At 36.7% G+C, this 1,153,433-nt stretch overlaps 7 protein-coding genes, 1 long non-coding RNA gene and 2 pseudogenes across 26 annotated transcripts; 5 read left to right on the top strand and 5 right to left on the bottom strand.

Annotated features, from left to right (window-relative positions):
* The first annotated feature begins 113,621 nt into the window (after positions 1-113,621).
* SNAP91 (synaptosome associated protein 91) lies at positions 113,622-245,297 on the top strand. The gene is given in 30 exon segments (XM_079146953.1): positions 113,622-113,832; positions 114,697-114,856; positions 165,521-165,663; positions 166,326-166,401; positions 166,902-167,004; positions 168,667-168,760; positions 170,427-170,538; positions 179,193-179,281; positions 179,283-179,300; positions 183,727-183,768; positions 189,936-190,006; positions 195,339-195,366; positions 198,038-198,147; positions 199,812-199,921; positions 204,878-204,892; positions 205,038-205,205; positions 211,006-211,113; positions 211,745-212,020; positions 212,262-212,339; positions 212,510-212,581; positions 213,101-213,184; positions 214,400-214,483; positions 221,625-221,759; positions 223,373-223,522; positions 228,983-229,013; positions 229,905-230,016; positions 237,147-237,230; positions 238,037-238,141; positions 241,568-241,670; positions 243,699-245,297. Coding segments are annotated over 28 exon segments (2,721 nt in total). The 5' UTR covers positions 113,622-113,832; positions 114,697-114,726; the 3' UTR covers positions 241,661-241,670; positions 243,699-245,297.
* Positions 139,643-211,938, bottom strand: LOC306665440 (heterogeneous nuclear ribonucleoprotein L-like; annotated as a pseudogene). The gene is made up of 2 exons: positions 211,923-211,938; positions 139,643-141,519 (listed from the first exon to the last, which is right to left on the bottom strand). The product of its transcript is annotated as a heterogeneous nuclear ribonucleoprotein L-like (transcript).
* Positions 245,298-262,906: 17,609 nt separating the features above from the next.
* PRSS35 (serine protease 35) lies at positions 262,907-273,796 on the bottom strand. 3 transcript variants are annotated; one of them, XM_079146989.1, is made up of 3 exons: positions 273,745-273,796; positions 273,184-273,348; positions 262,907-265,252 (listed from the first exon to the last, which is right to left on the bottom strand). In XM_079146989.1, exon 3 carries the CDS (start codon positions 265,231-265,233, stop codon positions 263,995-263,997), a length of 1,239 nt encoding a protein of 412 aa, XP_079003115.1. In that variant the 5' UTR covers positions 265,234-265,252; positions 273,184-273,348; positions 273,745-273,796; the 3' UTR covers positions 262,907-263,994. The 3 variants fall into 3 exon arrangements, with proteins under 3 accessions (XP_079003115.1, XP_079003116.1, XP_079003117.1); XM_079146990.1 differs by lacking the exons at positions 273,184-273,348; positions 273,745-273,796 and adding an exon at positions 268,531-268,666; XM_079146991.1 differs by lacking the exons at positions 273,184-273,348; positions 273,745-273,796 and adding an exon at positions 265,788-266,580.
* An 87,380-nt stretch (positions 273,797-361,176) lies between these two features.
* On the top strand, positions 361,177-567,174 carry ME1 (malic enzyme 1). 2 transcript variants are annotated; one of them, XR_013765019.1, is made up of 15 exons: positions 361,177-361,838; positions 379,860-379,993; positions 392,357-392,506; positions 443,054-443,129; positions 453,131-453,292; positions 465,783-465,886; positions 523,797-523,906; positions 537,270-537,367; positions 538,944-539,057; positions 547,639-547,744; positions 551,700-551,842; positions 553,675-553,848; positions 561,962-562,060; positions 565,383-565,616; positions 565,792-567,174. XR_013765019.1 is itself a non-coding variant. In XM_079146979.1 (14 exons), exons 1-14 carry the CDS (start codon positions 361,761-361,763, stop codon positions 565,551-565,553), a joined length of 1,719 nt encoding a protein of 572 aa, XP_079003105.1. In that variant the 5' UTR covers positions 361,178-361,760; the 3' UTR covers positions 565,554-567,174. The 2 variants fall into 2 exon arrangements, 1 of the variants encoding a protein (XP_079003105.1); XM_079146979.1 differs by having other exon boundaries at positions 361,178-361,838; positions 565,383-567,174.
* On the top strand, positions 392,521-416,377 carry LOC306665457. The gene is made up of 2 exons (XR_013765030.1): positions 392,521-393,546; positions 412,108-416,377. It is a non-coding gene; the product is annotated as an uncharacterized lncRNA (long non-coding RNA).
* A 13,331-nt stretch (positions 567,175-580,505) lies between the features above and the next one.
* Positions 580,506-583,666, bottom strand: RWDD2A (RWD domain containing 2A). 5 transcript variants are annotated; one of them, XM_079147008.1, is made up of 5 exons: positions 583,530-583,666; positions 582,600-582,721; positions 582,382-582,503; positions 581,735-581,811; positions 580,506-581,412 (listed from the first exon to the last, which is right to left on the bottom strand). In XM_079147008.1, exons 4-5 carry the CDS (start codon positions 581,771-581,773, stop codon positions 580,735-580,737), a joined length of 717 nt encoding a protein of 238 aa, XP_079003134.1. In that variant the 5' UTR covers positions 581,774-581,811; positions 582,382-582,503; positions 582,600-582,721; positions 583,530-583,666; the 3' UTR covers positions 580,506-580,734. The 5 variants fall into 5 exon arrangements, with proteins under 5 accessions (XP_079003134.1, XP_079003133.1, XP_079003135.1 ...); XM_079147007.1 differs by having other exon boundaries at positions 581,735-581,826; XM_079147009.1 differs by lacking the exons at positions 581,735-581,811; positions 582,382-582,503.
* Positions 583,667-583,686: 20 nt separating this feature from the next.
* Positions 583,687-606,671, top strand: PGM3 (phosphoglucomutase 3). 2 transcript variants are annotated; one of them, XM_079146980.1, is made up of 14 exons: positions 583,687-583,782; positions 584,624-584,749; positions 585,597-585,802; positions 588,156-588,340; positions 590,342-590,409; positions 593,889-594,022; positions 594,921-595,116; positions 597,108-597,265; positions 597,953-598,036; positions 600,852-600,950; positions 602,648-602,761; positions 603,580-603,702; positions 604,702-604,875; positions 606,163-606,671. In XM_079146980.1, the coding sequence occupies exons 3-14, from the start codon at positions 585,599-585,601 to the stop codon at positions 606,250-606,252; spliced, it is 1,629 nt and encodes a 542-aa protein (XP_079003106.1). In that variant the 5' UTR covers positions 583,687-583,782; positions 584,624-584,749; positions 585,597-585,598; the 3' UTR covers positions 606,253-606,671. The 2 variants fall into 2 exon arrangements, with proteins under 2 accessions (XP_079003106.1, XP_079003107.1); XM_079146981.1 differs by lacking the exon at positions 584,624-584,749 and having other exon boundaries at positions 583,688-583,782.
* A 426-nt stretch (positions 606,672-607,097) lies between these two features.
* On the bottom strand, positions 607,098-716,865 carry DOP1A (DOP1 leucine zipper like protein A). 6 transcript variants are annotated; one of them, XM_079146934.1, is made up of 38 exons: positions 716,713-716,865; positions 684,023-684,213; positions 682,831-683,012; positions 678,870-679,040; positions 676,465-676,658; positions 675,238-675,332; positions 666,774-666,873; positions 666,006-666,115; positions 664,910-665,018; positions 663,436-663,556; positions 661,659-661,778; positions 659,811-659,925; positions 658,796-659,029; positions 652,433-653,054; positions 651,656-651,930; positions 650,315-650,467; positions 648,294-648,391; positions 646,757-647,022; positions 643,186-645,175; positions 642,164-642,275; positions 641,873-642,055; positions 640,306-640,431; positions 632,616-632,750; positions 630,644-630,699; positions 629,391-629,495; positions 625,719-625,785; positions 625,325-625,469; positions 625,071-625,150; positions 623,793-623,902; positions 623,401-623,550; positions 623,199-623,260; positions 621,713-621,865; positions 620,466-620,602; positions 619,499-619,554; positions 618,480-618,644; positions 610,898-611,027; positions 609,464-609,523; positions 607,098-607,677 (listed from the first exon to the last, which is right to left on the bottom strand). In XM_079146934.1, exons 2-38 carry the CDS (start codon positions 684,158-684,160, stop codon positions 607,372-607,374), a joined length of 7,431 nt encoding a protein of 2,476 aa, XP_079003060.1. In that variant the 5' UTR covers positions 684,161-684,213; positions 716,713-716,865; the 3' UTR covers positions 607,098-607,371. The 6 variants fall into 6 exon arrangements, with proteins under 6 accessions (XP_079003060.1, XP_079003059.1, XP_079003062.1 ...); XM_079146933.1 differs by having other exon boundaries at positions 643,186-645,178; XM_079146936.1 differs by lacking the exon at positions 609,464-609,523.
* A 1,677-nt stretch (positions 716,866-718,542) lies between these two features.
* Positions 718,543-889,070, top strand: UBE3D (ubiquitin protein ligase E3D). 4 transcript variants are annotated; one of them, XR_013765020.1, is made up of 11 exons: positions 718,544-718,756; positions 726,429-726,625; positions 729,770-729,860; positions 738,732-738,900; positions 744,577-744,646; positions 758,020-758,089; positions 760,434-760,542; positions 762,917-763,077; positions 816,955-817,093; positions 875,563-875,725; positions 888,484-889,070. XR_013765020.1 is itself a non-coding variant. In XM_079146992.1 (10 exons), exons 1-10 carry the CDS (start codon positions 718,680-718,682, stop codon positions 824,080-824,082), a joined length of 1,134 nt encoding a protein of 377 aa, XP_079003118.1. In that variant the 5' UTR covers positions 718,543-718,679; the 3' UTR covers positions 824,083-827,921. The 4 variants fall into 4 exon arrangements, 3 of the variants coding, with proteins under 3 accessions (XP_079003118.1, XP_079003120.1, XP_079003119.1); XM_079146992.1 differs by lacking the exons at positions 875,563-875,725; positions 888,484-889,070 and adding an exon at positions 824,032-827,921 and having other exon boundaries at positions 718,543-718,756; XM_079146993.1 differs by lacking the exon at positions 875,563-875,725 and having other exon boundaries at positions 718,545-718,756.
* An 82,116-nt stretch (positions 889,071-971,186) lies between these two features.
* On the bottom strand, positions 971,187-998,170 carry LOC306666923 (eukaryotic translation initiation factor 2 subunit 2-like; annotated as a pseudogene). The gene is made up of 3 exons: positions 998,014-998,170; positions 997,538-997,542; positions 971,187-972,433 (listed from the first exon to the last, which is right to left on the bottom strand). The product of its transcript is annotated as a eukaryotic translation initiation factor 2 subunit 2-like (transcript).
* Positions 998,171-1,153,433: the final 155,263 nt, after the last annotated feature.

Genomic DNA, 1,153,433 nt, shown 5'->3' on the forward strand with positions numbered 1-1,153,433 from the left:
CCTAATTCATAGGTTTTCTGTATAGATCAATACAGTAGCAACCATATAGCGGTTAGAGGTTCCTGGCACACAGTAAGAAATCAATAGAAGGTAGCTATTACTTTCATTGTGATTACTCGCTAGTTTGGATTTTGTAATATCACTCTCCAGTTCTTTTTAGGAGCATTCTTTCTATTCAGGGGTGGGTCATCCCCTGAGAAAACATGAACAATCTTCTCTTAGGGCAGAACCACGTTTCTGTGAGACCTCGGGGCTTCTCAAATCTTTCATTTTTCCCTCACCTCTGATGGCAGACTGAATCAAGAAATGAAAAACATTCATATTATTGAAGCGCAACAAGAGGTCTTCCTGAAATCAAACACTTTCCTGGCTCACCATAACAGCAGGTTGCTAATGATGAGGACAGAGAATAGTTAATTGAGTCATCTTCCCTCCCCCATGATCTTGTCTTGGAACTCGGCAGTGACATGGCAACTGGGTAATCACCTCAGTCCTCCTCCTTCTCCCCCTTCTGTCCCCTCCTCCTCCCCTCCTCCTCTATCCACGCTGCTTCTCCATTGTTTGAGACCATATTACTCATTATATAATGTGGTGCCTTTCAAACTTGTATTCCCATTATGAGTCATCAGTTGACTTGAGTGTGATTTTTAATTTTATAATTCTTTGGATGGCAAATTTCCCCATCTTAACGAAGGAAGAAACAATAGGAATGTTGTACATGTGCCTTTATCTTCATAAATAAATCTTCATGGTTTTCCCCTTATTTCCCCATGTTTCAAGATTTCCTGAAAGTTTAATAAATTAGGCAAACAAAGATGAACATGATCTATCAGAAGCAGACTATAGAATTTTCCTCAACCTTCTAAAAAGTCTACTTTAATTATTTAAACTGCACATTTCTATTGAGTATATACTATATAACCAGCACCATCTAGAAATTTAAGGAAAAAGAAGGAGGGAGAGAAGGATGAGGAAGAGGAGGAGAAATAAGCTTATAATCTTTTGAGAAAATTCATAATTCAAAATCAATAAGTAATTAGGTAGTGCAAATGGTAGAGTACACATGACGTAAATTTAGGAAGAGTAAATGGGAGGTAGGTTTTGAATATTTGATTTTAAAGTTATGGTGAGCCTCTGAGGACATCTGCCCTTCAACTGGATGGGAAGATGAAAGTGAAGCATGATAAAAGGGGCTGAGGTTTGGAAATCAACCACCGTAGCGGTCACAGCTAGAACCACCAGATCTGAGAGTGCTCTCTGGAGCTCAGGGGGTGATGAGTACAGAGGACGGTGGGGATCACAGCACTGTGATCATCAGCCCGAAATGTGATAAGAAGATCAAGTCGGGTGAGAATTGAGGAAAACTAGTTGAATTTCATCACATTCAAGAGCAATTTCAATGTGATAGAGCTCAAAGTCAACATGTAGAGCACTGGCACAGTGAGAAAATACAAAGAGGTGGCCAATGTTTGAGCAGGAAAGGGAGGGAAAAGATGGAAGAAATCAGAAGCAAAGGTGAATTTTCAGGGAAGCTAAGGAAGTTTAAGTCTCAGAGTCCCTCACTTTGCTTGGAGCCATTGCAAGGCCTGGTGAGGAGCCCTAGCTATACAACCATGTGATCCAGTTTATAATCATCACAGTAGTAAAATGTTTTAACTATAATTGAATATAAGCGCTTTCTCTTTCCTCTTTGAATCCCACCTCCCCCTTACTGTGAGATGCAATTAAGGGGAAGTTGAATTGGAGATACTTTAGTTTGTATTTACTAGGAATCACAGGGTACAAAGTCACGTGTAAGTACATTGCTGGCTGAGTAGTTGCAAAAATAACTTCTCCAAGGACTACTGCCTACTCTATCCAAATCATGACATGAGGACATCAAACCAAAATTGGTCAATTGTTGCTAATTTAAAGGTATGTAAAATTTGTCACTTAAAACTTCAAATTCCCCCAATCTTGCAACTTAGAAAGAAGTTGAAATGTAATATAGAATTTCCTAAAGTGGGCAACAATTCTAAAATTTAACATGCCTCTACCAAAAATAGTTATAAGTATGAAAAAAAATTCCCAAACTACATGTAACAAAAACCAAAGCTTAATCAACCATGCTAGAAGAAAATCTGAATTATTCTTCTTTTATTGATACAGAAAAGTATAATTACAACATTGTCAGATGAAAAGGCAATAAAAAAAGCATGATGCTTCATCTGGATTTTTAAATTAGCTTTTAAAAGGATTTAACTTGTTATAATTTGTTTTTTCCTTCTAAATTTATATTTATCATGTCTCATCCCATTTCTTCTTGCTATGCCTAAATACCACAGATTGGGAATTTATAGATAGGGGTTTATTTAGCTCAAAGTTCTGAAGACCAGGAGTTCAACAGCATGGCGTCAGCACTGGGCAAGACCTTCTTGCTGCATCATGGCATGCAGGAAGGCATTGCACGGAGAGTCAAGAGTAAGCTGAGAAAGTTCACTTTTCAATCAATTCACTCCCTCCATAACCCATTGACCCACTAAACCATTAATGGATTAATCCATTCATGAGGGCAGAGAACCCAATCCAACTGGGTCCCACCTTTCAACATGATGCATTGGGGATCAAGTTTCTAACACATTAAATTTTTTGGACACATCAAAACAATAGCACTTTTTAAACAAATTTGTATTCTTAAATTCTACCCAAAATATGAAGTGCCCAGGTTTTGGTGTTTTCTTGGTTTGTTTGGGTTTTTTTTGTTTTGTTTTGTTTATATTTTTGTTTGTGTGTGTGTGTGTGTGTGTGTGTGTGTTTGATTTTAGTGGAAGGGGGATTTTAAGGGAAATGGCAGTTATTGAACTCCTTCCAAGTGTGACAAATGTTATATCCTAATTTCATCCTCCTAACAGTCAATCTCATTAAACAGTGTTGTACTTGTATAAATGATGGAACAGAGGATCAGATTCCAAGGTTGCTCTGCTGGTGAGTGGGATAGCTAGGTTTGAGGACAGAGCTATCAGATTTCAGAGCCCACACCTTTTCTGTCATACTGTGCAGTCAGCTGGAAATGTGCTGATGACCATAACAAGTAGGGGAAACTTAAGTACACAATACACTAAAAAAAAGAGTATTGTGGGCTAATGATTATTTGCATAAAACTTCAGATTAATTTGTTTCTTTTACTAATCAATCATCCCCATGCACATAGTTTCTCACTGTATTTCAAAAAGCAACAATGGCCAGGTACAGTAGCACACTACTAATCCTAGCTACTTGGGAGGCTGAAGCAGGAGATTCACAAGTTCAAGGCCAGCCTGGTCAAGTTAGGGAGACCCTGTCTCAAGATAAAAAATAAAAAGGGCTGGGAATGTAGCAAAGTAGTAGTGCACTTGCCTAGCACTAGCCCTGTGTCAGATTCCTAGTTCTGGAAAAAAATAAAATAAAAAAGGCAAGAGTATATGCCTGTACAATTGAAATATTCAGTATTTCATATTGCAGTTCATTTTTACTATATAATAAAATGTAACATTGCATTTAAGAAAGCAAGTATACCAATTACTATTAAGAAACCTCAAAGAAGAGGGTAATAAAATGTGTTCAGAAAGTCATAAGGCCTATGTCAAAACTGGAAAACTAGTTGAATATCTTTCATTAAAGCAAAGGTCTTATCTAGATTTAATGTAAAGTATGCCAATTTGGACTTCCTGGCTTGTTTCCACTTTTACTCTGCAAGCATCTGTCAATTCTCTGCGGCAAGATGTCCATTGGCTGACTCCCATGTCCTTATATAACAGGAGGAAAACAGCTCAAGCAAATTTGTGCATTTCTAGAATGAGAACTTCTGTTATATACAAATATATTCCTCCAGGATCTTCCATTCTATTAAATGCTTCCACCTCTATAAAGGTAGTTTTAGCACTCTATGCATTGAATAATAGAATGTTTTATGAATATTCATGTGATTATCCTCTTGAGGTTCTTTAGTGTTTATAGAAAGACCAAGTTAAAAATATGTGATTATATTTCATTAATTTAGGCACAACAAATATCAATCAAGATGCCATAGCATGACATTTCTAACCTTGGATTCATTTATACTATCTGAGCATACCTGGATGACAAGAAATAAACTATGATAGACAAGAACTTTATAGAAGGTAATTGTTATTGGATTGAGACCAATTCTTTTGTGACATGAACTGCATGTGAATTTCTGGGTAACTGAATTCTTTTATAGTATTTCCTGTACTAATCTATATAGTATACATTTTTAGAATGAATTTGCCAAGTTAGGCTATTTTTGAAAACTTACCAAAATGATTCATTTCCATCAATATTTTTACAAGATAGAGATAATAACTGAAGTACTCTGAGAACTAAATATAGTATCTATTTGTAGCTAACTAAATGCAGAAATGTCTTCTGGGTGTCTATATGGAAAATTCAATTGTACTTGTCTTGTGTCTTAATATAGAACTACATTGTAGGTGATTAAAGCTTCTGTAGTAAGTTAGCATCATATGTTGCTATGGTTTGAATGTTCTCTCCAAGACCCATGTTGGAATGTCATTGCCATGATAACAGTATTAAAAGGTAGGACTTTCAGGAGGTGATTAGGTCATAATGGCTCTATCAAGCAGTTGGGTTTGCTCTTGCTAGTGGGTTGTTCTAAGAGTGAGTTTGACAACAGACACCATTGAAATACATAACATAATTAGAAGCTACTTTGCAAATCAATACTCCAACAAAATAGAAAATATCGAAGACATTGACAAAATTTTTAGAGACATATGATCCTCCCAAACTGAATCAGGAAGACGTACACAATCTAAACACAAAAATTTCAAGCACTGAAATAGAAGAAGCAATCAAAAGTCTACCAACCAAGAAAAGCCCAGGACCAAATGGATTCTCAGCCGAATTCTACAAGACCTTTAAAGAAGAACTAATACCAATACTCCTCAAAGTATTCCAGGAAATAGAAAAGGAGGAGGGAACCCTTCCAAATTCATCCTATGGTATTTCTGATACCAAAACCAGACAAAGATACATCAAGGAAAGAAAAATTTTAGACCAATATCCCTGATGAACATAGATGCAAAAATCCTTAACAAAATACTGGCAAATCACATACAAAAATATATTAAAAAGATAGCGCACCATGATCAAGTGGGGTTTATCCCAGGGATGCAAGGTTGGTTCAACATCTGGAAATCAATAAATGTAATTCATCACATCAATAGAATTAAAGCTAAGAATCACATTATTATTTCAATAGATGCTGAGAAAGCATATGATAAAATACGGCACCCCTTCAGGTTTAAAACACTACAAAAAATAGGAATAGTAAGAACATACCTCAACGTTGTAAAGGCTATCTATGCTAAACCCATGGCCAACATCATTCTTAATGGAGAAAAACTGAAAGCATTCCCTCTAAAAACTGGAACAAGACAGGGATGCCCTCTTTCACCACTTCTATTCAACATCATCCTTGAAACACTTGCCACAGCAATTAGACAGACCAAAGAAATTAAAGGAATACAAATAGGAAAAGAAGAACGAATGCTGTCATTATTTGCTGATGACATGATCCTATGTTTGGAAGATCCAAAAACTCCACTAGAAAACTTCTAGAACTAATAAATGAATTCAGCAAAGTAGCAGGATATAAAATCAATACGCATAAATCTAATGCATTTCTATTCATAAGTGATGAATCCTCTGAAAGAGAAATTGGGAAAACCACTCCATTCACAGTAGCCTCAAAACAAATAAAATACTTGGGAATTAATCTAACAAAAGAGGTGAAAGACCTCTACAATGAAAACTACAGAATATTAAAGAAAGAAATTGAAGAAAACCTTTGAAGATGGAAAGATCTCCCATGTTCTTGGATAGGCAGAATTAACATTGTAAAAATGGCCATTCTACCAAAGGCACTATACAGATTCAATGCAACTCCAATTAAAATCCCAATGACATTCCTCATAGAGATAGAGAAAGCAATTATGAACTTCATCTGGAAGAATAAGAGATCTTGAATAGCAAAAACAATCCTGAGCAGGAAAAGTGAAGCAGGAAGTATTACAATACCAGACCTTCAACTATACTACAGAGCAATAGTAACAAAAACAGCATGGTATTGGCACCAAAATAAACAGGCAGACCAATGGTACAGAGTAGAAGACACAGAGAAGAACCCACATAAATACGGTCACCTCATACTAGACAAGTGCCAAAGATATACAATGGAGAAAAGATAGCCTGTTCAACAAATGGTGCTGGCAAAACTGGAAATCCATATGCAGTAAAATGAAAATAAACCTCTATCTCTCACCCTGCACAAAACTCAACTCAAAATGGATCAAGGGCATAGGAATTAGACCAGAGACCCTGCACCTAGCAGAAGACAAAGTAGGCCTGAATCTTCATCATGTTGGCTTAGGATCAGACTTCCTCAACAAGACTCCCAAAGCACAAGAAATTAAATCAATAATCAATAAAAGAGATGGACTCAATCTAAAAAGCTTTTTCTCAGCAAAGGATATAATCAATAATGTGAAAAGAGAGCCTACAGAGTGGGAGAAAATCTTTTCCACACACACTTCAGATAGAGTACTTATCTCCAAAATTTATAAATAACTTACAAAACTTTACACCAAAAATACAAAGAACCCAATCAATAAAACAAAAGAAGACATACAGGCAATTAATAAATATATGAAAAAGTGTTCAACATCTCTAGTAATTAGAGAAATGCAAATTAAAACAACTAAGATTTCATCTTACTTCAATTAGAATGGCTATTATCAAGAACACAAACAATAATAGATGTTGGTGTGGATGTGGGAAAAAAGGCACACTTTTACATTGCTGGTGGAATTTGCAAATTGGTACAGCCACTCTGGAAAGCAGTGTGGAGAATTCTCAGAAAATTTGGAAAGGACCCACCTTTTGACCCACTTATCCCACTCCTTGACCTATACCCAAAGGACTTAAAGTCAGCATACTATAGAGACACAGCCACACCCATGTTTATAGCAGCTCAGTTCACAATAGCTAGATTGTGGAACCAACCTAGATGCCCTTCAACCGATAAATGGATAAAGAAACTGTGGTATAGATACACAATTGAATATTATTCAGCCATAAAGAAGAATAATATTATGGCATTTGCAAATAAATGGATGGAATTGGAGAATATCATGCTAAGGGAAATAAGCCCATCCTAAAAACCCAAAGGCTGAATGTTTTCCTGATAAGTGGAGAATGATATATAATGGGGGTGGGAGGTGGGGAGGGAGAGAAGAATGGGGGAACTTTAGATTATGTAGAAGGAAATGAGAGGGAGGGACATATAAAAAATGGTGGAATGAGACAGACATCATTACATGAATGGTATGAATCTACATTGTGTACAACCATAGAAACAAAAAGATGTGCCCCCTTTGTGTACAATGAATCAAAATGCAGTCAGTAAAAAATTAAAGATTAAAAAAAAAATGTGAAAAAAAAGACTGAGTTTGGCCACATCATGTTTTCTCTGTCCACCTATGATGCCTTCTGCCATGTATGATGTGGCAAAAAGGTCCTCATCAGTTGTGGCGCCCTTGAACTTGGCCTCCCCAACCTTCAGAATCAAAACCAAGTAAACTTGTATTGTTTATTATTTACCATGTTGCGTTATCCTATTACAGCAGCAGGAGGTGGACTAAGACACATATCAACTTCAGTGCTTTCTGATAGCATGAGGGCCAAATACCTTACCAATCTTAGATGAGCAATGTTTGAACATTTTTTCCTGTATTTTTATTGGTGCATTATAGTTGTACATAATGGTGGAATTTGTTGTTACATATCCATGCATGCACACAATATAACAATATAATTTGGCTAATATCATTCTTCAGTGTTTCGCCCTTACCCTCCTGTCCTCCCTCCCCCACCCCTGGTCCTTTTCTTCTCCTTTACTGACCTCTCTTCAATTTTCATGAGACATTCCCTGCCGCTGCCAACCTTTCTTTTCCTTTTCTAAAATTTTTAAACTTATTACTTGTGTTTAGTTATACATGACTGTAGAATAATTTTGATATAATTATACAAGAATGTAATATATCTTATTCTAGTTAGGACCCCATTCTTGTGGATGTACATAATGGTGGGATTCAATATTTGAATATTTTGATGACTTTTAAAATTTTACTTTCTATGTATATGAGAAACCAGTAAAAATTAAATTATACTATAGCCACATACTTTATTTGGTGTGAACCCAGATATAATTTTAATAGGGTTGTTTTCTTAAGGGATTTTGTCCTTGAATTGAGTTTGATTTAAATTTTGAGTACCTGTTGTCATCCACCATGATGACTAGATCAGCTATTTAGTATCAAATAATTAACCACAGAATATATTTTGTTTAGTGTGGGGCATTAATAAAACTGAAAAAATGGCAAGTTTAGGTATTAAATTAATTGCTAGATTGTAACCTTAGCATTCACATACTGCCTAGTGCCTACTAGAAGTCAATTATTATTTAAACTAACGACCAAATGGTGATGCTATTATTCAACTATATCAACTTGATGGCCATAGTAAGGTAAAGGCAAAACAAGACTATCAGTGGAAATATATGTATGGAATGGGAATTAATTTGTAACATAAATTATGTGCCATATGTCATTTAATTTTCATCCTTCAGTAGTATTTTTAAAAATCGCATTCTGGGGAGGAGAGTGGAGTCTGAAGAAACAGAGACAGGAACGTGAGCACTGCTCAAGAGGACTGGGAAACCTATCACCACCTATGCCATTTAAAATCAGATCAGTTTTCTCTTTCTGACCACATAGCATAGGCTTAGCTGTGAACAGGGATGGACTTTATCATTTCTCAAGGAGACTTTCCTGTCTTTATTCTTGCCCTCACTTTGCTTCATGTAGTAGATTTCTTTCTTATTTGACTTTCTTCCCCTCTGGCACTGCAGAGTCAACCCGAGGCTCTCAACCACTGAGTCACATCCCCAACCCTTTAAAAATTTTTTTCTTTAAATTTTGAGACAAGGTCTTGCTAAGTTACTTAGGGCCTTGCTAAGTTGTTGAGGCTGATCTTGAACTTGAATTACCTCTGCCTCAGCCTCCCGAGTTGCTGGGATTACAGGTGTGTACCATCATGCCCAGCTCATCTGACTTTTAAGTATGAATTTGGAAATGCTATTCAGGATCCATATACATTTTAGCATGGCTTCATTAAAAGAATCTTAGGCATACAAAATCTTTATTATGTTATATACTAACATATAAATATCTAATATTAATAATGGAGAAAACCCTGTGAACAACAATTTCCCATGCCCAGCTGAAGCATATAGTGTAAGAACTCTGACAGAATCTATTTGTATATTTGCTTATCAAAAACAAGAACAATCTCTTGTGAAATGAGGCATTCCTTTCTTCTATGATCAAGAGTTCATTGTACTCACAGTATGGTTTATTTCTATAACTCCTGAGTTCTAGTGATTAAAGGCAATCATGAACAAATAGGAATATTTTTCAGTGGCACTTCTTGGCTGGAATGAATTATGCTAACAAGCATCTAGTGTTAACAGGGTTAAGGTAAGGTGCAGACAGGATTTTAATATGGATGTTAAAATATGCTAGATTTTTCGCAGATTTTTCAGGGACTCTAAAAATTGTTTGCTTCTTGGAAATCATACAATTTCATAGGCAACCTCAAGTAAAACCTAACCATGAAGAAATATTTGGCTACTTCTTAATTTTACAAATGAGAAAGGGGATACCCAGACAGTCCATTGGTTTGCCTAGCCTCACAGCTGTCTTGTGAAATAGCACAAACCCAGTCTTCTCTGCTTTTCAACACTGCATAGCTTCACATCTACATTGTCTATTGGATTTTCTTTCTTAAACACACACACACACACACACACACACACACACACACAAATTGCTACATTGAAGGAGAATGAACTAGATATTTCCCGTGATGGGTGTCTCTGGCTCCTGAACATTATTGGCAGAACATGGCTATTTCCCACAAGGTTGTGGTATTGCCTCATTCTGTAAGAGTTCTATATTGGTTTCTCAATTGAAGGTAAAGATATAGTTGTGTGTAGTGGCTTGTCAGTAGTTACACTACATGTAGTAGCCCCAGGGAAAAAAATAACCATAGCATCAAGTAAATTTGCATGCTCTGTAAATATTTGATAAAAGTAATGTCTAATACCTATTTGAAACCTTCTGAAAGTAAACACATACATGTTATACTGCATGATTCACTCCTCTCTTGCAGACACAGGTGTAGGGTAGAAAACTCTCTTCAGGACTGATTGACATAGGTAAAGGGCTTATTAGAAGGAATGAAGGGAGCTGGCTATCCCCATCTCCTTTTTAAACCTGCAATTCTTTTATTTAATAAGCCCTCCATCTTCTAAAATCATGAATGCTGTGCCATATGTATTTTTAGTTAATTCCTATCTCTCCAAGTCATGTTCTACCCTCCCAAAAATGGTGGGAATGAGTTGGGAACATGACTATTTGTAATTCAAGAAGACCCTACTAGAGTGCACCATATGAGTCAAAAAACCAATTTGACAAGTGTTTTAGATCTCAGGATGAAATCATTAATCATAACCCTAATCATCAAAGAACAATTTCTGAACATTAAGCAAATATGTGCATTGAAAAAGATTAGCTTGGAATCTTATTAAGAACAAGACCACAAAATGTATGTTTACTGAATTTATAAGTATTCTGCATCATGTAACTTGGTTCAAGGGAACATTAACATTACATTTTTCAAAGGAAAAAAATATTTTAACATTCCTATCATATTGTAGACAAGCATAGACTATTTGAATGTAACTTACTATAGACTTTATACTAAGGGTTTGATGGGCATCACTTTTATGTTCTGATAGATTGGAGAGGAGAGGATGTGTTCCAAGACAAAGCAAAAACAAAACAAACACCAGAAAACCTGAGCATTGCAATGGGGATCATGGAAAGTTAACTCAGTTGAAGGAATACAGCATGAAAACTCAGTCCCCTGTTATAGAGAGCCTCAAATGAGAAATGCTCCCAGGACCTTTATGGAAAAAGTTGGGAAAATGAGAAACTCAGCTGGACTGACACTACAGGTATTGCAAGGATGGATAGGGCTCAAGAGGAGCAGACAGAATGATGGTCCTAGATCACCATATCATCCTATGAACTCTTAGAAACCTGGTGTGATTCTAAATGCTAACAAAGAGAGGGAGGGAGAGAGACACACACACATAGGGTTGATATAGAGGAACATTTCAGAGCAGGAAAATGAAAGGAGATGGTTGAGCTTTTAAGGGAAGAAAAGAAGTGGCCTACAAATCCAACCAGAGAGGTCCTTACACAGCTCATCCCACTACCAAATCACTGAAATCCTGCTGAGGAGGCAAGTCATGCTTCTGAAAACCACTTCTCAGGAGTAAAGAAGAATCACAAAACTTAAAAAGTTTTAGACAGAACTGCTAAAGATATGTTAAAAATGCTTCTCTAATCATATGGATTCAATTGCTGAATAGACCACGAACAGAAAAAAATTATAAGGATTTACACACAGAATATAAGAACATCAAAAGCATGGACTATTCTAGAAGAAGTTATGTAAAAACAGCACCCATATCCTTCCCCACAAGTTCTAAGTTAATTATTTTTTAAAACTGTCCTTGAATGTCTGAACCACAGAATCCACATGTTCAGAAGTAATGACAACTCATTAGATCTTTTTGGTTATTTATAAACAAGATACATCATTTTACTACAAGGGACCTAGAAGCAGCCACACATACCAGTTTAAGTCCTGTAAAGGCAGTAAAATGATATAACACAACTACTGAAATGTGGTGGATCAACAACAAGAGTCTGAAACCCTTGAAACCAAGATTAAATCATGCGAGGAAAATATTTATTATGTGATAGAAGATATTTCTTGAGACAATGATCGAGACAGGAATTTACACACACTGGCAAAGACAGGGAGTTGTTGATAAAATTGACAGAGGGGGAATAGACCCCAGCCTGACCTTTGTTGTCAACCAGAAAAAAAGAAATATTCCACACTGGGAGGTGGGAAATCTCATGATCCAGGTAGATGTCTCCAGGTAGGGGCGAAAAGCAGCTAGGAAAGTCTTTTGTGTAAGAACATCTGCATAGAACCCTCATAGAGATGGCCCCATACAGTGGGCTTCTCTGTCCTAGAAAGCCCATGAAATTTAGAGTCACAACTAATTCAAGGCCTCATGTGGGAATGCATTGCTAGGACGTGTACCTTCACAGAATGATTGCCTTCTAGACACCTACTGCATGTTTTATCCATAGAAATACAATCATAAGCAGGCTGGGCTTGTGGTTCGGTGGTGGAGCCCTTACCTAGCATGTGTGAGACACTGGATTCATTCTTAGCACTGCTATACTTAAATGAACAAACTAAAGGCCTATCAACACCTAAAAAAATAAAAATAATTAAAAAAAAACAACAAAATACAATTGTAATAAGAATATGTAATCATTTAAGTTGATCAAGAATATCTGCCACAAGAGCTCTGAGACAAATTGGGAATTGGAGTGATTTTTTTTTTTTTTTCATTTAAAAATCAGGAAAAAAACTTCAAGTATGTTAAGTCTTTTCTTTCAAGTCAATACTTCTCTAGCCAGTCTTTTTTTTTTTTTTCTTTTTTTCTTTGCCTGTCTTACAATTTCTCAGTTAAAATTCTTTATAACCAATTGCATTTAGTATGAGATTTTTTAAAGCATACTTTATGAAAAAAACTAGTATTGGATGATCCAAAATTATTGGATGTACAAAATTAGTTGTCTTAGCATTCTGTGAAAGGAAAATGGAAAAAAGAAAAGAACTGTGAAGATGATTCTGTTAAAGATCCATGACATAGATCAAACTGCAAATAGTATGCAGCATAGCATCATATTTTAAAAAGTAGAGATAGATCAAGAGATATATATATTTCATATGTAAATAGTGTATAGAAACACCAAAACTATTTATACTAACAATACTTTATAAACAAGTGGCATATTTGTGAATAATTTTATTTTTACTTGCATTTCCCTAATTTTCTACAACTACCTTGTAGTAATTTTAACAAGAAAATAATTTTTAATGTATTCAAAAATAAAATGTCTTATTTTCATGTAAATGCCCCTGGCATAGTCTGGGATGTCAGAATCGATGAATCAGAAGGGATCTGATTGCTGTATTTTGGGAATTTTTCTTTTTAAGCAAGTCATAGTGGTTAACTAGAATGAAGTAGTGCGCAAGACAAAAGGCAGGCATTCTGCTAGTAAAGCTTAGCACTTTGGGCTCTTTCCTCACCCTACCCACATCCTCAAGGATACACTAAGTCTGTTTAAGGGAGCTTGTTGGTCTGCCTCCCACTAGCACCATTTACTTTGTGCAGATCCTGCTATTCACCCAGGCCTTATTCCAGAGACTTCTGCCTATTCTGCCTTGATCCCAGTTTTGCTTAGGGTCTTCCTTTCTTTATTCTTCTCTCTAGTTTTTGCACTCTATCTCTGTGTCTCAGGTAACAGCTTGTGTCTTTCTGGGTGACTTTGTCATATTATGTTTGGACACTATATCTTATATTCCTTCTTTCTAAAGATTTCTTGAGAGGGCTTTCATCTGGAAAAGGTCTAGGGGTTGTAGCTTCTGGCTTGGCTGACCTATTTGAATAGCTCCATTCAGGATTCAATCACAGTCAACCCTGGGTGGAGAAGTCCCAGCTGTGATGTTATTTCCCATTAGGCTGAAGGAACTGGCAAGATGATGGAAAGCACAGGTGTGTAATATCAGAAATCTTGATAGGGTGGCCAGTGGTTCCTGTCTACAGGATCAAAGCTCTGGCTACTAGGTTGTATTTACAAAATGGTCTTCAATCTTTAAACAAGATGAATGTAAAGTCCTGATATTTGCCTCACTGAACTAGTAAATGAGGAAAGTTAATGGAACCAAAGTCTCAGCCTTGAACCAAGGCAGGTAGATGTTTAATGCTAAGAATTAGAGCTGCAAGAGAATTCAGTCAGGAGCCCCACTCCCAGAATGCAAAAATTAAAAGAGGCAAGTTGCAACTTTAAGACCAGGACAAAAATCTTAAGGATTTAGTAGACCAGAACGAGGCTTGAAGAATGAGGAAGACCAGATATTTCATCGATTACTGTTATCATCTTTATCATCCTTCTGGACTTCTTATAAAATTATATAGTTTTAAGGCTAATTATTCCTAAAGAGAATCTTTCCAAATACCTGGCAATTTATAGATTTACTAAAAAGAAGTAAGCATTTTATGCCCAGGTTGTCTAACCATCATTGGGGCTGTCTTATTATTATTCTTCCTAGAAAACTAATTTGTCATCTTAGCAGAAAAGACCTCATCATGCATGCCATGTTGGATCACCAACAGGGAGATTTTATAAGATTTTTAAAAACATACCAACAGGTTTATAACCTTGGAGTTATGCAAAGACTCAAAAACAATGAAAAAATCAATATGGTTGAAAGCATTTGATATTTTTTTAAAAAGAACTCCTACTTTATTTTTATTTGTTTTTTTTTTAATTGTAAACAAATGGGATACATGTTGTTTCTGTTTGTACATGGAGTAATCATAAATTTACAGAGAGTAATGTTGTTTGATTCATTCTGTTATTTTTTTCCTTCCCCCCCACCCCTCCCACCCCTCTTTTCCCTCTATACAGTCCTTCCTTCCTCCACTCTTGCCACACTCCTTAACCCTAACCCTAAACCTAACTCTAACCATAACACTAACCCCTCCCACCCCCCATTATGTGTCATCATCTGCTTATCAGCGAGAACATTCATCCTTTGGGTTTTTGAGATTGGCTTATCTCAGTACGATATTCTCCAATTTCATCCATTTGCCTGCAAATGCCATAATTTTATCATTCTTTATGGCTGAGTAATATTCCATTGTGTATATATGCCACAGTTTCTTTATCCAGTCATCAATTGAAGGACATCTAGGTTGGTTCCACAATCTGGCTTTTGTAAATGGACCAGCTATGAACATTGATGTGGCTGTATCTCTGTAGTATGCTGATTTTAAGTCCTTTGGGTATAGGCCAAGGAGTGGGATAGCTGGGTCAAATGGTGATTCCATTCCAAGTTTTCTAAGGAATCTCCACACTGCTTTCCAGAGTGGCTGCACTAATTTGCAACCCCACCAGCAATGTATGAGTGTACCTTTTCCCCCACATCCTCTCCAACACCTATTGTTGCCTGTATTCTTGATCATCGCCATTCTAATTGGGGTGAGATGGAATCTTAGGGTAGTGTTGATTTGCATTTCTCTTATTACTAGAGAGGTTGAACATTTTTTCATATATCTGTTGATTGCTTGTACATCTTCTTCTGTGAAGTATCTGTTCATATCCTTAGCCCATTTGTTGACTGTATTATTTGTATTCTTGGTGTAGAGTTTTTTGAGTTCTTTATATATTCTGGAGATTAGTGCTCTATCTGAAGTATGAGTGGCAAAGATTTTCTCCCACTCTGTAGGCTCTCTCTTCAGATTACTGATACTTTCTTTTGCTGAGAGAAAGCTTGTTAGTTTGAATCTATCCCAGTTATTGATTCTTGCTTTTATTTCTTGTGCTATGGGAGTCCTGTTGAGGAAGTCTGATTCTAAGCCGACATGTTGAAGATTTGGACCTACTTTTTCTTCTATAAGATGCAGGGTCTCTGGTCTGTTTCTGAGGTCCTTGATCCATTTTGAGTTGAGTTTTGTGCAGGGTGAGAGATAGGGGTTTAATTTCATTCTGTTGCATATGGATTTCCAGTTTTCCCAGCACCATTTGTTGAAGAGGCTATCTTTTCTCCATTGCATATTTTTGGCCCCTTTGCCTAGTATGAGAAAATTGTATTTATTTGGGTTTGTGTCCATGTCCTCTATTCTGTACCATTGATCTACCTGTCTATTTTGGTACCAATACCATGCCGTTTTTGTTACTATTGCTTTGTAGTAGAGTTGAAGATCTGGTATTGTGATACCCCCTGCTTCGCTCTTTCTGCTAAGGATTGTTTTAGCTATTCTGGGTTTCTTATTCTTCCAGATGAATTTCATAATTGCTTGCTCTATTTCTGTGAGGTACGTCATTGGGATTTTAATTGGAATTGCATTGAATCTGTATAGCACTTTTGGTAGTAGGGCCATTTTGGCAATATTAATTCTGCCTATCCAAGAACATGGGAGATCTTTCCATCTTCTAAGGTTTTCTTTAATTTCTTTCTTTAGTGTTCTGTAGTTCTCATTGTAGAGGTCTTTCACCTCTTTTGTGAGATTGTATCCCAAGTATTTTATTTTTTTTTTTTTTGAGGCTGTTGTGAATGGGGTAGTTTTCCTAACTTCTCTTTCTGAAGATTCATCACATGTATAAAAATGCATTGGATTTATGAGCATTGATCTTGTTACCTGCTACTTTACTGAATTCACTTATGAGTTCTAAAAGTTTTCTGGTGGAATTTCCTGTTCCGCCCAGTGGAACAGGCACGGAGAAAGGAGACACCACCAATCTTTAGTTGACGAGATTTATTGCGTCCTCCCTGTTTTCCTGCCTCCTTTGTTCTGCCACTATCTCCCTTCTTCTACCCTCTCCCTCTCTCCTCCCCAGGCTCCTAGCTTATCAGCCAATTATAGCAAAGCTTTCTCTCATGCAGGAGAGCACGTAGAGGAAATGCCAGCATAGCACTATATGAATCACGAGCTGTCCACGCACGGCATGATATTAGATAGCCAATCCTAGAGCCTGGCGTTAACATGTCATAAGTCTCCAAGAAACTAGTAAGCGAGCAACCTTTTTGGGTACTTCCTTATTTTGGTAGTCAGTGCCCTTTGGCTCACTGCCAGGCACCATCTTGTCCAAGATGGCCCTCAACAGCTCCCCCTTTTTGTTATAAAAAGGACAGTGACTGTGCCTGTCTTAGGTTCCAGAGTCAGACATTATCCTTACCCGTCATTGGGAGTCAAAGAGCTGTTGGCATGCTTTGATCCCTGTCTTAGGTTGGTATAAAGTCCACCCTGTGCTTACCCGTCATTGACTACCAGTCCTGTAATTGGGGGAGTCAAGTCTAAGGATCAGAGCCTTGGTCCGTGGCCATAAGGGCTTGCCGTACCACTAAGGCTTGCCGTCTTTGATGACTCCTTAGAGACAACAGATATCTGAGCAGCAATAATAACAGCAAGAACAACAATCCCATCATAGCAGAACTTCCCATCCATTGTTTACCAAACTGTAAGGCTGACTATAAGAAACTAATGGCTTCTGGCATACCCGGGACCTTGACCTGAGTACTATTTACCACAAATATATAATTTCTTAATAGGGTAGTCAAATTAGTAAACCCTTTAGTCCATGTCCCATTAAGCATGCTACCAAGCCGTTTGGACAGATTGGCAGCAGCAGTAATATTAGAATAGGGTATCGGGGTAATGCATAGTGCTTGGGCATGCACTAGACAGCCCGTCTGTGTGGTAACAGTCAACATGTCCACTTGTTCTTGTAGTAAGTCCACTCTTTGGTTTAGGGTCAGCATTCCCGTAGTGAGATGTGCATTGATGTTTTCCTGGGCTGTCAATGCTTCGGCAGTGGCTTGTGACAGATTGTTGAGCGTGTGAGCAGTAGGTATAGCAGTTCCTAGGGCAAGTACAGCAGCAGTAGCAGCAGCCACAGCAGCCACTGCAGCAACAGCAAAGGCTATAATGACTGAGATAACAAAATCTCTTTTTGCTTTCACGGGTAGGAAATTCCACTCACAATGAATTAAGGTCACTGGGACTGGAATGAATTTTGGAATCCTGGCAATCACAGAGAAAATAGTGAAGCATCACAACAACTAGACACATAACACTCTTAACACATAACACAGTTAAGGACCTCAGTATCATTATCATTGTTATTAGTAATGTTAACATTAAACTTAGAACTGTTAGACAGAATGAACACAAATGGAGACGTGACACATTTGGGATAGGGGGGAAAACCTGATAAAAGGAAGAGTAATTGGCCTCTCACCCTGTATAACTATAAACAGGTGTATTACTTCCCTTTATATAGGTTTGCTTTTGACTGCACCTTTATTGAATGAGAGAGAGATTGCCTCCCTGTATTATGGCAGTTTCTGAGGTGGCTAACCAGAGGAAGCAAAGACCACCTCTTAACTTGAAGTTTAGACTCGTAATAAGTGGCTTTACAGTGGAACCAGCTGGTAGGTAAGGAATACCTAGAAGTTCTGTACTAGGAAATAATTGAGGGAAAACTTGTGTGCCATGAGTGATATATCCCCAAAAGTTTTAGGAAGAGCTAATAACAGCAGCTTACCACCATCACCATCATTTTGTGTTTCAGTACCATTTTCTTTCTTATGGATAATTCCTACCAAGCACTCCGGGACCCAGATAGGTTGTTGTTGGTCCTGAGGAAAAACACAAACAGATCCTCTCTCCCAAATTAATACTGGGTCAGGTCCTTTCCAGGACCCAGTCAAGATGTCTTTCCACATTGCTTGTGGATGGCCACCAGACTTTCCACTAAAATGTCTATCAGCTGCAGTAAAGCCCATAGCATCCAAAGTTAAAAAATTGAGGGTGAATAAATCAAGGTTAAGTCTGTTCTTGGGAGGGGCTAATGCCCCTATTCCCCCTTTTTGTTTAGTTAAGCAGACTTTCAATGTTTGATTAGCCCTTTCCATGATAGCTTGTCCTCATGGATTGTAGGGCAATCCTGTAGAATGATAGATATTAAACTTTGAGCAAAACTGTTGAAATGAAGAAGTATACGCAGGCCCATTATCTGTTTTAAATTATTTTGGCCTTCCCATAGTAGCAAAGGCTTGAAGGCTATGACTGATTACATCTTTTGCCTTTTCCCATATATGGGCAGTAGCAAATATATATACTGAGTAGGTATCTACAGTTACATGTACAAATCTTAAAGTACCAAATTCAGGATATGGGTGACATCCATCTGCCATAAATTATTTGGAAGGAGTCCTCTAGGATTGACTCCAAAATGAGGAACAGATAAATGAGGCACACAGGCAGGACACTATTTTACTATATTTCTGGCTTCTTCTTTTGTAATGTTATATATTATTTTGAGAATATTAGCATTGACATGAAAATCTTTATGGAAATTAATTGCTTCCTGTACAATATTAAACACATGAGGATGATGAGTAGCTGAGTCTGCAGTAGAATTTCCTTGAGCTAAAGGCCCAGGTAAGCCTGAATGTGCTCTGATATGGCCTATATATAAAGGTTCTTTGCAAGCCCACAGATAAAAGAATTGTTGTAAGGTAGATTGAGGACTAATGGGTTTAGCTGTCTCAAGCCGTGGCACAAGCTGGGTAATATAGAGACTGTCAGTGTAAATATTTAAAGGTTCCTCAGGAAATGTTTGTAAGGCAGATATTATTGCTTCTAGTTCAGTTTTTTGAGCAGACTTATGAGAAGTAATAATAGTCTGTACTTTATCAGAAACTACTGTAGCTGTACCGGAGGAGGAGCCATCTGTAAAGATTGTATTTGCTGCTGGGATAGGTTGAGCCTTAACAACCTGAGGGAAAATAGCAGGATGTCTTTTGAAGAAGCTGACAATAGGTGAACTTGGCAAGTGATTATCAAATGTGGCCCTGGTGGAACAATAGACAATTGCCCAATCTTCATTATTGTTAACTAGTACTTCAATCTGTTTTGCCTTGTACAAGACAATACTGTCTGAAGATGAATTCCAAAAACTCGAAGGGCTGTCTTAAGTCCTAATGTATCTAGATTTGCTACCATCACAGGATACAGGGAAACAACATTTTGGGGGGACACTGGCAAATGGATCCATATCAGGAGTCCAGTTTGCCACAATAGACTTGTAGGAGTATATTCAGAATCTAATTCTATGAGATTAAAAGCCAAGGATAGATCAACTCTATCACTATGAGCATTTTCTAAAGCTTGTTCTACTAACCTCAAGGCTTTTCTACCTTCAGGAGTTAAATTTCCAGAGGATGTAGGGTCTGAATCTCCTTGGAGAATATCAAACAGAGGCTTAAGTTGACCAGTGGTTATTCCCAAATTTGGCCTTACCCAATTTATATCACCTAATAATTTTGGGAAATCATTTAGAGTCTTAAGCTTTTCTGTGGCTAATTGAATCTTTTGTGGCCTAACACAGGTATCCAATATTTGATGCCCTAGAAAGGTAATAGGGCTGCGGGTTCAGACCTTTTTTGGGGGCCACGTGTAATCCCCATTTTTCTAGGGTATCAATAATATTGTTAAATAACCTAAATAAAGTCTCCTGTTCCCTGTGAGTCAAAAGAATATCATCCATATAATGGAGACAATAAAGTTCTTTATAATTCTGTCTAATCTGTGATATAGCCTGGCCAACATATATTTGACACATAGTGGGACTATTGGCCATTCCCTGGGGAAGGACCACCCATTGGTATCTAGTATTAGGCCCTTTATTATTTAAAGAAGGAACGTAAAAGGCAAATCGAGGGCTATCCTCAGGATGAACAGGAATGGAAAAGAAACAATCTTTCATATCTATAGAGATGATATGATAATGTTTTGGAACAGCAGCTAATGAGGGGAGACTCAGTTACACCAGGCCCATAATCTGCATACTGGAATTTATGGCTCTCAGATCTTGCAAAAGTTGCCATTTCCCAGACTTCTTTTTTATGACAAAAATGGGTGTATTCCAAGGGGAAGTGGAAGGAATGATATGATTTTCCTTCAATTGTTGATTAACTATTTCCTGGGCCGCCTCTATTTTTTCTTTAGAAAGGGGCCACTGGGGGACCCAGATAGGATTATTGGATTTCCATGTTATCTTTAATGGTTCAGTGGCCCCTCCAGAAAACCCAGCCCCTTAGTCCCTGTTTGTCCTTTGGCTTGAATGGGGTAGGTAATACCTTGTAGATTCTTGCCTAGTCCTTTTCCAGGGATATAACCTTGTCCCACCATGACTGGTAAAACGGAAATATTTTGTTCAACTGAGGAAGAAATGACAATATCCATCTGTGTTAAAATGTCTCTTCCCCAAAAAGTGACAGGCAGGTGAGCTAATACATAAGGTTGGAATGTCCCCCTTTTCCCATCAGATCCTCCCAAGATAATACAACTGAACTTTGTAAAGGGGTTTGGGCAAATCCAAGTCCTCATAAGGTAGTACTGGATGCTGTAACAGGCCATGATTTGTTCCAGTCCTTCTGTCTTATAATAGAGATGTCAGCACCTGTGTCTATTTAGACCCTCTATGGGAGTACCATTAACTTTTAATTTAAGCATGGGTCTATTTTTTGTTGAATGTGCCCAAAAGACACCTGATCCTGTGAATCCAAATCCATTGTTTCCTCCAGTCCTTTGTGAACTGGGAGAAGTCCCATGATGGCTAGGCAATATCAATATTTGTGCTATTTTATCTCCTGGAGAAACAACAGATACCCCTCGATGGGAGGATAACATAATCTTTATTTCCCCAGTATAATCAGGATCAATGACTCCTGGAAATACTTGTAATCCTGACAGAGTTGTGGAACTCCACCCCAACAATAATCCTACTGTGCCCTCAGGGAGTGGTCCATGTATGCCCGTGGGGACCGCTTGTACTCCCATTTCTGGGGTTGAAACAAGTTGGGTGGAGGCACAGAGGTCCAATCTCCCGCTCCCCGATATTCCTCGGGACAACAAGGAGATAGTCGGAAAGGACTGTGAGTGAGTATCTATACTATGGGATTCTGAAAGGCCCTGTATATTTGAGGGCCCCGAGTTGGGCCCCCCTGGCTGTTTTTTGACTGGGCTGGCATAGGATATCTCTCTATATCAAATCTTGATGTACAATATTTCACCCAGTGCCTTCCTTTTCGGCACCGGGGACATAGACCTGGGGCAGGTTGATTTGTCCCTTATTCTCCAGTCTTAGGTGTTCCCCTGGGCTTTAATCCTATGGGTTCTTCAGGGCAGTCTTTTCTGAAGTGCCCTCCTTGCCCACACTTAAAGCATATTATTCCTTTAGCTCCTGATTGCCCCTGATTTGGCCCATGAAGAGCAGCAGCTATTACTTGTCCTGTAATGACTGCATCATTGATATCCCTGCAGACCTTTATATAAGTACTTAAATCTTTATTTTTCCATGGTCTTATAGCTTCTTTACACCATCTATTTGCTTGCTCATAAGCTAATTGTTTTATTAAGGGCATTGCTTGTTCTGAATCCCCAAATACTCTAGCAGCTGTTTAGACTAATCTATCAACAAAATCTGCAAATGGTTCGTTACTTCCCTGAATCACCTTGGACAACTGCTCCTGACCCTTGAATTAACTTCCAGGCTTTAGTGGCAGCAGCAGCAATTTCTGTATACACCCCAGGATCATAAATATTCTGCTCTTGAATACCTTCATAGTTTTCTTCTCCTGTTAGCATTTCTACATTTCTTTGGGGAAAGCCTGCAGCAGCGTTACAGCATGCCATTTCTAATGAGGCTTCCTGCCATGCAGTTTTCTACACTAGGTGCTGCCCCCCTGATAGCTCAGCTTTACATAGCCTTTTCCAATCTTCCGGCACTAGATTTAGCCCCGATACTGTTTCCAACATACTAATTGTAAATGGAGCCTGTGGACCATACATAGCCACTGCCTCCTTAAAATTTTTTACTGTTTTGAAATCCAGAGGTTGGTGGAATCTTTGTCTATTTTGGTCCTCTAGCACAGGGAAGAATTGTGGGACTGCTGAGGTTTCATTAAGGGGGGTTTCTTCTCCCCGTGGTGAAAAACCCATCTGATTTATAGCATGAGCTAACTCCTCCCAAGGGTACCTTGGGGAATATAGGGGGCAGGCTGCTTGGGGGGCAGCTACTGCCTCCAGGAAGGGATTGGTATTCCTTCCCGATATAACTGATGGGGGCGACCGTGTCCTTGATACTCTTTCTAATTCCTCCCCAGTAAACCCCTCCTCCTCTTCTTCCTCTTTATGAGAAGTTATACTTAGTTGTTTCTTTATCTCTTCCAGACACATATTTCCTTTTTTTACTAAAGTTATTATTTTACCTTTTGTCTCGTCCAGCGAGTACAATGAAGACTCGGCTCTCAAATGAAGTTTTAAGGTCTTTATTTTTATGGGAGAGCTTCTGAGCCGAGTGCCTGTTTCTTCCTCCTCCTCCACCGCCGCCGTCTTCTTTTTCTTCTCTTGTCGCGCAGCTCTCTCTCTCCTTCTTCTCTTGTCGTGCAGCTTTCTCTCTCCTTCTTTTCTCTCGTGCAGCTGTCACTTCTCTCTTCTTCCTCTCTCGTCACGCCGCGGCCACCTCTCCTCTTTTTTCGTCCCGCAGCTGCTGCCTGCCCTCCTTGCCTTGCTTGCTCTGCCTTGCTTGCTCTCCCCGCCGCGCAAAATACGCAGCTTTATGGGATATAACAGCCAATCACCTTAATGGGTCAGGCGTTTGGCTCGTGGAGACTTAATGGTGGGTAATGAGGACATGTACTGATCACGAGCTAAGCACGGACGCGGAGGAGATCAGTCAGCCAATAGAAAACACTTGCAGCTGGGCTTCTTGGCACCATAGGGCGAGGCCAGCCACCACTGTGGACCCTACAGGGCAGCAGCCTCCAACAACCTTTTTTAGATGTTAGACATTCCTTAATGAGCTGCCACATGGGAAAAGTACCTCTAGGTAACGGGGATTGCTTTTCTGCTTTAATAAGATCCTCTTTCTCATGTTCCCATTGTGGAATATTTAGGACTCCCTCTTCCAAAAACCAAGGACTAACCTTGGCCAACGTGTTTACATGTGCTGTCACAGTAGATCGTTTTACGGCAGTCTCATTAGCCTTAAATACATCTTGTATGATTCTTATCATTTGATTTCTAGACACTTGTGACCCCATTCTGGAGTTATGAGACTTCCCTTTACCAGGGTTATGTGGCCTCCTTTACCGGGGTAATGTAGACTCCCTTTACCAAGGTATGTGGTCCCCTTCACCGGGACCGTGGGGTCCTTTTCACCAGGACTGTGGGGTCCCTTCACTGGGACTGTGTGATCTCCCCCTTATACACTCTGGCCAGAGATTTCTGGGAGATTATCCTACAGTTTTCCTATAGCTTACTTTAAGTTACTTAGTTTTCCTATAGCTTACCTTAAGTTACTTACCTGGGAGGACACAGAAGGAGAAAGAAGCTCCCCGTACGGGCCACCACTTGTTCTGTCCAGTGGAACCAGTGCGGAGAAAGGAGACACCACCAATCTTTAGTTGACAAGATTTATTGTGTCCTCCCTGTTTTCCTGCCTCCTTTGTTCTGCCACTATCTCCCTTCTTCTACCCTCTCCCTCTGTCCTCCCCCAGGTTCCTAGCTTATCAGCCAATTACAGCAAAGCTTTCTCTCATGCAGGAGAGCATGTAGAGGAAATGTCAGCATAGCACTATATGAATCACGAGCTGTCCACACACAGCATGATATTAGATAGCCAATCCTAGAGCCTGGTGTTAACACATCATAAGTCTCCAAGGAACTAGTAAGCAAGCAACCTTTTTGGGTACTTCCTTATTTTGGTAGTCAGTGCCCTTTGGCTCACTGCCAGGCGCCATCTTGTCCAAGACAGCCCTCAACAATTTCCTGGTTCCTCTAAATATATAATCATGTTATCAGTGAACAGGGATAATTTGAGTTCTTCTTTTCCTATTCGTACCCCTTTAATTTCTTTGTTTTGTCTAATTGCTCTGGCTACAGTTTCAAGGACGATGTTGGATAGAAGTGGTGAAAGAGGGCATCCCTGCCTTGTTCCAGTTTTTAGGGGAATGCTTTCAGTTTTTCACCATTTAGAATGATATTGGCCATGGGCTTCGTGTAGATGGCCTTTACAATGTTAAGGAATGTTCCAACTACCCCAATTTTTTCTAGTGTTTTGAGCATGAAGGGATGCTGTATTTTATTAAATGCTTTTTCTGCATCTATTGAAATAATCATGTGATTCTTAACTTTAAGCCTCTTGATATGGTGAATGACATTTATTGATTTCCGGATATTGAACCAACCTTGCATCCCTGGGATTAAACCACTTGATCGTGGTGCACTATCCTTTTAATATATTTTTGTATGTGATTCACTAAAATTTTGTTGAGAATTTTTGCACCGATGTTCATTAAGGATATTGGTCTGAAATTTTCTTTCCTCGATGTGTCTCTGTCTGGTTTAAGTATCAGGGTGATATTGGCTTCATAGAATGAGTTTGGGAGGGTTCCCCCCTCTTCTATTTTATGGAATACTTTGAGGAGTATTGGAATGAGCTCTTCTTTAAAGGTTTTGTAGAACTCGGCTGAGAACCCATCTGGTCCCGGACTTTTCTTTGTTGGTAGGTTTTTGATGACCTCTTCTATTTCATTGCTTGAAATTGATTTATTTAAGTTGTTTATGTCCTCCTCATTCTGTTTAGGTAATTCATATGTCTCTAGAAACTTGTTGATGTCTTTGAGGTTTTCTGTTTTGTTGGAATATAGATTTTCAAAATAGCTTCTAATTATGTTTTGTATTTCACTCGTGTCTGTTGTGATATTTCTTTGTTCATTCCGAATTTTAGTAATTTGAGTTTTCTCCCTCTTTCTCTTTGTTAGTGTGGCTAAGTGTTTATCAATTTTGTTTATTCTTTCAAAGAACCAACTATTTATTTTGTTAATTTTTCCAATTGTTTCCTTTGTTTCAATTCCATTGATTTCAGCTCTGATTTGAACTATTTCCTGTCTTCTACCACTTTTGGTGTTGGTCTGCTCTTCTTTTTCTAGGGCTTTGAGCTGTAGTGTTAAGTCATTTATTTGTTGATTTCTACTTCTTTTGTTGAATGCACCCCATGAAATAAATCTTCCTCTAAGTACTGCTTTCATAGTGTCCCAGAGATTTTGGTATGATGTTTCTTTGTTCTCGTTTACTTCTAAGAATTTTTTTATTTCCCTCCTGATGTCTTCTGTTCTCCATTCATCATATAATAGCATATTATTTAGTCTCCAGGTATTGGAGAAGTTTCTGTTTTTTATTCTGTCATTTATTGCTAAGTTCAATCCATTATGATCTGATAGAATACAATGTAGTGTCTCTATCTTCTTGTATTTGCTAACAGTAGCTTTGTGGCATAAAATATGGTCTATTTTAGAGAAGGATCCAGGTGCTGCTAAGAAGAAGGTGTATTTGCTCTTGGTTGGATGGTATATTCTATATATGTCCGTTAAGTCCAAATTGTTGATTGTGTTATTGAGATCTAAGGTTTCTTTATTCAATTTTTGTTTGAAAGATCTATCCAGTGGTGAGAGAGGTGTGTTAAAATCGCCTAGTATTATTGTGTTGTGGTTGTGGTCTATTTGATTTCTGGTATTGAGAAGGATTTATTTGATGTACGTGGATGTACATTTGTATACATGAAACAGATCCCTGGCACCATGATACCTGATGACTTGCTTAATTTTTTTGCATGCACATGCACCCCCACCCTAGCCAAGCTAACTTTGAGACTATTTTGTAGTACAATCTTATCGATTGAGTTTAAAGATTTAGTCCTTATAAAGTGCAAATACTTGCTAGAATGGGTAATATGATAAAAACCTTGTCCACCACCAGTAACAAGAAAGAAACATGGAAATACTGGAAAAGCAACAGTGAAGGGAGAACTTAAGCCCAGTCCAAGAGACTGGGGCCTCAAAGATTAAAAAAAAAAAAAAAAAAAAAAAAAGATCATCTTCATGATTTGCCCATGAGCAATACTGCATCCTTGAAATAAGCTTTCTGCATTCTGTAATTCCTTTTGCAAATAAATGTGCAAATAATTCTGTTGGTTTCCCTATAACTTTTAAGGGCTGACCTCAAAATAATTTTCTTTCAAGAGGAAATCAAGCAAATGAAGATAAGCAAAGAGTGAACAGTTTCTTGCTCTATGTAGCTGCTATCACCAGGGTTTCTTGTTTTACAACTCATTTGGGAAGACATTTTCAAAAGTCTAGAAAGTGAGAATAGGAATTTCTTAAGGAGAAAATGATAAAGAATTGAGAAACAGCTGAAATTCAGAAATTTGATATTCAGCTTCATAATAAAAATAAAGGTTTGTATGAGTAAAGATATTGTAGATTCTTCCTTTTATTAATTTCAATATTAAATTAATGCATAATAATTACTGAAAACATACATGTTTATATATAATTTGAAGAGAATTATGGCATTATATATTAGCTTAAATCAAGGAATTAGAGTACCTTTTAGTCAAATGTAATAAACATTAATAGTCATAATGCCAGCAAAGAACCTTGAATGTAAAATATCATGAAATTCAGAAAGAACATCCAACTCTAAAAAGCATTTAGGATTATAGTACAATAAGTAGTAGTGACTATCAGATATAATCGCAGCTGTTTTGTGAAGAAATCCAATTTCCCCAAATACCTGCTCTTATTTGGAAATGACAAAGGATTATATTTTTCACATGTACAAATAATCCAAATTTTATAAGCACAAAAGTGAACATTTATTAATTACTCAATAATAATAGACTTCCTCATGTCTCATCTCTCAGATGTCTTTCCACATACCAGTTTAAAACTCCAGTACATCTTCTGTGAATATTTTCATACAAATAATATGTGCCCTTTAATATAATCTTCAACTTAATAGTTATCACATTTCTCAAACCAGATTCCTCAGGTTTCTTAAGAATTAAAATACAATTAAAAGTACCCACAGAACACTTAAAACATTCATTGAGAGTCAATCATAGGAAGAACTTAATATAAACTCTTGAACCTTATAGGACTATGTTGGTCTTCGCTCTATAACAAACCTCCTCAACTCTCAGTGAGTTTTAACAACTACCATTTATTTAACTCACAGTTTTGAAGGTCAGTAACTTGGACTGAGCTCAACAGTGCAGTTAACCCCGACTGGGCAGTCTAGACTCATGTTTACTGAGGCTCCCTCTTGCATCTGCAACTATCTGCTGAACAAGCTGGGGGATTGTCAGCTATTGGCTACAGTGCCTGGCTTCCTCTCCTCATGGGCTCTCATCCTCCAACAGGCTAACTCAGGTTTCTTCATACAGCTGGTCATACAGTTCCAGCAGCAGCAACTGGAATCATGCCAGTTCTCTCAGGGACAAGCTAAGTATGCACATAATGTTGCTTCTGCCACATTCTATTGGCCAAAGCAAGATCAACCTCTTGGTGGAAGGAGAACAAAGAATTATGGCCTCACTTTTTTCAATCTACCAAAGCTCTCAATTTATTGTCTTTCTTTTTCCTATTATCTAGCAGATGTCTTCACTATCAAATTTGTGAATTAATTTCGAAGTTTATTTTCTATTTTTTCTTTGAAATAGTGCACATTCCTCCAGAGCATATTTCTTTCTTTTCCTAGATGTCTCTCTTTTCTCTGAGCTTTTATTTATGTACTGCTTTGTCAAATACAAAGTGCTTTCACCAAATGTAATTCACTTCATATAATTCTTAAAATCACAGGTAGACAAAGAAAGAATTTTAATTTATAATTCATAATAAGAAAACTTTCAGAGAGGAGAAGATGGTGAACTAGAAGGAAACTGTACTCCTTGTCACTCCATGACTCAGGATTCAAGCAGAGGAAACACTGTTTCTCTGTGAGGCAGTCATCTCTGCCCACCAATTCCTATGGTTTACCCCCAGTTCATCCATGGCACTCCTCTGCCAGCATATTGCCTGCCTTTTGAGTGCAGATCACTCACTGACCACTGCCTATCATCTACCATTTGCCCATTTGCCAGCCTCTTGTCTGCCCATTGCCCACATTTCACCCACCTATTGCCCACCACCCAGTGTCCACCCGCTGATTATTTGCTCTTAGCCTACAGACCACTGGCAGACTGCCAGGGGATCTCCTGCTGCCCACTGTTGCCTGGGAATCCATTGTCACAGTACCAGCTGATTTGGTTACACATGACCGCTGCCATCTTGGGACACCAACCAGAGCCTGCAGGTTTGTTGCCACCAAGGCCATCATCTTGGAGTGTAGTCACCTTGGTCTGGGGGCACAGGCGAGAGCCCGGAGATATATTGGGGTACCTGCATGTCTGGTTGCATCTGATATCTTTCTGCTCCATGTGGTAGTTACCACCATCTGCCTATCTCTTTGCAGGGTCACTCCTTTGTGTGAGTGCATGCCTGGTGGTCTCTCTGCAAGTTGAAACAGTATTGAGATCTTGGGACTACCGCAAGGCAGGACCTGGGGAAGCTGAAGCCCAGTTCCCTCTGATTGCAATTGCAACTGGGTTTGATGGATCAGTCTGGGCTGACAAGCCTGTGAAAAGTCAGACTCTAGGGAGCACAGGTTGAAGAATCTATAGAAAACTGGGTTCTGTTCAGCTCAGTAAGTCCTGAAGTGTGCAGGGACAGAAGGGGCTGGCTACAATGGGTGGGAAGACTTTAAGAGGGTGTGAGGGCATCTTGCTATTGGTTCACCCACCCAGCTGGTCCAGCACCCACTGGACTGGAGCTAGCATCAAACTTCAGACAATCCCACCTATCAGTGGAAAAGGGAAGCTGAGAAAAATTTTGAAAGCCGATGAAAGCAATCATTCAATTTTCCATTGAGACTTTCCTTTTTACTCTTTCTCTCACACCTCTACCATCTTTGAATCCAAATATTTTTCATGAATCAATTTATTGGGGAATGAGATGTCTGAAAAGTATATTACAGTTTTGTTGTGTATACTTATATTTTTACTTTTTTAAAAAAATCAATATATATTTTTTCTCTTACCTGTCTCCCTGAATTCTCTCATTCCTCCCATACTAAAGCCAACCTCTATTAATTCCTCCCTCACTCTTAGTATAAATTTTTACCTTTACCTTCTCTCCTTCTCCCTCCTAAACATCATCTTACACTACTTCTGTTCCCTCATTGTCCATCATTAGAAATGGTAAACACTTTTATCAAACTATTTATATTGTAGACAATGATTGAACACTTCATTTCTGTTTATTGCTAAAAAACTGTAAATACCTTAATAGGAGCCATTTGATTTAAGGTGGTATATTGTATGCATTGAGTGCTGATAATATCGGTCTCCCCCTTAAAGGTGAAGTACTAGAAGCCTTCAGGGACACTATAAGGTAGAAACTACTGCCTCAGACCATACCACTAGATGAGAAGACACAAAAACAACATGAAAAAACAAGGGAACAAAGAATCTCAAACAAACAAAGATATTTCAACAATAGAATCCATAGACAACACAGTAGAAGAAATGTCAGAGAGGAGTTTAGAAAATACATAGTTAGATTAATTTTCAAAATAAAGAATGGTATTGGAGAGAAAACACAGGAATTGAAAGACCACTTGAATAAAGAGGCAGAGATCATAAAAAAGGAGTTGTATTAGTCAGGGTTCTCTAGAGGAAGAGAATCAACAGGAAGTATGATTGTAAAAAAGGGATTTATTAGATAGGCTTACACAACCAAAAAGCTGGATATCCAAAATGGCCATCTGCAGTTGGAGAGCTGGAAGAACCAACAGTTGCACAGTCCAAGACGCAGAAGCCCCAGAACAAGACAGATCAATGGTGCTTCCTGAGTCTGAGACCAAGGCTCCTGGAAACTACCTGGAGAATCACTGACAGAGTCCACTTTGGAAGAGTCAAGAAGTGAGAGTCTAATATCCTATACTATTGAAGCAGCAATCAAGAACCAGTTCAAGAAGAGCCGAGCTTCCATCTGCATCTGCTTCCTTGTTCTTCCAGCTTTTATTCCATCCAAACCACCATCTTATTGGGTGGTGCTGCCCACCCTTAGGGAGGGTCTCCAGTTCAGTTCACTATCCCACATTCCAATCATTCCTAGACACACCCTCATGGTCACACCCAGAGGCCTCTTAATCATTGGCATCTCCTTATCCAGTCAAGTTGACAATTCAAATTAACCATTATAGGAATCAAGCAGAAATTCTCAAAATGAAGGAAACAATAAACCAAATTAAAAATTCAACAGAAAGTATCATCAACAGACTGGACCACATGGAGGACAGGATCTCAGGCAATGATGACAAAATATATACTCTTGAAAATAAAGTTGACTGTACAGAGAAGATGGTAAGAAACCATGAACAGAACTTCCAAGAAATATGGGCTAACATGAAAAGACCAAAATTAAGATTTATCAGAATCAACGAAGGCAGGGAGATACAAACCAAAGGAATGCACAATCTTTTCAGTGACAAAATATCAGAAAACTTCCAAAATCTAAAGAATGCAATGGAAAATCAACTACAAGAGGCTTACAGGACCTCAAATGTACAAAATTACAGCCCACCCACACCAAGTCATGTTATAATGAGAATGACTAACATACAGAATAAGGAGAGAATTTTGAAGACTGAGAGAGAAAAAAATCAAATTATACATGGGGAAAACCAATTTGTATCTCAGTTGATTTCTCAACCCAGACCCTCAATGCCAGGAGGACGTAAAATAACATATATCAAGCTCTGAAAGAAAACGGATGCCAATTGAGAATTTTACATCCAGCAAAATTAAGCTTCAGATTTGAAGATGAAATGAAAACCTTCAACATTCTCAGCAAAATATGCTAAAAGGAGGAAATGAAAAAAAAAATGAAAACCAGCAAAGGGAGGAACTACACTAAAGGAATAGTTAATCAAAGGAAAAACTAAGTCAAGTTAAAAACCAAAAATAAAACAAAATGACTGGGAATATAAATCATATCTCATTAATAACCCTGAATGTTAATAGTCTAAACTCATCAATCAAAAGACACAGACTGGCAGATTGGATTTTAAAAAATAAGACTCAACAATATGATGTCTTCAAGAGATTCACCTCCTAGGAAAAGAACCCACAGAAGGTTGTGAAGGCGAAAGTTGGGAAAAAACATTACTCACATGGACTGCATAAACAAGCCAGGGTTTCCATTCTCATATCAGATAAAGTGGACTTCAAGCCAAAGTTAGTCAGAAGGGATAAAGGAGGACATTTCATATGGTTTAAGGGAATCATACATTAACAAAACATAACAATCATAAATATGTATGCCCCAAACAATAGAGCATCTACATACAACAAACAAACTCTTCTAAATTTCAAAAATCAAATAGAGCACAGCACAATAATAGTGGGTTACTTCAACACACCTCTCTCATCCCTGGATAGATCTTTCAAACAAAAACTAAACAAAGAAACTATAGAACTAAATAATACAATCAATAATTTAGACTACACGGACATATATAAATACTCTATATTTATCCATCATCGAGCAAACACACTTTCTTCTCAGCAGCACATGGATCCTTCTCTAAAATAGACCATATGTTATGCCACAAACCAACTCTTAGCAAATACAAAAAATAAAAATGCTACTCTGCATTCTATCAGATCATAATGGAATGAAACAAGAAACCAATGATAAAATAAAAATAGAAGCTACTCCAACACCTGGAGACTAAATAGCATGCTACTGAATAACAAGTAGATAGCAGAAGAAATCAGGGAGGAAATTAAAAAAGTTCTTAGAGGTAAATGAGACTACTGATACAACATATCAAAATCTCTGGGACATTATGAAGGCAGTGCTAAGAGGAAAGTTCATTGCATTGAGTTCATTCAATAAAGGAATAAAAACTCAACAAATAAATGACCTAACATCACAGCTCAAAGCCCTAGAAAAAGAAGAATAGAACAACATCAAAAACAGAAGACAAGAAATAATTAAATGAGAGCTGAAATCAATGAAATTGAAACAAAAGAAACAATTGAAAAATTGACAAAACAAAAAGTTGGTTCTTTGAAAAAATAAACAAAATTTATAGATCCTTAGCTACACTAACAAAGAGAAAGAGAAAACTCAAATTACTAAAATTAATGAAAAAAGGAAATATCACAATGAACAGTACTAAAATATAGAAGATAATTAGAATCTATTTTGAAAATTTATACTCAAATAAGATAGAAAATCTCAGTGACATCAACAAATTTCTAGAGACATAGGATCTACCCATACTGAATCAGGAGGACATACACAATTTAAACAGATCAATTTCAAGCAATGAAATAGAAGATGCCATCAAAAGCCTACCAACCAAGAATAGCCCAGGACCAGATGGATTCTCAGCTGAGTTCTACAAGACCTTCAAAGAAGAACTAATACCAATACTTCTCAAATTATTCCATGAAATAGAAAAGGTGGGAACCCTCCCAAACTTATTCTATGATGCTAGTATCACTCTGATACCAAAACCAGACAAAGATACATCAAGGAAAGAAAACTTCAGACCGATATCCCCCATGAATATTGATGTAAGAATTCTTAATAAAATTCTGGTAAATCACATATAAAAACATATTAAAAAGATAGTGCACCATGTTCAAGTAAAGTTCATCCCAGGGATGCAAGGTTGTTTCAACATCTGGAAATCAATAAACGTAATGCATCACATCAATAGACTTAAAGGTGAGAATCTTATGATCATCTCAATATTTGCAGAAAAGGCATTTGACAAAATACAGCACCCCTTAATGTTCAAAACACTGAAAAAATGGGGATGGTAGGAACATACCTCAACGTCGTAAAAGCTATGCTAAACCCAAGGTCAACATCACTCTAAATTGATAAAAATTGAAAGAATTCCCTCTAAAAACTGGAACAAGACAGGAATGCCCTCTTTTACCACTTCTACTCAACATTGTCCTTGAAACTCTAGCCAGAGCAATCAGACAGATGAAAGAAATTAAAGGGATATGAATAGGAAAAGAAAAACTCAAACTATCACTCAAATTTGTCAATGGTATGATTCTACATTTAGAGGATCCAAAAAATTCCACCAGAAAACTCCTAGAACTCATAAAATGAATTCATCAAAGTAGCAGGATATAAAACCAACACTCATAAATCAAATGCATTCCTATATATAAGTGATGAATCCACTGAAAGAGAAATTAGGAAAACTACCCCATTCACGATAGACTGAAAAAAAATAAAATACTTGGGAATCGATCTAACAAAATAGGTGAAAGACCTCTATGATGAAAATTACAGAACACAAAGAAAGAAATTAAAGAATATCTTAGAAGGTGGAAAGATCTTTCTTGTTCTCTGATAGGCAGAATTAATATTGTCAAAATGGCCATACTACCGAAAGTGTTATACAGATTCAATGCAATTCCTATTAAAATCCCAATGTCATTCTTAATAAAACTGGAAAATGCAATCATGAAATTCATTTGGAAAAATAAGAGGCCCATAATAGCCAAGGCAATCCTTAGCAAGAAGAGTGAAGCAGGAGGCATCACAATACCAGAACTTAAACTGTACTACAGAGTAATAGTAACAAAAAGGGTATTGGAACCAAAATAGATAAAGTGGACTTCAAACCAAAGTTAGTCAGAGAGGATAAAGAAGGACATTTCATACTGCTTAAGGGAAACATAAATCAACAAGACATAGCAATCATAAATATTTATGCCCCAAACAATGGCACATCCATATACATTAAACAAATACTTCTCAATTCAGGAATCAAATAGACCACAACACAATAATACTGGGTGGCTTTAACACACCTCTCTCACCATTGGACAGATCTTCCAAACAAAAATTGAACAAAGAAACCACAGAACTCAATAACACAATAATTTAGACTTAACAGACATATATAGACTATTTCATCCATCAACGAGCAACTACACTTTCTTCTCAGTAGCACAAGGATCCTTCTCTAAAATAGACCATATGTTATACCACAAAGCTACTCTTAGCAGATATAATACCAGACTTAAACTATACTACAGAGCAATAGTAATAAAAACTGTAGGGAACATTCCTTAAACCTATCTGACAGCAGTCACTGACACCATGGTCTAAGTAAGCCAAACAGTCTGAACAGAGAAACTGAGGTAATGGTAAAGACTCACCATGGAATGAAGGTCTTTGTAGCTGTTGAGGCTGAGTTTGAGCTGAGGGGAGGCCTTGTTCTGTCATGCATCACAGAAAGCTGTGATGTGAGCTGGCCCACGCTGCTTTGCCTCATGCTGTGTGCTGGAGCTTGCTATTCCCCCAGTCCTTTGTCTCAGACTTGTTGCTGGGCAGAATTGCTTAGGCATACTTGGTTTGTTTACACTACCTGGACCCTCAATGTGTATGTCCTGTGCAACCCTAAATAAAATTAGATCCATGCCTTCAGAGCTCCATCTCCGATTTCTGGGTAAGCGCGCTGGGTAAGGCTAAGTAGGGTAGGCATCGTTTGTCCTCACCCTCAGCAAACCCGTTTCAGAACATCTACAAAAAACAGCATGGTATTGGCACCGAAATAGACATGTAGACCAATGGTACAAAATAGAAAACGGAGACAAACCCACATAAATACTGTTATCTTATGCTAGACAAAGGTGTCAAAAACATACATAGGCTCTTCAACAAATGGTTCTGGGAAAACTGGAAATCCAAAATGAAATTAAACCTCTATCTCTCACCATACACAAAACTCAACTCAAAGTGGATCAAGGACCTAGGAATTAGACCAGAGACCGTGTGCCTATTAGAGGAAAAAGTAGGCCCAAATCTTCATCATGTTGGCTTAGGACCTGACTTCCTTAACAATTAGACTCCTAAAGCACAAGATGCAAAATTATGAATCAATAAATGGAAAGGATTCAAACTGAAAGACTTCTTCTCAGCAAAGGGAACAGTCAATAACACGAAGAGAGAGCCTACAGAATGGGACAAAATCTTTACCACATGCATCTCAGATAGAGCACTAATCTCCAGGGAATATACAGAACTCAAAAAACTTAACACCAAAAAAACAAATAACCCAATCAATAAATGGGCTTAGGAACTGAACAGACACTTCACAGAAGAAGAAATTCAATCAATAAACAAATATATGAAAAAATGTTCATCACCTCTTGCAATTAGAGAAATGTAAATCAAAACTAAGATTTTTATCTCACTCCAGTCAGAATGGCAATTATCAAGAATACAAGCAAAGATAAATGTTGTTGAGGATATGGGGGAAAAGATACACTTATACATTGCTGGTGGGACTGCAGATTAGTACCACTATGGAAAGCAGTATGGAGATCCCTTAGAAAACTTGAAATGGAAGGACCATTTGACCCAGTTATCAGACTCCTTGGTTTATACCCAAAAGCTTAAAATCAGCATATGACAGTGATGCATCTACATCGATGTTACAGCAACTCTATTCACAATAGCTAAACTATAGAACCAACCTAGATGCCCTTCAACAGATGAATGGATAAAGAAAATGTGGTACATATACATATGGATTATTACTCAGCCTTAAAGAAGAATGAAATTTGGCATTTGTAGGTAAATGGATGGAACTAGAGAATATCATGCTAAGTGAAATAAACCAGTCCCCAAAAACCAAAGACCAAATGTTTTCTTTGATAAGTGGATGCCGATCCATAGAGGGGGGTGGGTAGGGAAGAATCAAGGAACTTTGGATTATACAGAAGGGAGTGAGGGGAGGGGTGGGGCAGTTGGGATGGGAATGACAGTAGCAAAGACAGACATTATTACCCTGTACACATATATGATTACACTACTGGTGTGACTCAGCACCATGTATAGCCAGTGGAATGAGAAGTTATGCTCCATTTGTATACAATGTGTGAAAATGCATTCTACTGTCATGTATCACTAATTAGAAAAAAAAATTCAAAGCAAAAAAATAAATAAGTAAATAAAGTCTGGTTGAACCAAAAAAAAAAAGATAACTGTCTATCAGAATGGCTGACTTACGTATTGCAATTTATGTGAACAGGCTCTGAGAACCAACCATTAAATTTTTAAAAGTCTTGTGAGCCAGTCGTTAAATATAGCCATTATCAAATATTCAATGCTACATGTTTATAAGAAATTATATTAAAAACATAAAAGATACTCAAAATTCATCACCTCATAATTATTTTACATTTTACAATTACCCGAGTTTATTTGCATCCATTATATCTATTTGGTGGAGATGCTCTATAATAGTGTGCTACTTTCTGTACATTTCCCCAACTCCACATTTAACAACATCGCATTTATATGGCCTGCACTAGCAACATCGCATTTATAGCTTGAAATCAGCAATCATTTCAGATAATTGGAGTTACTTATGCCAGGAAAAATCAAAATTTGATTTATTATTTTGTTGAATGTCCAGACATTTGATGTTAATAAACATTAAACTTAAAATGTGTTATGTATATAGAGTTTACATTGTGAACAGCATAGACAATTGAGGAAATGTTCTTCCAGTATTTAAAATCCCATACTATGATTTAGCAAAGAAGTCTTCTCATTGATGAACAGAAGAAGTTTCAACATGCATTTTCAATGCTTCGCTTTTATCTTACCCAGTAACAATAATGAAAATATTAATCAACTTCATGTTGGAACCACACTCAGAGAACCAGGTACTAATATGTACCAGTCCAAGTTCACATAGCTAATAAATGTCAAAGGGGAGGTTCAAACTCAGAGTCACTCTCCCAGGTTTAGTAATCTTTTTCTTGAACCCCTTGTTCCTTCCTATCAAAGAGATGATGGCAGAGGGATAGGACTACAATTGCTGATGGTAGACATGAGTTTAGTTCCTTTCTTCACATCTTATGGGTTCTCTTTATTTTATAAAGCTTAGTATCAGAGTGGTTTGATTGGATTTTAGATCTTCACTTGTAGGAGATATAAGCCTATTCTTCACATTAGATCTCAAAACTGGTAGGCCAATTCAGTAGTATTTAGTCCGTGGACCTTAGAGTAGGCCAGATGTGCTTCCTGCACATCTCATTAGCTGTGTAACCATATGCTGTCCAAGCCCTTCTTTCCTCAACTTTAGAAGGAGAATAGTAACAATTATGATTATTGCATGAGAGTCTATTCAATTTAAGTGAAATAACTAAACAGTTAAGATAAATATACTTTGTATCATGCTTGGCACATACTGAGCTTTCTAAACCTGTTAGGAATCATTAGCACTACTCTTTCACTAAGTTAAGGATATGGTAGGAGGATATTGATAAGTAGGGCAGATGGTATTGCTTGGTTGACCCAGTCCCATTCATATCCCTTCTCTCTAGTCACCTTCCAATGACCGGTGTGGGGACAACAAGGTAACCTAATTTGGGACAACGAAGTAAAGGAAAGGAAAACACTTGTTTGTTTTTTAAGGAACAAACTTGATTTGACATTCTGTTCCTTCTATTCCAGCTCAAAGGTGGAGCAATTTGCAGCAAAAATAATATAAATAGGTGTTAACATGGTAAAGATGGTGGTCTGTGGAAGACAGAACACATTCAGTCCCATAATGATGCTGAGCTACCTGCTGCCCTATGCTGCCCACCTGTCACTTCTTCATGGACAAGAAAAATGCACTCCTATCTTCCACAGCCTCTGTAGGAGTGTTTTCTATTATTTTTCACTAAAAGTATTTTTAACTAATAAAATGTGTTAAAATTAGAGGTGTAAGGATCAGGGAGGAGGGACATGGAGAGGAGTGGGCAGATAGAGGGACAGAATTGGACAGAAATGCTGAATTCATGAAAAATAATAGTTTAATTTCTTAAGAACAAACACCTTCTAATCATCAATAGTACATATTTCCTCACCCAAAACTGATCACTTGGTGAGGAAGTTAATAAAATATAGAAAATACCAAATAAAAATGTTCTATAACTCAAGAAATTCCCCGTGGAAAAAAAGAAATCCATTTTATTCTAACCCTGAACACATTCAAGAATGAGAAAATTCCTGACAGGAGACAGGAAATTTAATCTGAAGAAAGCTTACCTAACAGAATTAATCATGTAACTGTCAGAAGGAAAAACATTTTTTATGAAGTGTGCTGTCCATACCTTTCATAATAGAGCCACATATTTCTGTTATGTATTTCTGAACTTCTAATGAAGTTCTTATAATGAAGAATTGCCTGGATACAGGAAATACGGGCTGTAAAAGTTGATATAGCTTTGCCAAGAATAGCTCATTTGGAGCAAGTTATCGTTTTTAAAAATGATGCTGAAAATGATAAGCAATATTTACTATAATTAATTAAAACATGTTATTTTATTTCTTTCCTAACTTCCTTGATTTAATTTACAGGGGGGTAGAAATAGCATTTAGCCAGGCAGAACTTCCTCTGTAATTCTCATTTTCTGTGTACAATGTTAGGAAAGAAAAAAACTTTACTTCGTGAGTTTTTAAAGTCTGGTGACTATGAAAATAGTTGCCTGAGGCAATAGCTTCCCTGAGGCCCTGTCATCTGAGTCGGTTCAGGTACTACAACAACATACCATAGTCTGCATGGCTTATTAACAACAGAAATGTATTTCTTATGCTAAAGACTGTGAGATCCAAGATCAAGTCACCTGCAGATTCACTGTCAGGAGAGCACCTGCTTACTGGTTCACAGACAGCATTTTTTCATTATGCCTTCATGGTCGAAGGGGTGAGAGGTCCGTCTTGGGCCTCTCTTATCTTGGGCCTCTCTTAAGAAGCACTAATACCATTTGTGAGGGCAGAGCCCTCAAGACCTAATCACCTCCCCAAAACCCCCTTCCTAATGGCATTGTTTGAGGGCCAGGATATATTTTTTTAATAATTTATTTATTTTGATTCATTGTAAATAAATGGGGTAAAACTTATTTCTCTGGTTGTACATGAAGTAGAGTCATACCATTTGTGTAATCAAACATGTACATAGGGTAATGATATTTGTCTCAATCTGTTATTTTTCCTTCCCTCCCACCCCTCCTACCCTTGAGGGCCAGGATAGTAACATACGAATATGGGGGGGAGGGGGCACAAATATACAGACCATGGCAAGCATCTTAAACAACTCACAGGATAATAAGATTAAAGTCTTTCCCTTTTCTTTTTTATTTGGGAGGGGGATTGGGAATTGAACTCACCATTGAGCCACATCCCCAGCCCTATTTTGTATTTTATTTAGACCCAGTGTCTCACTTAGTTGCTTAGTGCCGCACTGTTGCTGAGCTTGGCTTTGAATTCATGATCCCCTGTCTCAGCCTCCCAAGCCACTGGGATTACAGGCATGTGCCATTGTGCTCAGCAATCTTTCTCTTTTCAAAATATGATTTATTTTATTTTTCCACACAAAGAAATGAAAGTATCTGGAAGATGCTGAGTGGGAGGGGTTTGGGAGAACTGTCCCAGGTGTCTGGCTCTTTCAAGGGCATAAGGTCCTGGGAAGCCCAGAGGCAGCACTGAGTCAGGAGGTCTCAAAGGCCCCAAAACATTTTAGCCTTGGAAAATCCTACTTTACGCCAAGCCTGTCTCATCTGCACTGGCCTTGGCCTGGCTCAAATATTCTTTCAATCTGACTTCCATCTCCTGGTGTCTGTGGCTTCAGCCTTCCCAGTCCCCTTCATTACTCTGCATTTGATTGACATCCTATTTTCCATTCCTGTCCCTTCTCAGAATGATTTTCTCATTCTGTTTTTTGTTTTGTTTTGTTTTTTAATTCCTTTTACTCAGGCTTGTTTAACCAGAATAGTTCTCATACCCCTCAGTCTACCTTGTGCTACTTCCTCCTTCTGTCAGTATTCTGGTGAGCAGTGGCTTATCGAGGGGGTTTCCTAAGTACTCATTGCCATCTATTGAATAATCTGTGCTAGCATTTTACCAGGCATGGAACTCAAGTCCATTAGTCTGCATTTCCAAGATCTACCCTTCGAAATTTGTTTAGAGTCATGGTGTATAAGTCAGCTTTGTGACAACTTAGAAGAGGAACAGTATATCTTGGCTCACAGTTTTAGAAGTTTAGTTCATGGTGGGCTGATTCCATTGCTCTGGGTTCAAGATGAGGCAGATCATCATGGCAGAAGAGCATGGTGGAAGAGCACTCCTTCATTCATGGCAACCTGGAAGCAGAGATAAGGAAGGGGACAGTGGCTGCAGGAGGGAAAATGAACCCTTCCAGGGCACAATCTCCAGTAACCCACCTCATTCAGCCATATCCCACCTGCCTGCAGTTACCACCCACTCAGTCCATTCAAACTCGGATGAACTAATTAGGTTACAGCTCTCACAGTCTAATCGTTTCACCTCTGAATATTCCTGCATTAACACAGGAACTTTGAGGGACCACTTTATACCCAAACCATAACCCATGGTGACATTTTCTACTTCTATACCTGAACTCATGACCATGAACCTGAAAATTAATCCACATAGACTCTGTGATCATATCTCTAAGAATCTTGGAACAACTCATATGAACCCAAGTCTTGAAGATATTTAAAGAAGCAAGTCAATGATTGTCTCACTTAAGCTGGTCTCTCCTGCCCTCTTTACAACATGTACTTCACAAGTTCCAGTTTAAGTAATGTTTTTCTTGATGGAGAAATTAAAGGAAGTTGAGTTCTGTCTTTTCTCGAACGTTTGTTAATATTAGACCATCTGCCTCAGGCCTTGGCCATATCTCTTTTTTGTTCTTGCTCTGAACTTAGCTTAAGAAAAAGATCAGTCAAAACCCTCCAAAACACCACCTAGCATTTCTATAAGATTCAACACAACCTACACTTGAGTATTCCTAATATTATTATTTCAGCTTTCTGTCACTCTCACAAATAGATCTCTGAAATTTTAGCTACCCTGTTATCTATTGTGTGTTCCCCTTGTAAACATCTGTTAATCAGAATGCACAGAGGAAACAGCAGGGAGCAACAAAGAGGATCTGCTCTTCTAATCCTTGATTTACATGCCTGGCAAGTCCCAGAGTTTACCTCTTCAACGTTATAAATAGTATTATTCTCCAGACACTTGTATCACTTCTATTTAACCAACAGTTCTTTGTTATAGATTAGCAATAAATTGTACATTAGAAGTGACTCTTGTTGATATCTTAATGTATATTTACTGAGATATATTAACAGTAACAGAATTATCTGATGTTTTTCTTTATTAGAATGTGACTTTCTAATGGAGTTGTAGTCTCCATTACTATCATTTCTCTGTGTGTGTGTGTGTGTGTGTGTGTGAGAGAGAGAGAGAGAGAGAGAGAGAGAGGTGGAGAGGGAGAGAGAGAGCAGTCTTTTCCATTCAACGACACTTAATGTGAAATACTTAATAAAACTGCTTCTCTTTTCTTTCATTTTCTCTCTCTCTTTTTATTTCAAAGCCCTCTATATTTTCAGCCCTTAGAATCATAGAAACATACTCATATCTATCTGGCCCTTGTACTCCTTTTTCTTCTGAGCTAGGCATGCCCTTTCATGTCTTGATTTTAGCTTCAGATGCCACTTTCCCACATGGGATAACAATTATAAAATCATTTGGATCTTCTAGTGCTAATATTTCAAATTTCTTTTCTCCATTCCTCATCATCACATAAACATGAACATCTAAGCCACATGCCTGGCTCTGATAAAAAATTGAAAAAAAAAAGGAATACAAGGGCCAGACAGAAATATATGCATGTTTCTGTAATTATTCTTCATTCCTCCTCTCCTTCCACTCTCTTCTTTCTCTCTTGCCCTTTCCTTATCAAATATTTGTTGAGTGCTTACTATATATCAAATACACAAGGTATAACCGCGAACAGGAATTTACAGTCTTAGGAGCTTATCAATTTTAATCTCAAGTGGAACTCTGAAAGTATTTAATGTGCTTCTTTCTGCAACTTAGTATTATGTTGAGTTCCTGGCATATACATAGAACCAGGATAGGAGGTAAAATAATCAGAGCATAATGAGTTATTGGTTTAGAGAAACAAAATGGGCTTTGAGACCATGTCCAGATTTAAACTGCTCAAGGACCTCACCATGAGGTTTAGGTATGTCACCCCCAGTCTCCTCATCTATACAGGGTGATTAGCATCTTCCAGAATTTTTATGAGATCTAGAGATGTGTGTGTGACAGTGTGTGTATTACTAGTAGTGTACACATGTAGGTATTGCTCTAATTTGGAAAAAGACTTTGGATATAGTATCCACAGAATTGACCAAAACATATTTTGTATCTTATCTACAAACAAGAAACTCATTGTTTACCCAAATTACCGACCTCTCTTTCAACTGAATCTTCTCCTTAGAATGATATGTCACTTTTAGTTCTACAAATTGATAAATGGGACTCTCAATTTGATACCCCACAGGAGGAGTTGTCAGCTTTAAAATTTTAACTATTGTACCATTGTTCTACTTTTTTCCTAAAAGGATTTTGCATAAAATATTTATTTTTGGAAGTATTTGGAAGTATTTGTCCTTTTAGTTCATGGACAAGAATCATATAGAGCATTAAGTGGTACAATCACAATACCAGATTAAAGAATTTGAAGTTTTTAAAGATCTGTCAGCATCTTTATTAAAATCCCGTAGCATGAATCGGTGTGGGCAGAAAAAGCTCTCTAATATTACTTTGTGTGTGTGTTTCAGCAGGTATAAATGAAGATGTTACTCTAGTCTTTCTTTGTTTTGTTGTTGTTGTTGTTGTTTCCTGGTTTGTTTGTTTGTTTGTTTGTTTGTTTTTCATGTGTGTTTCATAACTGGGTCAGTCTTCAGAAAACAAAGCTGCTTTCCTGGTCAGTCTTGCCTTCACCAGTCTCCACTCTGTAATGGACATACCTCCACTCCACACATCTGCAGGTCCACAGAGATAAGTCATTGTCTTCCAGAGATGGGTATGTCCGTTATTGTGGGTCCTCCTCACTCATTTCCATCTGCTCCTCCTTTGATCTTGTCTGGCCCCTGCCTCAGTTATGTGTGATTGTAGTCTTCACCTTGAAGACTTGTGAGATTCTGGTCAATACCTTGTTCTCCATCAAGGACTCTGGCTTGCATTTATACTAATAGTGCTCTTCAGCTGGGATTTTCTCAATAGCAAAACCAACACCATCTGAGAATTCATTTTATTAATGAATCTTTTTAATTGGCTTATGTGTCAAGCACTATGTCTTAAGATCCAATTCTTGGGCTTGTCCCTTTTCCCCCAAAGAGAGATTTCAGCCCTGTTTCATAGGATTTCAGCCTATGTTTTTCTCAGCTGTGTTACTATGATGGCTTCCACATATAATTCAGTCACAGTCAGCTCTTGAGACAACACTGATCATTAGGAGATGTGGCACTAATGATAGACTGAATCTGTTACTGGTTTTTCTCTTGTGGCTCTGATATCCAGTATACTTGAAATGGATATTTCACATTGTAAGCCTCTCTTACTTACTACTCTATTGTTTAACCCATACAAAAGATCGATGCTACAGTTTTCGCAATTAGAATTCTAGTCTCAGTCCCAGGTCTGGGATGTACCTTAAGTCAATCAACTTTTGAGGACCCTGACTCACCCAGCTCCTGCTGGTGTAGCTCTACCACTACAACCACAAGCAGCTGGCAGCTGTTCTATGTCCAGTCCCTCGCATGGAGTCTCACCCTAAGCCTAATTGGACCATCTGACTAGCTTTGAGCATTGTCTGTTGTTGGTCCCATCTACCAGGTTGGATCTTATACAACATCTTTTAGAACCAAAACAAATAGCTTTTTTTGTTATGTTACGATTTCTTTCTTTCTTTTTAAACGTTTATTACTGCATTATAATTATACTTAATAGTGGAGTTCACTGTGTCATATTCATACTTTATATAACATAATTTGCTCCATTTCATTCCCCAGTACTTTTCTTTTCCTCTCCTCCTCCCCTTCCCTTTTACCCCCTGCCCTCCCCACCACTATTCTACTGGTTTCCCTTCTATTTATTTATTTTTTTAATTAGTACGTTATAATTCTACATAAAAGTGTGATTCATTGTGATATTCACATATTCATATATGCACATAGCATAATTTGATCAATTTCATTCCACAGTACCTCCAGGTGGCTCTCCTCTCCTCTCTCCCCCTTGATCCACTTCCTCCACCTTTCTCCCATGTGTTAGTTTCTTGAGGCCTTTACTCTCCCTTTCATTCCCATCCTGTGGAGATTTTCCTCTTGATCTCCACTTCAGCATAAGGCTCAATCACAGCAGGTGACAAGCCTGCTTGTCTGAGTTATGGTATGTGCCAATACTAAGATAATCAGGTAACTCATCATCCAAACCAGGACAATATTGAAAGTAAAACTGGGTTTTACTAATAACAACACCAGGGCAACATTTGTCAACATGAAATGTCCAAGGCAAATCAGGTGACAAAAATAATGACAAACATTCTATATTTTGCAAGTACACCTGAATTCATGCAAAAAGTACACGTATCTTTCCTGAATTTTACCGTCAAAAATATCTTTGCCAACAAATGAACATAATGATCTTCATGTCCTCAGTAACATGCTTGCTTATCAACTTGATTTTATTAATGATTTTATTAATCAACTGTATTTTATTAATGTTCTTATGGGCTTTGTCACAAGGAAAAGGCCTATTTTAAAGTAATATAGGGTCAATCAAAGAGAAATCATTATGTTTTTTCGTTGCCTGAAACTATCTGTCTTCAGAAATGGTTTGGAAGCAAAATTTATTCTGTATGCAATGAAAAAGCATTGTCCACAGTCTACTATAATCAATTCTGATGTATGTATTTCAGTTGAAAAATCTTCCATTTGCCCTCTGTCACAAAATTCTGTTGTGTTCCATATACAAATAAATGAGTCCACCATGCACTGTCCCATGAATTCTTGTGATGAGGTGGCTGATGTTCTGTCAAGGCAATGAGATGTAGGCCTTGCCTTGTCAAAACTTCTACAATTATTATTATTTTCTTGGCAAAAAAAAAAAAAAACTAGTGAAATTTAGGCCAGTAGTTCTATTTACATTTCTTAAGTGTTTGATATCTATCATCTCACTCACTTTATTGTTAAACAAACCTAGAAACTGTATAATTAGCCTCTACAGAAAAAGAAACTGAAACTCAGAGAGATAAAGCAATTTTGCTGAAGGTCATCCAGATACTGAGTGGTAGAGCTAGGATGTGAACTCCCATGATCTGACTTGCAAGTCTATATTTCAATCCATTGAGCAGAACTAACAGGTGTCATAGAAGAGAAGATCCAGTTCTTGCCTCTTAAAAGCTCACAGAATATAGTTTGCACAGGGTATATAAAAGTCAAGTGGAAAAATCATTGCGATCCAAAATCACATTGCTGCAAGAAAACTATGTAACGCCTACTAGAAAAGCAGTGGAAAGAGGGAATTCCACTCTGTTTAGGAGATTCTACTGCAAATAACATCTGAAGTGGCCACAAGAAATGAATGAGTCTGTCAGATACAGGGAAAGGGAAGAGGCAACCCAGTATTAATAGAGCTATGAGCTGGTAGGCCAGGCAGACACTCAGTAGATAAGGAGAGAGAAGAGGAAGTGTCTGAAAATGTGGCAAGACCTCTGAGCACCTTGGACCTCACTCTCTTTATAATGAGGTGTCTTTGAAGGCTTATAACTAGAGAGTTCTATGACCAGATGTCTATTTTAGGAAGACAATAATTGTGGCAGTATGGAGCACTGGTTGGAAGAGGAAGAAAGGAGAAGTCAAAAGGTCCATTTGAAGTGTACCGTAATTTGCTATAATTTGAGCCACAGATAATGAAAGTCTAAACTAAAATCCTTGAAATGATAATGAGAACTGGAGAGCGGGAAGGTGAAGAAAAGTCTTCATAATTAAGAGGCTCTAGGAGGAGGAAAGGGTGGGATCCTAGCGAGAGGGAATAAAGCAAGGAGATCTGAGGACCAAACTTGATTCTGAGAGAATATTGGCATTTCAGGAGGTCAATGAGAATTATGGAAATAATGGCTCCAGATTGTCTGCAGAGGATGACAAATGAAATACTCATTTATTATTCAAATAAGTTTACCAAGAGTACTACATGTCATTAAGATGTGTGGCAAAACTAAATTCTTATTCCTAGACTAAAAGCATTTTCTTTGATGTAGTGAAGTGCAAATTTATTATTTTCCAAGGAAACAAATAAGGACATGTAAATAAAATGCAACATGGAAGCTAAGTGAGTGCCTCTAAATTCAGTAAATGTTCACTCATCTCAAAAGAAACTAGATTGAGAAATATGGTTTAGGTTTTCCAGGCTATGGTATAGCCCCCCCCCCAACTCTGAACCAATGTCTTTTATTTGAAAAACAACAACAAATACCTAACTACATTTTCTCCTTGTGACAATATTCTGTCATGTTCCAAATAATAAGTGAAATCCATTCATGCACTGTAAGAACCCAGAAACTACTCTGGATGTGGGAACTCACATAAGGGAGTTTATTAAGCACAGAGACAGAGTGTCTCCCTGCAGGGTAAGAGAGAAAATGAGAGGAAAAGAGAAAGGGTGCGCGCGCAGGAGAGGATGAAATGGAGGAGACAGCATGAAAGCAAGGAGGAGAGAGAGACTGAAAGTGAGGAGAAGAGAGAGAGAAAATGGCAGGGAGCTATCCTTAAGCAGTCAAATTCCACGGGTTAATGGGACCAATAACGGAGAAGGATACTTGCAAGATGACTGATGAACCAATAGCTAGCTAGGATGTTCACAGACTGACAGTAGTTGGGAGGCGGGGAAATGACTACAGCATAAAGGGGAGGTGAGCAGCTTTATATTATATTATTTTCCCCTGTTTTTGTCTTTATAAGAAGATCTTTTGTTCTCCAGTTCTCTCCCCACTTATCTCCCCTTCCTGCCTACGTGACTAGGCCTGGTTTTGCAGGTGAGATGTAAAAAGTCCATCCTCCCAGGGGCAGTCTCCAACTTCCAGACTTCCAGAGGCAGATGGCTTTCCTGGACTTCATTTCCTCGATTTGACTGATCCCCTATTTCTACACTAACTGCCTGTCCCCAATTCTGGCTTCATTCCCCCTCTAGTTTTAGGAACTCCTTTACTGCTGTAGGGAAAGGGGGATGATGATCGCTCTGGCTTCTTCGAGCTGGAAGGGGGCAGCGTGGGGCAAGCAGTTTGGAGTTCCCTTTTTAGAAATTGGGTCAATTGAGGGGTCCATGGTAGAAGTCTGATTGGGAAAGAGCAGGTTGTAAAGGCATCTGTGGGTGGGTGCTTCTATGAGAGAAGAACAAAAAGACATGAGTACTGAAATGAGATTAGTACAAGATAAATGCTGCAGAATCTGGAACATGCCAATGAATATCATGAAGATGACAGAAGTCAATAATCCCTCACCAGCGGGTGGAAGAACTGAGAAGTTGTTCCCATAACAAGGTCTAACAAAGGCTGGAGAGGACAAGGCCTTTATTTGTGAACTTTAACATTGTCCAGGTCATCAGGAATGTAAACACAACATTTAGTAGAGACCTCTATATTTCTGTTACTAGCAAACATAGATTAAGCCTACCTGTGTCTGTAGGCCTTAAACTGACTAGAAACTTCTGACTCTGGCAGTTTCTCTAAATAGTTATCAGGCACATTTGATTAAGAATCTCTCTTTTGTAGCTTTTAGTCTTTATTCTAGTGGGCTAACACAAGTGTACATCTTAAGTTACATTTAACTATTGTTTCTTTTAAATGCCCAAGAATGGCTATAGTTTGGCTTTAACTGTTTTGCTAGGTGTCTAAGATCAAGTTGGTCAAAGTGACCTGCTCCTGTCTGTTAAAGAGTCAGCCGAATTCCCACAGGAGTCACTTGTAGAGAACTTAAGGGCAACTTCTTAGCTCTGTTAGTGCTGTCGGTTAGGCAGGGTCTCCTCGATGAGGTGGCTTCCCTTGGAAGAATCAGAGATGTCTCTCTTTTTCCATGACCCTCCTCTGCAGCAGGTGCACTGATTGGCTTTTCATCCTCTAGTGGACTCATTAATCTTCCTGATCGGGAGGTCATGTGACCCAGAGTTGCAAAGCTCCTTAGAGAAGTCCTCTTATTCCCTGAATTCAGGCTGACAGAGGGAAAGACCCAAATACTGGCTTTTCTTGGCCTCTGTATTTAATCTCAATCTCTAAGTTTGACCTTAACCATCCAGCAAGCCAGTCTCACCAGTCATAAAGTAAGAGTACTGGGCTTTAATTTCAATGTCTATGACTTTACAGTTATTTACCCCCTTTTATCTAATTGGGGTCTACATTATCTGTCCTACAGGTGATGGCTTACTATTTATTTCAAGTTAATTTAAGGTGTTTGCTCTTGAAGCAGTACTTCTGCAAAATATTAATCAGGCAACAGTTAGAGTTTACAAGGAAAATACAAAATGGCATCACCAACAGTAAAACATTCAGTTTGTGCAATAGCTATCTTGAATTTTGTTTGAGTTATTCATTATATCCCCTGCTTGAGATCACAGTAATCCTTACAACAAACATCAAACTTTTGAACACAATTTTAAATGAGTTAAAGTCTGGCTTACTTTGGAGCCATTCTAACATGCAGCAGGGTGGGAGGGGAGGCAGAGCCTTATCTCAGGTAAGGCGTGGCTCTTTACAAATCTTAAGTGAAGTGTTCTAATTCTGATGTTGACCTTTACTCCTTTTTAAAATGTCATTTTAAGAAGTTTAAATATATCGATTCCTGAGTCTATATGAACATTAGTTAACACAATTTATCATTATATCTAAAACATGAATTAAAGAAAGGCTGAGAGAGCTTTTAACTTTCCTTTTGTGTGGCAAACTGGCAAAATGCTTTCATGTTTCACGATATTAACCTTTAAATAAATCAGGTTCTCACTAACTTTTAGAAATACATTTACATTTACATTTTTTTATCTTACTGTAAAAAGTAACAAATTTTACATATACTCTATTGATGATGGGTCCTATAATAGAACATTAAATGATAGAAATAAGTCCTCAGTAACATTTACTCTTCTTATAAGTGTAAAATTACCATTACAGACAAGTTTAATTTGGAGAACAGCAGCTTAATAAATTTTCTGCTTTAAAGGCTTGTATACCTGGAAAATATGAACACATTTAATATACAAAGAATTACCATTCCACAATTATTATCAAATTTAGTTTTTAAAGAAAAATTTAGACTCTGTAACGTAGTACAATACTTTAACAGTTCTTGTTTAACCATAATTGTATAAACTCCAATTTTTAAGACTAGTTGTTCTAAAGAATAGAACTTAACAGACATAATATTAACAGTGAATTTTACCAACCTATGAAAACACCAATAATGTTTAAGTATGTTACTCCATGGATTTTAAGGAGTTGAGAGTACTCAATGTTATTTAATAATTAGCATTTTAACTTTGTAAATTAATCACATGTCTCCAGCAAACACATTTGAGTAATCCCATACATGTCAAATCTAATTTACTCATCTTATTGTAAAAAAAACAAGATATCAGACAAGTGCACTAAACAGCATTTGCCATCTATTTCCTGTTGAAGAAAAGTCCTAGAAAAAATTGATGTTAGAAATTTTATAAACATCAACATTTTATGAGTTTGACCACCTAGAGACTTATGAGTTAGTTTTAAAGACATTTTTCTTTTATTAGTTTACCCAATTTAAATACCTTTTTAAATCACGTGAATTAAAATTATTTGGATCCATTTTTTTTAATTTTAATTTTATGCACGCTTATATTTAACACAAAAGCAAAGGCCTTGTAATGTTTATCTCCATTGCAATGTAACAGATGTTCAAAAATAACTCTAGAGTTGTATAAAAAGAACTGACCAAAAATCATTAACCTAGGTATGTAGGATCAAAATTGTGAACTCAAAAAAAATAGCATTTAAGAAACAAGAGTCCTAGAAGAAAAATGATAATGGCCATTAATTATAGCATGAGAGAATGAGAAAGAGAAGGGCAGAGAGAAGAGGTGAGAGGGAGATAAAGTGTTCTGTGTTGCAGCCCAGGAGAAATTTAAAATGGACACTTTTTTTTTTCTTGGGTTTGAGACAGGTCTCCCACTGAGCCTTCTGGCTTCCTCCATTTACATTTCAATGTAAGCCTTGACTGAGATCTGGATCTGAAAGGAGCTGAGATAACAGGTCCTAGCAGAAACTTGATGCCTAGGGCATTTTAACCCTTTTTCCTGGTTAGTAATCAATTCAGGTTTGGATGCAGAAAATTGTGAAACATTATCTCCCACTACTTGTGGGGAATGGGGCTGCTATATCATACTCCTTACTGGGACATGCCACTGACTGTTGGGCTGGTTACTCCCTCCACACCAGCAACCTCCTGTAGGGGGACTAGACTATGTATGTGGGACCTTGGCAGGAGGACTAGGTGGGCTGGGCAGGGGAATGGAAGCAGAAACAGAACGGGGTAAAAAAGATGGAGAGGCAGGGGCCAGAGGGGCCTCTGTCACAGTAGACTGGTATTAGAGTGGTTTGTTGGCTGAGTCGAAGTCAGAGGAGGAGGAGGGATTAAGAGGGGGAGAAGAAGCCAAAAAGAGGCATTTGAGTTTGCAGGAAGAGCGAAGAAGTGCAAGAAAGAAGAGACTTGAAGATAAGGAATCCCTTTCCATTTGCCTACTTGCTCACAGAAACTGTGTGCTATTATGTGGCCATTTTGGATTGATTATCTAAAGGGTACTGTGGCCAAATATTGTTAAGTTTTGATGGCTTTAAGCCAGGAGTCAGGGGAAGGGTTCTAAAGTTGTCTAATCCTGGGGGTGAATCTGCCAGAATGGAGGAGCCAGATCCCATGGTGGAGACTGATACAGCTGAGTCTGTGGCCAGGGCATCCTGAGGCCAGAGTAGTCGGCTGGAGACGAGGAGGCAGCATATTGATGGTATGGTCACACAAGCATCAGTGCAGGCCAGGCAAAGCCAAGAGGTTTGAGGACCTGACGTCAGGGTTTTTGAGAGTGAGTACGAGCATGAAGAGGGGCCTCAACCCTGAGAGAGAATCTCCACCATAAACTCAGGAACCCACCTGGCAGATAAGATTGACTAAGGGAGCCAGGCGTAACTATAAAAGTCGTGGCTGGGGATACCCGCACCCTTCAGCTGCCTCAAGGGCACCGGACACTCAACGGTTGCTTCTCAGGTTGGCAGAGGAGTGTTTAAGTCAGCCTAGGGGAACCCACCCAGGGAACTCACCATTCTGAAGTCCGGTGATGGCTGCAGAGCAGAGCGTCCGGGCGAATGGAAGGTGAGGCTATGTCCAGGGGGCACTGGGGTGTCAGATGGGGTTCCACTTGCTTAAGAAACAGTGGAAGAGCCCATCCAAGTCACGGCACCAATGTAAGAATCCAGAAACTACTCCGGACACAGAAACTCACATAAGGGAGTTTATTAAGCACACAGAGTGTCTCCCTGCAGGGTAAGAGAGAAAATGAGAGAAAAAGAGAAAGGACATGCATGAAGGAGAGAATGAAATGGAGTAGATAACATGAAAGAAAGGAGGAAAGAGAGAAAATGGAAGTGAGGAGAGGAGAGAGAGAATGAATGTAAGGAGAAGAGAGAGAGAAAATGGCGGGGAGCTATCCTTAAGCAGTCAAATTCCACGGGTTAATGGGACCAATAATGGAGAAGGATACTTGCAAACTGACTGATGAACCAATAGCTAGCTAGGATGTTCACAGACTGACAAGAAGTTGGGAGGCAGGGAAATGACTGCAGCATAAAGGGCGGTGAGCAGCTTTATATTATATGCACAACTCCATGAATTCTTGGGATGTGCTAATGTTCTTCTGTCATGTTAAGGAGATGTGCTTTGTTGAGTCATTTACTAAAGAAGCCAGTATGATCAAAGAGAAACGTTTGTCACGTATTATGGTGATTAGTGTCTTTGCTGTAGAAGGGAAGAAATAGCAATGGTGTCAATTAGATCACAACCACCAGAAACTTCCAAACTCAGGTTTTTAAGATACCTATGTAAAAGACATATCATATTAAGTCCACCTAAAGGGAGGAGGCAAAGTTCCCTGCCTGTGGCCATCAATTTGTCCTTTTAAGAAAAGGCCACAACAGATAGTGGAGGATTGGAGAAACTTATATTCTCATAAATGTTGTCATTGCTGTTGTTATCAGAGAAATAAGATACTTCCTGATGTCCATATCTGGACAATATACATAATGCCAGATATATATGCCCTGGAAAATGATGGCCTGTGTTTAAAGGCACATACCACCTACAGAAAAGACATGTAAACTTCAGCAAGTATGTTTCTTAGCATTTCTGGGGCATCAGTTTCACCATCTGTAAACTGATGATAATTGTCCACATCTTAGACAATAGGTGATGGTATCAAGTGAACTAATAGCTATAAAGCACTTTACAGGAGTGCCTGGCATAGCAAATATCTAATAGATATTGGACATTATTAATATCAAATATACCCAACAAAGTGGGCGAAACCCTTGGCATGTGCACTGCCACATCCCATTTGAGAGCACAGTAGTCTAACTTAGACGACTTCTAAAGGAATCCATCTAAACATAGTGTCCCCGCCAGCCACTACCATTTGACTCATGAAACCGACATCTCAGGGAATGAAAATCCTAGAAATGGTGCCAATTCAAGAGCACAGCATGAAAATGCTTTAAGACAGCAGTCCTTAAAGCCAGGTGCATGCCTATAATCCCAGCTACTTTGAGGGTGAGGTAGGAGGATTGCAATTTTGAGGTCAGTCTGGGCAACTTAGCAAGACCCTGTCTCATAATGAAAAAAAAAAAAATTAAAGGGCAGGGAATGTAGCTTAGTGAGAGCGCCCCTGGGTTCAATCCCCAGTACCCATAAAAAAAGAAAAAAGAAGAAAAAGGAGAAAGGAAAAGAAAATAGCACTTAGAGGTATTTGTGATGGTTTTTATGTAGGAAGTGAGTTGCCTGACAGAAATAGAGAAGGCAAGCTCGATTTGGCAGACTCTGACAAGTGTAACTCCCATTTTGTGGGAGCTTCCCGAGTGTACGTTTAAACTTTGACAGTGATATTGTAAAATACCTCCCCTGAATAAGACTGCTGGTGATATTCCACAGAGGTTTTGTATGTCAAATGATCCCTTGCACCTGACATCCTACATCTCACTTCCTTGCACAGAGCTTATTTTAAGTCAGATGTGGCAAAAACAAGTCACCAGGCTTTGTATCTAGGGCCTTAAACAAGTCGACGGGCCTCACGAAAATTAAGCCCTACCAAAAACATTTCAGGTTCAGAGGTTGGTTAAATACATTCATCAGCTGAAATTCCTCTTACACTTACTTTGTATCATAACAGGGCTGCACCTGGGTGATGGAGAAAATGTACAGAGTTGTTCTTATCTTCAAGGAGAATGTGATTTTACACACAAATATTTGCTCATTTTTAAAATACAAAAATTACACATGTTTGTTAAGAAAATTAAAATATAAAAATACACAAACTAAAAAAGTAATCTCAAGCTCTCCTCTCCTCTAGGGGAGGCACAATTGCCAGGCAGGAGACCAAGGCCCAGGCTTTGGGTTCTTCCAAGGCTTTCAGAATTTGCTCGAAGGAAAACCCTGGGCACAAAAAGGCCTTCCTTTTTCTTCACTTTCTCTCAGAACTGTCCTTCTTCATAACCTGTGTCCACAAAGAGCAGAGCCAGGAATTCTCCCTACATCATTTTAGCTCCTCAAACTCTTTGGTGGTCCAGTGTCTATTTTTTAAAAAATTGATACTATTTCTTTTGCAAAAAAGGTCCCAGGTCTTCTGAGTATATTTTTCCAGTTTTTGCTGTTTAAAATAAGACACCAAAGCTTGGTCTCTTTTCAGTTTCTCCTCATCTTCAGAGCTGAGAATTCTTGCCTGCGGTCCTTTCCTGTGTGATAAAGTCATCTCATATGGCAATGTATTTAACACAAATGAAGATTCTCCATCCTTGAATAATTTGAGGAATTCATACTGATACTGAAGACACAGGGTTTTCTCAGATGCATTTTTCTTCAGGCCTACAAAGCCCTCAGCCTAGTGCAGGCTTCAAAGGTAGAATTTGGGAGCCCTGGTGAAAAATCCTGAGCCTTGACAAACCAGCGCAGAGAACTTCAAATTGGGATTTTCCCAGCGGACTTCTCTTGCCAGGGCACCACCCCTGGAGAACATGATTCTGATAGGCAAAAAGAATCCATAGGCAAATAGTAAAAACATGATAGGTTTGGTGTCAGACTAATTTTTGAAGTAATATATAAGCACAAGGAGAAAAGGATAATTAAATGTTCTTCCCAGAATCAGATAAGTGGTTAGTGGCAGAGTTGAGTCTAGAATAAGTATCTCAACAGCACCTAATGATTTAATACCCTGGATCTACCTTTTTATCACCTTACTCTGCATGTAAATCCCTTGCATGTAAATTATCTCACTTTTCATAAAACAACCATGCCTTTCCATTCTGTGGTTTACTGAGTGATGGGTGTGAGCACACAATGCCCATAGGATTGCTTTTCTGAGTCATCCTGCACATCTGTCAGTGTTTCCAGTCAGTGTCAGATGAACGAGCGTCTGGAAGGAGAAACTTAAATGTTAAGAATGGTCCATCAATATACAATTTCTGCCACCTAATGGTTTTTCAAAGTTATTTGCATGCCTGCAAATCCTCTAAATCTAGGCATAAAGAAGACAAGCAGGGGAAGTAAATGAAAGTCCGGGGAAAAGCCTGATAGTTCAGCAGTAGAAGAAATGGTGACAGAAAAAGAATGTTTTAACATTTCATCATAAGTGACAAAAGGAATTTTTATTTTCAGCATGGATTTTTTTTTATTTTTGGTGCAATAGTACACTTTCAAAATGTCAATATTAAATAGAAGCAAGGAATAATTCGATAAAAGAATCAATACATTGCTTGCTTGTACTATACCATAGTGAGTATTAGTTCTGAAATCAAGATTCTTTCTATAGAGGAATTGTCAAGGGAAAAATAAATTAGGATAATTTAGGGGGAACCAGGCAGGAGGAATAAATGTCATGCAGAGAAATTCAAACTATTTTAATAAAATTCAAGGTAGGGAACTTTCAGCCTTGCTTCTGGATAGAAATCTAAAACTATTCTAACAAAAGTTCTCAAATCCTCTTATAAAATGGGGAGTAAATCAATGAAATGAGTAAAGTGAAATTCAAACAACAAAACACATTCTTCTTAACTGGAAAGAGCAGTTATAGTACGAAAGGGACACATTTTCCAGCTCAAATAAGGGGAATAATTTATTCCTTGCTTGTCTCTGGTGAAGATGCCTTCTATGAAAACTGATTTACACACTGATAAAAATACTGTTTCTCTTCCTGAGGACTGCAAACAACTGGTTTTGCTTTATTCCTCTTTTCATAGCATTGACAACTTTGACATATAGATTGCACATAAAATGGTACATAATTCACCAAGTACAGTCATCACTCAAGCCAAACAAATACTGCCTTCATGTTGAGATTTGGGAGGAACAACCAAACAGTATATTATTAAATATTTGTCATATTTCTTCTCTTCTCTTTTACAGGAATTGAATACTACATTGCAATATACTCAAAGTGTAAAGTTGGTGTGTTTTCCCCAATAACACACCTGTTCTTTAAATAGAGCTAGCGTCTATTTTCAGGAGAGGTTAAACTGAAGTCATATCCTGCAATAAATTTCTTGTTTATTTTGCATGGTTTTATAGCGCATTGCTACCTGTAAGCAACTATATCAAATCCAAGCTATATAAACATGCCAAAGAGTTGATACGTTAACTCTTTTTAGTCGAATTAGTAATTCATATTGCTCAAACTTTTACTGATAAAAGCATAAATCTTCAAGCAGTCTCTTCTTTCCCTTTTGAAGCCAACATATTATATTTCGTGAACTCAGAACTTTTAATTCATGAAGTCAGAAAATTGTGTTTGCTTTTAATTAGCTATGAGATCTTGATCAGGTCTAAATTAACTGTCACTCAGTCCCCTAATCTGTAAAATAAGGTGTTTTAAGAGATGGTTCCAAAGACCTTTCCTACTTCTGTCTCACTCAGTTCATGAACACATAATTGAACATATTCTCAGCATTGCATAATCATAGGCAATAATCAAATATATGCAAGTTAGTGATATTTGTTGCTCTTATATGACATATAACTTGACAAGTAAATCATAATTTAAGATTGAGTCTGGATTAAACTATTTAGAGATTGATAAATTTAAGGAGAAAATAAATTTTAACCAGATTCAATGACCTCAACAGTGATGTTCAAAACATTGTCATGATTTGGTTTTCTGAGTAGTTGAATTCCATATGGTCTGGAGTTTTAGGATCACAGCAAATGAAAAGGAAAGTATAGAGTTCCCACGCACCACCCCCGCCACAGACACCATCTTCAACTATCAATATCAGTACCAGGATGGTACATTTGTTATAAAACATGAACAGTGACACATCATTATCACCTAAACTCCATTGTTTAAATTGGGATTCACTTTTTGGTATTTGGGTTTGCACACATGTGTAATGACATATATCCATCATTATAGTATCAAAAAAAAAATAAGCTTCACAGTCCTAAAAATTCTCTGTGCTCTGCCTATTCATCCCTCCCTCCCTCATAACCTCTGGCTACTATGAATATTTTGACTTTCTAATTTGGCCTTTTCCAGAATGTGACATAGTTGGAATCATAGAATGCGTAGTATTTTCAGATTGACTTCTTTCACTTAGCAATATGCATTTAATGTTCTTCCATGCTTTTCATCTTGATAACTCCATTTCTTTTTAGTGCTGACTGATATTCCATTATGACAGGTTTGGATGGTAGGAGTTTATTCATTCATCTATTAAAGGATTTTTTTGGTTGCTTCCAAATTCTAACAGTTATGAATAAAGCTGCTATAAACAACAATGTGTGCAGGTTTTAAGTTTTTGACTAATTTGGGTAAATACCAAGAGTATGAGTGCTGAGGGCTAGATCCTATGGTAAGAGTATCTACATAATTTTGTTTAAAAAAAAAATCTGCCAGACTGTCTTTCAACATGGCTGCACCATTTCACATTTCCACTGACAATGTATGAGCACTTGTGTTGTTCCACATCCTCAAAGAATTTGTTGTTGTCCAGTGTTTTGGATTTGGGCTTTTTTGATTGTTAAGTGTTATCTCATTTCAATTTGTCATTCATTAATGGCATAAGATGCTGAACACCATTCACATGCTTTTCATATGAATACATCTTCTTTGTTGAGATGTCTATTCAGGTCTTTTGCCCATTTTTTAATTGGGTTGCTTATTTTCTTACTTTTAAGTTCTTTGTGTATTTTGGACAACCAACCTGCATTAGGTGTGTCTTTTCCAAATATTTTCTCCAAGGTTGTGGCATGTCTTCTTTTTCTCCTAGTGTTGTTTTTCACAAAGTGGAAATTTCTAATTTTAATGAAGCTCAACTTATCAATTATTTCTTTGATGGATTTATTTAGTTTTGTGTCTAAAAGATCATTGCCATGCACAGGTTATTTAGTTTTTGTTCATATGTTATTTTCTAGGAATTTTATGATTTTGCATTCTTATTTTAGGTCGATGATCTATTTTGAGTTAATTTCTGCAGATGGTATAAAATAGATATCTAGATTCTTTTTTTTTTTTTTTTTTTTTTTTGCATGGGAATGTCCAGTTGTTGCGGCCATTTATGAAATGATGATCTCTGTTTCACTGTAGCACCTTTGCTCGTCTATAAAAAAAAAAATAGTCGACATGGGTATACTTCTGGGCTCCCCATTCTGTTCCATTGTTCCAAATGCTGATTCTTTCACTAGCACCACATTGTCTTTAGTAGTGTCACATTAAAGTAGCTCTTGAAGTTGGGTAGTGTCCATTTTCCAACTTTGCTCTCCTTCAATTTTGAGTTGGCTATTCTGGATCTTTTACTCTCCATATAAACTTTAGAATCAGTTTGTTGATATCCACAAAATTACTTGCTGGAATTTTTGATCAGGATTATATGGAATCTATAAATCAAGTGGGGAAGAACTGACATCTTGATAATACTGGGTATTATTTTCCATGGACATGGAATATATCTCCATTTATTTAGTTCTTTGTTATTTCATCAGAGTTTTGTCATTTTCTTTATACCTTGCATACCTACTTTGTAGCTCTATACCTATTTTTTTTTTTTTTTTTTTTTTGCGGGAGGATGTGCTAACATAAATAATAGTGTATTTGTAATTTTAAATTCTGCTTGTTCATTGCTGGTATATAGGAAAGTAATTTACTTTAATTTTATTTGTTTATTTTTTGGGTGCTGAAAATTAAACACAGAACCTCAGATATGCTAAGCATACAGAGTGATTAGCTTTCGTGTATTTATCTTGTAACCTGAAACCTTTTTTGACTAGTTCCAGGGTGTTGTTTTGATTTGGGTTAGGGTTTCTTGGTTTATTCTTTAAGATTTTTTACATTGATGACCATATTATCTACAAAGACAGTTTCATTTTTTCCTTCCCAATCCGTATACCTTCAATTTCTTTTTCTTTTTTATTGTACTCGCTAAGACTTCCAGTGAAATGTTGAAAAACAATACTGAAAGGGGACATTTTTTTGCCTTGTTCCTGATCTTAGCAGGAATGTTTCAAGTTTCTCACCAAATTTACATGTGTCATAAGTTGGGATTTTTGTAAATGTTCCTTATCAAGTTCAAGATATTTCTCTCTGTTCCTAATATATTGACATTTTTACAATGAATTGGTGGTAAATTTTGTCAAATGCATTTCCTACATATATTGGTATGATAATGTGATTTTTTTCTTCTTTAGCCTATCAATGTGGTGAATTACATTAATTAATTTTCAGATGTTTAACTAACCTTGCATTCCTGGAACAAATCATCATGATAATGATGTATTAGATTTCTACTTGTTGCTTTTTGCTTGTTGGTATTCATTTTGTCTTTTAATTATTATTACTTTGTTTTCTTTTGGTGCTGGGGATTAGACTGATGACCTTGGGCATACTAAGTATGTGCTCTGCTCCTGAACTGCACTTTCAGCCTTGTTGTTGAGTTTGATTTACTGAAATTTTGTATGAATTTTCATATTCACACTCCTGAGGAATACTGGTATGAAGTTTTCTTTTTATATGTTTGGGTTTGGTATTACAGTAATGTCAGTCTCATAGAATGAGTTTGAAAGTGTTCCTTCTGCTTCTGTCTTCTGAAAGATACTGTAGATAATTGTGTAATTTCTCACTTAAAAGTTTGGTATGATTCACCTGTGAACCCATCTGTACCTTGTGCTTTCTACTTTGGAGTGTTGTTATTAATTAAATTTCTCTGATAGATGTAGGCCTTTTTAGATTATCTCTTTCCTCTTATGTGAGTTTTGGTAGATAGTGTCTTTCAAAAGGAATCCGTTCATTTCATTTAGGTTATCAAATTTAAGGGCATGGAGTTGTTCATTATATTTTTTTACTATTCTTTCACTTTCATGGGATCTGCAGTGATGTCTCCTTTGCTAGTTGAGTTTTAAATAAAAAGTTGAACATTTCTGGAAAAAATTATTTCTGACCAAAAAAAAAAATTGTTTATTTTCATTTTTAAATGGATCATAGCTGATTAACATTTAACAATTAGTGGTACTTGACAGAAAAATATAGCTTCATCATTTACACTTTCTATAGGAAGAGTACATATAATCTGACTTTTTATATTAGCCATACCTCAATGAAGAATAGTATAGCTAAAATTCTTCTGTAGGAAAGAACCTATCCCTGCAATGTGTTCCTTTGTAAAATAAAAAATACTGTTTTTGAAATATATGGAATTCCCCCAGAATAATTCAATAGAGTTTATGCTGCACACCCAGCATTCTATTTAGCAGTTTTAGAACTTCTGCTTTTTATAAAGAAAGAATTTAAGACTTAAATGTGAATGTTCCTTTCACTTAACAGGTCAAAAACTACCCTTGGAATTTTTGTTAATTTCCATACATATATACTTTGGAGACATTTTTTTTCTTTTCAAGAAAGTCTTTCTATGATAGCCATCCCACATAGTTAATGAGTTCATGACAACATCTAACACTTTACAATAAATTTTCAATTATTTCATGCAAATTTAAAATTTTAGTTATGCTTCTAAATACAAATTATTTCCCTGACTTATTTTGGAGTCCCACATAAAGGTATTATTAATTCTTATTTACCAAGAGTATCTGAAAACATTTTGAGGGTTCTTATAAAACATTCTTTCAAGATATTCTTTTTGATAAATTCAGGAAACATCAAATAAGGGTTCTATTTCTTGGCATCATAAATCCTTATGTTAATTTGTCTAACAAAATATTGTTTGAACCACACAAGTAATCAATAAAAATTATCAGATACAGAATTAGAAACATAGCAATCTTTGACAGTCACTTATTATTTTACAACTTTCCACTGATAGCACTGATATTTAATCAATGTATATTTAAAAAACATTTAGTAATCAATTTTCAAAAACCAATTATATTTCTCTGACTAAAATTATTTTCAGCTATTAATATTTGGCCTTATTAATCATCTCTGGACTTCAATAGGATATTTAACATGTTTAACTACCTTAATTAATTTTTTCACTTTAGCACCAGGGATTTACATTGTCTCCTCAGACCTCTGTTCATAATTCACAAGGACAATGCAATGGAAAAGTGACCAGGGTGAACCCGTAGGAGAGGTGAAATGATGAATCTCAGATCCTGATGAGACTTCTTCCCTGACCAGGGTTAGTGGAAAGGAAAGGGATTTCTTTATTCCTTTCCAGGAAGGAGAAAATCCCAAAGTAAACAGAGAGGCTTAGGGGAAAGGGAAAGTTGGTCTAAAGTAAGTCTTACTTGACCTTTTATTTTCTTTCCCTGCACTCCTCTCTTCTTCTCTCTGTTCAGTTTAAAATCCTTTAAGACAAGACACAGAAATTCATACAGAGTAGTTCTCATAAAGATTCAATGTAAGACATCTCTCAAAAGCAGAAATTGGGTGACCAGCAGGAAGATGAAAACATACTCATTATCACTAATCTTCAGACCAAAGCAAATTAAAACTCAATAAACATCACTCCACACCTGTCAGAATGGCTGTATCTAAAAAGACTAAAGATAGCAAGTGTTAGCAAGGATTTGCAGAAAAGGCAACACTTGCATGCTCTTGGTGGGAACGTAAATGAGTACAGCCACTATGGAAAAGAGTATGGAGGTTCATTTAAAAACTAAAAATAGAGCTACCATATGATCCAGAAATCTCACTACTGGGTTTATATCCAAAGGAAATGAAATCAGCTATGTTGAAAAGACATCTGCACTTCCATGTTTACCATTAGCACCATTCACGATATGGTAGACATTGAAATCACCTAAGTATCCATCAATGGACAAATGGATTTCTTAAAATGTGGTATATATGCACAATGGAATACTATTCAGCCATGAAAAGAATGAAATCCTGTCATTTGCAACAACATAATGAATCTGAAGGATATCTTGTTCAAGTGAAATAAGCACAGAAGACAAATATCACACGATCTCACTCATATATGGAATCTAAATAGTTGATTTCACAGAGGTGAAGAGTAGAGTGGTGGTGACTGGAGGCTGGAGAGATTTGAGAGCAGGGTTGAAGAGGAACTGGTCAAAGGATTCAAAAGTCCAGTTAGCAGTAAGTCCAAGAAGTCCATTTTACAACCTGATGACTATGATCAATAACATGTTGTAATCCTGAAAACTGAAAAGACAATGGATATGAAGTGTTCTTACCATAAAAATGGTATGTGAGGTAATATATATTGATTAACCAGATTTGGTCATTCCACAATGTATATATACTTCAAAATATTATGCTGTACATAGTAATAATATACAAGTTTATCTGTCAGTGTGAATAATAAAATAAAATATTTAATGTTAAAATACAGAGATTTTGCAGGACTCTATCCAAGAACTGAGACACAGAAAGTAATTAAGAACCACAGAAGACCCTCTCTTCCTCTCTCTGATAATGTGACTTTACTCTCATGACACGTCTGGTTTTATTTATGTACCTACTCCATTTGCATGCCTCTATTGCTGTCTCCTTACTTATAAGGTAGTTTCTGCTTCCCCCATGCTTCTGTGTCCTGACTCTATATCATACCTTCAGCTTCAGTTCCCCTTTGTAAATCACTCAGTTTCTCATTCCCCAATTTCAAAGTCATAAGAAATTAGTCTGACTGACTCCAGTTAATCTTTTCAAGCCAGGGTCTTGATAGTCCCAATCTACTTGGGCTGATAGATAGGCTCACATGGTACAGGAGGGATATGAGCAATAGTCTCCTTCTGTATTTCTCTCATTCTTCAAATAGTTACTGAATTCCTACTATGAACTTATTATTGTTCTAGCCTCAACTAATGAATTGTTCAGAAAAAAAAAAAGCAAGCTAGCAACCACTATTAAGTATCGTCATAACTACTGAGTATTGCTATAAAGGGTCGCTGGCTGAATTAGCCAGAAAGTACAGTCCAAGAGATGGAGATGCCAGGGAGTCTTCTTAGGTAAGATGAGAACTGAGTTAAATCTAAAAGTACAAGTAACTGACTTTCAAGATGGTGGACTAGAGGAGGTCACTTTCCTGACTACTCTATGAAATCAAGAAAGCATAAAGGCAGCCTGTTGGCATAGTGGGTGAACCAAAAAAAAAAAAAAAAAAAAATATGGAGGGGAATTTACTGGGATTTAAAATGGGATATTCAATACAGATTGGGGACTCAGGAGGCTGGACATAATAAAATAAGGAAGAAATCCCCAACAGCACAGCCAGTTGCTGCCTCAGTCATACCAGAAGCACCAGCCAGAGCCATCTCTCTGCAAGCAAAGTAGAGGGATAAGGAATTAAAGGAACCCTCATTTTCAGGAGGCCTGATGCATCTCTGGGTACAGAGTGTTTAGAGATCAAAAGCACATTGCCCTACTAAACTGAAAAGTGCATAGCACAATATCCTTGTGCAGGAAAGAATCCGCCATCTCTCCAGGTGTGGAGGACAAAGGAAGGAACCATTTTGCCGCCATGGCGCAAGGGCCTGCAGCTGAGGGAACCGATTCCTGGCAAACCTGAGTTTGACCAGTAAACAACACTGCACAACAGAGAGTGTGCTTACATGACCAGGAGAAAATGAAATGTGGAGAGAGATTTACACAGGGGACAACTCATCATGGAAACCCACCTGGGGTCATCTCCAATCCAGCTGCTTTTAGGACTGACTGGAAGAGATGTTTCTGGCTAGGAATTCAGAAGGGTGGGGGTAGAAGAGATTGAGTTTGGAGACTGAACACAAGATCAGGAAACATGGGGGCCACAGGTGACCTAGGAGACTAAGAATTGGCTCCTCTACCACATAAGTGGAACCCAGGGGAGATCCCTGGGGCACAGTCTTCCATCTTGGATTGGCAATTACTGGGCCCTGCAGATGCATGGATTTAATATCACCAGATAAATTGGCATTTAGCAAAGTGCCTGGAGCCCACCTAAGCCTGAACTCTGCCTCCAGGAATTTCACTATGGGATTACCTCTCTCACTCTAGCTATCTGGAGGTTGGAGCATTACACACCAGAAAACCTCAACTAAAACTGCTGAGAAGAAAAACAGAAACTTTTGAACTGCAATGGAAAGAATTCTTTGACTTTTCATCAAGATATTTTTTCTTTTTTTTTTTCTTTTCTCCTTTTTTTCCCCCCTGTTCTCTCTTTAATTGTGACCTTAATGGTACATGGTCATTTATACATACTTATATTTGGTTTTTTCCTCCCTTATAGCATTTCTAAAACCAGTTGTTTTTTTTTTTTTTTTTTTTTTTAATGGATCAGTTTTTTTTTAAGACTGGGATGTTTGATTGGTATATTTTAATTTGTTTTGTATTCTTTTATTTTTATTTTTAATTTTTAAAAAATTTTACTACATAATTTTTCCCTTACATGTCTATTTTTCTTGATTCTTTCTCTCTTTTCTTCCACTAACAGGAAATATCTACTGTTTTTTACTCTTCCTTTAAGTTTTTACTCCTATCTTCTCTCATCCTACCTCATAATCATGATTTCCTATATCACTTCTGTTCTCTCCCTGTCCACCATTTGAAATTGTAAACCCTTTGGCAAACTTGCTGTTTTTATTGTAGGCAATAACTGATCATATCATTTCTGTTTGTTGTGTTAATTATCATTGTAGATGTCATAGTAGAAATTATTTGGTTTAATACTATGTATTGTTTGTAGTGGTTATTGTTATTATTCGTCTTCTCCTGAACAGTGAGGTACTGGAAACCTTCAGAGACAGTATAAGTCAACAGGGTAAGAACTCTACTGCCTCAGTTCCATACTGTTAGATGGGTAGACACAAAAAACATGAAAAAGCAAGGGAATGAATTGCCCCAAACAAACCAAGATACTTCAATAAAAAAAATCCATTGACACCAGAGTGGAAGAAATGTCTGAAAAAGGGTTTAGAATGTACATAGTTAAACTGATTTGAGAAGTAAAAGACAGTATAAGGAGTGAAGTCAGAGAGAAACTACAGAAAGTGAAAGATCATTTCAATAAAGAGATAGAGATTCTGAAATAACACCAAGAGAAAAACTCAAAATGAAGGACTCAATGAACCAAATTAAAAATTCAAAGCATTACCAACAGACTGTATCACTTGGAAAACGGAGTTTCAGGCAATAAAGACAAAACATATAATCTTGAAAACAAAGTTGACTGTGGAGAAATTATGTTAAAAGACCATGAACAGAACTTTCAAGAAATGTGGGATAACATGAAAAGACCAAATTTAAGATTGATTGGAATAGATGAAGGCATAGAGATACAAACCAAAGGAATGCACAATCTTTCCAATGAAATAATATGAGAAGGTTTCCCAAACTGAAAGAATGAGATGAAAAATCAAGTACAGGAGGCTTTCAAGGCCCCAAATATACAAAATTACAACAGGCTCACACTAAGGCACATTATCATGAAAATGCCTAATGTACAGAATAAGAATAGAATTTTAAAGGCTGCCAGAGAAAAAAAATGACAGGAAACATTTAGGAAACCATTCAAACCTCAGCTGCTCTCTCAACCTAGACCCTCAAAGCTAGGAATTCTTGGAATGATATATACCAAGCTCTGGAAAGAAATGTGATGCCAGCCAAGAATACCATACCCAGCAAAATCAAGCTTCAGAATTGATGACAAAATAAAAACCTTCCATGATTAACAAAAGAATTCACAACTAGAAAGCCTAAAGCCTACACTACAAAACATACTCAATAAGACATTTCATGAAGAAGAAATGAAAAATAAAAGTGCAAAACAGCAAAGGGAGGAACTACACTAAAATAACAGTGAATCAATGGAGAAATTAATTCAAATTAAAAGCCATAAATAAATCAAAATGACAAGCAATAAAAATCATATCTCAATAATAACATTGAATGTTAATGGCCTAAACTCATCAATCAAAAGACATAGATTGGCAGATTGAATTAAAAAACAAGACCCAAAAATATGCTGTCTCCAAGAGACTCACCTCATAGGCAAAAACATCCACAGACTGAAGGTAAAAGGGTGGGGAAAAAACATATCATTCACATGGATCTTGAAACAAGCAGGATTTCTATCCTTATAAAAGATAAAGTAGACTTCAAGCCAAAGTTAATCAGAAGGGACAAAGAAGGACATTTCATATTGACTAAGAAAATTATACATCAACAAGACATAACAATAGTAAATATTTATGCCCCCAAACAGTGGAGCATCTGCATACATCAAACAAACCCTTCTCAATTTTAAGAAACAAACAGACCACAGCACAATAATACTAGGTGTCTCTAACACCCATAAATCAATTGTGTTCCTATACATCAGTGATGAATCAACTGAAAGAGAAATTAGGGACAGTATCCCATTCACAATAGCCTCAAAGAAAATAAAATATCTGGGAATCAATCTAACGAAAGAAGTGAAAGACCTTTATAATGAAAACTACAGAATGCTAAAGAAAGAATTTGAAGAAGACCTTAGAAGATGAAAGATCTCCCATGTTCTTGGATAGGCAGAATTAATATTGTCAAAATGGCCATACTACCAAAAGCACTATACAGATTTCACGCAATTCCTATTAAGGTTTCAATGACATTCTTCACAGAAATTAAAAAAAAAGCAGTCATAAAATTCATTTGGAAAAATAAGAGGTCCAGAACAGCCAAAATAATCCTCAGTAAGAAAATTGAAGCAGGAGGCATCACAATATCAAACCTCAAATTATATTGCAGAGGTATAGTAATAAAAATAGCATGATATTGACACCAAAACAGACATGAAGCCCAATGGTACAGAATAGAAGACAAGCCCACATAAATATAGTTATCTCATACTAGGCAAAGGCACTGTAAACATACATTGGAGAAAAGATAGCCTTTTTGTCAAATGGTGCTGGGAAAACTGGAAATTCATATGTAGCAAAATGAAATTAAACCCCTATCTCTCACCCTGTACAAAACCCAACTAAAAGTGGATAAAGGTCCTAGGCATTAGACCAGAGACCTGCTCCTACTAAAGAAAAATGTTGGCCCAAATCTCCATCATGTCAGCTTAGGAATCAAATTCCTCACCAAGACTTCTAAAGTGCAAGAAGTAAAATCAAGAACCAATAAATGGGATGGTATCAAACTAAAGAGCTTCTTCATAGCAAAGGAAACAATCAAGAATATAAACAGAGACCCTACAGAATAGGAGGAAATCTTTGCCACCTGTACCTCTGTTGGAGCATTAATCTCTAAGATATATAAAGAACTCAAAAAACTTAACACCAAAAAACAAATAACCCAATCAATAAATGGTCAAAGGAACTGAACAGACACTTCACAGAAGGAAAAATACAAATGGTCCATATATATATATGAAAAAAAAGTTCAACTTCACTAGCAATTAGAGAAATGCAAATTAAAATTACACTGAGATTTCATCTCACTCCAATTAGAATGGCAAATATCAAGAATACAAGTAACAGTAAATTTTGGTAAGGATGTGGGGATAAAGGTACACTCAAACATTGCTGGAAGGAATGCAAATTGGTGCAATTACTCTGGAAAGCACTATGGAGATTCCCAGAAAATTTCCAACAGAACCATCATTTGACTCAGTAATCCCACTCCTTGGCCTACACCCAGAGAACTTAAAATCAGCAAACTGTAGTGTTGCAGCCACATCAATGTTCATAGCAGCTCAATTCACAATAGCTAAGCTACGGATCTAATCTAGGTACCCCGCAATAGATGAATGGATACAGAAAATGTGGTATATATATAATGAAATATTACTCAGCCTTAAAGAAGAATGAAATTATAGCATTTGCCAGTAAATGGACAAAGCTGGGGAACACCATGTTGAGCAAAATAAGTAAATCCCAAAGAACCAAAGGCCAAATGTTCTCTCTGATATGCAGATGCTGGCTCACAATAGGCAGGGGGTTAGGGGAGGAGAGGAGGTTCACCTGTTTGGGATAGGGGAGAATGGGGGGAAGGCAGGGATGATGGGAACAGGAAAAACAGTAGCATGAATCAGACATACATTTCTTATGTTCATATATGAATATATGTCCAGTGAAACCCCACATCATGTACAACCATAAGAATGGAAAGTCATACTCCATGAATGTATGGTATGTCAAAATACATTCTACTGTCATGTATAACTAAAAATAACAACTATAAATAAATAAATAAAAGTACAAGTAGGGATCAGCAGGTGATGAGAGTAGGAGATTGGTGAAGAGGAAGCATGCAGACGACTGCTGGCAGAAGAAGCCGTTTGTGGAAAGACACAGAGGTCAGAACCATACCATCAATTCCTGGGCTGCGAGTGCTTCAGTAGTGCTGGAGACCTGGCGGGAGATAGGCTGAAGAGGTAGACAGGAGTAGATCACCAAGCATCTTATAGGCCCTGTGTTTGGAAGGTAATGGGAGCCCTGAAGAATTTTCAATAAAGCAGCAAGAGTACAATAAAATGGACTTGCATTTTATAATGATCTCCCTGGTAGCAATGTTGAAAATGGATTAAAGGGGTACTATTAGAGGCTGGGAAACATATTAGATCACACTAGGCTTCAAGGTAGGAAATGTGAGAGAGGTTGAATTAGGACTCCATTGGACTTGAGAACTTTTAGATGTTGGCTAGGATGTGGGAAAAAGGCACACTTTTACATTGCTGGTGGGGTTGCACATTGGTGCAGCCATTCTGGAAAGCAGTATGGATATTCCTCAGAAAACTTTAAATGGACCCACCTTTTGACCCAGTTATCCCACTCCTCAGTTTATACCCAAAGGACTTAAAATCAGCATACTATAGTAACACAGCCACATCAATGTTTAAAGCAGCTCAATTCACAATAGCTATATTGTGGAACCAAACTAGATACCCTTCAACAGATGAATGGATAAAGAAACTGTGGTATAGATACACAATGAAATATTATTCAGCAATAAAGAATAATATTATGGCATTTGTGGATAAATGGATGGAATGGAGAATATCATGCTAAGTGAAATGAGTCAATCCCAAAAATCCAAAGGCTGAATGTTTTCCCTGAGTGGATGATGATATATAATGGGGGTGGGAGGGGAGGGGACTGAGAGAAGAATGGAGGAACTTTAGATTATGTAGAAGAAAATGAGAGGGAGGGGATATGAAAATGGTGGAATGAGACAGGCATCATTACCCTATGTACATGTATGATTACATGAATGGTATGAATCTACATCATGCACAACCATAGAAACAAAAAGATGTGACCCATCTGTGTACAATGAATCAAAATGCAGTCTGTAAAAATGAAAAAAAAATTTAAAAAATAAAAAGAAAATAACATCAAGACATACACAAAATAGACCTGAAAGAAGGAGAGACCAGGGCCTGTTGATTTACCTCCTTGAATACTCTCCAAGTCCACCCCCTAGCACATGCCCAAGTCAAATATTTCACCAGTGCCTTACCATTAGCAAACACAAATAAGAATAGGGTCCGACTTCCTCCTTCACATCTAGGGTATGCTGTTTTAAGAATTCCCCAACCTCCCCGAAAAACCTTATCCACTTACATTCCCTCAAACCCCTATGCCGTCAGACCTCCCTGCCTCCTTACCCATTCTTCCAAGCTCTATTTTCCTTCCTTGGTGTTCTGCTCCCCCATTCTCCTTTGACTGATATTGACCAGAAATTCCTAATATTCTCATGCTCATCTATATAGTCAACATTTATTAATTTCCTATCATGGGCAGAGAGGAGAGAGTGTCCAGAGAGCAATCCCTCAATTGCATCAAAATAGAGGAAAGATCAGTAGAGGAGAGGAAGGGGAATGAGAAGAAGGAAGAAGGGATAGGAGAAGGGAAGGACAGTGGGATGAATCTAGCCTAACTCTGGTATGTGCATGATGGATGTGCCACAGTGGGTCACAGAATGGGTGTATCCACAGGACACTACTTTTTTTAAAAAAAAAAAGTAGACTGTAAATGGATTGAAGAGGAATCAGTGCAGTGGAGGTAGAGGAGCAGGGGGTGAGGGGGACTGGATCGGAGTGGATTGTGTTCCACAGTTTTGTGATTGTCAGGATGTATCCTGGTGTTGTATATAACTAAAAGGAACAAATAAAACAAAAATAAAAAATAGAGCAATCCCTCCATGACACCGCAAGCATTTACAATAGCTTGAACATACGAGAGCAGGGTGGGAGCAGGTAGGAGCAGTTAGATTAGCAATAAATGAACCCATCATCAAGGCTTTAATGAACTCAGTGTGCATCTAAACTTTTACTGAACCTTATTCTCCAGGAAACAAAAGAAGGTTGATATAGGTTTCCAGATTTTAAATGGTAAAGACAATTCTTTCTCCTTTTGGAGGACTTGCTGGTTTTTTTTCTACCAGTATGAGCTCCTAAATCTACTTTCACTTTCCAGTGTGTAAGCAATTAAAAAAAAAAACAAAAAAACTCCAGTTACCACAAACCTAGAAAAATGGTTGTTTTCTTCAAGTATAGCTTAATCCTTAGACTTAACCAACTCCTTGCCATCTAATTTCTTATCCCCAGCATGACCATGAGGGACAGGAGAGAGAGGTAGAGAGAGAAAGAAGGGAAAAAGAAAGAGAATGAAAAAGAACAGAAGGAAGGAAGGAAGGAAGGAAGGAAGGAAGGAAGGAAGGAAGGAAGGAAGGAAGGAAGGAAGGAAGGAAGGAAGGAAGGAAGGAAGGCAGGCAGAGAGAGAGAGAAAGAAAGAAAGAAAGAAAGAAAGAGAGAACTGCATGCTGGGAAGAGAATCTTGTTTTGAGGGTTATTCTAGAATGGCCTCAAGGGCCACATTCAACCCTGGCATGAAGCTACATCCGTCTCTCTTCAAAGACACTTCACCTCAAGAGGCAGAGCAGTATTTCTGGCTCACTTCCGAGGGGAAGTAAAGCTATGTGTGAGTTGAGATCACTCAGTGAGGAAGGGCTGTGGGAAGAACAAAAGCAGAGCACATTGGCACCTGCCTCACAGAAACTGGCAAGCAGGCCAGCGCGGGGCATCCGCATGTCTAAGGGTTTGATGAAAACCTTCAAGGGGCCACCGAAGTGCAGCTGGGAACAATTTAACATGATTGGTAACAGCTGGAAAATACTAACATCTGACAGAAAATCCCAGAGAGATGGTATGGAGGCCCAGGGGCTTTCTGTCTGGGCGGAAGCATGCAAAGGCTAAAAGAAGACAGAACTGTAAAAGGTGCCCTTGAGGTCAAGAAAACTGTATGAGGTGACACATGGGATTCTCATGGCCAACCAAGCTGGACTCACTTAGAAACCTGGTTGACGACCTTTGTCTTGCCTGCTATATCACAGCAATACCTGGTAGCCAAGAGCAGTTACAGAAAGGCTTTCTGAAGTTTCACTTAGATACCCTTCTGCCTCTGACATCTAGAAAACCAGGAAGGTTCCCCTGAAGAGGCTGTACCTTTCAGATCATGATCCCGCTGGCTTTCCCATGGTCCTTTCCCTGATTTGTTCAGTCAACTGAACAAATACACACAAAGTCGGTGAATCACAGCTACATGAATTGGTAGCGATCCCTTTTTTTTTTTGGTTGAGGGGGCATAAGTTGACAAATGTGATGGCATTTGGTAGAAATTCGTGGGTCTTCTCCTAATTTGCTTGTACTTCCATCTTCCTTACAAACCAGAGCTATTTCTCTCAGCTTCCTCATTAAGGAGAAAGGAAAACCCCTTCTCTTTGAGCCACAAGTTCATCCCCATTTTCAGGTCATATCTATTTAATTGATTACACTGTGAACTGTAATTTGCTTACGAAATTATCCTCAATTTCATATCCTGTATCAGACGCTTAAAAAGATCCATGCTGTAATCACTTCTTTCTGTTCTAAAACCTTCTCTAGAAGCTAAATTTTCTTACATTTTTACCAATAACTCTTTCCACCTCCTCAGGTTTCCCCAGGGAGAGAAAGGAGATTCTCCAAGGCCTCCATCTGGTCTGTACTTTCTAGACAACAACATCACATGAAGCATCATCATAGTGCCTCTTCAGATAGAGGTCATTGGTTGATTTTCTGTCCACTTGAATTGTTTTGCCATTTACTCTTCATCTGATTTTGGGGGGAGGTGGGGTTTATTTTTGTACCAGGAGTTATACTGTGTCAGTAGGACAGATGGAAGTCAGAGAGGTCCAAGAAGCTGAAACACAATTATAAAAGATCTAAGTTGTGTGTGTGTGTGTGTGTGTGTGTGTGTGTGTGTGTGTGAGAGAGAGAGAGAGAGAGAGAGAGAGAGAGAGAGGAAATTCTCCATAGAAACTGACTGATACTCTGTAGAAAATTCCAAACTGCTGCAGTAGCTGATCCTTTCAAGTCACTGAATATATTGCTGAGTTAATGGAAGCAGTCATTTTCCCCTTCCTCCTGCAGCAGATAGTGGTGATATTTGTTACAAACTTAGACAACCTGTTTTTCTCTCTCCCTTTCCTAAATAGGACCACAGTCATCTCTGTCTGAAACTCTCACAGTTCCACAGAGCCATGACATTACATTTGTTTAATTACAATGCTTATTTTTACCAACACCCAGCAGCCTATTTAGTGAAGGCGCACTTTTAGAAATCCAACAAATAAGCAAATACACCCTTAGATCACAGACACAGCTCTCCTATTTTGTTTTCTACAAAAGGGATAGAACACTTATCACACCTACACACTATTCCTTTTTTCCATTTTCATCCTCTTAAGTGCATTTTCTGGAGAAATGACACATGATTTCTAGTATTTTACAGCAGAGCTAAGATTTCCTTATTGAGAATTAATGTGAAGACCCTCTGAAAATCTTCTGTAATGAAGTTTAATTTCACTTTCATGCTTGAAAATGGATTAATAACTGATAAAATAAGTAAAAGATTAGTATAGGGGCACATGCAGGCTAGAGAATAACTATAAGTCTATAATAGTAACCAGGAGGACTTTGATCTGAGAAACTGCTCAGATGGCTGCCCTGATGAATTCTTCTGAACATATGAGGGAGGAACAATATTAATCTTACACAAACTTCTCATGAGTATAGAAAAACAGGAAAATACCCCCACCTGCTAATGAGGCCAGCAAATAAAACCTGACAAGAACATTATAAGAAAACTAAATTATAACTCAATCTCATGACTACAAAAGCAAAGCAAAAATTTGAATAAATACTTGGATATCCATATGGAAAAATAACTTGACCCTTAATGCACACTAATCTCAAATGAACTATAGATCTAAGTGTGATAGCATTGAAGATAATAAAGCAGTACAAAAAATCTCCAACATATTTAATGGTCATTAATTTCCTAAAAAAGACACCAAAGCATTAATTGTAACAGCAATGATAAATTAAATTTTTTTAAACTAATAGGTTCTCCTTATCAAAAAATAACCTTAAGAAAATGAAAAGTCATAGAGAGGGAACACATTTTTCAATATATGTATCCAAAAAAGAACTTGTACTCAAAATATATTAAAAACCACGGTAGCACAATTAGGAAAAGACAAAAACCTGGAACAGATACTGTTTTTTTTTTTTTTTTTTTTTTTTTTTTTTGGACCAGAGATCAAACCCAGGGATACTTAACCACTAAGCCACATCCCCAGCCCTTTTTTATATATATTTTTTTGAGACAGGGTCTTGCTAAGGTACTTAGGACCTCACTGAGCTCTAAGGCTGACTTTGAACTCACAATCCTCCTGCTTCAGCCTCCCAAGTTGTTGGAATTACAGGCATGTACCACCATGTCTGGCCAGATACTTCTTAAAATAGCATATCCAACTGCTTAATAAGGATAGTGCTGAAGATCAATAGCAAACAGAAAACCTTAAGTTAAGACCATAATGACACCATGACACATTTGCCAGTATGGCTAAAGGGATTTTTTTGTTTGTTTATTTGGGGATTTTGTTCCTTTTTTTGATGATACTGTGATGGTTTGAATAGTAAGTGTCCCCAAAAGCTTACATGTGAGACAGTACAAAATGTTCAGGAGTGGAATGGTTGAATTGTGAGAACTATAACCTAATCAGTGGATGGATCCATTGATATGGATTAAGGGTGTGGTAACTGGGCAGATGGGGTGCAACTGGAGGAGGTAGGTCACTAGAGGCATGACTGTGGGCTTTTGTTTTGTCCCCAGTGAGTGGATCTCTCTCTCTGTTTCCTGGTATCCACGTCCTAAGCTGCTTTCCTTTCCCACATACTTATGCCATGATGTTCTGCTTCACCTTGGGCCCAAATCTTTGGAGTCCGTTAACCACGAACTGACCCTATGAAACCATAAACCAAAATAAATTTATACTCCTCTGTTGTTCTTGTCGGGTATTTTGGTCTCAGCAGTGCAAAAGCTGATTAAAACCAAAACCAGGGAGTCAGAGGCAATATAACACAACTGGAACCTTCATTCAATACTATTTGGCATAACTGCTTTGGAAAATTGATTTGCAATACCAAAATTAAACATGAAAAATTCCTATGATCTAATGATTTTAATTTTAGGAACCTACCTCAAAGAAATGTGTGCACTTTTATACTCTAAAACATGGACCAAAATTATTATAGCATTACTACATATAATATTCCCCCAAAGAAGCACTTCAAGTAACTTTGAACAGAATGAATAAATTATGACATATTTATACAAAGGAATGTTTTACAGCAATAATAAAGGATGAACTACTGGTGTATGCAACAATGATAATTTCATGAAAATGATGTTGAACTTAAAAGTTGCCACAAAAGAGTAATTTGGACCAAGGGCAGTAGTACATGCTATAATACCAGTCATTCAGGAGGCCAAGACAGGAGGTTTACATGTTTGAGGCCAGCCTGGGCAATTTAGCAAAACTCTGTCTCAAAATTAACAATAAAAAGTACTGAGGATGTGGCTCTTTCTTTTTTTTTTTTGATATGGGAATTGAACCCAGGGACACTTAACCACTGAGCCACATTCCCAGCCCTTTTTCGTATTTTATTTAGAGACAGGGTCTCACTAAGTTGCTTAGAGCCTTGCTAATTTGCTGAGGCTGGCTTTGAGCTCGAGATTCTCCTGCCTCAGCCTCCCAAGCCCCTGGGGTTATAGGCATGTGCCACTGTACCCATTGAGATATCTCTTTCATTTAAGAGCAAGCAAATATTTTTCTCTCTTCCTATGAAAACTTTTTTAGATTATTATTTATATTATGTTTAAATAGCAAGTTCATAAGAGTATGCATTAAAAACCTTAAAAGAAGTTAAATATATTTCTCATAGGTATCATTTTCACATCTCTACTTGACATTAACTAAACCAATGTTCTTGATATCCCCAAGGTTCATCTTCCTTTTTTGGAGCAGGTACAAGGGATTTAACCCTGGGGCACTTAACTACTGAGCTGAGCCACATCCCCAGCCCTTTTTGTATTTTATTTAGAGACAGGGTCTCACTGAGTTGCTTAGGCCCTTGCTATATTGCTGAGGCTGGCTTTGAACTCACGATTCTCCTGCCTCAACCTCCCCAGCCACTAGGATTATAGGTATGCACCACTGCGCCTGGCTCATCTTCCAGTTTTTTAATGATTTAAACTTCCTATTTATTTCAAAAAATCCACTTAGAGGACTGGGGGTGTAACTCAGTGGTGTGCACTTGCCTAGCATGTGGAAGATCCTGGGTTCAATGCCCAACACCACCACCACCAAAAAAAAAAAAAAAAAAAAATTCATTTTAGAAAGATCCTGAAAAGATTTGAGAAAAAGAGGGTTTCTCTCCCAATCAGAAGATTGAGAAACAAAGTGTTTGGCCCATTACAAAAATGATTATTATGTTCATTCAGAGCCTTAATTCTATATGACAAGATAATAAAGGCACAAAAGTGCTAACATTTTCTGTTTTGGCATGAGCCATGTGGAATTCATTCAGATCAATAAAATTCAAATCATCTCCAGTATAAACAAAAGAGATGTGTTATCACTTTGCACATGTAGTTATTAGCAATCATGAGAAATAGCTCAATGAAGGAAAGTAATTGAAATATTTGTGTGTGAAAAGAATTTGAAAATTCACAGCTTAAATTCATGAATGTGGGTATTGGTAACCTTTCAAAAACCACAAGGAATGGTAGGGAAGACTACTAAGAAGAGTGACCGAAAATAATCAGCTTCATTTCAACAAGTTATATTGGTAGGGGAGACCTATTTTGTTGTCATGGCTGTTGTTCTGAAATCTTTATGTGCTTCTAAACTACTTCTCCTTTTTAAAAATTTGCCCTTTTGGAGATTTATCACATAAACAAAATGATCTGTGGCCTAGAGATGTTTTCTACTAGTGTTTCTGAATCCCAACTCATTTTCTGTTGGTAGAAGTACTGGTTCTTGACCTGTAGCTTTTATCTTCAAATTTGTCAATGGTACTAAACAACAGCCACCCAGTGGCATTTCTCATACTATTTTCCCAACATGACTGATAAATTACAACCACTAGGGAATTCCTCTCCACAAGTATACTATCCTAATTCAGGTCAGTGTATCTCATAGTAGGAGTGTGAGGTGGAAGAAGCTGCTCACCTTATGGTCACCAAGAAGCAAAAGAGAAAGAGGAAGAGACATGGACCAGGTAGGGGATCTTAATGTGCCCCTCAAGGACACCTCTCCAATGACTTAACTTTCTTCTACTAGGCTCCACTTGTTGGTTGGTTGGTTGGTTGGTTGATTGGTTAGTTGGTTGGTTTTTGGTGTGGTACTTAGTATTGAACCTAGGAGCACTTTATCACTGATTTATACTCTTATTTTTTGAGACAGGATTTCACTAAGTCACCCAGGCTGGCCTCAAACTTGTGATCCTCCTGCCTCAGCCTCTTCAGTTGCTGGGATTACAGGTATGCTCCACCATGCCTGGCTTATGCCCCAATTCTTAAAGGTTTTGTCATTTCCCATTACCACCATGGGCTAGAGAACAAGCCTTTAATATGTGAGTTTGGTGGGGACATTTTAAATCCAAATTACAGCAATAGTCTATAGGGCAGAAAATGGATATTATCTAAGAATACCAGAGCTTTGTATGAACTAATTTGAAATCAGCTTTTATGCATTGGACTTCATAAGGTCACACTGTGCATTTCTGATATTCATTCAATAAAGGTATTTTCAGTAACAGTTTCAACAAGAACACTAAACCATTATTTTTAATCACCTTATCAACTGTAAGGCAAATTCCTGTGTTCCTCTTATGACCAATAATTGAATCAAATATATTTCTTAGAATAAAATCATTTAGTATCATAAACTTAGAACTTGTGTTATATAATAATAATCTGGATATATGATTTGATCCTATCAATAATGTAAAAATGGAATATTATTATTATTGTAAGAGTTCACATTTCATTCCAGAGAGGTAGGGAGGACTGTCAGGGCTAAGTCTTCCTATGAAGATTAATGTTCTCATTTAACCATAAAGGTATTCTTGGAATTCTTCCCTTTATTCAATTAACTTGATTAGAACAATTCAAATGCAATATTTTCTCTTATTAAATTCATACCACCCCAAAATTTCCTCAAACAAAGCAAGGTGAACATTATGTCCTTGGTCAATGAGAGCAAGTGACAATACCCTAATTTTCTTCATTTTCTTATATTGCTCCCTCTACCTCCACAATCAAGTATGAGCTCCTTCAGAGGAGAAAAAAAAAAAATCTAATCTTGTTTTCTATTACCTTCAGTACCTGGCACAAGTCCACTGGATAAACAGTCCTAAAGAGCCCGGAAGAGTGGAACAATTGAATATAATTTTACAATTCGGTGGGATTGAAGCTGTGTCACATGAAGCCTGATTGACCTATTTAATTAGTTCCAGTGAGAAGGCAGAAGAAGGAAGTGGTGTCAGGAAAAGAGAACTCAGCAAGTGCAACGGAGGTCAGCATAGGATTCCTCTCCTCCTCCCCCTCCACAGTCACTGTCTAACCTCGTCCTCCATACTGACACGTCTGTCAGGCATCAGGTCCCACCTCTGCCCTCCAACCAAAAGACTCAAGCTGATAACACTGTGGTAGGGAGATCACAGAGAAGTGGCCGTTGGCAAGATAACCAGCCCAAAGTCCCACATCTCTGTAGGGAATTGCCTTAATGGTAGGGGATAAAAATCACAGACTTCTGAAGCTACTGGAGGCCTCAGAATTCTCTAAAACCCTGCTACTAAAATTGTTATATATAAATGATCTCTATTTAGGTCCTTCCATGTTCTCCCAAAACACAGGATTTCTTTTTCTTTTCTTTTTTTGTTTTAACAGACTGCATTTTGATTCATTGTACACAAATGGGGTACAACTTTTCATTTCTATGGTTGTACACGATGTAGAGCCATACCATTCATGTAATCATACATGTAATACGAGTAATAATGTCTGTAGAGTAATAATGTCTGTCTCATTCCACCATCTTTCATACCCCTGCCCTGTCCCCCCTCTCATTTCTCTCTACGTAATCCAAATTTCCTCCGTTCTTCTCTTAACCCCCCCTCCCACCTCCACATCCTCATTATGTGTCATCATCCACTTATCAGGGAAAACATTTGGTCTTTGGTTTTTTTTGGATTGGCTTATTTCACTTAGCATGATATTCTCCAATTCCTTCCATTTACCTGCAAATTCCATAATTTTATTCTTCTTTATGGCTGAATAACATTAATAATATTATTAATAATAATAAATATTATGTATATATACACAGTTTCTTTATCCTAAATGTTAAAGGACATCTAGGTTGGTTCCACAATATAGCTATTGTGAATTGAGCTGCTATAAACATTAATGTGGCTGCATTACTGTAGTATGCTAATTTTAAGTCCTCTGGGTATAAACCAAGGAGTGGATAACTGGGTCAAAAGGTGGGTCCATTCCAAGTTTTCTGAGGAATCTCCATACTGCTTCATTTTTTTATATAGCTGAAGAGTATTCTATTATGTATATATACCACATTTCCTTATCCATTCATCCACTGATGGGTACTTAGGTTGGTTGATTAGGTTGGTCTTGGTTATTGTAAATAGTGCTGCAATAAACATGATGCTCAGATATCTCCTTGACACACTGAGTTAATTTCCATTGGGTATATACCTACTAGCCTCTAGGATTGCTGGATCATATGGTAGCTCTAATTTGAATTGTTTGATGAGCCTCCATATTGTTTTCTAATAGGCATTTTAATGTACAGAGGGGATTTTTAGAAAGCCTTTATATAGCCAGATCTATCTTTAGCTTACTGAATGTTCTAGTTACCTCTAACTTAGAAAATATTCTTTTATCCAGAGATTTTTCATTTCTGTTATTGACTAGTTGCTTTCTGCATTGACTTTTACATTCAACTGTTTGACCCATCTGGAATTGACATTGGTACACAGAACAAGATGAGAACATAAAGAATTTTATTCAAGTTATGAAAAAAATATTTCACTACAACTTACTGAATAATTTTCTATTCAGTTGTGACACATATATTTACATATACATTAAATTCTATGTATTCTATTGTCTGTTTCTGGTTTATCTATTCTTGAATGAACAACACTATTTTTATTATTTTATTATTTTCATAGAGCTCTGGGCTCTATGGTATGCTAACATACATGATCAGAAACTATTCGCATTCTTTGTCAAACTTTTCCTATATATCTTCATGTATATATGTTTTGACTTTTAAATTACTAGTTTTTAATATTATATTATGACAACAGAATTCCATGGATAGTATACTTTTTGTTTTCTAGAATTTCTACTTGCCTAATACAGGTTGAATTTTTGTAAATTTTCAATACTTCAGCTTAAAAATAATCTCTATTCTCTGATTGAAAGATGCAGGGATCTAAATATATTCATTAAAGCAGTCCTATTATTTCATTGCTAAGTTCTTCTACGTCTGTACTAATTTGGTTTGAACTACAGATTTTTGAAGGCTGTGTTAAATCATACACCATAAGTGTGGACCTGTAATATGCTTATTATTTTCTTAGTTTTGACTTTATATATTTTAAGACTATGTTGTTAAATACTTAGAAGTTGATGATTTATGTTCTCAACAGATGTTCTTTTGATTACAATGCTATTTCTCTTTATCCCTATCAATACCTTTGCCTCAAATTCTCTTTATAACATTATGTGTTTCTCTCTCTCCAGTCTGTGATTTTTTTTTAACTTCTCTACGTGCTTTTGTTTAAATTGTGTCTACTGAAAATAATATGTTGCTGGAATTTTAGAAATTATCTAATAGATAATCTTTTCCTATAATTTATGATTAATGATTTTAATCCATTGATATTTATTTTAATCACTGATATATTTGGATTATTTATACATTTTATTTGAGGGTTTTTTTTATTGTAAACAAATGGGATACATGTTGTTTCTCTGCTTGTACATGGCATAAAGGCATACCATTTGTGTAATCATAAATTTACATAGAGTAATGTTGTTTGATTCATTCTGTTATTTTTTCCCTTCCCCCCACCCCTCCCACCCCTCTTTACCCTCTATACATTACTTCCTTCCTCCATACTTGCCCCCCTCCCTAACCCTAACTCTAACCCTAACACTAACCCTTCCCTCCCCCCCATTATGTGTCATCCTCCACTTATTAGCGATATCATTCGTCCTTTGGCTATTTGAGATTGGCTTATCTCACTTAGCATGATATTCTCCGATTTCATTCATTTGCCTGAAAATGCCATAATTTTATCATTCTTTATGGCTGAGTAATATTCCATTGTATATATATACCACAGTTTCTCATCACACTCATCAATTGAAGGGCATCTAGGTTGGTTCCACAGTCTGGCTACTGTGAATTGAGCAGCTATGAACATTGATGTGGCTGTGTCTCTGTAGTATGCTGATTTTAAGTCCTTTGGGTATAGGCCAAGGAGTGGGATAGCTGGGTCAAATGGAGGGTCCATTCCAAGTTTTCTAAGGAATCTCCACACTGCTTTCCAGAGTGGCTGCACTAATTTGCAGCCCCACCAGCAATGTATGAGTGTACCTTTCTCCCCACATCCTCGCCAACACCTGTTGTTGCTCGTATTCTTGATAATCACCATTCTAATTGGGGTGAGATGGAATCTTACGGTAGTTTTGATTTGCATTTCTCTTATTACTAGAGATGTTGAACATTTTTCCATATGTTTGTTGATTGCCTGTAGATCTTCTTCTGTGAAGTGTCTATTCATTTCCTTAGCCCATTTGTTGATTGGGTTATTTGTATTCTTCGTGTAGAGTTTTTTGAGTTCTTTATAGATGCGGGATATTAGCGCTCTATCTGAAGTATGATTGGCAAAGATATTCTCCCACTCTGTAGGCTCTTTCTTCGCATTGCTGATAGTTTCCTTTGCTGAGAGAAAGCTTTTTAGTTTGAATCCATCCCAGTGGTTGATTCTAGCGTTTATTTCTTGTGCTATGGGAGTCCTGTTAAGGAAGTCTGATCCTAGACCAACAAGGTGAAGATTTGGACCTACTTTTTCTTCTATAATCTGCAGGGTCTCTGGTCTGATTCCGAGGTCCTTAATCCATTTTGAGTTTAGTTTTGTGCATGGTGAGAGATATGGGTTCAGTTTCATTCTGTTGCATATGGATTTCCAATTCTCCCAGCACCATTTGTTGAAGAGGCTATCTTTTCTCCATTGCATATTTTTGGCACCTTTGTCTAGTATGAGAAAATTGTATTTATTTGGGTTTGTGTCCGTGTCCTCTATTCTGTACCATTGATCTACCTTTCTATTTTGGTACCAATACCATGCCGTTTTTGTTACTATTGCTTTGTAGTAGAGTTGAAGATCTGGTATTGCAATACCCCCTGTTTCACTCTTCCTGCTAAGGATTGCTTTAGCTATTCTGGGTTTCTTATTCTTCCAGATGAATTTCATAATTGCTTGCTCTATTTCTGTAAGGTACGTCATTGGGATTTTAATTGGAATTGCATTGAATTTGTATAGCACTTTAGGTAGTATGGCCATTTTGACAATATTAATTCTTCCTATCCAAGAACATGGAAGATCTTTCCATCTTCTAAGGTGTTCTTTAATTTCTTTCTTTAGTGTTGTATAGTTCTCATTGTAGAGGTCTTTCACCTCTTTTGTGAGATTGATTCCCAAGTATTTTATTTTTTTCGAGGCTATTGTGAATGGTGTAGTTTTCCTAATTTCTCTTTCCGAAGATTCATCACTTATGTATAAAAATGCGTTGGATTTATGGGCATTGATCTTGTAACCTGCTACTTTACTGAATTCACTTATGAGTTCTAAGAGTTTTCTGGTGGAATTTCCAGGTTCCTCTAAATATATAATCATGTCATCAGCGAACAGGGATAGTTTGAGTTCTTCTTTTCCAATTCGTATCCTTTAATTTCTTTGGTTTGTCTAATTGCTCTGGCCGGAGTCTCAAGAACGATGTTGAATAGAAGTGGTGAAAGAGGGCATCCCTGCCTTGTTCCAGTTTTTAGGGGGAATGCTTTCAGTTTTTCACCATTTAGAATGATATTAGCCATGGGCTTAGCATAAATGGCCTTTACAATGTTAAGGAATGTTCCCACTATCCCTATTTTTTCTAGTGTTTTGAGCATGAAGGGGTGCTGTATTTTATCAAATGCTTTTTCTGCATCTATTGAAATAATCATGTGATTCTTGACTTTAAGTCTATTAATATGGTGAATGACGTTTATTGATTTCCTGATGTTGAACCAACCTTGCATCCCTGGGATGAAGCCCACTTGATCATGGTGCACTATCTTTTTAATATGTTTTTGTATGCGATTTGCTAAAATTTTGTTGAGAATTTTTGCATCGATGTTCATTAAGGATATTGGTCTGAAATTTTCTTTCCTTGATGAGTCTCTGTCTGGTTTAGGTATCAGTGTGATATTGGCTTCATAGAATGAGTTTGGGAGGGTACCCTCCTCTTCTATTTTATGGAATACTTTGAGAAGTATTGGAATGAGCTCTTCTTTAAAGGTTTTGTAGAACTCGGCTGAGAACCCATCTGTTCCCGGGCTTTTCTTTGTTGGAAGGCTTTTGATGACTTCTTCTATTTCAGTACTTGAAATTGGTCTATTTAAATTGTTTATGTCCTCCTCGTTCAGTTTAGGCAATTCATATGTCTCTAGAAACCTGTTGATGTCTTAGAAATTTTCTATTTTGTTGGAGTATAGATTTTCAAAATAGCTTCTAATTATGTTTTGTATTTCAATCCTGTCTGTTGTGATATTTCCTTGTTCATTCTGAATTTTAGTGATTTGGGTTTTCTCTCGTCTTCTCTTTGTTAGTGTGGCTAAAGGTTTATCAATTTTGTTTATTTTTTCGAAGAACCAACTATTTATTTTGTCAATTTTTTGTATTGTTTCTTTTGTTTCAATTTCATTGATTTCAGCTCTGAGTTTAACTATTTCCTGTCTTCTACTACTTTTGGTGCTGTTCTGTTCTTCTTTTTCTAGGGCTTTGAGCTGTAGTGTTAGGTCGTTTATTTGTTGAGTTTTACTTCTTTTATTAAATGCGCTCCATGAAATAAATTTCCCTCTAAGTACTGCTTTCATAGTGTCCCAGAGATTTTGATATGATGTTTCTTTGTTCTCATTTACCTCTAAGAATGTTTTAATTTCCTTCCTAATATCTTCTGTTATCCATTCATCATATAATAGCATATTGTTTAATCTCCAGGTGTTGGAATAGTTTCTGTGTTTTACTCTTTCATTTATTTCTAACTTCAATCCATTATGATCTGATAGAATACATGCTAGTGTCTCTATCTTCTTGTATTTGCTAACATTAGCTTTGTGGCATAATATATGGTCTATTTTAGAGAAGGATCCATGTGCTGCTGAGAAGAAAGTGTATTCGCTCTTGGTTGGATGGTATATTCTATAAATGTCCGTTAAGTCTAAATTATTGATTGTGTTATTGAGATCTATGGTTTCTTTGTTCAATTTTTGTCTGGAAGATCTGTCCAGTGGTGAGAGAGGCGTGTTAAAATCACCTAGTATTATTGTGTTATGGTCTATTTGGTTTCTGAAATTGAGAAGGATTTGTTTGACATACATGGATGAGCCACTGTTTGGGGCATAGATGTTTATGATTGTTATATCTTGCTGATTCATGCTTCCCTTAAGCAGTATGAAATGACCTTCTTTATCCCTTCTGACTAACTTTGGCTTGAAGTCCACGCTATCGGAAATGAGGATGGATACTCCAGCTTTTTTGCTGAGTCCATGCGCATGGTATGTTTTTCCCCATCCTTTCACCTTTAGTCTATGGGTATCTTTTTCTATGAGGTGAGTCTCTTGCAGGCAACATATTGTTGGATCTTTCTTTTTAATCCAATCTGCCAGTCTATGTCTTTTGATTGATGAATTCAGGCCATTAACATTCAGGGTTATTATAGAGATATGATTTGGTTTCCCGGTCATTTGGTTCATTTTTTAAATTTTATTTATTTATTTGTTTGACACAACTTGTTTCCTCCTTTATTTGACAATTCCTTTAGGATAATTCCTCCCTTTGCTGATTTGCTTCTTTGTTTTTCATCTCTTCCTCATGGAATATTTTGCTGAGAATGTTTTGTAATGCTGGCTTTCTTTTTGTAAATTCTTTTAGCTTTTGTTTATCATGGAAGGATTTTATTTCATCGTCAAATTTGAAGGTAAGTTTTGCTGGGTATAAGATTCTTGGTTGGCATCCATTTTCTTTCAGGGCTTGAAAAATGTTGTTCCAGGCCCTTCTAGCTTTTAGGGTCTGGATTGAAAAGTCTGCTGATATCCGTATTGGTTTCCCCCTGAATGTAATTTGGTTCTTTTCTCTCACAGCCTTTAAAATTCTGTCTTTATTTTGTATGTTAGGTATTTTCATTATAATGTGCCTTGGTGTGGGTCTGTTGTAATTTTGTGTATTTGGAGTCCTATAAGCCTCTTGAACTTGATTTTCCATTTCATTCTTCAGATTTGGGAAATTTTCTGATATTATTTCATTGAATAAATTGTTCATTCCTTTGGCTTGTTTCTCTAGGCCTTCCTCAATCCCAATAATTCTTAAATTTGGCCTTTTCATGATATCCCATAGTTCTTGTAGATTCTGTTCATGATTTCTTACCATCTTCTCTGTTTGTTCAACTTTGTTTTCAAGGTTAAATATTTTGTCTTCAATGTCTGAGGTTCTGTCTTCCAGGTGTTCTATCCTATTGGATATGCTTTCTATGGAGTTCTTAATTTGGTTTATTGTTTCCTTCATGTCAAGGATTTCTGTTTGGTTTTTTTTCAATATCTCTAACTCTTTATTGAAATGGTCTTTTGCTTCCTGTATTTGCTCTTTTAACTGTCGATTGGTGCGATCATTCAATGCTTGCATTTGCTCTTTCATCTCATCGTTTGCTTCTCTGATCATTTTAATTATGTACATTCTGAACTCCTTTTCTGTCATTTCTTCTGCCATGCTGTCATTGGGTTTTATTGATGTAACATCTAGATTTGTTTGCAGCATTTTCTTTCCTTGTTTTCTCATATTGTTCAGGTATCAGTGGACCGCTGAGATATTGCAGATTTCCTCTATTGACTTACAATGTCCCTGAAGATTTCTATATATATTCCCCCTTAGCCTTCAGTAGGCTGAAGTCTTGGAGGAAGTTGATAATGCGGTGCTCCACAAGGAAGCTGCCTCTCTAGGAGTGGTGGCCTTCAGTGGGGTATAATCCCTGCTAGTGGGCAGAGGTGCCTCCACTTGTTAACCAATGGTCATCCAAAGGGGACCTAGGCTGCGGGCTGAGGCAAGGCCTGTTTGGGCCTGAGTCTCTAGTTTTACTGTCCTTGTGGGGAAACCTCACCCGGCAGGGAAGACTCACCCGATGGGGAGGTCTCACTGGTCAGTACCCTCCTAGAGGTTCCCCTCAATTACAGCTACCGCCTGGGCTGGGCTGCCTTCCTCTGCAAAGTTCTCAGGGGCCCGGCCCTACCTCCTGGGCCTGGGAGCCTCACCCTTCGCAGATGAATCTCCTTAGGCTGCCCCTCCTCAGAGAATCTGCCCGCAGGCCTGGAACCTTCGCTCTGCCCTAAGCCTCGAGGTTTTGTTTTTATCAGTCTTTTTATTTACTTTTTCCCCTCCTTTAGTTCCTTTTTTAATAGATTTTTTTTTTAAGATCCATTTTTTTCCCCTCCTCTTTTATTTGGAAGCCATATATTGGTATATTGTATTTCTATTCTTTTGATGATTACTCTTAAATATTTGTGTGTATACATATATTTGTATGTATACAAATATATATTTGTATGTATATATACAAATTTGTTTGTATACAAATATATAGACTGTATTTCTGTCTTCTTCCCAAATACAAGGACTTTCCTGCAATTAATTCAGTCGTTCCACCTACAATCTTATATTACCTATAGTTATTTCCCTATTTTATACAAAAGTTGTTAATTATTTTAAATAGTTTAATAATTTTTTATTTATTTATTTTTTGAGTTTACAATTGTTTCCTGAATTATATACCTCTAGTCTCAATTTGGTGTTCTTAATACTTTCATAATTTAGAAAGGGTAAATATGTTTCTGAGTATGTTTTGTTTCTTCTTTTAGCTTTAGCTCATTTTTGTATAATAGGTTAGCCACCCATATATTTTAATTTGGCAGGTATATCCCTTCAGGCTTTGAAGACATTGCCGTATACTTTTCTAGCATCCCTGGTTCCTGAGGAGAATTTTGTCACCAGTTTCAAAGTTCTTTCTTACACTGTAATTTGCATTTTCTCCTTAGTAGTTTCGATAATTTTATTTTTTTATATTCAGAAATTTTACCATAATAAATTTTGATTTCACTTTAGTCATCCAGCTTAATATTTATTATGTACTTTCAGTATGAGAGCTCATATCTATCTTCAGTTTAACTACTATTTCTTCAAGTATAATTTTTTCTTCCATTCCCTTCTTCTGGCGCTTCCATTAGACATTTCAGAGCTGTTATACTTAGTTTCCATATCTCACTTCTCTTTCATAGATTACAACTTTATGTCACGCTGAGCAAGCTCTTCAGTATCATCTTTCTACTTGCCAATTTTCTCCCTACCTCCAATATAAAGTATATTACATTTTAGAATGTTTAATTTCAATGGTTTAGTTTTTATTTTTAGAGCTGCTAAGTGCTTATTTTTATGTTCGCTTAATTTTATTTATTTTGTCTTTTTATGTCACCATATTTGGTATATTTTCCAATTCCTTAATTTAACTCATTAAGCATTCTACATATGTATTTTTTAAAGTTTTTGTCCAGGTCCATACACCTGTATATATGGAGAGAGAAAAAGAGAGAGATGGACTGATTAGGGGAATTGGTTTACACAATTGCAAATGCTAAAGTTCCACAATCTGCTGCTTGCAATTTGAGAACCAGGAGAGCCAGTGGTGTAATTCATGCTGAGTCTGAAGGCCTGAGAACCAGAAGCACTAATGTCCACAGACTAGAGAAGATAGATGCCCAGTTCTAACAGGTAGAGTAAATTTGTCTTTTCTCCACCTTTTTGTTTTATTCAAGCCCAGAAGAGATTGGTGATGTCCTTGATGTGCTTAGCCCAATCAAGATGACATGAAATTAACAATCATGAATGGCTTTCTAAGAATAAATTTCTTCACTAATTGTGGGCATTGGTCATATATGATGGAATTTTGGTTTGTAGACTCATTTTTAATGAGAGATTTAGTTTTCGGTTTTCATTTTCTTTCTCTTTTACCTATCAATTTGCTTTTTGTATCATATTTTATTAAGATTTTCTAAGTGATCAAAATGAGTGGCATGGGAAGATGAATTTACATGTCTGTCCTATTTCAGCTCTTTGGTCATCCATAGTGATACTGATGTATATTGCTCTGAATGCCATTGAGATTGTGTTCAGATGTGTTAACATTTTCAGTTAATTTGGGAAAAATTGATATCACCATTTAGACTGCTCAACTAGAACATAGACTGTGAATTTCCATTTAATCACGCCCTTTTATCTATCTCTCAGTAAATTTTTGTAAAATAAAACATGGTTCTTGAACAATATTACTGAATTAAAATTCCTAGAATATAGCCAAGATACAGGAACATTCAGTCTTGATGTGATGCTTTTCTTCAGTCCTACAAGGTCTTTTCTATAATTAACACCACTCTGTTTCTTGCCATCAAAGGTTACCCTGAGCAGTGCTTCAGGCCTGTAAGACTTGAGTGCATTTCTCTCCCTGGAGTCGCTTGCTATTTTGATAATTTAGATCTACATCTCCTTGGACCAGTTTCCTTCAGTCATCTGTTTCCTTTTTTAAGGGCACTGCAAGGCCCAAGGCCAGAAACACATGGCCATGGTCCAGGAACAGAAGTGGTCTACAGGGTAGAGCAGCAGCAGTAGCTGATAGAGAGAGTGTGCGCATGCGTGTTTATGTAAATTAGTGCATGGTAAGGACACCTGCTTATCAGTCTTTGGATAAAGGAATTTTTTCTTACAATTGTTAAGCTCTATTTCCCCTACCTTGCATTTTGTCAATTAGAAAGTATTTGTTCTGAATGCTAATTGTTTGAAAAGGGGAACTACAGCAATCTAATGAACAAATATTCCATTATGATCACATTTAATCCATTTAAAACTTATTCCAAATATGAGAATTAAAACTTAATTTGATAAAGGCAGGAACCTGTAGACCTATAACCCAGTTTTATTTGGCTCTGTGTTTATTCAGCAGTGGGAACTTTCAAATGTTTATAGCTATCAGCATGTTATATGCTTGAAACCTAATTAACTCTGTTGATTTTAATTTACGTCTATGTGTTATTTTCAAAGAAATGTCACTTGACCTGCTGATCACCAAGGAAAAATAACATTTAGAATATAAATATTTGTTCTAAGATTGCCAAAAGAAAATGCTTGCAAAATGCAATAATTTCTGAACTGTGTCTTGAAATGATAAGTAACATATAACTACACATAATACATGCATGTACATGGATATATATTTACACGAGCAGGTATTTTTTTCTCAAAACAGAAATCATTAAGTTTAAACTGAATCCAAGTTTCAAGGTCAACAAAATTTCTGATGCTATAATAACTAACACCAAAACAAAATAATACAAAATCTCATTAGGCAGGAAACACATAGCCAAATGCTCTTGAAAGTGTGTACTGAATGGGTCATTTTTTTGGAGCTACAAAATCAATTTGCCACAAGATAAAATATTTTTAGTCAAGCTTTTGAATTAAACTAGTTTTCTATAGCATCCCATTACTCTATTTAAAAACGAAACACGGTACTTATAGATGCTTCTTAACATTAAAAATAGCTGGGCATGGTAGCACACATCTATAATACCAGTGCTCAAGAGGCTGAAGCAGGAGGATCACAAGTTCAAAACCAACCTCAGCAACTTAGTGAGGCCCTAAGCAATTTAGGGAGACCTTGTCTAAAAATAAAAAGGGCCGGGGCTATGGCTTAGTGGGTAAGTGTCCCTGGGTTCAATCAAGGTACAAAAAATTTAAAAAGAAAGAAAATTAAAATCAGATACCAACAATTATTCTTAAATTCTACCTTAAAACAAGAGTCCTAAGGTCGAATAGTTTAAAACAAGTTATTACAAAAAGGAACTTCTGAAATATTAGTCATTCCTCAGCAATCACACTGCAATACTTTAAGTTCACAAGAAGATGAAACAAAGATTCAAATCATCTCTTTGGCTGAATTGGGTCCTTGCAGTTTGCCACAGATCATTCAATTACAACAAAAACTCTTGAACGATTATACTAATAACTTGAGTCTAACTCTCTAGTAATGTTTATACTATTACTCCAAAGAAATGAGTGCTTTCCTGTGTAAATCTTTGGAGCTAGAAGCAATAAATGTGCCATTTATTGGAAACATTGGAGAGACAGTTCTTTTAATAATCACAGAAAATTCCTAGGCTAGAAATTAGCTTTCCACAAATTAAAAAGAATCCATTTTAAAATACATCTTAAGTATATCTTTCAATCTCAAAGTTCAGAAACTATGTGAGCCAAAGCTGTTTCTCCAGGTTCCACAATGTTTCTTTAGCATTCCTTCTGAGGATTTAAATGGATTTAATTTTTATTAGAATTAAATTTAATAAAACTTATTTCAAAATGTCAATGATTGGAATAGTTACTGTAACACAAGCCTTCTGTTCCTCATCCAACTGCTCATTACTAAAGGATTTGATAGTAGCACCTTCTTCAAGTTGTCCCTTGAGATCTTAAATTCTTAAGATTCTTAAATATCAACTTTCTTCATTTCAGCTGTCATTCTAACCTCTAACCCAACTCTGTCATTACTAATCACAGCAGCCCAGTTAATCTAAGCACAATACAAAAGGGAAGTAATGAGTATGTTCTATAGGCTTGAAAAGCATGTGTGCCAAGTCCTGGGTTTCTAGAAAGGACAATTTGTATTACTGAGTTTCTGAATGGGATAGCTGTTAACAGACCTTTGTTCCAAACCCTTACCCACAGCACCAGTATCCCCAACAAATTACATACAGCATCTGGCTGAACTAGTCCAACTTCAAGAAATTCATTATTTTTCATGACAGGCCATTTTGTTTTGAATAGTATTAAAGTGAATTATAAATCACCTTAATTCTATAATCCTAGGTCTGCCTTCATGTAATGTCTACCAACTGGGACTCCCGAATTCACATAAAGAAAATCTCTTCTGTCTCCTCCAAGGTATCGCTTAGAACATTTGAAGATAACTATGATATCTACCCATCCTCATGTTGCCTTTACCTTTCTAAATTAAACTTGGGCACATTCTTCAATTTCATTCCCCTGCCCTTTTCTAAATGTACTTAGATTTGCCTGTATCCCTCTTAAAATGTGGCTTCCAGAACAAAATAAGCTGCAGATGGAGTCTAACCAATGAAAACTGAAAATGGGCTAATGTCTTCCTATTACAAATTTTGTTCTTGTGCTTTTTGTTCCTTAATATGGAATTTGATTTTTTTGTAGTGATGTCAAATTGTTCATAGATGATAAAAGTCCCCAGGCTTTTTTATCTGATATGTCATCAAGCAAATCTCCTTAATCCATTTATCTTTTTTAACTTATATGAAGAAATTTTCTTTGCTTCCTTGTACCCTGAATTTAACTGTCAAAAATAAAATCAGAAAAATACTTAAACTCTACTAAGCTAGGCATGTCAAAACAACTATTAAATTTTTCCCTCAAAGTCTTTCCCACATGCTTAGTAGTAATCATTAGCATAGATGCTATTTCAAATTATTTCATTTCATATTATACGTTTTCATACTTCTACATGGATTCCAAATTTTTCAACCTTTTAAAATCTTAAGCAAAATTTTCCATCAAGTTGATATATCACAGTTTAAGCATTCCTACTTTTTATTATTGTGAATAATCCTCCTTACTTCTTTGTAATTAAACACCCCAGGATTATAAGTTTAAATGAATCTCTTCAGAAATCTTCAGTAATGTTGCCAAAGTTCTTCCAAAATGAAAGGAGGTGCTTCTGCTAAGTTTTGTTTACCTCTTCAGGAATGATGATTCTACACTTAAGGACATCTTTGTTTCCCTAAGGTCAAGGCATGGATTTTACAAATATTGGATTTAATTTCTTACTGTTAGAAAATGAAGAGTAGTTATGATCAATCTCTTCTTTATGCCAAGCATCTAACTAGACTATACAAGCATCTGTTATAATTTGGGCTTGAATTACCTTTCATAGATAATTTCCTCCTACTCTTTTCTTCCAGACAGAATGAATAGCTTCCACCTGTGTGTTCCAATATTCTTCTATATAAGTGCATGAGTAAAAGATCATGGATAAAACAAACAACTCATGAAACATTGTTTTATGATCATTGTCTACAAGTTTGTCCCTCATCTAAACTATGAGGTTTTCAAGGGAAGAATATGATCCTCATTTCTCTACCACCAGTATCTACAAGAGAGAGTTTTATAAAGAAATAAATATACTCATTCTTATCTACAATGGTACTGCTGCGAGTATAATGTTACCTTAATATTTTAAGATGCATTCCATCAAATATTGTTGAGGTTGAAAAGAAGCTATGGGTTAATTGTCAGTCCTAGATATTTGTGGAGGACTGCTACCAGGACTCCCCACAGATACCAAAACCTGCAGATGCTCAAATCTCTTATACAAAATTATGTACTATTTGTATATAACATATGCATTTCATTCCATATACTTTAAATCATCTCTTGATTATGTATGATGCCTAATCCAATGTGATGCTATGTAAATAGTTGTTAAACTGTAATGTTTAGAGAATAATACCAAGAAAAAGTTTCTGCACATGGCCAGTACAGAGGCAACCATTGTAGGCCTAACTGCATAGTTACTGAACAAGACAAGGTGAACACTGCTCAAGCGATCAGTGCTGAAAAGCAACTGAGGATCTGAAATAGAGGGGGACCACAGAAGGATATGCCTACATGTCACTTCATTTGTATGGATTCAGCACAGTGCTTTGCACACAGTAAATTCAAGTTTTGCTTTTTGAAATTTTCTAGCATTTTAAAAAATATATTCAATTCACCATTGATTATATCTGTGGATACAAAAACCATTGATATAGAGGACAAATTATGTAGCCCTTATTATTTTCCACCTGTTGTTTTCAGAACTTTACAAATATTAACTCAATCTTCACAAAATCTCCTTGAGACAAGTGTTCTGCGAGGCAAAAGCAAAGATAGAGTAGCTTTTCTGAAGTCACATAATTAGTAAATATTAGAGCCAAGATAAGAACCTAGAGACTTCAGACTCCATTTCTCCTAATCCCCATTTTATGCCATCCCTATTTTACCCCTTTTAATTTTAATAATATTTGCTATAACAATTAACTAATCTGTTCTTTGTATAATATTTTTATTTTACCATTTAATATTAGTTGTGTTAAATTTTAACATAATTTCAGTGTCTAGAACAATCCAGGTCAAAGATGGATTATGGTCCTCAGAACTCTCCTTCTTCAATAGGTGGTTGTTTTTTATATTGATTAGTTCAACATCTGACTCCTCAAAGTGACCCCAAGCATTCTCGCATTCCGTTACTTCCCAACTCCCCCTGCAATCATGACTGTAAAAATTGTATCTGTTTCCCTTTCTCTGCTAGGACTGAGATTCATTTTATCTAAAGGGATTTCCTCATAGCTTCTGCCAGCCACCACTGTTGGCGAGGGTGCTGCTCTTCCAGCTAGACTCATCTCAGCCAGGGCACATAGACACTGCTAGGCAGACTATACCTTTTCCTGAAAATCCTCCACTGTTTGGCCTCAACTAACATACAGCACCTTTAGCCATAACAAAAAGTTTCTTTTGAACCTGAACTCACCTCACCTTTCAAATGTCATGATCCTAAACTGCAGTTACACCCACAGAGATGGTGATGTCCCTTAGAGTGTTAATATAATCCCCCGCCCTCCAAAGCACAGCATAGATAAAAACCTAAACCCCCAGTTTTGCATCCTCTGTCACTTAGCTTATTTTCCACTAGCCACTGCCTCTCTGTCAGGACCCTAGTCTGCCTTGCAGCACTGAGAACACCTATTGCTCTTTTTTGTGTGTGATTTGTTCTTTTATTTCGAAGTTTAGAAAGTTGTCCAGTTTTTGGAAGACATTGGGACAGGAAGGCAAATGTTACACTCTTCCTTTAAAGTCTAATCTCATTAATTTTGACCCATTAATTCACTTTTCAGGATTTGTTGGAACATGAATTTTGTTCCTCAATATATTCACATCAGCAATTTTATCATCTAAAACTTGAAAAGAATATTTCTTGAAATTTCATTCAATTTACTGACTCAAAATTATTGTCAAATACAATATTGCTAATATTCACTGAGTCCTATTTAAACACTTAGGGATTCATTGAGCTGTACTGTTATCCAATTCACATTTCTCTCTCATCCAATATGGTTCCATAAAGAGACTCTGGAAAATGCATTCCTGAAATCCAGGTGGCTTGTATACACAAGTTGGCCTAATCAAATGATATTTTTTAACTTTAAGGAAGTTAAAAAATGTCCCTAGGGATTTTGTGATATATATTTTTCATTGTTATATTAATTATATTTCTCTCCCATATTCATAAATTATAAATATGATGTATATTCCTAAATGGCTATTGATTTTCATTCCACCATCATAGTCCCTATAGGTTTGAGATATGAATATCTACTATCCAGGTCCCAAGGTTTATAGTGTCTCAAAGTTTGTCTGAGTTGGTCAGTTTTCTCAGGAGAATCATTAATATTTCAGAAGGTAAAATTAACTTATTTTACTTGACTCATCAAAAGTTTCTTGATTACTGGATTTTCAAAAAAATAACATTTCAGTAGAATTATAGTATGTGTATTTCTCTTACAGTCATCAAGAAATACTTGCATTTTTTATTTGTATTTCTTATTTTTAAATCTTTCCATTAGAGCATTATAGTTATACATAAGAGTGGGGTTCATTTTGACATAATCATACATGCATGGAATATAATTTGCTCCATTGGAATTCTTTTGAGAAAAATACAGTGAAGATTTCTTTTCATAACAAACAATTTTGTTGCCTTCAGTCAAGCTATTTGAAGGCTATTTGACTCCTTCCACTCTACTCCAGGGGAATCTCTGCCTTCATATGAAGGACTCACTCTACTTTTCTCCCACAGTTTCATTGACCTGTTCAAAAGCAATTTCAGGTGAAGCTGGAAGCACAAAATTTCAGGTACATTTAACTGAGATTCAGTGGTCTAATCACTTAGAGAATTCAACTTCTGACTCAGACATTGTAGTACAAAATAAATTGCAAAGGTTCAGATTTAACAAAATAGTCTCACAGCCATGATCTTACAACTTAGAATCAAAGTCTTAAAATGATTACAAATTTTTAAAAAATTCCACCCTGTCCAACATTAACTGAAGCAGCAGGGAGCATAACAGAAATGAAACTTTTTCACCGCCCTATGAAATTCTTGACATGTCCCAGTGCTACCGGCATTTCTTAGCTGAACACATACAGATGACTTCAAATTAGTTTTTCCCCCTTAGCAAGTTCTCAGTATATTTTTCTCTAGTGTTCCCTAGCTAAAACTGTTAGTTTAACCCTTCACCACTCAGAAAACAGATACTAATACAGATTTCATTTTAAGTTTATGTGCCTTTAGGGCAATGTTTATCGTATTAGTCTGGTAATCTCTCATTCCTGTGAGCAAGACTGAAAAGAATAAGCACTTTGTAATTAGGAAATTCAGTAACTACCCCCATTGAATACTAGAAAGCATAAAATGAGAACGGTTGCACTGTGTTTGGTTCCTTATGTGCCGTGTTGTTTCAGTGATTCATTGGCAACACCAAGGGAACAACTGTTTACTGGTATGAAAGGCATCCTTTCAGTTTAGCACATCATGAAGAGTAAAATGTATAATACCTACACTCTCAGTTTCAATCATCAAATACTATTTTGTACATGTATTCTTTGAAACCTGGGCCATTTTCCTTTAAAATCTAATTATAAAAATAAACCTGCAACATAAATGACTACCTCTGCAGTCACATACATTCGATTTAAGGTCAATAACACTTATAAATGGGCAATTAACATTTTTGCACACTTAGCTGAAGAGTCAGTTTAATTGTGAGAGTTAACCATCTTTGTGATAATTTATTTTAATGCAGGCATCAAGCAAAGAAATAAAGTGACATAGTAAAAAAATATACTTGCAGACTTTTTAGAAAAGGTTAATCTTTTCACTTAAATATATTTTACAGAGTGGTAAACATAACAGAAAAGGTTAAATCCCCACATTGTAATCAGTAAATTTTTCTGTGTGACAATACAAATAGCCTAATAAAAGAAATTTGCCCTTGGGTGTATGTTAACAGAATTACCACGTGTCCTTATATCACAATTAGTGACACTGCACACTCTCAGGCATCTTAGAGTATAAAAAACACATGGACAGTAGGATATTATCTAATGCATAAACAATTCAAATGCACAGGCGATGAAATGGTCGCCTTTGGTATAGCACGTCTGAAATGAGATCTTCCATATTTCTCAGGAGCAGGTGTTGGATATATAAATACACATCCAGAACTGTACATTTGGCCTGTTTCCCCTCTGTTACTTTTCTTTTTTAAGACCCCAATCTTATTGCTTATTCCAGAACTAGTTACCTGAAGTAACTGTCATGTTCTTTAGATTAGAATAACAAGTGTACATTATCATTTTGTGCTGCTATGAAATCCATCTAGAATACTTCTTTTAATATGGAGAAATTGTCTATTCTAAAAGGTAGCTTTTTCTTTTATAAGAAAGAACTCCATGTTTTTAATTATTTTGGATATAAAATATATTGCCTAGTACAAAATCTTCTGATTAAAAGCTCTATGAAAGACAAATTTCGTGCAGGCTATATTTGACAAGTTACTTATTGACCCCTGAGGCTCATCATCTGCTCTTGAAACAGGATGACTTCATGCTGTTATTTTCTCTAGCCCACTAATAAAAGGCATTATTTATTTTCTAAGATTTGAGAAATGGCATATGCCAGATAATCAGATAGACATGTCCCTCTTATTTCATTTTGAAGAATGGAATATCACTTTACAATCTAGACCTTTATACTACATGCTTAGTGATTGATAGGACTCACTCTGAATATTTAACACTGCACAGAAACTCCTAAATAAATTGTGGTTAGCAAGGTCAGGTTAGGCTGTAAGTGCTACAAGGACAGAAGAATATCTCCTCGTTTAGTATATGTGCAACATCTAGGACAGAGTAAGGTACATAGAAGGGTATCAAGAAAGGCTTTGTGTTTATATCTACTAGAGAAACTGGATGGCATAATCAATTGCAGTAACAATTGGACCATTCAGCTCTGCCATAATTAGAAGCTCCTCCAAGATTCATGAGAATTTTTATTGTCCTATAAAAGGGAAAACTCAAGGGTTCCATCTCAGATTTAACCTCAGAAACTAAAAAAGGTTATTCATGAGCCAAATTCAACAACAATACTATTTTTTCATCATAATGATATTAATAAATAAAATTTTATTTATACAGGAAATACTTTCATTTCAAATAACATGGGAAATTTATAATAGCACATCATCATAACCAACTTGGAATTATTAATACAATGAAAGGAAAGATAGCAGTAGGACCACTGATAGTCTCTGGGTGGTTAAAACTATTGTGGGTATTTTCTCATTTCTTCTTTCCCATACTGTACTTTTTTTTTTTTCTTGGTGTTGGGAATTAATGCAGGATTTCATGCATGCTAAGCACATGCTCAACCACTAAACTACACCTCCGGCCACAACTGTTTTTATAATAAACAGCTACCATTTCTACTCTCCCATATCTTAGGTGTTTAAAAATAATAAATAGCTATTATTTGTGTCATTTTAACACTCTCATGTTTAAATGTTGTAAAATCACTAGTCATTTTTTCACTTATTTCATTTTTGCATAATTGCTCAAATAACTTTTGCAGCTTAAGGTCCATACTTTCACAAGTAACTAAAATTAGAGAATAATTCTGTTTGTATGGTATTTTCAAATATTGGGGCCTATACTTGTCTACACACACACACACACACACACACACACACACACACACACACAGAAATGAATATACACCTAGAACTGTCAGTCTATTTCTCCTTTTTATACTAAAGTCATGCAAATATCTCATCATTTTTGTATGTTTCCCCATGTTAACCTGAATTCATATTGGATATTAACTATAACTAGTGAGAATCCCTGGGAAGAATCATAACAATTGCTTTTATTATAATTTTTAGAAAAGAAACTAGCAGTTGAGGTTGCTAAATGTTTTAGTTCCTGGAGTTGGAAATATTAATTAAGTTTAGAAGAAATTTCCTTTGTTTGGGGAAAATCACCAGGATGGAACTTTTAGTTACACAAAAATACCTACCGTTGTTCCTAGAGAACACTAAAATGTCTCCACAAATCTGAATGTAGTATCTACAGAATAAATCCTTGTTCTGGGAAGTGTAAATGGCTGCATTTTAGGTAGACTGTATCTTGTAGAGTTAGAGAACCGTTTTCCAAGAATATGAATGTATGCCAAATGTCAGTCCCCATCACATATTCCCATGAAATTACCCCAAATTTGGGGAACACACTTTTCCAGGTTGAGATTTTACTATCTGAGTCTTGACTGTCAGCCCATGCCCTGCTTCTTTTGCTGAAGAATCAGGCATTTCCAATATCCTACTATGTCTAATTAGATAGGGTGGGTTAGAATAGGTGGGCCTAGACCTGGGAGAAGAAGGGAATCTTTTTAGGGGTCCTAAAGTGAAAGAACATGGAGATTTCTCCTTGGCTGGAGCAGTGGACTAGCCTCCAGACACAGGGGAATCTTCAGGGAGCTAGACTAGAACCCCAAGAGTGGGATTCAAGAGTCCAGGATAAATCACAGAGGCACTGGGTCTTCCACATATGTAATAAAGCAACATTGCCATTAGTGTTGCTGAGACTGGGGGCGGTGGCGAGAGGGCATGGTAAAGAGAAAGGGGTGTGTCTATTCTGAGAGCAAATCAATCCAGCATAAATGAATAGTGTCAGGTTTCACTAGAAAAGGCCACAGGTGACTTAGAGTCTTGGATTGCAGAGTGGCTACCAGAATGGTTTAGAGGATGTGGAAGATTCCCCAGTGATTTCCAGGAAAATTTGAGGAGAGACATCTTAGAAAAGATATTTCATATTAAACACTCTGGGCAAGTAGGAGTCATCAATCATTATGGTTTAAACCATAAAAGAAGTATGAGCTAAGCTAGAGAAGAGGATCTGGAGCCTACACATGTATAACTTAGCCTTTACAATACAGTCAAACAATTTGAGACAAAGACAATCAGAGGGCCCATTTCCAGTTCTCAGTTTAAGCTGCTAAAATGTGTTTAGAAAGCACTTCATGAATTAAAAAAAAAAAGTCTTCCACAGTGTGCTTTCAACTCTACCTAATTCCTCATACATTTTTTTCTAACTCCACTAAGAGATTACAGTTCCATTCCTGTAAGTCTCATATTGTTATAAAGTTCTTTCTTATACAATCCTCTTCTCCACACTAACCTTCCTCTCCTGTTTTATTATAAGGAAAGAATTGTGCCCTCTGCTTCAAAGAACACATTAAATCTTTTCAAATAGTGAGATAGAATAAATCAACCTTACAGTTCTGATGGGCTGCAGGAGAAGTCCACAAATTATCAAAATCCTATGAATAGACTCAGCATTCTTCTGAGGAGACTGGGAAAGGGGCTTTAACCACTTCTTTCCTCCATTAGCTTTGTGACTCCCACCACAGGACTTCGATGAGATCACCTGCAATCCTAGTTCCCAGCTCTGGGAGAGTCTGGCCCTGAGGTAGAGCCAGAGCTAAATAATGACAAGTGTCTAAGGGCCACTGAGCCAGTGGAAACATCCAGACTCCCTCTTTATGTTGTTTGACCAGATTGGCTTTTCTTCTTAGAGAGTAGAGGCAGGGATCCTTCATAATCCTCCCACAGATCTCTTTAACCCACAGCATTCCTTTTCATCACTTGTCAGATAGGGAACAGTAACAGACCCCATTTCTCTATCTTACCTTCAAACCAAGTAACCTGGAGAACCCTAAAAGTGCTGGTATTATTTTTATTTTGGTTGGGTGTGGGTGGCATACAAGAAAGTTACATTTGTACTTAGGTTTTTCAGGACAAGAGAGGAACCACCTTAGGTCTATAAGAATCTTCTATTCTCCTCTTTACTTTTTAGGCCAGGGATCATAGTCTTCCTCACAAGGGGATATCAAATCCAACCTTTTAAGGTGAAGGTCGGGCTCCCAACTATCAGAGTGGAGGTTCCAGGGCTGGGCAAGTGACACAGAGCCAATGACCTCATAACAGCTCAACATCAGGGGGTTCCTAGTCCAAGCTGAGAGACTGGAAACCAGGTCCTGGATGGTCAATGGAAGAGTGGATGAGAGGAGAGAGGAGAACAGTGAGGGGTAATGGCAAGAGGGCAGATTGTGTGCAAGTGAGTGTGCAAAGCCCCCATGCTTGGATCATTTCACCAGCAAATCTGTGAAACTGCAGGAATGCACTCGACATGAATTATTCCAGTGGGTGGTGGTACCTGGATGTATGAGCCTGTAGGGGCTTTCTGGGTGTCCCCTCTCACCCAGGCACACTGCAGGAAACTAGCACTTTCCCCCGCAGAACACAAAGGTGACTATCTGAGAAACACCTCAACCAAGAATGTACTTCCTATCTCATTCATTCAAGGCTAGGATCTCTGTGTTTTTCAGGATGACAGTTCCCTAACATAAATAAGTCTATATTTTTGGTATTATACAAAGGTAGATGAGTCTCTTCAGAGTACTCTCTCTCTTCTTTTAGGTCTTGTGGATTCATGTCCATCAGTTATCCAGCGTCTTTGCCCTAATTCCAAGGTAAAGTGCAGACCATGAAAACAGCCTCTCTGGGAGGTAACATAAGCAAAAGAGCTTTGAAAAAATTCATTGGATAAAATAAAGTAGTTCACTTATAACGCTGGCTATAAATAAGAAAATGGCCTTTTCATCTTTTGTTGATGATGAAGTTTTTTAAAAAGAAACTATAACTATTCTTTTCAACAGTTTTCAAATATTTAAAACTGATCATTCATTTAATGTTACAGATCCCTTTAAGTTGTTGTTCTTTTTTTTAATTGACAGAGAATTGTCTATATTTATTGTGTGCAACATATTTCATGATATGTATACATTGTATAACAGCTAAACAGATAAATTAATACAGTTTTATAAAATAAGTTTTAAGCCAAAAAAGAATCCTTTTAAAATTGTTAAAATCTTATTAATTACAGAGTGAAAATTTAGTTGCCAAATAATTTTTAAAATATGATTTATATCATTAAGATGATATAATATATAATATTACATATGCCTAATTTTTGTATTACTTTTTCCTTCAGGACAAAAACCAATGTTTTAAAAAAAATTCATCTAAATACAAGCAAGCTAAAATTTGCCCTTAACAAAGGATAGCTGTGCAATAAGAATTGTTGAGACACACTACTTTTGATTACATTGAAAAGGTTGGCCAAAATCTTAGACAACAAAGAAATTAGAAAGCAGTTAAAGTGTTGAGACAGTCTGAGATTATCAAGAGATCCCAGTGAAAGGAACAACCAAGACAACATGTGGAATTCATTCCTCAAGTCTTTACTAAAGGAGAGATTTTCACCAGTACAAAATGACATGAATGAATTGTCGTCCAAGGCAAGAGGAGGTACTAGCTAAGTCTTCAACTGCCTTTGACTCTATAGTCCTTCATTCTTACCTAATTCTCCTATTCATGTGGTCCCCCTGTTTTAAACTACATCATTAACTTACTTCTTTATTTTTCTATAATGCAAAAATATACATTTCTAATTCCCTTTCCAAGCATTGGTCATATTTAAGAACTTTTAAGTCAATAATTTATTCCACTTGGAAAAGGAACACATGGAGGTTTGGCCTCTCTGAATATGGTTCAAGGGCCTTTGATATCTGAAACTGACAGTGTTAGTTGACATTGGTTAATTTTCTCCTTTACAAAATTATTATAAACTCAATGGGACTTAAATGCGTGGATGTATTTTGAACATAACAGTTTATACTTAAATTTTTATTTTGTTCAGGCTCCCATAGAATAAATTCCAGAAGGAAGGCAATATCCATTTGTCAAAAGGATTCATATATAGAAAACATACATAGCAGAGATTAGTCTTTCAAGACTGAAACTGTCTAATACAAGTAAAAAATACAAATATTTGTATCTTTTTAAAGAAAAGGGGGAAAATAAACGAATTAGAGAGCAGAAATATATACCTGTGGTTTCCATATTTGTATAGTGTAAGTCTCCTGTTCATGAGATCAGTTGTGACTCACTGGGATGATGGGGTGATGCCATGGGGTGGGACTACAGTCCTTGCAGTCCGTGTTCTGCTGCCACAGGGCTTACAAGGGGCTGCTATGGAATATGTGAAAAACACCCATAGAGAGACATGAGCAAGATGTGGGAATATGGAGGATGGGCATCCCATGAGCTTATGAAGGGATGGTGCCAGTGACTGAGGGTCACAAATATCCTGCTTGGATGTATCCTCCTGAGGACTTGGATTTAATCCTGAAATTCATGAAAATTCTGTGGAGAGTTTTAAACAAAAGAGTGTGATCAGAGTTCTTTTTTAAGAAAATTCACTTTAGCAACAGTGCAGCAGAAGGATTATTGAAGAGTGGAAGTGGAAACAGGAAGATGAGTTAAGAGGCAATCCAGGAAGAGAAACAGTGAGAGCCCAAGATAAGACAGAGACAGGTGGAAAGTGAAATGGTGCAGAAGGGAAAGTATTCAGGAGGCATTTGGGAGATGGTAGATTGCCTGTGGGGAACATGGGAGGGGGGAAAAGTCCAGAATAGAGTCAGCTGCTCTGCTTTGGACAACTGGCTTCCTTCGGGTCAGTGGGCTTATGGAGACATCCCTTTGGGAGAAGAGACAATGAGTTCAGTGTTCCATTTCAGTATTAGCCACTTGAAAATTTCTTTGTACAACTGAGTCTCAGAACCTCCTCTCTCTGTGTCAGTTAGAATAGATTAAGTTATTCTTCATAAAGAAAGCACCCAAAGTTTCAGGGGCTAAAATGAAGGTTTATTCCTCACTAACTGTATATTCTTCATGAGTGGAAGGAAACTCCATGCCAACACAGCCATGTGATTCCCACTCCATTTGTAGCATGCTTCATTTATTCAATCAAAATTGAGCATCTGCCACGTGCCAGGCACTGGAATATAATAATGAACAAGACAAATATCAGACAACATCTCTATCATCAGGGAGCTTATAGTCTATAAGCAAAAGTAGAAACTAAACAAATAACTACAAAACACATTATTATGATTGTAATAAGGACTGAGAGAGTGACTAGATTGTGCAATGAGAATGGAAGAACAGGGCATGGTGGAGTAATCAGTGAGTTGAGGGTTGGTGAGGTAAAAGTTCAAGGAATGAAGGCAGAGAGAAATGCTTGTGGCAAGATAAAAAGGTGGGAAAAAACCATTGGCACGCAAGTGGGCACTGAAATAAATCCAGTATGACTGACACAGAGTACTCAAGAGAAAGAAATAGAGGGCTGGAGACTGAGTCAGAGGTGAGAGCACAGAGACAGCATACAACAAATTAAGGCATTAACACATTAAGCTAAAAGCTATAGGAAGTCGTTGGAGAGTTTTAGGCAGGGGAATGATGTCATCCACAGGCATATGCATACCGTTCAAAAGGAAATTTACAAAATTAATTCAATGTGTTGCACACAAAGGTGGTTTATTCCTTCACCTACTTCAAGTATTTACTCAAATATCCCTCCTTCATGAGAGCCCACTTTTGATCTCCTTGTCTGAAATGATATCCTCACTTCCCACACCAGCCTCAGATCCCATTTTTGAACATTTTATATCATTTACTTACTTATTTGTTTATTGTCTGTCTTCTCATGCTAGGCAGAATGTAAACTCCACTACAGAAAGGACTTTTTTTCCCTAGAAAGTGCCTGGCTCATGGGTGCTCAACAAATATTTGTTTAATTCAATGCTGTACATTATTATTTAAAGCTTTATTTTAAGATGGTTTATGTGTGATTGTTTATGACTTAATATACTTAGTTTAAAATAATTGTTTCCCAGTCATGTGGGCCTAGACAAAGAATACACTGTGATTTAATTCCAAAATACCAAAATTGCTCCTTACAGCAGAAATTCTACAAAAAAGAAAGCATCTATCTGCTTATTAAAGCTTATGGGAAAATGTTTTTTGTTGATAAAATATCAAAGCTTTGAGCATATTTTGGGAAGAAAAGAAAGTAAAATTTGGTCAGGAATCATGAGTCACAATGACATTGTAGTTTTTTATAGTTGTTACATACCCATCAAAATGCACAACTATGTTAACAAAATTATAGTATTTTCACAAACCAGTAGTGATTGACCCTTTAAGCTTACTTTTGAACAATTATTCCAGACTTACTAGAATGTATTTTAAGAATTCATCTGAAGTTGGCAAATTACAGGTTGAAACAATGTCTAGAATTCCTTGGAGAAAAGCCATTCAATTTGTAAAGGAGATCAAGCCATCTCCTTTTATTTCTCTGTGTATCCAACCTCAGGTAATCAGTGGTTCCGGTTTATTTCAGAAATTAAATTCTCCAGAAAAATGTATTTCCACTGCCAATGTTACTACCCATGGATTCCCATTAAAATCGCTTATTAGGTATCTACTACATTTTAGGTACTGTGCTAGATATTGATCCATTTATTTGTTGGCTCCCTCATCAAACATTTATGTATCTATACTGAAGAGAGGCCCAGATTTTAAGAGTCAATATCTGATCAGATAGTTGCATAGTTAGGAAATTAACTTATCTATTTAAAAAAAATGAAAAGCCTTAAGAAAAAAAATTGATTTAAATAAAAAGAAACATACAAGTAACCCTATTTTTTTCCTACTGGAGAATTACCAAGGGGTGTTTTACCACTGAGCTACATCCCCAATTCTTATTACTTTTTATTTTGAGACAGGGTCTCACTATGTTGCTGAGGGCCTCACTAACTTGCTAAGGCTGACCTCAAATTTGCAATCCTCCTTTTCAGTTTCCTGAGTCTCCAGGTTTATAGGTGTGCACTGACATACCCAGTCCAAGTAGTAATTTTAAAAGTATTTCTGCTGTAAGCAAACAAGAACATGAGATTATGATAGAAAATAATAAATAAATGCATTACACCAAAATTGTCACCAAAGAAGTAATTGTATTACTTTGATTACATGTTTATCACTGTAAGGAAACATGTCTGCATGCTATTAATAGTCCAGTTTCTCAATCATGTAAAGATATCTTACACGTGACACTATAGCATAAGATAACAATTGGGCCAATAAGGCCATGTTCATGCTGACCTTGATTTCCTGCCTCTGCACCCTGACTTATAAATGGGACAACTTCATCAGAACCAAGCCTGATACAGATCAGGTAGTACTTAAGAATGACATTTAATCATAATATTTTTTCCTACTAGGACTCTTATCAAATTTAGAGTCCTACCCATGCCACTAGACTGTTCCCTGGGCTCTGCCTCTTTGTGACAGATGTGCCTGGATAACCAAGTGCTGCCTGCTCGCTCTTCTGCTGCTGTGGCCAATGAATACCCAGTTGGCATGTTTAATATTACCCTTTGTATGCAATTTGAGCTTAGGTAACCTGCATCTTAAACCCTAGATATATGCTGAAGCCCACATCCCCCCCTTTTTTTCCATCTATCAGTGGACCCACCTAAATGAAGTGTCTAAGAACTTGCTTTTAGATGCAGTTTAAGCAATCTATTCTACATAAACTTACTCATAATTATCAGAATAGTCATAGATTATATTATATTATCTTCCACATATGAAAGAAAATCTACTAACCCAAGATATCCTTGTGTTACTTAATTTCTCAATTAATTCTGCTTCTTCACTGTTCTTCTGGAAACTTCCATGTAGGAAAAAAATTGCTTATCATGGAATGAATACATTTCTACTGATCTGATTTCAGATTAACCTCTGTCAGCTAGCCCATCCACAATCAGGGCCTTTCATGTACTCTGTGGGGCAAAAGTCATAAGGCATTGTTTAATGCTAGGCACTTTGGTTTCCTGAATCAAGAAGGCCAAGATGAAGCTGGCAAAGTTAAGAGTCAGTGAGTTATCAAGCTCCAGAGATAAGTGTCTAATCTTCCAGGTGAGAGTGACACTTAGAGCTATGTCACTTAGTATGTCACTTTCAGGCTTTGAGATGGTCACTATGGAGAAAAAGAAAGAGTCAACAGAGACCTTGCAGCAATGAATTACTTCACTGAGACCAGTCCCCTGCTATGAAAATGATTCCTCCCACACATAGCTTATGGAATGAAGCAGATGAGGTTGAGAATATGGAAATGCCTCCATGATAGCCAGCTAAGGCTCAGACAACTGTGACTAGAAAAAGCACAAGAGGTATTTTAAGGGTTTACTGATGTCCAGAAGTGGCAAGGCTGCTGGGAGATTATAACTCCCTGAAACTTGATGCACTCAAGCAGATGTAATCACCATTAAGGTTTTATAAGCAAGAGATAGTGTGGGTTAGGCAGGTCTATGTCACAGGTACCACATAGACCCTTACTATAGTTAGAAATCAATCAACAATATTTATGCACACAGTTCTGAATGAGCTATGACTCCTTAATAGGGAATATGTGATAGTGTCAATCAATAACATCCCAGAATGCAAAGTTCAGCAACCAGCAACAAATCATGCAGTTGCCAAATGATGTTCCTTGTTAAATAATATTAGGTTAAAGGTTAAAATCCCCAACAAAATTTCAAACACACAAACAATCCTATTTGTTAGTACAGATACAGGTGCATCTTCAAAAGTTTGTAGGCTACTAATTAAAAATACTTTGATGTCTCCAGGAGACATTGTTGTTTAAATACTAAATTTATCAATTTGCTTATTTGATCCATATTTCATTACTTTTTCCCAGGAAAGGGAAACTAGGATTTTCTTGGAATACCAGTGTTCATTCTGTCTTATCAACAAAATCTGAGTGAACCTGACAGAGGCTGTTCAATGATGTCAGTAGCAATGGAAGCAAATTGGCTGTCTTTCTACATCTATCAGATGTAAGAGATGAACCATTAACATTAGCACAGGTGTCATTAAACCAAATGCACATCCCTGATAAGGCCCATCTAGAAGCAGCTGATATAAGCTTAATCCATGTGCAGGCATGATGATGCTACAGCATTTCCTGAATTTTGTTGTTTTAATGAATATATTTAAAATCACTCACAATGACAACAGAATGAATAGCTTTATCTTGAAAAGACAAAATTTAAGATTAAGATATCTATTAGTTGAGTCATAAATGAGGAGAAGTACAAAAATCAATTGACTTGTTTTTCTGCAGGCTATCATTGGCACTTAGCACATTTTAACCTATTTTCCTACTTAAAAGGGAAAATGTGAACCTCAGCTGAAAACTTAGTTCTCCAAACTAATATTTTAAAAGAGAGAAAATTATATATTTTGTTTCTTTATGCTACAGGAGGAGTTAATTTGGAGAACTCTGACATGAGACTGGTAGAAGTGTTTGAATAAGCTGTAAACTTAGAGTCTGCTGATATGGAGAACCTCTCCCAACAGTGCTCTGTCCTATGCATGACTTCTGAATGTCTGAAACATAGGACAAAGGAAAGCACTGGAGGCAAGTAGAAAAGAAATTTAATACTGTTACTAGAAAGAGTGAGGCCTTAGTTGTGCCACCCAGTTAGTTCAAACAGTAACACAGCTGTTCATTCTCATCTAGTTATACAGAACATCAAATAGCCTAGGGTTTCCATTTCTCTTTAATATTCTCTTTACTGGAAAACCAAATGGTTGGTGGATAAGAGAGTCCTCTTGCATGAGGACTTTTTGAGCTGACCAGTATGTTCAAGTTACACCATTTGAAGGAGTATGCTCTTCTCCCACCCCACTACTTATGCTGGAGCTGTACAAAGACAAAAGCATGCGTCTTCTGTACTACCTATGCAATGAAGTATCCAGTGGAGTCAGAATCACTTCCTAAGCAACACAGAATGTAAATCAAACAACAGGAAATAGAGGAGAAAGTAAAATAATGAGAGGAAAGCATCAAGAGATACACAATTGAGTGAGACACACCACTTCAGCTCTCACATATTCTCGAGTTAAAAGTTTACTTGGGAACTGGCTTGGAGGGTAGCTCAGTGCTATCGTAGTATGCCTAAGGCCCAGGGTTCAATTCTTAGTACCGGGGGAAGGAAAAAAAAAAAAAAAAACCTGGGAAATATTCTTCAAACATACTGACTATTGATAAGGAAATGATTAATCCTAAAGAAAAACTCATTCCAATAATTCCCTTGCAATCATCTCTTTAAAATAGGAAAAACAAAAAACACTACTGTTCTTAACAGAACTGCTCTCCAATGACCATTTACATGTGTATATACATGCTCTACTCAAGCTTTTGAAAAATTACATCAGATCAATGCTTGGTAGTTAGATCATAAGTAACTTTAGTTTCCACCTAGGTTACCAAAACGTTCCACCTTGGGACCTTTTCTCATGGAAGTCAACCACCATGTAAGAAATGGGACTCCCCTGGACCGCTCCACCATGAACAGCCCAAACGTAAATGGAGGTACTCCTATTTAAACCCCAGCTGAGCTTCCAGGCAATGGCCAATTTAGACTGTCAGATGTGAGAGTAAACAAGCCATTTTACACAGCCCTGCCTCTGAAGACTGCAGCCCCAGCCATCACCTGATTGTTACCACATAAAACACTTTAAAGGAGAACTACCCAACAGAGCCCTGTTAGCACACAGATTTGTGAGAGAAGTAAAGAATCATTGTGTTAAGCCATAAAGTTTGTTATACAACAATAGATACAGAACAGTCACACTGAAGTTAAAACAGGAAAGCAAAATGAAAATATTATATTTGAACTGTTTTCACATTATAATGCATATAAAATGTACATATTCTTTTGAGTATGCCAGTTGTCGTACTGTATTCATTTCTAACCTGCATTTTAGGAAGAACAAGACTTAATGTTTGTCCTGGCTTGGAATATATATACTTCATTAACTTCGATTCTTAAATTACTTGAATAGTTTCATGGATGAAGTGTTATACTTCCATAAGAGGATTTCATTGTTTGAATCTCAATCTTACTGATACTTTATGCAACCTACAATTTTTCTTGCCACACTATTGTTCACCCATTTTCTGGTCTCTTTCATTTATCTCCTTATAAAAGAGAAGAAATTGTTTCCTCTCTATACAATGCCAAGTGCATTCAGCATACCAAATTTTGCTTTTTGTTGTCAACTGCTATTTTGTACCAGTGATTGAAGTCGGGTGCTTAACCATTGAGTCACATTGCGAGTCCTTTTATTTTACTTTTTAAATTTTGAGACAGGGTCTTGCCAAGTTGCTTGGGAACTGAGTTATGAGACTGACCTTGAACTTGCCTCAGCCTCCTGAGTCAGTGGGATTACAGGAGTGTGTCACCATGCTCTAAAGTGTCCATTGCTTTTGAGTTTGGTTAGAGATGTCTTATTTGTGTGGGGGGAGTGAATATATTCCAATATGATTATTTTGGACCTCATACTTTTTCTACTTGAACAGAAAAGCACCCGGATGAAATCATCCTATACTTTTGCTTTAAAAATTATGTAATTTTTGGAGAAGAATATGAATTTTTCAGCTCCATCTAAGGTTGTTGTCTAGGATGAGCAGATTACCTTCAGCTTTATTTCTATTTCTATTTCTATTTCATTTTACAAATAAAGTGAAACAAAGAACTTGACATTTGCCCTCATGTGTTGGTATAAATTATTGGCTCATTTGCATTATTATTGGTTTGATTTTTCTGTATTGAATCAGGTACTCAGAAGAAAACATGTATTAAATCAGAGACAGAAAAATCTGTATGGTGATATATATATATATATATATATATATATATATATATATATATGTTTGCTCAGAAAAACGTGAATATATATATTTATAAAAATTGGGGGTGTCTTTTATAGTTAACCTCTTCTCTGACCAGAGAAATCAAAAGATCTATTGGTTTGTGAAAACATCAAATGTCAATTCTAATTCTTGCTTGAGCATTTATCATGTGCTCTCAGAATATGTTGACTAGGGATGATTTTTCTTTACCTCAATGTATTTCATTTAGTTAATTTTCTTTCAACTTGGTATTTATAGTTGTAACTCTTTTATGACTCTAAGAACCTGGCATCTCTTAATCTTTGCCACTAGAACTATTCTATTTTCAAAGCTCCATAAGACCTTTCAAAACAACATACATTGTAAATGCTGGTGCCACCCTTGACATATTTATTTTGCATATAATGATTCTATAGTTGAGGGATTTTCAATTTTCTGCTAACACCCATGACAGGACATTGTGTGGTGATATTCTCCCATTCATGGCACCATACGCATGCATAGCATATCTATCCTTTGGCTCCACATACTTCCAAGCACCATATAGTGTTTCATACAGTTATAGGACTAACCTTGAAGTTATTTCAATTTATTTTTGAAAAGTAAATCATTCACAGGTTGTATTATTTTAGTCATTATTGGAAACATGTTACTTGCTCAAAACCTAATAGCAACATGTGGCATATCATTGAATTGTTGGAGAGCCACTGTTACAATATATTTTTATTTCACATAAATTGTCTAACTTATTGACATAATGTTGTTCATAACATTTTCTTATCCTTTTAATGTTCACAGCATCTATTCCCCTTTTGTTCCTAACATTGAAAATTTGTCATCTCTTTACTTTTTAATCAGTCTCGCTAGGGGGGTTATTGCCTTTTATTGATCTTTTCAAAAAGAAATGGCTTTTGGTTTCATTGATTTTATTAATTATTTGACTTTCTTTGCTTTCATTGAATTTTAACTTTATTATTTCATTCTTTTTGCTTATGTTGAGTTTAATTCATTCTTTTTCTAGTTTCTTGCGGTTGAAACTTAAACAGCTGTTTTTAGGTCTTTCTTCATTTCTAATCTAAGCATTTTAATGCTACAAATTTCCCTCTAGTCACTGTTTTATCTGCATTCCATAAATTTGTGCATTTCCATTATCGTTTAGATCGAAGCATTTTTAAAATTTTCCTTATGAGAAAATTATATCCATGGTTTATTAGAATGTGTTGTTTAATTGCCAGCTATTTAGATAGTTTCAGATCTCCCTTAATGATTTGTGATTGCAATTGTTCTAAACCTATTGATTCTAGCTTTATGGCTTAGAATAAAATCTATCCTCATGAATGTTCTATGTGCAATTGAATGAAATGTATTCCACTGTTGCTAGGTGGAGTATTTTATAAATGGGATTATGATAAATTGATTCATATAGGCTATTTTAAGTCATCTTACCCTTACTGGGTTTCTGTCCTATCAACTACAGAGAAAAAAGTTCAAATCCTCAGGGATAATTGTGGATTTACCTGTTTCTCCTTTTAATACTTTCATTATCCTATTTCAAAGTTCTGTTCCTAGATATATAAACATGCAAGGTTGCTATATACCATATTGATGAACTTTTACCATTATGAAATGTGACTCTTTATCCCTATTAATATTCTTCATTGTGAAGTTTACTTTCATAGAAATATTGTCAGTTCTTTTTTATTAGTGATATTACGGTATAATTTACAATTTTATGTATATAAGTTGATGAGTCTTGACAAATATATGCAGTTGTGTTCCATCACAGTCATGATATAAAATATTTCATTTCCATCACTTCAAACAATTCCCTTCTGCCACTTTGCAGTCAACCCCTCCCCTGTTCCCAGATACCAGATATGGTTCTTGTTTTGCTTTGTTTTGTTTTGGTACCAGGGATTGAACTCAGGGGCACTCAATCACTGAGCCACATCCCCATCCCTATTTTTTATTTTATATAGACACAGGGTCTCACTGAGTTGCTTAGTTCCTCTTTGTTCCTGAGGATGGCTTTGAACTCTCTATCCTCCTGCCTCAGCATCCGGGCCTCTGGGATTACAGGCATATATCACCGCTCCTGGCACCCTGATATGTTTTCTGTCTCCATAGTTTTGTCTTTTCTAGAATATCATACAGACAGATCAAAACAGTAAATAGTGTTTTGGATCGGGCTTCTTCTAAGTAGTTCCACTGTGTGGAATACCACATTGTTAAAAACCACTTACCAGTAGAATAACATTTGGTTTTCCTCCAGGTGGAGGTCATTAAATGAGCTGCTATAAAATTTGAATAAAAGTGTTTGGAAATGTGTTTTTATTTCCCTTGGGTAAATACCTAATGTGGCATTGCTGGGTCATATAGTAATACTAGTATTGGAAATCTGACAGTGGTGTCTTGGACTGTCTTTCTTTAGTCTTGAAGCTTCTAATTAGTGATTGAATCAATCCCAACAGTTAGGAAATCATGACTGCACCAGGTGAAATAAAGGCCTACACAACAAAATTTTGTCATCTGTAAGTAGACATATACAGCTATGAGGCCGAACAGAGGTCACCTGGAGCAGGAAAATTAACAAATGAAGTTCTAAACTTGATTCTATTGTGAGAATATTTTTAAAAATAGGTTAATATAACGACCTTGGAAAATGTCAACACACATAGTTATTAACAATCCAAACCATTGTTTGGAAATTCATCAATACGATACAAATATGCACACTCAACATTAAAATGACATAAGATGTTCAAACACTGTATTTAATTGGCAGAAATAACTTTTTAAGGGTACAAATGATTACTGTCGAATGTAATCTAGGACTTAATGACTTTCTTAATTATTCGTCCTTGCGGCAGACCTCAGTAACTGTTTAAAACTAAAGTGGTTAGAATTACCAGCCCACCCCCGCTCCCCGTTGTAACTGAGACAAGTCCAGGAGCCCCAAGGACCTTAGGGTGCACAGGTAAGAGCCGCGACAGGCAGGCAGAATCTGACATTTAAAATCGCCCTGCCCATCTGGGCCTCGGCTGTCTTTGACAGGCGGGCGTGTCAGAGACAGAGTGTGGGGGAGAAGGGGCTGGGCTCTGCCAGGCAGCGCGCGACGACGCCCTTGCCTTGGCCTTCACAGAGAACCAGAGCAGACCACTAGCTCCGCTAGGCCAACGCCCGGCGCCGCTCAGAGTGCATCCCGCAGTCGCCTGGCAGGTGCGTGCGGTGTGCTGGCACCGGGTGCGTGCGGGTGCGCAACCACCGCGCGGAGGGGTTGCTGGGTGCCACGCGGAGAGGGTGACTTGGCTGGGTGTGGGCCTCCCTGTCTCCCCACCTTCTCTCCTCGCTCTTGACGGGGATGCTTGTATGCCCCCCCCCCCCCCCCGCCTTTAAGCTCGCGGCCCAGGGGGGCGGCGTGTGTGAGTAGCTGGGAGGGGGCCGTGAGGCACTCCGCAGAGGGCTCGCGCGGGTTTGTCCGCCGCCGTCACCTGACTCGTCGGAGGAACCACAGCTGAGGTGGGGGCGGGGATGGGGACGCAGCGCGGAGCGCTAGAGAGACGCGGCGGCGCTGGCGGAGGAGGCGGCGGCGGGCGGGTACTCATTCCTGGGGCTACCGGCGGCGGGCGCAGGGACCGCGGAGCTAAGGGCGGCGACCGGGCCAGGGCTGGAGGCATCGCGCTCCAGGGCCCCGGGTCCGCTCGCGGCCACACACACCCACCCAGAGTCGCTTTCCTCCGCGGCCCAGGCTCCGCTCATCCTGCGGCGGGCGGCGCCGCTCCAGGGGCGGGGTGAGTACCTATGGCTCCGGCTCGACCCCCTCCCCTTCACCAGGGCTTCGCGGGGATCCGGACAGGATAATCCTAGGGCGCAGAGAAGGGCAGCGGCCGGGTGACAGCTCCACGGCGCGCTCGAGGGCAGGCGGGGGGCTGGGCTGTCACCCCAGCTCTGCTCTAAAGCCAAGAAGAATGAGGTGCTCAGACACTCTGGTGACTCCGCAGAGCCCCCGGGCGGCCCCTGCGGTGGGATATGGGGGCAAGGGAAGGGGGCCCAAGCAAAAGGCCTCGGCGGGGCTTTGGAGGCGGAGGCGAGGGCATAACATGGCGCAACGCTAGGATAATCTCCACCGCGACCGAGGGAGGACGAGCCCATCGCTGCAGCAGCTCGAAGAGGAGGAGGGAGGTGGCCAGGGCTTGGATATTTGATTCATTCTCCGAAGCCTGCGGGCTGTTAGGAGGAAACACTGCGGCGGCTGAGAATGGGATGTGGGCTCCCCGGTGGGCGCAGCGCCCAGGGAATAACCCCGATGCACACCGGGGCTCGTCCCGCACCTGAGGATCAGGTTGCAGGCAAAGTGCTGGTTGAGAGAGGGGCACCAAAGGAGTAAGGCGGGCTTCATTAGCGGGTGGGGAGATTAGGGACGGTGTCACGATGCTGGACTGGAGCCCCGTGCTGGGGTTCCCTAACGGCCCTACTCAAGGCTATCACCTTGTACCGCGTTGGATGAGCAGGGCTTGGCGCGTTGCTGGTCCGGGGAGGTGCTGCCAGGGCGGGGTCGGAGGAGGAGAGAGCCTCTGTGCGGAAGCCAAGGCCTGGGTGCTTGAAGAGTAGGGAGAGTGGGTTAAAGCGGGACCATCTCCCCTTCTTTTCTGCAGAAGAGGGGACTGTAGACACGGCTGGAGAAGATGTCGGGCCAAACGCTTACGGATCGAATCGCCGCCGCTCAGTACAGTGTGACAGGCTCTGCTGTAGCGAGAGCAGTCTGCAAAGCCACCACTCATGAAGTGATGGGCCCCAAGAAAAAGCACCTGGACTGTAAGCATCTCTTTATATAAGTGGGACATGCGCACCGCAGACGCGCCCGGGATTGCCGGCTGCATGACCTGGCTTGCTGTCGGGAATGCTGCAGCCTTGGGACTCCCAGCCGGGTTGCCCCTGAACTGGAAATCTCCAGCTGTGGGGATGTCCCTTTGGATCAACCCTGAAATCTTGTCTTTTGAGCTCTATTCCTCCTGTTGACCTCCAAGGTCTTGAAGGGGAGATATATATGTATATTTGAAGTTGAATTCTTTTCCCCACGAGCTTCCCTTCCCCAGGTGAAGGGAAAACAGAGGTTATATAGTCAAAATAGGGGCGGGGGGAATGAATTCATGGAAACTTTTCCCTCCAGTTGTTTCCTAAACATATTTTGGATAGTTCTAAAGCAGCACTATATTTTTATCTTTTTCAGAGTTGCTACTGAGGTTTTGTGTGTGTGTCATATGTCACCACACCAAACTGAAATAAATTTAAGCTATTAAATGAGGAAAGGACACTTTAGAGATAATCATGATTTCATTTTACACATCCTGACATACTTTGTCCCATTCTCAGAAAATGCTAGGTGGAATGATTATGCTGTGATCACAAAATGGATGTACTTTCTTGGCATTGGAGATGGTGCAATTTTGGATTAAAACACTTAATTCATCATACTTTTTTCATATTGGTTATTTAATGGAAAAAAGGCTTTATTCTGGCTTGAGATCTATATATTTCTGAAAGGTTTCATTTGATTAGAATTGTAAGTCTTTTATTATTGAAGGGTAAATAGGAACACTTTGAAAAATAAGAAAAGCAGTTTCACCTGCTTTGATAGTGAGGTTCCTTCTAAGTAAGGCTACATCAGAATATATTTTGCAGTTTCTATTCAGTCTTTTTGACCTGCTTAGAATGTTCTGTCCATTTAGATGTTTGTTGATAAAGGTTAGTGTTGGCATGAGACATCTAGGTATAGCCTGCACATTTCCCCATCTGGCTTCCTTTGCCCATTTACTAGTTTTCTTTTGCTTCAGACCATCCCCCACTGCTTCTCTCCTGCAGCTGAGAAAATGGCATCAGTGTTAGAACTAACTCTAGTCCTGTCATCTGCAAAATCAAAGCTTGAGGAGACTTAAAACTGGACATTGTAAGAGTTGTGCAGCCTTAAGAACCTGTTGTCTCATAGCACTGAATTTATTTTTCTAGAAGTACTTCTGAAAGGAGAACACCGCTACTCCTTTCCTGAGGGAGTCTTTAACAAAACTTATTGATTACATTATCACCTGTTATACATGAAGTACAGGATAAGAGAGATGCCACCAGGGCTAGGGCACCCAGCAGGAGTGGGAATTATAAATTTATGACCATCTCATTTTGCTGTAGCATGCTGAATCATTTAGCCATTTTTCCATCAGTTTCCCCAACTCTGAAAGGATGACTCATGTCTTATTGGTATATGTCATCTAGAAAATTCTCATAATAAAAAAGTAGAGGTTATGGATTTGCAAGATACTGATCTATCATAAAAATGATCAATTAGTACAATTCAGATAACATACACAGGTTTGAGCATTTTATTAAGACATTATTCAGATAAAGACTGACTCAAATCTAAAAATTTAGTCACATTAGTCTTTTAGGTCTGGAAAAGTTAAATTTTTTGAAAATGGAATGTTTTCCCAGTACCTCCAGCACATATTAGTGAGTAGGGTGATTTCAAAGACATAGAAAATATAGGAAGATTCCATGTTAAAAGAAGGAACTGAAATAGGCACTGGCAGTTGAGTTATTAATATGAATAATCATACAAGCTAAACATTTATTGAGCAGTTACTGTATGCCTGCCACTGAGTTTTACATTACCAATCTGTCACCAATTAAGTTCAGTGAGGGTGATAAACTTCCATGGCTTTTAACCACTGCATTTAACTGCCATCTCTAGTTTATTTAGTAATATTCTCTATTGAGAAAGTGGAAGAGGAACCATATTAGCCTAACTGGTCTAATCTTAAGAACACTTATCCCATTTGCATGTCTCTGTGTAAAATTGAGCATCACAACCAACACATATATTAAAGTCTCTGTGCATGAAAAATTTTAATTGTCACAGAAAAAAAAACACTAAAGAGAATTGGTTTGCGGTTTTTCTTTTTAATGTTTCATTTTTCCAATAAGTCATAAAATAAATTATCTTCCACTTTAAACCAGCCTGTGGGTGAAATTTGGAAAGATAGGTATCATGCTACTAATATGTCCTATTCTAAAGGATCATATGGAAAACCTGAATATATATACATATTATATTGTATTCTAATGCATTTTAAGAGGACATCTTTGCTCAGAATTTCTTGGAAGGTCCTTGACCAACCAATAGACTACCTCAGTAATTAGTGCACAGGTTTTAAGTAACATAACCATTATAAAAGTGAATCCTACATGTGATCACATGTAAAACATGTAAACACATAAGTATGTTTTGTCTGTAAGTATTGAAGCATTCTTAAGTAGTTGGTGTTTTAGTTTTGAAAATAGTAAGTACTGGTTGGGAGGAAAATGGCACAAAATAATAGAGTTTGGGGGTTTGATGTGGGATAAACTCATTAAGAAACCTCAAGAAGTTTAATATAAGAAAAATTTGATCATCAAATTGAGTTTCCATTAAGTTTGGTTTGATGTTAATAGTAATAATTTAACTTATAATTAGTTTGATATGTACATACATTTTAGTTTAGAGCTTAAATTGGGAGATTATAAAAATACAGATTATGGTCCTATGATATTTTTAAATAATTGGATTAGTTAGGCTTAGAATCTTTATGAAATACATACTTAATATTATTTAAAGTACTGGTTCAAAAGATAATCTTTTACACTTTAGGTTGAAAGTTCAAGAAAATGACTGGTAAATTATGGTGATTTATACAATGCTTAATGGCTTATGATTTATATGTTTGAAGAAATTATTTGATAACATCTTGGGGCAGAATTGCTTATGGTGAAGAGGTAGAGGTAAAATGAAACTCTATACAGATAGTCTCACTTTTTTTTTTCTCTTTTTTCAATAATGGTTATGTTTTTTGAAGGTAAAAAAGATTCTTGAAACCATCACCATAGTCAGCAGTTATATATTAAATTTAAAGGATAAACTTAAATGATCTACACAAAGATTTTATGTTTATGGTACTTCGGGATTACATATAACCTTCATTCCAGACTCTACACTGCTGTAATGATGTTGCCCTTTGCACATGAAAACTAAAGACCTAACCAATATTAGTTTGATCTTAGTTTTTCTGGGTCCATATGTATATTTTCACCTTTCTTTCCTTGTAACTTGTGTTTCTTTGATAGCATATAAAACATCAGGGTCTCACCAAGTATTCCCTTCTTGGTTACCACTGTTTTCCATTTCAGTGGGTTTTCTTGCTTTAGTTTATGGTTGATGGTCTAAAGGATAGTTTCAGATAAATAATAAAGTAAAAAGATACACTAGAGTACCCAGGACTACCCAACTATTGTTCTAAGGTTAAAAATAAATAAATAAATGAAAGAGTTGGCTCAGAGTAACACCTGCAGGGTGAAATTTAGAAAGTTTGCAACCATGGAATAAGATTCATTTCAGTTAATAGCGCTTATAATTCCTGTATATGCTACATTGTTAAAGTACACTATTTAATTAAGATAATAATTCAGATTTATGCATCACTATTAACATCAAACCAGATCTAATAGAAAGTCTATTATGGTTAGACTATTATGGTTATCATAATCATATTTTTTCTTCATATTAAACCTTCTAAGAGTTTTTAAATAATGTGTTTATCCCTCATAAAAATCAAGTGGAAGGGCTGGGGTTGTGGCTCAGTGGTAGAGTGCTTGCCTAGAACATGTGAGGCACTGGGTTTGATTCTCAGGACCATATAAATAAATAATTATTTTTCAAAAGTCAAGTGGGATATGAAGTTCTAAAGCTCATGTTTGAGGTACTAAAATTTTACTAATGATTCCTTTCCTGCCAAATTCAAAAAAATAAGATTGTATTTCTTATAATAATATCTGATAAAAGTAGTAAAAGATATGGACATTTTTGATTCAAGGCCATATTGGTTCCTACTGCTTCAATGTTATTCATAAAATATCTGTGAAAAAGAAATTTTGATAGTAAAAAGAATGAAAATTTAAACATGAAAATTAATTTGCCTTACATAAACTTGCCTAGTACATGTAAAATACATTTCAATTTATAGAAATACAATTTGTAAACTAATTCAGTAGATACTATATGTTTATATTTGGAATAATAGGGCTTTTGTGTGCTGAAAGACCAAAAAAGTAAGCAAAGCTTATTGAATAAAATTAAGATGGGCTAGGGAGATAGCTCAGTTGGTAAAGTGCTTGCCTTATGAGCACAGGCCCTGGGTTCCATCCCCAGCGCCGCAAAAAAAAAAAAAAAAAAAAAAAAAAAGGCCAAAATTAAGAAATAATGTATAAAACTTGCTAAAAACTAGGGTAACTTTCAATATGAGAAGTGCACTAACTTCCTGTAAATCTATCTTAATTTGATTCCAGTTCTCATTTAACTGTTTGATATTGTCTAATCACACCCTCTTACTTTCCTCTACCTAGGCACACTCTATTCCTTCTAGGTTTCATCAGAAAACCCAACCTAATTGTGGAGATGGTTTAGAACAGACTATGTTGTTTTTTAGGCAGTCAAGAAGAGATGGAAGTCATGGGTTATACTTTAATGTCTGAAATCTTATAGTAACCCCTTTTGTTTACTGAAATTAGCATTATGTCCTATCTGTCCTGTAGGTGATGGCTTATTATCTCAAACTAACTCAGGTGAGGTTAGAAGCAACAGACAATAGTTATAAAGTTTTACAAGGAAAATACAAAAAATGAAATTACCCAGAGAAACATTATTAGTGATCTGATATATAAACACACCTCATTAATGATAAAGCCTTTATGTACTCCAACAGATGTAAACCAGTTTTAAAATGGATAGTGCATTTTAAAGAGGGGGGGCGGGGAGAGAGAGAGAGAGAGAGAGAGAGAGAGAGAGAGAGAGAGAGGGGAACTAACCCCCGTCAGGTCCCCTCTTGCCCTGCGGGAGGTGGGGATCTGTTTCTATGCGCACTTGAATAAATCCTACTCTTACACTCATTCATCCTGGTCTCTGGATTAAACAAAAGAGAGAGAGATGGGAAAATACACTTCACTTAATCTGATTACCATTTATATTATAAATCCATAAGGAATCAAGTCTGTGTGTTTCTGTGATATTCTTGGATGATGCTCAGCATCCCAGGAGGGAAGAAAAGAGATCACGTGAGAGTCAGAGGTTGGTAGGAGAAGAGAAAGCAGAAGAGTGGCAAAGAGTCCTACATAATAAAAGTAAGCACACTTTAAAAGTGAATTAAAAATAGTTAAACAGGGTGACTGGGCTCCAGTGGTGCACACTAATCCCAGTGACTCAGGAGGTTGAGGAAGGAGGATGGCAAGTTTGAGGCCAGCCTCAGCAATTTAGTGGCAAGACCCTGTCTCAAAATAAAACATAAAAAGGACTGGGGATACAACTCAGTGGTAAAGCACCCCTGGCTTCAGTCCCAAGTACCAAAACAAACAAAAAAGTTAAACAGGGTATCTATCAGCTATTAAGAAAGTAAGGATTTTTTTAATGGATGTTTTTATTTTCTTGTCTTCAGAGAAATCTTTTTTGCTATATAAAGTTAAATAAATTTAATATATTTATGCCAATCTAGATGTTTTTCCTGTTTTGTGATTAATAGGTACTTTTTTAAAACCAGTAGAAAATTAGTAATTCAAGTTTTTTTTTTTTTTTTTTTTTTGGTTACTGGTTTTTGGCCGTGAACCCATGGCCTTATATATGCTAAGCATGCACTCTACTACTGAACTGCACCCAGCTCTGAAACAATTGATTTTTTTTAAATGTTGCTTTAGTGATTTAAAGCAAATGAATGTATGTAAAAATGTGTGTGTGTTGTGTGTGTAATTATGCAGTTAATAAATTCATATCTTATTTGCAATATTCCAGCCTTTTAGATTAAAATTTAGTTTAGTATATTGGCACATTAGTTTTAATGTTTAATAAAATGGCTCCTGAATACTTATTTGTACTTTAATTTAGTGCATTTAGTTGCTATAGCTCTTTCTCTTAGCTTTTCATAAATATCCTTTTAAAAACTTACCTCCTCTCTTAAGTTGGTTGATGCCAAGATAGAGTGTTCTTCTGACCTTATCTTGGTTTCAATAACTTGGTAAGGAAGGTCAGAAGAGACACATGACCCTGTTCCCTGAGGGCTGAGTATGCTTTCCTTAGAGAATTGTGTTTTGGTGACTGAGTGCCTGAGCCAGCATCTACAGGGACTGCCTTCAATATAATCACACTACATTTAAATCATCTTAAAAGTCACATTTATTGCCATTAAAATAATTGCTGTTCAGTTTCTTTTTATTGTAAATTACTCTTTTTAGAGAAATGTATTGTTTGCTTATGAAGGGAAATGCTTATATTTTCTTAGGCATTTATGTAATGTGGCAGTTGCTCTCTTTTTTCTTTTTTTGTATAGAACAGTTGAATGAAATACCCTAGTGTAAATTATATGATGATCTGTAAGAAAACTATCCCATGTACATATATAAATATTCCATGGTGAATTTCATGTTCATGTACATCTACAAAGCATCAATCGAAAAAAAAAAATTCCAGTGATTTTTCAATTACTGGAAGACCAGTTGAGTAGAGGAACAGGAATAGGAGGCAGCGGGGTGGGGAGCACAGAGAGAAGTGCAAGTAATAGGGTATGAAGTGGAGCAAATTAGGCATGATGTCAAAAGGAATCCCAATATTATGTATGACTATCATGCACTAATGAAAAAGAAATTACAGACTTTCCTCAAGGCAGTTAGGTGAATGCACAAACCAGAGAGAATTGTACCTTGAAGCTGAGTCTTTCTTTAGCTGTTTTACTTTTTCTTCATTTGTCCCAGGTGTGTGAGAATCCCCTGGCCCCCGCCCCCCACATTGTGTACAGAAGGTTTCTCTGGTAGGCACCTTTAAGGAGGATCAGATGTGTTCTAAGGAATTTGGTGATGTGTTGTTCCTGGCTACTCAAGAGAGGGAGCAGTTAAATTCAGATCTTTGCCTGCCTTGTGTAGTTTTGGTTTTCATTTGATTTGGTTTTCTCCCCAGGGTTAGCACTTTTATTTTAAATTACAACTCTCCTTTTTTCTACAAAAGTCATTCTGTCATCTGTCTCTTTAACCTCCCGTTCTTTGTCTCATAAGTATTTTCAAGTGTCTCCATTAAGCAAGCAGAACCACCCACACACAATTGTCTCTGACCTCTTCTAGCAACCAACATGTCTTCCCTACTCTTTTTTTTTTTTCTTTTTTAATTTTTCAACCAGACTTCTTAAAACTGATCTCACTGTTTTAAAGAAAACATACATACAGTATCTACACCTCTTTGGATATTCCCTACCTTCGACTGGCTAAATTCATGCTTGAAATATTAGAATTGCTGTTAGGCAGTCATTGCCTAGTGAGTTGACCAAGCCACTGACCCAGGAGCTGTTTCTCAAATCCAGTTCATGATCAATTATTTAAAAAATTCTCTGAAATCTTCTTTAGCTCACTTCTGCCTTGGTTTACATCAGTAATAAACCTCATCTGTAAAATGAAGATTAGTAATAGTACCTATCACACTTTTGGTGAGGAATAAATGGGATAATGCACATAAAATGCCTAGCCCAGAGCTTGACACACAAATATGCAGTATCTGTTATTACCTCTGCTGCTACTGTTAGCCATTTCAGTGGCAATTGCCTGTTTCTACTGTTGCTGCAACTAGTACTGTTATTGCTACTACCACCACTGTAACAATTGCACACATATCCTTAGTGATTGGCCCCTTATCCACTCTTGCTTTTGCCCCTCCTTTTCATTGTATCAGGTTTTTACTTTAATTCCAACTTTCCTCTTCAGTATTTTGGAAGCTATTTGCACTATTTCCATTCTTTTAGTGATTATCCTTGAGAATTTAATATGCATACTTAAGGTAGATCAGCAATTTCTTTTCTCTTTCCAAAGAAGTTTAGAAACTTTTAATGATCCACTTCTGGTTTGTATGCTGTTACTGTCCCATGTTTTGGTGCCACTATAGTATTAACCTCCAAGGCTGATGATTATTCCATAGATAGGCAGTTTTTATTTATGTACATCCACATTGTAACTGAGTTTGCTCACCATTCCTTCCTTATGTCCAAATTTTCTTGAGTTACATCTTTCTGGGGCTTCTTCATTGAGGTCCTTTACTGGTAAACAGTTTTGGTCTTAAAAATCTTTATTCATGATTTTGAAGGATAATGTATCTGGATATACAATTCTAGAATGGCAGTTATTTCTGTTTGAAGATAATATTTCACTCACTTGGCTTCCGTTGTTGCTCTTAAGAATTAATCAGTTGGACTGGGGTTATAGGTCTGATAGAGCGCTTGCCTAGCACGTGTGAAGCACTGGGTTTGATTCTCAGCACCACATATAAACAAATAAATAAACAAAAGGTATTGTATCCATCCACTAAAAAAAATATATATATATATATTAATAAAAAATTAATTGATCCGTCTACCTGCCTTTAGGTAATCCCTTTGTATGACTGCTTCTAAATGTTTCTGTTTGTCTTGTCCTTCTGTAGTGTATATGTATATAAAAGTGCCTTTCCTTTTGTTTATTCTTTTTGGAACTTGTATTTCCTGAATCTGAGAGTTAATGTCATTCATCAGTTCTGGAAAATTTTCTACCTTACAATTACCATTGATTGTCCTGTATACCCACTTCCTTTCTTTTAGTGTCCTTCATATTTAGTGTCCTTATTTTCTTATATCTCTAAATATACCTTTCGTAGGTTCAATGCTTTCTTTTGTATTCTTTATATTTTTTCAGGTTATTAATCTTCCAGCTTACTAATTCTCTCTTTAGCTGTGTTTCCTCTGCTTTTATACATCCTTTGTTTTTAATTTCTTCATTTAGATTTTGAAATTTGAAGTTTTTGAATTTGCTCATTATTTAAATGTTTCTTACCCACACTTTTAAGTTCCTCTCTTATTTCTTGGCCATTTTTAACAAAACCAATTTTATATTCTGTCTCATAGACATGCAGATCTGCTTCTGTAGTTGTTCATGTCTGCCCTTGATCATGTTTCCTACTATATTTTGTAATTTTAGACTCTGAGATCATGTTGGCTAGGATTTTATCAGTGAGAATCCTGGAAAGCCTAGGGTCACTTAGAATTTGTATTTGCTCCAGTGGGAGGACCTGCAGTTGATTTCCACTCTTAGGGCTTCCTATCTAGTCCAGGTTCAGGTCCAAAATCCTTATCAATAATTTGAAAATCATAAAAGCTCAGAAAACCAAAATTCTTGGTGTACATCATTTGGTAGCAAAAGTTGACCTGATATAATGTCTGTGTGCTAGTTAATTGTTCATATGTTAAACTACAGAAATATTGTCATATTATGGTACACTGTGAAAATTATACTGAGATGTCAACATTGTGTATCTACCATAATACCTTCATTGAATCTGAAAAATCATTAATTCTGAAACATATATGGCTCTAATGAGGCTAGATATTATAGTTTGGATCTGTAATATAAATTCAAATCACAAACTTGGGCAAGGGACAAGCTGTGGTTACTGATGCCCCAGAGAGCTGCCCCCCTTCATCCAACTAGAGTGTATGCTTAGTGGGGCATATTTTTCTGTTGACTTCCTTTGCTAGCAGTTATTATTTTTTTATTTGTTTGTTTGTTTGTCCTAATTTTACTAAAGGTATAACCCAGGGAGCATTCCAGTTTTATGTGAAAGATCTTAGCTCCAGCTGGTCATGGTGGTTAATCCTGAAGGCCTTGTCTCCTGTTTGCCATGGGGAGTCATCAAAATCTTAGCCTCTAGGCCACTCAGGTTAACACCTGCCTTTGGGCAGTCTTTCTCTTCCTGATTCCTTTTCCAAAACCTCTTTCTTTTTCAGTCCTGCATATTGCTTTCATTATCTTGTGAGTTCAGCTAAATGGATGGAAAGGTGCCTGCAATATTTATCTAGATTATCAGGTGTCTTTTCCTTGTCAAATGCCCACCTGTATGATAGAAATGGAATCACCCTGACTTCCTGTCTTTTGTTCTTGTCTACACACACAAATACACACACCCTGTAGTTCATTCTTAAGAACTTCTTAATTCATTAGATTTTCTATACTGTGTATTTTTCCGGGATCTTTGCATACGTTGTTTCTGTATTTTAATTTTTTTTGTGAAGTCTCATTTCTAAAACCTAGCTTTAGTCCTTCCTTCTCAGAGCTTAGATGGCTACTGTGCATAGATCCCTCTCATACCACTCATAGAGCTATAGTGGGATTCTGTTTAGTGGTTTTTACTTCCTCTGGTGTGAAGTTTATTTTGGGCCACCTTATTCTTAACACCTAACCGAACAATAGCAGGTTTGGGGGAATATTCACTGAATGATTTTTTAAAATTACGCACTTCATATTTCCCACATTAGACTTTTCTTTCCTCACAGACTTTCTATTTAAAGATTTCACTTTTATCACTAACTCTCAGAAGAGCAAGGAGATAAATTTGATCCATTCTCTCAAAAGACTATAAAAGCAATAGAAGTGGAATACTGGAGAAAAACAAAGAAATAGAACCACTAAATTGCTCACTGTATGTAATTAATCCATATTTCTTGATGGCCTCCCAACATTTGCATTCTTGTGATATGATAAAAATTTAGTTTGGGGAAAATTATAACCTGGATTTGAAAAGTCAGAACAATGAGCAAATTAGTAAATTGGAAAAAATGTTAGATATTTAATAATAATACCTACAGTATTTTAGTTGTGGATTTAGAGCATATGTATACTTCTCTGTGTACTTTATTAGTGATATTTATTAAAATGACTAGGTATTAATATTAGAGAAAGTCCTTTGCCAGCATGTTGTATGTGTATGTGCGTGCACCCATTTTCTTCAGTTTGTTTTCAGTTCGTGAAGGTTGGGTAGCATTGTTTTTCAATATCCATTTATTTATTTATTTTTTAATTTTCTACAGACTGCATTTGATTCATTGTACACAAATGGGGTACATCATTTTGTTTCTATGGTTGTACACAGTGCCATTTTTAATTTATAAGCATATACATATTGTGTGTGGCAAGGATGGTTGTAAAAGAAAACGATTTCAGAAGTGACTACAAACTCTGAATTTGCCCTCCAATGATATTATTCACTACTTAGTGATATTTCTCACTAACATGATATTATTACTATTAACTAGTCAAGGGATAAGGCTGAGGATACAGTTCAATAGTAGAGAGCTTGCCTAGCATGTACGTGTGAAGCCCTGAGTTCCATCTCCAGCATTTCAAAAAGAAAAAGCAAAGCAACAACTTGGGTTTAGAAAAGCATGAGGAAAGGAGGGAACAAGCACCTAAAATGTAGGGTTGTTTTGCTGTAAGGAGAGCAATAAAAGAAGACATATTTAATTTTGTTTTTAATGCTGCATTTGAAGAAATTAGAAATTATTTTCAATGTTGAGGTTTTCAGTAACTCACTTAGAATAATCTCATTATTTATTCATTTAGCAAATATTTGGATATTTCCCAAGTGCCAGAAATTGTTCCAGGAGGCAGGGATGCCATGGTGAACAAGATACGCACAGCCCTTGTATCAGAGAGCTTGCAGCTTTGTAGGGGAGATAGAAAATGAAAGAAACAATGGCAGATGATTCAAAAAGAATTAAGTTTTAACAGGGAAGGTGCAGACCACAATGGAGGTACATTGCAGCGGAAGTCTTAAAGGATGAATGGTAATTATGTTGGTGAGGTGTAGCAAGGGCTGCTGCAGGTTCTCCCTAGGAAGAGGCTCACCAGAAAGCAAGCACATTTTAGTATTAAAGAAGTTGAGGTTGCTGGAAGACTGAGTTTGGGCGTTGGAGAATATTAAGAGATGGCATCTCAGCTGTGAATGGACTTTGCTCTGGAGGGCCTTTGAGGTTGGGGGAAATCTGAAAAGTTGTCCAGCCTCTTAATTTTTACGATAAAGAAGCTGAGTCCTAAAGAGGCCAAGTCACACATTCTGTATTTGTTAATAATGAATAATTCTTACTACTCATCTTGGCAGGTGCCAACGTATCATTATTTTGCTCACCTAGTTCTGATTGCTACATATGTGCCACTGGATTTCACCATAATCTCATTATTAACCAGGTTAGTGTTGAAGTGTAGTGTGCAGTTCACAGCCCTTCCAGTTTCTAGCAAGGTAATTCAATTAGACTATTCCTTAATTTAGTTTTGTTTTGTTCTGCTTTTTTTTTCCCCTTACCCCATCTAGGTTGCAGTGTGTTCATGATTTTCTAGTCTCTTCATCAACTATTTTAACATTTAATATTCTGGTTTGGGTTACTCTTAAATGAACATGAGTGGCAGGTTCCACATGAGGCTAATTGGAGTCTGCACTAATGAGTGAGTTGAACCACCTGTTGAACACCTGCATCTCTTTACTGTTTTGTGGTTCTCAACTTGTTCTTTTTTTTCCACAATAATTCTCATTGTGGTTCCAAAGGAGTAACTTAAGTCTTACCTAAACTCTTGTATTGCATTATGTGAAGAACTGTCTGCTATAATGACATTGACAGGCATATATGTGCATATACATACACACATTTTATATGCATACATGCATAATATATATGCAGTGGATTAGAGATTTTACTTTGGTCCTTATTGTACTAATCATTTCATGGAGTGATGCTGTGAATTAAGAAGTGTTTCTTTAGCATTACATTCTCAGCTAGAAAGAGAGTCTGAGTTAGGTAATCAATTAATGGGAGTGTAAATTGTCATAAATATGCAGGAGGATAGATTTTCAACATCACTCAAAACCCTTAAAAATCCTTATATCTAGCAGTTTGACTTCTGCGAATTTATCTCAGAAAAATGGAGTAAATTATACCTTCAAGAGTGTTTGTTGCATATATGTTTGTGTGTGTATGTATATATATATATATATACAAAAAATTGAATATATCTAAATACTTTATTTTAAAATGATAGTGTCTCCAAACCATAGTATACTAGACAATCTTGAAAAATGAAGTTTTAAAGTATATGTGACATGGAAAGAGAGTTTATGAAGATCAGGTTTTCATTTTTTAAGTGTATATATATGCCTATAATGTGTATTTCCGAAGAATATATGCCAAAATGTTGTCTATGGATTAAAGGACTTTCTTTCTATTCTATTCCCATGTTAATAATAACTGTTTTGTTTGCATGTTATAGGAATATAACTCAAACTATTTTGGGGGTGGGGGAAGATTTTGACCCTGGGAACCAATATGAGGAAGAGGCAGGGATGAAACTGAACTTCTCTGGTTCTTCCCTCACCTCGTATTTCTATTTCACTTAATAGTAGTGAAGCACTGCTTCATTCTTGTGGACTAACTTTCTCAGCGAGTCTGGAAACACAGTAAACTAAAGCTCCCAGGCTCATATCATTATAGCCTCACTGAGAGAAACTGACTCTCTTCCTAGAGCTAGAGTTGCCCAAAATCATAGGGAATCCTTATTTCTTCTCCCAGGTCATGATTGAGCCATGTGTGTAGCATAATACTATGATTGTCAGTGCCAACCAGAGCCATCTTGTTGAGAATTCCAAGAGCCAGTGGCCTGATACAGGTTTTATTTCTTGTTCCTATCATAGCCTGCTGTAGTTGGTTCCTTCCATTTCTTCTAAGAAGTCTCTTACCTGGGACTTGAGTTTTCTTTACTGGAGTCTGAGCATCTGACTGAAGGGGAGGGAATACAGAAAGGAAAAGTATTGCAGGAAATAGAACCAGACCTAGACATCTTTTCTACCTATGTTCCACTGGCAGGAACTCAGTTAATGGTCTCACAGAAATATAGGAGAAGATGGGAGATGAAGTCAGCGAGTTCAGAAGAAGGAAATGGGTTGTGAACACATAGCATAGAATCCACCATGCTCATGGGGAAAAAATGGTTTATAATTTGTTGCCTCTATCTTAAAAATACTTCCTTTATGTCACTGAAATTTATGGAGATTTCACTTCTATGTAGTAGTCATTAAGATCTAGTAATAAACTAGCAACTATTAATATTTTTTTCAGGGATGCCAGATGACTCTGGAAATGGATAACTAATGGCAAGCCAATAGATTCTCTACATATTCCTTCATCTTTGGTAGATTTTGCAGATTAATCCTAGTGATCTTTATTGCAAACCTTTGATTTTGTCTCACATTTCATCCACATACAGTGCTTTGGATTTCCACCATCCCTGGTATTTGACACAGGCTGAAACAAATTTGCCATCCCTAATCTAGGCAATTTCTTCATCCTAGATACTGAGACAGCTGCTCCATGGATTCACATAGATGCCCAGAACTGACATTCAGTATGCACAGCTCCAAGCCAGTATTTCTGCCAATGACTTTGTCTTTATAAACTAGTAATTTAGTGATTTGTGTGTGTAGGCCCTGGAAGGAATTGCTGATATTACTCAGTCACTGTAAAAATTTTAAATGTTCTCCAAGCATCAAGTCCAATATTACTCAATCACCTTAAAATATGAATGATGCAAAGCATATTTGAATTTTAGTACCCAAGAAATTTTCTTTGGGTTGCTTCTGAGGTACCTACATAGATATGGCTTCTTTTTAATCTTAATGTAATACTTGACTTGATTGTTTTATGTAAAATATATTAGCAGTTCCCATTTTCCCATAAGATTTAGGTGAAGAAAATAATCAAGGGGTGAAGGAGGGGTTAACGTATGATCATGTGCCATGCCTGGCATGGACACACAGATTGCTGTCTTCCTCACAGAGCATCTGTGAGGCAAATTCTCCTCTCTTCAGTTTATAGAAGAGGAAGATAAGACTAGAGAACCAGGAGCTCATCCAAGGCCCACCACTAATGAGGGAAGGAGTTGGGATTTCCTCAGGGGTCCTCCTCCAAGGCTCATGTGTGTTTTCACCTTTGCATCTTGTTTTTTGCTCCTCTGTCTCTACTGTCACAAGTAGGGTTAATACAAAAAAAAAAAAAAAAAAGCAGATAAAACACCATATGATTGTTTTCCAAAGAGAAAACAAAGCAATTTATTAACTAATTAGCTACATGGGTTTTACCCAGTGAAGACCCATCTCTAAGTATGGGGGAGTGGGAGCCAGTGACTGTTCCTGAGCCTGTCTCATCCTCATCAGGTATGTCTTTTGGTGATTTGCTTCCAAAGCATTAATTTTACAAATCTTGCTAATTAAGAACCTTGAGAGGTGGTGGAAGGTATAGCAGAAAGAGTACTGGTTTGTCGTCAGAGGCCCCAGTATAATTCTAGGCTCTTTTGCTTTCTAGCTGTGATCTTGGCCAGATCAATTTAATTTCTTTGAACCTCAATCTCCTCTTTTCTAAGGTATCATGGGGTTAGGGTAACAATTAAATGAATATATTTGCTAAAAACAGCAACAGCAAACTTCAACCCCAAATTACTCAACAAATTATTATTATTAGAGGAAAAAGTGTTTTGAGCCCCAACAGTTATTTTCCTGGGTATCTTTTAGGTATTGTATGCAGCAATAAACATGCAGAAAGAGTTCAGTCTCAACTGCTTTGTGCTTATTATCTTTGGCATCTGCTGATAAATGGTGGTTTATTACTAGAAGATATGAAAAGAGAATGGGCCCATTGAACCTTCACTATAGTTTCATAATTTTGGTTTTGTTCATTGACAAATGTTAGTACTACTTATAAAAACAAAGCATTATGTATGTTTAATTAAAATCATCTCCTAAAACACAATTGACTTTGGAATATCTGTTATGGTTTGCCTTTATTATTACAGAGTATTAAGACTTGATGGCATAGTTTTAGACTTGATTTTTTTATTTTAAACTTTTCAAATAGGCTTTTAGTAAAACAGTTATTGATTCTTTAAGAAAAATAGTGGTGTTTGCACACTGAAATGTTTAAAACACAAGGAAAATGAAAAGACTAAAATACATGAAATGATTTTATTACTGGGATTGGACCTTCATGGTTAGCATTTTATACTGCTGTTAGGTTATAATTTAAGACATAAATGGAAATGGAGAGGACACTAAACATAGTTTTGCACTAAGCACTAATAAGTTGCTGTTGAGAAAAATTCAGAAAATATCTGGGAAAAAAAGTTTGCCTAATAGTGAAGTTAATTATAATGATCAAATGATGATCAATAGTTGAAATGAATCTGAGTATTTACACTGTACGTACTTTTAGTGAATATATCTGAAGTCCTTTGATAATTTTTAGTACTAATGGAAAGATGAACAAAACTCAATAGGACTATATAACAAAAATGAGTCGATAAATAACATTAAGAATACTGATGTTCAGCCAGGCAGTTGTAATCCCAGCAGCTTGGAAGGCTGAAGCAGGAGGATTTCGAGTTCAAAGCCAGCCTCAGCAACTTAGCAAGACTCTATCTCTAAATAAAATACAAAAAAGATCTCGGATTGTAGCTCACTCAGTGGTTAAGTTCCTCTGAGTTCAATCCCTGGTATTAAAAAAAAAAAAAAAAAAAAGAATACTGATGTTTATTGTTTGGGTTGAAGACATTTTGAAAAACTTAGTACATAATCAAATCATTTTAAATTTTTCATGTAAGAATTTAGTCCTTATAGTTAATAAACTGGTTAAACTAGTGTAGCTGTGGTTTAAAATATAACATTTAATAAACTACCAGGTACAATATAATTTTAGAGAGGTCAAATTTTTAAAAAGGTCTTGATTATGAGTTCTTTTATTTTTAAACATTTTTGTGTGTTCTTTTTGTTATTTCTTAAAACTGCAACATTTACCCAGCCTCTATTTAAAAATGTGAAAATAGCAAACATCTGTCTTGACTTAAGAGTACTATTTTTTAGTTGAAGTTTTAATTTTAAAAGCACAAGAATTAATTTCAGTAGTAGAGCATTAGAGTTTAAATGCATAAGAAATTGAATGTTGGCATTTTCTACCTCATAGCATGACCTATTTTATCAGATCTTAATTATCTTAAGTAGTATTACATTATAAATAATATATTTTATATTACATGAAAGTTTTTAGAAATATTAATGCCTTTCCCATAATAACTTAATAATTATTTCCAGACTGCTAGTTAATATGAAAATCAAACTAACCCTTCCCATCTCTTTTTTCTTATATGTGCACAGCAGAAGAGGTAAAATTGAAGGATGTTAGAGATGCAGAAATTGCCTGTATAAGACTTACCTATGTCTCTCAAGCTACAGATTCACTATTCCTGTTTCAGAACATACTCCTTTGAAAATGCATATATTTATTGCTGGTGGCCCTCTCCTTCCTTGGAGGTATGTCAGTCAGTATGAATGTAACCAACCAAACAAAACAGTTGTTAAATGAATCTATTGCTTGAGCAGAGAATTGAGTATTTTATTATTAATGTGTAACCGAGCTGCAGTTTGTGTTTTCTTAGACCTACAAACCTGCTTTCAACGAGTGCTTTGTAACTAATTTTGAGATCTCAAAATATGTTCTAGTCTCTTTTGAGATATCTAGCAAAAGAAGGTTAAAGATATCACAGGTTCATTAAAAGGTGTGCTAAAGGAGATGTACTTCAAAAAATGTTACATTTGTCTATATCGAGTTGTTATCCCTCAATAGATGATTCATCCTAGAAATGTTAGGAAGTACTCCTTGAAAATTTTTCAGATACTCAAATTAAGTTATTGCTTTTGTGATCATAATAATTAGGAAAACCTTCAATCTGTGATATTCCCTTTTATCCTTATGTTTAAGGAAACATACCAGAGAAAAATTTTATATTAATCATAAACGCAAAGAAGATTTTAACCGATTGCTTAGAGATGGGATAGAGTAGGAAGAGATCATTAAAATCAGTGAAAATGTTTTAATATGTAAGATAAAAATAAAGTAAATGATGAGAAATAGAAAAAAAGTAAAAGGGAAAATGAAAGCAATTATAATAAACTACTTAAAATAAAATTTTCTATCCCAACAAAAAAAGTGGAGAGCTAACTGTCAAAATGGAATGAGTAATATAGAAAAGTGAGGCAAGTAAAATGAAGAAATGGGAGGACTAGAGACCAATATGTGACATGGACCTATAGCAAATTAAAGATGTGATGATTATATCCATAATTTTTGAGGAGTAATGTCCAAGTTTATTTAATGAATTGTTTTCTAAAGGTGTGACCTCATTCTTTTTCTGTACTGTCTTCTCTTACGACCTTGGTACTTATGTTACAGGGTGAAGGTTGCACTATCAAACTGAAATTAAGTGCATTTTTGCTAAGTTTTGTTTATTTGTGTGTGGAGAGTTTGGGGGATTGAACCTAGAGGTACTTTACCACTGAGCTACATCCCCAACCCTTTTTATTTTTTTAATTTTTTTTTTTTTTATTTTGAAACATGGTCTTGCTAAATTTCTCAGGCTGTCCTGGAACTTGAGATCCTCCTGCCTTTTCCTCCAGAGTCACTGGGTTTACAGGCATGTGCCACTGCACCCAGCTTTAATGAATTTTTCACTACAGGGTATAGTATATGTATTCTACTAGGCATTGGCTTCTTATAAGGCTTTGCTTTTATGGTCTTATAATTTGATAGAAGAGCAAAAACAGAGCATTTAATTTTAAGAGATTAATTGGGTAATTGAAAGATATGCTATCCGTGTCATGTTATTGTCACTATATATATATGTATATAGCTATATATACACACATATGTTATCTGTTACAGTCTCTCATTCATATATATATATATATATATATATAGAGAGAGAGAGAGAGAGAGAGAGAGAGAGAGAGAGATGGCTGACAGTTCACTTACCACAATGATTACTGTGTCATCAAGCTGTTTTGACCTGCCCCCAGTTTCCCTTTCTTTTTTTCTAAATATTTTTTAGATGTTGATAGACCTTTATTTTATTCATTTTATTTATATATGGTGCTGAGAGTCGAGCCCAGTGCCTCACACATGCAAGGCAAGCGCTCTACCACTGAGCCAAACTCCAGCCCCCCAGTTTCCCTTCCTTTGCATGAACCTAAATGTCTTTGTTGCTAATGTTGTAGGAGGGGTAGGAGAATATGTTCTAAGCTTCATGCTGAGCCATGATAGGTGTCACGCCTCAAGGTGAAAGGTCTGGGACTATAGGTATCTTCATTACCTCTGAGAAATACTAAATTTCATCAGTGAGCTCAGTAAGCAGAGAGTCTTCATGAACCTACTACTCAATGAGACATTGCAGGAAAATAGAAAAGACACAGCAGTCTCTGTTCAGAGCTTTATGGGATAGACTTATCCACAAGCCAATAACAATACACCATTACACAGGATGTAATGGAGATATGACTAATGGATTTTGAGAGTACAGAGCAGAGAGTTGACCAGTTTTGCCTAAAATGAGTCAGGAAATGCTTTTCAAAAAGTGGCGATGTTGGCTGAGTATTGGTAAACAAATAGGAGTTTACTAGATAAAGAAGTGTGACTGAACACAGCATATTTAGTGCATAGTAAAAAGAAAAGAGAGATAGGGTGGGGCTATGTAGAATCTTGGAAGCCAGCCCTATTATTGTATACAGGAGTGAGAACCCATGACAGAGTTTTAAACAGGAGAATTCCATTATCAGATTTTTATATTTTTTTTAGGAATGTACATCTGGTTGTGTGGAAAAGAGAAGGGGAATGAGACATATATTGTATATACATTAGTGTGTCAAGTGATAGTAAGAGCCTAAATAAGAACATTGTGAAAGGCATAAAATGGACAGACTGGGTATGAAAGGATATTTGGATACAGGAGCTCTGGTGCCATATGGAAAGTGTAAGAAGGAGAGGTAGAATACCATTGTTACTTAAAATGTTAGAGTTGGCCCACAATGGAGTCAAAGTTCTTGAGTGTGAAAACATTTTTTAGATATCTCACACTCAGCACATCCAAACCTGAACTCTCTTCCTCATCCCTTCCCCTGTTTTATCCCTCTCAGTCATCCACATGTCAATTAGTAGCATTATCATTCATCCACTTGCTCATGGTGAAAACTTTGATGTCTTTCTTGACTCCTTTCTTTCTCTCCTACCCCATTTTCAGTCAGTCGGTAAACCTGTTGACTCTATATCTGTGCAAAATATCTATAGATGTGATCACTTCCACTTTCACTACCAATCCCAGCAACCATCATTTCTTAGTAGGATTTCTGTAATAGCTTCCTATTCTGCTTCTGTCCTTCCTGCTTCCTCAAGTATATTCTCAGTATAGCAGCTCAAGTGATCCTTTTAGGACTTGACCTCTACCCCTGCCACCTCATACTGGGCTTCTGGCACACTGGCCTCTTACTGTTTCTGGGCAGGTCACACATGTCCCCCAACCTTGGCACCAACTTTTCATTACCTCAAACAAACACTCTTTCCCCGGATATCTGAATGGATGGTGGTGTGGGGGATGATGTGATGCATGGTATAGAGGAAGAGCAATAAAACAGGTAGGGAGTAAATTGTATTATTATCTCAAGTTCATACAGGTATAGTTTGAAAGTTCAAGCAAAAATTACATTTTAGCTTAATTTTAAGTGAACTTCATCAAAAACATATGGCCTACTTAGGATATTCTCATCATTTCCTGAAGGATATGAAATAAGGTGCTACTTGTTTTTTTCCTAAAATAGTGTTTTCATTATCACAGTATTAGGTAAAAGCAACTAATTCCATAGAATAAGCACATGTTCGTTTGAAGTGACTGATATTTTACCACAAATCCCCCTAAATGCCTCATTCTGCCTACATTACAAGAACTCACCAACTCCAGTACCAGCTCAGCAAGCTAAGCAGTTCACAGCAAGGTTACATGAGGCATAGAATACCTGGCTAATTGCAATCAAACAAGTCATGTTAAATCCTGCATTATATCCATTCTTTAGGGGTCAAAACTTAATAAACTTGACCTTTATCAAGAAGTTAAGTATTTAATTGAAGTATTTAATTGAAAATTGTTAGCCAAAAAGACAAAAAGTAGTAAACATTGCTTTTTCTTAAAGCACTTAAAATGCCCTTCAATTACAATAAAAAAATGAACTTTCATGCCCATCAACAACAAAAAACCATTATTGTTAATTAGCAAAAGTATGCAGTTCACACACTAATAAGAATGCCTCTTCACCACCCTCATAAGCTCTTTAGAAGTTGCCATTCATTTTATTCTCACTCAGTTGTATTCTCATGGGAAACAGCAGTAAGGAAAAGTTTGATCAGGCTCTGCTAAAATGCTAATTGAAATTGGAACTAGTAAATTTAGTATCATCATTGAACCATTCCATTAATTCAAATGGGTATAGTCATGGGCCTTAAAGATGTTTAAGCTGAAGTATATGACACTTGAAATTTAGCTGAGTTACCTAAAACACAAGGTAGTATAAAAATAACGTACAAAAGTGATTGTATCTCTGTATAACAGCCTGGGCTCAAATTGGGCCCTAAATTTAAGTAATTTGTTAACTGAATTAGTCACCAAAGACCTATAAGCCACAGTTTAAAGCACTAAGCTGTGTCACCGCTTTGAACAAAAAGGACTCTTCTTTAATATTTAAACTCTGATAAAACTCATTACACTCTGTTAGTTGTTAAATACCTCTGTGGCCAGTAACTCAGGAAAAAAACTAAATAGCAAATTTGATGAATTACATAAATATGACCAGTTTATTCAAAAGAGTACTTAATGTCATCAAAGTGTTGCTTAGAGTAGGTAGCCAACTTACATCTCCTGAGAGACTTCATCTAATATCATCTGTTTTGCAAGCTGGTACAAGAAGAACTCAAGTAAAAGATATAAGAAAAAAACTCAGTATTAACAATTGGATGTAAAGGAAGGCTAGAATTGAGGCAACTGCATGCATTCCAGGTTCACAGCAAATGTTTAATGCATTCGCCCTGTTCTTGGGGTGGATACATCAGTGAGCAAATGGATAAAAACACTTTCCTCCTGGAAACACTTTCCTACATTTTCAGTAGGGGTAGGAGAGTCAACAAACAATAAACATAGTTACTAAATTAAGTAATATGTTAAAAGGAAAAAACAGAGCTACACTGAAATTATTTAGAGTAAGGGCACAATTAGTTTGAAGAGATTTTTTGAGAACCTTGATCTGGTCCAAGGTTCTGGAGGGATGGCAAGGTACTTGGTGGTACTCCCAGCAGTCCCCTCACAGATGCTTAAGAATTGGGAGGTGGTGGTTGCAGGGAAATTGTCAAGTAAGGCTAGAGTTGAAGACATGAAGAAGTTCATAACAGTGTGGTGTCAACATAGCTAAAAGGAAAGAGTCAGATGAAAAGTTTCCAAGTCTAGTTTTGTACCACAGAATATTAAGGAAGAAATGAATCAGTGTGCAATAGTCTTGATGCCCCATTTTTTTGTTGGGCCTTGCTTCAATTCTTTTTAATAAAAATGAGTGGATGTTTTCTGACAAGGAAAATCAACATGGTTATGATTTCCTTGATTCTCTCTCTCAGCCTGTGCCAAGCAACACAGTAGGCATCGCTCCTACTGCTTCTGGTCATCTGTCAGAAATAGTGCTCCAATGCAAAAAGAGGCCTGTACCCCCAAGCTGATGGGGGTCACTATCTACAAGTGACATGGAAGGGTTTTTCCAGCGCCTGGAATCCATGTGAACATGGGGTATGTTCTGGCCCTTATAACTTTCTTTGAAGCTAAGTGTGGCATCCAGTCATAACACTTGCCTTGTTTAGACCCCAGGGACAAGCTTTGCTTCTTTTTTTAACAGGAATGCAGAATAGCAAAGGATCATGAATCTTTATAGAGTTTTAACAAGTTCTGTGCAGATACTCCACAGCATCCTCTCTCCCCCCCCTTTTTTTTTTTTTTTTTTTTTTTTTGCCATGTTTGTTAACTTCTGGGAAAGAGGCACAGATCGTGGTGTAATTCACCTTAAGAATAATTGTCATCGTTTTCTCCCTCCATCTGTTCCTTTGAAAAAGAGGAGTCATTTGCCCAGGAGCGGGGTGTGGGGGTGAGGTGTGGTAGATTATAGGCTTTCCTGTAACTGATTACTTTCTATGTGATATTAAATCGTTTCTCATTTTATTAAACAATGGATGGAGCTACAAAAAAATTGAATAACTATTGCAGGTTTTTAAGATAAGAAGGAAAGGAACATTTATTATGGTTCTCTCATTTTTAAGCCAGGCATGGTGGCACATGCCTATAATCCCAGCAACTGAGGAGGATAAGATTGGAGGATTGGAAGTTCAAGACTAACCTCAGCAATTTAGCAAAGTCCTAAACAACTTAGCAAGACCTGGTTTCAAAATAAAAAATTAAAAGGAATGGGTATTCAACTCAGTGGCAAAGCACCCCTGCACTCAATCCCCAGTACCAAAAAAAAAAAAAAAAAAAAAAAAAAAAAAAAAAAAAAAAAGTTTTTTTATTCATATTCACTATATTTCAGGAATTTTGCTGGAAAAGTAGAGCTCATGGTCTAGTAAAGTACACAGATATATGAATAAACCTGCTGGATATTGTAAGATGAGCTCTGAGGGTAGGTAGAGAGTGCCATGTGTTTGACAAGGTCTGAGGAAGCTCAAAGGAAGTATTGTCTAAGCATCCAGAATGAATGGAAGCCTCAGGTAGAAGGGCAGAAGAAGAGAATGTCAGGCCAGGGGAATAGCATGTTCAGAGACACACAGGTATGAAGAGCAAGTGCGGTTCCTGCTAGAGGCAGCTAGGTATGAAGAGCAAGTGCGGTTCCTGCTAGAGGCAGCTAGGTATGAAGAGCAAATGCGGTTCCTGCTAGAGGCAGCTGTATGTGAAAAACTAGCAGGAGGCCTTGTCAGCCTTTCTCAACCCAGTTTCCTCATCTGAACCATAAAACACAGAAAAAGATTTGAGTGACTACTTTCTCAATTTTCTCAGTGATAGTATGTAACTAATACTAGTCCAGATGCATGAAAGAGAAATTAATTGGTTATACATAATGTCTGCTTGAGAGTAGTAGGAACTCAGGTTGAGAAGGACTGGATTATATGAAACTATTCATGACCTCAGTAGAATGACATGATCACATTTGTGTTTAGAACTATACTTTTGGGAGCTGATTAAAAATGGTAAAGAAGTTTTTAAGCAATTGTAAACTAGGTAGAAGATAGTAAAATCATTAAAGTAGATCAGAGAAACAGTTTCAGAGCTATGTAGGAGGCAGGGTCTATATGAGGCTAGTTAACTGAACATGGAGAACAAGAAAGAAGATGAGGATGATGCTGAGCTAAAATGCCAAGGTGCCTTTGTGGACAGCAGTATCATTATTTGAGCTACACAAAGTAGATATGAAGGTCCTGGGATGATTTCCACTTTTGTCTTGCTGATCCATGTGAGATTACTCACCGTCTAGAAGAAGTATAGGCATGAAAGAGATTGCTTCATAAAAATCGACGCAGAAAAGAGGAGGACTGGAGACTGTGGTTGTGGTTCAGTGGTAGAGTACTTGCCTAGCATGTGTGAGATACTGGTTTGATCCTCAGAACTGCATATAAATAAATGAATAAAATAAAGGACTATCAACATCTAAAAAATATTTTTTTGCTATGTTTATATTTCAATTTTATTGAAATGTGCCAAGAGTACATGGACAGCACAAATGTATGAACAGGAAAAAAAATCACATGTACAATAATCTTTAAAAGGGCTGGGGAGATAGCTCAGTTGGTAAAGTGCTTGTCTACAAGCACAGGGCCCTGGGTTCGATCCCCAGCACCACAAAAAAAAAACAACAACAATAATCTTTAAAAAGTGAAGGTTAATCTTAGGAGATATCAGTTCCCCTCTCTTCTCCCACTCCAGACTTCCAGAATTTCCATTATTGTTAAGCTTCTACAAACCTAGCATTAAAAAAAAGGAATACAAGAACTTTTGCAAAAAAAAAAAAAACTGGCATAAAAGAAAGAGAAACGTTTTCCTGCTGGGGTGGGGCTCTTCCTGGGCCCCTAATTAGGAGACTTGCTGAGCGGTGGAGAAGCACAACTTCAAAGTGTAAGGATACGGGCCATTTGGGTTTTTCATCTGGTAATGGTTCAGGAAGCCCAAAGTCTCCACGTTATCACTCTTGGATTCCCACTCTAGCAGTCCAGAGGAACTGTGCTCACTTTTGCCTGAGAATACTTTCACAGAAGTTGGCTGCTTCACTCCCAGCTCATCATAGATCTCAAAGAAGTTCTCCTCAGTCACTTCCAAGGGGGCTTCGAAGAAGTGCAGCACATTACTGGGGTGCTGGATGTAGTTCTTAGCTGCCTGCTCTGGAGTGGAGAAACAGCTGTTTCTTGATTCACTGAAATCTCTGTAACTGCAGGACCCGTCTTCCAGCCCATATGACTGACCAGGCATAATGGCAGGCTGCTTGGAGAGACAGACATTCATCTTCTACCCGAACAAGAAGTTGTCGAGATGAGTAATGGCTTAGTCAACAGCATAGTCATCAGCCATTTCCACCATGGCAGCCCCTGGCTTGCTTTTCTTGAACTTCACCTTCTCCACATTGCCATACAAGAAGAAGACGTTGAAGACTCTGTCACCGTTCATTTTAGATTGATCTAAGCCATAGACTATGAGCACAGGGCTGTCGGTGTGGGGCCACACTCAGGTGTTGGGGGAGGGAGTGTGGGGTGCCCATATTGGGGCCCATAGCGGCTTGGGCCCCAAAGGTGATGCCCCACTGGTGGGCCCATCCTTCTCCCTTCATAGTGAGGTTGGGGTGGGGGGCAGTAGCCCTCATCATGGTAATGGCTGTGGCACCCACCATGGGGCTCTCCATATTCTGCAGGGGGCTCCCTCTGGCATTTGTTGGGGTTACTGCTAGGGTCACCTTGTCCACTGAGGTTGGGGTTTGTGTAGTCCCAAGTATCTTGATCATTTTCAACACATTCAAGCATGTAGGCTCTGCATATTCAATCTTCAGAGTGCAACAGCCAGAAGAGATGTCAGCCCCATTAAGTGAGGCCTTGGCCCGTTGGGCACTTTGCACAGAGTTAAATTCCACCTGGCCTGGACTCTATTCTTCTGGAAAATGAGAATTCTCTGGACAGGGCCACAAGGATTACAGATAGTGTAAAGAACACCCGTGGTTATAAAATAGATGGGATTCAAGATGGTAAAGAGAAGCACACTGTTAACGCTCGGGAGTCATCCAAGTCCCCAGGGTGAGTGAGAAATCTGGCTGGTAGAATAATTGACAAAAGCAAGCTGACCAGCAATATAGATTTGGTTGTCTGCTGCGTAGTTCACTGCATTGCAAACCTCCAATACATCTTCAAATTCTACCAGTGCTTGTCTCTTCTTAGGCATCACCACCACATAGCTGAGGGGTCCAAACTCCTGCAACGCCTCCACAAGGTCAGCTTCCACCACACCGTCAGTCAGGCCCCTGATGTGGACAACTGAGGAGGCAGGGGTTTTGTGGGGGTCATCGTAGTTCTCCCCACAACCGCCGCCACCGCCTCGGTACTGATGGCCGGCGTTGTCAGTCTTCAGCCGTTTTGGAGCCCGGCCACCCCTCACTGCAGCCGGATAGTAGCGGCCACCGCCATCTTCACCATCGCTCCAGACCGCCTCAGCTACTCCTCTGACTGCTGCCTCTGCTCCAGCCTCCGATGCCCTTCTTCCTAAAAAATATTAAAATAAAAAAGAAAAGAGGAGGACTGGGGAGGTCATCTGGGGGACACCCAGTGTTTAAGGGATTGGAAGAAAAATAAGGGTCAGTAATATAGACTAAACGGGAAAGGCAGAGATAAGAGGAACAGAAAAGTCTGGCTTCCAAAACCCAGGAAATATGACTTTAAAAACTAGGTCAACATTTGCTATTTTTTTTTTTTTTTTTTGGTATCCATTCTGACTGGGGTGAGATGGTATCTCATTGTAGTTCTGATTTGCATTTACATGATGGCTAACGATATTGAACCTTTTTTCACATATTTGTTAGTCATTTGTTATTTCTTCTTTTGAGAAGTGTCTGTTCATTTTTCCCAGCACCATTTATTGAGGAGCTGTCCTTTCACCAATGTATGTTTTTGGTGCCTTTATTGTGAATTAGCTGGCTGTAGAAGCATGGATTTATTTCTGGGATTCTTATTCCGTTCTTATTCTTATTCCATGTTTGTTTTTATGCCAATACCATGCTGTTTGGTTGTTTATGGCTCTGTAGTATGTCTTGAAATCAAGTATTGTGATGCTTCCAGCTTTCTTTTTGCTCAAAATTTCTTTGGCTATTTGAGCTTCCATATGAATTTTAGAATTTTCTTTTGTAGTTCTATTTAAAAATCTCAGTGGCATTTCAATGGGGATGTATCTGTAAATTACTTTGGGTAGTATGAACAATATTAATTCTTCCAGTCCTTGAATATGGAAGGTCTAGGTGAGGACTGTCCATTTACACACAAAATGGAGTTGGGTGGAGACCAGAAGTATCCATCAGCCTTGTTAGTTTCAGGGACTCTGATGACCTGGGACAGATGCAGTAGGATGGCAGGGGTGATTTTATAGTGAGTCCCCAAGAAAATGGAGAAAGTGTGAGTTTAGGGAATCTAGAGTGTGACATGTGGTCCAAGAGAAGGATTTTTTGTTTCTTTTCCCTCCAAAAGGGGCTATTTTGAACACATTTTTAGAAGATACAGGGAAAGGGTATTTAAAAAAGAATAAAGAATATAAAAAGAATAAAGAAAAAGAATAAATAGAAAGACCTGGAGGAATCAGAGCCTAAAAGGAGGTATAGGAGGAAGATGAAGACTTTTCCTTTTCCAGGGTTGAGGAGGAAAGAGTGGACTATGATGTCACTAAACTCACGGGTGATCCCAAGGATATGAGGAAAGTGCCAGGGAGCTTATATTACCCTGCAACTTAAAAGAAATTGCTGTGCTTGTTGCTCCCACTTCTGTTACCTGATAATGGAGCTCTGTGACCCACAGATTTTCAAATTTAAACTCTATTATCTCAGCTGCTTTTGAGTCCCAGATTTCTGCCACCACTTCTCATTGTACAATAGATGGGGGGGAATTGGTCATCTTCTGTACAAGATATTGTATCTGGAATTGATTAATGATTGATAGATACCACTCTGATCTCTCAACCCTTATTCTTACCCTTGTGCTAGAGAATTGCTATTCAAAGTCGACTTCCCTTCAGTTACTTGTGTTCTCCATCTCCAACAGATGCAATTCTTTTCCTTTCTCATTTGTTTTTTCTTTGATGTTTTCTAACTTTTTTCTAAGTTGGCCAGTCATCTTTGTCATATTGTAAACTATAGATGAATCTTTTGTATTCTCTTGTATATGCAAAGACCCCATAATTGTTTGGGACATCTAATCAAATTAGAAAAGGGATGCAAATAGAAACATAGGAAATGAGCATCTCTTGTTGGACTGTAGGATCCTAGAAAATCTCTGAGGCTGCACATTGTTCCACAGGCCTGAGGAGATAGAAAGCCTCCTCATAAGGAGGCTGCTCTTGGCAAATGCAGGCCATACTACCTGGGAACCTCAGGAGAAAAGGGGAATAGAAGGAACAGAATCTAATAGGATTTTCTGGGAATCTGCAGTTACTACAGAGAGAAATTATTAGGTTGAATTATGTGAAATTGCTGATGGTATTTAATCATTTTAACTGATGACCATGCTAATTTCATATAGTTCAACCAAATATGTCCCTGATCCTAAATACACTTGTAAAATTTTGGATCATAATCCCTTAAAAAGCTAGAGACTGCTCTCCTTGATTATGTGCAAGTCCCTTTTCTTTAAATTTAATTGTTTACAGCTCTTAAGTGTTATACATGAATATTAGGTTCTTACAGATCATTAGGCATATAGTATGGTCATTTGCCCACACTCAATACTAGATTAAACACTGGTCACAACTTCCATGGTGTCCTACTCCAACCCAGTTTCAGGCCCTGAGATTTCCTAACTTTTACTCTAGATATAAATTCTCATTGTCATATGTTCTCCTAGGGAATATTGACACTGTCTGGAGATGTTTTTGATTGTGTTGACTAGCAGAGGGAGGGCGCTACTGGCCTCTTGTGGTAAATGCCAGAGGTGTTGCTAAATATTCTACAGTGCACAGAACACTCCCCCACAACCAAGACTTATCTGGCCCAAAATGCCAATAGTATCAAGGCTGAGAAACCTGTTCTAGACTGAGCACTGGAGGACTTAAGAAAATACCTTTGTAGTTTTATATCATTCTTCTTAATGGTGAACATGAGAAGTTTATAAGGAGATGGGCAGAGATAAGAATTAAGTTTGGAGGAAATTGAGCATAACTAACTGCTAAAATATCCTATATTTGTGAAACTGTCTTGTGAGCATGCTCAGAGCACTTAGACATGGATAATTTTAAAGGAGTTGGGTCACTGAACAGTTTTTGGTGGAATGTAACATTGCCATTTTTTCTACCATTTTAATAAAGGAAAATTAAAATGAAAAGATCAAAGGTTATGAAATAGGATAAGAGAGAAGTACCTACACAGAAAGTTTGACATTTTAAACCTTATCGTCTCCTTTGAATTGTATAATTGGTGTGTCTACTAATGGGGTTAAAGATACTAATGTGAGGAAAGTTTCCAGCACAGATACTGGTATAGTTATGAATGGGCAAAGGAAAATTGTATAATGATAAACTTTTTGACCCTAAATTTTTAGATTTTTATTGAGAGAAGTTCAACTGTCTCTTTCACAGCTCTGTGTGAGCTAAAATATTTTATAAATATATTTGAGTTGCTCTTAACTCTGGCTGTAAATATATACTGAGATGTCTAATAGAGAGATGATAAAATTGAGTAAATGAAGCATTATCTGTACTGTGAAAATATAGCTATATTTTAATTGAGCTTAACTTTTTGGAAAAAATATAAGTAGACATGGGTGATATATTACTTTATTGTCAATTATGAACACTGAGGCTTTCTCAATCATAGAAAGTGATTTTAAGAACACTGTTCCTCTAGAACAATGTTCTTCTTTTTTCTGCACTGCATTTTTAATTGCATGGGGAGTTTTAGATAAATGAACAAGTATATTCCAGAAGCCACAGTAGCAGGAAAAGAGTCCACGAAGTATTTACATAGTAAATTTCTATCATTTTATAAGACACTCTTGATCTTTTCTTGAACTGTCCATAAGGGGAAAGGAATCCCCTGAGGTAGGTGTTCTCTCTGCTTGCAGAAGCAAACTAAAGGACCTAAACCAGAGGCAAGCCTGGAATACTAGGAAGAGGGAAAAGAAAGGACCAAATACCATTCATAAACTCCATGTCTATTTTGAGATGCTTGTCCAATGACCTTTACAAAAGGGCAGATTCCTGCCTTTAAGGTAAAAGTACAATCTCAAAAGCTATAGTTCTGAATTATAATAATATATCTGGATGCCATGGACCATTGGTGTCAGAAGACAACACTTGGGGTCATCTATGAGATTTAAACAGACAAATATTTTAGTGGAATTCTCTTGACTGTATACTTGCCACTTTGGCTTTTTGAATGACACATGAATAGACTTTTCTGCTAGCCTTCAGGCAGTGCAGTAATCAAGGAAACAACAGTATTGGGAAGCTCTTCAGACACTAATCAGCTGGGGAAAGAGTTCATTGGCAAAAGTATCCTCCAAGACACTTCCCAAGTAGAGAGGATTGTCACTTAAGGGGGAAAGGGAGCCACATATCCAGTCACTGTAAGCATCCAGCAGGCAGGAAGATGGCTTCAGGCAGTGGCTGGATGAAAATAGACTTGAGATTCTCAGCTCTGAAATGTAGTCATCTTCTACTGTTTCTTTCCTCACTGAGAATGAATTCAGGGTGGTCATTCTCTGAGGGAGAGGTGCTTCTTTGATTTTCACTACCACATTAGCTCTGTGTCTCAGAGGGTATTCCTGAGATGAGGAAATTGATATATACATGGTCATAATGGATTCATTAATGATTTAAGCTTGGCTGGAAAAGGCTAGTAAGGATCTGAGTAGACCTTGAGGAACTTCTCCAGGCTAGTACACTCTGGAAAAGGACACTTGAAGAATTCAGACCAAGATGTCCAGGATGCCCCACAGAATATCAGGCTTAGGATCTGAAGAGTCAATGCCATCAGAATCCATGGAGAGATGTTCTGGAGGCGGGCAACTAGGCCTGCAGCTGCTACAAAGGTGCACATAGTCCAAAGGTGAGACACAGACCTGGCCTCACTCCCTTCCCATTGGCCTCCACCTCCACTTTCTCTTCTATATCCAGAGCCTGCATTCCCAAGTGCTATCTTAACCTCTGGTTCTTAGCTACAAGGCCATGAATTTTCTCTCTTAAAAGCTGATTTTCTAGCAAAATACTTTGATTCCCGTCTTCCAAATCTACTACTACTTGTTCCAACTCACTCATTTGAGCTTTCTTTCATCCTCTGGCCATCAGAGCTGCTACTCAGTTTTTTTGGTATCCTCCTGCCAGTGCCTTCCTCTCAGGCTCAGATGCATGCGGTGCTGTTACTTGTGCACCTGGGGTGGCCAGTACTGGCCTTTCTGGCTGGGCACCATGAATAGCAGGGTGTGGCAGTAGTGGTAGAAGCATCCTGACCAGACAGAAGCAGTACTTTGGGGGGGGGGGGGTCCAAGACTGTCTTTAACAATGTTCTGGTTAGTATTTAAGTTCTCCAGATATCTCACCACTGCCTGTATTAATCATAATGTACCTGAAATAGTAAAATAATAATAATAATAGTAATAATTGTTGTTACAGTGTTTTAAGGATTGAAAACAGTGTTGTGTTTGGGGATACCAAAAAGATCTCCCTGCCCCCAAACTATAGAGAAACTAGGAATTTGATTTATTTTTTACCTGTTGGATAAATAAGAGTGGAATGACTTGGTTGGTGGACATTCTCAGCTGAACAGGGCCTCTTTCTATGGAAAGAGATAGGACCTCAGGGGCTGATCTTCTCTTCTTGACTTTTCTGCTGCTACCATCTACCATCTGCTTTGAATTTCTGACCAGGCTTTATTTTTTTTCTCCCACATCATTAAGTGGTCTCAACAACTTCTCTTCAATGTTTCTAATGAAAAATAAAACATTTTCCAGGTTTTTTTTTCTATTTTTTCCTTGTTTCCTGATAATTAAGGGTATAAATGGAGGGAAGTCTGAAATGCTTTTTTTCATTTCATTTCTGTTTCTCCTTTTACTTAAATCTTACAGTAAAGGATAAAGACATATTAAGAACTAAAGCTGTATTTCTTGGTATTTCAGAAAGAAAATAGACTCAGGTCTTTTTTGGATGTTTCCTCCTAGGAAGTAAGATGAGGGTTCTAAAGAATAAAAACAGTAAAGCTTTGGATAAGGTCAAAGAGATGGGATAATGTTGGGAGTTGCTGCCAAAGATTCTCATGTACTTGGGGCAGGGAGGGATGGAAGATGGTAAGTAAGATCCAGTCCTGGGCTGGGTGCAGTGCATAGGCCTGCAATCCCAGCAGCTGGGGAGACTAACATAGGAAGATCTTCAGTCGGTCTCAGCAATTTAGTAAGGCCCTGAGCAACTCATTGAGACGCTGTCTCTAAATAAAATACAGAAAGGTTTGGGGATATGGCTCAGTGGTCAAGCACTCCTAGGTTCAATCTCTGGTACCAAAAAAAAAAAAAAAAAAAAAATCCCATCCTGGATGAGCCTTGGAATGAAGACTGGAAAATAATTCAGGAGACACCTTACAGATTAGGTTACAGAGACAGCAAAGGAGAAAAGTCCCAGATGCTTGCAGCAGCAGTTGCCATTTCTGAATACTATTTATTTTTAGGAAACACAAGTTTCACATATGTGGGTAGGAAGCTTGATTGGAACAGAAAACCAATGCCTTGTTTCTGGTATTTAAGTCCTATCTCTACAGCACTGTCTTTCCTTATGGCTCCAGAGCCCTCTAAGGGAAGTGTTGAACCTAAAGAGTTAACTGAGGATGAAATAGCTATTTTTTTCTGAGGATAGAGTAGGAAGTGATGGGCTATGGTGGGAGCACGGGGGATGTGGGTTAGATATTTTAAAAGGCATGCAGGACTATTCAGTGCTGGGTTATGGCAAATTTATCAACATGGTAAATTCTTCTTTAGAGACTCCCCCCACCCCACCCCCCCGCAAAAAAAAAAATGTTTTGGTGATAATTTAAAGGTAATCTTTTAAAAATATTTAGCTTTTCTTTAGCCCAAGGTTCTGTGAAAAAGAAACCAAACCTTAAGGCCATTGTGTAAATAGGTCATGTGTTAATTTACCTGACACACTTGAAGACTAGACATAGGTAGTTGATCATCCTGTGGCAGTAACAGGAAATCAGAAACCCAAGCTGCATGTATCTTCTAAAATCTCCCTAGCAACAGAGTCAGCAAAGGCCATCCTTCCAGCACTTTCTGCCAGCTTAGAGAACTGGCTTGCAATTCTTTGAGCATTACCCAATACACCAAGATCTTCTGTTTTAGTGGTCTGTTACAAAGGGCCATCTCTTGTCTCTATGGTGCTGTCAACTTCTTAAAATTATAGATATAAATTTTTGTACTGGGGTTTGAACCCATGGGTGCTTTACCACTGAGCTACATCTCTAACTCTTTCTAGATTTTATTTTGAGACAAGTTCTTCCTAAATTGCTCAGGCTGACCTCTAATTTGCAATCTCCCTGCCTCAGCCTCCCAAGTAGCTGGGATTACAGGTGTGCATCATCATGCTTGGCTTTACTTATTGTTTTAAAGTTCTGTTCATATAAATTGTTATTTGCTCCTAAAAGCACAGAATTCTTTTGAAAAACCCACAATAATTTATAAGAAAACACTCAAAAGATAAGATATAAAAGCAATGTAATATTAAGGCTGGTGAGCATATGTAATTAGTTCTATTCCACAATGAAGACCAGGGGCAGAAAGTCCTAAAAGACCTGTTTAGGGTTGCATCGTTAATCCCACAAATAGCTATATATGGATCCTAAAAGGATAAAAATATAATGTTCCAGTTTTATTGGTAATAATTTTCCATAATCCTAGGGATTGGCAGTATTTGGCACATGGACTGCTTTCTTCCCCCCACGCCACTGCCCGACTCCAAAGTCACAGTGGTATGTGGCCCTAGTTTTCTACTCATGAAGGCAATTGGGCTCCTTGGAGTTTTCATGGTGTTCCATTCTAGAAGTATGGTCAGTATCTCCTCTGCTTCAGTTGGTCAAAATAATCACAGTAATGCATGATGTTTATTTTTAGAACTCACTGATACCTGCAACTCAAACTGGACCATGTTTAGAACATCTGGGGGTACAGTTTGCCAGTGGTCCTTAAATAACTGATGTACTCTGAGACTTTGCTTTCATTTATGCTGTCAACAGTAGACGTGCCATTGGACATAGCTCAAACATAATCAGGACAGAGCAAGGAGATGCTTCTCAAGTGAGGTCAAAGAGAGTGACAGTCAGCAGAAGTAATGGAAAGAGAAACAAACTAAGTGCAAGCGCATGCCGTATCTCTGCAGCTTCTCTTTCTTTTTTCCAGAGACCATGCAGGAGGCAATTCAGTTAGTTGTTCAAGTGTCACAAGCTCATCATTCTTAATTCCTCTCAGTATCTTATACCTGTTCCCCCATCTTCCCACCTACCCATCAAAATTATGAGCTATTCCTCTTGTCTCAACCTTTGAAATATTTGCAATCCTACCTTTTGTTTCCAACTTCTATCCTATTGCCACATTGATACAAGCCCACTATCATCTCTTGCCTGAACTGTTGAAATCACTTCCTTTGTTTCTCTAACTCCATTCCCCCCACAGAGTCTGTGCTGCATAGAGTTGCCACAATGATTCTTCAACTTGTAAGTTGGGTTGCATCACTCCTGATCTAAAGGCTCCAGCAGCTCCTCACAATCTTCTGAATGAAGTCCTATGTCTTTCCTGTGACCTGTGACACACTGAGCGATCAGGAAACTGACCAGTTCTCCATCTGCAACTCTTTCCCATGTTTGGTCTCCAGCCACAATGGTTTTCTTGCTTTATTTTAAACCTGTCAGGTGTGTCTTCATCTCAGGGCCTTCACATTTACTGTTTCCTCTGCCTGGAACAGCCCTTCCCACAATGATTGAATGACCCTGCAGTTTGGTCTCTTTGAATGTCATTTCCTCTAAGAGGCCTTTTCTGGTCACCCTATCTGAAACAACACCAGCTCTCTGTATCTGTCTGTCTGTCTGTCTTTGTATCCACTCATCCACCTGCCTCCTTATTTTATTTTTCATCAGGCTTCTCATCTCTCCCTGACATTGTACATCTAGTTTCTCTGGTCTCTGTTAGAACGTGAGCTCCGCGGAGGCAGACCATATCTGTTCAGTTCATTGCTCTCTCTAGCTGATAAAATAGTGCCAAACACATAATAGACCTTCTGCAGTTATTTGTTAATACATGAATTGATTGAATTAATTAACAAGTATACCAAGTCCTTTTCAATATAGGTAGCCAAAGGTGACTAATTTTAATTATATATTTATATATACACACACACAGACACACACATACACACATATATACCCTCCTTATATGAGGCCCTATGCTAGATACTTTGCTTGCCTTATCCAGTTTAGTGAAACAGCTGCCAGTTAGGTGCTCCTATTATCCCCATCCTAATAATGACAAAGTGGAGGCTCAGAGAGGCAACTTTGCTCAAGGTCACATAGTTATTAACTAATAGAAAATAATTAAAGTAGGTCTTCAAAATATTAACTCAATAACTATGCTATGTATTACATCTCCTAATTTTTAATGTACCAAAATCCTTTCAGAAAATAAATAGCATAAGAATGAATCTTTTCCATACATGTTTTTGAGGACTATAAAAATTATAGAACGTATACATTTGTTTTGAGATGAAAGAAGTTACTCAAATACCCTAGAAACTAAGTTCCGTTAAAGATCACACATAGTAATGTAAAAATACAAAGAAATTTATTCAGTTTTATTGAGTAAGTGAGAAATTTTAAAAGCTCCTATTTTATACCTTTCTATTTAAAGAAAGAAAATTGTTATGTTATGCAAATAAAAGCCATCATGTTGGCACATTTACGAGCTGCTCTCCCTTTCCCTCTCTGAGCTCAGTGTCTGTTCTTTTACTTCTCCCCCCTTCCATCCTGTCACCTACACGTCAGGGCCATCTTCTCTTGCTCTAGCTGTCCTTTCTTTTGCTCTCATTTGTGTAGCTCTCAGCACCTCCTCTGCAGGTGTCACTCCCCCCAAACTGTCACTGGATGCTTTCATTTTACCGAGAACCCTCAGCCTTTCCTAGATGTGCCCCAGTTCTCCCAGAACTTCTCCTCACCCTTTTTTCTTTTGAGAAGTGAATGAAAAGTCCAACCACCTTCTTCAGGATCTTGCTCTGATTATTTCCCAGTCTTCTCCATCTTACCTGGAAACTTCTGTATGTAAAATTTACATCACATAAATAATGTCACATTATTAGGTATTCTTTCTACATGAGAAAAAGGTAGTCCTTTACTCTTTCCTAAAATATAATACTTTTTTTCATTGTGCCTTCTATCTAGTTCCTGTCATCAACTCCCATAAAACTAAACTTCTAGGCAAATGGCTCTTATCTCAGAGGCAAGTACTTCCGGGGACTGTGAAACACTGAAAAGACACAGATGCCTGGAGATTTTAAGGAGCAGCAAGATACCCAAAAAATGTTAGAGCTGGAAGATATGAGCCTGAAGTCATGAGCCTAGTTCTTTTGTTGTGTTGTATTTCAGTTTATATCAATTAACATGCATTTGGCTGCAAGCAACAGAGTGTTCAAACTAAGGAGTTAACATGTTTTGCTATCTTAACAAAAAATCTAAAGGTGGGGTGCTTCTAGGGTTTGGTTTCCCCCTGCTACTTCAGCTTCTTGGTGAAGTCTGGCCTCCTGTCTTGAGATGGCCACGATATCACACACATACACAGCTATAACCATTGAGGGAATGGAGATTTATTTCTACTCTGTTTTCATGCATCTCTGTATTACAAAGGGAACATGTTTTCCCAAGTGACTTCAGCAGACTGCTGCTCATACATTTAGCTATGAGGGAAGGCAGGATTGCCCCCATGTGACATGTTGGCCTTTCTGACAGGGAGGGCAGGAACAGGGACAGAATTCTTCTGATGTAGAAGAGGGAAATAAATAACTCTTGGTGAGGCAACATTAATGTCTGTCATTTGTACTAAACTTGACAAGAAAAATTTCTGAATCATCCATATCCTTTTTTTTTTGTATTGTCCAAATTGGAAAAATTTGTTTCTGTTTACAAGTGTTTATGGGTTTGAGCTTCCTGATGTTCTTAACCAGCAAGCAGATAGCCAGGAAGGGAGGGAGGATTGGTATTAGTTTTTGAGGGCAACCATAACAACATAGAAACAGCAGAAATTTATTTCTTATAGTTTTGGAGATTGGAAATCTAACATGGCCAGGCTCTGGTGAGGGTCTTCTGGATCACAGACTGCTGACTTCTCATTGTGTCCCCATATAGCACAAAGAACTAAAAAACTCTCTCAGGTCCATTTTAGAAGGGCACTAATTCCTTTCCTAAGAGCTCCACCCTTGTGACCTTCCAAAGGTCCTAATACTGTCACATTGGGGCTGAGGAGTTCAGTATATGAATTGTGAGTGGGACATAAAAATCATTCTAAAACAAAGGGGAGAGGGAGGAAAAGAGAAAGGGCCTGGAATAATAAATTTAAAATAACTATAGTTCATAATTTTGCATATGTATTAGTTCATGTGACCCGTATTGTGAGCTGCTATTATGTGATAAAATTGTATATTAGTCTGTCATTGTACTTTGTTGGGTAGCTTCTTATTTTCTTTTTGTGAAAGCTCAGATTTAGACCATGATTATATGCTAAAAGAATGGCCAATCTTTGTTCTTCTTTCTGGCATTTAGTCAAAGGAACTTGTCCCAGTTAGAGCTTTACAAATCATATAATTAAACTTAGGAAGGGATTTTTAGATGGAATAGAGGATACCTTTCTAAATTTAGGCTGCTGACAAAAGTATGTATGACAATGAAATAGTAAGTAATCCTAATTTGTTGATTCAGTTGTATCTGGTAAGAGTTATTAAAAGAAATTTGCTTCTGTGGGCTGGGGAGATAGCTCAGTTGGTAGAGTGCTCACCTCGCAAGCACAAGGCCCTGGGTTCAATCCCCAGCACCGCAAAAATATAATAATAATAATAAGTTATGGCAAGATGGAATAACAAGGAGGGTCTCTATATACACTCCTGCCTGGAACAACTGAAAAAACTCCACAAAAATCTATTAAATAACATGATTAGTCATTAGGGAAATGCAAAGAAAAGCCACCATGAGATAGCACAACATACCTGTTAGAATGGCAAAAAGAATTTAAAAGACCATATCAAAACTTGGCAAGGATGTACAGCAACTAGAACACTCATACCCTGCTGGTGGGAATGTAACATGATAGAAATGTTTTGGAAGTATTTCTCAAATTAAATATCAAAAATTACTCAACTAGTCTCCTCCAAGGCAGTTATCCAAGGGAAATGAAAACATATCCATTTATATATGAGTAATTGTATATAAATGCTCATAACAACTTTATGTATGATAGTCAAAAACTGGAATCACCCTCAAATATTCATTAGCAGGTAAATGAGTAAACAATTCTGGTATGTTTGTGTCATGGAATACACCTCAGATATAAAATAGTCTGAGCTGTTGATACAGGCAGCAAGGTGAATGAATCTCCAGATAATTATGCTGATCGCAGGAATCCAGACCTCTTCCCCCAAAAGAAACGAGTTTGATTCTCTTTATATAAAATTTAGAAAATGCAAACTAATTTACATTGAAATTAAATTGGTGGTTGCCAAGGGGCAGTAGGGAAGAGAGTAGAGAGGGGCAATAAAGAATGTTAAAGGGGCATAAAGAAACCATCAGGAGTAACAGCAGGGTTCATTTTCTTAATTTTTTGTGACAGTTTTATGAATGTATTTTCCTAAAACATATCTAATAGTATACTTTATAATATATGTGGGGCTGTTTTTTGTCAACTATATTTCAGAAAAGCTGTTTTTCAAACTACCAAAAAGATACCAGCTATATCTTCTTAAGTTTAAAACTTTGAATACTAAGGACTCAACTATGACAAAGAGCATTTTAAATTCTCTTGGTTTTTAAGAATATTTTTCTCCATGTTTATATCTGTACTTTGTTTTTGTTTAATTTTTTACAATTCTTTAAATGCAAAACTTTTTTATTTTTTATTTGTTCTAATTAGTTATACACGTCAGCAGAATGCATTTTGATTCTATGTACATGAATGGAACACAACTATTCATTTCTCTAGTTGTACATGATGTAGAATCATACCATTCATGCAATCATACAAGTGTCTAGAGTAATGATGTCAATCTCATGCCATCATCTTTCCCACTCCCCTGTCCCCTTCCCTCCACTCACTCCCCTGTGTCCAATCCAAAGTTCCTCCATTCATCCCTCCTCCCCCCATTATGGATGAGCAGCCACAAATTAGAGAAAACATTTGGCCTTCAGTTTTTGGACATTGGCTTATTTTGCTCAACTTGATATTCTCCAACTCCATCTGTTTACCTGCAAATGCCATAATTTTATTCTCATTGAAGGCTGAGTAATATTCCATTGTGTGTATGTACCACAGTTTCTTGATCCATTCAGAATCTGTTGAATGGCATCTAGGTTGGTTACAGCTTAGCTATTGTGAATTGAGCTGCTATAAACTTTGATGCGGCTGTATCACTGTACTATGCAGATTTTAAATCTTTTGGGTATAGACTGAGGAGTGGGATAGCTGGGTCAAACAGTGGTTCCATTCCAAGTTTTCTAAGGAATCTCCACGCTGTTTTCCAGAGTGGTTGCACCAATCTGCATCTCACCAGCAATATATGAGTGTACCTTTTTCCCCAAATCCTCAACAACATTTATTGTTGCTTGTATTCTTGATAATTGCCTTTCTGACTGGAGTGAGATGAGTAGTTTTGATTTTCATTTCTCTAATTGCTAGAAATTTTCAACATTTTTCATATATTTGTTAATTGATTGTATATCTTTTGTGAAATGTCTGTTCAGTTTCTTAGCCTATTAATGATTGGGTCGTTTGGGTTTTTTTGGTGTTAAGTTTTTTGAGTCCTTTATACATTCTAGAGATTAGTGCTGTATCTGAGGTGCATGCACTAAAGATTTTCTCCCACTCTGTAGACTTTCTCTTCATGTTATTGATTGTTTACTTTGCTGAGAAGACTTATAATAAATCCATCCCATTTACTTATTCTTGATTTTATTTCTTGAACTTTAGGAGTCTTGTTAAGGAAGTCAGTCAGGCAGTCAGGTCCTAAGCCAACATGATGAAGATTTGGACCTACTTTTTCTTCTATTAATTGTTGAGTCTCTGGTCTAATTCCTAGATCCTTGATCCACTTTGTGTTAAGTTTTGTGCAGAGTGAGAGAAAGAGACTTAATTTTCTTTTGCTGCAAATGGATTTCCAGTTTTCCTAGCACCATTTGTTGAAGAGGCTATCTTTTCTCCAGTGTATGCTTTTGGTACCTTTGGCTAATATGAGATAACTATATTTATGTGGATTTGTCACTGTATCTTCTGTACCATTGGTCTACCTGTCTATTTTGCTGCCAATACCATGCCATTTTTGTTACTATTGCTGTGTAGTACAGTTTAAGGTTTGTATTGTGATACCTCCTGCTTTGCTCTTCCTGCTAAGGATTGCCTTGGCTATTCTGGGTCTCTTATTTTTCCAAATGAATTTCATAATTGCTTTCTCAATTTTCATGAAGAAAGACATTGGAATTTTAATTGGAATTGCATTGAATTCGTATAATGCTTTTGGTAGTATGGCCATTTTGACAATATTAATTCTGCCTATCCAAGAACATGGGAGATCTTTCCATCTTCTAAGTCTTCTTCAATTTATTTCTTTAGTGTTCTATATTTTTTCATTTAGAGGACTTTCACCTCTTTTGTTAGATTGATTCCCAAGCATTAATTTTTTTGAGGCTATTGTGAAGGGGGTAGTTTTCCTAATTTCTGTTTCAGAGGATTCATCATTTATGTATAGAAATACGTTTGATTTATGGGTATTGATTTTATATTCTGCTATTTTGCTGAACTTGTTTATGAATTCTAGGAGTTTTTTGGTGAAATTTTTTGACTTCTCTAAATATAGAATCATGTCATCAGCAAACAGCGATAATTTAAGTTCTTCTTTTCCTATTCATATTCCTTTAATTTCTTTGGTCTGTCTAATTGCTCTGGCTAGAGTTTCAAGGACTATGTTGAATAGAAGTGGTGAAAGAGGGCATCCCTGTCTTGTTCCAGTTTTTAGAGGGAATGCTTTCACTTTTTCTCCATTTAGAATGATATTGACTTTCCGTTTAACATAGATAGCTTTTATAATGTCGAGGTATGTTCCTACTGTCCCTGTTTTTTCTAGTGTTTTGAACATTAAGGGGTGCTGTGTTTTGTCAAATGCCTTTTTTGTATCTATTGAGATTATCATATGATTCTTATCTTTAAGTCTAATGATGTGATGCATTATGTTTATTGATTTCCATATGTTAAATCAACCTTGCATCCCTGGGATGAACCCTACTTGATCATGGTGCACTATCTTTTTAATATGTTTTTGTATGGTATTTGCCAGAATTTTATTAAGAATTCTTACATCAATATTCATGAAGGATATTGGTCTAAAGTTTTCTTTCCTTGAAGTGTCTTTGTCTGGTTTTGGTATCAGGGTGATAGTTTCATAGAGTTTGGGAGGCTGCCCTCCTTTTCTATTTCACAGAATACTTTGAGGAGTATTGATGTTAATTCTTCTTTGAAGGTCTTGTAGAACTCAGCTGAGAATCCTTCTGGTCCTGGGCTTTTCTTGGTTGTTAGGCTTTTGATGGTTTCTTCTATTTCATTGCTTGAAATTGATCTGTTTAAATGGAGTATGTCCTCCTGTTTCAGTTTGGGTAGTTCATATGTCTCTAGAAATTTGTCAATATCTTCAAGATTTTCTATTTTGTTTGAATACCAATTTTCAAAATAAATTCTAATTATCTTTGTATTTCAATAGTGTCCATTGTGATATTTTCTTTTTCATCATGTATTTTAGTAATTTGAATTTTCTCTCTCCTTCTCTTCATTGGTATGGGTAGGGGTTTATCAATCTTATTTATTTTTTTCAAAGAACCAACTTTTTGTTTTGTCAGTTTTTTCAATTGTTTCTTTTGCTTCAATTTCATTAATTTCAACTCTGATTTTAATTATTTCCTGTCATCTACTACTTTTGGTGTTGATTTGTTCTTTTTCTAGGGCTTTGAGATGTAATGTTAGGCCATTATTTGTTGACTTTTTCTTCTTTTAATGAATGAGCTCAATGCAATGAACTTTCCTCTTAGCACTGCCTTGGTAGTGTGCCAGAGATTTTGATATGTTTTATTAGTATTCTCATTTACCTCTAAGAGTTTTTTAATCTCCTCTCTGATGTCTTCTGTTATCCATGCATCATTCAATGGAATATTATTTAGTCTCCAGATGTTGAAGTAGCTTTTATTTTTTTATTTTATCATTGATTTCTATCTAGTTTCCTTTCTAATTTTAATTTTTTTGTCCTAATTAATTCCATTATGATCTGATAGAATTCAGAGTAGTATCTCTATTTTTTGTATTTGCTGAGAGTTGCTTTGTGGCATAACATATGATCTATTTTAGAGAAGGATCCGTGTGCTGCTGAGAAAAAAGTATATTCACTCGTTGATGGATGGAATATTCTATACATATCTGTTAAGTCTAAGTTATTGACTGCATTATTGAGTTCTATAGTTTCTTTGTTTAGTTTTCATTTAGAAGATCTATCCAATGGTGACAGAGGTGTGTTAAAGTCACCCAGTAGTATTGTGTTGTAGTCTATTTGATTCCTGAAATCAAGAAGAGTTTGTTTAATGTAGGTAGATAGCTCCATTGTTTGGGGCATAAATATTTATGATTGTTATGTTTTGTAGATATATGATTTCCTTCAGCAGTGTGAAGTGTCCTTCCTTCTCTCTTCTAACTTTGGCTTGAAGTCCACTTTATCTGATAGGAGGGAAATCCCTGCTTTTTTATGCAGACCATGAGAGTGATATGTTTTTTCCCAACCTTTCACCTTTAGTCTGTGGATATCTTTTTCTATGAGATGGATCTCTTGAAGGCAGCATATTTTTTTAAACCAATCTGCTAGTCTATGTCTTTTGATTAATGAGTTTAGACCATTAACATTCAAGGTTATTATGATATGATTTGTATTCCCAGTCATTTTGGGTTATTTATTATTTTAACTTGACTTGGTATCTCCTTTGATTGGCTTTTCCTTTAATGTAGTTCTTCCCTTTGCTGTCTTTCATTGTTGTTTTCCATTTTTTCCTCATGGAATATTTTTTTAGTATATTCTGTATTGCAGGTTTTCTAGTTGTAAATTCTTTTAACCTTTGTCATGGAAGATTTTCATCTCATCATCAAATCTGAAACTTAATTTGCTGGATATAAGATTCTTGGTTGGCATCCATTTTCTTTCAGAGCTTGATATATGTTGTTCTAAGATCCCCTAACTTTGAGGGTCTGGATTGAGAAATCTGCAAATTGTTTTCCCTCATATATAATTTGATATTTTTCACTGGCAGCCTTTAACATTTATCTTTATTTTGTATGGTAGGCATTTTTATTATAATGTGCATTGGTGTGAATCTGTTGTAATTTTGTACATTTGGTGTCCTGTAAGCCTCTTGTATTTGATTTTCCAATTCATTCTTCATGTTTGAGAAATTTCCTGATCTTATTTCTTTGAAAAGATTGTGCATTCCTTTGGTTTGTGTCTCTGTGCCTTCCTGTATCCCAATAATTCTTAAATTTGGTCATTTCATATTATCTCATATTTCTTGGAGGTTCTGTTTATGGTTCCTTACCATCTTTACTATGTGGTCAATTTGATTTTCAAGATTATATATTTGTCTTCATTGTCTGAGGTTCTGTCTTCCAAGTGATCTAGTCCATTGGTGATATTTTCTATTGAGTTTTTAATTTGGTTTATTGTTTCCATCATTTCAAGAATTTCTGTTTGTTTTTTTTTTCTTTTGCCTGAATCTCTCTTTATTGAAATAATCTTTTCCTTCCTGCATTTGCTCTCATAACTCTTTATTAAAGTGATCTTTTGTTGCCTGCACTTGCTCTTAAGAGAAAATCATTCTTTACTTTGCAGATCATTTTAATTATGTACATTCTAAATCCCTTTCTGACATTTCTTCCATTATGCTGGCAATGAATTCTTTTATTGTGGCATCTTGGTTTGTTTGGGGTGCTTTCTTACCTTGTTTGTTTCCATGTTGTTCGCATTTCTTCCCCTCTAGCAGTGTGGATTTGAGGTATTAAGGTTTCTACCCTATAGATTTATAATGCTCCTATAGGTTTCCAATACCTCACCTTTAAGGGGGAGATCAATATTAACATTGCTTAATGCAAACAATATGCAACTTCAAATCAGTTAGCCCCTATTAAGACATTTACAGTTTTGTTGCAATAAACAGAACTGATATGTTTGATTACTATCTACAGTACAAACAGTAGGTTTGCAATAGTGTCTACAGTTTCTAATGGACAAAAAGAGAATGGGGTGTACGTGTGATGTTTATGAGGTAGGAGGTGAGAATATAGAGGTATTAGATCATAGGAAGAGTGAAAGAGAAATCAGTAGAAGTTAACTCTTAGCAGGAGAGAAGAGAGACAGGGACTCAGGTGTAACCAAGCCTGTAGGAACCTTGGAAATGGTCTTCCAGGTCCTGGCTATTGACCCTAGATGTAGGTGGCCATGTCCATAGTTGATGGTGGCTGCAGTGGCTATTCTGTAGGGACCTTGATATTGGGCTTCTAGTCTCCAGCTGATGTCCTATGATGGAAGCTGCCCCAACTTAAGATGGCGGTGGCAGCACCAGAGGTAACCCAAGATGGTGGTGGAGGTGACCTAGGATGGAGGTGACTGCTTTCAAATATGGGACTGTGGGGGCAGACCCCGTGGCCTGTTCAGATATGCAGTGCTGCAGTGGGCATTGATGCCACAGGAAATTGCCTCCAGGACCCGTCTGTTGCCCTAAGGTGGGAGCTACCAGATGGGGGAGGCTACGGCAGCAGTTGCAGTATTCCAAGATGGAGGCCTGCCTGTAGACCATGGGGACCATAGCATGGATTCTCCTCTTCTCTGTGTGGTTGGTCAGACTGTCAGGTGCTCTCCTCTACTGCACCAGGCAGGTGGATGGGTGGTCAGTTGGGGGTGCACCAGCAGGTAGGCAGCCAGGGAGCAAATGCTCTCCTCTCCTCCAGGCATCAGCGGACAGGCCCCTTTTTTTTTTTTTTTTTTTTTTTTTTTTTTCTTTAATGTGAGGAAGTGGAGCAGTAGAAACATACATACTCTACTAGTCAGACCATAAATAGATGTGATCACTATGGAAAAACATTTTCAAGTTAAATATGTGCATGTCCCACAACTGAACAGTTCTCTTTCTAGGTACTTGTGAAAAATAGCAGCTCTAAATTGATTTCAAGACTCCTTTATATTCTTAAGTTATTGAGGAACTTTTGTTTATGTATTGAGAGCTTTTGCTTCTGTCAGGCATTTACTTTATTGGAAACTAAAGCTGAGAAAGTTTTAAAACATTCACTTTTAAATGTCAATAATAAACCTATTGACATGTTAACATAGATAACACTTTTAGGAAAAATCATTATTTTCCAAATTTAAAAAATTAGTGAGAAGGGTGATATTGTTTTATAATTACACAAATCTCTTCAATGTCTTTTCCAATAGAAGGCTGATGCTCATATCTATTTCTATATCCAATCTGCTGGAATGTATTGTTTCATTTGAAATGTAGAAATAAAATCTGGCCTCACAAAGTTATTTGGTTGGAAATAGAACTATAGCCTTTTCAGAAAATTATGAATATTCTTCTTTGATAATACACAACTGTCCAAGAGATGGTTTCTTAAATTGCAGTTGCATTGTTGAATCTAAACCACATCTGTGAACATTTTGTATACCAAAAAAAAAAAAAAAAGTCTATTGGTCTCTCTTGTACTTTGAATGGATCTTTTACCCTTGCATTATTTTGTAACATTATTCAGTATCATTTGGAAAAATATTAGTTCGTTAAGTTATTCATGTCTTTCAAACGTTGACACATTTCTTTACATAATTATCAATAAATGAAATTAATGTCACCAATGATATTAAAAGATTTGCTGAAAACAGGAAATCTGTCAAGCTTATGTGGCAGAGTTGTTTAAAATTCTGATGTTCATTTGAAAGATCAAATTTTGTCATTGGCAACCATCACTGTCATTTTCTTTAAAGTCCCAACCTCACTTTTTGTTTTCTTTGAGAAAATATCTACTATTCTATACCAAGTATGGATCATCATAGTCTGAAGTCTCTCAAACTTTCTTTTGAGTTAAAATGGTTGTCCAAAGGAAAAAATGGTTAGTTCACCTCAATTCAATCTGCAGTTGATTGCTGTGAGACAGCTATTGATCCTTGTTATGCACCACAAAAGCTTTACACACACTTCCTGTTTAGTGACTTAGAGCAGGGATAGCAAACATTTTCTATAAAGAGTCAGATATAAGTATTTTGGGCTTGTGGATAACAGGTGAGTTGAAATTGATTTATAACTTTTCAACTATGTCACTGTAGTTTGAAAGCAGTCTCAGACAATATGTAAATAAATGAATATGGCCACATTCCAATAAAACTCTGTGAACACAGGAAGTAGGCAAGATTTTTCCAGCAAGCAAATAGTTTGCCAGTCCCTGATACAAAATATTAAAAAGTTAGCGTAATAGCAGGGGCAGTGGCACACATCTGTAGTCCCAGCTACTCTGAGACTGAGGGAGGAGGATCACCTGTGACTAGGAGTTCAAGACCAACCTGAACAACAGAGAGACCACATCTCAAAAAAAAAAAAAAAAAAAAAAAAAGTGTGTATACACACACACACACACACACACACACACACACACACATATATATTAAAAGATTTAATGAAAATAATAATTTTTACTGCTTCATCAAAGACATTCTTCTCAGGAGAGTATCTGTCATCATTCTTCCTTCTCATTCAGCATCCATTCTCACTGTAGGATTCTCCTTTTTTCCAGACTCACCTGGACACCTGAATCCTGGTTTCTAGAACTCATCTGCCTCTGAAGTTTCCCATAAGTTATCTCTACTCGATTTGCTACCTCACCCCTTTTTGGCTTTTTCTGCTTGGCCTCAAACATGCTTAAGGTCTTCCATATTTAGACAGAAAAAAGCCTTTCCCTGATGCTTTTCCCTCCTGTGCAGTGGGCCCGACTTTAATACCTTCACTGTCACACATGGCAACAGTCTTCCACTATGTACTCTATTCTTACCAGCCAACCAGGACTTTATGTAGTATTGAATCCTAGTGATCCCTAATTATTTCTTGAAATTTGTGAAGTTCTTTTTAATTGGCTCCATGATTTCATTTTTCCGGGCTTCTCTTTACTGTTTTTTTTTGTTGTTGTTGTTGTTGTTGTTTGTTTGCTTGTTTTTAGTTGTCAATGGATCTTTTATTATATTTATATGTGGTGCTGAGTATTGAACGCAGGACCTCACACATGCCAAGCAAGCGCTCTACCACTGAGCCACAACTCCAGCCCCTACTGTTTTTTCTTTTTTTTTAAACTCACTTTTCATTCACATCTTAAACCATGGACTTTCTTAGTTTTGATTCTTATTTATACACATAATCTTCTACTTGCATAGTTTCTCAGCTCCCTTTAATTCCTGATGACTCCCAACTTTGTATCTAGGTCTGATAGTTCTCCTGAGCTTTAGAACATGTTTCAGGCTCCCGTCATTTATCTCAGCTTAGATCCCCAACAACTCTTTCAAGCTTATCATCTCGAAAATAGTTTGTGTCTCCCTTAAAACCAACTTGCTTCCATTTTCAGTAAGTAACATTTACTAGACCACCAACCCAGAAATCTGGACTTGTCCTGTATTCCTTTCCCTTTTTCCTGTAACATTATTTGCCCACTTGCAAACCCAGTTGTTCCTCCTAAATATCTTTCTGCTCTTTTCATTATCTCCTTCCATCTGCACTGCCTTTTCATCAGTTCAGTTTCACCTTTTTCATTCCTGACTCTCAACTGAGCTTTCCAACTAACTGCATTCCTATTTTGTAGTACATCTTTCCATGCAAAGGAGATTGTTCCTTGTCCTATGCCTCCATTATACCTGGCATATAGTATTTAGTAGTCACTAAATAAAATGGTAAAAAATTGTAAAAGCCAATTGGGGTTTTTTGGTATTTTTCTGCTAAAAGACTAAAAGGGCTCCCCTTTGTCCAGAGGATGAAATCCAATTTCTCAAGTGTGGTATATGACATCCTTACTGTCCATTCCCTAACTCCTCAGCTTAAGTGTCTCCCTCCCCATATACCACACATACCAAGCCCACAGATCACTGTCTCTTCAAGGACACACACCTTTTAAGAACTTATACTTTTGTACATTTGTTTAAAAATTTAACCTTCTCACTTTCTCCCATCTCATAGCTTACTTTGGGGACCCACTCAACTTTCCTTCCCCATAGACTCTTTCCTAATACCCCCACTATTTTCTCAAAATGCACTGTGTAGGTATTTTAGTAGGTATTTGGAGTACCTACTCTTTCAGACGTTTTGTAGCTTTTATAATATCATGAAAAGTAGTTATTAGTACCCCCCATTTGAAAGACGAAGACTTGAGTTAAAAAGAGATTAAATAATTTTCCCAGATTACACATTTAGCTGGATCTGAGCTGGGCTCTGGATCTGGGCTTTCTGCTTTATCACTGTTGACTTTCTTTACTCATCTCTTATAGGGAGTTGGCTCTTATACGTGCATGTATTTGTCTCCTCTGTGTTTACAGAGCCCAGTTCAATAAGTAAAATAAACATAAGAATTTGTGACTGGCACCAAATCTCAAGAACAAAGTAGGTCCATGATATAGTCTCAGGAAACAATATTATAGCATAGTGATTTTTCTTCTTCAAAGAGGTATTTGTGATTGGGGGAAGTATGTTTCTTGTATATTTTGCTCAAAAATTGTCTATTGTGCAGAGTTCTCTCAAGCACTGTACAGGAAATAGACATTGGCATGACAGTCGCCATCTTCAAGGAGTTTTGGTGAACATGAAAAAACAACAGGAACAGAGGCATTCACATGTGGGACTGCATTTAAAAAGTACCAGGAAAGCTTTCCTGAAGGATGAGCAGAATTGCAATAAAGGCAAATTTGGGGAAAATATTATGTTGACAGGATAGGAATAAATGATAACTGGAATTTGAAATAAATATAAAGCAAGAAATAAGCCTAATCTGGTCCATTTTTGATTCAAACAATTATTGATATCCTTAAATTTAGGCAGTTAGAGCTGCTTCAGTGATGGAGTGTCACCCAATTTTTTCAAATCTTGTTTATTGCGGAATAGAGATATACATAAAGTAAATGTATAGCTTAAAGATTAGTGGGTGCAGATTTTGAGTAAAATAAAAAGGGTGGATTAGTCTCTACATTTGTTGCATGGGAAGTCCTAGGAATTGGGGTATAACCTGGTTCTCTGCAGGGTGGATGTGGCTTATAATTGAAGTCATACCTGTATCTGCTTTCCTGAAGAAGTCTACCTGTGCTGCTGGAAGCACAGTCCCAGTGTGACTTAGATTCAATTCATTATCACATGACCTTTGTTTGCCCCAGATAACTTTTTGACACTAAGCACATTTTATGAACACTGAACACTCTCTGTTCACCACTATATACTCCCCCCATACCTGGAGTCATATTAACATACAGATATGGACATGAACATATTTTAAAGGTTTTACTCTCTTATAAACTCGGGTCAAATCATAGTAATTTAATAGTAGTCTGAAAGCTTAGGTAAACATAATAGAATTCTTTTCTCTTTTACTATTTGCTTTTTTTCCCCGACACTCACATGACAAGTATGTTAATTAGCACTCTTCAAAATTAATCCGAGTGAAATATGCTTTTAGCTACCATGCTTCAAAAAACACACTTAAGTTTTGCCTTCAAATAGTGTTTAGGATAAGTGTCTACATGTTTGAGACATTGTTATTGGAGCAAAACAATATTAGCATAAGTCTTAGCTCTCCTGAAGTTTGTAATTTAAAAAGGATATCAATCCAAGAAAAACATATAAAATTCAGAAAAGAATACAAAAAGGAATTCAACTATTAAAAAATAAACTCAAGAATAAATAAATACTTTGGGTAAATAATGTACTTAATGTGTCTGTGTGTTAAACTATTATGGTTTAATTTTTTTAATTGACCCTTGTCAGTAATTTCAAAGTCATGGTTTAGTAAAGAGGATTAAATATTTAAAGTCTGAGGTGAATATGGGTATTTAATCATTCACACCATTGATCTGTGTCCTCTATTTTTGTAGATTTGATCCAGGCTACCAACGAGACCAATGTTAATATCCCTCAGATGGCTGACACACTCTTTGAGCGGGCAACAAATAGCAGCTGGGTGGTTGTGTTTAAAGCTTTAGTGACCACACATCATCTCATGGTGCATGGAAATGAGGTAAGCTAAGTAAACTAATTTTTTTTTGGTGGAGGATGAAGGCATTTATGGAAGAATATGATGATGTTAAAAAAGGGTAAGGCCCTTTAAATTTTCATTAATTTGGAGATGAAGAATAAATCATGTTCAAAACCATCTGGAATACAATTTTAGTCTTCTACTTGGTTATTTTTATGAAAATAAAATTTAAGTTAGACCTGGTCTTAGAGATACCAAAGTTATAAACATAACTAGTGCCTATAACATAAATACTATATATGCCTATTAGTGGGAAAACTTATTGTTAGAGTAGAGGAGCAATAAGACTATTTTCCCCATAGAAAATGTTCCTTCCTTCCTTTGAGTGAAAATGACATTCTTAAAATACTTAATTTTGGAAAATATTGATAAAATTACAATTAATCATTTTGTATGGAATGCTTACTGAGCCATGTTAAATTTGCAGTATTCCTGTTATATGCAGAAATGAAAAATCCTGTAATTTAATTCTAATTTAGTGAATGTTAGTCAAAGTTTTTCCCCCCTTATGGAACATTAGAAAAATATAAAACTTATATATCACAATGAAAATTTGTAAAAAAAAAAATATTCCCTTTGGTCAGAAATTTTTTTAAGGTCTAATTTGAGACTACAGATGTTTAATTCTAATTTTTGTGTTTCAGAGATTTATTCAGTATTTGGCCTCTAGAAATACCCTATTCAATCTCAGCAATTTTTTGGACAAAAGTGGATCCCATGGTGAGGATATTTAAATAATTTTTTTGCTAATGCTTTAATTTTAATGGGAGGCTATTAATCCAAAATCACTGTAACTCATACTTCCACTTAAGAAAAAATATAAAAGTAACTATATGAAAGTAATTTTTAAATATTGAATTGTAGACAATTCAGCATATTAATTTTATTTTTTGTCATTTTTGATGTTCACTTTTAAAATTAACTATGGGTACACTTGACCCATAGATTGTTCATGAAGGTGCAGGAGACAGTAAAATGAAAGACGCCATCTAAATTTTTTTAAAAATTATTCCAGTCATAAAGAAATTTTCTTTGTAGATTAATAGAGTTTGAAATGCTCTCATTTGTTCATTCACCATACTTACTGGCTGTCTATATAAGGTGAGCACATCAAGCAGGTAGACTATTACCAGATGGCTACCTGTATTAAATATAAAACAGGTTGTTTTTATTTAAACGGTATTTTATTAATTAATTTTATTTTCTCCTCTCTCCCCCAGGTTATGATATGTCTACCTTCATAAGGCGCTATAGTAGATATTTGAATGAAAAGGCTTTCTCATACAGACAGATGGCATTTGATTTTGCCAGAGTGAAGAAAGGGTATTATTAATTTTCTTTCTCATGTTTATTGTAACAGGATAAGTCCTTGAAGCATACTTGATTTATTTTAACTAAGCTTATGTGCCAATTAATTTTTATCATAAAGACCCAGTTTACAATCACCTGAAAGATGATCAATAAAAAAATAGAAGTTAGCCATGAGGTTGCCATATGCATTGCTTTATTTATGTCTTTATGCAAAGAAAATATTAGTTAGCTGCTCGGAGTTTACATAGTCTAAAATTTTATTTGCTAAAAATAATGCCAAATTCTTAAATACATGATCATCTTTAAATAATTAAGGAGGGAGAGAATTGGCTACATTTATTTGAAAGTAGAGTGGCTATAGATGACAATAGCTATTTCAGTGTGTTTTGAGGTAAAAATTAAAATGTGGGTAGGTGGAATCTGTTTTGAATAAGTAATAGTGTCCTAAGAAATACAAACATCCTATAATCAAATTAATTATTAATATTACCTATTGGTTAGAAAATTTCATTGAAATACTTGAATTTTAATCCATAATTACCATTTACGTACCTCTAATCCAATCAAAAGTGTTCAGCCAAAAGTTTGTACACATTTTTTATTTGTTACTAACTTGAAATAATGGCAATGTATTGAAGAAGTTTTAAAATTTTTTTTTCAAGAATCCACATGAAAAGACATCTCTCTATCTTTGTCATAACTGACCTAAACTTAACTTTGAACTACCTTTTCATCATGGTGGTGAAAAATACAAACTTGCTTGCTCAGAATACATCAGGTTCTTCTAGGTGAATACAAAATTAGGGTTTTTTTTTCCTTTATCCCCTTATCATTAGAGATGATTCTGCATCATACACCATCCTCTGACTTCTGCCACCATTCCTGATGTTTTCAATTCATTATGACCTCTCTGTAATATGTCCATGGCCTTCTTAGAAGACTCTGCACCCCTGTGTGGACCTTTAAGGACTCTCTGGGCTGCTTTCTCCACCACTAGGGAGGGAGAGACTCTGAAGGTGACCATTATCAGCCTGGATATTTCCTTCAGCTATTATGATAGTGCTACTCCTTGACCATTGCTGAATGCAGGGACTCCCTAAGAGATTTGTAGATGTGTACAGGGCACAGTGTCTCTTCTGATGCCTCCTCCAGCACCAGTCTCCAGTCTGGTGTTCTGCTAAACTGCCATCTCCATTTGAGCAACAAGTGCATGCCAACATGCAATTTCCTCACTGGATGGTGTTATCACTTGCAGGCCTACAGGTTTTATAGGCTTCCAAGGCATGTTGTCTTATTATCAAAAAACAAAAAATGGCTTTTTAAGAGAACTTATATTTTTACCACAATTGCTTGTGTTACAGATTTTTAAAAATCTATTCAAAAATTTAACCGACCTCTTTTATTCAGGCCACATTGCTTTTCTGCCCAAGAGCAGTGCAGATAGAAAGAAAGCATCACCTGTGAGGTTGAGGATTGAGAATGCACAAGAGGAAGTAGTATAGAAACAGAAAACAGGCATAGCCTCATAATGCCTCACAATGGCCCCGCAAGATGAAAGAGGACATGGGGAAGGACACAGCTTGGAACTGTGTGAGTGTGTGTGTGTGTGTGTGAGACCTTGGATTTCCCATATGCGAGGAAATTTTACCCTTTTCTTTTTAAAAATTTTTGTAGGGCTGATGGTGTAATGCGGACAATGGCTCCTGAGAAGCTACTAAAGAGTATGCCAATACTACAGGGACAAATTGATGCACTGCTTGAATTTGATGTATGTATCTCACGAGAAAAAATATTCCTTACATAATCAGTATTCTTTCCTTTGAAGGTGGGCTACAGGTAAATCCAGAGATTTCCTCAGGAAGCAGCTTTAGATTTTTTTTCTTCATTTAAATGAATTTGATGAATACTTAGGTCAGATGGTTAAGCACAGTAGAGAAGATTTTGGTTCCCCAGTTTGCAAGCAGCTTGTCAGGTGTTTAAGTCATGGAAAAATATGAGCAATGCATTCTTGGAAACTTCTGTTCTAAGCAGGATGGTGGCCTCCTATTGTGCTTGACAGGATGAAGTATCTACAAGATGCCACCTGCAGGCAGCTAAATTACTGGACCTACCATTGGAAATTATTTTATGGGGATCACTTAAGTGACACTGCACCACAGAGAATCATCTTTGTTTTATCATGGACAGCATTGATTCTTCCCAGCAATCAGTAATTTGTGTCTTAAAACTATACCTGTATTTGACTGTGGTGGCGGCAGCAGCTACACTAACCCACACATATGAGAAAGTCATATAGAGCTAATTACATGCACACTCACAAATGGATACAAGTAAACCAAGGGAAATGGAAATAAGTGTCACGGTCAATATCCTGATCATGATACTATTTTTGACTATAGTTTAAGATGTAACCTTCAGGAGAAACTGGGTAAATGGGATATGAGATCTCCCTATATTACTTCTTTAAACTGCTTGTGAGTTTACAGTTACCTCAGAATATACATTTTTTTCAAAACCTGACTCATGAAAATAAAACATTTTTTTACATGTTGAAAAAATTTTAACTCGCTTCATCAGCTTTTCTGTATTTTGGTAGTTGCCTAAAACAAAGGCTTTCCTCAAATATTAGTAGCTTAAAGTCTCTGTTAAGATTATGTGGTTTAGTCTATAATTGAGCCCTGTCATACCGCCTAACTCCTGTGAAATTTCAGTAAAGTCAGCAAACCATCTTGTTGGCTTTGACAGATTTTACAGATTAACTAAATATCTATGGAATGAATTGCTTCTCTTAATTGTTTTTCTTCTTATCCATTTATTTTCCTTTGCTTTTTTTGCCCTTGATAAGGGTACTGCATTAAAGGGAAAAAGTCATAAAGGCAGTGGGGGGTGGAGGGGACAAAGTCTAAGAATTGTGAACAAAGACTGAGGAGTGGGAGGTAAATATTCTTCTGTGTTGGCAGTGGCATATTTAGTGGATGGGTAAATAACTTTGAGGCTCAGGAAGTGTTTTAGAAGTAGCTGGCTAAGATATAACCCCACCATTCTTCCTCACTGAGGTCACTGCACACTTGAGCCTGAACCTTCATGGTCACACAGACTTTAAGATAGTGGAAATGGAAGAAATGTAATATAACCTTGTAAACGCAATAGAAAATCATGTTTTCAAACATTGGATTTGATTGATCTATGGTTCATTGGTCAACAGAATGTATATATGTCTTTTAACCAGCCTAGTTTCATTGACTTCAGCTAAATTAAAAACTAAATGTAAAACAAGATACAGTTGGTCTTTTGATATTATTAGTGTTACTAAAATTGCCCAACATTTGTAAAATATGAATGAATTTCTTAGTAATTGAGACACTTTAATGTGATTTAGGAAAGATACTGACTTGATGATATGCAGCTGACATTAAATTTTCATCTGTTTCCAGGTGCATCCAAATGAGCTAACAAATGGTGTCATAAATGCTGCATTTATGCTGCTTTTCAAAGATCTTATCAAACTTTTCGCTTGCTACAATGATGGAGTTATTAACTTACTCGGTAGGTGGAACTACAGAAACATGTTGGGCTGATGGGATATGTGGTGAGACTGACAAATTCTGTGGAATGATTCGGTTGTCTTACTCTTCTGCAGTAAAGTGAACCCTTGGCAGGGGCAGTGTTATGTAGGAAACCGTGGTACTGAGAATGTCCACAGATGGTGGCACTGGCAGAGCAATGTGGACAGAGATGAAAATTTATTTTTTGGAAAACTGCCTATTTCAGTGTGGTATCTTCCCAGGTAAAAGGAATTAGTCATCAACCTTTTCCTTGGTAGGGGTCTGTCTCTCGGGACTGTGATGCTATGAGGGCAGCTTAGCATTGATCTCAGGTGTTAACTGGCTGAGGACTCAGCAGTAATAGTAGATGGGTGGGAAGCCTGTGCTATTCAGCCTGTTCACAACCTCCATTTCTGACATCATGGCAACTTCCTGTGGTGTTCCCTTATCTCTCAGATTATTTGAGAGCCTGTTTGTTTTGCATTCACATGGGATGAAAGTAATCTCCTGCTATTTATCCATTCTGAAGGTTCATCCACTACTATGCTTTACACCATGCTTCAATTTAATTTTTCCAAGTCCCTTGTCATCCAGGCCAATTGTTGATTTGATGTAGTTCCATATGTTCTGTTAGCTTTCTTTTGACATAAAGCAGAAAATCGGATAGATATACTGCTGAAAGTTTAATTTACTAGGAAGATTTCTTTCTACTGTCAAGGTCATCCCTTTGTGGAGATGTGATTCATCAGGTCACTTCCAGTTGGTTCCAGCATGAGAAGCCATCTCTAAACCAAACTTGAATTTTTTATTCCTCAGAAGCTGGTCATAAAGAACATCACAGAGGCCATAGGTATGATTTGAGGGAGAAATGAACAAAATAGCAGTATAGAAGAGAGAGTAGGTACCCTGGTAAGATGAAGCTTCTGTTCATACAACCCACCTGCTGATTTATGATCTGCTTAAACTTACCTCTTACTATTACTTCCATTTGATAATGGAGTGTCCTTGCACTTATTTACCTTTATGGTTTTGTACTTTAGATAACACCCACTTTAGGTCTAAGGACCTCTTGAAGTTCTGTCATCAGAATCTCAGACTCTAGATGTAAACCAACAACAATTTTTCCAAAGGAGTTGCTATCTAAAGACGTGACTCTGCTCTAAAGCACTAGAGACCTGTACCGGAGTGTGCCAGAGGCATGCTATGATATTTAAATCTGCTGCAAACAGTTTGAGTACCTTTAGATCTCCTAGAATGAAACCCATGTAACTTCAGGCTGGAGCAATTGTGGAACCTGGGGTAAAGAAGGGTGTTTCACAAGGAAAGAGGGGTTAGTTCTCCAGGAAGAAATAACAGCCCTTATTGCAGATGTACCTAACAACAGAGCATCAAACTCTATGAGGCAAAAACTGACAGGTCTGCAAGGAGAGAGAGATAAATCCACTCGTGCAATTGGAGACTTCATCACTCTCTCAGAAATGGACAGATCTCCCAGGAAGAAAATCAATAAGGGACAGATTTGAACTTAACAACATCAACTAAATATAACGAACATCTATAGATCATTTTATTCAACAGCAGCATACCACACATTTTTCTCAAGCTTGCATGCAAAATTCATCAAAACAGATTACAATCTGGGCCATAAAACACAACTTAACAAATTTAAGAGAATATAAATAATATAATGTCTGCTTCTAGGCCACAAATAGAATTAATCTAGAAATCAGTAGCAACAACAGAAAACTGGAAAATCCCAAAATAGGTAGAGATTAAGCACCATACTTCTAAATAACACATGAGTCAAAGAAGAGGTCTCAAGAGAAATTCAGAGATAGTTTGAATTAAATGAAAATGAAAACACAATCTATCATAAAATGTGGGGTTCAGTAAAAGCAGCATATAGAAGACAAAGTATAGCATTGAATGCATTTACTAGAAAAAAAGAAGGGTCTAGAATTACTCACCTAAGCTTCTACCTTGTGCAATGAGAAAAAGAAGAGCACGTTATCCAAAGTAAGAAGAAATAGTAATTAGAGCACAAGTCAATAAAATTGAAAACAGGAAATCAATAGAGAAAAATAATAAAACCAGAGCTGTTTCTTTGAAAAGATATATAAAAGATCAAGTCTTCTGCCAAGCTAACTAAAAGAGGGGGGGGCGGGAAAGACCACTTTACCAATATCAGAAATAAAGAGGGGACATCCCTACAAATCCCATGAACCTTAACAGGATAATAAAAGAATACTGTGAGCAACTCTCTGCTCACAAATTTAATAAACTACATGAACAATTCCTCAAAAGACACATCTGCCAAAATTTACACAATAAGAAATAGTCTGAATAGACTGGAATGTACAAAAGAAATTGAATCAATAATTAACAACCTTTCAAAATAGAAAACACCAGGCATCAGATGGGTTCACTGATAAATTCTATCGAACATTTAGATTAAAAATTATACCAATTTTCTATAGTCTGCTCCAGAACATAGTAGAGTAGGGGATGTTCATAATGGGAGACTATGTATATGTGGGGTCAGGGCAGATCTGGGAAATCACTGTCCCTTTCCATTTTATTTTGCTAAAACTGTTCTTAAAAAAGACAAAGAAAAAGAAAAAGTTTAAAAAAAAAGAAAAAAGTCTGGGTATGTCCCTTTCTCATATGCACACTCAATCTGATTAAGGTCCCCGTGCAGAATACCTGCTGAACATTAGTGTTCAGCAACTTTCATCAGGATATAAGGGCTTCTGTTAACTCAGATTGCTGGACCTAGCCCAGAATTTCTAAACCAGTAGAACTGAGGTAGTGCCTAAGATTTTGCATTCCTCATAAGGTCCCAAGTAATGCTGTACCTGTTGACTTGAGGACTTCAATCTGGTAACCACTGTATTAGAACTACTACCAAATGCTGGGGTTTGAACCCACACTTTTTGGCATGTTCACCCAAATGGATAATTATTGATTATATTACAAAACTGACATTCTGTTCTTTCCTGCCTAGCAGCTTTAGAATCCTTTCTAATTCTCCAGATTTTTGCTAGTTAAGGTTGCTAGGTTCAGACAAATACTCTCCTTTTGGTTTTTTTCTGAATAAACACCCGAACTTTCACAAGAGAGACCACAGCAAGGCTGTCTGTGGAACTTTTCCACCTATTCAATAATCCAGTAACTCACAAGGTCAGACTCCTGACTTTCCCTGTGGCTGCAAGAGATAAGATTATTTTGGGGCAGGAGTACCTTTGTCTGAACTTGCCTTAAGCCAATAATTTAAAGTGCTGTGTTTTCATTTTCTTTTTTAAGCACTCCAGTGGAGGCAGGAGCAGCTGTCCACTCCATGTTTCCATTTGCCTTGTTCCTATTGTGGTTCCTGTCCCATGGTTTGATAAGCTTCATTCCAAGTGCTCATTTCACAAAAACTTAGATGATAATTTAAGTAATTGCCTTACTCCTGTTTAGAGCATGGACTTCAAGGATCCCATTTTCCAATAGATATAGGTGTTCATCACCTTCATATCTAATTGCATTACATATCTAACACTGGGTTTCCAATTTGAAAGTCTGTTTTCTGCATCCAATTCTGGTAGCAAATACTGTGTCTATTCAAGAAGCAGAAACTGCTCCCCATATTCTAAAAAGAAAGGAATTTAATACAGGGTGTTAGGTGCCTGTATACTTAGTGGAAGCCTGTGAGAAACAGTACTAGTCATTTCCACTGAAAGGACTCCCAGAATTAAGTAGTCACATTGTAGAGGAGATACCACCTCTGAGACCAGTGCTGAAAGTATGCTAAAAGAAGCTGCCATTGCCACCTCAGCTACTTTGCAACACTGGGAAATAGACCCCTGAAGCTGTTATGCAGGGATTGAGGAGTCATATCAAGTGACTGTGGCCTTAATCATTACTCCTCAAAATCCAAGAAGCTGCAGTAGAAAGTAGAATGCTGTTGGAGGATAATTTCCATATCCATGATCTTGCCTGTCACAAGCAATAGCTACCTGAAAAGGCACAAAAAGAGGGTTATCTCCTCAGTTTTAGCTTCCAGATCTCCCACAGATCTGTCTCATTTGTAGTGCTAAATTTGTACCCAGAACCCTGGCTTCATATGAATCCAGAGATAGAATGAAGGTCTGGTGCACCAATCATCAGCATCAAAGTGCTCTTAAAGGTTTTGCCTTTAGTACGGAACAACTCTTGCCCTACCTGCAAAGTTTAAAACCAAATATACCTTTATATCAGATTAGAGACTCTATCAGTAAATCGGAGTAGACTTCCCTATATCTTTTACTGGCGAAACTTACTTTTCCTTCTTGCTCATAAATGAAAGTTTTTGCTAAAATTTACTTCTAGCCATTTACTTATCTGCCTTTTCTGTATATTTTCCATTGGAAAAAAATTATCATTTCCATTTTGATGAACCCCAAATCCATTATTTCAGTTCTTACCTTTCTTCTCCACTTCAGTTTTTCATGTCTTAGTATTTCTGATACTTAAATTTAGATGTTGCGTTCTTACCTAAAACTCTGAATCTCTAAAACTGAACTTTTAAACTTACCCTTCCTAATCTCCTTATTCTGTTTATATATAATTAGTCTTTTAAATGTCAGTTATCTTTGAGTTACTCATCTTCCTGAAATCCACGGCCAGTCAGAAAAAAACCTCTCTCATCTTGTTTTATTCCCACTTTTGCTTCAGGAACATGGGTTTATCGTCTTTGCAATTAAACATGTTCAGCCATGTGACTGCTCTACTGTTGTCCTAAACAGCTACTTCAAGATGTTCTACTTTACCTTCTCTTTACGTAGACTTTAGAGAGAAACAGTATTAAGAATGCAGTTAGTTTCTCTTTGCATTAAAGTAATAACCATTCAAGTGCTGGCAGTGTGGCTTAGTGGTAGAGCATTTGTCTAACATGCTCAAGACCTTAGGTTCAACCTCAGAAATGCCCTCCTCACAAAACAGGAAAAAAATAACCACTCAAGAGTTTTGTTTTCCCCTTTGGTACCAGGGATTGAACGCACAGGCACTTAACCACTGAGCCACATTCCAAGCCCCTTTTATATTTTATTTTGCAGTAGGGTCTCCCTAAGTTGCTAAAGGTCTTGCCAAGGTTCTGAGGTTGGCCTTGAATTTTCTATCCTCCTGCCTTAGCTTCCTGAGTCACTGGAATTACAGGTGTGCACCACCATATCCAACCATTCAAGACATTTTGTTAAATTTAAATTGAAAATGATAGTCTACTGGCTAGATTAGCAGCAGAAAGGGAGGAGAGTTGTGCCTTTCTCTACTAAAGACTTTTCAAAAGTGGTGGAATTGTGTGTTCTTGCCTAATAACATTCTGGTGTGGTGCTGCCTGCATAGCATTGTCAAGCTGCTCTTATTGAAGTAAATCTAGAACATAGATATGCAAGAAAATATCCTAATTGTTTTGAGGCAAATGTGTTTTGTTTACCAGATAGTGCTAGAAACTAAACATAAATATTTTATGGGTTAGTTTTAATCAGGACTTCCTGACCAATACTTTACATGTAACGTAGACTCAGTTTGGGTGCTGCAAATCTTCAAATGTTTTATCACTGTCATGAAACTCTGACTTCCAAGTGAAATGTTCACCTAATTGACTAATGGTCCTTAGTATTAATCCCTATGAAAAATCTAAGCTTGTCTCTCAAGAATGAGATCCCTTTTCATTTGGTTCCTTTCCTAGGTTACCCTTTAAAATTAATATTAATATACAAAGGAGAATTTATCACAACTTTGCAAATATTCATGTTACAAATGTCAAATTCGATTATTTCAAATATTCATGTTACACTATAAGAATCATGTTACAAATGTCATGCTACAAATGTCAAATTTGATTATTTCAAATACTGAACAGCAAGATAGGTTATCTTCAGTATAAAGAAACAGAGTCTCATTTCGGGGTAACCTGTCCCTTCTGTAAAAGAAGTGTTTTCTGTAGACCCACCCCTGGTCTCTGGGAACAAGGGAACCCCATAGCTTTGCATATATCAGTTAATAGTACATATTGTCTTTCTCTATACCATTATTACAGAAACAGCTATGAGATTATAACTTAAAGCGATAGTGATTGAATTGTCTTTTTTGTTTTGTTTTGTTTTGTTTTTTGCTAAATCCTAACTACCATGGAAAATACAGAATTCAGAGGAGACAGAGAAAAAAATTTAATTTTGATGCAATAGTTTCTTTCTTTCTTTCTTTCTTTCTTTCTTTCTTTCTTTCCTTTCTTTCTTTCTTTCTTTCTTTCTGTTCTTCTTTCTTTTTACTGTATTGGGGATCAAAACCAAGGCCTGCATGGTAAGGCACTGAGTTACATCCCTTAACCCCTTAATGCATTAGTTCTAAAGGGACAATCAAGATTTTTCAGTTTGTGTTCATTGTTGAGGATCTGATGCAAACGAAATCAATTTAGCTTATAGTAAGAAAGTTTAAGTTTTAGATATTTGAAATGTTTATGTGAAGATTGTTCTATAAAGACGACGAGAAAATTTTGTTTTTCCATAAGTCCTTATTTTCAAATTTTTTAGATGAAAAAGATTCTTATAGTGTCATGATTCTGTTGATAGCATTAGAAACCAAGATAGTGGAGAAACGAAAGTAACCTCAAGATTTGAACCCTTTATTGAAAACCCACTTCTCTCTCAAATCTTAAGTAGAAAACAGTGAGTGTTTTATTTTCTTGATCTGTTTGGGCTTCCCTTAAATACCCTATGGGGAGGTCTGTGTTAAAGTAAAATTACCCAAAGACTGTCAACAGAAGGTAATGAGTAGCTGCTCTAGATAATTAGTTCTTTGCATAATTATATATTATTAAACTTTTCTTTGAGAAAATTAAAAATACTTTTGAGGTAGTAAAATTACATACTGAATGACATAAAAAAAACTCTCAATTATGAGAGAATATAAAAGTGGCATGTGTTTACCATTTTGCAATTATAAAATATTAACTTATAAAGGAGGTACTGGTCCATCAGTTATAACCCATTCCTCTGCTGTGATGCCATCTACAATGTCAATAATTATTGACTGAACAAGGAAAGTGCTGGTTTTCCTCAAAATATAGATGAGAAAAACACATTTTCATACTGCAGTTATAACAGAACTGTGCTACCTGAATTATTATGAATGCTAGTGTTGGGAGTTCAAAAGAAAACAGTGAAGTAATTCTCTCTTTTTCAGTCTATAAAGCTTGAGGTTGAGAAAGAGGATTACAGGTTGCAAAGTCATAAAGGTTTGGTAAACCAAAAGGGTTTCATAGAACTCCTCTCTTTTGGGAAGATCAATAGAGTAAATGAAGTGGGTGTGTGAAGGAGGAGAAAATGGGGAAGGACAAGGGGAAGAGCAGTTGAATGAATCTGACCAAACTTCAGACTTTCGTAAGTACGTACATGGATACAGCACAGTGAATCCCAGGATCAAGTATATTCACAAAATACTAGTTTTATTTCTTTTGTATTGTTCTTTTAGATATACATGACAGCAGAGTCCTATTTTACATACAATGGAGTACAAACTTCCCATTCTTGAAGTTGTACATGATTACACTGTCATGTAATTCATATATGAACATAGGAAAGTTATGTCCGATTCATTCTACTGACTTTTCTATTAACCATCTCCCCCTTCCCTTCATTCCCTTTATCTAATCCTCTGAACTTCTGTTCTTCCCTCCCCTATCCATTGTGTGTTAGCATCTGCATATCAGAGAGAACATTCAACCTTGGGTTTTAGGGGATTGGCTTATTTCACTTAGCATGTAGTCTCCAGCTCCACTCATTTATCAGCAAAAGTCATTCTTTTTATGACTGAGTAATATCCATTGTGTATATGTACCACATTTTCTTTAACCATTACCCTGTGAAGAGCACCTAGGTTGGTTCTATAGCTTAACTATTGTGAGTTGAGCTTCTATAAACATTGATGTGGGTTTTGCCAAGACACTAATTTTTTAAAGCTATAAATAAATTGCAGAAAGATCAGTAGAGTAGAGAGAAGGGAGTAGGGATGGAGGGGGAGAAGGAAGTGCTGAGGACTGAATTAAAGCAAATTATCTTCTTTGCTTTTATGATTATGTCAAAATGTCTGAATGTAATTATATAACTAAAAGATTCCATAAAAAGGGTGAAAAAAACCTCTATTTTAGAAGACTCATAATGTTTGAAAGAAAAAATTTTTGACCCATAAAAGCAACTATAGAAAATTAAAAGTATTCTTTAATTCAGGAAGATTTACAGATTATCAACCTACAATATATAGATCATTGGTTTATAATTACATTGTAAGAAAATAGGGATGCTGTAGAATGCAGTTAGAAAATTTGAGGCTGTTATTAGGAAGAATTTTCTGTTTTCTAAGACTGAATACTGGGATATATTGATCTTGAATTGGCCCTTTTGAGATAGTTCATGTATTCTACTTTATTTTTTATTATTTAGATCATTTCATACAAGATACATGATTATCTTAGGCCACACACCTTTCTTAAACTACTCAGGTCCCCTTGATAATAATTATAGGTTTTAGTGCCAAGTGTGTTGATTCAAACTTTAAGCTTTAAGTAGTAATCCCAACATAAACTTAGAATAAGACAGAATACTCTTTTCAAATTGCTTATTACTTTATCTCTTGTAGAAAAGTTTTTTGAAATGAAGAAAGGACAATGTAAAGATGCTCTAGAAATTTACAAACGATTTCTAACTAGAATGACACGGGTATCTGAATGTTCTCAAGGTTGCAGAGGTAAGTAATATCAATCTTTTTTGGGAAATGTAATTTTGAAACTACTAGCTCATTTACTTCTAGCGTATAGCAGAATGCAGAATTTGGCAAGATATCTGCCACCAAGTCATAGTGTATTGGGTTAGAAGTGACCTTTGAAGTCATCTCACCCAACCTGTGACTCAGAGCTGTACCCTACATAACCGCCCAATCAGATGATGATCCTACAGTCTTTCTTGGCTAAGAAGATCATTGATGCTTTGCAAGATGGTTATTACTCTATCCCTACCTAATGGCTATTTTTTATTCCTCATTACTGAACCCTAGGTTTGACTTTAGAAAAACTATGTTCATTGTTCTTACAGTAAGTAATAAATTCTGACACCTCCTTACATTGTCAATGATTGAAACACAATGAAAAAGTAAAACAGAAAGCATAATTCATTTTATAAAGTTATCAATTATTTCTTAAGGAGATTATACCTAATCATAATAGCCATAATTATACAGTTGGTGATCCTGAGGCTATCTTTGAGTTGTTATTTTCTTTTTACAAAATCCAATTATTGAATTTCTAATACTGGTTTTGAAAATTTTAACGTTGTTATTGTAGTCTTCTAGAAGGATGATCCGTGGGGTTTTATCTCACATGACAACTGATTGCTAGAGACTAACCAAAGTGGAGTATGAGAGTGAAACTGAGGTTCAATAGCAAAACATACAACACATGGATTGTGGACTTTGATGTCATCCTGTGCTATTATCATTCTGAGAATATAACCTAGGGACACACATTTCAGACATACAACTTAAAAAGTGCTATAAGGCACGCATTATCTTTCAAGCCTCATTTGTTCACAGTAGTAGTAATTGTCTCATTCAAATGAGATCATAATACTACCACAAAATGCAGATTCTTGAACTTCGACATATAACACATAATCAGAATGAAAAACTTTAAATATACTATAAGAAGTAAAAGATAAATATGAGCTTATGTCAGTTACATATACATTAAAGCAGGCATGTTCCTGTGTGTTTGCTCTTGGTCTTACTGATGTCGGTTGCTATTAAGAAAGGATAGGACTGCTTGAAGTTTTTACTTTTGCTGCTACAAAGACTTTATTATCTGTATTTGGTATGACTTTTCCATGGCTTAAACATAATTATCAGTACAAATCTATGGAATTATGCCCAAGCTCTCAGAGCAGATTATTTCATTGTTCCCACTCAGTCCTCGGGCACATGCCTCCCTAGTCTTCCCGTTTGTTACTGGGTATGAGTAAGGAGCTGGACGTGTGGCAGTCTGAGGAATATGCTTCTCTAATCAGCAGAAAAGCTGGGCTCAAGAGCTCCATGAAAAAAGGGCTACTTATTTGTCCACTCTTATTTTACATGTAAAATTTGATTTTATTTATGCCTATTGATACCTTGTGTTAGCACCAACTAAACTTAGGCTACTTAAGAGATATTTAAAAAATCAGATATAGTTTTAAAAGTCGTCTTTAAATAAAGGATAGTAAATAATGCATTTTTATTTGAAACAGTATAAGTAAAATGTTTTTATAATATGGATACTAATTTACAACAGTATTTTTAATTTGTTCTAATTTGTTTTACATGACAGTAGAATGCATTTTGACACATTGTACACAAATGTGGCACAACTCTCATTCTTCTGGGGGTAATGGTGCTGAGTCACACCAGTCGTGTGATCATACATGTATATAGGGTAATAATGTCCGTCTCATTCACCATCCTTCCACAACATTATTTTTAATAGAATAACATTTAGACCACAATGGAATAACCCTAACCATTTTCAGTTTTTTTTTTTATTTGGTTGCATTACTCATAAGTTGAACACTTATTGTTCAAAGGCAATGTTGAGTGGTGGATTATGATTGATAATATAGAAAATTTTCAACCGATGTACAAACTTTTCCTTTCTACCAAAGAGTACTCATGTTGGTATATACATGTATGGGCTCCTACTTCGTAACTATCTCGTAGTACTTTTGCCTGAATAGCCCATAGAAGACTTTTAGAATGTTATTGAAAAACTGTAACAGAGGCTGGAGAGAAGCTCCGTGGTAGAGTGCTGGGCTTAGCACATGCAAGGCCCTGGATTCCATTCCCAGGACCACAAAATAAAATAAAACAAACGATGCACACACACATATCAGATATTCAGAAAATATTAACAGTAAGTTATCCATCGTATAGTAACAATTTTCATGGAATATTCAAATTTTTCCCAGTAAATGCTTGAAGTAGAGAAAGCTATCATGTCTTAGATTCTTCCCACTGAATTTCTTAAGGCAGACAACTGAAACTTTGTGAAATGGTTGTTTTACAGGTGTTAGGCATTTCTGGCTAAACACTTATCCTTTGGTGTAGAACAAAGTTAGTCTTAGTTGCTCGTCCAGGTAAATGTCAGAAAGCATTGGAGTTTTGCCTCCCAGAATGTTTGCAGATTAGAAAGTAATAAAATTTCTGTCATACACCTCACCTCAACCCTCCAATCAAATTGTGATTCCAAAGTTCAGGGCAGTTAAAAAGAGCAACCTTGGCAAAGGATTCCTACATTGTATCTTTTAACAGACTTATCCATTTAATGGAAGAAACATCACCTTTTTCCAAAGTGATTCAGTATTAGATATTCATAATATATTTGTTTTTTAAAATGCTTCCACCATTCATATTAATATTTTTAAATTCACTATATACAGAGGGTGTAGAGTATGGGAATATATGGAATGAAGTTAATTTACTCATTCATAATAATATAAATGACATTAGGGAGCATTAGTGACATCTCTAAATCCAGTGTTAGTCATCGGAAGGTAAATCTGGAATGCTGGATTCCAGCATGATTGGGTCCACAGAGATAGGGACCAGTGCTAGTCTTCCACAACTGGTCACAACAGTGGGTGGTTTTGCTCCCTCTTCTCTTTAGTGGACAATATCTAGAGACATTTTGAGTAGTTACCCTAAACTGACTACTACCAGTCACCCGTAAGGTCACCCTCTATCCTTCTGGCATCCAGAGGATAGAGGCCGGGGTGTTACTAATCATCCCGCAATGCACAGGTCCAGTCACCAAAAAAGAATCATCTTGCCAAAATGCCAATAGTGCCAAGGCCAAGAAACATGGCTCTAGCCATTAAAAAAAAATGCAAAAGAAAGAAGAGGTAGTCAAGATGCAAATGGTTTGGGGGCAGCGTTGTTTGTTCATCTGTTGGGGGCATTGATCCCTGGAACATTCTACCAGTGAGCTACATCCTGGGACCTTTTAAACTTGTTTATTAGGGGGGGCTCACTGAGTTGCCCAGGCCTGACCTCCAACTTGCAATCCTCCTGCCTCAATCTCCCAAGTAGCTGGGATTACTGGCATGAGCACCTCACCCTGCTACAAATGTGTGTTTTAATCTCCTTTTTGCCATATCACCCTCTTAAAAATCCAGTGATTTTACTTTATGCATTTACTATCTATGTTTCCATAGCCTGATCAAGCATTTTATTTTCAACTTTTTCTCACTTTTTATTTTAAAACTTACAAAAGAATTGGTAATTTCAGCCTACAAAAATTGATAGAGTTTGATGAACACATAAACTCTCTTCATTGATTCAGTTTTATTAATAGTTTCCCATATTTGCTTCCCTTCCCCTCCTTTTCCCCACTTACTCCCATGCTGTCCAAATTACCAATTCGCTTATGTTCTCGCCCTGTAATCTCACTTTTGCAAATGTATCCTACAGATACAAAATGGTGTGTGCAATATTGCTTGCAGTAGCAAGAGATTGGAAGCAATTCTAATGTCCATTACTAAATGACTCATTAAATAAACCACAAGACAAGGAAGTTCTATATAACTTTCTAAAAAATGGGGATATTCTGTGCTTTGATATGGATGCATCACTAAAATATATTATTGTATGAAAAATATAAGTTTAATGTATGTGATATGCTATTATTTGTGTAAGAATGGCAAAATAAATATACCTTTTTTCATAAATGATTCTTTCTGTAGGAAAGTAGAAACTACACCCTGAACAAGTTATTAAAATTCTATAAATATTCAGTGTCCAGAGAACTTAGTGAACATAATTATTAAAATTTTATCTAACCAGCTTCTTAGATTTTAGTTGCTATTGACCTTGGAAGATACTTTAAATTTTATGCTTCAATTGATTTTTACTTACTTTTGGATCCCAGTAAAATTCTAAAAATTTGTTATACGTAACTATATTAATGAAATCATTGCTCTGTTAAGTGGAAAACTAAATAAAGAGCATATGTTTAAAATGAGATATATCTATATATGAATTCTTTTATGCCAAGCTTGAGCTGTGGTTTTATCAAATTCTATGGGGTGACCTTTCATTAATTGCAAAAAAAATTGTAAAAATCTGACTAAGTAATTTCTTATTTTTTAATCCACAGCAAGTTGGTATTGATAAAGGTGACATTCCTGACCTCACACAGGTAAGTAACTCTCTCAGTGGAAGATTCAGTATGTGTGAAATTATTACTCTAGATATTGCCACAAATAGGCATGTTTTTCTTTGTTTAGTGGATTTTGAATTTAGGTCAACTTTCTTAGAAATTATTCTATCTTGCTTATTTTTTTCTAGTTATTGACTATATTTCTGGAGGCAATGGGAAAGTTTTCCTGCCCTTAAGATGTAGTTTCTTCTTCAGAGCCAACTGACTTTACTAATTAAGCTCATCTTTTCATTCTTGAACTTGAGTCAGAAGGAAACCTTGAATGATGTTAATAAAAGCTATGGAAAGCATCTATTGGTAGGCAATCAGAACATTTATTGGTAGGGTGCTTTCCTTCCAGCTTGTCCTTCTAGTGTTTCAAGGTCCCTTATATAAAGAAGGCCATGACTGGGGAGAACTCAGACCTCACAGTCCTACTACAGAGTCTGTCTCCCTTGTGAAGAGAAGGAATTCCATATACATAAAAGAAAAGACATTTTTAAATGTAGTGGTGGTAGATCAGTGATTTGTGGAGGGTCCATCTAGTAAGGAACAACAATAGAGAGGCTTCCTTATCAATCCTTTTATTTGTCAAGAGAGTTTAGCATGCAGCTCCTGGGGCAGATCAGGGCATCATTCACAGAAGCAGAATAACTGTACAACCTTTCTCATAACTGGAAGAAGCAGGTTTTGCTTAATCACTCTATAATGGTAAATTTCAGTCCCAAACATGCCCTTTAACTAGAAACAATGTTGTAGAAATGATGGGAAAGAATATAGTTCTGCTATCTTATATGCCAGTAACAAACATTATGAAATTTTTTGTCTATAAATTTTAAAAGTCATTGTAATAGAAGGAAATCATCATAATAAATTACCCACTTTTAAATAGTATCAAAGTGAGTGCATTTAATGATTTGCTATACTTATAATGTCGTAAAATATTTATGTATTTAAAATGTTAATCTTTAAATTTTTATTAAAAATTAGGGACACCCAAAGAAATAGTTTGCTATCTGAGTATAGTTAAAATACCTATCAAATATCAACAATTCTTCATAAATAAAACTTAGCAATTCAGAACATGATAGCATTGTGTTTTTTAGTTTAAAAATTGGAAGATAATTCTTTCTAGGAGGCAGAATATTAGTATAAAATATTCTGCAACTATAAGACAATAGTGTTCTTGGAGAAGGTGTGTACTTGAATAAGACATTGACATCATTTGAGTAGAGATAAAAATTAATGGTACAAAAAAATTAAGGGTGCATAAAATATTATCTAAAAATCTATTAGAGGTAAATTTGTCTTTGTAACTCATTAAGCAAAAATAAGTAGTTTCATTTATTCAGCTATAACAAAAATTTGCATGCATTTATCCAAGATAAATAATATATGTTAACTTTAAAAAGATGCACATTAAAATATTTACCTCATTGATACCTTTTAGAAATGAAAAGTCATCTTTAACACTGTAGATAAACTAGATAAACCTCGCTGTAAGATAAAATGAAAACTAGATATTTTATCAAGGAAAGGAGCTCAGTTAAGAATGGGTCTTTCTTTGTCTCAGTTTGGGCATAGTCTGAATGGACATTAGGAAAGATTTAAGAGAATACTTACATATCTTTTGATTTTTCAAATTGGAAAATGATAAGCCAGGTGCAGTGGTATACACCTATAATCCCAGCTACTTGGGAGGTAGAGACAGGAGAATCACAAGTTCAAGGTCATTTTGGGCAAATTAGCAAGACCCTCAAATAAAAGATAAAAAGGACTGAAAACGTAACTTAGTGGTACAGTGCCAATTGGTTCAATTCCTAGTACCCTAAAAAATAAATAAATAATAAAAGTAAAATGGTAGCCTATCATTGAAAAAAGGGTATACCTGCATTCACATACTTGGGTTTAATTTTTAATGATACCATAATATTTATTATAAGTTATATAATCTCTCAAGGAGTCTAGAGACATGTTGTATTAAATGATACAAGGTGTTTGTTTTCATAATTTGGGGAATAGGCTTCACCTTCACAGAAGCAAAGTCTTCTAATAGAAGCTGTTCTGTAGTAGAGATTCATTAGAATCTGGTAACAACAGTCTGTCCTCTGCTTTTGTAATAATCTTAAGAGCCACATAAACTAGAATGTTAACATTTATTTTTAAATTACCCCCTCACAAAAAATTCGTCTAGTTAAATTTTACAAGAGTATAGTATGCTTCTGAAATGTCTTGTTTTCTTTTGAGATTGTGGGAAACAGAGCTGAATGTCCTCCATAATTCTTATTTAGAAAGCCCCTCCCACAGGGCTGTTGGAAGTCTCTGACTGAGTTAGGGAGTTAGACCAACTATGACACTACAGTAGGTCTGAGCTGAAACATGAGATATTTTGGGTTTAGTCCTTTAGATAGTGTTAGGCTAGGATTAGTTGAGAAATGAGTCATAAATACCAGGTTGTATGGACTCAGTTTAAGTCCTCTGAGACCAGGTTTTACTCTCTGTCAGGCTTCTCCATGGCTACCATGACCACTGAATCTGGCCATAGCAATGGACAAAATACCTAATAGGAGAGGGTTAAAGACATAATGTAGACCAAAGGGACTTCCTATTGACTGCATACAGAAATAGGTACTTGTAATTAAAAAATAAATAAATAAAATTAGAATTCTTCTTGCAGCAAAATGTAAAAGTTTGATGTATATCTTTTAGGTTAGAGAATACACAGTAAGTACCACTGTGGTCATCTATAACCCTTTTTAACTTGTTCATGTAATCATCACTGCATTTAAATAATTCATGATCTGAGCACAGTGGTACATGTCTGTAATCCCACAACTCAGAGAACTGAGGCAGGAAGATCACAATTTTGAAGCCAGCTGAGGCACCTTAGTGAGACCCTTCTTAAAAAATAAAAAGTGCTGAGGATAGAACTCAGTGGTAGAACACCCCTGAGTTCAGTCCCCAGTGTGTGTGTGTGTGTGTGTGTGTGTGTGTGTGTGTATGTGTGTATAAATATAACTATCAGTGAAATTTTCAAAATACATTTAAAAGTAATGTTTCAGGTAAGAAGTAAATATAATGTTGGAACTAAATGTTTTTCCCCTTGCTTTCAAATGGTTTCTTACAGGCTACAAAAAAAATTTTTGAATGATCTTTTGATTGCTCCTTTTACTTTCGGTTTTAATGACGCTTTATGATCTAAATTATCTGAATTGTAGATGGATTATTCCCTCTTGATCCTAGGCATCACATTCAGTTGTTAATTCATTTCAAGAAAATAATTTTTAAATATTATTTCTTTGGCGGGTATTGTGTGTGTGTGTGTGTGTGTGTGTGTGTGTGTGTGTGTGTTTTCCCAATTTAAAATATCTCCATTTATGAAAAATATCTTAGGTTTTGATGTCAGGAATTCTGGTTGATCTGAAAACTACTGGTAAAGAAAAGTCTCCTTTTAAAGACTATACCACTGATGCATCGGTAACCATGGAAATATTTCTGTTATCTATTAGTTTTCATAGTCTGACTTATTCTTTGGGTTGGTGTTTCCATCTGATTTGATTTGACTTTGGCTTTTTTTCAAATGAGAAAATAAATAGGCTGATAATTATACTTTGTTATCTGGAGTTTCTTTTACAACAGCAGAGGCATTCTCAAAGTTTTGCTCCTTGGAAATTTAGACCATTTTCATTTATTGTTTCCTGCAGTCCAGGATGTCCTTGGTGCCATAGACAGTAGAGAAGGCACACATTCATGCACTCCTAGACATTACTATTACATGACTTTCTTTTTTTAACTCCAAAAACATTTTAATAATTTGTTTCTCCTAGATTTTTCATGTCCTTATATAAATATAAATGAGCACTTTTAAAACCTCTAGGATAAAAAGCTCCAAACTTAATATGTGTGCAGTGTATTGCTAAACCCCCCTTAAAGCCAGAGTCAGTTTTACAGTCTTGTATTCCTTTGTCAGATTTTCTGTTTCAAACTATTATGATTTTTGTGACTTCTACTTCATGTTTCAATTTTCTCAGTAAATTTTAAGAAATTCTATAAGAAGAATGAAATTGCAGACTGTCTTCATGGTGATTTGTTTTGCTTAACTAAGGAACTTTAAAGGAGAAAATATGACCCATATATATGGTCTTCTCTATTTCATGACTATAAGCAACATTTGTCTTTAGTAATGGTGTTTTAAATTTAAGTCTAGCAAAGGATCCCACTTCTTTATATTGCATTTAACACTCAGAACTCAATCTTCTGACAAGGTTTCTATGACTCAGAGAATTTTTTCTTACCACATCCCAACAACAACAACAACAACAAAATTGAATGTGAAAAAGTTTAAATTCATATGCACAGGCCTCCTAGTTTCTTCATTATCACCATGATCATCATCATCAACCATTAGCATGATAATTTTGGATTTATCAGATATGAATTCATCTAAAAATTTGAATTTTAAAAATTTTAATTCATTGTACACAAATGATGTACAACTTTGTTTCTCTGGTTGTACACGAAGTAGAGTCACACTGTTTGTGTAATCATACATGTACATATGGTAATAATGTTTTGTCTCATTCTATTATCTTTCCTTCCCCCCACCCTCTCCCCACCCCTCATTTTCCTTTAGTGGATAAAAATTTTGAAATTTTGAAGCCACTTATATATTTTTCTTTATAATTTGCAGTGTATGCTTCTGTATTCAATGAGCACTTCTTTAAGGTTTACAATCAGGTATATAGAGCAAAATTTCCTTTATCTCTCTTAAAAATTAATTTTAAAATTTAAAACTATACCCTTAGCTGCAGCTTACTGGAATTTGTTGATTGAGTCTGTTTTTACCTGAGTTATCTTAATATTCTAATTTTTATAATTTCTAAATTTATTATATCCCCTGATAATTTTTTATTTGATAGTCCAAAGCTTTTGAGATAACACTGATAGAGCTGTCCCTTCCTACCACACCTCTGTCACTTGAATCAAGTTAATATTTTTGTTCACTTAGTAATCTTTACATATTTATGAAAAGTATGTTTTATTTTGCTTAGTATTTACATTTATAATTATAAATTATGTGTATAATCATATGAATTTGAGTTTATAAGTCTATCAATAAAATTTATATGAATATTACATATCCTAAACTTTTAAAATTTAAAAAAAATTTATCAGAATTGTACTTTGTCATTAACATATAATTTAAAATGTAATTATATTGAGTTCTTCAAATTCTGTGAGACAGTTTTGCAGTTAGCATAGTTACTGTAAAGTCCTTCAAAATTAGTTTCACATTAATTTAAAGAACAATTATCAGAATTAAATGTACCTGTAAATGTAGTTTGCTGTTTCATCATGAATGCTTCTCTTTGAATGCCTGTGCTGCTGTTAAGGTCTAGCTTGGTTAAAATTATTTGTGAAAGATGAATTAAATTTCTAATGCTTGGGAAATAGGTTGGGTAAAATATTTGTATGACCCTATTATTTCTCTTCTCTTATACAGTAAAATGCCATCACTTTTTTTTGCCTGAAATTTTATTTATAAAAGGAAACATTCAAGAACTTCTTAATAAAAGTTGAAATATATTATTAATTCTGCCACTGCACAGTGCTTTTTATGTATATAAATTAAATAGCTCAATAATAAAATTTTAAATTATTTTGTCTATTAAATTGTATTATTTCCCCACAACTCTCACTTAGTCCCCTTTTTAAAATATGGTATGAGTTTTTCCTAATATTTCAGTCAAATAAGGAAAGTGAGGTTTTACTGTATTTTCAAACTTCTGTAATTTCTAGTTGGGCACTTTCTGACTTGGATACAAATACCTGTTCTTTTTCTACTGTGGTTTATGGGAAGGTTGTGAACTTGATTTCAATTTACTACATTTAAGTAATATCTTAGCAAAAGTCTGTCCAACATAGCCTCTACACTGAAAACCTGCAGAAAGGTTATTGGTATGCAGGAGAGTTAGTGAAAGATGGGCGTATCTGAGATTCCATGGATCTTAAATATTTAAACACCAGAAGAATCTAAAATGAAATTATCTCACTTTGAATATTGGGCTCCACCATAAACCTCCACCATACAAAGTTAAAGTGATGTTAGAGTGTGTTTACTTTGAAAGAAAGCAATGCAGACATTTATTTTTACTTTCTTATTATAGGCTCCCAGCAGTCTCATGGAGACCCTTGAACAACATCTAAATACATTAGAAGGAAAGAAACCTGGAAACAAGTATGCATTAGTTGTGTATTCTAAATAAGATGAAAAATACTAGAATCGTTCTTTATAAGAATGAGACTTATCATGGTAAACTTATACTACTGTAGTTTCAGGGTATGCTATATTGTAATTTTTCCCCTGCTCTTCCTTGTAACTTGTGTCAGTATAAACTCATGAGTAGGCAATCTACCTGTAGGCTAATGTGGCAGATTAATAGATTATTCCTATGTTGACTGAACTTGCTGATTTACATATTTGCCCTTACAAGAAATCCACAATACAAAGGAATTGCTCATGTTTAAAAATTAAAACTGTTATGGTTGGTCATGAGTAAAAACAAAGCACAATTCTTCAAGCATCCTGAACACTATTGTGTTACCAGCCCCATTGTCAATAAAGCAAAACCCTCAAGTATAGTTTCCAGGACTCTAGTCTCCCCCACTTAGCCATGGCATAGCTACTGACATTTACTCAGGTCTTTTTATGGTGGCAGCAGCAATCAGCAATGATAAGTCCACTTTACTGGATTTTTTTACCTTTGTGTTGGTACTTATAGTTTTGACTCTTTTTCCTTGTTGCATGCAAAAAATGTGTAGGTTCCATTTTTCCATTTTTCCAGCAGGAATAAAACTTGTCTGTTCATAAGACCCAGACCTTTCTGGTATTTGTGCCTTGTTCAGCTATAATTCTGCCAGTCTTGGATGCTTACCCCTGTGCTGCCTGTGTAAAGCTTATGCATACTGGGAGGACTACCTGCAGTCCTAGTTTCTGATGAAGCCTTCCTTAACCATAAACTTCCCTGCATTGTGGCTATTTTTTTCTCACATATGTGGACTTCAGTAGATTTTTGGTTCTGAAGGTCAGGAACTATGTTGTACTTCATTATCTAAACACTTAATGTCAGTGTCCCTATAGAGTCAACTTGAAATCTGTCATTCTTGATGATACCAGCTTTATGCTGTTTTATTTAGCTTGACAGCAGGAGTTAGCAGAGACAACCAGTGAACTGATCATTGCAGGGCTGTAGGCTGATCATAGATTTTACCTATGATAGAGTGGTCAAAATGTCACTTCTTTCTGCTTTCTTTTCTCTGAATATTCTCCCCAAACCTAGGTTTGTGTGTCTTGTTACTTTTTTTGCTGGTTATTTCATTAGCTAAGTGATGTTTTTGTCATCTTTTCCAAATGAATATAGTAATCATCGTTTGTTTTAAATGATAAACAACAGTAAAGAAATATTTCAGGCTACAATGGCAGAGTTACTAGGAATGATGGAGGGCAGAACCTCTCTAGGGCTTTGTCAAGGTCTGCCCCAGTTTAGTATGGCCGTGGATGAACAGGTTTTTAATGTGAGACTGCATTAAATCACAGAAGTCCAGTTATTACTGGGACCCCTCCTCTATTAGGGTATCCAGGAAGCCCAGTGATTTGCTAGGGATTATACAAATGTAGGCAGGAAGCTATATGTCCCTGCCTCTGTGGCAGAATGAGCTCATTAACTAAGGAAATGTACACATTCCCTAGAGTCAATCTCTACCCTGTGCAGCGCTAGACACACCCTGTAAGCCAGCTTCACCTTCACCTTGCTCTTTTCACCTCTGGGTGCCTGTGCTCTGTATAGGCCCACACTTCCCCTTATTTTTTGTTAAAGCTGTCAGCATACTGTAATCACCAGAGAAGCTTCTTTCCCTAGTTTCCATCTCTCCTCAGCCCTGACTTCAAATCTAAATTCGCCCCCTAGTGGCCACAGCAAGCTAATTTTGGAAAAATTAGCCATTGATGTTTAGCATTTCTTAGAGAAGTGGAATGAAACTCAGTAATATTCCATTTGAATTGCCTTTTGCCTAGGATAATTTTTCTCTCGCCTTTAAAAATCACTTTATGCTTGTCATATTTCTTTTCTGAATTGGCTGAGACCACATTTGAATTGTCTTTTATTTATTCCCTATTTTGAAAATAAATGAGCTATAATAGTTAACTATTTTCTTCTTTGTATGTTCGTGCTTACCTGGGAACTTAAGTGAAGGGTGAGTACTACATGGAGTGACTTTTTTGCATTTTGTAATTACTAAAAATGCAAAAACACTCTTAAGATTCCACATTTAGTACTGAAAACTTTAAAATTGATTCATTTTACACATCTGTGTTTTTTTCATTATGCTTTATTTTTGTCATCTGAGGTGACTGGCATAAATGGTTTTACTTTCTTTCGGTCTTCTTGGATCTACACTAACAATCTACTTTAGGTTTATAAATATTTCTCTTCAATTTGAGAAATCAAATAATTTTTATTGTTGAGTAAACAAAAGTTTTCCTCCAGCATATTGCAGAAGTGCCAAAAGACAGTTTTGAAAAAGAAAATTGATTACTCGAAATTGTTTTCTTTGTCATCTAGTAGCAGTATGAAACTATTCCAAATTCTTATCAAGTATAACCATAAAATGAAGCATTTAGAAATCTCTGCTATATAAAATATTTATGTTCTTTATATTTAGTGCCTTGTGTCCACAGAAGTTTACTTTGAAATTGTATGTGATACAGTATAATACACCCTTGTGAATTATCTGTTTCTACTAGTCCACAGGAGAAAAGGGAGAATTTATTTTATCCTAAATGTGTGTTTATTAAATGTGAACAGTACAAGAAACTCAGGATGTCTTTTGTAATTAAGATTATTTGAAAGATGACCATAGATTTTTCACATCTGTCTTTTTCTAACATTTATATGCAAAACTGTATAGGAATTATTGTTGTGAATCAAATAAGAAATAATAAAATTTCCTCTTTTGACAGCTTACATTACCATATTGGTAGGAAACTTTGGCATTTGCTGTGTTCACAGTAAAAACTCATGGATTGATCGTAGCATTGTACAGAATTTAGAGTAGATTACCCTATGGGTCATTCTTTCTTTCTAAAATTATCACAATGCATTAGTTTTCCCACTTCAGTTTACTGTGTACTTGATTTCTCTAGATGAAATTTAAAAAATAAGCATTGCTCTTTAATAAACATTGTTACCTACCTATAAAAGATTATAGTATTTTCCTTCATTAAGGGTAATGAACAATAAAATAGAATATCAAGCAAGGAATAAATAAGAAGCAGCAATTTATGCGTTGTGTAAGAGAGGAACAAATGTGCTGGCTCATTTGTGTTTTCAGTGGGGCACACTGCAAAGAACACCAGCACAGGCTCTGGGCAGCAGACAGACTTGGAGCTGAGCCTTGGATTTACCATTAAAGAATGATGAGTCTCAGGCAGGCTGTTAACATTTCTAAGCCTAGAAACCCTCCAGTTTTATTCAGTGATTAATGATGCTTTTTAAAGTTACAACCCCATGGAAGCGCCTTTGGTCCTCACCTTTTTTTTATTATATCAGAACAAAGGCCAAATCTGCTCAAGGGGAACAGAGGTCATCCATATGGACAACATAGTTTCACAGAAAATAAATTTTTAAGACTTCTGGTTAACTTATTGGTTATAAAACAAATAAATGAATGCATTCTTATTTAAAATTTCAAATAATACAGAAAATGCCAGGTGCTGTGTAGAGTGCTAGGATACAAAACATGGGATGAATTCCTTCCCTTCAAAGAATTAACCTCCAGGGATGAAGACAGATAGCTAAACAGACAGTCAAACTATAATGGGCAAGTGGGATAATAGCTCAACAGACAGTAGAGATTTTCACTTGCTTATCCATGGGATAACTACAAGTACCATTTAGTAATCCTTTCTTGTGGGTGTTTGACAAACTGATTCTTGTGCCAATTATATTTTTCACACTTAGCTTTGATATGATGTTCTTTAACAACAAGTAATACAATTCCATCATTTTTACTTTAACTTTATTCTTACTTAAGGGCATAAGATATGATATCATATTTAATTTATTGGCTGGGGAATGTATTTCAAAAGTTCATGCTTATTCTCAATTCTCTTTTCTGTGTTAATATTTGTCATTGTGTCAGTACTGCAGGGAATTGATTCATGAGGATTTCCTGAGAGAGAAATTAATTTAAATTTATTCTGAGGAAAAAGACCATGTCAGATGACATGGTTTTTTCTTTGTTTTTTGTTTGTTTGTTCGTTTGTTTTTGCAGAGTTAGGCTATTATTTTCTTGGGATTTTATTTAAATTTAACTCACTTTCTTTTCCAATTATATAAAGGAAAAAAGGTGGAAGTGTAGAAATCATCAGCCAAACTCATGAGAGAATTTTCAGTCCTATGCTGTACTAGACTTTTAAGTTCTTAAGTAAGTTTCTGTAGATAAAGAAAATACTATGAATCTCTTTCAGTAGACCCTTTGAAATGAGAAATTATAAATAAATGTATATGAGAAATATATTAATCTGGCATATAAGTTGGTGGAAAAAATCACAATATTGTACAAAATTCCAATTACCTTCTGCTAATTTTTTTACTACTATTATATGTGATATTTTCTCTGTAGATGAGTAGAACATCATCCTTGCCATCCAATAAGACCCTGAATATTCCATTTTATTGAAATATATTTTGTCTTCATTTTGTTTTACTACTCATTTTTCCACCAGTTCATGTGAGTAAAATGTAAGCTGTCTAGGTAATTGTTTCTGGATCATTTTCTATTAATGATGTACAAAAGTCAGTGTACCAGTAATCTAACTTTTAAAGAACATTTAGTCTTTCTGAATGTTCCCTTATTCCCTTAGAAACAAGCATCAAAGTCCCAGGTCTTTTTCAAGGTCCCACTAGTCATAATAGAATGATGGAAGTGTTTTTTTTAGCATTTTCATTGCATTCATGAAAATAAAAACAGACACACTTCGGGCGTGTGAATATGGATGTTGACTCATACTTCAGACTCAGGATACACAGGGATCTTTTTTTTCTAGGGTTTCTGCTTTTATGCATCACAATACGATTAAATGAATAGCAATATACGTTAACCTTAGTGAGTTTTTTAACTTTTTAAAATAATAAGAGGTTTTTAAAAATTATATATAACATGCTTTTTCTCAAGTCTTGGCAAATCTTTTGAAAAACTGCAATTTTGACTGTTTGATTTTGATGGGCCTAGGCAATAATGTTTGGCTCAAAGAACTGAATTACTTGAGATAAGAGAAAATAATTTTTAAATCCAGAATTTCGAGTACTAGTAATTTAGCCAATAGGAAATATTGGAAGAGGATATTATAACTAAGTGAAATATTAAAGAGTATTAAAATAGCTTATCCATTACTTGAAAAAAACTGTATGTAAAGCAATTTAATGCTAGACAAAGTGATATCAAACTTAAATGCTTCTACAAATGTATTCATGTATATTCAGTTTTAATTTTCTTATGTTGCCTTTTAGATCTGGTGCTCCCTCTCCATTAAGTAAGGTAAGTTTGGTTTTGTTTTTAGTGTGGTTTTTATAACCATTCTACCATCTCTGTACAGTTCAGTGACATTAAGTATATTTATATTGCTGTGTAACCATCAGCACATACATTTCCAGAACTTTTTTCATCTTCAAAAATGAAAGTCTGTATTCATTAAACAATAATTTCCATCTATCCTCCATCCAGTCCTTGTCTCTATGAACTTGATTACTCTGGACTATATCTGTCCTCTTGTGACTGGTTTATCACATTTAACATGTCTTCTTACCTCAGCCAAAATATAGTATATGCCAAAATTTCCTTCCTTTTTAAGGTTAAATAATATTCCATTGTATGTATATACCACAGTGTGTGCATCCATTCATCTAACAATGGATAGTTGAGTTGCCTCCATCTCTGGGTTATGACAAATAGTAACTGCTGTGAATGTGTGTAAGGATTATCTGATTCCTACTTTCAATTCTTTGGGGTAGAATTGCAGGGGATGGGATTTAAATTTTTTGAGAAAAGGTAAGTTGTGTTTTAATGTATTCTCCTTTATTTTAGCTTATCAGTTCCATGTAGTATAGTTATATGTAATTTATTGGCACTAGATGTTTGAAGTAGGAGAGATTTTCATTTATTAATGTTACAACTGAAAACAAATGTGTCCATGTAATGTTTACTGGTTTCAGAGCATTTTTCATATATTCTGAATCAGAGCCCTGTGAGATAGGTAATGTACAAGGTATGACACATATTTTAATGGCAGAGAAAAAATTGTAACTAGCCATCTTCCCACAAACCTGTCTTTAGACAGTCTGCTACCATAGTTTTAGTAACTCCTTTACCTCCCCATTCTTTTTTAGCATGCTGAAGGACAGAATTAGGATTACCAGTGGTAAAAGCATTTATTTCCAAAGGTCTGTCGTTAACATTTGCTGTTGTATCTCTCAGGTGAAAGTGTAATAGACTTGCTCATTCCTCTTTGGCAAAATTGCACTATAGAATAGATGTCATTACAGACATTCAAGTATGTCATTTTGACTGTGCTGCTGATTCCCAGACACACTGTACTGTGCCAGTGTCCAGCTGGCTAGCTGCTTAAGGTTCCCTCAGGACCTCAAACAAACAAATTAAACAAGCAAGCAGAAAGTTTTCTGGTTTTTCTGATAGAAATCCAGTTTTAAAACCATCATGTCTATGTGAAAAATTCCAATATATGCCTGCTGAATAGAGTGTGATGAAATTGTGGGATGGTCTGCTTCAAAGTTCCGGCCAAATAAAATTAACGGATGTTTTCTTTTCATAATGTTTATTTTTCCCTTGCTCTCATGTCTGCTCAGAGATGATTATATTACAAGGCATCTTAATGGGCTTTTGTAGACCTTCATTTCTGCATTAATGTTGGGAGGATTTATTTTCTGTCATCAAGGTCCCAGTGTTGTCTTAACATCACTTTCTCTAAGTTCATTTACAAATATTGCCTAAAAATAAAATTGTCTTAGAAGCATTGCTATTGTTTACAATAGATAACATATAATTCATTTTAGTTAGCTTTTCCTATTCTGTTGATCACCTTTTATATTGCATTTGGAAGATTTGTACTTTTGTTGAAGAGAAAAGCTTGAGTTGAATTTTTCTAAAATATAATATCTATACCTCTTACATGTTGTCTCTCTCGATTGGCTGAGTGCTTAGAATTTTTATCTGTTGGATTCTGACCTCTTTGATTAGTTATATTCTTGAATGAATAGATGTTAGACAAATCCTATTCAAGTCGAGTTTATTATAAATTCCTCATCTCCTCCAATCTTCTTCTTAAATTATTATTTTTAAAATTTCCTCTAAATTTGGTTTATTGAAATCAGACACCCAGCTATGGCAGTAACAGATAGACTTTGCTTGATCATGGTCTTTGTATATTTTATTTGCTGTTATATTTCTTTTCTACTTACAGAATTAAGTATCAGTAGGTTGTTTTGAAATGTTCCATCAATATTTCTCTTGTGGATACATGGAAAATTAAATAAACTGGGTAAAATAGAATTAGGATGGCTACTACACACAAATTTTAATTTCTTAATATGTTAGTTGATTATTAACATTAACTCCTCTTCTTTTAAAAAAAATAGTCCAGGAAAACAAGGTTTAGACTTTATTCTACTTTTTATTTTTACCTATTTCATATAGGTAAGATATCCTCAAGCAGTCAGTGGCTTGAATCTTGCTTGTGAATTGTTCCCCAACTCCTGACAACTACTTAGGTGGAATGCCCAGATGTTAAAGTGAGAGGACTTCACATGAAGTCTGTTTAGTATGAGAAGGAAAAAGGATGACCTTGGTTTTATAGCAATTATTATTACTGATAATTTTTGAAATATTTAGCAGCTAGTAAGATCCTACCCAATAATTTTATATTCAAATATATTTAGCTTTGATTTTAAATACATGAAGAGAAGTCATTGCACTGTTTGTCTGAATATTTTATCAAAATTTTAAGTAAATTATATTTAGCTTTTAACATATAAGGCATGATTATTATGATTTTGATTTCAAGTTTTCTTGAGTTTTTTTTTTCCCCTCCCATGAGGAATTATCAAAAAATTGCTGGGAATGTCATATGTCTGCAAAGCTCTGTGTCCTATAGATTCATATTTGATTAGAGTGTATTGTACATCTTCACTTTCAGTCTTCGCCAGCTACAACCGTTACATCTCCTAATTCTACACCAGCTAAAACTATTGACACATCTCCACCGGTTGATTTATTTGCAACTGCATCAGCAGCTGTCCCAGTCAGGTCAGTTGATGAGTATACAGTGAACTGTTTGTTAATATTTTGTTCAGTTTTTGTTTTCTTGTCATGTACAGTACCCAAATGATTTCACCAAATGCAATCTATTTCCAGTAGTGTGATATCTGAGGTTGTTTTTGCTACACAACCTAAGTTCTCTCACACTCTTACAGTAACTTAGGCCTGTACCTCTTTAATGGTTGGAAAGATCTAAGCTATAGATATTACCTTGTTACTTAAACATTTGGGAAAGGAAGAAGAACAATGATGCACATACCTTTAGGTTCGTCTGATATTGGCTGATATGGAAAATGTCTACTAAAATTAATTTCTCCTTGCAGGAAATTTAAAAACTGTTTTAAAATGTTTTAAAAAGAACAGCAACAACAAACTTGGAGTTATAGGCCAATTAGCTGGTGCATACAAGGAATCCAAACTCAGGCAGTAGGGAAAAGCTTTCAGGGTATTTCTAAGCAGCTTTCATAGCACCTGTGTGTCAGAGCCGTAGTGATAAAAGTCTGATTGTGCATTCTGTGAAATCTCAGAGCTGCCATAAGAATCACCAACTCATAGGGGTTTCCTCAAATGAAAATTATGGGTCTAGTCTTGGTTCTTTTGCCTTGAGACCTTGAGAGGATTCTTGTCTCCCATTGTAATACCTATAAATGTGACTCTGAATACCTCGAATTTGGAGACTTGAATTTTATACCCATGTTACCTAGGTGCTTTATTTGTTTGGTTCTGCTTTTTATAATAGCAAGCGTGGTGAAACCAAGTCCTTTCTGCTACTGTATTAAGATAAATTGCCTCTTATAAAATCTCTGATTAAACTCTTAACATCTTATTTTCCTTTTTTTTTTTTTTTTTTTTTTTTTTTTTTTTGATACAGGGGTTTGACCCAGGGCCTCACACATGCTAGGCAAAAACTCCAGCACTCAGCCATACCTCCAGCCCCTCTTAATAATAAATGTTTTCCTTTTCTGCCACTTAGTTCAGGTGTATTTACAAAACGGATATCAAAACTAGGCAATATTTTCAGAGGTCTTAAAAGAGTTTTTGAAAACAGCATAATCCTTTCTTCAAAAGAATATTACTTGGAAACCTAATAGGTAAACAAGATAAAAACAGAACTGCCGTTTTGAGGTAAACTTCATACATTATAATCTAATTTAGGAAAAAGATAAATTTGTGATTAATTATTTACTTTAATGTTCTTTGGTTTATAAATTCTTTATAAGACATGAATTTTTTTCTATACAAAAATTTTAGAAATAGAGGAAAAATAATCTTCAGGTTATGATTTTTAATTGCCCTATAGAATACTACCCATGGATCAAATGCAGCTCGCAGCTTTTGTAAATAAAGTGTTAATTGCAATAAAGACACATCGATTTATTTCTGTATTGCACATGTCTTCTTTGGTGCTACCGGCAGAGCTGAGTAGTGATAGGAACCACCTGTCCCTCAAAGCCTAAAAAAAATCACCTATTTCTTTGCAAAAGTAATCTACCAACCCTTGGTATACGCTATACTGCTATATTTTCCAAAATATTACTCTTTCACTGGATTTAAAATACCAAAATCTTTGATATTTTCTACAAAGGTATTTAGGAACAGCTTGACATGATGAAGTTTCAACATCTGATTTTAAAGTTGTATTTTCCTCTCAGTGCTTCTAAACCATCAAGTGATCTGCTGGACCTCCAGCCAGACTTTGCAGGAGCAGCAGCGGCGGCCCCAGCACCACCACCACCCGCTGGAGGAGCCACTGCATGGGGAGGTGAGTGGAATCAAACAGGCCTGTCATTCTGCAGGCATTACGGAGTTGTTTTTATTCAGGTAAATTGTTATATTTACCTTCCAGTCATCCAAAACACTGATAGAAACTTGGAGAGAAAATGCTAAGAATGGTATCCACTTATAGAAATATATATTGAGAAAGAGATAAAGAATGATACAGTTTAAATGTTCAAGTAGTTAAATACTTTTATTTTTACATACATACTTATATTTTAAAAGTTGTAATACAGGAAGTGTTTTTTCTTTGTAATTCTAAAAATCTGGTTATTTTTAGAAATTCTTCTTTAGAGATTGGTGCTTTAAAGGAATTGAATATTCCCGTGAATTTATATTACTCAAGACAGCATTTCTAATTTGGCTTGATCTGGTGTAGTTCTTGGCTGGCTTTAGGCCTCAACTGGTTTAATTCACATTGTATTTGTCTTCATGAAATTTAAATCTATTACAGATTCTTGTCTGTGTCAGAAAAAAATCCACATTACCTGATCAAGAGTAATCATATCTAAGGACCTAATTCCTGTTTGATTCATGGATCTCAGAAAAATCAGCCTTTTATAAATGTTTAGGTATTTTATACTAATATAAAATTAAAGTAATTGCTATATGATTCTCAAAACTGCAAGGAGTTATTTTTTAATATCATGCTGTATTACATCAAACTATCAGAATAAAATTCTCAAAATATTTAAGACATGACATAACTATAGAAGCAACACAGGTAAAAGACTTGGAAACTCAGTAAGAGGAAACCAATTCGATGGTACAGCTGGTTCAAAGAGTGTTCTGAGGAACTGGGTGTTTATAGAGGCTTGAAAGGAATGTTCGAATAAGATGGTGAGGTTAGACACAGTGCAACAAAAATCATGATCTTGAAACCAGGCAAAAATAATTTGCATCATTAGGCAAGATCTGTAACTTAATAGATCTTTTCAGAATTGGAGTTCTTATTTAATAGTAAATAGCAAAGGCAAATGAAGTTACATTAGCCTAGATAATTAAATAATCCTTGGGTGGGTTTATAACATAGTATGTTAGCAAAGCATCAGAAGTACTTTCTGTAATCTCTTGATCTTAATTCCAAGTTTTTGGTTACAAAAATGACAAAAAGTTAACCACTTCAGAAATAAAATTGCTAATTATAAACATGAACATTTTAAGTGTTGGCTTATTTCCATTTTAAATGTTCAAATGTTTAAATGTTCTTCTATATTGAAATGTTCAACTCCTAAGGCTAGAACTCTCAATTTCTTTAGATTGTTCTTGAAGCTTCATTTCAATATATTAAATTTCAGCTGGAAAAGGAAAATATTGCTGAAAATATTTATGAGGATATTATTCTTGTGTGCCCTTTTTCATTTTGAGATTTCTTTTAGATAGTTACAATTTGCTAACAATTTCTTTTCAGTACAATGTCTTACACAATGTATTGTTTTCCTATTTATTTAAGGATGTTTCAAAATCCATACCCTTAAATCAAATTTTCTCAGCCATAAAATTCATATGTGACTTTAATAAAATTTTACAACTTAAAATTTGGTTTTAATTGTAAATTTGTTGAGTTATACAAAGTTTGTTTCAGTCCTACGTAGATGAGTTATTTTTTTAATTCCTTCAACCATTTAAATAAGATTGTGTTCATTAGATAGATAGATGATAGATAGATAGATAGATAGATAGATAGATAGATAGATAGATAGATAGATAGATAGGTGAAAGAAGAGGTGCTTCTTTTTCTAACCTTTCCCACTAGAGGGAGCACTTTTAATTATCAGTGCAAGTACAGGCTGGCAGAGGCTGGGGTTTAGGCCCTTAGGGCTGAATGCTCACATTTTATTTTAAACTGAAAGGGACTTTTCCACTGAGCTGCATCCCCAGTCCTTTTTATTTTTTATTTTGAGACAACACTCAGTTGTGTAGGCTGATCTCGAACTTGAGATTCCCCTGCCTCAACCTCCCAAGTCTCTGGAATTACTGGTATGGATTACCACACAGGGCTGAATGTTCAACAGTTGATGAATAGACACATTTCTGTCACAACAAAACATCCAGAATTGCAGCATTTCCGAGAGAAAAGCTTACGGTGAAATACTAATAAGTAAATTCTCTAATTTCTAAGCAAAATTTTATAATCCTTAAAAAATTGAAGTAATTATAATATGAAATAGAGAAATAATAGTTACCCTCTCTTTGTATTTATGCTATAAATTCCTAGTGATTGAAAATGATGCTAAATTGTAACAGATGTGTGTGGGGGGTAGTTTATCTTCCATAGTGTTAAACAAATGTGATTATTTTCAGTGTCAAATTTATGTTTCCTAGTATTTTAAATGTCTTCTAGAAATTTTGATTTACTGAGTTCTCACATTGTTTTGAAGACCCTAAAAATATCTCCCTAGTGAATTTCAATAAAATCTCTTCATGATTAAAATAAATTTCCAATGGCATTCATGAATTCAAATATGAGCCCTGAGCTATATCACACAACAGAGAATATAGGAGAATGCCCTGTTCATTGAATGCTTAACCTGAAGTTATTATATAATTTAAAAAACCCTTTATAGTTAGGATGCTAACTATAATTCCACTGCTGAACACTAAGAAAGCCTGAACTTCCTGTCAGCATCGTGACCTCAGAAAGTCTAAAAAGTTTTAATGCCTCATAGTCCCTCTCAATTCATCCTACAGATTCTTCTCACATGTTGTCATACAGTGTTTATAAGTGTGTGGATTATATATCACATTGAAAAACATCAGACAGTGCGAAATCTATGGAAAAAAATGGTTTATGTTACCATTTCCTTTTTCCTAGCACCTAAACTTCCTTTTACTTCTTTGCCTACATACTGGTATGTTCTATTATCTAACCTATAGCTATCATAAAGCTCACACTTATTCTCTGGCATTCCAGGCCAAAATCACACATCAAATAAAGAAGATTAATAAAGTTCAGATAACTATCTTTTCTTCAGAATTGATGTTTATAGTGTAGTGAAATCAGTCAAAGCAGATGAATGATAAATCTGGTAGGAAATACTTGGAGTTTGTCATGGTTGTTCAGGCCAAACTTCAGATAAAGTCTCTTGACTACCCTTGCCCTCCATTTTCTTATTTATTTATTTATTTATTTTGATTCATTTAAACAAATGGGGTACAACTGTTGTTTCTCTGGTTGTACATGAAGTAGAGTCACACCATTTGTGTAATCTACATGTACTTTGGGTAATGATGTTTGTCTCATTCTGTTATTTTTCCTTCCCCCCACCCCCGCCCCACCACTCTTTTCCCTTTATACAATCCATCCTTCCTCCATTCTTGCCTCCCTCCCACCCCCTGTTATGTATCATCATTCGCTTATCAGAGAGATCATTCAGCCTTTGGTTTTTTGGGATTGGCTTATCTCACTTAGCATGATATTCTCCAACTACATCCAGTCACCTGCAAATGCCATAATTTTATTCTTTATGGCTGAGTAATATTCCATTATATATATATATATACACACACACACACACACACACACACACACACACACACACACATATATATATCACAGTTTCTTTATCCATTCATCAATTGAAGGGCATCTAGGTTGGTTCCACAATCTGGCTATTGTGAATTGAGCAGCTGTGAACATTGGTGTGGCTGCATCACTGTAATATGCTGATTTTAAGCCCTTTGGATATAGGCCAAGGAGTGGGATAGCTGGCTCAAATGGTGGTTTCCTTACAAGTTTTCTAAGGAATCTCTACACTGCTTTCCAGAGTGGCTGCACTAATTTGCAGCCCCCAGCAATGTATGAGTGTACCTTTTTCCCCACATCCTCACCAACACCTATTGTTGCATGTATTCTTGATAATTGCCATTCTAATTGGGGTGAGATGGAATCTTAGGGTAGTTTTGATTTGCATTTCTCTTATTGCTAGAGATGTTGAACATTTTTTTCATATATCAGTTGATTGCTTGTAGAGCTTCCTCTGTGAAGTATCTGCTCATTTCCTTAGCCCGTTTATTGACTGGGTTATTTGTATTCTTGGTGTAAAGTTTTGTGAGTTCTTTATAGATAGAGACAGCAATCATGAAATTCATTTGGAAGAATAAGAGACCCAGAATAGCTAAATCAATTCTTAGCAGGAAAAGTGAAGCAGGGGGTATCACAATACCAGACCTTCAACTATACTACAGAGCAATAGTAACAAAAATGGCATGGTATTGGAACCAAAATAGACAGATATATCAGTGGTACAGAATAGAGGACCCAGAGACAAACCCACATAAATACAGTTTTCTCATACTAGACAAAGGTGCCAAAAACAGACAATGGAGAAAAGATAGTCTCTTCAACAAATGGTGCTGGGAAAACTGGAAATCCATATGCAGCAAAATTAAGCTAAACCCTTCTCTCTCACCCTGCCCAAAATTCAACTCAAAATGGATCAAGGACCTTGGAATCAGACCAGAGACCCTATACCTTGTAGAAGAAAAAGTAGGTCTAAATCTTCATCATGTTGACTTAGGACCAGACTTCCTTAACATGATTCCCAGAGCATAAGAAATAAAAGCAGAAATCAATAATTGGGATGGATTCAAACTAAAAAGCTTTTTCTCAGCAAAGGAAACTATCAGCAATGTGAAGAGAGAGCCTACAGAGTGGGAGAAAATCTTTGCCACACATACTTCAGATAGAGCACTAATCTCCATTTTCATATCTATAAAATTGGAAGCTCATCTAGAGGATCCCTAAGGTCCCTTCCAGCTGAAATTTCCATGGTAATAATAGATAATGCACTTATGCTTTAATCACAAATGGTCTGGGAAGTTATGTAAAGCCAACATGTCTTTATTCTGTGCCTCACCCTGCTTGGGTATTAGTATGGTTAAATGTTTCAGCTTGAGCTCTTATTTCTTCATATGCTGCCGCATGTTTGGACATCAATAGACCTTTTGGGAGAGGGTGAGTAAAGTTTTATTTTCGAACTTTTTTTTTGAGAGACTTACGTGTCTTAATAACTGTCCTCATTTTGACTTTTTGGAATCTGGTTTATTTGTCCTTTCCTTTCCTTTGCTTCCATTTGCTCTCTGTCTTTGGTGAAATACAGATTCTTTGGCTGCACTTTCCTCTGTTCCCACTGAAGCACAGATTTCAGACCCGTTTGCACCAGAACCTACCCCTCCCACTACAACTGCTGAAATTGCAACTGCTTCAGCTTCTGCCTCAACTACCACCACTGTGACTGCTGTCACTGCTGACGTGGATCTCTTTGGAGGTTAGTCAGTCACATCTCTACTCTTTAATTTTCCTTTTGGGATGGCTAAAATTACCTGAGAGTTAAGGCATAAGTCTTTTGACATTATGTAACAGCATGGCAGAGTGTGTAGGTGCTTTTTTCAGTGTTTGTTCGTATGTAATCACCTTTGCTAAATTCATCAACTTTGTCCCCTCTTCATTTTGATGCTTTTGTAGCTGAGGTTGCAATAGGTTAAGCTCATTAGATCTCAGTTTAGCATTTAAGTTGCCACAGGAACTCTGAACCCATACGTGCTCCTGCCCTGCAGTATCTCCGTGTGAATGAGACAGACCTCTCTGTCATATTCAGGTTTGATTTTGGGACCAAATTAGAACTATCCCAGAGAATAGCTAAAGAATATGGGAGGTAAAAAAGTTATTTCTTAATATTTAGGATAAAAGTCATGTAAGAATAGTTCAAATTTGAAGTTCTCTAAAAAAAGTTTAGGGATATGCCTAATTTTTGCAACTTTAAGCTTTTTCTGTCCAAGTAAAAAGTTGGTTCATCTTGGATTTGGGAACTTTGAGACATCTGAAGCAGCACTTGACAGGCTGATTGAAAACAGATTTAGATCAGTCTTTGAAATGTCTAGAAATGTGTTTTCCATGCAAATGTAAATTCTGAGCCAGTAAAATGCCCTAGACTCTGCCAGTGTAATATGCTTGGACCTGATGAACCATCTGAAGTCAGCTTATTTATTTATTTCCATTTGAGTGGAGCTGGTGTCCAACCTGGAGAAATGCACACATCAGATACGTAAAATGAGTAGTGTTATAGTCATTATAGTTTTGTATTTCTTCATTACCATATAATATCTTTACCAGAGCATTTTGAGAATGTAGTAAAGAATTTGGAGGGAGCAAATGATAGGCAGGAGAGACTTGGCTGGCTCTGGTGGAATCAGTGCCCTCCCCTGGGAAGACACACTTACACACTGTCACATACCACTCCTCTGCAGCCCTGGCCGAGTCTCTGAGGTTGTCCAGGACAAGTATAGTGCTCAGTTGTGTGTCACAGCATTGCAGTCACTGGTTCACAGGAGATTTTATTCCCCTTTACTCTGATGCCATCCTTATAAGGAGAAGCCTGGTTTTCAAAAAAGCAGAAGAGAGAGCATTACACGCCCTTAAATATTTTATTACAAAGTCACCCAAAAGAGAAAATTAGTTTTTCAGTAATGCCATTTAGCTTTCTTGATCAAACTTTTAAGTTTTAGTTTAAACATATTAAATCAACTTCTTTACCTCCCTCTTCCCACACCTTTATTAGTGTTGGGTTTGGGTGGTTTCCCATAGGTCTGTGTTAAAAGAAAAACTAGAAGGAAAATGGGAAATGTGGAGAGGACAGATAACAATTTTGTGCTGAAATCTTTCTGCAGTTTTTGCAATTTAAATTTTTGCTTTATAATCCACCTGTAAGGAGTTTGATCACCTCTAAGAAATCAGTCAACTCTGTCTTGCGTCTATCATAACCTTCTCAAATAATAAAACCTAAGATATTTCTCTGAAATATTCTTTTAGGCTTTTATGTGGTTGGTGTTTATCATTTGTTACTGCTTTGACTTTTTTTGTCAAACAGAAAAATCTTTATGTTTGAATTTTTTTCATGATGACATTCTTTTTACCTTTAAAAAAATACAAGTTCCAAGGACTAGCCCTTCAGAGAGCCACATAACTTAATGCCAAAGAACAGGGCTGCCCTTGCAATTAGTATTCTTCCTAGCCATCTGGCTGGAAAATAAGCAAAGATGAGTTCATCTGCAGATCTCATCACAACCATTTTATTGATCCGCATAGTTCTGTGAAGTGTCTCCTGGCCTCTGACAGCTGTCATTGCTCTATCCTGTGTCCAGGAGTCTATACGTGTCACCGTTTTGTGGTTTTCAATGGTCTTCCCTATTGTCTTTCATGTGCTTAGTTATAAATGATTATAAAAAAATCATTTAGAAATTTTACTTTAAATAAAGACATAAACTTAAATCTCTTTGAGCATATTGTGTGACCACCTTTAAATATGTTTTCTCTCCAAATTGGGCAAGTGGAAAAACTCTAATAAGGTCACCAGTTATATTTTGTTTACTCAACTTTAAAATATATCTTCTTAAGGTGGCAAGTAATGTTTATGACAAGTAGGTAGATTTCTGTGGAAGTTAATTCAATGGATTTCAATTTCAGAAAAGCTGCTATTTAATTCCATGAATATGAAATCCAAAAATATTAAGTTTTTCTCTTTTAGTACTGTACATGAATTACAGATTTGCAAAATAGAAAATATCTGTTGTTTTTAAAGAAATATTCAGAGGGATATCGACATAGTATTTTAGTCCTATCAATGTAAGTAGTTCATTTAAGTCATTAAAAAATGTCTTTTCAGATACATTTACTAAATGGTTTATTTTTTTAAGGTGAACTTTTAAGAAAAAGAATCTGATTTCTGTGGTCATACAGAACGAAATTATAAAAGTGATGTGCTTAACAATTTAGTAAAATACATAGATAATGATAAAAATGAAAGAATCTTTAAAAACATCCTATTTTTCTTTTATGCAAATTTCCCTAATATAGCACATTGGTTTGTAGCAACCTGGGATATTTTTAAGCACTGGAATCAGTTAGTGTTAATTCCTCAACACACCCACAAGGGGACCCTTTTAGTGAACTTTGTCAATTTGTGAATGAGACTTCATGAGGACAGGTCTGTAAGCATAAAACCAAGCACTTAGAAACCAAAGAACTTAGCTCACAAGTCTAACTCCATTTCTATACATTAATTAGCAAAGTAAGTCAATTGACCTTCCTTAAAACCAATACTTAAACATAGGTACTTACAACTAGATTTTGCTAAGAGTTTTATTATCTAGAAACTCTGGAGTAAAGGGAACCAGAACTGTGTCTTCTAGGCCACTGATACCAATGGTTGCCATTGTCCTGGGTATAGGAGTGATAAATGGCTTGTGTGGCTGAAGTAAACAGATCAGTTCTGACCAGGAGAATCAGTAGTTACTGGAAGTTTTGAGAAAGGTAGTCATGTGATTAAAAGTATTACAGTGCTAAAGGGAAAAAAAAAAAGTAGGTTGCTGCAGAGTAGTTTGCAGCAGTCAGCTCAGTTTGCTGGTGAGGCTCTGGCCTGAGTCCATGATTATGGAGGAGCAGGAGCATGCCTTTCCAGGAAATCTCACTGGTCAAAAAATTGGCAAAACGTAGAAATGAACTGCGAATGACTAACAAGGGAAAAATAACTGGATTGGAGAAAGCTTTGGTTTGCAAAACTGGAAAGATAATGCTGCCACCGATAATGAAAAAAAAAAAAACAACTAGGTATTTAAAGAAGCTTTTCTTGTCTTTTTTTTAACAACATGGAAATTTTATTTTCTCTCACAGTTCTGGGACTGACTGGTCTCAGTGGGGCAGTTCTCACTCAGTGTCCTTCTTGTTGACCATACTTCAACAGTGATGGTGGTGGCATCTGGAGGCTCATTCATACCTTCTTCCTCTGAACTGGGAAGACTCAGACAGCTGGGGACAGGAGTAGATGAGTTAAATTATTAACATTTAGTCTTAACAAGAGCAGCATTAAAAGGAGATGTGGGGCTGGGGATATAGCTCAGTTGGTAAAGTGCTTGCTTTGCATGCACAAGGCTCTGAGTTCAATCCCTGCCACCACACACACACACACACAAAAAAAGGAGATGTGTTGCTGATATGTGGCAGGGGAACCCTATCCTAAGGATGGAGCTATAAATACAGGTTTCACCTACTTAAACCTAAGTGATAAACTAGAGAGCCCATGCATATCTCCTTGACCCCGGCACGAATACATGTATCGTCTTGAAAGGAATAATAGAGGGCTGCACGGTTCATAACAGCACAATACAGTGGAGAAACATACAAACTCCTTCGACAGCTGCAGGCCAAATCCTAACTCTGCTGTTTTGCTGACTGTATGACATTGGTCAAGTCATACGACTTTTTATATTTTTTTTTTAAGTGACAAAATTTATATTGATTGTCGTGTACAATGTGATGTTTTGAAATACATATAGATTGTGAAATGGTTAAATCAAGCCAATTAACATATGTATTAGCTCAATCATTTCCTATAGTGAAAGCATTTAAAATCTTTAGGCCTTGGTTCTCTTATATAAGAATGAAATTACTAGAAGCTACACCACAAGATAGTTGCAAGAATCAGATTTAATAATGTTAAAAATATGACTACTGTTACAGTTTCTACTCTTTCCACTGTTATTGGCCTCCATTCCGGGTCATATCGGAATAAAAAGAAAAACAGACCTGAGTTATAGCAGAAAATATATGGTCGTCTCAACCTCCTCTTACGCTTTTCTTGTGTTTTTCTGCCCTCCTCTTAGGGCTTCATGATGCTTGATGTCTTCTGGTGTCTGGGGATAGTTTTCCCTGTCCCTCCATGTAGTTTTCATTCCCAAAATTATTTATTTGATCTCCAGACATGACATATATTCCCTCATTATAGGTCAGAGAAGCAATCAGATCAAATTATCTGTAAAACACTGTGTTTATAAAGAATTTTTCAAATGAGTCTCAAATTTAGTGCTTTCTTATTCCACTAGTCCTCAGTGTGTTAATAAATATGTTTTGTACTTAAATCTGTTTGGGGCATATAGGGTTAAACTTAAAAACAAGTATCTTGACTGTAGGACTTCCTAGATCTTAATATACCAAATAAATCTCTGAGGAAGGGGATAAGGAATATACTCTGTGGCATTTCCCAACCATATTTAACAAATTCTTTCTTTCATTTTTTTTCTTTGTACTGGGAATTGAACCCAGGGGTGCTTTACCATAATTAACATGGTTTACTGGTAGAAGTACATTGGGAATGCATATATCAGCCATTTTTTAAGTAGGTATTTTAAACTGGTCCTGCCTGGATGTTAGTGACCTTCCTCCTATAAATAATAATGTGCTCATAGTCTTAAAACATGGAAATGTATTTTTAATCTGTCAAAAATAGATCATTTTCCAAAAAAATGGAGAAATATAATATTTTAAAACAATAAATTTAAGTAGAAATGAAGACATTATAGCATCATGCCCTAATTTGCTTATCTTTATTCCTTTAAAATAAGTCCTTGGGAGCTGAAGGAATAGCTCCTTGTGGAGAGCGCTGGCCTAGCATGCGCAAGGACCGTGGTTCGAATCCCCGGCAGCTCAAATGAGAAGAATAAATAAATAAATAAATAAGTCCTTGATGATAATTTTTACTGATAGTAAAGACTTAACATTTATGAAGTTAGTAAACCTTTCATGTTGACAGTGTAATTTTGTACTAGACCATAAAAATTTTAGTACTAGAATTGTTTGTTTACATTGCCATCATCTGTTTAAAATTATTTGCATTAAAGAAGGCATTACAGTAACAGTGAATAAGTATCACCTGGACATGAAAGTTTAATGTCTTAAATTACATAATAAAATTATTTTTGTATTTTAATTTTCACATCCATTTATTTCTAATGATACATAAAACATGCTTCTCAGAGCCCTTATACAATGAGAATCTGGTTGGATCCTAATAGGCCTAGCAGTATCCACACTCCTCCATTTGCATGTTAACTAACATGAAGGTTCACAAAGAATAATTGTTTTGTGATTGCCAAAAGTGCATGGGCCATAAAAGTGCATTTTAAAAAATTCATGTTGTATAAGGGAGCCTTCTTCACAATTTAACTTGGTTCTTTTACTATATTTTCTTCTCTTTTATTCCTTTAATTTCTGTTGTTTTAAAAACTGCGCCCAAGATGCCTTTGCAGCTTCTCCTGGGGAGGCCCCTGCAGCATCCGAAGGGGCCGCCGCACCAGCTACCCCAACCCCCGTAGCGGCAGCACTTGATGCATGCTCAGGAAATGGTGGGTTTACAGTCACGAGCCCGTCTGTTACTTTTCTGTCCTAATGTGAAACCCTTGTAGTTAGATGTGGCCATATGTTTTTCTAATTTTATTTTCTTCTGAGTATAAACTATCATTCATCATAATTGAATAAATAATGCCAGCACATAAAACATTAAGACAATGAAGTGCATACTTATCAAAATTGACAATTTCTCACAATTGACAATTTTTGTCAGTGCAAGTATGCTTTCTTAATGTTTGGTTTTTCTTCTAATGCCATGTTGTACTCTTGTAACAGTGAGTTCAAATATATTGGCATGTTTTAATGAACTTTCAAAGCCACCCGATTGACTAGATTAAGGAAGCGTTTGAAGGGTAACAATCTCGGATCCTAGACTGTAGGCTAATCTCACGGCACTTTACAAAGTGTTTCAGATTCTTATTTTGTGGTACCTACTACATTTTCTTTTATCTTTAGAAAAACATTCTAGTCACTGACCCCTGCTAATAGGATAGTAGTTAAATTCAAGCAGCCTGAGGCCTAGCTAGCGTGTAAATGTGTGTAAGTTGTCTTTTACCTGTACTTACACCACTGTCTCTTGTCTCTTTCCTTGCTGATGCTCTGTGTTTCCACTTTGCTTTCCAAAAGACCCCTTTGCCCCGTCTGAAGGTAGTGCAGAGGCAGCGCCCGAGCTGGACCTCTTTGCAATGAAGCCACCTGAGACCAGCGTTCCTGTAGTTACCCCTACAGCTAGCACAGCCCCTCCAGTTCCCGCAACCGCTCCTTCTCCTGCTCCCGCCACTGCAGCTGCCACTGCTGCCACTACTGCTGCTGTAGCCGCCGCCGCCGCCGCCACCACCACCTCCACCACCTCTGCCGCCGCAGCCTCCACCACCGCTCCTCCTGCTCTAGATATTTTTGGTGGTAATTTTTTTTGTTCTTGTTGTCGAGCTCTTTCCATCTGATGGATTGAATTCTGGTCCTTGAGATGTACTGCACATATAAGTCTTCCTGCATGAATACCCTGTCACTAAATGGTTCGTTAGAAACCATTGGTTAGTTAACTCAGAATCCTGCCGAATGCTTGCTAATCGGAACTGGGGAGTGGTGCTGTTTCAGGCTTGTTTTTCAAGTTGAGTAAAGGCATGTGTGTTCTTGGTCTTAGATCTATTTGAGTCTGCTCCTGAAGTTGCTGCAGCGCCTAAGCCAGATGCTGCTCCTAGCATAGACCTGTTTGGTACAGGTAAAACCAAAGCAACCCTTTTTTTTTTTCTTTCAATTTAGTTTTCTTAGATGTTTTCATGATTAAGCTTTGTACTCACCTGTGATAATGCATTTGTTAGATTTGTGACTTTGATTTCAGCTTTCTGCTACTTACTTCTGCTTGGTTTTGGTTTGTTTCACTTTTGGAAGATGCTTTCTCCTCTCCACCACAAGGGGCCTCTCCTGCACCTGAGAGTACTCTCACTGCTGACCTCTTATCCGGTGAGTGCTTTGCCAAGGCCAAGCCTTCAGAGCTGTCTCATGGGGGTTATGCCTGAAGAGGCCTATGCAACAACTTGAGGGTTTATCTTATGTTCTTTTAAACTCAGAATCCATTTATGAAAAAGGTGTCATTCTTTGTCCCATCACCAACTGATGAGGGTAATATATCCAAGACTGGTAAAAAGAGAAAACTACTCACATTAAACCTCTGACTTCAAGGAGTCAAATTTATTTTGTTTGGGAACATAGGTATTTTAAAATCTACTTTATTTCCTTTTTTTATTATTTCTTTTTAGTTTTGCATGACATTAGAATCCGTTTTGACATAATAATAAAAACATGTCATCTATCATGGTCTAGTTCAGACCCCGGTACCTCTCTACTTGCTTTTCTTAACTGTTAAGACTGTACAATCTTCTGCCTGGAGTTAACCATGAAATCTCAAGGTGCCGTTTGTCAAGGCTCCTGCTTTCATTTTCCTTTGAATGACATGCACTTCGTGTCTGTGCTTCACTGCAGTGGATGCGTTTGCAGCACCATCTCCTGCAACCACTGCCTCTCCAGCAAAGGTGGAGTCTTCAGGCGTGATAGACCTTTTTGGGGGTGCGTATCTCTCCTCCTTGGACACTTACAGAGTCTCTTTTTTTTCCCCCCAGAGTAGTTTCTAGACCTTCTATTTCATTATATTCCAACATTTTTTTTTTTCTTTTGAAGTAAAGTTATTTCTATCTCTTAAATGTAAACTTAGTTTAAGGTCTTTTTTATTTCTTTGCCATCATCTCCTTCATCCTCATCAAATCATCATAATTTTCAATGCATGACCTAACAAAACCAGAGAGGTTTTCATTTGGAGTCTTTGTGGTTTCAACTTTTTGTTCATCCTAATGTGTAATCACCTAATTGCAGTTTCCTCATACTGTTCTTCTGTGATGATTCTGATCCGTTGGCTAAATCAACATCCCTGAGTTCTTAAAAGCACTATAAACATAAACCAGATAATTCAGAATTGAAAACAAGCCAGCCAAAACTGAAAGCTTATATATTATATGTCATATGATTTATTTATATTGAGCTCAATGTTTTAAAATTCTTCCAGAGAATTGCAAAATGTTTCCCAGACTTTAATATATTATCTTCTTCCTTTATATACCTTAAAGCAGGAAGACATATTGAATTAACTCATTTGGATGATAAATCTAAAGTCTTCTGTTAGTAGTAATCTTACAGGAAAAGGGTCTGAAGTGATTTTGTGAAGTGTGGATGGCTCTAGGCTAAAATGCTATCATTTTCAAGTTATGCCCACATTGAACATACTGTACATTGAGGCATCATGGGACATGCCATGATGGGTACAGCAGGGTACAGAGATGTCACAATTTCTGACACTGTGTCTCGAAACTTGGGTCCTGAAGTGCCCAAACACTGAAACTTGATATGTAGGTACAAGTAGAATTGCTACTGCTACAGCTGCATGAATTAAGTTTATTAAAGTTTTAATGAGTTCATGGAGTCTTTAATGGGGGAATTCTGTTTTACCTTTTAGTAAACTTTTTAAAATCTCAATCCTGTCTTCTTAAGTGACAGTATTTAGTCCAAAAGATTTCTTTAAAAAAAATGTATTAATCTTATAAGGAGGTATTAATTCCTAAATATGTTAGAACTCTTTTGAGAGAATAAGCTATTCAGAGCATAATTCATTTCACTCAGTCACCATACAGAATGTCATGTCTATGCATATCTCTGCGTGACATAAAATTACTCACTATACTTACTGTTTACACTCTCTTACCTTTTTGCTGCACAATGGATAATGGATAGATGCATTTGGAAGTAGTGCTTCTGAACCCCAACCTGCACCTCAGGCTGCTTCTAGTTCATCAGCATCGGCAGATCTACTAGCTGGTAATTAATTAAATTAAAATAAATTGGTATTTTGTAGAAATTTGAATATATTTTTATAAGTAACAGATCACATGAATTGCAGGGTATATTTCTTTCTTTTCCTTTCAAGATAGGAAATTGAAAAACATGGTATTATATAATAGAAGTTTGATTATTTTCCAGGATTTAAATCACAGTTGTATACTAGTTTTAAATCACAGTTGTATACAAGCCACCCTGTGACTCCTTGGGTGCTCTACTCTGCCTTACTTTCAGTTAGCACGTTTCTTTTTGTTTACTAAAACAGAAATGTGCTTATGTAGCAATTTTATCTCTTAATGCCTATGCTTACATTTTTTGAAGGAATTGGGGAAATGTACCTTGATGTTTGATATTTGACTTTGGAATGTATAAATCACTCTAGACGAAGCTGTTATATAGATTTCTCCCATTGAAGTGAAGCAGTTGCTACACATATCATTTGGGTGATCCCAGCTCCTCAGGGCTATAGGGTGGCACACATTGACATGATTTACATAGAATCATTGCTTATTGCTAGGATAGTATAGATGGAATAAAAAAAAATAATTCAAAGACTCAAAGATAGTAAAAGCCAAGTATCAGTTACTGATAGTCAGACCTAGAAAACTGCTCGTTGTTAAGACCTCAGTAGGAAGTTTAGGTTCAGATTATGAATGGAACTTGCAAAATGCTGCTGGCTCACGTTGCTCTAATTTTACTTGTATGCACAACAGGAAGCATAGCAGTAGTACCACAGAAGCCTGGAACCCTCAGGTGTAGCTTCCCGTGTCCCTCCTCAGTCCCCACAAAGGTTACATTTTGGTCCTAAGGTTGACAAGGGGTTGATGTGAGTGTGGGTCAAAAAGGGAAGCTACCACATCTAGAGTCTTTCAGCTTAAATACCATGGCAACCATGTGGTCTTGTATAGGGTAAATTCCCATTTTTAAGTGTGGTTGAAGTCTGTAAATTATAAGTAGTATATGAAAAATCCTGACACCAAGTGTAGCAGATGAAGGAACGTTTATTCTTGAACTAGAACTGTTAGTGGCAGATCCTAAGGGATCTTCATCAACCTTCAGAGTGGCAGGAAATCTGGCTTGTCTGGTCTTTCCTTAAGAAGCTGGAGGAGATGGTAACAGCTCAGCTGTTAACTTTTCTTTCCCTCAGTAATTCAGTCTGATTACTTCGGACTGTCCTAGGGGCAGAAGCATTTCTTTTGTATCCTTCCCATCCTTTCCAGACCCCTTAATCAGACATGACACTCTTGTTTGCTAAATCCTCTCATCCCAGTGACAGCCAGATGGTATTCTCCTATCCAATTCAAAGTCAGAGGTTGGTGACAGAGTCCAGAGGTTTAATCCTCAGGGATGAAATTAGGATCTAAAGCATATCTGGAGCAAATACAAAGGTTTTGTCACCAATACCAAGTGAAAGAGCAAGTGCCTGAGGTCCTGGGAGAAGTATTCAAAGTATTGCAGGTTAGATCACTTCACCTAACATAAATCTATTCAACTGACCTATCCATTCTGAAATCATAGTATAAAGGGGTTAGGAAAGAGAAAATTAGTGACAAATATCATATACATAGGTCTTATTTAGTGTGTACTTCCATTTCTTCTTCTGAATGTTCTTATGACTCTTTCAATGATTGGAAAAGTTGTGTGTTGTACCACCTTTCTTATTTCTGGGATTTTTCTATTTAAATCATTTAATATTTAATGCAAATAGGCATATGTAGGTGTTAATGTCTAATTTGCTTTCAAAACAATTAATTTACACATATAGGAGCATCTGATTTACTTGGCACAGGCTGTTCCTCCTTCACCCCATTTCCTGATGTAAGAAATTTTAAATTACTTTTGCTTTTGGTAAGTTTTAATTTGAAGGGCTAGTTTCTCATACTTCCCTCTGTTTTGCTTATAGAAAAATATTAATACTTGTAGAAGTACCAAAACATCAGGAAATTATTTTCTTACTGAAAAAACAAAATCATGGCTTATCAATATAATTCTGTCCTGTGAATGTCCCTAGTCTCCTCCCCAATAAGCCCTGCTAATATACAGAACAAAAAATGACAGTCATGTTCATTTGTACAGTATAGCTGACAATAGCTATTTCTGAGTTTTCACATTGCCCAAACATTTTTGCTTAATGCACATCAGTAAAACAAATATTTGGAGCTCAGCATTATGGCAATTTGCAGTGAAGCATAGTACTTTCTTTTTACTTACATGTTTTTGTGAGCAGGAATCAACCAAGCCCAGAGTCTGGAAATGCAAAGGAACATTAAAAAGCAAATGAACCTAATCATAGATAACAAGCCTACAAATGTGACCAGATTTAAATCTTATTTGAACCAGAGAGAGAGAGTGAGAGGACTTTGTGAAGACTTCTCTAGTCTTATATTATTAGTAGTAAAACCATTTTGTGAAGAATAAAAAAGAAAATAGTACATATATACCATCATGGGAGGTTTAGACTCTCCAAAAGGAACATTGGTCATTGAGCTGAGGATTTTCATCTCATGCCTGATTAAGATTAGAGGTTTTGAAAAAGTATGTTTACATGTTTAAAAAAAAAAGGAAAAAAACAATAAATATATGCATAGGTAAGTGTTAAAATGATTTTAGGAATTCTCTCAATTATTCAGATTATTAGTAGAATAAAGATGTTATTCATATCTCAGATAATAGATAAGGATATTAAAACTGGAGAATTAAGCTTATAATAAATAAAAGTAAATATTTTATAGACTGAAGAGTAGAGCTATCTTTTTGCTCAAGATACCAAAAGTTACAGATTTACCAATTGTAAATATCAATGTTTGAAAGATACAGAGATTCTGGATAACAAAGGTGGAAATGGAATTAAGAGAAATTAAGTGTATCTGAATGATATGCCTCTGAGGTCACCATTAAGGAGGACAACCATGTTCTTTCATGATAGACACAAGTTCAAGGTGATTACACCATAAATCTGTGTTAGTATAGAAATGTGCCCTATCCTATCTTCAATTCCAAAGATAGGGAACAATATGAGCCAACTTTATGAGGCCCTTTGTAGTTTTGCATTCTTTCTCTTAACCACATTTTAGCAGAGCCACAGAATTCCTTGAAGTGAGTTTAAAACACCAAAAGGTTTCATGTGGAATTAAAAATTAACAACTTCCACTAAGGGAAGATATGTGGAGGACTTATTAGTTCTGTCATCCTGCGTAGGAGTAGTAAACAATCTGAAAGCATCAGACAAAAGGCTTTGAGACTACTGCTTCTAGAAAATACTATTTCAGACCCATGTTAGCAGAATGTATTAATAAGTGCATCACTGACAATAATTGAAACAATATCATCTTTATAATAATGGAGGAAATGTTAGGTTTCAGGGCAGTATCGTGGAAGTGTGTTTATTCACCAATTGTTCAAATTTTCACTCTCCTGACCAAGGTGATGTGATGTTTAGGTATATTACGATGCTCAGGTTTGATATATCTGTATTAATAGAATTTCATTAAGTATCTGGGTTCTTTCCTTTTGGAAAGGTACATTTGTAAGCCTAATCATCTTGTGATTAAAAGCGGTGTGTCCGCAGACGGTTAAGGCTCTGAAGATAGCTGTTCAGTTAGCTCAGGACAGTTCACATATGACTATGGGACATCTGGAAGCCCACTTATTATTACCCTATTTTCAATTTCATTCTGTATAACACCTTTCCTAATATAACTTAGAACCATACAGAAAGATGATTTGGGTTTTTCTATTACTTACCTCTATTTCATGGCTCTAAAACTTCAGTTACTTAATAGAAGTTCCCCAAGCTCCTCATTAATTTCTATGATTTTTCCTGTTTAGTACTTTATAGAGTATAGCAATAATGGATTTTTTCTTTAAAATAATCAGTTGGTCATTTTGTATAGCTCTTTACCCAAGATTTGTGTGAGCATATACTTCATAAGAACTGAGTATACTGAAGCCAGCTGTGGTGGTGCACACCTGTAATACCACCTACTTGGGAGACAAAGGTAGGAAGATTGCAAGTTCAAGGCCAGACTAAGCAATTTAGGAAGACCCTATCTCAAAATTTTTAAAAATAAAATAAAAAGGCCTAGGGATGTAGTTCAGTGTAGAGTATGCCTGGGTCCAATCCCCAATGCCAGGGGGAGAGGGGGCTGAATATCAGGTGAAAAAATCATCCCATCAGATCTCTGTTGAGGTTATGGACCCATACAAGGATAAACTCCAGCCTTATTCCTGGGTATGGGAAACAACAGCCCACGTTGTACAATGCCAAGGAGCTGGGCTCTGGAGGATTCTTCAGTGGAATCCTGGATCAGCCATTTGCCATCACCTGACCTTTGATAAATTATTTAACCTGTCTGACTGAGTTTTCTCATCCATTAAACCTTTCGGCATGGTTGTAAGGATTAAATAAGCTAATTTAAATGTATGTTTTAGGTTACATAAAATTTCATATGTATGTTCCATATGAAATTACAGTTTTTGTGAGATCTCAATGATGAAATTTAGGCAATTCGCGTGGTTCAAATGGTTCTACTTTAGAATGCTTAGAACAATGCCTAGTCCTTGGGAAGCCTCATGCCAATTTTGCCTTTACAGTTCACTTCCTTAAAGGAAGCCCTGGTTTTCCTCAGGGAACTTTATCATTTATTGGCCTGTAGATGTGGCGTTAGCTTCAAGTAAAACACATTAGCACAAAGCAGATGAGCCCTGTCAGATGGTGTGCTTTTACTTCTTTCTGATGAATCTTGGCTAAGTGCTTAACTTCTCTTTAGTCACTTCCTCCGCTCATGGAATGATAATGTTTCAAAGATAGATCCTAAGGTATTTTCCAACACTACTTCAGTGTGATTCAGGAATATATTGTTCTTTTCCTTGGCCAAGTTTTAAAAAACTAAATCAAGTGCAGCTATCTCCACCTTGACTATAACAAGAGAAGTACACCATATAACAATTGCCTAAACTGACCACAGCCATATTTAGTTAGAGGTATAGGATAATGTTTTTAAAAATCAGCATTAACAGAGCCGTCCATCTCCCTAAAATCAAAGTAGTTACATCAAAACAACAAATAGTTACTTCCAACCTGTCTTTGTTCCATGTTATTAGTTTTTAGGGATCTAGAGATTATATTTTCCTCAGTAAAGAAATCTATAAGTGATGCTAATGTCACTAAAGTGTGACCACTGTAAACTTTTAAAAGCCCATTTTCTAATAAGTAAAAATTTATCCAAATTTAAGATTTTGTTTGTTTGTTGTGATACTGGGGATTAAACCCAGGGCATCACACATGCTAAACAAATGCTCTTCCACTGAGCTACATCCACTGTGTAGACCTTGTTTCCACACAGGTCTACATAGGTTGCCCAGGGTGGTCTTGAATTTTCAGTCCTCCTGCCTCCTCAGCCTCCTGAGTAACTAGGATTACAGAGGTGTGCTACCACACCCTGATGAATTTTTTTTCCCATTTATGTATATAAGGAAAGCTTAAACCCAAGTCACTGTCAATTTCCAGGAACAACATGATATAAATATTGTTGCTACCTGCTTTAATTAGAGAATTTTAGTGGAAGTTGTTTTTAAAATTATAAATTTGTTTTTTATAAATTGGAATGTAAGTTTAGTGCATTTTTTAATCATTGTTTTTGCAAACTTTGAAGAAGAGATGATATAGCTAGTTTTGAAAGAAATATATGTCAATATTGAGTATAAAAAAGACTTCTAATAGTAATTAATTCTTTTGTTATAGAATATCAATGGAGTCTTAAGAAATCATGGGCTGGGAATGTAGAGCTCTTGCCTACCACGTGCAGAGACCTGGACTTGATCCCCAGCATGGGGGCGGGGGGTACGTGGCCAAGAAGGGAAGGTGCAAGAAAGGAAGAGAAAAACTATTTCCTTCGCAGGTTGCATATTTTCATACAGAAGCAATACAGAGTAACTTCTTCTTTGTTTCTGTTACTCAAAAGAACTCATTTGCTCCCAGCTGTCAAAGATTAAATATTTAATTTGTGGTTTTGTTAATTTTCAGCAATCTGTAATATCTCCTTATCTTCTATACTCAGAAATATTCTTTATTCACCAAACATTAATTCAGTGTTTTAGGCACTGTGCTGAATATTCATGGAAAAGTCAAGAAAAAAAGACACAGCTTCCAACCCCAGAAAACCATCTCTGGGTTTTGGATTAGGATAACATGGGGATAAAGATGTATGATGGGGATCTGGAAATTATATTATATACTCCTTATAAGGAGTACGGTGGATCTACATACCAGGCGCTGAGGACAAAGGTGTGAATATGAGGTGTGGTGATGGGAGTGGATGCAGCTGGCAAGAGTGAGTGGCAGGATAAGGCAAGGAAGTCCTCCCAGAGCAGGCGTGTATCCCAAGGAATGGTGGTGATAGCTGCGCCCAGTTTATAGGGATGATGAGGGGCCAGTGAGCAGAGACAGAAGGGGTGATTGCTCTACAAAGGAATTCACATTAAAGGAATCTGAAAGATTTAAGAAAAGTAACCTTCAACATTTTCTACTTAAAAAGATCATGCTGGCTGTACTGCAGAAGCTGGATGGGAGGAGGTTCACACTAGAGACAGGTGACTTTATAAATCCTGAGAGCTGAGATCAGAGGGACCTCTTCTTGGTAACAACATAACCCTAAAACATACATGAAAAATATTGAGGAGGATTTGATGCTTATTTTTCTAAGCTGTATTTTATTACTATACTGCATCAGTGTGTGCAACTAATACCTGGTATTGATTTGAAGAAATCTAAAATGTCCATGTAATGAAAATAATTATCTGAATTTTAACTCTAGTGATACCTTGTTTGTTTTATGTTCTACTCCGTAATAACAGATTTGGATGCCACCAGTTCTTTTAATAAGGGTATATATTCTTGTGTGCTATCTTGTTCATAATCAAGTTAAGTCTCTTATTAATACATGGCATATCAAGATACTTTGAAAACTTTTTAAAAACGAACTTTCCCAGTTTCACTAATCTACTTGCATTCATTTCCATTTTAGTTTTAACTTTTTTCTGACCATTTTTATAACTTTTACCCACTTCTCACTGTTTTTGCTTTTATTTTTTGGCAACTACTTGTTGTTGTTGTTTTCAGGATTTGGGGGTTCTTTCATGGCCCCTTCTCCATCACCAGTGACTCCAGCTCAGAATAATCTGCTACAACCCAATTTTGAGGCAGCTTTCGGGACAACGCCTTCAACGTCGAGCAGCAGCTCCTTTGATCCGTCAGGTAAGGCAGTGATTTTCAAACACTTCTGTCATTTGTTCTGATGACAAAATGCACCATCTAAGGTTAGTATGTTTTCAGGAAATTTACAAGAGGAAAATATTGAGTGATAACCTGGTGTTAAATCTTCACAAAATCTCTCATTCTATACCTTAAATTAAAATTTCCAATGCTTCTTGGTAGCCTTAAGAATAACTGTGATCCTTTCTGTTTTTTTTTTTTTTAATAGCAGAAATCTAATTTAACATGCACACCATCTATATGCATGAGTGTACATGCACATGATTTAGAGTTGGTAAAGGGAAAACAAGTGCTTTGCATTCAATCTTTGTACAGTCCCTGAATATGAGGACACCCCCCTTGCTGTTGCTTACACCCTCTGAAGCTTGCATGGCCCTCAGTTTTATAAAGTGAGACACAAATAGTTTCTTTGCTGCCTCTAACCTTTCGTCACTGCTGTCACTCTGTTTGTATTCTCTTCCATTCTACTCTTCCCACGCTGGGTCCTTACTACAAATTTTCAATTGGTGAGTTTTTGGCAATTAAATGTGTTTCAGAAACACCCTAAATCTATCCCCTGCCTGACAATTTGGTTGCTTCTATTGCCAGTGCCTACTTGAATGTTGTCCTTCTTTACTTTAGAGTTACTGTGTCGTGTTTATATAGATATGTATAACTTTTTGATAAAATTCAACAACCACAAAGTTTTTGATGTAGCTGTTAGCAATATCTTATGAAAACCCTGAGTCTGTACTTTGTATGGTCTTTCCATAATCTAGGAACTGAATAGTGGTATTTATTATGTGGCGATCAGGAACTACCAATGATGGCATTTGATTTCTAATAACTAAAATACCACTTAATTTAAATAGCCCCTAAAGGTAGAACCAAAATTAATTTCAATAATGAGAGAAAAATCAAAATTATTACTTCTAAAATCAACCGGTTTTCGGATACTTATCACTAGTTGCCAGCCATGAGATCAGGTTTTATTTATATATTAAGTTCATAGAAGACTCAAATCTTCTTTTCTCATTTAAGAATTATTTTAAAAGTAAACATCTTAGGTTTGCAGAGTAAGTCATTTAGGTTTTGTTATAAATCACTGCCATTTTGAACAAAAAGCATTTTAGTGACTGTTTTTAATAATAGCAATGGTTACCACTTATTGAATGCCTACAGCGGGCAAGCATTATAATAAATATATGGGCATATATATTTAACTTAATCTTCACAACAAAGCCATGTATTAGTGGTACTCTCTATGTTTACAGATAAAAATACTAAAAGCTCAGAGAGAAGCTTTCTTAAGGTCTCACAGCTGGTGAGGCATGCAGCTGAATTGTAGCCCCAATCTGTGCTCTTTCCTGTACATTATACAGCTTTTTTCCCATTTTCCCATCTTTGTTCATGTCCATTAGTACTTCCATACTTTCTGCGTAGACATATATAGATATGTTCTTCTTAGTGTTACAGTCATGAAGAGTGAATTACATGCCTTCTTTTATAAGAATGTATATTCACTTGTTTCCATAATTTTTTTAAGACAATATCTCTTTACTTTTGAATATGGCCCATTTTTCAATTATTCTGAACCTGGTTTATTTGATTTCCAGTTTTTGATGGTCTAGGTGATCTTCTGATGCCAACCATGGCACCAACCGGGCAGCCTGCACCTGTCTCAATGGTACCACCCAGTCCTGCAATGGCAGCCAGCAAAGCCCTTGGGAGTGACCTTGATTCATCTCTTGCCAGCTTAGTAGGCAGTGAGTAGTTTAGTTTTCTTTAACTAATTGTTAATTGGTTTTCCTATCTTTTCATGTTTTGTTTCTAGTTTCACTCATGGGTAAGTGTATCAAGGAGTGGATAGAAATACTTAGTGGTTTACACTATACAGTTCCTTGGAAGATAAAAACTTGCTATTACATTGTCTCATAAACCATACCTTTGCCACTTTTAATCTAAATCATTAAAGAGATCATTAAGTGAAACCAAGTGCATTATACATAATAAGTACTTAATTGTCCATCCATTTGAAAATTTGAATACAGTAAATTATATAAAATGCAGAATATTTACAAGTTATGTATCTGAGTTTTAGTCATCATTTAACATATACTTATTCAGTAGCAGGCATTCTTCCAGGCTTTAGAGATAAGTCATGAAGAAAACAGATGATATTTCTATTCTTATGGCCATTGGGAAGGGCAGAGACAAACATTAAATACTTTAAAGTAAGCAAATTCTATAGTATGTTGAATCATAAATGCCACGGAGAGAAACAGAGCAGGCAAAGGGAAAGTGGGAGTGCTCCAGGTGGGAGTTAGAGTGAACCTTACTGAAAAGGTAAAATTTGAGCAAAAATTTGAAGGTAAAGGAGTAAACTATGTAGCTATGTGAAGGACAGAATTTACAGGTCATGGAAGAAGTCAGTGCAAAGACCCTGGAGCACAAGATCACCTGGCAATTTCAAGAAATATGCAGGAGAGTAGATGCTGGAACTGAGTAATGAAGGAGTGAGGCCTAGGAGATGAGGGCAGTTATGACAAAGATTGGCCTTCCCTTCTAACTCTGAATTTGAATTTCCATTAACGTGAATGGGTTTACCATTGCAGATATCTTTCATGACTCCAGACCATATCAAAACCTTAGCAGATCGCTGTTACAGACTTCTTGAATTTATGCAGTGTCCTGTGCGCATGCTTTTTGTTTCTCATTCATTGCCCTTGTTCTGGGCATCTATGAGAATGCTTTCATGACACCCAGGGAGAGAAGATAATTGAATATTTCCTCCAACTCACTGAGAGATTTCATGTGTTGAATACTATAATATTCCACCTAAGTCCCCCTTCAGAAATAACTCATACCCTTATGGTAGCATAAGAGTGCTACCAGCCAGCAGCCCCAGCTTCAACCACCTTTGAGAATTATTTCAGCTGAAAAAAACTAACCCACTAGAGGAATGACTAAACTATCTTGAAAAATAACAAATTTGGAAGATTCACATCTTCTAATTTCAAAACTTCTTCAGAGCTATAGTAGTCAAGACAAATGGTGCTAACATAACAGTAGACATGTAAATCAATCAAATAAAGAGCCCAGAAAGAAACCTTCACATATGTAGACAAATCAATTTTGACAAGAGTGCCTACAGTTGTGCCAGGCTAGCTCAGAGGCAGGTAAGGACCTGAAGTCAAGACCCCCAGACTCCAGGAGTTGGGTGGAAGTAGGCTTGTGGCGAGCAGCCTGCAAACTCGTTTATTGCAGGAATAGCTATACATTTTATAGGCTTCTTGCCCAATCACAGTGTGCCACAGGGGATCAGACCACCAGGTTCCTATACAGTTCCCTAGGTAACACTGAGTCAACTTGGGGCAGTTGTTTACTTTCCTAGGTAGGAGAAGTGGAATGCTCCTCCCTGCAAGTTTACACACTTGAGACATTCACTGCTGCCAGCCAAGAACTAGGATTTCTCCCAACAAGTGCCAAAACCATTCAAAAAGGGAAAAGAGAGTATTTTTAAAATCTTGTGCTGAAACGAGATAGCCTCAGCCAAAGAATGAAATTGAACTTTTTCTTTGTATTACCCACAAAAGCCAATGCAAAAGGAAACAAAGATACAAATATAAACAATGAAACTCTCAGAAGACATCTTAGACATAAATCTGCATGACCTTGGATTATGCAGTGGCTTCTTAGATATAATACCTAAACACAAACAACCAAAGATAAAGAGATTAATAGTAATTCATCAAAATCAAAAAGTTTTGTGCACAGATGATACCATCAAGAATGTAAAAAGGGGGCTAGGGTTGTGGCTCAGTGGGTAGAGATCTTGCCTAGCACATGTGAGGCACTGGGTTCAATCCTCAGCACCACATAAAAATAAATTTTAAAAGGCACTGTGTCCATCTACAACTAAACAAAACTTAAAAATAAATAAATAAGGGCTGGACTGTAGCACAGTGGTAGAGTGCTTGTCTTACACATGCAAGGCACTGGGTTCAATCCTCAGCACCACATAAAAATAAATAAATAAAGATATTGTGCCCACCTACAACTAAAAATTATTTAAAACAAATAATAAATAAGTAAAAAGGCAACCCAGAATGGGGGTTTTATTTCCAAAACACATATTTCCTGAAGGACTTTATGAATGTGTAAGGAATTATTATAATTCAATAATAACCAGATAAATAACAGTTTAAAAATTGACAACAGACTCAAACAGACATTTCTTCATTAAAAAAAAAAAAGATAAGTATTACATATTGATCATTAGCCATCATGGTAGTGCACATCAAGACCACAGTGAAAAAACACTTCACATCCACGGGGATATCTACAATAAAAAAGACAGATAATAACAAGTGTAGATGAGAATGTGGAGAAATTAAAATCCTCCAATATTGCTTATGAGAAGGTAACAAAACTGCTCTGAAAGGAGGTTTAGCAGGTTCTCAAAGAGTTAACATAGAGTTACCAGATGACTCAGCAATCCCACTCTTATGTATATGGAGTAGAAATGAAAATCCATATCTATACAAAATCATGTACACAAGTGCTCACAGCATTATGACTTATAATAGTCAAAAAAGCAGAAACATTCAGTCAATGAATGGGGACACAAAAGCAGTATATGTATAAAATGCATATTATCTAGATTTAAAAACAATGACACTCTGAAACAAGCTGCATCATGGATGTACCATGAAGTTGTTACACTAAATGAAAGAAAGCAGGCACAAAATACCACATATGACATGATTCCATTTATAAGTATACAAAAGGAAAATGGGTAGAGGCAGGAGACAGGGAGGAAGAGGAGTAACTGCCAATGGGCATGGGTTTCCATTTGAGATGGTGTAAATATTCTAAAATCATTTGATGGTTTCACAATTCTGTGAATGCATAAAACTACTGAATCATGAACTTTAAAAGGTGAATTTTGTGATGTGTGAGTTATAACTCAGTAAAGATGTTTTTAAAAACACTTCCCAGTGTTAGTTGAAGCTTCTTTTGAGACTGAATCGCTGTCTCACCCAGTTGCAGTTCCTTTTCTTCTCTTCCATTGCTGCATACTGATCACCCCAGAACCTTCTTCACAGATACCTGCTATAGTAATGCTGGGCCTCAGCTTAGCAGTCCTGTCTGCAACAGAAATGGAGAGGGAATTCAGGTACACACATCTGTAACACATCTGCTTATTTCTGTCTTTTTTGCATGAACAGGCATAAATATTTGGTTTAGCTTTTTAATTGTTTAATACATATAGATTTTGATTTTAGTCTTGTTTTGAAAAATAAATTTTAAAAATGAAATTTCTTTATCTTTTAAAAACAAAAATTACAAACCAAGCCTGTCAGCACATGTAGTCAGTCCTAGCTGCTTGGAAGACTGAGGCAAGAGGATCCCCTGAGCCCAGGAGTTTGAGGCTAGCCTGGGCAACACAGTGAAACCTTGACTCTTAAGGAAAAAAAAAAAAAAAAAAAGACTAAAATTAGGCGCAGTGGTTTCTGTATTTGGTGTTCCGTTAACATGCACCTTATTCTATTTTGTGATGTCAACATTTGGAAGAAATAAATATAAATGTTCTCTAACAAATCAGCTCTGCACTTAATTAGGCCTTTTTTTACTGACTCTTAACTCAACCTAGAAAACTCTTGTAGAAAATGAGGGTCAGTGCATTGAGATCTGGAAGCAACATTTTATTAGTGGTACCACAGCCCAGAGGGATAATCCCCCAAGTCTGAGCCCCAAGCACAGTAGGTCTTTTACTTTTATATCAAGAAAGTTTGGGGTACATCAAGGCAAAGGAGTTGGTGAAATTCTATTGGAGGGTGCATTCTACATTCCTTATATGGGTGGACAAGCTTATCAACAACCTACGGACTCAGCTCATACAGCCTAGGGACTTTTATTGCACTAAGCCCAAAGGGGGATTGTTCTGTCCTCACTACATTATTTCCTGCTTTGCTACTACAGTTATCTGTTACAGGTACCTGTTAGCTGCTGTAAGCCTCTATGGTTAAATGTCAGTCAGCAGAGCCAATGCGTGTCAACATGCAAAACCACAGCTTGTCAGCTCTTAAACTGCTAAAGTTCCCATCCTGTTCTACCACACTCTTGCCCTGATTGCTGCTCAGCTTTGCACAACTCTCCTCTTCTACTCCAGGCCTTCCCCAAGCACCTCATTTAGTACTCTATAGCCCCTCACTCTTATTCTACCCTTCTTTCTTTTCATTTTTCCAAGGATTTCCATATTGCCATCTAGCAACCCATATAATTTACATGTTTTACTCTTTCATTGCTTCTCATTTCCTTCATGCAGTTATAATGCAGATTCCTTCAGGGTTGGGATCTTTGTTTTCTTCACAATATTTCCCAAGTGCCCAGAACAATGTCTGATACAAGTAAGTTCATTAAATCTTTGCTGAATCAATAAATGAATGGAGATTAGAGTAGAATGATGGAGCCACCTGGGTAGGGGTTTCAAGACCACTCCCACATCCACTGATTCGCTAGGACTCATGGGACTCAGCACACAGTTATACTCACAGTTGAGATTTATGATAGCAGCCTAGTTAGGCTGCATAGATTGATCATGAGGAGAAAGAACTGGGAAGAATTTATATGTAGACTTTCTTATTTTCTCTTTCCTTCAAAGAGATGAGCACACTCTTTTCTCAGGAACGAAAACACAGTAATGTGTGTGAGATGGTTCTGCCCAGGGAAGCCCTTCAAAGTCTCAGCACCCAGGGTCCTTACTGGCTGCTGATCATGTGGGCACTCTCTACCTGGCATATACTAAGACTCCAGACCTACAGAAGGAAGGCAGAAATTCAGCATAAGAGTCTAGTTATCACCAGTGAGCCAGTTATCCCCAGTTGTTATCAATTATCATTTAGACTAAGTTTTATCTTATTGTAGAGAATTATTTACTTGTCAAGCCTAAGAGTCCTAAGATAAGAATCTTAAGTCTGCTCTGTCTACTCTTTTCTGGACACCAGTTCATATTAAAATGTGATCCTTAGGTCTAGCATGATGTAAAAGAGAAATCTTAAATTTATAGATACATCTCTTAATAGAGTTACTTTTTGTATAACTGAATGTATGCTTACATTCCTAAGTAAATTTGGACTTTTTCTAAACTTCTGATTCTTTGATTTCTAAATATTATATAAGCTGACCATAGAAGTTTATATTCTTTTTTCTTTTGTCTGTAGATCTTGGAATTTCTGGTACCACATCAAAAAAGTAAGTGTTTTGAAATCATCTGGTTTCCTTTTGACAATGTATTTCTGTTTATTTGAGACTATCAAACATTGCACTCATTGGAGTATACAACTCATTCTGAGCCTACATAATTTCAAAGTTGGTTTATATTTCATTTGGGGTTTTTGTTGTTACTCTGCTGACACCTCCAAACTATTGCACAGCAATGAAAAGGAATGATGTATTTCTGTCTCCAAGATTGTCAGTGTTATATCTAGAGTCCTTGGGGATGTGCTTTGAATATTTTAATAGCCTTAAATTTTAGATTTATTACAGTCTTCCTGGCTAACATTGATTTCAAATAGTCTTTATGGAATATCAGTTTCAAGGAAGGGTAATAAGAATAGTAAACAATGTACCTTATTTTAGATGTGTTTTGTCATTATAGTTGGGCATTTTACAGAAGCTGGCATCTTACAGTCACTGTAAAGTCAGGTTGTAGACATGATATTTTGTGTAAATCTTTATTGAACCCTCTAAAATCCAAAACATGCCATCATTAATGCATCTTAAAATAAACAACATGTAAGTGTTCAGAATTATGGTGAAATTATTTGGAATTTACTATAATGAGTGAGGAATTCAGATGAATTTTCTGGCATACTTTCCTCTTATATGTTTCAGGAAATTTCTACTATCATTTAGGTCCAAACTGTAAATTTTTTTTTTTTTCAAATACTTACAAGATTTCTTAGTTACAATATGGTAAGACTCCTCTGTAAGTTTTAACCTACTCTCTTTATCACCACTTGACTCAAACAGAATATTTCTAAACCCAAATAAGGGAACCTAAGGAGCCATGCACCATTTTTTTCTAATTCTCATTTTTTTTTTTTTTTTTTTTTGTCATTTATATTGCCTGCTTGATTTTAGGGGAGATCTTCAGTGGAATGCTGGAGAGAAAAAGTTGACTGGAGGAGCCAACTGGCAGCCAAAAGTAACTCCAGCCACGTGGTCAGCAGGTGTTCCATCTAGCGCACCTTTGGTACGTGACCCTCAAAGGCCAGGGCAGTGTGGGCAACTGTAGAGAGGGGTGTGTTTTGCTTAACTTGACAACTAACTTTGTACCTCATCTTCCATATTGAAGACATATAAGCAAGATGCAAACTTTACTGAAATTCAAATTTCATTAACTCTAATAATTGACCTATTTTTATTTTAAAATATTTTGAAATAGTAATTATGTTTTCTCTATATTTGTAAAATTATGGAAATGGTTTTTCCAAAGCATTTAATATCATTTAAAAATTACATATTTTATCACATTTCTTGCCAATTTCCTAATTGTCTTAATAAGTAATGAAAACATTTTTATTACTAGGAAGATTGGGCAGTTTTCTATTGTGTAAGTGGCATTTTGTTTTAAAACTCTATTATTTCTGCTTACCACTTTTAAAATTGAAACTATTGACATCATCTTTTCCATAGGGTTTTTAATAGGTTTCATTTTGATGTTTTAATTTCTGTACATGCCTCTATCTAGCAAATCTAGGCAAGTCACTGTTTCTCAAGCTCACTTGCAGATTTCCACCTTTGCTTACCATCCCCACCTTTCTGCATCATACCCAGCTCTAAAGTTCGCTTGGTTCCATCCTCTCCTTGTTGCTGAATTAATTCTTACCACTCACCACTCCTAGCTAAACAACATGCATGGAAATAAATTAATATAAATTAGAATATAAATGTTATGCTAAGTGAGAGAAGTCAGTCACAAAAGGCTACATAGCATAGGATTCTGTTAGGCTGCAGCATCCAGAATAAGCAAGTCATTAAAAAAAAATGGAAGTGAATTCCTGGATGCCACTGGGGAAAGGGGAAATTGGAAGAGACTGTTTCTTTTGGAGGTCTTTGACGTGTTCTGGGATTAAATAATGGTGATGATTTCACAATATTGTAAATATACTAACATTGAATTGTACTACTTAAAACTGTTAAAATTGCAAATTTAACTATTATATAAATTTTAGCTCAGTAAAACATTTTAAAAAGAAAGAAAATATTGATGATTGTATTTCTGATTCACTCTTTACCCATCATTTCAGAGGCTATTTACCAAGCCCTAATTGTAACATTAGGACTTAAAACTATGAAGGAGAAAAATGTTTGATTTATTTTCAAAACAAAATGAACTTATAGAAATTCTTGATTAGTTTAACTTGATTAATTTATTCTTGATTTAACTTTTAAATTGCTTTAAGCTCAAAATAATCCTATGCCAAGTGGCATATTCTGGAGTGACATATTCTACTACCCTACAAAATCCTTCACCTGTTTTATAATTGGATTATTAGTGGAGCCATACATTCTGAATAATAAATGCTTATCGGATATATGATTTGCAAATATTTTATCTAATTTTGTAAGCTTTTTTTTTTTCAGTACCGGGAATTGAACTCAGGGGCACTCGACCACTGAGTCACATCCCCAGTCCTATTTTGTATGTTATTTAGAGAAAGAGTTTCACTGAGTTGCTTGGTGTCTCACTGTTGCTAAGGATGGCTTTGAACTCTCGATCCTCCTGCCTCTGCCTCCTGAGCTGCTGGGCTGCAGGCATGGCCACTGTGCCTGGCCCTCTTTTCATTTTCTCGATAGTGTCTTTTCATGTTCAACATTTTTAATTCTGGTAAACACAGTATACCTAATTTTTTTAAAAAATTTTTTTAGTTGTTGATGGACACAATCCCTTTTTTTCTTTTTATTTATTTTTATGTGGTGCTAAGGATCGAACCCAATGCTTCACACATGCGAGGCAAGCACTCTGCCACTGAGCTACAACTCCAACCCCCAGTATACCTAATTTTTTTTCTATTTATTGTGCTTTTGCTGTCATATTTAAGAAACATTGTTTAATCCAAGGTCTTAGAGATTTTCAGCTGTTTCCAAGAGTTTCACGTGTTATCTTTTACATTAGGACTTGGTCCTATTTTGAGTGTGCGTGCGCGCGCGCGCGCGCGCGTGTGTGTGTGTGTGTGTGTGTGTGTGTGTGTGTGTGTAGGTTCAAAGTAATTGTTTTCACATGTGGAAATCCTGTTGCCTTAGAATCTTGTGTTGAAAAGACTATTGTTTCTCTTTTAATTGTTTTCAGTACCCTTGACAAAAATCAGCTGGACATAGATGTATGGGTTTATTTCCAGACTCATTCTTGTTGTGTTGATCTCTATGTGTATCCTTAATGCCAGTACCATACTAGTTCAATTAATGTAATTTTGTATTAAATTTTAAAACCAGGAAGTTCCAAATTTTTTTTTTCTAGTCTGTTTTGGCTCTTCTTATCCCCTTGCATTTCCATATAAATTTTAAATTCAGTTTGTCAATTGTCAAAAAAAAAGGCAGTTAAAATTTAAATAGGAATTGCCTACTGCCATCTTACCAATATTATGTCTTAATCCACAAACACAGTCCATCTTTCCATTTTTTAATTGTTCCTAATTTCTTTCAATAATGTTTTATAGTTGTCAGTGCACAATTCTTATACTTCCCTAATTAGATTTATTCCTAAATATTTTATTATTTTTGATACTACTATAAATGGAATCATTATCACAATTATATTTTGACTGCTTATTGCTATCATAAAATGAACTGCTACACTGATTTTTATACATTGATCTTATATTCTTATTTATAATTATTATTATAAATAATTTAAGGAAGTTATTTATTAGTTTTGGTACTTTTTTGTTTCAGTTCTGTGAGGTTTTCTATAAATTAGATTGTGTCATCAGTGAATAAAGATAGTTTTATTCTTTCCTTTTTTACTCTATTTCATCCTTTTTTCTGCTAATTTCTAGCTGAAATTTCTGTTGCATCTTATTCTTAGGGAGATGTCTTTCAGTCATTCACCACCAAGTATGATCTTACCTTTGGGGTTTTTTAGATACCCTGTATCAGATTGAGGAATTTCCCTCCTCTCCCTAGTTTGTTGAGTAGTTTTTTTGTCATGAAAGAGTGTTAGTTTAATCAAATGCTTTTTCTGCATCTATTGAGATGATCATTGTCATTTTCTCTAATTTGGTCTTGTTAGGATATGGATATAAGCTAGTCCTGCCCTGATGGGACTTCAGGGAGGTAATTATGAATGTTCACAGTGTCTTTGAAGGATACTTCTTTATCCTTGTAATCAACCTACTGCCTAAGTGTCTGATTCATGACCGAGTATCCCTCTCCTGGGAGGCTGGTACCGTGGGCAAATACCCTTGTGGCTCTTTTCTTACCTATATCCAATTCATTTCCACCAGGAGAGCCTCTCTTTAGAAGAGCCTTGACCTGGAAAGAAGTTAGGTTCAGGTGTGTCAACCAGGTGAGACAAGAATAGTACCACAAAATGATTAAGTAGCAGAAGCAATATTATTACTCACAGACCCAAGAGAGGAGAGGATAGCATAGCACACTCCTCAGTGCGAATGGAAAGGAGGGTGCTGTCCAGTATACACATGATCAACCAGCAAGAGACTGTGGGCAAGAGCTTTTATTAGGGTCTAGGATGTTACCCAAGCAGATTTAATGAGGAAAGTTCTAATTGGTGGGTTTACAGTAAACAGGCATGGGTTCCATGGCAACTATGACTGAGAGGGTCATCGCAGCATATCTGCACAGACCATGCAGGATGAGGGGATCAGGGAGGTGAGTCAAGTAGGTTATATGTAACTCTCCCATAGGAGATGGTCACTAAAAGCTGGTAGTATGAGGCAGATACCTGAATTGATCACACTGAAGAACAGGAAGGATACAGAGATCTGGAAACCGTGTCAAGGATGAATAAACCCTGTTTTTAGTATGAAAAAGTTCAACCTGTATCTAAAATGGGCATCGAGGCAACATAAAATTATAAGAATTCACCACAATTGTGTTTTTTCTTTTATTCTACAAATATAGCATACTGCATAGATTAATTTTCATATGCTAAGCCAACCTTGCATTTCTGAGATAGACTCCAGATAGTCATGATATATAATTATAATATGCCACTGGATTTAATTTGCTGGTATTTTATTGAGGATTTTTGCAACAATGTTTGTAAAGGATTTGGACTGTAGTTTTCTTTTCCTTGTGATATTCTTTGGCATCAAGATAATACAGGCATAAAAGAATAATTAGGAAGTCTATTTCTATTTTTGGACAGCTTGAGAAAAATTGAAACTAATTTCTTTTTATGTATTTAGTAGAATTTATCTGCTTCTGATCTTTCCTTTGATGGAAGTTTTCTTTTTTTATCTTTTCATACTGGGGATTGAACCCAGAGGCGCTTTATCACTGAGCCACATCCCCAGCCCTTTTTTTTTAATTATTATTTTTTAGTTTGAGACAGGGTCTCACTAAGTTATGACCTCGCTAAGTTTCTAAGGCTGACTATGAACTTGTGGTCCTCCTGCCTCAGACTCCTCAGCCACTGGAATTACAGGCATATACCACTGTGCCCAGCAGAAGTTTTCTGATTATGGATTAATTTCTTTACTTACTATACATCTACTCAGATTTTCTTCTTTTATTGAGTCAGTTTTTGTGGTTAGTGTCTTTCTAGGAATTTGACCACTTCATCTAGATTATATGTTTTGGCACATAATTGCTCACAATATTTCTTTATGATGTTTTTATTTCTATAAGGTTGATAGAAATGTCTCCTCTTTCTCTAATCTTGAGTTTCTTTCTTCTTTTCTTGATATGTCAAGCTAAAAGTTTATTTTATCCATCTTTTCAAAGAGTCTGCTTTTTGTTACATTGATCTCTTTTCTTTCTCTGTTCTTCATTTCATTTACCTTCACTCTAATCTTCATTTCCTTCCTCTGCTGACTTTGTGTTTCTTTTGCTCTTCTTATTGTCTAGTTTCTTAAGGTGAATTTTTAGCTTATTGATTTGAGATTTTTCTCCTACATATGGTCATATGTTCTTATTTCTTTGTATGTTTCATTAATTTTTGGTAAAACCTGTATATTTTTAATATTATAACATGGTAATTCTGGAAACCTGCCCTGAGTTTATCATTGCTACTCTTTGCAATACAAGTTGAACATCCCTAATCCAAAAATGTGAAATCCAAAATGCTCCAAAATTTTAAATACTTTGAGCTCCAACATGATGCCATAAGTGGAAAATTCCACACCTGACTTTATGTGATGAGTTTCAGTCAAAACACAAGCTCACTAAAAATATTGCATAAAATTACCTGCAGGTTAATTGTATAAAGTATATGTGAAACATTAATGAATTTTGTTTTTATACTTGAATCCCATCCCAAAATATCTCATTATATATGCAAATATTCCAAAATCTGAAAAAAAATCCAAAATCTGAGATACTTCTAGTCCCATGTATTTTAGATAAGTGATATTAAACCTATAGTTTGTTTAGTGACCATTCTAAAGTAATTCTGTAAATCCATGTTCTATTTGATGTGGCCATTGAACTAGAGTTCCTTTAGCTAAGTAGTCATCTAATGATTGAACAGATATTCCTTAAACTCCTGGAATCAAAAATATCTTCCAGTCTTTGCAGAGTGCTCTGTTTGCGTGTATTGGAAAATGTCTTTAAACTCATCCAGGCAGCTTACAACTCTGCCTTAGCCTTCTTCACTTATTGCTTGTGCAGACTTAAGGTTAGCCAGAGGTGAGAGCCTTAGTTCTCAATTCTTTCCTGAGCATGTGTATAGTCCTGGGTACACACACAGCCTTCTAAATACCCAGGGATATGTTTGAGCTTCTCCTACTTTAATCCCCAAAGCATCTCATTCCCCAGTCTTTCCTCCCACGCTTTTTGTTTAGTCTACTGTTTCCACTGAATGTTATCTACTACCTTAGATAGCAACAATGAAAACATTTGCCTGTAAGTTATTTTCCAAAAATTTCTTCAGGTAATGACATTAGTACTGGGTGTCTTCCTAGGTAGGGGAGACAAAAATAAGCCTTTTGAGTCAGTTTTTCCAGGGAGTCACTCAAATAGAACAAATACATAATTATAATAATAATTATTATTACATTAAGAATTCTAACAAAGAATTAAATATATTCTGCTCCCTCTGGTACTCTTACTGGGAATATGTGATATTATTCTCAAGGCAACATCTAAGCTGGGGAGCAGAAGATGGGACTAGGGTAAGTTAAAATGCCACAAAGCTTATTACTCTTACCAAGATTCCTCTGATTTTCAATTTTCAGGAATTGCTGCAAGTTTTTAAATAGTTTCTAGAATCCAGTAAAGTTGATTCTGACCATTGTTGCCTGTTTTTCCATTGCTTTTATGGATGAGGGGATTTTGGAGTCCCGTAGTCCATCATTTTTGCTCATATCACTACAGTATCTTCTTTTATAAATTAGGATTTGCTCTAATGGTCAATTTAAATTTAAAGGATTATAGTAGGATTAATTTTAAAGACAGAAATACTAGAAAATTTTGATGTATGACTGAAAACTTAGTCCTGAACTTGATACAGCATATGCATTCTGTATTATGTGCAGTCTTCTAATGCTTTCTATACTGATTTTAGTCTTATGCAATAGCCGAAAGTTAAAAAGAAACAAGTAAAACATAGAAAAAGGTGGTGTAAAACATAGAAAAGAACGATATAAAAATGAGAGGGATGATATTGGCCAAATTATATTGTTATATTATGTGCATGCATGAATATGTAACAATAAATTCCACCATTATATGCAACTATAATGCACCAATAAAAATATGGGAAAAATGGGATGGGGAGTGGAAGCCAATCATTGAAATGTAAATGAAAACAGGATCTTCATGTCAAAAAGAGAAGGAAAAGAGAAGCTTAGAGAAGCTGAATTCATTCCCAGTAAGGGTGAGAGAAAGCCCAATGTTGTTGCAAAGCAGCAAGTCCAAACAGTACTACCAACAGTGAACATCAAGTTAGTAACCTTGTTTATATCATTGGTATAATGTTAGACCCATTTTCTTTTAAACTTAAAACCAAAATTTGAGATTTCTTTATATATCCACAAATACAAACTTGAAATGTATGCATTTTAAAATTATATTGTCTTTTAAAATCAAAATTATGTTGTTTCTTTTCATGTGTTTGTTTTTTATTGTCTTTGGTGTGTGTGTATGTGTGTGTATGTGTGTTTGCATGCACTATGTGGTTTTGTGGGTATGTGTGTACAGCAAGGAGCAGTACCTCCAACCAGTTCAGTTCCTCCTGTGGCCGGGGCTCCATCTGTTGGACAACCTGGAGCAGGATTTGGAATGGTGAGTGATAACCTATTCTAAAAATTATAATTGACATTTCTCAGTTCTTTGCCAAATCGAAAATTAATAAATACTCCTACAGAATATAATTCTTCCCAAAATGCAGAAATTTTAAAAGTTACCCGCTTTAGACCTTAAGTAACTTACTGATATAGTTATAAAAATCAGTTATAAAATACTTAAATTCTGCCACTAAATTATAATACATTGTTATGTCCCTTTTGGAATATATATTAATCATAGTCTTAGCTCAATGAATCAAATCAGCCAATAATCACTACAGTAGGACTTCTCACTAATCAACAACTTTTAGGGCCATAAAGAAACAAGTTTTTATCTCTTCAAGAGTTATGCTTGAGCCAGGCACCGTGGCACACCCCTGTAATCCCAGAGGCTCAGGAGGCTGAGACAGGAGGATCTCGAGTTCAAAGCCAGCCTCAGCAATGGCAAGGTGCTAAGCAACTCAGTGAGACCCTGTCTAAATAAAATACAAAATAGGGCTGGGGATGTGGCTCAGTGGTCGAGTGCTCCTGAGCTCAGTTCCTGCTACCCTCCCCCAAAAAAAGAGTTATGCTTGAAGAAGGTGAACAAGCAGCAAGGCCTAGTTGGGATGAGGATACTATATGGTCATCTGGGTTTGTACCCTACCTCAGGGACTCTCCCATCTGACAGCCTTAATAGCCAGAGGTCAAGATAGTAAATCCCACCTAGAATCCTCAAAAATTGTGAGAAGCTTATAAAAACCATCTTTGTCAGGGTGTTGCCCTGGTGACTCCACTCAGCTCTAAACAAGTCTTCTTTTCCAGCCTCCTGCTGGGACAGGCATGCCCATGATGCCTCAGCAGCCAGTCATGTTTGCACAGCCCATGATGAGGCCACCCTTTGGAGCCACAGCTGTACCTGGCACACAGGTCTGTCTCTTACGTGTACACAAATCGGTGACATTAACTCCTGAGTGTAATATTGTCATGTGGTTAACTGTTTCAAAAGTGTTTTTACCTACTGTACTTCAAAGTTGAAGGGATCAGAGAAGACAGATTTGCAATAGTGTGATTCTGGGGGAAAATGATAGAAATAGCTGACTATCCTAGGGTCCTTCTGTTCTTCTTTTACTTAACTCAGAATGGTACAGGAGAACAACCAAGATATGTGGCATCCAAGGCATGCATCCCAGAGAAGTGAGTGCTTCTGATCCATGATTTTATTATGTGTTTCCAGAGTTAGCCAGGAAAGTTCAAGGCACAGTCTTCCAGGCTGCCAAGTCTGCCCAACACTTGTGACATCAACAGCAATGAGTTTGCCAAACTGCCAAGTCTCAGGAAACAGTGCCATAAGAATCCCCTCTCTTCAAACATCAGTTACAAGTCTGGGAGTCCCTGGTGCTACTGTCACTTCAGACTAGCTAGGTACAAATTTGAGGTTTTCCATGACCACCCTCAGATTAGATAATTCTCTAGAATGACTCCCAGCACTCAGGAATGTGCCAAATTCATAACAGTTTTCTTTGTAGTGAACAGATACAAATTAGATGCAGCTAAAGGAAGAGATCATGGGTGACATCTAGAACTTCAAGCATGAAACTTCTTTGTCCTCAGGGATGTGTTCCTCTCCCAGCCTCAATGTGAATACTGACACAGTATTGTCAGTTCAGGAAGCTCACACGAGCATTAGGGTCCAGAGTTATTGACCCTTCATTACATAAGAATGATTGGTTAATTATTACCCAAGGGGCTGAGGGTATAGCTCAATGGTAGAATGCTTGTCTAGCATGCATAAAGCCCTGGGTTCAATCCCCAGTATAGTAAAAAAGATAGAGAGAGAGAAATATTAACCATGGGTTCAACTCAATTTCCAACCCCCCTCCTTCTAAAGATCAGGCTGGCATTATATGACCCACAGACCCAACCATCTAATCACATGGCAGGTCTTTCTGGCATAACCCACCTCCACACTGAGTCACTTGTTAGCATAAGCTAGGAAGAGCTCCTGTGAGTCACCTGGTTAGCATAACCTATCAGGTGGGTTCCAGGAGTTCACTGTAAAGAGCAAAGGTATTCCTGTCACTCAGAAAATAACAAAGACTTAGAGGTCACCTAGTAGGATCCAGGACAAAGGGAAAATGTGCCTTGAGGCAAAATTCCTTGCTGTGCCATCATGTGCTACCGCCATTTACAAAGATGTTAAAATATATGCCCAATATATGCACTTTGAACTCTTTTGCTGCTAATACTCTTCATACTAGTGAGTCACCCTTTCTTGACTCTTCTATTTAATTATCTGGCAAGGTAGAGAGATGTATGTGGAACCAAGGAGATTTTCACCTGAGAAAGTGACTTGGACAGAGTCAGCACCAAATTATAACTTTAATAGCAGCATGCCAAACAAACTGAACAAAATAGCTCCAGCAGAATTTGCTGATATCAGTGTGTAGTTTCTTTCACTCCTATAATATTTTTAATTTACTAAGTGCATATTTATCTGTAGGATACTTACTTTAAACTTTATGAGTGTATTTGCTTTCTTGATCCATATCTAAATCCATCTTCTACCTGTTCCCAAATTTGCTTTCAACTTCTTCACTTTAATCCCTCAAAAGCCACAGTGATCAGGAGAAAAAAATGGTGGGTGTTGAAAGAGAATTTAGAATATGAAAAGCCCTCACCTTCATGGCCATGCACTGACTTCAGGACAGGTTTTCTAGTCTGCTTGGAGACTAAGAAACCCTACCTAACATTGTTTTTTGGAGGGTATGAGAAAGGTTTGGGGTCTACTGGTTGGGTTAAGTTTAACCTTGTATACTTTAATTCTAGATGAATCACACTATGTTTCCTTGATGGTTGAATAGTACTATAAATATTTATCACATTTTAGGAAGACAGAATGTTTCTGTTTTAATGAATGATGTTATTGAGATTATTTTTTAGTCTTGTATTTGGTATGCTGAAAGCTTTAGAAATAAATTAATGTAATCTTATTACTAAAAGCAATTGTTTTTCTTCCATAATACCATTTTTAGCATCAATTATTTACTTAATTTGAAAAATAAATTATATGAAAATACATTGTTTCAATCAGTAATTGAACTTAGAGTAAATCAGGGAATGGTATGTCATACAATTTTTAGATTTTCTATATCCAAGAAGCATAATTATCCCAGATAATAAAATAAAATGAGTTTGTAGCTTCAGAACTCATAGTAGTTTTAATATTAATGATGCCTGTACTATCCCAATATTCATTAATAGGTTAATATCATAACATTGTCATCTCACCTAATTATTAATCATGGACCAATCCTTTAGTTTCTTCCAAGCAATTTCAGGTTTATGTTTATTTTTCCTGATAATTCAATGAAGCATTATCTCAGTTTTACAAATGGAAATTTGACTGATAGACAATGTGGTAGTTTCTGGACATAGGAACACATCTGAAACTCTTTATTTCTGGAGCTCTGCTTCCCAAACCAATAAAAACATACACACCCTACAAAGTCCCAGAGTTCTGAAATTCCCATCACCTTACAAGCTGGTAGATTAATTAGATTCAAAGGATAGATGTCACCTATTGTTCTAGACAGACTATGTGAGATTTTTTTTAAGGTCTTTACTCTGACATCCTATGGAAGCCTGCTTCCAGAAATTATTTCTGTCACAAATGAAAATCATTTAGGTATTGGTTCAATAGATGCAAGATGTGTTAATTCTTTTTTCCTTTTGCTACAAGTCCCATGTGGTTCTTTCCTGTAGTTATTTAGCCTTCTCTGTGAGCTGAATAGGTAGGATTAGAACTCAGTGATATTCACAAATAGGACCCTAAAATAATTTATGTGAAATCCTAACATATTTAGTTAATAATATTAATTTCTTAAGTGACTGTAAACTTTCAATTTTCCTTTCAAACTGATCATCACTGTGAGAAAAGTCGTTTAATTTCCTTTATTAGCTTAATGGTACTAATAACTCAAAGTAAAAATGTCTTTATAGAAAAATTGATCACTTTTTGTTTGTTTTACTATATATTTGTAATATCTTTATGTGACTAGTTTTTCACATCTTCCATAATCATAATGCATGTCCATATTGTTCTACCAGAGTCCCCAAATTTTACTTGGGCTAAATCTGATATCAAGAAATTTCAAGAAAGCCAAATATCATTTGAAGTGTATTTTACCACTCCCAAATTAAACACAACACTGTGGCTAAGTAGAACAAAGTAGATTTTTTAGCCATCTATTCTTCTGCATATTTTTTTCTGCAACATATGTTCCGCCTAATGCTTACCTATCTCTCTGTTTGCTTTCTATTTCTGCTCTTTGGGGCTGGCTTTCTCCCCATTAGCTTTCTCCAAGCCCTACACCTGCCTCTCAGAGTCCCAAGAAACCTCCAGCAAAGGACCCATTAGCGGATCTTAACATCAAGGATTTCTTGTAAACAATTTAAGGTATCTCATATTGAGCTTTTCCTGTGGACTTTTAATAATGAGCGATACAATGCTTAGCTATTTCAGATATGATATTTGTTCTTTCTGTGTTTTGAATAGATGTGTACAATAATAACCCAAATGTTTAGAGTTTTAAAATTGATATCAAAAGCTATCATTATTAATGAAGTTTTTAAATTTTTAAATTGTTACTTATGAAACTAGGAGAGACCACACCTGTAATCAGTGGCACACATCTGTAATCTCAGGAAGCTGAGGCAGGAGAATTGAAAGCTTGAGGCCAGCCTGGGCAACTTAGCAAGGCCCTGTCTCAAAAATAAAAGATAACAAATATTTTAATGGGCTGGAGTTATAGCTCAATAGTAGAGCACTCCTGAGTTCAGTCCCCAGTACTGCAAAAGAAAAAAGAAATAAAAGAAAATTAGGAAGGAGGGAAACCTCCAAGTTGTTCTTATACTGAAAAGCACAAAGATTATACTGAAAAAATGTTGCCCAAACTGCTTGATAAATTAGAAGATTACTGCTTTACTCCATGATGACTGAAATTAATAGAAAGTTAATATTTGTAATATTGCATTTAGAAATAATCTAAGAATATATGTGACTATGTAATTATATTTTTATTTTGTTATCCTTTTTTTGCCTTATAAAGTAAAGCTTAGATTATTACCCTTCACATTGCTTTATTCAAGCAGAATTTTTAATTTCTAACAATCGAGTTTTAAATTCCATCAATTTCATTAAAAATTATTCGTTGTGAATTTAGGGAAGGAAACTTATGAAGGAATAAGGTTTACTATTAACCCTGCACCTGACAGTGCAGAGTTTCTTAGCAAATACTTAATTATACTGTTTTATTTACATAGTATTTTTCATATCTATTTCCCAGTCATTAATACCTTTGAACTTCTCAGTAGGAGATTAAACCCTACGCAGTAAACTGGCCAGATTTTTTTTATAGTTAGAAGAACTTATCCTTGATATTGATACTGGCAAGAAGAGTAAAAATGTGGAAGTCTTTGGACTACTGTCCCTTGGTACTTTCATTACACATCTGCCTACATTTGTTAAAAACATTCTCTAATTCCTCAAATTTTTGTGAAATCCTGCTTTATAATTATTTTCCTTATATATCAATAAGATTAATAACATGTCACTTTAACATCTCAGTCAAGTCATTTCTCCTCATGCACATTTTTCTATTCCACTTTGGTTTGGGCTGATTAGGCATAAGTAGATGTTGGTATAAGTAAGACAATGACCACTTATTTCTTAGCTATTGAGGTTTCAGAAGTAATCAAGAAAACTACCTTGAGCAGCCTTTTATCACCACTTGTTAAGTAAATGTTGCTCTCATCACATGCCTGGAACTTCAGTGAGTATCAGAAAAAGAGATGCTTAAGATAGTCCCTGCCCTTAGGAATTCACAGCCCAAAAGAGACAGACAGACACACCATTTTATGAGGCCTGGCTAGGCCTTAAAACCCCAAGCTATGCTTTAAGACCCTGGAAGTCTTCTTGACAGAAATGACTGATGAACAAAGTAGAAAATGGTATCAGAGAAGAAATGGGGTCACCAGGGATAGCTCCCTTTCTCTCCAATTCTGTTACTTGTACAACTGTTCAGTAAGTGACCCATTGAACACCATAACAAAGTAGAAGCAAAAAATAATGGAAGTCACTGCCATTCCAACTTTTTTTTCACTGTTCTTTTTTAAAGGTTAGCTATTCTTAATTTATACTGAATGTCTTATGACTTAAGATTGCTAATAACTATCTAAATTTCAAAATTTTATTGATATAATTTTTGTTTATAATGAAACTATGTATAGAAAATTGATTTTTTTAAGTTTCCTGGCTGAATTTTAAGCTTAAGGAAACTTTGAAAAATACATAAATGTGAATGTGTTAATATGGAAACCTTTTGTATAAAGCTCTTTTGTAGTAACTATGATTGCAGAAGACATAAAATGTTTGAGGAGTGCATGATAGTCTGTTTTCCTAACTAAAGTACTTTTTTCTTCACAGCTGCAATTTTTGTGACTGAATAGGAAAAATATAATGAGTTTGGAGACTTCAAATAAGATTGATGCTCAGAGTTTCAAAGTGAGCCACCAGTACCAAACCCAATGCTTACTCATAACTTCTCTTCCAAAATGTGTAGCACAGCTGTGAAAGTGAACGTTAGGAATGTGTACTACTTTAGCTGTTATCCCTACTCTCAAAATTGTAGTGTATTTGGGTTATTTGTGTGTTGTACAATGTAAACAATGAATGGATGTTTCCGATGCCTTTAGTGCTTTTCTGGACCTTGCCCATGGACGGATGATGCAGCTGTTGTATGGTGAGCCATTTGGAAAGATATGTCTGTGTTTTTGAAGGTTTCAATGTATATATAACTTTTGGACAAACCCTAAATTTTCCCCATAAATTCTCTTTTCTTCTGTATCTCTGTTACAAGCTTAATGTGATAATATCAGATAGTAAGGAAAACACTCTTAAATATACAAAACTTTTTTCGGTGTGGAGTACATTTTTCCAATCACAGAAACTTCAACTGTTGTGAGAAATGTTTATTTTTGTGGCACTGTATATGTTAAGAAATTTTATTTTAAAAAATATAAAGGTTAACGTCCATAATAAATACTTCTCCTTGAAGCTACCTTATCAAGAATGAAAAATCATATGGAAAGAATTCCATATTTATCACTGCTATATTAAAATATATATTTTAATTATATTTGCAGGTTTTGCATCTAAATTGACCTATTTATTCATTCTTGATTAAATGCACTGAAGAGTAAAGCGTCCGTTTTTATCATGTCTGTGAAAATGCAATTAGAGATGTGCTATTTACGTAATTATGAAAGCACCCCAAGGTATATCTGTAATTTAAAGATTACTACAAATGTTTTTATTTCAATGTGGGTTTTACGTACATCTGTTTATTTAGTATTTCTTTGTGTGTTCTCTAGGCTAGTGTTTTTCCATCCTTCAACTGAGCTCAAACTAGGTTTTGTTGTACCATTGTGATTAGGATTTAAACTAATTCAGAGAATTGTATCCTTTACTGTACATACTGTATTCTTTAATTTTTAATTTGTTGTCATACTGTCTGTGCTGATGGCTTGGCTTAAGATTTTGATGCATACATGAGGTCACTGTTGATCAGTGTTGCTAGTGGCTTGGCAGCTCTTTGTAAAAGCATATTGGGTTGGAAAGGCATTTGCCTATTTTTCAAATTATTTAATAGATGTATGGTACCATTTAAAAGTGGTTGTATCTGAAATTACTGTGGGGATAACATACACTGTAATGGGGAAAAATTACCTAAAACCAATTTCAAAATGGCTTTTCTTTGTATTTCGGTTTAAAAACCCAGTGCATGTACGCCCTCTGAGATGCAATAAACACCTTGAACAAAGAAAATGCAAACATAACCTTTCTCTCTCTCTGATTACTTTTAGGAAAAAGGTCTGTATCAAATGACATACATAGCATACACAAAATATTGGGAGTTTTTAAATATTTGAGGTGAGACATGCTGCCCATGCCATTATAGTTTTGATTATTTTTAATAAATTTAAAAGAAGGTGAAAAGGTTTTTGGTTTTTTTTTTAACTTTTGTGGTGCTGGGGATTGAACCCAGAGGTCTTATGCATGCTAGGCAAGCGCTGTACCACTGAACCAAAAACCCACCCCAGAAAAAGCTATTTTAATGAATTTTCATTAAATTTGGGACTCCCTGACTGGTGCCAAATAAATTAAAGTTTCATATTTCAAAATATCTGTTTATTTTTAGGGTGAACTTTCTTTTGAAATAGGCAATTAAAGTCTCATAGTAGTTTTTCAAGAATTCTCCATGGAAATTGAAGAATAATGACTTTAGATTCTCATTGACACAATCACGTATACGTGTTAGTCTCACACAAAATCTAAATTAGCTTGTGTGTGTGCGTGTTACTGTAGATAGAAGCCAGGAAAGGTTTACCATTGAGCTACATCCCAGCTCTTTTAATGTTTTATTTTGAGACAGGGTCCTGCTAAGTTATTGAGGCTGACCTCCCCCTTGCAATTCTCTACTTCAACCTCCTGAGTAGCTGAAACTATAGGTGGATCTGGCTACATTAGCCTATTTTAATAAAATTGAGTGACTTTACTCCTACAACTAGATTGTTACAGCATTTCAAAAAGTCCAATCTTGGGGCTGGAGATGTCACTCAGTGGTAGAGCTTTTGCCGAGCATGCACAAGGCTCTGAACCCATAGGATCACAGAAAATAAAGTAGTTCAATCTCAAAGTATTTCTCAAATGAAGCACATTCTTATAATTATTTTAAACTATCTTCCCTTAGTTATCTAGGATTTATATCTTGAGAACTAACTTTCAGAAGCTAGTATCTGATTATATAATATGATTTTTATAGATCACATTTTAATCATAAATTACTTTGTGGTCATATTGTAATAAAAATGTTTTAGATTGTAAATAATTTTAAGATTAATATTGCTTTTTAAATAAGCTTTTTCTTCACCAAATGGCCCACATGGTAAAATTATTAATAGTCAAAGCTGTAAGAGCATTATTTTTAAACCAGACACTGGAACTTTGCTATGCTGAGATTCTTGGTGTCCTTGTAGGGGAATTGTCTTATAAAGGAGATGCTGGATGAGGTTCTCTGAGTCCTGAAAAAGCTAATCTCTGGGGATGGTTTTCAAGACAGCTCCCTTTTACCCAAGGTGCTCTTCAATATGGTGAGTGTCTCTATACTGTCTTTACCCTGCTTCACTAGCCTCACCTGAGCCTCAATACCACCCTCCCCACATTTGTGCACACGCGCGCACACGCTGGTCTGTGTGTGGCCATGACAACTACTGCACAGACACCCCAAGCACTTTGCTGGCCTATACAGGACCCTCTGCCTGCATTTTCCTTATTAACCCTACCAGTGAGCCTATTCCTGCTCCTCAGAGCACAGCCTTTATCAGTCATTACAGCACTTCACATATTGCATTATCATCAGCAGTATAGGGTTAGCTGCTCAAACTGTTCTGAGCCTCAGAGGCTGATGTCTCCTTTTGCCCCTGTCCTCAGCAGTCAGCACTTGAGCAGGTGCCAGGTAAGTGTCTGAGGAATGAACCCAAGTGCTTAGAGGTTTCCACTTACCTGAGCACTTGGTTTTATATTTCTCATTACTAAAGAATAACTCAGAGCATTTATTGCCGAATGTTATTAGAATTGTTTTTAAAATTTATTTTTAATTGACAAGTTATAGTCTTATGTATTATTGGGGTACATGGTGATGTTAAGATCTTTGTATACAAAGTGCAATGATTATATCAAGCTAATGAGCATATCCATCACCTCATATGCTTATTTTATGTGGGAAGAACATCTGGAATTTCTTCTCCTATGATGGGTATGCCGATTAGCTCAATTTAGCCATTCTGTAGTGTATACGTATTTTAAAGCATCATATCATACACAATGAATACATAAATTTTTATTTGCCAATTAAAAATGAATTATTAAAATATTATAATTTTTTGGGTGGTGCTGGGGATTGAACCCAGGGCCTTGTGGATTTGAATCATTTTATATATGTATGATGATTGGAAGGGTGATTCTGGTTCTCTCCATGTTAAATTGTCTCCTTTGTTCTCTATTTACAAAAGAATGAAGACTTTTTTGGGAGGAATCTTGAGGCTTAGAAGATCAGGAAAGGGGTTGGACATAAAGAGAAATGAAAACTCAAATCTTAGAAAGATAAATCGTGCAAAGACCTCATCTGCCCCTTAAATAGACACCTCTAAAGAATTTTTGTTTAAAATGTCTGCTAGTGGGAACATCTCAATACAGTGATCACATTTTTTTGTGTAGAAGCACTTGTGGAAAATCAAAATGAGTGGTCTCTCTTAGTTGAGTCACGTTGGTCTATGTGTTTTGTGGTAATTTTTAATCCTCTGGGGATTTAAGGAAATCTGCCTCTGGTGGCCTAACTGACAACAGATTTTATTTCTGAATTTATTATTCAAATCTCCTTTTGAATGGCAACCTAAGAGGGACTGATGTTTTGTGACTCAGTGATAAAATAGTTGGTCCTGGCTAAACTCTGAGAGGCACAGCACTTAATCATCTGGTCTCTTTCCACTTGCGGCATGCATACTTAATTTTGCAACATAAAAGTATTCTTTTTTCTTTTTTTATTTGTTCTAATTGGTTATACATGACAGTAGAACGCATTTTGACACACTGTACACAAATGGAACACAACTTCTCATTCCTTTGGCTGTACGTGGTATAGTCACACCAGTAGTGTAATCATACATGTATATAGGGTACTAATGTCTGTCTCATTTTACTGTACTTCCCATCTCTACCTCCCCTCCCCTCCTCTCACTCCCCTCTGCATAATCTAAAGTTCCTTCATTCTTCCCTACCCACCCCAACTATGGATCAGCATCTGCTTATCAGAGAAAACATTCAGCCTTTCTCTATTTGGAATTGGCTTATTTCACTTAGCATGATATTCTCTAGTTCCATCCATTTACCTGCAAATGCCATGATTTCATTCTTCTTTAAGGCTCAGTAATATTCCATTTGTATTGTACCACATTTTCTTTATTCATTCATCTGTTGAAGAGCATCTGGGTTGGTTCCAACATTCAGCTATTGTGAATTGAGCTGCTATAAACATTGATGTGGCTGTGTCACAGTAGTATGCTGATTTTAAGATCTTTTGATATAAACTGAGGAGTGAGATAGCTGGGTCAAATGGTGGTTTCATTCCAAGTTTTCTGAGGAATCTCCATACTGCTTTGCATACTGGTTGAACCAATCTACAGTCCCACCAGCCATGTATGAGTGTACCTTTTCCCCCACATACTCGACAACATTTATTGTTGCTTGAATTCTTGATAATTGCCATTCTGACTGAAGTTAGATGAAATCTTAGAGTAGTTTTGATTTGCACTTCTCTAATTTCTAGAGATGATGAACATTTTTTCAAATGTTTGTTGGTCAATTTTATTTGTTCTATGAAGTGTCTGTTCTGTTCCTTAGCCCATTTATTAATTGGGTTATTTAGTTTTTTTGGTGTTAAGTTTTTTGAGTTCTTTATATATCCTGGAGATTAGTGTTCTATCTGAAGTGCATGTGGTAAAGATTTTCTCCCATTCTACAGGCTCTCTCTTCACATTATTCATTGTTTTCTTTGAGAAGAAGCTTTTTTGTTTGAATTTATCCCATTTATTGCTTATTAATTTTTCTTCTTGTGCTTTAGAAATCTTGTTAAGGAAGTCAGGTCCTAAGCCAACATGGTGAAGATTTGGGCCTACTTTTTCTTCTATTAGGCACAGGGTCTCTGTTCTAGTGTCTAAGTCTTTGATGCACTTTTGGGTTGATTTTTGTGCAGGGTGAGAAAGAGGTTTAATTTCACTTTGTTACATATAGATTTCCAGTTTTCCCAGCACCATTTGCTAAATATGCTATCTTTTCTCTAATGTAGCAACATAAAAGTATTCTATAATTGATTTCCAAGCATAGGTTTTCAAATTTTTGGATCCCTAAAAGCTCTTGTTTTATGTGAGTTCTTTCTGTCAGTATTTATTGTGTTAGAGATTAAAACTGACATACTTTTCAATTTCTGTTTAATCCATTTAAATAGAAATACCAAACCATTATATTTTAGCAAAATCTTTTATGAAAAATTACAATTTCAAAAAAAAACTAATTTAGGAGAATGGCATTGTTTTGTCATTTTTGCACATCTCTTCAATACAGAGCACAAGGCCCCTGCGTCCTCCTATCCACTTCCACATTCAATCTATTACAATAGTCATGTCAGACAGTTGCTGGAAAATTCCACCATGTGCAACCCTGTGAAAAATCCATGTCTTAGTATTATCATGAAAACAGTTCTGACCTTACAGTATTATTATAAAAATGATTTTGACCTCACAGGCCCCTGAATTTGTCTCTGGGATTCGTGGGAGTCCACTGCTCATGCTTGTAGAGCCACTGCTTCAGATCTAAAAAAATCGAACTTACCAGTTAATAGATTAGCTTGTGTGCATGTGTGTGTACTTAATAGCCTCACCACCACCACTATTATTTGTTGAGTAACTCCAATGCACCTCCACCCTCCTCATATTACTTTTTAAGTGAATATGAGACTTATAGAGGAACATGAGTTCTGCTCCAGCCTACATGGAAGGAAATCCTCTTTCTTAGCAAGTTGCTTAACTTCTCTAAACTTTAGTTTCCTTGTCTGTGGCATGGGGACTTCACACATGCACACACATTAGTAAATCAGATAATGAATGGAAGATGCTTGGCACAAAGGACTGCTCAGTAAATATTGCTGTTGTTACTTTTTAAAATTATTATGGCTATTTTTGCTATAGATTTTGTTCTTTTTTATCCTCAATTATAAGAATACAAAATGTTAGAGAAGGGTATCAAAATAGTCGATGGTAATATTCCTTAATAAAGCACAGTTGCCAGATGTATTCAATGCGTTTTAAAATTTAGTAAATATAAGTGCCTGTTCCATATATAAATACAACTCATGTTCGACATAGAGTGGGGTTGGGGACACCAGCTGGGAAATGGTAACTGGGTGGCCAGGAAGCAGCATCCACCACAGAGATTAAATTTCATTCCCTGGAGATTCCTCCTTAGAGTTCCCAATATCTTATTTGTGTGTGTGTGTTGGGTGGAAAGTGTACTGTGGATTGAACCTAGGGGTACTCTACCACCAGACTACACTCCAAATCTCCCTGAGTTGGTGAGGCTGACCTCAAACTTGTGATCCTTCTGCCAGCTTCCTGAATCACAAGGATTATAGGCATACACCACCATGCCTGACCCAATGACAATTTTTTTTTCTTGTATTCTGTTTCTTTTATTTTTTTTTACTTTTATCTTTAATTTTTTAATTTTTTTATTGTAAACAAATGGGATACATGTTGTTTCTCTATTTGTACATGGAGTCAAGGCGTACCATTTGCCTAATCATACGTTTACATAAGGTAATGTTGTCTGATTGATTCTGTTATTTTTTTCCCTCCCTCTACCCCTCCCACCCCTCTCACCCCTCTTTTCCCTCCATACAGTCCTTCCTTCTCCATTCTTACCACCGTCCTTATCCTTAACCCTAAACTTAACCCTAACCCTAACGCTAACCCCTCCCACCTCCCATTATATGTCCTCATCCGCTTACCAGCCAGATCATTCGTCCTTTAGTTTTTTGAGATTGGCTTATCTCACTTAGCATGATATTCTCCAATTTCATCCATTTGCCTGCAAATGCCATAATTTTATCATCTTCATGGCGGAGTAATATTCCATTGTATATATATGACACAGTTTCTTTATCCATTCATCAATTGAAGGACATCTAGGTTGGTTCCACAGTCTGGCTATGGTGAATTGAGCAGCTATGAACATTGATGTGGCTGTATCTCTGTAGTATGCTGATTTTAAGTCCTTTGGGTATAGGCCAAGGAGTGGGATAGCTGGGTCAAATGGTGGTTCCATTCCAAGCTTTCTGAGGAATCTCCACACTGCTTTCCAGAGTGGCTGCACTAGTTTGCAACCCCACCAGCAAAGTATGAGTGTACCTTTTTCCTCACATCCTTGCCAACACCTATTGTTGCTTGTGTTCTTGATAATCGCCATTCTAATAGGGGTGAGATGGAATCTTAGGGTAGTTTTGATTTGCATTTCTCTTATTACTAGAGATGTTGAACATTTTTTCATATATCTGTTGATTGCTTGTAGATCTTCTTCTGTGAAGTGTCTGTTCATATTCTTAGCCCGTTTGTTGTGGATTGGATTATTTGTATTCTTGGTGTAGAGTTTTTTGAGTTCTTTATAGATTCTGGAAATTAGCGCTCTATCTGAAGTATGAATGGCAAAGATATTCTCCCACTCTGTAGGCTCTCTCTTCACATTCCTTTGCTGAGAGAAAGCTTTTTAGTTTGAATCTATCCCAGTTATTGATTATTGCTTTTATTTCTTGTGCTATGGGAGTCCTGTTAAGGAAGTCTGATCCTAAGCCAACAAGTTGAAGATTTGGACCTACTTTTTCTTCTATAAGATGCAGGGACTCTGGTCTGATTCCGAGGTCCTTGATCCATTTTGAGTTGAGTTTTGTGCAGGGTGAGAGATAGGGGTTTAATTTCATTCGGTTGCATATTGTTTTCCAGTTTTCGCAGCACCATTTGTTGAAGAGGCTATCTTTTCTCCATTGCATATTTTTGGCACCTTTTGTCTAGTATGAGAAAATTGTATTTATTTGGGTTTGTGTCCATGTCCTCTATTCTGTACCATTGATCTACCTGTCTACTTTGGTGCCAATACCATGCTGTTTTTGTTACTATTGCTTTGTAGTATAGTTGAAGATCTGGTATTGCGATACCCCCTGCTTTGCTCTTCCTACTGAGGATTGCTTTAGCTATTCTGGGTTTCTTATTCTTCCAGATGAATTTCACGATTGCTTGCTCTATTTCTGTGAGGTACATCATTGGGATTTTAATTGGAATTGCATTGAATCTGTATAGCACTTTTGGTAGTATGGCCATTTTGACAATATTAATTCTGCCTATCCAAGAACATGGGAGATCTTTCCATCTTCTAAGGTGTTCTTTAATTCCTTTCTTTAGTGTTCTGTAGTTCTCATTCTAGAGGTCTTTCACCTCTTTTGTGAGATTAATTCCCAAGTATTTTATTTTTTTCAATGCTATTGTGAATGAGGTAGTTTTCCTAATTTCTCTTTCTGTATAAAAATGCATTGGATTTATGAGCATTGATCTTGTAACCTGCTACTTTACTGAATTCACTTATGAGTTCTAAAAGTTTTCTGGTAGAATTTCCAGGTTCCTCTAAATATATAATCATGTCATCAGCGAACAGGGATAGTTTGAGTTCTTCTTTTCCTATTCATACCCCTTTAATTTCTTTGGTTTGTCTAATTGCTCTGGCTAGAGTTTCAAGGACAATGTTGAATAGAAGTGGAAAAAGAGGGCATCCCTGCCTTGTTCCAGTTTTTAGGGGGAATGCTTTCAGTTTTTCACCATTTACAATGATATTAGCCATGGGCTTAGCATAAATGGCCTTTACAATGTTAAGGAATGTTCCCACTACCCCAATTTTTTTTAGTGTTTTGAGCATGAAGGGATGCTGTATTTTATCAAATGCTTTTTCTGCATCTATTGAAATAATCATGTGATTCTTAACTTTAAGTCTGTTGATATGGTGAATGACATTTATTGATTTCCGGATGTTGAACCAACCTTGCATCCCTGGGATAAAACCCACTTGATCGTGGTGCACTATCTTTTTAATATATTTTTGTATGTGATTTGCTAAAATTTTGTTGAGAATTGTTGCGTCGATGTTCATTAAGGATATTGGTCTGAAATTTTCTTTCCTTAATGTGTCTCTGTCTGGTTTAGGTATCAGGGTGATATTGGCTTCATAGAATGAGTTTGGGAGGGTTCCCTCCTCTTCTATTTCATGGAATACTTTGAGGAGTACTGGAATGAGCTCTTCTTTAAAGGTTTTGTAGAACTCGGCTGAGAACCCATCTGGTCCCGGACTTTTCTTTGTTGGTAGGATTTTGATGACCTCTTCTATTTCATTGCTTGAAATTGATTTATTTAAGTTGTGTATGTCCTCCTCACTCAGTTTAGGTAATTCATATGTCCCTAGAAACTTGTTGATGTCTTTGAGGTTTTCTGTTTTGTTGGAGTATAGATTTTCAAAATAGCTTCTAATTATGTTTTGTATTTCACTCGTGTCTGTTGTGATATTTCCCTGTTCATTCCGAATTTTAGTAATTTGAGTTTTCTCCCTCTTTCTCTTTGTTAGTGTGGCTAAAGGTTGATCAATTTTGTTTATTTTTTCAAAGAACCAACTATTTATTTTGTTAATTTTTCCGATTGTTTCTTTTGTTTCAATTTCGTTGATTTCGGCTCTGATTTAACTATTTCCTGTCTTCTACTACTTTTGGTGTTGGTCTGCTCTTCTTTTTCTAGGGCTTTGAGCTGTAGTGTTAAGTCATTTATTTGTTGATTTTTACTTCTTTTGTTGAATGCGCCCCATGAAATAAATCTTCCTCTAACTACTGCTTTCATAGTGTCCCAGAGATTTTGATATGATATTTCTATGTTCTCGTTTACTTCTAAGAATTTTTTTATTTCCCTCCTGATGTCTTCTGTTATCCATTCATCATATAATAGTGTATTATTTAATCTCCAGGTATTAGAGAATTTCTGTTTTTTATTCTGTCATTTATTTCTAATTTCAATCCATTATGATCTGATAGAATACAAGGTAGTATCTCTGTCTTCTTGTATTTGCTAACAGTAGCTTTGTGGCATAAAATATGGTCTGTTTTAGAGAAGGATCCATGTGCTGCTGAGAAGAAAGTGTATTCATTCTTTGTTGGATGGTATATTCTATATATGTCGGTGAAGTCTAAATTGTTGATTGTGTTATTGAGATCTATGGTTTCTTTATTCAATTTTTGTTTGGACGATCTATCCAGTGGTGAGAGAAGTGTGTTAAAGTCGCCTAGTATTATTGTGTTGTGGTCTATTTGATTTCTGGAATTGAGAAGGATTTGTTTGACGTACATGGATGAACCAGTGTTCAGGGCATAGATATTTATGATTGTTATGTCTTGCTGATTTATGCTTCCCTTAAGCAGGATGTAATGTCCTTCTTTATCCCTTCTGACTAGTTTTGGCTTGAAGTCTACATTATCTGAAATGAGGATGGATACTCCAGCTTTTTTGCTGTGTCCATGTGCATGGTATGTTTTTTCCCATCCTTTCACCTTTAGTCTATGGGTATCTCTTTCTATGAGATGAGTCTCTTGCAGGCAGCAAATTGTTGAATTTTTCTTTTTAATCCAATCTGCCAGTCTATGTCTTTTGATTGATGAGTTCAGGCCATTAACATTCACTGTTATTATTGTGATATGATTTGTATTCCCAGTCATTTGACTCATTTTTGTTTTTTGACATGATTTGGTTTCTCCTTTATTTGGCTATTCCTTTAGGCTAGTTCCTCCCGTTGCCGATTTGCATCATTGTTTTTATCTCTTCCTCATGGAATATTTTGCTGAGAATGTTCTATCATGTCAGCTTTCTTTTTGTAAATTCCTTTAGCCTTTGTTTATCATGGAAGGATCTTATTTTGTCATCAAATCTGAAAGTAAGTTTTGCTGGATATAAGATTCTTGGTTGGCATCCGTTTTCTTTCAGGGCTTCGTAAATGTTGTTCCAGGCCCTTCTAGCTTTCAGGGTCTGGATTGAAAAATCTGCTGATCTTCTTATTGGTTTCCCCCTGAATGTAATTTGATTCTTTTCTCTCCCGGCCTTTAAAATTCTGTGTTTATTTTGTATGTTAGGTATTTTCATTATAATGTGCCTTGGTGTGGGTCTGTTGTAATGTTGTATATTTGGAGTCCTATAAGCCTCTTGTACCTAGTTTTCCATTTCATTCTTCAGATTTGGGAAATTTTCTGATATTATTTCATTGAATAGATTGTTCATTCCTTTGGTTTGTTTCTCTAAGCCTTCCTCAATCCCAATAATTCTAAAATTTGGCCTTTTCATGATATCCCATAATTCTTGTGGATTCTGTTCATGATTTCTTACTATCTTCTCTGTTTGGTTGGTCAAGTTTGTTTTCAAGATTAAATATTTTGTCTTCAATATCTGAGGTTCTGTCTTCCAGGTGTTCTATCCTATTGGTTACGCTTTCTGTGGAGTTTTTAACTTGGTTTATTGTTTCCTTCATTTCAAGGATTTCTGTTTGGTATTTTTTCAGGATCTCTAACTCTTTATTGAAATGATATCTTGCTTCCCGTATTTGCTCTTTTAACTGTTGATTGGTGCGATCATTTAATGCCTGCATTTGCTCTTTATCTCCTTGTTTGCTTCCCTGATTGTTTTAATTATGTACATTCTGAACTCCCTTTCTGACATTTCTTCTGCTGTGCTGTCATAGGATTTTATTGATATAGTATCTAGGTTTGTTTCGGACATTTTCTTCCCTTGTTTTCTCATATTGGTCAGATATCAGTGGGACTCTGAGATATTGCAGATTTCCTCTATTGGCTTATAGTGTCCCTATAGATTTCCAGTGTATCATCTCCCAGCCTTCAGTAGCCTGAAGTCTTAGAGGAACTTGATAATGCAATGCTTCCGAAGAAAGCTGTCCCTAGCCCACTACTGGTTCCAGGGCTTGGAGCTGGCTCTGTGTGGAAAGGCTCTCACTGGGCGGTCTGCTCTGAGAAGCTGGCCATGAAAGGAGCCTGCCGCCGGAGGGAGCAGGGTTGCTGGGATGTCCCTGGCTGCCCTGTCCTGGTCCCCGAAGCTGCCTGTGGGCCGGAGCTTGCTGCTGGCTCTGGGACTTGGAGCTGGTTCTGTGCAGAAAGGCTCCCACTGGGGGGCCTGCTCCGAGAAGCTGGCCGTGTGGGAGGAGCCCACCGCCAGAGGGAGCAGTGCTACCTGGGAAAGACTCTAGCTGCCCTACCCTGCTCTGATAAGCCACCCCTATCCAGGCCTGCCACCCAGGCCAAGCTTGACCCGGTAGGGGAGACTCACCCCATGGCTCTGTTTTAGTCCAAGTCTCTCAATGCCTCCCCTTCTTGAATCCTGGTTTCTGGAGCGACTGGAGATGCAGTCACCCTCTAGTCCGCCATCTTGGATCGCCCCGTGGAAAGACCCCAATGACAATTTTTAAGTACATAAATGAAGATGCTAATGGATGCTTTTGGCCAGTGATAGAATCAAAGGTGTTTCTAAACTTTGTGTATTGTGTAATTATTTTAATCAAAGGGAAATATTTAGTAATGAATTAGACTGAGATGAAAGATACCACTGGAGATAAAAATATACAGAGTAAACAGAACAGTGTAGGTTGTAGCCATCGGAGCTGAAGGAGGGAGAGATCATTTTGAGCAAGAATCTATGGCTACAAAAAACTAGTACATGGACCAGCACCTAGGCCTGCAGGTAGCAGGCCTATAATGGGGCAGGGCCTGGAAAGGTTCTCCTTATTGGGGAGACAATCAACTTTTAATGATAATATTCTCTGTTGTTAAAATCAATCTTTAATATTAGATTCATCTCCAGGTACCCATTATCCTTGTGCTTCATCTCTTTTTCAGTGTAGGGAACATCTTTGGGGTAATGTAGTACTTTTATAATTAATAATTGTATTTTGGGAGGCGGGTACTCAACCTCAGAAATCAGGGGCACTCAACCTCAGAGCCACATCCCCAGCCCTATTTTGTGTTTTATTTAATGACAAGGTCTCATTGAATTCCTTAGCACCTCACTTTTGCTGAAACTGTCTTTGAATTCTCAATCTTTCTGCCTCAGCCTCCAGAGCCACTAGGATTATAGGAGTGCACCACCACACTGTGCCCAGCTAATAATTGTATTTTTAAAACCTCAATAAGAAGTTAAATCTTATAGTTTTAAAAACCCTATAAAAATATCCCAAGGAAATCTTGCATTACTTTATAAATCATCTGTATTTTGGAATGTGGCTTTCAATAATATTGAAAAACGGGAGAGGAAATTCTGACCACATTTCAGATGAAAATTTAGAACCAGATTTTTGAAATTTTCTCTTTCCTTAAGAAAAAAAATATGGTTTCAAAGCTAAGTTAAAAGGAACATTTCATTTAAAGCAGAAAAGAAGGCATAGCTGCTATTTGTCAGAACAAAATGTAGTTATGGCTATCTGGGTATGTATTAACTAATGGGTTAGTTCCCTAGAGTGAAGTAGGACAGAAGAGGCTGGACACAGGAGGAATTTTCAGGAAGCAGGTCTATTGACTGCAGGGTCAAGAGTGTGGCTCGTGCCTAAAATTTCCTCCTCTGAACAAAGAGTCTAGAAATTCTTTTAACTTTATACCCAGTGGAGCAGAGCGGGGGGAGCTTGGAGGTTCACATGAAGAACTTTTTGTTTCATCCTCTAGACTAGACAGAGGTTTCACAAATTTTTTTTCTGCAAACCTAGCATTTACAAAAAGAGGAAACTACCAACCACAATGTTCTTCAGCAAAAGTTTTTTTCTGATAGCTGATGTCATGTATCTGACAAGATGAGGAACTCATATGTTACAAATATGGTGTGAGTTTCTGCTTATTTATGGTAGAGGTCTTCTGGGCAGGGATCTCTGGCCTGTTTCAATAGAATCACATGTTTTTTATTATGGTTTTCTTGATGTATGGGCATTATCAACCTCATGACAAGTATCCTAGAGCATTTTTTAACATACATATCCAAGAATGAATTGTTATCTTTTTTCTCAAACCTAGTGTTGTCCACTTGATGAGTGTTCTATCTACCTCGTCTTCCAGGCCAGATGTTTGGGTGGCATGACACCCTCAACTCATGCCTCCTGCTTTCAGTGGCCACAAAGTGTACTCAACATTCTACTTTGTTTTTTGCTTATTTGTCTTGTTGTTTTTATGGTGCTGGGGATCAAACCCAGGGCCTCACATCCTGGGAAGCTTCGTTTCTTGCCATTGTTCACCACTAGGAGGCACTAACCTCCAGGAGCAGCAATCCCAAGGCTGCCCTCCACTCCCCAGAAGCCCCATTGATAAACTAGCAAACTGCAACTCATCCCTCAGAACCCAAGCTAGGTGTCACCTCCTCTAGAAAACCTTTCAGTTTTGTGTTTTGTTTAGTGTTTTTGATTTCTTATTTTTGTTTTTTGATGCATTGTAATTACACATAATAGTGGGATTCATATTTGTATATATATAACACAATTTGCTCAATTTCATCTATGAAACCTTCTTTTCATCACACCTGCCCACTCAGTAGAGTTGATTCTTCTTAGTGTGCTCCTTCAGCATCCTATACTTTAGTTTTTCAGAGGGGGGCGGGGGGTGGGGGGAGAGGGAGAAAGAGAAACTTCCTTACTAGATTGTGAATTCTTTGAGGAAAGGTAAAACTAGAACTTAACTCTATATCCTAAGTGCCTAAGACTGAACTCAGTAAACTTGTTGAACTATATTGATCTAACCTATACTACAGGATGGATTATGAATAAAAAGAAAATATGGTATCTAATTAATAAAACTGAATTTTGTCATCAATTATAAAGTGATCATATATACTTTACACACAAGTTTTGTAAATTTGACTCATTTCTTATAGAAAAACAGTATCATGACAATGCTAATGCTAAAGTGTTTCCACTCTATAAAAATACTGACAAGAATGCCATCTGTGTATTTTATTGTTTATACCACCACTGTCCTCACCAAACAAGAGTATTTTATCAGAAAAAAAAAAAAAAAAAGCAGGAAAGAGTAACAAAACATATAAAGCAGGAAATATTAAGAAACTATTTGATCCAGAAGAAAAAGAGAAACATCACTGCACAGAGGAAAGCTGCAAGAGGTGGGGAAATAGTTGACTTAGAGAAGTCAGCTATTGGGCTGGGGTTGTGGCTCAGTGGTAAAGTGCTCGCCTGGCACCTAACACGCATGAGGCCCTGCATTTGATCCTCAGCACCACAGAAAAATAAAAGTATTGTGTCCACCTACAACTAAAATTAAAAAAAAAAAAAAAACTGGAATTCTAAAATAATTCCCATGTAACTCCTATGAGCAGCCAAATTTGGAAGTCATTAGGCTGAGGGAAACCACTGAAATATCATAAATTCAGGGCTCATAGTATGGAGCTCTGCTTGAATATTTTACACAATTCTAGCAAACGAGAAAATTTCTAAACACTTCAGGATAGGAAAGCCACAGAGTACTTTGCTTCATCTAGCCTAAGAATTGAGACATTTAGTTACTAGTCATAAAACGGTGGTCCAGATGACATTATGTTAGTTTCCTCCAAAAGTCAAGCTTTAATTTTGGAGTAGAAGTACTGCTATTTGTGGGCCAGAGACTGCTCAGGACATCCGTTCATGGAGCCACATCAGTCACGTACCAGTCTACGTGAAATGGCACAACTACCCATTTGGTGGGTACAATAGTGTCACTTATTTTCCCAGGCCACAGAGAAAACTTTTTAAAGTAAATGTTCCAAGTGCAGTGGCAGAATACTAAGTTCAGTTCTGTCTCAAAAATAACGCACTTTTATTTTTAGGCAATTGCTTGATAAAGTAGTACTTTTGTTTGGCAGTAGAATCTTGGCACTAAGCATATCCTGATTTTTAAGAGAAAAAAAAAAACAGCACTTTAGAGGTATTGCAAAGAAAAAGTGTTCTAACTTAAAAGTCATGCCTTTTAAGATTATCAATTGCAAATTTCTCTAACAATTGATCCAAAGTGGTTTTAAGAAAAAAAAAGAATCCTCCTATATCTTCTTTCTAGTATACACTAGTATATTCTTTTCTTCTATTTCCTAAAATTTACGTTTGATCGGGAGTCTGGATCAGGAGAAGTAATTTAAATTCTAAGTAAAGCAAAAATTGTTTTAAAAAAAAATGACTCCTGTCAATCAGCAGGAAGAAAAGGGCTAGTGAAGGAAAGATGCCTAGAATAGAAAAAGGCTTCCTTTCATTACCTTCCAAAATCTCAAGTACTCTAGGAATTGATTGCTCCAAAGTTCCCTGAATTGCTGAGATTTCAAAGAGTTCTTTGACATACAAAAATAAGTTTAAAATTTAGCCAGATGTGATGGTATATGCTTGTAGTTCCACTTATTCCAGGGACTGAAGCTGGAGAAATATTTGACCCCAGGAGTTTGAGACAAGTCTGGGAGACCCAATAAGAAAGAAAGAAACGAAGCAAGAAGGAAGGAAGGCAGGAATGGAAGGCAGGACGGACGGAAGAAGGAGTAAGGAAGGAAAGGGACGGAGGAATGAGGGTGGAGGGAGGAGGAGTGAGGGAGGTGGTGAGGGATGAAGGAGGCCTGACGGAAGGCTTAGGATTAAGGAAGGAAAAAAGGACGACCTCCTTCCTAGACCCTCACGAAGCCCGCCCTCGCCCGCCCGCCCTGCGCCTGCCGAACTCCCTCTCCCTCCCTCCCTCCCTCCCGCCCTCCTCCCCCTCCCTCCAAGGGTAAAAATTTATGCATAACTCTGATGTTAGTTACTACTATAGTCTGAATGTGTCCTCCCAAAATTCCTGTGTTGAATTCTAACCCCTATCGTGATGATATAAGAGGTGGGGCCTTAGAAGATGAATGGGTCATGAGGGCTTCACACTCATTAAAGGGGTCTGAGGGAACTCAAGCTGCTACCTCATAAAGACACAGCAAGAAGTCACCATCTATGAAGAGGGACCCTCACCAGAGATCGAATCTGCTGGTGCCTTCACCTTACACTTCCCATCCTCCAGAACTATGAGCAGTAAGTTTCTGTAGTTTGTAAATTTTCAGCCTGGGGTACTTTGTTAAAGCAACCCAAGTCAACTAAGTCACCATATATACATTTAAATCTTTCTCAAAATGAACTTTGTATTTAACTAAGAAGCACATCAAAAACAAAAAATACGTTAAGTTGCTGCTGCTCATACAAATCCATCTGAGCAAGAAAAAAAATAATCCAAATGAAATGTTATTTAGGTAAAGAAAAAACTCCACAATTTTAAATTTCAATTGTTTTGTAAAGTTATTCGAATTCAATCATTGATAAGATTCTCAAAACAGTTAAGTCACTACAGTCCTTTGTGCACAGTAGGTGTGTGTGAATGTTTGTTTAGATAAATAGATGTAGTTTAACTTTCTATTTCAAATATAATAAGTATTACAGGGAAAGAATTTGACACAAGACCTTCTGGTTAATATTGAACATTAGAGTGATTAGAGTGTTCCTAAATAGGTCATAGAAGATTCATATTTTTTTTTTTTTTTGGAAAACAGAAGAGCATATAAGAATTAAGAAGACATCTGCAAATCATACGAGCTAAATTTTATACACACATGCATGTGTGGGTGCATGTATATGTGTGTGTGTTTATATTATATATATTATTTATATATATATATATATATATATATTTGTATATCAGTACTGGGAATTACTGAACATAGGGGCACTCTACTACTACATCCCCAGCCCCTTTTATTTTCTATGTTTCAACAGGGTCTCACTAAATTGCTGAGGCTGGCCTCAAATGTACAATCTTCCTGCCTCAGCCTCCAGAGTCACTGGGATTACAGTTACATGCCATTGCACCCCCAGCTTAAATTTTACATTTTTTGAAAAGTGCATTGAACAGTGATTAAGAATATTACAGGGCTGGGGATATAGCTCAGTTGGTACAGTGCTTGCCTCGCAAGCATAAGGCCCTGTGTTCGATCCTCAGAACCACAAAAAAAAAAAAAAAAAATTACATATATTCCATTTTAACCATAAGCACCTATTGTACTAAGCATGCCACATTATTTTGAATTTACTCAAAACCTAGAAATTATGTATGAAGAATCAAAGATGAAGAGTGTGTGTGTGTGTGTTTGCAAGTTTGTAAATAAGTAGAATTCACCTTGAAATAGTTTTGGTTGCAGTAATCGCACAGATGTGTCCCCCCAGAAAATCTGACCAAAACTTTTGAGTCAGTAGACCTATATCACTAGAAGCAATTACAAAATACAGTTCAGTGAGATATGCTCAGATTTAAAGAAAATTATTTTCAATACTTTCTAAAACCCTTAAGTGCATATATATATGGATACACTAAGAGATAAAACAGATGTAAAATTTTTATTGAATTATTTTTAACAAACTCACATTATAAAAGAATATGCATTTGTATTGAATTTCAGCTACTTTGGGTATCATTTACAAAATCATTTATGATAACCTAATCAAATATTCCTTTTTCATACTGATTAAGAGTATAGCCTCTCATTATTCCAGGGCATCTCTTTAAAAAATAATAAAGTAAATTTGTACCCTGGCAGAATTAGTGACTTTGTGTGTCATGAGAAAAAGAGAATGTGGCTCTAGAAACTGCCAGGAAGAACAGACATAAAATCAGGCCTACATTTTCTAAATTTTTAAGGGCATACTCAGTTACAAGTCATTAAAAATCTTTAAACATGATGCCCTGAACTAACCCCCTTTTATAGGGGGTTTTGAATTTGCTGAATTCAAGAACCATATATTGAATGCCAGCCAGCTCTGTGTTTTGTCCCAGGGCAGCCACTGGACTCTATCTGCTTATGCCACATGATAATCAGAGTGAGTGTACAGCCTTGGTTCCTAATGAAGATAACTAGAACCTTCTTTAAAAAAAAAAAATCCTATTTGTAAATTATATTCATTTTTAGTAAATGACATCTAAAATTACTAATCAGAAAATTCACTAAAATAGCACCTATGGTGCTATTAAGAAAGCTGAACTTGAAGCTGGTGGTATAGCTCAGTGGTACGGTGTTTGCCTGGCATGCACAAGGCCCTACATTTAACATCCAGCACCACAAAAAGAAAAGAAGAAAGTTAGCTGAACTCTGTCAAGAGGGAAAGGGATCTTTTTTGAAAAAGACTGCAGAATTTCTTCTCTTAAAAATATAGCACCTCATACACAGAATTATAGCATAAAATGATGTGGCTTTGGATACATGATTCATAATTTGTAAAAAGTCTTCCCTATGCATATATGAAAATTTCATCTTTTGAGTACTAAAAAATTGAGATCTTAAAATATCTTTTCCTATTTCTAAGCTAAATTTATTTTATAAAACAAAGTTCATCTCCTGTTTTTAAATAGACACTGCAGCTACTATTGGTTAATAGTTTTGTTTATAAAACTTATTTCTTCGATTTGTAATTAATTCTTTAAAAAAAACTAAAACTATAATTCTCAGATCCAACAGAAAACAGTATAAACTCTGAGGACATGAACTGAATGGATCCACCTCTAAGTAGTACAAACTGCAAATCTTCCTCTCTGTCCTGATTCTTCTTGGGTTACTGTCTACCTTTGTGTGGTTTCACGTTTTACATACAACTGGTATCCTATTAGGACCCCAAGAATAAATCCATTGAGAAATCACATTATTGTACCAGTTTGGAGTTTTAAAGAGTGTCTTATTTCTAAGAAGGCAGAAGGAAACAAAAGTCTGTCCACAAATGAAACTTATCACCATGTAAAGGGTATCTATTTGGCATTCGAGTGCCCATCTACTTTCAATATCTGTACGTAAACATTTTTAAATGTATGAAAATCTCCTATTGTGAGAAAATAAATTTGTAAAAATGCTGAAATGGTATTGATAGATTTCAAGTCCAGGCATATCCTGTGAGATCATCTCACTAACAATAATCAGAACAGATTTTCTCTGCGACTTAGGTGATACATAAACTCTGTATCAGCCTTCTCTTAGCCGTAAGCACAATTGGCATCATTTCCGTGGATCCAGAGGCAAATCTGGGCGTATTTGAGCGGAGTGATGCGCACGGCAACATTGTAGTCCTTCTGAACCCCGTGGACATCCACCCACTGGTGGCCTGAATAGACCGCGATGATTTTGCGCTTCCAGTGCTTCTTGTCTGGCTCTTTGAGACGCAGATATACCCCAGAGCCGGTGGAGCCCGACTCAGCATCGCAGTATTGATAGAGGAGATCACTAGATTCATCAGACACGCTACAAAACCGGTAGACCAACTGATCAGCCCTGTCGTTATCAAAGCCAGAGAAGTGGATCATCCCACCAGGCATCTTCTTGATGGCCGGACTGACTCCTAGTTCCATGTATTTCTTCCTGTGAGCGCGCTTCAGCTCCAGGAGCGCGTAGTCATAGTCCAAGGCCGCATCCCCACTTGCTCCTCTGGCCCAGCCTTTTGGAATGTAGGTATTCTTGACCCTCGTCCACTGGAAGGAGGGTCTCCCCTCTGCCACCCTCTGACCCCGACCAGACTCGACTCTTCCTCTTCTCGTGGGTCTCTCCTGCGGACTCGCTTTGGTTCCTTCCCTTTGGTCACCACCAGTAGCTTCTCTCTTGCTCCTCTTTGACCCTCTGCGCTTCTTGCCTCCACCTTTCTTTCTCATCTTAAGCAATCCTACCCTTAGCTTTTTGCTGCCTTTGACGTAGTCCTTTCCGTCATGAACACAGTGCGCGGCTGTGAGGACGTGATTAGGGGAAATGAGGACACCACTGCAGCCGGTGGAGAGCTTAACCGCCGTGTTGAAAGGGAAATTGGTTAAGAACCTCTTGTCCAAGATGCTGAACCTGCTATCGGTGCCATACACTTGTCTCTTTCTCCTAACAGCTGCTCCTTTGGGAGTGCTGTTCTGAGTCGGCTCAAGGACCAAACCTTGAACTTTCACCCTGGTTAAGGTTCTAGTGCCGTTCTCAAAGACCGTCTCATATGAAAGAGAATCCTCCAATTCAGAAAGGCCAGGAGCTGGGAGTTCTTTCTGGCATTCGATTCCACACACTCTGTTTACCACCATCCTAGCATCTGCCTCGAATGTGGGGCTGCTGAGATAGAAAGTCCTTTCACTGACAACGCGGGGTATTTTTCTCAAGTGCCACATAAAATCTTGTTCCATTTCAGATCCATCAATGAGGGTACACCCAGAGGTGAAAAGTAACAACCAAAATAGCATATTCTCCATTTTGTTCTTCTATTTTGTCCTTAAAAATAGAAAAAGAAAGAAATGTTTATACATACACTTGTTCTTAAATGTCAGTCAAGGAAGTTTTTTGATGTGACAAAAATTTATCTTAAATCGGTTTTTCATTTAATCTTTTATGGCAACTGTCCATTATGTACATAATATACCAAAGACTATAGTTTGGTACTTAATATATCAAGGACTGAAAGTCACCAACTATCTACACTGAGAAATACATAGAATCTCACTTTGTATATTGTAACACATGATACTAATAATCTGTGGGGTAATAAATGTGTGATAAATGTGTGAAAAAATTCCTAGACAAAAAGAGGGGCTGTCTAAATCGTGGTGTGTGAGACTGTTTCCCCAAATATTCTTTTCTTTTTCTTTTTTTCTTTGTAATCCTATTAGCTTAGACTTACAACTTTTAGCTAGAGATTAGAAAGGCAGTTTGTAAATATTAAGTGATAACTGACAAGATGATCTTTTTACTAAACAAATCATTGTACTAGAATATGGATATCGAATATAGAATTTCCCATACTCTTTACCATATAAAACATGTGTTCTTTGCCATAATTCTGTAGCCAGACTTTTCAGAAAGGTCCATCGGAGTCCAGTTGTATCAAGTTCAAGTGTAATTTTAATTGTTGGTTAAGTATGTCATCCTGGTTTTTCAGTCTATTATGTTCATCAAAGATCATGGCCAATACTTTTGAAATTTCCAATCTCTTCAGTCACTTTTAAGCCATATTTGGCACAAAGCAATGAATATACAGGTATATTTCCCACTACACGTGTGTTCAAGAAAACATCCTTCCAGCAGTTGAGAAAAGTGGTTGAGAGCCCAAATCTTGACTTCTCATTCAAAGGATACATTAGACCAGTGCTTCTCAGATTACAGTCCAGGACCAGCAACATCAGCATCACTTGGGAACTCATTCTCAATTCTCAGAGCCCACCCAAACCTACTATGAGAAGCTTTCCTAGCAGGAGAGTGGGGTTTCCTAGCTATATTTCAGCCAGACTTCCAGATGATTCTGAAACTCAGTAAAGTGTGAAAACCATGCTGCAGCCAGGCCAGGGTGCAGCAGCTTGAACTTTACCCCAGAAGGTAACGTTTCCAGGGACGATTGTTTAACTGGGTGTCGAATAACATCTAGTTTATCTTTGTGTACAAAATAAATTTATTCTGACTCTGCTTTTATCTGTGTTGGCAACTGCTAATATGGAATGGCTCAGCACTTGATATAAAGAACAAATATAAGTTATGTTTATATGTGATTTAACATGTCTAAAAAAAATCAAATCCAGTAGGCTTGTATGCAATGCCTCCAACCTCTGATGCTAGGCCTCATGCAATGGCATCGGTTTGCCAGCTCTGTCGGGAGCTCCACTTCAACTCACTGCAGGAAAAAAAGCCATGCCCACATCTATCCTTGGGCAGGGGAAGGGCAGTGCCTTGTAATACTACCTCAAATCACAGTAATAAGAGGACATGGCTTTAGTTAGCCTGTCTAATTTGGCCTGTAATTTAAAATTGGACAAATGTTTAAGGACACTTTCTTTTGGAAAATCTAAGTTTGCCTTGTGGTAAAATGTCAGTGTAAATGATAGCTCTTACTGATGGAGCAATCCACAGTTCAGTGAATACATCTACAGATGCTCATCATCCGAAAAGCACCAAATCACTGACCTAAAGAGACATGGTCCTTTTGGTAAGACAACTATAGTATTTTGAAAACTCTAATATCCCCTTGACTTCCCCCACCCTCTTCTCTTTCCTGTTGTCTATTATAATGGTGACTTTACTGTCAATTTCCAGGTGGCTTGAATTTGGGGTTTCGAAATCCAATTTTGGTTAATGAAAGTGAGATTGTAGTCATTTCTCTCCACCATGAGTCAGTGTACACATAGCTGATTATGGGTTAGATCCTGGAGACAAAAGGAGTGGAAGGGAATTAGAAATAAGAATGTCTATGTAGAGGAACTTGTACTGATGGCATAAATGTGATTCCACATTTGTACCTAGTCTATTAATAGACATGACCACACATAACTACAAGAGATGATTTACCGCTACTTTCTGTTGCTTGTTTATGCTTTCTCATTTTAAAAACAACATCTTTTTTTAACCTTTATGTGTTTATTTATATGTGGTGCTAAGGATTGAACCCAGGGCCTCACACATGCCAGACAAGTGCTCTACCACTGAGCCACAACCCCAGCCCTATTTATGCTTTCTTATAAATGTGGAATAATGATAGTGTTTAGAATATTTGTGTATCTATACCAACATAATGGTTGCAAGTGCAGATCAAAGACTAAGATATCAAGGAATAAGACTTGGGCTCAGTTCCCATATCTCCACTTACTGGGTGTTTGAATGTGAGTAGTTCATTAACCCACTAAGTTTCGCTTTCCTCATCTGCAAAGTGGGATAATAGCAATGTGAATCATAGAATTAAATGAGATAATATATGTAAAGCATCGCCACTGAGCCCACAGCACAGTAAACAGTCATATTACTATATAGCAACAAGCATATGTTATTTTATATAATTGTTATGCTTTAATGGATGAATTTATAGCACTTTAAAACTGGTTCAATAAGCCTACATTAGAGAACATGTAATTTCTAAAAAGTCATCTTACAGTTAAATATTTTTATTTTAGGATAGTTTCCAACTCACTCTCAAATTCCCTTCTTTATTCTGCTTCTTTTGTTTAAGGACAGCTTCACTTTAGAGACTTCTCTAACAAATGCTCTCCTAATTACTCATTTCCATGAATATCTGTGACTTTGCAGTACATTTTTCTCAGTGCTATTAAATGTAAGTGTAGTTAAACACACTTAAGTGAATAAACCCAGCCACAAAACACTTGCATTGCATTCCCAGGGTCTCATTTAAGCCTGGAACTTCATTAGAAATTCTGGAACTCCATCGGGTCCTCAGCCTAACAAAACCAAGCCAATGTCAAAATAATTTCTCTAAGAGAGCAATTTCCAGTGAAAGAAAAACCTAACTTTGTGAGTACATGTAGAGTGTATAGAATTTGACTCTGACATGACATAATCCTACTCTACAGCTCAGTTTCCCTCTCTCCCTGAAGAAGTTTATAGTTTATTTAGGTAGGGCAGGCAGATCAATGAATGATTAGATGGTTGCTCTCTATATTAAATATTTCAAACTAATTATCTGTCCTGAATATAAATAAAAATGAAGATGCTGACTTAACCAGAGGATCTGCACTGAACTGCATTCCCTTGCCAGGTGAAAGATGCACACTTACCTACACCTTTCTTTTTACCCGGTCCCTCATAATGTACAGCGAGGTAGTTGTCCATACTTATGTATATGATATGCTGACAGAGGACACAATTTTGCATTAACCATCAAACATTTTCTGGAGGACTGGTGTGGGTCAGGCACTACTCAGTCAGATCAATGACGCTGTAGGGCCAACACCAACTTCTAATGTGTATGTTAGGACTCACCAGTGATTGCATAACCACTTTTTTAAAACTTGGCTATCCTTTATTTAGCCATTCATGATCCCAACCACCTGTCCCTCCCAACACCACTGCCTACATTTGCACACATACCAAATGTGAAGACATGCGCTCATCGCCTCCTCTACTTTCATCTTCCACCTGTTCAGTAAGGCTCTCACACAACAGGGAGACCTCGTGGTCTGACCCAGATATTATAAATAACTGCAGACAGAAATGATGCCTTAGGCAAAAGGCCACAAGCTGGAGAGGAGGAGCATTACCACTGACAGTAAACAGGCATAAAGCAAGCATTAAAGACATGGGTTATGTTTGGGAAAACACAAGTAAAAAATGTCAGAGTCACTTTCAGTTTGGGGGAGTAAATACAGAAGAAATAGGTATTTTATAAAGCTTAATTCCTGAGTTACCATATCCCTTACTGAATGTTAATCACTGACTGGAACCATGTTTAAGCAAAATCGTTTGTAGTACTGCAGTGATGAGAAAATAGCATTGCCAGTGACTTAACAAAGATGGAGAATAAGGACTGGGGTATTTGGATAATTGTGAACACAGTGGACTTTAACACCAAAACAACTTGCCACTTACTAGCAGTGTGACTTTGTCAAAGGTGCCTAATCTATCCAAATAATATTTTCCACATTTGTTAAATAGGCACAATATTTTAGAGTACTTTGAGGAGAAACTGATTCTTATTTCAGAAAGTCTCAGGATTAGAAGAGACCATAACAAATCATCTGGGTTAGCCCTATAATTTAAGGGGTTTTTTTTATCTCAAAAATGAATATGTAGGGCACAATGCCCAGAATACAGTAAGGACTCAACAAAAGGAAGCGATGATGGTGTTGGTAATGATGATCCAATACCAGAAGTGAAAACTAAAGCATAAAGCCAGGCACAGTGGTGTGTGACTGTAGCCCCAACAACTCAGGAGGCTAAGGCAGGAGGATCCCTTGAGCTCAGGAGTTCAGGATCAGCCTGAGCAATGTAGTGAGGTCCTGTCTCTTAAACAAAAACAGAAACCACTTAGGTAGATAGTGATAAGGCTTGTCATACATCTCAAACTGCTGTGTATATATATCAGTGTGGTATGCAGATAATGGCCTCCAAGACATCCACATCCTCATCCCCAGAACCTGTGGGTGTGTTCTTCACTGTGAAAAAAGCTGACGCAAATTGTGATTAGGTCAAAGATTCTGAGATGTGGGGATTATCCCAGATTATCCAGATGAATATTATAGAATCATGGGGGCCCTTATTAAGTGGGTCAAAAATGAGACCAAGCTGTGAAGATGGAAGCAGAGGTCCAAGTGAGGCAGGGCCATCACCCACAGAATGCCAGTAGCCTCTCCAAGCTGCCAAAGGTAAGGAAACAGATTATCTCCTAGAAGTTCCAGAAGAAACAGTCCTGCTGATCCTCTTCAAACTTCCAACCTTCAGATATGTAAGATAATCAATTTGTGTTATTTTAAGTCATTAAGGTTTTGGTAACTTGTCACAGAAGAAATAGGAAATGAAAACATTTATTAAGGTGAGAATCTAGTTTCTAAAATCAACTACCCGAGATGTTTAGAAATAATGAAGCAGTAGGAAGGTGATATGAAATAGAAAAGAATGTTTAGTTGTCATGGGTCTTAAACACAAATGAAACACTTTAAGAAAAATTATACAGATATTCAATTTCAGAGCTAAAAACAAAATAAGAGGATAAAACCTGATGGTGGTATGGATCAGAACTGCTAGAGAAAAACAAGAATTGGAAGGGGGGGGGGCGGGGGGGGAGGTAAATGTATTTATTCATCAAATGCCTACCAAGTGCTAACAATTCTGTGCATTATTCTATAGACATTTTGTTATCAGACTCTCTGACAATCCTACTTTGCTACTGAATTTAACTATAAATTCCTAAGATCCCTTCCAGCTCTAAAGTAACCATGAGTGAGAAAACACAATTCACTCTCAGCTATCCTCAAGCTTTAATTCCTAGTCCTCCAGAGTAGGACCCACTTGCTATCTGCGTTGCTACCACTAGATGGCAGAGTCATCCTGCTCGTGGCAAATCTAATTCAAACACTTAAATAGTTCACACTCACTCAGCTGTGAAATAAAATTTACTTAAAAGTATGGGAGATGGGGTGGAGTAAGGGGGCAGGTCTAACAGACTAATAATATACTAAATGGTTGTCACATATGGAATTTATCACCTTTAGAAAACCCACCTACTGGCCCCAGAGCGCATCCTGATGAACTGAGGGCTGATAATGCTGTCTACAGCCAGACAATTTTCTGGCAGGTGGTTTTCCAAAAACAGTTCCAGTGCCAGCACACTTCCACTATGACCTACAGCACTGCTAAACAGTTCGCCAAACGTGCTGCAATTCATTTCAACACTAAGGAAATTCTTGAACCTGCCAAATATTTCACATATGTTTATCAAATACTTTATAATCCATTACTAAAGGATAAGCTCTCCACTGATTCTATGCTGAGGGTAAATGGCAAGAAAGTTCATTGACAATGTGCCAATTTCTATTTAAAATATCATACCATAGCACTACTTTCAGGCTGAGTTTCAGGAATGGAGACAAAGTAATGTCTGCTTTAAAAGTTTGGCAGGGTTGGAGGGAAAGGAAGATGGTAAAGTTACACAGTTGATTATTTTACAGTAACTCACAACTTCTGTTTCTCATCACAATAAAAAAAAAAAAAAAACTCCCTTTGTATTTTAGCTATTTTTCCAGGACATGTACATCTCAATTTATGCAATGGATGTGCTGTGTGAATCAAATTTGGGGTTAATGGCACTCAGGGAATCCCAAGGGAACTCTGCAAGCTCTTTCATTTGCTGATTTATGACGTGCATAGCATATGGCTCCTGACTTATCTTTGGATTTTTCAAGTTGGACTTTGAAAGCAAGGAATATCTGTAAATGTATTAGGTTTCCAAATTTTCAGACTTTAAAGCATTTTAGAGTCACAATGTTTTTAGCAAATCACACCACCAGGGTTACCTATATGAAGCTTTTTAAATTCTTCTATTTTAAAATTATAAAACACTGACTATGTACTACTAATTTGACTTTGTTCTTTTCTTCCCTCTCCATCTCAAGTTTTCCATCTGCAAAGTTAATTCATTGCTAAGGTAAGATAGCCTCATCCTCCCAAATTCTCTGTCTGATTCTACTGTTAAAATGTAACATATTCATTACATATTTCAGCATTGGGCACAGAAAGATCAATTATTTACTCCATGGGAAAAATGAACCCACAAGAGCAGTTGGCTACTTTAACATTAAATGAGCACATACTATGCTAAACAACCTCTCATTTAAAAACATGAAAAAGATTCTTGTTTTTAAATGAGAAAAAGAATACAAAGGTTTCCCAAATGTCTGGAAGAAAAGCAGGGTGTGTATCTACATCTAACCCTTCTCACTCACACTAAAGAAACTTCTCTAATATTTCCTAATAAAAATAAACTCCATATGATGCTTGGTCACCACTTAAAGTTTATATGTCTTATTAGGCTGGAATTTTAACATTACCTCTTCTAAATTATAAACCAGATTCTAAGCATAATTCTCCAGGCAGCAAAATATGACTTTAATAATTCTCTGCAGAGACAAATTGACTTGGAATGAAATGAGAGTTGATTTCAGAAGGTGGAATGGTTAATAAAGGGGGAACTAGATACGACATGCAGCTTCTTTGTAAATCAGTATAGTGCGATAAGGTCAGAGCACTCAGGCAGGAGTGTGTCCACAATTTTTTAAAAACTTTGTTACAGAAAATCTCAAAACTACGCAAAGCCGAGAGAAAAGAATAGGAAAGCAAAGAGAAAATTATAACCCCCGTGTGCCCAGTGCCCATCACTCAGCTTCAACAATTATCAATACTTTTGCCAATTTTGTTTCATCCGTCTCTCCCATCTTTTGTGGGGCGGGGGGGGGGGGGCATTAGGGTATTTTAAAGCATGACTTCGATTTCTCTACAGCTCCTTATTTTCTAAACCGTTTTCACTGCTCCTTTTGCTGACCCAGGCAACCAAGTTGATTTAAAGGGGCGGCGGGGAGCCCGCTGGTTTTCATAGCTAAGTCTGCCAAAAAAGGTTTTCAACGAGAGTGAACTTTCCAGGAATGGGTTTTACACCTTTCTCAGAGGCATCTGTTAATAATCATAAAAATAAAGAGGGTCCCCTCTGGTACTGCTTAAGTAGAAAGAATTCCATTTATATTCCAATGCAAACACTGTTACTGTTAAGCCGTGCACACTGGACCGCCCAGGGGAAGGGTGGTTGGCTTCTTTGAGGGTTCAAAGCGCCGTGCTTGAGCCTTTTCTTTAGTGCCCTGCAAAGAAGCTGTCCTCGCGTGGGTTCTGCGGGGAGACGAGCAGGTTCTGGGTTCCCGCCCTGTCCGGGGCGCCGCCCTTACCTGTAGAGGAGTTTCCCGGGTCCAGGGCGCTGCCCAGCTGGGATCTCGGAGCCGCCAGGCGGGCCGCTGCGCAAGGAGGGCGGGGCGCCGCCGCCGGGAGCCTGGGACAGCTGGAGCCGCCGCCGCCGAGCTCGAGCCGAGACTGCGGAGGAGGCGGGAGCCGAGCTGCCGGCGGCGAGATGGGAGGGGAAAGGGGGCGATGACGCGGGGCGGACGCGAGGGGAGGAGGTGGGCGAGCGGCGAGCGGATGTCCTTGAAGGTGCGGGCGGGTCCTGCAACTCCCGCCCAGCATCCCTGCCCCCACGCGCTGGTTAAGCACAGTGGGAAGCTCGGGAGTGGGTTCCTGAGAGATGCCGGTCCCCGGGGCACCCTGCACAGTCTCGAGAAGGCACTCTAAAGTGGGGGAGGGGTGCGCGCGGGTCGTTCACCAAGTCTTTCCCTAGGGCTTCCTAAGGGGACCCAGCTGTCTATGGGGACCCAGAGCATCTACCCAACCCCGACCCATCCAGTCTCTACTAGGGACTTGGCTTCCCTGGCCCCACCCTACAGGGCCAATCTCACTTGTGTCAGCGCCAAGAGCGAAGGTCGCGTCTTGCCCAAGGGTCCCACCAAACCCAGGCCCTACCGGAGAACCTGGGACCGCATGCCGGGGCGGTAGGGACAACCCTGGGAGCATCCTGCGCCGCCTCCAGGGGGAGCGCGACAGTCTCCCTCTGTCTGAAGAAAACTTATCTTGACTTTTTCAACTTAGGGTGAGTATTCTTTAAGGTCCTTTCCCATCCAAGCCTCAAACAAAATTCTAACCTTGTCCTTTCTCTCGGGCCCTCTTTTGTTCTTCTCCTTGGGAGAGGTGTTCCTGTGGAGTGGAGGTTATGTGAGGAAGGAACTCTTCAGTCAGCTCCTACCTGGGTGGCAGGTCTGGGGCAAGATTCACTGATAAAATAATGGGTACGAATTCCATCCCGAGGGCAGGGACATCAAATAAGGACCCAAGTACTTAGAAGATCCTGGCATGTCTCTTAACGCTTAGTTTGTTAGAGGGGTGTCGTATTTCTCAGATTTTTATGTACTTTTTAACAGAATGAGATCAACATACAAGGTTTTGTTTTCTGTTTTCTCACTTGACATTTTCATACATGCATTTACTCATTTAATTAAAATCTTTTGGTAATTTTTAACCGGTATAATAGAATTAATTCTGAAATTCTCACCAGTTAGATCCTAATATGTCTATTTTAATTCAAATCATCATTACCTACCATAGGACCTGCCTTATACCAGGTACTGATTATGTGTTGAACCAAAATATGTTTACTTGTCAAACGGAATGTGAGGAAGTTATGGAAAAGCCCAGAACTCAGAGTGGGACTCCTGTCTGACACTAGACAGCTATATATGTTGGGCCTCATCTTCTTCACCTGTAAACTAAGAAGGTGAGCTAGAGGAGCTCTATAGTATACAAATCTCAAGCATTTGGGGAATTCTACTGCTGTATAAATCCAGCAGCATATGCCATGGACACAGGTCTGATTCCTTCAATTTAGTGAACATTTCCCACCAACATCCCATGAACTAGACTTCCAGTGTGCTCCCATGTTCATGGTCCTTTCCTGAGCCTTTTATCCCAAGCCCTTTGCACTTTATTTCTGGATCCAGATTTTCATAGTACCAGGTTGACTTTTTTTACTTCACTGTTCTCATGTTGACATTCACTGCTTCTCCGGTTCTGGGTTCTGGCTTCTCCTAAAGAGGTCCTTCTCCTGGCGTAGTCTATCCCCTCAGATTTTCTGGAAGCCAGTACAAGTAATTTCTACACCCATCCCCAACCCATCAGCTTCCCCATTCTGGTGGTTATCATGGTTCTACATTTTCCAAAGTTTCCTAACCAGATTTCCATATGGAAATTAAGATTTCATACAGTGTAACTCCTACCATTTTAGGAAATAATGCATTTAAAGGAATGTTATCTTTAACAACATTTTTTTAAATATCATAGCAAAGTTAATAACCCTCTTTCCCCATGCTCCTGGATTTGGTCTTCAAATATTAGGACTAGAATGACTGAAGCTCTTGTCAAGTTACTTTCTTTTTTTCTACTGGGGATTGAACCCAGAGCCTTGTAGATGCTAGGCAGATTCTCTACCAATGAGCTCCATTCACAGCCATTTTAAAATTTTGAAACAGGGTGTCACAAAGTTGCCCAGGCTAACCTCAAATTTCTGATGCTCCTGCCTCAGCCTCCAGGTGTGTGCCACTGTACACAGCTTCAATCTACTCAATACAAACCAAGCCCTTCATTAATACACTAACAGAATTTACAATTACCTATCCTTTGTGAGAGGTGAAGCTTAGAGGGGACAAGAGATATGGGACCAAGAGGCCCTGAACATTTCATGTCCTTAAGGACATTATGGCCCCAATAGAAGACAAGTGGTTACCACCGTCAGACCTGGCTGTGATTAAGACAGTTTTGCTTAGCTTTTTTTCTAGACTTCCCAAGAAACTCAGACCAAGAATACTTCCCTTTCTAAGGCCAAATCTCTTTTGTAATGGAAATGTACTTGGAAAGTTTTAGCTATGGAAAGACAGGATGTTTCATGGTTCATGGTCAAGGTCTAAGTGATGACTCAGTCTTGTAGAAGGTTCATAACTTGTTGTGGCTGGAATCTTCCCTGTTAACTTTTAATCTCATTTCATTCATTAGGTAATGTGATTCTGCATGTTCACAACTTCAGGACCCTTGATTATGGTAGACAAAGAAGATGAAATACATGTAATAAAAAACTAATGTGATATTTGTCCTCAAATTAGATTTGACCAGCTATTGATGTTTTCTATTTTTCTATGTGGCTTGAGGAGGAGAGATGATATGTCCCCCCCCCCAAAAAAAATCTGAAAGTTGGATTCCTTGGTGCAGCTACAGTACAGTCCTCCTCCATTTGGACCAGTTCTGTCTCATGAGCAGTGTTAATCTTTTGTGATAGTACTGGGCCTGGATATTTGTCAGACTGTTTTGGAATGACTTGTTTCTATGTATGCCTCCTGAATAGAAATATGAAAGCCTCAAGTGCAGCTAACCTTAGGTATGTCCAGCACAAAGGACAGTACCTGCAAATTAGATGTCTAATAATTGTTAACTGAAAGAAATTAAAAGATCTCTAAAAATGGATCGGAATCAAGAGATTGTCTATCAGTCTCATCTGTAGTATAAAGATTATCAAAAGAAACTGCATTTCTCACAGAAATCACTGAGACTTACCCTAGACCATCAGAAATAAAAAATCTGCAAAGGACATGAACTCCAGGGAATGTGGCCAGGATGAACACTGGGCCCCAACCAGAAAGTCTGATGGGAACAGGATTTCACAAGGCATTGCTGGAAGATAGAGACTCTTGTAAACTAAATTCATAAGAATGGAAAGTGGGACAAATGAAGCAGAATCATTTGTATTTCAAACTTGGAAGTTCATGATCGTTTCGGGCTTTTTTTTTTTTTTTAATTCTGGAAATGGAGACAAATATCTAGAGGACATGAATAAGGCTTCAGTGAAGACCTTTATCAGGGTCAAAATGATCCTGAGCAAACCTCATTCATCCAACTACAAAGAACAAAGGCTATCCCTTTTTTGGGGGGTGGGGGTTCCAAGGATTAGTTCATTACGCATGCTAAACAAGAACTCTGAGCTATGTCCCAGCCCCTATTTTTCTCTTCCTTTGTGGTCCCTGAATATGGTATTGAGCCCAACTTGGGTAACAATGGTGCACTAAATAGAAATCTAGTTGAGGTTAGGCAACTAAGGTTTAAAGCTGAATGCTGCCTCTTTGATTTGGGACAAGCCACTTAACCTCTTGGAGCTCCTGCTTCCTCATTTGAAAAATTGGCATGATAAAACTTTCCTGAAAGAGTGGTTGTATGGGTTAATGTGAGAACAAATGTCAGTATCCTTAGTTGTGGCCTGTGGTAGGCGTTCAATAAGTAGAACTAGATTCCAACTCCATGGATCAGACAATTGGCCCTTGGAGCAGAATGGAATGAGTGATATGAGGCAGGGAGCACTACTTCACTCCTAAATCTAATCAGGAACTGATGTACCTCTGGATGACTCCCAGGAGAGGCAATAGAACACAGGTACCCTTAATGTTAGCTGTGTTGTGCTTTGCTATCTGTATTAATCAGCTTTCAGTGACTTTGACAGAATACTGCAAAAATCAACTTGAGGAATGGTTCACTTTTGGCTTGCAATTTCAGAGGTTTCAGACCACAGTTGACTCCATTGCTTGGGACCTGAGATGAGACAGAATATCATGGTGAAAGAGCATGCTAGAGGGAATCTACTTACCTCATTGCAGCCAGGAAGCAGAGAGAGAGCAAGAGCATGAGGAAAGGGAGAGGGATAAGATATACCCTTTCAGGGTGCACCCCCAGCGACCTACAAGTAGGCCCCAATTCCTACAGTTTCTTCCACCTCCCAGTAGTCCATTCAATTGTGAACCCATCAATGATGGGTCCATTGATGAGTCCTCATCAATCAATCACTTCCCAGAAGCCCCACCTCTGAACATGGCTGCACTGGGGACCAAGTCCTCAACACATGGGCCTTTTGGGAACACTTCAGATCAAAATCATAATACTTTCCTTTTCTTATAGTCCCCAAGATTCTGAGTAGATCCAGAGACACAGCATCAATTAAATCATATAATCTTTATAACATTTACCTAACTTTCTGGAAGATGAACAAATGGGGAATGATCATCCACAAAGATATGACAGCACATGAAAACAGTCTCAGAAGAGTTTAATAATTTTGGGAATTACACGTTATTTTATGTGGCTATAATGAAAGGTGTGGGGAAAGGAAGTGAGAAATGAGAATCACAACAGGCTGAGCCACATTTGATCCTGTGGGACAAATGTTTCAGATCACAGGTATTTGATGTGACCAGTAAGTTGGAAGTTTTCCATTAAAGTTTATAAAACTGACTTCTAGCTTTTTGTGAAAAATTACATCAGGAAAGTCTGGTCCACTTCCCTCATGGGCAGTCATTGGCTGAAAGCAAGCAGGAGCTAGCAGTTAAGGTGGAACTGACCCTCTTGAACTTGAGCCTGTCACCACTCCTATTGTCAGCTCCACAGCCAGTCTGACTTATCTCCACAGCATTATTGTTTCTCTCCTTCTTAGCCAACTCAGCTATTTAAGGGCTAAGGCCTACCAGAAAAGATAAGGTCTGTTTGCATATCAGGAAGACAATCCTGAAAGCAGTATAAATTGAGGCAACCATATTAGGTCTTAGTTCTGCTTTAGCTATTTATCTGATGGGTGAACTCAGATGATTTACCTAATCTCTCTCTGTCTGATTTTTATTACAGAAAATGGGAATAATAATCTGAACTCTAAAAGGATGTCATTAGGATCAGATAAAAGAATATTCACATAGTACTTTGCCCATAGCAGACTCTTCACAAAAGGGAGTTTCTGTATTTAGTACTACTGGAAATCACTCTTAGCCCCTATTCACCAGGGTGACGTGATTGATGGTTTCAGCCATGGCCTCAACTTCCTCGCTACTGATAGTTTTTTTCCCAGTTCCAGTGATAATGGCCCCCTCCTCTTTTTCTCTACTTTAATTAGTTCCTTGAGGCCAATGAAGGAATTCTGGGTTGCTGCCCAGTGAGCACACACCAGGGTCCACATATGGTGTCTTCTTCATCCTATTTTTAGTTAACTGATTTTGTTTAAAACTCACCTTCAGCCGGTTACAGTGGCCCAGCCTGTAATCTCAGTGACTCAAGAGTCTGAGGCAGGAGGGTTACAAATTCCAGGGCAGCCTGGGCAAATTAGTGAGCCCCTGTCTCAAATTTAAAAATAAAAAGGGTTGGGGATGAAACTCAGAGTTGAAGCATACCTGGGTTCAATCCCTGATAATGTAAAAATAAAGTAAAATATAATAAAAATAAATAAATAAAACCTCCAAAATCAAAGTATGTTTTCAAAATTGATCACATTTAATTTAATAAAAGTCCCTTTTGTAAGTTTTTGCAACTTTTTGGGGGGGAGTGTTTCTTTTTGTTTTTTGAGTTTTTCCCACAATGTAAAGAAATTGATTTTTAAAATGTGGACTTAGGTGTTAATAGCATTACTAAGTACAAGATTATTAGCTAATATGTTTACAGAGGTGCTACTTCCCTCCTCTACCCCACCCAGATATAATAGAAGAGACTAGAACTTTTGACAAAAAAATGAACAAATAGCTTTGAAGGAACTAAAAATCACCTTATATTTACATATTTTGTTTAGTATACTCTTGGGACAACTAGAGATACTCAGATTATTTCAGGTAAGGCTGTGCTATGTTGGCACTGAAGTGGTTCATGGTATTATACTTTTATTTTTCACCAAGGAATTCCCTTAAGACTGGATAAAACTTGACCATTTGTTTTGCTGAGTTCTCTGTTTCATTTCTAAACTATATCACATATAGGGGAAATGTATAAATATATTTATAAATGTAAACCCAAGTCACTTGATAGTTTCCCTCAAATGTTGGCTTATAAAGTGCAGTACATTAAAACTAGAGCATTCCTCAGCCCAGAGCTTTACCAAAGGAACAATTAGAAGACAGACTTTGGATTCTTGAATTGTTGTTGTTGTATTCTATTTGTGTAAGAATTTCTGAAAGAATTTCCTCCTTTTTTTTCTCCAAATTGCACTTTAATCTTTAAACACAAGAGCATTTTTAACATTTTCCAAAACAAGCCTTCAGATGTGCCCACTTGTGGGGAAAATTCTATTTAATTTGTTTTCCAAATTAATATACAGACAGAAACCAACACTGACTCAACATTTATAATGTCTTGGGCATTGACTTGTTGGACCGGCCAGTTTTTTGTTGCAGGGGGCTGTCTGTGCATGGTAGGATGTTTAGCAGCACTCCTGGCCTCTACCCACTAGAGGCCAATAGCATTCCTCCAACCCTCAGTTGTGACAATGAAAAATATCTTTTAACAACACCAAATGTCCCTGAAAAGGCAAAATCACCCCTGGTTGGGTACTACGATTGTCCTGCACACTTGCCAGATAATTGTATGTACTCCTTACAGTAGAGATTATGAGAGTTTGAATAACTTGCCCAAGATCTCATGATGGATTAGTGAATGGGTTCTTGGGATTCAAATTCCTGTTAGTATAATTCCACAGCTGTTCTCTTTCAGAGATTGTGCTGGGAGAGAAAGAGAGACAGACAGAGATCTGACCTAGGTTCTGTTGTCGTTTGGATCTAGAAAGTCCCTGAGAGGTTCATGTGTTGAAGGCTGGGTCCCCCTTGCTGCAGTGTTCAGAGGTGGGACCTTTGGGAAGGTGATTGGATTGTGAGGTATGACCTCCTCAGTGGGTTGATTCAGAAGTGAATGGTAGGACTTAATGGAAGGGAGTGGGTCCTGAAGGATGTGCCCAAGGGTACTCTATCTTGTCCCCAGCCCCTCCTTTTTTCTCTCTGCATTCTGGCTGTCATGAACTGAGCAGCTTTTCTTCACCATACCCTTCCATCATGATGTACTACCCCCAAGCCCAGAAACAACAAAGCCAGTCAGCCATGGACAGAAATTTCTGAAAATGTGGCCACAATAAGTGTTTTCTCTTTTAGGTTGTTTTTCTCAGGTATTTCTTCACAGTAATGAAAAGCTAACAGAGCTTCAAAATTCCTCAAAACGTTGTTTCTTCTGAGTACTGGTCCTTCCTAATCCTTTCCCATATCCTCAAACCCCATCTTTGTCCCCAAGGCAGCACCCAGCCCTCCCCTCCAACAAAAATCTCATTTCCCCTGAGAGATTAAAGCTGACATGAAGTATTTTTAGCTTTTCCCTCTTCATCTCAAAACTTTCTGGCACTCGTTAACTTTCTTTGGCCAACTCCTTGATCAGCTCTCCCTCTCCTCCCACAGACCCTGCTTCATGAATTATCCCTGTTTCAAGTAATCCCTATTAAAAATCTTCAGTTCTTCTCTAAGTTTGAAAACATACTTATCCTGATCTGATGGTTAATTTTATATGTCAGCTTAACTCTTTCCTGGGTCTTCAGCCTGCCAGCCTACCCTGAAGGTTTTGGATTTCCTAGCCTCCAAAATTTGTATGAGCCAATTCCTTAAAATAAATTTTTATCCATGTACATCTACTTTGTTCTTTTTCTCTGAAAAACACTTCCTAAAAATCCTTTCTCCTGAAACTGCTTTGTATCTAAGTTCAAATGTCCCCTTCTCCACAAGGTCAGCTCCACCCTCCTTACTTCTTCCTCAGATGGTGTTGCTCTTAACAGCCTTGGTAAGGTGATGTTTTAATGCTCAAGATTCTGTGCAGGGGATATAGCTCTGTTGGTAGAGTGCTTGCTTTGCAAGCACCAGGCTCTGGATTCAATCCCCAGCACCAGACTGTATCTATTTCATTTCATTGTTATGTGTCTGTTATGGTTTGGATGTGAGGTGTCCCCCAAAAGGTCACATGTGAGACAATACAGGAAGGTTCAGAGAAGTGATTGGGTTGTAAGAGTCTTAACCCAATCAGTGAATTAATCCCTGACGGGATTAAGGGATTAATTGAAGTGGGAGGGTGTGACTGGAGAAGGCGGGAATTGGGGTGTGACTGTGGAGTATGTATTTTGTATCTGGAGAGTGGTCTCTCTCTGCTTCCTGATGATGCCAGCTGCTTCCCTCTGCCACGCTTTTCCACCATGATGTTCTGCCTCACCTCGAGCCCCAAGGAATGGAGAGGACATCTATAGACTAAGACCTCTGAAACCATGAGCCCTCAAATGAACCTTTCCTCCTCTATAATTGTGCTGGTCAGATCATTTAGTCACAGCAGTGAAAAAGCTGACTAAAACAATGTCCCAGAATATGAGGCACAATAACTTGAACGTAGTGGAAGAGGAAGCTTATTTACTTGAAATGTCAAACTCTAAATAATATTGAAAATAATTGAAACTAAAAAAAGTGACAATATCCTTTTGATATTTCTAGACTTAGCTGTTTGATTTTGAACTCTGTTTATTAAAAACATCTATTCTGGGCTGGGGAGATAGCTCAGTTGGTAAAGTGCTTGCCTTGCAAGCACAAGGCCATGGGTTCAATTCCCAGCACCAAAAAATAAAATAAAAATAAAAACATCTATTCTGAGAGATTTCATCCTCTTTTCTCTTTAAAAAGAAATTTTTTTCAGAGAGTTGCAATAAAAAAAGTACAACCCAGATGCAAAAACTTGTAGCTTTGTTTATGGAACTTCAAGATCAGAGTAATCATCCCAAAATCCAAGTGGTGATGAACAGATAGTGAGTGGCTGACAGACACATTTTTACTTGCCTAAAAGTTTAATGCCTCCATCTCTCTCCATAATTCTCACATGCCCATAAAATATTAGAACATTGCTTGGAGGAGGTGTTGTGAAATTGAATTATGTGTTTAACTAAATTTTGTAAATCAATAAGGGAAGGAAAAACAACAGGATTAAAAGAAGACATATTTTTAATGTTAGTGAAAACAGTTATATTGAATGGAATTTTGATCTTTATGCTAAAAACCAGAAATTATGAAATTATGTTTTAAAACAGAAACATATTTTTGGAGAATTATAAAGAACTGTGTAAAACATAGTGGGGATTTGCCACTGATTTTTTCCAGGGGCACTTAACCACTGAGCTACATCCCCAGCCCATTTTTAATTTTCTATTTTATTTTGAAATGAGGTCTTGCTAAATGGTTTAGGACCTCACTAAGTAGCAGAGGCTGGTTTTGAACTTGCAATCCTGCCTCAGCCTCCTGAACTGCTGGTATTACAGGTGTGCACCACCACACTTAGCACCACTGATATTTTTAAAAAGTTTTCAGCAATGCTCAGGATTCTTAAATTGAAGAGGGAAAAACTTGCCCCAAATAATAAAATCACTACTTAAAATCACTTTCATTTTTAATTTGGTTCTTACCCATATGAATTTATAATTTTCCTACTTTTATTGCAAAATCTTTCACACATATAATCTTATATCCACATCATTTAAAAAATGCATTTCAAAGTAAGTTACAGGCAGTGGTATACCTTATCATTACCAAGTGGGATGAATCCTAGGTATGCAGGACTGGTTCGTCATTCAAAAATCGTTAATATATTCCATCACATCAACAAACTAAAGGAGAAAAAGCACATGTTCATATTTATGAACACAGAAAAGCACTTGACAAAATCCAGCACACATTCATGATTTAAAAAAAAAAAACTCAGTAAACTAGAAATAGTGTCTTCATTTGTTTTCTGTTGCTATAACTGAATACCACAATTTTTGTAATTTATAAAGAATAGAAGTTTATTTTAGCTCACAATTCTGAAGGTTGAAAAGTCCAAGAGCATGGCATCTGGTGAGGCCTTCATGCTACATCAGAATGGTGGAGGGGATCACCCCGGAGACAGAGCAAGCTTGCTACCTTAGGTCTCTCTTTGTCCACTTATGAAACCACTAATGCTATCATGGGAGTCCCACCATCAGTACTTTATCTAATTTTAATTACTTCCCAAAGACTCCACCTCCAAATACCATTAATATGTGAACTTAGGGATTACGTTTTCAACATGTGAACTTTGGGGGACATATTCAAACCATAATAGAGAGGAATTTTCTTAATCTGATAAAGACTATCTAGAAAACAACTATAGCTGGGAGCATGCCTAATGGTGAGAAAATATAGGTTGGGAAGGAAGAAATAAAAGTCTTTGTTCTTTGACGGTGAAAGTCCATATGGATTCCATTTTTTAAATTCTTTATATATTATATATATATGAAAAATATATATTATATATATAAATAAAATATATATATATTTTATATATATATGAAAAAATGCTTGACTCTGAGTCTACCAGCCCTTTCTTTTATTTATTTATTTTTGTTCTTTTTAGTTATATTTGATAGTAGAGTCCATTTTTATTTAACTATACAAGCCTGGAATATATCTTATTCTAAGTAGGATCCCAGTCTTGTGGATGTACAAGATGGTGAGATTCACTGGTATATTCATATATGTACATAGGAAAGTTATGTCAAGATTCATTCCACTGTCTTTCCTTTTCCTATCCCCACTTCATTCCACTTTGTCTAATCCACCAAACCTCTATTTTTCCACTCCCTCCCTTTATTGTGGGTTAGCTTCCACATATCAGAGAAAACATTCTACCATTGGTTTTATGGGATTGGCTTATTTCACTCAGCACGATAGTCTTTGGATCCATCCATTTACCAGCAAATGTCATAAAGTCATTCTTCTTTATGGTGTAGTAATACTCCATTGTGAGTATATACCACAATTTCTCTATCCATTCATCTGTTGAAGGGCACCTAGGTTGGCTCCATAACTTCACTATTGTGAATGGAAGGGAGATCAGTAAAGTAGAAGTAGGGGACCAAGAAGGAGGGATAAGAGGAGGGAAAGAAAAAGAACTGGGAAATGAAGTGGACCAAATTATGCAGGGTGCTTGTACGAATATATCACAATTCATTCCAATTTTATATATAACTATAATGCACCAAATAAAAAAAATGTATGAATAAACAGGAAAACCAATAGAGTAAAGGAAGGGAACCAGGGATAGGAAGGAAGGAAAGATGGAGTCCTAGGGACTGGAATTTTAAAAACTTGTGTTACATGCATTTATGAATTTATCAAAATGAGCCCCACTATTATGTATAACTATAATTCACTAATTAAAATTTAAAATTAAAAAAAGAAAGCCTATTTGAAAAATACCAAAGAATCAAAAACAACAAAACTTCCTGTAACTAATAAGCACTTATAGTATAGTTTCAGGATATAAGTCAATATACTAAAATCAATTATTTTCCTATCATGTCAAAAATGAAAAATTGAAATTTCAAGTTAAAAAGACAACATTTACATTAGCACTATAAGATGAAAATTTAAAATCTTTTATATAAATCTAATTAAATATGTATAAGATCTGTATGAAGAAAACTACAAAATGCTAGAGAAATAAATTGAATACTACCTTTTAAAATGGAGAAAGAGTTCGTATTCATGGGTAGGAAGACTTTTAGTTCTTCACAACTTGAACTATGAACTCCACACATTCCCAATTAAAACCACATGAAAGGACTAGAATTGTGACTCAGTGGTAAAGCACTTGCCTAGCGTGCATAAGGCACTGGATTCTGATTCTCAGGACCACATTTAAATAAATAAAATAAAAGTCCATTGACCACTAAAAAATTTTAAAATAAAATAAAACCACATAAAAATAATTTTGTAGAAATTAAATGAATTCAAAAGTTTATATGAAAAAAAGACCAGAATAGCCAGCATAATACTGAAGAAAAACAAAGTCAGAGGATTCACACTAACTAAACTCAAAACTTACTAAAAAGCTACAATGATCAAGACAGTGTAGTACTGGTGAAAGAACAGATAAATGGATTAAACAGAACAGAATGGAAAGCCCAGAAATGTCCCACACAAGTATAGACAACTGATCTTTGAAAAAGGAACAAAAGTGATTCAGTGAAAAATTATAGTGTTTCCAGATGCTAAAATAATTGTATATCTACTTGCAAAAAAAAGAAAGAAAGATAAAACTAGCTGTCAGCCTCAGCCTCATGCCCTGCACAAAAATTAACTAAACATGGAATGAGACCTAACTATAAAGTGCAAAATTTTAAACCACTAGGACAACGTTGAAGAAAATATAGGTGACCTCCAGTTTGGTGATGAATTTTAGATACAAAACCAAAAGTATAATCAATAAGAAGAAAAAAATTGGTAAGTTAGACTGCATTAGTTTTAAACTTCTATTTTGCAAAGGACACTGTTCAAAGAATGAAAATACAAACAATAGACCAGGAAAATGTATTTGAAAAACACGTATCTGAAAAAGGACTTGTATTTAAGATTTACAAAGAAGACTTAATTCTCAATAATTAGCAAATAACCAAACAGACAAAATATGATTGAACACTTCACCAAAGAATATGTGCATCCTGGGAAATGAAAGGAACCAATTGTATTGTTCTACTGTGTGCATGTATGAATGTGTAACAACAAACCCACTATTGTGTATAATTATAAGGCACCAATAAAAAATGAGCATATACAAATGGAAAGTAAGCAAATGAAAAGATGTTCTGCATCATATATGATAAGGAAATTGGAAATTAAAATAATATAATAGAGAATCAGGCTCAGCCCAGTGCTGCTGGGTGAGACTTCCACACCAGGGAGGCAGGCCCAGGGAGGCAGGCCCAGAAAGCCAGGCCCAGACCAGCCTGGCCCCAGCCCGCAGTCTAGTGCCCATGCTGCAGTTGATCATCTGTCAACATGTGGAGGCACCTCTGCTCAGTAGTAGGGATTATACCCCACCTGGAGGCCACCATCCCTAGAGGGGCAGCATCCTTTTTGGATCACTGCATTATCAAGTTCCTCCAAGACATCAGGCTACTGAAGACTAGGAAGTGAATTATTGGAAACCTGCCAGGACACTATAAATCTATAGAGGGGAAACTGCAATACCTCAGATTTGCGCTCCTAGAGGGGAAAATACATGAGCAATACAAGAAAACAAGGGAAGAAAGTGTCCCAAACAAACCTAGATGCTACATCAATAAAATCCAATGACAGCATGGCAGAATAAATGTCTGAAAGGGAGATCAGAATGTATATAATTAAAATGATCAGAGGAGCAAAAGATGAGATAAGAGAACAAATACAGTCATTGAATGATCGCACCAATCAACAGTTAAGAGAGCAAATGCAGGAAACAAAGGATCATTTCAATAAAGAGAGATTCTGAGAAAAAAAAAAGAGAAATTATTGAAATGAAGGAAATAATAAACCAAATTAAAAACTCCATAGAAAACATAACCAATAGGATAGAACACCTGGAAGATAGAACCTCAGGCATTGAAGACAAAATATTTAATCTTGAAAACAAACTTGACCAACCAAACAGAGAAGATTGTAAGAAATCATGAACAGAATCTCCACATTATGGGATATCATGAAAAGATCAAATTTAAGAATTATTGGGATTGAAGAAGGCACAGAGAAACAAACCAAAGGAATGAACAATCTATTCAATGAAATAATATGAGAATATTTCCCAAATCTAAAGGATGAAATGGAAAATCAAATACAAGAGGCTTATAGGACACCAAATATACAAAATTACAACACACCCACACCAAGGTATATTATAATGAAAATACCTAACATACAAAATAAATATAGAATTTTAAAGACTGTGAGAGAAAAAAAATCAAATTACATTCAGGGGGAAACCAATATGGATATCAGCAGATTTCTCAGCCCAGACCCTTAAAGCTAGAAGGGCCTGAAACAGCATTTTTCAAGCTCTGAAGGAAAATGGATGTCAACCAAGAATCTTATACCCAGCAAAACTTACCTTCAGTTTTGATGGTGAAATAAAATCCTTTCATGATAAACAAAAGTTAAAAGAATTTACAAATAGAAAGCCAGCACTACAGAACATTTTCAGCAAAATATTCCATGAGGAAGAAATGAAAAACAATGATGTAAGTCAGCAAAGGGAGGAACTGCCCTAAAGGAATAGCCAAATAAAGGAGAAACCAAGTCAAGTTAAAAAACAAAAATAAACCAAAATGACTGGGAATACAAATCATATCTCAATAATAACCCTGAATATTAATGGCCTGAACTCAATAATCAAAAGACACAGACTGGCAGATTGGATTAAAAAGAAAGATCCAACAGTATGCTGCCTTCAAGAGACTCATTTCATAAAAAAAGATACCCATAGACTAAAGGTGAAAGGATGGGAAAAAACATACCATGCACATGGACTCAGTAAAAAAGCAGGGATATCCATCCTCATATCAGATAAAGCAGGCTTCAATCCAAAATTAGAAGGGATAAAGAAGGACATTTCATACTGCTTATGAGAATTATAAATCAGCAAGACATAACAATCAAAAATATTTATGCCGTAAACAGTGGCTCATTCATGTACATCAAACAAATTCTTCTCAATTCCAGGACCCAAATAGACCACAACACAATAATACTATGGGACTTTAACACACCTTTCTTACCACTGGACAGATCTTCCAAACAAAAATTGAACAAAGTAACCATAGATCTCAATAACACAATCAATAATTTAGACTCAACAGACATATATAAAATATTCCATCCATCAATGAGTGAATACACTTTCTTCTCAGCAGCAGATGGATCCTTCTCTAAATTAGACCATATGATATACCACAAAGCTACTCTCAGCAAATACAAAAAGATAGAGATATTACCTTATATTTTATCAGATCATAATGGAATGAAATTAGGGATCAATGACAAAATAAAAAACAGAAACTACTCCAACACCTGGAGATTAAATAATATGCTACTGAATGATGCATGGATAACAGAAGATATTGGGGGGAAATTAAAAAATTCTTAGAGGTAAAGGAGAACAAGGATACAACATATCAAAATATCTGGGACACTATGAAAGCAGTACTAAGAGGAAAATTAATTTCATGGGGCACATTCAATAAAAGAAGAAAAAGTCAAAAATAAATGACCTAACACTACAGCTCAAAGCCCTAGAAACAGAAGAACAGAACAACACCAAAAATAGTAGAAGACAGGAAATACTTAAAATCAGAGCTGAAATCAATGAAATTGAAACAAAAAAACAACTGAAAAAATTGACAAAATAAAAAGTTTGTTCTTTGAAAAAATAAACAAAATTGATAAATCCTTAGCCACCCTAACAAAGAAAAGGAGAGCGAAAACTCAAATTACTAAAATTTGGGATGAAAAGGGAAATATCACAACAGACACCACTGAAATACATAACATAATTAGAAGCTATTTTGAAAATCTATACTCCAACAAAATAGAAAATCTTGAAGACATCAACAAGTTTCTAGAGACATATGATTCACCCAAACTGAATCAGGAGTATATACACAATTTAAATAGATCAACTTCAAGCAATGAAATAGAAGAAGTCATCAAAAGTCTACCAACAAAGAAAAGTCCAGGACCAGATGGATTTTCAGCCGAGTTCTACAAGACCTTCAAAGAAGAGCTCATTCCAATACTCCTCAAAGTATTCCATGAAATAGAAGAGGAGGAACCCTTCCAAACTCATTCTATGAAGCTAATATCATCCTGATACCAAAACCAGACAGAGTCACATCGAGGAAAGAAAATTTCAGACCAATATCTTTAATGAACATAGATGCAAAAATTCTTAACAAAATTTTAGCAAATTGCAAACAAAAACATATTAAAAAGATAGAGCACCATGATCAAGTGGGTTTTATCCCTGGGATGCAAGGTTGGTTCAACATCCAGAAATCGATAAATATAATTCACCATATCAACAGAATTAAAGTTAAGAATCACATGATTATTTCAATAGATGCAGAAAAAGCATTTGATAAACTACATGCTCAAAACACTGGAAAAAATAGGGATAGTAGGAACATTCCTCAACATTGTAAAGGCTATCTATGCTAAGCCTATGGCCAATATCATTCCAAATGGAGAAAAACTGAAAGCATTCCCCCTAAAAACTGGAACAAGGCAGGGATGTCCTCTTTCACCACTTCTATTCAACAATTTCCTTGAAACTCTAGCCAGAGCAATTAGATAGACCAAAGAAATTAAAGAAATACAAATAGGAAAAGAAGAACTCAAATTATCACTATTTGCTGATGACATGATTCTATATTTAGAAGAGCCAAAAAATCCCACCAGAAAATTTCTAGAATTCATAAATGAATTCAGTAAAGTAGCAGAATATAAAATTAATACTCATAAATCTAATGCATTTTTATTCATAAGTGATGAATCCTCTGAAAGAGAATTTAGAAAAACTACCCCATGCACAATAACCGCAAAAAAAAAAAAAAAAAAAAAACTTGGGAATCAATCTAACAAAAGAAGTGACAGACCTCTACAATGAGAACTACAGAACACTAAAGAAAGAAATTTAAAAAAACCTTAGAAGATGGAAAGATTTCCCATGTTCTTGGATAGGCAGAATTAATATTGTCAAAATGGTCATACTATACAAATACTATACAAATTCAATGCAATTCCAATTAAAATCCCAATGACATATCTCATAGAAACAGAGCAAGAAATCATGAAATTCATTTGGAAGAATTAAGAGACCCAAAATAGTTAAAACAATCCTTAGCAGGAAGAGTGAAGCAGGGAGTATCGCAATACCGGAACTTCAACTCTACTACAGAGCAATAGTAACAAAAATGGCATGGTAACGGAACCAAGTTAGACAGATATATCAATGGTACCGAATAGAGGACACGGACACAAACCCAAATAAATACAATTTTCTAATACTACACAAAGTTGCCAAAAACATACAATGGAGAAAAGATAGCCTCTTCAACAAATGGTGCTGGGGAAACTGGAAATCCATATGCAGCAGAATGAAACTAAACCCCTGTCTTTCACCCTGCAAAAGACTCAACTCAAAATGGATCAAGGACCTTGGAATCAGATCAGAGACCCTGTACCTTATAGAAGTAAAAGTAGGTCCAAATCTTCATCATGTCAGCTTAGGACCAGACTTCTTTAACAGGACTCCCAAAGCACAAGAAATACAAGCAGGAATCAATAATTGGGATGGTTTCAAACTAAAAAAGCTTTTTCTCAGCAAAGGAAACTATCAGCAATGTGAAGAGAGAGTCTACAGAGTGGGAGAAAATCTTTGCCACACATACATCAGATAGAACACTAATCTCCAGAATCTATAAAGAATTCAAAAAACTTTACACTAAGAATACAAATAACCCAATTAACAAATGGGCTAAGGAAATGAACAGACACTTCACAGAAGATGTACAAGCAATCAACAGATATATGAAAAAATGTTCAACATCTCTAGTAATAAGAGAAATGCAAATCAAAACTACCCTAAGATTCCATCTCACCCCAATTAGAATGGCAATTATCAAGAATACACACTAAAATAGGTGTTGGTGAGGATGTGGAGAAAAAGGTATACTCATACATTGCTGGTGGGGTTGCAAATTAGTGCAGCCACTCTAGAAAGCAGTGTGGAGATTCCTCAGAAAACTTGGAATGGAACCACCATTTGACCCAGCTATCCCACTCCTTGGCCTATACCCAAAGGACTTAAAATCAGCATACTACAGTGATGCAGCCACATCAATGTTCATAGCAGATCAATTCACAATAGCCAGATTGTGGAACCAACTTAGATACCCTTCAATTGATGCATGGATGAAGAAACTGTATATATATATATATATATATATATATATATATACACACACACACACACATACATATACACAATGGAGTATTACTCAGCCATAAAGAAGAAAAAAGTATGGCATTTACAGGCAAATGGATGAAGTTGGAGAATATCATGCTAAGTGAGATAAGCCAATCCCCAAAAACCAAAAGCTGAATGATTTCTCTGATAAACGGATGATGATACATAATGGGGGGTGGGAGCGAGGCAAGAATGGAAAAGAATGGATTGTATAGAGAAAAAAGAGAGGGTGGAGGGGTGGAGGGAAGGAAAAATAATACAATAAGACAAACACCATTACCCTAAGTACAGGTATGATTACACAAATGGTATACCTCTACTTCATGTAGAAAGAGAGAAACAAGTTGTACCCCATTTGTTTAAATAAATCAAAATAAATAAATTATAAAAAAAAAATATGAAACCACTGGGTACCTACTAGAATAAAATCCAAAACAATGAGACTACCACATGGTGGCAAGGGTGTAGAACAATAGGAACTCTCATTCATTACTAGTCCAGCTGCTTCAAAGATACTTTCATTTTGTGCCAAGATAATGTAGATTTCATATGATCCAGCAATTTGCACCTCCTTATTTTACTCAAATAATTTGAAAATGTATACCACACAAAAAACTGCATATGAATGTTTATAGCAGGTTTATTCATAATTTGAAAAAATGAAAGCAACCAAGATGTCCTCAAATTGAAGAATGGATAGACTGTGATATATGTGTATATAGTGGCATATTATTCAGTGATCAAGAAGAAATCACCTTTTGGAATTTAAAAACACATGGGGAAATCCAAAGTGTATAGTGCAATATGAATGAAATCATTTTGAAAATACTACATATGTCATTTTATGGTCTAAATTTTGTCTCCTTACCATAATTCCTATGCTAAAGCTCTAACCCACAATGCAACTATATTTGGAACCTTTAAGGACATAATTAAGATTACATGAAGTCTTAAGGATAAAGCTCCTAATTCAATAGGACTAGTAAGTAGCAATATGAAAAGAAGAGACACCAGAGCTATCTCTCTTTCTTCATACATATGCACGAAGAAAAAGTCATATGAACTCACAGAGAGAAAGTGGCCATCTACAAGCCAGAAACAGGCCTCATCAGAAACAAAACCCAACGCTACCTTAATCTTACCTGGAGTTACAAAGCTGTGAGAAAAATATTTTTGTTGTTTAACCACCCTGTGAGTGATATCTTGTTATAGCAGCCCAAGTGACTAATATACAGTATGATTCTAACTAGATGACATTCTGGAAAAGGCAAAACTATAGAAATGATAAAAAGATTGGTGGTTTCCAGGGCTTCAGGAAAGGAAGGGAGGGTGAATAAATGAAATGCAAGGCATTTTAAGGGCAATGAAAGTATTCTGTATGATACTGTAATGGTAGATACGTGACCTTATATGTTTGTCAAATCCTGTAGAATTATATGACACGAACTCTAGGGTTATGGTTTGGATATGGGTACGTCCAAAGACTGTATGTTAAAGTCTTGGTCCCTAGGGTGGCAGTATTAGAGGGTGATGTGAACCTTTAAGAAGTGGGACATAGGGCTGGGAATGTAGCTCAGTAGCAGTGCTTGCCTAACATGCTCAAGGCCTGAGTTCAACTCCCAGTGCTGGAGTGGGGGGCTGGAGGTGGGAAATCATGGGAGCTCCTTAGGTCACTGGGGACAATGCCCTCAAAATGGATTATGGTCCAGGTGTGGTGGTGCAGAGACTCAGGAGATCAAGAGACTCAGGAGACTAAGGCAGGATTGGAAGTTTAAGGTCAGCTTCCACAACTTAGTGAGACCCTGTCTCAAAATAGAAAATAAAAAGGGCTGGGGATGTAGCTCAGTGGAAGGGTGCCCTAGGGCCAATCCCCAGAACAACCAAAAAAGGACTCCCTTCCTCCTCCTCCTCTCTCCTCACCCCCTCTTCTCTTCTCTCCTCTCCTCTCCTCTCCCCTCCCCTCCCCTCCTCCTCCTCCTCCTCCTCCTCCTCCTCCTCCTCCTCCTCTTCTTCTTCTTCTCTCTCTCTCTCTCTCTCTCCCTCTCTCCCTCCCTCCCTCTCTCCCTCTCCCTCTTCTTCAGTTGGACACATAATCACTTCTTTGCTCCCAGTATGCACTCCTGCCACTGCTGTCCTGTCGTGCAGTGATACAGTCAAGGGCAGCCTTCAGTCTGCCCATTTGGACTTTAAACCTGCAAAACTGTGGGCTTAAATGAACCTTTTCTCATTATAAGTCAGTCACCTCAGGTACACAAAATGGACTAATATACCTAATGCAAACTATAGATTATGGTGAATAATAATGTATTCATGTTGGTTCATCTATTTTAACAAATGCACCACATTATTTCAAGATGATAATAGGAAAACTATTGTGTGAGGGGGTACTTTCTTTGCAATTTTTCTGTGAACCTTAAACTACTCAAAAAATTAAATCTATTAAATTGTTAATGATATTCTTGTGTCAGCTTTCTTCTTGCCAAATTATATACTTTTGATGTAAAATATGTATTATTCATTGTCTGTCATGTTCTGGAAAATCCTTTTTTGCAATTGGTAATTTAAAGGTAAATTTTTTATTTAACAGAAAACTTGCCCCAAATTGACTGAAATATAGCATTTTTTATCATAATAATGATGACAAACTTACTTAAAATGGGTTTTATATATTTAAACAAATAAGATATTCAGCATACTACAGTGACACAGTCACATCAATGTTTATAGCAGCTCAACCAACCTAGGTGCCTTTCGACAGAAGAATGGACAAAGAAAATGTGGTATATAGAGACAATGGAATATTACTTAGCCATAAAAATAATGACTTTATGACTTTTGCTGTTAAATGGAGAGTATCATGCTAAGTGAAATAAGCCAATCCCCCAAAATTAAAGGCTGAATGTTCTCTCTAATATGTGGATGCTAACACACAATGTGAGGTGAGTAGAAGTTCAGTGGATTAGACAAAGAGGAATGAAGGGAAGGGGGAATGGGAATAGGGAAGACAGTAGAATGAATCAGACATAACTTTTCTATGCTCATATATGAATACACCATTGGTGAAATCCACATCATGTACAACCAGAATGGGATACAAATTAGAATAAGTTATACTCCATATATGCATAGTATGTTAAAATACATGCTATTGGGGCTGCAGTTGTGGCTTAGTGGTGGAGCACTTGCTTGGCATGTGTGAGGCCCTGGGTTCGATCCTCAACACTGCATGTAAATAAATAAATAAATAAATAAATAAATAAAGTTTCATCAACAACTAAAAATATTTTTAAAAATACATGCTACTATCATATATATCTAAAAAGAACAAATAAAATTAAATTTTAAAAAAGAAATGAGGGGGCTGGGGAGATAGCTCAGTCGGTAGAGTGCTTGCCTTGTAAGCACAAGGCCCTGGGTTCGATCCCCAGCACCCAAAAAAAAAAAAAAAAGAAATGAGATATTGAAAATACGAGTAGGATCACCTGGAACATCTGAGAACGTCTCATACTTGGCTGTATTCCCGTTTGCTATTGTATCACAGGGATGTTGGGGTCTTTAGCCACCTTGCTCTTCTCCACGAGCAACAAGGGAAGGGAGCACTCCCCAACAAGGCCAGACCGGGAAAGGTAGGGCCGACTGACCACCCGCACCCAGCCCTCTGGGCGGAGGACAATCAGATGCGTCAGGGAGACCAGTCACAGCAGGAACTCGTTTATTGAGGAAATCACACAGCTTTTATGTAGGGTGGGGGCTAGGCGGGAACCAGTCAGCTTAAAGGTCAGCAAGGCATGGGGGGTTCAGGCAGGCGAGAGTCCCATAGGACTATATGGCAAGCACGAGCTGATCACGTTCTCGGAACTGTTGTTAACCAATCCCTGACGGTGGTCCGATTTATTGTCATTAACTTTTGAAACCGTCTTTGAGGCCTTGATCTTGCTCACCCACCAGAAAGTAAGGAGTCAGCCTGAGTTAGTTAACGTGTCATTAGTCCCAACACAGGGAAAAGTTGAGGATGGAGAACGAAGTCAGCATTGTCCAGGTCCACTTCACAAGTAGCTGCACTTCTGTAAGATGGAGCAAGGCTTCCCACCAGCCAGGACCTTGCTACAGGTGACTGTGGTTGTTAAGGGGTCATATTTACCCAAAAGTCACATGTATCCAAATCATATACGGCCGTTTCTTTAGAGACATTAAGTAAGGGATCTGAATTTGTTCCTATTGAGTATCTACACAGGAAAAAAAAAAAAAATGCACATCACCCCTCCTAGGTAAACTGTGGGACCACTCACCTTTTGGTGTCTCTCACCCCTGCCCCCTTTTTCCTCATACTTCTATTTTTATCCCTAGACCTATCCTCAAGCTTTCAATACCTGTTCTGGCCTTGGGTTTTTCTTCTTTGTCTATTATATCCTATAGAAATTTTATCCATGTATCTTCCAGTTTATTTTGTATCACTTATTTTTTTTTTTTTTACCATCTACTGAATTTTTAAAAATTTTATCCTGAAGAATTTTAAGCTTCACAAGTAGACAGAAGAACATAAATAACATCCATGTCCCACATCAACAATTTTGCTCCATCTGTTTTTGCACCCTTTCTCCCAACCCAAATATCATATTGAAGCAAATCAAATGACTTTCCAAGACTACTCTTGTGCATGTTGCTCTCTCCCTGATAGTCACTTTTTGGCCCTTTCATGTCTATTTGTCTTGCAGGAATTTCTTCCATGGCCTTAAGGTATAATGAGAAAAGTGGGAAAGCATAACATACCCCGGAAGGTCCCAGGGACCATTGCTTCCCTGGAAGTCACGTGGAAGAGACTCCTCCACAGGAGTGGTCAGCTTCTGGGTAGAGTACAGCAGTGATCTCTTACCTGCCAACTTCCCTAGACCGCTCCAGAGGCCATCCAAACAATGGTTGTGCCTGAGGAAGTTGGAGTTTCAGTTGCAACTTAAGACACACGTCTGCCAATTGCTGTATTTACACCTTAATCAGATTCTGATTCAAACCTGGGGGAAAAAACAGCATTTATGATTGTTAAAATTTTGAACAGTCACCGAATGTTGAGGATACCCAGTGGATATTATCCCATGGATATTAAGGAATTATTGCTAATTTCAGGTATCATAATGGCATAGTGATCGTGTGTAAATACAAGAGTTCTTTTCTTTTACAGGTATATATGAAATACTTATGATTTTCTGTTTTAATTGCAGTCTAACTAGGAAATTATGGTGAGCAATCATCCTGGTTTGCCTAGGACTGTCTCACTACGCTAATTTCTATCGCTATAGAATAGCTATTTCTTCCTTGACTCTCATATAAATGGAATCAAACTGTAAGTACCCCTTTGTGCCTGTCTTCTTTTGCTCTTTACTTTTGTGTTGCCAGGGGCACTGGGGATTGAATCCAGGAGTGCTTAGTGCTTTGCCACTGAGTTATATTCCCAGCCCTTTATTATTATTATTATTATTATTATTATTATTATTATTATTTTGAGACAGGAGATAGGGTCTCAGGTGAGGTCAAGCTTGAACTTGGGATCATCCTTCCTCAACCTCCTGGGTCACTGGGAATTCAAGTGTATGCTGCCACACCCAGCTCTTACCATGTATTTTAGTCTCATCCATGATGTATGTTTTTTGTTGTGTAGAGATCCATTGAATGAATATACCATAATTTGTTTATCCATTCTCCTTACGATTTTAAAACTTTGTTCTTTTCCAATATATGCATTTAGGCTTATACATTTCCTACTTAGTGTTGGTTTTGTTAAGTCTCACAAAGTTTGCTAATTTGCATCATTAATCAATTCAAAATGATTTCTAATTTCCTTTGTGATTCCTTACTTAGCGGGCGGCAGGTGCTGGGGATAGTACACAGGAGTGCTCTACCACTGAACTTGTTATGGTTTGGATATGAGGTATCCCCTAAAAGCTCACATGTGAAACCAAAAAAGAAACTTCATAACCTAACTGAGTTATGAGAGCCCTAACCTAATCAGTGCATTAATCCACTTGAACAGATTAACTGGGTGGTAACTACAGGCAGGTAGGTTGTGACTAGAGTAGGTGGTCACTCCCCAGTGTCTCTGGTGAGCTGAGCTTAGTTTCCCTGCTTCCTGATTGTCATGTCCTGAGCTGCTTTCCTCTGTCGCTCCCTTCCTCCATGATGTTTCTGCCTCGCCTCAGGCTCAGAGCTATGGAGTTGGCTGACCATGGACAGGAACCTCTAAAACTGTGAGCCCCAAATAAACTTTTCCTCTTCTATATTGTTCTTATTGGGTATTTGGTCACAGCAATGAAAATGCTGATAAAAACAGAACTAGACCCCCAGTCCTTTTATTATTTTTTATTTTGAGACAAGGTCTTGCTACACTGTGGAGGCTGACCTCAAATTTGCAATCCTCCTGCCTCAGCCTCTAGAGTACCTGAGATTATAGGCATGTGCTACTATGCCTGGTATGATTCCTTTCTTTTTTTTGACCAGTAGCTAATTTAGAAATACACTGCTTAATTCCCAAACATTTGGGATATAGCTTTTTGTAACTAGTTTCTAATTTAGTTCCACTATAGTTAGAAAACATATTTTATATGGCTTCAGTCCTTTGAAATTTATTGAAAGTTGTCTCATAGCTCAGAATATGGTCAATTTTGATGAATACTCTATATGCACTTAAATTTTTTTGTAGCTGTTGGGTATAATCTTATATAAATACTTTAAATGTTTTGTTATTCTTCATATCTTCTATATTGTTACTGATTTTCTGTCTGCTTATTCTATTAATTACAGAAAGAAATGTTTTAAAATCTTAATCATTGCTGTGGATTTGCTGAATATTCCTTTTATTTTTGTCAATTTTTATTTCCTGTTTGAAGGCATTCTGTCAGGCATGTATACAGTGAGGACTGTTGTGATTTCCTATTGAATTGACTCGTTTATCATTACAAAATGCCCCTTTTGATCTCTCATAATGTTTTTTTCCTGGATGTTTTGGTCAGTTTTCTACTTAAGTTAGACCAATTTATAGTGAGGAAAGGTTTATTTAGCTCATATTTCAGAGGTCCAGTCCATGGCTGTTGGCCACATTGCCTTTGATCCTGCATTGAGGCAGCACATCCTCATGGGAGTGAGTACTGGCGGAAGCCACCAGCATGGCAGCGTCTCAATATCCCCATCAAGGGCACATCACCAGTGACCCAGCTTCCTCCCACGAGGCCCCAACTCCTGTGTTCCACTACCCAAAGCACCACAGGCTAGGGTCCAAGCCTTTTTACACATGGATCTTTAGGGGACATTTCATGTCCAAAATACAGCATCTACTCTGTCTGAAACTGATATAACAATACCAGCTTTCTTATAATTAATGCTTACATGATATATGGTATTTATGTTTTTATCATTTTACTTTTAACTGTTCTGTATCTTCATATTTAAATTTTGTGTCTTATAAGGCTATTTGGGGATCACTTTTTTATGCAGTCTGCCTATCTTTTTGTTGGAGTCCTTTCAGATTTAATGTAATTAATGATATGGTTTTAAATCTACCATCTCATAATTTTTTCTGTTTGTTTCATCTACTTGTTATTTCATTGCTCCTCATTTTACTGCCTTCTTTTGGATTAGTCAAGGTGGCATTTTTTAATTTTGTCTAGCCTATTTTCTTGAGGTGGCTTTGATAATGTAGGGAATAAGCTACTAATTCAAAAAACATGAGCACCAAAATTCATAGTTACAGTTCTCACTTTATATTTTCATATTGTGGTTATTTATTTTTCCTCTGTGATACTGTTCAGTCTCAGCTGAATGTGAGGGCACACTTCTGTAATCCCAGCAACTTGGGAGGTTGAGGCAGGGAGATTGCAAGTCAAGGCCAGCCTTGGCTACTTATTGAGACCTTGTCTCAAAATGAAGTAAAAATAAGGAGATGTATGTTGCTAAGTGGTACAGCTCCCCTGGTTCAATCCCTAGTCAAAAACAACAACAACAACAAAAAACCCCACAAAACAACAACAACAACAAGACACCTATCTGAGGTGTGTTGCAGGGTAAGTGTGGGTGATGCATATGTATAGATATGTGTGTTGGGCACATGTGTGTATAAAAATGTAAGTGTACATATGTCTGCATACGTAATACATGAGTGGACCATGTGAATGTTGCCTTTAATTCCTAAGTAAGTGATGAATTTAAGAGCATGATTCATAGTTAAATTATATCTCTTCATTGATTTCTGAGTGCACTGAAGTAATTGGTTAAATGACAACACCAAACTTAACTTGTAAGCCAGAATTTAACTCGTTTGAAGAAAAAATTTGTGTGTTCATTTTCTCTCATGCAATAGATATGGATAACATCTGAATTTAATTCAGTGTGTGTTTCCATCTTAAAACAAAACTTACAGAAAGCCTCAGGAAGATGTCAGCCACTGCTATCACAGGGCAAATAAATACTGTATCAGATTCGTGTCAACACCTTTTTAAAAAAAGAAAAAACTGTTTTCTTAAGGGAATCTATTTCTTTCTCTCTGGTAATGTGACTGAACTTTGTTTGGAAAGTTACAGGGAAAGAGAGGTTTTATGAGAGATTTGGGGCAGATTGCATGGAGAAACTTACTTCCCTCAGTGACTAACATGATCGTGGCTGGCAATGCACGGGTATCATGCCAGTCTGATCATGTGTGGAGATTATGCTTAACTAAGGGTTTGCTTGGTGCAGTGGTGAAGCTATACTTAGAGAACATTTGACAAACAATTCTGTGAAATGTAATTTTAACTAAAGCTAACTTTTCCATATAACCAAGGACCTCCCTATGTAAACCTTAGGGGAAACAACATTAGTTTCTTTTGCCTTGCTTTTGACACTATAATTAAGACCAAATACACAGTCATTCTATGGGTTAATGCACAATTTTTAGGTATTTATAGTGCTGGGTATCTGTCAGACACCACATGTAATCTGAAATGAAAAAGTCTGGTCAATATACATTTATTAAGTTACTATAAGGAAGACCCAGGCAAGTAGGAAGAGCTACAACATGAATACAAATAACCTTTGCAGAAGGTAGACAGTTACATGCACTGTAAGTTTAAACAAAATGCTCTGGAGTTCAGGTGGCAAAGATCATGTCCATTGAAGCTGGGATGGATCAAAGAATGCTTCATGAAGAAGGGGACATTCAAGCGGGGCCCTAAAGGATGGAAAGAAATTTGATAGCAGCTGATGCAGTGGAGGATATACAGGGCCAAAAGTGAGGTGACAGGTTTGGAGAGATAAAGAGCCATTCTGTTTATTTGTTTGCCATATAAAGTTTAAATAGGAAAGTAATGAAAGATAATTTTAAAAAATAAGATGGACTACATCAAGGTGAATTTTAAAGACTAACCCAACATTATTACTCATTAAATGATCAACAACTACTTATTGATCCTCTTACCATGTGTAAAATAGGACCGGCTGCTGTATAGAGGTATAGAAGAATGAAATATGGTCTATGTGCATGTAGGACATAAAGTACCCTTTCCACAGATTTAACTTGTTTCTGCCATATTCAGTTTTTTATATATCTCTATTCTGTTTTTTTAAATGCTTATTTATATGTATTTACTTTTCTTTATATTGATAGTTTATTTAGATTTACAACAGCATTGATTAGAAAACTAGTTCCAAAGTAAAATAGTTTTCTACTGATCCGCCTGTGGCTATTTTTAGCAGTACCTATACCATTCCTTATTAAACTTTAGTCTGTCACAGTCAGAGGGATTTCTGTGACCTTTATTCTTTTCCCTTAATTTTTAAGCATGCAGAACTTCATGAACCAGGCATACTATCCAATATTTAACATTAAACATTTGGCACACATGTGCCCACTACTTCATAATTCCCCTGGCATTGACCTTCTATTATATATTCTCCCTAGTCCTAATCTGTAGTGGGCTGAATTTGGCACCCCAATCTCTGCCAAATTTATGGGTCCTGGTATACATACACTTTATTTCAGTAATTCAATCAAACACAAATCTAGGTTTTGCTGTAAAGGAATTTTGCACATGTAATTAAGATCATATCAGTTGACCCTAAGACAGGAAGATCGTGTGGGTGGGCCTGACATACTCATGTAAATCCTTTTAAAACTGGTTCTAGAGATAAGAAACAGAAGAAGTTGGAGATTCTAAACATGAGAGGGATTTGACAAGAAAGAAAATCTTACTTGGTGGCTTTGAAGGTAGAAGGGAACTTGCAGCATGAAAGACATGTGGCCTTCTGGAGGTGTTGCTGACTGACAACAAGCAAGGAAAAGGAAACCTGTCCCCCAGCTGCTGGGAACTGCATTTGCCAATAACCTGCATGAACTTGGAAAAAGATTCTTCCCTGCAGCCTTCAGATGAGAACTCAGTGTGGCTCATACTTTAATTTCAACCTTTAACACTAAGCAAAGAACCCAATAATGCTGTGCTGGGACTTAGTTTTATTTTGTTTTGTTTTGGTACTGGGGATTGAATCCAAGGCCTTGAGCATGCTCAGTAAGGGCTTTACCGCTGAACTACATCCCAAGGCTCTTGCCTGAACTTCTGACTGACAAAACTGTGTGCCAATTAATGGGTGTTATTTTAAGCTGCTAACTTTGTGGTAATTTGTTATGCATCCAAAGAAAACTAATACATGATTCATTTCTCCTATATCTTCACCTCCTCCATATTTAGCCCAAGTCTGTTGCTTACAAATTAAGAGCCACTCTTCTTGGGGAAAAGCAAATCTCACATTCGTTTTCTCCAGGAATGTATTATTGGTACATTTTTCAAATACCACTCCCCCAGGAGCTGCACTCAGATTTCTAAATTGCACCCCCTTTTCTTTTTCTTTCAAAAGTTAAGTATCTCAGATATGAGGAAAATTCTAGAAAATGTTATAACAAATGACCTTATACCCCTTGTCCAGGTTCTCCAGACACATACGAAACCCCTGTGTATTCTGTCCCAATCCTATTCATGCTGCTTCTTCACTAGGGGTATCATGGTCTTGAATATGATGTTTCTCATTCCACACGTGATTTTCTTGACCATGTGTATACTCATAAATAATACATTATACAATACTGTTTTGTGTGGTTTTAAACTTTATGTAAACAACATTCATGGTGTCTACAATTCTCAGCAAGTTGTTCTCTCAATGTTTTTGTCTTTTTAGAATAGTGTTTTATACCTAGTATCTGGCTGAATGTTTGGCTGTCCCCCACTCAGGGATTTACAAGGATGGTGGGAGGAATGACATAAAGGCATCAATGGATGTGAAATAAAGTTTATTGCTCACACAGTAAAGGACGGAAAGCTTCCCCAGAGAGAAAGGGTCAGGTTCAGACAGGAGTGAAGCAAGAGCAAAGCCAAGAGAATGACTTGGGATGGATCCAGGGAAGAGTTCGTTTGCACTGGCTGGGAGTTTGTAAGGTTTGGACTCCTAATGTGTGCCAGAGGATGAGTGGAATGCACTGACATTATCTAGGTGGACACAGATGTCAATGGTCAAATATGAAAAATGGAGTTAGCCTCTCTATTACAGTCCTGTTGGAACATATACCTCAAGTCAGTTCATTTTTACTGTGCAGTATTCTGTTTTGTGATTTGATTGCATTACTATTTATCAAGTTCTCTGTTAATGAACATTTAGTTATCCCAAACAATGCTGCAAAGAACATTCTTACACATGACTCCAAGTATATATGGGAGAATTTCTCAGAGTATAGTCTTAGCATTAGAATTGCTAGGACACAGAGTATGAATAGTTTCACCTTCACCTTTCAATTGCTTTCCAAAGTGACTTTCCTGGATAATGCTCTTTCTCGCTATGTACAATAGTTTCTGTTTCTTCACATCCTTTCAATATTTTGTATGGCCAGACTTTTTAATTTTTTCTAATCCAATGGTTATAATATGGAATTTCATTTTTAATTTTACATTTCTTAATTACTGTTATGGTTTGGATCTGGAATATTCCCAAATGCATATGTGTTGAAAGCTTGGTCCACAATACAGCAAATTTCAGAGGCAGGATGACTAAGTGGTAACTATAGGCTGGTGGGGTATGACTGGAGGAGGTGGGACTCTGGAGGCATGCCTAAGGACCATAGCTTGTCCCTGGTTGCTCCCTACTCTCTGCTTTCCAACATGAACTGAGTGGCTTTCCTCTGCCATGCCCTTCCACCTTGGGCCCAGAGCAATGGAGTTAGTCAAGCGTGACTGAACTTCTGAAACTGTGAGCTCAAAATAAACTTATTCTTCCAAGTTGTTCTTATCAGGTATTCTGATCACAGTGAAGAAACAAATACCAATCTTTTCCTATTTTTATTACTCTTTCAAGTTTCTTCTTCCACAATGATCTTCTATCCTGTCTTTTGATCTTTTGATCTTTTTTCTATTAGAATATTTTTAATGACTTCACAGACTACTTTTAGATGTCCTAAATAATAATCTTTTATTAATTATATATATTATAAATAAATTCCTTCAGTTTGGAGTGTCTTCATTCATTTATGATATCTTTTAGTGTACATAAAAAGTTAAATTTTACTCCCCTCAAATTTGTTTGGAGGAATGATATGAAATAGAGATTAAAATATTTTTTTCCTCAATGTAGACAGTCAGTCATTCCAGAATCCCATCCCTGGTGATTTTTGATGCCTCCTCTATTGCATCACAAGTTTCCATACATAGGCAAACTTCATTCTAAACCTTTCCTTAGTCTGTTTATCTGATCCCTGGGGAGTCATACTGTCTTAACTCACATTGTTCTAATTACTATAGCTTCAGGATACAAGATACATGATACATAAAACAATGAGTCCCTTGCTGGTCTTCAAAATTATTTTGGCAATTGCTGGCTATGTGCTCATTCATATGGACTTTAGGGTAAACTCATTAACTTTAATGAAAAATGCCTTTTGGATTTTTGGTTTTTGAGGAAAATTGATATCTTTGTTACTAAGACTTGCCATTCATCAGCATTTGTTTTCTTATTATTTTTCTTTGTTTCTTACTTATTTGTTTAATTTGTTCTAATTCATTATACATGACAATAGAATGCATTTTGACGCATTGTACACAAATGGAGCACAACTTCTCGTTCCTCTGGCTGTACATAACACAGTCATACCAGTAGTGTAATCATACATGTATACAGGATAATAACACCTGTCTCATTCCACTGTCCTTCCCACCCCATAACCCTCCCCTCCTTTCACTCCTCTGTTCAATCCAAAGTTCCTTCATTCTTCCTTACCCACCCACCCCCATTATAGATCAGCATCCACATATCAGAGAAAACATTCAGTCTGGTTTTTTGGGTTTGACTTATTTCGCTTAGCATAATATTCTCCAGCTCCATTCATTTACCTACAAATGCCATAATTTCATTCTTCTTTAAGGTTGAGTAACATTCTACTGTGTGTGTGTATATCACATTTTCTGTATCTATTCATCTGTTGAAGGGCATTAGATTGGTTTCATAGCATAGCTATTGTGAATTGAGCTGCTGTAAACATTGATTGGCTGTGTCACTGTAGTATGATGATTTTAAGTCCTTTGGATATAGACTGAGCAGTGGAATAGCTGGGTCAAATGGTGGTTCCATTTCATGGTTTCTGAAAAATCTCCATACTGCTTTCCAGAGTGGTTGCACCAATCTGTAGTCCCACCAACAATGTATGAGTGTACCTTTTCCCCCACATCCTTGCCAACCCTTATAATTGGTTGTATTCTTCATAATTGCCATTTTAACTAGAGTTAGATGAAATCTTAGAGTGGTTTTGATTTGCATTTCTCTAATTGCTAGAGATGATGAACATTTTTTCATATGTTTGTTGATCAATTGTATTTCTTCTTCTGTGACGTGTCTTGTTCAGTTCCTTTGCCCATTTATTGATTGGGTTATTTGGTTTTTTAGTGTTAAGTTTTTTGAGTTCTGTATATATCCTGGAGATTAGTGCTCTATCTGAGTTGCATGTGGTAAAGATTTTCTCCCATTCTGTAGGCTCTCTTTTCACATTATTGATTGTTTCCTTTGCTGAGAAAAAAATTTTTTGTTTAGCTCCATCCCATTTATTGATTCTTAATTTTACTTCTTGTGCTTTAGGAGTCTTGTTAAAAAAAAAAGTCAGGTCCTAAGCCAGCATGATGAAGATTTCGGCCTACTCTTTCTTCTATGGGGCACAGAGTCTCTGTTCTAGTGCCCAAGTCTTTGATCCACTTTGAGTTGACTTTTGTGCAGTATGAGAGGTAGAGGTTTAATTTCATTTTGTTACATATGGATTTCCAGTTTTCACAGCACCATTTGTTGAATACGCTATCTTATCGCCAATGTATCTTTTTGGTGCCTTTATTTAGTATGAGATAACTGCATTTATGTGGGTTTGTCTCTGTCTCTTCTATTCTGTACCATTGGTCCACATATCTATTTTGGTGCCAATACCATGCCATTTTTGTTACTATTGCTCTGTAGTATAGTTTAAGTTCTGGTATAATTATGTCTCCTGCTTCACTCTTCTTGCTAAGGATTCCCCTGACTATTCTGGGTCTTATTTTTCCGAATTAATTTCATGATTGACTTTTGTAGTTCTATGAAGAATGTCATTGGGATTTTAATAGGAATTGCATTAAATATGTATAACACTTTTGGTAGTATGCCCATTTTGACAATATTAATTCTGTCTATTCAAGATCATGAGAGCTCTTTCCATCTTCTAAGGTCTTCTTCAATTTCCTTCTTTAGTGTTCTGTAGTTTTCATTGTAGAGGTCTTTCACCTCTTTTGTTAGATTGATTTCCAAGTTTTTTTTTTTTTTTTTTTTTTTTTTTTAGATTATTGTGAATGGAATAGTTTTCCTAATTTCTCTTTCAGAGGATTTATCACTGATATATAGAAATGCATTTGATTTATGGGTATTGATTTTATATCCTGCTACTTTTTTGGTTCATTAATTAGTTCTAAAAGTTTTCTGGTGGGATTTTTGACTCCTCTAAATATAGTATCATGTCATCAACAAATAGTGATAGTATGAGCTCTTCTTTTCCTATTCATATTACTTTAGTTTCTTTTGTCTGTCTGATTGCTTTGGCAAGAGTTCCAAGGACTATGTTGAAGAGAAGTGGTAAAAGAGGGCATCCCTGTCTTGTTTCAGTTTTTAGAAGGAATGCTTTCAATTTTTCTCCAGTTAGGACAGTGGTGTTGGCCTTGGACTTAGCATAGATAGCATTTATAATGTTCAGATATGTTCCTACTATCCCTAGTTTTTCTTGTGTTTTGAACATGAAGAGGTGCTGTATTTTGTCAAATGCTTTTTCTGCATCTATTGAGATGATCATATGATTCTTGAATTTAAGTCTATCAATGTGATGAATTACATTTATTGATTTCTGGAGGGTGAACCAACCTTGTATCCCTGGGATGAGTCCCACTTAATCATGGTGCACTATCTTTTCAATATGCTTTTGTATGTGATTTGTCAGAATTTCATTGAGAATTTTTGTGTCTGTATTCATCAGGGATATTGGTCTGAAATTCTCTTTTCTTAATGTGTCTTTGGTTTTGGTATCAGAGTGATACTAGCCTCATAGAATGAGTTTGGAAAGGTTCCCTCCTTTTCTATTTCATGGAATAATTGGAGGAGTATTGCTGTTAATTCTTCTTTGAAGGTCATGTAGAACTCAGCTGAGAATTGTCTGGTCCTGGGCTTTTCTTTGTTGGTAGGCTTTTTTTTTTTTTTTTTTTTTTAAGTTGTAGTTGGACACAATACCTTTATTTTATTTATATGTGGTGCTGAGGATCGAACACAGTGCCTCACACATGCTAGGTGAGTGCTACCACTGAGCCACAATCCCAGCCTTTGGTAGGCTTTTAATGACATCTTCTATTTCATTGCTTAAAATTGATCTGTTCAAATTGTGTATGTCCTCCTGATTCAGTCTGGGAAGATCATTTGTCTCTGGAAATTTGTTGATGTCTTTGAGATTTTCTATTTTATTTAAGCATAAATCTTCAAAATAGTTTCTGATTGTTTTCTGTATTTCAGTAGTGTCTGTCATGATATTTGCTTTGTTATCACGAATTTTAGTAATTTGAGTTTTCACTCTCTTTATTAGTGTAACTAAGGGTTTATCGATTTTATTTATGTTTTCAAAGAACCAAGTTTTTGTTTTGCTAATTTTTTCAATTGTTTATTTTGCTTCAATTTCACTGATTTCAGCTCTGATTTTAATTATTTCTTGTATTCTACTGCTTTTAGTGTTGGTTTATTCTTTTTCTAGGGCTTTAGAAGTAATATTAGGTCATTTATTTGTTGACATTTTATTCTTTCAATGAATGAGCTCAATGCAAGATCTTTCTTCTTAGCACTGCCTTCATAGTGTCCCTGAGATTTTGATATGTTGTATCTGTGTTCTCATTTACCTCTAAGTACTTTTTTATTTTCTCCCTGATTTCTTCTGCTATCCATTCATCATTCAATAGCAAGTTATTTAATCTCCAGATATTGAAGTAGCTTCTATTTTTATCATTCATTTCTAGTTTCATTCTGTTATGATTTGATAAAACACAGGGTAGTATTTCTACATTTTTATATTTGCTAAGGGTTGCTTTTTGGCATAACATACAATCTATTTTAGAGAAGGATCCATGTGCTGCTGAGAAGAAAGTGTATTCACTCAATGGTGGAAGAAGTAGTTTATAAATGTCCATTAAGTCTAAATTATTGATAGTATTATTTAATTCTATAGTTTCTTTGTTTAGTTTTCATTTGGAAGCTCTATCCAGGGGTGAGAGAGATGTGTTAAAGTCATCCAGTATATCATGTTGTGGTTGTTTTATTTTTGAAATTAAAAGGGTTTGTTTGATGTACGTAGATGCTCCATTATTTGGGACATATATATTTATGATTGTTATGTCTTATTGGTGTATGATTCCCTTAAGAAGTATGAAATGTTCTTCTTTATCCCTTCTAACTTTGGCTTGAAGTTGACTTTATCGGATATGAGGATGGAAACCCCTCCATGTGTACGCAGTCCATATCATCTTCAGTTTGTGTATGTCTTTCCTAGGAGGTGAGTCTCTTGAAGAGAGTATATTGTTGGGTCTTTTTTTTTTAATTTATTTTTATTGTAAACAAATGGGATACATGTTGTTTCTGTTTGTACATGGAGTAACAGCATACCATTTGCGTAATCATACATTTACATAGGGTAATGATGTTTGAATCATTCTGTTATTTTTTTTTCTTCCCCCCACCCCTCTCACCCCTCTTTTCCCACTATACAGTCCCTCCTTCCTCCATTCTTGCACCCCTCCCACCCCCCATTATGTGTCATCATCCGCTTATCAGTGAGATCATTCGTCTTTTGGATTTTTGAGATTGCCTTATCTCACTTAGCATGATGTTCTCCAATTTATTCCATTTACCTGCAAATGCCATAATTTTATTATTCTTTATAGCTGAGTAATATTCCATTATATATATATATATATCTCACAGTTTCTTTATCCATTCATCAATTGAAGGACATCTAGGTTGGTTCCACAGTCTGGCTATTGTGCATTGAGCAGCTATGAACATTGATGTGGCTGTATCTCTGTAGTGTGCTGATTTTAAGTCCTTTGGGTACAGGCCAAGGAGTGGGATAGCTGGGTCAAATGGTGGGTCTATTCCAAGTTTTCTAAGGAATCTCCACACTGCTTTCCAGAGTGACTGCACTAATTTGCAGCCCCACCACCAATATAAGAGTGTACCTTTTTCCCCACATGCTCTCCAACACCTATTGTAGCATGTATTCTTGATAATCGCCATTCTAATTGGGGTGAGATGGAATCTTAGTGTAGTTTTGACTTGCATTTCTCTTATTACTAAAGATGGTGAACTTTTTTTCATATGTTTGTTGATTGCTTGTAGACCTTCTTCTGTGACGTGTCTGTTCATATCCTTAGCCCATTTGTTGATTGGGTTATTTGTATTCTTCCTGTAGAGTTTTTTGAGTTCTTTATATATTCTGGAAATTAGTGCTCTATCTGAAGTATGAGTGGCAAAGATATTCTCCCACTCTGTAGGCTCTCTCTTCGCATTGCTGATAGTTTCCTTTGCTGAGAGAAAGCTTTTTAGTTTGAATCTGTCCCAGTTATTGATTCTTCTTTTATTTCTTGTGCTATGGGAGTCCTGTTAAGGAAGTCTGATCCTAAGCCAACAAGTTGAAGATTTGGACCTATTTTATCTTCTATAAGATGCAGGGTCCCTGGTCTCATTTCAGGTCCTTGATCCATTGTGAGTTGATTTTTGTGCAGGGTGAGAGATAGGGGTTTACTTTCATTCTGTTGCATATGGATTTCCAGTTTTCTCAGCACCATTTGTTGAAGAGGCTATCTTTTCTCCATTGCACCTTTTTGGCACCTTGTCTAATATGAGAAAATTGTGTTTATTTGGGTTTGTGTCCATGTCCTCTATTCTGTACCATTGATCTACCTGTCTATTTTGGTGCCAATACCATGCCATTTTTGTTACTATTGCTTTGTAGTATAGTTGAAGTTCTGATATTGCGATACCCCCTGTTTCATTCTTCCTGCTAAGGATTGCTTTAGCTATTCTGGGTTTCTTATTCTTCCAGATGATTTTCATGATTGCTTGCTCTATTTCTGTAAGGTACATCATTGGGATTTTAATTGGAATTGCATTGAATCTGTATAGCGCTTTTGGTAGTATGGACATGTTGACAATATTAATTCTGCCTATCCAAGAACATGGGAGATCTTTCCATCTTCTAAGGTCTTCCTCATTTTCTTTCTTCAATGTTTTGTAGTTTTCATTGTAGAGATCTTTTACCTCTTTGGTTAGATTGATTCCCAAGTTTTTTGTTTTTGTTTTTGTTTTTTTTTTTTTTTTTGAGGCTATTGCAAATGGAGTTGTTTTCCTCATTTCCCTTTTAGCTGTTTCATCATATATAAAAATGCTTTAGATTTATGCGTGTTGATTTGATAGCTTGCTATTTTGCTGAATTCATTGATGAGGTCTAGAAGTTTTCTGGAGGAGTTTTTTGGATACTCTAAATATAGAATCATGTCATCAGCAAATAGTGACAGCTTAAGTTCCTCTTTTCCTATTCATATCCCTTTAATTTCTTTAGTCTGCATAATTGCTCTGGCTAGAGTTTGAGGACAATGTTGAATAGAAGTGGCGAAAGAGGACACCCTGTTTTGTTCCCATTTTTAAAGGGAATGGTTTTGGTTTTTCTCCATTAAGAATGATGTTGGCCATGGGCTTAGCATAAATAGCCTTTACAATGTTGAGATATGTTCCTACTATCCCTAATTTTTCTAGTGTCTTCAGTAGGAAGGGGTGTTGTATTTTGTCGAATGCTTTTTCTTCATCAATTGAAATAACCATATGATTCTTATCCTTAAGTCTATGGACATGATGGATTATGTTTATTGATTTATGGATGTTAAACCATCGTTGAATTCCAGGGATGAACCCCACTTGATTGTGGTGCACAATTTTCTTAATATGCTTTTGGATATGGTTTGCCAATATTTTGTTAAGGATCTTTGCATCTATATTCATCAAGGATATTGGTCTAAAATTTTCTTTCCTTGATGTGTCTTTGCCTGGTTTGGGTATGAGAGTGATATTAGCTTCATAGAATGAGTTTGGTAGGGTACCCTCCTTTTCTATTTCCTAGAATACTTTGAGAAGTATTGGAATGAGTTCTTCTTTGAAGGTCTTGTAGATCTCAGCTGAGAATCCGTCTGGTCCTGGGCTTTTCTTGGATGGTAGGTTTTTAATGGCTTCTTCTACTTCATTGCTTGATACTGATCTGTTTAAATTGTGTATGTCCTCCTGGTTCCGTTTGGGAGTAGCATATGTCTCTAGAATTTTGTCAATGTCTTTGGTAGTTTCTATTTTGTTGGAATACAGATTTTCAAAGTAGCTTCTCATTATGTTCTGTATCTCAGTGGTGTCTGTCATGAATTTCCTTTTTCATCATGAATTTTAGTAATTTGAGTCTTCTCTCTCCTTCTCTTTGTTAGTGTGGCTAAGGGTTTCTCTATTTTGTTTACTTTCTCAAAGAACCAAATTTTTTTTTGTCAATTTTTTTCATTGTTTCTTTTGTTTCAATTTCATTGATTTCAGCTCTGATTTTAATTATTTCCTGTCTTCTACTACTTTTGTTGTTATTCTGTTCTTCTTTTTCTAGGGCTTTGAGCTATAATGTTAGGTCATTTAGTTGTTGACTTTTCATTCTTTTCTGGAATGTGCTCCATGCAATGAATTTTCCTCTTAGTATCACTTTCATAGTGTCCCAGAGATTTTGATACATTGTATCATCATTCTATTGACCTTTAAGAATTTTTTTAATCTCCTCCCTGATGTTTTCTGTTATCCATGTTTCATTCAATAGCATATTAGTCAGTCTCCATGTGTTAGAGTAATTTCTGTTTTTTATTTTATCATTGATTTCTATTCTCAGTCCATTATGATCTGATAGGACACAAGGCAGTATCTCTATATTTTTGCATTTCCTAAGCACTGCTTTGTGGCATAACATATGGTCTATTTTTGAGAAGGTTCCATGTGTTGCTGAGAAGAAAGTGAATCCACTCATTGATGGATGGAATATTCTATATATGTCCATTAAGTCTAGGTTATTGATTGTGTTATTGAGTTCTATGGTTTCTTTGGTTGGTTTTTGTTTAGAAAATCTATCTAGTGGTGACAGCGGTACATTAAAGTCACCCAGAATTATTGTGTTGTGGTCTATGTGATTCCTGAAATTGAGAAGGATTTGTTTGATGTACAGGGATGCACCATTGTTTGGGGCATAAATATTTACTATCGTTATGTCTTCCTGATTGATGGTTCCCTTAAGCAGTATGAAATGTCCTTTTTTATCCCTTCTGACTAACTTGGCTTGAAGTCCACTTTATCTGATATAAGGATGGAAACCCCTGCTTTTTTACTGAGTCCATGTACATGGTAGATTTTTTCCCATCCTTTCACCTTTAGTATGTGGGTGTCTTTTTCTGTGAGATGAGTCTCTTACAGGCAGTATATTGTTGGGTCTTTCTTTTTAATCCATTCTGCCAGTCTGTGTCTTTTGATTGATGAGTTTAGGCCATTAATGTTCAGGGTTATTATTGAGATATGATTTGTATTCCAAGTCATTGGCTTATTTTTGGTTTTTAAGTTGGCTTGGTTTCTCCTTTGAGTGATTTTTCTCTAAGGTAGTTCCTCCCTTTGCTGACCTATATTGTTGTTTTACATTTCCTCCTCATGGAATATCTTGTTGGAACATTCTGTAGTGCAGGCTTTCTATCTGTAAATTCTTTTAACTTTTGTTTATCATGGAAGGATTTTATTTCATCTTCAAATCTGAAGGTTTTGCTGGGTATAGGATTCTTGGTTGGCAACCATGTTCTTTCAGAGCTTGAAACACTTTGTTCCAGGCCCTTCTAGCTTTTAGATCTGGGTGGAGAAGTTGGCTGCTATCCGTATTGGTCTCCCCCTATATGTAATCTCATGCTTTTCTCTCATGGCCTTCAAAATCCTATCTTTATTTTGAATGTTAGGCTTTTTCATTATAATGTGCCTTGGTGTGGACGTGTTGTGATTTTGTGCATTTGGTCTTCTGTAAACCTCTTGTATTTGATTTTCCATTTCATTCTTCAGGTTTGGAAAATTTTCTGATATTATTTCATTGAATAGGTTGTTCATTCCTTTGGTTTGTATCTCTGTGCCTTCCTCAATCTCAGTAATTCTTAAATTTGGTCTGTTCATGATGTCCCATAGTTCTTGGAGATTCTGTTCATGATTTCTTACCATCTTCTCTGTTTGGGCAACTTTATTTTCAAGATTCTATATTTTGTCTTCATTGTCTGAGGTTCTGTCTTCCAAGTGGTCTAGTCTTTTGGTGATGCTTTCCATTGAGTTTTTTATTTGGTTTATTGTTTCCTTCATTTCAAGGATTTCTGTTTGGTTTTTTTTTTTTTTTTTTTTTTTTTGAGAATCTCTATCTCTTTGTTGAAATGATCTTTTGCTTCCTGCAGGTGCTCTTTCAGCTTATTGGTATTATCATTCATTGCCTAGATTTGCTCTTTTATCTCATCCTTTGCTTCGTGAATCATCTTAATCATGTATAATCTGAAGTCCTTTTCTAACACTTCTTCTAACATACTGTCATTGGATTCTATTAATATAGAATCTAGATTTGTTTGGATCATTTTCTTCCCTTGTTTTTTCATGTTGTTCATGTATCTTCCCCTCTAGCAGTGCAGATCTGGGGTATTGCAGATTTCCCCCTATAGGCTTATAGTGGCCCTATAGGTTCCCAAAACCCTTTCTTTAAGGGGAGATCAATATTAGCACTGCCCAATTCAGACACTATGCAATTCTAGACCAAATAGCCCCCATGGGGACAATAACAAAATTGTCATATTAAACAGAATGAATTCAAATATTATCTTCAGTAAAACAAACAGATTTGCAATAAGGTTTGCAGTTTCAAATGCAGGACAAAGAGGATGCAGAGGGATGTATATGTGGCAGTTAATGGGATAAGAAATGAATATGCAGAAGTTCTAGATAATAGAAAGGGTGAGAGTATAATCAAAAGAAATTGGATGTTAGCATGCAGAAAAGGAAGAAAGAGACTGAGGGAACAGGTAAACAAAAGGAAAAGAGAGCAAGAAAAGTAAAGAAATAAAAACTTAATTTTTTTAAAAAAGGAGAAAAAAGAAAATCTACAGTATAACAGTCATATAGTAATGAAACCTCCCAGTGTTCAGTAGCCTGATGCATGAGAGGTACCTGACAATGAACTTCAAGCCTCCAGCAGGCGTCTCAGGATGGTTTTTGCCCCACCTAATGATCGGAGCTAAGGCTTCCAGGATTATCCAAGATGGCCACTCTGGCTTCCAAATGTGTTGGCAAATGGGGAGCTGCAGCTCAGGGTGTGGCCGTGGTCAGCAGGAGGTCCTGGAGGCGGGATGCAGTTGGTCAGGCACGGGTCCTGGATGTCGGGTGTGTTTGGTGTGGTTGTAGAATCATGAAGGCCGGTTGCAATCAGTTGGTCTGGGGTCCTGGTGATAGGGCGCAGACAATTGGTCTGGCGGTCCTGGTGGCAGGGAGCAGTCAGTCGGCGTGAGAGCCCTAGAGGCAGGGCGTGATCGATCGGGCTGAGGGATCCTGGAGATGGGGCTCATTCAGTCCGGCCAAGGGTCCTACGGGGCCTGGCTGTTGTATCAAAATGGCAGCAGCCATGTGTAATCAAACCTGCAGGTACTGTAACAGTGAACTTCCAGGCAACAGCAGGCAGCTGGTGCTCCACTGGCGGTTGGCGATCAGTTTGTTGACTGTTGTACGACGATCAGGAGGTGAACTTCCTGTGTTGGGTGATGGATCGGGGGCAATGGACAGGCAAGGGGCATGCAAATGGCGGATGACAGGTGCCTGACAGTGAGCAATCAAGAAACAGATATCCTATGCTTGAAACCGGAATTATGGAGCGACCTCTTTTTTTTTTTTTTTTTAATCCAATCTGTCAGTCTATGTCTTTTAATGGATGAGTGTAGGTCATTACCATTCAGGGTTATTATTGAGATATGATTTGTATTCCTGGTCATTTTGGGTTATTTTTTGTTTTTGTCTTAGCTTCTACTTTGATTGACTTTCTTTAGTGTAGTTCCTCCCTTTGCTGGTTTTCATTGTTTTTTTTTTAATTTCCTCCTCATGGAATATTTTGCTGCCAATATTTTGTAGTTTCTACTTGTGAGTTCTTTTAACTTTTGTTTATCATGGAAGGATTTTATTTCATCTTCAAATCTGAAGCTTAATTTTGCTGGATATAAAATTCTCGGTTGGCATCCATTTTCTAGGACCTCCTGGTATTGAGGGTGTGGGATCCAATTTGGTTTCTCCCTGTATGTAATTTGATATTTTTCTCTTGCAGTCTTTAAAATTCTATCCTTATTCTGTATGTTAGTCATTCTTATTATAATGTGCCTTGGTGTGGACCTGCTGTAATTTTGTACATTTGGGGTCCTGTAAGCTTCTTATAGTTGATTTTCCATTTCATTCTTTAGATCTGGGAAGTTTTCTGATATTATGTCATTGAAAAGATTATGCATTCCTTTGGTTTGTATCTCCATAACTGTGTCTATTCTGATGAATCTTAAATTTACTTATTTCATGTTATTCTATATTTCTTGGAAGTTCTGCTCATGATTTCTTACCATCTTCTCTGTATGGTCAACTTTATTTTCAAGAGTATATATTTTGGGCTGGGGATATAGCTCAGTTGGTAGAGTGCCTGCCTCACAAGCACTAGGCCCTGGGTTCAATCCCCAGGACCACAAAAAAAAAAAAAAAAAAAAAAAGTATGTATTTTGTCTTCATTGCCTGAGTTTCTTTCTTCTAAGTGGTCTAGTCTGTTGCTGATACTTTCCATTGAATTTTTAATTTGGCTTATTGTTTCCTTCATTTCAAGAATTTCTGCTTGATTCCTTTTTATAATCTCTGCCTATTTACTGAAGTAATCTTTCACTTCCTGTATTTTCTTTGATACCATCATTTATTTTGAGGATCATCCTAACTCTGTACCTTCTAAACTCCTTCTCTGACATTTCTTCTACCATGTGGTCTATGGATTCTTTTGTTGGAATATCTTGATTTGTTTGAGGTGTTTTTCCCTTGTTTTTTCATGTTGCTTGCCTATCTTTCCATCTAGTGGTATGGATCCAAGGCAGTACAGTTTCTACCTGTACTCTTATAGTGTTCCTGAAGGTTTCCAGTACATCACCTTAAGGGGGAGACCAACATTAAAAGCACCCAATGCAAACAATATACAACCTTAAACCAAATAGCTCCTATTAAGACATCTATAGTTTTGTCACAATAAACAAAAATGATGTATTCAATTATTGTCTACAATAAAAACAGTAAGTTTGCTCAAAGTGTTTACCATTTCAAATGATGGATGACAAAGAGGGAACAGAAGTAGCAAAGGATGCGGTGTTTATGAAGGAGAATGAAAGAAAATAGAGGTAAAAATTTATACTCAGAGTGAAGGAGGAATTAATAGAGGTTGGCTGTTAGTGTGAGAGAATTGAGAAAGAATCCAGGGAGACAGATAAGTGAAAGAAAAAAATACAGATTTTTTTAAAAAGAAAAAATTATATAAGAATGCACAACAAAGTCGTAATTTACTATTCAGACATTCCATTCCTCAATAAATTGAATAATGAAAAATATTTGGCTTCAAAGATCATACAGATGTGAGAGGGGGGAAAAGAAAGGAAAGTCTCAGCTTCCTTTCTCCACTGATAGGTGGGGTTGTCTGAAGTTTGATGTTAGCTCCAGTCCAGTGGGTACTGGACAGTTTGGCTGATGGAACTAATAGCAAAATGCCCTCACAACCTCTTCAAGTCTTCACACCCATTATAGCTGGCCCCTTCTGTTCCCTTGTACTTCAGTCTCACTAAGCTGGAAAGAGCCCAGTTTTCTCCAGTTTCTCTAACCTGTGCTCCCCCCAGGGAACTGCTCCCAGATTTCCACAGGCTTTCCAAGCCCAGACTGGCCCACACAGATCCAGCTGCAATCTGACGAATCTGGGTTTCAGTTTCCCCAGTCCCTGCCTTGCTGCAGTCCCAAGATCTCAATGCTGTTTCAACTTGCAGAGAGACCACCGGGGATGCACTCACACAAAGGAGCCACCCTGCAAAGAGGCAGCCAGATGGTGGCCACTGGCACACCCAGCAGGAAGACCTCAGGTGCAACCAGACCTGCAGGTACCCCAACAATATATCTCCAGGCCCTGGCTGGTGAGGCAACTGCACCCTAAGGCAGTGACCATGGTGACAAACCTGCAGACCCCTTGGCCCTGGATTCCCAGGCCCTGGCTGGTGATCCAAGATGGCAGCAGCCATGTATAACCAAACCTGGAGGTACCCTGACAATAGACTTCCAGGCAGCAGTGGGCGGCAGGCAATCTGCAGGCAACTGGCAGGTGGTGGTTGGGCAGTGGGCAATGGACAGGTGAAAGGTGAGCAAACAGGCAAACAGTGGGTGGTCAGCAGAGTCAGTGAGCCATCTGTGTGCAAAAGGAGGGTGATATGCTGGCAAATGGCAGCCCACTGCAGTGGATGAAGCAGGGAGCAAACAGCAGAGTATCCATGGGCAGTGACAACTTTTCCTCACAGAGAAACAGTATTTCCTCTGCTTGAATCCTGAGTCATGGAGTGACAAGGAATGCAGCTTCCCTCTAGTATGCCATCTTAGATACCCTTGTCTTTCTTAAAGTTTCCTTTTTTACTTTATAAAAATATTTCACCATTTAAAAAAATATTTTTAATTGTAGATGGACATAATACCTTTGTTATACTAAGTTAGTTTTATCTGGTTCTGAGGATCAAACCCAGTGCCTCACACATGCTAGGCAAGTGCTCTACCACTGAGCTACAGCCCCAGTCCTATTTCACCATTCTTAAAGATTTATTCTAGAGGTATGCCTTACTGCTATTATACTTTAATAGTATCTTCAAAAATTGTACTTTTAGACTATTTATTGGTAGTTTTTAAGAATACAGTTGGTTTGTACAACCATTATCTGTGAATTCCCTTGGATATTATAATATAAAAAAATAGAAATTAAAAATGATGGAGCTGGAGTTGTGGCTCAGAGATACAGGGCTTTCCTCGCATGTGTGAGGCACCTGGTTTGATTCTCAGTACCACATATAAGTAATAAAACAAAGATCCATTAACATCTAAAAACTTTTATTAAAAATGAAAATTTTATGATTTTTCTAATTCTTAATGTCTCTTTGTTTTTCTCAGGTCTTATATTGAGTAGGACTTCCAATAGAAAGAAAAGTAATAGTAATATTTTTGTCTTGTTCCTAATTTGTGTTTCCTCATTTTAAAGCATAGTTGTAGTAATATCACAAGATTCTTGTTAACAGATGTTACAAGAGGAAAGCTGTCTAACCTTATAATAGGCTATCTGAGATCATTTTTTAGTCATAGACACAGGCGCTGCTTCAAATAAGTTATATATATTAATTAATTACTAGAATTAGACCTCCAAATACATTTTAATATTTTCCTGAATTAAAATTAAAATGTGGCTGGGCATGGTGGTGCACGCCTGTAATCCCAGTGGTTCAGAAGGCTGAAACAGGAGGATCTCGAGTTCAAAGACAGCCTCAGCAAAAGCAAGGTGCTAAGCAACTCAGTGAGACCCTGTCTCTAAATAAAATACAAAATAGGATTTGGGATGTGGCTCAGCGGTCAAGTGCACCTGAGTTCAATCTCTGGTACAAAAAAAAAAAAAAAAACTGGAATGTGCTATTTACCAGGATCCATTGATTTATGTTCTACACTTTAAAAAAAAATTTTTTAGTAGTAGGTGAACATAACACCTTTTTTTATTTATTTATTTTTATGTGGTGCTGAGGATTAAACTCAGTGCCTCACAAGTAGTAGGCAAGCACTCTACCACTGAGCCACAGCCACAGCCCCTACATGCTTCACTTTTAAGTCTGTTTTCCACACATTGTAGTAACTTTGTATTGACCCAATTGAACTTTGTGGTTAATTGTTCCTTAGGACCAGAGATACTATACAAAGAAATAGTATTAAATATTAAGGATAAAAGGATAATGTATTAGTCTGTTTGGCCACCATTAAAAAAAAAAAAAACAGACCAGATGGTTTATGGTTTAAAAGCAGAACTGTGTTCTAGAGGCTAGAGGTCCCTGATCAGGTCCAGCAGGGTAGGTTTCTGGAGAAAGCTTTCTTCCTGGATTGCAGACAGTTGCCTTGCAGTTGTGTTCTATCCTGGCAAGACAGAGCCAACTCTTCTGGATTTTTCATACAAGGACACTAATCCTACAGGATCAGGGCCCCACTCTTATATTCTCATTTAACTTTAATCGCTTCCTTACTATAATTACAGCCACACTGGATGTTAGCACTTCAATGTATGAATTTTTTTGAAGATTTTATTTTCATTTTAAAACTAAAATTGGTTGGTTCATGATTAATAGCATTCGCATAGATCACTCAATAATAATTGTTACATCAGAAAATGAACAAAGCATTAAAGGCTCAAAGATAAATGGATTTTACCAAAAAATAAGTGGATTTTAAAATTAAATACAATTAATCCTTTAGGCAAATAGTACATACTATAAATGGGTTTCAATTCCTATAATGGAATCCAATTTTCTTGGATATAACTTTTTACTTAAGAGTAAAATATTTAATTTATTTCTTCAAAAGACACTAGAAGATATAATATAATCTATATAAAATATATATTTGAAAAGTATTGTGTGATTAAGTTATAATAAATAATGGTGATGGCTTAACCACAGTTGCAATTACACATTTATTTGGGTTCAACTAGAAGATATTGGGAGAATCCCTGTCCTTGTTCATTCCCCGTATCTAAATAGAAAGATATAATCTGATATTTTGAATAGCTGTTTATATAAGTATTCATTCTAAAAAGATTAACAACTGCTGAACAGGATACTTCAAATTTCCAAAATACATTCATGTTCCATTCTATTCACATTTCAAACTCACCAACATATTTATGCATTTATTTATTTAGTCTTACTGGGGCTTGAACCCCAGGGTACTCTATCCCTGAGCTACATTCCCAGCCCTTTTTATTTTTTTATTTTGAGATGGGGTCTCACTAAGTCACCCAACCCAGCCTAGAACTTTAGAGTCTCCTACCTCAGTCTGCCTAAAGGAGATGCACACCACCATGCCTGGCAAAATTTCATCAATACTTCACAGGTACTTTAAAAGGGAAAACATTTTAAAGAGAAAATTTGTGTTAGAAATGAAGGATTCTACCAGACGCAGTGGTGCACACATATAATCCCAGCTACTTAGGAGGCTGAGGGGGGAACAATTGCAAGTTCAGAGCCAGCCTCAGCAACCTAGGGAGACCCTCAGTAAATTAGTGAGGATATAACTCAGTGGTAAAGCACCCCTGGGTTTAATCTCCAGTATCAAAACGAAAACAAATGAAGGATTCTCCTCAAGATGGGGACAGATTATTCTGATGTCCTCAGGCAAGCACACTTCTTGGCACTAGTTAGTACAAAATTTCTAGTAAAAATACTCAGACTCTTTGAAAAGTATATTCTCAATTAAAAATTTGTCTGAAAAAACAATCTTGTGTACATGCATGCTGTTTGAAATAGTCCATCGGAACATAGATTCTCCTAGGAAATCTGCATCACAAAATCCTGCACCTCCAAAATTGAGAGTACACTTCTTCCAACATGTGAATTCTGAGGGAACACATCATTCAGTCCGTAATAAATAGCTATTTAAATAAACTGCTTCAGGTGAACAGGTACTCTCCGTTCTCTTTGTAAAAGGCACACAAATTCATGACTTCACAAATTCTCATTCCCAGAAGGCCACTCGCATGTGGACCTTGCACTACTGATTTTTAAACTTGTTCATGCCTGTGGAACTTGTTATTGTAATTATGTAATTTAAATTAATGAAAACATAAATATGAATATCAAAAGAAAAAATGTTACTGTTTCTATGAAAACAGTTGAATCCTTTGGCAAGAGTTAGCAGAGTTTTAAAAATTGTTATCAAAATATTTGACAAGATAACTATAAAATATTAGAAAACAAGAAGTCAAAATCTAGAACTCTGCACTGAAATTGTCTCCTATCTTAAATTCTTGTTCTACCCTTAAACTAAACTGAAACTGGATGATATAGCAATTGCATTATACATACCATTAATGCAAATATGTGGTTAAGGAATCCTCCAAATCAGCAGATTCAAAGAAAAGGATTTTAATAAGGGCAGACAAATCATACACATTTATACATTTTGTGTTAAAACATTGAAACAAATTTTTATTATTCTTAATGGTCTTTATCAATCAATGGCTTTCCCCAATCACTTAAAAAATGCCTTCTCTTACACTGCTGACGAGGACAATGTTAGGGCCATAACTAGTGCACTATTGATTGACTTAGAGTCCAAGCCTCAAGACTCCACATGGGTTTTTTTATTTGCTTAGCTCAGTAACTAGCCACTAATACATAGAGGAGGTTTGTGCAAACACCAGTTATCAAAAACCTGTGCTTTGTGCCATTAATTTTTGAACTAGAAGATGCTGCGACTAGTGCTCTGACAGATACTACTATACAAAATTCCAAGGGAAACCATCCTGGGAAAAAGACTCTTCTGGGATATTGCTGTCTCTTTACTGTGGTGATTGGAGGGAATTTTTCTGTGACTTAATTTCTTAAGTCTTTCTTTAGAGACAATGGAAACAGCTGCCACAGAACTGCATCTCCTTCAGGCCAACCTAGCAAGATCTCCAGCTAGATGTAAGGTGGGGAGAGAGCCTCTCCAGCTAAAATCTAACCAAGCAAGGATGGTCTTTAAATTGCTAACTAGGAAAAGACGTTGCTGACTATAAGCATTTCCAAATTGCTTTGTTTTATCAGCATCATAATTGACTAAAAGAGCTCTTTGAATTTTAACCCAAATGGGCAAGTTATATTTACAAGGGAGTGATAGGAATGTATGGTTAATCCCTGTGACTGGTTCCATTGGATTGTCTAAATAAAAATGACTTAGGCATATAGAAGCCATAATTAGAGGGAGCAATGAGAACTTTCTAAATAGATATGAAAACAGTGGTAGAACAAAAGAGTCTTAGAGTCGGGAGAAACATTGGAATCCAAATAAACCCAGATGCTTATTTTACAGATGAAGAATTTGCCAACATGTTTCTTACCAGGAAAATCGCTGTCATTTGGGCAGGACAATTTTTTACTCTGTGGGACCATCCCATAGTTTGCAGGATGTTTAGCATCCCTGGCACTTAAATATCAGTGACTTCCTCACTTGCCATGACAGCCCAAGTGTCCAAGTATCTTCCCAAGATGCCTGATGGAATTATGCCTCTCCCTCCCTGTTGAAAATCCCTTAACAAGTTGCTCACTGACAACCAGGAAACATGCAGACAAACTGATTCAATGACAATACTTCTCAAACTTTAAGGAGCATGATAATCAACTCATGATCTTGTTTAAAATGAAGGCTGAGCCGGGCATGGTGGCACACACCTGAAATACCAGCAATTTAGGAGGCTGAGGTCAGAATGGCAAGTTTGAGGCCAGCCTCAGCAAATTGATGAGACCCTAAGCAACTTAGGAAGACTGCCTCAAAATAAAAATGAAAAAAAGGGCTGGGGATGTAGCTAAGTGGTAAAGCACCCTTGGGTTCAATTGCCAGTACCAAAACAAAATAAAACTAACTAACTAAAAAGGCAGATCCATTCAGTAGATCTAAAATGGAGCTGAGATTATGCATTAGTTAGCCAATGCATTAGTTCATGAATTTTACTTTGAGTAAAAAGAGATGGAGGATATTTGAACTGACTTGGTGTCTCTTAAGAGTTAATCTCCCACCCAGAGCTGTGGCATTGGAATATCACAAAACGTACCTGCTATGTATATGGGCTTGTTAGGAGATTTGCTCTGGTTTTGCCATGGGACTCTGCCTCTTTCTGACCCTTCTCCTAGGTCACCCGGTGGCAATTCTCTCTTTGCCTGTCTGCACAGCAGCCTTCGGACAGTTTCAGTTTCCAGAGCCCAATTTTATATAAGACCCTTTCTTATAGTCTCATGCCCTCTAACCCTATCCAGCTGTAGCTCCTGGAATCTCAGCTGAAACCAAAAGAAAGGCATCTGCTTGCTGAGTGAGCTGGGAGAGGTGGGTGGGGTCTGAGAGAGTTCACGAACTGTTCACTTGCCTTGGTGACAGAGCTGATTGAAGCAGTTTCCTGACCTGTAGCTCAGGGTTCCTCCCCAGTGCCCTATGTTCCTATTTTCCTTCTATTCCTACCAGTAAGCAAAACTGTGTCTTACTCAGTGTATCTGTTTAACTTACCAGGAAACTAGCTCCCATTTGGCTTCAGCAAGAAGACTCTGTGGGCTGGGGTTGTGGCTCAGGTAGAGTGCTCGCCTAGCTGTGTGTGAAGCACTGGGTTCAATCCCCAGCACCACATAGAAGAACTAAATAAACAAAATAAAGGTAATGTGTCCATCTACAACCAAAAATATTTTTTTAAAAGGCTATGCCTCAGTTTCCTGAAGCAAGAGATAGAAAACCCCTACATGTAATAAATGGCATACTAAGAAATGTGTCCCTACAAATGTTGTTGTCCATTTTTTCCCCATTCCATTCACTTGGAAATAGTTGGTGGGAAGATTTTGAGATGGATCCATTTCCTGCAGTAATAAAACAATGAGATGTAGAGGAATTCAATTTCTACTCATAGAAAATCACCTCCAAGTTCCCCATCATCTTTTCTCTTTGATCCTTTCTCAGCCAAGGAAACAAAGCAGAAGGACATCGAATTGAATGGGTAGGTACTTTATCAGGAGCAAGGCACTCTGTAACTCCATAGTGTCTGTCTTAGTTTAGGTTCTCCTGGAATTACAGCCTGAGACAAAGGTTTATGTGGTTGTAGTTTATTTGTGATGGGACTCCATGGAGAAGCAGGACAGAAAGGGGCTACGGGGTGAAGGGAAGTAAAACAAGAGTGTATATTGTGCTGGCCACTGCTACAAGTGACTGGTATTTCATTCTGCCTGGGCATCTGTGAAGTCTTACATAGTGCATACAAGAACTCTAACTAGAGGATGAAAGAGAAATGCATTTGCCTACCAGCTCCCACACCCCATTAGTCAAGGGTGGGCTTACAGGGTTGACTCCTTTGGGCTTCCATGTTGTGCATGTGAGTTCCTGAGAAGTCACAAAAGACCTCACTGTATGGAACCAGCCAAAACCTGTGACGAAGTGCTAGAGCAAGAGGTAGAGGTAGGCAGGGTGTGGTGGCATCTTCATTCCAGCGGGTTTAGGAGGTTGAGGCAGGAGGATTATGAGTTCAAAACCAGCCTTAGCAACAGTGAGACACCAAGCAACTTAGGGAGACACTGTCTCAAAAACTAAAATAAAATAAAATAAAAAGGACTGGGATGTGACTCAGTGGTTAAATGCGCCTGGGTTCAATCTCTGGTACCAAAAAAAAAAAAAAAAAAAAAAAGGAAAAGGTGGAGTGAGGTGAGTAAGAGACAATAATCCTTCATACAACTGGAGTGGCTCTGAAAGTCCTAGGAAATGGAGACATCCCACTTGTATCCTTAACATTCCTAGCACAGGTTCTTATCTGCATCAACACAGTGCTTTCTGAAAGTCATACTTCCAGCCTGCATCCTGTAACCCTGCCTTATCATACATAGCAGGGTCCAGGTGGGGAGTCTGGAAACTACTCTTTAGGGAATTACAGACTCATTTAGACTCAAGGGTTGATTTCCCATACTCAGCTTATAAAGCTGGATATCCACATGCAGAATAATTGTGTAAGGTTGGATGTGGGTAGCCAAAAAGGAGTAAGATCAAAAGCAGCTGAACAAAGCTTTATTGGGATTGGCTCTCGGGTGAGATTCGCCAGCCTGCCATAGTGATGGGCCGGGGAAGTTGCAATCTGGCTCTGGTGGAGCAGCGCTTTTGTAGTACAGGATAGGCGGGGGAAGGCTTGAGGGTTTAGTGTCCCCCTGGGGTTGACCGGAGATCCTGCAGGGACTTGTGTCCTTCTGGGATTGGCTGAGGACTCCGTTGATGGACGGGCAATTGCTAGACGCCACTAGGGTTTATCTGTCGGTGTCTGATTGGTTGTTCTTTGGTGTGCGGGGGCTGCCTCTCTCTCTGCTCGGATCCAGCTGCCTCAGACCGCTCTAACAAGTTGGACTCTTGATTATTCCATATATAAAGATCAGCTCAAAATGAATCAGAGACCAAAACATAAAAGAAACTATAAAACTCTTAGATGGAAACAGGAAAAACTTCATAACATTCAATTGGCAATTTTTTCTTGGATATGGCACCAAAAACATAGTCAACAAAAGCAAAAATTGATAGATTACATCAAAATTTAAAACTTTTATGTGCACATGGACACAATCCATAGAGTGGAAAGGCAGCCCACAGAATGGGAGAAAATATTTTCAAATCATATCTGCTAAGGGGTAGTTGTCCAGAATATATAAAGAAATCCTACAATTCATCATCATTGATGACAACAAAACAACCCAATTAAAAGCTGAATTAAAGGTTTGAACAAGAGTTCCTGGGCTGGGGATATAGCTCAGTTGGTAGAGTGCTTGCCTCACAAGCACAAGGCCTGGGTTCAAATCCCCAGCACCGCAAAAAAAAAAAAAAGAGTTCCTTCAAAGAAAATAAACACATGGCAAAAAAGCACATGAACTAATGTTTCACATCACTAATTCCTAGGGAAATGGAAATCAAAACTCTGGTGAGATACCACATCACACCCCTTAGGATGACTACCAAGTAGTCTGCTAGGGCTGCCATAGCAAAATATTATAGATTGTGTGGTTTAAAAAACAGAAATTTATTTCTTCACGGTTCTGGAGCCTGGGAGCCCAAGATCAAGGCTTTGGCAGGTTCAATTTCTTTCCAAGCCTCTCTCCTTGACTTGCAGATAGCCACTTTCTTTCTGTATCTTCCCATGGCCTGCCTTTTGTGTGCTTATCTTTGGTTCCTCTCTGTATATCTTACTTATCTCTTTTTATAAGAACACCAGTGGAATTGAAATGGGGCCAAACCTAAAGGCTTTATTTTAATTTAATTACCTTCTAAAGACCCTACCTCCAAATATGGTTATATTGTAAGATAATACAGGGAGTTGGAAGTTCAACATACAAATTTGGAGGAGACATAATTTTGCCCATAACAACTAATATTAAAAAGAAAAAATAAAAAAGAAACAGAAACCAACAAATATTGGTGAGGATTTGGGAAAAATGAAAACTTTGGGCATTATTGGTAGGAATGTAAAATCAGTTTCTATGGAAAATGACATGAAAATTCTTTTAAAAATTAAAAATAAGGAGCAGTGTGAAGAAGGGGAACCAAGAATGACCCCCCACCAACCAGAACTGCATGCTGCTGCATCCCCTTGACAGTTTCTACTTCCGTCTGCTATCACCATCATGCCTAGGAGAAAGGCTGAAGGAGATGTAAGAGACAAAGCCAAGGAGAAGGACTAACCACAGAGAGGATCCGCAAGGTTTTCTGATGAACCCCGCTCCTCTAAAACCAGAGTCTAAGCCTAAAAGGACCCCTTCGAAGAAGGGAGAGAAGTTACCTAAAGAGGAAAAGGGGAACTCTGACCCTGACAAGGATGCAAATAACCTTGCAGAAAATGGAGGTGACAAAACTGGGCACAGAAAGCTGAAGATGCCTCAGATGCCAAAGGAAGTATGTGCATTTTTTATAACTACTTCTGGTGGCTGTGCATTTGAAATACTGTTTGTTTTTTAAAAATATTTTTAGTTGTAGATGGACACAATACCTTTGTTTTTTTTAGTTTTTTTTTTTTTTTTTTATGTGGTGCTGAGGATCAAACCCAGTGCCTCACAAGTGCTAGGTTAGCACTCTACCACTGAGTCACACCCCCAGCCCCTGAAATACTGTTTTTTATCAAGTTTTATAAAATGGCAGAGTTTTGTTTTCCTTTTTTAAAGCTATATTGTTAGCACACAGAACACTTCATTGTTGTTTTGGGGTTGCGGGGAGCATACATCGCTAGTAGAATGTCTTCAAAGCTGGATCACTGTGAGGAAAACGCCTTCCCTGGTAATTTTGAGACACCACCCCTTGTTTCCAGAGGAATTCTCTGACATCTGCACACATAGCCACCTTGGCACAATTGCCTTGTGGTGTGGAAAAACTCAAATTCATCTTATGTCCTCCTCTCCCACTCTGCCATCAGACTGCCAGCAGATCTACTACCCTAGACCCAGAGCCCTGTTGAGACTTGACCCCCCACCCACACACACACACATTCATTTTCATTTCATTTCCTGAAAGTCAGGGTCAACTCAAGGAACATTGTTAAACAACTTGCTAAACGTGAAATGTCAACTCTCTCTAAACTTTTCCTTTTTAGAGTATCACATGAATATCATATCACATTGGGTTTTATGGTAGCTTTCTGATTTTGATAGTTCAACCCAGAAGAGAGTTTCAAAGTTGTTGTATCATGTTGAAGATTGTCAGCCCATCTCCTGCCTGAAATAACATGATTGTTTATGAAGCTTATCCTTAATAAAACTGGGTATAGTTTGAAAGAAAATTGAAGATAGAATGATCATGTGATCCATTTCTGCCTATATAACCAAAGGAAAGCAAGCAACAATTTCTCAAAGAGGTATTTGTACAGCTATGTTCATAGCTGCATTTTTCAAAATAACTGAAAGGGGGAAGCAGTTCAAGTGCCCATCAACAGATGAATGAATAAACAAATCATAGTATATACATACAATGGGCATTATTTAGCCTTTAAAAATAAAAGAAAGTTCTCACCTGTGTGAGATATTATGTTAAATGAAATTAGCCAGCCAAAAAAGACAAATATTGTATGTTTCAATTTATATGAGGATCTAGAGCAGTCAAATTTATGGAGACAAAAAGCAGAAAGCAGACTGGAGATTAGCAGAAAGGGCAATGGTGAATTGTTGTTTCAGACTTCAAAGAAAAAAAGAGTTCTGAAGACTGGTTGTACTACACTATGAATGTACTTAAGACTACTGAACTGTACGCTCAAAAATGATTAAGAGAGTAAATTTTGTGTTATGTATGTTTTACCACAATTCAAAATAAATAAAACAAACAAACCAAGAACAACAAAAATAGCTTTGGAGGTAAAAGAGGAGGTAAGCCAATAGAAAATGGATGGGGAGATGGACAAAATAGATAACAAGAAAAAGCAAGTGGAAATTTTTAAACCTTCAAATTGCTTAATAGGGAAGTTTTAAGTGACTAAATTTTGCTGATACAGACAAATGTGTTATGAGTTCCTTTTTTTTGTTTTTATAATCTGAGGGTTTTTTTTTTTTTTTTGGTTGCCCAGACATATGCTGCAGGTGTTAGAATGAACCTTTGTAGATCTTGATCTCTTCCCCAGCTTTGCCCATTAGGCCATACTGTATAATACTTAGAACCAGAAAATGTACTTTAAGAGCAGCCACCAAGCAACCTAGGGCCCAGAGGCTCCTGTAACAGCTGCTGCACATTCGCAAGGTTCTCTTTGGAAACCACTGGTTCAGGATCTTAATGAGGTTTGTCCAGCTGTACTTGAATTGGTAATTAGAGCAGCATGATGATGTTGGCTTGCAAACTATTCAAGCAAATTGGACAATCTGGTAACAGGGTTATATATGTGGTAGTCATCAATGTACTAAGTCACACCCTCAATGCTAGAATTGTTTCCTAACATGCAACCATATTTGAACCTCTGCTAGAAACCGAAAGCTATTGCCTGTATAAGGCAACAGGAAAGTGGAAAATACAAAACCTGTACAAAATTGTTTTATCTTCTGAACAGACTAATTTTCCACTTAGATTTTGCTTGTTTTATACAGACGTACCTACCATTTGTTCATAACATTCTAAGTATACTTTTGTAACCTCCTCCAAAGACATAAGTAAGCAGTATGTATTAATTTATTTACTTTTCAATTAATTAAATTTTATAAGCAGATGCTATCAGCAATGGCTTGTATTACTGACAGTAATTATAATTATCATAATAAATGTTAGCATTTATGAAGAGTTAAAATGTGGTGACGAAACAGAATGACAAGAAGAAAATTTTATCTAAATGATTAAAACTTGAGTCTACTATACTCTGAGTTATTGTTGTAGTATGTTGGGTTTTTTTTTAAGGAAGTGATCCCCATTTTTTAAAAGTTCTTCACCACTTTACTGTCAAGAGAGATTAATATCATTTAGCAGGGTTTAGGGAATTCTGTATAAAGTTTTTATTAAAAAATTTAAAAACCCAGCTTTGGGCACTAATCTTTGAGAGATAAATACACGTGAGCATGCATAGATAAGAATAGCTCAAATGGAAAGATCTAGAATCATTTTGTGTGATAAATGATTAACAAAATGATGAATAGTAACTTGGAGAAAATTTGAGAGACAGTATTTTCATGTTAAAATATTTGAAGAATTATTAGATAAAAGATAAATTTAGTTTTGGTGGCACCTGTGGGTAGAAATATGACCACTGGATACAAATTAGAGTAGAGAATCATTTTCACCAATACAAAGATAACAGCTCTTTTGGATTGGTAGAAGGGTTCTGTTTTGTTTTCATTTTGTGACAGGGTTTCATTGCGTTGCCCCGACTGTCCTCAAACTCATAATGCTCCTGCCTCAGCCTCCTAAGCAACAGGATTACAGGTCTGTGCCACCATTTCAAGTTTAGATAGAAATATTTAAATCATATAGTAGGGTCTGAAAAATGTAATTTTATTTTTCTAAATCTGTCAGATTTTACATCAAGTTCCCAACTACAGGAAAACCAAAAAGTCACTCCAGGGTAAACTAGGTCAATTCAAGATTCCCCTTTCACATTCTTCCAGGTCTGATTCTGAAAGCAATAATTAGACCATAAGCAGGGCTCCCATGAGCCCTGTCTTCTGACATACATGCCTTCTGTGATCACTTTTCATTGAATGTAAACAGAACCTATGATTTTATTTTAACCAACAGGTTATAGTAAAGGTGATAAGAGGTATGTAACCTGAAAATCAAGGGAGATCAGAAGAGTAGAGGAGAGGGATGAAGGGAGGGAGGAGAGGGAAAGGGGAAATACTGGGGAATGATATCGACCAAATTAATTATTATATTATTATATTGTGTGCGTGTACAAATATGTAACAACAAATCCCACCATTACATACAACTATAATGCACAAATAAAAAATATGGAAAAAAAAGAGGTACATGTTTCATGTATTTTATTAGATGTATGTGATTATGTTATGTAAACTTATAGTGCCGGTTTCTGTGTATCTCTCTCTCTCTCTCTGACTTTGAGAAGGCAAGCAACCATGTAGATGAACCCCACATGGAAGTGGACTGTGGGTGGCCTCTATGGGCTGAGGGGAGCTTCTAACCAAAGTCAACAAGCAAATGAGGCCTTAATTCTACAGCTGGCAAAGAAATGACATCTTCCAAAAACCTGAGTGAACATGGAAGTGGGTTCTTCCCCATTCAGACCTGAAATGAGAGCACAACCTTGGTTCACACTTTGTTTACAAGACCCTAATCAGAGATGCTCAGCAAAGTCTTGCTAGGATTTCCTACCCACAGACACTCTGAGATTAATATATATGTATGGTTTTAAGTGGCAAACATTTTAAAAATAGGTAACTAATATACCTTGACTTTGGGGGGAAAAGGGAGCACCTAAACATGGATCTTCACTTGTAATTCTCTCCCTTGCTTCTTTATTCCTTGAACAAGTGTTTATTGAGTGCCTAGGTATCAAACATACATTAGAGAACAATGTTGATAAAAATCCTCATTCATCTAAAGTCTTTCATTCTTATCATCTGCTGGCATCCCTCTTCAAAGTCAGGCAGTCCTCAAGGGTGGTCAGCTTTCTATACTGTTATCTGTTGAGGTTTTCACACCAAATTCTTCTATCTGGTTCTAGAGACCTCTCAAGTTCCTCACGCAATTAGGGTTTATCTGGATCATTCTCCATCAGAGAAAATACTTGCTGCTTCCTGAGCTGGTTGGACTGTGAAGACTTTGTAGAATTGCATCGGAACCTTGGACCTTAATCATCTCTGCTTCATCTTTTTCAGATTATGGTGGCCCATACTTTATGGACTGTGAGAAGGGAGCACAATTCAATGTCTACAATGTTTCCATCCAAATTGACCTACCTAGGACTTGGCCAGTCCTCCTGTGAATTAGATGAAGCTTCATCTCTGAGTCAGTGCAGCCCTAGTCAGCATAGCTTGGTGTTTTGTGGGAAGAAAAAAAGACTTCCTCTCCCTAGATCAGCACCAGAAACCAGGGTTTAGTTAAGGAGGAGGTATGAGGTATGAATTAGATTCTACCTCCCATATCTCTCACTTCCTTATTAGATGGGCACTTTTTCTTCCTTTTTTTTTTTTTTTTGGTATTTTTGGTATTGGGGGATTGAACCCAGGAGTGCTTTATCACTGAACCACATCCTAAGCCCTTTTTATTTTATTTTTTATTTTGAGACAGGTTCTTGCTAAGTGACTGAAGCTGGCCTTGAACTTGTGATCCTCCTGCCTTAGCCTCCTGAGTTGCTGGGATTACAGGTTGCAACACCATACCTGGAAGATAGGTGATTTTTTAAATGCACAAACTGCAAGCCATGTTGACAACTTGTAGTGAGGTGGCTAGAGGCCAGGCTACATCAATACTTTTGTACTCTTAACTCCCATTTTCCCCTTCCTCAACTCAGAAGATCTTCATATTTTCAGAAGATGGAGAGAGAGTATGGAGGAATTAGTTCACTTATTCAGCCAGATCCTTCTTGAATAATTTGAAAATTTGTCTTAGTGTGGTGACAAATGCCTGTAATCACAACTACACAGAAGGTTGAGGCAGGAAAATTGCAAATTTGAGGCCAGCCTCAGCAACTTAGTGAGACCCTATGACCCTGTTTCAAAATAAAAAAGAGCTGGGGATTTAGCTTAGTTGTAAAGAACCCCTGAGTTAAATCTCCAGTACAGAAAAAAAAAAAAAGTGAAAGTTTGAAGTCTTGTTTTACTTAAAGAAACCCTTTTGAAGCCATGGAAGCTTTAGATTGCATTACTTGTAGCCCAGATGGGTGAGTCACAGGGTGAGAGATATAAAGCAGAACTCATCATATGTGGTAAAAATTTTGTATTCCACTATAATTTATTGATGCTAGTATTGCCAAACATTGCTCTAAGTACTTTGCATCATTGAATCCTTACAAAAGTCCTAAAAGATGACCATTTTGCCTGATTTTATAGATGATTAAAGTGAAGCTTGTAAGGTTCATGTCTCCAATATTGCAAACTTAAGGAAGCAGAAAGGAGATTTCTGTAACTACCTGATGCAAACCTTGCAAGTAAATACTTTTAGTTCTAATACATGCCTAGCACTGCTAGATATGCTATGGATATATCAGCTTTAAACCACTGTGGTTCTTTAGAACATATTGGAGTGTTGAAAGTTCTGGATCATGAGAAGCATTTAGGCAAGACTAGAAACAACTTTCCAAGATAGTTTCTATTAGATAGTAATATGTATCATTCATTTGAATAAACAAGGAAATTAAATCTTGAAAGAAATAAGCATTTATTCTAGTAACTCAAAGAATCAGAAGCACAATTTTCCCTTATAATTCCCCAAAATATTTATTAAACTTTGACTACTTTAAGAAACTGCTATAATGCTAAGACTGCAATAGAAAGTAGGGATATGACTATACTTTGGCTAAATACAAAGTCAGTGAAAAAGACACCTTTCTAAAAGAACATTTCAAAGCATTGGTTTAATTTTAGTTGTTTGACCTGCTGCTGGATTATATACAATCTCATAGAGAATTAATCTAAGGATTTGAGAAATGGAGATTTAGAATCAGCAAACCATAATGGAACTGCCTACTGGCCCGCACTGTCACTCTTTGGGCATTTACCATGACATATTTACTGCAATCTGCAGGGATCATAGGTGACATAACGTAGCATGGCTTCAGATGGGCCATTGGGAGCAATTTCATTTGAAGCTCTTCTCCACCCTCTTATATTCAGGGAGAATGACAACTAAAAGTCCTTGCATTTAACTACAATTTTTGTGTAATAATTCAGGAATGCACCAGGAGATAATAACAGACACTTCTGTTCTCTACTTTTATACCACACAGTGAATATACCATTTTTATTAGCATGTGCAGCACTATTGATGTAAGAAATCAATGTATACTTTTGAGGATTACAGTAATCACAATATAATGGCAGGGTCTCTCTTTTGCTTTTCCCCCATATTCCTGAGTGTGTCTAAGGTAGCATTTAAGATATAACATATAAAATACATTTATGCAATATATAATAACTACCATTAAGTGTAATAAATGACAGAGACACTGTATTTGCCTTATCTGATCATTTGGCTAAAATGTTTCTGTTTTATGTTCTTCAACTCTGAAAGGTGATGTGTTAAATATTATCTATGATTATTAATATCTATATGTTGATGATTTACAAATGTACATCTTGAGCTCAAACCATTCCCCAAATTTTAGACTCATATATGCAATGCTTAATTCATGTCTCTTTTTCAATTTAACTCATGTCCTCCTCCCCAAATCCAGTATCCCCATTATTTCCTTCAAGCTATAAATCTCTGTGCCCCCATAATTCTTCCTTTCCCTACATCTAATCCATTTGCAAGTCATTCACTTTTCAAATATAACCTGAATGTGCTCACATTTCTTCTCCTTTTTTTTTTTTTTTTTTTTAATGGGATTGAACCTAGGGCTGCTTAACCACTGAGTCACATCCCCAGACTTTTTTATTTTTTGTTTCAAGACAGTCTTGCTAAGTTGCTGACGCTAGCCTCAAACTGGCCATCATCCTGCCTCAGCCTCATGAGTTATTAGGATAATTTGCTTCTCTAATAAGTTCTATTCTTAGCCCCACAATTCACTAATATGAGTTAAATTTCTGCTTCTTGTCCTGTGGTGATAAGACCTCTCAAGTTCATCTAGTCTGACTTCCACTTTGTACAAAAGGTATTAAGTATTAACTATTTTTTAGAGTGAAAAATTAACAACTTTTAATTTTTTTATTCTTTGAGAACACCAGTGTAATAGTGGAACTTTATGTAGATTCCCACTGTCATTGACAAAGATTCTGTCCTTGACTAAACTTGAATCAGATTCTTCTGAGCCTTCTTCTTGATCTATCTCAACCCTGGCCTATAAGAACTGCAACTGAAAGCTCAGTTCTTTCACACTTTTCCCCAAACCTCAAGAGACTGAACAAACACTAGAATAGTTTCCGTCAGCTCAAGACGGTTCCTAAGATGACAACCCCAGACCTCTAAAAATGCCTGCCTGAGAAAGCTCAATGCTGTCAAAAGAATTTACCAGTTAGTCCAGCCAAAACAGGCCCCTGACCTCCCTTTCCTTGAGCACTTGCTTTAGAAAACTTGCAGTGTGGATTTACTTTCTCTTTGGGATTTATCTTCTACATTCCAGGAATGTCTTTCTCAAGGACCTGGACGCCATCACATTGAAATATAATCTTCAAGAAGTATAACCCCACCCCCACCCGGTCTCCGTGGGAGAGTAGGAGCCTCACTTTGATAAGTACCAATACAATGAACACATCCCCACCAACGCCCTTCAGTATTTCCCTTGAGCACATACAAATGTTTTTTTTAAAAAGACTCCTGCCTTTTATTTCTGTGAATTTAAGTTTAGTTCTGTACTCAAGTCTCTCTCCCCACTGTAGTTACTTAAATAAAACCTGTCTTGTCAACTTTGCAGAAGTATCCAGTGAGTAATTTTATTTTAACATCATGAGCTTGCTAATTTTTATGCATGGCATGTTTGGCTCTTTTGTGGTGGGGATGAAGTTTCATAGATTATGTACTACACCTAGCCAGCATTTTAGGATCCTCAAGATGATGATGTTCCTCAGAATTGGCTCTTCACACTCTCTTTGCTTTGATGGGAGATGGACTCAAAGAAGGTCTTAGAGATAGAACTCTCTCTAAAAAGAGAAAATGATAGTACTCTGTCCTGAAGCAATGCCCAGATGTCTGCATCTCCAAGTCCCTCTTGACAATTTAATTTCAAATCATTTTATTATCCCATGTGGGTCTTGCAATCTCAATGACTATGGGACCCCCAGTTGTAGCAAGCAGTTGGCTATGGGGTCTGGGGTTCAGGAGAGATATGAATTTTAAGACAAAGATTTGAAATAATCAACATTATGGTGTAACTTGCATAGTGAAATTACCCAGCAAGAACAGGTTGACTATGAAAAGAGAAGAAGACCAAGGACAAAATCTCCTAGGATATGCCAGTGTTTTTAGAAAGGGTGGAAGACTATACTTTCCAACTTTTTACATATCATAGCACTCAGAAAATAGCATTCATATAGCAACCTGTAGGCAACTTGTAAGAGTTATATGTGAGTATAAAAAGTAAGAATATTTTTACAACCAGTCAAGAAATTATGACAGTTAAAATTATACTTAAAGAATCTCTCAGCTCTTCCTTTTTTATTGATAAATGTAATAACAATTTTCTCATAAAGATAAGAATAGCTTTGAATCCAAATTCTCTCCTGATGAATGAACATGCATTGTTAGGATAGTTATACTGCAGCTACCTTGGATACCACTATCAGCGTAGTTAGAACTACATATTTGAAGATAATATTTAACCCACTAATTGAAGCCCCAGTAGGAAGAAACCCCTACCTGGATTCTTTATCATTACCAGCTGTGTCTTAAGCTATGTATTCTCTTCTTTGGGCTACTAAAATTGATGTCCAGCTTGTCCTAGAAATAGAGACCTTACTAGAAAGCAATAAGTTCTTTATGGTTCTGGAAAGAAGAAAGATACATTTTCAGGTCCACTCTTCTTGGGTGACCCCCATAGGAACACAGAGTAAAAGTGTTTGTAATGACAGCAACCAACAAGGAAGTTCTGTACTTCCAGGATCCACTTGGGTTACACAGTCAACATCTTTTTGCTTCCTGCCTGTTAGGAAACTCTGAGTTAAAGGAAGTCAAGTCCTCAGGAGGGAAACAAGTTAAGGAAGAGAAAAACAAATGGGTGTAGTGTCCCAGAAACCAAGGGAAGGTGTGGCCCAGGAAGCCAAGTGCTGATGATACTATGAATAGATAAGGACCAAAAGACTGTGACAAGAGGTTATGAGAGATATTGGTGGGAATAGTTTTAGTCAAGTGGTAGAAGCCCAAGCATAAATTGCCAAAGAGTATACAGAATGACAATGAGAAGTGAGGACAGCAGAGGTAGACGATTATTTTGTAAACACTGATTTCCCTCAGTATCTCTAAACTTCCTAGTTTATTGTTTTGGCAAACATAGACTGTTGGAAGAATTAAAGAAATTAACATGAAAACTTTTTGACAATTATAAGGAACCAGAAATTTATAAATATATTTATATATTATTGGGTATGTTTAGTTTTATGAAAGTCTGTGATTCCTCATATACATTCCTTTCCCCACAAAAACCATTTCTTTTTTAATCTGAACTGAATGAGTGCCAATAATTTTGATCCTCTTTCATGGTTGGTGAAAACACAAGTATCACCTGAAATGCCACTATGGAAGGAAAGAGAGGGCTGGGGTTGTAACTCCGTGGTAGAATGCTTGCCTAGAATGGTGTGAGGCCCTAGGTTCTGTGCCTAGCCCTGCAAAAAAGAAAAGGAAAGATGTTAACAAGGAGGTGGAGGAAAAGGTACACTCATACAATGCTGGTGGGGCTGCAGATTGTTGCAACCACCCTGGAAAGCAGTATGAAGATACTTCAGAAAACTTGGAATGGAACTACCACTTGACCTAGCTATCCCACTCCTTGGTTTATATCCAAAGGAATTAAAATCAGCATTTACTACAGTAATGCAGCCACATCAATTTTTTTTATTGTGTAAATTTATTTATTTATCCATTTTTTTATTTTAATTTATTTTTATTGTAAACAAATGGGATACATGTTGTTTCTGTTTGTACATGGAGTAACAGCATACCATTTGCGTAATCATACATTTACACAGGGTAATGATGTTTGATTCATTCTGTTATTTTTTTCCTCCCCCCACCCCCCCACAGTCCCTCCTTCCTCCATTCTTGCCCTCCTCCCACCCGCCATTATGTGTCATCATTCACTTACCAGCGAGATCATTCGTCCTTTGGTTTTCTGAGATTGGCTTATCTCACTTAGCATGATATTCTCCAATTTCATCCATTTGCCTGCAAATGCCATAATTTTATTATTCTTTATAGCTGAGTAATATTCCATTGTATATATATATCACAGTTTCTTTATCCATTCATCAATTGAAGGACATCTAGGTTGGTTCCACAGTCTGGCTATTATGAATTGAGCAGCTATGAACATTGATGTGGTTGCATCTCTGTAGTATGCTAATTTTAAGTCCTTTGGGTATAGGCCAAGGAGTGAGATAGCTGGGTCAAATGGTGGTTCCTTTCCAAGCTTTCTGAGGAATCTCCACACTGCTTTCCAGAGTGGCAGCACTAATTTGCAGCCCCACCACCAATGTATGAGTGTACCTTTTTCCCCACATCCTCTCCAACACCTATTGTTGCTTGTATTCTTGATAAACACCATTCTAATTGGGGTGAGATGGAATCTTAGTGTAGTTTTGATTTGCATTTCTCTTATTACTAAAGATGGTGAACATTTTTTTATATGTTTGTTGATTGCTTCTAGATCTTCTGTGAAGTGTCTGTTCATTTCCTTAGCTCATTTGTTGTTTGGGTGATTTGTATTCTTCATGTAGAGTTTTTTGAGTTCTTTATATATTCTGGAAATTAGTGCTCTATCTGAAGTATGAGTGGCAAAGATATTCTCCCACTCTATAGGCTCTCTCTTCACATTGCTGATAGTTTCCTTTGCTGAGAGAAAGCTATTTAGTTTGAATCTGTCCCAGTTATTAATTCTTGCTTTTCTTTCTTGTGCTATGGGAGTCCTGTTAAGGAAGTCTGATCCTAAGCCAACAAGTTGAAGATTTGGACCTACTTTTTCTTCTATAAGATGCAGGGTCCCTGGTCTCATTTCAGGTCCTTGATCCATTGTGAGTTGATTTTTGTGCAGGGTGAGAGATAGGGGTTTACTTTCATTCTGTTGCATATGGATTTCCAGTTTTCTCAGCACCATTTGTTGAAGAGGCTATCTTTTTTCCATTGCATCTTTTTGGCACCTTGTCTAGTATGAGAAAATTGTATTTATTTGGGTTTGTGTCTGTGTCCTCTATTCTGTACCATTGATCCACCTGTCTATTTTGGTGCCAATACCATGCCATTTTTGTTACTATTGCTTTATAGTGGAGTTGAAGTTCTGATATTGCGATACCCCCTGTTTCACTCTTCCTGCTAAGGATTGCTTTAGCTATTCTGCGTTTCTTATTTTTCCAGATGATTTTCATGATTGCTTGCTCTATTTCTGTAAGGTACATCATTGGAATTGCATTGAATCTGTATAGCACTTTTGGTAGTATGGACATGTTGACAATATTAATTCTGCCTATCCAAGAACATGGGAGATCTTTCCATCTTCTAAGGTCTTCCTCAATTTCTTTCTTCAATGTTTTGTAGTTTTCATTGTAGAGATCTTTTACCTCTTTGGTTAGATTGATTCCCAAGTATTTTATTTTTTTTGAGGCTATTGCAAATGGAGTTGTTTTCCTCATTTCCCTTTCAGCTGTTTCGTCACTTGCTTATAAAAATGCTTTAGATTTATGCATGTTGATTTTATAGCCTACTATTTTGCTGAATTCATTAATGAGGTCTAGAAGTTTTCTGGAGGAGTTTTTTGGATCTTTTAAATATAGAATCATGTCATCAGCAAATAGTGACTGCTTAAGTTCCTCTTTTCCTATATATATCCCTTTAATTTCTTTAGTCTGTCTAATTGCTCTGGCTAGAGTTTCGAGGATAATGTTGAATAGAAGTGGCGAAAGAGGACATCCATGTCTTTTTCCCGTTTTTAAAGGGAATGGTTTCAGTTTTTCTTCATTAAGAATGATGTTGGCCATGGGCTTAGCATAAATAGCCTTTACAATGTTCAGGTATGTTCCTACTATCCCTCCACATCAATTTTTATAGCAGTTCCATTCACAATAGCTGAACTATGGAACCAAATTAGATGCCCTTTAAGGGATGAATAAAACAGATGAATAAATGTGGTAAATATACACAATGGATTATTACTCAGTCTTAAAGAAGAATGTAATTATGGCATTTGCAGGTAAATAAATGGAGCTGGAGAATATCATACTAAGTGCATAAGCCAATCCCAAAGAACCAAAGGCTGAATGTTTTCTTTGATGTGCAGATGCTAATTCACAATAAGGAGTGGTGGGGCTAGGAAAGAATAGAGGTTTTGGATTAGACAGAGGAGAGTGAAGGGAGGGGAGGGGGCATGGGAGTTGAAAGGATAATAGAATGAATTGGACGTTATGATCCTATGTGCATGTGTGATTACATGACTGGTGTAATCCAACATCATGTATAACCAGAAGAATAAGAAGTTAAATTCTATTTAGGTATGATGTATCAAAATATATTCTATTGTCATGTATAACTAATTAGAACAAATTTTTTAAAAAGAAGACTTCCCTAAAGAGCTGTTGCTCATAAACTATTGCATTTACTTTCTAAGGAGAAAGTATTTTTTTTATTAATAGTGATTTAACTTGCAAAATGTAGAGAAGCTGAAAGATGTAATGATTCGTTCCCTGATGTTTACAGAGAATATGAAGTCTACGGAGACCTGGAAGTGTAGATTTGAACTGCATGTAGCCCTTGACTGGACCTGAGAATCATAATGGAAATAGATTGCTAGAAGGAATCACCAATGGACCTAGCAGGGATATTTTGTGTTCAGTTAGAGGGAGATCATATTCTAGAAGATAGTGTTCCTAGACCAAAAAACTTAACTTCTTCTTCTGTCATGTTTGCAGTTGTTAAACTGAGTAATAAGTATGGGTGGTGCTAAAATGGTATCAATATAGCAATATAATTGCAACTCCATACGCTTAAATATTGGAATGGAATTTACCTTTGAAATCCAACTATTGCCCACGTTATTATATGATTACTTATGTAGACCATTTAGCTGTTGGTTTACTTAAGAAAACATCCCTTGGGTTGTGGCTCAGTGATCAAGAATATGCCTAACATGAGCAAGGTCCAGTTTTCAATTCCCCATGCCAAAACAGAAAGAAAAATTTCAAAACTATTTCAAAAATAATCTAAGACTTGCACTGTCTTCAATTACTATTTTAATTTTCTGAAAGCTGGTGTCAAAGTAAAAAGTAAACCAAAGTTAAATAGGCAAGAAAATTCATACAAGGCAATTACAATAGGGAGAGAATAAGACAGAGGAAGTAGGGTTTTTTAAAAGTCTGAGATGACCTAGAAAAGTACTGGAAGACATTAGGGGGAAGTCATACACCAGCTGTTTGCTAATTGGCTTTATCCAAAGAAAAACATCAACTTCTCATATCTTTATGACAAGAGGTTGTTTTACAAGATGCTCATGAATTTAGGTTCCTACTCTCCCACAGGAACTGGGAAACAGAGCTGCTACTTTCTTTGATGATTGTATTTCAAAGAGATGGCTACTACTCTGGAGGAAGATATTACTGAGTTGTAAAACCTGTAAAAAGCTTTTTAAAAGAGTTCATATATCTCAAAGAGAAAGAATTTACAAGTTTTATAAAGAAAATACTTTCAGAAAATGGAAGCCAGTGGCCTAGAGGAAAGAGGAAGATCCTGTAAATAGTTCACAACTCTCCAGGAGGAGAATTTTTTTTTCTTCTTGGTTAGCAGGGATTGAACTCAGGGGCACTTGACCATTGAGTCACTTCCCCAGCCCTATTTTGTATTTTATTTAGAGACAGGGTCTCAGTGAGTTGCTTAGTGCCTCCCTTTTGCTGAGGCTGGCTTTGAACTTGCAGTCCTTCTGCGTCAGCCTTCCTAGCTGCTGTGATTACAGGTGTGAGCATGAGGGGAATCTTAAAACCATGTTGGTCAATGGTCACATGCTAAATTATCATATAATATTGAATTAATTATTATTGTAATTACTGCCAGGCCAGTGGCCCATGCCTGTAATCCCAGCAATTTGAGAGACTGAGGCAGGAGGATTGCACATTCAAAGTCAGCCTTAGAAACTCCATAAGGACCTAAACAACTTAGGGAGGCCCTGCCTCAAAATAAAAAACAAGAAGGACTGGGAATGTAGCTCAGTGATTAAGTGCCCCTGGGTTAAATCCCCAGAACAAAAAAAAAAAAAAAAGAAAAAAGAAAAGAAAAAGCCATCTCTTCTACTTGCTGCAAACTTCCAATTAGCATTATCCAATAGAACATCCTGCAATGATGGAAATGTTCTATAATCTGCACTGTTTAATACAACAGCCACAAGCTACAGGTAACTATTGAGCACTTGAAATGTGATAATCATGACTGTGGAACTGAATTTTTAATGTTAACTGATCAAAATTGAAATAGCCACATGTGGGTGGTGGCTGCCATATTGAACAAGATAGCCTCCAATTTTAACTCATCATCATTTTATCTAGAGAAAACCTTCTGCTACAATGTTGTGTCTAAGATCTGAATCATTTTTCAGAGAGAAACTATCACTGGAACTTATAGAAGCTGTACTGACTTTGGAGGGCAGAGATGAGAAATAAGCAAAATACTATACATGAAAGTACCCAGGAAAATGCCTAATACAAAATAGGTTCTCTGCAATACTAGTTTCTTTCTCAGACTCCTTCAGAAAGCCCATAATAAACTGTGCAGAGTCATGAAAGTCTAGAATGTAACAAACAATAGGGGCTTGGTGGTGTGGGTGTAAATATTCCTCATTGTTACAAGACACAGATGCTCTGGCTGCTTTGTGGTCTACAGGAAGTTACTTAATTTTGGAAACAATCACTCTCTTTGTGTTGTCTCAAACAAAAATGCCAATTTTTAAAATCAGAAATCATAAGCATTTGGGTTACCCTTAAGACATTTAATAATAATGTACTATTGCATATTATAGTTGCAATAGTACATTGCATTGCATAGTATAGTTGCACTAGTATATAACTTTTCCTTGGAAAAGTTAAAACAAACAAAATCCTTTGTAAAGACTAAAAAGAACATACTCTAAAGATTCTTTTGATGTAGATAAAATGGGAAAGAACCAAAGTAACGCCATTTTGCTCAGACCTGACTCCATCATATGCTTGCTTATAATGTTTTCCTTTCAGCCTCCTGAAGCTGTATCTATGTTGACGGTACAGTAGGACCTTCCCACGTTCCTATGACCCCAATGTATAACAAAATGACTCTGAAATGTGTAATCAAAACAATTCTCTCATGTAATCAGAGTAACTGTCTCTACAGGGTCTTTCTGACCTACATGTGCCTCAATCGTTCTTGTGGTTTTTGCATTTATAAACTCTGTACTTCCAAAGTTCAGGTGCTGGGAGTTCTTTGAGGCATTAGCCTGCTCCCAGCCACTGCTTGCCTGGCATGCTCATTAAAGAACCCTTTTTATCCTTCCAGTTTGGCTCAATATGCCTGGTGGTTTGTAATTCTCATGCACTCTGTAACATAAAAGCATGATTTTATAAATTACATGTTTTAAAAAGAAATGATTTCTTCTGGCAGTGAATTATATATTTAAGAAAATGGGATACTCAGGGGAGGGGATAGCTTATTTAATGGAGGAAAGGAACAATTTTGGCATATGTGTTACAGAAGAATATGAGGATCTTGGTACACTACAATTAGCTTTCATTTAAAATGAAGCTGCTATAGGTCCAGCCTTCAGGAAGTCCACATTTTTGAACTGTGGGCTCTAGCTATTTTTTCCTACATCTGATGCGACTTTCTCCCACACCCCACACTCTCTTTTGTGGTACTGGGGATTGAACCCAAGGATGCTCTAACACTGAGCTATAACCCCAACGCCGCCTCCCTGTTTTTGAGACAGGGTCTTGCTAAATTGTTGAGGCTGTCCTGAAACATGTGATCCTCTTGCCTCAACCTCTTGAGTCACTGGGATTATAGGCATGTGCTACCACACCTAGCTTTATGTGACTTTTCCTCTATTGTTAATTTCTATCATATATTTTTCATTTTTTGACTGGTTTCATCTCAATTTTTTTCTTGGGAATTGTACAAAGATACGTTGCCTCAAGAGATCATAAAATTTTCATAATTTGACCAGTTTATATGGAAGATCATTTGGAATGAATTATTCTTTCTGATTCAGGAGGTTTGGGGTGTTACATTCAACCAAAAGCAGAATACTGAAACTTTGCACCTTAGATTCCACCACATTGGCATTTAAGAATAAACACATTTTAGTAGGTCATTTCATAATTGCTCTGAATAGGAAGGTATTCTATACTAACCTTTATTCTGAATCTTGTGCCAAACAAATATGGCTAACCACTTGGTAGAAATGTTTACTTTGTTTAAGGGAAATGGATTTAACCTGTGCAATTCATAATACTCAAGTTATTATGAAACTAGCCTAGGTATCTGTCAACAGGTGAATGGATTAAAAAAAAAGTGTAATAATTGGTGTTTTATTCAGCCAGAAAGAAGAATGAAACTGTCATTTGCAGGCAAGTGGTTGGAACTGGAGAGCATCATATTAAGTAAAATAAGTAAGACCCACAAAGTCAAGGGTTAAATTTTTCTGAATAGGTGGAATCAAGAGAGAAAAAAGAGGTGGAGGAGAAAGAATCTCATGAAAACAGAAAGAAAACCAGTAGGGGAAAAGAAGGTGAAGTGGACATGGGGAGGGAGGTGGGAAGGACAAGGGAAAATACTGGAAAATGAAATTGACAATATTATGTTATGTGCATGTACAAATATGTCACAGTGAATCCCACTATTAGGTATGACTATTGTATACCAGTAATTTTTTAAAAATAAATAAATAGAACTATTCAGGTTTATAGAATGTAGAAATGATAAGGTTATGATTTGCCATTAAAATTTAAGACCATTAAAGCAAATTCTAATAATCCTTTTAAGATATTCAATTTATAATATTCTTTTTTCCCCCTAGTACTGGGGTTTGAACCCAGGACCTCTCACATGTGAAGCAAGTGCTCCTCCATTGAATGATACCCCCAATCCACTCTTCATTTTTAAATCAATTAAGAAACATGTTAATTTTATGTGCACAGCTACCAAACTTAGCATAGACTTTTAAGAGTATTAAATAGAAATGTCTTTATTTATAAATATTAACAAGCTAAACCAAAAAAATCACAAAATTGGGAAGTTGAAACATGCTTATTCTTTTGGAAAAATTATCACAAAATCCCTAGAAGACATGGTTTGTTGTTTTACTTCTATATTATAAAATAATCTTCCTGTAATATTTTTCTCTACAAGTTCAGATGTAATGACTCAAAGTTGATTAATGAGATGTTCTATTGTATAGTGATACCTTAAAAAAACTTAAGTATTCAATTAAAAAAATGATTCTAAATATATTCAAGGTATAAGATAATAAGCAGCTCAAATATAACATCGTTTCATTTTCAAGTGATTTGTAGCGGCTAATCCTATAAGCCCTAATAATGTAGTAGGTAGATTAATTCTTTCTAAGAATGATCCCTGGGACATTGCCAGTATCGCTTCTGTTTTCATTGTTTGATTCCTTTTTCAAGTTTATTATGTAAGCTTTGTTTAGATACGTACCCTGAGACATGAGATCAGTGTACAATGTTCTTACTTTGTTAAAAATTTTCCAATTTATAATTTCAAAGGTTTCCTTTTTGTATTTTATTTGTGGACTAGAGGCACTATTGCATTTGAAACAATATTTTTCTGGGTTCACTTTCCATACCATCCATCTAGGATTAAGGGATAATCTAGCAATTGTGTAAGTTTACATTCTCCAATTTCAAGCAACACTTTGAAGGAAGGTGTCCTTTCTTATTTCTTATTTCCAAAACAGAATCTGTTCCTGTCATGTATGGGCTGCTTCTCTCATGGAATAGCAGAGTCTTAGAATTGAATCTAGTCCAACAACATCCCACTCAATTCTAGAATCCATTATTTAGCCTATCTTAGCCTCCCTATGGGTGATCATCTAAACTTGGCTTAAAGTCCACCAGTGATGGGAAAATTCATCTTCATAAAAACTCCACTCCATTTATGGTATAGTAGAAATCCCACTGGCCTTGGAAATAGAGAAGATGACTTAAAATTCCAATTCCAGTAATGTGAGTGAGAGCAGTTTTTTACCTTCTCTTTGTCTTGTCTTCTTCTTCTTGTCTGGCATATAAGTGTTCAAAAAATAACTGATGAAAAACTGTATGAAGATAAAACTAGTTAACGTAAAACATTCTCAATGTTTAACAGTCCCCTCTGTCAGAGGGGACAGAAAATTCTTTTTCTGTTAAGCCTAAATCTGACTTACTATGCATTATTTCAGTCAATATTTATAGGAGAACTGTTCAAGGTACTGTATATAATTGGAAACAAGATGGAAGGGAACATACTCTCAGGGAGATTATATTCTAGGGAGAAGAAACAGTACATTAGACAATAAATGGATGAAATTTGTAGTAAAAAGAAAAGTAAATATATAATAATATGTTGTATAGAAAATTAAAACAGGGTTATGAACTAGTGTCAGGATGCTTTAGGCATGATGTTGCTGAGGTTGTCAGGTAGGTTGAAATTCAAAAGACAGTCCTATCTCTTGGTCCCTTATGATCTCTAGAGCAGTTGACGAAAAACCCAGTCAAATTGTTTAAGTCAGTTAGTAAGTATGTCTTTAGTACTTTCTTTTTCAAGCTGAATATCACCATTCCTCCAACTACTTCTTTCTTTTTTACTTTTTGGTACTGGGGATTGAACCAAGGAGTGCACTGCCACTGAGATATATCCCTAGTTCTTTTTACTTTTTTAAAATTTTGAGATAGGGTTTCTGTAAATTGCTGAGGCTGGTCTTGAACTTGCGATCTTCCTGCCTTAGCTTCCCAAGTCCCTGGGATCACCTGTGTGCCACCACTCCTGGCTCCAACTATTTCTTACGTATCATGATTTCAACAAAAAAATTCAGTTGGGAAGAATACTGTTTGATCAATGCTGTCTTTAAAGTTTTTTCTTTGAATCCAGATGTAGTTCCAATACTGTGGCATATAATGGGAGCATCTTTTCCTTTTGTTTACTAATGGTATCTAAGCTCAATTGGAGAATATAACCCTATACTGACCAAGTTGTCATCAACTAAAAGTATCCAGTCTTTTCCACAGGAACTCCTATTTGGATACTTGCAGTTTTGCTTCTGAATTAGAATCTTATATTTACTTGTGTTATCTTTTATCTTGTTAATTTCAATCAGTCTGTGGAAAGATTTTTTAATTTAATTCTTCTCCATACTCACTATTCGTCAATCTTCATGTCATTCATAATTTTAATAATAAGTTGCTCGGATTATGAAATGAGCATTTCAGCAAATATGAAAATATTTCAGAACCTTAATATATTATTCAGGTAATAGGTCTGAAGGTATAGTTTATTGGTAATTCTCTTCCCTAGCATGCTGGAGGCCTCGGGTTTGATTTTCAGTACTGCAACAAACAAACAAACAACAACTACAACTCCAAAAATGTCTGCAATCCCAGTGACCTGGGAGGCCGAAGTGAGAGGACTGCAAGTTCAAGGCCAACCTGGGTAACTTAACAAAACCCCATCTCAAAATAAAATTAAAAAGGACTGGTGATGTAGCTCATTGATAAAGTGCTTGCCTAGCATGCCCAAGACACTGGGTTCAATCTTCAGCATCATTTATTTACTTCAGAAAAAGTAAATAAATCCATAAATAGTAACATGTTAATATTTGTATTAATATATTATGGTAGCAACACAAAGAATTTAGACCTTTGATTCTGTCATCACATTTATTATATTCTCAAAAAATTAGATTATTAGAATATCTTTTTCTACTTCACAGTATAAAAGTATTTTTTTCTCAAGAACTCACTGAAGTAATGATTAACTATTTGAGTTAGCCAAGTATAAAAACAAAATGTTCTTTTCTGCATAGTTTATGCTTAAAAAACTAAAGCATTTAGAATGAAAACTTTGAATCTTGGCATAAAACAAATACTCAGAGGACCAAGAACACATTTATGAATGTGGGATAGCATTTGCCTTTGAGAGAATTTTAGAACAAGAACAACAACAATTTTGCTGGGTGTGGGCAGAGAATTAGTCCTTATTCAGAGGAAAAAAGTAGCATGATATAATTATCTTGATACAATATACACATAGAACATATTGACCTTGAGAAGTACACTTCAATTTCAATTTTTATCTATCCTTAATCTGTATCTATTTTCTAAAACTTGTCAGCGAAAAAGGAAAAATTCATGAGAATTTTTTTCTCCCCATTTCCCAACTCCCTGATGCTGACCTGTAGGCAAGAGCTGAGTTCGACTATGGCAGGTATAGGCTTAGATCAGGAAAGAAGGAGAGGTCTGAGATGAATGAATTTTGGTGGTAAAACACTGACTGGTTTTCCTTTGAGAGAATGGATATGATCTTGATCAAGACATTTCTTAGATTGAATTAGATCTCATATCAATGACATTCACTGATTTTGATTGAGACCTAAGAGATGTCAATCAGTGTGCACTTACTGCTGAAGGTGGAAGTTAGAGAATGTCCTGGGTCATGCAGTCTTTTTGTAGTGAACATAAATCTCCAAATGCAGGTCAATGAACATTAATTGAATTCCTAGTATTCTCTAAGAACTAGAGATTAAAAGACTCATGGAAAGTAGATCTTGCTTTTAAATAACTTATAATCAAGTAGGAAAGAGAGGCAACCTGGAAGACAATTCAATAAAAATATGCCCATTGTATAATGTGATCAGAGAGGTAGAACCCCTAACTCAGTCCAGGGAGATTTCTAAAGGAAGTTGTACCCTCCAAACCCAGTCAATAAAAATTTGAAGCAGTGTGCTTATTTCTGCCCCTCCCCAGCATTGAGCACTATTATAGGTCTAACCCATATTAGGTACTTAATAAATATTTACTGGATTGAACAGAGTGTACTTTGCTCATGCTAAAAGGTTTTATGCAATATCAGAAGGGGTGATTTAAGGTGAACTGTATATTTCCATTAAAACTTCAAAGATTTCAAGTATATCGGGCTTATTTTCTCTACAACACTCATCACAGTTGGTATTATACACATTACTATGTTTATTTTTTGCTACTTCCCTTGCCCAGGAATGTGAGGATGGGATTTATATTTCCATTGCCTAGAACTGTGGTTGGCATCTAGTAGAAACTCAACAAATATTTGTTGAATAAATGTGGAGCCCAACACTAGTTAAATTGATGAAATGAGCCATTTAAAGGCAAATTCAGTACAATTTTCCTTATTTATTGTTATTGTTATTATTTTGCTACATGAAGCAAATTCATGAAGTAAGTTCATGAAACTCTATATGAGAATTCAGTGCCTAAATTCTTGCTGCTTAGGTCAATGTTTCTTGCTTTATTGAGAACCTCATGAAAGCTTTAACTCTCCATATAGAAAAAAAGCGCATATACATCAAGTTTTGGCAACAAATATACAAAAATATCTGGTTAAGAACACTTGACCTCGTGGAGAAGGGGAATCATTTGAGAAGAATTTTGAGTAGGGCTTCTTTGGTGAGTTTTATTTTTTCAGTTTTGAAAAAAAAAGTTAATGTTCATCTTTAAGTGCCCTTTGTCTTAACTTATGCACAAAATGAGAACTGCTGAATGACAAATATACAAAAAACTGTATTCTATGATATTATCTAGTTTAATACTGAAATATTTTGAAAAAAATTTTTTGATTTTTTTTTTCCTGAGTCCCCTTAATTTCATTTAGCCAAAAAAAAAAAAAAAAAATTTTTCAGGAAAGCTCAGATAAATCATTAACAAATGAAAACTAGGCAATTATTTTAAGCTTATATTTTATTTCCAAAAATATTTTAAATTTCAGAATACAAAAACAACCAGCCTTTGCAAATGAATACACTTCCCTACCCAAGGCAGCCCTGGCTATGACCTTGACTGTAACCTTGTGAGAGTCTCTGAGCCAGGGTCCCCAACAAAGATGCCTCTGGATTCCTGATCCACAAAAACTGAAAGAAAATTATTGTTATTGGGCCAGAGTTCAGAAGTAGTATGCATGAGGTCCTGGGTTCAATCCCTAACACACCAAATATCTATCAATCAATAAACGAATTATTTAAAAAAGGACCAAAAAAGAAAAAAAGCCATTATTTTAGGTCACTAAAGTTTGTGTTAATTTTTTACGCAATAGTAGATAACTATTACATCAAGATTTAATTTTTTACGCATTAGCAGATAACTATTACATCAAGACCTACTTTATCTACAGCTGGGAAAACTCTGACACTTTAAGAGTCACTACAATAGCCTTTAGGGTTGATATCAGTTAAGCAGTAGTATTTCCTAGTCAGAGTAGTATATTTCCAGCAAAACCACACTTACCAAGATTTAGTTGCCTCAATTTAAAAAAAAAAAAAATTGTAATCTCTTGTTTCTCCAACAATACTTTTTTTCTGCCTAAGGTTTTCTTTGTAGTATTTCACTTTATTTGATTTTAATAAATTGGATGGGAAAAATATTAGCAATTTCTTATTAAAACTGACAGTTAAATTTCATTAAATGACTATGAGAAAAAATGGTGATATCTGGGAGAAAAAAACCTTACAATTATAAAAATAATTTTGCATTTGGATTCACTACAATTATTAATAGTTTTAAAATAATTGGCATGTAGAATATTTGTTTATACATTTCTCTGTGTGTGTGTGTGTGTGTGTGTGTGTGTGTGTGTTTAGTAGATTATGAATAAAGAAAGGTAAGAGATGAAGAGAGAGTGTATGGGGATTCTTCAACCTCGTTTTGTACAGTTCTGGCTCACCTCAAAAACTTAATTCTTGCCGTGCCTTGTTTTCCACCACACTAAGGTCATGGTGGGGATATAATGATCTCAGGTCTCTCCACAGCTCAATTAAACTGCAAGATAGAGTAACTTCCCAACTTCCATAGTGAAAGGAGAAGGAAATGTACTGGGGACACTGCTTTTCTGTACCTCCTAGCCACAGATCACAAATTGCCTGTGGGGTAGGGTGACAGGGGTGGATAAGCCCAGGGCAAGTGTTTAGCTTTCTACTTGAATTTATTTGCATATAGTTCCAGCAAGGGATGCTTGTCTCCAAATCCAAATATAAACAGTCCGAAAAGTAAACAATTGCTTATAGAGGATCCAATATCAATATAAGTTCCAGTCCACTTTGGAAGTCTTGAATGATTAAATAGATTTCTGTGAAAAACTAGTACCCAAAACCTGGTTATTTTCAAATCCCCAAAGAAACTTAATAACTTTCTTACCAAATCTATGTCTTTTTCCCATTCTTGCCCAGAGATTTCCCAAATTCCCTTCAGAAATTGAACTATGTCTTCCAGAGAATAGTTGAGTGCTGCAGCTTTCACTCTGACAGAATTTATTTTAAGACTCCAAACTTCTACTCTGGCCTACGTGCCTTCTGTCAAGTCTCTTCATCGATCATGAATGAGTCCCTTGTAAAACTCTCCTGAGTACAACCTTTCATGCACATATTCTCCCTCACCCATGCACCAACCAGAAGGTCTGGAACTCTGCCATTATGTTAGGAGCTTCTGCTTAGAACTGGATTTAAAATGCCAAGTTTCTGTTAACAATGCAGATTGACAGTTGGTGCTTAATGCTGGTTTACTTGTATTTCTGGCAGGTCAGTGGAGGCTAATCGCTAGATAGAGCTCATGGGCTTTGAACTAAAAAAGCTCATGTGTTCTGAGTTAACTTCCAAAACAAAGAATATTCCGTCTCTTAAGATAATTTGAATTAAATAAAACAACTTAGTATGGTTAACTTTTTTCTGTGTAAAGTGTTTTTGATTTATTATTTTATAGTGTCTATTCAAAATGAGAAGGCAAATTTCAATTTTAAAGCAACAATTAGTTACTCACTCCAAGGAGAAATCTAGTTTTTTGAACCATTATTTTTGTATCTGAAAACTATACTTGAAAATAAATCAAATTTAATGTGCATTTTCTCTCATATATTTTCACAATAGGTAGATACTGTGAAGTGAAAAGCCACATAACATTATTTAAAGATTACTGTTAACATCATGATGTAATTGAAAATAATTTATTAACTAAATTATATGATAATCTGTTATTTAGGGGAGTGTGGGTTAAATGGGAAATTTAATCTATACTATTATGAAAAAGGTTAAAATTTATGCAAAGTTTTTTTAACTTCAGATTTTGATCCTTAGATCATTTTTTGTTTATTTTTAATCTGGTTATTTCAAAGTAAGAAGAGCAGGGTGGATCTGCACAGGTGTTTGGCAGAGTAAGGTATTATGAAAACGTATCCTCCCCATCTCAGTTGCATTAATTAGTTGAGTTTCATGCCCACTGGCAAGTAGTCAGAGGTTTTAAAGTATCCATACTGCAGAAGGCTATTGAACTATAATCCTGAGTCATGATCTCAAATTATCTTTGGAACAAAAGAGAAAAAATTATAACCTCTAAAATTTGAGAGAAAATTTAAAAAAAAATTTTTTTTTAGATGGGGCTCTTACTATGTTGCCCAGGCTGGTCTTGAACTCCTTGTTTTAAGTGATCCTGTTACTCACTCTCCTGAGTATAGCTGGGACCACAGGTGTCTACCAGCATGCCCAGTTTTAGAGTACTATTTTGATTATGTCCTCTCTCTGGGTATGTTCCAAAATTTTAAAAGTATTATTTTCCTGAATAATTTATACAAAACTACAAAATGAACCACACTATGAACAGTCTTGAAGCATATTTTTTTCCAAGTAAAATTCACTACTCATTAATTATTCAGGGTCTAGTCTTATTTTTAATATGATTTTTTTTTGGTTTTTTTTTGGTACTAGAGATTGAACCCAGGATCACTTAACCACTAAGCCACATCCCCAGTCTTTTTTCATATATTTTATCTAGAGACAGGGTCTTGCTAATTTGCTTAGGCCCTCACTAAATTACTGAGGCTGGCTCTGAACTCACGGTCCTCCTGCCTCAGCCTCCTGAGCTACTGGGATTACAGGTGTGCACCTCAATGCCCCAACTACATAGTTTCAACAGGTTCAAATGTCCTTTGTTTTAAATATGTAATTCTTCCACTGTTCCTCATTGGCATTCTATGCAATTAGTCTGCTTTAGTAATCTCCTAGTTAAGATAGTTAAGATACATTGTAGAATGGTCTATCATGGATAATTCAATCTTCTGGTGGAACATTAACATATTTTTCTAGAAATTTGCTAATTTCAAATTATTAAAGGAAAATATACCTCATTAAGCCAAAATAAAAACGACAGATAACTCTTTATACTAAGAATTATCAGCAGTTCTAACATTGACACACTGAAGATCTAACAAGGGTTTAAACCTGAATCTAAACTGAATTATAATATACATACTCTTTATTTGTACTAGGGATTGAACCCAAGGGTGCTTTACAACTGAGCTACAGTCTCAGTCCTTTTAACTTTTTATTGGAGACAGGGTCTCACTAAGTTGTGTGGGGCCTTGCTAAATTGCCTAGGCTGGCTTTGAATTTGTAATCTTCCTGTCTCAGCATGCTGAGTTGCTAGGATTACAGGCATGCGTCACCTCTCCCAGCTGATACACATACCCTTCACAATGCTTTTCTGGACTAAGTTCTTCTAGACTTGTTTACTTATGCACATTTTATATTGGTGTCAGTAATTTGTCTCTGTGAAGAGTGCACCCGCCACATACTTCAGATGAGCTAGTGATATAAAAGTGATGGGAGTAAACAGTTAAATAGATCTCTTCACATTTCTGTGTTTCAGATTGTGTTTTCCAAATGGCTGCAACAGATTCCCCATAACTCAAGCTCTTCTTCCAATGGGGCTTTGATACTCCTTCCATTGATACAGGATTTTGTGACAGTTTGGATCAAGAGAGTATGGGAGAAGTGACAATATGTGACTTCCAAGACTAGGTCATCGAAAGGAATAAGCACTTTCTACCCTGCTCCCTGGAATATTTGCACCAGGAGCCTGCAGGTGCCACATACTTTGTCCTGAGGTTGCCATGCTAGGAGGAATTCAAACTAGCACATAATGAAAGACTACATATGGAAAGATCCTGAGGGTATATGAAGAGAGATAGAAACCAGAAAGTGAAACACACACACACACACACACACAGAGAATGAGAGGGGGTGTGTGTGGAGAGAGAGAGGTGTGTATGTGGTGACTGGACAAGCTTCAGCTACTCTAGCTAGTCACCCCTTTTCTCAATCCCAGACACTATTTATTTATTAATTTTTGAGAAAGTGTCTGGCTAGTTCCCCAAGTTGGCCTTGAATTCCTGGACTCAAGCCATCCTCCTGCCTCAGTTGCCTGAGTAGCTGGGATTATAGATGTGTGCCAACAACTCTTCAACAGCAACTACATGAGAAAACCTGGGCCAGAACTAAGCAGCCAAGTTCTCCTCAAATTTGGAATGTACAGAAACTGGGAGAGAGAATATATCGTTTTAAGCTACTAATTTTGAGGTAATATATTTCATACCAATAAAAATGCAATTGGAAGACCCATGAGTTTTTCCAAATTTTGAGGTGACATAATTTCCTTGCTTTTTACAGAAATCTGAATAACTCTACCACTCCTCAAGATAGAGAAGAGATTTGGACTGGTATAGGTACGATGGACAATGAGAATGGCAAGCTTTAGTATGCAACAAAGATAGCTGATCCTTGACCTAGATAAATAAATCATATGTTATAGAAGTTCTGCTGTGGTGCTATCTAGGGAAACAAACAAGTAAAAACTTCCATGGGTTCAATTGTATTTCTAAGTATCTTTATCTCCAAATTTTAAAACATGAAATTTAAACAAAAAGAAGCAATTCAAAAACAGTTTACTTTATAATGAGTAATAAACACAAATAGAAGAGTCAGAAACAAAATTCTTTTTTCTTTTCTTTTTTGTTGCCTTTTTAAATCTTTTTTTAAATTAAATTTTTAAAATTTGTCCTAACTGGTTATACATGACAGTAGAATGCATTTTGACACACTGTACACAAATGGGGCATAACTTCTCATTCCTCTGGCTGTACATGGTGCAGAGTCACACCAATAGTGTAATCATATCCCACTGCACCCTCCCCAATCCCCTCTGCACAATCCAAAGTTCCTTCATTCTTCCCTATCTTCCCCAACCTATGGATCAGTATCCACTTATCAGAGAAAACATTTGGCCTTTGATTTTTGGGGATTGGCTTATTTCACTTGGCAGAATATTCTCTAGTTCCATTCATTTACCTGCAAATGCCTATTTCATTCTTCTTTAAGGGTGAGTGATATTCCACTGTGTATACGTACCACATTTTCTTTATCCATTCATCTGTCGAAGGGCATCTAGGTTGGTTCCATAGTTTAGCTATTGTGAATTGAGCTGCTATAAACATTGATGTGGCTGCATCACTGTAGTGTGCAGATTTTAATTCTTTTGGGTATAGACAAAGCAGTGGGATAACTGGATCAAATGCTGGTTCCATTCCAAGTTTTCTGAGGAATCTTCATACTGCTTTTCCAGAGTCCTACCAGCAATGTATGAGTGTACCTTTTCCCCCACATCCTTACCAACACTTATTATTGCTTGTATTCTTTTAAAAAATATTTTCAATGTTGATAGACATTTGTTTGTTTATTTATTAATTTATATGTGGTCCTGAGAATCTAACCCAGTGCCTCATACATGCTAGGTAAGTGCTCTACCACTGAGCCACAACCCCAGCGCAGCTTGTATTCTTGATATTTGCCATTCTGACTGGAGCGAGATGAAATCTTGGAGTAGTTTTAATCTGCATTTCTCTAATTGTGAGAGATGATGAACATTTTTTCATGTTTGTTGATCAATTGTGTTTCTTCTGTGAAGTGTCTGTTCAATACCTTAGCCCATTTATTGAGAGGATTATTTGTTTTTGTGTGTGTGTTTTTTGAGTTCTTTATATCCCACAGATTACTGCTCTGAGGTACATGTGGTAAAGATTTTCTCCCATTCTGTAGGCTTTCTCTTCATATTATTGATTGAGAAACACATTCTTATCAAAATTAATACTGAGGCTGGGATTGTAGCTTAGTGGTAGAGCACTTGCCTAGCATATGTGAAGGAAGCCCTGGGTTTGATCCTCGGCACCACATAGAAATGATTAAATAAAATAAAGGTATTGTGTCCATCTACAACTAAAAAATATATTTTAAAAAAAGATTAATACCAAACCTTACTTATCAAGTCAGTTGTCTGCATTCTAATGCCAAAACCTCTAATCTGTGAAATTGTAAAATTTGTATTCTTAGAACACATTGTTTCTTGTAGTGATGGATAGTATTTTATTTTTAAAAGGTCAAACTAAGCAAATAGAGCAATGTACCTGATTTATTTACCTTGATTGTTTTCATTTGATGATATTCATATAGTGCTTACTATTGATGAAAACAGGTCATCTGAGGAGATGGAAGGAGGTAAATAACTTGAATGCCTCTACTCAAGTTGGAAGTGACAAAACTGGAATAGGAGTCTAGGAAGTTTGATTCTATAGTCCCTATTATAAACTAATACTTTTAATGCATCTTTAACATGAACATCAATTATTACTTGTCTAAACAAGTGCTTTCCCTTTCAAAGTTGACAGAATATTTCCAGGAATATTCCTACTCGGGGACAAATGTTTAAACATGTAGATAAAGCATTCTTGATACTATCCTGTAGTTACACCTGAAAAAAAAAAAATGCTCCTGTCATTCAGAGATAGTTTTAAGTAGTTGAATTCAAAGCATGCCAAGGATTATGAAAAATGCGTTTAAAAGCATTATAAATATTTTAAAATTAGTTTTCATGTTGCTGACTGTTGAAGTGCACATTGATGTCTTTCACAGTTCAGATTTTTTATTATCTACATTTTTTCTTATGTATTGGCTGTTTCTTCCCATAAACCCATGAGTGTGGATTAGCATATGGTAAGTGTTCAATAAGCTTTAGAATAAACTAAATGATAAATAACTGTGAGAGAATGGCAGATGGCTTCATAAGATGAACTACATCTTGTATTTAACACTTTTTTTGGTCTGGATCTAAAATAGAACTCAGGGTTTGGTTGCTACACAAGTGTTCTATCACTGAGCTATATCTCTAGCCTTGAGGAACTATCTTTTCTTTTTTTTTTTCAAATTTCTACAAAATTTTCATTGACTTGAGGAACTAGACCTTGAAGGAAAAGAATAACATCTGTCAAGTGCTTACTATTCCACAGGCACTGTTCTAAGTGCTTTACATATATTGAGTCATATAAGATATAGTTATTAATTATTGTATCAATAGGATATAATTCCCAGATGCCAAGGAACTTCTATTATTCCTGTTATTTTAGGGTGTAGATTAGGGTTTGGCATATCATAGGTGATCAATAAATATTTATTGAATAAATACAAATATCACCTGATTTAACTCTCCTAACAACTTTAAAATACAGGTACTTCTATGGTCCCCATTTTTCAAATGGGAAACTGAGGCCCAGAGAGAATAAGATTCCCAAAGTCATAGAATAGTCAGTCTGATTCCAGATTTCATACTTGTTTTGAATTAAACTGTCCTCCAAAATGTATGTTGAAGTCCTAATTCTTGCTACCTGTATATTTGACACAAATATAATGCTCTTGCAGTGTTTATCAGAGTGAATAAGAAGTAATTCCAAATAAGGAGCTGAAAAAAATTCAAATAATGGCAGCAGTGTTAAGAGCTTGTGCAAAATTCCTCAAGCAATTTGGCTATCTTAAAGTATAATACTTATTTGGACATCTACACTTCAGAAGTTTTGTTTATAATGAAGTCTTACTAATTTATAGTTTTAATCTGTGTGCCATGTTGTCAAATGGGACTTTGTGAAAAGATTTTTTTTTTTTTTTTTTGGTACTGGGAATTGAATCAGAGGTACTCTACAACTGAGATACATCCCCAGCACATTTTATTTTGAGACCGGTCTTGCTAAGTTGCTGAGGCTGGCCTTGAATATGTGAATCTTTTGCCTCAGTAGCTGGGATTACAGGTGTGGGCCACCACATCCAGCTGCTGACTTTGTGAATTTTTAAGAAAATAGTGTGAGGAATGAAAAATGAGGTTAACTAGGAAGGAAAAGAATCTGAGTTTTATAAAGAAATCAATATTCCTCATAGCATTTATAGTTACAAATAGCTCTATAAGTGAAAGACTAATGAGGTAGTACAACTTGTTACTCCTAAGTAGTGTAACAACTTCTATGTGAATATTACAAAATATAGGTATGTGTATTTGATCTTCAGTCACTTATCACATTTAGTTAGCTGGGATCAGTGACCAACCTGTAGTCCTGGCTGAGGTGGGAGTATGGTCTGAGTCTAGAAGATGAGCCTGGGCAACCCAGTGAGACCTTATCTCAAAAAGCAAAAAAAAAGAAAAAAGAAAAAACAATTAAAGATTCAAAAGTACTGAATTAGACTTGTGCCCTCTAATTCCATAGCCTCTGGCTCCATGTTGTTATTAAGCACTTGAAACAAGGTCAGTGCAAATGAGGTACTCAATTTTTAATTTTATTTGATTTTAATTTAAATTTTAAACTGACAGTTTTTGGAACCCTTTTAAGTTTGTGTGCAATAATTTGGGTATATGAATATAATTTCATCTGAAAATTTTATAAGATATAAGTATAGGTTAAATATTTCTGATAAAAATTTGGTGCCTAAATTTAGGTGTTTAATGTAGAATAAGCACTAGATTTCATAGTAGTAAAGTGCTTTTTGTGTGAAGAAATACAGATCCTTAATATTACAAACTATCAAAGTGCTACATATATTTTCTATTTGATTATCTTTTTTACCACAAAAATAAAACATTAGAATTGTTATATATGCTTTTAGATATTTCCAATTTTTCTGTACTTAATTCAACTAATACATTAATGAGATTAGAATATTTACTATAATATTTTAATCTGTATTTTAAAAGTTCATTGTTTACTAATTTTAAGTTAGCAAAAGAAATCTGATTTTTCAGTTTTTTACAAAGTTTTATTAGAGTTTTATAGTTAAATATAGTAGTTGGGTTCATCCCAATAAACTCATACATCCATGGAACTCAATCAGTTTCAGTCCATGATCCCCCCTTTTCCCTCCAGTCCTCCCTCCATTCCTCCATCCTCCTTTCTCTACTAGATTTTCTTTTGCTCCTCTATTAATTTATATTTGATTGGTTCTTTTTACCTATGCATAAGGTGAAGTTCCCTGTAGTATATTTATATATAAAAATACACAGGATTTTTAAAGAATTCATTCTGTATGGCTTACCCTTTCCCATCCTTCCACTCTGCCTCTCAATCTCCTTCATTTTATTGATCTTCCCTTTATCTTTATGATATCATATCCTATTCTTCCCTCCCCCTTTCTTTTATTTTATTCTAGCTTCCATATATGAGAGAAAACATTTGACCTTTGAGTTTCTGAGTTTGGCTTATTTCACTTAGCATGATATTCTTAATTTCCATCCATTTTCTGGAAAATACCATAATTTTATTTTTCTTTATGGCTTAGAACTCCATTGTGTATATACACTACAATTTCTTAATCCTTTCATCTATTGATGAGCACCTGGGTGGATACCATAATTTAGCTATTGTGAATTGTGCTGCTATAAACATTGAGGTGGTTCTATTGCTATAGTTTGCCAATTAAAAATTTGTTTTTTGATAACATTCTCAACTATGCAACAGAAACCTACAGGTTTTAGCTTCTTATTTTGTGAATTATACCCATTCTTTTTTTTTTTTTTTTTAAGGGATTAAATTCAAGTCATCAGGCATGATCACCAAGCACTCTACCAGGAAGACACATCTCTAGCACCTATGCCCACTTATTTATTTATTTTTTTGTGGTACTAAGAATTGAAACTAGGGCCTCCAGCATGGTAGGCAAGTATTCTACCACTAAGCTACACTCCAGTCCTTTTAAAATTTCACTTTCAGACAGTGTCTCATTAAATTGCCCAGGCTGGCCTCAAACTTGCAATCCTCCTGCCTTAGCCTCCCCAGTAGCTGAGATTTCAAGTATTTTTGTCATCTGTTGGTTTCCAGTTTTCTTTCTTTTTATTTTTTTGGTACTAGAGATTAAACCTAAAGGCGCTCTACTACTGAGCTACATTCTCAACCCTTTCTCCTTTTAATTCTGACACAGGGTCTTGCTAGGTTGCTTAGGGCCTTACTAACCTGTTGAAGCTGACCTTAAACTTGCAATCCTCCTGCTTTAGCCTCCCCAGTTCTGAGATTACAGGCGTGTGCCAACATGCCCAGCTCTAGCACCTACTCTTAATATTACCAGTTGTGTGCAAAATGACTGCAGTTTCTTACAAGGCAAATGAAAAAAAAAGTTTTTTCTATGTACTTGTTTCCTGTGTATTTTGGTGATAAAATCTAATCTTACAAAAGATTGAAAAATCTGGTGTTCCAGTTAACGTTAGGGGAAAAAGGCTTCTTCCCACTATTTGAAACACATATGAATGTACAAAATGGCTCCTCCAGCTTATCACTCAAGATGACTGGAGATCTGTTAATAAGAAAAATAAACATACCAGTGAATGATATGAACTTTAGCTGCACCAGCAGGTTTTTATAATCTCTTTGTAATACTGGTTTGGAGGAAAGGACCATATATTCTTTGTGATTTACCATCTAAATCAGCTCTAGATACTAAAACCCAGACACAGGAAGACAGGTGATATATCTCAATTTATTTAATAAGAGCTTCATTATAATAAGGTTCTATTGTACTAACATTTTTGTTTCTCCTTAAACATCTTGAGTCTGGCTTCCAGACATGTTGTTAATCTGTTTTTGTCTCACACAAAGCCCTTTTAATTGTAATGTGCCTCAGTTAATTATGAGAGTGAGTTTTGTAAAATATACCTTCATGTCAGATGTTGCAGGGTTAATTATTTATGGATTATAGAATTTACAACGAAAGGTGTCATTTAAATGGGAGGGATGTTTTCAAAGAACTTTTTGTTGTCCATAAAATATTCTCTACAAAAACAACTGATTCTAGAAAGTTCAAAAACTAAACCAAGAAAGTGTTTTAATGTTAAGAATAGCCAAAACCCAATTACTGTACAATCTTTCTTATAAGGTAAGGTGACATAATTAGAAACAATAAAAGGACCCTGAAATTGGATGTGTGTCGTTTATGGAGATACAAAACCAAAAAATAATCCCCTAAACTATCTTTTGTAATATCAGTACGTAGAGTCAGAAGCTAACCATCCACTGAAAAGAAAATCAGGGCACAGGAAGCTTTAGTGTTTGCTGTTATTTTATGGTGGTGTTGGTGGCGGTCAGATACTCCTCAGGGCTGACCTGGACCTGACTATTCTTCCACTCTTTGAACCTTCAAGTGTAAATATCAATAATACAGTCACAGGATTTTAGCACTGGAAGATCATCTATCCTGACCTCCTTGTTTTATCAAAGACACTGAAGCCCTGAAAGACTGAGTTCCCCATCGTTATTCAGAGAGCAGCAGTTCTTGAACATCCTGGCTTCTAGAACTCAGGGAAATTATGCACAAGACAAATAGGACTATTCATTGGACCTTTGCACTATTAACACTTTTGCTCTTATTTTAAGAGCAAATAAAATTCTCATTGGATACTTTACAGAAACTGACACGATGTCGGCCCATGCTCTCCTGCCCTCCCTTTCTCCCAGTTCCACGCAGGCTAGGCTTTCTAGGTCAAGGTTGATTCCCTCCTGCCTTAGGCCCCTGGGCATGGCTGCTATCCAGGACTGTCCCGCTCAGCGAGCTTCCCACAGACTAGAGAGGAACGGAGAGGCAGACTCTCAGGTCAGGTCTTGGTCAGTAGCCTGGTGCCCCGCTCATCTTCCAGGCTGGCTGGGGTGGCGGGCTGCCCCACCGGGGTCGCAGGGGAGCCCTCGGGGGTCGGCACTTGGGCCGCCCCACAGATGCCGGCCACCGCGGTGGCTGGGAGCCCCTGGTGAGAGCCCGCCGGGCCCGCCCTGGCCCTTGGCCGCCTGTCCCCAGGCCCCCGGGGCTCCGCCAGGGCCCCGCTCTTCCTCCTCCTCCTCCTCGCACGCCCGCTGGGCTGATCTCCTGCCATGACTCAGCGCTTCTCACAGGCCGCCCAGCCGGGCACACAGCTTCGCGCGGGCTCCTCCCGCCGCGTCCACCCCCTCTCGCCACCCACGCCCGCCCCCGGCCGCGAGGCCTTTCCCCGCGCGGCCGCCGCCGCAGCCGCCGCATTCCGCGCCGGCGCCTCAGCAGCACAAGTCGCCCGCACCGCGCTCCGGCCCGACCTCGCTGCCCAGCCCTGCGCCAGCCATGGAGCCCACTGCCCCGCGCCGCCGCCACACCCACCAGCGCGGCTACCTGCTGACGCGGAACCCCCACCTCAACAAGGTAAGCCTGCCGCACCCGGCCCCTTGGGTGGTCCCGCAGCTGGGCCTCGCCCTCCGCGGCTCCCGGGGAAGGCGCCGGTGGACAGCGGGGCGGTGGGCCTGGTGCGGGCGCCGCGGACGGGAACGCCCCGCGGAGTCGGTGCCGCAGGGTGTGATGGCGGGGCGGTCCTCTGCATCCCGTCCCGGGAACGCGGGGAAAGGTGTAACTTGCAACTTTCTGGCTGTTCTTCGTAAGCCGGATCCCAGCCTAGGAAGGCGGCATCAGACAAGGTGCGCGAGTTGGGTGTTACCGTGAAGGTGCAGGCGGACTGCCAGGTCTGCCACCGTGTGCCTCCCACCTCCACGGGTTCCGCTCGGTGTGGCAATCCTTGGAGGCTGCTGCGAAGAGAAGTGGCCCTACTGGTCCGGCCTGGACCGAAATGGGCTCTGAGTGCCTTGGATCACGTTAAGCATCTAGATTCCAGGGCCTCTCGGTTTCTGGAGTGACATGGTTCAGAGTCTGGGAATGCCTGGTGGGTGGCTTCTGCCTTGGAACCTTGGTGTGGCGTGGCTTGATAGAAAAGCCCTTCCTAGGCAGGGGGCTTGGATGAAACTATTCCTTAATTTCTTTTTTCTTTTAAAATTTCTTCTGGTTTTTTTAAATCAAGTCTTTTGGAAGCTTTTTCCCCCCCTTTTTTAAAAACTGTCATGCCCTATTCAGAGTCTTTTCAAATCCTATTAACATTTCCTTTTTTCTTCACTGGTAATGTAGTATTAACACCTAAGGTCGCTCTTAAATGAAAGTAACTCAGAATTCATCATTTTGATACTAATCAGTCACACTGTTATTTTACAGCCAGGTTTGTCTGGATTTTTCCTTTGTATGTGTGTACTTCTGACATTTCCTATTTATTCAATATATTGAAAATGCCATGATGGGTCAGCACATAGGTCTGTGTAGTTATTTTGGTTGTCTCAGTAGAACACCCTTTTTTCATTAAGAATTGGACCTCAGCTTTAACCCCCAGTCATGTGACTGGCAATTTGTTGATCACTACTAGTGGCTTAAAGATTGACGATTTATTTAATTAATTAATAGTGAGTGTGAGTTTTTTCTTTTTTTCTTTTTTTTTTTCGTGGTGGCAGGCAACTTTTACAAATCTATGGTTGTTTAGTATTTTTGGTCAGTAGTACAACATTTAAAATAATTTCCTATTTTTTTCCTCAAAATCAATTTGCTAGTTTGATTCTTCTTCCTTTTTTATTATTCTGCAGGTTGGGGCCTATTTTCAGTAGAACAAAGGTAAAATTTGATGTGACAAAACAATTTGTGACTTTCATGTGTTACCTGCCTGTTGTAATTTATGATCAAATTATGAGTTGACTCTTAACAAGACCACATTAAGTAACATAACCTGTTTTATTTTCTTCAAGTCCCAGGCAAGAGTGTCTGTTAAGACTTAATAGATGAAATAGGCAATCCCTGAGAAAGAGTAATTTTGCCTTTACTATGTTTTTGTTAGGAGTTTATGACATTAAAACCCCTTTGACTCCTGTTTCCCTGTAATAGTACCTACTTCAGAATTGTAGTATCACAAAGAACTCCCACAGAAGGTAAAAAGGTGCAGCATTAATATATTAAGAACACTTTTGGGGAGGGAAAGGGGACAACAGGGAATGATATTGGCCAAATTATATTGTGTGCATGCATGAATATGTAACAACAAATCCCACCATTTTGTACAACTCTAATGCACCAATAAAAAATATGGGAAAAATAAATGTCTGAGGAGAGGATGTCATAGTGTACAAAAACAACAAAATCAGTAAATCAAATTTTTCCAAAGATTATATGGGTTATAACACTTATATAAAAGTCAAAAATAAACATTGTTTTGAGGATTACAAGTAAAATACTTGAATCAGCATCTGGCATACAGTTGGCTCTTATCATTGCAAAGAAATGTATAAATAATCTCAAAAAATACATTTTTGAATTTATAATCGAACTTTGGGATCTGTGTTGTATCACGTTGAATTAAAAATCTAGTTCACCAGCTTTGCCGCAATTATATAACAACACTTACACCTTTCATTCAGTTTCAAGACATTGATGTGGTGCCTCATGGAAGTATTGCTATTTTCTTACATGTGCCATTGAAACCAGAGAAATGGGACCTTGATTTGCCATACACTCAAGACCTCTAGGCTTTCAAGTTTGTTAGTAGTCCATAACTTTTTTTTTCTTTTTTTCAATGCTACCTTTTCTTTAAAGAGACACTACTAGTCCTGAGTCTCTTAACTTTCCTCCAACATTCCAACCTATTACTTGGCATTGGGAAGGCTTCTGCAACCATATCAATACAAATCTTTATCATTGTACCTTTGGTAACTGTAACAATGATTTTTCTAATTTTATTTCCATTGTCATGGTTCACCCTACATAACAGGTATGGAAGAATTATCAACATTAGTTAGCATTTTTTTTTTTTTTACATTTTCCTTCTGTTATCCAATAATGTTATTATTTCCTATTATGTTGAATGTGCAGTCAACCTGTCAATTAGTTTTACTGTCTTCTCCAAATTTCTTATTAATTTCCCAATTTAGCCTTCCACTTAAAATATATTTGCTGATTCTGTCAATTCTTTCCTTTTTGTGTGTCATTCCTACAGTTAAAATGTCATTAGTTGATTTGATAATGATTTCTTTAGGAAATCTTTCCTAATCATCTTAGTCCTATTGTCATGTTACACTTTTGTACCAAATAATTTTGTATTTACTAAATTCTCATTTTTTCTTGTTCATTTATTTTGATTGTCACAGGGCAGGGATTATAATACTTAGAATATTTTGCTCAGTGGATATTAAATAAATATTTAATAAATGAATGAGCCATGTTTTTATTTCTTTTTGTCTTGAAACAGTACTTAGCTTTTAAAGCAGGTAATTTTTAAAGGGGTAGTTATCCTAAGATAAATATCCTCATTAATGTAATTTTGTGAAAGTAAATTCACCTTAAAGGCTAAAGTTCCTGTCCCATTGTTATATAGTGAAACATATAGTCAGAAAAGTTGGAATTTTTTTTTTTTTGCTTGACAGTTCCTTGAAATTTTAATTACTTGCTCAATAACCTTAGTGAAGTACTTATTCTTGGTACAATCAAGGATAGCAATAGATATGATCTGAATTTTAAAAAACAAAACCTAAGAGAAATATTATCTTCATTAGTAATGATTTGTGAATGACCCTAAGCCTTACTGTATACTCAGATGTGAATCATTGCATCAGTGCTTGTGCCCCACCCTTAGGAGATTCAATATCTTTATGTACACAGCCTAAACTATTCTTGAGATGCTTGTCTTTGTCTGCCTTATATGTATATGTTTAACTTCATGTTTACAATTTTCAAGGATACCTTCTTACTCAAATAAGTTGTTTTAAATTTTCTTTCAGAAAATGTCATGTGACCAGTGATCACATGAAGACTATTGTTTTAGTCAGCTATTTCACTGCTGTGACTAAATGATCTGACCAGCACAATTATAGAGGAAGAAAGGTTTATTTGAGGGCTCATGGTTTCAGAGGTCTTAGTCCATAGAAGGCTGGCTCCATTCCTCAGTTCTTGAGGTGAGGCTGAATATCATGGAGGAAGAGTGTGGCAGAGAGAAGCAGCTCACGTCAGGAAAGTGGAGAGACACTCTACTCTCCAGATACAAAATGTACCCCAATGATTACACAAATGGTATGCCTTTGTGCCATGTACAAACAGAGAAACAACATGTATCCCATTTGTTTACAATAAAAAAAAAAACAAAAAAAAAAAAACAAAATGTACCCCAAAGCCTCGCCCCAATTCCAGTCTCCTCCAACCACATCCTACCACTTCAATTAATCCTGTCAGGGAGTAATTCACTGATTGGGTTAAGACTCTTATAACCCAATCATTTCTCCTCTGAACCTTCCTGCGTTGTCTCCCATGTGAGCTTTTGGGGGACATCTCACATCCAAACCATAACAACTGTTATATAAAATTAAAATGGTACATACAATAAAAATAATCATGCTTAATTTTAATTTCTCAATTTATTAATTCATTTTATTTTTCTGTGCAATGGTGAAAAACACAGATAGTTCTTTTGTTCTTACATGGGTTCTAGCCTTTAAGAATAAATAACATGACTTATAGGTAAGTCTCCAAAAATATCATTCTTCAGTATTTTAGTTAGTTGAATTCAATTTCAGTTAGTGATAGTGTTTTATCAAAGTTAATTTTGGTTAGCATTAACTTTTAAATCTGAAAATTGAGCTAATGGGGAAGCTCAAGTCCAAATTCTTCTAATTAGCAGTTGTGAAGTGTTTGGTATACTTCTTAACTAGTCTTAGTTGATTTGTTAGCATATAGTTAAAATTAATATTTGTTAAATATAAAGAATGCTTGGGTAACTATTTACTTCTTGTCATGTCAAGACCTAGCTGGATATGTTGTGGGGAAGAGAGAAATATATCTGATGATTATTAAGGAAAAGTTCTCTTTTTATTTAGTGTAAACCATACCAGAGTGAATAATTTAGAAATTTTCATCTGCTACATTTCTCCGGAGTTGCCTCGGCAATATGAGAAACTGGTTTATTATTTATCATGACATTCCACTGATGTGAAAACCATTATGGTAGAAATGGACAGCCATATGTCTCCATAACTGTTCTTTTTCTTGCTGCATTGAAACAACAGAGGTAGTGCAGGATATCACAAAAACTAAGTAATGTGTGCAGTAACAAATAGAAAGATGAATTTGATTTGAGGACTCTTGAAACTGGTGATATGGAATACAAGACATATTGAAGAGAGGAATAGGTTTGAGATTTTTCATTTTCATGCTTTGACTTTCCACCTACTTTTGGTCAAGCATGGGAAATGTGATCTCATAAAACGACCATTCTAAACCTTTGTGCCTGGAAGAAATGAACTCAAGTCCAAATTCTTCTAATTAGCAGTATTGAAGTGTTTGGTATACTTCTTAACTAGTCTTAGTTGCTTTGTTAGTATATAGTTAAAATTAATATTTGTTAAATATAAAGAATGGTGGTAGGTGAAAATTTCTGAAATTTTAGCTTAAATACATATAGTACACTTTAAAACAAAGGATATTTATTTTAAATTAACTTATAGAATGTAAAACATTAATATTTTTCCTGAGGTCCTGGAGATACAGTATATCTAAGTCAGCCATCAACTAAATTGTTTTCAGAAACTTGAGGCCTTTGAATTTAAATAAAGAAGAAAATATACTTTTAAACTTATATAGTTTAATCTGGTAATTTAGAAATAAAATAATGAGGATTGAATAGTAAAATAAAAAAACATGGAAAAAAAAAGAAAACATGGGATATAACTAGTAGAACTTCTATGCTAATATATAAACCCCAGGCCTAAAATCACTTGGATTATTGTTTTATTTTAATGATCAAATAATGGTTGAGTAAGAACATCAGCAGAAGTACTCATGTTCATGCCATTTGGAGGCTGAAGGAGTCCTAAGACTTCAGTACAATATTAGGGCTAGGACCCCTAGGCTTATAACATACTAAAATACATTTATTTAAATTGTACATTCAGAGGCTCCTAAGATATTTTCAAACTTTGTTGATTGTTATATAGTATACACATCTGTCTATATGTATAAAGATATTGATGGGTGCTGAATTATATCACTCCCACTCATGCGTTGAAGTCCTAATCTCCCAGTACTGTAAGAGAATCTTTTAAGTCTTTAAATAGGTAATTAAGTTAAAATGAGGTCTTTAGAGGAAGGCCCTAATCCAATGTGACTAGTGTCCTTATAAAAAGAGATGAAGACATGTGTACAGAGGAAGGACCCTGTGAATACTAAGGGAAAAGATGACAATTTACAAGTTAGAAGCTGTCTATGAATCAGGAAAAAAACCTTAGGATAAAACCAACCCTGCCAATACTTGATCTTGGATTTCCAGCCTCCAGAACCATGAGGAATAAATTTATTTTGTTTATACCATCCCACTTTTTTTCATGGCAGCCTTAACAAACTAATATGCTTAGGTAATCAAAGCAAAATTTCTCTAAAAATCTTAAAAATTCCTTTTAGATACACACAACAGTAGAATGTATTGTTATATTATCCATACATGGAGTATAACTTATTCTAATGAGGATCCCATTCTTGTGGTTGAACATAATGTGGAGTTACACTTGTCTTGTATTCATATATGAATATCGGAAAGTTATGTCTGATTCTTTCTACTGTCTTTCCTATTCCCATCCCCCTTCCCTTCCCTTCATTCCCAGGTCTAATCCCAGTGAATTTCTGTTCTTCCCTTCCACCTCTTATTGTGTTTTTTCCCTTAGGATGACAGTCTCCAGTTCCATCCATTTACTGGCAAATGCTGTAATTTCATTCTCTATGGCTGAGTAATATTCTTACATTGTGTATGTATACCACATTTTCTTTATCCCTTCATCTGTCAAAGGGCATCTAGTTTGGTTCTATAGCTTAGCTATTGTGTATTGATCTGCTGTAAACATTGATGTGGCTGCTTCACTATAGCATGTTGATTTTAAAGACCAAGTAGTAGGATAACAGTCAAATCGTGGTTCTATTCCAAGTTTTCTGAGGAATCTCCATACTGCTTTTCCATAGTGGTTGCACCAATTTGCAGTCCCACCAGCAATGTATGAATATACCTTTTTCCCCACATCCTTGCCAACATTTATTGTTACTTGTATTCTTGATAATTACTATTCTTAATAGAGTGAGATGGAATCTGTGTGATTTTAAATTGCATTTCTGTAATTGCTAGAGATGTTGAGCATTTTTTCATATATTTGTTGATCATTTGTATTTCTTCTGTAAAGTGCCTGTTGTGTTCCTTAGTTCATTTATTGATTGGGTTATTTGTTTTTTTGGTGTTAAGTTTTTTGAGTTCTTTGTATATCCTGGAGATTAATGCTATATTTAGGCTCTCTGTTCACTCTCTCTTGATTGCTTTCTTCTCTGTGAAGGATTGAACAACTCAGGGCCTTGTACTTGCAAGGCAAGCACTCTCTACCAACTGAGCTATATTCCCAGCCCAGCTTTTTAGTTTGATACCATGCATTTGTTGATTCTGGATTTTATTTCCTGTGCTTCAGGAGTCTTGTTGAGGAAGTCATTTCCTAAGCTAACATGATGCAGATTTGGGCCTACATTTTCTTCTAGTAGGCACAGGATCTCTGGTTTAATGCCTAGGTCTTTGATCTACTTTTTGAGTTTTGGGCAGGGAGAAATATTTAATTTCATTCTGCTACATTCTGTTGTATTTCCAGTTTTCCTAGCAGCTTTGTAGAAGAGGCTATCTTTTCTCCAGTGTATATGGCTTCTTTGTCTAGTACGAGATACTGTATTTATGTGGGTTTGTCTCTGTGACTTCTGTTCTGTTTCATTGGTTTTCATGTCTGTGTGGTTTTAATTTACATTTCTGTAATTGCTGGAGATGTTGAGCAATACCATTAAAACAAAATTTCTTAGTACTTCCCCTTGTGTTTAGTAGAATTTATTGTTTCAATTTAAAACAATGTTGGATGGTGTTGACTAATGAATTATAATCCATAGGTTAAAAAAATTTGTTCTATGCTTTAAGTAGTGCTTTTAATACCAGAAATATTATAGGGTGACTTTCTTTTCTGTGTTCTTTATTTTACACATGGGGCTGTAGTTTACCTTGGCAGTACTGGTCCAGCCCCCTTTGTTTTTCCATCTATTTGCCAAAATTGTGGGGGCTTTTAAATCAAGAATTTTGAAATTATGAGAATGTCATTATTACTAATGTTGGCTGTTGTAGTTAGCAAAATACTAACTACATGCTTTTGTGCTGGTAGCCAAAATAAAGTTGAAACTTGGTTAATGAGCATCCTTTTTTGGGTCTTTAAATTTTAACTGATTCAAGATCTTGCTTCAATCAGTTTTTCAGATGGTAAATAAAATGGCAGAATTATGACAATACATATTGGTCATATCAATAAATATAAATGAAAATAACTCACTTAATAAAAATGTTTTCATACAGTTTCACAAAGTACAAACTGTGGTAAATAAAAGAAACATGGAGAACAGAATGTTTAGGAATGGGTAAAAGTAAAGATATGGGAAGATGCATATAATAAGAAATCTGGGTTATGATCCTGATATCAGACAATGTAGAGTTCATATAAAAAATTAACTGGAGCAAGAAACTATAATGCTCATAGGTACAATTCTGGTTGAAGTTGTGAAAGTTATGAATATGTACCAAGTAACATAGTGACCTGTTCACTTACATATCTGCAACAGTAGATTTTAAGTGTTCTTACAACAAAAAAATAAGTATCAGGGGTAATGCATATATTAATTAGCTCAAGTTAGCCATTGCATTTTAAAACAACGTGTTGAACTGGGTGTGGTGATTCATGCCTGTAATTCTAACTACTTTGGGAAGGCTGAACAGGGAGGAGCACAAGTTCAAGGCTATTCTCTGCAACTTAGTCCCTGTCTCAAAATAAAATTTAAAAAAATGGCTGAGGATTGAGCTCATGTACATATGATTTGTAGTTGTTCAAATCATATGTATATATGTCATTTTTCTCTGGATGTTTTAAAGATGTTTCTTTGATGTTCATTTTCAGCATTTTAAATATAATGTTTTTGGGTTTGTAGTTTTTTGAGCTTTTTACTTGGGGTTTCCTAAATTTGTTGATTCTTGCCATACTGAATCAGTTTTCAGCTGTTATTTTTCCAAGTATCTTTCTTTTCTCCCCTTTTGAGACTTTGATGACACTAAATGTTAACTGTGGAATAATATCAAAAGGCCTAATTTTAGGTCTTTTTTTTTCTTTTTTAATAATTTAGCAAGAAAATTTAATAAATTGTTAAAGGCTGAATGTGGGATAGTGGTGAGAATATACAACCCCTGAGAGCTATAGACCCAAGGGCTGTTGGCTCCCAGTTGAAGGCTTTTCTCCATAGACCTCTACTGGGAGCTCATAAGAAACACTAGTCGGGGCTTGGACTGTAGCTCAGGGGTAGAGCACCTGCCCAGCATGTGCGAGGCACTGGGTTCAGTCCTCAGCACTGCATGCTAATAAATTGAAAAATAAAGGTCCATCAACAACCAAAAAAAAAAAAAAAAAAAAAAATTTAAAAAAACACTAGTGGTAGGGTGGGAAACTAGAGAAAGCCTCCTTCCCTGGTGTAGGCCAGTAAGGGGGTGGCTGCTGATACAGAAATGATACCAAATACAAGGGACCCTACTCTATTAAACAAAAGCCTTAAGCCACTCAGTGCAGTGCAGCAAACCCCCTTCACCCTCAGGATACAGGTGAAGATCCACTGTGACTAGAGAAAGGGAAAAGGAAAAAACAATCTATCCATGATGGAAGGGCAGGAAATTATCCTGGGCCAGACAATAAAATACCTCCTACCAGTGGAAGAGGGCAAGATCACTGGGAAAAAAACAGTGTTAAGACCCAGGGACACAGGACAACTTTTGTGTCCCATACCAGGTTAGCAAGAACCAAGTAAGAACAGCAGTGTAGCTGGGCACAGTGATACATGCCTTTAATTCCAGTGACTTGGGAGGCTGAGGCAGGAGGATTGTTAATTTCAAGGTTAGCCTGGGCAACAAAGAGAGACCCTGTCCCCCCACCCAAAAATAAATAAATAAATAAATAAATAAATAAAAAAAAGGGCTGGGGATATAGCTCAGGGGTAAAGTGCCCCTGGAGTCAATCCCCAGTACCAAACTAACAAACAAAACACCAGAAGTCTACTACTAAGAGAGAGACAAAAATGTAGAGAGACCATCATTGAGATGGAGAAATACAGGAAAGGCCTAAAGACAAATACAGTCCAGGAACATTGAGAAAAATTCTCTAGAAAACCAGTGTAGGTCTTTTTTTAATTTTTCAGATTTATCAATTTCTAGTGATCTATCTTAAACTTCACTGACTCTTTTCACTTTCATTCTTTTCAATTCTGTTCTTGAGCCCACCCAGTGACTATCTTATTTATTATATTTTCCAGTTCTAAAACTTCCATTTGGTCATTACAGTTTTTATTTCCTGACTAATATTTTCTTTCTGTTCATTTCAAAAGCTTTGTTTGGGGGCATGATTATCATAACTAATGGTTGTAAACATTTAACAAAATAGTCTTATGGTTTCATTGTATAAACATAAAAAGATGCAAAAGTGTTCTGAAAAGTCTATTTCCAACTTGAGTCCTAGCTAGCTGGGTCATTCTTCCCACAGATAATGGAGTGTTGTTCCCTATTCTTTCTTTAAGAAGCCAAGCTTTTTTGCATCAAGGTTTATTTTCCTTGTTGTTTCCTTCCTGTCCATCCCCCATTTTTCCCCCCAGTGAACAACTACTCTCCCAGTGGTCCCTCATTTTAATATCACTGCTCAATAAACTCTTCCCTTTAACTCCTAAATTAACTTAACTCTTTAATTTTTCCTTTAATCCTATACTTATCACAATTGTTATTTTATAGTTATTTGTAAAATATCCTGTTCTAGTCTCTAGATTATACATTTTATGAGAGTATGGACCATAACTGACATGCCACTGTTTTCTTGGTATATGTCTATAAGTATTCATTTAATTGATATTTGTTGAAAAATATTTGAGTATGACAGTTAATTTGTGTGTCAGCTTGAATGGGCCATTTAGTTAAACAATGTTCTGGGAGTATCTGTGAGACTGTTCCTGGATAAGATGAACTCTTCAACTGAGTAAAGCAGGTTGTTCTACCTAATGTAGGTAGGCCTTGTCTGATCACTTAAAAGCAGGTCTGAATAGAATATAAGGACTGAGTAAGAGGGATCTCCTCCTTTCCTGTCTTTGAGCTGGGACATGGATTTTTTCTGCCTTTGAACTTGAACTGAAATATCAACTCATCTTGGGTCTTGTGCTTGCTGGCTTTCAGACTGGAACTACACCATTGGCTCCTCTGTATCTCTAGCTTGCCAACTCATATCTTGGGACTTTTCAGCTTCCATAATCATGTGAGCCAAGTATAATATTTCTCTTAAAATAAATCTCTTTGTATACATATTATTTTTGTTTCTCTGAGAAGTCTGACCAATACAGTGAACTTCACATTCCCCTTCAAAGTAGCTGTAAAAGGAGACAAGAAGCATTTCTGAAAATCTCAACTGTGGCTCTCAGGGAAGAAAGCCATCTTGTGGTGTTTCTGGGAATTTCATATTGGAGGTATAGATAGATCCCTTATAAATCTGAAGTATAGTTCTCCACAAAAATTCTTAATATGTTTTGTGTCAGGTCTCTTTGGCAATTTGGTAGTCTGTAGACTCCTAAAAGTAATAGTTTTTGTTATTATTATTTTTTTTTTGTGTGTGTAGTGTTGGGGATTGAACCCAGGACTTGATGCATGCTAGGCAAGTGCTCTACTACTGAGCGACATCCCAAGACCCAAAGTAACAGTTTTAAATAAACAGTACACACTACTATAAATGAAACCAATTATTGTGAAATATAGGTATCAAAATATTTAAAAATAAATGCATGACATTATAGATGTGTTTTTAAAATTAAAGATATATAGCAAGACAGTATACTTAAATATTCTAATAAATTAAATATAAGTAGTCTAAAGTAAAATTTTTATTTTTTTGATACAAGATCTCACTGTGTTGCCCAGGCTGCCCTTGGATTCCAGGGCTAAAGGATCCTCCTGCCTCTTGGTTAGCAAGGATTACAGGTGCTTGAGCCTGGCTTAAGATTTTATTTTTCAAAGAGATCATTGTGAAGGTTGTTTGAAATGAATCTGTGTGCCTGTGCATATTATTTTGAAAAAACCTTATTGTGATTCTAAAACTACTGTACTGCCAGTGTAATGATGAACATTAGTGATTTTTCAAGATAAATGCCACAGATGTAATGTGATATAAAATATTTATTTCTATTATGGCAACGACACAAATACTATTAATATTTCCAGTTTATTGCTTTCATTTATAATTGAAGGCAATATAAATTTCAAAGAGTTAGTGAAAAAGATGACTTAAAGAACTTAAAGAACTTCTTAATTACTCAGATTATTTGAGGCTCTGTGATTTCACGAATAGGTTAAGAGCCTCTGTTTAGGGAGCTAAAAATTTCTTCCCCAAAAGTTATGACTTTGGGTCTTTTAAAATTGATTCTTAAATTCAAGGACTTTTTGAAAATACCAGGACATGAAAAACAAACGTCAGTATTTACTTAACACTTGCACATTGGGGGTTGTCTTCCCCTCCTCCTCCTCCTCCTTCACTTCCTCCTCCTTCTCTTCCTCCTCTTCCTCCTCTTCTTCCTTTTCTTCCTTTTCCTCCTCTTCTCTTCTTTTTATCTTCTTCCTATTTCTCTTCTTCCTCTTCTTCTTCTTCCTCCTTTTGGTACAGGCAATTGAACCCAGGGGTGCTTTACCACTGACTATAACCCAGTCCTTTTTTATTTTGAGACAGGATTTCACTAAGTTGCCAAGGCTGGCCTTGAACTTCTGATCCTCCTGCCTCAGCCTTGGAAGTCACTAGGGTTAAGGTGCGTGCCACCGTGCTCTGCTCAGCGACTTCATTTTTAAATTTACTAGTAATATAAGCATTTATAAGATGCATCTTTCACTCAGTATACTGCATTTGAGGGTCAGGTATTGTTCATATATTAGTAGTTTCTTTTTACTGTGGAGTGATATTCTAGTGTACTGATGTACCTTAGTTGCCTTATCCTATCCATTCTCTAGTTGAAGAACTTTCTGGTCTTTTCAAATTTTTCCACTATTATTACTTTGTACTTGTTTCTCTGCTTTGTCTTTGAGACATACAATTGCATGCATTTAGTAATGACAGATTATTAATTACTTTTTCAACATGTTCTTGATTGTTTGTAAGAGTCAAGTATTATTCCAGGTAGTAGGGATATACTAGTTGAACAAAACACACACTGTCTTAGCCCTAATATGGCAATGGCCTCAAGCATTTATACTAACAAATTCTGTTTTCAAATGAATTGTCATATGTGTGTAGAGTGCCTGTTAATATTTTTGTGAGTTATTTTCTTTTTTGCAGTTAAGTTTGGCATTATTTTCCCCAAATAATGACTATATCAAACAACTAAAGTTCATTGGAAATATTAAAGGTGGATAGTTCAGAATACATAGTATTTATTTTGTTTTTCTGTTAAGTTTCTTATAAATACTCTTGATACAGAAAGCTTTTCTCTTTTCCCAGTCCAATAATGACAAGATTTTGAGAAAAAGGAAAAAGTTTTATTGGTTTGCTAGCAGAGGAGAAACAGGGGATTCCTGTTCCAGAAGTGTGATTGTCCTTGCCAGAAGGGACTCAGGGATTTTAAAAGAGGAATACAAGGACTGGGATCCAAATATTACCAGTAGATAATGTCCATTGGGTGCCATTGAGAAAGCCATTTTGTCAATTCCCAGGTCTGGAGTTTCTTTATTCTTGTGGGCATTGACACTCTTCTGGGCAGTGAAGGACATGAGAGCCTGAGATGGGAAAAATGTTAGTCTTGTTTTCCCTGTTGGGAAGAAGTGGGGGAGGAAGAAAAAAAGAAAAGAAAATGTCAGTTTTAAAATGAGCAGCACGGTTTATACTCAAAGCATAAAGAGAACCTCCATTACACTCTGGACAGTTTCTCTCTTAGTTATGTTTGCATACAAATTTCAGGAATGAATGCCAGGAATTTATTAATTTTCATAGTCTCTTTTCTTAAGAAGATATTCATAGATTAATTAGTAGAATCTGGAAGATTTCTTGTCCTATTTGCTGCCCTTAGCAGTGAAGCAGCATACTACTCTGCTATCTAGGGATCTAGGCCAGAAGGTGTTTTGTTTTGGGGGGTGACATTGGAAATCAAACCCAAATCATTATGCATGCTTCGCAAGCTTTCGATCACTGAACTGTAGTGTAGCCTAGGTACAAAAGGTTTTTTCAAGAGTAGGGAAAGTAAAAGACAAAAAGGAGAAAACCCAAGGTTGAACCTAGAATGTAGGAGCGCTACTTTAACAGAGTCAGAATTACCGGTGGTCTAGAGACCTAAGATATGCATAGCTGTTAATCTTTTCAACCACACGAAAGACTTGGTAGAAATCAAATGAAAGTCAGAAACTGCATGTAAACTTTGAATTCATTATCCTTTGTTGATTAGACCCTGCAGGATAGTGCTAAGGTAAAAATTCTTTGAAACATTTTTGAAAAATTTGTGGTTTTTTTGGGGAGATGGGGGGAAGGGGACAGGATTCTTGCTAAGTTGCCTGGACTGACCTTGAACAAATCCTCCTACTTCAGCCTCTTGAATAGCTGAAATTACAGGCATGGACCACTATACTCAGCTAAAAGAAACATTTCACTATCAAGTTTTAGATACAACTGACCTATTTATACATTTTTACAAAATATATCTGTGAATATGCTCTGTTGGTATGAAAAAACTGTGGTTTAAATGAATTCATATTATATATATTTAAAATTTTTCAGGGATTCTAAGACTTAAGTTGATTTATTTATTGAAAGTTTTTAGCTTATAAAGGGTAATAAAGGAAAATGAATCTGATCATAGGATCATAATACTTTAAGCTGGTCCAATACTCCATATTTCTAAGCCCTTGGGTGAACATTTGGCCAACTGTGGAAATTTGTAGTTAGTAAACATCAAAGAATATCAAAGATTTCCTGATGGAATTTTCAGTTATATGACATAAGATATGGGAGACCTGTTAGATTTAGGAATTCGTTTTGGAACAAACATTGGAAAATTTTATGTTAAAGATTGACTAATTATAAATGATAGTTAAATGTTATAATTAAGTGAATGAACAATCCTATGTTAGTGCATCTGAAAATAAGTCTTATTCTCAGAATATTGACTTTGTGTGTGTGTGTGTGTGTGTGTGTGGTGTGTTGCTAGAGATTGAACCCAGGGGTGCTCTACTACTGAGCTACATTTCCAGCCCTTTTGATATGGTACCTTGCTTAGTTGCCCAAGCCTTGAACTTGTGATCCTCCTGCTTCAGCCTCCAGAGTAGTTGGCATTACAGGCATGTACCACTGAACTTGGCTAGACTGTTGACATTTTGATTATCATTTTCTGCAGGCATATTTCAAAGCATAACATTAAGAAATTTACTGCTTCTTCAAAGTATTTATGGAATTTTGATAGTTTAGCCTCACCCACTTTTCAGTTTGTAATTAAAGAAAAATATGTCATCATTTACAAATAAATGTACATAATTTTGTTTCATTTTAATGAGTTATTTCATGACATTTTAAATCATCAGTCTCTAGTTATACCTTGGGCAGGTGAAGTATGTCTTCCAGTTCATAGATTATCTTTTCACAAAGTATTTCTTCTTGGTTGGATTAAATTTTAGAATGAATATGCTATTCAGTTTCCTGAGGACCAATTTTGTAGTTTTAAAAAATGTTAATTTCTCTAGAGTCGATTATTCAAAGTTTTCTGGTTTTATGTGCAATAAATTATTGAGTTCTAATTTTGTCAGGTCTGTTTTAGGTGCTAGGGAAAAAGCAATGAATAATACAAGCAAAATTCCTTGACTTCATGGAGCTTGCTTTCTAGGGTGAGGTTACAAACTGCAAATAAAGAAGTAAATGGTGGACAAAGAGCCCAGGAAACCCCACAGGTGTCCCCTGGTACTGCCTAGAACTCCTATGTGAAGAACTGGCAGACTGTGGTGGTCTCTTGTAGGCATCCAGGAGAGGGTGATTGGGTCACACAGTTGGACATACTGGATTATCTTTCTTGAGAGAGACCATCCTGCCTCTGTCTTCATATATTGGAACCTCATAGCATCCCCAAGTGAACATATAATAGTGGGGGCCTTTGTACTCATGAGAATGGCTGAAGTGGGGAAAATATCTTGCAGCTAGATTTTATCTGTGTTGATGCATTTGGGGACTTCAAGGTTGGGCATATCTTACAATGGAAATTCTGGAGCCCATAGTTCCAGTTAGCTTTTGTAGGCAACTAAGAGATGCTCTGGGGGTCATTCAGGAGACATTTTTAATTGTCTCTCTAGTGTGTCCTCCTGATCCAGGAGGCTATTTAAACATAGCCTTTCTATCAGGGACATGAATTAATAGACCTGATCATATCATAGATTAGAAGAAAGAGAGGGTTGTTCATCTTTTGATCTGTTTCATAGACTTTCTGGTATTAAACATGTTCATACTTCACCACTTAGGGTCTGTCATCTCCCTCTGGGTTGAACCAAATTGTGTCTTTTATCCCAAGTGGTAAACTTTTCACAAGAAATTAGGAGTCACTACTCTGTCCTTGAAAGTAATTTTCAGGGATGAGGAGGTTGATTGTAGAATCACTCATTATAGTCAGTGAACATGTTCATTTCCATCCAAGTTGTCTACAACAGTAATAGCCACCATGTGCAAACTTAGCTTTGCACAGTGGTAGTATGGTAACCAATGAAGTTTATCTGAGGCACGATTATGGCTAATTGAAAAAAAAATCAATGTGCACATCTGAGTGTGGTAGTCTATTTGGGCTGCTGTAACAATGCTATGGACTGGTTAGCTTATAAACAGAAGAAGTTTTTTTTTTTTTTTTTTTTTTTTTTTTTTTTTTTTGCAGTGCTGGGAATTTGAACCCAGGGTCTTGTGCTTGTAAGGCAAGCACTCTACCAACTGAGCTATCTCCCCAGCCCAGTTTCTTTCTTTTTGAAGGCTAGGGAATGCAAGATTGAGGTGTTGCAGGTTTGGTGTCTGGTGAGAGGCCCATTTCCTGCTGTATAGATGACTATCATCTCTGTTTCCTCATTTAGCAGAAGAGGCAGAGAAGCTCTTTGGGGTTTCTTTTGTAAGGAAACTAATCATATTCAGGAGGATAGAGAGTTCTTGTGACCTAATCACCCTGAAAGGTCCCACCTCCTAATGCTTTTGCCTTGTGGGTGAGAATTTCCACATGTACATTTTGATGGGGCACAGACATTCTGACCATAACAGCAGCCATTATATCATGTCAGCTCACATGCTGACAGCAAAGAAACAGCAATGCAGTAGTCAAAGAAACCTCTTGATCTTCCGTACCTCCAGGCAGTCTTCTCTAGAGGGACTCCTTATCCCAATCTACCAGATTATTCTCTCCCATAACAACTACAGGGGCTTATTTGTTTTTACTTCCCATATTATACCCTAGCAAATCTCCTGGGTCCATTCTAGTTTTTGCATCAACCCATCATATCTACTTTGTTGCTTTTTAAGCTCCATAGTTTGTTGTTACTATCATTTTATACTATCAGTGTTCATGTAAATAGAAAACATATTAAAGTAATAGGACTGTAATAGATGTAGTAGGTTAGTTTGGTAAGCTTTAGAGAGGAGGGAGCATTTGAGGTAATTATCAACAGGCAAAGAAAAAAGGCATTTCTGACCATAATGTCGTGGAAAAATAGAAGGGTATACTGTGTTCAAGCAATGGAGAGGTTTGTGTAGCTGGGAGTACATGAGAATAATGCAAGAAAACTCAGGAGAAGAGTGCTGGAACAGGTATCTCAGAATCATATAAGGTATTCCTGAGGTATTAGAGGTAGAAGAAGCACAGCTGGTCACAGTTGACCTACTCATGTCCCTAATCTTAAAATTTCTTATCATAAATCCTATTTTTATATTTACTGACATTAATAATGATTATATCTTCTTTCACTTGTGTGCTTCAAGTAGTTTCCTCCCATCTGCTCTCTAATTTCATCCTAACAGTATCTGAATGACACAGCTCTAAAAATATCCAGTATTCTAGTTTTTATAGATAAGGAAACTGAGATGTGGAGAGCTGACATGGTTTATTCACAGTTGCTGGCCATGCTTAGAGTGATGCCAGATCTTCTGATTTTTAATTCCATCCCCGTTGGATTTTATTTGTGTATGTTTGTGGGTATGTATATACACATATACTTTTTGTCCTTTTTTCCCTCTTTAAGAAATTAGTGTGTTTTCCTTTTCTCTATAGGACTTGGCTTTTACTCTGGAAGAAAGACAACAGTTGAACATTCATGGATTGTTGCCACCTTGCTTCATCAGCCAGGAGATCCAGGTCCTCAGAGTAGTTAAAAATTTTGAGCGTTTGAACTCGGATTTTGACAGGTAACCCATTCCTAAACATGATTTTTATATTTCTGGTATGTAATGGTTCAAAAATATTCCGTGATTGGGAAAGAATAGCAAGTTTGAAGGAGAATTTGCTTGTAAAATACAATTATTTTGTTTAAAAAAATTATTTTCTTTAGAACATTTGAATGAAATAATTTCTTTGCTGAACTACATTCTTAAGGGAGGAAACGGGAATGGGAATAAGAAAGACAGTAGAATGAATTTTAATGACTTTCTTTTGTTCATATATGAGTACATGATCAGTGTAACTCCACATCATGTACAACCACAAGAATAGGAAGTTATCTTCCATGTGTATACAATATATCAAAATACACTCAACTGTCAGATATATCTAAAAAAGAACAAGTAAAAATAAAATTTATTTATTTATTTATTTTTTCTCTCTGTATTCTGAAAGAGACTATTCTCTTAAAACAAAATTGTTGTTATAAAGGTCAGTTATTAGAAAATACCATTCTAAACAGAGGAAACAGACTCAAATGGCTTTTAGTCAGAGTTAAAGTACATTGTAGGTGAAAGTGCAGTTTTTCAGCCTTCAAGCTTAGTTCCAACACCATTGTCACTTAGTTTGTTTAGAATTCATTTTCTGTGTTTGCATACAGATGAAGGTAACATCTTCCCTACCTTTGGAATTAGATAACCCTAGGTTGAAATTCTGTCTCGTTAGCAGTGACCCCTTGCACTATAGCAACTGCCATGGTCTCTACATCTGCCTTGCCCTGTTTTTGACTCTGCCCCTTCTTATTAAGGGACTGAACCTCAGCTTTTTCATCTGTGGATTAGAAAAAAAGTTATTTTAAAATATTATTGTGAGGTAGTTAGTCCAATATCTATAGGTAGGTATTTGTAATAATCAAGGTTCTCCAGGGTAACAAAACCCAAAGGAAGTGTATGTATGAAAAAATGAGAAAACACTATACAGATATATCTATATATATAAAGAGAGAGATGGGAAGGCTTGGTAAATCATAATCTGCAGGTAGGCTGGCAGGCTTGAGCAACAGGGTTGGAGTCCAGTCAGTGGTTTGGCAGAATTCCTTTTTTGCTGGACCAGAGGTCAGTCATTGTTTTAAGGCCTTCAGCTAATTGGATGAGGTTTACTCACATTGAGGGATAATCTACTTTACTCTGAGTCTACCAATTTAAATGTTAATCTCATTCAAAAACCACCTTTGCAGAAATATCCAGAACAGCATTTGACCATATGTCTGTACACCCTGTCTGTTACAAATTGAATGTTTATTCCCCACACCCAACTCTAATTTAAATTTTGAAATCTAATCCGCAGTGTGACAGCATTTGGTGTGAGGGTCTTTGGAGAGCACTCATTAATGGGATGAGTGCTCTTATAAGAAAAGGTCATAGAGTTAGCACCCTCCATCTTCTACCGCGTGAGGATCAATGAGAAGCCAGCCATCTGCATCCTGGAAGCGAGTACTTACAGGAAGCCAGCCATGTTAACTCCATGATCCTAGACTTCCAGCCTTCAGATCTGTGAGAAATAAATTTCTGTTGATAAGGCACCTGGCCTTATGGTGTTTTGTTAAGGCCCTGAGCTAAGACTCTATCCCAGCCAAGTTGACACATAAAATTAACCATATAAGTTGACCCCTTAGGAACTTAGCACTTGACATGATAGGAGTGTTTGTACCCTTCTTGAATTTATATGTTGAAGTCCCAATTCCTCAGGTAGTGATGTTGATAGATGAGACCTTTGAGTGTGACTAAATCTTGAATGTGATTAGTGTCCTTATAGAAGAGGGAGCTTGTCTTGCTCCTTTACTATGTTAGGATGTAGTAAGAAGGTGCTGTCAGTGAGGAGGGGCTCCTAACCAGACAGTGAGTCTACTGGCACCTTCATCGATTATAACTGTGAGAAATGAATTTCTGTTATTTAATAAGCTACAGGTCTTTGTTATTTTATTAGAGCCCAAATGGAATGTGTACCCATATGTATCTTCTTATACTATACTAAGTCTTCAAATAAAGACAATGATGAGGTAATACTTCCACCTAACATGATACATCAGTCTTGCATACAACTGAAAATACAGTAACAACTCCACCTCCAAATGCTGTCACACTGGGGAATAGATTTCAAAATACATTCCAGAAGAAGATGCAAAAATCTTTGGATGATGTTTATTCTTCTTGATGTCTGTTACCTTAAATCTTATGATGTAAAGTAAGCAATACTTAAATACTATTATATAAAGTTAGTGTAGCTTATATTACCTGATAAGATAATAAGAGAGGAAGGAAACAATATATGCTCATATTTTACTTATGAATGTTTGCTTATATATATGTAAACACAAACATTCTTAACAAAATAAGGAAAAAATTCCATGACAATTATAGTTCTTGTTTCTAAAATTGATCATGTGGTCATAATGATCAATAACTGCCTTCTTCCATGGCCCAAATTCCCTTTTCCCTTAGCAAGCACCTGAGCTGGCTGTGGTTCTTTAACTGGTGGAATGACTCAGACCTTCAGTCAGTCCTGGACCAGTGTAGTCCTCCCTGAATTGCATTGGTGTTTCTGTTGACTTTAATCACAGGACTTGGTAATACTAAGTGATACCCTAAGGCATTTCTTATATTCCAGACACCATTGCTCACCTTCATTGTAGTGTAGTAGTCCAGTTTCTCATGGTAATCAAAATCAATCCTTCCCTGCCAGCACAGTAACTGCTTTCTTTGCCTGTTGATTAAGGGGAAAATGGTACTCAAGGTGACCAGGTGGCAGTCCTAATTTTCTGTTCAATAGGTTCATTACTGTGTCTATTGCTAGAAATATTTTCCCCTTTCTGGCTAAGGCTTCCAGGACAGCAGATCATAAGGTCACAGGGGCAGAATATAGAAATTTTGTTAGTGGGTCGCTAGGATCATTAGTAAGGGATGCCACTCTCATGTCTACCCCTTGATTCCTGGATTCTGAATCTTGGCTATGGGAGAAATAGCACCATATATTGAATGCTGATTCAGCATATACAGCCTCTTGGAGAATCTTGTAATAGCTTTTAAAGGTATTGCTACCCCTGCTGGTATTGCAACTGGGTTTTCAAAAGGATGTTCCACTGTTCTGTTAAGTCAGCTGTATGGTTGGTGGGGAATATTATAAAATCGGTGAGCATGGGCTCATTTGCTCTGAAGTGAGTTCCTTGATCATAGCAATATTGTGTGAATACCATGGTGGTATTTTATCAGTCCATGAATAGTAGCTTTGGCAGAAGCACTGCATGCAAGGAAGGCATGTCTGGATCGAGAGTAAGTTTCCCAGTAAAGACAACACTGACCCTTGCATGATGAAAGCTGTCTAGTATAATAAACCTGATATCAGGTAGCTGCCTGAGTACTCTGGGTAATGGTATCACATCAGAGAGACTGTTGATCTCTGCTGCAGGCAAATGGACACTCAGCATTGGCTTTAGCCAGACTGACCTTCCTGAGTGGAAATCCATATTACTGAGCCTATGCATAATCTTCATCCTTGCCACCATAGCTGTGTGTTCATGAGTACAAAGTCAGGCAAGGGTGGCTAGGGAAAGAGTCTGACCCAGTTTGTCTAGTGTGTGTGTATATATATGCACACTGGAACTTCTTCTATACCTTTATTCTTGGCCATTTTATTATTTGCCTGCTATGAGCTGGTAACTTTCATATTTTACAAACTCTTCCTCAAATATATATTTAACATCAACTCAGTGTCAGGAACTCTTTTAGATATTGGAATTATGGATGATAATCTCTTCTCTCCTAGAATTTGTATAAATTATTAAAATTATTGAAAATTCTAATCAGTAAAAAAAGTATAAGTGATATGTTAGAAAGTAACGAGTGCTCTAGGGAAAAAGTAGAAAGGTAAAATAGGGGAAAGAAGGACAGAATGCTGAGATAAGGGATAGCCAGATTGCATTGTTAAATGGGATGATAGGCGATCCAAGATGGCGAACTAGAGGTTGACTGCATCTCCAGTCGCTCCAGAACCCAGTATTCAAGAAGGGGAGGCATTGAGAGACTTGGACTAAAATAGAGCCACGGGGTGAGTCTCCCCCACTCAGTGAAGCGCTGCCCAGGCGGCAGGCCCGGATTCGGGTGGCTTATTAGAGTAGGGTAGGGCAGCTAGAGTATTCCCCAGGCAGCCCTGCGCACTCAGGTGGTGGGCTCCTCCCATAGGGTCAGATTCTCCAGCATCTTGGAGCAGGCCCCCCAGTGAGAGCCTTTCTGCACAGAACCAAGCTTCAAGTCCCTGAACCAGGGCGGTGAGTTCCTGCCCACAGGTTGCTTCAGGGACCAGGACAGGGCAGCCAGGGACTTCCCCAAGCAGCCTGCAGCCCGGCCCCCTCCAGCGGGAAGCGCCTTTCCAGGCTAGCTTCTCGGAGCAGACCGCCCAGTGAGAGCCTTTCCACGCAGAAACAGCCACAAGTCCCCAAGCCAGTGGTGACCTCCGGCCCACAAGCAGCCTCTGGGACCAGGGCAAGGCAGCCAGAGACTTCTCCAGGCGGACCTGTCCCACCCGCCCCCCTGGCCTCAGGCTTTTTCCACGGGACGATCCAAGATGGCAGACTAGAAGGTGACTGCATCTCCAGTTGCTCCAGAACCCAGGATTCAAGAAGGGGAGGCATTGAGAGACTCAGACTAAAATAGAGCCTCGGGGTGAGTCTCCCCCACCTGGTGAAGTGCTGCCCGGTGGCAGGCCCAGATTCGGGCGGCTTATTAGAGTAGGGCAGGGCAGCTAGAGTCTTCCCCAGGCAGCCCTGCGCACTCCGGCAGTGGGCTCCTCCCACAGGGCCAGATTCTCCAGCATCTTGGAGCAGGTTCCCCAGTGAGAGCCTTTCTGCACAGAACCAAGCTTCAAGTCCCTGAACCAGGGCGGCAAGTTCCTGCCCACAGGATGCTTCAAGGACCAGGACAGGGCAGCCAGGGACTTCCCCAAGAAGCCCGCAGCCTGGCCCCCTCCGGCAGGAAGCGCCTTTCCAGGATAGCTTCTCGGAGCAGACACCCCAGTGAGAACCTTTCGACACAGAGCCAGCTCTAAGTCCTGGAACCAGTAGCGGGCTAGGGACAGCTTTCCTTGGAAGCACTGCATTATCAAGTTACTCCAAGACGTCAGGCTACTGAAGGCAGGAAGGTGAAACACTGAAAATCTACAGGGACAATATAAGCCAATAGAAGAATTCTGCAATATCACAAAGTCCCACTGACATCTGACCAATATGAGAAAACAAGGGAAGAAAATGTCCCAAACAAACCTAGATACTATATCAATAAAATCCAATGACAGCACAGCAGAAGAAATGTCAGAAAGGGAGTTCAGAATGTACATAATTAAAACAATCAGGGAAGCAAACGAGGAGATGAAAGAGCAAATGCAGGCATTGAAGGAGGAGATGAAAGAGCAAATGCAGGCATTAAATGATCGCACCAATCAACAGTTAAAGGAGCAAATACAGGAAGCAAGAGATCATTTCAATAAAGAGTTAGAGATATTGAAAAACAAACAAACAGAAATCCTTGAAATGAAGGAAACAATAAACCAAGTTAAATCTCCATAGAAAGCATAACCAATAGGATAGAACACCTGGAAGACAAAACCTCAGATATTGAAGACAAAATATTTAATCTTGAAAACAAAGTTGACCAAACAGAAAAGATGGTAAGAAATCATGAACAAAATCTACAAGAATTATGGGATATCATGAAAAGGCCAAATTTTAGAATTATTGGGATTGAGGAAGGTTTAGAGAAACAAACCAAAGGAATGAGCAATCTATTCAATGAAATAATATAAGAAAATTTCCCAAATCTGAAGAATGAAATGGAAAACAAGTACAAGAGGCTTATAGGACTCCAAATATACAAAATTACAACAGACCCGCACCAAGGCACATTATTATGAAAATACCTAACATACAAAATAAAGACAGAATTTTAAAGGCCGCGAGAGAAAAGAATCAAATTACATTCAGGGGGAAACCAATAAGATCCGCAGATTTTTCAATCCAGACCCTAAAAGCTAGAAGGGCCTGGAACAACATTTAGCAAACCCTGAATGAAAATGGATGCCAACCAAGAATCTTATACCCAGCAAAACTTACTTTCAGATTTGACGATGAGATAAGATCCTTCCATGATAAACAAAAGCTAAAGGAATTTACAAAAAAGAAAGCCAGCATTGCAGAACATTCTCAGCAAAATATTCCATGAGGAAGAGATGAAAAACAATGATGCAAATCAGCAACGGGAGGAACTAGCCTAAAGGAATAGCCAAATAAAGGGGAAACCAAATCATGTCAAAAAACAAAAATGAGCCAAATGACTGGGAATACAAATCATATCACAATAATAACAGTGAATGTTAATGGCCTGAACTCATCAAACAAAAGACATAGACTGGCAGAATGGATTAAAAAGAAAAATCCAACAATATGCTGCCTGCAAGAGACTCATCTCATAGAAAGAGATACCCATAGACTAAAGGTGAAAGGATGGGAAAAAAACATACCATGCACACGGAGCAAAAAAAGCTGGAGTATCCATTCTCATTTCAGATAATGTAGACTTCAAGCCAAAACTAGTCAGCAGGGATAAAGAAGGACATTACATACTGCTTAAGGGAAGCATAAATCAGCAAGACATAACAATCATAAATATCTATGTCCCGAACATTGGCTCATCCAGGTACATCAAACAAATCCTTCTCAATTCCAGAAATCAAATAGACCACAACACAATAATACTAGGCGATTTTAACACACCTCTCTCACCGCTGGATAGATCGTCCAAACAAAAATTGAATAAAGAAACCATAGATCTCAATAACACAATCAACAATTTAGACTTGACTGACTTATATAGAATATACCATCCAACGAAGAACAAATACACTTTCTTCTCAGCAGCACGTGGATCCTTCTCTAAAATAGACCATGTCTTATGCCACAAAGCTACTGTTAGCAAATACAAGAAGATAGAGATACTACCTTGTACTCTATCAGATCATAATGGATTGAAATTAGAAATAAATGACAGAATAGAAAACAGAAACTTCTCCAATACCTGGAGATTAAATAACACACTATTATATGATGAATGGATAACAGAAGACATCAGGAGGGAAATAAAAAAAAATTTTAGAAGTAAACGAGAACAAAGACACATCATATCCCAAAACCTCTGGGACACTATGAAAGCAGTACTTAGAGGAAGATTTATTTCATGGGGCACATTCAACAAAAGAAGTAGAAATCAACAAATAAACAACTTAACACCACAGCTTAAAGCCCTAGAAAAAGAAGAGCAGACCAACACCAAAAGTAGTAGAAGACAGGAAACAGTTAAAATCAGAGCCGAAATCAACGAAATTGAAACAAAAGAAACAATCGGAAAAATTAACAAAATAAATAGTTGGTTCTTTGAAAAAATAAACAAAATTGATCAACCTTTAGCCACACTAACAAAGAGAAAGAGGGAGAAAACTCAAATTACTAAAATTCGGAATGAACAGGGAAATATCACAACAGACACGAGTGAAATACAAAACATAATTAGAAGCTATTTTGAAAATCTATACTCCAACAAAACAGAAAACCTCAAAGACATCAACAAGTTTCTAGGGACATATGAATTACCTAAACTGAGTGAGGAGGACATACACAACTTAAATAAATCAATTTCAAGCAATGAAATAGAAGAGGTCATCAAAATCCTACCAACAAAGAAAAGTCCGGGACCAGATGGGTTCTCAGCCGAGTTCTACAAAACCTTTAAAGAAGAGCTCATTCCAGTACTCCTCAAAGTATTCCATGAAATAGAAGAGGAGGGAACCCTCCCAAACTCATTCTATGAAGCCAATATCACCCTGATACCTAAACCAGAGAGAGACACATTGAGGAAAGAAAATTTCAGACCAATATCCTTAATGAACATCGACGCAACAATTCTCAACAAAATTTTAGCAAATCACATACAAAAATATATTAAAAAGATAGTGCACCACGATCAAGTGGGTTTTATCCCAGGGATGCAAGGTTGGTTCAACATCCGGAAATCAATAAATGTCATTCACCATATCAACAGACTACAAGTTAAGAATCACATGATTATTTCAATAGATGCAGAAAAAGCATTTGATAAAATACAGCATTCCTTCATGCTCAAAACACTAGGGAAAATTGGGGTAGTTGGGAACATTCCTTAACATTGTAAAGGCCATCTACGCTAAGCCCATGGCCAATATCATTCTAAATGGTGAAAAACTGAAAGCATTCCCCCAAAAAACTGGAACAAGGCAGGGATGCCCTCTTTCACCACTTCTATTCAATATCATTCTTGAGACTCTAGCCAGAGCAATTAGTCAAACCAAAGAAATTAAAGGGATACGAATTGGAAAAGAGGAACTCAAAATATCCCTGTTCGCTGATGACATAATTATATATTTAGAGGAACCTGGAAATTCCACCAGAAAACTCTTAGAACTCATAAGTGAATTCAGTAAAGTAGCAGGTTACAAGATCAATGCTCATAAATCCAATGCATTTTTACACATAAGTGATGAATCTTCAGAAAGAGAAATTAGGAAAACTACCCCATTCACAATAGCATCGAAAAAAACAAAATCCTTGGGAATCAATCTCACCAAAGAGGTTAAAGACCTCTACAATGAGAACTACAGAACACTAAAGAAAGAAATTAAAGAAAACCTTAGAAGATGGAAAGATCTTCCATGTTCTTGGATAGGCAGAATTAATATTGTCAAAATGGCCATACTACCAAAAGTGCTATACAGATTCAATGCAATTCCAATTAAAATCCCATTGGTTTACCTTACAGAAATAGAGCAAGCAATTATGAAATTCATCTGGAAGAATAAGAAACCCAGAATAGCTAAAGCAATCCTCAGTAGGAAGAGCGAAGCAGGGGGTATCGCAATACCAGATCTTCAACTCTATTACAAAGCAATAGTAACAAAAACGGCATGTTATTAGTACCAAAATAGACAGGTAGATCAATGGTACAGAATAGAGAACATGGACACAAACCCAAATAAGTACCATTTTCTCATAGTAGACAAAGGTGCCAAAAATATGCAATGGAGAAAAGATAGCCTCTTCAACAAATGGTGCTGGGAAAACTGGAAATCCATATGCAACAGAATGAAACTAAATCCCTCTCTCTCACCCTGCACAAAACTCAACTCAAAATGGATCAAGGACCTTGAAATCAGACCAGAGACCCTGCATCTTACAGAAGCAAAAGTAGGTCCAAATCTTCAACTTGTTGGCTTAGGATCAGGCTTCCTTAACAGGACTCCCATAGCACAAGAAATAGAAGCTAAAATCAACCAGTGGGATAGATTGAAAGTAAAAAGCTTTCTGTCAGCAAAGGAAACTATCAGTAATGTGAAGAGAGAGCCTACAGAGTGGGAGAATATCTTTGCCACTCATACTTCAGATAGAGCGCTAATTTCCAGAATCTATAAAGAACTCAAAAAACTCTACACCAAGAATACAAATAATCCAATCAACAAATGGGCTAAGGAAATGAACAGACACTTCACAGAAGAAGATCTACAAGCAATCAACAGATATATGAAAAAATGTTCAACATCTCTAGTAATAAGAGAAATGCAAATCAAAACCACCCTAAGATTTCATCTCACCCCAATTAGAATGGCGATTATCAAGAACACAAGCAACAATAGGTGTTGGAGAGGATGTGGGGAAAAAGGTACACTCATACATTGCTGGTGGGGTTGCAAATTAGTGCAGCCACTCTGGAAAGCAGTATGGAGATTCCTCAGAAAGCTTGGAATGGAATCTCCGTTTGACCCAGCTATCCCACACCTTGGCCATATACCCAAAGGACTTAAAATCAGCATACTACAGAGATACAGCCACATCAATATTCATAGTTGCTCAATTCACTATAACCAGATTGTGGAACCAACCTCGATGTCCTTCAGTTGATGAATGGATAAAGAAACTGTGGCGCATATATATACAATGGAATATTACTCCGCCATGAAGAATGATAAAATTATGGCATTTGCAGGCAAATGGATGAAATTGGAGGATATCATGCTAAGTGAGATAAGCCAATCTCAAAAAACTATAGGACCAATGATCTCGCTGATAAGCAGATGAGGACATATAAGGGGGGTAGGAGGGGTTAGCGTTAGGGTTAGGGTTAGGTTTAGGGTTAGGGATAAGGAGGATGGTAAGAATGGAGGAAGGAAGGACTGTATAGAGGGAAAAGAGGGGTGGGAGGGGTGGGGAGGAAGGGAAAAAAATAACAATGAATCAAAGAAGATTGCCTTATGTAAATTTATGATTTTTTAATTAAAATAAATAAGTAATAAAAAAAATAAATGGGTTGATAATGGTTGCCATCACTGAAGAAGTGAGTTTGAGCAAATAATCAAAGGTCTTGAACCACCTTTTAACCATGTCGAAACCTGTGGAAAAATGTTTTATAGCTGGCACATTCAGGTATCAGCAGGGAGATTTGTGTCTAGAGCAGAATACGCTAGAGGAAGAGTGCTAGGTTAGGAAAGGAAATTGGCAAGGTAATGAGGGACAGATTATTTATCGTTGTGTAGGCCTCTGAAAGACTTCTGCTGTTATTCTGAGTGAAAAGGGAAGCCTTTTCAGGATATGAACAGATCAGCATAATCTGCACTGTATTTTCGGAAAATTAGCTGTAATGTTGATAATAGAATGTAGCCTGAGAGAAATTTTAGACCATTAAAATTATTAGCAAGGGATGATGGTGATTTGAATTTAGGGTGGTAGCAATGAAGGTGATCATATTTATGATATATTTTGAAGATAAAACCGTCATGATTTCCTAATGTATTTCCATAGAAAGCTTTCAGAGAAGAGGAGACAACAACAAAGAAACTGAAAGGGAATAACTAGTGACATAGAAGAAAGACTGACAATATGATGGTCTAGAATTCAAGGAAAAAGAATATATCAAACTTTAGGAAATGTCACGTATGTCAATTGTTCTTAATAATAAGGTGAGGTCTGAGAATTGACCATTGATTTAGCAGTGATGACTTCCACATTGCTAGGTCAGTTTTAACTGGTCTGAAATGAAAGTCATCATCTTCCTCCCAAATGTTTGTTTTCTAGATTATTTTACCTAATTGCCCAAGAATTAAAATCTATTAATTTTTCCCAGGTCTGTGCATTTTCAACTATTCTAGGAAATGGAAATGTTCTAGTTTGTTTTCTGTTGCTATAGCAAAATATCTGAAGCTGGCTACTTTACAAAGAAAAGATGTTTATTTAATTCATGAGTTTGGAGGCTGAAATTTCAAGATTGAGCAGCCCCATTTGCTTGGTCTCTGGTGAGAATCATCTTCTTTTGTCACAGTGTGGTGGACGGTATCACAACAGGAGTGCTTATGAGAGGGATAGATAGAAGGCCCAACACAAAGCCAGTGAACAGGATGAGGCCAAGATTGCTCTTTATAACAGTTCACTGTTGAGGAAACCAACGAGGGTCCCATGAGAACTATATTAATCCCTTCCAAGGGCTGCTTCCCCAGTGACATAACTATCTTCTGTTTGGCCCCATCTCTTAAAGGTTCCTCTGCCTTTCACATCACCACACTGGGGTCTGTGCTTCCAGCACTTGAGCCCTTGGAGAATATACACAAATGATATCTAAACCATAGTAGGAAATCAAACCAAAAAGTCTAGTAAAGTTGTTGAATAAAGTTTTACAAATTTTTTTTTACTTGTACCAAGAAGTTAGAGTTGTTTTATTCTCTAAACTATTGAAGATTACAGGTAACATTAACAGCTTTAGGTTTAGAAAAATAACTCTAGATCAGAAATATCTCTAGACAAAAAAGAGCCATTAGATGCAAATAGTAAGAAAAGTCCTTTGAGTTTGACTATCTTAGTTATTTTTAAGATGAGTGCTACATTCCTTTACTCATTTCCTGCTTGTTATTTTTCTTGGTTATTCAATAGTGGGGTTAGAAGATAAATTTTCCCTATTTAATTAGGTATGTTAATGCTTATACTCTATCTATAGAAGTATTTTCATTTGTCTTTTATTTTAAAATAGAGATAAAATCTTTTCAAGTGTTGAGTAAAATGATGCTATTTCAGCAATGCTTTGAGCATTTGAGTGATAGTAATCAATTTTATTGTTCTTCATTCTTTGGAGCATTTAAGAATATTTGTTTGTTTTTGATTAGATGTTTTCTGCATAATCTAAAAGTACACTTGGTTGAAAATGTTCAATTAGAGTTCTAAGCAGCTATTTCATGACTTTGTGGATATAGATCTAATTATGTCTCATTTTCCATAGGTATCTTCTTTTAATGGATCTTCAAGATAGAAATGAAAAGCTCTTTTATAGAGTGCTGATGTCTGACATTGAGAAATTCATGCCTATTGTTTATACTCCAACTGTGGGTCTGGCTTGTCAACAATATAGTTTAGCATTTCGGAAGCCAAGGTATGTAAATTTTTATTCTAAATGCAACTTGCATCTTTACTTATTTTTATAAGATTTTTGTGGTAATTTAAAATTTATTTTATTATTTATTTATAATTGATAAACAAAAATTGTGTATATTTAGTGTACACCATGTTCTTTTGAGCATATATCCATTGTGAAATGTCTAAATCTGGCTAATTAACATATGTATTACCTCACTCATTTATTTATTAGTGGTGAGAACACTGAAATCTACTCCATTAGCAATTTTAAGCAAATAATACATTAACTCTAGTCTCTGTGTTATATAGTAGATTTCTTGAACCTATTTATCTTATCCAACTGAAATTCTGTGTTCTTTGATCAATATCTGCCCAGTTTTATACCCATCCTCCAGCTCCTGGTAACTATCACTTTACTTTCTGCCCTATGAGTTTTACTATTTTTAGATTCTAGATATAAGTGAAATCATGCAATGTTTACCTTTCTGTGTCTTGCTTCTTTGACTTAATATAATGACCTCCAGGTTCATCCATATTGTCAGAAATGATGGTTTCCTTAAGACTAAATAGTGTGGGGGTTTCTGCCATATCCCATGTGGATGAGAAAAGGGTTAACTGCTGGAGGATGATGTTGGCTATAAATCAGTTACCCCTAAACTTACCTACTCAATAAACACACAAGAGCCAATACTCCTTTTAAATGAGAGGGGGCTTGATGGATTGGGCCATACCAGATCTGGCCTCTAACTACATGGAGTAGCCCAACTCTCTGTTATTTTATAGTCGCACAGGTAAAGGGACCTGGACCAGGTGGGGCTTCTTTTGTGATGAACAAGATGGGGTAGAGTTAGGGGAGCCAGTCTGCTCAGGGAAGCTATCATATAACCAGATGGTGAACCACTCCCATACAGGGCCACATACACCCCACCCCTGGGCAATCTGGGACAGTCCTTCATGGCTGCCAGTTCCTGGGAGTCAGGCCTCAGTGTTCCATGGCTCAACCAAGTCTGATTCTGCTAGATAAGGATGGCTCCCCACAAAATAGTATCCCATTGTGTAAGTATACCACATTTTCTTTATTCATTTGTCCACTGATAGATGTTTAAGATGATTCAATATTTTGGCTATTGTGAATAATGCTGCAGTGAACATGAGTATGCAGATATTTTTGACATGTTGATTTCACTTACTTTGGATGCATATCCAGTAGTACTAGTAGGATTGCTAGATCAAGTGGTAGTTCTATTTTGAATTTTTTGAGGAACTTTTATACGGTTTTCCATGACTGGATTAATTTGCATTTCACCAGTAACCTATAAGGGTTAGTCTTTATCCACGTCTTTGCCAATCCTTTTTTGATAATAGCTACTCTAATAGGTGTGTGTCATTGTGGTTTTGTTTTATTTTTTTTTTAAATTTATTTATTTATTTATTTATTTATTTATTTATTTATGATAGATAGATAGATACTGGGAATTGAACCCCTGGGGTGCTCAACCACTGAGCAACATTGCCAGCCCTTTTTTATATTTTATTTAGAGACAGGATCTTGCTAGGTTGCTGAGCCTGGCTTTGAACTCCCAGTTGTCCTGCCTCAGCTTCCTGAGCTGCTGGGATTTCAGGAATGCTCCACCACGCCCAGCATTCACTGCAGTTTTAATTTTCATTTCTTGGAAGATTAGTGATGCTGAACATTTTTTTTCATATAACTTTTGTCCATTTGTGCCTTCTTTTAAGGAATGTCTGTTCAGATTTTTGTCCATTTTAAAATCTGTTTTCTTGCTTAACCGAGTTGAGTTCTTTATATATTTTGGATTGACCCCTTATTAGATGTATGGTTTGCAAAAATTTTCACCATTTCATGGGTTTTTCTTTTTTCTCCATTTCTTTTTTCCTTTTTAATGCAAAAGATTTTTACTTGGCTATAATCCCATTTATCTGTTTTTGCTTTTGCTGCCTGTGCCTTTGGTGTCAAATAAAAAAATTATTGCTCAGACCAAAGTCATGGAGCTTTTTCCTTGTGTTTTTAGTATATATTCCTTCCTTGGCTGAATTTGTTCCTAAGAATTTTATTTATTTATCTTTTGTACTTTTTCTTAATGGTATTGCTTTCTTGATTTCTTTTTTGGGTAGTTTAAAATAAAATTTCTTTTTTGGATGCAAGTTCAAAGCCAGCCTCAGCAATTTAGCAAGGCCCTAAACAACTTAGCTAGACTCTGTCTCAAAAAACAAAACAAAACAAAACAAAACAAAACAAAACAAAACAAAAACTGGTTAAGTGCTGTTGGGTTCAACCCTTGGTAGCTTAAAAAAAAGAAAAAAAATTAGGTAGATAGCTGGAGAGGGGAAGAGGAGGAGCTGGGGAAGGGAGCAGGGGGCCATTGTAGCAAAATACCCACAAATGTTGAATCTGGGTAGAGGTATTTATTGTATTATTCTTTCAGCTTTTCCATAATATTTGAAGTTTAAGTAAGAAATTCTTTGCCATCAAAGTAAAGCTTCTGAAAGTATTTTTGTACTCTCTCTTCTGGATGACAGTTTCTGTTTTACTGCTTTTTAATGTTTATATTTTGTTGAACCGTTGATGATTTTGAAGTTTTCGGTGGAATAATTATGGCTTTACCTGTAATTATAAAAACAATCTGTTTGTATATATGGCATAAATTTAGGCATTGTATATAATTAGAAAAGGAATTGTGAGTGTATTCTGTTAATGATGACTCTTTCAGGCATCAGCCTATAAATTCTTTTAGTTACTTTTTCATTATTATGATGAAATACCCAAAGCTGGGCAACTTTATAAAATTTTAAGAAATTATTTAGTTGACAGTTCTGGAGTTTCAAGAATATGGTACTGATATCTTCTCATCACTGGTGAAGGCCTGTAAATGGATAGATAATGTCACAATGGTAGGAACTTATGAGAGAGAAAGCGCTCTATCAGTCACACAGCCAGACAGGAAGCTGAACAGATTCAGGAATCAGGCTTAGGTTGTAACAAATTACTCTGTGCAGATCTATCTCAGATCGCAGGTGAACTGCCTTAATCCTTTCTAAGGGCAGTGCTCCAGATGATCTAGGGATCTTCCATTTAGGCTCCCCTCTTAAAGATCCCACTACCTATACACCTCCACTGAGGACTAAGTCTCCAAACATGAACCTTTGGAGGACAAACCATATCCAGGCCATAGCATAGAATATTTTTGTTTTTAAGCTAAAATCAATTTATGTCTTCTAAACTATTCCTACTGCAACAGCAGGTATTCTAAAATACCTGGAAAGTGAGCAGGAGGATTATACCTCTTATATTTACTTTTTTATGGATTTGGTGGTAGCACTTAGGAAGATAATAAGTGAATATTAAGGATTAATAGTACTTGAAGTACTGAACACAGTTGTAAATAGTAATTTATCTTTTGAGTATACTTTTAATATATGATTGATGATATGCTACTTTTCTATGACTTGGTATATTAATTTTAAATGTGACATTAAAATCTGGCTAAATATGTAAAATAAATTCTTATATTAACTACTTCTAATGTGTTCTTTTTATGGTATAATGCTAGAATGTAATATTCACTCACTGGTTTTGTGTGGAATTTCTTTTCTCTTTGGCATAGGTATTTTTGGGTTTTCAAGTTTTTATGACTGTTATTGGCATGCTTAGATTATCTTTATCCTATGTGCTCATAGCACTTTAATTTTAATTTTTGGGGGGCGGGGTACTGAGAATTAAACCCAGGGATGCTTTAGCACTGAACTACATCCCCAGCCCTTTTCATTTTTTATTTGGAGGCATGGTCTCACTAAATTGCTTAGGGCCTTGCTAAGTTGCTGAGACTGGCTTTGAACTAGTGAGCCTCCTGACTCAGCTTCCCAAGTCAATGGAATTACAGATGTATGCCACCATGCCTGAAGCATTTTAATTCTTAAAGAATATCCAGTATTTGCTAGTACAGTCTGCTTATGACACCATACCTAGTTGTGGTTAATTTCTATATAGACATGTGATTTTGGGTGAAATGCTGAACTCCCACAAACATATTACTTGACTCACTTGTATTTTGTGAAACTTTAAAAAAACGTTTCATAGGGCTGGGGTTGTAGCTCAGTGGTAGAACACTTGCCTCACACATGTGAGACACTGGGTTGGATCCTCAGCACCACATAAAATTAAATAAAATTAAATAAATTAAGATAAATTAAATTGTGTCCATGTATAACTAAAAAATATTTTTAAAAATGTTTCATGCAAATTTATAATACAGGTTTATGTAAAGAATAGCTAAGCAGATTTACATAATTTCTTCAGAAATATTTCTGCCTCCTCTATTTTTACACTGCATTTTCTTCTTTTGAGTTCTTATTAGCTACTAATTATCATACTGTGCTTTTGGCAATTAATCTTTTTCCTATTTTTGATGGTTCTAATGTTCTACAAAGTATTCTTGATTTCTTTTGTTAGTATCTTACTCTTCCTTTAATCCCATCTAGGTTGTGGGATTCTAGGGAAAAAAGATGATATTTTTATAAATTATTTTTATACTTCTCATGCTGTTGGACTTAGTACCTGTTATTGCTCTGTTAATGTATGTTGTTTGCTCTCTTATAGAAATAGTAACTTAATATTCTGTTCACCCAGTCACACAGAAAAAATAAAGTATTGGTGTATTCTTTATTTCTCCTACCTTGGAAGCATATTATTCTAACAACTGAATTCTCATAAATAATAAATAATTGATATAAAAGAAGTTAGACTCATTCCAAGGAATCTGACTGTAAGAAAGTAAACTTTTGATTAACTGTAGATAATACACTGTATGATCACATATATACTCCTCTCAGCTACTCATTTTTTTATAGTGAATCACTGATTTGAATTTGCAAACAGATTGAGATAATACAACATGTTATTGGTAATAATTTTACAAAAAAGACAAGCATTTCCAAAGTATGATCAGATTAGTACTTTTAGTTGAAAAAGTATGCAGTGCTTAACTTAATAGAGGAAAATAAAAATTAAATGAAATCAAATAGTATTCTTTATTGTAGCATTCTCAAAATAAAATAGCTATTTTGCAAGTTTTTTGGAGGGTGAGGATTAGGTATAATATAGATAATATACCTGGCATCATTCTTGGCACAAAGTATCTATTCCTAAATGGTAGTTGTTGCTAGTATTATAATTACTGTGAGGTTTATTGATGACTAAGTGGATGATGGTATCACCAATTCTAGAATGGTGGTGTGTATGTTTGTAAGATAGAAAGTTCTTTTGGGGGTATTTTGAGTTTTACATGTCTTTGGGACATCTGAGTAGAGGGGTCTAGTTGTCAGTTAAATGTGTGGACCTGGAACTTAGTAGATAATGTGTTAAAGCTCCTGATATTTTAATCCCACCTAGGTTGTAGGATTATTTGTGTATATTATTTGTACTACACAAATGATAACTATTTTGATTTTGAAAATGATGAAGAATATCAAGACCATTTGTTAAAGAGAATCATTCAATAGGATTTTTTTCTTCATTTTTTTCCTAGAAAATTCTTTTATTTTATTTATTTTTTTTGCAACATTGGGGATTGAACCTAGGGCAGGCAAGTGCTCAAACCACTGAGCTGTACCCCAAGGCCCCTAGAAAATTCTTAAAGAAATACATTAAAGGAACCATTAAGATGAACCAAAACAAAATATTGTAATAGTTTTAGTGTTTGTGTACTTATTTCCTTCAGAATTCAAAAAAAGATTTGAAGTAGAGTGTTCATTACATAAATTGTAAGGACTAACCTTCTTAATATACCAAGTGATTTAGAAACAATCATGACCAAGATTAGAAGTGAAGATGTTGCATTTATTTAAAAGATTCTAAATATTTTTTGCTCATATAAAAAAGCATATAATTTCTGTGGACATACAGCAAATAATCATAGTCTTACAGGGTGAGGATGTCAGTTTTAATTGATATTTGATTTGGAATAGCAGCAAGAAAAGAAGCTTAAAAGGAATAAATGTGAAAATAAACCTTCCTGAAGGCAATGCATCTTTGATCTTACAATGTTCTCATATTTTTCTTCTATAAGTTTTCTCTAGTTTTAAACCTACTTAGTTTTCTTATGTATAATCTATTTTAATGATGTCATGATGTGCTTTATAGGTATATCATGTTATTTTACTTGACAAAGATAGAACTACTTCAGTAACTCAGTAATTGATTATAAAGTTGCAAACATAACTGCAAGTTAAATGTTAAACCCTTGAACTAAGACTGTGGTACTTAATCAGTTTAAACTACTATGTCAAACTGCCATAAACTGAGTATGTTTCCAGCAAGAAAAAATATCTCATAGTTCTGGGGACTGGGAAGTGTAAGGTTCGCATATCAGCGTGGTTGGGCTCTGGTAAGGGCACTCTTCTGGGTTGCAGAAAGCAGAGAAGTCTCTGGGACCTTTTTTATAAGGAGGGTACTACTCCCATTTTTATGGACTCAACCCTTTATAACCTAAACATCTCTCAAATACCCACTTCCTAAAAATACCACACTAGGGATTACAAGTTTAACATGTGAATTTAAGGAGTACACAGACCTTCAGTCTGTTGTAGGCACTTTCAATAGGTTAATGATATTCTACTTTTTGCCAACCCATTAAAATGTAAATTGCCAAGTGATCCAGTGCACAGAGGTTAATAGATGTCACTTGCTCTCCTAGATCATCTCACTCGCAGGTATGTTGGGCTAGCCCTTTTAAACACACCAGAATGGGAGTTTCTGGTAAGGAGACTGCTTTAGGTGGTCTCTGATAGCAGAGCTGCCTAGTAAGCCAGGACTGTTCTTAATTGGATTTGACTTTCTTTAAGCCACTTTAGAAATTTAATCTACTTTAGGAGACTTTTTAGAACCAGAGAATATTTTTAGCTTACTGGTGTATAACTCTTAGTTTTTACTCTGTTACAGTTGTTTACATCTTTAGAAATTCTCTTGAACATCAAATAGTTGATTAAAACTTTTAAATGCTTTCAGAAAGGTGATCATTTTGTTGTTAGATGTTAATGAAATTTTCATCTTTTACCTACAGCAATAAGCCTTTGATTTTCATTTGTACTTATTCTTTGGTTCATTTATTTCATTTCCTTTGAAATAAGCCTAATGCTTGCATCCACCCTATTTTAAGGTATGAGAAAAAGAACTACATGGAGGAATGGTTTTTCAAAGATGTGAAACAAGTTAAGATAGAAAGTTTGGATTAGTTCAAGTCTTTTCTGTTATCTTAGTTGATTTTTTTTTTTGTTAGAGATAATTATAAAAAGTTGATTTGCATTTATTATGAAGATATGAGGGATGTTTGGTTTCTTTAATTGCTAATTCAAATTAGCCTTTTTTTACGAGCAGGATAAATGTTATATTTTTAAAAATGTATGTGTGACTTGTGCTCAATAGGAATGAGGTAGAGTATCTTATAGCTTAAATATTGGAAATTCAGCATGTGCCCAGACATTTAAAATACCAAAGTATCTTCTTTCCTAAGCATTGACTTAATTAGGAAAAATTTGGAGAATGGAAAAAATTTAGACATGATTCAAACATAAGTTTTTTACATCAAGATCTAAGGGTTGCCTACATTTATGTACAGACATATAATAAATTTCTTACAAAGCAGTGAAACTTATCTTTTACTGTCAAAAGCCCTTAAAAATATAAAGTAACAGTTCATTGATTCTCCATCTTCATCTAGAGCCTTTAAATGTGGAAAACTTAAATGGAAATTTAATATTTCATTCCAAAAATAATTCCATTACAATCTGTGTGGTACACCAGTTGTTTTTACTTAAGTTTGCACATAGCATATGGAGAATAGAGAAAAATGGCCAAGTTTTATCTCTGATATATTTATGAAGAATGTGTAAATTTGTTTATTATTTTCTCTCCTTAATTTTTAGGGAGAATTATAAATCTCATTCTTCATTACTAGAAAAAATTTTTGAAGAGAGGCAGTGGTTCTTACATTGTATTACATACCTCTGTCAAATCCGAAATACTGTATCTATTTTTGGTCACTCTCCCCCCCCCCCCCCCAAGACTTTAGGCAGTTAAATGAGCTGCAGTACCTGGGGAAACAGTTAAGATGCAAAATAATTATTTTTTTCTGCCCTTTATTTCTCCACAGATGCAAACCTAGTTTGAAATGACTTATGACTTGTGCGTGACAGGGTCAGTTAAAGGAGAGCCCAAATTAGGATGATAGGCCTGAGCACAGAGGTGGAATGGAGGATGACAGGTGAATAAGAAATGAGACAGTTTTATGAAGTTTCAGTTTCCAAATGGTCTGTCTCAGGTACAAGAAATCATCAGTTTCCCTGAGAAAGTGAGAGATGTTTTTGTTTTAATGTTAGCACTCCTTTGAACTCACTGGTTGGAAAATTCTCCCCTTCCTCTCCAGGATGCTAGGGAAAAGAAGCTGAATCTGTCCTTGGGCTTTTTCTTCCTCTTACATCTGGTCCCACCTTGCTTCTTGGCAGGCAAGTAGGCACAGAATCATAAATGGAGCTCTTTTCTGTTCATAGAAGTGGACACTTTGCTAACTGACCCAATGAACCAAAACAACTTAGTTGTGTGGTCTCTCCTGTAACATGGTCACTCAGCATGCGCCCTGAGGATGGGAATAGAGTGTGATGTCTCTGTCTCCAGACTCCATATCCTCTGATTAAAGCTCCAAGTGCTTTGTTCTGAACACACTCTGTTGTAGTGAATTTCAGGGAGTGGCACCAGTTTACTAGGAAATCCCATAGTCAGTGTTTCTTGGACTTATCTGAGTGGCATTTGAAAATCACAGTTTATATTTGGAAGCTCTGTCTTTAGAGAATCTTCTTTAATTATGTTTAGTTTTTTTGACCATATTTAAATAAACAGGCTGTAATTGGTCAGGGGGAAATGAATAGTGGGCATACTCCAGTGGGAGAAATTGCCCCCCTCCCTACCACCTCTTGCCAGTGCATGCAGAGTGGGGCAAAGGAGACAAAGCCCATGTATCAATAGTGCAAGTTCATTTTCTACCTCAGGCCAGAGGCAAATTGATAGTTGGCCTCTTCTGTGAGTTTGCGGATAGAACCTGGAACCACAGGGGACAACTCGTTTACCATAAACAGGAAATTGATTCCTATCTTTCTGTTCTGTAACTCCCACCCCCACTTTTTAATTAGAGTTTTATGGTTATACATAGTAGTTGGGTTCATCCCAACAAACTCATGCATGCATAGATATCGATTTCAGTTCATGATTCCTTTTCCCTCTCCCTTTTCGCTCTCATCCTCCCTTCACTCTGTCCTTCCTCTATTTTACTAGACTTCCTTTCACTCATCTGTTAATTTGTATTGGATTGGTTCTTCATGTAATCTTATCCTTCCCTCTATTTTACTCTAGCTTCCTCCTATGAGAGAAAACATTTGACTAATTTCAGCTTGCATGATATTCCTTATTTCCATCTATTTACTGGCAAATGCTGTAATTTCATTCTTTTTAATGATGGAATAGAATTCCATTGTATATTTATGTATGTATGTATATAAATGCATATATTTTATAATTTGTTAATCTGTTCATCTATTTATGGGTATCTAGGTTCATTCCATAATTTACCTATTGTGGACACTATGTTTTTGTAGGGTCACTGGAAAATTGAGATGTATCCAGACTATAAATGACTATAGCAGTGAGAGTTATTGAAAACTTGTCACATGAAAAAGAGTTGGAGGAAGTAGACATGTTTAACCTAAGGGACTCACCCAAGGAGTTAAGTCTTCAATCATTTGAAAGATTTTGTGTAGAAGAAAGTCTATTTTCATGGTATAGCCTCAGGATGTAGAACTGAATTCACAGGATGAAAGTCATTACAGGAATACATTAACTTTCAAATCTTTTTCTGATAATTTAGCTGACATGGAAATAGACTTCCTTATCCTCCATCACTGGAAATATTTCAGTGGTTTGGATAATCATTGATTATACATGTTTATATATGAGATTCTTGCTTTGGGTGTGATTATAAACCAGCTGCATTCTAAGATCACTATTAACTAGAAGATGCTGATGTTCAAAAAAAGAAACTAAAGATGAGGAATTCCGGGGGTTTGGGAAATCTCCTAAAGTACAATCAACTCTTATCAGTTCAAGTAACTCTGCTTTCTAATTCAGAAAGTTTTTAGTTACAACTTGTTATAATTTGAGAACTATTAATAATAATTTATTTTCAAACAAGAGGATTTTTAACATATTTAAAGTGATTTAATGTCTCATTCATCAAAATTCCTACTGTCCCCTAAACCAACATACAACCAAATGTCAGTTTACACAGTTATATCATGCCTATAATATTTGGTTTCAGCATTTCTCAAATTTGAATAATAAAAGGTCTAATGTTGATGTTTTATTGTTTGAGGTAATTACATCCCTCTGATCTAATTTTTTTTATTTTCTGAATACCTTTTCAGACTATTTTTTGGGAATATCCTTTTTTGATTTATATTTTATTTGTTCTAATTAGTTATACGTAACAGTAGAATGCATTTTCATTTTGGACATCATATATAAATGGAGTATAACTTCTCATTCTTCTGGTTGTACGTGATGTGGAATTACACTGGTTGTGTAATCATATATACACATAGGGTAATAATGTTCAATTCATTCTACCACCTTCATTACCCCATACCCCTTCTTCTCCCTTTTGGATTAGACAGAGTATATGCTTTAAACTCTCATTTACTTTTAAGTGTTCTACAAATTAGTTGCAGTTCAGCTAGTAGTGAAACTATGAGGAAAAGAATTCTCTGAAGCAATGCTATTACCCTCCACCATTGGCCCCTGCCACCTAAATCGGTAAAGAGAAAGAGCAATGTTAGCATTTGCTTTTATTATCCTTTCAAAATTCCCCATATGTTTTCTCAGGTATGCTTCTGAAAATTCAAAGGTTTATTTTCATCAGTTTTCTTATCAAAATAATCTACATTTAATATCACCAGAGGAATTTTTATGCATCTTTAAAAATTTTGGATATTTTATAGCTAGGTAATTTTGTAGTGTAAATTTTAAATGCTTAGAAATAAAGACAGTAGTGAAATTGTGAATTTTAACTTGCTACTATATATTCTATATTTCATAAGACTTTTATATGCACTATAGTAAAATTTATAACATAGTTAATAAGATTCCAAATTATATAACTATCTACTTAAAATAAATAATGGAAGTTATTAAATTTCATTTCTTTCTAACTGAAAAAATTTCTCACTTAATAGAATAAATCCTGGTCTTGCTATGATTGTGTGGTGACTGAATGAATGGTACTTATAATAATTTGGAAAGTATCATATTTTATATGTTTAAAAAATAGTGCCACTTTTTGAAATAAAACATTTATAGTATGAAATGAGGTAATTTGTTTAAAAAGCTGAAAATGTTTATTATTTCCCTATTCAAAGAAGTTAATTTTTGGCATTTGCTAAATAAATGCCATCTGTATGATGAGGTCAGTGTTACCTTAGAATTCTTTCCAGTACTTTCTACCATGGAAAGTACTTTGGAGTTTATCAGAACTCTTATTCATACTTAATTAATTGGGTAATCATACTAGTTTTAAAATGAGTAAATGAAGAAGAGCTTATGCAAAATAAAATCAATATATTGTGCATTTTTAATTTGCATTTATTTGGAAGCAATACATTATATGTGGAGATGAAGTCAATAACATTTAGTAGTTGTTGATTTTTAAAAATCTGTTCATTTTATAAATTGAAAACAATCATTACAAGGAAAGCATTACCCAGGTATTAAGGGCCAGAGTTGAAAGTTGAACTCATGTTTTCTAGTGCCTAATCCTCTGTATTAGATTTCCTCAGAGAAATAGAGTTGTAGTCTGTGTGTATGTGTGTGTGTGTGTGTGTGTGTGTGTGTGTGTGTGTGTGTGTGTGTGTACATACATAGAGAGGGACAGATGTATTTTAATCACAAATTTGAAGAAAAGAGGCTGGTAAGTGCTAAATCGACTAGAAGTCTTAAGGGAGTCTCTAGGCAGAAGTCCTCTTCCTCAGGGGTGATATCTTTGGGAAGGTATTCAACTGATTGACTTCCACATTATGGAGAATAATCTGATTTTTTCTACCAATTTAAATGTTAATTTCACTTATAAATTAACTTCATAGAAACATCTAGAATAATGTTTGACCAGTTATTTAGGTGTTGTTCCTAGCTATGTTGACACATGAAATTAGGTATCCCTTCCTCCCAGAACTGTGTTGGGTCTTCTTGATTGTTTTCTACCTTTAATCTGTTAAAGAAACTGTTCTCTGTCATGTAGCTTATTTGACCTTTCCTTATTAATTGATTAGAATATGTGTTCTCATTTTCAAAAGCTGAATTATGCTTGTTAATAAAGATTATTCTCTTGGACATTGGAGTATTTACAGGTAAAGAGGTTCTTTATTTTTATTTATTTATTTTTGCAGTGCTGGGGATTTGAATCCAGGGCCTTGCGCTTGCAAGGCAAACACTCTACCAACCAAGCCATATCCCTAGCCTGTAAAGAGGTTCTTATGTTATTTTCCAGAAGAGCTTAATCCTAATAGATACTTCATAGTCATATTGCTCCACTTTGTTTTCTTTTTAAAGTTCCTAACATTAATTAGATTAATTCCAATTACTAACACTAATTAAATTAATTCATTATTTAGCATTGAAACTTAGTTTCAGGAGTTGTCAAATAACATTATTTGCATTCAATTTTTCCAGAAAGTTCTGTCTTCTTACGGACACTGCCACTTCAATTTTTTAAAAATTGATTCTCTATGTTCATTATTTTCTCTCTCCTTCTTTCCTTTGCCAGAAATTTGTTGAGAGTCTACTGCATGCCAGGTGCTTTACTAATGGTTGCATAAAATGTATTTCCTGCCTTTGTGGAATTTACAAGTAATAATAGTCAAGTGAACACAGAAATAATATCAGTATAGTTTGGTGTTATGAAGAAAATGAACAGGGGAAAGTGATAGGATCTGTCTTTAACTTACTTTTAAGAATGAGGAGTCAATTGGTAAAAAACAAAACAAAATAAAATTTGAGGCTGAGGGAATAGCATGTTCGAAAGGTCTGGGAATGGAGAGGGTGGCATGAAATGAGGTTTGAGGTAGGCAGGAGTCACATGAAGTAGGCCTGTGGGTCATGGTAGAGTTTGATTGCAACACTTAATCCATTTGGAAAGCTTTTGAGCTTTTGAAACAGGGGAGTGATAGCATCCAATTAAAGTTTTAAAAGATTACCCTGGCTTCCACGTGGACAAAAGGTTGGAAATGAGAGACTAGAATGGGATGGAAAGACCAGTAAGAAGGCTGTTGGAATACTAACTTCCTTTCATCAATCCTAATCGCCTTGAATGAACTTAATCCTTTTAGGATATAGAGCAAGGAAATCAAGCAAGGTTCTAAACTAACATAGTTGGCACTGGGGTTGTGGCTCAGTAGTAGAGTGCTTGCCTAGCATGTACGAGGCACTGGGTTCAATCCTCAGCACCGCATAAAAATTAATAAATAAAGATAGTGTCCATCTACAACTAGAAATATTTAAAAAAAAACAAAAAACAAAACAAACATCATTGCCAACAGCAGTGACCAATTCACATGAGAATAACTAACTCCACTGTCTTTAGTCCTAGATGGTGACTGTAAGTATGTGAGGTGATAGGATACACAACACCTGGTATATTTATACTGAGTCTAAACCCATCAGCTGGAGATACAAATATCTGCTGTGTATATGAGGAATTCTCAGCTTTCAGGTTTACTATCGTTCTTTGTATTTATAAACAAGGTCAATCCCCTCATGATCTGGTCGTTTGCTCACTGCACACATCCATCCTGAACCAGCCCTTTCTTTCCCTTAAGGAAGAACCAACTAGACTGTGTTTTATCCTGTCACTAAATATTATTCATTTCATTTCTGGGCTCCTATTTTTTAAATTAAGATATTATTAATGTGGGGGTGGAACTCTGTAACTCCTGCATAGTTCAGTCTCAGCTGGACCTTCTGCAGTGTTGAACTCCAGCTGTGTTTTGGCTCTTTTCACTCTTGTAGTTATAAGAATGTAAACACTGTAGCCTTATACTCCTTATCTCACATATTCCTCTTCCTCTCCCCGTGACTGAATTGGCCCGACGTTTTATTTCCATGAACTAAATCTAATACATTTCCCCTCATCAATATGTTTCCTTCTTAATCTGTACAACTTTGGCCAGTAATCCATTCTACCCTCTACAATGTTTCAGAGGGTTTTTTCCCCCACTCTCTTCTGGGTCTTGTTTTCTTTTCATCCTGTGTATTCTCTTACTCATCCATAACCTGAGAACTTTCAAGTCATATCTCTAGCCCAGATCTCTTTCCAAACTTACTGCTCATATTTCCAACTATTAAGTAGCTCTTCTTGTATGGCACGAAACTACCTATACCTACTCAGTCTACCATCCCAGGCCCCCAGGTTTCCTAATATTGTAAAGTCAATACTATTCCCTTGGTTACATAAACCAAAAACCTTAGAGATATTCAGGATTTCCCCGCTTCCTTTCGCTTTTTGAGCCCTGTCAGTTTTGCCTCTTAATTATCTGCTGAATTGCTTTTGTCCATTCAATCTGTGTTGTCACTTTATTAGATTAGGCCTTTTCCATTTCTTTCCTAAATTACTTCTGCATATTCATCTTTGAAAACTAAAAACCAAAACCAAAACAAAACAACCAACAAACAAATAGAAAACTTCTGGGTTTTCAAGAAAGTATATCTAACTAACTATGTCATTCTCTGTACTAAATTTTCAGGGATCCCTTTTTGTCCTGATAAAAAGCCAAGTTCCTTAGCATGACATTCAAGGATGTTCGTCATTTGGATCCTTTGTGTACTTGTCTGTTCTTATTATCTCTTTCTTTTACCTGCTCACCATCCCAAGTTGAGTACCACCTCCCAAACTGCCTGGGTGCTTTTCACAATCTGTATTACACCAGGTGTAGTCACTGAATTTCTTTTCTATCCTACTGCCAACTGACTTTTTTCTTAATGGCCATACATATCTTTTTTTTTTTTTTTTTTTTTTTTTTTTAATTAAGCCCAAAAACCAAAGGCTGAATGTTTTCTCTGATAAGTGCATGACAATATTTAACAAGCGGGGAGATGGCGGCGGGGAGAGAAGAATGAAACAGACATTATTACCATACTCTATCTTTTACCTGCATTCCTGAACCTAGTAACCCAGTACCCCTGGAACTTAATAGTCTTTGTTGAGTGGATAAACGGGCAATAATGATGAGTTAACATTACCACCCTAGTTTTTGCTCTAGATCTGAGAAGTCTCAGTCTGAATCCCTGCATTGCTTCTTATTAACTGTATGATCTTGGTTCTATAACATAAATTCCCTGATCTTTATAGTTTCCTCATCTGTAAAATGGCTCTTGTTATTATGTTTAAATAAGATGATCCCTTTTAAACCTGTCAATAGTAGGTGGATAGCAGAACTTGAAAACTGATTTCTCTAAAGGTCAGATGTATATTTCTCAAATATCAGATTCTTAACTTACAAGACAAGTTTATTTTTCTAGGTATTGCAACTTAGCTTGACATTATGCTTATAGTAGTTACAATTGGAACATAATTAGTTGTGATGTTATAAAATGTATTTAGTAAAATATAAGACTAGAAAAGTATGTGTATCATGAATCATCCATTAAAATTATATTTTTTGTATTAGAAGATTTTGAAAATACATAAATGCAAATTATGTATTATAAATATCATTAGTGAAAATATTTTTAAGGCCCTAGCAAGTCAATACAGAAAGTACTAAAAAGGTTTCTGTAAGTTTCATAGATCTTAAAGGCAGTTTATATGTTATTCTACCTCATGACTGATATATAATAATACTAGTACCTCTAAGGAAATACAAATATTTTTTGAAGACAGATGGAAAGTGTTAAGTCTAAGCAATAATTGAAACTATGTAGCATTTTCCCTTAACTAGAAAAAACATTTGATATTGAGGAATTCTCTTCTCACATACTAAAATTTTCAGTAAGATAAATGAGATACTGCTTTGCAGACTTCTTTTTACAAAAATTATTTCTATACTATTTCTCTTTCAATTTATTACCCTGCAGTTATAAGACATTCCTAATGTTATGATTGCTCAAGGGATATAGTAAGGTGGTTTCTTTTATTGCTGTTCATTATTTCTCATGTAACAAAATGGAGCACAAAGCTTGCTAAACATTATGAAAATACATACTAATAAGAGTAATTTTATTAGGAAGTAATTTGAACACTGTATATTGAGGTATGTAACCCATTAATAGAATTACTTCTTGTGTGTATGTGTGTGTTTGCTTGTATTTGGAATGAGATACGTGCTAAAACAAAAGACAAAACAACCCCAATTTCAGAGGACAGTTCTTACAGGGAGAAAAACACCAGTGACTGTGGTGGGTAGTATTCCCCGAGGTTGGAAAATGGATGAATGAGTTGCTAAAAGTCTCCTTTACATTTTAAGCTACTACAGTCAGTTTAAGAGCTATGTGAAGGACTTCTCTTGTCCAAGTATCTGTTAACTGCCATCTGGAATTGGTGAAAAACCTTTCTTCCTCTTACCCTCACAACAATCAGTAGACAAATATTGACATTTTAATAGAGAATATACTTCCAGGTTTGATACTTTAACAGTACTGCAATCTCTCCTCAGCTAAGATGTTTTGGATTTGTTCCACCTGATTTACAGGCATTTATAACCTTTCTGTTTATGAGGTTCTATATGAGGAAGAAATGCCAAGTAGAGAAAGCTTTTTTAAATCTTCTATTAAAACTACAGTTAGAAACAATGTCTAATATATTGTTCAGTGTTTTTTACATAACAGACCCATTTGATAAATTCTGCTCAAAGTTAGAGAAGTGCCTTTGTTTCCTTTCCCAGTGGTCTACTTCTTTTCATTAGATTTGAGAGCTACCTCAGTTTTCTTGCCTAGGTTTTGACTATATTTTGTTCTCAATTGCATAATTTTTCTTTAGGTTATCTTCTTTTTCTTATCCTTTCCTCTTATTGTATTAGTTGTCTTTAATGGGTGAGTCTTGGAAATCCACATTTTGCACAGTCATTAGCTCTTGAGCTCTTCCCAGGCTTAGTGGGGAAAAGGATCCTTTAAAAAAAAAAAAAAAAAAAAAATCTGCCTCATCTTATCAGGGTCTCACCCCTTTTCTCCTGCAGGATTTGGTAGCTCCTGGCATCTCAGAAAATTGGTAAAGATTGCCTTCTGAATCTATGTTTCTGTGGTTTTACTGAGTCTATGACTTACATTGGTTATTGCTTTGAAACTATTATTTTAGTGAAAACCTTCATCACTTCATTATTTTATTTTAGTTTAAAAGGAAAACAAACCTGAGCAGATGTTAAAAACATCATTTGAGGTCTTTGTTGTTTTAAAAATACTTGGTAAATACCAGTTCCTTTGTTCTCTCAGCTAACAACATGAAGCATAGTTAATTAGGCAAGGTCTTAAGGGACTCTAAAGACTGAGATGCCAAAGTCTTCATGCATTCAAAGAATTCATCAACCTTGTACCTGTCCCTTTTAAACTAATTTATTAGTTATATATTTGGGAGCTTAAAAATAAAATTCTTTTGGTTGACACTGTGCTCCCAAATGTTAGAATAGATTTAAATATATCTAGTAATTATACTCTTAAGTCTATAATTGCATGCTCAGGAGGATTTCATCAGTGCCAAATGATTATCATTTCCCATTTCCTTTTTGGAAGCAACATTAGTGTTTTTGTTGTTGTTTTTTGGTACTGAGGATTGAACTCAGGTATGTTTTACTTCTGAGCTATATTCCCAGTCCTTTTTTATTTTTTATTTCGAGACAAGGTCTTGCTAAGTTGCTATGTGTCTAACTAAGATGAAGAGTCTGGGCCTCAGACTTGCAGTCCAACATGCTGGGATTACAGGCAGGTGCCACATTCTTGATAGAAACTTAATTTTTTTCTTTCTTTTTACTTCATGTAATATTGTAAAAGGGCTAGTGTATAACTATATCATTGGGAGAATTCTGCAGTTATTAAAATGTTATAGAAAACCCAGGTCATTAATTTAGTAAGAATAATCAGGAAGTAGTAAAAAATAACTTCTAAAATTCACATGTCCCATGGCTCAACCTAGTCTAATTCTGCTAAATAAGGATGACTTCCCACAAATAACTAGCAAATATTTTCTCGAATTCTGAAGGTTCTCTCTTCATGCTCTTAATTATTTCCTTTCTGTGCATTTTAATTTGGTGCCCCTCCTATTTATTAATTCTTGGCATTATTTCCTATGTTTTAGGTGTCCTGTTTAGGAAGTCATTGCCTATGCCTGTATGTTGGAGTGTTGACCCTATATATGAAAACTTTTTAGTAGTTTACAAACTGGCAATTCAGTCATATCCTCCTTTAAAATAATTGAAAACAAAGGATTGGAAATCACCTGAATTGCAGAAGGACTTGTTATCCAGTCACAAATCAGAGTCATCACTTTTTGCAGCTTGGGAGAAGTATTTCCTAAATTCTTTACCAAGTCTTTCCAAGTACATACTAATTTCTCTTACTTTAGTTTCACTTAAGACAATTTTTAATCTGATATGCTCATAATGGGTTGGAAAAGTTGAAAAGTTAATTTTAACAATTTTCTACACTACAAAGTTTTCAATATAAAATAAGTTTATCTTATACTTTTGTCACAACCTTGAAGTTGCAGATTTAGTTTATTCACTTAACAGAGAATATTTATCATATGATTTAATTGGCCCAGTCTTCTTTATCACATCTTTTAGGAAAACTAGACTTTCTGTCAGAAAAATTATGATTCCATTTTCAATTAAAAAATGTAACTCTTTTGAAGTAATGTAAATCACTAAGAAATAGCTTATAGGATACATCTTTATATGATTTAATAATAAAAGTCATACTGTTAAGATTAGAATGATACACATGTAATTAAGTTTATTTAGTCACTTAAAGTATAAGGTATAGGGAAATGGATGCATTGGTGAATGCCTGCAATCCCAGTGGCTCAGGAGGCTGAGGAAGGAGGATCATAAATTCAAAGCCAGCCTTAGCAATTTAGCGAGACTGTAAGCAACTTAGTGAGACCGTGTCTCAAAATAAAATGTAAAAAGTTCCAGGGATGTGGCTCAGTGGTTAAGAACCCCTAGATTCATTAAATCAATACCCCCTCCAAAAAAAACTGCATTAATTTTGTTAGAATTAGTGATCAAACTTGCCACATATTTAATGAAAGAAAAAGTCCATATTGCTAGAAATAAATGGTTTAATGTTTAGTAAATAATTTTACTTTCTGGACAGAGGTAGAAAATATGAAACATTTTACCAAACAATAATAGGATTAACTGTAACAGGAATAAATATGACTAAGTGAATGATAAATGTTTTGAGTGTAATATTATGAAGTTTTTATCTGCAGGTTTTAGCCAGTATATCTAGAAATATTTAATAGTTTTAGAAAATATTCTGTTTATATTAAAATAATCAATTTCACTATTTACTACTTTCAGGTGTTTGAAGACTTTCTCTTTCCTGTGGACATGTTGAATTATTGAGAATGTTTTTAGTTAAGTGTATGAGAGGGAAAGCCAATTTCAACTTTTTTTTTTTTTTTTTGCTTTACTTTCATGGATGTGTCCCTCAAGAGTGAAGCCACTTTCCACTGATCTACTCTGTACCGTCTGAACTCAGAGCCTAAACACCCTCCTTCTAGTGCCATAGTTTACTTATAACATACACTTGTGAAATACTAGGTAAGGCAAGCCACACCAAATCCAAGAAAAATCCTGAAAGTTTGTATCCTTTTTGACAGTGCAGGTCAGAATAGGTCATTTGGTATCTTTTCTTTTGTGATATGGGAGAAGGCCTACTGTTAAAAAATATAGGGAGTAGAGAATCTGCATGAATGGGTGCATCTTTGGAGAACTATAGCAGGTCTTTTCATATCAGTTTTAGAGAAGAAAGCGATGGTATGTAGATCTGGAAACTTAGTTCCTTGAAACTCTTCATGTTTTTATTGTCCTTAGAAACTCATACCATTCCCTAATCAGTCCTGGGGCTTTAAGAGCAAGTGATCTAAGAGATAAGAAGTAGAAACTGTTGGGTACTTAAGAATTGATTGGAGATTTGGAGTGTAGCTCAGTGGTCGATAGCTTACCCAGCATGTGTGAGGTCCTGAGTTTGATTCCCGTCACTACCAAAAAAGCAAAAAACAAAAAACAAAAAACAAAAACAAAACAAAAAAACCCCAGCAATACCCAGAGAGACAGACAGGTATAATTGGAAGCTGCCCAGTCTAATTTCTGCCAAATTCTGTTGATCAAAGAACTTACAGAAGCCATTCAAAATCAAGAAGGAGACCTAGACCTTAATTCTAAGAGACATATCAAAGAATTTGTGGCCAGCTTTAATATGCTATAGCTACTGTGTACCAAACACTGTTAGGTCATTGTAATAGGACAAATGAATGAAAGAGACATAACACAAACATAACAGTTTGCCTCATGAAACCTGTAGTCTAACAGAGGAAGAAAAAAAATCAAAGTTATAATACTGTGTGATAAATACCACAAATACCATAATAGGAGAGTATTGGGTGCTATGTACTCATACAGAAGGGGCCCTTCAACTAGATTTAAATGGAACGCAGGACCAATTCTCCAAAGGAGGTGACCTGAGAACTCCATTGTGAATGAAGTCTTACTGATATGAAGGTAGTACGATTATGCTTTTGAAAGCTTCTAACTCATGCTTAAAGGAAACTACTGTCAGATTTCCTGTGATAGTATAATTTGAGTATGTCCAGGGATAATCTAAATCTGAGGGAAGATGGTCAGCGTTTGTTTTATGGAGTAGAATGGGAAGGTTCAATTTCTTAGGACCGAGAAGTAGCAGTCTTTCCTGGAAAATTCTTTGGAAGCATATCCTCACATCAGAGGAATTTGCTTGAACTGCATTTGGCAGTATGTCAAGTCTATCCATGTGGCTTAATCTATGGGTGAATTTTCTTTTCTCTGGAAGAGACCAGAAAACCAACCAAAACAAAAAACAACAAAACCCAAAACCACTACCAGGGACAGTGCCTTAATCAGACGTTTTTTTTTCTGATAAAGGCCAGTCTCTTTAATTCTCCGATTTTGCAATGTGGGGCTTTGTCAGTTTTCAATTACCTTAGGAAAGGAAGTGAAACTAATTGGTTGATTGGTTTGATCAGTTAGTTTGGGGTTTAGATAAATTTCGTCTGGGGGCTGGGGAGATAGCTTAGTTGGTAGAGTGCTTGCCTTGTAAGCACAAGGCAGTGTGTTTGATCCCCAGCACCAAAAAAAAAAAAAAAAAAAAAAAAAAAAAATAGTCTGCAAGCATAGACTTACAAAGTAAAGCTTTGCAAATGCAGGGATTTCTGGATAAAGGCCAAGAGTTAAGACTTCAGGATTTATGCTGTTCTATAATTTGAAAGGAACCTGAAAACAAGGCATTAGCTAAAAAGAGCTTATTCTTTGAGAATGCTGTTTGTCAGAGAAATGAGAATGAAAATATTCAGTTTATAGCAACAGCAGCATGATTAATGAAAGTTTTGTTTTTTTTTTTTTTTTTTTGCATTAATGGTAGAGATTCCCTTAAGATTTTGTAGTTGGGATTATAGGAGCATAGCTAAATTTCTTTTAAACATTTGGGTAAATTTTAATGGTCTGAGTAAAGTGTTTTTTGTTTGAAAGTAATTGAATTCTGCTTGTATCTTTTTTTTTCTTCCATTGCTCTCTTGTCCTTGGTGCTTTTGACTTCTTGCATAAAAAGCAGTGGCATTATTGTGGTATACTTCCATCATTAAGTGTCTCTATTATTTCCGCTGTTGGATCCCAGTTCATAGTTTATATTGGCCCTAGATCTGACTCTCATTCCTTGGACTTTAAGTAACTAAAGGATTTGTTTTTGTTTGCATTGCCAATAAATGTTTGATAGGATATATATTTTTTCCCTTAAGAGTTACACATGCTTTTTTCTTCTTCGTTGTTATTTGTAATGTTGGAAGGAAACCTGAAATATTAGGCTAGATGTGAGACTAAGTAATTTTTCTCTTTGGGTCGAGAGTACTAACTCAAAAAGAATGAGAAGGATCGATGCTTGACTAGTCTTTGGTACCTATGCCATTTGTTTTTGCGTATAGGAGTCTGCCAAGTTATGGCTGTTTCTCATGTTTCTATCTTCATTTTAGCTATTGCTTCATTGTTCTGGGTAGTTTAAAATTTTCTTTGCTTTAATATTATATTCAAACAATTTTAGTTTGTCTTTTGAAATATTGCTGGTATATTTTTTCTTACCTTCCTTATTGAAAGGAAGTTTAGAAGAAACAAATATCACCTAAGATTTGAATACAGAAATAGGTAGTGGTGACTGTTTTCCTTGCAAAATTAAATGATAGAATTTGTTGTGTGTTCCTCTCACCATATAATATCTTGAAATAGAGTCAAACAGGTTGAGAAAGACATGGATATATTAGCTACTTTATTTCCTTAACTTCCCATGTCACAGAAAGTATGAACACATCTTATTAATTAATATTTAACAGCCTTTGAAATGCAAGCTTGAATCACTTTACCTGTTTTTATTTTTTTTAATTTTTTTTTAAATTTAAACCACTGAGCCACATTAGAGACAGGGACTTGCTGAGTTGCTAAGGGCCTCACTAAGTTGCTGAGACTGGCTTTATACTCACGATCCTTTTGCCTCAGCCCCCCGAGCTGCTGGGATTACAAACGTGCCACCGTGCCCTGCTTACTTGTTTTTATTACTGATAGATATTTAAAAAGTAATGATTCTTTTGCTTTTTTTAATAATTCTATAAATATTTAAAGCCATTGTTTTTCTTTTTACATCTTCTCTGCTACATCCTTTAAAAAAATCCTTCAAGGGTTTCCTTTTAATGCATTAAATCATCTTTGCTCCTCTTTCAAGTCCCTTTAAAACATTCTCTGTGATCAGTTTGAACATTACTATACTAAAGTTAATTTGATTGAAAATCATTTTTGATTGCAATAATTTGATATAATTTTTAAATTAAAAAATTTAAAAAAAATTTTTATTTGTTCTAATTAGTTATACATGGCAGTAGAATGCATTTTGACACATTTGTACATAAATGGAGCACAACTTCTTATTCTTCTGACTGTACATGGTGCAGTCACACCAGTAGTGTAATCATAAATGTATATAGAGTAATAATGTCTTTCTCATTCCTCCGTTCTTCCCATCCCCATACCTTCTTTCCTCCCCTCACTTCCCTCTGCACAATCCAAAGGTCCTTCATTCTTCCCTACCCCTCTGGCCTCCCGCCAATTATGGGTCAGCATCTGCTTATCAGATAAAATATTTGGCCTTTGGTTTTTTGGGTTTGGCTTATTTCACTTAGCATGGTATTCTCCAGCTCCATCCATTTACCTACAAATGCCATAATTTCATTCTTCTTTAAGGCTGAGTAATATTCCACTGTGTATATGTACACATTTTCTTTATCCATTCATCTGTTAAATGACATCTACGTTGGTTCCATAGTTTAGCTATTGTGAATTGAATTGCTGTAAACATTAATATGGCTGCATCACTCTAGTATGCTGATTTTAATTCCTTTGGGTATAAGCCGGGAAATAATTTGATGTAATTGACTACCAGATTTTGACTTGAGAAAGGACGTGTTCTTTCCCGTCATGTTGTTGTAATAAATATTTGTTTTCTATGGTATGGCAGACATTCTTGCCCTTTCCTGATAAAAACTTTTGAAATGATTGAGAATATTCATGTTTCTTAGTATATCAAGAATAAACTCAGTTTTCATTGATCAGACATTCACCATTGGAGATATTTGTCTTACTCCTTAAAGTTATAGATAGTTAAATATAAGGCCACAATACATATATTACTTAAATAATAAGGGAGCTTACATGTTATGAAATGAGTAAAAGATTGTCATTCAAGTAAAAGGTACTTGCTGTCTATATGAAGGGAGCTGCCAGTTGAAGGGACTAGTTGGCATGGCTTATGTAGAGGAACACATTATTTTCTTTAAAAACTATTTTGTTTTTTACTATACAGTGGTTATTGTACAGTGAATGCCAGTTTGTACATATAGATTGAACAAAAGTAGTTCATTTATGATGCTGGTGAAACATTTTTAAAACTATCACAGATGTGGTCACAATATATAATGTAAGAATAATAACCAGCATTTCTCATTTTGGAAAATAGAAGTGTCATTTCTCTACCAGTTGTTCAAAAATGGAAGATGTTATCTGCATCTTACCAAGGAGAATATTTTTATTTTATGATGGCAAATTCTGCATGTATGTAGAAGGGAAAAATAAGGTCAGTGATTTGTTGGAAAAAAAAATAGGGAATTGTTTTGAAATAATCTAATCAGCCAAAATTCTAAATAAAATTATATTTTGAAATCATGAAACAAACATCTTTCATTCAATAGATTTATATAGAGTGCCTACTGTAAGTTCAGTATCAGGAGTAGAAATTAAATTTCCAATGACACTTCCTCTTTGAACTGCTAACAGAAAAGTCTGTGATTTCCCACTAATCATCCCTCCTTTTTCTTCATGTAATGACCTGACCCTTAACCATGTACTTATAACTACAAGGAAGAGTAGGAAAGAAATTTCTAAGGACAATTCTTTACAGAATATACATTTTTATTAAAAAGTCTACAAAAGGAGGATTTTCTTTTCAGCTTTCCTGAAGTTCTCTGGTAGCTAGCACATGTTGAAGATGAAAATGAAAATGAAGTGGGAAATTTATTCCTATTGCAATCTTAGGATTAGAAAAGATAGGGAGAAGATCCAAGATGGCGGACTAGAGGGAGGCTGCGTTCCTTGTCGTTCCATAACTCCGGTTTCAAACAGAGGATATCTGTTTTTTGGTAAGGCAGGTTTTGCTGCTTATCGATCCCCTGACGTTTACCCCATTTATCTGCTGTGATCACCTGCAGTCTGCCAGCATATCGATGCCTTTTTTGAGTGCAGATTGCTCACTGTCAGGCTTCTATCACCTGCCATTTGCCTGCCTCTCACCTGTCCATTGCCTACCTTATACCTATCCATCACCCAACGCACGAGGTTCACCTCCCGATCGTCCGACAACAGTCAGCAAACTGATCGCCAACCGCCAGCGGAGCACCAGCTGCCTGCTGTTGCCTGGAAGTTCACTGTTACAGTACCTGCAGGTTTGATTACACATGGCTGCTGCCATTTTGAGACAACAGCCAGGCCCCGGAGGACCCCTGCAGGACTGACTGAGCCCCGTCTCCAGGATCCCTCAGCCTGACCGATCACTCCCTGCCTCTGGGACCCTCACATCGACTGACTGCTTCCTGCCACCAGTACCCCCAGACCAACTGATTGCGCCCTATCACCAAGACCCCAGACCGACTGATTGCAACCGGCCTCCAGGATACCACAACCACACCAAACACCGGACCTCCAGGACCCCTGCCTGACCAACTGCACCCTGCCTCCAGGACCTCCAGCTGACCACATCTACATTCTGAGCTGCAGCTCCCCATTTGCCAACACATTTGGAAGCCAGAGTGGCCATCTTGGATAATCCTGGAAGCCGTAGCTCCTATCTTTAGGTGGGGCAAAACTCATCCTGAGACACCTGCTGGAGGCTTGAAGCTCATTGTCAGGTACCTCTCCTGCATCAGGCTACTGAACTCTGGGAGGTTTCATTACTATATGACTGTTATACTGTAGATTTTCTTTTTTCTCCTTATTGAAAAAGTTTAAGTTTTTATTTCTTTACTTTTCTTGCTCTCTTTTCCTTTTGTTTACCTGTTCCCTCAGAGTCTCTTTCTCCCTTTTTTGCATGCTAACATCCAGTTTCTTTGGATTACTCTCTCACCCTTTCTATTATCTAGAACTTCTGTATATTCTTTTCTTATCCCATTAACAGCCACATTCTACATCCCTCTGCATCCTCTTTGTCCTCCATTAGAAACTGCAGACCTTATTGCAAATCTGTTTGTTTTACTGAAAATAATATTTGAACTCATTCTGTTTATTATGACAGTTTTGTTATTGTCCTCATAGGGGCTATTTGGTCTAGGATTCCATAGGGTCTGAATTGGGCACTGCTAATATTGATCTCCCTTTAAAGAAAGGGCTTTGGAAACCTATAGGGCCACTATAAGCCTATAGGGGGAAATCTGCAATACCCCAGATCTGCACTGCTAGAGGGGAAGATACATGAACAACATGAAAAAACAAGGGAAGAAAATGATCCAAACAAATCTAGATTCTATATTAATAGAATCCAATGACAGTATGTTAGAAGAAATGTCAGAAAAGGACTTCAGATTATACATGATTAAGATGGTTCGTGAAGCAAAGGATGAGATAAGAGAGCAAATGCAGGCAATGAATGATAATACCAATAAGCTGAAAGAGCAAGTGCAGGAAGCAAAAGGTCATTTCAACAAAGAGATAGAGATTCTCAAAAGAAACCAAATGGAAATCCTTGAAATGAAGGAAACAATAAACCAAATAAAAAACTCAATGGAACGCATCACCAAAAGACTAGACCACTTGGAAGACAGAACCTCAGACAATGAAGACAAAATATTGAATCTTGAAAATAAAGTTGCCCAAACAGAGAAGATGGTAAGAAATCATGAACAGAATCTCCAAGAACTATGGGACATCATGAACAGACCAAATTTAAGAATTACTGGGATGGAGGAAGGCACAGAGATACAAACCAAAGGAATGAACAACCTATTCAATGAAATAATATCAGAAAATTTTCCAAACCTGAAGAATGAAATGGAAAATCAAATACAAGAGGCTTACAGAACACCAAATGCACAAAATCACAACAGGTCCACACCAAGGTACATTATAATGAAAAAGCCTAACATTCAAAATAAAGATAGGATTTTGAAGGCCATGAGAGAAAAGCATGAGATTACATATAGGGGGAGACCAATACAGATAGCAGCTGACTTCTCAACCCAGACTCTAAAAGCTAGAAGGGCCTGGAACAAAGTATTTCAAGCTCTGAAAGAACATGGTTGCTAACCAAGAATCCAATACCCAGCAAAACTTACCTTCAGATTTGAAGATGAAATAAAATCCTTCCATGATGAAAGTTAAAAGAATTTACAGATAGAAAGCCTGCACTACAGAATGTTCTCAAAAATATTTCATGAGGAGGAAATGTAAAACAACAATGTAGGTCAGCAAAGGGAAGAACTACCTTAGAGAGAAACCACTCAAAGGAGAAACCAAGCCAAGTTAAAAACCAAAAATAAGCCAAATGACTGGGAATACAAATCATATCTCAATAATAACCCTGAATGTTAATGGGCTAAACTCATCAATCAAAAGACACAGACTGGCAGAATGGATTAAAAAGAAAGACCCAACAATATGCTGCCTACACGAGACTCATAGAGAAAGACGTCCACAGACGAAAGGTGAAAGGATGGGAAAAAACCTAGCATGCACATGGACTCGGTAAAAAATTGGGGGTTTCCATCCTTATATCAGATAAAGTGGACTTCAAGCCAAAGTTAGTCAGAAGGGATAAAGAAGGACATTTCATACTGCTTAAGGGAACCATCAATCAGGAAGAAATAACAATAGTAAATATTTATGCCCCAAACAATGGTGCATCCCTGTACATCAAACAAATCCTTCTCAATTTCAGGAATCACAGAGCACAACACAATAATTCTGGGTGACTTGAATGCACCGCTGTCACCACTCTATAGATCTTCCAAACAAAAACCAACCAAAGAAACCATAGAACTCAGTAACACAATCAATTACCTAGACTTAATGGACATATACAGAATATTCCATCCATCAACGAGTGGATTCACTTTCTTCTCAGCAGCACATGGCACCTTCTTGAAAATAGACCATATGTTATGCCACAAAGCAGCCCTTAAGAAATGCAAAAAAATAGAGATACTGCCTTGTGTTCTATCAGATCACAATGGACTGAGAGTAGAAATCAATGACAAAATAAAAAACACAAATTACTCCAACACCTGTAGACTAAATAATATGGTATTGAATGAAACGTGGAAAACAAAACATCAGGGAGGAGATAAAAAAATTCTTAGAGGTCAATGAGAATGACCATACAACATATCAAAATCTGTGGGACACTATGAAAGCGGTACTAAGAGGAAAATTCATTGCATGGAGTGCATTCCTGAAAAGAATGAAAAGTCAACAACTAAATGACCTAATATTACAGCTCAAAGCCCTAGAAAAAGAAGAACAGAATAACAGCAAAAGTAGTAGAAGACAGGAAATAATTAAAATCAGAGCTGAAATCAATGAAATTGAATCAAAAGTAATAATTCAAAAAATTGACAAAACAAAAATTTGGTTCTTTGAGAAAGTAAACAAAATAGACAAACCCTTAGTCAACTAACAAAGAGACCGAGAGAGAAAACTAATTGTTAAAATTCGTGATGAAAAAGGAAATATCATGACAGACACCATTGAGATACAGAACATAATGAGAAGCTACTTTGAAAATCTGTATTCCAACAAAATAGAAACTACTGAAGACATTGACAAATTTCTAGAGACATATGCTCCTCCCAAACTGAACCAGGAGGACATACACAATTTAAACAGATCAGTATCAAGCAATGAAATTGAAGAAGCCATTAAAAACCTACCATCCAAGAAAAGCCCAGGACCAGACGGATTCTCAGCCGAGATCTACAAGACTTTCAAAGAAGAACTCATTCCAATACTTTTCAAAGTATTCCAGGAAATAGAAAAGGAGGGTACCCTACCAAACTCATTCTATGAAGGTAATATCACCCTCATACCCAAACCAGGCAAAGACACATCAAGGAAAGAAAATTTTAGACCAATATCCTTGATGAATATAGATGAAAAGTTCCTTAACTAATATTGGCAAACCGTATCCATAAGCATATTAAGAAAATAGTGCACCATGATCAAGTGGGGTTCATCCCTGGAATGCAAGGATGGTTTAACATCCATATATCAATAAACGTAATTCATCATGTCAGTAGACTTAAGGATAAGAATCATATGGTTATTTCAATTGACGCAGAAAAAGCATTTGACAAAATACAACACCCCATCATGCTCAAAACACTAGGAAAAATAGGGATAGTAGGAACATACCTGAACATTGTAAAGGCTATTTATGCTAAGCCTATGGCCAGCATCATTCTTAATGAAGAAAAACTGAAACCATTCCCTTTAAAAATGGGAACAAGACAGGGATGTCCTCTTTCACCACTTCTATTCAACATTGTCCTCGAAACTCTAGCCAGAGCAATTAGGCAGACTAAAGAAATTAAAGTGATACGAATAGGAAAAGAAGAACTTAAGCTGTCACTATTTGGTGATGACATGATTCTATATTTAGAGGATCCAAAAAACTCCTCCAGAAAATTTCTAGACCTCATCAATGAATTCAGCAAAATAGCAGGCTATAAAGTCAACACGCATAAATCTAAAGCATTTTTATATGTGACGAAACAGCTGAAAGGGAAATGAGGAAAACAACTCCATTTGCAATAGCCTCAAAAAAAAAATAAAATACTTGTGAATCAATCTAACCAAAGAGGTAAAAGATCTCTACAATGAAAACTTCAAAACATTTAAGAAAGAAATTGAGGAAGACCTTAGAAGACGGAAAGATCTCCCATGTTCTTGGATAGGCAGAATTAGTATTGTCAAAATGGTCATACTACCAAAAGTGCTATACAGATTCAATGCAATTCCAATTAAAATCCCAATGATGTACCTTACAGAAATAGAGCAAGCAATCATGAAATTCATCTGGAAGAATAAGAAACCCAGAATAGCTAAAGCAATCCTTAGCAGGAAGAATGAAACAGAGGGTATCGCAATACCAGATCTTCAATTCTACTACAAAGCAATAGTAACAAAAATGGCATGGTATTGGCACCAAAATAGACAGGTAGATCAATGGTACAGAATAGAGGACATGGACACAAACCCAAATAAATACAATTTTCTCATAGTAGACAAAGGTGCCAAAAATATGCAATGGAGAAAAGATAGCCTCTTCAACAAATGGTGCTGGGAAAACTGGAAATCCATATGCAACCGAATGAAAGTAAACCCCTATCTCTCACCCTGCACAAAAATCAACTCACAATGGATCAAGGACCTTGAAATCAGACCAGAGACCCTGCATCTTATAGAAGAAAAAGTAGGTCCAAATCTTCAACTTGTTGGCTCAGGATCAGACTTCCTCAACAGGATTCCCATAGCACAAGAAATAAAAGTAAGAATCAATAACTGGAATAGATTCAAACTAAAAAGCTTTCTCTCAGCAAAGGAAACTATCAGCAATGCAAATAGAGAGCCTACAGAGTGGGAGAATATCTTTGCCACTCATACTTCAGATAGAGCGCTAATTTAGCGCTAATTTCCAGAGTATATAAAGAACTCAAAAAACTCTCCAGGAAGAATACAAATAACCCAATCAACAAATGGGCTAAGGATATGAACAGATGCTTCACAGAAGATCTACAAGCAATCAACAAACATATGAAAAAATGTTCACCATCTTTAGTAATAAGAGAAATGCAAATCAAAACTACCCTAAGATTTCATCTCACCCCAATTAGAATTTCGATTATCAAGAATACAAGCAACAATAGGTGTTGGTGAGGATGTGGGGAAAAAAGGTACACTCATACATTGGTGGTGGGGCTGCAAATTAGTGCTGCCATTCTGGAAAGCAGTGTGGAGATTCCTTGAAAACTTGGAATGGAACTACCATTTGACCCAGCTATCCCACTCCTTGGCCTATACCCAAAGGACTTAAAATCAGCATACTTCAGAGATACAGCCACATCAATGTTCCTAGCTGCTCAATTCACCATAGCCAGACTATGGAACCAACCTAGATATCCTTCAATTGATGAATGGATAAAGAAACTTTGGTGTGTGTGTATATATATATATATATATACACACACACAATGAAATATTAATCAGCTATAAAGAAGAATAAAATATGGCATTTGTAGTCAAATGCATGAAATTGGAGAATATCATACTAAGTGAGAGAAGGCAATCTCAGAAAACCAAAGGATGAATGATCTCGCTGATAAGCGGATGATGACACATAATGGGGCATGGGAGTGGGGCAATAACGGAGGAAGGAGGGACTGTATAGAGGGAAAAGAGGTGTGGGAAGTGTGGGGGGGAAGGAAAAAATTACAGAATGAATCAAACATCATTACCCTATGTAAATGTATTATTATACAAATGGTATGCTGTTACTCCATGTATCCCATTTGTTTACAATAAAAATAAACTAAAATGAAGAAAAAAAGATAATACTGTATATTTCAGAGAATATTGAGCCACAGTTTTATGGGTCATTCTAGACCTACTTTTCTTTTACTTAACTGTAAATTACTGAGGTTAGTGAAATTAACTGACTGTTCTAAGATTTCATAGCTTTTACTAAAAGTACTGTTCATATCCAGTGTCCTTCTATAGTATAGAACCATAAAGTACACTAGAATTTACTCAGTAAGTTATTAGTTATATAAATCAGTGTCCAAAATTGTGAGAACACCACAGTTTTTTGTATTTGAGTTTATTATATGATAATATTTAAGACTCCCTTAAAATTGAAGAAGTAAATGCAGTGAATTGAAAATCCTTAAAGGTCAGAAACATAATTAGTAGTTAAGTATTAATTCTCAAAGAATATATTAGAGAATCAGATCAAAGCTTATTAATATACATTTTTGTAAGTCATTAAAGTGCATTTTTTATGTCATAATTCTGCGTCTTTAAAGTTTTGTCCTCTTTCAAGGAAAGACAGTCAATCCAAGAGGAATGCCATAGTAAGAATCACTAGTTCTCTAAAAGACTTCTAGTAATCCATATCTCCACATTCTTTTTTCTACTCTAGTTCTACCTCTTGTAAGTCTCAGGCCTTCTAGTTAGGCAATTAGTAGGTAATTGAAATTGAATTGTAATAGCTAGCATATTAATCACCATTTAGAAGAATATTGCCAATCTTAGCCGTTTTTGATTTCTGGAAACTGAATGCAACTTACGCTGTTTAGACTTGAACCATCAGTGCTGTACATTGGTAATTTGGTCACAGAAGTGAAAACAGAGGTATTTGACAGTACCTGGATTGTCCTCTTGTGTTTTCCTTGGTGTCTAGCACTGTCTGTAACTAATGGAATGAGTATCTAACTTTCACTTTTTATATTGACAATATTTGTGATAGTTTTCTGTTACTCTGTAACAAATTACACAAATTTGGCAGCTTACAATAACATCTACTGATTAGCTTACAGTTCTTTGGGTCAGAAGTCTGGCATGGGGTAGTTGGGTTCTCTGCTCAGGGTATCACAAAACTAAATTCAAGGTGTCAGCTGGACTATATTCTTATCCTAGAGACTTGCAGAAAAAATCTGCTTCCAAGCTCATTCTTTTTTTTTGGGGGGGGGGGTGCTGGGGATCGAACCCAGGGCCTTGTGCTTACAAGGCAAGCACTCTACCGACTGAGCTATCTCCCCAGCCCCAAGCTCATCTTGTTAGCAGAATTCAGTTCCTTGAGGTTTCAGGAGTCAGGTCCCTGTTTTCTTGCTGGCTGACAGCTAGGAACTGCTCTTAGTTCCACAAGAAGTTCTTACTCCTTGACTCTTGGCCCTGTCAATGTCTGCAACAGTGCTTGGAGTCCTCATGCCTTGAACCTCTGACTTTACCTTCTTTGCCCAGCTGGGGAAAAATATCTATTGTGGAACAGTACAGAGTCACCCAGATAATCTTCCTATTGTAAAGCTAACTGTGTTAATGTAATTGAATCAAAATAAAATCCATTGTATGTACAGTCTTGGGATTATCAAAGTGTGGACACCAGGAGGCTATTAAGTCTTGGAGTCTATCTTAAAAATCTGACCACCATAATAATTTTGACTTTTCATGTGGACTAAGTCTAGAAATAAAGCTTTAGGCAATATCTGCAATAAACAAATTCACACAACTATCATTGCAAAGCAAAATCAAAGTTGTACAAAGAAAATGATCACTTATACTAGTATTATTAGGATGTTATATCATAATAAGGAGAACTTACTCTTGGAAGTAGGTACCCAGAAACAATAGGCAATCTACTTTTCTCTTCTGGCTTCAATTAAAAATTCTTTTACTTCTATAATAAAATTAGTATTCAGGGATCCCACACCTTTTTTTCTTTTATTTCTGAGAACTTTTAGGACTGAAACTGGAAACACTTAAACCACCTTAGTGTTTACTTTTCTTTCAAAGTTGGTACGATCTTGTAATTTGTATTTATTCCTCAGATGCAGTAGCTGAGATGTATTGCTACAATATTCACACCAAGTTCTCTAATGCTTGATCTCTTGGCTGCCAAGTATTCCAAGTCTTAGAGCCTAACACTGGTTATGATTTTGTGCTATTTTTCCTTTCATTTTTCTGTTTCTTTATGCCCTTTCATTTTCAGAAGGCCCTCCACCCCCATTACACCTATTGATCACATAGCTCCTGAATGTTCTTCATCCTAGAATTCTTGCCATAGTTTCACCCACTGTTGGGCTAGCTACTGCTTACTTTCTATTTATTCTTTCCATTACTCCCTGTTTCCTTCTTTTCTTTTAGTAAGAAACACAAAATTCTTGACTTCAAAAGTTTGTAATCTAGTAGGAAAAATGTATAAGAAAGTGAAAAATTGTATGCAGAATGATAAGTGTTTTAGAGGAGAAATACAGCAAGGTTCTGTGGGATTACAGAGGGATTCCAAACTCAGCTTGAGAATGTGGGTCAGGAAATATTTTCAAGAGGAGCTCTCTGATAAGCAATTAAGAACTAGCTGGGCAATGAAGAGGAGCCAGAAGTACTGGAGGAGAGCCTAAAGGAACCTTTAAAAGATCACTAGAATTGGAAACTAGATACTTCTCGAGAGTAGAGTAGTTGATCAGATGCCAAGAGCAGGGATGGAACCAAGAAGGGGAGATAAACTCAAAGGATCATATATAGCTAAAACTAAGATAAAGTGGACTTTGAAAATGAATCCAATGGTGGGAGCAAAGCAAGGAATCCCTAGGCTTTCTTTTTTCATTAGAATCAAAAAAGAGAAACATTAAACATCTGAACTTAGAGAATGCCAGCATTTAGTGTAAGCAGAAACAAAGGAGGCTGTGAAGAAGACTGAGGAGTAGCCAGAGAGTGACAGCATCAATGAACAGGATTAGTGGACAGAGACACTGATACTGAGTTTTCTGATACTGTGATGAAGCAGCATAGGTACTGATGGAAGGACGTTTATAGGTGGGTAGGAGCTGAGAACCTCTGTTTTCCTTTTAGAGACACACAAAAGTGAGCTAATATAATGAAAGTGTGGGTGGGGGGAGTGAGGGGCAGGAGAAATGTGAAGCAGCTCTCATGGAGAATCTAAGAATAGCTCGTAGGAGGTACTTGAGGAAGGCATGTTGAGTCATGAGGACCTAGCTGACACCAGAGAGACCATGAGGCCTTAATGGATCTTACACACCTGGTAGAGTGCCTTCTTAAAGCATCATTCTACAGTTGAAGTTGAAGAGAAGAGAATGTGGGTTGATTTAGATTTGAAGGTTTTCAGAAAGGATGTGATAGATAAATAGGTAAAGGAGTTAAGAATCGTTGGCAGAATGGATAAAACCTAGTTGAATAAAGGAGGAAATTTGATAAGGATAGACTGATAACTTGGAGGAAAAAGCAAAACAGGTGCTGAAGGAAAGGAGACACTAATGGGCGGGGGGGGGATCAAAGGATACTTATGCCAGAAGTATGATATTTGGAAAGATATGCAGTGGGATCTTAGACCCTTGCCTCACATACTGTGCTGGAATATTATGATTGATGAGGAAGGACTTTGTAGATTAAAAGAAATATATTAAATCTGAAAGGAGAAAAACCAGTTTGTTTCATATTATGAAAAACAACAAAGAAAAATGAAAGATAAAAGAATTAGAAAAGGTATAATAATGTTAATATGTAAAGATGTCATGTAGGTTAGAATCACTTTAGCAGCTATGGATAATTAAAGCCTCTTTTTGCTTATCCAGCACCAGTTTTTATGTTCCACAAAGGTAGCAGCAGCAGCAGTAAGACTGTATTCTTCTCTGCATCATGTACCTTCATTCTGTTCTCTGATTGACAGGGTTGGGGCCCTAGCATAAAATGTTGAAGCTTGGGCTGGATTTGAAATACCCACATAGACAGATCAGGGTGGAAGAGGCAAACAAGGTGAGGGAAGACCCAACGTAGGAAAATGTTCCAATGCCAGTTGTCAGAGCTCCAGTGGACTGAGGAGGGCATCTTTGTATGAGGGCTGTCTGCTTTAGAGATTGGAGGCTGGTGAGGTGAGTGGAATGTCCAGCTGGGGAGGGGAAGAGCAGAGATTGGTTTCATTTAGGAGAACTGACCAAGTAAGTGGATACATGAAGTATAATAGGAACTAGGCTTCTCTCAATAGGAGAAAGTGAAAACTAGAAAGAGAAAACTAGAAGGAACTCAGTTGGAGGTATTGTGTATTTGTGGTTTTCAGCATCTAGGTAGATATAAAAATAAATGTGCATGTGTATACACACACAAACACATATTCTGTAGCTCAGTCCATTGGGTTGGGGTGGGAGCAACAACACCCCAGTGACATTGAATGCATAGAGCTCAAATCTAAATATAATTCTCCTCCAAAAGGAGTCAAAACTCTTTAGAGAAATTTCAGATTTCAGGGCTGCAACAGAGTAACAGATGTTTTGTGCTAGAAAATAAGGACATATGTATAGAATAATGGGATGTGTCAAAAGAACAGAGAAGCAAACTTGAACTGTCTCCCACTGGTCACATCTGGGACAGTTGGACATCAAAAAAACATATTTACAGCAGATTAAAACCTAGGTGGCCTGGGGTTTGCCTTAGTGGTAGAGTGCTTGCCTGGCATGCATGAGGCCCCAGGTTCCATCTCCAACACTGTAAATAAAACAAAACAAACAAAAAGCTCTGCAGCTATAACCACGAACCCATACTGATATAAACAAATGAATAATTGAAAATTGGACAAATAAACAATGTATTTACAGAGTGTTAAAGAATCCTCCAACAAAATACATGCTAATTACAGAGAAGAAAAAGAGTGACTATAGTAAAGAAGCCTGAAAGATACCCCTTAAGCAAGTGATCAAAATGAGCATCCTCAGTAATGAGACAAGTTGGGATGGGCGGGTGCCACCTGAAAGTTAGCAGGAAGCAGCGAGCATCACATTTGTGATCCTACAAAGGTTGTGTAATTTGAATCTAATCTTGAGAGAATACCACACAAATTCAAAGTGAGGGACATTCTATGAAAACATTTGTAAGTTCCAAAGTATTAAGATACATACAAGTTGAGGAGAGACTAAGACAATGTTCCAGATTGAAGGGGACCAAAGAGACACGGCAACTAAATACAACATAGGATTTTGAACTAGACTCTTTTCTTGTGAAGGACATCAATCATAGGGACAAAGGGTGAAATGTGAATGATGTCAGGATTAAATGGTAGAAATGTATGGTGTTAATTTCCTGGTTTTGATTATGAAGAATGTTTTTATCTGTAGAAAATGCATTAAATATTTGGTAGTGATGAAACATCTCATTGGCTATTATAATAAAATACTTTAAGAAAAAACAGTTCTTTGTAATATACTTTCAAGAATTCATTTAAGAATTTACTCTTAAGATCTGAGTAACAGATCCAGGCCTTAACATTTTCCTCCCTTGACTCCTCTTGGCTTCAAAATACTGGGCATCCTACTGTTAGATCATTTTATTCTTGAGGACTCTTCTTAGGCATCCTATTCTTTTATTTTGGGTATGAATTTTGTGATACCTCTCCCTTTGCTCCTTTCTTTTGTCTGTCTTTGTAATTTCTTCTGTTCCTTTCTACTCTAGACGTATGACTCTTAACTCTGCATTTTTATCCTAGTTATCTCCTGATCTTTAGGCTCACATTTTATATGATCTTAGCTTTCTGAAGTATACATGCTCCTCAGTTACCATGGGGTTACATCCTGTTAAACCCATCATAAATTAGAAAATTATTAGGCAAGTGTGCATTTAGTTTATCTAACTTATGGAACACCTTAGCTACATAATGCTCTGTAGAGTATCAGTTTATCTTCATGATGGTGTGGCTGACTGGGAGCTGGGGCGCTCTGCTGCTGCTGAGCATCACAAGAGTGTCATAACACATCTTACTAGCCCCCCAAAAGATCAAAGTTCAAAATTTGAACTGTGGTTTCTACTGAATGTATATTGCTTCCTCATCATCACAAAGTTGAAAAATTAAAGTGAAACTATCTTAAATCTTGACTGTTTGTACTGTCTTTCCCATTATACAGATCTGTTGGTATAACTCAATTCTGGGTTAACTCCCAGGGCACATTAGTACATGCTCACATTTTGTGAAAAATATGGAGAGTAATTTTCTTATTTCAGAAGACAGTAAAATCAGCTTCTGTAATGGAAAAGGATATTGTTACAGAAAACTACTGAGTTCGTGCCTCCTCCACTTGCTCAGGAACAGGGTTATAAACCCATTTCCTAAAGAAAATATAAGTCCAGTTATAACATAAAGTTGCATATTATTGGAATTCAAAATTAATTCTATTTTGATATAAAACAAACTCCATTACGGATGTTATCTGAGAAAATGTGAAGAAGTAAGACTTATTTCATTTCCCAAATCTGTTTTGAGAATGGAATATATATATAGTGTTAGAGGTTATGAGAAAAATTCAAACTATATATATAAAAAAACAATCCACATTTTAAAATTGTCTCAGTTCTTAAATGAAATAGACACAACTGAATATTTTTGGTTGGCCTATTTAACATACTTTGAATAAAAATCAAATATTTTAAAAAAATTTATAAGTAAGTAAAAGGTCAATGAAAAGTTTTGTTCACTGTAATTATATTCTTTTAAAGAGATCATTGATACCTTCTCATCTAAATTTTCATTTACAACTATATTATGTGTATGTTGAGGATTAATGTTTCATATCCAACTCTGTACCAGAAAGTATGAATCATTTCTGTGCCAAACACTTTTGGATATCTCATTAGATTTTAATCATGGAGGCATTTCAGGAAATCTTGCAAATAACTCACAGTGCTTGACTTGGGTGGGACATTGTAGATCTTTGACTTATCGAATCATCTTCAAGAATAAACATTTTGCTATGAATGAATTTCTACCTTTTGCAAGAGATTATTATAGGTGGCCAGTGCTCTTCCATTGAAGCTGAACTCAGATCTGTATATAATAAATCTTAGCATTTAATTGGTGTAAGTAAAGTTTGGTATCATTCATTAAAACATAATTGTTTCCTGAAACCAGTGTTACTTGGAAAACCATGGCTGAGAAGTTTCCAAGAAATATCATTTAATATTATATTGCCAAGAAGTTCTTAATGTAATACAACATAAATTCTTTCCTTAAGAAGTTCCAAGTGGGCTGGGTTGTGGCTCAGTGATGGAGCACTTGCTTAGCATGTGTGAGACCCTGGGTTTTATCCTCAGCACCACAAAAGAATAAAATAAAGGTATTGTGACCACCTACAACTAAAAAATATACATATTAAAAATTTTGATTATAAAAGCCTTATTTTTCAGCACTGAAGTCAATACATATCGTCAGATAAATCCTACATGCCAACACACATACAGGCTTTGGGGTATTAGTATAACCCAGAGTCTCTGTACTTAGGGACTTTATTGTTTTGTGTGTATATGTGCACTGGGGGTGGTGCCAGGGAACAGAAAGACAATAAACTTGAACAAATAAGATAATTTCAGATATTTATGTAAGTATTATGAAGATGATAAAAATGTGGTAGAGGAGCTTTGACTACTGTTAATCAGAGAAACCCTGTCTAAGGAACTGTGGTCTGAGTTAAGACCTGAATGATGACAAAGAATTAGTTTTCTAGTGTGTAGCTCAAATGAGAGGACTAGGTTGAAGACAGAAGTTTGAGAATCATCATTATGAATATGCTGTTTAAGACTATGAAACTGGATGAGATACACCAAGAGAGTATAGATGGAAAAGAGAGATGACTGTAGAGCCTTGGAACAGTTCAACATCAAGACTGCCTAGTAGGGGGACTCCGAAGATGGCGGCCTAGAGGGTGGCTGCATTACGTGTTGCTCCAGAACTCAGGATTCAAGAGAGGAGATATTGAGACGCTTGGGACCAACTCAAAGTAGCCGGGTGACTCTCACCCCCTGGGGGGGCATCCCGGATGGGACGGGGGTCCCGGAACGCAGGAAACTTTGTGAAGTAGAACTGCCGGCGAGACGCCCCTCCCCCCGCTGGAGCGCCATAGAGGAGGCCGCTCGGCACAGCGCTGGGACTCGGAGCAGCCACTGGGGCTCCGGCGGCTGCCCGGGGGAGGAGTGGCAGGGAGAACTGTGTGGACTCAGGACACCGGGGCCTGCCCTGAGGAGGAGGAGAGGAGCGTGGCCACCTGGATTCGGAGAGACTGCGCCAGAGCTGCAGGCGGTTGCCAGAGGAGAAGCCGCGCGGCGACCTGTTTGGAATCAGAACGACGCTTCTGAACCCCGGGGCCTGCCCTGAGGACAAGGAGGAAGAGGAGCGGCCGCTTGGATTCGGGTGACTATACGGGAACTACAGGCGGTTGCCAGAGAAGGGGCTGCGTGGCGAGCTGTTTGGACCCTGACCACTTCTGAACCCCGGGGCCTGCCCGGAGGAGTAGGAGAAGGAGGAGAAGGAGCGCGGCGGGTCCTTTGGACTCGCAGTGACTGCATTAGCGCTCCAGGCGGCTGCTCAGAGGAGAAGGCGAGTGGTGAGTTGTTTGGTCTTAAAGTGACAGCTCCTGAACACAGGGGGGCTGCCTGGAGGAGAAGCGTGGTGGGACGCTTGGTCTTGAGGGACCACACCAGAGCTCCGGGCAGTTGCCCAGAGGACCCGTGCAGCGGGTCACGTGGATTCAGAGCCACTCAGAGGGACTGCTCCTGAACACCCGGGGGGTTATCTGGAGAAGGAGGAGGAACGGGCAGGGTCACTTCGACTCGGAGTGATTGATTGCCCCGGGCTACGGGTGGTTGGTGGGAGGAGGAGGCACGAAGTGAGTTTCTTGGACTCCTAGTGACCGCACCGGCATACTGGGCGGCTGTCTGGAGGAAGAGGCCTGTGGCGGGTCTCTGGGACTCAGAGCGATTGTTCGGGGCCACAAGTGGCTGCTCAGAGGAGGGGCCACGCAGCCAGGCGATTAGGTGCAGAACAGGGTCCCAGGATCTAGGAGGCTTCTGGGTGGAAGAGCCGCACAGAGACAGGCTTAGGGCGGAGCGAAGGTTCCAGGCCTATGGGCAAATTCTCTGAGGAGGGGCAGCCTAAGGAGATTCATCTGCGAAGGGTGAGGCTCCCAGGCCCAGGAGGTAGGGCCGGGCCCCTGGAAACTTTGCAGAGGAAGGCAGCCCAGCCCAGGCAGTAGCTGTAAATTGAGGGGAACCTGTAGGAGGAAACTGACCAGCAAGACCTCCCCACCGGGTGAGTCTTCCCTGCTGGGTGAGGTTTCCCACAAGGACGGTAAAACCAGAGACTCAGGCCCAAACAGGCCTTGCTTCAGCCCACAGCCTAGGTCCCCTTTGGATGACCATTGGTCAACAAGTGGAGGCACCTCTGCCCACTAGCAGGGAATATACCCCACCTGAAGGCCACCACTCCTAGAGAGGCAGCTTCCTTGTGGAGCACCGCATTATCAACCTCCTCCAAGACTTCAGCCTACTGAAGGCTAAGAGGGGATATATATAGAAATCTTCAGGGTCATTGTAAATCAACAGAGGAAATCTGCAATATCTCAGCGGTCCACTGATATCTGAACAACATGAGAAAACAAGGAAAGAAAATGCTGCAAACAAATCTAGGTGTTACATCAATAAAACCCAATGACAGCATGGCAGAAGAAATGACAGAAAAGGAGTTCAGAATGTACATAATTAAAATGATCAGAGAAGCAAACGAGGAGATGAAAGAGCAAATGCAAGCATTGAATGATGAGATGAAAGAGCAAATGCAAGCATTGATTGATCGCACCAATCGACAGTTAAAAGAGCAAATACAGGAAGCAAAAGATCATTTCAATAAAGAGTTAGAGATATTGAAAAAAAACCAAACAGAAATCCTTGACATGAAGGAAACAATAAACCAAATTAAGAACTCCATAGAAAGCATATCCAATAGGATAGAACACCTGGAAGACAGAACCTCAGACATTGAAGACAAAATATTTAACCTTGAAAACAAAGCTGAACAAACAGAGAAGATGGTAAGAAATCATGAACAGAATCTACAAGAACTATGGGATATCATGAAAAGGCCAAATTTAAGAATTATTGGGATTGAGGAAGGCCTAGAGAAACAAGCCAAAGGAATGAACAACCTATTCAATGAAATAATATCAGAAAATTTCCCAAATCTGAAGAATGAAATGGAAAATCAAGTTCAAGAGGCTTACAGGACTCCAAATACACAAAATTACAACAGACCCACACCAAGGCACATTATAATGAAAATACCTAACATACAAAATAAAGACAGAATTTTAAAGGCTGTGAGAGAAAAGAACCAAATTACATTCAGGGGGAAACCAATGTGGATAACAGCAGATTTTTCAATCCAGACCCTAAAAGCTAGAAGGGCCTGGAACAACATTTTTCAAGCCCTGAAAGAAAATGGATGCCAACCAAGAATCTTATACCCAGCAAAACTTACCTTCAAATTTGACGATGAAATAAAATCCTTCCATGATAAACAAAAGCTAAAAGAATTTACAAAAAGAAAGCCAGCATTACAGAACATTCTCAACAAAATATTCCATGAGGAAGAGATGAAAAACAAAGAAGCAAATCAGCAAAGGGAGGAATTATCCTAAAGGAATTGTCAAATAAAGGAGGAAACAAGTTGTGTCAAACAAATAAATAAACAAAATTTTTAAAATGAACCAAATGACCGGGAAACCAAATCATTTCTCTATAATAACCCTGAATGTTAATGGCCTGAATTCATCAATCAAAAGACATAGACTGGCAGACTGGATTAAAAAGAAAGATCCAACAATATGTTGCCTGCAAGAGACTCACCTCATAGAAAAAGATACCCATAGACTAAAGGTGAAAGGATGGGGAAAAACATACCATGCACATGGACTCAGCAAAAAAGCTGGAGTATCCATCCTCATTTCCGATAATGTGGACTTCAAGCCAAAGTTAGTCAGAAGGGATAAAGAAGGTCATTTCATACTGCTTAAGGGAAGCATAAATCAGCAAGATATAACAATCATAAACATCTATGCCCCAAACAGTGGCTCATCTATGTATGTCAAACAAATCCTTCTCAATTTCAGAAACCAAATAGACCACAACACAATAATACTAGGTGATTTTAACACGCCGCTCTCACCACTGGACAGATCTTCCAGACAAAAATTGAGCAAAGAAACCATAGATCTCAACAACACAATCAATAATTTAGACTTAACGGACATTTATAGAATATTCCATCCAACCAAGAGTGAATACACTTTCTTCTCAGCAGCACATGGATCCTTCTATAAAATAGACCATATATTATGCCACAAAGCTAATGTTAGCAAATACAAGAAGATAGAGACACTAGCATGTATTCTATCAGATCATAATGGATTGAAGTTAGAAATAAATGAAAGAGTAAAACACAGAAACTATTCCAACATCTGGAGATTAAACAATATGCTATTATATGATGAATGGATAACAGAAGATATTAGGAAGGAAATTAAAAAATTCTTAGAGGTAAATGAGAACAAAGAAACATCATATCAAAACCTCTGGGACGCTATGAAAGCAGTACTTAGAGGGAAATTTATTTCATGGAGCGCATTTAATAAAAGAAGTAAAACTCAACAAATAAACAACCTAACACTACAGCTCAAAGCCTTAGAAAAAGAAGAACAGAACAGCACCAAAAGTAGTAGAAGACAGGAAATTGTTAAACTCAGAGCTGAAATCAATGAAATTGAAACAAAAGAAACAATACAAAAAATTGACAAAATAAATAGTTGGTTCTTCGAAAAAATAAACAAAATTGATAAACCTTTAGCCACACTAACAAAGAGAAGACGAGAGAAAACCCAAATCACTAAAATTCGGAATGAACAAGGAAATATCACTACAGACAGGATTGAAATACAAAACATAATTAGAAGCTATTTTGAAAATCTATACTCCAACAAAATAGAAAATTTCGAAGACATCAACAGGTTTCTAGAGACATATGAATTGCCTAAACTGAATGAGGAGGACATAAACAATTTAAATAGACCAATTTCAAGTATTGAAATAGAAGAAGTCATCAAAAGCCTACCAACAAAGAAAAGTCCGGGACCAGATGGGTTCTCAGCCGAGTTCTACAAAACCTTTAAGGAAGAGCTTATTCCAATACTTCTCAAAGTATTCCATAAAATAGAAGAGGAGGGAACCCTCCCAAACTCATTCTATGAAGCCAATATCACACTGATACCTAAACCAGACAGAGACTCATCAAGGAAAGAAAATTTCAGACCAATATCCTTAATGAACATCGACGCAAAAATTCTCAACAAAATTTTAGCAAATCGCATACAAAAACATATTAAAAAGATAGTGCACCATGATCAAGTGGGTTTCATCCCAGGGATGCAAGGTTGGTTCAACATCAGGAAATCAATAAACGTAATTCACCATATTAATAGACTTAAAGTCAAGAATCACATGATTATTTCAATAGATGCAGAAAAAGCATTTGATAAAATACAGCACCCCTTCATGCTCAAAACACTAGAAAAAATAGGGATAGTGGGAACATTCCTTAATATTGTAAAGGCCATTTATGCTAAGCCCATGGCTAATATCATTCTAAATGGTGAAAAACTGAAAGCATTCCCCCTAAAAACTGGAACAAGGCAGGGATGCCCTCTTTCACCACTTCTATTCAACATCGTTCTTGAGACTCTGGCCAGAGCAATTAGACAAACCAAAGAAATTAAAGGGATACGAATTGGAAAAGAAGAACTCAAACTATCCCTGTTCGCTGATGACATGATTATATATTTAGAGGAACCTGGAAATTCCACCAGAAAACTCTTAGAACTCATAAGTGATTTCAGTAAAGTAGCAAGTTACAAGATCAATGCCCATAAATCCAATGCATTTTTATACATAAGTGATGAATCTTCAGAAAGAGAAATTAGGAAAACTACCCCATTCACAATAGCCTCGAAAAAAATAAAATACTTGGGAATCAGTCTCACAAAAGAGGTGAAAGACCTCTACAATGAGAACTATACAACACTAAAGAAAGAAATTAAAGAACACCTTAGAAGATGGAAAGATCTTCCATGTTCTTGGATAGGAAGAATTAATATTGTCAAAATGGCCATACTACCTAAAGTGCTATACAAATTCAATGCAATTCCAATTAAAATCCCAATGACGTACCTTACAGAAATAGAGCAGGCAATTATGAAATTCATCTGGAAGAATAAGAAACCCAGAATAGCTAAAGCAATCCTTAGCAGGAAGAGTGAAACAGGGGGTATTGCAATACCAGATCTTCAACTCTACTACAAAGCAATAGTAACAAAAACGGCATGGTATTGGTACCAAAATAGAAAGGTAGATCAATGGTACAGAATAGAGGACACGGACACAAACCCAAATAAATATAATTTTCTCATACTAGACAAAGGGGCCGAAAATATGCAATGGAGAAAAGATAGCCTCTTCAACAAATGGTGCTGGGAGAATTGGAAATCCATATGCAACAGAATGAAACTAAACCCATATCTCTCACCATGCACGAAACTAAACTCAAAATGGATTAAGGACCTCGGAATCAGACCAGAGACCCTGCAGATTATAGAAGAAAAAGTAGGTCCAAATCTTCATCTTGTTGGTCTAGGACCAGACTTCCTTAACAGGACTCCCATAGCACAAGAAATAAAAGCTAGAATCAACCACTGGGATAGATTCAAACTAAAAAGCTTTCTCTCAGCAAAGGAAACTATCAGCAATGCGAAGAAAGAGCCTACAGAGTGGGAGAATATCTTTGCCAATCATACCTCAGATAGAGCACTAATCTCCAGAATCTATAAAGAACTCAAAAAACTCTACTCCAAGAATTCAAACAGTCCAGTCAACAAATGGGCTAAGGAAATGAATAGACACTTCACAGAAGAAGATCTACAAGCAATCAACAAACATATGGAAAAATGTTCAACATCTCTAGTAATAAGAGAAATGCAAATCAAAACCACCCTAAGGTTCCATCTCACCCCAATTAGAATGGCGATTATCAAGAATACGAGCAACAACAGGTGTTGGCGAGGATGTGGAGAGAAAGGTACACTCATACACTGCTGGTGGGGCTGCAAATTAGTGCAGCCACTATGGAAAGCAGTGTGGAGATTCCTTAGAAAACTTGGAATGGAACCACCATTTGACCCAGCTATCCCACTCCTTGGCCTATACCCAAAGGACTTAAAAGCTGCATACTACAGAAATACAGCCACATCAATGTTCATAGCTGCTCAATTCACAATAGCCAGACTGTGGAACCAACCTAGATGCCCTTCAATTGATGAGTGGATAAAGAAACTGTGGTATATATATACTATGGAATATTACTCAGCCATAAAGAATGATAAAATTATGACATTTGCAGGCAAATGGATGAAATTGGAGAATATCATGCTAAGTGAGATAAGCCAATCTCAAAAAGCCAAAGGACGAATGATATCGCTAATAAGTGGAGGTTGACACATAATGGGGGGGAGGGAAGGGTTAGAGTTAGGGTTAGGGAGGGGGGCAAGTATGGAGGAAGGAACTACTGTATAGAGGGTAAAGAGGGGTGGGAGGGGTGGGGGGAAGGGAAAAAAATAACAGAATGAATCAAACAACATTGCTCTATGTAAATTTATGATTACACAAATGGTATGCCTTTACGCCATGTACAAACAGAGAAACAACATGTATCCCATTTGTTTACAATAAAAAAAAAAAAAAAAAAAGTGCATGGGAGGCTAAAAAAAAAAAAAAAAAAAAAAAAGACTGCCTAGTAGAGGAGGAAGAGGCAGCAAAGGAACTGACAAGTAGCAGGTAGTGATCAGGAGGAAACCCAGGCAAATTTGGTATCACAGAGGCAGGAAAGTGTTTCAAGGGGTAAGATCAACAATGGAGAAGTCAGGAAAGATGAAAATTGAGGATGACATTTATCTGTGTTCAGGGTTAATCACCAATGTCTTTGTTAAGAGTTGATGGAGAAGTGTGGGGAGAAAAGCCTTATTGATAGATTGAAGAGAGATGGGAGGTATAGAAACAGACAAGTAAGAATATGCAAATCATTTTAGGAGCTTTGCTATGACGGAGAGGAGAATAAGGGACAAAATTCAGTCTTTTGAAGAGATGGATAATATTAGGACAGATTTTTATGCAAATAAATTTGATCCAGTAGAGAAAGTAGTGGTGCAACAAGAGATAGGATAATTGCAGGAGTGAAGCCTTTGAAAGATTGGAAGGATCCCGAGCACAAGAGAAATGCCTTAAAAATGTTAGGGAGATTATAACCAGAGGGAAGGAAGAGGACATAAAAAAGGATTCAGATGGATTAATAGAATTTATGTAAGAAAAATGAGGCATTTTTAATTATGTTTCATCTATTTCTGTTTAGAATTTAAGATTAGGTTATCAACTGAGAATGAGAGGTGTGGATGTAGGAGATGTGAGCAGAAAGTAGAGGTGTAAATGTCCTTTTGGAGAGTGGTCAGTAGAATTTGCTAAAAAATAATAGTGGTATACTTGAAGAGTGCCAACTTGAGAATCCGTAGAAGGTGAATCTTATTAAAAAATTTTTTATTTTTTTTCCCATAACAACCTTTTGGTCAAATAGTAACAGTAGACGGCACTATTACTTAGGTTGTGGTTTTGAAAAAAAACAGTTTCTGCTTAGAGAAACCTGGGCTTCTTAGAGGAATAGTTTTTTGTAATAGTTTTTTGAAAACTATTATTTTGGAACATCTTATTATAATAGAAAGCAAGGAAGCTATTAAAAACTACAATGGGCATATTAGGACTAGAGACAACACGAAGATTCTTCTACTTGATAAAGATGGAACAATTTGAGTATCAGTAAGGAAAACAGATGTGATGAATTAAAACACATCAAATATATTTAAATCTTGAATCCATACTGATCCCCCAAAAAAGAGGAAACAAAAAAACTCCACAGACACACATGTGTATGTAAGCACACAAGAATATAACTACGTAATACTTCCACCAATAACAACTAAGTGGAAATCCTTGAAGAATTCTAGTAAACTACCTTTATCAGTTAAAAACTGATAAGGAGAGACAGGATAAGCATTTCCTGTTTAACCTGTATCATTGGGTAACCAAAATGGTATGATTTCTCTTTAAAGAAATTTCCAATAAATAAATAATGAATGATAGAATTGGAATCTCATCATTTTGTAAACACTAATGAATGGGTGAATTTAAACATTAACCATCAAGGACTGCTAACATCACAAAAAGAACTACCAGTTACTGTCTCTTCAGGTAACATCAGTCCATTAAGTGTCTTGTGCAAAAAACTGGACATGAATCAGATTGTCTCTGGATCCAATTAACAATTTTCCAAAAAATGCTGAAAAAGGTTAACATGCTAATCTATATCATAGGGATGTAATCAGAAAAACTTAGATTGTTGCCAACTGTATTAGACAAATTAAAACAACAATGCATAGGGATGTTTTATGATTTGGGTGATAAAACTATAACTATCAAGGAAATGATGCCACACAAGTGAAAGAGTGGTCCCTCTTAGAAGGTAAGATCTTTTGATTGGGAGAAAAAACATAGAAATGATTTCTGAGTAGCTGGCAAGATTTCCCTTGTTTAAACGGTTGTATGTAAAAAGGTGCTTGTCTTATAAAAGTCCATTAAGCTATACATTTTTTATATGTTATTCTGTTTTGAGTTATAATACTAAAGCAAAATTTTAAAAAATTATTTTTTATTGATGCATTATAGTTTCATATAATAATGCGATTCATTGTGGTATATTCCTACATGTACAACACCTCAATTTGATCTGTTTCTTTCTGAGAGAAAGCATATGACCCTTGCCTTTCTGAGTCTGGCTAATCTCACTTAGCATAATGTACTTCAGTTCCACCCATTTTCCTGCAAATGATATAATTTCATTTTTTTATGGATGAATAAAGTTCCATTGTGTATATGTATCCCACGTTTTCTTTATCTAGTCATCTGTTGATGGACACTTAGGTTGGTTCTGTAATTTGGCTATTATGAATTGTGTTAATATAAACAAATGCAAATATCACCATAGTATGTGAAGCAAAACTTGTAAATGAGGGTAAGACATTTACTTATTTTTTTTAATTTTGATTCATTTTACACAAATGTGGTACAACTTGTCATTTCTTGGGTTGTACGTAGAGTCATACCATTTGCGTAATCATACATGTACATAGGGTAATGATGTTTGTCTCATTCTATTATCTTTCCTTCCTCCCCACCCCTCATTTCCATCTAACACATCCATCCTTCTTCCATTCTTCCCTTACTTTGCTCTCCCCTCCCCCATTATGTATCATCAACTACTTATCAGAGAAATCATTTGGCCTTTGGTTTTTTGGGATTGGCTTATTTCACTTAGCATGATATTCTCCACCTCCATCCATTTACCTGCAAATGCCATAATTTTATTCTTCTTTATGGCTGAATAATATTCCATTGTATATATATATACCACAGTTTCTTTATCCATTATCTGTTGAAGGGCATCTAGGTTGGTTCCACAATCTAGTTATTGTGAATTGAGCTCTTATAAACACTGATGTGGCTGCATCACTGTAGTATGATGATTGTAAGTCCTTTGGGTATAGGTCAAGGAGTGGGATAGCTGGGTGAAATGGTGGGTCTATTCCAAGTTTTCTAAGGAATCTCCACACTGCTTTCCAGAATGGCAGCACTAATTTGCAGCCCCACCACCAATGTATGAGTGTACCTTTTTCCTCACATCCTCACCAACACCTATTGTTGCTTGTGTTCTTGATAATCGAAATTCTAATTGGGGTGAGATGAAATCTTAGGGTAGTTTTGATTTGCATTTCTCTTATAACTAAAGATGGTGAACATTTTTTCATATGTTTGTTGATTGCTTGTAGATCTTCTGTGAAGCATCTGTTCATATCCTTAGCCCATTTGTTGATTGGGTTATTTGTATTCTTGGTGTAGAGTTTTTTGAGTTCTTTATATATTCTGGAAATTAGCGCTCTATCTGAAGTATGAGTGGCAAAGATATTCTCCCACTCTGTAGGCTCTCTCTTTGCATTGCTGATAGTTTTCTTTGCTGAGAGAAAGCTTTTTAGTTTGAATCTATCCCAATTATTGATTCCTGCTTTTATTTCTTGTGGCCATACCACCCTGAATGCGCCTGATCTCATCTGACATTTACATTTTAAAAAAATTTCTGTGTTTTAATTTGTAAAGTTACTTGTTAAGCTTTCGTAGGTCATGGGGAGGGCAGGTAATATTAAAGATACAGGTAAGAGTTTAAATAACATGAATTGCAAATTCACCAATGAAAGAATCAAGTGAGCTTTACATTAAGGAACTATTCAGCATTAGTAAATCACTTGAGCCATCTTTAATATGTATTCTCATCGTCAATGTAAAAATGTAATAAATGGAATATATGCTGGAAATACCTATTTATGTGTGCTTCATGTTATTTTTCAAAATGGTTTTATATAATTTAATAAAAGACTTAAATTCTCTATATGAAAGTAGTGAATTATTTAATGAAAATATTTAAAAATATGTTAAATATCAAAAAATATTTTTAGATGTTTTCATTAAATAATTAGCTGGGTGTGGTGATGCATGCCTGTAATTCCAGCAATTTGGGGAGACTGAGGAGGGAGGATCACAAGTTTGAGACCATCCTCAGCAAATTAGTGAGACCCTGTCTCCAAAATTAAAGAGGGAAGAAAAGAAAAAAAAAAAAAAAAAAAGGAAGATTTAGTTCAGTGGTAATGCACACCCCTGTTTGATCCTCTGGTACCACCAAATAAAGAAAAAAAAAAAAAGAATAAATTTACCATAAAGTTTGTTGTTGATGTATTAACATACTTTCTTTTTTACTCCTAACCCTTATATTTTAAAGGACATAATTTTCACTAGTTTTAATCAAATGGAGATTATTAATAAACTTTAAAAATATAAATGTTCAGGATAGTTTGATAGGTCTAAGAAAATTAAAACTACTTCTTTTTTTTCCTCTCAGAGGTCTCTTTATTAGTATCCATGATCGAGGGCATATTGCTTCAATTCTTAATGCTTGGCCAGAAGACATCATCAAGGTAAGTTATCAGATTTTTCCACTGAGGCAATTTATTTGTTCTCTTTTCTGTCCCATGGGATAGTTAGAGGATATTGATAATTTTCAAGGCATTAGGTAGCATTCACTGACTTTTAAAGTGAATATCACATAATTTATAGCCCTTTGAGTTTTGCATAATGGATTAATTTTTATTCTGAAGCTATTTAGGTAGTTTCCTCATTATTTGTGTCTCATTTCTTAGTATTTCTTTATTCAAGTTAAGTGATAATATATATGTTGAAGATGCACCTGAATTTATTTAAGCAAATGATTATCTGCTGTATTTAACCATCTACTAAGAGGGTCCAAGTAGGCAAAATAAATCTGTTAATTCATATCTTTGTCATTATGACCTCAGGTAAGTAGCTCATCTGACTTCCTTCTGTGTGTGAGCTAATGACAATGAAAGTAATAGTAGTACTGACATTTGATTGCTTTCTGTGTGAAACATTGTAGTGGATTTCCTCTTAACAGTTACCATGATAATTGAGGAAGGAAGGTCACTGGTAGGTTACATGTTAATGTGTGTCCTGTGGGGAATTGAGTACAAGTTGCAGATCTGTCCCCCAGAGGCCCTGATCTTAAACATGATCCTAAATCACTTTTCTTGTCTGAGGGAGATGAGGTATGCTTGTTCTCCCTTTGGCTCCATTTTCCCTTTTTGTGGAATTCCCAGCAATGTTGTGGTGTCTTTTAAGACTAAAATTGAATAAATTGGTGTCTTTTAGTGGAGAGCCTCTTTAGCTCTGACTTTTCAAATGTGACTCCTTTAATGATTTTGTCTAAGCACTTGTGACTAGAATTATTTAGTTTCATTCTCTAAGTTTCATGCTAGTCAATCTTCATTAAGTAAAGTATTTTTCACTATTTCCATTCTCTCCAGTTTCTCATTTTCCCTCCCATATAGACTGACCTGTCCACAGATCCTATTCTTAGCAGCTATTCTAAGAAATGTGTTAATTCATAAATGTGTGATCATCTAAGAAGGGCATTTACGTTTTAACTAGGAATCTAGAGGATTTTACAAATCAACAAGTCAGTCATGAGTGGAGGAACACACCTGTAACCCCAACAACTTGGGAATCTGAGGCAGGAGGATCTCCAATTAGAGGCCAGCCTGGGCAAGTCATCAAGACTCTTGTCTCAAAATAAATAGAAAGTTTTGGGAATGTAGCTCACCCTTGGGTTCAACCCCAAGCACCACTGTTTCTGTCAGCTTCCTCCCCGCCCCACATAAGAGGGTTTATTAAGCAAACAGAGTGTCTCCCTGCAGGGTAAGAGAGAAAATGAGAGGAAGAGAAAAGGCGCGCGCTAGAGAGAGTGGAAAAGCGAGGAGGAGAGAGAAAGCAAGTCAGGGGGAGAGAAAAGCAAGAGAAAAGATGGCGGAGTAGCTACCTTGAAACAGTTGAATTCTGCCAGGCTAACGGGACCAGTAATGGAGAAGGATACTTGCAAGCTGACTGATGAACCAGTAGCTAGCTAGGATGTTCACAGACTGACAGTAGTTGGGAGGTGGGGAATGGCTGCAACGGAAAGGGTGGGGAGAGCAGCTTTCTATTACATTCCCCCATTTCTGTTTTTGTAAGAAAATCTTTTGTTCTCCAGTTCTTTCCTTGCCTTATCTCTCCTTCCTGCCTAAGTGACTGGGGCTGGTTTTGCAGGTGAGATGTAAAAAGTGCATTCTCCCAGGGGCAGTCTTCAACTTCTAGTCTTCCAGAGGCAGATGGTTTTCATGGACTTCATTTCCTTGATTTTCTACACTAACTGCCTGCCCTCAATTCTGGCTTCATTTACCCCTCTAGTTTTAGGAACTCCTTAACTGCTGTGGGGAAAGGGGGGTGATGACTGATCTGGCTTCTTCGAGCTGGAAGCGGGCAGCATGGGGCAAACAGGTTGGTGTTCCCTTTTTAGAAATCAGGTTAAGCGAGGGGTCCATGGTAGAAGTCTGGTTGGGGAGGAGCAGGTTGTAAAGGCATCTGGGGGTGGGTGCGTCTATGAGAGAAGAACAAAAAGACATGAATACTGAAATGAGACTAATATAGTATAAATGTTGCAGAATCTGGAACATGCCAATGAATATCATAAAGATGACAGAAGTTAATAATTCCTCACCAGGAGGGGGAAGAACTGAGAAGTTGTTCCCATAACAAGGCCTAGCAAAGGCTGGAGAGGACAAGGCCTTTATTTGGGAACCTTAACATTGTCCAGGTTATCAGGAATATAAACACAACATTTAAATCTTAATGTCATTGATGTAAAATATCCCTTTATTGGCATAACCTGTGTTTAGTAGAGATCTCTGTACTTCTGTTCCTTAGGGCTAGATAATCATACTAGCAAACATAGATTAAGCCTACCTGTGTAGCTTAGGAAGGTCTACAGGCCTTAAACTGACTGAAAACTTCTGACTCTGGCAGTTTCTCTTGATAGTGATCAGGCACATTTGCCTAAGAATCTCTCTTTTGTAGTTTTTAGTCTTTATTCTAGTGGGCTAACACAAGTGTACATCTTAAGTTACATTTAACTATTATTTCTTTTAAATGCCCAAGAATGGCTATATTTTGGTTTTAACTGTTTTGCTAGGTGTTTAAGATCAAGGTGGTCAAAGTGACCTGTTCCTGTCTGTTAAAGAGTCAGCTGAGTTCCCACAGGGGTCACTCATAGAGAATTTAAGAGCAGCTTCTTAGCTCCATTAGTGCCATTGGTTAGGCAGGGTCTCCTTGATCAGGTGGCTTCCCTTAGAAGCATTAGGGGTATCTCCCTTTTTTCATGACCCTCCTCTGCAGCAGGTGCACTGAGTGGCTTTTCATTCTCTAGTGGCCTCATCAATCTCCTTGATAAGGAGGTTGTGTGACCCACCCAGAGTTGCAAAGCTCCTTAGAGAAGTCCTCTTATTCCCTGGGTTCAGGCTGACTTTGAGGGCAAGACCCAAATATGGACCTTTCTTGACCTCTGTATTTAATCTCAATCTCTAAGTTTGATCTTAACCATCCAGCAAGCCAGTCTCACCAGTCATAAAGTAAGTACTGGGCTTTAACTTCAATGTCTATAACTTTATAGTTATTTATCCCCTTTTATCTAATTGGGGTCTACATTATCTGTCCTATAGGTGATGGCTTTTCAGGTTAATCTATGGTGTGCTTCTGCAAAATATCAGGCAACAGTTAGAGTTTACAAGGAAAATACAAAAAGGAATCAGCAACGGTAAAATATTTCAGTTCGTGCAATAGCTATCTTGAATTTTGGCTGAGTTATTCATTATATCCCCTGTGTGAGATCACAGTAATCTTTACAACAAACATCAAACTTGAACACAACTTTAAATGAGTTAAATGAGTTTAAATGGCTTACTTTGGAGCCATTCTAATATGCAGCAGGGTTGTGAGGCAGAGCCTTATCTCAGGTAAGGCGGGGCTTTTTACAAATCTTAGGTAAAATGTTCTAATCCTGAAGCTAATTTTTTCCTCTTTTGCCATGACCAGCATGACCAAATTCTCAAGTTCAGTGAGGGGCAAGGAGTATTAGAAAATAAAGGTTTTGAAGATTTTGAAGATTAAGCTGAGATCAGATGGAGCTGGAAATGCAGATCTAAAGAGTTATGTTGGCAATCTTTATATATGTATGTAAGCATTAATCTTTGTTTTCAGAAAAGTTACAGAGACTAGGACATTAACATAACTTTTTTCAGAGCTGTAAAGTGCAACGTTAGGAGCTCTGTGTAGCTCTCAAGGAAGTCACTGTCCAACATCATGAGGTCAGAGACCCCAATCTCAATCACTGTTGTCCCATTTTTGCTACTGCCACATTACACTTTCTTAAATGTCATTTTAAGAAGTTTATATATATTGACTCCTGAGTCTATATGAATATTAGTTAACACAATTTAACATTATATCTAAAACATGAATTAAAGAAAAGCTGAGAGAGCTTTTAACTGTCCTTTTGTGTGGCAAAGTGGCAAAATGCTTTCATGTTTGACCTTTAAACAAATCAGGCTCTCAATAACTTTTAGAAATACATTTAACAAATTTTACATATACCCTATTGATGACAGGTCCTATAATAGAGTACTAAATGATAGGTTTACCATTACAGACAAGTTTAATTTGGAGAATAGCAGCTCGATAAATTTTCTGCTTTAAAGGCTTGTACACCTGGAAAATACGAACACATTTAATATATAAAGAATAATGTTTTTAAGTATGGTACTCCATGGAATAACTTTGTAAATTAATCAGATGTCTCTAACAAACATGTTTGAGTAATCCCATACATGTCAAATCTCATTCACTGATTTTATTGTACAAAAACCCAAGATATCAGAGCAAGTGTAAAAAACCAAGATATCAGACAAGTGTGCCAACAGTATTTGCCATCTCTTTCCTGTTGAAGAAAAGTCCTAGAAAAATTGATGTTAGACATTTTATAAACATCAACGTTTTATTAGTTTGACCACCTAGAGACTTGTGAGTTAATTTTACTTCTATTACTTTACCCAATTTAAATTGAACCTTTTTAAATCACGTGAATTAAAAGTATTGGATCCATTTTTTAAGTTTTAATTTTTATGTGCACTTATATTTAACACAAAAGCAAAGGCCTTGTAATGTTCATCTCCATTGCAATGTAACAGATGTTCAAAAATAACTCTAGAGTTGGATAAAAAGAACTGATCAAAAATCATTAACCTAGGTATGTAGGAGCAAAATTGTGAGCTCAAAAATGTAGCATTTAAGAAAAACAAAAGTCCTAGAAGAAAAATGATAATGGCCACTAATTATAGAATGAGAAAATGAGAAAGAGAGAAGAGGTGAAAGGGAGAGAAAAAGTTTTCTGAGTTGCAGCCCAGGAGAAATTTAAAATGGACACTTTTTTTCCCTTGGGTTTGAAACTGGCCTCCCACTGAGCATTCTAGCTTCCTGCACTTACATATCAATGTAAGCCTTAACTAAGATCTGGATCTGAAAGGAGCTAACAGTTTCTAGCAGAAACTTGATGCCTATGGCATTTTAACCCTTTTTCCTGGTTAGTAATCAATTCAGGTTTGGACGCAGAAAATTGTGAAACATTATCTCTCACTACTTGTGAGGAATGGGGCTGCTATATCATACTCCTTACTGGGACATGCCACTGATGGTTGGGCCAGTTACTCCCTCCACACTGGCGTATCTGGGACCTCATGGCAGGAGGACTAGGTGGGCTGGGCTAGGGTATGGAAGCAGAAACAGCTGAGTCGAAGTTGGAGGAGGAGGAGGGATTAAGAGGGGAAGAAGAAGGAGGTGTTTGAGTTTGCAGGAAGAGCCAAGAAGCAAGAAGGAACAGACGTGAAGATAAGGAATCTGTTTCCATCTGCCCACTCGCTCACCGGAAGCTGTGTGCAGTTACACAAACCAATTTTGATGGCTTTAAGCTGGGGGTCAAGGGAAGGGTTGAATCTGCTGGAATGGAGGACCCAGATCCCACGGTGGAGACTGATACAGCCAAGTGTGTGGCCAGGCCGTCCCGAGGCCACAGAGTAGTCAGCTGGAGTCAAGGAGGCAACACATTGATTGTGTCGTCACACAAGCACCAATGTGTGCCAGGCAAAAGCCAAGGAGAGTTGAGGACCTGATATCAGGGTTTTTGAGTGCAAGTGTGCGCAGGAGTGTGAGATGAGCCTCAACCCTGAGAGAGAGTCTCCACCATAAAATCAGGAATCCACCTGGCAGATAAGACTGACTAAGGGGCCAGCCGTAACTATAAAAGTTGTGGCTGGGGGTACCCCCACACCTCAGACGCCTCGAGAGCCCCGGACACTCGACGGTCACTTGTCAGGTCAGCAGAGGTGTGTTTAAGTGGTCTAGAGTGGGGACCTGTCTAAGGGAACTCACCAATTCAAGTCTGGTGTTGCATGCAAAAAGCTGAGCATCCAGGCGAATGGAATGTGGGGCTGTGTCCGGGGGGCAGTGGGGCTCAGATGGGTTTCCACTTGCTTAAGAGACAGTGGAAGGACCCATCCTGACCCATCACACGAAAACCATGCCGGACACGGGAAATTATATAAGAGGGTTTATTAAGCAAACAGAGTGTCTCCCTGCAGGGTAAGAGAGAAAATGAGAGGAAAAGAAAGGGAAAGAGAAAGGGTACGCGCTAGAGAGAGTGGAAAAGTGAGGAGGATAGAGAAAGCAAGTCAGGGGGAGAGAAAAGCCTCTGTCAGCTTTTTTGTTGCTGCAACCAAAGGACAATTTTAGAAGAGGAAAAGATGTTTTGCCTTCATGATTTCAGAGGTCTCAGTCCATAGTTGGCTGACTCAGTTGCTCTGTGACCTAGGGGAGGCAGAACATCACGATAGGATGTGGCAGAGGAAAGCAGCTCAGAACACAGCAACCAGGAAGCAGACTTCTGCTTACCAGAAACAAAATATAAACTCCACAGGGTTTCTAGAGAAGAAGAAAAGAGGAAGAGTTCTGCATTTAGTGAGCTAGGTGGGAAACATAGACTTTGGGAAGGGGAATGAAGGAATAAAGGCAGGAAGAGCTGGGGCTCATGCCTGTAATCCCAGTGCCTCAGAGGCTGAGGCAGGAGGATTGCAAGTTTAAAGTCACCCTCAACATCAGTGAGTAAGCAACTCAGTGAGGCCCTACTTTAAATAAAATACAAAATAGGGCTGAGGTTGTGACTTATTGGTCAAGTACCCCCAAGTTCAATCCCTGGTTACCTCTACCCTGCCAAAAAAGGAAGGAAGAGTGCATCCATATTTCATGCAAATAGTTTCTATTCGTGTAATGCCCAGATAATATTTTATATTGTGGGGTGGAGATGTGATTTCTGAAACACAGACATCATTTACAGAATTGTGGTTCTCTTATTGAGATTAATCCTGATGTGACTTGATTACTTTCCAAAAATATCTGCTTTATTTTTTCTTAAAAGGAGACAAAGTAGGTAAAAACGAGCAAGAGAATGCTAATTTAATGATAAACTGCCTACATGACAAAAACATTTTACTTCAGAATTTTTTCACTATTTAAATATAATCTTTAATATTGAAATATTTATGAATTAATGCTATTAATGTATGTTTGTAATAAGGCATAAACCAAGCTAAAGTAGTATTTTATTTAAAAATATTTCAAAAACTTTCCAAACTACTACTTCAATATAAATGTCTGTATATTTCATATAATTAAATAATAGTGCTAGATGAGAGAAAAAGTTAGAGAATAAAAGCTATAAAAAATGGAAAATAATAGCTTTTGACTTTAAGACATATATTTTTAAAATGTTTAGTTGTAGAAGGACACAATATCTTTATTTATTTATTTTATGTGGTGCTGAAAATCAAACCCATTGCCTCACATGTGCTAGTTAAGTGCTCTACCACTGAGCCATGACCCCAGCCCAAGATGTACATTTCATTTAACATAAATGTGCTATTAAAAAATGAATGAATGTCAAGTATACTACCATGTATATCTAAAAAGATCAAATAAAAAATGTAGAAAAACAAGAAAAACTCAAAAAAGTTTTGATTTCTTAAAATACCCTTTTCAAAAAATTTGAAACTGAAGAAAATTATAAGATGCAACACTCTGAGTTTAAGTGCATTTTATGAGACCTGGAATGTAATTAAATTATTCAGGTCATAACTAATTTATATTACAATGGTACTTTTCTTATAAAACATAAAAATATGTGTAATTATAGGCAGGCCAACTGGACGTTTCTTGTATATAGAAAACACAAAAGTATTTGTTATCACTGATATATAAAAGTAACCTCTGTGATAATTTATTTACTTATAATTTATTTCTCTAATAGTTGTTTTATCTTTTAAAAAATATCATTAGTTGTAGATGGACACAATGCTTTTATTTCACTTATTTATTTTTATGTGGTGCTGAGGATTGAACCCAGTGCCTCACATGTGTGAGGCAGGTGCTCTAGCACTGAGCTACAACTTCAGCCCTGTTGTTTTTATCTTTTCTACCTGAAGTCAGAGGTGAATTAATCCAGTGATATCAGATTCTATTTGCCAAAAAAAAGGATAACATTGACTCATTGCAGTTAAGGAAAATTTTTTCAAAGATGAACATGTGGAATATGTAAAAATAATTCTCAAATATATTTACTTTTAAAGTGATTTTTAAGAGTGGCATAAATATAGGTAAACAGGATATTAAATAGAGCTGAAGAGTGTACTTAAAAATATATTCTGCAACATAATAAGGTGGAAAAGCACTGTCCTGGGAGTGAACATAGCCAGGTTCTAGTGCTTTGATATTAATTAGGTAATTTATCTTGAGCAAATTATTTCAGTTCTCTGATCTTCGGTTTCCTAATCTATAAAATAAGATGAGTAGAAAGAATGTACTCTAGATTCCTCCTTTCTTCTAAAATGTTGTGACTATATATATTAGTTCTGATTATAGTAATGATATGTATAGTATGCATATATGTATACACACAGGATTTTTAATGTATCAGGTACTGGGGTAAATTCTTCATGTGTCATGATTTCATTTTTGGAATTGTTTATTTATTCAGTTGTTATACTTCCTGATTGTGCACTGTGTACCATGTGCTATGCTAAATGCTAGTGATGAGCAAAACAGCTGGTTCCTAATTTTATACAGCTACTCTGAAAAGTACTTTTTTTTTTTTTTTTTTTGGTGGTGCTGGGGATTGAACCCAGGGCCTTGTACTTGTGAGGCAAGCATTCTACCAACTGAGCTCTCTCCCCAGCCCTGAAAAGTCCATTTATGGTTCCCATTGTACAAAGAAATAAAAGTTTAAAACCACTGCTTCATCCAAGTCAAATAACTGATATTTTTTTCAAGGTTTCATGGATAATATGAGTGTAGCATTTTGTAAAATGCCTAATAAATTGTTTTTCATAGGATTAGTTTCTCCTTAACCAGGGAGTGGTGGGCCATGCCTGTTATTCCTGTTACTCAGGATCCTGATTTAGGAAAATCAGAAGTTTGAGACCAGCCTGGGCAACTTAGTGAGACCCTATCTCAAAATAAAAGTGAAAAAGAGCTGCGGGTGTAGTTCAGTGGTAGAATACCCTGGGTTTTCTGCTCTGGGGGCGGGGGGATTAGTTTTACTTAAACACTAACGGTAATTAGAAATAAACCAAACAAAATCGACCAAGTCTAATGGAAGATGATCAGTTATCGATGTAGGAGACTGTACTGGGCATGTTTGAAAGATAGCAGAACTGTATCAAGAGGCTATAGAAATTAAAGAGGATGGGTCAAAATTGTGGAAAAACAGAAGAATGGTGCCAGGATGCATAAACTAACGTTCAAAGCAGAGTTATGGCCTCCTCAGTTTACCTAGCAAACATGCAGTGCTCAACTTTGGGCACTACTGTAATTGTACTCAAAATGGATATGACTAGTTTCAAAGCCATCTTAAATTTCACTTTGATTCCCAATTTGAGCTCTTATTTCCCTGTACTTTTTTCATTTGCCCCTCTTGACTGAAGATTAAATTATTTGGATTATTTGAATCTTTATGCGTACATCTTCTCTTCTTTCTTCAATAGCCTAATTAAGTATGCATTTGTAAAATATTTAAATGTGTTTAAATTTATTTTTCCCCATTCTTGCACAATGGCCACCATAAAATATTTTCAGGTATATTCAGTTTATGTTTTCTTTTTTTTTTTTTTTTGGTACCAGGGATTGAATTCAGAAGTGCTTAATCACTGAGCCATATCCCCAACCCCTTTTATTTTTTATTGTGATACAGGGTCTCTCTAAGTTGCATAGGGCCTTGCTAAATTGTTGAGACTGGCCTCAAACTTGTGATCCTCCTACCTCAGCCTCCCAAATTACTGTGATTACAGGCATGTGCCACAACACTTGGCCTCAATTTGTTTTCTAACAGCTTAATTTTTATTCCATGAATATTACTTTAAGAAAAAGAGACCAGAAGTTGAATCCCAGAATTTGCAAAACTCTATTAATAGATTATTTCTCTTTTTTTCTCTAGGCTATTGTAGTGACTGATGGAGAGCGCATTCTTGGCTTGGGAGATCTTGGCTGTAATGGAATGGGCATCCCTGTGGGTAAATTGGCACTATATACAGCTTGTGGCGGGGTGGATCCTCAACAGTGTCTGCCTGTCATTCTGGACGTGGGTACAGAAAATGAGGTAAACATTTTAGGTTTATAAGACAGCTATGTACCTTAAAAAAATGGCACCAATTCTTGCATTTTGAGTTTATTCTATGAGTTATTTCATGAAGTTTATTTTGGTTTTCCTTCTCTCCTCAAATCTGCCCCCAGCATTTATGAGAAAATTATTCTCTCTGTTCTTTCTCCATCTATAATGTGTTTAATCTTTTATCAGCTCCCTAGGTATTTTATGATGCTTTGATATATACATACACCATATGTGTGTGTTTGTGTTTGAGATATTATAGTTTCTTTTTTAAATTATTATTTTCACATTATGCAGAAGATAATCCCATAGGTCTTAGTAAATTTGATTAGTGCAAAATCTTATTCTAAAAGTTTATATTGATCTTGAGGTAGAGGATTTGTTTTTAGGTATACATGACAGTAGAGGGTATTTTGATATATTATACATATGTGGAGTGTAACCCATTACAGTTAGGATCCCATTTTTGTGGTTATACATAATGTGGAGTTACACTGGTTGTATATTCATTTATGAGCACAGGAAAGTTATTCCTGATTCATTCTACTGTCTTTCCTATTCCCATCCCCCTTCTCTTTCCTCATTCCCCTTTGTCTAATCCAGTTTACTTCTATTCTTCCCTTCCTACCTTCCTTGTGGGTTAGCATCCACATATCAGAGTTTTTTGGAACTGGTTTATTTCACTTAGCATTATGTTTTCCAGTTCCATCCATTCACTAGCAAATGTTGTAATTTCATTCTTTTTTATGGCTGAGTAATAGTCCATTGTGTATATATACCACATTTTCTTATCTATTCATCTGTTGAAGGGACCTAGGTTGGTTCCATAGTGTAACTGTTGTGAATTGAGCTGCTATAAATATTGATGTGCTGCCTCTCTTGGGTATAAACCAAGGAGTGGGATAGCTGGGTCAAATGGTGGTTCCATTCCAAGTTTTCTGAGGAATCTCCATACTGCTTTCCAGAATGGTTGCACCAATTTGCAGTCCCCCAGCAGTGAATGAATGCACCTTTTCCCCCACATCTTCGCCATCATACTTGTTTTTTTAATAATTGCCATTCTGACTGAGTGAGATGAAATCTTAGTGTAGTTTTAATTTGCATTTCTCTAATTGTTAGAGATGGGTTATTTGTTTTTTTGGTGTCAAGTTTTTTGAGTTCTTTGTATATCTTGGAGATTAATGCTCTATTGAAATGTGGGTGGCAAAGACTTTTCTCATTCTGTAGGCTCTCTGTTCACTCTCTTGATTGTTTCCTTTGCTGTGAAGAACCTTTTTGATTTGTTGATTATGGATTTTACTTCTTGTGCTTTGTGTTGAGGAAATTGGATCCTGAGCCAACATGATGGAGAATTGGGCCTACTTTTTCTTCTAGTAGGTACAAGGTCTCTGGTCTAATGCCTAGGTCCTTAATCCACTTAAGAGTTGAGTTTTGTGCAGGGTGAGAGAGTTTCAATTTTAATCTACATATGAATTTCCAATTTTCCCAGCATTTGTTGAAGAGGCTATCTTTTCTCCAGTGTATAGTTTTTAAAAATATTTTTTAGATGTTGATAGACCTTTATTTCTATTCACTTATTTGTATGTGGTGCTGAGAATCGAATTCAGTGCCTCATACATGCTAGGCAAGTGCTCTACAACTGGGCTACGACCCCAGACCCTCCAGTGTAATTTAAAAAAAAAAAAAAAAAACAAACTTTTTTGTAGTTGTATATGGACAGCATGCCCTTATTTTATTTATTTATGTGTTTTTATGCGGTGCTGAGGATTGAACTCAGTGCCTTGCACATGCTGGGCAAGCTCTCTGCCACTGAGCTACAGCCCAGCCCTCTGAAGTATGTTTATGGCGTCTATGTCTAGTATGAGATAACTGTATTTATGTGAGTTGGTCTCTGTGAATTCTTTTCTGTTCATTGCTCTTCAGGTCTATTTTTGTGCCAATACCTTGCCACAATACTATAGCTCTGTAGTATGGTATAAGATCTGGGATTGTGATGCATACTACATCACTTTTCTTGCTAAGGTTTGTAGTCTTTGATTAACTCTTAATTAACGTGATGGAAAATAGAAAAATACTTGAAATGAACTGAGTTGCCAACTTGTAGTTTTATCTTTCATTCTAAAATTTTATTCTTTTTTTTCTTTTAGCTAAAACATTCTTATATAAATTTTTAATCTATTCACTTCGTGAATCTCTCCTAGTTTTATACTTCATAATAAAAATATAAAAAGTGTAGGTAACACCTCTTAGTTTCTTATTCAGAAGAACCTAACCAAACTAGATGCTTGAATCAAAACTAGATGCTTTTAAACTGCAAATTACAGTTTCCTCTTTTATCGTGAAAATAGAAAAGGAATTAGTTCTCACTCTCTATAAAGTCAATTTGCCTGCCTACCTTTAAATCTCTGCAGCTTTTATATAAGGAAATTTAGAGAAAAAAGACACCATAAATGAACCATAAAAGTACATAAAAGTATGCTCTTCTTCAAACCAGGAAATGTGATGTATACCTGTAGTCTCAACTACTCAGGTGGCTGAGGCTAGAGAATTACTTAAACCCAAGGAGATCAATATCAACCTGCAATACAAGACATGTTCTGAAAACAAAAACACAAACATTTTTCTCATAGTTCTGGAGGCTGGAAATCGGAGATCAAGGTGTTGGCAGGCTTGGTTTCATGTAAAATTTTTCTCCTTGACTTGTAGATGGCCATTTATTGCAAACTTAATAACTTAAAACAATATTAATGTATTTCCTTGTAATTCCGTAGGTCACAAGTCCAATACATGCCTTGCAAAGGTTAAATCATAAAAGGTATCAGTAGAACTACATTGCATTTCCTTGCCTTTTTCTGGTTTCTAGATTGCCTTCCTTCCTTGGTTCATGACTCTTTTTATCCATTTTTATCAATTTCCAGTGTAGTAGTATCTCTCAGAGGTTGCTTCTGTCTTAAATTACATTTTCTGATTTCAACCAGGAAAGATTTTCTAATTTTTAGTATTCATCCCTGTCACATCTGTATGTCTCCTTTGGCTCATAAGGGTAACGTATTTACAGGTTTATGAGATTCAGATGTGGTGTTCTTTCTGGGAGGAGTGGGATGTCATCATCTCCTTTTCAGCTCTCCTTTACTTCTAGCATTTATCCTTTTATACTGTGGAGGTTGCTTGCCACTTCACATGAGTAACCCTGCATTATATGATTACTTAGGTGTTATAGTAAAGCCAGGGCAGAGAAGATTATACTTCAAATCACAGGCTTTTGATTTGAAATGTCTCATGCTTGTTTTTACCAGCCTTTACCTCATTCTCTCTAAATTGGAAGGTGATAATGGATTTTATCAAGAATTTATTTTCTGAGACACCATATTGATGCCTTGGGAAAAGAATAGGGTCTTCAGTATAATTTTTAAACCCTGTTACTAGCAGGAACTCCTTGAAGCTTGTGATATATTTTAGAAATACACATTATATAGACCAAAATAGAAAAATTATTTACATGAGACAGGAACCTATTAGAAAATAGAATGGTTTGATTTCAACTGAACAAAAGTGTTAAATGAGTGGTTCTCAATATATGTATTACATGGATGAGCCAGTTCAGAATTGCCAGGAATGTTTGTTAAGAGTGAAAAATCCTGCACTGCTCTCCAGAAATACTGAATCACAACTGAATTTCAGTCATTTTAATTTCTAGCACTTTTTAACAGTCATGCTGGCTCATTTGTGTTCTGACATTTTAGAACTTTTTTAGAAATGTGATGGTTGTTTTGCTTAATGTTACTGATGATATGAGCTGGTAAAATAGCAAAAAATATTTACTCATTCTTTTTGGAATTTTTTTTCACTTGTAAATAGCAACAATTATTTTCTGTATATTGTAAAAGAAAATTTAAAATGAATACTTATGTGGGAAATATGATATGGCAGGTAAAGCTGTATATAACATATAGAGAGCCCTTTCAAACGAATGAGAAAATGTCAGATGCCCAATATTAATTGCCAAGGACATGTGAACACAGATAGTTTACAAATTAAGAAGTAAACATGGTCAGTAAATTTTTAAAAAGCTCAATATGAGGTTCTGGTGTGCCTTCGCACAGTAGGGTGATGACAGATAACATTAATGTGCTGTGTATTTCAAAAAGCTAGAACAAAGGGTTTTGACTGTTTTTACCATAAGTGATAAAAGTTTGAGGAAAAAATATGAGGAAATACATATGTTTAACTTAAACATTAACAATATCTACATATATTGAAAGATTACATGGTACCCCAGTAATATGTGCCATTTTAATGTTTTGTGTATCAGTTAAAAATAAATTACCAAGTGGATTAGACAAAGGCGAATGAAGGGAAGGGAGGGGGATAGAAACAGGAAAGACAGTAGAATACATTGAACATAACCTTCTATGTTCACATATAACACCAGTGAAACTGCATCATGTGCAACCACAAGAATAGGGCCCTAACTAGTATGTTATCCTCCATGTATGTATAATACATCAAAATACACTCTACTTTCATGTGTATCTAAAAAGAACAAATAAAAGAATCAATTAACACTTAAAAAGAAAGTTCAATAAGAAAAGAAGATAAATACTACTGGATACATTTTTGTGCCTACCTCCCACACATATATATATTTAACACATCTGTATGTGAATTTATTGTATCCTATTATATTTGTATGTATATTTCACATGCATTTTTATGTTAATGTCTTACTGGAGGATATAACTAAATAGGCATGCTTGTTATATACCACTTGAGGGAATGTTAATTTGTTCATTTGTTTTAGGAGGATAGTGTTCCAATATGAAAGTTATCTCTCAGCATGAGAACTTTCACCATGTATTCCTTTGTGAAAATGGGTCATAAAATAGTCCATCCTAATATCCCAAATTTGTACTATGGTACATAGACCTAAAGAAGAGGACCCAGAAGAATGTACATGAAATTGTTAATGGTGGGTAGTTGTGAATCAGTAGATGATTGGTACTCTTTGATTTTAATTTTAGTTTTAGTGTTCTTAAATATTTCTTATAGGTGAATGTTGCTTTCATCATGTTAAAAAATAAAGTAACTTAAACATAAAATATTGAGAATTTTTTTTTTTATTTCTCAGAAACTTCAGATTAGAAAGGTAGAAATGTGAGAGCCAAGAACAAGCTGAGAGTTGATGGGAATTTCTATCATTGATTACTATTAAACTCAAATAAATGAATACTTCAGATATATAAATGCAAGTATCTGAAATAGGATGGTATTAACAAATAATATGATTAGTATACTTACTAATACATACCCTCCTTAGCTCCTTTGAGCTCTTATATTTCCATGTGCTTCGTTCTTTACTCTTTTTTCCCCTAATTTTTTTCTTTCTCTCATATTTGTCAGTCTTAAGTGACACAACATGCATTTAGTGTGACACCTAGTGCTAAAGGAGATCTAACCTTTTTTAAAGTGCTTGCTCAGCTTGAACAAAAAGATTGATTGGTGCCATAATTTCCTCCAGAGAGTATGGGAACTGAGTGATTTAAGGGGACATTTCCTTTTTACTCTACAGACGTCTGTTTTGTTCTTATCTTCTTCAAGGAGAATACATATTCATGTATTTTATAACTTAAAAATAAACAAAGAAATAATCATACTTTGGGGAGAAAAAGTGCTTATTTAGTACTAAGCCTTTAATTTATTTTCCATCAAAGATTTATTGAGCATTGGTTCCTGGCTACAAGAAGTTCTTAGTATCACTTCTTTTTATGCCAGGTTACTTGGTCTAATGGAGCCATTATAAAAACTGAGTAATCTTGTTAAAGAGCTTTCGGTGTATATTAACTTTTTGTCAGCCAAGTCTCCAAGACTGCACTTATTTTTTAAGACTTATCTTAATGTTCTTAATTAAAATTATAAAAAAATTAAGCAGTAATTTTTGACAGGGACATTGTTATGATTGAAAAAATGTAATAACTTTATGATTTAATTCAAAAGCTCTATCTTGTTCATAAATTTTTGTGATTGACTTTACATTCTAGTCAGACTTCTTTATAGTATTCACTTTAATTATTAGCGTGGGAAAGAGTGGGAGAAAAAAGAAGGGGAACATATAACATTTTTTCTCAACTGTGTTTTTTTTCTAATCCACATTTTATAAGTCTAAATATATTCCAGACATGGACAAAGTATTTTGATTTGGCAGCCATCAGTAGTAGCACATTGGCACTTGAACCTCAACTGCTCAGAAGCCTGCCAGTAGATTGTTTAAAGTTTTTATGCTTTAAAGAACAGCAGGGTTTTAAAACAGCACTTGGTTTCAGATTTTATATTTCATCTGAAATACATTTATATGATTTAACATGTTAGCTTCCAGCTAGTCTTCACTTATCATTATGCAGTATGTTACAAGTAAGGTGTACTGGCCAAATGATGACAATTCACAGTGAAAGAGAGTGCTATTTGTAAATACACTAGGATAGTAAGTGTGGACCTGGCATTTCTGATCGCTTTAAGTAAACTCTGATTCAGATGATTCAAATAGTTTCACTTCCTTAACAGTATCACCACACCTACAAAAAAAAAAAAAAAACAATTTGCCAGTAACAAACCATCTTCAAACGCAATAGCTTAAAAAATTACTGTTTTATTAATGTGACCCTGTGGATTAGTAGTTTGAAATGGGATGTAGAGGAAAGCTGGGACATCCAAGACAGCTGTCGCTTTTTCCATTAGATTCTTACTATTCATAAATAATTTATATTCCACATGCAAAATACACTCATCTCCATATTAGGAATTTGGAAGTTTCATCACAATAGTAACAATAGGTCCAAACTTCAGAATCATGTCATCTAGTTAGATCTAGATGCAAATGAGGCTTCTTGGGTTTTGCTTCTTGGTATGACTCTTTCCATGTGTTCTAACACACCAAACATATACTGGTGTGTCAGGGATAGAATACAGCAATTAATGTACCCAATCAGAATTGGAGGAAGAGGAATCACATGGCTCTAAATGGTCCACAACCATTCTGAATTCTCACAGATATATGTTATCAGGCCACCCACATGGGAGATGGGGAATATTCTTTCATTTGAGCCCAGTTCTGTTTCTCAGAGTGGATCCATAGTTCATTATTCTTAGGCTCTTGGTTCTGCCTTCTAGGTTCAGGACTATCCTCTTCCTTTTCCATAAGAAATGGTTTGTTCAGCAACTGAGTAATTTTCTCAGTCTGCTTTCCTCCTATGGAAAGTTGGGGACCCAGAGAAGTATTTTCATTTAAAAGTGTCTTTGTCCTGATTAATCCAAAGAAGTACATTGTCCTCAAAAACGTTTTAGATGTTCTGTATATCTTATTATGGTCTACTCCATTAGATGAAGACCCCATATACAGTTCTTTTCAAAAGAGACCAAGGTAGAACTGGGACTGTAGCTTAGTGGTAGAGCCCTCACCTAGCATGTGGGAGGCCCTTGGTATGATCCCTAGCACAACAGCAAAACAGACCAAGGTGGTTTGTTAGGCTCTACTTTAAATCATTCAGAGGTTTCCAGAAAGCAGTGTTTTGTAGTTTCCAGCGTGCAGTTCTTAAACATATTCTGTTAAATATTTTCCTGTGAGTTGTGTGTTTGATAATGCTATTATAAATGGAATTGTCCCAGGCACATGGGGAGCTAAAGCTCTGAAACTGGTCAGAATTTGTTCCTTGTCCTGCCCTGATGTTGAAGATTAAACACCGAGAAACACTGAAGCAAGAGCAAAAAGTTTTATTTGAAGGATAGGAGAGGGAGAGGGAGAGGGAGAGGGAGAGAGAGAGAGAGAGAGGGAGAGGGAGAGGGAGAGGGAGAGGGAGAGGGAGAGGGAGAGGGAGAGGGAGAGGGAGAGGGAGAGGGAGAGGGAGAGGGAGAGGGAGAGGGAGAGGGAGAGGGAGAGGGAGAGAGAGAGAAGAGAGAGAGAGAGAGAGAGAGGAAGGGGTGGGTGGGGGACAGAATTCTCTGAAGAGGAGGAGATCCAAAGCTGATGCCCAATGGAGTGGGGGTCTTGCCCCTTTTATAGATTTCAGGTTTCCTTTCTTCTCATGCCCCCTCCTCCTCTTATCTTGCCTGTGTGTCCAAAAGTGACCTAAAGGGCAGGAAGAGAGCCATCCAGAGGATGGTTGCTTGTGTTGGAAAATGTGATCCTTCCCCTCCCCTGGAGGTTGTTAGCAACCAGGTGATGGGGAAGAGCTATCTACCCATTTCCTATTCTTTGATAATTAACTACCTGTCTTTTGCTCTGGTCTCAGCTACAAGCCTCCATTCTTGTGTCCTGACAATAAAATTTAGAGTTGGATACAGAAAGCCAAGCAAGATAATTTTTTTATAAATCAAAGTAAGGCTAAAGTGAAGAACACTCTCAGTAGAGAAAGACAGTGGATCATCTCCAAGCAGAGAACAACAAAGGAAACTTAATGATGCTGCTTTCAAAATATTTATGTTTGATGTTCTCCAGAACTGGGGTCCACCTTCTGCAATCTTTACCAGTTCATTATTTAACTCCTTCATGTTGGATAGGGGAGTTTCTAACTCTAGCTGGTCCTTTCTGAAATAGTCATGTCTACCACCTTGTATGTGTTGGGGGGACTTCATCTACAAGTCAGTCCTATGTGAATGCAGTGCCTGGTCAATGACTGGGCAAACTGTATCTTAGTGCTTCTATGCAGTGACCCCAGTAGTCCCTGTGTTAGAAATATTGGGGCATTGTAAGAAATCAGATGTGTGTGTTACCAAAAGCTTAGTCCTTGTCCCCAAGTCAATCCAATAACAAGGACACGGTTTTGAAAAAAAGGAAAAAGTTGGGGGCTGGGGAGATAGCTCAGTCGGTAGAGTGCTTGTCTTGTAAGCACAAGACCCTGGGTTCAATCCCCAGCACCCAAAAAAAAAAAAAAGGAAAAAGTTTTATTGCTTTGCTAGCAAAGAAGAGGCACAGGTGACTCCTGCCCCAAAGACTGTGATTCTCTCATCAGGGGGAATAGGTATTTTTTTTAAAAAAGAGGTGAATCAAAGGCTACATTCCACATGATCTCCACCAGGAGATGTAATTCACTTGTTAATTTGGGAGGTAGTTCTTTGTTAGATATTCTGGTGCCACTTCCAAGTTTGAATTACTTCATTTTTGTGGTGGGTATGTGTTTAAAGACAGATAACCGCCTAGGATGGAGAAGAGAGATTAGTAATCCTGTTTCCCCTAAGATTAAGGAGGGGAGAGATTAGAGAGAAGGAGGGTGAGAGGAAGAGAAAGAAATATGTCAGAACAGCAAGGACTATATTCAAAGTGTAAAGTGGACCATTGTTAAATGTGCTCAAAAGTTACTTGGCAAGGCAAACTTTACTTCTGCAGAAGGGTGTGCTACTGAACAAAAGTCTGGCAAGCAACCTTGCAAACTTGGATGGGCAGTCTGCCTGTTTTTATCCCTAAGCAGCACTACCCTGATTGGCTAATTTCAAAATGGGGGAGGGGTGATCAAGAGATAGGCTTTTGTTAAAAGAGCTATGATTGGATACAGGTTGGGAAGCTCAAAATGGATGTGATTGGATCTTACATCCCAATTTTACATTTAGAATTAAATACTATATTTTGAAAATGGACCACTGAACTTTGTTTCTCAAACCTGTCAGAAATTAACCCCATTGCCTATCATTCCTTCTTGATATTTCTTTGTTTTTTTAGACTTTTATTTTTGTATTTAAAGTTCACACACACCATAATTCTAATATAATAATAATAATAATAATAATAATAATAGAGCATTTAACGTTTAGAAACATCTCAGAATCGGCAATCTTAAACCCTATAACTGGTCCAAGTAGCTGGTTCTCTGGCAGAATGTCTCTATGAATAGCTCTCTTGAATTGTAGTAAAACAGGGCATTTGCCAATTCAGTGATATAAGTAGCAATTCTCTGCTTGTCAAGCTTGGAAAGTTTCAGAATTTCTCTATAGACTGTTCCAAGTAGTGCATATTCTAGAATTAAACTCTGGTGACACCCCTAAATTACCTTACAGCTTGAGAATATTAGAATGCCAGTGGTGGGACTGGATTTTTGCTTCTATCCTGATATGATGCTCTGCTTCTGCTTTCTTAGCTGAACTTTAAACAATTTAAGAGCCAGGATAAACTTGCTTTGTTTTTCTCTTCCAAAATAAACATTTCCAAAGTCTCCTTTACCCAGTGGGCAAGCAGTGTCAAATCTTCCAAAGCCCATTGCCTTTTCTTTGAGTCTTCATTTTTCCGTTTTGTTGCCAGTTCCTTTTCAGGACTATTTTCAGGTGCTGATGGCTGGGGCTGCTCATTTTTCTGGGTGTTATTTACTGGCCAGGAAAACAGGATAAGGTACGCTAGTTGCCTTCATTTGCTTCTGTTCTGGTTTCTGAAGGGAGACAAGTTTTAGTTCTAACAAAAAGACATGCTGGGAAGAATTTGAAGAACATAGACCCACCGAACCTGGCCACTGCTTACAGAAGGGGTCTGAGAAGGAATGTGCTGAGTCACCAGAACATGTTTTGGACCATCACGGATGGAACTGTAGCCTAAGTTTATAAGCTAGGAAAATAAGCTTTATGGTATTCATGAGTGACGAATGATGTTTTGAGACTTCCATAGTTTGTTTCTTTAATGGGTGCCGAAATGCAGTTTTCTTTCGACCTGTCCATGCTGCCCTATGCACCAGCTGCCCTCCTTATACCAGGCCACAGAGTTCTTCCAAGGGCTTTTAATTGTCTTTCTTAATTGTCTTTCCTTCTTGACTATTTTTTTAGTTGGCTTCCTTTGTTTCTACCTGTTTATTCTCAGAGTTGGTAGCCCTATTGTTTTTCTACAAGTCACTTGATAATATTCATTAGTCTTAAAGGCAATTTAAAGAAATCCCATGACCCGCTATACTATACTCTTGCTTTACATTCCACTGCTAATTATTACTACCTAACAGAATTATGTATTTTATTTAATTTTCAACTGCTTATAGCAAGTATGTAGAGGTACACTTGATTTGTGCATATTGTTCTTATATACCATGATTGTATTAAATTCCTGTATTTTTATACTGTGGTTTTTGTAGGTTACTTAATATTTTGTAGTACATAATAATGCATATGTAAATAAAAACACTTTGGTTCTTCCCTTTCCATTCTGTACTCCTTCATTTTTCTTATCTTATTGTAATGGCTAAAGTTTCTGGTACAATGTTGAAGAGAAGTGGTAAGGCTAAATATCTCCTGTTTTGTTCCCTACCTGAAGGGAGTGGCATTCAGTCTTTTACTGTTAAATATGCTGTGGATTTTTCACAAATGTCCTTTAGTTTTCTAAGAACTTTTGCTACTAATGGGTGCATTATACTATATATAAATTATGCTTCATTTTAAAAATTAATTTACTAAAATAATATTAAATATTATATATACTAAAACGAACAGAGCAATATTGTCTCAAATATATTAGTTTAAGAAACAACTTAAATTGTGTGAAATCTGAAAACTTTAAAAAATACATGGTCAAGGCTGAAATTTTGTTTTGTCAGCTATCATAATAAAGGTGTAAACAAAATACTTTTTGAAGATTTTGCTGTTTGAATGGAAAATAAATCTAAGAAAGGAATTGCTATTTACTAAGCTAACATAATACTTCAAAACTCAATATTATTTCTCAGTGATAAACTTGGCCTGTAAAACTTGAGTTGAGATCTTCTGATTAGCACCAATGATAGCGTAATTTCTTTTCTTTCCCCCAGAATAATACAGAATATCTTAAATATGTAGTAATTCTTTTTCTTATTTGGCATGTGCATACTATAGATATATTTTACATAAAAATTAAATAGTAAACTTTATAGTTTAACTATGAGTCATTATAACACAATTTTATTTCTGTCCTCTTGCCACACGTCTGGCGTGGGCGAGGGAAGGATTCCTGTGGGAGGGATGGGCTAGTTGTAAAGTAAAAACTATGAAATTTATTTATCAGAAATAAAGACAGAAGGTGTGATCCATTGACCCTGCAGAAAGTTCTGGCTCTAACAAAGGAAGGAGCCTTCACCTGCTTTATTTATAGCAGTACAGATCAAAGGAGATCAGAAGGTATAAGGTTTCAGTGTGGGAGGAGCCTTGTTTCAGTGCTTGCTTCTTGGTATGGCAGGGGTTTTGTCCTAAATGGGTTAACTGGCGTTTGGCAACCTACACCCATCTCAGGGAGGCTATGCTTTAAAACTTGAGTGGTGAGCAGGTCAGGGTGCCAGCATGAAGTGGGTGGTCTCACACCAGGGGATTTCTGCCTGGGAGTTCCCAAGACAACAACTTCCCTGCCTATGGCTCCAACATCGCTCAGTTCATACACAGGGTTCATAGCTGGCTCCCAGCACTATCCCTTTTGTATAGGTGAAATAACAGTTTTGGAAAGAGTAAATGACTTACTTATAGTTGTTTCTGTTTTTATAACTTTTTTGTACAACAGGAGTTACTTAAAGATCCGTTGTACATTGGATTACGACAGAGAAGAGTGAGAGGTCCTGAATATGATGACTTTTTGGATGAATTCATGGAGGCAGTTTCTTCTAAGTATGTACAATCTTTATTTTATCTGTTTTAATTGAATTTCAAAATCTAAAGATAAGCTAACATAACAACTATTTAAAAATCCAAGTTTTATTCAAAATGGTTTAATAATTAGTGATCTGAATTAAAAAATCTATATCTATGTCTGTATATCTGTATAGCTCCTGTATATCTATCTATTTACTTAAAACTATTACTGGCCAAATGATGATGTCATGTGTCTATCCCAAAAAAGGTGTCTGTGTTGCTATCCCTAAAGATACTTTTTTTTTCAAGAATCTTTAGAATTTGTACCTATGGAAATACATGAGTTATGGGAAAGGAGACAGTGTCCAGTGACAATAAATGTAAGAAGGAAGTCTTTCCCTTTTTTTATTGACAGTTGTCTGTACTTCTTTCTGGTTTCTGATAAAAATCTGATCTTCATTCATGTTTATGACTGGTGTCTGAGCCTTTTATGGTAGGAAAAGCAGAGGACTGAGCAAGAGTTGGTATAGTCCATGAGTACATAATAGAGCCAGAACCAGGGCATTCAATCACAATTCATGAATCTCTGATTAAGTCTACATATTTGATTAAAATATAGTACTATATCTTCATCGAATCTAGTTAGTATTTGTGGGCCAAGTGCTACTATAAATTTTTCCATTTTTTTCCTTGAAATAAGATATTTTTCACTGTGACTTTTGTAATAGATTTTCAGGGAATTTTGTTGTACCAATTGTCAGCCATCTTCATTGTTACTGTATAGTCACAGAAAACAAGTGCTTTTAGCTGAGTGTGGTGGCACACGCCTATTATCCTAGTGGCTTGGGAGGCTCTAGCAGAAGGATTTCAAGTTTAAAGCCAGCCTCAGCAATTTAGCAAAGCCTTAAGCAAAGCCTTTGAGACCTTGTCTCAAAATAAAACATAAAAGGGGCTGGGGATGTGGCTCAATGGTTAAGCATTCCTGGGTTCAATCCCTGGTTATCCCCCCCAACCATGAAATCAAGTGCTTTTTAAAAATACATATATAGCTTTTCATATAAATAGCCTCATTGCCAGAATTATTTGTAACTGGAGATATACTTCTGATCTCTTGTTATAATGTTTATTGTTGAGAAGTTGTTATCTAATAGGAACTCCAAAGGCATGCCCTTAGTCACCCACCTCTTCCATCTATACCTTACCTGTTGACAGTTACCACTCAGTTAATCCCTATCATGGGATTAATGTGCTGATTAGGTTAAGGCTCCCATAACCCAGTATTTCACCTGTAAACTTTCTTGCATTGTCTCACACAAGAACTTTTGGGGTATACTCACCTCTAAACCATAACAATAGATAATGCTGTGAAGCTATATGGAAGAAAAGGAAATGTAGTTCCCAGTGTATTTTGTTTCATTGTCTATTTGAAGAAGTAAAGTCTGTTTAAATAAGACAGTGACAGTATACTTACAAATACTGTTACACAAGTTATGAGCACTTAACTGAGGATGAAATAGAGAAGACATTATTATTTGGAACTAATGAAAAGTTTTCTGGAGAAAATGAGATATAAACTAATTTTGAATGATCTTTGCCAATGCAGAATCAGAAAAAATATTTTTTAAAGCATTAAATTGAGAGATTAGTTAATATCTTTGATAAGAAAATGGGGCTGGATAAGAACTAACAGTAATTTTAAACATAAAAGCACATATAAGTCAAGAATCGTACTTCTGAGCTCTTGCCAGAGAAAAATGCTGAAGACTAAAAAATACCTATTGGCTTGACAGTACTTTGGAAAAGTTGTCAAGTAGTATTACTCAAATTGGGAAGTAGCTCTGAATATTAAGCATAAGATTATTTAAGAAGGAAATGACTTAGTTTCAAAGTGGAACATAATGATTGTGGGCAAAATTACATGAAAATCAGACTCTGGGATGGGGTTTATTAAGGAGTGCCTTTGTGTTCAACTCCTTTGAGAGGGAGGCAACAAAAATAGGAGTGGATAAAGGAAGAAGTTGTACTGCAATATGAACCTATAAATAGCCTTGGATCACTTCATTGGACCTATGTTGCATGGTATTTAGATTGTTAAGGGGACACTGATTTCTTCCAGCCCCCATCCCTATATCCCCTCTCCATGCTATGTGTGTGTTTGTTTGTTTTTTAAATTTCCAATCTTGGAAAGATTGGAGTGGAGCAACTTCAAATTCTTTGTCCTGGTTTTCTCACCAATAATACCTCTTACCTCATAGGCCAAGGACTTGATGAGGATATTGAGGTATACTAACTGAGTATGAAATCAGAAGATGATTTCATATGGAGTCCGAGGAATCACCACCAGGTGGTTTCATGGTTCCAGTAGACCTACTATGAGCTACACCTTGACTGGGGCCCATTTGTCTCTACTTTATCAAGGGGAGGAGAGGAGGACCACATGTTGATGTCTCAGGTTTCTGGGTATCACTGTCAAATTTGTGCCCAATAGATCCTAAAGATTTGAGTATTTTCCCCCTACAATTGCCAGAGTAGAGGGTTGTAGGACCCTTAGGAAAGAACTGGGTAATATTCTTACCATAGTGTTGTAAGGTCCCTCCTTTGGGAAACTAGGCCTCTTCTTCAGTCTACGTGTAAGTTAAAGGTATAAAAATTAGCTCAGGTTTGGAAACAAAAAATTGTGACTTCATTGGGGCCACCACTCTCAATTTTATGGCCATTTATCTGGGGTTTCTTTTAATGATATGTAATGAATTGTAGCCTTATTAGCTATCTAGTTTCCCTTTAGGGATGTAAATTCTGTTAACTCTTTGTAGGTCAGTCTCACACACACTGTTCTTCTATTTTTAAGATAATTGAACCTGCCTGGTGGTTAAACATCTTTGCCTGGTTCTGTCATCTTCATTGCTTTCTGGAAACCTTGTTACATATGAGTCTTTTCTTCATCAGTCATCACCTTCAGAAGAGAGCCACTTCTAAACCTTTTAATAATGCTCGAGTCTTCTCATTATTGTATTCCTTATGGCTTTGATAAGTGGTGTGTTTTCTGCTCCTTCCTGTGGATCATAATTACCTGATGAGTGTTCTGACCCTACGGAGTATATACATTTCAAAATGCCCACTTCTCTGAGTCTTGTAATCCCCTCTTCTGTTGTCTATCCAGACATTCCTGGCATTTCATCCACATTTAGTATGAGCTATTAGTTTGATCATGTTCCTCGGAACCATCTTAATAGTGAGTTTGTACCGTCTCCTGAGTTTCTTGCCAGTTTTTAAATCCTGCCTCTCTGGAGAGTCCCTGAAAATTAATAAACTCCCCTTATCTAATTTTAGGTTCCAGCCTCTTTGATCAAATTTAATCGTACATATACTCTCCTGGCTAATGTAAACTATCTGGATCTTGCAATTTCTTTGAAATATAGTCATTTTCTTCCTTTCTTAGCCTTAGCATGTCCCAAGTGGTCCAGCCCCATCTTATCCTCTACTTTCTCAGACCATTGCTGGTACCATCATAGAGTATAACCTTGGTTGCATATTCTCAAATGAAGCTTATTGTTCTAGAAGTTTATAAGGCATGCCCTTGAGGTTAACCTCTGTAGAAGAAAGAGAAATGTGGTAGGAATGGGCAGAGGGAGAAGTTGAGCTGTGCTGCAGGTATGGTGAAACTTCCTTTAACCTCAGAGCTACATTGGCTCTTCAGGGTTGTCACCAGTTGGGCTGAGATGGCCAAACCTTTGTATTTCTACATCAGGTAGTCATTGGATGTGGGTCACCCTGGATAAGAACATAGCTTATGCTCTGTGTGAAGTGGCTTTCTGTATCTGAGCCAATCTGGGGCAGCAGTGGGGGATCTGAGGAGCATTTCACAACATTCAGCACAATGACTGAATTCAGAAGGTATTGATTAAGTAGCATAGATATTAATTATCTTCTCCAGTAGAGTACCGTAGATCTGCTTCCATGATACTTGCTTGTTCAATAATTTTGTTGCTTGGACCTAGATATTCTACATCTGAGAATAGAGGTAAAGAAAAAATTTAATGCCCAAATTGTTCACTGAGCATTTTTGTAACAGAATTTTCTTCCCATTCTTTCAGAACAGCATACTATCTTTGCTTTCCTCCAACATCACTGATTGCTCCTTCACATTTTCCTGACTTATTTTGTCTCATCCCCCTGACGTCTGTACATTAGAGTGCTTCTGGGTTTGAGAATTTTGAAACTTAAACTATTTAGCCCCTTGGTGATCTCATCTAGTTATAACATTTATATTTGTGACTCCCAAATCTTGATCTCTAGCTTGCACCTCCTCTCTGAATTTCAGAGAATCTTCCTCCTCCTTGACATTTATAGTTGTATATACAATAGACAAAGCATATATAACATGTCCAGAATTGGACTGTGCTCTTCCACCTGCAACTCTCTCCAGCTACAGTCTTTCCATCTCAGTAAACAACAACCCCATTCTTCCTGTTCCTGAGACTAAAAGTTTTGGAGTTACCACTCCATACCCAGGTTACTTGTAAAGCTTAATTTCTAAATATATCCAGAATCTAACCATTTCTCATTGTATGTATTATTACTTCCCTTATCTGAACCTCTCTTCCCAGGATTATTACAATAATCTGATTTCACTACATTCTACCTTGTTATCTTTTGCACTGGTCTTAACACAGAGGATAAAATTATTCTAAGGTAATTTCTCTGGTTTAGGACGTACCATTTCATTCAGAATGAAAATAAATCCTTAGTTCAAGAATTGATCGGGGACTAGAGGGAGGCTGCGTTCCTTGTCGTTCCGTAACTCCTGTTTCAAGCAGAGGATATGTGTTTCTTAGTAAGGCAGTTTTTGCTGCTTATCGATCCCCTGACGTATCTGAATAATAACCCTGAATGTTAATGGGCTAAACTCATCAATCAAAAGACACAGACTGGCAGAATGGATTAAAAAGAAAGACCCAACAATATGCTGCCTACACGAGACTCATAGAGAAAGACATCCACTGATGAAAGGTGAAAGGATGGGAAAAAACCTAGCATGCACATGGACTCGGTAAAAAATCAGGGGTTTCCATCCTTATATCAGATAAAGTGGACTTCAAGCCAAAGTTAGTCAGAAGGGATAAAGAAGGACATTTCATACTGCTTAAGGGAACCATCATTCAGGAAGAAATAACAATAGTAAATATTTATGCCCCAAACAATGGTGCATCCCTGTACATCAAACAAATCCTTCTCAATTTCAGGAATCACATAGACTACAACACAATAATTCTGGGTGACTTTAATGCACTGCTGTCACCACTCGATAGATCTTCCAAACAAAAACCAACCAAAGAAACCATAGAACTCAGTAACACAATCAATTACCTAGACTTAATGGACATATACAGACTATTCCATCCATCAACGAGTGGATTCACTTTCTTCTCAGCAGCACATGGAACCTTCTCAAAAATAGACCATATGTTATGCCACAAAGCAGCCCTTAGGAAGTGTAAAAAAATAGAGATACAGCCTTGTGTCCTATCAGATCATAATGGACTGAGAGTAGAAATCAATGACAAAATAAAAAACACAAATTACTCCAACACCTGTAGACTAAATAATATGGTATTGAATGAAACGTGGAAAACAAAACATCAGGGAGGAGATAAAAAAATTCTTAGAGGTCAATGAGAATGACCATACAACATATCAAAATCTGTGGGACACTATGAAAGCGGTACTAAGAGGAAAATTCATTGCATGGAGTGCATTCCTGAAAAGAATGAAAAGTCAACAACTAAATGACCTAATATTACAGCTCAAAGCCCTAGAAAAAGAAGAACAGAATAACAGCAAAAGTAGTAGAAGACAGGAAATAATTAAAATCAGAGCTGAAATCAATGAAATTGAATCAAAAGTAATAATTCAAAAAATTGACAAAACAAAAATTTGGTTCTTTGAGAAAGTAAACAAAATAGACAAACCCTTAGTCAACTAACAAAGAGACCGAGAGAGAAAACTAATTGTTAAAATTCGTGATGAAAAAGGAAATATCACGACAGACACCATTGAGATACAGAACATAATGAGAAGCTACTTTGAAAATCTGTATTCCAACAAAATAGAAACTACTGAAGACATTGACAAATTTCTAGAGACATATGCTCCTCCCAAACTGAACCAGGAGGACATACACAATTTAAACAGATCAGTATCAAGCAATGAAATTGAAGAAGCCATTAAAAACCTACCATCCAAGAAAAGCCCAGGACCAGACGGATTCTCAGCCGAGATCTACAAGACTTTCAAAGAACTCATTCCAATACTTCTCAAAGTATTCTAGGAAATAGAAAAGGAGGGTACCCTACCAAACTCATTCTATGAAGGTAATATCACCCTCATACCCAAACCAGGCAAAGACACATCAAGGAAAGAAAATTTTAGACCAATAACCTTGAAGAATATAGATGCACAGATCCTTAACTAAATATTGGCAAACCATATCCATAAACATATTAAGAAAATTGGGCACCACGATCAAGTGGGGTTCATCCCTGGAATGCAAGGATGGTTTAACATCTGTAAGTCAATAAACGTAATTCATCATGTCAGTAGACTTAAGGATAAGAATCATATGGTTATTTCAATTGACGCAGAAAAAGCGTTCGACAAAATACAACACCCCATCATGCTCAAAACACTAGAAAAAATAGGGATAGTGGGAACATTCCTCAACATTGCAAAGGCTATGCTCAGCCCATGTCTGACATCATTCTTAATGGAGAAAAATTGAAACCATTCCCTTTAAAAATGGGAACAAGATAGGGATGTCCTCTTTCACCACTTCTATTCAATATTGTCCTTGAAACTCTAGCCAGAGCAATTAGGCAGACTAAAGAAATTAAAGGAATGCGAATAGGAAAAAAAGAACTTAAGCTGTCACTATTTTCTGATAACATGATTCTATATTTAGAGGATCCAAAAAACTCCTCCAGAAAACTTCTAGACCTCATCAATGAATTCAGCAAAATAGCAGGCTATAAAATCAACACACATAAATCTAAAGCATTTTTATACTGAAGTGACGAAACAGCTGAAAGGGAAATGAGGAAAACAACTCCATTTGCAATAGCCTCAAAAAAAATAAAATACTTGGGAATTAATCTAACCAAAGAGGTAAAAGATCTCTACAATGAAAACTACAAAACATTGAAGAAAGAAATTGAGGAAGACCTTAGAACATGGAAAGATCGCCCATGTTCTTGGATAGGCAGAATTAATATTGTCAAAATGGCCATGCTACCAAAAGTGCTATACAGATTCAATGCAATTCCAATTAAAATCCCAATGATGTACCTTACAGAGATAGAGCAAGCAATCATGAAATTCATCTGGAAGAATAAGAAACCCAGAATAGCTAAAGCAATCCTTAGCAGGAAGAATGAAACAGGGGGTATCGTAATACCAGAACTTCAACTATACTACTAAGCAATAGTAACAAAAATGGCATGGTATTGGCACCAAAATAGACAGGTAGATCAATGGTACAGAATAGAGGACATGAACACAAACCCAGATAAATACAATTTTCTCATACTAGACAAAGGTGCCAAAAAGATGCAATGGAAAAAAGATAGCCTCTTCAACAAATGGTGCTGGGAAAACTGGTAAACCATATGCAACAGAATGAAACTAAACCCCTATCTCTCACCGTGCACAAAAATCAACTCATAGTGGATCACGGACCTTGAAATCAGACCAGAGACTCTGCATTTTATAGAAGAAAATGTAGGTCCAAATATTCAACATGTTGGCTTAGGATCAGACTTCCTTAACAGGACTTTAATAGCACAAGAAAGAAAATCAAGAATCAATAACTGGGACAGATTCAAACTAAATAGCTTTCTCTCAGCAAAGGAAACTATCAGTAATGTGAAGAGAGAGCCTACAGAGTGGGAGAATATCTTTGCCACTCATACTTCAGATAGAGCACTAATTTCCAGAATATATAATGAACTCAAAAAACTCTACACCAAGAATACAAATAACCCAATCAACAAATGGGCTGAGGATATGAACAGACACTTCACAGAAGAAGGTCTGCACGCAATCAGCAAACATGAAAAAAATGTTCACCATCTTTAGTAATAAATCAACACTACACTAAGATTCCATCTCACCCCAATTAGAATGGCGTTTATCAAGAACACAAGCAACAACAGGTATTGGCGAGGATGTGGGGAAAAAGGTACACTCATACTTCGGTGGTGGGGTTGGAAATTAGTGCTGCCACTCTGGAAAGCAGTGTGGAGATTCCTCAGAAAGCTTGGAAAGGAACCACCATTTGACCCAGCTATCCCACTCCTTGGCCTATAAAAGAAGGACTTAAAATCAGCATACTACAGAGATACAGCCACATCAATGTTCATAGCTGCTCAGTTCATTATAGCAAAACTGTGGAACCAACCTTGATGTCCTTCAATTGATGAATGGATAAAGAAACTGTGGTATATATATACAATGGAATATTACTCAGGTATAAAGAATAATAAAATTATGGCATTTGCAGGTAAATGGATGAAATTGGAGAACATCATGCTAAGTGAGATAAGCCAATCTCTAACATCCAAAGGATGAATAATCTCACTGATAAGCGGATGATGACACATAATGGGGGGTGGGAGGGGTGAAAGAATGAAGGAAGGAGGGACTGCATAGAGGGAAAAGAGGGGTGGGAGGGGTGGGGGAAGGAAATATAAGAGAATAAATCAAACATCATTACCCTGTGTAAATGTATGATTACGCAAATGTTATGCTGTTATTCCATGTACAAACAGAAACAACATGTATCTCATTTATTTACAATAAAAATAAATTAAAAAAAAATAAGTCCTTATGATTGCATAAAAGACCCTGGGGTCATTTGACTTCCTGATATCTTTCTCACTTCTTCTCCTGCTAGTTTACCCTTTGCCTTCTATATCTGGTCTACCTGCTATTTTTCTGATTGATTCCCTGTATTTATAAATATCTGACATATTTATTTATTTTTTGTGTATATTCATATACTAATGAGTTCCATGAGAACAAAGAACTTTCTCTGTCTTTCACTTCCATATCTCCAGTTCCTAAAACATTATCTACTATGTGTTAAGTCCTTAATAAATATTTTAGATGAATGATACAATTTGATTTTGCTGATGTAACTTGAAATTAAAAGTATGAATGGAAGACTCAGCTATATTAAAGAATTCCTTTTCATGTAATTTCAGAAAATATTAAAGCTTTTATAAGTTGCTAAGGATATAGTAAAAACTCCTAAAGATTATTATTTTTTGCCACATGTATGAACTCCTTAAATAGATATAAGGAATACTCAGAGTATCTTTTTCCAGAATCAGTTACCTCTGAAAATTAATAAGAAAAGTAGTAATAGATTGAGCTTTACTACCAGTTTTCTATATCATAATTTCATCAAAGTTTGTTAACTGAGGAGGAAAAAAAAAGCTGTACCTCAGTTAAGTTGTAAAGAGGTAGTACTATATTCTTAAAATGAAAAAATAATTATTTAGCCAGGACCTTATTTAAAATTTTTTCTTTACTTTAAATGAATAAACTTAAAACTTACTGGGAAGTACTAGGAATGAATACAAAGATGATTACTAAAATATTTAGGTGATCTCCTTCAATCTTGGCTGCCCTTACACATTTGATTTAATCTGTCACATGAAATTTAAGAGAAATAATCTTTGTCTAAAGTCACACTGTCTGTCATCTGCCATCTGCTGCAAGGTACAATGATGGTGTTTTCGCAACATGATGCTTTTTTCACAGAGTCATATTGAACTTGGCTGTGTGCCAGAAATAGACCAGAGTATTCAGAGAAGCTAGTAAGATGGTTATGGTTCTTGAAGGTCATATATCAGCTTTTAGAGGAATAAAATATATAGCCCCTGTGTTATCATGGCCAGTTTTACTAAATTTATTTAAAAATTATTAATAATATACTATTTTCTAAAAAAGTAATTAAATTTGCAAGTTTTTGTGCTCTTCACTTTTGCATAGGGTTGCACTTCTCAGCTCTGCAGTAAATCCTGGGCCTCCCTACAGGAAAGTTTTCTGCTGCTTTGTTATCCTACTTTCTGCCTTGTCTACTGCCGTAAATTTCATGGCTTACTTTCTGTGCTACCTTCTTCCACTTTGCTAGTCATGGCCTTTTATGCCTTATCATTTTAGATGAGTGGGACATATTTTTAACTTAGGTTATTTTTTTTTTTTAATTTTTATTTTTTTTGCAGTGCTGGGGATTTGAACCCAGGGCCTTGTGCTTGTGAGGCAAGCACTCTACCAACTGAGCTATATCCCCAGCCCAACTTAGGTTTTTTTTTTTTTTTTTTTTTTTTCCAGTATGGGAATATTTTATTTTTAAAATACAGTCAATGTCCAAAGGATACTAAAAAAATAGAAAAAGAAAAACAAGAGTATCTTCTATTCACAGACTTACAGCTGGAAGCTTACAATTTGCTTTCAGAAATTATTGTTACATTAGGTAGCATACATTTTATTTACCTCAATTATAAGATACATTTGAACTTGTTTGGTCTTCACTCAGCCTGAGCAGTCATTTATTTTTTTTATTTTATTTTTACAGACTGCATTTTGATTCATTGTACACAAATGGGGTACAATACAATTTTCATTTCTATGGTTGTACATGATGTAGATCCATGCCATTCATGTAATCATACATGTACATATATAGGGTAATGATGTCTGTCTCATTCCACTGTCTTTCGTTCTTCCTCCCCCTCCCACCTCATTTCCCTCTATACAATCCAAAGTTTCTTCATTCTTCTCTTACCACCTCCACCCCCGCTGACGTTATGCATCATCATCCACTTATCAGAGAAAACATTCAGCCTTTGCTTTTGGGGGATTGGCTTATTTCACTTAGCATGACATTCTCCAACTCCATCCATTTGCCTGCAAATGCCATAATTTTATTCTTCTTTATAGCTGAATAATATTTCACTCTGTATATATACCATAGTTTTTTTTTTCTTTTTTTTTTAATTTTTAATTTTAATTAAAAATCATAAATTTACATAGGGCAATGTTGTTTGATGCATTTTGTTATTTTTTTCCCTCCCCCCCTCCCACCCCTCTTTTCCCTCTATACATTCCTTTCTTCCTCATTCTTACCACCCTCCTTATCCCTAACCCTAAACCTAATCCTAACCCTAACAATAACCCCTCCTACCCCCCACCCCCGTATGTCCTCATCCGCTTATCAGCGAGATCATTCGTCCTTTAGTTTTTTGATATGCAATGGAGAAAAGATAGCCTCTTCAACAAATGGTGCTGGGAAAACTGGAAAACCATATGCAACAGAATGAAATTAAACCCTTATCTCTCACCCTGCACAAAACTCAACTCACAATGGATCAAGGAACTCAGAATCAGACCAGAGACCCTGCATCTTATAGAAGAAAAAGTAGGCCCAAACCTTCAACTTGTTGGCTTAGGAGCAGACTTCCTCAACAGGACTCCCATAGCCCAAGAAATAAAAGCAAGAATCAACAACTGGGATAGATTCAAACTAAAAAGCTTTCTCTCAGCAAAGGAAACAATCAGTAATGCGAAGAGAGAGCCTACAGAGTGGGAGAATATCTTTGCCAATCATACTTCAGATAGAGCGCTAATATCCCGCATCTATAAAGAACTCAAAAAACTCTACACCAAGAATACAAATAACCCAATCAACAAATGGGCTAAGGAAATGAACAGACACTTCACAGAAGAAGATGTACAAGCAATCAACAGATATATGAAAAAATGTTCAACATCTCTAGTAATAAGAGAAATGCAAATCAAAACTACCCTAAGATTTCATCTCACCCCAATTAGAATGGTGATTATCAAGAACATAAGCAACAATAGGTGTTGGCGAGGATGTGGGGAAAAAGGTACACTCATACATTGCTGGTGGGGTTGCAAACTAGTGCAGCCACTCTGGAAAGCAGTATGGAGATTCCTCAGAAAGCTTGGAATGGAACCACCATTTGACCCAGCTATCCCACTCCTTGGCCTATACCCAAAGGACTTAAAATCAGCATACTACAGAGATACAGCCACATCAATGTTCATAGCTGCTCAATTCACTATAGCCAGATTGTGGAACCAACCCAGATGCCCTTCAGTTGATGAATGGATAAAGAAACTGTAGCATTATATATATAATGGAATATTACTCTGCCATGAGGAATGACAAAATTATGGCATTCGCAGGCAAATGGATGAAATTGGAGGGTATCATGCTAAGTGAGATAAGCCAATCTCAAAAAACTAAAGGTTATTTTTAATCTATGAATCTGTGAGCCCCTTTGGATTCTGTCACTTTGATCATCATTATTTACTTTGATTTTCATGATAAATTTAATGAAAACACATGACTCAGTGGACACCACCTATTATTCTCTGTAGTCCAAAGGTGATGTAAAACCAGTGGGGTAAAACCCCAAAAAACAAAAAGCACTTTCAAACAGAAAGAATATTTGTCATTATGAGAAAAGTCAGCAGTCTACCAAGGAACATGATTCAAATGAGGTTTATGACTCAGAATTTTTTCCATTTTCCCATCCAAAGAAAGATCAGATTCACAATTGAAATACAGCCATATTTTATATACTGGCAGCTATTTCTATTTATATCTTTCCCCTTTTTGAAGTGAATGAAGAAAAGTAAGTCATGAAAGGATTAGAAATCTATACATATTAATTATGTTTATGTACATATAAAATATATATAATTATATTTCATAGCAGATATAACAAATATATATATTTTAGTATTTTAATGTAAGATTTGCATCTTTGTCCATATCCAACCCAACTTTGGTGAAGGACTTCAGCAAGTCAAATTTAGTATTTCTTTCTGAATTTGGTTTATGATTTTTTTTAGATACTTTCTGTTCCTTATCCCATTTTATTCTGATCAATTATATTAGTTCCAGCGTTCCTTTAATATTGTTATATGAGTTTTATAGTGGTTTATTCTATTTGCATGATAAGTCTCTGGAATGTATTTTTCCCTTGTGCCCCATTTTCACTATTAGACTGCTGTTGGGAAGGAACTTTATTATCAAGGGCTTTTTTTTTTTTTTTTTCCCTGACTATCCCACATTTTATGGTACCATGTAGTAGGTATAAAATAACTACTGTTACCATTACTTAGACATGAATCTAACTTTCATGAAACCGTAGTGACATGTACCTGGAGGAAAGGTGGTTCAAGAAAAGGTGATTCCCTAACATAAGCCAGAAAACTCAAAATTTTCTAAATAAAACGATATTACTTAAGGTCAACTAATGATACAAGTTTTAATTACAGAGATGCATTTATGTTTTAGGTTGTAATTTTTCCTAAAGAAGAAAAATATTTTAATAAATACATATTGTATCCATTATTAACTATCTTTTTCTCTTGGAATCCATAAACATTAATAAGATCTATATAAGAAATTCCTTACTATTTTAATCTGAATTTATTAAAACTAAATTATTATATTATTAAATATAATTATTATGGTTTTACAGTAATCTATATACCGTGCTATTTTCTGTTTCTCCTCGTCTTCTTCTCTCTCTCTCTCTCTCTCTCTCTCTCTCTCTCTCTCTCTCTCTCTCTCTCTCTCTCTCTTTTACAGTGCTAGACAACTGAACCCAGGTCCTCATGCATGTAGAAAAGCACTCTACTACTTGAGTTACATTCCCAAGCCCTTTATCTGTTCTCTTAGTTTTAATTTTACAAGATGAAATCTAGTTTTTTAAGTTATTATTATTAGAGCTTTAGAGTTATACATAGGAGTTGGATTTATTCTGACACTCATACATGAATGGAAATCAATTTCAGCACATGACACCCCCTTTTCACTCCCCCTTTTCTTTCCCATCTTCCTCCCCTCCCATTCTTCTTCAACTCTTTTTTTTTTTTTTTTTTTGTGGTATGTGGGATTGACCTCAGGGGCATTTAACTTCTGAGCCACATTCCAATCCATTTATTTTTTAAATTATTATTTTATTTAGAGACAGGGTCTCACTAAGTTGCTTAGAGCCTCACTAAGTTGCTGAGGCTGGCTTTGAACTCCTGATCCTCCTGCCACATTCTCCTGGACTACTGGGATCACAGGCATGTACTACCAGGCCCTGCCTCCTTCAATTCTATTAGACTTTCTTTTGCTCTACTATTAATTTGTATTTGATTGCTTCTTTATGTTGTCTTACCTTTCCCTCCCCCTTTCCTTTATTTTACTCTAGCTTTCACATATGAGAGAAAACATTCGTGAAGTCTAGTTTCTTAAGCACTGTTTCTTATTGTTTTCACCCATATTCCCAAGTGCTGTAAGTTAAAATATAAGCATAAATACACCTGTTAATTGGTAATATTAAAATAGACTATAAATTTCTTCAGTTGTACTCATTATCTAAAATCAAAAACATTACCAATAACCGTGTCTTGCAGGTGAAAATAAGGTCTTTTGTAATAATCTAATTTTCTTACCTTCCTTAATTTACATGTGTTTTGAAACCAAAGTAAAGCAGTTATGCACATATGAAAGCAGTTTAATTTTTTTTTTTTAAGAAAAAGAGCTTTCTTAAGAAGATGAAAATGATTATGTGCTAACTTGAATAGCTAGGTTGCACAAGAAAGGATTTGAAAATCCACTTTTTGATGTCTTCCAAGACTTGGACCTCTGCATTTATCTGCATCTTATTATTTCCTCAGAACTGTAAATTTAGCCTGAAGTTGGGCAGACATGGCTTGCTTTTTCTACAATAGAAAGAAATTAGGAATCAAGTCTCCTTTATTCATGTTGCCTCAAGAAAAGTTACATTTTATAGAAACCATTACAGTCTGAAAAACTTACTGACTGTAAAACTTACTCATGAATTTGCTATTGTTGTAACTTATCACTGCAAGATGAGCTTACAACTCAAAAAGAATACCTTTTTGTCACAGTAATCAGACTGCAGTGGTATTCAGCTAATCACTGGTGAAAGCAGTTTCATTTTTAGTTTAAAAGACCATCCGTATGGTTTATTCAATGGGGAAATAGTAACAATATTGAATCAGGTACATATGATTTCATTAATGGAGATTAAAGATACTAAAGGAAAAGAATAAGGGAGCAAGTTGATTGGCAGCAAGTTCATAAATTAAGGGAACAGTTAGTACCTTTCAGTTAGTAAAATTAGAATCCTTAATGATTGTCAGGACCTGACCTGGGCTCTCCAGACCTTTGCTGCACTCACTGTGCCACACACTCTCAGCACTGACTTTGCTATCACTGAACCTAAGGCTGCTCCCAGCTGGGAGTATTTGCTCTTGCTCTTCCTTCTCTACAAAATATTCTTCCCCCAGAAATATTCTTGGTTAGTGACTTAATCTTTTTCATACATTTGTTCAAATCTTACCTTCTTCAGAGACTTACCCTGACTATCTACCCCATATAATACTGAAACCTGCATGACCTTCTTTTCACCCTTGGCTCTCCCAATATTCTTGCTTTGGTCCACTTTTCTTTCTTTAAATTCCCACCTTCTAAGAATATTATGTAATGCATTCATTTATTGCTCATGTATCTTTCCCACTCTAGAATGTGTGCACCCCAAGGACAAGAATCTACTTCGTTCATTTTATGAACAAGTTTCTGTGTCAATGTGTGACACAGAGTAGATATATAATAAATATTGGTTACAGAGAATTGAGCTATTTGAGGCAGGGGGCACACAAGGAAACCTGAGTGAATTGGCATGAATATTTTACCACTACAAGAGAATTAAATTTTAAATGCGCTTTACTTTTAATCAGTTACTAGCATAATTTTTATGTGATAAGGAGAGTCATAGGGCATGGTGACGGATGAGTACCAAATTGTCTTAAATCTTAGAAATGGACTATCACTTGAGGATTTAGAAGTTAGTTCTCAAATTAGTATGTCATATACATTAATCTAACTACATGAAATGTAAGTTGACTGGATATATTGCAAAGTTTTGTTCTTTAAAGATATAATAAAATTTGTATAAATTTTGCTATACTCAAAACATAGAACAAAGTAATAATTCACATTGCCAAATGATAGACATTCTGGCTAACTCAATTTTCCATCATTTTGTTGTTATTTTTATTTCACTAACTATAAAGCAGGCCAGAATTAGCAGAGCATGCATAATTTTTATTTAACTGTGATATAGTCATTAATTCTTTTTAAACAATTTTTTTAAATTGTAGGTTGAAAGAATATCTTTATTTTATTTATTTTTATGTGGTGCTGAGGATCAAACCCTGTGCCTCAGACATGCTAGGCGAGTTTTCTAACACTGAGCCACAACCCCAGCCCCTAGTGATTAATTTTTTTTTTTATTGTAAACAAATGGGATACATGTTGTTTCTCTGTTTGTACATGGAGTAAAGGCATACCATTTGTATAATCATAAATTTACATAAGGTAATGTTGTTTGATTCATTCTGTTATTTTTTTCCCTCCCCCCCCACACTTCCCACCCTTCTTTTCCCTCTATACAGTCCTTCATTCCTCCATTTTTGCCACCCTCCTTAACGCTAACCATAAACCTAACCCTAATCCTAATGCTAACCCCTCCCATCCCCCATTATATGTCATCATCCACTTATCAGTGAGATCATTAGTCCTTTGGTTTTTTTGAGTTGGCTTATCTCACTTAGCATGATATCAATTTCATCCATTTGCCTGCAAATACCATAATTTTATCATTCATTATGGTGGAGTAATATTCCATTGTATATATATGCCACAGTTTCTTTGTCCATTCATCAATTGAAGGACATCTAGGTTGGTTCCACAATCGGGCTATGGTGAATTGAGCGGCTGTGAACATTGATGTGGCTGTATCTCTGTAGTATGCTGATTTTAAGTCCTTCTTTTATAGGCCAAGGAGTGGGATAGCTGGGTCAAATGGTGGTTCCTTTCCAAGCTTTCTGAGGAATCTCCACACTGCTTTCCAGAGTGGCAGCACTAATTTCCAACCCCACCACCGAAGTATGAGTGTACCTTTTTCCCCACATCCTCGCCAATACCTGTTGTTGCTTGTGTTCTTGATAAACGCCATTCTAATTGGGGTGAGATGGAATCTTAGTGTAGTGTTGATTTATTACTAAAGATGGTGAACATTTTTTTCATGTTTGCTGATTGCGTGCAGACCTTCTTCTGTGAAGTGTCTGTTCATATCCTCAGCCCATTTGTTGATTGGGTTATTTGTATTCTTGGTGTAGAGTTTTTTGAGTTCATTATATATTCTGGAAATTAGTGCTCTATCTGAAGTATGAGTGGCAAAGATATTCTCCCACTCTGTAGGCTCTCTCTTCACATTACTGATAGTTTCCTTTGCTGAGAGAAAGCTATTTAGTTTGAATCTGTCCCAGTTATTGATTCTTGATTTTCTTTCTTGTGCTATTAAAGTCCTGTTAAGGAAGTCTGATCCTAAGCCAACATGTTGAATATTTGGACCTACATTTTCTTCTATAAAATGCAGAGTCTCTGGTCTGATTTCAAGGTCCGTGATCCACTATGAGTTGATTTTTGTGCACGGTGAGAGATAGGGGTTTAGTTTCATTCTGTTGCATATGGGTTTCCAGCTTTTCCAACACCATTTGTTGAAGAGGCTATCTTTTTTCCATTGCATCTTTTTGGCACCTTTGTCTAGTATGAGAAAATTGTATTTATTCGGGTTTGTGTCCATGTCCTCTATTCTGTACCATTGATCTACCTGTCTATTTTGGTACCAATACCATGCCGTTTTTGTTACTATTACTTTGTAGTAGAGTTGAAGATCTGGTATTGCGATACCCCTTGCTTTGCTCTTTCTGCTAAGGATTGCTTTACCTATTCTGGGTTTCTTATTCTTCCAGATGAATTTCATAATTGCTTGCTCTATTTCTGTAAGGTACATCATTGGGATTTTAATTGGAATTGCATTGAATCTGTATAGCACTTTTGGTAGTATGGCCATTTTGACAATATTAATTCTATCTATCCAAGAACATGGGAGATCTTTCCATCTTCTAAGGTTTTCTTTAATTTCTTTCTTTAGTGTTCTGTACTTCTCATTGTAGAGGTCTTTTGTTAGATTGATTCCCAAGTACTTAATTTTTCTCGAGGCTATTGTGAATGGGGTAGTTCTCCTAACTTCTCTTTCTGAAGATTCATCACTTATGTATACAAATGCATTGGATTTATGAGCATTGATCTGTAACCTGCTACTTTACTGAATTCACTTAAGTTCTAAAAGTTTTCTGGTGGAATTTCCAGGTTTCTCTAAATATATAATCATGTCATCAGCAAATAGGGATAGTTTGAGTTCTTCTTTTCCAATTTGTAGCCTTTTAATTTCTTTGGTCTGTCTAATTGCTCTGGCTAGAGTTTCAAGGACGATGTTGAATAGAAGTGATGAAAGAGGGCATCCCTGCCTTGTTCCAGTTTCTAGGGGGAATGCTTTCAGTTTTTCACCATTTAGAATGATATTAGCCATGGGCTTAGCGTAGATGGCCTTTACAATGTTAAGGAATGTTCCCACTTCCCCGATTTTTTCTAGTGTTTTGAGCATGAAGGGATGCTGTATTTTATCAAATGCTTTTTCTGCATCTATTGAAATAATCATGTGATCCTTAACTTTTAGTCTGTTGATATGGTGAATGACATTTATTGATTTCCGGATGTTGAACCAACCTTGCATCCCTGGGATAAAACCCACTTGATCGTGGTGCACTATCTTTTTAATATATTTTGTATGCGATTTGCTAAAGTTTTGTTGAGAATTTTTGCGTCAATGTTCATTAAGGATATTGGTCTGAAATTTTCTTTCCTCGATGTATTTATGTCTGGTTTAGGTATCAGGGTGATATTGGCTTCATAGAGTGAGTTTGGGAGGGTTCCCTCCTCTTCTATTTTATGGAATACTTTGAGAAGTATTGGAATGAGCTCTTCTTTAAAGGTTTTGTAGAACTCGGCTGAGAACCCATCTGGTCCCGGACTTTTCTTTGTTGGTAGGCTTTTGATGACCTCTTCTATTTCATTGCTTGAAATTGATTTATTTAAGTTGTGTATGTTCTCCTCGTTCAGTTTAGGTAATTCATATGTCTCTAGAAACTTGTTGATGTCTTCGAGGTTTTCTGTTTTGTTGGAGTATAGATTTTCAAAATAGCCTATAATTATGTTTTGTATTTCACTCGTGTCTGTTGTGATATTTCCTTGTTCATTCCGAATTTTAGTAATTTGAGTTTTCTCCCTCTTTCTCTTTGTTAGTGTGGCTAAGGGTTTATCAATTTTGTTTATTTTTTCAAAGAACGAACTATTTATTTTGTTAATTTTTCCAATTGTTTCTTTTGTTTCAATTTCGTTGATTTCGGCTCTGATTTTAACTATTTCCTGTCTTCTACCACTTTTGGTGTTGGTCTGCTCTTCTTTTTCTAGGGCTTTGAGCTGTAATGTTAAATCGTTTATTTGTTGATTTCTACTTCTTTTGTTGAATGCGCCCCATGAAATAAATCTTCCTCTAAGTACTGCTCTCATAGTGTCCCAGAGATTTTGATATGATGTGTCTTTGTTCTCATTTACTTCTAAGAATTTTTTAATTTCCCTCCTGATGTCTTCTGTTATCCATTCATTGTATAATAGTGTATTATTTAATCTCCAAGTACTGGAGAAGTTTCTGTTTTTTATTCTGTCGTTTATTTTTAATTTCAGTCCATTATGATCTGATAGTGTACAAGGTAGTATCTCTGTCTTCTTGTATTTGCTAACAGTAGCTTTGTGGCATAAAACATGGTCTATTTTAGAGAAGGATCCATGTGCTGCTGAGAAGAAAGTGTACTCGTTCCTTGTTGGATGGTATATTCTATATAAGTCAGTTAAGTCTAAATTGTTGATTGTGTTATTGAGATCTATGGTTTCTTTATTCAATTTTTGTTTGGACGATCTATCCAGCGGTGAGAGAGGTGTGTTAAAATCACCTAGTATTATTGTGTTGTGGTCTATTTGATTTCTGGAATTGAGAAGGATTTGTTTGATGTACATGGATGAGCCAATGTTCGGGGCATAGATATATATGATTGTTATGTCTTGCTGATTTATGCTTCCCTTAAGCAGTATGTAATGTCCTTCTTTATCCCTGCTGACTAGTTTTGGCTTGAAGTCTACATTATCTGAAATGAGGATGGATACTCCAGCTTTTTTGCTGTGTCCGTGTGCATGGTATGTTTTTTTCCCATCCTTTCACCTTTAGTCTGTGGGTATCTCTTTCTATGAGATGGGGCTCTTGCAGGCACCATATTGTTGGATTTTTCTTTTTAATCCAATCTGCCAGTCTATGTCTTTTGATTGATGAGTTCAGGCCATTAACATTCACTGTTATTATTGTGATATGATTTGTATTCCTAGTCATTGGACTCATTTTTGTTTTTTGACATGATTTGGTTTCTCCTTTATTTGGCTTTTCCTTTAGGCTAGTTCCTCCCGTTGCTGATTTACATCGTTGTTTTTCATCTCTTCCTCATGGAATATTTTGGTGAGAATGTTCTGTAATGCCGGCTTTCTTTTTGTAAATTCCTTTAGCTTTTGTTTATCATGGAAGGATCTCATCTCATCGTCAAATCTGAAAGTAAGTTTTGCTGGGTATAAGATTCTTGGTTGGCATCCATTTTCTTTCAGGGCTTGGTAAATGTTGTTCCAGGCCCTTCTAGCTTTTAGGGTCTGGATTGAAAAATCTGCTGATCTTCTTATTGGTTTCCCCCTGAATGTAATCTGATTCTTTTCTCTCGCGGCCTTTAAAATTCTGTCTTTATTTTGAATGTTAGGTATTTTCATAATAATGTGCCTTAGTGTAGGTCTGTTGTAATTTTGCGTATTTGGAGTCCCATAAGCCTCTTGTACTTGGTTCTCCATTTCATTCTTCAGATTTGGAAAATTTTCTGATATTATTTCATTGAATAGATTGTTCATTCCTTTGGTTTGTTTCTCTAAGCCTTCTTTAATCCCAATAATTCTTAAATTTGGCCTCTTCATGATATCCCATAATTCTTGTAGATTCTGTTCATGATTTCTTAACATCTTCTCTGTTTGGTCAACCTTGTTTTCAAGATTAAATATTTTGGGGGGTTTTCAAGATGGCGGCCTAGAGGGTGGCTGCATTACGTGTTGCTCCAGAACTCAGGATTCAAGAGAGGAGATATTGAGACGCTTGGGACCAACTCAAAGTAGCCGGGTGACTCTCACCCCCTGGGGGGGCATCCCGGATGGGACGGGGGTCCCGGAACGCAGGAAACTTTGTGAAGTAGAACTGCCGGCGAGACGCCCCTCCCCCCGCTGGAGCGCCATAGAGGAGGCCGGTCGGCACAGCGCTGGGACTCGGAACAGCCACTGGGGCTCCGGCGGCTGCCCGGGGGAGGAGAGGCGGGGAGAACTGTGTGGACTCAGGACACCGGGGCCTGCCCTGAGGAGGAGGAGAGGAGCGTGGCCACTTGGATTCAGAGAGACTGCGCCAGAGCTGCAGGCGGTTGCCAGAGGAGAAGCCGCGCGGCGAGCTGTTTGGAATCAGAACGACGCTTCTGAACCCCGGGGCCTGCCCTGAGGACGAGGAGGAAGAGGAGCAGCCGCTTGGATTCGGGCGACTATACGGGAACTACAGGCGGTTGCCAGAGAAGGGGCTGCGTGGCGAGCTGTTTGGACCCTGACCACTTCTGAACCCCGGGGCCTGCCCGGAGGAGTAGGAGAAGGAGGAGGAGGAGCGCGGCGGGTCCTTTGGACTCGCAGTGACTGCATTAGCGCTCCAGGCGGCTGCTCAGAGGAGAAGGCGAGTGGTGAGTTATTTGGTCTTAAAGTGACAGCTCCTGAACACAGGGGGGCTGCCTGGAGGAGAAGCGTGGTGGGACGCTTGGTCTTGAAGGACCACACCAGAGCTCCGGGCGGTGGCCCAGAGGACCCGTGCAGCGGGTCACGTGGATTCAGAGCCACTCAGAGGGACTGCTCCTGAACACCCGGGGGGTTATCTGGAGAAGGAGGAGGAACGGGCAGGGTCACTTCGACTCGGAGTGATTGATTGCCCCGGGCTACGGGTGGTTGGTGGGAGGAGGAGGCACGAAGTGAGTTTCTTGGACTCCTAGTGACCGCACCGGCATACTGGGCAGCTGTCTGGAGGAAGAGGCCTGTGGCGGGTCTCTGGGACTCAGAGCGATTGTTCGGGGCCACAGGTGGCTGCTCAGAGGAGGGGCCACGCAGCCAGGCGATTAGGTGCAGAACAGGGTCCCAGGATCTAGGAGGCTTCTGGGTGGAAGAGCCGCACAGAGACAGGCTTAGGGCGGAGCGAAGGTTCCAGGCCTATGGGCAAATTCTCTGAGGAGGGGCAGCCTAAGGAGATTCATCTGCGAAGGGTGAGGCTCCCAGGCCCAGGAGGTAGGGCCGGGCCCCTGGAAACTTTGCAGAGGAAGGCAGCCCAGCCCAGGCAGTAGATGTAAATTGAGGGGAACCTCTAGGAGGAAACTGACCAGCGAGACCTCCCCACCGGGTGAGTCTTCCCTGCTGGGTGAGGTTTCCCACAAGGACAGTAAAACCAGAGGCTCAGGCCCAAACAGGCCTTGCCTCAGCCCACAGCCTAGGTCCCCTTTGGATGACCATTGGTCAACAAGTGGAGGCACCTCTGCCCACTAGCAGGGAATATACCCCACCTGAAGGCCACTACTCCTAGAGAGGCAGCTTCCTTGTGGAGCACCGCATTATCAACCTCCTCCAAGACTTCAGCCTACTGAAGGCTAAGAGGGGATATATATAGAAATCTTCAGGGTCATTGTAAATCAACAGAGGAAATCTGCAATATCTCAGCGGTCCACTGATATCTGAACAACATGAGAAAACAAGGAAAGAAAATGCTGCAAACAAATCTAGATGTTACATCAATAAAACCCAATGACAGCATGGCAGAAGAAATGACAGAAAAGGAGTTCAGAATGTACATAATTAAAATGATCAGAGAAGCAAACGAGGAGATGAAAGAGCAAATGCAAGCATTGAATGATGAGATGAAAGAGCAAATGCAAGCATTGATTGATCGCACCAATCGACAGTTAAAAGAGCAAATACAGGAAGCAAAAGATCATTTCAATAAAGAGTTAGAGATATTGAAAAAAAACCAAACAGAAATCCTTGACATGAAGGAAACAATAAACCAAATTAAGAACTCCATAGAAAGCATATCCAATAGGATAGAACACCTGGAAGACAGAACCTCAGACATTGAAGACAAAATATTTAACCTTGAAAACAAAGCTGAACAAACAGAGAAGATGGTAAGAAATCATGAACAGAATCTACAAGAACTATGGGATATCATGAAAAGGCCAAATTTAAGAATTATTGGGATTGAGGAAGGCCTAGAGAAACAAGCCAAAGGAATGAACAACCTATTCAATGAAATAATATCAGAAAATTTCCCAAATCTGAAGAATGAAATGGAAAATCAAGTTCAAGAGGCTTACAGGACTCCAAATACACAAAATTACAACAGACCCACACCAAGGCACATTATAATGAAAATACCTAACATACAAAATAAAGACAGAATTTTAAAGGCTGTGAGAGAAAAGAACCAAATTACATTCAGGGGGAAACCAATACGCATATCAGCAGATTTTTCAATCCAGACCCTAAAAGCTAGAAGGTCCTGGAACAACATTTTTCAAGCCCTGAAAGAAAATGGATGCCAACCAAGAATCTTATACCCAGCAAAACTTACCTTCAAATTTGACGATGAAATAAAATCCTTCCATGATAAACAAAAGCTAAAAGAATTTACAAAAAGAAAGCCAGCATTACAGAACATTCTCAACAAAATATTCCATGAGGAAGAGATGAAAAACAAAGAAGCAAATCAGCAAAGGGAGGAATTATCCTAAAGGAATTGTCAAATAAAGGAGGAAACAAGTTGTGTCAAACAAATAAATAAACAAAATTTTAAAAATGAACCAAATGACCGGGAAACCAAATCATTTCTCTATAATAACCCTGAACGTTAATGGCCTGAATTCATCAATCAAAAGACATAGACTGGCAGACTGGATTAAAAAGAAAGATCCAACAATATGTTGCCTGGAAGAGACTCACCTCATAGAAAAAGATACCCATAGACTAAAGGTGAAAGGATGGGGAAAAACATACCATGCACATGGACTCAGCAAAAAAGCTGGAGTATCCATCCTCATTTCCGATAATGTGGACTTCAAGCCAAAGTTAGTCAGAAGGGATAAAGAAGGTTATTTCATACTGCTTAAGGGAAGCATAAATCAGCAAGATATAACAATCATAAACATCTATGCCCCAAACAGTGGCTCATCTATGTATGTCAAACAAATCCTTCTCAATTTCAGAAACCAAATAGACCACAACACAATAATACTAGGTGATTTTAACACGCCGCTCTCACCACTGGACAGATCTTCCAGACAAAAATTGAGCAAAGAAACCATAGATCTCAACAACACAATCAATAATTTAGACTTAACGGACATTTATAGAATATTCCATCCAACCAAGAGTGAATACACTTTCTTCTCAGCAGCACATGGATCCTTCTCTAAAATAGACCATATATTATGCCACAAAGCTAATGTTAGCAAATACAAGAAGATAGAGACACTAGCATGTATTCTATCAGATCATAATGGATTGAAGTTAGAAATAAATGAAAGAGTAAAACACAGAAACTATTCCAACATCTGGAGGTTAAACAATATGCTATTATATGATGAATGGATAACAGAAGATATTAAGAAGGAAATTAAAAAATTCTTAGAGGTAAATGAGAACAAAGAAACATCATATCAAAACCTCTGGGACACTATGAAAGCAGTACTTAGAGGGAAATTTATTTCATGGAGCGCATTTAATAAAAGAAGTAAAACTCAACAAATAAACAACCTAACACTACAGCTCAAAGCCTTAGAAAAAGAAGAACAGAACAGCACCAAAAGTAGTAGAAGACAGGAAATTGTTAAACTCAGAGCTGAAATCAATGAAATTGAAACAAAAGAAACAATACAAAAAATTGACAAAATAAATAGTTGGTTCTTCGAAAAAATAAACAAAATTGATAAACCTTTAGCCACACTAACAAAGAGAAGACGAGAGAAAACCCAAATCACTAAAATTCGGAATGAACAAGGAAATATCACTACAGACAGGATGGAAATACAAAACATAATTAGAAGCTATTTTGAAAATCTATACTCCAACAAAATAGAAAATTTCGAAGACATCAACAGGTTTCTAGAGACATATGAATTGCCTAAACTGAATGAGGAGGACATAAACAATTTAAATAGACCAATTTCAAGTACTGAAATAGAAGAAGTCATCAAAAGCCTACCAACAAAGAAAAGTCCGGGACCAGATGGGTTCTCAGCCGAGTTCTACAAAACCTTTAAGGAAGAGCTCATTCCAATACTTCTCAAAGTATTCCATAAAATAGAAGAGGAGGGAACCCTCCCAAACTCATTCTATGAAGCCAATATCACACTGATACCTAAACCAGACAGAGACTCATCAAGGAAAGAAAATTTCAGACCAATATCCTTAATGAACATCGACGCAAAAATTCTCAACAAAATTTTAGCAAATCGCATACAAAAACATATTAAAAAGATAGTGCACCATGATCAAGTGGGTTTCATCCCAGGGATGCAAGGTTGGTTCAACATCAGGAAATCAATAAACGTAATTCACCATATTAATAGACTTAAAGTCAAGAATCACTTGATTATTTCAATAGACGCAGAAAAAGCATTTGATAAAATTCAGCACCCCTTCATGCTCAAAACACTAGAACAAATAGGGATAGTGGGAACATTCCTTAATATTGTAAAGGCCATTTATGCTAAGCCCATGGCTAATATCATTCTAAATGGTGAAAAGCTGAAAGCATTCCCCCTAAAAACTGGAACAAGGCAGGGATGCCCTCTTTCACCACTTCTATTCAACATCGTTCTTGAGACTCTGGCCAGAGCAATTAGACAAACCAAAGAAATTAAAGGGATACGAATTGGAAAAGAAGAACTCAAACTATCCCTGTTCGCTGATGACATGATTATATATTTAAAGGAACCTGGAAATTCCACCAGAAAACTCTTAGAACTCATAAGTGATTTCAGTAAAGTAGCAGGTTACAAGATCAATGCCCATAAATCCAACGCATTTTTATACATAAGTGATGAATCTTCAGAAAGAGAAATTAGGAAAACTACCCCATTCACAATAGCCTCGAAAAAAATAAAATACTTGGGAATCAATCTCACAAAAGAGGTGAAAGACCTCTACAATGAGAACTATACAACACTAAAGAAAGAAATTAAAGAACACCTTAGAAGATGGAAAGATCTTCCATGTTCTTGGATAGGAAGAATTAATATTGTCAAAATGGCCATACTACCTAAAGTGCTATACAAATTCAATGCAATTCCAATTAAAATCCCAATGACGTACCTTACAGAAATAGAGCAGGCAATTATGAAATTCATCTGGAAGAATAAGAAACCCAGAATAGCTAAAGCAATCCTTAGCAGGAAGAGTGAAACAGGGGGTATTGCAATACCAGATCTTCAACTCTACTACAAAGCAATAGTAACAAAAACGGCATGGTATTGGTACCAAAATAGAAAGGTAGATCAATGGTACAGAATAGAGGACACGGACACAAACCCAAATAAATACAATTTTCTCATACTAGACAAAGGGGCCAAAAATATGCAATGGAGAAAAGATAGCCTCTTCAACAAATGGTGCTGGGAGAATTGGAAATCCATATGCAACAGAATGAAACTAAACCCATATCTCTCACCATGCACGAAACTAAACTCAAAATGGATTAAGGACCTCGGAATCAGACCAGAGACCCTGCAGATTATAGAAGAAAAAGTAGGTCCAAATCTTCATCTTGTTGGTCTAGGACCAGACTTCCTTAACAGGACTCCCATAGCACAAGAAATAAAAGCTAGAATCAACCACTGGGATAGATTCAAACTAAAAAGCTTTCTCTCAGCAAAGGAAACTATCAGCAATGCGAAGAAAGAGCCTACAGAGTGGGAGAATATCTTTGCCAATCATACTTCAGATAGAGCACTAATCTCCAGAATCTATAAAGAACTCAAAAAACTCTACACCAAGAATACAAATAACCCAATCAACAAATGGGCTAAGGAAATGAATAGACACTTCACAGAAGAAGATCTACAAGCAATCAACAAACATATGGAAAAATGTTCAACATCTCTAGTAATAAGAGAAATGCAAATCAAAACCACCCTAAGGTTCCATCTCACCCCAATTAGAATGGCGATTATCAAGAATACGAGCAACAACAGGTGTTGGCGAGGATGTGGGGAGAAAGGTACACTCATACACTGCTGGTGGGGCTGCAAATTAGTGCAGCCGCTATGGAAAGCAGTGTGGAGATTCCTTAGAAAACTTGGAATGGAACCACCATTTGACCCAGCTATCCCACTCCTTGGCCTATACCCAAAGGACTTAAAATCTGCATACTACAGAAATACAGCCACATCAATGTTCATAGCTGCTCAATTCACAATAGCCAGACTGTGGAACCAACCTAGATGCCCTTCAATTGATGAGTGGATAAAGAAACTGTGGTATATATATACTATGGAATATTACTCAGCCATAAAGAATGATAAAATTATGACATTTGCAGGCAAATGGATGAAATTGGAGAATATCATGCTAAGTGAGATAAGCCAATCTCAAAAAGCCAAAGGACGAATGATATCGCTAATAAGTGGAGGTTGACACATAATGGGGGGGAGGGAAGGGTTAGAGTTAGGGTTAGGGAGGGGGGCAAGTATAGAGGAAGGAACTACTGTATAGAGGGTAAAGAGGGGTGGGAGGGGTGGGGGGAAGGGAAAAAAATAACAGAATGAATCAAACAACATTGCTCTATGTAAATTTATGATTACACAAATGGTATGCCTTTACGCCATGTACAAACAGAGAAACAACATGTATCCCATTTGTTTACAATAAAAAAAAAAAAAAAAAAAAGAAGTCTCTTTTTATAGTATAATATATTCAAGAGTTTTTGTATTTCAGAGTTTGGTTTTTAAAGATATCATATAAATAGTGATTTAGCAACTTAACATTTCAATGACTATTTTATAGCCTCTGGATATAATTAATCCCTTCTTTTGAAATATATGTTGTTCTCTCCCATTATAAACAATACTGTAATGAACAGCTACTTAATGTATATCTCAGCAAATTTATCTGAATATACTCTCCAGTGAAATTTCTAAAGGGCAGAGAATCCCGTGTTTTGGAAAGCTGGTAAATGTCCAAATTGGGAGTTGAAGCTCTGGAACTCAGATTCTAAGATCCAGGTTCTGCCCACTACCCTTCAGCTGCATTAAATCAATCAATCACTCAATCATTCGCTATTTACTGCCTGTTCCTTTGCTTTTACTGCCTCCTCCTTTTCTTCTAATAAAAATACTTTGATTTTTAAATTGTTAAAAAAAAAAAAAAAAAAAAGATTAAATATTTTGTCTTCGATATCTGACGTTCTGTCTTCCAGGTGATCTATCCTATTGTTTATGCTTTCTATGGCATTTTTAACTTGGTTTATTGTTTCCTTCATTTCAAGGATTTCCGTTTGTTTTTTTTTTCAGTATCTCTAACTCTTTACTGAAATGTTCTTTTGCTTTCCTTATTTGCTCTTTTAACTGTTGATTGGTGCATTCATTTAATGCCTGCATTTGTTCTTTCATCTCCTCGTTTCCTTCCCTGATTGTTTTAATTATGTACATTCTGAACTCCCTTTCGGACATTTTTTCTGCTGTGCTGTCATTGGGTTTTATTGATATAGTATCTAGGTTTGTTTCGGACATTTTCTTCCCTTGTTTTCTCATATTGATCAGATGTCAGTGGGACTCTGTGATATTGTAGATTTCCTCTATTGGCTTATAGTGACCCTGTAGATTTCCAGTGTATCACCTAGCAGCCTTCAGTAGCCAGAAGTCTTGGATTAATCTGATAATGCAGTGCTTGAGAAGAACGCTGCCCCTAGCCCACTTCTGGTTCCAGGGAGAGAGACCTGGAGAGGTCTCTTGCTGCCCAGCCCTGGTCCCAGTGGCTGGTTGTAGGTCAGAGGTCTCCACTGGCTTGGGGACTTGTGGCTGGCTCTGTGTAGGCAGGCTTTCACTGGGCGGTTTGCCTGGAGAAGCTAGCCTAGAGAGGCGCTTCCTGCCCTGACACCCTGTGCTGGTCACTGAAGCAACCTGCAGGCGGGCTGGAGCTGGCAGTGGGGCGGGCCGGAGCTGGCCGCGCTGCTTCTGTGCAGAAGGGCTCTCACTGGGGGGCCTGTTCCAAGAGGCTGGAGGATCTGTCCCTGGGGGAGGAGCCCACCGCCAGACTGCACAGGACGCTATCTGCCCTGTTCCACCCTAATAAGCCACTCGAATCCGGGCCTGCCGCCCAGCTGAGCTTCGCTGGGTTGGGGAGACTCACCTCGTGGTTCTATTTTAGTTCGAGTCTCTCAATGTCTCCCCTTCTTGAATCCTGGGTTCTGGGGCGACTGGAGATGCAGGCACCCTCTAGTCCGCCATCTTGGATTGCCTGTATTTTGTTTTATGGCCAAGTTTATTCTTAATGGGGGGCTTGAAAATATATGTCTTACCCTTCTTTTTGGATACCAAGGATCCAAAAATGTTATTGTTATCAGCTTATGGGAAAACAAAGTGACTAATACAGTTCATATGAGAAAGAGGACTGAGAACTTCTTCACTCCACATATGCTTGTGATTTAAGTATTGCTAACTTCCAAAAAACCAATTGCAGCCTCCATGTGACTCAGTTGTTGCCACATTCTCTTTTTTTCATTAAATGTTACTGACACCCCAGGTCAGAAGCCCTGCAGGGGTTCCAGTGGACTGGATTGGGTTGCCTGCACACATCAGAAATAAGGCAAAATGATACAAAGAAGAAAAATGAACTTACTCTCAGTTTTGACCAAAACTGGGAAGACAGCTAATCTGCCTCCACCCATCCTAAGGCATATATACAATTTATAGGAACAAAAGCTAGGAAATATACATAGATAGATTTATCCAGGCTGTGCTAGCCAGAGATATGTTACAATTCTGGTTTCATTGGTGCCTGTCTGGGCCAGGAGAGGTGGGGGTAGCTTTCCAGTTTCCATTTCAGCATGAGGAAGACAGGATGGAGAAATATAGGTTATCAGGAAATTGGAAAGGAAAAAACAATTTGAAACTTTTAATTTAAAAAGAGTCTTTGTTATAAAATTATATACTTCTTTTCACTTAGGATTTGTGGAACCATCCCCAGGAAAAGAGAACCTGGTTCATTTATGAAACTTTGTCTATGAATTTTCATTTGACTTACCTCCTTTAAAATGTTTGCTCCTTTTGAATTTGTGAAATTACATTCTATTTATGTATACCTTTCAAACATTAGGGCTATACAAGTAAATAATCTGGAAGTAGGAATATCCTCAAATCCCAGACCCGTTTCTTCTTGAGATAATTTTTATTTTCCATTAAAATAAAAGGTCCTTTCTTTTAATTTTGGTGGGGGGTCCCTAGTTAGATTATGTGTTTAAACTCCTTTGCCTACTTTCTCTTCATATGAAATTAACCAATTTGGAGAGGGGGGCAGGTTTGATGGTCCATATATTTTGAATTTCTATAATCATTTTTCTCCAAAAAAAAAAAAAAATGACATCCTTATTTTATTTAGTAGCATAGAATGAAAACTAATTCTTCCAGTTTTCATGATTTTTTTTCTAAACTGCTGAATAACTTAGTAATTTTCTTACCCTGTTTTAGTACTTGCATAGGCAGGGTCTTTCCAGTATTCTTTTCAATTCTTTTGGGCTGTGAAAACGTTTTTCTAGTTAAGTAACAATGAGAAATTCCACATATTATGCATCCCCTTTACAAAGATTACCAGTTGTGTGTACCACATTAGAGTTCTGAGAATTCAAATACCGAGCAAAGAAACCTGTTTTGTTTTGTTTAGTGTTTCAAATACCATATCTTGAGGATTGCTTGTTCTTGCAACATCCCAGCTAACGTACTATAGCACACAGTTCAGAGGAACCATTTTCTCAGATGTTTTTAATCACTTAAAGATATTGTGATCACTTTGGCCAAAGGAAAGTATAAAATAATTGAATAGGATTTGTTCTCCATAAATATCAGGCTTTTTTTTTTTTTTTTTTGGAAAAGGTTTTAAAGAAAAGGAATTAATTAAGATAGATTATTTAATCAGAAATCTGGGACTTGATTTGTTCTGTAGATTAGCAACACCTATAAAAAGAAAAAATAATGAAGAGGTAATTTGGAACATATACTTTGTAAAAGGTAGATACAGTCTGATGAAATATATTTTAAAACTGTGTATCTTACAAAACAAGTAAAAATTTATTTTGCATACAAAGGATGGTAATATAATATTTATAAGGTAGGATAAGTCTTTTTCTTTTCCCATGACTTACTTTAGCACCATTTTTTTTTTTTGATGGACTGCTTGTTTTTTCTTTCCATAAGGTGAATTAAAGAATGAGTTATATGATATATTTGTACAGATGCATAATAGACTATATAGACCCAGACCTCAGGGTCTATATTTCACATGGGGTTTTGGAACAATATAGAGGTTATTTTTCTTGCTATGGAGAAACAGAGTTTTGGAATGAGACAGAAAATATATTTCAAGAATTTAATGGAATCTTTTATTTGGATAGGCACCTATATATTCCTGAAGGTTACATTTGGCCAAACTCCTAGTTTAAAAACTAAACATAGGGACTAGAACCACATTATAATAAAATGTTGGGGTCATTCTTGAAATCTTCATGTTCTTCCAAATTCTCATTAACCTGGTGTCCAAGAACAAGTGTGTAAGTAGAATGCATTAGTTACTGAGTTTTTTCCACCGAGTCTTTCTCTGTAGATAGATTCATTTTGGATTGTACTTATTCTAAATTTGAGAAAATTACTGATAAAAAAAGGGGAAGGGTAGATATATCTGAGAAATGAATTTAATGGAGTGGGGTGGAGTTTAGAAAAGAAAACTTTATATTCTGACTTGTGTATTGTCTTAGGAAAAAACATTTGTTTGACTAATTCTTACTACCTTTCCTAAAGTAAGTTAGAACAGTCTTAAGACTGTAGACTATGGAATCCATATGTATGTTATACTTTATGTCAGAAAAGACATTTAATCAAAGTCTCCCAATAATATTTCTCAAATGTTATGATTACTATTCCTTAATATTACCTGCATATAGAATTTGTTATAAGCAAAAAATCAAGACCCAAATAATAGAGGAATAAGATTTAGAATATAAACTAATCAATGATTGAAGGATAATCAGATAAATTATTTTTTCACTGAATATTTTATTTAGTATCGTATTACCTTTATCCACATGGTATGGTAACACCTGTAAATATACTCTCACTTCTAAGGAAGTGATTAGTACATATTGCCAAGTCATTGTTCACCCAAACATGGTTTCATATATCACCAAACTTAATCACAACTCTTATAATAAAGAGTAAAATCACACTGGGCAATAAATAATTAGTATTTATTGAATCATTATGTGCCAGATATATTCCAAGAGCTTATATTAATTTAATGTTCCCAAACTATGCAGTATGTACTGTTATTATTCTCATTTTAGTGTTGAAGAAACTGAGGTATAGGGAAATTGAAAAACTTGCCCAGTGTCCAGAGGTAATAAGAAACAGAGCTGGGATTCATATCAAAGCAGTTTGACTAGTAGATGCTTGCATTGTAATGTAATCAATCATATTCTCAATTCGAATTTTCCATGAAGTGTAGTTACTGAGAGAAAGTTATAGTTTAAGAGATGTGTTGATGGTAATGCCTGAGAAACATAAACAGGGAGTGCAGATTAAGTAGGGAAGGCCTTTAGATCATGATGCACATCTGGGAAGCAGAACTGGGCAGGGGAACCTCAGACTGTTAATATATATGGGACATAATCTTAGCCAACTTACTAAGGATCATCAGAGTAAATACTGTCTGTTAGATGACTTCCACATTGGGTAGACATGACTAGGCTTTAATAACACTGCTATGCCCAATAATTGACTGGAGGTGCCCTAGGAAGATCATGTCTGGGGATTGAATGCTATAATGGATCTTAAAGACATTGTGGTTGGAGGCAGCTGCTAACCACACACCTTAGCAAGTTCTTTATTGAAGGGCACATTTCCATGACTGCCCAGCACCATACTGCCATTTTACAGATGTCAAACACCATTTAACGTCCATCAAATTGGCAAAAGATTTGTGCCTCTGCCAAGTGTTCAGAAGGCTGTGGATAATATATACTGCTTGAACTAGTATAAATTCATAAAACATGCTCACAGTGTAGTTAAGATTATCAGAACTTACTGCATAGCACTTGTACCCCAGGGAATCTCATTCATAAGGAGAAATGTACAGAAATTTTCATAGAGCATTGTTTATAGCATTGAAAAATTGAAAGTGGTCTAAATGTTCTCCAACAGGAGAATGGATAACTAATTTGTATTTATAACAAATAATATTTTACTGTACATAACAGTTAAATGAACTTGTGCTTCATGTTTTCATGTGAATATGTCTTAGAATCATAGAATTGAGGAAAAAAATTACAAAAGAATACATTCCAACACATTCAATCTGAGCTCTTAATAAAAGCACCATAGTCATTTCAACATCCATCATATTTGTATGTTATCCATATGTGTATACCTTAAAAGCAATGTCATATTTGTTTTGGGATATATACAGTTATTGCAAAATTATATCATCCATAGAAATGATAAGTTCAGGAGTGTGGTTATCTGAGGGAAATGGGTTCAAAGAAGTGCAGAGGATTTTAAATCGTGAGTGCTTTTTTTTTTCATCTGAAATAAATATGGCATAATGTTAATATTTCACAAAATTCAGTAGGGAGCACATGGATGTTAGTTAATATTATTCTCTAGTGACATTCTCCATTAAAATATTTCATCAAAATCTAATCTCTAGCTGGGCGCGGCGAGGCACACCTGGAATCCTAGTGGCTTCAAAGGCTGAGGCTGGAAGGTTGCAAGTTCAAAATGACCTTCAGCAATTTAGCGAGGCACTAAGGAACTTAGTGAGACCCTGTCTCAAAATAAAATATAAAAAGGGCTTGGGATGCGGGTGGTTAAGTGCTCCTGGTTTCAGCCTCCGGTACCAAAAAACAAACAAACAAACAAAAAAACCCCAAAAATCTGTAGTGATAGAAAGCAAATAATTGTCAGGGCTAGTGTTGTACTGTTGTACTAAAGAACTTTTTGAGAATGTCGTAATGTTGTGAATATTCTATATATATTCTATATCTTACTTGTAAAGTTGATTACAACAAGTATACATTTATCAAAACTGATCTGATTGCATACTTAAAATGGGTGCTCTTATTGTGAGTAAACCACAATGCCATTAACATTGATTTTCAAGACAGCAAGACACAGTCTTACCCTGCAATAACTCTGTTGCAATCTTATTTTTTATAGAGGTGATTTTATAATTTTCGTATTTATTATTTAACATTTAGATTTTTTAAATCTAAATTTTAAAAACTGAAAACTATTTCTTTATAGAGATTGTTCTACATTTGGAAATTTCACTACTCAGAATAAATGAAAGAAGTATGGAAAAAAGAAGAACATGACACTGAATTCATTAGTTAGGCTGCTTGAGAAGAAACTATTGGCTTATTATAAAAGATAATCATATATTTCAAGTGGGAAAGAAAAGATAACAGATGTTGTTTAACTGTGCTCCTGTTTCCCAATCTTGAATGGATTTTTAGTGGTGAAGTATACTATACATATGCTGTATTTATGTGTATGTATTAAAAGAAAAAAATGTGAGAAATTGATGCAGTATTTCTCTTAACCTTATTTTATCAGTCTACTAGTGCTCAGAAGTGAAATAGATTTCTCATCCTCTTGCAAATTCAAACTTCATCTCTTTCAGAGGTTATTTATGTTTGTTGCACAGTGTTAAAAACAGTTGGGCCAAAATATTTCTGTCTGGAAAATGTAAACTTTACACATCATGCTGTGTGTGCATTGGTAACAATCATAATTTTATTCAGAAAAAAAAATTTTTAACATTTTTTTTAAATTTAATTTTATTGTAAACAAATGGGATACATCTTGTTTCTCTGTACATGAAGTAGAGGCATACCATTTGTGTAATCATACATATACATACGGTAATGGTGTTTGATTCATTCTATTGTTATTTCCTTCCCCCCACCCTTCCCACCCCTCTTTTCCCTCTATACAGTCCCTCCTTCTTCCATTCTTGCTCCCTTCCCACCCCCCATTATGTGTCATCATCAGCTTATGACTGAGATCATTTGTCCTTTGGTTTTTTTGAGATTGGCTTATCTCACTTAGCATGATATTCTCCAATTTCATCCATTTGCCTGCAAATGCAATAATTTTATTATTTTTTATAGCTGAGTAATATTCCATTGTATATATATACCACAGTTTCTTTATCCATTCATCAGTTGAAGGACATCTAGGTTGGTTCCACAATCTGGCTATTATGAATTGAGCAGCTATGAACATTGATGTGGCTGTATCTCTATAGTATGCTGATTTTAAGTCCTTTGGGTATAGGCCAAGGAGTAGAATAGCTGGGTCAAATGGTGGTTCCATTCCAAGTTTTCAATGAATCTCCACACTGCTTTCCAGAGTGGCAGCACGAATTTGCAACCCCGCCAGCAATTTATGAGTGTACCTTTTTCCCCACATCCTCGCCAACATCTGTTGTTGCTTGTGTTATTGATAATCACCATTGTAATTAGGGTAAGATGGAATCTGAAGGTAGTTTTGATTTGCATTTCTTATTAGTAGAGAAGTTGAACATTTTTTCATATATCTGTTGATTGCTTGTAGATCTTCTTCTGTGAAGTGTCTGCTTATTTCCTTAGCCCATTTGTTGATTGGGTTGTTTGTATTCTTGGTATAGAGTGTTTTGAGTTATTTTTGTATTCTGGAAATTAGTGCTCTCTCTGAGGTATTAGTGGCAAAGATTTTCTCCCACTCTGTAGGCTCTCTCTTCACATTGCTGATAGTTTCCTTTGCTGAGAGAAAGCTATTTTGAATCTATCCCAGTTATTGATTCTTGCTTTTATTTCTTGTGCTATGGGAGTCCTGTTAAGGAAGTCTGATCCTAAGCCAACATGTTGAAGATTTGGACCTACTTTTTTCTATAAGATGCAGGGTCTCTGGTATGATTCCAAGGTCCTTGATTCATTTTGAGTTGAGTTTTGTGCAGGGTGAGAGATAGGGATTTAGTTTTATTCTGTTGCATATGGATTTCCAGTTTTCCCAGCACCATTTGTTGAAGAGGCTATCTTTTCTCCATTGCATCTTTTTGGCCCCTTTGTCTAGTATGAGAAAATTGTATTTATTTGGGTTTGTGTCCATGTCCTCTATTCTGTACCATTGATCTACCTGTCTATGTTGGTGCCAATACCATGCCGTTTTTGTTATTATTGCTTTGTAGTGTAGTTAAAGTTGTGGGATTGTGATACCCCCTGCTTCATGCTTCCTGCTAAGGATTGCTTTAGCTATTCTGGGTTTCTTATTCTTCCAGATGAATTTCATGATCGCTTGATCTATTTCTGTAAGGTACATCATTGGGATTTTAATTGGAATTGCATTGAATCTGTATAGCACTTTTGGTAGTATGGCCATTTTGACAATATTAATTCTGTCTATCTAAGAACATGGGAGATCTTTCTATCTTCTAAGATTTTCTTTTATTTCTTTCTTTAGTGTTCTGCAGTTCTCATTGTAGAGGTCTTTCACCTCTTTTGTTAGATTGATTCCTAAGTATTTTATTTTTTTCGAGGCTATTGTGAATGGGGTAGTTCTCCTAACTTCTCTTTCTGAAAATTCATCACTCATGTATACAAATGCATTAGATTTATGAGCATTGATCTTATATCCTGCTACTTTACTGAATGCACTTATGAGTTCTAAAAGTTTTCTGGTGGAATTTCCTGGTTGCTCTAAATATATAATCATGTCATCAGCAAATAGAGATAGTTTGAGTTCTTCTTTTCCTATTCGTATCCTTTAATTTCTATGGTCTGTCTGATTGCTCTGGCTAGAGTTTCAACAACAATGTTGAATAAAAGTGGTGAAAGAGGGCATCCCTGCCTGTTCCAGTTTTTAGGGGGAATGCTTTCAGTTTTTCACCATTTAGTATGATGTTGGCCATAGGCTTAGCATAGATGGCCTTTACAATGTTGAGGAATGTTCCCACTATCCCTATTTTTTCTAGTGTTTTGAGCATGAAGGGATGCTGTATTTAATCAAATGCTTTTACTGCATCTATCGAAATAATCATATGGTTCTTGACTTTAAGTCTGTTGATGGGGTGAATTACATCTATTGATTTCTGGATGTTGAACCAACCTTGCATCCCTGGGATAAAACCCACTTGATAGTGGTGCACTGTCTTTCTCATATAATTTTGTATGCGATTTGCTAAAATATTGTTGAGAATTTTTGTGTTGATGTTCATTAAGGATATTGGTCTGGAATTTTCTTTCCTCAATGTGTCTCTGTCTGGATTAGGTATCAGGGTGATATTGGCTTCATAGAATGAGTTTCGGAGGGTTCCCTCCTCTTTTATTTCATGGAATACTTTGAGGAGTATTCGAATGAGCTGTTTTTTAAAGGTTTTGTAGAACTCAGCTTTGAACCCATCTGGTCCTGGACTTTTATTTGTTGGTAGACTTTTGATGACTTCTATTTTATTACTTGAAATTGATCTATTTAAATTGTGTAGGTACTCCTGATTCAGTTTGGGTGGATCATTTGCCTCTAGAAATCTGTTGATGTCTTCTAAGATTTTCTATTTTGTTGGAGTATAGATTTTCAAAATACCTCCTAATTATGTTTTGTATTTCATTCGTGTCTGTTGTGATATTTCCTTGTTCATTCCGAATTTTAGTAATTTGAGTTTTCTCTCCTCTTCCGTTTGTTATTGTGGCTAAAGGTTTATCAATTTTGTTTATTTTTTCAAAGAACCAACTTTTTGTTTTGTCAATTTTTTGAATGTTTCTTCTGTTTTAGTTTCATTGATTTCAGCTCTGATTTTAACTATTTCCTGTCTTATACTAGTTTTGGTGTTGTTCTCTTCTTTTTCTAGGACTTTGAGCTGTAGTGTTAGGTCGTTTATTTGTTGATTTTTTTTTCTTCTTTTATTGAGTGCGCTTCATGAAATAAATTTTCCTCTCAGAACTGCTTTTATAGTGTCCCAGAGATTTTGATATGATGTATCTTTGTTCTCGTTTATCTCTAAGGATTTTTTAATTCCCCTCCTGATGTCTTCTGTTATCCATTCATCATTTAATATCGTATTATTTAATCTCCAGGTGTTGGAGTAGTTTCTGGTTTTTATTCTGTCATTTATTTGTAATTTCAATTCATTATGATCTGATAGAATACAAGGTAGTATCTCTATCTTCTTGTATTTGCTCCCAGTAGCTTTGTGGAATAATATATGGTCTATTTTAGAGAAGAATCCATGTGCTGCTGAGAAGAAATATATTTGCTCTTTGTTTGTTGGTATATTCTATAAATGTCCATTAAGTGTAAATTATTGATTGTGTTATTAAGATATATGGTTTCTTTGTTCAATTTTTTTTTTGAGGATCTGTCTAGTGGTGAGAGAAGTTTGTTAAAATCACCTAGTATTATTGTGTTGTGGTCTTTTTGATTCCTGAAATTGAGAAGGATTTGTTTGATGTACATGGATGAGCCACCATTTGGGGGCGTAGATATTTATGTTTGTTTTGTCTTCCTGATTTATGCTTCCCTTCAGCAGTATGAAGTGTCCTTCTTTATCCCTTCTGACTAATTTTGGCTTGAAGTCCACATTATCTGATATGAGGATGGATACTCTGGCTTTTTTACTGAGTCCATGTGCATGGTATGTTTTTTCCCTTCCTTTCACCTTTAGTCTGTTAGTATCTCTTTCTATGAGATGAGTCTTGGAGGCAGCATATTGTTGGACCTTTCTTTTTAATCCAATCTGCCAGTCTCTGTTTTTTGATTTATGAGTTCAGGCCATTAACATTATTATTGAGATATGATTTGTATTCTCGGTTATTTTGGCTTATTTCTTTTTTTTGACATGACTCGGTTTCTCCTTTTTTTTTTTCTTGTAAACAAATGGGATACATGTTGTTTCTCTGTTTGTACATGGCGTAAAGGCATACCATTTGTGTAATCATAAATTTACATAGAGTAATGTTGTTTGATTCATTCTGTTATTTTTTCCCTTCCCCCCACCCCTCCCACCCCTCTTTTCCCTCTATACAGTCCTTCCTTCCTCCATACTTGCCCCCCTCCCTAACCCTAACTCTAACCCTAACACTAACCCGTCCCTCCCCCCCATTATGTGTCATCCTCCACTTATTAGCGATATCATTCGTCCTTTGGCTTTTTGAGATTGGCTTATATCACTTAGCATGATATTCTCCAATTTCATCCATCTGCCTGCAAATGCCATAATTTTATCATTCTTTATGGCTGAGTAATATTCCATTGTATATATATACCACAGTTTCTTTATCCACTCATCAATTGAAGGGCATCTAGGTTGGTTCCACAGTCTGGCTATTGTGAATTGAGCAGCTATGAACATTGATGTGGCTGTATCTCTGTAGTATGCTGATTTTAAGTCCTTTGGGTATAGGCCAAGGAGTGAGATAGCTGGGTCAAATGGAGGGTCCATTCCAAGTTTTCTAAGGAATCTCCACACTGCTTTCCAGAGTGGCTGCACTAATTTGCAGCCCCACCAGCAATGTATGAGTGTACCTTTCTCCCCACATCCTCGCCAACACCTGTTGTTGCTCGTATTCTTGATAATCGCCATTCTAATTGGGGTGAGATGGAATCTTAGGGTGGTTTTGATTTGCATTTCTCTTATTACTAGAGATGTTGAGCATTTTTCCATATGTTTGTTGATTGCTTGTAGATCATCTTCTGTGAAGTGTCTATTCATTTCCTTAGCCCATTTGTCGACTGGATTATTTGAATTCTTGGAGTAGAGTTTTTTGAGTTCTTTATAGATTCTGGAGATTAGTGCTCTATCTGAAGTATGATTGGCAAAGATATTCTCCCACTCTGTAGGCTCTTTCTTCGCATTGCTGATAGTTTCCTTTGCTGAGAGAAAGCTTTTTAGTTTGAATCTATCCCAGTGGTTGATTCTAGCTTTTATTTCTTGTGCTATGGGAGTCCTGTTAAGGAAGTCTGATCCTAGACCAACAAGGTGAAGATTTGGACCTACTTTTTCTTCTATAATCTGCAGGGTCTCTGGTCTGATTCCGAGGTCCTTAATCCATTTTGAGTTTAGTTTCGTGCATGGTGAGAGAGATGGGTTTAGTTTCATTCTGTTGCATGTGGATTTCCAATTCTCCCAGCACCATTTGTTGAAGAGGCTATCTTTTCTCCATTGCATATTTTTGGCACCTTTGTCTAGTATGAGAAAATTGTATTTATTTGGGTTTGTGTCCGTGTCCTCTATTCTGTACCATTGATCTACCTTTCTATTTTGATACCAATACCATGCCGTTTTTGTTACTATTGCTTTGTAGTAGAGTTGAAGATCTGGTATTGCAATACCCCCTGTTTCACTCTTCCTGCTAAGGATTGCTTTAGCTATTCTGGGTTTCTTATTCTTCCAGATGAATTTCATAATTGCTTGCTCTATTTCTGTAAGGTACGTCATTGGGATTCTAATTGGAATTGCATTGAATTTGTATAGCACTTTTGGTAGCATGGCCATTTTGACAATATTAATTCTTCCTATGCAAGAACATGGGAGATCTTTCCATCTTCTAAGGTGTTCTTTAATTTCTTTCTTTAGTGTTGTATAGTTCTCATTGTAGAGGTCTTTCACCTCTTTTGTGAAATTGATTCCCAAGTATTTTATTTTTTTCGAGGCTATTTTGAATGGGGTAGTTTTCCTAATTTCTCTTTCTGAAGATTCATCACTTATGTATAAAAATGCGTTGGATTTATGGGCATTGATCTTGTAACCTGCTACTTTACTGAATTCACTTATGAGTTCTAAGAGTTTTCTGGTGGAATTTCCAGGTTCCTCTAAATATATAATCATGTCATCAGCGAACAGGGATAGTTTGAGTTCTTCTTTTCCAATTCGTATCCCTTTAATTTCTTTGGTTTGTCTAATTGCTCTGGCCAGAGTCTCAAGAACGATGTTGAATAGAAGTGGTGAAAGAGGGCATCCCTGCCTTGTTCCAGTTTTTAGGGGGAATGCTTTCAGTTTTTCACCATTTAGAATGATATTAGCCATGGGCTTAGCATAAATGGACTTTACAATGTTAAGGAATGTTCCCACTATCCCTATTTTTTCTAGTGTTTTGAGCATGAAGGGGTGCTGTATTTTATCAAATGCTTTTTCTGCATCTATTGAAATAATCATGTGATTCTTGACTTTAAGTCTATTAATATGGTGAATGACGTTTATTGATTTCCTGATGTTGAACCAACCTTGCATCCCTGGGATGAAACCCACTTGATCATGGTGCACTATCTTTTTAATATGTTTTTGTATGCGATTTGCTAAAATTTTCTTGAGAATTTTTGCGTCAATGTTCATTAAGGATATTGGTCTGAAATTTTCTTTCCTTGATGAATCTCTGTCTGGTTTAGGTATCAGTGTGATATTGGCTTCATAGAATGAGTTTGGGAGGGTTCCCTCCTCTTCTATTTTATGGAATACTTTGAGAAGTATTGGAATGAGCTCTTCTTTAAAGGTTTTGTAGAACTCGGCTGAGAACCCATCTGGTCCCGGACTTTTCTTTGTTGGTAGGTTTTTGATGACTTCTTCTATTTCAGTACTTGAAATTGGTCTATTTAAATTGTTTATGTCCTCCTCGTTCAGTTTAGGCAATTCATATGTCTCTAGAAACCTGTTGATGTCTTCGAAATTTTCTATTTTGTTGGAGTATAGATTTTCAAAATAGCTTCTAATTATGTTTTGTATTTCCATCCTGTCTGTGGTGATATTTCCTTGTTCATTCTGAATTTTAGTGATTTGGGTTTTCTCTCGTCTTCTCTTTGTTAGTGTGGCTAAAGGTTTATCAATTTTGTTTATTTTTTCGAAGAACCAACTATTTATTTTGTCAATTTTTTGTATTGTTTCTTTTGTTTCAATTTCATTGATTTCAGCTCTGAGTTTTACTATTTCCTGTCTTCTACTACTTTTGGTGCTGTTCTGTTCTTCTTTTTCTAGGGCTTTGAGCTGTAGTGTTAGGTCGTTTATTTGTTGAGTTTTACTTCTTTTATTAAATGCACTCCATGAAATAAATTTCCCTCTAAGTACTGCTTTCATAGTGTCCCAGAGATTTTGATATGATGTTTCTTTGTTCTCATTTACCTATAAGAATGTTTTAATTTCCTTCCTAATATCTTCTGTTATCCATTCATCATATAATAGCATGTTGTTTAATCTCCAGATGTTGGAATAGTTTCTGTGTTTTACTCTTTCATTTATTTCTAACTTCAATCCATTATGATCTGATAGAATACATGCTAGTGTCTCTATCTTCTTGTATTTGCGAACATTAGCTTTGTGGCATAATATATGGTGTATTTTAGAGAATGATCCATGTGCTGTTGAGAAGAAAGTGTATTCGCTCTTGGTTGGATGGTATATTCTATAAATGTCCGTTAAGTCTAAATTATTGATTGTGTTATTGAGATCTATGGTTTCTTTGTTCAATTTTTGTCTGGAAGATCTGTCCAGTGGTGAGAGAGGTGTGTTAAAATCACCTAGTATTATTGTGTTATGGTCTATTTGGTTTCTGAAATTGAGAAGGATTTGTTTGACATACATGGATGAGCCACTGTTTGGGGCATAGATGTTTATGATTGTTATATCCTGCTGATTTATGCTTCCCTTAAGCAGTATGAAATGTCCTTCTTTATCCCTTCTGACTAACTTTGGCTTGTGTCCACATTATCGGAAATGAGGATGGATACTCCAGCTTTTTTGCTGAGTCCATGTGCATGGTATGTTTTTCCCCATCCTTTCACCTTTAGTCTATGGGTATCCTTTTCTATGAGGTGAGTCTCTTGCAGGCAACATATTGTTGGATCTTTCTTTTTAATCCAGTCTGCCAGTCTATGTCTTTTGATTGATGAATTCAGGCCATTAACATTCAGGGTTATTATAGAGAAATGATTTGGTTTCCCGGTCATTAGGTTCATTTTTTAAATTTTATTTATTTATTTGTTTGACACAACTTGTTTCCTCCTTTATTTGACAATTCCTTTAGGATAATTCCTCCCTTTGCTGATTTGCTTCTTTGTTTTCATCTCTTCCTCATGGAATATTTTGCTGAGAATGTTCTGTAATGCTGGCTTTCTTTTTGTAAATTCTTTTAGCTTTTGTTTATCATGGAAGGATTTTATTTCATCATCAAATTTGAAGGTAAGTTTTGCTGGGTATAAGATTCTTGGTTGGCATCCATTTTCTTTCAGGGCTTGAAAAATGTTGTTCCAGGCCCTTCTAGCTTTTAGGGTCTGGATTGAAAAATCTGCTGTTATCCACATTGGTTTCCCCCTGAATGTAATTTGGTTCTTTTCTCTCACAGCCTTTAAAATTCTGTCTTTATTTTGTATGTTAGGTATTTTCATTATAATGTGCCTTGGTGTGGGTCTGTTGTAATTTTGTGTATTTGGAGTCCTATAAGCCTCTTGAACTTGATTTTCCATTTCATTCTTCAGATTTGGGAAATTTTCTGATATTATTTCATTGAATAAATTGTTCATTCCTTTGGCTTGTTTCTCTAGGCCTTCCTCAATCCCAATAATTCTTAAATTTGGCCTTTTCATGATATCCCATAGTTCTTGTAGATTCTGTTCATGATTTCTTACCATCTTCTCTGTTTGTTCAACTTTGTTTTCAAGGTTAAATATTTTGTCTTCCATGTCTGAGGTTCTGTCTTCCAGGTGTTCTATCCTATTGGATATGCTTTCGATGGAGTTCTTAATTTGGTTTATTGTTTCCTTCATTTCAAGGATTTCTGTTTGGTTTTTTTTCAATATCTCTAACTCTTTATTGAAATGATCTTTTGCTTCCTGTATTTGCTCTTTTAACTGTCGATTGGTGCGATCATTCAATGCCTGTATTTGCTCTTTCATCTCATCATTCAGTGTGTGCATTTGCTCTTTCATCTCATCGTTTGCTTCCCTGATCATTTTAATTATGTACATTCTGAACTCCTTTTCTGTCATTTTTCTCCCATGCTGTCACTGGGTTTTATTGATGTAACATCTAGATTTGTTTGCAGCATTTTCTTTCCTTGTTTTCTCATATTGTTCAGGTATCAGTGGACCGCTGAGATATTGCAGATTTCCTCTATTGACTTACAATGTCCCTGAAGATTTCTATATATATCCCCCCTTAGCCTTCAGTAGGCTGAAGTCTTGGAGGAAGTTGATAATGCGGTGCTCCACAAGGAAGCTGCCTCTCTAGGAGTGGTGTCCTTCAGGTGGGGTATAATCCCTGCTAGTGGGCAGAGGTGCCTCCACTTGTTGACCAATGGCCATCCAAAGGGGACCTAGGCTGCGGGCTGAGGCAAGGCCTGTTTGGGCCTGAGTCTCTGGTTTTACCGTCCTTGTGGGGAAACCTCACCCGGCAGGGAAGGCTCACCTGGTGGGGAGGTCTCGCTGGTCAGTTCCCTCCTAGCGGTTCCCCTCAATTTACAGCTACCGCCTGGGCTGGGCTGCCTTCCTCTGCAAAGTTTCCAGGGGCCCGGCCCTACCTCCTGGGCCTGGGAGCCTCACCCTTCGCAGATGAATCTCCTTAGGCTGCCCCTCCTCAGAGAATCTGCCCGCAGGCCTGGAACCTTCGCTCCGCCCTAAGCCTGTCTCTGTGCGGCTCTTCCACCCAAAAGCCTCCTAGATTCTGGGACCCTGCTCTGCACCTAATCACCTAGCTATGCGGCCCCTCCTCTGAGCAGCCACCTGGGGCCCCGAACAATCACTCTGAGTCCCAGAGACCCGCCACAGGCCTTCTTCCTCCAGACAGCCGCCCAGTATTCCGGTGCGGTCACTAGGAGTCCAAGAAACTCACTTCGTGCCTCCTCCTCCCACCAACCACCCATAGCCCTGGGCAATCAATCACTCCGAGTCGAAGTGACCCTCCCCGTTCCTCCTCCTTCTCTAGATAACCCCCCGGGTGTTCAGGAGCCGTCGCTCTGAGTGGCTCTGAATCCACGTGACCCGCTGCACGGGTCCTCTGGGCAACCGCCCGGAGCTCTGATGCAGCCACTCAAGACCAAGCGACCCACCACGCTTCTCCTCCAGGCAGCCCCCCTGTGTTCAGGAGCTGTCACTTTAAGTCCAAACAACTCACCACTCGCCTTCTCCTCTGAGCAGCCGCCTGGAGCACTAATGCAGTCACTGCCAGTCCAAACGATCCGCCGCGCCTCCTCCTCCTCCTCCTATTCCTCCGTGCAGGCCCCGGGGTTCAGAAGTGGTCTGAGTTCAAACAGCTCGCCACACAGCCCCTTCTCTAGCAACCGCCTGTAGCTCTGGTATAGTCACCCCGAATCCAAGCGGCCGCACTCCTCTTCCTCCTCCTCTTCCTCAGGGCAGGCCCCGGTGTTCAGAAGCAGTCATTCTGAGTCCAAACAGCTCACCACGCAGCTTCTCCTCTGGCAACCGCCTGTAGGTCTGGTGCAGTCACTCCGAATCCAAGTGGCCACGTTCCTCCTCCTCCTCCTCAGGGCAGGCCCCGGTGTTCTGAGTCCACACAGCTCTCCTCGCCACTCCTCCCCTGGGCAGCCGCCGGAGCCCCAGTGGTTGCTCCGAGTCCCAGCGCTGTGCCGAGCAGCCTCCTTTACCGCGCTCCCAGTTGTCCGAGTTCCCTGCTCCAGCGAGGGGAGGGGCGTCTCGCCGGCAGCTCTACTTCACAAAGTTCCCTGCGTTCTGGGACCACCGTCCCATCCCGGATGCCTTCCCAATGGGTGAGAGTCACCCGGCTGCTTTGAGTTGGTCCCAGTGTCTCAATAACTCCTCTTTTGAATCCTGAGTCCTGGAGCAACATGAAATGCAGCCACCCTCTAGGCCGCCATCTTGAAACCTCTGGTTTCTCCTTTATTTGGCTGTTTCTTTAGGGTAGTTCCTCCCTTTGCTGATTTATATTGTTGTTTTTCATCTCTTCCTCATGGAATATTTTGCTGAGAATGTTCTATAGTGCCAGCTTTCTTTTTGTAAATTCTTTTAGTTTTTGTTTATCATGGAAGGGTTTTATTTTGTTGTCAAATCTGAAGGTAAGTTTTGCTGGGTGTAAGATTCTTGGCTGGCATCTGTTTTCTTTCAGAGCTTGTAAAATGTTGTTCCAGACCCTTCTTGCTTTTAGGTTCTGGGTTGAAAAATCTGCTGATATCTGTATTGGTTTCCCCCTGAATGTAATTTGGTTCTTTTCTCTCACAGCCTTTAAAATTCTGTCTTTATTTTGTATGTTAGGTATTTTCATTATAATGTGCCTTGGTGTGGGTCTGTTGTAATTTTGTGTATTTGGAGTCCTGTAAGCCTCTTGAACTTGATTTTCCATTTCATTCTTCAGATTTGGGAAATTTTCTGATATTATTTCATTGAATAGGTTGTTCATTCCTTTGGCTTGTTTCTCTAGGCCTTCCTCAATCCCAATAATTCTTAAATTTGGCCTTTTCATGATATCCCATAATTCTTTTAGATTCTATTTGTGATTTCTTACCATCTTCTCTGTTTGGTCAATTTTGTTTTCAAGATTAAATATTTTGTCTTCAATATCTGAGGTTCTGTCTTCCAGGGTTCTATCCTATTGATTTTGATTTCTGTGGAGTTTTTAATTTGGTGTATTGTTTCTTTCATTTCAAGGATTTCTGTTTGTGTTTTTTTTTTTTCTGTATCTCTAACTCTTTATTGAAATGATCATTTGCTTTCCACATTTGTTCTTTTAACTGTTGAGTGGTACGATCATTCAAAGCCTGCATTTGTTCTTTCATCTCATCGTTTGCTTCTGTGATCATTTTAATTATGTACATTCTGAACTCCCTTTCTGACATTTCTTCTGCCAGGCTGTCATTGGATTTTATTGATGTAGCATTGGGTTTTTTTGGGACATTTTCTTCCCCTGTTTTCTCATATTTGTCAGGTATCTACCCCTCTAGTAGTGAAACTCTGAGATATTGCAGATCTTCTCTATTGACTTTAGTGTCCCTGTAGATTTTCAATAACTTACCTCCTAGGCTTAAGTAGCCTGAAGTCTTGGAGAAACTTGATAATGCAGTGATCCACAAGAACCTGCCCCTCTAGGGGTGTTGGCCTTCAGGTCGGGTATATTCCCTGTTAGTGGGCAGAGGCGCCTCCACTTTTTGACCAATGGTCAATCAAAAGGGGGACTAGACTGCGGGCTGGGGCATGGCTGGTCTGGTCCTGTGTCTCTGGTTCTACTGCCCCTGGTGGGAACCTCACCCACAGGGGAAGACTCACCTGGTAGGGAAGTTTTGCTGGGCAACTCTCCTCGGAGAAGTTTCCTTCGGTCCAGAACTACCACCTGGGCCGGGCAGCCCTACTCTACGACGTTCTCAGGAGTCCGGACCTACCTCCTGGGCCAGGGAGCCTTGCCCTGCACGTGAGTCTCTCACTGGGCAGCCCACCTCTGCGATGTTCCGTGGGGTCCGAAACTACTGACTGGGTGGGGAGCCTCGCCCTGTGCTAAAGCCTCTCTTTGGGTAGCCCTCCTCCAAGAAGCTGCCTGCAGTCCGGTCCTGCCGCCTGGGCCTGGGACCCTCACTCTATGCTGAAGCCTCTTGCTGTGCGGCCCTTCTCTACAATGCTCCTGGTTGTCCGGATTCACAGCTCCAGCGGGGGGAGTCTCGCTGGGCAACTCTACTCCACAAAGTTCCCTGCATTCTGGGACTACCTCCCCGTCTGGGTAGCCTCACCCAGTGGGAGAGACTCACCCAGCGGCTCTGAGCTGGTCCCAAGTCTTTCAATACCTCCTCTTCTTGAATCCTGAGTCCTGGATCGACATGAAATGCAGTCACCCTCTAGTCCAGCATCTTGAAATGAAAGCCATTAGAAAATTTTCACCAAAGGGAAAACTCTTCTAACTAAATTACACTGAGAGCAAGTTTGCAAGATTTTTCTTTCCCTCATGTTCACTAAATCAGGTTGATGACAAAGTCAGGCTTTTTAAAATTCTGAATATTTTGCAGAGTAGTAGGTGACCTGGAGTTGTTAATCTATCCTCTGTTGAGTATATTGTTCCAATTTTTCATATTGATTTAGAATTTTAAAAGGAATTCCCATCAGAGTAGTAGAAAGATTTTGACCTAAGACTCAGTTTTTAAGTGGCATAGGCAGTACTCAAATTCATGTGAAGGTTGACTATCCCTAATTCAAAGTTCTGAAATTGGAAACCTCCTAAAATCTGAAACTTTTTGAGTGATGGCATTTTGCCACAAGTAGAAAATTTCATACCTGACCATATTCAATATGGACTGCAGTTAAAACTAAGAATTTTATGTAAAATTCCCTGCAGTCTGTGTGGATAAGGTATACGTGAAACTAATGAATTTCATGTTTAGGCTTGTGTTGCATCTCCAAGGTATTTTATTATGAATTTGTAAATATTACAAATTTTAAAAACTCAAAATACAAAATACTTTTGGCCCTATACATTTCAGAGAACAGGTACTTAACCTCTAGTTAGATTCTTAGCCTGTTGGATTATTACATGTTCTTTTTATTAAGTATTGTTTTAGGCACAGAAACTACTTGTGTTGGCTTATGTTTCTCAATGACATACCAGCACAAAATGATTAATTTACAAATGATTCAAACTTCCGTATACCTCTACATTATTACATTCAGTATACTACCTAAAATCACTTTGTAAAAGATAAATTACTTAGAAAGTAACTGTGTGAATCAGATTTTGACAGAATGTCACTTTGGCAAAATCAGAGTTACATTCTTGAATATTTAGGCTTAAATATAAGTATATTTAATAACTCAACAAAGTACCAGAGTAGTAAAAATGGTTTAATGCAAAAGGAAGGCAAAAACTACATGGGCAGTATCATGTTTTGTTCCTAAGAATTATTATTATTCATCATCAGGAACTCTGTCAATAAAATTCTAATTTTAATATGTTGGTTTCAATCACTCCAACTAATTATTGCTCTTTTAAGGGCAGGGGAGAAATCATTGGTGTGCAGGTAAATGTACCCTTATAGGTGCCAAGAGAAACAACCTTAAAGCAGTTTGGGGTTAAATATTTTCAGTACCACTGGAACATATGATGGCTTAGTTCATGAGCTCCCAGTCAAATGAGAAGAAAAGAGCTTATGTATAGAGCAGGTAACATGATATTTTGGCATTTTATTACCATTTTATTACTATTGGGCAATAATATTACCCTAAGTAATACTATTAATTTGGAATTATAAATAGACATAACTCAAGACACATTATTAGTCGTGCATGACATTTTTGGAAGATGATTAGTGTTCAAACTTTGACGTTAGTTCAGATGATGGTGCCAGAGAGGCCATATATGTAATTTTTACATTGGATTTGTACTTTCACCTGTTTCTAAGTATGCAGATCTCAGATCCTTCTTGAATAATTTGCATAGGTTTAGTTCCATTATTCTGTGGCCTGATAATGTATATTGGCTTTAGACTTTTTATTTTAAGTAATTATTCATGCAATGTCCTTATTCATTTTTTACTTTTTTTTTTTTTCCAAATTAATTTTGAGGCAAGGTTTTGCTCCGTTTCTCTGGCTAGTCTCAAACACCCAGGCTCAAACAGTCTTCTTGCCTGAGCCTCTTCTGACTATCTGAACTATAGGCGTGTGCCACCAAGCCCAGCCTCATTGTTATTTTTATTTTGAGGTTTCTCTGTAATATAATGCGGTTGATTCTTTTTTTTTTAAACAAAAGATCTCAAAGAGTGCTCTCTTTTTCAAAAGAGTATTCTGGAATTCTGTGCACTGATTACTGCTAAAGTTCATAGTACTTTAGGAAAACCCCTTTGAAGATTATCTTTAGAACCTGTACCAGTTCTTCTAAATTTTGTAATGGTGACATTTTAAGAGAAAATCCTTTGAGACTGATATTAATTCTTGAGAATAGACTGAGAATATTGAGACAAATCAAATGTTTGGAGCCAGTTCTTATTCACAAAATATTTTTTCAAACATTTTATTGCAAGTAAAGAAAAAGGGAAGATTACCTACAAGATATGGCTATAAAGCCATAAAGCCATGAAACTTGTTTTAAACTGACCTTGAAAGTAATTGAGCAGTTGCAGCATTATTAATTAAATATATAATCTGAATGTGGCCACTCAGAAGGATAAATAACATTTATATTCATTTGAATATGTAGATTCAGGTAAATTTCTCTGTAAATATTCTATGTATGTATAATCCGAAATAAGATGTCTTCCAACATTAAAAAAAAGTGTTCTGTATCACAAATAGCCATTGTACTTGGCCCTTTTTTTTTTTTTTTTTTTTTTTTTTGGTTTTTAGGTGGTGATACTCACTAGTATATCTGTCCTATACATTCCTATACTTCCTGGGCATTTCTTGTCACTCAGTGGACTCTGAGGACTTTTCTAGCTCTAACATTTTATGACTCTGATACTTGGCAGCAAAGTAACATACAGTTCTCTTTGGTGCTGAAAACTCAATATCTAGTGTTTTGTGGAAGGTTCTGGCTTTTAGAAATAAACAGTTTTTGATCAAGACTAAATGGAAGAGGAGACACATGTACCCTTCATGATTCAAATCGCATAACTATATGACATGATTTAGTTTGGATATAAGGCATTTGCTAGAACATGTTTTTGAGGCCTTTAGCTCTCGATGGCAAGTTTGCAGATGGAGTTTATGAAAGCATTTTGTGACTTTCCACGTCCTTTATGTTAAGGCCACCAAGGCATTCAGAATGGTACAAACTTGAAATGTAATATCAAAATATAGGGCATGTTGGAGCATTGATAAGCCCTTTAGGACCAAAGCTGCTCTGAGGATTTGAGCCTGTTTTGCTGTCTTGGGCTTACAGAGACCAGTAAGCCCAGGATGGATATATGGGACCCTTTCCCATATATCCATCTTCCCACTTCTACCTTTGCTATCTATTACATGGTCTCTGGACATAATAGAAAATCTTGATTCATGTTATTGATGTTATACTTGGTTATGTATTAAAATGTAAAAATGTCATTTGTCTTTTCCATATATTTGTGTTTTCATGTATTCTAACACACATATCATGCTTTTGCATACTTCATAGTTTGTGATTTGTCTTCCTTAAACAAAACACCCAGTATTCCCTTTATGTTGAAATTTTCTACTCTCTTTGGAAACCCATTCTTTACCAACAGGCTTCTTTATACCCTCTGTTTTTCACTAAATTTTCCTTTTACCTCCTTGCTTTACTGAAAAATGATTCTAATTTAATGAGTATCATTTCACCTACAGGTCTTTAAAATAATAGTGCTTATTGGTCAACACAAAACTTAAGGGTTGAAAGATGAGACCAATTCTCCCATGTCCCTTTTAGTTTCTTAGTACTTCATCCTTGTGTAAGACTCTGTATATAACTTCTTTGATGTTATATCAGTTGAATTTATCATATCTCTTTCTTTTCCCAGTTTTTTTTTTTTTTAGCTACTTTCCCCTGATTCTTGTCACTCTTTCCAAAGTTTTGCTCATCTATATGGATGACCTTTCTCAAGTACTATGTTAGTGAGCTTTCCATTGCTGTGACAAAATATTTGAGATAACTTATAAGGTGGAAAAATTTATTTTGGTTCACGGTTTCAGAGGTTTCAGTGCATGCGTCACTTGTCTCTGTTACCTTAGGGCCTGTGGTAAGGCAGGACATCATTGCTGGGATGCATGGCAGAGGAAACTGCTCACCTGATGGTGGCCAGGGGGCAGAGAGAGGGGAGAGGACTAGGGTCACAATATTCTCTGCAAGGACCTGCCCTCAGTGACCTAACTTTTTGCATCTGGGCCTTACTTCTTAAAGGTTTCACCACCTCTCAGGGGTACTATCAGCTGTAAAACAAGCTTTTTGTACATGAGCATTTGTGGGACATTCAGATCTAAACCATAACATTGACCTTGCTTGTTCTTAAGATCTTCATTTTTAGATCTTTAGTAACACACCCCTTCAGATCCCCATTTACGACTGTATCATGAGCCTTGCGTTCTTCTGCAGCTGCTTTAGTTCTGAACAACCATAAAGTTATATATCCTAATTTCCTACAACAGCTTGCTTTGCTTGAATATCTCTAAGATAGCTCAGAAGCAATATATTCAAAGCTGAATTCATGAATTTTCTCATCAGACTAACTTATTGAGGTTTCCGGTCTTTTTATATTCCCTACTGTCTTCCTAGTTGCCCAAGTCAGAAACTTGAAATGCATTCTTGTTGCCTTCTTCCTCATCACCTGCTTCTCTTCACATGATAATGTCAATTCTGTCTTCATCTGTTTCTCTCTGTCATTTTAATGCAGACGTGGAGTTTTGCAGCAGCCTCCTAAGGTAAACTTCTTCTATGTGGTCTTGCCAGTCTCTACTCCCTTCTTCACTCTGATTACAAAGAGTATAAAATGCATATTGATTGTGTCACATTCTGTTTCTCCCCCTAGTTTTAGAATCAAGTATAGTCCCATTTATCACAGCTTGAAGACCATATGTAATCTGGCCCTGTTTACCCCCTGTAGCCTCAGGCTCAGTTCTTGCCTCTTTTCTTGTTAAACCCTATGCCTCAGTCATATTTAATTTAGTTTACTTCCTGGAATGTGCTGCACATTTTTTTAAAAATCTCTGAGCCTGTTTAACATAGTCCAGCTACCTCAAAAAAAATTACCCTTTTTATTAACTTAGCAACTTTTTTGAAAAAGTTATATATATAGCAAAGTTATAATTAATAATTTATTAATTATAAGTTAATAAGTTTTGTTAACTTAAAATCTTCTGCTTATCTTTCAGGCTTTAACATCCTCTAGAAAGCCTTTCCTTATCCCCTTATCTTGCTCTGTGTTGGGGCTACCTGAATTTCCTCTATTATAGCACTTATCACAGAGCACATTACAATTGCTTATTAATCGGTGTGTATTCTCCATAATGCTACAATCTCTATGAGGACAGGAATGTGTCAGTAGCACCCAGAACAATTTTGAACCCGTAGTAGTTGCTCAGTATATTATTTGACTAATGAATAAATAAGAAAGGAAGGATAAGGGTTTGGATTTTTTTTTTTTTTTTTTTTTTTTTTTTTTTTTAAGAATAACAGGAGATAAAACTAAATGAAATCTTATTACTAGGACTTCCTTTAAAATAACATGATTAAATTTTTCTGGTATATAAACTGATTTTAGTAGGGAAGAAAACATTTGATTGCTGAATCCATAAAAACAGTTAAAATTGATGAGGGAGAAGTGAGTACAGGGAGAAAAAAATGGATAACTATAATTGTATCTCTATGATGCCTGTCACAGAGAAAAATAGGAAGTGTCAATAAAAAAGGATAGAAGGAATGGTAGGAAAAGTGAAAGGAATGTCTATATTTTACAAAATAACATAGATGTGAAGTAGTAGAAATTAGAGACATATTGCGGAAAATTTACCAAAAAATGAACAATCTGTTCTTAATTCTTGCCTACTAGAAATAAGTGATTTTGAAGGGTTCTTGGCCAGAGAGAACTTGAATCAACATCATATTACTTATACTAGCATTCAGTACTATTCATAATCTGAAATTCAGCAACCAATATTAGTCTTCTGAAATTCTTTGAAATGATGTTATCAGTGTCCCCCAATATAAACTTTGAGACCTCTATGTCTTATTCCCTCACTCTATTTGAATCCTACCAAGGAACCAACTTAAACCCCAGTTAATTAATGTTGCCTTTCCTAAACCCTTCAGTGATCTCTTTGTGTGCCACTAGTTTTTCTTTCATTTAGTTCATTTCTTTGTGGTGCTGGGGATTGAATCCAGAGCCTTGCACATGCTAGGGAAGTACTCTGTCACTGAGCTGCATCCCCCACCCCACTGATTTTGCTTTTCATCTGAACCTCCTGAAGATTTCTTTGCTCACACCCTTTTTATTCTCAATGAGACTGTTACCCAGTGAGCAATTCAAGGGTAAGATCCGTGTTTCCTATTTGTTGCTCAATTCACTGAGCACCTTTAAGCCTCAGTGCATTATTAAAAATGTGTCATTTGGAATTATCTCTGAGGAATTCATCAGAGTTAAAGTGGTGTGGATCTTGAATGCTTCATGGTTCATATATATAACAAATCCTAAGAAATTATTTTACTATCTCAGAAAAAAATCAAAGTTTGGATCTAGAATGTTCCCCAAAGGTTCAGACATTAAAAGGCTTTGGTGTGCAGCTGGTGGCACTACTGGGAGGTGGTAGAAACTTTAGGAGGTGGGGTCTAGTTGGAGGAAGTAGGTCCCTGGGGGCTTGCTCTTGAAGGGCATATTTTGTCCTTGGCCTTTTCCCCACCCCACCTCTACTGTCTCTCCTTTCCTCTCACTCCTCTCTGTTTGTCTATTCTTTCTGGCTGCCATAAGGTAAGCAGCTCTACTCTGCCACATGCTTCTCACTGTGATGTCCTGCCTCACCATGTGCCCATAGTGATGGGGCCAACTTAAACCATAGACTTAAACCTCTGAAACCATGAGCCAAAATAAATCTTTCCCTCTTTAACTTGTTGAAGCAATCGAAAGCCAACAAAATACAGCTTGGTCACAGTGAATTCTTGATAGTTTATAATCAAAAAAAGATTAATATTTTTCACATTATTTGTCCATATACTTTCAATAAAAATGTACCTGGTATGTTGAATGCATATAAATGGTGTCTTGTAAATTTTGTGATAAAATTGTAACTCCCTTATTTTATCAATGGGATCTTTTTGGTTGTAAATGTACTGTTCATTTATTGACTTGGTCACTGTGTTGGCTGAAGCCTAGGGTCTGTGGGTTAGTTCACAGCTCCCTTTTAGCAGTGTGAACTCACACCATGCTGAGTAGTTAATAGTACTGAGCTCTGATTTTTTACCTCTAAAATTGATAAATAACAGTGCTTTTCTCACAGGATTATTGAGAGAATTAAATGAGATAACCCCTATAAAATGTGGAGCACACTGTCTGGCACTTAGTAAAAGATACAGTGAATAGTCAATATTATAATAACTTTGTTTTTGTCAGATTTAACAGTGCCATAAAGAGCAAAATCTCTGAAGTTTTTACATGTTAATTTTATGGGTGGTATTTCAGTTACCTTTAAAACCATTCACACCCACTATTTTATGTGATATTTTGATCATAAAATAATAGGTTCTTTTCATAGTTATGTAGAACTGAATTGGCTAACTTTTGAGAGTTCCACTACTTATAATTTCATAGTGACAAGGCTGTTTCAAACTGGAACAAAATATCCCTTACGTGGCTTTCTTTTATTGCATAATGCGAGTTGCTTGTATCACAAGATGAATTCAGAGTTAAATCAGAGTTAACTACCAGGTAGAGAAAAGTCATGGAATTAAAACTGATATGTAATGTCCTCTAGGGGATAATTCTAAAATAAACTTTTTAAATGATAAGGTATCCTGTGCCCATTCTACTACCTATGTCTATTCCCAGATTTCACTTAGGAAACATTACAGATTTATAGCCTGACCACATTGTGTCTTAAACACTGAAGGCAAACCATATTGTGGGGATTTCATCTTAACCACACAGAAATTGTAACAAGCCCCAAACCACCAAAACCTAGTAAGTAGTAGATCCGGGAATAGAATTGAGAAGGCTCTGATTCCTCCTCATACTCTGAGACCACAAGGTTCTGCTCCTTCAGAACATAATGACAGATCATCTAATGCTGCCAGACCACCAGAATATGACACATCAGGAGAAAGCCATATGAGGGCACTTGCCAATGACATACAATTTTTGCTTTCTGAAGGCTTGCTTAGCAACCAGAGAATTGGAAAGGAAGGAGCCATTGTATACATCAAATAACTATTGGCTGATATTTGTATTTGGGGTACTTAGTTACTACCACAAGGTTCATTTTTCAGTTAACATTATTTCATAAAGTGATAATTTGTAAGCATAGAATTGCTTTTATAAATCATAATGTTTTTGTAATTTGTAATGAATGGCATTATGTGTATGACTAGAATATTATTTTGTTTCTTTCAGGAATGGACCTCAGTCCCCATTTTATTTTAAAACTTTTTCTCCTCTGCCTTTAGTTGATTTCCAGAGCATTGAAGTGATTGTTTTAAAAGGTTTTCTCCTTGTTTGGAGAATGGATTTGCTAGCCTTATTCCTCTGTCAGGCTAGAAAGCAACTTTATCTGTCATTTACTATTTCATGTGACTAAGAATTGCTTGAATTTATCTATATTTTAAAATTTTATTATGTCATAGATCCTTTTTACTGGAATTATTTTCTGTCATTCTGAAATACACCATGTTGGAATTCTTTTAGTAAAACTTTTGGTTTTTATTTATCTAAAGTTGTCTTTGTTTAAACTTACTCTTGAGGAGCAACTTTTTTAGATGTACTATACTACCTGGGGTGACAGTTATTTTCTGTTAGACTTTTGAGGATATTATTTCACTGTTTATGGCTTCTTTTGTTGCAGTTAGATAATTTAAAATAACCCTTGTGATTCGAGAGTACTTATGTGCCATGGTATTGAACCCCCTATATTTATCTGTGGAAAAGAAAGATAAATAACCATAGCTTTGGTTCTCTCATGGTTAAAGGAGTTGGTTTTAAAATCAGGGAGTCCTAATTGGGCTCAGTGGTATACACTTATAACCCGGCTGCCCAGGAGACTGAGGCAAGAATCTAAGTTCAAGACCAGCCTGGACAACTCAGACCCTGTCTCAAAATAAATAAAAAGGGTTGGGTTGAAGTTTAGTGGTAGAGTACCTTGGGCTTAATCCCCAGTTTGCAAAAATTAATTTATTAACTAATTAGTTAAGATCAGGGAGTCCTGAGAACCTTGGTGGAAGAAATGGACCAATAGAGAAGGAAGAAATTGAAGTTTTGGAGTGGAGAAAGAAGTGGGCCAGGAGAGTTTAGGGAGATAACTGGTGCACTTTAAGATAACTGTCTTTGATGTCTAGAAGTAAAGCTAGACTGAATTAGGAAGAGTGCAAGGATCAGAATGATCTGACCTCTTTTTACTACACCCTTACATTACATTAGAGCCATATAGATTTAAACTTTTTTTAAACAATTTTTTCTTTTGTTCCCCCAAATTTCACCTCAGTTCTTTTGTTTCTGGTCTTCTTCAACTCGTAAAATTCTACATGTCTATTTTTAAAATCATAACTACTAATTAAAAGTTGAATCATTATGTAGTTTGTGACCCCAATTTCTTGTTTATACACTTCTACATTATTTTTAATTGGAAGATTTTTTTCTTCTACTAAATTTGAATTCCTTGAGGATTCCTTGAGGACCATATTTTGGACCCAGTTGTATTTTTGTATTATTTCAATTCACAGTGCCAACACGATGACTTCTGGGGTAAGCATGCAGTAAATATTTGCTAAATACATATTGTCTGACACATTTATACTAAGTCTTTAAAAATATTTTGCTTTTTCTGTGAGCTAATTTTGAGGATTTATTTTTAAATGTTATTTCATTAATCTCTTCTAAAATGACTTTTTATTTCATAGATATGGCATGAATTGCCTTATTCAATTTGAAGATTTTGCCAACGTGAATGCATTTCGTCTCCTGAACAAATATCGAAACCAATATTGCACATTTAATGATGATATTCAAGGTAATATAATAAAATTTTCACCTTGTATGGACCAAGAATAATGTCTGAAATTAGTTCATAATTTTTTAATGGTTCAAATTCAATAAATATGTACAAAGTACCTATTAAAAACTGGGAATTATGCTTAATAATTTCATATATAACTTCTCATTTAATTTCAAATATTTGAGAAACATACTCTGTGACTCTAGAAAGTATTAGATCCGTGAACTAGAGAATGAACTCTCAGAAATCTTATAAAATCCCTGGTGATTATCACTGAACAAAGGAAATGTATGAAATATATTATCCATTAAGAATGAAATGTATATACTTCTCTCTTCAGCTTTCTTTTCTGTCAGTCACAATTTCTAAGCTTCACCCCAGTAAGTGCTCTCTTTATGTACAGTGTGCCACATTTTATTGTTTGTCTTTGTAGATGCTTGGTTGCCTGCCCTGAACTATGCTACTTTTGTTTTTCTATTTGTCTTTATTTAAACTCTTTCTAGTACACACACTTCCCCCACCCCCACATCCAGTGCTTTACCATAAAGAATTGTGTGGATCCTGTTCCTTTAGAGGGGAAAAATATAGACAGAGTTCCTAAGGAAAACATCATTAGTTGTAGTAACTTGAAATAAGGTCACAAATTGCTTCCATTTCACTAATTCTAGTGAATCCTTTTCCAATGTTTATCTTTCTTGAAACCTCAGTAGCATTCAGCATTGTTGATTTATCCTCTTGCTCTTGGCTTCTATGTCACAGTATTATGAATTTTCCCGCCTCATTGGCTATTTGCCTTCCCCCTCTTTTTTGTAGGTTCATCCTTTTATGTCTAGCTACTAAATGAGAGAATACTTCAATGCTCACTCCCAGGACCTCCTTTTAAAATTTTTGTTATATCTTCTTAGGTATATATTCCAAGTTCACACATCTGATGAGCAGATTTATTTCTCTAGCCCATACTTCTTTGAATTTCAGGCTGTATGCCCATTTCTTTATTTAACATCTCCTCTTGGATATCCCAGAGTTATTTTATATTCAGCATAGCCAAAATCAAAATCTTATTTCCTCACCAAACCTAAGCTTATTCCAGTGTTCTCAGGGAATTTCTGGTATTTCTCTTTTTCATCCTTCCCCACTAAATATATCCTATCACTAAATCTTGATTTCCTATCATAAAAATGTCTCTTCTATAGATTTTTCTCCACCATCCTAGAATAAGTTACCATTATTTTTCCTCAGCAACTGGTACTCTCTAAGAAACCTATTCACATTCTCTCTTACTTCCCCATTTTGTTTTCTGCATAGGGTCTCTACCGTTTACCAAATATAGATCTAAGTGCTAAGGATTTAGTGGGAAACAAAGACAAATTTCTCTCTTTGCTATAGAAATCTTGTCATATCATTCCTTCCTTAAAATAAAGTTTTCCCCTTGTACTTAGAATAAAAATTAAAATCTTGAATTTGGCTCAGAATTCATTGAGCCCTGTCTTTCTCTCTAGTCTCATTATTTTTGCCATTTTAGCTATAACATCCTTTCTCAGATCTTGCAGTGACCTGGTTTTTTCCTTTTATGTATATTTTTTTGATTTCAGTTTCTATCCAAATGTTGATTTCTCTTCCTGGAATACTCTCCCCACCCACCATGTCTCATCTCAATCATGAAGTGCCTCACGAAGACCTTCTGAATCCTGTGTCTAGGTCTAATCCACCTTATAGGTTCTGATGCACACATTAATTTTCCTTTTGTGTAGCTTTATACATTTATGTAAGTTTTTTTTTTTTTAACTATATTCCCCTCCCCACAAAGTTTTTAACTGGGCAAGGGTAAGGGACATGACTGTTTTACTCATCACTGCATCCTTTGTGATTAACACAGCGCCTATCCCAGAATGAATAAATGTAGTGCATCTGAAGTAGCATTTGGAAAAAGCCCACTGCCTGTTTTTGTAGTTGTATTGTAGCGCAGCCATGCCACTTGTTTATGTGCTGTGTATGGCTGTTTTCTTGCTGCAACAGCAGAACTAAGTCTGGGATAGATGCTGTCTGGTGCACAAACCCTGAAATATTTATAGTTTGGCACTTTATAAGAAGAGTTTGCCAACCTTTGGTCTAAATGACTGAATTTGAGGGAGTTAGAAAGAATTGAGCTATGGCATTAGATTAGCTAGGGTAGGTTTGTATTTTGGGAAGATTACTCACATTGTCTTCAGTGTAGAGAACAAGATTGAATGGGAGTAAATTTGAAGGCTACTGCCTTGATCCAGTTTTTTTGTTCTAAGAAAGTGCCAGTAAATTTAAAGTTGACAGGTGATTAGTTGTGATTGTGAAGGTGGGGAAAGAACCATGTATGGAGTGTGATTTTCTGCCTTGAAAGACTCTAAGAATGGCAGGACAGTAACAGGGAAAATTGGTGACATTATTACAGGTAGGGGTTAAGAGCACAAATTTAAGAGTCAGACTGATTTGCTTTGCCCCTTACTAGCTATGAACCTTTATTCATTTATGTAACCTTTCTATTAATTTTCTTACCTATGGCAGGAAGTTATAAAACATCTTTTTTTTAAGAGTTGGAATTTTGAGACTTAAAAAAGAATATCTGAAAGAACTACTGTAGGAGAGAACTAAAGAGCCAATTAATTATGAAACACAATAGGATTCAGTAAATGATTATTCAGGATCTGTTTGAAATTGAATATAACAAATGTATCATATCAGCAGGTTGAGTGACTTGAGTTCAGAAGTTTAGGAATGAGCAAGACCAACATGGAGAGTTGAGTTTATTTACATTAGACATAGAATGCACAATGGGATAAGAGCTAAAAGTAAGTGACGTCTGTGACACCAAGCTGGAAAGGGAAGAAAGTGAAGATTACAAGGACGTTAGATAGGGCAGAGGCCTAGACATTCCCATCAAGTCAGAGTCAGATATAATTGTTACGGGCAGAGGCCTGTCACAAAACTCAGGCTATTGTGGATTCCCTCTCTTCCAACCCTGGTTTTTGCAATCATGCTAGAAAAATTTCAGACATGTAGCTCAGAGTAGCAGGCATGATTTTATTAGAGAAAATAGGGTAAAGGGGAAAGGGAGAGTGGGTCCTCTCAGAAATGAGAGGGATGGTGTACATCTCCTGCCCTTCCTGTTTATTGGGGGTCCCAGGGAAATTTCCAGGGAGTTCTGCCAGCTCTTGGCTTTTTTACTGATAGCAGGGTGACATCAGACTGTCAAGTCCCTACTGTGTATGGCAAGTGTATGACAACTCTAGGTCACTTTGGCCCATCCTGATCAGTTCTAATTGGAACCTGTTCTTACAGATTTTATGGCAAGAGGGGATTATTTTTATGTACCTGAATTCTGGAATCTGTATAAGGGTCACAGAAGTCTCCCCCTTCAGGGTAACTTGTGTTCTTTTGATTGGCATTTTGGGACTGCATTTCTCCTGCAGATAATAGGAATATAATATATCCTGTCAACTTAAGCCAGGCAGGGCTACAGGTAAATTGCTAGAAAGAGAGAAAGAGAGAGAGAGAGAGAGAGAGAGAGAGAGAGAGAGGGAAAAGAAAAGAAAGCATGTGGGGGGTCAGCATAGTGGGCCCAGTTGAGAGAGAGAGAAAGAGAGAGGAGAGGAGAGGGGAGAGGAGGGGAGGAGAGGAGAAAAGAAAAGAAAAGAAAGAAAAGCATGTGGGGGGTCAGCACAGTGGGTCCAGTTTATAGAATTATTCCCTTAACCCCATGTTCCTACCACTCACATCTGTCTGTTCCCTATCATAATGACAGTAACTGAAAAAAAGAATTGAAAACAGGAGATTATAGACCATGAGTGAGATATTCTAACGTTAACACTTTCAAGAAGAATTAGTTCTGAGTGATGACAAGCACCAGAATGACATTTAGGAGGAAGATAGCCAAAGTGCACTGAAGATGAATGTTACTGGAAGTGGCAAAGAATAGCTTAAAGGTAAAATGGGAGTGACAGTGTTCTCTCATGGAATTTATTGAGCACAAAATAATTATTGTGAAAATGCCCTATTGACTGAAATATACTTTATAAATTTAATTTTTAAAATTTACCATGTTTAAGTTTTTTAGTATGACATAGCTATTTAAATTTAAGATGTTTAAAAGTCATTTGTTTCATTTTACCTTCTGAGGCACACTAAGGTATTTGCCAAATCTTTCCTCAAATTCTTTGTGATGTTAATTATATTGTGTACATTAGTGCACACTTTCATGCTAAAGATACTTAACCTATTTAAATGTTGCTTTATTAATTTTTTTAATATTCATTCATGAGAAGTGAATATTTGAAAGAGTCCAAAAGGCAATAAGCTAGAAGTTTTTAGATATTTAGAATCCTGTATATGAACTATAAAAAGATAGTTAAATTGAGAATACTGTGCATAATGATAGGGCGCTTTTTTTTTTTAAATCATAAATTTACATAGGGCAATATTGTTTGATTCATTCTGTTATTTTTTTCCCTTCCCCCCAACCCTCCCACCCCTCTTTTGCCTCTATACAGTCCTTCCTTCCTCCATTCTTACCACCCTCCTTATCCCTAATCCTAAACCTAACCCTAAAGCTAACCCCTCCTACCCCCCATTATATGTCCTCATCCGTTTATCAGCGAGATCATTTGTCCTTTAGTTTTTTGAGATTGGCTTATCTCACTTAGCATGATATTCTCCAATTTCATCCATTTGCCTGCAAATGCCATAATTTTACCATTCTTCATGGCAGAATAATATTCCATTGTATATATATGCCACAGTTTCTTTATCCATTCATCAACTGAAGGGCATCTAGGTTGGTTCCACAATCTGACTATGGTGAATTGAGCAGCTATGAACATTGATGTGGCTGTATCTCTGTAGTATGCTGATTTTAAGTCCTTTGGGTATAGGCCAAGGAGTGGGATAGCTGGGTCAAATGGTGGTTCCATTCCAAGCTTTCTGAGGAATCTCCATACTGCTTTCCAGAGTGGCTGCACTAATTTGCAACCCCACCAGCAATGTATGAGTGTACCTTTTTCCCCACATCCTCTCTAACACCTATTGTTGCTTGTGTTCTTGATAATCACATTCTAATTGGGGTGAGATGGAATCTTAGGGTAGTTTTGATTTGCATTTCTCTTATTACTAGAGATGTTGAACATTTTTTCATATATCTGTTGATTGCTTGTACATCTTCTTCTGTGAAGTGTCTGTTCATTTCCTTAGCCCATTTGTTGATTGGATTATTTGTATTCTTGGTGTAGAGTTTTTTGAGTTCTTTATAGATTCTGGAAATTAGCGCTCTATCTGAAGTATGAGTGGCAAAGATATTCTCCCACTCTGTAGGCTCTCTTTTCACATTACTGATAGTTTCCTTTGCTGAGAGAAAGCCATTTAGTTTGAATCTATCCCAGTTGTTGATTCTTGCTTTTATTTCTTGTGCTATGGGGAGTCCTGTTAAGGAAGTCTGATCCTAAGCCAACAAGTTGAAGGTTTGGACCTACTTTTTCTTCTATAAGATGCAGGGTTTCTGGTCTGATTCCGAGGTCCTTGATCCATTTTGAGTTGAGTTTTGTGCAGAGTGAGAGATAGGAGTTTAATTTCATTCTGTTGCATATGGTTTTCCAGTTTTCCCAGCACCATTTGTTGAAGAGGCTATCTTTTCTCCATTGCATATTTTTGGCCCCTTTGTCTAGTATGAGAAAATTGTATTTTTTTGGGTTTGTGTCCATGTCCTCTATTCTGTACCATTGATCTACCTGTCTATTTTGGTACCAATACCATGCCATTTTTGTTACTATTGCTTTGTAGTAGAGTTGAAGATCTGGTATTGCAATACCCCCTGCTTCACTCTTTCTACTGAGGATTGCTTTAGCTATTCTGGGTTTCTTATTCTTCCAGATGAATTTCATAATTGCTTGCTCTATTTCTGTAAGGTACATCATTGGGATTTTAATTGGAATTGCATTGAATTTGTATAGCACTTTTGGTAATATGGCCATTTTGACAATATTAATTCTATCTATCCAAGAACATGGGAGATCTTTCCATCTTCTAAGGTGTTCTTTAATTTTTTTCTTTAGTGTTCTGTAGTTCTCATTGTAGAGGTCTTTCACCTCTTTTGTGAGATTGATTCCCAAGTATTTAATTTTTTCAATGCTATTGTGAATGGGGTAGTTTTCCTAATTTCTCTTTCTGAAGATTCATCACTTATGTATAAAAATGCATTGGATTTATGAGCATTGATCTTGTAACCTGCTACTTTACTGAATTCACTTATGAGTTCTAAAAGTTTTCTGGTGGAATTTCCAGGTTCCTCTAAATATATAATCATGTCATCAGCGAACAGGAATAGTTTGAGTTCTTCTTTTCCAATTCGTATCCCTTTAATTTCTTTGGTTTGTCTAATTGCTCTGGCCAGAGTCTCAAGAACGATGTTGAATAGAAGTGGTGAAAGAGGGCATCCCTGCCTTGTTCCAGTTTTTAGGGGGAATGCTTTCAGTTTTTCACCATTTAGAATGATATTGGCCATGGGCTTTGCGTAGATGGCCTTTACAATGTTAAGGAATGTTCCCACTTCCCCGATTTTTTCTAGTGTTTTGAGCATGAAGGGATGCTGTATTTTATCAAATGCTTTTTCTGCATCTATTGAAATAATCATGTGATTCTTAACTTTTAGTCTGTTGATATGGTGGATGACATTTATTGATTTCTGGATGTTGAACCAACCTTGCATCCCTGGGATAAAACCCACTTGATCGTGGTGCACTATCTTTTTAATATATTTTGTATGCGATTTGCTAAAATTTTGTTGAGAATTTTTTCATCGATGTTCATTAAGGATATTGGTCTGAAATTTTCTTTCCTTGATGTGTCTGTCTGGATTAGGTATCAGGGTGATATTGGCTTCATAGAATGAGTTTGGGAGGGTTCCCTCCTCTTCTATTTTATGGAATACTTTGAGAAGTATTGGAATGAGCTCTTCTTTAAAGGTTTTGTAGAACTCGGCTGAGAACCCATCTGGTCCCGGACTTTTCTTTGTTGGTAGGCTTTTGATGACCTCTTCTATTTCATTGCTTGAAATTGATTTATTTAAGTTGTGTATGTTCTCCTCATTCAGTTTAGGTAATTCATATGTCTCTAGAAACTTGTTGATGTCTTCGAGGTTTTCTGTTTTGTTGGAGTATAGATTTTCAAAATAGCCTCTAATTATGTTTTGTATTTCACTCGTGTCTGCTGTGATATATGATAGGGCGCTTTTGGTGCTACAGTTGAGTTTTGCAGATCAGTGTCTTCAAGTCATTAGCAGTGCATTTTTAGACTCACCAGTAAACTACTTAACAGACCTGTCCCTTTCTTTAGTATGTTTTTAATTTTGTGGATCTCACATAAATGCTCATAGAATTTAAAGATCAATATTACATAATTTTGAACCATTATGCAGAATTAATGAAGATTAAGAGTTTGGTTAATAGAAAGAATGTTAAATTCGAATCATTAAAAAAAAGGTGGGGAGCAACTAGGATTTGAGGTGAGAATTTCCATCAGCCAAGGCCAGAAATTTAGATGTCAGTGCCTGGGGCCCATCAGAATTATAGTCTAGAGCACAGGAAATGTGATGCTGGGTCAGGGTCAAGAGAAGGGCATCGAGGAACCCAAAGAATACACAGAAGAATATTCCTCCTGCAGATCACCACTACAGAGGCATTAAAATAGCTAACATTTCACCCCAACTGATCTGGCTTAAACATATAGTTGCTTATTTCCTCATAGAAATTTTAGAGTCTTACTGCCTCAGAAAACAAGAAGTTAGGTTAAAGAAGAAAAAAGAGCCTATCTCTAACTACAGAAAAGGTTCTGACTAGGAATGACCAAACCATTTTATGCATTTCTCCACACCAAAATTGTGTCCTTATGACACATTTTCTCCATACGTTTCTTTTTTACCTTTTTGGCCTTGTGCTTTTACCATTATGCCCACAGATGTAATATTTTCCCAACTGTGGGCACAGAAATTGAATTTTATTGCCAACAAAAATAATTATATAACCATTACAGCCATATCATGTAAATAAATGTTTTTATACTGATCTTTGGAGTGATTTTTTTCTTAGTTTTTAAGACAGATGTGTGCTTTAAATATATTATTTCATGAAAATGATTTGATTAAAGAAAAATGTACTTAAAAATCTTTATTAGTGATCTAAAATAATTGTATATTATATAGGTTTTGATTAAAAACCATTTTACCTGCCATTTCCTTGGGGAATTTCCCTTGTGAGTCTCTTAGATCTTTTCTCTTACCCTATTCAGATTCTAGGGATAGGATTTTTCCAGTCTCTCTAATTTATTAACAGTGTTAGTTTTCTTCTAGTGTTCATTGAGCTAAGAAGATGATTTGGGGTCTCTGTTGAGTACATAAATTTATTTCTCTCTCTCTTTTTTTTTCTGTGATACTGGGTATTGAACCCAGGGTCTTGCACATGCTAGGCAAGCACTCAACCACTGAACTACGTTCCCAGCCCCATAAATTTCTTTTGATCTTGTTTTCAGTGTGGCACACTTGCCTCCAATTATGCTTGGTGTCTTACACTCCAGAGACCCTTCAGAATGTGAGCATGGAGTATTTTTCCAGACTTTCAGACTAGAGCAGGGTCGACCATCTGCCAGAAGCAGAGGGAAGCAGATCTGGATTTGAACTGCTTCTCAGTCGATTTTTTGTTTGTTTGTTTTGTTTGGTACTGGGGATTGAACCCAGGGGTTTTATCACTGAGACACATTCCTAGTTGTCTGTCTTTTTTTTTTTTGAGACAGGATCTTGTTAAATTGTTGAGGCTGACCTTGAAACCTTGAACTTCTTGTGATCCTCCTGCCTCAGCCTCCTGAGTTGCTGGGATTACAGGCGTGGACCACTGTGCCTGGCTTCTCAGCAGATTTTTAAAAAAATATTTTATAATACTTGCTTCAAGCCTTTTTTTTTAATTAAGTATTTTTCTAAAGATTCATTTATTTATTTTTATGTGGTGCTAAGGATCGAACCCAGTGTTTCACATGTGCTAGTCAAGAGCCACAACCTCAGCCCATCAGCAGATCTTTGACAAGTTTTGGGTGCTTCCTAAAGCTGGGCTTTTTGAGAATTTTTCTTTATCAGTCTGTTCATTTCTGAACCATTCCTACTGCTTGCCAACAACTTGGCTTTCTCAAGTTGACCAAGTCAGTTGCCATTTACCCATTTAAAAGCCTTCTAACATCTAAAATTTTATTGTAGTGCTCTTCTCCTCTTCTCCAGTTTTTTAAACAAAAAAATCTGTTTTCTATTGTTTTAGTAGATTTCATTGAGGAGAAGGAATACTAAGTTTTATATTCATTCTCCTGTTTTTAGTAGGGAGTTATTCCTGCCTCCATGTCTTGTACCTGCCCTTCCTGCTTAGTATGTCCTCCCTTCTGAGGTCCTTGACCTCAGTGAATACCTCAGTTCTGTGCTCAGGTAGTGTGTGTTCTTCATGCCTTCAACTCAGTCTTGGTAAATTCACCCTTCCTCCTCCTCCTGCTAGTTCTTATCATCTAGCCTATATATTTAATATCACTTGAAGATTATGATTCTCTGATTACATATTGGTCTCACTCATTTTTTATCATCATTTTTTAAAATTGGTACATTATAATTATACATAATAGTGGATTTTGTTCTCACTAATTTTGTATAGTAATTCTGTTTAACAAATTATTGTGTTAGGAGAGGTCATTCTTAAGATAAGACTGATATTGACAACCATAGCACAAACATAGGACAACTGGTAACTTCTGTTTATGTTGAAGACACATTATGCACAAATGCAAATGTAGGTTGGATATCCCTTATCCAAAATGTTTGGGAATAGATGTTTCCAGATTTTGTTATATGTATTTGCATATACATAATGAAGTCTTTTGAAGATGAGATCAAGTCTAAACATGAAATTTATTTGTTTCATATATATCTTATATACATAGCTTACAGGTAATTTGATTAAATATTTTTAAAATGTCTGCATTTTCATTATAGCTCATCACATAAAGTCAGATATAGAACTTTCTGTTTGTGATGTCATATCATTGCTCAAAAAAATTTCAGGCTTTAGAGCATTCTGGGCTTTTGATTTTTGGGTTAGGGATGTTCAACCTGTAAAAGTTTCTAAAATTTTAAGAAATATTCAGTCTATTTATTATCATGTTAACAATGTTATGTATTAAGTCCTCTTTAAAGCTCATGGTCCAAAGATAAGCCCTACATCTGTCTGATTTACTAAAATTTTACTTTTTAACCTGAAAACAAAAAACTGTTTTATAATAATATATAATAAAATCAGTTTTATGAAATTTAAGTTTTCCACATTTGTTCTCTTCTCTACAGTGTAATTTAAATCAGGGTAATACCAGGCCATCCATGTACAAGAATTACAAACAAGTTAAATTTTTAAATTTTGGGTAGTGTTAGAAGTAAGTATCTTTCTGATTTTATTAATTCTGTGAAAAGTAGATTGGGACTTTTATTATATCCTCAGGAAATATTCTGAAATATATATTTAAATATAAGTTACCCAGTATACTATATCCAGTATAGATGGAGTTCACTTACTTTGCCATATTTGGGGTAATATGTCTGAATTTTTTTTAATGTGTCTGAATTTAAAGCATTTTGAGTTTTAATACAGAGTGGTGTGGCATAACCATATAAAGATAAGTCACCACATTTATAGTTAGACTGTTTTTAAATATTTTGTCTCTATCTGGGTATAAATGCTCAGTTCTATATAAAATCAGAATAATAATGCAAATACCGTCATTGCTGATAAAACTTCAACTTTTACTCTTCAACTGGTTAAATTTTGTGGTGTTGGTAGAATCTGTAGAAATCTTAAAATTATACAATCTTAGAGTTGGAAAGGATTTAGAGTTCCTGACATCTGAACTTCTGGCCAGTTTACTTTGAAAGAATCCAAGATATAGATAGCTTGTGATTCTGTTAGTAGATACTTACTTACCTCGTTGAATGTCTGTACCTCTCTAAAGTCAATTCTCTTTCACTGTTTAACAACTCTAATGAATATATCTTGGTATATGGAACTGACCTCACTCTGATACTGTCATGGTATGTTCCCTGCATGGATCAGCCATATTTTTTTTTTTTCTAATGTTCGTTTTGTTTTATTTTATTTTTTTACATTTCTTTTTTATTTATTTATTTTTAATTTTTACAGATTGCATTTAGATTCATTGTACACAGATGGGGTACAATACAACTTTTTGTTTCTGTGGTTGTACACCATGTAGATTCACACCATTCCTGTAATCATACATATACATAGGATAAAGATGTCTGTCTCATTCCACCATCTTTCATACCCCTGCCCCTCCCTCCCCCTTCTCATTTCCCTCTATGTAATCCAAAGTTCCTCCAGTCTTCTCTTACCCCTCCCACCCCCATGTGTCATCATCTACTTATCAGAGAAAACATTCAACCTTTGGGTTTTTGGGGATTGACTTATTTCACTTAGCATGACATTCTCCAGTTCCATCTGTTTACCTGTAAATGCCATAATTTTATTCTTCTTTATGGCTCAATAATATTCCATTGTGTATATATGCTGCAGTTTCTTTAGCCATTCATCTATCGAAGGGCATCTAGATTGGTTCCACAATCCAGCTATTGTGAATTGAACTGCTATAAAGATTGATGTGGCTGCATTTCTGTAGTATGCTGATTTCAAGTCCTTTGGGTATAGACTGAGGAGTGGGATAGCTGGGTCAAATGGTGGTTCCATTTCACAGTTTCTGAGGAATCTCCATACTGCTTTCCAGAGTGGTTGCACCAATTTGCAACTCCACCAGCAATGTACAAGTGTGCCTTTTTCTCCACATCTATGCCAATACTTAGTATTACTTGTGTTCTTGATAAGGTTCAGCCATATTTTTGCACAGACTTTCATTTTAAATAATGTATAGAAGGCTGACTTTTTATAATCTATGACTTATCATAATTTATAATATTGAAATGATGACTCAAAATTTTAAGCAATTTATTTTTGTATTCTACCTTATGTTCCTAAATAAAACACACACAAGAAACATATCAGGACTGGGGTTGTAGCTCAGTGGTAGAGCGCTTGCCTAGCATGTGTGAGGCACTGGGTTTGATCCTTAGCACTGCATAAAAATAAATAAAATAAAGATTTTGTGTCCATGTAAAACTAAAAATACATTCAATAAAGAAACATGTAGACCTTCAATAATTATTATTTATTGTGATAGTTATTTATTACTACCTAATTATTCAAGAAGGAAACAAAAAATGGAAAAGAATAAATGCACTGGTGGTGACATGTTGACCGTCTTTGGTATTTGGCATAAATAATACTTTATCATTGTGTCATTCATCAAACCTATTCTGATCTAGGTTTTATCTAAATAAGGGTATTTAAAGTTTAGCTAGGCTTTACTACTCAGCCAAGTGATCTAGGAAATATAGGTGGAATGTTACTTTAGAGGGGTAAAATGTAGATACAGCTGGAAGGTAATGCAAAAAACTGCAGGGCTTTATTTCAGGAGTAAGCCATAAAGATCAAGCTTTATATTTATGTTCAAAGCAAGAGAAATGCTCTGTGATCTGTGAAAGTTTACATGGTGAAGTAATATAATTAGAACTGATATAGTTTCTATACCTGTGTGGTGTGATGAGAAAAACACATTTTTTATCCCAGGTAAACTTTACAATAATTTTATATAGCACCTGTGGGATCTACCAGTGATTATCTAGGTAGAAAACCATTAAAGAATGCCATAAAATTAGATTTTAATTGCCATTAACTGTAACCTTTTCAAATTGAAAAATAAAACATTAAGTTCTAAATATATCAAAAACATTATTACTATCAGTACCTTAATTATAAACAAGCATTTATTACATGCCTCCTTTGTATAAAGATCAGTTATTACTGATTTCAATTTAGGTGGAAGAATCTATTAGCACTTACTATTTTTTGTCTTATACAGTAAAACTTTTTTACAGATGAGGGTACTGATATAAAGTTATTTCTCTAAGTTCTTTCAGCTAGTTAGCAGGGTGTGCTGAAATCCACATAAGAATCCAAAACCCTTGCTCTTATTCATTGCATCATCATCAAAATAAGTCAAAAATTTTGGGAAAGTTTTCAAGCAGAGTAGTTAGCTACTATCTTAAAATATTTGTTAGTAGCCTGAGAATTTCACTTCATATGCAAGCATGGAATCTCAGGTTCCTTTTCTGTGCCAGCTAAACTGATGTGATGATTTCAAGATGTGAGTAAAGTCTTAGAGTTTGGCAGGATCTATGTGAGGATTACTCAAGGATATTTATTACTTATTTCAGGAACAGCATCTGTTGCAGTTGCAGGTCTCCTTGCAGCTCTTCGAATAACCAAGAACAAACTCTCTGATCAAACAATACTATTCCAAGGAGCTGGAGAGGTACCTGCCTTGCATAATACTCATGTTCTCCTAAACTAATGAATGTATAATTAGTTTTAACTACTCCTTAAATTTCAAAATATTCTTTCATGTTTATAGTATAACTATTGGCCTTTTTGAAGATTCTCAAATTAAGTATTGTTTTGTTAATTTTTCATAGGAGAGTTTAGTATAGAGGTATAAAATTTTTTCTATAGTTTGAAGATTGCAAAATTATCAGATGTCATAGGTTTTCATTATGCATATTTATGGTGTCATAGAGGAAAAATAAGCTTCCAATGTGTAATTACATATTTAAGTATTTGAGCTAGAATATCCGATGCTGAATTTTAGTATCCTCCAGTGTCATATTTAGAAGTTTTTTTTCTTTAACTCACAATTCAATATGCACATTTATATGTTTTTGAGAAAAAAATTAACATTGGAAGGATATTATGGCAAGACCAAATTTTCTGTTAACATCATGCATAATTTAATCATTTAAAAGAAAACTAGACTCCAGTAATGATAATTTACCCATCAAATAGAAATTAGAATGTTAGTTTTCCTGTGGGAAAACTGTCAGAAATGTCTCTAGAAGTAGTCTCTCTAAAATTAATAAATGGGGAAATATTGTGTGTGTTTGTATACATATATATATAATTTTGTAAAGAAACTAAATTTTCAAATTTAATATGATTATAAACAAAACACTATCACACTGTTGGAAATTTATGCCTGTTATATTAGTTTTCATTTTGCTTGTTATTTTGCTTCAAACAAAATACATGAACTGGAACTTAAAAGACAAGACATAAGTATTCAGAATATAAATCACAAATTCACTTTCAAATTGAAATAAAAATCAAGCCTAAATAACAGCATTAACATTTGAATTCTTTGTTTGTGGATTATTACATGCTGTGTTTAATTTTGGTAAACTTCTTTGAATTTGCAAAGATTTTGATGAGTGACACAGACCAGATATTGATACTCAGCAGAAAAGAAGTATTCATGGTTTTATAATTCAAAACCTGTTTGTTTCTGAAAAGATATTGAGATTTCATAAAATTTACTGAATACTAAGGAAGTTGATTTCTTTAATCTCACAGGAAATTTGACAGCACTTACTTTGATCAAATAGAATAAACTGGGGAACATATATTTTTGGTCTGTTTCATTCTTTAACCTAATTTGTCAAGGTCCCATTCCAATGACTAGTCTTCCTTCTTCAAATTCAATTAAAGGAGCTTGAGCCTAACAGTAAACAGTACAGTCCAATGAGCAAGTTTCACCAGCTCATTAAATTCAGTGTTTTCCCATTGGAAAAAATCTTGCTTCTATTAATAGGATTATAAATACTGACAATCAAGTATGTCACTGGTTTATGTGTGGTTAAATAGCAGACCACGTAATAGTGGTGCTATTGTAGTAAAAGTGAGTAATTGGGTTCAACCCAAATGTGACAAAAGCACTTTGCTCAGAGTATTTTATACTTCCTTATTAACAAAGACAAAATCAGGCGAACTGTCAACCCTTGATAACATATCATATGGAACAACTTTTGAAATTTTTATTTTCATAACCTCTTTTTCAGGCTGCCTTAGGGATTGCACATCTGATTGTTATGGCCATGGAGAAAGAAGGCTTACCAAAAGAGAAATCCATCAAAAAGATATGGTTGGTTGACTCAAAAGGATTGATAGTTAAGGTAAGAATTTGTCATTTTTTAACCATAAAAATCAATATACTATTCTGGATAACCATCTCAAAGACTACTTTCATTTCCACACCCCCCTTTACACTGTGTAATAAGTTTAACCTTTTGACATGAATGGTCATGCCATATAGATACACTGATACTCTTCTGAATGAAACAGAAAGCTTTGACTCAGGAATAGATTCCATTTGTGAATGAGTATATACTTTTCACAACTGGATGGATTGTCAGTCTGTTTGAATTAGTTGAGTTTTCAAATGAGGCAGTTTGATACTGATTAAACTCCTAATATAACATCCTTTGTTAAGAGCTGTCAACTTTGCACACAATCTAGAAAGGAAGGAGGTAAAAATTGAAATAATTGCACTTTACCTGCTACTTTGTCCCCTTTTCTGACAGTGTGAAAGGGAATTCCTGAGAGAAAAACTTTCACAGCCAAGCTGTTTGCAAGTTAACTTACCTATTCCTCAGTTCCCCCAACTTTAGTAGAGATAATATTACCTAGTTCATAGGGTTATTGTGAGAATTAGCTAAGACTAGGTATGTGACTAGATGGCTATGTGGAAATGAGGCATTGTTATTACTTATACCACCTGTACATTTCAATCACTCTTCTAAACTTTTTTTCAAGAAAAAAATACATATAAATCCCTTTTCTATGTGAAGATAAATTTTAAGGATTAAGGAGTAATAATGCCTTCTGTAATTTAATATAGATTTAAATGGAAATGTGTTGAAACTTACTGGAAAACTGTTTTATATATGTCCAGAACCTTTAAAAATGTATGCTTCTGAGCCATTTGTTTCCATTGTAAGAATGAATCCTGTAGAGAAATGTATACAGTATTTGATATATGATGATTTTATCACAGCATTATTTACAATAGTGATTTTTTAAAAAATATTTTTTATTTGCAGTTGTCGACTGTCCTTTATTTTATTTATTTATTTATTTATTATTATGTGGTGCTCATGATTGAACCCAGTGCCTGGCACATGGTAGGCAAGTGCTCTACCACTGAGTTAATAGCCCCAATCCTATAGTGATGTTTTGCCACACATTAATTATAATTGTGATATGTTACACTTACCTAAATATAGTATACTTATGAAATAGCCACATGAGTGAAATATGTGTGTGTGTGTGTGTTTAAAATTATTTCAAAGATCAACAAATGACCTATTAAAAGATTCATAATATACTGTTAGATGATAAAACCAAAATATATGACTTCTGATTCAAAAGTGTATTTATGGCTAAGAGCTATAGAAGGGAATATATCAAATACATATGACTTTAAAACTTACATTATTATCATTATTTTTGTAGGGGTAGTGCTGGGGATTGAACCCAGAGTCTTGTGCATGCCAGATAAGTGTTCTATCATTTGAGCTGTACCTCTAGCCCTAAAATTTAAACTGTTTTTAGTTCCTTTCTGTATATTCCAAATTATTAGTAACTGCTCTCCTTTAAAGCTATAAAATGTTTTTAATAAATAAGCTACACTAACGAATTTTGCCTTAAAGAAAGAAAAAATATACAAAATTTTCTATAGCAAATAAGTATGCTTATGTACACTTTATTTATGTTCTGTTTTTGGTTTAAAAATTGCTATTGCTTTGAAGAATGAGCATAACTACAAAAATTTGTACATGCGATCACATGACATATGTTGTGGTCATGAAATAAAAACATCTACTAAGTGAAATTTTCTACAGTTCAGGCATTGTTTGAGGACACAATAAGGCCCTTAATCTCAGGAAATTCACAGCCTAATGGAAAAAAAACCCAAGCCACAAGTTACAGTACTGTATGAAAGTGTTGTTACAGATATGTATTCATGGTACCAGGTTGCACAGGGGATGGTGCTTCTTAACGGCATTAAAGAGAAGTGTGGAGATAACTGAGGAAGATCCAGAAATGAGGTGTCTTCTTTTGCTAAGTTGGAATAGAAGAGTTAGGAGTTAATCTGGAATCTGTATGTCTTAAACTTCATATATCTGAAACTGGAACAAGGGAACTATGGTGACTGAGCAGTCTTGAATGAAGCTAACAATAATGTCTTTCACTTTTTTAATATCTGCAAATTCTGACTCAGTGTCTTCTACGTACCTGGCAATCAGTAGTTTGTCAAATGAGTTAATTAGTGAGTGAATGGCTTTATAAGTATAAAAACCACCATGTGCAAAAAATAAAAAAATAATTTGGTATAAGAGACATTGAAGGACAGGTTAGAAAGGAAGCAGGATGATAAGTGACTTAGGACCTTTTTATCCTGAAGATGAGCCATAAAAGAAATGTGTGCAGAGTGTTTGCCTCCTCAGTCACTCTGATGACATTGTGAAGGATAGATTGATATGAGGGAAATTGAAAAGGGGAAACTAGTTACAAAGCTGTTGGAATAATACATATAAAAATTGAGACTTTACATTGAAGCTGAGGAAAATAAGCTAGATTAAGTTGATATTTAGGAAATAGGACTGGCATACTTAGTAATTGCTTAAATATGGGAGGAGGAATAGGATAGATGAAGAAATCTAACTGGACTCCTTAGCTGTCTAGGTAAATGAAATAGTCATTATTTTAGGGAAAAAAAAAAAAGGAATAAAGAACGTACTCGTTCAAGAGAAAAATAATGAGATCATTTTTACAGAAAGCATGTTTAAGGTGCCTGTGGAGAATTAAAATGGACATGTCCCTTTGGCAGTTAAAAGATCCAGGACTGATCTTCAGGGTAAGGATCTGGACTGGAGATAGAAATTGGGGATCCTGAGTGTGTAAATAGTTATAGCCATGGGGGATGGGGGATGTATAAATTGTATTGTACTTAGGGATGTAAAACATTAAAAAATCCAAAGGGAGGAAGTCTGTGACTGTTTTTCTTTTGTGGTTCCTAGTAACATTTTAATGTGAAATTTGTATAAAAATGTACATATTTTATCATCTCAAATAATTTTAACATAGACTTACTGAACTGAGACTCCAGATTCCACGGGTTACAATACTTGGAATATTGAAGTTATTGGCTAGACCTAATCAGTCACTCTTACTTCATGTCTTTTACTTGCCAAAATAAAGAACATATATTCTGCTTGCCAAGATAAAGTTACATTTTAAAAGGTTGTTTAAAAGTTTATGTTCTATTTAATATAAATGAGACATAAGATTTAATTTTTTCATGTTTTTGAAGTCAGAATTCTTGTATTGATCTTTGTGATGGAATTAATAAATCTTGGAGTAACTAGAAAATCAGCATAATCTTGCTCTCAGATTTACACAATTCTTTTGTTTATTATCTTTCATCTTTAGCAATTATACATCTCCTAAGAGCCAATAATAATAATTTTATTACCTTATAATTATCATATATTTAAAAACTCACAGAGTTTTTCTTTGTGAAGTTCTTTCACATTTTAGAATGATAAAACCCCAAATTAAATGTCCTCTCATCCTTGGAGTTTTATCACCATTAAATTAGATACTTATTATTCTAACATGCTTTCTATTTTCACTTTCAACTTCACAGTCCTAGCATTTCCTGTCATTGATCTCATGACCATCTGTGCAACAGAAGGAGTTTATGGCATAGAATCTCAATATTTTAAGTATTTAATTCATCAATATTAGTCTAGTTGATTGAAATCAATCATTTGGCCACTGAAGATACTCAGATATCTTACTTTCAGATTTTATAGCAAGAAATAATTGATATATCATTTTATTCAACTAATATGTATCCATTTTAATATACACAAGGTAGTACTTAGTTTAAAAAACAAAAACCTTCCCAAATGAAAGAGTCAGAATAAAAACAATAGAGACTGTGAAGGAGCATTGCCAGCAAGACTGGTGTTTGTATTTCACAATGATGACTTTGGAGCATTTTCAGGAAGAACAGGAAGTCACAAAACAAACCAATCTAGGCATAACCTATTCTTAAATAAATATATTTTGGCATTGGCTAATAAACCTAGTTAATGTTATGACAGAACACTAAAAACAGAAAGTAGGATATTAAAGATACCCTGATAAACTTCGTCTAACCCACAATAAGACCATAGACTGGATTGGAATTTGTTTTGATTTTGGTTTTATTTTGTAGTATTTTAAATAATTTTCCTTTATTGTCTATTTTTATCAATAGTTAAATGTTTAACTCCTATAGAAAGGATTAGTGAGTGAAGGTAGAGTACATGATTTAAAGGTAGTTTTGACAATACAGTCAGTTATTTTCTTCCTGAGAGTATAACATATATGTTTAGGGCTTAACTCCAGGCTGTACAGACAGTTTTTTTCCCCTATTCCTTTGTCGTAATTTGACAGTAGTGTTGCCACTACCTTGAATGATGGCTAATGCATTTCATACATTATGGTTTAAAAAAAAAAGTTCTAACTCCTAGGAGATTTTGTAACTTGGTGAAAAGTGTCTGGCTTGATTATTTTCTCTCTTTTCTATTCTGTTTAGAATATGATCAGTATATGCATAAGTATTGAAAAGAACAGCAGCCACAAATGATATGCATGAGTCTTTTAGAAGACTATGAATATTGATATTTAACAAGCAGAATTAAATATGAATGGAATTCACTACCTACTGTCTTAAATTGTGACCATTATGCACTCCTCCTTTTACTTTCATCACATCATTCATCTTCTCTTTGTCTGTCCTGAGGTGATAAAATACCACTCTGGTGGTGCATACCTGTAATCCCAGCAACTCAGGAGGCTGAGGCAGCAGGATTGAGAGTTCAAAGCCAGCCTCAGCAATTTAGCGAGACCCTGTCTCTAAATAAAATAAAAAAAAAGGTCTGGGAATGTGACTCTATGTTGAATCCCCATAGATAGATAGATAGATAGATAGATAGATAGATAGATAGATAGATAGATAGATAGATAGATAGATAGATCACTGTAGATTCTTAAGCAAGTGTTCATACCTATGTTAAAACTGTTGCATGCTGAAAAGGCCCTGACTATAGATCCAAAAAGAGGCCATATTCAGCTATGATAAGCCAATGACACCACAGCAAAAACAGGCCAGTAAAATGGGGCAAGTAATCCAAGCAGGCACGCATTCAAAGTAGGCACTTGCAGAACAATTCCTCAGTGTCTGTGTATAAGATCAGTGGTGATCTGTAACTAATTTATTTATTCCTATCCTGCTCTCCTGGGTCCTGGAATGATAACCCCTGGAATGGTAATCTTGACTCTCTTTGCCACCTCTCCTCCTTTCTGCCCCCACCACAACATAGGTATTTTTGATAAAGGTGGTTGTTATGATTTGGATACAAGGTATCACCCCAAAGCTCCTGTATTAATACAGGAATGTTGGAAGGTGAAATGATTGGATTGTGAAAGCTGTCACCTAATCAGTCCATCCTAGTTTGAACACACTGGGTGGTAACTATAGGCAGGTGGGGCATGACTAGAGGAGGTGGGTCACTGGGGGCTACCCTAAAAGGGTTTGTCTTCCCTGTAGCCCCTTCCCCTTGCTTTCTCTGCTTCTTGGCCACCATGAGGTGAGTGGCATCTCTCTATCATGCCTTACTACTGTGATGTCCTGGCTTATCTTGGGCCCAGAGCAATGGAGGTGCCCACCATGGACTGAACCTCTGAAACTGTGAGGCAAAATAAACTTTCCCTCCTCTAAGTTGTTTTTGTTAAGTATTTTGGTAACAGCAGTGAAAAGCTGACTAATGTAATGATTCAGTCTGACCGTATCTTCTACTTTCTATTAAGAATCAGCATAAAATAAGGGCAGGGAAAAAAGACTCAAGAAATGATGTTACACATCATCCCTACTATGTTTGGTTTAAACACTCTTTAAAAAAAGAATAAAGAAATATCACAGAATCTTGGATTTTTGAGTGAAGAGTTGCATACTTATGCTTTGTCAGAAGATGGTCAAGAGAAATCTACCGTTTCCACATCCATCTGGAGTGACTAGCATAAAGAATGTGTATCAAATCAGATTTTTAAAAGGAGAAAATGAGCCACTCATCTAGGAAAAGAGAAGTCTAAAAGTGAAGGCAGTTGAGTTACCTCAGTATTACCAGATCCAAAGAAGGTCACCACATTCAGATAGTTTCTACAATGATCAAACTTGAAAATGGTATAGAAAATATGTGGGAGACCTTTATTTTTTTCTTTTGATTCTTCTGGTTTTGTTAAGTGGAACCCTTTAAAAGTAATATTAGTATGACCATTTCATGATTCCTGGCCTTCTTTTGGTATTCTTTTAATGTTCATAAGTCATACCAGGAGTCAAACTTTTGGAGGTGAGGCTGCGGGATATTTATGTTTCATATTAGATGGAGTGCCTTCTGGCCAGGAGCCACCAGTGATTACTATGATTAATAAAGCAAGATGTTTTGATAAAGTATACATCTTTTCTTTTTATATAATATCTGTCTTTATGATTTGTTTCCTGTTATAGGCAATTTAGAAGGCTTGAACTATATTATATATTTTTAATTATATCTTAGTCATCAGTCAAAAAAGAAAACAAAAAAACTTACTAGATATCTGTAATTGCCAGTGTATATCATTCTGTTACTTCCCTTCTTTAGAATTCACCATTATATACTTTTCTGAAAATATGTACCTTTAAAAAATGTATCTGATAGGGACATGATAGATCATTTAGTACAGTGCTTCTCAAAACTGTCTAATCAATTCTCATCACCTGGAAAGGTTTAATAAAGCAAACATAGATTCTAGAATCTCACAATGGAATTTAATTAGAATTGAATTAGCCCTGGAAACTTGGTTCAGGATCTCTTTTCTAGGTAACTGGTGCTCACGTAGGTCTGGAAAGCACAAATCTGGTTCATTTGCCCTGTCATTATCACCAATCCAAATGATTTTATAGATGAAGAAACCAAGATCCAGGGAAGTATCTAAGGACTTGCCTACAGTCATATGATGAGTTTAAGAGCCTCCTGAGTCTTAGTCCCATATTTTATCTCTGTACGTTGATGGCATTTTCTATGTCTGATTGTGGAGCTTTTCTTTAATTTTACTGAATAGCATAAAAACTTACCAAAAATAGCATAAATATTTTGCTGTTATTATTTATGTCCATTATTTATGTCCATTCTATTTTGCTGCTATAATTTATGTCTCTAGCTAAGAGTATTTATCATAAACTATTGATGTATTGACTACAACCAACAGTGATGAGCATAACACTATAAAATAAATTTAAAATTTTTTTATATTTGCTGTCTTGTATAATCTGAGTACATTGAGGAAAATATTTTTAATCATTTCATTAAGAAAGTGGGGATTATATCTGTCACTTTCAGATTTTTCAACATCTTTTATATTTAATTTGTATAATGGAGTTTTAGGTCCATATTCATTATAAACAGACTCTGCTGTTATTTACATGCTACTTTTAGCAGCGACCTATATTTTACCAACTTGAATTTAGTGATGCTAACAAAATCATCTTTAAGACTTTGATGCTGGTTTTGTTTTCTCATGTGGATATTTACTTCTTGGTTTGGTAATCTAAGGACAAGGAATAGATTTCCTTTTGTATGGAAATCAGACAAATTTATGTAAACCTGTATACCAGAAGCAGTTTGGATATTCTTTTCTTGTTATGCTCTTTGTCAGTAATTGGTCCAGAACTGGCTGTTATCTCAGATTGGGAGTACCTATTCAGCTGCTTTCATCTAGCCTTTGTGGTGACCTGCTAATTTTTCTGTTTTGTACTGAGGCATGGTGTTTTAATCATGAATCATTATTGATTTTATTTTAAAATAAAAATATGGGTAGAATATTTTCCTCTTAAAGCTATTTTTACTATTCCTATCCCTATTACACTATAGTAATAATCCTAAAACTTACAAATTTTCTTTTCTCTCCCAAATCCTATGTTTCTTCCATTCTGTTTTGTTTTTTGTGGTACTGGGGATGGAACACAGGGTCTTGCTCATGCTAGGCAAGTGCTCTATCACTGAGTTATTACATCCCCAGCCCCCTTCCTTTAAAGTTAATCAAAAGGTGAAGATCAGCTATAATATTTCGCTATTTTAAAAAAAGAAAACATATTAGAATATGTTAATAGAACTTGGAAAGCAAGATTATTGGCCATGTTCAGTATTGGTTGTTCCTTTGATGGACTATAGTTTTCAGTTTTGTGATATTTAAAGGATGATTCATCAATGGAGAATTCAGCATGAAGCCACCATGTTGATTATAGGGAAGAAAGATAGACCCATGGGAGCAGATTAAAAGTACTAGGTTCCTCAGTCAGGAAAGGAGAAGCTGTTGTTATTAAATTTCTGTTCTCAAATGTACAAAAGATTAAGAGCAATCATACAAAGTTGAGCAAAAACATTATAATAATGTTTACTGTAATATAATTACAGTAAACAGGAATTTCATTGAGAATTAAAAATTGCTTAAAGAAAAATAGTAAAATTTACATTACAGTTTTTATTATGTATTAAAATACATAAAAATGTTAAACATAAATACTAGTAACATACATGAAATATTCTGAAACTTCCGTGACTCACATGTTTGGCAGATTCATTTCTTCTCATTTGCTTTACTTAGGGTCGTGCTTCCTTAACACAAGAGAAAGAGAAGTTTGCTCATGAACATGAAGAAATGAAGAACCTAGAAGCCATTGTTCAGAAAATAAAACCAACTGCCCTCATAGGTAAACTTTTTGTCCTCTCCTACCTCCGATCCCTCATTTTGACCTGATGGGTTTTCTTACTACCAGTTTTTTAGCCATAATTTACCATTTTTAGAAATTCTAAACCTTGAAATTCACAAATAAAACAATATTCACTCAAGCCACAGTACCTCTTAGATACCTAGATCTGTAAGTTCAGTTCTGCCTTCCTAGTGTTTTCCTAGTCCTTGCTGAAGTGTGTGGCCCCCTTTTGTAGACTGTCAGCCTGCTAATTGCTGGCATATTTGGTACTTTTTCAGGCTTGATTACTCCAGAGAGACATTCCTTCTTAAATAGGAGGGTTTTTGCTGCCAGGGAACATTTGGCAATGTCCGGAGATGTTTGTTTTTAGTTGTCAAAGCTGGCAAGGGGGTTTTGAGGAGGAAAAAGGGGCTTCTTAGACATGGTGGGTAGAGGCCAGGGATATTGCTAAGTACCCGGGCAGCCCCTGCAACAAGCAGTTATCCAGCCCAAAGTGTTGCTAGTGCTGAGGTTAGGAGACACAGAACACCTCCTGGAAGTCAGGGATCATATCTCATGTATCTTTATGTTCCTCATAATAACTTAACACAACACTTACACAGTGTATGTACACAGTAGGATGTTCACTACGGTCAAATTTTATGTATTTAAAAAAGTCTCCAAGTTATGAATGTTTATCCCTTATTTTGTGCATGTATGTCATTCTTTGTATCATATTCTATTCCTACAAAAAATTATTGTTGAAATAGTTGACAATATTGAAAACACTCTTGATAATTATAAGTAAAACAGTTACTTATTCCATGATAGGAACTTTACTAATCTCTTAATATTGATTCAAAAAAATGTTCTTTTAGTGGTCAAAAAAATATGAAAAAATATTCAACATCTCTAGCAATTAGAGAAATGAAAATTAAAAATACACCTGGATTCCATCTCACTCCAGTCAGAATGGCAATTATAAAGAATACAAGTAACAATTAGTGTTGGTGAGGATATGGAGAAAAAGGTCTTCTCATACATTGTTGATGGCACTGCAGATTGGTGCAACTGCTATGGAAAGCATTATGGGTAATACTTAGAAAACTTGGAATGGAACCACCATTTGATCCACTAATCCCACTCCATGGTCTATACCCAAAGAACTTCAAATCAGTACACTACAGTAATGCAGCCACATCCATGTTTATAGCAGCTCAGTGCACAATAGCTAAGCTATGGAAACAACCTATATTCCCTTCAATGGATAAATGGATAAATAAAATGTGGTATATATACATAATGGAATATTACTTACCATAAAGAAGAATGAAATTATGGCATTTGCCAGTAAATGGATGGAGCTGGAAATTATCTTGCTAAGTGAAATAAACCAATCTCCAAAAATCAAAGGTCAAATATTCTCTCTGATTTGTGGATGCTAACCCACAACGAGGGAGGGTAGGGAGGGGAAGAATAGAAATCCATTGAACTAGACAAAGGGAAAGAAGGGAAGGGAGTGGGAAGGATAATAGAAAGATAGTAGAATTAATTGGTCATAACTTTCATAGCCTTGTATTTGTATACACAGCCAGGGTAACTCCACATCACGTACAACCACAAGAGTGGGATCCTAAACAGAATAAGGTATTTTCTATGTGTATATATTCTGCCAAAATACATTTTACTGTCATATATAAATAAAAATAAAAAACACATATCCTAAATAGTGACAAAAAATGTTCTTTCAGCAATCTTACTGCTTTTATTTCCATTACACTAATTATTTTATTTGTCCGTTAAAAATCTTTTGATGAGTGATACTTGAATTTTGCAATTGAATGAGATATTATCTTAAGTGTTAACATTGGTGTGCAAAATATACTTGCTTTATCACCTGACAAACTGAATACTCATAGAATTTCTTATAGGGAGAGTACATATATTGCACATAGTTTAATTTCCTAAATCAAATGTCTATAATCAAAATTTGAAGTGATGGGCCACTTAGTCAGTGAGTATTGTTTCCTGGGTTCTTGGAAAGATGTCAGGTGAGAGACACAGTTAGAAAAGCATAAAGGGATTATTCAGCAAAATTGAAATAATGCTCTGGGGTATGAGTGTATGGAGTGCACTATCTTCAAGAAAGGAAATAGCTGGGGGTTTCCCATGTGATTTTTAATAATTGGTTTGGGAACCTCTTTCATCAAGTATTATGTATTTGGGGTGGTTACTGGGGTTTCATGACTTCATGCTTTTGCTGGTTTTGACATGTTGGAAGGTTTACATTAATATCTATGTGAAACCTGCAGGGGTTTAAAGCTATAAAGTAAATCACAATAAATCAGGGTCCCCTAAATGACAGTTTCTCAATGCTCTGCACATGTTTTGAAGTTTGAAATCCCTTAAGCTGTTTACACTGCTTCTTCTAGTTTAAGAAGGTAATATCTGGTTGTGAAGGAGGCCAATTTATGGTTGGAATTTTTGGTCACCTGAGGTGGAGTGATGGAGTGATCTTTCGTTACTCGAGATGGAGAGCACCCTACTACCTACTAACGTTATGAGTCAAATTGAGCCCAGGGTTGCTCTGGCACTGAACTATATTCCCAGCCCTTTTATTTTTTTGTTTTGAAACTGAGTCGAAGTTGCCCAAATTGGCCTCAAGCTTGCTGTCCTCCTGCTCAACCTCCCAAGTTGCTGGGATTATATGCATGTAACACCATGCCTGGCTACATCTGTGATTTATTTATTTATGTATTTTTTTTCTTTTTTTTATTATTGTAAACAAATGGGATACATGTTGTTTCTCTATTTGTACATGGAGTCAAGGCATACCATTTGTGTAATCATAAATTTACATAGGGTATTGTTGTTTGATTCATTCTGTTATTTTTTCCCTTCCCCCCACCCCTCCCACCCCTCTTTTCCCTCTATACAGTCCTTCCTTCCTCCATTCTTACCACTCTCCTTATCCCTAACCCTAAACCTAACCCTAACCCTAACGTTAACCCCTCCCACCCCCCATTATACGTCCTCATTCCCTTATCAGCGAGATCATTCGTCCTTTAGTTTTTTGAGATTGGGTTATCTCACTTAGCATGATATTCTCCAATTTCATCCATTTGCCTGCAAATGCCATAATTTTATCATTTTTTGATTCTTTTTAGTTTTACATGAAAATAACATAATTATAAAAGTGTGGAATATAATTTGTTCTCCTTCAGTCCCCAGCAGTTCTTCTTTCCCTGCCTTCTTCCCACTCCTGTTCCCTTCCCTTTTTCTCTGTTGATCTTTATTTACTTATTTTTTAATTATCATCTAATGGATGTACATGGTAGTGAGATTCACTGTGGTATATTCATATATGTACACAGGAAGTTTCCTATTCCATTCCTCCTCTTTTCCTTTCATTCCCCTTTGTTTACTCCTCTGATCTTAAACTTCTATTCTTTTTTTTTTTTTAATCTCCCCTTCCCCTTCTTTTGGATTAGCTTCCATATATAAAGGAAAACATTCAACCTTTGATTTTTTGGGGATTGGCTTATTTCACTTAGCATGACAGTCTCTAGTTCCATCCATTAACCAGCAAATGCCACAAAATCATTCTTTATACCTAAGTAATACTCTATTGTGTATATATACTACATTTTTTTAAATCCATTCATCTGTTGAGGGTACACCTGGGCTGGTTCCAAAGCTAAGCCATTGTGAATTGTGCTGCTATGAACACTGATGTGGCTGCTGTAGTGTAAGTATTCTGTGTATCTGTATATTTTAAAGATACTTGTTGATTTATAACCCTAAAGATTGTTGGCATTGATAGGCATCTCTTTTTAGCATTATACCTTAATGCAGATATGATATATTTTGTTTCTATTAGAAAATAACCTAACATACTTCATTGTTTTTGGTATGGGCTTCTTGGATGAATTAACCACTGATTGTTCTAATCACTGAATTCTCATTTTTTCATTAGGAGTTGCTGCAATTGGTGGTGCATTCTCAGAACAAATTCTCAAGGATATGGCTACCTTTAATGAACGACCTATTATTTTCGCTTTGAGTAATCCAACCAGCAAAGCAGAATGTTCTGCGGAGCAGTGTTATAAAATAACAAAGGTAAAGTAAAAGTATACTGGTATCTTAATAATCGAACTTTGACAAATTATAGGGAAACCTAGGATATCTAAGGTAATTACCATATAACCATCAAAAATTGTTGAAAAGCATTTGAAAGAAAAGTGAACAGATTATAGGAATGAGAACTCTATCCTTTTCTAGAGTTTCATTTGTATCACTCTTCTTCTTTAGTAAAATAAAATAAACTTTGTAATGTTTTAGTGATAATTTTCTTCAAGTGGTTTGAAAGTATCTGATTTAAATATAAAAGTAAAATAATAAGGAAAAAACCCTTGATTTTAGATGGTTGTTAAAATAGCTTTTAACTAGCTATTCCCAAATATTGAAGCATATAGTATAAATTTTTCCTTTGCAAAATTCAGGGTTTGGGTGTTGATGCCTTTGGGCAGCCATCTTGATATTCAGCCAGGTTGGGATAGGAGTCTTCAATGCTTCAGTATCTTACTGCTTCAGAAAATTATGGTATTTTATATTACGTTTCACTAATCTATTTGACTTATATGTTGGCAAGAGCCTTTTGTTTTCTTCAAAGATCTGAAAATGTCATTACAACAAAATAGAGATTGAGTCATATCTAAAACTTATTTGAGTTATAAAATCCAAAACGAAGCAGAGAAGGTAAACAGCAACACAGAGGTATACCACAGCACAAATCAGAACTTGATTGCTTTATGTCTTTAATAATATATCTTTAAATGCTCGTTACTAGAATTAATGATTTTATTTTCCCCGCAAGGAGCCACTCCATTGCTTTCCTCTCTTATTTGGGTTGGCATTAGTATCCTCACTGATTTTAATTTTTAATTCATCTGTAGATTGGGGAATTTGTTTCACTTTCCCCAGTAGTTCTCAAATCCTTAAAAGGAGGTGGGGAGGACCAATAACAACCCTGTAAGCACTAGCAAATTTTGGCATAGTGCTTTGCACATAGAAAACACATAATTAAGAAGTGTTTAATTAATTATTTTGTCTGAATATATCTCAATAGTCCTCAAGAATTTAGAGACTCATCAGTGATACACATAGGTAAAATTAGCCAAATTTATTCCTTTTTTTTTTTTTGTGGTGCTAGGAATTGAACCCAGGGCCTTGTGCTTGTGAGGCAAGCACTCTACCAATAAATGGTCTCAGCTTTTTCTTATGGTCTTACCCAGTGTTCTGTATCGTTAGACATAAAACATTGAAAGCCATTCTGAGGTTGAAAATTAAGTTCTAATCTAAATGTTATTTCCAGTATTCTAATACTCTAATATAAACCTACCTACTCATCCTCCCTCTCTCCCTCTTTTTCCTCTCTTTCTCTCTCTCTCTTCTTTTTTTCTTCTTTTTTAGATACTAGGGATTGAACACAGGGATGCTCGACCACTGAGTTATCTCCCCAGCCTTTTTTTTTTTTTTGAGACAGAGTCTCACTAAGTTGCCAAGGCTGTCCTTGGACTTGTGGCCCTCTTGCCTCCGTCTCCCATGTAGCTGGCATTATAGCTGGCTCTTTTTTTTTTTTTTTTTTTAATCTTCAGAATTCTATAATTGGAAGCCTATGTAGAAATGGTTAATTGGCCTGTGCATTGGACCACTGCAGAGAACAGAGTGATAGTCTTAGGGTAACTAATTCTGGGAGACAAAAGTAATATAGAGAACTGTCACAACCAAAACCTGTTGCCCAACATTACAAAAGTTTGCCCATGTTTACTAGGGAGTTGATGAAAAGTTAGTTTCTAAGTGCTTACTCTTTTGGCTATGGGATAGTTCTGTCATATTTGTTTTAAAATAACCTGCTTATTTTTAACTAGCGGTATATGTTTATATTTCAGGGACGTGCAATTTTTGCCAGTGGCAGTCCTTTTGATCCAGTCACTCTTCCAAATGGACAGACCCTATACCCTGGCCAAGGCAACAATTCCTATGTGTTCCCTGGAGTTGCTCTTGGGGTTGTGGCATGTGGACTGAGGCACATCACAGATAAGATCTTTCTCACTACTGCCGAGGTATCATAAGTTACTTAAGTTTGCCAAAGCTATAAAATATGCTCAGCCTCATTTGTCTAATGTTTTATTTATCTAGCATCTCAGCTTGCTCTCTAGAAGTAGTAAAATCTATTGAAGAGAATGACTTTCCCAAAGATGCATAGGGGTGGGTAGGTAGCAGGTTCATATTGGGTCAATAGTAAAAGATTCTTCTTCAACAACCATTAAATAAATTGTGTTTTGATTTCATGGAAGGAACCCTTTTTTATCTTCACATTTCTCATTAAATTCTGTGAAATTTAATGAGACAACTAAAATATTGTTTCCAAATGATGATTAAGTGATAAATATTTCATTGTGAATCTTCCTGAATAAAGGCATTTTGAAGGCTTTAAAAAAAAGTCTAATATGGTGTAGTGGGCATTCAATGCAGAAAACAAACCACACTAATATTTAAGCAGAAATGAAATTTAAATAGGGAAATAAATATTTATCAAACCAATAAAAGAATAGGAGAAGTAGGCTATAATCAGGGTCTTCAGGAAAGATTCTGAGAGCATTATGGTGCATGTCCACTAGGGAATCTTGTTCTGTCAAGAACAAAGATCTACACTTTTACCCTACTTGCAGGCTAACAACTTAGCCATAGTTTCATAGATGCTGACAAGACTTGATGCTCTTAGGTCAGAGACAAAGGACTTTATTACCCATGGCACAAAATAAGCTATGAGCTTCATATTTCCATTAGTTTCCCTTGTGCCCTAAGCCTCAGCAGTAATTGGTTATATATTTCTAAAACCATGACCTTTTGATAATAGTGGATGATAACCATGTTTCAGATTCAAACAGAATGCAATTCGTAAATAAGAAGCTTGTGAATTTCTTCTCTTAAAATTAAACTACTGAACTGAACCAAATAAAACCTGATTAATATTCATATGTATCTAGCCTTAAAACATATTATTCCTTCCATTATGATGAGGATTGAAGAATATAGAAAAAGATTTCTGTGTGAACTACAGGAGCATATTCCAGGGGTTAGTGCCTGGCTTGATAATGTGAGAACAATGTCTGGAAGTTCTGTTCTTTTGTTTTGCTTCACTGCATTAAAAGCATGACAGCTGATGTCTCAGGTTTTCTTTAATCCCCAAAATCTCATTAAACGTAAGTAGATATCTAATTACTAAGAGAGCATTTTAAAGTTGTTTTTACTTTATGGAAAGTGTAATCATTATCTTTTAGAATAGGCACATCAGAAGGAAGAAAAATGATCCTTTGCTTTCTGTAGCTGTTTTCTTTCCTAAGTTACTCTAGCACCCTCTAGTGACAAATCATGAAAAAATTTTTTCATTTCTTATTCAGGAAGAGTAATGATCACTTCCAAAAAATCTTTGAAGAAACATTTGGTGATGTGAGCAGTCCTATTCTTATTGTAGCTAGTGGACCTCTGGCAGCATCTTTTTGCTTTTCACTGATTTTCTCCTAGGCTTCAACACAACATTCATTTTTCTAATACTACTTTAATTATGTCCCATTTGTTGTTTACTTTGTCTTCTGTTATTTGGTTCTAGGCATTCACCCCAGGGCCTTTCACGTGTTAGACTTGCATGGTACCCTGAACTACATCCCCAGCCTCCTCTTTGTCTCCTTTCACCCTGTTTTAACCAAGACCTTTCCCATACCCTTAGCATTCCTTTTCTTTTGTCTTACTTTTTCTTCTCTTTTTCATATGCTTTCAAAGATCTCATCCATTTGTTTCCATTGTCTTCATTCTAGTAGTGGCCAAATCTGTGTATATCTATTCCCTCTTTTACCCTAACATCAGTTGCCCTGCTGTATAATTCCCCAGACATGCTCAGTTGTGTCCTTAAGCACATTGAAAATCATATTTTCCCTCACCCTCAGCATCCATATTTCTAATAGTGACACCCCTGTTCCAGGCAGGCACCAAAGCTTAAAAGCCTGACATTCTTTTCATTCTTTCTTATCCCATAGCCTTCAGGCACACTATGTAAACATACTCCTGGAAACTGCTTTACCTTCCTTCCTTCCTGCTAGAATTATTCTCCATCCAGTCTCATGTTCAGGATACTGCTTACATCTAACCTTATTCTCAAATCCTTTTTCTGACAAGTCTGACTCATCTTGATCTTTCTTCTTGTCATGATTGTCCTTATTAAATATATCAACATTTAATTTTATTCCTGGGTGTGTTATACTTTTCAGAGCTTCATATTTCAAAAAGATTAAGTGTTGCCTCTATCATTAAATTATAGATTATTTTCTTTAAAGACAAAAAATCTTCCATAAACTACTTGAAGAACTCCAGTAACATCTAGCACAGTGCAGAGCACAAAGCAGAAACCACAAGTACTTGTTGGATTGGATTAAATTGAACGTAGTCATATAGCTTAGCAAAAATGAATACCATAAGACACTCACTACCAGTTGGCCAAAAAAAGAAGAGAGTCCTTCTTGTCTATTTTTTATTTTGTAATTCATAAAAGAAACATGTAAGATATCAAGGTGAATTCTTTGGCAATCCCAGATTTAATAACTGTTAGAATCATAGTCAAAAATACTAATTTTATCTCACATTGAACCAGAAACTTCTGGGTTAACACCAATATGAAAGGTTATTTCTGGACATTTTCATATTATGAAGAGATTTTTAGCTTTCCTGGCACTGGGGACAGTCTTCTGGAGCATGATGAGAAGGCGCAGTGCTCCCTGAGTCAGTAGTATTGGCCCTATATGGTCTGTGGAACAGCCTGGGAACAGACTCCTCTCTTTTTCTTCACACCTAGGAGACAATCCTTGGCCACCTTTCTTTACCCAACCCCCAAATTATCGGCTGGTCCTCTCCTCCACCCTGCCCCATCTCTTTATGATATCTGCCCATAGGATACCTGAGATGATCATTATGGACAATAGCATATGGAGAAACCTTCAAGTTCAGCTGCTATAACATTGTCAGAATGAGATTGAGAGAGATTATTTTGAGAGAGATAGAGGCATCCAAGGCATCAAATAGTTTTTGAATGAATGAGTCAGTAGGTGAGAGCAAGACTTAAGTATTCTCGTATTCCCCTGCGTCCGCACTGAGTCCATTCATGTTACAAGAAATGAAATACCTGACTTTCTAGAGCTAACTTTAGGGAAAGTGGGGAGTGGAGGGAAGGAGGGAGAGAGATTTATTTAGCTTATGGTTTGGAGGCTGAAATTCCAGATAGCATGGTGCAGGGTCTGGTGAGGGCCCCATCATGGGTGATGGAGCATGTACCAGAGGAAGAACTCACACTGCAAAGTAGGAAGCTAGAGAAAAACTGGGCTCCCACACAGTCCTTTTGACTGTGGCATGCTCCCAGTAGTATGACCAGCAGGCCTATCTCATAAAGTTGCCTACCATCATTGCCATACTAAGGACCGAGTTTCCAACATGTGAATCTTTGGGGGACACATTTAAACCTATCCAAACCAGTGCATTTCCAGAATCCATTCCTTACATTTTACCCTTGTCACCTGTTTGCTATGTGTCTCTGTTCCACAATTCAGGATGATTCTTTTTTACTCATCCATCTTCTGACTGTCCCCAGTCTTTCTGACATTTGTGAAGTATTCTAGATATAAAACAAAACAAAATAAAACAATAACATCAAGTGTTAGCGATATGGCAGGGGTGATAGATTCAAGGTATGTATGTGTTTTAGTCAGCTGTTTTGTCTCTGTGACTGAAAGACCTGACAGCACAGTTTTAAAGGAGGAAAGTTTATTTGAGTACTCACAGTTCTAGAGTTCTCCATCCATAGACAGCATGCTCCATTTCTCAGGGCTTGAGGTGAGGCAGGACATCATGGCAGATGTGTGTGGCAAAGGGAAACAGATTATGTGATGTGAGAGAGAGAGAGAGCCTTCACTTTCCAGATACAAATATATACCCCATAGCCACACCCCCAGTGAACTTCTTCCTTCACCCACACCCCTCCTGCCTCCAGTTACCACCATTAATCCCATCAAGGATGAATTCACTAATTAGGATAAGGCTCTAACCCAATCATTTCTCCTCCAAACCTTCTTGTATTGTCTCACATGTGAGCTTTTGGAAGACACTTCACATCCAAACCATAACAGTATGTCACATTAATAGTTGAAAAAATTTGAAGTTGATTGGTTGTAGAACTTGCTCCCAAGCCATATACTAATAAGCTAATGCAGTGTAGAGGTAGACCTCACCCCAAAGCTATTTTACTTCTGTTTTGCCATGCTGACTATGTTGTTTCGTTTTTGTTTTTGGTTTTATTTGTTTTGTTGCTGTTTTAATGAAATAGTCAAGATTCATTGAACACTGAACTTTGACAGACACTGGTAAATACTGGAATTTACTTCATTTGATCCCATGGATTAGGAATTTTTTAAGTTCTGTATTGCTGATGAGAATACTAAGGCTTAGAAAAGTTAATTAATTTGCCCAAATTCAAACAGATAGTAATCAGTGGAATTAGCATTCAACTAAAGGTCTGCCTTACACTAGAACTTGGGTCTACTCATTTTGCCCTATTCAACTAAGTAATAATATAGATACCCATAAAACTTGCTTTAACATCTAAAAAATGCTAACTGATTTTTTTTCACATTTCTTTTTTTATTGGTTCTTTTTAGTTATACATGACAGTATAATTTATTTTGATATAATTTTACAAACATGGAATATATATTATTCTAGTTAGGATGGTGCCAACAGATTTAAATCTTCCATAAATCCTTTGCAAAACAAGGAATAGCAATGTATTTAAAATAGTCTTGATTCAATTGGGAATGGTTTTATTTTGCTGCAGTCATTGTTTTAAATAATTCTCCATCATATTTTCCTTTTCTTTCCCTTAGTGACATCTTAGTAAAATCCCATAACTTTGTTTATTCATTCTTTTCATAAGTTTTAATTCCTAACTGGATACTAGTCTGAGTCAATCAGCAATAGTTAAGCATTTCCAGTTCAGAATTTTATATCTAATTGAAATATCATATCCTCGTCTTGTGGTAGAAGAGGCCTGCAGTATTCTTTTTCACTCTTCTCCAACACCTTGTGGAAAATATTGATCCATTTTCTGTTGCTATAACCAAATACCTGACCTGTATACGTTATGAAGAAAAGAGGTTTGTTTAGCTCAGTTTTGGAGGCTGAAAGTCCAGTGACCCTTCTGATAGAGATATGGAAAGGGAAGCATCTGGGTGCAGAAAGGGCCAAGTGCATGGGGTTGCTTTGCTTCATAACAACCTACTCTCATAGATATTAACTGTGAGGGATTAGCATTCATCCCTTCTAAGGACAGTGCCCTCAGTTTCCTAATTACTTCACAGTAGGCTCCTCCTCTTAAACATTTCTCCAGCTTGACACTAACACCCTGAGAACCAAGCCTCCAGCACATGAATCTTTGGGGGATAAATCACATCAAACCATAGCTAGGGTTTGGGAGAAATTGGCTAGACTTTAACCATATTCCCTTCTTGTCAAGGCCTGCTTCTTCAAATGTGTTGGGAGATAGGAAAGAAGGTTATGGAAAAAGTTTTGGAAATGATTTGGAAAAGCCTCTTTTATTAACTCTGTCGTATTTCAGGCCTTCAGGCCCTCTGTGGCAGGCCCTAAATCTGGCTCTCATGTAACACATATTTGAGAGTTCAGAGGACCCGACATGGGAAGTCTACCTCCAGCTCAGCCTCCCTGCCCTTCTTTAGCTCTGCTGGGCCCTCTCCATCTCTTCTTTCTGGGAAGCGACAGCTGTTGCTGTGGGGGTGGCAGAGCTGATTTTATCTCCTCTTAGGCTCTGGGGGAAATGGCAGACCCCACTTGTTTGGTGACTTCATGAGAGTGTGGAATATTTAATTTTTCGCTATCCTAAAGTTTAGGACTCTGGTGGCCAAAAGTGCTTGAATGCCATGTTACAAAGGCAAGAAATTAATGAGTTAAATGATGAGTGTATTGTAAAATTATAATCAATCCTGTAATTATAGATTGTAATGTTTTGTGCAGTATTAAAGGTTTCTCCACCCACCTTGCTTTGTCTAAATCAGAAGTCCTCAATCACCCACAGGATTTAACCCAAATTCCTTACTTGACATTGAAAACACTCCAATCCATCCATGTTTCTCTAACAGATTCTCTGCTCCCCCAGCTCAGGACACGTGTGCTCCTGAGTTCAGTTCATGCATCTCTGCCTTTGGTTTGACTTTGTCTTCCTCTGGAATGTCCCTGACCTGTTTTTCTAACTTGTGGTTTTCAGTGGATTCTAGCCACCAGCCTGCCTCCACTGTGAAGCCTTTCGATTACCATTCTTCCTCAGGATTCTTAATACTCATATTTCACTTTAGGCTCATTTCAGTATTCTCTCTTCTAGCACCCTGTTACCTCATTAAATCTCAAATCTCTCAAGGATAATAACTGCCTGTTTTTTTGTTTTTTGTTTTTTTTGGTGGTGGTAGTACTGAGGAATTAAACATGCTCTTCCAGTGAGCTATAATCCCAGCCCTTTTTATTTTTGTTTTTTTTTTTTTTTTTTTGGTACTGGGGATTAAAACTGGGGATATTTTACCAGTGAATTATGCATTTCCTCAGGAGTGAGCCACCTCTGTACAGGGCCACCTACTCTCTCAGCCCCTTTTTTATTTTTTTATTTTGAGATAGGGTTTTGTTAAATTGCTCAGGCTGGCCTCAAACTTGTAATCCTCATGCCTTAGCCTCCCAAGTAGCTGGAATTACAGACATGTGCCATCACACCCAGTGTAACTGTTTTTTAGATTTATCTATAGTGTTATAGTTGTTCAATGTCTTACTTATTTGCTGATGGCAACAAACAATATTTTAGCGTGGAGGGGTTTCCATGTCCTGCTGGATGAGGGGAAGAGTTTCTGTTGGAGGACAGTGGTGCCGGTGATCAATTAATTACTAACAAACTTATCTAATCAATAAACACACAAGAGCCAATACTCTTTTCAAATGGAAGGGGGTGTGATGGAGTGGGCCATACCAGATCAGGCCTCCAACAAGATGGACGAGCCCCACCTTCACCTTTATTTATAGTTACACAGGTGAAGGCGCCTGGACTAGGGGGGCTTCTTCTGTGAGGAACAGGATGGGGTGGAGGTAGGGAAGCCATTTGCTTAGAGAATTAGCATCTCCTCAGGAGTGAGCCACCTCTGTACAGGGTCATCTGTTCCTCCTCTGTCTGAAACAGTCTCTTATGACCACCAGTTCCTAGGAGTCAGGCCTCAGTGTTCCATGGCTCAGCCAAGCTTGATTCTGCTAAACATGGATGGCTCCCCACACTTTAGAAATAATTAATAATTTAAAAAATAAAGAATACTGAGACTCCAAAAAATAAATGTTTGATTATTCAAAATATTGCAAATCAGGAAGCTTTTTTACTTCCTCTCTGCATCAACATTTCTGTTAAACAGAGGTTCAACTCTAAGCTGATTTATATTCAGGCTGAAGAGATTTAATCAAAGTCCTAGAGCTGGAGTGAACTTCATTTTTGCTCAGACTACCTTATGCCTTAGTGTAGGGTTCATTAAATAGTTCAACACTGTTTGATTTAGACCTAGGGAATGGTTTGGGAACCACACATGCTATGGCCAGTTAATAACTGGGTAATCCATAATCTATGTAAAATTAAAATCCTATTGATAATATGACTCTAAAATAGCATTTTCAGCCTCTCATACCTCTTGCAGGAGGCTATGCAAGCTGAGAGTAATAGCATGCGCCACCATGGGTAATTGCCCTTCTGTACTTTCAGGGTCCTACTCCATTACTACCTGCATCCTCCTCTACCTTTCTTAAGTTTTCTTTCCTCCTGTTCCCCTAGTATTTCTATTGGAAAGTATCAAGTATTTCATGGTATGGTGAAAAGGAATTGAACTGAGAGGAAACCTGAATTCTCTTCTCATCTCTTCAATTCCCAACAATCAGCACATCTCTCTTGGGTTCAGTTTTTCCAAGTGAAGAGGAAATGAGATGATCATAATGTGATCGGTTCTACACATGGGCAGTCTGTGTGGTCATGCACTTAGGTTATCTGTGTAACTCCCCTGTTGTATGAAGTATAAATATTTTTCTCCTTTTTTTTTTTCCTTTTAGGTTATATCTCAGCAAGTGTCAGATAAACACTTGGAAGAGGGCCGTCTTTATCCTCCTTTGAATACCATCAGAGATGTTTCGCTAAAAATTGCAGTAAAGGTAAAACCATTCTTGTTTAAATCTCATTCTTTACCCTTCCTTCTCTTGCTAAATATGTATTTTTAAATATTAAAATATGCTAATATGCTTCCTTGAAATGTTTATCAGTTCATTATCTCAAAAGTCAGGAACATGAGGCATAGTGACTAAACAGAGTTTAATAGCTACCTTTTAGCTTCACAAAGGAGTGGAAGAATTAGGATGAATTATTTTCTCTATTGTTCTTTATTCTTCCATAATTTAAATACCTCATTAGGTTTTCCTTTTAGTTAGGTGCCTCACATTTCACTGTATTTTAGTTATTCTGTTCTGCGTCACTCTTTTGATAATCAACAAGTTATTACAGACATGGTAGAGTGACATTTAGACCTGGAACCACCTGCCACATCCATGTCTATATTTATGGCACCTTAAAAGATGAAGGTCACAATTGATTATACTGGGAAGAGGGAAAAGCAATGAGGACAAAGAACTAAAGGGCTGTAAGGGTGGCAAATGAGCTATTGGAGGAATAAAGCAAGAATATATAATAAAACTAAGAAATTGACCTTTTCTACAGTGTAGTTATATTAGTTTAGTAGTTTGTGGCTTCTACAGACTAGATATCAGTTCCATCTGTACAGTTGTTACAATTAAAAATGTTACCAGGCATTGCTAAGTGTTGCTTGGGAACCTAATTGCTCCTAGTTTAAAAATCACTATTTTTAAAGCTATGAACAAATTTATCTAAATGACATAATCGAAAATCCATAGATTCATATATCATTATTTACCTTATTGATTGAAGATAGAGTCTTCAAAATCAACGATCCTTCAAAGAACTTTAGATAACAATCTCATTGGTTATTTATGAAAGAATACGCTCTTACTTTTCTAATAATATGTACTTAACTAGTTTTTAACTAGTTTGAACTACTAATGTATGAATAGCATGTTATCATTTTGACAGTTTAAATGGAAGGGAGCTAGCATATGATTACAGGAGAAAGTATAAAAAAGCAAGGGACAGTAGAAGGATTACAAAAAGATGCAGATAATATACCTAAGATAATGGAAGAATAGTACATAGATAGAAATTGGGAAATCAGAATAAAGAACCAACATCATGAAAGATAATGTGAGTGGACTGCACCTTTGAGGTCTCAGTGGCACATTTAAACATACAGTGCTAACAAGTAAATGAAAATGACTGAAACTTAAAGAGAAGCTAGCTAAAAAGATATGGGAGTCTTCTACGTGTGGTAATGGTGAAGCTGTACGTGTGATTGGAATTGTCAGGAGAGCAAGTATAGAAAGGAAAGGAAGATGAAGTTAGTTTGTTATTATGTCCAGAAGACAGAAGAAAAGAAGCCAGTTAAGACAAGAAGTGGTCACTATTTGTAAAAGCAACTCAAAATGGATCAGAATGTCAAAATTTAGAGAAGAGGTATTTTCAAGTTGTAATTAGAACCAAATAGAACCAAATTCTGGACAGAAAAATAGATGAAATTTTTATTTGGTCCTTGAGAAGTTATCAAGACACCTTCACAGATTTGATTTCAGTAGTAAAAGAAGTTGTGAAGTCAAGAGAATTAGTAAAGCAATGAATCATAGACATTTCAGTGAGTCTGGCATTGACAAGAAGGTGAGAGTGAAGGTTTTATCGAGAGGGGAGCCTAGGAGCCCAGGGGAGGTGATTGTCCACATAAGTCTGTCAGCAGTAAGACAGTGTGTTTTATTACAGAGGTAATATGACCATTGCAAATAGGCACAGGGATTGTACTGGGGTGATGGAAATATTCTAAAACCGGAGGTGCTAATGGTTGCCTAGCTCCGTGCATTTGTAAAAGTATTTTCATTATATGCTTAAAATGTTTGAATTTAGTGGTGAATTATTAAATCTGTATTAAAAAAAGTAATACCATGGTATAGATACTTTGGAACTAGAGAAAAGGCAAATAAACCAATATTCTGTTTTTCTACCCATAAGCATTTATTATTTGCATGTGTTTGTAGTCTTTTGTTTGATTGATTGCTTTTTAAATATCTTTACAATTATGGTGCAAACATGCTTTTGTTTCCTGCTTTTTCATAGACATTTCTTCACAATTCAGTACTCTTTTTTATTAATGTTTCTTTAGTTGTAGATGGACACAATACCTTTATGTTATTTATTTATTTTTATGTGGGGCTGAGAATCAAACCCAGTGCTTCACACGTGAAGCTCTAGGTGAGCACTAGGTGCTAGGTGAGTACTGTATCACTAAGTCACAATCCCAACCCCTCAGTAGTCTTCATAACCAAAATTTTTCATAAATGCAAAATTTTACATTGGGAAGAAATACTTAATTTTAAAAATATTCTTCAGAATCAGACTTATCCAAATAAGTCTATCATACAAACAGCTCCTCTGTGATTGTATTTTAGAACTGGTATGAATTACATTGTATAAATGGAGTGATTAATTTTGACAAGAAAAATCCATTTTTTTTTCTCTTAAAGTAGAGGAAGAGAGAATGTATAAAGATACAGAGGAGATCGTTTGAGTTGGTGAAAAGGGAGCTTAGCATTGTTTGCACTGAATGTTGGAGTTCTCTCTTCGAGTGATGAGAATCAAATGGAGACTTGAAAATGCGGGAGGTTTGGAGTTACCTTTTGGGAACTGTGAGGAGGTTATTTAAAAATGGATGAAAATACTATATGCAGCCAGATGTGCCTAAGAAAAGTTAGGACATTGTATGACACCACAGAAAACTTGAGCGAAGTTCTCTGATGGACAGTCATGAAAGGAGAAAGCCAGCACTGAGGGGTCCCTGGAAGAGGGTCTAGACTGACACTTGTAAAACATGTCATGGAGACACGATTCTGGCAAGGAGAACTGACCTTGACTATGGGTTGCAGATGATTAGGTGAACAGGATCAGAAGACCCAGGGATAAATACAGAGATTTTGTAGGAGGCTATGGTTAGAGTAGGACTTGAAAATTCAAGGTATTCAAGTTCAGGCTTAGCAGGAATATTCAGATATTTAAAGTTAATTATCAGTCAGGTCACATCAAGACTTTTAACACTGGCTTCTTGAGAAATCTTGGTATGATCACAAATCTTCACTGTTCATACTTTCCTTAGTTGCTGGTATCATTTTGCCCTCTTGCTATATTATTTATAATTGTTTTCATTTTATATAGTATTTGTTTAGGTGAACTTTTATTCTAACAGTCTTCTTGGAAACAGAACAATATAAATTATAAGTTAATTTTTGAAACGGGTAGAAATTTCTGCTTACATATGCTCACCATCACCTTTTATTCATTAAAACAATTAAAATTCTGTTCTTATTTTAGATTGTGAATGATGCATATGAAGAAAAGACAGCCACAGTTTATCCTGAACCACAAAACAAAGAAGCATTTGTCTGTTCTCAGATGTATAGCACTGATTATGACCAGATTTTACCTGATTGTTATGCTTGGCCTGCAGAAGTCCAGAAAATACAGACCAAAACTAACCAGTAGCATAATAGCCAACATTTTTAACTTTCATTAATGAAATCTTGAAGTCTTCCAAAATTTTTGAAGGTTAGAATCTTTTATGATGATTCATAACATGATTAGATTGAGATACTTTAGTTAAAAATTTATAGAATAGTAATGTAAATTAGGATAAACTTCATACTAGACAATTTTGCTTCATTTGCTTTCTGGTTATTTATAGTTTCTATCTTAATTATTCTGTCCAAATTCTCTTTTAAAGCTGTTGTACCTACTACTGAGAAACTCATTTTTATATAAGAAATTAATGGGAAGACCAAAATTAGTAATAAATTGATATGATCAACATTAAAATCCATAATTCTTTTGTTGACCATTTTGTTAATGCTTTCTTTGAAAAAATAAAGATAGTAGTGAATTTAGCATAAATGAACTTCTGTTAAACAGAAATAACACTACTTTGTTACCTAGAGAAAAACAACTTCTCAGGAGTATTTATTCCAGTTCTACATTGTATTTGTTCTCTTTGTGCAATAGAATCTGACATTTCTACGATTGTTGCTGTTTACAAAACCTGTGCAGCCTTAGATTTTAATATTATTTTGTCATTGTTACACCTTTTGTAAAAGCTATTTTTTTAGGTGTTGCTAGACCTTTATTTTACTCATTTATTTATGTGGTGCTGAGAATCAAACCCAGTGCCTCAGACATGCTAGGCAGGAGCTCTACCACTGAGCCACAACCTCAGTCCCTGTCATTGTTACATCTTATAAAGTGCTTATTACCTTGGTCCACAGTCAGAAATCCTTCCTAAGAGCACCTGTATTTCTCCCCAATCAAATGACTACCACACTGAGGCTAAGGGCCTTGTGGACTGCCTGTCCAGAGGTTGGTTCCTTCAGTTCAGCATACCCTGACCAGTGGAAAGGGCTAAAAAGAGAGTCAAGATCCTTGATAGGGGCTTCTTATGACAAGGAGCCCACTTCTTAAGACAATAATCTGATGAATCAGGGTCAAGACCCTGGTTCCCTGACAAGCTAACCTGATCTAATGTCCCCTTGATTAACTCAGGTAATTGAGAGCTCATTGTATTACAATAAATTCAAAATTTCTCTGCATTTGGAGAAATTTTTATAACTATGTCCACACTGTCTGAAATTATATTTCTGTATTTCTATCAGTTACTAAAATATTTTAATTACAAAGACCATTCTATGAGAAAGAAGTTATATCCCCAGATTGTATTAATTTACTTTAGAAATTAATGATTGAACTAATGGAAACAATTTTGAATTCTTTAGCTCAGGTGCAGTAACATTTGCTATTTATTTATAGAATCATCCAGAGAATTTTGTTTTTGAAGTAATGCTTTATAGAGTATATGATGTTCAAGACAGACTGTACTATGAAATGAAACTATTGAAAGCTGAAAGTTACACAAACTGTTTCAGGTGTGAGTGGAATGGGCCAGGGACTTTCTTGTGGTAACATTTAGTTAAGGGTTTCTGTAACAGTTACTTGGAAAAGATTCATAACACCTATTTCTTGTCTATTGTTGTTAGATAGCTCTAACTAAATGTATGTATCTATGCAAAAGATTTATTAAATCATAGAAAAAGTGAATGAATAAAATTATGAAATCATATTTTCCTTAAAATATGGTTATACTTTACAGTGCTGAGTCTTGGGAGACATATGATAAAATATTATGAATTTTTGAAATATTCTAATTGTATGTTCCAGTATGAACTTCATTCACTTAATACATATGTAATCATATATGCTGGCTACTCTGATAAGTGATCTCTTGTTCTTGGGGAGAGATAAGAAAACAAGCAACTTGAAAACATGTTCTCAAGTGTTGCACATACATTATCTTATTTAATGTAATCCCACACTTTTCTTATGAAGTTGATATTTTAAGTAACTTGCCAAGGCCGTGGAACTAATAGGCAAAGAAGGTATGTTCTAAACCCATCTTTCTTTAGGATCTGTTCTCCTTTCATGACACCACATTTTAGAATAACACTGTCCCATGTGTGCTTTTAAATTTTCTAGTAGATTTATAAAAGAAGGAAGCAGGTAGAATTCATGTTAGTAATATATTTTATTTAAATCAATATACCTAAAATATCATTTAACAATTAATATAAAATTATTGAGACATTTTACTTTATTTGGTTCATACTGTCTTAAAAATATAGCACATATTTCATACTTACATTTTAATTCAGTTCAGAGTAGTCACAAGTGCTCCATAGCCACATCTGGCTAGTGACCACCATGTTGAACTGTGAAGATCCAGAAGAAATAATTATATATCAGTAGCAGTAGTAGTACTGTGTTTCCATAAGAGAAGTGAAGCTTAAGTCTATGGGAAATGTTTACTGAAAACTTTTTTTGGTAAATAATGCCTCAGTAAAGAAAATTAATATAAATGTGTTATTTCTCCCTAGAAATAATCCATAAATTCAGTGTAGTTCTATTTAGATGAGGCTACGCTGTTGGTTTAATGTCAACATATCAATTCTCACACCATAAAAGCAGAATGCTTTCTTACCTCTTTATCTGATGCAATCAATTGGGAGAAAGGGTCATTCTGTTTTTTAATGCCAACATCTTGTCCAAAAGGACAAGAAAGCATGATGGATTAATCCAGGAAGTTTTTTGGACAAGTCATTTCTATTTACATTCTTTTGGCTAAGACTCAAGTCACATGGCTCCACTGCTACAAGACTCTACTGCTACAAGAGAAAATGAGATATATTGTCTTTCTGTGGCCTCAAAATTACAAAATGAAAGAGTCGGTGAACACAATTGAAATTTCCAAGGAAGTAAATAAACTTATTCTAAAACATATATGAGAAATAGAGTCCTGCTCCTGTAGTACACAAGATGGGTCTTGCTCTTTAAGAAGTACAAAAGGAATGAACTAAAGCTGTCCTGATCCAGTTTAACTACTGATTCAAGTTCCACCATGAGAGATAACATGATGTGCCCTCACTCAGAAAAAAATATTTAGTCTCTAGAGTTCTTGAAAAAACAATGTTCAGTACAAAATCAAATCTGTGTAGAAAGAATTAGGAAAATGTGACCCCCTAGTCAGGAGCAAAAAATAATAGAAGATTGATGGAGCACCCAAATGCAGGATTTAAAAAGAACTTATAGTAAGGTCAATGAAGTTAGGGGAAAAGACAAAATGAAGGAAAAGATAGATTTCATCATAAGTGAAGTACCTAAAGAATTAGATATACATTCTAGATCTGAAAAGTAAAATATCTAAACTTAAGAATTAATTGTATGGATTTATAAGGCACCTGCAACCTGCAGAAGAAAGGATCAATGACATCCAAAGCTGGTCATTAGAAATTATCCAAATTTGAAGCATAAAGTGAGAGAGAGAGAGAGAGAAAGATGTTATCTAATATTAAATGGTCTAATATATGTGCCATTGGAGTGCTGGATGGTGAAAAGAAGATACATGAGTACAACAAAAATAGACAAAGACCGAGAATTTTCTCAAATTTATGAAAAATATCAACTAACAGATTAAGAGACAGCAATCCTCACCTCAATCAGGATCAATATAAAGAAAACCAAACCTAGGGATATCTTTAAATGCTGAAAGCCAAAAATAAAAAAATCTTAAAAGCAACCAAAGAGACACAGTTGTTCAGTGGTATAAAAATATGATAGCAAGTTTGGCAGAGAAAAGCGAGATAATGGAAAGTTTAAAAAATTTCTTTTTAGTTGTAGACAGACACAGTACTTTTATTTTATTTACCTATTTATTTATTTATTTATTTTTATGTGGTGCTGAGGATCAAACCCAGAGGCTCACACACGCTTGGCAAGTGCTCTACTACTGAGCCACAATCCCAGCCCTGAAAAGACATTCTTAAGGTACTAAAAGATTAAAACTGATAACTCAAAATTCTGTACATGGAGAAAATGTCCTTAAGAAATGAAAACAAAACAAAGACATTTCAAACAAAAGCTGAGATAATTAATGGGCTGTATACCTATGCTGCTAAACTTACTAAAGGAGTTCTTCATGAGGAAAGAGAATGGACCCAGATGGATGTACAAATCTACAGGAAGAAGTGAAAAATACTGGAAAGGGTATATGTGTGGGAAGTATAAAATACAATTATACAGTATAAATAAATATTATGAATTTTATATAAATTTATAAATAAGAGTTGGCTGTCTGATAGCAGAAATATATGTAGGGTTTATAAAGTATATAGAAGTAAAATACATGGCAAGGATAGGACATTTTAGTCCTATTAAAGGACTAGTGAAATTTTGCTCTTGTATGCTTTGTACATTATTCATGAGGTAGTATGATATTAAGGAATATTATAGCCATAATGTACCATTTCATGAACAATCTGCAAATCTCAATAAGTTAAGAAATAGTAAAGTAAGGAAGCATATTTTAATCTCTAAAGTAACTATAAAAATAATATAAAAAGATACAGTTGAAAAGCTAATAGAGGAAATGAACTAATTTAAAAATCCTTGACTAATCCTAATGAAGAATAAAGGAGGAAAAAAAGAACATGAATAAATAGTTCCTAGGTAAATATAAATCATACAGCAAGATGGTAGACTTAAATCCAACTTTACTGTTAATTATATTAAATGCAAGTGAACTAAAAAACTCCAATTTAAAGGGCAAAGATTGAATTGTATACAGAAAATCTTTTCAAGTGCTGTTTGCAAGAAATAGACTTTAACTATAATGACACAGAAGGGTTGACAGTAAAAGGACGGAAATAGATAATTCCATAGAAACAGTGAGGAAAGCTGGTCACAGCTCTGTTAATATCAAGCAGACTTCAAGGAAATGTGATAGTGATAGAAAAAAATCTATAGAAATAGTGAAATGGAGAAATCCACAATCACAATAACAGCTAAAAAAGTAGTGACCTATAAATAGTTCAGTTAGTTTGCAAAAGGGGAATTACTCCAACAGGTATTTATTATTAAAGACATAAAAACATGCGAAATAGAACAAGAAACTGAGTTACAAAGGTAGCACAAAAATGAATAAAGAACATTTAGCAAAAGGATTGCATGACAGTAAGAGCTCTGTGGAACCGAGGCAGCTGCTGAGGTCCTCTATTGCTGTTTTTTTGAAATCATGCAGGAAAAATTTCAGACATGTCACTGAGTCACAGGCCTGAGTTTATTAGAAAGGACATGAAAAAGGAGAAAGGGGATACTCTCAAGTGAGAGAATGAGTCAGAGGGAAGAGGGATGGCATGCCCCTTCTGCCTTCCAGTTTTATTGGGGGTCCCAGGGAAGTTCTCAGAGAGTCCTGCCCAGTTCCACCTCTTGACTTTTTACTGACCCCAAAATAATATCAGACTTCCCACTGCTAATGGTAAATATCCCAGGCAAATCTGGTTTGCTTTGGCCCACATCAACTGATTCTAATCATTCTTACAGATATTATAGTAGGGGACTTTGCTCCTAATTATCTTCCTGAGTTTTGGACTCTGTTCTACGGAATGCCACAGGTGTCACCCCCTTCAAGGTAACTTATGTTTTCCTTATCTGCAGGGAGAGCCTTTTGGGCCTGCATTTTTCCTCTATATAACAGATTGATTTGTCAAAGAATGTAACATATCCTGTTGATTTACGTCACGCAGGGTTGCAGGTAAATTGCTTTTTAAAAGAAACGTGGACTCAGTTTGTTGAATTCCCTCGACTCTCCTATCAATTGCAGAAACTGACCTACAACATGGAGAAAATTAAAACTGGAACCTTATCTTACACTCTGTGAAAAGATAAACCCCAGATGGATTAAAGACTTAAATACGAACGGTGAAAATATAAATACAAATTAATGTAGCAAAATATTTTGAACCTCAGAAACAAAACTATGAGGTTAAAATAAGAAACGGTTGAGATACATTATCCATAAAGGGAAAGGATTTGGTAGATCGATAGGCTATTGCCATGGAACAGTAACTGGAATGGAGTGGTTGTTTCTAGTAGAGAATGGATAGTAAAAAAAGAGAGAATTTAGGCTCAAAAGTCTCAAGTTCTTAAGGCAGTTTAAGAACTAGAAAAAAAAAAAAACCTGTTTTTGCTGAATCTGTTTTACTAGTTGCAAGCAGAAAACAGTTGAAAACCACAGCACTACTTGTTTTTTTTTAAAGAATTTTTTGATGTGTGTGTGTGTGTATGTTGTAGATGGACACATACCTGTATTTCTGTGTGTCGATCCAGTGCCTCACACATGCTAGGCAAGCGCTCTACCACTGAGTCACAACCAGCCTCCCACTTTGTTTTGACCAGGAGTATGAATTAAGAAACAATAGGACCTAGATTTGGAACTAGACTGTAATGTTTTGGATATGAGGTGTCCTCCCCAAAGCACCTGTGTTAATGCAGAAATTTTGGAGGTGAAGTGATTGGATTGTGAGAGCTGCCACCTTCTTAATTCATCCGAGTTTAAATGGACTAACTAGGTGGTAACTATAGGTAGGTGAGGTTGGCTGGAGGAAGTGGTTCACTGGGGGCATGTTCTGGAATAGCTCACTTTCTGTGGCTCCTTTCCCTCCCTCTCTGTTTCCAGGCCACTATGTCCTGAGCAGCTTTCCTCTGCTAGGTGTTCACACTGTGATGTGCTGCCTCACCTTAGGCCCAGAGCAATGGAGTTGGCCCACCATGGACTAACTTTCTGAAACTCGGAGCCCAAATAAACTTTCCTTCCGTTGTTTTTGTTAGATATTTTGGTCACAGAGCTGCAAAGCTTACTAATACAGGGATGCACAGGCAGGGGGATTTGAAGGATCCAGGATATCTTCTAAAGCAGGGTGAACAGCTTGAGTGCTGAAAGTCCTGTGTCCCAGGAAACCCCCAGTGCCAGGCATACTCAAGAGAGTTGTCATGTCCTCCCTTGCTAACCAAAGCAGGTGTCTCCAGAGTTTTGTACTACCTTGCTTAAGATCCTGTAATGACTTTACCTAAGGTAATGATCACCTTGAAAAGGGAAACTAATTCACTTATTGCTTCACATCTCATTATCTATATACATAAAATCATGCCAGCACAGAGAGGGACCGTGGTGGATTAAATTCAAAAGACAACCTAGGAGGAAAATCAGACCAAAAAAATTCTAGACTTTGCTCATTTTATTGGAAATCCAATCATTTCACCTCCAAAAACCAGAGGGGAAAAATGTATGAGATTTCACAAATGTTAAACTGAGGAAGGAGACACATAATTTTGGGTTGGGCAAAACTGATTTGATAAGGGTACACTTCCCACAGATTATGAATTCAGTGCTGCTTTCAGCTACTAGAAGTGATTCTCTTTGTTGGGTTGGTTACTTGAATGAACCTTGGTAATGGCCTACATTAAATGAAATTGACAATGCAAACATTCCATGAAATAATATAAAGGAATCCAAAGATTTACAAAGAAAGCAGTGTTGGAGTGGATTTCTGGTGTGCAATCTGGCCATTTTAATCTTAATGATCTCATAATTGTGTGTCCTGAGAGAACCAGTGACTCTCCTTTTGTTAAAGCCTTCAGAAATATAATCGTGAGGGGAATATGGGCACCCATGAAAATAATTTTAATGATTCTTCTCTGTACACTGAGAAAGTCTGTGGGCAATACTACTGTTAAAATGGGTTTCCTGGTTAAGTGGAAACATTAGAACCTTGGTGTTGGTAGATGCTTTTGGCAGCAATTAAGAAAAGGTGACCAGGCAGAAACAGTAATCCTAATATAAGCAAGTTCAGTGTAATGAGAATAGTTTGGGTCACAGAAATTTTTGGTGGTGGATAATTAATCACAGGGTTCCCTGGCCTGAAATGATGTTTAAAAATTAATCAGGCACAATAGGTACTGAACAAGAGAAATGAATGCTATTGGAAAAAACTTACACAGCCACCAGTATATACCAGCTGAATATCAATCTGGCTTAGGACCAGATAATGTGCTTAACCCATGTAGGGCATAAATAATAGGAAAAAGCCTGACTACAGCCACCAAGATAGTGTGTGACCAAATTGCCGTATGTAAATATGAGTGAAAGACCTCTAAGATGAAAACCTTTATAATAATAATAATAATATCATAAATATGTTTTTAGTATCTTCTTCTGAGGCTTCCATTTGCTAGCATAACTGCACTGCAGAAAGGAAATGACTGGCCTTTTTGGAGGTCTTCGGGGACAGCTATAAAGTCACTGTGATCTATGAAACAAAGTGGGCGCTATAGAAATGAATTTATCCTATAGTTGTTTTCCCAGGGAAAAGTTAGATTTGATCTTTAAAAAAATGAATTTATAAATGACAGATAAAATTGTATGTAGGTATCAGGTAAGAATTTATATTTTTATCCTCTATGGCAATATCTTCATTTTGGATCCCTGATCCATAAATAAAGGGTTCTTCTGGTAGGAGTTACCAAGAGATTTGCAGAGATAAATTCCAGCCTCAAAAACTTTAAAAAGAAGCAGGAATGTGATTCTTATCACATTCTCCATTTAACATTATCTTTGGCATATGCAGGAGGCAGATGCGTCTCAGAATGATAGCACCTGTTCATAAACTTAATCAGAGAGTGATTAACTGCAGCTACTGTTAGACAAGTTTCTTGGAGCAAATCTGTAAGTAGCTATTACTTTGGCCAGTGCTTTTTTTGTTTTCAGTTTATTCAAGTACAGAATACTTGAAGCAGTTTGTCCTATTTAAATAAGCAATGCAGATAATCTATTTTCAATATAGCAACTCTCTGACTCTGTTGAGATTGTTGGTAGCAGGCCCAGGCCATCTCACCATTGTACAAGGGAGCTGCTGTCCTACACGTTGATGATGATCTGCTGACAGGAGTAGGGGAGACTTTAGGTTCCCTGAATGCCAGAGGGTGGAAGATAAATCCCATGGAAGTACAGGGGCCTGCCACCTCAGCCAGCTTTTGTGGAGGCCCAATCTGGTGCATGTTGGGATGTCCCCTCCAGACAGAAGAATAAATTGTGTACTCTGTTCATCCTGTTACTAAGGAGGGCCCTCAGTGTTTCCTGAACTTCTTCAAATTTTGTGTGCACTGCTCCAATCCAGTGTGGGTTGATCCAGATGCTTCTAGCTTTAATTGGACTCTGCAAAAGAGGTTTCTTTAAGGTAGCCACATGGCAGTAAAGTAAGTTGTATCATGTGGGCTTTATGAAAGAGATCCAATGGACTCTTTTCTGTGGCAAATCAGACTTCTGTATAAAACAAGGGTTTTGAACAAGACCTTGCCCTCTTTAGGAAATAACCATTTTTTGACTGACTTTAGGGCTACTTGAGGTAAAAGCAAATGAAAAAAAAATTATCTTTCCAAAAGAGTTCCATGAAAACCTCAGCCTTGCCAAGTTGTGAGAGGGATGGATGATCTGTGAGCCATCTAACTTGAGTTAATAGGAAACACAGTTCTGATTTAATACAGGGATGTTTTATAGGTTCCTGGTTATGGTCTTGACAGCTAATCTGGCCCACTCCTCAATTAATTATGCATATCCTCAGTTCTTTGCCTAACATGTAACAGACCAATAAGGAATGAGGAGCAAAAACATTCTTGAAGAAATGCTTGATTTAATTCAGTAAACTTTTAAAAAGACACTGCATATTTTATAAGCACTCTTCCCAAATAACCATTTAAAATTTTTAATGTACAGGATTAAGATTCTTAAGAAAAGTTATATTACGCAACTGATTCTGACTGCCCGGAGGGAAAGGGGGTGAGAGGTTGGATAGCACAAAAAGCACAAAGAAGGTGCTCAATAACCGAGCATTCAGGAGTCCAGAATGGGAGTAGCAGTTGGGATTTAAGCAAGAGCCCACTACCATTTTCAGAAGACTGCTGGAGGACCCGGATTCCAATTACCTTCTCCTCCCAAAACATACAACAAAGGGCAACTTCCCAAACACCCACTTTGGGGAGTTTTACATGGAGGGTGAGGATCAAGTTGTTGTATGTGCTCCTGTTAAGCTGGGCAAACACTACCAGCAGTGCAGTATACACAAAGCTGAGTTTTGAACGATCATGTTTATTTTTATATAAAACCTATACTTCTCCCACAATGAAAAATTATGAATATTATTAGTGCTAATAGGAAAGTGTTGCTGAATGTTAATATTGGGCATGTAAAAAAGCAGATTCTAAAAAATAATTGCTTCAGAAGCAGTGACGAGTTCATAAACTTGAATTTATTCTGTTTATTAAGATATGTACAATTTGTTTCATATTTTATTTGTGCTGGACACAGTGACACACACCTGTAATCCCAGTGACTCAAGAGGCTAAGGCAGGAGGATCACAAATTTAAGGCAGCCTCAGCAACTTAGCAAGGCCCTAAGCAACTTAGGGAGACGGTGTCAAAAAAAAAGGGGGGTGGGCTGGGGGTGTGGCTCAGTGGTTAAGTGCTCTTGGGTCCAATCCCCTGTACCAAAAAAAAAGTTTATATTTCTGTGGCTAATTTTGCTAATTTAATCAGGGGAAAAAAAAAAAAAAACAACTCTATAAGGTAGATGCCATTCTGTCTCATTTCAAAAGAAAAATGGTTAATGGATATATGTATTAGGCCTGAAAATTGTGAATGTTAATTATATTTATTCATAGTTTGGGGATACTATGTAGGAAAAGGACTCCTATACTATGTTGTTTTCAGTCTTACTAAACTTCAAGAAATGAGTTCTTGGGAATGTTGGCCATATTTCTTTCCTTTTTACATAGGTGAAGTGTGAGGCACCAGTTGAGTTCCTTTTGCATCCAAGGCTGGGTTTAAAACATGAATGTGTGGCAGGGCCTAGTGGCATTTTCTGTAGTCCCAGCACTTGAGTGGCTAAGGCAGGAGGTATGCCTGGGCTCAGGAGTTCCTTACTAGCCTAGGGAACATAGAAAGACTCCTTTTCCAAAACAAAACTAACTAAAATATAAATGGGCAAGCTGATGGTCTAGTAAGCCAGGCCCACAACCAGAGCCTTGACTTACAGGTCAGAGTTGTGCCCTGAGAGGAAACTCATTTTGAGATACAAAGTGGATCCAGGTTGTGTGGGCACAAAAGAACCTGATTATTGCAGGGTCTGCTGGCCCATTAGGTCTTCTCCTTAACCCAAGAACGTGTGTGCACCCTGGACATGGTAAAACCAGAAGGTACTGTTTCGTTAGAAATTCCATAAACTCCTCAGCATATGCAACTCTGGCATCTACCAGAAACATCACAAAGGGGACTGAGGCATTTCACTTAGTGTCACCAAAACATATCACCTACTTTTGGCATCCTGAACAGACCAGGACATTAGTGAAGTGCATGGGACCCAGCAGAATGAAATCCTCCCTGGGAAAGGGTTAAAGAGAGGTCATGGGCATAGGGAAAGTTGCAGAGCATGTTCATGATGCCTCTGTGCACACAGGAGATTCCCGGAAGTTCTTGGGCAGGGATAGGGACCAAGTAATGAAAGGACTGGCAGGAAGTACTTAAATAAGGGCTTTTATTATTAAAAGAAACTCAACTTGAAACAGGCTGGTGGGAGTTGGAATTTTCAGAAGAAATGGCCATTGAAATGTGTAACTATCAGGACAGAATCCAGTATGGGGAACCAAGAAGCCTCTGCTGAGGTAACGGCAACTGAAGGATGAGTAGGAAAGAGATAAAACAGTAGTTTTCAAAATGGGTTTGATTCTTTTCCCATTAAAGTGATGGTGCAGCCCTCCATGGTGGTCCTTCTCTTGCCCTGTGTAGCAATACACAGTGGCACATGGGCAAAGGTTGAAAAGATACAAGGGAACATTTTGTAGATGAGAAACCATATTTCTTGCCAATGGCACATGCCTGTAATTCTAGCAGCTCAGGAGGCTGAGGCACAAGTTCAAAAGCCAGTCTCAGCAATTTAGTGTCAAAAAGACAGAGCTGGGGATGTGGTTCAGTGGTTGAGTGCTCCTGTGTTCAATCCCAAGTACCAAAAAAAAAAAAAAAATTCATTTGGAGGTAACAAGAATGTTATAACATGGTGGCGCTGAGTGGAGGCAGCAGCGTGGAGCAGGGCCAGGCTCTGTTCAACGGGGACATGGAGTCGGAGGCTGGCGCTATGGCCTCTTCGACTGCGGATCTGGCCATTCCTGAGGAGATATTGGTCACAAATATCTAAAAATGGGATCAGATGTTGAGAGTGACCAATCTTCTGGAAGTCATCTGATGAAGTCCAGTCACCGACAGGAAATTATAAACATAGATGGATCTCAATGGAGGGTACATATGCAATAGTTTATAAAGGAAAAAGTAAACTGACAGAGAATTTGGCGGAAATTCTGTTTGGAACACAAAGAAGGCACACCCAGTACAGCTAAAAGAGAAGTTTCATTTTTAAAGGATTTAAAACATGCAAACATAGTAACCTTACCAGACATCATTTACACAGATAAATCATTGACTCTGGTCCTTGAGTATCTGATGTTTCTATACCAAATTCTACATGGATTAACTTATTGCCACAGAAGAATGGTGTTGCAAGGAGACTTGAAACCACAGAACCTTCTCATTAATAAAAAAGGGAAGTATGATGCTGGGCCGACATGTTGAAGATTTGGACCTACATTTTCTTCTATAAGATGAAGGGTCTCTGGTCTGATTCTGAGGTCCTTGATCCATTTTGAGTTAAGTTTTATGCAGGGTGAGAGATAGGGGTTTAGGTTCATTCTGCTGCATATGGATTTTCAGTTTTCCCAGCACCATTTGTTGAAGAGGCTATCTTTTCTCCATTGCATATTTTTGGCCCCTTTGTCTAGTATGAGAAAATTGTATTTATTTGGGTTTGTGTCTGTGTCCTCTATTCTGTACCATTGATATACCTGTCTATTTTGGTGCCAATACCATGCCGTTTTTGTTACTATTGCTTTGTAGTATAGTTGAAGGTCTGGTATTGCACTATCCCCTGCTTCGCTGTTCCTGCTAAAGATTGCTTTAACTATTCTGGGTTTCTTATTCTTCCAGATGAATTTCATGTTTTCTTGCTCTATTTCTGTGAGGTACATCAATTGGGATTTTAAATGGAATTGCATTGAATCTGTATAGCACTTTTGGTAGTATGGCCATAGATTTCCTTAACAGGACTCCCATAGCACAAGAAATAAAAGCAAGAATCAATAACTGGGATAGATTCAAACTAAAAAGCTTTCTCTCAGTGAAGGAAACTATCAGTAATGTGAAGAGAGAGCCTACAGAGTGGAAGAATATCTTTGCCCCTCATACTTCAGATAGAGCACTGATTTCCAGAATATATAAAGAACTCAAAAAACTCTACACCAAGAATACAAAGAACCCAATCAACAAATGGGCTAAGGAAATGAACAGACACTTCACAGAAGATCATCTACAAGCAATCAACAGATATATGAAAAAATGTTCAACTTCTCTACTAATAAGAGAAATGCAAATCAAAACTACCCTCAGATTCCATCTCACCCCAATTAGAATGGCGATTATCAAGAATACAAGCAACAATAGGTGTTGGCAAGGATGTGGGGAAAAAGGTACACTCATACATTGCTGGGGGCTGCAACTAAAAAGCTTTCTCTCAGTGAAGGAAACTATCAGTAATGTGAAGAGAGAGCCTACAGAGTAGGAGAATATCTTTGCCAATCATACTTCAGATAGAGCGCTAATATCCCGAATCTATAAAGAACTCAAAAAACTCTACACCAAGAATACAAATAATCCAATCAACAAATGGGCTAAGGAAATGAACAGACACTTCACAGAAGAAGATGTACAAGCAATCAACAGATATATGAAAAAATGTTCAACATCTCTAGTAATAAGAGAAATGCAAATCAAAACCACCATAAGATTCCATCTCACCCCAATTAGAATGGCGATTATCAAGAATACAAGCAACAATAGGTGTTGGCGAGGATGTGGGGAAAAAGGTACACTCATACATTGCTGGTGGGGTTGCAAATTAGTGCAGCCACTCTGGAAAGCAGTATGGAGATTCCTCAGAAAGCTTGGAATGGAACCACCATTTGACCCAGCTATCCCACTCCTTGGCCTATACCCAAAGGACTTAAAATCAGCATACTATAGAGATGCAGCCACATCAATGTTCATAGCTGCTCAATTCACAATAGCCAGATTGTGGAATCAACCTAGATGCCCTTCAATTGATGAATGGATAAAGAAACTGTGTGTGTGTGTGTGTGTGTGTGTGTGTGTGTGTGTGTGTGTATATATATATATATATATATAATGGAATATTACTCAGCCATAAAGAATGATAAAATTATGGCATTTGCAGGCAAATGGATGAAATTGGAGAATATCATGCAAAGTGAGATAAGCCAATCTCAAAAAACCAAAGGAAGAATGATCACACTGATAAGTAGATGATGACACATAATGGGGGTGGGAGGGGGCAAGAATGGAGGAAGGAGGGACTGTACACAGAGAAAAGAGGGGTGGGAGGGGTGGGGGGAAGGAAAAATAACAGAATGAATCAAACACCATTACCCTATGTAAATGTATGATTACACAAATGGTATGCCTTTACTCCATGTACAAAAAGAGAAACATGTATCCCATTTTGTTTACAATAAAAATAAATTTTAAAAAATAAATAAAAATAAAAAAGGGGAAAAAAGAATGTTATCATTATTGTCATCATATTGTTATTACTAGTATCAACTAATATAAACATCCTGAGGAAGAATATGTATCATGGTGTATTATCTTCATTACTCTTGAGACTTCATTACTAATTTTTTTCTGCCATTGCTATTAGAATCTAGTTTACTATAAGAGAACATTCAAAATAGAGATTTAACTTAAAAGTAAGAAATGTAGTAAATGTGCTCTTTTTCCTAAATGCTAGCATCATGAAAGGGAGAAATGTTATTCATATTTACGAGTTTGATTTTTGACATTAACTGTGGATCTTTAGACTCAATCAAATCAGCTTCAATGGTTAAATGAACTGTTTTATTAATTTACATTGAAATCGTTTTCAAATGACTAAACATAGGAACCTAGAAATAACATCACAGTTGCACTGTTATAAAGTTTTTTTTTCTTCTTTTCTTTTTTATCATTACCAGTTGAAAATTTTGAAGCTGGGGTTCTCATTGAGGTTACTATACAGCCACTGGCCTTTTTATTCTGGTCTTATTAACAGAAACACAGACTTAATGAAATTATAGCTTGTTAGGACTCTGAACTTTTGCTTTCAATACCAAATAATATCTGAAAAACATGCTCACTTTTGTGCTTTTTGAGAAATTCTAAGAACTGGCCCAGATTCATATGATAATCATTTCTTAATCCATAGTCACCATGGGCCTCAAGAAGTAATTCTTCAAAAGAATGGAAAAGGCGCAGGTCCTCGCCATTTCCTTCTGTCTCCATGCTTTCAGCATGCTTGCAAGAAATATGCTTCCAATTGGGATATCTAATTGTGTGCCAGAATTCCTCACAGTGCTCTTTGAAACCCTCCACACATATTATACCAGGCTTTCCTGTCATGCAAAATCCAGTGACATCTAACCTTTTCCCTACTTCCAAAATCTTTTTCCTTAAGTCCTGGTGATATATATGGTGACTGTAGATCCACATTCGGAGGAATGTGTTCTTGACAGGCTTTGCTTGTGTAGATGGTTCATACACAAGTTTTCTGTTCAGGAAATAGGATGCACTGTTGTCCTGTAGCCACTGGATTGCCGCACATACACAGAGCTCACCTGGATCAAAAGTCCCTATATAAGAAGTGAGACCTTTGTTGAGAAGTAGCTGCTGTTGTCTGTCAAGCTCAGATGACCGTCCAAACAGCTGCAATGCTACGAAGGGGTAGTTGTGAGGCATGGTTACTTGCAAATCAATTTTCACCTTAAAATGAAAATCAAATAGATTTAAATGCCATAAAAATCAGACAAGCTAGTTTATCAATGACAGTTTCAAAATTTTGATAAATGGATTATTGCTGTTCTATTTCCAAGTACTTTATATACACAATTCCATCCATTTATACATTCATTCTTTCTCATATTTAGAATATTACACATACTAAGGACCCTATGCTGGGACAGTGAAGTGAAGAAGTCAGACACTATTTCTACCTTCAAGAAAACCACAGCCTAGTAAAGGAGACACACATTAAACAAGTAACTATGCATAGCAAATATTTAATTTCAATTGTGAGAAGCATTACCATGGAAAAGTTCAGGGTTCCATTGAAGTGTATAACCATCAGGACAGAATCCAGTCTGGGGAACCAGGAAGACTCCTCTGAGGGAATGACAACTGAAGGATGAGTAGGAAATAGCTAAAACAATAGTTTTCAAATGCCCAGACTATGCGTTCCTATGCTATACTAATGTTGCTGTGGAGCATAGAGGTAAATTTATTTTTAAGGTTTAGATTTTGTTATCTGTATTTGGTTTTTGGGTTATGGTACCGTCAAAATGAACAAAACCCCCAAATGTTCATTCACTTAAAAGCCTGTGTTGCTACAGGCAACATCTAGATTTGTGAAAATCACAGTACAAGTAAAGGCAATACATACTGTAATAGGTGAACTGGTAAGAAACTGGATGAGTGAACAGAATAATGGGAAGTATGACTAAGATATTTTCAATAAAAATAGTAGGTATATTTAAAAGGTGTGCATATTTATTTAAAATTCAGAATGTTTACTAAAGACAATTTACAAAGCATCTCATATTTTATGTATTTTGCTTCCAAACAAGTAAAGGAATATGCATCTGGGATATTCTTTATTTGTATCCTGGACAGGAAGCTCATGCAACAGGTCTTTCGTTACAAACTGGGAACCTAAAAACAAGAGAGGGCACCCACCTTGGGCTCCTCTATCTGGAGCGTAATCACGAATTCGATTTTTGGTGGTAGCGCCTCCCTTCTGCCTTCCAGATATCTCTTTATATTCGTTAGGGCATTTACATCTTCAAGTTTTACTTCTCCTTGGTTAGGAAACATAGAAAACAGCATTTCCATTTCCAGCAGCTGAAGCTGAAGGCTTTCTTTTACTGTAGCCGACATGTTGTCTTTAAATCAACCTGCCTGGGAATCTGGAAAGGCCCAGGGGCACTGGATGTGTCAATATTAGATGGTGTCCAGCGAAATTTCCAGAAGTCCCTCTAGGAGGAAGCAGTTCCGCAGGAGCACTTTGCACAGAGAGCTAAGAGCACAAACCAGGACACTCAGACCCTTGAGCTTTATTTTCTGATCCCCACAGGTAGTGGGCACAACATCCCCTAAAATACTCCATTAAAATCCGAATTCAAGAGCTGGATGTAGGAATCTGCACTTGCAACAGGTGTTCCTAACTGTTCAGTCGCAGGTGGTTGCAAATACCACCTGCAGACAGTCTGCACGCCTGAGTTCTAGTAGAGACAGGGATCTGGCTACGGAATAGAGTTGACTCATATTTTGGCGGAGCTGGACGATGAATCTAAAGACCCGCAGTGCAGAGGTGCGGGGCCCGGAGTTTCCAGCCCCGGGTCGCTAGGGCCCCACAGCCCTCACCGCCTGCAGTAGCCACTCGGTTCCAGCGCCAATGTCCCTCAGGGAGAACCTTTCCGCTTCTCGCGGGAGCCACACAACCCAGGGAAAGCATCCCAGGAACTCCAGACGATTTGGATTCACCCGGCTTCCACCAGAGGGGCGCAGGCTAGGGATATCTTAGAGGTGAATACATAAAATGTCGTTTAGAACAAGCTCCGGGGGTGGGCGGTGGCCTGAGGTGGCTTTCAGGAGGCACAGGTTTGGGAAATTATCTCCGCAATCGAAAGAGGGATGCACTCTTTGGGGCCGAGGCCCCTTATCGGGGCTGGTTCCCTCCCCTGCCCTCATTCAAGACCACTAAAATTCCCAGCTTTCCGAGAACGCAAAGTCTGCGTCTCCCCCAGAGGCCCAGATTTGGAGACGGAGACTGCGTATCCTAGTGCTCTGATCCCCACAACTCCCGGATCATCGCGGGGCCTCACCCTTCCTTGGCCATTCACTCCAAACAGCCCCAGAGCCGCCCGTAACCGCATCCGCAGTTCTGCAGGCGCGAGCAGCGCGTGACCTCCAGGGAAGCCAGGGCGGGGCCGACCGACACTCGCCGCCCTGATTGGCTGAGGGGCGTGGCAACGGGCCGGAAGCCACGCAGGGCCACGTCTGCGGGTTAGAGCGCTGTAGTCCAGAAGCTCTACTGCGGAGAAGCAGCTTTGCTGCCAAGTGGAGGGGAAACAAGAGGTGAGCATCCGGGAGGCTTGAAGGCGAGGAGGAGTCGTTCTGGGGAATGGGGGTCCCGTGGAATCCGGCCACACCAGCGGTCCGGCTATCCCACAGACCGTGAGCCCGACACACCTACCCGCCGCGGCGCCGCGGGAGCGGGAGCGGGAGCGGGAGCGTGGGGCTGGGGCTCTCGTCCACGGGCCTGGGCAGAGTCTTCACAGCTGAGTACCGGGAGTTGCGCGGTGAATTGGGAGCTGGGAGAGTGGAACCAACGAGGTTTGAAGATTGGATGAAGAGAGGGGCTGCACAACTTTTTTAAGAGTGGTCACTGTTGGGACTTGCAAAGTATACTCAGTAAAAGCATTCGCATACCCATTGAATGCAGTTTTAGTACCTAAAACGCGTTAAGGGGTGGGAGACAGTTGTCTTGCTTTTGGTTAAACGGAACTGATTCACACCCATATGATTAATCATGATACATTCCTGAATGGTCAGTTTTGACAAAAATATATTCAGTCTTGTGAAAGAGATTTTATTAGTTTGGCCAGAACTAAATTAGCTTGCTGAATGCCAGCTTTTTCCCGACTGGACAAAATCGAATATTTTTCACCATTTCTTTTAATTTTTATTCATCGAAACACTGGAGGGCAATAAAGAGGGTGAGGTAGATAGCTGTGGGGGTTCTACTGTTCAACCACTGGCTAATTGGGTGCATAGTATGCACCCAGGAAGTGCATAGTATATGAACCTCAGGGTATACTGCTGACTGAAGTTGGAAACCCCAAGTTCCTCTGAATTAGAATATCTCAGAAAAGGAACCTCACGTTTGATTTTTACTTTTTTTTTGGGGGGGGGACAGGTTTTGCTAAGTTGCTGAGGCTGGCCAGAAACTTGGAATCCTTCTTCCTCAGCCACCAGAGTCGCTGGAATTACAGAAATTTGTGATCCTGGGTCACTGTGCCTGACTGATTTTTAAAATTAAAAGGTAACATTACTTGGAAGATGTGACTAGTTTCAGAGCTTAATTGAGAAGGGTGCCCTGATTCTCTTTATGAAAATTGGACAGTCCTCTGCAAGGTGTATTAGGGGATCTGGGCAGTCTTGGAGAAGAAACTGCAGAAGATCCATATAAATTTTCCAGATATTTTGAGGTATGTATTTAACTTAAGAATTGATCAGCTACACACATGAACTTAGGTTATTTAACAGGGTCCTGAGCTTAAGGTTCCCCTTTTATAAAATGAGATGATCTTTGATCTTGCAGCAGTTTCTGAATCTAGGTATAAAAATCCTCCTTGGGTTGAGAGTAGCTTATTTTAAATTAATCCTGGAATAGTCCTGGAGGCAAAATGGGAGACAAGTTAGGGATAAGGTGATTTCTTCTCTGAAGTAGACAATACAAGTTGGGCAGGAACTTCTAGGTAATTCTAATGCTGAGGAGTTATTCTACTGTTCTTTGCTTTCTCATGCATGGTTCTTTTGGGGAGGTACAGAATGAAGCAGACCTATTAGGTTGGGGGGGGTAGGTTTTTTAAAAGTGTTTTTATTAGTGCATTATAGTTATACATAAGAATGGAGTTCATTTTGAAATATTCATAGATGGCATACAACATAATTTGCTCCATTTAAATCCCCATTACTTCCCCTTTCCCTCTCTTCTTTCCTCTCCCCCTGATCCCTTTCCTATAGTCTACTGGTCTGTCTTCCATTTATTTATTTTTTAAATTGGTATATTATAGGCATACATAAGAGTGGAGGGTTGATAGTTTTAGAAGTGAATGGTCTTTGAGTGGTTTCTTATTATGTCTGAAAACTATTTCTTAATTTTGTAGAAATGGATTTTGGTGCTATTACAAAGCACTCAGTGTTACATGCCAAGCCCAGTGGGCTCCTCTTTCAATATGGGACTGCTGGATTTCGAATGAAGGCAGAACATCTTGATCATATCATGTTTCGCATGGGATTATTAGCTGTCCTGAGGTCAAAACAGACAAAATCCACGATAGGAGTCATGGTCACAGCATCACATAATCCTGAGGTAATGCGTTTAGTGCTCTGATAAAGCAAACAGACAAGACTAAACCTAGTGTTTGAATTGTTGGACTAAAATACAAATTCTAATTCTAGGAATGTGCCTTTGGATTTGAAGCAACTTGTTCTTAGGAGGGGTTGTTTAGCTCAAGGGCCATTAGAGGGTGTGGAGAGAATGAAATTAGACCATTTTCTGGAAAGTGTTCGTATTAGAGAAATAACATAATGTCCTTCCAGCTTACTTGAATTGAGATAGTATGTCATTACAAAGTGTTACCTCTGTTAACTTAGCAGTAATTTAATAGAGGCAGTTAGATGGGGAAAAGCAAACATTTTGAAAAGATCTGAAAAACATGTTTTGAAAATTTTAAGGCTTTTTTTTTTTTTAATACTTTCCTGTTTTGAATAAAGAGCCATAACAGGTGGGTCCAGGGATTCAAAAGTGAGCTTTGGGCAGGATATTATGAGATTCTAGTCCTCAGAACAGTTAAGGTTTTAATCAAGGTGTTTTTTCTGACACAATTATTTTTATTTTTCAGCTTTATTGAGGCATAAGTGGGAAATAATATGTATAAGTTATGCAGTGTCATACTTGGATATATGTTTACGTTGTGGAATGACTATCACATTCAAGCTAATTAACATACTCAACACTTAACGTAGTTACTTTCTTCTAGTAATGAGAATACTTGAGATCTATTCATAATGAATTTAAAGTATACAATGCATTATTATTAACTACAGTCACTAGGCAATACATTAGATCCCTAGAACTTATTCATAACTGCAAGTTTATAACCTTTGACCTACATCTCCATGTTTACCCCACATCTCAGCTTCTCACAATCACCATTTTACTATTTCTATGAGTTCAACATTTTTAGATTCCCTATAATAAGTGGTATCATGCAGTATTTGTCTATGCTTGGCTAGTTTCACTTGGCATAATGTTCACCAGGTTTGTCCATGTTGCTACAAATGACAGGATTTCCTTTCTTTTTTAAGGCTGAATAATATTGTGTATATTAATGTGTATATATCACATTTTCTTCATCTGTCAGTGAATACTTAGGTTGTTTCTGTATCTTGGCTAGTTTTGACACAACTTAAATATTTATTTTCTAACGGTGTAATCCACTAATACATTTTGAATAATATGCTTGTATTTCATTGCTAGGACAGGCTATTTTTGTCTTTGTAGTTAAATCAACAGCAAATGGAAGCTGTGTATTTCAGTGATGGATGGTAACCTCTTCCCCCTCAAACATTGCTTATCTAACCTCTAAATGTGTAATTACTATAAATGTGTAAATATCAATGTAGAAGTCATAATTGATTGATGACTTTACAGGTATTACTGTACAAGCACTTCTCAGAACTCTTGAGTTGTTTGTCTGGGTTGACAGTTACTCTGAACTAAGCATATTTCTTTCCAGGATTTTGAGCAGAACAGTATTGGGAGTCATTTTGTGCCACTCACTGGTCAACATGCTGGCCATTATGTTCTTGGAGTCCAAAGGGAAAATTGAGTCTGATGCTCTAGTTTTGCTCCAGCTGTGCCCTAGTCAGTTAATTGATGCACTGATGACAGCTTTTTAAAAAAGCTTCTGTAGCTGTGTGGTTGTTTAAGTCAAATAGACATGATATTTTAATATCAGCGTATACTTTTTTATGGTTTAGATTTTTTTATTCTTTTTAGTTATATATGACACTATATGTCATATTAGACATATACTAATGTATATGTATTAATGTACATGTATACTAATGTACATGTATTAATGTATATGTAGAATGTATTTTGATATATCATACATACATGGAGTATAACTTCCCATTCTTGTGGTTGTACATGACGTGGAGTTACACTGGTTGTGTATTCATATGTGAACATAGGAAAGTTATGTCCAAGTCATTCTATTGTCTTTCCCATTCCTATCCCCACTTCCTGCCCAGATTCCCTGTGTCCCAATCACCGCCCCATCATTGTGAGTCAGCATCCAGGTATCAGAGAGAACATTTGGGTTTTGGTGTTTTGGAATTGGCTTATTTCACTTAGCATGATTCAGCTGACACTTATTAGCTGTATGATCATAAGCAAATTACCTAGCCTCTTAGAATCTCAGTTGTCTAAAGATTGAAATAATAATAGGATTCATAATTACATTGATCTATGTCATGGTTAGCTAATGAGATAACATATATAACTTACCTGCCAGTGCCTGGAGTTATCAGGTGATAATGGGTGAAGTGGCTCAGCCATCACTGTCTTCTGCAAAAAAAAAAATAAATAAATAAATAACAAGACTTGTCATCTTACCCTCATGCACAGGTGGCTTATTGTTTGTTTATCTTTTAAGGAAGACAATGGTGTGAAATTGGTCGATCCTTTGGGTGAAATGTTGGCACCATCCTGGGAGGAATATGCTACTTGTTTGGCAAATGCTGAGGAAGAAGATATGCAGAGAGTACTTATTGACATCAGTGAGAAAGAAGCTGTGGATCTGCAACAAGATGCTTTTGTGGTTATTGGTAGAGATACCAGGTGACAATAAAGGTTCCTTGCCAAAGCAGCTTTGGTAATACAGTATTAATGCCTGCATGTGTTATAATACTAGGACAAAGGAAAAGAATTCAGTAAAGTGGAACTGTCCTGAGAGGTACCTCCCCCTACCTGGCTTCTTTAGTAGGACACAGGAGCTAAGTCATGACTGCAGCTTGGGCTTTGGAGTTTCAACTATCCTTTGGAACCCAACTCTAACTCTTACACAGTTCGAGCAGTTTACTTAATTTTTTAGTGCTTCCATTTCCTCATCTGTCAAATGTTGATGATAAATCCTATCACAGTGTTTAAAAATTTTCTTAAATTGGTGCTTTTTAATTATATGTAATAGGGGATTCGTTATTATGGATTTGTATATGCACATAACATAATTTGGTCAGTTTCCTCTCTGAGTTACTCCCTTTTTCTTCCCCTCTTCCCCCTCTTGGCCCTCTTTATCTATCGTTCTCCCTTCTATTTTCATGAGATCCTCAATTTTTTTCTTTATTTTCTGTAGCTTCCACATGTGAGAGAAAACATACAACTGTTGACTTTCTGAGTCTGGCTTATTTTGCTTAACATTATACTCTCAAGTTCCATCCATTTTTCTGCAAATGACATAATTTTATTATTTGTGACTGAATAAAACTCCATTATGTTAATATACCACATTTTCATTATTCATTCATCTTTTGATGGATACCTAGGCTGGTTCCATGACTTAACTATTGTGTTAAAGTGTTTCTGTGAGAATCAGATGAATAATGGGTGCCAAATACCTGTTTCCTGGAATGAGAAAAGTGTGTAATAAATGGGTCCTTGTGGTTTTTTCCCCCTACAGAATCAGAACACATGATTTTAACTTAGTGTTTTTATTTATCTGTGTTATCATTGGTTCCAATATTTTATAGCATTTTCTCACCCTGGAGTTCATTGGAAAATAGCAATTTATATTATTTTCTGTATATTTGTGATATTCAGCTTTTTCTTCCTTTACAAAAACATAATTACTTGTAAAATATTAGATTAAAAGTGTACTTTCGTGTTTTTTTTTTTTTTTTTGTTTGTTTGTTTTGTTTTCTTTTGGTGGTGGCTGTGGTGAGTTTTTTTTTTGTATTAAGGATTGAATCCAGGCTCTTTCTCCTTGCTAGGCAAGTGCTCTAGTACCAAGCTTTATCCTCAGTACTTTAGATCTGGTTTTATCCAGAGATTCTTTCAAAAGGAAGTATCTCCTCAGTGGCTTGGACTTTACTTTTTACCCTTTGTGTTACCAAAGGATTTTGCAAACAGTGCCCGTTGTTGTAGATTTATAGATAGCAGAGAAATAGTTTAGTGATTTATATCCTAAAGTAAATCATATCCATAGTGAAGCCTTCCCACATATATTTGACACATACCTATATACTAATTTAAATATTACATCTTTTTCACTATGGCAGTTATATAATGATATGCCTTATTTTCATATAATTTGTTTTGACTTTATAAAATGAAAAATAGAGGTTCTCCATCCTTGCTTGTTTAATACCCAATAAAATAACATGTCTTTGTGAAAAAAGACAAAAGTTGCTGAATGTGACACACATGTAGAAAATCATAAATTGCTGTTTCCCAGTGAACTTGTGAGAGAATGCTGTATCTGAGCCAGTGATAACATGTTATAAATAAAATCTCTTAATACTGTGTACTTTAATATTTATTGTTGCTGTTAACATATATTGCTGTAGTGAAACTGGAAAGGTATTTGAATATGATATAGTTAGGGCATCCTTTATTTTCTAACTTCATTTAAAGGCCAAAATTTTTCCAACAAATTGATTGTGAAGGCTACTGGAAAATGCTTATAATTTACCCTTATTTCTTCTTCAGAGTTGATAGCTTTCAGTTCAAATACAGTGAGCTAATTATTTAGAAATTGGTAGTGCTAATTTCTGTATTTAATTTCACAGCCAATAACTCTGTTGGTTTCAGGGTGATATTACATTGTTTTGATTTCTTTCCTAGGCCCAGCAGTGAGAAACTTTCACAATCTGTAATAGATGGTGTGACTGTTCTAGGAGGTCAGTTCCATGGTATGTAGCTATTCTAAGTTATAAATAAATCTTTAAATATTTTTAAAATTATAAAAGTAATACATATTTAAAAGTATGAAAATGCAAATGAACAATAAAAGTTAAAAAAATTAACTCCTGGATATAAAATACTTTTTAAATAATCTTACAGATTTTTTCTCATCAGTCTTTTTTTTTTTTTTTTTTTTTTTTTTGGCTCTTTAAGAACATGTATTTATTATTTTCATTTAGTTTATGGCACAGCACCTAGAGGGTCAAGCAGAGCAATAACTCCCCCAAGTGCTCCTCCAGTCACTGTCTCTAGATAGAAATTTTTGAGGATTAATTGTATCAGGTCATCTGGGAGAGTATTGTAGAATATTATATGTAGGAAATATTGATCTAATACAACTTTCTTTACTAAGGCTGAATTTCCTGATGTAAAAACCTTTAAAGTTATTTGAAAAAGCTCATTTTGTCCATTTTAAGTATGCCCTGTTACTTGTCAATTAGTGATGGAAATTATCTTTGGCCTTCATGTAATCATGATATATCTCCAGGTTTTTCAGAGAGAGAATTAAATGCAGCACAATGTAGGCAGGGCTGCTCTTCTCATGTTAGTTGAACCTGTTGTGAAAGTGAGGATTCCATTGGGCTTTGAGGTGAATATTTTCCTAGCATCAATTTTTCTCATTAAAAAACAAATGTCCTCACCCCACTTTTGGAACCCCGAAACTCCTGCTGGGTTCCTTTTTTTCCCCCCTCAGTTAATTTGGCTTTTTCATGAGCTACTTTGCTCACCTCTGCTCATTTTCTGGTTATTCCTTAGCCCGCTGTGGGTGAACCCCTTTCCTTATCTCCCCAGGGAAATGTCTTCTCCCATACTCATTTGAATTGATTGTCAAATTGGATGGATAATAAAGTGGAGATTCTTAAACTAGGGCCCCCATAGGGTGTCTTGTTAAATTGCAGGGACCCTGTGGCCCTCTTGACAGGGCACATAGTGTTAACCTGTTTTGTCTGGGGAGAGGATAACACACTGTTTGTCATATACCCAGTGGGGCCTGTGACTTAAAAATAAGAAGTTTTGTTTCAAAGTACTTATTTCAGTTGCTGTCTTTATTGTTTTCCACAGTGTTAAAACTCACTCTTTTTTAAAATTTCTACTTGCTTGGCTTACTTGGCCACATTCTTTATTGATCTTCTTTGCTGGTTCCTCTTCTGATTCTTGATAAGGGGTCAGTTTTCTCTTTCATTCTTTGTGGTTTCTGAATGATCATCACTCTTGCCATAGCTGCAGTTATCTTTATTCATTCATTTATTAATTTATCCAACATTTTGATGACTTGGTCTGAATAACCCTCCAATAGTCTGTTTCACTGGAACCCAATTTGTGTCACATGATACATGGATGCATGGTTGTGTATATAGCTAAAACAATAGTTTCAGTATAAAATACTTATACTACATAATGTGCATTTGTTTCATTAACTGAAATATTGGTTCACGAAGGACATTCCCTGACTCTCTTTCAGGCTGTGGCCTGCAAGATATAAAGCCCAGGTTTGAGTGATATCTTCACTTAGGTGGTCTGCCCCATCTTACTTGGATTTACCCTGCCCCAAACTGTTCTCTGCCATCTGCCAAATGATTGACGTTTTTGGCATTCTCATTCAGTGTCTAGACTCATCACTGTCCAAGTGTCTTAGTCTAGAAAAATTCAAGAGTGGTTTTTATTAAACCTCTCTCTCTCCTTTCTTCCTTTAGTGTATCTCGGGAACAGCTAATGCAGTTGGAGTATAGGGAGTATGAGGGAAACTAGCAGAAGATAAGGTTGGTGAGGTAAGCAGGGACCAAAACATTCCAGGCCTTACAGGTCATGGCAAGGATTTGGGTTGTATTCCATATACAGTAGAACTCTGTTGAAGGATTTTGTGTGAGAAACAATGTGATTGCTTATTTTAAGCCAGCCCATGGGCTATTGTATCAAGAAGGTACAGGAAAGTTGTAAGAAAGGAAAAGAGGACATGCAGTATTTCATGATAAAACTATGAGAAATAGAAAATTTTGGAATACAAATTGAGTTCAAAGGATTTGGGGAAGTATGGTGAGTTTAAAGCTGTGGAAAACAACTTCTAGCTTGATCAATTCAGTAGCTGATGATCCTTTTATTGAGTATATGTAATAGTCATTTAGTAAATGTTTATTTGGTAATTTTAATGTTGGTTATAAAATCCTTGTTTCCTCCCTTAGCATGTCTTTTGGAATAATGATTTCCTCTCTTTACATACTTAATTAGTGTGTTATCCCTTATTTTTAAGCTCTCCTACCTCCTTATATCAGAGCCAAGGTTGCTTTCATGAAATACCATTTTTCTTGTATAACTGCATGGCTGAACAACATAAATGATACCTTTTTGCGCCCAGTCCAAACTCTTGTGTTTTGAATTTCAAGTTCAGGGACAAATGTAGTCATTGAATGTTTGTGTTGGGTACTGGTGGGCCATCTCAGCCGTTTATTTCTCTTATTTCTTGTTCGAGGTGTTTTTGGTTTTTTTTGTTTTGTTTTTTTTGAGTTTAGCGAATTTGGCAGCTGTTTGTTTTTCTTGGAAAATTATTTATGGGACATTTTAAAGATTTATGATGAAGGTATAGTCCTCTGGCAAAGTTAAGTGTTTGTGGGGTACCTGGGGGCACTGCCTCGCTGGGTCTGCTTTAAATTTATCATGACAGGGTTCTTTTGGATTCCTGTGACAATGTGCATTCGGGCTGGAACTCTGCAAGGACCTGTGCTTTTGACAGCTCTTGAGAGATGGGTTTCCTCTGCTCACTATTAAGACACTTGTCCTGAGAGTGGGGACTTGGAGTGATTCACTTCTGACCCTTGCAATGAATATATAGCCCATTGGGCTTTCAGTCTCATAAGGGTCTGGTCTTCTGCTGGGTTCCTTATCTTACAGCAGCATAGGCTTTTTTGCACTGTAGCCCCATAATTCCATTTCTACTTTCGTGGAATGCCCTCAAAGCAAACCAGTTTCCCTCGGCTCAGATCTTGGAGTGCCTGCATTCATATAGATTGTGCCTTGATAAATCTGAAACTCATCAATGTTGCAGTTCTTTTTAAAAAAGAATTTCTCCCTTAATCTAGAAGTTTTAGTGGTTTTCAGGAGGATGGTTCATCTGAATTATGTATTTTGAATTATTATTGCAAACAGTTTAATTATGACTTTTCTACATTGTTTTATATTTATGTTGTTTCCTGTCTATTCTAAATTATAACTTTTTTGCTACCTACAGTAGTTCACAGTTCTTTTAGGATTGAGTATGTGATGTGTTGTAATGATTTCAGCAGATATTTTTGTGTCTGTTTAACTTGAAAGTCTTTTTTCTGTTTTTTGAGATATTGTTTTAAAAGGGATTTGTCACCTTGTTTTTACAGGGTAAATGCATGTAACCTTTTTTTCTTTATTTAGAACTGTGAATTGTTTTTTTTGTACTCAGATTATGGCTTGTTAACAACACCCCAGCTGCACTACATGGTGTGTTGTCGAAATACCAGTGGTCTGTATGGAATGGCAACCATAGAAGGTTACTACCAGAAACTCTCTAAGGCTTTTGTGGAACTTACCAAACAGGTGAAACAAATCTCTTGAACATGCTTAGAATTTAAACAGCTGAATAACACAATCAGTGAAACAAATGATAGTCCGACACCCCACTCCTTTCTTTTCCCCAAATGTAACTTATCTCTCTAGTGCTCCACAAGTCTGTGAGTCCTTCTAACTATATGTTGGTATTTGCTTGGTAAGGCACATTTTGAGATTACTGTGAGATAAAATGTGGTATTCTTGTTTACAGTTATCATAAGTATTTATGGAGATGACTGGTCTTAATGTGGCTGTTGTCTTAGTACTTGAGAAATTAAGGAAGTAGTACTGTTGGGAAAGATTTTCTTCTAGTATATAAGCTTCTTAAACTTGAAGAGATTTGAGGAGAATGACTCATTTGATCAACAAACACTGAGTGAATGGCATTGCCAGGCATAGTTAACCAAAGCAAAAGCAAAATATAAAACTATTTTGGGGTGAGGATGGGTGGCAGAGGATACTGACAGTTCAAAACAACAAAACAAAATATGCCTACTAATGATATATGCTGTGAAGAGAATGACATAGGTGTTTTTACTGTTCTTTCATCTATATACTCATTCTCACACTTGAATGACTGTTGTGTAATATAGACTATAATATTTTTAGGGAACCCTTACTCAGACTAAATTCTAATAAAGCTCCATTTCTATAAGTTATTCAATCAGTGAACCTATTCCAGTGTCTAGGATGCTTTTAAATTTTACTTGGCTTTTCAGTTTTCATCTGAATGTATCTACTGCAGTTTCTTTGGTTAAAATAGATGAGTAAACAGAAATAATGGAAATAATGGAAGATGTTTTATCATATATGTATGTATGCTTTATATTTCACTTTTCATTTTGTAACTTGAAAATTTTCTTCCACATGTCTTTTTATTTTCCAGGCTTCCCGCAGTGGAGATGAATTTAGATCACTTAAGGTTGACTGTGCAAATGGCATAGGGGCTTTGAAACTGAAAGAAATGGAACACTACCTGTCACAGGGACTGTCAGTTCAACTGTTTAATGATGGGACCAAAGGGAAGCTCAATCATTTATGTGGGGCTGACTTTGTGAAAAGTCATCAGAAACCTCCACAGGGTACGTAGTAATAGTGCTATAATAATTGTTTATAGCACAAGAGCCAGTCTCATTTTACAAACCAGGGTGGCTACTTGCATTAAGAATCATGTAGTTGCAGGGCACTGATGGCACACATCTGTTATCTCAGCAACTAAGGAGACTGAGGCAGGAGGATTACAAATTTGAGGCCAGCCTCAGCAAGTTAGTGAGACTCTAAACAACTTAGCTAGAACCTTTTTCAAAATATAAAATAAGAAGGGCTGGGGATGTAGCTCAGTGGTAAAGTGTCCCTAGGTTCAATTGCCAGTATCCCTTCCCCCCAAAATTATGCAACTGATTGGGCTGTGCTGCTCTTTTGACATTTATGTCCTACTTGTCATTGCCACTCAAAACATGGTCTGCTCTCTTTGCCTGTGGTAAGTCATACTACTGCTCAGAGTCTAAAGGAAATGTGGTGGGGAAAACATAGCCAGAGAGTGCCATTCTAGGGCAGTGGTTCTCAAATATCAGCACACATTAGAATCTTCTTGTTAGCACACAGATTTCTGGGCCCCATCCATGGGTTTCTGATTTGCTGGATCTAGGGTAGGATTTGCTTAGGAAAGAAATTTGCATTTCTGTCATGTTCCTGGGCTTTGATGAAAGTGCTGGTTTGTTGACCACACTTTGAGAATCACTGCTCCACAGGTAGCAATAATAAGTAGCATTGTCTTTCATCTTGTCTGTATTAGTTACACTATGGAAAGGGACAGTAACACTCCTGTTATTGCCCTCGGACTCAGTGTTTTCCATAGTCGTTAGGAGGAAGACTGTTCTTCAGATTGTAGTTGTAGTACAGAGGTGTTCTAGATTTATCTTCATTATAGATCCTAAATCATAGCCTATTGTAGGCCAAACATGGCTTGCACAGGTGTTTTGCTTGGTCTGCTATATGTTTGCCCACATGTTAAATTCTTTTTACCAAAATCACAAAATGCCTATTCATGTCATTAATATATTGTCACCCCTTTAAATAGGACATTCATTCTTGAACTCCATTGTCTTCACATATTTGTGGCACTTCTTCATTTATTGTCTCTCTGTAGTAAGCATTAGAAATTTCAACTTAGTCAACCCATTTGATTCCTTTTTGCTGAATTGCTTATTTTGACTTTTACTTTACTGGCACTTCAATTCTGTATCACTTATTTATCCATATACTGAATCCTGAGCCCTCACGCTCTACTGCTCTAGGCACTGGGACCACAGTGAACAAAACCATAGCCCTGGATTTTCTGAAGCCCACATTGTGTCCTGTAGGTAACCTTTTATCACACTCTGACAAAGCCTTTTACCTCTGAGCTGCTCCAGGCTGGCTTTGTCACTCTGCTGCTGCCATGGCTAAGGAACAGCCAGATTTTCTAATAAATTTGATGTGACTGTTGCTGAACTTTCAGTAACTTTATGTAAATTTCACCAGCCAGTTTTCTCTCATAATTCTTTAATAGTGTAGCTTGTTTTTGGTGGTATGAAAAAATAAAATCTATTAGAACTGTCAAAGCATAATATTCATCTATTACTGATTTTTTTTTTTTTTTTAATATGTGTAAAGGATAGCACAGTGCTGGATAAATTACATACAGATATCCCTGTAGCTTTCAAAAACAGTTAAATGAGAAACCTGTCTGGCCAAACGCACTGTCTTACAAAGTGGAATTTTAGTATTATAGCAAGTTCAGCATAAATAGATTTGCTCCTTTTTCAATGTCCTTTGAAAGAATTTTGCCTGTAAAAACTACCAGTAAACTGAATGCTATTAGTAAGTTTTTTTAATTTATAAGGATAATTTTAAACATCTTTTGGGAAATTTATAGCAGACATGTTATAATATGCTTTATTTAATTTTAATTTATTGAAAAAAGAATTTCCCTAGTTACTAGTGTAAGAGAAAAACCCCAAACTTTTTTGTATGTTGAGTTTCATTCCCATTTCTTAGACTGAAATGCATATTAAATCATTCTGTGTGCTAGGAATGGAAATAAAGTCCAATGAAAGATGCTGTTCCTTTGATGGAGATGCAGACAGAATTGTGTATTACTACTGTGATGCTGATGGTCACTTTCATCTCATAGATGGAGACAAGATAGCAACATTAATTAGCAGCTTCCTTAAAGAGCTCCTGGTGGAGGTATGATAGGAAATGTACTGCTCCATAAAAATCAAACTTATTAATGAAGTAATTATTTATCAGTCATTCAGATTTCTCAGAGGCACAATTTATGGCAAGGTCCTTACATATGTGGTCAGAAAAGAGATGATAATTGTTGTCATTTCAACATTGGGGCATTGGTTTTGGAACATGAAGTTACTCTTTTCTTCCTTATACAAGCTAGGATTTATGATTTAAAGCTTTATGAGGTTATGAAGTTTTGGTGTCTTCATAACTGGCACATTAGTGAGAATTCTACTAAATTCTAACAAAGTATCATCTGAGATTTACTTAACTATGATTATAATAAACTTAGTAATGTGTGAGATTTTTTTCCCTCCTCTTTTGGAAATCTTTTTAAGACCAGGTTTAAGATGTAATTATAACCTGGAAAAGTATATTTTAAAAACTTAAACTTAATACATACTTTTATTAAAAAATTAAAGAGGTAAAGATCAGGAGATCACAAGCTTCTTTAAAGATGATTCCCTTTAAGTAATGCTAAAAAATATTTGAGGGTTTTTTCCCCTGGTATACATATAAAATTCCAATAAGTCATTTATTAAAATAGCTGAAATGGCTGATAATTTTGTTATCCTTTAGAACTCTCACTATGTTTTCTTTTGTAAACTGCACTTTTGATCTCAAATTATTGTTTTTATCTAGATTGGAGAAAATCTGAATGTTGGGGTTGTACAAACGGCATATGCAAATGGAAATTCAACACGGTATCTTGAAGAGGTTATGAAGGTATTGAACCATTTTCATTTTTTGGTACCTTAATTATGCTGCAAGATAGTTCTGTGAGGAAAATAATGTCCTCATAAAAGTGAACACATTGTAGTGTATGCAGTTGTGCTGTTGTCCATGTAAGGGTAAACAGAAATGAAAAACAAGAAAAATCTTATTTGTTCCTCATGCAAAAAGGAAGGGGAGAGACTTTCTCTACTCTTCATCTTAGATCATGTCCTTTAGTTTTGAAAACTTGTAAATTCTTTCTCTGCCTCTTTGTAATGAGTGTAAATATTTTTAAGGGCCAAACAAACCAGTTTTATAATCAGTAATATTTTTCTTAAGGGCTTGGAGACACCTCAAAAAACGAAACAAAACAAAACAAAAACACGTTAAGGAAGACTGCACCTCTGACCCCAATCTCATAGAGTTTAACTTAGGTCTCTGGCTCCAACTTGTAACTCTCTGTCATAAAGACAGAAATAGTTTGTTGTTGTTTTGTTTTTAATTGGTTCTTTTTAGTTATATATGACAATAGAGTTAATTTTGACTAACTATAAAAGCATAGAATATAATTTGTTCTAATTTAGTCCCTAGTACTACTTCTGCTCAGAAGCAGTTTTGGCCTTTGGATAAAGGCAGCTGGCCAACACAAATGGTTAATTAGGTAAATTTATGATAACCTATGCATGACAAATGATATTACTTCTACAAATGGGATTACTTGAGGACTAATATTAATGAAAAAATTATTCATTGACACGTCTTAAAATGATAAGGCAGATTTTATTCAGGATTGCAGAGGGATTGCCCAGAGACTGCTGTGATGAAGTTGTGCAATGGAAAAGAGATTGAGGTCAACTCTGGATACAACAGGGAAAAGTGGAGATTTTATAGCTAAGGAAAAGGGTATGTGTGTGGAGTGGTAGTTGTGGTTAGTAGATGGAAAGTTACTGAGAGAAAACATGGGTAAAGGGGAGTAGTCTGAGTAAATTAGATTCTTCATGTAGGCAGGCCAAGATGATCAGACATCTCTTGGGGAATGGTGGGCAATGAGGACTTTGATCAGATATCAAGGTGAGGGAATTCTGGCTATACTAAGTGGGATTATTGCTAAACTTGGGCTCTTAACATGTTCAAGGACAGTGCATAGTTGTACTCAAAGAAGCCTGACCAAAGTTTGGTTAGGGAGAAAATCTTTGTCACCTTTTTTGTTATCTTTTATGTCAAGAACATACATGAAATGGAACATATCTTCTGAGCTATATTAAAGGGTAAGCTTGCCTTTCTTTGCAGTCTGCTTAGCAACTTGCCTGTGAATGTGAGCATCACAAGGCCTAATGAAACTTTCCTTACACTTTAGTAGATAGAGTTGATTGATCTTGTTTCTAATTACTTCCGTAACGTCTATCACATGGCACCCTCTGTACCATACTACCTACTCTTAGAGGTAGAGGGTTCATGGACAGAATTGGAAGCCTATTGCCATTACCCTTTTATTCACTATTTACAATAATATTTTTCCAACTTCTGTGTAAACCATATCAAATTCTGGTAGGATCTGGATAGGTGAAGTGAATGTGCATAGCAGGTGGCTAAGGACTGAAGCGTGTCCATGCCAGCAGTTGTCAGCTTTAATCAGATTATTTATATGACTTTTCATGTGAATTTGTTTTTTTAAAAAGATATAAGGGTGGGCAAAACAAAGTGGACACTGCTAGTTCATGACCTGATTTAAATACATGGTTATAGGAAACTTCATCTGGGGCCTAGTTGTCTGCCTGCCAGGGATTCTTAATGCTTAGGTTAATTGCTTAAGGATGGGGATGTGTTCTGAGAAATTTGTTAGTGTGTCTTTAAGCAGTTTTGCCATTGTAGAGTGTACTGAATGCAAACTAAGATGGCTCAGTGTCACTGGGTGGCATAATCTTATGGAACAACTGTAGTATAGGCAGTCTGTTGACAAGAACTTCATCATGTGGTACACAATTATACTTTTAATTCATGTCTTAAAAATTTCTTATAGATACTTTTCTTATAGATAAGATTTCTTATAGATAAAAATGCACATCAGAAACTGTTACTTTTCACCCACTCTCTTTTGAATTAAATATTTTTAGCCTTGCCATTCCTGAGCTTTGCTAAGATAATCATATGTGGATCTTACTTGATGTCTCTTGTAGTTTTGCTCTGGTCAGTTCTTCCACCATTCTTAAATCTCCACTCATGACATCCCTATCTACTGTTGCCAGTCTAGCCACTATGATTTCTTACTGGGATTGGTCCTGGAAACCTCCTAACTGATCCTGTGTCTTAACCTTATAAGCCAGGAGTTGGTCTGAGGACCAAACCTAGTTTGCTACTGCTGGTAAATAAAATTTGATTGGAATAGAACTTTGTACATATGTATGGTCTCTGGCTACTTTTGCACTACAGTGGCAGAATTGAACAGTCGTGAGAGACCTTAAGTTCTACAAAACTTAAATATTTACTTTCTGGCCCTTCACAGCAGAAGCAAACCTTTGCTATAAGCCATTCTCCATACTGTAGCCAAAACAGTTTCCTAAAATAATTAGATCACATAGTGCCCCCACTTACAATCTTTTGTTATCTTATTGGGAGACCCTCAACTATCTCACTTTGATTTTCCCTTGGATATGAGTTTTTAGGGCCTTCACTCCCCTATAGTGACACTGTTTTGTATATTTTAGTGCTTAATCATCTTCCTCACTAGACTAAGGTTCAGGTTTTGTTCCCTGTTGTACCCTGGGATAATAGGTATGTAGTAAGCATTTGTTGACTCCGCTATTGTGTTTCCTTACGTGTATTATAGGTACCTGTTTACTGCACTAAAACTGGTGTAAAACATCTGCACCACAAGGCTCAAGAGTTTGACATTGGAGTTTATTTTGAAGCAAATGGGCATGGGACAGTAAGTTCGCTTAAATGATCACATCTGCCTTCAGCTGGGTCTTTTCTTTATAACGGGAATATTGTATCTGGGTAGTAACAGCTAATATTCTACTTTATTGAAATGACTAGATGGAGTTTATAAGATTATTTGGCTTGTATATATTTTCAGGTGTTGTGAAACTGGTTCTCTTTTACTGTAATGATCTTTTGTAGAGAGATAAACTAATTTGTTCTTCAGTGATTTAAACAGTATGCAGTACTTCATTTTCTTATAAGTAGACTATCTTTACATTTTCCCTTCACTGGCCATAGGAGGGAAAAGTTCAGTATCTGAGGTGAATTAAAGTTATAATTTGAGGACATGAGTTTAGTTTTCAATCTTTTGGGAGAGTGGGGTGGGGAGAGGTACTGAGGATTTTGAACCGAAGGCTGCTCTACCTCTGAGCTATATCCCTAACACTTTTAATTTTTGAGATAGGGTCTCACTGAATAGCCCAGATGACTGCAAACTTGTAATTCAGCCTCCAGATTTGCTGGGATTACAGGTGTGTGCCATTATGCCTGACCATTTTTATGTCTTAGCAGAAAGAATATTTTGAAAAATTTTGACAAAATTCACATACCATAAAATTCACCTTTTAAAGTGGGTTTTAGATTCCTAAGGTTCAGGATTTTTAAAAAGCCTTTATACCTCATCGCATTTCATAAATAGATTTGAATGCTGAACAGAAAATTTGAATCTGGGTGCAGTCAGTCATTTTCTTCATTATTTCAAAATTGGCTTCTGGAAGCCATAAGTATAAGAAAAAGAATGAGAAAAATATGTTCCTACAAAATGCAATTTAGATATAACTTCAGTGATCTGATGCAGAGGTTGGTAAATGGTTAAGGGTATGTAGTAAGTATTTTCAGCATTGCAGGCCATAAGGTCTCTGGGAACTGCTCAGATCTGCTTATATAGTATAAATGAATGGGTAAGGCAGAGTTCCTGTAAAAACTATTTACAAAAACAGGTGATCAGCCTGTATCTTATTTTCCTAACAAATATGTATCTCATCAACTAGTTGAGCATAGTGTGTTACTCTTCCTCAGTACTGGGCTTCTTGGCTACAAAAGGTTGGGTAGGCATTTCAAAATAACAGGAATCTTATGGAATATGTTTATTGTAATATCTGTGATACAATCTGTCATACTGTGATAAATGAACTTTTTCTAATGTTTAGCTCAGCTATCCTTCAAAGGATATAAGGCAGGCTTAAGTAACCTGCATGACGTTAGCTGGTAGAGAATGAACTCTTGTGTATTCATCTTTTGTTAAGGTGGTATCATCTTAAACAGCTGTTTTTTACTATAAATTTTACAATACCCTCTACCTGTACCTGAGTCCACCCTTTTTCTTTCTTTCTTTCTTTTTTTTTTTTTTTTCAGTGCTGGGGATTGAACCAGGGCTTCACACATGTCAGGCAAGGGCTCTACCACTGAGCCACATTCCCAGCCTGATAACCAGTTTTATAATCCATAACCTTTTCCCCTATTAATACCCTTTAGGTATTGATTTGATCTTATATTAATTTCATACATTATAAGGCTGGCATTACTTCCACCCCTTAGTTTCTTTAGATTCACTTACAGTGAAGTCATTTAGCTAGCATGATAGTACTTCTGACTGGGGCCTAGATGGTGTTTTGTGATTGATATCATACGCTTTTCCTGCAGGCACTGTTTAGTAAAGCTGTTGAAGACAAGGTAAAACAACTCGCAGGAGAATTAGAAGATAAGAAAGGAAAAGCTGCTAAGATTCTTAGAAACATCATTGACTTGTTTAACCAGGTCAGAACTGATGGGACTGTGGGAGTTTGGTTGTCTTAATGTTATTTGGAAGATGGACAGGACAGTGTGTAATATAAAAAATTTTAAGTGAAGAAGATCTGGGCTGGTGATGGCATATACAGTTGAGATTTACACTGAAATGGAGTGACAGAATTTTTTTAATGTGCTTCCCCCTGATTTTGTTGAATTCAGCAACAGTATGCACATACGTAGCTAATTTTTAAACCAACAAAATAATTTTCGACAGAGGACATCTGTGTGGCTCCTATAGTTGATATTAGAGTGGAGCATGGCTATGGAAGAGCAGTCATTGAGACAGGGATGGGACGTTCATTAGTGATGGAACTAACATTTGAGTGTCTTTCATAATCCTTGCAGTAATTCAGGAAAATGGGGATATTATAATTTCCATTTTACAACTGAAGAAACAAAAGCTTGTTTCTTCAAAAGTTTCAGTTGTATCTTACACCAGAGCTCCTTTTTTCCATTTCACCATGAAGCTTTCCATTGTATATCTCAAAGGGGATCTAGTTATAAAGAAAACCAAGTCAGGCTGAAACCTTAAGTTATCCCTTCTAATCTCATTTTATAGGTGAGAAGACAAAAGGCAAATTTCTTCTTATGAGTTAGTTTCAATATTCTTTGTATACCTTTGGTTATCTTCCATGGGTATCTTTATCCACACCTTAGATAATAATGCAGCATGAGGACAAGCTCAAGACACTGTGCCTGGCTTTCTAAGATGGTGAACATTCACATACAAGATTTTTTTTGTGTGTTAAGAGTGGTTTCTTCTGTTTTGTTTCCCAATCTTACAGGCAGCTGGTGATGCTATTGCTGACATGCTGGTGATTGAGGCAATCTTGGCTTTGAAGAGCCTGACTGTACAACAGTGGGATGCTCTTTATACTGACCTTCCAAATAGACAACTCAAAGTTAAGGTCTGAGAGGCTTGACTTTTCTGAATAATAACTAAGTTATTTCAAATATTGCTATCTAAAAGTATTCAGTGTGTTATATATCTAAAAGTATTCAGTGTGTTATATTCTAACCTATACATATTACTTAGAAAATAAGGCCTTATAATATCTATTTTCTCACACCTTTAAAAATTACAGAATAACACTGAGAAGTATTTAGTTTCCAACTTTATTTTAAAGAATATTATGTGTGCCTGTGCATCACTTTTTTTAATATGGAAAAGTTAAATGGAGGAAAAACAAAATTACGAGCTGTGTACCGTGCTTCAACAGATTCTGCTATAGCTCTATATATTCTGCATATCCCCCATATTATTTCGATAGCTTGTCATTTCAAGTGAAAATATTTCCTTTGCATTGTTTTTGGTTCACAGAATACTTCTTGAGAGTAAATTCTGACAAATAGAATCTATGGGCTTAGAATTTTTAAAAGGCATTTCAGATAAATTGCTTTTAGATTTGTATGTAGATTTATACCAGTCTATACATTGTCTGTTAGAATTATTGAAAGACAAAGATACTAAAGCCAGAGTTCACAGAATTGGCTCCTGATTACTCAAATTAGTATTGGGCATATTTAAGAGATTCTTTTCACAGCCCTCTTAAAGTTATTTGATCAGTGATTATATCAGGATCCAAGGTATGATACAGAATTAAATCATACAGTATTTACTGACCATTATTTTAGTGGTAGCTCTGAGAACAAAGATAATTCTTTGAAGAAAGAAGTTGTACAAATGTCGCAATAAATAACTGACCTTGGAGAAATAAAATTTTAATGCAATTTCATCTTCTATTTACTCTGGTACTTCATTTTTTCAGTGTTGTACTTTGTGGTACAATAAACTGAAATAATGTCTGTCAAAATGAACGAGCTATACTTCTGGTGGGAATTATGTTGAACAGGCTATGCTTCTGAAAGGGAGTATAAAATAACAAGTATGAAATGCTTGTACTTAGGTTGCTGACAGAAAAGTTATTAGCACCACAGATGCTGAAAGACAAGCAGTTACACCACCTGGACTACAGGAGGCAATTAATGACCTGGTGAAGAAATACAGGCTCTCCAGAGCATTTGTCCGGCCCTCTGGTACAGAAGATGTCATTCGAGTGTATGCAGAAGCAGATTCACAAGTAAGCTGGGAAACAGTTCTATTGAAAAAATTTGAATGAGAGTCTAATAATGTAGGGGCAAGGTAGAAACAATATGAGAAGAGAGAAAACCAATAGTATTTGGAATTTCACTATATAATTGTTATGTCTTTGAGATTTGTTTATAAAATTATTGTGAGTAGTAGTAATGTAGTTGAACAGATCTGGGCTCCTTGGTCTAGTTCCCCAAATATTTTCCTTGCAATTTATTGTAGACTTGTTGAAAGTCTCATATTTCTAATGGGAGCAGGGATAAGTAATAAACCCTTGGTTTAACACATGTGAATGTTATGCACTGTGAGGTAGATGATACTTGGTTTTTTTTTTTGGTACTGAGTATTGAATCCAGGTGTCTTCTACCACTGAACTACATCCCTAGCTTGTGTTTTTTTTTTTTTTTTTGAAACAGGGTCTCACTGAGGCTGGCCTCAAATTTGCAAGTCTTCCTTCCTCATCCTCCCAAGTAACTGGGATAACAGGCATGTGCCCAGCTTACATCATCCTTTTGTTTTCTTAAAAATATAATCCTGTGATTTTTAAACTGCCAGCTTTGTAGCTCATTTCCAAACCAACTGGTGTACTAATCATCATTTGAGTTCTTAACTTGCTTTTTAAAAGTTTCCTTTAAATGGCAGCCTTACTTTTTGCCTCTGCTATTTTCCAGATGGGATGAAGTCCTGTGGTCTGGAATTACATAATTTGCTTTCTTCACATCCCCCATCTTGTCTGTTACCTTAAGCCCTTGATAAAAGTGTCTGCAAAGCCAGGCAAAGTACATTAGGTCGAAGAGGGAGTCAGATGGAGGCATTTCCAGTTAATTGATTTAAGACCTATAGTTTTTTTTTCTTTACTTTTCTTTCTTTTTTTTTTTTTTTTTAAACAGAAGCATAGGCTGGCTTAGAATATAGTGAAAGAATAGATAGCCTTTGTGTGTGTGGAGAGGGCAACCAAGTTGCAAGAGTTATTTACTCTGAGGCTAATTGTGGCCTTCTTACTTGTTAAAGGGACTAGGTTTTATTGAATTTTTTCAGTTTTGGAATAACTAGTTTTATAACCTGAATTGATTAACTGAAAACTTACCTTATTTAGAAGACTTTGATTTGCTTTCCACTTATCTAAGGGTCTTGGAATTTGTTACTGAAAGATGAAAAAAGAAGTTTTCATTTGAACATACTAGTGAAACAAAATCATGAAGCACCCTTCCCTAAAATTGCAACTAACATATGGTAGATGCCATGTCTTTCTCATCTCTTTTCACGTCATTTGCAGGAAAGTGCTGATAGCCTCGCGCATGAAGTGAGTTTGGCAGTGTTTCAGCTGGCTGGAGGAATTGGAGAAAGACCCCAACCAGGTTTCTGAAGATAATTTTTATATTCTGAGAAACTGGATTTTTAAAAATGTTTTAACAAAACTGTCAATAATGGCAGTATCAAGACACTTACAATCATAATGTTTATGATATACCTTACAAGATTGTTTCTAAATTTGTTTTTTCTTAAACACTACTAGAGAAATTCTTGAGAAATACATAAGCTTTATAACTTTTTGTATGTGTGTGCTGGGGACTGAACCCAGGGCCTTGGGCATGTGAGGCAAGCGCTCTACCAACTGAGCTATATCTCCAGCCCCCCTTTGTGACTTTTTAAAGAAGCTTACCGCTAATTTCACTTTCACTAATGTGAAATATTAGGGCATAAATATGATTTAATCATTAATTTTGCAGTGTATGCCAGGAATAATTCATGCAGGTTGCTGAAAAATTAAATATTGTTACCATCTTCTTGTGATGTCTTTGCCATCGCCATTACCTAACCAAGATGTTGTTTTGCAGAATTCACCATCCTTGGTACAAATGGAGAGGGTGGTAAAGATTTTATACAACCAAATTTCCCTTAGGAGATCTTAATAAACATGAGATGACTTACCTGTCTGCTTAGCACCATCAGGAATTGAGAGGTGGTGGGGCCTGTGCTCTGTCTGAGGCTTACAGGGTCCAGCCTTCAGTTATTCTTCATGCTTTAGTGAAGGTATGTGAAGAGAACTGAATCTAGCGTGTTATCAAGCCTCTGATGGCAAAATGACACCATTCCAATACTAGATCATTATTAATAGAAAGGAAAAATTCCCCAGTCTAAATTAAACTGAGCCTGAAACCAATAGAAAAAAATGTGCAGTGTGTATTTTGTAGATATAAGACAACTCAGGACAATAAAACAATGGACTATATATGTATATATAGATCTCTCATAGGCACCATAATCAATATGAGCCAACAATATTTAAACTTGATTCAGGTCACATCCAGACATTAGCTCTTATTTACAAAGTTTTAAATTAAATACAACCTGAAGTGTGTTTTGTTACATACAAAAAAAAAGAAAAAAAAGGAAAAAAGGAACTATACAACTCAGAGCAATGTGTCTGTTTGTTTTAAATAATTACATTTACATTTAACCTAAATGGAACCACTGGCGGTGCTCAAGTTTTTGTCACCCCTTCCAGAAAATCCTTTTCTACCATCTCTTCTATTTTTTGCCTGGCTTTGCTGGAAAATGGTTTGTGGTTCTCCAGTTTCATGTCCTTAGTAGGGAAGGTGTTTGAGTAGAGGATGGGGCTCCCTGAGTGTCCTCCACACCGACTTGTGACTTTGCTGTTGAAGACTTGGCTGAGGACATTGAAGAATGGCAGGAGCTGTTCCATACTGCGCACGGTGCAGATGGTGAGCAGCAAGTGCCCCGGCTCCCAACCCAATGTTCTCCCTGAGTTATCTTCCTCTGGATTTTTCTGCAGAAAACAAAATTGAAATTGTTATTAGATGATATGTTAGAAAAATTAAAAGGACCTAAACAGCAAAGTTTAAAACTGTTGCTTCTGAGACCTTTTAGTGCCATCTAACACCTTTCTTGTTGTGATATTTTCCAATAGAATACACCGCTAACTTTATTTAATAGACATGATTTTGGACAGAGAGAGTCAAATATAAAAGCTTATGGTATGCTTTGCATATACTCAAAAAGCTCCTATATTTTTGCATTCTCACTAACATAACCAAGGGCAAAGTCACAAAAATATTACAAAAGAGAATTAAGAAAGGGACATAGAGCTGTATGCATTTTACCATTAGTAAATCAATTAATTCCCTTTAACTAAATAACTTAAACCGATGGTAGCAGGGTACAGAAGTGAATAATTACTGTCTGTACTGGAGTATCAAGGAAGGAAGGGATTCCTCAGGAGAGAGAGTGCTGTCATTTTTCTGGGGAGGGGAGGAGTGCTTGACCTTGAGTCAAAGGAACTGGGTTAGTGCCCTGGCTCTGCCATCTACTTACTCTGTTATGTACTTGGGCAAGATTTATAAAGGTTCCTCATTGATAAAATGGGAAGTCAAATGAGAATGTATGTGAAAATTGTCAGCTAAATATAAACACCAGTAATTTCTGTATTAAGCTAGTTTAAGAAACTAATTAAACAGACATTAGTCTATCTAGATAAAGATATGAATGAACTGAAGGATGTTTAAATCTGAACAAAATTGTAATGAAAACAAAACCATGAACCTAATATAAAAAAGGAAAAAGATCATTGAGAGGAAAGTATGGCCTGTCATTCATTCACAAATGAAGTTTCCTTTCTAAAATCAGATATTGCTGAGAAACGTTGTTTACCTAATATTTTAGTATCACCAGTTTCCTAGTAGAGAAAGCAGATGTAAAATCCAGCTTATTATGCATGATGTCAAGATTGTCTGCTTTTTTTTTTTTTTTTTTTTTTGGTGGTGCTGGGAAACAAACCCAGAGCCTTGTGTATGGTAAATGTTTGTTCTACCACTGAGCTACATCCCAGCCCTGCTTTTGGAAAAGTGAAAGTTTGAGAACATTTAAAATAGAAGACTCCAAAAGCAAACAAGAAGAGACCAGCTAGTTCTTCATCTGTGGCTGAAAAAATAAAAACAACAAAACCCAGCTATCATTTATATTTTATTTCTCAACAATTATTTAACCTCTGATCTAGATAACAGGATATACAAAAGCATCTTCCATTCTCTTTAACTATGACACTGGCTTTAAGGAGGATCCTGTGAACTGATTTTCACATCACTGACTATTCTTGTTCAAGTACTGGTGGACCACACAACCTCTAGTCCACTAATCAAAGTAATTCAATGGTAATCAAAGGGTATATAGAGAGGAAATTATCTTGAGCAAATGAATATCATGCTTGTACCTTTGATGTAGCTAATTTCCAAATGTAAGCAAATGATGGTGTAACCTTTCACTTATATTTCTATAAAGATGTGCCTTTAAGAGAGAAATTTTTTACTTAGCTATTTACTAAGAACATACTTGTTCCAGTGTTTCACCTGTTTTTAATCATAGAACTATTGTCCTCAATATTAAATCAAACCTTTTTCTATACAACTGATTTCTCCTTTGACTTCAGTCCACAGAGGGAGAAAGACTTCTTTCCTGTAACACTTGTTGAAATCCAGACCTGGGTTTATGTTTCACTGTTTGGTCCAGATGTGGCAGCTCTTGCTGCCATATCACAGGCATCAAACAGCCACCCTCACCTGATGCTTGGCCATCTCCAATCCCTCCAAAATCACTGTTTTAAAGTCCTCCTCCTTGTCCTGTGGAAGGAAAGAGGAGAACTCATAGCCTTTATTCCAGTGAAATATACGCTTGGTCATGAAGACCTTGTTTAAAGGGATTTGGATGGGAAGATGCTTTTCAATCAAAATAGTTACCTTATTCTGTAAGACACGTTTTGGGCAAAAGACTGTCATATTTATCCTTTAGATAAGGAGAAGTCTTAGTAAATATTCTCATTACTAATGAGATGCAGGAAAAATAGGGTGCATGCCCAGGGTCATATAGATTTGTCATGATTATTTTTCCAAACCCTATAATATTGAAGTAAAAGTTACTCCTGTTGTAAATGCTGGCTCCAGCTTCCATTTTTGTCCTTTTATTTAGCTCCTAAAGAAGCAATGTGATCAAGTTCTTCATGTCCTTCAAGTAAAATCTTTTAAAATCACTTTCCTCCATTCTGTTTTTACAGTATGTGGACTTTGGTTTAAAAGCTGATGCCTGATTAGGGGACTTCAGAAGGCCTGGCAATTTCTGAGCACTCAAAGCACATACTTCTAACCAGGTCTCAAATAACCTAGAGCATCCCAAAACTGTGCAGTTTATTTTTGAGAAAATTTAAATGTAAAAGACAATATTAATAATCAGAACTGAAAAAACATTGAACAAATTCTAATCATCTACATTTTATTTCATATGAATAGAGAACAAATACTAGTGATTATTCCCTTTATTAATCTGATCAAGTTATAACTAGTTGAGTTTTGATGAGCTAATCCTGTCAGTTTATTAAACTTCTTACTGGTTCTTATTGAAGTCAACCTGACATACATTCTACAAATCCCTTTTAGTATTGCATTTTTCTCAGCTCATCTTTCTGCTTATCATGGTATTAAAATGAACACTGTGGGTATAACCCTACAGAACTGAAGTGCTAAGTACTTACATGCATGGTTCCAAGATTTTTATTCTTTTTTGAGGGTAAAATATTTTAATCTAGATGTTATTAATGTACAAAAGACTTCCTTTTTCTTCTCTTTAAAAAATAAATATGTGGGCTAGGGATGTAGCTCAGTAGTAGAGCACTTGTCTAGCATGGACAAGGCTCTGGATTCTATCCCAGCAGCACCATACACACACACACACACACACACACACACACAAATGACCAAATGTTCCTTTTAGATCCAATGTATATTAAAATATTTGTGACTATTAGGCTTATGGACATTCATTATCAAAATTACTTGTTTTCAAAATAGCTCAACTTGATAATGTCCTTAGTTTTCCAGGAAATATTTAATAAGTGCCTCAAAGATGCAATAGTTACTTAATATATAAGAAATAGTAGTTACATAATATGACACTACAAATGCAATGTGTAATTATGTAACAGAACAAAACAAATTTAGTACCTTTGCCCTTTTCCGAAGAAGTTTTGCTAGTCGTACCACATAAGGTTTAAATTCGCGTTGATGAATGCCCTGCCTTCTGACTTCCAAACCTGAATCATCTGAGGCCTCTGGAATAAAGGCCCATCGGTACCTGTGTGTGGAAGAATGGTATCAACATTCTTTTGAAAACGAACTTTGTGCCTTCTAAGATGAGGCAATCTAATTTTGGTGGATCATGATCTCACCACTTAAAAAGATTCAAATGCCAGCTGTGCTACTGGTAACCTTGTCACCTGGGGCACGTTTCTTAACCTCTCTGAGCCTTTCCTTCACCAGTTAATATAGTATTAAGTACCTCAGGGTTTTAAGGGATAAATAAAGATGTAAACCTGAGCACAAAGAAAAGTACTCAACATGTTTATTATCTAATAGAAAGTTCTTAAAAGGAAATTTTGTTTTTGTAGCTTATTATCTATACTATAACAGTTTTATGAACACTTGATTTTCCAACATAAATTGCTAAATGTTTTCTAACTTAACACAATAAGGGGGCAAAGAACTGAAAGAACTTAAAAATTTTAAGTAGGACTTCTTTCATGCCTCTTATTTTTGTCTTTAATAAGTAAAATTAATGTCTGACAAGGGAAAAACTCAAACCGTATAAAAGGGCACACCAAAGAGAAAGGTAGTCTCCCTCCCATCCTAGGATCCATTGATGTAGCAAGTTTCTTTTACTATATTCTTCCAGAGTTTATTCATGAAAGAGCACATACTCACACAACCAACCATCTCCCCCTTAAAACAGAAATGACTGCTACTTGTTTTGACCTAAGTGTATTTCCTAGAGATCATTCCAAGTCATATCCCATTCTTCTTAAAGCTACATAGTATACCAGTATTGGGAAGTACCAATCTAACCAATCTCTTAAATTATCTGATTTCTTGGAATTCTGAAAGTGCCATAATGGTTACCTGCATATAATAATTATTTATGCACGTCTGTGAGTAGAGTGGCAGGATAAATCTTTACATGTAGCAGGATTACTGACTTAAGGAGAGCATATATTTAAAATTTTGATAAATAACCTCTTTGAAGAGTAATTGGATCCTTCCATGATAAACAGAAGTTAAAAGAATTTACAAATAGAATGCACTACAGAATGTTCTCAACAAAATATTCCATGAGGAGGAAATGAAAAACAACAATGTAAGTCAGCAAAGGGAGGAACTACCTTAAAGGAAAAGCCAATCAAAGGAGAAACCAGTCAAGTTGAAAGCCAAAAATAAGCCCAAATGACTAGGAGCACAAATCATATCTCAATAATAACCTTGAACGTTAATGGCCTAAATTCATCAATCAAAAGACACAGACTGGCAGAATGGATTAAAAGAAAGACCCAACAATATGCTGCCTTCAAGAGACTCCTCTCATAGATAAGGACATCCACAGACTAAAGGTGAAAGGAAGGGAAAAAACCTACCATGCTCACAGACTCGGTAAAAAGCAGGGGTTTCTGTCCTTATTTCAGATAAAGTAGACTTCAAGCCAAAGTTAGTCAGAGGGATAAAGAAGGACATTTCATACTGCTTAAAGGAACCATAAATCAGGAAAGACATAACAATTGTAAATATTTATGCCCCAAACAACGGTGCATCCATGCACATCAAAGAAATCCTTCTCAGTTCTAGGAATCAAATGGACCACAGCACAATAATACTAGGTGACTTTAACACACCTCTCTCACCACTGGATAGATCTTCCAAACAAAAACTAAACAAGGAAATCATAGAACTCAATAACACAATCAATAACTTAGACTTAACAGACATATAGAATAGTCCATCCATCAGTGAGCGGATACACTTTCTTCTCAGCAGCACATGGAACCTTCTCAAAAATAGAGCATATGTTATGCCACAAAGCAGCCCTTAGGAAATGCAAAAAAATAGAGATACTACCTTGTGTTCTATCAGATCTTAATGGAATGAAATTAGAAATCAGTGACAAAATAAAAAACAAATTACTCCAAAACCTGGAGACTAAATAATATGCTACTGAATGAAGCACAGATAACGGAAAACATCAGGGAGAAGATAAAAATTTCTTAGAGGTAAATGAGAATGATGATACAACATATCAAAATCTCTGGGACACTCTGAAAGCAGTACCAACAGGAAAATTCATTGGATGGAGCACATTCAAGAAAAGAATAAAAAGTCAACAGCTAAATGACCTAACATTACAGCTCAAAGCCCTAGAAAAAGAAGAACAGAACACCACCAAAAGTAGTAGAATATAGGAAATAATTAAAATCAGAGCTGTAATCAATGAAATCGAAACAAAAGAAAATTCAAAAAATTGACAAAACAAAAAGTTGGTTCTTTGAAAAAGTAAACAAACCCTCAGCCACACTAACAAAGAGGAGAAAGAAAACTCAAGTTATTAAAATTCGTGATGAAAAAGGAAATATCACAACAGACACCACTGAAATACATAATATAATGAGAAGCTATTCTGAAAATCTATGCTCCAACAAAATAGAAAATACCAAAGACATCAACAAATTTCTAGAGACATATGATCCTCCCAAACTAAACCAGGAGGACGTAAACAATTTAAACAGATCAATATCAAGCAATGAAATAGAAGAAGCCATCAAAAGCCTACTAACCAAGAAAAACCCAGGACCAGATGGATTCTCAGCCAATTTCTGCAAGACCTTCAAAGAAGAATTCATTCTAATACTTCTCAAAGTATTCCAGGAAATAGAAAAGGACGGTACCCTACCAAACTCATTGTATGAAACTAATATCACCCTCATACCCAGACAAAGACACATCAAGGAAAGAAAATTTTAGACCAATATCTTGGATGAATATAGACGCAAAAATCCTTAACCAAATCCAGGCAAACTGCATCCAAAAAACATATTAAGAAGATAGTGCACCGCGATCAAGTGGGGTTCATCGTGGGGATACAAGGTTTGTTCAACATCCAGAAATCAATAAATATAACTCATCACATCAATAGACTTAAGGTTAAGAATCATATGGTTATTTCAATTGACACAGAAAAAGTGTTCCACAAAATACAACACCTCTTCATGTTCAAAACACTAGAAAAAATAGGGATAGTAGGAACATACCTCAACACTGTAAAGGCTATTTATGCTAAGCCCACAGCTAGCATCATTCTTTTTTTTTTTTTTTTTTAACAGTGTTGGTAATATAATTGGTGTTTTTTTTTTATTGTAGACAAATGGGATACATGTTGTTTCTCTATTTGTACATGGAGTCAAGGCATACCATTTGTGTAATCATAAATTTACATAGGGTAATGTTGTTTGATTCATTCTATTATTTTTTTCCCTTCCCCCCACCCCTCTTTTCCCTCTGTACAGTCCTTCCTTCCTCCATTCTTACCACCCTCCTTATCCCTAACCCTAAACCTAACCCTAACCCTAACACTAACCCCTCCCACCCCCCATTATATGTCCTCATCTGCTTATCAGCGAGATCATTCGTCCTTTAGTTTTTTGAGATTGGGTTATCTCACTTAGCATGATATTCTCCAATTTCATCCATTTGCCTGTAAATGCCATAATTTTACCATTCTTCATGGTGGAGTAATATTCCATTGTATATATATGCCACAGTTTCTTTATCCATTCATCAACTGAAGGGCATCTAGGTTGGTTCCACAATCTGGCTATGGTGAATTGAGCAACAATGAACATTGATGTGGCTGTATCTCTGTAGTATGCTGATTTTAAGTCCTTTGGGTATAGGCCAAGGAGTGGGATAGCTGGGTCAAATGGTGGTTCCATTCCAAGTTTTCTGAGGATGAAGAGATGGCTCCTCTTGGAGAGTGCTCACCTAGCATCATTCTTAATGGAGAAAAACTGAAAGCATTCCCTTTAAAAAGAGGAACAAGACAGGGATGCTCTCTTTCACCACTTCTATTCAACATCATCCTTGAAATAATAGCCAGAGCAATTAGACTAAAGAAATTAAAGAGATACGAATAGGAAAAGAGGAACTTAAGCTGTCACTATTAGCTGATAACACGATTCTATATTTAGAGGATCCAAAATACTCCACCAGAAAACTTCTAGACCTCTTAAATGAATTCAGCAAAATAGGATATAAAATCAACGTGCATAAATCTAAAGCATTTTTATACACAAGCGATGAAACATCTGAAAGGGAAATGAGGAAAACAACTCCATTCACAATAGCCTCAAAAAAAAAAAAAAAAAAACAACCTTGGGAATCAATCTAACCAAAGAGTAAATGACCTCTACAATGAAAACTACAGAACATTAAAGAAAGAAATTGAAGAAGACCTTAGAAAATGGAAAGATCTCCCATGTGCTTGGATAGGCAGAATTAATATTATCAAAATGGCCATACTTCCAAAGGTGCTATACAGATTTAACACAATTCCAGTTAAAATCCCTATGACATTTCTCATAGAAACAGAAAAAGCAATCATGAAATTTATCTGGAAGAACAAAAGACCCAGAATAGCCAAAGCAATCCTGGGCAGGAAGAATGATGCAGGAGGTATCATAATACCAGACCTTAAACTCTACTATAGAGCAACAGTAACAAAAACAGCATGGTATTGGCACTAAAATAGATAGGTAGATCTGGTACAGGATAGAAGACATGGAGACATACCCACATAAGTACAGTTATCTCATACTAGACAAAGGTGCCAAAAATTACAATGGAGAAAAGATAGCCTCTTCAACAAATGATGCTGGGAAAACTGGAAATCCATGTGCAGTAAAGTGAAATTAAACCCCTATCTCTCGCCCTGTACAAAACTCAACGATCTAGGAATTAGACCTGACACCCTTCACCAAATAGAAGAAAAAGTAGGCCCGAATCTCCATCACATTGACTTAGGACCAGACTTCTTTAACAAGACCCCCATGGCACAAGAAATAAAAGCAAGAATCAATAACTGGGATAGATTCAAACTAAAAAGCTTTTCTCAGTGCAGGAAACAATCGATAATGTGAAAAGAGAGCCTACAGAGTGGGAGAAAATCTTTTCCGCACACACTTCAGACAGATCACTAATCTCCAAGTTTATAAAGAACTTAAAAAAACTTTACACCCAAAATACAAAGAACCCAATCGATAAATGGGCTAAGGAAATAGGCAGACATTTCACAGAACAAGACATAAAGGTGATCAACAAATATATGAAAAAGTGCTCATGATCCCTAGTAATTAGAGAAATGCAAATTTAAACCACCCTAAGACTTCATCTAGCTCCAATTAGAATGGCTGTTATCAAGAACACAAGCAGTAATAAGTGTTGGTGTGGATATGGGGAAACAGGCACACTCATACATTGCTGGTGGAGTTGCAAATTGGTGCAGCCACTCTGGAAAGCAGTATGGAGATTCCTCAGAAAACTTGGAATGGACCCACCATTTGACCCAGATATCCCACTCCTCGGCCTATACCCAAAGGACTTAAAATCAGTATACTACAGTGATGCAGCCACATCAATGTTCATAGCAGCTCAATTCACAATAACTAGATTGTGAAACCAACCTAGATGCCCTTCAATTGATGAAGGGATAAAGAAACTGCGGTATATATGTACAATGGAATATTACTCAGCCATAAAGAAGAATAAAATTATGGCATTTGCAGGTAAATGGATGAAGATGGAAAATACCATGCTAAGTGAAACAGACCAGGCCCAAAAAACCAAAGGCTGAATGTTTTCTCTGATAAGTGCATGACAATATATAATGAAGGGGGGGGTGTGGGGAGAAGAGAAGAATGAAGGAACTTTTTTGGATGGTGTAGAGGAAAATGGGGTGGGAGGGGGTGGGGGACAGAAAGATGGTAAAATGAAACAGACAGTATTACCCTACGTATATGTATGATTACATAAATGGTGTGAATCTACATTGTGTACAACCATAGAAATGAAAAGTTGTACCACATTTGTGTATAATGAATCAAAATACATTCTGTAAAAATAAAGATATTAAAATATTTTAAAAAGTATTTGCATAATATCAGTGTATACTTTCAATAAGAAGGTATCTGTTGTTAAGGGTAAAAAGAAAGCAGCTTTTAGATTTTTACCATTCTGATGGTTACATATAATTTTAATTTAATATCTCTTATGACTATAGCTCAGTATTTTCCCCTATGTTTAGAATCCATTCTTTTTCTTTTGGTGCTGGAGACTGAATCCTGGGCCTTGTGCATGGGAAGCACATGTTCTCCCAGAGCTACACACCCAGCCTTGTTTTCCTTTTGGAGTAATAACATCTTGAAGAGTAAAGAGGATAAACTCATTTTGGTTCTTGTTATGAAAGGTAAGTATGTAGTTCTTAATATTCTTCCTACAGCACTGAAGAATAGTTTCTATCACTTTTGTGAACTTAAGTATCTAGTTGATTTTAGACACTTTCCTATAATTCTTAGTATTTCTGAACGTCTCTTAGGATTAACTTCAATTTACTAGATATCCAACCACTAAAATTCATCAAGGAGTACATGTATATGGTTTTCTAATGGAAAAAAAAGTTAAAAGAACTGGAATAACCTAAAAATAATTTCTAGCTCTTACCATAAAGTTTAATGAAAAGCAAGCAATTTTTGGAGGTTTAAGCATGTCAAAATTTATCCTATTATTTTTCCATTCCAAAATAATGTAACACAACATAATACTTGACACAGATGTTTGATCTTCTTCATAAACTCTCAAATTACCTTAGCTACAATGACAAAAAGAATCTTATTTTTGAAACTTTGATGAAGAAAATTTTGATGTGAAAAATTGATGTGAAAAACTATAATTAAATATATTTGAGCATTTACGAACAAGCCATGGCAAGAATTTTATCAGTCCCCCAACTCCTTTCAGTTCAATTCATTACCATCTAAAATAAAAGTCTTGTTCATCTCTAATCCTTTCTCCACACTCTACAACCAAAGTAATCTTTCTAAAATGCAAGCCTAATAACATTCCCTAAAATGCTTCAGTGGCTTCCCAGCATCCTTAGAATAAAGTCCACATTCTATAAAACAGATGACAAAGCCTTACATAATTGGGTCCTTTACCAGCCTTTTCTGTCAACATTATGCTCCAGCAATACTCATCTTTCAACACTCAGATATAGCAGGTCTGCTCCTATCTTTGTCTTCACACATGTGCTTCCCTTCCTCAGCCTTCACTCTTGACTAACTCAGTTTAAAACTCCTCTTAGGGCCTGTTCTGAACCTCAAAGCTTGGAGAGGTTTCTGTTGGGTGGCTTAACAGCATCCTACACATAATATCCATCATGTGCCAAACTGTGTGTCTTGGAGTTTATGTGTTATATACACTGCTATCTCACATCTGGAGGCTACTCAAGTTTATTAACTGATGGTCTGTTCATCTTAATATATCTGTATCAATCATATACTTCCAATAACTGCTGCCCCAATCCTGCTAAAAGAATTACATTTTAGTAAAAAATATTCCGATTTACACACAATTTTTAAAAATTAGTCTTAGAAGTCAGTGACCAAAGTAAATTTATTTTTAAAAATACCCATTTAATAACCTTGCTTTTACTTACATCTGAAACTGAGGAAGATTTTCAGAGGGCAATGCCAGAGCCAAATCCAAAAATTTGCAAGCAGACAGATATAGGTTTAACCACCGCTGGCTGTTATATGAAGTAGAAAAGCCATTACCTCCTGTATAGGTTGTCTCCAGGCCAGCCACAGAGGGGCCAGAGGTCCTGTAAGCAAGGGACAGTGCTGTCAGAGGCTAGATTCATTTGCTCACTGAGAATTCCTAGAATATCTAAAGTACTGGCTAATATTTTTCATAGTCATCCTGATTTAAGTGTACCAATAATTGCTAAATTATTGGTCATTACTAATTAATTCTGCTATTCTCAAAAAATTCACTTTTGTTCTTTAAATTTTTAGAATGTAAAAATAGAACTTGTGTTATACTAGAGAAATATAAAAATACAAATTTTATAACCAAGAAACTTTATTACTACTCAATTTCTTTCTGCAAAGGTGGGGGGAAGCTTTCTATAATAATGAACAGTTATTAGTACAGAATGTACTTTATTAACTTAGCACTGAAGAATATATTTAAGACACAGTCTTAAATTTTTCAGTTTATAAATCTGTAAAAATTTATATATAGATAAAATTATTTAGCATAATTAATAAACTGTCTCTATTAAAAAGAGTAAAATTATATTGCATTCAATTGGGATCTGGAAGATCTGAACATATGGATACCTTGGTTACCTGCTATAATATATTTTGCTATGTGTAACAAGTTTCAGGGACCAGATCTGACCTAGCAAAATTAAAGTCCTTAGTAGCTAAAACAATATTGTATTGCACTGGTGAACTAAAGTTGTGTCTAGAGGTCAATGCTGATAGTTTAATTTGGTCTACCACGTTTCAGGACTAAGTAAAATTACATTATATGTTCAATTAAATAATGGACTAATCATATAAAATATTCAGATAAAGTAGCATCTATATTCCCTAGTTGTTGAGCAACATTATGGGTAATTTCAGGATATTAAAAGCAAATAAGAATATATTGAAATAAATTACATATTACCGTGAAATATCTTCATCAGCAGTGAGTTCCTGCTCCATCAATAAAAATACCTGTACCTGAAAACCACAAAATAAATGTTAAATGTTTATTTAAACTGGATATGTAAATTTTTCACACTATCTTTATGCTATATTAGGACAAAAACAAATTCTAGAATAAAAATTTGAAATCATAGTTTCTGAAAGGAAAATGGCAAATTTTGCTGCACAGAGTTTTGCTAATCATTTAGCAGAGACCTGTAAGATAAGGGCAGGCTTTTGTCTTTTGTGACTATGAAACAGTCACAGCTATTTCAAAAAATAAAAAGTAAGCAAAAAAAAAAAAAAAATAAGAGTAAGGAAATATGAAAGCAGACTTCTTTGTGGGGAAATTATAAAGGTGGGTTTCAGAGATAAAGATTTCCCTTGCTCCACTCATCCTCCTTTCCCAACTCCCCAAATCATTCCTATGAAGAGGAGGACAACTGCATCTTTGAGGGAACTGAATGGTGTAGTTGGGATTTGGGAAGGTTTTACAGTTTTGGAGTTCAGGAAATCTTTGTGAAAGTCTCTCTGAAGCGAGTTTAAATGGGGTAAGTGCTGTTCTTCAAGAGTGAGTTTATGCCTTATGTCAGTTCACAAAAACCCAGCTCATCTCAATAGCTAGAGGTATTGTTACAGGTGGGAACCACCAGACCTGTTGGCCAAGACAACGTTAAAAACATAGAAGAGAGTGAACACTAAATCAGGTCAGATGAAGTAGGGATTATTATAAGCCACTGGACATCTGTATTATACAACTGAAAGTTTAACTTCTAAGGAGATGGAATCTGACTTGTTTTACTATTTTCAACCATAAAATTATCATTGACTGGTTTAACTGAGTTCAGTTCTTTTCAAGGTTAGTTTTTATCCAGTAAGCACATGGAAACTAATCACATTATTTTATAATTCAGATTTATAACCTGATTGAATTAAAATTAACTCACAAGCTCTGTGATCATGGTAGGCCAGAGTGAGGTAAGATGTTGTGGAGACATTCTTAAAAGTAACACTCTGAAAAACAGGAACACTTGAGAGTGAAGAGTTGGCACCTGGGGCAAACGAAGACTCTCAACCAGTCTCTCTGAAAGAAATGCAGTATATTTTCATTGCCTAAAGAATTTGAATTATTATCATACAAAACTTTCTATGTGGTCCATTACTTCTCAGACTATCTGTAGTAAAGGATCGCTTTTTAAAAAATTGTAATCTGTTGCAGATTGATACTTTCATGAATGATAACAAAATTACTAGAAAAATAAAAATGAGATATACAAAATACAACTACCATGATTACTAGATATAATAAATTGTCAAATAGCAAATAAAATTTAAAACATTTATTTTAATCATAGATAGGATAAGAGACATGGCACTGGTCCATGAACCACACTGAGTGAACATTGATCTACATGACTTAAAAATGGAAATCAAAGAACAATGCGCATGTTGTATATGTGAAATTAGGCATAAAGGGTTAGGAAAAAAGGAATCATTTGTTGTCTGGGAGAAGAGAAAAATCTCACTAGGCAGATGACAACTATCACATTAGCTCCTAAGGCTGCAAGCTGCACAGTACATGGATTTGGGTAGCAAATAATTCTGCTATGGGTAAAGTTTGTCCCCATTATGGCGCTATTTGGTGGCATGGAATGATGGGTGCACTGATACCCTTTTTGACACAGATGGTCACCAAACGCATTTCATGAAGGTTATCAAAGCCATTTTATAGCTCTCCATACAGTCTTCAAATTATAGATCTCCAAATGTTACTTCTAGCTGCAATTTCCTGGCTTTGCCTATATTCCATGCCTTCCTTAAGGGTGGACATGATGTTGTCCACAATGAAAAAAAATGCTAACATGCTTGCCTGCAGAGGAACAGTCATGGCTTATACTCAAACAACTCCTAAGAAATTAGAAAATTTCTTAACAATCAGTATACAAATAATAAAACTGAGACCACATTTAGGCAAGCCCCACAAATGCAGTGTTGTTTTTAGATACTAGAAATAATTTTTGTTATTTCAGTAGAAAAATTTCTAATTACATAATGTTCCCTGTCAACATACACTTGGTATATTTCACCTCAAGTTACAATATAGGGAAAGTACTTTCTAAGGAAGAACAACAAAAACAATAATAACAAACTAAAGTTCAGAAGGTAGAGAAAATAAAAGATTTTAACTACTTACCTTGTATATCTGGCAGATATTTCTGGTACTGGTCAATTTCACTGCTAAAAATAGCAAATGCAAGTCTTTTGAGAAGCATGGCTCTCTGTTCTAGCTCCACATCTCTGTTTGCAAAGAGATTAAGTGAACTGCTTTGAGCCACAGCTACTCGAGCTGCAAAAAAAGAAAGAGATGAGAGAGGTCATGAGAAGACCTGTAGTCAACTGAGAAAAAATGATTGTTATTGTTTTTTAAAATGGAGAGATGCTCTATGATATTTACTTGAGGTAAAGAACTTTGGACCACTCTGGCACAGAAAAGCTGGCAGATCCGATATACACATGCCCCAAGGCCAAGTAGGAAGAATTGTCATATATTGATACAAGAAAATTTAGAACTATGGGTTTTAGAAGGCAAAATCACTAATACCATTTTACAAAATCCCTTAAATTTTATGCCATCTGCTTAACCTTTTGCATTACTTTAAAAATAATTTCTAGCATGACCTGTCTTGGCTTAATTCTCTCTCCTTCCTCATGTTTAGTTACTTACCCCTAACTTACTCTACCGCAGCCATGTTGTCTTGCTTACTACTACATGAACTTATCAAGTTTGTTCCTACCCAAGCCCTTTGCAATTTTTGTTCCATATGCCTGGAATATCCTGTCTTTAGACCTTTTCATGGTTGGTTTCTTTAGTTTCACAAATATGAGCTCTTTAGCTATTTAAAATCTATCATACATGGTCCCTATTTTATTTTCTTCATGATTTCTTCCTGAAATAATTTTATTAAGGTTAGGTTAGTATAATGCCTGGCACTTGTTGTTGTTTAATAAATATATATTTGTTAATAGGTGAATTTGAAACTTAGAAAAGTCTATGAAGATGAGAAAAGAGATAATATGGTGCCCTTTTTCCAGAGGAGAAAATCATAGTTTGGACTAAAGAATTTGCAAAATCTTCCAGACTCATAAAATTTCACTGCTATTTAAGTTCATTTAGTTTAGAAACTTTCACACTTTAAGAATTTAAAAACTTTTTTTCCTCAGAAGAAATACAAAATAGAACCCTAATACATAAAAAAGTCAAGACTCAATAGAGGGTGATTCTGACCTTGGTCCCTCTCTCTGTTCCTTCAGAGGAGATAACAGAGCCCTATAGATTTAGAGTGACCTGTCTCAGAGATTTGGATTCAATTGTCTGCCCTTCTCTATCTCATCAACTCCCACACTTTCATTCATTCAATATTTATTGAATGCCTATAAGTGCCAAGTACTATGCTGTGCACAATTTAAAACCAAAATTAGACTTGGTCCCTTTCTGTCACTAGTTCTCTCAAAAGGTAAGCTGTCCTAAGTTTTAACATTATATTTCCATAGGATACTATATACAGTTTGACAAAGAGCTAATTCAGTAGTTTCCAGAAATCTGCAAATAAATAATGAGAATGAAGAATCGTGTACAGATAGGAAAGATACTGCTTCAGTTGTCACCTCACAATACTCACTCATTAAATCTCTAAATGTTGTCTTATCATGTGTCATCAGATTGTCCATAATTGCTCTCCAGCTGCAAAAGATAAAGAATATGATATGTAATTAAGATTTTGTTCTTATTGGTAAAGCTTTCTAAATTTGCAAGATAGTAACTGACTTCAATAGACTGTGAGATGCATTATCATGTTGAATGCAAGCAACAGGATGACATACTGATTAACACAAGAGGCATCCATCTGAAAGAAACTGGGATCCATGAAGAGGTCAAAGGCTTCTTTCTTCCAAGCTCTCCGAGTGTATTGATACCCACTGAGACTGCTGAGTAGCTGGACACAGGCCCGATAACTAGGGGCATTATGTGCACTATAAGAAAGAAAGACTATCTTAATCTCTTTGTTTTAATTTTAATCATCATATTAAATTATGTAATTGCTCACATTTACACAAGACAATGATGGCATGAGGACACAAAATAGCACCACAAGAAAAAAAATACAATAATAAAAATTTAACTATATAATACAAGGTAAGAATGTCATTTTGTAAATGGCAATAAGGGAACAGAACTTGTTTCTAAAGGTTATGAAATAATTTAAATCTATTACCTGTGATTTCGGAGGTAGGGCACAACATAATGCATAATGTTTACAAGTAAAGGAATAACTCGCTCCTTTTCATCACTATAGAAAACCATATCTAAAAGATGAGCCAAAACCTATAAAACATAAGGAAATGAAATAATCTATGAGCTAAAACATCATCTAAAGACAATTTGGTTTTCAGTTTGTAAGAAAACCTAGAACACCTTAAAATTAGAAAAATCTAAATGAGATTGCTTTAAATCATTTTTATATTAGTGGTTTCTGCCACAACCTAACTTTTTGGGTCTATTATAGCTATAGGATATAAATATGGACAGATTTTGCTATTTCCAACTGAGGTAGGTAAGTATAAAAAAGAGTTCAAGAACCTTCTAATATGACAGTGAGTAAACAGTGATTTTAGGACTAGAAAGTCATTTTCTTCCCCCGAGTCAGTTAAAAGGAGACTTGGAAAACCCAAACAAAGGAACTGGACTGCTCAAGTTCCAACTCTGTCAATAGTTCTAATAGAAATAATAATTACAACTATTAATAGTTATAATAGCCTTAGTCAAAATGTGTTCTCATGTTTTTAAGGCTCAGCGATCGCATCTGTAAAGGGAAAACAAAAATAACACATAGCTGTATAACATAAAAACAGCTTGACAGAGAATGTATATGAAAATGTTTGCTAACCAGTAAAATGCTTACTAGTGAAAACATCACTATACTATCTCCACCCCTCCTCATCACAGTGGGGCATGAAAGCACTTTTCCTAAAAAAGACACTTTAAAAAAATAGTGCACGGGGAAAGGATACAACATCGAAAGCAACATCATGGGAAGGGGAAGCAACATCACTAATGTTGAACAAGATACTCCAAATACAGATAAGGTCAAAATCTTACATTTATTTGTTTTATATACTGATTTCTATAAGTTCAGAACTAAAAATTATAAATACAAAATTTCAAATTAAAAACTTCACTATAAGCTGGGCACCGTGGCACATGCCTATAGTCCTGATGGCTAGGGAGGCTGAGCAGGAGGATCTCAAGTTCAAAGCCAGCCTCAGCAACTTATCAAGGTGCTAACTCCGTGAGACCCTGTCTCTAAATAAAATACAAAATAGGTCTGGGGATGTGGCTCAGTGGTTAAGAGCCCCTGAGTTCAATCCCCAATACAAAAAAAAAAAAAAAAAAAAAACCAAACAAACAAAAAAACACTTCACTATAAGAATTACTTGTTCATATTTAATTAGTTTGCTTTAGAGTTCATGTGAAAAAACTTGACAATGATTACCTCAGAGAGTAAAGTCAATGCATGGACACTATACACGGAGGGAGTTATGTTTGAGGTTTCCATTGCAGGTGATAACATATCTAAATAAGAGAAAAGACAGGTAAAGATACCGGTTAGTATTTTTCCACTGAAAAAAGTTATTTACTAATAATGAGAAATGGGATTAGTATATGGTACTTACATGCTAACTGAAATGACTTCTTAGTGAATATATACCCACAGATAATAAAAGTCTGAAAGTCTGAGAGCAATACCTTCAACATCAGATTCCAAATTGGTTCCATCCACCATTATTTTGGGAGAAGGCTTAACTTCCAGATTGCGTCGTAGCCATGTTGTTTGTTCCAGAGAGGAACCAGCAATTGCACCAATAGCATCCACTATTTTATGAGTCACATCCTAAGGAAACAAGGAAGAATCATTCTATATGTATACATGCATACATACATATAGATATTATATGTATGTGAACTTTTGTAGTTTTCTATTGTTTTACAATAGATATTTTACAATAAATATTGATGGCTTTTATAGAATATTCAGAATTGGAAGAGACTTCACAGGTTATCTTATAGACATTTCTATTATCAAGTTGATTGCATTGAGAAACACAGTTTTGGCAATAGCTCTGAACTCAGAATGCCATACCTGAAGGTCTCTTTGGTCTTTTTTATTTTCCAAACTGGGATTTTTCATAATAAATTCATTCAGAACCCTAAAAGGGCCATAGGAAAACAAAACAAAAAGTATTAGTCTAAAGAAAATGGTGCAATCTAATTTCTTTCAGTAAGGGGCTTTGTGGCCTGTCTTACTATTTTAAATATTTAATGGATACATATATACATTTTCTATGACTCAATCAAAATGAATATATGCATTAAAAGACACATACAATGATAGTGGCAGCAGCATTATTTGTAAGAGCAGAGAAAACTAAAGGGAACCCAAATGTGTTTATCATTAGTAGAAGAGATAAATTGTAGCATGTTAATACAATGAGATAAACATCATTACCCTATGTACATGTATGATTACACAAATGGTATGAATCTATATTGTGTACAACCATAGAAATGAAAAGCTGTACCCCATTTGTGTATAATGAATCAAAATTCAGTCTCTAAAAATAAATAAAATTTTTAAAAATACAATGAGATACTAAACAGCAACAAAAATTAGTTTAGCTACATAAAGTATATCGATGAATCTCATAAATGTAAGTAAAAGGTACCACATACAAGATAAAAATATTTATATATACCTATAGTTCAAAAACAAGGCAAAATCCATCTGTGGTGTTAGAATAGTGGTTATCTTTGAGGAGATTAAATAATAGTAGTTCAGAGAGGTTCAAAAGGAAACTTATTTCTTAATCTGAGTTTGTGATTTTATAGCTGATATGTTTACTTTTCACACTTTGACTTGTGGAGTTTATATTATTTATATGTTTTTCTATGTGTAAACAAAAACAAAAGCTCTCCAACCTTAAAATGTTAACATAAAATAGTATCTTGCCATGTATAAAAACAGATTTATAATACTTTATGAAGAAAAAAAAATTTTGATTTTTTGATAAGATTCTGCTCAATATTTACTGACTTAATTTTTAAAAAGATAAATTATATGTAAATTATATGCATATTTATTTCCAAACTAACATGTAAAGAGCAACCTTTATACCAATTTCTATTTTGTAACTAGGAAATTTTAGAGGGTCAGTAGAATGGTTGGGGGAAAAAAAGGAAAAGCCACCAGAAATTATAAAAGGGAATTAAGTTTCTAGTATGGATAAAAATATTCAACTCTTTGTTTTAATGCTCAATCTGAGTACACACATGTTGATAAGGATCTTTCATTATCTGAGAAAGAAAGAAAAGGTAGGTAAGGAAACAATAAAATCTTGTAGGGGAGAAGTTACAAATCAAAACAGATGGTCTTAATTTTTTAAGAAATTAACCAGAAGAGTCATCTGGTGTTGATTCAAATAACTATAGATATATTCCCTTCATGAGCCTTACAACTTCAAGTTAGGTAAGCATATAGTATTCTTGCCGATAGATGGGAAAATAGTTTGGGAGAGGTTTACTAAAGTACTGAAGGTCATAGAGAGGAGAGTTGGTACTTGAGATCAGAAGAATCAGAAATCTTTATGAGAATGTTGCTTGATTCAAATGTCTACATTTATCTCTCATCCTTAAAAATCATGCACATTAGGTATCTAAACAACCTTTGACCCAGGAATTGCAGACACTTTGTCTACTGCTCTTTTCATTATACATTTAGTGTCTAAAACTTCTTCAGTATTTTGATTTAGATAATTTTCAAAATTGATAGCATAAGGGTCTAGAGATCAACATGATCACTGAAATTCTTGAGCAGGATCTCAAGTTTACCATGTCTGGCTGGGTCCTGGACTCAGCTATGGCATGATGATCTGCTCTCCCTAAGCTCTCCCCATCTTCCTATCATATTCTCTCTGTTTCCTGATGGAAGACTATTCCCATATTTACCAGAACATTCAATTTCATATTATTGACCTGAAGAACCCTTCCCTCCCCTTTACTTTATAGACCATTGGTTGCCAAAGTAAAATAGTTCTTAAAGATAACAAGGGTAGAAAAGTCTATGAATGTAGAATCACAATTAACACAAGCAAAATCATCATAAGAGCTGTAGAAGTTGACTAAAAGTTCTTTACATTTGGTTGATTTAATAACTACTCAGTGTGATAACATGCTGGCTGTTGTTGGCTATTATTAATAACATCATTGAGGTCTACTTTTTAGACAGGGTCTTTCTAAGTTGCCCAGGCTGACCTCAAACTTGAAATCCCTCTGCCTCAGAGTCCCACGTTGCTGGGATTATGTATTATGTACTATGTATTTCGGTGTCAGCACCTTGAGGGAGATGTTAAGCAACCTACCGAGGTCTCATAGTTAATAGGTAAAGGAGCCTATGAGATCTGAACTCAGGTAGAGTACAACTTCAGCATTTTTGCTGGTAACTACCCAACATCTGCAGCCCTTCCTTACCATTAAAATGGCAAATTCTAAACCACATGTTTTGCTACACTCTCGTTCACCTCTTTTCATGATTGAACAGCTTCAAGAATAATCCACTTTTCCACTCTAATCCTTTGCTGTTAATACATTTTTTTTTTTTTTTTTTTGTGGTGCTGGGGATTGAACCCAGTGCCTTGTGCTTTCAAGGCAAGCACTCTATCAACTGAGCTATATCCCCAGCCCAATACCTGTTCTTAATACTTCACCAAACTTCTCTCTCCTAAATCACAACCCCTCTCCAAATTATAAAAACATTATCACTTGCAAATCCTCATATTTCTTACCTTTCTGAAGCAAAGGTAAACTTACTTTTGCTCTTGAAACACTGAATAAACCTGGTTTTCTTCTAATTTTCTGATATTTTCTTTTCTCTCTCCTTTTGCTGGCCTCTTTTCCTCCTTTGTCCTGTTCTTTGAATCTTATCAATAGTTCACACCCTCCCTACCTTCCACTTGTAAAGTAATTCCTAGCCCAGTCTACCCCTCAATCTAATCCTACTTAGTAACTTGCTAGAGTCATGCTACTCCTCAAAATCTGTAGTTAGTCCCATCCCCCACCTAAGACCAAATTACTTAAAATAAAACTCAAGGTCCTTTTCTATCTGGCTCCCATCTTCCTTGTCACCCACACTAAAGTCCCACTATTCCACTGCCTGTGCACTGCTTGCTACAGTATATCCTTCCCTTCCTGTCCCTTTCTGCTCTAACCATGTCTATACACTAAGCAAATATTTACTAGGAACCGATATGAACTAAGAATAATGGTGAGCAAAAAAGATACTGTCCCTGACATGATGATGCTTGCTATTAAGTAAGGGTGACCTTGCATTTATCCAACAATCATTCTAATTAATAATAGAGATCAGGAAACTCCAAGACACAAAGAAAAAGTGAGTTTTCCATGAATGTTCATGATCAGCATCTAGCTCAAAGCCCATCCTCTGAAGTTCTCATTCAACCATGCTACTTGCCTCTCCTCTTTCCATTCCCACACTCCTTCCAAGTACTGTTATAACAATTTTGTTACTGTATTCTTGCGTGTGTATGTGTAAACACACATTATTCCCTCCCCTCATCTCCTTTTTGACAGGCCTATACATCTAGTTCTGCAGCTTGAGATCCTATGAGTAGGTAGAGACACTACATGATCATGCAAAACATCTGTTATTCAGCATTAAGCATTATACTTTTATTCAAAATCACACATTGTACTATATCTCCAGCCCTTCAAAAATATTTTTTTAAGTAAAATTACTTACCCAAGTATAAGAAACTGCCCTGGGGCTGGAAGACTCAGTTGTATAGAGTCTTTCAGAAGTATCAGCAGTGATGCCCAGCTATCCACTAAATTGGGCACTGGAATTCTGCAAGATAAATGTAGGATGTATATATAAAAAGTCACAGTAAACTTTCATTTTCTTTATATCTTCCTACAGTCTAACACATTTTTCTACTTGTATCTCTGAAACATTCTAAATTCTTATAGACTAAGATAAAACAAAATTCCTAAAAGTTTCACATTTTCTACTAATAATATAGAAGAAGAAAACAAAGCACATCTGGAATACTTAGGGTGATTTCTTAATCTAGAAGTTTTGCTACAGCAATCTCCTATCACATAAGACTCTCAAAAGTAAAATACAACTGCAATAATTCTCAGTTTAATTCCTGACATCATAGTCAACTACTCCCTACCCTGATAGAGGTCCCTCTTATGTTAGGTCTTTCTCTTTCACCTATTAAGTCTCCAACCTCATGGTAGGGAGGGCTGTCAATCTATTCTGAAAACCAGTCTCTCACCTATAAAGAAATTAAGATGATTTTTGTTTCATTCTAACTCTAACATTAACACCTCTATGTTATCTAAACTCATAGACAGTCCTTGCTCTAAGTCACAATCAATTTAAAAACCCCAAATAACCTAACTTGATAAATGTTAGTAATAAATTGCAAGTGAATGACAAATTTGATTATTAAAATGGAATTACCCAGAGAGGATTAAGATTCAAGTTCTTAAGAATTTTATCAAAATTCAAATTCACTAACTTCTATTCAGGGGTCAGCTAAATGGAAAATGGAACATCAAACAAGAAGATACTTTCATGTTATTCCTAATATTAAAAAGAAACCTAAAGAAGCAGATTGGATTGCTACATGTTTACCTACATCAAAGTAATAATCAATTCAATGGCACTAAGCATGATTTCAAGAGTAGCTTCAGCTTTTCACTGATATTTAAATGATTTTCTTACAGTTTAATGTTTTAACATCCAGTTTTCTTCAGTACCCTTAGGTCTTTTGGCATTAGGCTTTCCAAGGCTGGGTTATTAGGATACCCACAATATCTGTTAATATATTCAAATGCAATGTTTCTGGTTTTAGCATTTGTTCTTTTAGTTTTGGGGAAAACAAAAACAAAAAGAAAAAGAACTAGCAAGAAAGAATTCAGGTGACTTTCCAATTTCCTAACCTTTATACATCCTTAAGGAAAGATCCACATCAGTAATCTTACCTTTGAATATAAGCATAGAAAAACTGAAGCATGCAGACTTCCAAAGAAAGATGTTTCTATAAACAAAAGAAATCAATTTTATAGTGAAGAAAAATGTTGCCTTTGCTTCTTCATTGTTGTTTACTACTCTGTATCTTACTGCCAGTTTTTAATAAAAAATTAAAATAAAGCAAAATCAAATATTTATCATAAAAAACATGCAATGCTCTTTTATTTAATAGAGAAAATTCCTCATACAAGAAGTATTTAAAAAGTTGAAAATAAATGGAAGGAAGAAAAAGATTCTCAAGTTTTCCTCCACGTATCAAGAATTGACACTATACCAGTCACTTTTTAAATGATTACTCTGTATGCATCAGAACTATTTTTAAGTAGCTTAAGTTTGGTGTTATCAGAATTAGGTTGATATTTTTAATTAAATGTATACTTGTCTATTTTACTATTCATATCTGCTAAATTAGTATATTTTGTTCAAATTTGGGATCTTTTTTTTTCTGGTACCAGGGATTTAACCCAGGGGTGCTTAACCACTGAACCACATCACCAGTCCTTTTTTCTATTTTTATTTAGAGAAGGGGTCTCACTGAGTTGCTAAGTAACGCACTAATCTCCTGAGGCTTTGAACTCTCCATCTTCCTGCCTCAGTCTCCTGAGCAACTGGGATTACAGGCATGAGCCACCATGCCTAGCAAATTTGGGATAATTCTTAACAGCTTAAAATGTAGCTATTAATGATACTGCTAAGTGTAGCATATAACAAAAAGAATACACCTGCTCTTAAAAATTAGTAAAGGGCAAGAAAATGATATTAATGTCCAATGGACATTTACCCACTTGCTCTTTTTTCATCCCCTCTAGTTCCTCAAAGGTTTCCTTCTTGCTAAACAAAGAAAAATCAAGTGTCTATACCATTCAGAACTTAGTAAGGGTACAGCTTTTGACATGGAGGTTGAATTAGTTTTTGTTTTCATAGCTTTCATGTACAGCCCAATATCTGGCTCAAAATATTAAGCTGAAATGAACTTTTGCATGTAAACACAATCCTATAATAAATGCTCCAGAGGTGCTTTCAGAATACTCAGGATATTATTAAAAAGTTAATAAAGGGCTATAGAGGTAACTCAGTGATACAGATCTTGCCTAGCATGTGTGAAGCACTGTAAAAAAAAAAAAAAAATGGATGGGGTCATAAAGACACTGACTATTCAGAAACACAGACACCCTTTTGCCTTTGGCAATTCAAGAAAAAGTTTACAAAACTAAGAAAATAAAAAAGAATTCAACATTTTCAGATATATGTAATAATTCTTTTAAGCATTTAATAACAATAATAATAACTGGCTATTTTGGATTGGTTCAAAGTCCAATATTTGTAGTTGACAAATCTTCCCAAGAAAACATGATCTCTTGAACAAAGAGTAGAAAAAGTAAAAAATTACCTAAGTTTCCTAAATTGTAGACTTTTATGCTATGTTAGAAACAAAGCAATGTGAGTGGAGAAACCATTTTCTATAGCCCTCAAAAAGCCCAGTATCATATAGGGTCAAGAAATGACAATTGTCTAGAACTAAGGTTATGGCAAAACTTGGGAAGTTTACAAAACTGAAAGATTCATTCACAAAAGAAAGCAAAGGGGAAGCTATAAAAAACGGTAAGGAACTTTGGGCTCTGGTTTCTGTGTTCTTTAAATGGCCAGAAAAAAAAAATCTCCCCTAAGAATGCACAGTTCATGATCACTTTTGATGTATATATGGAGAAATGAGCAGCTAATTCCTCTATACTGGATACAGGACCGATCAGACTAGCAAGTCATTGCAGTTATTAATTTTTTGTTAACTAAAGCAGTGACATACAGGCATCTCTGTAATCTGCACTAGAGCTAAAAGGACATTGCTATAAGACAAAATTTCTTACCTATCAGCATCACTTCTGAAAATGAATTATGAATAAAAGCAAAGAAAAAGTTTCTTACTTTGTCCTTGGCTATGGCTGGAGGTTGCTTTAAAACTTCTTTCACAGTCTGGATAACAGTTTCTGCTCTCATTACACTGATTGAGCGAACGAGTTCCACTAGTAAAAGCTGTTCTTCACTGGCTGCAGGAATGACCTGAATAAAACATTACTGTATTTATTTATGTATGTGTGTAAATAGTCTTATAAAAGAAGTCACAGAATTAATAAAATAATTTATAGCCTCTTTTTTAACATAAAGAAGTCCCTTGGGTACCTTAGGTAAAATTTATTAATCTATGTAATACATGTATACCATTTCAAAAAATTAAAATCAAACAGGACAATAAGATTTATTAGAAAAATAGCAGTGCCTTGACCTATCCTTCCCACACCTAAAAGCAGCCATAGTCTGTTTTTTAGATCTTTTCTATTGTTTCTAAATAACACATACTGCCATTTTTCCTATTTCATGTATTTTTTAAAAAAAATTTAGATATTATCTCTATTTCTTAATTTACAAAACCAAGATTTAGCTCTCTTGTACTTTTCTCCCTATCCTTTCAACATACTTATGCCATTTTTATTTAGATCAATATCTAAAGTTCACATGACCATTTGTGATTGTGCTGTATATTATGCTGTCACTGTATTTCTTTTCTTGTACAATATTTTGTTTTTCCTAGAGTTAATAAACTACTTTTTTGTTTGCTTTCTCTATATACCTATCACAAATTCATTCCCAAATGCTCCAACTGTAAATCTCCTCTAATTATATTTTCAAGTACTCCAAGTCATTATCTTAAACCTTTTACTCATTCTCATCTATTTTTCTCTCCTTGAGACATTTCTGTTAGACATCTATCTGTTCTACCCTGGATTGGTACTCTCTAGCCTTGCTACAGTGTCAATGCTGATATCTGTCCTGTCACTATCATCCTGGAAGGTACCCTTGTTGTTTTTCTGTTGGAACCCCTATTTCTTGGATCTCCATCTTCTTCCTTCTTGGTTTATTCCTTCTTTGGTGGAGCTGCATTTTCTAGTAATTGAGAAAGTGTGAATGTATTGCCTTTTTTTTTCTTTTGGAGATACTGCATGGCTGAAAATGCCTTTAGTGACATTGTCTGCCTGCAGAAGTATAGGTTCAGATTACCTTCCCATCAAAACTTCCAGTTTTCTATTGACAGGTCTTATTATTTGATGAGACCAGTACTTTTTCCTTTAGAAGATTTTAGGGTCTCCTCTTTATCCCCCAGTGTTCTGAAATCAACTGTTGAGTTTTGTGTGGGTATCTTTTTCACAGTGCTGGGCATAATCTGGAAATTTGTTTCCTTCATTTGTGAGGATTTTCTTGTAGACTTTAATATTTTCTCCTCTCATTTTTTGTTCTACGTTTCTGCAAAAAGATAGTGAATCTCCAGTATAACTCCCTAATTATGTTTTCTCCTATTTTCCTTATCTTTAAGCATATATTCCATTTTTTTCATTTTTCTTTCTTTCTTTTTTTTTTTTTTTTTGGTATCAGGAAATTGAACCAAGCCATTAACCACTAAGCGACATCCCCAGTCTGTTTTTCAAATTTTGAGACAGGGTCTTGCTAAGTAGCTCAGGGCCTCATTAAGTGGGTGGCTTTGAATCTGTGATTCTCCTGCTTCCATCTCCCAAGTTGCTGGGATTACACGTCCAGTTATATATTACTTCTGGTATGTATCTACATCTGATATTTTACCATGTTCTATTCTAATCTTTCTACCGATTTTGCTTATTTTTTTGCTATATAATTAAAATCTAAGAAAATTTAAAAAATTTTATAACCTTCTCAATCCTATTTCATGGGTGCAATGGGACTTCATCCATTGATGGACATTTTAGTTTTTATTTACATTTTCTTAGATTACCTGTATTGCTTTATATTTTTTATTTTGTTCCTTTTAGGTATACATGACAGTGTATTTTGACATATTTATACAAATACGGAGTATATCTTATTCTAATTAGGATCCCAGTCTAATTAGGATGAGGAGGAGATTCATTGTGGTGTATTCATATGTGTACATAGGAAAGTTGTGTCAGGTTCATTCCATTGGCTTTCCTATTCCTATCCTTCTCCCTTCCCTTAATTCCCCTTTGTCAAATATACTGAACTTCTTTTCTTCTCTTCCCCCTTTGTTGCATATTAGCATCCACATATCAGAGAGAACATTCGACCTTTGCATGATAGTCTCCAGATCCATCCATCCATTTACCGGCAAAAGTCATAAAGTTATTTTTATGGCTGAGTAATATTCCATTGTGTATGTATATCACATTTTCTTTATCCATTCATCTGTTGAGGGCAACTAGGTTGGTTCCATAGCTTAGCTATCATGAACTGAGCTGCTACAAACACTTATGGGGCTATGTCACTGTAGTGGATATATATGAAGGAGTGGTATAACCAGGTCAAATGGTGATTCCATTCCTAGTTTGAGGAATTGCTATACTGCTTTCCAGAGTGGTTGCATTAATTTGTAGTCCCTCTAGCAATGCATGAGTGTACCCTTTTTCCATATCTTCACCTACATTTGTTACTTGTATTCTTGATAACTGCCATTCTGATTGGAGTGAGATGAAATCTCAGTGTAGTTTTAATTTGCATTTCTCTTATTGCTAGGGATATTGAACATTTTTTCATATATTTATTGACCATTCATATTTCTTCTTCTGTTAAGTGTCTCTTTAGTTCCTTTACCCATTTATTGATGGAGTAATTTGTCTTTTGGTGTTAAGTTTTTTGAGTTCTTTATATATCCTGGAGATTAATGCTCTGAGGTATAGGTAGCAAAGATTTTCTCCCATTCTGTAGGTTCTCTCCTTAAGCTCTTGTTTCCTTTGCTGTAAAGCAGTTTTTCAGTTTGATACCATCCCATTTATTGATTCATTTTTTGGGGGGGTACTGGGGACTGAACTCAGGGGTAGTTGACCATTGAATCGCATCCCTAGCCCTATTTTGTATTTTATTTAGAGAGAAGGTTACTGAGTTGCTTAGCTCCTTGCTTTGGTTGAGGTTGGCTTTGAACTCACGATCTTCCTAGCTCAGCTTCCCAAGCTGCTGCGATTACAGGTTTTGACACTGTGCCTGATCTAGTTATTGATTCTTGGTTTTACTTCTCATGCTTTAGGAGTTGTTGAGGAATTCAGTTCCTAAGCCTCCATGATGGAGTGTTGGGCCTACATTTTCTTCCAGTAGGCACTAGAGGTCTAATGCCTAGGTCTTTGATTCACTTTGAATTTTGTGCAGGGTGAGAGATAGGGGGTAAATTTCATTCTGCTGCATACAGATTTCCAGTTTTTCCAACACCATTTGTTGAAGAAGCTATCTTTTCTCCAATGTATGTTTATGGCACCTTCGTCAAGTATGAGATAACTATTTATGTTTGCCTTGTGTCTTCTATTCTGTTCCATTGGTCTTCATGTCTGTTTTGGTGCCAGTACTATGATGTTTTTGTTACTATAGCTATGCAGAATAATTTAAGGTGTGGTATTGGGATGTTTCCCACTTTGCTTTTCTCACTAAGGATTACTCTAGCTATCTATCTAGGGTCTTTTTTTTTTTTTTTTTTTTTTTTTTTTGTGGGCAGGGGAGGGGCAGTGCCAGGGATTCAACTTGGGGCCACTCGACCACTGAGCCATATCCCCAGCCCTATTTTTTTATTTTATTTAGAGACAGGGTCTCACTGAGTTGCTTAGCACCTCGCTTTTGTTGAGACTGGCTTTGAACTCATGATCCTCCTGCCTCAGCCTTCTGAGCCACTGTGCCCAGCTTTGGCCCCTTATTTTTCCAAATGAAATTCATGATCACTTTTTCTATTTCTATGATGAATGTCATTGGAGTTTTAATAGGAAATACATTAAATCTGTATAGCATTTTTGGTAGTATGGCCATTTTGACAATATTAATTCTGCCTATCTAAGAACATGGGAGATCTTTCCATCTTCAATTTCTTTCTTTAGTGTTCTGCAGTTTCCACTGTAGAGTTTTTTCACCTCTTTTGTTAAATTGATTCCCAAGTTTTTTTTTTTTTTAAGTCTATTGTGAATGGGATCGTTTTCCTAACTGCTTGACTTTTTAAAATCAAATTGGGTCTTTCTCACATTAGAATTTCTTCACATGACTGGAAATCCTTGGTTCTCTATTCATGTTTCAAAGTGATTCTTCTCATACTTTAGATAGAGCACTAATTTCCAGAATATATAAAGAACTCAAAAAACTCTACACCAAGAATATAAATAACCCAATCAACAAATGGGCTAAGGAAATGAACAGACACTTCACAGAAGAAGATCTACAAGCAATCAACAGATACATGAAAAAATGTTCAACGTCTCTAGTAATAAGAGAAATGCAAATCAAAACTACCCTCAGATTCCATCTCACCCCGATTAGAATGAATTATCAAGAATACAAGCAACAATAGGTGTTGGTGAGGATGTGGGGAAAAAGGTACACTCATACATTGCTGGTGGGGTTGCAAATTAGTGCAGCCACTCTGGAAAGCAGTGTGGAGATTCCTTAAAAAACTTGATATGGAACCACCATTTGACCCAGCTATCCTACTCCTTGGCCTATACCCAAAGGACTTAAAATCAGCATACTACAGAGATACAGCCACATCAATGTTCATAGCTGCTCAATTCACAATAGCCAGATTGTGGAACCAACCTCAATGACCTTCAAATTATGAATGGATAAAGAAACTGTGATATATATATATACACACACACATACACACACACACACAATGGAATATTACTCAGCCATAAAGAATAATAAAATTATGGCATTTGCAGGCAAATGGATGAAATTGGAGAATATCATGCTAAGTGAGATAAGCCAATCTCAAAAACCCAAAGGACAAATGATCTTGCTGATAAGTGGATGATGACCCATAATGGGGGGCGGGGGTGGGAGGGGCAAGAATGGAGGAAGGAGTGACTGTATAGAGGCAAAAGATGGGTGGGAGGGGTGGGGGGAAGGAAAAAAATAGCAGAATGAATAAAAAATTATTACCCTATGTAAATGTATGATTATACAAATGGTATGCCTCTACTTCATGTACAGAGAAACAAGATGTATCCCGTTTGTTTACCATAAAAATAAATTAAAAAAAGGAAACCACTGAATAAACAAACGATGGTATATCTATCCCCTGAAATATTACTCAGTAATTAGATGGAATAAATTGCTATATACAACAACTTGGATAAATCTCAGGAACACCATGCTGAATGAAAGAAATTTTACCCAAAAGAATGTATAGTGCTTGATTCCATGTAAATGAAGATTTTTATGATGAAAAAAAATCATAAAAGTGGTTTTACCAAGTGGAGACTAAAAAAAAAAAAAGTGACTCTTCTATATTTACAGCGTGCTTATTCAATACTAGGCATTTCTACAAGTGATTCTCCAATTTTTCCCCTTCTTTCTCTATTCTGTAAAATTTATTTTAATTGGTATCACTCCAAGAAGTATTATTTCCATCATCTAGGTAGTTAGGTGGAGAAGTCTGAATTTGAAATCCAAGGATCTAGTTTCAAAGTCTAGATTCTTCAGCACTATGTTATTATTCCTTTTTAAAAACAAAAAGTGATGGAATATCATGTATTTGTGTGTAAGACTAAGGACTGGTGTGCTTCCCTGTGTGGTGATAGCAGCCAGTAATTTTATTAGGGGTCTCAGATGTTTATATCTATAGATCTTTTCTCTGGTCAGATCATTTTTCCAGAGAGAAAGACTCAAATATCAAATCTCCTACCTGGTGGGGCATATGGTTTCCTGGCAACTCATTGGAGTAAGGCTGATTTCCTTTTCTTCAGTATAGATTGTGCATTCCTAATTCAAAAATCTGTAATCTGAAATGCTTTGAAATTCAAAACTTTTTGAGTATCATGTTGGTTCTTGTTTTAGTCAGTTTTTGCATTGCTGTGACCAAAATACCTGAGAACAACTTAGAGGAGGTAAAATTTATTTGAGCTCATGGTTTCAGAGGTCTGAATCCATAGATGGCTGACTCCTTTGTTCTGGGCCCAAGTTTAGGCATGGGGAAGGGTGCAGTAAAGAAAAGTTGCTCCCCTCATGTCAGCAAGGAAGGAGAGGGAGAGAAGGGAAGGGGTGACAGGAAGAACTACCCTTTCAGGGCACACCCTGTGGTGTCCCACCTCTTTCGGATGTAGGACCTCTTTTCACCTACTTACAGTTAGTTAGCTCTTTTCACCTACCTCCAGTTACCACCCAGTCAGTCCATTCAACCTGTGATTAACAGATTAGGCACAGCTCTCATAATCCAATCATTTTGCATCTGAACATGCATTATCATAGGAGTTTTAGGGGAATACTTCATATCCAAACCATAACAGTGATTGAAAAATTTTAGATTTTGGAGTATTTTAGATGTTTAGGTTAGGGATGTTCAAGAAATAATCCCAAATCCGAAAACTCTGAACTCTGAAGTGCTTCTGGTCTCATGCATTTCAGATAAGGAATATCCAACCTGTATGAAGAATTTCCCTGAATACTCCTACTTTCAGTATGACATTTACTAAATTCTACCCATGTGAACTTCATGCCCTTGGGTGCAAAGACTCTCTTGATATACTCTCCACAGACTAAACTTGACTCTGGTCTCCTATTGGGTTGAATAGGAGGAGATAGTTGCTTTGTTTGAGAAAAAGGGATCTAGAAGGCATCTAACAGATTCTTACATGAACTTTCAGCAAGTTCTCCAGATTTCAGCCCTCTCCCAACTTTCTGACTTTAAAAGTACCTGATACCTAAACTTTGAGACAGTTTTATAGTAGGAACCAGTTAAATTCTTGCAGGCTGGCAGTTGGAGATCAGCTTTCTCTATTATGTTACAACAGATTTTTTTGGGAAAGAGTCTTTGCCTACTTTTAAATAATCTATGGTTTCAATTTGGCTCAATGTGATACCTACTACAGAAACTTCACATGCAAAATAATGTAATATGGTATAATTATTTATTTTTATTACTTTAGAAATGTCAGCATTATGTAATGAGAAATTAGCACAAAAAAGGAGAAAGTTTTAAGTGTCCAATCACTTATTTCATATGCATGTAAATTATTTAATAGTATTACTATTCCAATGTGTTATGATTTACTTCCAATCTAGAACCCTTTGAGATTTTAAATTTGTAAAGCAACAAAATTTTCACCCATGTGATTCAGTTAAAACCAACATATGATTACTTTAAAAATATTAACAAAGTTTCCCCATAATCTTGTACTGTACCCTAAGTGACTAGCATTATATAGATACTGTATCATATTACCATTTCTATTTAAAATATGACAGTATTAATATTATACAAATTTCTCTTTTGCTTTTTTACATAAACAATACTTTTGGGGCAGGTGCTGGGATGTAAACCAGGGTCTCATGCAAATGCTCTACCACTGAGCTATGCTTCCTCCCCTAAAATTATACCTTTCATACATAAAATTTAATAAATACTTATTTTAAAAATTTAGGCAACAAGTCACTATCAAAACCTGGAGATGAAATATTGCTTTTCCACTTCTAACCCACCTCAGTTCCAGTATAGCCCATGAAGAATTGAAAATCATTATGTACTTGCCAAATGAAAAAAAAATTAGTGTGTACTTACCAAATGAAAAAACCAAAAAAGCACCAAATGGTTATAAATACAAACCTTGGTTCGGGTAGTGGTTTTGTTCTGTCTTCTTTCATTCCATACGAATGCAATGGCAGCCATGAAATGAACTCCATGATTCATTGAAATGGGGCCCAATAATTCAAGGATCTGTTGTCTCAAGTTCTAAAGCAATTTAAGAGAATACAAATAAAAAAAAATGAAAACATTAATAACTAGATTAAACATTTAGTCTTTCTTGAATAATATTTAATACTTACATGTTTACTACCCAAGTAATAGCAAAAGAACTTTTGTGGTAAGAACTATAATCATTAATATTTCATTCTATAAGAAAACAAATCCTCTAAAATGGCAACTACTATTGGTCAAATGCAAATTAAACCACTATGTTGAGATACTAAAAAAATATAAAATATGAAATCAAATTTATTGTTTGGTTTAGAGTATTTTTAAAAACTGGAATATTTTATAATTACAAAACACTGTGCTTTATGTTCAATTGAAATAAACATAAAAAGTATAATTTAATCTAAACATCAGTTCCTAGATGAAATGTTCCAATGGTTCACATCCATCTACTTTCTCTAATTCTTTATGTGTTCCTATAAATCCTAGATCTAGGTTGTCAGGTCTACAAGTAAAATTAGGTTATTGAAAGATGTCGATTTCACAATTTGATAAATGACAACATTCATATAATGTTTAAGTATAAAGTAAATAACTGGAAAAATGCCAGAGTACAAAGAAGAAAAATATTAATCAATCAATCTTATCATCCTGAGATGATCATTCTTAAATTTTTTTAAAAAATTCTTTTAGTTGGAAGTGGACATAACACCTTTATTTTATTTTTATGTGGTGCTGAAGATTGAACCCAGGGCCTCACACAAGCTAGACAAGCACACTACCACTGAGGCACAACCCTAGGCCCTGAGATGATCACTCTTAACACCTAAACTTTATTACTTCTTCCACAAAATTTTTTTATACATAGTTAAAAATATAACAGTTGTTCAAATAAGTAATAGCACTCTTTACCTGGTAAGAATTCTTCAAAACAAGAACATTTGTGGCCAAATAATGTAACCCTGAGACGATACTCTGTTTAACCATTTCCTTATTTATTGTTTAGAATCTTTGCTATTAAATAATGCTCTATTGAACACTCTATATAATTTTGATAACCTTAGAATTCATTCCTAACGTAGTCACACAAAGATAAACACAAAAGACCAAATATTGCATTATCCCATTTCCAAGATATACCCAGAAAAATCAAATCCATATATAGGGAAAATACTAGTCTGCTGGGCTTAGGGATGGGAACAAGGTGTGAGTGAAAAGGGACATGAGAAATCTTTTTTGTAGTGAAGGACATGTTTGACAATTGGATTGTGATAGTTTTGCAAGTTGGTAAATTTACTAAAAAAAATTAATTTGTATACTTGAAAAGGATATTCAGTTATATCTCAATAAAACCATTATTTTAGACTGTATGTAGAGTGCCATAAACTACTCCAATTATCCACACATTCTAAATATAATCTTGGGGAAAGTTCTCAAATACTCTCGAGTGCTACAGATTAAGAGGGAATTGTCTAACCTTTGTGGCTCCAAGATTAATAGTGGTAACAGATGCAGATGCAGCAACGGTGATCTTTTCTGAAGCATCAGCCTGATGCAGTATGCTCCAAAGCAGTGTCACAGAGGACATGATCATGTGAAGGATTGAGAGGATTCCACTGCGTGCTTCGAACAAGTGTTTTTGGTCTATATTGACCAAAAGCTATTAAAGTAGGGGAAAAAACCCATAATTACTCACTACAGTTTATAGGTAGGGACTTAAAGGACCTCATGGTTTTTAAAAAGCAATCAAATATTTATGTAGTCTTACTTGGTGATACTGTGTAGTTGGATCCAACAAACAGTAATGGATAATGGCTGTGATTCCTTCCAAAAGAGTAAGAATCATATCTGGCGGAATAATTGATGCCATCCACAGAGGCCTGAAATAAAATTCATTCATCTGAACAAAGCGCTGTGAAAGCATAGTTCATATTTTATCACTAGTAGATATTCAGTACATGCTAGGCACACATAGTAGATGAATAAATGATTAAAAGAATAAGCTGGGGCCATTCATTTCCTAATGTATAAGATAAGTTAAGTTGGTCTAAATGTACTAGAATTCTTTTAGCTAAAGAATTCTATACAAAATAAATATAGCCAGTGAACCTCTAGAGGGAATGGAAGACATATCAATATTAAATGATATAGGCAGTTTTCTTACTATTTTACATCTAGACACTTTCTTACTATTTTACACGTATTACCTGGAGGTTATACTGGAGAAAAGAAAGACAACAGACATCTGGCTAACTTTTCACAGATTAATTTTTTAACATGGCCTGGAGACACAGGTAGTAGAGTTCACTACCAAATTAGGAACATCCAAAACAAAAAAAAAATTACACAGGAAAAGAATTATTTGTAAATTTACTTTCAGCCCAAATTCATTTGTACTTAGATTATATACCAAATACACTAGGAAAACTCTTGGCTGAGCTTCCTATTTACTGTCAAGATTAATTTCAACCCTTGAGGAAAAAAATGTGTGTTTTAAGTATTTCTTCCCTTTCTAGATTTTCTAGATTTTATTGATCATTTTCCTCATGTTACATTTTCTTCTTTGTTAAAAAGTCACACTATTTGTTACCAAATGAAAACTACTAATTTCTTTAAGAAATGGTGGTGCTGGGCATTGAGCTTAGGGTATTGTGCATGCTAAACACATGTTCTACAGCTGAGCTGAGCTACACCCTTAGCCATATTCAAATTGTTACTGACTTTTTGGATACTTAAGCATTTGTATGTATGAGAAATGTCAATGACAACAAAGTTAAAATCAACCCTTACCTACTATCAGATAGTCCTGTTTCATATTTGTACTGCTGAATTAGATTATCCAAATTTCTGCACAGCTGTAGAGTCACAGAAACAACCACTCTTTGTAGAACTTTTCCCATGTAAGGCAGAGTAGATGTGATTAAACCAATCCATTGTGGATGCATTTTACAAGCACAGTGTTGATGCAAAGCTCGTATCACTGCACAGAGGAACATGCCTTGACATGTGATTGGCTGAGCATGCAAATACTGAAGAGAAGTCATGGGCTGATGGGGACCGATATGCTCCAGGTCAGATACAACAAAATCAAAACCAGTTTCGTTTTCTTCAGGAATAGTCATTACCCGGTCTTCTAGAACAATTAGCCTTTGAAGCACCCTAAGAAGTTGTGACTGGAGTGTGCTACCATTGTCAAATTCATCCTCTGAGAAATTAATAAGGCTATCCTCTGAGAAACCTTCTTCCACAGCAACCACGTTTTTACCTGCCATCTTTTCACTATGCCATTTCTGTACACTAAAGATAGATGACAGCAAACAATGAAGAATCACTTTCTGAACTTTACACTTAGATAACATGTCAGAGATAAAACTAGGGAAACCCTTTGCTGAGCTTTCTATTACTTTTGCCAGTTCAGTAAAGAGAAGAGTCAAAATTTCTATACTCATCATCTGCATATTTCGGTTGCCTATTAAATCTTGCGCAGTAACTTTGACATGAGTTGGGTAATGGCTACGCATGTAATATAAACAGAGGGAAATAAGAATTTCTATGTACATAGAACTACGGAAATTATGATTTGAGTCCACTGGAATATGACTATAAAAATCTTTGCCCATAACAGAGATCCGGTGTCTGGCCAATAGATTCTGAAGCAGAGACAACTGAGGAGTATATGCATTATTTACACTAGTGGTTGAAATGGCATTTACAAAAGCAATAGGGTTAGTTTTCAAGATGGCTTTGATGGCAGAGAAAGCATACAGAGTTCTTGATGAATCATACAACTGGAGATACAAGAGCACATGTTGATAGAGAGGATGGATATTGAAATTGGGAGATTTCCGTGATCCTGGAGAACCCATGTCACTCTCAATTTCTGAAATTTCTCCCTCTCCACAGCTATACCAATTTTCTAAATCCAGGCCATCACTAAAGAATACACTGGTTTGTTTGAGTTTTTCATTTGAAGTTTTTTTCTTGTCATCATCCTTTTTTTTGGCAAGTTTTACTTTGGGTTTTGCTCCTGGTTGTTTACCTGATTCCTTAACAATTGTTTCTTTCTCTGAGATTTTTTCTGACAATTTCTCTTTGAAGCTGAATTGGATACTACTGTGACTCCTCTGTCTAGATTTGGTTTCTGTGGAAGCAACAGAAGAATCATGTACTGTCTGTGTGGTTCCTGAAATACAAGGTGAGGAGCTATTTCTGGAGATTCCATTTGCCAAGCACTCATGGCTTTCCTCTGCAGACACAGAAAGAAACTGTGAGCTTTCATTTCTCAATGAAGCACTGTGACTCTGCTGACTGGACTGATCTTCACTTTTAATCACCACCTCACCTGGATCTAAATCACTACTCTTCGGGGGCAGAGCTTCAATTTCTAACTCAGATGTAACCAACTCAGATTCTGCTTCAAGGCCGCTTACAACTTTACATATCAGGTCAAACACTACCTGCTGAACATCATCATCTGGGGAGTTTTCCTTTTGCATGTGAGAATCCTCATGGGCATTCACATTTTCAGTGTCAGCTTCATAACTTAAGTTGTCCCCAGCAGAGGACTGTGAACATCCAGAGTCTGAACTCTGAAGTATTTCTATCTGTTGATCTGGAAGATCAAAATCAGAAACAACCATTGGAATTGTCTCACTGCTTGTACTTAGGAGGGAAAGTCTGTCACTCAATGGATTAACGGTGAGACTGAAGTTCTCTATTTCATCCATGGTAAGTGGTTTTTCACCATTTCCTTTTGATGTGATGAGTTGAACTTGATGACCTACTGGCATATGACAAAAATAGTAAAGGAGAAAGTACAAAATGTATTACAATGAGTGAAATGTAGAAAGACTGAATTTGAACATTTTACTTATTAGTTTTATCACCTACTTATATTTTATTAGAATTACATTTTAACTTTTCATTATTTCAGATCTTTAAATCAATATTACATGGACGACTACGAATTAGAATTTAATAGCTTAATGATGACAGCATGTTTAATAGACAAAATATAAAAAATTGCCCTCTATCCCTAAAATAAGGCATCCTTTTTAGTACAGGTTAAGATTTTATTTTTCCTCCTTAGATGACACTTCCCTTTAGTTATGATGTTTCTAAGAATTCAGTTTATAGTCAAATATACAAATAGATAATCTCTTATTTTGGTAAAATTCAACAAATATTTATGAATTATCTGCTATGTGTAAGACCCTAATCACGGAGACAATGAGGAAGGAGGGAAGAAAGAGGTATCATTGCTCCTTTCTAAGGAGTTTTAATTTGGTGGGTGACCACAAGTATATTCATTAGTATGCCCCCACAAATACTTTTTGTGGAACATACTATGTTGATGGCATTCTTTTATAAAGGGTAGAGGCCTCAGTGCCATATTAGTATCCAAATACTATTAAATTCATGATAAGGTATGAGACTTGATCTCAGAGGGAGGTATGAATTAAGCAGACAGACAGGGACTATGGCAGATAAAGTGCTACCTCCAAGATGCTTTGGCAACAAGCTGGTACAACAAGTTCTTAGACTATCCAGGTTAAGCAATGGAATGGAATCTAGAGAGAGGAGTCAAAAGATTTGGAGAAACACATGAGATGGACTAGAATGATGGTTTGATTCCATTTACTAACCATGGGACCTTGAGAAAGTTATAGCCTTCTAAACATTAGTAACCTGTTCAGTAAAATAACCTTTACATTATTATCTCACAAGCTTATTAATCAAGACATATAAGTATGATATGTGAGTGTTTTTTCCCTGAAGTATGATGAAAGGTCATTATCACTATATAAAGGGCATGAATTGACATTTTATGAAGTGTAGACTTCACAGTAATAGTGAATATTTATAAACATTTATACTGGGCACTGCGCTAAGCATGTCACAATCTAATGTTACATAGCATATCTACTTCTAATGCTCGTAATAAAATCTGAACAGTGGGCATTATTATTCCCATTTTTTATATAAAGAAAACGATTAATGATTCATCAAACATAAAAAGTACATTATAGGCTTACTGTAAATTCCCAGTGGAATGTCTACAGAGCCCTTGCAGAACCAGGATTGCTAAATAAGCTCTAAAGGTAATTCCATCATAGTAGAAGAATGTCTCTGATCACAAGTGTGGCTAATTCCTCCTCTGAGAAAGTCAACTGATTAAAAGAGATCCAGGAACTCTAAGATGATCATTGATGAAATACATTCTGAAAAGGCCCACATGGCACTGCTAGTGCATGAGAAGAAATAAATCATGGAGAAAATCACATACAATTCTTGTGTGTTCACACTTCACTTTAATAACTTAATTCTAAATAAAGGTGTTCTATTTCCATGTGATATTCACCATTGCTGCAGGCAAAATTCTGCATGAAATGCTTGTCACTCTCACTCTCTTCTCCTGAATAACAGGGAGTCTTATTCCAATAACGTTCTGCTTGCACACGCTGCACTGAAACCCTCTGAGTTTTTGGATGAAGCAGAAGCAATAGCAATGGTTCCAAAACTCTTGCAATATCATGTCTTTGTAGGACTTGGTTCAGCCAGGCTTGTCCCACAGAGCTAGTAGAACCATCAAGACTGTTAAGGCTGTCTAACATGATGAACAATGACCTAAAATAAATACCAATCATTAAAACAAAGAACAAAACACCTATAACTGTGACACTCTAATTCTTCTGCAATATTATAAGTTGTGTCTCTTATTTTAAATTAATTATTTTAAGGTAATCACATTTTAAGATAAAATTTTCCTCTATAATCTTAATTTCAATAGACGATGAAAAAGAGGAAAGTAATTATTTCCCTTTATTATATACTTGTTTTACTATTCTTATTACTTTCATAAGATAAAGTCTAAAGAACAGAAAAACTATATTTAATTAATTTTTAGCATAATATTCTTGTTCATATTATCAAGTACTGAAGCTTCTGCAGGTCAACACTGCATTCTGGTCAGTGCTACGCCACTCCCATTCTCTTCAGGAGTTAAAATTATGTGCTTAATTTAAGGAAAGACCTGTGAAACATGGACATATGGTTTAGAATCAGAAAATCCAACACTGATTATCTTATGTGCCTTTGGACAAGCAATTTAATTTCTCTGGGCCTCTACTACCTGACTTTTAATTTGAGGAGAGGTGGTTGTCAGGGAGAGATGGTTATTTGCAAAGAACCTAGCTCAGGGCTTAGTTAACTATAGGGGTTTCATTATATAGTCACAATAGTAGAGCATTTAAAAATGGTGATGCTGATTGATTGAGAAAGCACCAGTTGAACTAATATGCACAGAACACACACTGGACCTTAAGATGGGTTTTCAGAATAGTTGGATTTGTGGGCACCTCTGTGAGACCTACGGATAAGACTATCTTATGACAATATGTGAATCTAGCTGTACATGGGAGTTCATTGGAAGTTAATGTAAATCTGTTGCTTGACTAAAACCACTCTCAGGTAACTACAGAATTCAAAGAAGGGGTGTGTCAGTGTTTTCAGTTACAGATTTTAATAAGTCCAGTTCATGCAGAAGATTGAGGATAACTGATGGAGAAACAAATAATATACTATTTATATGCAATTTCACTGAATGTGACTAGACTCAAGAAGGCTGTATCTCTGGCACCTAGAATGGTGTCTGACACTTATTTGGGACTTGATAGTGGTCCAGTGAATGGAAGGGACACTGGATAATCTACAACTAGGAAGGGAAAATCTGGTGGGTGAGATTGCCATACATTTTAATATAGCTTAGGTTTTTCAAAATAACTAATAAATTGTTTATAAATTTGCAAATGTCTATATCCTACTATTCCAAAGTAGAGCATTCAAGAAGAGACAACAAGATATCTGACTATAAAATCTGAATATAAAATGTAACCAACCTGTCAAAAGAACGTGCAAAAGATGACTTATTTATATGCAGATCCCTTGTTAGATGCCAAAGAACTGCAAACTTTGCATGTGCTTCCATTCTTATTTTCTGAGGAAGAATATGGGAGATTATTTTATTGTCTTAAAGATATTAAGTAATTTTAGGAATATTATGTTCAATGTTCACAGTATTCAAATATACTCTGCAATAAACTTTTATTAAACTTTTACAAAGTAGAAATGTAGAAAAATACTTGTATTTATACAGAAATATTAAACCTGAGTTATCTCACTCTGCCTTATAAATAATTATCATTTGGAGTTTACTTAATTCACTAGATTTTGTGTAACAGAGGACAGAAAGAGCTAATAATGTGCATTTGCATTCATATCTTGAGTATAGAAAGCATTTTCTTCCCTCACTTTAAAATAAACATTTAGTTTCAAATTAATTTACTTTTTCTTCCAAAAATTATACATCAATCTCAAATGAATTTTCACTACTTCCAAAGATGGTTTATCAGAGGTAAAATCTGAACACTTAAAAATATTTCTACAGGAAAAATATTAAACTCTTGGGATTATCTGGAAAAAGATCAGGTATTAAAATATTGGATAGAACAATATAAAAATAAATTGCTTAGAAAGACAAGTGTTGATATTAGATAATGAAAATGTATTTAATATAAATCCAGTAGAAACCTGACATTACTGAAAGTTTTAGTTTTCTTCTAGCGTTTATGGAATCCTTCAAGCAGAAGCCCAAAGAAATCAGATTGCAACTGTTTAAACTGCATGTGGTAAGTCAGAAGAGTGCTTGTTCTATGGGCTTAAACATGTTCTTCTTATGATGCCGGTGCTTATTATCAACCAGTAGAGATGTAAAAAGTAACAAAATTTGTTTTTTTTTTTTCATTGATATGTATATCTTTACTCAGAACTTGGGAGTATTTCTTTAGAAAGGAAATAGTATACAAGTAAAATCAGGTATGTAAGTTATCCTGGATTTACACTTACTGTTGTTAAATTAAAACACAGAATTTTGCCAGTGTCGTGGTACACACCTGTAATTCCAGCTACTCAGAGAGACTAAGGTAGGAGGATGGCAAGTTCGAGGCCATCATAACAACCAAGACCCTTCTCTCAAAACAAATAAAAATACCCAGCATTTTAATTACAATTTTATTTCTGAAAAGTTTTGAAAGAATATGGTAAAGGAGAAATAGAATTTTAACACTTTTCTTTATTCCTGTCATTTACTGCTTCATTCACTACTCTCGCCTCAGTTAAATCCTTCTTTTACTCAACATAATGCCATTTTTAAATATGACCCATTCAAACTCACTTTTTTTTAAACAGGGCAATCCACCTCTAAAAGTTCTTCAGTAAAATTAAATTTGTCAGAACAGCATAGGAAGACCACAAACTTCATTAAATTACCCTGATGATGTCAATCTGAATGATTGATACTCCTAGGCCCACACATAAATCAGTCATCTTAACTGAATTATGTATCACTTCATATACATTAGGACATGCAATTCTTATTTTAGGTATTATAATGCAAATAATATATTCTCACATACTGGCACATAAACAATAAATATATATATACATATCTTATAAATGTTTAACATTAAGAAATGTGAAATGAAATAATGTGTATCCACATTCCATAACTGAAGTCACTAATTCTTCTTTAAATGATCCCAGAACTTAGACCAGCAACAACTTAGTCATCATTACCCATAGTGATGTTCTGAACCAAGAAATAAATCCAGCATTTGATTCTGGGTTATTTAATATTTAATATTATTGATGCTTTTTATAAAGAACTTCCCTCTTCAAAGAGGAGAAAACACTGATTTTAAATATACTACATGAGTCAGAACAAAGGTGTATTATCTCTTATTCAGATGTTTGCTGTCATAATTTTCCTAGAGTGTTTCCTTATTTCCTTAACTTACCTTTTGGTATAATATGTGTGTGTGCATGCACACGCAGTGCACAGTGTAAGAAGAGCAAGATTTACCTTATCTTTATGGGTTAACTGCTGACTTATAACATCCTCACAGATGCTAGAAGAAGGAACCAAGTTATGTAATTGATAAAAAAGTTCCACACTCTTCTGGTGGTGCTGGGGTGTACCATCTCCTAGCTGGTCCCACAATGTCAGTGCTACGTGCTATAAAAAGATATAAAAGTGACTGTTACAAAATCATAAACAAAAACTTATTTAGTAATCATTTCCCATTATGTAAAAACTAATAACTGGTCTCTTAACTATTAGACTTGAAAGTTCTTTTTCCCCGCCTCAGGCTGGCTTATCATCCTCCTGCTTCAGGTTCACAAATCACTGGGATTATAGGCACATGCTACCACACCTGTTTGGAAGGTCTTTAATACTCTTTGTGCACTGGGATAAGATTTTAAAATAAAGCTTTCACCTACCCACTTTCTGGTCACCTATACCCTTAGAACTTTTCATGATGGTCCTTTAATAATATTTCTTTTAAATATCAGAAATGAAATAAGAACTTTCTACAGAAAGCAGAGAAAACCCCATTTCACTATTCTTATGATGTCTATTAAAGTAATGCTAAAATACGTTCTCTTTGCTAGGATACAAATACCATGTTGAATGCAATTTAATATTGATGACTGTATGTTACAGAGTGAAACATACTTCATGGTCTAAAAATCTAAAATCCTTAAGAATTGTTTTTATTTTTGTCTTGAAGTGCTGGGTCTTGTACATGCTGGGCAAGTGCTCTATCACTGAGCTACATCACCAGTCCAAAGATTTTATAAAGTAAGTCATATCCATTTTGGAGCTACATGTGTTACACAGTACTTAATCTATGACAATATTAATAAAAACCCAAGAATCTTTAGAGTTTACTAATTCAATGCTATAGAAATGAATTTTAATCTAGCAGAAGGAAATATCTAGAGGAGCACAATGACTTGAAATTGGATATTAAAATTTTTTATGTACAAAAATATACCTGCTTAATATGTAATATAATCCAAACCTATCATATTCTTTATATGTAGAAAATACCACCTATACTATTTTGGTAGAAATAAAAGACTTCATTGTTTTCTGAATGACATTACATATCACAGATGATAATCAGGCAAAACGGAGAATCAGAAAAACTTTACTTGGAGTTTTAGAGAGGTGAGATTTTAACTTTGAAAAGTAAAAAGTGTCACAACCACTAAATCTGGAAATAAGTTCTATTATATAAATGAACTTTTCTCTTTTTTAGTTGAAATTATTTCCTCCACAGCTTCACTGCACAAGGTCAAGTATCATACACATAATGATTATCTTAGTCATATACAATAAGTATTTCCTAAAATTTACCTTGAAAAATTCAGTCTTCTCAGCTATGTACCTAAGATTGCCCTGAGTGAGGGGGGGTCTAATAACCACAGCTACTCTTCCCTGGTTTGGACTTAAAGGTTGTGCAGGCTCCATGCTGTTGATGTTTTCCCCAGTGACCATGGCCACAGATTGAGTCAGTCCTACCAGGTCCATAACTAGTGAAACAGCAACACTTTGAACACTGAAATCACTTGCTTGGCTACAAGCATTCATGAGAGTCTGGAGCCACTGAGGAGGCTGTACGTGTTCACAGTCTGAAACGAAAGATGGAAACAATTAGTTTACCACAGTGAACTCTAAGTTAATTTCCAAAAAAACCAAAGCAACCCTATTTCCTACCTTTAGGCCTTGATCAGTTACTAAAAGCAAGGTTTCTCACTTAGTTTAGAGTTTTGAGAAAATTAAGCAGCAACAAGAATTCCAACTATTTTTTTCAATGTATATTTTTCTCATGGCAAGTGTTAAGATAAACATATATGATGCTGTCATAATCAAGGAAACCAATGAATCCAAAGTTGTTTCTCCAGAGATTTCCTTTTTAAATTCTACTCACCTGCAAACTGTGAAAGTCATCAAAATCACAAAAATTTCTAACAGCAATTTCCCCATTGTGACTATATTTCACTTAAAATATTTATAAATTAATATGATACACTTTAAAAAATTATCTGCATAAGAATTTCCAGTTTTAATATCTGACTTGTTCTTATATATAAATAGCATGCTACAGAAATACTGAAATACAGGCAATCTTACCAGTCTCTAGTTTTTCAGAACGTAACTCTGATGTATGGTTCCCCTCAGCAATGTAAACTGGGAAACTTGAGCACTCTAAGAAAAGCTGACAGGCAGCAAGGAAGGCTGAAAGGTATTCTTTTGAAGTTTTCTGTTTACTTATGTTTCTCTCTTTTACATCTCCTTGTGAATCCCTGTCCCATTTTGAAGTCTCTCCTTGCGTTTGACTAAGATCCCCTTGATGCTCTGTAGACAAAGCCTGAGGAAAAGAGTTACTCTGAATGATATAGAGGTTGATAAGTCTGGTAAGAAACTGTTGAACATACTCCAAGCAGCATTGCATTGCAGTCTTTTGGGCTGTCTTCCCACTTTGGGTTGCTGTCCCCTGAGTGACTGTAGAAGGGGGATGGATGATGGTTTCTTCAGATCCTACGGTGGATGCTGTTTCTGTCTCAGAAGATGTGCTACCAAATGGGATGGTAGATGCCCCCTGCCCTTCATTTAGTTCTCTGTCAATGTCATCAGCTCTATCTGCTTGATATTGTATAAACTCAGTGAAGCCACTTTCTGATGATCGACTACTTGGTGGATTTTCTCCATCTTCAAACACTTCAGTAGGATTTTCCAGAGTAACTGATGATACCTAGAAGAGATTTTTTAAAAAACGAAAGTCTGTAGGTACATGTATATATCAGGAATTAGAAATGGCCACCTTTTGAGAGAAGTTTTAGACTACTTACAGTTTAATTTGTATTCTGTTGAATCTTAATGCAGTTCCTATATTGACTCTTATGTTTATGATAATAGGAAATACTGATAGAGTTCTAATGAATACATTAATATATATTCGTTTGCCAAGTATTTATTATTCATTGTATGCATATCATAAGGTTAGTTTCTTGAGGCCAAAAATACACATATGCACTGATCCTTAGGATCTATATTCTTGTTTCCAAATAACAATGCAGTTAATCTACTTCATGAAATCACCGTCCTAATGTCAAAACAATGCAAAGATGAGGTATGTAAAGTTAAAAAATTGCATTTTAAAAATTAGAAATAAAATCTAATAGGCTATCTGTTCAAGAACACATGAATGTGAACATTTGTTGAAATGTATAAAGTACTCATTAAATGTTTGCTATTAATCTAGCATTCTTCCAATGACTAGTTATTGAACCAGTTCCTGGAGTAGAGCTGGAATGCATTAACCTTTCCCTTGTTAATAAGGATAATTATCAAACATACTGTCTCATTTAATTTAAACAAAGTTTTGCACATGATGAATTTCTTGGTTGACTATGCTAGAGTATAATTTGAATAAGATTATTAAAAAGCAGTCTTATTAATGTGTGAACTCAGTGCTGCTGTGCTACTCAAAGTTGTGTCTTACCCAATAATCCTTGCTTCAGTTAATGACCCTACCGTTCATGAAAGCCATTAAGATAGGAACCTAGGAGCCATTCTTTGTTCCTCTTCCATCTCTGCTCTCCTTCCTTACTCTCTCACATCCACATCAGTATAGTGGCTAAGAGTGTGGGCCCCCTGTCAGCAGGGTCTTTGGCACTCACTAGCTATGTGATTCTTAGCAAATTATTTACCTCTCCAAACCTCAGTTTCCTAATCTGTATAGTCCCCCCTTATCCATGGGGGATATGTCCCAAGATCCCCAGGAGATTCCTGAAACCATGAATAACATTGAACCTTATTTATACTATCATATTTCCTATACATACATACTTATAACAACATTAAATTTATAAGTTAGGCATGGTAAGATATTAACAATAACTAATCATGTAATAGAGCAACAATAAACTGATAAAAGTTATGTGAATGTAGTCTCAAAATGTCTTACTGTACTATACTCATTCTTCTTCTAATGATATGACATGATACAATGCCTATGTGATGAGATGCAGTGAGATGAATGATGTAGTCACTGTGATCCAATGTTAGGATGGCATGTGAGGGTTTCTTGAACCCTTATGTGTGAATTATTTCAGGAATTTCCCATTTAATTTATTAGGACCCTTGTTGACCATGTGTAACTGAAACCGTGGCAAGAGCAACTGCAGTCAAGGAGGACTATAATGAGATGACAATAATGCCTACATTTTATAGTGCCTAGCTCTTAGCAGACACTCAGAAAATGTTAGTGATCACTCATCCTTACCAATTTATGACTAAGTCTTTTTGATTTGTCTTACTAAATATATTGCTAATTCATCCATTTCTTTCTTTACTCCCCCCATATTATTAGCACAAGTTACCACCTCCTCTCACCTGCACTATTGCAGGTTTCTCCACATCATTTTAGTTTCTCAGATCCATACTTCACACTGTAACCAGATCAGTTTTTCTAATATACAAATCTTATCATGATACTTTCCTTTTAATGTCTTCCCATTGCTCCTAATAAAAGCCTTAGTACAATGAAAAAAATCTCTATAAGGCTTGGCCCCTACCTCCCTCACAGCTGCATTGCCACATCTGCATAGTGTTCCTTTCTGCTGAAGTCTTTCTTTCCATATGTTCCTTCCTATGTCCTGTGCTTTCTTCTTTCTACCTTGCTCCACTTTACCAGTTCCTGTAGGATTTCACTTAAATACTCTTCAAGAAAATCTTTATTTGCCCCTAGCCTAGGTCAGGTCTCCCCATTTTCCACTTTTCTATCTCTTTAAACTTCATACATTAATCGTAACAATAATTAAATGTGAAATCACTTGTTTAATATGTGTCTCCCAACTAGAAAAAAAAGGTTGAGAAATATAGAGACTTTCTCATTCACCACTGGATAGCCAATGCCTAACAGTGGGTGTTGAATGAAGAAAGTTGTTTTTCCTATTTCAAAGGTAAGAAAACTGAGGCTCAGGGAGGTTAAAAACAAAAGGAAAAAACCCTGTCCAAGCTACAGTGGATAAGCTTAGTAATTAGTAGAAGAGCTCAGATGAGGTGATTTTAAATTGTGTTCTTTTTACCAAAGCATAAGAGTAAGAGAACTTTTCCTATTATAATGTCAAATTTAGAGGTGGCTATTAGAATAGAACTTACTAGCCAACTTTTCTCCATTGAAAGATTTTGTGACAACCTAAAAGCATGTGCACTTTTGAGTAAGAAGACTTACTGAAGTGATAAAACTATAATTAGATTATTATAAAATTATTTTTGTATTATTCTTAACAAAAGGGTCATAAAATAATGATATTAAGCTATAAATTTAACTGAACTTGTATACCTTTATAATATTGATTGGTATGAACTATATTACATAGATACATAAGTTTGCATATATGCATGATGATTTTGTAATAAAACATCTTTCTGAAAATAGAAAGAGGGCTGGGGAGATAGCTCAGCTGGTAGAGTGCTTGCCTCGCAAGCACAAGGCCCTGAGTTCGATCCCCAGTACCGCAAAAAAAAAAAGAAAAAAAAAAAAAAGAAAATAGAAAGAAATGACATTTTGGGTATTTGAATATAGAGATCCAGTACACGGATTTCATAGAAATGCATGAAGTGCATAGAGTCAAATAAGATTTATCATTTTTTTCTGCATACTGGGACTTGAACCCCGGGCCTTGCATACACCAGGCAAGTGCTCTACCACTGAGTTATATACTCAACTCATTCACCTTTTAAATTTTTCCTGATACAGAGTCTTGCTAAGTTACCCAGGCTGGCCTCAAACTTATGATCCTCTTGCCTCAGCCTCAGAGTAGCTGGAATTACAGGCATGTACCACATTATCTGGCTAGATTTATAATTTTTTTAAAAGAATCAGTCCTTCACTTACACATTAAAAATGTGGAATATAGAAAACACCCTCAGCTTTTAAATAGAATCAATTTCCAGACATCCAGGCAAGAGATTACATTGTACTTCAATAAAAAATATGAAAAAAAAAATACAGGAGAAAATCATAGGGAAAGGCACACTCTAAGGTTAATGACATAATTTTAAAAAAGATAGGTTGTTTAACTGTCCTTCATTTAATATGAGTAGATGTACCCATTTACCTTACTCATAACCACTAATAAGGCCCCTTGGATGTTTTCTACATAGTGAATCTTCAAATATTTGAATATACTATTGAAAAAATGCCGAGGCCTTCCTTTTCTTACTCTTGTTAATTTCATTCAAATGAAAACCAAAGTCTCAAAATCAGTTAATACCTAATGCGGGGGCGCCCGGCATATAGAACTCATGCCAAGGGAATGTGCCTGGCGGATAACAGCCCATGCCAGAGGTTGGAAACTTCCTCTGGAAGATGTTGGCAAGGACTCGTCGTAAGTTGGGCTCTGCTAAGGCCTTCCTTGGAAGACGCTGGCAAGGACTTGTCGTAAGTTGAGTAAAGCCGGAGCCCCTTCTTTAAAATATTGACTTTTTCCCTTTCTTGTTTTTCTAATGGAAGCTCACCTTGCTACAGTGAGTGATTATGCTCAATAAAGCTTCTCAGTTGAGGGATGGTAGGAACACAAACAATTCAAATCATTTCCAACAAAATAAGTTCAATTGATTACACTAAACACTAATTTTCCTATGGGGAACGCTGAACATTCTGAAGCAACATGTTTTGTTAGCTTTAGGTAAAGGTTAAATCTTAAAGAAAAATGTGCGTCAGCATATTCTGTAGGTTTCGGGTCAAGAAGAGCCCATTACGGAAAAATGTTAAGTGTCAGGTGGCACCAGTTGGCTGATTTTACAACCTAACTTCTGTTATCTATTGAAACTTTTAAAGAAGTGGGAGCAAGGGTATATAAGCTGTAAAGGAGTTCAATAAAGTTGGCAGCATTCCAACACTGACCCGAGTCCGTGTGGTTTGCTGTCCATCACCGACGCTGCGCCGCCTAATCTATTGGGGGCTTTTACATTTCAGGCCATTAGGGACCCTTGGACTCTGCTGCTAGGGCTGGTCCCCGGCAACCTAATTTAGTTTTATTTCTAAAAAAATCTTAGGAGCATAATTTAAGGGAAAAGTGCAATAAAATAAATTTCCCAGCAATAGTAAAAACTCTATATTACATATAAATAGTAAGCAGGTTGTAAGGAAAATAAGAGAAACTGGTTTTAGTTTATGTAAGATAAACATAGAAGGTATTTAAACTTACCAAAAACTTGGTAATTTCATTTCACATATGAAATGGACTAAGAAAAAAAGTTTAGGATTAGTTCCTGGTGGGAAAGTTTGCATGAGATCATCCTAAAATATATTTTGCCTGTCTGAGGGGAAAAAAAGCAACTAAAGGAAAAAAATGTAAGGTCAACTAAATAAACCCCAGATGTAAGTAATAAACCTGATACTTTAGAAATTTTCAAATCTTTGTTTTAATGAAGTGCCACTGTGCCTAAATTCAATGTAATTATTATACAATTCAATGGAATGTTTTCATTCACATTTACTATATTTTTTAGTTGTAAATGGACACAATACTTTTATTTTATTTTTATGTGGTGCTGAGGATCAAACCCAGTGCCTCACATATGCTGGGTGAGCACTCTACCACTGAGCCACAACCCCAGCCCTACTAAAATATTTTAATATATTATGGAAAACTTTTAAATTATTGACTTTTCACTAAGTGTTTCAGAGGTGTACAAATATATTACTGATAAGACATTAAAATTATTATAATATTCTACTCAATTTCATTAAGAAAGTATTAATCATCTGGATGACTGAGAAGACTAACCACCTGAATTTTTAGAGGGTTGTGAAAAGTTTGATACAAGTGAAAATGAATAGTACAGTTTAGATATTGATCTCTTATCCAATATGCTAGCCAGTAGCCACATATAGCTACTAACCACTTAAAAGGTGGCTAGTCTGAACGAGGAACTAAATTTTAAATTTTATTTAAATTTTAAAATAATTTAGATACTACAAACTCTGGAACAACTTGAATATGTGATTCCAATTCTTTAAATGTAAGTTTTACAAATTCAATACAGATCAAGTATTTCTGATAAAAATTTAGTATTTGAATGAAGACATGTTTTAAGTATAAAATACACTCTTACATATATTACTTGCACTGTACTTTTTATTTACTTTTTTTATTTGTTCTAATTAATTATACATTACAGGAGAATGCATTTTTACACATACATAAATGGAGTATAACTTCTCATTCTTCTAGTAGCACACGATGTAGAGTTACACAGGTCATGTAATCATATAACTTGCATTGTACTTCTATTGGAAAGTACTGATACAGCTTAAAAAAAAAAAAAAAAAAAAAGGCCTACAAAATATTCTACTGCCGTAGCTCCTGGATCTAAGAAAATATCACTGTTAAATGCTTGTGTATAAGTGATTTAACTCAGAAACTTACGTTTTTAAAGAACCATAACTGGTCTAATAACAAAAATAACAGCTAGAATTACCTTTTTGTCTTCCCATTCTTTGACTGTGTTGTTCTGCCCATTAGCAAATTGCAACACACCTCCAGTGCCAGCAGATAACAGTGGAGGTTGAACCTTGCTAAGAATCTTTGAGCACAGCCTGAGAGAATCTGTGAGCTCAGGTAAGCGCAATGTTTGGAGATGGCTTGTCAGGGCAGAAATCATCCTGAGCAGCAACTGAGGCAAGTGTTCTGTCTGGATTTCAATATAAGTCTCCTGGGGAAAAAAGTGAAATGAAAAATAATTAAGCAATTTATAACTCAAAATCATATTATTTTTCAATCTACACAAATTCAGCAACAAATTTACTTGTTTTACAGATATCATGCTCTTAATTAACACTGAATAGTTATTTTATTATTGATGACTTATAAAATTTCTATCCCCAAATTCTCAATTTAAGTATTGCAAAGCATATATTATAAAATAACCCCAGATTTATCTGCTATATTATTGAAATTATAACAAAAGTGAACAGAATCAGTTAAAAACAAAACAGGCTGAATGTCATACCTGACACAGCACCCTCATACTTCTAGTAGGCTTCAAAATGAGAAAGCAAAGAATTGAGGAGAGAAAAGGGGAAAAGATTTCCAACAATCTTCATTTAATAGAAAGAACCATTAATGAATATAAATGCAGCATTATATTATCATATACTGAACAGTTAAGATTTTATAACATGCAGCTAGTAAGTATATTCCATGTATTTTATATACATATATACACATCAGAGGACAAAATACTTGAAAATTTTATGAAAAAACGATATCAAAGAGAAGAAAATCAATTTGATTTTAAAGATAAAATTTATTTGGAGCTGGAGGTATAGCTCAGTGGTAGAGCGCTTACACATGAGGACCTGGGTTAATCTCCAGCAGCACAAAAATAAAAAAAATGATGAAAGTTATTTGAAGATGAGATTTTATCTTCAACATGAAATATCTGGACTATGTTTTTAGATTTCCTTGATATTTTGTTACCAAGGTGATCTTACCAAAGAAACTATATCCAACAAAAAATCCACCAGTAAGCAGAAATTGGTCAGTTGTAACTCAGATGACTCACTACTATCTCCGGGCCCAATCTGAAGTCTGGCGTGCAGTGTCCTCCTAAAAGGACAAAATTTACTTTATCAAGTATACTATCAGGTAATATGAATACATGGACAATATCAATGTCTTTCTAATGAGGATTAAGTCAGCAATGGGTCATATATGGTAATGTTCTTATTATGACATATTTCCTTTTTCCTAGGACATTACTGTACCTCTATGTGGAGAATTCTCATAGCAAGATTCCTAGTCCTAACCACTCCCTGTAACTCATATCCTGTAATTCCAAGTATTCTGGATAGATCATTTGGGGACTTATTTACCATTGTCCCCACTATAGACATCATCCCCTAGTTAAAAATGTATTATTTGCTAGTTGATTTCTAAACTTAGGGCCTTTGTTTAAACCATTTTGTCCTCCTGGACTATTATCCTCCCCAACTTCATTCTCTCATATCTAGAGTGCATCTATCCTTCCATGTCTGAGATCAAATGTTACCTCTTCCGGGAAGTCTTTTCTGATCCAAGTAGTAGAGATCATTCCTCCAACAAACATTCATATTAAGTGATATTAATCCTATATTACCATACATTACCCTATACTCTGAAGATACAAAGAAAATTATATAGTCCCCGAGTAGTAAGAAACATAAGCACATAGACAAATGAATACACAACAACACTGTGGGAGTAGTTGATTCTGATGGATGATTTGAGGGAATCAAGGAAGGCTACTGAAAAGTAGGTGACTTCTTTGCAGGACCTTACCAATGGGCAAAGGGGGCAGAATGTATAGAAAGAATAGCCCACAATTCAGCAGCATAAAAGGTAATGTGTGTTCAGAGACTAATTCACGTTAGCTCAAGATGCATGGATATTTGTCTGTGAACAGAAATAAATAGAAGTGTGGATGTGTATTTGTGAACACAGAAGGTAAAAACCTAGGGTAAGGTCAGGTGGTGAAAGATATTCATAATTCTTCTGCATTTCTATATTTTAAACTGAGGCATTTAAAAATTTTAATTTAATACTAGGAATATACATGTGCATGTCTTACTTGGCCCACAATAAGGTCTTCAAAGATGGACTGTCTATATGCCTAGCACAATGCTTTTCAACTGGGTGTTCAACATCTGCCAAATGGGTAAGTAAACTACCTTATAAGTATTAAAGGAATTCATGAAGAGCAGCAACATTTATATCTTTAAAGACTCTTAAACCAAAGATGATACATATTTACTTTATGACTATGTGCTCCTGAGGCTTGAGAGGTTAATCTGGTTCTGAGAGAATTTGGTCTAGAATTCAGTCAGATTTTAGTCAAGGTTACTAGCATTCTAGAGTTTTCAAACCAACCTTTTTTTAGTTTTATAACCTAAGAGGTATTGCTTACCATTGACAATATGGGCTAATCCTATAGCTTTAAAAACACAGGAATGACCAAGGAGGTTTTTAATCAAAGTGTCTCAGCACACTTCCCAATAGTACACCTTCTATCTTCTCTCCACCAAACAAAAGTTGGATTATTTACTGCAGGCTGGAGAGGTAAAATCTTTCATCTACATTGGTAAATGACTAACTCATCTCTAAACTACTTTTTAATTCTAAGATTATATGATCAATGATTTTTAATATTATAGAGTGACATGATAGAGTCAGATTATGGCTAGTAAATAATTAATAGTTTTCAGTAATAGAATGTGTAAGAGAACAATATTATTAGATTGAACAATTTTTAAAAAATCAAAAGTTAGCATTGGATGTTATTAAAATAAAATAATTCAACATACCTACAACATTCTTCAAACCAACGAGCAACGTAATCCCACATATAATAAGGTTCAAAGGAATTAAAGAGAAGGTTGGCAGTTTTAATCAGCTCTGCTGTTTTCTTATTTTCCCTTAATTTACTAAAGAAAAGAAAACAAACAAAAACTAAAAATATTAATATTTATGGTTTTCAAATTTAAATTTGAGTGCAATATTATTAGGGAACACATATTCCTAGGTAGCTGCTAGAAAATGTGCTAGTAAAAAGATTGCAAAAGATAATTTTTATCTATTGCTACTCTCCTATTAATTTCTATGTAATTTTTTTCACACTTTGAGTTTTCATAATTCAAATATATGATCAAGATCAGAAATTAGCCTTGCATGATCTCTGCATAACAAAAACCACAAAAGGACAGAAAATTCTTTTTAAACTCCTTTAAGTGCATAACTGTTATCTTTGTACCAAACTTTGGCACATGAGTAGTAATCTGATTTTGACAGCCTTGATTCTGAAGAATTTTGCTACTTTTCTATGCTATTTAGTAATTTCTTAAGAAAGGGTAAGTTTATTTTGATTAGTTTTATCCATATTACTATTCTTACCTTGAAAACTAAGAACAGATAGGACTACTATTATAAAAAAGTCATTATTATTGAAATTCCATGTGGAAAAAATCATTTTGTTATTTAAAATGGCTACCCTTAAACCTTCAGACTATAACTTATCTATTTTTCTCCTGCAATATCAATGAAAACAATTTAATAGTTTTACCCTTTCTAACAATTAAAACAATTATCTTTATAGAGTGAGATACTGTAAATACAACTAGTAGGTGATAGCAGAAAAGACTAACACTCTATTCGGCAAGATGAATTCTCAGGCAGAGTAGAGAATGAAACAGTAGTATTAGATTCATCATTAACTTTTCTAACTAAAAATACAGGGTATTATATCATCAGAAATTTAAAAAAAACTGCCTTAAAATGTTTTTATGTGCAAATAAAAGTATGTTTTAGGAAAGTGTAGGGTATCTCTAACTTATCACAAGGAGATACCAATGAAATACAAATAAAATCATTTATAGCCTTAGAATTTTTGTCATATTATAATGACAGATGACACTAGAAAAGAAGTGGTTTGTTGAAGCAGAGAAGAAAAGATTTTATCAGTATGTATCTATTACTGACTTTGAAAACAGGATGTGCAAATGTGTCCCAGGCACTCAAAAACATGTATTTACCTGAAAGAAGAAATAAACCTAAAAAAAATGAATATCCAGTAGACTTTCATTCATGTAATTAACTCTGTCTTCCTCTTTTTTTGTGATCTTATGATTTTGGTCCTGGGTATGTCAAGTCACCAAGAGGCACTACCTCATATAAACAACCAGGACTGGTTACCAAGCAAGATACAACTCCTGTTATTAACTGACACGCAGCACTTTCCTGTGAGTCTGGCAAATGTAATTTCCTGGGGTCAGTATTTTTACATTAACTGCCTAAGTTTAATTTTCTAAACTGGTGAGATTAAAAACAAACCCTCAAATATGTAGTAGTTGTACTTTCATACTTAAAGTTCTGCTTGAATAATGAGGGCAGTAAATTAGGATATTTCATACTACCAAAATACAGTGATATTTTTAACTCCATTTTACTCATCAGAATACAAAGTATAGAGTAAGTTCCCCCCGTTATTATTAATACTTCAAGTTCTACTGACTGAATCATGTTCACTTTATCAATATTAATAAATGAGGGTATTTTTATGTCATACTTAATTTTTAAATAATCTACCTGCTTAACTGAGCATGATCCTTATTGAATGGTGGTTCCATTTGAAGATCCAGTTCTGCTTTGCATTGAGAATATAATGTTCTAAACACCTCAATAAGAACATCTTCTAGAATTACAGGTCCTAAAATAATAATATACAAATTAAAGACAGTAATTAATTAGCAACAGAAAGTCTTGACTATCTGGAAATTGGCCCAATTAAAAGATGCTTTAAATCAGGTATTTAAAAAATATATATTATCAGAGGCTAAAGTTAACTTCACATTTTGAGAAACTTGTGAAATAATGAATAATGGGACATATGTCTATTTAAAGTATAGATTCACATAAGAGAAATGGCAGAATCAGGGCAACTTGTTGGGTCAGGTAATATCTCTGTTTCTTTGGACAAGTTATTTAACTTCTTAGAGCTTTAGTTTCCTCAACCTGAATAAGGATAATAAATAACAAACTTAGAGGGTAGTTTTAAGAATTAGGAAAAATATTTATGTATTAAGGAACAGAGGACTACTCCCTTGTAAGGTGCAAGCACATTTCCTAGAATATATTTATTATTCAATAAATACTGCTGGCATTACTACTATTAAATAATTCTAAATTACATAAAGCTAAATTTTATTGCTATAACAGATGCCAATTTCCTTTAAAAATTTTCAACTTCATCATAATACCTAAAATGTAAACCTACTAAAGCCATTGATAGAACTTGTTATTTTTATATTTTAAAATATTCATTTTTCATTTTGAGACTTCATGAGCTTTGGCATATTTGCTAAAAAATCTGCATATAACTTGATGAAATTATATACTTCATTATTTCATTATTTACAAAATTTATATTTTTTCTTAATTTCTTTCTCAAGTACCATATTTAACTTTCCAATAGACGTAAAATATAACAAATACACTCAAGAAAGGGAAAACAGAATAAAAAGCATTGTGGGAAAGAAGAGAAATGTAATCTAAATATTTCTGCTTCAGCCTGTGAATTTTGTCAATTACAGTTAGTTACAATAGATCAGAAATGATTCAATTTCAGTTATTTAATAAGGGTTAGATAACATCTTTAAATCATGACTGTTCTGCTACATATGTGATACAGAGTATCAGGTATGATGATAGTATACAGGCTGTATGCATACTTGTAACTTCTTACTTTGCAGAGTGAACTTCAGGTAAAAGAAAAATTGTTGAGAACTTATATTTAAAAGCCACCTCAAAATACAGTAATTTTCCTGTGGGGTGTGGTGGCACATGCCTGTAATCCCAGAGACTCGGGAGGCTGAGGCAGGAGGATCACAAGTTCAAAGCCAGACTTAGGAACTTAGTAAGGCTTTCAGTATCTTAATGAGACCCTGTCTCAAAATAAAGAATAAAAACAAATACAGCAATTTTCCTAATGACTTTGTCTTAATTTTATTATGAAGCAATATAAAACTACCACGTGTCATCTTTAGACAGCAGTATATAATACCTAGCTCAGGTTTGTCCAGCAAACTGATTAAAATACGAAAAGGTTTTAGATCTTGCATTAGAGTGCTCTCTTCTCCAAATCCATTCACTTGTAAGATTCCCACCATTGCCTTTAAAACAGAAAAGTACACTGTTATTTAGTAAATAATTTTTTAAGAAAACATATTTTAAAATATAATCACATGTAATGGAGATTTATATATCCTATTCCTTTTCTGATACTTTCTTCCTCTGACAGGAAGAAAAATGCTACTTTCATTTCTCTAGAGAGAAGAAAATAGTGCTTAAATTTTCTCTAGAAAAAAAATAGAAGAATCAAAGATAATCAAGAAAAGTATATTCATGAGTTGAGTGTGTGCCCTCCAAATGAATATGTTTGCTTAAGATCATGATCCTCTGGCTGGGGTTGTGGCTCAATGGCAGAACGCTTGCCTGGCATGTGTGAGGCACTGAGTTTGATTCTCAGCACCACATATAAATAAAGGTTCAGAAAAAAAATTTTAAAAAGAAGAAAGATCATGATCCCCAAACCATGCCACGACATGACATTATCCGCTATTACACAATTATTTTGCCATTAGTGACTCAAAATTTAGCATATAACCTCATTTAAAAATGCTTCTGATATCATGCATTTTCTCAATTTGAGACATCTTGAATACACATGACTTAAATAAAATTAATATGAAATAAATCTATGAATTATTTTAACTTTCCATTGAAAAGGCAATTTTATCACATTTAGATTCCTGTTATAACCCAAATTTCCCTTGAGCTCCTTAGACAATAATAAAGGTCCTAGTCTATTTTTAGAAAAGTTCCCCTTTCAGAGGCAGAAAGGTGAGACATTCCAACTATCTTTTAAAAGTCATGAAAACAAAGTAAGAAGAAAAAAAAACCTTTGACCTTATATGAGAGTCTAGCTTATGATTACTTATTTCTTTGTAGCATTTACTCATTATAGTCATTCATAGGAAGTTTTTGAGTCTTGTCTCTGCCCCTTCAACTATGAATTCAATTAAGGCAAGAGTTTGTCTTATACTTTTTTAGTAACTTTAGTGGTCAATGAGTAAGCAAAGAATAATGAAAGTACTTACCTGGACCAACAATTCTTTTGAAAAGGTAGTGAAATAGTAAGTGGCATGTTCTTCAGGATTACTGTGTCTTGTACTTCTGGGTCCTATGATAGCACCGTTGTTATCAAAACCTCCATGAAAATAAATCACAAAATGAATTAAAATGAAATTCTCAAAACTGTTGCTTAGTAAACACCAAAACAGCAAATATCTCAAAAACAGCACTAAGCACTTACCAATTAGTAGCCCATTCAATGTCAGCAAGAGAGATCATTTTAGATAGTTTAATAAAGGAAAACCAATTCAATATATAAATATAATAATTTTCTCACAGAATTATCCTATTCCTTCCCCCTCCAAATTTTATCTACAGTGAAATAACTGAAGACTCAGAACATCCAAGATAAGTAAAATTATGTGCTCTCACACCAGACAATAAGAAGCTGAGAGGACAAGCCAAAAATTCATAAAAAGTGTAGAGATCAAAGTGTATACACTGTTTTATGAACTAATTAGGAGGCTGATACCATAACTGAGATACTGGTACTTACCAGTCCTTCAATGACTTGAAAAGTTTTAAAAATTTTGTTATTATATTGATTATGGATTCAAATAGCCTCTTTGTCTAAGAAGCTTCTGAAATTTCTTCATACACTACACCAATGATACAGGAAAAGCTTGCAGTTTTTTTTTTCCACTTTGGACATATACACAACTTGATAATATTTATGAGTGTCTAATCTCCCTTCACTTTTTCTCAAATAAGACTGGCAAACATCAAATACCTACCAAGGAGCCATGCATACAGTCTTCTATTCAGGGACATATCCCTTCTTAGTACTACATGAAGGGCTGCTGACAAGATCCTGATCATATCTGGTCGAGTAGCCTGAAAAAGTTGGGAATGTGGTTATTTTAATCATATACAAAAGTATATCACTGTTTTTAATCCTTATACTCTGAGCATTGGGGTGCATGAGGTATTCTCATATAACATTATTTCATTTGGTCTTTCAAACACAGGAACTATTACTTCCAATTTACAGACTAGAAAACAGGAAGAAATTTAGGAAACATGACTTAATTTTATAGCTGAAACCACAATGGAATTATTTTAACATTTGCTTTAAAGTTCTTTATCTTATCCAATTAGCAAAATCTAACACAAAATGGGAAATAAAGCAAGATGGGACTGACAAAATTACATGCCAATTGGTCTCGCTGACTAACTCCTTAGAAAGTCACTATCTTCATCAATTCTAAGCCCTTATGTCTTCTTTTTAAAAATTCTACTTGTGGGTGAGGATGTAGCTCAGTTGGAAGAGTGCTTGCCTTGCAAGCACAAGGTCCTGGGTTCAATCCCCAGTACCCACCCCCCCCAAAAAAAAAATTCTACTTGTAATATTTCAAACATTCAAAAATACAGAAAACAATAAAATGAAACTTCTTTGTAACCAATCATCAAGGTTTAACCAATTTTAATATTTTTTCATTTTTTCCCTTTCTTAAGGAATTTCCCCCCTCTTTACCAGAGCCATAAACCATGATTAAAGGACATGTGATTTCAACTAAAAGGGTAAAAAGTTGAAAAAAAATATGGAATTCAGCTAATGAATTTGCTGTTAATTTTATGAATATTACTAGAGAATCACTTTAGAATAGACTCTTCGAATCTGAGAATTAAAAGGTAACTTGGAAATTGGGTAGTTTAACATTCACTCTATAAATAAAAGATCAGAGCCTTCCAGGGGTCAAGTGCTTAACTAAATTCAAATGTCTGGTTTAGTGTCACAGCTGTATGCAGAAGTTACTTTTTGTTAATTATAGACCAGAGAACTGTTTCCTATACCATGCTTCCTTAACTGGCAATAACTGAGATGCTACAGAACATGTATCATCAACAGTTGATGTTATTCCTTTGAAAACAAATATCTTTGATTTATCTATGTAATTTTCAAAGTGTCCCTGGGCCCTTGGGAATCTCTAAGACTATTTCAGTAAGTCCACAAAGTATGTATATTCATACATAATCAATAAAACTATACATACTTAAAATGACATCAGGATGTTATTTACTTTTTTTTGTTGTTCTTGTGTGGGCATTTGTCCTGATCACACAATAAGTAGATAAAACAAATGGTATTAAAAAAAGCAATAGTACAGTAGCATTCTCACAACTTGTTATCATTGTATTTTTATTGCCATTTTCTCAAGAGTTAAGTCAAAACCAAAAAACAGAAAAGTAGTCCCACAGTGTAGCTCAATGATGAACTAGCATGTGTGTGGCCCTGAGTTCAATTCGACTATGCATGCATAGATATGCAAAAGCTAGTTTAATAATTCTTTAAGAATGTTGTTAATGAAACACCAAAAATTTGTTTCATTAAATATTGATCCTTGAGTACATCTTTTAATATTCTGTGTAAGGAAACATGAAGACATAAAGCACATAAGTATGATACTTGTCTCAAGGAAAAGCTGTGCATAACTCCTAAGTGTTGTGAACAGAACTACCAACTTTTTCACAGAATACCATTTTTACCTAAAAGAATGACCTAACCCATATATGATGACTACTCAGAACTCATCACTTGTCAGTCATTTTTTCAAAAGTGATCCAGTCACTTCAAGGAAAATAAGTCCTTAACATTGTAAAGGCCATCTATGCTAAGCCCATGGCCAAAATCATTCTAAATAGTGAAAAACTGAAAGCATTCCCCCTAAAAACTGGAACAAGGCAGGGATGACCTCTTTCACCACTTCTATTCAACATTGTCCGTGAAACTCTAGCCAGAGCAATTAGATAGACCAAAGAAATTTAAGGGATACGAATAGGAAAAGAAGAACTCAAACTATCCCTATTTGAGGATGACATGATTATATATTTAGAGGAACCAGGAAATTCCACCAGAAAACTTTTAGAACTCATAAGTGAATTCAGTAAAGTAGCAGGTTACAAGATCAATGCTCATAAATCCAACGCATTTTTATACATAAGTGATGAATCTTCAGAAAGAGAAGTTAGGAAAACTACCCCATTCACAATAGCATCGAAAAAAATAAAATACTTGGGAATCAATCTCACAAAAGAGGTGAAAGACCTCTACAATGAGAACTACAGAACACTAAAGAAAGAAATTAAAGAAAACCTTAGAAGATGAAAAGATCTTCCATGTTCTTGGATAGGAAGAATTAATATTGTCAAAATGGCCATATTACCAAAAGTGCTATACAGATTCAATGCAATTCCAATTAAAATCCCAATGATGTACCTTACAGTAATAGAGCAAGCAATCATAAAATTCATCTGGAAGAATAAGAAACCCAGAATAGCTAAAGCAATCCTTAGCAAGAATAGTGAAGCAGGGGGTATTGCAATACCAGAACTTCAACTATACTACAAACCAATAGTAACAAAAACAGCATGGTATTGGTACAAAAATAGACAGGTAGATCAATGGTACAGAAAAGAGGACATAGACACAAACCCAAATAAATACAATTTTCTCATAGTAGACAAAGGGGCCAAAAATATACAATGGAGAAAAGATAGCCTCTTCAACAAATGGTGCTGGGAAAACTGGAAATCCATATGCAGCAGAATGAAACTAAATCCCTATCTCTCACCCTGCACAAAACTCAACTCAAAATGGATCAAGGACCTTGGAATCAGACCAGAGACCCTGCATCTTACAGAAGAAAAAGTAGGTCCAAATCTTCAACATGTCAGCTTAGGATCAGACTTCCTTAATAGGACTCCCATAGCACAAGAAATAAAAGCAATAATCAATAACTGGGATAGATTCAAACTAAAAAGCTTTCTCTCAGCAAAGGAAACTATCAGCAATGTGAAGAGAGAGCCTACAGAGTGGGAGAAAATCTTTGCCTGTCATACTTCAGATATAGCACTAATTTCCAGAATATATATAAGAACTCAAAAAACTCTACACCAAGAATATAAATAACCCAATCAACAAAAGGGTTAAGGAAATGAACAGACACTTCACAGAAGAAGATCTACAAGCATTCAACAGATAAATGAAAAAATGTTCAACATCTCTAGTAATAAGAGAAATGCAAATCAAAACTACCCTTAGATTCCATCTCACCCCAAGTAGAATGGCAATTATCAAGAATACAAGCAACAACAGGTGTTGGCGAGGATGTGGGGAGAAAGGTACACTCATACATTTGCTGGTAGGGTTGCAAATTAGTGCAGCTACTCTGGAAAGCAGTGTGGAGATTCCTTAGAAAACTTGGAATGGAACCACCATATGACCCAGCTATCCCACTCCTTGGCCTATACACAAAGGACTTAAAATCAGCATACTACAGGATGCAGCCACATCAATGTTCATAGCTGCTCAATTCACAATAGCCAGATTGTGGAACCAACCTAGATGCCCTTCAATCGATGAATGGATAAAGAAACTGTTATACATATATATATATATATGAATAATAAAATCATGCCATTTATAGGCAAATGGATGAAATTGGAGAATATCATGCTAAGTGAGATAAGCCAATCTCAAAAACCCAAAGGTGTGGTGGGTGAGACCCAGGGCCCAGGGTTAGGCCACATGCATCCAAAGATGGCGACTGCCAGAGAGCCAAAGGGCATGCTGAATGCGCCTTGAGAAAAACAGGAAGCATTTACCATTGGCTGTATGATAATTAGTTCAGCTGCTTAGCACGTGGACAGATATATCTTATATGTATGCTTGAGCTCGTGATCGCTTGACCTTTGGTGGGATTGGATGGACATATCTGGTTACAATTGCATATGCATGAGACTGCTTATATATCCAGGGTGTTATCCGAATAAAGCGGAAGCTGCTTCATGAACTTCTGAAGCGTACATGTCGTTTGTCCCGCTGGTCGCGGCAAGCGGCAAGTGGTGGCAAGCAGCACAAAGGACAAATGATCTCGCTGATAAGTGGATGATGACACATAATGGGGGGTGGGAGGGAGCAAGAATGGAGGAAGGAATGACTGTAGAGGGAAAAGAGGGGTGGGTGGGGTGGGGGAGAAGGAAAAATAACAGAATGAATCAAACACCATTACCCTATGTAAATGTATGATTACACAAATGGTATGCCTCTACTTCATGTACAAACAGAGAAACAAGATATATCCCATTTGTTTACAATAAAAATAAATTTTTAAAAAAAGGAAAATAAGTTACAAACAATAAAATTTGAGATCACAAGAGAAAAAGCAGAATTTTGGAAAACTTGTATTTGTGTTGAAGTTGTACTGTTTTGAAATGAATTGGTTTGAAAGCTTTCCCTTATTGGGCTCAAGTTTCCCAAAACCTAAAAATATCTACTGACAAAATTAGTGGCAACAGTAGTAAGTGTAATTGATACTCAATCATGAAATGTGCCACATTTGGAATGTCTGCATAATTCAGTAAACCAGGATTTTCTAAATAATCAATCATGATGTTATAAACACATATATGAGTAAAAGATCTAATGCAAGTGCAAGACAGACAAGTGAATTTCAATGAATCAGAATATGTTGGAGGTGTGGCAGTACACACCTGTAATCCCAGATGCTTAGGAGGCTGAGGCAGGAGGATTGCAAGTTCAAAGCCAGCCTCAGCAACTTGGTGAGATCCTAACAATTTAGCAAGATCCTGTCTCAAAATAAAAAGGGGTGGGGATGTCGCTCAGTTGTTAAGCATCCTGGGTTCAATACCTGGTATCAAAACAAACAAACAACAACAACAACAAAAACCCCCAGAATCTGTAAGGTTTTAGACTCCATTTGCAATAATTTGTAAAACTATAGTTTCTCAAATTTTGGTGTAGTATCAAAGAATATGCAGTTTTAATAGGATACTATTGAAGTACTCCTTGGTTTTTTTTTTTTTTTTTTTGGAACCAGGCATTGAATCCTGGAGCACTTAACTGAACAACATCCTTTTAAAAAATATTTGATTTAGAGACAGGGTCTCACTAAGTTGCTGAGGCTGGCTTTGATCCTCCTACCTCAGTCTCCTGAACCACTGGGATCACAGGCATATGACACTGTGCCTGGCTATTCCTTGCTTTTCTAACTACATATCAGTGTGAGAACAGATTTTTCTTCATATACTTCAAATAAGGAATTTGACATATCACAGAAGCAGGTATAAACATTCTGCTTTATACTGTTAGGCCAGATATTAAAAAGACTGGCAATGAATATGAAACAATGCTTCTTGTTAATTTTTTTATGTGTGGGAACATACTTTCAAAAAATGTTAGTTACACTAATGTAATTGTTATTGCTATTTTACAATAAATGAGTGAATATTTTTTAATTTGCCTGTTTTAATTTCTAACATATATAAGCAAGAAATATTTAGGAGTCTCAATAATTTTTGAGTAAAATGGGGTCCTGCAATCGAAACATTTGAGAACTGCTGATATGTCTATTCAACATCAGATATGTGGTTTATGAATATTTTCACAAAATTTTAAAAAGCACAATGTTTCCCAATCTTATTTTGGGAGAAAAACTACTCTTAAAAAGTTAGAAGTAGTAGATGTTTGTCAAAGATACAAAATTTCAGTTAGATGGGAGTAATAAGTTCAAGAAAACTATTACAGGACATGGTAACTATAGTTAATAATGATACAGTGTATTTTTGAAAATCGAATAACAATGTATTTTTCGAAATCACTGAGGAGATTTTAAATGGTGTCACTTCAGAAAATGTTAAGTATATGAGCTAATAAATCCATGAATTTTCTTGATTTAGACACTTACAATGTATACATATTTCAAAATGTTATATATAATATATACAACTTTGTCAACAAACACATAAGGTATAAGAAGTCTTTTTTTGTGGAGGGTTGTACTTGAGATTGAGCCTAGGATCTGCACATCTACCACTGAGCCAAGAGGTCATTTCTGATTATTACTGACATTACCCATACTTGAAATATATTTTAAAAAATCTATTATAATCTCAAAGGTGTATATACTAGAGAGTCAGGTGAGCTTTCCATTAAACAAGCTCAAGTCTAATAGTCCAGTTGTAATATAATAGCTATCATACTTTTGGGATAAAGATAGACTGACTCTGTTAAGTTACAATAACAATTAATACTTGCTAACAGTCTATTATATGCAAGACATGAAAACAGGTAAAGGAGGAAAACAAGATGACTCAGGTAGCCTAATATTTGGTGCAGTAACAAGGATCAGAATATAAGAACTGGGTCCAGTAATGGGTAAAAGAATATTAGAATTAGGTGTGTACTTTTTAAAAAATCATATTCAACATAGCTATTTTTTTTTACATAAAAATTGTAGAAGGTAAGATTTGAGAAAATCCTGGCTAGTATAAAATAATAAAGTACTTAAGGAAGTACAAGCTGAAAAGGTTCAGGATCACTGATCTATTGTGATTATAAATTAAGTTCTAACCAATTTAAGTCTACCAAGACTTAATTCCTCAGAGCCTGTTGAGGAACCCATCAACTGAGGAATTATTAATATTAACTGTTTAGAACGGAAGAAAATTCAAGAGCAAAGGTCAACAAATTTCTTTGATAAAGAGCCAGATAGTACATGTATGTTTTAAGTTTTGGGATCATATATATTTCTTGGGCATATTCTTTGTTTTCTTTTATAAGATCTTTTTTTCAATTTCAATTTTTATAGGTTCTTTTTAGTTATACATAACAATAGGATTCATTGTGACATAAAAGTATGGAAATTATTCTAATGTAGTCCCCAGTACTTCCCCTTTCCCTTCCCTGCAACCTCCATTTTCGTTCCCTCTACTCTACTGATCTTTCTACTATTTACTTAATTTTCTTTTGTTAGTGTCTTGTGGATATATATATGCTGGTGATATTCACTGTGCTATATTCATAAGTACATAGGAAAGTTAGGTCAGATTCATTCCACTGTCTTTCCCTATCTCATCCCTCCTTCCTTCCTTTATTCTCCTTTGTTTACTCCACTGATCTTTCTTTTTTGGAAATCCCCTTCCTGCTTATTTACAAGTTTTTTTAAAAAAGTAAAAAAATCATTTTTACTCAATGGATTATTTATCCACACCTATACTACAGCATGCGCAAGATTAGACTATACTGAAGTTTTCTAGTAGGGGTTTCTGTGAAAAGCTCAAGGACAGAATAAAGGTTCCTGGTTAAGGGGTGAGTTTCAAAATAGAAACTGGAGGTGGTTTATGTCCTAATTAGTGACAATATAGACAATGAAGTATAAGTCTTCAATTATTACTCTACTTAATTTGAATAAATAATGAAGTAACAAAAATAAGCAGAGCAGTAAAGAAAAAAATTGAGTAAAATAATACAGAAAAATTAGCCAATGATCACTATGAAAATCAAAAGTCTTTTCTGCTAATGCCTTTTTAGAAATAACCTCACTTTTTCAAGGTAGAAGTTCTCTCTTATTACTTGTTTTAAGTATATAGTCCCCTTATTCTCAATGCTTACATTCTGTGCTCTAAATCACTCTTCATTAAAGGTAAGAATTTAAAAGATAATTAGATGACCTCTTTAAAAATGAAGAGATTAAATTAAACTACAGTAATGAAACACTTTGTTGATGATTTGTCAAGTCAGTTACTCTGATTTGAAATAAAAGTATCAGCAAATGTCACAGTGACTAAATATCTGTGACTCAAATTATACCCAACTCTGCTATGGCTCTGGCATGAATCCCAAAATCGCCAGAGCAAGATATCAGACAGATTGATACTGGCTAAATAGAAAGCCTGGGTCTCAGAGTACTGACTTTGAGTTAGCAATGAGCACCTTTTGCTTTTTACAGAAATTTGAAATAATCTAATTCAATTACTATATTGCTATCAAATCAGAAAAGCTTTTTTTTCTTCAAAATTTGCACGATTTTTCCACTCCTAAGAAAGGAACTTGTAACAAGTACAGTGGCGCACGCCTATAATTCCAGAGGCTCGGGTTGCTAAGATAGGAGGATCCAAGTTCAAAGCCAATCTCAGCAACTTAAGAGAGACCCTAAGCAACTTGTCTCAAAATAAAAAACGGGTTTGGAATGTGGATCAGTGGTTAGGAATCCCTGGGTTTAATCCCTGGTATGTATGTATGTATAAACAAACAAACAAACAAAGGAACTTGTTTTCTATGCACTTGTTGATTTATAAAACAAAATAATCCACAATAATACCTTTTAAAAAAAACCACTCATCATGAATCTCATTTTCCAAGAATGCCTTGTAGTAATATCAGCAATAATGTTTTACCTGACTCATGTGGAATGGAAAACAGAAGAGTATGAGGTCCAGTGTGCTCCTTTGTACAAGTACACTTGAGTCCTGTACCGAAGTACTTACTGCTTCTACCTGAAATAAGAGAACTTTCAACACCTATTGTCTGTTATGCTGGGAAATTTGCCATAAAAATGTAAGGAGTCTTCCTTTTCTCTAATAAATAAAAGTACACTTCTAAAGATCAAGAGATTACAAACGTTTACAGTATTAGTATTATATAACCTGTGGGGTTTTCTAGTGACTTCACCAAGTCATCCCCAACATGTCTATGCAAATGTTTATTGTAGTTTTATTAATATTTGCCCCAAATGGGCTCCAAGTTAAATGTCCACTGATAAGTGAATAATCAAATTGTGGTACCGTCTTACAACAGAATAATATGTAGCAATCAGTGATACATAGAGAAACATGGATGAATTTAAATGTTAAGAAAACTGGAAAACAATACTTAAAGGCTACATATAGCTACATGTAGCATGATTATATTTATATAACATTTTGGAAAAAGCAAAACTATAGAAACAGAAAACAGAACAATGTTTGCAAGGGCCTGGAAGTATAAAAGAAGGGGACCAACTAAAAAGGGCAGCTTTTTGGGATGACGTAGTTTTCTGTATCTTCATTGTAGTAGAAGTTACATTATCATAAGTGTTTGTCAAAATTCATACAACTGTTCATACAGAAGGGTTAAATTCAGTGAAAGTGAACATAAATTATACTTTAATCTTGAAATTAAGAAATGTAAATAAGCAATCAACATGATTCTTTTCTACTTTCACTATCTGCTTTAGTATTACACCTGTCACACAAATCCCATGCAGAATCTGCTTATATCATTTTATCTAAAATTCATTTTTCTTATTAAGGAAACTGTGATTGAAGAAAGTTTCACCTTGGAATACAATAAATGTAGCTATGTTAACAGTAGTTTGATGAGTTAGTAAGATAGTAATAATAAAAACCATTAATTTGCTGAATAACAGATGATAGAGATAACAAATAGCCATTATTGTTCATGAAAATATTAAACCTCTTAAAATCAATAATTATTGATAATTTTGCTCTTTAGTTTTCCTTGGTGAAAAAAAACATAAGCTCCATGAAAATAGGAACTTTATTCATTGCATAATCCTCAACCACCCACATTGAATAGTGGCTATAAAAAAAATACTTGTGAAATAGGCAACCATAATTTTAGACCTACCATGAGCTCAATATCACTACCAATTATATAAAGTTGATCTTCCATAGAAAGTTTTCTGTTCAAATGGGCAAGTACGTATGTAATTCCAGGTAAACGAACAGCAGGACTAGTGAGAAGGCTACCCCAAAGAGCACTGTAGAATGCTGACTGGTCTACTGCAGCGGCAACCTTTTCCAACAATGTGTTTGTTCTGAAGAAACAAAATAAAGTGGTATAAGAAAGGAAATATTCAGTGTCACATTATAAGAAGCCAACTATTATTTTCTTCCAAAAATGTATGAAAGCATCTATGCTGTAGTCATATTCTCCACTCTGGAAACGTATGTAGACAGGGAGAATATTTCAGAGTTAGAGGACTAGATTTAAGCCATGGCTCCACTATGTACTAGCTGTGTACTTTGGGGAAACCATTTAATCTTTCTTCATTTCAGTCTTCTCATCTGTAAAATGAGAACAATAAAAACACTACCACAAGGTCTATTTAATATCATTTAGTTGTTAAATTACTCTAATAAAATCCCATATACACATTTAAGTTAACAGTAAACCTACGTTTGAACATCTTTTATTGTCCTACATCTTAAAAGACATTTTATTTTTAAATGTTTTTTTTTTAAATCACATACTATATGGTTCACAACTTTAATGAATTAGACCTATGATGAAATCAATGATGCTTTAGTGCTTTAAGAACTACATAAAGATTAATTACTTTGTTTTTAACATAAGATAAACCATATAATACATGTCTATTATATTATAGTATTGTCAAAATCAAGAGAATTTGATGAGTTTTACTTGCTATATGATTTAATAATAACTTTGTAATATCTTCTGGTCCCAGTTTATCTAAGCATTAAAATAGTAATGCATCTATAAGTCCCCCTTTTTTCTTTCTTTCTTTTTTTATTTCAGGTACTGGGGATTAAAGTCAGGGATGCTATACCACTGAGTTATCCCCAGCCCTTTTTATATTTTATTTTGAGAAAGGGTCTCACTAAATTTCCCAGTTTGGCTTTGAATTAGTCCTCTAACTTTTTCCTCAGTCTCCTGAGTAGGTGAGATTACAGGTATGTGATACTGTACCACATTTACAAACCTTAGAATATGATAATTAAAAACAAAACTGATCTATAAGCTAAACAAAATAATTCCACATTAAATTTCTAAAAGTATAAGCAAATAATTAAACTAGTTAAATTATTTAAAGAATAATAATAAGCATTAGGAACAAAATTTGTTTTTGAAAGTGGCCGATATTTTCAGGGTTAGATTCTTACTGCATTATGGGAGTAGATAAAATACAACAAAATAGAATACCTGGTCAATGCACCTGACTAAATTATTTAAATTTTAATTAATTAAGCATACACAAAGTAAATTTGGTATTTTCAATTTTTACTGCCTAACTCAGTTTATTTGGTAAAAATATCAGTGATGAGATATTAAAGATACTTGCTGCCTTTATGCATTGTCTACAAGTATTAGCTCTCAAAAATTATAATAGGTCCTAAAACATAGCAGATCATTTTCTTTGAAAAGCTAAAATATCAAAGAGTACCATGTCAATAGCAAGTGAAATAGCACGGTACTTGATATTTGGCTATTTTTTCCCATCACCAATTTTAAAACTTTGGCATATAGACCAGTTTTCCATTCTTTTCATAAATCAAAATGTTCTGTTAGCTGGGCAAAGTGGCACGCACCTGTGATGTGAGCAACTCAGAAGGCTGAGGCAGAAGAATTACCAAATTTTAAGTCAGCTTGGGCAATTTAGTGAGGTCCTAGGCAACCTAGGGAGACCCTGTCTCAAAAATAAAAAATTAAAAAAGGACTGGGATGTAACTCAGTGGTAAAGCATTCCAGGGTTAAACCTATAGCACCAAAACCAAAAATGACCTCTCCTGATAAATATCCTATTATCATTTTGAATTATGAATCACAGAAGAGAAAAAGAAAATAAATTATGAATCTCAGTTTTTTGAGTAACTTACATGTGCAAAGCACTGGACTAAGTGATTTCGTTATTTACAATAACACAATGAAATAAGTATTACATTGTTATTGTAATGAAATAAGTATTACATTGAAATAAGTATTACATTAGTATTGTTTGATAGATGAGGAAACTAAAAGTTTTCCTAAGCTCATACAGTACAGTACAAAACTTGCTCAAGTCCATCTATCTCTTATGTCTGTACTTATACCATATAGTTATACTTTCAGTATGTTACACAGACAAGATATGCTATAATAATATTATTGCTATAGAAACTTACTGTGATATACTAAATGTCTAGAATTAGACATAAAATTATTTTTTGTGAGGTGAAAACATTTATGGATGCTTGCTGACAAATGCATGATTTAGATTACATAGTTGTACCAAACACCATTTTACCTCTCATAGTACTCTGATCCTTCTTCTAAGCCAGGGAGAATACCAGTTAATAATCCTTGTAGACCAGGTTTCAGTGTTTTACCCAAAGGCAAGTAATATATCTCATATAAACTGAGCAAAGTTGGTTTCACAGACATGGCAGCATTTGCAAGAAGAGGAAATAATCCAGAACTGTTTAAAAATGTAATAACAAAAGAAGGAAGAAAAAGTAGTAAAATAATGATAAAATATTAATTCATATGTAATTATATCTATATGTAAATCTTTTATGCTTTGAAGAAATAGTAGATATTCTGGCTGATTTAAAATGATACTATAAATTGAAGACTTCTAAATACATTAAACTAAACCAGTTCTCTCACCTGAGCTTCATACTGAAAAACCCAGGAACTACTTAGTTGTTTGATGAAGTCCTCATATTTCATAATTCTAAAACAGAATTTTCCCCTTTCCAATAAAACCAGTTCCTTACTATAACAACTGCCATTTCAAAATACTGTTATCACCATCTATCTGGCTCATTCTTGACCCTTTAAAAAAAATCTTCCACTCCAAAAATCAATCATCATGTTTTCTCTTCAAGTCACACTTCTTCATATTTTTGAATATACTAAATTCTCTTCACCTCTCCCCGACACTTACCTAGAAGAGTCCACCATTATATCTTTATCATCTTAATGAAAATTTGATCTCAGTGAACTTGCATTAGCTTCCTGTTGCCAATGTGGTTTTTTAACATCTTAAGATTTGGCTACTGCATACTTCTGTACAGCCTATGTACACTCACCAATTTTGTCCCTGCACCCTCTACTCTAGCTATACTAAATAATTGCTTGCTGATTTTTTATATCTTCTTTGTATGTCTGGGTGATTACTAAATGTTCATGTCTCAGCCTATGTCATTTTCTTGAAGATACTATCTCCTAATTAGACTAGGTTAGGTCCCCTAATTGATGTTTCTGTTGTACTTAATACTATCTTATTAGAACATTTATCCCTTTAAATTGTTTCATGTATCTTCTTTAACAGACTGTAAATATCAGAAATCATCAGAAATATCATGATGGTTTTCTTATTTCTGTATTCACACCCTCAGAACCATGTCCTGCACTTCGGAAGTGCTTAACAACTGAATTAAGACTCCTAGTATATACACAAAATAAAACTTATCTTCGACTTCCTACATTTCTGCCTCCAGTTTTAGGTACAGTTTGACCTAAGATATAGTCATTTATAGTTATAGTCAGTCTTTGAGACTACCTTCTTTCATGTGCCCCAGAGCACATGTGTTCACTTTGCCAGGGACCAGACTCATTCATTTTCTTTTTTCTTTCCTATAACTTCTATTTTCTTCCACTGAAATCTTTGTTTTTCAACACATATGTACTCAAATATTTCCCCATGATTCTAAGAAGAGAATAAATAACAGCAACAACCAAACTCCAAAACTTTTATTTTATTACCTCTTAACTTGACGCTGCCAGCCTCTATCAACTTTTAAGGGAGGAGAGATATATACACATGTGTATGTGTTCATGCATTTCTTCCAACTTATTACCTTCCATGTCTTCAATCATGATACTTCTACATGTGATGTTGTTTTCTTTTCTCTTTCACTTTTAAAAATTGGTGCATTATAGTTGCACATAATGATGGGATTTGTTGTTTTATATACAAGGATGCACATAATATAACAATATAATTTAAATTTGGTTTTCATTCATGGCTCTAAATTCTCAAAGTCCTTATTATTTACTAAATCACTAGTACAATAGGCATATCTTTTTTTAGACTCCATTACCTCTCTTTATTACTAAGTGAATAAAGTAATAAGCATATCTTCTGTTTAGGTATTTGACCGTGTAATGAATCATCCAATAAAAACCCCTAAGTATGAGGGTTAAGAAAGCTTCTGAACTCATTCATCTGTCAGGAGGGTGATGTATCCCAAATCCACAGGGATGGAAGTTCCTGTGCTCAGGACCCTTCAGACCTTGCCCCATATCTCTCTTCTTCTGGCTGTATATTTGAATCCGTTAAAATATCCTTTATGATAAACTGGTGAATGTTCCCCTGAGTTTTGTAAGCTGTTCTAGTAAATTAATTGAGCCTCAAGAGGAAGTGGTGCAACCACAACTTGTAGTCAGTTCGTCAAATGTTCTGGAAGCCTGGACTTGATCCTGGTGTTAGAAGTGATAGTAGTCTTGTGGACTCAGCTCCCAATCAGTGAGATCTGATACTATCTCCAGGTACACGGCTTTAAAAACTGAATTGGATTAGAGGATGTCCAGTTGATGTCCTCTGTCAAACTGACTGTTGCTTGCTGGTGGGGAGAAATCCTTATACATTTTGTGATCACAGAAATGACTGGTGGTGTGTGCATATCAAAGGAGAAATCAAATTTGAGTGTGCTTTTTCAACCTGGTACATGATGCCTTAGAAGATGTAAGTGACATTATTTATTAAATGTTTTAGAAAGATTATTCTGGTACCATGCAGAGTACAGGGTATAAGATGATCAGGTGGTGGGTGAATGTTAGGAGGCCAATGACAAAGCACAGGTTAGAGGTGATGCTTACTTATTGGGTGCTCCCAGTGAAGGTACAGAGAAAGTAGATGTATTTGAGACATATTGGAATAATAGCTAACATTTATTAAGCACTTACTATATGCAGCACATTATTCTAAGTACTTTTCACGTACTAACATTTTAAATTCTCACAACCTTATGACATTAGTAACCTTATTTCTATTTTTACAGAGAAGTATATAGAGAGGTGAAAATGGTCCAAGATAATAGAGCTACTTTGACTACAGAAGCCCATGCTCATAACCATTATGAGAGAACTCTCAGTGGCGGATTGTTAATGCGAGGTGGGAGAATATGCATGGGACTAATAAGACATCATGTGTAGTTCAGATTTTAGGTTTGTGTGAGTGGATAGAAGGTGGTGCAATTCACTGAGCTTTAGTACACTGCAGGGAAGGCCAGATTTACAGAACAGAGGATAAGTTTATTTTGAACAGGTAGAGCTCTACTTGCCTATAAAGATCCACACAGAGATCAAGTAATTGAGATATTTAAAGCTAAAGCCAAAACTAGAGATATCAATTTGCGGGTCAGTACATAAAAGATAAAACTGTGATTATGAGGGATGGGAGGAGATAAGAAGACATATGTCAATAGATTTAAGGCAGCAGATAAGTATAAAGAAAAAGTCTTGAGATATACATGAGATGAGGACTATAGTTAATACTGATTTGTTTAGGGAATTTTTAATACATGGGAAGATTTTAGTTGCTCTTGCCACACACACAAAAAAAAGGAAAAAAGAAAAAAAACTCATAAAAAGGTAACAATGTGAAAGATGGATACATTTGCTTAATTGTAGTAAAAACTTTATTATCTTTATGCATTTTGTAACATCATATTGTACATTAAATATACATAATTTTTTTAAAAAAATCATGGTCATGGATAAACCTGCCTGATGAGAAAATATAAAAAGGTTACTAAGTAAGTCTTAAAAAAATGCAATTATTGTGTTCAGGTAAAGAAGAAAAGGCTGATAAAGAAAAAGTAAACAAGAAAAAGTAATTCCATGGAAGCCAAGTGAAAAGATTATATCAAGTAAAGAATGGTCAATATGGGTTAGAAATCAAGGTATTTTATTTTTTATCAGGTCAATTTTCAAGCTTAAAAAAGTAGAATGTCATATAGTTTCAATGATTTTGAAAATTTTCTTTCATAAATGACAGATAAAAATAAAAAAAAAAAAACTTACCTTAAAGAATGTTCCAAGTTTTTCTAAATCACTTAACTCAAATATTTAAAGTCAGTATCAAAAACTTTTGATCATTAAGGAGGTTTCAACTTTTTAGTTTTTAGTACAGAAAGCATAAAATAGTAAGGAATACTTATCACCTATTATAGGTCAATAGATAATAAAATTATTCTTACCTATATAAAAAAAGATCTTTGGCAAGTCGCTTAGGTCCAATGATTTTGAAGATAATTTCATATGTTTCAAGTGCCTTCCGATGAACTCCACCTGGTAATGCTGGATGTAGACATTGAGCAAGGCGTTTGCCTATGGTCAGCTTTTTGGGTACTACCTGGTACTTTGCATTGTTTTGTAAAACCTTGAAGAAAATGTTTAAATGCAGATAAGAAAAAAAATTTCATTTTATTCCATTTTCTAGCATGTTATAAAAATTGTCACTGTAGGCTTTCATTTTTGTCAGTTACATCGATATATATTTCATTTGAAATTTAAAATATTTATTAATTTGATTAAAAAAATATCCATCCCATGTTAACAGAAATAGCATACTGTTAATGAAATAACACTTTCCAAAACAAATTTATAGAGAGGTTATTATATCTAGTGTCTTTGCTATGCATTTTAAGACAAATTTCTTTTCTAATAGTATGCTAAGATGCTTGATGTTAAAATAGTTATTGTAAGACCAAACCTTTCCCATATATCCCTTTTAATACTTAAAAGCATTCTTACTTAATAACAACAACAATTGCAAAACTATGGGACCAAGGTAAGAAAAATTTCATCTGAGTTAAAAAGCAAAAAGTAAAAATGAAAAGCTAAGAGTTGATCAGTAATGCTACTGTAAAAAGTGGGGTTTAAACCAGATACATGAAGAAGGATCAATTCAAAGCCAAGCTCCAAGGTCTCAGTAACTACATATCGTTTCCTTTGTAAAAAGTACTGAATCATAGCTAAGACTTACAAAATTTAAAATTCCTTGCTGCTATATACATATCATTTGGAAAGGATACAACAGTTACAAGTTTCCACTTGCAGTTTTTCATTTTGTTGCCAGGAACTTCAGAACCATATCTGATGCTCAATTACAAAATTTATTAACCTTCATGGTTAGCATCTTTGCTTCCCAGTCTTGTGTTTTTATAGGTAATTACAATGATAATAACTATATTTTTTAAGCACTGTTGTATTTTCAAATTAGAATTTGAACAGTGCTAAACAATATGCGTGGAAATAATGAAATACTATCAAAAGTAATGTTTAGTTATGATTGAATATTCTTTACTTCAAGATTTAGAGAAATCCAATAAGATAAACACAGATTTCTGATTCTTTACTCTTTTAATTAAATGCATAAAATAAACATACCTTGTTAAGTTTTCCAAGTGCTGATATCAAATCTGCCCATTCACTTGAGTATTCAAAATTCTTCAGTGCTTTGTCAATTGCGGCTACATAGTTTCTGTATTTGGAGTCACTCAATAACTCCACTTCTTCTGTGTTCATCCTCCCACAGTGTTCCACTAAAGACTAGTTCTAAAGTCATGCAAAATCATTACCTACAAAAGTGTTTGCAGAAGAAATCAAGGTTACAAAGCAAATTACTGAAATGGGTTCATATGGTCCTACTACAAAGATATTGGCTAACTTGTAAATGTTTCATAAGTTAGAAGTGGTGAAGATTCTGGTCAGCTAGTTCACAGGTGATTGAAGTATTCAAAGAGAGCTCAATGATAACTACATGTGCATTCCTTCCTACAGGTAAACTGGAAAATGCCTGAGAATACAGGAATTAAAAAAAAAATTCTGACATTTATTCCAATTTAGAAATCATGTTATTTCTGTTACATTTGTTGATAGAACATTTCTTACATACTTACCCTTCTACTTTGTCTTGATGCTATAATAAAGTAAGACTTGTTAGATTGGAAACATCAAGGACATGGGTGGGATGACAATTTTGAAGATCATTTTATTTACTGGGCATCTAGCATGAAAGAATATTAGCTGTTTGAAATTAGACTTTTCTTTGAAAAAAACTGACAAGTATATGTGGACATTTGAAAGTCCAAGAAATATTTGATATTCCTTTATAAACATCGTGACTCAATTTTAATTAAAAGAATAAAGAAGAAGAGACAATGGATGATAACCAATAGGTAACACTTCAGTTTCCTTTTCATGTGTATTTGAATCCAGGTCTGCTCCATATTAACCAAGTGCTCTGCTACTGAGATACATTCCCAACCCTTCAGTTTCTTGTTTACTCTCTCTTATATCACTGGTTGTGGGCCAAACCAGCTGCCATATCATGAAGATACCTCAAGGAACTCTATGCAGAGGTCCCTGTGGTGAGGAACCAAGGCCTTGTCACAGTCCATGTGAGCCAGTCATCTTAGAAGCAGATCCTTCAACCCCAGCCAAACCTTTATTTGACTCCACACCCAACAGACACCTTGAATGCCACGTAATAAGAGAGCCCAAAATCAGAACTGCATAGCTTAATTTCTCAGATATATGACCAACAGAAAGTTCTGTTTTAGGCTACTGGGTTCAGGGTTAATAGGTTGCACAAGCAATAGATAATTAACAGAATAGTAACAAGGACTTAATTGAGGCTTAAATGAAAAAAATCAATGTGGTTTCTCCTCCACATTCTTTGTATCCCGACTTCTAAACACCTGTACCTTTCCCAATAGCTATATTTGTGGATATGTAGGGAGGTCTAAGAATGGGCCTCGCAGATACCAACACAATTCCATTGGGGTGAAAATAATCTTTTCAACAAGCAGTTTAAGATAACTGGATATTCCATGCTTAAAAAAATGAATTTGGCTCACTTGTACAAAAATAAACTTAAAATGGATCACAGATATGAATGTACCAATTAGAGCTATTAAACTCCTAAAAGAGTATACGGGAGTTAATCTTCATGACTCCTTAGAGACAGGCAAAGTCTTCTTAGAAACACAAGCAACAAAAGAAAACTTCTAGAACTAATAAATGAATTCAGCAAAGTAGCAGGATATAAAATCAACACTCATAAATCTAATGCATTTCTATTCATAAGTGATTAATCCTCTGAAAGAGAAATTAGGAAAACTACCCCACTCACAATTGCCTCAAAACAAACAAATACTTGGGAATCACTCTAACAAAAGTGGTGAAAGAACTCTATAATGAGAACTACAGAATGCTAAAGAAAGAAATTAAAGAAGATCTTAGAAGATGGAAAGATCTCCCATGTTCCTGCACAGGCAGAATTAATATTGTCAAAATGGCCATACTACCAAAAGTGCTATACAGATTCAATGCAATTCCAATAAAAATTCCAATGACATACCTCACAGAAAAAAAGAAAGTAATCCTGAAATTCATTTGGAAAAATAAGAGACCCAGAATAGCCAAAACAATCCTTAGCAGGAAGAGTGAAGCAGGGAGTATCACAATATCAGATCTTAAACTATACTACAGAACAACAGTAACAAAAATGGAATGGTGTTGGCACCAAAATGGACAGGTAGACTAATGGTACAGAATAGAAGATGCAGAGTGGAACCCACATAAATATAGTTATCTCATACTAGACAAAGGGGCCAAAAAGATGCAATGGAGAGAAGATAGCCTCTTCAAAAAATGGTGCTGGGAAAACTGGAAATCCATATGCAGCAGAATGAAACTAAACCCCTATCTCTCACCCTGCACAAAGCTCAACTCAAAATGGATCAACGACCTTGGAATCAGACCAGAGACCCTGCACCAAACAGAAGGAAAAGTAGGAGCAAATCATCATGTCGGCTTAGGACCAGACTTCTTAACAAGACTCCCAAAGTGCAAGAAATAAAAACAAGAATCAATAAATGGATGGATTCAAACTAAAAAGCTTTTTCTCAGCAAAGGAAACAATTAATAATTTGAAGAGAGAGCCTACAGAGTGGGAGAAATCCTTACCACATGTACTTCAAATACAGCACTAATCTCCAGAATTTATAAAGAACTCAAAAACTTAACACCAAAAAACACAACCCAATCAATAAGTGGACTAAGGAACTGAGCAGACACTTCACAGAAGTGATTCACAAGCAATCAACAGATAAATGAAAAAATGTTCAACGTCTCTAGTAATTAGAGAAATACAAATTGAAACTACCCTGAGATCTCATTGCACCCCGATTAGGATGGCTATTATCAAGAATACAAGCAACAATAGATGTTGGTGAGGATGTGAGGGAAAAGGTACACTCATACTTTGCTGGTGGGATTGCAAATTGGTGCAGCCACTCTGGAAAGCAGTGTGGAGATTCCTCAGAAAATTTGGAATGGACCCAGTTATTCCGCTTCTTGGTTTAGGACTTAAAATCAGCATAATACAGTGACTCAGACACATCAATGTTTATAGCAGCTCAATTCACAATAACTAAGCTATGGAACCAACCTTGGTGCCCTTCGACGGATGAATGAATAAAGAAACTGTGGTATATATACACGATGGAATATTATTCAGTCAGGAAGAATAAACTTATGGCATTTGCAGGTAAATGGATGGAGCTGGAGAATATCATGCTAAGTGAAATAAGCCAATCCCCCAAATCCAAAGGGTGAATGTTTTCTCTCATAAGTGGATGCTGATACATAATGGGGAGGGGGTAAGAGAAGAATGGAGGAAATTTGGATTGTGTAGAGGGAAATGAGGGGGGAAGGAAAGATGGTTAGAATGAGACAAACATCATTACCCTATGTACATGCATGATTACATGAATGGTATGACTCTACATTGTGTACGATCAAGAAATTAAAAGTTGTACTCTATTTGTGAACAATGAATCAAACTGCATTCTGTTGTCATGTATAACTAAATAGAACAAACAATAAAAAAGAATATAATATAAATTAGACTTCATCAAATTAGGGCTTCTGTGCTACAAGGATACCACCAAGAAAGTGAAAAGACATCTGAAAGGAGAAAATATATCTCCCACTATCTGACAAGGTTCTTGAACTAGATATATAAAGAACTTTCCCCAAGTCAATGCTAAAAGAAAAAATAATTTTAAAATGGGCAAAAGATATGAATACATTTCTACAAAGAAAATATACAAATGCTCAGTAAGAACATAAAGTAACATCATTATCAATCATCAGGGAAATGCCAATCCAAACTGTGAGATTATATTTCACACTCCCTAGGATGGCAATAATGATCGTGATGATGATAACAATAACAGACAATAGCAAGTGTTGGTCAAGATATTGGAAAACTGGAACACTCATAAACTTCTGAAGTGAATACTAATTTGTGCAGCTACTTGGAAAAATAGTGTTACAGTTCTCAAGGTTAAACATAAAATTATCACAAGGCCCAGCAACTCTACTCCTAGGTAAGGTATACATCCACCCTCCCTGTCAATGAAAACATATGTCTGCTCAAGAATCTTTACATGAATGTTCACAGAAGAATTATTCATGATAGCCCAAAGGGAGAAATAATCCAAATATCTGTCAACTGACACATGGATAAATAAGCAGTTCCATTGCCAATTCATGGTTTCTGTCACTTTTAAAAACTAGATTTAACCATAAACAAAAAATATTCAGAGAAATACATGTTTCACATATAAAAGACTGGCATACTAAAACAAAGCCAAAGCTCTAGTAACTAATAAATAGTGACATATGGAATGAAGACTAGAATGAATCCAAAACAACATATTTCTAGTTTTGTTTATGAGAAATCAGAAGAATAGCAAAGTTAAACTCAGGGAAAATGATTGGATTTTTCTATGTATGTGAAATTAGTTATATAAAATTATGCTAAATTCTAATCAATAAATCTAAAAATTTACTGTTCTGGTAGTCAATGGAGTAAAGCACATGCATAGGTTTTACAAACAGGGATAATTTTTCTTCATTTCTTAGCAAAATTTCTAGAATAAGAGCACTCAATTTGAATATATACAATATTTGGTGCATGAAGATTAATCTGGAAAGCAGTTTAATAATAATTTCTACTAGTAAAAATAGATAACTGGGTGTAGTGGCACACACCTGTAATCCCAGTGACGTGGGAGGCTGAGGCAGGAGGATTGCAAGTTCTAGGTCAGTCTCAACAACTTAGTGAGGCCCTAAGCAATTTAGCAAGATCTTGGGTCAAAATGAAAAATAAAAAATAAAAAGGGCTGGGAATATAGCAGCTCAGTGGTTAAGGGCCCCTGGGTTCAATCTCTCAGCCCATGCCTACCCTGCAAAAAAAAAAAAAAAAAAAAAAAAAAAAAAAAGAGTTCACACTATTATCTCCATGTATATATCCTTTAGGCAAAATTTTTGATTTGGTGTACAAAAGTCAACCAATATGACCAGCAAAGTTTATGGACTTTGTAACTACTGAATGTTTCCATGGTTATAAAGTTGAATGAGGCAAGAAATTTGAAATAGGTTACTATTTATTTAACCAAAAATTCTAAATATTTAAATATGATTAAAAAGAGTTCCTAGAGTTCAGGATAAATATTACTCTCAGAATATTAAAAGTAAAATCTTATGAAAAGAGGTGAAAAATGAGAACATTCTGTTGAAGTTTTATTAGCATAGCTGCAACATAAATATGTGCATATATTAAAAAAAACAAGATATATATGTATAAATATGTGTGTGTGTGTCTGTGTGTATGAGAAAAGATTATGGCCAGGGTTTGGGACTAAAATGTTGCTTATGCTTCCCTAGTGATTTTAATGCAAATAAAATTCTTCATTATATATCATAAGATAAAAAGATGCATCATATTTTAACTTTTCATCTAATATATAACAGAAATTCCAGTTCTTAGGTATTTTCCCCTCCATATTTTATTGTAAAATGGCTTAGATCAGTACTTCTCAAACTATCTGTAGTGAAGGAGTAGTTTTTTCTCCTGTAATTCATTATTGACTCTACTTTTCTAAAAATGTAAAACTACATGCTTAGTTGTTGCAGCACAAATCTTGTTGCCAACAAGATTTCTAAATGTTTCCTTTCACCTCTGAGTTCAACTCATCATGTTCTGCTAACAAAAAGTTTGTGAAGGAGCCACATACTACTCTTTGAACCACTGGCTTAGATCATAATGCAAATATAACATTACCCATATTGTACCAAGAACACTTTATACTATGACTCTTCTGCAGAAGAGTCATAGGATACAGAAAAAAATGCAATAATAAAGGAGTGTTTCATAGAAAGACCAGGCCATAAAAAGGTAGTAAAAAATAGATCTCCCAAGCACTGGAGTTGAAGTCAAGCTAGTCTGAGTAAAACTGCAGTTCTAATGTTTACTTAGCAGGTTTATAACCCTGAACAAAGTGCTGAAGTTTCTCAAACCTTAGTTTCCTCATCTGTAAAAGGAGATAAGACTAGACTCAATGGTTCAGAATTAAATAAGTAACATGTTGAAGTTATCAGAGTGCTCAGGACATAAAAAAATGCTCAAAAAACATTATTATCAACATTACTTCTCATAAAACCAAAGAGGTAATAGGAAGCAAGTATGTTAATTACGAGAGCATGTACATTATAATTAAGCATCAGATGTGGCTCTGAACTTGGTAGCAAATTAGAAAACTGGACTGCCTCTATTCTACATTGAATGATTTCCTGAATGCAAATGAAAATGTAGCGCTACGGCTAATATGCTATCTTACAACTTTATTAGATCATACATATAGTTTGCTTTCTACATCTGTGAGTTCTGTATCCATGGAAACCAACCATGGTTGAAAATATCTACAAAACAACCGTATACTAACCAAACGCACACAGAACTTTTTTTTTTTGGGGGGGAGGGGATGCTAGGGATTGAACTCAGGGCCTCTCTCATGCTAAGCATGAGCTCTACCACTGAGCTATATACTACTAGCCTCCTACAGACTTTTTTTCTTATCATGAGATTCTCTAAATAATATAGGAATTATTTTATATATGACATTTCACATTATATTAGGTATTATAAATAATCTAGAAATGATTAAAAGTTACAAAAGGATGTGTGTAGGCTGTATGTAAATATAATACCATTTTACATAAGGAACTTGATTATCTGCATATTTTGGTATGGGGTGACTCCTGGATCCAATACCCTGCAAATACCAAGGAACAATTGCATTTAACATACCTATTTGATGAATTTTGAGTAATGCATGCACCCATAAAACCATCACCACAATCAAGATTCCTCACCATACTTATGATACAGAACATTTTTGTGATCCTAAACACTACTGAACATTTCCATCACCTCCATCAAATGAAACTAAAATAAAGTCTCAAATTTACTTCCTAAGAGATAAAACAAACTGGTTAATATAACTACATGCTATAGTTTGAATATCTCCACCCAATTCATGTTGAATTTAATACCCACCCTGAGGTATAAGAGGTGGAACCAGGTGGGACCTTTAAGAGGTATTTAGCTCATTGGGACTCTGCCTTCATCAAAGGATTAATTCATTCATGGATTAATAGGTTATCTCCAGAGTGGGTCTGTTATAAAAACCAGTTTGGTTCTCTCTTGTATATGCCCCTCTCACCATTTGATTCCCTGGTTGTCTCAAAACTCTATAGAGTTTCCACCAGCAATAACTTCACCACATGTGACCCCTTGACTTTGAACTTCTCAGCATCCAGAACCATGAGCTGAAGGAACCTTTATTCTTTATAAATTACTCAGTGTATGGGATCCTAATTAGAATAAGATATATTCCATATTTGTATAAATAAACCAAAATAAATTCTACTGTCATTTATATCTAAAAAGAATAAAATAAATAAATTATTCAGTATATGGTATTCAGTTGTAGCAACATAAAATGGATTAAAAGTGGGAAACTTGAAATAAATAAAAAAATTTAATTTGTCTTTTCTTAAAGTGAAATAAGTAAATCAAAATGGCATTTGCAATCTTTCTTCCAGGAGCCACTAATAGCTTTTCTGACTTCATCTATAGTTCCAGTTTATAATTTAGTTGCATTTTGTTCTTTCAGACTTATAACTCAGATAAAGTGGTATGAATTTTCATAAAACATGATTTATGTACTGTTGTAGCTCTCAAACACACAAAAAAAGTGAAGTAGCTATTTATAGAAAAATAAAAAGCCATATATGTCCCCGGGGAAATCAGCCCCTATGAAAATTATCAGGGAGTACAGATTTGTTTCCACTTGATGGTGTAAAAAGATAAAATTTAAATAAGAATACTGCATCAGAGCATCTGAATTTCAGAAAGTTTTGTTTAAATGGTTATACAAAGTGAGTAATCCTTATTTCATAACTGGCACACAAAGACACTTTGGCTATTTTGTCACCAGCTGAACCCACCTCTTCCCTTTCTTCTTTGCCATGAAAGAGAGGAAGGATGAAAAGAGAAAGAAATATTCACTAATTAATCAATTCTAAAGATATATCTAGGGAGGAAATGTTTTTGTCATATCCTCAAAATATAAATGAATGCAGTACCACCAAGTACTGAGCAATAAGGAAAAAATTCTGCTTGTTGATTATGAAAAAGAAGAATAAAGCTATACATTAGGTACATGTTCTTCCCAAATGCTTTTGACTAAGTAAAAAAAATCATCATTCAGTAATTGTTACCATCTGACAAGTAAATGTGAGAGTTAGTAAATATATTTCATTTTGGTTAAAAGTTCTGAGTTCAATATTGACAGTCAGTAAACAATCTTTAGCAAATCACATATTTAACCAACTCATAAAGCAGGTTACTCCAGAAAAGTGGAAACTTTCCTGAAGTACTATCCTTCCAGGACACCACATGTACAAGGGCCACCTGTGATCTGTATTAACCAAAGTCAATGGTCAGTTCTACAGTGCCTCATCTTACCCCTCAGCAGTATTCAACACTTTGTTCTTGGCTTCCAGGTCTCTTCACTCTCAAGGCTCCTATCTATTAGCTACTCTTCCAGTCTATGTTGGCTCTTCTATTCAGTTTTAAATACTGAAGTACTTCAGGCTCAGTCAACAATCCTCCTTTCTTCTCTCCCCACAGGTTATTTCCTCCAGTTATAACTTTAAACAGCATCTATTAACTGATGTGTCCTAAATTTATAACCACCACTTTTCCTCTTCTATTATTCTAACCAGTTAAAGCTGACTTTAGCACTCTATTAAATTCCACTTCTATTCCTGAGCCTCTATAATCCATCTTCCACAGAGAAGTCAGAGATTCTTTAAAATCATATCCTGTCATTCCTTTCTTCAACACCTGTCATTGGCTTTCCTCTGAGTTTAGACTATCCAACCTCAAATATATCAAAAATTGTATACTGTAGGTATTTTATACCTGCTATCCTCTACAGACTTTAGGTCAAGTTTTTATATGACAAATTTCTTCCCATACTCCTGTAATAACAAAACCTCAGAGAAGACTTTTCTGATCAGCCTAAGCAACTGAATCAAGACCACACTCTTATCATCTACCTAAAATATCATGTGATTTCCTTGCTTGCTCTTGTTGCAGTCTAAAATTGTCCTGTTTGTCTACTATCATCTCTTAATGGAATGCAAAATCTATGAGGTCAGGAGCTTTATTTGACTAGTTCATTCTTGTATCAGTAGTCCTATAACAGTGGCTGATACTCATAGGCCTCAAATATATATACATGTATATATATTTTTTCTCTTTTACTGTACTAAGGATTGAATCCAGAGCCTTAAGCATGCTAGGCAAACACTTTACCTCTGAGATACACTTCCAGGCCTTTTAAAATTTTAATTTCAAGCCTGGTCTCACTAAGTTGCTTAGGCTGACCTTAAATTTTCTATTCTCCTGTCTCAGCCTTCCAAGTAACTGGGATTATAGGCACAAGCCACCATAGTTGGCTCTTCAAATATATTTTGAATAATCTGTTAATGCCAACACAGTTCACAAACCATTTTGATTTGTATTCTCAGAGAAAAACTTAGTAGAAAAAAGCATACTGCCATTACTCTTCTTAACCATTGTAGCCACCTTGACCTCACTTCCTTATTAAACTACATTCATATGGCTGTTAAGTACTTTAAAAAAAAAACTAACAGAATCATCCAAGAACACCTATAAAAATGTGCTATACTCAGTTATTTAAAGACAAAAACAAGGACCTATTTTCTTAAGTAGAACCATGTAAATGTGGAGGATGTCATTCTGACTTTTGTGAAAGAAAATAAGGTATATTATGAAGTGTGAAACACATTAAGTTTAAAAATTATATGCAAATCTCAAAAATTTTTAAAAGTTTACTTTTAAAATTTCTAATTGATAATAATCGTGCATATTATGTGGTACAGTAATATTTCAATACATGAATACAATGAGTAATAATCATATTAGGGTAACTGCCATATCTATCACTTCAAATATTTATCATTTCTTTGTGTTAGGAACATTCAAAATCTTCTCTACTAGTTACCTTGCAATATATAATTAATTGTTAAGTATAGTTAACCTACTGTGCTACAAAATATTAGAATTTATTTTCCCTATTCATCTGCAACCCTGTACCTGCTTACCTGCTTACCTGCCATCCCCTTTACCACTCCCGCCCCTGCCATTCCCTCCCCTCTGGAAACTTACTATTCCACTCTTAACTTCCATGAAATCAACTTTTTCTTTGTTTCCACTTGGAAGTGAGAACATGTGGTACTTGTCTTTCTCTGCCTAATTCACATACTATCTCCCAGTTCATCCATGTTGCAGACAGTCACAGGATTTTCAATGGCTGAATTAATTCCACTGTGCATGTCTACCACATATTCTTTATCCATTTTTCAGTCAGTGAACACCTAGGTTGATTTCGTTATCCTCTTATTGTGAATAGTGCTGCAATAAACATGAAAATTCAGATATTTCGTCGACATACTAAGTTCTTTTCCTTTTGATATATTGCAAATAGTGAGACTGCTGCAAGATATGGTGGGTATATTTTTGGTTTATTTTTAAAGCTCTCTATACTGTTTTCTACAGTGGCTATAGTAATTAATGTTCCCATCAACAGCATATAAGGGTTCCTCTTTTTCCATATATTTACCAGCATTTATTATTTTTTGTATTTTTGATAATAACCATTCTAACTAGGGTGAAATGACATCACACTGTGGGTTCAGTTTGCATTTCCCTGATGATAGTGATGTTGGCCACTTTTTTCACATACTTTTTGGCCATTCATTTATCCTTTTTTGATAAATGTTTATTTATTTATTTTTTTGGAATATTTCAAATTGCTAATATCTACTTACATTGACTTTGAATTTTTTTTTAATTTATTTATTTTTATTGTAAACAAATGGGATACATGTTGTTTCTCTGTTTGTACATGGCGTAAAGGCATACCATTTGTGTAATCATAAATTTACATAGAGTAATGTTGTTTGATTCATTCTGTTATTTTTTTCCCTTCCCCCCAACCCTCCCACCCCTCTTTACCCTCTATACAGTACTTCCTTCCTCCATACTTGCCCCCTTCCCTAACCCTAACTCTAACCCTAACACTAACCCTTCCCTCCCCCCCATTATGTGTCATCCTACACTTATTAGCGATATCATTCGTCCTTTGGCTTTTTGAGATTGGCTTATCTCACTTAGCATGATATTCTCCAATTTCATCCATTTGCCTGCAAATGCCATAATTTTATCATTCTTTATGGCTGAGTAATATTCCATTGTATATATATACCACAGTTTCTTTATCCACTCATCAATTGAAGGGCATCTAGGTTGGTTCCACAGTCTGGCTATTGTGAATTGAACAGCTATGAACATTGATGTGGCTGTATCTCTGTAGTATGCTGATTTTAAGTCCTTTGGGTATAGGCCAAGGAGTGGGATAGCTGGGTCAAATGGAGGGTCCATCCCAAGTTTTCTAAGGAATCTCCACACTGCTTTCCAGAGTGGCTGCACTAATTTGCAGCCCCACCAGCAATGTATGAGTGTACCTTTCTCCCCACATCCTCGCCAACACCTGTTGTTGCTCGTATTCTTGATAATCGCCATTCTAATTGGGGTGAGATGGAATCTTAGGGTGGTTTTGATTTGCATTTCTCTTATTACTAGAGATGTTGAACATTTTTCCATATGTTTGTTGATTGCTTGTAGATCTTCTTCTGTGAAGTGTCTATTCATTTCCTTAGCCCATTTGTCGACTGGATTATTTGAATTCTTGGAGTAAAGTTTTTTGAGTTCTTTATAGATTCTGGAGATTAGTGCTCTATCTGAAGTATGATTGGCAAATATATTCTCCCACTCTGTAGGCTCTTTCTTCGCATTGCTGATAGTTTCCTTTGCTGAGAGAAAGCTTTTTAGTTTGAATCTATCCCAGTGGTTGATTCTAGCTTTTATTTCTTGTGCTATGGGAGTCCTGTTAAGGAAGTCTGGTCCTAGACCAACAAGGTGAAGATTTGGACCTACTTTTTCTTCTATAATCTGCAGGGTCTCTGGTCTGATTCCGAGGTCCTTAATCCATTTTGAGTTTAGTTTCGTGCATGGTGAGAGATATGGGTTTAGTTTCATTCTGTTGCATATGGATTTCCAATTCTCCCAGCACCATTTGTTGAAGAGGCTATCTTTTCTCCATTGCATATTTTTGGCACCTTTGTCTAGTATGAGAAAATTGTATTTATTTGGGTTTGTGTCCGTGTCCTCTATTCTGTACCATTGATCTACCTTTCTATTTTGGTACCAATACCATGCCGTTTTTGTTACTATTGCTTTGTAGTAGAGTTGAAGATCTGGTATTGCAATACCCCCTGTTTCACTCTTCCTGCTAAGTATTGCTTTAGCTATTCTGGGTTTCTTATTTTTCCAGATGAATTTCATAATTGCTTGCTCTATTTCTGTAAGGTACATCATTGGGATTTTAATTGGAATTGCATTGAATTTGTATAGCACTTTAGGTAGTATGGCCATTTTGACAATATTAATTCTTCCTATCCAAGAACATGGAAGATCTTTCCATCTTCTAAGGTGTTCTTTAATTTCTTTCTTTAGTGTTGTATAGTTCTCATTGTAGAGGTCTTTCACCTCTTTTGTGAGATTGATTCCCAAGTATTTTATTTTTTTCGAGGCTATTTTGAATGGGGTAGTTTTCCTAATTTCTCTTTCTGAAGATTCATCACTTATGTATAAAAATGTGTTGGATTTATGGGCATTGATCTTGTAACCTGCTACTTTACTGAATTCACTTATGAGTTCTAAGAGTTTTCTGGTGGAATTTCCAGGTTCCTCTAAATATATAATCATGTCATCAGCGAACAGGGGTAGTTTGAGTTCTTCTTTCCCAATTCGTATCCCTTTAATCTCTTTGGTTTGTCTAATTGCTCTGGCCAGAGTCTCAAGAACGATGTTGAATAGAAGTGGTGAAAGAGGGCATCCCTGCCTTGTTCCAGTTTTTAGGGGGAATGCTTTCAGTTTTTCACCATTTAGAATGATATTAGCCATGGGCTTAGCATAAATGGACTTTACAATGTTAAGGAATGTTCCCACTATCCCTATTTTTTCTAGTGTTTTGAGCATGAAGGGGTGCTGTATTTTATCAAATGCTTTTTCTGCATCTATTGAAATAATCATGTGATTCTTGACTTTAAGTCTATTAATGTGGTGAATTACGTTTGTTGATTTCCTGATGTTGAACCAACCTTGCATCCCTGGGATGAAACCCACTTGATCATGGTGCACTATCTTTTTAATATGTTTTTGTATGCGATTTGCTAAAATTTTGTTGAGAATTTTTGCATCGATGTTCATTAAGGATATTGGTCTGAAATTTTCTTTCCTTGATGAGTCTCTGTCTGGTTTAGTTATCAGGGTGATATTGGCTTCATAGAATGAGTTTGGGAGGGTTCCCTCCTCTTCTATTTTATGGAATACTTTGAGAAGTATTGGAATGAGCTCTTCCTTAAAGGTTTTGTAGAACTCGGCTGAGAACCCATCTGGTCCCGGACTTTTCTTTGTTGGTAGGTTTTTGATGACTTCTTCTATTTCAGTACTTGAAATTGGTCTATTTAAATTGTTTATGTCCTCCTCGTTCAGTTTAGGCAATTCATATGTCTCTAGAAACCTGTTGATGTCTTCGAAATTTTCTATTTTGTTGGAGTATAGATTTTCAAAATAGCTTCTAATTATGTTTTGTATTTCAATCCTGTCTGTGGTGATATTTCCTTGTTCATTCTGAATTTTAGTGATTTGGGTTTTCTCTCGTCTTCTCTTTGTTAGTGTGGCTAAAGGTTTATCAATTTTGTTTATTTTTTCGAAGAACCAACTATTTTGTCAATTTTTTGTATTGTTTCTTTTGTTTCAATTTCATTGATTTCAGCTCTGAGTTTAACTATTTCCTGTCTTCTACTACTTTTGGTGCTGTTCTGTTCTTCTTTTTCTAGGGCTTTGAGCTGTAGTGTTAGGTCGTTTATTTGTTGAGTTTTACTTCTTTTATTAAATGCGCTCCATGAAATAAATTTCCCTCTAAGTACTGCTTTCATAGTGTCCCAGAGATTTTGATATGATGTTTCTTTGTTCTCATTTACCTCTAAGAATTTTGTAATTTCCTTCCTAATATCTTCTGTTATCCATTCATCATATAATAGCATATTGTTTAATCTCCAGATGTTGGAATAGTTTCTGTGTTTTACTCTTTCATTTATTTCTAACTTCAATCCATTATGATCTGATAGAATACATGCTAGTGTCTCTATCTTCTTGTATTTGCTAACATTAGCTTTGTGGCATAATATATGGTCTATTTTAGAGAAGGATCCATGTGCTGCTGAGAAGAAAGTGTATTCGCTCTTGGTTGGATGGTATATTCTATAAATGTCCGTTAAGTCTAAATTATTGATTGTGTTATTGAGATCTATGGTTTCTTTGTTCAATTTTTGTCTGGAAGATCTGTCCAGTGGTGAGAGAGGCGTGTTAAAATCACCTAGTATTATTGTGTTATGGTCTATTTGGTTTCTGAAATTGAGAAGGATTTGTTTGACATACATGGATGAGCCACTGTTTGGGGCATAGATGTTTATGATTGTTATATCTTGCTGATTTATGCTTCCCTTAAGCAGTATGAAATGTCCTTCTTTATCCCTTCTGACTAACTTTGGCTTGAAGTCCACATTATCGGAAATGAGGATGGATACTCCAGCTTTTTTGTTGAGTCCATGTGCATGGTATGTTTTTCCCCATCCTTTCACCTTTAGTCTATGGGTATCTTTTTCTATGAGGTGAGTCTCTTGCAGGCAACATATTGTTGGATCTTTCTTTTTAATCCAGTCTGCCAGTCTATGTCTTTTGATTGATGAATTCAGGCCATTAACATTCAGGGTTATTATAGAGAAATGATTTGGTTTCCCGGTCATTTGGTTCATTTTTTAAATTTTGTTTATTTATTTGTTTGACACAACTTGTTTCCTCCTTTATTTGACAATTCCTTTAAGATAATTCCTCCCTTTGCTGATTTGCTGCTTTGTTTTTCATCTCTTCCTCATGGAATATTTTGCTGAGAATGTTCTGTAGTGCTGGCTTTCTTTTTGTAAATTCTTTTAGCTTTTGTTTATCATGGAAGGATTTTATTTCATCGTCAAATTTGAAGGTAAGTTTTGCTGGGTATAAGATTCTTGGTTGGCATCCATTTTCTTTCAGGGCTTGAAAAATGTTGTTCCAGGCCCTTCTAGCTTTTAGGGTCTGGATTGAAAAGTCTGCTGATATCCGTATTGGTTTCCCCCTGAATGTAATTTGGTTCTTTTCTCTCACAGCCTTTAAAATTCTGTCTTTATTTTGTATGTTAGGTATTTTCATTATAATGTGCCTTGGTGTGGGTCTGTTGTAATTTTGTGTATTTGGAGTCCTATAAGCCTCTTGAACTTGATTTTCCATTTCATTCTTCAGATTTGGGAAATTTTCTGATATTATTTCATTGAATAAATTGTTCATTCCTTTGGCTTGTTTCTCTAGGCCTTCCTCAATCCCAATAATTCTTAAATTTGGCCTTTTCATGATATCCCATAGTTCTTGTAGATTCTGTTCATGATTTCTTACCATCTTCTCTGTTTGTTCAACTTTGTTTTCAAGGTGAAATATTTTGTCTTCAATGTCTGAGGTTCTGTCTTCCAGGTGTTCTATCCTATTGGATATGCTTTCGATGGAGTTCTTAATTTGGTTTATTGTTTCCTTCATGTCAAGGATTTCTGTTTGGTTTTTTTTCAATATCTCTAACTCTTTATTGAAATGATCTTTTGCTTCCTGTATTTGCTCTTTTAACTGTCGATTGGTGCGATCATTCAATGCTTGCATTTGCTCTTTCATCTCATCATTTGCTTCTCTGATCATTTTAATTATGTACATTCTGAACTCCTTTTCTGTCATTTCTTCTGCCATGCTGTCATTGGGTTTTATTGATATAACATCTAGATTTGTTTGCAGCATTTTCTTTCCTTGTTTTCTCATATTGTTCAGGTATCAGTGGACCGCTGAGATACTGCAGATTTCCTCTATTGACTTACAATGTCCCTGAAGATTTCTATATATATTCCCCCTTAGCCTTCAGTAGGCTGAAGTCTTGGAGGAAGTTGATAATGCGGTGCTCCACAAGGAAGCTGCCTCTCTAGGAGTGGTGTCCTTCAGGTGGGGTATAATCCCTGCTAGTGGGCAGAGGTGCCTCCACTTGTTGACCAATGGTCATCCAAAGGGGACCTAGGCTGCGGGCTGAGGCAAGGCCTGTTTGGGCCTGAGTCTCTGGTTTTACCGTCCTTGTGGGGAAACCTCACCCGGCAGGGAAGACTCACCCGGTGGGGAGGTCTCGCTGGTCAGTTCCCTCCTAGCGGTTCCCCTCAATTTACAGCTACCGCCTGGGCTGGGCTGCCTTCCTCTGCAATGTTCCCAGGGGCCCGGCCCTACCTCCTGGGCCTGGGAGCCTCACCCTTCACAGATGAATCTCCTTAGGCTGCCCCTCCTCAGAGAATCTGCCCGCAGGCCTGGAACCTTCGCTCCGCCCTAAGCCTGTCTCTGTACGGCTTTTCCACCCAGAGGCCTCCTAGATCCTGGGACCCTGCTCTGTACCTAATCACCTGGCTATGCGGCCCCTCCTCTGAGCAGCCACCTGGGGCCCCGAACAATCGCTCTGAGTCCCAGAGACCCGCCACACGCCTCTTCCTCCAGACAGCCGCCCAGTATGCCGGTGCGGTCACTAGGAGTCCAAGAAACTCACTTCGTGCCTCCTCCTCCCACCAACCACCCGTAGCCCTGGGCAATCAATCACTCCAAGTCGAAGTGACCCTCCCCGTTCCTCCTCCTTCTCCAGATAACCCCCCGGGTGTTCAGGAGCGGTCGCTCTGAGTGGCTCTGAATCCACGTGACCCGCTGCACGGGTCCTCTGGGCAACCGCCCGGAGCTCTGGTGCGGCCACTCAAGACCAAGCGACCCACCACGCTCCTCCTCCAGGCAGCCCCCCTGTGTTCAGGAGCTGTCACTTTAAGTCCAAACAACTCACCACTCGCCTTCTCCTCTGAGCAGCCGCCTGGAGCGCTAATGCAGTCACTGCCAGTCCAAACGACCCGCCGCGCTCCTCCTCCTCCTCCTCCTACTCCTCCGGGCAGGTCCCGGTGTTCAGAAGTGGTCTGAGTTCAAACAGCTCGCCACGCAGCCCCTCCTCTGGCAACCGCCTGCAGCTCTGGTGTAGTCACCCCGAATCCAAGCGGCCGCGCTCCTCTTCCTCCTCCTCGTCCTCAGGGCAGGCCTCGGTGTTCAGAAGCAGTCGCCCCGAGTCCAAACAGCTCGCCGCGCAGCTTCTCCTCTGGCAACCGCCTGTAGCTCTGGTGCAGTCACTCCGAATCCAAGTGGCCACGTTCCTCCTCCTCCTCCTCAGGGCAGGCCCCGGTGTCCTGAGTCCACACAGCTCTCCTCGCCACTCCTCCCCTGGGCAGCCGCCGGAGCCCCAGTGGTTGCTCCGAGTCCCAGCGCTGTGCTGAGCGGCCTCCTTTACGGTGCTCACAGTTGTCCACGTTCACTGCTCCAGCGGGGGGAGGGGCGTCTCGCCGGCAGCTCTACTTCACAAAGTTTCCTGCGTTCCGGGACCACCGTCCCATCCGGGACGCCTTCCCAACGGGTGAGAGTCACCCGGCTGCTTTGAGTTGGTCCCAAGTGTCTCAATATCTCTTCTTTTGAATTCTGAGTCCTGGAGCAACATGAAATGCAGCCACCCTCTAGGCCGCCATCTTGAAACCCCCGATAAATGTTTATTTAGATCATTTTTTTTTTTGTACCAGAAATGGAACCCAGGGGTGCTTAACCACTGAGCCACATTCCCAGCCCTTTTTAATATTTATTTTAATTTTTTTAGATATTGTTTAATTAGTTTATTTTTAAATTTGTTCTTTTTAGTTATACATGACAATAGAATGTATTTTGACATATCACACAAACATGGACTGTAACTTCCCATTCCTGTGATTGTACTGTAGCTATGGTGACAAAAATGGCCTGGTATTGGCACCAAAACAGATGTGAAGACCAATGGAAAAGAACAGAGACACAGAAACAAACCACATAAATCCAGTTATCTCATACTAGACAAAGGCACCAAAAATATATATTGGAGAAAAGATAGTCTCTTCCACAAATGGTGCTGGAAAAACTGGAAATCTATATGTAATAAAATGAAATTAGACCCCATCTCTCACCCTGCACAAAACTCAACTCAAAGTGGATGAAGGACCTAGGCGTTAGACCAGAGACCCTGTACCTACCAGAAGAAAAAGTAGGCCCAAATCTCTATCTTGTCAGCTTAAAACTAAATTGCTCAACAAGACTCCTAAAGTGCAAGAAGTAAAATCAAGTATCAATAAATGGGATTTGATCAAACTAAAAAGCTTCTTCACAGTAAAGGGAACACTCAAGAACATGAAGAGAGAGCCTAAGAATGGGAGGAAACCTTTGCCACCTGCACTTCAGATAGAGCATTAATCTCCAGGATATATAAAGAACTCCAAAACCTAACATCAAACAAAACAAAACAAAATGAAAAAAACACCACACAAACATAACAAAAAACAACCCAATCAACAAACGGGCAAAGGAACTGAACAGACATGTTACATGAACCAACACTTCACAGAATAAGAAATATGAATGGTCAACAAATATATGAAAAAATGTTCAACATCACTAGCAATTAGAGAAATGCAAATTAAAACTACAACTGAGACTCCATCTCACTCCCGTCAGAATGGCAATTATCAAGAACACAAATAAATGTTGGCAAGGATGTGGGGAAAAAGGCACACTCATACATTGCTGGTAGGACTGCAAACTGATGCAACCACTCTGAAGAACAGTATGGAGATTCCTCAGAAAACTTGGAATGGAACCACCATTTGACCCAGTCATTCCATTCCTCATCATATAACTAAAGGACTTAAAATCAGCATATAATAGTGACATGATCACATCAATGATCATAGCAGTTCAGGAATTCACAATAGCTAAATTATGGAACGGACCTAGGTACCCTTCAACAGATGACTGGATAAAGAAAATGTGTACAGGGCTGGGGAGATAGCTCAGTCGGTAGAGTGCTTGCCCTGGGTTCGATCCCCAGCACCACACACACACACACACACACACACACACACAAAGTGTACATATACACAATGGAGTATTAGTCAGCCATAAAGAAGAATGAAATTGTGGCATTTGCAGGCATATGGATGGAATTGGAGACTACCATGCTAAGTGAAATAACCTAAACACAAAAAACCAAAGGCTGAATGTTCTGATATGTGGATGCTGACACAAAATAGGCAGGTAGTGGTGGTGGTGGTGGTGGTTCACCAAATTGGACAGGGGGGACTAGAGGAAAGGGAGGGGGCATGGAGATGGGAAAGACAGTAGAATGAATTGTACATAACTCTCCTTATGTTCACATATGAGTATACGACCAGTGTAACTCCACAACATATATTTTTGAGACAAGGTCTCACTAAGTTGCTTGGGTCCTCACTAATTCCAGAGGCTTTGTTCATTTTAAAATGTGATTGTTTTTGATGTTAAGTACCTCATATTTTGAATATTAATTCCTTGTCAGATGAATAGTTTGCAATTATTTTCTCCCATTCCACAGATTGTCTCTTAACCTTGTTGTTTCCTTTGCTGTGCAAAAGATTTTTAGTTTGATATAATATCATCTGTTGGTTTTTGCTTTTTCTGCTTGTGCTTTTGAATTTTCACTCAAAATATTTTTTCCCCCCCCCCCCCCCCAAATTTTTTTGCCCAGGTCATTGTCTCAAAGTGGTTTTTCAATGTTGTCTTCTAGTAGTTTTGTTGTTTGGAGTCTTACATTTAAGTGTTAGATTCATTTTGAGATGATTTTTTAATGCAGTTTCCTAATATTTTAAGATAATACAATATGATCAAGTGGGTTTCATCCCAGGGATGCAAAGCTGGTTCAACATATGCAAATAAAAAAAATTACTTCACCATACAAATACAATTAAGAACAAGAATCACATGATCATTTCAACAGATGCAGAAAATACTTCTGACAAAATCTAACACTTATTGGTGTTAAAAACATGGTAGAAACTAGGTATAAAGAAACTTACCTCAACATTATAAAGGCTGCATATGATAAACCCAAAGCCAGCATCATAATGGAAAAAAATTGAATGCATTTTCTCTAAAATCAGGAACAAGACAAGAACGTCCATTCTCACTATTCTTATAATACAGTTCTTGAAATGCTACCCAGAGCAATCAGGCAAGAGAAGAAAATTAAAGGGATACAAATAGGAAGAAATAAGAGGTCAAAAATCTGGTTGCTGATAACACAATTCTATATCTAGAAGAGAACCCCCCCACCGCAAAAAAAAAAAAAAAAAAAAAACCCTCCACCAGAAGACTTCTAGAGCTGACAAATTCAGCAAAGTAGCAGAATACAAGATTGACATTTATAAATCAATAGCTTTCTTTTACAATTATCAATCTGCTGAGAAGAATTCTGGAAAACTATTCCATTTACAATAACCTTTAAAAAAAACCTTGGGAATAAATCTATTCAAAAAGGTGAACTATCTCTACAATGAAAACTACAGAACACTGAAGAAAGAAATTGAAGCAAACCTTAGGAGATGGAAAGACCTCTCATGTTCTTGGACAGTCAGAATTAATATTTTCAAAATGGTCATATTACCAAAAGTGTTTTACAGATTCAATGTAATCCCCATTAAATGCCAGAGACAGTCTTCACAGAAATGGAGTGCAGGTGAGGGAGGGAAAGAAGACCTAAAATTCATTTGGAAGAATAAAAGACACATAATAGCCAAAGCAATATTGAGCAAGAAGAGCAATTGAAATGGAACAAATGGAGGCATCACAATACCTAACCTCAAATTATACTATAGAGTTTAGTAGCAAAAAAAGTATGGTACTGGCATTGAAACAGACATGAAGATAAGTGGAATAGAAGACAAAGGAACAAACTCACTTAGACACAATCAGCTGCTACTTGACAAACCTGCCAAAAATACACACTGGAGAAAAAAAATGGCTTTTTTAACAAATGGGGCTTGGAAAATTGGATATCCATATAAAGAAGAATCACTCTCTCTAATCCTGCACAAAAGACAAGTCAAAGTGGATCAAAGATCTAGGAATTACAGCAAAAACACTGAAACTGCTAGAAGAAAACATAGGGTCAACACTTTGATATATTGGTTCAAGCACTGACTTCCTTAACAAGACTCGTAAAGCTCAAGAAATAAAACCAAGAATCAATAAGCGAGACATCATCAAATTAAAAAGCTTCTGCACAACAAAGGAAACAATAATGAGAAGAGAGAGCCTATAGAAGGGAGAAAAATTTTGCCAGTTACTCCTCTGATGGGTTATTAATATCCAGAATACACGAAACTTAAAAAAAAAAAAAAACACCTAAAACAACAACAACAAAAAAACCCAAATAATTCAATCAATAAATAGACCAAGAACTAAACAGACATTTCTCAAAAGAAATACAATTGGCCAACAAATATACAAAAAAATGTTCAACATACCTAGCAATCAGAGAAATGCAAGTCAATACTACATTGAGATTTCATTTTACTCCAGTTAGAGTGGCAATTATTAAGAATACAAATAGTAATACATGCTGACATGGATGTGGGGAAAAAAGTACAGTCATGCGCTGTTGAGAAGACTGAAAATTGGTACAACCAATCTGGATAACAGTATGGAGATTCCTTGAAAGACTAGGAATAGAACCATCATATGACCAAGCTACCCCACTCCTTGACAATTATCCAAAAGAAATAAAATCAGCATACTACAGTCAATATAGGAACAGGAATATTTATAGCAGTGCAATTCACAATAGCCAAGTTATAAAACCAGTCCAGGTGCACATCAACAGATGAATGGATAAAGAAAACATGGTATACATACACAATGGAGTTTTACTCATCCATAAAGAATGAAGTTACAGTATTTGCTGGTACATGGATGAAACTGGAGAATACCATACTAAGTAAAATAAGCCAGGCTCAAAGTCAAGTGTCAAATGTTTTCTTTCATATGAAAAAGCTAGAGCAAAATTAAGGGCAGGGGAGAGGGCTAGATCCCATGAACATAGGGGAGATTACAGGAATACAGGAACGAGATTAAGGGGGAGGGTAGAGGGAAGGTGAAAGAGAGGATTGGTGGAATAAAATTGACCAAATTATCCTATGTACACATATGAATAACCCATAGTGAATTACATCTTTATGTATATCTATAAAGCACTAATTATAAAAAATAAACAGAAGTAAGACCAGTAGAGTAGAGGAAGGGGAACAGGAAGAGGTAGGAAGAGAGGAAAAAGTACTAGAAACTGAAATGGAACAAATTATGTTCATGCATGCATGGTTATGTCTAAAGAAACCCCACTATTATGTATAACTAAATGTACTAATAAAAATTTTTAAAATTCTGTGATTTTTGGTACACATAAGCAATATGAAAAAAGTGATTTAGAAAATAGAAAACTGAATATTAATTCACCTAAAATCATTCATTAACAGGTAACTAGGATTCTACTTTAAGTATCAAATAGTAAATAGTTATGTAACACATGCCCATGAATTAGAAATTATCATCCTGCCTACAAAGCGCACTAGCCATATAAACATTGTCCTTACAATATTCAAGGTGATGATGATAATTATACCAAAGTTGACAAGTGTCAAGTGTCAAGTAGTATGCTATATAAACCATTAAGTGTGAATCATTCATGTGATGCTCATATCAAATCTATGAGGGATTTATGCATGGATTCATATACATATAAAGAAATTAGTGTCTGAGTTCCTCAGAGAATAAGAACCAGGAAGATATCTAGCAGGCTGACTCCTGAAACTGGCCCTTAGTCAGTACCTTTCTGAGCTACTTTTCCTACATTTCCTAATTATTTGTCTTGGCATAACCTACCTCTTTTGCTTATTCATTTTCCAAAAGCCTTTTCAAGCTATATAGATTTTCTGTTTTAGTGACTATGCTTTCTTTTTCTATTGCATTTTTCTAAAACAACAAAACCAAAAAAAAAACCCAACTATAATTTACATCAGTACATATCTTTTCTCATTCTTCCCAGTCCCCAATTTAAGTTTAGGAACCAATACTCAACTCTGAATAATCCCAACAGCTGACTACTCAGGACTGATAGTGCTTAGGTTAAACTAAAATCTAAGGTAAAATTAAGATATGGAAGGTGGTTTGTTTGTTTTTTAGTTCTCTGTAAAGCACTGATTCTAATTCAATCAATTAGATGGCAAAGGTAGAAATACATACAGTATTAACAAAAGGACAATCTACTCCCCTGACAAAATAAATCCATAGAAGTAAAAATATGCTTCCAAGTGAAATGAAATCCTAGAGATCTTCAGGTTAGGATGTGCACGACAAAAGAGCAATATAGGTGAGATGATTCCCAAATTTAGGATGCCCAGGACAGATGTGAGATTCTTGGAGCAGAGGTATGCTTCAATTTACAAATATAATATTAAGTGTTAGTCACCACGTAGACATGAATAGTTGGTCAGGAATCTAAGAAACTACTTAGTACAAAACAAATTGGTTAATCAACAGTCCACATCAGTGGTACCACAAGGTTTGACAAAATGGCTGTTTCAGGACCCTTGCCTTAACTCAGCTCTATTAACCATTCCTCTTACAGCAGAAGGATAGGTAAATTCAGGGGATAAGAACCAAAGGGCAAGGGTATGTTTTCTCAGAAGGATCTAATTGCTAAGACCTCTTAAACAAGATCCTACACAAACGACATAGAACAGAGACTCCCAGACCAGGAAAAGAGGATGATTAAGACTGGAGACCACTGACCATTAATTCTATAAACCAGTTCTAATTAGGATTTGTCAGCCAGGTGAAGATGACCGAGAGTTGTTCTTAGGTTGTTAGCTAATGTAGTTTGTCCATCTAGAGCAAAGAGGTAATACTTGGGCAATATCACTCTTACTCCAATAAAATCTGGGACATAAAGAAGTGAGTTGTTACTGTTCTCTGAGTGAGGACCCACTCTCTCCCTGAAGGGTACTTTCCCCCATTTCTTCCTCTTCTAATAAACTTAGCCATACTTTTACTAAGTCTTGTGTCTTATTTGAAATCCTCAGATTAAGACATAAGAGCAAGGAATACAAAACAATCTTCATAAGATTTTATCTCAGATATGATCATATCTCAGTTATCATTAAGCATCTAAAGTATGATTTATAGGACCTAATAAGGCAGGTTTTTTTTTTTTTCCTCCTGGCAAAGAGAGATAATTCATGAGAGTTGATCATTAGAAAGGGACAAAATAATAGTACAGAAAATAAAAATTTCAAGTAAGTTTCCCACATTTTAGTGAAACCTACAAACATCACTGATAGTTCAATTACATATGTGGTCTAATAGTGTTAAGTATATTCACATTATTGTGCAATATCCCCATAACTTTTTTTAGTTGACAATGGACATTTATTTATTTATTTGCCATGCTGAGGATCCAACCCAGGGCCTGACACATGCCAGGCAAACACTTTACCGCTGAGCCACAACCCCAGTCCCTAATTTTTTGTTCCTGTAAAACTGAAACTATCCATTAAACAATTCCCAATTTTGCCTGCCCCCAGCTTCTAGCAACCATCATTCTACTTTCTATTTACATAAGTCTGACTGCGTTAGATACCTCATATAAGTGGATACCACATAGTGTTTGTCTTTTCATTATGACTCTGCTGTTTCATTTAGCATAATGTCCTCAAGATTAATTTATGATGCAGTGTCAGAATTTCCTTTTTTGGGACTGAATGATACTCCACTCTACATGCATATTATCTTTTGCTTATTCATTTATCTATCAATGCACATTTAGGTTGTTTTTACCTGTTGATTATTGTAAATATTGCTGCTATGAACATGGATGTGCAAGTCTCTCAAGATTCTGCTCCCAATTCTTTGGGATATACATCCAAAAGTGGGGTTGCTTGATCACAGCATTAATTTTATTTTCAATTTTTTGAGGAACTATAATAATGTTTTCCATAGGAGCTATACCATTTCATATTTTTAACAGCACACTGGTAGAGTTCCAATTTCTCTACCTACCTGCCAATGTTTGTCATTTTGTTTTGCTTTTACAGTAGCCCTCCTAGTGGGTATAAGGGATACCTGTGATTTTGATTTGCATTGGGACCTTGAACACTTCACTTTCTTTTTCCTGGTAATAGGGATTAAACTCAAGAGTGCTCTACCACTGAGCTACATCGCTAATCCTTTTTATTTTTGAGATGGAGGGGTGGTTTCCTAAGTTGCAGAAGTTGGACTTAAACTGGCAAACTTGCAATCCTGCTTCGGACTCCTGAGTTGCTGGGATCACAGGTGTGCACTATCATGCCCAACAACTTTGAGTATTTTGTTTGTTTACTGGTCATTTATTTATCATCTTGGGAAAAATGTAAATTCTATTCAAGTCCTTGGTCTATTTTAAAATTGAGTGTTTGTTGTTGTTATTGAGTTGGAGTTCTTTATGTATGGATATTAGCCTCAGATACGATTTGTGAATATCTTCTCCTATTCCATACATTGTCTTTTCACTGCTGTGTCCTTTCATGCACAGAAATTAAGTTTGCTAAAGTTCTATTTGTCTATTTTTGCTTTTACTGTCATAGCCAAGAAATCATCACAGAGCTCAATGTCATGAAAATTTTCTTCTGAGATTTATAGTTTCAGGTCTTACATTTAGCTCTTTAATGCATTTAATTTTTGTATATGGTATAAGTGTCCAACTTCAATCTTTTGCATGTGGATATCCTGTTTTCCCAGTAATATTTGTTGAACAGGCTGTTCTTTCCCTGTTGGGTGGACATACACCCTGTTGAAGACCACTTAACTATTCACATTGGAGTTTATTTAGGAGTTCTTTCTTCTATTCCATTGATCTATCACACTGTTTAGATTATAGTCATTTTGTATAATGTTTTTAAAGTCATTTATTGACATCCTATCTTTATTCCTCTTAACTACATCTCAACTTATCTGGCTAGTATCTATTCAGCATTCAGGTCTCAGATTTTATCCACTTAGAGAAATATTATCTGGTCAGAGGAAATCTTTTCCATTCATACACATACCTCCTTCCTGTGAATGCCCATTCCTCTCGCATAGAAGTTACCTTGCTTTATTACAATTTAAGTGTTATTCCCAGGAGTCAAAATTCCTATGACAGAAAAGCTTTCACAACCCTAGCTCCTTGAAAAGTGCTTGACCCATAATGAATAATCTATAAACATGATAAAAATTGAATGATAAAACAATATGCTCAGCTGTTAGAATGGATGAATAAGATCTAACTACTGAGGCAATCATCAAGAATTGAAGCAACAATAAGTGTTGGTGAGGATGTGGGGGAAAAACATATTGCGGATGGAACTGCAAATTGGTGCAACCAATATGGAAAGCAGTATGGAGATTCCTCAGAAAACTACGAGTGGAACCAACATTTGACCCAGTTAACCCACTCTTTGGCCTATATCCAAAGAACTTAAAATCAGCATACTACCGTGACACAGTCACATCAATGTTTATAGCAGCTCATTTCACAATAGCTAAACTATGGAACCAACCTACTCTTTGGCCTATATCCAAAGAACTTAAAATCAGCATACTACCGTGACACAGTCACATCAATGTTTATAGCAGCTCATTTCACAATAGCTAAACTATGGAACCAACCTAGATGCCCTTGAATAGATGAATGTATAAAGAAACTGTGGCATATATACGCAATGGAATATTACTCAGTCATAAAGAAGAATGAAATTATGGCATTTGCAGGTAAATGGATGGAGTTGGAGAATATCACAATAAGCGAAATAAGCCAATCCCCAAAAACTAAAGGTCAAATGTTTCCACTGATATGTGGATGTTGATCCATAATGATGGGGGCGGGGTTAAGGGAAGAATGGAGAAACTTTGCATTAGGCAGAGGCAGGGGAGGACAGTGGAATGAGAAGGACATTATTACCCTATGTACATGTATGATTGCACTAATGGGATGACACTGCATGTTATACAACCAAATGAAAAGGTGTGCATCAAAAAAAAAAAAAATCTAAGCATTGATTTAGAAAATGTTCAAGATACATAAACTAAATAAAGCAAGGTGCAGGACAGTGCTTATAACATGCTATCATTTATGTAAAAGGGAAAAATATATATTAATTTGCATATGCATGATCTGTCTCTAAAACGAATGCACAAGAGTAATGAATCTCATTACCTTCTGAAGGACAGGAGTTAACTGGGTAGATGAAGGGCAAAGGAGAAGCCTTTTCACTATATACATTTTATACTTTTAAAATCACATGAATTATTCCCTACTTACGGTAACAAATTTAAAATTGAAATAAGTGAATGAATGATGTCCCTAAAGAATGAAGTAGTAACTGTGTGATTTATGACACTTCCTCTCTTCACCTCATAATAACTGAACATTAGGGTCTATATCATTTGGGGGGAGTGGGGGTGGGTACCGGGAACTGAACTCAGGGGCACTCGACCACTGAGCCACATCCCCAGCCCTATTCTGTATTTTATTTAGAGACAGGGTCTCACTAAATTGCTTAACACTAACACCTCACTTAAGGCTGGCTTGGAACTCACGATCCTCCTGCCTCAGCCTCCCCTGGATTACATGCGAGCACCAGGCGCCCCCCTCGAGATCTATATCTTAAGTGCTACATCTCAACTCAGAGACATCCCCTCCCCCACAAAAAAAGCACGGTGACTAGGTTCATGGAAACTTGAGTCCTTATGACACAGAAGCTAGTTTGTCGCAGAATGGGTGCTAGAAGAGACTTCAAGGTGGAAACTGCAATGTATTTCACTTTCATTTCTGTAGTATTCTACTTATTCAGACATCTCAGCAGTAATTTTGTGTGGAAAGGACTGCATATGGGTGTGAATATCAGGAAATGAGGATCACTGGAAACCAGTGTATGAATGTGACTAAATAATAAGCAGTACATATTTCTCAACATGCAATATCTATACTACTCATTGTGGTTTTGAAAAGAATATTCAAAGATATTGAACTGAGACTTCCCACCAACTGCTGGAACTTGCCAAACACATGAGCAAGCTGCTTTGGAAGTGGATTCTCCACAAACCTTCAGATGACCAAAGCTCTGGCTCAGGTCAGACTGCAACTTCACAAAAACTCAAGCTAGAATTCCACAACCAAGCAACTTCCCATCCCGTCTAACAAATTGTGAAATAATTGTTTTAAATCACTACAATTAGAGATAATTTGTTACACAGAAATCCATGAAAAAACTTATTCTCAAATAATACTTTCCTTTGAAAAACTTCTATAACTTAAAAAGTTGTTGCATAAACAGATTTTGTAAAACTAAAAGCATCAAGTTATATAAAGGTAGGCTTGGGGCATAGCGTTTTGAAGACGGCAATAAAATGTCAGATGCCGTAAAAATGCTTATGTTGCTGGAGTCCCTCTTTCAGACTCAGAAGTGAACTCCTAAATGGTAGTAACACTGTACACAATATGTATATCATTTAAATATATATATTTCTTACAAAATGACCAGAGATAGATTTTTAAATCAAGTACTATATTTTACTTTTTTCATTAGGAGGAGAAAAACTTTTCAGGAAATTTGAAAAATGAGACACAATGTTAAGACATATGTCATGTATGGAAAATGCACCATACCAGTTAGATCATATAAAAACAAAGAAAAAGCATAATCAGTTGTCTGGGATGGTATTTGTGGTATATGAAAAATTCCAGAAAATTTGTCTGGAAAATTGGATGAGAATAACATATTCTAAGTGTTTCATAGCACCTTTTCATATTTTATATTTTATATATTTTATAGCACCTTTTCATAAAAGCAACTGAAAATGCTGATGATTCCAATGGGATAAGAGGACTGTGCTAAGTGATAATTGAGAAAGTTATTCCCTCTTCATTCTTGTTCAATTACTCTGACTGAATCAAGAAAAAAGTCTCAAGTTTGGTGCTAGGATATTATCAACACCACTGAAATTCTGGCTAGTCTCCCTTTTAAACAAAGAACAGAGTCTCAGGTTAAAGCCTTTAGAGAGCAACATTTTCTAGCTAGAAACTAACAATGTTTTGTTTTCTTTATTTTTACCTATATGTCTACCTTCTGTTTATGGCAAATGCTACCTGCTTTTAATTCACAGTTAGTTCAAATTTCTTTTAAAAATAATTTTCATAATCACATTGATGTAAGCAAATGGTATATAGGAAGTATGCAGATATGGCCAAAATTTTGAAGATGATATGACAATGACTTAAGTTTCAAAAATAATTATTCTTTTAGATAACAACGCTTTCTATGTTCATGCCACTGGTTTAGCTATTATGAAGGACAAAGAAGGATACTTAAAAATATATAAGAAAGCCAGAAGAGGGGGAAATTATTTCAAAACAAGGTAATTAAAGGATCCACAGAAAAGGTGGCATTTGAGCTAGGACTTGAAAGAGGTTTAATTTAGATATCATGGTGAAGAGAATTCTAAGAGAAAACTCTGACTGTTGGCACATTCCAAATCTTGGTTTTGATGGTGGTTACATGCTCATGTATAAATGTTAAAACTCATACCATAAATGGGTGCACACTACTGTATCTAAATTTTTCCTTAATAAATTTGATATCATCTTTGATGTAAACAATGAAAAGTCATTGCAGTTTCAGGTTTAGACAGCTTGGAGAGAAGTAAATGCAATAAAGAGAAAAGGGAAATCACAACTTTGAATCAAAAGGATTTATTTTCATATAACAATTCTCAATAAAAGCTGTTGGCTATTAGTTTTACAATACAAAAATATTAGCTTTATACTGCTACATAATAATTGTATTTCAAGAAAAGAACTTACCTGATTTAAGACTTAACAATTTAAATTAAATGTTGTCCCCAACCTTCTCCTCAAGCAAATCTATACATTGATAGTTCTCACTCCTAATGAAGTAACACAGAGCATCTACATGGGTTGTATACTAATAACACCTAAGAGAATTTAGGAAAATAAGATTGTATTCAACACTTGTATACTGTTTATAAGCAATTTAGAGATAACTGACTCATAATTTGTTTTAACCTTTAGCTCTTTTTGATGGCTTAAGCTCTTGAAATTATGTAGTTATTAACTATTAAGCACATTTCATAGTTTTACAAATTCATAGGTAGAAGGAGAAATCATTATGGTAAAAGTAATGTCATTATCAACAAGTCTACTTGTTGGCACCTTAAAATGCCATTCTGAATAAAATCAATAAAACCATAAAAATCAAGTTCAAAACATGAATTAATTATAGTTAAAGAAAAGCATCAATAGACCAAAAAAGAAGATATTCTTTTGACATAAAATAAAGTATTAAGATTCACGAGAGATGTGTGCATCCTTAATATTTTAAGATGGAAAACATAATTCTTTTGTTATAGCAATGAGTTGCAACTAGATCTTATGACCCAGAAAGCTTAAATTGACAACAAAAAAGACATAATGCATGGAATTTTACAATTGATAGTAGACATAGCTCAACTGCAATGATTTCAAATTGGTTTTCTATGTAATTATATTCTAAGAGATGTTAACAGGTCAGCCATGAGAAAACAGGCTTTCTGCCTAGATAAATTTAGGAAATGCTATAATAACCTTCTGGAGATTACATACATGTAAGCACAGCAGTAAAAGTTTTGAGGAGTCTGCCTTCATAAAATCAAAATTAAATATAATCCAGTAAGTTCCCAAATCATGTCATGCAACATTCTTCATGGGAAAGAAATCTATTAAATTGCTTTGTATTGTGTTCTGGGGAAACATCAGTTTGAAAAATCTTGGTCTTTTCAAATTCTCTAATGTCAAAAACGAGGGCTAGCATGTGCAAGGCCCTGGGTTTTATTCCTAGCACATGCAGAACACACACAAATGACGCCCCCAATACACACACACGAAAGGAAAAAAAAAAAAAAAAAAAGAAGGTCTATAATGGATTAGGGTATAGTGGTAGAGAGGATGAAGACCTGGGCTCCCATCCTAGCACTACCTCCTCCCCAAAAATGAAAAACCAAGAAACAAAAGCAATCAACAAAGGGACAAAAACTAAGGCCTAGGGAGAATAACCTGGTTAACAGTATAATGAAGAACTTGGACCTCATCTCTTCATCCTCAGGTCAGAGGTCCTGTTTCACTTCAAATACAATATGGGACTCCTTTGACTGCATAGTCAATGTTAATCAATAACATTAAATTTATGTTTAACATTTTAATTATGGCATCATATTTTCTGACTTATTAACTAAGGTGTTTCTAATTCTTTCTTCAAAAAATTGGGTCCTGAATAATGAAGTCTACCTGGGGACTTATTATTGCTTAGCAATCCTGAGAAATGATTAAACTTGACTGAAATAATTAAAATAAGACACTTGGACTACCTGTGGTTGTAGTTGACAAAACTTTTGTCAACTTTATCACTGTGTTGACCATGAAGCAGTGACTTAGAACATAATGCTGACATGTTATTCATAGAAGGCCATATTATTATTTACAAATAAAATTAAAATATAAGAATTTATGCCTGCATTATCAAAAGCCAACAACATCAAAAGTTTTTTTTTTTTTTTTTCCCCGATAGTTCAGGGATTACGTTTCTTATTTTTTGTGGTGGCCCAAAATGTTTTTCATTGTTTTAACTACAGTCTGTAAGTCAGGCGTTTCCAATCTTTATCTTTCTTATACTTCATAAAACTCTGAGATAATGTAAGATTAATTAAAACACAACTTGGCTTAAAAAAAAAAAAAAAAGCGAGAGAAAAGAGAAGAAAGCACACTTGTGAGCCATTCTGGGCCCCTCAGGGTAGAAGAAGGGAGGAAAGGGAACAAGTAACTATTGTTATGTTGCAACTTCAAAAGACTTTGGAAATCAAAGGTGATTAATTGTTAACAACTTCCGTAAGACTATTCCGGCTTCCTCTTAATAAACTTCGGCACTCTTTTCTAACCCCTTACTTGGGAACATTGACCATAACTGACATTCGTTCTCCCTACTCAAAAAAGAACCCACCAGACCAACCAGATCACAGGAAGCCTCGACTCCTCCAACAAAGAGGCTACTCCGCGCGCCTTTACAGCACAGGTGTGACCTCTACCCGAGCCTTGCGCGCTGCTCGGCCCCAGCGCTGAGGCTTGGGTCAGGTCACCCGACGCCCCGGCCCCGCCTCCGGTCACCCCCGCCCTGGGCCACCCTCGCGCCTCCACCTGGCCCCGGCCCTCGGTTCCCTGCGCAGCTCCCGAATCCCCGGAAACCAGAGGTCGGGTGGCGGCGTCGCGGCTCCAGGCGGGGCCGCGGCTACACCCCCGACGCCACAGCAGCCAGACACCGCGGAGCATCCCCGTGGCTGAAGAACAAGCCGGGCCGAGGAGGCTGCTCGGGACTGGCAACCTGCCTCGCGACCGCGCGGGGGGCGGAGACGCTGTTACCTGCCGTGGACTCGGCCGCTCCCCGCCGGCGCCGCTCTCCTGGCAACCGCGACAGCGACACGAAGGCCCAGAGCCGAAGGGCCTAGTGACAGCTCCCAGCGTGCACCGCGCGCGCCCACGCCGGCGTCGACGTTGACGGCCCTCGATCCCGCCCCTGGACCGCTCCTTGCCTGCTGACGCTAGCTGGTGCTACAGCGCCCTCCAGTGTATATTAGGGGGAAGCGGACACGGGGAGAGGATAGGGAAAGGGTTTTATTTAGCAGGTATTTTGTAGGAGAGTTTGAAGGGATTATGGGAATAAAAAACGGATTTTAAGTATCTTTTAAGTAATTCTTTAAGTAGAGGTAAAATTATTGTTCTTTAATAATTTAAAGAATTATGAATATTTTATATGAATAACTTCAGGTTCAGAGAGGGCCTGTGTGAAGTTAGGAGAAGAATAGTTGATATCTTTGGACTCTGAGTCTAAAGCCCTTTCAATCATATCAAATTACTCCAAGAGGGATTGCACCTTTTTGCCCATACTACAGGGGGAAAACAATAAAAGAACGTTTTTACAAATATGTGACTCTCTATATAAAATATAACAATCTGTTAAACTAATAAAACATCAATTTTTAAAAACATGCTGTTTTAAAAAAACACGCTGTTCTAAGAATGTTACCTATTTCGATGTCAATATTTAAGCATTTGACAACCGTGGGGGTTAAAGATGGAATAGGAGATGAAGCGATTATCATGGATAAAATAGATGAAATAATTGAGAACTAATAGAAATTTAATTTATTTTTACTAAGTTTTACTATGTTAATTTATTTTTGCTAAATTATTCTGATGGAACAAGAATTTTTGCAGGACACGGTAAAGTCTAAAACTCCAAATACTGACTATAGAAAATTTGTCTTAAGCTAGTATCTTTAGAGATTCTGAAGGATTTAAAAAAAATTTTTTTTATATGCTTCAAGTTTGGTGTGTAGTAATTATGACTTTGAAATGATAAAACGAAACATCAATAAACAGAATTTTCTTTTTCATACAAGCTATCATTGTTTTATTCTTTTTAAATAGGTGTCCTTTGTTTTTAAACAAAGTTTAAATTAATTACAAAGTTTAATTAATTACAAAGTCCTTTTGTAATTCTACTGTGATCTTATATTTTTACATTTCTCCATAGTATGTACACTATAGAAGATTCTTTATCAAACTTTCAAAAATTATCTTGTAATGAAATTTTGATTTCTCTGAGTTAGTTTTCTTCAAAATAGTGGAAATGTGTATCTGGACTTATTCCAGGTTACATGAATGATTAGTCCTGTAATTCAAAACACTAGACTTCAATCACACTCTTCTACATAAGTAACAGAAAGCTTCCTTACATTTTGAAACTGTTTCAATTTTGAAGCTGTCTTGTCTAAACTGAGAAGCAATGCCAAATCGATCTTTGACATTTTTGTTGTCTCAGAGGCTAACAAAAGACCCAATTTCATATCGGGGAGATTAAGGTGAAGAGGTTTGGAGCAGGGAATTGGGCTTTTGGACCTCTTGGGGACAGTGACCGCCAGGTCGCCTCCGCTCTGTTATCTATTTCCTACCCAGGCTAGTTAGAGTGTGCTCCCGCCACCCAACCCGTCGAAGTTTTGTGATCCGTTCCAGGGAGGCTAACTAGGTGACGCTTTTAGGAAGTGGAACCTGGCTCTGTCCGACCGTTTTCCCAGCGCCCACAGCCCCAGCCAGGTTTTGAAAATGTGCTCCTGCCCCAGGGCCCGGCGACCTCGCAGCGGCGCACTCTCCGCCCGGCAGGCGGCGCTGTGGGCAGACAGAGGACGCCCGCCGAGCGATCCTGTCCAGGCGGCTTGAGCTGCCTCGGTTGTCGCCGCCTCTTTAGCCACACGTGCCACACTCCTGGCCCTGGTGGCCTGGGTTCGTGAGAACCCCCCGCTCTATCCAGGGCCGACCGGGTGCCGGCGATGGAGGCCGGTGCGGTGAAGACGCCTGTGTTCCTGGAGGTGCGGAGACGTTTGCAGAGCGCGCTGCTGATCGTGGGGTAAGACCGGGCTGCGAGTGTTGGCTCCTAGGCGCGCGCCCAGTCGCGCTCCTGCCGCGGGGTCCAGCCGCATTCTCCGCCTCTCAGAACCGGACTTTGAGTTTCTTCATTCTAGCTGTTAGAGCTTCGGGATTTCTCAGAGTAAAGTCTCTCTCCCTCCCCACGACTGACAGCCGCGGATCTTTTGGGAGCCTTTTAGAAGGGCAGGGTTTCAGCGCCACGCCAGATCTGCCGAATCAAAACTTAGACTTTAAAAAGATTTCCTGGATTCAAATGCATGTTCAAGTTTGAGGAACAGTGATGCAGAACACCGTTGGCAGTATCAGGCATTTCCAATAAAACCATAAAAAATGCCTCTCTACTTTTATTCAGGATCCTCCATATAAAGACCAATTCCAATGTTGGGGTTCCTGTTTTGTAAATAACTTCAAGTTTGGGTTTTTTGTTTGTTTGTTTCTCTCTCCCCAAACTGCCCTATACAGAGGAACGGACACAATCTTTCAATAAACCTGTTTAGTGAGTGACTAAAAGGGATTGCAGACTTTTAATTGGGGCTCATTCTTTTATTCGTATTCCAAGTTCCAACGAGAAGCCTGCAAACTTGTATTATTCAGTACACTAAGAAGAAATTCTTGGGAAAAAGTTCTCTTATTGTCAGCGATTTTAATGGGTTGTGGTGCCCTCGCCTACTCCCTTGTAACAGCTGTTTCATATAGGATAAGAGATGTTAAAGAATAGCACCTGTTATGGGGATTTTTAAATATATATTACTAGATAATAAAGACTTGTTTTTGTTTTAAAAAATCCTGAAATTTTTTATTATGCAGTGCCACAGCTAGATTTTTCTTCAATGTTTCAAGTATCTGCTGTGGACATTTTGGATTTGGGATGAGAACTGACTTCAAATCCTAGTTTCCTTGCAAGAGTAGGCTCATTTAATATGAATTTCTTCAATTTTAAAATGGGACTATTAGTACTCTACGGATTTCTTTCCTTTCAAAAATCATGAGTTCTGAGTGGGGTGTAGCTCAGTGGTAGAGTACTAGGCTTAGAATGATAGAGGCTCTGAATTCAGTTCCTAGCATTGCAAGAAAGATCTTTATTCTTGCTGAGAAATTTTCCATCAAATGAGTGGTCTACAAATCATTTATGCATTCTCCTATTGCTGGAAGTTTTGCTTTCCAAAGTGTGCTCATTATGAATACAGCTGCCATAAGATTGCTTATGACTTTTTATGGACATACATGTTCATTTCTCTTGAGTCAATACCTTATAGTGAAATGAGTCAGAGGATAGATGTGGGCATCGCTTAGTGCAACTTTGGAACAGTTCTCCAAAGTGATTATACCAGTTTACACGCTTACCTGAGGGGGGAGAAAGAGAGAGCGAGCTTCAATTTTCTTCACATTCTTGCCTGCATTTAGTATTGTCAGTCTTTCTAGTGGGTATAAAGTAGCATCTCATGGTTTTAATTTGCATTTCTCACGTGACTAATAATGTTGAGCTCCTTTTCATATGCTTTTTGGAAATTCAAATATTTTCTTTTGTAAATAACTTCTAGTTTTCTTACATAATTTTGTGTACTTTACCTGTTGAGCATCTCTGATCTGAAAGTCTGCAATCTAGAATTGTCTGATATCTGAAACTTTTTCATTTTTAATAGATTTTGGATTTTTGTATTAGGCATGCTCAATCTGTGGTGTCTTTTTTTTTTTTTTTTTTTTTAACAAAGGGTAAATTTATTGAAAGTGAAAGTGAGAGTAACACTTCAGTAAAGTAGAGCTGAATCTGCCCACCTAGAGAAAGTGGCTCAAGGCTAATGTGGTATCTTGATAAACAGAAAAATTAGTTTTAATGAAGTGTAGTTTATCACTTTTTATTTGTTTGTTTTTTTGGTACTGGGTATTGAACCCAGGGATGCTTTGCCTCTGAGCTATAGTCCTTTTTTATTTTTTATTTTGGGACAGGATCTCACTAAGTTGTTGAGGCTGGCCTTTGAACTTGTAATCCTCAGAGTTGCTGGGATTACATGTGTACACCAGCTTGCCTAGCTTTAATAGTATTTTGTAATATCTTAAAAAAATGTTTGCCTACCTTAAGTTTGTAGAGATTCTTCCTTAAGTGTTTGGTTTTATTATTATTATTATTATTATTATTATTATTATTATAAGGTATGTGGTCATTCTGTGTTGCCCAGGCTGCCTTTGAATTCCAGGCTCAAGTGATCCTCTTGCCTTAGCTTCCCAAGTAGCTGAGAATCCAGACTTGTGTGCCACTGTCCCTGGCTTATTTTCTGGGAGTTTTAGAGTTTTACCTTTTGTGTTTTGATCTATGGCAGGATGAATTCATTTTGGTATTTGCAGTGAGTAGGGTAGGGTCAATGTTTATTTTCTTCTTTGTGAATATATCTTCTGTATGATGGAATGGTGTTCCATCACCATTAGTCAAGGAGACCGTTATTTCCCTCATTGAAATAACTTGGCACCTTTATCAGAAATCAGTTTACCATACTATTTGCATGGTATGTCATTTTTCTACCCTTTTACTTTTTTTTTTTTTTTGTACCAGGGATTGAATCCAGGAGTGCTTAACTACTGAGCCACATACCCAACCCTTTTAATTTTTTATTTTGAGACAGGTTCTCACTAGATTTCTTAGGTCCTCACTAAGGTGCTGAGGCTGGCATCAAACTTACAATCCTCCTGTCTCAGACTCCTGTATTTCTGGGATTATAGGTGTGCCCCACCATACCTGGCTACCCTTTTATTCTACGTCTTTTTTTTTTTTTTTTTAAGTTGTCAATGACTTTATTTTATTTATTTAATATGCCTTGCTGAAAATCGAATCCAGTGCCTCACACATGCTAGGCAAGTACTCTACCACTGAACTACAACCCCAGCCCCTAATCTATGTTTTTATATGTAGTTTTTAATTTTTTTTCAACTAGCAACCAAAACAATTGGATATATTTTCAAATCCACTTTGAGAATCTCTGCATTTTAATTAGAATTTCCAGAACAATTATTTCTAATGTAAATATTGATATGAGTATATTCTTTTTCGAATCTTAAAAAAATGCTTCTACCATTTCATCATTAGGTATGGCAAAGTAGATTTTTGTAAATCTGATTGGTAGATTGAATATTTTTCTACTCATTGTTTACTAGGGGTTTTAATCATGACTAGATATTGCATTTTTCTCTAACAACTTTTTGTCCATACTGAGATGGTAGTCCCCCCCTTTTAATCTTTACATCTGTGTAATTATATTAATAAAATCTGTGTCAAACCATTTTGGCATTCTATACTCTTTGGATATTTATTGAGTTCCTACTCTGATACACAAAACTCATATGCACAGTGCTAGGGATACAGCCAAGAAAAACAGCAACAGCAAAGACAAATATTGTTCTTCATTTAGCTTATAGTTTAATGATGGCAGTAGGAGAAAGGTGGGCAGAAAATATACAAAATAAATAAAATATAGACTAATATTGGGTAGAGAAAATACTTGGAAAAAGCATAACAGAAAAAGAGATATGGAGAAAAAAATTTACACCTTTTATTTCAAATGAGAAAGTAAGCTTTGAGTAAAGAACTGAAAGGGCTGGGGCATGGAGCTATGAGATACCTGGTGGGAGACTGTTGAAGGATGTGCAGAGAGACATGGGTGGGGTAGGAAGGCACCTAAAGATACTTTGATGGGCAGGCAAATGTTTAACAACCTGCTCTGGAGGAAAACAAAGCGGAAAAGTAAAGGAAGATCTTGATTTGCAGGATTTGTTGATTCCTGTGGTGTAAATGCTTTCACCATGAATGACCTTCAGCCTACCAAAGTGAGGTCAGCTAATGTGCAGAATTTCTGGAATTTTAACTACTGGGAAACTGAGTCTAGTTTGTCACTGGGTCTTACCAGACATTGAAAAGACTTTAGCTTGTACTCTGAGTGAAGTTAGTGGGTAGTTTTAAGCAAAGTGCAACACCTGAAAAAATCCAAGAGAATAGTAAGAATGTCTCAAATATAAAGAGATTGTGTGGACAGTGTCACAAAAATTAGAATCTTAGAGGAGGGTACTCTATTATACACTGTGCAATCTGCAAAACTGGGAAATATGGTTTTATTTATTTATTGGTACTGCGGATTGAACCCAGGGTCATTTTAACCCTGAGCTACATCCCCAGTCCTTTTTATTTTGAGACAGGTCTTGATAAGTTGCTGAGACGGGCCTTGAACTTGCAACCTCCTGCCTTAGCCTCCTGAGCTACTGGGATTTCAGACTTGTGCCCCCATGCCAAGCTGGGAAGTATGTTACTACCATTTTATACTCAGGTCCTCATTCATGTTTTGCTAGTTTTCCATGAAATATGTCTAATAGCAAAAGAATCCAGGTCAGAATCATGTATTGTGTTTTCTTGTCATGATTCAGTGTGTTTCAATCTGAGTTACTTATTATCCTTGACTTTCATATCTTGACACTTTTGATAATTATAGCACAATTGTTGTATAGAATATCCCTCCATTTGTGTTTGTCTGTTTCCTCAAGGTTAGTTTCTGGTTATGCAACTTTGGCAGGTGTATCCCAGAAGTAATTTCTATGTTCTTATTGCATCAAAGTCAGATGGAACATGATTCTTATTTGTTCCATTATTGGTTATGCCAACACCTAAGCAAGGTGGTCTCTGCCATGCTTCTCCCCCTCAGGGTACTTTTTTTCCTTTCATAATCAAAAAGTATTGATTGACTAGATGTAAGACTGTGTGAATACTCTGTTCCTCATCAGATTTTAATTTTACTCATTTATTTACATCAATAAGAATGAATACACCTGTTTTCTTCAGTGGGTTGCTTCTTTGAATTACAGCAGATGTGGTCAGGGGAGTTTCTTCAAGACCGTTTCTGGTTTTTGTTTGTTTGTTTGTTTTGTTTTGTTTTTGGTGGTGGGGGATTGAACCCAGGGACTTGTACATGCATTCCATGTCTTTTTGACATGTTTCTCCCTATCATTCTTTGATTTCTCTCTTACCTTGTTGTACTGCCAGTTCTAGCCTCATCTCATTCTTTTTCTGCTTCAGGATCGTAGTCATTTTTTAAAAGAAATGCTCTGTCTTTGTTTGTTTCTTTCTTTCTTTCAGTGGAAAATTGCCTTAAAATTGAGTTCTAAGTATGCTCACTACTATTGGGGTGTCATTAACTTATATATAATGTTTATGTATGGATATACATATGTAAATTTACATTTAATTATATTACTCTATATACAGCAAAAAAACATGGTTTCACACAGATATTTCCAACTCTATTCCATTACCTTGAAATCCATTCTAGTTTTACTCCTTTTTCTTCTTGTAATTCTAATTTCCCACGTTAAGAATCCTTGCCCTTTTTCTCTCATGGTATTTATTTCCCTGGTCAGTACCCCTGTGTAACTAGTCTTCTGCTGGCATCTTTGCTGCTTCCCCTTTCCCCATTCATTTTAGATACCTCTTGGGCCCTATTACAGACTGAATGCTGTGTCTTCTCAAAATTTATATGTTAAAGCTCTAATTCTTCAAAGCAATGGTATTGGGGGTGGAGTTTGGGAGGTAATTAGGTTTCCATGAGGTTATGAGGGTGGAGCCCTGTGACAAGGTTAATATCCTTATAAGAAGAGGAAGAGACACTAGAGTTATTTTATTTAGGCCACTTAGTCCATGGTATAGCCAGCCCTCCAGATCTGTGAGTTCAGCATCCTCAAATAAAAAATAATTCATAAAACAATTGCTTCTGTACTGAACATGTACAGACTTTTCCCATCATTATTACCTAAACAATACAGTAAAACAACTATTTACATAGCACTTACTTTGTGTTGGGTACTTTAATCTAGAGATGGTTTTAAATATGTGGAAGGATGTGTGTAGGTCATATGCAGATACTACATCATTTATACAAGGGACTTGAACATCACAGGATCTTTGTATTTGTTGGGGGTCCTGGAATCAATTTTCCATGGATAGTGAGGCAGGACTGTTTTTCCTTAAAGCAACCTGAGCCAGGAGAGGCTCTGAAACCCCATGCTGCACTCCCCTTCCATCTCCAGCTCTGATATCTTCCTTACCTGTCTTGGGGTTCGACATCCCCACCTAAGGTTCCTTCTGGTGGATTCTCTCCTTGCCCTGCTTGGCTTCTCACATCCATGCCAGGCTACTGTGCTTTGCTTATCTTTGCATTGATGCCTACCTTGCTCAGCTTCATGTAATTCAATTTTCATAAGGGGGAAGAATGACAGGCCAGAAGTGGAGCGGTGATGCAGACTTGTGCACCTGGAGGTCTCAATGGAGGCACCTGCAAATGCCAACAGCAGTTTAGTTTGAAAATCACTGAGGTAGCAAAATTGACATGGTGTATCTTTAGAGTAGTGGCTGGCAGCTATGACCTTTGGGCCATTTCTAACCTGTGGCCTGATTTGGTATAAGCTGTGAGCTAAGAATGGGTTTTACATTGTTTTAAGAGTTGTTTAAAAAAGAATATAGACTATGTAACAGAGACCATGTATGACCCACATAGCCTAAGATATTTACTGTCTGATCATTTATAGAATGTTTTCTGATCCCTGCCTTTGAGAGTCAATTATTTCTTAAGTATAATTTCCTTACATTAGACTTTTAACTCAAGAATTTAAGACTGTCTTACCTGTTAAAAAAAAAAAAAAAAAACACCTCAGATTCTGAATATTCTGTATTCTCAATGAAGTGCAGATCCATATACTTTGAAAAGGTACTAGCCATAAAGTAACCTTAAGACTTTGTAAGACAAATGTAGAAGCCTAACCAAGATTTACACCTGAACACATGGTCTGCCCTCTGTACTTAGGTGACACTCAAACAGGTGGAATATGACATTAGGTGGATAGCTTGCCTTCTGCACTTAAGAGGGAGCCATCAGGGGTTAGATGTAGCTCAGTGGCAGAGTAGGTGCTTAGCATGAGCAAGGCTTTGTGTTTAATCCCCAGAACCAATAAATAAATAAATTAAGAAATAACCATGGTTCTTTGCACCTTGTTACACATTTCAGCTGAGCATATTTCAACTTCATACAGCACATTTCTGTATATGCCACTATCACTTTCCTTGTTAACTACAATTACTTCTGTATATGTCTTCATCCCCTTCTATGCTTTTCATTCCTGTTAGACAGGGACTGCATTTTTGTTGCCTACACCGAGTACAGTAATTTGTGTTTGACATAAATTAAGTTAGTCTTTCCCACCTGGTATTCATGTAACACTATTTTTTGCATTCATCCTTTGCATTCTTAAAATGGGACAAAGTTTTTCTCATGTATCTTTTGTTTCACTTAATCCTGTTCACCCTATCAAAACCCTGTATGTCAGTTAGTAATATATTGCTTTGATTTACTGTAAGATATAATACGATTTTAAGGCTGGTCTCTGCAAGGATAAGAAATGTGAGACTTTGACCTTGCAATGACAGTGAAGGGTACTGTCTGACCTGATCAAACTCTAATGTAGCTTGGTTTCCTTTAGGATCTTTTTGCTGCTTTTTCCTGAGGCAGCAACTTTAGGGCGTCTAGCGGAAAGGAACAGAGAGATCTTTAGCCATTTTTGTTTTTCTAATTGTATGGTTTCATCAAAGAGAAATAATTTGTTTGGGTTTTATTTTTAATTACCAGAGAGCCAAAAGAAGGAGGTTTGCCCATGGATGTTTCCATAATGCCGTCCTCGCTCCAGATGAAAACCCCTGCAGGCTGCACAGAGGTCCAGCTCCCAGCAGAGGTCAGGCTTGTACCTTCCTCCTGCCGAGGGCTGCAGTATGTCGCTGGAGATGGACTGCACCTGAGATTGCAGGCACAGGCAGAATTCAGCACAAGTGAGTTGGTTTACCACTGTTGTTCTTCATTTGCATTTTTTGCTAGTAATTAAAGATATTTGTTCTTTAAGTTAAACTTTTCCCAGGTGAAGGCTCCTCCTCAGTCCCTGGAAAAGCTAGGGCTGAGAAGATCTGGGATGTTTCAGCACTGCTTTTTACTAGCTGTGTGCAATTGACATGTCACTTATCCTTTCTGGGCTTCATTTCTTTCTTTTTAGTGTTTTGTTTTGTTTTCTAAAAATAGACTTTTTTTCTTTAAACACTTCTGTATTCACAGCAAAATCAAGTGGAAGGTACTGACTTTTCCCCTAGAGCCCCTGTTTTTTTCCTTTAATTGTAAAATTACCTGGCTCACAAATGGGATGTGAAGATGTGAAAATTAAATCAGATGGTAATTGTGCAAGATCTGGTTGATCTTAAAGCATTGCATGAAAATTCATTCGTTCAACAGCTTAACTCATACCCTGTGAAATGGGTTGATTTAAGTGTTGGGGACATAATAATGAACAAGCTAAGGAAGGTCTCTGTTCTCATGGAATTTACATGTTAATGGGTGGGAATAGATACTGAACAAATAATTTATTCATAGTGAGAAAAACGTTACAGGTAAAGTAAAGCAAATAATGGGATAGGAGGTGACAGAATTAGCAGAGGGTAGGAAGTCAGGGGAGGGTAGAAAGTCAGGAAGGCCACTCCAAGTAGGTGATGTTTGACCACAGAACTGAATGATGGAAATTATCCCATCCATATAGAGACGGTTCCAAATAGAATAGCACATGAAAAGGCCCTGAAGTTGACTGTGATGCAAATTTGATTTTGATTTTATCACTGTGACTGTTATAAACACAGTATTTTGTAATTGTATACAAATTCAAATTACATTTTGATTCAGTAAGGGTATAGAAAATTTTCTTTTTGTAAGATCTTATGATTATTTATTGAAAAAATAATTGGTTTATTGCATTTCTTAAAGTCTAAGTAACATGCTTTAGAGGATTAAAATGATGTGAAAAGGGGAAACAGGAGAGGGAGTTTCTTCTCTCCTCTTTTGCCTAAGAGTAACAAAATTTCTGGCTTAGTGAATAACAAGTTTGGATTGTAAAGAGTTGGTGTTAGGATCCAGGGGCAGTGAAGAGAGATGTCATGGAGCTTCTGTGGCATAGGATAAACACTGAGAATGACAGTTGAAGTAATCCTGGAAAGGACGATGAGGTCACCAAGATGGACAACTAGACTAACAAACTCCCTGACTATACTTAACAATGGACGGAGGAAGTGTCCTTTCAGGGAAGAGGCTGTGGGAGTCTGTATCTTTGATGTCATCCCCTTCTTTAGCAACAGTAACCATAGCGGGAATTTTGTGTGGAGTCTAAGCTGGGGAAAGACAGGCATGAACGCCACTGTGTTTTCTAAGATTGTGGTTTTAGGGAAGGAAGAACAGAGATTTGTAGGGACATAGAATTGAGTTGTTGCCCACCAATATTCTGTAACTGTGAACATACAAATAGCAAAACTGAAATTATTTTTTTTTTTAAACAGTAAATCAGTGAACACTGGCTAAGCTTAACTGTAGGATAAATGATTGTCGTGTGTTGGTTAGTATATTGTTTGTGTTCACTGGTTTCCTATTCCTTTACACTTGCAAAACATTTTACTCAGGTATAGGAAAAGAAAAACTTTCAAAGACCTGTTGCATGGTACATGAAAGGATAAAGTAGATTCTTGGGCACGGCACTTAATTGCTTTAGTGCTTTCTGCATCAGAGGTAGAAAATAAATATTGGCTGAATGAGTAAATATCAGGTAGATAGATGCTTGGCAATGTGAACTTGAATCAAATTGTACTGTAGGAAGTAACTTGAAATTGTTAGTGTTTGGTTGTTTCAGGGATTTTAAAAAATGCACTTTTCATAATAGCATCATATTTGGGACAACCATGATAGATAGCATACTGATAACACTATTTTGAGTGTAATATAGATAGATTTGTGACCCAGGAGTGGAACTGGCTACCTGGGATCTGTGATAGCACTAGTTCGATTCAGCCCCTGCTGCATTGCTGTCCCAGGATTCCTCTGTATCAGAAAGTTCCGGCTTTTAAGCCTGTGGCAGTGACCAGCAGAGGGTAGTGTTTCCTTGAAAATTTGTTTATTGGTTCTGGAAAGAACATTTTGTATGTCTTACCTAGGCCTCCTTTTTATTGTCTAAATAATACTATTTACTTCACCTTAGTGTTAATAGGAATTTGTGTACCCTTACAAATAAAACTACAGAATTCTTAATTGCCAACATTTAAATTTAATAGCATTGGTTTTTTTTTTTTTTTTAATCCTTAAAATATATACAAAGAACAGAAACCAAATTCAACTTGCTCGCTTCTAATGGCTATGACCTCATTTCTTCATTAGGTTTTATAACAAATATTTTAGATTTTTGAAAAAAAAATTATTTTCTACAAATGGAATAACAGAAACTAAGGGAGCGTGCTGCCTTCTGCTATTTCTCATATTGTGGGAAATACACATTTTTCCCACTACTTTCAACATTTTCTAGCAGCTTTTATCAGAAATTGAATTTTGGTCTTGGAAGATTGGACTTTTCTTTGGAACCATCATTTTCCCAGGGACCTGCCCCATAAAGACCAATTTCAAGACCCATTTTGTTTGTACATACTGGTAATGTGCCAGTGTGGATATAAACCTTGTTAAAACCAGATTAAACTTACATTTTAGGAGCTCTGTGGCTAGTAATCACACCAATGACAAACTACCTAAAACAGCAGAGGGAAGCTGAACATAGGGAATATTTGGTTGTTGGGTAGAGGTGAAGGAAGCAGGCCATCTTTATTCACCCCTAGTGCACGTATTCATAGGATGAGACCAGTAACTCATCAGTGTGTTAATATGGGTAACCTAGAGCAAAGCCTAGCTCTGAAACTCTTGGCAAATCTGTTGTTTTTGAAAACACTTTGCAGTGTTTGCTTCTGGTTGAGTCATGTGACTCATTTAATACTAATTAAATGTATACTTCTGCGTAGATCATAGTGTGTATTGATGGTAATTTATTGTGACTAGTAAACCCTTTAAGTATGCTAATATATTTGTTCCAAATCTCTAAGACCTGCTATTTCGTTGATTTTCTTTAGAACTGGTTTCAATGTTTAATCAAAGCTTACAAGCCCAAGAATGTTGCACATTTTATTGCCAATCCTGCGGTGAAGTTATAATGAGGGACAGGTAAGGAATGCAATTAATACTGATTAATTCTGTGCCTGGGAATATTTTTTTTTCTTTTTTCCTTTCCCTATTAGAATATTTGAAGTCAGTTACCAAGGGAGCAGTGTATGGTCTTAAAATGAGAGCCAGTACAATGTCATTTTGAACAAAATCAACCAAAGACCTTGCCAGAAATCACAGAATAGTGGGTTCTTCTCAGGGAGATAAAGGGGACCCATAGGATACTGGCTGAGGCAGGATAGCTGATCTTGGTGGAGGAGCTGGGGCAGGTCCCCGAATCTCCTCTCTTAAGCGATGTGGGATCTCTCTCATCTGTTTAATCCATCACAGTGGTGGGTGAGGGTTTCCACGTGAAGTGAATTTTCTACCTCTGCGAAGCTTGTAAAGCAAGACTTTTGATCTGAGTGATGAGTTCTTTCAGAGCCTTTCTAAAATCCATTTCCTATTTCTTTTGCTTATTAAAACAGCATACAGAGCACAAATTAACCTTTTCTCAGTGATTAGGTTAATCTTGTAACCCGTTCTCCTTGTGATGTGCTGTGATTACCCTACTGAGAAGGAAAGGGCTCTTTTGCTTTTTCCTTTGCATTCCCAGGTCGATTTTTAAAATTATTACTGTTATTTTTGTCTCCTGTCTTCCTCCCATCAGCCTTGTTATTTCCTGTGCACAAACCCTTCCCCTTGAACTTTCAGTTTCTAATTACTTATGGAGTGGAAAGACAAATGAAAATCTTAATTTTTTTAAAATATTTTTTTTAGTTGTCAGTGGACCTTTATTTTATTTTACTTCTATGCCGTGCATCTTTTATATGACCCAGTATATCATGCATGCTAGGTAAGCACTCTACCACTGAGCTACAACCCCAGCCCAAAGGAAAACCTTATTACTATTAAAAGATAGTAACTTGGAATTCTTTGACAAGTTTCCTGAGTCAAGTGTCTGAGATTATGAGTGAATGGATCCTGCATATCTGAAACCTGCTCCTCTTCCAGTGCCCTAGTCTCAGTAATGCCAACCTCTACCTGTGTCCTCAAGGTAGAAACATGGTGGTGTTGTGTTGGGGTCCTCCTTCTTCCCCCATAGTCATCAGCTACAGTGGCTATTTCCTTGGGAACCTTAGTCCACTTTCCTCCATCCCACCGTCTTAGTCAAGGCCACTGTCTCCTCACCTAGTCACACCTGTTGCCAGCTTCTCGTCTGCTTAGCTTTCCTCTACTTTTGTCCTTGTCTGATCCGTTGCCACATGATTGAGTGGTTATTCTAAAATGCAGCTGTCTCCCCTGTTCAGACCCCACCACGCTCCCCTGTTTATTTCAGGATAAATTCCTTACATCTTTAGCATGCCACATTACTTCCTTTATGAATTCATCTCTGGGTACCTCTCCTCCTCACTTCTGCCCTCTTTCACCCTCTTTCCCAAAAAGACACCACTGTGTTTTGCTCAAATTCTGTGCACAGCTCTGGAGATCAGTGTGCTGTCCCAGTTTCTTCATGCTTTTTCTTTACCCTGGCACCTTGTGGAAGCTACTCCCTCTTCTGGATGTACCCATACCCTCTCACCCCCTGGTTAGCCCCTAATTGTACTATAGAATTCAGCTGGCAGGCCTCTTCTACTAGGAGTCTTCCCTGAACCCTGGCTTGCTTTAGATGTTCTCTTAAGGTTTATTTACCCATCTTCACAATTAAACTGTAGGCTTTGGGAGCAGGCAGGGAGAGTCTTTTTGATTTCTGTATCCTTCATTCCCACTACTGACAGTACAGTGTAGGCTAATGGTTAGCAGTACAGACTGAAAAGTCAGACTGAGTTGCGTCTGCCATTTAGTAGCTGTATGACCTTGGACAAGTTACTTAACCACTCTATGCCTCAAATTCCTTATTGAGAAAATGTGGATAACAATAGGCCTTACCTCATAGGGTTGTTGGGAGAATCAAATGATGTTGTTTATAGCAATATCTGGCTCATTGTAAGCATTCAGTGTGTGTTTGCTACTGTGATAATTATTCTTATCATCATCATCATCCTTGGCATCAGGCGTGGTGCCTGGTGAATAGTTTGCTCTCAATAAATTTTTGCTAGGTTGAATTGAATAAACCTTAGTGTGTTTATTTTGGCCTTCCGCCAGCTTTTTTTCCTTGCTTCCTGATTCCTGGCAGCATCCCAGGTAGATGAGAAGGACAAAGTTACTCCTGTGTTTAGGGGAAGTTATAAATGGTACATCCTCAGAATGATTATCTTGAGTGAGAAATGAGGTAGCTTCATATCTACAGAGGAGAGAAGAGCATTTTTGCTCAGATTACCTAAGGGTTGAAATTGCCACAAAGTGTGTGCTTGGTGACAGGCCCACTTTATCCTGAGAATTTCAAGAGATCCCAGTTTACATTGTTGTTCAGCCTCAAATGTTGCCCTCTTCAGTGCATTTCAGACTTTGGTTTAATTCTCAGATGAAGTTTCTGAAACCCTAACTTCTATACAATCATGAGGTGACCTGGAAATTACAGTTAACTTTGATGAATAAGTTAAATTCAGCATGACAGTGTTTCCTGGTGCCACTTAAGGGATATTGTTAGTTCATTATTGGCTAATATTTGTGCTTTACTGGAAAAGGAGGAGGGTTTTGGAGATTCTCACCTACAGTGCCTGCTTTTCCTATCAGGAACTATATTTTCTGTTTTTTTCAATCTGTCTACAATCATGGAGTTGAGAATTAGAAGGGTGTGGAAGCTAACAATGAAGGACAGCATTCACTCTCCCTATCCCTGACTGCTGGGAGGCCGTGAGCCTAGAGGAGGAGCAGGAGGATTGGACCTGGGTTTGAACTTCAGCCTTACCACTTAGGAACCAGGAGGCCTTGTTGGTGTCACCTTAGTATTTGCTAATAAAGCCCATTTTCCAAACTTGTCAGGAGAGTTAAGGAATGTAACATACACAGTAGTAGATGTCTGGCAAGTTTTTTTCAATTGGTTTTATAGACTCCTACCCTGTTTTCTGAATTGTTCTTATTAGCACACTAGCAAATTTTCTAGTTCAGTGTTTCAAACTGTTTTGTTTCAGGACTCTCATTCATATAGTCCGTATGTCTCACAGAAATGAATCACCTTTCTTTTTTTCCCCTCTCTGAGAGGATAAACAGTAGACTTTGCTCTCACTTCATTTAAGTAAGGCTTACCTGAAAGCCTTTTCATACCACCTCTGTGTCTGGCCTGCGTGTGCCTCTTGTGCTGCACAGAAAATCCTTAGTGACTCAAGTCTTTGCTTACATCTCACTCTTAGGCAGCAAGCGCTGGGACTGTACAACGAAAGGCTGTGTTTGTGCTTCCTCTAGGCTCTGCATAGAGCTCTCATGCTGACTGTTGATGTCAACCAGAGAGGTCTTCTCATTTTCCCTTGGTTACCTGTTTTATGTGAGTGATAAGGATAATTCTAGTGGTCCTTAAATAAAATAATGAGGCCAAAGGTGTTTCAAAAGATTTTTTATCTGCTATAATCAAAATCATTGTAAACATTTTTCCCAGGAAGATACTGTGGACTATGTTGACTGACTTGTAGTGGGTGGAGTGAACACCTACCACCAATACTTCTTTTCTTAGAAGTAAGGTACTTTAATTTTCTGGGCCTCAGTCTCTTTGTAAAATGAAAACGCTGGATTAGATAAACTTGACAGAGTCCTATTGGCATGAAACTTTTCTCATTGGTGAACCTAATAAAGTTGTATTTTGGATTTCTGTGAATCATTATTATTTGGATAGTGCAAGGCTAATGTTGGTTCTGTATTTTTTTTAATTTGTTGTCAAGCAAAATATGGAAATAAGATATAGGGACAGTTCAAACAATTAAGATTCATTAATGGCTTTTAACACTTAATACCTGAGCACATGAGATCTGTTAATTAGTGACAACACTTTTTCTTTAGCTAATTTGTTTTAGTTATCTGAAACCAAATAATGTCTTATTTTATTTTTAAAATAAAGTTCTCTAATTAATAGATCAGCAGTTTTTCTATAAAATTTGTTTAAATGTATAGTTTTTGATTATTTTCTTGTTGAAACCAAACAGCTTATAATATCAAGCAACTATAATAAAAATAGTTTGTGAACAGTCTCTGAAATAGACAAGTGGTCATTGTGTTGGAAATTTGTTATGATTTTTAGAAATAAATTCACGTGAGACTTGAATTACATTAGTTAGCACAAGAGATTTTCAGATCCAGCCCTTTTGATTGTCAGACCACTTTGAAAAGAATATTCTCCTGAGGTCTCTGGAACAGTCCAACCTTTTCCACCTGTACCTGCATACTAGGTTTCAGCCCAATGCTTATGAGGGCATTGAAACTTTAGGAGATCAGCCGCATGGGCTTTATGGAAGCAGGAGATGGTGGATTTTCAAACTGCTCGGTTGGTCCACTTGGCACACCAACTATAATTGTAGTCTGAAAATAACTACTGCTGTGAGTACAGTTACTTTTTTAGTGAATGAAAACAAAGCAATTAAGAAGTACAGAACTGGGGGTGTAGCTCAGTGGTAAAGCATATGCTTAGCACACAAGGCCCTGGGTTCAGTCCCCAGCACTGAAAAAATAAGGTGGAGCGCAAACTGGATTATTGACAACATTGTGCAATCTTTTGGAATAAAATTACTGTACTTTTAAAGGTCTAATCATACTATGTAATAATAGTGTTAAAATGTAAAGCTAGCTTTAGAGGACTCATGGCCTACCAGTTGGAGAATGTCACCTGAATTTATCTAAATTCCAATAGCCATATTTTGAGCTTTAGATATTTGATGTTATTCTTTAAATCCTTAATGTTCATTTGGTTTTAATCTATCTACAAAGCCCTGTTACTACCATTGTTATGATCACTGATTAATGACTGATTTTAAAGTTAAAGGACATTTTATTTATATATATATGTATGTATCAAATGTAACATTATTAATAGCATTCATTAAAATTGTGTAAGGTATTTTCTAGAAGGTTATGCTGAAGATGCATTAAAAATAACTAGCAAATTTTATTTTATTATAAACATGTTGTTCATGATAGGTTCTTAAACTCAGAAAAAATTTAAGAAATCATTTCACTTTTTTTCCTTAGCTCCAGCTGGTTTTTACCTAGACTACCTTGGAAAAAAAATGGTATCTATTTTATTTTGAAAGTTCTCTTGGGAAGTAGAAAATATCAAAGTACATTTTGCAGGGTTTTAGATAGATATACTTTCAGTAGAGCTGTGATTAAAATACATCTTTTGTTCTTAAAAGTTTTATGTTTTTTTCAAAACATCAGAAAATTTTTTCTACTGTAAAACCCCTTTTATCTTTGCAATGACTTGCGAATTAGGCACTTTCCTGCTCCTGATGTCTTACATAGGTGGTTAAAGGATGCATTATGACTTTTATTCACTGTGATAAAGGGTCAAGTTAAGTTTGAAATCCCATATTTTCTGTTAATGTGCATTGAGTCTCCCAGGTTTCTATAAAAGGATTTTCATTTCTTTGATCACATATGGGGTTTTCGAGGGTCTGTTTATTGGCCCTGCAAGCAGAATGCCAGGAGACAGAGAGTCTTAAAGATGGAGAAGATCCAGGAGCCTATTCAGGCCTAACTATTTTACTCTTAACGGGCAACTTATTTGCCCTCTTGCTTCTTGGTTAAGATCACACTTTGACTTGTCATTTCCCTTCTTAAAGTACTATACTGCTTCCCACATGTCTGTAAGACTGAGTCCTACCCATTGGCATGGCATGTGGCACCCCAAGTAGTCCACTGCCATCCCGCCTCCCTTCTGTTGCTATTCTGCATTGCTAGTAGAGGGAAGGAGTTTAGTTTTGAAGCCAGGAAGACCTGGGTTAAGATCCTGGCTTCACTCATCACTTCTGATTCTGTGAACTTGTGAAGATTATTTAACACTTCTGAGCCTCACCATTCTCCCTTGTAACAGGGGAATGGTAATTCTTATCTCACAAAATCATGAGCATTAAATACACAGTTCTGTGTATATGTGTGCAGACTCACAAGACTACCGTAGGACGCATTTTTTGCCAACTTGCCAACAGGGCAGCATCAAGAATACCTCTGCTACCAAGTGTCAGCTCACATACAGGAGTCTGTATGTGACAAGACATAGTTCTAGGTACAAAGCACATGATCCACTTCAGGCAGGTGTTGTTGCTGCCTTGGTAGACAGTGCCTCTTGTAAGAACTCTGGCATAATTTCTAGGATTCCACAGAGACTGTATTTAGGGAAGCCTAAAGAATAGTATTCTTATCAGATGTTCATAGCACTTTCACAAATTCTTCCCAGTTCAGATGCAATTTACGAATCAGGGGTCATTTTTACTGTAAGCTGTGTTGCCTAGCAATATATTCAATGCCTACGATCTCACCTGGTTTCCAGGGTAACAGAATTAGGTGGTTAAACCAAAGATCAGATTCTCAAGCAGCAAAGGGAAGGGTTTGTTAATCCTTTCATCCCAGTATGCAACAGACTCAGCCAAGGGCCTCACATATTATAATTATCAAAATATGCTAGTTCATTCCAGCAACAAATAGGAACTATGTTGGACAGTAGGAATATCGTGGTAAGGTAAACAGATGTCGTGCCTGTCTTCACATATTTTCTTCCATGATGCTCTAAATTTTTTCCACTGTCTGTAGAACTCCTATTTATCCTTTAAAGGCCAGCTCGGATGTTACCTCTTCTCTAAAATTCATATGCAATCTACTTTCCTAGCACTTTATGTAAATTATCCTGAATTCAAGTATTGGTTTGGGGTTTCCTGAATCCCCTACATCAAATGCAGATTTTCTGTACATATGAAAATTTATGCTTGAGGAAAGGGCCTAATGCTTTCATCATATTTTCAAAGTAATCTGTACAACCCTTCTCCACCCCCAAAATTTTGGAGTCCCCTTACTCTGTTATGAGCACATCTTGGATGTGGCTTTGTTATTTGCTTATAGGTCCATATTTCCTGTTGGAATGCGAGTACCTTAAGAGAAAGGCCTATATGTATTTAATGCCTGATTCATAGTAGACTCAAGGAAATGTATGTTAAAAGAATTACTTCTTGATATCCTATATATGCTCAGGAGTTTGAAGGATGCCAATGGTGCAGCATTTCCTAATTTGAAAGGGAAAGTTCTTCCTTACATTATACTAAAGTCAGCCTTTCTTGTTCCTACCTCTGTCCTCTAAAGTTAAAAGTTAAATCTCTACCTTCTTTTAAGCTGTAATTGCCCTTCTGTGATACTCATAATTAGTTGGGCGACCAAAGAGAAGGTTAACAATACTCATACATATATATAAACGCACACACACATATGTATATGAATTTAATTTTAAAAGATACAATCACAACTTAAATATTTTAACTTGAAACTTCTTAATAGTCATTAATTTACTAATATTTTATTAAGGGTAGAAACTGCAGAGAACACCCAAACCAGGTAATTAAGATTAATATCATTAATGATAAGTCATGTTGGTATAATATACCCTGTGATATAATGTAATGAGGAAGGCACCTCACCTTTGTGGAATTCTTTCTCCAAACTGTTAACAACTCATACAGAAAGATATTTTGTAGAATACCTTAACCAGTATGCTTTAAATATCTCAAGGTCCTGAAAAATAAAGATTGAGAAACTGTCACAGACCAGAAGAGACCAGGGACATATGATGACTAAACGTAGTATGTTAGTATGGATCAGATCCTGGAGCCAACAAAAAGCACATTAGTGGAAAAAATGGTAAAATCCACATAAAAGTCTGTAGTTTTGACAAATCTATCATGGTTATATAAGATATTAACATTAGAGAAAGCTGGGTGAATTATATGTGGGAGCTATCTGTACTATGTTTGTAATTTTTCTGTAAATCTAAAACTATTTCCCCAAAAAAGTTTATTAGAGTAATAGAAAAAAATCACATAAGAAAGTGCTAGGAGATTTAAAATTTAAGACATGTAAACCAAATTAAAAGGCAGTAATACTGAAAAAATATTTATAATAAATGATAGACAAAGGGATAATAAAATATAGAATATATTTTAAAAATCAACAAGAACATACTATTGGCTTCACTGGAAAGTAACTGATCACAATTCACAGAACACAGTGGCCAATAAATATAAAAACCAGTTGAGTCTCACCAGTATTTTAAGAGTTGCCAATTAAAGCAGGATTGAGAATATTTTTACTTGTGCAAAGACAGGAAAATGATTCAATAAAGAAGAGAATAAGTGAAAAAAATTATAAATTGATAACACCTTTCTAGAAAGGAAGTCAACAAATGGGTGTTGGGCCTAAAAGTATGCATATCATTTGTGCTTATAGTCTTATACTGATAAGATTTTTTTTTCCCAAAGAATAATCAGATATATACATAAATTTTCTAAAGGAAGTATTCATCACAGGATTATTGGTAATAAAGAACTCAAATCTTAAATATCCAATAGCAAGTGAATGATCTAAAAAGTTTTGACATACCTACGGAATAGAATACTATAGTAATTATAAATCATAATATAACTGAATAAAACAAAAGCAAGATACAGTTTATATATCCTCTGATCCCAGACCGCCTGTGTATATGCACAAATCTATCTCTTGAAAGGATGGTAAAGAAATACACCATCATGTTAAAAAAATAGTTACTTTGGGTAGTGAGAAAAGAATGAATTTTGTTTTCTTTATACATCTTTGCTTTTTCGAAATCATCTAGAGTGATTATGTATTACTTTTATAATTGAAGGAAAATTGATATTGCAAGTATGTGGCTAATGAGTTTCTTTCATCTTTCACGCTGATTTAATTAAGAAAATGTTAGTTCCATTTTATACTGTGAAAAATTGTTTTTCCTCTTTCCACCAGGAAGCTCCTCAGGGTTCTCCCACTGCCGAGTGAGAACTGGGGAGCTCTGGTTGGAGAGTGGTGTTGTCATCCTGACCCGTTTGCTAATAAGCCACTTCATCCACAAGAGAATGACTGTTTTATTGGAGACTCTTTCTTCTTGGTGAATTTAAGAAGTGATTTGTGGCAGGTAAGACCTGAACCAGTCCCAGCTGAGATGTGCTTTTTTCTGGAATCATTTTAAATTGGTTAAGTATCTTTCCATAGTCATTCTAACTTAGAGATTAGCTTAAATGCCAGTTTCCCCTATCTTTTCTTAATTCAGAGCTTGTGAAGAAACTGTTCTAAAGGCACAAATCCATTATTTTCAACTGCCTGCGTCCTCTAGCTCTGCTTTATTGATTTAAGAAGAGCCTTGTGGAAAAAAAAAAAAAAAAAGAACAGCTTTATGTAAATGAACACACAGAGGCTGGAGGAGCTGGAGAAGAGGACTTCTTTATGCACAGATTTAGGAGGACTACTATTTTACAAACCAAATACCCTACTTTCTTGTTTTTAGGACAACATTTCATAATCTGTGTGCATTTTAATCTCAATAGTCTGATTTAAATTAGAAGAGTACCAGGATATGTTCCTTACAATTAGATCCAGGTATTTTACTGTGTGTATACCCATAGTCTAGACTTCCGCTGATGTTATAAAAGCAGACCCCATCAAGGAAAAAGAGGGAAATGAAAGAGCTGGGGAATGAAAATAAGGCTCATGCTGCAGTGTCTAAGTTGGTGCTTGACAGCATGATGTTAGAGGATGCTTGCTAAATAATTTGCTTTAGGAAGAAGGCAGTTTCCTCTCACTGCAGAAAATAAGTGGTTTACTTTATTTTTAAAGGAAATCAATGGCATTGATTTGGCCCTTGTTAGGAATCATCCCCCAATAGCCAGTCAATACAGATGTGATTTAAAAAGTAAAGAAAATCATTGCCAGAGAATCTTCATCTCAACATCTGATTACTGGTAGGAACAAACACATTGTATTTTAAATTTCACTAACTCATTTAATTTTTGTAATCAGACCTGACCTCCTTCAGGAAAAGTAAAGGTAAACCTGGCGATTTCTTGCTTCCTTTTTTTTTTTTTTTTTTTTTTTAATTTTTTTTTTATTCTTACAGACTGCGTTTTGATTCATTGTACACAAATGGGGTATACTGGCTTTAGGAGCTCTGTTCCTCAGCACCCAGACAACTCTCACATTGTAAATTACTTTATAGAACTATTTTGAAGGAGATTAAGGAAGTTTGTCAAATATCCAGAGTAAGTTGTTGTCAGTTATGAGCAATTAAATGTCTCGTGCCTCACCACAAAAATAAATCCCTCTATCTAAATAAGGTTCACTTTAAATTGAAGCGCTTTAGTATTCTGTATTTTTAAAAGATAAATGGTAAGAAGTTAATATAAATGTTATAGTTACATTTAAGATGATTCTATTAAATTTATGTTTTAGTCTGAATCTATATACTTCCTTATTTTACATGTTTTCCATTTTTATGAGTAAACTATACATCTTAAAAATATTTGGAAGATGTGAGTGGCAAGAGAGTGGAGAAAGATTAAATAAGAGAAGTCATGTTTTCCTTTTAGATACTCTTTATTCTCTGCTGAGATATATTCTTCACATTCTCATCAGTTATATGATGCCCCTTGTAAGTATTTCTCTTCATTGTAAACAGCTATCTTATACATTAAAGTAAGATTATTCATATTTAGACATTACAGTTTTTTTTTATCAAGGAGACTGGGAAATTACTATCATGACAAGCTGCAGTTGACAAGATTGTTTTCAAGTTGGTCTAGATGGAAGTTTCACTTTAATTGCATATTGTAGCAGTTGAAAGAGTGTGCCTGTGACCAAAATAGTAACATAAATTTAGAGAGACTGCTTAAACAGTGCTCTCAAGGCTCCTGTGGGAACAAGGCTGCTCTGTGCTATTGAAAACCTATTTCTCATATCACCCAGTCTAGCCATCTAGCGGGGTTTTGAAATGTCACATGGTGATACAGCATCCTAATGGTATCTCTTGGGAAACATTTTTTTGGTGAGACAATATCAAGGGTCCTTAGAAATTGAAACAACACAAAGGAAAATAAAAACGAGGACAGGAGGCTAATCCACCTCTCTGAGCAGCACTGCCATCTCTCAGATATATTGATTTAATTAGTCCCCAACAATGTCTTTCTTTGAGGTTTGCTCTGTAGAGTTCCCACACTGTTAGACTGCTTCATTACACAACTTGCTTTATTATTTCCTTGAAGCACAGATCAAGAAAAATGCATTACAAAGCAGAGATTCTCTTTAAGCAAAATTAACGTGCTAGAATATCTTAATTAAAAAGATCTGATTTTAAAAACAGCACATAGAGCCCAACATTATTTCGTTCCTCCAGTACCCTCTGGGAGTTTACAGAATCTTCTTTGTGCCTCCATCAGTGTGGCAGTATGTGCTTGTTTTCAAACGATTTCTGCTGAAGATTCCCCATTCCTATAATTTATCTGTCATCTCTTGTTTATTTTCCCCATGTACTAACATACTGTCAATTTTGTGTGTTGGAATAGAATGATAAAGATGGCACCTCAACTTTTTATACAATTCGTATTATTAAAAACTCTAAAAATATAAGCCAGTGTGTAGTAGTTCATGCCTGCAGTCACAGCCACAAGGGAGGCTGAGGCAAGAGGATCTCTTAAGTCCAGGAGTTCAAGGCCAGGCTGGGCAACATAGTGAGATGCCATCTCAAAAAAAAAAAAAAAAAAAGACTTAGAAGTATAGCCAGACTTATAACTTCATTCTATTTAATAAAGAAAAAGCAACATTGAACTTTGATTATACTATTACTGGTATGTATGACCAATAACTTAATCTTTTATTCTTTCTTGAGGTACTTAATAATAATTTATTGGTTTTGGTAATTTGTTTTATTAAATTCATAAGTGAATCTTTTTTTTTCTTAGAAAAATGTATTGTTGAAGTTTATAAACATTCACAGGAATAAAAAGAATCAGTACACCAATCATCTTGATTTAAAAAAGTGTTCTTTTTCTTTTGCTAAAGTGTTTTTAAAGCAAAACTCAGTATTATGTGGTTTCATCCTATATGTTTTAGGCTGTATGTCTAAAAATGTGAATTTTTAAAATATAATCATAATGTCATTATTATACATGATAATAATAAATGAAATAGTATACAGCCCTAACAAAATTTCCTAATTGCTTTAAAAGTATGTTTTACTATAGGTTTATTTAAATGAAGATCCATTAATTTGGTTGTTTGAGGTAATTTGCTTTTTGTTGATCAGATTTTTTTTTATACGTGTGGTACTAGGTATTGAATCCAGAAGCCCTCTACCACTGAGCCATACCCCCAGCCCTTTTTATTTTGTTTTGAGACAGGATCTTGCTAAATTGTGAAGGCTGGCCTCAAACTTGCAATCCTCCTGCCTCAGCCTTTCAAATTACTGGGATTACCGGGATTATAGGGATTTCAGGCATGAGCTACCACACCTAGCTAGTTGTTGATCAGATTTTAAAATCCTGATCACCCAAGTCCAATAAGTATAGAATCTTATTTTAAAAACAAACACACAAAGAACCAAACGTTTTTCCTGCTTACTTGAAAGGCAGTGAGAAATGTTGTGTGAGAACAATTATAGATGAAATGCATAATTAAGCATCTGACGGTTTTCTTCTTTGAATAGAAAAATTCTTCACAGACTTTGCTGTACCAATACTCAATATTAGGTTTTAGTAAATCTCTTACTTTTTGATAAGATTTAATGAGTGTGGTCAAATTCCATTTGTACAAAATAACATCCTTTAAAAATTATTTTGAACATCTCTTTGGAACTATATAGATAGATCTTACTGTAGATGTGCCCCATTTGTGGACAGTGAATCAAAATGTAGTCTGTAAGAATAAAAAAAAAAAAAAAAAAAAAAAAAGGAAGCATGAAACCGCTAGTTCTACCTTTACAATTGAGCATACTGGCTTTAGGAACTCTCTTCCTGAACCTGAGCGAACTGGTACCTTCCTTTGTTTCTGTGTCTGTTCCCTCCGTTGGGAATGACTTCATCCAGTCACCCACCTTAGCCACACTCTGCTTCTACTATGTGTAATATGCTGATGCAAGGATGTCAGTGCAGTGGCCAGAGATGGTACTGTCTGTGGGCCCCACTTGGTGTACCTTGATGAATGCTTGAGACAGGTGTGAGCTGATTTAAGGAGTTCATATTTGCTCATTTCCTCAGCAGAGACTTTTAGAGAAAGACTGGAGAATCTATACAAATCCTATGACTAGTTCCAGGGAAAAATAGAATATGTTTTTGTATTATTGAAGATTTCTTCAGTGTATGAAAGCATTCATCTCAGTAGTCCGTGATATGGAGAAGAACTGTGGGGCACATTTTTACTGTAACAAGAATTTGAAGCTGGGTAAAAGACTAAGTCAGACAGAAAGACCCCAGTATAAGTTGTGCAACTGCTTTTGACTATTTGACTAACTAAAGTAAGAGATATATTTTTACATCAATATCTGATCGTACATACATTCATACATACACACACACACACATGTACATATGCGCTATACAAACACACTGCAAGTAAAAATTTCTTGAAGTACTACCTACCTAATGTTTGAAGCAGTCATATTTCCTATTCAATTTTTATTAAAAGGCAAGCAATAACACATGGATTCCATAGGTTGATTCCCACTAATGGTGTATGACCTGTAGTCTGGAAAACATGTAGCACAGTGCTTAAAAGCGTAAGTTTTATTATCTGGATTTAAGCATAAGCTGTATTGGTTATTAGCAGCTTGTCTATGAAACTACATTTAAATGTGCATATTATGTAATATGTCAGGAAATATTTATACCAAGGGCAATTACTTGTACTCAAATTTATACTGATTCACTAACTTATTCCATTATGTTATCCCACATTAGAGAGTCACTGCTTTCTCACTTCATCCTGCACTCTGTTCTGCAGTTTTCCAGGTGGGATAACCTTGTGTCCAGAGTTGTAGAACTCTTTTTCCCTGCCAACTTCTTCATGGCATCTGCCATGTTGCAACATATCTGGGTGGGAGAGATGTTGTATGGCTTTAACAGAGCTATTACTATGGATTTGAAAAGGAGCATTCTTTATTTACTAATTAGGTGAATGCAAGCTAATTAACATTGTTCTACATAATGAACTTGAATTTTTGAAGTTTAAAAAGTTTTGAAGTCTAAGAATGCTTCAGGAATTTGTCTTAATAACACTCTCCATCCCTCTGGTTATACTGCATATCTAAAATGGAAAAAAATATAATTATGTGAACAAGTTAGATAATTTTAGCCTCTAAATTATGGGATGCAATAAATTATAGGTTATTTACACATAAATTACCCTGGTTTAGGAGTCAAAACAATATGAGTTCAAGTTCTCATACTTCTGTATTCTGTATGCATTAGTTAGGGCAAGTCATTAACCCTCTCTGCCTTTGTTGCCCACCATCTGCCTGTTTCAAATTATGGCTATTTGGAAATAGATTTTAGAAATGTAAAGTGCTTCTCGTTCAGATTATTTGGCCACATTTGGATTATCAAGAAGTGGCTAGGTTTGAAAAAGTCAATCTGTGCATTCTATCTTAAGGCAAAAAATTATCTCTGTGCGTGTAAATTATGCACACAAGCTAAATGTATTCCCAGTATTTAGTAGAGGGCAGAATAAAATGTAAAGTTCAATGTATACTCTGGGGACTATGTTAAAATTATATATTCCTTTTAAGGAAAGCTGAATGACATTTAAATGACATTTTTCTGTTCTACAGGAACCAAAAGCAAATACCAAAGTAATTTGTAAGCGTTGCAAGGTAATGTTGGGAGAGATCATGTCATCAGGTAAGAATTTCATAAACAAGAAGCCAAAATGATTGCCTTCTTATTTAATAGCCAGAAGGAGATTTTATAGCAAATACATAGGAAAGATACATGAATAATATATTTTATAGAATTGATACTTTTTAAAATAGAAAAGAATTAACATATCATCCAATATGCCAAGAAGTTTGTACATTTTGCATGTGTAGTATTGGCATTGAGGAGTTGGGTCATTTTCGATGGTTCATATCTTCTTTGTAGTATAAAACAATAGTACAAAGTTTGTACTTGGGTCTGTCTTAAAGAAATTGGAGCCTTTTCCTCAGTACAACCCTTCAGTTAGAAGAGTTGGTGCCTGGAGATGGAGAAGTTTCTTTTCTTGGCTGCCATCTGCCTCAGGGCTATATTTTGGGGCTGGAGGTGGGAGAGGACATATTGAAATTGAAGAAAACACATTCTGAGTTTTATACTTTGTTCCTTATTCTTTTTCCCAATGGTGTTAATTATATTTTATGTAAACTCTATGTTATACTACTTTAAAATAAAATAATGAAAATCCCGATAATTAAAATGCTGTTTAAAGATATCGTTTAAAATGTCTAGAGAGCTACAACATGCTGTGTTAGCTTTGAGAGTGATGAATAATCACTTTTAATATAATTAATTAGAAGATATAATTTAATCGAAGCTATTGTACTTAAAGGAAAGCAGATGGTGGTATATTTTGTTTGTTTAAATCATCAGCGTCTTTTAAGTAGTTACTTGTTCAGAGTGAGCAGAAAAGGAAGAATGAATAGTAATAAAGAATGCTATCCTCAAAATCATTTTTGGAAAATGAAAACAAGCCCCACAAGCAACTCCTTAGAAAATTTAAGGTTTTCCATTGAATGTTTTCAATAAAATGAATTGATTTTTAAATTATTTTCTTTCCTTGAGACCCAGTTAAAATGACTATTTAGGAATACAAAAATATATATCTACAAAGACAAAGAGAAATATAGCGGGATGATAGTAATATAAACAGACTGTTTAGGAGCATGCTTGGCAGCTTCTGGACTAAAAGGACTCACAGAGTGCCCCACTAGTGGAGGGATGGAAGGGAGAGAGACAGCATCACTGAGTAACTTTACAACAATAAGGATGAAGTTTCCAGAAGGGGAAAAGTAGTTAGTGTATAATTTATTAGAAATTAGGAAAGCATGGAATTTCTTAACAGTAGAGCTGAAAGATAGAAGACAATCAAGCAGTGTCTTCCTAATTTTGAAAAAAAAGAAATTTCACCCTATTATTCTCTACACATTCAAATCATCAGTCAGATGTGAAGATAATAAATAGGTGTTTGGAAATAATAAGATTTCAAAACATAGACCTCAAAGATATATTTTCCTTAGGAATCTATGATAGGATAAATATCTCACAAAAATTAGGAATTCAACCTAGAAAGAGATGACATGAGTTCGGGGAAATAGGTTATCCAAAATAGGAGAACAAAGTAAGAAAGGGCCAGAGCGAAAGGTGGACCACAGAAAAACAGCCCAATTGAAGCAAGGAGAGAGAAGAGAGGCTTGTAATAAAGATTTTTTCCATTACAAAGTAAAATTGTCCACATGTAATAAAAAAAAATGTTGATAATATTGAGATAAGCCATTTCATTACATGGGAAGAATTACCTAGAGGGTGCTTAGAAAACTAAACAAATGAAAAAAAGAAGCAATTATTCACTACAGGAAGAACACAAGGTAGCATAAGAAAAGAAACCTCTCCATGGTATCATTTTAGTCATAATAATGTAAACATTGGATATTCATTTAACCAAACATTATGATGTAATTCATAAATATATGAGAACAACAGAATATATGAGTGTGTATGGGGTGGTTTAAGAGAATTACTTCCATGTCGACTTAAAATCAATAGAACTCCACTTCCCAAAATGGCGGTGGTAAGAGGATGGATAAATCTGTACCACAAAGAGCAAGTACAAAACCAAACAACTTAAACAGATTATTCAATATCAATATTATGTCCCCAACTTGGGCAGGAAAATTCTACAAATGTATTGTTTACAGATGTTGAATTGAATTCAGGGTAGGTGACAGAGAAAGTAGAAATTTAAGGGGGATAGTTAGAACCAAGAGTCATAGATGGGCCAAGATAATAACTTCTTCATACAAGTTGAACTGACTACTGAACTCTACATACAATAGATGCAAGGGAGTATTTATTGTTTGTATTTTCAATAAGAATTGAAAACTTAGACCTGTGAATTTGCTGCGCCTTTGATTGCATTCCTTAATCCACAAGCTGGGCAATAGAAAACACTTTTTTTAAGACACCTTAGTGGTAGTGTGTACTCTAGAAAGCCAAACTAAACAAAATAAAACTGAGCAGTGACATTAGCAGTTATAAATTATGAGTACGGGGGAACATATTCCACAGTAAGTCCAGGCCAGTTAATTGACCACTAAATCACTAAACCAACAACTCTCAGAGGAACAGAACAAAATCCAGAGTTGCTACAACATATTACATACATTTTCTTGCTTCTGTCAAAAAATTATGAGAAATACAAACAAAAGAATGATTCATACTGAAGGACCAAAAAAGGATTCCATAGACAAGAGCTGAGTTAGTACAAATGTTGGATTTAGCAGACTAATATGCTGAAGTAGCTATATAAATATGGTAAAAGAATTTAAAAAGTCTTTAAATAGACAAATAGCAAATATCAATAAATTAGAAACTTCAAAGAAAAAGCAAATTGGTAATTTAAGAATTGAAATATGTAGTAACTGAAACCAAAATTCACTAGACGGTCTAAATCACAGATTTGAGATAACAGAAGATAAAAAATCATCTCACTCCTTCCCCTTTGTCCTGTTGCCTTTAAAAATGAATGCAGGACTGGGATTGAGGCTCAGTGGTAGAGCACTTGCCTAGCACACATGAGGCATTGGGTTCAGTCCTCACCACATCAAAACTAAATAAAGGGGATTCAAGATGGCAGACTAGAGGGTGGCTGCGTTTCGTGTTGCTCCAGGACTCAGGACTCAAGAAGAGGAGATATAGAGAGACTTGGGACCAACTCAAAGCAGCCGGGTGAGTCTCTCCCGTTGGGGAGGTGTCCCGGACGGGGCGGTAGCCCCAAACGCAGGGATCTTTGTGAAGTAGAGCTGCCCGGCGAGACGCCCATCCCCCCGCTGGAGCAGTGAACGCAGACAACTGGGAGCATCGGAGAGGAGGCCGCTCAGCACAGCGCTGGGACTCAGCGCAACCCACCTGGGCTCTGGGAGGCTGCCCAAAGGAGAGGGTGTGCGGTGAGCTGTTTGGACTGAAAGCGACCACCCCTGAACACAGGGGGCTGCCCAGAGGAGAAGGAGAAGCACGGGCTCGGCATGTGGCTTGGACTTGGAGCAGCTGCGCCAGGGCTCCGGGCGGCATTCTGGAGAAGCAGTGTGGTGAGTGGTTTGGACTCAGAGCAAGCGCTCCTAAACACAGGGGGGTTGTCTGGAGAAGGAGGAGGAGCGCGGCGGGGTGCTTGGGCTCGAAGTGACTGCACCAGGGCTACGGGTGGCAGTTGGGACGAGGAGGTGCACGGTGAGTTCCTGGAACTCGTGACGAACACACCAGATCTCTGGGTGACTGCCTGGTGGAGAAGGAGGTGCGCGGTGGGTCACTTCGACTTAGAGTGACCGCATGGAACACCAGGCGGCTGCCGGAGGAAAAGGCGTGTGGTGGGTCACTGGGACTCGGAGCGACTGTAAGGGACTCCAGGTGGCTGCTCAGAGGAGGGGCTGCATAGCCAGGCGATTAGGTGCAGAGTAGGGTCCCAGGGCCTAGGCGGCTTCTTGGTAGAAGAGCCGCACAGACAAACTGAGGGGGGGAGCGAAGGCTCCAGGACTGCAGGCAGCTTCTCTGAGGAGAGGCAGCCTAAGGAGATTCGTCTACGAATGGCGAGGCTTCCAGGCCCAGGAGGTAGGTCCGGGTCCCAGGGAACATTGCAGAAGAAGGCTGCCCAGCCCAGGCGGTAGTTGTGAATTGAACGGCACCTCTAGGAGGGGAACTGACCAGCGAGACCTCCCCACCGGGTGAGTCCTCCCTGCCGGGTGAGGTTCTCCCACAAGGACTGTAAAACCAGAGACACAGGCCCAAACTGGCCTTGCATCAGCCCACATCCTACTTCCCCTTTGGATGATCATTCGTCAGCAAGTGAAGGTACCTCTGCCCACTAGCAGGGAATATACCCCACCAGAAGGCCACCACCCCTAGGGAGTCAGCTTCCTTGTGGAGCACCGCATTATCAACTTCCTCCAAGACTTCAGGCTACTGAAGGCTAAGAGGGGATATACTAGAAATCTTCAGGGACATTATAAGTCAATAGAGGAAATCTGCAATATCACAGCAGTCAACTGATACCTGAACAATATGAGAAAACAAGGAAAGAAAATGCTGCAAACAAATCTAGATGTTACATCAATGAAATCCAATGACAGCATGGCAGAAGAAATGACAGAAAGGGAGTTCAGAATGTACATAATTAAAATGATCAGGGAAGCAAATGACGAGATGCAAGAACAAATGCAGGCACTGAATGATCGCACCAATCGACAATTAAAAGAGCAAATACAGGAAGCAAAAGATCATTTCAATAAAGAGTTAGAGATATTGAAAAAAAAACAAACAGAAATCCTTGAAATGAAGGAAACAATAAACCCAATTAAGAACTCCATAGAAAGCATAACCAATAGGATAGAACACCTGGAAGACAGAACCTCAGATATGGAAGACAAAATATTTAACCTTGAAAACAAAGTGGACCAAACAGAGAAGATGGTAAGAAATCATGAACAGAATCTACAAGAACTATGGGATATCATGAAAAGGCCAAATTTAAGAATAATTGGGATTGAGGAAGGCTTAGAGAAACAGACCAAAGGAATGAACAATCTATTCAATGAAATAATATCAGAAAATTTCCCAAATCTGAAAAATGAAATGGAAGACCAAGTACAAGAGGCTTATAGGACTCCAAATATACAAAATTACAACAGACCCACACCAAGGCACATTATAATGAAAATACCTAACATACAAAATAAAGACAGAATTTTAAAGGCTGCAAGAGAGAGGAATCAAATTACATTCAGGGGAAACCAATACGGATATCAGCAGATTTGTCAATCCAGACCCTAAAAGCTAGAAGGGCCTGGAACAACATTTTTCAAGCCCTGAAAGAAAATGGATGCCAACCAAGAATCTTATACCCAGCAAAACTTACCTTCAAATTTGACGATGAAATAAAATCCTTCCATGATAAACAAAAGCTAAAAGAATTTATAAAAAGAAAGCCAGCATTACAGAACATTCTCAGCAAAATATTCCAAGAGGAAGAGATGAAAAACAAAGAAGCAAATCAGCAATGGGAGGAACTATCCTAAAGGAATTGTCAAATAAAGGAAGAAACAAGTCGTATCAAAATAAATAAATAAATAAATAAAATGAACCAAATGACCGGGAATACTAATCATATCTCAATAATAACCCTGAATATTAATGGCCTGAACTCATCAATCAAAAGACATAGACTGGCAGATTGGATCAAAAAGAAAGATCCAACAATATGTTGCCTGCAAGAGACTCACCTCGTAGAAAGAGATACCCATAGACTAAAGGTGAAAGGATGGGGAAAAACATACCATGCACATGGACTCAGCAAAAAAGCTGGGGTATCCATCCTCATTTCAGATAATGTGGACTTCAAGTCAAAGTTAGTCAGAAGGGACAAAGAAGGACATTACATATTGCTTAAGGGAAGCATAAATCAGCAAGACATAACAATCATAAACATCTATGCCCCAAACAATGGCTCATCCATGTATGTCAAACAAATCCTTCTCAATTTCAGAAACCAAATAGACCATAACACAATAATACTAGGTGATTTTAACACGCCTCTCTCACCACTGGACAGATCTTCCAGACAAAAATTGAACAAAGAAACCATAGATCTCAATAACACAATCAATAATTTAGACTTAACGGACATTTATAGAATATACCATCCAACCAAGAGCGAATACACTTTCTTCTCAGCAGCACATGGATCCTTCTCTAAAATGGACCATATATTATGCCACAAAGGTAACGTAAGCAAATACAAGAAGATAGAGACACTACCTTGTATTCTATCAGATCATAATGGATTGAAATTAGAAATAAATGAAAGAGTAAAAAACAGAAACTACTCCAACACCTGGAGATTAAACAATATGCTATTACATGATGAATGGATAACAGAAGATATTAGGAAGGAAATTAAAAAATTCTTAGAGGTAAATGAGAACAAAGAAACATCATATCAAAATCTTTGGGACACTATGAAAGCAGTACTTAGAGGAAAATTTATTTCATGGAGCGCATTCAATAAAAGAAGTAAAAATCAACAAATAAACGACCTAACACTACAGCTCAAAGCCCTAGAAAAAAAAGAACAGACCAACACCAAAAGAAGTAGAAGACAGGAAATAGTTAAACTCAGAGCTGAAATCAACGAAATTGAAACAAAAGAAACAATACAAAAAATTGACAAAATAAATAGTTGGTTCTTTGAAAAAATAAACAAAATTGATAAACCCTTAGCCACACTAACAAAGAGAAGACGAGAGAAAACCCAAATCACTAAAATTCGGAATGAACAAGGAAATATCACAACAGACATGATTGAAATACAAAACATAATTAGAAGCTATTTTGAAAATCTATACTCCAACAAAATAGAAAATTTCGAAGACATCAACAGGTTTCTAGAGACATATGAATTGCCTAAATTGAACGAGGAGGACATACACAATTTAAATAGACCAATTTCAAGTAATGAAGTAGAAGAGGTCATCAAAAGCCTACCAACAAAGAAAAGTCCAGGACCAGATGGGTTCTCAGCCGAGTTCTAAAAAACCTTTAAAGAAGAGCTCATTCCAGTACTTCTCAAAGTATTCCATGAAATAGAAGAGGTGGGAACCCTCCCAAACTCATTCTATGAAGCCAAAATCACCCTGATACCCAAACCAGACAGAGACACATCGAGGAAAGAAAATTTCAGACCAATATCATTAATGAACGTCAACGCATAAATTCTCAACAAAATTTAGCAAATCGCATACAAAAATATATTAAAAAGATAGTGCACACGATCAAGTGGGTTTTATCCCAGGGATGCAAGGTTGGTTCAACCGTCGGAAATCAATAAATGTAATTCACCATATCAATAGACTTAAAGTCAAGAATCACATGATTATTTCAATAGATGCAGAAAAAGCATTTGATAAAATACAGCACCCCTTCATGCTCAAAACACTAGAAAAAATAGGGATAGTGGGAACATTCCTTAACATTATAAAGGCCATCTATGCTAAGCCCATGGAAAATATCATTCTAAATGGTGAAAAACTGAAAGCATTCCCCCTAAAAACTGGAACAAGGCAGGGATGCCCTCTTTCACCACTTCTATTCAACATCGTACTTGAAATGCTAGCCAGAGCAATTAGACAGACCAAGGAAATTAAAGGAATACGAATAGGAAAAGAAGAACTCAAACTATCCCTATTTGCTGATGATATGATTATATACCTAGAGGAACCAGGAAATTCCACCAGAAAACATTTAGAACTCATAAGTGAATTCAGTAAAGTAGCAGGTTACAAGATCAATGCTCATAAATCCAATGCATTTTTACACATAAGTGATGAATCTTCAGAAAGAGAAATTAGGAAAACTACCCCATTCACAATAGCATTGAAAAAAATAAAATACTTGGGAATCAATCTCACAAAAGAGGTGAAAGACCTCTACAATGACAACTACAGAACACTAAAGAAAGAAATTAAAGAAAGTCTTAGAAGATGGAAAGATCTCCCGTGTTCTTGGATAGGCAGAATTAATATTGTCAAAATGGCCATACTACCAAAAGTGCTATACAGATTCAATGCAATTCCCATTAAAATCCCAATGATGTATCTTACAGAAATAGAGCAAGCAATTATGAAATTCATCTGAAAGAATAAGAAACCCAGAATAGCTAAAGCAATCCTTCGCAGGAAAAATGAAGCAGGGGGTATCGCAATACCCGAACTTCAACTTTATTACAAAGCAATAGTAACAAAGACAGCATGTTATTGGTACCAAAATAGACAGGTAGATCAATGGTACAGAATAGAGGACACGGACACAAACTCAAATAAATACAACTTTCTAATACTAGACAAAGGTGCCAAAAATATGCAATGGAGAAAAGATAGCCTCTTCAACAAATGGTGCTGGGAGAATTGGAAATCCATATGCAACAGAATGAAACTAAACCCATATCTCTCACCCTGCACAAAACTCAACTCAAAATGGATTAAGGACCTTGGAATCAGACCAGAGACTCTGCAGATTATAGAAGAAAAAGTAGGTCCAGATCTTCAACATGTCGACCTAGGACCAGACTTCCTCAACAGGACTCCCAAAGCACAAGAAATAAAAGCAAGAATCAATAACTGGGATAGATTCAAACTAAAAAGCTTTCTCTCAGCAAAGGAAACTATCAGCAATGTGAAGAAAGAGCCTACAGAGTGGGAGAATATCTTTGCCAATCATACTTCAGATAGAGCACTAATCTCCAGAATCTATAAAGAACTCAAAAAACTCTACATGAAGAATACAAATAATCCAATCGACAAATGGGCTAAGGAAATGAACAGACACTTCACAGAAGAAGATGTATAAGCAATCAGCAAACATATGAAAAAATGTTCAACATCTCTAGTAATAAGAGAAATGCAAATCAAAACCACTGTAAGATTCCATCTCACCCCAATTAGAATGGCGATTATCAAAAATACAAGCAACAGGTGTTGGCGAGGATGTGGGGAGAAAGGTACACTCATACACTGCTGGTGGGGCTGCAAATTAATGCAGCTACTCTGGAAAGCAGTGTGGAGATTCCTTAGAAAACTTGGAATGGAACCACCATTTGACCCAGCTATCCCACTCCTTGGTCTATACCCAAAGGACTTAAAATCAGCATACTACAGAGATACAGCCACATCAATGTTCATAGCTGCTCAATTCACAATAGCCAGACTATGGAACCAACCTAGATGCCCTTCAATTGATGAGTGGATAAAGAAACTGTGGTGTATATATATATATATATATATATATATATATATATATATATATATATATATATATAATATGGAATATTACTCAGCCATGAAGAATGATAAAATTATGGCATTTGCAGGCAAATGGATGAAATTGGAGACCATCATGCTAAGTGAGATAAGCCAATCTCAAAAAACTAAAGGACGAATGATCTCGCTGATAAGTGGATGATGACACATAAGGGGGAGGGTGGGGGGAGTTAGTGTTAGGGTTAGGGTTAGGGAGGGCGACAAGAATGGAGGAAGAAAGGACTGTTAAGAGGGAAAAGAAGGGTGGGAGGGGTGGGGGGGAGGGAAAAAAATAATAGAATGAATCAAACAACATTACCATATGTAAATTTATGATTATACAAATGTTATGCCTTTAACCCATGTACAAACAAAGAACATGTATCCCATTTGTTTACAATAAAAAACTAAATAAAATAAAAATTTTATTATTTTAAAAATTCTCCCCAAAATTATTGAACTCGTAGATTAATATTAATTAACCAGTACAGAGGAAAAATTCTGAAGTAAAATGAACCAAACCTTAGATTGTTGGACAATATTAAGTGTTGCAACAAATGTATAAGTGGATCTCAGAAGATGAGGAGAATAAAAAAGTGTCAGAAAAAAAAATGTAGAAAAAACTGTCTGAAATCTTAGCAAATCTGGTGAAAAATAATACCTTTGGATCAAGAATTTCAGTGAACTCCAAGCAGTAAAACCTTTGAAAGTTAATGAGGAATAGAGAATCTTGAAAGTATGACAAGAGCAAAATAAAACATCATAAATAGGGATTTCAAGTTAAGTTGAATTTCTCCTAAAAATGATGACTTCCGAAACACATCAAAATAAGTATGCAAAGTGCTGGGGTAAAAAAGACCTGCCAACCAATGATACTGTATCCAGCAAAAATGTCTTAAAAATAAAGACAAAATAGGGACTGGAGTTGTAGTTCAATGGTAGAGCACTTGCCTCACATATGTGAGGCACTGAGTTTTATCCTCAAGCACCTCATCAAAATAAATAAATAGCAAATAAAGGTATTGTATTCATCTACAAAAAAAGGGCAAAATAAAGATGTGCCTGGATAAATACATGAAATAACGTTTTACAACCAGACATGCTCTAAATACACCTTAAAGAAAATTCTTCAGGCTGAAGCAAAAGATACCAGAGGGTAACTGGAATACCCAGGAAAGAAAAAGAGGAGGGGAAATAGAATATATATGGATAAATTACCCCAAAAGCAGAATCAAAAGAGGTACACATAAAATTCAAGTCACATTTTCCCTGAAATTTGCCTGTTCTCTAAAATTAGAATTTCTGTTTTGATTGCTTTGAGAAGGAAGGACAGAAATGAAAAACTACACAAGATAGGAAACTTAATGAGAGATTGTCTCTACAAACACAGGAGATTCTAAAGGCCATACCCTCACAGTGAGGTGAGTCAGAAGGGGAACAGTCCTGTAGAATTACAAATAGATAACAATTCTTGGGGATTTAGGGAATTTCAAGTTTAAATTCAGTGTGTTCTGATATAACAGCAGGTACTTGGCAATATCAAATGCAGATCACCTCTGGAGGGAAATACTTTCACTGTTAAAATAATACTATTCTCACAAATAACTTTTCAAGTATGGTATTCAGCATATAACCAAAGGTAAAAATATGCGTACATGTTAATCAGACTTCCATCAGTGAAAACTAACCAAAATACCAGACAATGTATCAGGTTTTTTTGCTGGAATGATCATAAATAAAATATAAAATAATACTGCTTAGTATATTTAACAGTGTAAAAGACAGATTTGAAGATAGCTCAATGAAAAAGCAAACAATAACAGTAAGTCTCTGAAGAGAAGCCACAATGGAATTTCTAAAAACATGCAGTATTATAATTGATACTAAAAATTCAGAGACTGGTTTAATAGCAGAGCAGGTACAACTTAAAGAATTAATGGACAGAAGATAGGTGAAATTCTACCCTCCAAAAAGAGGAAAGTAATAGGATACAGGCAAAATTTGAACAGTTGAGGGTTTTGCCAAAGTGAAAAACAATCTACAGATTCAAGAGGCACAATGAATTTCAATTCAGCAAGGCCCAAGTAAGAAATGAAAGAAATCTATACCTAGACACATCAGAGTAATACTAGAGAATGAAAAGCCAAGAGGAAATCTTAAAAGCAACCAAAGAAAAATGACAGATAACCTTCAAACAAGCAGCAGTAATGGAAATTCAAAGACAGTGGAATGATATTGTCAATGTGCACAAAGCAATAACTGTTGACCTAGGACTTTATATCAAATGAAAGTATCCTTCAACAAAGAAGGCAAAGATAAATATGTTTTCTGACAAACAAAAATGGATAATTTGCCACAAGTGACTTCTTGGTAAGAAAAATTCTATCTGTAGTCAGGTAGAAGAAAATGTCCTCAGATAAATTCAAGAAGTATTGGTAAAGAAAGTAGTTAATATATGGAGGACATGAAATGAATATTAACTTTATAAAACAACAACAATAATATATATAAGATTAAAATCATGGATTTAAGTTATAAATTGACAACACCTAGGCCAAATGAGGTCACTTTGTAATGTTTAAAGGTTCTCTTCTTTCTCCAATAACACGACTTCAAAATAGACAAGTGAAAATGACAGAACTTCAGGAGAAATAAATAAATCCATAATCAGGGTTCTAGATGTATGATAATATATTAAGCATTTTTAATTTTTTTGCCCTTTTCTGTGTATTGTGCTGAGCAATTGAAACTTACTCATAAAAACTAGGAATAACTGACTTATTAAAAATTGTAAATTATTTCTGATTTAAATTTGACCTATTTAAAATTCATGTAATTCTGTTGCCAAATATACAATTATTTAATTCATCTTTTTTAGACATTTTAATTTGTTTTCAGTATTTTTTGTACTAATATTATTATGATTGTCTTTATAGATGCATTTTTGCATATTTTATGAATATTTCTTTAACATCTTTAACATACTTTTTTTTGTTTCTTTTTTTTTTTTGGTTACTGGGGATTAAACCCCATGGACCCATGGGTGCTTTACACTGAGCTACATCCCCAGACCTTTTTAATTTAATTTTTTTTTTTTTCTTTTGAGACAGGTTTGTGCTAAGTTGCTGAGGATCTCATTAAATTGCCGAGGCTACCCTTGAACTTGGGATCCTCCTGCTTCCCCAGTGCTGGGATTAAAGGTGTTTGCCACCAAACCCAGCTAAGATAAATTCTTAAGCACTTAATTATGGTGTCAAAATATATACAAAAGTTTAAGGCCTTTGCCAAGTGGCTTCTAAGAAATCTATCATCTTTAGTTATGATAGCATATCCATTTCTCATAAGCCCATCTGGTGCTATACCTTATCATTTAAAATAATTATTTGATGCTAAAAAATATCTTGTTTCGATTTGGATTTCCTTTATTAATAAGGTAAAATATTTAAAAAAATATATGCATATATATTTTAGTTGTAGTTGGACACAATACCTTTATTTTATTTATTTGTTTTTATGTGGTGCTGAGAATCGAGCCCAGTGCCTTGTGCATGCTAGGCGAATGCTCTACCACTGAGCTACAACCCCAGCCCCAAGATAAAACATTTTTAAGTGGATTTTTAAAAGCAACCCAAAATGGTTATAAAATATCTGGTGGACTGTTTGCACAAATAAACTAAGTAATTGGGTAACTGGCTTTGGTGAGAATTGTACATTGATAGAGTCAATGAGATTCTGGATAAATACTGATATCAGGATCATAGCATTTGTGCATGCGCTTTGGAATACTCCAGCTGAAAAGCCTTTTTCACTGCCTTTCAGGTTTGTGGCTAGTCAGTAGACATGAGGAAACCTAATATCCAATTTCTACATAAATGGGCTAAGACTGTGATGTGACTAATTTTTATAACCTTCCATGTATATGAACGGTCTTCTTGCTACAGATTCACTTTTGAGTATGATGTTCTAAACACACTGTGCTGTCTAACCTCAGAATCATCTCCTTGTAGTCATCAGTGCTTTGTCTGTGACACTAAATCATTTTGGGAAAATGTTTAGTGAATGATCATTTCACCAGATGTTGTATATTTGGTTTGGAATGTCATAATTTGGGACCAACATACCCACAAGAAAAATATTAATGTTTTGGGAAGATTCTTAATTTTTTTTTTTTTTTGTTTCTAGAAACTACTAAGTTTTATATGACAGAGATAATTATTCAACAATCTGAGAGACGTCTCCCTATCATACCAAGGTATAAACAGCAAATTAAATTTACTTGTATTTTTAAATGTGGGAAAGGGTAGGTACAAATGATTAGGGATTCATTTTTATTCATAATTTTCTTTATTTAGAAAAGGGGGAAATACCTTAGAGAAAAGTTTTTAAATACTTGAGCCCAACTACATATACAAACAATTTGAGGGTTTTTTTTTCTTTGTTTTGCTTATGTATGGTGTAGATAAATATATTCATAAAAATCTTCTAATTCTGAAAGTTTTTGTACTTCTTTCTATGTGCCTTATATTCAGAATTTTATAACATTATCATCAGTCTTTTTCTTGTTTTTTGATTTTTATGTTTGGTTTTGGTTCTGGACATTGAACTCAGGGGTGCTTCATCACAGAACCACATCTGCGGCCCTTTTTATTTTTGACTATGAGACAAGGTCTTACTAAGTTGCTTAGAGCCTTGCTAAGTTGCTGAGGTTGGCCTCAAACTTGCAATACTCCTGTCTCAGCCTCCCAGGTTGCTGGGATTATGGGACTGTATTACCATACTGGCATCAATAGGTTTTTGAATAATTATTTCTGGTTTTCATTTGACCTATTTAAAATTTGAAACATAGATCTGTTTCAAATGATTCCTGTTTCAAAATAAAAAAAGGTCTTTAGCCTCTAAATCTGTTAGTGTTTCTTTTCTTTTAATCTTTTCGGGTTTGCAAACAAAAGTTAACTGCCAGGGTCCGGCCCTAGCAGGGGTTGTAGTGGTCACAGGTGATGGAGTAGGCATCGGTGAGGTGGAGAACAAAGCAACACAAAACTCAAGGAATGGATGCTAAGTTCTAAATTTTATTTTTCCCAGCCAGCTTTTTATATTAAAAGGTGGACAGTTACACATGTTTTTCCAGAACAGAAAAGATCACAAGGAAAAATAACGAAAATATCTTGTATAATCATTACTAGACCAGACAATGAAGTATTCTAATTATTTTTAGTAATTGCTTACTCGTGATAACCTATAACTGCACAATAAGACATATTAATATTGCTTAACTAATCATAAAGGTTAAAGCAAGTTCAGCAGGGTTGAGTAAATGTCAGTTGTGTGGCTACTGCTGTGGTTAATAAGTGCTAGACAGTTTAAGCTAACAGTAATATGACATCATCTTCTACTGTGTGAATGTAACATTGAGGAACTTTTTCTCTGGGGGATAGGTGGCCAATAATATTTACAGCGTTTAGTAAATCTAATCTTTAAGAAATGGAATATCTTGCACTCTTGTATGTATACTTTCAAACCAGATTATAACATGACCTGATTTTACATCTAAATATCCCGTGGGAGATGAAGGAGGGTCTAAATCCAGGGGCTTAAGAGGCATCCCTCTGTAAGGATGTCATGGCTTTCCATTAATTAAGTAAGTATTGTCATAAGGTGTTTTAACTGTAGGAACTCTATTTTTTTTTTTTTTTTATTTCTTCTGTTCCTGTTAATCATTCCTGATGGGGTTGGAGTTATTTGCCTATATACTTCAGGTCGTCTGAGAGTAGTCAACAGGGGATCAGCAGCTAGAATCTATTTTTGTATTTTCTCATAACATTCTTGGTTACTCAAAGTTTCATTACAAGTGACTAAATCTGAAATCACTTCTCCATTAGAAGTCTGGTTTTTATGTTTTAACCCTGGTTCTGTTAAGACCCCTGTTTTCAGGGAAAACACATAAAATATTTATAGTAAACCTACACATATTAAGCAAGCAAGGAAGGAAAGTCCGCCACCCAATTCCCAACAGGATGAGACTTTGCAAACACCTTTCTTACTCAGCGGAATCCTTGTCAAGCACTGAGGGGAATTGTAGGTGGCGTAACAGTTAACTATAGAATATCTTTAGTGTATCTATTAATATCCAAAATTATGACTACCTGAATATAAACTTTATTTTATCATCCTACAAATACTTTCTATACCATACAGCTGTCATTTTAAGGAGATCTAAATGAAAAAAGAAAATATAGATTATGTGATGTTTGGAAGGAAATTTCTCACCTTCTTTTGTAATATATGTTATAGCATCAGTGGAATATCTACTAGCTCTAACATGGGATTTTTGTATTCAATAGCGAGGAATAGTTAACTTTGGGGTGGTAAGTATATTAATAATTGGAGAATAGGTTTTAAAAAGAATGGAGCAAACACAAATACATTAAAATACACAAAAATCCATATTAGCACAGATTGTGAGGGAAGGGCCAGTGTTTGGAAAGGTCTGCCATGCTGATGTTTCTGCCTTTTAGGCACCCTGTATGTATTTTTGGCTTATTTTGCTAGAATTATTATGAGAGGCACATTGTGAAAATTGATTTCTGTTCAAACAGGTCTCAGTTTGTCCAGAGTGTTGTTGCCCAGTGTCTGGTGGAACTCTCCTCTGCTAGAAGCACTTTTAGATTCACTATTCAAGGTCAGGATGGCAAAGTGTACATCTTGGTAAGAAATCATTCCATCTAGTTTTTTTGTAGCCTAGTAATCCAGGATCTCAGAAAATTTCTACTTTTTGTTTTCCTTTTTTCCTAATTCACAAGTCTAGAAACTAAATGATCAAAAATTGAATTTTTAGTATCACTTTAATTCATAAATTAAACTTCCTCAACTTAATATCAAATAATCAGGTGCCTCCGTGTATCAGAGTCTAGGGATACAAAGTGAAAGAAAACCTGGTTTCTGCCCTTAAGTAGCTCATACACAAAGTAAGGTTTTTCACTGTTTTTAATGGTCAATATAACACCATTCTGTCTTTATTTCTTTTTCTTCCTATTTGATCCTTCCCCCCCACCCCGCCCCCGCTGGGCTATTTGATTCTCTTAACTTTAAAATATGTTTTATTGCTCCTGTTACTTTTTAATTGCCTCTGACATCTTGATGTTTGAGAAAGTGGCAAGTTTGGGAGAAAAGGCTCTGTGGTTAGCACTCATCCCCTACATATACCACAAGGATCTAGTATTACACTACCTCTATTAAAAATAATGCTCTGCAGAAAGGAATCTGGGGCATTTATCTGAAAACCAAAACATCATGAACCAAATGTCTGTGCATTTGGCTTATTCAACCAGTTAATATACATTGAGCACTTCTTAATTGAAAGGCACTGTTCTGGGTGCTTAAGGTAGAACAGAAATGCCTTGGCTTGGGGTATAGTTATGTATGGCTTTGCTGTTGGCCATCTGTTGTGGGAACCCTGTGTTTCTCTACTTCCAGAGAACTTCTGTGGCAAGCTAATATATTTTCCAACTTCAGTCGATACTAAATACACTTCATAGTCAAAGTCTGAACTCAGGTTTACTTTTTTTGTCTTGTAAGATTTTTAAGTTGAAAATCAGAAGTAGAAACTTAAAAATTTTTCTAATATATATTTGAATTTTTAAAAATTTCCTTTTTATGGAAATAATACATTCTTGAAACACACTGAAATAACATGAAGAACATAAAGAAATGTTAGCTTCCCCATTTTGTCCTCTCCCCTCCCCACCACATCATGCTTTTCAGAGGTAATCTTATATTAATAGTCTGATGTGTGAACCTGAATATTTTTCTATCCATATAAACTTTATATATGCACACCCACACGTATTTGTTTATGAAAGTGAAACAGTATAACACAATCAGCATGTTTTTCTGTAACATGCTTTCTTCTCAAAACAATAGATCATAAGGATTATTTTTCATTAGTGTAAGTATAGGTCTTATTCTTTAATGACTGGAATTTCATTGTACAACTTAAAAAGACATGCTACAAAGAAATTTTGCCCGTATGTTTTAGTGCTTCTTTAGAAATGCATCTTTCTACTCTAATACAGCATTGGAATTTGTACGGCATAAACTCAGATGATAATCATCTTGCAAAACGTTGTACTGGTTGTTCTTTTACAGTGGTTGTTCTTGGTGCCCCACTCAGATCCTGTTGCCTGGATTGGTACACCCATTCCCAGCTGCTGACAGTGTTGGATGCCAATGGTTCATAGATATTCCCTTCTTCAGAAATTTGCCTTGGATAATGATGTTGTCTTTCCCAGAAAGTTTCCTTTTCTTACTGTCCCATACCCATTCCTACCCTGGACAGCCTGTCAATGGTTTGAATCTGGGCCACAAAAAGCTGAGGCCTTTGACCTTAAGGTGGAGCCAATTCTGTAGGTATCATTCAATCTCAGGACCTTCCCAGGGGATCAGACTAAAGCCTGACTCCTGCTGAGCCTGCATTCTCCATCCTTGCAGGTCTTTCCCTCACATTTTCCCATTTCTGTCACTTTCTTTCTCCTGAGAGTATTCTCTCAGTGAATCACATGCATCTGCATCCCCAAACACTTTTCCCTTCCATTAGCACATATGGGAATGCCCATTCCATACCCATTCTGAGCTGGATATTACCAATCTTTTTTATATTTTCTAATCTCATAGGTAAAATAGGGTGACATTGAAATTTTGCATTTCCTTATTATTAGTCCTATTGATGTTTTAATTTTCATTCATCGCATTCCTTGATACTTTATTACTATTCTTTGCCTATTTTTCTATTGGGCTATTTTTGCCCCTTACTGATTTCTAGAAGCTATATATCTATAGATTTTATATAATTACTTTGTTATTTATGTATCGAATGTTTTCTCCTCATTAATTGTCTTTTTTTTAAGTTTATGATATTGGTTGCACTATCAAATGTTAAATTTTGAAAGGCCTACCTTACTTAGAAATTATATGCATGATTATGTTTTTTTGAATAGGGTTTTTTTTTTTTTTTGATGGCAGTATAAAATATAAATAGGGTGGCAATATCCTCATACGTGGACTTTTCTCGTCACACCTTTAGCTCTGGCTTTTAAACTCAGACAGTGTGGTGATTGAATCTTTGAGTTCCAACCATATCAAAAAGTTCCCTCTGTTGGAAGATACATTAAAAGCAGACTTCAGTTCTGCCAGGAATGCTGTCAAGGTCCTCTACCAGCCATGCATCAGAAGTGGAGATGAAAAGTAAGTTTTGCTTTTGTTTTCCCACTCCACACTGTTTTAGCTTCTGTTGTCATGTTGGTGTTAAGAAATTAATAACTTAAATGGTACTATACCACTTCCCTTCTTGTAATTTCTAGGAGTCATGCTGCTAAATATGCTTTTAAAGTAGATTAAATTATTACAGATGATTCATGCTAACATGCAGAAATCTTGCTTTTACTGAAAGTAATTGGTCTTTTCTTATAATCTCAGTTGTCTATATATGGCTGCAATACTAGATCAGGCTTCAACAGTTATTAATACATACTGGTAAGCATTTCCAGGCATTTAGGATACAATAATGGACAGAGTCCTTGCCTCAGGGTTTGTCATTCAGAGGAAGCAGACAATAAACAAAACCACTACCAACAAAAAGTCAAATACTTATATGGCTTTTTCTGTGTCCAGTACTCATCTAAGCTCACCTGAACTTTTAGCTCCCTTAAGGCTTGCAACAGCCCTCTGAGTAGATACTGTTATCACCCCTTGTAAAGATAAGGATACTAAAAAGTGTGTGGTATATGACTCTAGTAAGAAGAAAAAAATCAACATAAGGAAGCTGTGAAGTTTGGATGGGTATAGGTGATTGTCATTTTATATTGAAAAGTCGAATGGTTCCTCAGAAAAGATGATATTTAAGTGGAAGACCTGAAGGAAGTGAAGTGGAGAGCCATGGCTGAGGGAAGAGCATTCCTAGTGAAAGTGTTACAGAGCAGGGGCATTCCAAGCAACTGAGGCAACGCAAAGACCCCCTCTTCAAATCCTGATTCTTGGGATCGAGTCAGAAAGGTTTCAGACATGTCACTCAGAGTAACAGGAATGAGTTTGTTCAAGAGATAGGAAAAGGGAAAGAGGACACTCCAGGGAGAGAGGGGTCCTCTCAGAGAGGAGAGGGACCACATGCCTCTCCTGCCCTCTGGTTTTATTGGAGATCCCAGAGAAGTTTTCAGACAGTCCCGCCTCTTGACTTTTGACTAACAGCAGCAGAACATCAGACTTTCAAGTATCCATTGCCATGTCATCTCTTGATCACCTTGACTCATGCTAACTGGTTCTAATTGAATGCTTAACCATACATTCTTAAACATGTTTTTATTGTTAGGGGGAACTATTCTTATCTCCCAGAGTTTCAGGTATCTGGTCACAAAGTCTCCCCCTTCAGGGTAACATGGGTTCCTCTTATCAACTATTTTGGACCTGCATATATCTTGCAATTAACAGGTAGTTTGCTAAGGACTGTGAGATATCCTGTTCATTTAGGCCAGGCAAGGCTGCAGGTAAATTACTTCTTGGAAAAGAAAGCATGTGGGGGTCAGCACATTGGCCTGTTTTATAGAATCATTCTCTTAACCTTGTGTTCCCACCATCCCTTAACCAAGGGAACAACAAGTATTTTACTGCACTGATTGGAAGTTTATTCTGATCTGTATTCTCAGATAGGTTTGATCAAATTTGTGCTAGGAACAGAAAGATCCCATTTTTTTTTTTTTTTTTTCTGGGAAATAAATAAGACATTTAAAACAATTACTGCTTTTTTTTTTCATTTTTTTTAAATTAAGCAAACAGTGCAATCATAAAAGATTCAAATACTCAGAAACAGAAACTAAAATGTGAAATTCTCCATTATGTCCCTTTCTAGATATAAACTGTGTTGTGCATTCTTCTACATTGCTTTCTATTCATTTTGCATGTTAACATAAGCTAAATGATACATGTGTGTTTTTTAAAAGAATAAAACACTTTGTCTTAGAGATTCTTTACATGTCAGGGCTTGACATTTTATGAAATGGGTATACTATAAATCATTTGATCATTTTACTATTGATTTCTTTTTGCTGTTATAATTAGTGCTGGACTATGTACTGTTCTATATTTGTTTTCTCTGATTTTATATGTAGGTTTTTTATAAGAGGGATTTTTAGAGGTGCAATTGTTGGGTAACAACAATTATGCACACATAAAATTCTTGTAGATAATCTCAAATTCTTTTGTAGAATGGCAATGCAAATTTATAATCCCACCTAAAGTTTCTTTAATGCCCATTTCCCTGCTCTCTCATCATTTAGGTTTTTCCCTATCTGATGCCAATCTTAATGAAACAGGTTCAATCTACTCTTCTTATGTTTGTTGAGGTATAATCAGAGAATATGATTAAGTGTTCTATGCTTTTCAGACTTTTTTCAATGACCTAAGACATGGACAACTTTTAAACTGTTCATTGATAATATTCTGTGTGTGTATGTGTGTGTGTGTGTGTGTGTGTGTGTGTGTGTGTGCCTTAATGTAGATTTATGTACAAGTTTATTAAATCCTTTATATTCATCTTTACTATTTATTTGAAATGTAGGCTTTTGAGAAATGTGTGTTAAATCTCAAATCGATTATGGAAGTCATTGTCTTCTGGCTTTTATATGTTTTTGCATTTTGTCTTTTGAAGTTACTAGATACATAAAGGTTTGTGGTGCTACAGTTTAATTATGTATTTTGTCAGGAAATTTTGCTCCTTTTTCATTTGATGCAAATTTTTTTCATTTAATTTGCTTTATGTTAATACTGCTATATTTACTTTTTAAAAGCTTATTGACATTATATTTTTTGCATTTCTTTATTTTCACCTGTTCTGTGTCATTTTATCTCAGGTATATATCTCATTAATGTATACCTTGTGAACTATGTGTAACTGGATATTTTAAAACTCCAATGTGATAGCTTGTCTATATTAATAGTGAATTTAATTAAATCATATTTATTGTGATTATTGAGGTAGTAGGACATGATCCGCTATCTATGTCATTTCTTTTCTCTGAAGATATGGAAGTGAAAAATAATTCCAAAATGATTTTTCATGGTTAATCTTAAAATTTTAATACACTTTACTGTCCGTATTTAGACTTAATACCCCTACTCATCACTAGAACAAGAAGGACGTGTAAAGTTTCATATTTTTCCTCTGACTTGCTCCCTCAATGACTCCTTTCCCTATGTCAAGATTCTAATGAAGGTGACTTCATTTCTTCCTTCCTCTTCACTAAACCAAAAGTCCTGAACCATATTTCTATAAAAGTATGTAATATTATTGTATGTATTTTAACATGATTTATAAATAATGCTATACTCCATCTGCAATTTGTTTTTTCATTCAGTATTCTTTGTTTCATTTTTTAATTTGGTCAAGTATATTCTTCAATAGTTCTTTTAAACTATAGTCAGTCCTTGACTATCTGAGAATTTCTTAATACCTATTCTGTCTCTGATGAACTTCAGGATTTTCTCTTTATCTTTGGTTTTCTAGGATTTCGTAAAGATGTGTCTAAATGTGAATGTCTACTCAAAATTTTCTCATATTTATTCTTAAAGATACAATATGCTTTAAATCTCTTTAAGAATAGTAATTGTACTTAAATTCCTGTTTTCTCTATTAACTTCTTTTCCCTTGGGTGTTAGCTCTTCATTTTTGAAAATAGGTTGAGTTTAGTGCTTCTTTTTTCATGCCATTGCTCTTCCCAAATGTTTGATGGTTTGACTAGAATTCTTGCACAGGGTTCGAGCTCCAGGCCAGCTAGGACCACGTCTGTCCTGCTTACCATGATTATTTGTTAAAGAGTTCAAAACATACAATTTGTGTTTATACAGTGGTACTTGATATTCTACTTATCTTTGTATTTGATAATTATAGTTCAGCTGTTGATGACTGTGAGTTCTTGGTAGAATAGCCTGTGTTTATGGATTAGTAAAAGATAACTCAGGAATTGCCTGTCTGGACATGTCAGGACTTGTCTGGTCTTGTCTTTTTTCAACTTTTGGGTATTAAGGAAAAGGAGGTAGTCGTAGATTCAGTTATGGTGATAAATATTATATTAATTATATGTAGAATCTTTACACTGCCTTTGTTAAGTAGTACTTTAAGAACTTGATGCACTTACACTGTACTTACTTATTCTTAACAAATTCCTGTGACACTGGAAGTGTAGTGACTGTAGTCAGTTGTGTTTGGTATTTGATTAGTAGACTTTTTTTTTTTTTTTTTTTTCAACTCCAGATGTCTTGGAAACAAGTTAGTGTCTTATGAATGAGTTTACCTGTTTATAAAATTTCTTTTGTTATGCTTTTCCTCCTGCTACTTTTTGGCTCTATGTCCCCTAAGGTAGGAAGAAAATTTTTCTATTTGGATAAACATGCTGTGACTTATTTACTTTGTCTTTAAAAGATATTAGTGTCTTCCTTTTGGGGGCATGACTGAGCAAACTTTAGACTCCCTGGTATATTTTTGACACATTGGGTGGTACATTAACTATTTTAGTCCAATTGGCTAGAACTTTTTTCTAGTGGAAGTGTGGATTGCAGATGGTAGTCTAAATAAGGAAAATAGCAAATGTAACTATGGTTTTATTTCCTTGAGCACTCACAAAAAAGTGGCATATAATATTTTTAGGATGTTCTTTCTAGCAATCTTGCTCAACATTTTGAAGTATGTTGTTTTTTATCCCTTCCCTTCTTGTTCCAGCCAGTGTTTCACATCTTAGTGAGCACCAGTGATTTACTGTTTCATGTTTTATATTGACAAAATAATCTCTCTCTCACATTCTTTAGTTTACATATCAGAGTTCAGATTCTATGTATTAACTTTCTAGCTTAGATTAAATTAACTTCTGAAGTTTACGTCTACCATTTTGTCAATTCACGCATGGCCTCAAATTCTCTAGACAGGGTAATTTTGTCCCTCAGGAAATATTTGACAATGTCTGGAGACATTTTTGGTTATCATTACTTGGAGGACTGGCATCTAGTAAATAGATAAGATTGCTCTTAATATTGTGCAACACATAGGAGAATTCACACAGCAAAGAATTTTCTGAACCAAAATGCTAAAATAATACCAAAGTTGAGAAACCCTGCTCTATACGGCCTCTTGAAATAAAGTTGTTTTTTGCCTTCTTCTGTGTGTTATGGCCCATAATTTTCTTGAAATATATTTAGATCTGAAAGTAAGAGAAATTCTCTTATGGCTTGAATCAAAATCTCTATAACCTTGTATGTTAACTTTGTTAGAATAAACAGAATAAATGGTGAAATATAATGTAAATGTTTATCATAACACTTATCTTTTTTTCTGTAAGGAAAACAATACTTTTAGTTATACATGAGGTGGGATTGCCAGATCATATGGTAGTTCTATTTTTAATTTCTTGAGGAATCTCTGTACTATTTCCATAATAGTTGCAGCATTTTGCAATTTTAACCAACAGTACACACACATTTCAGTTTATCCATATCCTTGCTAACACTTGTTATCTTCTGTTCTTTTATTGATAGTAGCCATCCTAATGGATGTGAGGTTATAATTTATTGTGGTTTTGCATTTCTCTAATGGTTAGTGATATCGAGCATCCTCTCATATGCTTATTGGTCATTTGTATATCATCTTTAGAGAAATACCTGTTCAAGTCCTTTGTCCATTTTTTAATTTGGATTATTAGTTTTTTTGTTGTGGAGTTATAATAGTACTTTATATATCCTGGTTATTAATCCCTTATCAGATACATGATTTATAACTTTTTCCTCCATTCTGTAGCTTGCCTTTTCACTGTTGATTGTATCTTTTTTTTTAATTAAAATATTTTTTTTTATTTTTACAGACACATTTTGGTTTGAGTGATTGTATCTTTTGATGCACAGAAGTTTTTAAGTTTAGTGTAGTATCATTTATCTATTTTGTTTTTGTTGCTTGTGCTTTTAGTGTCATAGCAAAAGAAATCATTATCAAACTCTGCTTACTTTTGATACTATGCAGTGATGTGGCAAAGACTATCTTTGCCTGAAACATTTTGGAGATAAGGTTAAATAGTTTTAACTAGATCTACAGAAATTTGTTCTTTTGGTTGATAAAAACAAAACAAACTAAATGTTAGTCGATGATAATTTTACATCTAGCAGAATATCTAAAGACTTATTTAATAATTGTGTAATCTGCTGGGGCAGGGCAAATTTATTCAAAGTGTGAATATGATGCTAAAATAAGTGAATGAATGAATCAGTGACTGACTGACTGAACTTATACATGTCACCAACCCCTAAAGAGCACTTTATTAAGTCATCTCAAGGAAGCATCTCTTCTGCTTCCCACATAGGAGTCACCAGGTGACTGTCAACAATGCATTCCAATCAGATATGCTTACTTTGCAGAGTAGGTTGGACTTAAACTTCAGATAGGAATGTCCAAGTCATATTTTACATATGAGGAACCTGAAAACCAAAAGGACAAATAACTTCAATTAGTCAGTTTATCAGTGACAGAGCAATACTTAGAGTTCCAAATTCATTGCTTTTTAATTGTATCTTGTAGTCTTTAACTATAAAATTGTAGGGGATCTGAAAATGCCACTTTAATTTATGTTTTCCATAAAAAAAATTTCCTTGGTAGTTTAGGTGTCAGCCTTATGTCACTGCCCTCAATTATATTGCTTACTATACTATATTCAGTGAATATTTGTCTATTTAGTTATGTACTATCAGTAGCAGAAACTTCAGATTTATAGGATGTTCATATCTGATGTCATAGTTTGGAATTTCAGAATACAGATGTTGATTTTTTTTCCCCCCAGAAGTCCTAGGCCTTAGCTTAGAATAGGAATGCATTGAATGGAAATTGATCTAAAAAATAATAAAGTCATCAGTACCTATTAGAAAATATAAAGGCTTCTTTTGAAATCACTTTCATATACTTGTCTACTAGTATCATATCACCACCAAAATGTACTCATCGAGAGACCATTCTTCATTATTAAGCAAGTTCAGCACATATTTTCATTAATAATTGGAAAGATTCTTTCTTTAACTATGTAAGTACAATGGACTGAACTAAAATTGATTATGTTTGGAATTCCTACACTATTTGTGAATCCATTTGTAATCATTAAAGATGAGACAGGAAATAAGACCATGACATATAATTAATATGAGATTTCCCCCTGGAGATTCCAGCTTTCCTATGAAAAGCAGTTCATCTCATAGGATTGTTTCCTTTAGAAGAATCTGATTTCCTTCTTCTAATGACAAAATTTGACTTGTGAGGGTAAAGAGAAGAGAGAACTGGGATTGGGTAGAGAAGGGAAGGGCAGTGTGTGCATGAAATTGTTTCTTCATTCTTCTTTGTTCTCTAATCATCTGTGAGATATTTCTGATTCAGACTTGAAGTATTATGTTAACATTTCACATTTGTAGAAAGATTTTGGTTTTAGGGTATGGGAATGAAGCTCGGTGGTAGGGTGCTTGTGTAACATGAGTGAGGCCCTAGTTAAATCCCCAGCACTGAAAAAAAAATCCAATTTCTACTGTACTTGGTATTATGTGTGATTCCAAAATAGGAGAACAAGAATTTCTGCCAGACAGGAGCTTCATAGTAAAGTTAAGGCAACATAAAAAAAAAAACAAAAAACTAAATAAATAAATTCTTTCAAAAGATCAGGATGCACATAATGCTAATATGTTAGTCTCCTGGTGCTGCTATAATAAAATACCTGAGATTGGGCAATTTAAAAACGATAGAAGATTCTTACAGTTTTAGAGGCTGGAAGTCCCAAGAACAAGGTGCCAGCAAGTTCACTCAGAGATTGCTCCTTGTTGCTGTGTCCTACATGGCATGATGCACACAGTGTTCTTCCATGATGGAAAGGAAGGAAGGGCAAAAGCACCTACCTAGTAACCCCAACCTTTTATGAGGAACTAGTCCTATTCATGAGTGCAGAGCCCTCATGATCCTGGCCCCTACTAAAGGCCCCACCTCTTAATACTTCTGCATTGGGGATTAAGTTTCAACATGAATTTTGGAGGGAACACAAACATTCAAGTCATGGCAGCTACAGAAGAGAATTTCATGACTGTTCTGTACAACATCAAATGAACAGTATATCATTAGCTGAATTAAAGAAAATAGAACAAAAGATAGAAAGTACTCTCTTCTACTTCCTTCCGATCTACACACTCTCTGACAAAAGCTGAAAAGGGCTAAGCAGAGAAAGTGTGCCTGTGATTGCTAGGAGGGGCCCTTGGTAGGCTGCAGCTGACAGAGGGATATATGGCCCCCACATGGGTTGAGGGGTAAGGGATAGTCAACTACCTAAAGAGATGCCCCTTTTATCTCTTTAGATTATTAGGGTCCTCAAAAGGTTTGGTTGAAGAGAGGGATCCACAGCAGGAAAGAAAAAAATGAGAACCACTGTTCTTTGTGATATATATATTTCACCAGATTATGCTTGAATTCATTGAGTCAAGCATAGTTTTAACTTACTAAAACAACCACATTGTGTTATTGTTAGAATAACAATTGTTAGAATGATCTTTCTTTTATTGGGCTGAAATCTACCTCCCAGAAACTCTCAGTCAGAGCAACCAAAAATTAATCTGCTGAGTCTTCAATATGACAGCTCTTTAAATATTCAGATACCCTGACATCTTCTCCTAGGGTCTCATCAATCCAGGCCGGACATCCTCAGGTGGATGGTTTCAAGCTTCCCTTTCCTTGCGCAGCCTCTTTCCTCTTAACTCATGTTTTGTTTCCATCTTGATTTCTAAAAGAAGATGTTGCCTCACATCTTGTCAGCTTTGCATATATGCTGGGAAGGTGTGGATAGGAAAGATTCTAGAGCTAGGGATACCTTCTACAAGGTTGTTGTAGGTAATTTTGACATGGAGGAAAGAGAGTGTTTTTGGTCGAACTAGACAGAAAAGGCTGGATTTCAAGAATCCATAGAATTTGGGCATTAAACAGAAAAATTTCAACTTCAGGGTTGAAATGAGAGGGTCATTCATTCGTTCATTGTTTTTGAGTTTATTCTTTTTTATTGTAAACAAATGGGGTACAACTTCTGTACATGAAGTAGAGGCATACCATTTGTGTAATCATACATTTACATAGGGTAATGGTGTTTGATTCATTCTGCATTCATTTTTTAATTCAGTGAATACTTACTAAATGTATACTATTGTGCTATATATTGAACTAGAAGAGACCTGATGCTTTATATCATAGACCTTATTACAGTCTACTGGAAAAGACAAATAAATGCATAGTTTGTAACCTGATCATGCTGTGACAGAGTTACATGATCCTATGAGAGCAAATCATAGGGAGACCAACCATGTCAGGATGAGAGTGTGTTGCTCCCTGTCGAGGGCCCGCCTGAGGAGAATACGGCCGAGCAGGATGATGAGTGTTGGCGGCAATGGAAACACACCAGAGCCAGAGCCGGGAGGTCTATGAGCGCACAAAGCACAGCAGGAACTCGTTTATTGAGGAAGTTACACTGCTTTTATGTAGGGTGGGGGCTAGGTGGGAACCAATCAGCTTAAAGATCAGCAAGGCAGGGGGGGATCCACGCAGGGGAGAGTCCTATAGGACTATCGCAAGCACGAGCTGATCATGTTCACGAAACTGCTGCTAACCAATCCGACAGTAGTGGGTGGAGATAAGCAGGCCAATCAGGGAGTTACACATAAGTGATTGCTGGGTAAGAACACATTTTTCAGTTTCCAGGGGAGAGTGGCAGTACAAAGAAGTCCTGGTAAACTGTTGGTGGATCAGGCAGTGCCACGTGTGAGGAAGAGGTTGCCATGAGGGTGCAGCCGCCATTATAGGGTGTGTTCCCTATAATTCCCCCTTTTTGTTTGTTTTATTAGCCCCCCTGGAGCCAGTTGGAAGGTGGAGCTTCTGTCTTAGGTTGTCTCCTCTTTAGAGATCTTACCCGTCTCTGAATATTCCACAGCGCCTCAACAGCTCAGGGGGGGGAGGGAAGCCTCATGAAGAGCCTGTCTTAGGTTGTCCCAGTGCACCTGGGATCTTACCCGTAATTAGCTCAAGGGGTCTCCGGGGTTAACCTTGCATTATCATTATATGCCTCCTCATAACCAGTGGCTAGCCATTGGTATTGTACTTGGACATTCATTAATTGTACTGCCTCCAAGCGTTTCTGTGTGAACTGTATAAGGGAAGTAAGTAAGGGAGCCAGGCATGTAAGCCCATCCAGAAGAAGCTAGATTGAAGCTCACTACGCCGTTTTTTCAGATTTTCTTGCAGTTGTTTGATCTTGTCATGGACAATTCTGGACCGATTGGCATAAAAGCAGCATTCCTCCTGAAGAAACAAGTAAAGCCCTCCTTCCCTGGCAGTTAGTAAATTTAACCCTATCCCATGTTGTAGGACTACTGCTGCAAGGGAATCTAATTGTGCCTGGAGGTCTAAGATTGCACTAGCCACTTATTGCATATCATCTATTAATTGTTGTGAAGGTTTATTATATAAGGTAAGAGAGGTGCCTAGTCCGACAATTTTGGCTCCCGCTTTAGTAGCTACCTTGTTCTTAACATAAAGAGGAATCATGCTCATTTGGATATTGTGCGTATCCATCCTCTGGGGCCGGTACTCTCACGTATTGTTGCCTTAACATCATTAGTTGGACTGTGCTTACACGGTCCTTGATAAAAGCTATTAACCTATTTAGAATGCAGGGGCTGAAGGTTAGGAGTAAGAATAAAATAATAAGTGGCCCCAGTAAGGTAGAAATCAAGGTGGTCAACCAAGGAGAGGAATTAAACCATGATTCAAACCAGCCTTGCTGTGCTTCTCGCCCCTTCTTCCGTTTGGCTAGTCCTTCTCTAACTTTAGTCATAGATTCTTTAATTATTCCTGAATGGTCAACATAAAAGCAACATTCTTCACCTAGGGCTACACACAATCCTCCTTGCTGTAGGAAAATCAAATCCAATCCCCTCCTTTTTTGCATTACTACTTCAGCTAGGGAAGTGAGGGATTCTTGAAGGTGGGAAATGGAGTTTTCTTGCTTTTCAATATCCAGATCAACAGCTGCTCTTAAACCAGAGTAATGTTGGTTCTGAGTTATCAAGGAAGCTGTTCCTGTTCCGACTCCTATGAGTCCCATACCCAGAATCATACTTAGGGTTAGGGCCATAAGAGGTTCCCTCTTGGTCCTAGGGGGGCTCCCTCTTAGTCGTAGATAGAAATCCTCATCTGAATGATATAATAGCCTGGGAACTAACCTAACAAGCACACAAAAGCCTTGGGAGTTACTGATCACTTCTGTATGGGCACATGGTGTGAGTCCTGTAGAACAGGCCCACCAAGTATCCTGCTGGGGGATTAGATATTGACCTGAGTTGCTCAGTGTTACAGTTTGCTTGCATAAAGACTGATGAGATGCAGCGATATGGCCTATATAGAGCCCTTGTCCAGTGACTTGTTGTAAGGTTAGGGAACCTTTTGATTGCCAGCGACATTCGTTAGAGTTGTGGGAAGAGGTATAGTTTCCTAGAGTTGCTATGCCTTCATAATATGGTGGGGCTGTATCATAACACAGCCAACAGGATTTAGTTATATTGGGATTAGAGCTGTTTAGGACTAAGTGGGATTGTTTTAGAAGAGCTAATAGGGGGTCCTCGAGGGTCCCCATTGGGAGAGTGGTAGACTTCAGTAGCAAGGTCTTTGTGCTAGGAGATGTAGTTGAGAAATGTGTTAGGCTTGGATTTGGGGTACTGGTTTGCTGAATGGATTGTTTCCTTGGGTTAAGTTCCTGGTTGGGGCCCAATGCTGTTTTGCTCAGGGGTCTCTGGACTAACTTGATTGTGAAGATTAGTCCAGGATCGTAAAGCCCTAGGCCCCAGTTTTTTGCAGCCTCCCAGTTTGCCTTCTTTCCCACGGGGGTGAACTTTATGACTAATGGGTTGCAGCATCCCCCTGGGGTAGCTAATGGGAAGGCAGAATATTCTGATTGGTTTTTGTCATAACATGGCCCACAGTTCACCCTTTTACTGTTCTGTTGGCAATAACCTCGTCCCACTTCTTGCATGTTTTTACCCCTTTCCACCGAGATTAGGTCTCCAGTGATGGGAGGGGCTCCACGTGATCCACCCAGTAGATTCACAACCCCATGCTTTACAATAGGTGCTTTCAGGACCTCCACACTTGGCAATTTGCTTTCTGTCTCTCCAGTGAGCGAGGCAGATGTAGAACTCTAGGCTTCTGGTATTGCTGTGACCCCCGGGAGTTAAACACCCATACCCTGGGAAGGGTTCCTGGTCTGAGGGGTCCCATGCATTCCCTACAAGGTCACACAAGTCCACAAGGAGGTCAGGGAACCAAGTTCCTAGAGGGGCTAAATTTGAGGAGGTGACATTGGCTATGTTGCCAGTTTCCACGTTGATGACCATCCAGGTTTGGTTCCACGGAGGTGGGGGTTTCCTTGAACTAGTATAGTACTTACAGTTAGGAAGCAAAGGGTTACTAAAGGTCTAATGGTAAGCAGAGGGATTTAGGGTTTAGTATGGTTTTGATACTAATGGTATAGCTCCAGGTGCTCCAAGAAAGCTTGGATGATGGTGGCACTAATGAACACCAACAGAGAGATGATGAGCAGTCGAGGCAAAGAGTCCACCAAGGTTTTTGCATACCTGTCAAAGACAAGAGAATACCATACCTCAAGAGGAGCTCCTTGAGTCAGTATTATCATTTTGTGAGGTGGGGGGCATCATTATTTAATGTTCTTTGCAGGGACCCAAATGGGCTTGTCCTCATCAATAGGAAATACACATCTGAATCCCCTCCCAACAGTTATGAGAGGGTCAGGACCTCTCCAGGCCCCTGTGAGAGAGTCTTTCCATTGGACTTTGATGGTGTGATATTTTACCACGGTTGCCCAATGCTTTTGGAAAGGGGAGAGATGATCATTTTTGGAAAAATTTAAAATGTTTAGAGTGCATAGTGCCATCCTTAATTGATCATGGGGGGATGATATTCCCCCTTTTTGTTTTAATAGCTGGGTCTTTAGGGTTCTGTTTTGTCATTCGACACTTGCCTGACCAGTGGGATTGTAGGGTATGCCCATTTTATGCTGGATGCTCCAGTGTTCTACAAATGTGGAGAATGATTTACTGGTGAAGCAAGGGCCATTGTCATTTTTGAGTTGTTTGGGTAGGACTGCAAAACATTGTAGTAAATGATTGATAGCATGTTTTGTCTTTTCTCCGGCATGGGCTGTGGCCCAGCAGGCATGTGAGAAAGTATCAATGGTTACAAAGACGTATTTGAGCTTTCCAAAAGGAGCATAATGGGTGACATCTGTTTGCCACAGATGGTTAGGTGTTAACCCATGGGATTGACTCCAGCTTCTTGTAAAGGAGGTACTTGTAGAAAAGGTGAACAAGAGTTACAGGTCTGGACAATTCATTTTACCTCCTTAATAGGAATCTGGGGATACCTGTGGTGTAAGTCCCGCCAATTAACATGAGTAAGCTCATGAAAGGTGGTAGCCTCCTCTTGAAAAGAATAGCTTTGCAGAGAAGATGCTAAGGAGTCAGCAATTGTATTGCCCTGAGATAAAATACCTGGGAGGCTTTGGTGCCCCCAGGGGTGCTGCAGATATATAGGTTTAGTCCTCAACTTTAACAGGTTTCTTGCCTGGAGCATTAAAGGGGTGATGGGATTATCATCAAGCTTAATGTATGACCAGGGGAAGTTAGGGAGCAGATTGGCAGCATAGAGGCTATCAGTGAACAGGTTGAAAGGCTCTTGTATCTCGCTTAAGGCTAGAACGATGGCATAGAGCTCTTTGAATTGTGCTGAACCTAATGTCCTGGGGATTTCGTCACACTGCATAGAAGGTGGAAAAATAACTGTTGCTGCTCCTCTCTTTCCCCCATCTGAAAACACTGTGAGAAAGGAAGGATTAGCCTCAGGTAAAAACAATCTTGGTGGAGCCCAATCCAGTTGTGAAAAGGAACTTATCCATTTGTAGGGGCCATAGTGACAATCAACTTGTCCTAGAAATCCTTCCATGGCAATTGCAATGCAGTTATTGTTTTTCTGCAGTCAAATAAAGTCAGCCAGTCAGAAGGGGACAATAAGAGCATGTGGCTGATGGCCAAAAAGACGGAGAGATAAATCCCTCCCTTTTATAATGCAGTCGGCCAGTTGGTCTAAGATGGCCTAGACCCGGGGTATTCTCCCAACTGACAGGTGAATCCAATCCCTTCTTGCGCCAGGAGTCCTGTGAGAAGGGATTTTCCCCTGAAGATGTAGAGGGTTAGAGGCAAGGAAGGGTTATATCTCCTCAAACAGGAATGGTCAATGGCCTGTTGAACTTTAAGAACATTTATATGAATGGGCTCCAAAATGATTGTTGTGGATAGGTTTGGTCCCCTGAGTAGATTGAACAGCGGGGTGAGCTCCTCTGTGCTAATGGAGATCCAGGGCTTCATCCAGTTAATCTCCCTAAGAAGTTTCTGTAGCTGGGGTAAGAAATAATTTTCCTGAATTTGGAGCTGGGGCCTAACAGGAGAAACCACATCCAGCTCCAGGATGGATCCTAAGACCCTAAACGGGGGGACCCGTTGAACTTTCTCAGGTGCAATTTGGAATCGGTGTTCTGTAAGCAATTGCAGACAAGACTCAAAAAATTGATCTAACTGGTCACTCTGTGTTGCCCCAAGGATAATATCATCCATGTAGACATAGAGCAGGTGATCTACTTGCTTAACAAGAGGGGTAAGGATCCTAGACATAAAATATTGGACAAATGGGGGGACTATTGGCCATTCATTGGGGTAAGACGGTCCACTCAACCTCTGATCAGGACCTTTAAAGTTAAGGGATGGAATGGAGAAGGCAAATTTCTTAGAGTCTTCAGGGCTTAAGGGAATGGAAAAAAAAAACAGTCCTTGATATCAATAACTATAAGATAATAATGTTTAGGAATGGCTGGGATTCAAGGAAGTCCCCTTTGTGGGTGCCAAATGGTATCAATCTTTCATTTATTCTCCTCAGATCCTGTAGGAGTCACCATTTCTTTATTGGCCTTTTGGACGACAAAAATTGGGGAATTCCATGGACTGACAGAGGGTTTAAGGTGACCTGCCTGTAACTGTTGCTGCACAAGCAAGTGAAGTTGTTGAAGCTTATGTTGGGGAATTGACCACTGCTCTACCTATATAGGGGGGCCCGAAAGCCATTTAATAGTAAGGGGCCCCGGGTGAGCAGTGGCCCTTAGGATTGGGGGTACAGCAGACAGAAGGTCTTGGTTCCCCTCTCCTTATGGCCTCCAAGGAGGGGTCATCTCTGTAGTTGGGGTGACAGGCCCTCCCTTCCTTAAAATGCTGTTGGTATTCTTCTTCTTCCAATAAATCCTCATAAAAGGCTTTGTGATCTGTGGTGATATAGGCCTCTGCCTCACCTAGTATGTCCTGTCCAAGAAGATTAGCAGTTAATCCTGAGGCCACCAGAGGGCGTACTTCCCCTCCATTGCCATCGGGGGTTCTACCATGGGAGCCAGTCGGCTGTCTGAAAAGACTCTGTTTGCCCGACGACTCCCAATAAAGGCGGCCCAGGCAGAAGCCTCCACTGGGGGGGTAGTTTCCTCTCCCCTCAGAACTGTTCTGTCATCCCCAGTATCAATGAGGCATTTAAAGTTCTTTCCTCCTACAGTAACGGTCATCTTTGACTGCACTCCTGGCACCAGGGGAAACTTCCAGTGAGTCTTAACCAAGGGTCTCCCCTTATTTAACGGGGCTGGGGGCCGCCCCATGGGGAGTTTAAAGGTTTCCCGTTAATGTCCATTTTGGATTTGCAGTCTTTGGCCCAATGGAACCCCTTTTTACATTGAGGCAAGGAGTGCGTGGTGGCTGAGAAGAAGAATTTCCTGGGGGGCGGGGGATGTAGTTCCCCTTTTACTTTGAGGACACTCCTTTTTGAAATGACCCTCTTGTCCACACTTAAAGCAGGTTTTTCCCTTCCCAGGGAATGCCTGTTGGAGCGCGCAGATGAGAGTGGCCATATTATTTTCCTGGGACGCCTTTAGCATTGATGTTATGGTTTGAGTTTGATGAGACATGGTGCCAACGTCCTTAGTGGCAACGATCCATCGTCCCATAGACCTATCCTTTAAGCCTGCACAGGCCAGTTTATGATCAGTGGTCATGCCTTCCCATACTAACATCTTCACAAATTGATCTCTCAGTGGGCCTGGAGGGAACTTTCTCTGTAAGCTTTTTTCCACTCTGTCTATAAATGTGGCTAAATTCTCAGAGGCCTTTTGTGTGATACCCGAGATTGGGGGCTCTGAGGGGCCCTCCTCAAGTTTCTCCCAGGCCTCCAAGCCTAAAGGGCGTACCTGCTCCTGATAAGGAGCGGGTATGGCCGCCTGCAGTAAGCCCGTAGAGAATAGATCATTAGACCCTGAGAACATTCCAAAGGTGATGGGGATAGGTGGATTAGCGGCTTGGTTTCTCTCTGCCTGAGCATGACACTGGTCATTGAAAAAGGCGCACCACTTAATATACATTGGACCTGGAAGAACGGCCTTCGTCAGGTTTTTCCAGTCCTGTGTGGTGCAGTTTTGATGGGCAAGACCTTGAAGGATAGTTTCCACTCGGGGAATTTGGGCCGTCCTCAGCGACGGTTTTTTTTAGTTCTTTTAAATCTTGGGCCTCCCATGGTTACCAGATAGCAGGCCTATTACCTCCTGGGTTAGCATTCACCAGAAAGAGGTGACATGCTTCAGAGGCAGGAGCAGGGAGTGGCCCTGTGCTCAAGATAAGTTTCGCTTCCGGATAGGGTGGAGGAAGGGCTGAAGAAGCCCTGAAAGGGTTAGAAGAGGGAGTGGACTCGGGGGAGGACCACTTCAAGGGCACGGGTGTTTCCTCCCTAGGTGGCCATGGGGCTGCATCAAAGGGATCAAGAGGGGGGCCTGCTTCTGTCTCTTGTGATAGTTCCTCTTGACCCTTGCCTGGGAGGACCTCAGGACGGTCCTTTGGAGAGGACCCTATCTTTATCTGGGTTGTGGGTAGGACGCGGCAGGAAACAGCTTTTAAGGGCTGCGATAGTGGGGAAGGCCCAGCCCGAGAGGGGGGATATCTCCCTTATTGACTTGCGCCTTACGAAGAAGTTGTTCAGTTCTGTCCCATGTTTCCCAGTCAAACAAGTTTGCTTCAGGCAGCCAAGGGGCGGCCTTAATGAGGGCCTTCCAGGTCTGAAATGCCTGGCTATCTGAGAGTTCTAATCCTCTACTTCTAAGGAGAATCCTAAGGGAGTCAAGGGAGGGGTCAGACTTGGAATTGGACTGTCCCATATTTTATGGGAGTACACTCACCCGCACTCCGATTGGCCTGTTGGCGACTTCGTCTTCCTCACACGGGGCACCAGTTGTTGCTCCCTGTCAAGCAACAAAGTCCGATGTATCTCCTCAGGGCCCACCTGAAGAGAATATAGGGCCGAGTAGGATGATGAGTGTCGGTGGCAATGGAAACACACCAGAGCCGGGAGGTCTGTCAGCGCAGGAAGCACAGCAGGAACTCGTTTATTGAGGAAGTTACGCAGCTTTTATGTAGGGTGGGGGCTAGGTGGGAACCAGTCAGCTTAAAGGTCAGCAATGCACGGGGGATTCACATGGGCGAGAGCCCCATAGGACTATATGGCAAGCGTGAGCTCATCACGTTCACGGAACTGCTGCTAACCAATCCCTGACAGTAGGGGGTGGAGATAAGCAGGCCAGTCAGGGAGTTACACATAACTGGTTGCTGGGTAAGAACACATTTTTCAGTTTCCAGGGGAGAGTGGCAGTACAAAGAAGTCGGGGTAAACTGTTGGTGGATCAGGCAGTGGGTGCAGCTGCCATTATAGGGTGTGTCCCCTATAAGATGCATGCAGAATTGGTGCTCCACTGCTGTCTGAAGTACAAGAAGCAGGGTGTGAGGAACATCTAAGGGGAAACACAATTTAAAGGGACCTCGGGTGGGAGAGAGTACAGTGAGTACAGTGATGGGAGGAAGGCTGAGGTGGTTGAAATGGAGAGAGTGGATAGGGCTGGGAGGAGCCAGAGGAACTCAGAGTCCCAAAGGACACTTGAAAGAATTTTTTCTGTTTATCCCAGGAACAATAAGAACCTACTGAACATTTTATCTAGAGAAAGGGTAAGATAGTTTAATTTATACTTCAGAAAGATTATCTGGATATGGTACATCAGATAGGAAGCTGTTACAGTAGCCCAAGAGAAATGAGTGTAGTTTGGACTTGGGTGATGGTAGCAGAGATAGATGTGAGACATACTTAAGTAAGTAAAATTGCAGTGCTGGGTGATTGATTGGATCTAGGGAATAACCACTATTTATGGGATAGATAACATTGCAAGAAGATCAAGTTTTGGTTGAAGATCATGAAGTTCAGTTTTATATATGCTGAGTCAGAGGTACATTGTCATTTAAGAAGAAATAGCAAATAGATAATGTATAGACCTAAGGTTTGGATGAAAATTTTGGACTGAATTTGTAAATCTGTGACCATCTGCATATTTGGTCATTTGGTCATAAAGCAATGTCATAATTCAAGCCGTGGGTTAAGGTTGTTTAAGAAGAGAGAATGAAAGACTGAGTGGTAAAGAACATTTACAGGCCAGATAAAGGAGAATGAGCCTGGAAAGGAGATGGAGGAATGACAGAGAGGTAGGAGGAAAGAACAGAGTATTGTTTCACATAAGCTAAGGGAAGAAAATGTTTGTAGGAAGAAATGGTTCAGACAAGACATTGAATTTAAAATGTGCATTAGATTTAGATTATGAAGGTCATTAGTGACTTAAGCAGGTATTGTCTTGTAGGTGACTGTACTGTGAGCTGTATTGGAATATTGAGCAGTGAGTTCAGAGAGGTAATGTGACCAAGACCAATGATACAGCAGCTGCTTCAAGAAGATTGATTCTGCTGGGCACAGTGGCATGTGCCTGTAATCCCAGTGGCTAGGGAGACTGAGGCAGGAGGATCTTGAGTTCAAAGCCAGCCTCAGCAACTTTACAAGGCACTAAGCACCTCAGTGAGACCCTGTCTGTAAATAAAATATTTTTTAAAAAGAGCTGGGGCTGGGGGTGTGACTCCTGGGTTCAATTCCTGGTACTAAAAAAAAAAAAAAAAAAAAAAGATTGTGAAGAGCAGAAGACAGGAACTGTTGAAGATAAATGCAGTTTGGTTCTATTGAGTCAGTTAAAAGGCCAATAGGGAGGCTCCTGTTGAGAAGAGTTTGACTACACAAGAGAAAGAAGGGATGACTAATAAGGCAGACTTCTCGGATGAGATATGAGGGGCTGCACTCTCAAGCTCTTGTGACACAGCAAGCCTTAGGAGCAGCAGTGGCTTCCCTTTTGTAACAAGGGAAGGAGATCAGAATTGAAGAGGATGCAATAGGTTTGCATATTTAGTCTTGGGAATATGAAAGACTTGTCCCCTGATGGCTTCTTTTTATCTGTGAAAAGGAGCCAAGGAGGAAAAGGCACAAGAGGAAAATGAGTAGGGGTAATGGGCAGAAGTTTGAGAACGGTGGAAAATTTTGATGATTTGGAGAGGAATGAGTGAGAAGACCAAGGGTGTGTGGGATTGGTAGACATTGTCGCTCTAAGGCTGTGGTCATGATTTATAGTGATGTTAAGCTTTCTAATGCTGCAGCTTTCTCCAGCTTATCATCTACCTAGTGCAAGTATACAGAAAGCAGGTAGTTGGGTTCATCAGGGTTAAAGTGTTGTTTCTCCTTGCAAAGAGTATTGTGTTACTGTTGTGTTATTAAAATGATGGACTGCAGAAACTATGTGGCCTATTTTAATGAATATTAAGAGTTAGAAAGGGACTGTAGCTTCTAATCACTTACTGAAACTTAGCTGTGGCAGAGGAGAAAGCTTTTAATTTTATATCTGAGGTTTCTCAAAATGTTATTTTTAAAAATACCAAAGATTATTGATGGGAAATGATCTCTTTAAGATATATTAAGGAAAACCCAAGTACCTTAATGGAGTTTTAGCAGCTATTCAACTGTATACCTCATGTTAATTTTCTTCAAGATTTTCCATATGATTTTTGTTATCTCATTCTTTAAGGAAATGTATTATCCTCATGGAATAATGAATATAAAGAAAAAAGTCTGTAATCTTTAGTGTCTGCCAGAATTTGACTACAACATTTGTCATATAAAGCAACTACAATGTTCCTGATTGGTTCTGTTTTTACCACAGACATTTTGGTGAAAAATGAACTTTGAATTCTAAGGTCAGCTAAAGTGGAGAGAAGTCAGTTTCTTTCATTATCACTTTAAGGTTTTTAAATCCAGACGGCTGTAAGAGCCCTCCAGGTACATACACCTCTATTGAAACCACTATAAATTGGACATTTCATTATTGGTGTTTCCATTGTTAATTCTGGCTACTGTAACATCCACTGTGGGAGCAAGTATTTGTCTCAGGGACCAAGTCAGGGCTTCAGGCCAAAAGCCTCTAGCAATATTGCTGGCCTCTAAGGGACAGCCTCTATAGCACTGAACTATTCCAAGTATCAGAACCTTACTGTGGCCAATTTCTCTCCAAGTCAGAGAAAAACTACCTCCCCAACTTAAAAAGTCCAATCATTCCTAATTTCCCAGGTAAATGATAAAGATATCCTCCTTGTAAAAGAATTTCCAAATTATAAGGTTAAGCTCAAATCCTCTGATGACCATTTCTAATTCCAGTCCCTACTATATAAATTGCAAGGTTGCTGTTTACCTTCCCAGACTTTTATTTAAGCATATACATATGCTTATATATGCCCCAAGAAATAAATTTTGGAATATTTTGTTTTACTTTTTCTTTTTAACAAAAACATATTATATACCATTATATTCTTTTGTAATTTATTTTTTCTTGCAACTTTTTGTCTTCTCAGTACATATAGATGTATCTTATTTTAAACTGCTGTGTAATATTCTATAATGTAGGTATTCTATAATTTAGATATTTTATTAAAATTATTTTGAATTTTTCTCTGATACTAGGGATTTTGCAGTGAAAGCCCTTGTGCATAACTCCTTATGTACCTCTGCAGGAATTTCTTTAAAATGGGTGAAAAGTAGTGGAGTTGCTATTATTGGAGTATATTTATGTCAAAAAATTTAAAATAACCTTTTGATTTTGGAGTAGTTTCAGATTTACAGAAAAGTTCCAAAAAATAGTACATATTATCCTAGAGAACCCTTCAACTGGTCTCAGTTTCCCTTGTGTTATCATCCTAAATTTCTGTGATAACTTTACCAAAACTGAGAAACCAACATTGGTAAATTGCTGTTAACTGAATTCCAGGCTTTATTCAGATTTTATTAGAATTCCATCGGTGAAATATTTATGTCAGAAGGACTTGTTTCTATTTATTCCATATAATCTAATGTTTGGGATATAATCTAACACTGTCCTATTAATTTTATTACTATTTATTTTTTGCTCAAATTGTTCTAGCTTTGGCCATTGGGAGATATTTTAGGCCAGATTCTGTGTCCCTTTGATATATCCCTATACTTTTTATTTATTTATTTTTTAATTTTTTACAGATTACATTTTGATTCATTGTACACAAATGTTGTACATCATTTCATTTCTATGACTTTTTATTTAAATATTTTACAGACTGCATTTTGATTCATTGTACACAAATTGTGTACATCATTTCATTTCTATGGTTGTACGCAATGTAGATTCATACCATTCATGTAAGCGTACATGTACATAGGGTAATGATGTATACTTTTAATTTTTGATTACTTTCTTATTTCCTAATCTGACAAAACATTCCAGAGTCTAGAATCAGCCATCAAAGGAGCCCTGGTTCTCACTATCAGAGAATGGGAGAGCTCCTTATACTGATATTTTAAATTTGTATAGGTATTGCCCAGTTTCCCTCCTAGGGACTGTTCTAGTTGACACATTTATTCTTGACACATCTAGTTGACATGTCTCTTCACCCTTGTTCCAGTACTGGATATTATCATGTTTACTACTTTTGGCCAATCTGATAGAATGGTGTCTTTTTTAAAGTAATTTGTCTCTGATTACTAGTGTGCCTAAACCTGGTTCAAGTGTTTGTCACTCTCTGCCTTTTTTTTTTTTTTAACTTATATTTCCTTCATATCTGTTATTTCCATCATTTTTCTCCTGTTAGCAACATAAAGTAAGGATACTTTTACTGATGAAGTGACATAACCTTCTTAATTTTATCACAGGGTTTGTTTCTAAACCAGTAAGATTGAAAGGGAGAGACTGGGAGGCACAGCTGACAATTTATATCCTGGGTTATTCAGGTTAGCAGGTTAACAGTGAAAAGTTACCCATTGCTGTGTTTCCTGAATAGGAACATCTTTGTTTTCAAGTAAGGGGAATTATATTCTTGTGTTTTATATGGATCTAATACTGTTTTTTTTTTTTTTTTTTTTTTTAACTTGTTATAAGCTCTTTCTCCTTTAAAGTCTTTAAGGGTAAGTATTGTGGTGTTAAGAATTTAATAGTAATTTCAGAGCTATTTTGCCTCAGACCTGTGCAATGCCTTTAAATACATTATACATTGAATCCTCATAACATCTCCGTAAGAAATGTGCTGTATAGAATTTAAGGTTTCTTGCTCACTGAGGCACAGCTAGGCTGTAGTGCACTTTGAATTCAAGGACAGGTCTGTCTTCAAATGCCTTGGTTCTATTGGCCACATGTCCTTATCATGTCAGTATTTATAGACTATCATCTGAAACCACTATCTGTGAAGCAGATATTGTGGTAGAAATGGGTTTATTTACTTAGAGCTGCTTTTGGACTCCTCGGATTTATACTGTCAAGACTCCTGCACGGCCCCTACTCTTTTTAGCTACCCAATGAAACTTAAAACTTGGCCACTGCTTCTGAACCGAATTTTATTGATTCTTTAACCCCAGTCCCCTTAGTTGGAAACATATCTTAATTGGCTGCTTCCAAGCCCATGCTAGTTTACTGCTATATTATCATGCACCCACGAACAGCTTCAAATAATCTTGATCCTTTTTAGGCTGACCCCCTTCTCTCTCCTTTCCAAATTTAACTCACTTGTTAAGCTTTTTGGCAAATAATTAATTCTTTCAATATACTCTGTATTGAACTCTGATTTATGTTTCCTGCTTGATTTGCTTTCTCTGAGCTTCTTTGGACCAAATTCCAATGATTACTTCTATACCCACCTCAACCTCTTTCTAGTCATTTTTTTTCCTTGTATAATCTACAGAATCACCTTAGCTTACCAGCTCCTTCAACCTCTTTGATGAAATCATTTGATCTGTTTTTAAAATCTACTGAAACAAAACAGAACTTTAGGATAGGGAGATTGTTTAGAAATACCTTGTTCTCAACAAAATTCTTAACCAGTTATAAATGGTTATCAATATAGTCACATGATTAGTTCACTTTACATAGAACTTAGCAAATGTGTTCTGGAAAGGTTGCCTTGGAGCTTCATGATGTAGTTGTGGAAGTGCAATTCTTGAGAGTTTGGAGGTTCTAGAGGGCAGTGCAGCCACTCGTACAGCCCTGCAGAATGGTTCTCCTCCTTGGAAAGCCATCCTCTTCCGCCTAGTGTGCTCAGCTCAAGGGAAGAAGCACATGGAGCAGAGAGGGAGGAAGGGGGCACCCGCCTAGTCAACCAGATAGTTGAATCAGTCATGGTGATCAATGAGGTGATTGACGTTGCAGCCAGATTGCCCTCACATCCTAGAAATTTGTTTCTTGAAGTTAGTAATTTTATCTAGTATGGAGACTTTGGCACTCTGAAATAACAGTCACAGGAATAATTCCTTCATCTGTAGTTAGAAGTGGTTGTTAGGGTATTTGATGTTGAGATGACCTGAAACATTTGAGGCATTTACAAATTTTAGAAGGGCATTTGTCATTTTGCAATGGGAAGCATATGAGACTAGAAACAAACATGGAATGTAGTACCAGATTTTCCATTGACTATAGCTGTGGCCAAGCCAAGTCGTTGCCCTTTCTCTGGGCCTTGATTTTTCTCATCTTTTGGGGTATATGTACTTAACATTCTGTAATTCCATGACTTTAGGATACTTACAAACATTTTAAAAAGTGTCATCTCACACTTTCTGTTGTGTTTAATTTGTCTTATAAACTAAAGGTTTAGTTTTCTCTTGCCGTACTTAATGAATGCAGTACTTAATCTTGGATTCAGTTCAACAGAAAATTCACTTAGATTTGTCCAGTTAGCAATATGGAAGATAAAAGCATAAATAATACAGAATTATTATTTCTGGAGTCTAGCTTTTTATCTTGGAAACTGACAACTTAAATAAAAGCTCTATATGATATGCATTATAAGCAAGAGACTTTCTGATTCATTCTAATTAAGGAAAGCTTCACGGAGAAGGTAGCCCTTAATCTGAGAACTAAGGGATAGAAAGATAATGGGCCAGAAGGTTGAAGAGAAGACCGCTTGAGCAAAGGCGCAATATTTCAGGATGTATTTCCCAAAATGTATTTTATAGGACATTAATAGCTTCGTGGGGGGAGGGGGACAATCCTATTTTCAATAATATTATCTTTGTATAACATTATTGTTAAGGTACTATAATTGCTACCTGTTATTATCATTTTTTTATTAAGCAAGTTATGAATCCAGTATCTAAAGTTAAATGTGAATTGCTAAGAGGAACATAATATATAGCATTCTTGAATCTTACGTGATCATGGTATCCTTTTTCAAGTGAACACTAGGTCCAGACAATACGCTTTTGAGAAATTGCACAAGAATGCCATGTTATATCAGTAGATCAGAGTAAGATATTCCCCTACATTAATTGAATCAAAGTTTTAAAATGGAGTTTAAGGAAGAAGGAAATTGGAGCACATGTATTCTGAAAGGGAAGTTGCTTTCTATTCAGTTGGTAGGTGTCAGTGTTCACCAAGGATAGCTTGGTTATAGTTTGGCAAAGGGAACGAATTGGCAGAGGGCAGTCATATGTTGGCCACTTCTCTTTTTTAATTCTTAAATTTTTCTATTTTGGTAATTAAGATTTAACCCAGGAGCACTTTACCACTGAGCTATAGCCCCTCTCCCCCTTTTTATTTTACTTTTTTACTTCTGAGAGAGGATCTCACTAAGTTGCTGAGACTGGTCTTACAACCCTTACTTATTTAACAATCCTCCTGCCTCAGCCTCCCTAGTACCTGGGTTTACAGACATGTGCCACCATGCCCAGTTACATGTTAGCATTTAAGAGTGTTTGTACATCAGAGGAAGTCAATTTATAAGATGATTTATATTTATTTATAAATTTAAGATTAATGTTTTAAAACACTAAATAATGAATTGTATTTTGCTAACATATTCCCTCTCACACAAGAACCTTATCCTAGTGGAAACAGAGATGAGGTACAAGTTTCCTTTATTTGTTTAATTTGCTCTTATAAAATAGATAATCTAGTAATGGAACAAATCTGTATCTAGGATTATTTATTATGCAGTCAATCACCACTTCCCTGATGGCCACATGAGAAACAACCAAATTGCCAAGTCAGTTGTTAGTAAAGGTTTCAAATAAAAGTGAGCTCTAGAATGGCTTATAATACCAAATATGGTAAATTACATCATTTTGTATACCAGCTTCTCATGTTGAACTCTATCAAGCATGCTAGGTTCCCAGGATTACAAAAAGAAATAAACTGGACTGTGAGGAATTATAACCACGGGATCTGTTATCCAAGAGCACACTTATTGCCAAGTATTACTCAACACAGTGCCCATGTCCTAAAGAGGAGGGAAAAGGATGGAGAAGTAACTACCCATTCCAAAACTATCGTCTACTTCTTGCTCACACTTGCATTGGAAAATTGAATTTCTCCTACTTTATCCTCCCCTCCCTGAAGGACACAGATGTCATTACAAATACAGAATAACCACATGTCCTGCTTCTTTACCTTGGAGACTTGATCTATACATGTTGGTCATCTTGGAATGTTTACATAAATTTTCTGTATATGTTTGCACCAATCTCTATTGAAACAAAAGAAAATATGATAAAAATATAAGTACAACTTTTTTTTGCACGAAGACCTTAATTTTTTATTGATGCAATACATACTTTTGCAGGTGACACTAATTAATTCTAATGTGACTTGTACATCTAATTCTCTGCAGTCATATTGATTATGCCTGGCAGCTCTGCCTCCTGAGGCTGTATACTTGGCAGATTTATAGATATTCAGAGCCTGAATAAAAAACCTTAAGGGAAAATTCCAAAAGTTGGAAATTCAGGAAATGCTCAGAGGAAGACAGTTTTTTTTTTTTTTTTTTTTTTTTTTTCAGCCTATTTAGAAGGCAAATCTTAACTGGTTAAGGATTCCTATGCTTACTTTGTTCTTTTTTAACTTTCAAAATGATAAATCTCTCTTAGCAACAAATTTTTTATTTTTTCACCTTCTACTTTAAGATCTTCCTTAATCAAAAATTTGGGGAAGGAGGATCTACTCTTAATCTGTGGGAACATAGCTCAGTAATCAATATCCAGTCTTCATTTTATAGCATCGTTCATTTGTGAAAGTTAAGTTACTGGGTTCTACTTAGATACTTCTAAAAGTTGTTTGCAGCCCGATTCATGGGATTATCATGAAAAACTATGTGATCTCTACTTATCTGAGTGTATTAATGAGTCAGTGTCAGGTATTTACTTAATAAGCATGGTACTAGAAACAGTGAGGAATTCTAGGCAAATTAAACATAATCCTACCTTTTGGTATCTTTGGGTTACTTGGAGATGTGTGATGGTTTTAAAATATGTGTTCACATTTTTTTTCTCTGATATTCCTCCCTTTAAGAGTGTAGCTTCATTCCATTCTCATTTGAGTGTGAGATGGACTGAAGGACTACTTCTCATATAGACTGAAGGCATGTGACAGAGTGAATTGTCAGAATAGGTCATAAAGGCACAGTGGATTCCCTTGTTCTGTGTCTTGGATCACTCACTCTCAAAGAGTCCAGCTGCCTTCATGAAGAACCCTGTGGTGAGCAACTGAGGCCCCTGCCAATAGCCATGTGAGTGTGTTGTCTTGGAAGCAGGTCCCTCTGTTCCTATCCAGCCTTTGAATGCTGTTCACTCCCATAATGTTTTCTGTTTTTTTCGTACTAGGATTGAACCCAGGGGTGCTTAACCACTGAACCACATCCCCAGACCTTTTAATTTTTTAATTTTAAAACAGGGTCTTGCTAAGTTGCTTAGGGCCTCACTAAGTTGCTGAGACTGACTTTGAACTTGGGATCGTTTTGCTTCAGCCTCCCAAACCATGGGATTATAGGCATGTGACACCACACATGGTCCCAATGATGTTTTGACTATAATCTTATGAGATATTCTGAATCAGAGCTTCCAGTTGTGTGTGTAGAATTTGCTAAGGCTAAGTTGGTTCTAAATTCCTGGCCCACAGAAACTGTCAGAAGTTCTTTAAGACAGGTTTTGGTATAGATAAACAATTCCAAAGATATGATAGAAACCTGGAATCCTTGAAGACCTCACCTCCAGCACATTTCAGAGTTAGCAGTGAACTCTATAAAGTTGAATAAAAATTATGCATATACATTTTTCTTGGCAAGTAGTCATAGTTCTCACCATTTTCTAAAAGGAGTCTTAATCTCTCTAAGATTCCAAATCCTGCATTATATATTTTATGTAGAGGAAACAAGGCAGTAAATGAGAGAATTAGATAAAAATTTTTTCATTAAGGGGGATATGTCTTACACGTAAATAGTTGACATGTATTTGTTGATGAAAACCAGAACTGACTTGAGCTAAGTGGAAAGAACTTATGTAGACATATGGGACAGATTCTTTTCAAAGTGTGTGCGATTGCTTTAGATCAGGGTGGGCAAAGTATAGCCAGCCTGACCAATGCAGGACCTCTTCATGCGTTCATAATTTTATTAAAACACAGTCACACCCATCTGTATACATATTGTCTTTGGTTACATTTACTGTATAACTGTAAAGTAGTTGTGATAGATGTCCCACAAGCCATAAAATATTTACTGTCAGACTCTTTATGAAAAAGTTTGCTGACCTTTATTTCTGAATATCGAGATGAGATTGGCATTCTGTGGCATAAAAGCAGTAGCTAAAATGCATCTTTCTAACTGATGGTTGGATGCACTTCATGCCATGTAGCATACTGTCTTACAGCTAAGTAAAGCATTAACATTTACTCCCCAAGCCCCATAGGAGTAATTGCAGTCCTGGTTGAAAGAAATGGCTATCTGGACAGCCTCCTGGAGAAATGAGATTTGTGGAACAGAGGACAGGGGTTAATGATGCTGGATCAGAGGTCGACAACCAGGGGCCTTGAATTGCTAACAGCAGTTCTTCAGCCATAAGGGGCATAAAGTAGGAGAGACCTGCTGGTGTTTGCTACTGTGACAGAGTTCTTGCTTCCTGTATTCATCTCCACTTGACATTTTTTTCTTTTCTGTCTGGAGAATCTGATAAACCTGATCTGTGTAATAATACATATATTATTTTAAAATAAGATGCTTGAGGGCTGGATTCTAAGATATTTTCTTTGTAATTGCACTTTTGTATTATATTAGGAAGAGTTACTATTTGATTCTTATAAAGTAAAAATCACTTTAGTAATATTGGGCTTAATTCTGGAATTTCAGGCCTCCCCCCCCCCCCCCCCCCCCCCCCCGCTTCAATTAAGCTTCTGGTAACAGCTGGTTGTGTGTTGTACTTTAGGTTCTACTGGGCTAACCTTTTATCCTTTAGTATTTTAGTATCTAGGACATTTCTCAAACTTTAATAACAACTCTTTAGAAAAAGACTGGGAAGGAAATAGCATATAGTTGATGATGTCGGTGTTTTCCAGTCTTCTGTGGTATTTTTTTCTGACTGCAAGTGACTGCCCAGGTGCTCCACAAACCTCCCAAAATGTATGTCATACGAGCACTACTAGCTAATGCCCTCAGCAGGGAGGAGCATGACCATCTTCATCTATTTGTACTGACATGTGGCTCATTGTTTAAGAGCCCTGACTTCATTGCTGGTTATGTTAGTGAAAGAATATTTGTTTTCTCACATTTTATACTCTACTGAGAGAGGGAATCTATCTATTGGAGTACTTTGACTAATTTCCTAAGAATTCCAACCAAGTTTATAATGTAATTAATTAACTTTTGTTTTGAACTGTTTTGAATTTACAGAAGAGTTAGGGAATGATGTAATGAGCATCCACTTTCTTACTCCCCAGCTTTTTATAAACCTTACCATATTGCCATATGTGTTATATACTCAATTAGATAGATGGATTAATTTTTTAAATTAAGCATTGACACAGTTGAAGCTTTTCTGAATTCATTCCTTTTTATCTTCCCTTCTATCTGAAATTTATCATTGCCATTCTTTTTCTTTTTTTTTTCATTGCTCTCTAGTTTTGTTATTTTTCAATTTTCCCAACACATGAAATATAGCTCATTTTGAAATTTTTCAGTGCATTTCACAGCAAAAATGAAAATGGAATCATTAAAATGGTTGTACATAAACCAATTCTTTTTCTTAAAATTTATAATTTGTTGAAAAAATTTTCATCCTACTAACCCTCCCCAACAGAACACAATTTATCAGAGCACAAAGCTTAAATTTCTTATTATGATACAACAGACACAGCCATCTACCATGACTGATGAATAACAGGTACATGTTAGCATACTGATTGGAAGACCACAACAGAAGAAACAGAGTAAGGCACACTCTTGGAAAATTAAGGTAGCTTGCAATAACAAGTGCTGAGCACCATAAGCAAGGTACTCAATAAATACTTGAATGAATGATGAAAACCGTAATTAGATCTATTCTTTTAATTGCCAGCAATTCTTCAACCTCAATAAAATACTGTTTTACAAAAAGATTTGTACCTGAATACAACTTCCTGATATCTTTTTTTCTTGATATCTTTTTATTTCATGCTTTATTTCCTTGAAAAGAAAATCATACCTTACATGCGCTCAGTCACATATACATGTATAAATGAATTACTGACAAATATGAATAGTCATTTGTTTTAATTTTTGAATGAACAGTGGTAAGATAATCAAACTTATCCAGAGGAATAGTACATAATACTGAATTTTAACCTATAATTGAAATAAAGATAAGGAAAAAAGTAACAGTTTGTTTTTCAATTGGTGACTCTTTTCTTTAATAACTTATTTATTGAAAGACCAAAAATTTCATCATATTTACATGAATGCATTTAAAAAATTGTCTCTCGATATGTAATAAAATTAGTTATCAAAAGATGTTCTGAAATTTTTCAAATCAGTGTTGTTTTCAAGTATATTAAGATGCTCAGAAGAAAAAATTCTCCATGGCTATAATTCTAATCAATTTATAAATATACTTTTTAAAAGATAACGGATAAGTTCCTCAGGCACAGGCACACAGTCTTTTTAAGAACAAGAATGCCTTGTTAGGGCAACCTAGTGTTTTTTTGTTTTATTTTGTTTTTTTGTTTTTTAACTTTGATTTCAGGCACAGTGGCTGAATCCACTTCTGGGTCATGGTTCTTCCTCCTTCTTGGTTTATAAGAGTAGTGAATCCTGCCCATGCCCACTTGGGCTGGGGAGGGAGTGGGTATCCATCAGAGAGATGGGCTGGCTGCAAAATAAAAACTATGAAAGTAGTATCACAAAATAAACACAGAAGACCAGAAATAAATTTTTAAAAAGCAGGGGCAATGACAGGTTGAGCCGACCAGAGGAATACAACTTCTAACAAAAAGCCCACATTTGCTTTATTTATATTGGTAAAGACCAAAGGAGATCCTTATGGAGCTTCTTCACGAAAAGTAGGATAGAGGTGGGGGTAAACAGGTTGTTTGGTTCTTGGCAGGTTAGGCCCATCTGTAAGCAGCCATGTTTGAACTTGGAGCTGTGAGCTAGGTCAGGGTGCCAGCATGATTTGGGCTTTCTTCAACTAGGGAATTTCACCTAGGAATTCCCAAAGGAGCGGCTTCTCTGCCTAATGGCTCAAGCATTGCCCAATTCATACACAGTTCACATATGGCTCCAGACAAGTGAAAACTTCAGTTATGGAGAGAAAGCAAAACACAAACTCTGAAAGAGACTTCACTTTTCACTACAAAGAAATCAAAGTCACTGAGTTCTCACTGTTGTGTGTATCCATTGCCCCTGTGCAAAATAGTATCCAAATAGCTTTAAGGACTGGGAACTGCGTAAAAGATTAATCATCTATGATTCAGGGAAAAGATTTTAAGATGGTATTGCTCACATCACATGAATTGGTTGATGAGCGGTCCATTGTGTTTCTTTAACACTTTGGTCTCGATGCAGTATTATAGTGCTCGAGTAGGTGCATTCATGTTCAGTTAGTTTCTGTCTGTGCAATCAGGAAGGAGGTCACTCAGTGCAATGAATCCAGTCTGGAAGGGTTTGTGGTAAACAACCTCATTTGGTCAAGTCTTAAGAGAGCATGTGTCACTCTGCTGCTTGTGCTGTTGGAATTACTTTCCAAAGGGGTTTGTGATAAACCCAGCCTCTTTAATAAAATGTTTTGTTTTCCAGGGTATACCTGTTTCAGTACTGTGCCTTTCTTCTGTCCTCTGCCATTCTTCTGGTATTCATTTATGTTCTGTAGCCTTATCAATTTCAGACTCCCTCAGAAAATCTGTCACATATTTCCATAATCCCTTCGATTCGAATGGATCCTGCCTCTCCAGTGGTCTTACTCTTTTCTTTGTCTCTGCCAATTTAGTCAGGTCCACATACTTTGTCTTTCCATTGCTATGAGCGAACTCAAGAACACTATTCCATTCCGGTTGCACTCTGCATTCCACTGTCTTGGTAATGTTGTGCTTTACTTCAGCTGTAACCACATTCATATGACCAGCACTCTGCAGCCCATCACCCATTTCTTTTTCTATGGCACTCCATTCACTGAAAACTTGCCCATTATTCCCATGTACTTTATCACCATAGAGTTGATCTGCTACTCTAGCTCTGACTTAAAGATGTGAGAGGAGTGCCTGTATGTAGTTCATCACTATAGTGTTTCAGGTCAGTTGATCTCTCGTCTGGGTTTTTCACTCTGATTGTTGCATTAAGCCCTTTTAACCTGTAGTCTGCCGTCCTGTGTTAAAAGCAAATAGAAGATTTTTGTCTCTACAAAGGATAGGATGTGAAGCAACCCTTAAGAGAAAGTTTTCTAAACCACTGTTGTCTTTTCACAAAATCCGGATCCATGTTGTCAGCAGAGAGTTTAGGCCAAACCAAGTCTGCCTTGTTGCAATGAAGTAAGCAGTTTGTTTCTTGCATGTTCATGGCATTTCTTCCAGTTTGCTTTTCAGCCTCTGAAACACTGATTTCTATCTTCTTCAATCCAAAATTACTTTCTATCATCACATTGGCCCCAGAGCCCTCTTTCCAGGCCTCCTCAGCTTCCTCACTGACTGCAGCCTCGATCCCAGTGTTGGGATGACCCAGAGACTCCAGGGGCAGCTACCTCTCAGTGTCCAGAGGTATCTGCTCCATAGCTGCAGTTCAGCACCTGCATATTTTTTATAAATAAGATTATATACTCAGGATGGCTGTATGTGCTTTTTTTTTTTTTTTTTTTTGATCTAATGTTGTTGATACATCTTTATTTTATTGCTGGAAATGATACTTAGAAATATTGCATATTTATGTATTATTAGTTCTTTTTAGTTATACATGACAGTAGAGTATATTTTGACATATTTATACAGACATGGAGTAGATCTTTTTCTAGTTAGGATCCCAGTCTTACGGATTGTATGATGTGGCGATTCACCGAGGTGTGTTCATATGCGTGCACAGGAAAGTTGTGTCATATTCATTCCACTGGCTTTCCTACTTCTATCCTCCCTCCCTTCCCTTAAATCCTTTGTCTAATCCACTGAACTTCTATTCTTACTATTCCTCCCCATTTGTTGTGTGTTAGCATCCACATATCAGAGAGAACATTTGACCTTTGATTTTTGGGGGACTGGCTTATTTCACTTAGCATGATCGTCTCCAGATCCATCCATTTACCAGGAAATGCCAAATTTCATTCTTATTTTTGACTGAGTAATACTCCATTGTTTATATGTACCACATTTTCTTTATCCATTCATCTGTTGAAGGGAACATAGGTTGGTTCCATAGCTTAGCTATTGTGAATCGCAACTGCTAAAACATTGATGTGGCTGTTATCACTGTGGTATGCTGATTTTAACTTCTTTGAATATATAGCAAGGAGTGGGATTTCTGGGTCAAATGGTGGTTCCATTCCTAGTTTTTTGAGGAATCTCCATCCTGCTTTCCAGAGTGGTTGTACCAATTTGCAGTCCCACCAGCAAGGTATGAGTGTATACTTTTCCCATATGCTGGCCAACATTGGTACTGATAGTCTCGATTGTTGCCATTCTGACTGGAGTGAGATGAAATCTCAGTGTAGTTTTAATTTGCATTTTTCTAATTGCTAGAGATGTTGAACATTTTTTCATATATTTGTTGACTGTTCGTATTTCTTCTGTGAAGTGCCTGTTCAGTTCCTTTGCCCATTTATTGACTGAGTTATTTGTTTTTTGTTTTTGTTTTTGCTGGTTTTTTTTTTTTTTTTTTTTTTTTTTTTTAAGTTTTTTGAGTTCTTTATATATCCTGGAGATAAATGTTTTATCTGAGGAACTGGTGGCAAAGATTTTCTCCCATTCTATAGACTTTCTCTTCATGTTCCTGATTGTTTCCTTTGCTGTGAAGAAGCTTTTTAGTTTGAATCCGTCCCATTTATTGATTCTTGATTTTACTTCTTGTGCTTTAGGAGTCTTGTTGAGAAAGTCCATCCTTATGCTGACATGATAGAAAGTTGGGCCTATATTTTTTTCTAGTAAGTGCAGGGTCTCTGGTCTAATTTATAGTTCCTTGATCCAGTTTTTGAGTTGAGATTCATGCGTGGTGAGAGACAGGGGTCTAATTTCATTCTGCTATGTATGAATTTCCAGTTTTCCCAGCACTATTTGTTAAAGAGGCTATATTTTGTTCAATGTATGTTTATGGTGCCATTGTCTACTATGAGATAACTGTATTTATGTGGGTTTGTCTCAATGTCTCTATTCTGTTCCCTTGGTCTTCATGTCTGCTTGGTAAAAATACCATGCCATTGTTGTTCCTATAGCTCTGTTATATAATTTAAGGTCTGGTATTGTGATGCCTCCTGCTTCACTTTACTTGCTAAGGAAGCAATCCAAAGCTTTGACTCTTCTGGGACTCTTATTTTTCAAATGAATTTCTTGACTGCCTTTTCTATTTCTATGAAGAACATCATTTGAATTTTAATAGCAATTGCATTAAATCCGTACAATGCTTTTGGTAGTATAGCCATGTTGACAATATTAATTCTGCCCATCCAAGAACACGGAAGATCTTTTTATCTTCTAAGTTCTTCTTCAATGTCTTTCTTTAGTGTTCTATAGTTTTCATTGTAGCAATCTTTTACCTCTTGTAAAATTGATTCCCAGGTATTTTATTTTTCTGGTTTTTTTTTTGAGGCTATTGTGAATAGGATAGTTTTCCTAATTTCTCTTTCAGCTGATTCATCATTGGTATTTAGGAACGCAGTTGATTTATGGGTATTAATATTTTATCCTGCTACTTTGCTGAATTTGTTTATAAGTTCTAGAAGTTTTCTGGTGGAGTTTTTTGGATCTTCTGTATAGGATCATGTCATCAACAAATGGGGATAGTTTAAGCTCTTCTTTTCCTATTCATATCCCTTTGATTTCTTTTTTCTTTTCTTTTCTTTTTTTTTTTTGCCTAATTTCTCTGACTAGAGTTCCCAGGACTATATTTAATAGAAGTGATGAATTAGGTATCCCTGTCTTGTTCCAGTTTAGAGGGAATGCTTTCAATTTTTCTGCATTTAGAGTGATGTTGGTTGTGGGTTTAACCTATATAGCTTTTAATGTTGAGGTATGTTCCTACCATCTCTAATTTTTCTAGTGTTTGAAACATGAATGGTTGCTGTATTTTGTCAAATGTTTTTTGCATCTATTGAGATAATCATATGATTCTTGTCTTTAACTCTACTGATGTGGTGAATTACATTTATTGATTTCTGTATGTTGAACCAACCTTGCATCCATAGAATGAAACCCAATTGAACATGGTACACTATCTTTTTAATGTGTTTTTGTATGTGATTTGCCAGTATTTTATTAAGAAATGTTGCATCTATATTCATCAGGGATATTGGTTCAAAGTTTTCTTTCCTTGATGTGGCGTTGTCTGGTTTTGGTATCAGGGTGATATTAGCTTCATAGAATGAGTTTGGAAGGGTTCCCTCCTTTTCTATTTCATGATAATTTGAGGAGGATTTGTGTTAGTTCTTCTTTGAAGGTCTGAGAATCCATTTGGTCCTGAGTTTTTTTTTTTTTTTTTTTTTTTGGGTAGGCTTTTGATGGCATCTTCAATTTCATTGCTTGAAAAGGATCTGTTGAAATTTTTCTAATTCCTCCTGGTTCAGTTTGGGTAGGTCATATGTCTCTAAAAATTTGTTGATGTCCTCAAGATTTCCTATTTTATTGGAGTATAAATTTTCAAAATAGTTTCTAATTATCCTCTGTATTTCCATTGTGTCCATAGTGATATTTTATTTTTCATCATGGTTTTTAGTAATTTTGAGGTTCCCCCCTGCTTTCTCTTGGTTAACTTAGCAAAGGGTTTATTAATTTTGTTTTTTCAAAGAACCAACTTGTTGTTTCATTGATTTTTGAAATTTGTTGTTATAATTTCATTGATTTTAGCTTAGATTTTAATTATTTCCTGTCTTCTACTGCTTTTGTTCTTCTTTTTCCAGGGCCTTGAGTTGTAATGTTAGGTTATCTGTTTTGTGACTTTTGATTCTTTTAATGAATAACTTAAGGCAACGAACTTTCCTCTTAGAACTGCTTTCATAGTGTCCCAGAGATTTTGATATGTTGTCTCGGTATTCTCATTTACTACTTAAGCATTTTTTAAATTTCATCCCTGATTTCTTCTGATATCTATTGATCATTCAATAGTGTATTATTTAGTCTCCAGGTGTTAGAATAGCTTCTATTTTTTATCATTGATTTTGAATTTCATTCCATTATGATCTGATAGAATGCAAGATATTCTCCATATTTTTTTTGTATTTACTAAAATTGCTTTGTAGCCTAAGATATAGATATAGTCTATTTTAGAGAAGGATCCATGTGCTGCTAAGAAGAAAGTATATTCAGTCATTGATGGGTGAAATATTCTATATATGTCTATTAAGTCTAAATTATTAATTTTTTTTAGTTCTTTATTTAAGTTGTGTTTGATCTGTCCAGAGATGAGAGAAGCAGGTTAAAGTCACCCAGTGTTATTCACTGTGGTCTATTTGATTCTTGAAATTGAGAAGGGTTTGTTTATGTCCCATTGTGAGGGACATAAATATTTGTGATGATTATTTCTTGTTGATTAAGCAGTATGAATGTCCTTTGTCCCTTCTGATTAACTTTGGCTTGAAGTCCATTTTATCTGATATGAGGATAGAAACCCTTGCTTGTTTTCAAGATCTATGTGAATGGCATGTTTTTTCCCCCATTTTTTTACCTTTTTAACTTTTTTTTAGGTACTGGGGATTGAACCCAGGGTTGCATAATCACTGCACATCCCTAGCCCTTTTCATTTTTTATTTTGAGACATGGTCTTGCTAAGTTGCTTAGGGCCTCACTAAATTGCTGAGGCTGGCTTTGAACTTTGCGATCCTCCTGCTTCAGTCTCCTGAGCCACTGGGATTACAGGCATGTGCCTCCATACCCAGCAGTAGGTTTTATCTTAATAAACAGCCACTAAACTGAAAAAAGCTAGAATGGTAGGGACACTCTTCCATCTCATATAAATCACTGTTGGAGGAAATGAGGAATGATTAGCTTAGAGAAAAATCGGGACAATGTGTTAAATGCTGTTAAATATTTTTTGAAGGGCTCAGGTTCTGAAGAGTAGATATCACTCAGTATAAAGAACTGTCTTGCAGTGAATCTCTGTTATTGGATTTTTTTCGAACAAAGACAGACTACCCACATTAGGAATATTGCAGAGGGGCTCATTTCTCTCATGTCAAGTCCTACTCTGTGCTTCTGTCTTGGAAAACTAAGCATTTTCAGATTTAGGTAGCGATTCCTGGTTCCTGGATGGAAGGTCTGAGAAGCACTAATGGTAATGACCCTGTAATGGGATAAGAAAACCGCAGAAGATGAACTATAAGCTGATTTTTGAAAAAATTCTTTTAACAAATGTTAATTAAGTACCAGGCATAGCAGAACACACCTGTAATCGCAGTGACATGGGAGACTGAGGCAGGAGGATTGCAAGTTTGAGGCCAGCCTCAGCAACTTAACAAGAGGACTGGGGATGGATGTAGCTTAGTGTATTAATAGGTATTAATTAAGCACTTAGTGTATTACAAAATGATATGCTAGACACGAGAGGCATTTTTTTAAAAAAACATCCCTACTCTTCTGTTTTGAACAGAAATCTATTCTGTTTTTAATCATCCTCTCAACTTTTAAATACAGTGTATCAGTCTTGGTCTCCCCAGGTCTTGTAAGGGAAGTGGTAAAATGTTAACATTACCCACTACTTATGTTCATGTTATTCCAACTGATTAAGTTTCCAGTTTTGTTGGAACTTTTCTGCACAGATTTTAATTCTCCAGGGTAGAGTCAAAATGTGTTGAAATGACCTCCTAAAAAAAGAAAGGGAAAATAGAGCACCTAGTATGAAATATGTTTTTTATCCTAGGCTCTGAGGATAGAGTATGTGATTAGATGAGTAATGTATCAGATCCTTAATGCTATTTAAACATGCAGGTGGGTGCGTTGTGTGTATTTTGTGTATTTAAAATTGAGATTTTTGTTTGAATAGTATCTCTCATTTGGTGTACTTCATGGTGATTTATCATAATAGACTGCTTTAAATCATTTGAAATAGCGACACATATGAATTTTAACAATAACTTCCCCAAGGCTAGAGAAGTCAGCAGGAGCTCAAACTGCTAGGTAGACATATTTTTTTTTTTCAAACTCATATGCAAGTGTAAAACTTTTATGAGGCTGCTTTAACGAGGCCCTTTGGGGTTTAGGGTTATTTATCTAAGCTCTTATTAAAAATGAAAACTTTTCTAGGTTTAACCCTGTGAAGCAAAACTGATCCTAACAGTATTGTAAGCTGGAAGAATGAACACTGTTCTACTGACTGACTCCAAAATAAAGTTAGGAGGCTTTGGGGCTAGTGTCCTCAGCAGTAACATGATAATAGGAGAGTGAAAACAGAGCTCTATTTCACAGTCTCCTTTAATTAAGAAAATTTAGCTCTACTATACTCATAATTTAGGGTTTGACATGATTTACTAAAATGACTTCCAGTCGTAGAATCAAGTCCTATTTCACAGAGCCTCTGATATCTCCTTGAAAGTCAATTTGCCGCAGGACAGTGTTGCCTGGTAAAGGTCTATGAGCACCTTTTCCTTTATGGTATCTGCACTGAGAAGTGGAGCATAGGAGAGAGGTGGTTTCTGAGATGAACGTCCTAAAATCACTCTGTACGTAACCCAGCCAAAGAGCCAGAGCTGCTACAGGAAAAATTTTGTAATCTTGAAATATGTTCAGCTTCTTTGTAGGTACGTTCAGGTTTGATGAGTCTTAGTTGTATGATAAATGTATTCTTAGATTTTAATGATCTGTAAGGCAGTACATTTGTTTAGAGTGAGGACGTATGAAGAGAGAGGGCAAATGTTAAAAGCCAGGATCAAGGTATATTGCAGACTTGAAGAGAGCTTATCTGAGGTCAGTTTAGCCTAGTCATGTCTGGTTCAGTTGGCAAAGATAAGAACATGGTGGTTGGATGAATGGTTTGATAGAAAGGTTGGGTAAAAAGATGAATAGACAGAAAAAGCAAAGTAATCATTATTGGTAAGATGATTGTTAGTGAATAGGTTTCTGCACCACAGAATCATTATAGATAACTGGATAAACAGACATATCTGAAAAAGAACATCATTACAAATGCAGAATTTTGAAGAATTTATAAAGTGACCAAAAATGAAAATTATTAGCCAAAGAGCATGTTTAGATTGTTTTTAAGTCTCTCTCCTCAATATTTAACCTTAGTATTAACATAAGTCATTTGAAGTAGTATTTCACTTAATGCAATCTGGGAACTTCCGAGATACCACCTGTTGCAGAAGAATGAAGATGCTTCAGAGACAGTGGAGAGAGAAATGGGAGCGTAAAGCACACAGATGATAATTTTAAGGGGGGACGTGCAAAACCTATGAACTGGCAATTATGGTTTAGAGCATGAAGGACACAAAGGGCAAATACCATGAGAGATGATGATGGCAGAAATGTTGGCTGGAGGTCAGAGATGGAAGCAATACAAATATAAAAATTTAAACAGGTTGGAAAATGTCAAAGTGTATATAAGTTTAGGAACTTCTATTCTAAAAGAATCTCATAGTAGTTCCAAATAGGAGGAAAACTGTATATATATTTGATTTTTAACTCTTCACCTTGAGCAACTGTTTTAGCAGTTGAGTTGCTAGGGACTGTCAGAATTAGAATATTTTAATTTTGGAGAAACCCAACTGTTAAAACAGCTGTTTGGTCTGATAGACTTAAGCTGTCTGTGATTAGGTTGCAAGACCTAATGCAATCATTGTACCAGACAGATTATAGTTTTATTGGACATAATAAAAATATGAATGGATGCTAGGTGGAATGGTTGGATATTTGATTCGCCAAAGAAAATGTATTCCTGGGTTTGTTTTGGTGGAGGTAACTAATATCAGCTTTTACCTTATTTGTAGTTAAAGAAAATTTCCTGAATTCTTTTGCCTTATTGGATGTGAGCTTCTTTCTATGCACTTAAAAAAAGTCTTCCTAGTTCTACAGACATTTCTTTATCCTCTTAAAAATAGATAATATATCTGCTCAGTCATCTCAAATAGTTCAGTCATTTGTATTACTTATTTTGTCTACTTTGTTATCCATGAAAAGCATTATATTAATGGCAGCCACCAAATTTGTCAATTTGCAAGTACCACATTTTTATTTTTTATTTTATTTTTTATATTTTTACTTGTTCTTTTCGTTATACATGACAGTAGAGTATATTTTGACACATTTATGCAAACATGGAGAGCTTCTTATTCTAATTAGGATCCCAGTCTTTAAGTCAGATTCATTCCACTGTCTTTCCTATTCCTGTCCCTGTTCCCTTCCTGTCATTCCCCTTTGACGTACCACATTTTAATATCTAGAACAGTTTGTATATTGCTAACAATGATAAAAATCCTGAATTCTAAATTTAGTAACTTTTCATGGAAAAAAAAAAAAAAACTATTAGGTTAGTTTCAGGCAAATTTTCTAAATTTAAAGATTAGAATTACCTGATCTTAACATAAATGTGATTTAAATTTACTCATTAAGGCCATTTGATTAATTTCCTGTAGAAAACTATATTTTTACTTGATATGTTAATAAATATGTTCAGGCATTCAAAGATAGGTTTTCTTTACTATGTCCTCAAATTGAAAATAGCTTTACTTTTTACATGATCACCAAGTTGGTTAGTTTTATTTTCCTTACCTTAATTTGGTGTATTTATTCAGTCATACATTTTGAATGAGGATTCCTGAATAAACTTTCTAGTTAAATTACTTGTAGCAGAAACAACAGATTTCAAAACACCTAGTAGCTTGTCACTTATATTGCTTTAAAAAAATCCTTTAACATATTTTTAAAAGCATACTTTTAAACAGATGTGTTTTGAAAGTTAAATGGTAATGATTTGATTTATATCATAGCTTTTTAAAGAGAACTTTAAAAGGACAGACTAGAAATGTATTTCTTTTTTAAAAAATTGCAAATTTTGGTCATGTGAATGATTCATGTTCAGATTTCAGAAATAGAAAGTGTCCTACTAAAGTGCATCATTTTATTTATAACTTCTTAAAATTATAGAAATCTACAGTATAAACAGTAGAGAAAAGAATACCAAACTCTATTTTAATGTACATTTAAATTTGTGGGATTATGTACTATCTTTAAATGTGTGGCTTGAAAGCAGGGCACTTCCAACACATATCTAGCTTATCCTTCTATATGATTATTTTTAAGAGCAAACTTAAAATAAACTCTACAGAGTTACATTGACATGTGACTTCACAAAAGATCTGAGGTCTTCTACCTGAGGACATTTTCTAAGATGAAGGGCTCTCACACAGGAGCATGATCTTGGCATTTGGATATCATCTCTCTTCATGGAAGGATAATGTGCTAGTCACCTTTCTGTTTCTGTAACAAAACACCTGAGATCATCAGCTTAAAAAAAAAGATAAAATTTTAATTTTGGTTCACATTTTGGAGGTTTCATTATATGGTCAGCAGGCGCTTCATTGTTTTTGGTCCTGTGGTGAAACAGCACATCATGGTGGGAATTCATGGCAGGGGAAAATGCTCACCTTGTAGCAGCCTGGCAATGAAGAGAGAGAGAAAGAGAGAAAGAAAGAAGGGGTGGGGTCCTACTATTCAAGCTTCAAGGAACAAAGGTTTGTCCTTAGGGACAAAACTTCCTCCTACTAGGCCCTCTCTCTTAAAGGTTTCACTGCGTCTCAATATTGCAGTGGACGGTTGACTTAGCCCCCCCCCCCCCCCCCCCAGTAATGGAGGACATTCCACTCCAAACTACTGCAAACGGAATTCTTAGTCATTAGAATTTCCAGGGGGTCGGAAAAAGCCACATATTACTTAGGGTTATGCAAATCAGATACTAATAGCAAAAATACCAAGATTGACCAGGCTTGATCCTTCTGAATTGAATCACACCATTGTCAGCTTCCCTCTTGTAAGGAAGGGTGGATGGATTTCCAAGGGAGGGAATCCTAGTGTGGACTTAGGAAAAGGAGTCAGGAGAAGCCAGGGATAGTAAGCCAGATAGTATTCTGTGAAGGTAGGCAAGAGTGCAGTTGGATGTGGGCAGATCACCAGAATCCACCCACTGTAGGTATCTAAAGGGATTGATATAGTTCTGGTAGATAACCTCTCTCTTTTCTGCTGATACCAGATATGGTCTCGCCATTTTCTTCAACACATGTAACTTCCAACCAATCCAAACTGAAAAATGAAGAAAACCTATTTGTTTTACGGTCTAGGAAATCACCAAAGAAGAAAACATGTTAAACACTTCTATACAAAAGGACTCCAAATAAAATACTCATCCATAATTAATGATATTTGATCAATGCCAGTAATCTCACTATTAATGCCAATAGATTCACTGACATGTTTCTTAACAATTTATTCTTGCAAAAATAAAGATATTTAGATCTATCAAAAAAAAAAAATCTGAAACACTTCATATCCACATTGACAAAGGACTTACATTATGGGGTGAGTGGGTAGTTGGTTGAGTTGGTCCTGATGGGACAGGGAACCTGTGATACCAAGATCGAGGTTTACTTATGAGAATGTTATGAGGGACCTAATTTATTATGCCCAACCCCTCATCCTTCAACTTCTAGTTAGTTACTCTGGAGAGTGATTAAAGGATTGTTAGTGTGTTTCTCAGCCTCTTTTTCAACCCATTTCCTCTGGTAATGAAATGTGGTAAAAAAAATGTGAGCCAGGAGATCTTACCTTTGAAAACTTTTCTAAATGGTTATATTTACTAATATTCCTAATACAGATATAATGGCGTATAATAGAAGTTAGTTCAAAATGGAATTGTTTGTATTATTTAATCAAAAATGATAAATTAGAAAAAATATTTTAATCTGAAAGCAGTGACTCTTATCAGGGATTCATGAATCTTGAAAACATTATGCTAAGTAAAAGAAATACTAAAAAGGCCATATATCACATGATTCTCATTATATGGGGAGGACATGAATGGATTGGGGAGTGAGTGATCTGAGAAACACCCAAAATTATATGCAAAATTCTCTTTGTAAAGATGAGAACTGTTTTGAATAGAGTCTGTAGTTTTAGTTATATTATCATACAGACTTGTGACCCTTAGGTGATTTAAAAGAGCCGTTTAAAAAATTAATTCCCATTCTTTGTCTCTTTTTATCAATTTTTAGAAATTCTATCATCAGAATTTCTGCCCTCTGTCATGGATTTTTGCAAAAAATTGTTAAGTATATTTTTTAAAAATTATTAAACCCTTCTAGCATATGGTTTGATGTAGTTTTTTAGATTTTTTGGCAAGATTTTTTATTGATTTTTTTTTACATTCATGCCTTAAAAACATCTTTTTTGAATACATTGTAAGGTAGGTTTTAAGTTTATTTTCTTCCAAATGGATGGTTATTTGGACTGCTACTATAAATAGGTAATCCATATCTTTCTCCTCAAATTGTAGTATCATTGATCATGGGTAAATGCCTTTATAATATTACATTTCACAAATATTAGAGTCCATTTTTAGATTTTGTGTTGTTCCACTGACCTATTTGTAACAGTACTATTAATTTAATTACATTAAATTTTTGTAAAATTTCTTGTAACAGTACTATTAATTTAATTACATTGGTTTTATTTTATGTTTTAGTAGCTAGAAGGCAAGTCTGCTTATCAGCGTTCTTCCTATGTATGGTCATTTTCAAGTATTTATTCTTGTATATATTGTTATTTTATCCAGTTCTGATGAAAACCAGTCCCTTTGGGATTCTAGTTGAAATTGCATTAAATTAAAATATAAATGTTGAGACAATTGATGTTTTTATGATATTAAGCATATCTTTTTATTTGTTCTTATTTTGTGCTCTTGAGTAGGTTATAGAATTTACTTTCTGTGGGTCCTTTGTCTTTTTTGTTAAAGTTAATTTCTAAATATTTTATAATCATGGGTCCTGTTGTGATAGAGACAAATATTTTCCCATTACTATTTTTAGGCTCCCCTCCATGCCACGTCTACTCCTGCCCTGGGGACTAGAGAAACTCTTGGTTTTTATATAATTTTCTTGCCTACATTTCCTAATTATATTAAGAGACTCATTCAGGCTTTCTAGGTAAAAATCATAGCACCAGGGAAAAGGAGGGTTAATTTTAATTTCTCCTTTATAAGAATATGTTAATCAACCATGATAACAGCATTCTTGTCTAGTTCCTGATTTGAATAGTAATGGTTATGTTTTGCCATTTATAATTTTTGAGTATTGCTTACAAACTGTTGAGAAATGACCTATAATTAAGGTTACTGCTGTCCTTGTTGCAGTTGTACAGTAGGGTACCCCTGCATTCAGCCCAACAAAAATTTGTGAAAATAAGTTAAATAAAAAAGAAGTCCTAGCATGCACAAGGACCCTGGGGTTGATCTCCAGCACCACCAAAAATATATATAAAAGAGGCAATTTACAGAAAGCAGATCCAAACAGCCAACAAATATATGAGAAGATATTTGAGTTCATTGGATTTAGGCAAATGTAAACCAAATGAAAAGCATATTATAATTTTTCCATCAAAATTTAAAAATTCATCTGTGAGTTCCTTGTTAACGGAAGTATGGGGTAAAGTCTTCTGTGATAGATTTGTAAATGTGAATTGGCACAGACTTTGCAAACATCGATTCAAATGGAAAATGCATATGCCTTCAACCTGATGATATTACTCCAAAGGCTGCCATACAAGTTGAAGTACTAGAATATAAGGATATATAAGAAGAGACATTATTATAACCTTGCTCACAGCAGGGGGAATAACTGAGGAGAAAAGACGTCCAGGGTATAATTTGGATACACGCACCGTAGACTATCAGACACCCGAGGGAGAAAGTGAATTACTAGTGCCAGAGCAGTGACTTGACAGCAAGGGAGGCCGGTGAGTGATGGAGGCCACTGGTGGTGGGGAAGTAGAAAGAGATAAGGGAGGCTAAAAAACGGGAGCATACATTTATGGGGATTAGACAAGGATTTCTTAAATAAGACACCCAAAGTACCAAACTTAAAGGAAAAAAAAAAATGCATGTTGAATCACATTAAAATTAAGAAATTTTAAACATGTATTTATCATATGACCCAGTATTTGGAATTTTGGACCTTTATCCTAGGAAAAAATGCAAACATGTTCATCCCCAAACCTGGTGTACAAATAAAGTTCATAGTAACTCATAGCTATTAGTTATAATAGCCAGAACCAGAAATCAGGCCAAATGTCCTTCCCCAGATGAATGGTTAAGCAACTGTGGTACATTGATATTATGGGAATATACTCGGCAATGAAAAAGAATAAACTTGTGTATGTGTGTGTGTTGGAATTAAATTCAGGGCCTTGTGCATGCTAAACAAACACTGTACCACTGAGCTACACTCCCAACCCAGGAATGAACTGTTGATACACATAATAACTTGGATGAGTCCTGAGGGATTACACTGAGTGGGGTAAAAAAAAAAAAAGCCAATCTCAAAAAGTTACATACTATATGAATTCATTAACATTAGCATTCATTTTTCTTTCCTATTCTTTGGTACTGGAAACCTCATGTGTGCTAGGCAAACACTCTTCTACTGAGTTACATCTCTAGCCCTATTTAAATTTTATTTGAAATAAGGTCTTGCTAATGGTTCATGCTGGCCTCAAATTTGTGATCCTCCCCCCTTGGCCTCCCAAGTAGCTGGGTTATAGGCATATGCCACTGTGTCCAGCTATATAACATTCTTGAAATAAAATTATAAAGATGAGGAACAGATTAATGGTTGCCAGGGGGAAGGGATTGGAGGATGGATGAAGAGAGATGGGTGCCCCTTTGTTCCATGAGAGATCCTTGTGATGAAATAGTTATTTATGTTGGCTGTTTTAATGTGAATGTGGTCATGTGGATCTGCACGTGTGATAAAATTGCATGGAACTAAACACATACACACATGAATGCATGTCTAAATGCATGTCTAACTGATGAGATTCATCATCAGTTTGGCTGGATTTTATCAATGTCAATGTAGTTATCTAGAATGTTAACACTCGGGGAAACTGGATTTGTATTATATCATACAACTGCACTTGAATCTACAATTATCTCAGAATAGAAAGGGAGGGGCTGGAGAGATAGCTCATTCGGTAGAGTGCTTGCTTTGCAAGCACAAGGCCCTGGGTTCGATCCCCAGCACCAAAAAAAAAAAAAAAAAAAAAAAAAAAAAAGGGAGAAGAATTGGTTTAAAGTCTTAAAATGGAAAAAAAGTAATGGAAAAGCCAAGGAGAGCAAATGCTAACATGACAATGTAAATAATTTGGAGATTGATGTTCTCAAGTAAGTCAAGGAACAGAAATAAGAGAATAATAAAATACAAATAAATGTTATAATTATTTTTAGGTTAAGTATAAACTACATAGTATAAAGGCTACCTTGCCTCAGGTTTGTCTGTTTGCAAATAAATAATTATCTAGAATTAATTGCAATAGAAGCTTTAATATTTTTAAATTTCTGTTGGGAATATTTTCACAAGTTCATTATTACATAATTAAGCCAATGTGTTCAGTATTCAGTTGATGTCCTAAAACCACCTCTGTTCTTTATATATATATTTAGTTGTAGGTGGACACAATACCTTTATTTTATTTTTATGTGGTGCTCAGGATCAAACCCAGGGCCAAGTGTGCTAGCTGGGTGCTGTACCACTGAGCCACAATGCCAGCCCTTGACCTCTGTTCTTAAAGGTAGTTTTTTCCCTCATATTCCTTTGTTAAATTGAAATGTAATGTACACACCTAAGATTGCCCCTTTAAAGGGTACAATTCAGTGAGTTTGTGTATATTTACAAGGTTGTGCAACCATGAATAATTTTTCGCCCTTAAGTATAACGTACCCATTAACCTTTATTTCCCATTGCTCCCTCCTTCCAGCCCCTGGCAACCTCTTATCTACTTTCTGTCTTCCTGGGTTTGCCCATTCTAAACATTTCATACAGATGGAACCATATTTGGCATACAGATTAAGAATGATTTAATACATGTCAAGCTGGGCACAGTGGCACATGCCTGTAATCCCAGCTACTCAGGAGGCGGAGGCAGGAAGATCACAAGTTTGAAGCCAGCCTGGGCAACATAGCAAGACCCATCTATTAAGGGGGGAAAAAGTGTCAACAAGTATATGGACCTTGTTTAGACTCAACAAACTAAAAATATTAATGAGTTAATTGAGAAAATCGAACACTGACTAAAAATTGATATTAGGATATTAGTTCTTAAGGGTAATGAATTATATGTAAGTACCTCTTCAAAAAGAATCTTTTAGAGATACATAATGAACTATTTCATCATGAAATGATATGTTGTCTGTGGTTTCCTCCAAAGTAAATCAGGGTTGGTGGCAATTTGTGGGGATACAGATAAAGCAGAGTTGGCCATTTGAGAATGATGGTTTGAAGCAGGATTTTGGGTATGCTACTGAACCAGGTCCATTTTGTCTCCCATGCAGTATGTCAATCACTGAAATAGTTTTGCAAAAAAGAAAGAATTTATTCATAGTGGAGATGGGAGAGCAAGTTTCAAATCCACCTCTCCAAAGACCAGATTTGTGGCTGCTTATGGGCTGAGGTGTGGGAAAAGGTGATTAGAGTTAAGAAGTCACCTGTGGTCAGGGTATGGGTCATCAAGCTTTATCAACTATTACCATCATGACCTACACATCGAATGGGTCTCTAAAATTGGTGATTTTTAAAATTCAACTAAATACAAGCAATTAAGAGCAGGTGAAGTAGGTTAATGCTACAGGATTTATTTAGGTTTTCCCTCAGTTTAAGTTAAATGGGATCCTTTTACTTTTATCTCTACTTCTGGATATTTGAAATTTTCTATAACAAAATGGTTTTTAATATCTGAGGGAGTAGTTCGTCTCTTTAGATGTTCTCAATATTAATCCACTGATGATGTTTCTGACAGGCTTGTTGATAGGGTGGGTTCTGTCCTCAATGAACACATTCCCAGTCTTATTCCTACATTCAACCACTGCTGTTTCGCAGTAATAGAGGTATCTATTTATTTTTTAAATCTCTTATTTTTTGGCAAGAGTTAATACATTTAATTATGAGATTGTTTTATGATGTCTTATTTAAAGCAGAACCATTTTCCTATACTTTTTGATGTGGGGGAGATTTGCTTACAGCTCTTACCAGCGAAGTTCAAAAGGCATAGTTTTCAGCAACTGTGTTCGAGAGCACTTTAATTCAAAGAGTATTAAAGACCATTGTTGACCGATTTGATTTTAAATTGTCAAAACTTTCCTTCTTGGGGGCTGGAGTTGTGGCTCAGTGGTAGAGCACTTACCTGGCATGTGTGAGGCCCTGGGTTTGATCCTCAGCACCACATACAAATAAATAAATAAAATAAAAGATCCATTGACAACTAAAAAATATTTTTTAAAAAACTTTCCTTTTAAATTTTTTTAAGAAAATGTCTTAAGGACACAGTTCATTACTTAATGAGCCTGATTTTGAAAATTTTAAGTAGTAGTAGGTATGTATATTTTTCAGGATCTATTTTTTAGAAATTAATACTCAAAATATTTAAGTGTAGTGGAGTTAAGGTGACTCAATACAACAGGTACACCAAATGCATCTAGTTATTTCAGAATTTTGGTTCTTGAGTGTGGCTCATTAAATTTTAAAATTTTGCTTACTTGTGCCACGTATATATTAAACAGTTGCTTATTAATGATTCTATTACTAAGTTCTCACTTGCTTGTTTTTTCTGTTTTGAGAGCTCAAATTGATGGGCTTATCGTTCTTACAACTTTTAAAGTGAATTTCTAAAATCTACAAATATGAGCATTATATTTCAACATCTTTAATAGGCTATTTGCTTTCTTTGGTTCCTCGAGGACTGAAGACTCCACATCATCTACTAAAAGATGAAAAATATGAGATTTAAGTTAATTTTTCCATCTCAAATTCTTCCATATTGTCTCAGTTTTCTTTATACAATATGCTGGACTCCTTTTAAATATTTTAACTTTTAATATTGTTATATAATATATATTTGACATATTAGTGTGTTACATTAAATGACCTTGATATTTCCTAAAAGACTATATCACCTTCTATTTTCTCATGTTATTTTCTTGATATTGATTGGTTTGATTCAGTCTCGATTTCACCGTTTTTATTAGAAGTGGTAGAAGGTGACTTTTTGTCCTCTTCGCCTCTTTCAAAGTAGAGGCCATAGTTGTTTCTCTAGGGAATTTTCTCGAGGCAGAACTTTAGAAACAAGGATGGTGTGTCCTTTGCTTGCATTTTGGTCTCTTAGATTAAGGTCACTTCGCTGACAGTTCTAGCCTCTTAGGAAAGCTTCTCCTTGCAGTACTTTAAAAATCACAGAAATAGGTTTTAGTTGATGTTCACTTCATTGTTCCTTTTGAAGTGTCTTTCTGATTGATTTATGGTGGAAGACTACTGATTTAGGTCTAATAATCTATGATGCCTTTGGAGAAAATACCATAAGTAATCCAGATTCTGCCCAGTGTTTCTTAAAGTGCCTGTATCATTAACAAACATTGTGCTAATATTTGAGCCTTGGGTGGATAGTTGAGAGTGATACCTTGGACTTTGTCACCACACACGTCCTGAACTCCACATGACAACTTTGATGATCGTTTTAAGATAAACTGATTTTAAGTATGTGTAGTTATCTATCCCCCTCTCCTTTTTGTTGTCTTTACTCTTTCTTCCTAAATTAAAAAAGCGATATGAAAACTTTACCTACATTTCAGAGGAAATTTAAAATTTAGTCAATATTAAACAAATACCTAAAATAGTATTTTATGTATAGAGAATCTTTATATATTAAAAAATAGTGCCTGGGACTAATGAAAAAATACTGAGGAAATAGGAAGGAATGAATAAACATTAGGAATTTGTACCACATAAAACTAGCTGGTTTATCTAATTAAAAAGATTATTCAAATTATTTAAAAGCGAGGGGTTTTAAGATACCTAAAATTGACCCTGTTATTTGTCTTTGGGATTTTTCAATCATTTTGGATAGAATTATTTCAATAATACCTAGGACTTTTGCCGAGTTTATGAAGCAGTGAAGAGTGGGGTTGTGATGGGAGGGACAGTGCTTGAGTCTCTGTTCTGTCCCTTGTTGACTCTGGTTTGGGACACTGTGCTTTACCTTGATGAGCTTCAGTGGGGAAAAATTGTTAAATCACAGACCGTTTTAAGAATTAAAATGAAAACCAGGCAAATGTTCATACTTGTATACAGACATGGAATGAGTGGTGTCTTTTCTTTGAGTCTCTGGTTATGTTTAGTGTAATGGTGCCCTTTTGTGTATATTTTGGTGGTTTGACACGTTGGATAGGTTGTGTACTGACTCCAGGGTCTTTTTAAGAAATTAGGCTGTAGAGGGCTTACCTGGGGATCACTCATTGGTGAGTGAGAAGGCAGTGCTGATGTATGTTCATTTCTAACAGTGTCCTTTTTAATGGGTCACAGCAAACCATTTAACAGAGCATTAAAACCTTTAAGCAGCATTTAAAAATTCCTTTGCACTAGAGATCATATCAACATCATAATAGTACTTTCTGATTTTAAAAATAACATTTGGAAGATTTAAGTGTAAAGAAGAAATATAAACAATAACAACAAAAAAGCAAAGAATCCCCAGGTTATTATTTCCCTCTTGTGGAAATAACCATTGACATATTGATATATTGCCTCTAATGTTTTTTCTCACCAGGTAGTTATTTTCACATACAATAACATGAGTGTTTGCCCATGTCTATCTTACTACCTTTATTATTCAAGTTTTGGAGTATATATTTACAAGCAGTTATCTTAAGGATAAAATGACTTCCTGTAGACTGATGAACATAGTTGTAACTGTATTTTTGTAAGCTAAAGGGTCAACTTACAGAAGAGATAGGCATTGGCAGATCCAGTTATTAAGGTCCTGCTCTTGGTGGCCTTGGAGAGGATAATAATATGCACACTGTCCTCAACGATCCTTGTGAAATGGTGGGAGAGCCCAGGGAATTCAGGCTGACCTGACTGAATACCAGGTCCGTCCATCATTCTCTATGTGATGTTAGACAATCTCTTAACCTCTCTGGTCTCTGGTTTCCTATCTTTAAAATGGGATGAACAATGCCTGTCATTCAGGGCTGCTGTAGGAGTGGAGACAACAATAAAACTAAAACACCTGGCTCACTGTCTATGTAGGCACCGGATAAACCACAGAAGAAAACTAAGGCCTGGACTTCATAAAATTTAAGCCTACATTATGAAGAGCATCTTACATCATGACAAACTAAGATAACTTTTGTCAAAATGTTTATTTGTATAACTTATCTTTCCCATTTCTTTTACAACTACGTTACTACTGAAAGGGAAAGAAAAAATGGTGCAGAAGCAGCCCTGCCTCGAAGGTGCTCTGTGTTCCAACAGGCCCCTTCACCAGTGGCACCACTCACCTCATCCCTGGGGATCCTTACCGAAGCTCAGCAGGTCGACACACCTGGTTAGGTCTCAGATTCCCAGATGACCTCCAAGGGACATTCACAGTTGAGGGCAGGGTCCAGTGGCCTTTGCTGAGAAAAAGTAAGAGCCTTTTTTACTGTACTTAAAAAAAATTTTTTTTGATAATGAAAATAGCTTTGGTAATCCCTATTGTGGATGGGGGACTGTCTAGGGTATAAATTCTAAAAACTTAAATTATTTCTTAAACATACAAATGTAAAGGAAAAAAAAGTCAGTAGAAGGGAAATCTGAGTACATCTGCAGAAATGCAATTTTGAGGCAACTTTCTAATCTTTTTTTTTTCCAAATAAGGCTACAAAGTTAGAAAATCCACTCGTGTCTGATCTAGGAGGAATTAGAGATGTAGACACATCCTAAATAAAAATACTAAGAGGGCAGTAGTAAGTTTTATAGTAGATATAAATACAATATGATATTAGGCAGGTTAGACACAGGGTATCTCAAAGGACATGATATCTGAGTGGTCTTGCAAGATAAGTGGAGGTTCATCAGGTCCGGATAGCAGCCTCCCAGGCCTGGAGGACTATACGCCAGACAGAGCACACAGTGTAATGTCCTTCAGAGACAGAAGGTGACTGGATGGTGGACGGCATGAGGAAGTGGGTAGAGAGTAAACTTGGAGCCACTGTGATAGAACCAAGTTTGACTTTTTGAAAAGACAGTAGCATTTTTATTTCTATTACAGAGAAATTTTGAGATTGTTATATAATGAGCCAAAGCATGGAGAATAACAGAGCCAGTCTATATAAAACAATCATTTTTAAACACAGAGAAGCATATTTACAATGGAATATTACTAAGCCATAAAGAAAAATGAAATTATGGCATTTGCTGGTAAATGGATGGAACTGGAGACCCATGCTACATGAAATAAGCCAATCCCAAAAGAACCAAAGCCTGAATGTTCTCTTTGATATGCAGATACTGATTCACAATAGGTGGGGGTGGAGGTTCACCAGATTGGATGACAGTGGCGGGGGTTGTGGGGAGGTGATGAAAGGAAGCGGGGGAGGGGAATGGGAAAGACAGTAGAATGAATCAGGCATAACTTTCCTGTGTTCATATGTGAATACATGACCACTGTAACTCCAATCCTGTACAGCAACAAGAATGGAAGCTACACTCCATGTATGTATGATTTGTTAAAATACATTCTGCTGTCATGTATAACTAAAATGAAGAAACCAACAAACAAAAAAACACAAAGAAAACAAACATGCCCTTGCTGAAATCAGATCATTTTTAAGAAAGTGAGCAGTGCCCATTCTAGTCCAGCTTACGGGCAAGTGCTTCAGAGGTGGTTTAACTCTGCCACCCACATCAGAAATGCATCAGCATAATAAACAACCCGAGTGGTATTACAGCTGAATGGAACTGGAATTGTTTGCCATTACTCTTCCTACAAAGCATTAAAATTAGTTACGGCCTCCATCGCTGATGCCCCCTAAATCTCCACTAGTCACCACTGATTTGGGTTGGGTAAAGATAGCTTTGCAGAGATCAACTTATGGAAATGGCAAAAGAATACATATATCTTTATAAAACAAGCATAAAATATTATATGTTTATGTACTTCTCTTAAAAATTGGGACAGTGATATGAGACACTTTGATAGGGATCAGGCAAGAAATAGGTAAGTAGAAAAATTAAAAACCTAAGACTCATATTATTACATTATTTTCTCATTATTTCCTGATTTTTTCCCTTTAGTGGCTCAGGAGGCAGAACACCAGGATTCCTGGCCCACCCTTAACACTTTCTATACCTCTGCCTCATCTCAGACGAGGCCCTTGACCTCAATTTCCTGATCTTTCAAATGAAAGGATTTTCAAATGGGTTCCACAGGATATAACAGAGCCACTTCAAGCCACTCTGGAAGATGAAGGGAGGCCTGCTGCCAAAGCTTCCCTTCAAACAGAGCAGCTTTGCTTTTATTTGTGTTGCAAGTTGGAACTATTACAAGAATTTTTTTTTTTTAGTTTTTACAAGTTTGAGAACCACTGAACTAGATAGTCCATAAGGGCCTATCTGGCTCAGAAACTATTTCCACATCTGTTCAATGGGGATCACAATATTTCCTTTGCTTAGGTTGTTGAGGTGTAAACAAGATATTCCATGTAGAGCAGAGCATATAGATCATGGGAACCACTGCAATGTTAGCTGTTATTGCCTGTCTCCCTGCCAACAGATCCCACAAAAATCAGTGCTTTTCCTATGACTTTTATACATTGAATACAAATGATGGCTTAAGAATTGCCTAGTCCATCTGCTTTATACTAACAACATTATAAAAATGTCTTGAACATTTTCTTTTTAAATTTTCAATATTTATTATTTCTACTTTTTGTGCATTGCCTTTTCTCTCCCACAACTGAAAGTTTTCTTCTTCTATATCAGCTTTGAAAAATAATTACAATGCACTTATAAAAGTTAATGTGTTGGTGTTCCAGACTTGCTAGTTCGTGGGAAAGTGACATCAGTGTCCACTCATTAACCCTGCCCGCTGCAACCTGTTTGGAGCTGCTATTGATATTATCAAGGAGTAATGCCACCCTGCCACCATCCCTTCGCCAAATGAATTCATTTCAGGTAAGGGATATTCCTTACTAGGGTGTGGTTTCTCATTTTAACTTAAAATTGTTTTTTCAAGGATCCTGTCTTTCATAGGAGATTGCCCATGGAAACCCATATTTTCAAATAGCAGTAGTAATAACATAATGCATGTGTTGCGTTGCCTCCTTTTAAGTGATGAACAATGGAGACTCAGAACTGATTAGGGAGTTGCCTAGCAGTGGCAGAACCCCATAACTGTGTAACTTCAAGGCTTATTCTCTGAACCTCCATTTTCCCTGCCTCTTAAATAGCAAGAAGAAGTAGCAAGATCTGGCAACGCCACATGAGAATGCCCCTTCCCTCCTCCAAGCTTTGCCCTAGAATAAGGATATGGAACCATTACTATTGGCTTTACTCGTGTTAGCTGCCTGAAGTCAAAATCTTTAACCTGGATGGTATCCTCCCTCCTTCTAGCACCATTTCCCTCTCTTAGCACTTTCCACTCCCCTGGATATTTAATTGTGTTCCTTCCTGGTATAACCCAGTGCTGCATATAGATTGACCAGCAGGATGGTCATCAGGAAGACTCCCTTCCTAGTAGCCATCTAATTGTCATGTGAGAAGGTGAATGAGAGTTAAGATGTTAAACTGGCACAGTGGCAAATGCCCATAATCCCAGCAACTGGGGAGACTGAGGCAGGAGAATCTCAAGTTTGAGGCCAGCCTCAGCAACTTAGCAAGACCCCCAAGCAATTTAATGAGACCCTGTCTCTAAATTTAAAAAAATAATAATTTTATAAAAGAGCTGGGGATATGGTTCAGGGGTTAAGCACCCCTGGGTTCAATCTCTGGTAACAACAAAAAAGAATTAAGATGTAAACTACTGGCTCAAGTTGTGGCCCTGTAGGTACTGAATGTAATTGAACACATCTGTGATTCATGACAATGGAAGAGTAATCACAAGCCATCAGATACTTGTGGGAAGGCCACATGTATTGCTGAGAAAGAATAAATAACTCTCTACCTCTGGAGAGTTGCAGATATATACAAAGGTAACTTTTAGAGCAGTAAATATTATTTGGTACATCTCTGATATGTAGGCTAATGAGACATCTAAGATTTTCCTAAGATATATCTTAAGAAATTGATTTTTAAAATAGCTGTTCCAATTTAATTTATACCTGTAATCTCTTGGAAATCTGTTGCATTGGTTGTCTCTATGATTTTCTACCTGTTTTTGAGCCTTGGGCATTGATAAAAAGTTCAGGTTTTGGCTTCCGTATGTCTGTTTGTATTTGGTGTTACTCCATCAGCTTCAATCCTGGACTCTTGATCAAAGAGACCTGAAGGGGCACCTTCTCCATGTGGAGGAGAGGAAAATGAGATCCAAAAAGATGGAGTGAGTTGACCTGGGAATTCCCAGCATTAGAGCCACATTGGACTTACCAGGCCTATGCCAGAGTTGCTCCACCTCCCACCTACTGTAGTGCTTACTGAAGTCTTGGGAGCTGAGGGTGTGAGGTGTGAGTGGTGGATGGAGGCAGGTTGTATCTACTGGGTATGTCCACAATTGTACCCTTATTTTGTGGTGATTTATAGTTCTTTTTTGTATGCCTCCTTGAACTAGAAATGATTTAAAATTATGTAATACCAGTCCATGTTTTTTCTAAGTTTTGCTCAATGGATTAAACAGTGAATAACACAAAAGTTTATGTCAGGCCACAAACTTTAATGGAGGGAGTTACAAGAAACTTAACAGTAGTTATTTTGGGGGAGTGAAGCTGGAAGACTATTATTTTTTATTTCCTTCCCTCTCTCATGTACTGTTAGAAAACTTTATACTAGGGATAAGTGAGCAGCAAGAGAGATGACTCTGACTTCTAGGATTTTATGGTATGTTGGGGGAGATAGGATAGTCATCCATGTGTGATATAAATTGAGAGTAATTTTATTACAAAGTAAGCTCAACACAAGTGTTAAAAAGATAAAAGACAATAATCTAAACTAAGTTTGAGGGATTCGAGAAGAGGGCTAAGTTGCATTTCTTCATGAGACAGAGAAGGTCTGGTTCTCTGTAAGGACGCCCTCCCAGTTTCATGTAAACACAGGTGCGTGAAAGCCTGGCTGGCCTGACATTGGTGGCATCAGTATGCTCTCAGCATCTTTAATCAAAGGAGCTCTCAAGTAGTCCAGACGTTAACTGCTGAATGTCCTCTTGGTGATTGTACTTCATCTGAGTTGAGGCTATTTGCTGAATGTTACTGTCCTGAGCACATACATACCCCAGCTTGAAAAGTATAGAGAAACTCGGCAGAATATTATAAGCAGTGTCTGCTGAAGTTTATCCCTGCTTTTACCCCTGGAAAGATGTATCCTTATCAGGACATTCTAGGAGTCAGCTTCCCTATGCAGGTTTTCACTCCAGACAAAGGATCAGTTAAAATGAGGAAGGTGTCTGTTGGAATTAGGAAGAGATGCTCTGCCTTTTCATCTTTGTGACACCTACTTAATCATTTATTATAATTACAAGGAGTGGGGGCACTATTTGCCTATATTTGAGATTTATTTTTTTAATTGGAAACTCACTTTCAGGTACTTTTTTTTTTTTTGAGAGCTATTTTGGCAAGAGCTGTAAAGTAGTAGAATGACACTTGTTACAGATACCATCTTCACATTTCCAATTCTCTTACTTTTCAGACTGAGGTAGTCACTGTGAGCAATGCTGCTTTTTCTGCAAAGCAGTTATTTTAGGATTCTGATGCCACTCCTGCTGGAATTGTTATTACTGCCAAATCCCAAAGGGAAGGTTTTATCTTATTAATGAGCACTATTAACATAGATGAAATTTTGCCTTCTTGAATTACGCTATAACATTTCTCAGGCCAACAGGGATAGCTTTTCGTGGTAGTATTATAATTTTAGCTTCCACTCGGTTACAATACTATAATATCCCTAGTGTGACTATCAGCAAACAGAATGCAGGATTTGGTTGAGAATTGCTGACATATTGCTAAGCACTTATGTACTGTAGTTGTTGCAGCTTCAAGAAGAGGGATGAACTTATCATTCCTCATGTCATACTTAAAATTCTTCCATGGCTTCCTATTGCAATGAGAATAAAATACAAACTCTTTATCTTGGGCTGTGAGGCTGGGCACCATCTGGCCCTGCCTCCCTTTCTGGCCTCTTCTCTTGCTTTCTCTTCCTGTCCTTCATTCTGATCTAGTCACACTGACTAGCCTTATTTCCCCCTCCTTATCACAGGCTGGTTCTGGCTATAGTGTCTGTGCACTGGCTATTAGCTCTGCTCTGAGGAGACTATTCTGCACTAACTCTTTGCCTGTCTGGCTTCTTATTGTCTTTCAGGTCTCAGCTCAGGTGTCTTCCCCAAGAGGCCTAACGTGACTCCTGCACTGAGTCCCTTTCTTCCTGTCACCACTACTTTATAACTTTCACCTTGTTTTTTCTTAGTACTTTTACAATTCAAAATGATTGGGTCATTTATTTCTCTTTTTCCATGACTAAAATGTATCTGTGTGAAAACAGGGAATGTCTATTTTTGTTCAATATTGCACCAACAGATCTTAGAACAGTGCCTGAATGTAGACAGTAGTTAATAAATGCTGGATGGCTAGATGCCTGAATAGATACAAATTGGCATGGCCATGGGGCACCCTAAAAATCTAAAAGACTGAGCTGAAGGGAAGCAGAGGCATGAATAGCATAAATTCAAGGGCAAAAGCAGTAGCCCTATCTTTGCTGGGACAGGGCTGGACTCAAGGTAAGATCTAGATTTGAGATATTTCAATAACTTTGAGCAAAGGTGGCTGTAGGCATTGAAATTGCAGCCTTGGGTTTTGTACAAATGAGAAAGAGTTGAAGAAAAGTCCAGCCCTGTGAAAGATCTGGCAAGTGTCAGACCAGTGGAATGCCTGGCATCTAGCACTGGGCTCCTGTGGGCCTTGGAAATCACAGCAGGGGAAATGGACTAAACTTTGGTGCCAGAAAATAACATAGAGGGGTTTCAGAGGGCTTCTGTGGAGTGGGCAGAGAGCTCCTTTGGAGTAGGCAGCTTGCAGCCTGGCACAGCCATTACTGTTACTAGTTTATTCCCCTCTGCATGCTTCAGAATTCTGGGGTGAGGTGGTACAAGATCATTTCCATATCCATGTTGCTGTGCAGCTCTGGTTCCTAACCTGAAGTCCTTTGAGGACAGCTTTGAATCTGACAGAGCCTCTGTCTAGAAGGTGGTACTTTAAGAGAAATCAGGTTGAAATCAGGACGTGGCAATAGCTGCTGGTTGTCATCATGATAACTGTATTTTCCCTAGAATTCTACCCTGTTAGGGCTAGAAGGACTAGCTACTCTACTGATAGGGAAACATACACAGTAAAGTTAAATGGATATTAGAGACAAAAACTGATTTGTCTGTAGTGCTTTTGATGCTACAGAGGGTGCTGACTTTTTGGGGGGGTAGAGAGATCTTTCTATACTAGCACTTCTCTATTCCATGGGACAACTGTTCGTTAGGATACTATTAGTCATAATAAAAATAGATACAAAATTAGAATAACTAAAATTTATGCAGTCTTTCAATATTCTAGGTACTTTTCTCAATGATTTTCATTTAGTAGCTCATTTTGTTTTCGAGACATATCATAAGGAAGGTATATTATTATTTTCTTTTCACATATATAAAACTGAACCAGAGAGATGAACTTGCCCAAGCTCACACAGCTAATAAATGGAGGGACACGAGGTACCAAGCCTGGTTATAGAACTTCCCATTCTTAGCCACTGACTAGTGCTGCCTCTTTTAATAAGTTTGGTTAAATAAAGTTATAATTTTTTAAACTATAAGATTTTTAGGGTGTTTCATGTGCTTAAAGGACAGTATGACACTATTGCTTAAAGAATATGGGAAATATATATAATTTCCCAAATATACTTGACATCAGAGAGAATTGTTCTAAGGGAATTATATGGAACTGATGTTTTATTCAGATGGTGAGAACAGTGTTCTGACCCACCTCTATAAAGGTTTGGGTGACCAAGACAGAGTGTTCTTTTGTACATTCTTAGTGCAGTCCTGTTCATTTCTATAGTTTCAGGGCTGATTACCATGAGGATACCATTTCCTCCTTTTAGTTACTAGCTGGTTCTCTTTCAGGTCAGGGCCACTTTGTTCCAAATGAAACAATAAGAAAGAGATCTTCCTTTGACATTCTTTCTTGGTATACCCAGAATCAGGCCAGAGGCCCAGAAGTTGACTAATTGGGTTTTACCTTCCCGCCCTGGGAAGGCAAATAGATCTGCCCACAGATCTATTTCAACTGGTTCTCCACCCCTAAACACTGTACCTAGGTAGTAACATGGCAGAGGCTCTGCTAATAGGCTCTGGTTAAACTCCACCTCCCTCCTAATTTATGGCCTGACTTCCCCACTGAGAATGCTCAAGAGGACTCTTCTTTGGAAGCCATGCTTGACTGAGAGATTCAGAGGGAGTGTTCCATGGGAGTATTCCATAGCTCGGCCCCTGAGCCGAGGAAACCTTTTGTGTTCATTTCCAGGCCTTACCTCATTAACTTCAGCTCTACCCAGCTGCTCTAGGCTGTCAAAATGGTGCAGATGGAGTTTTCAAGGGCATCGAGTCCAGGAATTAAACTTTTTTTTTTTTAATCCTAAGAAGATTGTTGTATTCTATAGCAATTTTGAATGTTTTCACAAAAGATAGCCTTTTAAAAATCCTCACATCAACTCTCATTTTAAAGGTAAAAAAAAGGAAATAATAGGGGCAAGTTTATATAATTACCAACATGTAGGGCCATGTTTTAAACTTAACTCTTATGATTCTATTATTTATTTCATTTTACGATCAGAAAAAAATTGCCAAATGGTCTTCTTTGACAGTCCTGGGTCTTATATATCTTATTTTTACCATCTGGCAGCAACAACATCTGTTTTATTTAATATCCATTAGAGAACCACAATCCTCAAACATGGGAGCAGGGTGCATAGCATTCTTAAGCTTTGTGGATCCTGGCAAATAAGTTTTTCTTTGTGGAATTTCAGTTTTATGTGTATGCTGGCTGGTTTAGTAATAAGTGAAAATATGTAGAAAAGAAGAAACAAACTGCTTCATAGACTTTATCACACTGGATAATTAGGGTTGGCTAGGGATATTTCAACTCAATGGATTTGAAACTATATAGTGTTTAGAGGGGAAAGTGAAACAGTTGAAGCTTTTTGAAAATGAGCCTCCTATAGTTTTCTGAGTAGGAGACTGACTGTTATGTTCATGTAGTTTGATTTTTAACTTTAAGAATCTACTGATTTCTACCATATAAAAAGGACTAATTTAACTCCTCAACTATTCAGAAATTAATCATTTTACAAATAATTTCCCCATCCAGTTACTTTTTTACTACCTATTAATACTTGTATCCAGAGAAGAAGAAAAAAATAAGTAAAATTTGTTTAGTTATTCTGCCATTTATTGGCCTCTCAGGTGAAAAGCTTTGATGGTATTAAAGTTAGCGTTGATGGCTCAAACTTAAGAAACTATATTATGTTATTTTATTTTATTTTATTTTATTTTGGGGGGTACTGGGGATAGACTTCAGGGACATTTGACCCCTGAGCCGCCTCCCCAGCCCTATTTTGTATTTTATATAGAGACAGGGTCTCACTGAGTTTAGTGCCTCACTTTTGCTGAGGCTGGCTTTGAACTCGTGATCCTCTTGCCTCAGTCTCCCAAGCCTCTGGGATTACAGGCACATGCCACCGTTCCCAGAAAGAAACTTTAAATAAATAATTATATATATAATTTAAATATATATATTCCTAGAGGCCCCTCGAAATAGTAGGCAGAAGCCTGGGAATTTTATGGATGAATTACAAAAATGAGCTAACGAAAAGAGGAACTAGAGTTTTTATCTCTACACTTTTTGTTTTGTTTTGTTTTCTGTCTACAGCTTCATCTGATAATTACATGCTATGGGAAAATTATAACCCTTATTATTTAAAGTAACTCTTCCATATAACCAAGTGCTGCCGCAGGTGCAATCAGGAGGCAGATCTACCTGCACCAAGATGGACAGACACTGGCCTGAGTATCTGCTCAACTCTCTTAACCTGTGTGTATATCCAGGAGCTGAGAAGGGACTAGTGTTGGCATACCTATCCCCAGTTGTGTTTGCCTTCTATTTTTCCTGCTAAGCCTTTGTCCTCAGTGGGAAAAAATAATCAGGAGTTGAGTGCTAGCCATTATATTTAGGGAATGCAGTCTCAAAGGTAACGATTACTGCTCTATTTTCAGTTTCTCTCCTCAAAACAGATTTCTGAGAATTTGCCTCAGCAATTTGGGTGTGAAAATATGTTACTGTCTTCATTCCTTTCTGCCCTGAAGTGTGTTCTGTGGGCTGGGGAAATAAGCAGGTACTCTTAGTTGAATACAGTTTTCTAGTCTGAATTGTCACTTCCTCCTACTTCTTTCATAGTGGACTCTGCTGTGTTGCTATACCCTACAGAGCGGGAGGGGAGGGAAGGCCAAGTAGAGAGCCTGGAGGTTAGGTGGACATTTAGCTACCCCAGGTAGCTGCCCTATCCCATTGTTCAAGAGGCTGCTTGCCCTGTCCAGATTACCACCACACACCTTATTCTCAGGCATTTCTGTCCCCACCAAGGATTCAAGGCAAAGCTGGATGGTGTCCAGGCCTTCTCTAGAACTTGACAGGGGAAATCTGATGGGATTGGGGGTGCTCCGGCCTTGGCATTATTGAGGGAAACAGGAATGAAGTAGAGTCCAATGTCCATAGTTACTATCCACCCCCCTTTTTTTTAAGTAAGTTCACTTTTTTCCTTGATCCTCAATATTCTACCTTATGGTCTATCTTATGACAGAAAATGTAGTATTTTCATTAGCAAAACAATATTTATTTTACTTTTAGCTTAAAAATATAGAATTTAAGGTTGAACTAACAGCTGCCTGATGCAGTTTAGTCTGTCTGCCCAATATGGTGTGGTGGGAGTGAAGGCAAGTTCTGGCAGGTTTCAGGCAAACTTTCTTATTTGGGGGCACTCATGGCCTATGTACCCCAGTAGCCATACAACTGAAATGGACTGGAGAGGACTGCATGACACATAGAGTTTCTCTAATTTTGCAATGACATGATTGGGTGATATCAGTTCTTACATGTCAGTGTACCTGTGAATCTTGCTTAAAATTCAGATTTCTGAGTGACAGCTGGGAGATTTCTAAATCAGTAACTCTGGAATGGAGTTCAGGAATCTGCACTATAGCAAACATCCACAGTATTTCTGGAAATGGTTTTTCAAGAACCAAACTATAAGAAACATTTATATGATAATAGCATATACCCCTGCTAAAGTGAAAAATGAAAGGAAACATTTATTTTCATAGTGGCAAACACCTTGTCACTAGGCTCAAATAGCTTAATTATTTTCCTCTTTTCTTCATTGTTCCTTATTAATCTGCATTTAACACAGTAGTTGACTATTGCATCTTTGTCACAAAGTTTGTATTTTTTCTTTTACATTTTTTCTTCTACCATACTCAGGTGCTTTCTAGAATGCAGGGACTAATTACCTCTGTAGCTCATCTTCTTGGACTTATTGTGTCTCCCTGCCTCTGAAAGTCCTCCTTCCCTCAGGGATGCATGACCTCTGTAGCTTTCTTCCTTCTCACAGCAAGTCTGTTGTGGGACAGTCACTCACACTAATGGAAGACCCCGAAGGTCTACTCTTAGATCTGACACCCACTGGTCTTGTGGTACCAGTATCATTAGGTAACCTCTATAGGTTCAAGTTTTCATCTGTGCAATAACAGGGTTGGTTTAAATTATATATGTGTTTTAAAAAGTTCCTTGGGAGTAGAGACGCATAGTCATTTTGTCTATTCCTAGCTGTTCCTGATTTATTTGCTCAGCCTGAATAATACAGCTCAATTCTTTAAAAGAACTAGATCCATATTTCTTATGAACATCTTGAAAGTGTTGAACTGGAGGGCAGATAGAGCCAGATTGCCTAGTTGTTGTTTTTTGTGTGCTTCAAGAGGATGGCGTTGACGCTATGAGATCTATCAACCACAAAAAGGGTCAGGAATGTGGAGTTAGGGTATCATCCAGCTCTTGGCTCTTCCTGCCTATGAGATGCCATTCGCTTGTGCAGAGGCAGCAAAAGAACACTTGTCATGTGGACTGTCTGTCAGAGAAGAGGAGGAAGAAGAAACTTGGATGTGCTCTGATAGCCCTTGATCTCTCCTTCCTTCTCTACCCTCCCTCAGACTTCTTCCACTTCTGGTTTTACCTTCCTTTTAGACTCTGGATCCTGGTCCACATTGCAACATGTGTGTTTCCAGAATTACCCAGTGACTTTATGTTTATATTTTATTTATAATTATGGTTACTCAAAAAAAGCTTTCCAAAATGTGAGGCCCTTCCCTTGCCTGGAGCTAGTCAGCAGAGCACTTCATTCTGCCCCACACTGAGCATGGCTGTGTCAAGTAAGGGGGTCCTGGTGTTGAGTCTTACTTCCTTGAAAAGGTGGCTAAACTTGTGTTTCTGTTTTTAGAAACAAAGTGGTATCAAGATTGAAATGACTGAACTCACTTTGTTCATAGAGGGAGCTGTCGTAATGTTCTCAAGAGCATTTCTGGCTAGATGGGGAAACAGCCTGGGAAGGAAGCCAGCCTTCAAGGGAATGATGGATTAGAAGGTGAACCTGTTTTAAGCCTCAACTAAGAACCTCTCCTGAGCCCTCCTGGTAATGACTATCACTTCAACAATGTGAATAGATTTAGAATAAAAGAGGTGTTGAGGCACTGGGCCATAGGAATTAGAAGGATTGTGAATGAAATTATTTTATTGCCCCTTTGGTCCTCACTCTTGAAGACCTGGAATGTGATGCAGTGGAGGAGGCAATCTGGGCTCTGGTCTTGGCTGCCAAGAGACCTATAGCCAGTGTGACTGAGCATACGTCACTTTCCTGTCTAGACGTCAGTGTTTGTGTTCCTCTGGCTTTAAACCCACTGATTCTGTGTTCCAGTAGCTGAAGGAGCCACAGCAGTGTAAGAGCTTGTGGATTAAGTTAGCCTGACAATTTTCTTTCCTAAGAGATCACTTCTTTGTGGTTGGATGTCAGGAATGACGGTCACAGACAAGTGATTATGTAAAGACTACAGGAAAGTATTTCTATAGCTTTAACTGGGGGCTTTATGAAGTTGGCATCCACAGTTACTTTTCAATAATTCAAGACAGCATGATTAATCTGTAGCATTCAAGGGGGTGTCTGGTGTATCATCTGAAGCCTTGATAACAAAGCACAGACGAAATTGGAGAAAATAGCTGAGTCAGGTTCAGATGCTAGACCTTTTCTTGTTGCTTTAGAGCCAAATGAAAGTCTTCATAAAAAATTACATTTCTCCATAGTCCCAATATTTCTGGCTTTCTTCCTGCTCTTCTTAAATTATTAAGTTTCCTTCTTATTTAATTTCAGCTTGAAAACCACTTGTAAAGGTAATAAACATTTGAGACATTGTTTGAACCATCAGCTGCGTTTTATCATCAAGTTTCCCAAATCTGATAGTATTTTTAGCAGAAATCAGAGTACTTTAACAGAAGAATATGGTTCTTGTATTTTTATTTTAAATAGGTGAGTTATACTATTTATATTTATTGCTATTACTAACATTGTTTTATTTATGTCTACTACCTTTAAGGAGTGTGGGGCAGAATGTATGTATTTTTGGTTAAAATATTTTACTTTTTTTCTCTTTCTTCTCGTCTTGGTAGGTTTTCTTTCTTTCTTTTATTTCTTCCCTGGCTTGGAAACAATAGCTTCTGATTTTCATATATATGAAATATGAAGTTTTGGGCTGGAGAGATAGCTCAGTTGGTAGAGTGCTCACTTCGCAAGCACAAGGCCCTGGGTTCGATCCCCAGCACCACAAAAAAAAAAAAAAAAAAATGAAGTTTTCTGGTAAAGACAGAATTGTTCAGTATCTTTACCTTTTCTAAACAGGCAGAGACTTTTCAATTTTTAAACTCCATAGTAGACATATTCTGTTCTCTTACCACACATTTCCCCATTACTGTTCTCTATTGTTTTTATTTCACTTGAAAAAACACAAATTAATTACTCATTTTAAATATTTTTTATATTCATCACCTTTTATATACTAATGGTCAGGCTTCATGGTTTTGTTTTGACTTTGATATCCTGCATCCTTTAATCTTGCCTTCACTGATGATCTGAATGGTAAACTCTCTTAGCCTTTGTACATCTGGAAACATCTGTTGTATTCAGTCCTCAGTGATGGCTAGGCAAGATACAAATCCTGGAACTCCTTTTCATTTGAGATCTGTCACTCATTGCCTTTTACCATCTAATTTTGTTGATAAGACAGCTATTCTAAGACTATTTGTTCCTCTGATGATAAACTCTCTTTTTTCCCTGCTGGCATGTAAGATTTTATCTTCATGCTTCTTGTACTATCGTTTTACAGTGATGTCTAAGTTAAAGTTTTTTTTTACTTAGTTCTCTGAGAATATTTCATCAGGGGATACCTGTCTTTAGTTAGTTCTGTAAAGTTGTCAGCTTTCTATATCATTTCAATTACCTGCCACCCTCTCAACCCCCCACATTTTCTTCATCTGATCTCCTATTAGACATATAGAAGAGTCTTTTCAATCTCTTCTTGCCTCTTAACTGTTGTGTGTGTTTAGATACATGTTTATAATTTATAATTTACATATAAACAGACATATACACACACAAACACATTTGTATCGCAGGGCTGCCTTCAGTACAAATCCCTCAGTACTAGATCTTGCTGTTTACCCATTCTACTTTTTATCCCCATTAATGAATTTTTTTTTTATTTCAAAGATATAAAATTTTAGAAGTCTTTCTGAGAATATTAAGTATACCAGATTTTAAGTCTTTTTAACTTTTCTGGTTTTTTTAAAATTTTGTCTGGAGTTGCTTAATCTTCTACTTGTTAATTTTGTGGCTGGCTGACTACAGTTAGATTTCTTCACGTGTTTTAGAATTTTGGTTTGCAAGTTCACCTTCAGTTCTCTTTCTACTCCTCTCTCCCACAATTTGCCCCACCCCCTTGACAGTTTTGCAGCTACTTCCTTGTACCTCCCTAAGCTTCTAATCCAGCACAGTCAGTAGTGGTACATCTTTGTGTGATTTCGGGGCTGCTTATAGATCCATGACTGAACCAGCAAAGATTGAGCCTCTCCCCTTCCCATTTTTCTAGTCATACAACCCCAGATAAGTCTTAATCCTTAGTAGTATTTAGAAGCATTTTTGATCTCCTTTCATGAACATCGGGCAGTCTGGGTCTAGCCCTTTCCCCCAACCCTCTGAGCCTAACCTTGACATCTGTATCAGGCAGGTCCTTGACGCCCAATGCCTCCCCACTGTGTGTTTCTTATCCATGGAAATGCTTAACTTATTTTTTGAGTGTAGCTGTGACTTGGAATTCGCTTTTTTTCTCTCATTGTTTTTTTTTTTTTTTTTTTTTTTTTTAAGAATTCAAGGCAAATACTTATTGTTGTCATTGGCTCTCTATAGTTTATCTTTTGTTTTCACATCTAGAGAAGGACAATAGAAACTTTCCTTCCTGTCTGTAAAAAAACCACTTTGTAAATTAAAAAAAGGCAAAGTGTGACCATTGTTGTAATCAATAAAACTGGTATCTTATTTTGCCATTGCTCTGTCTTTAGAGTAAGGATGTTCAGTATGGCTGGGTGGCATGGTGGAAGAAATAAATACCTTAGGTCAAAATAGAATTAAACATCTCCATAGTTTTAGTTGTCTGCTAAGTGTTATCAGTGGTTTGGGTCACAAATTACAGAGTGGTTTCTAGAGGTAAATGAATTGTGGCTTTGTTTTTATTTTACTTTTAGAATTGCATGAAATGAAAAGGAAATTGTGTTTAATGACCTTACAAATGGCTCACCATTCACTGGTTTTGTTTTGTTTTTCTTGTTTGTTTGTTTGTTTGTTTAACCCAATGATGGGATCTAGAATATAACTTACCTTTTAGGATTTAGGTGCTTTATAAAATCCATATAAACCAAACTTGCTCTGGATATGAAAGTTTATTCAGCTTTGTCTTTCAGGAGCTCACCACTGCCATTTCATAATGTTCGTATTAAAGGCCTAGAGGGTTGTACTGCAAAGATGCTGCTTTTTGTCAGTTTTATAAACTATTTTGTGTACTTTAACTCAAAAACAAAGCCAAACAAAAGAACTGTGCTTCATCAGGTAGCAAGAATCAAAAAAGAGACTTCACAGCCTAAATCTGATTCTGAGTACACACAATAAAAGGTTTCCCCCCTTTCCTATTGCCACATTCTTGGTAATAGCCAGCTAGAGCCCAGCTCTGCTTTTTTAACAGGACTTTTTTTGTTTGTTTGTTTTTTAATTGAAAATTCGTGTTTCTCTCTTCCTCCGTCCTGCAGTACATCTCCTAGAGTCTGAAAATGGTCCATACACATTTCCAGGTAGCAACTGTGTAGTAATCAGTTTCCCAAACTGAAATCAACAAAAAGTAACTTCCCAACTATGAAAATTCTACATAAAACCACCTATAGAAAAATCATGCCAAAACTGCAAATAGCTGTGGGTAAATAGAAAAAAATCAGCAAGTTCTGCTGCTCAGTTCCTCCCCCTTCTGCCCCACCTCCACTAGCAGGCTTCAGGTAGTAAAGGCAGAGAAAGAAAAACTGTGGAGACAGATGGGCTTGACTCTTGGAGGTGTGAGAGGAGGATTTGGAACAGCTACCAAAAAGATTAAACAGCCTAAATTTTAAAATGCTGGGAATGCATCTAAGCAAATGAGAGCGTGAAGTATAGGGAAGGATTTTAAAGTCATTTAAAGAGCCAGAAGCCATATTGGACAAAATGTGCCATTTAAAGAGGTAGAGTCTATTTAAACAGACCAACAGGTTTTAAGAAGATGTTATAATGGGAGAGGTTATATATGTGTAGATGCAGGGCACATGGAAAAGAAATATGGGAAAGAAGGGAAGGAGAAAGAAAGAAGAGGAAGGGAAATGGCAGAGAAGATGAGACGAAAGGAAGGAAGGAAAGGAAAAAATTCAGTAAAAGAAAGTATATTTCAAGATTTTTATATCCAACCATACTGTCCTTCACATGTGAAGGCAACAGTGAAGCAGTTCTCATCTTATAAAAGCTAAAGGATCCTGTACTCATAGCTTTTCTTGGAGAAGGCACTAGAGCAGAGGTCAGCAAACTGTGTCCTACTGCCTGTTTTTGTAAAAATTTTGATAAGGCCCAGCCAAAGTTATTTGTTCACATATTGAATGTGATTGCGTTTGTTCTATACTGGCATGATTCCGTTTCAATTACAAGAACCATATGGCCCACAAAGTCTAAAATAGTTACTGTCTGGTCTGTTACAGAAAAAATAGGCTGACTACTATACCAGAATCCCTTGTAATGACTGGGAAGATTTAGCACAGGACTGATACTGATAATGACCTTTAAAAAATATCTAAATATATATATCAGATATGCTGGTAGAAGACTAACGTAAAAGTGTATGCACTATGACAAAGTAGCAATAATGCAACTAAAAAATGGAAGAAAATGGATAGGAAAAATGAACATAGAAAAACTCAGTATAGGCAGGAGATGGGTGATAAAGAATATAGTCCCTCCACCCCAGTAACCCTGATACTAGGGTTAAATAAGAGAAATTTACAAAGCATAAGTGGAAATGTAACAACCAGAAGAAAATAAGAAATCTTCCTAAATATCAATATACATATCATTTGGAAAGAAGTATAGGAAATATTTTAAGATTCATAGTTTTAAAATATTATATATTGGTGACTAAACATAATAGTCACAATAACAAATATGAATGGGCTTAATTGGTTAATAAAGGAAAAGATTTGCAGTTTGGTTTGCAATATTTGACTTAAGTGTATGTATGTTCTTATAACAGATCTAGCTACAATCATGACTCAGTTATGCTAAAAATAAATGATGGACATACATACCAAGGCAATGAAAACAGAGAGAAGTGGTAGAAACCCTGAGATAATAGAGAATTTAAGCGCAAAAGCATGAAACATGATATTTTTAAGGCTAAAAGTCATAGTTTACTAATGAAAAAGCAAAAAAAGGAAAAAGACCGTGGTACCTGGATATTTACAAGTTCTCTTATTAAACAACTCTTGTGTGAAAGGGAACATATAAATTAAAATTTCAAATTTTATTCACGTTGTAGTATGATTGGTGCTTCATGCCATTATTACTGAATAAATATTCCATTGTATGGATATACCACATTTTACTTATGTATTCATTGTTTGATGGCCATTTGGTTGTTTTTACTTTTTGGCTACTGTGAATAATGTTTCTGTGAACAAATTGGTAGTCACTTGGAAGAAAGAATTAAATCTGTATGTCAAACCATATATAGGAATAAAATCCTCGTGGTTGGAAATCTAAGTGAAACAAATAAAAAATGATAGTGGAAAAACTGGCAAAATTTGAACGAGATCTATGGGCTTCCTAAATAATTTTATTCCAATATTGATTTTCTACTTTTATAACAGTGCTGTGGTTATGTAAGATCTTAAGATTGGGATAAGGTGAGTAAGGGGCATGTGGGAACATTCTGTACTGTTTTTGCAACTTTTCTCTAAGTCTAAAATTATTTCAAAATAAAGAAATTTTATTAAAATATGGATGCTTCTTGATCTGTGATGAGATTACACCCCACTAAATGTATTTTAAATTGAAAATATTAAGTCAAAAATTCATTTAAGGCTGGTCACAGTGATGCATGCCTGTAATCTGAGTGCTCAGAATGATTGCAAGTTCAAAACCAGCCTCAGCAACTTAAATAGGTCCTAAGTAACTTACCAAGAGCCAGACTAAATAAAATATAAAAAGGGCTGGGGATGTGACCCAGTGGTAAAATGCCCCTAGGTTCAATCCCTGGTACAAAAAAATATAATGCATTTAATATACCTATCAAATATCACAGCTTAGCAACATGTACACTGGAGTATCAGTTATTTCCCAGCATGGTTTTGTGACTGACTGGAAGCTGTGGCTTGCTACTGCCACTCAGTATCACTAGAAATTATTGTAACACATATGGCTTGCCCAGGAAAAGAGCAATATTCAAAGTCTGGTTTCTACTAAATGCATATGATTTTTGTATCATCATAAATTTGAAAAATTGTAAGTAGATCCATCATGAGTCAGAGACCATCTACCTTAGGTAGCATACCAAGAAAATAAAAAGCAGAATGAAAGTGTTTTATTAAAGGTGGTAGACTAGCTCAAGACTTATTTTTAGAGCCCTAAGAAAGGGAACATACTTGTACCAACTAGGGAAGAGAAGTGGTGGAGAGCAGCAAGGTTCTACTTGAGATAGCAGGGATCAAGAAACTGTCACACTGATTGCAGTTCTCTTTATTACTCTAATGTGTAAGGTAACATCTGCATCTTGCATCTTGAGGTTTGGGTGGAAAATTACACATATACATGTATATACAATATGTGCTATATATAATATATCTACTAGATATGTATATATAATATATACATATCTATATATTATATATAGATATGCATATATATTATATATGTATATATAATATATACATATCTAGTAGATACATAGTTATTGTTTTTGAGATTGAATACCATTTATTTTAAAGATGTAAAGCTTGGGTGTAAATTCAGTCAGAGACAGAAGAATAGATGGAAAGTGCTGAAGAAGAAAATATGTCATTTTAAAGACATCTATCTGTACTTTAACATTAAGGTTCTAAGTGTGGGTAGTGGTGTTAAGGAACTGGAATCTTAAGAAATTCAGAAATCTTTGGGCTTCTGAACAATGTCTAGTTTTTTTTTATTATCAAGAAAGTTAGCAAAAATGAGAATTTTCAAAAGGCAGTTAAGTGACCCTCTCCCTTCAGAAGACTTATTTCCACTTTGAGACAGAATTCTGTTAGGTTGGGGTTAACCCCATTAGACGTAATTATGTTCCAGGGTCTTGCGAGACAATCAAGGCAATTGAAGAGCCACTTCTATGGTTTAGAAAAGTTCATTGCTTGTAGATTGGACAGATATTTACCTAAAGAAAGATCTGTTATTTAAATGATTACAGTGGTGTAATGTTTTCATCCTGGGATTGTCATCAGAAAATAGAACAGCAATCATAGTAAGCATACACTTTGGTTTGAATGTATTCCCCCAAGTTTTTGTGTTAGGAACTTAATCTTCAATTCAACAGCATTAATCCCATTTTTGTGGGATAGAGTGAGTTATGGAAGGAGTAGTTCCTGATGACAGGATGGCCACCTTCCTTCTTCTCTCACTGAGCATCTTCAACCATGTTATGACATAGCAAGAAGGCGCTCACCCAGATGTGGGGCCTCTCAGCCTTGGACTCCCCAATCACAAGGACTGAAATAAATAATTCTCTGTTCTTTGTAAATTACCTAGACTCAGGTATTCTAACAGTACAAAATAGAATAAGACAGCATAGTTCTACTGTTTATGTTACTATATAGTTCTTTGGGGATTATATTTCTGATTATGCAGAATAATTGATTAAATAAGGTATTTTAGTTGCTTATATATAAAGTTGGGACTAGGTTTAGTTATGCAAAACTATTATAATAGTGTTTCCATAAGATAATCAAATTCATATTACATCACCTAATTAACAGCTTTTGTCCCCCCTAAGAATATAATTTACCACATATACAAGGATTGCTGCTATTTGGATTCCCATGGATCTCTTTATCCAGCATTTTGTCAGAAGGGAAATTGCCTTATGCATAATCTGAAATAATTGAAATAATTGGAAGTATAATGAGAGCCAACATTTAGAAGCTCCCTTGTGCTTCTTTCTACTCTGTAAAATAAAATGATCACTAAATGCATTCATGTTTTAAAATTTAAGCAGACTTGGTAAATGAATCTTGTTTTCTAAATGTGTAGAGGGGCCAATATAAGGTGGTTAGTGTCCCTAAAACAGGTGTTAAAAGATCTTCTTAAACTTCCCAATACATTTGCAAATTTACCATGATGAAGTGGCAATTTGCAATATAAAGCTGATTACAGAAATCAGGACATAGTTTTGCAATGTATTTTTAAAAATTCATATTGCCTGCTGTGCTTTTTTGGATATATGTAACATCATTAATAATGTTCTCATCCTTGAGAGATTTGTTGGCTTGTTTTGGTTTTAGTAGTTGATAGGAATTGGTTTTAAAAAGAAAGTCATTTATTTGTGAGGCTCCCAGCATCCATTTTAGCATCTGACCAAATTTTACATTCTTATTCACCTTATTAAAAATAGACTTTATTTTATAACAGTTTTAGGTTCATAGAAAAATTGGAAGGAAAGAACAGAGATTTCCCATATGACCCTTGTCTCCACACATCCATTATAACATTCCATGCTAGAGTAGTACATTTGTTAAAATTAATGAACCTACATTGATACATCACTATCACACAAAGTTTATAGTTTACATTAGGGTTCACTCTTGGTGCTGTATGTTCTATGAGTTTGAACAATGTGTAATGACATGGTGTCATACAGAGAAGTTTCACTGCAATAGAAGTACTCTGAGTTCTACTTATTCATCCTTTCCTCACCCCAAAAACCCTGGCAGCCACTTGTCTTTTTACTGTCTTCGTAGTTTTGCCTTTTCCAGAACATTGTTAGTCTTTGTTCACAGATGCTATAATTATCTATGTAGAAAATCCTAAAGAATCATCATCAACCACAAGAACAACAAAAATCCTGAACTCATAAGCAGTTATTACAAGGTTGCAAGATACAAGGTTAGTATACAAGAGTCAGTTGCTTTTCTATATGCCAATGATGAACAGTGGATTTCAAGTTAAAAAACAATACCATTTATATCAGCACTCCCCCAATTGAAATACTTTGATATAAATATAGAAAAATATGTGCAAAATCTAAGAAAAGTGTACAACTCTGATGAAACGAATAGAAAAAATTAAATGGAGAGATATTCCATATTCACAGAAGACTTGTCAAGATGTCAGTTTTTCCCAAATAGATCTATAGATTCCATGCAATCTCAATTAAAACCTCAGGAGATAATTTTGTGAATATCAAAAAATGATTCTAAGGTTTATATGGGGGAAGCAAAAGACCTAGAATAGCTAACAGTATTGAAGGAGAAGAGCAAAGTTGGAGGACTGACTCTACCCTACTTCAAGGTTTACTGTGAAGCTATGGTAATCGAGATAGCATGGTATCAGTGAAAGAATAGACAGATCAACAGAATTAAATAAAGAATTCAGAAACAGACCTGTGTAATATAGTCAGGGGATCTTTGATGGAGATCAAAGACAATTCAATGGAGAAAGTATAGTCTTCCCAACAAAAAGAGCTAGAACAACTGGACATCTATGTGAAAAAAAATTTTTTTAGACTAAAACCTTACGTCTTTCACAAATATTAATTCAGAATAGGTCACAGGCAAAACTGTTAAACTCCTAGAAGATAACATAGGAGAAAATCTATATGGCCTAGGGTTTGGCTTTTATATATAACAGTGAAGGTGTGATCTGTGGGAAAAAGAATTAATAACCAGGCTTCATTAAAATTAAATTTGTCTCCTCTTTATAAAACACTATAGAGAATAGAAAGAAAAGCCACAGTTCGGAGAAAATATTTGCAAAACCCAGATCTGAAAAAGGAGTATTATCTAAAATATACAAAAGAACTCTTAAAACCCAACAGCAAGAATTAAAATAACCTGATTAAAAATGGATAAGCGACCTTAACAAAAATCTCAGCAATGACACACAGTTTGCAAATAAACAATTAAAGATACTCCACATCACATGTCATCAGGAAAATGCTACTGTTAACAACAGTAAGGTACTATTATACACCTATGAGAATGACCATAATCCAGAACACTGACAATACCAAATACTGGTGAAGATATGGAGCAACAGGAGTGTTCATTCCTTGCTGATAGGAATGTAAAATTGCACAGTTACTTTATAAGACAGGTTGGCAAACAGGTTTCTTGCAAAACTTAACATATTCTTACCGTTACAAGCCAGTAATTGAGCTCCTTGATGCTCCAAAAGATGTTAAAGACTTATGTCCATGCAAAAACCTGTACAGGGATGGATAGCCACTTTATTCATGATTGTCAAAAATTGGAGGCAAACAAGATGCTCTGTCAGTAAGTGAATGAGTAAACTATGGTATATCCAGACAATGGAATATCAGTGCTAAAAATAAATGACCTTTTACATGAGGCAAAAATACAGAAAAAAACTTAAACCATGTTACAAAGTGAAAAAAAGTCTAAAAAGACTCTACTTATATGATTCCATCTATATGATGTTATTATTCACTATTTTTTATCTGGACTCCACTCTGTTTTACATTTAAGTTTGGAAGTTACATTGGGTCAAATTGACAAGTCTGAGAAGGGGCTTGAGTAAGGCAAGTTGGGTTTCCTTCTTTAGGAAATCTTTTTTGAAGACCACTGCTTTCTGGAAAAGTGGGGTAGATTTAGGTCAATTATAAGATTTTAGACTCTAGAACCAGAAATATGTGGATTTGAATACCAGTTATATCCTGTACTTAACCAGTTGTGTGACCTTGGGGAAAATTTCCCCACCTATAAATTAGAATCTAGTGTCTAATCAGTAGGAACAAAGTAAAGGTACAACCAATTATAAATGCTATGTAATTTTTTTTTTTCTAATTTTGTGGGGCCTCTATTTTTATTCCTCATACTTAAATATGAGGAATTTGTTGTCATTCTTCATATTGGTCAGGGTTCTTCAAAACAAAAAAGTCTAGTCTGGCTAGTTTGAGCAGAAGCAGAAGCTGTTGGGTAGTTAAACATGAAGCTAGGAACAGAGCCCATATGCCATATGGGTTGTTTTTGGAAAATAATCACTATATCATTTACATAGACTCCCCTGTTATCTTCAGAAAGACACGTCCCTTCCATGGTCACCACAGGATAGAGTGGATTCTCCATATTTCCTTCTCAAGTTATTTACCTCTGGAACTAAATCCAGAGCCAGGTCTCCAGTTGATGGAGCCTGGTAACATGACACTGTTCTTTGTAGGACACTGGGGAAACAAGTTTTCTAGATGCTGCATTAGGGAAGTAAGATCAGTACAAAAGGAAAGTCCTCAGACATTCCTAGAATGTTGAAAAGGTGCTGGGCAGGCAGAAAATATGACAGTACTCCAGGGACATTTTAGTTGCAATAAATTGAATCAGAAAGACAAAAATACATCAAAACTGAAGGAAGGTGACTTTGGTTTATTATTCTTTATTCAAGTCATATATTTTATTTTTAAAGTAGACTTTGTTTATAGACATATCCTTGTCTCTTGTCTTTATTCCTCAAGTAAGTTTTTATCTAGATGTATGCAGAAATGTATACAGAGACAGAGAGAGAGAAAGAGAGAGAGAGAACATCTTACCATCAACATAGAACTTAAGCAAATTAAACCTAAGGGGAAAACTCATTTTCCTTATCCCCAAACCTGTGCTGGCTTTTATCATGTGTCATCACTTGCTGACCTGTTTCTCTACATGGAAATATTGAAATTATTTTTTTCCCCCATGGCATGGGAACCGACCAAATTTTCCCTTCTGATTATTTTCCCTTTAGATATTATTATGATATTTTTGATATTTTTTTCCTTTAGCCATCATTCTCTTATCTTACCCACTAACCGGAAAGTGATGTCACTAAATTGGATCTCTGTGTAGGAAATTAGCATGTTAGCTTTGTCAACTGGGAGAAACAGAGCACTTTTTAAAATAATAAGTATTTTTCTCTAATTATGAAAGTAATGTATAATGATTGTTAGAAATTAAAAACTAAACCGTTTAAAAAGAAAAATCAGTTTGTCCTAGTTTTATCTTCAGAGTTAGGATTTCATTGTGTTTCTGTCTGGTGTTTTTCTCTGTGGGTGTGTGCTTGGGTGTGAGGGGTGGTAAGAAAGAAGAACAGGGCAGTTGTTTTTCCCAAACTGAAATCCTATTGAATAAATGTAATGTTGAAGTCTGCTTCCTTCACTTATGTCATAAGCAGTTTCTCATGTCATTCAATAAAAATATTAACTCATATTTATGAGCATGTACTGTTAGAGTCATCCTTCTAGGCACTTTACATATGAATTTTATTTAATCTTTTCAAGAGTCCCTAATTAGACACTGTTATTATCTACCTTTGTCACATGAGGAAATGAGTCACAGAAGTATTTGAAAAGTTGTCCATGTTCACAAAGCTAGCAAGTGGTAGAGCTGGAGTGCAGACCCAGATTCAGTTCTGAACTTCTATGCTTTTAAGCATTGTTTTATTGCTTCCTATCATTCTGAAACATGTTTTGCAATATCTCTATAATGTTCAGTTATATGTAGTATTGATTTTGCTTTCTTCCTTTACTATTTTATTTTGTGAATAATTTTGTGACCATTAATATGATTTGAAAACCTAATATTTAGTGACTGCAAGTATTCATCTGTGTAATCATTGCGTGAACCTGAAGCTGGTTCCAGTTTCTAAGATTGTAAATAATGCTGCAGCAGAGTCCCTACCTGGGCCTGGCATGAAGCATCTTTGGGGATAGGAACTCACACCATAGTATGACAAAGGTCTCATTTTAGGACAAAGGACAAAGGTGATGCCCCACAAGTTACAAAAGCAGGAGATAATTTTTATACATTAAGTTTTGGAAAACCAAGAGAAATTTGACTATTTTGAACCACTTCTGAAGGCAGGCAAAACACAAACCTTGTATGGCCTGAATCCTTAATAGCCGACTGTCCTGTTAGTCAAGGCCAAAAGACCATCGAAATAAACGACCAGGAAAGGCAGGATGCAGGCAAAGATAATATCAGAGTTGCTTTTGCAGCAGGATACAGGTAGCTTCATGACATGGAAATCTCTTCCATGGAAATAGATCTAAGGAGAGATGTTCAGACTGCAGCGGAGAGAGTACTTCTTGGTCTCTGTGAATGTGGTAAGTTGAGGCAGAAAAAGAAAACTGTTACTTAGTTTCATCAAAGTGGTAATCAACAGGCCTAGTGGAAAGGTGTCCCTATTACCTTCTGGGCAGAATATGGCTTCCTATTTGATGGAGCCTCTAGCCAGCAAGATGATGCTGACTTTAGTTGCACAAATTATTGAGAAGACTCTCTGAAGTGCTATTAGTAAAACTCAGATCCAGATCACTCTTGTGTCTTAGACTGAGGCATGGGAAATTGAATTTTCTCTAAATGTGACCAAAGACTTTGATGAATCTCCAATCTTCTTGAAATTCACTGAATGAGGGGCTGAGTTTGTAGCTCAATGGTAGAGTGCTTGCCACCAACAGTGGGTTCAATCCTTAGCACTACATAAAAATAAAGTGTTTTTTTCTATAAGTATGTTTTTAAAAAAGAAATTCACTAAAAGCGTGTAAACAAAGTGCCATTTGTATTTTTGATGAGTAAATCTCCTTTGACCCTGGTGATATCTCATGAGGCCTTCTGCAAGATGGACCCTCCCACACACCAGCAGCTAACACAGTGCAGATATCATCTCTTCTGCCATTGCCGCTGCCACAAAGCCCAACTCATCACTTACTCTGGTAGTATATTTAGCCCCTCTTTGTTAAGATATGCCTGGGTGTAGCCCAGCAAGCCAGGAGACATCATTAGAGCCAAGAGCATGAGACAAGTTGTTAACACTAATACTGAGGGAAAGAGTGTATCAGTTAATCTTTTCTATTATGCATACATACATCTTCAATGCAAAGCTCATCATAAATGTCGCCTCCTTGCAGGTGCCACTGCCATGGCTCGGAGATAGTCATTAAGAGTTTTTCACCAATTCATGTAGGTGGTGTACCAAACTATTTGAAACCAGCATTGCAACAGGGGACTATGTCTAGAAAACATCTGTCTTTGAACATTATGCAAAATAGATTGCCTGTCGTCAGCTTGCAGCTTTTAAAAAGATCTGCAGGGGCATGTACAACGGCAACACAGCTGAATGAATCTGTGACACATTTATGTGGGCTCATTTAGGCATAGCAGGTACAGTGACCAATAAAGATGAGGTTCCATGTTAGGAAAAGCATGACCAGAAGGCCACCAAGGACTCTAGTAGAGTTTTTAGTTAGCTTCAGTCAAGATAAGAATAATGTTTAATTTTTATGTATGAAATGTTCACATTCTGCCTTAAACAATTAAACTTCAAAATATTTTTTAATGAATGGATGAAAATCTTTTAAATAAAAGAAATTATGGTGTTTAAAATGCAGAAAAAATTAAATATGTATACCTTTCTTTTTTTTAATCCCAAAGATTCAGTGATTTTGAAGATAGAGTTAGAGGAGGTTTCAAGATGGCAGGTCACTTGCCTGGCTGCCCTATGGTATAAAAAGCCAAGAAAGCAGACAGGCAACTTCTTATCAAAGTGGGTGAATGAAAGGGGTGGGGTACTTTATTGGAATTTAATTCTGGGCACTCAAAGCAGATCAGGAACTCAGGAGGTTGAATATAATAAAATAAGGAAGAAATCTCCAGCACCACAGCCACTGCTCTGACCTGAGGCACCAGCCAGAGTGATCCCTTCATGAGCACAGTGGAGGGATAAGGAAATTAAAGGAACCTGCATTTTTAGGAGGACTGAGGTGTGTCTGGGTACAGAGAGTTTAGAGATCAAACATACTGCCCGATTAACCTGCACAGTAACCTTGTACGGGAAAGAAACCACATCTCTCCCCAGCGGCATGCAGAGGACAGAGGAAGGAACCATTTTGTAGCCACAGTGCAAGGACTGGCAGCTGACAGAGCCAGGTCCTGGCATACCTGAGTCTGGTCCAAAATACAAGCCTGACAAACCCACACTGCATGACATAGAGTGTGCCTAAATGACCAAGAGAAAAATCAAACATGAAGAGAGGTTTACACAGGGAACACCTGGTACCGGAAACCCACTCAGGCTCTCCCCCTACTCCTCCAATCTGGCTGCTTGCAGGACCAGCTGAGAGAGAGAAGTCCCTGGCCAGGAATTTGAATGGGTGGGGACAGGAGAGACTGAGTTTGGAGACTGAACCTGAGGCCAGGAAATTCGGGATCCTCATGTGATTTAGCAGACTAAGAATTGGCACCTCCACCACAAGCGTGGAACACAGGGGAGATCATGGGTGGACTGGAAATTGCTGGACCCTAGATGTGCACTAATTTAAAATCTCCAGAACATTTGGCACCCAGCAAAGAGCCTGGAGCCTACCTAAGCCTAAATCCCCCCTCCAGGAGTTCTGCCTACTGGATTACCTCTCTCACTCTAGCAGCCCCACCCTGAGGGTGGAGCAAGCATCATACTCCAGGCATGCCCACCTAACTGCTGAGAAGGGAAGCTGAGAATCTTCTGAACTCCAAGGGAAACAATTCTCTAACTTTTCGTCAAGGTTGTTTTTTTTTTGTTTTTTTTTTTTTTCTTTTTTCTTTTCTCTGCTTAATTGTGACTTTAATGGTTCATGGATGTTTATACATATTCATATTTTTTTCTTTTCTCATTTCTAGCATATTGGAAATCAAATATTTTTCATGGATTAGTTTTTTTAAGGACTAGGAAATTTGATCAATATATTTCAGTTTTGTTTTGTATTCCCTTATTTTCTATTTTTAAAATTTTACTTAATATATATGTATTTTTTTCTCTCATTTATCTGTTCCCCCTGAATTTCTTTCTCTTTTCTGCAAACAGACATTCTTTATTGTTCTCTTGCACTCTTCCTTTAATTTTTTACTTCTGTGTTCTCTACTTCTCTCTCATAATCATCATATCCTGCATTACTTCTTTTCTCTGTCTCACTACTGAAATACAATAAAAAATATGGAAAAAGGCAAAAAAAAGATATAGGTAATATTCTTAAGAGCATGAATTTCTAAAAAATATTCTGTAAATGATAATGCATGGTTTACAAACTGCCTGACTTTTCAGTATGTGCAGTTAAATCAAGAGACGAAACAAGTGTTCCAATTCTGTGACACTACAAACTGTGAACAAGTAAAAGTTAATGTGCAGTTGTCATAAACAACTTTTTTTTTTTATTGTAAACAAATGGGATACATGTTGTTTCTCTGTTTGTACATGGCACAAAGGCATACCATTTGTGTAATCATAAATTTACATAGAGTAATGTTGTTTGATTCATTCTGTTATTTTTTCCCTTCCCCCCACCCCTCCCACCCCTCTTTACCCTCTATACAGTCCTTCCTTCCTCCATACTTGCCCCCCTGCCTAACCCTAACTCTAACCCTAACACTAACCCTTCCCTCCCCCCCATTATGTGTCATCCTCCACTTATTAGCGATATCATTCGTCCCTTGGCTTTTTGAGATTGGCTTATCTCACTTAGCATGATATTCTCCAATTTCATCCATTTGCCGGTAAATGCCATAATTTTATCATTCTTTATGGCTGAGTAATATTCCATTGTATATATATACCACAGTTTCTTTATCCACTCATCAATTGAAGGGCATCTAGGTTGGTTCCACAGTCTGGCTATTGTGAATTGAGCAGCTATGAACATTGATGTGGCTGTATCTCTGTAGTATGCTGATTTTAAGTCCTTTGGGTATAGGCCAAGGAGTGGGATAGCTGGGTCAAATGGAGGGTCCATTCCGAGTTTTCTAAGGAATCTCCACACTGCTTTCCAGAGTGGCTGCACTAATTTGCAGCCCCACCAGCAGTGTATGAGTGTACCTTTCTCCCCACATCCTCGCCAACACCTGTTGTTGCTTGTATTCTTGATAATCGCGATTCTAATTGGGGTGAGATGGAATCTTAGGGTAGTTTTGATTTGCATTTCTCTTATTACTAGAGATGTTGAACATTTTTCCATATGTTTGTTGATTGCCTGTAGATCTTCTTCTGTGAAGTGTCTATTCATTTCCTTAGCCCATTTGTTGATTGGGTTATTTGTATTCTTCGTGTAGAGTTTTTTGAGTTCTTTATAGATTCTGGAGATTAGCGCTCTATCTGAAGTATGATTGGCAAAGATATTCTCCCACTCTGTAGGCTCTTTCTTCGCATTGCTGATAGTTTCCTTTGCTGAGAGAAAGCTTTTTAGTTTGAATCTATCCCAGTGGTTGATTCTAGCTTTTATTTCTTGTGCTATGGGAGTCCTGTTAAGGAAGTCTGATCCTAGACCAATAAGGTGAAGATTTGGACCTACTTTTTCTTCTATAATCTGCAGGGTCTCTGGTCTGATTCCGAGGTCCTTAATCCATTTTGAGTTTAGTTTCGTGCATGGTGAGAGATATGGGTTTAGTTTCATTCTGTTGCATATGGATTTCCAATTCTCCCAGCACCATTTGTTGAAGAGGCTATCTTTTCTCCATTGCATATTTTTGGCACCTTTGTCTAGTATGAGAAAATTGTATTTATTTGGGTTTGTGTCCGTGTCCTCTATTCTGTACCATTGATCTACCTTTCTATTTTGGTACCAATACCATGCCGTTTTTGTTACTATTGCTTTGTAGTAGAGTTGAAGATCTGGTATTGCAATACCCCCTGTTTCACTCTTCCTGCTAAGGATTGCTTTAGCTATTCTGGGTTTCTTATTCTTCCAGATGAATTTCATGATTGCTTGCTCTATTTCTGTAAGGTACATCATTGGGATTTTAATTGGAATTGCATTGAATTTGTATAGCACTTTAGGTAGTATGGCCATTTTGACAATATTAATTCTTCCTATCCAAGAACATGGAAGATCTTTCCATCTTCTAAGGTGTTCTTTAATTTCTTTCTTTAGTGTAGTATAGTTCTCATTGTAGAGGTCTTTAACCTCTTTTGTGAGATTGATTCCCAAGTATTTTATTTTTTTCGAGGCTATAGTGAATGGGGTAGTTTTCCTAATTTCTCTTTCTGAAGATTCATCACTTATGTATAAAAATGCATTGGATTTATGGGCATTGATCTTGTAACCTGCTACTTTACTGAATTCACTTATGAGTTCTAAGAGTTTTCTGGTGGAATTTCCAGGTTCCTCTAAATATATAATCATGTCATCAGCGAACAGGGATAGTTTGAGTTCTTCTTTTCCAATTCGTATCCCTTTAATTTCTTTGGTTTGTCTAATTGCTCTGGCCAGAGTCTCAAGAACGATGTTGAATAGAAGTGGTGAAAGAGGGCATCCCTGCCTTGTTCCAGTTTTTAGGGGGAATGCTTTCAGTTTTTCACCATTTAGAATGATATTAGCCATGGGCTTAGCATAGATGGCCTTTACAATGTTAAGAAATGTTCCCACTATCCCTATTTTTTCTAGTGTTTTGAGCATGAAGGGGTGCTGTATTTTATCAAATGCTTTTTCTGCATCTATTGAAATAATCATGTGATTCTTGACTTTAAGTCTATTAATATGGTGAATTACGTTTATTGATTTCCTGATGTTGAACCAACCTTGCATACCTGGGATGAAGCCCACTTGATCATGGTGCACTATCTTTTTAATATGTTTTTGTATGCGATTTGCTAAAATTTTGTTGAGAATTTTTGCGTCGATGTTCATTAAGGATATTGGTCTGAAATTTTCTTTCCTTGATGAGTCTCTGTCTGGTTTAGGTATCAGTGTGATATTGGCTTCATAGAATGAGTTTGGGAGGGTTCCCTCCTCTTCTATTTTATGGAATACTTTGAGAAGTATTGGAATGAGCTCTTCTTTAAAGGTTTTGTAGAACTCGGCTGAGAACCCATCTGGTCCCGGACTTTTCTTTGTTGGAAGGCTTTTGATGACTTCTTCTATTTCAGTACTTGAAATTGGTCTATTTAAATTGTTTATGTCCTCCTCGTTCAGTTTAGGCAATTCATATGTCTCTAGAAACCTGTTGATGTCTTCGAAATTTTCTATTTTGTTGGAGTATAGATTTTCAAAATAGCTTCTAATTATGTTTTGTATTTCAATCCTGTCTGTTGTGATATTTCCTTGTTCATTCCGAATTTTAGTGATTTGGGTTTTCTCTCGTCTTCTCTTTGTTAGTGTGGCTAAAGGTTTATCAATTTTGTTTATTTTTTCGAAGAACCAACTGTTTATTTTGTCAATTTTTTGTATTGTTTCTTTTGTTTCAATTTCATTGATTTCGGCTCTGAGTTTAACTATTTCCTGTCTTCTACTACTTTTGGTGTTGGTCTCTTCTTCTTTTTCTAGGGCTTTGAGCTGTAGCGTTAGGTCGTTTATTTGTTGAGTTTTACTTCTTTTATTAAATGCGCTCCATGAAATAAATTTCCCTCTAAGTACTGCTTTCATAGTGTCCCAGAGATTTTGATATGATGTTTCTTTGTTCTCATTTACCTCTAAGAATTTTTTAATTTCCTTCCTAATATCTTCTGTTATCCATTCATCATATAATAGCATATTGTTTAATCTCCAGATGTTGGAATAGTTTCTGTGTTTTACTCTTTCATTTATTTCTAACTTCAATCCATTATGATCTGATAGAATACATGCTAGTGTCTCTATCTTCTTGTATTTGCTAACATTAGCTTTGTGGCATAATATATGGTCTATTTTAGAGAAGGATCCATGTGCTGCTGAGAAGAAAGTGTATTCGCTCTTGGTTGGATGGTATATTCTATAAATGTCCGTTAAGTCTAAATTATTGATTGTGTTATTGAGATCTATGGTTTCTTTGTTTAATTTTTGTCTGGAAGATCTGTCCAGTGGTGAGAGAGGCGTGTTAAAATCACCTAGTATTATTGTGTTATGGTCTATTTGGTTTCTGAAATTGAGAAGGATTTGTTTGACATACATAGATGAGCCACTGTTTGGGGCATAGATGTTTATGATTGTTATATCTTGCTGATTTATGCTTCCCTTAAGCAGTATGAAATGACCTTCTTTATCCCTTCTGACTAACTTTGGCTTGAAGTCCACACTATCGGAAATGAGGATGGATACTCCAGCTTTTTTGCTGAGTCCATGCGCATGGTATGTTTTTCCCCATCCTTTCACCTTTAGTCTATGGGTATCTTTTTCTATGAGGTGAGTCTCTTGCAGGCAACATATTGTTGGATCTTTCTTTTTAATCCAATCTGCCAGTCTATGTCTTTTGATTGATGAATTCAGGCCATTAACATTCAGGGTTATTATAGAGATATGATTTGGTTTCCCGGTCATTTGGTTCATTTTTTAAATTCTATTTATTTATTTCTTTGACACAACTTGTTTCCTCCTTTATTTGACAATTCCTTTAGGATAATTCCTCCCTTTGCTGATTTGCTGCTTTGTTTTTCATCTCTTCCTCATGGAATATTTTGCTGAGAATGTTTTGTAATGCTGGCTTTCTTTTTGTAAATTCTTTTAGCTTTTGTTTATCATGGAAGGATTTTATTTCATCGTCAAATTTGAAGGTAAGTTTTGCTGGGTATAAGATTCTTGGTTGGCATCCATTTTCTTTCAGGGCTTGAAAAATGTTGTTCCAGGCCCTTCTAGCTTTTAGGGTCTGGATTGAAAAATCTGCTGATATGCGTATTGGTTTCCCCCTGAATGTAATTTGGTTCTTTTCTCTCACAGCTTTTAAAATTCTGTCTTTATTTTGTATGTTAGGTATTTTCATTATAATGTGCCTTGGTGTGGGTCTGTTGTAATTTTGTGTATTTGGAGTCCTATAAGCCTCTTGAACTTGATTTTCCATTTCCTTCTTCAGATTTGGGAAATTTTCTGATATTATTTCATTGAATAAATTGTTCATTCCTTTGGCTTGTTTCTCTAGGCCTTCCTCAATCCCAATAATTCTTAAATTTGGCCTTTTCATGATATCCCATAGTTCTTGTAGATTCTGTTCATGATTTCTTACCATCTTCTCTGTTTGTTCAACTTTGTTTTCAAGGTTAAATATTTTGTCTTCAATGTCTGAGGTTCTGTCTTCCAGGTGTTCTATCCTATTGGATATGCTTTCTATGGAGTTCTTAATTTGGTTTATTGTTTCTTTCATGTCAAGGATTTCTGTTTGGTTTTTTTTCAATATCTCTAACTCTTTATTGAAATGATCTTTTGCTTCCTGTATTTGCTCTTTTAACTGTCGATTGGTGCGATCATTCAATGCTTGCATTTGCTCTTTCATCTCATCGTTTGCTTCTCTGATCATTTTAATTATGTACATTCTGAACTCCTTTTCTGTCATTTCTTCTGCCATGCTGTCATTGGGTTTTATTGATGTAACATCTAGATTTGTTTGCAGCATTTTCTTTCCTTGTTTTCTCATATTGTTCAGGTATCAGTTGACCGCTGAGATATCGCAGATTTCCTCTATTGACTTACAATGTCCCTGAAGATTTCTATATATATCCCCCCTTAGCCTTCAGTAGGCTGAAGTCTTGGAGGAAGTTGATAATGTGGAGCTCCACAAGGAAGCTGCCTCTCTAGGAGTGGTGGCCTTCAGGAGGGGTATAATCCCTGCTAGTGGGCAGAGGTGCCTCCACTTGTTGACCAATGGTCATCCAAAGGGGACCTAGGCTGCGGGCTGAGGCAAGGCCTGTTTGGGCCTGAGTCTCTAGTTTTACCGTCCTTGTGGGGAAACCTCACCCAGCAGGGAAGACTCACCCGGTGGGGAGGTCTCGCTGGTCAGTTCCCTCCTAGAGGTTCCCCTCAATTACAGCTACCGCCTGGGCTGGGCTGCCTTCCTCTGCAAAGTTCTCAGGGGCCCGGCCCTACCTCCTGGGCCTGGGAGCCTCACCCTTCGCAGATGAATCTCCTTAGGCTGCCCCTCCTCAGAGAATATGCCCTCAGGCCTGGAACCTTTGCTCCGCCCTAAGTCTGTCTCTGTGCGGCTCTTCCACCCAGAAGCCTCCTAGATCCTGGGACCCTGCTCTGCCCCTAATTGCCTGGCTATGCGGCCCCTCCTCTGAGCAGCCACCTGGGGCCCCGTACAATCTCTCTGAGTCCCAGAGACCCGCCACACGCCTCTTCCTCCAGACAGCTGCCCAGTATTCCGGTGCGGTCACTAGGAGTCCAAGAAACTCACTGCGTGCTTCCACCTCCCACCAACCACCCGTGGCCCTGGGCAATCAATCACTCCGAGTCGAAGTGACCCTCCCCGTTCCTCCTCCTTCTCCAGATAACCCCCCGAGTGTTCAGGAGTGGTCGCTCTGGGTGGCTCTGAATCCACGTGACCCGCTGCACGGGTCCTATGGGCAACCGCCCGGAGCTCTTGGTGCGGCCACTCAAGACCAAGCGACCCACCACGCTTCCTCTCCAGGCAGCCCCCCTGTGTTCAGGCGCTGTCCCTTTAAGTCCAAACAACTCACCACTCGCCTTCTCCTCTGAGCAGCCGCCTGGAGCGCCAATGCAGTCACTGCGAGTCCAAAGGACCCGCCGCGCTTCTCCTCCTCCTCCTCCGAGCAGGCCCCGGGGTTCAGAAGTGGTCCGAGTCCAAACAGCCCGCCACGCAGCCTCTCCTCTGGCAACCGCCTGAAGCTCTGGTGTAGTCACCCCGAATCCAAGCGGCCGCGTTCCTCTTCCTCCTCCTTGTCCTCAGGGCAGGCCCCGGGGTTCAGAAGCGTCGTTCTGAGTCCAAACAGCTCGCCGCGGAGTTTCTCCTCTGGCAACCGCCTGTAGCTCTGGTGCAGTCTCTCTGAATCCAAGTGGCCACGCTCCTCCTCCTCCTCCTCAGGGCAGGCCCCGGTGTCCTGAGTCCACACAGCTCTCCTCGCCACTCCTCCCCTGGGCAGCCGCCGGATCCCCAGTGGTTGCTCCGAGTCCCAGCGCTGTGCCGAGCGGCCTCCTTTTCGGCGCTCCTAGTTGTCCGAGTTCACTGCTCCAGCGGGGGGAGGGGCGTCTCACTGGCAGCTCTACTTCACAAAGTTTCCTGCGTTCCGGGACCACTGTCCCATCCGGGACGCCTCCCCAATGGGAGAGACTCACCCGGCTGCTTTGAGTTGGTCCCAAGTGTCTCAATATCTCCTCTTTTGAATCCTGAGTCCTGGAGCAACATGAAATGCAGCCACCCTCTAGGCCGCCATCTTGAAACCCCCATAAACAACTTTTTGAACAAAAAATTAAATTGTGCCATAGTAAAGATTCTTGTTCATTAACTTTGACCAAAACTCTGATTGCTAGGTCAAACGTATGAATATTTAAAAAATTTTTGATATGTTTTGCTAATTTACTTTTTTTAAAGTTCTTACTAATTTACTATTCTTTCAAAGTATTTTGTTTCATCAATTAGTAATTGGAAGCTTGGCAAGAAAATGCCCTGTATTTGTTTATTTTGGTGGTGGTTGTCTTTTATTGCTTTGCAACTTTTCAAGTATAGTACCTCATTATTTAATAGGGGCTCTGTAAATATTTTTTAATAAATAATAGAAATGTGCTTAATCACTGCCATTTGTGAACTTCAAATAATTTTTCTCTTTTCCCTAGCTGCTTTTCTTTATATGCTGCTTTCACATATACATGTTTCTGCTTCAGGAAAAAATTAGCATCTTTGCACTGTTTTGCCTATTTTGAAGTACCAGAAACTTAAGAGGCTATGATTATCCTACAAAGAGGATTACAGAGCTTAAGTTTACTTTTGTTTTACATTTGACTCTAGGCTTTTCCAACACAGTTTTTTTTTTTTTTTTTCTATATTGAATCTGTTAATGTGGTAAATCAGCTGAAATAATTTCCAAATGTTAAGTTGACTTAAATTCTTGTGTGAAACTCAACTTAGTCATGATATATAGTTGGCTCAAATTTTGTTTAGTACCTGTGTTTATATTCAGAGGCAAGATAAGTTACTGTAGATTTTTAGTATCAAGGTGTTGATAGCTCCATAAAATGACTTGGAGGAAGTTTATTATTTTTTTCCTGTTCTCAGAAAACTTTATATAAGATTGAAATCTTGTCTATTTTTGCTTTACTAGTTTGGTAAAATTTATTTGTAAGAGTGTCTGGATGTGTTGTTCTCCAAGTTGGATTTTTTATGACTCCTGATTCACCCTCTGTGATGGTATTTTTTAAAAATTTTAACTGATATTCTAAAACATAGAAATTGTACATATTAATGGGATGTCATGTAATGTTTGATACATGTATACATTGTGTAATGTTCAAAGCAGGTGAAGTTTATTTTACCTTCTGAAACATTTATCATTTTTTGTGATGAAAACTTTAAAAATCATGTCACATTTTTTTGAAATATACAGAACATAATTGTTATATGTATTTACCAAACTTGCAATTGTAGCCCAGAGCTTCTTGCTCCTGTCTATGTGTACCTTAGTACCTGTTGACCAATCTTTCCCCATCTCCATTTCCTTACTGTTCCCAACCTCAACTTCTATGAGATCAACTTTTTAAAATTTCACATAGGAATGAGATCATGCAGTACTTGTAGTGTACCTGACTTATTTCACTTAATATTACCATCTTCAATTCCATCCATGTTGTCACAAATGAGAGCATTTCATTTTTTTTTTTGTGACTGAATAGTATTTCATTGAATATAAGTACCATATTTTCTTTGTCATCAGTTGAGGGTTGCTTAGGCTATTTCCACTTCTTGGCTATTGTGGATAATGTTTCAGTAAACATGGGAATGCGGATGTCTTTTCTAAATACTGATTTCATTTCCTTTGGATCTATATCCAGTAGTAGGATTGCTGGATCTTATGGTATTTCTATTTTTAACTTTTTGAAGAACTTCCATATTATTTCCGTAATGGCTATACTAATTGACATTCCCATCAACAGTGGGAAAGTCTTTCCTTTTCTCCTCATCAGCACTTGTTAACTTTAGTCTTTCTGATATTAGCCACTCTTGTTGAGGTGAGGTGATAGTTCATTGTGATTTTGATTTGCATCTCCCTGACAATTGTTGGTGTTAATTATTTTTTTCAATTACTTGTTGTCATTTGTGTGTCCTCTTATGAGAAATGTCTAAGATGTATTGCCCATTTTTTTTTCTGTTTTGTTCAATTTTTTTTCCAGGTGTTTTAATCAATGTCAATAATAAAAGAAAATCACATAAAGAAACTGGAAAAGGTTAACACAAACATTTCCTCACTGTCTACTATGGGTTGGGAATCCATGGGCAGTTAAAACCAAATTTCTGCCATCGGTTTTACAGCCCATTATTGGAGATAGACATGTAAGCCTATAATTAAAATACCTAATGAGGTTTTTAAATTTTCTGATTCCAAGAAATCTTTCTATCACTCAGATTTGGTGGTTCTTTTTTTTATTTTAATTAAAAATCATAAATTTACATAGGGCAATATTGTTCGATTCATTCTGTTATTTTTTTCCCTTCCCCCCACCCCTCCCACCCCTATTTTCCCTCTATACAGTCCTTCCTTCCTCCATTCTTACCACCCTCCTGATCCCTAACCCTAAACCTAACCCTAACCCTAACACTAACCCCTTATACCACCCCTTATATGTCCTTATCCACTTATCAGTGAGATCATTCGTCCTTTAGTTTTTTGAGTTCTTTATATATACTGGAGATTAGTGCTCTATCTGATGTGCATGTGGTAAAGATTTTCTCCCATTCTGTAGGTTCTCTTCACATTATTGATTGTTTCCTTTGCTGAGAAAAAGCTTTTTTTTTTAGTTCGAATCCATCCCATTTATTGACTCTAGATTTTATTTCCTGCCCTTTAGGAGTGTTGTTAAGAAAGTCAGGTCCTAAACTGACATGATGAAGATTTGGTCCTACTTTTTCTTCTATTAGGCACAAAGTCTCTGGTCGAATTCCTAGGTTCTTCATCCACTTTGAGTTGAGTTTTATGCAGGGTGAGAGATACAGATTTAATTTCATTTTGCTGCATATGGATTTCCAGTTTTCCCTGTACCATTTGTTGAAGAGGCTATCTTTTATCTAATATATGTTTTTGGCACCTTTGTGTAATGTGAGATAACTGTATTTATGTGGGTTTATCTCTGTGTCCTCTATTCTGTACCCTTGGTCTACCTATCTATTTTGGTACCGACACTATGCCGCTTTTGTTACTATTACTCTGCAGTATAGTTTTTAAAGTCTGGTATTGTGATGACTCCTGCTTCATTCTTCTAACTAAGGATTGTTTTAGCTATTCTGGGTCTCTTATTTTTCCAAATGAATTTCATGATTGCTTTTTCTAGTTCTATGAAGAGTGTCATTGGGATTTTAACAGGAATGGCATTAAATCTGTATAATACTGTTGGTAGTATGGCCATTTTGACAATATTAATTCTGCTTATCCAACAGCATGGAGATCTTTCCATTTTCTAAGGTCTTCTTCAATTTCTTTTGTTAGTGTTCCATAGTTTTCATTGTAGAGGTTTTCTTAGGTTGATTTCCAAGTATTTTATTTTTTTTTAAGCTATTGTGAATGGGGTAGTTTTCGTAATTTCTCTTCCAGTGGATTCATCGCTTATGGGAATGCATTTGTTTTATAGGTATTGATTTTATATCCTGCTACTTTGCTGAATTCATTTATGAATTCTAGAAGTTTTCTGGTGGAGTTTTTTTGGATCTTCTAAATATAGAAACATGTCGGCAAATAGTGATAGTTTGATTTCTTTTTTTCCTTTTAGTATTCCTTTAATTTCTTTGGTCAGTCTGATTGCTCTGACTAGAGTTTCAAGGATGACATTGAATGGAAGTGGTGAAAGAGGGCATCCCTGTCTTGTTCCAGTTTTTAAAGGGAATGCTTTCAATATTTTTCCATTTACAGTGATGTTGACCTTGGGCTTAGCATAGATAGCTTTTACATTGTTGAGATATGTTCCTGCTATCCCTAGTTTTTCTAGTGTTTTGAATATGAAGAGGTGCTGTATTTTGTCAAATACTCTTTCTGCATCTATTGAGATAATCGTATGATTCTTGTCTTTGAGTCTATTGATGTTAGGTGTTATGTTTATTGATTTCCGTGAGTTGAACCAACATTGCATCCCTATTGTTTTTGGGTTTGGGGGGAGGATCTATATAAAATTTAGAATTGTTTATCCTAGTTCTGTGAAAATTGATATTTTGATAGAGATTACATTGAATCTGTAAATCACTCTGGAGAGTATGGACAGTTTAGATAACTTTGCTACTGGCATGTAACAATGCTATGTGTTGATTTTATATCCTGCAACTTTGCTGAATTAACATTAATTCAAATAGGTTTTTGGTGGAGTTTGGGGAGTTTTCTACATATCAGATTATGACACTTGCAAACAGTGACAATTTGATTTCTTTTTCAAATTGATGCCCTATGTTTCTTTCTCTTGATTTCTCTGGCTAGGACTTACAACACTTACTGAATTAAAGTGGTGAAGTGGGCATCCTTTTCTTCTTCCAGATCTTAGAAAGCTTTCAGCTTTCCCCCATTCAATATAATGTTAATTGTTGGCTTATTATAAATGGCTTTTATTACTTTCAGATATGCTCCTATATACCTATTTAAATGTTCGGTGTTTTTATCATGAAAGAATGTTGAATTTTATCAGATACTTTTTTTGCATCAATTGAAATGGCTGTATGGTTTTTGACCTTCATTTAGCCAATATGGTGGATCACATTTGTTGATGTGTATGTATTAAACCATCTTTGCATCCCTTGGATGAATACCATTTGATCATGGCTAATAATCTTGTGTGTGTGTGTGTGTGTGTGTGTGTGTGTGTGTGTTTGTGTGTATGTGTGTGTGTGTGGCACTGGAGATTGAACCCAGGACTTTGTGCTTGACAGACAAGCGTTCTATGAACTGAGCTATATCCTCATCCCGAATAATCTTTTTAATATGCTGTTGGATTTGTTTTGCTAGTATTTTGTGAGGATTTTTGCATCTATGTTCTTCAGTGTTCTTTTTGTTGTGTCCTTATGTGGTTTTGGTATCAGGGTGATGCTGGCCTCTTAGAGTACATTTGGAAAGATTCATTCCTCTTCTGTTTTTTGGAATAACTTAAGGAGAACCGATGTGGTAGAATTCAAAAGTGAAATCATCTGGTCTGGGCTTAAATTTGATGGGGAACTTTTTATTGCTAATTCAGTCTCATTCTTGTTATTGCTGTGTTTAGGTTTTCTGTTTCTTCATGGCTGAAGTCTGGGTAAGGTTTATGGGTCTAGGGATTTGTTCATTTCTTCTAGATTATCAAGTTTATTGCCATTTGGTGTTTATAATAATCACTAGCGATATTTTATATTTCTTTGGTGTCAGTTATAATGTTTTTTTTTATTTTCTTTTTATTTTTTGAGTCTTCTCTCTCCTTAGTCTAACTAGTTTGTCTATTTTGTTTATATTGCTCTTTGTTTCATTGTTCTTTTGTATTGCTTTTTTAGTCTTCATTGCATTTATTTCTACTCTGCTCTTCATTATTTCTTTTCTTGTATTAAGTTTGGATTTAGTTTCTTCTTGCTTTCTGTTTCCTTGAGATGCAGTGATAAGTTGTTCTTCTGAGATTTTTCTACTTATTTTTTTTTTCCAGTGCTGGGAATCAAACCCAGTGTGTCAACACACTAGGCAAGCACTCTCAACCAGCCACAGATGACGCTCAATGGATCAAAATCTGATACACTGGGGTCACATTTCTTCCTTTGGCACTGGAGGTGTTCCAGAAGCTCTGTCCACCAGCAGGCCTGGGGCTAGGGGCCATTAGGATCTCCCCAGTATTAAGTTTTATCAGTCTAGGACTAAGTTCCAGGCATCATGTACCACCATGTGCTACCCAAGGTTAAGGTAGTGTTGATAAAATCCAACTGTTGGCCACCTGTACTAATGCCAAGTGGGGTTGAGCCTGAGTCTTATAATTGAGAGGACCTCTATAGTCTCACGGTTATACTGAGGCCTATGCCATAGCTTGTGGTGATGCCAGCTGAAACATGAGTCTGTCCTATTGGGGTACAGGTCTGTGTCTTGTACCAGAGCAGTTCTAGATCCCTATTAGTACTGCCTTTACAATAGCTGTGCTGCTCAAGGTTGGGGATTGGGTGGTGGAGACAGTCCTATAGACAGCAAGGTGAGCACTAAGCTGGTTTACACCTGAGTTTCACAGTCACAAGAGCCTTCACAGTCTCAGGAGGAGAGTGGGTGATCCCCAGGCCCACTCCAAGGCTGGAGCTAGTGCAGCAAAATCTCAGGTCTGTCCTTCAGGTGCTCAGATCTCTACTGATACTGGAGCTGGTCTTGAGGCTCTGTCTCTGAGCTCTGGCATGTGTATGGGGCCTTCAGCTTCTATTGAGTGTTTGATCTCACTGCAGTGGGCCTGGCACTGGACTCTGAGGCAAAGAGCCCTATGCTAGTTTTCATGCCCTATTCACCAGTAGGTGAAACAGTGATTTCCACTCTGCTGCCCAAGATTAGAGGACAGTGGTTGGAGGTCTTTAGCCACATAAACTAATGCATTTCCAGCAGCTCAGTCCACAGGTGTTAGCCTGGTGATAGGGTTGTAGGATTTTTGTCCAGCTATGGGTTTCACTATGGTAGGTCTGGTACTGGGTTTCAGTCTATAGCTGGAAAGTAATCTTCTGTTCCTCCCTCAAGTGAAAGGTACCTCTCTTTATGCTGGGCTGCTCGGAGTCAGGGAAGTTGCATGGCACAGGTAACTTTTTCCTTCCTGCCTTTGTCAGTGCAGCTTTTCATTTTGTTACATGAAAAGTAGGCACTGTGGTCTCTCACCTTATTTCCTTGGTTTTTGTGCTGATTGTTTGGTGTGTGAATAGCTGGAGATTGAACCCAGGGCCTCAGGCATGCTAGGCAAATGGTGTACCACTGAACTACGTCTCCAGTGATTTTACTTCTTTTTGAATCAATTTTGATGATTTATACTTTTCTGGGGATTTGTCCATTTCACCTAGACTTCCAGAATTTTGGTAAGTTGTTTAGAATACACATTTTAGGCCTGCTGCAACTATTATTTGATCTTACACACTCATCTTTATTTGTATATACCCAGTCTTCTATTTGCCTTATCCATTAAATTTCTGATATCAATTTTTATATATATTTTTTCCTTTCAAGAAATACTATTGGATTCTTTTTCAAACCTGCATGTAAGTTTTGAAAGTTCCTTGAGCATACTATTACTACTTCATGTATTTCTTTAAATATACGTAGTATATTATCTTTCATAATGAAAATATCTCCGGATTTGCAAGTCTGGGTCTATGAGTTGTTTCTGTTGACTCACTCATATACTGAGTGATTTTACGATGGTCAACTCATGTTTGTGGGAACTTTGTGGGAGTTCTTTGAAGCCTGCATTGAACGTATGCTCCTGCAGAGAGGATTACACGTGAGTCCCCATAAATAGTGTGAATTATGACTTCAGACATGCCTAAGAGTGGGTCTATGATGAGGACTTCTGAATGGCACCTGTCTCCCCACCCTCCATACCAAATTGAGGTAAGACCAAGATAGGCAAGTACCTTCACCTACCATCCACCTCTGGAATGCAATTTGTTTTTTTCTATCTAATTCATTTACTACGAGGGAGTGACAGAAGGGGAAAGGATCTCAGAGGTGTCTGACATAGCCTCCTATTTTTAGGATCTGAGACGTGTCCTCTGACCCTCAGTGTTCCACAAGTTAAAGCACAAGCTCTAGTCTAGACCTTCAAGGGTAGGCAGAGCCTCAGGAAAACTCTTTGTTCAGCCCTGGCTGACCAAAAGACTTCAGGAGTCCTTCCTACCTCAGAGGGTTTGGTTATTCTCCTGACAGTTCTGCTGTGTGTTTAAAAGATTTTTTAAAAATACGTATTCAGCATTTTTAGTCTTTTATACTGAAAAAGTTTTTCTGACATCAGGTCTACCATATTGAAAAAAATGGAAGTTAGTTTTGTTTTGTTTCCTAAAAGTGGAATGTAAGTTTTAAATTATGTAGAAACACAACTGGTTGATATTTAAGTTAACCTCAGTTTTTTAGATCACAGTCAAGAGCAAGGAAATAAATAAAAAAAAGTAGCTACCATGTTAACTCTTAATAATGCATGGAACCCTCTGCTCATGATCTCATTTAATCCACCATCTCTATTGTGTGAGATAGATTCTGTTAGTCCCATGGTAAAAAATGAGGTCACTGAAGCATGGAAGAGGTTCAAGAAATTTGCCCATAATGAACAGGTAATTCATAATGTTGACCTTGGGTCATCAAGAAAAAAATCATGCTTGATGAAATCTGTTTACGTGTGGTGCATTGCTATTTCACAAGGCAGCAAAATGTGTAATACATCTTAGATTTCCATTTAAATTGTGTTGTTGTAGATCAGTGTGGTGTTGCCATATTAAAAATATAAAGCATATCAAAGGAATACTGAAGGCAATGTACCTGGCCTCTTTACTACTTTGCCTCCTCAAAGAAAAATTACTGTTAGAATGCCTCCCAAGGATTTTTCTGAATATCAAATCCCAAAACACATTTGTCAGCCTGGATAATAGGAGAAACTTTGGCCAAGGACTTTAGAGATGAATTGCTAGGCATTGATCCCCTTGTTCCATAGTACATCCTGAACCACTTCTCTCCCACAATTTCAGCCAGCTGGGTATTGTTTGGTTATAGTGTTGATACATACTTCTCCCTGTGAATATGGTTTTTGGGAAAAATATATTTTTTTCTAGTTGAACCTTAATGTTATAAATTGGACTTGAAAATGGACTTTCTCAGTACACAAATTTCATGTGGAGATGGTGGTACTTCTTCTTCCAATTGTGTTTCCAGTGAACTTCCTTTTTCTTATGTGGTGATGTTTCCTGATTTACCAATTTAGGATAGATATTGAAATATTCTACTGAATGTTCGTATGTTTTTCTCAAACAAGTTTTCATTATCCTAAAGTAATCAGGTCTATCAACCCAGAAAATTTTGCAATACCAGTGCTTGGAAGATAGTCCTTACCCAAATTCAAAAGTAGGCAGTTCTGGTCATTGTACTCCCTTTCTGCTGGGCTAGTAGTTGAGACCTATGCTACTGCCTAAGGTTTCCACTGGCATCCTCACAACCATCTGCCTTCCCTGGTCCTGCTATTTCTAAGGCCAGGCACGTGAGTTGCCACCACTTCAGAGTTAAACCACCCTCCAATGACTTCCTCCTTCAGGGATGGCCACCTGCCTTGCCTCTGGAAGCTCTGTTTCAAAGAAGGGATGAAGGAGACCAGGATTCAAGCTCCCTAGGGTCTTTTTTGATCTTTCTATGCATGGGGAGTGAGGGGAGAATGAAAACTGCTTTATGGTTCTTTTGTGAATGAATCCATAGCAAAAAAGAAAAAAAATTGAGGGCAATATACTCATTTATATCTCAAAAATCAACAAACTTGATATTCCCACAGTCCTTTAATTTTCTAAGCTGCCGTTCTGGAAAGTGCCATAAGGATCTTTTTTTTTTTCCTTCAACTTTTTTCATCAAGTAAACTTGATGAAGTGATGAACTCAGGTGTGTTTCACAGTACCTGATACCATTATTTTCTCACTTTCAATGACTTTGAAAACCTTGTACCCTTCTGAGTCATACATATGAACATTATAATTCTCAGAACAGTGAAAGATTCGTGATACAGTGAAGTTCAGGAAATAAAGCTTTTTTGTGTTGTTTTCTGCTTTCTTTTTATCCAATTTTCCTGGTGGATGGGTAAATGACCATCATTCCTTCAGAAATGAAAAGACCACATGAAGAGAAACATAAAGCTACTCCCAAAACTGAGAAGTTAACTCATTTTCTTCCTGCATTCATTTGAGGTCTGTTTGCATTAGTTTTGCCCTCTTTTTCCCCTTCTTTATTTCTCTCTTCTCTTTCTTCCCCGTTGAGCTTCTAGTAATCTCAGGAGAGAGTGAAAATCCATTTCCTCCTTGATTTGCATACGGGGAGTAAAATGAGGGGAAAGTTCTCACTTTGAGCTGTTATTTCCTTTACATTCTTTAGAAAAGGAGGCTAAAGCAGAATTTTTGAGGCAGAGCCTTAGTCTCTCCCTTGTGCTGTACGTGCCCCCAAGTGACCCTCTCTGTATAATCATCAGCATTAGTTTTCAGATTCAAGAGGTAGAAACAACTTATAACTTTAGTGTCTGACTTCTTATGAGATGACACAAGTACAGAAAACAAGTAGATAAAATGCAAGGTTCCTTCTGTAACATTCATAACACAGTTGTCCCTTGGTGTCCAATGGAGAATTGGTTTCAGGACCCCCTGTACCAAACACTGTATGCTCAACTCCCTTGTATAAAATTACATACATATTTGCATATAGCTCATGCACATCCTCTCATATACTTTAAATCATCTCTAGATTACGTATAATACCTAAAACAGTGGAAATGCTTTGTGAATGGTTGTTGAGCTATGTTGTTTAGGGAATAATGACAGGAAAAAAAAAAAGTTGATACATGTTCAACACAGATACAGATTTTTCCCTGAATATTTTCAATCCACAGTTGGTTGAATCCACAGATGTGCAGCCCACAGATACAGAGGGCTGACTGTAATCTAAGACTAAATAAAGTTGGCATCAGGAGTCCAGCTGAGTATGCACAGGTGTTACATACAACTCTTTCTGGTTAATTACCACATCCAGAAGCAAATGTGCCTTCAACTGCCTTTGTTTAAGTGGCAGATGGTACCTGGTAAGCGCACTGCCCTCACACTCGAGGTAGTTCCCATTTGTATTTGTTTTTCCTGTGTAAGTTATACTTGTAATGTATGTAGGTTTTATTTGTATTTGTCTAAAATGATTGCTTGTAACTGTACCATTAAATTTTTATCAGATTTGCATCTTCTCATTTTACCCACCAACACAGAATTTAACCATTTCCATATTCACATATTTCAAGTTCAACTGAATATTCCATTCTTCAGAGCTAAGTAACATAGCTAAATAATTTATCAGTTTTGAGTATATTCTGAAAGGACCAGTCTTCAGTGGGAACTTCTGGAAACTAAATAAAATGTTTGCCGTGTGACCTCCTATGTTGCTGTTTTATAGACACTATAATAATAGCAGTTCAGATATATTAATTTGAAAAGTAGAAAATTATTGCATACTTAGATGTCAATAGATTTCTTTGGAAATTTCTTATATTAAGATATTCTTTGGAATATCTTAATGAGCTTTGCTATATTTCATAATTTAAAAAGACATTATATTAGATTATTAACAGATCTACAGATTGTCAGAAATGACAATTTAGGAGGCAGAATCAGAGCATGGACTTTATAATCAGACAAGTGTAGTGTGAAATCTCAGCCTCTTCACACACTGGCCATAAGACCGCAGGGAAAATATGTCTCGTTTGAATAATAATAATAATAATAATACTCATGGATATTGAAATAATAAAATAAATAAATATATGGTACATTCCTTAGAGTATGATAAATGCTAAAGTATTTGAGATTTTTATTCCTATAACTATTCCTTCTACTTCTAATTATAACTACCTATATCTGTTGCTATTAGAAACCAGGTCCCTATTTCCCAGCATAGTGCTCTGTTGAGCTCTGATTCAAAAGCCATGTTATACTAGGTATTGTAAACCATACCAAAGAAGACAGACAGATCAAAATCTGTGTTCTCACCAATCCCTACTCCACCTGCCATCACATGACATGGCTGAGGGCCACTTAAATGTCCATCCGGTTTCCAGCAACATCATAATTCTTCAAAAAGAAGACCATTGTCTTATACTTTTATAAAATTATTTAACTATTATATTTAGCTCTAATGAATGGAATATTGAGTTGAAATGTGATATATATATATATAGATAGATAGATAGATAGATAGATAGATAGATAGATATAGATATAGATTGGAGTGGATTAATCCTGTGTTGGTGGGTAGAAGGAGAAAATACACATCTAATAAATATTGAATGATACAGTTAAAGAAAATCATAGACAACACGGTAATGACACCCAGAACATTTCTGAGTATAGGTCCAGCTATTCAATGAGAGAATATCTTTAAAAATTATAATTCTAAAGGAGCATATTGATGAGGAGAAATCACTGTACTGGTAGACAGTGAGTGGGAGAGGAAGGGCTGAACCTGCTGATGTCTCACCACCTTTCCAAGCCAGGGCTCTCCCATCCTTCAGGAACACTTTCAGTGAGTGGACGAGAGCAGAGGAGAAACATCAAACCTCAGATATAAAATGGTTGCAAGATGGTCATTTTTCAGTATGGTTACTTATTTGTAAAGTCATGTATTTATTCTCAAATTGTGTCCAGACTCACAGAGGCCCAGACTGGGATCCTAATGCTTATAACTGAATCTGTAAGAGTGATTGCTTGCCATATACTCCTGCTAGCTGCTGCTAATGTTATAACTATTTTCTGTGATCTCTTGTAATCTACTTTTGCCATATTATAGCTCAAGGTTAATGCAACACAAACAACATTATTTAGGCTTGTGTCTTAGGGGCATGAAGCTCTAATTTTGGGTGAAAATGACCCAATATATTGCTTTCTAAGCTTTATTGCTTTTTGCTAGTTCTCATTTTTCCCCACCCCAAGTTATTGAACATTCTATAAAACTTAAAACTTCTTGCTCCTAAAAATATGCCCTCAACTCTTTATTGTCTGAAAAAGAAATAGCATTTTCCAGGTTATAAAAAAAAGAAAGAAAACAATGGGCAAGCCACTCTGGGGGTTTCTGGTGTAACTATGATAGCATTTAAGCCTTTGGAATGTAGATCACTCAGTGAGAAGCCAAGGAAATGGGAAAAAAAGCCATTTCCGGTATCCTCTCAGGGTGAGAAAGTATGGATGCAGTTCTTTTTCTTACCACTTTAATTCCTAGTTCTCGTTTTCTTGCCACCACAGGCATTCATGATGATGCTGGAAATAAGGGGTAGCATCTTGATTGTTAAACAGGAAAATAACAGAACAGCCATAGACAGTCAAGAGGAAATGTTTTCTTCAGAATGCTGTCAATTATTTTTTTTAAAAACGAGCGTTTTGGCACACATCTGTATTCCCAGCAACTTGGGAGACTTGAGGCAGGGTGATCACAAGTTCAAGGTCAGCCTGGACAACTTAGAACCTGTTCCAAAATAAAAAGTCAAGGGGTGTCACTTAGTGCTTCAGCACCCCTGGGTTCAGTCCCCAGTACCAAAACAAACAAAACCAAAAACCAGGCAGAGGTCACTCACACCTTTGCTAGGATTTTATAGAATATAGTCTAAGAGTGGTTTCCAGTTGTCCCACTCCCAGTAGTAAAAACCTTCCCTTCAGAAGATGAAGCAGAATGCTAAGTTAGAACGTGGATTAAAAGGAAAGTTGCTCTGCTCAGAGTGGAGGTGCCACTGTGGTCCGCTCCCCCTGCTACTCTCAGCATCCTTCCCTCTCTGCACCTAATCTGTCCCTACCTGCAGCATTCTTGGAAGCCACCAGTGTAATTTTTCTGGCTTCTCCATTTTTTGTTCACTGCCACCTTTGAGAATCCCATAAAGCTTTGCACCCTATTCCTAGAAAATGTACATCAACTGAAAATTGTGCATTTTGATTCAGGGCAATCTCAGACCACTGCACCACCAACATCCCACCACTACCAGGCTTGTAAACAAAATCCCTTGGATCAAAGCCCCTTTTATTTTATTTGTTCTATCATACATGACAGTGGAAATGTATTTTGACATATCATACATACATGGAGTATAACTTCCTGTTCTTGTGGTTGTATATGATGTGGAGTTACACTGGTTGTGTATTCATATAAGAACATAGGAAAGTTATGTCCAATTCATTCTACTGTCTTTCCCATTCCCATCCCTGCTTCTTCCACCAGTTCCCCCCTGTCCAATCTGGTGAACCTCCACTCCTCCCTCCCACCTACCTATTTTGAGTCAGCATCTGCATATCAGAGAATATTCAACCTTTGGTTTTTTGGGACTGGCTTATCTCACTTAGCCTGGTAGTCTCCAGTTCCATCCATTTACCTGCAAATGCCATAATTTTATTCTTCTTTATGGCTGAGTAGTAGTCCATTGTGTATATGTACACCACATTTTCTTTAACCATTCATCTATTGAAGGGCATCTAGGTTGGTTCCATAGCTTGGCTATTGTGAATTGAGCTGCCATGAATGTTGATGTGGCCACATCATTATAGTATGCTGATTTTAAGTCCTTTGGATATTTACCAAAGAGTGGGATAACTGGGTCAAGTGGTAGTTCCATTCCAAGTTTTCTGAGGATTCTCCATACTGCTTTCCAGAGTGATTGCACCAATTTGCAGTCCCACCAGCAATGTATGAGTATACCTTTTCTTCCATATCCCTGCTAACATTTATTGTGACTTGTATTCCTGATAACTGCCATTCTGACTGGAAATGAAATCTCAATTAGTTTTTATTTGCAGTTCTCTAATTGCTAGGGATGTTGAACATTTTTTTCATATATTTGTTGACCATTTGTACTTCTTTTTCTATGAAATGTCTGTTTGGTTCCTTTGCCCAGTTATTAATTGGGTATTTGGTTTTTTGGCATTAAATTTTTTGAGTTCTTTATATATCCTGGAGATTAATGCTTTATCTGAGGTGCAGGTGGCAAAGATTTTTCTCCCATTTTGTAGGGTCTCTCTTCACATTCTTGATTATTTCCTTTGCTGAGAAGAAGCATTTTAGCTTGATAAAATTCCATTTACTGATTCTTGATTTTACTTCTTGTGCTTTAGGAGTTTGTTGAGAAGTTGGTCCCTAAACCAACATAATGAAGATTTGGGCCTACTTTTTCTTCTAGTAGGCACCGAGTCTCTGGTCTAATGTCCACATCCTTGAGCCATTTTGAGTTGAGTTCTGTGCAGGGTGAGAGATAGGGATCTAATTTCATTTTATTACATATGGAGTTCCAGTTTTCCCAGCACCAATTGTTGAATCTTTTCTATAAAGTATGTTTATGGGGCACCGTTGTCTAGTATAAGATTTATGTGGGTTTGTCTCTGTGTCTTCTATTCTGTACCAATGGTCTTCATATCTGTTTTGGTGCCAATACCATGCCATTTTTGTTGCTATAGCTCTGTAGTATAATTTAATGTCTGGATTTGTGATGCCTTCTCTTTCACTTTTCTTGCTAAGGATTGCTTTGGCTCTTCTGGGTCTCTTATTTTTCCCAAGTGAATTTCACAATTGCTCAAAGTTTCTTTTAGAACTCACATAACATCTTTTCATACTAAACAAAACAACACCATCCACGAATGAAAGCAAAATACAGTGGCATCAACAACCTATATAAACTCATCATTTTAAATCCTTTTTGGAATGATCCTGTAAGAAACCTCGATTCCAGTTTTAGCTCTGATTCATTTCAGACTTCTCTGGGCCTTCTTTATCTCTAAACTCCCACGTCCTATGTTCAGCTCTTGTGTGTGATTCTGGGAACCAAATTGAAGTGAACACATGAAATCAATAGTCCTCTCCAATCTAAGCATATGTTGCTTAGATTCATTTGTTCACTTTTAGCTTGAAGTAAATGACCTTTCTGTTCACTTGGGCTAAATATAGGTGTTGTGGTTTATAAGCAGGTCAGTGTTGACACGTATCTATGTAGAGATAGCTTCTGGTGTTGAGTTCAAATCATTAAGTCCTTTTTGATGTTTCAATCCAGTTATTCCTATTCTCTTCCTCTCATTTCCATCACTCCATCCCCATGCAAAAATAAACATTTTTTTCTTGCCTAATTTAAAATGGTTAACTAATTCCCTGAGTTAAGTTATATCTAAATAAGGTTGGACTAGGCAGAGAAAAAGACCACAATGATAGGGCAGTGAATGGGTGCTACTCTAGAGGTTATTGATGGACATACTGCATAAGTGGGTGAATAAAGGAGGAGCACAGCTCAAGAAAAAAGAGGGACAAGACTAGTATATGTGATACACAAACTTTACAACCTAGTTTTCCTCAGCCTCACTCTGCAAAATGAATCCTGTTATCTCCCCTGTTGAGAAAAAAGAATTCCTTGGTTTAAGCCATCATGTCCCTCAGGCTATGAATCCTAACCCTGATAATGATGCTGCTAAAATGATAATTTATTGAACATATGACTTTGCAACTGACACAGTATTAAAAGCTTTGGATTTTACCTCATTTAATCATTGTAACTACCTTTAGGGACTTATAAGCTTCTTATGTTATCCACAAGAGGAAACCAAGGTTCAGAGAGGCCAAATCAAATACACATAGGCAGCAAACCACAGAGTAAGAATCCAAGCACAGGTTATTTGATTCCAAAGTTGTTGTATGTGCCCCACTGTAGTACATGCCTGCTGGACTGGCAGTTAATAGCTAGGGAAATAGGTCTGGGTTTTACAGGGTACTGCCTTTGTGAATCAGCCAGCAGGTGGGTTTACTATTACTGTTGCTCCTCATTTTCTGCAGGTAAATACAATTTATGAGATAATTTTTGAAGTTAGTGGCATGCTTAGAATAGAGAACAACCACTGACATGTTTCTCATGAATAACAAGAATGGGGGTGTTTTGTGTTTTATTGTGATTTGCTTTTAATTCATTACTCTGCCTAGCACATTGGTGGAACCCAATGAATACATCAAACAAAGGATTATTTGGATGCATCCATGAATGAAAGTCAGTTTGTTCTACAATGTTTGAATGGATGGATTTTATAATAGTGACTACAAACTATAGCAAAGAAAACAAAACTATAGTATTCCAGATTGGTATGACTTTATTGTCTACATGCCAGGAACGAAATATCATAATCTTACACATAACTCTTTGAAGCTTTTGATAGGATTTTTATATTCCATTTCCTAAATCCCTTTGTGCATTTACAAGTAGAGTATTTATTACACCACTTACATTGGGAAAAGGACTAATTTTACATTGTAATAACTGTATCTGCTCTGTGTCAAAGCCTTGGTGCTTAACCAAAAAAAAAAAAATTCCAATTTAATAGCTCAAGGAAGAAGATTGCTGCCCCTAGGGAAACTGTGACACAGTTTTACAGTTTACTCATTGTACAATTGTCCTTCAGTGCTCAAATGGGTGGGGGGGTGCAGAGATGAATGTAGAAGGAATAAGCATAGAATAACTGACTAAGCTTGAAGGTCATTAATGACACTATGAGGAGTAAAAATGATAAAGTGAACACAGAAAATCATTCTGTGAAAAATGGAATAGAATTGCTCTTAGCAAGAAAAAAGCAAGGAGAAAAGGCACAGAAGAAATCTTTTTAATGCATTTGGGGGGAAGGAAGGCAGGACTGCACCCAAATACGTTACTCTTAGTTGAAGCCAAAGAATCAACTCTAGCTCTTACCAAACTTCAGAACAAAGTTCTTGAAAATGTAGGTCAATAAAAATTCGTTGTTAGGAGAAAAGCCTGGTTTCTTGGAGACATTTTTTTGCCTGTTCCCTGGAAGAAAGTCCAGTGTCAATTAGTCTCTGAATTTAAGTGCCTGATTCTGGGGAGGCACAACATTAATTGAGGAAGCTGCTGGCATAGAAAATGTAGAGCCTTTCTGATCAATGAAGAGGAAAGCTTTAAGCAGGGTGATTTCAGCCCCTCTGATGACCTTTTCTGAGATTAAAAAATTGTCCATGTAAGTGACATGGTCTTCCTTCCCAGGACTAGACACCTCTTTTTCTACCCCCTTATCCCTCATTGGGGGAAACCATTTGTTATGTAGAAGGCGGCAGCACTGTGAGGTGCACATGACTATTTGCATAGCATCTGCCTGTTGTGTTTAAATAGAAGTCTCAACAGAAATAAAATGCTGTCCCACATGTGGGCCATACACTGAGTTAAAAGGCTGCTGTGGGAATCTCTAGCCATTCGTTAGCCTCCATGACCACACATTGGCTAGCTCAGACTTCTAGTAAGTGTTCTGATTTATGATGGTGTGTTTTATTTTCATGCCATTAGAAACAGAACAACAGAAACCATTTGCTGTCTCAAATGTGAGAGCTCTTGTTATTCAATTTAGAAATTGTATTTTGGTAATAGGATTTTGTTGTGTCCCCAAATTCTCAATTCTTGTCCTTGACCATGTAGGAAGATGATTAGAGAGTACAGAATGAACTGATGATCAAATTTTGCATTGAGGTAATAAGCGAAAAGACTGTCATTGTATCCATTCATGTCCACTCCAGTTTGTTTTTTTCCTGAAATGTTCTTGCTGTGACCTACTTCTGCAGATAAGAAAAATGATTTTGCCATCCTTTTATGACATTATGGCTATAGTGAACTGTTCCCAAGTGTCTTGGGATAGGTGGCCTCGCGAGGATAAGCATTAATTATTTTCAGACTGCTGATGCATCACCTCTGTGGTGTCTACATTTGTCTTCTAAAAAATGCATCCTCGCTCTCTAATTATAGGTGATCTTGTGGGATTAGATCTTTTGAGTTGTTAGACTAGGGTGACACAATATGCATAGAAAGCAATCACTTGAAAAATTGGTGAGTTGAGGCGATTGTTAAGATCTAAACTGTGCCTCAGTGTTCAGAGTAACACTGGAGCAACATTCACATTGTCAGTGTCACCACCTAATTCTCACATTTTAAATTTTACCCTGATTGAGATTATCTTCAAGTTTATGTTTTTACCATCAAAGCTTATTGCCTAATTCTTAGAATCATAACTTCTGTTAAGAAAAAAAAAAGAAAAGAAAATTTCCATGGTATTCCCCAAAACCCTTCTCTGTGATAGTTACCTCTTTGCAGAACTAGGAAGACCAGTGAGGACAACTGTCCCTTGGTCTCGACTTTGAAGCTTCTGAAGCAGTTCGAGCAAAGATCTATGCAAAGTTTTAAAGATCAGCTCATTTTTTGACAAGAAGTTTTTGCCAAGTAAGGTAGAAGTATTAGAGTACTGGACTGAAAATATCAAAATTCCCAGTCTTTTCATCTCTGTCCTGTATACATAGAAATTTAGATAAGACATTCCTCTTTCAAATGCAAGTTTGTTTGCTTGGGTTTTTGTTGTTGTTGTTGTTGTTTTGTTTTTGTTGTTTGTTTTGGTTTTTGTTTGGGGGTGGTAGATAAGAATGGGTTTCATTGGGAAAACTAAAACACCAGGTGTCAGCAAGAGGCATGTGGGTTTCCTCCCAGTATCTGTGCCAGGCCAGTGCTGCTGGACATACCATGAGGCTGTGTCACATGCAAGGTTTGGGAATTAAAAGTCACCAGTACTTTATGTCTTTTCTTGAACCCCACTCTGAAAAGTAGCTCTCTGGAACCAGCAGTTCAAGTATATAATTGGAGTATTTGGACATGCTGAAAATGGTGACCAAAGTGTAAGGGTGCCTTTCTTGACTCCTACCTACCATTTCTGAAACTCACTGCCATTGTAAAAAAAAAAAAAAAAAAAAAAAAAAAAAAGTTAGGAGGTAGGGGAAGGATCACATCCAATTTCATTCCCCTACTGTGCAGCAGATGTGCCCACAGGAACAACTGCACAGTGTGAGGTTGTCAGGTTTCCAAAAGAATTTAGCTAATGGGCTTCATTGCTTGTAGACCTCGAATCCTGGGAATCAATGTGAAGGTTAGAGACAAGTACAGAACTAAAGCTTCTGAGAGGAAGTGAGTGACAAAGTTTTTGTGGGTAATATTTCTAATTTGGGAATGATAATTTGCCCCACCCAAAATGCAAAGGAGCCAGCCCTGCATAAAGGCAAAGAAAGCAAATGTGAATGCTTGAATTAAGAGTCAATTTAAAGTTGTGGACAAAGTCCTTGGCTGGGGAGGCCAGAATTTTGAGGGCACTCTGTAGCATCTCCTCCAGAGGCATTTCTGAATTATCTCTCTCTCAAATGGTTTATGTACAGGTAATGGGAAAAGCTGACTCAAGGCTGCCTCCAGGCTCAGTAGAGAAAATATGCTGGTGCCATTGTAAGCATTAGGGAAGGCCTAAAAAACACTAGCAGAAAGGCTAATGTTACACAGTGCATATTCCCCCAAGGGAAAAAATGTTAACGAAACTGAGTCACGAGCTACTGTTTTCTGCAAACATCAGAGTTAACAGTACCTATACCCTAAACTAATTCACAACATTCTATCTTCTGATCTGTTATTCTTTTTTACTTAAGGACAATTCTTGACTTGGTACCCGAAAGTTTCTCTTAGATTCAGAGAGAACCATAGACATCAACTAATAGCTTTTTACTGTGACCCATGGGACAAGGGGCCCTTTGGAAGTTCTCACCTACTTAGGCTTACTGGGAAACCTGGGCTGACTTAGCTGCCCTCTGTGTACCAGGCCTTTCCACCAACACTGATTAATCACCTCAAGACTATCTTTGTGCACTGTCATTTAAACATTTCCCTGAGGCCAGAACTGATTTCCCTGGGGAAGTTTTAAGTGGAGTAGCCCTAGGCGTGAATTAGGTTAAGTGGAAGAATGTGTTGTGAGAGCAGAGTGTGGAGAAGACTTCCCAGGCCCCACCCATCTTTTCCCCAGGATACTTTTTATCTTAATAAACATATATGGAACGCGGTTTGGATATTTAATGTATTTCTTGTGCAGTGGAACCCATAGGATTGAAAGAATGTTTTTAAAAAATATTTTTCCAGACTGTTCCTTCATCCATATTTTGGGGTGAGGAGCACAGTTGTTGGGTTCTTTCTGTTACTTTTTTTTTTTTTTTTGCAATAATTAACACCAATAAAATGTCCAGATCTTAATTGTCCAATTTGATGACAGTTGTCAAACACTTGATCACTCAGTCTTCTGTGACTGACATCTTAGTATGGATAATTCTCTGTTCGTAAAGAGCTGTCCTCTAGTGGCTATAGAGGACGGGAGCATTCCCTTAATCATGATGAATGAAAATATCTCTAGACATTGACAGTGTCCCCTGGAGGGAAAAATCATCCCTGATTGTAAATGACTGATAGACAACAATGTCACCACCATCCAAGAAGTAGATGTAGATCAGATCCATTTCCCTTTCAGCCCTTTCTAGTTCTCCCTCCCCCAAGGCCACTGTCTCCATTTTCTTTGTCTTAATTTCATTGTGCCTGCCTATATTTTGGACTTGTACAAGCTGAGTCCTACAATGTCTCTTTTCTGTCTGGACTCTTTCTTTTGCTAGTTTATCCATGGATGCATTTATCTGTAGTTCATTCTTTTTTGTTGCAGAGTAGTATTCCATTGTATATGAGTATGCTACAATTTATTAATCCAAACTTCTTAGTGGATGCTTGGGTTGTTTTCTCTTTGGAGCTGTTTTGAATAACACTGCCTTGAATATTGTGGTAAATTCTCTTTTGTGAATATGTTTCATTTCCATTGGGTAAATATCTAGGAATGGAATGGCTAGGTTATAGAGTAGAGTAGTATGTAGGTTTTAATAAGCTGCAAACTACTTCTGCAAAGTAATCAAGCGATTTATATTACCAGCAACTGTATGAGAGTTGCAGTTGTTACATATTACCATCAGTGACCTCATCGGGTGGTGTTAGTCTTTTACTTTTTGCTCTTCTGGATATCTCATCATGGTTTTCATTTGCATCTCCCTAACAACTAATGATATTGAGTACCTTCCCAAGTGTTTTCTGGTCATTTATTTGTCTTCTTTTGTGAAGGGTCTGTTTAAGTCTTTTTATGGTTGATTTATAGAAGTCCTGGCTCACTTAAACCCTATAATAGGTTTGAGTTACACAGGAAACTCAAGAGACTGAGAAAACTTTTATCATCTGAATAAATTTGGTCTATATCATAAAACTATTATGAACACATGCCCCTTTGTTTTTTGTTTTGTTTTGTTTCCTGTATTGAACATACTGTGGGGTTTAGAGAGTATTTTCCTTCAGTGAGGTTAGAAATGCTTATTCTAATTAGTCAGAGAAGTACATACACAGAATGACTTTAATTTTCTTTGCGATAGTCCTCCAATACTTCCAGCCTCCACACAGTGATCAGGCCTACCTCATCCTTCCAAAGCCTTGACAAGCAAGTTAACAACAGGAACCTGTCCCACACAAGGCAATGAGTCACCTTTATATCTCCAGCCCAGGGAATTTATTGGTGAGACATTTTCTGGAAGCAGTTATCTCTCCCTTTTGCTTCCATTTTTCTTTTACCTACACAGGAATGCCTTTACTTAGTTTTAAAAAACAATTTAAAATGGTCAAAAAATACATGAAAAAATGTTCAACATCTCTAGCAATTAGAGGCATGCAAATTAAAACTACACTGAGATTTCACCTTACTCCAGTCAGAATGGCAACAATCAAGAATATAAGTAACAATAAATGTTGGCGAGGATATGGGAAAAGGGTACACTCATACATTGCTGGTGGGACTGCAAATTGGTGCAGCCACTCTGGAAAGCAGGATGGAGATTCCTCAAAAAACGAGGAATGGAACTACCATTTGACCCAGTTGTACCACTCCTTGGTGTATAGTCAGCTATTTCACTGCTGTGACTAAATGACCCAACCAGCACAACTGTAAAGGGGAAAGGTTTATTTGAGGGCTCACGGTGTCAGAGGTCTTAGTCCACGGAAGGCCAGCTCCATTCCTCCGGGCTCGAGGTAAGGTTGAACATCATGATGGAAGAGCATGGCAGAGGGAAGCAGCTCACATCATCAGGAAGCAGAGAGTGTCTGCTGTCTCCAGATACAAAATATATACCCCAAAGCCACGGCCCAATTCCAGTCTCCTGGAGCCACACCCTACCACTTCAATTAATCCTGTCAGGGATTAGTTGACTCTTGGGTTAAGACTCTTATAACCCAGTCGTTTCTCCTCTAAACCATCTTGCTTTGTCTTACATGTGATTTTTTGGGGGACACCTCAAATTCCAAACCATAACAATATAATTAAAGGACTTAAAAATCAGCATACTACAGTGATGGGGCCTTATCAATGTTCATAGGAGCTAAATTCACAATAATTAACCTGTGAAACCAACCTAGATGCCCCTCAACAGATGAATGGATAAAGAAAATGTGGTATATATACACCATGGAATGTTACCCAGCCATGTAGAAGAATGACTTTATGACGTTCGCTGGCAAATGGATGGAAATGGAGACTGTCATGCTAAGTGAAATAAGCCAGTCCCCAAAAACCAAATGTTGAATGTTCTCTCTGGTATGTGGATGCTAACACACAATAAGGGGGATGGGGAATAGATGTTCAGTGGATTAGACAAAGGGGAATGAAGGAAGGGAGGGAGGATAGAAATAGGAAAGCCAGTGGAATGAATCCGACACAACTTTCCTATGTACATATATGAACACACCACAGTGAATCTCCACATCATGTACATCCACAAGACTAGGATCCTAATTAGAAAAAGATATCCCAAAAGATAATCCATATTTGTATAAATATGTCAACATATATTCTACTGTCCTGTATGACTAACAAGAACAGATAAAAAATAAAATTCAAGAGTAAAAAATTTAGTTTTTGTTAATCTGAAAATAGTTTTTTCCATTTTTATCTTCTGGTAATAGAACTTAATTATTTCCTTTTAATGACAGTAAAAAAAGACTCTTGAACTTTCTTTTAATTTTTGTCCAGCAAAGTACTTTCAATTGTATTTTCTAGCCTGTTCCTGCTTAGCTCACCAGACAAAAGGATTCATCTCAGAGTAGTTTGGGACACGGTGTCTGACCAGGAGAAAAGGGCACATGAAACAGGATGTTTTCTCACTTCACTTTAAGATGGGAACTCAGTGGCCCCTACAGTGGAGAGGCTTGTGTGCGTGTTAGACACAGTGTTCCATGCCCACAGCGTTCTGTAAGCACTAAGGCAGTCTAGGTGCAGTCACTGAGTATTGTTTCCTACTCGAAGGAACCCAGCTTCTTGAGAACGGGGTGATGCCATGCGTGGAACAAGAAACGTACAAGATCAGGCTGAGTCCTTTCCTACCAGAGAGCAAAAAACCCAAAAATGGGATGGGCACAGAATGTAGACTTTGAATCGAAGAGGCTCTCACTGACAGAGGAGACGATCTGAGTGTCACTGAGAATGACTGCAGTGGTTTAAATATATACAACATATTTTAAGTCTGTGAATTCCTAATGACCCTAAAAACACAAAGTAGTCACCACATTCCAGTCTGTGGAAAACTTTAGAGAACAAAAGGCCTGATTTCTTTAAAGCACAAATGGCAAAGGGAGGAAAAGGAGGGAATAAGAAACTATGTTTTAAAAGGCACATGAAGGACATGAAAGGATTATAGTACTTGGATGATGTTTGGATTCTGATATGAGCAAATACCAACTGTTATAAAGTATGAGCTAGGCGGTCACAGTGTTGCACGCCTATAATCCCAAAGGCTCCAAACGCCAAGGCAGGAGGATCATGAGTTCAAAGCCAGCCTCAGCAACCTACCAAGACCGTATCTCAAAATTTAAAAAAGAAAAATTAAGAAGGACTGGGAATATTTCTCAGTGGTTAAGACCCCTGGGTTCAATTCCTGGTGCCAAAACAATAAATAAATAAATAAAGTCTGAGCTAGTTGGAGAACTTTGATGACTGACAAGGTAGATATGGGTTAGTTAAGGAATTATCAGTGTTTTATTTGTGATCATGGTTTTATGATTTTATTTTTATAGATACATCTGAGTTATATACAGGATAACAGGACTGAGACGTGCTTCAAAATGGTCCTGTGGCAGGTGTTTGGATAAATCAAGAATGGCTATGGATTGATAATTATGGTTTCTGGGAAATATTTACAGGTGAATTTGTTATACCATTGTCTTTGCTAGAGAGTAAGAACTATTTAAAATTTCTCATGAGTTAAAAACAAGTTCAGTGAAGCGTCCTGCAGATTGTGGGTGCCATGGGTTAATTGTAGAAGGCAGATGTGTGGGCAGGAAGCGAGGACTGCTGGGGATGATGACCAGACCTGAGTTAGCAGCTATGCCTTGCTTGTTTGTTCATAGGTGTGCCACAGTGAAAAGATTAGTATCCCATTGATCTGAACGACCCCCAACAGTTTTTAGCATCACACTAATGTCATGAACTAGGATCCTTGAGGAAAGGAGATCATGACCCTCATCTCATTGTAGGCCTGGGTGCTCCAAAGATCTCTACTACAGCACTCCTCCTGGACCCAATCTTTTTCCATTCATGTCTCATGCCTCAGAAAGAGAAGACCTCCAAGAAAACGTTGGGACATTTAAAAACATTTTTTTCAAAGGAATGTTTAACTCCTAATCATAGAAAATAGAGAACATGTTAACATTTGTGTTTACAGGTCTTATCTTTAAACTATGCCACATGGACTAACACAGTTCTGAAGGCTCAGAGGCCTCCCTGGAATACTTGTTTATGTTTATAGTCTTAGCAACTTAGATATGTTGAAGACATATGAAACAATATGTGAGCTTCAAAATTGATTCCCATTCCAAACAGTGTATTTTTTTCTTGTGGCCTTATAAGTTGAACAAGTTATGATCCTTATTCTTCTCAGATAAAACCTTAGGTTTCTATGTCTCCTCTTTGATCTTCTCTAATCCTGAAGACATTCTTTCCCATTTTGCTGCAAAGGACCTCTCCATATTTAATGTTACACTTGAAACTCTCCAGTCATGAATTTCAGACCACACTGAGGCAAGTGGAGGAAGGCTTTTGGCTAAGATAGGAGAGGGAATGCCTTTTTGTGGCCAGTTCCAGAAACTGCAGTGTCTAATCCAATCCTTGACAAAGCAGAAGAGGGAGGCTCATCTTACAAATCACAGCATGATGCCAGGTAATCTCACCATGTTGTCTTGGAAGATAGATAGATACATACATACATAATTTTTTTCTCCTACGTCAGGCTACCCCTTCATCTCTACTTAGGCTGACTCTGACTTGCGTGGAAGTATGCAAGATCCTGTCAAACAGTGAAGATAACTCATGGAACCTCCATTTCTGGAGGAAAATGGTAAGATACGGGTCTCATAGTGAACTAGAAGCCAACAGTTTATAGCCATTAGCTGATTTTCAAGGATGCTGGAATTCCCTAGCAAAATGTGGTTGGGATTTGATGATTTCCAAGTATTCAGTGCACCATTAATCAGAAAAGTCCAGTTGACATTGTAATATACTTATAATTGAGTTGTAGCAGGTCATACTTATGTCCATCCATTCCCACTGTTTCACAGAATACCTTGATAATCATCCAGACTCTACAGTTAATCTTACAGTATAAGTGGATATATTTGCAAAGGGCCTAATTATTATAATTTCAGCCAAATAGTTTCATGTATTAGGGTTCCATGGCTTAGTCAGCATTCCCAGGTTCAGAGCTGAATTTCTCAGGTGTGAATTATGTTAATAATCCCTGAGAATACCTCCTATTATGCACCTTCAGAGATGCCCTACACAATCCCATCAGTGGCCTCTAGGTGTGCAGTTATTTTTCAAGTAGTAGATGATAGTCTACAGTAAGCCACCTACATTTCTATATTTGCAAACATTATAAGTGTGCAGCTTTTTCTTCCAGGCATAATATCTGCAATTTCTGTACCTGTCACTGGTAGATGTATTGTTGTTATTCAGGGTAGTATAAGAAAAAGAAAGTCCTACTCAAGCCTTGAATATTTTTATGCACAATCAGCCATTTTTTCTTCTTCCTTTAAAAATAATCAACTAAAGAAACATGAAATTTATGTGTGAATTGCAGAAAAGAGATGCATCTGTAGCCATATTTAAAATAAACATTTAAGTGAAATAATGTTTATAATAATTATAAGCTCTTCCAGTTATGAAAGGCCTCATTTGTGCCAGGGTCTGTTTGCCATTTATGTATTTTATCACTAATCCCTATAACCACTGGTGGGCAGATCTGGAGAGAACTAAGGCTGGGAGAGGCAATTCACCTTGTAGGTACTGAGAAGGGAGTCATCCCAGCTGTCCCAGGACCTAAAGCCTGTATCTTTCTGCTCACCCACTGCCTTGAGCTGTGTACAAACTGCTGCCCTCTTTCTCTAATCTCTTGTTCTCTCTGTTTAATGCATTTTATCTCCAATTCTCCGGTCTTTGTATATCAACTTGATTCACCTTTCTGGACCTTCCTTGATATACCTGATATACCTGGCTTCTCTTGGAGCTTAGACTGGAGGGGTAAACCTGCCACTTTAGATGCTGAGAGTGCTCATTACTGCATGTGCCTTGCTAGTTCCAAACCAAAGTTGTTCACGACATGGAGAAGCTTGGTGAACAGTTCTGTCAGGAGCCCTTCTTGACTTTCTATGGGGCTTAAAGTAAAAAAGCTTAAACTCATGGTAAAATATCACATAGCACCCTCTTCAGTGTGCTCTTCTCTGCCAGTATGATTTCATCATAGTTTCTTCATGTTATTGTAAAATATTCCCAAGCCATTCTTTTGCTTTTCTTTAAAATAAACAGGTTAATTACAATTTATTGATCCCTGTTTCTTTCCAGCAAGTCCGAACAATAGACATAAGAAATAAATTGTGTTCACTTTAAAACTGATGTATTAGCATGTTTTTTGTTTTGAAAATTTGCATGTTTTACATATTATATTTTCAAAGGGATGTTGGGAGACTAAATGGCTAAATAAAATTAGCATCTGGTTACATATTTGGTACCCCTCTCACTAGTACTTAATGTTATTTGATGATTCCAAGTCACAATCTTTTTTACTGAACTGACTAAACTATGCCAGTGTAACTTAGACTGCTTTTTAAACTTACAGACAAAAATTCTCTCCTGAAGTTTAAGACCAATTTCTCATCTGTCCTGTTGGCTCTCCTCATCTGCCAGGGCTTTCTCCTCTAATCAAAGAATGATTTCTCTTTACAAGTAGGGTTTTAATTTGCCATTCTAACTCTTCTTTCTCCTCTTTGCAATTAATCCAAAAGAAGTAATCTACTTTCTTCTCAATGTGATAGGGTGCCTGCATCATTCTAGCTATTAAATCTGGCTTAAAACTGGAATATTATAGAGTTCTTCTTCAAATAAAGTTACCATAGCAATTATCTCTCACTGTAATTAGAAGGAAGTGAACATTTATGATGAAAAGAATACTAGGCTCAGAGACAAAGAATTGATTGCCAGCCCGGCCTTGTTACTAGCTTATATCCTTGAGCAAAAGTTACTTTACTTCTCTGAACCTCAATTTCTCATAATTTGGGGACATTAAATTAGATATTTAATTCAAGTGGATCTTCTAAGGATTTAATGAGATGAGATCGTGCCTGCCACCTGATTTATTCACTGCATTTATTAACATTTTCTTAAGAGCTTATACAAATGATTTTTTAAAATACCTTATTGATAGGTAAAGGAAAAGGACGTGAATTCACAATCCACAAAAAAGAAAAACAATTATTAAACATTTGGAAGAATGTTTAAACTCATAGCAATTAAATAAATTCAGACAAAAGCATTGAGACATCATTGTTCTTTTATTATCACTAATTAAAAAAGAAAGACCTAATACTAGCATTTTCACTTGGTTTAGCTCATTGTAAATACATGCATCAGATTACAATAATGTCCATACCTTTCAGTCTGGCGATTCCACTTCTGTGACCCTATCCTAATGGACTGTTCCAAAGTATGGACATACAAAATCTTATAAACATGACAATAGTTATTGCAGTACTACTTATATCTTAATAAACCTTAAAAACATCTTAATTTATAATGAATTGAGTTATGATGGACTTTCTTGCAGCTGTAAAGAATAAAGATTTGCTGAGTGGCATGTAAAAATATCATAAAATGTACATGTATAATCAATATTAAAAATGCATCTTAAAACTATTTGGAAAAGTAGACCAAAATAATAATTATGTTAGAGTATTATAGTACATATTTATGTTTCCCTTGAACTTTTGTAAGGTAATATTAACTTTAAGGTTAAAATTGGTTTTAGTTTAAATATATTCAGTCTGATAAAAACTTGGAGTGCCTATTCTATGCCTAGAAAAGCTGTTCTAGCATTTTCAGTTCTGGAAAATGATTTAAGTCTTTACTCATTTTTACTCCAGGGCAGTGTAGCTCAGTGGCTAGCACCCCTGTGTTCCAATCCCCAGTATCCAAAAAAAAAAAAAAAAAGTGCTGGGGATGTGGCCCAGTGGTAAGGTGCTTGCCTACCATGCTTGAGGCCCTATGTTCTAACCATAGCACTCGAGAAAAAAAAAAAAGAAAGAAAGAAAGAAAGAAAAGAAAAAAGGGCAATAAGAGAGAGAAAAAAAGTGCCTAGTGGATTATTTAGAGTAAGTGCTTCATACATAACCTAATATTGAAGGTGCTATTGTGCATAACCTAAGCACTTAATGGCAGGCTGTTGGCCCAACCCTGTTTAATACAATGACATTCACAGGTAAGCCACCTGCGTCAAGAACCATTTCAGAATTAACTTACTGTACTACTAAGGTCATTCCACCAAGGAAAACAGGACGGATCTCAGGTAATGTATGTTGACTGGAACATCAAAGTAAGACTGAACAATGCATCTCAAGGATGTGTCTAGTAGTAACTGGATTGATATAAACTAGAGAAGATCATTTGGCAAGTAATGCAGGATTGTTTTTAGTTGAAATTTTCATCGAGATAATTTTGTAGTCACATGTAGTTGTAAGAAATAATATAGGAAAGATCCCTGGTATACTTTGCCAGTCGAACCTTTGGTGACATTTTTATAATATATCACAATCAGGGTAGTGGTAACTATACAATCCCTTTGATCTTGCTCAGATTCTCCCAGTTTTACTTGCACTCATTGTGTGTGTGTGTGTGTGTGTGTGTGTGTGTGTGAGAGAGAGAGAGAGAGAGAGAGAGAGAGAGAGAAAGACAAGGTTCTATGTATGTGTGTGTTTGTGTATCCACCATCACAGGTTAGACATTGAATGATTCCATTAACATGAGGATCTCTCCTGTTATCCTTAAGTAATCCTTCTCTCCCTTGCCCAACACTCCTGATCCCTGGCAATCACTACTCTTTCTTCTTTTTTTGTAAAATTCTGTCATTCCAAAGTGTTCCATAAATGCAGCTATTCCATAAATGCAGCTATACAGTATATAATCTTTCAAGATTGATTTTTTAAACTCTGCATAATTTACTAGAGAATCTTGCAGGTTGTGGTGTGTATCAATCATTTTGCTGCTTTTTAGTTTTCCATGGTGTGGATCTGCCAGTATGCTTAAACATTCCCCTGAACTGATTTCAGATTTTTGACTATAAAAATGTTCTGGTTTCCATGAGCATTCATGTACGGGTTTTTATGTGAACATAAGTTTCTGTTTTTCTGGGGCAAATTCCAAAACTGCAATTGTTGGGTCATATAATAATTTCATGTTTCATTTTAAAAGAAGATGTTTTTCAGAATGGCTGTTCCATTTAACATCTCCCCTAACAATGATTGAAAGATTTGATTTCTTTGCCAGCTTTTTGGTGATGTGTAGCCTTATTTTGAAGTCAAATTTGTGACAGTCTTTTTCACCTGAAAAATTTGCTAAAATCTTTAGCAAATGATTTTGCTAAAGAATTCCATGTAGAGTGACTAGAATTAGAAAGGAAACCTCCAACAGGGCATATCAGAAGCTGTCTTCTCCCTACTCCAACATCCCAAAAATTCATTTACTTAATTCTCCCCCCATCACTTTTCTTTTCCTTTATCATTTCTAGCTTCCACATATGAGAGAAAACATATAACCACATTTACTTAATAAACTCACTGTATATGGTAGGTCATTTGGCCACTTCCATATCCAAATAACTAACCAAAAGGGCTTGGCTCTCTTTTTGTGGACATGAGGCCCAGTCTCCTTTAGTAGCATCAAGAATGGGAGGAGCATTCAGGTGCAGCAGCGTACACCCATAATCCCAGCAACTAAGGAGGCTCAGGCAGGAGGAACGAGAGTTCAAAACCAGCGTCTGCAAAAGCAAGGCACTAAGCAACTCAGTGAAACCCTGTCTCTAAATAAAGTACACAATAAGGCTAGGGTTGTGTGGTTCAGTGGTTGAGTGTCTCTGAGTTCAATCCCCAGTACCACCCCCAAAAAAGAATGGGAGGGCATTCTGTCACCTTGTGCAAAAATCAACTTAAAATGAACCAAAGACCTAAATATAAGCCTTGAAACTCTGAAACTATTAAAAATAAGAGTGAAAATACTCTAAGATATTGGTACAAGCGAAGACATTCTTGCTAGGACCCCCAAACCACAAGAAACAAACCAAAAATTGGCAAATGGGATTACATCAAATTAAAAAGTGGTACATCAGAGGAAGCAATCAATGGTGTGAAGAGACAACCTACAGAACAGAGAAAATATTTTCCCACTCTTCATCTGACAAAGAGCGAATATCCAGAAAATTTAAAGAACTCAAAAACTTAGTGATAGAAAAAAAGTAATACAGTTAAAAAATGGGCAAGTGATCTGAGTAGGTACTTCTCAAAAGAAGAAATACAGAAAACAAATATATGAAAAAATGCTCAATATTATTGACTGTTAGGGAAATGCAAATCAAAACTATAGTAAGATACCATCTCACCCAAATAAGAATGGCTGCTCTGTAGGAAGCCGCAGAATTACCTGGAGGATCTGTTAAAACACCTTTACTAGGCCCCTTCCCAGAGTTTCTGATTCAGTAGGGGGAAGGATAACTTACCATTCTAACAAATTCCCAAGTGCTACCAGTGATGCTGTCCAGAGACAACATGTTGAGAACCATCGAACTAGACTATGCTAATGTCCTCTCTCGGCCTAATATCTAATATCACTCCCTCCCCAAAACCCTCATATTTGCTTTCTGTTGAAATAAATTATGCATTTGCCCCCTCTCAACTCAAGCAATACAGATATATAGTGAAATACAGCAAAGTCATTATAATTATTCTAAAGAATATTATCACATGAAAATCACCACCATGTTTTATAAAATACCTTATACAAAAATGTCCAGGTATACATAGAAAATAAAAACCTTGAAAGATATCCAAAATATTAACAGTAGTTATCCCTGAGCAAAGAAGCTCCAAAAGTTGTATTTTCCTTTTTGTGTGGGCTTTTTTGTATTTTCTAGTTTGTTTATAATTAATATAATCATGATCAGTTATTAAAACGGACATTACAGTAGGTGATGAAAGTCTGAATTTCTCCAAGCTTAACAGTAAGGACCTTGATGAATATCAACAACAGAAGTAAAGGTGTTTATCAGATAAAATCATCCAAGGCAAGTTTTAAAAGCAGCTGTGACTTTCTTCAGTCCTTTCCCTAAAAAGTGTGATGGATCACCCGGTGCCATTCTTTCTACTTCACAGAGTTCTGCACTTGTGCACTCAGGTAGTCTTGACCTCTGGGCCACTCATTAGCATCTCATTACTGATTATATGATCTTTTCATGGCATTGTCTCACTGTTGACCAGGGGGATCCTCAGCCACACCCTCACAAATTATTCTCTACTTTATCCTTGATAATGGATCAGAAAGTGTTTTGTCTGGATGAAGTTTCTCCCTTGGTCGGATCTCTTTTAAAAGAATTTATATTTATAGCTGAACTAGGAATTTAAAAATTATCACAAAAATAAATCTGTTTAAATGTCAGAAAGCAGTCATCTGCTATAGAAAGTTATTTTGTTCTGAGTAGGAAGGTTCATGTACCCTCCTGGGATTTCCAATTTTGTTGATATCCTAAGTATATCAGTTTCTTCAGTTCTGCAAAAAGTTGGGTCCAGGTGCCATCAACACTGACCTGCTCAATGCTGAATTAATGACTTAGTAAAAACTACTTAATTTCAATATTATTTTAAGGATCAAAATATATATTTAAGTGCTAGAAATTCAGATATTCTATTTTTGTGTTTACATTTATATTGTATATTTTATTTTGTAAATAATGCTTGTATCTTAAAAACTGGATTTTATATGTATAATTTATCATATGAAGTATAGAATGTAAACTTTCCTTTTCAATGCAATAAAGACAGTCTATAGAACATAACTTTGAACATGAGCTGTATCTAGAAAAATAATACATTATATATTAGGATGGAAAATAAAGGCTAGGGATGCAGTTCAGTGGTAGAATGCTTACCTAGCATGTCTAATGCTCTTAGGTTCCATTTCCGGTACTGCAAAAGAAAAATAAAACTATACTTTAAAGTTAACAATGCCCTTTACTAGGGCAGTATTTCCCAGTATTTTATCTGTCGTGTTTCTCATATCCCAGAGCATTATGTAACTTTAGAAAAAAAAAAATGCTCTTTTATCTTGTACGACCTGTCTTAATGGCATATCTTTTAATTGATTGAAATTCAATATTAATTGAAATAATTGATTTAATTGAAATAATTTAATTGAAATAATTGAAAAACAATCACTTTGTTAACTAAGATTTTTAAAAAATTAAATCACTAATGTGTTACACATATGTATTAAAGCATTATAAATAACATTTGATCAGCAATTTTGTCAGCCTGGCTCTGTTTGTTATGATTTAAGATCATTTTTAGATGATGACTCAAAGCAGGAACATTATTTGTAGACATCTCAACTCCCCCTTTCCATTCCAAGTGTCCATCTTCAGGTGCATAGAATTTGGAAATTCACAGTTTACAGCCATAGGAAAGAGTTCCATCTTCCATTGTTTTTAGTAATTATTTATATTTTGTTACTATATATTCCAGAAATATAACATCAGTAGAGCCTGAAACTGCAGCTGTACTCATACAGTCTGAAACCTTTAAAGTTTTACTTTAGGGAATAAAACTAAAGATGAAATACAGAGATTTTTCCTCAGTGTAGCAGAACAAAATAAAATTATCCCCTCTTAAAATAAATGGCAGTTAGTGGAAGCAATTTTTCCTGTCGTGGATAAAAGGTAGGGAACACAAAATCAGCATTTGAAATGTTACCTCACAGTGTTTTAAGTAAAAAGAAACTAGCATGCATTGTGAAGTATCTTTTCCTTAAGATGATTGCAGTTTCTTGTTTTTAAGAAAAACACACACACACACACACACACATAATGTACTTGGTAGGCAAAACTATAAAAACTAGAGATGATGGGAAGACATTAGGTCAAATGTTCAAGTTTTTATTTTTTTGGTGGAGGGTTCCATTTTACATTGCTTAATCAACTCAGCCTCTTCTTTTGAGTTCACAGCCTCAGATGGGCCAAAAAAAAGCAAAATTTTGATATTTGAGGCAGTACTGAAGATTCAAAGTCCCTATGCTTCTAGTTTTCTCTCATTCACCTACAAAGTTACAGTGGCAATAGCATGAATTTAGAATTAAAATGTCCTCCTAAAGGGGAGAGGGTATGAGGGTAGGAAGGATAGTAGAATGTACATTATTACCCTATGTACATACAGATTACACAGCTGGTGTGATTCTATATCTTGTACAGCCAGAAGAATGAGAAGTTATGCTCCATGTATATATGATGTATCAAAATGCATTCTACTGCCATGTATAACTAATTAGAACAAAATTTTAAAAATGTAAAAACAAAAAATTTCTCCTAAACTTACCGTTGCCACTTAACAATGGTCAGTTTTTGTAACCTGAGCGAGGCACTTTATTTATTTATTTATTTTTTCATGTCTTTTTCTTTTAATTTATTTAAACAAATGGGATACATGTTGTTTCTCTATTTGTACATGGAGTCAAGGCATACCATTTGTGTAATCATAAATTTACATAGGGAAATGTTGTTTGATTCATTCTGTTATTTTTTCCCTTTCCCCCCACCCCTCCATCCCTCTTTTCCCGCTATACAGTCCTTCCTTCCTCCATTCTTACCACCCTCCTTATCCCTAACCCTAAGCCCAACCCTAATCCTAACGCTAACCCCTCCGACCCCCCATTATATGTCCTCATCCGCTTATCAGCCAGATCATTCGTCCTTTAGTTTTTTGGGATTGGCTTATCTCACTTAGCATGATATTCTCCAATTTCATCCATTTGCCTGCAAATGCCATAATTTTATCATTCTTCATGGCAGAGTAATATTCCATAGTATATATATGCCACAGTTTCTTTATCCATTCATCAACTGAAGGGCATCTAGGTTGGTTCCACAATCTGGCTATGGTGAATTGAGCAGCTATGAACATTGATGTGGCTGTATCTCTTTAGTATGTTGATTTTTAAGTCCTTTGGGTATAGGCCGAAGAGTGGGATAGCTGGGTCAAATGGTGGTTCCATTCCAAGCTTCTGAGGAATCTCCATACTGCTTTCCAGAGTGGCTGCACTAATTTGCAGTCCCACCAGCAATGTATGAGTGTACCTTTTTCCCCACATCCTTGCCAACACCTATTGTTGCTTGTGTTCTTGATAATCGCCATTCTAATTGGGGTGAGATGAAATCTTAGGGTAGTTTTGATTTGCATTTCTCTTACTACTAGAGATGTTGAACATTTTTTCATATATCTGTTGATTGCTTGTACATCTTCTTCTGTGAAGTGTCTGTTCATTTCCTTAGCCCATTTGTTGATTGGATTATTTGTATTCTTGGTGTAGAGAGTTCTTTATAGATTCTGGAAATTAGTGCTCTATCTGAAGTATGAGTGGCAAAGATATTCTCCCACTCTGTAGGCTCTCTCTTCACATTACTGATAGTTTCCTTTTTAGTTTGAATCTATCCCAGTTGTTGATTCTTGCTTTTATTTCTTGTGCTATGGGAGTTCTGTTAAGGAAGTCTGATCCTAAGCCAACAAGTTGAAGGTTTGGACCTACTTTTTCTTCTATAAGATGCAGGTCTCTGGTCTGATTCCGAGGCCCTTGATCCATTTTGAGTTGAGTTTTGTGCAGGGTGAGAGATAGGGGTTTAATTTCATTCTGTTGCATATGGTTTTCCAGTTTTCCCAGCACCATTTGTTGAAGAGGCTATCTTTTCTCCATTGCATATTTTTGGCTCCTTTGTCTAGTATGAGAAAATTGTATTTATTTGGGTTTGTGTCCATGTCCTCTATTCTGTACCATTGATCTACCTGTCTATTTTGGTACCAATACCATGCTGTTTTTGTTACTATTGCTTTGTAATAGAGTTGAAGATCTGGTATTGCGATACCCCCTGCTTCGCTCTTTCTACTGAGGATTGCTTTAGCTATTCTTGGTTTTTTATTCTTCCAGATGAATTTCATAATTGCTTGCTCTATTTCTGTAAGGTACATCATTGGGATTTTAATTGGAATTGCATTGAATCTGTATAGCACTTTAGGTAGTATGGCCATTTTGACAATATTAATTCTTCCTATCCAAGAACATGGGAGATCTTTCCATCTTCTAAGGTTTTCTTTAATTTCTTTCTTGAGTGTACTGTAGTTCTCATTGTAGAGGTCTTTAACCTCTTTTGTGAGATTGATTCCCAAGTATTTTATTTTTTTCGAGGCTATTGTGAATGGGGTAGTTTTCCTAATTTCTCTTTCTGAAGATTCATCACTTATGTATAAAAATGCATTGGATTTATGAGCATTGATCTTGTAACCTGCTACTAAAGGCACTTTATTTACAAGCTTCTGCTTCCTCATTTGCAGTGAAAGTTTCAAATGCCTGTTTTTATCTAAGTCCTAGGGCTGTGCTGAGGATAAAAGGAGTCAAAATAAGTTTACTATACTCTGAAGTGTTTTTTTTCACACGTTTCAGGTAGGTCCTGTTGTAATTCCCAATTTGAAGTTAGGGAAGGGTTGAGAAAAGCTAACATGTCTAATAAAGGTTATACAGCTAATAGGTGAAAGATCTGGTTCCAAAAGAAACTCTTTAACTATGCTTTCTCAACATTGGCACACCGACATCTTGGGACTGGTATTTGTTGTGGGGAGTGCTTTATGCATTTGAAGATGTTTAGCAACATCTCTGCTTCTGCTCATAGTTGCCAGCAGACACCCCCTCCCAGTTGTTCACAGCCAAGGATGTCTCCAGACGCTGCCAAATATTCCCTGGTGGGCAGAATCACCCTAAGTTGAGAAAAGCTGGTCTATATGATTCCAGAGCTAAAGTTCTTAACCAACTTCATAATGCTCTTTATTATTATTATCATTATGCCGAGTAGTTCCTGTTTGGAATATTTTATGACCTAGCAATATGCAGAATTGAAAAAGAGATAACTGTCATCTATCACCTTCCTGTTTCTAAATATCAGCAGAGGCATTGTCTTCTTTGTAAGGTGGCAAGCTTTCTGTCCCTGTAAACAAAATATCACCTGCTAAGGATACCATCCGCAAAGGGCCCAAAGTCCAACTCAAGGACCTTTGATCTCCCTTCTAGTTTAATTCTATACTCATTCCCTAATGGGCCACACTGGTCTGTCTTGAACAGCCCCTAGCCATCTGGTATATTTGTGGATTTCTAATATCTGTTATCAACGAAGATGGAAGAAAGAAACGTGGATTTTTATAACCATTATCTCATTTGATCTTCACAATAAGCCCTTGAGGTTTGTATCAATTGTCTGTGTTTACATTTTACTTAGGAATCGTAACCTTTTTCTTTGCTTGTTCTTTCAACTTTGGTGTGCTCATTGCAAAACTTGATATAGAAACTCAGCAGGAAGTTGATGTGGAAACTCAGCAGGTGCCTTTGTTACCAGCACTGTATGAAGAGTAACATCCTTCTGAATTACTCAACATAAAGCAGATGCCTTCTGCCCTGCATGACTCTTCCTTTTTCCTTTCCCCTTAACATGGATCATTAAATACATGCCTCCTTTTACTGCACTGGGGACTTAGGAAACCGACTTTCCTGATGCTGTGGATAGGTGTCCCATATTTCTCCAAGAGTGAAATGTTTTAACTTCTGTTTTGCACCCTTCCCTACCCTGCAAAATGGCCAAGTACAAGCTTTCCAAACCTCCCACGCCTTCCCATAGTTATTCTACATTTCACATTTCACTTCTACATTTCACTCTGCCTGATGTTAGCACAGTTTCCCAACTTTTTGTCACCTTGGAACTAAAACTTTAAAATTTCTGTTATTAAAACTATTGGGAAATTAGATGCATTTGATCTGGGCCTCATTCATAGTCTGAATATATTTTGCATATAAGCCTGTATGAATTAAATTTTCTTTTAAACACTAGTTTTTAAGAGGAATTGCTACTGACAAACACAATAAATATAATTGTATGTGATTAAAAGTATCATCATGACCCAAGGAGAGGCTGATGTAATTACCAACAGTGATGAGGATCTAGAATTGCCTAAGAATATTTGAGACTCAGAATTTGGTTTATGGAAGGTCCAAAACAGTAATTTGAATCAATAGGAAAGAGAACTGGATTACTTCACAGCAATATAACTTTAGTGTCAATTAAAACTTTTTTTCATTTAAAGTGCATGTGAATCATTCTTAATTACTCTATGGTTTATTGAAAAAAAGACTTCTTAGCTCTTGTTATAAAATGCAATGTCTAGCTCAACTGAGTCATTTTTCTTTGGAGATAGGTATGCGTCCTTATTGACTAGTCTTTCTGATTCTGATTTGACATGCATGCAGCCATTTCATCATGTTACATCAGCAATACAGTGTGGGCTTTTCTTCCTTTTCCAGGTGGCCTTTTTGAAGATGTAACTGTTGGAACTGAGACATTCCCCCACCCCTGCCAATAGGCAGCTCCAAGGCAGAGCACACTGAAGGCCAGCAGTCATCTCTGTGGGCATGGATTACAAAGACAGGAACCAGAGATGCAGAATGACAGCACTGCACTGAAGTTTTGAGTTTATTTGTTTGCATACATTCTCCAAGAGAAGAGTTGACTCTAGATCTCTGAACACCCAGGACTGTGAAGAAGTTTGTAGTAGCAGGTTGTCAGCAGGGTAAGTATAGAAGTTACATCTCTACTTTCCACAGAGAGGAGCATTCAAATCTGTGCTGTGTCAGCACCACCTGGAAGGATATCAGCTAATGGAGACCCATCTGTCTTGTGTGCAACGTGTGAGGAACGCCATTGGTGGAACTGAGTGTTAACTGCTATAAATCCTAGGAAATAAACTTTAAGGAGCTTCTCAGGTTTGTTTAAAACATTTTAAATAACAAAAATACAGTGCTTTTTGTACCTTATTCAGACAAGATGCTCAGTAAATGTTTGCTGAATGAGTGATTATCCAATTAAAGATTTTCCTGAGTTTGCAAACCTGCATGTGTTCTTTTCGTTCTTTTTTTCCTTTACCACATACTATTGCAAATTAATAAAAAATACATCACTGGCATCCTGGTACAGTTGTTTGTATACCAAAACAGGAGGTGAGGAAAACTCTGAATGAGAATGATGGAGCTGGGTAGAATCATAGAATTCAGGCCAGCTCCTCATTTTACAGACAAGAATTGAGACTTGCCCAGAATCATACAGCTAGGCTCAAGGCTGGGACTGGAGCTAAGTGTATCTACCTCCTCTACCTGCAACCTCCTCTACTTTTCTCTGACATCCTCCGTTACCACTGTGCATTCAGGAGTTGTCTCTGGGTTTGCCACCGTCCCTGCTGCTGGTGTTAGTCCTAGCCTGCGGACTACCTAATACTTCTTCCCTCAAAAGACCCAAGTTTTATACCATAGTTTCCTAATTTTCTTAGCACAGATATCATTTGGCATTATGATTTTGTGAAATGGCCATGATTTCTTCTTCCTTTAGTTCAACCAAACCCTTGTTCTGCCAACAGAGCAGTGGGGTAGCTCTCCTAATTCCATAACTGGTGGACTGACCTAGGAATAAAACCCTTCTGTTGGATCCTGCTGCATCACTTTATTAAGCACAGTTTGAAACATTGATGTTCTTAGTGTTATGTCCAAGACTCACAGCCATAGAGAATTAGTTTGGCTTCACTACTAATAGACTCCCAAATACCATGCTGACTTTTCATGGTTTTGATTTCTCTCTTATCAGTATAGAGCTGGGTTTCTCATGCTTAGCACTATTTACATTTTGGCCTGGACATTTCTTTGTTGGGGGAGACTGCCCTATGCATTGGAAGATGTGTAGCACCAGATGTAAGTAGCAGGTTCTGCTCCTCCACTCCCACTTGCAATGACCAAAAATGTCTGCTCATGTTGCCATGATTGTCAAAATCCATTGTAGTTGAGAACACTGCTGTAAAAGATGTGACCTAAGAAACAAGGTTGGTGACTGCCTGTATATTGCTAATGACATAAATCATTACAAAATCTGAGTCTTTTCTGGAATGTGGCCTGGCTTTAGTATAATTTTGTTTTCACAAATGAATATATTCATGATGAACACCTTTGTGGGTGACTGCTTAGAGTTTAGTTTGAATTGATCTAAGGGTAGAGATTGGAATAAATTAGATGAACTTGAGATCAGCCTGAAAATACAATTTTCTTCTGAGGTAGTTTTTCTCTCTCTGGAGAAAAGAATGTCCATAACCATATTAACATACACTTAAGGTTTAAATAGCTAAGGAGCTGATGATTCAAAAGATTACTTTGTTGTGCTCAAAAAATGCAGCTAGGATATTCAGATTTACTGACCTTGTCTTCCTAAGTCAAGTTGAGTCAAATGTAGTTGATCAACCTTGCCTTTTTCTGGGGTCTTAGGAAGAGCCAAGCCAACCTCCCTTGTGGTGGCGCAGTATAGAGAGTGGAGGTAGAATGCCTGAGAAACTCTGAGGGACAGGGATAAGGGGCGTGACACAACACTCACACAGAACAGATCGTCTATTACTGTACTTGCATTTGCATCTGCCTTGCAACTTAAAACCTTGTTGTGGTGAAGTTCTCAAGCTGGACAGATCTCCACTAGTTCTTCCATGATTGGGAAGGGAAAACCAGCACAGCTAAATCTATGTTCAAAGAGAGCTGTTAACATCTAGTCAGTGGGTAGAACTGAGGTGACATATCTGAATCTCTAAGAGTCCACTTCTTTGGATCATGGGGAGCAGGGGAAGAAGGGAAATAAAGACTCTTACAATCTCTCTCTCTCTATATATATATTTTTTCTTTCTTTTTTTTTTTGGTGCTGGGGATTGAACCCAGGGCCTTGTGCATGCAAGGCAAGCACTCTACCAACTGAGCTATATCCCCAGCCCCCTATATTTTTCTCTTTGTCTAAATAAAGAGAAAGTTGTGTGTGTGTTGGGTACGCAAGACGGAGAGACAGAGACAGAGATAACTAGCATTAAAGAGATTTAAATTTGATTAAACCATGCTAGGAGGGCTAGAAAGAATTGAAACAGGCTATACAGTCCTAATGTTGAGCCTTGGAAGTCATTTCACATTCTCTTCCTGTGCCTATGAGTATAATTTGAGTATCTACTCAGTGGCATTCCTAGATAATGGTGCAATAGAATTCTGACATTCTGTTAAGAGGTTGCCAAGCACCAGAGGCATAGTAAAACATCAAATTTCCAGTTCATTTATCTATCTGTTAAAAACTGCTTTAAGTGGTTCCGTGAACTCATTCTCACTTATTAAATAGTAGACAGACCCTGTTGGAAATTTCTATTGGTCACCCATTTGGAGAAGCCAATCTATAAATTGTTGCATTCACTGCATTTTTATTGAACACGTATTACATGTCAGGCATAGTTATGGGTAATGCAGATAAGACAGTAAGACAAAACCCTTGCCCTTACATAGTTTGTTTTCATGGACAGAGCAGATAAAAAGAAGTACTATACTATAAAACACTATGTTTTAATATAATAGCAGAAAATAATATGCACAATAAGGGGGAAAAAAGTTGGGTAAAGGAAGTGTGAAGGGAGGTGCTATTTTCAACCAGGAACTTAAGCGTATATATAACTTAGTTCCCATATGTGGTCAAAATAATTCAATCATATAAAGACTGACTATGGAGATACACTATTAAATGTCAATAGATTGCATAAAAACCTCATTCTACATCATTTTGCCAAAAGTAGCCTTACTAAATAAGGACTCACTAATATTAGCAAAACTTGTGTGATTCCATTGATTCCAGAAAAAGGGTCCACGTAAAGCCAAATATTCTGATATAATTGGCCTTACTTAAGCCCTTTGATAATTAAGCTTGGCTTAGTAGCTACTGTAATAAAAAGTGCTGACAGTGTTAAATAGTTGTTCATGATAGATAAAGCTAGCCTCGTTATCTCTGTACATTTGTTTTTGTGCTTAATGTAAAACAAAGATAAATCGGGGCCCACATTTTGTTGTAATTCAGGGATGTAGAAATGACTGGTACACCTTAGTATCTAGTTAGAAAAGAATCATCATTTATCCTACACACCCAGAAGAGTGGTTCACATCTAATTGCTCATCTAAAAGTTCTATACATTTTTAAATAATCTTAAATACTCAAGCCACTTGGTGGATTTTAAAAAGTACATTCTCTAGTTTTAAGAATGACAGAGACAATTCTGCAAAAAAAATTTTTAAATACATTCAACCTGTTCTAGTATTCTTTTAAAAAATACAGCATCAGTTTTACTCAAAAATAAAGTAAACCAATTTGTTCTCAATCCCACTATGGATAGATTAAGAAGCTCATTTTCAGGGACCCAAACTTATTCTAGGGCCCTTTTTATGCACAGGTGCAATGAGCACAGTACAGGATTTATGTCCCTGTGTTGCTGTGACTGGGCTCTTCCTCCAGGAGATCCACCTTGAACTTTGGCACCTTTCTGGTGCTGACCAGATGACATTTTCTTTTCACTTTTTCCCTCTATTACACAGCCTGATTAGATATTTTTGTTGTCATTATTTTGTTTTTCCTGGTACTGGGGATTGAACCCAGGAATGTTCTACCACTGAGCTACATTCCCAGCTTTTTAATATTTTTTTTCTTTTCTTTTTTCTTTCTTTCTTTCTTTCTTTCTTTTTTTTTTTTTTTTTTTTTTCTCTTTTTGGAGAAGGGTCTTGCTAAGTTGCCCAGGCTAGCCTCAAACATGCAATCCTCCTGCGTTAGACTCCTGAGGATTACAGGCATATGCCACTGTGCCCCATTTGATTAGTTTTTAATAAATCTGTTCAGACTTATTTGATCTCTTTTAATATTTTATGGAGTAACATTACTTGTTTTGGAGACAAAAAGATGAGAATAATTTTATTGCCATAATTTGTCTATATACACTCTTAATTAGTGTTTTTATCGCAAATTTCAGTACTTCTGCTAAAAATACTCAAATCATGAACACCATCAGCAGGTAACTTAATTTAAAACAGTAGCAGCAGTAAGTTGCCCATTTGAGGATTCTGGTTGAAACTCCTAAACTCAAGAACAGGGTTTGTTCCTGTAATTGAAGTGACCACTCAGATTGCTACCTAAGCATTAGAACACACCACACCCAAATGGCTTCAGCTGGTGGCCAGAGATAAGAACTTAGGAACAAAGCAGACTGTCTAGCAGACTGGGCTCCCCACTGTCCTATTTATTCCTTTAAACAGACTGTTCAGGCATTTGCCCATGAACTCAGGGATCCATGCCCTACTCTCCTACGTATACTGCTAGTACCCCCATCACTCACCCACTTGTGCCTGACTCTACATTCCTGCCCTGAGTGACCCGGGACGGAGAATTGACCTTCAGACTCATTACACTGTCCCTGCCCAGGATCTATAAGTAACAAGCGTGTGAACTTATCCCTAATGTGATGGAGTGTTGAATTTGCACCTTCCTTCTGAAGAACCAGGGGCTTCCCCAGGCCAGGTTTTCCCACAGGTGCCAGAGTGGGAGTAAGGGGAATGACAAAAGTTGGAGGGGTAGAGCCACAGCTATGGTCAGGCACACATAAACAGGACACAGGTCAGACAAGAGCCACAGGGCATCTGCCAGTATAAGGGACCCCAGGTTGCAGGTTGGGCCATCTGATAGGCCAAAGAAGGAGCCTTTGAAAGACGCTATAAACACACATCCACTTTCCTTATTTTCTCGTTAGGCCAGGTTTGCTAGCTGCTCTATTGCTGGAAACCCTACTTAGCTTGGAGGGCTATCAAAATAGGAACCCTTTATCCACTACCTTCCAGGCCTGGAGAGTCTGTGGCAGGTTTACTGCAGAGTTAAACTGGAAAGGAATTATAGAAACAAAACACTTCATAAGTGCCCCCCAAATAATGGAGTCTGCTCTATTTCTTCACTGAAAGCCAATGAAGGGAACCAGTACTTGTAGGATGGGGGATCTCTGTGACCTGTATCTCTCATCCCATCTCCAAGCAATGCCATTTAAGTGCTGCCCTTGCATACTCCTGCACTCTTTTGAGCTCTTTTGAGACTTCAGGGTATATGGTGGTGGATGCCTGTAATCCCAGTGTCTCTGGAGGCTGAGAAAAGAGGATTCCAAGTTTGAGGGCAGCCTCAGCAACTCAGCAAGACCAACAACAACAACAAAAGACTGGGGAAGTGGTTAAACACCCCAGGGTTCAATCCTAATACCACCAAAAAGAAAAGAAAAAAAAAAAAAAAAAGGAAGGAAGGAAGAAAAGGCTGAAGTTTAGATAACCGTGTGATTCCTTCACTTGAAACTTTCTCATAGGATGGTGACATAAGTACCAAAAAGAGTCATCGTTCGTTTTATGTTCCATAATATTACACATTCCTTTTTTCCCCCAGAGACAGACAAAGGTTTATTTAGGAAAGCAGAGGCACATTCAAGGGAGAATGTAGTCTATCTCCAGAGAAAGAGACAGCTGTACATATTCCTTTCCTTTGAAAAAATATTATTCAAATAATATTAGCCCTTCTTCCCTCATCCTAATATTCTGAATAATAAACTCAATGAAGAGCATTATAAATTCTCTAAATTGTTCATGTGAATATAAACCTGAGTACCAATGTTAAAGAAAGAATTCTTGAAATAAGGTGCATAATATAACTAAAGAATTGAAACAAATTTCTAGTTTAATTCAATACAATCTGAGAAGTGATGATGTCAGGAAGCAAAGATGAAGTGGGTCAAGCACAGACACTTTGTCTATCACAGGCAGAAGATGTGGCTTATTGTTGCTATTAGGAGAAAAATGAGATATGGCTTTTAAATTTGCAAAGAAACCATCATTAAGTTTTTAAATGTGTTGGAAATCCCTAGAGGAAACAAAGAGCACTTGATTAATAAAACACATTTCCTGTGCATCTTGTCAACCCTGTGACAATAGTTCACAGCAGTTTAGAAGTGAGATGCAGCGCTTGTATTTATCTGTTCCCTGCTTTATTCCAGCAAGCCGAGGGGGTTCTCTAAATAAAGGCTGCCACATGTGGAACATCTGGTGGTTGCGTTCCTTGTGCCGTCATTGAGGGGTCTCTGAAATCTGTGTTGTCATTAGAACTTGCTTTGGCTGATGAAAATTTAGAGAAGCAGCACCCGAAGGTCCCTTGCAGCAGAGATGATGCCAGGCCAATAATGTGGAGCAAAGAAGTCCCTCCCAGTGAACATCCTGGTCTGGATGAAGTGAGATTTCAGGTGGACCTCGAATGACAGCTGAGATCAGGAAGGTGGAGACACTCAGGGAAAATGACATTTTGAAATAGACTCTTCAGCTAGATTGGAGGAATCAAGATGGGACAATGAATGACAAGGTAGGACAGCGTTCTTGTCAGATTGTGGAACAGGTTGAAGCCCATCACAAAGCTAGAGAACCTTCTTTTTCTTTCTGACTTTTCAGTAACCAAGCACAAAAAACAGGAAATACGTTTTCTTTTGTAGCCCTGAGGGCTTTTTGAGCTTTGGGATTTGGATGCAGTGGTTAAAGAGTGGGAAGGCTCAGTAGTCTGATTACCTCTGTTGGAACAACACCTGTGTGATCCTGAGCAAGTTCCTTAAGCTCATCTTTTAAATGAGATTTAAAAAAAAAAAAGCAAAAAGCCAGACATGGTAATGAATGCCTATAGCCCTAGCTACTCAGGAGGCTGAGACAGGAGGATCACTTGAGTCCAGAAGCTCAAGGCCAGCATGGAAAACATAGCAAGGCCCTCTAAACACCCTCTTCCAAATAAATAAGCAAGTGGCATCTATCTTTTAAGATTTTTTTGAGTATTAAATGATTTAATACATGCATAATGTTTATAATAGCACCTAATACATGGTGTACAATATATTTTAAGTAGATGATTATTCTATGAATTTGAGGCTTCTTGCCATTTTTCCTCCCCTTTCTATTGTTTTATTTTCTGAGAATTTAAGCAGGAGAATAACATTGATAGTAATGCATTAGAGAAATTAATCAACATGCAAGGTAAACTAAGAAGAAAAGAAGACCTATTATTGCAAGCAAGAAGTGGCTTTCCATTTCCGAAAAAACTGTCAAAGAATGTCTTGTTCAAATAACTTTACCAGTATTTTTTTCCTATTCTAGTTTTAATTATTTTTAAAGATCATTTAAAGCACAGTGGGATACATACTTTTACAATTTCACTCCGGTTTTCTCTGACATGGTACAAGAAAACCATTCTAAAATGTGTTCCTTCTGAGTCTTCTCTTGGGAACAGAAAAGCTTTTGCAAAAATACTTTAAATGAGGAAAAGGATACAGTCCAGAAGTTCCTTATAAGGTGTCCTATAAGGGATGACCTCTGGACTGAAGTTCAACTTACATTTTATATAATTTCCCAAAGTACTAGGAATCCTTTTTCCTTGTCCAGTGCCACTGGTTCTCAGAGAACAAGGCAGAGTCTTTCCAGTGAACAAACCCTAGTCTTAAAACTCTTCATTTTCCAATTCACTTTCCTCCACTTACTTATGCTCAGCATTATACTGTGGGGTCACTGCAGTGTAAAAAGGATGTACTTTGCCAACACTACCTCAGATAGGAAAAAAGTCAGTGAATATATTACTAAATTTCAGATTTGTGAATAGGTCTTGTCTTAGAGAATAATTCAGCATATTTTTGAATATGAGAATGTTCATATGAATAATATGAATAGAAGCTGTTCTAAAACTGACCTAATGTTTGAGCAACCTGTGTTTATGTAGTCCCCTCCAACACAAGGGCATAAACAAATGAGGTCAGATGAGCAGGAATAAGTCACACCACTCTGGTTCTTATGCTCTTAGACTTGAAGTCCTGCAGCTCTCTGCAAAATTCTGTCCAGGGTACTCTGGGGGGATACGTGTACCATCTAACATCTATCCCCTACTTCATGACATCCACCATTTTCTCTCTTCTTTTTCTCTAGCATCATTCATTGCTGATAATCTCCATTGTGGCGGTGTTCACAGTAGGGCGTCCCACCTGAGACGTGGTGCCTCTCCTGCCTCAGAGCCTCCTCAGAAACTTTGATAAGCCAAAGTGAGGCTGTGGAGGGTGCGGAGGCAGTTCATTTTGCATTGCACTTTGTATCATGAATTCCAAAGCAGTGTTGTTTCCCTGCATCCCAGTGTCTGCTATTGTAGAATTTTAGTAAAAGTTACTCTTTTCAACTCTTATACTTTTATTTGAAGTCCTCATCCCAGCTCAGGAGCTAGACTGGAAGACAGGTTTTGAGTACCATACACTCAAGTATGAAAAGGCCATTTTTTAAAGGAAGCCCTTGAGCAGAACTCTCTCTTTTTTTCAAGTGAGTTTCTCCCAGGAAGACTCCTGGTCCTGCACATAAAGAGATTTAGGCCAGAAATCCCAGATTTTAGCACAGTTGGGCATCAAGCTGGGACTCCAAATATAATTAGATGTTTTCCTATTCTACCTTTATATATATGAGCATTTATATAATATGAACATTAATCATTTTTTCTTTTTTAGTTTTTGAGCAGCTATATAAAATTAGAGTATATGGTTCTAATAACAGTGAAAGTTTATCACATTTGATTGATTTTTGCAACTACATTCTTATCCTGGGAAACTGTCTTCTCTGGATGGATTTTGTTTTGCTGAGAAAACTTTGGTGAAACAAAACTTTCATGTAGAGTTTCCAAATGAAATTAGCAATCAATCTGTAATGATGCTTGTGTTTTATTTTGTGTACTAAGATTAAGCAACATTTGAACTTTTTAAAGGGTAAAAGCTCCCTGAGGGCAGGTCAAACTTTTTTTTTTCCATATTCTTAACCCTGTGCTCAGTACAATGCCTGATGCAGAGAATTGGTTCAATAGACATTGACTTCATTAATTGCTCTATTTGGGGCATTAATATTAGAAAACAAGAAAAGTTGGGTCAATAGGTTATGATTGATTCGAGTCAATCCATTTTTACAAAATGTTTACACATCTCTCTGTTAAGATGTTCTACATCCTTTGAGGTTTGCTTCCAATATTATGTCCTCTAAGAAATATTCCCAGCTCAAAAATATTTCCTTATTTTTTGAAAATATGTTTCTTGAAAGTAAAGAGATTAAGTCTTTGGTCCTATTGGACATTTACTTATGAGCATAAAATGAAAATGAAAAAAGCTTTGTTAGATTATGCAGTCTTAAATGATAATAACCAGGTTTACAAATTCATTCTGTATCCTGACTTTCTTATGACCTGGTTTGAAAACTTGGCATAAAGTGGCCCTTTATCTCTTATTAATTCCAAAGATGACAGACACAGGATTTCATTGTCTGGTGAGTGGGAGCTGTGTTCTTTGATTAGCTGCTTTGCCCTTTTTGAAGCCTTGATTTATTGGGGCAGAGCAAGCAATGGCTTTTGTATGTGCTGAAGGAAACTCAGATGAGGAATAATTTATAGTTCCCTCTTTATGGCTGAAAAAAAAAGGTTATTTTCATTATCTTATTATAGATCTGTTATAAAATAAAAGAAAGATATTGTAATAGGTAGAAACTCAAAGAATGGCATCAAGCTACTGTTTCGGTTAACTTTAAAAATGTTAAAATCATATTTTGAGGCAGATTGGTCCTTCTGAACTCTCATCTTGATTTTACAGAGAACAATGTCTCTCCCAGTCTGGCATCAGAGCTGGGCAGAGTAGCATTTCTGCAGCTCCCAGCAAGTTATGATTGCCAAAACAAAGTGTGGGTGGCAGGTAGTGGAGAATTGGCTGGTAGCACTTTGCACCTGGGAAGATGCTGCCAGAAAGCAATCTAAGATAATAGAGGTGCCTAGGAAACCATATTCAACTGACCACAAAAAACAGTAGCAAATATCAGATGTTACCAAGTTTGCTTGGGCTTCCCAGGCTTTCATTTTCTCCTTTTTAGTACTCTGCTAAAGCCTGTGTTTTGGCAAGGTGCTCTGCTACATGAACCCTCTATTAAAACATATTAGGAAAGCCCTACAGAGTCAGAGCATTTCTGTAATAGGATGAAGTCTGGATTTCTCTTTCTGAGCCAGCCAAGACTTTGTTTAATCATCACAGTGAGCATGCAAACTTCCAGTATTATGGGTAATCACAAATTCAAACCCTGGCTCCTAACATCAAGGGTAAGTAGAATTTCAGGATTTTCTTTTTTCTTATGGTGCTGGGGATTAGAACCCAGGACCTTGTGCATATGAGGCAGGCACTCTACCAACTGAGCTATATCCTTAGCCCAAAGGATTTTAGGATCTTGTGTAGGCAATAAAGTGAGTGGTAGGAATGAATTCCATGGGTGGATGGATTAAGGTGAGGGGCAGAGTATCTTCAGCAGAGAACAGTAACAGAGCGAATGACTGGAGGTGGGAAAGTTCCAAGTGTGTTTGTGGAATGGTAAATAACCTGGTTTAGTAACAGGTAATATTTTAGGCATTTATCCTATGCTGGACACTAATTCATTATTTTTGCCAAAACAACGTTTCATAGAAGACGTATTCCTATCACTATTTGATGGAAGAGGAAACTGAGGTTTAGAGAAGTCCAATACCTCACCCAGGGTGAGTGGTAGAGAGAGTGGTAGAGTTAGTTTGTGATTCTAGGTTGGCTGGATTCAGCATGAGCTCTTAACCATTGCTACCTATAGCCTTTCAACTGTGAGAGATAGCAGGGCCTTTTATAGAGGTGGAGAGGGTAATAGAGAAGTGACAGATACTCTTAAAAATAGTAGAACACTCAGCTTCTTTTTCTAAGCTTCACCTGAATATCATGTCTTCCCTTCAAATCCAACTAAATACCAAGCTCATTATTACCACCATCTTCCTTGGCAACCCTCCCCTTGAAGCCGGTATCCAAGTTGCAGTATCAGCATGAGATACTCAAGTGCCCAGGCCAGAGCGCTTGGAGTCAAGGAGTGCCCTCTCCTCATAATCCTCCTCCTCTGTAGGTCTCTCCTCTCTACCTTCTTGTTCCGGTCTTGCTATTGCAGCTCTACTTCCCACTCTCATTTTCTTATCTGAGCTAGTACAACCACCAATAACAGAAGTCCTTGTCTCCACCAGTCCCACAATGCATCCTTTAGAGGCCAGTTAGAAAAAATTCAGAAGCTGGAGATCTGATATTCTCCTCCAAACTCTGTGGTTCTGTGTTGCCTACAGGATTCTGTCCAGACTGCACAGGCTGCATTCCACAGTCTTCCACTTGTGTACCCCCAAATGCATATTTTGAAATCCTAATCCCTAATGGGATGGCATCAGCGGGTGAGAACTTTGGAAGTAATTAGGTCATGAAGGTAGAAGGTAGTACCCTCAGGAACGGAATTAGTTCCCTTGTAAGAGATCCCAGAGAACCCCCCCCTCTCTCTTTTTGCACTGTGAGAACACAATAAGAAGTCAGCGGTCTGCAACCCAGAAGAGGCCCTCATCAGAGCCTCCAGAACTGTGAGAGAGACATTTCTGTTGTTTAGTGGCCACCTAGTCTGTGGTACAGCAGCCTGAACCAAGACAGGTCACCCCCTACCTTTCCAGCCTCATCCCCATCTCCTCACTGCTGTAACCTTTCTGAGCACACTTCCCAGACTTTTCCAAACTCTACATTACATGTTTCATCCTCCTCTCTACACCTTGTTAATGAAGCATCCCTGCCTGAAATGCTCCTGGCCAAACTCCATGCCACCTCTTAAAACCTTTCTTTATCCTTCTAGATAAAATCAGTTCCTCCTCTGAGTTCTTCCACAGCATGTTCCATATGCCTCACACTTCAAATTCTCCATTCTCTGCATCACATTGTGGCCTTTTGTGTTTAATACTTTCTCCCCAGTTAGACTACAAGACATTTATAGAGAAGAACACCGCCTTACTCATCAGTATGATTCTATTACTTAGTAGTAAGTTCACTGATATGAAGACACAAGCACTTGGGCCTGGGCAGAAGCTACATTTGAAAATGAACTTGACGGACCCAAATGATTGTCCTTGACAGAATATCACACCCTGGTGAAGCAAGTGGTTATGAATCCACCTGGGGCAGGGTGGCATAGAACAAATCCAAAGAACTTTACTGCACAAAGTCCAGAGTAGGCTACTGAGACAAGGCAAGAAGAGTTTACAGAATTCTTTACCTTGGCATGTTCTTAAAAATATGGGATGTCTTCTTATAAATTGGGAGTATTCCACATCATTCCCTATTATTTTGATATGTGTACATTTGGCATGGTCCAAATTTGACAGGAGACTAGGACAACACAGAGAATGAATTCCACATTGTTTTTAAAAACTTTTAATTTTATATTGACAAATTATAGTTGCATAGATTTATGGGGTCCCAAGTGATGTTGTTATTTTTAATATAATGTGGAATATTAAATCAAGCTCTCTATCACCTCAAATATTTAACATTTTTATGAGAACATTTGAAATGTGCTCTTTTTGCAATATTGAAATGTACAGTACTCACTTATTAATTGAATTAGTCACCTCTCTGTTACTGTGACAAAATACCTGAGAAAATCAACTAAGAGGAGGAGAGGTTTATTTTTCCCCTTGATCTCAAAGGTATCAGTCCATGGTCAGCTGACTCCATTGCTCTTAGGCCTTCTGTGAGGTAAAACAATCACCAGTAGAAGGGTGGCTGTGAAAAGCTACTCGCCTCATGGCAGCTAGGAAGCAGACAGAGAGGAGTGGCCAGGGACAAGATAAAGTTCCCAACAGCATGTCCCCAAGGACTCACTTCCTTCAACCATTTGCTACAGTGTCCACCACCTCTCAATAATCTATTCAATTTTGTTCCCATCCATTTATATCCATTAATGAGATCAGAACCATCATGATTCAATCATTTCCCAAAGGCCCCACCTCTGAATTTTGCTGCACTGGGGCCAAGTCTTCAAAATATAAACTTTTGGGAGAAATTCCAGATCTAAACTATAACAACTATATTCACCACACTATGCAATTGATCTTAGGATCATAGTCAAACTGATGATAGTCAAGCTTCAGTTAGATAGAAGGAATGTATCTGATTTTTAAAAAAGATAAATTTCAGAGATATTATAACCTACATCATACATGGTTTTACAAAATGATAATGCACTAACTACTATACAGAGAGGAAATGAAAAAATGACTCCTAATAAGCTGTATTTCTGGATGTAAATGCTTGGTTTAGGTCTACCCTGGGAGTTGTCTGTGTTTGCACCAATGGTACATCAAACACTCATGTAAACTCATGCAGGTGGGTAGTCTCAGTGACTCACACACACAAGCTGCATTGCTGGGGAAATGCCAAACAAACTAGGTGCCATCTCTCCTCAATTTACATGGCAGCTATAAATCTGGAAAATTTCACGTGTATTAAAATCATGCAAAAATTTGTTGTTATATATAAAATAGAGTTAGAGTCTAGGCTCAGATAATTACAAACAGATGTTTTACCTGTTTGAAAAAATGTCTGAATGTCTGAAAACATATCCAAAACTTGTGTGGGATGTAGAACAAATCTCTGTTGGGTCATGCTGTGCAATGTCTTGAGAAGCATTCAATTTTCCTAGCTACTCATAAATGCTAATATCACACCCAAATGTTATGGCAACCCAAAGTAGTCCATTCAACTTCCAGAATGGCCTCTGGCAGGTAATATTATCCCACTGAAAACTTTTAACATAGGTCACTGAATTATGAGGCAATCAACTCAAAGAAGGTAAGTGAATCACCAGTTGACTTTGTTAGAAAGCAACCAAATCAGAACTACACATATAATCCACATGTCTTGACCAGTGCTATTTTGTTAGGTGTATTAATGCGCACAGTAATATACACGTATGTTACATTTGTGCATACTCTCACTTGAGATGACACTCTTTATATTGAAAAACCATCTAGTTAGCATGTGATTAAAATTTGTTCCCTTGTACTGTTCTACTCAGTTAAAATAGTTGTGTATGTAACAGACTAAAGGCAGGACAATGTTGCAATTTGTAATTACTCTTATACTTCTAATTATATGACTGGGTAGGTAATGACATGATCTTTCTGCTAAAATCAACCACTTTCCCCTAAAAATAATTGCAGAGGTAGGAAAGTACTCAAGACTTCTTCAGTTCTGATACCAGTTGCAAGTTGGGGGACCCCCAGGATACCCATAGACTTGATAACTTGCTAGAAGGACTCACAGAACTTGCTAAAAGCAGTGGTACTCACAGTTAGGGTTTATTACACGAAATGATACAGATTAAAATCTGCGAATGGCAGACACACAAGATATAGCCCAGAGAACTTCCAGGTGTGGAGCTTCTGTTGTCCTTTCTCAGTTGAGTCACGGACAGGGCTAACTTCTCCTAGCAGTGATGTGACAAGGTGCTCAGAGTATTACCAACTAGGGAAACTCACCTGATCTGTAGTGTTCAGAGGTTTTGTATTGGGGTTTGGTCACTTAGATATGGTTGACTTCATGGCACTGACTTTTAGTCTATATCAAGCTGATACTATGTGACTCAGAGTCACTCCCTCAAAATCACATTATCAGACTATGGAATGTGGCCCAGGCCTTTAGGTAAACAAGGACACTTTTTTCAGGAAGTACATTCCAAGAGCCTAGAGATCACTTCCAGTGGCCAAGGGCAAAAGCCAGACAGTTCTTTGAATAAGATTAATTCTTCTCCTTTTCCCTCCTTCTCTCTTTCCAATGCTGGGGATTGAACCCAGGGTCTCAGGCATGCTAAACAGGTGCTCTACCACCAGGTTACAACCCCACTCCGTAAGCTTAACTCTTCACTACAAAAACAATCTAAAGTGCTACAAAATATTTAAAAGTTCTTTTTAAAAGAGCACTGAATAACTGACAAGATAAGGGAATTATTAAGCCAAAGTGAAGTGAAGGTGAAGCCCAGAGAGTTAAGGAAATAAAGCTCTGAAGCTTGAGAACCATCAGCAATACTAGTGGGCTTGTCCAGCTGACCTGGAAGGGATGTAGAAAAAGCCAAAAGCAGGGCCTGCCCCAAGTGGGACATCTAACAGGAGACCTTTCTGCTGAGGCTGGCTTTGAACTCAGAATCTCCTGTCTCAGCCTCCCGGGTTCCTGGGATTACAGGCATGCGCCACCTTAAAGTGTATGGGTAAGCCAGAAAAAAAAAAAAAAAAAATTCGCCTGATGCCCTCCTCAAAGAGAGCACAAGGACATTTTCCTTGGCACTAAGCAGTGGTGGTGGAAGGAGGGACAGTGATCTCGAGATGTAACAATAAGCTTATGTTTGTAAAAATCTGTAGCCTGGTTTCCCAGATTTTTAGTCCATTAGAACCTTGGGCTGTGAATTTTGTCTGAAGTGATTGTGTCTCCTCACGCTTGGGAGAAGTGAATTTGAGTCCTCTCTGGGGGACCACACATTCATCTTAGGCCTCAAAGAATTCTCATAATTAATTTTCTAAAGAAAATAAACAGCTGATAGAAAAAAAAAGTGAAGCACACAAGGAAATAAGACATAAGAGTAGGAGCCAACAGAATAATCAGAAATGGATCTACTAATACTTCAGATCTTGGAAGAATCAGAGAGATGATTAAATAATTATGCTTTCTATGTTTAAAGAATGTAAGAACCTGGTTACTACAAACACGTTAGGAGAACTTAGAACAATGAATCCACATCTTGGAGTTTTAAAGGGCCACTTCACATAATTTTCATACACATAGACAATAAATTCAAATCATTGATCTAGAAATGTGCACAGGGCTGCAGATGAGCTATGTTGGCTATAGTCAAAAGTCTGTACTCTAACTGATCTTTTGAATAAAAAAAGTGGAGATCTTATGATTTATATTAGTGCAATTTTTAAAAGTATAAATACATCTGTTTCTTCAGTTGCCTCACTTAAAAACAATTAATTGGCTCTACCATTTATTGACTATTTGACTTTGGACACATATTTTAATATCTGTGAAATGAGGATAATAATAGCAATGACTCAAATTTGAGTTATATAAGGATGGGGGTAGTATTGGCTTCATAGGAGGATTGTGAAGAGTAAATAAGACAAGGCATTGTAAAACATTTGTTTACAATAAGAATAAATTAAAAAGAAAAAAAGACATGTAACACACCTGGCTGCTAGGAATTGATCACTATGTGATGGTATCTTTTAAAAAAGGAAACATGCTGGGCTCGGTGCGGTGGCACATGCCTGTAATCCCAGTGACTCAGGAGGCTGAGACAGGAGACTCTTGAGTTCAAAGCCAGCCTTAGTAATGGTGAGGCACTCAGCAACTCAGTGAGACTCTGTCTCTAAATAAAATACAAAATAGGACTGGGGATGTGGTTCAGTGGTCAAGTGTCCCTGAGTTCAATCCCCTCTACCAAAAAAAAAAAAAAAGGAGACATGCTCAAAGGAGGATTATGAGCAACTACCTGAAAAAAATATACAATGTGGCATTATTTTGAACAGTGGTGTATCTGACACACATTGATTAAACCACCTTTTTTTTTTTTTTCCTGGTACTGAGGATCGAACCCATGGTTGCTTAACCACTGAACCACATTGCCAGCCCTTTTTAAAATTTTGAGACAGGGTCTCACTATGTTGCTTTGGGCCTTGCTAAGTTGCTAAGGCTGGCCTTGAACTTGGAATCCTCCTGCCTCAGCCTCCCGAGCCACTGGGATTATAGGTGTGTGCCACTATACCCAGCTAACTTTAAACTTTTCCATCTGGTCAGTTTTCCAAAGTCATTGTTGTCAGCACTATTTTAGAACCTATGTTTGTTTTGTCATGTCCCACCAAGTGTGGAGCCCAAGGAAGACATTTTATTCTATGATGCCTGACTACTGCTGATTCATTTGGAAGATGAGTTTCCTCCTCCTACGTATGTTTCCTGGTACAGTGTCATGCCCAGTTTTATTCTTTCAGAAGTTGGCAACTGAAAGAATTTGGCTTACAGGCCAAGTCCACCGACTGCCTTAGTTTGTAAAGTGTTATTGGAACACAGCCTCATGTATTCCTCTAAGCATTTTCTATGGCTGCTTTTGTGCTGCAGCCACAGAATTAAGTAGTTGTGACAGAGACCTTATGACCCACAAAAGCCTGAACTACATCATCTCTGGCCCTTTGCAGAAGCAGCTTTCTGACCCTGCTTTAAAACATTATTTTCTGAGGCATGTTTACCTCCAGTACCTTCTCTCCCACCTCATCTCTCGCCCCTCTTTTTTGTTCGCTGCACTCAAGCCACCACCAAGACCTTCCCTGCCCGGGGACTGTCCATAGGACTGCTTCTTGGCTTTAATGCTCCATCTCTCATCACCTCTCAGAGAGGCGCTCTAACCACTCCACCTAAATGTTTCCTTCTCTCACACACAGGGTTGTCTTTTTCCACATTATCCTCTTCTTCCCTTCAAAGCAAGTATCAGTTAGAAATTTCATCTTCATTTACTTTCTTATTTAAGGCCTCTTCTCTTTTGTCTGTGAGCTCCATGTGTGAGGGACAATGTCTCTTTTATTCATCACTCTATCCCCAGAGCCTGGCACAAAATAGGTGCTCAATAATTAGTTGGTGAATAAATGAACAAATAAGTGGCAAATTTGCACATATAATGACCTTCCTTTTATTTTGCAATTTGGATTTTCTCCTTAAATGTAGTACTTCTCTTTGATAATGTTTGTTATAATTTCTCTCCTTTGCTCCAAAGTATCAAGGTCGTTCAGTATTTAAATTCTTTTTCTTTCCTTTGTGGTAATTTCTCTCCCAGCTTGATTCCATTTGCAAACTTAATGAATACTATTTGGTTATTTATGTACTTAGAAGCAGAATGAGGAAGACATGTTGTACTGACTACTCTGTTATATTTGGGTTGTTTCAGTAATAGGAATGCTATTTCACAGAGAAAGTACCAGCTCATTCCTGAATGAGATGCTAGAAATAGTATGCTAGAATATTAATGAATACCTTGTAAATTGCATAATGTTTGTTTCTGGGATATTTGTATGTTGATGCCCATATACATTTTGATTTCTAGAAAAGCATTCCCATATGCCAAAATTGATTACATTTATAAAGTATTCTCTAATTACAAAAATTTTCCTTTCAAAACTGTCTGCAGTAAATGCCTCTTCAGAGTAAAATGAGATGCAGCAGAGAAAATGAAAATCCTTATACAGTGTACCAATTATGGCCCTGATTAAACTGTGTCTCTGCTTTGCAGCGACGGCTCTTATGAAATGTAAACTTTGCTATTGCCAATTTCCCTGTGTACCTTTCCTTACCCACCACTCTGTCAGGCCAGTCTCTGGGTGAAATGCAATTGCTGCTTAAGAATTCAAGAGCACTGTGTGGAGGGGAAGAGAACTTAGAGAATGCAGGTAGGACCAGCTGATCTCAACTGGTTCCTACTCATCAGTATTGGCATTGCTGTTGTTACAAATGAAAATTCATGGGCTCCATTCCATCTCTACCCAGTCAGGAACTTGGTAGGGTATGTTGGAGCAAAATTTTATTTATAACACTTGTCAAAGACAGTAAGACAGATTTCTTCAAAGGAGAGCACAATGAGGGTTTTGCCATAGGGGAGAAAGATTGAGCTCAACTCCAAATATAACAACAAGTGGGAATTGACAGTCAAGGAGCAAAATGGGCTTGGGATAGGGTCATAAGATGGAAATTTACGGAGAGGAAACTTTAGGTGTTAGAGAAGATTCTGGCTAAATGGACTTAACCAGATCCTTCCTCAAGGCAGGGTGGAGTGATCAGACATCAGCTGGGGATGTTGGAGGATGAGGAACCTGATTGGATATTTGGTTATGGAATATCAAGGGCAGAAGATTCTAGCTGAACTAGTTCAGCTTGCTAAAATGGACAATGCAAAGATAAATAGAGAAACCTAAAAGTCAGGGCCTCACTAGGAAGAGATTTCAGAGGATCCTAGTCACATGTTGGTGAAAGACAGAATCTTGGTCAGGTGGGAGGAGAAAGGAAGTCAGCAATCTGTGTTCTAGAAAGCCCTCCAGAAGAATCTGATGCAGGTGAACTACTGAAGTACTGAATAGAAAGAAAAATTATACCAGGTGGCGTTCAGGTAGGAATCTTGTGTTTTAATTCACTGCTTAAAGTGCAGAGGTCCACTGGCTGTGTGCTAAGGAGTGAAGTTTTCCAAACCAGTCTGTCCTCTCCTGACTATTGCTGAAGCATTGCTCCTAGGATAAGTCTCAAACACCAGTGAATTTCTCTCATATTTTGGAAAGATTGCACAGTTAATTTAGATGACAGCAATAACTGGACTGGTACTTTTATTCTCTGTGACCTGCATGACACACTTACTTTCCGAATCTGACATCCTTCGACATTTTTTGTTTTCATTAAAATTGGCCTTGGTTCCCCTTGTTAGTCTCTCTCCACCTTGTGGGCTGAATGGAAGAGTGATATTGACATTTGAGCAATGCCGAACACACTTGTTACTTTTGCTCAGGAAATGTTAATTATTATTACTGCTATTATTATTGGTATTAAGTATAGCTGTAGGCCAAAATTCTGACAACAAATATTTTCCAAGTAACTTTTATTCAGTCAGCATTCTGCCAGACACCACTAAGTGTGGTTATTTGTGGTAATTACAATCAAGGAGTTTACAATGTAATGATGCCATCCCCTTTTCTAATCAAATTGAAAGAGGAAAGAATTGAAAAGTATTTATTTAGGATGTATGCTAACACTTTGAAGTATAAATATTCACAGAAAAGAGAGTAGACCAAAGAATTAATAGGATTATGAACTAAAAAGAACTGAGGCTATGAAATATAATTTGAAACAATTGCTCTTTCTAATCATGCTTTGGCAAACTTGAAATAATTTCTCAGTAGAATACTTTGCAAAGAATACACAGAGGATAAAAAAGATCTCTTGTTTGAACATGAGAAAGTGTTAATGTATGATTTTAAATGAATAAAGGCAAAAATCTTTGTTTTAGGATAATATTGAATCATATTTTATAGCACAATAAGAAAGAATATTAATTTTCATATCCAGTAAAACACTACATAAGATATAATTTTATAACAAGGGAACTACTTATCTGGCTTTCTGTTTTTTCTATCAGAACATTGACTGAAATATTTATGATCTAGAATTGATAATAGTTAAAGGGGTTCTTTAACATCTAATGTTATTAAGATATGAAAAATAATTTTTTCATAATGAGTTTGCCCACTGTTAGGCAATTGATATACATTTTACTATACATTTTAAAAGCATAAATATATACACAGCTGTATATGTTATTGTGTGAGGTTCTGATGTCAATATCATATTATTTCTTGTTAAATATCGGGTGATTGTCTTTACACGGGTGTCCAAGGGAAGGGTCTGTTTGGGAGTACTTCTCTCCTTGTGTTGTCCAAATACAGGACATCCACCTTCCCCCAGAAGACCTATGCTCACTTCTTGTTTCACTTGATTCTGGGCCAAGAGTATGGGGTTCTGTTAAAACCACTTACATTCCGTCATTTAAAAGCTGTGTAATTTTGGGCAATTTAACCTGTTTGAACCTCAGTTTCTTTTTCTGTGAGATGATAAAATAATAATCTATTTCATAGGGTTGGATGTGAAAATTAAGACAATGCTTGTATAGTACATAGCATTTTTCCCACCGCATGGTAAACAATAAACAGTGGTGGCGTTTGTCTTTCTGTTTCCTTTCAGGGTACTTCTTACTGCTTGCAAATTGTCTCCAATTATTTAAAAAAAACCAGTTTTCTAGTTGTAGATGGACACAATACCTTTATTTTATTTATTTATTTTTATGTGGTACTAAGGATAGAACCCAGTGCCTCATAGGCACTAGGTGAGCACGCTACCACTAAACCACAATCCCAGCCTCTGTAAGGTGTTCGTTTTTAACAGTCATTATAGAGGGTTTTGATTCAGTATGTGCTAAAAAATGATAGCTGTCTGCCTCACTGGGAAACTACAAACTGAAAAATTGCAGATTGCTACTGTTAGCAATATTGTTATTGTGTATGGTAGCACTCCATAGCTCTCTCACTTTCTTATCTGAATATTATTCTTTAGCTGGGTACACTTGTCAATCTTGGGTTCTCCATTTCAGTGGTTGGAGTGTCTTCTTGCTAGGAGATTTTTCTTCCTTTAGGCCTCAAATAAAGATGGATACCCCTACATAGGTTCTAAGCTGTTGTAGTCAGATTTTTCATGGCTGTGACTAAAAGACCCTACCAGAAAAATTTTAAAGGAGGAAAAGTTTACTTGGGGGCTCACAATTTCAGAGATCTCAGTCCATAAACATCCAGCTCCATTTCTTAGGGCTTTAGGTGAGGCTGAACATGATGGTGGAAGAATATGGCAGAGGGAAGCATCTCACAAGATGATCAGAAGCAGAGAGGGAGACTCAACTCTCCTGATACAAACTATATACCCCAAAGCCATGCCCCCAATGAGCCACTTCCTCCAGCCACACCCCACCTGCCACCAGTGGGGTGTGATAACACCAGTTATCACTCAGATAATAGCATCAAGGGATTTATCCACTAATTGAATTAAGGCTCTCATAACCCAATCATTTCTCCTGTAAACCTCCTTGCATTGTCTCACACATGAGCTTTTGGGGGACATCTCACATCCAAAGTATAACAGTAGGCTTCCTGAATAACAGCATTAAACATTCTTTCTGTATTTTAGAAGGACTTAGAGGAAGAAGTAAATCCAAATGCTTTAAAAATGAAAATGTCTATTCCTAGTTGCAGGAGTATATAATGGAGAAGGAGGTTGGTGATGAGGATTAGATGAAGAAAATATTCCAGTGTGGGAAACAGAGAAAGAGGGGAAAAGAAGATGGTTTGATGGTGTCAGGAATGATGTAAGACAAGGAAGATGTATAGATGTGGCTCAAGCCACTAAGAAAATCTGCGGGACACACAGGAATGAACCATAGATCATGGGCAGTGCAACTGAGCTGCAGGTTGGATGTGGCTCCTTGTGCTTGTGAAGGTAACAATTTTAAAAGCTGAATGCTTTCTCTTTTGTCTTCCCTCTCAGGATTCTAGAGAGCATTCTTTGCATTGAGAAGGCTGTTGCAGGGTGAATACATGGGGAGTGTGTGTTGAGGGAGTGGGATGGGATGGAGAGAACAAGATAAAAAGAAAAGCAAATAAGAAAAGCAAGGAAGTTTTAAATTAGCTCCTAAAATTCAGATTCAGATTTTGCAGTAAGACACAACTCTTAGAAGTCAGACTTGTGAGAGAAAGGAGTCTGATTCTTTTATTTACCATTAATGAATGTATCCACACCTGAAGACTTGACCATGGAAGTGCATTTGGTTCAAGTCCCAGGACACAGGAAGAGGGTCTGAGTTGAGTTCTTGAGAGAAATTCTGGGTTTTGTGTGACCTAGTTGATACAGAAATTCCTGCCTTTTTCTGGGGAGGGACACAGGGGTATGGTTAGGTGACGTGACTGAGGTGGATAGAACTGCCCCTAGTGGAAGATGCAGGGGACATCCTGGGTCAGGGATTGCATGGGTGAGAGTAACAGAACTCGGGTTCTATGGGCTCGGGAGAGCAGGGAGGAGCTGACACAGCAGCAGGGCCCTAGCTTGACGGTCTGAGAGAGAGCAGCCCACAGTGGTACTAGACACTGTTCTAGCCGCAAAACCTACCAGGACACCCACTCAAACCTTGGGCTGCTTTCCGAGTAATGTGTTGAAAAAGGGTGGAATGGCCACGGCAGTAGAGCAAAATTCTTCATCATCATGATATTTTTAAAAACCAGAGGTGATATTTGAACTGATGGGTACGAGTTGTACTGAAATCAATTCTCTAAATTTCTATGGGACATGATATTTAAGATCCAGTCAGTACAGTGGGAAAAAAAGGAGTTAAGAGAAATCCCAGGGAACATTATGCAAGGGAGGCATACAGTTTATTTATAATGTGTGGATCAAGAAAAGGCATTGACTATTTAAAACAAGCCATGTACTTGCTGTCTGTATAACCAGGCAAAGAGGTGACATGCCAGCTCACCTGAGAAAGCAGGCACAGGAGAGCCATTGACCCTGGTTCTACCCCACATCCTAGCTCTACTCCACCCACTACGTACCCACACTTAAAATGCAGTGCTTGATGAAAAGGTTGCTGGGGGGAAATATAAGTGATGGGACAGGGCTGTTAAGCCAGGCCAGAAAATATTTTTGAACATTGATTCTTCTGAAAAAAATGTTTACATAAAATCTGAAGGTGGAGAGAGAAGAAGAAAGGGGGAGAACACTTGCAGATGGAATATACCATAGCTTGTGCAGGCATCCTCACTGGTAATAACCAGCAGAAAAGGGTCGATTTAACCACCCAACTCAGCTCAGCTTTATTTGCTAATGAGAGGACAAATAAGCATTAGTGAAGGAGAAGAGGTTCATTTACATATTGGGTCTAATAGGGTCTCCTTTGAGTGGCACAAGGGTTCTGAGACTTTGATCCATCTGCCTGAACTGACAAAAAATAAATGAAAAAGAGGAGAGACTGCAGAACTACGGTAGCTGTGTCAGTGAATCGCTTGACCCTCTAGGCAGAGATGGGCACTATGCTGCTTCTGGTCACTGCTAGGCTGTTGGAATTCGCCAACCGTCATCTGTTTCCTGTTCACTGGACTGGAGATAAAGCAGATTCAGGAAAGGGTTAGCTGTCCATCCAATCTAAGGTTCTTAGGAATTAGCACTCATGTGGGCAGGAACTTTCTGTGGGGGCAGCTGGATCTTTGTTTTTTTTCCTAAATAAATTATGTGGTCCATATTTTTAAAAGGGGGAGATGAGAGTTGGTGGATTCCCAAGTGTGACAGGTGTTTATTTTGTGTTAAAGTAGGATAATTTGTTATGTGAAGTGACCCTGAAATATAATAAAAATGGCCTTGATTCAGCTTTTAAACCAAATATTTGCAATTTGAAGTAATTAGTAGTTAGGAGAATTGCACCTGGTGCTTCTGCAGACATACTTCAAGAAAAGTATGACATTTATTGAACTCTGTTAGCCTGATTGCAAATTGTAGCCTAACTTCTCTCTGCTGGTTTGAAGAATGAAGGCAGGAAAAACATAAATTACCTGCTCTGGACTAGTGGCTTAGTGGCATAGTTAGATTAGATCAGAGAGTGGCTGGTCTGGTTGTAGGGATCTGACCTTTGAGGCATAGCAGAAGCTACAGCAAATGCTAACCTCTGTTTGCTGTGATTGATAGCTGGAGAAATTTGTGACTTTAAGGACACAATGTTGCTTTCATAAATAATATTTACCAGATTACTTATTCATGGTTTATGGATTATTCACAGGTTGTAATTGTGAAAAAAGCCATTGGAGCTGATCATGCTGTGGTGATTAGCATTACATTAATGTGTGGGACAACAGAATAAACACAAGTAATTTTGTCAACAAAAGAGGATGCCAAAGCTGAACAGATAGTGCAGGTAACTTTTAGAAATTAGAGGATTTGCCAGTCTTCTACTATAAGAGAAGCCTGAGAACACAGACAAGAAGGGCATAAAATAGAGTGGCCTATAAAGAGAACCGATTTCTCATTTGCAAGGGGAATAAATGAGTATATCTTGAGCTGGAGGATTTGAGAAAGAAGCTGGCATGTGGATATTCTGCATATTCAAATGCTTCCCCATGCATTTGAGTACTGCATTGAAGTCTTCACATTATATCGAAGGCCTTTGCTTTCTTCTCTTTTCCACCTATGGAGGAAACCTGCATGCATTATCAACTCAATGGTAATTTTATCTTACTGTAACACATAAAAGAATCTATTGGCAAAACACCTCACAGAGGTGTTTTGTTAGAAAAATGAAAGCCATCTGTGCTGGAGTCTCCAGGTAGTGCTTCTTTCTGCTCCTTTGTTCTGGAGAATGGCACTGCTTTGTACTCTCTTCTAGCAGAAAGCAATTTTGTAAATGGTGCACTCAAATGCTCTGATGAAGTTATAACTGATAAAGGTGCTAAGAGGAAGATGCTGCTGTGAAAAATGGGGCACATCAAAGAAAACTGATTTGTAATCATAAAATGCGGACAAGGTAGAATAAAGTGGTGTGTGTGTTGCAGGCTGTCAGCTGCCCACTTTTAGGTTTGTCCACAGCCTGAGGGAATGATATCTTGTCAGAAGTGCTTGCAGAGGCTAATCTGTCAATGCTTGTTCAATGTCAGATTCTAGTGGAGGGTTCAGTCTCCTTTTGGACTTCAGCAGTCAACTCTGAGTTCTATTGATCTCCTTTGGTCAAATGAACTTTCATTTTAAAATTGGTGGACTTTTTTTCTTATGTCTGTTTTCCCATGGAACTAGAAATCTAGGCGCTTAAAGTCTCAAGTACTGTTTATTTCTTTCAAAACAACCTGATATAGATCTTTAATATAAAATTCCTATCATCTCCCAGAAAACACACAATCCAGTGTTGGGGCTATGCCGTGTGGACGGCGACGGGATGGCGCCTGGCAGCTAGCTAGAGGTTGCTTTGATCACATCGGGGGTGAGGAGGTTGATTAACATAAGCACACCCAGGTGATTTGTCATTGGCCATATTCAATTAAGTCCACGCATACAACGTGTTACACAGGTGTTCCCGAGTGCTCCTGCTCGGGCCTGCTCATTTTGACCTTTGCCGTGATGGGGCAGCTGGCTCCTCACCTGATCTCAAACTGGTGTGGCCCCGCCCTCCGCCTCCTGGAGGGAATATAAGCGGGCAGTAGGCAGAAGGTAAAGTGCAGCAGCTAGCAGAGAGAAGAAGCAGCAGTAAGCAGAAGTAGCAAGCAGCAGCAGTGGCAAGCAGTAGAAAGCAGCAGGCAGGCAGAAGGCAGATTGCAGAGCGGAGAACTGAGAACACACCCCTAGGTTGCACCCTTTAGTTCACAGGATGCAGGACGCACCTCTAAGAAGAAACAGATCTCTGATAAGTGTAGCAAGCCTTTCTTTCTCTAAAACTTCCTCTAAGCAAAGTTTCTCTTCCTCTAAGCAAAGCCTATCTTTCTCACAAAGTTTCTCTTCCTCTATAAATTAGTGAATATAGGAAAAGTAGTTTATTTTCAGTCCACCTCTGATAAATACCCGCACAATTGTTGCCGCGGGCGGCAACAATCCAGCACCCTTCTTCTCTCACTTCTGTGCCCTTTATCCAACAGTCCTCTCTGACTGGGTCAGTGATTTTTTTCCTCATCCATCATGGAAGTCAACTGCTTTACTCTTTCCTGTTACAGATTTTTTTTTAAATTTGTTTTTGTAGCTGTAGATGGACAGAAGGCCTTTATTTTATTTGTTTATTTATATTTGGTGGTGAGGATGGAACTCAGTGCCTCACACATGCTAGGCAATCGCTGTACCACTGAGCTACAACCCGAGCCCTCCTGTGTGGAAAGCCATCCTTATCTAGCAGAATCAGAGGAGGTTGAGCCATGGGACATAGATGTCTGGCTTCTAGGAACTGGCTACCAGGGAGGAATGTCCCAGATGGCTGGGAAGCATGTGGCACTGTGTGCGAGTGCTTTCCTGTCTGATTCTGTAATGGTTCCCCTGAGAAAATGGTTCCTCTAAGTCCACCCCATCCTGTGCATCACAGAAGAAGCCCCTTCTGATCTGGGGCCCTTTGCCTGTGTGATTATAAAATAAAGGAGAGTTGGACTACTCTATGTTATTAGAGGCCAGAACTGGTATGACCAGACCCGTCATGCCCCCTCTCATTTAAAAAGAGTATTGGTTCCTGTGTGTTTATTGATTAAATAAGTTTATGGGTAATTGATTGATTTATAGCCAGCATTATCCTCTGGCAATGAACCCTTTTCTCATCCATGTAGGACATGGCTGAAAGGCCCCCATACTCCTGTTATGGATTCTTTATGGGTGCTATTTAATGGTTAGGAGTGCCTTTTTTCCCTCTTTTTCTCCAACCTATTTCCTTTTTTCTTTTCACAGAAAATTAAACTACTTCTTTAAGACATTATCTCACTGATCTTCCTTACTTATTACTATATAAGAAGTTTTTTCAGACAATAATTTACATGATATAATCTGTAAATCTTATGACAAAATACCTAGAAATTCTGATGAAGTTTTAAATCTCTCCTTTAAATGCATAGATGAGTTCACAAAGCACAATCTCCAGGAAAAGAGTGAATAGCCATAGCTGACATTATAGCAGCTACAGCTTTTGTTTCGAGTGTGTGTGTGTGTGTGTGTACACGTGTGCACATGCATGTGTATTTTTAGGGGGATGCGTGTGAGTAGTCATACTAACCTAGGGATTTAGAATTTAACAGCATGGAGAGAAATAATAAGGGGTGGGCCCTGTAAGAGACAGGAATTAGAACTGAGGCCTTGTAAAAAGCTAGGACACTTGAAGGGCAAAACTCTTAAAGACTGATGAGAAAGTAAGTCTGCTCATCTACTAAAGGAGACCATGTGGAAGTTTTCCTGGCTAAGCCTGGTTGCTTGAGGACAGTCTCCCCAAGAGAATTTTTATTAAACAAGTTTGTCATCTCATGGGTTTGGGGTCCAAATATATACTACTCTGTATACTACACCATAAACTGAGAATCAATATAAGAAATGGTCACAAGCCAATGAACATGAGCAATTGGGAAAATCAATTACACAGCCCAGGTCAAAGAGGTTTCCTACAGAAATAGATACTCTGAAGATGAACTCACAATCTAAAGTATCATAATGTTCGAGGAAATAATTCACTCTGAACTAGAATCAGCAAAGACAATAAACAAATATATAAATCATAACCTTAAGAAGTTCGGGTGTTGAATTTATCTGTTAAATTTTATAAAGGTATATTTAAATGATTAAAAGAAGAAATTCAGTATCAAAGGGAGCAAATAGAGACTCTAGAAATTGAAAATGTAAACCGTGGCCAGATGCGGTGATGCACACCTATAATCCCAGCAGCTTGGAAGGCTGAGGCAGGAGGATTGTGCCAGCCCTAAACAACTTGGCAAGACCCTGTCTCTAAATAAAATTCAAAAGTGGACTGGAGATGTGGCTCAGTGGTTAAGTGCCCCTGGGTTCAATCCCTAGTACCAGGAAAAAAAGAAAAGAAAATATAAATAGTGAAATAAAAACCCAGTAAACATGTTAAACAGGATATTAGACAGTTGAAAAGTGAATTAATGAACTGAAAGACAGATCTAAAGAAAACTATTTGTAATAAAGTTATGGATGCTATGAAGTTGAGATAAAAAGAAATAAAAAATACACATACACTGATGTGCTCTAGAATGATGTCTAATATGAATTACAGAAGAAAAAAATATAATTCCCTTTAACAGATAAAAATCACATACTTTTTTCTTTCCTTTTACTACACATCCATCCATCCATACATACATACATACAACAATTCTATCTCACATACATACTCAGTAAAAATTATTCAAGTGTATCCTTTATCTTTTACATTTTATTGTGTGTTGTGTACAAAAATAAAAGTATAATTCCATACTTTCACTTTTAAAGTTACTTAATGTTATAACAACTACCCTTTGAATGATCAGAAACTAACAAAGGGAAGAAATCAAAATTTATTTAGGATTTTGGTCAGGCTTCCATCCCAAAATCTGTAACATAAGGACCAAGCAGTAAAATTAACTATCCTCAGGAAAAAAGAAAGAGAAGGGCACTTTATCTGAGTATAATATATGAGTACATATGTAACACAAGAAGGAAGAAAATAAGAAAAGATGCTATAACTCTTGCTTCTGCAATGGCATGAGCCATGGTTGATAATGCCTTCAGTAAGAACCTCAGTCTGTTGGGTTTCTCACAAAAATTTTCATGTCTGATGAATCTGAATTCTAGGTGTCCTATCTGTTTTGTTTGTTTGGGTGCTAGGGATTGAACCTAGGGCCCTGTGCATGCCAAGCAGGCACTCTACCAACTGAGCTATATCCTCAGCCCTCCTGTTTTAGATGCAGGACTCTTTCATCAATCTTCACCTTTTGACTTAATAGAGGCACTTTGAGTTCAACTGGATTTCAGCCATAGTCCTTCCATTTTGTAACAGACTATTTCTCCTAGAAGAATAAGATCAAATGCCAAATTTTTGTTGTTTTATCTAGTGTTCTCAGGGACACTAACTGGATAGATGCTAGTTAGTGTGACAATCCCACTTCCCATCTAGTGGGGTTATTTTTGGATACTTTGATGGTACCATTTCTTCCTTGAATATGGAAAAATCTAAGTCAGTAGACTAAAAAGCCCTGGAGATGGTGGGCAAATATTCTGTGAATGAGTCATGAGGTATAACAATAAGATGGATGGACCCATTCAATCCTTAGTGCTATAACTCACATTACTGCCATTGATTGATTCCTCTTCTTATCTGCCAGATTTCATAGGACAGTATTTCAGTCTTGCAAAATGTTGTTTACTGGATGATATGGCAAAGAAGAAGTTTTAATAGGTAATTCCAGCTACATAGGGGTGACAAAGAAGCAGATATAACTAGTGCATTCTTACCCCACTGCCTTATTTCTTTTTATAGTTAAAAGGACTTTCATAGTGAGAAGTAATGTGAGTTTTCCACTAGATTGAAAAAGCTATCATGTGAATCTGATATCTGTGGTTGGTGTTACCTGAGGAGAATATGAGGCATGGAAGGAATACCCGAGTCCAGTGTAAACATTTGTCTCCAAGGTATATCAGGATTCCGGGGGGATCAATCTGCCACAGGATGGATATCTAATCCAATTACGGAATTCTATTATATTAGGTTGGTTCAAGGTCAGTAACTTTCTTGGCAGACTTGACAGTTGACTCTCACATAGCAAGTCAACTATAGGGAAAATAAGTCTTTGTTGATGAATTTGTGCATAACCTTTGTCCCTGACTATATGGATGATTTCAGAAACCCACTTAACAAGGATAGGCTGCTGGAGAAAGAGCCTGATGCTACGAGTTAGTTGAACTTCACCTATTAGGACCCTTCTCTGTAGCAAAAGCATTATAATGAGCTTCAATGTGAGACACAAATATTCCCCTTGTCATCAATCCTCTGATCCTATTTTTCTGAACTTGACAATCTATTAAATCTAATAAGTTACCCTCTCCTGATTAAAAAAAATGAAAAATTTAAAACAAAGAAATGTCCTTAAATTTCTTCCCACTGGGAAGAATTCTCTCCTCATCTTCTCTTCAGAGTCACCTCTGAGTGGACTCTTATGTCAGGTGGTCTACCTCTGCCTTGTTGTCAACCACAGGTTTCCCTTTCACGTCACCTAGTCATAGGGAACTTCCAATGAAGCAATGTGGGCCGGTGCAATGGGCTGAGGGGGACATGGCAGCATGAGAGCTACAGGCCTGCTAGAAGGGTGGACGTTCTTATTCAGCGTCTTCCTTGAGCATCTTTCTAAGTCTTGTATCCAATATACCAACTTCTCCTTGATTGTGGTGTGTGTTGAACCAACGAGATATCTTGTGGACTGGGAAAGAGTCAAGATCCCTGAGAATTAAATTATGGCAGAATCAAGGAATTGATGTATCTTGAGGCAGTATAGCAAAGACATACTATTCTTTCTTCCAGGGGAGGCTAATGGTTTTCAAAGTTTTCTGCTTGTTGCCATTGAAAAAAAAAATCCCCTGGATAAACAACTGGTTATCAGGTGTCAGTGGCTGTACTAATTTTGTCCATTAAAATGATTATGCCCAGGGGCCAAGTGTATAGCTCAATTGGTAAAGTGCTTACCTCAAGTGCACAAGGCCCTGGGTTCAATTCCCAGCACCACAAAAAATAAAACTTAAAGATTACATCTGGAACAACAGCTTTTATTGGAGTCATAAACTAACTCAAGTTATGAAAATTCATTATTACTTCCTAAGAATCAATGGTTTGCATTATCTTACTAGAGAATTACATTGGGCTTGTTAGAATTACCACCCGGCATTTTCCAGATTTCAGTGGGAGTAATAATCTGACTTCTCCTTGGGGTGTAGTATTGTTCGCTACTTACTCTTCTGTATGGAAAGATACACAAGCTGTACTTGAACCTATTTTTCTATAGCTCTTACTCTCTGAGTTGAGAATCTAATGCATTTTTCTAACTACTGAAATGTATTCAAACATAATGGCTAAAACCTGGGGAAATAACCGTGTAATGGGTTGAGAATCACAATAGCCAATTGTGAGAGAGACTCAGGTGAAAATTCTTTTCATAACTTATACTTCTAGGAACATAATGGACTGAATACCTAAGTGTGTGTGTGTGTGTGGTGTGTTGTGGGGAATCTTCTTATTGGGGAAAATAGCTGAACACATCATAAGACATAGTATTTTAAAATTTATTTTTAACTACACATAAAAACACAAAAATTGTACATATTTATGGGGTACCTTGTAATGTTTTGATGCATGTATTGTGTACTGTTTAAATCAGATTAAACACATCTATCTCCTAGGTTACCATGTCTTTATAGTGAAAACTTTCAAAATCCAACATACTTGTTATGTTTGAAAGGTTTGAAGGAAGTATTAGAAATCTCCAATGGGCCAAGAGGGGGAATTAAAAAGGGAAAGAAGAAGGGAAAGATGGAAAGGAGGAAGAACTGTGAGAATTTGGCAAACAACACACAAGAGCAAAGGGATTCCAGCAAAGGCAGGAGCCAGACTGTCACCATTGCTGAAGAACTGTCTTGACCCAGTGATAAGATGTGCTTGGGAAGTTTCTCAACCAGATAAAACCCGGGAACACTGGAGGTGAAGTGGTCTCAGTTGACAACCTGTCCTTATTTATGGCAGATGGAAACCAAATCCTCTTATGGAAGTATTTTCATTTTACATTCTTAAGGTTTTCATTGGTCAAGAGCAACCAATATGAGCCCCAGAATGAAGATTATCAAACAAAGGAAGTGTAGGATCCCTCAAAAGGAAGACCCTTACTCGAGTCTCAGGATGGCGTGCTCCAGGAAACACAAGAGACCGGCTTGATGCAAAAGCATGAGACACTTTAATAACGGAGCTCCGGGCCAACACGTGTCTCACGCAGGAGATAGAGGAGTTGACCACGAGGCTCAGAAGTCAGGGGTTTATATAGGAAAAGTTAGGGAGTTTGGCGTGGGTACACATAATTGGCTGATTCAAACATAAGCGGGCACATGACTCCATTGATTACATCAGCAAGTAGTACGTGCAAATTGACATTCCAGCAATGTGGTAGGGCAGTTTATTTTGGTTAGCAGGGGTCAAGTTAACCTTAAAGAAAAGGGAAGAATGGGGAAAGTGGGTGACACCAGATGGTCCACGGCCTTGTGGAGATTGTTTATCCTCCATGGCCAGTTAGTTTTTGATGATTTGGCAGTCTTATTTTAGGCTTGTTTAGGTATGTTCAGGCCTCAGGCCTGTCCCTCTTTGTTTCTTTTTCTAAGTTCATTTGCTAGACTACAGATTCTGTGCTTTAATTATGGGCACTTAAATTTTAACTCCTTCAGAAGTAAACCATAAAAATGAGAGTTGTAGGTGACCTATAATATATTTGACCTCCAAAGGCTTCAGGCATGGGAATTATAAAATATCATCTCTTAAGATATAGAAATAAAATAACATTTTATGAACAATTTAAAGCGATATAAAATGAAATAACAAAGAATGTGCAAGCAAAAAAGCATGATCCAAAATGCCCAGGAATACAAGATTAAGTACTAAATACAATTATTAGGAATGAAAATTAGAGTTGTTAAAAAACAAACGGTTGGGTTGAAGAGTGTAATAGATATACAGGAAGAGAAATAGGCCCAAAGAATTGAACTGGAATGCAACTGGAGAAATAAAAGGTATAAAACATGAAAGAAATGTTTCATTTCTTGTGGAGGATAGAAAGAGAAGGTCTAATATCATGCTACTTGAAGTACAATATGAGAACAGTAGCAATATTTCACCTGGGAGATTTTTGGAAAGTTAGACTCATCCCTACTGCTGCCCTCTTACATGAGAATCTGTTAATGGTTAATGAGCTCCTCAGGTGACCACGTGGACCCAAAGAGTTGAGAAGAATGAGGGGAATCCTTGTAGAGTCAGAGTCCCCAGACAGAAAACAAAAGAGAATTGAGAAGAATGTTACATATCTTCAGAATTGATGGAAGACTTGAATCCACTTATACCAAAATAAATTTATAACTGGAAAGATTGAAATGAAATTGTTGAACATCAAAAACCAAAAGGAAATCCAGAAATCACCTAGAGAGAGCAGACAGGCTGTTGCTGATTAAACAGCACTGAAGCAGAGACTTCAACAGTAACAGCTGGAGCAGAAGGCACTGGAACGACTTCTGAAAACAGCTCTTGTATGATCTAAGGGGATCTTTTAAGAATAAGGTCAAGCAAAGTAAAGGAATTTTCCAATAATAAAAGATTGAATTTATCAACAGGTCTATACTTAGGAACTTCTACAGGAAAGCCTAAAGATGATTTTTTAAAAGTATTTTTTAGTTGTCAATGGGTCTTTATTTTGTTTCTATGTGGTGCTGAGAATCGAACCTAGTGCCTCACACATGCTAGGCAAGCACTCTGCCACTGAGCCACAACCCCAGCCCTAAAGATGATTCTTTTAAGGAAGGTCTGAAAGGCAAGAGGGAAAGTAGAAAAAGAAGTTGAGAAATTTGGAAATAAGACTAAAGAAACATTTATATAAAATGATATTGAATTTGTGAGAGTTTAAAACAAAGGGTAGAAGAAAAGTAAGTACAATACTTGACAACCAATGTGTAAGTTGGGAAAGGTAATTAAATTTAGAATTGAAGTGTTTTATGAATGAATGAATATGGCATAATAAATACCACTATTGTGTGTAATTCTAAAGCACAAATTAAAAAAAAAGAATTGAAGTGTTTTTAAATCTTCATTTCACGTGGGAGAAGGTCAATATGATAACTGTGGACTGCTGCTTTGTGCTAGGTCTTCATGGTAAAACTTCAAGAATAATCCCTAAAACAGTGGAAATAAATAGTCTAACTTTCAAAAGAAAAGTATAACTACCGGAAAGAGTACATATTTCTGGTTTGATGTTAAAATAAAATTATTTACATTATTTTTAAATGTATCTAGTACAGAATCAAAATATTATAGCATTTGGGATCCGCCACCATCTATTTTAAAAATACAAGAAAAGATTGTCTTTCACAGCCAGAAATTTTACATTGTTCTAGTTTCCAATTTAAGTTAGATTTTCATTTCACTCTTCCTTCCAAAGTTATAAAAATATAATATCCTTCCAGATTCCTCTATTACAATTCTTTGCAAAATATTATGGATTTAAATTAAAACAAATAATATTTATTTCCTATGAATATGACTCTTTGGTTTATTACATTTTATTTAGTTACCATTGTACTTACTATCAGCACAAAAATGATCAAAACAACACAATTACACATTTTCTGGTGGGGGTACTGGGAATTGAACTCAGGGATGCTCTACCAGTGAGATACATTCCCAGATCATTTTATTTTAAGAGAAGGTCTAGGCTTGCCTTTAACTTTCAATCATCTTGTATCAATCAGCCTCCCAGGTAGCTAGGATTACAGGCATGTGCCACCACCAGGTAAATTATACATTTTGATAAATATAATTAAACATAAAAGTAAAATTTCCTTGCAAATCCATCCCTCATTGAGGGCGCTCCTTTGTTTCAATGTGTTCAAGTGTCTAAGTGTTGCTAGAGAAACAGAATTGGACAGCAATTGTATTCCTAGTTTTTGTTGTAAAAAAAAATTAATTCTGAGAAAAATTTTCACACAAATAAGTACTTGGGAAGGGGAGTAGTTTTATCATAGAAGCTTGCCCACAGTGAAAATCCTTTGACACACCTGATGATTTCCAAAGGAGAAATGATTTAATCCTTGTTTTAAAAAATGCTGCAAAATATACATAACATAAAGCTTACCATTTTTAACTATATTAAGTGCACAGTTAGGTGGAATTAAGTACATTTGTGTTGCTCTGCAACTGTTAACTACCATTCATCTCTAGAACTTTTTCATCTGAAACTGACTTTAAACACTACCTATGTTTTCCCCACCTCAACTCCCAGGTCCTAGAAATCGCCATGCACTTTATGTCTCTGTTAATTTAACTACTCCAGATCCCTCCTATAAGTAGAATCATACAATATTTGTCATTTCATGAAGTTTTCTAGCATGTAATCATCTATGTTGTAACATGTTAGAATTCTTTCCTTTTTAAGAGTTAATGATATTTCATCATTCTTTTATCCATTTATCTGTGGATGGACATTGGGTTGCTTCCACATTTTGGCTATTGTGAATAATCTAATCTGTCTCTAATAAAATAAAGGAGAGTTATAATATTCAATTTCAAACTTCTACTTCTCCTTTAGTGCAAATACAGATCAGATTCCTTTTGTATCTAAAGGACAAATTACAAAATAGCAAGCAAGTATAATTTTTCTGACCAAAAAGCAAATTACAAAAATGTTCATACTTCAATTTTCTTCCCTTGTTAAATGTTTACAAATTAACTGGGGAACAGAATTAAAATTTCTTGCCTTTAAAATGCCAGACTATTACACTAATGGTAGTTGACAAGCCCGTTGTTTCCAAATGAAGGAAAAAATTCACATGACTAAGAAGTGCCCTAGCCAGCAACACATACTTTACCAAGGGTCTCCTCACATAATATAGTACTTAATCCACCTTACTTTTGAAGAATGTGTTGATCTCCTCTGTTACAGTGAATGTTTCTTATCGGTCCCTGTATTAGTTGTCTATAGCCATGTAACAAATTACTACAATTTTAGTAGTTTAAGACAATATACATTTATTAGTTCAAATTCTGTGAGCCAAAAGTTTGGGAAGGGTTAGCTGGATCCCATGTACAAGGCTTCACAGGGCTCTCATCAGGGTATTGGTAAGGATAAACTAATTTGGAAGCTCTGGAAAATAATCTGCTTTCCAACTCATTCAGATTGTTGGCAGTCTAGTTCCTTGTGTGTGTGAGTCAGATGTCCCTGTTTACTTGTTGGTTGTTAGGAAAGGGTTATTTTCTGATTCTAAAGGCTAGTCGTGTTCCTTCCGATTGCCTTCTTCATCTTTAAACCAGAAACGGTCCTTCCTGTGCTTTTAACTTTCCCTTTCTTAATCTTCTGCTATTGGTGGAAAAAACTTTCAGCTTTTAAGGGCTCATTCTATTAGTTCAGGACCTCCAATTCACTTTCTGTCTTAAGGCCAATTGAGCCATAAGACAAAAATAATCACAGGAATGACACCTCATCATATTTATAGTTAGAACAGAAAAAGTCTGTATCTTCTCATCCCACCAAAATTCACATTCCTTTCTAATGCAGAATACAACCACTTCCATTAAAGGTTTTCAAGTATCTCATACCATTAAAGCATCAGTTCAGAGTTGAAGAATCTACCAATTTGATGGGTACCACTCAAGATTTGTGATGAAATTGAAATCATCCTGTAGAAACTCAAACCTGTAGAGAAAGAAACATTTGACAAAATCTGATACCTTTTCATTAGAAAATACAGAACAAATTAAGACAAACTCCATTTATGTGAAACACCCACAGCTAACATCACACTAAATGATGAAAACTGGAGGTATTCTCTCTAAAATTAGGAACAAAACAAAGATACAAAGATAACTGTGTTGAGCACCTTTTTTTTTTTTTTTTTTTTTTTTTTTGTACTGAGGATTGAACTCAGGGGCACTCAACCACTGAGTCACATCCCCAGTACTATTTTGTATTTTATTTAGAGACAGGATCTCACTGAGTTTCTTAGCACCTTGCTTTTGTTGAGGTTGATCCTCCTGCCTCAGCCTCCTGACTGCTGGGAATACAGGTGTGCACCACCATAACCAGGTTGTGTTGAGCACTTCTATTCAACATTGCACTGGAGGTTTTATCCAGAGCAACTAGGCAAGAAAAAGAAATAAAATATAATCATATTGGAAATAAAGAAATGAAACTATCTCTGTTTTCAGATAATATTATCTTTATGTAAAAAAGTCCTAAGAAATTCATCAAATCTTTTGGAAATTATAAATTAGTTCAGCAAGGCTGCTAGATGCAAGATCAATATCTAATTGTACTTCTTTACTCTATCAATGAAATATTCAAAAATGAAATCAAGAAAATAATTCCATTTATGATAGCATCAAAAGGAATAAAATAGGGCTGGGGATATAGCTCAGTTGGTAGAGTGCTTACCTTGCAAGCACAAGGCCCTGGGCTCAATCCCCAGCACCGCAAAAAAAAAAAAAAAAAAAAAAAAAAGAATAAAATATGTAGGGGTAAATTCAACAAAAGAAGTGAAAAATTTATATTCTGAACACTACAAAACTCTTGGAAGAAGTTAAAGTCTAAATAAATGTAAATACATCTCATGTTCACACATTTGAAGACAATATTGTTAAGAAGGCAAGACTAATAAAACTGACATACAGATTCAGTGTAACCCTATCAAAATCCCAGCTGAAATTTTTTGTTGTTGTTGAAGAAATGGACAAGCTTATCCTAAAATTTGTATGCAAATGCAAAGGACCCAGTGTGGTCAAAACAATCTTGAAAAAGAAGAACAAAATCTGAGGTCTTATACTTCCTGATTCTTAAACTTACTACATAGCTGCAGTAATTAAAACTCTATGGTATTGGCCTAAGGAAAAGGCATGGAAATAAATGGAATACAACTGAATCAAGAAGTAAACCCTTACCTTTATGGTCAACTGTTTTTCAATAAGGGTGCCAAAACAATCCAACTGGAGAAAGAAAAATATTTTCAACATGGTGTTGGGGCAACATACAAAAGAATGAAGCTAGGGCCTTACCTCACACTATACACAAAAAATAACTCAAAATGAATCATAGGCCTAAATTTAAGAGCTAAAATTATAAAACATAATAAAGTGCAAGGGTAAGTCTTCATGACCTTGGATAGGCAATGATTTTTTTAGGTATTAAAAGAAAAGAAAAATTAGATGCATTGAAATGTATGAGATTAAAAACTTCAGTGTTCCAAGGACAACATAAAGAAAGTGAAAGTCAATCCCCAAAGAATGAGAGAAGATACTCGTGAAAAATATGTGTGATAAGAGACTTGTCAGAATCCAGAATACATGATTAACTCTAACAACGCAACAATAAAAATGTAATAACCCAATTTAAAAGATGGCAGAAGGGTTTGAATAGACATTTCTCCGAAGAATATATACAAGTGACCAAACAGCACGTGAAGTCAGTAATTAGGGAACCACAAATCAAAACTGCAAGATAATACTTCATACCCACTAAGATGGCTATTAAAAAAAAAAGACAGACATGAGAAATGTTGGAAGGATATGGAAATCGGAGCCCTCATAGGTTTCTGGTGGTGACATGAAATGGTGCAGCTACTGTGTCTGAAAATGATGGCAGTGCCTCACAAAGCTAGATACAGAGCTGCCATGAGACCCAACAAGTCCACCCCTTGATGTATACTCAAAAGAACTGAAGACATATGTCCACACAAAACTTGTTCACAAATGCTCATGGAAATATTATTTGATAATAGCCAAAAGGAGGAAATAAGTGTCCATCAGTTGATGAATGGGTTAAACAAAATGTAATGGTATTCATATAATGGAATAATAGTTGGCCATAAAAAGGAATGAAATGCTCATGTATGCTACAATGCCCATGAATTTGAGAAAACCATATATTAAGTAAAAGAAGTCAGGCAAAAAAAGCTATATATTCTATCATTCTGCTTATATGAAATATACAGATTAGGCAAATCTATAGACAGAAAGTAGATTAGGGGTTATCTGTGGCTGAAGGTAGAGGAAAATGAGGAGCCACTAATGGGTATGGGTTTTCTTTTTGGTGTGATTAAAATGTTCTGTAAATAGATAACAGCGATGGTTACATAAGTCTATAAACACTAAAAATCATTGAATGGTGTATTCTAAAAGAACTTTATGGAATGTGAATTATATCTCAATAAAATTATATTAAAAGAAAAAGAAAATTTAGCCTGATATCAGAGTGTATTGGGGTGAATTAAGGCAATTAAGACCATAAATTCTAATTGACCATTGCTTAAGTTCAGTGTCACTGACTGCAATAGAGAAAAAATTTTAAGAACCATATCCAGAGGTAGACAAGAAGAGTGAGAATGGGAGAAATCAGCAAACCCTGCTCCTGGGTACCTCAGAGAATTGTTATGTATGCAGGAGTGAGTGAGAGGCTGGCAGGGATGAGGGTGGTCACCATGGTATTGGGATAGAATATTGGCAGAACATAAAGGAAAACAAAGAAAAAAATGGATAAATGTCACTGAGTGCTCTTACTTAAAACAAGAGCTAACTTTTATTCAGAATTTGCTATGTGCCAGATAGCATTCTAAGTTCTTAACATACAGTAATTCATTTAACATTTGCAGCAACTTTATGAGGTAGGGACTATAAATATCTTCACTTTACAAATGAAGAAACTGAGACTCTGAGAAGTTAAATAATTGCTAAGGTTGAATATTAACTTATGTTCTTAACTTCTGTACTGATGCTGCCTTTCTAAATAATATGTTCTAGTCATTTTATAAGTAATATTCATCTCCTCAATTCATAATTATTAATCATTTGTTTATAAAATACAAGCAAATAATTATGGAATATTACAGCTTGATTTGGGGGTCTATCTGAAAATGAAGTCAGTCACCTTGAAGTCTGACATTTCAGGCAGATGTGAAGGGCAAGTTTCAGAGGAATTCTTGTATCAGCCATGGGTAGAACTCATGTTTTCTCATATCTCCTCTGAGATTACTGCCTTTCTTAGTGAAAGAAATTCATCTCTGTTGCTCTCCTCTGACTTTGGAGTGTATGTGGAGAATTGTCTTTCTAGACTTTTCTTCTAGGCATTATTCATTTTGCAGTTTCTGGCATGATTCCCAAAGTTTAATTTGTAAAAGTAATTGCTCCTCTATTAATAATGCCTTATGATATTTAAAATATCATAAGTTTAAAATGACTTACCTCTATTCCTTACTTTGTGATAATTGTACTTTCTTTGCTTCCTTTTTCAAAATGAGGTTTCACTGTCATTCCTGTGAATGAGGGTCATTGGAGAGGAAGTCATGAGCAGCATGTCCATCTTTGTATAGCTGCATAAGAGTATGCCTTGGGCCTGGGACATTTCCTTAAGTGGAGATAAGGAGCCCTCACAGCCTGTGCTGGGACTATCTCCTTGTTTTGGAGTATCTTTTCTTGTTTAGAGTTTAATATATACTTTGTTCTGCTTAAAGCATGTGCATCATATGACTTTTCGCTGACACTACAGCTTTCTCTGTTTCTGGCAGACGAAGAAATGAGGTCCTGTCCCTGTAACTCAAGAGGGGTGCAGGCATACCATTTCCCTGTGTTGGCTCTGGGGCAAGACCTGCTAACCATGGGAACTTTATGAAATCCACTCTTGCTCTGCTTCTTTATGTGAGGAATGTTCTATCCAGTCCCTGTGTGAATCATGTCTTTCTTGGAGACCCTGACAACTGCCAATCATGCAGTGGACTGAAATCCTGGGACTGCAGTTCATGGTGGTGGGCATCACTATGCTCTTTGCTATTCTCCATGCAGAGGGATTCCTCCCTGGAGATGGAAACAGATGTTATATACTTGACAAAGGGCAAAACTCTACTTCTCTGAAGAAGTCAGAGACCAACTGCTGGGACAACTAGGCTGATGTCAAGACTTTAAGAGTTAACATCAAAATATAATAGTATTATTTTTAAAATAATATAAACAAAAAGAAAATTACTTCTAATCCCACTACTAAGATACAATCACATAAGATTTTGGTGCATATTTTTCTATATGTTTTTTCTTCTTTAAATATACTTTATTTTAAAAAGGAACAGTTTTGTATTTATAGAAAAGTCGAAAATATTATAAAGATTGCTATGTACTCTGTTTCTCCTATTATTAACATTTTGCATGGATATAGTCATTTTAATTAATAATCACTACTAAAAAGTATCAGCAATTAAGTAATGTACTTTATTCAATTTTTCTTAGTTCCTACCTGATGTCCTTTCCTGATCTAAGTTTTTTCCAGGATGCCATAATTACTTTAGTTGTTACATCTTCTTAGACTCTTCTTGTCTATGAAAGTTTCTAATATATTCCTTGTTTTTGATAACTTTGACAATTTTGAGGAATCCTGGTCAGGAGTTATGTAGAATATCCTTTGAGTGAGATTAGTTTGTTTATCTTCTGATTATACTGGGGTTGTGAGTTTTGGAAGAACATGGAGGTAAAATGTCATTCTGGTCATATGGTATCTAGGGTACATACTATATACATAATTTGTTACTGTGGAAATTGTCTTGATCACCTAGATCAAGTAGTGCTTTTCATGTTTGTCTACTGTAAAGTGACTGTCCTTTCTCACCCCACCCCACTGTATCCCATACCATAGTCTTTGGGAGGAAATCTCTATATACAGCCCCAAATTATGGAGTAGGGAGTTATGCTTGAGAGTAGAGTACATGAATTATTTGGGATCCTTTTGCATGGGAGATTTGTCTCCTCTCTCCCATTATTTTGTTCAATTATTTATTTATATAAGTATAAACTCATGTATTTTATACTTTGGGTTATAATCTATACTACTTTACTTGTTTTCTTTCTCAAGTTGTTCCTGTTTTGGCCATTAGGAGCTTGTTTCATGGGCTCTGTATCCTTGTTCTTTGAGATATCCTCATAAGTATGGTTTCTTTTTTCTCTTCATTTTGTTTTGTTTTGGTTATTTCTTTACTTTCTGGTATATCAAGATGGTTTAGGCTCATCTTCATGGCTCTAGTTCTAGAATCTGATCTTTTTATTAGAGAAAGATATTAGAAAGCAACATTTGGGTGCTAGGTATGCTCATTAGTACTGGAGTGACAATGCTTCTAGACTCTTAGCAGATCAGAACAGGAAAACACATATGTATCTACTACCTTGAATATATATGTGTGTGCCTATATATATATTTATATATGGAGATATATATGTATGAAGATATATATGGATATATATAGCTATGTAGAATACTTCTATATATAACTGTCTCTATTTTAAGCTAAACGTGTTTATACTGATATCTCCAACTCTAATTCATTACCATATTGTCTTTCTAGCCTCTTCCCCTTGCTTGTCTGTAACCTCTCACTCCAATGTGAGGAATCTGGCTCCCACCATCTGCCATCAACTTACACAAAGGTTCAATTTCAGTGTGCGCGTATAGCCGAATTGGAATTGTTGACTCATACTGTCGCTGGAAGTAACTTTAACTATAGTACAGTAGTTTGTTTTGTCTGTGGTAACATTGTATGTATTCTTTTCCAAACTTATCTAGTATGCTTATCTCTCACCCCTTTCAGTGATGTTATACACGGCTCTAATACAATTAGGTTCTCTTCCAGCATATGACCCAATGGCAGGGTCCTAAACTGAGCAGGAATTTTTAAACAACAGGAAAAAATAATGGTGTGGAAGTGCCATGAATGATTGTTTTAAAAAATGCTGACACCTCTTCCCAACCTCCAGGCACAGGGGAATAAGAAAAAGAGCTAGAAAGAACTGCTTCCTGAAATCTTTCTAATTCAGAGAGCAACACTTTAGGTAGGGAAAGGTCTTAGCCAGGACAAAGAGTGAAAGGAGTGTTCTATGAATATCTGTAGGAGAGCTTGTTTACCATTTTATAGGGGAAAACTTTGAGAACAAAGGAGTCAGTGAAATGTGAGGTGGTGAGAGGAAGCATAGTGTGAAACTGGGACACGGGTGGAGGACACAGGTGATGAGTGGCTTCTGTTTAGTCCCTGGCCAAGGAAAATAGCAGACCTCAAGGTTTTAAAAGAACTCTGGGAAAAAGTGCTGTGGTGTCAGTGCAATTAGAGGCTTAAGGTGAAGCTCATGGTCAGCATCCTGCTGTGGAGGAGCCCATATCAGGTCAAGAGTCCATTACTGGGAGTGCTATAAAGAAAACTGTAATAGAGTAATAAATGGTATAAGTGGAATTGTAGGCAATTACTTATGTTTGGAAGTAGTACCCTCAACTACTTCAGAAATACCCATTCATCCTCAAATAAATGATTCATTAATTACAAGTCATTCAGACATTTTTAAAAGAGTGATTCCCTTAAGAAGTGTTGTCTAAATTATACTTCCTTGCCCTACTTCCTGGTGGTATGTAACTAGAAATAATGGAGCTATATTTCTTTAACTATGTGCTAAGTGAATTTCCCCCAAAGGCTCATATTATAAAAGCTTGGTTGGAAATTTTAGAAGGTGAGACCTAGTGGAAGGAAGTTAGATCACTAGGGGTATGTCCTTGAAGAGTATATTGGAACCTCAGTCCATTCTTGTCCTCCTTTATTTCCTGGCTGCCATGTTGGGAATAGCCTCTGCCACCATGTGTTCCCATGAAATATTGTGCCACCTGAGGTCTAAAGCTACAGAACACAGAGACCATGGCTAAAATAAACTTTCTTCTTTTTAAGTTGGTTGTCCCAGGTATTTTTTTTTAAACAGTGATGAATGCAAACTAACAAAATATACTTAATAATTAAAAGATCACCCTGACCACATTCTCTGAAATAGCATATACAGGAACACCTCTTCCCCCATGGCTATTTTTCTTGACTTTGGGCCAGAACAAAAGCAGCTCTCATCTTCTGTGTTTTGCACTCACATGCCCATGTACCTCTTCCAATACCTCTAGCAATGTAGGCTGAAGGAGGACTCTGGAACCAGAAGAAAGTCAGAGCTAGCTAATCTCATATGCACAGGGAGAGGCAGGGAGCATCACTACTCAGCTGAAGGATAGCTCATTCTTTCCTATAACTGAGGATGTCAGGGATTTTTTAAACCTACTTCTTCATCATATTAAAATGGCAGCTATTAAGCCATTTCCTGGTGCCCAGCCCTGGTACCTGGCCTCACTGTTATAATTTGAATATGGTTTGTCTCCTGCAAGAATTTAATCCATGAGGTCTTATGTTTATGGTAAGAAGAGGGTAGAAACTGAGTCTTACTATGGTGTTTAGAGATAGGGCCTCTGGGAAGTGATTATATTAGATTGGGTCATTGGGGTAAAGCCTCCATTATTGAATCTTAGTGGCTTTATAAGGAAGCTCTACAGAGGTATGTATGTGCTCCCACCATGATGTGATGTAGCTCAGGGGGTCTTTGCTAAAGTCTGTGAAATCCTGTTTCACCCTCATACTTCACAAAATGAGCCAAAATGAACATCTTTCCTTTATAAAGCAATCTGCCTCAGATACTTTCTTACAGTTATGAAAGATTGACTAATACACATTAAATGCTACTCTAGTGTCAAAAAATGACAAATTTGACACAAATTTGTCTCATTATGTGGGAAAAGTTCTTATCTGGAAGAACTGGAGTCTAAATTGGTAAGGTTACCATGTAAGGAAAATTGTATCAAAGATTTATGTTATATGAAGTTACTTGTCTTAAAAAAGAATATATCATGAATTATAGCTAAAATATATAAATAAAATGAAACATAAAATCATTATGGATAAATAAATATAAAATTAAGGATTTCAAAAACAATAAGCAATTATTAATGTGTAAAATACATAAAATTTGTCTAGATAAAATATAGCTAAAATGATGAAGGAATTCTTATTACATGTAGTTACAATAATATTTTTAAAAATTTAGGAACAAAATGTTGTAGGCAAAAGATTAAGATGTCATCTAGTAATGATTTGGAAAATTTTTTTTGAGGTCTATAAATTACATTTAAATTATTTGTCATGTATAACTAACTTGAACAAATTTTTAAAAAGAGTTTGGGCTATATGCTATAAACATATTTTATTCCAGACAGAATTTTCATCTTAAAGGTAGATAGTCTTTTCAGTAAAAAGAATCTTTGGAGAAGCTGACCATTGCCTAAAAGGGAGGAAAAAACCCTAAACAAAGGCAGTAATTTCACAAGTGAATGAGAACTTGGGATCAGGTAGTAAAAGTCAGGCTCAGGTGTCAGGAGAGAGAAACTTATTCAGGGTCTAAGAAGGTAAAAGAAAAATGTCTGGGGAAAAAAGTGATATGGTTAAGTAGTTTCCTTATATTAAAAGTGGAAAAAAAGGGGGGATTGTAGTAAAATTGAAATATGAACATACTAAATTGTGTGGTACGAGGGGAATTCTGTTGGATTGATATTGTCTCTTGACCTTAAAATTAAGAGTATTAATAAATGCAATCCCACATACCAAATCAGTAAGAAGTAACCATGTGGTGGTACGGAGTGATGTTCAGCATGCCCAGAGAACGTTCCACAAGAGGTTGTCAACCAATCCAAATTACTAGTCAATCTCCATTGAACAATTGTGTTAAGACTAACGGAACTGGTACATGGAAGTGAACTGTGGGAGGCCAGGGGCAAAATCTTATGCACTTTACCACAGTAAGTCTGGATTATTCTCAGGTCTTAAGATCTCATATTTGCCTTTCTAGGTTTTGAGCTTGCTTGGGACACATTTCCCCATTTTTTTTCTTCTTTATTTTGTACTGGCAATGTCTCCCTTTTGCCTGTCTCAACATTGTATAGTAGAAACACATAACTTGTTGGGTTTCATAGGTTCATAGTTAGAGAGGAACTTTGCCTCAGGATGAATTGTACCTTGAGTCTCATTAATATTTTATTTAGATGATACCTAGATGAGACTTTATATTTAGATTCTAGAGTTGATGCCAGAATGAGTAAAATGGGTGATTTTGATGCAATGAACTTATTTTATATTTGACAAGGACATACAAATTGAAAATCTAAAGGCAGATTATGGACTGCATGTTTGTATTCTCCCCAAATTCATGTGATGAAGCCCTAATGTGAGGGTGTTTGTAGATAGGGCCTTTGGGAAGTGGTTAGGTGATGAGGGAGGAACTCACCTGAAGATGTGGGAGAGTTTGCCTCTTTCTTGCTGTCTGCCAGATGAGGATAAAGAAGATGGCCACCAGCAAGTCAGGAAGGGAGTGCTCAGCAGATACTACATCTACCATCACCTTGCTCTTGGATCCTCCAGCCTTCAAAACTGGGAGAAATAAATATCTGTTGTTTAAAACATCCAGTCTGTGATATTTTGTTACAGCAGCCTGAGCAGATTAAGACAATAAACACGAAGGGTCATAAGTGGTCTAGAACTGAAGCTTGACTGGGTGCAATGAGTAAAATAACATAATTCCCTCAGGTAATTGTCTATATCCGGTGATGTACACAGGGGCCGAGGAATATTCTGGAAACAGCAGCAATAATAATGACCTGTGTTTTAATAGTGACTTCCAAGACAGTTCACATGTATGTGTGCATATCTTATAGTAATTGGGTAGAGGAACATGGAATTAAAGTTTCATGTAGGGTTAGTGAAGATGTTGAAGGTCTGAGCAAATTGTCATTTCAGATTGTAGGATTGTATTACACACACTTGAATCCATCCCTCTGCAGCCAGTAACAATGTTACTTGAAGCAGTTTTCTTCTCCCTTCATAAAAGTCTACAGAGCTCTTAAGACCACAGGAAATATATATATTTCATCTTATAGAAGAAAAAGTAGGTCCAAATCTTCACCTTGTTGGCTTAGGATCAGACTTCCTCAACAGGACTCCCATAGCATAAGAAATAAAAGCAAGAATCAATAACTGGGATAGATTCAAACTAAATAGCTTTTTCTCAGCAAAGGAAACTATCAGCAATGCAAAGAGAGAGCCTACAGAGTGGGAGAATATCTTTGCCTCTCACACTTCAGATAGAGCACTAATTTCCAGAATATATAAAGAACTCAAAAAACTCTACACTAAGAATACAAATAACCCAATCAACAAATGGGCTAAGGAAATGAATAGACACTTCACAGAAGAAGATGTACAAGCAATCAACAGATATATGAAAAAATGTTCAACATCTCTAGTAGTAAGAGAAATGCAAATCAAAACTACACTAAGATTTTATCTCACCCCAATTAGAATGGCGATTATCAAGAACACAAGCAACAATAGGTGTTGGAGAGGATGTGGGGAAAAAGGTATGCTCATACATTGCTGGTGGGGTTGCAAATTAGTGCAGCCACTCTGGAAAGCAGTGTGGAGATTCCTTAGAAAACTTGGAATGGACCTACCATTTGACCCAGCTATCCCACTCCTTGGCCTATACCCAAAGGACTTAAAATCAGCACACTACAGAGATATAGCCACATCAATGTTCATAGCGGCTCAATTCACAATAGCCAGACTATAGAACCAACCTAGATGCCCTTCAATTGATGAATGAATAAAGAAACTGTGGTATATATATACAATGAAATATTACTCAGCTATAAAGAATAATAAAATTATGGCATTTGCAGGCAAATGGATGAAATTGGAGAATATCATGTTAAGTGAGATAAGCCAATCTCAAAAATCCAAAAGAGGAATGATCTCACTGATAAACGGATGATGACACTTAATGGGGGGTGGGAGTGGGACAAGAATGGAGGAAGGTGGGACTGTATAGAGGGAAAAGAGAGGTGGGAGGGGTGGGGGGGAAGGAAAAAAATAATGGAATGAATCAAACATCATTACTCTATGTAAATTTATGAATATGCAAATGGTATGCTGTTACTCCATGTACAAATAGAAACAATATGTATCCCATGTGTTTACAATAAAAATAAATAAGAAAATGAAAGAAAATATACACAGAAAAAAAAAAAGATGTTCCTTGTAAGTTTGTGAATTGCTTGGTTAAATGATGTAAAACTGGTTTCTTTACTGCAGTATTTTTCAGGAACTCTAATATGCTAATGTCCTTTGGAAAATAAGAGGAGGTAATATGGTATTAGGCATTTCACAAAGGTACTTGAATATTTCACACATAATACCTATTAACACCCTTTTCTTACATAATTTTTTATTAATAACATTCAGGATAATACTATTCCAAGGAGTACAGTTTGCAAGTATTGTTTTACAGAAATTAAAATACCTTAACCTATCCTTTTGAATTTCTGTCAGTCTTGGCAGAGCTGAGCTATTATTTCTAGGTGAGATTCCAAATTCACTAATGAGATTATATTAGCCAAATTACCTCTCTGGGCCAATGGGGACAATCTGTCACCTTCTCTTCTAAACATCCAAATGATGCTCTTGGGAATTAACATCTAGTTCACTGTAAGAAAACAAATTCTTCCCAGTGGAAAAACTCAAATTACTTTGTTTTATAGTCATTATTACTTAGTTTTCCTTTCCTCATTAATTAAAAAAGTCACTAATAGGAGAGTAGGATACTGTCCTGTGTCCAGGGTCCTGTCTAAATTGTTGAGTTTAGAAATAGATTTTATTACAATTTGGTACAATAAAAGTAGTTTCCCCAAAACATAATGGTTTTAGTCAGATTTTTCTTCTAGTCAAACATAGGAATAGGCCACACTAATATCCCTCAAGATAAAGAAAGTAACCAAGGGGTCTTTGAATTCAAAGTTCTTGGAGCTAGGAGTGTACTTGAACTTTTGGTGCTTTAAAGTTCATCTAGCACTGAGAAATAGCTGGGATCATGGGTCCTTAGGAACCTATGAATCTTATGACCCCAGGTACTTGTCATTATGGGACAACCATTTTCAAGGTGTATAGGTAATACAATACACAAAAGAAAAGGCAAAAAAATAGCATGTGTTCTCTGTCTGACACACAAAGAAAATACCTGCATGAATGTAGTTTGAGGTGGTATTTGTGACCCTATATGTTCATTCTACAAATTGTTTTAGCTATTTAGCAAATGAATACTTTCTAGACCCAAAGCAATGCAACAGGGACTTTTGAAAGATATCTTTACAAATATCAGACTGAATGTCTAATATTGTAGCTAAATATTTTAAAAATATTTATTAGAGCAATAAACTTCATGCTATTATGAATGACCCCGTGATGACTGGATGTTACATTAGTCAATATGGACTAGGTTTGTTATGTTAACAGGCTCCTCCAAAATCTAAGTTGTTTATAATCCAAAGATTTCTTTTTCATCCACAAGTTAATAGCTTGTACAGGTCCATTCTGTTCTGCATACTCTACTCTGGGATCAGGATAGTGGAGAGGCTTTTTCCCAGATCTTTGCCAGTTTGGGGGACATAGGGAAAAGAGAGAAAAAAAAAATATGTGCTGGGTCTAAAGCTATTATCTAGAAGTCACACTTATCAATTTGGTATTTTTCATTGGTCAAGAAATTGCAAGACCAAGCCTAACCTCTGTGGTATGGGAAAGTAAGATCCTTTCCCGGAGAAGGTCATTGTTTTTGAACACTGCCATATTTTTGGAGTCTATCATGGAGTTCCTGATTTGTTTTAGAAGGAAGCCCGTTATTGGGGTGAGGAGAGGTAAATTGATGGAATCAATTGCCGTTAGAAACTTTCTGGGAGCCAGCTCTCAGCCTAGACTTTCCTGAACTGGACAGGTCATTTCTTCACCTTTTCCAGCACACATAGACCTGTCACTGCTTTTCAGTGTCCTAGCTCCCCAAAGTAGATTTAGAAGTATTCCAGTTCACCCCAGACAGGTACTGGATACTTTTGCTTTAGAGGTCTTCTGTACCCCAGGACAACTGTGCATTCTTAAAGAACCGTGCATCCAGAAGTCAGTACTCCCTTCTTTTTCCACTGTCCTGACCTTCTCCTATGTGTTCTCTCTGGCCCAGACCCATGCCCATGAAATCCCCATGCGAGGAGAGTATGGGGAAGATAAAGGCCTAAAACCTTTCTCAAGAGCCAAAGAGGAGGGGTTTCAAGATGGCAGACTAGAGGGTGGCTGCATTTCATGTTGCTCCAGGACTCAGGATACAAAAGAGGAGATATTGAGAGACTTGGGACCAACTCAGAGCAGCCGGGTGAGTCTCTCCCATTGGGGAGGCGTCCCGGATGGGACAGTCGTCCCAGAATGCAGGGAACTTTGTGAAGTAGAGCTGCCCAGTGAGACACCCCCGCCCCCCACTGGAGCAGTAAACTCGGACAACTGGGAACATCGTAGAGGAGGCCGCTCAGCACAGTGCTTGGACTCAGAGCAACCACTGGGGCTCCGGGCGGCTGCCCAGAGGAGAAGCTGCGAGGAGAGCTGTGTGGACTCAGAGCGACCACTCCTGAACACCAGGCCCACCCGGAGGAGGAGGAGAAGCACGGCCGCTTGGACTCGGAGTGACTGTACCAGAGCTACAGGCGGTTGCCAGAGGAGGAGCTGTGCGGCGAGCTGTTTGGACTCAGAGAGACCGCTTCTGAACACTGGGGGGCTGCCCGGAGGAGGAGGAGGAGGAGCGCGGCGGGTCGCTTGGACTCACAGTGACTGCATCAGAGCTCCAGGTGGCTGCTCAGAGGAGGAGGTGAGTGGTGAGTTGTTTGGACTCAAAGCGACTGCTCCTGAACACCGGGGGGCTGCCCAGAGGAGGAGCATGGTGGGTCGATTGGTCTCGGAGTGGCCGCACCAGAGCTCCGGGCAGCTGCCTGGAGGAGGCATGCAGCGAGTCGCTTGGACTCAGAGTGACTAAGAGCGACCGCTCCTGAAAACCTGGGGGGCTACCCGGAGGAGGAGTAGGAATGGGGCGGGTCACTTGGACTCAGAGTGACTGCCCAGGGCTACAGGCGGAAGGCGGGAGGAGGAGGCACACAGTGAGTTGCTTGGACTCCTAGTGACCGCACCAGAACACCGGTGGCTGTAAAGAGGAAGAGGCATGCGGCAGGTCTCTGGGACCCGGAGCGATTATACGGGGCTCCAGGAGGCTGCTCAGAGGAGGGGCCATATAGCCAGGCAATTAGGTGTAGAGCAGGGTCCCAGGACCTAGGAGGCTTCTTGGTGGAAGAGCCGCACAGAGACACGCTGTGCAGAGCCAAGTTTCCAGGACTGGGGGCAGATTCTCTGAGGAGAGGCAGCCTAAGGAGACTCGTCTGCGAAGGGTGAGGCTCCCAGGCCCAGGAGGTAGGTCTGGGCCCCTGGGAACGTTGCAGAGGAAGGCAGCCCAGCCCAGGTGGTAGCTGTAGATTGAGGGGAACCTCTAGGAGGGGAACTGACCGGTGAGACCTCCCCACTGGGTGAGTCTTCCCTGCTGGGTGAGGTTTTCCCACAAGGACGGTAAAACCAGAGACACAGGCCAAAACAGGCCTTGCCTTAGCCCGCAGCCTAGTTCCCCTTTGGATAACCGTTGGTCAACAAGTGGAGGCACCTCTACCCACTAGCAGGGAATATACCGCACCTGAAGGCCACCACCCCTAGAGAGGCAGCTTCCTTGTGGAGCACCGCACTATCAACTTCCTCCAAGACTTCAGCCTACTGAAGGCTAAGACGGGATATACTAGAAATCTTCAGGGACATTATAAGTCAATAGAGGAAATCTGCAATATCTCAGTGGTCCACTGATACCTGAACAATATGAGAAAACAAGGGAAGAAAATGCCCCAAACAAATCTAGATGTTACATCAATAAAACCCAATGACAGCATGGCAGAAGAAATGACAGAAAAGGAGTTCAGAATGTACATAATTAAAATGATCAGAGAAGCAAACGATGAGATGAAAGAGCAAATGCAGGCACTGAATGATGAGATGAAAGAGCAAATGCAGGCATTGAATGATCGCACCAATCGACAGTTAAAAGAGCAAATACAGGAAGCAAAAGATCATTTCAATAAAGAGTTAGAGATATTGAAAAAAAACCAAACAGAAATCCTTGAAATGAAGGAAACAATAAACCAAATTAAGAACTCTATAGAAAGCATATCCAATAGGATAGAACACCTGGAAGACAGAACCTCAGACATTGAAGACAGAATATTTAACCTTGAAAACAAAGGTGAACAAAGAGAGAAGATGGTAAGAAATCATGAACAGAATCTCCAAGAACTATGGGATACCATGAAAAGGCCAAATTTAAAAATTATTGGGATTGAGGAAGGCTTAGAGAAACAAACCAAAGGAATGAACAATCTATTTAATGAAATAATATCAGAAAATTTCCCAAATCTGAAGAATGAAATGGAAAATCAAGTTCAAGAGGCTTATAGGACTCCAAATACACAAAATTACAACAGACCCACACCAAGGCACATTATAATGAAAATACCTAACACACAAAACAAAGACAGAATTTTAAAGGCTGTGAGTGAAAGGAACCAAATTACATTCAGGGGGAAACAAATATGGATATCAGCAGATTTTTCAGTCCAGACCCTGAAAGCTAGAAGGGCCTGGAACAACATTTTTCAAGTCCTGAAAGAAAATGGATGCCAACCAAGAATCTTATACCCAGCAAAACTTAACTTCAAATTTGACGATGAAATAAAATCCTTCCACGATAAACGAAAGCTAAAAGAATTTACAAAAAGAAAGCCAGCATTACAGAACATTCTCAGCAAAATATTCCATGAGGAAGAGGTGAAAAACAAAGAAGTAAATCAGCAAAGGGAGGAATTATCCTAAAGAATCGTCAAATAAAGGAGAAATCAAGTCATGTCAAAAAACAAAAATGAGTCAAATGACTGGGAATACAAATCATATCTCAATAATAACCCTGAATGTTAATGGCCTGAATTCATCAATCAAAAGACATAGACTGGCAGATTGGATTAAAAAGAAAGATCCAATAATATGTTGCCTGCAAGAGACTCACCTCATAGAAAAAGATACCCATAGACTAAAGGTGAAAGGATGGGGAAAAATATACCATGCACATGGACTCAGCAAAAAAGCTGGAGAATCCATCCTCATTTCAGATAATGTGGACTTCAGGACAAAGTTAGTCAGAAGGGATAAAGAAGGACATTTCATACTGCTTAAGGGAACCATAAATCAGCAAGATATAACAATCATAAACATCTATGCCCCAAACAATGGCTCATCCATGCATGTCAAACAAATCCTTCTTAATTTCAGAAACCAAACCATAACACAATAATACTAGGTGATTTTAACACGCCTCTCTCACCACTGTACAGATCTTCCAAACAAAAATTGAACAAAGAAACCATAGATCTCAATAACACAATCAATAATTTAGACTTAACAGACATTTATAGAATATACCATCCAACCAAGAGCGAATACACTTTCTTCTCAGCAGCACATGGATCCTTCTCTAAAATAGACCATATATTATGCCACAAAGCTAATGTTAGCAAATACAAGAAGATAGAGACACTACCTTGTATTCTATCAGATCATAATGGATTGAAGTTAGAAATAAATGAAAGAGTAAAAAACAGAAGCTACTCCAACACCTGGATATTAAACAACATGCTATTATATGATGAATGGATAACAGAAGATATTAGGAAGGAAATTAAAAAATTCTTAGAGGTAAATGAGAACAAAGAAACATCATATCAAAATCTTTGGGACACTATGAAAGCAGTACTTAGAGGAAAATTTATTTCATGGAGCGCATTTAATAAAAGAAGTAAAACTCAACAAATAAACGACCTAACACTACAGCTCTAAGCCCTAGAAAAAGAACAGACCAGCACCAAAAGAAATAGAAGACAGGAAATAGTTAAACTCAGAGCTGAAATCAATGAAATTGAAACAAAAGAAACAATACAAAAAATTGACAAAATAAATAGTTGGTTCATTGAAAAAATAAACAAAATTGATAAACCCTTAGCCACACTAACAAAGAGAAGACGAGAGAAAACCCAAATCACTAAAATTCGGAATGAACAAGGAAATATCACAACAGACAGAATTGAAATACAAAACATAATTAGAAGCTATTTTGAAAATCTATATTCCAACAAAATGGAAAATTTCAAAGACATCAACAGGTTTCTAGAGACATATGAATTATGTAAACTGAACGAGGAGGACATACACAATTTAAATAGACCATTTTCAAGTAATGAAGTAGAAGAAGTCATCAAAAGCCTACCAACAAAGAAAAGTCCGGGACCAGATGGGTTCTCAGCCGAGTTCCACAAAACCTTTAAAGAAGAGCTCATTCCAATACTTCCCAAAGTATTCAATAAAAGAGAAGAGGAGGAAACCCTCCCAAACTCATTCTATGAAGCCAAAATCACCCTGATACCTAAACCAGAAAGAGACACATCGAGGAAAGAAAACTTCAGACCAATATCCTTAATGAACATCGATGCAAAAATTCTCAACAAAATCTTAGCAAATCGCATATAAAAACATATTAAAAAGATAGTGCACCATGATCAAGTGGGTTTCATCCCAGGGATGCAAGGTTGGTTCAACATCAGGAAATCAATAAATGTCATTCACCATATCAATAGACTTAAAGTCAAGAATCACATGATTATTTCAATAGATGCAGAGAAAGCATTTGATAAATTATAGCACCCCTTCATGCTCAAAACACTAGAAAAAATAGGGATAGTGGGAATATTCCTTAATATTGTAAAGGCCATTTATGCTAAGCCCATGGAAAATATCATTCTAAATGGTGAAAAACTGAAAGCATTTCCCCTAAAAACTGGAACAAGGCAGGGATGCCCTCTTTCACCACTTCTATTCAATATCGCTCTTGAAACTCAGCCAGAGCAATTAGAGAGACCAAAGAAATTAAAGGGATACGAATAAGAAAAGAAGAACTCAAACTATCCCTATTGCGGATGATATGATTATATACTTAGAGGAACCAGGAAATTCTACCAGAAAACTTTTAGAACTCACAATTGAATTCAGTAAAGTAGCGGGATATAAGATCAATGCTCATAAATCTAATGCATTTTTATACATAAGTGATGAATCTTCAGAAAGAGAAATTAGGAAAACTACCCCATTCACAATAACTTCAAAAAAATAAAATATTTGGGAATCAATCTCACAAAAGAGGTGAAAGACCTCTACAATGAGAACTACAGAACACTAAAGAAAGAAATTAAAGAAAACCTTAGAAGATGGAAAGATCTCCCATGTTCTTGGATAGGCAGAATTAATATTGTCAAAATGGCCATACTACCTAAAGTGCTATACAGATTCAATGCAATTACAATTAAAATCCCAATGATGTTCCTTACAGAAATAGAGCAAGCAATTATGAAATTCATCTGGAAGAATAAGAAACCCAGAATAGCTAAAGTAATCCTTAGGAGGAAGAGTGAAACACGGGGTATCGCAATACCAGATCTTCAAATCTATACAAAGCAATAGTAACAAAAACGGCATGGTATTGGCACCAAAATAGAAAGGTAGATCAATGGTACAGAATAGAGGACATGGACACAAACCCAAATCTGTCTCATACTAGACAAAGGGGTTAAAAATATGCAATGGAGAAAAGATAGCCTCTTCAACAAATGGTTCTGGGAGAATTGGAAATCCATATGCAGCAGAATGAAACTAAATCCATATCTCTCACCATGCACGAAACTAAACTCAAAATTGATTAAGGACCTCGGAATCAGACCAAAGACCCTGCAGATTATAGAAGAAAAAGTAGGTCCAGATCTTCAACATGTCGGCTTAGGACCAGACTTCCTCAACAGGACTCCCATAGCACAAGAAATAAAAGCAAGAATCAACAACTGAGATAGATTCAAACTAAAAAGCTTTCTCTCAGCAAAGGCAATTATCAGTAATGTGAAGAAAGAGCCTACAGAGTGGGAGAAAATCTTTGCCAATCATACTTCAGATAGAGCACTAATCCCCAGAATCTATAAAGAACTCAAAAAACTCTACTCCAAGAATACAAATAATCCAATTGACAAATGGGCTAATGAAATGAATAGAAAGTTCACAGAAGAAGATCTACAAGCAATTAACAAACATATGGAAAAATGTTCAACATGTCTAGTAATAAGAGAAATGCAAATCAAAACTACCCTCAGATTTCATCTCACCCGAATTAGAATGGCAATTATCAAGAATACAAGCAACAACAGGTGTTGGCGAGGATGTGAGGAGAAAAGTAGACTCATACATTGCTGGTGGGGCTGCAAATTAGTGCAGCCACTCTGGAAAACAGTTGGAGATTCCTCAGAAAGCTTGGAATGGAACCACCATGTGACCCAGCTATCCCACTCCCTGGCCTATACCCAAAGGACTTAAAATCAGTATACTACAGAGATACAGCCACATCAATGTTCATAGCTGCTCAATTCACAATAGCCAGATTGTGGAACCAACCTAGATGTCCTTCAATTGATGAATGGATAAAGAAACTGTGGTATATATATACAATGGAATATTACTCAGCCATAAAGAATGATAAAATGATGTCATTTGCTATAAATGGATGAAATTGGAGAATATCATGTTAAGTGAGATAAACCAATCTCAAAAAACCAAAGGGAGAATGATATCGCTAATAAGTGGATGATGACACATAATGGGGGGAGGGTTAGAGTTAGGGTTAGGGTTAGATTTAGGGTTAGGGAGTGGGGGGCAAGAATGGATGAAGGAAGGACTGTATAGAGGGAAAAGAGGGGTAGGAGCGGCGGGGAGAAGGGAAAAAATAACAGAATGAATCAAACATCATTACCCTATATAAATTTATGATTACACAAATGATATGCCTTTATGCCATTTACAAACAGAGAAACAACATGTATCCCATTTGTTTACAATAAAAACAAACCAAAAAAAAAGAGCTAAAGATGCCCTCACAGAAATATAAACTCAGTGGGCATCCCTGAATTCCTGAGCTTATGAAAGAAGGAAGGGGAAGTTTAGTGCACTTGATTTTTTTCACCCACAACCATTATTTCACCAAAGCTACTTCCATTTTTAACACGTTTACATAATTGGTGACACTCATTACAGGGAATTTATAAATTGGGGTTTCCTGTAAAGAATTTGAAACCATAGTTTTTCAAGGACAGTTAAATATGAGAATAAAATTTAGGGAATTTTGTATTTATAGACTTTAGAGCCTTTTCATTAAAAGAAAATTGATATATATTTTACACCTATATATTTAATTTTTTGTTTTAAACCCATTTCCTCTCAGCCTGTCATTGACAGTAACTTGGAACAGCTAAGCAGTATTTTTGTTGTGTGTGCCCAAAACAGCATGGCATTTACCCTTTCTACTCTTCTCTCAACTCTGCAAACACTTCTTTTGGGACTTTTAAGTTTTAACATATATTGATGCATGTTTTTATTTTGAAGCGGTCACAAACTTACAGGAAATTTCTTTAAAAAAATTTTTTTTTATTGTAAACAAATGTGATGCATGTTGTTTCTCTGTTTCTACATGGAGTAAAGGCATACTATTTGTGTAATCATACATAGGGTATGATTACCCATTACATAGGGTAATGTACAGGGTATTACCCATTTACATAGGGTAATGTTGTTTGATTCATACTGTAATTTTTTCCCAACCCCCATCCCTCCCACCTCTCTTTTCCCTCTACACAGTCCCTCTTTCCTCCATTCTTGCCGCCCCCATTATGTGTCATCATCCGCTTATCAGCGAGATCATTCTTCCTTTGGTTTTTAAGATTGGCTTATCTCACTTAGCATGATATTCTCCAATTTCATCCATTTGCCTGCGAATGTCATAATTTTATTATTCTTTATGGCTGAGTAATATTCCACTGTATAAATATACCAGTTTCTTTATCCATTCATCAATTGAAGGACATCTAGGTTGGTTCCACAATCTGGCTATTGTGAATTGAGCAGCTATGAACATTGATGTGGCTGTATCTCTGTAGTATGCTGACATTAAGTCCTTTGGGTATAGGCCGAGGAGTGGGGTAGCTGGGTCAAATGGTGGTTCCATTCCAAGATTTCTGAGGAATCTCCACGCTGCTTTCCATATTGGCTGCACTAATTTGCAACCCCACCAGCAATGTATGAGTGTACCTTTTTCCCACATCCTCTCCAACACCTATTGTTGTTGTATTCTTGATAATCGCCATTCTAATTGGGGTGAGATAAAATCTTAGTGTAGTTTTGATTTGCATTTCTTTTATTACTAGAGAGAAGTTCAACATTTTTTCATATATCTGTTAATTGCTTGTAGATCTTCTTCTGTGAAGTGTCTGTTCATATTCTTAGCCCGTTTGTTGTTGATTGGATTATTTGTATTCTTGGTGTAGAGTTTTTTTAGTTCTTTATACATTCTGGAGATTAGTGCTCTATCTGAAGTATAAGTAACAAAGATTTTCTTCAACTCTAGGCTCTCTAGTCACATTGCTGATAGTTTCCTTTGCTGAGAGAAAGCTTTTTAGTTTGAATCTATCCCAGTTATTGATTCTTGCTTTTATTTCTTGTGCTATGGGAGTCCTGTTAAGGAAGTCTGATCCTAAGCCAACAAGTTGAAGATTTGGACCTACTTTTTTTCTATAAGATGAAGGGTCTCTGGTCTGATTCCGAGGTCCTTAATCCATTTTGAGTTGAGTTTTGTGCAGGGTGAGAGATAGGCGTTTAATTTCATTCTGCTGCATATGGATTTCCAGTTTTCCCAGCACCATTTGTTGAAGAGGCTATCTTTTCTCCGTTGTATTTTTTGGCACCTTTGTCCAGTATGAGAAAATTGTATTTATTTGGGTTTGTGTCCATGTCCTCTATTCTGTACCATTGATCTACCTGTCTATTTTGGTTCCAATACTATGCCGTTTTTGTTAGTATTGCTTTGTAGTATAGTTGAAGATCTGGTATTGTGATACCCCCTGCTTCACTCTTCCTGCTGAGGATTGCTTTAGCTATTCTGGGTTTCTTATTCTTCCAGATAAATTTCATGATTGCTTGCTCTATTTCTGTAAGGAACATCATTGGGATTTTAATTGGAATTGCATTGAATCTGTATAGCACTTTAGGTAGTACGGCCATTTTGACAATATTAATTCTGCCTATCCAAGAACATGGGAGATCTTTCCATCTTCTAAGGTTTTCTTTAATTTCTTTCTTTAGTGTTCTGTAGTTCTCATTGTAGAGGTCTTTCACCTCTTTTGTGAGATTGATTCCCAAGTATTTTATTTTTTTCGATGCTGTTGTGAATGGGGTAGTTTTCCTAATTTCTCTTTCTGAAGATTCATCACTTATGTATAAAAATGCATTAGATTTATGAGCATTTATCTTATATCCTGCTACTTTACTGAATTCAATTGTGAGTTCTAAAAGTTTTCTGGTGGAATTTTCTTGTTCCTCTAAATATATAATCATGACATCAGCAAAGAGGGATAGTTTGAGTTCTTCTTTTCCAATTCGTATACTTTACTTTCTTTGGTCTGTCTAATTGCTCTGGCTAGAGTTTCAAGGACAATGTTGAATAGAAGTGGTGAAAGAGGGCATCCCTGCCTTGTTCCAGTTTTTAGGGTGAATGCTTTCAGTTTTTCACCATTTACGATGATACAGGCCATGGGCTTAGCATAAATGGCCTTTACAATGTTAAGAAATATTCCCACTATCCCTATTTTTTCTAGTGTTTTGAGCATGAAGGGGTGCTGTATTTTATCAAATGCTTTTTCTGCATCTATTGAAATAATCATGTGATTCTTCACTTTAAGTCTGTTGATATGATGAATTACGTTTATTGATTTCCGAAGATTGAACCAACCTTGCATCTCTGGGATAAAACCCACTTGATCATGGTGCACTATCTTTTAAAAATATTTTTGGATGCAATTTGCTAAGATTTTGTTGAGAATTTTCACGACTATGTTCATTAAGGATATTGGTCTGAAATTTTCTTTCCTTGATGAGTCTCTGTCTGGTTTATGTATCAGGGTGATATTGGCTTCATGGAATGAGTTTGGGAGGGTTCCCTCCTCTTCTATTTCATGAAATACTTTGAGAAGTATTGGATGAGCTCTTCTTTAAAGGTTTTGTAGAACTCAGCTGAGAACCCATCTGGTCCCGGACTTTTCTTTGTTGGTAGTCTTTTGATGACTTCTTCTATTTCATTACTTGAAATTGATCTATTTAAGTTGTGTATCTCCTCCTGGTTCAGTTTAGGTAATTCATATGTCTCTAGAAACCTGTTGATATGTTTGAGATTTTCTGATTTGTTGGAGTATAGATTTTCAAAATAGCTTCTAATTATGTTTTGTATTTCACTCGTGTCTGTAGTGATATTTCCTTGTTCATTCCAAATTTTAGTAATTTGAATTTTTTCTGTCCTTCTCTTTGTTATTGTGGCTAAGGGTTTATCAATTTTATTTATTTTTTCAAAGAACCAACTTTTTATTTTGTTAATTTTTTTCTGATTGTTTCTTTTGTTTCAATTTCATTGATTTCAGCTCTGAGTTTAACTATTTCCTGTCTTCACTATTTTTGGTGTTGGTCTGTTCTTCTTTTTCTAGGGCTTTGATCTGTAGTGTTAAGTCATTGTTTTGATGATTTTTTCTTCTTTTATTGAATACGCTCCATGAAATAAATCTTCCTCTAAGTACTGCTTTCATAGTGTCCCAGAAGATTTTGATATGATGTGTCTTTGTTCTCGTTTACTTCTAAGAATATTTTAATTTCTCTCCTTATGTCTTCTGTTATCCATTCATCATATAATAATGTATTATTTAATCTCCAGGTTTTGGAGTAGTTTCTGTCTTTTATTCTGTCATTTATTTCTAATTTCAATCCATTATGATCTGATAGAGTATAAGGTATTGTGTCTATCTTCTTGTATTTGCTAACAGTAGCTTTGTGGCATAATATATGGTCTATTTTAGAGAAGGACCCATGTGCTTCTGAGAAGAAGGTATATTCACTCTTTGTTGGATGGTATATTCTATAAATGTGTATTAAGTCTAAATTGTTGATTGTGTTATTGAGATCTATATTTTCTTCATTCAATTTTTGTTTGGAAGATCTGTCCAGTGGTGATAGAGGTGTGTTAAAATTGCCTAGTGTTATTGTGTTGTGGTCTATGTGATTTCTGGAATTGAGAAGGATTTGTTTGACATACATGGATGAGCCACTGTTTGGGGCATAGATGTTTATGATTGTTATATCTTGCTGATTTATGCTTCCCTTAAGCAGTATGTAATGTCTTTCTTTATCCCTTCTGACTAGTTTTGGCTTGAAGTCCACATTATCTGAAATGACGATGGATGCTCCAGCTTTTTTCTTAGTCCATGTGCATGGTATGTTTTTCCCATCCTTTCACCTTTAGTCTATGGGTATCTTTTTCTATGAGGTGAGTCTCTTGCAGGCAACATATTGTTGGATCTTTCTTTCTAATCCAATCTGCCAGTCTGTCTTTGATTGATGAGTTCAGGCCATTAACATTTAGGGTTATTATTGTGATATGATTTGTATTCCCAGTCATTTGACTCATTTTTGTTTTTTGACATGACTTGGTTTCTCCTTTATTTGGCTATTCCTTTAGGGTAGTTCCTCCCGTTGCTGATTTGCTTCTTTGTTCTTCATCTCTTCCTTATGGAATATTTTCCTGAGAATGTTCTGTAATGCCAGCTTTCTTTTTGTAAATTTTTTTTTTGCTTTTGTTTATCATGGAAGGATTTTATTTCATCATCAAATCTGAAAGTAAGTTTTGCTGGGTATAAGATTCTTGGTTGGCATCTGTTTTCTTTCAGGGCTTGATAAATGTTGTTCCAGGCCCTTCTAGCTTTTAGGGTGTGGATTGAAAAATCTGCTGATATTCTTATTGGTTTCCCCCTGAATGTAATTTGATTCTTTTCTCTTGCAGCCTTTAATATTCTGTCTTTATTTTGTATGTTAGGTATTTTCATAATAATGTGCCTTGGTGTGGGTCTGTTGTAATTTTGTATATTTGGAGTCCTATAAGCTTCTTGTACCTGGTTTTCCATTTAACTCTTCAGATTTGGGAAATTTTCTGATATTGTTTTATTGAATAGATTGTTCATTCCTTTGGTTTGTTTCTCTAAGCCTTCCTCAATCCCAATAATTCTTAAATTTGGCCTTTTCATGATATCCCATAATTCTTGTAGATTCTGTTCATGATTTCTTACCATCTTCTCTGTTTGGTCAATTTTTTTTTCAGGATTAAATATTTTTTCTTCAATGTCTGATGTTCTGTCTTCCAGGTGTTCTATCCTATTGGTTATGTTTCCTATGGAGTTTTTAACTTGGTTTATTGTTTTCTTCATTTCAAGGATTTCTGTTTGGTTTTTTTTCAATATCTCTAACTCTTTATTGAAATGATCTCTTGCTTCCCCCATTTGCTCTTTTAACTGTTGATTGGTGTGATCATTTAATGCCTGCATTTGTTCTTTCATCTCCTCCTTCAATGCCTGCATTTGCTCTTTCATCTCCTCCTTTGCTTCTCTGATTGTTTTAATTATGTACATTCTGAACTCCCTTTCTGACATTTCTTCTGCTGTGCTGTCATTGGGTTTTATTGATATAGCATCTAGGTTTGTTTGGGACATTTTCTTCCCTTGTTTTCTCATATTGGTCAAATATCAGTGGGACTCTGAGATATTGCAAATTTCCTCTATTGGCTTATAGTGTCCCTGTAGATTTCCAGTATGTCACCTCCTAACCTTCAGTAGCCTGAAGTATTGGAGGAACTTGATAATGCAGTGCTTCCAAAGAAAGCTTCCCCTGGCTGACTGCTGGGTGCGGGTCTGGGGGATGGGTGTGCTCAGAAAGCCTCTCACTAGGCAGGTCTGCTCTGAGTAGCTGGCTGTGGACCCGGCCTGCCACTGGACGGAGCTGGGCTGCTTGGAAAAGCCTCTTGCCGTCCTGTCCTTGTCTGAGAAGCTGTCTGAGGACCCGGGCCCACTGCTGGGGGTGGTGTTGGGGGCTGGGTGTGCTTGGAAAGCCTCTCAGTGGGTGGGCCTGCTCTGAGAAGCTCGCTGTGGACTGGGCCTGCCACCGGATGGAGCCAGGCTGCTCGGAAAAGCCTCTGCCCCCCCTCCCCTGGTCCAGAAGCTGCCTGAGGACTGGTCTGGGGCCTGCTGCTGGGGCTGGGTGTGCTCAGAAAGCCTCTCAGTGGGCAAGTCTGCTTGGAGAAGCTGGCTGTGGACTGGGCCTGCAGCAGGATGGAGCCAGGCTGCTTGGGAAAGCCTCTTGCCACCCTGTCCTACTCTGAGAATCTACCCACTGTCCCGGCCTGCTGCCCGGGCTGAGCTTCACCCAGGGGGAGTGACTCACCCAGTGTCTCTGATTGGTCCGGGTCTCTCAATACCTCTCCTTGTTGAATCCTGAGCTCTGGAGCGACAGGAGATGCTGTCACCCTCTAGTCTGCCATCTTGAAAATCTCCAGGAAATTTCTATATATTTTCCAGAAAATATTTTTGACACCACTTAAGAATAAGGTAGTACCTAATACTTTCACTACTTCTTTTACTTTAATTTCTTATGAACAAGGGCATTCTCTTACAAAATCACAATATAACCAGTGTTCACTTTCCAGGGTTATCATAACAAAGTACTATGGAAAGGATAGCTTAAATAAGAGAAGTTAAAGTTGCTCACACTTCTGGAGTCCAGAGGTCCAAGATTAAGTTGTCAGCAGGTTTGGTTTCTCTTGAGGTCTCTCTCCTGGGTTTGCAGATGACCACCTTCTCACTAGGTCCTCATGTGGTCTTCCCTCTGTGTACCTGTGCCCCTGGTGTCTGTTCAAGTTTCCTCCTTTCATAAGAACTCTAGTCACATGGATGAGGACCTACTACAGTGACCTCATTTTAGCTTAATCATCCCTACATAGGTTCTATCTCCAAATATAGTCAGTGTCTAAGGTACTGGGAGTTAGACTTTAACATGTGAGTTGGAAGAGAGGGACACAATTCAGCTTAAGACAACCATAAAAAAAATCAGGAAATTAGTATGAGTCAAGCATTACCACCTAGTCCTCAGACCCCATTCACTGTATTTCCCAATGATGTTGATAGCAAAAGAATATACTTTAGAATCACAGCTTGCATTTAATATCATGTCTCCTTCCATCTGGAATACTTTCTCAGTTTTTCCTTAATTTTCAGTTTTAATATTTTTGAAGTTCAGGTCTGTGTTTTGTAGAATGGACCTGAATTTGGGTTTGTCTGTGATACCTAATGATTTGATTCAGATTTTATGTCTTTTGCAGGAATATCACAGAGTAATGCTGGCTTCTCTCATTGCATCCTATCAGGTGGTACCAATTCTGACTGCTTCCATTACTTGATTTGGGTAGTATCTAGTTAGTTTAATCACTTCATTTAGTGATAGCTTCCCCCACAGTCTTATTATTTTTTCCTTTGTAACTACCAAAAATGTTGTGGAGAGATGCTGTGAAACTATCTAAATATCAGTTCCTCAACAAACTTTCAAAATACTTTTTTATTTTTAACTGTACTTCCTCAGGATTTTCTCATTCAATCCATTATAATCAAATACTGTTAAGTATTGAAATTATCTAATTGTTTTAGGTTTGGCCAATGAGAACATCTTCAAGATGATTTCTAGATATTTTTGAAATGTCTCATTCATTCTGAGAGCATTTTCCTGTTTTCTGGCACAATACAATATTCCAGGTTTATCATATGTTTCCCTGCTCCATCTTGGAATTAGCCATGTTTCCGAGGACCTCTGGTTCCTCTGAGTAGGGAATGATGTTTAGATCTGAGTGCTAGGGGTGGTCATTGCTATTAGGGTAGCAATCTTAGTGGACAGAGCTAGAGAATATATGTGTGCATATTCCTACACACATGTTGGGGTCTTAAGCCCCCTGCTCTTCTCAACCAGCGATAAGGGAAGGGAGCACTCCCCAACAAGGCCAGACTGGGAAAGGTAGGGCCGACTGACCACCTGCTCCCAACCCTCCAGGCGGAGGACAATCAGACACGTCAGGGAGACCAGTCACAGCAGGAACTCGTTTATTGAGGAAGTCACACAGCTTTTATGTAGGGTGAAGGCTAAGTGGGAACCAATCATCTTAAAGGTCAGCAAGGCATGGGGAGGGGAGGGAGGTTCATGCAGGTGAGAGTCCCATAGGACTATATGGCAAGCATGAGCTGATCACGTTGGTGGAACTGTTGTTAACCAATCCCTGACTGTGGTCCGATTTATTGTCATTAACTTTTGAAACCGCCTTTGAGGCCTTGATCTTGCTCAACCACCAGGAAGTAAGGAGTCAGCCTGAGTTAGTTAACGTGTCATCAGTCCCAACACACACATACAGTCAAATATATGCATATAAGCACATTTTTACATATATATTTCTGTATGAAAACGAGTCTGAGCGTGTGTACGCATATACCCTCCCACATACACAAATATGTATTCCATATTTATGATACCTTCAATTCCAATCCAATACCACAGGGTTTATTCTATTTTCTCCCTTTTCACATTTGTAACTCCCTTTTCTGAAAGTGAAATGCCTGGTACTTACTAGGCTTGACATATTTTTTATTTGATCAGTCTGTCTCCCTAAATGTTACCAAATTCCCATGACAGCTGCCACACCTTCCACCTGGAAGATGCCTTCATTACCTAGAGCAGGCTCTAATACCCCAAGCTGGGTCCTTCCCCACATGGACACCCTCTTCACCCTCCTTGGGCTGACACCTGCCCTGGATCACTGTGGCTCCTGTGCTCTTTCTGGTTTGAACATCTACCTTACTCTGTCCTTTCCAAATGGTTTTAGAACCAAAATGCTATGGAAGGAAAATGACGGGAAAGAAAGCGAAGGAGGAAGACAATGGGTCTGGAATAACTTTAACACCATGTGCACTACACAGCGACACTGTTAAAATGTGAAAGTACCAGATAGTGCAGAGTTTCTTTTCCATTGAATTCACTGCATATTTTTGGTTATTATATTCTTTCTATCATGTCTTCACAATTAGTGCTCACTTCTGAATCTGACTGTCAAGCAAGAGAATAGCTGTGTACCCCTTCTGGACAGTATTAGTCACTGGGAAGTATCCAGGAGGGGCATGGAGAGTTGTCCCTAGTAAGGCTTTTGCTCCTCTGCAGTGAAAACTGCCCTGGTTCTCTTAAGAATGTAGGAACTCAAACTCTGTAGATTCGAAGGACAAGTGTGTCATATGGGTAGAGCCCGTGGCCTCTGCCATCTTGGATTTATAACATTTTTTTTTATGGCACTGTATTCTGTAGACTTCATATGATACAATATTTATGATAAGAAGATAAGAAAATGGCTATTTGCTGTTTTGCAGTTCTTCAGACACATGGCATTTTGCCTATGCATTTATTAATGTTCATGTATGAATAAATGTGAATGCAATGGAAGCCATTATAAAGTCATATTAACTGACAGTCATGCTGTGCCTTAGTGTATCAGATTTTTTGTATTTTTAATTACATTTTAGTGAGCATATATTGATGACAGCATATATATAGCCATCTGTATTAATGGTATCCTATTATGTGAGTGTCATTATCTGAGAATTGTTAGCTTCTATAGAAATTTGTGATCAGAACAGACTAACACTTGCTTTTGAGGAATTGTTCATTTTGGTATTTTTATAACAGAATATACAGACACAATATTGTGTATAAAGAAAAGAACATGATATCTATATAGAAATTAGCAGAGATGAATTCTAATTTTAGAATTTCTTCTCTGAGAGAAATTAATTACATTTATTTCCATGAGGGCAAATTAGGTAAGAAATTCAGTTAGTTTCCCAGATCCTGCTTTCATCCCTCCAATCAATTCATCAAAGATGTTGCCTTGGTGGCACTGTTTGGATTTGGTAGGAGAACTGAATGTCTGACAGTCTTGTGTAGACACTCTCAAAAATAAACTACAAAATTACTCTGCATTTATAATGTAATTTGAACACATTTGTCTTAGTATCCTTTCCCCACAGGGATAAGTGCATTTAAGTTAAAAAAAAAAGAAAAAAAAAACCCAACAACTTGATTTGTAGACTAGGCACCTGTCATTGGATGAATGGATAAAGAAAATGTGGTATCTACACAATGGAGTATTATTCAGCCTTAAAGAAGAATGAAATCATGTCATTTGCAGGAATAATGGATGGAACTGATGATAATAATGTTAAGTGAAATAAGCCAGACTTAGAAAAATAAATATTGGCGTGTTTTCCCTGATGCATGAAATCTACAGGGTTGAGGAATGACATTGAAAGTAGTAGGAAGAATATTAGAAGAGTAAGGGGGCCAACAAGAGGGGGAGGGGTGGGAAGAGTAAGGGAGAATAACAGGGTAAATGACATAATCAAAGTATGTTGCATACTTTGTACGAATGTACATAAACCCATTCTGTATAATTAACATTCACTAATAAAATTTTAAAAATCACTTGATTCTTAAGAGGATCCTCTTTTTGTTTATTTACCATAATAAGAAAATATTTCTGATTTTCTTTTTATCTGCAGTAGCTTGAAAATAACACTGATTACTTCTATTCCAGCTTTGAAAACCATTTTCTTTCCTTTCCTTCATTATGCTTTTTACTTCCTCTTGTCCTTATCCTTCCCTGCCTATCTGAGTTTTGTAAGTTCATATCCTCTCTGGATATAATCAGAGTCACCAGTGGTGGAAAATGTGACTTCCAGGAAGTCTGCCTTCATTTTTAAAACCAATTACTTGATAGACTTTTAATTCACACCCTTGTCAGATTCAACATAGAATATTTAAGCTTTGTTACTGGTTTCTGACATTTAACCCTTGAACACTATGAAAGACAAAATTCAGGAACTTCATATTGATAAAAAGACATTATTATTATTATTATTTTTTTACAATACATGCCTTTCACTGTTTTTCTTTTAGGGAACTGTGTCCATGACCTCCTAGAAATGAGTTTGAGAACTATAAAAATGTATCTTGTGTGTGTGAAAAATGATCCACTTCTGGACATTTAGTCAGTTTGAAAAAGTCTAGCAGTTATGTTATCAATAAGTGTGACCTTCATATTCCAATATTTATGAAGAGCTCTCTCACTGTTTGCCACAATGAGTGACTTTATAGGAACTAATTAAAAATAAGCAGCTTTTAAAATAACTTTTCACTTCTGCAATTCTTTAGACTCTAACTCAAGAATCAACTTTCTCACATATGGTGTTTGATAAACTTCAATGTGTGTTATAGTTAATATCCAGCATTAGCCTGATTGCTGTATGCATGTGTCTAAAAAATGTTTAAAAATATACATGGTGACACATACAATTTAAAGATCAATGGTAACTTAAAAACCCAAATGCATAACAGAAAGTATAAGCAAGTAACAAGTTAGAATGAATTTTCTTATCTTTGATCCACATTTATTTACTTTATAATCCAGCTCTCTAGTTTCATAGACCTTGATAAGCTGACATTTGTTTGATGTTAGCAGTTCACAAACATATGGTCATGCATTTAGATCCTTTTAAATTTTTAACAAAGAAATAAAAGAAAATTCTTATTCAGAAGTTAATCCTCTTTTGATAAGCAGCATTTAATATAGTCACCTATTCACAGAAGACTGCATGGTAACAATTATAGCTCGATTATGCTTCCATTTATTGAAGCATACTAGTACACACAGGCTCTTTAATATAACTAATTTAATTTTGACAACTCTACATGGTAAATAATATGACTTTTTTACAAATAAAGAAACTGAGACTCAGTTGAGTAACTTTCTTACACTTGCACAGACAGAAAATGATGGAATGATGGAGAAACCCAAGTCTCTTTGATTAAAAAGACCATCCAGAAAAACCCTCTCCATTTTATCTCATAATCTTTAAGTTGCAATGCAATTTGATACATGTTTATCTCTTCAAATAGTTTCCATTATGCACATACTGAAACCTGAGCCCTGATTCCTGGGCTCATATTATATTTCACTTTTTTATGTATATTCTTTAAATATTGTGTGGAATGATTTTCTTAGATATAATAGGCCTCCAATAAATATTTACAAATTGAGCGCAGAATTGATTCTAGAGCATTAACATTTTTGTATTTTTAAAGAAAAATAATCAGTACCGATCTGTGGAGTGTTGTGGGTTGGTGGAGACTTTGGACAGCTCTGGGTCCCAGATCTCTATAGCAGCATATCACAAAATAAGATTTTCTTTCCTGACATAACTTCTCCATGCAGGCAGTTCTTACACCATATTGACATTTTACAAGTACAAAATCAGTCAGTCATTTCCTTAGATGTGTAGGGATCTTAATGAAGGTCATGTTTGTGTAAGTCAAAGTAGATTTTTCATATTTATAAGGTGAGTTCAGAGACAGTTATTACAAATGTTTTAGATTCCTTTTAAAAGTCAACTCACTCAGGTCAGAATTAAGAGACCATTGTATGTTTTTGGCATATTTGTTTAGTATGAGGTAACTGTATTTATGTGGGTTTGTCTCTGGGTCTTCTATTCTGTACCATTGATCAGTCTGTCTATTTTGGTGCCAATACCATGATATTTTTGTTACTATTGCTCTGTAGTATAATTTAAGGTCTGGTATTATGACACCTTGTGCTTCACTCTTTCTGCTAAGGATTGCTTTGGCTATTCTGGGTCTCTTATTTTTCCAAATGAATTTCATGATTGCTTGCTCTATTTCTATGAGGTATGACATTGGGATTATAATTGGAATTGCATTGAATCTGTATAATGCTTTTGGTAGTAGGGTCATTTTGACAATATTAATTCTGCTTGTTCAAGAACACAGGAGATCTTTCCATCTTCTAAGGTTTTCTTTAATTTCTTTCTTTAGTGTTCTGTAGTTTTCATTGTAGAGGTCTTTCACCTCTTTTATTAGATGGATTCCCAAGTATTTTATTTTATTTTTTTTTGAGGCTATTATGAATGGGGTAGTTTAAGTGGTGATGGGAAAACTGGAAATCCATATGCAGCAAAATGAAATTAAACCCCTATTTCTCACTCTGTACAAAACTCAACTCAGAATGGATCAAGAACCTAGGAATTAGACCAGACACCTGCACCAAATAGAAGAATAAGTAGGCCTGAATCTTCATCATGTCAGTTTAGGACCAGACTTCTTAACAAGACTCCCAAAGCACAAGAAATAAAAGCAGGAATCAGTAAATGGGATGGATTCAAACTAAAAAGATATTTCTCAGCAAAGGAAACTATCAGTAATGTGAAGAGAGAGCCTACAGCATGGGAGAAAATCTTTACCACATGCACTTCAGATAGAGCGCTAATCTTCAGAATTTCTAAAGAACTAAAAAAACTTTACACCAAGAATGCAAATAACCCAATCAATAAATGAGCTAAGGAACTGAACAGACACTTCACAGAAAAAGACACAAGGAATAAACAGATATATGAAAAATTGTTCAACGTCCCTAGTGATTAAAGAAATACAAACCAAAATTACCCTAAGATTTCATCTTGCCCCAATTAGAATGGCTACTTTCAAGAATACAAGCAACAATAGGTGTTTGTGAGGATGTGGGGAAAAGGTACATTCATACATTGCTGGTAGGATTGCAAATTGGTGCAGCCACTCTGGAAAGCAGTATGGAGATTCCTCAGAAAACTTGGAATGGAACCACCCTTTGACCCAGCTATCCCACTCCTCAACATAATACAGTGATGCAGCCACATCTATAGAGTTTCTTCCACATTCAGTATGGGTGAGGGAAAGGGTTTTTGTTGGAGGGATGGGCCGGTTGTAGACTAATCACTAAGAAACTTATTTAATAGAAGAACCACAGGAGAAAATTATCCTTTGAAGCAGGCCTATGACTGATTAAGTCATACCAATCTGGCTCTAATGCAGGAAGAGCTCACCTGTCCTTTATTTATAGTTGTACAGGTACAAGGGGGATCAGGAGGAGCTTTTTCTATGAGGAACAGGATAGGGTGGAGTTAAGCAAGTCATTTGCTGTAGTGAGTCATTCCAGTAAGACCTGCAAATTCCTGGCAGTAATCCACTGCACAGATATCACATGCCTCAGGCCATCTGGAACAATCTCTCAATGATTGTCAGTTCCTGGAAGTCAGATTTCCATGTCTGACAGCTCACCAAGCCTGTTTGCTGGTCATAGACCCTGCCCCACACACATCAATGTTCTTAGCAATTCAATTCACAATAGCTAGATTATAGAACCAACCTAGATACCCTTCAGTAGATGAATGGATAAAGAAACTGTGGTATATATATACACAATGGAATATTTCACAGCCATAAAGAAGAATAAAATTAGGGCATTGTCAGGTAAATGGATGGAGTTAAGAGAATATCATGCTAAGTGAAATAAGATATTTCAAAAAAACCAAAGGTTGAATGTTTTCTCTGAAAAGTGGATGCTGATACATAATGAGGGAGGAGAGGGGGTAAGGGAAGAATAGAGGAATGTTGGATTGTGTAGAAGGAAATGAGGGAAGGGGTAGGGAGAAGGAAAGATGGTGGAATGAGACAGACATCATTACCCTATGTACATGTATGCTTACACAAATGGTGTGACTCTACATCATATACAACCAAGAAATGAAAAGTTATACCCCATTTGTTTACAATGAATAAAAAAAAGTTAAAAATAGGATCATATGATCCAGCAAATTAATTTCAGGGTAAAGATCTGAATAAAATAAAATCAGTATGTTGAGAAAAAAAAGAATTAAGACACCAACTTTTTGTTGGGGGTGTAGCTCAGTGGTAAAGGGCGTGCCTAGCATGTGCAAGACCCTGGGTATAATGTCTAGTTCTGAATAAAAAAAAGAAGCAAAAAGAAAATTAACTTTTTGTTCCTTTGGTCACTGTCACAAGAATGTGAAGTATTTGGTGTCATTAATTCAAAATAGCAGCTAGGTTCTATGTTTTCTAATATATTTTCTATCTATGAAATGCTGTGAAATAATATTTCTAAGAAAACACCAGTCTAACTACTTTTAACTCATAAACAGCTCCATTACATCAATTGTATTGAGACATTAGATAGTAAATGCATGTTTTACACTTCCTTGAAATTTCTTTTTTTTTCTTAGTTTTCTCATTTCCCCCAAAGATATGTGCTTGTTACACAAAGTAATTCTTTAATATTGTGAGATTCATGCTAAAATTGGAGATTAAAAAGAAGATGCAACTTTATTAAAGTGTGATCTCTTTGATCTCTACAGATTGCAACCACAAGGTCTGATTACCACCAAGTAGCCACCACAGATCTTTTATTTTTCAGCAAGACCATGAGTGGTTGAGAATGAGCTCACCTTTCTGATGCCTTGGAGCCAGAAAATTGTTCTCTCCCTCTCGGTTTGTGTTTCTGTGCTCTGCACTGGCTGCCACCCAAGGCTGTCAGGAAGCATGCTTAAAACAGTTCTAGTGCTTTCTATTTCAAGTAGGTGACTGAGGATCCTAGAGGTAAAAGCAGCCCTTAAAGAGCCCATTTCATACTGTAACAAGATTCTGCAGCTTGTCCTTCTGGAATCTGGGTTACCTTCTGAAACCTAGTTTGTTACCTAGAGATGTGAGAAATCTTGATTGACCTGTCCTCCTTCTATAGCTAATAGAACTGTCAGTTCTCCTGTCACTCAGTCATCACCAGCCCTGGAATATAATAAAGACCTTGAAGGTAATATGGGAAGTGGATCATCCCAAGGGTATAACCTTCTCAACATGAGGCTGCTTGTTGAACAAAATACTTTACTGTAAATGTTTAAATTCATAGCAAAGGTGAGTGAACATGATACAGCCTTACTTTTTAAAATCAGTATAATTATTTTTCCATCTCAGCATGTTCATATCACTTCAATCTATGAGTGCCCCAAGTGTAGCAATTTCACGTTGAGCCTGGCAAGGTCAGAAGAGATAACTCAAGAGAAGGCCATAATTTATGTGTGTATGTACTGGGGGATGTGCGTGCATGACACTGGTTAGTTGAAAGGGTTGAAAGGGTTTCTTTTTCTGTCTAAAGGAAAACAAAAACCCAGGTTTCTGTAAATAGCCAATATATTCAATTTATTGAACCAGATAATATATTAAACTGTTGCTCTTAACTGATGTTCTTTCTTCAGAGAGACAAATTTGGGCTGAGAGAGAGTATTAATGTTCAAAAAATATCCATGTTCTTTACATTTCCCAAACTCCTTTGTAGTGATGTTTGGGTCATGTGACTAAGTTCTGACCAAGGGGATTTTTGCAGAGATTATGTAAACCATTTCAAGTCCTGATCCCTGAAAATATCCCACCAGACTCACCAGATCTGTTTTTATCCTTTCCATTTGACCTTGGAAGCCACATATTCCAGATGACCTAACCACAAGGTAGGAGCAATTTGGATTCCTTAATTTATCCTTACAAGATAACTGCCTAGAGAGCAACTTAACCAGTTAGACTTTGAATAAGTAAAAACAAACTCTCATTTTCTTAAGCTGCTGGGATTTCAGTTTGTAAGCCAGAGCATCTGTTTTTTCAGTGGCTCTCAAAGTGTGATTACAAGTGGCAGCATCAGCATCTGCTGGAACAGGTTAGAAAAACATATTCTTGAGCTTACCTGAGGTCTACTAAATCAGAAAATTTGATGGTGGGATACAGTTATCTGATTTTTTTTTTAACAAGCCCTACAGGTGATCCTGACATACACTGAAGTTTTGAGAACTGTAGGTCTAACTATCTTGTCATAAAGACATAATCTTTGATCTCAAGATTCTCATAGTCTAATAGACAAATGCTCTTCTCTTCTGATATCATCTCAGTTTTCCCAAGACCTCCTTGCCTTCACTGAACCCAGATTCTCCGTAGGACAGAGTATTCCTTGCAGCCATCTCAAAGTGGTGCTGTTATTCAGTAACTACTTATAAGCCAAACCCATGGCTGGAGATAGAATTGATGTTCTCTTTGCTTCTGCCACCTTACCTCCTGCGAGGAAAGCCTGTTCCTTTCAAACCCATTCCACTCGGTCTAACACCCTCTTCTGTCATCTGGCAGCTTCTGGTCTTTCATTTTTTGATGACTTATACACCTAGATCACACTCTTCATCTCCACTATAATGTTGGGTCATGTCTATGCATATTTATACTTGTTCAACTTTTTCCTAGCTAAAATAAATTCTCAAACCTCACATACCCCTCATAAGTTTCTACTTTCCCTCTCCCCATTCGTGACCAATTTCTTGAAAGAGATGTCTATAATCATTATCTCCTTTCCTTTGCTCTTCTCAAATCCATTACAATCTAATTTATGTCCTTAAGAATCCACCAAAATATCTTTTGTGAAGGCCACCAATTCCTCCTTGTAACTGAATTCAATGAATACTTTTGGAACACCATTACCTGATTTGACTCTAATGAACACACTCTCCTTTTTGGAATTTTTTCTTCCCTCAGCTTTCCTGATATCCTCTTACATCCTCCTGTTTCCCATGTATATTTTCTGACCATTTTGGTTTCCTTCATTTATGTGCTCATCTTCCTCCAAGTATGGTCCTGGACTTGTTCTTTCCCCCTTCCTCACATTTGTTCTCCTGTTGTATTCCTTCCCTAAGAAATTTTAGCTAGAACTATGGTTCAATGTCCATGGATGCCCAGGGAACTGAAAAATTTGTATTTTCATTCAATACCTCTTTTCTAAGAATAGTCTCATATGTCCAGCTACCCACTGACATAGTTGGATATCTCATACCTTAAAACAAACACATCCAGCCCCCAAAATTAGAATCTTGCCATACAACATTTAGTATTTCTTATTTCAAGAAATGAGGTTCTTATCAGTTCATTTTGTACTAAAGAGAAACCCACAAGTTATCTTCAATGCTTATTTTTCCCTTGTTTTCCATATATCCAATATGTAATGAAGCCTTATCAATGCAATTATCCTGATTATTTCTCAAATGTTCTTTCCACTGTCATTGCTCTTGTTCATACCATCATCCACTTTTATCTGGACTACTAAGTTGCCTCTTAAGTGGCTTATTCACATCTATTCTGTATAATTCCATTCTTTCTTCCTAATATTTTTTGACAGTATCACATAGTTCTTACCATAAAAACAAAATGCGCATAATCCTTCATTGCCTTCCATAGATCGGTGCTTCTTACTTCTTATAGTTTACATTATACTCTCCTCTTGCTCTTTACCCTGTAGCCATAGGGCCATTTTTCAGGTTTCTAATCTTGCTACCTTGCCTCTATCACAGGGTTTGTGCATTAACAGGTTATGGAATGCTCTCTCTGCATGCTAATCCTCTTTTTTTGTAGTTAATCATATATTTATGCTCTCATTCAAGGGTCCCTTTCTCAGGGAATCCTTCCCTGAATTTCCAGTCTTCATTTGTTATATGCTCTTATTGATTCCTATCCTTTCCTGAGAGCCCCTGTCTTAGTTTTTCTTATGCTTGTTTTTATATATTCATAGGATGTAATTATTTTTGTTAAATGTCTTTTTCACCCACTAGACAAGTTCCACGAAAGCAAGGACTTTTATTTGCCTACAGTGGTCTCCCTAGTGTATAAGAGCAGCACTTGACATGAAGATGTTCAATAAATATTTGTTGAATGGATAAATGACAAGAAGCATATCTTTTGTTATTCATGTTTTATTCTTCACCACTTCTGAAATAACATGATCATAGGTAAATTGCTTATTTTAAACTCTGTGCAGGAAGCTCATCACCAAGTTAGGATAAGTGATTTTATGTTCAGGGGGAGATTTTTATTTGGATTCTAAAATGGAGAAAAACATTAAGGAAGTTAAATTAAAATAAGACTAGTTCTCTAAGTAATCTACATTTCACTTGTGTGTGTATTTGGTTAGGGAGATAGGGGAGAAGATGACAGATGCAAAGAGACTAAGGGACACACTGAGAGAACTCCACTGTGTCTGGAGCTAAGAAGTCACATCCAAAGCTCATTTTAATTCAGACTGAAGAAACTGAAAACAGTTTATTAATACTGCAGGAACTATCCATCTATAACTATGACTTTTTTTTCCCCCTCTCTAATGCCATCCTTGCTGAAGCTGAACCTGATCCATTGTAGAGGGAGTTTTGTGCTTAGTGAGTACTAGAGTTTGAATCTGGAATGTCCCTGAAAGACTCATGATAAGACTTGACCCCCAGCTTTGTGCCTTTGGAAGGTGCTGGAAACTTTAAGAGGTTAGGCCCAGGGGTTTGTTCTAGATCATTATGAATATATCCTTGAGAGGGATCATGGGACCATGGTCTCTTCCTCTTTCTTTTCAGTTTCAGGCCATGAAGCAAGTGGCTTTTGTCTACCACATGCTCCCTGTCATGATGTAATACCTCGAATGGAAACCTCCAAAATTGTAAGTCCAAAGAAACCTTTATTTTTATTAAGTTGATTATCTTGCATATTTTGTAACAGTAATGAAAGGCCAATTAATACAGTGAGAGAAGATTATCTTTGCCTATTGATTTTTATGATGCATTTGGCTGGTCTACCTCGTTTCTTTTATGATTATGACATAAAAAGTTGATTCCAGAAAAATTTTAGGTGCTATTAAAGATTATCATGTTATAACTTAAATTTGTAATTCAGAATGTCATCTCAGTTAAAATGATAACTCAATATTTTTCACAATTAAAAGTTAGAGAGTGAGGTCATAGAAAATGCTGGCATAGGAAGTATGAAGGGTCAGTTCCTTCACAGAAACAACCATTAAGCTAGATAAAAGATCAGAATCAATCAACTATTTGGGGGCTCTGGAACCTTATCAGTTTTAGCAACCAGGGGAATACTCGAAGGGAGAGGCTGCTGAACTTTGGTAAATGCTGGCCATGTGTAATCCAAGTACTGTCAGAATTCCTAAGCACCTCTGTGGCAATGTAAACAGCAGGCTATGTTCCTAGAGTGGTCACATGGTGCAGGGTGAACAATAAGGACTTTGCTTTCTAAAATCTGGGGTTTTACATTTTAGTTGGTCTGGTATTTTCCTAATGAACTGCACAATTTCTTTGTTTCAGGCTCTTCCTGAGGTGTTTATCAGATTTAAAGAGATATATCCCTTTCAAAAACTTAATCTGACATTTAGGTAAATTTCTCTCAGGCCACAGCTAACTACCAAGATAACAGAGCAGAAACTTTAGTGACCACGCAAAACAAGGAATAGAGAATTTACAAAAATTATTTAGAAAATTCACCATACAGATGTAACACTGCTGCCTTCAATAAGTGAAAACTAAATAATAAATCAGAACAAGAAAATAGTCCCTGAGAGAATCTCATTTGCAAATTACCACACTATAATACATTATACTACTAAAAATGTCTAGTTCTTAAAAAATTTTCAAAGCGTACAAAGACACAGAAAAATATAGTTCATTCACAGCATAAAAACATTTGACAGAAACTGTATCTGAGGAAGCCTAACATTGAAATTACTAATTAAAATGTTAAATCAAGTATCTTAAATATGCTCAATGAACTAAAGAAAACAAAGAGCAAGGAGTTAAAGGAAATCATTGTAATATGTGAACAAATTAGTATATCAAATAGGTAAAGATTATAAAAAGGAACCAAATAAAGATTGTGTGGGCAAAAAGTAGAATGACTGAAATACAAACTTCTCTAGAAGAGTTTGACAGATTTGAGCAGGCAGAAGAATCAATGAAATTGAAAATAAAGCAATTGAAATTGACCAGACATAGAAACAGAAAGAAAATGAATAAAGAAAAATAAACAGAATCTGAGGGACATATGGGACATCATCAAATGTATAAACACATTCATCAGGGGAGTTTCAGAAGGAAAAGAGAGAGGAAAATGGAGAAAAAAGAATACTCAAAGAAACAAAGGTCGAAAACTTTCTAAATTTTATAAAAAACCATGAATCTACACATTCAAGGAACTCAAAAACTTAACAGTATTAAACTCAAATATATGCACACTGAGACAAGATTATAAACAAACTGTAAAAAACCGAGAGAATCCTGAATGCAACAAGAAAGAAGCAACTCATCACATATAAGCAGTTCTTAAGAAGGTTAACAGCTGATTTTGAATAAAAACCTATGAAGGCTAGAGGTAGTGGATGATGTTTAAAGTGTTGAAAGGATAAAACAAAAAACCAAAAACATGTCAACCAAAAGTTCATTACTGGCAAAACTATCCTTCAAGAATGAAGGAGAAATTGAGACATTTCCAGATAAACATAAGCTAAATGAATTTCTTACTTGTACATCAGTTCAACAAGATTACTAAAGGGAGTCTACTGGCTTTTTTTCCCCCATTCTTTTTGTGTCCTATGTAAGAAATCTTTTCCTAATGAAAGGTCATATTTTTTTCTCCTTTTTTTCTTCCAGAAGTTTTACTAATTAGCTTTAACATTTAGGTCTGTGATCCATTTCGTTATTTTTTGTACATAGTGTGACATAAAATTTGAGGTTTTTTTTCTTCTTGTGTTTATATTAAAATGTTTCAGCACAATTTGTTGAGATGATTATACTTTCTCTCTTGTACCTATGTAGAAAAACTCAGTTAACCATTTTTGTATGGATCTATTTCTGGACTTTTTATTCAATTCCAGTGATCTCTATGCCTTCCTTGTATCAACACCACACCATCTTAGTTACTGTAGCTTTCGAGTACATCTTGAAGTCAGATGTTGTCAAGTCCCTAATGGTGCCTTTCAAAATTGTTGATTTACTACATATCCTATGCATTTCTGTATAAATTAAGAATTAACATGTCAATGTATACAAAAAAAGTGAAAATTTTATTAGTCTTATATTGATTTTTGAAGTCAGTTTGGATAGACCCATGAATATAATCTCTCTTTCCATTTACTAATGCCTTCTTCAACTTCATTCAGAAGTGTTTTATAGTTTCCAGTGTACAGGTCTTTTTTTTGTATTTCATGAAATTTATTTCTAAGTAAAGTTTTGTGATATAATTGCATTTTTAAAATAATCAATTTTCAAAAGTTCATTGAGTGTTATAGAAATAGTTTTTTGCTTTGATTTTGTATCCAGTGAAATTACTTAACTTTATATTAACTCAAGTAATACATTTCTCAGAATTTTCAACATAGATAAATGTCCTCAGTGAATAAGGACAATTTCATTTTTTTCCTTTCCAATCTGTATACCTTTTTCTTTTTTTCAGCTTCCAGTACCAACTAGGGTTTTGAGTACAGTGTGACTGCTGGGCTGTGTTCAGCTTCCCCTTCTGGCACTACACTGGAAACTGCCTTGAGTTAGTTAGCAGGTAGGGCTCTCCTTACTTGTTTTCCCTCTCTGGGATCATAGTTCTACACTGTCTAATGCCCAGTGGTTGAAAATAGTTGTTTCTTATATTTCTAGTAGTTCATGATGGAAAGTCAGTTTTTGCTGCAGTTAATATCTCAAGGTCAGGGTGAAAATTCCATTCAGGGGCCATTTTAAATAACAACTTCTGTATATTCCAAGCTTTCTATATCCATTATGCCAGGTTTCTATAAAATTATGTACCAACAGAAATTCCTTCATAGAACAATGATTGAATATTGTTTCTTCAGTAGTTTTTGAGTAATTATCATAAAAAGAATACTCATCTTTTGTAATTATCATAAAAAGAATACTCATCTTTTGTAAAGCTACGCATAGAAAATGTTTTATTCAATGTCACATCTCTAACCATGGACATGATGAAATTTCCTTAGAGTTTCAAGCTGGGAAACCTGACTTATCTCAAATTACTGTTCTGTTCCTTTTGTTACATAAAGAGAATATAGTGTATGTTTCCTTTTCTCTCTGAAGACTTCCTAGGAAATCACACTTTAATTGGGCCCTCTGGTATACTGATTTCCCTTCCTCAACTACTTTTCTTTTATCATTATTTTAATAATTGGATTACACTTATTTCTCTTATTGGCAGTCAGCCACCTGAAGCCCTTTTCAGAAATTGGCAGAATATAAATAATATGAAGAGAGTGTGAGGCTGCATAACAGAGTACTTATGAGCATGGATCTTGAAACTAGATAGGCTTTTATCTCCATCCTGCCTTTGCTATTCTTTGACTGTGTAACTTGTTGCAAGATATTTAACTTAACTGATTTTCAGGTTCCTTATCTGCAAAATGGTGACCCTAATGCCGATTTTATTGAGTCGTAGAGATGAGCACAGTATCTGGAACATCGTATATGTAAATGGCAGTAGGGGGCGTCTGGTAATTATAAGAAAATTGCAGTAATTCTAATTCTGTCTGAATTTAAAACTTTGATCAAATGAACTGTTCAATGTGATTCAAAAAATCATTTATCTGTCTTCAATGTTTTACAGGTCATATGTCTATAATGGTCTAGGAGACACATTTGTGATTAAAAATGTAATACCAGAGAAATTCTGAGTGGATTTTTGAGATGTGTGATTCATTCCAACTTTCAGAATGCTATACCGAGGTACACACTCAGCTATCTAGGAGGATGAAGCAAGAGTTCATGAGTTTGAGGTCCCCCTCGGCAACTTAGAGAGACCCTGTCCTACAGAAAATAAAAAGACCAGCAGTATAAGTGAGTGGTAGAGATCTTGCCTAGAATGTACAGGGCAATGTACTGGGTGGGGTTCAATCCCCAGTAAAACACACACACACACACACACACACACACACACACACACACACACACGCGCGCGCTACAGCAGACAAGTCAGACACATCCTTAAAGATTCTTCATTTAAAATCCCCTTTGGTCAATTAACTGACAAAATTGGAGAAGTTCATCAGTTCTTCTGCTGGGTTTCATTTGGTACTGTGGTCGATGATGCATGAAGAAAACCTTAAAATTTAGGTTTAGATCTTAAAAGGCAATATGGATGCTTTACATGGGGGATGAAGTTAGATTAGTTACCTGAACTCTCAAGATAATTATAGAGGGTATATTAATTTCAAGTTGTTCAAATCGTTTCCAGCTTGAAAAGTTGTCATTCATGGATCTCCAGGATTATTATTTATCTAATGTTTAACCCAACTTAATCTTTTGCATGTTATTTGTTTGGAAAGGCTAATTAAAGTATTGTCCTAAAGGACCATTGAATATGGGATACCCAATGAAGTCTATGCTTTGTCTCTTTAAATAATTTTTTTCTTCCCTTTTATCCTGAGAATACAAATTTGTAAAAGAATTAGACTAGAACAACTGGATATCATCATGATGAGCTAAGAACTAATAGGCTGGCACAGTAGAAGCATGATGATTTTTGTTACTCTGGTGATGTGTGCCTAACAGATTTCCCAGGGCCACACATAATGTACCTGAACTCCTGCATGCAAGAGCAAGATAGCATGCTGATTTTCATGACATGACTTGATTTCTTAATTGACTTAGTAAGATAACTGGTCTTCTGGAACTATATACATAATTATTCTTTTTATTCTGAAAAAAGCAACTCAAAATCATGTTAAAGTTGATAAAAACATTATCATTTGTCAAATTACTTGCAGCATCTTTATAATGGATCATCTTCATTTACTTACCACTGGAACTATAAACTGAAAAGAACTCAGTAAGTAAGGGCAGAAGTAATGTCCAAGTTCCTGACACAATAAAATTGACTCAATACAACAAAATGAGAAATAATTGCTAATCATTCACTACCATCTGCCCAATTAGATAATATTGATAAACACACCCCAGGAAATTCATAGAACAGGAAACCCAGTGGGTCTGCTTAGTAAAACTACAGAATAAAAACTATGAAGGCCAACGTAGGATTTTTTGGGGAACCCTTCTATTAAGTACACTCATATTAAGTTTTCTGGCAGACTATCAATGATCAGGTGGTCTAAGGATCACTTTGGTAACTAGTGACTGTCTTGTTGCTAATGAAAATGTCTCTTCATCATTGTTAGGTTGTTCTTCATCTTTTTTACAGTTTAGTGAAATTCCATTAAATGCCACTAGTATTTATTGAGCACCTATTATGTATGTATTTAGAATTGTGTTAGAACTGAGAAAGCTAGGATTCTGAGACACTTAACAAGTAGGTAGAAGATCTGGCATATTATAACCAAATAGTTAAGGGCAAAAGGACATGAATGGTTTTCTAAATCAATGAGGCACATATTATGCATGTTTTAAGGATTACAAGAGGAGTGAGAAAGCCGTGAAATTCAGAATCCTGGAGAAGGTTTCATGTATTATGAAGTAAATTTTGAAATCCATGTATCACCAAATACAATTCAAATCCACTTATATTTTCTACAAATGTCTACTGTGTAGACCCAAGCTGATATTAACACATCTCCTTGGTATGAGTTTTTATCCAACCACTGTATATGCTGACCAAAGATGAACCCTTAGTGAATGCAAAAGTTGATTGCTTTTTGCTCTTTTTTTTTCACTGTTATAATAACTTTATCTTGCATTTTACAGAAGCCTATGAACGATTTTAAAAAAGCTCCTCCTTACCCCATCATGTTTTTCTGACAGTTGTTAAAGTAGGCAATGAGAATGTCAACAGCTTGAGCATCGGCATCCTGCAAGGATTTCAGATACCAACCACTCACCAAAGAACTTGGCAGCTTTTCTATCTTGTTTTTAATACAATGGTATATCCACTCTGATGGTAAACCTGTCCAGCCAAATCTCCACAACACACTTTGCAAAATCAGTGGTGATTAGCAAATTAGTTAGCTTTGGCATGGAGCTGTGCTCGCTTGCCAGTGACAGCCTGGAAGCCGGTTTTGATACAGGCAACAGAGCATCGAGAATGACAAGTTTCACACTGTAAGAAATAGAGTCGGGTGTCCTTCTGCAAGACTGTGTCCAGTGATCGGCATGTGTGGCAAGTGACATATTCCTTGATATATCTTCTCAAGACATTTTCTATTTGTTTCTGTTGGAATCTTCCTTTGATTACAAGTTGCTTATTACCATCTATAGAACCACTTGTACCCAATTCTGCCAATAAAAATGCAAGGAGATGTTTGGGCTGACGATGTAATAGTTTACAGACATCTGTAAAGTTGACAAAAGAAGTTTTCTTGGTTCCTACTCGGACAACCTGTGGAGGTCTCATAACAAATTTTCTTTTCCCTCCAGCAACCATATCTAGATTCTTTTCCCTCATGATGTTGAACACTTGATTCAGTAGCTCCTCATAGGTGTAGTCTCCTTCTGAGCCTGCCCAAGCAGGACCTGTCTGGTTAGTGAATGAGATTCCATCATCTTTTTTGCTATCTTCATCTTCTAAAGCTTCATCTTTCTCTAGTATTTCATCCTCATCTGGGAACTTGACATTCTTCTTTTTCTTCTTTTTATTGCCAAGCATAATATCAAGATCATCCTCTGGCTCAGCTGGCTCTTTCAACCTTAAGATCCTTTATACCTTCTTCAGCTTCATCAATATCAATATCATTTTTGTTTTTTTCTTCTTTTTCTTTTGATTAAAGAAGTTCAAGTCATCTAGATTATCAGAAGCATCTTTTTTCCTACGTCTTCTTCATCAGCTTCCACATCTTTATCCTCAGTTGGTTCCGGTTCCACTTCTTCTGTTTCAGAGGGCTGAGTTTCTTCTGTCTGGGCATCCCCTTCCTCATCTAACATAAAGGGCTTCTTCTTCTTCTTTTTCTTCTTGCTCATTGTAGGATCAAAAATCATCTCGTCCCCAGAAATGGCTGCGGTTCGAGTGAGCTCGGCACGAACGAGAAGTCAGACGGGTCAACCCCTGGCTTCGGCTGCAGGTAATGTATAGACTGACTTATTTGGAGAGGTAATGTTCAATAATATTTTTGGATAAATGAATAAACACACCAAAACTTCCTTAAGCATTAATCCTTCTAGAAAGATTGGGATATGCTGCTGTTGTAACTGAAGATTTCATAGTGAATAATCTCAGGGGATTTTAGCTTGTTCAATACATGAGACAGATAACTTCCTAGGAGACTTAGGGAGTCTCACTGTGTCTGTGAGAAGGCACTGCTGTAGCCCCTCAGAGATACAATCAGAAGTAGACGTCATAAAAAATATGAATGAAATAACACAATTGATGAGAAATAATATTTTACAGTTATAAGTTAGAACAAACTTAACCTCTGATAGTTCTAGGCTATCTCAACTCTCAGTGTGGGTGGAGACCACTTTATATGACCCTAAAGTTTTTTCTACTCAATTTCTATTAAGATCTAAGTCATAATAATGTGGCTTTTCTAGCCAATTAGATCTCATGTTTCTTTGGATATCAGGGAGTTTTGTGTCCAATTCAAGCCCACTTTCTTCCTTAAGGAGGGACAATGTCATTTATTAGAATAAAAATAACAATTAAAACAAAATAGGATGAAAACATATCTAAATAAGTGCAGTTTGTTAAAATTCACCTAAAACATACAGGTCAAGGGGATGTAAGACTAATCAAAGAGGATGACTGTAGGAGAAACCTTTAGGTCTGGCAGCTGGGAGATCACTAGAGAGGAGACAGCAGGAGAAACTTCATGCTCTGAAGAGAAGGAGCCCCCTGTTACCTTCCCTTCTTCCCTCTCTCACTTAGAGCCACCAGAAACTACCAAGATGCTCAGAATAAAAGGTTTCAAATTTGCAAAACTCTCTCCAAATGCAAAAAAACAAAAACAAAACAAAACAACAACAACAACAACAAGCAATTAGAAATCTGCACACAGGTTTCTAAACCCTTATTTTGGATTAGCTTCTGCATATTAGAGAAAACATTTGACCCTTGGCTTTTGGAGACTGACTTATTTCACTTAGCATGATAGTCTCCATTTTCCTTCATTTACCAGCAAATGCTATAAAGTCATTCTTCTTTATGGCTGAATAATTCTCCATGGTGTATATGTACCACATTTTCTTTATCCATTTATCTGTTGAAGGGCATCTAGTTTGCTTCCACAGTTTAGTTATTGTGACTTGAGCTGCCATAAACATTGAAGTGGCTGTGTCACTGTAGTATGCTGATTTTAAGTCCTTTGGGTATAAACTGAGGAGTGGGATAACTGGGTCATATGGTATAGTTTTTTTGAGGAATTTTCATACTGTTTTCCAGAGTGGTTGCACTAATTTGTAGTCCTGCCAGAAATGTATGAATGTACCCCTTTCCCCACATCCTCACCAACATTTATTGTTATTCTTGTATTCTTGATAATTGCCATTCTGACTGGAGTGAGGTGAAATCTCAGTGTAGTTTTGATTTCATTTATCTAAATGCTAGAGATGTTGAATATTTTTTTCATGTATTTGTTGAGTTTTCATATTTCTTCTTTTGAGAAGTGTCTTTTTAGTTCCTTTGCCCTTTTATTGATTGGGTTTTACGTTTTTTTGGTGTTAAGTTCTTTGTACATCTTGGATATTAATGCCCTGTCCAATGAATGGGTGGCAAAATTTTTCTCCTATTCTATTGGCTCTCTCTTCATGCTCTTGATTGTTTCCTTTGCTGTGAAGAAATGTGTAATTTGATGACATCTCATTTATTGATTTTTGATTTTACTTCTTTTGATTTAGGAGTCTTGTTAAGAAAGTCAGTTCCTGAACTGACATGTTGGAGTGTTGGAGCCACATTTTCTTCTAGCACTTGCAGGGTTTCTGGTATAATGCCAGGTCTTTGATTCACTTTGAGTTGATTTTTGTGTAGGGTGAGAGATAGGGGTTAAATTTCAATTTATTACATATGGATTTCCAGTTTTTCCAGCACTATTTGTTGAAAAGGCTGTTTTCCAACATATATTTTTGGCATCTTTGTCTTGTATGAGATAACTGTGTTTATGTGGATTTGTCTCTGTGTCTTCTATTCTATTCCATTGGTCTTCATGTCTCTTTTGGTGCCAATACCATGCTATTTTTGTTACTATAGATCTGTAGTGTAATTTGACATCTGATATTGTGATGCCTCTTTCTTCATTTTTCTTGCCAAGGATTGCTTTGCTCTTCTGAGTCATTTTTTCAAATGAATTTTATAACTGATTTTTCTAGTTCTGTGAAGAATGTCATTGGAATTTTGATGGGAATTGTCTTGAATCTGCATAGCATTTTTTGTAGTGTGGCCATTTTGATAATATTAATTCTGCTTATCCAAGAACATGCAAATTTTTTCTATCTTCTAAGGTCTTCTTCATTTTCTTTTTTTAGTGTTCTATATTGTAGAGGTCATTTGCCTCTTTTGTTTGATTCTCAAATAATTTATTTTTTTAAGGCTATTGTGAATGGGATAGTTTTCCAAATTTCTCTTTCAGCTGGTTGATCTCTGGAGTATAGGAATGAGATTGATTTATGAGTGTTGATCTTGTATCCTGCCAATTTGCTGAATTCATTTATGAGCTGCAGAAGTCTTCTGGTAGAGTTTTTTGAGTCTTCTAAGTATAGGATTGTGTCATTGGCAAACAGATAATTTGAGTTCTTCTTTTTCTATTTGTAGCCCTTTAATTTCCTCCTGTTCTCTAATTGCTCTGGCTGGAGTTTCAGGGACTATGTTGAATAAGTGGTGAAAGTGGGTATCCTTGTCTTTTTACTGTTTTTAGAGAAAACGCTTTCAGTTTTTCTCCATTCAGAATAATGTTGGCCTTCGGTTTGTTTTATATAATCTTTATAATGTTGAGGTAAGTTCCTTCTATTTCAAGTTTTTCTAGTGTTTTCAAGATGAATGGGTGCTATATTTTGTCAAATACTTTTTCTGCAACTATTGAGATGATCATGTGATCTTGTCTTTAAGTCTATGTGGTGAATTACATTTATTGATTTCCAAATGTTGAACCAAACTTGCATACCCGGGATGAATCCCACTTGATCATAGTACACTATCTTTTTAATTTGTTTTTGTACATGGTTTGCCAATATTTTATTAAGAATTTTATTGATAATTCATCAAGGTCTGAAGTTTTCTTTCTTTGATGTATCTTTGTCTGGTTTTGGTATCAGGGCGATACTGTTTTCATAGAATGAGTTTGGCAGTGTTTCTTCTCTCCTATTTTATGGATAAAATTTGAGGGGAATTGGTATTGGTTCTTCTTTAAAGGTCTGGTAGAACTTGACTGAGAATTCATCTAGTCCTGGGCTTTTCTTTGTTGGAAGGCTTTTAATAGCTGCTTCAATTTTTTTTTTTTTACTTGAAATTGATCTGTTTAAGTATTCTATATCTTCCTGGTTCAATATGGGTAGGTCATAGGTCTCTAGAAATTTGTCAATATCTTCAAGATCTCTTAAATTTTCAAGATAGTTTCATATGATCTTCTGAATTTCAGTAGTGTCTGTGGTGACAGTTCCTTTTTCATCTTGGATTTTGATAATTTGAGTTTTTTCCCCTTTTTCTGTTGGTTAGTTTAGTTAAAGATTTATCAATTGTGTTTATCCTTTCAAACAACCAACTCCTTGTTTCATTGATTTTTTATATTTTTAAAAATCTCAATTTTGTTAATTTTGGCTCTAATTTTAATAATTTCCTGTCTTCTCCTGAGTTTGGTGTTGGTTTGTTCTTTTTTTCCTAGGGCCTTTAGATGTAATGTTAGGTTATTTATTTGATATCTTTCTGTTCTTTTAATGTATGAGCTCAATGCTATAAACTTTCCTCTTAGAACTGCCTTCATACTGCCCCTGAGATTTTTCACTATTCTTATCTACATCTAAGAATTTAAAAAATTTCTCCCATGATTTCTTCTTCTATGCAATCATCATTCGTAAGTATAATATTTAATCTCCAGGTGTTAGAGTGGTTTCTGTTTTTTACCCTATTATTGATTTTTAATTTTATTCTATTATGTTCTGATAGAATGTAAGGTTTTATCTATTTTTTTTTTTTGTATTTTCTAAGAGTTGCTTATGGCCTAGGCTATTGTCTATTTTAGAAAATGTTTCATGTGCTGCTGTGAATAAAGCAAATACAGTTTTTGATGGATGAAATAGTCTATAGATGTTTATTAGGTCCATATTATTAATTGTGTATTTTAGTTCTGTAGAATTTTTACTTAGTTTTTGTTTGGATGAAGTCACCAGTGATGAGAGAAGAGTGGTAAAGTCAGCCAATACTATTGTATTGTGACCTATTTGATTCTTAATATTGAGAAGAGTTTGTTTGATGTACACAGATGCTCCATTATTTCAGGCATAGATATGTATGGTCATTATGTCATGTTGATGATTTCCTTTAAGCAGTATGATGAAATGACCTTCTTTATCCCTTCTGATTAATCTTGGCTTAAAGTTCACTTTATCTGATATGAGAATAGAAACCTCTGCTTGTTCATGAGACCCATGTGAATGTTATGTTTTTTCCCATCCTTTCACCTTCAGTCTGTGGATGTCTTTGCCTGTGAGGTGAGTCTCTTGCAGACAGCATATTGTTGGGTCTGGTTTTTTAATCCAATCTGCCAATCTGTGTCTTCAATTGAAGAGTTTAGACCATTTACATTCAATGTTATTTTCGAGAGATGATTTTTGTTTTATTTCCCACTATTTTGACTTATTTTTAATGTTTAAATTGAAATTGATTATCCTTGGTTGGCATCTGTTTTCTTTCAGAGCATGATATATATTATTCCAAGTCTTCCTGGCTTTTAGGGTCTGGGTTGATAAATCAGTTGAAATCTGGATTGGTTTACCTCTAAATGTGACCAGTTGTTTCTCTCTTGTAGCTTTTAAAATTCTATCCTTATTCTGTAGGGTAAGCATTTTTGTAATAATGTGCCTTGGAGTGGATCTGTTGTGATTTTGTGTATTTGAAGTCTTATATGCCTTCTGTACTAGTGTTATGGTTTGGGTATTAGGTGTCCCCCAAAAGCTCATGTGTGAGACAGTGCAAGAACATTCAGAGGTGAAATGATTGGGTTTTGAGAGCTTCAACTCAAAAAGTGAATTAATCCCCTCATTGGAATTAACTGAGTGGTAACTAATGGCAGGTAGGATGTGGCTGGTGGAGGTTAGAATGCAGGGAGTGCCTTTGGGGTATATATTCTGTATGTAGCAAGTGGAGTCTCTCTCTGTTTTCTGATCATCATGTGAACTGTTTCACTTCACCACACTCTTCTGCCATGATGTTCTGCCTCACCTCAAGCCCCAAGGAATGGAGCTAGCTGTCTATGGATGAACCCATTGGTTCCCCTTGTTCCTGTTGAGGGGGAGAGAGAGGGGCCTTCACTGATTATTGGCTAGTTAGTGGTATTTCTATAAGTGTTTTATGGCCAAATTCTTAAGAGGCCCCACTGCAGTGGACTTCCCTCTGAATTTGCAGCTGGGTGTGGGAAGACAGAGTGCTGATTTAGGTGTGTGACTGGTTAGCCACAGGCTTTACAGGATAATTTTAGATCTCTGGCTCAGTTTTCTTTTCACAACTTGATTTTAAGGTGTTTGGGCTGTTTTAGGGACCCTTCTGTTACCTTCACGCCTGAAATATTGTCTATGTCTCCAACTGTTCTTAAGTGGGTGAGCTTAAGAGAATTTCTGATCACCCCCTTTTTCAACCCTAGGGTCAGGTTTTGGGGTGAGGGAATTCTGAGTTTGTTTTCTACTGTGGTAACCTATTTTCCAGTGTGTTCAGGTCTCAGACTTTTTAATATTGAGTCTTAAGGCATTTACTTTGTCACCCACCTCTCAATTCTGCTTTTTCTTCACTGCCTCATATCTGTGTTGTGAGATCAGGACTCACTCTCTAATTTACTTATGCCATCTTCCTCTTCTCTTTGATCACATTTAAAAAATGCATTTGTCATATTGTATGTGTGTTTGTAAAAAACACACAAAAAATAGTAACTCAAATCCTATTTTAAGAGTGATAAGATACAAAGGAAAAACATTTTCATATTGTGTACTCTGTTCAGTCACTGTGTTTAGTACTCCAGATATAAGTCAAAATTTAATCAACAAATTATAAGTTAGGAATCAATGCCTAATGAAAATTGATAAAATTTCTCTACCACCATGTGTATCAATTCGAATAGACCATGTGGCCGATAGATGCTACCATAAACTCCTTTTTTTACAGGATTCTTGGGTTAAACACTAATCAGTGCCTAAGAAAGCTTATAGTAAGAAAAGAGGGTCTCTGAAAGAATGTGGTAAAGAAGAAACTGGAGAGGGGAAGGTTGTCACTTTCCTTATTGCCAAACTTTAGGAGAGGATCTAAACAGAATGGCCCTGTGGTAAAGGAATATAATCATAAAAGTTCTGAATAAATCCACTAGCACAATGGACTTGCAACCTATCCTATATATTTCCCCTGCTTGAGGTGCAGTGCAGTACTCTGTTGTATCCTGGCCCACTGCCACTGAGGAGAGAGTAAAAACAGTGTCCAAAACAATCCCTTGAATCCTCCAAGTTTTTTCTTTGGGCTGAACAAACAGTATATGTGGGGTGCTTGCAGTCCTGGGTTGAACAACAACCTTGAAGTAGAAAGGACTAACGAGGGTATTTAATACAGCTTTCTTTTTTTTTTTTAATTTATTTTTATTGTAAACAAATGGGATACATGTTGTTTCTGTTTGTACATGGAGTAACAGCATACCATTTGCATATTCATAAATTTACATAATGATGTTTGATTCATTCCATTATTTTTTTCCTTCCTCCCACCCCTCCCACCTCTCTTTTCCCTCTATACAGTCCCTCCTTCCTCCATTCTTGTCCCACTCACACCCCCCATCAAGTGTCATCATCCGCTTATCAGTGAGATCATTCCTCTTTTGGATTTTTGAGATTGGCTTATCTCACTTAACATGATATTCTCCAATTTCATCCATTTGCCTGCAAATGCCATAATTTTATTATTCTTTATAGCTGAGTAATATTCCATTATATATATATATATATATATATATATATATATATATATATCACAGTTTCTTTATCCATTCATCAATTGAAGGGCATCTTGGTTGGTTCCATAGTCTGGCTATTGTGAATTGAGCCGCTATGAACATTGATGTGGCTGTATCTCTGTAGTGTGCTGATTTTAAATCCTTTGGGTATAGGCCGAGGAGTGGGATAAGCTGGGTCAAATGGTAGGTTCATTCCAAGTTTTCTAAGGAATCTCCACACTGCTTTCCAGAGTGGCTGCACTAATTTGCAGTCCCACCAGCAATGTATGAGTGTACCTTTTTCCCCACATCCTCTCCAACACCTCTTGTTGCTTGTGTTCTTGATAATTGCCATTCTAATTGGGGTGAGATGGAATCTTAGTGTAGTTTTGATTTGCATTTCTCTTATTACTAAAGATGTTGAACATTTTTTCATATATCTGTTGATTGCTTGTACATCTTCTTCTGTGAAGTGTCTGTTCATTTCCTTAGCCCATTTGTTGATTGGGTTATTTGCATTCTTGGTGTAGAGTTTTTTGAGTTCTTTATATATTCTGGAAATTAGTGCTCTATCTGAAGTATGAGAGGCAAAGATATTCTCCCACTCTGTAGGCTCTCTCTTCGCATTGCTGATAGTTTCTGTTGCTGAGAGAAAGCTATTTAGTTTGAATCTATCCCAGTTATTGATTCTTGCTTTTATTTCTTATGCTATGGGAGTCCTGTTGAGGAAGTCTGATCCTAAGCCAACAAGGTGAAGATTTGGACTTACTTTTTCTTCTATAAGATGCAGGGTCTCTGGTCTGATTTCAAGGTCCTTGATCCATTGTGAGTTGAGTTTTGTGCAGGGTGAGAGATAGGGGTTTAATTTCATTCTGTTGCATATGGATTTCCAGTTTTCCCAGCACCATTTGTTGAAGAGGCTATCTTTTCTCCATTGCATATTTTTGGCACCTTTGTCTAGTATTAGAAAATTGTATTTATTTGGGTTTGTGTCCATGTCCTCTATTCTGTACCATTGATCTACCTGTCTGTTTTGGTGCCAATACCATGCTGTTTTTGTTACTATTGCTTTGTAGTATAGTTGAAGTTCTGGTATTGCGATACCCCCTGTTTCACTCTTCCTGCTAAGGATAGCTTTAGCTATTCTGGGTTTCTTATTCTTCCAGATGAATTTCATGATTGCTTGCTCTATTTCTGTGAGGTACGTCATTGGGATTTTAATTGGAATAGCATTGAATCTGTATAGCACTTTTGGTAGTATGGCCATTTTGACAATATTAATTCTGCCTATCCAAGAACATGGGAGATCTTTCCATCTTCTAAGGTCTTCCTTAATTTATTTCTTTGGTGTCTTGTAGTTTTCATTGTAGAGATCTTTTACCTCTTTGGTTAGATTGATACCCAAGTATTTTATTTTTTTTTGAGGCTATTGCAAATGGAGTTGTTTTCCTCATTTCCCTTTCAGCTGTTTCATTGCTTGTGTATAAAAATGCTGTAGATTTATGCGTGTTGATTTTATAGCCTGCTATTTTGCTGAATTCATTGATGAGGTCTACAAGTTTTCTGGAGGAGGTTTTTGGATCCTCTAAATATAGAATCATGTCATCCACAAATAGTGACAGTTTAAGTTCCTCTTTTCCTATTCGTATCCCTTTAATTTCTTTAGTCTGCCTAATTGCTCTGGCTAGAGTTTCGAGGACAATGTTGAATAGAAGTGGTGAAAGAGGACATCCCTGTCTTGTTCCCATTTTTAAAGGGACAGTTTTTCTCCATTCAGAATGATGTTGACCATGGGCTTAGCATAAATAGCCTTTACAATGTTGAGGTGTGTTCCTACTATCCCTATTTTTTCTAGTGTTTTCAGCATGAAGGGGTGTTGTATATTGTCAAATGCTTGTTCTGCATCAATTGAAATAACCATATGATTCTTATCCTTAAGTCTATTGACATGATGGATTACATTGATTGATTTACAGATGTTAAACCATCCTTGCATTCCAGGAATGAACCCCACTTGATTGTGGTGCACAATTTTCTTAATATGTTTTTGGGTACGGTTTGCCAATATTTTGTTAAGGATCTTAGCATCTATATTCATCAAGGATATTGATCTAAAATTTTCTTTCCTTGATGTGTCTTTTCCTGGTTTGGGTATGAGGGTGATATAGCTTCATAGAATGAGTTTGGTAGGGTACCTTCCTTTTCTATTTCCTGGAATACTTTGAGAAGTATTGGAATGAGTTTTTCTTTGAAGGTCTTGTAGAACTCGGCTGAGAATCTGTCTGGTCCTGGGCTTTTCTTGGATGGTAGATTTTTAATGGCTTCTTCTATTTCATTGCTTGATATTGATCTGTTTAAATCATGTATGTCCTCTTGGTTCAGTTTGGAAGGAGCACATGTCTCTAGAAATTTGTCAATGTCTTCGGTACTTTCTATTTTGTTGGAGTACAGATTTTCAAAGTAGCTTCTCATTATGTTCTGTATCTCAGTGGTGTGTGTTGTGATATTTCCTTTTGCATCATGTATTTTATTAATTTGAGTCTTCTTTCTCCTCTTTTTTTAGTGTGGCTAAGGGTTTATCTATTTTGTTTACTTTCTCAAAGAACCAACTTTTTGTTATGTCAATTTTTTGAATAGTTTCTTTTGTTTCAATTTCATTGATTTCAGCTCTGATTTCAATTATTTCCTGTCTTCTACTACTTTTGCTGTTATTCTGTTCTTCTTTTCCTAGGGCTTTGAGCTGTAATGTTAGGTCATTTAATTGTTGACTTTTCATTCTTTTCTGGAATGCGCTCCATGCAATGAATTTTCCTTTAGTACCACTTTCATAGTGTCCCAGAGATTTTGATATGTTGTATCATCATTCTCATTGACCTCTAAAAATTTTTTAATCTCCTCCCTGATGTTTTTTGTTATCCATGTTTCATACAATAGCATATTATTTAGTCTCCAAGTGTTGGAGTAATTTCCTTTTTCTACTCTTAGTCCATTATGATCTGATAGAACACAAGGCAGTATCTCTATTTTTTTGCATTTCCTAAGGGCTGCTTTGTGGCATAACATATGGTCTATTTTCGAGAAAGTTCCATGTGCTGCTGAGAAGAAAGTGTATCCGCTCGTTGATGGATGGAATATTCTATATATGTCTATTAATTCTAGGTTATTGATTGTGTTATTGAGTTCTATGGTTTCTTTGGTTGGATTTTGTTTGGAAGATCTATCTAGTGGTGAGAGCAGTGCATTAAAGTCGCCCAGAATTATTGTGTTGTGGTCTATGTGATTCTTGAAATTGAGAAGAATTTGTTTGATGTACAGGGATGCACCATTTTTTGGGGCATAAATATTTACTATCGTTATGTCTTCCTGATTTATGGTCTCTTAAGCAGTATGAAATGTCCTTCTTTATCCCTTCTGACTAACTTTTTCTTGAAGTCCACTTTATCTGATATAAGAATGGAAACCCCCGCTTTTTTACTGAGTCCATGTGCGTGGTAGGTTTTTTCCCATCCTTTCACCTTTAGTCTGTGGATGAATTTTTCTATGAGATGAGTCTCTTGCAGGCAGCATATTGTTGGGTCTTTCTTTTTAATCCATTCTGCCAGTCTGTGTCTTTTGATTGATGAGTTTAGGCCATTAACGTTCAGGGTTATTATTGAGAAATGATTTGTGTTCCCATTCATTTGGCTTATTTTTGTTTTTTAAATTGGCTTGGTTTCTCCTTTGAGTGGTTTTTCTCTAAGGTAGTTCCTCCCTTTGCTGACCTACATTGTTGTTTTTCATTTCCTCCTCATGGAATATTTTGTTGAGAACATTCTGTAGTGCAGGCTTTCTATTTGTAAATTCTTTTAACTTTTGTTTATCATGGAAGGATTTTATTTCATCTTCAAATCTGAAGGTTAGTTTTGCTGGGTATAGGATTCTTGGTTGGCAACCATGTTCTTTCAGAGCTTGAAATATGTTGTTCCAGGCCCTTCTAGCTTTTAGAGTCTGGGTTGAGAAGTCTGCTGCTATCCGTATTGGTCTCCCCCTATATGTAATCTGATGCTTTTCTCTCGCGGCCTTCAAAATTCTATCTTTATTTTGAATCTTAGGCATTTTCATTATAATGTGCCTTCGTGTGGATCTGTTGTGATTCTGTGCATTTGGTATTCTTTAAGCCTCTTGTATTTGATTTTCCATTTCATTCTTCAGGTTTGGGAAATTTTCTGATATTATTTCATTGAATAGGTTGTTCATTCCTCTGGTTTGTATCTCTGTGCCTTCCTCAATCCCAATAATTCTTAAATTTGGTCTTTTCATGATGTCCCATAGTTCTTGGAGATTCTGTTCATGTTTTCTTACCATCTTCTCTGTTTGGGCGACTTTGTTTTCAAGATTAAATATTTTGTCTTCATTGTCTGAGGTTCTGTCTTCCAAGTCGTCTAGTCTGTTGGTGATGCTTTCCATTGAGTTTTTTATTTGGTTTATTGTCTCCTTCATTTCAAGGATTTCCGTTAGGTTTTTTTTGAGAATCTCTATCTCTTTGTTGAAATGATCTTTTGCTTCCTGCAGGTGCTCTTTCAGCTTATTGGTATTATCATTCATTGCCTGCATTTGCTCTCTTATCTCATCCTTTGCTTCGTGAATCATCTTAATCATGTATAATCTGAAGTCCTTTTCTGACATTTCTTCTAACATACTGTCATTGGATTCTATTACTATAGAATCTAGATTTGTTTGGATCATTTTCTTCCCTTGTTTTTTCATGTTGTTCATTTATCTTCCCCTCTACCGCTGCAGATCTGGGGTATTGCAGATTTCCCCCTATAGGCTTATAGTGGCCCTATAGGTTTGCAAAACCCTTTCTTTAAGGGGAGATCAATATTAGCAGTGCCCAAATCAGACACTATGCAATCCTAGACCAAATAGCCCCTATGGGGACAATAACATCATGTAAATAAGGGAGAAAGCGACTCTGAGGGAACAGGTAAACAGAAGGAAAAGAAAGCAAGAAACGTAAAGAAATAAAAACTTAAATTTTTTTTTAAAAAAGGAGAAAAAAAGAAAATCTACTGTATAATAGTCATATACTAATGAAACCTCCCAGTGTTCAGTAGCCTGATGTATGAGAGGTACCTGACAATGAGCTTCAAGCCTCCAGCAGGCATATCGGATGGGATTTGCCCCACCCGAAGATCGGAGCTACGGCTTCCAGGATTATCCAAGATGGTTGCTCTGGCTTCCAAATGTGTTGGCAAATGGGGAGCTGCAGCTCACGGGTGGACGTGGTCAGCTGGAGGTCCTGGAGACAGGATGCAGTTGTTCCAGCAGTGGTCCTGGAGGTCGGGTGTGTTTGGTGTGGTTGTGGGATCCAGGAGGCCGGGTGCAATCAGTTGGTCTGGGTTCCCGGTGATAGGGCACAGTCATTTGGTCTGGGGGTCTTGGTGGCAGGGAGCAGTCAGTTGATGTGAGGGCCCCAGAGGCAGGGAGTGATCGGTTGGGCTGAGGGATCCTGGAAGACGGGACTCAGTCAGTCCGGTCAGGTGTCCTACAGGGCATGGCTGTTGTCTCAAAATGGCGGCAGCCACGTGTAATCAAGCCTTCAGGTACTGTAACAGTGAACTTCCAGGCAGCAGCAGGCAGCTGGTTCTCCACTGGCGGTCTGCGGTCAATCTGCTGAAGCGAGAAACAGATATCCTCTGCTTGAATCCATCGTTGCGGAGCAAAAAGGAATGCAGCCTCCCTCTAGACCGCCATCTTGGATCCTTCTTCTAATACAGCTTTCTTTTCCCAATTTTTTTTTTCCTGTAGAACACTACTGCAGAAGGAAGTACTAGTTTTAGGAAAAGGAATATGTAAATTACTTCTGTGTTCAAATGACGATGGCACAAAATCCAAGTTGGGTAAAATTGTTGGTGCCAAACTGTGCTAGTTTTTATTGTCTTCTTCATTGTTACACACTTCCAAGGGGAAAAAGTGCCAGTTTTACTTAGTAGGGTGCTCAATGGTATAATAAAAGTCTTTAAATATTATTAAACCTTGATTATTGAGCCACATCTTTTTAATATTGTATGTGACTAAATGGGAAGTACATATAAAATACTTCTGTATGTATAGTGATTACCTTGAAGAAAAACATTTGTGGAGCTGTTTGGGTTCTAACAGAGCTACACACGTTTTTCCTGAAACTTATTTTCAGTTGAAAGAGTGACTAACAAAAGTGAATATTTGGCTGCTATTTAAAAAATGAATGCAGATTGGTCTTGTCACTGCAAGGAAAACAACTGATGGCATTTGTTTCAATATCAGTTTAAATTTTGGTATCTGCTACTTTGAGCTTGAAAGCTTTCCAATACTTTAAGACTATTCTGATGAGATTGGTGGAAATGTTAGAAATGTGGGATTTTTTTTATATTGTATAATGAAATTCACCAATATTTGGAAGATCTTCATAGCTTGGAAAGTCAGTATTGTTCTAAATGTCACAAATATATGAATAGGCAAAAGATCCCCTTAAAGAACAAAATAGATCAGTGGATTTTAATGCAGCCGAGGATGAAGTTCATTGACATGGGTTTTGATTCCATATTGCTGCTAACCTTTCAGAAAGGAATACCTGTTGAATGTTGGTGTAATATCAAACAAGGATTTCACAGTTTTCTGAAAAGAATGTTACAATACACTTCCTTTTGCAGATCAGAGATCTGAGATGCCAGGTTTTCTTTACATGTGCAGTTAATATAGTATATCACATTGGATTGAATGAAACAGATATGGGAGTCTAGTTGTCTGCCATAAGACAGACTCAAAAGAGATTTGGAAAAAAACACTTTAAAATGCTACCCTTGTTACTAAATTTTTAAAAATTTTGGAATATATAGTGACTTTTCCTAGAATAGGTTTTTTAAGGATAACATACAATGGGTTTATTATTGTTATTTTAAAATAAATGAATAAAAAACTTTTAAATTTTCTGTTTTAATTTCCAAAAATTAACATTTAGCAGAAATGACCCAAATGAACAAAAGCAAAATGAATCCTCAAGCATTTTTAAGGATGGAAATGGGCTCCATGACAAAAAATTTGACAGCTGCAGTACTAGCAGCCTCCCATGTCACATTTGAATTCTTTCATTTATACAGTTTACTTGCTCGTCTGGAGATTAAAATAGTAACCATATATTTCTACTTTAATGTGAAAAAATCAGACATAAAAAAAGCTTTCATCATGTTAAAACTGTCAAAATCATGTCAGTTCTGGTTTTCAGAGGTATAAACATTTATGAAGAATTGAAATTCTGAATGTGATTCTTGTTTTATTTTACCAAAATATATTTGTTTTGTGTAGCAAATAAGAATTCCCTGAAAAGCTTAATGATATTAATATTAAAACAATATTGTTTTACAGATAAATGCTGAGACTCTTGAGAAGTATTGGAACAAACAGAAATCCAATAGTAAGGAATGCATAATGCATTGTGCTTTCCCAAGGGCCTCTTATTCATGGTATTATGACATTTGAGAAATGGCTGTGGGAAAAGTGTGCCAGATGAGTTTCCCTGTTGTTTACAGCTTGTCACAGGCTGGTTGGTGCAATACAAAAAAAAAGTTGAATATATCTTTTTGGCTCCAGACTCTCTCTACTCATAAAGGAAGCTGCTCTCTCCCCCTTTCAACCACGATTGGCTGAGATCACAACAGATCAACAATGTTGTAGTTGCATGACAAGTTTATAGAAACAAAGCTAGGAAGACAGGGTCCCACTCACTGATTTCCCTCTGTAAGATGACCCATTAGCCAAAGCTGAAGAAGCATTGCTAATGTTTTCTACAGGTGCTACTTTCCTTATATGCAAATTGCTCCTTTGGTTCTTCTGTTTAAATAAATGCCACAGTTACAGATTGCTGTCTACCAAACTTCGCTGCTCCAGGTACTGTTCACTGATTAGAAACCCTGGCATCCCTTGATTTTTATTTTTAATGTAAATTCTCAGACCCCATTTCAGATCTCTGAATCAGAATCTGCATTTTTACAAAATCCCCAGGTTTTATATATGCTTACTCATATTATAAAAACACTGATATAGATTGGAGGGTTTCAATTATGGGTACACTTTGGAATACCTGGTTCTTTCAAACAATCCAGACACCTGGGTTACATTGTATAACATTTAAAGCAGAATCTCTGAGGCAAAGACCCTTGCTGAAGAAGAACAACATTCTTCAAGTTCTGCCAGTGTCCCCTTTTCTACTGCATCTACTTTTCATAGAAGTGCCTTTGGGTTTATTATGGAAGACTAAAGGAAAACAATTCCCCTCACAGGGAACTTATCAATGGTCCCAGGTATGTTGGATTATGTTGCAAGTAGTTCAAGCAGTACATCTTTGGGCACCATTTTAACTGTCCCCTGTACAGCCCAACAGGCAGTCCTAACTTTCCTCCAACTATGAACCTCTCCAGGCACCTCATTGAAAGTTGGGTTGGAAAAACTGTTTGCCATTCATTGTCAGATTGGCAGGAAGGTGTTAAATTTTTTGTTGAATCAGAGCTTACCACATAAGGCTATACCTAATTCCATGCCGTAGACCTTTCCTTAAACCTGGAACTAAACACCTTATTTGGCATCATATTAATCTGTATGAATTTGTGAGGGTGGCCTTAAAATTGTACCACAGACTGAGTGACTTAAATAACAGACATTTTCTTATAGTCCTCATAACGATATGAGTTGTACTGGGTTAGGACCCATTTTTTCGGGGGGGCGGTACTAGGGATTGAACTCAACTCAGGGGTACTTAACCATGAACCACATCCCCAGCTCTTTTTTTTTTTTTTTTGTATTTTATTTAGAGACTTGGTTGCTTAGGGCCTTGCTAAGTTGAACTTGTGATCCTCCTGCCTCAGCCTCCTGAGCTGCTGGGACCCATTTTAAAGACCTTATTTAACCTAAATTACCTCTTTAAATTCCCAGTCTTCAAATACAGCCACATTTTGAGGTACTGAGGTCTAGGATTTAAGTATCTCTCTAATTAGTGTTATAGGCTGAATTAAAGGAGAGAAGATTACAGGAAAAAGAAACTGATTGTTGTTTTCCAACAATAGTTTGTTATATGAATAATAACAAATGTATTAATATGAATCATGGTGCACTTTTGAAAAGTCAATACTAAAAAGTTAAAATACTTTTAACTATGGAGAACCATAGGCAAAATAACTTGTACCTTTTATGGGTATTGGTTTGGTTAAATGAGATAACGAGTATGAGTATTGTGCATCACATATGGTCTGAGCTTAGTAAATGTTAACTATTATTATCATGAATGAAATCAGTGCAGGTAACCTTGGCAACATTAGTCAATAACTTCAAGAATTGGAGATGAGGGAGTTGCCATCTCCTCTTCTTAACCTTATATATTTTACCTGAAAACAGAAAATGTTTTATAAAGATATAGAAAAGCTATATGTACTCAATTTTATGTCAAAATCAGTATTTATCAATTGACTTTTAAAATACAACCTTTGAAATAATTTGACTCAATAGAAATTGTAGAAATAATATAGATTTTCTGTGTTCTCTCAATTAGCTTTCCCCAATTTTCTTCCATTGACTTTAAAAAAAATTTTTTTAGTTGTCAATGGAATTTTATTTTATTTATTTATATGTGGTGCTGATAATTAAACCCAAGGCCTCATGTATGCTAGGCAAGTGCTCTACCACTGAGCCACAACTTCAGCCCTCCACTGACTTTTAAGATATTTTCCTCCAATTACCATAATATTAAAAAATAAAAAGGAGAAAAAATGAAGATTGACAATTCTGGCCTTTTTTAAAAAAATAAATAACAAAAAATTCATAAAATTACACTTAGAATACAAAAATCTAGTCAAAGATAATGACAAATTTCATGGTAGTTATAAGCTTGGGCTTTGGAGTATGAAAGATTTGACTGTGTTGATCATAAAGTTTTGGGTGCGAATGACAATGCCAACTTGAGCCACTGGATCAAGAGACCAGATAATGTTATTGCCAAACTTTCTTTCAACTTTTCTCTTTTCTTGTTTGGCTTCTCTTGCAGTATGTCTTTTCAATCTCACAGCTCTATTATGTGTTGTGCATATGATGAATGAGGCCAGAGAAGAGAGAAGGTGTCTTGGTACAGAGGATTCTGACTATTCTAGTTTGGCTTATGTACCATGGTATGCAGAATTCTAGGATAGGTCTGAAAATCCTCCAGCCCCTGGTGTACACAAACTGTTTCCCCAATTATTTTATCAAGCATGGATCTAGATGTTGCTGAAGAGGATTGTGCAGATTTAATTAAAGTTCTGAATCAGTTGATCTTTAGAAAAATTGTCTGGATGGGCCTGAACCTATCACATAACCCCTTTAAATCTGAATCTAGAAGTCAGAGGTAGGGATGTTAGAGATTTGAAGTATGAGAGGAATGCAAGACATTATTGCAGGATTGAAGATGAAGGGGACCTTGTGGCAGAGAATGTAGGCAGGGAATCTGTAATCAACCCCTGACTGATAGCAAGGAAAAGGGGACATCAGTCCCACAACAGCAAGGAATTGAATATTGCTGAGGATGAACTTGGTAGTATACTTCACCCCTAGAACTTCCAGGTGAGAACTCAGCTTGTCCAGGTCTTGGCTATAGCCTTCTGAGCAGAGAATGTAGCAATGCAGCATCTGGACTTCTGACCAACATAATTGTGAGCTGATAAATGGTTATTTTTTTTTAAGTTCTACATTTGTGGTAGTAGAAGAAATAGAAAGCTAATACAATGCCCATTGCTGAACCCATCATCATGGCAGGGGGATTGGATTCTCTTACAGGTCAGCCTGGGTAACATGTGTCTCCTGTGCTTGGATAGGCTGGGTCTGGGCATCCTAAGTGTGATGGTTTGGATCTGGATTGTACCCCAAAGCTCATATGTTGAAGACTTGGTCCCCAGTGCAGAAATGTCCAGAGGTGAGGGTTTGGGGAAGTAACTGGATCATGAAGGCTGTAACCTCATCTGTGAATTAATCCATTTGATGGATTAATAATCTGAAAGGACTATTGGGAAGAGATAGAAAATCTAGGCAGTTGAGTCACAGTTGAAAAAAGTAAGTCACTGAGGGCATGTCCTTGGGGACTATATCTTGTCCCAGACCTGTTTTTCATTCTCTCTTTCTCTGCTTCCTGGCTGCCATGAACTGAGCAACTTTCCTCTGCCACACTCCTCTGTCATGTTCTACTTCACCACAGGCCCAAAGCAATGGAGCCAGGTGGCCATGGACTGAAATTATGAACCAAAATAAAGTTTTCCTCTTTTTTTGTTGTTTATGTCATATATTTTGGTCATAGCAACAAAACAAAACAAAACAAAACAAACAACTAATTCATTAGGGAAGAAAGAAGGTGGTCAAACAAAAAGAAATTCTGGGTAAATTGCTTAACTTGTGCTTCTGTTTCCTTACCTATACAATGGGACATTAAACAGTACCTAACTTTTATGGCTATTGATTTGATTAAATGAGATAATGTATGTTGCATGCTTAATATCATGCATGGCATATAGTCTGAGCTCAGTAAATGTTAACTATTATTACTCTGAATGAAATCAGTGCAGGAAAACTTGGCAACATTAGTCAATAACTTAAAGAGTTGAAGAGGAGAGAGTTACCGTCTCCTCTACGTGTCTAAGCTTTAACTTGCAAAAATGATACCTCCTATTTTTTTTTTTTGGCACTCAGTCAAAGGGTTCATTTTTTTATCTATTATTTTGGCTTGCAACTGGGAGTGAAGAATGAAGAACAAACTATGGAGGCTTGTAAGATAAGCAAATGAGAAAATCAAACATAAAAAGAGCTACATCAGGAGACCACACACACAGGAATTCAGAGTTATGGTTTCTTATCAATCAATATTTCCTTTTGGATTCAGAGTTTCTGTGAGTCCCATAATCACTCTTGTAGCACACATGGGCTAAAAGAAGGAGAATGTTGGGTGGACATTCTCTGTAGGAGAGTATGTTTTTAATTTAAAACATCAGCATATCCGTGTTCTGTATGAAAGTCCATTGTAAAGAGTCCTGGTTACTACTAATTGGTTTAAACCTCAGATCTCTGTAGGAATTCATAAATTCATAGATGTTAACTGCTCATTGATGCACTAAAGCTTCCTAAGTGACTCACAAAAGTTTAGAGTAATTGTGAAATATTTTTGGAAGTCACGGATTAGTGAAGTTGTTGGAGAGGTACTGTGGGGCTTGAGCTAATGTTGGACTAAAAAGGCTCTCCTGGAAGAGAGGACATTTTGGAGGTTTGTGAGTCGTAGGGTTGAGTATTCAGCTGAGAAATACATATAATGCAGCAGAAGAGTGGATTCAGATTATTTTGGAACTGAAGTTTATAAAAATTTGAAGACCCTCTTTAAGGTCAGAGTGAAGATAAGCTTCAACAAAATATAGTTTTAATAATTGTACTTCTCTAAATTTTACAAAACCCTATAGGGACAATGTAAGATTATGCAAAAGATCCTCTTACAGATCTGAAAGGGGTCCATACATATATAGGGCCATGGAATTTAAACTTCATTGGATTAGGGGTAAACTTGCTTCTACCTAAGAATGAGACTAAATAACCAAAATTTTCTCTAGACAACAGAATCTGGAATCAAGGCTCAGTAGCTTGTTTTCATTCATAACTTTGAGTGCCAAATGTTAGCATCTTGATTTGTTCTAGAAAATATATCCCTCCTTCCCTGTCAATGTTGTTGCAGCAATGAAAACAAATGTACTGATATACCATATTACTCTATTTTTCATTCTTAATTAAATTTTGAGTGACCTCAAATTCAGTGGAGTGGAGGCTCAAATTTAAAGTCATCTTTTCATGTCTCTGTACATCCATCGATATAACAATGGAAGAGAAAAAGCCTTTGATATGAAAACCTATAACTAATAGGCAAAATTTATTTAATAAAAATTGTGTATAGTTACAAAGACTAAAGTGATATCAGGTGCCAGCTTAGTAAAAAGAAATGATAAAAGCAAAGCTTTAAAGTAAGTGTTTCTAGGGTTAATATAATACAGATTTAATGAAATACAGGTCAAAAGGTGTCTTAGTCAGAAAAAACCTGAAACATAGTGACCCAAATAGAGAATCCTGGCTTATTTGGATCAAATATTAATTCTGAAGACATCTATAGAATTGTTATGCTTTGCTTTCATAGGGCAGTATGCCAAGTGCTACTTTTGGCTTCTGAACAAATATGGTTGCTCTTTTTTTTTGCTTCAGAATTGCTTATTAAATCAGGATTGAGACTCACTGATATTCAATTCTGAATAACTTCCTGGTATGAATTGAGAAAAAGATTCTAAAACCTTGGCACTTGTTAAGAATGGAATGACCATATTTCACACTAAGAAGGAGAAATAAATTTCTTCTGGATTCCCGTGACATGATATAATGCATTTTTCTTAAAAAAAAAAAAAAATCAAAATGACTTGGGCTTCCCCTTCTGCCAGAGCTGGAGGACCTTTTATTTATTTTATTTTTATTTTTTAAAATTTATTTTTATTGTAAACAAATGGGATACATGTTGTTTCTGTTTGTACATGGAGTAACAGCATACCATTTGCATATTCATAAATTTACATAGAGTAATGATGTTTGATTCATTCCATTATTTTTTTCCTTCCTCCCACCCCTCCCACCTCTCTTTTCCCTCTATACAGTCCCTCCTTCCTCCATTCTTGTCCCACTCCCAACCCCCATTAAGTGTCATCATCCACTTATCAGTGAGATCATTCCTCTTTTGAATTTTTGAGATTGGCTTATCTCACTTAACATGATATTCTCCAATTTCATCCATTTGCCTGCAAATGCCATAATTTTATTATTCTTTATAGCTGAGTAATATTCCATTGTATATATATACCACAGTTTCTTTATCCATTCATCAATTGAAGGGCATCTAGGTTAGTTCCATAGTCTGGCTATTGTGAATTGAGCAGCTATGAACATTGATGTGGCTGTATCTCTGTAGTATGCTGATTTTAAATCCTTTGGGTATAGACCGAGGAGTGGGATAGCTGGGTCAAATGGTAGGTCCATTCCAAGTTTTCTAAGGAATCTCCACACTGCTTTCCAGAGTGGCTGCACTAATTTGCAGTCCCACCAGCAATGTATGAGTGTACCTTTTCCCCCAGATCCTCGCCAACACCTCTTGTTGCTTGTGTTCTTGATAATCGCCATTCTAATTGGGGCGAGATGGAATCTTAGTGTAGTTTTGATTTGCATTTCTCTTATTACTAAAGATGTTGAACATTTTTTCATATATCTGTTGATTGCTTGTACATCTTCTTCTGTGAAGTGTCTGTTCATTTCCTTAGCTCATTTGTTGATTGGGTTATTTGTATTCTTGGTGTAGAGTTTTTTGAGTTCTTCATATATTCTGGAAATTAGTGCTCTATCTGAAGTATGAGAGGCAAAGATATTCTCCCACTCTGTAGGCTCTTTCTTCGCATTGCTGATAGTTTTCCTTGTTGAGAGAAAGCTGTTTAGTTTGAATCTATCCCAGTTATTGATTCTTGCTTTTATTTCTTATGCTATGGGAGTCCTGTTGAGGAAGTCTGATCCTAAGCCAACAAGGTGAAGATGTGGACCTACTTTTTCTTCTATAAGATGCAGGGGTCTCTGGTCTGATTTCAAGGTCCTTGATCCATTGTGAGTTGAGTTTTGTACAGGGTGAGAGATAGGGGTTTAGTTTCATTCTGTTGCATATGGATTTCCAGTTTTCCCAGCACCATTAGTTGAAGAGGCTATCTTTTCTCCATTGCATATTTTTTGGCACCTTTGTCTAGTATTAGAAAATTGTATTTATTTGGGTTTGTGTCCATGTCCTCTATTCTGTACCATTGATCTACCTGTCTATTTTGGTGCCAATACCATGCTGTTTTTGTTACTATTGCTTTGTAGTATAGTTGAAGTTCTGGTATTGCGATACCCCCTGTTTCACTCTTCCTGCTAAGGATAGCTTTAGCTATTCTGGGTTTCTTATTCTTCCAGATGAATTTCATAATTGCTTGCTCTATTTCTGTGAGGTACATCATTGGGATTTTAATTGGAATAGCATTGAATCTGTATAGCACTTTTGGTAGTATGGCCATTTTGACAATATTAATTCTGCCTATCCAAGAACATGGGAGATCTTTCCATCTTCTAAGGTCTTCCTTAATTTATTTCTTCAGTGTTTTGTAGTTTTCATTGTAGAGATCTTTTACCTCTTTGGTTAGATTGATACCCAAGTATTTTATTTTTTTTTGAGGCTATTGCAAATGGAGTTGTTTTCCTCATTTCCCTTTCAGCTGTTTCATTGCTTGTGTATAAAAATGCTGTAGATTTATGCGTGTTGATTTTATAGCCTGCTATTTTGCTGAATTCATCGATGAGGTCTACAAGTTTTCTGGAGGAGGTTTTTGGATTCTCTAAATATAGAATCATGTCATCCACAAATAGTGACAGTTTAAGTTCCTCTTTTCCTATTCGTATCCCTTTAATTTCTTTAGTCTGCCTAATTGCTCTGGCTAGAGTTTCGAGGACAATGTTGAATAGAAGTGGTGAAAGAGGACATCCCTGTCTTGTTCCCGTTTTAAAAGGGACTGGTTTCAGTTTTTTTCCATTCAGAATGATGTTGGCCATGGGCTTAGCATAAATAGCCTTTACAATGTTGAGGTATGTTCCTACTATCCCTATTTTTTCTAGTGTTTTCAGCATGAAGGGGTGTTGTATATTGTCAAATGCTTGTTCTGCATCAATTGAAATAACCATATGATTCTTATCCTTAAGTCTGTTGACATGATGGATTACGTTGATTGATTTACAAATGTTAAACCATCCTTGCATTCCAGGAATGAACCCCACTTGATTGTGGTGCACAATTTTCTTAATATGTTTTTGGATACGGTTTGCCAATATTTTGTTAAGGATCTTAGCATCTATATTCATCAAGGATATTGGTCTAAACTTTTCTTTCCTTGATGTGTCTTTTCCTGGTTTGGGTATGAGGGTGATATACCTTCATAGAATGAGTTCGGTAGGGTACCCTCCTTTTCTATTTCCTGGAATACTTTGAGAAGTATTGGAATGAGTTTTCCTTTGAAGGTCTTGTAGAACTCGGCTGAGAATCCGTCTGGTCCTGGGCTTTTCTTGGGTGGTAGATTTTTAATGGCTTCTTCTATTTCATTGCTTGATATTGATCTGTTTAAATCGTGTATGTCCTCCTGGTTCAGTTTGGGAGGAGCATATGTCTCTAGAAATTTGTCAATGTCTTCGGTACTTTCTATTTTGTTGGAATACAGATTTTCAAAGTAGCTTCTCATTATGTTCTGTATCTCAGTGGTGTCTGTTGTGATATTTCCTTTTGTATCATGTATTTTATTAATTTGAGTCTTCTCTCTCCTTCTCTTTGTTAGTGTAGCTAAGGGTTTATCTATTTTGTTTACTTTCTCAAAGAACCAACTTTTTGTTATGTCAATTTTTTGAATAGTTTCTTTTGTTTCAATTTCATTGATTTCACCTCTGATTTTAAGTATTTCCTGTCTTCTACTACTTTTGCTGTTATTCTGTTCTTCTTTTTCTAGGGCTTTGAGCTGTAATGTTAGGTCATTTAATTGCTGACTTTTCATTCTTTTCTGGAATGCGCTCCATGCAATGAATTTTCCTTTAGTACCGCTTTCATAGTGTCCCAGAGATTTTAATATGTTGTATCATTATTCGACCTTTTATATTAAGGTGTGCTCCCCCCAAATGCTCTCAGATTAGAATTTGAGTGTCTGTGGGGTTAAACATTCAGGGCACTGGTAAGGGAGTGAGAGACAGGAAAACCACCATGTGGTGTGCTAGTGGGCAGGTTACTTGCTCTGGGAGAAGGTGTAAAGCACACCTCAGAATTGTCCCACTCGAGAGTGAGAAACTGGTTAATAATGTAACTTCCTTGTGTCATTGGCTGAAAGCTGGTCTGGGGGCATTAGCTCCCTATGAACTCCCTCCTATGGGTGCATAAACCCAGTGTGTGACCACGGACAGAGACAGGAGTGGTGCACAGGTGCTTGCTGTAGGAAGTCATAGGCATGGATGGGAACCCTGACTGGTGAAAGGTTAAGGCAGGGCATCAACAGCTTCTGCCATATTAGGCAAATCACAATTTCAGGACTGGAAGGAAACTTTGAGTACACCCTACAGAATGTGCTTTCTTTAAGTTCAACATGAGGATAGTAGAATAGATAAATTCTGGTCATTTTCACCTCCAAATTTTTGATTCTTTTATTGCTGTATGTCTGCCATCCATGCATGGCACTGCACAGGGGAAGATCTCTGTACAAAGTATGTTCTGAATTTACTTGGTAGAGGTGTTTTTTGCTAGAAGTATCAAGAAACTGACAAATACTTTGGAAATTCACAAATTCAAATATTTTCATTTTATACCAGTGTTAGCATGGGGACTTTTTTGTGTTAAAATGCTTGATGTGAAATAAGTGTGTCTGAATCAAAATGACTGCTCTTTTGAGACATTGGAGAAGGAAATCTATACTGAATAAAAACAAGTGGGGAACTTAGTATTCAACTTGAACCTGGTTTTAAAAGCAGTCTCAACTCAGGCAATTACTGAAGTTAAACAAAGTTAAAGGTTAGATATTTTAAAATAGTAAGAGAATGATTTTCTGTATTTATCTCAGAGCTCTTCTTTCTTAAAAAAGAACCAGGGAATCAGCTGGACCTTGTCCCTCTGTAGCTGTGTTTGAACTTTAAACTTGCAAGGCTAGTTTTTTTTGTCATGTCTGCCATTGATTGATTGATGGGAATTGGCGGAATTATGGGTGCCCAGTTTTGAGCAGCACTGGTCAGAGATGCTGCAAAATTCCCCCCGTGACTCACTTCAGAGGTCCCTTTCCAGAGCCACCAAATAGCAAAATAGAGTCACCAAATAGCAAAGCAGGTGGCGAAGGCACTCCAGAGGAGCGATAATGGCATTTACCTGTCCTGTGAAAGGAAGAAAACTGGAGTGAGGTCTGAAGACAGATCCTCCTGGTCTGTAAATATCCTAGAACATGGCATGAAAAATATATGTGACTTCTGTGAGGCTTGAGCACTCAGGGAACAGAACTATTCTGGGTTCATTAGGTTGAGATTGGGGTTTGTAATGAGACAAGGAAATAATAGGAATTGCTGTAGTTGTGTGTTATGTAGTAATAATAAGCTGTATTTGGTATTCACCTGGACTTGTAAAACTAAAATAAAGGCACCTGGTTACAAACTTGCTGTGTGGCAGGATGATACTCCTGAACAATGCTGATATGAAACCTTATCTATGATTTGAGTGGTGGCTCCTAGTATAGTTGTGTTTTGGTCTTTATCAATGAAGACCAGAGCATGACTGGGCCGAAAATCAATACTTAACCCTCTGGACTTTTGGAGCAAACTGTCAGCCGCATGGTGATCAGAGGACTCCACGTCGCTCTGTCTCTTGACTGCCCCCGCTGCTGTTCATTCCATCACTGATTGTTGATTGACCGTTGTCACCAAGGCCAGATGACTGACCACCTTTCCCATGGCGATGACTGCTACCCAGCCTCCGGCTTATCGAACACCCAAGAACATCCAAAGACATCCGAGGAGCTGAGAGAGGTTATGGCTGAGAAGAATCCCCTCCATCTTGCTGACTGACTTCTTGGCTAAGAGATGTTGCATTAAGTCCATGAGGACTGGACTCTAGATGAACAAGGGAGTGAATCTTCAATGTATTTGTGACTTGCTATTATTAAGAATGTTGAGTGTGCACTGCATGAAAAAAATCCACTTGTTGGAGCCAAACTTGATTCCTCTCTTACTCACTGCTCACGACAGGGGTCTCATGCCAACCCTCAGGAAATTTGCAGTGGCCTGACCCTGGATTACTATAAAGCTACTGCACATATGCAACTAGTTTGGCTGATATATTTTTAGATGCCTCAGGAACTGGATGGGAAAAGCCCCTTTTTCATGGAGTAATTACCCTAGAATAGAAGGCTCCTCACAGTTCCATCCCTTTAGAATCATCTAGTGAATTAGTTAAATGTACATTCATAAATTCTTAGTAGTTCTGGGGTGGGATATAGGAATTTGCATTTTAATAGATTCAAATTAATTAGATTTAAATTCTAACAGATTATAATTAGGTACATTTTGAGGTGGGCAGGCTGTGGACCACCCCCAGAGAATTACCTTGCCAGTGAATGTTTGCCTGTCCTGTGGATTCATTTCACTTTAACCATGGGGATGGTGTGTGCCCGTCTCACCCTTAAGTGGACAGTAGCAGCTGGAAAATACAAAATAATTTTTGGATTCTTTGACCAGTTTAGGGAAAATTCACCATCTCTCAACTTCATATTTGGCTAAAAATATATGTTTAATGTGTTACATTTATCTATTTAAAAGCTGGTAGACATTTCCGAAGTCCATATACAGATACAACCCAAGGAAGAAAACAGACTACAAATTTTTTGATCTAATAGCTGTCAGAGGCAAACGACTTATTGAGATAGAAAAGAACAGCAGCAGCCCAATGCTTGGGAGGGTTCTGGATTGGAAACCACCATATTAATTGATAATCGAGAGGAAAACACCATGATGGCAGATGGCGATTTGACTCAAGAGGGCTAAATTATATGTGCTCCATTCTGATCTATCATCTTTCCCTGCTGCCACCTCTGTTCTCAAGTTGCCTCCTTTTCCAGGGTAACAGCCTCTTTTTTTAGCAAGTTGTTGCTCTGTTCATTCATGTGCCAGTGTTACAGTTCCTATATTTGCTACAAATTGTCCTAAAATGATCAATATGGGAAGCTAGTACTTTCATGGCATAGTCTCATATTGGTGCAGTTATATTGCTTGGGTCTATCAGTTTTTCCTCATTTGTCCTGATTTCAGCTAGTGTCACTGATATCATCTATTATACATATAATCCACAGATTCTCATACTCTGGAGTGGCAACACTCAATATTTAGTTATTTGAATTTAGATCACAAACCCTAATCCCTTTTCAAAATGTAACAAACTTTTGGGAATTCACTGAAAATATTTGTGACTAGTAAAGTCTTTTGGAAAGTTAAGTTTATGATTTCTTGATTTAATTAAAAGAATGGTTCTGTTTGAAATGCAAGTTTTTTTTTTTTTTTTTTTTTTTCTTCAAACTGCAGGAACATGGACAATATTGCCTGCTCGTTGGTTTTACTGAAGCACAAATGGAATATCATGCTTGTTAGACGACAGACTCCCTTGCTTGGGATTAATGACTATACTTGGTTATCTTTATATGTCCTGTGCCTACCATAATACTAGACCCATATTTGATACTACTTTATTAACTCATAGTCAAGTTCAGTTAATTGCTGAATGAACTAAATAAACTTTGCAAGCACTGACGATTACATTGAGGACACTGGAAGAGAAATTTGCCAGATGAGAGAGTAATGCAAATGGTGCAAACAAATAACATGCATTTTCTACTCTCTATGGTCGACTACTTAGCAATATATTGCTAATGCATCACATTCTTACAGGACCAATTTACTACCAATTAGTCAGAATGCAGGAGAGTCTAAAGAAAGGAAAGAAAACTTTTTGCTATTTCAATAGTAAGGCTTAAATTAATAGCTTTAATGTCAATTCCCTAGAGATTAGAAAAAAATTCATCTTCCATACTCATTCTTATTAATTGGTGATGGCTGTCTCCAGCCCTGCTATAAGATTTTAAGGTTGCAGGGAAGAGTCTTAAAAACCAATGAATGAGTTTTGTCCTGGGAAAATAAAAGAAGGGTGGTGGAACTTTGCTGAGCACATCCTATTCCTACTCAGCAATATTCTAAGCTCATGGGCTATCCTGAGCACAAGCCTGGGAGTGGGAATGGTGGAGTGGGGGAAGAAAAGAGTAGCAGAGTAGAACCAGAGGAAGGGAAAGAGGAGAGACTGAAATAAAACAGGGCTACGTAGTGGGCCGTGTGAGAATGTGTCACCAGTAGGAATCTCAGGTGCCTCTTAGTAATTCCAGTGCCACAGTCTGCCTGTTCCTGCATTGAATTGTCATGGATTTCAATTTCCATCCTGTACAGCAACTGCCACACTCAGAAGAGAGTTATATTGTAAATCTAGGAGTCACAATAGAAGTAGAATTGAAGAAGGAAAGAGAACTGGGACTATGGAATTGAGAGAGGCCCAGCAGAAATTGCCTTAAATTTTTCAACACACTGTCACCTCTGCCCTGCCACCCCCATCTAAAGTTGCTACAGGGATTAGGCAGTAGAGAGAGGAATACAAACTCTATTCATCTATAATGTGGGAGGCTCTGTGAAAGTCATTGGGACTTATTTAAAGATGAATAAAACTCGTTCTCATCCTCAGCAGGGTCCCAATCCAGTGGGAATAAAAGATCCATCAATAATAGCACCTATTAAAAATGTGAGAAGCACCATGATATATGTACGAACAAAGGGCTATTAATTCTGCCTAAGGGGGCTGGGGAATTTCAGCTGTGAAAAATATTTAATAATACTGTACCATAGGAGATATTTATTTTGATAGATTGTTAGTAAGATAAATAACATGCTGTTGGAAGAGAAATTCCAACCTACTATAGAATTGCAAAGTAGATACCGTACTGATGGATTTATCAGGAAAAACCTCTAGCACTTGAGCATGTTTTTCCTCTTAAAAAGAATGTACAATATATGAGCATTAAATTTAATGAAGGAAATCCAAAGACATGGATAAATGTGCTGGTCAGTAAACAACAAAATGCTTTTTCCATAAATGCCCATCTGAAACCTTTGCTGATTCAAGTTGTATTTCTTAAAATAAAAGCTTTTTTGTTCCAGGCAGACTTAGAATGTTTGTATATAATTTCAGTACTTGAGTGGCTCCTGAAAACAAGAACTCAGAAATAGTTTAATCTTATTGATGTGAAGTCGTGTAATCAGTTTGGGGCTTGTGCTGGCTTTTGCCTGTCTAATTGCTCACTGGACCATCTACTGGAGTTAGGGATACAGATAAAGGGAATCCATTCTTCTATGAGAACGTGCTGATATTGCAGACTTATTGCCCATTGTGGATTTTCATTAACTGAACTTTCCAGTGGATGGTTCTGTTTTATATGCCCAGTAGTTGCTCCATTGATCTTCTCAGGGGGTTGGCAGGCATTTCATGGCTTAGTGTTGCCTGCAACATTTTGAAGGAATGTTTAATTCTGGCACTGTTTTCTACGTCCATCCTGTTATCTGCTGTGAAGTCACACCGTCAGTCTTCAAGGAGCTTATACTAATTAAAGGGCAAGGTTCAAGAGCCCCTGCTCTTGTTTCACCAAAAACTTTTTATATGAAATAATGGCCCAGAATATATAGGTAAACAGTTCAATAAAGACTGGTAATTTCAGTTTATATGGTGAGAAGTTGAAGTAGCCTTTTGGGAAGAAAAGCCTTAAAGTGAGATCATTGTGTAGATACTATTTTCACTAGGTTCTTTAGATGTGGCACTAAACATTACTTGAAATAGGAGTTATCAGTTTGGTCAAAACCTATTACAGATTTAATTGGGAGTGAGATGTGTACAAGAAAATTGTGTAGCTAGGCAATATAAACATTACAGAAAGGTCGAAAAGCCTTCAAATGTGAGAAATCTGAACAATTCAGGGACTGACAAAAGAGATTTGAATCTATAGAGCAATTTGGGCGTCAATATAGGGTGATTATTTTCTAACTCCTCTAGTAAAGACAGAAAAAAGTTTCTTCTGGGATTATGCTGTCAGATATGATTAGTTTCTTTTTCCCTTTTTTATTTGATTACTTACTATTTATCAAGTTTTATGCTTTTAAACTCTTTCTCAAATATGAGCAAATGTAGCTTATATTTCTCTTGAGAAATGAATAAAGCAATATAAAACTTTATTCTCTTTCCTTTTGTCTCTTTCCCTGATTTTCTAGCAGGACAAATTTAAAAAAAAAATGTTTTTTTCAGTCTGAATGAACTAATCTACACTACAGGGCTAGCATATCTGGGTGTTAAGCAAAATCCTGTATGATTTAGTTTGCACCAAGTAATCCAATTGTGACATAGTGAAATACTTTATTTTTATAATAGGCACAGAACTTAGGGCATGAGGAGTTATGCTGCTTGCATCACAGCAATTGTCAATTTTGGGATAAAGTTGAGTACATAATGCAAATGTATGGTTTACAGAGAAAGTTAGACACCTACAGTCATTTTACGATGAAAGAAGAACCACTCTGGGCTCAATGATTATTTAAGGGATTTCAAACTAGCAAACTGCAGGTCACATCCAACCTATGGACCCAAAAATACATTTTAAAAGAATTAAAAGACAGCCTTTGGTGATGCAGGTACAGTGAAAGATTACATCTTTCTTCTATAAATGTTCCCTAGCTGGGAGACTGTACCCAATTTCTGACGTATCCTTTCAGATAGTTTGTGCAGATGTGTATATGAAGGAATGCTCGTTCGTCAAACCTCAAATTTTTCCTTCCTCCCTCCCTTCTTTTCTTCCATCTGTCCATCTCTGCTTTCTTAACATTAAATGTTGGAGGCCATTCCATTTCAGTACATTAACTTCTATATATTTTTATTCTTTCTGATTCATTTATATGGATCTATCAAAATGTATTTAACCATTTCCCTATTAATGGCCATTTTGGTTGTTTGCAAATGTTCTCTACTTTTATGTTATTATGAGTATTGTTGTATAATTACCTCATTGGGGGATATACACTTATCAGTAGGACATGTTTCTGTAGGTGGTACTGTTGGGTTAGAGAGTAGGGACACTTTTAACTGTGATAGAAATTGTTAAATGGTCCTACATGGTGGCTTATGATTTTGCCTACCAGTGCTCTTCTGAATGCCCATTCTCTCACCCTTGCCAGCTCAGGGTATTATCTAATTCTTTCATTTTTCCCAATGTAAGTGAAAAATATAATGTATCTCATAAAGTTAAATAAGCCATACTCAGAAAGTCAAAGGTCATATGTTTCCTTTCATGTGTGGAAACTAGAGAGGAAAAAGGAAAAGAAAGGTGAGTGGGTGGTGGGGAATCTCATGAAAATGGGAGGGAGACCAGTGGAGGAAAGAGACTGGAGGGGAAGAGGAAAGGGAAAGGGGAAATACTGGGAATGATACTGGCCAAATTATATTGTTATATCATGTACATGTGGGAATATGTAACAACGAATAAAAAAGGGAAAAAGTGAAATTTATCAACTTTGCATATATTTAAGAGACATTTTCATTTTTCTCTTCTACTAATTGTTCCTAGCCTTTTAAAATTGAGTTACTGTTCTTGTACATACTGAGTTGTGGGGGAACTTTTAAATTTAGGAATATTACCAATTTGAATATGTTTTGCATGTATGTTTTGCTTTCTTAGTATTTTTTCTTCGCCATGTGGCAGTTTTGGTCATGTGGAAATTTTGTGTTCTGTGTTTTAAATCATTAGTCTTCCATGACTTGTGGGTTTTATGTCATACTTAGATGATCATGTTATATATTTTTCCTCAAAAATACCCCACGGTGGAAAAAGGTACACTCATACATTGCTGGTGGGGTTGCAAATTAGTGCAGCCACTCTGGAAAGCAGTATGGAGATTCCTCACAAAGCTTGGAATGGAACCACCATTTGACCCAGCTATCCCACTCCTTGGCCTATACCCAAAGGACTTAAAATCAGCATACTACAGAGATACAGCCACATCAATGTTCATTGCTGCTCAATTCACCATAGCCAGATTGTAGAACCAACCTAGATGCCCTTCAATTGATGAATGGATAAAGAAACTGTGGCATACATATACAATGGAATATTACTCCACCATGAAGAATGATAAAATTATGGCATTTGCAGGCAAATGGATGAAATTGGAGGATATCATGCTAAGTGAGATAAGCCAATCTCAAAAAACCAAAGGACTAATGATCTCGCTGATAAGCGGATGAGTATATATAATGGGGGGTGGGAGGTGTTAGCATTAGGGTTAGGGTTATGTTTAGGGTTAGGGTTAAGGAGGGTGGCAAGAATGGAGGAAGGAAGGACTGTATAGAGGGAAAAGAGGGGTAGGAGGGGTGGGAGGGGTGGGGGGGAGGAAAAAATAACAGAATGAATCAAACAACATTACCCTATGTAAATTTATGATTACACACATGGTATGCCTTGACTCCATGTACAAACAGAGAAACAACATGTATCCCATTTGTTTACAATAAAAAAAAAAAAAAGAATGCTGGCGTGGGAAAAAGGGACAGTGGAAGGATAGATGGACTTGATAAATAAAAGTTATCTGGAAGCATCAAAAAAAAAAAAAAATCCCCCATGGCATTTCACCAAATACCTCAATATTTACTCTCCTAGTTTCAATCTTTTGATCTATCTATACATGATCTAGTTCAAGGTGTGGATTTTTATTGCCCATTTCCCTTTCTTTGCATGGACTAGAATGAACCCATTGTAACATCCTAATTCATCCAATGAATTTGCTTCTGTTTTTGACTCTTGCTTATATAACTGAATAATGTTTTAATTATTGATATATTTTTTAAAAATCTAAAGCTACTTCTCCTCAATTGCTGAATTCATTTTCAGTTCTTTTTTGCATGTTATTATTCTTATATGGAGTTTAGGATTCACTTTAGTAAAAAAAGAAGTATTCTTACTGTGATATATTAAATATTTAGGTTACCTTGAGGATTATTGACCTCCTCATAATAGGGAGACATCTTGTCTAAGAGAATGGTATATCTTCATTTATTCACATCTTCCTTAGTTTTATTCAATATGAAACTTTTCTTCATGATGTTCTTGTACATTTGTTGTTAGTTTTATTTCTTAATATGCCGTGGGGTCATTTCTCCTAGTATATCTTTTATCTTATGTTGTAATACATGATGCTATTGATTTCTACTTTTTTTGATTCTGTTTCCTCATTTGGATTTTCTGTAGCTAGTTACTTTGGGTATTCCCTCCTTTTCAATATTTTATACCACTCATTTCTCTTGCAAAGTTTATTGGACAACAATGTTGCTAAACTATCAAGTGTAGAAATGATAAGACACGTCATTTCTTGTTTCTGATTTGTGTGAAAATGCCTCTGGTGTTTCCTCATTAAGCATGTAGTTAGCTTTGGGGCCATGGTAAGATGGTATCATAATTTTCTATTTTGCTGTTCTTTTCTATTTTGGTTTAATTTTTTTCATTTATGTTCCCATAATAAGTCATTTTATTCTTTTGATGTGTTGTCAGATTTTGTTTGTAAATACTTTATCAGTATATTTGCAATAATATTTATAAATGAGATTTCTTTGTAGCATTCTTTTGTCAGGTTTAGTTTTCATTATTATGCTTGCCTCACAAAAATAATATCAAATTTTTCCTTCCATACTTACAATCTGAACAGTTTAAATGGCAATGGAATTATCTGCTTTTAAAGATTTACTATAATTACCTTGTGAATAAACTGGATTTAATGCTTTTGCTGTTGCTGTCTGTGGCTCTTTTGACATGTTCTTCTAATTTTAATAGAATTTGTTCAGTTTGAATTTTCTGTTTCTTCTGTGGTAAGTTTGATCAATAACTTTTCCCAGAAGATTATCTAGTTCATAACAGATTTTAAAACGTATTTTCATAGATTCCACCATTTCTATGAAATCATTACATTGACATCCTTTAATTTCTCCTGTTTCCATTTCCACTTTATCTTCTATTGTTTTGTGTATGCAGTTTTTCCCTCTTTCTTCCCCTCCTTCTGTAAGGTTCATAGACCCTTTTCTTTTCCTTGATAAAAGGAGTTTTGGGATTTATTTATAGTTCTACTATACATCTATCCTTTTAATTGCTATCATATTATCTTTATTCATTACCTTTATATGTTTTCCTTTTGTTAATTTTCATTTATATCTTACTTTTCAAGATATATGCTTGTGCCTTTGTTTTTATCCTTTATTATTCAAGTAGTCATTAAGACTATGAATTTCTTTTGGGCACTGTGTTGTATCTTGTTCATCTTCATAGGTTACATTATTATAATCATTATTTTATAGAAATTTGGAAATTTTGTTTCATAGTTTCTACTTTACTGTATAAGGGAGAGTTTTAGTATTTCTAGATGAAATTTCTATTTAATAGCATCATTACTTCTCCTTCTTTGACTTTATGAAGATTATCTTTGGGGTATAATATGCTGTTAATTTAGTAATTTTTATATTCATGTGAAATGAAGGTATAGTCTAATTTTCAGACTATGGAGTTTATATTTATCAGTCTAATCTCTGTTGCTAATTAATAACCTTACTTTTTCTACATAATTTGTCATAGACTGAGAGATAATTTCAAGTCTCTTACTACTAATGTATTTCTATGTATTTTTCTTTGGCTCTTCTACTCTATTTTTGATAGTGCATACTATTTATAGCAGTTGTATTTTCATTGTGAATTTTCCATTTTGTCATTACAACGTGGGCTTCTTTGTCTTACTTAATCCTTTTGGTTCTGAATTCCTCTGTGCTAGAGTTAAAATTACTAAGTACTGCTTTCTTTTTATTTGCTTTTCTTATTATAATGCAGTCTGCTTTTTCATTTTCATTTTCTGAATAACTTTGTTCTAGAACTGAGTTCCAATTTATGATTCAGCTTCTGTCTTTCAATTGCTGCAGGACATTTAGTTTTATTGACATGACATATATGTGTTCTTGAGCCTCTCATGTTAGTTGATGTTATATTTTCTATCTTTAAAAAGTCACTTTCTGCTCTGTTTTTGTTTAGTTTGCCTTTATGAAATTTATATTATATTAAGATGCTGTACTTCTATTTTGGTTACCTTTTAATTATACTCTTTATATAATATCTTTAAGAATATATTTATTAGTCTCCTATTACTTGCAATAATGAAATTCCATATCCTCTTCCTTCCCTTCCTCTTCTTCTGCTCTATCAACTCATTCTAGTCAGTAATTCTAGCTTTCCTTGCATTTCCCTTTCTATTGGCAAGTATGTTTAAATTTATATTCTTTGACTTGTTACCTTAAAGATTCTTTGATTATGAAAGATAAGCCAATCAGAGAACTTACCTATCATCTTGGTTGTATCATATTGAAATTCTTTCTCAGATTTACAATTAAATACAATTCAATGTTCATCATCATTTCTCTTGTTCTACTTTGCCCAGCTATATTTAGTGGATGAAACTTGTCATGCAGTAGGTTTCTAAAGGAGGGATCATGGTAACCGTATTCCCTGAATTTATGAATATTTTAAGTGGTTTGACAGAATCTTTATAAAACTTGGAGGGATAATTTAGTCATAAATTCCTTGGCTCACAATTCCTTCTTTGAAATCTTACAGGTATTGATTTACTAGTTTTTGGCATTGGGTTCTGTGGAGAAATCCAAGGTCAGCCTTATGTTTTTCTTCATATTATCTGATATTTTTGCCTGGCTGCCCCTCCAAATTTTGCATTTGTTTTTGAACTTCTGTAACTTTTCTAAGATATTTCTCAATTTTGATTGCTCTGGGTTAATTACTCCTAAGACAGTGGGTGCCTTTTTATTCTAAAGGAAAAACTCATGAGATTAGACATGTCATAAAGTTATAAAATATATTATTTAAAATGTAAATAACATTACACCCATCATAATAAATGTTCAACTATTCTATTAGCATATTCAAAGTTTTTTTTTTTTACTTGTTAATGTCTATATGAATGTCTATCATAAGTTTAGGCTGTCCAATTCCATAAAAAATGTAAATACCACCTACAATAATAATAGTGGATATGAATCATTCCAGGCCCTTGGATACTTTATTTTGCCTGATTTTCAAAACAATGCTATGTAACAGTACTCTTATTAGCCTCATTTTGTAGAAGAGGAGACTGAGGTTTAAAGAAGATGAATAACTTGCCCAAAGTTAGTAAAAGGTAAAACCAGAATTTAAAATCTAAGCCATCTAACTCTAGGGTTAGAGCTTGTAAACTCTCTATTATCCGATTATGCAACTACAGAGTTTATTTAGATACCTTTCTTGATGCTGAGCTATCCTATCTTTCAGTCTGTAAACACATCCCTTTTATGAAAACTACCTACCGGAAGGTTTTCATCAGAGCTTTAGAGTTTTCATTTAGTCATTTGTTCTCAAGTGCAGGTGATTTTGTTTCCCAGGGCACATTTGGTAATGTCTGAGACAATTTTGGTTGATACAGCAAGGGACGGTGTCCCTGGCTGAGTGGAAGCAGGAAATGCTGTTAAACATCCCATGATACAAAGGATAACCCTCACAACAAGACATTATCCAGCCCAAAATGTCAATAAAGTTGCTACTGAGAAAAACGTGATTTAGATGATAATTTTACTGAAGTAAACATCTTTATTTTAATCATTTCATCTCATTTAATACAGTCCTATATCAGAGAAAATGTACAGTGCTGTTGACTATTATTTATAGTAAAAATAATACTTATGTTTATTTCCCAAAGTTGTCATATCTTTAGAATTTTATTGTTTCAGTGCCCAAAAGGACAAGCAATCATCTATCTATATTTTATTGAAGATCTGACTTTTTTCTAAAAAATTGCTTTCTCTGTCTTCAATATAATTTTATATCAGTAAACATTCCAGTAATAGTTATCTCATCATTGAATTAAAGGGAGGCTCTTCATTAAGGAACTTCATCCTTAGTACTGATGAAGAGCTCTAACTTATTTCCTGATTACATTGCGCAGTATTTTTGAAAATTAGTAAAAATGGTTCATTTTTCTTTGAGAGCAGAGGAAAAGATTATTAGAATAGTGAAATTGGACAGAATTGTCTGTGTTTCTATTTAAGATTATTTCATTAATTAGTCTTTCTCTGTCCTAAGAGGATAAGATCAACACTGATTGAAACCTGCTCAAGATCTGTTTATCAGAAGCTTATCTTTCAATTCCACCCACACATGGGAGCACACCGTAATCCAGAGTTATAATAAAGTCTGGTCACTTTGAAGAAAAAGCCTGCTGCCAAAATAATAATTTAAGAATGACTGACTATGTCCTCCCCTGACCCCCACAGGTCACATGTGTTCAAAACCGGACTTGTGTTAATTGCCTCTGCATAGGGATGTAGAAATGTCACTGCATTTCTAAGCACAAGATCTATTTGAAAGTGAATTAGTGATACCTCCAAAAGTGAAGTTCCTATTATGTGGTTCCAGTGTTCAAAAGTATCCATTTGCAATTCCCTTATAATGAAATCTCAGGTAGTACTGGTCAAATATTTGGGAAATTTTAAAAACATTTCAAGGTAGTGATTCCTATTGGAGGCTTTCATGAGACCACAGAATGATTTTTCAAAAAATGGTGCTAAATCTTTTATATCCTAATGAGCTGTGTGTGTAACTGAAGGTAACTGATTTAGGAAGGATGAATTGTGCATTTTAGAACAAAAATAAGGCATGTGGCTAAGGTGTTTATGAATACGAAATCCTCTGAGAGCTGGTAAATGCTCCTTACAAGTTTTCTAGCTAAAGGTTCCCATTAGCCGCTGTTCGGTTTTTAATTGTCTTTCTTCAACAAGTAGTTTCATGGTGCCAAGGTTCTTTCTGTGTCTCTCCTCCATCTAAATTCAAAGGCATCATTGGAACATCTGGAGGACAGTATGACAGATAGCACAGTCCTTCTGGTACTTGCACTTCCCTGAGTCTCCATGTCTTCTTAATTAGGATGCAAAGTAAAAGTGACAGAGCTGTTGCTAGTGAACAGGCAGCAGCTGGCACCTCCTTGAGAGGGGGCAGATTTAGCAATCAGGGGGGTGTAGTATAATAATTCCTATGCCCTGACAGACAGGAACACATTAAAAATGGAATGTTACAAGGTTCTTTGCTAGTCAAATGTAACTTCCTCCCTACATTTTTCAGTTTTGTGTGATGAGAATAAGTGGGGCTACTGAGGTCCCACCAGATCTCTAGCTTCTGAAGAATTCAGAGTTCAGGGAAATTGAGTTTCCTTTGGAGATAGTGGGAAGAATTGAGATATTTCTTTGGAAAAGATAATCTGAATATAGGGGAATAAAAACGTCTTCAAGTCCCTCTAATAGTCCTTGGTGATGGACATCATTGCATATGTATTGACTCATTTGAATTTTTAACATGTGAAGTTCAGAAAAGTAGATAAGACACAAGTTATGGGGCTGTTTGCTAATTTTACATTAAGGTCATACAAATCTGTAGACCAGAAACTTACATTTCCCCTCTTGTTAGAGGGCTATAATAGGCAAAGAAAATGTGATTTTGTGCCTTCTATGAAACTCTAATACATTTAACTAAAGTGCAAAAACTAGTCCTGTCAGCTGTCAAATCATTTACTTTTCTGTATATGTAATTTAATACAACTTTATAAAGTCACTCAACTATTCTCATGGTACCAACCATACTATCTAATGCTACATTTTAATTGCCCACATTTTTGTTTAAATGACTTGTTTTGAAGTAAGCTATTTTGATAATCAAGTAAAATCTGGGGTTTGATATCACACCATGTTTGCCATTTATTAGCTAAATGTGTTTTGGGGAAAGATTATAAAAATCCCTCTGAAATTGACTTCATTCTGTAAAAATGGGGCTAATAAGGTTTTCAGTGTTAGGGATTCCCAGCTTCCAGCATTGTGTCAGGCAACTGGTAGCTAGGATGATAAGAAGGAGGAGAAGGAGGAGGAGGAGGAGGAGAAGGATGTATCCTGTAGTCCTCAGGTAACGGAAGTGAAACAGATTTAAAGTAGTGTACAGACATGTACATGTAGTCATTCGGAAAATAGACATTGAATCCTTACCGCTGGAAGTGACCATATTCATAATTTTTAGAAACATTAACAAATATTCAGAACTGGATCAGATGGGCAAGGCAGGGGTGGGCAGTACATATAGGCTCCTTTGTGCACTGTCCCCTACCTAGCCTGTGAGCTACTTCCTGTTAGGGTCATTTCTCATCTTGTCAGTTACTCAGGCCTCCATTTCTGCCTGATACAATGCTCCATCCTTCCTGAATGTCTCCCTGATCCTCTCAGGAAATTTTACTCATCTTTTAAGTGCAGAACCAATATCATCTCCTGAGGAGATTCTGCCTGTCCTTTGCAGGCCAAAATTGTCATTCCTTTCCTTGTGTTCCTGAGTACTTAGTTCACACCTCTGTGACAACCTTTGTCTAATGGTGTACTTCCTGGCTTTCTATGTAAAAATAATGAGTTTTTCAAAGGCAGGAATTGTCTACTTCATCTCTGTATCCTAATGTCTACAAGAGGTTAGCACATATTAACTGATAAATAAATGCTTGGTAAACAGACCTGATTTAAAAAATCTTATTTGACTTTAAAATGAACGTATTGTTATTATAGTCAACACTAGGAAAATAGAGGTTGTTTACATTTGGTTTTGGAATACATGAGACCAAAAGGAAGATAGAAGGGGCTTGATGACTGAATGTGAGTGGGTGCAGTGTCCTGGGAATTTATCAGTGAAGTGGCTCGATCTCTCTGATGAACTCCCTGCTGAAGCTTCTGCTTCTAAGTTGTCTGACTCTTTCTCTATGCAACAGTGGGGGACATAACCAAATGTTTCAAAACCAAATCATGTACTCAAGTTCTAAGCTTGTGCTGGGCCAGGCTTAGAACAGAGGAGAAAATTCTTTCTTTACTTACTTTTATCATCCCAGAAGGACATTACAAATTTCTTGGCCTTTCTGTGCCAGGCCAGTGCCCTGTTAGGTCTAGTCAGTTTTTACACCCTGATATTCCTTACTCTCTTATATTTAGAGTTACTCAGATTGTATTTTCATGATACTGCATTTGCATATTCCCCCTCACGTGTTTTGTGGTAGGACATTGCACCTCCATTTGTGAAAGGAAATAGGCTATGGAAAGAACACTAGATCCAGAATTGAGACACTTGAAATCTAGCTGTGGTTCTTCAGTGTGTAACATTAAGCAAGCCCCCAGCCCTCTTGGAGTCTCAGTTTCCTGTCTGTAGTAGAAATGATGGAATCCGTCTCAGAGTGTCTAAAGATGAAGTAAGTTAAGCTGGAACAGTAGCTAGAACACAGTATCGTTCAATATTAGCAGGTCGTAATGACTGTTGTTGTTATTTTTGTGACCTTGGTTCTTTTTTCTTCCACTATGCATAGTTTCCCCTTATGTTTTCCCCTTATTTTATTTCACCCCACCCACTCTCCATGACTACATCTCTAGTTACCCACAAAATATAGATGTTTCACTTACCCTAAAATCTAACATTGAATGACTCACAATCTGACCCCCTCCCACAGTCACTTCAGCCCACTCTCTTCATTGCTGTTCAGAATGCCAGCATCTTTCTGGTGCCCCTCCTGAAAACAGGGAATCATCTCTCCTCTGTTTCTATCTACATGCAGCTCTGAACTATTCTTTGTCACATTTATCCCTTTCTACTATTATCATCAAGTCCTAGCAATCATTTCCTTGCATTTAATATTTTTCCAACAGTATGAAATACTGGGCTCTCTGCCTTCAGTCTTTACTTGTAGTTCATCCTCCATACTTGTGCTGAAATCATCCTCCTTGAAGACGGATTTTATCACAACACTGTGTAAATCAAGAATCTTCACACATTCTGCTCTATAACGCAAAGATCTTGACTTTGAGATCTTGACTTTATTTTTTACGTAACAAGAAACCTTTACTCCCAACTCATCAGATGCAAGTTAATATTTTCAAAGGGCAGTATTACTCAACTCTGAAAGAGAAATAAAACAGAAACAAATACATCAAAAAAAAATACACAAAAAAGACTTTTGAATAAAATGATTATATAATTTATCAATATAACTTTCAGGATCTGAGGTTTGCATTTGTTTCCTCTCACTCATTCCTAAAGTTGGGACAGCCTCTGGAATGGTGGAACTCTCTATTCCTTTTAGAACCTATTTTATTTTTCTCCTTGGGTGGACTCAAGGTCATCATCTCCTCAGAGCTGGCTACACTTTGATTTGGCAGGTGAATTTCTCTTCTGGACCTGATTGGCCCATGGTGACCTCCTGCATGAAGAATATTCGAATCAGGAAGCCCTGGTTTCACTGCCATGTGATATGTGATAGGCTGGGACCATGAGCATCATCTGTTGGGGAGGGTGTTGCCTTAATACATCTATGCTACTTTCCTATTTCACAACGTTCCTGTTTAGGGCAGGCCCAAGATGGCTATAGTTAGGCTCCCTTGCTGAGATGTGGCCAGCTGTGTTTTAGTGTGTAGTCAAGGTCATAAATACCCTGATTCAGCAAATGTACTCAAGGTCATAAACATCTGCTTGAGAGATGCTTGAGATTACTTACGTAATCTGTTGACACTGTGCCTTCTTTGTTTGGCCTCTATATAAGAAAGGCCTGGATGAAATTGGAGACCATCATGCTAAGTGAGATAAGCCAATCTCAAAAAACTAAAGGACGAATGATCTCGCTAAGTGGATGATGACACATAAGGGGGAGGGTGGGAGGAGTTAGTGTTAGGGTTAGGGTTAGGGTTAGAGTTAGGGAGGGGGGCAAGAATGGAGGAAGAAAGGACTGTTTAGGGGGAAAAGAAGGGTGGGAGGGGTGGGGGGGAAGGGAAAAAATAATAGAATGAATCAAACAACATTACTCTATGTAAATTTATGATTACACAAATGGTATGCCTTTACGCCATGTACAAACAGATAAACAACATGTATCCCGTTTGTTTACAATAAAAAAAAAAAAAAAAAAAGAAAGGCCATGATATGACTTGAGAGGTTGGGGGATGATGCCACCTCTGAATAAAGCATGTTCACTATCCCAACTGTGCCTTCCATCATCTTTCAATTGCTGGAGCCCTAACCCTTCCTTCCAGAGCCTGAGCCCCAGCCTAACACCCTGTTTTCTAGGAGCTTTCCCACTCTTTCCTATTTCCATAGTTTGAAAGATGGCTCTGTTTAGATACTTTGCTGAACAGAGGTGATAGGCTCTGCTCCCAATATTCATTCGTCTCTAGAATCTGTTCAAAGGCCATCCATCTTTACCCTGGCTCCCTAACAGGCCTTTTCTGGGAAATTGACCTTAAATAATTCTCAGTTTTATAAGCTGTGCTGATAACCCTGAGAAGGCCCTTTCCTTCTTTGTTCCCAGAAGCAATTATAGTGCCTTTCAATTTATGCTTGATCCTAATACCTGTGGGCAACTTAGTTCTTAGCAACAGGTTAAGGATGAGCTTACCTAGCCCAGCCTGCCTCCTCGTTTATCTGTTTTTCAGCCTGAGTTGGAGCTCTTACTTCTTTAACCTGCTGAGCCTTGTCTTGTTCTGGCTTTTGTAGAGGGGTTTCAGCTATAGGTCTTTAGTCACAATTATTGGGAAGACAAATGTGATTTTCCAAAAACAATACAGTTGCAAAGTTGTGCCCTGTCAAAAGCACTAGGGTAGCCGATCCCATAGTGAGGCTAAGTGACTCCATTCAGAATGACTCAAGTATTCAGGGATTGCTCCCTGTTCAAACTGAACTTCCATATTTCCTAATTTCAATTATTTTAAGGAATTGAAGGAAATACTTGCTGTGGAAGTCCCCACCATCACTTCAGAGAACTAGTTAGAATTGTATTAAAGTTTTCAATAGGTTCATTCACTAAAAATTCCCTTTTAATTCAATGTTAATATCATTTGCTCCTTTTAATTGTTTGCTGCTTCCAACTTGAATCTGGACCCACAGTTTCTCAGCTTCCTGAATGCAGGTAGGGTCATTCCGCCTGAGCCATGCTCTTGTCAACAGAAAGCCTCCCTCGGCTACGCTGTTCCTCTACTTTGCTCTTCCCTCTCATACCTACTTTCCCTCCTCTACCAGTTCATCTCTGTTGAGTAGTTAAGCAGATCTATTTTTTCATTTCCCATATTGCCTTTGTTTTCTCATTTCTTCTTCATGGCTAGGGTATATTTGGTCTCTACTCCAACCCCCTCTGCCACACCTGTAGACCTCACCTCTGTAAAATGAAATTCTGTGGCAGGTCATGATTTGGACTGGGCATCTGCACTGGGTCCAACAGACCAAGTCCATGTAGAGGTTAGTCATAGTAACTGGACTCTGGTGGGTTGCATAAAGCCCTGTGGCCAACTTTTTACATTGACAATTAACTAGTTAAGCTCTAACAAACCAACTGAGTTGGCCGTAGTCAATTCTGTTCTGTGCCTTGCTTCTGTTTTCCTGCAAGTGTTGTTTGATCATGTTGTTGGTTTGAATTCTTAGAACCTGCTCTGGTTCTGGGAGCTGCCTGATTTGAGAATTTTTTTTTTTTTCTCAAGTAAGCTCTACTAAATTTAGTTAATCTAAGGAATTTTCTTTTTGCTATTTTCCTTCAATTATGACTTATGCCTGCTATTTCCAAGGAAGAAAATAACCACAGCTAATGTTCATGTGCTGCATAGTACACAAACAGTTCTATGAAGTAATTGGATAAATTTCATGTGGCTCAGTTCACTCTTATCCTTTGTGATTCCTCAGAATTTTGATCCTAGACCCTGTTGTGGCTTGCATGTAAAGATATTATTTTGTGGGTTCACTGCTTTCATTTCTGTGTGTAAACTCAATTTCCCCCCAGAAATGCTAAGTTTCTTGAGAATAGTATTTGTTTAATTTCTTTTAGAAATGGTTAAGTTTTCACTCAGTCATTTGTTAGTGGGTGGAATGGAGGGAGGTCTATATAAGCAGTGAGTAGATGGAGATTTGGACAGGGGATAATGTGACACACAGGGGTATGGTGTCACTCAGGAGAGAAGGCTGGAGTTGGTTTCAGTGATCTTAACTTCATACCCCTGTGGAGTGCTGAGGCTGTGGCTGTAGACCATATTGCAGCGTGAGGTGTAAGGGACCCAAATGATATCAATCCTGTTTAGGTTTAGAATTTTGAATTTCTTGCATTAATATTGACTTAAAATGTTTTATTAAAATATTCATCTTTATTATTACAAGTTTGGCTGCCTCACTGGCCTCACCCCAGTCCCAATGTCATGCTGAAGCTCCATTATCAAACATGGGAGTCTTCTGCCTATGTGTCTACTAAATAATGTGGAGTGTGGATCCATTGACGTAGAGCAGTGTTACCGAACTATCGAGTATCAGAGTCACCTGGAAGGGTTGTTAAAACAGCTTGCTGAGCCCGGCCCACTGATCCAGCGGGTCTGGATGGATCTAAGAATTTGATTTCTAGCAAGTCCCAGGTGCTGCTGATGCTGCCATGTTGCTGCCACATGGATCACTCTTTAGGAATTCCTGACTTGGAGATTCCTGAGGTCTGAGACCACTCAGCATCAATGGAGTGAGCCCTCAAGGCTGCATGGTTTTATTTAGTCACAGAATAACTTTTCTTTCCTTTCTTCCTCCCTCCCTCCCTCCCTCCCTCCCTCCCTCCCTCCCTTCCTTCCTTCCTTCCTTCCTTCCTTCCTTCCTTCCTTCCTTCCTTCCTTCCTTCCTTCCTTCCTTCCTTCTTCTCTTTCTCTTTCTTTCATCTTTCTGTTTTCCTTCCTTCCTTTTTTTTTTCATGTGCTTGTGTGATAAAGAAGTATCAATAATATAGTAATGAGTGTGATTGCATCTAATCTTATTTAGGTAAGATGATTCCCAACTTTTAACTTTTATAATGACTTTGTCCATAAAAGTTAATATTTTATTAGCTCTCTAATACAACTCTATATTTTTTTAAAATATGCAGTTTGATAATTTATTAAAACAAATAGACAATATTTTAGAGCGATTTTAAGTTCACAGAAAAATTGAGTGAATGTGTAGCATTCCCATATTCTATTCTTTTCCTTTTTCATACACAGTTTCCCCTATTATTAACATGTGCATTGGTGTTGTACAGTTGTTATAACTGACCAGCTACTGTTAATATTTATTAGCTAAAATCCATAGTTTGTATTAGCATCCACTCTGTGTTGTATATTGTACAGGTTTTGACAAATGTATAATGAATGACAATGTATCCATGATTACAGTATCATATAGAACAATTTTACTGCCTTAAAAAATCTTTTGTGTTATACCCATTAATCTCTCCCTCTCTCACCCCAAACTCCTGGCAACTACTGAGTTTTTTTTTTTTTTTTTTTTTTTTTTTTTACTCTCTTTGAAGTTTTTTTTTTATTTATTTTTTATATTTTTTAAATTTTATTTATTTTTTTATTGTAAACAAATGGGATACATGTTGTTTCTCTCTTTGTACATGGCGCAAAGGCATACCATTTGTGTAATCATAAATTAACATAGAGTAATGCTGTTTGATTCATCCTGTTATTTTTTCCCTTCCCCCACCCTTCCCACCCCTCTTTTCACTCTATACAGTGCTTCCTTCCTCCATACTTGCCCCCCTCCCTCACCCTAACTCTAACCCTAACACTAACCCTTCCCTCCCCCCATTATGAGTCATCGTCCACTTATTAGCGATATCATTCGTCCTTTGGCTTTTTGAGATTGGCTTATCTCACTTAGCATGATATTCTCCAATTTCATCCATTTGCCTGCAAATGCCATAATTTTATCATTCTTTATGGCTGAGTAATATTCCATTGTATATATATACCACAGTTCCTTTATCCACTCATCAATTGAAGGGCATCTAGGTTGGTTCCACAGTCTGGCTATTGTGAATTGAGCAGCTATGAACATTAATGTGGCTGTATCTCTGTAGTATGCTGCTTTTAAGTCCTTTGGGTATAGGCCAAGGAGTGGGATAGCTGGGTCAAATGGTGGGTCCATTCCAAGTTTTCTAAGGAATCTCCACACTGCTTTCCAGAGTGGCTGCACTAATTTGCAGCCCCACCAGCAATGTATGAGTGTACCTTTCTCCCCGCATCCTTGCCAACCTCTGTTGTTGCTTGTATTCTTGATAATCGCTATTCTAATTGGGGTGAGATGGAATCTTAGTGTAGTTTTGATTTGCATTTCTTTTATTACTAGAGATGTTGAACATTTTCCCATATGTTTGTTGATCGCTTGTAGATCTTCTGTGAAGTGTCTATTCATTTCCTTAGCCCATTTGTCGATTGGATTATTTGTATTCTTGGAGTAGAGTTTTTTGAGTTCTTTATAGATTCTGGAGATTAGTGCTCTATCTGAAGTATGATTGGCAAAGATATTCTCCCACTCTGTAGGCTCTTTCTTTGCATTGCTGATAGTTTCCTTTGCTGAGAGAAAGCTTTTTGAATCTATCCCAGTTATTGATTCTTGCTTTTATTTCTTGTGCTATGGGAGTTCTGTTAAGGAAGTCTGGTCCTAAGCTGACATGTTGAAGATCTGGACCTACTTTTTCTTCTATAATCTCCAGGGTCTTTGGTCTGATTCCGAGGTCCTTAATCCATTTTGAGTTTAGTTTCGTGCATGGTGAGAGATATGGATTTAGTTTCATTCTGTTGCATATGGATTTCCAATTCTCCCAGCACCATTTGTTGAAGAGGCTATCTTTTCTCCATTGCATATTTTTGGCCCCTTTGTCTAGTATGAGAAAATTGTATTTATTTGGGTTTGTGTCCGTGTCCTCTATTCTGTACCATTGATCTATCTTTCTATTTCAGTACCAATACCATGCCGTTTTTGTTACTATTGCTTTGTAGTAGAGTTGAAGATCTGGTATAGCAATATCCCCTGTTTCACTCTTCCTGCTAAGGATTGCTTTAGCTATTCTGGGTTTCTTATTCTTCCAGATGAATTTCATGATTGCTTGCTCTATTTCTGTAAGGTACGTCATTGAGATTTTAATTGGAATTGCATTGAATTTGTATAGCACTTTAGGTAGTATGGTCATTTTGACAATATTAATTCTTCCTGTCCAAGAACATGGAAGATCTTTCCATCTTCTAAGATGTTCTTTAATTTCTTTCTTTAGTGTTCTGTAGTTCTCATTGTAGAGGTCTTTCACCTCTTTTGTGAGATTGATTCCCAAGTATTTTATTTTTTTCGAGGCTATTGTGAATGGGGTACTTTTCCTAATTTCTCTTTCTGAAGATTCATCACTTATGTATAAAAATGCTTTGGATTTATGAGCATTGATCTTGTAACCTGCTACTTTACTGAATTCACTTATGAGTTCTAAGAGTTTTCTGGTGGAATTTCCTGGTTCCTCTAAATATATAATCATATCATCAGCGAACAGGGATCGTTTGAGTTCTTCTTTTCCAATTCGTATCCCTTTAATTTCTTTGGTTTGTCTAATTGCTCTGGCTAGAGTCTCAGGAACGATGTTGAATAGAAGTGGTGAAAGAGGGCATCCCTGCCTTGTTCCAGTTTTTAGGGGGAATACTTTCAGTTTTTCACCATTTAGAATGATATTGGCCATGGGCTTAGCATAAATGGCCTTTACAATGTTAAGGAATGTTCCCAGTATCCCTATTTTTTCTAGTGTTTTGAGCATGAAGGGGTGTTGTATTTTATCAAATGCTTTTTCTGCATCTATTGAAATAATCATGTGATTCTTGACTTTAAGTCTATTGATATGGTGAATTACATTTATTGATTTCCTGATGTTGAACCAACCTTGCATCCCTGGGATGAAACCCACTTGATCATGGTGCACTATCTTTTTAATATGTTTTTGTATGCGATTTGCTAAAATTTTGTTGAGAATTTTTGCGTCAATGTTCATTAAGGATATTGGTCTGAAATTTTCTTTCCTTGATGAGTCTCTGTCTGGTTTAGGTATCAGTGTGATATTGGCTTCATAGAATGAGTTAGGGAGGGTTCCCTCCTCTTCCATTTTATGGAATACTTTAAGAAGTATTGGAATGAGCTCTTCTTTAAAGGTTTTGTAAAACTCGGCTGAGAACCCATCTGGTCCCAGACTTTTCTTTGTTGGTAGGCTTTTGATGACTTCTTCTATTTCAGAACTTGAAATTGGTCTATTTAAATTGTGTATGTCCTCCTCGTTCAGTTTAGGCAATTCATGTCTCTAGAAACCTGTTGATGTCTTTGAAATTTTCTATTTTGTTGGAGTATAGATTTTCAAAATAGCTTCTAATTATGTTTTGTATTTCAATCCTGATATTTCCTTGTTCATTCTGAATTTTAGTGATTTGGGTTTTCTCTCGTCTTCTCTTTGTTAGTGTGGCTAAAGGTTTATCAATTTTGTTTATTTTTTCGAAGAACCAACTATTTATTTTGTCAATTTTTTGTATTGTTTCTTTTGTTTCAATTTCATTGATTTCAGCTCTGAGTTTAACTATTTCCTGTCTTCTACTACTTTTGGTGCTTCTCTTTGTAGTTTTGCCTTTTCTAGAATGTCATCTGGTTGGAATCACCCACTATGCAGCCTTTTCAGATTGACTTCTTTCTCTTAGTGACATGCTCTGTGGTTCCTCCGTGTCTTTTTGGCTTGATAGCTCATTCCTTTTCATCATTGTGTAATGTGCCATTGTTTTAGTCAGCTATTTTGCCACTATGACCAAAATACCTGACAAGAACAATATTAAGGAGGAAAAGTTTATTTTGAGGCTCATGGTTTTAGAGATCTTAGTCTATAGATGGCCAACTGCATTCCTCAGGGCCTCAGGGCCCAGGGGTCAGGAAAGCAGCTGGGGACATGATTCCTAGAAGTAGAGAGAGTGGGAGAGAGAGAGAGAGAGATAGAGAGAGAGAGAGAGAGAGAGAGAGAGAGAGCGATAGTAAGAGAAAGAGAGAGGGATCCTCATCATAAACTAATATAAATCCCAAAGGAATGCCCCAAGGACCCACCTCCTCCAGTCACACCCTACCTGCCTTCAGTTACCACCCTAATCCCTACTGATTAGGTTAAGACTAGCATAACCCAATTATTTCATCTCTGAACCTTCTTGCATTGTCTCACACATGAGTTTTGGGGGGACACCTCATATCCAAGCCACATATCGATGATTTTTTATCCCTTTGCTTATTGAAGAATATCTTGGTTGCATCCAAGTTGTTGCAATTATGAATAAAGCATATATAAACATTCATGTGCAGATTTTCATGTTGACATGTTTTCTACCCATTTGGGTTAATACCAAGGAGCTACAATGATTTTTTATTATTATTACTATTTTTTAGTTTTCAAAGGATCTTTTATTTCATTTATTTATATGTGGTGCTGAGGATCAAACACTTGTTCCATATCTGTGCTAGAGTGATTATCTTCTCAAAGACCTCAGCAAGTTAGGGCTTGTTCCTGCTTTATCTGTGGGTACCTGAAGCTTAGGGAGGTGAAGTGACAGGTACTACATCACACAACTAGAGAAGTGGTAGAGCCAAGGTATAGACCAGGCCTTTCTGACACCCAAACTTTAAGAATACTTCCATGGCTGCTGTTATGCTTAACTAAAAAGAACAAAGAAAAATTGTCTAAGAAGAATAATTTCATGGGCAGGGTAAGGAGTTTTGCCAAAAATGTTATAAAGAAAGAAAAATATTAATAATTAGTTAAACATTGGGACTTTTACAAAGGTAATATTAAAAAAATAAAACCTTTGTTATAAATTCTATAATTACATGCCACAATCATGGGAATTTGAATATTATAAATAGTTCATTATGCATATTTGTATAAATTTACAAAATGAGTTCTAATTATTCCCATTATGTAAATAAATAAATGACTAAATGCTGCCCAAGAAACATGATAAATGACTTTTCAAGTATATTATTCTTCCTAAAGAAAAGCAATTTCATGCTACTGGAATTAACTTCTACCTAACCCAACGATTAGCATTCCAGTCATAGCCACTATTTTAAAATAGCGCTGGCTCTACAAATTTATGAGATTAATACATTTCATTATTTTCTCTTGCAGTTCTAGGAACACTACCTGTAGTATAGTGCAGTGGTTAAATAGTGAGGTTCTAAAGATAGAAGGGTATGGGTTCTAACCCTGTGCCTACCTTTTATTAGTTGTCTTGACATGGGAAACCACTTCTGGGACTTGAGTCTCACATGTGTGCAGCAGTGATAATGGTGCCCGACTAACAGGTTATTATGCAGATAAAATAATGCAATGTGTAAACACATACACACACAACACACACACATTTAGCATATGATCTGGGATGCAGAAAGGAATCAATACATGTTGCTAATATTATCGATACCAGATTCCCATAGATGCTCTTTAACTATTGAATCAAAGGTTTAATACCCTTGGAAATGAAAGTAAAGAACAAGAATATTACATATCATACCTTCAGGGTAGAGTAGCCACTAAGTAATCATATTCTTTTTTTCATTCATAAAGCACTTTTAATTAAAAATTTATTTCCAGTCACTTTGTATAGTACTGGGAAGACACAGCCCTCAGAGAGCCCACCTCCTAGAAGGAGAAGGTAGACATGTTGTTATGGTTTGGATGTGAGGTGTACCCCAAAATCTCATGTGTGAGACAATGCAAGAAGGTTCAGAGGAGAAATAATTGGGTTATGAGAGTCTTAACCCAGTCGGTGGATTTATCCCCTGATGGGATTAACTGAGTGGTAACTGAAGTGCTAGGGTGTGGCTGGGGAAGGTGGGCATTAAGGGTGTAGCATTGGGGTACATATTTGTATCTGGAGAGTGGACTCTCTCTGCTTTCTGATTATCATGTGAGCTGCTTCTTTCTGCCACACTCTTCCACCGTGATGTTCTGCCTCACCTTGAGCCTCAAGGAATGAATTGAGACCTGTGCAACTGCACGCCCCCAAATAACCTTTTCGTCCTGTACAATTGTTCTGTTGGGTCTTTCAGTCACAGAAGCAAAAATGCAGACTAGTACACATGTAAACATACAGTATCAACTGATAATTGCTATGAAAAAAAAGTGTAAACACAGGGGTGCTGGATATTTTTGGTCTCCAGTGACAGTGAACTATTAAACCTGTTTGTAGTTACCTGATAGAGAGCTGAAACTGAGTTCAAATCAATGCAAATGAAGCCTCAGGAGGTAAAGCAGTATTCTACCTACATAGAATTGGCACGTCTATCTGCAAAAGCAGTGAAAACTGCAGTTTTGGTGTAAGCAAAATGGGATTACATTGTAACTATATTTTGTGCCTCTAGGGCCACATTTTAAAACTCTGTTAACCAAAGAACCACATAACTCCAACTACCTTGAAAAGTAACTTACTTGCTTGATGCAAAACTTAGAGGATGCTAAAGAACCAAAAAATAATTGTGAAAGATTCTCATGGCTTTCAAATATGGTGAGATCCTGTACAGGCATGGAGAAACCTCTGTGGTTTTCCTGGGAACCACTTTCCTGTTTTCTTTTCATCTTTGTGTCCCTCAGGTCCTAGCAAAAGTCTTGTCCACAGACTCTTGTTAAAAGATTATTCAATCTTGATCAAAGATGGCAGACTAGAGAGTGACTGCATCTCCTGTCGCTCCAGAACCCAGGATTCAAGAAGGGGAGGGATTGAGAAACTCGGACTAACATAGAGCCATGGGGTGAGTCTCCCCCACCGGGTGAAGCTTGGCCCCGGGTGGCAGGCCCGGACAGCGGCGGCTTCTCAGAGCAGGGTAGGGCAGCTAGAGTCTTCCCCAGGCAGCCCTGCTCCCTCTGGCGGTGGGCTTCTACCATGGCCAGCTTCTCAGAGCAGGCCGCCCAGTGAGAGCTTTTCTGCACAGAGCCAGCTCCAAGTCCCGGAGCCAGCGGCGAGCTCTGGCCTGCAGGCAGCCTCTGGGACCAGGGCAGCGCAGCCAGAGACTTCTCCAAGCAGCCCTGCTCCCTCCGGCATCAGGCTCCTTCCATGGCCAGCTTCTCGGAGCAGACCACCCAGTGAGAGCCTTTCCACACAGATTCAGCTCCAAGCCCTGGAACCAGTAATGGGCTAGGGGCAGCTTTCTTCAGAAGCACTGCATTATCAAGTTCCTCCAATACTTCAGGCTACTGAAGGCTGGGAGGTGATATACTGGAAATCTACAGGGACACTATAAGCCAATAGAGGAAATCTGCAATATCTCAGAGTCCCACTGATATCTGACCAATATGAGAAAACAAGGGAAGAAAATGTCCCAAACAAATCTAGATACTACATCAATAAAACCCAATGACAGCACAGCAGAAGAAATGTCAGAAAGGGAATTCAGAATGTACATAATTAAAACAATCAGGGAAGCAAACGAGGAGATGAAAGAGCAAATGCAGGCATTAAATGATCGTACCAATCAACACATAAAAGAGTAAATATGGGAAGCAAGAGATCATTTCAATAAAGAATTAGAGATACTGAAAAAAACACAAACAAACAGAAATCCTTGAAATGAAGGAAACAATAAACCAAGTTAAAAACTCCATAGAAAGCATAACCAATAGGATAGAACACCTGGAAGACAGAACCTCAGACATTGAAGTAAAAATATTTAACCTTGAAAACAAAGTTGACCAAACAGAGAAGATGGTAAGAAATCATGAACAGAATCTACAAGAATTATGGGATATCATGAAAAGGCCAAATTTAAGAATTATTGGGACTGAGGAAGGTTTAGAGAAACAAACCAAAGGAATGAACAATCTATTCAATGAAAGAATCTCAGAAAACTTCCCAAATCTGAAGAATGAATAAAGCCGGCATTAAAGAACATTCTCAGCAAAATATTCCATGAGGAAGAGATGAAAAACAATGATGCAAATCAGCAATGGGAGGAACTAGCCTAAAGGAATAGCCAAACAAAGGAGAAACCAAATCAGGTCAAAAAACAAAAATGAGTCAAATGACTGGGAATACAAATCACATCACAATAATAACCCTGAATGTTAATGGCCTGAACTCATCAATCAGAAGACATAGACTGGCAGATTGGATTAAAAAGAAAAATCCAACAATATGCTGCCTGCAAGAGACTCATCTCATAGAAAGAGATGCCCATAGACTAAAAGTGAAAGGATGGGAAAAAACATACCATGCACATATACAGCAAAAAAGCTGGAGTATACATCCTCATTTCAGATAATGTGGACTTCAAGCCAAAAGTAGTCAGAAGGGATAAAGAAGGACATTACATACTGCTTAAGGGAAGCATAAATCAGCAAGACATAACAATCATAAATATCTATGCCCTGAACATTGGCTCATCCATGTAAGTCAAACAAATTCTTCTTAATTCCAGAAATCAAAGAGACCACAACACAATAATACTAGGCGATTTTAACACACCTCTCTCACCACTGGATAGATCTTCCAAACAAAAATTGAATAAAGAAACCATAGATCTCAATAACACAATCAACAATTTAGACTTAACCGACATATATAGAATATACCATCCAACAAAGAACAAATACACTTTCTTCTCAGCACATGGATCCTTCTCTAAATTAGACCATATTTTATGCCACAAAGCTACTGTTAGCAAATTCAAGAAGATAGAGATACTACCTTGTATTCTATCAGATCATAATGGATTGAAATTAGAAATAAATGACAATAAAAAACGGAAACTTCGCCAATACCTGGAGATTAAATAATACACTATTATAGGATGAATGGATAACAGAAGACATCAGGAGGGAAATTAAAAAAAATTCTTAGAAGTAAACGAGAACAAAGAGACATCATATCAAAATCTCTGGCACACTATGAAAGCAGTACTTAGAGGAAGATTTATTTCATGGGGTGCATTCAACAAAAGAAGTAGAAATCAACAAATAAACAATTAACACTACAGTTCAAAGCCCTAGAAAAAGAAGAGCAGACCAACACCAAAAGTATTAGAAGACAGGAAATAGTTAAAATCAGAGCCAAAATCAACGAAATTGAAACAAAAGAAACAATGGGAAAAATTAACAAAATAAATAGTTGGTTCTTTGAAAAAATAAACAAAATTGATAAACCCTTAGCCACACTAACAAAGAGTAAGAGGGAGAAAACTCAAATTACTAAAATTCAGAATGAACAAGGAAATATCACAACAGACACGATTGAAATACAAAACATAATTAGAAGCTATTTTGAAAATCTATACTCCAAGAAAATAGAAAACCTCGAAGACATCAACAGGTTTCTAGAGACATATGAATTACCTAAACTGAACGAGGAGGACATACACAACTTAAATAAATCAATTTCAAGCAATAAAATAGAAGAGTTCATCAAAAGCCTACCAACAAAGAAAAGTCTGGGACCAGATGGGTCCTCAGCCGAGTTCTATAAAACCTTTAAAGAAGAGCTCATTCCAATACTTCTCAAAGTATTCCATAAAATAGAAGAGGAGGGAACCCTCCCAAACTCATTCTATGAAGTCAATATCACCCTGATACCTAAACCAGACAGAGACAGACCAATATCCTTAATGAACATCGACACAAAAATTCTCAACAAAATTTTAGCAAATTGCATACAAAAACATATTAAAAAGATAGTGCACCCCGATCAGGCGGATTTTATCCCAGGGATGCAAGGTTGGTTCAACATCCGGAAATCAATAAATGTCATTCACCATATCAATAGACTTAAAGTTAAGAATCACATGATTATTTCAATAGATGCAGAAAAAACATTCGATAAAATACAGCACCCCTTCATGCTCAAAACACTAGAAAAAATAGGAATTGTGGGAACATTCCTTAACATTGTAAAGGCCATCTACGCTAAGCCCATGGCCAATATCATTCTAAATGGTGAAAAACTGAAAGCATTCCCCCTAAAAACTGGAACAAGGCAGGGATGCCCTCTTTCACCACTTCTATTCAATATCGTTCTTGAAACTCAGGCAGAGCAATTAGAGAGACCAAAGAAATTAAAGGGATACGAATAAGAAAAGAAGAACTCAAACTATCCCTGTTTGCTGATGACATGATTATATATTTAGAGGAACCAAGAAATTCCACTAGAAAACTTTTAGAACTCATAAGTGAATTCAGTAAAGTAGCAGGTTACAAGATCAATGCTCATAAATCCAAAGCATTTTTATACATAAGTGATGAATCTTCAGAAAGAGAAATTAGGAAAACTACCCCATTCACAACAGCATCGAAAAAAATAAAATACTTGGGAATCAATCTCACAAAAGAGGTGAAAGACCTCTACAATGAGAACTACAGAACACTAAAGAAAGAAATTAAAGAAAACCTTAGAAGATGGAAAGATCTCCCACGTTCTTGGATAGGCAGAATTAATATTGTCAAAATGGCCATACTACCAAAAGTGGTATACAGATTCAATGCAATCCAATTAAAATCCAAATGATGTACCTTACAGAAATAGAGCAAGCAATCATGAAATTCATCTGGAAGAATAAGAAAACCAGAATAGCTAAAGCAATCCTTAGCAGAAAGAGCGAAGCAGAGGGTATCACAATACCAGATCTTCAACTCTACTACAAAGCAATAGTAACAAAAATGGCATGGTATTGGAACCAAAATAGTCAGGTAGATCAATGGTACAGAATAGAGGACACGGACACAAACCCAAATAAATACAATTTTCTCATATTCGACAAAGGTGCCAAAAATATGCAATGGAGAAAAGATAGCCTCTTCAACTAATGGTGCTGGGAAAACTGGAAATCCATATGCAACTGAATGAAATTAAACCCCTATCTCTCACCCTGCACAAAACTCAACTCAAAATGGATCAAGGACCTTGAAATCAGACCAGAGAGCCTGCATCTTATAGAAGAAAAAGTAGGTCCAAATCTTCAACATGTCAGCTTAGGATCAGACTTCCTTAACAGGACTCCCATAGCCCAAGAAATAAAAGCAAGAATCAACAACTGGAGTAGATTCAAACTAAAAAGCTTTCTCTCAGCAAAGGAAACTATCAGTAATGTGAAGAGAGAGCCTACAGAGTGGGAGAAAATCTTTTCCACTCATACGTCATATACAGCACTAATTTCCAGAATCTATAAAGAACTCAAAAAACTCTACACCAGGAATACAAATAAATCAATCAACAAATGGGCTAAGGAATTGAACAGACACTTCACAGAAGAAGATCTACAAGCAATCAGCAAACATATAGAAAAATGTTCAACATCTCTAGTAATAAGAGAAATGCAAATCAAAACTACAGTAAGATTCCATCTCACCCCAATTAGAATGGCGATTATCAAGAATACAAGCAACAACAGGTGTTGGAGAGGATGTGGGGATAAAGGTACACTCATACATTGCTTGTGGAGTTGCAAATTAGTGCAACCACACTGGAAAGCAGTATGGAGATTCCTCAGGAAGCTTGGAATGGAACCACCATTTGACCCAGCTATCCCACTCCTTGGCCTATACCCAAAGGACTTAAAATCAGCAGACTACAGAGATACAGCCACATCAATGTTCATAGCTGCTCAATTCACCATAGCCCGATTGTGGAACCAACCTAGATGCCCTTCACTTGATGAATGGATAAAGAAACTGTGGCATATATATACAATGGAATATTACTCTGCCATAAAGAATGATAAAATTATGGCATTTGCAGCAAATTGATGAAATTCGAGAATATCATGCTAAGTGAGATAAGCCAATCTCAAAAAACCAAAGGATGAATGATCTTGCTGATAAGCGGATGATGACACATAATAGGGGGTGGGAGGGGTTAGTGTTAAGGTTAGGGTTAGGTTTAGGTTTAGGGTTAGGGAGGGTGGCATGAATGGAGGAAGGAAGGACTGTATAGAGGGAAAAGAAGAGTGGGAGGGATGGGGGGTAAGGGAAAAATAGCAGAATGAATCAAACAACATTACCCTATGTAAATTTATGATTACACAAATGGTATGCCTTTACTCCACGTACAGAGAAACAACATGTATCCCATTTGTTTACAATAAAAAAAATTCCCATGTTGAGATTATAGGAATTTTAGTTCCAAATTGTTAGGAATATTTATACCCTTGACATGGTTTATTTGTGGTATTGCTATTTTTTTGTATTTTATATAATGTATATATGTTGTATATGTATATATGTTATATATGTATATATGTTATATATTTATAATGATTATTATACTATGATAGAATATATACCGACAGTCCCAAACTTATAATGGTTTTATGCACTCTTTTTTTGTATTTATCACGCTGTGAAAGTGTTTCACATTCTTTAGAGATCATACTTTGAATTTTGAGTTTTGATCTTTTCCTGGGCCAGTGCTGTGTGGCAGGATACTTGTGTGCAATGCTGAGTAGTGGCAGTAAGCCACAGCTCCCAGTCACATGATCACAAGGCGAACAACTGATACTCTACAGTGAACTGTTCAGCAGTGCTTTTTGGATATTGTGTTTTGTCTTAGCATCCCATCATGTCTACAAAATGCCCATCTACATGTGTTCATGAGATATTCAGCACTATATTGTAAAATACGCTTTGTGTCAGATGATCTTTCCCAGTTGTAGACTAATGTAGTTCGAGCACCGGTAAGGTAGGTGAGGCTAAGCTATGATGTTCAGTAAGTTTAGGTGTATTAAGTGCATTTTCCATTTGCGATCTTTGACTTATGCTATTTTTAACTCAGGATGGGTTATCCCTCAAAAACCCTATCTCTCTAAGTTAAAGACCATTTGTATAATGATATTGTCTGTATATTTTTATATTATAATATTATTTGAGTTTTTGCTTTTGCTTTCACTCCTTTTTTGGATCGAACTTCTTTCTCGTGGATTTATTTTTTGTTTGTTTTTGCTGATGTTTACCTTTAATAATTAATAATTCTTTGCGAGAGGATTCATCAGTTTAAAAAAGTCCTGATTTCTTACATGTTAAAAATCATTTTATTTTGATTCACTCTTGAATGATAGTTTGCTGGACATAGAATTCTAGTCTCAAGTTCATTTTCCCACATGTTTTTTAAGAGACACCTTCAAGAAGACTCTCATAAATGTACTGGGAATGATGAGGCAGCTTTTGGGAGTCGAATTCTTATTCCTTCATGTAGAATCACGATATTTTTTCTCCATAAAGTAAATGAGGTTCTGTCTCTATCTTTAGAGTTCTGAATTTACACCATAGCAAGTCCTTTCCATTCACCCTGCTTGACACTTAGTGTTTCCTTTCATCTTGAGGGTGCCTGCCTTTGTTCATGGAAAATTTTTTTCCATTATTGCCTTGAACATTTTGTCCCTTCAATATTATATAATCTCCTTTCTGGGGTAATAATTAGATAAATATAGGAAACTCTGAGTCTCTCCTCTGAACCTCCTAGCTTTTTTGTTGTATATTCAATCATTTTTTTTCCCTTTAGAGTTTTTTTGTGAAAGAATTCCTCAGTTGCATAATTGAGATCATTAATTTGTTGTGTCCATTTTGCAACTTAGCTTAGCTAGGTATTGAGTGTTTGATTTTTAAAAAAATAAAATTTTTAGTTTTTGAGAGCTATACTTGATTCACTTTAGGGTGTCATATCCACTTTGATATCTTTGAGGATATTATTTGCACCTATCCTAAAGTTTCATTCTGTTTTCTCTGTTTCCTCAAGATGAATGTGCTTCTGTTTGTTATGTTGGTGTCTCTCTATTAAATATTGGTGATTCATGGTTCTGCATTCCTCAGACTGGAGAGCCCCTAATCATCTGCAGGTTAAGCTTGCTTTTGGAGTTCATCATGGGTAGTCTGATGAGCTGTCCTTTCTGGTGACTGGGGAGGATGGGCAGAAGTGGGTATGTCCAGAGCGCTCAGGCAGTGTTCTGGACATAGTGGGTACCTGTTTCTGTCATTTTATCCAGGGTAAAATGCTTGCATCCATGACCCCAATACATGCCTAGTTCTCACAAAGGTTGGCATATCTGTTGTTCACCAGTGTAGCCCAAGATTGAATGGGGTACAATTAGCTCCCACAGACCCACTGATCTCCTTAGTAACAGCCAGCTTTGGGCTTCTTTCATTGTGTTTTTACATGTTCTTTAGTTTGTGGTTTCCTTCTTTGATTCCATTTGATTTCTGTCTTTTAGGAGTTTTCCAAGTTTCTGGTCCTCCAAGGGCATTCCTGGTGTTTCACTATAGAAATGAACACTAATTATTTTGCCATTATTTCTAGGGACTGTTTTTCACCATAGAGACAAATACTAACTTTTTTTTTTTTTTTTTTATTGCTGTTATTTTAGGGATGGGGCAGGGAGGTGAGGCTGGAGTTTGTGTTTAGTCTGACTTTCTGAAGCCTAATGCCCCCAAGTTTCATAAGGGCAGTTTTCAGCTGGCCTCCTGTGGTTGCATAGTAGAGCATGGCTATTTAGGCACAAGTTTCCTGGAGTCAAGCCGTTCTTGGATTTGAACTCCTGTTCTAGTCCTTATTAGTCCCATGACCCTACATTGCTTATCTTCTCTGTGCCTCAGTTTCCTTATTTAACAAATCATGATAATAATTGTCAAAGAGTTGTTATGAAGAGCCAATGAGTATCTGACTTTTGTGAGTCTTCGGTAAATGTTAGTCATTAAAACAGGAGATGGCAAGGGATCCACTTGGCTCAGCTGTTCAACATTCAGTTACTTTGATGGGTGCCTCAGGTCCTATTTCTGCTTTTAATCTTAGTTGACCTAGATTTTGGAATTACAGTGGGCAATATGGTTTTGAGATGCTGTTTTTTGGGCTTTGTTTTCTTTGTTCGTTTGATCATATTTACTTTCTCTCTTCCTGGTTCCTTTGAACTTCTTTTCTGTGTGATTTCTTTCTTACCAGTATTGTTACAGATTCACTACAAACAAAAGTTGAAATAGGAATAAAACACCTAATCACTTTCCTACCATGTTTGTGGGACATAAGAGGAACAAGAGTAGTTAAGGTATATATTTGGTCTTTCATCTTGAATCTGAGACCTGTCTTATGAATTCCTAAACTTTATAGTTAGCATTGGAGTGTCATATGTGGCCACTGGCAGTGAACCAGTATTTTATCCCTGTGTGCTGCTTTAAATTACAGTGTTGTTTTTTTCTGGGTTTTCATTTGTTTGTTTTAATTTGCTTGGATTTCAATGGCTCACAGTTTCTCCTTTTTGTGACTAATCACACAACAGCATGGATATTTGTAAAACTCAGCCACCCATTCAGACCAGAATATTGGCACTTTCCAACCCTCAACCAGAAGGCTGAGCAGCAGGCTCTGTTTCTAAGTTAGCCTTCTCAGTGTCTCACAACCCCACACATTCTGTTTCTCTACAGTTCATGAGTAGGAAAACAAGATTCTTTCAGGAAATTTTTCTTGCATCTCTCCAAGAGCAAACACAAAGTGTAGGACTAAATAAATCTCCTTATTTAAAGCTTTCAGATGGAAAGGAGCAAAAATGAGCAGAGTGTAATAAATTCAGACTGATCCAAATTTATTAGATTTGAGGCCACTCACTGATTTGAAAGGGGCCATTTTCCAAGAGATTGAAGCAAGCTGTATTAATGGATAACACTCTATGTAGGAAATAGTGCAGCTTGTGTATTATTAACACTTGCCTTTAAAAATAAGATTTGCATGGAAACTAATTTATGAGTGAGAATAGTAATATGTATTGTTTAAAAGAAGAGTTTAAATTGCAAAGTTCTGTGTAGTTACTCATTTTCACTCAATAGTTAAAAAGGTTTAATTGTTATGTGTGGTGCTGGGGGAACTGTTTGGGGCTACAGAGGATTAGTACAGATATCATTCTTCCTGCTTCCAACCAAATAAAGAGGGTCTTTCTCTTTTCTAAAATGGAATAGTCTTTCATTTAATTTTGTGAAGCATGTTTCTGCAAATAAAGATTCCCCTGATAGTCAATCTGAAGAGAAATACAAATAGCTTCTGGAAAGCTATTATCTAGATCCTTAAAACTATGGTTTTAGCCAGAACTTTCTTACAAAAGAAGTTTCTTTCACACATGTAATTACCAAGGTGTATAAATAGTCCCCAAAGGAAGGCACAGTACTTTCTTCATTTCTTCCGCTTGGGAGATTGAAGTAAATGTGACACCAGGGCAAGACCTTGTCTAAAATGCTCCAGAGTCTTTATGTGTACTTGGCCCAATTTAGACCCAGATGGATTGTAGATATCTTCAGAGTCTTTGGGAAGATGTCTGCAACTAGATTTTAACCATTAGATGAATTTAAACCTGTAGAACATTGAACATTGCAATTTTGCTCTTTAATGCCCAAATCCAGAAATAGCCTATGTGACTTCCATTTGTGTCATTCACCACCAAACTAATAGTAAGATATGGATCTCTGTTTAGTTATGAGTTCTCAGCAGATGTGATTCTACTGTGATCTAAAGCCCTGATTTCCCCAGAATTTCATATATTTCATTTGACTGATGAAAAATCTGGATCACAGTCACAAGAGCCGTAGCAGACTATTCCTAACATAGCAGACTACTCCTGCCCTAGAATGGAAGACTTGTCTGTCCCTCAAATCACCCTAAGGGAATTCTGGGAATTATTATGTATGAAGGCTTCTGTGGACTGTGGAAGGGGTCCATCACTGAAGAGACCAAGATGGCTAGAAGTCAGACCCTACCCCATTCCAAGTCTACATACCATCACCATCACATGCACACAGCTTTTAGTGCTCTTAAAGAGGTTGACCTTCAACATAAAATTTCATTTTAGTAAAGACTGTTCTCCTTAGAACAAAATAAAACAAATCCCTTCATGTTTGTAAACTGATGCCTTCAAAAAAAGGTGTGATTCTTTCTGAGTATGAAATTATGTCTTAGAAGAATTTGAAGATCTTCTTAAGGGAAAATCACTGTGATGGATTAAAGGTCCACTCTTTTCTGAAATGTTACTCCTGGGATTTGGGTGAGGAAAGCAAGGGAATTGAAAGCAACATACATTTGCCTTCGAGAATAGGACATGTCTAGCTTCAGATTCAATTAATATTCAGATTCAGGAAACATTTACAGAACTTTAATTGTGTTTAACTCCATGCTGTGAGTTTTGGGGCCTGTTATCTTAACTATTGTTCAAAGTACTTTGAGGTATGTATTATTATCCTTGTTTTATAACCAAGGAACAAAGTCTTAGAGAGGATAAATGTTTTGTGCAAAGACACACATCTCATGAGCAGTAGAGCCAGGACTCAAACACATCTTCCCATAGCTTTTTTTTTTTCCTCTAGCAAAACAGTTTATTAAAGAAAATGTTCAGCTGGGTTGTGGAACATGCCTGTAATGTCAACTACTTAGCTGAGTTTGGAGGATAAAGTGCAGAGAGCCTAGACAATCTGGGAGGATCCTATCTGAAAAATAAATAGGACTGGGAATGTAGCTTACCTGGAGAGCATTTGCCTAGCAAGTGAGGTGTGGGATTCAATCCCCAGCACCTGCAAAAAAAAAAAAAAAAAAAAAAAAAAAGCTGTGGTCATAACAACAATGATTACGTAGCTGGGAGTGGTGGCAAATGCCCATAATCCCCACGATCCAGGAAGCTGAGGCAAGTTCAAGGTCAGCCTCAGCAACTTAGTTAGACCCTGGTTCAAAATTAAATAAATAAATAAATAGGGCTGGGGATGTGGCTCAGTGGTAAATTCTCTCTGGGTTCAATCTCTGGTTTAAAAAAAAAAAAAAAAAAAGGAGTGCCCTTAGGTTTGATCCTGCAGAATTGTACAAAAATGTTCAGATGGGGAGTGTGGCTTAGCAGAGACCTTGGGTAGTATGCATGAGACCCTGGTTTCATCCCAGGCACCACATATCATCTTAAGAGAGATGAGTGGGCTAATACATACCAGTAATCACCTGAACTTGGGAGGATGAGGCAGGAGGATCCCAAGTTTAAGGCCAGTCTCAGCAACTTAGATGGACCCTGTTCCAAAACAAAAAAGGGCAGGGTCTGTGGCAGGGGATTGAACCCGGAATTGCTGGGTTCAATCCCCAGGACCAAAGGAAAAAAAATGCAGATCTTACCCCTCCATCTCTTCTAAACAGTTAAATAGTTCATAGTGTGCTCTGTCAGTTTCTTCCAGCACATCCTGGGCACTTTGATAGGCAGATCTCTGGCATAACAACAAATGTTCATTTTCAAGAGGATGAAAACCACAGCTAGAGGAAGGTCAAATAACGTGTAGTTTTGATACCAGGACACCCGATATCCATGCTATTTAGTTAACAGCACTTCTCCCTCTGCAGACACTACCCCCTACCCCTCTAGCACTGAGCCATTTTTTGATGCAGATCTCAGCAATGGCTAAGTCTCTTGCAGGTCTCCACATCCCAGTCCCCTTTGGGGCCCAGTGGTAACAGGGATTGAAGGCAAATGGAAACCCAGCTAACATCTAAAAAAGTTGGTTAAAACAAAACAAAACAAAAAAACCAAAACAACAACAACAACAACCTGGAATTTCCTTTGTATCCAAAAGGCTACAATTGGAAATTTCCCAAATTGGAACATTAATGTCAAAAACATTGGCCATTAGAAATTAGGAATATAGAGAATAGGCTAAGGAGTTAGGTGTCATAGCAGGGTATCCAGTAATAATGCCTTCTAGGGAAAATTGGATTCTCTTTGCATCCCCCTTGCCTGTCCTGTTTAGGGATGGGCAGCAAACTAGGGTCCATGAGATCTGGATTTTCTCTAACCCGACCTGTCCCTTTCTCATTCAACATATGCTGGTCTTATTTTGATTTTAAGAATTAGCTTATGCAAGGTTGGGCTTTGTGTCTCAAGCCTGTAATCCCCAGAGATTCAGGAGAGACTGAGGGAGGAGTCTAAATGCTAGACCAGCTTGGACAACTTAGTTAGACCCCATATCTGAAGGGCTGGGAATGTGGCTCAGTGGTTAACACCCCTGAGTTCAATCCTAGGTTAAAAAAAAAGGAAAAGAAATTAGCTGTCAGTAGGACTTGGAGCCTGTTATTTTTGAAGGGCTGGACAGTAGCGCAGAAGTTGAGGAAATCTAGAAGTGTGGATGTTGCAGGTCACAGGCAAACAGGCTCCCAGGAAGCCTCCTCAAACAGCATCCCAAAGTTTTTTATTACAGCATGATTTAGCTATTAGAATCTAAAATTTTGGAAGTTTACCCATCATGACCTACTTCTGTATTATTGTACTGTTTATGATTAAAAGTACATTATTATAATATGGATAAAGAATTGTGCTTTGGGTAAAATGACTCATTTAGACAATGACCCTGTGGAGATGTCTTTGCATTATTTGGGTTTTCCTATCCCTACAATAATATGCTACTAAGTCCTGGGGAACCTCTGGAAGTCAGAATACAGGACACCCATCTTTAAGAACTTATAGGGTTCCTTCAGAGAATTAAGGAAACTACCATTCTTCTCCCCAAAGTCTTCATTTTTAAAGTTTTAAAAATGGGCCCAATATTAATAAAATGCATCTTAAAGTGCTGTTACAGTGATTGATTTTAACCTGAAAGAAAATGTTTATCTAGTTTACAAGACAGTTCTAAAAGTAGGCTTTATTTATGAGTGTTTATTTATGAAAAAAAAAAGCTATAAGGTTTTCTAATTTCTTAAGAAGCATGATTATATCTGGTAATGTCTTAGTAGTATATATATGTTTTCAAAAGTTCTAAGACAATAACTATCCACACTATATACTAAGAAAAATTCTTACACACATCTGATCCAGGAACATATTCAAACCACTGTGTGTTTGCATCTAGTGTGTATATTTATGTGTTTACAAAGTGTGTATATTTATGTGTATGTATGGGCATGTATATATATAAAACCAACACTCAATCAAATATATTGCTTCAAATGATGATGCTATCTCAGCAGTATTTAGTATTATTTTGTGTTCTTCCTTTTTAAAAAGAAATTGGTATCTTTATTTTGTGTTTATAAAACATTAAGCACCAGCTAGCTTGTTAAATATAAGAACTACAAATATTTCTTTGAAGAAATGAAAGTACTGAATCAGCAATGCTGCAGCAAAGTTGGAATCATGTGGAAACCAAATTTTTCTCTCTTCTCACATCATGAATGGCTTCTGCTTTGTTCTCAAATGTCACCTTGAATGTCATTGCAGATTTTCTGTAACTAACCTATCTATAATTTCATTAGATTAAAAATCATATCTAGTTTAATATACATGTACATCTATACACATGTGAATATATGTACATAACATTATGCATATTATAATGTATATATGTAGCATGTATTATGTATACATATTTATATGTATGATACGTGTATACATATATGTGTATCATACTTGAGTGTGTATATTTATGTGTATGTATGGGCATGTATATATATAAAACCAACACTCTGACCCACTGTACAATGGTGGGATTTGTGTCAGGTCTTAGCTTCCAGAGCCGGAAAATAAAGCAAATCTTATAGCAGAATCATTCTTTATGTTACTAAGAAACACATTTCGGGGTTGTGTAGAAGATAGGATGAAAATTTAAAAATAAAGGACAAAGTAATATGGTAAAAGCATCCAGGGAGTCAAGTATCTGGGTTCAAAGTCTAGTTCTGTTTCTTAGTAATGGGATGGTCTTGGGTAACCCCCACCTTGCCAAGAGCTAGATGCAAACACACACTGGTTCATCTGAGGTCCCAAGCCCATGTGTTGAAGCAACTAAAAAATGGCCTTGTAAAGTGGAAAATGTTAACATAGGTAAAGCATTTTCTTTTGGGGAAAGACAAAGAGAATGAGAATTTGGGAAGAGTTCAGGCGAAGGGAGAAGAGATGGAGGGACAAGAGGACCACAGTGGGGGCTCTTGTTTCTGTTTCCATGCTCTTCACACAAACCCAGGAGTCCTCCACTGGGGATAGGGCACCTGGGTGGTGAATATGTTCCTGGATCAGATGCCTACAGTCAGGCAGGCAAGCGAGATGATGTACACATGTTCACAGTGTGCTCTGCCAGTTTCTTCCAGCACATCCTGGGCACTTTGATAGGCAGTTAACCTGTTGGGAAGGATACTGAAGTCTTCCAGGTGCCTGGATTTTACCCAGGTATGCCCAAACCTACCAGGCTTATGCCAAGCCATCACCTTCTTCTTCTGAAAATCCAGAAGAATGAATAGAACACACTGGAAAAGAAAGTATTCAAAAGCTCCTGCTTGCATGAGAAACCTGTTCATCAGAGACTACTTGTTATGGATTAGATATTAGTTATCCCCCAAAAGTTCATGTGTGAGTCAATGCCAGAAAGATCAGAGGTGAAATAATTGAGTTATGAGATCCTTAACCTAATCAGTAGATTAATCCACTTGAATGGATCAACTGGGTTGTTGGTTGTAGGCAAGTAGGGTGTGGCTGGAGGATGTGGATTGCTGGGGGCATGACTTTGGAATATATTTTTAACCTGGTGAGCAGAGTTTAGTCTCTCTCTGCTTCCTTGTGGCCATGTCTTGAGCAGCTTTTCTCCTCCACATTCTCACATCATGATTTTCTACCTCACGTAGGACCTGGGGCTATGGAGTCAGTGTCTATGGACTGAGACCTCTGAAACTGAGCCCCAAGTAAACTTTTTCTCCTCTAAAATTGGTCTTATCAGGTCTTTTGGTCACAGCAACAAAAACGCTGACTAAAATACTGCTGCAGGAGAAGACAGGGCTTCTCATCAGTCACTTCCAAAAGCTTCATGCCTGGCAAGCAGTGGAATATCCACACAATTGGTATTATTTTTCAGTACTTCCAGTTTTTACATGACATTTGAAATTCCAGCATGATGTCATTTAGCTGGAAACTGACCTCTTGAACAAAAGATTCTAAAGGTTCTGTGGATTACTGTTTTAAACTTTGTGATCTACTGAAATAGTGTTTGTTCTCTTCTAGCATTTTGATTGCAAAGACCCCTCTGCCCAAGTACTTTCTCTACTTTGCTTTTTATTCCAAAAGGAAGAGGCTTCTTGAAAAGTAATTTCCCTTTGTAGAGGGGAACAGGAGTATGTTTATTTTTTTCCCTTGCAGGTCAGAACCACAGGAATAATGAAACCTTAACAAGCTGAGTAATCAATCTTCAACAACTCAGTTGATATTTTCTGTGACCACAGAGGACATAACTGAATTGTTGCATTTTACAGAGATGACGAAGTTTCTGATAATAACAGCTAACAACTGACAGTCATATAGTGCTATATAATTTTCAGAGTATTTTCACAAGTCTCATGTAGTTTTACCTTTGGCATTTAATATACTTTCAAAAAGTAATAGCTAACCCTCATTAAATCTTACCATATGTCAAACAGATACATTTAACCTATTCAGTGTGTTGCTTTGTTAATGTCAAAGACAACCCTGTGCTTCTTCCATTTCATAGATGAGGCAACTAAGGCTCCAAGGAGTCAAATGACTAAACCAGTCATCGACATGTAGAAGCCTTTCTGTTTCTTGACATCCATACTGCCTGAAAATGGTTCTGGCTGAATAACTGCCTGAGAAACTTCATGCCCTGATATTTGGATTGTCTTGGGAGAGAAAAGAGGTGGGACGTGTCAGTCTGTATCACCAAGTGTTCTCAAGCTATTGACTCTTCAGGGTTCTAAGTGTTCTATGAGCAAAAAGTCTCTGAGGTCAAGTGAGTTTTGGATTTCTGAGTTACACACAACTAAACATTTTTTTTTCTTTTTGACAATGTGTCTCAGGAGCTCCATATTTCCCCAAACACACTTTGGGGGATGCTGACCTGGGTTATTACCTCAAAAGAAAGAAAACTCTAAAGGCAGGGCTGGAAGGGGAAGTACTTTGGCCTCCCAAGGTGTGGAAACCCTTTTTTTCTTCCTGGAAGAGAGTTAGGAAAACACTGAAGTGAACATGGCTTTACTCAGAAATAGTGGGTTTAAAAATCTAGCTGTCCAGAGTCACACCCTGAGTCTGTTGTCTTTCCATCATGCCCACTGGCACATGGCTGTGGAATCCAGTCCCATCTCTACTGTCTTCCTGCACTAAGATCCTGGGTAAGTTATTTACCCTTTGTGCTTCTATTTCAATGTCTAAAAAATGGAGCTGATAATACCTGTTTGGCAGAGTGGTTGTGAGAATTAGATTCCAAATATAGCAGCTAGTATGAAGTCTGACAGAACAAGTGATCAGTAATAGTAACTACTCTGGCAAACTAGTAAGGCCTTTGAATAAAGTGGATCTTTGCTATGACCTCAGCTCTGGTGTGTGAGAGGGATTTAATAAATATTTGTCCTGCTGACTATAAGCACTATTTTCCATTAGTCACAAATCTTCATGTCATCTCTTAATCAAAAAATTAAAAAAACATATTGTATATCTCATATACCACGATAAGATCATAGTGGGCTCTTCCTTATGGGAATTCCTTTGAATATCCTTAGCATTATATGTGATTCCTGACACACTTAAGAGGAACCTGAAATAAAACAATCCCTCATTCTATAGCACTTTCTATATCACATTCTATAGCACCTTTTATAAGCACTTTCTCCTATAGAAGTTTCTCAAGAGTTCTATAGACCTGACATTTCCTCAGCATTCCCCCAGAGGACATGAAAGGGCTGGGCTCAACCTGGACAATAAGACTCCCTTAGTGCAGTAAAGGGGACATGCAGCATTTCAAGACACCCTATTCTATCCTTGTAGGTACCTTCTATTGAGGTGAAGTCTCACTCTTCCAAAATGCAGTCCTGCCCTCTGGTCCAGAGAAGATTGATCCCTCTGCTCTGGGCAGCAGATCCTATCTTTTCCCTACAGCCTCCTCCCCATTTGTAGACAGGGGGGCAGGAACCTCGAGTATTTATATATTTTATACTTTTTCCGTACTGGAGGGATTTTTCTAACACAGAAATTCCTGGCTGTTTTTGATCTCTGTGACTCACAGAATGAAACTGAGTTCCTTAGCGTGGCCTTCACATTCTGTCCCAACCTGGTGTTCAGACTGCTCTCTCTGGCCCTCTCCCCCACCTTCCTCCTTCCTTAGTCCTTCCTCTCTGTAGTAGACCCACTCTTAACAGTGACGTGTTTTCTTCTCTGAATAGTGTGACATATTTTCTTCTCTGGATAGTGATAGATTTTTCTGTGGCATGTAACAATTTATACATTGGTATCTTGTTTATGTTGCTTTCTTGGATAAGAATATTCTATTTCCCCTTATCTTCCTGGCATGCTCCCATGCATTTTTAAGGCTCAACTTAAACTTCACATCTTTCAACTTCTCTGGACACTTATTTACTTCTTGCTTTACATTATGATAGCATATGAGCACATCACTACAGGCATAGGGTTTATAACACTCAATGTTTATAATTGGTTTGTCCCACCAGGCTATGAGCATCTGGAGGATACAGTCAGTGACTCATTTATCTTTGTGCCCCTAAGCACTCACTGAAGTACCTTGGTAGATGCTATGTTTGTTGAATGAATGAATGAAGGCTAGTGAAGTGAAAGTATTCTACTTACCTCAAGAGTAATAAACAGGGGCTGTTTGGGATCAGGAGGGTCTGGTGATTTGAGACTAATGTTCAGAGTGAAGTTGCTCAGGTTAGGATAATTACCTAACATCTAGTAATTCCAGGAAAATTTGTGGGTCAAAAAAGGAAAGGAAGGGAGGAATGATTAAGTCCTCTGCTTCTGTCCTTTCTGACTGGGAGGCTTAGGAGGGCCTGTTCACTTCCAGGGTATTGAAGTTTCATGAAAATTCAGACTTGGGGGCTGTCTTACCCAGGAGTTGTCTAGCACATCAAGTTCCTGCGGATTTGAAGAGTAATTGAAGTCCCCAGAAGACAATGGCCAATCAGACCAGAAGTCTCTGCTGATAGGCAGAGGAAGGGTAGGATGCCCCAGGAGAGGGTCAGTCTTACGTGGTTAATGCTGGTTGGATCCCCCCAGAAGCTGCTCTTTGGTGGCTGGTGAGAAGAGCTCCCTCTGGAGGGAGGACTTCCCCTGGGCCTCCTCCGCCAGATCTGCTCTGCCAACATCAGCAAGTTTCTTTGGTGGCAGAAGAGACAGGAGCAGAAAAAAATCACGATGCAATTAAGCGATCTTAGACTCTGAAACCTCGCCAGCTTCCCCGGAACAAAGAGGGTTCTCAGGGGCCTCAGGACATCGGGACAAAGCAGTGCGGTTGGAAGTGTGTAAATAAACTTCCTGAAGTGGGGAATGGCCTCGCTGCCGGTCGTCACCTTGGGGTAACTGAGGAATTTTCTTTCCCAGGAATTTGAATGGCAGGCTACATTTTGATGTGTCCAGAGTGGTCTAGCTGTCAGGCGTCTTAGTCCTGGAAGCAGGAGCTGGTGACCACGGGATGAGTCTTCCCTTAATTATGGAAGTGCATTAGCGGAGGAAGGAGGGGAATCGTGTAGCATCCGTAGGCAGATTTTCACCACAGGCAAGTTTTCCTTTGGTTAGCCATACAGAAGTATGACTTGTTCTCTAGGATGATTCAGAGTTCTTGGGATTCAACATGCTAAATGAGCCCCTTAATCAGCATCCAGAATAGTCTAAGAGCTCCGGAAGGGGAACAGATAGACACAAACCAAAAAAAAAAAAAAAAAAAAAAAAAGGTGTTTTATCTCATCCTGTAGGCTAAAAACAACTTTTAAAGAGCCTAAATTAGTGAAGTTATAAACAGGTTGTTAGAATAAGGAACCACAATTTAATGTGAAGAGGCAGCATGGTGTAACAGATTAACTCTAGCTTAACTTTCTAAGTTCAAATCTTAACTCTACCACCTAGACACTGTGATTTTTGGCAAGTGTCTTAAGTACTCTGTGCTTCAGTTCCTTCAATCAGAAAAAGAAAATTACAGTTCATACTTCATATGAACTAATTCATGTAAAGGCACTTAGTAATTGCCTGGCCTGTGATAGCACCAAAGAAAATAAAATATTTTAGCTGTTATTATGTTTGCTAAAATATTCATATATACTGTGCCTCTAGTTTTGGGTGGGAAAATTCTATTAGAGTATATTATGAATATGGAAACAAATTTCTTAGAGAACTCCAGATTGAGTAAAAAAGTGATTATCCATGACCCCGTCATTTGTCAGATTTGTGTAATTAGCACAATCAGTAACATTCTGTTAAGGTATATCCAATTCCTTCAAATGGATTTTGGGCTTTTATTTTCCAGTCCTTTCCTCCTTGCCTTATGCATTTCAGTCTGATTGACCTATTATTTTCCTGCAGGGATCATATCCTTTTCCTTTTGTTCTTTTCCTCAGTTGTCTATTCTATTACAGAATCTCTCACTTCCTATCTGTGCTCCTCTGTTTATTAAAGTCTCACTCACACTTCAAAGTCCCTTGATTCCTACCTCTTGCATGCATCCTTTGCAAACTGCTTCGGGAAGTGGCCTCTTCTTCCTCCATATCTGATCATCTTTTATATCGTATTTCTTCCTCTATTAATTTATTGTGTATTTGTGCTTTTGCCTATTTTTTCTATTAGAAATAAACATTTTGTATCTCCTGTACCCCCAGCATATGTCCTTGAAATCATTTATTGAGACTGGAGTCAAATATAATCTAATGTTTACTCTGAAAAAACTTCCACTTGGAATGTCAGGGTTGAGTACGATCTCCATGCTTCTGGGAGCTGGTGTTACTAGGGAGATGGAATAAAATTTCTGTTCTCATGCAGGGAAATCATGTTTCCCCAGAAAGGGCAAAAGCCTTTGCACTGGGCCCTAAATGCAACACTGTCTAGTATTCTGATAAGTATATTTTAACATTGACATTGACCAAGTAGGATACCGTCAAAGACTAGTGTCCTGGGAAATAAAGAGTCTGCTCTAAATGAAGAGGTGTGGAAATTGAGAATGTACAGCCTGGCTGAAGGAGGTTTTCACTGCCTTCAAATATTTGAGGAGTTGTCATGGTGATGATGAGGGGTGAGATTCTGACATGCTTCAGAGGACAAAACTGGGACCAGTGGGTGGAAATTACCAGAGGGCAGATTTCAGCCCAATATTAGAACATTCTAATAACTGTCGCTATTCATCAGTGGAAGGAGCTGCCCTGAACACTGGTGAGCTCCTCGTGGGAGCACAGGCTAGATAATCTTTCTGCTTGTGGGAGTGTTGGGTGGGAGGTTGGGCTTCGTGACCTCCAAGGACCCTTCTACCCCAAAGATTAATTGATTTTATGGAAATCTGTATTTGGGCAAAGGATAGTAGGATAAATATCCTGCTGCGTACTGCCTTTTGAATGCTGGCTGAGTTAGGGATAAAAAAAAAAAAAAAAGTCAATGGTTTATTTTGTCGCTTTTCCCAAAGAAAGGGATATAAGCTTTCATTTAGGGATTTTACAAAATCCATTGTGTTTGATTTTCTTGTCTCTTGGCTTAGGTGCAAGGAAGTACTAGCTGGGTTTTCTACTTGGTGACAGGCTAAACTGTGTTTGCACAAATTGTTTCCTGGGAATCTTGTTTTTGAGTCCATATTTATTGTCTGTGCTTGATGCCAGGGCTCTATTTCTATGCCTTGATAATTAGTGCAAAGATGTTTGTGCTCTGCATGTTGGGGGAGGGAAGAGCTACTTGCAATCTTGTACTAACCTGAATTTCCTGAGTGACTCGAACAATTTTCACACACTTTCTACACTCCTGTGGATAATGACATTGCTCACTTGCTTGCATGCTGTTAAGTATATTCAGGCATATTCTTAGGACAAAAACATACAGTGTGTTGACTGAAGGAGTCCCTTCATTTCCTCTTCCTCTTCTCTCCTAGACAGAACAAACTCTTTTCTGTTGTTGATAAAGACCATGTTTGCATTTGCAAAGAAATTAGCAATAGATTCTGTTGCATTTCTTTTATACTACTTGCTGCTTACGGTTACAACACCAGAAGCATAGCTTGGATTAACCGTAGTATTGACTAAATTATCCATACAAAGACTTGCATGTTTCTGCTCTAATCTCACCACTAGACAAGCTGTACTAGACACATTCTGATTCCCCAGGTTATTGGAAAATTGCAAAACATTTCCTAATTCTAAAGGAAAGCAATGCCCTACCTGTATTCCCAACTCTTCACTCTTTCTAGGCTCCCTCTTGAGTTCAAAACAGTAAGATTATTCTGGAAATTCTGGGTGTCTTAGGGCAGTTGGAAACATGAATTGGCTTTAATTAGGTTTAAACACAAAATAAACAGTCCTCTGGCAGAGGGGCATTCTCTTTGCTTTTCACCTGCAACAATTCCAGCAGAACAGAGTAATTGCTCTCACTAAACTTACTTTGGGAAAAGCTTTTTTGCTAGCAGTATTCTGACTTAATTAAACAGAAGAGCCTGGAATGAAATTCAGTTAAGTTTAAGCCACAATGAGGGATATTTTATGCATATTTATACATTATATATATTATATATTAATAATGTTGTATTAATTTATTACAGCTTGAGAAGCCAGCTCTATACAATAATGACTATATTGCATAAAGAGCTTCTGAACAAAGAGAGACACAGGGAGCTGTAACCTAGAAGGGAAGCTCCAGGAGGGAAGGATGTCCTTTTGTAGTTGCTCACTTATTACAGCTCTCCATTCCTGGCTCCAGTTCCAAGTATTTATTCTTTTCTCAGATTTACTAGTAACAGAAATAAGAAGAATAAAGGATTACCCTCTCCCCATCTTTGGCTGTAATTGGTGGACAAAAGTTGCTGTTAAACATAGGCTCGATTTTCTAGTTCTTTCTTAGGAGCAAGGGTAGCCAGGTAACACATCTGTTCTCTCTGTGCTTACATTTTGTGCCATTCTGTATGTTATTTTGGATGTGATTGGTTTCACATACCCACTAGGTAGAGCAGAGAGAGAAAGAATTTCCCCAGAAGGTCTCGGAGCTATTAGGATATCACTATAGAAACGGTCTGTCAGCACTGACATTCTCCCACACCCAAATTTGTTTATGTAGGAAATGAACTATATAAAACCACCTTGATTGCATACCAGCCCCCACTGCCCCCACCCCAATTTACTGAGCCATTGTCTGGTTTGAATTTTGATACCATTCTCACAACTATTTATTCTGCTAAATTAATTGTTAGTTTTTTTCTTCATTAACATCCACAGTAGGCACTATTGCAACCTGATTGCAGAGGGCCTTGAGCATCCTGCTCAGTTTCTGCAGGGTGATCAGAAATGCCATCTTATTTTATCAGTGTTAGGTCATGCTACCTGAACTTTACTTAGATTTTTTATGAGGAAAGTGGAAGCTCACCGTCACCAGATTTAATCCTCAGAGGTCAGACTCTCTTTCCCACGGTGGCAGGGGAGCCATTTGGGAGGACATGCTGTCATCTTTAGAATAAAATTCCTAAGGCTTTAGAAACTGTGGTTCAGATATTAAGCTCAGATTTATGGCCTTGCTAACTTACCCTAGCTTTTCTAGTGTCAAGGTGGTTTTTTTTATAACCCTAAGAGAAAATTGAGAATGAAAATTTAAAAACAAAGGACAGAACAGAAATGGTAATTAAGATTTCTACAACCTGAATGATAGAATCAAAGAGGTTTCTTCCTTAAAACGTGCAATGGCATTCTTCCTTACTGGCCTAAATATGTTTTTTTTCCAGTGACTTTTCCTAGTCTTTTTAGCTTACGCATTTTTGGCAACAAAGAGTTCTGCTGATCTCAGGGAGAGAATGCTTCCCTCTGGAATTGCCAGAGTGCTTGGAATTTCATAACACTACCACTTTTTTCTCATTGCCACTGACAGGAGAGCTTAAGCAGCTAAATATGCTATGCACTGTATTTGGACTTAATTATTCTATTTATTGTTTATTTATGGCCAATTCAATGTTCCTGACCCCCATTTTTTAAACCCAGTTCACCTGATAGGAAGTCGATGACCATGCAGGTCTCATTTATTCCATTTGCCTGAAGATTATTAGGAGAAACTGTGACCAATTGTCATTAGTCAGAATCACTCATTGCCTGAGGTGGGGTTGGGGATTTCCAATGAAACCACAAGGGCGCCAAGGTTAAGCAAGGTTAAGGCTTTTCATGGTCTGTGGAGAATGTGGACACCACAGGTCTTGTAGGCACGTGTGGAAAATGGCCGAGTGTGTCAGGGAGGGTACATGAGACCAAGAAGGAAAACCTAGGGGTGATGCAGAAGATGATAGAAAATGCTGTAGGTGCACACAAGCAAAAGTAGGAAGGGGGAGCCCTGAGTAGAGCACAGGGTGTTCATCAGCTTCAGATTTAGCCCCGATTTGCTCTCTGAGTGAGAAGCAGCTGGTAAACAGAAGGGCGATGTTGTGGCATTTGTCTCCAGTGTTCCTACTGGCCATTTCTGTCCTTTCCCCTCTTGTTTGGTGGCCTGCAATGCTTTCCATTCTGTTTTTCCATCTTTCTGTCTTCACATTTCACTTGTGAATGTTCTGTATTTAAATTATGCTCCTCCTTCATAATTTCTCTCATTTTCTCAATTTGTTTTTGTCTCATTTTGGATGTTAGATTACAGAACTCAGTCTCTTTATAATCATACAAACATTTTTTCTAGTATATGGGTACTTGCCTCCATATATGATTTAGACCATTCCCTCCTGCCACCCACCCCCTTTTTCTTGTATTTTCATAGGGTTCCAGCACAATTTGCTTGTTACTTGTGGCAAAACTGATGGGTTTTCCTATGCACTCGAAGTTCCATGGTAGGCGGTGGGAGTGGGCCAGGAAAGCTTCCCCAGACTCATGGCTGTTGCCAGGCATGAAAAAATATGGCATCTCTCTGGAGTCATTTCCGAGTCCCTCCTTCATGAATAGTTCAGCCTTCTATTCTTCTTCATCCTCAGGGTGCCCTTTCTGCACCTTGGATTCTTTTTCCAGGCATTTACCTCACTATGTGGATTTGTTCATCATGAAGGAGTTTGGGTGAGCATTCTGAGTCTGGGTCACTCAGGTGGCCCCTTTCCCTGTCCCACCCTGTATCTTTCCACAGTCCCTCTGGGTTCCCCAAAGGCCCTGGTGAGAGCCTTGAGGGATCCCTGTGGGTCTGTGTAGTCCCTGCTAGGCTGCTTTGGGATTTCCAGCTCCCCAAGATGGTTTCTCTGCCCCTGCTGCTTTTCTAAACACCAACCCTCCCAGTCAGGCTGCAGGGTGGGGGTGCTGAGGTGGGGAATGCAGGAGAAGAGGCAGGATTCCTTTTTATAGATGATCTCTCCCCTCTTCTCTCTCTTCTCTCCCGTCTTTCCCCTCTCCTCTCTCCTTACATTACTCTTTTGTGAAGGGATTTGGAGAGATTTGCAGATTACTCCAGCAAGCCCCCAACTCGCCCCTCTCAGAAGGCCCTCCCTCCCCTCTAGTTCAAACCTTTCGGGTTCCTGCATTTCAGATCACAGCTCTCTTTGGGCCACCTTCCTCTTTGATGACTCCTAATACATTTTTTAAGTGCTCTCCTCTGATCTCCCCTTTGTCCATGGTCTTCAAGGGCTGTATTCTCAGTTCTCTTCACACTTTTCCTAGGCAATCTCTACTGTAGCTACAATTGAAAGATCTTTTTCTCTTTGGTGGAGATTTCTCTGATACATATCCAGTTCCTAGTTCTCTGCTAAACTTCACACCTGTGTTTCAGGTTGCTTACTGGATGTTTAGCAGGTAAATTATATTTGGAAAAATCCAAAAGTAAACTTTTCAGCTTTTCATGAAAAACAACTTTATCATAATTAAATGGCTAAAGTCCATTTCTCAGTAGTCATCCTGAATTTTCTAGCTCTGGCTCTATTCTGGCAATCCCAGATTTCTGTCAGTTCTATCACCTAAACTTTTAAAAAACATTTTTAAGAATCTTTCTTTACCCTTTTGTGCTCTTCTGGTTTAGATACTGTGATCTCTTTCTTGACTCTTGGTCTTGACATTTCTTGATTCCTGGTCTCTCAAGAATAATTTTCTCAAAAAATGAATCATATTAACTACACTAGTCAAAAATCTCCAGTGATCTTTATTACTCAGGGAAATGGTTTTAAAACTCTTTGAGTTGGCAGCAAAATGCTTTGAGTTTTGCCCCAATATAGATATACATATTTTTATAGGATATATATATATATATACATGTATATCTATACACATACCTACATACATATATATGTAGGCATGTGTATGTAATGACAGTGAAAATAATAATAAATTTTTATGGAGCTCTTTATTTCTAGCACAGTTACTACATTTAATTAAATGAAATATTACTTCATTTATTGAAAACTGTTCACTCAATCATCAGAACATATACAAATATAATAGAAAAAAGAATTTGGAATTTTTTTTGAGAGAACAGTCAAGCAAATGCTATTTTAGCACATACTTTTAGAAGTGGTAGAAATGTTCTGCTTTTATAGTAGGTTGCATTTATATTCTAAGATACTTAGTTGTTGATTGTCTTGCTAATAATGATGGTGTTATGCTATAATGTGACTACAATTTGCTATCATTCTGTATGTTTTACTTATATTTCATTTTACATGTTGTCTTCTCCCCTGCATTAGAATCTAAATTCTATGAAGTAGATTTTTTTACCTTAATTCTATTTATGTGGTGAATTACATTTATTGATTTCGCATTAGTTGAACCAAATTTGCATCCCTGGGATGAATCCAACTTGATCTTGGTGTACAATCTTCTTAATGTGTTTTTTTATGCAGATAGCTAATATTTTATTGAGGATTTTTGTGTGTATGTTCAACAGGGATATTGGTCTGTAATTTTCTTGATGTGTCTTTGTCTGGTTTGGTATCAGGATAATATTGGCTTCAATGAAATTGGGAGTATTCCCTCTTTTTCCTTTTCATGGAATAATTGAAGAGTATTAGCATTAGCTCTTCTTTAAAGGTTTTGTAGAACTCAGCTGAGAATCCATTTCATCCTGGTCTTTTCTTTGTTGGAAAATTTTTAATTATTGTTTCAACCTTATTACTTGATATTGGCCTATATCCTCTTGGTTCAATTTCATTAGGTCATGTGTGTCTAGAATGAGTCCCTTTGTGATTCCTTACCAGACCACAAGTAAAAGAATTTTTACTCTCATACAAAACCACACCAGTTTGCCCATTTGTTTCCCTTATATTGTAAATTTACTGTAAGATCGTGTTTTAAGTTTCTAGATGCTTTAGACATAGCACAATCCCTGATACATATTATATGCTTAATAAATGTTTGTTGAGTCAGTAAAATAGCATATTCTTGATACATTTTAATGAAAATAAAATTTTAAATTCATGAATATGGAAGTTAAGATTTTTCTACTTGAAGGTTATTGACCTACATAGAAAAGTGATTTGAGAACCACAATAGACTAAAGGAGACCATTAAGAATTTTACCTTTTCAAAAAAAAGGTTAAAAAGAATCCTAACATAATAAATTTCCCTAATTGTGGAATTAAAAAACAGTAGACAGAAAATTTCATTCTATAAGTACTACAAAGAAGAAGACATTTAATTTCCACCGTTCATGGGATAGGGCAAAATCAAAGAGAGAATAGAGAAACAAGTGGTCAGGAGTAAGTGAAATGATAAAGGAAAAAAAGAAGAACTGTGTTTGGGAGTATTGAAATAGCAGTTTATTTTTGAAGTGTATTTCTTCATTCCTAATTCTTTAAAGTTCTCAAATTTTCTTTCTGATATCCCAATAACAAAATTCAATGATAAAAATAAAAATAGAAGTCAATTACAAGTAAAATATTGTTATTATTTATTGCTTAGAGGTATAATGGTAGATAAATATTAAAACAAAAAGCATTATCTCACATGTCTGGTGCTTGGGATTTTTAGAAGATAACTATCAGTAATTACTTTATTAAAAAATTTAACTGCCTTTATATGTGATCAAGTTAACATTGTCTTAATACCATTAAGTTGGACCTTTATGTGTTTTGAATAAATGTATTTTCAAGAAAAGTTTAGTGAGCTCTTAAATTTTTACAAAAACTGGAGCTTGTCAATTTTAGTAAAAATTTATAGACATTAATTTTTCACATTAACAATTGATTTTTACTACTGATGTAATTGAGCAGTGCTTCAAAAACATTTTAAAGATATAGATAAAAGAATTTAGCAGAAAAATAAAGTAGTAAATTAATTAGCCTTGGATTTTTTTCCTTAAATAAAAATAGTGCTGTATTTTGGATCAATCTACTCTATAATATTGCTGGGAAATTTTTTGTCACTTCGAAACATTTTTTCCCTTTACTTTCAGTTTTTCTGGCAAGCAAAACATTGTTCAGAAGCTCACAATCATAAAAGGAAAATGGAAAATGTATTTCTGATCTTCTTTGAATCAAGAGGAGCTTATATGTCCCCTCTTTGACATTCTCTTTTTTTAAAAGCTTTATTTGCAGGCCTAATTTCCTCAGATCTGAATCAATTTTTTAAGCAGATTTTTTTTTTCATTTTTATATGCATGTAATACCTTTTCAATGTATGAAGAGCCTTTTTCATTCTATCAACTTTGGGTACATATAAGCAAATTGTTTCCACTGGTATTATTATGACATGTCATTTTTTCTCCAGACTTTCTCATTAAGTTAAAAATCCAGGGTGGTGGACATCTATATTTTTTCTGAAATAATTTAGTCCAATAAGTTAGGTGTGATGTTGTAACATTTCTTGTTGAACTACAGAGAGTTTGTTGGTAGCATTACAGAATGTGAAAAGTGATATTTACAACCAGCTGTCCTATTATTTTATATTTGTAAAATAATTTAAATATTAATTTAGCCTTATACTTATTATTTTAAATATTCCTTTAAAGACTTTTTCAGCTTTAAACATTTTTTTATTTTGATAAAGAAAATTTGACCTCTTAATTTAAATAATATAATTCTTTTAAATAGAAATGAGTAATGTTAAAGTACTTGCAACCCAGTGCCAACTTGGAGTTAAGGAAAGTTATTTTAAGATGTTTTGCAGAGAAAAGAGTATTTTCAAATAGATATGTTAAATTAATGCCAGAATAGAAAAATCAGCCACTAGAAAAACTTAAACATTCATATTGCATAACAGATATCTCATAAACTCTCATGCTAAAATGATCAGAGTGGTCAGAAGTTTGTATTTGCCTGTAACATAAAAATAAAGAAATACATCTGATATTTGCAAAAGATGTCAATCATATTATATGCAAGAATGTTAATAAAGATTGAAATTCAGTTGGCCTGAACCCTAGAAAGGTCAGTGTTTATTCCTTCTAAGGAGTTTGGATGAACAGAATTTTAACTGCCAACTTACACTGAAGTGTACTACATTGACAAGGACTAAAACCTTCCTTGTAAATAAATTTGTAATATCATTTCCAGAAGTTGTATGCATAGTCAGACATGTCCTTCCTTAATCTTTATTAAAATTCCTGTTTAGATATATAGTTTTATAACAAGATAATATTATAACAGAGAAATATTTTGAACTTTGGATCCACAAAACAGATGAGAAACAATTTGTAGTTTAGACAGGGTGAGAATCGGGATAGACCAAATGGAAATTAAGTAAAAGAAACACACAAAAAAGGCAGAAAATTGTTGATACCAGGATTTTTATACTTAATTTGCATCATTTCCAGATTTCTCTCCCAAAACTTACTCTTCTGTCTCCATTCGTCCACCAATAGTCCCCATCTTACATGCTCAGGGCCTAAATTGAGTCATTGTGTTTTCCCCTCAAGCTGCCTTGGAATTTTTTACATCCTATATTCAATTCACCAGCAAATCCTTTTAGTGCTGCATTTATAATATGTTACAAATTTAGCCATTTCATATCACTTCCCCCTCTACTGCCATAGTCTAACTCACCACATTCTTTCTACTGGATCATTGCAATGGCCTCCTAATGGCATCCTTTCTCTGTGCCTGCCCCCTTTCTTGCTTTCTTGCACCAGCCAGCAGCTATGCGGTGATCTTTTCAAAATATAAGTCAGGTCATTTCGCTGCTTTACCATCGCTTCACATCACAGTTGGTAGAAAGTCTTTACTGTGACCTACCAGACTCCGTGTCATTAGTTGTCAAAAATGTGTATACATGACAATCCCCTGGGGAGCACAGAAGTTATTATTGTGTGGCTATCACAACGAACCAACTGAAATCGAATCTCTGGTTTGGGACCTGAATATTTGTGAATTTTCAAAGCTTTTCAGGTGTTTCAGAGGCACAATGAGGGCTGAGAGCCTTTGCTGGTTACTCTTCCAACCCCACTGCTTACCACTTTCCCCTTTGCTCAGTCTGACACACCACATGAAGCTTGCCAAGGATATTCATGGCTCAGGATTGTTGCACTTGCTACTCTCTTCACTACTGCTAGCTTCATGGCTCATTCCCTCCCTCCATTCAGACCCCTATTTAAATCAAATTTTCAGAGGGGCTTTGCCTGACCGTCTTGTCTAAAATAGGTGAGCAGCCCACGTGTTGCTCTATCTCCTTACCCTATTTTAGTTTTCTTAAGGGTAGTTTTAATATTACATCACAATTATTAATTTTTTTTTCTTCTTTTCATGACTAGAATTCCAAATCTATGAGACCAGGGAATTTATCTAATTTGTTCACTGCTCTATCTTAAGTTTGCACAAGACTTCTTGGCACATAGCCATAGTAGGATCTTAATGAGTATTTATTGAATAAATGAATTAAACAACAAATGAAGTTTAATTCCATGAATATATGTATAACACTTATTATGTTATAGATATTGGAGGGGGTTCTTTAGGTCGTGCAAAGAACAAGATGACTGTCTCTCTAGGTAAGAGAGGCTGATGTGCCAAAGAATAAAAATGGAATCTAGACTCCAGTATGTGCCATAAACGGTGTGCTAGTGGTAGCATAGGGACATTCACACTGATATAGGAGAGTATACACTAGGATTTTCAAAGGTCTCCAAGTGTTTCAAAGGTACAAGCCAGGGAAGCACCTTCTCTGGTTTCCCCTCCAACTCTGTTACCTATCACTGATCCCTTCACTCATTCTTATCCACCATATCGAATTTCCTAGTATTTATTTGTGTTAACATGGAATATACAAACAATTGTTCAACATCTATTTGAAATTTCTTTGTGTCTTCCTTAACTACAAACACTGGATGCTCTGAGATGCAATTTAAACTATGCCAATCAGATGAACATGTAGAAGATCAGAATTTAGAATTGAGCTAAGTGGGGAAAGAGGCAGTACCACTGGGTACATCAACCATCCATGTCACTTGTATGGACTGAGCAGGTAATAACTATGCGGCTCTGAAGTCAGCAGTTTCTCTGCATCAAATTTTTCATCCTTAGACCATGTGCTTGTCATACTCTGTGCCCCAGGACACCATAAAATGCTTCACTACTTCATTCAGGTGCCATTAGTTTGCCTTAGTTTTTAAAAGTAATGTTTGGTAGGTATATCATTCCAGGTTGACATTTTTCCTTGTGCTTTAAAGATGTTGCTCCACTGGCTTTTCATTTACATTTTTCCAATGAGAAAATTCCTCTTATTCTTACCTAGGTCTGTAAATAATGTGTCTTTTTTCTCTGCTTTTAAGATTTTCTTCTTATCACTAGTTTTGAGCAATTTGATTATGATGTGTGTTGGCATAATTTTTTTCGTGTTTCTTGTGCTTGTTATTCATTGATCTTCTTGGTACTGTAGGCCTATGATTTTCATCAACATTGGGTGTTTTTGAGTCATTATTCCTTCAAAGTTCCCTGCCTCTTGAAGTTGTCCCAAGAACTCATTGATTCTGTACTTTTGCTTTTTATTAACATATATTTTTCTATGTGCATTTCATTTTGGATATTTTCCATACCTACTTTTCAAATTCATTAATCTTTCCTTCCTACAACTTCTATTATTCCTTCAGTCACACACAGTGTATTTTACATCTCATGTGGTAGGCAGAATTCTTTTTTTTTTTTTTTTTTATTTATTTTATTGTAAACAAATGGGATACATGTTGCCTCTCTGTTTGTACATGGCGCAAAGGCATACCATTTGTGTAATCATAAATCCACATACAATAATGTTGTTTGATTCATTCTGTTATTTTTTCCCCTTCCCCCCACCCCTCCCATCCCTCTTTACCCTCTATACAGTACTTTCTTCCTCCATACTTGCCCCCCTCCCTAACCCTAACTCTAACCCTAACACTAACCCTTCCCTCCCCCCCATTATGTGTCATCCTCCACTTATTAGTGATATCATTCGTCCCTTGTCTTTTTGAGACTGGCTTATCTCACTTAGCATGATATACTCCAATTTCATCCATTTGCCTGCAAATGCCATAATTTTGTCATTCTTTATGGCTGAGTAATATTCCATTGTGTATATATACCACAGTTTCTTTATCCACTCGTCAATTGAAGGGCATCTAGGTTGGTTCCATAGTCTGGCTATTGTGAATTGAGCAGCTATGAACATTGATGTGGCTGTATCTCTGTAGTATGCTGATTTTAGATCCTTTGGGTATAGGCCAAGGAGTGGGATAGCTGGGTCAAATGGAGGGTCCATTCCAAGTTTTCTAAGGAATCTCCACACTGCTTTCCAGAGTGGCTGCACTAATTTGCAGCCCCACCAGCAATGTATGAGTGTACCTTTCTCCCCACATCCTCGCCAACACCTGTTGCTTGTATTTTTGATAATCGCCATTCTAATTGGGGTGAGATGGAATCTTAGGGTGGTTTTGATTTGCATTTCTCTTATTACTAGAGATGTTGAACATTTTTTCATATGTTTATTGATTGCTTGTACATCTTCTTCTGTGAAGTGTCTGTTCATTTCCTTAGCCCATTTGTCGATTGGATTATTTGTATTCTTGGTGTAGAGTTTTTTGAGTTCTTTATAGATTCTGGAGATTAGTGCTCTATCTGAAGTATGATTGGCAAAGATATTCTCCCACTCTGTAGGCTCTTTCTTCACGTTGCTGATAGTTTCCTTTGCTGAGAGAAAGCTTTTTAGTTTGAATCTATCCCAGTTATTGATTCTTGCTTTTATTTCTTGTGCTATGGGAGTCCTGTTGAGGAAGTCTGGTCCTAGGCCGACATGTTGAAGATCGGGACCTACTTTTTCTTCTATAATCTGCAGAGTCTCTGGTCTGATTCCAAGGTCCTTAATCCATTTTGAGTTGAGTTTTGTGCAGGGTGAGAGATATGGGTTTAGTTTCATTCTGTTGCATATGGATTTCCAATTCTCCCAGCACCATTTGTTGAAGAGGCTATCTTTTCTCCATTGCATGTTTTTGGCGTGGTAGGCAGAATTCTAAATGATGTCCCTCCCCCACCAAGATTTTTTACCCTCGTTTCCAGAGTTGTGACTATGATGAGATATCAATCCCCAATTTTGTAATGTTTTGGCAAAGGTACTTTTCAGATATAACTTAGGTTCCTAGTTAGTTGAACTTGAATCAATTGAATTGAATGGAAGATCATCTTGGTAGGCTTGTGTGATTACATGAAACTTTAAAAGGAGAGTCGCCCCCCCACCCCCAGGATAATAGCAAGAGAGGGAGAGAAATTTGAATGACATAAAGGATTTAATGACATCAAAAGATCTGAAAGTGGCCTCCTGCTGCCAACAGTGACATCTGGTTGATAGTCAGCAAGAAAATGGGGACTTCAACTCATATCCACAAGGAACTGTATTTCGTTAGTGACTGAAATGAACATAGAAATTATTCATATTTTTCAGAGATACTGGATAAAAACCTAGACTACCATCATAATTTTAACTTTGTTAGACCCTATTCATAGATTCCAGTCAAGCTCTCCTGGACTTCTGACTTATGGAACTGTGCACTAATAAATAGATATTGTTCTAAGGTGTCAAATTTGTAATATGATGTTACACAACACTAGAAAATTCATTATGCACTGTAATTTTTATCTCTTTAGGTTCAGTTTGAGTCTTTTATATCTTCAGTGTCACCCCTTAACTTTTTGAACATGAGGATGCTATTATGAAAATTGTTTTAGTATCCTTGTCTTCTAGTTCTGTCATCTATGTCAATTCTGGGACAGTTGCAATTGCTTGATGCTTCTAAAGCTGCATTGTGGGGTATATTTTTCTGTTTCTTTTTATGCTTTGTAATTTCTTATTAGATGCCAGACATAATGAAATTTACCTTGTTGGGTGCAGGAGATTTTTACTTCCTATAAATATTCCTGAGCTATGTTCTGGGGGTGCAGATCAAACTTGAAAACAGTCTGCTACTTTCAGGTCTTGCCTTTAATGTTCATTGGGTGGAACCAAGGCTGTGTTTAGTCTGGGGATAATTATTCCCCACTCAGAGGCAAGAACCTTCCAAGTACTCCATCAGTGCTCTGCGAGTTATGAGGTTTTCCAGTTAGACTGGTGACTGGGGACACTATTTCTGTCCTTGTGTATTAGGTAGTATTTCCTCTAATTATTTCAAGTGATACTTTTTCTGGTAGTTTCCTCAGATGCATGAGCTGAATCATCCTCAATTAATCCTTGAGATTTTAAGATTTCTCTGTGAAGCTCTCTCCTCTCTGGTACTCATTCCTGTGGTCTCTAGCTTCCTTTGTCTCCCTGGACCCCTACCTCTGTCTCTTAAACAAGGGAGCCTTCTATGCTCAACCCAGACTCCTCTAGTTGCCCATAGTCTAGATATTCTCTCCAGGCTACAAGCTGGGATAATCACAGGCTTCCTTTATTTGTGTCCCATCTATCTAGGGTCACTAGCCTTCATTTTCCCTGATGTTCAGTGTCTTGAAATGCTATCATTTTGTGTATTTTCTGCAGTTTTTTGGTTCTTTTGGTTAGACCATAAATTAATTCCCTATTATCTATTTTGGCCAGAAGCAGAAGTCTTTTAACAAAAGAAGTAACCTTTGACATAAAATGGTGTGTTGATGTATACTGTTCACACCTAGAAAACATAACTTGTTATTGTAGTATATATTGTGGAGCATAAATCAATGTGTGGAACGTATAGTATAACAAATTTATTGACAAAATTGTTTCTAGTATTTTGACATGAAATAAAAACATACAACTATTTTAATCAGATGAAAGTGATCATTAGAAGAAGGTGGAAAGAAATGCAAATTGAGAGGATGGGCAGAGGTCAGCAGCAGAGGAGATGGCAAAAATAAAAGGATTGTAGGACCAAGGAAGTGGAAGTATGGGAGGAAGAATGCAAATAAGGACGAGGATGCAAGTGTCATGTATGAGAGATGCAAATTTTAGCACAGCAAATGGATCTTTATCCCAAGGATAGTAGAGTCTAGTAAGGGAGAACAATAATAAGCTATAATAACAGAGTTTGATGTGTGCTAGCATAAGGGTAGACAGGTTACTAGGGGATCTATAGAATGCCATCTACCCCACAACTGGGGTGAGGATGCTCAAGGATAGAATCTCTGAAGGATGAAGGATGGACTGAGCCAATAAAGAGGACAGAGGAGAAGGGAGAGGATTCTAGGCAGAGGTAGCAGCAAGTCTGGTATCAACAGAATGCTTTCCTGTGATGTCAAAGCTCAGACTGACCAGAGTGTACACTGTGAGAGGTAAAAGGATCTTGTTGGAAAACGAGGCAACATTTGGCACAAACTTGGCTGCTGCTTTCACGGGTGGCTAGAGACAGAAGATTACTTGTGCTCAGGAGTTCCTGGCCACATTTCCTATATAAACCTGTCTACAGAAGAGGGGCAAAGTTAGAATTGAGATTTCATTCTGGATTGGTTTCCCTAGGTGAATCCTTTTCTCAGTATCTCATAGCTAGGAACATAGTACCAAGTACATGACAAAACACGAATTTTCAAGCATGGTGTGTTTTCTGACAGGTTTTAGAAAGGTGCTATCTCTCCTAAGGATCTGGGTATGTCGCATGTGACTTTTGCAAGCAAAAAAAGGAAGACAAGGCAGTAGAAAGGAGGCTACATCTTGATTGTTTTATTTTCAGAGGAATATTTATGGAGTGCCAAGACAAATGACCTTCAAGGTGGGGCCGTTGAGCATTCTGAGCACCGGTCCATTGATCTGGAGCATGTATTATGCCAGGCACAAAGAAGTTAGGTTGAAATAGCCATGATTCACATTTTGGCATTTTAGAATGTAAAACAAGCAATTTTTTAATTGTCCAAATATACATAGCTCAAGGAACAGGTTAAATTACCTTCTCTAATCACTTGAACAGTTATAAATGACTTATTAAATATTTTAAGTACTTTTGGTTATTTACAAAAGGCCAATAACTTTTAATTTGCATAACATCTCATACTAGATCTTTAAAAATGATGCAAAATATGGAAAGCAATGTATCATTTAAATTACTAAAGATTAAAGCCATTCACCTTCTCTAGCCTTATGTTTTATCAGAAAAAATTTGACTATAAAGTAGCATTTTCTTTAGGAGAACTCATACTCATGTTCATGTGTTAGTTTTCTGAGGATAATATGAGGGAAAGGAACAAATAATCCTAACTTTTCTATTTCTTGATGACCAGGTGTTAGTAACAACATAGAGGCCAGATTAGCATGATGGTCATGAGCATCTGTCTGAGCTCAAATTGCAACCCCTGAAAACCGAGCTACACAAATGAATAGGTTATCTAAACTTTCTGAGCATCTGGGCATCGGTTTCCCTATTCACGACATAGATAAAAATTCTTTTTTTTTTTTTTCTTTTTGGTACTGGGGATTGAACCCAAGGGTGATCTACCACTGTCACATCCCCAACCCTTTTTAATATTTTATTTAGAGGCAGGTTCTCACTGACTTGCTTAGGGCCTTGGTAAGTTGCTGAGACTGGCTTTGAACTCTTGATCCTCCTGCCTCAGCCTCCAGAGCCACAGGGATTACAGGCATACACTACTGTGCCATGACATAGATGTCTTAATAACACTTTTTTTTGTATGATTGTGCTGAGAATTTATTGAGTTCATTCATGCTAGCACCAGACACATAACAAAGGCTCAACAAATGATGGCTGTTATTATTATTAGCTCTTAGAAGAGCAGAGTTATATTTTTTTTGGTTCTCTCCATATTTTTGTAAAAGCTGTGGATATTATCTTAGAAACAAATATGAATACATGCGGATTACTGCCTCTCCCAGCCCGGGTTGCTCCAAGCGGCTCGCCGCCGCTTCTTGCTCTTAGGGCCCGACCAGGGGGACCAAAGACACGTACTCTTCAGAAGTTCATGAAGCAGCTTCCCGTTTATTCAGATAACACCCTCAATATATAAGCAGTCTCATGCATAAGCAATTGTAACCAGATATGTCCATCCAATCCTGTTAAAGGTCAAGCGATCACTCGCTCAAGCATACATGTAAAGTATATCTGTCCACGCGCTAGGCGGCAGAACTGATTATCATACAGCCAATTGTAAACGCTTCCTGCCTTTCTCCAGGCATAATCAGGACGCCGTTTGCTCTCTGCCAGTTGCCATCTTTAGATGCACGTGGCATAACCCTGGGCCCCGGGTCTCACCCGCCACTAATACACAGGACATTTTGCATGACTTTTTAGAATTTTCACCAGCTTCTTGAGATCTTTTTCATTTCAGGTGGCCTGGATTTTCTGAACAGGATTCTGTGCTTTCTTTCATCATTAATCCTCTCCTTGCCATTCACCACCTGAAGCTTCCAGGCTCCCATTCAAGAATCTTGTAACTGCCCAGTGAGTCACCTTCCAGGAACCCATCTTCTGGTACTGGGAATTAAGCTCAAGGGTGCCCTACCACTGAGCCACATCCCAGCCCTTTTTAATATTTTATTTAGAGGCAGGGTCTCACTGAGTTGCTTAGGGCCTTGCTAAGTTGCTGAGACTGGCTTTGAACATCCTTGTTTCCTTGACATCAACTTCAAACAATCTGAAACCCAATCACATTCCATTAATCCCCTTTGATTCCACCAAACTCTTTTAAATTCCCATTTAAAAAAAATTTTATTCTCATCATCTGGGGGTATGAACTGAGAAGAGGAGAAAGATGAGGGTGGAGGAAGTAGTCTGGGCATGTTCAGCCCAGACTGCTTATGGAGGAGCCATAGTTATGATTCTTTTACTGCCACAGGAATGACTCCCCTGAGGGAAGACTTCGCAGATGGTAACTACAAGATGAAGCTCCACAGCCGCCCCTCTCTTCAGCACCAGGACAGGGCCTGCTTACTCTGTTTTGGGAAGTTGCTCCCTTTGAAAATAGAGAAGGCATTATGCTGCTGTAATCACATCCTCACCAGTGAATAATTGCAGAATTTTAAAGCATAGTCCCAATTTTTCTAAAACACAAATTAAAAACTGATTTACTGCAAGGTTGTTTTTCACTCCTGACAACATCTATATGTCATAATCTGTCAAACTCTTTCCAGACAAGGAACAGGTGTTGCTCTGAATGAAAAAGGTGAATCAGGCTCCTTTCCTATATTATCTTCCAGAGTCAATTCCTTTTTCTTTTTGTCCCATGGGGAGAATAAAGGCACTGATTTGGTACCTATTGGTGCCAACTTTAAGACATTTTCTTTAAGTTCAAAATACTTGTAAGAGTTAGGAGTCCAAGTGACACTTTTATCATGAACTTAGCCAACATTAACTCAGTACATTAAATTGTCAACTTCCTTAGTTTTCACAAACTATTATGAGGATAATTGATATTATTATTCATTTATTGAAACTGAGACCCTCAGAGGTTAAGTGATTTCTCCCATATAACTCAGTAAACAGCAATGCTGGGCTCAAATCTGGCACTCTGTTTCCAAAGCTGCTTCTCTTAACCATTTACACCTTGGGTGAAACCTCCCTCCTGCCCCCTAAACAAAACATCCCTTGCACTCCATGACAGAACATTATATTTCTTCTGTTACCTTTAGAATTATTTCTTTTATGTATCCTTTCTGGGCTTCTTTTCCTTTTCCTATTTATTTTCATGATTTCATCTCCGTGTGGAGGGAGATCCATGTCACCTAGGAGAGGTTCAACAAGGATGTATGGGCTTAAGGAATGACTTGAGCAGAGTTGAAAGAGGTTATTGGACTGTATGAACTAGATGAACAATAAATCTATTGGGGCAGGAAAGGTCATGTAGGGCTAGATAAAAGGGATTCAGAGTCTTGGCAGATGAAAAGTTATATGTAGCAGGCTTAGTAATCAGTCAATACCACTGTTGAGTCAGATACTAGGAAATGGGATCATGGATCTTTAAGAAGATCTTGCTCCTTGCTCCTTGGCTTCACTGGTGAATTCTACCACATATTTAATGAAAAATTAATGCCAGTTTTTCTCAAACTCTTCCCAAAAATTGAAGAGAGGGGAGCACTTCCAAATTTGTTTTGAAAGGTCAGCATTACCTTGAACAAGAATACCATAAGAAAAAAAATTATTGGCAAATATTCCTGATGAGCATACAAAAACCTGCAAAGTAATAAAACTTCAAAATGAATTCAGTAGCATATTAGAAGGATCATATACTGTGATCAAATGGGCTTTATCCTTGGGATGTAAAAATGGTTCAAATTAATCTATGTGGTATATCACATAAACAGAGTAAAAAAAAAAGATAAAGATAAATATGATCATCCAAATGACTGAAGAAAAAGTATTTGACAAAATTCAATACCCTTTCATTATAAAAATCTCTCAATAAATAGCTATAGAAGGAATGTACCTCAACACAATAAAGACCATATATGGCAAGCCCACAGCCAACATTAAACTCAACTAAGAGCAGAAAAAAGACAAAGAAGCCCACTGTCTTCATTTCTTTCCAATGTAGTATTGAAAGTACTATCTAGAACAGTTAGGCAATAGAATAAATAAAAGACATTCTAATTAGTAAAGAAGTAAAATTTGTATCTATTTGCAGATAAAATGCTCATTTATATAGAAAATCCAAAGAAAAAACTAATAGAACTAATGAATTAGATATAGTTACAAGATAAAAAGCATGCGAAAATCAGTTGTGTTTCTGTATACCAACAATGAACTATCAGAAGAAGAAATTAAAAAAACAATTTTATTTTCAATAACTTAAAAAAAATACTTAAGAATAAATTTAACTAAGAAAGATCTGTATACTGAAAGCTATAAAGCACTGATGAAAGAAATTGAAGGAGACACTAACAAAGTTATCCTATGCTCATGAAATGGAAGAATTAATATTGTTAAAATGTCCACACTATTCAAAATAATCTACAAATTCAGGGCAATCCCTATCAATGTTCCATTTTTTTTTTTTTTTTTTACAGATATAAAGAAAGCAATCCTAAAAGGTGTATGCTACAACTGAAGACACCAAATTGTCAAAACAATTCTTGTCAAATAGGACAAAGCAAAAAGGACAGTACCTTACTTTAAAATATACAGCAAGACCATAGTAATCAAAACATCATGGTATAGTCAGGCGTGGTCTTGCATGCACACCTGTAATCTCAGTGCCTCAGAAGGTTGAGGAGGAGGAGCACGAGTTCAAAGCCAGCCTCAGCAATTTAGTGAGGCCCTAAGCAACTCATCAGGACCCTGTCTCTAAATAAAATATAAAAAAGGCTGGGATGTGGCTCAGTGGTTAAGCACCTTTGGGTTCCATTCCCAGTACCAAACAAACAAACAAATAAATAAAAACAAAACAACACATACAAACACAAACACAAAAAAATAAAAAATCACCATGGTATAAAAATGGACATGTAGACTAATAGAACAGAATAGACAGCCCAGAAATAAATCCACACATTTGGGGCCAATCCATCTTCCACAAAAGTAATGAGAACACACAATGGGGAAAGGACTGTCTCTTCAATAAATTATGTTGGGAAAACTGGGTACTCACTTTCAGAAGAATGAAAATGGATCATTATCTCACAATACACAATAAACAACTTAAAAGTGATCACAGATCTATGCGTAAAACCTGAAACTGTAAAACTAGTAGAAGAAAATCTAAGAAAAAATCTTGTCCTTGGATTGGGATGTGAATTTTTGGGTATGACTCCAAAAGTGCCAGCAACAAAAGCAAAAATAGATAAATGGGATTACATCAAACTAAAAAGCTCTGCTCAGCACAGGAAACATTCAACAAAACAAAGTGGCAACCCACAAATGGGCAAAATACTTGCACACCATAATTTGATAAAGGGTTAAAACCCAGTGTATAATGAACCCAAAGCATGCAATAGCAAGAAAATTCAAATAAAAAATGGCGAAGGGACCTGAAAAGATATTTCAACTGGCTGACACATCTATGAAAAAAATAGCTTGATCAGTAATTGTTAAGGAAAAGCAAATTAAAATCACAATGAGATATCACCTCATTTCTTTAGAACGGCTGTTAGCAAAAACAAAAAATAATGGGAGTTGGCGAGATGTGGGGAAAAGGAAACTCTTGCACACTGTTCATGGATATATAAATTAGTATGACCACTATGGAAAAGAGCAAGAAGTTCTTCAAAGAATTAAAAATAGAATAACCATATGGCCTAGCCATTTTGCTTCTGGTTACATGTCCAAAGAAACTGAAATCAAGTGTGTTGAAGAGATAACTATACTTCGACGTTCATTGCAGCAGTATTCACAATAGCCAAGATATGCGATCAACCTAAGTATCCATGGATGGATGAGTGGAAAAGAGAACGTGGTGTGTGTGCACGTGTGTATACACACGTATTCATATACACATATGTATACACAATGGAACACAATTCATTCTTTTTTGGGGGGCACTGGGGATTGAACTCAGGGGCACTTGACCACTGAGCCACATTCCCAGCCCCTTTTTACTAGAGACAGGACCGCACTTTTGCTGAGACTGGCTTTGAACTTAGTCTTCCTGCCTCAGTTTCCTGAGCTGCTGGGATTACAGGCATGTGCCACCGTGCCTGGTTGACCACAATTCATTCTTGAAAAAGAGAAGGAAACTATCATTTGGGGCAATATGGATAAACCTGGGGGCATTATGCTATGTGAAATAAGCCAGATGCACAAAGACAAATGCTACATGACCTTACTTATACATGAAATTTAAAATGGTTGATGAAGAGAAGTTGGTCAATGGGTACAAAGTTTCAGTTAGGAGTAGTAAGTTATATTGCGTTTATGGAGCATGGTTATGACAGTTAATAGTAATGTGTTGTATACTTGAAAATTGTTAAACTTAGATTTTAAAGGTTTTTACCAAAAAGAAATGATAAGTATATGAAGTGATAGACATACCTGATTTGGTCATTTCACAATGTGTACACACATCAAAACATCACATTTTATATCAGTAATGTATACAGTTTTTATTTGTCAATTATACTTTAATAAAGGTGGAGGGAAAAAATCCTGTCACAGGTTCCCAACTCACTCTTGCTTTTCCTCACTCTTCTTCTTCTTTTTTTTTTAAATGTTAGTTGTAGATAGATTCCTTTATTTTGTTTATTTATTTCTATGTGGTACTGAGGATTGAACCCAGTGCCTCACATATGCCAGGCAAGCACTCCACCACTGAGCCACAACCCCAGTCCTCACTCTTCTTTATGAATGGTTTCTTGCCTCTGCTTTCCTATTGAAATCTGATTCTCTGAAGAACCACTCTTAGGATTGTACAACTTCTCATATTGACTGTTTCTCAACTTGGCTTGTCTACAACCTGATTTACTCAATACTTAGGTTCTAGTAACCAATATTCATCCACAAGCCCTTCCCAAAATGCTTCCTTAGACATACCTTGATTTGGGTTTGCAGCTTCTATTTGGCTCTTTTCCCTCTCGAAAGAAAATTAAAATGAAACCTACAGAAGTTTTTTCTTAATTTTTTTAATGCATCAAACATTTATTGAATACCTACTATATTTCTGGTTTTGTTTTAGGTGCAGAAAATAATCCAGGTGATCAAGACACTTCCAGCACTCTATAAGAGGAAGCAGGAAACTGGAAAAGAAGGAATTCTAATCCAATAAAAATATGCCCAGGAGCAAACTCTGGTGCACAGCAGGTGGTGATGTTTGTCTTGACCTTAAATCCAAACCAGGTGTTAAAGCTTGTTGGAAACTTAAATCCAGGCCATGTCTTTTTGTTAACAAATTTAGTGTTAGTCAATTGTCACTAGATTCCAAGCTCCAGGGACCATATTTGTGTCTTTACCATTGTATCAAACAACCATCACAATTCCTGTAATGTAGGGGCAACAGCAGCAGGAAGCATTTATTAAATAATATCCATGTCCGGAGAGCACTTTACAATGTCAGCATGCTCTTTGACTGTCAGCTCTTAGAAGCTTTCTAAAGCTTTGTTTGCGAAAAGGACCCAGGAAATAGACACTCAAGGAACACCAGAAAAACTTTCTAGAGGCTCTCCTGTGAGAGGCGTGAGTGGGTGAGATGATGGTAGGAGTCAGTTCTGTGTGAAGCTTTTGCTTGGAGGCTCCTAGAATTAAACTGAATTAAACTTCCATTGCTGCATGTGATGCAGCAATGTGTTTTAGTTTGTCTAATGAGCCCTATATATTCTCTCTTTTCCCCATTGTCTTCAGCTGTGGGAGATCCGAGGCAGGAGCATGTGTGAAGACAGGGATTTCAGAGACTGAAGGTGCACAGCATAAATGAAACATGACTGAAAACACTGCCTAGGGCATCTTCACAGGCTGGCAGGTGTGGGACGAGAGAAGAAGGGTGGGTAAAGGCTGGGAGGTTAGCTATTTGCTACCACATGTCTTTATACTCTGGTGAGAGTGTACAATTATACAGTGTGATGATTTAAATTTATTTTAGAACCAGAAATGAAATTCTCAGAAGAAAGATTATCAACTTGCTTATTTATTAAAAGTTAAGCAAGCTATAGCTGAAAATGTTGAACTAATATGTAGACTATCTGGGGTAGGCCATGCTGAACCCTTGTTGCTCAAGGGACTTTATGTGCTTTGCCATTATTGTCAGTGCGTGCCATCAACTGAGTGACACCATTCTCTCCTCTGGCCTTCTGCTCCACTGGCTCACAGCCATTATCTGTTCTCAAGGTTAAGCTATGAATAAGAGCGTTGTCAGTTGGAAGCCTGAGTGTGAGAATCTTTCCCTTCAGGTCCTGAATAATGTCCCTGGCAATCCAAACCTGTGTTTTCACTTATAAAATCAGATTCTCATACTTTTATCTCCTTACCTTACTGAGCCTCAGTTTCCTCATCTATTAAATGGAAAAAATTAGTTTGTTAATTTACTTTCAGCCCTAACATCCTATAGCATCTATGATGTGACTATCCCAGGGAAATACCTAAGGAGGTCATTAGTGGGTCACCTAATTTAAGTAGGAAATGAGTTTCTGAAAAGGCATGTGTGCAGAAAGCTATATTTTAAACATGCCAAAGATGGTTTTTAAAGATTTTTTAGTGACTGGTTTTATAAAGTTCTTCTTTCAGCTTCACCTAATTTGATGTATTTTGTGCAACTTCACCTAATTTGATGTATTTTGGTAGCTTGACTTAACCACTTACCTGTTTTTTTTTTTTTGTCTATAAAGTATATATTGCTTTCTGTGTGCTTGTTAAATGATAAAAGCATCAATAAAGCCCTTTCTTTCTATGGTGCTGTGTAGAAATCATTTGAAAGGAGTTAAACATGTAGTACATATAGTACTTGCCTCTGGGAGAGAGTCTGATATAGCAGTTCCATGTTTAGATAAACAAAGGGCAAAACAAGTTCTTAAATTACAATATTTAAATTGAATACAGGAAAAATAAATACAGGAAGTGTGACTCTCAAATAATTTTATTTAGTGGAAGGAAAAAGTTAACCATACAAAGTGTGGCATAGAGGATATTGCATTTATGAACCACAGGGGGGAAGGGAGAAGTCTCATCAACTTGAGAGAAGGTAGTTTGGGCACCTGATGACACTGGAAAACTTGAAGACAGATATGGGCTTAACTCATCCTAAAGAAGACCAAGTTTTCTGTTTTACAAAATAATGGCACCCCCAAATATATCCATGGTCCTATACTTGGAACCTTGGAACATGTTACCTTACATGGCAAAGGAGACTTGTAGATGTGATTAAGGTTAGGACCTAGAAAAGGGAAGATTATTTTTAGTTTATCTGGTCAGTTTATTAGATCAGTCTAATATCACAAGCCCTAACAGAGAACCTTTCCCAGCTGTGGTCAGACAAAGAGATTTGATCAGAAAAGAATGGTTAGAGTGATATGCTATTGCTGGTTTTGAAGATGGATGAAGGGGCCCTAAGCCAAGGGATGCTGGCAGTTTCTAGAAGCTAGAAGAGAAGCAGATGCTTCCCTGAAGCCTCCAGAAATGAATATAACCCTACCAACATCTCGATTCAGTTGATGAAACTGGAATTCAACTTCTAACTGACGGAAGTAAAGTTAGATTTTTATTGTTTCAAGGAACTAATATGTGGGGATTTTTAAATAGCAGCAGCAGAAAACTAATATACTTATTGGAGTTCATAGTCACATAAACAAAACTCCTAACAATTCAATGTCAAAATGACTTTACAAAAAATAAATCTTCATCTTCAAAATCCTTTATGTTATGTTTCAATGAAAACTTGTTTACTCTACAGTCTTCTTGCCCCTTCCTTGACCCATCCAAGGCAAACTACCTTAAAAGCCTTTCAATTTGTATCTTGCTATTTGAATTACCTTTGCTAAGGGTCCTTTTCTGAAGGACCAGACAGAGGTTTATTTAGGAAAATAGATACATTTTCGAAAGGGAATGGGGGCAATTGCAAAACAACTTTGGGGTAAAGCAAGGAATGTACATTCAAGGGAGAATAAGGCCATCTCCAGAGGCAGAGACAGCCTTGTTGTTTTAAGATTTTTATGGAGGGCAAGATATTCTAATCTTTTCTGAAGAAGTCCTGCTTTAACTTATCAAGTTTATATTTAAAATATATATTTCAAATGTCCTTAGTTTCCTGGTTCCTAGTTCCTGCTCCTTATGTTCAGAATATTCTTGGCCTTGAAGATTGAAACAAAGAATACAGGTCTCAGCTGACCACATTTTGTGTGATTTGATATGAAAGCATTATTATTGTAGGGGTTCCTAGGTACTGAGACCATCAGGTAAACATTGTCTATAGATTCTTCCTAGGATTCCCACTTTAGGAATACTGGATGGTAATCCGAAAGGTTTCCCTTTAGTCTCTCATTAAAAGCAGATGCAATGCCAACTGAAACAGTCTAGAGTGGAGTCAACCAAGAACTCACACTTGCACTGCTCAGTCCAAAAGTGAGAGTAGTTCCAAAGCAAGGGATTCCTGCAACCTCACAATCCTCTCTTCATATAAATGCAGACAGTGAATTGTTTGTCTCCACTCAGTTGGCCATATCAGTGAATGCCAGGAGCCTGGTAAATATAAGAAGGACTTACACCATTATCTCTGTAATGACTTCAAACTACCCACTTCAGTCACAGATACTTTATTTGCAAGAAACAGAAGCCCCCTCAAAGCATCTCATTTTTACAGGTGTTCATCGAAGCCACAGATAAAGTCTCAAGAAAGTCCTGAAAAAGCTAAACAACTAGACTTAGAAATAGCAGTCATTGGAGCTCAGCAATTAGTTCAGGGGCTTTCTAGGGTTCATTATTCAGTTTTCCTTTCTCATTTTCTTGCAATCATCTAAGGCGCCCAGCATCCCAATGCAAATTTCTAGAAAAAGCACCTAATTGTCTTCCAAGCCCCACCTCACCATAATGGTTCTTGGAACATACATCTTGCTTGGGAGATGGAATAAGGATAACTGCTTAGGGCTGGACCTTTATCAGGGCCCATGGCTGGGATAGTGCCTTTAGAAGCTGCTTTTGGTGGGACAGGCTAGTGGGCCTTATGCAGGCCACGTGTCCCAATCCTGCTACTCCTCTTCAGGCCTTGCTTTCTACTTCAGCCTCTTGCTCCTTAAGAGTTACCTCTTTGTTAGACTTTATTATCTCAATTTAACCTTACCATGCCCTTCAGGATACAACTTCCAGTTTCCTCTTTAGACACAGGTAAGAGGGTAGTCTTCCCTGTCTCACATTGGGCCTGTGACTTGTCTTGTCCTTACCATCACTGGGAACTATAAGAAGCAGAAGACCTTTAATTCCTTCATTTTTCCTAGAACAGCTCCACTATACTGCAGCTGTGACCCTATTTTGCGCCTTATAAAGATCATTCTGGATGTTCTTTGATGACTACAAACTGTAAAGGAACAGTTAACAAAGTAGCATGCTATCTTAGAGGTAACTGCAATGGTCAAAGGGAGAGATGGCTGGACTAGGGTGGTAGAAGTGGAGGTCCTGAGAAGTAATCAAATTTGACACGTACTGTGAAAATCAAGTAAATAATATTTTTTATTTTTATTTTTTTGTAAACCAGATGTGGGGGTGAAAGAAAGAGATGAGTTACTAATAATTCAAGTTTTTTTTTAAACCTATTTGAGTAAATATTGATGCAATTTACTTAGTCAAAGAATAGTTGTGAAGGAAAAAATTGGGGGAGATAGGAAAGAGTTATCTCAATTTAACACACATGATTGCTCCTTCCTTGGAACATTTCCTTTATTTGGCTTTGGGCAACACCTCCTCTCATCTTTTTTCCTTCGTTACTCACCATTCATTCTGTTTCATTCCTGGATCCTCCCCCTCTTCCTCATCCACAAAGATTATAGTAACACGAATTTGGTTCTTATTTTTTCTGCTCATGTTATCCTCCATCTCAAGGATTTAAATACCATCTATGTGCTGATTATTTCTCAATTTATGTCTCCAGCCCAAACATTTCCCTCTAGCTCTAGAATCATATATGTGACTTTCTCAATATTTCAACTTAGATCTAATAAATATCTCAAACTCTTGATGCCATTTTTTTTTTCAAGCAAATACTGATATATCTCAATGAGTCCAGGTTTTATGGAGTGGACTTTTCTGTTTCCAGAAAATTATATCCTTAGATTACACTGGGAACTTCTCTAAATTCCTTATATTTTTAGTGATATAATCTCACTGGCTATGGTCTTTCTTTGGTCATTATATCTCAGATTTGTTTCATGCAAGTAATAGTAATAGAAAGCTTTATTAAGTCTTTTTTTAAATACAAGGTTATTCTGTAACTAGTCTTCCAAAAGTGCTTTCATGTAGAAGAAATATGATTGATGATGTGCTGCTATGGGAATGTCTTCACTAGGCTGATTTTGCTGATAAAATTTAAATTTATTCATCATAACTCTTGAGGGTAGTAATGGGTATTTGATAATGTCCCCAAATATTCATATTTGGGGTCCCACTGGATTCTCTCTCTAATTGACTTTAATATTGACAAAAATATTTTTAGCATATGGATTGCAGGAGTTAGGTTGTTTGGGGAGAAATATTTTTTAATAAGATGATCATTTCTCTTCATGATATGTGGGACTATTATTCATATTTGAATTCTGTAAGGTATTAAGTTCAAGACAGATCTCAAAATATGACTCCAGAAGTCACTCTACTTGCCAGTGGGGTGGAGGAGAAAGGCGTAGACTTGGGAGACAGAAATTTCTAGACTTAAACTCTAGCTCTGCTACTTACCAATTGTGGGAACTTGGGTCAGTTGTTTCTTTCTCCAGGCATTAGTTTCCTCAGCTATTTAAAGGAGATAATAGCTACTCTTGCAGCGAGGGATCACTCTGTTGGAATCTGCAGCAGGCTAGCACACAGCAGCACTGGGTTATTCCCTCTCCTTTCCTACTTCCTTAGTTTTCCTTAGAAGTCATATCCTACAGCAAGCTCATTCAAATTTCAGGGTGGAGTTTCTTCCTGAGATACTTTAGGTTTCTGTGTCTCTTGTTTAGTTCTTTAACTTTTGTTGCCAAATGATATAATTGGTAACTAATAATATTTTAATCTTTTGTAGCAGTGGTGCCAGATTAAATCTAAATTACTTTCTCCTTAGGATGCTAGGGAGGTTTGGTGGAGCTTTGCTTTATCAAACCAAAACCCTCCATAGGAAAGAATTCAATCTATACGAGGGAAGATGGTGATGAGGTCTGGTTTTGGGTCTCTGGGTTAGGGCCTGATGGGGTCATGGGAAAAAGAAATATGGTGCTCTGAGCCCCAAGTAGAGTTTCAATCAGGGATGGCTTTTTTTTTTTTTTTTTTTTTTTTCATTTTGTTTTCTTGAAAAAAAACATTTTTATTAGAAGGAGGGATTCATACTTTGCCCAAGCTGGAATACTATTTCTTCTGATAATATCTTGGACCAGGGAACAATTTAACTGAGAAGTAAAAATAAAAATAATATTCATGCTAACATTATACTACTACTCTTTTCATATGCCTGTAATGTTTTAAAAGATAAGATTTAATCTTATCTAACATTTTATAGGATTTTAATTTCCATTTAAACTTACAGGTCATGGCTAATGTTTGTCAACCAATTATGATGCACACATGACCCCTGAGTTAGTTGGGTTTCTGGTTGTACTAATACACTTCTATATTTCCTTTTTAAACAACTATTCCCAAATTTTCATTAGACACTGTTCCATAACAAATCACTTTATTGAGTCTATGAAAGTTTGTTTATCTCTATTTCCCAGTATTACTTTTTAGAAAGTATTCTTTTGATATCACATCTATTTCTCTAGGATCTGAAACCATTTCTTTGCTTTTAAAAGACTGTCATGGTTAAACTATCTCACAGCTTTAGATCTTGACTTGAAATACAGACATTTCCCCCCTCTCTGTCACTTCAAAGCATTGGCTACATACTCAGAAACTGAAAGGATAAATTGGTCTGTACCAAACAGAGGAGGAACAAGATCCATCAATACTAGCCCACAAAGCAGCTTAGACTTATTGGACATAGTTACAAATTAAGAAAGCATGATTAAGCAACAGGTCTCATGTTTCTTTTGTTGAAAGAAAAAGAGTCATAGTGACCTCAGGAGGTGAGTCCATGCTATTGAGATTAGCTAAATACACCTTCTTTTACACAAAGGAAGAAGAGCAAAAGGTTGCATGAGGTCCTGGGAAATCTTAAAACATTTTCAGATTATGATATTTAGAGTTGTGCTGTCCTCATTGAATCTTCCTCAGAGCAATACACTAGTTTTCAATTCTTACTATCACCCAGGAAGCTTGTAAAACATGGATACTCACGCACCACCTCAGACTAATCAGAATTTCCATCAGAATTTTCCCATGTAATATAGTATGCTAACAGGAAGGAGGGCCACTGACTTGAGAATTGAATTCAACATTCATTCATTCTTGAGGACAACAGGCAAATATGTTTAACAAGGTACCCAGTGGGTTTTTCCATATCTAACTTGGTGGCTTGCCTCAGGATTTCAAACATTTAAGTAGAGATATTTCCAAACACTTCATCATTAGATTTCCTGAAATATTAATGATCTCCTAAAGAGAGCTGTTGCTAGTATTCTAGTAACAGAAATACAGTTCATGCCCCCCACCCTTTTAATCTTGTTCACTTGGTGAATTCAGATTCACACCTTGAACCATTCATCCATGCAATGAAAATAACTGGCCAAAGAAAACTAAAGCTATGTATCCACTTAACAGCTGATGTGCATCCTAGCAGTTTCTTCAAGCTGCTCTGGAGGCTGCTGTCTCCTGTCATGGGAGGTTTTTAGCTAAATTAGTTAATTAAGGCTCATTAGGAAAGTCAAAATGGATTGTCTATTTTGCTTTCGTCTCACTCTCCTGTGTCTCCATTATACTTATAGTCATGGCCTTGGCTAATGGTTCTGACTCGTACTCTGATTTGAAGCTTACTTGTCATCTATGTAGTTCTGCCAGTTTTACCTCTGCCACCCAATCGGCATACTCACCTGGATCACTTCCATTACTTCCCTGAATCTCCCATACATCCCGCACTCCTGCTCCCAAACTTGCAACCCTATTCTCCATTCTTGCTTTTGCTTCTCACTTGCCAACATCTTCTTTATACATATTTTAAAATTTTTTTATTTGTTCTAATTTGTTGTACATGACAAATTACATAGAATAGAATGCATATATACATTTTGATAGATCATACATAAATGGAGTGCAATATCTCATTTTTCTGGTTATACATATTGTAAGATCACATTGGTCATATATACATATATATATATATATATATATACATGAGTCATATATATACATGAGGTAATAATGTCTGCTTCACTCTACTGTTATTTCTATCCCCATACCTCTTTCCCTCCTTTCACTACCTAATATAAAGTAACTCTATTCTTCCCCATCCACTCCCCTTATTGTGAATTAGCATCCACATATCAGAGAAAACATTTGGCCTTTGGTTTGGTTTATTTCACTTAGGATGATATTCTCTAACTCCATCCATTTACCAGCAAATGCCAGAATTTCATTCTTCTTTAAAGCTGAGTAATATTCTATTGTATATGTATACCACATGTTCTTCACCCATTCATCTGTTGAAGGGCATCTGGGTTGGTTCCATATTTTAGCTATGGTGAGTTGAACTCCTAAAAACGTTGATGTGGCTGTGTGACTGAAGTATGTTGATTTGAAGTCCTTGGAATATAAACTGAGGAGTGGGATAACTGGATCAAATGGTGGGTCCATTCCAAGTTTTCTGAGGAATCTCCATACTGTTCTGCATAATGGTTGCACCATTTTGCCTTCCCACCAGCAATGTATGAGTGTACCTTTTCCCCCACATCCTTGCCAACATTTATTCTTGCTTGTATTCTTGATAATTGCCATTCTGGTGGAGTGAGATGAAATCCTGACCCTCATCTGTTCTGATGCTCTTTATTCTCCAGTCTAAGTTCTGTATCTATTCCCTTTCTTCATCCCTTCCAACTTCTGTTGGCCTCCATTTACTCAGGAGTAAAGTTAGGAATTTCTACCAAATTATATGAAAAGAGTTAGTTTTCATTTCCTAAAAGTGGTTTTAATCAAGCTTCTGATCTTACTATGACTATGCAGGCCTTTGATCTCTATGTCTGCCTGCATCATGGCTAAAAACCTGTTGGCAGACAAAAGGAAATTTTTCTAGTGTGCAAAACTACATATACTCCCGGGGCACTGGGGCAGCAGGGGTGATCGGCATGCAATATATAACCTTATATTACAATTAATAATAATCACATATAGGAGTGTTTAATTTTTCCTGTTTTATAAAATATAACATCTAAAATAAATCTGAAGCTGAAGTCTCAGGTCTGGGAGAAGTTATGTCAAACTTAGTAAGTGTCAGTCTTTGGATAGTGAGATTTTTAATAAAAAGGTTGAATCAGGAAACACTTCTTCAGATTAAATGATATTTTCTGCCTGAGTGACATTTCTGTCCACTGAGGGGACTAACTATATCAAAAGTTCAGTCTTGTGGAGAAATTTAAGGAACTGTATAGTTCAGAGTTATGTCAGATATTTTATTGAGAATTTCATGTGCCATGTGGCTCTGAGAGAGGAAAAGGCATGTCATTGTAGCTAAAATATCATTCATCTGAACTATATTCAATTAGGTATCATTGGAATTGTGGTTCTTGATAACTTTTAGGAACAAGGGTACTTCTGAGTACATATGGTAAACAGAATACCTACCATTATAAAGCAGACATTTTAACATTTATAGTGATCATACAAAATTTCAACTCTATAGATAACTATGGAAAGTTCAAGAATAACCTTTCCATGGAAAGCTGTGGTCCAACATAAATATTAAACATTAGTGCTTAAAAGTTTAAAGGTCTCACACTTTTACAAATTTTCTTAATTAAGCAATTCTGGCCTTTGTTTATATGCAAAAACCTAACATTTCTACTTGGCAGAACTGAAAATTGTTTGTTTTTGTTTTTCTCTTGTAGGGGTAAAATGGTAATAGGGCAGTCCTAGATTCACGAAATAGATTTCCTTCCAGGTAACGAACAGAAACACAGTTCTCTTTATTCAATTCTCAATCATTCCAGGAGGGGTAAGCCTGATTTTTCCTTTGCTGTGATATTAAAGGAGGTCAGTTTAGGATAAAATAATAGAAATCCTATGGCTTTAAAAAAATCTTACTGTATCATTAAAAGATCAAACTTTGAATAGAATAGTGATTTGCATTTTACTCAGAAATCTCTGATTCCTAGGATTCTTAATAAAAATTCCGTCTTTCAGCAATAATTTTCAATGCTTATAATTTGTGTTATTAAGCTTTCTTAATAATGTATGTAATAAAACACAGGGGAATATCTTTTCTAAAAGCTGCAGGGAGGGCTGTAGACAAGACATTGAATATATCGTTTAATTTGGGGTTATGTTTAAAGTATTCAGGGAGCTTCCACACTGATCTCAACCACAGGTTCTCAAATTATACCCCCTTCTACTCACAGAATTGACATCACCCAGGCCATGGTAAGAAATTCAGTTTCTCAGCTCCTACCAAAGACCAACTGAACCAAAAACTCTTAGGTGGGTCCTGGTAATCCACATTTTTATAGACTTTCCGGATGATTCTTCTGTGCACTAAAGTTTGAGAAATGGATAGGCATGTCTGTCAATTCATTAATCCACTCAATAAATATTTATCGATACCAAATATGTACCAGATATTGCTTTAAATTCATTGGAAAGAATGGGAGGCAAAGGAAGTGACAGATTAAAGAAGGTCAAGTTTACATATTTTTATCACATTTGGAAATTTGTCAAAATAAAAATGCCTGGATCCCACCTCATGCCCACTGAACCACCCACTACCTTCCTTTTATTAGCCATGCTTTATCCATAGAGTAGATAGCATGGTGAAAGCTTTCCTAGCATCTGATGACAGTACAAAATATTGATGAAAGATCCTTCTCCATGGGCTCCATCTGAATGCAAAGCATGCTAGAGAATCTCCTGTTTGAGGTGTCATTTGTTGGCAAACTTGTCTACAACATGTACAGCAAGGGAAAGGAAGCAGAGACAACAGGGTTTCAAAATGATGGACGTTAGTCTCCGGGCTCACTTAGCTCTGGATACATTTTAGACTGTAGGCACAAATCTCAGGACTTTGGCAGAGTACGAGTGGAGTTTTAGAAGACGACCTTAGGTTCCAGTCAAATTGGATCATCATTTGTTTTCTGAATGTTTCCTGCATCCTTCCATTTCCTAGACTTTGATCAACTTCTGTCTGCTATTTGGAATGAATTCACCTCCTTTCTACTTGTCAAAAAGTCCCATGAATTCACTAAAGCACAATATAAACATCCTGTTGTGGCCCAAACCCTCTGTCCCCCAAGTAGTATAATGTCTCTTTCCTTTGATGTCCCCACATTTGGTATGTATCTTTTTATTGTGGGCACCAGATAATCACTGACTCATGGCAGAAATACAAACATTTTCCTGTTACTGAGTCTAACTTATTCATCATCACCGATTAACTCTATAAAATGTTTGATCTTGCCATTAGTCAAATGGGGTCTTAAATTCAGTCAATTAGAGTTCCTGCTCCCTACCAGGTTTGGTGTCTCCTCCTAAATGTTCTCTTTCTTCCATCCCAACGTGTAGAAGGGAAATACAGTCCATCATGGCATGTGGCAGGAAGGTGCACCTGGTCAGCTTTATGTGCAATCTCCCTATGTCTTTCTGCAGGCATGTCTGCCTTATGTCGCTCGTCATCTGTTTTCTTGGCATGTCATGGTACTACCACTTCTTCCTTACCTCTGCTCTCAGCAGTAGTGCTGCTGACATCTCTGGGGCGATACTGTCTGCCTCCTGACTTTGAGTTGTTCTTTGCAGCCCACGCTAAGGGGTACCTTCCTCATGGCACAGCATTCTTTGAATAGGTGCAAAAACCTTTTACACACCAAGGTTCTTCATTTTCATGTTTTCCTTGCCACTGTGAAAGGACTCCAGGGATTTTCTGAATTGGTTTGACTTTGTGCTGGAGTAGAACGTGAAGGTCTATCTCAGAAACTGACAATATGAATACAATTCTACACTACTGCAGCCCAGGTGGCTCAATTCAGTCATGAGGAGGTCCCCTGCAAGAGTTCTGAAGGGAAGTGATGCTCAAGCCTCCTGCTCTCTGGATTTCCAGTCTACCTGAGTTCTGTATACTCCCCACCCTAAAGAAGGCTTTTAGCTCCAGAGCTGTCCAAGTCAGAAGCATCTCCACTCCCTGACCCTTCCCTCCTTTTTGTGAGCCTCTTCCTCCAGCCTCAGGATGGACTTTCCTCAAATCCCTGCCCTTTCCCTCTCCTGCGTTTACCTATGCTATGCTTGCACTTTGACCTCTACAATCCAGTGCTCTGTGCTTGACCAAATGGCATTTCGAAGCTTATTTTTGAGATTTCTGAGAAAACAGCGTTCTTTTTCTGTGTCCAGCTCTTACAATCAAAAACCAGGGATTTTCACATCTATCGCAAAACCCTCTAAGTTAAAAACAAAATTCCTAGTGTTACCGTGACTTTATTATTCCAGTCAGATCCACCCTCTTCCTGAAAATAAGAACTACCTCAGCCTCAGTGTGTGGAGAGTTGCATGCAGGATGGTGAGTTTGGGAGGGAAAAATAGAAACTTTTCAAAACAAATGGAAAACATTATTCCTGCTGTACTTCTTGGTATTATATTGTGTCTTTTATGGTACTTTTTTCTACTTTATACTTCTCCCACTTTTTTCTACCTCTCGTTCAAGTTGTCAACTGGATGTAAAGATGGTACCAAAGTCCTGTGCATCTCTATTCATTTCTTTTCAGGAACTAATGTGGTATCATCCTCAACATCATCCATCAGAAGTATTTATTGCACAGTATTGAGTTGATTTTTAAAAATATTTTATTTAGACTTTCTCCTTTAAAAAAGCTGTTTATTATTGGAAAAAAAAAAAAAAAAAACTCCTTTGCTTCTCTTCTCTTTTTTTTTTTTTTTGAGTTCCTTATTCAAATCCTGAGTAGAAAATAAAATCTTCTTAGGATTTTATCTCTGTTCCCTAAAGCTTAAACCAGCTTTATTTATAATGATACCTAAAAATGTCACCTAGGTACAACTACTAAAAAGAAAGAAAGAAAGAAAAGGGGGGGGGGGGACAGACACTCACTAACTTTGCTTAATTGAAAGGATTCTCAAATTGATTCTTAGAACTATTAATTCCTTTGTGCACACACACACAGTTCTCTCTCTCTCTCTGACTTGATGCATTTTGAATGCAGGTATATAAACCCAGAGGAACTCCTTCGACACACTGGTGTCTGAAGAGAACAGGTTTGAGCAGTAATGATAATGAATAGAAATAGCTGACTTGCTCATTTGGGGTCTCATGTGTCCCAGCTTCTAGTGGGGTCAACAAGAACCTTGAGGTTGATATCTGAAATCTGTAAAATGAAAAGAATATTAGCAGTTTTTTTTATTAGGAGTAGGATGCTGAAAACACAGGATTATATTGTTCAAACTAACAAAAAAAATTTGTGTGTACCAAAGGAAATACCTAAGTACCTACAGTGTTAGTATTATCAGGCATTCTAAACTACCAATAGTTGTTGTCATTTCAGATTAAGATTCGAACCTTTAGCTCTCACAGTTATTTTAATCATCAAATTATGAAACCTGCATGTATCAGTCAGAGTCTTGGTTCCAGCTGATGGAGGCAGAAAGAGAATATGTTAAATGTGGAGTGTCATAGGTACTAGAAGTCTGGAGGATCAGCTCAGACTGAATGACTCCACAAAGACCATAGCTGCAGGATGTTAGGGGCTGTACCTGGGTTGCCAAAGTGGACCCTGCTAGTGTAGACCTGTGTGTGCTACTGAGATTACTGTGGCTCCAAAGCCCATTTGGCTCTGATAGCTAGCATTACAAAAGTGGGCTCCCCCTCCCTCCCAGATCCTTGTTTCTTTGCGTTGCTGGCTGGAGCAGGTGCATCTAATTTGGTAAAGTACCACACCACTGCTGCAAGGTTGGCTTGGGAAATTGAGGATCTGACATGCTCAGCCAATGTAGTGGGACAGCTCTGCCTCCCAACAGGATTCTTAAATGGGGACTTCTCAGGCAGAGGGAGATTGGGAAGTGGTTTAGATGAATGGCATTCAAATGAGAAGAGATGGGAGGTTGAATCCAATTAGAAAGATGGTGGTGGGAGGCCCTGCTTGAGAACCATTCACATCAATCAATGGTTTATGCTACCCAAGGAAAGGATTGTATGCTTTTATTCCTAGATTCCAACATAGAGGAGATGATGAAGAAGAAAACTCCTCTGTAAAGTTTGACATCTAATGTAAGTATTTTATTTCCTCATTATTTTCCTCTTTACCCTTAGTTAAAAAAAAAAAAAAAACAACTTTGGGTTGAAATCCCCTGGTCTCATATTCAAATATTAGCTTCTCATGGCATAATCACCTTGAACACCCTGGGCCTCATATTCTATTTGTTTCTCCCTCTCTTAACTAATGGAGTTAGTGTACAGACCCCAAAGTGTGGAAGGAACTTCCAGAAAGAAAAAGAAAACAGAATTTCCTTTTTTGTTTCCTGCTCGAGTTTTTCTGATTTTGTATGTATTAGGAATCTAAAGAAGGAAATGAATCATTTAGGTGAGAAATCATGCTGAGAACACGAAGGAGTATAAATACGACAGGCTGTTTCCAATTAGAAGAGAATCAATTTCTATCTTCACTTAAGAAAACAAACAAGAATCTTTCCTATACTAACAAGATGTTTTATCAGTTATGAAACAGGAAGTAAAAACAAGGATGCTTCTGCCCAATTATCTCTCAGAAGTCACCACAAAGTAACAAGACCAATAACCATGCCAAAACTGCAGGTGCTCCACTTTATCTTTGATCAAGCCAGGAAACATCTGAAGCTCCAAAATGTAATACAGGAAGATGGAAAGTGGGTGAGTGAGTGTTCAACCATTTTGCAGATCAAAGGTAGGTCAAATTTAAGTGTGTATCCCCAAGTGGGGGGAAGTAGAGACGCCCAGTGATTTACCTTGACAAGTTCCAGGAATTCTTCGAAATTGTGTGGAAGAGTCAGAAGGCCAAAATCAAGAAGACTATTTGTTCAAGAAGCAATTCGGCCCCAACCCTCAGGTTTATTCCAAGAAGTTAGAAGACTACCCCTCCTGAATGCTATGAGAGTTGAGAGATCCAATTCTTGGAAGAAATTTCAGAGACAATTTTTTAGAGTTATGACTACCAAGCATGGAGGTAGGGATGGAGAAGGACAGTGGAAGGCTGTCAGGGAAAAGATCCAGGAAGAAGAAACAACGAAGAAATGGATAGTCAGGGAGAAAAACCAAGACAACCAGATGAGACCCAGTATCCTTAACAAATAGGAGTCTCAAAAAGAAAACAGAGAACATGATAAAGAGTCATTTTCAAAATATTAATGAAAGAGAATTTCCTTGGATATTTTGGTAGGGTCCTTCCTGTTTCTGCAGGGTAGATCCAATCTGTTACTCCAACTGGAAGGATACAGGCTTCTTGCTGCAGTTCTGTTTTGTCGTCTTTACATTCTGTGTACAAAGGTGCATAAGAACTGTGGCCATGCGTGTTTGGAGGCTGTGAGTCTCAGGGAAATTTTTATCTTCACCTCAGGCCATAGTGGTGCTTCTAGATAATGGCCTTAACTGTAATGGCAGTACTGCCATTAAAGGTGGCAGGGACTGAGATGAATGTCTTGGAACCCAAGGGAGGAATAGATAAGGGAACCCTAGCCAGTGGTGGGACCCACAGGCACCTGATTCAATTATAAGTTAATATAAAAAGGAAGCATTTTTTAAATCAAAGTATTTTATTATTTGCTATGAAGTCTTAAATTTGAAGTAAAGCATCCCTCCTAGTAGTCTTCCCTTCTAAATACTTAAGTATATAGTTATTTTTTGTTCTAATTAGTTATACATGGCAGTAGAATGCATTTATGTATTTTGATAAATCATACATAAATGGAGTATAATTTCACATTTTTCTGATTGCACATATTGGAGGATCCCATCAGTCATGCAGTCATACATGTACATGAGGTAATAATGTATTTCACTCTACTCTTCTTCCTACCCCCATACCTTTCCCCTCCCTTTATTCCCCTCTACCTAATATAAAATAATTCTCTTCTTCTCTAGTGCCCCCCACTTACTGGGAATTAGCATCTGCATATCAGAAAAAACATTTGGCCATTGGATTTTTTTGTTTGTTTGTTTGGCTTATTTTGCTTAGTATGATGTTCTCCAACTCCATCCATTTACCAGCAGAAAAAAGAATAATTTCTTTCTTCTACAGTTATATGTTGTATAATAATGTTTTAGTCAATGATGAATTGCATATAAGACAGTGATCCTGTAAGATTACATCATCCAGTGATGTCGGAGCTGCCTTAGTTTGTGTGAGAACACTCTGTGATGTTTGCATGACCACCAAATTGCCTTATGACTCATTTCTAGAACACATCCCCTATCATTAAGTGATGCATGACTGTATATTAGAATTCCATATTTGTTTGCATTTGCTGAAGTGATTTTTTTCCATTGTAAAAGTACTATGTGTTTACTGAAAAAAAAATTGGTAATTAGAGATAAAAAAATTTACAAATCTTTCAGTTAATATTTATTTGCACCAGGTAGTATTCTGTGTCCTATAATAATGTCATCTCATTTTATCCTCTACAAAACCCTAAGAAGTAGCATTAGTCCTTTTTCACACATGATGAATCTATAAGCAGTGGTGCCAGTTCCCCAGAGGAGGAGTTAGGATATGCCCCCAATTATGTCCCACGTTCTTAGTCGTGCCTTCCCACTGACCTTGTTTCCATGCCACCTCACTCTGAGATAACCACTATTGGCTCTTCTCCAGAACATTTTCTGAGTCCATGTGTTTCTACAAATACATTTTTCCATAAAAATGGAATTATATTTTGTGTGTTGATTTGTAACTAGCTTTCCTCCATGTATGTAAATTTCTTCCATCCTGCAACTTGTTATGACTGCAGGGTACTCTGTTGTGTAAAGATTTCATATTTAATAACTACTTTATTGTTGAACATTTCCCCAGTTTTTGCTTTTATCAACTATGAGGATATAAATCCTTCTGTGTAGTACAAATTACATCTTAGGGTGGAAACTACAATTACTGGGTCAGAGGTTATACATAATTCCCACTGTCAACACAGATGTCCAAATTTTTTTTTAATCAGTCTTCCAACAGTACTATATGACTAGCTGATTTCCCCCACAATCCTATACTGATGCTGATAATACATTAAAAATTCTTTTCTAGTTAGATAAGTAAAAACATCTATATTTTGTTTGCCATACCTTTGATTATTAATGAAGTTGAATCTATTTTCACATATTCATCATTTAAGTTTCTCTTTTCAGAACCTGCCTGTTGATGTTCCTACAATTTATTCTTAATCTTTTCAATTTCAACCCATTTCATGTTAAAGCCGACGTTAAGACTGAAATTTTATTTTTCATGCAGCGTTTACCTTCTGAAAAGTGCAGTAGAGGTAGTCACACTTGGAGTACCACAGTGACAGAAGAAAGTTTTATGTTTCCCATTCTGCAACAAGCTTATTCTGTGTGAGAGTGCTCTGAAGGAAGGAAGGATATTAGAATTCATTTATACAGAGGCTCCCAGAGCTTCCAATTTGACACAAGTGGCCTTGGGAGATTCTCCTGGGTGAACCACAAGGGCAGAGCATTGTCTAATTTAAGCAGTTGTCTTTGAAGCATCACCATGCTGTGGGCATGTCCTTCAGTGGGGCCACTGAGCGTCCTACAGAGTACCATGGGAGAACGTGATCATACTGACTGAGAAAAGCAAAGACAAGACCTGGTAGAATTCTTCAAGAAGTGCAGGAGATAGAGAACTGGGAGTTTCTCACTTCCTCTGATGAATCATTTGCACCGCTTCTGCCTGCCCTGTTTGTGAGGAAAATCAACCATATGGGTCCTGATTCCATATAGTGGACGTCATAGTACCTCCCATCCAGCATTAGTTTTTGAAGGTCGGTCTGTGATAAAGTTTTTTTTTTTTTTTTTGAGGCTTAGTAAAAAAAATATTTGTCCAAAATTTACTTAGGATTTCAACTGCTTTCATTTTCCATGGCAATGCAACAGTAAAACATAAGTCATGAGAGAACAAAGATGAAAAGAAACTACTTAAATGTTAACATTGCTATGTTATGAATGATGATTTTTTTGTACTCCTTTTAATTTGTCTTTTAATTCCATAATGGATACATTTACACGTACAATGTGAATGCTAAAGAATTTTATTTAAAATTTCTCCCCCTCGTGCTCAGTGAGGTTCAAGCAATAGGACATACATCCTATTGTTTGTAAATATCCCTCTAAAAAGAAGTTGCCCCTATTGACAGGAGCTTCTTTTGTATTGGCACATTGGACATTTAAGCCTTATGAGAAAAGGCAGCAGTTTGGTAGTAGTCATGATTTAAAGCCAGAGCAGAGTTTTCCAGATCCCCCAAGACCTTCTGTGGACAATGTGACTGGCAGTGTGTGCCCTTGTTAGGGACTCTGGATGCCAAGGGAATTCCTGTTGACTTGTGTTACATTTGCTCCTGTCCACCATGGTCCTTAGCTTAGAGGATGAAACTTAATCTCAGTATGTGGCTGCGTCTCTTCCTGATAATTCCATCAAAAAGATTGTACAAGGAGAGGATGCACACAGGATAATTGCATGTGATGTCATTATTCCTCCACCTAAGTGACTGTGCTGAGGGGTGACACTTGGGATTAAATCTGAAGCCAGTCCCTGCAGAGAATGGAGTGGTATCTGAGCAGACAAGGCCAAAGTGCAAAAGGTGCTTGAAACAGGCATGAAAAAGTTCTTGAAAACGGGAAAATAATACCTTTGTATCTTTTGTTGGCTTGAAATTCTTGGCATGTTAATTAGGCTATAAAAAGGGCCTTGGCAATGTCATAAAGCAAGTTCTGGAAGCCTCAGGCTTTTAAACTTGAAGTAGCACAGTGAAGGACGGAACTCACGCAGAATGTTCACGATGTATTGCAGAATATGACAAAAGTTGATTAATTACTTATATTAAAACTAATTTGCAGTGATGGTATGAACATTCTGAAGCCAGCCTTTTCCTTCAGTTTGCCTCTTGTGGTGGGAACCTGTCTTCACTCTGTTCATTTCTTAAAGGACACATCTTTCAATTTCCCTCTTTTTTGGGTGACCTGTTTCTTCCAAGGGCTATAAATATCTGAGATTTACTTATTTAATCAACTTTTCTCCCTTGAGAGAGGTTCTTAGAACTCATTTTTGCTACTGAATTCTCTATCTTTGAATTGGAATATGAAATTGTTAAAAAAATTGAAGATAGCAAGTTCTTTTCTGACCTTGGGCAGAATGTTCGTAAAAATTCTTTTGAGCAGACTATGTTAAAGGACATCACTTCGTATCAGTTCCTCATTTCCTCCATCAAAATTTTAGCCAATTAATTGAACTTAAGAAAATAGTTCTTCAAGCTATGTTGGTTACCAGTGTGTTTTATTTCTAAAAATTATTTTTATACCTCTATAATTATAAATGCTCAAACTTTAAAAATTTAAGGTATGTAAAGTACCATTAGTGTCTGATATATAATAAATGCCCAATTCAAAGTAGCAATTATTTTTACATCTCAATGAAGACATTTCTGTCTTGCCCCTGGCATGAGTGAAAAACCGTGAAAATTTACTTTCTATAATGCATTCCAGCTGCCTTGGCATCAGGGCCCTCAGGATGTAAAGTGCAGTGCGCTAAGAACTATTTATTGCACATTTTTTCCTTTTCTTTTCTATTTTCTGTTTTAAAAATTTTCTTTGTTTTATTTTTGATTTGCTGGCTAAAGCTTATTACAATCCATTGAGCAGAATTTCCCCAAATATGTTCTATGTAATACTGATCCCAGATGTATGTCTACTTAACTGAGTTTGGGAAGTGCGATAGAGGGAAAATTATTAAGTGAGTTTAGTATTCTCTACTTAAACTAGAAAGCCAATCATTATGCATGTCTGAGTGGTATTGATAAGTAATAATGACAGTTCTGATTTACCATCAGACCCTCAGTGATCGTGGTGCAGGGAATCCTTGTGGATATAGAGCTCATCTCTGACCTCAACCACCTGCCTTCTCACTGGGTCAGTCTTTCTCTTGGACCTCACAATTGCAATTTCCACAGACTCTAGCAAGGATGATAAAGCCCATTAGACATTAATAGATGCTGTCATAACTTGGCATGTGTCTGCTGGCATGATGAAACACTCTGAATTCTAAATTCAATCTGTGTTGCAGCATTAGTGATGAGATCTTACTTTTCACTCCAGGAAGGTTTTTGAGTATATATTTCTCATCGAGAGCAGCCTGGTCAGGAGGAAGACAGTGTTATACAATGATTTGGGGCCAGACTGCACAGTCTGGCTGAGTTTACATGTAGCTTTGCCATTAATTATATGTGCTCTTGGGAAGTTAAATATTTTGTACCTCAAATTCTGTACCTGCAAAATAGGAACAATAATGAAACCTATTTGTAGGGTTGTTGTGAAGGTTGAACGTGATATACTAACATTTGAATAGTTACTGGACTGCAATTAGCAATGAATAAATTGTAGTTATTGTTATCAGTATTATTACTACTATTATTTTCTCAGAAGTTGAGGTTGGAGTTAGTTTTTATCTGATACTACTTTTGAGACTGTGTTTATAACTGGATGTTTCTGGTCTTTGGGGGAGGGTATATTACAGTCAATAGGCTTGTGACATTTGGTTAATTCTACACTGAGGCATCTGAAGCCTAAGGAATTGATGTAGAAATGATAGCACTTCCGAATTGGAAAAGACTGCAACAGAGACCAAATGCCACTCACATTCTTCAGATGAAAATGCTTAGATCCAGAGAAGTAAGGTGGCTTTTCCGAAGCCCCATGGTTTGCTGTAAGTGGGAAAACAAGAGAACCTAGGACTTCTGATTCTAGGTCTACTGCTGTTCTTATTTCATGCTGCATTACTAGGCCTCACTAGGTCAGGAGGATTTCTGGGAAATTTTGCTTTCCTGTTTAAAGGGTGTGTGCATGACTGGCATAATTCTCTTCCTCCTCCCTGTGATGTACAATCACTACCTTGCAATCAGGAAGCCCCAGGTATGAGGGAAAAACTGAGAGCCACAGAGAACCCAGCCTTGCACTAGTTTAGCTAGTGAATTTCCCATACTGCACCCCCAGTAACCACTTCTCTTAAGACATAAGAGAATTACAAACCTCTGTCTCAGCCTATCCTTGCTTTGTGTTACTTATAAAGGAAAGTATTTCTGACAGAAACACCAGAAAATGCTGAATATAGATGAATAAAAGATACAAGGCCTGATTTCAAAAAGTTGGACACTGAACTGTTCAGTTATTCATGATTGCTACAGAGTAGAGACACGGAGCCAAGGGAGCCCCACAAGGGGTTCTTAAGAGACAGGAGCCTTGAGCTGATTTGAAAACAGGAATGAACAAGTGGATGTAGGTGTAGTGGGAAAACTAACGTAGTCCAGGGAGGAAGGAACAACATGTACAGACACATGGTTAGTTCTGTAGCTATGAGTAATTGTAAGTTATAAGGTACTGGGAGGAAATTAGTAGCAGGAGATAAGCCCATAGAGGTTGGCAGGGGCTTGATCTCAAGGAGCTTTCTTTGCATGCTGAGGAATTGAGAATGAATCCTGTAGTCGGTGTATCTGTTACCTAATGAATCACCATGAATTTTACTAATTTTCGCAAGCCCTGTCCTGGAAATCTATGTGTTGAATTCCAGGAATCTGTTTTTGAAAAGTTTCACAGGTGATGTTGGTTAAGAATTACTAATAGATGATAAGATAGCAAAACTTTTTGATAAGGAGAATGACAAGATCAGATCTTCCCTTTAGGAAGATGTAACTGTATACCTACTATATTTAATGCATGGAGTAAAAATATTTTTTAAAATTTTTTTAATTGGTACATAGTAATTATACATATTTATAGGGGTACAGTGTGAGAATTCAATACATATACATAATCAGATCAGGGTAACTGGCATATCCATTACTGTACATATTATCATTTCTTTGTTTTGGGAACACTCAAAATCCTCTCTACTAATTATTTCAAAATATGAAATTAATCATTGTCAGTCATGGTTACCTTACTGTGCTACAGTACTCTCTACTTCCATGGGATCAACTTTTTATCCTCCACATATAAGTGACAAGATAGAGTATTGGTCTTTCTGTGACTGACTTATTTCAAGTAACATGTCCTCCAGTTCCACCCATGTTGCTGTTAATGACAGAATTTCAATATATAATATATAAAATGTATATTTATATATAATTCAATATATCAATTATAATATATTAATGATACATTAATTATTACTAACACATATATGTTATATATTAAAAATATATATATATATGTATTTTTGTACTGGGGACTGACTGAATCCAGAGGTGCTTAACCACTGGGCCACATCACCAACCCTTTTTTATTTTGAAACAGGGTTTCACTAAGTTGCTGGGAGCCTTGCTAAGTCGCTGAGGATGGCTTTGAACTTGTGATTCTTCTGCTTTAGACTCTTGAGCTGCTGTAAATGTGTGCACTACCATACCTGGCTTGGCTTTGCATGGTTCTAATGCATATGAATTTCAGTTATCATAGTTTAGTAAAATAGGGCCAGTTTTTCAACAATAAGGTCCAAATTTCAGTTACTGGTTCAGTTTATTAACTGTGATTAATTGCATGAAGTACAAACTTTACAGCCAGTTTTTCAGCTCACAAATCACTCTATAAGTAACTATGTGCACCATGATCAGTTCCTTAAAAGTCCGTTAGTGACTGATCACTGTGTCTCTGCTATTCAGCTCACACACAGATAGTAAAGTACACACTTGTGTTCATGATGCCTCGCAACAATCCACATGACATTTTACAAAAATGGATAATCAAAAGAAGAAATTGGCTAACAAAGATGAAAGTGCAGCAAAGAAGTAAAAGTAAAAATACTTGAAATGAAATTCAAATCTAACATGGACAGAGTTATAGGGAGAGGGCCGTCCACAGGAATGCTGACACTGCTGTCATTCTAGACTCTTAGAAGTGCAGCCAGAGAACCGGTGAAGGTGAACTTATTGACATAAATGAGGAAAGTGGATGAAAAATGTAAAGATATCCCTGAAAAGGTGACACCAGCAAAAACTTCACATTAAGGGGATTCTTGGAGAAATTTCACAATATTTGTTTAAGCCTGTGCTGCAAGGGATAAAATTCCAATGATAAAATGCTGAAAGATGATCCCAGCTTCAAAGGAAGCATGACAATTTGTCAAGATATAATAAAAAAAAATGCTTATTACGTAAGGTAGGTTACAGGATAAGAAGAGGAAAACAAACACCATTCAGACAATTCAGTTTTTTTTTAACAAAGAAACAAAAGACCTTTAATTCACAATGTTTCTAATGTTTTAATATACTAGATCAAATATCAGTCTTACTATTTTTTTCATTTTCCTGTCATTTGTAATTGGCGATAAAAGAGTTCTTAATGTTTTACCAAAAGTTTGTAAGTTACAGAAGACTCTTACTTCTCCCTCATTGGATTTTTTTTTTTTCAGTTTCCATTTGCACAGCTCTTTTTACAGTTCTACAGTGTTCTGCAAACAAAAGACTGTCCATGTTTAAGAGCAGGAATGTGCGATACCATTGGAGTTGGAGATATAAACTGCTCTTGAAGTGAGCTTGAACAATGCTTGAATCATTTCACACTTACTCATTAACCACATTTAGTGTATTGCCTGGGTAGTTGGGAATTCTCTGAATTAATTTCCATGTAAAATGTTTATGAAAAGATATGCAATTCAAAGTGTGTTGATTTGAGGCTCATGTAAATGACATTAAAACTCAATATAATTATAGCAATTATTTAGAACCCTTACTGAGAATAATTTTGTGAGGAGGAAGAGTAGTTTATCACTGACATTGTTAAGATATATAGATTCATAGGTACATTATAAAGCAGATCATTATCCTATATGCATATATAACTACATGACTTGTCTGATTCTACATCATCTACAACCAGAAGAATGAGAAGTTATCCTCCATTCATGTGTGATGTGTCAAAATGCATTCTACTGTCATGTATAATTAATTAGAACTGATTTTTAAAAAGCAGACTAACGTTTGTTCAGTTTCCATATTGTTTTAAGTGCTCTGTGGATTTGCCTACCTTATGGCTTGCACTCAGATGGACCAGGCTCATGACCCTGCCCTTGGTGTGCCACTGCAAACATCACTGAAAGGTCATGAGGTGGAAGGGTACTGAGAAGGCAGAGGCAGACGTCAGACATGCGCATGAGGAATGCTGAGAGACTGGTGGGGAGGACAGGAGCGAAGGCAAACAAGATGGAAATCATTCTAGGCTACAGAACGACCAAATTTAATCTCTCTCTGAAATGACCATTGCCTGTTAAAATTTCTGTAATCTCTCTCTGAAATGACCATTGCCTGTTAAAATTTCTGCCACACGATTATCAAGAATACAAGCAACAATAGATGTTGGAGAGGATGTGGGGAAAAAGGTACACTCATACATTGCTGGTGGGGCTGCAAATTAGTGCAGCCACTCTGGAAAGCAGTGTGGAGATTCCTTAGAAAACTTGGAATGGACCTACCATTTGACCCAGCTATCCCACTCCTCGGCCTATACCCAAAGGACTTAAAATCAGCATACTACAGAGATACAGCCACATCAATGTTCATAGCTGCTCAATTAACAATAGCCAGACTATGGAACCAACCTAGATGCCCTTCAATTGATGAATGGATAAAGAAACTGTGGTGTATATATATACAATGGAATATTACTCAGCCATAAAGAATAATAAAATTATGGCATTTGCAGGCAAATGGATGAAATTGGAGAATATCATGCTAAGTGAGATAAGCCAATCTCAAAAAACCAAAAGATGAATGATCTCACTGATAAGCGGATGATGACACATAATCGGGGGTGGGAGGGGAGCAAGAATGAAGGAAGGAGGGATTTTATAGAGGGAAAAGAGAGGTGGGGGGGGAAGGAAAAAAATAACAGAATGAATCAAACATCATTACTCTATGTATATGTATGAATATGCAAATGGTATGCTGTTACTCCATGTACAAACAGAAACAACATGTATCCCATTTGTTTACAATATAAAAATAAAAAATAAATAAAAATTTCTGCCACAATTCTGGTCCATTCTTCTACAGTTCCTCAATTTTACCTGTAAATGTGTTGATTGTCCTTCAAGGTAGTTCTAACCTTCCAGCTTTTCCCTATCTGCATCCAACTCTCAGGCAGATTTGGCCATGTCCTCACTTGGCCAAATTTTTGACTATCTAAAAATTATAGGCTATTATTTTGAAATCCATAAATGAAAGGAGAGTCTAGGATTCCCTCATATTTACCATCTTTCCAAATCTGCCAACTTTTGAAGTCAGAATTTTGCCCTCACCTCTGCCCGAGATGCCTTTTTCCTGAGATGACTGTGCCCATAAGGACAGCATTCCACAGCAACCTTTTCTAGGTTTGATTCTTCCATCACACTGAGGACACATATTTTGACTGTATACCTGAATGTTTTGGAAAAAGTCAGATAACAATAACAACAAAAACCCAGCAGTATAATAATGTTATTAGGACAAAAATTACAAATTGATGTTCTTTGCTCTAGATTCATATTACAGATGTGTTTAATTTGTTTCAAACAGAAATTTTAATAGTTGTTAACTGGGTGCTAATATTTAATAATTTCACACAAAAATCAAGTTTTTCTTCTTACAATTATTCCTTATCATCCAGTCTGCTTTTCAATAAGGCAGCAGTCAACTGGGGCTAAGTGAAGCCCACTTTCTTTAGAAGGGGCCCTTCTAAAGCCCATTCTATTTTCTTTGATTCCTGTCTTATAATAACAATGTGGCCATGGCATACATTTGAATTTGTGAATTATGATTTTGAAATTTAGAGATTTCATTACCAGGAGCTGTTAGACAAAATTATTTCCTTGGAATAAATAATCAGAATATTGACTGTCTACTCCTCAAAAGATCACCTAATAAGTTTAGCTTCAATCAACATGTTTTTCTTGTCTTTTCAGCACCCAGGTTTAAATGGATTTACTTTTACTTGATTTTGTAGCAGAATTTGAATGAAAATATGGGGGGGGGGGGTTGGGTGCCTATTCCTGATCATGCAGGTAGGAATAAATTAAGCATTCTAAAGGTATGTTGAAGTCTCCTGAACAGTTGACTATTATTAGATATGGCCACAGCCTGCACTGTCCAGTCTATGACAGTATCTGGTATGTGATGGGCAAAGGTTTGCTTGTGTGTCTTTCCTAAGTTCCTCTCCAACTCGGCTTCTTATCTATTCCAAAGCACCCAATGATTGAAACCACTTGAATGTGTTTTTTCTAAAGTAAACAAAATCCTTCTAGGCAGGTCTTGGCCATACTACTATAAAGGAAGCCTACCTAACCAGACTGCTCATTTTTTGCCTTGGGAAAATCTGCTGTTAGGCTTAGTACATGGCAGTGAAATCTTCAAGATAAAAAGATGCATACTTATTTTGTATCTGTATAGCTAAGAGATCTATTGTATTGGTTGTCCCAGAGCGAAACGACTCTAATTCAAATTTCCTTATTTTAGAAATTAGACTGAAACTCTTGAGTTTAAAAAATTTTATGTATAATTTTCTTTTAGAATAGTTTTATATTTACCCAAAGGTTGTAAGAATAGAAGAGAGTTCCCTGGTACTCTTCACCCAGTTTCCACTATGTTAATAAGAGTACATTTATCATAACAAAGGAGCCAAGAGTGGCACTTTACAATGAAATAAACTCCACACTGTACTGGGATTTAACTGGTCCTGCCCCACCCCCATATTCTTTTTCTGCTCCAGAATCCCATTACATGAAAGAAATGTTACATTTAGTTATCATGTCTCTTTAGGCTTTTCTTGACTGTGATGGCTTCTCAGGGTTTTTTTGTTTTTGTTTTTGATGACTGATAATTTTGAAGAAAACTGGTTGTATATTTTGTAGAAATCCTTCAATTTGGTTCTGTCTGATATCTTCTTTTCATTATTAGCTTGGAGTTATGAGATTTTAGAAGAACCCCAGAGTAACATACCCTTCTTATCACATATCATCAAGAGTAACTGTTATCAACATGACTTACCAATGACAATGTTGACCTTGATTGCCTGGTAAGGGTGGTATTTGCCAGATTTGTCTCTATTGTAAATTTGTTCCCCTAATCCTCTTCATACTTGAAAGCAACTTTACAGTAAGTGAAAGTCACACTCAAGAGATGAGACATTGAAGATTACTTCCTTAAGGGGGCATAGCTACAAAAATTATTTGCAAATCTTTTACATGGAGGATTTGTCTCTTCTCCCATTATTTATCAAATCATTTATTTATATAAATATGGGTTCATGGATATGTATCATATGCTTTGGGTTGTAATCCACTACTACATTTTTAATTTTGTTATTCAAATTATTTCCCCTCTGGCCTTGGGGAACCATTTCAGGTTGACTCATGGGGCCCTGATTCCTTCCACTGAAGAATGGTGTTAGAAACTGGAATTTGGGAACTGAGTGTGCTCATTGCTCCTGGAATGTTTCTTCAAGTCCCTCTCAACAGGTAGAGCTGCCTTGACTACAAAAATATATGTATGCATGCTGTGCCATGTGTTCATACCTACACAAAATCTTTCCTGTACCTATCTGTATTTTATGTTAAACATGAGTTCATACTGAAGTTTCTAATTATAATCTAGTACCACATATTTTATTTAAGCTTCTAACTTGTTTAACATCTATAATCTTTCCACAATGAGCAACCTGGATCCCTCTATCCACCATCAATTTACTCATTCGTCCAATCCCAGTATAAGAGTTTCTTAACTCCTTAGTCTCTCACAGGTTCAAGAAAGATATTGGGGCTTAATTTCAGGCAGGAAAAACTTTTTAGTTCTTTCTAAAAAAAAAAAAAAATGTGTAAGCAGCAAAGCATAATTTGGCCACACAATAAAATAAATCTCTCAGCATGTTTTCTTAATTCATTGAGATACACAAGTAGGCATAAACAAATAACACATCTGTGCACACCTGGGATGCTATGAATGCTAATTAGGGGTATCAGGTCTAGAGGTTTATGAAGGCAAGTGATTAAACAGGTAAATATAGATTTTTAGTCATTTGATATTTCAGGACCACAAATTTTGTTTTTCTGTATTAAAAAAAAAAAAAAAAAAAAAAGCCCATGGGAATCTTTGGTTTTGCTCATTACTTGGTTGCAAAAATAGATTTTTATAAAATGATATTTTGAAAAGTTGCACAAATGAGATTTTGTACTTTGGGAGTAACAAAAACAAAGGTGAGTGATATTTAGGAAATGAAATTATTCAATGAGGTAGCATGAGTTTGGGGTATACTTGACTATTGCATTAAGAGTTGTTTGAATGCAGAAACAACTTAATGTCTTCCCAGAGTAAAATAAATTTCAGGTTTTTTATTTTTTTGAAAAATGCTAATGCAAACATATTCTAAAAAAGTTTCCTTTACCATTAGAGACATCTAAATGCCTGTGCTTCTAGGAAGACCTGTAGTGCTTTTGGAATAATCGATCCTGTTCAACAGTGTGAGCTTTGCTCTGAGTCCTTAACAGTACTGAAAGTGGGAGTATAAGGCTACTTTCAGTACAGAGAGAGATAGCACTAATGTTAACAAACACAAGGGACCCATTGAGATAAGATCATATGAGAACTCAAAAGTTCACAATTAATATACAGTATTGATACAATAAGGAGTATAAGATGGAACTAAGGAGGAATAAAATGATTTCAGACTTTCATGAAAATGTGGCTCATTGCCTATTGTTACAATGAGCAACCATTTCATGAAGGTCAATAGTCGATTATTCCTAGATTGGTGAACTGTGGCGGTCGAAACCTGGGGCCCAGGGTTACACCAGGTGCATCTAAAGATGGTGACTGGCAGAGAGCGATCGGCGTCCTGATTATGCATGGAGAACGGGCAGGAAGCATTTACAATTGGCTGCATGATAATCAGTTCAGCCGCCTGGCGTGTGGACAGATATACTTTACATGTATGCTCCAGCGAGTGATCGCTTGACCTTTAACAGGATTGGATGGACATATCTGGTTACAATTGCTTATGCATGAGACTGCTTATATATTGAGGGTGTTATTTGAATAAACGGGAAGCTGCTTCATGAACCTCTGAAGTGTATGTGTCTTCTGTCCCGAGGGTTGGGCCTGAAGCTCGAGAAGCGGCACTGAGCTGCTTGGAGCAAGCCAGGCAAAGAAGCTGCGGTTTTCCGAAAGCGGAGCAGCTTGGAGCAGCCCCTGCGGCAAGCAGCGGTCTTCCGTAGTGAACTATGGTGGGAAATTATAAGTGGTAACAGTAACTTTTAAGAAGGGTCTCGGAGGTGTTTCCTGTTCTGTCCCCCACCACCCCAACTCTCCTGCTTGGTTATCAACACTCATTTATGCTGGGGATGCATCTATTGTCAGCTTTTGTCATCCCATGATATTTAGGGTTGGGGAGAAATCCAACTTAGAAACTCAATATCACTGCAGGATTGCTTTGAGAAGGAAATTCTGCTTGGATCTGGGTAATTTAAATTAGGTAAGAGTACATGAAATGGATGAAAAGGATAAGCTCTGAGATCATATAGGGAAATTCAGAAAGCAGATTTAGTTTGTGGTGTATTCCTGGAACATTTTAAATACTATTGAAATCTATTCCACAGCTTATTAGGCAAGATTATGAAATAAACAGCCTTCACTTGGCTACCTTAATGTGAACAACCAAGACTGACTGACTCAAGATGAAACTTGTGCAATTGTTTGAGGTAGTACGAGTCTCACGTTGGGTGATTTTGTGCTTCTACTGATCTTAGTCATCGCCTTGGGAAGCAAAAGAAGAAAAAAGAGGAAAAAAAAAAAGAAAGAAAAAATTACAAAAATAAAAATACTGAACTGCTCTTACCAGATATTAAAACTGATATTTAAAAGGTATGGTTCATCCTTGTTACCAAAAAAAGTTATAAATATTTCTTATGGTTGTGCCATGAATGTATCCAATTGAGTAAATTCAATAATAGATTTTATCTCTTTATTCTTAGTAGTGAAATGTTCTGTTAAGGTTCCAAGCCAAGTTAATGATATTCTCTATTAAACCACTAAATACTTCCAAAATGTTTACATAATTGCATTACCTTTTATAACCATTTGCATAACCATTGATTCATCTGGAGTCACCAAGCAGAAGAATAGATCTAAAGCATATTTTCTTGGAAATTCTGGAATATGATGGTTCTCGTAAATGTTTTATTAATAACTTATCTATTCAGATATTTCATCTTCTAAGTCTGACATGTATTATACTGTTAAAGTTTTATTTCTAAGGCAAGATGAAGTTTTAATGACATAGAAACTTATTAACAATACAATGAATCCTGATCATAGGAAATTTTTCATTAAAAAATTTCATTTTAATTTAATCCAATTTAATTCAGCCATTACCGATGGCGTATTTGCTTGTGGAGTGTGTTGTGCTGGGCGCTACAGGGAATACTGGGTGCAAAACCACTTTGGGCTCTCAAGGAACAATAATTGCGCATTAAATAGAAGCAGTTCAATGAAGAGCTTATCAGTCTGCTACAGGGAGTGTGGGAAAATCAAGACAAGAACAAAAGAACCCTGACGCAAGATGATGCTAGAAAAGTGAAAGCGCTGTACTGTGGAGGAAGAAGATGGGAAAGATTCCTGGGGGTGGAGGTGGACTAGGCCGAGAGTCTAGCAAAAAAATTAGAGGAGTTGAAAGAAACAAAGAAGTTTAGAAGTATCACAGGCAGAAACAGAAGTAAGTTGAAAGTGTCTTAATGAAAAGAACTTTTTTTTTCTGCTAAAGATATCTATAAATCCCCATTTTATCAAAGAATGACATGAATTGGGCTTTCCTGTCTGTGTCATAAGGATATGATATGGCCCCAAGAAATTAAATGCCAGTCCAGTGCTTGACTCAGTTCCCTTAAACCAAATCAAAACCACACCACAAATGTCAGTGACTCTCGGAGGTATCTTTTCATCATTTGGAATGTGAATATAAAAAAAAAAAAATTCCAGTGACTCCTTTTCCTTTCTTTTGGTGATTGCTGCTGCTGCTGTTGTTGTTTCTCCCTCTACTTTTGTCAGTCTTGACTAAATGGAAGGAAATTACAATAGATGCCAAGAGGCAGATATTTAGCATATATTTTCTCACTTAATCCTCACCCACAGGCTCAATTTACTATAATTATCATTTTCATGATGACTACAATGATACTAAAGAGTAAAGGAAGTGCTTAGTGCCCTATGCTTGGGAAATGGTGGCATCAAGACAAAACAGAGGTGCTGAGCTGTGGATCTACACAGTGCTGACCTGGAACAGTAATGACAGTCTCTGGGTGAATGGAGGTGAGAGTCCTCTCAACCCCTTAAAAGCTTCTTTTCCTTTCACTCCAAGGCAAAGTGTTTAGGGCACATGAATCGTTTGATGAGGCTTCCTTTGATATTGGCCTGTACCTTTGGAGGAAAATGAGAAGTATTCTTTTTCTAGAAACAAAACATAAAGCTTGTGGTTATATCTCTGTAGGGGGAATTTGTTTTTTTAGCCATTCCTATGGGTGCAAGGGTTCCAGTGCCTAAATTCACTGTCCTTTCCTCTCCAACTGTTGTTGGGCAAGGCACCCTCTCCTGGCGGATCCCTGATATTTGTCCTTTACTGGCAGCACCTAAGGCTTACACACAGGTGAATTCTGGGTAGAGGCAGGTAGGAGGTGTCATACACTCTTTTCAGAAGTGGGCTTTCTTGAAGGCTGATCGAAAAAAATATTTGCAAAAGAAATGTCCATGTACAGTGAAACTTTCAATCACACACAAAAATGCAGAGAAGCAAAATGGAGATTTCCAGAATAAGGTTGTAAGTGTACAGGCAGGTGTCCAGATAAAGGCATGCAATTCTCAGCATATTGCTCTTGTTTTAGTTTTAATTAAAGTGAGTTTCAAGGTTAGTCGTGCTCTTTGGTTGCACTTTAATTATTCTCCCAATGTTGTCTTTCTGTGTTATGATCCCTTTAACAGGCAAGAGGAAATAGACATTTAATTAACCAGATGTCACTCAATAAATCGTAAGTGTTATTCTCTGTATCAGAAAAGGAAATGCAAAGCAGAAAAAAAAGGGGCCTGGATTTTAACACTATTAGAGTTATTATGACAATGACACTCTTTAAAGTAAAACCAAGAAAGTTCTTTAAAATATGAGGTAGAAAAGGGTAGCTCAGGGGTCATATGAGCCATATCAATAATGAAGAACTAAATAATGATGTTCTCTATCTTTCTGTACATTTAGTTATTGATTTATTGGCTGTAATTTGTTCCTAAATTGTTCCTTTCTTCAAATAAAGGAGGTTGATTACTAAGTGAGAATAAGAATGTTGAAAGGTGCCAGACGGTTAGATCAACAGTCATTCTTCTTCTGTGAAAATAGAACCCTCATTTTTGCTCACCCTCTTTCTAGGTATGTCTCTTTCTTGGATGCCTGGGCTCTTTCCCAACTGAGAAGGTGGCTTTGATTGCTTGATATCAAGGAGTGCCATTACTGGATTACGTGATAAGAGTATGTTTCATTTTGTAGGAAACAACCAGACTGACTTTTCCATTTTGTTATCCCACCAGTAATGAATGCGAGTTCCTGTTGCTCTCATTAGAGTGGTCACATTCATTTTCCCATTAATTGATTGAACCATGTGTAATTTACAAAGTCCTGGCCAATCAGACATGAAAGGAAAGCAACTAAGTGTGCTGAACTTTTTTTTTTTTAATGACTATAAAAAGGACAAAAAGACAGGTTAGATGTTTTTTAATGTCTCATGGAATAATACTTGAAACTGAGCCAGATATCTTGGAACTAAGAGGGGAAGACAGCCTAAGATAAGAGTCAATATGCTGGGGAATCTGTGGATAACATAGCAGAAAATGGAAGGAATCTTTTTTTTTTTTCAAATGACATTATTGAACTACTGGATTACCCACTCCTAGAAATGACCTACCTCCAGACTTCTAGTTATATGAGATGATAGTGTCCTTACATTATAATACTCTTTTGGCTGTGATTTCTCTACTTTGCAGAGTAAAGCATTCTAATTAGTAGAAAATTTATCTCCAGGATTATATTTAATCACTCCACATTTGAACTTGTTTCCAGTTTGATCCTGTATCCTCCACTAAAAATGTTTTCTCTGTAGTCTTATACCGTTTAGAGCCTGAAATCTCCTACTCTACCTGAAACCTTCCCTAAAACTTCCTGCAAGGCATCCTCTCTTCTGAACTTCTGCAATAGTGCTACTTAACTTCACTGTTCAAAGGAGTCCTCTAAGGATCTTGTAAAGATCCAATTCCATTGGTATGGGATTCTGAATTTCTGTAGTTCCCAGAGGATATCAGTGCTGCTTATTTATGGACCATACTTTGAGTAAAAGAACACTCTTTTCTATAAAACTCACATTTGATACTAAATCACATGCAGTATTGCATGTTTTTTTTTTTTTAACTTTCACGGGTCTGTCCCCTCTTTTCAACTAGATTTGAATTTTTTTGAGGGCAGGGGCCATGCTTTCTTCTTTTCTGATTTTATGGCAGTGTTCAACATTGTTCCTTACACAATGAATCCATTAATCAAAAAAGGAGTGACTGAATTAATAAAAAGGAGACAAAGTTAAGTATAATTATGTTTTTGATAAAGAGGAATCCATTATCTCAAATAACTGCTGAATTCAGTAAGATACACCAGTTCTGTCTTTGGTGATGGCCAAATAGTTCCTATTAGGCAGTACTTTCAGGGACAACTAAAAATTCTAGACAAATAATAAAATAACTACCTGAAGGCACTGGAAAATGAACAAAAGTAGCAAATATTGGAGGGGAGGTTGACACTGGAGGAAAGAAATAATTTTTTGCTTTTTGCCTGCATACAGGTCCTAGTCAACCATGCAACCTTACTATGAAAAAAAAAAAAAAAAGCACTTTTTACAGTAACATAGTTAAAAAAAAAATAGAATACAGAACTTAGAGGAAATCTGGCCACTGAAAAGTGAAAGAGAAGTCTTGGAGAGAAAGCCAGAGAGAGGGAATCCAAATTTTTATGCATAAACTCTGCCCAAATTTCTAGGTGGTCCTAGTTGCATGCTCCACATGTAACTGAGAATTGAGCTGATATTCATCACAGAAGAAGCAGGATTTTCATTTTGGGTTAACTAATTCACCAGTTTGAACAATAAAATAGATGTTCTTTAAAGGTACCTAACTGATTCCAGTTTCTGTATAACATAAGTTCACAGGGCTCAAGACACAGTCCAAAAATACTTGACATACAAAGAAATAAGAAAACTTGATGCTTCAACAGTTCTCATTAAAAAGATAGCAGAGATTGACCCTGAGATAATTCAATGTTGAAATTAGCAGATAAAAGATTTTAAAAATGTAATTATACCTATACACAAGAATGTAAAAGAAAACATAATCAAGTAGTGAATTAAAAGGTAACAAATCTTGCTGGAGTTGTGGCTCAATGGCAGAGTGCTTGCCTAGCACGTGTGAGGCACTGGGTTCGATCCTCAACACAACACAAAAATAAATAAATAAAGGTAGCAAATTTTGGTGGGAAATAGAAATTATAAAAAAAAAAAAAAAAAAAAAAAAAAAAGAACCAAGTGGCTAAACATGGTGGTGCAGGAGTATAATTCCATTGGCTTGGGATACTGAGGCAGGAGGATTGTGAGTTCAAAGCCAGCCTCAGCAACTTATCATGGCCTCAAACAACTTAGTGAGATCCTATCTCTAAAAATATATATATATATAAAAGGGGGGGTGCTGGGGATATAATTCAGTAGTTAAGCACCCTGATACAAAAACAAAAAGAAACAAGAAAACAAAACAAATACCAAGTAGAAATCCTAAAATTGAAAAAAAAAATACAATATTTGAAGTTTAAAAATTCAAAGGATAACTTCAAAGGTAGAATACGTATGGTAGAAGAGGCAGTCAATTTTGAAGATAGATCGTTTAAATTCAATGACATTGTTTGATCATGGAACCCCTACTTTGAACCCCAGAAATGACAGTTCTGGCCAATCTAAAGACTTTCTGAAGACCAATTATTTTGTTGTTGTTGTGGTGGTGGTTGTTCAAATTAGTTATACATGAGAGTAGAATGTGTTTTGATACATCTTACATAGATGGAGTATAACTTCTCATTCTTCTCATTGTACATGATGTAGAATTATTCCAGTGGTGTAATTATCCATGCACATAGGGTCCCATTACTTTTTTAAGGAACCCAAGTATCTCATTTTTACAGGGACCTTGAAACTCAGAAAATTCAAGAACATACAGGTTTCTTATCTCTGCCAAACAACAGTTGGAACTCTTCCATGAGATATGCCAACCAGGGATTTTTCAGGTGTCTGTTTGTTGATAACCCCATTAGAAAAGCCCCAGAAGGTACTAAATGACACTAACCCTTAATGAAATGGATTAGAGTCTGATCAGTTATGAGAATAATAAGCAACACACTCACTTCCTAGTGTGAAGTCCCTCCAGAATAACAGAAATATTTGATGTTGCTGGAAGAAAAAGGGAAGCTCAAAAGGCATTGAAAGAAGGCACATCACCCTTTGCTAGCGACCTTAGTGGGGATCATTTCAGCCACAAACCAAGAAAGAAATTACTTGGTGAAAGTTTGATGGGAAATGGGATCATTACAGTACCTCAAATTAGGTCTCCCAAAAGTGTTAATTACAAAAGGAAGAAATAGATTTTCACTGGGGAAACATGGCATAAATCACATTAAGTAGGTGCTCAAAGTAAACATCATTATTAATGAGACATATAATGTCATGTGCTGCTTGTTATCATATGCTGAAAAGGACACAACAGTTTACTTCTATACTGATCCTTCAAAAAATGCATAATCAAAATCTATTCATGAGGAAACATCAGAAAACCCAAATGAAGGGCCTATATACTTCTTGAATGCCAGTCATGAAAAACAAAGAAAGATCTAGAAAGTGTAAGGAGATAAAGAAGCATGACAACTAAGTGAAGTATATAATCATGCACCAGGAAAAAAACCCCAACAGCATCATAATTTCTTTTGTTTTCAAGGACATTGGAACAATTAGTGAAATTTGAATAAACTCTATAAATTAGGTAATATTATTATGTAATTGATAAGTTCTTGATTTTGATAAATGAACTGTGTTTATGAAGAAGAATGCCCTTACCCTTATTTGTTTGTTCTTAGTTGTAAAACTTAGTTTTAGTTTCACAGCATAGTTGAGAAGAAGTACAGACAGGTCCCATACACCCCTGTCATCGACCTTCCCCACTATCACCCCATGCTATGGTGTTACATTTCTCCTAACTGAACCCGTATTGACACATCATTATCAACCCAAAGCTCACAGATCACACTGAAGCTCGCCTTTAGTGTTGCAGATTCTACGAGTTTTGAACAAGTATAATGACAAGTATCCACCATTGTTGTATCATACAGAATAATTTCCTTGCCCTGAAAATCATCTGAACTCTGCCTGCTTACTCCTCTTTCCCCCATAACCTCTGGTGATCACTTTTCTTTTTCACTATTTCCGTAGTTTTGTCATATAGTTGGAATCATATAATACATAGCCTTTTCAGATTGGTTTCTTTCATGCAGTAGCAATATAGATCAAGTTTCCTCCATTTTTTTTTTTTTTTTTTTTTTACTTGATAGCTTATTTCCTTTTTGTGTTAAGTAACATTCCATTGCTTGGATATAACCAGTTTATCCATTCACCTGCTAATAAATCTTAGTTATTTCCAAGTTTTGGCAATTAGGAATAAATCCACTATAAACATTCATTTCCAGGTTTTTACGTTTTCAATTAATTTGGGTAAATGTCAAGTAGTAATTACTGGATTACATAAGGGTATGCTCAGTTTTGTAAGAAACTGCCAAACTGTCTTCTAAAGTAGCAAATGCAAAGCATTTTGTATTCCCCATCAGCAATGAATGAATTCCTGTTGCTCCATGTACATCTTTGCCAGATTTTGTAGTTGTCAGTGTTTTTGATTTTGGCCATTCTGTGAGGTGTGTAGTCCTTGGTTTTTCAAAAACACACACTGAAGTATTTTGTGGTAAAGAGGTACTGCAGTATAATCTCACATCATTCAGGAAAAAAATTGTGTGCGGATAACACACCAGACACCCACAAAATAATAGATAACAGTAATGATCCAACTACTTTTCCCCAACTTCATCTGTTCATCAACTCCTAGTACTCAACTTCTTTCTGTTTTACGTTTAGAATAACATGGAGGAGATATTATTATTTCCAGGATTGGTGGAAAGAAGTGAGAAACTTGTTTTAATTCCTTATGGCTCTAACCATAAATTTTAGAGCAACAGTTTTTGAACTTGATTACACACTGGAATCATCAGAAGAGATAAAAAAATTATTGATGCATAATATTACAAAATCATATTTAAAGTGCAGAAATATTTAAAGTGCAAAATATAAAAATTATTTAATATAACAGATTAAAAATGAATATTGCTTCAGATTTCATAATGCAGTTAGCATTTAGATAATACCTCTTAAAAAATTTAGTGTAATATCAAAGAAAAACACCCACAATCATCGGAAAAGTCTATAAAAATATCTTTCCTTTTTCAAGAACATGTTGTATAAGACCATTTTTTCATGATATTTCATGCAAAACAGTGTTTTACAACCCATTGGGTGTAGAAGCAGATACTAAAATCTAGCTATTTTCTATTAAACCAGACAATAAAGAGATTTGCAAAATGTTAAGCGATGCTGATCTCTTTTCTATTTGGGGGGAAAATATTGTTTTTAAAATAAAAATGTGTAATGAATTTATTATTTTAAAAAATGTTGAATATTTAAAATTAAAAAAATTTAACTTCTGGCATTACTTTTGGCAGGTATGATTCATATCAGCAAAACCTTTTGGGCTTCTGCAGTAAGTTTTAAGAAAGTAACAGGATTATGCAACTACACTGATCTCTCAGAATTCACTTGGGAGGATTGGGATACACTTCCTAGCACTTGATAAGGTTTTTGTAGATTGACTGAGAATTTAACAATTGAAGATTGGGGTTGGGATTGTTAGAGGATGTTCCAGGCAGAGGATTGGTGTGAGCTGAGGCTCACAAATGTAAAAGTTAGGAGAGAATTTCAGAAACAATCATCCCTTTAGATTCAACAAGTATGTGCATACACCTTTTGTATGGCAGGTTTGTGTTGTGTGTGTGGTGTTAGAGAGGAAGATATCACCTCCTGGACGGGAGAGTTTGATTTTGAGTGGAAAACAGTAAAGGATATTGCTGACATGACCTCAGTATTAGTTTTCTAGGTGCTTTCTTTTTTTACAAAACTAATTTGCTTAATTCAGTAATATTTTCTCACTTACTATTCTATGTAACAACTTATACTTAATTAACCATAATGCCTTTGAACTTTATTATCCAGGCAGTCTTTAGCAGCAGTCTCCATTTTTCTTTGTGGACACCTTTTCTTTAGGCAGCCCATTTTATGCAGCAGCAGGTGAAATCCTTCAGCTGATATATGAGCAAGTTATGTCCATTAAAATTAATGGGAGCCGACTATGTGCACTGAGGGAAGGATATACTTCAAAAAGTCAATTTACACAATGTTCCTTGTTACATTTTCATTGTAGAATTTCTATTTCAATTATGCTTAATGAATTGTATTAGATCCTCCTGTCTCTAAGGTTAGTGACATCAAATATTCTTCTAGGTCTGTTTCATGTCTTTGGCTGTCCAAAGCAATCTTTTAGAAGTGGAATTAACCTCATTGCCTGTGATGTTTAGACAAACTTAATGGTTTCCAATATAGTTCAATGCCCAAATCTCCACAACAAGAGAATACAATTAGGAGACTAATAACAGAGAGATAACAGATCACAGATCACTTGTAAAGCACATGATTGTAGAGATAATAAATGACACATTATTTATTAAAAGAGTATTCCTAGTTAGAAAAACAAACAAACAAAACTATTGCATAAATGAAGGGATGTTTAGGGAAGGATGTGGGACCTTCTTCCCAGGGAAGCTTTCATGGGTTGTGTACAGTTTGTCAATAAACCTTGCTTTCATTAAAGATTATTCATGCTCATCCTAATAAAATCAATTCACCAGGAAACCGCAGAACATGATGGCAAACCTACCCCACACATTTATGTTGTTGTCTGTTTATTGGCTTCTGGATACAAATGGATCCTCTGTTAGCCTGGCTGTCCCAGACTTTCTAATATGCTCAGGAACTGCCTGGGGCTTTCACTCACAATCTGGTCGTCCTTTGTTGTTGTTCTTAATAATCTTTCCCGTTCTTCCAAGGGAACACCTAATAAGTGCCTTACCTCTCCATCATCGCCATTGTCATTATTATTGCAGAAAACTTTTACTGTTTTCTTGCTACTCTGTTTCTAGTGGCTTAATAGGATTTCCGGAAAGCACCAATGTAATATTTCAACAATACAGAAAGGTTCCTTGGATTGAGCTTTTATAGTTTGAGCATTTGCTTCTGAAGGAGGAAATATAGAAAAATAGTGGCATGATCAAAACAGATCTTGCTTTCCCCTGATTTTGTGTATAGCATTTCCAGCTATCAGACTCTCCAATTGTGGAGTGCTTCCTACTAGGTTTCTGTGAGGGCATTTATAGGATGCCCTTCTTGACAACTTTTTGAGCCAAGGGCTATGATTGTTGTCTTTTTCTTTTTAAAGAAGAGAAAATTGAGACTGGGAGAAGCTAATATATTGGCAAACTGTACCAAATTTGAACTCAGTCATACTAACTCTAGTGTGGGCTTTTAGTGACTTCACCCTTCACTGCATTGTAGGGGAAGGAGAATGAAATCGACACTAACAAGGCCTTTGCCATTTACCATGACTTGCTGTCTGCAAGCACCCAAAGCAACACCTCCATTCTCATCAGCTTTGTTCCGACCCGTTCACCGTGGAAACTGGTAGTAATGACTACATAGATGTCTACTTGTGACCTATGTGTCTCTTACCCTCAGGAATTCACTTCAACTTTCTTTTGAAAATAGATTAAATATAAAAAGTAAGTGATGAGGAACAACCTGCAAACACCCAGCGATGTTTTCAGGCAAACTTTGCATGATTATTTTTCTCGAGAGAATGTCCATTTTTATCTTTTTAATCTTTTGGGAGACAATGTGGCTCAGGTTGGACAGCAGTCATTTGTCATCACAGTTCTGCCCTGACTAGCTGTTTGATGTGGTCAGGAGACTGGACCCCTTTGAGCCTCAATGACTTCATCTGAAAAACAAGGTTAACCGGGCAGTACCTTTCAGGCTGCTGGGGTTCCATGAACCGCCGTGTTGAATCTTCAGCCTAGCAGTGCAGGCTGCAAGGCACTATTTTATTATTTGTTTTCACTTTTAGCCAATGTGCATTAATCATTCTGGATTTCAGAAAAGGTCATTCATGGTTTTATTCATTCATGTGATACACATGGTAGCAATTGTTAATGCTTAGCCATGATCCTTCAAGAACATTTTGTGGCGATCCAAGATGGTGGACTAGAGGGTGACTGCATCTCCTGTCGCTCCAGAACCCAGGATTCAAGAAGGGGAGGCATTGAGAGACTAGGACTGAAACAGAGCCACAGGGTGAGTCTCCCCCCCTGGGTGAAGCTTGGCCCGGGCGGCAGGCCCGGATAGGGGCAGCTTCTCAGAGCAGGGCAGGGTTTTCCCCAGGTAGCCCTGCTCCCTCTGGCAGTGAGCTCCTCCCACATGGCCACCTTCTCAGAGCAGGCCCCCCCAGTGAGAGCCTTTCTGCACAGAACCAGCTCCAAGTCCTGGAGTCAGTGGCGAGCTCCGGCCCGCAGGCAGCTTGAGGGACGAGGACAGGGCAGCCAGGGACTTCCCCAAGCAGCCCTGCTCCCTCCGGCGGCAGGCTCCTTTCATGGCCAGCTTCTCAAAGCAGAACGCCAGTGAGAGCCTTTCCTCACAGAGTCAGCTCCAAGTCCTGGAACCAGTAGCAGGCTAGGGGAAGCTTTCTTTGGAAGCACTGCAATATCAAGTTACTCCAAGTTTTCAGGTTACTGAAGGCTGGGAGGTGATACACTGGAAATCTACAGGGACACTATAAGCCAATACAGGAAATCTGCAATATCTCAGAATCCCACTGACATCTGACCAATATGAGAAAACAAGGGAAGAAAATGTCCCAAACAAACCTAGATACTCTATCAATAAAACCCAATGACAGCACAGCAGAAGAAATGTCAGAAAGGGAGATCAGAATGTACATAATTAAAACAATCAGGGAAGCAAACGAGGAGATGAAAGAGCAAATGCAGGCATTGAAGGAGGAGATGAAAGAGCAAATGCAGGCATTAAATGATCGCACAAATCAACAGTTAAAAGAGCAAATATGGGAAGCAAGAGATCATTTCAATAAAGAGAGATACTGAAACAAACAAACAAAAAAAAAAACCAAAAATCCTTGAAATGAAGGAAACAATAAATGAAGTTAAAAACTCTATAGAAAGCATTACCAATAGGATAGAACACCTGGAAGACAGAACCTCAGACATTGAGGACAAAATAGTTAATCTTGAAAACAAATTTGAACAAACAGAGAAGATGGTAAGAAATCATGAGCAGAATCTACAAGAATTATGGGATATCATGAAAAGGCCAAATTTAAGAATTATTGGGATTGAGGAAGGTTTAGAGAAACCAAAGGAATGAACAATCTATTCAATGAAAGAATATCAGAAAACTTCCCAAATCTGAAGAATGAATAAAGCTGGCATTACAGAACATTCTCAGCAAAATATTCCATGAGGAAGAGATGAAAAACAATGATGCAAATCAACAATGGGAGGAACTAGCCTAAAGGAATAGCCAAATAAAGGAGAAACCAAATCATGTCAAAAACAAAAATGAGTCAAATGACTGGGAATACAAATCATATCACAATAATAACCCTGAATGTTAATTGCCTGAACTCATCAATCAAAAGACATAGACTGGCAGACTGCATTAAAAAGAAAAATCCAACAATATGCTGCCTGCAAGAGACTCATCTCATAGAAAGAGATACCCATAGACTAAAGGTGAAAGGATGGGAAAAAACATACCATGCACATGGACACAGCAAAAAAGCTGGGGTATCCATCCTCATTTCAGATAATGTGGACTTCAAGCCAAAAGTAGTCAGAAGGGATAAAGAAGGACATTACATATTGCTTAAGGGAAGCATAAATCAGCAAGACATAACAATCATAAATATCTATGCCCTGAACATTGGCTCATCCATGTATTCAAACAAATCCTTCTCAATTCCAGAAATCAAATAGACCACAACACAATAATACTAGGCGATTTTAACACACCTCTCTCACCACTGGATAGATCCTCCAAACAAAAATTGAATAAAGAAACCATAGATCTCAATAACACAATCAACAATTTAGACTTAACAGACATAAATAGAATATACCATCCAACAAAGAATGAATACACTTTCTTCTCAGCAGCACATGGATCCTTCTCTAAAATAAACCATATTTTATGCCAGAAAGCTACTGTTAGCAAATACAAGAAGATAGAGATACTACCTTGTACTATATCAGATCATAATGGATTGAAATTAGAAATAAATGACAGAATAAAAAATAGAAACTTCTCCAATACCTGGAGATTAAATAATATGCTATTCGATGATGAATGGATAACACAAGACATCAGGAGGGAAATTAAAAAATTCTTAGAAGTAAACGAGAACAAAGAAACATCATATCAAACTCTCTGGGACACTATGAAAGCAGTACTTAGAGGAAGATTTATTTCATGGGGCGCATTCAACAAAAGAAGTAGAAATCAACAAATAAACGACTTAACACTACAGCTCAAAGCCCTAGCAAAAGAAGAGCAGACCAACACCAAAAGTATTAGAAGACAGGAAATAGTTAAAATCAGAGCCGAAATCAACGAAATTGAAACAAAAGAAACAATCGGAAAAATTAACAAAATGAATAGTTGGTTCTTTGAAAAAGTAAACAAAATTGATAAACCCTTAGCCACACTAGCAAAGAGAAAGAGGGAGAAAACTCAAATTACTAAAATTTGAAATGAACAAGAAAATATCACAACAGACACAGGTGAAATACAAAATATAATTAGAAGGTATTTTGAAAATCTATACTCCAACAAAACAGAAAACCTCGAAGACATCAACAAGTTTCTAGAGACATATGAATTACCTAAACTGAACGAGGAGGATATACACAACTTAAATAAATCAATTTCAAGCAATGAAATAGAAGAGGTCATCAAAAGCCTACCAACAAAGAAAAGTCCGGGACCAGATGGGTTCTTAGCCGAGTTCTACAAAACCTTTAAAGAAGAGCTCATTCCAATACTCCTCAAAGTATTCCATGAAATAGAAGAGGAGGGAACCCTCCCAAACTCATTCTATGAAGCCAATATCACCCTCATATCTAAATCAGACAGAGACACATCGAGGAAAGAACATTTCAGACCAATATCCTTAATGAACATCGATGCAAAAATTCTCAACAAAATTTTAGCAAATCGCATACAAAAATATATTAAAAAGAAAGAGCACCATGATCAAGTGAGTTTTATCCCAGGAATGCAAGGTTGGTTCAACATCTGGAAATCAATAAATGTCTTCCACCATATCAACAGACTTAAAGTTAAGAATCACATGATTATTTCAATAGATGCAGAAAAAGCATTTGATAAAATACAGCATCCTTTCATGCTCAAAACACTAGAAAAAATTGGGGTAGTGGGAACATTCCTTAACATTGTAAAGGCCATCTACTCTAAGCCCATGGAAAATATCATTCTAAATGGTGAAAAACTGAAAGCATCCCCCCTAAAAACTGGAACAAGGCAGGGATGCCCTCTTTCACCACCTCTATTCAACATCCTTCTTGAGATTCTGGCCAGAGCCATTAGACAAACCAAAGAAATTAAAGGGATACAAATAGGAAAAGAAGAACTCAAACTATCCCTGTTCGCTGATGACATGATTATATATTTAGAGGAACCAGGAAATTCCACCAGAAAACTTTTAGAACTCATAAGTGAATTCAGTAAAGTAGCAGGTTACAAGATCAATGCTCATAAATCCAATGCATTTTTATACATAAGTGATGAATCTTCAGAAAGAGAAATTAGGAAAACTACCCCATTCACAATAGCCTTGAAAAAAATAAAATACTTGGGAATCAATGTCACAAAAGAGGTGAAAGACCTCTACAATGAGAACTACAGAACACTAAAGAAAGAAATTAAAGAAAACCTTAGAAGATGGAATGATCTCCCATGTTCTTGGATAGGAAGAATTAATATTGTCAAAATGGCCATACTACCTAAAGTGCTATACAGAGTCAATGCAATTCCAATTAAAATCCAAATGATGTACTTTACAGAAATAGAGCAAGCAATCATGAAATTCATCTGGAAGAAAAAAAAACCCAGAATAGCTAAAGTAATCCTCAGTAGAAAGAGCGAAGCAGGGGTATGGCAATACCAGATCTTCAGCTCTATTACAAAGCAATAGTAACAAAAATGGCATGGTATTGGTACCAAAATAGACAGGCAGATCAATGGTATAGAACAGAGGACACGGACACAAACCCAAATAAATACAATTTTCTCATACTAGACAAAGGGGCCAAAAATATGCAATGGAGAAAAGATAACCTCTTCAACAAATGGTGCTGGGAGAACTGGAAATCCATATGCAACAGAAGGAAAGTAAACCCCTATCTCTCACCCTGCACAAAACTCAACTCAAAATGGATCAAGGACCTTGAAATCAGACCAGAGACCCTGCATCTTATAGAAGAAAAAGTAGGTCCAAATCTTCAACTTGTTGTCTTAGGATCAGACTTCCTTAACAGGACTCCCATAGCACAAGAAATAAAAGCAAGAATCAACAACTGGAATAGATTCAAACTAAAAAGCTTTCTCTCAGCAAAGGAAACTATCAGTAATGTGAAGAGAGAGCCTACAGAGTGGGAGAATATCTTTGCCACTCACACTTCAGATTGAGTGCTAATTTCCCGAATATATAAAGAACTCAAACAACTCTACATCAAGAATACAAATAATCCAATCAATAAATGGAAACAGACACTTCACAGAAGAAGATGTATAAGCAATCAACAGATATATGAAAAAATGTTCAACATCTCTAGTAATAAGATAAATGCAAATCAAAACCACCCTAAGATTTCATCTCACCACAATTAGAATGGTGATTATCAAGAATACAAGCAACAATAGGTGTTGGCGAGGATGTGGGGAAAAAAGTATACTCATATGTTGCTGGTGGGGTTGAAATTAGTGCAGCCACTCTGGAAAGCAGTATGGAGATTCCTCAGAAAACTTGGACTGGAACCACCATTTGACCCAGCTATCCCACTCCTTGGCCTGTATCCAAAGGAGTTAAAATCAGCATACCACAGAGATACAGCCACATCAATGTTCATTGCTGCTCAATTCACCATAGCCAGATTGTGGAACCAATCTAGAGGTCGTTTAATTGATGAATGGATAAAGAAACTGTGGCATATATATACAATGGAATATTACACCACCATGAAGAATGATAAAATTATGGCATTTGCAGGCAATTGGATGAAATTGGAGAATATCATGCTTAGTGAGATAAGCCAATCTCAAAAAACTAAAGGACCAATGATCTCACTGATAAGCGGATGAGGACATATAATGGGGGTGGGAGGGGTTAGCATTAGGGTTAGGTTTAGGGTTAGGGTTAAGGAGGGTGTTAAGAATGGATGAAGGAAGGACTGTATAGAGGGAAAAGAGGGGTGGGAGGGATGGGGGGAAAGGAAAAAAATAACAGAATGAATCAAACAGCATTATTCTATGTGAATTTATGATTACACAAATGGTATGCCTTTACTCCATGTACAGAGAAACAACATGTATCCCATTTGTTTACAATAAAAAAAGAACTTTTTGAGAACAACTAAATATATATATTTTATTTTTGATAAAAAGTTTAAAAGTCAAAAAACACTCTACTCTCATATATATGTCAAAAGAACAAATTAAAAATTTTAAAAAATGAGAAATTCCGAAGTAAAAAAAAATGGATTGACCCTCTGTTCTGTAAGTAATATTTTAGTTTTAGACACTCTTACTGGCTTTTTTTTTTTTTTTTTTTTTTTTTTAACAGTACTGGGAATGGAACACAGGACCCTGCACATACTAGGCAAGTGTTCTATCACTGAATTGCATCCCCATCTCCATTTTGGACATTTTATAATGAGAATCTTGAACCAAAAATTGAAAGCCATAAGCTCTGCTATTTTTTCCTTGTTTTGATAGTCTTTTTGTTAAGAAGGCATTTTTCTTCACACGCTCTGCTAGCTGAAGTGTGACTGTGCTGCTCTGGGTACAGAATATGGACCCTTTGGTCTGCCTTAGCAGGAGTGTGGGCTACACTTGCAGGTCCCGAACCCAGAGCAGTGCTTTGTATGTACTCCTCTTCTAACTCCCTTGATTTTAACTCATTTGCTCATTCTCGGTCCAAGATGTTTCATAGAGACTATAGATTTTTCAGCAAAATGTGTTTAATACTTGATTTTATTTTTGTGTTATGACTTCCCTTTCTTGACCTCTTAAAAAGAATCCTCAGTCTTACTTGTTGACACCAACATTTCTGAGGACCTCCTGCTCTTTACAGCCACTTTGGGGATGATATTACAGGGAATGGGTCCATACCACTCACAGTGAGTCACAAGGAACTGAACTAATGCCCATAATAGATACTAAGGCATTTGTGGGCTGAGGGGATGGGAGTTTAGTTTTAATTTAAAGGTTCAAGATTTGAGTTGAATTGTGTTGGGGGGGGGGAGGACATGGATGAATAGATTTTGGCACAGTGGTTATTCAAACAATGGCAGATGTGAAGAAGGGGAAGGAAAGCTACTTTAAACACATTGTAAGGTCTCAGAGTACTAGAATGAAGAAAAGACATGGGAGGAAATGGAATCTGCACACAAAGTCAAAAGTCAACTGTGAGAGATATATTAAAATGTACAGAAGTATTTAAGAGTCTAGGAAGCACTATGTAAATTATCTACCTATTTTTTCTTAACAAATCCTGACTGTACACAGAAAAGTCAGATATCAAAAGAAAACCTATGATAAGAACAAACAATTAATGATGTGATTTTTTTTATACAACTAGCAATGTTTCTTAAGAATCTCTAGGTTCAGGTCTTCATAGATAAGTGCAATGGATATTTCTGTTTGCCAGGCAGTAAAAGTGTTTCATCAGAATCTGGAACAGTTTTCTCATATTCTAGGAAGCTTCAGGCATTTTGATAAAACAATACTATTTTAAACATTTTTATTTTTTTGATTTGGGTCATTGTGATAGTGGAAATAAAGAATGTACTCATAGGTTTGGAGGATATAAAAATACTGTTTGCACAGCACCATTCCAGTTACAACATCTATGCTAAAGCCAGTCTGGCAGCTTTATTTTTATGTTGCAATTATAGCATGAGATAAAATTTAAAGCTACCAGTATGTCTCCTTGCTCAGGTATTGGATGCACAGAAATGGACTCCTACATAAGTTGTAAATCAGGAAAATGATTTGCAATACCTTTTACCAAGGCTTGTTTTCAGAACTTTGGGGCATTCTCTCTCTCTCTCTCTCTCTATATATATATATAATGAATATGCAACTCCATTACTGCTGTGACTGTTGTGTGGGTTCTAGGTAATATGCTGTAAGAGCATTAATATGTTCTTTTATCTTTTAGTTTATGCCACATTCTGAATCACACCCTCTCATGTATTTGTGTTTCTTTCCTCTTTAGTCCTAAAGTCACTTATTAGTATCATCATCATCACCATCATTTTAACCAATTTCCTCTAAAAACTGCTAAGAAGCTGGATCTGAGATATATATATATAAGAGGACAGCATGTTTTCATGTTCTAGCATTTTAGAGGTTTAATTAAAAACCAGAGACTTTTGAACTCAGTTTAGTCTATTCTTTTAGTTTTTTGGTCTTTGGGATAAAATTCTGAAGGTAATAGCATTGTAACTATTTTTAATTCAAAGATTTTTACTTATTTGAATTGAAGATTTAAGATTTTAACTTTCCTATGTTCACATATGAATACATGACCAGTGGAACTCCACATCATGCACAACCACAAGAATGGGAAGTTATACTCCATGTATGTATGATATGTCAAAATACATTCTGCTGTCATGTATAACTGAAAAGAACAAATACAAAAAATTTTAAAAATATTTTATCAAACATCTGTTGTTTCTTTAAATGTCGAGATTTCAAAAGCTTTCCAACACTGTGCAGTGAAATCTTCTGCCCCTTCCACACAGTCACATGGAGGTTGCCTTTTGTGTTCTCTCAGATGGACGTGTTCAAAAAATTTTAATGAAAAAAAAAATAGAATGTAAAATATAACGGTTTACTTCACAGGCAACCTTTATGAGAGGTATATTTTGTAAAGTAGGAAAAAAATCCTAATTTTATAATCAAGACCACCACTCCTTGTGAGAAAGTGGGGAGTCAGTCTGTAATCCAGCCCCCAGTTCAGTTTGGCAGAAGCAGCTCCTTTTTCTAATTGGTCCAGCCAGGCAGGTGATTTTGACAACCTTGGCCCAAATACTATTATATTTCTGGGAGCATCAGAATGTTTTTATGTGTGCATGCACACACACAGGGGGAGTTAATTTTTCTACATGGCTTTTGTTTATAATGATTTAGTATACTGATTTTCCAGAGGGATGAAGATCATAACATTTCTGCCATATATTGATACTGGGAAAAATTGATTACAGAAATCATTTTGTAGCTATACATATCATTAAGTTTAAAAAATCGTTTCTTTAGAAAAAATTGTTAACGTCAAAGAATAATGACAACTAAATTTGTTTACCTGGAATCCAGAGCTACAGTATTTACAAAGTTAATTTGCGTAGCCCATTTTCCATTTTGATGAGAAACGACAATGGCCAGCAAACAAGTTGACTTTAGGGAATTCTAGAAGTCAACTTTCAGATTGTGATATAAATTAGAGGACTGCATAGATTTATCATTAAATCTATCTTCCAAATCTTGGGGACATTGAGGGTTAAAGGGAGAGCTATGGTGTGAACTGGAACAAATTGGGATATGTTAGGACCCTGATTATAAATGTGGACTCTAGGATATCATAGCACATATTTCACTCACTTCTTCATTTCATTTTTTTTTTTTTTTTGGTAGTTGTAGATAGACAGAATGCCTTTATTTATGTGGTGCTAAGGATCAAACCCAGTGCCTCACACATGCTAGGCAAGTGCTCTGCCACTGAGCTACAGCCCCAGCCAGATTCTTAATTTCTTAAACATGTAATAAGTGCTTTATGGTGTGCAAATTCTTGACATCAGTATGTGCAAGCAGGAATCAAGGAACTTACAATCAAATTAGAGATAAAACGCAGATATTTCCAGCCTAGTTAGTTGGTTTCAGATGTCACTTCTGGCCTGGCAAGATGTCTCAAGACCCCTCATAGAAATGTGGACTTCGCAAATCAAATTGCTGAGTGCCCAAAGCTCTCTCCTCATTCTTTTCTTACTCATCTTTGTTCTGACTCCTGTACAACCTCAGGCAGGTCCTGTTCCTCCTTGTTGCTTATGCCGGTGCTGCTTCCTGATGATTCCATCTTCCTTCCACAGGAGTAGGACTTGACTCCCCCCTGCCTGTCTCCTCCAACCTTTCTGGAAAAATGGCAGCTTGCTGCATGTTTTATGGATTTCTTTTTAGCCTTTTATAGCATGTATTAATTTTATTTGCATATGTACACTGATTTGTTAGTGTGTGGGAGATTGTTTATTAGTCAATTTTCTCTTCAATGATATATTTAAGATTTTCAAACCACAGCTGCAACTCATTTTGAGTTTTATTATGTATTATAATTTTACTTTAAAATTACACCATGCATGTAGAATTCTCTCCTATTTTAACTTATTTTTATGTTGCCTCTCTCTGGCAAAAGTAGTGATTCTTTTTATTGTGTTCTGTCCAATAGAGCGGGAAAACAATAATAAAACAAAGCAATTAAAAAGGGGATAAGTTATAAACTTCTCACTGAGATGATAACACTCTGCTCACTGAAGAATATTCCTTGAATTTATTTCCACAGAACTGTTACATTGTTAGATAATTATAATTTATTTCTTAGCATAGAGCATTTGGAAGTCAATAATTATAATTAAAGGAAAGAGAGTTAATTGCAGAAGGTCCAATATGAAATCTAGTGATGACAGATTCTATATTGCCCTGAGGGAAGCAAATATTTAGCTATTATCTCTTTGCTGTGATCAATATAAACAGTCAAACTTAATAATTTAGGCCCCTAATAAAGAGCTCTCAGAACATCTCCAAAGGGTCCATTTATGAACTCGACTCAATTTTAAGGACTTGGAGTTTTGAAAGTGAAAGCCAAATTCATATTTTGGAAAATATGAAGCCGTCAACATTTAACAATGAAGTTCTTCCCTGTTTATTATATGCCCAGCAGCACAGAGTGCTGGAGCTTTAATAAAATAGACCTTTTGCCTGCCTTTATGGCTTTTCGATGTAGCACAGAATAAGACATTTAACATGAAATTGTGAGTATGGTAAATGTTTCTGAGGACAAATTGCATGGATACATGGGAGCTGCAGATTTGAATTGAACCGAAAGACTCTGGGATTTTGAAGGGGCATTTTTGACTGTTCAGCAGAAGTGCCCTGCGAAATCATTTCCAAGGGGTGAGGGTGTTTCTGCAGGTGGAGCCAATGTGGACAGGAAGGAGAGGGCTTGGCAAAAGGAGGAGGAAAGAACGTGCTGAAGCATTGCCTGGCTGGAACATGGGTTGTCATAGTTTGCCCTTGAGAACCTGGCCAGGGAGTTAGTACTTCAATGGACGGTAAAGGAATCACTGAAAGTTTTTTTGTTTTTTGTTTTAGCAGAGAAATTGCATCAGAACTTCAATTAAAGGGAAATTAATCTGGCAGTAGTGTGCTCAGTGGATTGGAACAGAAGAGTTTGTAGGGTTTTGCAGTTGTGCTGGGGAGAACAGATGAAGTTGAGTTAGTTGGTGAGGTTGCAGAGTAGGGGCACAAGGCATGAGATGTGGCAAACTACAGAGTATAGAGTCATAGCACCTCAAAAAATTTAAAATAGAATAAATTAAATAAATTCAGCCATTTCGCTTCTGGATATATATCCAAGAGAATTGAAAATAGGGTCATGAAGAGATATTTGCACACATACCCACAGTAGCATTATCTATAATAACTGAAAGGTGGAAATAATTTAAAGGTCCTGGACAGATGAATGTATGAACAATGTGGTATATACACACAATGGAATATATTTTTCAGTTCTAAAAAGAAAGAAAACTCTGACAAGATGCTTCAACATAGATGAGATTTGAAGACATTATGCTAAGTGAAATGAGTCAGTTACAAAAAGACAAATGCGTGACTGTACTGATATAAGGTACCGATGAATAGTCAAATTCATAGAAATAGAAAGTAGGAGGGTTTCAGGAGTTGGGGGAAGACAAAATGAGGAGTTGTTTGAAGACTCTAGACCCTTCAAAAATCCTCCTCCCTATGTGTGGTAGCCAATTGGCTCTACAACATGAAAAGAGTTCTCAGAGATGATTGTACTTAGCACTGTTGCACTATACACTTAAAAATGGCCAAGATGGTGTGTTTTATATTACATGTATTTTACCACAATTATGAGAGAGAGAGCAAGAGAGGGAGAGAGAGAAAGGAAGCTGCTCACTGTTCTTGAACAGCAGGGACTGGAAAGGATGAATCAAAGCTGGCTTAAATATTTTAAGTTTTTTGGCCAAGTGAAAAATGGAAACAGTAATAGTGAGGAGAAATCTGTGGAGAAGGGGTCTGGGGATGTTGGGGTAGAAAGTCAAGGATGGTGGAGAGGGTCACTTGGATTTTAGCATATGGCCCTGGAAGTTCTGGAGAAGATATTCTAATGGAAGTATTTGGAAGGAGGAATCTAAAAGGAGGTTATTGACCCTTTTTTCAAGTTGATAAAACTTACTTGTATATTAGATAAAGTAATCTAGGATAATGTGAACAAAAGATTCCTAATAACTAAGTAAATTATCCCTATGGTAGGCATTTCAGGAGAATTAGCAGGGGCCAGAGTGTATGCATTTTTTTTTTCCCCCTAGGTACTGGGGATTGAACCCAGGGCTACTTAGCCACTGAGCCACACCCCAACCCTTTATATTTTTTTATTTTAGACAGGTTCTCACTAAGTTGCTCAGGGCCTCACTAAGTTGCTGAGGCTGGTTTTGAACTTGTGATCTTCCTGCCTCAGGCTCCCAAGTTGCTGGGATTAGAGGTGGGTGCTACTGCACAAGCATATTAGAAGGCAATATAACGCTATGCCAGTTTTCCTATTAATTGGATCATTTCAGATAAACCAATCGATTTAGGACCTAAGGTAGAATTTGGGAGCTAATTTTAGCAGTTCATTGTCTGGCTGGCTATCTTTTTCACACGAATATCAGTGAACTGATATCACATCCGTATGATAGATGTGGAAACTGAACCACAGCCTAGTTAAGTGGTTTTTTAAAGTGAAGAGATAACAATGTAGAAAAAGAATCCTGAGCCCCTGATTTCATTGCCAGTCTGTATTCCACTTGGGGTCCTCTTTTGTGAGCAAAAGACATTTCTGGGAAAGAATTAAGTGAGACACTTGATGTTAGGTTAGTCTTTAAACTCTTTCTTCTCACTCTTGGAACCGGGCAGGGTTTAGATTTTGTATTTTAGACAGAAATTTGTCTCTGTTCTTATGTAAGAGCACATTATCAAATGAAATGCCCTCCTTGCCTGTGAGGTCAGGGTCCTCATCACTGGCAGCTGAGAGAGCTAAAGGGTGTGGCCCCTATAAGTGTACTGAGCCCCTGGAGTTAAGCTTACAGCTTACATGATGGTGGCACTCATCAGTACAGTGGCTGTGAGGACAAAGACCTGGATGATTATAAGCCAGATTATTTATCCAGGGTTTTTTCCTTCTATCCTGCCTAGATAATCTTATGCCAAACACTAAGCCTATCATTAACCTTTTGGTGCTCCACATTCTGATCATAAACATTAAACTAGCCCTGTACCAAAAGGAACACAACAAAAAACTAGCACAATTCTTGGAATCCTCTTTTAAAAGAGTTTGATTCTAAAATATTGACTTCTATGCTACCTATGACCCCAGAGTGATCCTCCCATGTTCCTCTTTTTCTCTTGTCATGTCCCCCATCCCAAGTATCCGGGCTGTTGAAGACACAAAGACCTATAAAGGATATGGACAACGGGGAATGTTTTTAAGTTATGTTTTTATGCAAAAAGAAAGGCAATCCTGATGTATCCAATGCTTCCTCCGTGTTCAAACCTGGTTTGGTTGGTTTGGTTCTGTACTTTTGATTGCTATTTCCCATTCTATCGCCTGTACAAATATGTTGATACCTCAGTAATACCATAGCTATGGGAATTGCTATTTTCTCTTTTTTTCCCCATATTTTTGGTGCATTATAGTTAGTTGTACATACTGATTTATTTTTACATATTCATATGTGTGCACGATATAACAATTTGACCAATATTGCCCCCTGCACTTCTGCCCTCCCTCCCAGTATCCCACTCTCTGGTTTCTTTCTTCTACTGATCTACCTTTGATTTTCATGAAATCCCACCCCCCACCTTTCTTTTCCTTTTTCCTCTCTAGTTTCCACATATAAGAGAAAATATATGATCCTTGACCTTCTGAGTTTAGCTTAGGAAATTACCATTTTAACTTAATAATGTTTCTGAGTTCTTGACCAACCCACTATTTCAAAAATCCATGTAAATGATAGGGAATTTATTGCCATTATTTGTTCATTTTGTTCTGGGCAGTCATTTACTGACTAGATGCTAACTTAGCCATAATTGAAATTATGTCTGATCCTGCATGTGAAAACTGAGATATTTTGTTTAAGTTCAAGTTTGTTATATAAAGTAGTACCACAGTAATATCAATTCCCAAACAGCATTTAAAATATCAAGATACAATATACAACTTTATATAATAAGTATTATAAACACCTTGTTTAGTGGACTTTATGAAGACTTAAAATGCATAATTAAGTTTCTGAAACATGAAATTAATCCCAACATGATAGGACTAACCAAAACCTTTTTGGTCCTAGGAAATAAAATTAAAAATGAAAATCTATTTTATGTATTAAACCACTGGTTTTCCCATTTGGATTTTAGACTATAGTTCCTGTCTTCCGAGTGTTAGTTCTTTCTTGTTCTTTTCTGCCAAAGCACTCCATCTGAGTGATAGTGGTAATGATAACTAATATCTTATTTAGTACCTAATATTTACCAAGCTGAAATAAAGTCCTACAGTAAAGTTTTGGTATACATTATGCTTTTTAACACCCTACTTTAGATACCAGAAAACTTAAACTGCAAGAGGTTAAGTACCTGACCTTAGATCTGTCAGCTGGGACACAGTAGAACATGAACATGTAGGTTGGCCATATAAACTTTTGATTTTCTATTTTTGCAGCGTTTGCTGAATTTTAATATCTTATATCTTATCTGTCACTGACATGGAGTCTCCATGGACTCCTTAGATATATTGAAAGAAACTTTTCATCTCATCCTAGGAATGCCCAACCTGGTAATTATGCTCAAGGTGGATTCTGCTTGGTGACCTGGCTCTTTGGTTGGATCAAGTAGACTTGTAACAAATATGCACAGCTCTGTAAGGGAAAGGGCCTAGTTGTATCTTAAAATGCTCAGTATATGTCTCGTTCTTCCTCCTCTTTTTTTATTATGTTTTGTCTTATAAAAGACACAGGTTTTTGTTTTTGTGCCCAAAGCAACACTGTGGTTTAGTTCAGCATAGTTCCTGTATTGATCCTCTGTAAAGACACAGGGACTAGGCAAAAGACAGTACAGATTTTAGAACGGGTTATCTGAGAATTGGGTAATAGGCAGTGGCTTCCATGTGATTTATCATCATGTTAATTATATTTTGACTCTATCAGTCTGCCAAAGAAAGTTAGACTCCCCTGAGCAGAGGACACACACTTGATCTTAGAATGAGGAGGGTAGATGAGTCAGATGAGTCATTTCTGCTACAAATCGATTTCGACAGGCAATGTCAGAAGCTCAGGGCCAATAAGTCAGTGTCACTTACTAAGCCCTAACCTGGCCACTGTATAATTACTCCTAGGCTTTTCCTCTTGAGTGCACCACTGTCTTCTTATTTGACACGATATTAATTACTGGACCTAGGAAGTTCAATGTGTCTGATTTCACTCAATCACTCAAATTCATGTCAGTCTCTATGCATGTTACAATTAGACCTGGGCAGTAAGGCTGGTGGAAAAGAAGGGCTAACTTGATCTCCACAATTCCTCCAGGCAAACCTGAAGAATATATGTACGCAGATGTCAGAAAGTTTTTAGTAATTCTTACCATTCTGTGTTTTCATTGTGATTGTCACTGCTATTGTTGTCATCATTGGAAAGTCTACCACACAGTAAAAACTGTGATTTTGGGGGTACATACTTAGACCACCTGGAGTGCAATTTTTGAATTGGAAAGAAAAAAGATTCAAGCAAGTTTTCCACAAATTATTAAATATATATTCCAGAAGGTCAAATATAGAGTAAATGTCATATTCCTGAAGACTCATCTTAAAATCATTTAAACCATCAATGAGCCTAACCTTTGTCCTGGGCAGAATTAGACCCTTGCCCTTTGTGTTCTCATTATACCCTCAGTCTACATCTTAGAGCATTATAATTCTTCTGATAGTTTTCCCTTTTCTCATTTCAAGCAAGTAGCCAGAGTTTTTGGCCTACTTATCTCAGGAGTGGTTTATGTTTCTGGGCCCAAAGCCAGAGTTTCCTGCAAGACAGGCACCTTCTTGGTTTCTCAAATCCTAAATTCCCTGAATTGATATACAAGGTGTATTGGAGGCTGAAAGTGTAGGGAGGATTGGGTCTTTGAGAAGCTGTAGAAAAGAGGATGGGGAAGGTTAGTAGAATCTGGAAGCTCAAGGGTATGGGTCTCAGAAAGAGTGGGAACTTGCTTTCTTCTCTAAGTCATCTCCTGAGCATGTGGCATGATTTAGAGGGCAGGTCTGGAGGCTGAACCATACTGAAATTCTCAGCCTCACCAAAGATGCCTGTTCCCTGTACAGGCACAGATGCAAGAATGTGCCAAATCTAAAGGGAGCACACATGCTCCATAGTGGGTGAATTAGTACTAACCAGGGCAGGCTGAAGACTAATAACTGGCAGGGATCTCCTGCTGCATTGGTTTCATGTGAGATTTCAGGTCTTTGCCTGACTCTACTGGGTTATTCCCCATATGGTTTCAGACATTGCCCTTTGTTCAATGGTTTAAACTATGCCTTCACAACAGAACTGAACATTATTAATATAAAGTGTGACTCTGCTTTCTTTACAATGCAGTAGCAAGAACTTCACTTCCTGTTTAAGAATATTTGTCAATGAATTCCCCACGCCCCCCCCCCCCCCACCAACTTACTTTGCAAAGTTATTCAAATCCAAATACAGTTATTGGTTTTCTGGGGAATATTGGACTTCCAGATATTAATGGTGACCGTGATGACTCTAGTCCTTTAGTTGACTGTGGTTATTCTGCACAGATATTGCCTGTGTGAAGTTGCTACATTATTGGGAATGAGGTAGAGAATCCTGGACTTCGGTCTCTCTGGGTGGACAGATGATCCTGGGTAGGAAATCTAGAGAAGAGAGAATGGATCCCAAGTTAGAATCAGTGGAAAAGACTAGATATGAGCAAGTAAAGACCTACAGAACTTGTTTTGAGAAGTGGCACTAAAGTAGGGAAAGGAAACTATCTTCTGGGGAGCTCTCTCTGCAGGATGGAAGGATAGGTATATACTATGTTACACACTTTTGTTGGGCTTAACTCCTACCAATGAATGTGCAAGGATGAAAAAATAAATAAGAGTCACAATGTATTTCAATAAGCTTAATTTAGAAAACTTTGGAAATTCTAAGGCACACTGGATTGTCCTATTGGAGTCAGTAGACACCCAACAATGTGCTTATTCTTAGAGTTCATCTGCATAGTTGTGTGATACTTGTTCAGTTTCCTTTACATTCTGAATTATTTCCTCTGTCCCCACTGAAGCTGTCTTCCCTAAACCATAAATGTCTAGAGCTTTGACATGGTGACCGTTTAATTAGCTTTGTAAAGTATCTAGCACATTTCTACATATAAGTAATTAAGTGTGCTTGAATAATGAGCCAATGTTTGAACAGTGAAAAAGGACTTTGAATCATTTAAGATCACATTTCATAGGATGCTTCTTAACCTCTTTTCAGGCCTTCTTGTAGTTGACAGGAAGTATCTTAGAGGTATGAGTGTCATTGGGTGTACATAGGGAGCTGGCGTTCATTACTGTGTGTGGGAATTAGTTTCCAAAGTTCATATTTGTGGACACAAGGCACCCATATAGATGTCTAACTGGGTGTAAGGAAAAGGTGGGCCTGTGGATATCTCTTGACATACTCTCTTCCCATGCTCCTCTTTTCTCTGGAGGTACAGGGCAGCTGTCATCAAGATGTGCTCATAATAGATATGAACCTGGCCACAAGAGAATGAAATATGTAGATGAAATGACTTGCTTTGTTCCTTTGTTCAGGGCAGAGACCAAAACACTCAAACCACACAAAACCCCGAAGGCCTTGTTAGCTGAACAAGTATAAATTACCAATGTTATGAGGAACAAGAATAGTAACAAATGAAAATCCAAACTTCTCTCTGAGTGATCAAATGTGGACACCCATTATATTTGAAATGTAAAGGATCATGTAGGTGAATGCATCCATGACAGAGAACCTGAGACACAACTGGGCCAGAGAGAACCGGGCTATTGTTGACTCTGACAATGGATGGGGAGGGATTGAGCTCAAACAATGGTGAGAGCCTTGGAACTAATGAGGTCAGCAGTCCAGGAATTAAAAAGAAAAAAATCTTGAAAGGAGTCTTGAACTGTTCACTTGTAATAGTTCTGGAGCTGTTATCAGCCTGTCATGCTCCCAGGCCCTGTTTCAATAACTGCTTCAAGTGTCCAACTTGCTACATAGTTGCACACCTGAAGACTTTCCTTGCAGGTATTTACTGAAGGTGACAGATAGTAAAAGCTCCAAACAGGCTTCACTATTCAACGAAGACTTTGGAGAGGGGCTTGGGAGAGGTGGTTAGTTCAAAGAAGAGCCTTAGGTTTAAATTGCAGGAGGGGGATTTACAAGGTAGTGTGTGCAGTGATGGATTCCAGGGAGTGTTTTGTAGCCTCACCATGATCTAGTAGCCTGAGCACTTCAGGCAGGCACTCAGCCATTGAGGGGTTAGTTATCAGTCCTGTGCTTTTCTCTCTGCTCTCTCCTATGAATCTCATTGGTACTTGTGTCTTCACCTATCAGCTTAAAGCAGATGGCTTTCAGCTCCCTATCTCTGGCCTCGATCTTTCTTCTGAGTGTCTGTCACACATTTTAAATTATTTGCTGGCTGTTTCAACTGAAAACTAAAATTTTATCCTGAATGAACCTAGCTTACCACTTTCCATCAAAACTACTTGTCCTAACTTGTCCTGATTCTGAGGGACACACCCTTCATTTTCTTCCTGTATTACTGATAAGAAATCCTGAAGTTACTGTTCTCATCGTCCTTGTAATAATCACTTATCAGAACTAGTTGGTTATTTTTTTCTTTTCTTTTCTCTCAATGTCCTTTCCTGCAATTTGGGTATTTCAGGCCCATTTGAAGCAGCCTTGGGTAATTTTGCGTATCTCTATTATGTGTCTGCTTATAGTTCAACCTTTCATGAGAATTACTAAGGATTACTGAGGACTTTCTCACCTTCTAACTTGCTTGAAACTCATAGTAATTCTTTTAAGGACAAAGAAACTGAAACTCAGTGAGTAAATGACTTATGAAGGTCACAGGTATGCAGGGGTAGACTAGGTCTTCTGATTCCAAATCCCTAGGTCTTTTTAATATGAGTTTCTTATTACCATTATTTAGGAACCTAGAGTGCTCTTGATCACCCACACCTTTCTGCAGGTGGTGGTAGCAGGTGGTAGTAACAGTTGGAGTACAACATGAAGTTGTGAATGTATTCTGAATATCAGGAAATTCTGCCAAAGCTTGCCTGTACCCCACCCCATTTTTTCTCTTAAATAGACTTTACTTTTTAGATTGGTTTTAGATTCCCAATCAAATTGAATGGAGGATACACAGAGCTCCCATATACCTCTCCTCCCTGACATACATGGCCTCCTCAAACATCAGCATCCAGCACCAGAAGGACACATTTGTTACAATTGAAGAACTTACATGTCACTTAACAACCTGTAGTTTATATTAGGACTCACTCTTGGCATTGTTTTCCATGGATTCTGAGAAATGTATGACACATGTCCACAATTAGAGTATCATACAAAGTCATCTTACTATACTAAAAAATTCTGTGTGTTTTGCTTATTTTATTTTTTAAATTTTTTATTTGTCTAATTTGTTATACAGTAGAATGCATTTATACATTTTGATAGATCATACATAAATGGAGCACAATCTCTCATTTTTCTGATTATACATATTGCAGGATCACATCAGTCACGTAGTCATATATATACATGAGATAATAATGTGTTTCACTCTACTATCCTTCCTACCCCCATACCACCTCCCCTCTACCTAATATAAAGTAACTCTGCTCTTCCCTATCCCCACCCATTGTGAATTAGCATCTGCATATCAGAGAAAACATTCTCTTAACCCCTGGCAACCACTTGTGTTTTTTTAACCATCACTTCCAGAATGTCATATATGGATGCTCCTTGACTTAGGATGGGGTTCTGTTGAAAACATCATGTGAAAATGCATTAAGCATACCTAACCTTCTGAACATTGTACCTTAACTAACCTGCCTTACATGTGCTCAGAATGCTTATATGCACCTACAATTGTGCATTGCAAAGGAATATTATACTGTGTATAATTAGTTTGGGAAAAATTAAAACTCAAAATTTAAAGTACAGCTTCCTGAGGACTCTCCACTGCTTTCCAGAGTAACTGCACCAATTTGCAACTCCACCAGCAATGTATGAGTGTGCCTGTTTCCCCACATCCACACCAACACTTATTATTCTTGTGTTCTTGATAATAGCCATTCTAATTGGAGTTAGATGAAATCTTAGGGTGGTTTTAATTTGCATTTCTCTAATTACTAGGGAAGATGAGCACTTTTTCATATATTTGTTGATCACCTGTTTATCTTCTTCTGTGAAGTGTCTGCCCATTTCCTTAGCCCATTTATTGATGGGGTTCTTTGTATTTTGGGTGTAAAGTTTTTTAAGTTCTTTATAAACTTTGGAGATGAGTGCTCTATCTGAAATGTGTGTGGAAAAGATTTTCTCTCACTCTGTAGGCTCTCTTTTCACATTATTGATTGCTTCCTGTGCTGAGAAAAAACTTTTTAGTTTGAATCTATCCCATTTATTGATTTTTGCTTTTATTTCTTGCACTATGGGGGGTCTTGTTAAGGAAGTCTGGTCCTAAGCCACGTGATGTAGATTTTGGCCTACTTTTTCTTCTATTTGGTAAAGGGTCTCAGGTCTAATTCCTAGATCCTTGATCCATTTTGAGTTGAGTTTGGTACAGGGTGAGAGATAGGGGTTTAGTTTCATTTTACTGCATGTGGGCTTCCAGTTTTCCCAGCACCATTTGTTGAAGAGGCTATCTTTTCTCCATTGTAAGTTTTTGGCCCACTTGTCTAGTATGAAGTTACTGTACTTATGTGGGTATGTCTCCATGTCTTCTATCCTGTACCACTGATACCTTGGAATGGACCCACCATTTGACCCAGCTATCCCACTCCTTGGTTTATACCCAAAGGACTTAAAATCAGCATACTACAGTGATACAGCCACATTGATGTTCATAGCAGCTCAATTCACAATAGCTAGGTTGTGGAACCAACCTAGATGCCCTTCAATTGATGAATGGATGAAGAAACTATGGTAAATATACACAATGAAATATTACTCAGCCACAAAGAAGAATAAAATTATGGCATTTGCTGGTAAATGGATGCAGTTGGAAAATATCATGCTAAGTGAAATAGGCCAAGCCCAAAAAACCAAAGTCTGAATGTTTTCTCTGATAAGTGCATGACAATATATAAGGATGGCAGGCCGTGGGGGGAAGAGAAGAATAAAGGAACTTTGGATGGTGTAGAGGAAAAACGGATGGGGGTGTGGGAATGGAAAAACAGTAGAATGAAACAGACAGTATTACCCTATGTATATGTATGATTACATGAATGGTGTGAATATACATTGTGTACAACAATAGAAATGAAAAGCTGTACCCCATTTGTGTACAATGAATCAAAATGTGTCTGTAGAAATAAAATATATTTTAATTAAAAAAAATAAAGTACAGCTTCAACTGAATGCATAGTGCTTTTATACCGTGTAAAGTTTAAAAAAAATAAGTCAAAACATCACAAGTTGGGGACCATCTGTAGTTGGAATGATATAGTTATGTTAGTCTTTTCAGATTGGCTTCTTTCACAAAGCAATACGCATTTAAGTTTCCTTCATGCTTTCTCAAGGCTTAATAGCTCATTTCATTTTAGCACAGAATAATATTTATCTATATGTACCACACGTATTTATTTGTTCCCCTGTTGAAGACATTTTAATTGCTTCCAAGTTTTGGAAAATACAAATAGATCTGCTATAAATATCTGTTTGCAGGTTCTTGTAAGTTCTCAACTGATTTGGATAAATACCAAGGAGCACAATTGCTGGATCATTGGTGAAAAATACATTCAGTTGTGCAATTAACTGCCAAACTGCCTTTCAAAATGATTATTCTGTTTTGCATTTCCATTGGCAATGAATGAAAGTTCCTGTTGCCCCACATTCTCATTTGATGTTGTCAGTTTTGAATTTTAGCCATTCTGATAAGTGTGTAGTGATTTCTTACTGTTGTTTTAATTTGGAATTCCTTAATAATATATGATGCTGAACATCTTTTCATGTTTATTTGCCATACATCTTCTTTCATGAGGTGTCTGTTCATATATTTTGCCCAATCTTTAAAATCAGGTTATTTGTTTTCTTATTGTGAATTTTAAGAGTTCTTTGTGTATTTCTGAAAATAGTACTTTATCAAATGTTATTTGCAGCAATTTTTTCCCAAAGTATGACTTCTTTTCTTATTCTCTTGAAAGGGTCCTTTGCAGAGCAGTTTTAAATTATACTGATGTCTAGCTCATTAATTCATTCTTTCATGGATTATGCCTTTGGTGTTGTATCTGAAAAGTCAGTGTTGCAGGGCACAGTGCTGCAAGCCTATAATCCCAGCAGCTTGGGAGGCTGAGGCAGGAGGATAGCGAATTCAAAGCCAGCTCCAGCAAAAGCGAGGTGCTAAGCAACTCAGTGAGACCATGTCTCTAAATAAAATACAAAATAGAACTGGGGATTTGGATCAGTGGTCAAGTGCCCCTGAGTTCAATCCCTGGTACCCCACTCCACACAAAAATGTCAGTGTTAAATCCTAGGTCATCTAGATTTTCTTCTATGCTGTGTTCTAGAGATCTTATGTAACTTTGTACTTTCATTTAAGTCTGTGATCCTTTTTGACTTATTGGGAAGAATATTAAGTCTGATTCATTTCTTTCTAATTGTTCAAAAACATTTTTTAAAAAATTATCTTTTCCCTGTTGAATTTCCTTTGTTCCTTTGTCATAAAGTAGTTAATTATATCAATGTGGGTCTATTTCTGGACTCTCTATTCTGTTCCACTTATGTATGTATCTATTTGCCAATATCATATGGTCTTAAAGTAGTATTATAGTTGGTTTTGATGTTGGGTAATGCCAGTCTTTCAACTGTGCTCTTCCCCACTAATATTGTGTTGTAACACAGCCACATCAATGTTTATAGCAGCTCAGTTCACAATAGCTAGATTGTGGAACCAACCTAGATGCCTTCAACAGATGAATGGATAAAGAAACTCTGGTATATATACACAATGGAATATTATTCAGCCATAAAGAAGAATAATATTATGGCATTTGCAAATAAATGGATGGAATTGGAGAATATCATGCTAAGTGAAATAAACCAATCCCAGAAAACCAAAGGCCAAATGTTTTCCCTGATAAGTAAAGAATGATATATAATGGGGGTGAGGGTTTGGGGAGTGAGAGAAGAATGGAGGAACTTTGGATTGTATAGAAGGAAATGAGAGGGAGGGGGTATGAGAGATGGTGGAATGAGACAGACATCATTGCCTTATGTACATGTATGATTGCACGAATGGTATGAATCTACATCATGTACAACCATGGAGATGAAACAATGGGCCCCAGTTGTGTATGGTGACTCAAGGTGCAGTCTGTAAAATATTTAAAAACAAATAAATAATTTTAAAAAATTGTGTTGACAGTTCTGGGGTCTTTTATGTCTTCACATAAAGTTTTAAAATTGCTTATCAATATCTGTATTAGTTTCTTTTTACTATCACATAAGTCAATTAACTTATAAAAAGAAAAGATTAACTTAGTTCACAGTTCTGATGATTCTAGTCCCTGCTCAGGTGGCCCCATTGCTTTGGGCTTCGGACAAGAGTAGCACATCATGGAGTAGATTGGAACATGTGGTGGAGAAAGCCACTTCATCTAGAGCCAGGAAACAGACTCCGGGACTAGGGTCCCACAATCCTTCCCAAACTCATACTCCCAGCGACCTAAGGACCTCCCTCTAGGTCTTGCCTCTAAAAGTTCTATCCTCTCCCAATAATGCCACCCTGGGGACTAAGCCTTTACCATGGGGACCTTCAGGGAGCAGTTCATTTAAACCACAGTGCTTTCCATGATGCAATTGCTGGGGTTTTGATTTTTATCTCATTGAGGCTATACTTCAAATTAGAAATAACTGACATCTTAAGAATAATGTTATTCTGTCCATGAACATAGAAAATCTCTCCATTTAGGTAGTTGTTCTTTAATTCCTTTCTTCAGAATTTTATATAGATTCTATGCACATTTTGTTAGATTTATACCAAAGTTGCAATTTTTCCTAGGTGCTAATATAAATAGTATTGTGTGTCTAATTTAAAATTTAATTGTTTATTGCTGTGATACAAGAAAATAATTGATATAACCTTGTATCTTGCAATCTTACTATAATTGCTTATTAATTCCAGGATTCCTTTATTGTTTTTAATCAGTTCAGATTTTCTACACAAATAACCAAGTCATGTGTGAACAAAAATGGTTTCATTTCCTCCTTACTAATTCATATGATTTTTGTTTGCTTTTCTTATTTCATTAGCTAGGACTTCCAGTATGATATTGAAAGAAGTGGTGGAGGGAACATCTTTGTCTTATTCCTGATCTTAGTAGGAACATTTCTAGCAACTGACCATTAAAAATGATATGATGTTAGCTGTGTTATTTTTTTGGCACATGTTCTTTATCAAGTTGGGGAAGTCCCCTTTATTTGCTAAAAGTTTTTATTATAAGTGGACATTGCATTTTGTCAAATGCTTTTCCTGCATCTATTGGTATCATTCATTTAAGTAATTTTCAGATAATAAACCAGAATTGCATATCTGGAATAAATCCTGTTTGACTATAATTTGTTTTTGTATTGTTGAATCTCATTGGCTGTTGATGATTTTTGCTCTGTATTCATGAGAGATATTTGTCTATAATTTTCTCATAATGCCTTTGATATTTTTTAAACTTACTTTTAATTGTCAATGGACACAATACATTTACTTTGTTTATTTTTATGTGGTGCTGAAGATTGAACCCAGTGCCCCACACATGCCAAGCAAATGCTTTACCACTTGAGCCACATCCCCAGCCCTTTGTCTGATATTGATATTAGGATAATACTAGCCTCATAGGATAAATTAAGTACTACTTGTGCTTCTCTCTTTAAAAAGAGATTATAAAAAAATTGGCACAATTTTCTCCTTAAATGTTTGGTATAATTCACTTTTGAATACATATTGGTTTCATGCTTTCTCTTTAGAAGGATATCAATTTTTGATCCAATTTCTTTAATAGATACAGACCTATTCAGATGACCTATTTTTTCTTGTGTGAGTTTTATCAGGTTGTGTCTTTCAAAGAATTTCAAAGATCAATTTCATCTAGGTTACCAAATTTGTGGGCATGCCATTATCTATAAAATTTATTATCTCAAAAATTTCCATGGAATCTGTGGTAATATCTCCTTTTTTTACTTATGATAGTAGTAAATCATGTTCTCTATCACTCTGTTAGCCAGACTGTAGGCATATCAATTGTATTAATCATTTTTGAGAACTCTCTTTTATTAATTGTCTTTATTGATTCTTTGTCCATTCACCAATCAATGGACTTTCAAGTTGTTTCTGTATCTTGGCTATTGTAAATAATCCTACAGTGAACATGGGAGTAAAGATATCCTGTTAAGCTTGATTGCAATTCATTTGGATATATACTCAAAAGTGAAATCTGGATCTTACAGTAGTGCTATTTAATTTTTTTGAGAAACCTACATATTAGTTAGCAGTGTATTGTTAAATCTCTAGGTACTTGGAAGATTTTTCTGCTCTTCTATTGATTTTTAGTTTAATTCCTTTGTGTTCTGAGAACATGCACAGTACAATCTCCATGGTTTTAAATTTGTTTAGGTATGTTTTGTGGCTCAAATGTGGTATATTCTTGGTGAGTATTCCATGTAAGCTCAGAAGAATGTGTTTCATGCTATGTAGGATGATGTAATCTATAGATGTCTCCATTGTGTCCAGTTAATCTATGACATAGTTGAGTTCAACTTTGTTCTTAATGATTTTCTGCCTACCAGATCTGTCCTTTACTTATATAGGCGTGTTGAAGTCTCCAGTGTTAATAGGGAGTTCATCTAATTCTTGCATTCTATCCATTTTTGCCTAAAGTTTCCTCATCTATTTTTCTCAAATATGTCCAGTTTGCTTCTCTACAATCTCTTTAGCTTGACAGCATGGCCCAATCATATGTTCTGCTTCTTTTTCCTCCCACAGTTCTACCTGAGATTCTGAAAGGCTTAATTTCATTTGCTGTGGCTCAAAGAAGCTAAAGTCTTGTGCCCTAATATATATTTCTAATATAATTTCTTCAGATCCTACCTATTGGGAAGGGCAAATATTTATGTTCCTTGAACTAATTCCTACTGTATGCCACCCTTTTGTAGATATAGCACGTGACAATATTTATGGATTTCAACATTTTCTTCTAACATAACAGAAATGTGTGAGGAGCCCATATCCTGTATCCATATTGGTTCCTATAGTGTCAGGGTCATGGTTAGCACTGAGTACGTTTGTTTAACTATTGAACGAACACATTAGTGTCCATTTGGAAGAAGAGATTTTGTATACTAATATTTGAGTTTAAAAAAACAAAGACTAAAACTGAAAAGTTTTAAAAAGGAGAAAAGGAAACAGCTTTTAAAATCAAAGCCCCTATTCAGTAAAGAAAAAAATAAACAAGTATATCAATGTGTTAAATGAAAAGTTAATATTGTTTTTAGAGTTATGACAATTTACTTATCTTTTCTAAGCTTTAATACTTAGCTCATGGAATAATTATGAGAATGCAATCAGATATGATGCTCTACATGTACTATTAAATATTTCCATTAAATCTTCATGAAGGGTGAGAATAAGATGACATTAAATATCCCTTCATAGATAACTATTTGAAAAACACTGTTTGAGCATATGTGTACAAAAGAGAACAACTCTGACACATAGTTCACTTTGTCATTTTTGTTTAGAGGAGTGAATCCTGATTTTGCTGTTTTGCTTGGCTTACATAAAAATGTTCCACATAGTGTTGCTGGTTTGTAGGACTTGAGATTAATGATTAAAGAATGTTTACAAATATACATTTTTATTTCTGTATCATGAGTTCATGTTATTGGGCTTACATTGTCTGTCTAGTATAAACTCATTTCAATTCTCAGCTACTAATGTGTTTCTAATTAATGAAAGTGTAATGGAAACATTAAAAAATCTTCTTTCATCATGGAGAAGTGAGGTCTGAAATTATCCATTAGTTTTGCATATGCCTTTTTTGTTTGGTTATTTAAGGTTTATTGCCAAATGGAGATGTAATTCCCTATTATGCATTAGCAGAACTAATATTTTTCCGTAATGGAATCTCTGAATTATCACTTATGTAGTGTGTATGGAACTTTTAAAAAATGTAATTAATTTCAAATAAGTCTTCTTCCAGAATCTGAAACACTGCTTAATTTTTATTTAAAATATTTTAAAACAAGTTCAACTAAGGACTCGGTGGAGAGGACACCTTTAGGTCAGTAACTGTCCTGTCTATCAACTGTTCCTGTCTACCTTCTACAGGACAAATCACTAATAAATATCTTTTTAAAATTTATTTTTTATTTGTTCTAAAATAGACAGTAGAATGCATTTTGACATATCATATATAAATGGAGTATAACTTCTCATTCTGACTGGTTGTGATTAGAATCACACCAGTCTTGTAATTATATATGTACATAGGGTAATAATGTCCTATTCATTCTACTATCTAAGGAACTGAACAGATACTTCACAGAAGAAGAAATAAAGTTGAGCAACAAATATATGAAAAAAATGTTCAACAGCTCTAGCAATTTACATGATCCTGCAACTCTGCTGACCAGGACCAGAAGAGGAATGTGGGAATATGAGCTTTATTTTAGAGCTTCTCTTCTGTATCCTATGATTATTCTGAAACTCTCTCCATCCTCAAATCTTCTTTTAAGGAACTTCATATCTTTATGTAGATTCAGATCTCTCTCAAAGTCCTTGTTCCCTTTGCTCCTCACCTGTGTCAGGTGTGGCTATTTGCCCTGACAACAGAGCCAAGGGAAAGGAGACACCCTCCCAACACTGCCCCTAATGTAAACTTTTTCTCAAGAAAGAAGGGAGCCACATTCTTGCAAGTGTTTCTGCACCTTTCATCTAGACACACATGCATGAATATTTTCATGGGTCTGTTATTAAAGAGTAGAAATCACCCTTTGTAATGTCTGGTTGAAACAGATAAGTGGATAAAGTTAAAATCATAGAAGTACAGCAGTCTTAAACAGATTTTATGGTATAAAGAATAACCAGTTTTCCAATTCTTAGTTTCTTCCATGGGAATCTATCTAGTGTGAAGGCATTAGACTTGTGCCCCATAGATTCAGACTAATTCTCAATTTGGTCTGAAGAATATATCTAATCTCCTTCCCCTCCTATTGGACATATGGCATAGATTGTGGTCTAAGAACATTTAACTTCCAATAGAGAGGTGGCATTATCCATTAGAAGAAATAACAACAAAAAGAGACAAACTTAGAGGTTATCAAGATGGCGGCCTAGAGGGTGGCTGCATTACGTGTTGCTCCAGAACTCAGGATTCAAGAGAGGAGATATTGAGACGCTTGGGACCAACTCAAAGTAGCCGGGTGACTCTCACCCCCTGGGGGGGCATCCCGGATGGGACGGGGGTCCCGGAACGCAGGAAACTTTGTGAAGTAGAACTGCCGGCGAGACGCCCCTCCCCCCGCTGGAGCGCCATAGAGGAGGCCACTCGGCACAGCGCTGGGACTCGGAGCATCCACTGGGGCTCCGGCGGCTGCCCGGAGGAGGAGTGGCGGGGAGAACTGTGTGGACTCAGGACACCGGGGCCTGCCCTGAGGACAAGGAGGAAGAGGAGCAGCCGCTTGGATTCGGGTGACTATACGGGAACTACAGGCGGTTGCCAGAGAAGGGGCTGCGTGGCGAGCTGTTTGGACCCGGACCACTTCTGAACCCCGGGGCCTGCCCGGAGGAGTAGGAGAAGGAGGAGAAGGAGCGCGGCGGGTCCTTTGGACTCGCAGTGACTGCATTAGCGCGCCAGGCGGCTGCTCAGAGGAGAAGGCGAGTGGTGAGTTGTTTGGTCTTAAAGTGACAGCTCCTGAACACAGGGGGGCTGCCTGGAGGAGAAGCGTGGTGGGACGCTTGGTCTTGAGGGACCACACCAGAGCTCCGGGCGGTTGCCCAGAGGACCCGTGCAGCGGGTCACGTGGATTCAGAGCCACTCAGAGGGACTGCTCCTGAACACCCGGGGGGTTATCTGGAGAAGGAGGAGGAACGGGCAGGGTCACTTCGACTCGGAGTAATTGATTGCCCCGGGCTACGGGTGGTTGGTGGGAGGAGGAGGCACGAAGTGAGTTTCTTGGACTCCTAGTGACCGCACCGGCATACTGGGCGGCTGTCTGGAGGAAGAGGCCTGTGGCGGGTCTCTGGGACTCAGAGCGATTGTTCGGGGCCACAGGTGACTGCTCAGAGGAGGGGCCACGCAGCCAGGCGATTAGGTGCAGAGCAGGGTCCCAGGATCTAGGAGGCTTCTGGGTGGAAGAGCCGCACAGAGACAGGCTTAGGGCGGAGCGAAGGTTCCAGGCCTATGGGCAAATTCTCTGAGGAGGGGCAGCCTAAGGAGATTCATCTGCGAAGGGTGAGGCTCCCAGGCCCAGGAGGTAGGGCCGGGCCCCTGGAAACTTTGCAGAGGAAGGCAGCCCAGCCCAGGCAGTAGCTGTAAATTGAGGGGAACCTCTAGGAGGAAACTGACCAGCGAGACCTCCCCACCGGGTGAGTCTTCCCTGCTGGGTGAGGTTTCCCACAAGGACGGTAAAACCAGAGACTCAGGCCCAAACAGGCCTTGCCTCAGCCCGCAGCCTAGGTCCCCTTTGGATGACCATTGGTCAACAAGTGGAGGCACCTCTGCCCACTAGCAGGGAATATACCCCACCTGAAGGCCACCACTCCTAGAGAGGCAGCTTCCTTGTGGAGCACCGCATTATCAACCTCCTCCAAGACTTCAGCCTACTGAAGGCTAAGAGGGGATATATATAGAAATCTTCAGGGTAATTGTAAATCAACAGAGGAAATCTGCAATATCTCAGAGGTCCACTGATATCTGAACAACATGAGAAAACAAGGAAAGAAAATGCTGCAAACAAATCTAGATGTTACATCAATAAAACCCAATGACAGCATGGCAGAAGAAATGACAGAAAAGGAGTTCAGAATGTACATAATTAAAATGATCAGAGAAGCAAACGAGGAGATGAAAGAGCAAATGCAAGCATTGAATGATGAGATGAAAGAGCAAATGCAAGCATTGATTGATCGCACCAATCGACAGTTAAAAGAGCAAATACAGGAAGCAAAAGATCATTTCAATAAAGAGTTAGAGATATTGAAAAAAAACCAAACAGAAATCCTTGACATGAAGGAAACAATAAACCAAATTAAGAACTCCATAGAAAGCATATCCAATAGGATAGAACACCTGGAAGACAGAACCTCAGACATTGAAGACAAAATATTTAACCTTGAAAACAAAGCTGAACAAACAGAGAAGATGGTAAGAAATCATGAACAGAATCTACAAGAACTATGGGATATCATGAAAAGGCCAAATATAAGAATTATTGGGATTGAGGAAGACCTAGAGAAACAAGCCAAAGGAATGAACAACCTATTCAATGAAATAATATCAGAAAATTTCCCAAATCTGAAGAATGAAATGGAAAATCAAGTTCAAGAGGCTTACAGGACTCCAAATACACAAAATTACAACAGACCCACACCAAGGCACATTATAATGAAAATACCTAACATACAAAATAAAGACAGAATTTTAAAGGCTGTGAGAGAAAAGAGCCAAATTACATTCAGGGGGAAACCAATACGCATATCAGCAGATTTTTCAATCCAGACCCTAAAAGCTAGAAGGTCCTGGAACAACATTTTTCAAGCCCTGAAAGAAAATGGATGCCAACCAAGAATCTTATACCCAGCAAAACTTACCTTCAAATTTGACGATGAAATAAAATCCTTCCATGATAAACAAAAGCTAAAAGAATTTACAAAAAGAAAGCCAGCATTACAGAACATTCTCAACAAAATATTCCATGAGGAAGAGATGAAAAACAAAGAAGCAAATCAGCAAAGGGAGGAATTATCCTAAAGGAATTGTCAAATAAAGGAGGAAACAAGTTGTGTCAAACAAATAAATAAACAAAATTTTAAAAATGAACCAAATGACCGGGAAACCAAATCATTTCTCTATAATAACCCTGAACGTTAATGGCCTGAATTCATCAATCAAAAGACATAGACTGGCAGACTGGATTAAAAAGAAAGATCCAACAATATGTTGCCTGCAAGAGACTCACCTCATAGAAAAAGATACCCATAGATTAAAGGTGAAAGGATGGGGAAAAACATACCATGCACATGGACTCAGCAAAAAAGCTGGAGTATCCATCCTCATTTCCGATAATGTGGACTTCAAGCCAAAGTTAGTCAGAAGGGATAAAGAAGGTCATTTCATACTGCTTAAGGGAAGCATAAATCAGCAAGATATAACAATCATAAACATCTATGCCCCAAACAGTGGCTCATCTATGTATGTCAAACAAATCCTTCTCAATTTCAGAAACCAAATAGACCACAACACAATAATACTAGGTGATTTTAACACGCCGCTCTCACCACTGGACAGATCTTCCAGACAAAAATTGAGCAAAGAAACCATAGATCTCAACAACACAATCAATAATTTAGACTTAACGGACATTTATAGAATATTCCATCCAACCAAGAGTGAATACACTTTCTTCTCAGCAGCACATGGATCCTTCTCTAAAATAGACCATATATTATGCCACAAAGCTAATGTTAGCAAATACAAGAAGATAGAGACACTAGCATGTATTCTATCAGATCATAATGGATTGAAGTTAGAAATAAATGAAAGAGTAAAACACAGAAACTATTCCAACATCTGGAGATTAAACAATATGCTATTATATGATGAATGGATAACAGAAGATATTAGGAAGGAAATTAAAAAATTCTTAGAGGTAAATGAGAACAAAGAAACATCATATCAAAACCTCTGGGACACTATGAAAGCAGTACTTAGAGGGAAATTTATTTCATGGAGCGCATTTAATAAAAGAAGTAAAACTCAACAAATAAACAACCTAACACTACAGCTCAAAGCCTTAGAAAAAGAACAGAACAGCACCAAAAGTAGTAGAAGACAGGAAATTGTTAAACTCAGAGCTGAAATCAATGAAATTGAAACAAAAGAAACAATACAAAAAATTGACAAAATAAATAGTTGGTTCTTCGAAAAAATAAACAAAATTGATAAACCTTTAGCCACACTAACAAAGAGAAGACGAGAGAAAACCCAAATCACTAAAATTCGGAATGAACAAGGAAATATCACTACAGACAGGATGGAAATACAAAACATAATTAGAAGCTATTTTGAAAATCTATACTCCAACAAAATAGAAAATTTCGAAGACATCAACAGGTTTCTAGAGACATCTGAATTGCCTAAACTGAATGAGGAGGACATAAACAATTTAAATAGACCAATTTCAAGTACTGAAATAGAAGAAGTCATCAAAAGCCTACCAACAAAGAAAAGTCCGGGACCAGATGGGTTCTCAGCCGAGTTCTACAAAACCTTTAAGGAAGAGCTCATTCCAATACTTCTCAAAGTATTCCATAAAATAGAAGAGGAGGGAACCCTCCCAAACTCATTCTATGAAGCCAATATCACACTGATACCTAAACCAGACAGAGACTCATCAAGGAAAGAAAATTTCAGACCAATATCCTTAATGAACATCGACGCAAAAATTCTCAACAAAATTTTAGCAAATCGCATACAAAAACATATTAAAAAGATAGTGCACCATGATCAAGTGGGTTTCATCCCAGGGATGCAAGGTTGGTTCAACATCAGGAAATCAATAAACGTAATTCACCATATTAATAGACTTAAAGTCAAGAATCACATGATTATTTCAATAGATGCAGAAAAAGCATTTGATAAAATACAGCACCCCTTCATGCTCAAAACACTAGAAAAAATAGGGATAGTGGGAACATTCCTTAATATTGTAAAGGCCATTTATGCTAAGCCCATGGCTAATATCATTCTAAATGGTGAAAAACTGAAAGCATTCCCCCTAAAAACTGGAACAAGGCAGGGATGCCCTCTTTCACCACTTCTATTCAACATCGTTCTTGAGACTCTGGCCAGAGCAATTAGACAAACCAAAGAAATTAAAGGGATACGAATTGGAAAAGAAGAACTCAAACTATCCCTGTTCGCTGATGACATGATTATATATTTAGAGGAACCTGGAAATTCCACCAGAAAACTCTTAGAACTCATAAGTGATTTCAGTAAAGTAGCAGGTTACAAGATCAATGCCCATAAATCCAACGCATTTTTATACATAAGTGATGAATCTTCAGAAAGAGAAATTAGGAAAACTACCCCATTCACAATAGCCTCGAAAAAAATAAAATACTTGGGAATCAATCTCACAAAAGAGGTGAAAGACCTCTACAATGAGAACTATACAACACTAAAGAAAGAAATTAAAGAACACCTTAGAAGATGGAAAGATCTTCCATGTTCTTGGATAGGAAGAATTAATATTGTCAAAATGGCCATACTACCTAAAGTGCTATACAAATTCAATGCAATTCCAATTAAAATCCCAATGACGTACCTTACAGAAATAGAGCAGGCAATTATGAAATTCATCTGGAAGAATAAGAAACCCAGAATAGCTAAAGCAATCCTTAGCAGGAAGAGTGAAACAGGGGGTATTGCAATACCAGATCTTCAACTCTACTACAAAGCAATAGTAACAAAAACGGCATGGTATTGGTACCAAAATAGAAAGGTAGATCAATGGTACAGAATAGAGGACACGGACACAAACCCAAATAAATACAATTTTCTCATACTAGACAAAGGGGCCAAAAATATGCAATGGAGAAAAGATAGCCTCTTCAACAAATGGTGCTGGAAGAATTGGAAATCCATATGCAACAGAATGAAACTAAACCCATATCTCTCACCATGCACGAAACTAAACTCAAAATGGATTAAGGACCTCGGAATCAGACCAGAGACCCTGCAGATTATAGAAGAAAAAGTAGGTCCAAATCTTCACCTTGTTGGTCTAGGACCAGACTTCCTTAACAGGACTCCCATAGCACAAGAAATAAAAGCTAGAATCAACCACTGGGATAGATTCAAACTAAAAAGCTTTCTCTCAGCAAAGGAAACTATCAGCAATGCGAAGAAAGAGCCTACAGAGTGGGAGAATATCTTTGCCAATCATACTTCAGATAGAGCACTAATCTCCAGAATCTATAAAGAACTCAAAAAACTCTACTCCAAGAATTCAAACAGTCCAGTCAACAAATGGGCTAAGGAAATGAATAGACACTTCACAGAAGAAGATCTACAAGCAATCAACAAACATATGGAAAAATGTTCAACATCTCTAGTAATAAGAGAAATGCAAATCAAAACCACCCTAAGGTTCCATCTCACCCCAATTAGAATGGCGATTATCAAGAATACGAGCAACAACAGGTGTTGGCGAGGATGTGGGGAGAAAGGTATACTCATACACTGCTGGTGGGGCTGCAAATTAGTGCAGCCGCTATGGAAAGCAGTGTGGAGATTCCTTAGAAAACTTGGAATGGAACCACCATTTGACCCAGCTATCCCACTCCTTGGCCTATACCCAAAGGACTTAAAATCTGCATACTACAGAAATACAGCCACATCAATGTTCATAGCTGCTCAATTCACAATAGCCAGACTGTGGAACCAACCTAGATGCCCTTCAATTGATGAGTGGATAAAGAAACTGTGGTATATATATACTATGGAATATTACGCAGCCATAAAGAATGATAAAATTATGACATTTGCAGGCAAATGGATGAAATTGGAGAATATCATGCTAAGTGAGATAAGCCAATCTCAAAAAGCCAAAGGACGAATGATATCGCTAATAAGTGGAGGTTGACACATAATGGGGGGGAGGGAAGGGTTAGAGTTAGGGTTAGGGAGGGGGGCAAGTATGGAGGAAGGAACTACTGTATAGAGGGTAAAGAGGGGTGGGAGGGGTGGGGGGAAGGGGGAAAAAATAACAGAATGAATCAAACAACATTGCTCTATGTAAATTTATGATTACACAAATGGTATGCCTTTACGCCATGTACAAACAGAGAAACAACATGTATCCCATTTGTTTACAATAAAAAAAAAAAAAAAAAAAAAAAAAAAAAAAAGAGACAAATTTAGACATGGCTATCTCTCTGTGCCATGTAGGCTATCATTAAACAGAATTTTTACAAAAAAGATTTTTAAGGGAAAAGAAAGTAATTACATATGTTGGTAAGTGGGAAAATGCAGACTATATCACTTCATATAATATTTTCCTAATTTTAAACCAAAATTATATGTACATATGCATGAAAAAAGTATAAGAGAATGGAAATATAGTGGGATAAAGGGCAGCAATCTCTGGCCAGTAAGGTTGTAGATAATTTTTATGTTTTAAAACAATACTTTTTAAATATTCCTCTGAATAGCTATTACTTTATAATTTAAAAGGAAGTAATTTTTAAAAATAAAAGCACTAGCATTATTTCAACAATACAAAGGGACCATTTCTATAAAATTTGTCATGGTCCTAGGGAGGAATTTGAGCCTGTGGGTATACCAACTACCCAGTGAATGTTTTTATTTTTAACCATATTGAAGGGAACTTGAGCCCCATTAGTGGGAGCTACTGGGACAACTGGGAGGTGACTAGAAGCAAATAAGACCTAATCATTCCTGCTATTCGAGTGGCTGCTGCAAACTGGCCCTCTCCCCATACTCCTGGCCTGTATGAGACAAACAGGGAAGGAAGGCAAAGATGACATTGGAAATAGGAAAACTCACAGGGGCAAAAAGTTATAGTAGAAACAAAGAGACTTAAATGTAAAGGACAGAAAGAAAAAAAAGCAAAGGTAAAGGTTTTTTAAAAGATTGAAATAGAAATGTATAAAAAAATAAGTAAAACAAAAGCAAGTTAGAAAAAACAGAGCCTTAGAACTTAAAAGGATTCAAAAAAGAAAGGTAAAAATATAAAAGGGAAAAAAAAACGGGTAAAATCTCAGAAATAAAACACATGGAACTATGAAAGAAATAAAGCTAATTACAATGATGAAATTTAAGAAATAAAGGGACTAAAAACACCTAAAATTTTGAAAGAATAGAGTAAAAGATTATAATAGCACAAAATAATAAATAAGACAAAATTAAAACTTAAAAGGTAAGTGGTGAACTCAAGACATGTAAAAATTGTGGGAATACAATAAGACAATTTGTGCCTGACAATGTGTGTCATGAAATCCCATGGATTATTTATCCAATAAATAATTTATATACATATATATGTGTGTGTGTATTTATAATTTATAAGGAACTCAAATTTATTTCTGCAGTTCTGCAGACTGAGAAGTCTAAGACCATGATGTTATCTGGTGTGGGTCTGTTATGGTTTGAATCTGAAATGTCTCTCCAAAGCTCATGTATTGAAGGTATGTTCCCAAGGCAGAGCTAGAACTTTTTGGAAGGTGACTGGCTCATGCAGTCTCTGGCCTCATTAATAGGTTGATCCATTTATGGATTTATAACTTAATGGACTATTGGAAGATGGTGGAAACATTAGGAGGTGGAGCCTAGTTAGAGGAAGCAGGTCTTTGGGGGTGTATATTGGAACTCTGTTCCCTTCATCCCCCTTTGCATCCTGGCTTCCATAAACTGAGAAGCTTTACTGTACCTCACCATCCCAAACATGTTGTTCTACCTCACCATAGGGCCAGAAACCATGGAACCAAGTTTCTGAACTGAACATGGAAGGAACTGAACATGGAACTGGACATGAAACCTCTAAAGCTGTGATCCAAAATAGATTTTTCCTCCTTTAAGTTGATTTTCCTAGGTGTTTTGTCACAGCAACTGGAAGCTGACTAATACAGGGTCTTTTTATTGCATTTTTACAAGGTGGTTGGTCGAAGGTCAAGAAAGTGACAAACTGTATCTTCTCATGCCAGGATAACAGAAAAGAACAAACCAACACCTGCAGCCCTTTCATAGTGATATAAATTCATTCATTTCAATACTTTCCATTAGACCTCACCTCCCAACAATATTGCTCTGGAGATTAAGTTTTCAACACATTGATTTGGAGGACACATTCAGACCATAGTAGCAACTGAGAAAAAAACGTATAATAATTATAATAGCTAGTTTTTTATTAGGAACTTACTAGATACCAGGGACTTTACATTAATTCATGTCATTCTTTTAATCACTTGGTGAGGTCAGCGCTGCTGTCTTCATCCTCTTTTGAAGCAAAATAGGGCACGGAGGTGAGAAGTTTCCCTTCGGGATATTCTTCCTGGCTGGGAAGGCATGCTTCTGGGCTACAAGGCAAGTCACCCTCTTCAGATCCTAGGGTCTTGATCATACATAGTAACATCATAGTATAGAAGAGATGGAAATCTTAAAATCTGCTGAGCATTTAAAATAAATATAATTTTAATGAAGAAGGAGGAGGAAGAAGACAAAGAGCAAGCTGACTGTATGAATGAAAGCTGCCCTGCTGGGCTGAAATACCTCTGGGCATTTGTGCAGATACCTCAGACCAGAGGGCAGAGATCTGTGTGAAAATTTGCATGATTCCCAAGAACAGTACACAGCCTTATGCAATCTACAAAGAATACCTGGCCCCTGGCCCCAATCCCTGGAGGTTCCTGCACCTGATGCTACTCCAACAGCAGTGTTAGTTGCTCAAATACTGGGAGGAAGGCTAACAGAACACTATCTTTACTTACTAAAGGGTTAGTAGGCTGCGGGGTAGGTAGAAAGTTAGGGGAAAATTTTTTTTTTTGTCAGCTAAATCTTTCTTACAGAGGGTTGAGCTATTTGAACCTCATGCCTGTGTAGCATTCTTTTAAAAATAATCTTGCTTACTGTTTTTATTTTCAAAATTATCTTTATCAGATAAAAAATATAAATATGAATTTCTAACTTCCAGAAGTGTGTTTATAGCACATTGCTATTTTTTGAGCCCTTTTGTTCAACGTAGACTAAGTAGGTATTTGGGAAAGAAAAGAAATGATACAATAAAAATAATTTGGGGGAAAATTTTACAGCAGTATCAAATCTTATATGCAATTTTCAATAAAATTAGAAAAGTCGAATTCAACTGGTACTTGATGCTCAAAATCTCTCATATAGCAGGCATGAATAACTCAGTAAATAGAAAAATTCTATTTTGGGTAAGGCAAACTCTTAAATATGGGAAATTTTACTGAAAAGTCTAGGTGAACTTTTAAAGAAACCAGATGAGTTTGTGTTTGGATTCTATGATGCTAACCAGAAGTTTAGCAAAATCCTATAGGGAACATAGATTGATTTTATTTTTTGTTTCAGCAGTTACACTGTTGCTGTTGTACTAAAATATATATAAGATATTACTGGTCTGACTGCCTGAGAGTTCAAAAAGGTGCCACAAATACTGTAGCAATCTACTTTGTCATAAAATATAAAAGTAATACAAGATACTGGACAGGAAGAGAAAGAGTGCTGAGGGATGCAGTTAACTTTTCTTTTAATGCTTACTCTTTTAAAAAATGAAATAATATTGGGTTTCCTAGGAAGAATGTTGGAATAAAGAGCTTTTTGCCCCTTGATGCAAATACTAACTTTTTAAAAAGGAATGAGAAATACCAAACTCTCTCTTTGATAAAATTGGAAAATACTCCAAACTCTGAGTTGGAAAATAAAAGCAAATCTACTAGATGCATTAACAGTGGACCAAGTAATGGTGTGTGTGGCAGGGAGGGGAATGACAAATGAACTTTGTCTCTAGTTCTCAAGCAAAAAGCGGAGAAAGCAGGGCTCTTCAGAGCTGGTAGCCTACAAAGCCTGAGGTAAAGGGTTGGGGTGTTCTGTGAACCATGGAATGTTCTCCCAATTCTGCTTAACCTCAGACGTGAGAGATGTAGGTAAGCTGGATACCTGTGTCAAGGCAGGCTCCCATCCTGGAAATGCCACATGACATTTAGTCACCACGTCTCCTTAGACTCCTATTGGCTGTGTCATTTTCTCAGGTTTGTCTTGTATTTGATGATGTTGATGTATCTGAAGAGTATGGGTCAGATATTTTGTAGCATGTCCTTTGGTTGGAATTGGTCTGATATTTTTCTTATGATTAGACTGGAGTTTGGGGAAGTATACCACAAAGGCAAAGTGACATTCTGATTATATAATACCAAAGGTACATACTTTTAACATGACTTGTCACTGTTAAGTAAACTTTTGCACCTGTTTGAGGTGGTGGTGTTCAGAGTTTTACCTTGTGAAATTCCTCTTTCATGCTGTGCTCTGCCAAAGGACCTCATTATACACAGCCTATGCATAAGGAGTGCAGTTCTGTTACTCTTCCTCAAGGACACAGTAGCTACATAGATAGTTTAGAATTCTTCTGCATGGGGAATTTGTCTGTTCTCCTTATTGTTTATTTAATTGACTGAGTTTTGCATTTCATTTTAATTTTTTTCTTTTTATTGTTTTTTTATTATACATAACATTAGGATTCATTTTGACAGAATTATAAAAGCATGGAATGTAATTTGCAGTAATTCAGTGCCCAGTATTTTCCCTTTCCCTTCTCTCTTCTCTCCCCATTTCCTTCCTTCTACTGATGTTTCCTCTATTTATTTATAGTTTTCTTTTATAATTAGTGTCTTCTGTATGTACATGATGGTGAGATTCACTGTGTTATGTTCATTCATGTCATAGGTAAGTCAGGTCGGATTCATTCCACTGTTCTTCTCTTTTTAGGACCCTCCTCTTACCTCCTCAATCTCCTTTGTCTACTGTACTGAACTTCCTTCTATTTTGATGAAATTCGACCCCTCTTTATCCTCCCTCTCTCTCTGTATATATATATATATATATATATTTTTTTTTTTTTTTTTTTTTTTTTTTTTTTTTTTTTTTTGCTTTGAACAACCTTCTGCATATCAGAGAAACAAAAAGTAGAAGGTAGAATGTAATCATCCATTTTTTCACTAGTATGGATTCATGGCTTTCTTCATACTGAGTTATTATTTAATATTATTTTATTTATTCTGTTGGTCAAATTATTTCATCTTTGGGAGTTCCTTCAGTTGGCTCCCATCTGTGTTATTTTAACATACTCCCATCATTGCATGTTTCTGTTTATTTTTAGTACTTCTTTACTTTCTGCACTATAAGGTGTTCCTGGCTCATTTTGTATATTTCTTGGTCCAGTCCTAGGGCTTGCCATCTCCTGAGAATGGTAATAAGTCTGGGCTAAATATGCTCATTGTTGTGAAGGTAACATTGCTTCTAGGTCCTCTCAACTGATATAAGAGATGTGTACATACTAACCCACACACATACTACAAATATTTTCTACATATCTTTATGTATCCATTAAAGTAGACATGAACCCAACTGATGACTTTAGTCTAACCAATTTTCTTCTGGATCATTCTAGCTTTTTCTCTGTGCTTGTTTTTAACCTCCCACTCTTACAGTGAGATACCTGGCTCCTACCATCTGTGGTTTTACTTAATTTACTTATTTGCTCAATTCCAGTCTCCATGTATAGTGATTTCACAATTGTTCACTAGATATCACATGGGAAAATGCTTGAATCAACTAGATTATAGTGCTTACGTGTTTTCTTCTTGCCATTAGTCTCTCATGTGCCACTTGTTTTTAACCTTCAGTTCGTTCAGAATATTTTCCCCTACTCCTTTTGAGATTGTTTCATGTTTGTAATGCTACTAGAGTTTTAAAATCTCAATCTACATTTTATTATGGGATCTCCCAACCTCCTAAATGATCTTTCTAAATTTTTTATATTAGGGTTAACTCCTTGTACCATAAGGTTCTATGAATTTTAGACAATGAATAATGTCATGTGTTCACCACTATAACATTATATAGAATAGTTCTACTGTCCTAAAAATATCTTACACTTCATATATTCAATGCTTCAAAGCTCCTAAATCTTGGCAACCACTGATCTACTGTTTACTGTTTCTGTTTCTACAGTTTAATTATATATGTGTGGATATACATACATATATCCTATTCATAATAACTTATTTCCTTTGGCAATGTGCACTTAAGATATGTACTCATGTCTTTGGATGATTTGGTAACTCAGTTTTAAAAATAATTGAATAATATTCTATATTTTATCACCAAGTAGTTGTTGCACAATTTGTTTATTCATTCACATATTGAAGGACATCTTGGTTGCTTCCAGTTTGGGAGCAATCTGAATGAAGCTATTATAAACATACGTAGGTTTTTGTGTCATTTTAAGTGTTCAGATTACAATGTGATTACTAGGTTACTTAGGAGTGCTAGATATTGATTATCTTTTCGTATGCTTATATGTCATTCATATAGTTTTGGTGAGATGTCTATTCAGATCATTTCCTCATCGTTTGAATGAGTAGTGTTGATTTTTCTTGTCATAGAGCTACTTTTATGAGTCTCGTTTGTTCTTTCTGTTTTATTATCTTTGGATAAGGAGATGCTAACCAGACCTGGCATTTGTATTTTAACACCAATGCAGGATTCACATTCATAGAGGGTTCAGAGGCACCCCCTTGGCTCTTATAGAACATGTGATTTGCACACCTGCTAGTCATTTAACTACTGTAGGTCTGCTGGGCTGGGAAAGAACCTGTTTCAGCTTCTGTTGCCTGGTTCTATGACATGTGGAGAGAAATTATTCTTGATAATTTGATTCCATCTGTAGTTTTCCCTTGTTAGACTGCATGTGTGAAGAAAACTCCAGAATCTACTAGTATTCTCGTGGCTTTTCAAGTCTTTTCTACTCCTTCCTTTTATGGTCAGCAAATCCCAAGGTTCATTCTAAAATGTGACAAATGCATCAGACCTAACATTTACACCTGCCTCCATTACATTACTTGTGGTTATAGTCTATGAGTAGATGAAAGAAGAAAGTTGCTAACACAGGGCATAGAAAATATTGCATTGATTGTGTTAGAAAACTGGTCCCCCAGTAAAACTGTGACCTCCAGCTTCTGTAAACATCAAACATCTCCAAAGATAGCAACATAATGAAAGAAAAAGCCTTGCTACCCTTAACAGCTCCCATTACTAATCTCTTAAAATGAGCTTGGCACTTTGCTAAGCACTTTCCATATACTATGATATTTAATTCTTACAGCAACCCTCTGAGACAGGAATGATTATTCCCAATTTACAGAAAATGGAATATAAGATTTAAGGAAACAGCTGAGGATACACTGCTAAGGAGTGGTAGAGCTCAGACTCAAACTCAGGATAGACTACAAAATCTGTTCTTCCTACCAGCATTTTCTTCTTTTGTGTTGGACTTTACACTTCCAGGTCAGGCCCATGTTTATACTTCACTTAGGGGAGATTCCTTCTGGAGTCTGGAAGGTCATTCTAATATTTATATTTCTAGTTTCATGGTAATTTTTTTTTATGATTGGGAAATTGAGACTGTGAATTGTGAGTTGCTTACTCGCTGCCATCTTTGCTTGTCTCAATTAACATTAGAAAAATAGTTACAAAAACAGGTTTGAATTTTTAAATGACATTCTATACTTCTGAATTGCAAAGCACTCCACTTGCATGCTTTACTGCAATAAAAAATACTTTAACTAATTTCCATCAATATAGCACTTTTTATTGGTAACTTTTGATAAATTATCAAAACATTTTGGGAAATGGGAATTAATAAATAATCCTTATAAAATTTGAAGTTAAAATGCTGAATTCTTTGATATTTTAAAATATTTCTGTGTTATTAATAGAAATAAAACTAATTTTTTTTCCAAAACGGGAATGAGACTTAAATAACTTGGGTCCTAATTGTCTCTTCCATTCTTTTATCTCACCTCCTAAAACCATTATGTTAAATGTTTTCTTTTTTAAAAAAAGGTTAAAACTTAAATGTTAAAACTTAAACATATCACTTGGACTTCTGGAACAAATACAGTATTGACTTTAGCCAAGTTGTCTATGTATGTTCTTCCTATTATTATCCCAGTGCAGGACTTGTCTGCTTGTAGCAGAACTATTGCAGTAATCTTCTAACAGTACCTATCTCTAGTTTCCATTTCTCTTCAGAACTTGCATGCATACAATGTTGTGCTTATTACTTTTGGGAGGTCTCTTTTATTTTCTGTAGAGAAAACACAAATCTAGTGTTATCTTCCACAGAAAGACAATATTGCTTGAAGTCAGACAGACCTACATTGGAATCCTACGTGCTTTGCTGGTTAAACCTGAGAAAATTCTTAATAAGAATAAGGTACAAATTACTTAGTGTCTCATTCTTTGAGGGAGCCCTGAAATGTTGCTGTAAAATTAAGTGAGATAAAATAGATAAATAAATTGTTCTCATTTCCCTATTAGCATCCTAAAGAACCCTATAGTTTTGTTTCCTACACTACAGGCCTTGAATTATCTACCAGTGTTCAAACAAGTTTTGTCTTTCCTTCTGTATTTTACCACATGTTCTCTCTTAACTGGTATGCACTTCCTTCCATATTTGTATCTACAACATGTTAGTTCTTTACTTCCCCAGTCTAGCGGCTGACATGAAGTCCCTTCTGAGAGTTCAGCTCCATCATTTCCTAAGCTAAGATCTTGGGTAGGGCAAACCATAACATGATTAATTTGCCATCCTAGAGGAATATACATGGTAACTTATGAGCATGCATGTCCACCACAACACAAATGATTTTGAACTCCTATAGTATATCTCCATTACACAAAATAGTTGATTCTGGTTTCTTTATAGCACTGTGTTAGAATCACATCCTAGCTATGAACTCCCATCTGTTGACTCAGATCCCGATGCTCTTGAATTCTTGACAGCTTCTGCTCTAAAAGGCTAGTTTCACCTCTGGTTGGGATTTTAGTTTGCAGAGATAAACCTTCTCTTTATTTTGGAGCAGGTGAATGGGGTGGTAAAAAGGGTATGATGAAAACTTGAGACATACTTTGATTTGTTTTTTGGACCTATCTATTGGCACAGTGGTTCAAGTCTGTGAAATAGAGATATGAAACATTTGTCCAGGTAATTTGAATGAGCCCAGCTCAATAAAGCATTGTTCAGATGTCATTCTACCTTCCAATAGGCATTTAGTGAGTTTCCTAGCACTTCATTTCTGCACTATGTTTTTTTTCAAATCTCCAAATGAGGTCATCTGTGCCTTTTTCATTGTATATTCTAGAAACATAAGGCAAGATCAAGGTGTGACTCCTAGGAAACAATAATGGTTTTTGAGAGGACAAGAGAAAAAAAAAAAAGTGCTGTCTCCTTGAGCTGTTTCTGGGTTTGTAAGTGGCTGATTGAGTAGCTGTAAGCCATGCATGAACTTTCATTTCTTCCAAATGAGAGTGAAAATAACATAATTTCTTGGGAAAATTTTCACTGTCAATTATATCTTACCTCCTGCAGAGATTAGCCAGACACATTCCATCGACAATATGTAAAGGAAGCATCTTAAGTGCCATTGAACTGTCCCTAGAGTCACTCATAATACTTCCTCAGGACTATAAAAACATCCCCCAAATTATTTTATCTTTTTTTTAATTGAAGAATTCTTTGACCTTTCTCTAACAGCTGTTCCCTTGAAATTTCTTTTAGTTGAAGCCATACTTTACCCTGGCCTACCTAGTTAGATAATTTTTGTACACACAGATTTCCTCATATTCATTTGAAAATGTAGAAAATAATAAGAGATTTGTTTTGAGCCATACAGTTATTTTCTGGATTAACTTCCAATTGAATTAGATTGAACAGACTAGCACTGTGATCACTAACATGCCTTCACAGAGCTGCCATATCCCCAGGCAAATGCTGGACAATATTTACTTATTCCAGCAAATTTTTGGTGTTCAACTTCCCATATTCCCAGTTAAGCTTGAGCTCAGTCCTAGAGAAACTTAGTAACGGATACAATCATGCAATTGTACTCACTGTTTATAGCCAGTTTCTGTTCTGTTTGACAGGTGCCCATGTTAGATATTTGAAGTATCACCCTTGTTTAACAGCCAGACTTTAGCACTAATATGTGAAATTAACAGTTATAAAGTGCTTATGAAGTACCACAGTGTTTGGAAAACATTTTATTTGCTATAGTATGGTAAATCAGATCTCAGCCTTCAGAGGAAGGGGAAAAGGATGAGCAATATTATACCACATAACCACTTAGTTTTTTCTGCCTATTCAAATGATAGTTGTTGGGAGGCACAATCTGCCATGGGCCCTGAGTGTCCCTGCATGTTTTTGCTGGGTGTGCCAACCAAGAACATAAGGTCCTGACCATTGCTTACCAGACTATTTGTCTGAGTTGTGTTTGCAACAAGCAACTGAGAAATGAGGTGATAGCTCTCTCCAGACCAAAGGCAATCTTTCTTCTGCTCACTCTAAAAACAATGAATCGCCAAGCTCAGCTTCCATACTGTATATGCAACCCATTGTGTCTGCAGGTATCCATCATGAGCCCTTTGCATTACCTCCATGATACTTGGGAAACATGGAACCTAAAGCAAGTGATCATGAAGCTCTAGCCGATGCTTTTGTTGTGAGTAATAAGATCTTTTATCTCCCTTCCAGGAGTCTCACCATAGCTTTTATCAGTATCCATGAAATGGTAACAGACTCATTTGTTCATTTGGAAGGAAAATAAAATCTGAGCCCTTGTAGAGTTCCTGACAATTGGGAAGTATTTCTGTTTATAATCATAAATTGGTCCTATAATGGTTGTTTATATTATTTCAAACTGTTACTGACCATGACTAGTGAAGAGTCTTGGTTTTTAGTCTTGACTATTCCTAAGTGAATGATCTTCAGTAAGTTTTTTCCTCTGGAGCTGTTTCTTCATCTATAAAACTAAGGGGTTCCACTGTGCTCTGGGGAGCCCATATTGAGTCACTTTAAGGGTCTTCTCCTTAATCTCCAATTGCAGGCTACAGGCTACAGAAGGAGATAATGATAAAGCAGTACTGACCGGCCTGGTCTTCTCCTTCAGTGGGGCCAGCAGAGGTGATGAGTTCACTGTCCCTGACTAGTTTCATTTCATACTTTCCTTAACTATCATTTTCTCCACAGTTCTCTCCATAATCCCTACTTTCTTGTTTTCTATTTCTCAGGAAAAAAGAAAAAAAGGCAGATAATCAGAGCTTTTTTTCTTCTCTCTAAAACAACTGGTTGCTTTCCAAGATGCTTTACCTAACAACTAACTAAACAGGAGAAAAGAGTTGGTCTTTTAATAGAGTCACTGTCATGATTTGCTGGAACTGAGGGTATTCTCAGGATGTAGAACTTTTGAGGAGAGTCCTGGGAAAACTACTTATGTATTCTAGATCTGCACTTTGAGATTCTCATTATGTCCTCCCCCCATAACCCCCACCCCATGGTACTTGAGATTGAACCCAGGACTTCATGCATGCTACACAGGTACTCTACTATTGAGCTATATCCCCAGCCTTTTTCATTATGGTTTTTGAATCTCAAAAGTCAAGAATTTCTTTTCAACTGGGTTTTAATGTAATAATCATATTCCAAGACAATAAGTACCCCTGAATAAATGAAAGAAGATAAAAAGATGTAGTGTAAAATGTTTAACATAAAAGGTATTATCCTCCTGTAGCCATCTTTAATAACTTGTAGATGAAAATGATTTCATTATTATCCCTTTCTAATGAATTTCTAAGTAGTGAGGGTGAAAATACTTGTGAATATGTACTTAGACCAAAGGCCTGATTACAGAAAAAGAATAAAAAAATAAAGGAAGTAGCAAACAGAGAATGCATATCTATATAGTAAAGACATCTAAGGAAATAAAATTAAATATAAATAATAGTAGTTATCTTAGTGTTAATTTTCATTTT

Source organism: Sciurus vulgaris (genome assembly GCF_902686455.1).
Source record: "Sciurus vulgaris genome assembly, chromosome: 7".
Classification (NCBI taxonomy): domain Eukaryota; kingdom Metazoa; phylum Chordata; class Mammalia; order Rodentia; family Sciuridae; genus Sciurus; species Sciurus vulgaris.

Bases quoted from the DNA above. Each gene is read 5' to 3' on its own strand.
- PRSS35 (XM_079146989.1), bottom strand. From the start codon at position 265,233: ATGGAGAATATGCTATTTTGGTTGTTACTTTTCACCTCTGGGTGTACC.
- ME1 (XM_079146979.1), top strand. From the start codon at position 361,761: ATGGAGCCCACTGCCCCGCGCCGCCGCCACACCCACCAGCGCGGCTAC. The intron at 379,994-392,356 runs GTAACCCATTCC...CATTTTCCATAG, and splicing joins TTGAACTCGGATTTTGACAG to GTATCTTCTTTTAATGGATC. The intron at 539,058-547,638 runs GTAAGAATTTGT...TGCTTTACTTAG, and splicing joins CAAAAGGATTGATAGTTAAG to GGTCGTGCTTCCTTAACACA.
- RWDD2A (XM_079147005.1), bottom strand. From the start codon at position 582,582: ATGTCGGCTACAGTAAAAGAAAGCCTTCAGCTTCAGCTGCTGGAAATG. The intron at 581,413-582,381 runs GTGGGTGCCCTC...TTTCATTTTAAG, and splicing joins TCCAGATAGAGGAGCCCAAG to GTGAAAATTGATTTGCAAGT.
- PGM3 (XM_079146980.1), top strand. From the start codon at position 585,599: ATGGATTTTGGTGCTATTACAAAGCACTCAGTGTTACATGCCAAGCCC. The intron at 602,762-603,579 runs GTCAGAACTGAT...CCAATCTTACAG, and splicing joins TCATTGACTTGTTTAACCAG to GCAGCTGGTGATGCTATTGC. The intron at 604,876-606,162 runs GTAAGCTGGGAA...CGTCATTTGCAG, and splicing joins ATGCAGAAGCAGATTCACAA to GAAAGTGCTGATAGCCTCGC.
- DOP1A (XM_079146933.1), bottom strand. From the start codon at position 684,160: ATGAACACAGAAGAAGTGGAGTTATTGAGTGACTCCAAATACAGAAAC. The intron at 618,645-619,498 runs GTAATATGTAAT...CCTTGCTTACAG, and splicing joins GCTGATGAAGATATTTCACG to GACCTCTGGCCCCTCTGTGG. The intron at 609,524-610,897 runs GTACTAAATTTG...TTCCTTCCACAG, and splicing joins TTCTTCGGAAAAGGGCAAAG to GACAAGGAGGAGGACTTTAA.
- UBE3D (XM_079146992.1), top strand. From the start codon at position 718,680: ATGGAGGCCGGTGCGGTGAAGACGCCTGTGTTCCTGGAGGTGCGGAGA. The intron at 729,861-738,731 runs GTAAGGAATGCA...TCTTTCCACCAG, and splicing joins GAAGTTATAATGAGGGACAG to GAAGCTCCTCAGGGTTCTCC. The intron at 760,543-762,916 runs GTAAGAAATCAT...TCACACCTTTAG, and splicing joins ATGGCAAAGTGTACATCTTG to CTCTGGCTTTTAAACTCAGA.